Raw genomic sequence first — 1,153,433 nt, 5'->3', positions numbered from 1 at the left:
CTGACGCTCCCCCTGCCCGTCCCACGGTCTCCGGGTGCCGCAGCCTCTTCCCCTGTTCAGCGGTCACGTGGGACCGCTCATTAGAGAACTGAATAGGCTGCTCCACCTCCCATAGGGGCGGAGCCGCATAATTCATTTCTCTAATCAGCGGTGCCGGTGACCGCTGATAGAGGAAGAGGCTGCGGCACCGAAGACCAGCTGTCTGGGGGAAGGAGCGGGACGCCGGGAGCAGGTAAGTATTACATATTCACCTGTCCTCGTTCCACACGCCGGGCGCTGTCTCCATCTTCCCGGCGTCTCTCTCTCCTCACTGACTGTGCAGGTCAGAGGGCGCGATGACGCATATAGTGTGCGCGCCGCCCTCTGCCTGATCAGTCAGTGCGGAGAGACGCCGGGAAGATGGCGCCGAGGAGCTGCAAGCAAGACAGGTGAGTATGTCATTTATTATTTTTATTGCAGCAGCAGCACAGCTATGGGGCAATAATGGACGGTGCAGAGCACTATATGGCACAGCTATGGGGCAATTATGGTGCAGAGCACTATATGGCACAGCTATGGGGCAATAATGGTGCAGAGCACTATATGGCACAGCTATGGGGCAATTATGGTGCAGAGCACTATATGGCACAGCTATGGGGCAATTATGAACGGTGCAGAGCACTGTATGGCACAGCTATGGGGCAATAATAAACGGTGCAGAGCACTGTATGGCACAGCTATGGGGCAATAATGGTGCAGAGCACTATATGGCACAGCTATGGGGCAATAATGGTGCAGAGCACTATATGGCACAGCTATGGGGCAATAATGGTGCAGAGCACCAGGGAAACAAGCATGGTGCTCCCACTCATTCTGAACCTATGGTAAGTTCAATCACATTCTCATTATAAATGTCATAATTATATGATGAGTATGCACTAAGCTCCATCCCTCCATAACCCCACCCCCATATGACCAAAGCCCCGCCCCTGCCCCACCCCCACCGGGCCATGGAAAACTGGTCTTGCTTAAAGCCGGTCCCTGGTGCAAAAAAGGTTGGGGACCTCTGCTTTAGTGCAAACTACCATAGTTGTACATCCCAGTTATAATGGTACACAGTAGATGTGCAGGAGCCGCCTGTGTTTTACAGTTGATGCTCCACTATAACGGGGATAACGGCTAACAGGTATTTGCATATAGATGTAGAGTGAGCCCCTAGAGCCAATTTCTGCTTTGAGCCCCAGACACCCCAGCCCTACCCAGAATAATTCAGTTTGTGAAATCTTTCTTCCTAATTATTCTTAAACTATAAGTGGTATTGTTTAAAACTGTAAACATTTAGGAACCACAGTAACTCAAACAGTAAGTAGCAGACCATGTAAAATTACAGAGAAGGGTCACTGAATGCTGAGGAACATAATGCATAAGGCCACGTTCCCCCAATAAGCTTTTGGTGAGTGTTTTATTTTGCAGATTTTCTGCACCTTTTAAAGTAAATTAGGTGATTTTCTTTCTTCCATTGCGTTTTTGATGCTGCTGTTTTTGTCTCTTGTTGATATGCTATGTTTTAAATAAAGCTGCTTTGTTTTTGATACTTCCTGGTATTTGGCTTTGACAAAACTTTATTGATACAGTCATCAGGGGATTACATGTGTTTTTTTATACGTCTCCACTGCGGAAATGCACTAACAACGCATGTACGTTCTTTACCTCCAGATTTTCCACATCTAACGTAAGTCTATGGGAAAAATCTTCACATAAAACTCAGTGTACCCACAAGAGAAAATGACATACTCCGGATTTGGAACATGCGTGACAGAAAAGTTGACGCTGAGTAAAAAGAAAAAAAGAAACGCTTTTGAGGCAGTGAAAATACGCAGCGTCAAAACCTCACCAAAAAGTCATAGTGGGCACACAGCCTAAAAGTCACAAAAGTTCTGCTGTCTTCAGATCTGTCTTTAGTATTGTATGGAATTAAGTCTGCTGCCTATAGAAGTCAATGGAGGAAAGGGGAGAGGAGGGGGAAAATCTGGAGCGAAACAGAAGCATACAGACGTGTAAAGAAGCTGTTTCATAGCTGTATCCCATCAGCTTTTGTATATTTCTTTGTTGCTGGGTACAACATATAATGATTAGAAATCACACTATTCTTTATGTATACACAGTGATTTATTCTGAAGTCTCTTTTATGATATATTATTATTACCAGTTTATCCTGTAAATATGGAGGATCAGACATTGTAATTCACAGAATACAAGTAGGAAAAGTACTGTGGTTTATATATTGGCTTACCAGGATGTTGGCTGACCAATGCTGTTATAAAGGTGTAATACTTACTGTAATTGCTATTAGCTGTGATGTATTCCCATAACAGGCAGCAGGCTTTGTTATTTTCTTCTGGGTAAGGACACTTTCAGACTTCAGTATTCTTTATTATATTTTTAAGTTAAAAAAACAGAAATTGGAGCTAAACATAAAAGAGGTAGAAACTTTCCAATATGCTTTTCTCTGTATGTTCTACTTCTGATTTTGGTTTGAAAATACTGATGCAAAATACATACTGACAAACTGCTGTGTGAAAGTGGCTTGAGGCTGGAATCGCACTAGCAGTTTTTAATTAATCTTTAGAGCAAACACAGGAGTGAAAATAACAGAGAGAAAGCAGGTCAGTCTCGCCTTAATACCTTTCCTTTGTTTAACCCCTTAACGACCTTGAACATATAGGTATGTCCAAGGTCACCTCCTGCATTTGATGCGAGCTCCGGTGCTGAGCCTGCATCTTTCCCTACACATGACAGCTGATCTGATCAGCTGTCACGTGCCTCTAACAGCTGTTAGCAAGTGAAATACCATTTTCAATCTCTGAGAGCGGCTGCGACGCTCGAGCACATGTCAAAAGACATGCCCATCAGCGACTCTGTCATGGTTGTCATGACAGCCGGGGGTCTGTAGAAGAACCCAGTGCCTGTCATTGTGAATCTCCTATGAACACCAACACCTGGCCAGCATTCATAGGAGATCATGATTTATGCTGCACACAGCAGGGCTGGAGCCCTGCTATGTATAGAACAGGCATTCAGGCAATCACAGCTTCAAGTTTCCTAAGGGGACTATTGAAGCCAATAAAAAAAGTTTAAAAAAGTTTTAAAAAATGTCTAAAAATGTGAAATCACCCCCTTTTGCCCCCAAAAAACAATTTAAAAAATACACGTTCGGCATCGCTGCTTTCAGAAATGTCTGATCTATCAAAATATAAAGTAAATTAATCAGATCAGTAAACGGCATAACAAGAAAAAAATCTGCTTTGTAACATCATTTATTTTATTTTTGTTAGTCACTAAAAGGTATCATATCTACAAGATTATCTTGTATAACACACAGAGAAAAAAATCGAAAAGTCAGAATTACGATTTTAAGGCCACCATAACATTGCAATAACAGGTGATCAAAACATCATATCTACCCCAAAATGGTATCAATAAAAACTTCAGCTCAGGGTGCAAAAATAAGCCTTCAACTAGCCCCAGATTCCAAAAAATAGAGATGCTATGGGTCTCGGAAAATTATGAATTTTGTTTTTTTTCTCTTTTCCTTACAAATTTAATAATTTTTTTCACCACTTAATAAAAAAGATCCTATACATATTTGGTATCTGCATACTTGTACTTACTTGGAGAATCATAGTGGTTGGTCAATTTTATCATTTAGTGAACATGGTAAATAAAAAACCCAAAAAACAATTGTAGAATTGCACTTTGTTTGCAATTTCACTGCACATGTAATTTTTTTCCCATGTTCCAGTACAATATGTGGTTGAATCAATGTTGGCGTTGGCATTCAAGAGAACAACTTGTCCCACAAAAAAAAACAAGCCTTTATATGGCTATAATGACGTAAAAATAAAAAATGTTTGGCTCTTGGAAGAAGGGGAGCGGGGAACAAAGAGAGAAAGCGCAAAAATGTAAAATTGCAAGGTGGTTAAGGGGTTAACCAGGAATATTTCTCCCCCTTAGATGCCCAGTCAGAGGCCTCTCATACAACCAAATCGAATATCCTGTATTGCACTTAGGAGGGGCAAACACCACGAAACACTGTCTGCAAATGGAGCTTCTTGTTTGGCTTCTTATCATAAGTCATGTGGCAAGAGTCATTGAAGGGTCGATATTGATTTTTAGGATTGCTACATAAAAATAGAAGGCCCTAGAGTTCAAGTCCTTTTCCACTCTGGAGAGGTAATTTTGCATTTCTGTTGTTTTGAATCTTACCCAGTGTAGCAAAAAAATAATGTGTAAAAAGTTACATGCGTAAATACTGACTTAGGTCTTGAACACATGATTGTGTTAATGTTTCATCCTTCTGATACATATGGTGTAATAAAATGGTCCTTAATCAAGTGTATCTGTACAAGTGTACCTTCATATAATTCATGTGAAGGTGTACAGAATGTTTTTTTTGTCAAATTCTGTATACCAGGTGTGGATGTATGGAGCTGATCCCACTCCATACAGGGTGGATGCTGGCTGTGTTATACAGCCTGCAGCTGCCTCTATCAGCAGCAACCAGAGCTAGCTCTCATCACTAGGGTTGAGCGAAACGGGTCGTTCATTTTCATAAGTCGCCGACTTTTGGCAAAGTCGGCGTCTCATGAAACCCGATCCGATCCCAGTGTGGGTCGGCCACGTGGAACGCGAACTTGGCGCCAAAGTCGCGTTTCGAATGACGCCTTCCCCGCCATTTTTTTGAGCCAATTAATTGTGGGCAGCGTGATGACATAGGTTCCGGCTCCTGCGGCATCATAGTGCTATGTTACGTTTTCGGACGTAGTAATTTCCGGAGTCAAAAAATAACATATGCCTTGCACGGAGGGGAGAGAGAGAGAGAGAGAGAGAGAGAGAGAGAGAGAGAGAGAGAGAGAGAGAGAGAGAGAGAGAGAGAATAAAAAAAATAATTTCATTGACATACATTGGGTTTCGTGTTCCGGGTCCGGAACCCGACTTTACAGTAGAATCGGCCGATTCCATACGATCCGACATCCGAGAAGGTCGGGTTTCACAAAACCCACCTCGATCCTAAAAAAGCTAAGGTCGCTCAACCCTACTCATCACTGTTGATTAACCTTTCAGAGATATCTGTGAATCTCTAATAGTGGCATTTAAATGATTGCGTTTCGTGTGCAAGACCACGCAGGCATCCATACCCAAGTAACATGTTTGCGGGGTACTGAAAGTTAACAACGGCAGTTGAGGGCCTACGTCCATGAAGCTTAGCCTAGATGTACTGCTGCCATAGTAATTGAATAACTGGTAACTGATGATAATAGTTGTTTGATGTGGCTAGTGCAATTGTTTTCAACATACAAAGTACTGCCTTGGAAGATGTCAGCCAACACCTAAGCTCCAGAGGAGCTTAGGTTGACCTTATTTTTTGTGTGATGCTGCAGATCAGAATGACTAATAGATACACTTGTATGCTTTGGATTTGAATCCTTGCCACTGCAACTGGTTTGGTGGTGGCCAATCTGCAGTGCAGTGCCCATAGTAGCCACCAGTTGGCAGATAGACCATGCAGAGACAAAAGAATGCAGAACAAATTTCTGATCAGATAAGCCAGAGTTTGGAAACAATACAGAGGAACTATGGGTTTGATTCAATAAAAGTAGCTTTGTGCATGTCAATTTTAATTAATGGGACTGCTGGACTGAGGAACACAAAATGTATTAATAGGTAAACGCCACTTAATGAATTAGGCCGGGGACACACACAACGTATAAAAAAAAGGTCCGTTTTTCACGGACGAGAATCGCACAAATGTTTCCAAAACAGTGATCAGTGTGCAGTGCGAGGATGCGATTTCCTCGCATCAAATTATCCCTTTGACATCCGTGTGAAATCCGTATGGCATCCGTACTGCGATATTTTCTCGCAGGCTTACAAAACCGACATCTAATGGATTTATGTGCTCAAATGTTCGTTAAAACATATATACAGTATACATATATATATATATATATATATATATATATATATATATATAGGTCATTGAGACACATATATATATTCTGTATTTATATTTAATTCAGCACGAGATATGTTAAAAGCCGGTAATTCAATTGCCGGCTTTTCATTACTCCTGCCTAAACCCGACATGATATGAGACATGGTTTACATACAGTAAACCATCTCATATCCCCCTTTTTTTTTTGCATATTCCACACTACTAATGTTAGTAGTGTGTATGTGCAAAATGTGGGCGCTGTAGCGTGTAAAATAAAGGGTTAATTCACGGAAAAAATTGGCGTGGGCTCCCGCGCAATTTTCTCCGCCAGAGTGGTAAAGCCAGTGACTGAGGGCAGATATTAATAGCCAGGAGAGGGTCCATGGTTATTGGCCCCCCGTGGCTAAAAACATCTGCCCCCAGCCACCCCAGAAAAGGCACATCTGGAAGATGCGCCTATTCTGGCACTTGGCCACTTTCTTCCCACTCCCTGTAGCGGTGGGATATGAGGTAATGAAGGGTTAATGCCACCTTGCTATTGTAAGGTGACATTAAGCCAGATTAGTAATGGAGAGGTGGCAATTATGACACCTATCCATTATTAAGCCAATTGTCTGAAAGGGTTAAAACACACACACACATTATTAAAAAGTATTTTAATGAAATAAACACACAGGTTGTTTTAGTATTTTATTGTTCTCTCAATCCATCCGGAACACCCTCACTTGGCAAAATAATAAACCCACAATATACATACCCTCTCTGATGAACTGTCAGGTCCCACGAGGTAATCCATCTGAAGGGGTTAATTATTTTACAGGCAGGAGCTGCGCTAAAGCACTCGCTCGTGCCTGTAATCCCCGGGTGATGAAAGGAAAGCTGAGTGATCTTTACTTACATTGAGTTGCGGTGAGGCGCCCTCTGGTGGATGAGCTCATATGAACTCGAGCGTGGGAACTTTTCCAAGGCTCCAGTTCATGAGAACATCCACCAGAGGGCGCCTCACCGCAACTCAACTCAAGTCAAGTACTGGAGTAAATCTGTGGCAAAATTTACACCATCATGACGTAAATTTTCATGAATTAGATGAGCGGATTTAGTTACACCCCTTTTCACCTATGCTCCACCTATTTTGGAAAAGTTGGCCACGACTGGAAAAAAATGCTGAAAATGCTAAAACTGATGAAAACAACTTCATAAATTGGGCCCCATAAGTTCCAAGTATGGTATCGAAAGGGCAAGCTAGGGGAGAAGTCAGCATCCAGGTGTAGAACACGTCACGGCAGGCAAATCCAAATGGACTGGTCCATAGATAGAATTCAGGAAAGGAGCCAAGTTATAACCGGCAAGAGGCAGACAAAGAATAGCACTGGCTTGATCTTCAAGTACCTGGAATCTGTTGAGACGAGTTACAGTGAAATCAGTGCTGTTTGCAGCACTCTATACATATGTGGCCCGCAGTATTTGCATTCTTCAGTCTCCTGGGTGCTCACACAGCAATTTAAGTCTTTCCCTTTTAAGAATTTCAGCACAGTTGGAAGAATTCTGTCAAAAATGTATCTTTGTAATACAGTATACAACAAGTGAAAAGTGAGTTTCATTTTAGAATCCAGCTATGACAAGCAATGACATCCAGCATCGACTGACAATCAATCGCCATGTAATTATCTGAAAAACCAGTGTGTTCTTGCAGTGTCAGCAATTGCAAATTACTAGTTCTAATGTACATGATAATAGCAGTCGGTCTCAATTGAAAATATATAATGACTCCAACCCCCTCGTGATCTTATTTTTGCAATTAATTGTTATTTACAAGTGTTAATGGCAATGTGGTTAAAGGCGTATTCCCATCTCCAAGTCCGATCATATCCCAATATGTAGGAGGTATAGTAGTATTATTATTAATAATAATAATAAGGGCAGGGCATTGCAGTAGCTTAGGTATCCATGGTTATGATCATTAGCAACTAGCTAGCTGTCACTATATGAGTGGTCGTAACCACCTAAACTACTGTAATGCCCTGTACATGGGGTAGCAAATCAGAAAAACCATACTATATTTCTAGCTGGAGGAATTTGCTATAAATAATAATAATAATAATAATAATAAATCTACTACATATTGGGATAAGATCTTGGAGATTGGATTACCCTTTTAACTGTTTGTCCCTAATTTAGGTTTTCAGGCAATTACCTGTGTGCTTCCATAAATGCTTACATTGTAAAACTACTCGAAGGCAAATGCTAAATATCTGATTCGGAACTAATGACAGGGTTTAAAATAGAAGATGTACATTATTAATAGACTGTGCAGAAAATGAGAAGCGTCAGCATGAAGATATTCAGTAAAATGTAAACATTTAACCCCTTCGCGACATGCGCCGTACTAGTACTGCGCTGCCGGCACTGCATTTGTGCCAGCCGCAGTACTAGTACGGCGCACCGATCACCGCGGTCTCACGCTGAGCGCCGCGGTGATCGGGTGCGGGTGTCAGCTGTATATGACAGCTGACACCCCGCAGCAATGCCCACGATCGGCACTAGCGCCGATCGCGGGCATTTAACCCCTCTGATGCGCTCTGAGATCGCGTTGCTCCGTTGATCCGGAAGGAGTCCCCGGATCCAAGATGGCCACGGGACTCCTTCCGGGTCATAAAATGACCTGGCTAGCTGGCGCCTGCTGAGAGCTGCTGAGAGCAGGCGCCGGAAAGCCATATGAACTTGCCTGTCAGATTGCTGATCTGACAGAGTGCTATACACACTGTCAGATCAACGATCTGATGTAATACAGTGATGTCCCACCCTGGGACAATAGTAGAAAGTAAAAAAAAAATCCCCAAATAAAGGAAAAAAAAACATTTCCCAGTAAATCCATTTATTTATGTAAATTAAAAAAAACAATAAAAGTACACATATTTGGTATTGTCGCGTCCGTAACGACCCGCTCTATAAAACTATCCCACTAATTAACCCCTTCAGGGAACACTGCAAAAAAAAAAAAAAAACAAGGCAAAAAACAACGCTTTATTATCATACAGGTGAACAAAAAGTGGAATAACACGCGATCAAAAAGACGGATATAAATAACCATGGTACCGCTGAAAACGTCATCTTGTCCCGCAAAAAAAAAGCTGCCATACAGCATAATCAGCAGAAAAATAAAAAAGTTATAGCTCTCAGAATATAGCAAAAACAATTATTTTTTTATATAAAATAGTTTTTATTGTGTAAAAGCGCCAAAACATAAAAAAATTACATAAATGAGGTATCGCTGTAATCGTACTGACCTGAAGAATAAAGCTGCTTTATCAATTTTACCACACGTGGAATGCAATAAAAGCCCCCCCTAAAAGAATTTCAGGAAATGCTGGTTTTTGTTCATTCCGCCTCCCAAAAATCGGAATAAAAAGCGATCAAAAAATGTCATGTGCCCGAAAATGTTACCAATAAAAACGTCAACTCGTCCCACAAAAAACAAGATCTCACATGACTCTGTGGGCAAAAATATGGATAAATTATAGCTCTCAAAATGTGGTGATGCAAAAACTATTTTTTCCAATAAATAGCATCTTTTAGTGTGTGACGGCTGCCAATCATAAAAATCCGCCAAAAAAAAGCTATAAAAGTAAATCAAACCCCCCCTTCATCACCCCCTTAGTTAGGGAAAAATAATAAAATTTAAAAAAATGTATTTATTTCCATTTTCCCATTAGGTTTAGGGTTAGGGCTAGGGTTAGGGCTAGGGTTGGGGTTAGGGCTAGGGTTTTGGTTGGGGTTAGGGCTAGGGTTAGGGCTGGGGTTAGGGTTTCAGTTAGAATTGGGGGGTTTCCACTGTTTAGGCACATCAGGGGCTCTCCAAACGCGACATGGCGTCCGATCTCAATTCCAGCCAATTCTGCTTTGAACAAGTAAAACAGTGCTCCTTCCCTTCCGAGCCCTGCCGTTCACCAAACAGTGGTTTCCCCCCATATATGGGGTATCAGCGTACTCAGCACAAATTGGACAACAACTTTTGTGGTCCAATTTCTCCTTTTACCCTTGGGAAAAAAAAATGTGGGGGCTAAAATATCATTTTCGTGGAATTTTTATTTTCACGGCTCTGCGTTATAAACTGTAGTGGAACACTTGTTGGTTCAAAGTTTTCACAACACATCTAGATAAGTTCCTTGGGGGGTCTAGTTTCCAATACAGGGTCACTTGTGGGGGGTTTCTACTGATTAGGTACATCAGGGACTCTGCAAATGCAACATGACACCTGCAGACCAATCCATCTAAGTCTGCACTTCAAACAGCGCTCCTTCCCTTCCGAGCTCTGCCGTGCGCCCAAACAGTGGTTGCCCCCCATATATGGGGTATTAGCGTACTCAGCACAAATTGGACAACAACTTTTGTGGTCCAATTTCTCCTGTTACCCTTGGGAAAAAAAAATATGGGGGCTAAAATATCATTTTCGTGGAAAAAAGAATATTTTTTATTTTCACGGCTCTGCATTATAAACTGTAGTGAAACACTTGTTGGTTCAAAGTTCTCACAACACATCTAGATAAGTTCCTTTGGGGGTCTAGTTTCCAATATGGGGTCACTTGTGGGGGGTTTCTACTGTTTAGGTACATCAGGGACTCTGCAAATGCAACATGACGCCTGCAGACCAATCCATCTAAGTCTGCATTTCAAACGGCGCTCCTTCCCTTCCGAGCTCTGCCATGTGCCCAAACATTGGTTTACCCCAACATGTGGGGTATCGGCATACTCAGGACAAATTGTACAATGACTTTTGTGGTCCAATTTCTCCTGTTACCCTTGGTAAGATAAAACAAATTGTAAATGAAGTAAACATTTTGTAAAAAAAAAGTTAAATGTTGAATTTTTTTTAATCATTCCAAAAATTCCTGTGAAGCACCTGAAGGGTTAATAAACTTTTTGAATGTGGTTTTGAGTACCTTGAGGGGTGCAGTTTTTAGAATGGTGTCACTTTTGGGTATTTTCTGTCATATAGACCCCTAAAAGTCACTTCAAGTGTGAGGTGGTCCGTAAAAAAAATGGTTTTGCAAATTTTGTTGCAAAAATGAGAAATCGCTGGTCAACTTTTAACCCTTATAACTCCCTAACAAAAAAAAATTATGTTTCCAAAACTGTGCTTATGTAAAGCAGACATGTGGAAAATGTTGTTTATTAACTATATTATGTGATATAGCTCTCTAATTTAAGGGCATAAAAACGAAAAATTTGAAAATTGCTAAATTTTCATAATTTTTGACAAATTTCTGTTTTTTTCACAAATAAATGCAAGTCATATCGAAGAAGTTTTACCACTATCATAAAGTACAATATGTCACGAGAAAACAATGTCAGAATCACCAGGATCCGTTGAAGCGTTTCAGAGTTATGACCTCATAAAGTGACAGTGGTCAGAATTGTAAAAATTGGCCCTGTCACTTAGGTGAAAACAGGCTTCGGGGTGAAGGGGTTAAGCATCAGAATACTGAATTATGCCTTTCAATTCATTGTCCGGTTAAAAAAATATATACCAAAATGTTCTGTCGTTGGCCTGGCTCAATAGCTCAGCTAATTAGCTAAGCAAGCCCCCTTTTTTGTCACAAGTGTGAAAGTGGTGGCTTAGATATACAAGTGAGCCATGACAAACCAGAAGTGGACCTACAAGGGACCATGTGAAGATCAAGGCACTGTGGATAGACGAAGTACCGTATATGAGCAAGTTGTATAGCTTACTGTTTTAGACACATTTCAAGATGATTTTGTTAACCTGAAAATCTCTTTAATGAGCAGGTGAATTGAAACATTTTTGGAGAAGAATTTTAACATTGTGTCTATTTAACCCCTTCATGACCCAGCCTATTTTGACCTTAATGACCTGGCCGTTTTTTGCAATTCTGAGCAGTGTCCGTTTATGAGGTAATAACTCAGGAACGCTTCAACGGATCCTAGCGGTTCTGATTGTTTTTTTGTGACATATTGGGCTTCATGCTAGTGGTAAATTTAGGTCGATAATTTCTGAGTTTATTTGTGAAAAAAAATGGAAATTTGGCGAAAATTTTGAAAATTTTGCAATTTTCACATTTTAAATTTTTATTCTGTTAAACCAGAGAGATATGTGACACAAAATAGTTAATAAATAACATTTCCCACATATATACTTTACATCAGCACAATTTTGGAAACAATTTTTTTTTTTGCTAGGAAGTTACAAGGGTTAAAATTTGACCAGTGATTTCTCATTTTTACAACAAAATTTAGAAAACCATTTTTTTTAGGGACCACCTCACGTTTGAAGTCAGTTTGAGGGTTCTATACGGCTGAAAATACCCAAAAGTGACACCATTCTAAAAACTGCACCCCTCAAGGTGCTCAAAACCACATTCAAGAAGTTTATTAACCCTTCAGGTGCTTCACAGCAGCAGAAGCAACATGGAAGGAAAAAATGAACATTTAACTTTTTAGTCACAAAAATGATCTTTTAGCAACAATTTTTTTTATTTTCCCAAAGGTAAAAGGAGAAACTGGACCATGAACGTTGTTGTCCAATTTGTCCTGAGTACGCTGATACCTCATATGTGGGGGTAAACCACTGTTTGGGCACACGGCAGGGCTCGGAAGGGAAGGAGCACCATTTGACTTTTTGAATGAAAAATTGGCTCCAATCTTTAGCGGACGCCATGTCGCGTTTGGAGAGCCCCCGTGTGCCTAAACATTGGAGCTCCCCCACAAGTGACCCCATTTTGGAAACTAGACCCCCCCAAGGATCTTATCTAGAAGCATAGTGAGCACTTTAAACCCTCAGGTGCTTCACAAATTGATCCGTAAAAATGAAAAAGTACTTTTTTTTCACACAAAATTTATTTTAGCCTTAATTTTTTCATTTTCACATGGGCAACAGGATAAAATGGATCCTAAAATTTGTTGGGCAATTTCTCCTGAGTACACTGATACCTCACATGTGGGGGTAAACCACTGTTTGGGCACATGGTAAGGCTCGGAAGGGAAGGAGCGCCATTTGACTTTTTGAATGAAAAATTATCTCCATTGCTAGCGGACACCATGTCGCGTTTGGAAAGCCCCTGTGTGCCTAAACATTGGAGCTCCCCCACAAGTGACCTCATTTTGGAAACTAGACCCCCCAAGGAACTTATCTAGAAGCATAGTGAGCACTTTAAACCCTCAGGTGCTTCACAAATTGATCCGTAAAAATGAAAAAGTACTTTTTTCACACAAAAATTCTTTTAGCCTCAATTTTTTCATTTTCACATGGGCAACAGGATAAAATGGATCCTAAAATTTGTTGGGCAATTTCTCCTGAGTACGCCGATACCTCATATGTGGGGGTAAACCACTGTTTGGGTGCACGGCAAGGCTCGGAAGGGAAGGCGTGCCATTTGACTTTTTGAATGGAAAATTAGCTCCAATCGTTAGCGGACACCATGACGCATTTGGAGAGCCCCTGTGTGCCTAAATATTGGAGCTCCCCTACAATTGACCCCATTTTGGAAACTAGACCCCCAAGAAACTTATCTAGATGCTTAGTGAGTACTTTAAACCCCCAGGTGCTTCACAGAAGTTTATAATGCAGAGCCGTGAAAATAAAAAATAATTTTTCTTTCCTCAAAAATGAATTTTAGCCCAGAATTTTTTATTTCCCAAGGGTAACAGGAGAAATTGGACCCCAAATGTTGTTGTCCAGTTTGTCCTGAGTACGATGATACCCCATATGTGGGGGTAAACCACTGTTTGGGCACACGGCAGGGCTTGGAAGGGAAGGCATGCCATTTGGCTTTTTGAATGGAAAATTAGCTCCAATCATTAGCGGACACCATATCACGTTTGGAGAGCCCCTGTGTGCCTAAACATTGGAGCTCCCCCACAATTGACCACATTTTGGAAACTAGACCTCCAAAGGAACTAATCTAGATGTGTGGTGAGCACTTTGAACCCCCAAGTACTTCACAGACGTTTATAACGCAGAGCCATGAAAATAAAAAATAATTTTTCTTTTCTCAAAAATGATTTTTTAGCCCATAATTTTTTATTTTCCCAAAAGTAACAGGAGAAATTGGACCCCAAAAGTGGTTGCCCAGATTCTTATGAGTACGCTGATACCTCATATGTGGGGGTAAACCACTGTTTGGGCACACGTCTGGGTTCGGAAGAGAAGTAGTGACGTTTTGAAATGCAGACTTTGATGGAATGCTCTGCGGGCATCACGTTGCATTTGCAGAGCCCCTCATGTGCCTAAACAGTAGAAACTCCCCACAAGTGACCCCATTTTGGAAACTAGACCCCCAAAGGAACTTATCTAGATGTGTGGTGAGCACTTTGAACCCCCAAGTGCTTCACAGAAGTTTATAACGCAGAGCCGTGAAAATAATTACTGTGTTTTCTTTCCTCAAAAATATTTTTTTAGCCCAGAATTTTTTAATTTTCCCAAGGGTAACAGGAGAAATTTGACCACAAGAGTTGTTGTCCAGTTTCTCCTGAGTACGCTGATACCCCATATGTGGGGGTAAACCACTGTTTGGGCACATGCCGGGGCTCGGAAGGGAAGTAGTGACGTTTTGGAATGCAGACTTTGATGGAATGGTCTGCGGGCATCATGTTACGTTTGCAGAGTCCCTGATGTGCCTAAACAGTAGAAACCCCCCACAAGTGACCCCATTTTGGAAACTAGACCCCCCATGGAACTTATCTAGATGTGTAGTGAGCACTAGGGTTGAGCGAAACGGGTCGATCATTTTCAAAAGTCGCCGACTTTTGGCTAAGTCGGCGTCTCATGAAACCCGATCCGACCCCTGTGCTTGTCGGCCATGCGGTACGCGACTTTCGCGCCAAAGTCGCGTTTCAATGACGCGAAAAGCGCCATTTCTCAGCCAATGAAGGTGAACGCAGAGTGTGGGCAGCGTGATGACATAGATCCTGGTCCCCACCATCTTAGAGAAGGGCATTGCAGTGATTGGCTTGCTGTCTGCGGCGTCACAGGGGCTATAAAGGGGCGTTCCCGCCGACCGCCATCTTACTGCTGCTGATCTGAGCTTAGGGAGAGGTTGCTGCCGCTTCGTCAGAAGCAGGGAGAGCGTTAGGCAGGGTCCACTAACCACCAAACCGCTTGTGCTGTAGCGATTTCCACTGTCCAACACCACCTTCGGTGTGCAGGAACAGTGGAAGCTATTTTTTTTTTTTTTTTTTCCTCAGCGCTGTAGCTCATTGGGCTGCCCTAGAAGGCTCCGTGATAGCTGTATTGCTGTGTGTACGCCACTGTGGAAACCAACTGCTTTTTTCAAAGCACATATCCTCTTGTTCCTTTCTGCACAGCTATCTTTTTTGTTTGTCCACACTTTTTATTTAATTTGTGCATCAGTCCACTCCTATTGCTGCCTGCCATACCTGGCTTAGATTACTGCAGGGAGATAGTAATTGTAGGACAGTCCCTGTTTTTTTTTTTTTTTTTTTTTTGTGGGAGATTAAGATTGGCATTTCTGCTACAGTGCCATCCCTGTGTGTGCCATCTCTCACTGAGTGGGCCATAGAAAGCCTATTTATTTTTTCCGTGATTTGTGTTCTAAATTCTACCTCAACACAAAAACACTACATCAATCAGTGGTAGAAAAATATTGGCCTCAGTCAGGGCTTGTGTGCCACTGCTGTGTGTGCTATCTCTCATTCAGTGGGCTATAGAAAGCCTATTTATTTATTTATTTTTTTTCTTATTATTTGGTTTCTAAAGTCTCCCTGAAAAAAAAAAAAAAAAAAAAAAACAGTGGGAGAGTAATATTGCCCTTTCAGCTTGTGTGCCAGTCTTGACTCCTGGGTGTGCCACCTCTCTCTCATTCAGTGGGCCATAGAAAGCCTATTTATTTTTTTGGTTTTTTTAATATTATTTGGTTTCTAAAGTCTCCCTGAAAATAAAAAAAAAAAAACTTAAAAAAACAGTGGGAGAGTAATATTGCCCTTTCAGCTTGTGTGCCAGTCTTGACTCCTGGGTGTGCCACCTCTCTCATTCAGTGGGCCATAGAAAGTCTATTTATTTTTTTTTTAAATATTATTGGGATTCTAAAGTCTCCCTTAAAAAACAAAAAATACATAAAAAAACAGTGGGAGAGTAATATTGCCCTTTCAGCTTGTGTGCCAGTCTTGACTCCTGGGTGTGCCACCTCTCTCATTCAGTGGGCCATAGAAAGCATTTTTTTTTTCCTTGATTTGTGTTCTAAAATCTACCTCAACACAAAAACACTACATCAATCAGTGGGAGAAAAATATTGGCCTCAGTCAGGGCTTGTGTGCCACAGCTGTGTGTGCTATCTCTCATTCAGTGGGCTATAGAAAGCCTATTTATTTATTTATTTTTTTTCTTATTATTTGGTTTCTAAAGTCTCCCTGAAAAAAAAAAAAAAAAAAAACAGTGGGAGAGTAATATTGCCCTTTCAGCTTGTGTGCCAGTCTTGACTCCTGGGTGTGCCACCTCTCTCTCATTCAGTGGGCCATAGAAAGCCTATTTATTTTTTTGGTTTTTTTAATATTATTTGGTTTCTAAAGTCTCCCAGAAAATAAAAAAAAAAAACTTAAAAAAACAGTGGGAGAGTAATATTGCCCTTTCAGCTTGTGTGCCAGTCTTGACTCCTGGGTGTGCCACCTCTCTCATTCAGTGGGCCATAGAAAGCCTATTTATTTATTTTTTTTAAATATTATTGGGTTTCTAAAGTCTCCCTTAAAAAACAAAAAATACATAAAAAAACAGTGGGAGAGTAATATTGCCCTTTCAGCTTGTGTGCCAGTCTTGACTCCTGGGTGTGCCACCTCTCTCATTCAGTGGGCCATAGAAAGCATTTTTTTTTTCCTTGATTTGTGTTCTAAAATCTACCTCAACACAAAAACACTACATCAATCAGTGGTAGAAAAATATTGGCCTCAGTCAGGGCTTGTGTGCCACTGCTGTGTGTGCTATCTCTCATTCAGTGGGCTATAGAAAGCCTATTTATTTATTTATTTTTTTTCTTATTATTTGGTTTCTAAAGTCTCCCTGAAAAAAAAAAAAAAAAAAAAAAAACAGTGGGAGAGTAATATTGCCCTTTCAGCTTGTGTGCCAGTCTTGACTCCTGGGTGTGCCACCTCTCTCATTCAGTGGGCCATAGAAAGCCTATTTATTTATTTTTTAAAATATTATTGGGTTTCTAAAGTCTCCCTTAAAAAACAAAAAATACATAAAAAAACAGTGGGAGAGTAATATTGCCCTTTCAGCTTGTGTGCCAGTCTTGACTCCTGGGTGTGCCACCTCTCTCATTCAGTGGGCCATAGAAAGTCTATTTATTTATTTTTTTTAATATTATTGGGATTCTAAAGTCTCCCTTAAAAAACAAAAAATACATAAAAAAACAGTGGGAGAGTAATATTGCCCTTTCAGCTTGTGTGCCAGTCTTGACTCCTGGGTGTGCCACCTCTCTCATTCAGTGGGCCATAGAAAGCATTTTTTTTTTTTCCTTGATTTGTGTTCTAAAATCTACCTCAACACAAAAACACTACATCAATCAGTGGGAGAAAAATATTGGCCTCAGTCAGGGCTTGTGTGCCACTGCTGTGTGTGCTATCTCTCATTCAGTGGGCTATAGAAAGCCTATTTATTTATTTATTTTTTTTCTTATTATTTGGTTTCTAAAGTCTCCCTGAAAAAAAAAAAAAAAAAAAAAAAACAGTGGGAGAGTAATATTGCCCTTTCAGCTTGTGTGCCAGTCTTGACTCCTGGGTGTGCCACCTCTCTCATTCAGTGGGCCATAGAAAGCCTATTTATTTTTTTTTTTTAAATATTATTGGGTTTCTAAAGTCTCCCTTAAAAAACAAAAAATACATAAAAAAACAGTGGGAGAGTAATATTGCCCTTTCAGCTTGTGTGCCAGTCTTGACTCCTGGGTGTGCCACCTCTCTCATTCAGTGGGCCATAGAAAGTCTATTTTTTTTTTTTTTTAAATATTATTGGGATTCTAAAGTCTCCCTTAAAAAACAAAAAATACATAAAAAAAACAGTGGGAGAGTAATATTGCCCTTTCAGCTTGTGTGCCAGTCTTGACTCCTGGGTGTGCCACCTCTCTCATTCAGTGGGCCATAGAAAGCATTTTTTTTTTTCCTTGATTTGTGTTCTAAAATCTACCTCAACACAAAAACACTACATCAATCAGTGGGAGAAAAATATTGGCCTCAGTCAGGGCTTGTGTGCCACTGCTGTGTGTGCTATCTCTCATTCAGTGGGCTATAGAAAGCCTATTTATTTATTTATTTTTTTTCTTATTATTTGGTTTCTAAAGTCTCCCTGAAAAAAAAAAAAAAAAAAAAAAACAGTGGGAGAGTAATATTGCCCTTTCAGCTTGTGTGCCAGTCTTGACTCCTGGGTGTGCCACCTCTCTCTCATTCAGTGGGCCATAGAAAGCCTATTTATTTTTTTGGTTTTTTTAATATTATTTGGTTTCTAAAGTCTCCCTGAAAAAAAAAAATAAATAAATTAGGTGGGAGATTAATATTGACATTAGTGCTTGAGTGACAGTCCTGCGTGTGTGTCATCTCTGTGATTTTGTGCCACAGAAAACAGAGTGTGTAACATTGTGCCTGATTTTCCTTGTGGTCTCACCAACCTGTTAAGGGATATTGAAATCATACTGAAGTTATAGCTCACCGTGTAAGTTGTTTGACAGCAACAAATAAAGTTACTTTGGTTAAGATTTTAAAACAATGAGGAAGTCTGGTGCAAGAGGTCGTCGTGGGCGTTCATTGTCAGCTGGTAATGATGGTAGTGGTAGTGGAGCATCAGGTGGTCGTGGGGATAAAAATATTCCACCTAAGTCTGGAGCTGTGGAGCCAGTTTCGTCGTCAGGCTACACAAGGCCTCGAACGCTCTCTTTTCTGGGAGTAGGAAAACCGCTTTTAAAGGCGGAGCAGCAACAGCAAGTTTTGGCTTACATTGCAGACTCAGCCTCTAGCTCTTTTGCCTCCTCTTCCGAAACTGGTAAATGTAAAAGCAGCGCGTCGCTTGTGGATGTTCACGGTCAGGGACAAGTCGCTTCCTTGTCCTCCTCAGCAAAAACTACAACAAGAGAGAAAGATGCAGCAGGCGACACAACGGGTCACTCCATGGAGCTCTTTACACATACCGTCCCTGGCTTAGAAAGTGAAACATTTAACAGGCCATGCCCATTACAAGTATATTCTGACATGGAGTGCACTGATGCACAGCCACAGCCAGAGTACTATGCTGCTCCTTTGACTCAGACCACCACATTGCCCTCTCAGGGTACAGATCCACAATCAGACCCTGATGAGACTATGTTGCCCCGCCACGAACGCTATACCACCGACCGACACAGTGACACAGACGAAGTTGCACACGAGCTCGAAGAGGAGGTAATAGATGACCCAGTTATTGACCCCGATTGGCAGCCATTGGGGGAACAGGGTGCAGGCGGCAGTAGTTCAGAAGCGGAGGTGGAGGAGGGGCCGCAGCAGGCATCAACATCGCAACAGGTTCCATCTGCCGGGCCCGTATCTGGCCCAAAACGCGTGTCAAAGCCAAAACCTGTTGGAGGACAGCGTGGCCATCCGGTTAAAGCTCAGTCTGCAATCCCTGAAAAGGGATCCGAGTCTAGGAAGAGTGCAGTCTGGCATTTTTTTAAACAACATCCAACTGATCAGCGCAAAGTCATCTGTCAAAAATGTTCAACTAGCTTAAGCAGAGGTCAGAATCTGAAAAGTCTAAATACTAGTTGCATGCATAGACACTTAACCACCATGCATTTTCAAGCCTGGACTAACTACCAAACGTCCCTTAAGGTTGTAGCACCCTCGGCCAATGAAGCTAGTCAGCAACGCAACATCCCTTCCGTCACTGTAAGGCCACCATTTTCCGCACCACCGGCAGTATCTGTGCAGGTTTCTTTGCCAGCCAAAAGCAGTCAGGGTCAGGGAACCACCAGTTTTGTAGGAGGAAATATTGCATCTAGGGCACCGGCGGAAACAATACCGTCTCCAACCGTCTCTCAGTCTGCCATGTACACCGGCACACCCGAAAGTTCCACGATCTCCAGCTCTCCAGTCCAGCTCACCCTACATGAGACTCTGGTTAGAAAAAGGAAGTACTTATCCTCGCATCCGCGTACACAGGGTTTTAACGCCCACATAGCTAGACTAATCTCGTTAGAGATGATGCCCTACCGGTTAGTTGAAAGCGAAGCTTTCAAAGCCCTGATGGAGTACGCTGAACCACGATACGAGCTACCCAGTCGACACTTTTTTTCCAGAAAAGCCATCCCAGCCCTGCACCAGCATGTTAAACAGCGCATCGTCCATGCACTCAGGCAATCTGTGAGTACAAAGGTGCACCTGACTACAGATGCATGGACCAGTAGGCATGGCCAGGGACGTTATGTGTCCATCACGGCACACTGGGTGAATGTGGTGGATGCAGGGTCCACAGGCGACATCAATTTAGGGACAGTTGTGCCTAGCCCACGGTCTAGGAAACAGTTGGCTGTAGGCGTTCGCACCCCCTCCTCCTCCTCCTCCTCGTCCTCCTTCAGAAGCTACAGCTCTTCCACAGAACGCAGTCTGCCAACCACTCCATCAGCAGATGACACTGTTGCACACCAGTTGTCCCATTATGGGCCAGCTACTGCCAAGCGTCAGCAGGCTGTATTGGCTATGAAGTGTTTGGGCGACAACAGACACACCGCGGAAGTTCTGTCCGAGTTCTTGCAACAAGAAACGCAGTCGTGGCTGGGCACAGTAGATCTTGAGGCAGGCAAGGTAGTGAGTGATAACGGAAGGAATTTCATGGCTGCCATCTCCCTTTCCCAACTGAAACACATTCCTTGCCTGGCTCACACCTTAAACCTGGTGGTGCAGTGTTTATTGAAAACTTATCCTGGGTTCTCCGACCTGCTCCTCAAAGTGCGTGCACTTTGCTCACATATCCGACGTTTGCCTGTACACGCCAGCCGTATGCAGACCTATCAGCGGTCTTTGAACCTTCCCCAGCATCGCCTCATCATAGACGTTGCAACAAGGTGGAACTCAACACTGCACATGCTTCAGAGACTGTGCGAACAGAGGCGTGCTGTTATTTATTTGTGGGAGGATACACGGGCAGGCAGTAGGATGGCAGACATGGAGTTGTCAGGTGTGCAGTGGTCTAAGATACAAGACATGTGTCAAGTCCTTCAGTGTTTTGAGGAATGCACACGGCTGGTTAGTGCAGACAACGCCGTAATAAGCATGAGCATCCCCCTAATGCGTCTGCTGATGCAAAGTTTGACGCACATAAAGGAGCAGGCGTCTGCACCAGAGGAAGAGGAAAGCCTTGATGACAGTCAGCCATTGTCTGGTCAGGGCAGTGTACAGGACGAGGTAGCGGGCGAAGAGGAGGTGGAGGACGAGGAGGATGATGGGGATGAGTATATTTTTAATGCCGAACCTTTCCCGGGGGCACAGGAAATTGGTTGCGTGTCACGGCCGGGTTCTGGTTTTTTGAGGGACACAAGTGATGTAGATTTGCCTGCAACTGCCCCTCAACCAATCACAACCGGAGATTTGACAACTGGAACTTTGGCCCACATGGCGGATTATGCCTTACGTATCCTAAAAAGGGACACACGCATTACGAAAATGATGAACGATGACGATTACTGGTTGGCCTGCCTCCTTGATCCACGCTATAAAGGCAAATTGCAAAATATTATGCCACATGAGAACTTGGAACTAATATTAGCAACCAAACAATCAACTCTTGTTGACCGTTTGCTTCAGGCATTCCCAGCACACAGCGCACGTGATCGTTCTCACACGAGCTCCAGGGGGCAGCAGACTAGGAGTGTTAGGGGTGCACACATCAGAAGTGGCGTTGGACAGAGGGGTTTTCTGACCAGGTTGTGGAGTGATTTTGCTATGACCGCAGACAGGACAGGTACTGCTGCATCAATTGAAAGTGACAGGAGACAACATTTGTCCAGTATGGTTACTAACTATTTTTCATCCCTTATCGATGTTCTCCCTCAACCGTCATTCCCATTTGATTACTGGGCCTCCAAATTAGACACCTGGCCAGAATTGGCAGAATATGCATTGCAGGAGCTTGCTTGCCCGGCAGCAAGTGTCCTATCAGAAAGAGTATTCAGTGCTGCAGGTTCAATATTAACCGAAAAAAGGACTCGTCTGGCTACCCAAAATGTTGACGATCTAACATTCATTAAAATGAACCACAACTGGATTTCGAAATCTTTTGCCCCACCTTGCCCGGCCGACACCTAGCTTTCCTATGAAAAGCTCTTGCCTGTGAATTACTTTTCTAATGTCTAATTTGCTGCAGCTGATTGTACAGCATACGACATGTTTACACCTCCCTAAATGGCAAAACTCCCCACACGGGGCCGTGGTATCGCGACTTGGCGCAAGCACCCGTGAGACTGCTGTTTGTCTGAAGAGGTGGGTGTGCTCGCTTTTGGTTGACGGCATTGCTACTGGGTCCCTCATAGTACAATGTAGTGTCTCTGGCGGTGGTGGTGCGCACCCAACGTCAGACACACCGTTGTAACATGAGGGGCCCTGGGGCGGTCCCGCCGGCCTCAAGAGAGTTCCCCCCTACCCCAGCTCAAAATGTGCTCTACCACGTGCAAAATTATGTCGCACAGCTCCACCAATCTTTAGTCTATTCGCTGACATCATTCAATGTCTGGCACTGACAATACAAATTTGTAGACATCTATGATGCAACTTAAAGTAGTCTGTGTCTGTGTCCTATATTGGCACCATTAAATAGTTACTGCCAAATTACTATGTCAGAAACTCAGTAGATGAGCCCACCCCTGTACCTAAGTATGCCACCTTTTTTTTTGTTTTGGTTGTTTTGCGAGACATTAAAATCTATTTATATTTTGGGAGTACTGGGACAGACACTCCTTGCACTACTCCTCCACTCACCACCAAGCTGCCTGTGTATCCATGTAACCGCTGTAAAGCTGCCATGAGCCTATTGTTTGTTATTTTAGGCCTTTGATAGCCTGTCTGCGGTCCCTACTTTAAATACTCCTCCACTGACCACCAAGCTGCCTGCCCGTGTATCCATGTAACCGCTGTAAAACTGCCATAAGCCTATTGTTTGTTATTTTAGGCCTTTGATAGCCTGTCTGCGGTCCCTACTTTAAATACTCCTCCACTGACCACCAAGCTGCCTGCCCGTGTATCCATGTAACCGCTGTAAAGCTGCCATGAGCCTATTGTTTGTTATTTTAGGCCTTTGATAGCCTGTCTGCGGTCCCTACTTTAAATACTCCTCCACTGACCACCAAGCTGCCTGCCCGTGTATCCATGTAACCGCTGTAAAACTGCCATGAGCCTATTGTTTGTTATTTTAGGCCTTTGATAGCCTGTCTGCGGTCCCTACTTTAAATACTCCTCCACTCACCACCAAGCTGCCTGTGTATCCATGTAACCGCTGTAAAGCTGCCATGAGCCTATTGTTTGTTATTTTAGGCCTTTGATAGCCTGTCTGCGGTCCCTACTTTAAATACTCCTCCACTCACCACCAAGCTGCCTGCCCGTGTATCCATGTAACCGCTGTAAAGCTGCCATGAGCCTATTGTTTGTTATTTTAGGCCTTTGATAGCCTGTCTGCGGTCCCTACTTTAAATACTCCTCCACTGACCACCAAGCTGCCTGCCCGTGTATCCATGTAACCGCTGTAAAGCTGCCATGAGCCTATTGTTTGTTATTTTAGGCCTTTGATAGCCTGTCTGCGGTCCCTACTTTAAATACTCCTCCACTGACCACCAAGCTGCCTGCCCGTGTATCCATGTAACCGCTGTAAAGCTGCCATGAGCCTATTGTTTGTTATTTTAGGCCTTTGATAGCCTGTCTGCGGTCCCTACTTTAAATACTCCTCCACTGACCACCAAGCTGCCTGCCCGTGTATCCATGTAACCGCTGTAAAACTGCCATGAGCCTATTGTTTGTTATTTTAGGCCTTTGATAGCCTGTCTGCGGTCCCTACTTTAAATACTCCTCCACTCACCACCAAGCTGCCTGTGTATCCATGTAACCGCTGTAAAGCTGCCATGAGCCTATTGTTTGTTATTTTAGGCCTTTGATAGCCTGTCTGCGGTCCCTACTTTAAATACTCCTCCACTGACCACCAAGCTGCCTGCCCGTGTATCCATGTAACCGCTGTAAAGCTGCCATGAGCCTATTGTTTGTTATTTTAGGCCTTTGATAGCCTGTCTGCGGTCCCTACTTTAAATACTCCTCCACTGACCACCAAGCTGCCTGCCCGTGTATCCATGTAACCGCTGTAAAACTGCCATGAGCCTATTGTTTGTTATTTTAGGCCTTTGATAGCCTGTCTGCGGTCCCTACTTTAAATACTCCTCCACTCACCACCAAGCTGCCTGTGTATCCATGTAACCGCTGTAAAGCTGCCATGAGCCTATTGTTTGTTATTTTAGGCCTTTGATAGCCTGTCTGCGGTCCCTACTTTAAATACTCCTCCACTGACCACCAAGCTGCCTGCCCGTGTATCCATGTAACCGCTGTAAAGCTGCCATGAGCCTATTGTTTGTTATTTTAGGCCTTTGATAGCCTGTCTGCGGTCCCTACTTTAAATACTCCTCCACTGACCACCAAGCTGCCTGCCCGTGTATCCATGTAACCGCTGTAAAACTGCCATGAGCCTATTGTTTGTTATTTTAGGCCTTTGATAGCCTGTCTGCGGTCCCTACTTTAAATACTCCTCCACTCACCACCAAGCTGCCTGTGTATCCATGTAACCGCTGTAAAGCTGCCATGAGCCTATTGTTTGTTATTTTAGGCCTTTGATAGCCTGTCTGCGGTCCCTACTTTAAATACTCCTCCACTGACCACCAAGCTGCCTGCCCGTGTATCCATGTAACCGCTGTAAAACTGCCATAAGCCTATTGTTTGTTATTTTAGGCCTTTGATAGCCTGTCTGCGGTCCCTACTTTAAATACTCCTCCACTGACCACCAAGCTGCCTGCCCGTGTATCCATGTAACCGCTGTAAAGCTGCCATGAGCCTATTGTTTGTTATTTTAGGCCTTTGATAGCCTGTCTGCGGTCCCTACTTTAAATACTCCTCCACTGACCACCAAGCTGCCTGCCCGTGTATCCATGTAACCGCTGTAAAACTGCCATGAGCCTATTGTTTGTTATTTTAGGCCTTTGATAGCCTGTCTGCGGTCCCTACTTTAAATACTCCTCCACTCACCACCAAGCTGCCTGTGTATCCATGTAACCGCTGTAAAACTGCCATGAGTCTATTGTTTGTTATTTTAGGCCTTCGAAGCCTGTCTGCGGTCCCTCCTTCCACTAGGCCTCCACTGACCAGACCACTGCTGCCCGTGTACCCCTGGAACCAATTTTAAAGTGCCTACAGCCAGCCCATTTTATTGTGTTAGGCCTTCGAAGCCTGTCTGCGGTCCCTCCTTCCACTAGGCCTCCACTCACCTGACCACTGCTGCCCGTGTACCCCTGGAACCAATAATAAAGTGCCTACAGCCAGCCCATTTTATTATGTTAGGCCTTTGAAGCCTGTCTGCGGTCCCTCCTTCCACTAGGCCTCCACTGACCAGACCACTGCTGCCCGTGTACCCCTGGAAACAATAATAAAGTGCCTACCGCCAGCCCATTTTATTATGTTAGGCCTTCGAAGCCTGTCTAAGGTCCCTCCTTCCACTAGGCCTCCACTCACCTGACCACTGCTGCCCGTGTACCCCTGGAACCAATAATAAAGTGCCTAGAGCCTATTTTTTTATTTAATTTAATATTAATAAAGCCAGGATGAACTACGATATACCACGCTATGAGCTACCCAGTTGACAATTCTTTTGCGAGAAAAGCCATCCCACCCCTCCACCTGCATGTTAAAGACCGCATTGTCCTTGCATTCTGTCAATTTGTCAGTCCAAAGGTATACCTGACAACAGACACATGGACCTGTAGGCCTGGCCATGGAAGGTTACGTGTCCTTTGTGGCTAAATGGGTTAATGTATTGGATGCATGGTCCACACAGGGGACAGCCTGCAAAGTCTGTCTGCAGTCCCTAATTCAAGTTGTCCTCAACTGAATAAAGCTGAGCTTCTACCTTCTGGCTCTGATTAACTGCTGTTTTTAAAAAAATTGGCTGTTCCGTCCTTCTAAAGGTGTCTGCCCCTGCCTGGTGTTGTCCTCAACTGAATAAAGCTGAGCTTCAACCTTCAGTTCCAAACATACAACAGAAAACTGGTACAATACAAAAAGTGGCCTCCAGCTACAAAAACTTTCTCCTACAAGTAGTTAACTGACAGTTTTTTTTCCAGTGAAAACACAGATATGGCATCCAACGAGTGTTGTCCTGTCTCGTCTTCTTTATATTATTGCCAAGAAGCTGCAACTGAATAAAGCTGAGCTTCAACCTTCAGTTCCAAATTACCATTTTTAAAAAAGCAATTGGCTGTTCCGGCCTACTAAAGGTGTCTGTCTGCCCCTGCCTGGTGTTGTCCTCAACTGAATAAAGCTGAGCTTCAACCTTCTGTTCCAAATTACCATTTTTAAAAAAGCAATTGGCTGTTCCGGCCTACTAAAGGTGAATGTCTGCCCCTGCCTGGTGTTGTCCTCAACTGAATAAAGCTGAGCTTCAACCTTCTGTTCCAAATTACCATTTTTAAAAATGCAATTGGCTGTTCCGGCCTACTAAAGGTGAATGTCTGCCCCTGCCTGGTGTTGTCCTCAACTGAATAAAGCTGAGCTTCAACCTTCTGTTCCAAATTACCATTTTTAAAAAAGCAATTGGCTGTTCCGGCCTACTAAAGGTGTCTGTCTGCCCCTGCCTGGTGTTGTCCTCAACTGAATAAAGCTGAGCTTCAACCTTCTGTTCCAAATTACCATTTTTAAAAAAGCAATTGGCTGTTCCGGCCTACTAAAGGTGTCTGTCTGCCCCTGCCTGGTGTTGTCCTCAACTGAATAAAGCTGAGCTTCTACCTTCTGTTCCAAATTACCATTTTTAAAAATGCAATTGGCTGTTCCGGCCTACTAAAGGTGTCTGTCTGCCCCTGCCTGGTGTTGTCCTCAACTGAATAAAGCTGAGCTTCAACCTTCTGTTCCAAATTACCATTTTTAAAAATGCAATTGGCTGTTCCGGCCTACTAAAGGTGAATGTCTGCCCCTGCCTGGTGTTGTCCTCAACTGAATAAAGCTGAGCTTCAACCTTCAGTTCCAAATTACCATTTTTAAAAATGCAATTGGCTGTTCCGGCCTACTAAAGGTGTCTGTCTGCCCCTGCCTGGTGTTGTCCTCAACTGAATAAAGCTGAGCTTCAACCTTCAGTTCCAAATTACCATTTTTAAAAATGCAATTGGCTGTTCCGGCCTACTAAAGGTGTCTGTCTGCCCCTGCCTGGTGTTGTCCTCAACTGAACAAAGCTGAGCTTCCACATTCTGGCTTTCGCCCTATACTATCAGATATTAAACTGCATTTGGCCTACTAGTGTGGTTATGCCCTTGAAACAGTGTCTGCTGCTCTTGGGTTTGCTACTCCACTGAACAAAGCAATGCCGCCTGTTTAGTCCTGTTACCAATTTTGAACTGCATTTAGCCTACTTTATTCTTTGGCCCTATATCTGTTTCCTCCTCATCCTGCCCATTGCCCAGCCACTGCTAGATGAGTCTGCTGGTACATTGACCTAGACCACTACATTCCCCTTATACTCTACACAGCCAGAATCTGACCCTGCTGAAAGTAAGGTTCCCCTTCCCGCATGTTATACCACCTTACACAGGGACAGAGAGGAAGGTGCAGATGAAAGTGCAGGTTCCTTCATCAGGTGGGGGGGCATACTCGTTGGCGACGTCACTGGCACAGGGCCCCTCAGAGTACGCAAAAGTGTCGCTGCTGGTGGGAGGCGCCCCCGCCATGCAAACACACATCGCTGTACTTTGAGGGGCCCTGTGCCAGTGCCAATGCGAACGAGTGGGCCCCCCCTGCTTGCTCAGGATCACAGCACTTGCAACGTTGAAATACTTACCTTTCCCTGCAACACCGCCGTGACGTAGTCCGCATTTCCTGGGCCCACGAAAAACTTGAGCCGGCCCTACTCCCCCCACAACTTTTGCCAAATGACCCCCAATTCCCTATGCCCAACTATTATTATAAAGTTAATTAAGATTGACAAGCTTCAGAAACAAGAATGGATGTTTTTGGCATTAAAATGGGCACTGTAGGTGTTTTCCTGGCCTCCACTCACTGCCGACTATGCTTCCCCATTGACTTGCATTGGGTTTCGTGTTTCGGTCGATCCCCGACTTTTAGCGATAATCGGCCGACTGCACTCGACTCGACTCTGGACAAAATCGGGTTTCACAAAACCCGACTCGATCTTAAAAAAATGAAAGTCGCTCAACTCTAGTGAGCACTTTGAACCCCCAAGTGCTTCACAGAAGTTTACAACGCAGAGCCGTGAAAATAAAAAATCATTTTTCTTTCCTCAAAAATGATGTTTTAGCAAGCAATTTTTTATTTTCACAAGGGTAACAGGAGAAATTGTACCCCAATAGTTGTTGCCCAGTTTGTCCTGAGTGCACTGATACCCCATATGTGGGGGTAAACCACTGCTTGGGCACACGTCGGGGCTCGGAAAGGAAGTAGTGACGTTTTGAAATGCAGACTTTGATGAAATGGTCTGCGGGCGTCACGTTGCGTTTGCGGAGCCCCTGATGTGCTTAAACAGTAGAAACTCCCCACAAGTGACCCCATTTTGAAAACTAGACCCCCAAGGAGCTTATCTATATGTGTGGTGAGCACTTTGAACCCCCAAATGCTTCACAGAAGTTTATAACGCAGAGCCGTGAAAATTAAAAATCATTTTTCTTTCCTCAAAAATTATGTATTAGCAAGCAATTTTTTATTTTCGCAAGGGTAACAGGAGAAATTGGACCCCAATAGTTGTTGTCCAGTTTGTCTTGAGTATGCTGGTACCCCATATGTGGGGCTAAACCACTGTTTAGGCACACGTCAGGGCTCGGAAGGGAGGGAGCACCATTTGACTTTTTGAACGCAAGATTGGCTGGAATCAATGGTGGCGCCATGTTGCGTTTGGAGACCCCTGATGTGCCTAAACAGTGGAAACCCCTCAATTCTAACTCCAACACTAACCTCAACACACCCCTAACCCTAATCCCAACTCTAGCCATAACCCTAATCACAACCCTAACCCCAACACACTGCTAACCACAACCCTAACCCTAATCCCAACCCTAATTCTAACCCTAATCCCAACCCTAACCCTAACCCCAACCCTAACCACAACTTTAACCCCAACACACCCCTAACCATAACCCTAACGACAAGCCTATTCTTAACCCTATTTCCAACCCTAGCCCTAATTCCAACCCTAACTCTAATTCCAACCCTAAGGCTATGTGCCCACATTGCGGATTCGTGTGAGATTTTTCCGCACCATTTTTGAAAAATCCGCAGGTAAAAGGCACTGCATTTTACCTGCAGATTTACCGTGGATTTCCAGTGTTTTTTATGCGGATTTCAGCTGCGGATTCCTATTGAGGAACAGGTGTAAAACGCTGCGGAATCTGCACAAAGAAATAACATGCTGCAGAAAATACAACGCAGCATTTCCGCATGGTATTTTCAGCACCATGGGCACAGCGGATGGTACTGTAAACCTGATGGAACACTGCTACGAATCCGCAGCAGCCAATCCGCTGCGGATCCGCAGCCAAATCCGCACCGTGTGCACATAGCCTAATTCTAATGCTAACCCTAGTTCTAACCCTAACCCTACCCCTACCCCTAACCCTACCCCTAACCCTAATCCTAACCCTACCCCTAACCCTACCCCTTGTTCTAACCCTAGTTCTAACCCTAAATATTTTCTTTATTTTATTATTGTCCCTACGTATGGGGGTGATAAAGGGGGGGGTCATTTACTATTTTTTTTATTTTGATCACTGTGATAGGTTTTATCACAGTGATTAAAACGTAGCTGTAACGAATCTGCCGGCCGGCAGATTCGGCGGGCGCACTGCGCATGCGCCCGCCATTTTGGAAAATGGCGGCGCCCGTGGAGAAGACGGACGGACACCGGGAAGCTCGGTAAGTATGAGGGGGTAAGGATCGGAGCACAGGGGCGTGATCGGAGCAGGGGGGGTGGGATCGGAGCATGGGGGGAGCGGACAGGAGGACGGGGGAGCGGACAGGACGACGGAGGGGAGCAGAGCACAGGATGGAGGACTGGGGAGGAGATCGGTGGTGGTGGGGGGTGCAGACCAGTGTTTCCAGCCATGGCCAATGATATTGCAGCATTGGCCATGGCTGGATTGTAATATTTCACCAGTTTTCATAGTGAAATATTACAAATCGCTCTGATTGGCTGTTTCACTTTCAACAGCCAATCAGAGCGATCGTAGCCACAGGGGAGTGAAGCCACCCCCTCTGGGCTGTAGTACCACTCCCCCTGTCCCTGCAGATCGGGTGAAATTGGAGTTAACCCTTTCACCTGATCTGCAGGGACGCGATCATTCCATGACGCCACATAGGCGTCACAGGTCAGATTGGCACCGACTTTCATGACGCCTACGTGGCGTCAAAGGTCGGGAAGGGGTTAATAAATTACTATCTCGAAAATATTGCACTTCTCATTCTTGATAAAAAAATGTTAAATATTCCAGATTTAGTCATAGTGATCGAAAACTTAAAATAGGCACTCTGAGTTACATCTCAGCTCCTTTGAGTGAATAACGCCATGAGGAGGCCTTCACACTAGTGTCACAAGGGATTATTGTGTGGGATGACAAAATGTACAGTGGCTGGGCCCCTCCAGTCTTCACTACAGGCACAGTAACAGGTCGACATTGCTCTGATTTGGACGTGGAACCAGTGGTACGGCAATTTGTCTTAAGTTTTCCAGATTCCATTTTTCAACATGATGTCGCTCATCAAACACATCATTGGTCGGTGATTACAAATGGAGCTGCCAGCAGTGGATCTTCATGATTTCTCCAAATGCATTCAGCATCGCAGAAAATTACTCTGACAACCATTAGTAACTAGTGTTGAGCATTCCGATACCGCAAGTATCGGGTATCGGCCGATACTTGCGGGTATCAGAATTCCGATACCGAGATCCGATACTTTTGTGGTATCGGGAATCGGTATCGGGATTAATATCAATGTGTAAAAGAAAGAATTAAAATAAAAAATAGGGATATACTCACTTCTCCGACGCAGCCTGGACTTTACCGCCGTAACCAGGAGCCGTTGTACCTAAAAATGCGCGCTTGAAGGGCCTTAGATGAAGTCACGGCGCTCTGATTGGTCCGTAGTGGTCGCTTGACCGCTACGCGACCAATCACAAAGCAGTGACGTCACCTAAGGTCTTTCAAGCGCTTGAAAGACCTTAGGTGACGTCACTGCTTTGTGATTGGTCGCGTAGCGGTCACGCGACCGCTACGCGACCAATCAGAAGCTGCGGACGTCTTCTAAGGTATTTCAAGCGCTTGAAAGACCTTAGGTGACGTCACTGCTTTGTTATTGGTCGCGTAGCGGTCACGCGACCGCTACGGACCAATCAGAGCACCGTGACGTCATCTAAGGCCCTTCAAGCGCGCATTCTTAGGTACAACGGCTCCCGGTTACGGCGGTAAAGTTCAGGCTGCGTCGGAGGGTGAGTATATCCCTATTTTTTATTTTAATTCTTTCTTTTACACATTGATATGGATCCCAGGGCCTGAAGGAGAGTTTCCTCTCCTTCAGACCCTGGGAACCATACAGGATACCGTCCGATACTTGGTGTTCCATTGACTTGTATTGGTATCGGGTATCGGTATCGGATTAGATCCGATACTTTGCCGGTATCGGCCGATACTTTCCGATACCGATACTTTCAAGTATCGGACGGTATCGCTCAACACTATATAGTAACCTCAATGATAGAAGCCAAGGTGTGTAACTGCGGGGATTTCTATATATGGCGCTCATATTTGATTTTAAAAAAACTGAAATGTTTTGAAAAATGTATTTCCTTTTTATCATCATTTGCATATTATTACCATTTCTATTTATCCTGTTATTTCCATAATTCCATGACTTTTCCTTCTTAGTTTTGCAATTTCGATGTTGTGGAGTATATTTGTAATCCAGTCTATCAAAACGAATTTGCCAAACCATCTAGATTTCCTGTAACTTCTCTTTTCAGCTAGTTTGAAAATAGGATTAATGATATTTTAAGTAAAGCAAATATGTGTATAAAAGCAATATTTCCTGATTATTAATCTAAATGTCTTGTTTCCTGAGGTGGCAGTGAATGTAACAAAACTGATTCCATCTGGCTACATATACGCCACTTCAACACCTGCTTTAACAATAGACTGCTTGTAGTATATGAAATGTTCCAGAAAGGGCTTGTTACATAAAATAATATAGCCTGCGTCATCTCCAAGTGGCATTATATAGAAAATTAGGTGTGCTTTATGGCCCACATGCCAAGAAATAATGAGCTATTCTATCTAGTAAAAGTTTGCGAGGAAGAAAAAATAAAGTTTGCATTTGCCATTTTATTGGTGTTCAGAAACATTAATTCCATTAATAAATGATCTCCCACTGTATGTCTTATTTTTATCTTACTTGTCTCAAGGCCAATAACCCAATAGGTAAATGTATATTAATAGTAGCCAACATCAGCAGAAATAATGATGAATCAGTTGAACAAGCACCTTGAGAAATTATCTGCGCCAACAAAAATGAAGCACTTCGTTATCAGGTTCCATTAATCAGGAGATAGTAAAGTAACACCTTAAGGCATAAGACCTTAGCAGCCTCTTTCATCTCACATGTCTAAGTAGTCTCACATTTTAATGTATTTTAACAAGGTTGACAAAATAGAATACAGAGATATAACATATTATCTTTTTAGTTAGAAGTAATACACAAAAAAACTGAGAACTTCATACAGATTAATGCCATGTATTCATATATCTTGGCCATCTGTGTCAATTTTCTTGCGCCACAACTCCTCTCTTAACAGCATCAGCTGTCATCTGGCTTTTTGAATAGTTTATATTGCAACCTGGTGAGCTGGATCAAAAAACAGAAATTGAAGCATTTTTTTAAGAGTCCAACACAACAACTGATTCATAAAATCAATGTGAATGATCCCTTAGTAAATTATGGAGTATGTTCCCAAATACGTTTGGTACTGTGTACTTACAATTGCTCATTTTGCCCTTCTACCCAGCTAATTCTTCTGTTTTCCATTAAGTCTAGGACATCACATGATTAAAAACAGACTAACTGAATCCTCCTAAGCTCTATGTAGAAACAGGAGGTCAATTTTCCCTGAACGAGACATAAGTCACTGCAAAATCCTTGGCAGCGGAGGAGGGAGCAGCTGAATTCGTAATTGAAGAGGGGAATGATAAATGCAGGGACAAGAGATTTCCTGTTTCTACATAAAACAGCGTAAAGAGAATAATTTACTGGGTAGAAATGTGAGTTATTTTAAGTACACAGTGCTATATAATATTATGATTGCAATATATTAAGAGGACAAAAACTTTTATGGAAATACTTCTTTATTGAAGTCTTTGTCACAGATTGCGCAGCTCTTTTGCTCACAAAATGGCTTCTCATAGAGTTGCATGTGACCAAACATATTCATCAGCCTCTTCCAAATGAAAAGCAGCATTCCTAAGTACAGATTTTAATCCCTTCCCAAAATGCACCATACATGTACAGAAATGCGAGAGTTGCATTCCCGCAATGTGCTGTACATATACGGGTTCACGATCATGTTGGTTCGTGATGAGCACTGCCACAATGAAATGCGAGTATTAGCTCTATATGGGAGCTGACACCCTGCAGTAACACCCATGTTCGGAGCTAGCACCAATCGCAGACGTTTAACCCCTCTGTTGTAGCTTTCAATATTGACAATGACATCGAAGGAGATCAGAGAGGGAGGGAGCTCCCTCTCTGTTCCCATCGGCACAACGGGATTGCGATCATGTTGTCTAATGGTCTCCATGGTGATCCCAGGCCGAAAGATGGCCTCGGGGGTCACCCAAGAACGGTGGCCTGTAAGATCCTGCTCAGACCAGGAGCTGACACGCCTTCTCACTGCCAGCGATGCACAGATGTAATGCCCTGCAATGCAAAAACATTGCAAAGTATTAGATCAGCGATCAGATGAAGTCCCATCCTGGGACCATGTAAAAAAGTTTTTAAAAAAGTTCTTAAAAAAAAAATGTATCTGTGTAAAAACAAAAACAAAAATAGTACACATTTGGTATCGTCTGTCCAAAAAGACCTCATTTATAAAGCTGTCCCACTAGTTAACCACTTCTGTGAACAGCGACGCAAAAATAATTATTTTTTCTACAAAATAAATGTTATTATGAAAAAACACCAAAACATAAAAAATGATACAAACGTATCAATTTTACCAAATGCGGAACAGCATAAAAAAACAACAAAAATCCTAAATTGCAGGTTCTTGTTCATTCTGCCTCCCAAAAAGCAGAATAGAAAGCGATCAAAAAATGTCATGTGGCCGAAAATGGTACCAAAAAAAGTCAAGTCATCCCACAAAAAATAAACCCTAACATGACTTTGTCGATTGAAATATTGAAAAATTATTGCTCTCAAAATATGGGGATGGAAAAAATTGTTTTTGCAATAAAAAGCGTCTGTTAGTGTGTAACAGCAGCCAAATGTAAAAAAAAAAAAGCTATATAAATCTGGTAAGACTGTAATTGCACAGGCCCAAAGTATAAAGTAGTACAATCACTTATACAGCACAATCAAAAAACAGAAATTGAAGCTTTTTTTTACGAGTCCAGCATAACAACGGATTCATAAAATGAATGTGAATAATCCCATAGCAAATTATGGAGAATGTTCCTAAATAAGTTTAGCTAGATATACAGAAACCCAGCCTAAGTGCGTGAACAGAGTTTGTAGCAGCAGATAGAGTCTTAATGGCTCACTTACACAGCATGAGGAATGGTGTAAAAAATAGATAAAACAAATTTTTCATCTGCTGTTGATTTTTAAATTCTGTCTCCCAAAGATGGCAGTTTCGCTCGGTGCATATTTATCCTGTGCTCCACGATGAGCGCTTACATCGGGGTTTTATCTGAAACATGTGATTCAGACAAAACCCCTGGTGGCATATTTCCTATAATGAGGCAGATAAAGTCAATGTGGACACTGTCTGACTTGTCATCTGGCGTTGTCCGTCTTTTTAGTTGTGCATAAAAGCGCAGTCAACCACAGTTTTGTGTACTTCTGAAAATAAGGACAATTCTGAACAGAGGACAGACTAAGTCCAGAGTAACTCTGCTGCCTCATTATAGTTAGTGGATCCCTTGGGAGTTTCATCACGTCCCTGGGAGATTTAGATGGGAACCCTGATATAAGTGCTCAGCGCCGAATAAATGTGATCCCAAATATTTTGTAAAATGTTATCAATAAAAGCTTCAACTCAATCCACAAAAAAAGCAAGTCCCCACTTAGGTCCATCATCTGTTGATGAAAATTTAGGAGGTTTCCAATGTACTGATAGTACAAAGGCTCTGGAATTCAAAATGGCTCCTTGCCCCAAGAAAGAAATTCAGCAAATTCTGCACTCCCAAATCCAAATGCAACCTTTCTTCTGAGCTCCACAGTGTACTAAAACCACATTTATCATCCATATGTTGGCATTTCTGTAGCAATGGCAGCCCATCTAATTTAAAGGTGCATGTATCCAGAAGCATGAGCTGGGCACTTGTTATGATCTGGTGGCCTAAGAGCAGCATGAGACGTACTCTGGAGAAGGTGGTACCTGTACTGACCGCAGACCCTGAACTTAACACCGCAACTAGAAGTAGCCGTGGAATGTACCTAGCACTCCCTGGACATCTCGACACAGCCGGAGGACTAATTACCCCTAGAGATAGAAAAGGGAAAACTATCTTGCCTCAGAGAAAATTCCCAAAGGATAGGCAGCCCCCCACAAATATTGACTGTGAGAGGAGAGGGAAAAAACATACACAGACTGAAATCAGAATTTAGCAAAGGAGGCCACTTCTAGCTAAATAGAAAGGATAGGACAGAGTACTATGCGGTCAATATTAAAACACTAGAAAATATCCACCACAGAAAATACAAAAACTCCACAGCTAACTAAAGATATGGAGGGTATATCTGCATCTCCAGAGATACCAGCTTGGCTAAACAAATCCTTATACAGACCAAGCTGGACAAGACAAAAAACATGGAAAAGAACTGAACAATAAGGCCACAGCATGTGGACAGCAAAAAATCAAGGCCAGAACTTATCTTTGATGAAAAGAACTGCAAAGCAGGAGAGACCAGGCAGAGATGTGAATCCTCCAGGAACAATGGACAACTGGCACTGACTAAAGGGTGAAGCAAGACTAAATAGCCCAGTCAGATTTGCAAAAAGTGAACACACCTGATAAATGCTGCGATTCAGAGACAGCAGCGCTACCACTTACAACCACCGGAGGGAGCCCAAGAGCAGAATTCACAACAGGCACTACAACGTACTGGACACTACAACGAAAGTTTGCAATTTTCACTCAGCAACATCCACTAATGCTTGTTTCTAGACAACACCCATGTAGTCAAAATTGTCACAACACCTGTAGATACAATTCCAAAGGGGAATAATTTCCAAAATGGGGTCATTTGAGGGAAGATTCTGCTCTTTTAGCACTTAGGGGCTCTGTATATGGAGTTCGCAAATTATTCTAGTAAAACCTGTGGTCCAGGAGGCAAATAGTGCTCTGTCCCTCCCAAATCTCGTCGTGTGGCTAAGCAGTACTTTGCAGCCAAATATTGGGTATTTTTACATTCAGTAAAAATTGTCAGACACATTTTGGTGCCATTTTGCCCATTTTCTACTGTAAAAATGTAAAATCTAGGGCTAAAACAAAATTTTTGTGGTAAAAATGTAATTATTTTTTCTTCACTGCTCAATGTTGTAAAATTCTGTGACATACTATGATCATTGCACCACATGATGAATTTATTGCTAGGTGTAATTTGTAAAATGGGATCACTTATGGGGGTTATGCCATTCTGGCACCTTAGCGGCTCTACCAATATGGTACCCTCAAACCAGTCCAGTAAAATCTAAACTCCAATATGGCGCTTCTTCCCTTTTGACCTTTGCACTGTGCCTTAAAAATAGCTTTTGACCGCATATGGGGTAACTGTGTACTCAGGAAAAATTGCACAAGAATTTTTTTTGTCTATTTTCTCCTGCTATCCTTGTTAAAATGAAAAAAAAGTTGGCCTAAAACAACATTTTTGTGGGAAAAGTATTTTTTTTTCATATTCATAGATAAATGCTGTAAAGTTTTGTGCACCACCTGTTGTTTCAAGGTGCTTACACATCTAGATAAATTCCTTTCGGAGTCTAGTTTCCAAAATAAGGTCACTTGTGGGGGGTTTCTGCTGTTTGGTCACATCAGAGGCTCTCCAAAAGGGACATATCACATCTACACCTTTCCATCAATATCTCCTTTCCAAGATGTCACTTCTTCCTTTCTGAGCACTGCAGTGCGCCCAAACAGTAGTTTTCTCCTAACATATGAGGTATCTGCGTACTACGGAGAAATTTCAAAACAAATTTTGGGATACATTTTCTCCTGTTACCATTGTGAAAATAAAACATCTGGAGCTAAAAAACATTTTTGTGGGAAAAATTTTAATTTTTATCTTCATGGCTCAACTTTCTAAACTTCTGTGAAGCAGCTGGGGGTTCAAAGTGCTCAACACACATCTAGATAAGTTTCTTGAGTGGTCTAGTTTCCAAAAATAGGGTCACTTGTGGGGAGTTTCCACTGTTTAGCCACATCAGGGGCTCTCCAAATGCACATGGCGTCTACTAATGATTCCAACAAATTTTGCATTCAAAAAATCTAATGCACTCCTTTTACTTCAAGCCTTGCCGTTTTCCAAACAGTAGTGTAATAATTATAGGAGATAACTCAGGAGACTCTTTGCGTGGAACAAGACAACTACAGGACACAGTTTTATAAGTGGTAAAGTCTATATTATCACACAGTGATTCAAACAGGTGCAGAGAGAAGCTCAAGTCCACAACACTTGGTGTAAATATTAAACGCAGCATAGCAGTCTATAGGGAACTTCAGAGGAAAATGCAATCACGCAGAAAGTCTATGAAGCACAGTTATTCTTGAGGATACTTGACATGAATAAGTCCTTGTTTTAGTCCAAACACAGATAGATATGCTTATAAGGCAGTTCAAGCAATGTCTTATCTCAACCAGGAAGGCCGGGGTGATAATCTCAGGTTTAAGCAGAGCAGCAACAGCTTTCATGTCCAGCAAATGCAGATGGAAGTAAACACGAGCAGCAGATGAAGGAGGATTACTGGAAACTAGTGTATGCAGCAGGAAGCCAGAGCAGAGTAGCAGAATAACCACACAAGTACACAGGAGCAGGTATATAGCCAGGGAGTCACCAGAGTCAGGAGCTGGATGCAAGGCAGAATACTCTAGCACAGACTGAAGGCTGGGGTGGAGTTTTATAGCAGGAAGACACAGTGCACGAGACCAAAGACGCCATCTTGGAAAAGGGCAGTAATGCACAAAAGGTAATAAAAATGTTCGGAGTCCTGACAAGTAGTTTTTCAAACATGTGGGGTATAGGTATGTTCAGGAAAAATTGCGCAACAAATTATGGTCACTGACTCTTCTTGGTTAATTCAAGGTCATGCTACTCGTTTGTCCCTCAAGTCTTCTTCTCATCAGTAATTTTTCCGAAATGGTAGCACTGCTCACAGATACTTCCTACTCAACCATGAACTTGTCCCCATCTGCCTAACTACAGGAAGTTCCCCACTATCTACCTACATAGCCCCTTCTACTATAGGCTACTCGCAACTCTCACTTACCCTGCTGTCTGTTGCTGGGCAAAAATTCCCTACAAAACCCTATCTTACAGGCAAGTATCTGATAACAATAGTCACTACATTATACTTATCCTACATTACTACACACTATACACATTGTATTATGCTATCAATACTTATCACACTCTATCTCACAATACATTACCATTCACATTATACACAGTACTTACAAAAGACGCACAAAATAATACACACACACACAACGCTATTGGTGTCTTCAGGGGTAAGAAAGTGACAGTCATTGTCCACCACCCTTACATAGACATCTATTTTTCACCTACGTGTTCTCTCTCTGTATTTCACAGACAGAACACGTACCCATTATAGTTTATGGGGCTCTTCACATGTCTGTGGTTTTTTTTTGCAGACTGAATGTCTGTAAAAAATAAAACAAGACAGTGTCAGGACTCTGAACATTTTTTATTACCTTTTTGTGCATTACTGCCCTTTTCCAAGATGGGGTCTTTGGTCTCATGTGCACTGTGTCTTCCTGCTATAAAACTCCACCCCAGCCTTCAGTCTGTGCTAGAGCATTCTGCCTTGCATCCAGCTCCTGACCTCTGGTGACTCCCTGGCTATATACCTGCTCCTGTGAACCTGTGGGGTTATCCTGCTACTCTGCTCTGAGTTCCTGCTGCATACACCAGTTCCAGTAATCCTCCTTCATCTGCTGCTCGTGTTTGCTTCCATCTGCATTTGCTGGACATGTAAGCTGTTTCTGCTCTGCAAGAACCTGAGACTATTACCCAGACCTCCCTGGTTGAGCTAAGATATTATTTGAACTGCCTTATAAGCATATCTATCTGTGTTGTGGATTAAGCAAGGACTTATTCGTGTCAAGTATCCTCAAGAATGATTGTGCTTCATAGACTTTCTGCGTGATTGCATTTTCCTCTGAAGTTTCCTATAGACTGCTGAGCTGCATTTGATATTTGCACCAAGTGTTGTGGAGTTGAGTTTCTCTCTGCACCTGTTTGAATCACCGTGTGATAATATAGACTTTGCCACTTATAAAACTGTGTCCTGTAGTTGTCTTGTTCCACACAAAGAGTCTCCTGAGTTATCCCCTATAATTATTACAGGATACTCTAGCCTAAAAAAAAAAAAAGGAGACTGCTGGAACAATGACCGCAGAAAGCAGACTAGAGCAGGTGTTTTCCATAATTAGATCACAGCAGAAAGATGTGGAAGGTCTGCAAAAGAAGTTTGGAAGCTTTGAACTCAATCAACAAGTGTTTGGACAGACTTTACAGGACTTAAGCACCTGCATGGCAGCCCAGGAAAACAAACTTGCTGGCATAGAGTCCCAGTATGGACGGGCTTTTCAGGACATAAGCACGCAAATAGCTGCACAAGTGACTTTACCCTCTGGGCAACCGCCACCAGCTAGCCCACCTAAGTTGCCCCCATTCAGATTTAATGGTGATCTCGACAAATTTCGTGGCTTTGTGAATCAATGTATGCTATATTTTGATGTGCATGCTGACCGTTTTCCTAATGATAGATCCAAAGTATTGTGTGTAATAATGCTGCTGACCGCACGAGCGCTCGCCTGGGCGAATCCGATGATTGAGTGTCGTGACCCACAGTTAAATAACTTGGATGATTTCTTGGCCACTACGGCATTAATTTTTGATGATCCTAATCACCGTGCAACCACTGAATCTGCTTTATTGTCTTTACGCCAGGCAAAACGTTCTGTTATTGAGTATGTTACTGAATTCAGGAGATTAGCGGTAGATACCAATTGGGACAGTTATGCACAATTGCCTATTTTTAAAAGGGGTCTGTCTAGTATTGTAAAAGATGAACTAGCTCACTCTGAGTCACCACAAGAGCTAGAGACATTTATACAGCATTGTGTGCGCAATGACATTCGCCTTACTGAGCGTAGGCAGGAGAAGTTTGCTGCATATAACCGTATTTCTAACTTTTCCCTTCCTTCCAAAGAGCCTGCAGGTAAAACATCTCGGGAGGTGGAGGAGGTGCCCATGCAACTTGATTCCGTTCAGAGGCGCGAGATCAATGAGCGCCGGGAGCATCGCCTTCGTGAAAGTCTATGTTTCTACTGCGGCCAGTCTGACCACTTCTTGATCAATTGTCCTAAGTGTCCTAGACGGCCTAACAAGGTTATTATGAAACAACGGAGCAGAAACATCCATGACCACATTATTATTTATATAAAATTGAGACTTTATTAAATATTTATACCACAATAGTATTACAATAACAACATAAATACTGCGACAGGTGCTGTACGCACCCCGCAAAAAACAAGGAGGCAACCAACAAAGGGACGTGATGATAGCCAAGTAGAGCAGGGAGAAGCACATATAGATAAATGTGCCCCTAAACTCTCTTAACCATTAAGGTGCCCAGCCCATATAATGTAACAAGCAAGGGTCTTGCGATGTCCTAATAATATCTAATGCAGGGCTCTGATGCCGAACAAGCACCACACATTACATCAGGCTTACCCATAATGGTTGTTTGGAAAGGGTTCCCCCTCGTGACCTGGCTCCCCTGGACGCGCGTTTCGCGTGACCGCTTTCTCTAACAAGGTTAGTATGACAACTGTGATGATGAATCTGACATCTCTGAATGTAGCCTGCCTTTAAACGCTGTATTCCATTCACTTTCTATGACTTCACCCCCAAGGAGCTTAAGGAAAAGAACTCTCACTGTTCGCTCCCTATTAAGATCCTGTGTTCAGGACAGTGGATTTCCAGTTCAGCTATGATTGACTCTGGTGCAGGTGGCAATTTCATGGATATCGCATTTGCCAAGGAACATGGTATTGAAATTCAGCAAAGAGCCTCTCCAATTACCATGGAAACAGTGGATGGGTCACCTTTAATCTCTGGGCCTGTGGATCAGGAGACCATACCCATTGAAATTTTGTTGGAGCCTAATCATCAGGAGCAACTTTCTTTCTTGCTAATTTCTTCTCCTCATTTTCCTGTGATTTTAGGCATTCCTTGGTTGCGCTCTCAGAACCCAATTATCAACTGGGAGACCAAGGAGATTATCTTTCCAACAAGGAGCAACTCAGCATTAACAGAAGCTGTCCCTGAGTCCATGGCTACAGAACCACATGTACAGATATTTTCTTTACCTCCAGCTTATAAAGAGTTCTCTGACATCTGTGGCAAGAAGAATGCAGATCAGCTTCCTCCACACAGGCATTATGACTGTCCCATTGAGTTGCTTCCTGGGGCAGCTATTCCTTTTGGTAACGTATACCCTTTGGTGGCACCTGAGCTTCAAGCCTTAAAGGAGTATATTGATGAAAATCTGGCCAAAGGCTTCATACGTCCTTCTTCCTCACCAGCAGGGGCACCTATCTTTTTTGTAAAGAAGAAGGATGGGACCCTTAGACCCTGTGTTGACTATTGGGAACTCAATAAGGTAACCATATGAAACCGTTACCCTTTGCCTCTGATTCCCGAATTACTGGAAAGAGTCCGCCATGCTAAGGTGTTCTCTAAACTGGATCTTCGTGGGGCTTATAATTTGGTGCGTATTCGTCCAGGGGATGAGTGGAAGACAGCATTCAGATGCCGGTATGGACACTTTGAATCTCTTGTGATGCCCTTCAGGCTTTGTAATGCCCCTGCAACATTTCAACACCTTGCTAATGACATTTTCAGAGATTTGTTGGACCAGTTTGTAGTGATCTATTTGGACGATATACCAATCTTTTCAGACTCTCTACAGGAACATGAAGAACATGTCAAAACTGTTTTAAGACGTCTGAAAGAGAACCATCTGTACATTAAGCCAGAGAAATGCGAGTTCCATCTTTCTGAGATACAGTTCTTAGGTTATATCATCTCTCCCCAGGGGCTGAACATGGAATCTGGTAAGATTCAGGCTATCCTTGACTGGCCGGTTCCCAAGAACGTTAAAAAGGTCCAACGTTTTATTGGTTTTGCAAATTTCTACAGACGCTTCATTCGAAATTTTTCTGATATTGTCCATCCCATTACTTCCCTGACAAAGAAGGAAAAGCTCTTTAAGTGGTCATCACAAGCTCAAGAAGCTTTTGATTGGCTGAAGATCTGTTTCACATCAGCACCGCTGTTGATACACCCAGATCCAACACTTTCTTTCATTGTGGAGGTGGACGCTTCTGATAATGCTTTGGGGGCTATTCTCTCCCAAAGAACTGGAGAGAAGGGTCTGCTACATCCTTGTGCTTTCTTTTCCCGTAGACTAACCTCAGCAGAGAAGAATTACGATGTGGGAGACAAGGAATTGCTGGCTATTATTGCGGCTTTCAAAGAATGGAGGCATCATCTGCAAGGAGCTGCACAACAGGTCATAGTGCTAACTGACCATCGCAATTTAGAGTTCCTTAAATCCGCTAGATGTCTTTCTCCTCGTCAGGCTCGTTGGAACTTATTTTGAAATCAATTTAACTTTGTAATCTCGTACCGTCCAGGTTCTCGTAATGGGAAGGCTGATGCTTTATCCCAAATCCATGCTGCGGATTCCGTACCTGGAGTCCCGTCCAAGACCATTCTATCTGATGCCAATTTCATCGGAGTTATCCACGATCAGGACTTGTGGAAGGAGTGCAGGGAGGCCTATGACGGTGATGTATTTCTGGCCAACCCACCTGTGGATATTAATCTTGTCTTTAAGGGTGGCATGTGGTTCAGAGATCGACATATCTACGTCCCTGAGGTCGTCTGTCTGCAGATCCTCAAGTTGGTACATGACTCCAAGTTGGCTGGTCACAGGGGGGTACAGAAGACACAAGAGTTCCTGAGCCGATTCTTCTGGTGGCTAACTTGCCTGAAGGATACCAAGGACTATGTTCTCTCTTGCGAGGTATGTGCCCTTACAAGACTCCTCATGTGGCACCTACAGGTCTTCTACAACCATTACCTGTTCTGTCCCGCCCTTGGGGGTCTATAACAATGGACTTTATTGTGGAGCTGCCTACATCGGGGGGCATGAATACTATCATGGTGGTAGTTGATCGCCTGACTAAAGCTGCTCATTTTGTTCCGTGCACCGACCTCCCCTCAGCTAAAGATACAGTGAACTTGGTTATACAGAATGTCTTTCGGTTGCATGGAGTTCCGGATGAGATCATCTCTGACTGTGGAGTGCAGTTCACTTCAAGATTCTGGAAGGGTTTTGCTCTGCACTCAATATTAATGTCTGTCTCTCTTCCGCTTACCATCCCCAGACAAATGGTCAGACTGAGCATACCAACCAGATGCTGGAACAATATCTAAGATGCTATGTCAGCTATCTCCAGGATGATTGGTTGGAGTTGCTGCCGTTAGCCGAATTTTCATATAACAATTCTCAGAGCGCCTCCACTAAATTTACACCTTTTTTTGCCAATCTGGGTTATCATCCATGTATCTTACCTAGGTCTCCAATTAATTCTCCAGTTCTGGCAGTGGAGGAAAGGCTGACTGCGATGAGGCAAAATCTGGAGGTTCTGAAGGAATCCCTGACCACAGCTCAAGAACGTTATAAGAGATCGGCTGATAGATTCCGTAAACCTGCACCCATGTTCAAGGTAGGAGATTACGTGTGGTTAGCAACTAAGAATCTGAAGTTAAATGTTCCTTCACAAAAACTTGGACAGAAATTCATTGGCCCTTTCAAAATCAACGGTATTGTGAGCTCTGTGGCCTGCCGGCTGAAGCTGCCTAGGACTATGAAGGTACACCCAGTTTTTCATGAATCTTTACTAAAGCCTGTATTTCCTAATACCTTCCAGGGACGTGTTGTGCCACCTCCGCAGCCTGTGGTGATTGATGGGCAAGAACAATTTGTGGTGGAGGAAATTGTTGATTCCAGGATTCGCAGGAATCGGCTCCAATATCTGATAAGATGACAGGGATATCCCCTATAATTATTACAGACAGAGACATGTCTGTTTTTAAGCTGGGTCATGGCTCAAACTTGACAATGCAAGCCTTTATGTCTGTGAAAAATTTTGACAGCAGTTGGATAATATCCTAGTTACAACCTTGTGCTTTCCAGGTCTGATAGGAGAACCTGGAGCACCCTCCATCAATCTTTTTTTATACAAGAAATATTTAAACACTGATGGTAAAACTAACACTGTCAAAACACTAATGAAGATTTTATCTAAAACACAGATGAAAATCGATCTTATTTTTACATACAAGAAAAAAATTAGGCTTAATGTGATATTTTACAGCAGGGGTGAACAAACTTTTCACGTCCAAGGGCCACATTGACATACTGAACAAATCAGGAGGATGCAGTAAAAATTAAAGGGGTATTACTTTCTGTGACATTTATGGCAAATCATGTGCATATACCATATTTTTCAGACTGTTAGATGCACTGGACCATATGACACACCCAGGTTTTAGAGTAGAAAAATAGAAAAAAATTGAAGCAAAAAAATGTGGTCATGCCACACTATTATGGGGGGGAGCTGCTACTGACGCTGCTATAGTGGTAATATCCCCCATTCTGGTATATATGTCCCCATCCAAGTATATATGGCCCACCTTCCTGGTATACATGGCCTCCCATCCACATCCTGGTAAACATAGTCCCCCATCCTGTTATACATGGTCCCCATCCCCATCCTGGTATACATGGCCACATCCCCATCCTGATATACATGGTCCCCATCCACTATCCTGGTATACATGGACATCATCTCCATCCTGGTATACAAGGCCACCATCCTCTCTTCCTAGTATACATACCCCCCCATACACAATTATATTTACCTTCCTTCCACTACCTTGCAGCTGCGTCGTGTACTCATGCCGGCAGCTGATTTCAGCATGTAACATTGAATGATGTCACTGCCATGTACCCTCAAATGCTGAGGTTAGCTGCTGAAATACTCACTGTGCTCCACGCCCGGGATTATGGGCATGTGGAGCAGTGAATATTCATTTTCTTTAATAGCAGGCACAGCATTAGCCACAGCCACTGGCTTACTGCAAGGCTATGTGATCACATGTGCCCGCTGTTAAAAAGAATGAATATTTACTGCTGTCCGCTCCCATGGGTGTGTAGAGAAGTGAATATTCATTCTCCTTAAAAGCGGGTACACATGCTCCACGCACCCATAGTTCCTCCCATCACTCAGAGCGGTTTTCAATGCATAGAGGTTGAAGGGACTATAGGTGTGGGGAGCAGTGAATATTCATTTTCTTTAACAACCGGCACAGTGTTAGCTGAAGCCGCCGGATCCTGCCTTCTGTGACCCGCTGCTGCTCCTCCTCTCCCATCCACAGCCACATTATATGCATATAAGGTACATCCAGACTGTAAGACGCACCCACCATTTTCCCCAAAAATATTGGAGGAAAAAAGTGTGTCTTATAGTCCAAAAAATACAATACATAAATGTCTGATGGGCACAAATTCTACTTAAAGGACTCTTTCCTCCACAAACATGCCCTGATGAGATACATTCACAAGTTTTTGACGAGGATTTAGAAATAGTGTCTGCTACTAAATCTTTATAAAATAAACTGTGTTGAATAAGTTTCCAACTGATTTTAATGGGAAAAACTTCTTTAGGACACGTGCACACATTGAGTATTTCATGAATTTTTTTACCTCAGTATTTGTTAGGTGTCAAGTTCCCGCCGCTGAACAGGGGGAATCTCAAACCATGTCTGCTGCAGTCTCCCATTCGCCTCCAGCCGCAGTGGAACCTGCTCAGCAAAGATGTCGATCCCAGCATCTGGCTCAAGCTGATACTGTGCACTTGGTTACTGCTGCCTTTCTAGGCTCAGCCCTTGTAGCCAGCACTGATCAGTGGTGAGCAGACGTTCCAGGGACTATGTCCTGCTTTTCCCCTACTGGGCATGCCCACGGGTCGACCTCTCATTGGAGGTCAGGGGTCACATGCTCAGGTCCTGTAGCAGCTCCTATTGGATCACTAGGAAGGTCCTGGAGAGCTACAGCTATAAAAGGTTTGCATGGCCGCACGGCCATGTGCTAGTATAAGCTTGTTAACTTATGTGTGTGGATGTATGCCTGTTGATGGATTTGTGCCTGTCGATGGATGAAAGCTCCAAATCATTCCCATCCCTAGTGTTGTTGACTGTTCGTGAATGGTGGAACTACCTAGCACCTGACAGTGCTATCCTGCACATTTAGCACAAGTTACTGTATCTAATTAGGAGCGACCACCAGTGTGGCGCCATGCTCATATAGTGCGCTTTCCTGGCCCAAGTTTGGGTGGTTAGTGGCACTGCACGCACTTCCAGTAGCAGTGTCGAGCTCAAGTGGTCTAGAGGAACTCTTTCCCAGAGTCTTGGGTCAGTGTTCTGTGACTCTTTGCTTGTGCTCTTTGTGCGGTACCACAGCCCTGTGATGCAACAGGGTTTGCTTCCTTCATACCGGATGAAGCCAACCCATGTGTGTACTCACATTATACCGCCATATAGTCTGTCCTTACCAAGCAGCACGTGTCTTAGCTGCACGGTGGACCCCGGACTGCAAACGCACCTTATTTAATCTCTAATTATTATTTGGTGCGTTCCGCCAGTCCTAACAGTATTTGTAAGCCAAAACCAGGAAGCCCCAATCTCCTAATGTATAAGGGATCCATAGATGTCCTCAAAGGGCACCTTGAATACTTGCCAGTCCCTGCTCCTCAGCTGCCGGCCAATACTGTGCATGGCTGTTTACATAAAATTAATATGTCAGACAAGCACTTTTCTAGCCATATGGTTGGGGGCCACACAGAATGGTCACCGGGGTGCAGATTGTGCCCCCCAGTTTTAGAGTAAACTGGACACCGCACAACCAATTATTTCAGATGTGATGGGTTTTTTTTTTTAGAACTAATCATTTATTTCTCAACATTTTTTTAGTACATTAATTACCTTCAATATGGTCCAGTAACAGAACTGGAACTGAAGTCATATGCTATGTCTGTATTTCACTAAGCAAATGACTCATGCACTCAATTTACCAATCACACTGCTGTGCCAGCCATTTCATAGATATTGTAAGTATTCTGAAATACAATAACAGGTGCAGACAAGAGGTCACCTTCCTTTTACCCTTGAGAAGGCTTAATTCAGTAAGGAGTGGAGACATAGGTGGGGAATGGTTAACCTCTTAAAGCGCAAACTGACACGCTCTTTAAAATTGGATACATGCTTTCCATTTAATAGCATCAGGTATATAAATTGCTTCAGAAATGTAGAGTCAGGGAAGTGCTGTTTAATGTTTTATTTTCCCCTGATGTTCCCAAATAAAGAGCATAAGAGGTAATGTATAAAGAACATTTTTAATATTTAAAGGGAACTTGACATCACAAAATGGCCAAGTAAGCTAATCGCAGGGTCCTGCAGGCAATTATGTGATAATTAAAATGATGTTGCTAGCTAAACTATGTGTGTAATGGTTTTGCTCTAATTACAGTTGTGCTCAAAAGTTTACATTCCTCGGGTGAATTTTTGCTTTCTTGGCCTTTTTTCAGAGAATATGAATGATAACACCAAAACTTTTTCTCCACTCATGGTTAGTGGTTGGGTGAAGCCATATATTGTCAAGCTACTGTGTTTTCTCTTTTTAAAGGGAACCTGTCACCTGAATTTTGCGGGCCCTTTTTTCGGTCTGATGGGCAGTGTTTTCGGGTCTTTTATTCACCCCTTCCTTTCCCGCTGGCTGCAATATTGTCTGCGGGCAAAGCCGAAAAGCATTAGTGCGCATGCGCCGGCGCACTATGTCCCGGAAGTATTTCGCTGTGTTCCGGGACATAGTGCGCCAGCGCATGCGCACTAATGCTTTTCGGCTTTGCCCGCAGTTGCCCGCATACTGCGCATGCGCAAGGCAAGATTGCCTTGCGCAGGCGTGTTCTACGGAGGAAAGCAAATCAACTTCAAGACAATATTGCGGCCAGCATGCAGCCAGCGGGAAAGTAAGGGGTGAATAAAAGACCCGAAAACACCGTCCATCGGACTGAAAAAGGGCCCGCCAAATTCAGGTGAGAGGTTCCCTTTAAATAATAATGACAACCCAAAACATCCAAATGACCCTGATCAAAAGTTCATATACCCCATTTCTTAATACCGTGCATTGCCCCCTCTAACATATGACCGCTTGAAGTCTTCTGTGGTAGATGTGGATTAGGTTCTTTATTTTCTCAGATGGTAAAGCTGCCCACTCTTCTTGGCAAAAAGCCTACAGTTCCTGTAAATTCCTGGGCTGTCTAGCATGAATTACGTGTTTGAGACCTCTCCAGAGTGGCTCAATGATATTGAGGTCAGGAGACTGAGATGGTCACTCCAGAACCTTCACTTTGTTCTGCTGTAGCCAGTGACAGGTGGATTTGGCCTTGTGTTTTGGATCATTGTCATGTTGGAACATCCAAGTACGTCCCATGCGCAGCTACTGGGCTGATGAGTGCAAATTTGCCTCCACTATTTGCTGATAATGTGCAGCATTCATCTTTCCTTCAACTTTGGCCAAGTTTCCTGTACCTTTGCAGCTCACACATCCCTAAAACATCAGCAATGCACATCCGTGCTTTACAGTAGGAACGGTGTTCCTTTCATCATAGGCCTTGTTGATCTCTCTCCAAATGTAATGTTTATGATTGTGGCCCAAAATTTCAATTTTAGTGTGATCACTCCAAATTACCTTGTTCCAGAAGTTTTGAGGCTTGAATCTGTGCTGTTTTGCGTACTGTAGGCAAGATACTTTGTGGCATTTGCGCAGTAATGTGTCATGCGGATACTGGGTAGACTACAGCTGATTATCCGGGCCCCTGCGATATCCCTCAGACTAGGGAAAACCCTGTCTGTCCCTCTCCCAGAGTTTACACTGATGGTGTGCTTGTCTGGGCTGCCAGGCCTGACCCAGACTCCTGTTTCAGTCCTAAGCTGAAACCTCCACCCGCCACCCAGTGATTAGACCACACACCAACCCTTACAGAAAGCACAGACAGGGAAAATTAAAAACGCACCACAATGCAGACACACAGGAAAACACTAAAATGTGCACAGGGCAAAACAAATACAAATATAGGAAGGAGAAATATGACAAAGGATAATACACCACCAGATACAATATTTCTTCTCCTAGACCACCACTCCAGACCGAGATCACCAGGCACAAGACACAAGCTATAATCGGCGACGCCCAAAGTCCAGAATGACTATTTAAAGGCCACGGGTGTGACCCAGCCTCCAACCCGATTACCAGCTAGATTAACCCCGGACAACCTGGATAAAGTCTACCCGGCGCCACAGAACATATAGTGGACGAATGTGGAATTACCGCTGTCTGTCGGACGCCCTAGTGTGAATAGCGTCCGACATGACAGTGCCCCGCCTTCTATGAGGGACCCCAGAGCCCTCACGACTTATAGGACCTGGCTTGTCCGGATGGCGGCGGTGAAACATACTGACCAGCCGGTCCGCATGTATGTCCGAAGCTGGTACCCAAGACCTCTCCTCTGGCCCATAACCATGCCAGTGTACCAGATACTGTAATGTGTGGTGCACCATACGAGAGTCAACCACCTTGGAGACTTCAACTCCAAATTGCCATCTACCAAGACTGGAGGTGGCATCGGCGCCACGTCCACGGAACCCACCACCTTCTTTAAAAGAGATCTGTGAAACACGTTGTGTATCTTATAAACCATAGGAAGCTCCAATCAGTAAGCTACCGGGTTAATGATGGCGGCGACCCTAAATGGACCAATAAACCTTGGACCCAATTTCAGGGATGGTACTTTGAGTTTTATGTTTTTTGTGGACAACCACACTCAATCACCCACACTCAGGTCCACGTCTACTGTCAGCCACTCGTTTGTACCGTGCACCCACGCTCAGCAAGCGCTGTTTCACTCTCCTCCAAACGAATGACAGTTGTGCTCCTAGCTGGTCCTCCTCCGGAACGCCAGCAGAGCCACCCTGACGCAGAGTATAAAATTGAGGATGGTACCCATAAACACAAAAGAACGGGGACTCCCCAGATGATTCCTGGCAGTGATTATTAATGGCAAACTCAGCCAAAGGAAGGAACGTCGACCACTCCTCCTGATTGTCAGAAACAAAGCAGCGTAAATACTGCTCCAAATTCTGGTTCATACGCTCAGTCTGACCATTTGACTGAGGATGAAACGCCGAAGAATGCGACAACTTGATCCCCAGCCGTGAGCAAAATGGTTTCCAAAACTTTGCCACAAACTGAGTACCCCTATCTGACACTATGTTAGACGGGACCTCGTGAAGTCTGACCACCTCCTGCACAAAAACCTGAGCCAGAGTCTTAGCGTTAGGCAACGAAGGCAAAGACACAAAGTGCGACATCTTTGAGAACCGATCAACAACCACCAGGATGACTGTGTTCCCTGTTGTGAATTCCATTTCTCGGACTCCCTCCTGTGGTCATGAATGGTACTTTGGTTAGTTCTGCTCTTGGACTCCCTCTGGTGGCTTTGAGCGGAACTACTGGTCTCTGAGGTTTGCTTTCCCAGCTGCCCTCGTTTATTGTTAGTCTGGCTTCCCTATTTAACTCTACTCAGATCGTTACTTCATGCCAGCTGTCAATGTATCAGTATTGGTTCAGATTTCTCTTGGACTTCTCTGAGGACCTGTCTACTCCAGCAGAAGCTAAGTCCCTGCTAGTTCATTTGTTGTTACTACTGCCTGAATATATTTCTTAGTACTGCTAAATTCTAGTCCAGCTTGCTATCATGATATTTCCTTGCTAGCTGGAAGCTCTGGGGTGCAGTGTTGCACCTCCACACCGTGAGTCGGTGTGGGGGTCTTTTTGCATACTCTGCGTGGTTTTTGTAGTTTTTTGTGCTGACCGCATAGTTTCCTTTTCTATCCTCTGACTATGTAGTGAAGTCTGGCCTCCTTTGCTAAAACCTGTTTCATTCCTGTGTTTGTGACTTTCCTCTTAACTCACAGTCAATATATGTGGGGGGCTGCCTTTACCTTTGGGGAATTTCTCTGAGGCAAGGTTAGGCTTCTATTTCTATCTTTAGGGGTAGTTAGCACTTAGGCTGTGAAGAGGCGTCTAGGGAGAGTTAGGTACGCTCCACGGCTATTTCTAGTGTGTGTGATAGGAGTAGGGTTTGCGGTCAGCAGAGTTCCCACTTTCCCAGAGCTTGTTCCAATTTCTAGTTTACTCATCAGGTCATTCCGGGTGCTCCTAACCACCAGGTCCATAACAGTTCCCAGCTGAGGAGGGAAAGTCTGTAATAAAGTCCATAGAGATCTCCGTCCATGGCCTACTGGGTACCCCTAGAGGATGTAACGAGCCAGCAAGACGAGAGCAAGGCGTCTTAGCCCTAGCACACGTGGTACATGCTGACACGTACGAGACCACGTCCTGTCAGATTTTGGGCCACCAAAACCGATGCGACACCAACTCCAAGGTACCCCTAACCCCTGGATGGCCAGCCAGAACAGCATCATGATGCTCACCCAACACCTTTAGGCGAAGATGGAGCAGTACAAATTATTTGTTAATGGGAAGCTCTGGTGGTACCTCCTGCTGAGCCTCGGCAATCTCAGCCTCAACCTCTGTCGTGAGAGCCGAGACCACTACACCCTTTTGGAGGATGGGTACCGGATCTTTCCGAGGTTCTCCCCAAGGAAAACACCTGGATAAAGCATCTGCCTTAGTCTTCTTAGACCCCGGTAGGTAAGTAACAAAAAAGTTGAATCGCGTGAAAAACAATGCCCAGCGAGCCTGCCTGGGGGACAGACGCTTGGCTGACTCTAAATGAAGCAGAGTTTTATTGTCGGTGATAACTGTAACCTGGTGGACTGACCCCTCCAAGAAGTGTCGCCATTCCTCAAAAGCCAACTTGATAGCCAACAACTCCCTGTTGCTGATATCGTAGTTACGTTCGGCAGGCGACAGCTTCTTGGAAAAGTAGGCGCATGGACGCAAACCGCTCAAGGATGAGCCTTGTGACAGCACCGCCCCCACTCCAACCTCAGACGCATCGACTTCCACTGTAAATGGTTTTGATACGTCCAGTTGCACCAGAATGGGGGCCGAAGCAAAACTGTTCTTCAGAAATTCGAATGCGCGCACAGCAGACTCAGGCCAGGCGGAGAAATTGGTACCCTTTTTCGTCATGTCAGTAAGCAATTTAGCAATGGTAGAAAAATCTTTGATAAATTTTCTATAATAATTAGAAAATCCAAGGAACCGCAGGAGTGCTTTTAGGTTATCAGGCCGTTCCCAATGCAGCACCGCTTGCACCTTAGCGGCGTCCATTTTAAACCCTGAAGCAGACACAATATAACCCAAGAAAGGCAACTCCTGAACCGAAAAAACACATTTCTCCAGTTTTGCATAGAGCTTATTTTCTCTGAGTAGCTGTAACACCTGCCTCACATGCTCTAAATGAGTATCACGGTCGCATGAATAAATGAGAATGTCATCTAGGTACACAATAACGAATTTCCCCAGTACATGCGAGAACACATCATTTATGAAATGTTGAAATACAGCAGGCGCGTTTGTCAACCCAAATGGCATCACCAAATTTTCAAAATGACCCTCAGGAGTATTAAAAGCCGTCTTCCACTCATCACCTTGATGGACTCTTATGAGTTTGTACGCCCCCCTGAGGTCAAGCTTGGAAAACCACTTAGCACCAGCCTCCTGGTTGAGCAAATCAGGTATCAGTGGCATAGGGTATGGATCATGAACCGTAATCTGGTTTAACTCCCTGAAATCCAGAGACGGGCGTAGTCCGCCATCTTTCTTCTTAACGAAGAAGAACCCCGCTGCCACCGGCGAGGACGAAGGCCTGATGTGCCCTTTGCTCAAACTCTCAGCAATGTAGTATATTAAAGCTTGCCTCTCAGGACCAGAGATGTTAAACATCCTAGCTTTTGGCAATTTGGCCCCTGGTTTAAACCTAATAGTACAGTCATAGGGTCGATGTGGTGGCAATTCTGAGCAACCCTTCTCAGAGAACACATCTGTGAAGTCCAGCAGAGATTCAGGAATGCTAGAAGTCACAGCGGACACATATGTGGCCAGGCAATTCTCCTGGCAGAATCCGCTCCACTGAATTATGTCCTGAGTTTTCCAGTCAATCACCGGGTTGTGCATAGAAAACCAAGGAAAACCCAGAACCATTTGTGCAGGAAGATTACTGAGCACCCTACATGTAACTGGCTCAGAATGTAGGACCCCAATGTGGAGTTTAACCTCAGCCACAAACTCAGTAATCTCCCCCTGTGGGAGTGGAGTAGCATTGATGGTGACCACCCGGATAGGATGAGGCAGTTTTTCGACCGTAAACCCGGCCTTGCGCGCAAACTCCTCATCAATGAGATTAGTGGCCGACCCACTATCCACAAAAACAGTGATTGGCAGCTCTCTGCCAGCGACCATAACTCTGGCAGGAAGCATACATTGAGAGACCACCATGGAGGATATGCATAAGCTCAGATTGGCCTCCTCCACACCCTCTGAGCTTAGTAGTTTTCCGCCGTTGCGCTTTTCTTAGAAACAGAGGACAAGCATTAACATAATGTCCTTTTATATCACAGCAAAAACAGGCTCCCTGTTTCCTGAGTGAGGGGGCTTGATGATGTGACACCCCTGCAAATTGCATAGGCTCCGTGGGCTCACCTGCAGCAACCTCACGTGCACCTACGCCCTCCCCCATAAGCGGCGTCTCTTGCACCCCCTGATGCAAACGGTGATCAATGCTGACAACAAGACTCATAGCAGACTCTAGAGAAGCAGGAGTCTCATACATCAGGAGGGCTTGTTTAACCCTTCTCGAAACCCCATGTACAAACGGACTCCGCAGCGCCGGGTCATTCCATTGTGTGTCCACCACCTAGCAGTGAAATTCAGAACAGTAATCCTCCGCCATTCGCACCCCCTGGCGGAGAGCGCGTATTTTAGATTCTGCTAGAGCCAATCTGTCAGGATCATCATATATGAGCCCAAGAGCAGAAAAAAAAACTCCACTGAGTTAAATGCAGCTGAATCAGATGGTAATGAAAATGCCCATGATGGGGGTCTCCGTTCAGTAATGACAATACCAGGCCCACACGCTGAGCCTCATTCCCTGAGGAAACCGGGCACATACGAAAATATAATTTGCAAGCTTCACGAAAAACAACAAATTTACTGCGTTCCCCAGCAAACCTCTCAGGTAACGGAATCTTTGGCTCTGCAACTCTACCTGCATTTTCAGCTTGCACATTAGATACTACCAGACCCTGTTGCTGAACTGCCCCCTTCAACTCAGTGACCTGTAAGGACAGCACCTCCAACTGGCGGGTTATGGAAGTCATGGGATCCATGGCATTCAAAATTTATTTAGGCCGATTATAATGTCCTGCGGGTACTGGGTAGACTACAGTTGATTACCCGGGCCCCTGCGATATCCCTCAGACTAGGGAATACCCTGTCTGTCCCTCTCCCAGAGTTTACACTGATGGGTGCTTGTCTGGGCCGCCAGGCCTGACCCTGACTCCTGTTTCAGTCCTAAGCTGAAGCCTCCACCCGCCACCCAGTGAATAGCCCACACACCAACCCCTACAGAAAGCACAGACAGGGAAAACTAAAAACGCACCATGCCGCAGACACCCAGGAAAACACTAAAATGTGCACAGGGCAAAACAAATACAAATATAGGAACGAGAAATATGACAAGGGATAATACACCACCAGATACGATATTTCTTCTCCTAGACCACCACTCCAGACCGAGATCACCAGGCACAAGACACAAGCTATAATCGGCGACGCCCAAAGTCCAGAATGACTATTTAAAGGCCACGGGCGTGACCCAGCCTCCAACCCGATTACTAGCTAGATTAACCCCAGACAACCTGGAAAAGCCTAGCCTGCACCACAGAACGTATAGTGGACGAATGTGGAATTACCGCTGTCTGTCAGACGCCCTAGTGTGAATAGCGTCCGACATGACATAATGGCTTTCTTCTGGCGACTCAACCATGCAGCCCATTTTTCTTCAAGTGCCTCCTTATTGTGCATATTGAAACAGCCACACCGCTAGTTTTCATAGAGTCCTATATTTCAGCCGATGTTATTTGTGGGTTTTCTTGGCAGTTTTGGATGACATTTTTGTTGGTCTACTTGACTGTGGTTTTGTTTTTACAGAGCCCCTGATTTTCCATTTGTTTATCACAGTTTGAACGCTGATGACTGGCATTATCAATTCCTTGGATATATTTTTGTATCTCTTTCCTGTTTTATACAGTTCAACTACCTTTTTCCGTAGATCCGTCGACAATTCTTTTGCTTTCCCCCTAAATCACAATCCAGAAACATCAGTGGCTAGATGAAAAATGCAAGAGTCCAAGAGTCTGTCTGGATCCCAGAAACTCACTCAGCTTTTATGCACACACACTGATTACAAGCAAACAGGTCACAGGTGAGGATGTTACCTTTAGTAGCCATTCAAACCCATTTGTGTCAACTTCTGTGCATTTTATCAAGCCAAAATCACCAGGGCATGTGAACTTTTGATCAGGGTCATTTGGATTTTTTGGGTTGTCATTATGATTTAAAAAGAGAAAACACAGTAGTTTGACAATAAATGGCTTCACCCAACCACTGACCATGAGTGGAGGAAAAGTTTTCGTGTTATCATTCATATTTTCTGAATAAAGGCCAAGAAAGCAAAAATTCTGCCAGGGTATGTAAACTTTTGAGCACAACTGTATTTGCCAATTTGTGTGCTTGCTTCTTTTAGTAGACTAACAATATGAACATAAAGTCTGGAAAACACTTTTGCCAGGGTCTTTCCTTTGTCTGCAAGCTTAATGTAGCACTGAGTATTTGTTTTCCAGAATGTTCCTTTATCTAATTAGGAAGCTGGTGAACCATGTGCTAGTTTACAGGTGAGTTTTCTATTGTGTATTATCAGCTGTGACTCATCATCTCGGCAACATACGGCCATAGTATAAAAGCTGCCATAATTAGAAGCATTAGATGCGGGATTCCATCATTTTGTTTTGTTACATTTTAAGATCTTTCTGCTGTACGAATACCACTCACATAATAAAGGTTGAGCAAACAGAAACTCTGTACTTTTTTATCACAAAAATATGTTTTACAAACAATGTACACTACATGCAACAAGCTACAAGTTTGCAAAAGGTAACGCGTCCTACAGCACAGCAGGATAAATGTTCTAAGATAAACTACTCTAAATGATTATCCCAGCACCAGAAAGCAACTAACTGAGCACCCACAGGTGCATGCAAGAGCACCCACCATTTATACTCTTTGCAAGCGATCCAATGGTACACACATTAAGAACACTCCAATACCTCTATACAGAGGCTATACAAATTTTAGTACCCCCAGATGTGCAGTTTTATGTTGCAGAACGAGTCTGAAGAAAGTATGTGAATACTTTCTAAATGAACAAATTAATGATAGATGACTTTTTCCAGCTAAAACGGGGTGATTGATTTGCGAGTTTACACCAGAAATAAAAGTGATTCTCACAAAATTAGAATATCATCAAGAAATTAATTTACCGTGTATACTCGAGTATAAGCCGACCCGAGTATAAGCCGAGGCCCCTAATTTTGCCACAAAAAAACTGGGAAAACTTAATGACTTGAGTATAAGCCTAGGGTGGGAAATGCAGCAGCTACTGGTAAATTTCAAAAATAAAAATAGATACCAATAAAAGTAAAATTAATTGAGACATCAGTAGGTTAAGTGTTTTTGAATATCCATATTGAATCAGGAGCCCCATATAATGCTCCATACAGTTTATGATGGGCCCCATAAGATGCTCCATATTAAAATATGCCCCATATAATGCTGCACAAAGGATGATGGCCCAATAAGATGCTCCATACAATATTATGCCCCATATAATGCTGCACAAAGGTTGATGGATTGGCCACATAAGATGCTCCATAGAATAATATGCCCCGCATGCTGCTGCTGCGATTAAAAAAAAAGACATACTCACCTCTCATCGCTGGGCGCTGAGTGCCGGGGGCCTGAGCAGGAAGGGACACCGGTGCACTATGGGAGTCAGGTGCCGGAGTCGCCACTGGCTCAGGCCCCTGGCACTTGCGATATTCACCTGTCCCCATTCCACCGCCACACGCCGCTGTATCTTCCGGGTCTCTGCAGTGACTGTTCAGGCACTAAACACGTCACCGCGCCCTCTGACCTGAACGTCACAACCAGAGGACGTGGAAAACACAGCACGGCAGTGGAACGGGGACAGGTGAATATCGCATGGCTTACCCACCCCGTCATACTCACCCCCTCCTGGTGTGGTGTGCTTCTCTGATGGTCTCTGGTGCACGCTCGCAGCTTGCTCCTGTGTTCAGCGGTCACGGGGTACCACTCATTAAAGTAATGAATATGCGCTCCGCCTATGGGTGTGGAGTCTCGTCCATATTCATTACATTACTTTGCGGTACCACGTGACCCCTGAACATAAGAAGAGCTGCAGGTGTCAGAGACCATCGGAGAAGCAGGGAAGTGCAGAGACCATGCCAGGAGCAGGTGAGTATGATGTGGCAGCTGCCACTCCTGCGGCTCCCCATCCCCCGTTGATCCCCTGGGACAATGACTTGAGTATATGCCGAGAGGGGCACTGTTAGCGTAAAAAATGGGCTCAAAATCTCGGTTTATACTCAAGTATATACAGTATTTCAGTTCTTCAATACAAAAAGTGAAACTCATACATTATATAGAGTCATTGCAAACAGAGTGATCTATTTCAAGTGTTTATTTCAGTTTATGCTGATGATTATGGCTTACAGCCAATAAAAAAACAAAAGTCTATCTCAGTAAATTAGAATACGTTATAACACCAGCTTGAAAAAATGATTTTAAAATCGAAATGTAGGCCTACTGAAATGTATGTTCAGTAAATGCACTCAATACTTGATCGGGGCTCCTTTTGCATCAATTACTGCATCATTACGGTGTGGCATGGAGCTCCACCTACTACCACATGCGTCCTGTGTACCTATCTTTAACGTGTGTTGTATGCGGATGCATCAGCATGCGTCGTTTTGACGTGCTCACCGAACGCAAGAAAATGCAACATGTTGCATTCGTCAGGCATGTCAAAACGATGCACGTGGATGCATCCGCATACAATGCATGTCCCTGCATACACAATATTAAAGATAGGTACGTAGGATGCATGCGGAAGTAGGTGGAGCTTAAGGAATGAAGTCTGCAGCACCACACTGCAGACTCAAACGCTAATGTGAACCCGGCCTTAGGAAGCCTTTGCAGGTGTTTTTTGTTAACTATTCTAATTTACGGAGATAATGACTTTTGGGTTTTCATTGGCTGTAAGCCATAATCATCAACATTAACTGAAATAAACACTTGAAATAGATCACTCTGTTTGTAATGACTCTATATAATATGTTTCACTTTTTGCATTAAAGGACTGAAATACATTAACTTTTTGATGTTATTCTAATTTTGTGAGAAACACCTGTATTGCATAACACCTTAATAAGTCACAATATTTTGCATAACTTTTAAAGTGTTGTCAGGAAATAGGAAAAATTCCTTATTACTTCAATTACACATACTGAGCTCTCAGCTGCAGTTTCCTCAGTATGCATGTGCCTGGGTGCGATTTCACCTTTCCCCCTCCCTCCCCCCGGTATATAGCTTTAATGTGAGACCAGCATGTCAGCAACGTTCACTGAGGAGTTTTTATTGCTTTAAGCTGGGAAAGCCAGTGCCTCGTCTGAAACCATGTGCTCCTTTGTGTATCAGAGAGTTATTCAAGATAGAATACTTCCACCCCCAGTAGTGACATAGAACTGAAAGTTATATATTTGGTATGTGCAACAATAGGGCTCCTAACTGGTGGGTTTTGGGAACCCAGTGCGTAGCAGAAAGTGAGAAACACATTACTATGTAACTGGGCCACCCAGCTACCCCGTGTCTATACTTAAACAAATCCCTAAGTCACGCTGAGCATAACGACATGGGTGTCGTCTTTCTACAAGGTTCATACACCAAGATATGCGGGATTATGTTTTTTTTAGATACTCAAGAGAGAGGAGTGCATTCCATAGCTCTGCCCACCCCATGAGGTCATCCAGGGGGAGAGACCCTTAGTTTTGGGCAAAGGTATAAAACTCAGAGGCGCGGACAAAGGGATTTTTTTTGCCGGGGGATTCAGCTACGACAGGCTGTGCAATCTGACCTGAAGATAAGTGGGGAAGGTCCCCTGCCCCGCCACCGCATGGCGTACGATTGAATGGTATGAAAGAACTGTAAGTGTTTTTTCAACTTTAATCCCTTTTCTATTTGTAATCGTCTGTATATACATAATCGTCTCATTTTATAATATCTTTTTACCCTTTTGTAAACACTGCCTATCTTTTGGAGTAAAATTAAAAATTACTAGCTTTGCTTCTCCTTGCTCTATAGCGTACTGTCATGTCCTCTGAAGTGAACTACGCTACTAATTTGGGTTGGCTCCAGACCCGTTATTAATTAAGGAATCGGAGCTGGTGGCAGCGGATTTGTCCTGTGCAGTTGGGAGACCTTTTAGTGACGGACGGCATTGATAATTATTGTTCCCACCTGAGTGGGAGTAGTTATATCGCATTCGCTGCAGCGTGCCCATTAGCCAGTACAAAGTAAGGCAGCCTGTCTGGCTACTAATTATCCCAGGTGCAGTATCCTGTCTGACCTGAGGGTAAGGGGGGGCGACAGAGAGCTGCAAGTTCCAAACCTTAACTGGGAAATGGGATGTAGATAAATCCCCTTCCGAAAAGAACTGGGCAACCAAACAACGCCGGTTCATGACATATTAGTGTGAGCGGCGGGGATGATAAAGATATCCTCCCTGGGATCCGTGACAGGTGTTTTGGCATTTACATGTCAGTATTTGTTAGGTACACCAATAAGGTGTCAAATTCATCATGAATTAGGCTACATTGGCATAACTTTCTCCAGAAATGTAAGCCAGAACCCAAAGTGTATGGCCCACAACATCCTTTACTCCGGCCCCCGGGGCATATTCCCGGGGACTGCAGTGCTCGGGCGGAAATCGCATTTTGCCAGCCACCAACTCTTTAATTGCTCCTGGCAGGGTTCACTACTGAAGGCTGCGATGCATGGAATAAAAGATTACATGCTGTGCAGGATGTACTTTATGGACGGAGTCAGTGCACCACATTTCAGTCCCACCAGAGGCAGCAACAGCCTCCATGTCTTCTGTGATGTACATATACTTACCTAGCCCCTCCTGTGATGTATATATGCTACCAGCTCCTCCTGTGATGTACTGTATATGTGCTACCAGCTCCTCCATGATGTATATATGCCTCAAGCCCCTCCTGTAATGTATATATGTCCCCAGCTCCTCCTGTGATATATATGACCACAACTCCTCCTGTGATGAATATATGCCCCAAGCCTCTTCTGTAAAGTACATATGCCCCCAGGACCTCCTATAATGTGTATAGTGGGTACAGAAAGTATTCATACCCCTTTAAATTGTTCACTCTTTGTTTCATTGCAGCCGTTTGGTAAATTTAAAAAAGTTCATCTTTTTCTCATTAATGTACACTCTGCAAGCCATCTTGACTGAAAAAAAACAGAAATGTAGTAATTTTTGCAAATTTATTAAAAAAAAGAAAAACTGAAATATCACATAGTCACAAGTATTCAGACCCTTTGCTCAGTATTGAGAAGAAGCACCCTTTTGAGCTAATACGGCCATGGGTCTTCTTGGGAATGATGCAATAAGTTTTTCACACCTGGATTTGGGGATCCTCTACCATTCTTCCTTGCAGATCCTCTCCATTTTCATCAGGTTGGATGGTGAACGTTGGTGGACAGCCAATTTCAGGTCTCACCGGAGATGCTCAATTGGGTTTAGGTCAGCGCTCTGGCTGGGCCAGTCAAGAATCATCACAGAGTTGTTCTGAAGCCACTCCTGTGTTATTTTAGCTGTGTGCTTAGGGTCATTGTCTTGTTGGAAAGTGAACCTTCGGCCAAGTCTGAGGTCCAGAGCACTCTGGAAGAGGTTTTCATTCAGGATATCTCTGTACTTGGCCGCATTCATGTTTCCTTCAATGACAACCAGTCGTCCTGTCCCTGCACCTGAAAAACACCCCCATAGCATGATGCTGCTACCACCATGTTTCACTATTGGGATAGTATAGGGCAGGTGATGAGCAGTATCTGGTTTTCTCCACACATACAGCTTAGAATTATCACCAAAAACGTCTATCTTCATCTCATCAGACCAGAGAATCTTTATTTATCATAGTCTGGGAGTCCTTCATGTGTTTTTAGCAAACTCAATGCGGGCTTTCATATGTCTTGCACTGAGGAGTCTTCCGTTGGGCCACTATGTCTTAACCCCTTTCTGACATCAGACATACTATCCCGTCGAGGTGACCTGGGCCCGTATGATCATCAACGGGATAGTACGTCATATGCGATCTGCAGCCTCACGATCACCGCTGGGTGTCAGCTGATTATCACAGCTGACATCTGGCACTATGTGACAGGAGTGCTCATGGACTGCTCCTGGAACTTTAACCCCCAGAACACTGCGATCAAACAAGATCATAGCGATCCAGTGGCATAGGGAAGCATCGCACAGGGATGGTGCTCCCTGCGTGCTTCCCTGAGACCCTCAGAATAACGCGATGTGATCGTGTTGTTCTGAGTCTCTCCTCCTGTCTCCTCCCTGCAGGTCCCTGGATCCAAGATGGCCACGGAGTCCTTCCGGGTCCTGCAGGGAGGTGGCCTGTCAGTGCCTGCCGAGAGCAGACGCTGGCAAGCCTCCTGTTCTGCCTGTCAGATCGCTGATCTGACACAGTGCTGTGCAAAGCACCACCCTGGGACAAAGTAAAAAAGTTTTAAAAAATATACTGTGCAAAAATATATTTTTTACAATTCCTAAATAAAGAAAAAATTAAATAAATATTGTTCCAATCAATACATTTCTTTATGTAAATAAAAAAAACAATAAAAGTACACATATTTGGAATCCCAGCGACTGTAATGACCCGACCTATAAAACTGTCCCACTAGTTAACCCCTTCTGTGAACACCATTAAAAAAATTAAAAATGAAGCAAAAAACAATGCTTTATCATCATACCGCCGAACAAAAAGTGGAATAACACCCGATCGAAAAGACAGATATAAATAAACATGATACCGCTGAAACGTCATCTTGTCCCGCAAAAAACAGGCTGCCATACAGCACCATCAGCGGAAAAATAATTATAGTTATAGCTCCTAGAATAAAGTGATGCAAAACCAATTATTTTTTATATAAAATAGTTTTTATTGTATAAAAGCGCCAAAACATAAAAAATGATATAAATGAGGTATCGCTGTAATCGTACTGACCCAAAGAATAAAACAGCCTCATAAATTTTACCGCACGTGGACTGGTATAAATTCCCCACCCAAAAGAAATTCATGAATTGCTGTTTTTTGTTCATTCTGTCTCCCAAAAATCATAACAAAAAGCGATCAAAAAATGTCATGTGCCCGAAAATGGTACCAATAAAAACGTCAACTTGTCCTTCAAAAAACAAGACCTCACATGACTCTGTGGACCAAAATTTTAGCATGTGACAGCTGCCAAACATAAAAACACGCTATAAAGACCCGCTATAAATAATAAATCTAACCCCCCTTTATCACCCCCTTAGTTAGAGAAAAATAATAAAATAAAAAATGTATTTATTTCAAATTTCCCAATAGGGTTAGGGTTAGGGTTGGAGCTAAAGTTAGGGTTAGGGCTAAAGTTAGGGTTAGGGTTGGGGCTAAAGGTAGGGTTGGGGCTAGAGTTGGGCTGAGGGTTTGGATTACATTTACGGCTGGGATTAGGGTTAGGGTTGGGACTAGGGTTAGGGGTGTGTCAGGGTTAGGGGTGTGGTTAGGGTTATAGTTGGGATTAGGGTTAGGGGTGTGTTGGCATTAGGGGTCTGTTGGGGTTAGGGTTGTGGTTAGGGTTGGGATTAGGGTTTGGGGTGTGTTGGGTGTTATGATCCTAGTGGTAGAGGATCTCAGAAGTTCCAGCTAAGTCCGCAAACACAAAAACCAGCTCATAGGAAGGTAGTAACTTGGCTGACCGTATATCTAATCCTAGCACAACAACTAGAAGTAGCCGGGGAACGTACCTACGTTGATTCTAGACGTCTCGCACCAGCCGGAGAACTAACTAACCCTTTCAGAGAAAATAAGACCTCACTTGCCTCAAGAGAAAGGACCCCAAAGTTATAATACAAGCCCCCAACAAATAATAACGGTGAGGTAAGAAGAAAAGACAAACGTAAGAATGAACTAGATTTAGCAAAGAGAGGCCCACTAATTAATAGCAGAAAATAGGAAGGAGACTTATACGGTCAGCAAAAACCCTACAAAAATATCCACGCTGAAAATCCAAGAACCCCCGCACCGACTAACGGTGTGGGGGGAGAATATCAGCCCCCTAGAGCTTCCAGCAAAAATCAGGAATCACATTATGAACAAGCTGGGACAAAATAGAAGCAAAGCGAATAAACAAAAATAAGAAAGCAGGACTTAGCTTATCTTGCAAAGAACAGGAGACCAGGAGTCAGGAGCAAACAGACATAGACTGACTACATCGATTCCAGGCACTAGACTGAGTTTCCAGGAAGTCTAAATAGGAACACCCAAGGCCTAACGAACCAGGTGGGTACCAACCTGGAGAAAGATGATCCAAGTGTAATACCGCTAGTGACCACAAGAGGGAGCCAAGAAATATAGTTCACAACAGTACCCCCCCTTTAAGGAGGGGTCACCGAACCCTCACCAAGACCACCAGGACGATCAGGATGAGCAGCGTGAAAGGCACGCACCAAATCGGCCGCATGAACATCAGAGGCGACCACCCAGGAATTATCCTCCTGACCATAGCCCTTCCATTTGACCAGATACTGAAGCCTCCGTCTAGAGAGACGAGAATCCAAGATCTTCTCCACCACGTACTCCAACTCGCCCTCAACCAAGACCGGAGCCGGAGGGTCAACAGCAGGAACCACAGGCACAATGTACCGCCGTAACAGAGACCTATGGAACACATTGTGAATGGCAAATGACACCGGAAGATCCAAACGAAAAGACACCGGATTAAGGACTTCCAAAATTTTATAAGGACCAATAAAGCGAGGCTTAAACTTAGGAGAGGAAACCTTCAGAGGGACATACCGAGAAGATAACCAAACCAAATCCCCAACATGAAGTCGGGGACCCACACCGCGGCGGCGGTTGGCAAAACGCTGAGCCTTCTCCTGTGACAACTTCAAGTTGTCCACCACATGATTCCAAATCCGCTGCAACCTATCCACTACGGAATCCACCCCAGGACAGTCAGAAGGTTCAACATGACTCGAGGAAAAACGAGGATGAAAACCAGAGTTGCAGAAAAATGGCGAAACCAAAGTAGCGGAACTAGCCCGATTATTGAGGGCAAACTCAGCCAATGGCAAGAAGGTCACCCAATCATCCTGATCCGCAGAAACAAAACATCTCAAATAAGCCTCCAGCGTCTGATTGGTTCGCTCCGTTTGGCCATTAGTCTGAGGATGAAAGGCAGATGAAAACGACAAATCAATGCCCATCTTAGCACAAAAAGATCGCCAGACTCTGGACACAAACTGGGATCCTCTGTCAGACACGATATTCTCAGGAATGCCATGCAAGCGAACCACATTCTGAAAGAACAAAGGAACCAGATCAGAAGAGGAAGGCAACTTAGGCAAGGGCACCAAATGGACCATCTTGGAAAAGTGATCACACACCACCCAGATGACAGACATACCTTGAGACACCGGAAGATCTGAAATGAAATCCATGGAAATGTGTGTCCAGGGCCTCTTCGGGACGGGCAAGGGCAAAAGCAACCCGCTGGCACGAGAACAGCAAGGCTTAGCCCGAGCACAAATCCCACAGGACTGCACAAAAGAACGCACATCCCGCGACAAGGAAGGCCACCAAAAGGACCTAGCCACCAAATCTCTGGTACCAAAAATCCCGGGATGCCCCGCCAACACTGAGGAATGAACCTCGGAGATAACTCTGCTGGTCCATTTATCAGGAACAAACAGTCTATCAGGTGGGCAAGGGTCAGGTCTACCAGCCTGAAATCTCTGCAACACACGACGCAAATCAGGAGAAATGGCCGACAAGATTACTCCCTCTTTAAGAATACCAGCTGGCTCTGAGACTCCCGGAGAGTCAGGCACAAAACTCCTAGAAAGAGCATCGGCCTTCACATTCTTCGAACCAGGCAGGTACGAGACCACAAAGTCAAAACGGGAGAAAAACAACGACCAACGAGCCTGTCTAGGATTCAGGCGCTTAGCAGACTCGAGATTAGTGTTGAGCATTCCGATGCTGCAAGTATCGGGTATCGGCCGATACTTGCTGTATCGGAATTCCGATACCGGGATTCCGATACTCTTGTGGTATCGGGTATCGGGTATCGGAACAACATTAATGTTAAAATGTGTAAAATAGAGAATTAAAATAAAAAATATCGCTATACTCACCTGTCCGACGCAGCCGGGACCTCAGCGCAGGAACCGGCAGCGTTGTTTGTTTAAAATTCCCGCTTTTACATGGTTACGCGAAGTCCCGGCTTGTGATTGGTCAGGGCGGCCATGTTGCCGGGCCGCGGACCAATCACAGCAAGCCGTGACGAAAATACGTCACGGCTTGCTGTGATTGGTCCGCGTCCCGGCAACATGGCCGCCATTAACCAATCACAAGCCGTGACGTCACGGGAGGCTGGAAACGCGCTCATTTTAAAAAGGGCGCGTGTCCAGCCTCCCGTGACGTCACGGCTTGTGATTGGTTGCGTCGCGGTCAACCAATCACAAGCCGGGAGGCTGGACACGCGCCCATTTCAAAATGAGCGCGTCCAGCCTCCCGGCTTGTGATTGGTTGATCGCGGCGCAACCAATCACAAGCCGTGACGTCACGGGAGGCTGGACACGCGCCCATTTCAAAATGAGCGCGTCCAGCCTCCCGGCTTGTGATTGGTTGATCGCGGCGCAACCAATCACAAGCCGTGACGTCACGGGAGGCTGGACACGCGCCCATTTTAAAATGAGCGCGTGTCCAGCCTCCCGTGACGTCACGGCTTGTGATTGGTCAGGGCGGCCATATTGCCGGGACGCGGACCAATCACAGCAAGCCGTGACGTAATTTCGTCACGGCTTGCTGTGATTGGTCCGCGTCCCGGCAACATGGCCGACCTGACCAATCACAAGCCGGGAATTCACGTAACCAAGTAATAGCGCGAATTTTAAACAAACAACGCTGCCGGTTCCCTCGCTGAAGTCCCGGCTGCGTCGGACAGGTGAGTATAGCGATATTTTTTATTTTAATTCTTTCTTTTACACATTTATATGGTTCCCAGGGCCTGAAGGAGAGTTTCCTCTCCTTCAGACCCTGGGAACCATCAGGAATACCGTCCGATACCTGAGTCCCATTGACTTGTATTGGGATCGGGTATCGGTATCGGATTGGATTCCGATACTGTGACGGTATCGGCCGATACTTTCCGATACCGATACTTTCCGATATCGGAAAGTATCGCTCAACACTACTCGAGATACATCAAATTTTTGTGATCCGTCAAGACCACCACACGATCCTTAGCTCCCTCGAGCCAATGACGCCACTCCTCAAATGCCCACTTCATGGCCAACAACTCCCGATTACCAACATCATAGTTCCACTCCGCAGGCGAAAATTTCCTAGAAAAAAAAGCACAAGGTCTCATCACAGAGCAACCAGAGCCTTTCTGCGACAAAACAGCCCCTGCACCGATCTCAGAAGCGTCCACTTCAACCTGAAAGGGAAGTGAGACATCAGGCTGGCACAAAACAGGCGCCGAAGTAAACCGGCGCTTCAGCTCCCGGAAAGCCTCCACGGCTGCCGGAGCCCAATTACCCACATCAGAACCTTTCTTGGTCATATCCATCAAAGGTTTAACAATGCTAGAGAAATTAGCAATAAAACGACGGTAGAAAAACCGTAGCAAAACCCAAGAACTTCTGAAGACTCTTAACAGACGTGGGTTGAGTCCAATCATGAATAACTCGGACCTTGACTGGGTCCATCTCTACTGTAGAAGGGGAGAAAATGAAACCCAGAAAGGAAACCTTCTGCACTCCAAAGAGACACTTTGAGCCCTTCACAAACAAAGCATTATCACGCAAAACCTGAAACACCATCCTGACCTGCTTTACATGAGAATCCCAATCATCAGAAAAAAACAGAATATCATCCAGATAAACAATCATAAATTTATCTAGATACTTCCGGAAGATGTCATGCATAAAAGACTGAAACACTGAAGGAGCATTAGAAAGCCCAAAAGGCATCACCAAGTACTCAAAATGACCTTCGGGCGTATTAAATGCAGTTTTCCATTCATCTCCCTGCTTAATGTGCACAAGGTTGTACGCACCACGAAGATCTATCTTGGTGAACCACTTGGCACCCTTAATCCGAGCAAACAAGTCCGACAATAGTGGCCTGGAATACTGTTATGATCCTAGTGGTAGAGGATCTCAGAAGTTCCAGCTAAGTCCGCAAACACAAAAACCAGCTCATAGGAAGGTGGTAACTTGGCTGACCATATATCTAATCCTAGCACAACAACCAGAAGTAGCCGGGGAACGTACCTACGTTGATTCTAGATGTCTCGCACCAGCCGGAGAACTAACTAACCCTTTCAGAGAAAATAAGACCTCACTTGCCTCAAGAGAAAGGACCCCAAAGTTATAATACAAGCCCCCAACATATAATAATGGTGAGGTAAGAAGAAAAGACAAACGTAAGAATGAACTAGATTTAGAAAAGAGAGGCCCACTAATTAATAGCAGAAAATAGGAAGGAGACTTATACGGTCAGCAAAAACCCTACAAAAATATCCACGCTGAAAATCCAAGAACCCCCGCACCGACTAACGGTGTGGGGGGAGAATATCAGCCCCCTAGAGCTTCCAGCAAAAATCAGGAATCACATTATGAACAAGCTGGGACAAAATAGAAGCAAAGCGAATAAACAAAAATAAGAAAGCAGGACTTAGCTTATCTTGCAAAGAACAGGAGACCAGGAGTCAGGAGCAAACAGACATAGACTGACTACATCGATTCCAGGCACTAGACTGAGTTTCCAGGAAGTCTAAATAGGAACACCCAAGGCCTAACGAACCAGGTGGGTACCAACCTGGAGAAAGATGATCCAAGTGTAATACCGCTAGTGACCACAAGAGGGAGCCAAGAAATATAGTTCACAACAGTTGGGGTTAGGGGTGTGTTGGTGTTAGGGTTGTGGTTAGGATTGGGGTTAGGGTTAGGGGTGTGTTAGGGTTGGAGTTATAATTGGGGGGTTTCTACTGTTTCATCACATCAGGGGTTCTCCAAATGCGACATGGTGTCCGATCTCAATTTCAGCCAATTCTGCGTTGAAAAAGTAAAACAGTGCTCCTTCCCTTCTGAGCTCTGTTGTGCGCCCAAACAGTGGTGTACCCCCACATATGGGGTATCAGCGTACTCAGGACAAATTGGACAACAATGTTTGCAGTCCAATTTCTACTGTTACCCTTGGAAAAATAAAAATTTTGGGGCTAAAATATCATTTTTGTGGTAAAAAATGATTTTTTATTTTCACGGCTCTGCGTTATAAACTTTATTGAAACATTTGGGGGTTCAAAGATCTCACAGCACATCTAGATAAGTTCCTTGGGGTCTAGTTTCCAATATGGGCTCACTTGTGGGGGGTTTCTACTTTTTAGGTACATCAGGGGCTCTGCAAACGCAACGTCACGCCTGCAGACCATTTCATCAAAGTCTGCATTCCAAAACTGCACTCCTTCCCTTCCGAACTCTGCCATGCGCCCAAACAGTGGTTCCCCCCCACATATGGGGTATCAGCGTACTCAGCACAAATTGCACCACAACTTTTGGGGTCCAGTGAGAAATTGTGACCCTTGGGAAAATAAAAATTGGTGGTGAGAAATCAGTTTTGTGAAAAAATATGATTTTTTATCTTTACAGCTCTACATTATACACTTCTGTGAAGCACTTGAGGGTTTCAAAGTGCTCACCACACATCTAGATAAGTTCTTTAGGGGGTCTACTTTCCAAAATGGTGTCACTTGTGGGGGGTTTCCACTGTTTAGGTACATCAGGGGCTCTCCAAACGCGACATGGCGTCCGATCTCAATTCCAGTAAATTTTGCATTGAAAAGTCAAACGGCACTTCTTCCCTTCCGAGCTCTGCCATGCGCCCAAACAGTGGTTTACCCCTACATATGGGGTATCAGCGTACTCAGGACAAATTGTACAACAACTTTTCATGTCCAATTTTTCCTGTTACCTTTGGTAAAATAAAACAACTTGGATCTGAAGTAAATGTTTTGTGAAAAAAAGTTAAATGTTAATTTTTTTTTAAACATTCCAAAAATTCCTGTGAAGCACCTAAGGTGTTAATAAACTTCTTGAATGTGGTTTTGAGCACCGTGAGGGGTGCAGTTTTTAGAATGGTGTTAATTTTGGGTATTTTCTATCATATAGACCCCTCAAAGTGACTTCAAATGTAATGTGGTCCCTCAAAAAAAGGTGTTGTAAAAATGAGAAATCGCTGGTCAACTTTTAACCCTTATAACTCCCTAACAAAAAAAAATGTGGCTCCAAAATTGGGCTGATGTAAAGTATACATGTGGGAAATGTTATTTATTATGTATTTTGTGTGACATATCTGTGTGATTTAAGGGCATGAAAATTCAAATTTGGAAAATTACAAAATTTTCAAAATTATGGCCAAATTTCCGCTTTTTTCACAAAGAAACCCAAGTCACATCAAAGAAATATTATGACTGTCATGAAGTACAATATGTCACGAGAAAACAGTGTCAGAATCACCAGGATCCGTTGAAGTGTTCCAGAGTTATAACCTCCTAAAGGGACAGTGGTCAGAATTGTAAAAATTGGCCCTGTCATTAGCGTGCAAACCACCCTCGGGGGTAAAGGGGTAAAAGGCCTGACTAGTGGAGGGTTGCAGTGATAGTTGACTTTGTGGAACTTTCTCCCATCTCCCTTCTGCATCTCTGGAGCTCAGCCACAGTGACCTTGGGGTTCTTTTTTACCTCTCTCACTAAGGCTCTCTCCCGATTGCTCAGTTTGGACCGATGGCCAGATCTAGGAAGACTTCTAGTGGTCCTAAACTTCTTCCATTTAAGGATTATAGAGGCCACTGTGCTCTTAGGAACCTTGAGTACTGCAGAAATTCTGTTGTAACCTTGGCCAGATCTGTGCCTTGCCACAATTCTGTCTTTGAGCTCCTTGGCCAGTTCCTTTGACCTCATGATTCTCTAATGGACAATAGTCTTTGCTGCTCCTCCTAGACCTGTCCTCTGCTTTCGACACAGTTGACCACTGCATCCTACTACAGGTCCTCTCCTCATTTGGCATCAAAGACCTCGCCCTATCCTGGATCTCCTCATACCTTTCCAACCACACATTCAGCTTCTCCCACTTCCACACTACCTCCTCATCCCACCCTCTCTCTGTTGGAGTCCCCCAAGGCTCTCTTCTAGGACCCTTACTCTTCTCAATCTATACACTTTGCCTGAGACAACTCATAAAGTCCCATGGATTCCAGTACCACCTTTATGCTGATGACACTCAGATCTACCTCTCTGGCCCAGACGTCACCTCTCTGCTGTCCAGAATCCCGGAGTGTCTATCAACCATATCCTCCTTCTCCTCTCGCTTCCTCAAACACAATGTGGACAAATCTGAACTCATCATCTTTCCTCCATCTCATAGATCTTCCTTACCTCACCTATCTGTCTCAATTAACAACATCACGCTATCCCCCGTACACGAAGTCTGCTGCCTCAGAGTAACCCTTGACTCTGCCCTGTCCTTCAAACCACACATCCAAGCTCTTTCCACTCCTGTCGCCTCCAACTCAAAAATATCTCCAGAATCCGTCCTTTCCTCAACCCTCAATCTACTAAAATGCTTGTGCATGCCCTCATCATCTCTCGCCTCGACTACTGCAACATCCTTTTCTGTGGCCTCCTTGTTTACACCCTTGCACCTCTCCGGTCCATCCTAAACTCTGCTGCCCAACTAATTCATCTCTCTCCTCGCTACTCCTCCGCTTCTCCCCTCTGCAAATCACTTCACTGGCTCCCATTCCCTCAATGTATCCAGTTCAAATGACTCATACTGACCTACAAAACAATCCATAACCTGTCTCCTCCATATATCTATGAACTAATCTCCCAATATCTTCCCTCACGTAATCTCCGGCCCTCCCAAGACCTCCTTCTCTCCTCCACACTTATTTGCCCCTCGCCCAACTGCCTCCAAGACTTCTCCCGAATATCCCCCATCCTCTGGAATTTTTTGCCCCAACACATCCGGCTATCAACCACATTCGAATCCTTCAGACAGAACCTAAAAACCCACCTCTTCAGGAAATCTGACAGCCCGCACTGACCCCGCTGCCTCCTCACCACTGCCGAAGCTACCGCCTCACCAACACCGGAGCTGCTGCAACCCTCAACCTATTGTCTCCTTCCACACCATCCTGTATAATGTAAGCTTGCAAGGGCAGGGTCCCCGCCCCTCTGTATCCGTCTGTAATTGTTAGTTTGCTTACTGTAAGTGTTATCTGTAATTTGTATGTAACCCCTTCTCGTGTACATCGCCATGGAATCAATGATGCTATATAAATAAATAATAACAATGATAAAAATAATAATTTGGTCTGACATGCATTATGAGCTGTGAGGTCTTATATAGACAGGTGTGTGCCTTTCAAAATCAAGTCCTATCACTTTAATTAAACACAGCTGGACTCCAATGGAGGAATAGAACCATCTCAAGGAGGATTACAAGGAAATGGACAGCATGTGACTCAGAGTCTGAGCAAAGGGTCTGAATACTTATGACCATGTGATATTTCAATTTTTCTTTTTGAATAAATATGCAAAAATTTCTACATTTCTGTTTTTTTCAGTCAAGATGGGGTGCAGAGTGTACATTATGAACTTTTTTGAATTTTCCAAATGGCTGCACTGAAACAAAGAGTGAAAAATGTAAAGGGGTCTGAATATTTTCTGTACCCACTGTAAATCCTTAGTCACTGCGAATTTAAAGCCAGCTTTTCTTTTTTATTAAATTTTCAAAAATTTCTACAATTCTGTTTTTTTCAGCCAAGATTGGGTGCAGAGTAGGGTTGAGCGAAACGGATCAGTCATTTTCATAAGTCGCCGACTTTTGGCAAAGTCAGGTTTCATGAAACCCGACCTGATCCCAGCGTGGGATCGGCCATGCGGTACACGATCTTCGCGCCAAAGTCGCGTTTCATATGACACTTAAAGCACCATTTTTCAGCCAATGAAGGTGCACGCAGAGTGTGGGCAGCGGGATGACATAGGTCCTGGTCCCCACCATCTTAGAAAAGGGCATGGCAGTGATTGGCTTGCTTTCTGCGGCGTCACAGGGGCTATAAAGGGGCGTTCCCGCCGACCGCCATCTTACTGCTGCTGATCTGAGCATAGGGAGAGGATGCTGTCACTTTGTCAGAAGCAGGGATAGCATTAGGCAGGGTAAATTGACCCCAAAACCACTTGTGCTGTAGCGATTTCCACTGTCCAACACCACCTTTTCTTTGCAGGGACAGTGGAGGCTAGATTTCTCTTCATCAGCTCTGTAGGTTATAAGGCTCCCTGATAGCTGCGTTGCTGTGTGTACGCCGCTGTGCAAACCAACTGCTTTTTTCAAAGCACAAATCCTGTTGCTCCTTCCTTTCTGCACAGCTATCTTGTTTGTTTGTCCACACCTTTGACTTTTGTGTACAGCACTCCTTTTTATTGCTGCCAGCCACACTTTTCTGAGATAACTGTAGGGAGATAGTAATTGTAGTACTTTTTTTTTTTTTTTTGTTATATCTCTTCAAGCCACTTTCTGCCACAGAAAACCTACTGTATAACAGTGTGCCTGATTTCTTCCTAATTCTCCCATAAAACAAAAAAAAAAGTGGGAGATTAAGACTGGCAAATCTGCATTAGTGCCAGTCCTGTGTGTGGCTTCTGTCTTTTTTTTCTGCCACAGAAAACCTACTGTATAACAGTGTGCCTGATTTCTTCCTAATTCTCCCATAAAAAAAAAAAAAAAATTGGGAGATTAAGACTGGCAAAACTGCATTAGTGCCAGTCCTGTGTGTGGCATCTTTTTTTTTTTTCTGCCACAGAAAACCTACTGTATAACAGTGTGCCTGATTTCTTCCTAATTCTCCCATAAAAAAAAAAAATTGGGAGATTAAGACTGGCAAATCTGCATTAGTGCCAGTCCTGTGTGTAGCATCTGTCTTTTTTTTTCTGCCACAGAAAACCTACTGTGTAGCAGTGGGCCTGATTAAATCACTTGTCTCACATATCCCCCCAAAAAATTAAAATAAAGGGAGAATAATCTTGCCAAACCTGTGCATGTGTGCGAGTGCTGTCTGTGGTATCTGTCAGTCATTTTGTGCCACAGGAACTATACCGTGATATAGTGGGCCTGATTCAATCCCTTGTCTCCCATATAAAAAAAAGAGGGACATTTCTATTGCCAGTGTGTGCATCTGCGTCAGTCCGGCTAGTGCCATATCTGCCAGCCTCTTTCTGCTTATCAAACTGTGTTGTTTAATACAGTGGGCCTTATTTTTCCCTCCATTCTCCCACACATAAAGAGGGACATTTCTATTGCCAGTGTTTTTATCTGCGTCAATCCTGTTAGTGCCATATCTGCCAGCCTCTTTCTGCCAATCAAACTGTCTAGTGTAATACAGTGGGCCTGATTTTTCCCTGCATTCTCCCACACATAAAGAGGGACATTTCTATTGCCAGTGTTTTTAGCTGCGTCAATCCTGTTAGTGCCATATCTGCCAGCCTCTTTCTGCTAATCAAACTGTGTTGTTGTGTAATACAGTGGGCCTGATTTTTCCCTGCATTCTCCCACACATAAAGAGAGACATTTCTATTGCCAGTGTTTTTATCTGCATCAATCCTGTTAGTGCCATATCTGCCAGCCTCTTTCTGCCAATCAAACTGTGTTGTGTAATACAGTGGGCCTGATTTTTCCCTGCATTCTCCCACACATAAAGAGAGACATTTCTATTGCCAGTGTTTTTATCTGCATCAATCCTGTTAGTGCCATATCTGCCAGCCTCTTTCTGCCAATCAAACTGTGTTGTGTAATACAGTGGGCCTGATTTTTCCCTGCATTCTCCCACACATAAAGAGAGACATTTCTATTGCCAGTGTTTTTATCTGCATCAATCCTGTTAGTGCCATATCTGCCAGACTCTTTCTGCTAATCAAACTGTCTAGTGTAATACAGTGGGCCTGATTTTTCCCTGCATTCTCCCACACATAAAGAGGGACATTTCTATTGCCAGTGTTTTTATCTGCATCAATCCTGTTAGTGCCATATCTGCCAGACTCTTTCTGCTAATCAAACTGTGTTGTTGTGTAATACAGTGGGCCTGATTTTTCCCTGCATTCTCCCACACATAAAGAGGGACATTTCTATTGCCAGTGTTTTTATCTGCGTCAATCCTGTTAGTGCCATATCTGCCAGCCTCTTTCTGCTAATCAAACTGTGTTGTTGTGTAATACAGTGGGCCTGATTTTTCCCTGCATTCTCCCACACATAAAGAGGGACATTTCTATTGCCAGTGTTTTTATCTGCGTCACTCCTGTTAGTGCCATATCTGTCAGCCTCTTTCTGCTAATCAAACTGTGTTGTTGTGTAATACAGTGGGCCTGATTTTTCCCTGCATTCTCCCAGACATAAAGAGGGACATTTCTATTGCCAGTGTTTTTGTCTGCGTCAATCCTGTTAGTGCCATATCTGCCAGCCTCTTTCTGCTAATCAAACTGTGTTGTTGTGTAATACAGTGGGCCTGATTTTTCCCTGCATTTTCCCACACATAAAGAGGGACATTTCTATTGCCAGTGATTTTATCTGCGTCAATCCTGTTAGTGCCATATCTGCCAGCCTCTTTTTGCCAATCAAACTGTCTAGTGTAAGGCTGGTTTCACACTTGCGTTTTTGTAAGCTGCGTTTTAGCGCTAAAAAACGCAAAAAAACGCATGCGTTTTTTCCTATACTTAACATTAAAAACGCATGCATTTTTTCGCATGCGTTTTGACGCGTTTTCGGCAACGCATGCATTTTTGACGTGTGCGTTCATTTGCAGAAATGCAACCTGTAGTAAGGCTACGTTCACACTTGCGTTGTGCGCCGCAGCGTCGGCGCCGCAACGCACAACGCAAACAAAAACGCAGCAAAACGCATGCACAACGCTGCGTTTTGCGCCGCATGCGTCCTTTTTTTGAATGATTTTGGACGCAGCAAAAATGCAACTTGCTGCGTCCTCTGCGCCCGGATGCATGCGGCGCAAAACGCAAGTGCGACGCATGTCCATGCGCCCCCATGTTAAATATAGGGGCGCATGACGCATGCGGCGACGCTGCGGCGCCCGATGCTGCGGCGCAGACCGCAAATGTGAACGTAGACTAATTTCTAGCGGCGTTTTTTTGCCGCGAAAAAACGCATGCGTTTTTTCGCAGCAAAAAAATGCATTGCTATGTAAACGCATGCGTTTTTAAGCACATGCGTTTGTTTGCGTTATAAACGCATGCGTTTTTATAGAAAAACACAAGAAAACACAACAAAAAACAAGAAAACCCTAACCCTAACCCTAACCCTAACCATAGGGATCCAAACCCTAACCCTAACCCTAGCCCTAACCCTAAGGTTAGGATCCCTAGTAATCCTAGGGATCCTAACCCTAACCCTTAGGGTTAGGGTTAGGATCCTAACCCTTAGGGTTAGGGTTAGGGGTAGGATCCCTAGGGTAATGGTTAGGGTTAGGGTTAGGATCCCTAGTAACCCTAGGAATACTAACCCTAACCCTAGCCCTAGGGATCTTAACCCTAACCCTTAGGGTTAGGGTTAGGATCCTAACCCTTAGGGTTAGAGTTAGGATCCCTAGGATTATGTTTATGGTTAGGGGTAGGGTTAGGATCCCAAGGGTTAGGGTTAGGGGTAGGGTTAGGGTTAGGATCCCAAGGGTTATGGTTAGGGTTAGGGGTAGGGTTAGGATCCCAAGGGTTATGGTTGGGGTTAGGGGTAGGGTTAGGGGTAGGGTTAGGGTTAGGGTTTGGATCCCTATGGTTAGGGTTAGGGTTTGGGTTAGGATCCCAAGGGTTATGGTTAGGGGTAGAGTTAGGGTTAGGGTTAGGGGTAGGGTTAGCATTAGGGTTTGGATCCCTATGGTTAGGGTTAGGGTTAGGGTTTGCATCCCTTTATCACCTTGATGGTGGGGGGTGGCTTATCAGTGACCTGGTGATCAGGACATTCTAATAAAAAGCTACCCCTAACCCTAACCCTAGGGATCCTAACCCTAACCCTAACCCTAATCCTAATCCTAGCTAATTCTATTAATAGTGTGTTTTCTAGTTGATTTTGATGATTGGCAGCTGTCACACACTTCTCAGCATGCGTTTCAAAAATGCAAACGCGGGAAAAAACGCATGTAAACGCGGGAAAACGCCGCGTTTTGCCGCGTTTGTTTTTTTTGCCGCAAAAACGCATGCGTCTAAAAAACGCACCGTTTGCATGCGTTTTCATGCGTTTTTCACCACATGCGTTTTTTTTAAAACGCTGCAGATCAAAATGCAAGTGTGAAACCAGCCTAATACAGTGGGCCTGATTTTTCCCTGCATTCTCCCACACATAAAGAGGGACATTTCTATTGCCAGTGTTTTTATCTGCGTCAATCCTGTTAGTGCCATATCTGCCAGCCTCTTTCTGCTAATCAAACTGTGTTGTTGTGTAATACAGTGGGCCTGATTTTTCCCTGCATTCTCCCACACTTAAAGAGGGACATTTCTATTGCCAGTGTTTTTATCTGCGTCAATCCTATTAGTGCCATATCTGCCAGCCTTTTTCTGCCAATCAAACTGTCTAGTGTAATACAGTGGGCCTAATTTTTCACTGCATTCTCCCACACATAAAAAAGGGAGATTTACATTCCCAACAAGTTAACGCACACCTTGTACCTGGTTTTACAGGACCACATAACGGTTGTTAGTTTGGTAACATTTTTCCAAGAATGAGGAAGTCTGGTGGAAGAGGTCGTGGCCGTGAGCGGTCATTGGCAGCTGGTAATGATGGTAGTGGTGGTGGTCGTGGGAAAAGCAGTATAGCCCCTAAGTCTCGAGTTGTTGAGCCAGCGTCATCGTCTGGCTGCACAAGGCCTCGAAGGCTCCCTTTTCTGGGAGTAGGAAAACCGCTTTTGAAGCCGGAGCAGCAGGAACAAGTATTGGCTTTCATTGCTGCTGACTCTGCCTCTAGCTCTTTCGCCTCCTCCTCGGAAAGTGCCAAATGTCAGAGCAGTGCGTCGTCAGTGGATGCTCCCGGTCAGGAACAAGTCGCTTCCTTGCGTCCTTCACCCAGAACAACAGTGAAGTGTGCGTCAGGCGACACAACTGGTTACTCCATGGAGCTCTTTACACATACCGTGCCTGGGTTAGAAAGGGAAATTGTTAACAGGCCATGCCCATTACAAGATGAATCGGACATGGAGTGCACAGATGCACAGCCACAGCCAGATTATTATGCTGTTCCTTTGACTCAGATCAGAACATTGCACTCGCAGTGTACTGATCCAGAATCTGACCCCGATGAGACCATGGAGCCCCGTCACGAACGCTATAGCACCGGCTTACACAGTGACCCAGAGGAAGGTGCACAGAACATACAAGAGGAGGTCATAGATGACCCAGTTGTTGACCCCGATTGGCAGCCATTGGGGGAACAGGGTGCAGGCGGCAGTAGCTCTGAAGCGGAGGAGGAGGAGCCGCAGCAGGCATCAACATCGCAACAGGTTCCATCTGGCAGGCCCATATCTGGCCAAAAACGTGTGGCAAAACCAAAACCAGTTGTAGGACAGCATGGCCATCAGGTTAAAGTAACTCAGTGTGCAATGCCTGAAAAGGTATCCGATAGGAAGAGTGCAGTCTGGAATTTTTTTAACCAAGATCCCAATGATCAGTGCAAAGTCATTTGTAAAAAATGCTCAAGGACCTTCAACAGAGGTCAGAATGTTAAAAATTTAAATACAAGTTGCATGCATAGACATTTAACCACCATGCACTTGCAAGCCTGGACAAACTACCAAACGTCCCTTAACGTTGTAGCACCCTCTCACAATGAAGCTAATCAGCAAGGCGACATCCCTTCCCTCACTGTAAGCCCACCGTTTACCACACCACCTGCAGGTAATGTTGCGGTTTCGTCGCAAGGCCAAAGCAGTCAGGGAATCACCAGGTTCGTGGTCGGAAAAACTGTATGTAGGGCACCATCAAGAATACCATCACCAACCCTCTCTCAGTCACCCATGTCCACCGGCACCCCCGCTAGTTCCACCGTTTGCAGCTCTCCAGTCCAGCTCACCCTACATGAGACTCTCGTTAGGAAAAGGAAGTACTCATCCTCGCATCCGCGTACACAGGGTTTGAACGCCCACATTGCTAGACTAATCTCGTTAGAGATGATGCCCTACCGGTTAGTTGAAACCGAAGCTTTCAAAGCCCTGATGGACTACGCTGTACCACGCTACGAGCTACCCAGTCGACACTTCTTTTCGAGAAAAGCCATCCCAGCCCTCCACCAGCATGTAAAAGACCGCATTGTCCATGCGCTCAGGCAATCTGTGAGTAGAAAGTTGCACCTGACAACAGATGCATGGACCAGTAGGCATGGCCAGGGGCATTACGTCTCCATCACGGCACACTGCATTAATGTGGTGGTTGCAGGGTCCACAGGGGACAGTAATATTGGGACAGTTCTGCCTAGCCCACGGTCTAGGAAACAGTTGGCTGTAGGCGTTCGTCCCCCCCTCCTCCTCGTCCTCCAGCAGAAGCGAGAGCTCGTCCACAGACCGCAGTCGCACGACCACTCCATCCGCAGCTGCCACTGTTGCACACGAGGTGTCCAATTATGGAACAGCTAGTGGCAAGCGTCAGCAGGCTGTATTGGCAATGAAGTGCTTGGGCGACAACAGACACACCATGGAAGTTCTGTCCGAGTTCTTGCAGCAAGAAACTCGGTCATGGCTGGGCATTGTACATCTTGAGGCAGGCAAGGTAGTGAGTGATAACGGAAGGAATTTTATGGCTGCCATAGCCCTTTCACAACTGAAACACATTCCTTGCCTGGCTCACACCTTAAACCTGGTGGTGCAGAGCTTCCTGAAAAGTTATCCGGGGTTACCCGACCTGCTGCTGAAAGTGCGCAGACTTTGCTCTCACATCCGCAGTTCGCCCGTACACTCCAGCCGTATGCAGAACCATCAGCGGTCTTTGAACCTTCCCCAGCATCGCCTAATCATCGATGTTGCAACAAGGTGGAACTCCACACTGCACATGCTTCATAGACTGTGTGAACAGAGGCGTGCTGTTATGTATTTGTGGGAGGATACACATACACGGGCAGGCAGTTGGATGGCAGGCATGGAGTTGTCAGCTGTGCAGTGGTCGAAGCTCCAAGACCTGTGTCAAGTCCTTCAGTGTTTTGAGGAATGCACACGGCTGGTTAGTGCAGACAACGCCATAATAAGCATGAGCATCCCCCTAATGCGTCTGCTGATGCAAAGTTTGACGCACATAAAGGAGCAGGCGTCTGCAGCCGAGGAAGAGGAAAGCCTTGATGACAGTCAGCCATTGTCTGGTCAGGGCCGTGTAGAGGACGCGGTAGCGGGCGAAGAGGAGGAGGAGGATGAGGAGGATGATGGGGATGAGTACTTTTTTAATGAGGAAGCTTCTCCTGGGCCAACAGAAATTAGTGGCGTTGCAAGGCCGGGTTCTGGTATTTTAAGGGAGACAAGTGACGTAGATTTGCCTGTAACTGCCCCTCAAACCAGCACAACCGCAGATTTGACAACTGGAACTTTGGCCCACATGGCGGATTATGCCTTACGTATCCTCAAAAGGGACCCACGCATTATTAAAATGATGACCGATGACGATTACTGGTTGGCCTGCATCCTTGACCCTCGCTATAAAGGCAAATTGCAAAATATTATGCCACATGAGAACCTCGAACAAATATTAGCAACCAAACAAGCAACTCTTGTAGACCGTTTGATTCAGGCATTCCCAGCACACAGCGCCGGTGATGGTTCTCACACGAGCTGCAGGGGGCTACAGGGCAGAGGTGTTAGAGGTGCACAAATCAGAAGTGGCGTTGGACAGAGGGGTTTTCTGACCAGGTTGTGCAGTGATTTCGCAATGACCGCAGACACGACAGGTACAGCAGCATCCATTCAAAGTGACAGGAGACAACATTTGTCCAGTATGGTTACTATTTTTCCTCCATTACCTATGTTCTCCCTCAACCGTCATTCCCCTTTGATTACTGGGCATCCAAAATAGACACCTGGCCTGAATTGGCTGAATACGCATTGCAGGAGCTTGCTTGCCCAGCAGCTAGTGTGCTATCAGAAAGAGTATTCAGTGCTGCTGGTTCAATACTGACCGAAAAAAGGACTTGTCTGGCTACCCAAAATGTTGATGATCTAACCTTCATTAAAATGAACCATTCATGTATTTCAAATTATTTTGCCCCACCTTTCCCAGCTGACACCTAGCTTTCCTGTAAAAAGGTCTTGCTTTGGGACTGGTGTTACTGACTGTTCCAATCTCTTAATTTGCAGCTGCTGTTTGTCCAGCATACGACATGTTTACACCTCCCTAAATGGCCTAACTCCCCCCACGGGGCCGTGGTCTTGCCACTTGTCGCAAGCACCCGTCAGAGTGCCGTATGTCTGAAGAGGTGGGTGTGCCCACTTTTGGTCGACGGCACTGGCACTGGGTCCCTCATAGTACAATGAAGTGTCTCTGGCGGTGGTGGCGCACAACCAACGTCAGACACACCGTTGTAACATGAGGGGCCCTGGGCTTGTACCACCGGCCAGGAGAGAGTGTCCCCCCCAAGGTCAAACAGTGCTCTACCACTTGCAAAATTATCTGTCGCTGCTCCACCACTGTTTAGTCTATGCGCTGAAATCCTTCCATGCCTGGCACAGACAATAACAATTTGTTGACATGTATGATGCTAGTTAAAGTAGTCAGGGACCCTGTCCTACATTTACACCAGTAAATACTTTGTGCCAAATTACAATGTCTGAAAGTCAGCATAGGAGCACACCCCTGTACCAAAGTATGCCACCCTTTTTTTTTTGTTTGTTTTTGTTTTGTTTGGGATACATTAACATCAATTTAGGTTTTGGGACTCGGAGTACTTACTGTGTCAGACACTCCTTCCAATTGTCCTCTGCTGACCACACCAATGCTGCCTGTGTACCCCTGTTGCCAAATTTAAGCTGCATAGAGCCTATTTTATTATTTTAGGCCTAGGAAGTCTGTCTGCGGTCCCTCCTTCCAATTGTCCTCCACTGACCACACCAATGCTGCCTGTGTACCTCGGTTACCAATTTAAAACTGCATAGAGCCTATTTTATTATTTTAGGCCTAGGAAGCCTGTCTGCGGTCCCTCCTTCCAATTGTCCTCCACTGACCACACCAATGCTGCCTGTGTACCCCTGTAGCCAAATTAAAGCTGCATAGAGCCTATTTTAATATTTTGGGCCTAGAAAGTCTGTCTGCGGTCCCTCCTTCCAATTGTCCTCCACTGACCACACCAATGCTGCCTGTGTACCCCTGTTGCCAAATTTAAGCTGCATAGAGCCTATTTTATTATTTTAGGCCTAGGAAGTCTGTCTGCGGTCCCTCCTTCCAATTGTCCTCCACTGACCACACCAATGCTGCCTGTGTACCTCGGTTACCAATTTAAAACTGCATAGAGCCTATGTTATTATTTTAGGCCTAGGAAGCCTGTCTGCGGTCCCTCCTTCCAATTGTACTCCACTGACCACACCAATGCTGCCTGTGTACCCCTGTAGCCAAATTAAAGCTGCATAGAGCCTATTTTAATATTTTGGGCCTAGAAAGTCTGTCTGCGGTCCCTCCTTCCAATTGTCCTCCACTGACCACACCAATGCTGCCTGTGTACCCCTGTTGCCAAATTTAAGCTGCATAGAGCCTATTTTATTATTTTAGGCCTAGGAAGTCTGTCTGCGGTCCCTCCTTCCAATTGTCCTCCACTGACCACACCAATGCTGCCTGTGTACCCCTGCCACCTAATGGAAGCTGCATAGAGCCTATTTTATTATTTTAGGCCTAGGAAGTCTGTCTGCGGTCCCTCCTTCCAATTGTCCTCCACTGACCACACCAATGCTGCCTGTGTACCCCTGTTGCCAAATTTAAGCTGCATAGAGCCTATTTTATTATTTTAGGCCTAGGAAGTCTGTCTGCGGTCCCTCCTTCCAATTGTCCTCCACTGACCACACCAATGCTGCCTGTGTACCCCTGCCACCTAATGGAAGCTGCATAGAGCCTATTTTATTATTTTAGGCCTAGGAAGTCTGTCTGCGGTCCCTCCTTCCAATTGTCCTCCACTGACCACACCAATGCTGCCTGTGTACCCTTGCCACCTAATGGAAGCTGCATAGAGCCGATTTTATTATTTTAGGCCTAGGAAGTCTGTCTGCGGTCCCTCCTTCCAATTGTCCTCCACTGACCACACCAATGCTGCCTGTGTACCCCTGTAACCAATTTAATACTGCATAGAGCCAACTTTTTTAGTTAACACATACTACCTTTGTCTGTCTGCGCCACTAAATCACGCTGTCCTCCACTGAAAAAGCTGAGCTTCAACCTTCAGGCTCTCATTAAGTATTTTTAACTGTAACACTTTTGTTGCCCTACTACTTGGGTTGGGGCCTAGTAACGGTATCTGCCGCTCCTTGGTGTTCTCCTCCTCCTTGGTGTTCTCCTCCAGGTTTCCTTGTCTGAGCTTCAACCTTCTGGCTCTCATTAAGTATTTTTAACTGTAACACTTTCGTTGCCCTACTACTTGGGATGGGGCCTAGTAACGGTGTCTGCCGCTCCTTGGTGTTCTCCTCCTCCTTGGTGTTCTCCTCCAGGTTTCCTTGTCTGAGCTTCAACCTTCTGGCTCTCATTAAGTATTTTTAACTGTAACACTTTTGTTGCCCTACTACTTGGGTTGGGGCCTAGTAACGGTGTCTGCCGCTCCTTGGTGTTCTCCTCCTCCTTGGTGTTCTCCTCCAGGTTTCCTTGTCTGAGCTTCAACCTTCTGGCTCTCATTGAGTATTTTTAACTGTAACACTTTTGTTGCCCTACTACTTGGGTTGGGGCCTAGTAACGGTGTCTGCCGCTGCTTGGTGTTCTCCTCCACTGAACAAAGCAGTGCCGCCTGTTTCCTACTGTTAGCAATTTAGAACTGAATTTAGCCTAGTTACTTATTTGGCCCTACTCACTGAGTCAGCCTCTCATTACAGTTGTCCTCCACTGAACAAAGCAATGCCGCCTGGTTAGTCCTGTTACCAATTTTGAACTGCATTTAGGCCACTTTATTATTTGGGCCTAGATCTGTGTTTCCTCCTCATCCTGCCCATTGCCCAGCCACTGCTAGATTAGCCCGCTGGTACATTGACCCAGACCACTACATTCCCCTTGCACTCTACACAGCCAGAATCTGACCCTGTTGAAAGTAAGGTTCCCCTTCCCGCATGCTATACCACCTTACACAGGGACAAAGAGGAAGGTGCAGGTGAAAGTGCAGGTTCCTTCATCAGGTGGGGGGGCCCACTCGTTGGCGACGTCACTGGCACAGGGCCCCTCATAGTACGCAAAAGTGTCGCTGCCGGTGGGAGGCGCCCCCGCCATGCAAACACACCGCCGTACTGTGAGGGGCCCTGTGCCAGTGCCAATGCGAACGAGTGGGACCCCCTGCTTGCTCAGGATCACAGCACTTGCAACGTTGCAATACTTACCTCTAACTGCTCCACCGCCGTGACGTAGTCCACGTTTCCTGGGCCCACTAAGAACTTGAACCAGCCCTACCCCCCACAACTTTAGCCAAATGACCCCCCAATTTTCAATGGCTACCTATTATTGTAAGGTAAAGTAAGATTGACAAGCTTAAGTAACAAGAATTGATGTTTTTGGCATTAAAATAGGCACTGTAGGTGTTTTCCTGGCCTCCACTCACTGCCGACTATGCTTCCCCATTGACTTGCATTGGGTTTCGTGTTTCGGCCGAACAACGACCCCGACTTTTCAAGAAGATCGGCCGATTTCACTCGACTCGACTTTTGACAAAGTCGGGTTTCGCAAAACCCGACTCGACCCCCAAAAAGTAAAAGTCGCTCAACCCTAGTGCAGAGTGTACCTTAATGAGAAAAAATGAACTTTTTTGAATTTACCAAATCGCTGCAATGAAACAAAGAGTGAAAAATGTAAAGGGGCCTGAATACTTTCCATACCCATTGTAGATGACCCTGCTTGTAATTTTTGGCAGGCTTTGCACTGTGTAGAAGATTTATGAGTGTAGAAGTGCCACAACGATACTTTCCTCACAATATTTGAATGAGGCACTACAGTTGGTGCCTTCAAATGTGTATGGATGACCCTGCTTGTAATTATTGGAAGGCATTGCACCTAGTGCATAGCCCTTATGGTTCTAGGAGTACAACTACATAAAAAATTGATCAGAATGTGTATGAGGCCCTCCTGTTGTGGATTCTGTTTGCGGGCTCCCTCTGGTGGTTACTGCTGGTACTGGGTGACTTTGGTGGGTTGCGGCCTTTGGTTTCCATCTGTCCATCAGAGGCTGGGTGTTTCCTATTTTACCTGGCCTTTCTGTCATTTCCCTTGCCGGCTATCAATGTGTTCAGATGTGCTCTGTTTGGTTCCTGCCTACCTGCTCCCAGATCTTTCAGGATAAGCTAAGTGCTGATTTTCAGTTGTTTGGTTTTTTTTGTCCAGCTTGCTTAGAATGTCTCTTTGTTAGCTGGTTGCTCTAGTGGACTGAGGTTCTCCCCATGTGCCATGAGTTGGCACATGGGTTCTTGTAATCTCAGGATGGTTTTTTTGATTAGGGTTTTTTGCTGACCGCTCAGTCCCCTTTTGTGTCATTCTGCTTTCTAGTTTTCAGCGGGCCTCTATTTGCTAAAGCTATATACATCATCTCTATGTGTGTGCCTTCCTCTCATTTCACCATCAATACATGTGGGGGGCAACTATACCTTTGGGGTTAATTCCTCTGGAGGCAAGTGAGGTCTTTGTTTTCTCTGCAGTACTAGTTAGCTCTTAGGCTGGTGCGTGGCGTCTAGAACCAACGTAGGCACGCTCCCTGGCTATCTCTAGTTGCGTTTGTCAGGCGTAGGGCAGCGGTCAGCCCAGGTTCCATCACCCTAGAGCTCGTCCGATATTTATTATACTTTGCTTATCCTGTGCTATCCCTAGCCATTGGGGATTCATGACAGTATAGCCGGCCAGCAAAGTGTTAATTGTTTGGGCTGAAGCAGGAGATAAAGAAGTGTTCAAGGGAAATTTTTTTTTTTTTTTTCCCTTCAGAGTTTTGCTGCCTAGCCCTTAATTGCTGTCTAGCTGCTTCTTACCTCCTCTTAACCCTTGAATGGCTCTGATCTTAGCTGTTTATCATGGATGTCCAGAGTTTGGCTTCCAGCCTGAGTAATCTCGCGGCAAAGGTTCAAAACATACAGGATTTCGTGGTTCACACTCCCATGTCTGAACCTAGAATTCCTATTCCAGAGTTTTTTTCTGGAGATAGATCTACCTTCCTGAATTTCAGGAACAATTGTAAATTGTTTCTCTCTTTGAAATCTCACTCCTCTGGAGACCCTGCTCAACAGGTCAGGATTGTAATATCTTTCCTGCGGGGCGACCCTCAGAATTGGGCATTTGCATTGGCACCAGGGGATCCTGCATTGCTCAGTGTGGATGCATTTTTTCTGGCATTGGGATTGCTCTATGAGGAACCTAACCTAGAGATTCAGGCTGAAAAGGCTTTATTAGCCCTCTCTCAGGGGCATGATGAAGCGGAAATATATTGTCAGAAATTTCGGAAATGGTCGGTGCTTACTCAGTGGAATGAGTGCGCCCTGGCTGCAAACTTCAGAAATGGTCTTTCTGAGGCCATTAAGGATATTATGGTGGGGTTCCCTGCGCCTACAGGTCTGAATGAGTCTATGGCTATGGCCATTCAGATTGATCGGCGTTTACGGGAGCGCAAACCCGTGCACCAGTTGGCGGTTTCTTCTGAACAGGCACCTGAGTCTATGCAATGTAATAGAATTCAGTCCAGAAGTGAACGGCAAAATTATAGGCGGAAAAATGGTTTGTGTTTTTATTGTGGTGATTCAGCTCATGTTATATCAGCATGCTCTAAACGCACAAAAAGGGTTGATAAATCTTTTGCCATTGATACTCTGCAGTCTAAGTTCATTTTGTCTGTGACTCTGATTTTTTCACTGTCTTCCATTTCCGTCGATGCCTATGTGGATTCAGGCGCTGCCCTGAGTCTTATGGATTGGTCATTTGCTAAACGCTGCGGTTTTAGTCTAGAGCCTCTGGAAGTTCCTATTCCTCTGAAGGGAATTGATTCTACACCATTGGCTATGAATAAACCGCAGTATTGGACACAAGTGACCATGCGCATGACTCCCGTTCATCAGGAGGTGATTCGCTTCCTTGTACTGTATAATTTACATGATGTACTAGTGCTTGGTCTGCCATGGTTACAAACTCATAATCCTGTCCTGGACTGGAAAACAATGTCTGTGCTAAGCTGGGGATGTCAGGGGGTTCATGATGATGCACCTCCGATTTCTATCGCTTCATCTACTCCTTCGGAGATCCCTGCGTTTTTGTCGGATTATAGGGATGTTTTTGAGGAGCCTAAGCTCAATTCGCTCCCTCCTCATAGAGAGTGTGACTGTGCTATAGAATTGATTCCTGGCAGTAAGTTCCCTAAGGGTCGTTTATTTAATCTGTCACTGCCAGAGCATACTGCTATGCGGAATTATATTAAGGAGTCCTTGGAAAAGGGACATATTCGTCCATCTTCGTCCCCTCTGGGAGCAGGTTTTTTTTTCGTGGCAAAAAAAGATGGTTCCCTGAGGCCTTGTATAGATTATCGCCTTCTGAATAAGATTACAGTCAAATACCAGTATCCATTGCCATTATTTACGGATTTGTTTGCTCGCATTAAGGGGTCTAGGTGGTTCACTAAAATAGATCTTCGTGGTGCGTATAATCTGGTGCGGATAAAACAGGGTGATGAGTGGAAAACCGCATTTAATACGCCTGAGGGCCATTTTGAGTATTTGGTAATGCCTTTTGGACTCTCCAATGCTCCGTCAGTCTTTCAGTCCTTTATGCACAATATTTTCCGTGAATATCTGGATAAGTTTATGATTGTGTATTTGGATGATATTTTGGTGTTTTCTGATGACTGGGAGTCTCATGTTCTACAGGTCAGGAAGGTGTTTCAGGTTTTGCGGGCCAATTCTCTGTTTGTGAAGGGCTCAAAGTGTCTCTTCGGAGTCCAGAAGATTTCTTTTTTGGGGTACATTTTTTCTCCTTCTACTATTGAGATGGATCCCGTTAAGGTTCAGGCTATTTGTGACTGGACACAACCTACATCTGTTAAGAGCCTTCAGAAGTTCTTGGGGTTTGCTAATTTTTATCGTCGGTTCATTGCTAATTTTTCCAGTATTGTTAAACCTTTGACTGATTTGACTAAAAAGGGTGCTGATGTTGCTGATTGGTCTCCTGCGGCCGTGGAGGCCTTTCGGGAACTTAAGCGCCGGTTTTCTTCTGCTCCTGTGTTGTGTCAACCAGATGTTTCACTTCCTTTTCAGGTGGAGGTTGATGCTTCCGAGATTGGAGCGGGGGCGGTTTTGTCACAGAGAAGTTCTAATGGCTCGGTGATGAAGCCATGTGCTTTCTTCTCTAGAAAATTCTCGCCCGCCGAGCGCAATTATGATGTGGGTAATCGGGAGCTTTTGGCCATGAAGTGGGCATTTGAGGAGTGGCGTCATTGGCTTGAGGGTGCTAAACATCGCGTGGTGGTCTTGACTGATCACAAGAATCTCATTTACCTTGAGTCTGCCAGGCGTTTGAATCCTAGACAGGCTCGTTGGTCGTTATTTTTTTCTCGTTTCAATTTCGTGGTTTCATACCTGCCAGGTTCAAAGAATGTGAAGGCAGATGCTCTTTCCAGGAGTTTTGTGCCTGACTCTCCTGGAGACACTGGGCCTGCTGGTATCCTTAGGGATGGGGTAATATTGTCCGCCGTATCCCCAGACTTGCGACGCGCATTGCAGGAGTTTCAGGTGGATAAACCGGATCGATGTCCACCAGAAAGACTGTTTGTTCCGGATGATTGGACCAGTAGAGTCATCTCCGAGGTCCATTCTTCTGTGTTGGCTGGTCATCCTGGAATATTTGGTACAAGAGACTTGGTGGCCAGGTCTTTTTGGTGGCCTTCCTTGCCTAGGGATGTGCGTACCTTTGTGCAGTCTTGTGAAGTGTGTGCTCGAGCTAAGCCTTGCTGTTCACGGGCTAGTGGGTTGTTGTTATCCTTGCCCATCCCGAAGAGGCCTTGGATGCACATTTCCATGGATTTTATTTCTGATCTCCCGGTTTCACAGAAAATGTCCGTTATCTGGGTTGTGTGTGACCGCTTTTCTAAGATGGTTCATTTGGTGCCCTTGCCTAAGTTGCCCTCCTCCTCTGAGTTGGTTCCTTTGTTTTTTCAGAACGTGGTTCGTTTGCATGGGATTCCGGAGAACATCGTTTCTGACAGGGGATCCCAGTTTGTGTCTAGATTTTGGCGGACGTTTTGTGCCAAGATGGGCATTGATTTGTCTTTCTCGTCTGCATTCCATCCTCAGACGAATGGCCAGACGGAGCGAACTAATCAGACCTTGGAAACTTATTTGAGGTGTTTTGTTTCTGCTGATCAGGATGATTGGGTTGCTTTTTTGCCACTGGCCGAATTTGCTCTTAATAATCGGGCTAGTTCGGCCACGTTGGTCTCTCCTTTTTTTTGTAATTCGGGGTTTCATCCTCGTTTTTCCTCTGGTCAGGTGGAGTCTTCGGATTGTCCTGGAGTGGACGTGGTGGTGGACAGGCTACATCACATTTGGAATCAGGTGGTGGACAATTTGAAGTTATCTCAGGAGAAGACTCAGCAGTTTGCTAATCGCCGTCGCCGCGTGGGTCCCCGACTTCTTGTTGGGGACTTGGTGTGGTTGTCTTCTCGTTTTGTCCCTATGAAGGTCTCTTCTCCTAAGTTCAAGCCTCGGTTCATCGGTCCTTATAGGATCTCGGAGATTCTTAACCCTGTATCTTTCCGTTTGGATCTCCCAGCATCGTTCGCTATTCATAATGTGTTCCATCGGTCGTTGTTGCGGAGGTATGAGGTGCCTGTTGTTCCTTCGGTCGAACCTCCTGCTCCGGTGCTGGTGGAGGGAGAATTGGAGTATGTTGTTGAAAAGATCTTGGATTCTCGTGTTTCCAGACGCAAACTCCAGTATTTGGTTAAGTGGAAGGGTTATGGTCAGGAGGACAATTCCTGGGTGGTCGCCTCCGATGTTCATGCGACTGATTTGGTCCGCGCCTTCCATAGAGCTCACCCTGATCGCCCTGGGGGTTCTCGTGAGGGTTCGGTGACCCCTCCTCAAGGGGGGGGTACTGTTGTGGATTCTGTTTGCGGGCTCCCTCTGGTGGTTACTGCTGGTACTGAGTGACTTTGGTGGGTTCGGGCCTTTGGTTTCCATCTGTCCATCAGAGGCTGGGTGTTTCCTATTTTAACTGGCCTTTCTGTCATTTCCCTTGCCGGCTATCAATGTGTTCAGATGTGCTCTGTTTGGTTCCTGCCTACCTGCTCCCAGATCTTTCAGGATAAGCTAAGTGCTGATTTTCAGTTGTTTGGTTTTTTTTGTCCAGCTTGCTTAGAATGTCTCTTTGTTAGCTGGTTGCTCTAGTGGACTGAGGTTCTCCCCATGTGCCATGAGTTGGCACATGGGTTCTTGTAATCTCAGGATGGTTTTTTTGATTAGGGTTTTTTGCTGACCGCTCAGTCCCCTTTTGTGTCATTCTGCTTTCTAGTTTTCAGCGGGCCTCTATTTGCTAAAGCTATATACATCATCTCTATGTGTGTGCCTTCCTCTCATTTCACCGTCAATACATGTGGGGGGCAACTATACCTTTGGGGTTAATTCCTCTGGAGGCAAGTGAGGTCTTTGTTTTCTCTGCAGTACTAGTTAGCTCTTAGGCTGGTGCGTGGCGTCTAGAACCAACGTAGGCACGCTCCCTGGCTATCTCTAGTTGCGTTTGTCAGGCGTAGGGCAGCGGTCAGCCCAGGTTCCATCACCCTAGAGCTCGTCCGATATTTATTATACTTTGCTTATCCTGTGCTATCCCTAGCCATTGGGGATTCATGATACCCTCCTTTATGTCTAATACAGGGTGTATCTGAGTCCCTCTGACATCACGTTTTTGACAGTTTTTGCTTTCTTCATAAATGACACTGAAATTTTTATTTTTTTAATAAAAATTTCAATTTTAGATTACTTAAATTATTATTTAAAAATACGTTTTAAATTTTGCCGTATTTAAAAGTCAATATACAGGAAATAATGTTTCTTAACATTTTTTTTTCATGTAAACTCCAATTTCTTGTTGATTTTAATGTTTTTTTTGACAGTCCTTAAAGTGGAGTAAAAGTGTGACAATGCTGTTCTCATCAGCGATCTGGGAGTCAGAGATTCTTCCAGGGGTCTTCCCCATCCTGTTCTCCTTCCACTCAGCACTTTTTCCATCCATTTCAACAATTTCTTCTTCTTTGTATGATCTGCTCAGATTTCCCATTGACTCCGATTATACTCGAAACGAGCATTCAATCATTAGGAATGACCATCCGTGCATATTAGTGCTTGCTCATCACTGGTGATTTGTGCTTTTCAATTCAGTTTGCTCAGTTGAGTTTATTTAGATTGGCACTAGGTGGCAGCAGTGTGATACTGCATGCAAGTGCTTTCCCTCATCCTAAACCCATGCGTGTTACATGAAGCATCTATTAATTTCCCAACCTGATATAGGAAAAATGACAGAAATACTAGCTTGCAGCTTGGTAAGGTGTAATATCATTTTTTGAGATTTGTTGTTATACACTGAAAAACAAAAGGGTAACAATTTTTTGAACTTTTGACTTTTCAGGTTCCACATCTCACCATCTTCTAATGCTTCGAATGTGAGACTACCATCATTTTATTGACAATCATCTTAACTATCTCAAACATAAATTTGATTTGCAAGTGTGTAGCGTATGATTAGTTATGCAGCATCTTTTAACTGCTTTGCTCATAAAAATCTAAATTTTAATTTTTATTATTTTGTTAGTATTTTGTAAATCCACGTTTTGATTTTCACTTTTCAACACTGTCTGAATCTTTCTAGCCCTGTTTTCAATCAGATTCAAACATGTTTCAACCGAAATTCAATCCCACGTCTCCGACTGGTCGACTCACTTGGGTATGTACAATGGGCAAAAAAGTATTTAGTAAGTGACCAATTGTGCAAGTTCTCCCACTTAAAAAGATGAGAAAGGCCTGTAATTGACATCATAGGTAGACCACAACTATGAGAGTCAAAATGAGAAAACAAATCCAGAAAATCACCTTGTCTGATTTGGCAAGATTTATTTTGCAAATTATGGTGTAAAATAAGTATTTGGTCACCTAAAACATGCAAGATTTTTCACTCTCACAGACCTGTAAATTCTTCTTTAAGAGGCTCCTCTGTCCTCCACTCATTACCTGTAGTAAGGGTACCTGTTTGAACTTGTTATCAGTATAAAAGACACCTGTCCACAACCTCAAACAGTCACACTCCCATCTCCACTATGAGGAAGACCAAAGAGCTGTCGAAGGACACCAGAAACAAAATTGTAGCCCTACACCAGGCTGGGAAGACTGAATCTGCAATAGGCAAGCGGCTTGGTGTGATGAAATCAACTGTGGGAGCAATAATAAGAAAATGGAAGACATACAAGACCACTGATAATTTCCCTCGATCTAGGTCTCCGCGCAAGATCACACCCCGTGGGGTCAAAATGGTCACAAGAACGGTGAGCAAAAATCCCAGAACCATGTGGGGGGGCCTAGTGAATGACCTTCATAGAGCACCGTAACAAAGGTTACTATCAGTAACACACTACGCCGCCAGGGACTCAGATACTGCAGTGCCAGACAGGTCCCCCTGCTTAAGCCAGTATATGTCCGAGCCAGTCTGAAGTTTGCTAGAGAGCATTTGGATTATCCAGAAGAGTATTGGGAGAATGTCTTATGGTCTGATGAAAATCAAAGTAGAACTGTTTGGTAGAAACAAAACTCGTTGTGTTTGGAGGAGACAAAATGGTGAGTTGCATCCAAAGAACACCATACCTACTGTGAAGCATGGGGGTGGCAACATCATGCTTTGGGGCTGTTTTTCTGCAAAGGGACGAAGACGACTGATCCATGTACATGAAACAATGAATGGGGCCATGTATCGTGAGATTTTGAGCACAAACCTCCTTCCATCAGCAAAGGCATTGAAGATGAAAATAATGATAATGATCCCAAGCACACCACCATGGCAACAAAGGAGTGGCTTCGTAAGAAGCATATGAAGCTCCTGGAGTGGCCTAGCCAGTCTCCAGATCTCAACCCCATAGAAAACCTTTGGAGGAAGTTGAAAGTCCATGTTGCCCAATGACAGGCCCAATACATCACTACTCTAGAGGAGATCTGCATGGATGAATGGGCCAACATACCACCATCAGTGTGTGTCAACCTTGTGAAGACTAACAGAAAATGTTTGACCTCTGTCATTGCCAACAAAGGATATATAACAAAATATTGAGATTAACTTTTGTAAATGACCAAATACTTATTTTCCACCATAATTTGCAAAATAAATCTTGCCAAATCAGACAAGGTGATTTTCTGGATTTATTTTCTCATTTTGACTCTCACGGTTGTGGTCTACCTATGATGTAAATTACAGGCCTCTCTCATTTTTTTAAGTGGGAGAACTTGCACAATTGGTGTCTGACTAAATACTTCCCCCCCCCCCACTCTATACAGTTTTTTTCAACTCTACCCACAAGTGTTTGATTGGCTTGATGTCTGAGGAGTTTGGAGGCCAATCCAGCACCTCTACTTTATTGTCATTGACCCATTTCTTTGCCCATCTCGACGTATGCTTCGTGTCGTACTGCTGGAACACTATGTTGTCCTCTTCATACATACAGAACTCAAGTGTACCAAGTAATTCGTCTTGTAGGATACTCACATATAGCTCAGCATTAAGACCACCATCAATCCTGGTCAAGTATTCTACACATTTGGCTGTGAAACAACCCTATATCATCAGGCTTCCTCTAACGAACTTGACAGTTCCTTCAATTTCTCTATACATTTTTCCCTTTTCCCCTTGTTTCTTCCAGATTCATTTGCACCCATCAGAGCCTAATCTATTGACTTTCATCTCATTGCCCCATATCACCCATTTCCAATCTTCTACTGTCCACTGTTCGTATTATTTTGCAAACTCGGGCCGACACTCCTTATGATGTTATTAAAGTTGATGTTACTTGACCTTTTTTGAGCCAGCATTACAGATGTGTAATGCATGTCGCATGATGCTTGCATGGACATCTGTGATCTCACTATAATGAAGCAAATGAACCACCTTCATTGCCATGTTTGTCGCTCCAGAACTGAAAGACCTTGTGATGAGCTGACTTGTTGACGCTGATATTTTGCCTGGTCATCCACCACTTGGCTTTTGAATGGATAGATGGACTTCATTTCGTATTCTTCCACCTGTCTTGGCATTCGTATGAAGAACTTTGGCAATTTTTTTGGCTGAGAGACCGCTACTGATGAGCTGGCTGATGCTGTTTCTAATTGTTGGGGAAATCTTCCTCATGGCTGTTCCTTGATTTGAACCAGTGATGTTTAGCTTTGGAATCAACCTAATAATACACTGTATTAGTGAATGTGAGAACATGTTGCATTTTGTATTATACAGGAAGAAAAAGAAAAAGATTTTTCTACCACCAGGAGCCTGAAAGTTAAATGCTTAAAACATTGTTACCCTTTTGCTCGTCGGTATAAATATGGAATACTATATCATGCTATCATGCTCAGAAAAGCTTGTCCATATTCACAATAGCATTCATGAGAATTACAACAAATATTATAAACCTGACCCAAACATCATTTTTAACCTTCATACACACACAAATCATATGGCTGAATCATACCCATAAACACAAATGACAATCACCTAGAGTATACTATACCGGTATTGGTAGTGTCTGGCAGGTGAAGAGAAACTACCCCCTAACAGTAATTGCAGGTACTGAAACATAACCTTCTCCCACAAATTAACACCACATTCTCAGGTTCCACAATTTAGCCCTCTGTTTTATTATGGGCCTCAAAGGTAGTGACGTAGTAACTCAAGGACATCAACAGAAAGTCAAAGTCCCAGGAAGACACTGGACTATCCAAAAAGTAGTTAAGGAAATTCCCTCAAAAGCGTCACCAACATTTGTAACATTTAGAGCCTTTCATTTAGGGTCAGGAACCATTGGCAAGAAATTTTCAGTGACATCTGTAACAGCCGCACAGGAATTGTGCTATAAGGTTTGTTGGTCGCATTTAGAGAAGCTACAGTGGATGCAAACTTCACCTATGTAAGCAGTCACTGGTCTTTAAGACAACGTTCACAGCCAGCACGCTAGCTCAATCATTTTCAGAACTTTTACAGTATCAGTCAAAAGTTTGGGCACACCTATTGATTTATTGTTTTTTTGAGTTCATATTGAAATGTACTCATTGTAGATCCAGATGGTAGGCAGAAAAGAGGTTTACATTAAGGAAACAAGTTTAACATGTATTCAGGTTTGTTTTACACATGTTTATTAACTCCTTGTTTTCCATAGGTGGTTTTGCTGCCTTCAACCTCAATCTACAATGTGCAAATTTCAATAAGAACAAGGAAATCAATGCATGTACAGTTGTACAATTGTGTCCAAAATTTTAAATGATACTGTATATAGTGGTACTGGTATTGTATTGCAGTGAAACTGTGTATAAGTGAAACAGATTCCCATGGGCGGCCACTTCTCCACTGACAGCAGTGTGTACAAGAAAGTTCTGTTCTTTAGATAGATGAGGGTCCAAGCCGTGGAACATGCTTTTATGGAATAGCCTGAGAATATGCCATAAATGTAAACCTTGTGCCATCTACAAAGGCAGAGACACATCTCAGTGACTGGATGCATGTCATGATCTCTGCAGGCAGAGATCATAGCAAGCCTATAGAGGGACAAGCTCTCGGAAGATGGAACTATACTGACCATGAACTAAGCCTGCCGCGCAACTAGAAATAGCCAGGTAGCATTTCCTATTTATCGCTAGATGCCCAGCTCTGGCCTAAGACCTAAATAGCTAGCAGAGGGAAATATAAGACCTGGCTCACCTCTAGAGAAATATTCCAAAGAAGACAGTAGCCCCCCACATATAATGACGGTGAGTTCAGATGAAACAACAAACGCAGCAGGAAAATAGTCTTAGCAAATTTGAGGTCCGCTTACTAGATAGCAGAAGACAGATAGTATACTTTCATGGTCAGCAGAAAAACACTAACAAAACACCATCCAGAGATTACCTTAAACTCTGGCATTAACTCATAACGCCAGAGTAGCAATCCCTGATCAACGAGAGCTTTCCAGACACAGTAACAAAACTTCAGCTGTGAACTGGAACAAATAGGCAAAACAAAACATGGACAAAAGTCCAACTTATCTAGTAGTAGTCTAGAAGCAGGAACAAGCACTGAGAGGCATCAGATAACATTGTTGACCGGCAAGAAACCACCAGAGAAATGAGCTTAAATAGCGACACCCACTACTGATGGAATCAGGTGAAACAGGAAAGAGGATGACAAGTCCAATTCCACAAGCGGCCACCGGGGGAGCCCAGAATCCAAATTCACAACAGTACCCCCCCCTCAAGGAGGGGGCACCGAACCCTCACCAGATCCACCAGGGCGACCAGGATGAGCCCTATGGAAGGCACGAACAAGATCAGAAGCATGAACATCAGATGCATTGACCCAAGAATTATCCTCCTGGCCGTAACCCTTCCAGTTGACCAGATACTGGAGTTTCCGTCTGGAAACACGAGAGTCCAAAATTTTCTCCACAACGTACTCCAACTCACCCTCAACCAACACCGGAGCAGGAGGCTCAACTGAAGGTACAACAGGTACCTCATACCTGCGCAATAACGACCGATGAAAAACGTTATGAATGGAAAAGGACGCAGGGAGGTCCAAACGGAAAGAAACAGGATTAAGAATCTCCAATATTCTATAAGGGCCGATGAACCGAGGTTTAAACTTAGGAGAAGAGACCCTCATAGGGACAAAACGAGAAGACAACCACACTAAATCTCCAACACAAAGCCGAGAACCAACACGACGATGACGGTTGGCAAAACGCTGAGTCTTCTCCTGGGACAACTTCAAATTGTCCATAACCTGCCCCCAAATGTGATGCAATCTCTCTACCACCGCATCCACTCCAGGACAATCCGAGGATTCCACCTGACCGGAGGAAAATCGAGGGTGAAACCCCGAATTACAGAAAAACGGGGACACCAAGGTGGAAGAACTGGCCCGATTATTGAGGGCGAACTCTGCCAATGGCAAAAAAGCAACCCAATCATCCTGGTCAGCAGAGACAAAACACCTCAGATATGTCTCAAGGGTCTGATTAGTCCGCTCGGTCTGGCCATTAGTCTGAGGGTGAAAAGCAGACGAAAAAGACAAATCTATGCCCATCCTAGCACAGAATGCCCGCCAAAATCTAGACACAAATTGGGTACCTCTGTCAGAAACAATATTCTCAGGAATACCGTGCAATCGGACAACATTCTGAAAAAACAGAGGAACCAACTCAGAAGAAGAAGGCAACTTGGGCAGAGGAACCAAATGGACCATTTTAGAGAAACGGTCACAGACCACCCAGATGACAGACATCTTCTGGGAAACAGGCAGATCTGAAATAAAATCCATCGAGATGTGTGTCCAAGGCCTCTTAGGAATAGGCAAGGGCAACAGCAGTCCGCTAGCCCGAGAACTACAAGACTTGGCCCGAGCACAAACGTCACATGACTGCACAAAGACTCGCACATCTCGTGACAGAGAAGGCCACCAGAAGGATCTTGCCACCAAATCCCTGGTACCAAAAATTCCGGGATGACCTGCCAATGCAGAAGAATGTACCTCAGAGATGACTCTGCTGGTCCAATCATCCGGAACAAACAGTCTATCAGGCGGACAACGATCCGGTCTATCCGCCTGAAACTCTTGCAAGGACCGCCGCAGATCAGGAGAAACAGCCGACAAAATTACTCCCTCCCTAAGGATACCTGTGGGTTCAGAATTACCAGGAGAGTCCGGGTCAAAACTCCTAGAAAGGGCATCTGCCTTAACATTCTTAGAACCCGGTAGGTATGACACCACAAAATTAAAGCGAGAAAAAAATAAAGACCAGCGCGCCTGTCTAGGATTCAGGCGTCTGGCAGTCTCAAGATAAATCAAATTTTTGTGGTCAGTCAATACCACCACCTGATGTCTAGCCCCCTCGAGCCAATGGCGCCACTCCTCAAACGCCCACTTCATGGCCAAAAGCTCCCGATTCCCAACATCATAATTCCGCTCTGCGGGCGAAAATTTGCGAGAAAAGAAGGCACAAGGCCTAATGACGGAGCAGTCGGAACCTTTCTGCGACAACACTGCCCCAGCTCCGATCTCCGAAGCGTCAACCTCAACCTGAAAAGGCAGATTCACATCAGGCTGACGCAACACAGGGGCAGAGGCAAAACGGCGCTTAAGCTCCTGAAAGGCCTCTACATCAAAACCACAACGATTGGCAAAGGACCAATCCATAAGACTCAGAGCGGCGCCAGAGTCAACATAGGCGTCCGTGGCAATGGATGACAAAGAGCAAATCAGGGTTACAGACAAAATAAACTTAGACTGAATGGTGCTAATGGAAACAGACTTATCAAGCTTCTTTGTACGCCTAGAGCATGCTGATATAACATGAGTAGAATCCCCACAATAGAAACACAATCCATTCTTCCGTCTAAAATTCTGTCGCTCGCTCCTGGACAGAATTCTATCACACTGCATACTTTCTGGCGTCTTTTCCATAGACACCGCCAGATGGTGCACCGGTTTGCGCTCCCGCAGACGCCTATCAATCTGAATAGCCATTGTCATGGACTCATTCAGACCTGCAGGCAAAGGGAACCCCACCATAACATCCTTAACGGCATCAGAGAGACCTTCTCTGAAAGTTGCCGCCAAGGCGCACTCATTCCACTGAGTAAGCACAGACCATTTACGGAATTTTTGGCAGAAAACTTCAGCTTCGTCTTGCCCCTGAGATAGTGCCATCAAAGTTTTTTCTGCCTGAAGTTCCAAATGAGGTTCCTCATAAAGCAAGCCCAAGGCCAGAAAAAACGCATCCACATCGCGTAACGCAGGATCCCCTGCTGGCAATGAGAAGGCCCAATCTTGAGGGTCACCCCTGAGCAAGGAAATCACAATCCTAACCTGCTGAGCAGGGTCTCCAGCTGAACGAGACTTCAGGGACAAATAAAGCTTACAATTATTTCGGAAATTCTGGAAGCTAGCTCTATTCCCTGTGAAGAACTCCGGCAAAGGAATTCTCGGCTCAGATACCGGAGCATGTACCACAAAATCTTGTAAATTTTGTACCTTCGTGATGAGATTATTCAAACCCGCAGTTACACTCTGGAGATCCATTATTGTCAGGTGCACACAGAGCATACAGAGATTAGGAGGAGAGAGAGAGAAAAGACTGCAGCAAGGCAGACTGGAGGAAAAAAAAAAAAAAAAAAAATTTCAGCAGACTTCTTATAACTCTCCTTTCTCAACCTGGGTCTTTAACACTTTATTGGCCGGTCAAACTGTCATGATCTCTGCAGGCAGAGATCATAGCAAGCCTATAGAGGGACAAGCTCTCGGAAGATGGAACTATACTGACCATGAACTAAGCCTGCCGCGCAACTAGAAATAGCCAGGTAGCATTTCCTATTTATCGCTAGATGCCCAGCTCTGGCCTAAGACCTAAATAGCTAGCAGAGGGAAATATAAGACCTGGCTCACCTCTAGAGAAATATTCCAAAGAAGACAGTAGCCCCCCACATATAATGACGGTGAGTTCAGATGAAACAACAAACGCAGCAGGAAAATAGTCTTAGCAAATTTGAGGTCCGCTTACTAGATAGCAGAAGACAGATAGTATACTTTCATGGTCAGCAGAAAAACACTAACAAAACACCATCCAGAGATTACCTTAAACTCTGGCATTAACTCATAACGCCAGAGTAGCAATCCCTGATCAACGAGAGCTTTCCAGACACAGTAACAAAACTTCAGCTGTGAACTGGAACAAATAGGCAAAACAAAACATGGACAAAAGTCCAACTTATCTAGTAGTAGTCTAGAAGCAGGAACAAGCACTGAGAGGCATCAGATAACATTGTTGACCGGCAAGAAACCACCAGAGAAATGAGCTTAAATAGCGACACCCACTACTGATGGAATCAGGTGAAACAGGAAAGAGGATGACAAGTCCAATTCCACAAGCGGCCACCGGGGGAGCCCAGAATCCAAATTCACAACAGATGCAGCAGTGATGGACTCTGCGGTAGTGACGTCACCTTTGCAGCCTAGTAATTTCTATATACAAGTAAGCTACTCAGCTTCTGACCAGGAACTGACGTTATCAGTCCCGCCAAATCACAAGCCCCCAGTCCCCACCTCTCCCTGAGTCTAGAGCAGATCTCCTAATCACTGCTCTCACTTTCCTGAGCTATGTGCTTGTCCAAAGCCCTTATTATCTCTATTTACAAATATAACGATTCTAGTGTAAAGCAGAATAAACACACTGAGGAACCTAAGGGTACCGTCTCACAGTGGCACTTTTGTCGCTACGACGGTACGATCCGTGACGTTCCAGCGATATCCATACGATATCGCTGTGTCTGACACGCAGCAGCGATCAGGGACCCTGCTGAGAATCGTACGTCGTAGCAGATCGTTTGGAACTTTCTTTCGTTGCTGGATCTCCCGCTGTCATCGCTGGATCGGTGTGTGTGACACCGATCCAGCGATGCGTTCGCTTGTAACCAGGGTAAACATCGGGTTACTAAGCGCAGGGCCGTGCTTAGTAACCCGATGTTTACCCTGGTTACCATCGTAAATGTAAAAAAAAAAAAAACGTACATACTCACATTCCGGTGTCCATCAGGTCCCTCGCCGGCGGCTTCCCGCACTGACTGACTGCCGGCCGGAAAGCAGGGCACAGCAGTGACGTCACCGCTGTGCTCTGCTTTCACTTTACGGCCGGCACTCAGTCAGTGCGGGAAGCGGACGGCGAGGGACCTGACGGACACCGGAATGTGAGTATGTACGGTTTGGTTTTTTTTACATTTACGATGGTAACCAGGGTAAACATCGGGTTACTAAGCGCGGCCCTGCGCTTAGTAACCCGATGTTTACCCTGGTTACCAGGGGACTTCGGCATCGTTGGTCGCTGGAGAGCGGTCTGTGTGACAGCTCCCCAGCGACCACACAACGACTTAAGTTACCAACGATCACGGCCAGGTCGTATCGCTGGTCGTGATCGTTGGTAAATCGCTTTGTGTAACGGTACCCTAAGTGTAGCAAAGTAGCATGATAAAACCAGCAGAAAGATGATGCTCCTGAACTAGAACTGTCATTCAATGAAGAATTATCAAACCCCCTTTCCACCAGCAACAAGAAAGTGTCGAGACTGGAGAACTACATGCTGTTGAAGACACATTTTGTCCTAAGCTTAGCAGATGCATGGACTGCTTCTAGGATATTTTTGTCATTGGAAATGACTCAACTAATATCCTATAGGGAGTTTGTTTATCAACTTGTACAATGGTATGACATTGGCTTGCAAAGTTATTAGTAAGTAGATGGAAAGCCTTTGCCACGATAGCTGTGATCTATGATCACAAAACATGAAGGAGTAAAATAACACATACTTGCCTTCCAAACATATAATTAAAGTTGGTCTGTTTTAAGGTGATGTGCAAAATTGATTAGAAGTACCAAAATTAATGAATCCACAGAAGAAAAATTATCTTTCAAGATATATAGTACTGTATTTTGAGAGATTATCTATACATAACTGCAAAGTGATATCGCTGTGGCATTGCACATAGATACATAAGAATATAATGTGTTTTGGCTCCCTCTAGTGAATATTTATTGTAGATATACAGTGTCAAATTTTATTATATTTGGAATATTAGATTTTTGCCATTAGTTAAAAGCGTGATTGGAATTGAAAAAAGCAATTACACGGATGTCTACCATGTCTACCACTTTGTAGATTGTCAATGGACTCCATGTCTCTACAGTGGCTAGCAAAACTATTCAATATTTTTTAATTTGATTTGTGTCTGATGCATCAGCACTAGTCTAAAGGGACCTTCACACGAAGCGACGCTGCAGCAATAGCGACAACGATGCCGATCGCTGCAGCGTCGCTGTTTGGTCGCTGGAGAGCTGTCACACAGACCGCTCTCCAGCGACCAACGATGCCGAGGTCCCCGGGTAACCAGGGTAAACATCGGGTTGCTAAGCGCAGGGCCGCGCTTAGTAACCCGATGTTTACCCTGGTTACCAGCGTAAAAGTAAAAATAACAAACAGTACATGCTCACCTGCGCCGGCCCTAACAGCAGAGCGGTGACGTCACCACTGTGCTTTTACTTTCACTTTAGGGCCGGCGCTCAGTCAGAGCAGGAAGAGGACGGCAGGGGACGTGCAGGTGAGTATGTACTGTTTGTTATTTTTACTTTTACGCTGGTAACCAGGGTAAACATCAGGTTACTAAGCGCGGCCCTGCGCTTAGTAACCCGATATTTACCCTGGTTACCAGCGTAAAACATCGCTGGTATCGTTGCTTTTGGTGTCAAACCTGACAATACACGCCGGTCTGACGACCAAATAAAGTTCTGAACTTTATTCAACGACCAGCGATATCACAGCAGGATCCAGATCGCTGCTGCGTGTCAAACACAACGATATCGCTATTCAGGACGCTGCAACGTCACGGATAGCTGTCGTTATCGCTGCAAAGTCGTTTAGTGTGAAGGTACCTTAAGTTGGTGTTGTGAAGTGAGAAAATTATAGACAAAAATGAAATATATGAGATCAAATAACTAAACATTTGCATGTGCATATGTATTCACCCCTTTTGCTTTGAAGCCCCTAAAGATTTATGATGCAAGCAATTACCTTTATAAGTCACATGCTTAGTGAAGTGAAGCCCATCTGTGTGCAATATAAGTGTCACATGGTCTGTCAGTATATACACTACCTTTTCTGAAAAGCCACAGAGGCTGGATAGCCATTAAGCTAGAGGTACCATTAATTAAACACCATGAAGACCAAGGAGATCTCCAAACAAGTAAAGGACAAAGTTGTTGATAAGTACAAGTCAAGGTTGGGTTAAAAAAAATATTCCAATCTCTGATGATCTCCTGGAGTACCATCAAATCCATCATCATCAAAGGGAAAGAACATGGTACCGCAACAAACCTGCCAAGGCAGGGCAGCCCACCAAAACTCTTTGCCACGCAAGGAGTTCATTAGTCAGAGAGGCAGCACAGAGACCAAAAGTAACTCTGAATGAGGTGTACAGTTTTGAAGCAGAGACTGAGGTATCTGTGTGTACAACCACAATAAGTCATACATTCCATAGAGGTGGCATTTATGGAAGAGTGAGCAGTTACAAGCCTTTACTTACACACAAAAATTGTAAGGTTCATTTTGAGTTTGCCAAAAGACATGTGGGAGACTCCCCAAAAGTTTTGAGGGGGGTGCTGTAGTTAGATGAGAACAAAATTGAACTTTTTGGTCACCAAGGTAAGCGTTATATCTGGCACGAAACCAACACAGCTCATCACCTCAAGAACGTCATCCCCACAGTGAAATATGGTGGTGGCAGCATCATGTTGTGGGGATGTTGTGCAGCATCAGGGACAGGGAAAATGGTCCATGTCAAGGGGAAATGGATGGTGCAGAATACAGGTATATTCTTGAGCAAAACCTATTTCAGTCTGTCAGTCATTTGAGGCTGGGACAAAGGTTCACCTTCCAACAAAACAGTGACCCAAAGCATACCACTAAAGCAACACTCGAGTGGTTTAAGGGGAAACATGTAAATGTTTTGGAGTGGCCTAGTCAAAGCCCAGACCTTAATGCAATTAAGAATCTGTGGTAAGACTTGAAGATTTCTGTTTACCAGAGGAAACCATCTAGCTTGAAGGAGCTGGAGCAGTTTTGCCTTGAGGAATGGGCAAAAATACCAGTGGCAAGATGTGGAAAGCTCATATAGACTGATCCAAACTGACTTGCAGCTGTAATTGCAGCAGAAAGAGGCTTTACAAAGTACTACCTTTAGGGGGGTGAATTGTTAGGCACTCTGAAGTTTTTAGTTATTTTGTCCTATTTGTTGTTTGCTTCACAAAAAAAGAAAACCAAATGTTCACAGTTGTAGGATTGTTCTTTACATGTACTGATGCAAACCCTCAAAAAAAAGTGAAATTCCAGGTTGTGAAGCAGCAAAACACAAAAATGTAAAGAGGGTGAATACTTTCACGAGCCACTGTATATAGGGCTTTACCGGACAATGATAGAAAACTTCCACGTGTCTATAATATTGGAAATTGCCTGCTGATTTTGCAGAAATTACTTTCTTATATATCATCATACACTTTTCTAAGCCGTAGGTTAGGTTGAGCAAGAGGGACCGAAGGTAATGGATTTACAGGTAGGACATGCCGGACGGCACTTGGATCAGTGAAGATCAGGACAGCACACAACAAAAATCTGACAAGCAGAGCAGGAACACCAGAAGACACAGAGCCAAGAGTATGGAAATACACAGGAACTCTATCTCCACACTCCATAATAATTGCAATAAAGTGGTTAATGTCATCGTTGTATGCTATTCAGCAGACTGACGGTCAATGGTAAAGACGCATGCAATTAGTAAATGAATGGTTAACTGCAGGCAGTAGAAATGAAACATTAGTTAACCTAGAACGCATACCTGGGGCCTCGCAGGCCTGCCAGGTTACTTTTTTTCTATTTTCTGTAAAAGTACTTTAGTTAGAATTTTGAAAATCTAGGTAATCCTCAGGTATATAGTTGTTAGTAATTTCGTTATTCATATATTTTTATGTTACAGACATTTCGGTATAACAACCTTTTTTTGGGACTACCCCATGTTCACGCACCTGGGGCCTTTTAGGCCTGTACTAGGTTTACATGTGATACTCAGTCTTTTTGTCTGTATTGTTGCTGGGGAAGAATGTTTATGACTCTGCTATTGCTGGGAAGAGTGTGGATTCTGCATGACAACATAAAAATAAGAAAAATAAGAAAAATAAGAAAAAAAAAAGAATAAAAATATTACAGTGGATAATTACTTTACCAGTTTTGAAATGGCCAACTTTTTGCTTCAAAAGCAACTTACCCTTGTTGGTACTATGAGGCCAAACCGCCGCGAAATTCCTCCAATTGCAGCGCCCCCACTGTCACAGGGCCGAGGGGTACCCGGTACCGGGTCTCTGAGTCTCTGTTCTGGAGTTGTCACGGTGGCTAGACCCGGTCCGTGACCCTGCTGAGGGGCGTACAATGAAGGTGGAGGTATGGGATGTCGTTATGGTGCGGTGAAGTGCCGGTCGCGGTAAATAACGAGGACACCAGGTTGCAGTCTCTTTACCTCTTTACTGAAGGCTTCAGGATCCTCAATCCGGAATACGGTTAACCGGGCCACGCAAGCCTGGCCGGTCCGATGGCACATCCAGAGCTCCCTTTGCAGGTGGAAATCTGTGCCTACCTTCTAGCGCTTGTGTGTTGTGGTCCTCCCCTGCTGTGCTTACGGGATAGTCCCCACAACTGTTGTGTCTGTTTCTCGTGTTCCCTCACAACTCGATTCTGATGTTCTTCCACGTCCCCAGATCTTATGGTTAGGACGCACCCGTATGACGGGGAGGCTCGGAGCTCTTCCGGGACTCTAGCGTCGCCCCACTCCTGTTGTTACCCCCCTGTGTCTTCCTAGGTCAATTGGGTGAGACAGCCCACCTATAACTGACTGTCCTGCCGTAGGTTTGAAGTTTGGCCTGGAGCTCTATACTTCCTCGGCGTTCCGGCCACCGGTTACGCGCCTCAGTAGGATGTTGCCTCGTCTTACAGCACGACTCCTACTGGTATTCTCCTTGTTGCGTTGATCTCGTTTCTCACTCAGTACAATAAACCTCGCTTCTTGTCCTTTCTTGGGGTACCGCCGCTATATTGTGCAGGCGCGGTCCCGTAACGTTCTCTCTGGTTGCTAGGCCTAGGCCTCTGTCAGGATCCCACCCCTGACAGGGACCCCTCTGAATCTTCCCCTACAACACCCTCTGCCACAAGGTGTTGCCTGGTTCCAACCCAGTCAGCTTTCTGATCTAACTTCCTATCCAACCCCCAGTTTTACCAGACTGTGAGGAGTGACCTAATGCATAGTGCCCTTAGCTCCCCCTGGAGGCCAGACTGTGAAATGTATTGGTGTCTGTGATACCTGGTCAGATGAACTCCTTCAGTGCCATCAGACGTACCATAGCCCCCCTTAGTGGCGGAGCAACAGTACTGCAACGACCAGGACTCTGGGGCGCTGCACAATCATGAAGCACAATGCACAGCGAACAATCTACGAGAGTGTATTCGGTTTCTGCAATCAAGCAACAATGGTGTCTTATAAAGCCAAGAAAGAAAAATCCGTGATATTACCGAGTACAATGCATCATGATGGAAGTATTGACACCAATGACAGGAAAAAAAACCCTGAAATCATACTGCATTATAATAAGACAAAAGGAAGTGTCGACAAGATGGACGAAATAATTGGAGAGTATTCGTGCAAAAGGCAGACTAAACGTTGGCCTGTTGCCCTTTTTTCCAATATCCTTGATGTGTCAGCCCTCAATAGCTACATTGTTTATTGTCAAACTAATCCAGAATTCCATGCCAACAGGAAAGACAAGAGACGTCTGTTTTTGACAGAACTTTGTTATGAACTTTTGATACCTACTATGATGGAGAGAAGCAGCATGATATGCTTATCAAGGCAAATTACGGAGGCAATGATCCGATGTGGAATACGCTTTCTGGATCATCCAGAGCAAAGAGAAAAAAAAAGAAAGCGCTGCTATATTTGTCCAGCAAAGAAGGAAAGAAAATCGGAGCGTTTCTGTTCTACTTGCGGACAAAATGTATACAAGGAACATTCAGCCGAAAAAATAATATGCGAGAATTGTCGGGGGAATATGTAAAGTTACAAATAAATATTCCTGCACCAAGTTTGCTACAACCAAAAAATGTTTTCATAAAAAAATTGCATATAGAATGCCTATATTTGGCGTGCCTGTTTACTTACTTTTTTGTTGTTTCATGCACATAATTATGTTTTGAAATATACACATCTTAGGCTGTGTTCCCAGTAGCGCTGGGGTTCGCCAGAAGGGGATCCATAATGGATCTGACCTCCTGGTAACTCCAGCTAAGGCTGCCGCCGGAATGGTGGGATTCCGCCAGCCTTAGCTGGGGTCACCAGGAGGTCAGATCCATTACGGAATCCCATCCTGGCGGACTCCTGCGCTAGTTGGAATGCATCCTTACTTTGCAATAAACTTTGAAAAGTATTTTTATTTGAGTTATTCCATGATAATTGTAAACAGGCCTAAAAGGCCCCAGGTGCGTGAATGTGTAGATTTCTATGGGTATGCGTTCTAGGGTTAATTGAAGTGAACTGGGAAATGGATGGAGAAATGGATATTGAAGCAGTACACATGGTAACAGAATGCAAAACTCTCTGAATACTCAGACAGCAAATAGACAGAGGTGAATCTACTTTTTCTGCAATGTTCAGTGAAGCTACAACCCTAGCTCCAGCATTGTTAAATCGAGCCCCACTGTATAATTCTGCTATTTCATTGTTCTAGCATTGCAAAATGAGCCTCTGTTGCAAACTCAGCCCTGCTACAATGGTTCCTTATCACTGAGACAACTTTACTAATTGCTTTGAAACCTCAGCAAGATTGAGTCTTTGTTGGAAACTCAAATTTGTAAAATCTGTTACTCATTACTCATTAGGTCAAATCTGCTACACTAGTGTTCCAGCTCTGCTGTCGTGGCCCCAATTCAGCTATTAGAGTTCTGGTTGTTCCAGCTGTGCTATATCTGCAACTGTTGTTCCAACTACAATATTTTGCTGAACCAGCACCATTTGTCCATACTGGATTAAAATTGCACCAAGGGCTTTGGGGATCCACTTTTCCAGTTGCGAGGTTACAAGACTACTTTTTTCTTTTTTTTGTCATGCCCTATCCCCTAAGCCTCTGCACTAATTGAAACACCATTAAGAGTTTTGCCCAGAGTGTTCCTTTAAGGCCGGTGTCCCACTTGCAACTGTAATGTGAGAAACTCTCGCGAGTCTCTTTGCTTCAATACCCGGCACTACCTCTACCACTCGGGACCGGAGTGTGCGGCTGCATAGAAATACATGCAGCTGAATGCTCCGGTCCGAACCGCCGGCGGCAGTGCCGGATATTGAGGTGAGAGGCTCGCATTGCAGTTGCAAGTGGGACACCGGCCTAAGAAGTATGATTACTTTTAAGATGTGTCATCATACTTTTAATTAATTTTAGTAGAATATTTTAGCAGTTGTGGGTAACCTCCTTTTGCTGAAAACAGCATTACTAAAAGCACACTGTGTCTCTACTCCTTTGCAGAGTATAATACAATATTTTAAAAGTAGATAAAAGAAACATGACAACCAGTGAGTGTAGGAAAAACTGTTGTAAGATTTACTACTTTCCTCCCTTGTTTTTATTAAAAAAAAAAAATCTTGTTTTTGAGCCAAGTTTAATTTAAATAGTTTTGGAAAGTCATGGGTTTCAGATGAATTGCAGAGGGAATATAAACTATATCGAGTACAGTAGCAAATCATTCTGCATCACTTGAAGAAATAAGCTATAATTTTATGGATTTCCCTTGCAGGTTTTTCATGGCATAAAAGCGTATAAAATCACCGCGCAAAAAGCTCATTTGACAAGCAACTGTGAGAATATCGAAAAGAAATATTACTTCTTTATATGTTACACATTATGTGTTAACACCTGATTAGTTAGCAGAAAATGACTGTGCGAGATGCTCTCTCATCTCCCCAAGAAAAATGAAGTGCGTACTTTGTGAAATATGACCTAATATCATCCATGTCTAAGTTTGAATCCATTAAATCATTTTGCTTTCCCACCATGGAGGGAACATTCAGCAGCAAGATAACATAGAAGGTGAAGATATTCACATGACAAAAAGTAACAATGGTCAAGGATCTACAAACAAGACGGCATCAGCGCTTTTTTATTTTACACTTGGAAACAGGCCAAAAAGATAAAAAAGTGATTTAAAAAGAAAGGATGGGAGACCTTATTTTTCTTGTTCTTGGCCACTTTCCCACAGATTCATTCCAAACTACATTAGGCAGAACAAACCAGTAAGCATTCTTGAACTTAATGGTCACACTGGAGAATTGGTTCTATGCCCTTAATCGTAATATTAAGTATCCACATTGCTGGTAAATGAGCTGTGTTATAAAACGTAGCTAAAACTGTTGCAGAAATCTATTGACCATTAACTACATCAAGAGCAAACGGCAAAATAATTATTTTTTCTTCTATGAACAAAGTAATAAAAGTCATGAAGCTATAGCTTTATTAGTCAGGTCATCAATGGAGCAGCGCCTTGGGAACATTCAGCAATGAAAAATCTGTGGAATTTATTTTTCTAAAGTGTTTAATGACTTTTGGAGAAAGTCCTATATTTAGGTTTCAAAAATCCATCCTATTTAAGAAAGTTCATATCTCTAAATGATCTCCAGGCACTCTTCTTAATGTGGACCATTTGCCTGAGGCTATCTCTAGTAATTACCTATAATTTTCTTTTCTTCTCTGGTTTATTTGCTTGTATTTTAGAATCATTATTTCTTGAGGTAATGGAGCCCAGTTCACTATTTAAGGGTTTGTACCAAGTTTTGAAGTTATCTCTAGAGATGAGCAAATCCGATCTGTAAAATTCGGAGTTCGTACCGGACATCTGGTGAACACCAAACACGGACTTCTCCTGGAATTCTGTTATACCGTTTGGGGAGGAGAAAGACAGAGAGATAAGTCCCAATTAATTTCAATGGGGTTCTTGTTCAGGTTCAAGTTTGGGTACAGTTCTGGTAGCCAAACTGAATTTTGGACTAAAGTTCGGTCAGGTACAAGAACCCAACGTCCACATGTCCATTTATCCCTATTTGTCTCCTGTTCATAAAATAGGGGATAAGTTACTGTGATCCACAGCAGGGCCGGCGTCACGACCCGATGTACCCAGGCAAGTGCTAGAGCCCTGGACAAATGGGAGGTCCCATTCACCATTAGGGATATCGGCACGATATGGGGCCTGAGAGCTGTGAAAGCCAGATGCCAGCACTGTAAACAGCCGCCCCCCTCTCAAATACTCACCTCTCTTTGTTCCCCGCAGCTCCAGTGTCTTCAGTGACTTCTGGCTCTCAGAGCAGAAAGCACGATGATGTCACTACAGCACACCCTCTGCTGAACAGTGCAGAGTGCCAGAAGACGCTGAGGAGACCGGATCTGTGGGGAACAGGAGAGGTGATCATTTAATTTTTTATGTATGTAGCAATATATGGGGCACATTATACTGTATGGAGCAATATATGGGTCCCATTAAACAGAATGGAGCAATATATGGGGCCTATTATACTGTAGGAAGCATTATATGGGGCCATTATACTGTATAGAGCATTATATGTGGCAACAATATTCTGTATGGAGCAATATATGGGGCCCATTATACTGTATGGAGCATTATATGGGGCCATTATACTGTAAGGAACATTATATTTGGTTATTATATACTGTATGGAGCAATATATGGGGCTAATATACTGTATTGAGCAATATATGAAGTCATTATACACTGTATGGGCATTATATGGAGCCCATTATACTGTATGGAGCAATATATTAGGACATTATACTGTATGGAACAATATATTGGGCCATTATACAGCTCTTGCAAAAATTAAGAGACCACTGCAAATTGTTCAGTTTGTCTGATTCTTCTCTTTATAGGTATATTTTTTAGTAAAATGTAAATTGCTCTTTTATTCTATAAACTTCTGACAACATGTCTCCGAAATTCCAAGCAATACATTTTACATTTATTTTCTGAAAATGAGAAATGGTCAAAATAACAAAAAAAATCATTGCTTGCAGACCTCAAATAATGTAAAAATAGACAAGTTCATAATAATTTATAAACAACAATGTTTTAACTCAAGTAGAGTTCAGAAATTAATATTTTGTGGAATAACCATGATTTTTAATCACAGCTTTCATGCATCTTGGCATGATGGCTTGTGACTATCCATCTTCCTCTTGATTACATTCCAGAGGTTTTCAATAGGGTTCAGGTCTGGAGATTGGAGTGGCCATGACAGGGATTTGATGTGGTGGTCCTTCATCCACACATTTATTGACCTAGCTGTGTGGCATGGCGCATTTTCCTGCTGGCAAAACCAGTCCTCAGAGTTGGGGAACATTGCCTGAGCAGAAGGAATCAACTGTTTTTCCAGGATAACCTTGTATGCGGCTTGATTCATATGTCCTTCGCAAAGAAAATGCCCAATTCCAGCCTTGCTGAAGCATCCCCAAGAAGGAGCCCATTATACTATATGAATCACTTTATGGGCTATTGTACAGTATACTGTATGGAACATTATATGGGGCCCAATTTACTGTATGGAGCATTATATGGGCCCCATAATACTGTATGGAGCACTATATGGGGCCCATTATAATGTATGGAACAATATATTGGGCCCCTATACTGTATGGAGCATTGTGTGGGGCTATTATACTGTATGGAGCATTATGTGAGGCCATTATATTGTATGGAGCAATATATGGTGCCCATTATACTGTATGGAGCTATATATGGGGCCCATTATTCTATATGGGTCATTATATGGGGCCCATTATACTGTATGGAGCAAGATATGGGGCCCATAATACTGTATGGAGGACTATGTGGTGCGCATAATACTATAGGGAGGACTATGTGGTGCCCATAATACTGTATGGAGGACTATACTGTACGGTCTAAAATGTCCTATGTCCTGATCAGGCACACTTCTCTTTGACCTGATGAGGTGAGAGCAAAGTACTGTAGTATGCATGTGACGGTTTTAACCTATGGGTCATCGGCACTCTTTGTCCTTTCACCGCGCATGTGAGCTACAGTACTTTGCTTTGCCTTGAGCAGGACAGAGAGAAGTCTGCCTGCGCAGGAGTGTGACGGGGATACTGTGTGTATGTCATCCACATGAAGCAGGGAAGGAGGACTAAGATCGTAAGAAGAGAGAAGGTGTCAGATCAGGACCAGAGTCGCTCATTGGACTGGACTGCTCCATCTCTAAGTGTAATAAAAGCTTTTTTTTGTGCCTTGCAGAGCAGATTGGGGACATACATACAACATACTATTATGCTGTAACAGAGGACTTATACGTTCTTGCTGTAATTTATATGTGGAAAATCTAGTGACAGGTTCCCTTTAGGCACTGGCATACAGATATATATCTATATTATACTGTACTCTTGAAGAAAAGTACTATTGAGATATTTAGGTAGAAAAAAATTCTCTCATGGACAGCAGTGCAGCCTGTGGCCACTGATAGGATTTCTGTTTCCCCCACAGCAGATCTTGGGTTTGAGATCTGGCATGGATAAAGCAAAAGAAGAGGTAATTCCACAGTTTAACAACCTTTAAAACATTATTAATTATTGTTGGCCAGTTTCCAACTTCTTTATTGCTTTATTCAGTTAGTGACAACATATTAAGTGATCGAAGCATCCATCCATTTAATTTGATGATGTCATGCTATTGATTTGGTCACCTATTAGCCATTTTGGTCAACTGACGAGTCATTAAAATAAACACCATGCAGAAACAACACCAGAGGGGACTGGGTCACATAAGACTCAGAAATTGGTAAAGTAATAGAAAAGACTGTAAATCACTCATCTATTGATAATTAGATTCTTTAACATCTCTATTCTCAAACGTTCTCTGAAAAAAAGTAGCAAAAATGTAGAAAGCGTACAAAACTATCCAGGAAAGCTTGCAATCTAGAGCCAAAAATATGTACAGTCTGACACTGCTAAGAAGGATTCACTTCAAACAGTCAAAGATACTTTGTTAGAGTGAAAAGAAAAAAGAGTTCTTGTAAAAATAGTACTGATATGACCCAAGCTTTAAAACGCTGAACTAATCCCCTCGCTGCCAAGGAAAATAGATGAACTCAGTTTATCTCTTTCTCACAATAGAGCAATAAATCCCTATAGAACTAATACAGATATTGATTTAATGTAATATCAAATATCAAAGACTATTAGAGTGTTCTCATGTATAAAAAAGACCTAAAAACAACTTTCCCTATCTCACTGATATCCGGTATTTACAAACAATAAATCCTATAAAAAATAAACGTTACAAAAAATGTGCTTAGATTTCCACTGACAATTCCACATTGTGACATTCCCACGTTTCATGAGAATGGAATTCAGCATACATTGCAAGGAATCCAATGTGAAAGGATATTTGGCACAGTATTAATTACTATTGTGAGCAGTAATTGGAAGAAAAATGACCTTGATGGAGATTTCTGGATGGAGATCTTGGAATAATTGTCTGTACAAATTGGTAAACACAAAAGCTGAGGAGTTTTGTTTGGATGTAATTTCACAAAGCTCATTAAATGGTTTTAAGTAAATCAATGAGGTGCCCATTTGCCTAGAGGCAGGTCATGTAAATTAAAGGCCATTACCCATAATCCTTGCTTTGTTATAAAGTCCAGAAAATAACTTCTCCCAGTAATCTTGCTACCAGCAAAGCGGTTAGGGGATTGTTCCCTGTGAAATGCAAGGCAAGTTTGTCAGCATAAACTATATACAGTGGGGGAAATAAGCATTTGATTCCTTGCTGATTTTGTAAGTTTGCCCACTGAAAAATACATGAACAGTCTATATTTTTAAGGGTAGGTTAATTTTAACATTGAGAGATAGAATATCAAAAATTAAATCCAAAAAATCACATTGTATAAATTATATAAATTTATTTGCATTTTGCAATGAGAAATAAGTATTTGATCCCTCTGGCAGACAAGACTTAATACTTGGTGGCAAAACCATTGTTGGCGAGCACAGCAGTCAGATGTTTTTTGTAGCTGACAATGAGGTTTGCGCACATGTCAGGAAGAATTTTGGTCCACTCCTCCTTGCAGATCATCTGTAAATCATTAAGATTTTGAGGCTGTCGCTTGGCAACTTGGAGTCTCAACTTCCTCCATAAGTTTTCTATGGGATTAAAGTCTGGAGACTGGCTAGGCCACTCCATGACCTTAACGTGCTTCTTGTTGAGCTACTCCTTTGTTACCTTAGCTGTATGTTTTGAGTCATTGTCTTGCTGGAAGACCCAGCCACGACCCATTTTTAATGTCCTGGTGGAGGAAAGGAGGTTGTCACTCAAGATTTTGCGGTACATGGCTCCATCCATTCTCCCATTGATACAGTGAAGTAGTTCTGTGCACTTAGCAGAGAAACACCCCCAAAACACAATGTTTCCACCACCATGCTTGACAGTGGGGACAGTTTTCTTTGGGTCATAGGCAGTATTTCTCTTCCTCCAAACACGGTGAGTTGAGTTAATGCCAATGGCCTCAATTTTTGTCTCATCTGACCACAGCACCTTCTCCCAATCACTCACAAAATCATCCAGGTGTTCATTGGCAAACTTCAGGTTGGCCTGCACATGTGCCTTCTTGAACGAGGGACCTTGCAGACACTGCAGGATTTTAAACCTTTATGGCGTAATGTGTTACCAATAGTTTTCTTGGTGACTGTGGTCCCAGCTGCCTTGAGATCATTAACAAGCTCCCCTGTGTAGTTTTAGGCTGATTTCTTACCTTCCTTGTGATCAAGGATACCCCACGAGGTGAGATTTTGCATGGTGCCCCAGATCGATGTCGATTGACAGTCATTTTGTATTTCTTCCATTTTCTTACTATTGCACCAACAATTGTCTCCTTCTCACTCAGTGTCTTACTTATGGTTTTGTAGCCCATTCCAGATTTGTGCAGGTCTATTATCTTGTCCCTAACTTCATTTTAAAGCTCTTTGGTCTTGCTCATATTGTTGAGGTTAGAGTTTGACTGATTGAGTCTGTGGACAGGAGTCTTTTATAAAGGTGCCTATGTAAGACTGCTGTCTTTAATGCAGGTAACAAGTTGATTAGGAGTGTCTAACTGGACTGTAGGAGCCAAAACTCTTAATGGTTGATAGGGGATCAAATACTTGTTTCTCATTGCAAAATGCAAATAAATCTATATAATTTATACAATGTGATTTTCTGGATTTTATTTTTCTTTTCCAATAGTTTTTATTGACATTTTTATAAACAAGATTTACAAGCATAATGAGTAGGTGTGGTTGGATGGGGGAGTGGATTTTATTTTTGGTATTCTATCTCTCAATGTTAAAATTAACCTACCCTTAGAATTATAGACTGTCTATACCTTTGTCAGTGTGCAAACTTAAAAAATCAGCAGAGGATCAAATACTTATTTCCCCCACAGTATATATATATATATATATATATATATATATATATATATATATACATATATATATATGTATATACATACATATATATATGTATATATATATATATATATATATATCGTGGTATGGTGACTGGCCATGTGGTTAATGTATCACAGAGGTGGGTGGTGGCCCTGTGAAGGAAGACTGGGCTTGTTTTGCTCAGCAGATCTACTGCTGAGTGTTTCTATACATTGGGAAGGCTTCCAGATGACTTGGAGAGATGGGTGGGTCCAGTCACCTATGTTCCCCACCCAAGAGGGTGTGTCTGAACACCCATGATGAAGTCTGCGTGTTTGTGCATGGGCGGCAGTGCTGGCTACGTAGAGCCAGTGTGAGGAGGCCTGTGATATATCTCCAGAGAGGATGCCTCTGAGGATATAAGAGGTATCCGGGATCCTGTGCGGTCATCATGGACACTTAATGGACACTAAACAGTATGAGGCACACAAGGGCTCAAAGCGGTCCATGGGTACTGTGGAGCCAAACGGTTGCCGGACAGTGCACGGGGTGCTGCATGGTACCAAGTACCTGAGAGGTTAATCCTGTATAAATAAACCGAATGGACTTTTTAACCCCGACTGTCCCAGCGTACGCCTCAACGACCAGCCAAGTGAGTACTCCCCGTCTACAGATAGTGGATAATCGTCACTATATATATATATATATATACCTAAACCAAGGAGTGCAGCAGCATATTGGGTGTGCTAAGATTTATGCAAATGTTGAATATATACATTAAAATTTTATTACTACTATATAGAACATATTTTTTATATCGCATCGCAATCCTCGCACTGGCTGTCAGCTCTCCTGATCTGAGCTTGACAGCTGCATAAAAATACATCATGCTGTCATGCTCAGGTCAGGAGAGGTACTGGGCCAGTCCTTGCAGTGTAATGCTATCATCACACGAGTTATCAGCCATCTGTCTGCACCCTAACAGACCAAACCAAGGGTCTTTGGTTTTTCCCGCTAGGCCACAAGTCATCCTGACAAAGTCTAACAAGTCTCGCTCTGCCTCCTTCGTATCAAGCGGCCCCATCCTATCTGTTGTACTATCCCAGGCCAACTCCTGTACTATACATCAGTACTCGAAGCAATGACCCAGTTCACTCACGCCTCCGGTTCAATACCACATGCGTCCACCACCGAGCTGAGTTTCCTTCTTGATTGAACAAAACAATGGATGTCTCTAATACTGGGAGGGATTAGGGCTTGGTCTCAGCTCTTGGCTGGTGTCATTTGAACTCTGGATCTTGATCGGCTCAGGTCTGGTCTTTGGGCCTTGACCGGCATAGTCTGGATCCTGGAATATGCCTCGCACCAGTCTGATATCCAGGTCTTAACTAGCCTCGTCTTGATTCTGGATGTTGTCTGGCACCGTATGGATACTGCTTCCAGGTGCACCACAAAATATTGGTTCAAGCCTCCTGTCACGACTTGGCACCCCAGCCTCAGCATCTATCTCGTTACACATCCTGACCGTGGCTCCTATTGGCACCAAAAGTGCCCCCATTTTGTTGTGTTGGCCTCTTATACCAGTGAACTGCATCATCATGGTCAACTGACTAGGTGTTATGATCCTAGTGGTAGAGGATCTCAGGAGTTGTAGCTAAGTCCGCAACCACAAAAACCAGCTCATAGGGAGGTGGTAACTTGGCTGACCGCATACCTGATCCTAGCACAAACAACTAGAAGCAGCCGGGGAACGTGCCTACGTTGGTTCTAGACGTCTCGCACCAGCCGGAGAACTAACTAACCCTTTCAGAGAAAATAAGACCTCACTTGCCTCAAGAGAAAGGACCCCAAAGTTAATATACAAGCCCCCAACAAATAATAACGGTGAGGTAAGAAGAAAAGACAAACATAACTATGAACTAGATTTAGCAAAGAGAGGCCCACTAATTAATAGCAGAAAATAGGAAGCGGACTTATGCGGTCAGCAAAAACCCTACAAAAATATCCACGCTGAATATCCAAGAACCCCCTCACCGACTAACGGTGTGGGGGGAGAATATCAGCCCCCTTAGAGCTTCCAGCAAAAACAGGAATCACATTTTGTACAAGCTGGAACAAAATAAGAACAAATGCAATAAACCAAAATAAGAAAGCGGACTTAGCTTTTCTTGCAAAAATCAGAGGACCAGGAGTCAGGAGAAAACAGACATAGACTGATTACATCGATTCCAGGCACTAGACTGAGCTTCCAGGAAGTCTAAATAGGAACACCCAGGGCCTAACGAACCAGGTGGATACCAACCTGGAGAAAGACAATCAAAGTGTCATACCGCTAGTGATCACAAGAGGGAGCCAAGAAATACAGTTCACAACAGTACCCCCCCTTTAAGGAGGGGTCACCGAACCCTCACCACGACCACCAGGGCGATCAGGATGAGCAGCGTGAAAGGCACGAACCAAATCGGCCGCATGAACATCAGAGGCGACCACCCAGGAATTATCCTCCTGACCATAGCCCTTCCATTTGACCAGATACTGAAGCCTCCGTCTAGAGAGACGAGAATCCAAGATCTTCTCCACCAGGTACTCCAACTCGCCCTCAACCAAGACCAGAGCAGGAGGGTCAACAGCAGGAACCACAGGCACAACGTACCGCCGCAACAAAGACCTATGGAACACATTGTGAATGGCAAACGACACCGGAAGATCCAAACGAAAAGACACCGGATTAAGGACTTCCAAAATTTTATAAGGACCAATAAAGCGAGGCTTAAACTTAGGAGAGGAAACCTTCAGAGGGACATACCGAGAAGACAACCAAACCAAATCCCCAACACGAAGTCGGGGACCCACACCGCGGCGGCGGTTGGCAAAACGCTGAGCCTTCTCCTGTGACAACTTCAAGTTGTCCACCACATGATTCCAAATCCGCTGCAACCTATCCACCACGGAATCCACCCCAGGACAGTCAGAAGACTCAACATGCCCCGAGGAAAAACGAGGATGAAAACCAGAGTTGCAGAAAAATGGCGAAACCAAAGTAGCGGAACTAGCCCGATTATTGAGGGCAAACTCAGCCAATGGCAAGAAGGTCACCCAATCATCCTGATCTGCAGAAACAAAACATCTCAAATAAGCCTCCAGTGTCTGATTAGTTCGCTCCGTTTGGCCATTAGTCTGAGGATGAAAGGCAGATGAAAACGACAAATCAATGCCCATCTTAGCACAAAAAGATCGCCAGAATCTGGACATAAACTGGGATCCTCTGTCAGACACGATATTCTCATGTAAAACAGTATTCCAGGCCAAAAAGTGAATATTTAATGCATTGCAGAAGCGGGATTAAAAGAAAAGAAGTTCTGAGTTGTTTTTTTTTTTTCTTCTTCCCCTTTATCTGTGAGTGGCTTGAAGCTCTGTTGCAGACATGAATGTTCAGACTCTGAGTACTAGTGTGGATCAGCTTGCTGCACGTGTGCAGGGCATTCAGGATTTTGTTACAAGTAGTCCTATGTCAGAGCCTAAGATACCTATTCCTGAGCTGTTCTCTGGAGATCGATTTAAATTTAGGAATTTTAGGAATAATTGTAAATTGTTTCTTTCTTTGAGACCTCGTTCGTCTGGAGACTCAGCTCAGCAAGTAAAAATTGTTATCTCCTTCTTGCGTGGCGACCCTCAGGATTGGGCCTTCTCATTTGCGCCAGGAGATCCGGCATTGACAAATATTGATGCGTTTTTTCTGGCGCTCGGATTGCTTTATGAGGAGCCCAATCTTGAAATTCAGGCAGAAAAAGCGTTGCTGGCTATTTCTCAGGGCCAGGATGAAGCTGAGGTATATTGCCAAAAATTTCGGAAATGGTCCGTGCTTACTCAATGGAATGAGTGTGCTCTGGCCGCAAATTTCAGAAATGGCCTTTCTGAAGCTATTCAGAATGTGATGGTGGGCTTTCCCATTCCTACAAGTCTGAATGATTCTATGGCTCTTGCTATTCAGATTGATCGGCGTTTGCGGGAGCGCAAATCTGCTAATCCTCTGGCGGTGTTGTCTGAAGGGACACCTGACTCAATGCAATGTGATAGAATTCAGACTAGAACCAAACGACAAAATCATAGACGTCAGAATGGGTTGTGTTTTTACTGTGGTGATTCTACACATGTTATCTCAGCATGCTCTAAACGCCTAGCAAAGGTTGTTAGTCCTGTCGCCATTGGTAATTTGCAACCTAAGTTTATTTTGTCTGTGACTTTAATTTGCTCATTGTCTTCCTACCCTGTTATGGCATTTGTGGATTCAGGTGCTGCCCTGAGCCTTATGGACTTGTCATTTGCCAAGCGCTGTGGTTTTGTTCTGGAGCCTTTAGAAAATCCTATTCCTCTTAGAGGAATTGATGCTACGCCATTGGCGGAGAATAAACCGCAGTATTGGACACAAGTGACCATGTGCATGACTCCTGAACATCAGGAGGTCCTGGAATACTGTTATGATCCTAGTGGTAGAGGATCTCAGGAGTTGTAGCTAAGTCCGCAACCACAAAAACCAGCTCATAGGGAGGTAACTTGGCTGACCGCATACCTGATCCTAGCACAAACAACTAGAAGCAGCCGGGGAACGTGCCTACGTTGGTTCTAGATGTCTCGCACCAGCCGGAGAACTAACTAACCCTTTCAGAGAAAATAAGACCTCACTTGCCTCAAGAGAAAGGACCCCAAAGTTAATATACAAGCCCCCAACAAATAATAACGGTGAGGTAAGAAGAAAAGACAAACGTAAGTATGAACTAGATTTAGCAAAGAGAGGCCCACTAATTAATAGCAGAAAATAGGAAGCGGACTTATGCGGTCAGCAAAAACCCTACAAAAATATCCACGCTGAATATCCAAGAACCCCCGCACCAACTAACGGTGTGGGGGGAGAATATCAGCCCCCTTAGAGCTTCCAGCAAAAACAGGAATCACATTTTGTACAAGCTGGAACAAAATAAGAACAAATGCAATAAACCAAAATAAGAGAGCGGACTTAGCTTTTCTTGCAAAAATCAGAGGACCAGGAGTCAGGAGAAAACAGACATAGACTGATTACATCGATTCCAGGCACTAGACTGAGCTTCCAGGAAGTCTAAATAGGAACACCCAGGGCCTAACGAACCAGGTGGATACCAACCTGGAGAAAGACAATCAAAGTGTCATACCGCTAGTGATCACAAGAGGGAGCCAAGAAATACAGTTCACAACACTAGGTGCTCCACCTAAACTCGTCCCTCCTGAAATTCTCCCTCTTCCGGTCAGTTTCGCAGGGTCCCATTTGGACAAAAGATGGCAGTCCTCATGCATAAATGCTACACAGCACTGGGGATTCTCATTCTTTCTGTCACACCCTCTTATACATCAACCTTAATTCAGCCCTGATGGGACCAGTAATTTGCCTAAAGAGGGATGGCTGTCTCCCTAATTTTAATATCTTAGCCTAACTAGATTATGGTTGATGCTGAGACAGAGGAGAACTGGTGGCTGGCTTTTGAAATAAGTGAGAGGGCGACCCGCTTAAAGGCTCATTCAGATATCAGTGATTTTCATCAGTGTTGTTGATCAGCTTTTTATCAGACTTTGGTCAGTGTCAGTTTTTTTTCCATCAGATTTTAATTAGTTTTTCTCAATTGTAAAAAAAAAACTGATAGAGGGTTCTCAAAGCTTCTCCTATTAAACAATAGGTGAAAAATGGCGTACAAGTTCTGTCTGATTTATTTTAATGACCCATAGACTTGCATTGCGGAGTTTGATCTGTGACTAGAGTCAAAATTGGATCTGTCTCCTTCATTTTGTGTGGACCACTTGATCTGTAAAAAGACATGGACTTGTGAACAGCCCTATTGACTATAACAGGTACAAGTTCTATCCATGAGAAATATGGACAGAACTTGTATGTGAAAAACTACTTCTGAATAGGCCATTAAGCCCTTCATTAGTCCTGTTCCAGGGCACACAGAGGAATAGGTTACAAAACTCATATGGTAGTGTGAATGAGACCTTAGGCATGGTCTACACACAGGCTTTAGACAAATTTGCCAATAGCTGCTATCTGTCAGGGGTATGTCAGAGGCTGCAGACAGTCGCACTGCCTCTGGCTACAGAACGTCTCTGCGGTTGGCTTTGCAGACACTTTCCTAATCCTTCTGACTCTTGGACCCAGTGGCAACCTCCTTGCGGCTCTAATTGACAAACCTGGACTGGGTGTTTATAGACTTCCTGTCTGCTTTTGGGAATTGCCGGTGATAATTCCATTTTCCCCGTTGAGGCTTGGAGCTATCGCAGTCAGCTATCTTCCTCTTTGGTGTTTGGAGGACATCTGTGCTACCCCTCTGAGTCTACTCAAGATAAGTGTTCCCCTTGTTTGTCTATCCCAGCTGTCTTTAGTTGTAGTGGGGATCGACTAGTGTTTAGCCCGTGCTTCACTAAGCAGGGCTTATTGTTACGGTCAGGTGTCAAGATCCGTTCCAGAGTTTAGTCCTGTCTGCTCTTTCTCTGGGTGGATCATGTCAAGGGTTAACTTTGCTCTGCCTCATTCTGGGCTCGGGTTTGCTATTTAGCTCCCAGGTATCCTGAGGGTGGTGTCAGCTATAGCTCTGTCTTCGGCGTGTGAACCTGACTCTGGAAGCCCTTGATTTGTCCTGCTGTGAACCCTGACTTGTCCTGTGTCTGTTATCTTCCCCTGCCTACCCTTTCCCAGTGTCTCTTTGTTTGTCTGTAGATCTGCTTGACTCCCTGGTTCTGACCTCCTGGCTTGGCTTTGTGACTCTGTTTCAATTTGTCCCTATTGTACCGTATTTTGCCCGTCCTGGTTTACTGATCCCTTGCTATGTCCAGACTATCCATTCTGTCTAAATCCTTTTGTACTGTAATGCTGTCTTGTGGTCTGACTTGGCTTTCCTGACCTCTCTCTCGCCACTAGGTGGCGTCTGTTCAGCTGCTTTGTGTGAGCAGTCTCGCTTCCCTACCAAGCTCCCCCTGGTGGAGGTTGCACTGTACTGCACTGCAGCTGCATGACATCAGGTAGGGATTAGTTGCTGCTTGGTTATGGGTGCAGAACCTATATAGGGACGTTTAGGGCAGACAGGTTGACTTTGAATCTTTCTAGGGGTCTCCACTCCCCCCTTCCCTAGTGTTAGACTCCCTTCCTTTCATCCCTTCGTGTAGCATTTAGTCTTCCCACACTGTGCGTGACACTACTAAGGGCAATTTCAGATGTCAGTGATTTTCTTGTGTGAGAAAATCAGTCCAAGTTTCTTTGGTGATTTTTCGTCAGAGTTTCATCACAGTTTGCACCTCGTGTCCATCGTTACAATCAGAGTTAAGTCCAAGTTTCACCAGTTTTTCTCATATGACAAACAAATAAAATAAAACATTTCTCCACCCTATCAAGTAGTCCATGAGTGACAGCACTCAAATGGTAACTGATTGAAGTCCAAATTTTCACTGACTTATAGACTTACATTATCCATTTTGATTCAACACATCACTATTGGACATGTTTCCTCAATTTTGCTCAGACCGCTCAGTGCACGTTAAATTACAAACATGTGAACAGCCATATTCAATATTATAGGTATGAGTGTTATCAGTGAAAAATATGGATAGCATTTAGTTGCAAAAATGAACATCTCACTGAGCCCTTAGACTGCTGAATGGCTGGCATGTAACTTGTAACCTGTTGGTGGCTCTTGAGGACTGGAGTTGAGGAACATGGCCCTACTCTATAACATGATGTTTGTATATTGGGCTGCATGTTCATGGTGACAGATTCTATTTAATTAAAAAAAACCTGTATCCATTAGAAAAAACATTTGGTGATGGATGATATTTTCCACATGAGAGCTTCTAATGCATTTCCACGTTGACTCCATGTACACCTGTTCCAGTTTATACATATACAAAGCACGTCTGGTGATTTCTCAGGTGCTGACTTATTTCAATCACAACATTCAGAAATATGTGATTCTTCAGTCACTGGAAGCGTGACACATATCTGTTAGCAACCATGATAGTTGTTTTCCACTGGCAATATCAGTTTCATGTCAATGGAAAAAACATATAATTAAGCCTTACCTACATGCACATTATCACAGTGGTGAAACTTGGAAGCAGACTTCTTATATGGAGGTAATAGGCCCCCTTATTCCCAAGACTGCAGTCATGTATAAACATACACCCATTTATCCATTAAAGGCTATTACACAGTAGATAAGCACGAACATGGGTGCTCAGCTCTCGTACACTTCTGCTTTATGTTACACTTCAGTAGCCCACATGCACTCAGTGATATCTGGAAGACATATTTCAACTTTCTCATTTTTCACATTTTGAAACATGGCTTAAACTGAGTGAATGTCCAGTAGGTAAAGTCCCATGTTTTGACAAGAATGAAGCATAGAATAAATGTTATGAATGACAGTCATTTCTTACATACAGTATTTATTATTTGTGTATTTTTCTTTAAATATATATTGCAAAAGTATTCAGACCCCTGGTTAATTAGTTCTTTTTGTTTAATTGTTTTTGGTATTTAAACAATGAACTAATAAGTTTAATAGTAGTAGTATTTAACTTTTTTTCTTTATCTGGACCACTCTTATTTCATTTTCAATATCTAATGAACTTTTTGCTGCGGAATATAAATGGTATGTATACAGGTCCTTCTCAAAAAATTAGCATATAGTGTTAAATTTCATTATTTACCATAATGTAATGATTACAATTAAACTTTCATATATTATAGATTCATTATCCACCCACTGAAATTTGTCAGGTCTTTTATTGTTTTAATACTGATGATTTTGGCATACAACTCCTGATAACCCAAAAAACCTGTCTCAATAAATTAGCATATCAAGAAAAGGTTCTCTAAACGACCTATTACCCTAATCTTCTGAATCAACTAATTAACTCTAAACACATGCAAAAGATACCTGAGGCTTTTAAAAACTCCCTGCCTGGTTCATTACTCAAAACCCCCATCATGGGTAAGACTAGCGACCTGACAGATGTCAAGAAGGCCATCATTGACACCCTCAAGCAAGAGGGTAAGACCCAGAAAGAAATTTCTCAACAAATAGGCTGTTCCCAGAGTGCTGTATCAAGGCACCTCAATGGTAAGTCTGTTGGAAGGAAACAATGTGGCAGAAAACGCTGTACAACGAGAAGAGGTGACCGGACCCTGAGGAAGATTGTGGAGAAGGACCGATTCCAGACCTTGGGGAACCTGAGGAAGCAGTGGACTGAGTCTGGTGTGGAAACATCCAGAGCCACCGTGCACAGGCGTGTGCAGGAAATGGGCTACAGGTGCCGCATTCCCCAGGTAAAGCCACTTTTGAACCATAAACAGCGGCAGAAGCGCCTGACCTGGGCTACAGAGAAGCAGCACTGGACTGTTGCTAAGTGGTCCCAGGTACTTTTTTCTGATGAAAGCAAATTTTGCATGTCATTCGGAAATCAAGGTGCCAGAGTCTGGAGGAAGACTGGGGAGAAGGAAATGCCAAAATGCCTGAAGTCCAGTGTCAAGTACCCACAGTCAGTGATGGTGTGGGGTGCCATGTCAGCTGCTGGTGTTGGTCCACTGTGTTTCATCAAGGGCAGGGTCAATGCAGCTAGCTATCAGGAGATTTTGGAGCACTTCATGCTTCCATCGGCTGAAATGCTTTATGGAGATGAAGATTTCATTTTTCAGCACGACCTGGCACCTGCTCACAGTGCCAAAACCACTGGTAAATGGTTTACTGACCATGGTATTACTGTGCTCAATTGGCCTGCCAACTCTCCTGACCTGAACCCCATAGAGAATCTGTGGGATATTGTGAAGAGAAAGTTGAGAGACGCAAGACCCAACACTCTGGATGAGCTTAAGGCCGCTATTGAAGCATCCTGGGCCTCCATAACATCTCAGCAGTGTCACAGGCTGATTGCCTCCATGCCACGCCGCATTGAAGCAATCATTTCTGCCAAAGGATTCCCGACCAAGTATTGAGTGCATAACATTATTATTTGATGGTTTTTTTGTTTGTTATTAAAAAACACTTTTATTTGATTGGACGGGTGAAATATGCTAATTTATTGAGACAGGTTTTTTGGGTTATCAGGAGTTGTATGCCAAAATCATCAGTATTAAAACAATAAAAGACCTGACAAATTTCAGTTGGTGGATAATGAATCTATAATATATGAAAGTTTAATTGTAATCATTACATTATGGTAAATAATGAAATTTAACACTATATGCTAATTTTTTGAGAAGGACCTGTAGTTTCCAACATTTTAAGAGGAGATTATAGAAAACAACATAATCAAAATTAAATTCAATTTTCCTTTCAATGATTTTTACTAAAGCTTACCATAACCTATAGCAATGTAAAATACAGTATATTTAGGTTTATTCTATTCCTAAAACAAAACAGATTATATCAATGGACCTGAAGAAAGATTGCAAGTGCTTCCCACTAAATTGGAAAATGATCAAGAAGTTAATGTATTTCAGTTCTTCAATACAAAAAGTGAAACATATATTATATAGAGTCATTACAAACAGTGACCTATTTCAAGTGTTTATTTCTGTTAATGTTGATGATTATGGCTTACAGCCAATGAAAACCCAAGAGTCATTATCTCAGTAAATTAGAATACTTTAAAACACCAGCTTGTTATTGCATCAAAGCGGCATGGCATGGAGGCGATCAGCCTGTGGCACTTCTGAGGTGTTATGGAAGCCCAGGCTGCTTTGATAGCAGCCTTCAGCTTGTCTGCTTTGTTGGGTCTGGAGTCTCTGATCTTTCACCCTGATCCCCAGCAATCATACATTTATAATAAGTTAATAAATATTGTTTATGCCATAACCCTCTTAAAGTTAGAGATCCACAGAATTGTTAAAGTAAAATTACAACTCACTCATGACTAGTGAGTGACCTTAATGTTTCCCTATGGGGGAAAAATTGAGCAATAATTGCATTGTCTTCAGTTACAAGCAATTTTTTTTTACTATCTGGTAACATGAACATGGGGCAATTATGTTAAACCATGATTTTACTATGACCACTGTGTGACCTAAGGTAGCGGTGAAGGAAAATCCATTAGGATTCCTACTCAGAGAACCATACTCTCTGATCAGTATTTATAGAACCAAGAGAATACAAAGTCAGAACTTTTTTTTTATACTGAATGTTTTAATGAAATCTGAGTGAGTTCAAATTCCATTTTAGCAACCAGGGGCAGCTATAAAAAGTGATATAACATAGCAACCAATTTACAACAAAAAGCACCTTTGTAGTGAGCTGTTGAGTTAACATATGGCTCTCCGTGATTAATATTTTTTTCCAATGTGTTTCAGATTCTAAAAGATTCAGAGTGTCGACAAGTTCTTGGCATTGACAGATACAGACTACATTGATGAGGAGCATTTGAATTAAAATACTTTCAGTTTAACATATTAAAGACCCCTGTTTTTCAATGCACAATATGAAATACTATCCGAGACTTGACCTACTGAAAAAATACAAGGTCTTACCCTTTCTTAGAAAAACAGAACTGTTGATGCATATGTCGAATTAACAATTTGATATCTTTGATGAAGTTATTTGCTCACTCTGAGAGGAATTATCGACGTTCTTCATAGGATTCGTAAGGATACATGAAATCCTTAGTGTGCTTGGATTTAGAATTCAACAACTCGGTGTAGAAGTATCTGTGTTATGTTGGATTACAATAACGTCTTGTCTGGGGATGTTGTTACATGGCTTAAACTTTGCCCACATTGAACTTACATGAAAACATGAAAATCAACACATTTCTGAGAAATATTCTCAGTAAAAAGAAGTGATATATTTGTTCAGCTGCCCACAAGCCCAGTGGGTTGTGTGATGTCACTGCCCATAGTGGATTATGTAATACACACTCATTTAATGTGGTGCATAATCATCCAAAATATATCATACAAATACTATGCCCCCATGTAAAATCAGTAACTTGTCCCATAGCAATGGCTATTAACTTTGTGCTCCTTCAAGCACCAGAGTCTAGAAGCTATCATAACCTTTGCACAATCTATAGTAAGGTTCCAGGTGGTCATATGTACTGCATATCCTAGATGCCCCAAAGGAAAACCTACCTAAACAAGCTCGCAGACTGTAGGGGTTGTCTCATCATCACAACACTTGTCCATATGTCAGAACAGATCGACTCCCACTGTGATGAAGCTGGACATTCAAGTGAACATGGATGGCCATTCATTTGCGTAACCAGAGTGTAATGCAAGATTTACCCAGCATTGATGTCTCCAGGAAAAATGGGTACCTGGGGGTGGGGGGAATCTGACTTATTTTTTAAAAGGGTTATCTTCATGAGACAACCTATCTAAAGTGCAGAACAACAATGCCTTTGCATATGCCCAAACCCCATAACTTCCCTATCCAAAATCACTGAAGGGGAGCTAGCTCATCTTCTCTCCAAATCACACCTCACCACTTGAGCACTTGACCCCATCCCACCTCCTTCCCAACCTCACCACCACACTAATCCCATCCCTAACCCATCTCTTCAACCTATCACTAACTTCTGGTACCTTCCCCACTGTTTTCAAACATGCCACAATCACTCCTATCCTCAAAAAGCCATCCCCTGACCCAAGCGCTATGTCCAGCTATTGCCCCATATCTTTGCTCCCATTTGCATCCAAACTCCTTGAGCAGCACGTCCATACTGAACTTTCCTCTCACTATGCATCTAACTCTCTCTTCGACAACCTACAATCTGGCTTCCATCCCCACCATTCCACTGAGACTGCCCTGACCAAAATGACTAACAAATTACTTACAACCAAAGCTAACAGACAATTCTCTATACTCCTCCTTCTAGACCTATCCTCTGCCTTCGACACAGTTGACCACTGCCTCCTACTACAGATCCTCTCTTCCTTTGGGGTCAAAGACCTAGCCCTATCTTGGATCTCCTCATACCTTATCAACCGCACATTTAGCATTTCCTACTCCCATACTACCTCTTCATCTCACCCCCTCTCTGTTGGTGTCCCTCAAGGCTCTGTACTTGGGCCCTTACTCTTCTCAATCTATACACTCGGCCTGGGACAACTCATAAGGTCCTATGGCTTCCAGTACCATCTATATGCTGATTACACTCAGCTCTACCTCTCTGGCCCAGATGTCACCCTTATGCTCTCCAGAATCCCAGAGTGTCTATCAACCATATCCTCCTTCTCCTCTCGCCTCCTCAAGCTCAATGTGGATAAATCTGAACTAATTATCTTTCCTCAATCTCGCATGTCTTCCCTACCTGATCTATCTATCAAAATAAATGAAATCACACTTTCCCCTGTCCCCAAAATCCGCTGCCTCAGAGTAACCCTGGACACTGCCCTGTCCTTCAGACCGCACATCCTAGCTCTCGCCACCTCCTGTCGCCTCCAGCTCAAAAATATTTCCAGAATCTGTCCTTTCCTCAGCCCTCACTCTACAAAAATGCTTGTGCATGCCCTAATCATCTCCCGCCTTGACTACGGCAACATCCTCTTCTGTGGCCTACCTTCTAACACTCTCACACCCTTCCAGTCCGTCCTTAACTCTGCTGCCCGACTAATTAATCTCTCTCCTCGCTACACTCCTGCTTCCTCTCTTTGCAAATCCCTTCACTGGCTCCCAATTTCCCAGCGAATCCAGTTTAAACTACTAACACTGACCTACAAAGCCATCCATAACCTTTCTCCTCCGTATATTTCTGAACTAATCTCTCAATATTTTCCCTCATGTAATCTCCGGTCGTCTCAAGACCTCCTTCTCTCCTCCACGCTTATTCGCTCCTCACCCAATCACCTCCAAGACTTCTCCCGAATATCCCCCATCCTCTGGAATTCTGTGCCCCCACACATCTGGTTGTCCACCACATTTGGATCCTTCAAAAGAAACCTGAAAACCCACCTCTTCAAAGAAGCTTACAGCCTGTAATGACCACACGGCCACCTCAACACCATCAGAGCTACTGCAACCCTCAACCTACTGTCTTCTTCCCCATAATCCTGTACAATGTAAGCCCGCAAGGGCAGGGTCATCTTCCTTCTGTATCAGTCTGTCATTGTTAGCTTTGTTTACTGTAAGTGATATTTGTATTTTGATGTAACCCCTTCTCATGTACAGCACCATGGAATTAATGGTGCTATATAAATAAATACATAATAATAATAATATGTACTTTTAGGATGGTTTTTTACTTATTAGCCAGAAGGAGCCACAAATAAAACGTGGTGCCTGCTCTAACAGCTTATTCATTTACTAAATGTTCAGATATTAATTTAAAAGTTTATCAGTTAAGAAATATTTATTAATTGGTATCATCATGTTGTCTCTTTACTTCCTTTTTGCTTGAGTGATAGTTCTGGTCAGGAACCCCATACTGCTACAACTAGTGTTGAGCGATACCGTCCGATACTTGAAAGTATCGGTATCGGAAAGTATCGGCCGATACCGGCAAAATATCGGATCCAATCCGATACCGATACCCGATACCAATACAAGTCAATGGGACTCATGTATCGGACGGTATTCCTGATGGTTCCCAGGGTCTGAAGGAGAGGAAACTCTCCTTCAGGCCCTGGGAACCATATAAATGTGTAAAAGAAAGAATTAAAATAAAAAATATCGCTATACTCACCTCTCCGACGCAGCCGGGACTTCAGCGAGGGAACCGGCAGCGTTGTTTGTTTAAAATTCGCGCTATTACTTGGTTACGTGAAGTCCCGGCTTGTGATTGGTCAGGGCGGCCATGTTGCCGGGACGCGGACCAATCACAGCAAGCCGTGATGAAATTACGTCACGGCTTGCTGTGATTGGTCCGCGTCCCGGCAATATGGCCGCCCTGACCAATCACAAGCCGTGACGTCACGGGAGGCTGGACACGCGCTCATTTTAAAATGGGCGCGTGTCCAGCCTCCCGTGACGTCACGGCTTGTGATTGGTTGCGCCGCGGTCAACCAATCACAAGCCGGGAGGCTGGACGCGCTCATTTTAAAATGGGCGCGTGTCCAGCCTCCCGTGACGTCACGGCTTGTGATTGGTTGCGCCGCGGTCAACCAATCACAAGCCGGGAGGCTGGACGCGCTCATTTTAAAATGGGCGCGTGTCCAGCCTCCCGTGACGTCACGGCTTGTGATTGGTTGCGCCGCGGTCAACCAATCACAAGCCGGGAGGCTGGACGCGCTCATTTTAAAATGGGCGCGTGTCCAGCCTCCCGTGACGTCACGGCTTGTGATTGGTTGCGCCGCGGTCAACCAATCACAAGCCGGGAGGCTGGACGCGCTCATTTTAAAATGGGCGCGTGTCCAGCCTCCCGTGACGTCACGGCTTGTGATTGGTCAGGGCGGCCATATTGCCGGGACGCGGACCAATCACAGCAAGCCGTGACGTAATTTCGTCACGGCTTGCTGTGATTGGTCCGCGTCCCGGCAACATGGCCGACCTGACCAATCACAAGCCGGGAATTCACGTAACCAAGTAATAGCGCGAATTTTAAACAAACAACGCTGCCGGTTCCCTCGCTGAAGTCCCGGCTGCGTCGGAGAGGTGAGGATAGCGATATTTTTTATTTTAATTCTCTCTTTTACACATTTTAACATTAATGTTATTGCGATACCCGATACCCGATACCACAAGAGTATCGGAATCCCGGTATCGGAATTCCGATACAGCAAGTATTGGCCGATACCCGATACTTGCAGCATCGGAATGCTCAACACTAGCTACAACACATTAACAGTTTGTCAGTGTTTGCTCTGAGTCTACACTGTTATTACATACAGAGACACGGCCTTTGAACAAGCATATCATGCAGGAAAGTGAGAACCATGATTAGGAGAACTGCTCTGGAAACTGCCAATGCTGGGTGCTTGGGGGATTGTAGTTATACACAACTGGTAACAAATCAGGAGCTCAGGGGGAGGGGAAGGAGCTGAGCAGCTAACTGTTGAATAGGAATGATTGGGATGGAGAGGGCTGACTGGGATGATAGGAATCAACTTCTCTCTTAGAATGTATCGCCATGTCAAGAATTGTGTAGTATCCTCTCTAAGAAGACCAATTGCTGAAGTTTTGGGTGAGGAATGTTGCCTCATTCTTGGCTGATGTAGGATTCTTGCTGATCAACAATTTTAGGTCTTTGATAGATTTTTTTGTTTCACAATGTGCCAAATGTTTTCTATTGGTCAAAGGTCTGGTCTGCAGGTGGCCAGCCAATTCATCGCCCAAAGTCTTCTTATGTGTGAAGGAAAACTACTGTTTGGACGCACAACAGGGCTTGGAAGGGAAGGAGCTCCAGTTGACTTTTTGATTTCAAAATATGCTGGAATAACTAGTGGATGCCATGTCGCATTTGGAGAGCCCCTGATATGCCTAAATAGTGGAAATCCCCCACAAGTGACACCATTTTGGACACTAGATACCTTTAGGAACTTATCTATATGTGCAGTGACACCTTGAACCCCCAGGTGTTTCACAGAAGTTTATAATGTTGAGTAGTGAAAATAAAACAATTCAATTTTTCCCGCAAAAATGGTCTTTTAGCCTAAAAGGTTTTATTTTCACAATGGTAACAGGAGAAAATGAACCCCAAAATTTGTTGTGCAATTTCTCCTGAGCACACAGATACCCTTATATGTGGGGGAAAACTATTGTTTGGGCTCATAAATGAAGGAGTGATGTTTTGAAACGCTGACTTTGATGGAATGGTCTGCGAGTGTCGAGAATCGAGAGTGGATGCCATGTCGCATTTGGAGAGCCCTTAATGTGCCTAAACAGTTCAAAACCCCACAAGTAACCCCATTTTGAAAACTAGACCCCTTAAGGAATTTATTTAGATGTGTGGTTAACCCTTTTGAACCCTCAGGTGCTTTACAAAATTTTACAACGTGGATCTGTAAAAATGAAAAAAAACATATTTTTCCCACAAAAATGTTGTTTTTGCCCCAAGTTTTTTCATTCCCACAATGATAGCAGGAGAAAAGGGACCCCACAATTTGTTTTGCAATTTCTCCTGTGTATGCTGATACCCCATATGTCATTGAAAACCACTTTTGAGGCACAGTGCAAACCTCAGAAGGGAAGAAGCACCATGTTGGAGCTCAGATTTTGCTGGACTGGTTTGAGGGTGCCATGTCACATTGGCAGAGCCCCTGAGGTGCCAGAACAGCAGAACCTCCCTTAAGAGACCGCATTTTACAAACTCAATGAATTCATCCACTCTAGTTGGATTTAAGCTTTACCATCCTATTGCAACATATATAATTTCCCATTAAGCTGAGAAAATATAATTTTCAGACTCTGCTGAGTAAAATTCCAAAGCAAATAGTGGAGGGGTGGATTTCTAATTACTCACCATGTGTAGTGAATGTGGTAAACAACAGATGTAGGAGTTACTCAATTAATTATAGGCAAAAACTGTACATATGAGCAAACTAAACGTTGGGACGCCCAACTAATCCAACTGTTTCCTCTAAAAATCTGGTGCAACATTTTGTGAAATGTTGTAATTTGTGCAACTGAAGGTTGTGCAAACATTTTTCAACTTTTGCCATTTCTATTTCAGTTTGGACAACTCCCACAACTTTTTGGAAAGTAGAATAAATCAGGAAGTGGCACAGCCAACAAATTTATTATAATTTACTCCACTGGCTTGAACTGTGCACCCCCTATGCTGCATTATTAGGCAGCTTTGTCTCTGCAGCATTTGAAGAATGGCACTAAGGTTGGCGGGCATCAGGAGCTAACTGTCACGCTGTGACTGTGATTAGGGAAAGGGGCCCTAAACCATCACTAGGACTGGAGCCCTAACTATCCCTGCTCCCAAAGATATCTCTAAATATTAGGAGGTTTGGGCCACCAGTCTTACTGTTCTCCTATTATTCCCTAAGATGCCACCTCCCCATCCCCTAGAAGGCCTGGGACAGAAATGCTAGTGTATCAACAAGTAAGACAGACAAAGATAACAGAAAACAACAAACATACAAACATTCACCAAAAGTAGAGAAGTATATAGAGAAGGATAGTTATGTTCCAACCATATGGGAATAGGACAATGAGGAAAGCATACACACACAGCATGTAACAATCTCCAGTAGAAACAACGATCTCCAACTCAGCGCAGCATCTCCAAGGAGCTAGGAAGCAAAGTTTTCACTGGTAAGGAAGAGAAGGTTTGCCAAGATTTTATAGGGAGAGGAAATGAACAGGTCAGAAACAGCTGTGAGATGGAGCTGCAAGTTCCTAACCAGCATAGAAAGGCTTGTCCTTCACGACATGCGCCGTACTAGTACGGCGCATGTCGTGTCTCCCTCTTTGATGTGGGCTCCGGCGGTGAGCCCTCATCAAAGTCGTGACATGTCAGCTGTTTTGTACAGCTGACATGTGCGCACAATAGTGGCAGGTGAAATCGCCCGCCGCTATTAACCTGTTAAATGCTGCTGTCAAACGCTGACAGCGGCATTTAACTACCGCTTCCGGCTGCGCAGCCGGAAATGAGCGCATCGCTGACCCCCGTCACATGATCGGGGGTCGGCGATGCATCAGGATGGTAACGATAGAGGTCCTTGAGACCTCTATGGTTACTGATGCCGGCCTGCTGTGAGCGCCACCCTGTGGTCGGCGCTCATAGAAAGCCTACATTTCAGCTACATAGCAGCGATCTGATGATCGATGCTATGTAGCTGAGCCGATCTAGTGGTGCCGGCTTCTAGCCTCCTATGGAGGCTACTGAAGCATGGCAAAAGTTTAAAAAAATGTTTTTAAAAATATGAAAAAAATAAAAAAAATAAAAGTTTAAATCACCCCCCTTTCGCCCCATCCAAAATAAAACAGTAAAAAAAAAATCAAACCTACACATATTTGGTATTGCCGCGTTCACAAACGCCCGATCTATCAATAAAAAAAGTATTAACCTGATCGCTAAACAACGTAGCGAGAAAAAAATTTGAAACTCCAGAATTAAGTTTTTTTGGTCGCCACGACATTGCATTAAAATGCAATAATGAGCGATCAAAAGAACGTATCTGCACAAAAGTGGTATCATTAAAAACGACAGCTTGGCACGCAAAAAATAAGCCCTCACCCGACCCCAGATCAGGAAAAATGGAGACGCTACGGGTATCGGAAAATGGCGCATTTTTTTTTTTTTTTTTAGCAAAGTTTTGAATTTTTTGTCACCACTTAGATAAAAAATAACCTAGACATGTTAGGTGTCTATGAACTCATAATAACTTGGAAAAGCATAATATCAGGTCGGTTTTAGCATTTAGGGAACCTAGCAAAAAAGCCAAACAAAAAACAAGTGTGGGATTGCACTTTTTTGGCAATTTCACCACACTTGGAATTTCTTTCCTGTTTTCTAGTACAAGACATGGTAAAACCAATGATGTCGTTCAAAAGTACAACTTGTCCTGCAAAATATAAGCTCTCACATGGCCATATTGACGGAAACATAAAAAAGTTATGGCTCTGGGAAGGAGGGGAGCAAAAAACGAAAACACAAAAACGAAAAAGGGCCGCAGCGTGAAGGGGTTAACCTTTTCAGCATCAAAGGAAACAGAATCCATTCCCAGATATCTAAGGATAATGTGACACACTCGTGGTACTAACAGGGCGCTGCCACAAACCTAGCCAGCTTCAGTGCAGTGCTTACAAATTCTATTGGAAAGGATTTGTAAGCACTGAGCATATTCGGTTACTGCTGCTAGACAATGGCAGTAGCAGGTCCACTTGAAGGCGCTGGTATATACAATAGAAAAATTAATTGCAATTATCAGAGGAACAGATAGGAATAATATATAGTAAATACTTATCAACAAACATGGGAATAACCCACTAATTCTGCTGATCTGTGGTGGTCCAAATTTGAACCTTTGTGAATCAAATATTGATAGCCTGTTGTTAAAGTTTGAAGAGTTTTTTCCCAAAACACAACTTACTGCTTTATTGTGGAGCACATATAGCAAAAGTATTAATCTCCCCTTGGAAGTTTCTGTGTTTTGCTATCTCACAACCTGGAATTTCACAGTTTTTTTTACAGTTTGCATCAGTTCATGTAAAGAACATGCCTAAAACTATGAACATTTGGTTTTCTTTTTTATTGTGAAGCAAACAACAAATAGGACAAATTAACTGAAAACTTCAGTGTGCATAACTATTCACCCCCTAAATTCACTACTCTGTAGAGTCTCCTTTTGCCACAGTTACAGCTGCAATTCACTTGGTATAAGACTCTACAAGTTTTCCACATCTTGACACTGGGATATTTGCCCATTCCTCAAGGCAAAACTGCTCCTGCTCTTTCAAGTTAGATGGTTTCCTCTGGTGAACAGCAATCTACAAGCCTGACCACAGATTCTGAATTGGACTTAGGTCTGGGCTCTGACTAGACCACTCCAAAACATTTACATGTTTCCCTTTAAACCTCTTGAGTGTTGGTTTAGCAGTATGCTTTGGGTCATTGTCTTGTTGGATGGTGTACCTCCATCCCAGTCTCAAATTACTGACAGATTAAAACAGGTTTTGCTCAAGAATATTCCTTTAGTCCCATCTTCCCCTCAACTCAAACCATTTTCCCTGTCCCTACTGCCAAAAAACATCTCCTGTGCATAATGCTGCCAACTCCATGTTTCACTGTGGGGATGGTGTTTTTGGATGATGAGCTGTGTTGGTTTGGCATCTGCAAAAAGATTAGGTTGGTGGTCAAAAAGTTCAATTTTGGTCTCATCTAATCACAACACCTTCCTCTATACATTTGGGGAGCCTCCCACATGTCTTTTGGCAAACTCAAATTGAGCCTTAGAATTTTTGTAAAAAATACTTTTCTGCCCACTCTTCCATAAAGGCCACCTCCTAAGGAGTGAGCGTCTTGCTATGGTTGTATGAACAGATACTCCAATCTCCGCTTGGGTTCTCTTTCAGGGTCACCTGTGGTCTCTGGGCTGCCTCTCTGATTAATGCCTTCCCTGCCTGTGCAAAGAGTTTTATTGGGTGGCTCCCTCTTGACAGGTTTGTTATTGTACCATGTTCTTTCCATTTGATGATAATGGATTTGATGGTGCGCCAGGGGAACATCAGAGATTGGGATATTGTATTGTAATCCAACCGTAACTTATTTAGAAATCTTCTTGGTCTTCATGGTCTTATTTGGTTAGTGGTCCATCTTGCTTAATGGTGTTGCAGCCTCTGTGATGTTACAGAAAATTTGTGTATATACAACACAGACCATGTGAAACTTAGATTGCACACAGGAGGACTTCCTTTTACTAAGCATGTGACTTATGAAGGTAATTGCTTGTACCAGAAATTTTTAGGGGCTTCAGAGCCAAAGGGGTGAATACATATACACATGCCAATTTCTAGTTATTTGATCACAGAAATTTAATTTATGCCTCTATTTTTCTCACTTCACCAACTTAGACTATTTAGTACTGATGCATCACACACAAATCGGAGTACAAAAATATGTAAACACAGGTTGCAATGTAAAAAATAGGTAAAAAGCAAAGGGAGTGAATACTTTTGCAAGCCTATGTAAGTAAAAAAAGAACTATTTTTGCTCATGTAGTTCTGCTGTTTTTAACTTAAGGAAACTCTGTGTCGTGAAACATCACTGTTTTAGATCATGCACTCCATAAAACAACACACTGCTCTTTGGTAACAGGAATCCAGCAAAATGTTGAATTCAGCTTTCCATCTAAAACATCTTATAACTAAGCAATACAAGAAAAGTAAAATATCTGTAAAGATATTAAATATATTATATAGACTTAAACCTTGTACATATGTTGAAAAAAAGACGTGCTTTCCTATAACCTATAAATACCCCATATGTGCTTTTTATGGTTAAAGCTTATTACGTAGACATATGCAAATAAAAACATTTCCCCGGCTGTAACATGTTCCATTATTAGGACTCTGATACGTTATATAGTGATCTGATACATTTATAACTGGCAAACATCAAAACACTCAAAAATCTAACAAAAGAGCGCATAGCTGAACACACAGGCGAAGATAAGAGGACAAATCTGTGACCTGTAACCCTTGTCAAAGAACGTAGATATGTTTCCTTAGTGGAATTCATTACACATCCACTGAAACATGTTCTCTAAATTTAGAATAGGCAAAGAACTGGGTTAATTTAGTACAGTTTCACGTACACTTAAAAATGACTTAATAAGGACAATGTTTAAAGATAAACAGTTTGGACATTTGGAATCTGCAGAAACATGTTTGGTATTAGGAGAAAATATGTCAGTTTGTGTCCTGTATTTAATTATTATTTTTTTAATCTTTGCTGGATAAATGTTGTGAGTATTACCTGTGGTGGGAACAGGTAGACATTATAATGTATACTTCTTCTATCGTGTTCCAATGTATAGGCTGTGTCACTGTCATGGATCACACTGATTATTTCATGCAGTGATCACAGGATATGTATCTGCTGAGTAACATCTGGGCAGTAAAATGTTGCAATAATTTAATCATATCTACTCAGTGATTAATGTTAAATTGTTCACGGTCCTCTCAGCTGCTTTGCATGGCATGTGTGTTGCTCCTCCAAAAACCTAAAGTGGTGGTAGAAAAATATCTATGCACTATCACTCAGCTTCTACTGTACCTCCAGTTCAAGTGTACAGCAAGACAAGTGTATATTGGGCAACAAAGTCAGGTGCGGATGCCCATAGGCTCTATCATCCAAGAGAATCGGGTCGATTATGCAAAGTTTGATCAGACTGTGATCATAGTGTGATCCAATTCTGTCGGATGAAAGGATGAAGAAAAAGAATTGTCCAACTTCTCCACTTGGTTACTCCTGTCACGGGAAGCAATGGGATGGAAAAGAGGGGAGGAAGGCCCTATCAATAGGGAAATGAAGGAAGGGACACCCCTGAGCTCAAGCCTGAGCCTGTCCCTGCACTCCCTCTCCCTAAGTGGATCCCTCCCCCCACCGCCATCAGGATATCTCGTCCCAAATTGTCACCTAACTCTACCCTGGTTAGTGCAATGGCCGGTGAGGCGCACTAGCCTCACCACTGCAGATATTACCACATGGGGGGATAGTGACAAACACGAAAGGGACAAGGAAATAAACACTTAGCTTTCTCTGCTGCAAAGCACCGCACAGCAGAATAAAGGCACCAGGATTATGAACCCAGCAGAAGCACCACTGCACCCAGAGAGCTCCACACTTAGGCTTGGTCACTGAAGATTGCCCTATCACCAACAGTCAGCTAATGCATCAGGTAACCATTTAACCCCTTCACCCCCAAGGGTGGTTTGCACGTTAATGACCGGGCCAATTTTTACAATTCTGACCACTGTCCCTTTATGAGGTTATAACTCTGGAACGCTTCAACGGATCTTGGCGATTCTGACACTGTTTTCTCATGACATATTGTACTTCATGATAGTGGTAAAATTTCTTCGATATAAGTTGCGTTTATTTGTGAAAAAAACGAATATTTGGCGAAAATTTTGAAAATTTCGCAATTTTCCAACTTTTAATTTTTATGCCCTTAAATCACAGACATATGTCACGCAAAATACTTAATAAGTAACATTTCCCACATGTCTACTTTACATCAGCACAATTTTGGAACCAAAATTTTTTTTTGTGACGGAGTTATAAGGGTTAAAAGTTGACCAGCAATTTCTCATTTTTACAACACCATTTTTTTTTAGGGACCACATCTCATTTGAAGTCATTTTGAGGGGTCTATATGATAGAAAATACCCAAGTGTGACACCATTCTAAAAACTGCACCCCTCAAGGTACTCAAAACCACTTTCAAGAAGTTTATTAACCCTTCAGGTGTTTCACAGGAATTTTTGGAATGTTTAAATAAAAATGAACATTTAACTTTTTTTCACACAAAATTTATTTCAGATCCAATTTGTTTTATTTTACCAAGGGTAACAGGAGAAAATAGACCCCAAAATTTGTTGTACAATTTGTCCTGAGTATGCTGATACCCCATATGTGGGGGTAATCCACTGTTTGGGCGCATGGCAGAGCTCGGAAGGAAAGGAGCGCCATTTGACTTTTCAATGCAAAATTGACTGGAATTGAGATGGGACGCCATGTTGCATTTGGAGAGCCCCTGATGTGCCTAAACATTGAAACCCCCCACAAGTGACACCATTTTGGAAAGTAGACCCCCTAAGGAACTTATCTAGATGTGTGGTGAGCACTTTGACCCAACAAGTGCTTCACAGAAGTTTATAATGCAGAGCCGTAAAAATAAAAAATCATATTTTTCACAAAAATGATCTTTTCGCCCCCAATTTTTTATTTTCCCAAGGGTAAGAGAAGAAAATTGGACCCCAAAAATTGTTGTGCAATTTGTCCTGAGTACGCTGATACCCCATATGTGGGTGTAAACCATTGTTTGGGCGCAGGGCAGAGCTCGGAAGGGAAGGAGCGCCATTTGACTTTTCAATGCAAAATTGACTGGAATTGAGATGGGACGTCATGTTGCGTTTGGAGAGCTCCTGATGTGCCTAAACATTGAAACCCCCCACAAGTGACACCATTTTGGAAAGTAGACCCCCTAAGGAACTTATCTAGATGTGTGGTGAGCACTTTGACCCAACAAGTGCTTCACAGAAGTTTATAATGCAGAGCCGTAAAAATAAAAAATCATATTTTTTCACAAAAATGATCTTTTCGCCCCCATTTTTTTATTTCCCCAAGGGTAAGAGAAGAAATTAGAGCACAAAAGTTGTTGTGCAATTTGTCCTGAGTACGACGATACCCCATATGTGGGGGTAAACCACTGTTTGGGCGCATAGCAGAGCTCGGAAGGGAAGGAGCGCTATTTTACTTTTCAATGCAAAATTGACTGGAATTAAGATGGGATGCCATGTCGCAATTGGAGAGCCACTGATGTGCCTAAACATTAAAAACCCCCACAAGTGACACCATTTTGGAAAGTAGACCCCCTAAGGAACTTATCTAGATGTGTTTTGAGAGCTTTGAACCCCCAAGTGTTTCACTACAGTTTATAACGCAGAGCCGTGAAAATAAATTCTTTTTTTTTTTTCACAAAAATGATTTTTTAGCCCCCAGTTTTGTATTTTCACAAGGGTAACAGGATAAATTGGACCCCAAAATTTGTTGTCCAATTTGTCCTGAGTATGCTGATACCCGATATGTGGGGGGGAACCACTGTTTGGGCGCATGACAGAGCTCAGAAGGGAAGGAGCGCCATTTGGAATGCAGACTTAAATGGATTGGTCTGCAGGCGTCACGTTGCATTTGCAGAGCCCCTGATGTACCCAAACAGTACAAACCCCCCACAAGTGACCCCATATTGGAAACTAGACCCCCCAAGGAACTTATCTAGATGTGTTGTGAGAACTTTGAACCCCCAAGTGTTTCACTACAGTTTATAACGCAGAGCCGTGAAAATAAATTCTTTTTTTTTTTCACAAAAATGATTTTTTAGCCCCCAGTTTTGTATTTTCACAAGGGTAACAGGATAAATTGGACCCCAAAATTTGTTGTCCAATTTGTCCTGAGTATGCTGATACCTGATATGTGGGGGGGAACCACTGTTTGGGCGCATGACAGAGCTCGGAAGGGAAGGAGCGCCATTTGGAATGCAGACTTAAATGGATTGGTCTGCAGGCGTCACGTTGCATTTGCAGAGCCCCTGATGTACCCAAACAGTACAAACCCCCCACAAGTGACCCCATATTGGAAACTAGACCCCCCAAGGAACTTATCTAGATGTGTTGTGAGAACTTTGAACCCCCAAGTGTTTCACTACAGTTTATAACGCAGAGCCGTGAAAATAAATTCTTTTTTTTTTTCACAAAAATGATTTTTTAGCCCCCAGTTTTGTATTTTCACAAGGGTATCAGGATAAATTGGACCCAAAAAGTTGTTGTCTAATTTGTCCTGAGTATGCTGATACCCCATATGTGGGGGGGAACCACTGTTTGGGCGCATGACAGAGCTCGGAAGGGAAGAAGCGCCATTTGGAATGCAGACTTAAATGGATTGGTCTGCAGGCGTCACGTTGCATTTGCAGAGCCCCTGATGTACGCAAACAGTACAAACCCCCCACAAGTGACCCCATATCGGAAATTAGACCCCCCAAGGAACTTATCTAGATGTGTTGTGAGAACTTTGAACCCCCAAGTGTTTCACTACAGTTTACAACGCAGAGCCGTGAAAATAAAAAATCTTTTTTTTCCCACAAAACTTATTTTTTGGCCCCCAGTTTTGTATTTTCCCAAGGGTAGCAGGAGAAATTGGACCCCAAAAGATGATGTCCAATTTGTCCTGAGTACGCTGATACCCCATATGTTGGGGTAAACCCCTGTTTGGGCACACGGGAGAGCTCGGAAGGGAAGGAGCACTGTTTTCCTTTTTCAACGCAGAATTGGCTGGAATTCAGATCGGATGCCATATCCCGTTTGGAAAGCCCCTGATGTGCCCGAACAGTGGAAACCCCCCAATTATAACTGAAACCCTAATCCAAACACACCCCTTACCCTAATCCCAACAGTAACCCTAACCACTCCTCTAACCCAGACACACCCAACCCTATTCCCAACCGTAAATGTAATCCAAACCCTAACCCTATCTTTAGACCCAACCCTAACTGTAGCCCCAACCCTAGCCCCAACCCTAGCCCTAACCCTAGCAATAACCCTAGCCCTAACTCTAGTCCTAACTCTAGCCCTAACCCTAACCCTAATGGGAAAATGGAAATAAATACATTTTTTAATTTTTTTATTTTTCCCTAACTAAGGGGGTGATGAAGGGGGGTTTGATTTACTTTTATAGCGGGTTTTTTAGCGGATTTTTATGATTGAGAGACGTCACACACTGAAAGACGCTTTTCATTGCAAAAAATATTTTTTTTGTTACCACATTTTGAGAGCTGTAATTTTTCCATATTTGAGTCCACAGAGTCATGTGAGATCTTGTTTTTTGCGGGATGCGTTGACGTTTTTATTGGTAACATTTTCGGACACGTGACATTTTTTGATCGCTTTTTATTCCGATTTTTGTGAGGCAGAGTGATCAAAAACCAGCTATTCATAAATTTCTTTTTGGGGAGGCGTTTATACCGTTCCGCGTTTGGTAAAATTGATAAAGCAGTTTTATTCGTCGGGTCAGTACGATTACAGCGATATCTCATTTATATCATTTTTTTTATGTTTTGGCGCTTTTATACGATAAAAACTATTTTATAGAAAAAATAATTATTTTGGTATCGCTTTATTCTCAGGACTATAACTTTTTTATTTTTTTTGCTGATGATGCTGTATGGCGGCTCGTTTTTTGCGGGACAAGATGACGTTTTCAGCGGTACCATGGTTATTTATATCAGTCTTTTTGATCGCGTGTTATTCCACTTTTTGTTCGGCGGTATGATAATAAAGCGTTGTTTTTTGCCTCGTTTTTTTTTTTTTTTTCTTACGGTGTTTACTGAAGGGGTTAACTAGTGGGCCAGTTTTATAGGTCGGGTCGTTACGGACGCGGCGATACTAAATATGTGTACTTTTATTGTTTTTTTTATTTTATTTAGATAAAGAAATGTATTTATGGGAATATTTTTTATTTTTTTTTCCATTATTTTGGAATATTTTTTTTTTTTTTTTACACATTTGGAAAATTTTTTTTTTACTTTTTTACTTTGCCCCAGGGGGGGACAATACAGATCGGTGATCTGTCAGTTTGCATAGCACTCTGACAGATCACCGATCTGCGAGAAGTGCAGGCTGCTTCACAGTGTCTGCTCTGAGCAGGCTTCTGTGAAGCCACCTCCCTCCCTGCAGGACCCGGATCCGCGGCCATCTTGGATCCGGGTCTGGAGCAGGCAGGGAGGGAGGTAAGACCCTCGCAGCAACGCGATCACATCGCGTTGCTGCGGGGGGCTCAGGGAAGCCCGCAGGGAGCCCCCTCCCTGCGCGATGCTTCCCTGCACCGCCGGCACATCGCGATCATGTTTGATCGCGGTGTGCCGGGGGTTAATGTGCTGGGGGCGGTCCGTGACCGCTCCTGGCACATAGTGCCGGATGTCAGCTGCGATATGCAGCTGACACCCGGCCGCGATCGGCCGCGCTCCCCCCGTGAGCGCGGCTGATCGCGTATGACGTACTATTCCGTCCTTGGGAAGTAGGGCCCACCCCACATGGACGGAATAGTACGTCTAATGACAGAAAGGGGTTAAAGGATGGTAGGAATGGCCACCACCACATCAGCTGACCCAACAGCACTGCAGTTACACCAGATTGCCAGCAGGGGGGACTGACATTAACCCCCCATGGTGAAGAAAGGAAAAAACAACATTAGAACTGCAGTTACACCAGATTGTCAGCAGGGGGAAAACTGACAATAAAGGATACAGCATGGGTTCGGGCATTGGTGGGTCCGGAATATTGGCCGGATCAGTATCACAGGCTCCTGCCACCTCTGCTGTTGAACCAGCTTCCTCTGGCTCCGATATTCTTCCGATCACAACCTCTTGTGCTTCTGCCATTGTGTGTTTCTGCCATCTTTGTCACCCACTAAGCACATTACACTGTATGGATGATTAATTGAATAGAGTAAAAGATGTTAACACTTTTTTGGGGTGTTATAAATCACAGAAATATACTCTAGACCATGTAATACTGTATTGCTGAGAAATCTAATGCTACAAAATTTGTAAATGTTTTTTCTAAGTTTTAGAGATCACAGAAATGTACACAGACCACGTAATACTTTATGGCTGAGTAATGTAATGTTACAAAATTTTAAAACATTTTTATCAGTTTTATTGATCACAAAAATTTACCCAGACCACATAATACTGTATGGCTGAGAAATGTAACTTTATATGATTTTAAAAAGCTTTTCTTTAGTTTTAGAGAAATCAGAAATGTACCCAGACCATGTAATACTGTATGGCTGAGAAATGTAAGCCTACAAAATGTTAAAACGCTTTTTATCAGTTTTATAAATCACAAAAATGTATCCAGATCATGTAATACTGTATTGACAAGAACTGTAAGCTTGCAAAAAATGTTAATGCTTTTTTTTCAGTTTTATAGATTACAGGAAATGTCCCCCAGACCTCAGAATAGTGTATGGATGAGAACAGTAATTCAGCCAGTATTTTCAACTTTTTTTGTAGTGTTAGATAATATCACAGAAATTTACTCCAGACCACAGAATAGTGTGTGGGTGAGAAATGTAATCCAGCTAGTTTCTTAATGCTTTTTTTGTAATGTTAAGATATTACAGAAATGCACCACAGAACATGTGAAACTGTATGGCTGAGAAATTTAAGACTGAAAATATTTTTAAAGCTTTTTTCAGTTTTATAGGTCACAGGAAATGTCCACCAGACCAAGGACTAGTGTATAGATGAGAACTGTAATCCAGCCAATTTTTTTAAACGTTTTCTTGTAGTGTTAGATAATACCACAGAAATTTAGCCCAGACCACTGAATAGTGTATGAGTGAGAAATATAATCCACTAATTTTTGAACACTTCTTTGGAGTGTCAGATATCACAGAAATGTACCACAGAACTCGTGAAACTGAATGGCTAAGAAATTTAAGACTGCAACTTTTTTAACCCTTTTTTCAGTTTTAAGGATCACAGGAAATGTCCCCCAGACCACATAATACACTATTACTGTAAAAATTAATGCAGAACACAGAATAGTGTATGGGTTTGAAATTTAACCCAGGGAATTTTCTTAACAATTTTTTTGTTTTGTTATATAACACAAAAAAGTAACTGTGGGATCCCAATGAAGAAGAGTTGTCACTGGCTGAAAACTATTCTGCTTCAGAAGCAGATTCTGTATTTGTTTGGGAACTGCCAGACCAAAGCAGGGTATATGATTCCACCGCAATAAACATTCGGTCGGCCATTATTTTATTTTATACTTGCCTAGCTAAAAAAATAAACCTAATCTAACACTACTAGACTTGAACATAATCTAAAACTAGTATTTTTTTATTTTATTTTACTTCTATATATATTTTTTTTTTCTTAACTTTTGAAAAACCCTAACCCAAAGCTTGACCCTAACCTTAAGCCTAACCCTAACCCTAGTCCTAACCTTAAGCCTAACTCTAATGGTAAAAAGTGAAAGAAATACAAATGATAAAATAAAAAAAAATAATCTGAGTAAGGAGACGATCAGGAGATTGGGGAAGGATTTATTGGAATTTATATAGAAATTTGATTTATTTTTCTTCACTGAGAGGACAGCACTTGAGCGCAATGTATCTCTCTTTTCTCTCAGAACAATTCCCCTTTCCCAAACGAGGGGAGAAGAGAGAGGCACAGCCCAAGTGCTGTCCTGCTCTATAAATATTTGAGGATTTTCAACAATGAGATAGAATCTACCACAGTAATCAAATGTCAGGACTAATGAACCAATGAAATTGGTTGCTGGGTCCCAGCCAGCAGATCTCGTTGGGCACATAGCACATGTGCTTGCCATTTTGCTTAATGAAGAGGAGGGCCAAGGGATTGGCTTCACCGGTTCTGAGGGGTGCTTGGGGACATCATTTATCTCTTCTCTTACATATTATATCATGTCAGAGGAGAGAAAAATGATTTTTAAATACCAGTACTACTTCTTTTTCTTTTTACGTGATTGTCATTATTTGCTGAATAACGGCGATCATGTAATTGGGTTCTGTAAACACCGACCCTGACAGTGTTCTCCAGGGTCTGAGCTACCCCCAATAGCTGAAGCCCCGGAGATTTTCTGACGCTGAGGAGCATTATTCTCTTATTAAAAAAAGCTGTTAAAAATCAGCACTGAGGAATAAAGCCTCTTAACTGCCACCATTAACCCCTGTCCCACATCGGGCATAATAATTCACAGATGTCAGACACCCTCCCTTTGATGTGGGCTCCGGCCCAGTGGTTGGCACTTATAGCAAGTTAGCAATTCTGCTACATACAGGCGATCATCGCCTGTATGTAGCAGGGCCAACCGGATTATGGCAGCTTCTAGTCTCCCATGGAGACTATTGAAGCATGCCAAAAGTAAAAAAAAATGTTTTAAAATATATATATATAAAAGTTAAAATCACCCTTTTACCCCATTCAAAATAAAACACTAAAAAAATCAAACATGCACATATTTGGTATTGCCACGCTCAGAATCGCCCAACCTATCAATTTGAAAAAATAATTAACCCAATCGCTAAACGGTGCAATGAGAAAAAAGTAAAAATGCCGGAATTACGTTTTTTTTTGTCGCCGCAACATTGAATTAAAAATATCATATCTGCACCAAAATGGCATCATTAAAAACATACGGTAGATAAAAAAGAACCTAGAGATGTTTGGTGTCTATGAACTCGTAATGACCTAGAGAATCATAATGGCAGGTAATTTTTAGCATTTAGTGAATGTAAAAAAGCCAAACAAAAAACAATTGTGGAATTGCAGTTTATTTGCAATTTCACCGCACTTTGAATTTTTTTCCCGTTTTCCAGTACACAACATGGTAAAACCAATGGTTTCGTTCAAAAATACAATTTGTCCCGCAAAAAACAAGCCCTCACATTGCCATATTGTCCGAAAAATAAAAGTTATGGCTCTGGGAAGAAGGGGAGCAAAAAACGAAAACGCAAAAACGAAAATACCTCCATTCATGAAGGGGTTAAAAGACGTATCAGCAGTCGTTAACGGGTTAGAAGACCTGTCCTTACACAAATATCTAATTGATTTTAAGGAACATTGTGTACTCTGCACTTCCGATTATGTGTCCATGCGCCGCTCTGCACCCAGCTTCAGAGGCTCAATGATGTGAGGGAACAAAGCTGTGCACATGCGCGAGATTTTATAGCGCTGGCAATTACACTGGCTCTTGTAAGTCAAGCTGTCAAACCCACAAGGGCTTGATAACATGCTAAGTGGGCCGACTAGTCTGGGGACGCTAACGCCCCATCGATTAGTCGATTTACATACCATAAATGGACTTTAGAGGTACTTTTTCTACAGATCTGTTTATGTGTTCAATGTAATAAAGCGACTGTTAGGCAGGGAATTTAGATGGGTAGACACAACTTCTGGTGGTTCTGGGGACACAGGGAACCTGACAAGCTCTTTTTAAGGATGCAACAATACCAAATATGCTGTTTTATCTTTTTTTAAACTGGGAAAAGAGGACTGATTTTTTTATTACAGTTTTGTTTTGCTTTTTCTGTATACTGTAAAACTACTATATTTCAGAATATAGGTAAAATGACATTCTCCTATGAAAACAAACCACAGCAGGCTGCAATGACATCTCAGAGGCACTCCACAATTGCATTAGTGAATGACAAGAAGTATTTAAATAGTTATACAGCAGTGATAGGAGCAAACTTTGGTCGCTGCAGTTACAGGCAGATAGATACTGGCTGTGTAACACAGGGGGCATCTGCCAATTATAGCTCCTCAGGCCGCTCTGCGCATAGGGACCCGATGCAGAATGTAATATTAAGCATCATGAGCAATGTTGTCTCAGGAGCTGAGCCCTCACTATAACCATCTGATGCCAGCTGTGTTACATGACCCATCTTCATAGATGAATATTGTCTGATGCTTGTAAAAAATACCGTAATCACTTTTGCAATTTACTGGCTGCCCGATTGCTATATTATTCTCTGTAATACACTGGAATGTCAGGAAATATACTGGCTAGGGACTATAGCCAGAGACAAGATTAGTTTGGCACTATCTTTGGCTAACAGATGATTGACAGGTCTTGTCAAAGTATATTTTTTTGATGGATTTCAGAAAATAATATTCCTGTCTGGAATCATTCCTCCAGGTTCTGATTCATGCTGCCCACAGTTTGGGAACCATGAAGTGCATAACAGATTAAATTCAAAACGCCAAAAATTTGAAAGGGTTGTCCTGGACTTTAACATTGATAGCGTATCCTTAGTGTAGGTCATCAATGTCTGATTGATGGGGGTGAGACCGGGACTGCTCAGTTACAGAGCTGCACAGCTCCATCAAGGGAAGAGAAACAGTGGCAAGGTACTGCACATCTGCCCTCTATTCATCTGAATAGTGGGCAGATGTGCAGTATCCAGCTGCGACCACTGTACAGTTGACTGAGCAGTTCCAGAAGCCGATGACACCGGGAACACCTGATCTGAGAGGGTGCCAAGTGTCATACCCGCACCGATCAGACATTGATGACCTATCCTAAGAATAGGCCATCAAAGTTTAACGAGTATTCCCATATTCCCATCTCCAAGACCCCATCCCAATATGAAAGTGTAATAATAATGATATTAGCAAATACCTCGAAATAGAGATGCAGTATAGTTCTTCTGATTCGCTATGTCTCTTTCCTCATGTGCAGGCATTGCAGGACCTTAGGTATCCATGGTTACGAATCACTAGCAACTAGCTATCTAACTCTCACTATACCAGTGTTCACAACCATGGATATCTAACCTCCTGCAATGCCTGCACATGAGGAAAGAGACATATTGAATCTGATGAACTATACTAGATTTCTAATAATATTATTTTTATTATTTTTACATCTGCTACATATTGGGATAACATCTTGGAGATGGGAATTTTGTGGTTTCACACAAATCTGAACACCATGAGAATTGATTATAACTTTTCCAGTATTGAGATTCAAATACATTTATTTGATACAAATTTAATTTTTGGGGAAAATTCATCGATGTCGGCCAATTCAAATTTCAATAGATCCGCTCATCTCTAATAGACAGCACTGTATTTCTGAATGCAAATATCAATCCACCTCACCATATATTATACAATTCCTCTACATCAGGTAGCTATATATAAGAATTTTTTTTGCCTTTTGGTTGTACCCAGAATATCATGGGTGACATGTGGAGTATAATGCATTAGCTGCTGCCACGTCCATTGGGAGACAAGTTAATGGGTCCATCACCTTTGATGTTGGCTGATGATTTAGTGTGGTGGGATTCCTCTACACCTGCCACAATCCAGTCTCAGAGCGTGACATACAGTCTGTATTTCTACCACACATCTGGTTCTGTTTCCATAGTGATTTTAGATGTCTTTTTCTCAATTGATGAAGGAAGCGACTGCAATTAACCAAGCTGGAAAAAGGCAACTAATTTTAATAAAAGGGTAAAAGAACTACTTGTACTAATACAGCAAACTCAAGTGAGTAATGCAAAAAAGAATATAAGTATTACTCAGACCGACTACAACACATCAAACCTTTTAATACTTTTGACGTAGCTAGAAAAATTATGCTCCCCAAATAATGGCTAGTTATAATATTTGAAAAACAATTATATTTTTGGTTCACAAATTACGGTATCCGTTTTTTTAATCTTTTTTTTTATATTGGAATAGTTAAAAAGTTACTTTTTGTCTTTTAAGTGACAAATTAATTGCAATTTCATCATTATAAACAATTCTAAAAATCAAACTGTTACTAATTAAACTAAATGTCTGCACTGTATATTTATCGGGTACCTTTCAGGATTTTTAGTCTACAGGCATGTGTAAAAATAAAAACATCTGCCTGATTTAGGCTACGCTCACACATTCATGTGAGTGTTAACATCAAGAAGAAACAAACCATTTTTTTTCTCAAATGCCATCCTAGTTGCAGATTCCATCCGTTTTCAGAGGATTGGCGCAACGCGGGAGAAGTCTTGGAGTCGGAAGTGGGAGGTACGGATTAGTGCAGAGGTTAGTCAAAAGTTGTTTACAGAGCGCAGCGATCGGCTAGATGAGGGAGGAGATGTATGGGGGTGCCGCGCTGTGGAGAGCTTTGTGGGTGAGAACTAGTGATGAGCGAATATACTCGTTACTCGAGATTTCTCGAGCACGCTCGGGTGTCCTCCAAGTATTTTTTAGTACTCGGAGATTTAGTTTTTCTTGCCGCAGCTGAATGATTTACATCTGTTAGCCAGCATAAGTACATGTGGGGGTTGCCTGGTTGCTAGGGAATCACCACATGTACTTATGCTGGCTAACAGATGTAAATCTTTCAGCTGCGGCAAGAAAAACTAAATCTCCGAGCACTAAAAAATACTCGGAGGACCCCCGACCATGCTCGAGAAATCTCGAGTAACGAGTATATTCGCTCATCACTAGTGAGAACAAGTACTTTGAATTGGATCTTATAATGAATGGGCAGCCAGTGTAATGACTGGCGAAGAGCGGACGCGTCCGAGTAACGATTAGCCAGGCAGATGACCCTGGCTGCTGCATTAAGGATGGACTGGATAGGGGAAAGTCGAGTAACGGGGAGGCCAATTAATAGAGCATTACAATAGTCCAAGCGGGAGTGGATCAGGGCGACTGTGAGGGTTTTTGTTGTTTCCATGGTGAGAAAAGGGTGGATTCTAGAGATGTTCTTTAGGTGTAAGTGGTAAGAGCAGGCAAGAGATTGTATATGGGAGGAGAAGGAGAGATTGGTGTCAAACATAACACCCAGACAGCGTGCCTGCTGCCGGGGCGTTATTATGGTGCCACCCAAGGAGAGGGAAATGTCATATTTAGGGAGGTTAGCAGACAGCGGGAGTAGAAGAAGTTCGGTTTTGGAAAGGTTGAGTTTCAGATAAAGAGCGGACATGATGTTGGAGACTACGGACAGTCACTGGCGTTCAGTAGTACAGCGGGGGTAAGGTCAGGGGTTGACATGTATAGTTGTGTGTCATCAGCATAAAGATGGTACTGAAAGCCAAATCTGCTGATGGTCTGTCCAATTGGAGCCGTGTAGAGGGACAAGAGAAGGGGGCCAAGGACTGAGCCTTGAGGTAACCCAACAGTGAGAGGAAGAGGAGATGAAGTGGAGCCAGTGAACAGAACACTGAAGGAGCAGTCAGAAAGATAGGAAGAGATCCGGGAGAGAGCAGTGTCCTTAATGCCTAGTGACTGGAGCCTAGAGAGTAGGAGAGGGTGGTCAACAGTGTCGAAAGCTGCAGAAAGGTTAAGAAGAATGAGCAGAGAGTGGTCACCATCACATTTTGCTGTCAGAAGGTCGTTGGTCACTTTGATGAGAGCTGTTTCTGCTGAATGTAGGGGGCAGAAACTGGACTGTGAAGGGTCTAGGTGAGAATGAGTGGAGAAGTAATGGGTAAGGCGGGAGTAGACCAGGCACTCCAAGAGTTTAGAGATGAAGGGGAGATTGGAGACTGGTCTGCAGTTGTTTGTGCAGGATGGGTCGAGGACGGGTTTCTTTAATAATGGAGTAATGATAGAGTGTTTGAAGGAGCAGGGGAAAATGCCAGAGGAGAGGGAGAGATTAAAGACTGTATTTAGGTGAGTTGTGACGACTGGAGATAGAGACTGGAGGAGATGTGAGGGAATGGGGTCTGTAGTGCATGTAGTTGGATGAGAAGAAGAGAGGAGCTTGGAGACTTCTTCTGTGATGGGATCGAATGTGGAGAGTGAGCCAGGGGAAATGCAGGGAGGGATGGGAGTCACTGCGCTTGGTGGCTGGGAGCAGATTTCCTGATGCATATTATCTATTTTCTCTATAAAATGGGAGGCCAGGTCATCAGCACAAATGTCTGTGATAGGGGCTTGAGCTTTTGGCCTGAAGAGGGAGTAAAATGTGTGAAAAAGTTTCTTGAGGTTGTTGGATAGTGAGGAGATCAGGGTGGTGACGTAGGTCTGTTTGGCAGGGTGAAGGGCAGAATTATAGGTTCTTAACATAAATTTCAAGTGGATGAAGTCTTCTGGTATGCGAGTTTTCCTCCATAAGCGTTCAGCACACCTAGAGCATCGCTGGAGAAAACAGGTTTGCGATGTGAGCCAGGGCTGTTTTACTCTGTGTTTGGAGGTTCCGAGGGTGAGGGGAGCTACTTGGTCAAGGGTGCTCCTAAAAGAGTCTTGTTGTAGTGAAGTACAGCCGTATTAGGACAAGAAAAAGAGGAGATTGGGGACAGTGATGAGTGTAGGGAGTCTGAAAGTGTATGAGGGTTAATGGTTTGTAGATTTCTGAATGTGTGGTAGGTAGGAATGTGCTGGGGTGGGCGAGGATTTGTGAGCGTGAAGGAGAGAATGTTGTGGTCAGAGAAGGGAAGCGGTGAGTTGTCTAGGTAGGAGATTGAAGAGAGCTGGACAAAGACCAGGTCAAGGGTGTTACCGTCTTTGTATGTTTTAGAGGTTGAGAGCTGTGAGAGGCCTAGAGAAGTGGTTAGTGATAGAACCTGGGATGCAGATGTGGAAGTGGGGCTGTTAATGGGGATGCTGAAGTCTCCCAGGATAAGGGTTGGTAGTTCTGAGGACATGAAGTGCGGCAGCCAGGCAGAGAAATGATCCAGGAACTGGGTGGGTGAGCCTGGGGGCCGGTATATGACCGCAACTCTGAGGGAGAGGGGACGGAATAGCCTGATGGTGTGGACCTCAAAAGAAGGGAATTAGAGTGATGGAACTGGGGGGATGACCTGGAAAGTGCATTGTGGGGACAGGAGTATGCCGACTCCACCACCATGTCTGTTTCTGGGTCTCTGGGAATGTGAGAATTGTAAGCCACCATGGGAAATGGCAACAGGGGAGACAGTGTCAGAATCCTGGATCCAGGTTTCCGTGAGGGCCAACAGAGCAACAGATTAAGAGAGTTGTTCAGAAAGTAATTGTGTAGGAAAGGAAGCTTGTTACACACAGACCATGGATCCCAAAGGGCACAATTAAAAGAAGATGAAGAAGTGCAGCTAATATTAATAAGGTTAGTGAGGATTCGATGTGAGGTAGGGTAGGGGTTGAGATTGGGGGATGGTGGACCGGGGTTGGGGGAGATGTCCCCTGAAATTAGTAGGAGTAAGAAGATAAAGAGCAGGTAGTATTTGTAATTGTAAGAAATGTTTTTGTGCGATGTGTCTGGGCAAGATGGGCTGAGGTTTCCCAGGAAGGTGAGAAGTGCATGGGAGCTGTACATGAGAGAGGGAAGTATAGAGGGGCTGATGTGTATGAGTCATGATGGAGAGGGGATGGAGCGGAGAATTTGGATGGCAAGGGAACATAGGAGGATAGAAATAAAGCACATGGATAGAAGGGAGAGAAAAGTGTGGGTTACCTGACTCCTGCCCTAACTGCCATGGAATAAATGCTTTATCTTGATGCTTATCTTCTGGGATGCTTTGCTTATGGGATGCATGCGTGCAACTCACACTGCGTGCACCCCTAAGGCCATGTTCACACTTTGCGGGTTTTACCGCGGATCCGCAGAGTTTCTGCAGCTGCGGGTCCGCAGCAGTTTCCATTGCGTTTACATTTACATGTAAACCCTATGGAAACCGCAATCCGCTGTGCACATGCTGCGGGAAAAACCGCGCAGAAACGCAGCGGTTTACATTCCGCAGCATGTCACTTCTTTGCGCAGAATCGCTGCGATTCTGCACACATAGGAATGCATTGATCCGCTTACTTCCCGCATGGGCCCACGATGCGGGAAGTAAGCGTATAATGTGCAGATGGTACCCGGGGTGGAGGAGAGGAGACTCTCCTCCAGGCCCTGGGAACCATATTTGTGTGTAAAAAAAAGAATTCAAATAAAAAATAATGATATACTCACCTCTCAGCGCTGCACGCGGCCGTCCGGCCTCAGGGTTGCTGTGCGAGCTGGACCCTCGATGACGTCGCGGTCACATGACTGTGACGTCGCGGGCACATGACCGTGACGTCACGAAGGTCCTTCTCGCACAGCATCTTTATAACCAGACCGCCGCGTGCAGCGCCGAGGAGATCGGGACGTCAGAGGGTGAGTATAAACCATTTTTTATTATTTTTAACATTACTATTGATGCTGCATATTGCTGCATATGCAGCATCAATAGTATAGGAGTAAACCCGCAGCGGAAACCGCAAAACAAACCGCGATAAATCTGCAGGGATAACCGCAGCGGTTTTGCCCTGCAGATTTATCAAATCCGCTGCGGAAGAACCCGCAGAGGACCCCGCAAAGTGTGCACATAGCCTTAGGATGTTTTTTAATTTATAGGCCACAATACAGGCTCAGGAGAGATGGATTGTGGGAGCTGGTTTAGGATAATTTGGCAGCTGGAGCCAGCACACCAGGGGGTGGTTAGATGATCAAAGACATTGGGCTTGGCTACATCTATGTGCTATATAGCACCTTCCACCAGATAACATCTAGACTGACCCCAGTATCCCAGTCCCAGTGTATTTATTGCCCTATGCCCACTCCTCGTTTTGGCTTACAAATACTGATATAAAATACTGACCAAATACTGATCGTGTGAACGTGGCCTTAGACTGAACTTTTTTTTTAATCCATTGACTCTTAAGAGTGGATCAGTTAAAAGAGCCTGAAATGCAGAAAGTATGCTTTTTGTGTGTCATCCATTTTATGGACTACCATATACTCTAATGGCCGAGTCTGATCCACAAAATGAGAATAGGAGATCCTCTGAGTCTCACAAAAGTTATTCTCTGCAAATTTAATGTCCCATAATTATGATCTGGGATCTTTCAAGATGTAAAAAAAATGCTTACAATGAACTAACCAAATTATATGCTAAGCATCTAATTTTTCCTAGTATTCAGAAGCAGTATTGCTATTCATATTTCATATATTTCACACTGACATGCTTTAGCATGAGAGAGTGCAACTTTTTTGTATATTTTATATGGATGTGGCTGCTCCTAGTATGCACCTATTCACACTAGCTTGGATGTGCCAGTCAGTCTTTTGTTATTATTATTACCATGAGCACTGTCTCGCTACTGCTGCCCCTCGTCTTTATTTATGTGGCTACAATTGTATGTCAAGACAACTTCATGCATGACCTCTGAGCCTATTAACTGGCTTCAGCTGTAATGTCCTGTGATTGTGGCATCAATGCTGGAGCCATGCCAATAAAGACCAGGGGCTGCAGCCAGGGCAGGGCATGTAACAGTGATGTAGGACACAACCAGACAGGAGATTGGAAACCCCTTGGAGGAAGCTGTACGCAAAACGTGTGTCAGGGGTGTTCCTTTTGGCGGCCACACAGGTTTATTTCTTCTATTATATTTCTTCATATTTTAGGCATTTTGGATATATAATCCTTACTTTTTCAAAAACCTTCGTAGCATAGGATCTAAAAGCCTTATTTTGGCTGATCCCTATATGACCTTACAAACGTGTGCATGGGCACACATTGATTTAGGGTGCAGGTTCCCCATTCTTTGGCACTTTATTTATTATTTTATTTTGAAACCAATGTGTCTTGTTTAGGTAGGACTGCTTTGTTAACCATTTACTTGTTATACATTATGACATAGTCCTAAAAGGAAAAATATTTATATTGAAATTGATTTCTAGTTCGTTGATATATACTTTTTAAGAATATGATCCCTTTTAAAAATTCTTATGATGTATTAATGAATAATGAACCTATTTGATCATGAAGGAAAGTTTTTTTTTGTGATACTTTGCATTATGAATTGTCTGGTAACTGTTTAATAAAGATTATAATTTTATCAATTTAGCTTGTATTCCTATATGTTTTTATGATTAATTAGACGCGAGATTGGCAAAGTTGGTGGTAACCGCTGATTGAGTCTTACGTCTCCGCTGACTCACAGGGCGTAAGCAGTGCTACGATAAAAGACTTCTAGACATGGTCATTACAGAATAGTCTGAGAATAGAATTTTGGATAACTGTTTAATGCCCCTGCAAGCGAGTTGCATACTTGTGGTCACGTGCCAACTAGTCTCGTCTGGCTTCTCACAACAAAAGAGAATTGAGAAAAGGTGGATGTGACTAGTTGACACGTAACCAAAGTTATGCAAATACATGGTCAAGGTTGCGTGACTGCTGACTTATGCAGGGAGAACAGGAATTGTGACATTGGACACATTGCACACTATTACTGATTGGCATACTTTCATTTCATCCCAGAAAACCCCTTTAATAAGACATGTGAACATAAACCTGCTAATAAACACTCTACAAAGTAAAATCCTATAAAATATGCAGAATTGGCAAATCATCAGTCATCCTCTCAAGGACATAGTCAGTTCCAAGACCATTTTATCACTTTATTTCCTTCACTAATTCCTGACAATATGTTCTCTTCCTACTGGTTATTCCTAACAACTACAGACATCTACGAGAAGTCTACTTATCTCACAGTTCTCCAGAAGTACAAGGCTAAGCGTGGGTTGGCATCTTGCTGGTGTCTTGCCAAAGGCCTTGGAATTAATTCCTTGTCCACCCTGAAAATAACAACAAGGAAACCAACCAAAACCCAGATAAAAAAGGGCCATTAAACAATAACATTATAGACTGTAAAATCACAGTGTTAATATAGAAACCTACGGTATACAATACAATATACAAAATTAACAAAATATATTAAAACAGAAGAGTTTTACTTTTTCTTTCTTCTCACATTAACGGACAACAAGTTCATATGAGACACTAGGATTTACTGATGTACCGTATATACTCGAGTACAAGCAGAGATTTTCAGCCCATTTTTTTTTCCATAAAAGTGCCTCTCTCGGCTTATACTCGAGTCATTGTCCCAGGGGGTCGGCGGGGAGGGGGAGCGGCAGCTGTCACATCATAATCACCTGCTTCTTGCTCGGTTCTCTGCACGTCCCTACTTCTCCGATGGTCTCCAGCGCCCACAGCTCTTCCTGTGTTCAGCGGTCACGTGGTACCGCTCATTAAAATAATGAATATGAACACGACTCCATTCCCTAAGGCGTGGAGCGCACACCGAAGACCATCAGAGAAGCAGGGACATACAGAGAGACCGCACCAGGAGGGGGCGAGTATGATGGGGGAGGGTGAGCCGTGCGATATTCACCTGTCCCCGTTCCACCACTGCGCTGTCTTCTGTGTCCTCTAACTGTGACGTTCAGGTCAGAGGGCGCGATGACGTGTTTAGTGTGCGCCCTCTGCCTGAATACTCACTGCAGAGAGCAGGTGAATATCGCAAGTGCCAGGGGCCTGAGCCAGCGGCGACTCGGGCACCTGGCCCCCATAGCGCGCCGGTGTCCCCGCCTGCTCAGGACACCAGCACTCGGCGCCTAGCGACGAGAGGTACAGTATGTCATTTTTTCTTTTATCGCAGCAGCAGCAGCATACGGGGCATATTATTCTATGGAGCATCTTATGGGGCCATCAACCTTTGTGCAGCATTATATGGGGCATAATATTCTATGGAGCATCTTATGGGGCCTTCATTAACCTTTTATGCAACATTATATGGGCATATTTTAATATGAAGCATCTTATGGGGCCCATTATGAACTTTATGGAGCATTAAATGGGGTTCCTGATTCAATATGGATATTCAAAAACACTTAACCTACTGATGTCTCAATTAATTTTACTTTTATTGGTATCTATTTTTATTTTTGAAATTCACCAGTAGCTGCTGCATTTCCCACCCTAGGTTTATAATCGAGTCAATAAGTTTTCCCAGCTTTTTGTGGCAAAATTAGGGGTCTCAGCTTATACTAGGGTCAGCTTATACTCAAGTAAATACGCTGGTTAACATTAGGTAGCATAATTATTTGAACTCTCTCTTTCTTATGACACTGTCAACTTCACCATCGGCCGGTGTTATGCATAGGGCTTGATCACACGAGCGTATTCATCGGATGAGTGTCATCTGATGTTTTATCGGCTAGCACTTGGCCCAGTATTATACTATGGAGCAGTGCAGATCTGCTATTTTTTCTCATGATTCGGATAACGTGCACCTATTCAAGCCTATGGGTGCTTGTGAAACATTATACTACACTTGGATGTCAACTGAGTACAATCTGACATCCGCTAGTCAGACAATGTAGAAGATGGAGAAATTAAGATCTCCCTCTTCCCCACACCTGCTGTGATTTTGCAAAAGAATAGGATCACAATAAACTTAGGCTAGGTTCACATTGCGCTAGAGCAGTCCGTCTAACGGACACATTTTTAAGTAGGCAAAATGCAATGTAACGGACATTGTAACACTTCCATAGACTTGCATTAGTATGATGCATCATAACGCATGTCAAAATTGGCATGCGTTTGCAACATTCCGTTTTTTTGTGGCGCACCTTCCAACGCGGCCTGCAGCGTTTTCGGGTCCGGTCAAGCTAACGCACGGGTAACGGAAGCGTTAATTCTGGCATTGAAGTCTATTGCAAACGGAGCCAGACGCAAATCAAGCAAAATGTCCAAATGAAACCATGCGTTGGAGAGGTGTTTCCATGTGGTAATGTGACAGGAAGTAAGATTTCAGCCATTTTGGAGCATATACTCTGCAAACACACTCTGTAAACACCAGCAACACAGTGTGTGTATCTTGTGAGGGGCCAGAGGCAATGTAAGTACAATGCTATATATTCTATTTTTCTATATACATCCTTTGAGTGTGTAGTGGCTTTTTGTGTTTACATAGTCCAAGCAGCCTGCCAAAAAAAGAAGGAACATTGCGGTTGACGAAGAGCCCTTGGACATAGAAAATGAGACACTAATAAAGCTAGTGGAAGCGAATCCGTTCATATGGGATCAAAGTGACAGCTCCCACAATGATATTATTAAAAACCGGAAGTTGTGGGAGAAAATAATATGCCAGTTAGACCCCCGGTATTTGGATAAGTCCGCATCCTCTAAGAAAAAAATTGGTAATTATTGCTCTACTTAAATTTCTAAAATGTAAAGATTGTAAGCTCTCAAATAATTTTTTTGCCTTTTCTTTGATGCCGATGCTGTCCATACCCGGTGGAGATCCATTAGAGATCGATTTGTACGGGACTTCCGCAGCAGCCAAAACACACCCAGTGGATCTGGTGGCAAACGAGTCACCCCGTATGTTCATTATGAGCAATTGATGTTTCTACAGAAAACGTTGTCCCAGCGCTCGTAAGTATGCTTCACTAAACGCAATGTGAACCTAGCCTAAAATGTTTCCGGTGTGAGAGAGGACCAAGTCTTAATTAAAATCTCTGAAAGGATATTTTTCTGTTTTTGGATAGAACGATATGCAGTACCACTGCGCCTCGAGAGGCAGAGGAACCGGAGCCATCTCAACAGGAAACAAGCAAGCAGACGGGCACTGAAGATGTGCCTGTCCTGAGCGAGCCACGATCAATGGACAGTAGTACTGTGGCTCCTGTTGTCAGTGCCCGTTTGCAAGCACAGTGCAGACGCAAACGATCATCTGCCAAAGATGATGTCAAAGGACTCCAACGATTAGAGGATCTGTGTTTCAGTGAACACAGAGATCTAAGGCGGGAAATTACAGAATTGCAATCTTGTGAATCAGTACATGCAGCCAATGAGTGGAAGCTCTTGTTTTTGTCATATGTGCCTGCAGCCCAAAAGATACCGCCGCACAGAAACTTAATGTTCAGGCAAAGATTTAATGACCTATTTGAGGAATTTTTGGCCCCTCAGAAACCCACTTCCTCGAGAGCAAGAACTATGGACATGCCATCATACCAAGCACAATGCAGAGGCAAGGGTGAACCGGGTATGGACATGCAAAGGCAAATTAGCAGTCTAGCGTACAGTTGGGCAGACAATACGTCCGCGCAATATCCCAGACTGTAACTACTGTTAAAAAAATCACCAAAGTTTGGCAATTATAGCCTTTAAAATGTTTGTATAAAATGTTTGAAGACCAAAGTTAATTGTGTATATTTTTGTTCATCCCTATGGGATCGCATATGTTAAAATGTATACAAACAATCAGGTTTGAAGACAAATGTCTTCAAAATATTTTTAGTAAATTTTTAATATTATTCAACATTTCATATTCTTGTATGGATTGTACTTTTTAAAATGTATTAAGGTTATATAAAGAAAAAAAAATTAACAAAGCATTGCCCCACACCTTGCATATACACGAATATAAACAGTCTTTAAAATTTTCACACATGTATGTCTTGCCATGGAACAAGACCTTCATTTAGGAAACAATTTGCAAATTGATCACGAATCCTCATTATCTCAACTGTAGACCAAACAGTAGACAAAACAATGCTCATGAGGTTTGACTCACAGTCATCGGGGTCAAACACCTGGGGTTCATGTCTGGAAACAAAATTGTGCAGGCAGATGCATGCCTTCACTACACTGTCCACATTTTCAGGTTGCAGTTGCATGCAAGTTAGTAAGATATGCCATTTTGCTGTCAAAATACCAAAGGTACATTCAACATAACGTCTTTCCCGGCTCAAGCGATAATAAAAAATGCGTCTGGTGTTGTTTAGACTGCGGCTTGAGTACGGCTTTAGGAGATTGTGTCTGAGTTGGAACGCCTCATCCCCAACTAAAACATAGGACAAACTTGGGCCTTCGGTCCCCGGAAGTGGTCATACTGAGGGTATGTTGAAGCTGTCGCTGTACAAACATTTCCCCATGTTGGACTCTTTGAAGACTCTGGAATCGTTCGTCCGTCCATATGCACCGATATCCACAGCAACAAAACGGTATCTAGCATCCACAATAGCCATCAATACAATGGAAAAGTATTTTTTGTAGTTATAGTACAGGGATCCACTATGCACTGGTTTCTGAATCCGAATGTGCTTCCCTTCCACAGCACCAGTGCAATTGGGGAAATTAGCTACATCCTCAAAATTTTTTGAAATCGATAGCCACATTTCGGTTGTCGGGGTTAGTAGCACAAGTGGTTGTAAAGTTGTTCCAATTGGCATCACAAGTTTCACAAACTAGTTGGCAAATGGTCGATTTCCCAAGCTGAAATTGAAAATGCAGTGATGCAAAAGTTTCTCCAGCAGCCAGATATCTATCGATAATCCCCCCCAAAAAATTAGCACTATGGACATAGTGTACAGATATTTAAGGACAATGAAAATAAAGGCAAGTTAAAATGGAATAAGACAATTGGTAACGTGAAGATAATTAAAAGACATGCACCACGATAAAAATTAGATAATGCCTTTGTCAATGGAACTATTTTTTAACCCCTTCATGACCCAGCCTATTTTGACCTTAATGACCTGGCCGTTTTTTGAAATTCTGACCAGTGTCCCTTTATGAGGTAATAACTCAGGAACGCTTCAACGGATCCTAGCAATTCTGAGATTGTTTTTTCGTGACATATTGGGCTTCATGTTAGTGGTAAATTTAGGTCGATAATTTTGCATTTATTTGTGAAAAAAATGGAAATTTGGCGAAAATTTTGAAAATTTCGCAATTTTCAAATTTTCAATTTATATTCTGTTAAACGAGAGTTATGTGACACAAAATAGTTAATAAATAACATTACCCACATGTCTACTTTACATCAGCACAATTTTGGAAGCAAAATTTTTTTTGCTAGGAAGTTATAAGGGTTAAAATTTGACCAGCGATTTCTCATTTTTACAACGAAATTTACAAAGCCATTTTTTTTAGGGACCACCTCACATTTGAAGTCAGTTTGAGGGATCTATATGGCTGAAAATACCCAAAAGTGACACAATTCTAAAAACTGCACCCCTCAAGGTGCTAAAAACCACATTCAAAAAGTTTATTAACCCTTCAGGTGCTTCACAGCAGCAGAAGCAACATGGAAGGAAAAAATGAACATTTAACTTTTTAGTCACAAAAATTAACTTTTAGCAACAATTTTTTTATTTTCCCAATGGTAAAAAGAGAAACTGGACCCAAAAGTTATTGTACAATTTGTCCTGAGTACGCCAATACCCCATAATGGGGGGGGGAACCACTGTTTGGGCACACGACAGGGCTCGGTAGGGAAGGAGCGCCATTTGACTTTTTCAATTAAAAATTGGCTCCAATCTTTAGCGGACACCATGTCACATTTGGAGAGTCCCTGTGTGCCTAAACATTGGAGCTCCCCCACAAGTGACCCCATTTTGGAAACTAGACCCCCAAGGAGCTTATCTAGATGCATAGTGAGCACTTTAAACCCCCAGGTGCTTCACAAATTGATCCGTAAAAATGAAAAAGTACTTTTTTTTCACAAAAAATTTCTTTTAGCCTCAATTTTTTCATTTTTCCATGGGCAACAGAATAAACTGGATCCGAAAATGTGTTGGGCAATTTCTCCTGAGTACACTGATACCTCATATGTGGTCACAAACCACTGTTTGTGCACACGGCAAGGCTCGGAAGGGAAGGAGCGCCATTTGACTTTTGAATGAAAAATTAGCTCCAATCGTTAGCGGACACCATGTCGTGTTTGGAGACCCCTGTGTACCTAAAGATTGGAGCTCCCCCACAAGTGACCCCATTTTGGAAGCTAGACCCCTCAAAGAACTTATCTAGATATCTAGATGCATAGTGAGCACTTTGAACCCCCAGGTGCTTCACAAATTGATCCGTAAAAATGAAATAGTACTTTTTTTTCACAAAAAAATTCTTTTAGCCTCAATTTGTTCATTTCCACATGAGTAACATGATAAAATGGATCCTAAAATGTATTGGGCAATTTCTCCTGAGTACACTGATACCTCACATGTGGGGGTAAAACACTGTTTGGGCACACAGCAGGGCTCGGAAGGGAAGGAGCGCAATTTAACTTTTTAAATGAAAAATTAGCTCCAATCGTTAGCGGACACCATGTCGTGTTTGGAGAGCCCCTGTGTGCCTAATCATTGGAGCTCCCCCATATGTGATCCCATTTTGGAAACTAGACCTCCCATGGAACTAATCTAGATGTGCGATGACTAGTGTTGAGCGATACCGTCCGATACTTGAAAGTATCGGTATCGGAAAGTATCGGCCGATACCGGCAAAGTATCGGATCCAATCCGATACCGATACCCGATACCAATACAAGTCAATGGGACTCAAGTATCGGACGGTATTCCTGATGGTTCCCAGGGTCTGAAGGAGAGGAAACTCTCCTTCAGGCCCTGGGATCCATATAAATGTGTAAAAGAAAGAATTAAAATAAAAAATATCGCTATACTCACCTGTCCGACGCAGCCTGGACCTCAGCGAGGGAACCGGCAGCGTTGTTTGTTTAAAATTCGCGCTTTTACTTGGTTACGTGAAGTCCCGGCTTGTGATTTGTCAGGGCGGCCATGTTGCCGGGACGCGGACCAATCACAGCAAGCCGTGACGAAATTACGTCACGGCTTGCTGTGATTGGTCCGCGTCCCGGCAACATGGCCGCCATTAACCAATCACAAGCCGTGACGTCACGGGAGGCTGGACACGCGCGCTTTTTAAAAAGCGCGCGTGTCCAGCCTCCAGTGACGTCCCGGCTTATGATTGGTCACGGCGCCATGTTGCCGGGACGCGGACCAATCACAGCAAGCCGTGACAAAATTACGTCACGGCTTGCTGTGATTGGTCCGCGTCCCGGCAACATGGCCGCCATTAACCAATCACAAGCCGTGACGTCACGGGAGGCTGGACACGCGCGCTTTTTAAAATGGGCGCGTGTCCAGCCTCCCGTGACGTCCCGGCTTGTGATTGGTTGCGCCGCGGTCAACCAATCACAAGCCGGGAGGCTGGACACGCGCGCATTTTAAAATTTTAAAATGGGCGCGTGTCCAGCCTCCCGTGACGTCCCGGCTTGTGATTGGTTGCGCCGCGGTCAACCAATCACAAGCCGGGAGGCTGGACACGCGCGCATTTTAAAATTTTAAAATGCGCGCGTGTCCAGCCTCCCGGCTTGTGATTGGTTGATCGCGGCGCAACCAATCACAAGCCGGGACGTCACGGGAGGCTGGACACGCGCCCATTTTAAAATGCGCGCGTGTCCAGCCTCCCGTGACGTCACGGCTTGTGATTGGTTGCGTCGCCCATGTGACTGCGACGCAACCAATCACAAAGCCGGGACGTAATTTTAAAATCCTTAAGGACCTGAAATTACGTCACGGCTTGCTGTGATTGGTTGCGTCGCCCATGTGACTGCGACGCAACCAATCACAACGCCGGAACGTAATTTTAAAATCCTGAAGGACCTGAAATTACGTCACGGCTTGCTGTGATTGGTTGCGTCCCGGTCACATGGGCGGCACGCAACCAATCACAAGCCGGGACTCACGTAAAGGAAAGAAAAGCGCGAATTTTAAACAAAGAACGCTGCCGCTTCCCTCGGTAAGGTGCAGGCTGCGTCGGAGAGGTGAGTATAGCAATATTTTTTATTTTAATTCTCTCTTTTACACATTTTTACATTAATGTTGTTTCGATACCGATACCCGATATCACAAAAATATCGGATCTCGGTATCGGAATTCCGATACAGCAAGTATCGGCCGATACCCGATACTTGCAGTATCGGAATGCTCAACACTAGCGATGACCACTTTAAACCCCCAAGTGCTTCACAGAAGTTTATAACCCAGAGCCGTGAAAATAAAAAATCATTTTTCTTTCCTCAAAAATTATATTTTAGCCCTCAATTTTTTATTTTCACAAGAGTAACAGGAGAAATTGGACCCCAAAAGTTGTTGTCCAGTTTGTCCTGAGTATGCTGATACTCATATGTGGGGGGGGAACCACTGTTTGGGCACACGTCGGGGCTCAGAAGGGAAGTAGTGAAGTTTTGGAATGCAGACTTTGATGGAATGGTCTGTGGGCATCATGTTACGTTTGCAGAGCCCCTGATGTGCCTAAACAGTAGAAACCCCCCACAAATGACCCCATTTTGGAAACTAGACCCCCCAAGGAACTTATCTAGATGTGCAGTGAGCACTTTGAACCCTCAAGTGCTTCACAGAAGTTTATAATGCAGAGCCGTGAAAATAAAAAATCATTTTTCTTTCCTCAAAAATTATTTTTTAGCCCTCAATTTTTTATTTTCACAAGAGTAACAGGAGAAATTGGACCACAAAAGTTGCTGCCCAGTTTGTCCTGAGTACACTGATACCCCATATGTGGGGGTAAACCACTGCTTGGGCACACGTCGGGGCTCGGAAGGGAAGTAGTGACGTTTAGAAATGCAGACTTTGATGGAATGGTCTGCGGGCGTCACGTTGCGTTTGCAGAGCCCCTGATGTGCCTAAACAGTAGAAACCCCCCACAAGTGACCCCATTTTGGAAACTAGACCCCCCAAGGAACTTATCCAGATGTATGGTGAGCACTTTGAACCCCCAAGTGCTTCACAGAAGTTTATAACGCAGAGCTGTGAAAATAAAAAATCATTTTTCTTTCCTCAAAAATTATGTTTTAGCAAGCAATTTTTTATTTTCGCAAGGGTAACAGGAGAAATTGGACCCCAAAAGTTGTTGCCCAGTTTGTCCTGAGTATGCTGGTACCCCATATGTGGGGGTAAACCGCTGTTTGGGCACACGTCAGGGCTCGGAAGGGAGGGAGCACCATTTGACTTTTTGAACGCAAGATTGGCTGGAATCAATGGTGGCACCATGTTGCGTTTGGAGACCCCTGATGTGACTAAACAGTGGAAACCCCTCAATTCTAACTCCAACACTAACTTCAACACACCCCTAACCCTAATCCCAACTCTAGCCATAACACTAAACACAACCCTAACCCCAACACACCCCTAACCACAACCCTAACCCCGACACACCTCTAATCCCAACCCTAATCCTAACCCTAATCCCAACCCTAACCCCAACACACCCCTAACCACAACCCTAACCCCGACACACCCCTAACCCTAATCCCAACCCTAATCCTAATCCCAACCCTAACCCTAATCCCAACCCTAACCACAACCATAGCCCTAACCACAAGCCTAATCTTAACCCTATTTCCAACCCTAGCCCTAAATCCAACCCTAACTCTAATTCCAACCCTAACCCTAAGGCTATGTACCCACGTTGCGGATTCGTGTGAGATTATTCCGCACCATTTTTGAAAAATCTGCAGGTAAAATGCACTGCGTTTTACCTGCGGATTTACCGTGGATTTCCAGTGTTTTTTTGTACAGATTTCACCTGCGGATTCCTATTGAGGAACAGGTGTAAAACGCTGCGGAATCCACACAAAGAATTGACATGCTGTGGAAAATACAATGCAGCCTTGCCGCGCGGTATTTTACGCACCATGGGCACAGCGGATTTGTTTTTCCATAGGTTTACATAGTACTGTAAACCTGATGGAAAACTGCTACGAATCCACAGCGGCCAATCTGCTGCGGATCTGCAGCCAAATCCGCACCGTGTGCACATAGCCTAATTCTAACCCTAACCCTAGCCCTAACCCTAGCCCTAACCCTAACCCTAATTCTAACAATATTTCTAACCCTAGAATTTTGGAAGATGGCAGCGCCCATGGAGCAGACGGAAGGACACCGGGAGGCTCGGTAAGTATGAGGGGGGGATCGGAGCACGGGGGGGGGATTGGAGCACAGGGGGTGGGATTGGAGCACGGGGGGAGCAGACAGGAGGACGGGGGAGCGGACAGGCGGACGGAGGGGAGAGCAGCACAGGACGGAGGACTGGGGAGGCGATCGGCGGCGGTGGGGGGGGCAGATCAGGGTTTCCAGCCATGGCCGATGATATTGCAGCATCGGCCATGGCTGGATTGTAATATTTCACCATTTTCATAGGTGATATATTACAAATCGCTCTGATTGCCTGTTTCACTTTCAATAGCCAATCAGAGCAATCGTAGCCACGGGGGGGGGGTGAAGCCACCCCCCCTGGGCTGAAGTACCACTCCCCCTGTCCCTGCAGATAGGGTGAAATTGGAGTTAACCCTTTCACCCGATCTGCAGGGACGCGATCCCTCCATGATGCCACATAGGCGTCACAGGTCAGATTGGCACCAACTTTCATGACGCCTACGTGGCGTCACAGGTCGGGAAGGGGTTAAAAAAAGGATATTTACCTCAGAGTCACCACTAAACGTTGCTCCGCACAAATACTTTCACGGAAGTGCTGCGCTGATGATGTATCTCATCCTTCACATGTGAGAGCAGAATATCAAAGGTTTTGATGGACATTCGCAGATAACGTTAAAATTTAAAGGGATCATCCCGAAGCTGAACATACAGGATGTGAAAGGCACCATATGTATTCCATAAAAAACTCACTTCATGGATCCAATATCTCCTTTGGGAAATACGCCTTCTCTGCTGAAGTCACAACTGCATCAAGCAAAATCTAACAAGCTCAGACACAAAAATCTTGCTTGCAGCAGAAGTTCCATCAATGCTTTCAAAATGGAGAATGTTTATCCACACACACCCGACGCTGAGAAGAGAAAAAAAAGGGAAAAAAAAAGAGAACAACTTTATTGACAGTGCCTGAAGGCAGACAAACGAATGCTTCACGAACGGACATCAAAATGACATAAACGCAGTCACGTGCGTTAACGCAAGCGTTAACGTGAGGCCAAATTTGGCTCATTTCAGTACATGCGTTTAATGGATCCGTTAAATGGATTGTACTAAACGCAATGTGAACCTTGGGGCTATTTAGTTTGGAAAAACGAAGACTAAGGGGTGATTTTATGTTAATGTATAAATATATGAGGGGACAGTACAAAGACCTTTCTGATGATCTTTTTAATCATAGACCGGTGATAGGGACAAGGGGGCATCCTCTACGTCTGGAGGAAAAAAGGTTTAAGCATAATAACAGACACGGATTCTTTACTGTAAGAGCAGTGAGACTATGGAACTCTCTGCCGTATGATGTTGTAATGAGTGACTCATTGCTTCAATTTAAGAGGGGACTGGATACCTTTCTGGAAAAGTATAATATTACAGGGTATATATATTAGATTCCTTGATAAGGCATTGATCCAGGGAACTAGTCTGATTGCCGTATGTGGGGTCGGGAAGGAATTTTTTTCCCCATGATGGAGCTTACTCTTACCACATGGGGTTTTTTTGCCTTCCCCTGGATCAACATGTTAGGGCATGCTAGGCTATGGGTTGAACTAGATGGACTTAAAGTCTTCCTTCAACCTTAATAACTATGTAACTATGTAACTATGTAACCTAGCCTTACTCTCGGATCAATCTCTGACAGAGTTTGAGCAGAGTGTCATTAGCATAATTGGTCCAATTCTCTCACTTGAGAGAATCTACAATCATGTCAGTGGGCCCTTAAGGCCGGGGTCACACTTGCAAATACAATACGAGAAACTTGGGCGAGTCTCTCGCGTCAATACCTGGCACTGCTGCTGGCACTCGAGACCGGAGTGTGAGGCTGCATGTATTTCTATGCAGCTGAATGCTTCGGTCCGAACCGCCGGTGGCAGTTGCAGGTATTGAGGCGAGAGACTAGCGTGAGTTTCTCGCATTGCAGTTACAAATGTGACCCCGGCCTAAGTCTCATTCTCATCCAGAGATGTGGTACAAGTGAAATCTGTATGGTATTCTGCATGCTATTCTATTTTGTGAGTGCAACCAAGTATGTGATTTTTTTCTCATACCAAACCGGCAGAGAAAAAATTTGCTGATCAGAACTGCCCTGCCTATGAGTGCAATCTCATAAAATATTGGATATCACTCGTCCGAATTATACACTCGTGTTAGCGAACCCTAACATAGACTTCAGAGCTTGTCACAATTACTCAATTACTTCTTAACAAATGTTTCAGTGCATACACAAAATAGGGTCATAAACATTATAGCTGTCTCTAGGAGCTCATGGTCACCACAATTCTCCTATTACACTTGTATTTTCAGCCCTCCATAAACAGAGAAGTGAACCAACAAGGCCATACCATATGACAGCCAATACACCACTATATACTGCTCACTGGTGCCTCCAATGCTCACATAACCTCTACTCAACTTAGTTGTAGTCTCTTTCAAATTTCACTCCATCCACCCATAAGTGACTCCATTATGAGCTGACAACTCTTCTATTCCTTGAAGACTCACCAGAACTAATTTGTTCTTGAACAGTTTTTCCCAACTCCAGTCCTCAAGAGCCGCCAACAGGTCATGTTTTCAGGATTTCCTTATTATTGCCAAGGTGATAATTGGATCACCTCACCAGTAGTGTTGAGCGATACCGTCCGATACTTGAAAGTATCGGTATCGGAAAGTATCGGCCGATACCGGCAAAATATCGGATCCAATCCGATACCGATACCCGATACCAATACAAGTCAATGGGACTCATGTATCGGACGGTATTCCTGATGGTTCCCAGGGTCTGAAGGAGAGGAAACTCTCCTTCAGGCCCTGGGAACCATATAAATGTGTAAAAGAAAGAATTAAAATAAAAAATATTGCTATACTCACCTGTCCGACGCAGCCGGGACTTCAGCGAGGGAACCGGCAGCGTTGTTTGTTTAAAATTCGCGCTATTACTTGGTTACGTGAATTCCCGGCTTGTGATTGGTCAGGTCGGCCATGTTGCCGGGACGCGGACCAATCACAGCAAGCCGTGACGAAATTACGTCACGGCTTGCTGTGATTGGTCCGCGTCCCGGCAATATGGCCGCCCTGACCAATCACAAGCCGTGACGTCACGGGAGGCTGGACACGCGCTCATTTTAAAATGGGCGCGTGTCCAGCCTCCCGTGACGTCACGGCTTGTGATTGGTTGCGCCGCGGTCAACCAATCACAAGCCGGGAGGCTGGACGCGCTCATTTTAAAATGGGCGCGTGTCCAGCCTCCCGTGACGTCACGACTTGTGATTGGTTGCTTCGCGGTCAACCAATCACAAGCCGGGAGGCTGGACGCGCTCATTTTAAAATGGGCGCGTGTCCAGCCTCCCGTGACGTCACGGCTTGTGATTGGTTGCGCCGCGGTCAACCAATCACAAGCCGGGAGGCTGGACGCGCTCATTTTAAAATGGGCGCGTGTCCAGCCTCCCGTGACGTCACGGCTTGTGATTGGTCAGGGCGGCCATATTGCCGGGACGCGGACCAATCACAGCAAGCCGTGACGTAATTTCGTCACGGCTTGCTGTGATTGGTCCGCGTCCCGGCAACGTGGCCGACCTGACCAATCACAAGCCGGGAATTCACGTAACCAAGTAATAGCGCGAATTTTAAACAAACAACGCTGCCGGTTCCCTCGCTGAAGTCCCGGCTGCGTCGGAGAGGTGAGTATAGCGATATTTTTTATTTTAATTCTCTCTTTTACACATTTTAACATTAATGTTGTTGCGATACCCGATACCCGATACCACAAGAGTATCGGAATCCCGGTATCGGAATTCCGATACAGCAAGTATCGGCCGATACCCGATACTTGCAGCATCGGAATGCTCAACACTACTCACCAGCCAATAATTCCATCATATACTGTATGCAATTGTAACAGTGGCCAGGTTGGTGAGGGGCTTCTGTATTTCCCTCACACCCCGGCGCCCCGCTGCATTAATAAAAGAATGTCCATTTTGTGGTATGTTGTGTGTGTCATGTACTTCCCCCACCTGGGGGTCAGTGATCTCTTCAGCATACAGAGCTCCAGTCCTTTTCAGACACACACAAATATAATCAGAGTCCTTGTTCTTTTCCAATGAAACTTTACTGAACTTTTTTTTTTTTTTAGGCTTTTTCATTACAGTTACAATCCATCCATTTTCACAATACATGGGAACTCCATCTCCTGCACTTTCCCTGGTCTGCTCCTTCAGCCTATCTTCCTGCACCATGGTTTCCAGGCCTGCAGTTCCCTGAAACATCCAGCTAGCTGATACTGAGTGCTCCCCGTCCACTTATCCCATAATGGGCAAAACTAAAGGATGCTGCTGCCTATCCTTCTTGGACTGTAAGGGAGGTAACCCTCAGACTAGACACTGATTCTTCCAGGCTGTCTCACTTCCCACGTGCTCCAAGATCTAGCATCTCCAGACCTTCTTCCTTCAATCTTCAGTCTCACTCCCTCAACTCTGCACTGTTGCTCTGTTCAGCTCTCTGCCCCAACTCCTTCTAGAACAATTCTCCTCACACAGCTTTAGCTCCTCCCACTAACTGAAATTACCTCAGGAAGGCACTCTCCCTGCCACTGCACTGGCTCCGCCCCCTCTTTCAACTGTCACAACTCTGGCTGAAACCAGTTCTTATCTCAATCTAATATCTAACTCTATAGTGCCCTCCAGTGTGTCTAACCCGCAACTACACTGCCATAACCCTTACCAATGCTGACCTACCACTGCCACTGACTGTCCCTATTTGTGTCCCTAAAGCTACTTTCACACTTCCGTCTTTTGCCCTCCGTCGCAATCCGTCGTTATGGGCAAAAACCAGATCCTGCAAATGTGCCCGCAGGATGCGTTTTTTGCCCAAAGACTTCTATTAGCAACGGATCGCGATGGATGGGCACACGTCGCATCCGTCGTGCGACGGATCCGTTGTGTTTTGGCGGACGCGACGCACAAAAAACGTTCAATGTAACGTTTTTTTGTGCAACGTGTCCTCCATTTCCGACCGCGCATGCGCGGCCGGAACTCCACCCCCTCCTCCCTGCTCATCACAATGGGCAGCGGATGCGTTGTAAAACTGCATCCGCTGCCCACGTTGTGCTAAATTTATCACAACGTCCGTCGGTAAGTTGGGCCGACGGTTTGCGACGGCCCCGTACCGACGGAAGTATGAAAGTAGCCTAACACACAAATATCAGAACAGTGTCAGCCATTATTATATTATACAGTGTCAGCTATCATATACTACACAGGGCACACAGTAAACACAAAACGTACCCGGCTTCATTAGGTAGGCATGTACAGGAATGCAGGGCCCAAACCAGCCGACTGAACACCCCCTTACACAATACTAATGTAATCCTGAAAACATAACCTGTTGGTGCCTCGTGAGGACTGGAGTTGGGAACACTGTTTGAGGCTAACAAGTGCATTCTGTACCTGGCATCTCCTCCCATTATTTGACAGTTAAGAAACTAACCATTTCTATTATATTGCTGCACTCGCACTTCACCCCACTCCCCCAAGTTCAGCTACCAGGATCCAAAGATATGAAGTTATCCCATAATACATCATAAAAATACAGTGTAACAGGTACATGTTCATCATTGTTACAGGGCTTAGATCAAGAAATAAACAGCTTTCTTAGTTATATGCTCAACTGTCTCTCGAAAAACTCAGACAGTCTCTTAATGTGAAACAAACATTAGAAACAAGACGTCTCTTTATCTGAAATGGGAGTATGTGTTTACCCAGCTGACAAGCACACCTATTATAGAAAAGCTCTGGGTACCTATAAAGCACAATTATTGGAGCCCAGCTTTAGTTATTAATTCTCCCATAGAAAATCAGAATGACAAATTTGAGAACGTCCGTGCTGAAAATACCCTTCCCTCATATAATAGACCCTTCCCTCATATAATTGACGTTGTCAATCCTACCTAATTATATCAGATATGCTTAATAGACCATGATCCCGCATGCAAAATTGCTGTTTTTCTTGTGGCATTGTATCTGCAGATGTCCACACCAAAATACCCAATAGCAATGTGTTCCGATTATTGTGGTTTTGCTGCATTTTATTATTGTCTTTTCTCCTTTTTTATGCATTTTTTGTGCTGCATTGCTACAGTGTTGTATTTAGACATTTTCTTTTTAGCACAGAAATGATGGGATTCTGCACCTAAAAATGCACTTATATTTTTTATATGCATTTTGTCAAGCTCCCATTGAAGCCTATTCTGAAGAAATGCATCCCCTTACAGCCCAAAAAGCCCCCCATCAAAAAAAGAAATGCACTTCTGTGGCATTTTTCAACACACAGTGGGCATGAGTTTTCCTGAAATCACATCGACTTGAACTGTTAAACGCAACAAATTTAATTACGCTTTTTTGGGAACATGGGCTAAATGTCATATAGGTGTTAAGGGTATGTCACTCCTAAGACTCCTTAGAACAGATATTGTCTGATATTCCTTATTTTTCTAATAAATAAATAAATAATCATTTTATTTCTATAGCACCAACATGTTCCGTAGCACTTTACAATTAAGCGGGAACATGTACAAACAATAAAGACAATACAAAGTAACACATAGTTCATCGGTTAAAGGAGGAGTGAGCGCCCTGCTCACAACATTACAATCTATAAAGAAATAGGGGGGACACAATAGGTAAAAAGTGCTGGTCGCGTATGGTCCGGTCTTCAAGAGATGAGGGAGGAGATGTAGCGTGGTGCAGAACTACAGAGACCTTTGTGGGTAGAGAGAGATAAGTTTGTATTGTGTTCTGTAATGAAGGAGTAACCAGTGCAACAACTGGCACAAGGTGGTGGCATAGATGTAGCAGCTGGACAGAAATACGACCCTGGCTGCGGCATTCAGGACAAATTGGAGAGGAGAAAGTTTATTAAAGGGAATTTGATCAGTAGAGAGTTGCAGTAGTCCAGGAGAGAATGAATTAGAGTGACAGTAAGAGTTTTACAGTTTTAATGAGCAAGTGATTGGATATAGGGAATAAAGGAAAGTCCTCTATCAAATATGACCCTAACACAGCAAACAAGGCTTTTTTCTGAAGCTCTGCTGTAGAAACTGTTGCAAAAATTATATTTTTGTGCCAAATGATAACCAACATTAAAACTATTTTCTTATGTCAGTAACAAATGTCTTACACTTCATATTTCAAAATTATGATGTTTCATACTTAAAAGCTCCAAAATGCCAGGGTGCTTTCATTTTCTTTGCTGAGGACCCACGGTTTGTACAATAATTCACATAGTTTAACCTTTTAAAAACTGTTCCATTTGCTAAATGAGGCAGCACCAATCACTGTGATTAAGGAGACCCCTCACACTACATGGTATCTTCAACTGTGCAGACATCTAATAGAAAGTATAGTCCTTTGCATGATTGAAAACACATGTGCTGGCCCCTACGATAATACATTGCACACATCACTGCCGAGGAAATGCTACTACTTTTAACTACACTTTGCACCATCCCTAAGGGATTTTTAGAGGGTGTAAGGTTTGTCTGGATTAATAGTGTAAACTGCGCTGTGGTCTTATTTGATATGCAAGAAAAAAAAAAAACTAAATTAATGAAAAAGTTTTAGAAGTTTGAAAACATGAGATAACAAAATGGGAAAGATACTTCAGTTGCTTTATATGAACTGATTTTACTACTTTTGAATAGCACTTAGTAGCTGGGTGAGAGTTTGGCAGCAGGAGCACTCAGTATGTAATGAATATTAAAAAAGATTGTTGTAAAAATCTTCACCAAGGCAACGACTAATACATATGGAACTTATAACCTTACTTACACAGGGGTGTGTTTGTGTGCGGATACTTAATGCATTACATATGTGATCAAGTCTTTAAAGTATCTATCTTTACACTAGCTGGTGGAAAGTCAGAACAAGACTCCAAGACATGGTGCAGTGGGACAGACAAGCCCCTATAATGGTCAAAAGATTAATGGAGCTAGAAAGGAATAATTCTGTGACTGATGGGGTTCTGAAAATTGCTTCCATGTGGATTTGTGCTACTGACCCCTTCAAATATGCAAAGTTGTATTTAAGGTGAATTAGAATGTGAATTACTATCTCAGAAAGCACTGCTGTAATGAAGTGGACTAGGAATGTCAATACAAACTAGTTAAAGAGCCCGGGCATTTATATTATATTATATTATATTATATTATATATTTTTATTTTATTATATTATATTTTATTATATCATTTCCCATCTAAAATTTAAAAATGCTGTCATAACTAAAATATATAAAATATTGTAAAATTAATCATTTCCACTTGTTGTCAAGGAGGCAAGGTTGCCAACGTGACTTTTTATTTTTTACTGGATAATCAAAAAAATCACAGACAGACAATATTTTTTACGAACCCAATGTAAAACCATTGTTCATCGTAGAATCATAGAATGTTAGAGCTGGAAGGGACCTCCGGGATCATCGTGTCCATCCACCTGCTCAATGCAGGTTCACTAAGACAGATGTCTGTTCAGCCTCTATTTGGAGACTTCCATTGGCGGAGAACTCACCACTAGGGTTGAGCGAAACGGGTCGATCATTTTCAAAAGTCGCCGACTTTTGGCTAAGTCGGCGTCTCATGAAACCCGATCCGACCCCTGTGCTTGTCGGCCATGCGGTACGCGACTTTCGCGCCAAAGTCGCGTTTCAATGACGCGAAAAGCGCCATTTCTCAGCCAATGAAGGTGAACGCAGAGTGTGGGCAGCGTGATGACATAGATCCTGGTCCCCACCATCTTAGAGAAGGGCATTGCAGTGATTGGCTTGCTGTCTGCGGCGTCACAGGGGCTATAAAGGGGCGTTCCCGCCGACCGCCATCTTACTGCTGCTGATCTGAGCTTAGGGACAGGTTGCTGCCGCTTCGTCAGAAGCAGGGAGAGCGTTAGGCAGGGTCCACTAACCACCAAACCGCTTGTGCTGCAGCGATTTCCACTGTCCAACACCACCTTCGGTGTGCAGGGACTGTGGAAACTATTTTTTTTTTTTTTCCCCTCAGCGCTGTAGCTCATTGGGCTGCCCTAGAAGGCTCCGTGATAGCTGTATTGCTGTGTGTACGCCACTGTGGAAACCAACTGCTTTTTTCAAAGCACATATCCTCTTGTTCCTTCCTTTCTGCACAGCTATCTTTTTTGTTTGTCCACACTTTTTATTTAATTTGTGCATCAGTCCACTCCTATTGCTGCCTGCCATACCTGGCTTAGATTACTGCAGGGAGATAGTAATTGTAGGACAGTCCCTGTTTTTTTTTTGTTTTTTTTGTGGGAGATTAAGATTGGCATTTCTGCTACAGTGCCATCCCTGTGTGTGCCATCTCTCACTGAGTGGGCCATAGAAAGCCTATTTATTTTTTCCGTGATTTGTGTTCTAAATTCTACCTCAACACAAAAACACTACATCAATCAGTGGGAGAAAAATATTGGCCTCAGTCAGGGCTTGTGTGCCACTGCTGTGTGTGCTATCTCTCATTCAGTGGGCTATAGCAAGCCTATTTTTTTTTTTTTAATATTATTTGGTTTCTAAAGTCTCCCTGAAAAAAAAAAAAATACCTAAAAAAACAGTGGGAGAGTAATATTGCCCTTTCAGCTTGTGTGCCAGTCTTGACTCCTGGGTGTGCCACCTCTCTCCCTCTCATTCAGTGGGCCATAGAAAGCCTATTTATTTTTTTTTTAAATATTATTGGGTTTCTAAAGTCTCCCTTAAAAAACAAAAAATACATAAAAAAACAGTGGGAGAGTAATATTGCCCTTTCAGCTTGTGTGCCAGGCTTGACTCCTGGGTGTGCCACCTCTCTCCCTCTCATTCAGTGGGCCATAGAAAGCCTATTTATTTTTTTTTTTAAATATTATTGGGTTTCTAAAGTCTCCCTTAAAAAACAAAAAATACATAAAAAAACAGTGGGAGAGTAATATTGCCCTTTCAGCTTGTGTGCCAGTCTTGACTCCTGGGTGTGCCACCTCTCTCTCATTCAGTGGGCCATAGAAAGCATTTTTTTTTTTTTTTCCTTGATTTGTGTTCTAAAATCTACCTCAACACAAAAACACTACATCAATCAGTGGGAGAAAAATATTGGCCTCAGTCAGGGCTTGTGTGCCACTGCTGTGTGTGCTATCTCTCATTCAGTGGGCTATAGAAAGCCTATTTATTTATTTATTTTTTTTCTTATTATTTGGTTTCTAAAGTCTCCCTGAAAAAAAAAAAAAAACATAAAAAAACAGTGGGAGAGTAATATTGCCCTTTCAGCTTGTGTGCCAGTCTTGACTCCTGGGTGTGCCACCTCTCTCCCTCTCATTCAGTGGGCCATAGAAAGCCTATTTATTTTTTAAAAAAAATATTATTGGGTTTCTAAAGTCTCCCTTAAAAAACAAAAAATACATAAAAAAACAGTGGGAGAGTAATATTGCCCTTTCAGCTTGTGTGCCAGGCTTGACTCCTGGGTGTGCCACCTCTCTCCCTCTCATTCAGTGGGCCATAGAAAGCCTATTTATTTTTTTTTTTAAATATTATTGGGTTTCTAAAGTCTCCCTTAAAAAACAAAAAATACATAAAAAAACAGTGGGAGAGTAATATTGCCCTTTCAGCTTGTGTGCCAGTCTTGACTCCTGGGTGTGCCACCTCTCTCCCTCTCATTCAGTGGGCCATAGAAAGCCTATTTATTTTTTTTTTTAAATATTATTGGGTTTCTAAAGTCTCCCTTAAAAAACAAAAAATACATAAAAAAACAGTGGGAGAGTAATATTGCCCTTTCAGCTTGTGTGCCAGTCTTGACTCCTGGGTGTGCCACCTCTCTCCCTCTCATTCAGTGGGCCATAGAAAGCCTATTTATTTTTTTTTTTAAAATATTATTGGGTTTCTAAAGTCTCCCTTAAAAAACAAAAAATACATAAAAAAACAGTGGGAGAGTAATATTGCCCTTTCAGCTTGTGTGCCAGTCTTGACTCCTGGGTGTGCCACCTCTCTCTCTCATTCAGTGGGCCATAGAAAGGCTATTTTTTTTTTGTTTTTTTTAATATTATTTGGTTTCTAAAGTCTCCCTGAAAAAAAAAAAAAAACATAAAAAAACAGTGGGAGAGTAATATTGCCCTTTCAGCTTGTGTGCCAGTCTTGACTCCTGGGTGTGCCACCTCTCTCCCTCTCATTCAGTGGGCCATAGAAAGCCTATTTATTTATTTATTTATTTTTTTTAAATATTATTGGGTTTCTAAAGTCTCCCTTAAAAAACCAAAAATACATAAAAAAACAGTGGGAGAGTAATATTGCCCTTTCAGCTTGTGTGCCAGTCTTGACTCCTGGGTGTGCCACCTCTCTCTCTCATTCAGTGGGCCATAGAAAGGCTATTTTTTTTTGGTTTTTTTAATATTATTTGGTTTCTAAAGTCTCCCTGAAAAAAAAAAAAAAACATAAAAAAACAGTGGGAGAGTAATATTGCCCTTTCAGCTTGTGTGCCAGTCTTGACTCCTGGGTGTGCCACCTCTCTCCCTCTCATTCAGTGGGCCATAGAAAGCCTATTTATTTATTTTTTTAAATATTATTGGGTTTCTAAAGTCTCCCTTAAAAAACAAAAAATACATAAAAAAACAGTGGGAGAGTAATATTGCCCTTTCAGCTTGTGTGCCAGGCTTGACTCCTGGGTGTGCCACCTCTCTCCCTCTCATTCAGTGGGCCATAGAAAGCCTATTTATTTATTTTTTTAAATATTATTGGGTTTCTAAAGTCTCCCTTAAAAAACAAAAAATACATAAAAAAACAGTGGGAGAGAAAATATTGCCCTTTCAGCTTGTGTGCCAGTCTTGACTCCTGGGTGTGCCACCTCTCTCCCTCTCATTCAGTGGTCCATAGAAAGCCTATTTATTTTTTTTTTTAAATATTATTGGGTTTCTAAAGTCTCCCTTAAAAAACAAAAAATACATAAAAAAACAGTGGGAGAGTAATATTGCCCTTTCAGCTTGTGTGCCAGTCTTGACTCCTGGGTGTGCCACCTCTCTCTCATTCAGTGGGCCATAGAAAGCATTTTTTTTTTTTTCCTTGATTTGTGTTCTAAAATCTACCTCAACACAAAAACACTACATCAATCAGTGGGAGAAAAATATTGGCCTCAGTCAGGGCTTGTGTGCCACTGCTGTGTGTGCTATCTCTCATTCAGTGGGCTATAGAAAGCCTATTTATTTATTTATTTTTTTTCTTATTATTTGGTTTCTAAAGTCTCCCTGAAAAAAAAAAAAAAAACATAAAAAAACAGTGGGAGAGTAATATTGCCCTTTCAGCTTGTGTGCCAGTCTTGACTCCTGGGTGTGCCACCTCTCTCTCTCATTCAGTGGGCTATAGAAAGCCTATTTTTTTTTTTTTTTTTAATATTATTTGGTTTCTAAAGTCTCCCTGAAATAAAAAAAAAACTTAAAAAAACAGTGGGAGAGTAATATTGCCCTTTCAGCTTGTGCGCCAGTCTTGACTCCTGGGTGTGCCACCTCTCTCTCTCTAATTGTGGGCCATAGAAAGCCTTTTTTTTTTTTTTTTTTTTTAATATTATTTGGTTTCTAAAGTCTCCCTGAGAAAAAAAAAAAAATAAATTAGGTGGGAGATTAATATTGACATTAGTGCTTGAGTGACAGTCCTGCGTGTTTGTCATCTCTGTGATTTTGTGCCACAGAAAACAGAGTGTGTAACATTGTGCCTGATTTTCCTTGTGGTCTCACCAACCTGTTAAGGGATATTGAAATCATACTGAAGTTATAGCTCACCGTGTAAGTTGTTTGACAGCAACAAATAAAGTTACTTTGGTTAAGATTTTAAAACAATGAGGAAGTCTGGTGCAAGAGGTCGTCGTGGGCGTTCATTGTCAGCTGGTAATGATGGTAGTGGTAGTGGAGCATCAGGTGGTCGTGGGGATAAAAATATTCCACCTAAGTCTGGAGCTGTGGAGCCAGTTTCGTCGTCAGGCTACACAAGGCCTCGAACGCTCTCTTTTCTGGTAGTAGGAACACCGCTTTTAAAGGCGGAGCAGCAACAGCAAGTTTTGGCTTACATTGCAGACTCAGCCTCTAGCTCTTTTGCCTCCTCTTCCGAAACTGGTAAATGTAAAAGCAGCGCGTCGCTTGTGGATGTTCACGGTCAGGGACAAGTCGCTTCCTTGTCCTCCTCAGCAAAAACTACAACAAGAGAGAAGGATGCAGCAGGCGACACAACGGGTCACTCCATGGAGCTCTTTACACATACCGTCCCTGGCTTAGAAAGTGAAACATTTAACAGGCCATGCCCATTACAAGTATATTCTGACATGGAGTGCACTGATGCACAGCCACAGCCAGAGTACTATGCTGCTCCTTTGACTCAGACCACCACATTGCCCTCTCAGGGTACAGATCCACAATCAGACCCTGATGAGACTATGTTGCCCCGCCACGAACGCTATACCACCGACCGACACAGTGACACAGACGAAGTTGCACACGAGCTCGAAGAGGAGGTAATAGATGACCCAGTTATTGACCCCGATTGGCAGCCATTGGGGGAACAGGGTGCAGGCGGCAGTAGTTCAGAAGCGGAGGTGGAGGAGGGGCCGCAGCAGGCATCAACATCGCAACAGGTTCCATCTGCCGGGCCCGTATCTGGCCCAAAACGCGTGTCAAAGCCAAAACCTGTTGGAGCACAGCGTTGCCATCCGGTTAAAGCTCAGTCTGCAATCCCTGAAAAGGGATCCGAGTCTAGGAAGAGTGCAGTCTGGCATTTTTTTAAACAACATCCAACTGATCAGCGCAAAGTCATCTGTCAAAAATGTTCAACTAGCTTAAGCAGAGGTCAGAATCTGAAAAGTCTAAATACTAGTTGCATGCATAGACACTTAACCACCATGCATTTTCAAGCCTGGACTAACTACCAAACGTCCCTCAAGGTTGTAGCACCCTCGGCCAATGAAGCTAGTCAGCAACGCAACATCCCTTCCGTCACTGTAAGGCCACCATTTTCCGCACCACCGGCAGTATCTGTGCAGGTTTCTTTGCCAGCCAAAAGCAGTCAGGGTCAGGGAATCACCAGTTTTGTAGGAGGAAATATTGCATCTAGGGCACCGGCGGAAACAATACCGTCTCCAACCGTCTCTCAGTCTGCCATGTACACCGGCACACCCGAAAGTTCCACGATCTCCAGCTCTCCAGTCCAGCTCACCCTACATGAGACTCTGGTTAGAAAAAGGAAGTACTTATCCTCGCATCCGCGTACACAGTGTTTTAACGCCCACATAGCTAGACTAATCTCGTTAGAGATGATGCCCTACCGGTTAGTTGAAAGCGAAGCTTTCAAAGCCCTGATGGAGTACGCTGAACCACGATACGAGCTACCCAGTCGACACTTTTTTTCCAGAAAAGCCATCCCAGCCCTGCACCAGCATGTTAAACAGCGCATCGTCCATGCACTCAGGCAATCTGTGAGTACAAAGGTGCACCTGACTACAGATGCATGGACCAGTAGGCATGGCCAGGGACGTTATGTGTCCATCACGGCACACTGGGTGAATGTGGTGGATGCAGGGTCCACAGGCGACATTAATTTAGGGACAGTTGTGCCTAGCCCACGGTCTAGGAAACAGTTGGCTGTAGGCGTTCGCACCCCCTCCTCCTCCTCCTCCTCGTCCTCCTGCAGAAGCTACAGCTCTTCCACAGAACGCAGTCTGCCAACCACTCCATCGGCAGATGACACTGTTGCACACCAGTTGTCCCATTATGGGCCAGCTACTGCCAAGCGTCAGCAGGCTGTATTGGCTATGAAGTGCTTGGGCGACAACAGACACACCGCGGAAGTTCTGTCCGAGTTCTTGCAACAAGAAACGCAGTCGTGGCTGGGCACAGTAGATCTTGAGGCAGGCAAGGTAGTGAGTGATAACGGAAGGAATTTCATGGCTGCCATCTCCCTTTCCCAACTGAAACACATTCCTTGCCTGGCTCACACCTTAAACCTGGTGGTGCAGTGCTTATTGAAAACTTATCCTGGGTTCTCCGACCTGCTCCTCAAAGTGCGTGCACTTTGCTCACATATCCGACGTTCGCCTGTACACGCCAGCCGTATGCAGACCTATCAGCGGTCTTTGAACCTTCCCCAGCATCGCCTAATCATAGACGTTGCAACAAGGTGGAACTCAACACTGCACATGCTTCAGAGACTGTGCGAACAGAGGCGTGCTGTTATTTATTTGTGGGAGGATACACGGGCAGGCAGTAGGATGGCAGACATGGAGTTGTCAGGTGTGCAGTGGTCTAAGATACAAGACATGTGTCAAGTCCTTCAGTGTTTTGAGGAATGCACACGGCTGGTTAGTGCAGACAACGCCGTAATAAGCATGAGCATCCCCCTAATGCGTCTGCTGATGCAAAGTTTGACGCACATAAAGGAGCAGGCGTCTGCACCAGAGGAAGAGGAAAGCCTTGATGACAGTCAGCCATTGTCTGGTCAGGGCAGTGTACAGGACGAGGTAGCGGGCGAAGAGGAGGTGGAGGACGAGGAGGATGATGGGGATGAGTATATTTTTAATGCCGAACCTTTCCCGGGGGCACAGGAAATTGGTTGCGTGTCACGGCCGGGTTCTGGTTTTTTGAGGGACACAAGTGACGTAGATTTGCCTGCAACTGCCCCTCAACCAATCACAACCGGAGATTTGACAACTGGAACTTTGGCCCACATGGCGGATTATGCCTTACGTATCCTAAAAAGGGACACACGCATTACGAAAATGATGAACGATGACGATTACTGGTTGGCCTGCCTCCTTGATCCACGCTATAAAGGCAAATTGCAAAATATTATGCCACATGAGAACTTGGAACTAATATTAGCAACCAAACAATCAACTCTTGTTGACCGTTTGCTTCAGGCATTCCCAGCACACAGCGCACGTGATCGTTCTCACACGAGCTCCAGGGGGCAGCAGACTAGGAGTGTTAGGGGTGCACACATCAGAAGTGGCGTTGGACAGAGGGGTTTTCTGACCAGGTTGTGGAGTGATTTTGCTATGACCGCAGACAGGACAGGTACTGCTGCATCAATTGAAAGTGACAGGAGACAACATTTGTCCAGTATGGTTACTAACTATTTTTCATCCCTTATCGATGTTCTCCCTCAACCGTCATTCCCATTTGATTACTGGGCCTCCAAATTAGACACCTGGCCAGAATTGGCAGAATATGCATTGCAGGAGCTTGCTTGCCCGGCAGCAAGTGTCCTATCAGAAAGAGTATTCAGTGCTGCAGGTTCAATATTAACCGAAAAAAGGACTCGTCTGGCTACCCAAAATGTTGACGATCTAACATTCATTAAAATGAACCACAACTGGATTTCGAAATCTTTTGCCCCACCTTGCCCGGCCGACACCTAGCTTTCCTATGAAAGGCTCTTGCCTGTGAATTACTTTTCTAATGTCTAATTTGCTGCAGCTGATTGTACAGCATACGACATGTTTACACCTCCCTAAAAGGCCAAACTCCCCACACGGGGCCGTGGTATCGCGACTTGGCGCAAGCACCCGTGAGACTGCTGTTTGTCTGAAGAGGTGGGTGTGCTCGCTTTTGGTTGACGGCATTGCTACTGGGTCCCTCATAGTACAATGTAGTGTCTCTGGCGGTGGTGGTGCGCACCCAACGTCAGACACACCGTTGTAACATGAGGGGCCCTGGGGCGGTCCCGCCGGCCTCTAGAGAGTTCCCCCCTACCCCAGCTCAAAATGTGCTCTACCACATGCAAAATTATGTCGCACAGCTCCACCAATCTTTAGTCTATTCGCTGACATCATTCAATGTCTGGCACTGACAATACAAATTTGTAGACATCTATGATGCAACTTAAAGTAGTCTGTGTCTGTGTCCTATATTGGCACCATTAAATAGTTACTGCCAAATTACTATGTCAGAAACTCAGCAGATGAGCCCACCCCTGTACCTAAGTATGCCACCTTTTTTTTTGTTTTGGTTGTTTTGCGAGACATTAACATCTATTTATATTTTGGGAGTACTGGGACAGACACTCCTTGCACTACTCCTCCACTCACCACCAAGCTGCCCGTGTATCCATGTAACCGCTGTAAAACTGCCATGAGCCTATTGTTTGTTATTTTAGGCCTTTGAAGCCTGTCTGCGGTCCCTCCTTCCACTAGTCCTCCACTGACCAGACCACTGCTGCCCGTGTACCCCTGGAACCAATTATAAAGTGCCTACAGCCAGCCCATTTTTTTATGTTAGGCCTTTGAAGCCTGTCTGCGGTCCCTCCTTCCACTAGTCCTCCACTGGCCAGACCACTGCTGCCCGTGTACCCCTGGAACCAATTATAAAGTGCCTACAGCCAGCCCATTTTTTTATGTTAGGCCTTTGAAGCCTGTCTGCGGTCCCTCCTTCCACTAGTCCTCCACTGGCCAGACCACTGCTGCCCGTGTACCCCTGGAACCAATTATAAAGTGCCTACAGCCAGCCCATTTTTTTATGTTAGGCCTTTGAAGCCTGTCTGCGGTCCCTCCTTCCACTAGTCCTCCACTGGCCAGACCACTGCTGCCCGTGTACCCCTGGAACCAATTATAAAGTGCCTACAGCCAGCCCATTTTCTTATGTTAGGCCTTTGAAGCCTGTCTGCGGTCCCTACTTTAAATACTCCTCCACTGACCACCAAGCTGCCTGCCCGTGTATCCATGTAACCGCTGTAAAACTGCCATGAGCCTATTGTTTGTTATTTTAGGCCTTTGAAGCCTGTCTGCGGTCCCTCCTTCCACTAGTCCTCCACTGACCAGACCACTGCTGCCCGTGTACCCCTGGAACCAATTATAAAGTGCCTACAGCCAGCCCATTTTTTTATGTTAGGCCTTTGAAGCCTGTCTGCAGTCCCTCCTTCCACTAGTCCTCCACTGGCCAGACCACTGCTGCCCGTGTACCCCTGGAACCAATTATAAAGTGCCTACAGCCAGCCCATTTTCTTATGTTAGGCCTTTGAAGCCTGTCTGCGGTCCCTACTTTAAATACTCCTCCACTGACCACCAAGCTGCCTGCCCGTGTATCCATGTAACCGCTGTAAAACTGCCATGAGCCTATTGTTTGTTATGTTAGGCCTTTGATAGCCTGTCTGCGGTCCCTACTTTAAATACTCCTCCACTCACCACCAAGCTGCCTGCCCGTCTATCCATGTAACCGCTGTAAAACTGCAATGAGCCTATTGTTTGTTATTTTAGGCCTTTGATAGCCTGTCTGCGGCCCCTACTTGCAATACTCCTCCACTGACCACAATGCTGCCTGGAGTGCCTGCCTGTGTATCCATGTAACCGATGTAAAACTGCCATGACTGCCTACTGTTTGTTATTTTAGGCCTTTGATAGCCTGTCTGCGGCCCCTACTTGCAATACTCCTCCACTGACCACAATGCTGCCTGGAGTGCCTGCCTGTGTATCCATGTAACCGATGTAAAACTGCCATGAGTGCCTACTGTTTGGTATTTTAGGCCTTTGATAGCCTGTCTGCAGCCCCTACTTGCAATACTCCTCCACTGACCACACCAATGCTGCCCGTGTACCCCTGGAACCTATTTAAAAGTTCATAGAGCCTAGTTATATATTTTATTTACTATTAATAAGGCCATGATGGACTACGCTGTACCACGCTACAAGCTAACCAGTCGACACTTCTTTTGCGAGAAAAGCCATCCCAACCCTCCACCAGCATGTAGAAGACCGCATTGTCCATGCACTCTGGCAATCTGTGAGTACAAAGGTGCACCTGACAACAGACGCATGGACCTGTAGGCATGGCCACGGAAGATTACGTGTCCATTACGGCGCAATGGGTTAATGTGTTGGATGCATGGTCCACAGGGGACAGCCTACTAAGTCTGTCTGCAGTCCCTAATTCAAATTGTCCTCCACTGTCTAAATCGGAGCTTCCACCTTCTGGCTTTCGGCCTATAGTATCAGAAATTAAACTGCATTTGGCCTTCAACTTTGGTTAGGGCCTACTAACGGCTTCTGCCCCTCCCTGGTGTTGCCCTCAACTAAATAAAGCTGAGCTTCAACCTTCTGCTCCAAATTACCATTTTAAAAAATGCAATAGGCTTTTCCGGCCTACTAAAGGTGTCTGTCTGTGTGCCCCTGCCTGGTGTTGTCCTCAACTAAATAAAGCTGAGCTTCAACCTTCTGCTCCAAATTACCATTTTAAAAAATGCAATAGGCTTTTCCGGCCTACTAAAGGTGTCTGTCTGTGTGCCCCTGCCTGGTGTTGTCCTCAACTAAATAAAGCTGAGCTTCAACCTTCCGGCTCTCATTAAGTGGTTTTAAAAAAAAAAAATGGTGGTTAGGGCCTACTAACGGCTTCTGCCCCTCCCTGGTGTTGCCCTCAACTAAATAAAGCTGAGCTTCAACCTTCTGCTCCAAATTACCATTTTAAAAAATGCAATAGGCTTTTCCGGCCTACTAAAGGTGTCTGTCTGTGTGCCCCTGCCTGGTGTTGTCCTCAACTAAATAAAGCTGAGCTTCAACCTTCCGGCTCTCATTAAGTGGTTTTAAAAAAAAAAAATGGTGGTTAGGGCCTACTAACGGCTTCTGCCCCTCCCTGGTGTTGCCCTCAACTAAATAAAGCTGAGCTTCAACCTTCTGCTCCAAATTACCATTTTAAAAAATGCAATAGGCTTTTCCGGCCTACTAAAGGTGTCTGTCTGTGTGCCCCTGCCTGGTGTTGTCCTCAACTAAATAAAGCTGAGCTTCAACCTTCTGCTCCAAATTACCATTTTAAAAAATGCAATAGGCTTTTCCGGCCTACTAAAGGTGTCTGTCTGTGTGCCCCTGCCTGGTGTTGTCCTCAACTAAATAAAGCTGAGCTTCAACCTTCCGGCTCTCATTAAGTGGTTTTAAAAAAAAAAAAATGGTGGTTAGGGCCTACTAATGGCTTCTGCCCCTCCCTGGTGTTGCCCTCAACTAAATAAAGCTGAGCTTCAACCTTCTGCTCCAAATTACCATTTTAAAAAATGCAATAGGCTTTTCCGGCCTACTAAAGGTGTCTGTCTGTGTGCCCCTGCCTGGTGTTGTCCTCAACTAAATAAAGCTGAGCTTCAACCTTCTGCTCCAAATTACCATTTTAAAAAATGCAATAGGCTTTTCCGGCCTACTAAAGGTGTCTGTCTGTGTGCCCCTGCCTGGTGTTGTCCTCAACTAAATAAAGCTGAGCTTCAACCTTCCGGCTCTCATTAAGTGGTTTTAAAAAAAAAAAATGGTGGTTAGGGCCTACTAACGGCTTCTGCCCCTCCCTGGTGTTGCCCTCAACTAAATAAAGCTGAGCTTCAACCTTCTGCTCCAAATTACCATTTTAAAAAATGCAATAGGCTTTTCCGGCCTACTAAAGGTGTCTGTCTGTGTGCCCCTGCCTGGTGTTGTCCTCAACTAAATAAAGCTGAGCTTCAACCTTCTGCTCCAAATTACCATTTTAAAAAATGCAATAGGCTTTTCCGGCCTACTAAAGGTGTCTGTCTGTGTGCCCCTGCCTGGTGTTGTCCTCAACTAAATAAAGCTGAGCTTCAACCTTCTGCTCCAAATTACCATTTTAAAAAATGCAATAGGCTTTTCCGGCCTACTAAAGGTGTCTGCCCCTCCCTGGTGTTGTCCTCAACTGAACAAAGCTGAGCTTCCACATTCTGGCTTTCAGCCTATACTATCAGATATTAAACTGCATTTGGCCTACTAGTGTGGTTAGGCCCTTGAAACAGTGTCTGCTGCTCTTGGGTTTGCTACTCCACTGAACAAAGCAATGCCGCCTGTTTAGTCCTGTTACCAATTTTGAACTGCATGTAGCCTACTTTATTCTTTGGCCCTATATCTGTTTCCTCCTCATCCTGCCCATTGCCCAGCCACTGCTAAATGAGTCTGCTGGTACATTGACCTAGACCACTACATTCCCCTTGTACTCTACACAGCCAGAATCTGACCCTGCTGAAAGTAAGGTTCCCCTTCCCGCATGTTATACCACCTTACACAGGGACAAAGAGGAAGGTGCAGATGAAAGTGCAGGTTCCTTCATCAGGTGGGGGGGCATACTCGTTGGCGACGTCACTGGCACAGGGCCCCTCAGAGTACGCAAAAGTGTCGCTGCTGGTGGGAGGCGCCCCCGCCATGCAAACACACCGCCGTACTTTGAGGGGCCCTGTGCCAGTGGCAATGCGAACGAGTGGGCCCCCCCCTGCTTGCTCAGGATCACAGCACTTGCAACGTTTAAATACTTACCTTTCCCTGCAACACCGCCGTGACGTAGTCCGCATTTCCTGGGCCCACGAAAAACTTGAGCCAGCCCTACTCCCCCCACAACTTTCCCCCAATTCCCTATGCCCAACTATTATTATACAGTTAATTAAGATTGGCAAGCTTCAGAAAACAAGAATGGATGTTTTTGGCATTAAAATGGGCACTGTAGGTGTTTTCCTGGCCTCCACTCACTGCCGACTATGCTTCCCCATTGACTTGCATTGGGTTTCGTGTTTCGGTCGATCCCCGACTTTTAGCGATAATCGGCCGACTGCACTCGACTCGACTCTGGACAAAATCGGGTTTCCCAAAACCCTACTCGATCTTAAAAAAATGAAAGTCGCTCAACCCTACTCACCACCTCTCGTGGCAGCCTGTTCCACTCATTGATCACCCTCACTCATGATTAAAAGTGATACCCTCATCATGATTAATAGTAATACATGTCTACAGCCCAGAATTCTGATATGAAGAAATCCGATGCATTCACTGTGGGCTGTGAAATGATGAGAATTACAGATAAAATAATCAGTAGAAGTTTCTTCAGCTTCAAAATGTATCACAGATGCCTTGAATTTGTTTTACGGACAGGGCAAAAAAGTGCCATATTTTTATGGACTGCACTGGAATTTTTGGACAGTTGGCAACCCTGCTAGGAGGGATGCCGATGTCGATGTACAATCTTAAATGTTGGACCCAACTGCCTCGCTTTCAGTGCTGTGATCTGTTTGAGGATTATCTTGATTGTAATTATCATAAATTTACAAATGACAGAAAATTACTGAATTACTTCTAATCTTTAGCATTCATTATGGTTTTCCCATTTGTATGTCCACGCTGTCCAGAAAAAATGAAAAATTCAGGATGATAAGTGATAATATTTTTAAAATGTCTTTGTATATTGTATCATTAAAAGCAATCTGTCACCAGGTTTTGCTATGTAAGTTAACAGTAGCTTGATGTAGGGGCAAAGATCCTGATTCCAGTGATGTGTCACTTGCATGTCTACTTGCTGTCATTTTGATGCAGGTGGAAAGCTGATAATCAGTGGTGGGTCGTGGTTACACAGAGCAATATGACTAGATAGCACAAGACACCTAGTCCTGTAGTGATAATCTCTTGCTGATAAAACATTGATTGAAACAGCGACACATAGACCAGTAAGTGACACATCGCTGGAATTAAGAGTCTCAGCCCCTACATCATGCTGCTGTCAGATTGCACAGTAACAACCTGCTGACAGATTCCTTTTAATAATATTTTGTATATTTATTTAGCACCAACATGTTCCATAGGGTGGATGTACAAACAATTATCAGGCATTATAGAATTACACATAATTTAATAATCCAAACAAGAGGATTAAAGGTTTGTAAGCTTACAATCTATGAGGAAATAAATAAGGTTAAAAGGTGAAAAGTGCTTTTATTGTATGGTCATTTCTAAAAGAATAAGGGTATTCATATAAAGCTGAAAAGACCAGATTCAGAGGGAAATGTAGACGGGGAACTGAGACCTGAAACGAGTTAGATTACAAAAATAGAGTGATAGGCTTTCTTAAAAAGATGTGCTTTGAGGGCATGCTGAAAACTAAAAGCCCAGATTAAAAAAAAAGAGAAAACCACAGATAGTTTGAATTAGTGCATACAAACATATGCACAATGACTACATCTCTAATATTGACCAGAAGAATGAAGCATATGGTCAGTGAATAATAATCCAATAATCCCCAGTAACGTCATAAATGTGGGATAGCAGAGAAATAGGTAAATATCTATAGACCCTAAACAGACCTTAAAGAAAACTGCTCTGTACTTGACCACAGAGTGTCACGACGACTCTGTTATCGGGTGTCCCAGGACCAGGGGCTCCTTACCTGTCCCTAATGCGAGGGGCATCCCAGCTCGCCCTGTTCCCTGAATTACTTCTGATGGTGAAGACGCTGGGGCCACATACCTTGCTTTAGCTCCTGAATCCGCCCTCAGTCTGTAGCCTTCCCACACCCAGGAAAGAGAGGAGTAGTAGTGTACCGTAATACACCAATCAAACTAACAAGGTAATACAAACAGGGGTTATAGAAAATACCAAACATACAAATATACTCACACATGTAACAGAGGGAAACACCAGGGAGTGGAGGATGGGATTAAACCAAAGTAGGAGAAGAAAGGGAATTATCATACACTCAAAACCTTGTCAAAACAGTCACAGATAAATCCACTAAACGACTTTCCCAATAATTACCACCAACAACGTCCAGCCATGGAGCAAAAGCTACTCTGACAATGAGTGCTAGAAAGGACCCAGTTTAGATAGATGGGAGTGGCTAACAACGCACAGCTGAGAGTCTTAAGGAAAGCTTCCAGGAGCTGTCAACTAAGCAGATTAATCTTTGCACTGTGAAAAGAAACGTTCACCATTTAATATGAAGGAGAAAATCCAAAAAATGGATATTACTGGCATGTTGTACCCTATTCTTTTGCATGCTGTAGGGAAGTTGCTCACTATTTCACTTTAATTTTCTGCTTTTCGATTTTCTAAAAAGTGTTCCGCAGCATTCCTGAAAGTTAAAGGAAATCTATCAGCAGGTTTTTTCTACCTTATCTGAGAGCAGCAAGATGTAGGCAAAGAGGCCCAGATTCCAGTGATGTTTCACTTAGTTTACTGGGTGCAGCCGTTCTGACAGAATCAGAGTTTTTAGATTTAACAATGCAGCAGAGCTGAGAAAGCTAACCCCGCCCACACAAGGCTCTGTATGTACAATGTCTAGAGACAGTGAGCTGCTTATCACAGAATATGCTGAAAAAAAGAGCAAAAAATCATATATTGATCTAACGCCACTAGGCAAATATATACATTACTGAACATGAAGTTCTTAGTTTAACATTCTGCTCAGACTGTATGAAGTCCACTGCCAAAAGTCTCAGTGGGTCCTAACTTTTATTGCCTTAGAGGAGAGAGGTCTTGTGCTAACTAATGTCCCAGCGACCACGCACCAGCAGTGTGGGCAGACTGGTGCTTCACAGAACTAATGCTGCATGACTGAGTCCCCATGGCTCCAGACCGCACCACCCCACAAGCACAAATCCACAGCAACAATAACGGCCACACAGCATCTACAATAAGTGAAAGGAGCCATGAAACTCACCTTCCTCAGACTCTCAAATGAGAGCAAAAATAGGCTAGACCCCCTTTGCAGTCTCCTGCTAATTAAAATGACCTGTGCCAAATGGGAGGAGTGCGGGTCCAAGAAAGGGGACAGGTCATGCAATCCGCTGAAATGAGAGATTGCTCCGCTTATCACAGAAGAGTCGGAGTCAGACTTTTAAGAATGCGGACAGCTCGTGGATTGTGGAAGTCTCCAAGGTCAATATTTTCTTTAGCTTGTATTATTTTGTTTTTGTGCCAAATCTCTAAATTTTCTGTCATTTCAGTGTAATTGCACTGTATGTGCACCATTATCTACTCTACCACTTTAATCCCCTACCTAGTGATGAGCGAACGTGCTTGGATAAGGTGTTATCTGAGCATGCTCGGGTGCTAACAGAGGGTCTTCGGCGTGCTTGTATACTATGTTCGAGAGTCCCCGCAGTTGCGTGTCTCGTGACTATTTGACAGCCGCAACACATGTAGGGATTGTCTGTTCGTTAGGAAATATCAACATGTGTTGCAGCTGTCAAACAGCCACGAGATGTGCAGCCGTTATGACTCCAACATATTTTTCGAGCACGCTGAAGATACTCTGTTAGCACCCAAGCATGCTCAGATAACACCTTATCCCAGCACGTTCACTCAACACTACCCCTACCCCCTATACAATTGACTGTTGGGTTAAATTGGCCTTTGGTTGCAATATGTTCAGCCAATCAGTGCAGCCAATTGGGGTGTATGGAGCCAATCACAACTGCTGTGTAAGTGAAATACCGTATATGCCTCTGTGAAGTACCCATAAGGAACCCTTGTCTTCATCATAGAAAGTAATGCACTGACTTTCAGCAGCCCTGACTTTTACATTTAAAACCTTCCTTTACCAGTATTACTTATATGCTTATGTATAAATATAAGAGGCATCGTGATTACTCGCTAATCCCGCCCCCTGCACAGTAGCTCCGCTCCCCACCACATCATCACACATAATCCCGCCCCCAGCCCATTACCACACACAATCCGCACCACATCACCACACACAATCCCGCCCCCCACAAATCCTGCCCACCACCACATCACCACACATAATCCCGACCCCCACATCACCACACAATCCCGCCTTCCCAACACATCACCACATATAATCCCGCCCCCCCACCCCATTACACACATAATCCCGCCCCCCACCACATTACCATAGATAACCCCCCCACCACATTACCACACATAATTCTGCCCCCCACCACAATACCACACATAATCCCACCCCCACCACATTACTACACATAATCCCGCCCCCCACCACATTACCACACATAATCCCACCCCCCACCACATCACCACACATAATCCCGCCCCCCACATTACCACACATAATCCCGCCCCCCACCACATTACCACACACAATCCCGCCCCCACCACTTTACCACACATAATCCCTCCCCCCACCACATTACCACACATAATCCCCCCCACCACATTACCACACATAATCATGCCCCCACCACATTACCACACATAATCCCGCCACCACCACATTACCACACATAATCCCGCCCCCCACCACATTACCACACATAATCCCGCCCCCACATTACCACACATAATCCTGCCCCCCACACATTACCACACATAATCCCACCCCCCACCACATTACCACACATAATCCCGCCCCCCACCAAATTACCACACATAATCCCGCCCCCCACCCCATCACCACACATAATCCTGCCCCCCACCCCATCACCACACATAATCCCGCCCCCCACCCCATCACCACACATAATCCCGCCCCCCACCCCATCACCACACATAACCCCGCCCCCCACCCCATCACCACACATAATCCCGCCCCCTACCACATCACCACACAAAATCCTGCCCCCCCACTACATTGCTACACATAATCCCGCCCCCCCACATTACCACACATAATCCCGCCCCCCACTCCATCACCACACATAATAACGCCCCCCCACCCCATCACCACACATAATCCCGCCCCCCCACCCCATCACCACACATAATCCCGCCCCCCCACCCCATCACCACACAGAATCCCGCCCCCCCACCCCATCACCACACATAATCCCGCTTCCCCACATCACCACACATAATCTCGCCCCCCACCACATCACCACACATAATTCCGCCCCCCACAATACTACACATAATCCCGCCCCCACCACATTACCACACATAATCCCGCCCCCCCACCATATTACCACACATAATCCCGCCCCCACCACATTACCACACATAATCCCGCCCCCACCACATTACCACACATAATCCTGCCCCCCACATTACCACACATAATCCTGCCCCCCACCACATTACCACACATAATCCCACCCCCCACCACATTACCACACATAACCCCGCCTCCAACCACATTATTACACATAATCCCGCCCCCCACCACATTACCACACATAATCCCACCGCCCACACATTACCACACATAATCCCGCCCCCACCACATTACCACACATAATCCCGCCGCCCACCACATTACCACATAATCCCGTCCGCCACATTACCACACATAATCCTGCCCACCACTACATTACCACACATAATCTTGCCCCCCACCACATTACCACACATAATCCCGCCCCCCACCACATTACCACACAATCCCATCCCCCACCCCATCACCACACATAATCCCGCCCGCCACCCCATCACCACACATAATCCCACCCCCCCACCCCATCACCACACATAATCCCGCCCCCCACCACATTACCACACATAATCCCACCCCCCACATTACCACACATAATCCTGCCCCCCACATATTACCACACACAATCCCGCCCCCCACCACATTACCACACATAATCCCGCCCCCCACCAAATTACCACACATAATCCCGCCCCCCACCCCATCACCACACATAATCCCGCCCCCCACCCCATCACCACACATAATCCCGCCCCCCACCCCATCACCACACATAATCCCGCCCCCCACCCCATCACCACACATAATCACGCCCCCCACCCAATCACCACACATAATCCCGCCCCCTACCACATCACCACACATAATCCTGCCCCCCACTACATTGCTACACATAATCCCGCCCCCCCACATTACCACACATAATCCCGCCCCCCCCACTCCATCACCACACATAATAACGCCCCCCCACCCCATCACCACACATAATCAATCCGCCCCCACACCCCATCACCACACATAATCCCGCCCCCCCACCACATCACCACACAAAATCCCGCTCCCCCACATCACCACACATAATCTCGCCCCCCACCACATCACCACGCATAATTCCGCCCCCCCAAATACTACACATAATCCCGCCCCCACCACATTACCACACATAATCCCGCCCCCCCACCACATTACCACACATATTCCCGCCCCCACCACCTTACCACACATAATCCCGCCCCCACCACATTACCACACATAATCCTGCCCCCCACCACATTACCACACATAATCCCGCCCCTCACCACATTACCACACATAACCCCGCCTCCAACCACATTATTACACATAATCCCGCCCCCCACCACATTACCACACATAATCCCACCGCCCACACATTACCACACATAATCCCGCCCCCCACCACATTACCACACATAATCCCGCCGCCCACCACATTACCACATAATCCCGTCTGCCACATTACCACACATAATCCTGCCCACCACTAAATTACCACACATAATCTTGCCCCCCACCACATTACCACACATAATCCCGCCCCCCACCACATTACCACACATAATCCCATCCCCCACCCCATCACCACACATAATCCCGCCCCGCCACCCCATCACCACACATAATCCCGCCCCCCCACCCCATCACCACACATAATCCCCCCCACCCCATCACCACACATAATCCCGCCCCCCCACCACATCACACATAATCCCACCCCCCACCACATCACCACACATAATCCCGCCCCCCCACCACATCACCACACATAATCCTGCTCCCCCCACATCACCACACATAATCCCGCCCCCCACCACATCACCACACATAATCCCGCCCCCCCACAACATTACTACAGATAATCCCGCCCCCCACCACATTACCACACATAATCCCGCCCCCCACCACATTACCACACATAATCCCACCCCCCCACATTACCACACATAATCCCGCCCTCCACCACATTACCACACATAATCCCGCCCCCACCACATCACCACACATAATCCCGCCCCCCACCACATTACCACACATAATCCCACCGCCCACACATTACCACACATAATCCCGCCCCCCACCACATTACCAGACATAATCCTGCCCACCACCACATTACCACATAATCCCGTCCACCACATTACCACACATAATCCTGCCCACCACCACATCACATATAATCCCTTCCCCCACCACATCACCACACATAATCCCGCCCCCCCACCACATCACCACACATAATCCTGCTCCCCCCACCACATCACCACACATAATCCCGCCCCCCACCACATCACCACACATAATCCTGCCCCCCCACAACATTACTACAGATAATCCCGCCCCCCCACCACATTACCACACATAATCCCGCCCCCAACCACATTACCGCACATAATCCCGCCCCCCCACCACATTACCACACATAATCCTGCCCTCCACCACATTACCACACATAATCCCGCCCTCACCACACATAATCCCGCCCCCCACCACATTACCACACATAATCACACCGCCCACACATTACCACACATAATCCCGCCCCCCACCACATCACCACACATAATCCCGTCCCCAACACATCACCATAGATAATCCCACCTCCCCACCACATTACCACACATAATCCCACCCCCCACCACATTACCACACATAATCCTGCTCCCCACCCCATCACCACACATAATCCCATTCTCCCACCCCATCACCACACATAATCCCACCCTCCCACTCCATCACCACACATAATCCCACCCTCCCACCCCATCACCACACATAATCTTACCCTCCCACCCCATCACCACACATAATCCCACCCCCCCACCACATCACACATAATCCCGCCCACCACATCACCACACACAATCCTGCCCCCCACCACATTACTACACATAATTCCGCCCCCCACATTACCACACATAATCCCACCCCCCACATCACCACACATAATCCCGCCCCCCCACCACATCACCACACATAATCCCGCCCCTAACACATCACCACAGATAATCCCCCCAACACATCACCACACATAATCCCGCCCCCCAACACATCATCACAGATAATCCCGCCCCCACCATATTACCACACATAATCCCTCCCCCCCAACACATCACCACACATAATCCTGCCCCCAACACATCACCACACATAATACCACCCCCCACCCATCACCACACATAATCCCGCCCCCCACCCCATCACCACACATAATCCCGCCCCCCACCACATCACCACACATAATCCCGCCCCCCAACCACATCACCACACATAATCCCGCCCCCCACCACATTACCACACATACTCCCACCCCCCACATTACCACACATAATCCCGCCCCCCACCACATTACCACAAATAATCCCACCCCCCACCATATTACCACACATAATCCCGCCCCCCACCACATCACCACACATAATCTCGCCCCCCACATCACCACATAATCCTGCCCCCCACCCCATTACCACACATAATCCCGCCCCCCACCACATCACCACACATAATCCCGCCCCCAACACATCACCACACATAATCCTGCCCCCCACCACATCACCACACATAATCCCGCCCCCCACATCACCACATAATCCCACCCCCCACCCCATTACCACACATAATCCCGCCCCCCACCACATCACCACACATAATCCTGCCCCTCACATTACCACACATAATCCTGCCACCCACCCCATTACCACACATAATCCCGCCCCCCACCACATCACCGCACTATTGTTATTAACTTCATTTTAAGTTAATTTACCACCTACGTAAGCGCTATTGAATGTTGTCATTATTTACTTTAGTTTAATCACCAGCAGCGTTAATTAGATAGCAATGAGCGTGCCGAGCGTTAGCTGGCTGAAAACATCTAGTTCTTTATAATCTTTATTTTCTTTCTAATTCTTAACATTGGGGTGTCAGTTCACAATAAATTGTCCTCATGAAGCACATAAAGTGCACACTCACTCTTCTCTATGGTTCCCACCACGCTTTGGTCCCTTTTGGGATTCGGTCACCATCTTCTTTCTGTATAGCCAAACATCATATTCTGAAGAATCCAAACACGTGAATGAGAGAAATGGAGGGTAAAGTAAGAAGCTTTAGATCCAAATTGACCTCCTTTCCAACAGTGTCCATCTTTTCTCCAGACATTATCGTGCAGTGTGGAAACCACTGGAAAGAAGGTCTAAAGTTTACTATTTTTATACTTTATTTTCTTCAATCAAGTAATTAGAAGTAGTAGAAGTAGAAGAAGTAGAAGCTATATGCAAATAAGGATGGGAGTAAACTGTGGGTGTGTCTGTGCATTCGGATGGCTTCTAAGTGCACTGACACGCCCCCAGTGCACTTCCAGTATGATTTACATATGGCATCTATGCTAAATATCTCTTGAGTGGCATACTGGATCTCTACAGAAAAGGTATCAATTTCACTTGGGAACAAGCACCTTTACAGCCATATCACTACTTCCATATGGAAAAAAAAATTGCTAATGGATCTGCTTCGATTTGGCTAAATCAGAAGTGAAATGTATCTACTCACTTCCATGAAAAGTCCCCAGATTTCTTAAACTGTGCTAGCCAGGTCATTTGCTTTTAGGGAAAAAAATGAAAGTTTGTAGGTTAAATCAAAGCTGAAGTTCTAAGAACATTGATTCACCACCGTTGGAGTTTTGAAGTCCAGAGTCTTTCAGAGAATGGAGAGTGCATTGCTATATTCTCACACATCTGTCTGTCCTAAACCAGAAATACCCGGCTGTGCTATGGCCTAAAACTATGAATGTAGTTTCTGTAAGAAGAAAAAAAACCCGGAGAAATCAGTTAAACAGAAAAAAGTATATTATGTAATATTTAACGTGAGTAATAGAAGTTACAGGAACGGATGCTGTGAACTCACTGCCCTTCTCCATCTCTCCCTGAGGACATTTCTATCGTTTTGTCTTTTGGCAGACTGTGAGCTGCCGCTGACCTCTCTGGTCACTTTAGTTTGGTAACATCATTCACCTCTTCTATAACACAGTACTCTACATAGGTCATCGTTTGGGCATTGGCAAATGACCTTTTGAGGAATGTCACTGGGCAATGGGGAAGACTGACAGCACTTGAAGTATGAGTTATAAAACTGACTTTTAAGCATCTTATAAGCAAATTACAAAATCGTCAGGTAGCGAGCGCCCTGTGCCCTCTTCCTTAATATATATGTAAGAGGTATAGCAAAAGTTCTTTATGCCTAACACGTAACTGAGAGTGAGACTCAAATTGTTAACAAACCCGATCTGCAGAATCGTAGGGGCTTATTGAGAGTTTTTGTTCCGAAAACTCGAATTCTGTATGCCTTACCAATGGTACAGCACCAACGGATCAACAGCCCTAAGCCATCGGTATGAGAATGTAGGTCATAGGAAGCTGAATAAAATGATACCTTTATATCTGTAATCTAATGTCTTATTCCAGAGAAGTCCACTTTTTTTTATATGTAAATGAGCTTTTAAAGTGATGGTGAGAAAGTAATTTTCATTTGCCATAATCTAAACTACTTTCTAACATAATTACAGTAAAAAAAATCCCTATCCTTCCCTAACTACACTATCTAACTGCTTTTCTATATTTTTTTCCTACTTCTTTTTTGATGATGCCTCATTTGAGAATCCCAGTGCACGCTAGGCTATTCAAATGAAGCATCATAAGGGAGCACTGCCGCAGCCTCTGCCTCCTCTCTGAATCAAAGATACCGGTACTTGTTTCCGGGATGGCTAGTCCCTGTTGTGTTGTGATGTGCACAATGACAGCACGCTCAGTAATGGGCCGGTAACAGAGGGGTGTCAGAATACCCGGCATGCAGAGTCCAGTGATGTCACTTATGGGGCGACACCGGTCTCTGCACACTGAATATTCTGCTTTATTTCGAGCTCGTTAGTGCTGATCTGAGCCGGCAATGAAGAACGGCATCATTGTGCACATCACACAGTGCACAGGGACTAGCCCAGCCAGTGAAATAAGCCTCACTGATGACGCTTCATTTCTTGGAGGAGTATAACACTACGTTTGAGTATTGTATTCCAACATGCATTCGGATTCTTAAACGAAGCGTCATCGAAAAGTAAGTAGGGAAAAAATTAGGTAATGATAAGGAATTTTTAATGCAAATATACTAGAAAATAGTTTAGTTTATGGCACTAAATAGAGAGTGATTTAACATTGGAAATTCATTTGCCTTCAGACTACCCCTTTAATCTATAGGCTGTGCAGATTTAGTCACATGGCGCAACTAAGGCCTCCAACCATTTCCTAAACAGATATACCTTGAGAAAGGCCCTATTTGGCCAAAATGTTGTCTTATTCTGTTTGCACAAGGGGAGGTTCAGTTGAATAAAGCTACTTTCTTCACTTGCAACTAATATAGTGCCGAAGTTTTTTCTACTTAGGCTACTTTCACACATCAGGTTTTAGCCGTTAGGCAGGATCCGGCAAATTTGTAAAAAAAACGGATCCGTTGCAAATTGATAAAAACTGATGCAACGGATCCATTTTTTTGCTGGATCTGTTTTTTTTTTTAATGGACCCGGGGATAGAGTATGGACTTCCTTTTCCCGAGAGAGAGAGAGAGACGGAAATTTTCCATGATTGTATGGAGAATGCATGGAAAACCGAATTAGGGGGCCGGATTCATCATTTCATATGTCAGTTTCATCCGTTTATCGCTGGAACCATCGCTAGGCGTTTTTCTCCAGACAGAAAAAACGTTACTATGAACGTAATTATATAATTTTAGATGGATCTGGCAAAAAACAGATGAAACGTGTGGCCATCAGGCGCAATCCGGCGCTAATACAACTCTATGAGAAAAAAACGGATCCGGCGGAAAAAAAATGGATCCGTTTTTTTTTCAAAAATTGACGGATAGTGCCTGACGGCAAAAACCTGATGTGTGAAAGTAGCCTTATTTGATGACTGTATAAGTCCACTCAATTCTCTCCCCATAGTCCCCAGACAGCATTTGAATCTAATGGTTTCATAGTTTTTAAGGTTGAAAGTAGACTTAAAGGGGTATTACCATCTGCAAGATCCTATATCAATATGTAGTAGGTGTAATAATAATAATAATAAAAATAATATTACCTCCTATTAGAAATGTAGTATAACCTGTCTCTTATGAATACCCAAATAGAAAAAAAAATGCTTGACTACAATATATTACCTTTTAAAAAATTGGTTTTGTACATTTTGGCTTATTAACACTCTGCAGAAAATAAATAAATAAAGAGCTATAGTGAACAAAAATAACCTAGGGTACTTAGATAACATCATTTAAAAAAAAAAGACAATCCACTGTGTCAAGGTGACTCTATTACTGCTTGGCTCTTATTCACATTTACGTCATTTGACATATGGTAAGGTTTTAATACTAGGGGTTAGGACCATCCCGAATAGGGTCACCTTGACGTAGTATTAAAGGGAACCTGCAGGTCCCCCATGCCCTCCAACCCAGCAGCACTTATTTATCAGCAAATTCCCAGCCTAACTATCTCTGTATAGCATTTCTGGTCAAATGAGGTTTAAAAAAACATTTATATTACCCCCATTTCCTATGCTAATGAAGGCTTTGACTAGCTGATGGGGCGTTAGTTGCCTCAGACTAGTCAGTCCTCTTTCCATGTTATCACGCCCCTGTGGGCGTGATCACATAATTTGCACAAGCGGCGTCATCGCTGCTTATGCTAATTTAGCGCATGGGCGCTGCTCATTCCGGCAGCGTCGTGGCATCTCTGTGGCTGGGTGTACTTTTCCCAGCTTCAGAGGCACGCACTGCACATGATCGGAAACCATCTTCTGAACTTCTGGTCATGCGCAGTGTGCCTCTGAAGCTGAGTGTACACTTCATGGATGTTGATTCTGAAGGGCAACTAAAGGTTTTCTGGCAAATCTGTTGGATGCACTCATTTCTGGTGAGCTATGTGTTGTGAATTAGACTTTTTGGCTCCCTCTTGTGGTCACTAGTGGTATGACTCTGGGATTGTCTTTTTTCTGTTTGGCACTCACCTGGGTCGTTAGTCCAGGGGTGTCGCTATATTAACTTCCTGGATCCTTAGTCCAGTGCCTGGCATCGTTGTAATCAGATCCTTCTGTTGCTCCTGTCTGCTGGTCCTGGCTCTTGCAAAATTAAGCTAAGTCTTGCTTCTTTGTTTTTTGAGTTACTTGCTTTGCTACTATTTTTGTCCAGCTTGTACTAAATGTGATTTCTGACCTTGCTGGAAGCTCTAGGGGGCTGGTGTTCTCCCCCCGGCCGTTAGACGGTTCGGGGGTTCTTGAATATCCAGCGTGGATATTTTAATAAGGTTTTTGCTGACCATATAAGTCATCTTACTATATTCTGCTATTAGCTAGTGGGCCTCTCTTTGCTAAATACCTAGCTCATTCTTATGTTTGTCTTTTCCTCTTACCTCACCGTTATTATTTGTTGGGGGCTTGTATCCAACTTTTGGGGTCTTTTATCTGGAGGCAAGAAAGGTCTTTCTTTTCCCTTCTAGGGTTAGTTAGTTCTCCGGCTGGCGCGAGACGTCTAGAACCAACGTAGGCACGTTCCCCGGCTACTTCTATTTGTGGTGCTAGGATTAGATATATGGTCAGCCCAGTTACCACTGCCCTATGAGCTGTTTTTTTGTGTTTGCAGACTTGGTATTGATTCCTGAGACCCTCTGTCTTTGGGGTCATAACAGTATGCCAGGCCAACATTGAATGTTTAATGCATTGCAGAAGTGGGATATAAGAAAGGAAATTCTGAATTTTCTTTTTTTTTCCTCTCTTCCTCCCCTTTACCTCTGAGTGGCTTGAGCTTGCTGCAGACATGAATGTCCAGACCTTGATTACAAGTGTGGACCAGCTTGCTGCTCGTGTGCAAAGCATACAAGATTTTGTTACCAGTAGTCCTATGTCTGAACCTAAAATACCTATTCCTGAACTGTTTTCTGGAGACCGATTTAAGTTTAGGAATTTCAGGGATAATTGTAAATTGTTTCTATCTCTGAGACCCCGTTCATCTGGAGACTTAGTTCAGCAAGTTAAAATTGTTATCTCTTTTTTACGGGGCGACCCTCAGGATTGGGCTTTCTCGCTAGCGCCAGGAGATCCGGCATTGGCAAATATTGATGCGTTTTTTCTGGCGCTCGGATTGCTTTACGAGGAACCCAATCTTGAGGTTCAGGCAGAAAAAGCCTTGCTGGCTATTTCTCAGGGCCAGGATGAAGCTGAAGTGTATTGCCAAAAATTTCGGAAATGGTCCGTGCTTACTCAGTGGAATGAGTGTGCTCTGGCCGCAAACTTCAGAAATGGCCTTTCTGAAGCCATTAAGAATGTGATGGTGGGTTTCTCCATTCCTACAAGTCTGAATGATTCCATGGCACTGGCTATTCAAATTGACCGGCGTTTGCGGGAGCGCAAAACCGCTAATCCTCTGGTGGTGTTGTCTAAACAAACACCTGATTTGATGCAATGTGATAGAATTCAGACCAGAAATGAGCGGAAAAATCATAGACGTCAGAATGGGTTGTGTTTTTACTGTGGTGATTCTACACATGTTATATCAGCATGCTCTAAACGCCTAACAAGGGTTGTTAGTCCTGTCGCCATTGGTAATTTGCAACCTAAATTTATTTTGTCTGTGACTTTAATTTGCTCATTGTCCTCTTACCCTGTTATGGCGTTTGTGGATTCAGGTGCTGCCCTGAGTCTTATGGATCTGTCATTTGCCAAGCGCTGTGGTTTTGTTCTTGAGCCATTGGTTAATCCTATCCCTCTGAGGGGTATTGATGCTACGCCATTGGCGGAAAATAAACCGCAGTTTTGGACACAGGTAACCATGTGCATGACTCCTGAACATCGGGAGGTGATTCGTTTTCTTGTTCTGCATAAAATGCATGATTTGGTCGTTTTGGGTTTGCCATGGTTACAGACTCATAATCCAGTCTTGGATTGGAAGGCAATGTCTGTGTCAAGTTGGGGCTGTCAGGGTATTCATGGTGATTCCCCGCCGGTGTCTATTGCTTCCTCTACTCCTTCGGAAGTTCCTGAGTATTTGTCTGATTATCAGGATGTGTTCAGCGAGTCCAGGTCCAGTGTTCTGCCTCCTCATAGGGACTGTGACTGTGCCATAGATTTGATTCCAGGTAGCAAATTTCCTAAGGGAAGACTATTTAATCTGTCTGTACCTGAGCATACCGCAATGCGTTCGTATATCAAGGAATCTCTGGAGAAGGGGCATATCCGTCCTTCCTCTCCCCTCTTGGTGCGGGATTTTTTTTGTGGCCAAGAAGGACGGATCTTTGAGACCTTGTATTGACTATCGGCTTTTGAATAAAATCACTGTTAAATTTCAGTATCCTTTGCCTCTGTTGTCAGACTTGTTTGCCCGAATTAAAGGTGCCAAGTGGTTCACCAAGATAGATCTTCGTGGTGCGTACAACCTTGTGCGCATTAAGCGAGGAGATGAATGGAAAACCGCGTTTAATACGCCCGAAGGTCATTTTGAGTACTTGGTGATGCCTTTTGGGCTCTCTAATGCTCCTTCAGTGTTTCAGTCCTTTATGCATGATATTTTCCGGAAGTATCTGGATAAATTTATGATCGTTTATCTGGATGATATTCTGGTTTTTTCTGATGACTGGGACTCGCATGTAGAGCAGGTCAGGATGGTGTTTCAGGTTTTGCGTGAGAATGCTTTATTTGTTAAGGGCTCAAAGTGTCTCTTTGGAGTACAGAAGGTTCCCTTTTTGGGGTTTATTTTTTCCCCTTCTGCGGTGGAGATGGACCCAGTCAAGGTCCGTGCTATTCATGATTGGACTCAACCCATGTCAGTTAAGAGTCTTCAGAAGTTCTTGCGTTTTGCTAACTTCTACCGTCGTTTTATTGCTAATTTTTCTAGCATTGCTAAACCTTTGACGGATATGACCAAGAAAGGTTCTGATGTTGCTAACTGGGCTCCTGCAGCCGTGGAGGCTTTCCAGGAGTTGAAGCGCCGGTTTACTTCGGCGCCTGTTTTGTGCCAGCCTGATGTCTCACTTCCCTTTCAGGTTGAAGTGGATGCTTCTGAGATTGGGGCAGGGGCCGTTTTGTCGCAGAGAGGCCCTGGTTGCTCTGTGATGAGACCTTGTGCCTTTTTCTCGAGGAAGTTTTCGCCTGCTGAGCGGAATTATGATGTTGGCAATCGGGAGTTGTTGGCCATGAAGTGGGCATTTGAGGAGTGGGGTCATTGGCTCGAGGGTGCTAAGCATCGTGTGGTGGTCTTGACTGATCACAAAAATCTGATGTATCTCGAGTCTGCTAAACGCCTGAATCCTAGACAGGCCCGCTGGTCATTGTTTTTCTCCCGTTTTGATTTTGTGGTCTCGTATTTACCAGGTTCGAAGAATGTGAAGGCTGATGCTCTTTCAAGGAGCTTTGTGCCTGACTCTCCGGGAGTCGCAGAACCAGTTGGTATTCTTAAAGAGGGAGTTATCTTGTCAGCCATTTCTCCGGATTTGCGACGTGTGTTGCAGAGATTTCAGGCTGGTAGACCTGACTCTTGTCCACCTGACAGACTGTTTGTTCCTGATAAGTGGACCAGCAGAGTCATTTCCGAGGTTCATTCCTCGGTGTTGGCAGGGCATCCGGGAATTTTTGGCACCAGAGATCTGGTGGCTAGGTCCTTTTGGTGGCCTTCCTTGTCACGGGATGTGCGGTCGTTTGTGCAGTCCTGTGGGACTTGTGCTCGAGCTAAGCCTTGCTGTTCGCGTGCCAGCGGGTTGCTCTTGCCCTTGCCTGTCCCGAAGAGGCCTTGGACACACATTTCCATGGATTTCATTTCAGATCTCCCGGTGTCTCAGGGCATGTCTGTCATCTGGGTGGTATGTGATCGCATTTCTAAGATGGTCCATTTGGTACCTTTGCCTAAGCTGCCTTCCTCTTCCGATCTGGTTCCTTTGTTCTTTCAGAATGTGGTTCGTTTACACGGCATTCCTGAGAATATTGTGTCTGACAGAGGATCTCAGTTTGTTTCCAGATTCTGGCAATCCTTTTGTGCTAAGATGGGCATTGATTTGTCGTTTTCGTCTGCCTTTCATCCTCAGACTAATGGACAAACGGAGCGAACTAATCAGACTCTGGAGGCTTATTTGAGGTGTTTTGTTTCTGCGGATCAGGATGATTGGGTGACCTTCTTGCCGTTGGCTGAGTTTGCCCTTAATAATCGGGCTAGTTCCGCTACATTGGTTTCGCCATTTTTCTGCAACTCTGGTTTCCATCCTCGTTTTTCCTCGGGACATGTGGAGCCTTCTGACTGTCCTGGGGTAGATTCTGTGGTGGATAGGTTGCAGCAGATCTGGAATCATGTGGTGGACAACTTGAAGTTGTCACAAGAGAAGGCTCAGCGTTTTGCCTACCGCCGCCGCGGTGTGGGTCCCCGACTTCGTGTTGGGGATTTGGTATGGCTGTCTTCTCGATTTGTTCCTATGAAGGTCTCCTCTCCTAAATTTAAGCCTCGCTTCATCGGTCCTTACAAGATATTGGAAATCCTTAATCCTGTGTCCTTTCGCTTGGATCTTCCTGTGTCGTTTGCCATTCACAACGTGTTCCATAGGTCTTTGTTGCGGAGGTACGTTGTACCTGTGGTTCATTCTGCTGAGCCTCCTGCTCCGGTGTTGGTTGAGGGCGAGTTGGAGTACGTGGTGGAGAAGATCTTGGATTCTCGTCTCTCCAGGCGGAGGCTTCAGTATCTGGTCAAGTGGAAGGGCTATGGTCAGGAGGATAATTCCTGGGTGGTTGCCTCTGATGTGCATGCGGCCGATTTAGTTCGTGCCTTTCACGCTGCTCATCCTGATCACCCTGGTGGTCTTGGTGAGGGTTCGGTGACCCCTCCTTAAGGGGGGGTACTGTTGTGAATTAGACTTTTTGGCTCCCTCTTGTGGTCACTAGTGGTATGACTCTGGGATTGTCTTTTTTCTGTTTGGCACTCACCTGGGTCGTTAGTCCAGGGGTGTCGCTATATTAACTTCCTGGATCCTTAGTCCAGTGCCTGGCATCGTTGTAATCAGATCCTTCTGTTGCTCCTGTCTGCTGGTCCTGGCTCTTGCAAAATTAAGCTAAGTCTTGCTTCTTTGTTTTTTGAGTTACTTGCTTTGCTACTATTTTTGTCCAGCTTGTACTAAATGTGATTTCTGACCTTGCTGGAAGCTCTAGGGGGCTGGTGTTCTCCCCCCGGCCGTTAGACGTTTCGGGGGTTCTTGAATATCCAGCGTGGATATTTTAATAGGGTTTTTGCTGACCATATAAGTCATCTTACTATATTCTGCTATTAGCTAGTTGGCCTCTCTTTGCTAAATACCTAGCTCATTCTTATGTTTGTCTTTTCCTCTTACCTCACCGTTATTATTTGTTGGGGGCTTGTATCCAACTTTTGGGGTCTTTTCTCTGGAGGCAAGAAAGGTCTTTCTTTTCCCTTCTAGGGTTAGTTAGTTCTCCGGCTGGCGCGAGACGTCTAGAACCAACGTAGGCACGTTCCCCGGCTACTTCTATTTGTGGTGCTAGGATTAGATATATGGTCAGCCCAGTTACCACTGCCCTATGAGCTGGTTTTTTGTGTTTGCAGACTTGGTATTGATTCCTGAGACCCTCTGCCATTGGGGTCATAACACTATGTATATATATATATATATATATATATATATATATATATATATATAGTGTGTATAGATTACATAGATTAATTAACAAACACACATATATATGTAATATTAATATCCTTCTAAAATGCAAATGTAATGTTCTCTTATGTGTTTGACAGTATCTTTTTTTGGAATAATTTATATGCATATGGAATGATCTATATATATATATATATATATATATATATATATATATATATATATATATATATATATATATATTTACTGAGAGCATTTGGTCCTCCTATCTAAACAAATCTTTGCATTTTTTTCAAAGTAATAAACTTAGGCAGCCTGTTTAGCGAGCCCCTTAGAGTATTGCCTATTTGTGGAAATCACATTTCCCCACTGCTTCTATCCTAATGCCATATATAGTATAAAGAAGAGACTATCAGCCTGTCTCCCAAACCACTTTCTATGTGTTGCTTTTTGGTGTATGTCATAGTATAGTCAGGCTAAGAATCTGAACTCTGATCTTACAAGTTTAAATAAAATCCACTCAATTAAACAATATTTCTAAATGACATTTTATGTTTTCAGAATACTTTATCTATGAAAATATAAGAACTAGAATGCTACCAAAGTGTGATCATTACATACATCCAACTAGGGAAGAATGAAAAATTGTATGCACTACTGCTCCATCTTCTACATTTTATGCATTTTCAATGATTTCTATAAGAATATAAACATGCTTTCATAGTGACTGAGCTCCAATCTCTAACTTTGTGACTATACAGTAGGTTGCTTCACCTGCAGCAGGTTCATGGATAAGGAATAGAATGCTCTCAGTTTACAGCTGTCCAGTGTAACGGTGGTGGGTATGGACCCACTGCACCATGAGCTGGGCATACCCTGGAGGGGTGTGACTAAGTGTCTACTAGCTCTTCACTAGGGACTCTGATGAAAAGAATAGGCTGGGCTGCCGATAGACACCAGGCATCGCTCCAGAGCTGTCCCCAGCACTTTAGCAGCTGATCAGAATGTCAGAGGCGCAGGTACGAGGTACAGGAGGGTGAAACAGAAGCGTAGTCAGACGGTATGAGTTCACGCGGGCAGTATGGGTTCAAAATACAAAACTGAAGTCGGGGATAAAGAAGTCAAACTGAGCAGGTAAACAGACTGGGTCGATAATGGGAGACAGAATACAGCGATATGCCTGAATGGGTGCTAGCAGGCTAGGAACCAACATTCAAGCAAGGAATGGTGGGCGGACATGCCTAATATAGACCCTGCTGGCACAGGAAAGTCCAGGGAATCTAATCTCTGTAGGACACAGCAGGGTTTAATTTCTACAGAAGCAGCAGTGCTGATGAATGCTGCAAGAGGCAAACACAGTGGGATGACCTGACACGAGAAAAAGCTGTGCAGTGACCATGGTGAATAGGGCAGCGGTGAGGAGGTATGTGAATTACTGCCATGACACTGTTGTGAACTCTATTTTTGGGCTCCCTCTAGTGGTCACAAGCGGTACTGTGTAGTGTTGTCTTTCTGCAGGTTGGCAGCATCAGCTGGTTCGTTATCCTTGGTTCGTTTCCTATTTAGCTCACCTGGATACTCAGTTCCTTGCCTGCTCTCAATGTATTCAGTGCTCTTCAAATTCCTTGTGACTACCTTGCTCCCAGTCTCTCCAAGACAAGCTAAGTTTTTGTTTGTTTATTTTTTGATTATCAGCATTCATCATGTTTCTTGTCCAGCTTGCTAAAATGTGATTTCCTTGCTTGCTGGTTGCTCTAGGGGACTGAGTTTCTCCCCCCACACCGTTAGTTGGTGCGGGGGTTCTTGAAATCTCAGTGTGGATATTTTGTAAGGGTTTTTTACTGACCGCACAGAACCCTTTTCTATTTTCTGCTATCTAGTATTAGTGGGCCTCATTTGCTGAATCTGCTTTCACCCCTGTGTATGTGCCTTCCTCTTACCTCACCATTATTATTTGTTGGGGGCTTCTATATCATTGGGGATTATTTCTCTGGAGGCAAGTGAGGTCTTTCTTTCTCTCTAGGGGTAGTTAGTTCCTCAGGCTGGCTTGAGACGTCTAGGATTTTAGACACGTTCACCGGCTACCTTTAGTGTGTTGGATAGGTTCAGATTTGCGGTCAGTCCAGTTTGCCACCTCTCTAGAGCTTGTCCTATGTTTTGTTACTTAGCTGGAGTATTTTGTGATCCTCAACCACTAAGGATCATAACATGACACCCTGCGAGTTGAGTATAGCACCAATCTTTAGCAGGCGATGTTACATGCAATCTAAGTGGTTCTAAAATGTTTAATTTAACTTTTTTCTGATTCCATAACTAGAATGTGAATGTAGAGCACTTGACAAAGCATTTATATGGATGTCTCTATGTACCATACGCACTCGAAGACACTTCATCGATAGCTTGACTGGATTGCAGGAGCCATGTATAAACATTCCAGAAGAAGGTTTATTTTCAAGCTAAATTCTTGTAGCTATGCACAAATACTTTAGTTAAAAAGACTATTCTGAACCAGAGATGTAAGACATGAGTGTTATGAACGCAACACACACTCACTCATGGCTAGCAGAAAAAGGGAATACCAACAATAATGAGATGCCGCACCCACACTAGTTGTGACTAGCTGTTCAGATATAAAGCCTTACATCACAAATCAAAAACACCACCTCAAACCTGGCTTCCTAAAAGGCCATGGATGTGTTTCTCATACCTCCTGAGGAACCAGAGAGAAGACTGCAGCACACTGCCAACAAGAGTAGAGGAAAATGTGCAGGAAGATATGAAAAATCATGGTGAGAAAATTAAAATTATGTTCATATAAGGTAGAGAAGGAACTTTAAGGAGAGCCAAAAATAAGAGGAACAAGAATCACCTCCCAGAAACCTAAAGAGATGAAAGGTAGAGGAACTGGGAAGGAAAACAAACAGGCTCACAGCAGGAGTTTAAATGGTGTTTACCATGCAAGGTAAACTCCTTAGCTGAAGAGATGGAACTCCTAAACCCAAGTCTACCTACAGGTATAGCCAGCAAGGAAGTGCAGTGAAGAGTGAACATATAAAACCCCTCCCAGAATGTGATAGAGCAGATCAAAATGGGAAAATGGAAAATACTTAGAGAGGAGCAAACCACAAAGGGGGAAAAAGGACAATTGAAACTATAAGCATTTGGACAGGGAAGAAAACGCAATAGTTCAGCAGACAGAGTAACGGACCTAGGAGCAGTAAATAAATAAATAGCAATAATGCATAAAATAACACATGACTAAGGGCATAGTGCACACCAGAAATGAGTATAGTTTTATCCTTATTTTGGATCCTCCTATTTTTAAATGAATTCCTAATAAATTATTACATTTATGGATAGAAGTGCCTGAAACTCATGTTTTCTTCTTCAGTTCTAAAAAAGTGTTGGGTTATTCCAGTAAATATGTGTCTAAAATTAAATCAATGAGGTTCTCCACAATCTGATTCAGAGAAATGATAACTTTTTGTTTAAAACTAATTGCAGTGTAGTCATATGTGAGTTATATAGACCCTAAGGAACACTATTTATTGCAGTGGAGAACATGCTTGCTCACATTCCTTTCAATGCACTTATTTTTGTTTGACAAATACGTGAAATGGCTGAGTATTATCCACACATCCGGCATCTGTCCAAATTGCTCAAAAATGATTCCATTGTGTTGACAATTCCTTTTTTGACTGTGGCTTCTTGTTGACTAGTTCACTGTATTGTAGTGATAAGTCATTTAGTCACAGAACTCTAAATATTCTTAGTTCACATTCATTGAGTCATTGTACCCTAAAGATTATTAGTAAACCAGATACATATTGGATTGACTGGTCTAAATAGGAAATCTATTGGGAAAATAGCACATTGTTTTCTAAACCTCCTTTTGCTATTGGATGTACAGGTTTTTAGAACAGCCTAAAAATTTAAGAATGAATTGCAATATCCCAAGTCTATTTCCTGCACATACAATGGCAGAAGACCAGGCTAAAGCTCAGATCTTCAATTGTGGCCAAAAAGATTTGAATTAAAAGCATTTCATAATCTTTTGTTGACAAATACATCAAGTTTATATAAAAACTCAAGATTTACAGAGCTGACCCTTATTTTTCTAGACTTCTGCAATTTGCCCTGACATGCTGGACATCAGCTTCCAGGCCAAACCCTTATTGATGACAACTAGTGATGAGGGAGTGTACTCGTTACTCGAGATTTCCCGAGCATGCTTGGGTGGTCTTCGAGTATTTCGGCGTGCTCGGAGATTTAGTTTATCTTGATGCAGCTGCATGATTTGCAGCTGCTGAACAGCTTGAATATATCAGGGGATTCCCTAACAAATAGGCAACCCCCACATGTATTCAAGCTGTCTAGCAGCCGCAAATCATGCAGCTGCGTTGAAATGAACTAAATCTCCGAGCATGCCAAAATACTCGGAGACCACCCGAGCAAGCTCGGGAAATCTCGAGTAACGAGTATTCTCGCTCATCATTACTGACAACTAGTGTTGAGCATTCCGATACCGCAAGTATCGGGTATCGGCCGATACTAGCGGTATCGGAATTCCGATACCGGGATTCCGATACTTGGCGCGTATCGGATACCGGAATCGGAAGTTCAATGATTCAAAATTCAGAAATTCAGCCAATGAGAAAGATTCCAAGTGTGGGCACATCCTGTTTAGCATGGAGGGCATGAAACTACTGGCAAGGCTGTGATTGGCTGCTGAAATGATGTCATGATGCAGTTTAAAAGTCGCTGGCGCCATTTTGCGATCACTCTGCTGTGAATTCAGTTAGTGACAGGACGCTGTTTGCTGACTGAGGGACAGTTTAGAGATAGCGATTTGCTTCTTTGTGCTTTCCAAAGGCTAATTTAGCAACCGCTGTGTTCACCTACTATTCACCTTGCTTTTGCCTTGTAGCGCTGTTTTCACAGCGATCTGCAAGGTCTGTGTGTGTGTGTGTGTGAGTGCAGCCCACTCTCTAGTCTGAGTGCAGCCACATAGGCCATCCATAGCTGGTTGTATTCAGTTCAGGGAGGGTGGTTCATTGCCTCATACTGTCCTTTTTTTTTTTTTTTTTGAAGTAGTGCAGGCTGCTGCACATTTTTTCCAAAAATTCCTATTAGTGTCTTTCCACCCGTCTCCAGCTAATTTGTGGAAAAACACTACATAGGATAAAGTAGAGGAGGGTTTTTGGGCCTTGCAGCGCCGTTTACGGCTGTCTGCACGGTCTCCGTGTGACTGCAGCTCGCCCTGTAATCTGTGAGCAGCTATAGCCTGGTTGTCTGCAGCTCAGGGTTTTTCACTGCGTCATACCGCCAAATCAATTTTCTTTTTTTTCAAAGTAGTGTAGTCTGCTGCTAATTTAAAAATCCTATTAGTGTCTTTCCACCCGTCTCCAGCTAATTTGTGGAAAAACACTACATAGGATAAAGTAGAGGAGGGTTTTTGGGCCTTGCAGCGCCATTTACGGCTGTCTGCACGGTCTCCGTGTGACTGCAGCTCGCCCTGTAGTCTGTGAGCAGCCGTAGCCTGGTTGTCTGCAGCTCAGGGTTTTTCACTGCGTCATACCGCCAAATCAATTTTCTTTTTTTTCAAAGTAGTGTAGTCTGCTGCTAATTTATTTTAAAAAATCCTATTAGTGTCTTTCCACCCGTCTCCAGCTAATTTGTGGAAAAACACTACATAGGATAAAGTAGAGGAGGGTTTTTGGGCCTTGCAGCGCCGTTTACGGCTGTCTGCACGGTCTCCGTGTGACTGCAGCTCGCCCTGTAGTCTGTGAGCAGCCGTAGCCTGGTTGTCTGCAGCTCAGGGTTTTTCACTGCGTCATACCGCCAAATCAATTTTCTTTTTTTTCAAAGTAGTGTAGTCTGCTGCTAATTTATTTTAAAAAATCCTATTAGTGTCTTTCCACCCGTCTCCAGCTAATTTGTGGAAAAACACTACATAGGATAAAGTAGAGGAGGGTTTTTGGGCCTTGCAGCGCCGTTTACGGCTGTCTGCACGGTCTCCGTGTGATTGCAGCTCTATCCGTTGTCAGTTCAGCCCCAAAAAAATAAATAAATAATAAAGTTCACCAAACACACCAGTTACACCACTTTACATTTGTGTAGGCCACATTAGCTCATATTCAAGTCTAGTCCACACTTTAGAAAATTAGTGTGTCTTATACCTGTTAGGAGGAGTTGCTCAGGAATAAGCACACAAAGCCGTTAGTACTTTTCTGCTTATCTTTATCAGTCAACCAAGATGAAGAAGGCAGTGAGTAAGGCACGTGGGCGTGGGCGTGGGCGCGGATCAGGGAGGGGACGTGGGGATTCTGTGCCTGCTGCGGGCACCGGTGAGTCATCAGCACCCACTTTCACAAGGGAACAGTCGTTCATGCGCAGCTTTGTCGCCGAGCGCCGTACACCGCTGCTGCGTGAAGACCAAATTGAAGCCGTTGTGGGATGGATGGCAGCTAATGCATCAACTTCCATTAGTGCCACATCCTCTCAGACACAGAGCACTGGAGAGCAGCCATCTGTCTCTTCACCACCTGCAAAATTGCCCAGGCAGACAGAGATCCCAGGACAGGAGCAGTCTCTACTTCTGTTCTCTGAATCATCTCTTGGCTTGGAAACAGGGGGCCAGCCAAGCAGCATTGGAGAAATGGAAGAAGAGGCAGGGTGCAGTGATGCCCAACAGCTTTTTCTGTCTTCCTCTGAAGAGGCGGGTGGGCCAGTGGCTCCGGTCACCACCTCGCAGGCCGCATCAGCTGATGATGACACTCAGGTGCCACTTACTGGTGCGTGCTCTGCTGCTGAGACTACCCAGGAGGAGCAGTTGGGGGCAGAGGGTAGTGTAGATGATGAGGTCCTTGACCCATCTTGGCGTCAGGGACAGGAAGGTGGTGGGAGCAGCTCTGAGGAAGAGATTCCCCGTACGGCCCAAAGAGGGAGAGGGAGGGGGAAGACTGCGGATCCTGCAGCCTCCGCTTTGGCACCCGTAAGGAGCATGTCTCTTCCAAAAGTCAAAAGGGGGGCTCCCAAGACTTGCAGTGCCTGGTCCTTTTTTGACACAGTTGCAGATGACATTTGCTATGTCAGATGCAAGGTGTGTCATCAAAAAATCAAAAGAGGTCAAAAAGTCGCCAACCTCAATACCTCCAACATGTGGAAACATGTGCGCAACAGGCACCCGGCGGAGTTAGACAAACACACTGAAGAGCTAGGCCAACCAACAGCGGCAGCTACCACCTCTTCAGCTCGTGTTGCCTCTTCCTCTAGCTCACACGCAGCTGGTTCGGCTTCCTCCCAGGATCGCCGTGGAAGAACCTCTGGCCCTGTTGTCCAGAGACCCGCTGTAATTCCACCCGCAGCACCACTTTCCCAGTCATCCACACACTCCCAGCCCAGTCTACAGCCATCGGTAGTACAGGCATGGGAGAAAAGGCGGCCTTTCTCGTCAAACCACCCACGAGCACAGGCTCTGACTGCAGGCATAGCCAAACTTCTGTCACTGGAAATGCTGTCATTCAGGCTGGTGGAGACTGACAGCTTCCGTGACTTGATGTCATTGGCAGTCCCACAGTACAATGTGCCTAGCCGCTTTTACTTCAGCAGGCAAGCCGTCCCTGCCCTGCACAAGCATGTGGAGGGACACATAAAACACGCGCTACTGAACGCCGTCAGTAGCAAGGTCCACCTCACCACCGATGCGTGGACCAGTCAACATGGACAGGGGCGATACCTTTCCCTCACTGCCCATTGGGTTAATGTAGTTGAGCCGGGTACAGACCGTGCGAGTGGCGCAGGACGTGTCCTGCCCACTCCAAGGATTGCAGGAATCCATTCTGTACGCATTGACTCCTCCTCTTACACCAGTTCCTCAGAATCATCGCTGCAGGAGCCGTCACAGTCCACCTCCACATGGACCCGTGATGAACGTGTACCTGTTACGACCGACATGAGCACAGCCGTGGCCAAACGTCAACAGGCCGTCTTGAAATTAATTTTTTTGGGGAATCGTAGCCACACAGCGCAGGAGCTCTGGAATGCCATCAAGCAGGAGAGCGATGTGTGGTTTGAGCCAGCGAATCTCCAGCCAGGCATGGTAGTGTGTGATAATGGCCGAAATCTGGTGGCAGCCCTGGGCCTCGGCAACCTCACTCACATCCCATGTCTGGCACATGTGCTCAATTTGGTCGTGCAGAGTTTTTTGAGGGACTATCCGGATCTTGATGCACTGCTGCACAAGGTCCGCCTAGAGTGTGCTCACTTGCGGCGTTCCAGCACGGCAAAAGCGCGCATTGCGGCTCTGCAGCGCCGACACCGCCTGCCGGAACATCGCATCATATGTGACCTACCTACCAGGTGGAATTCCACGTTACATATGTTGGAGCGGTTGTGTGAGCAGCAGCAAGCTGTAATGGAGTACCAGCTGTATCAGGCGCAAAAAAGTCGCAGTCAGCGCCGTACAGACTTCACAACCACAGAGTGGGCCACTATGAAGGATGTCTGCCAGGTTTTGCGTCCCTTTGATTATTCCACGCGGATGGCGAGTGCAGATGATGCACTAGTCAGCATGACTGTCCCCCTTATCTGCCTGCTTGAAAAATCACTGCAAGCGCTAAGGGATGATGTTGTGGAAGAGGTGGAGGATGAGGATTCACCACTTCCATCATCTTCTGGACAGTCAGCGCCACGTGGTTCCTCACAAACGCGTAGGCAGGGGACAGTTTGTGAGGAGGATGAGGAGGAGTCAATGGAGGAGGAAGACATCCGTCCAGAGGAGGGAGTTCCCGAATTGTCCAGTACTCAGTGTGTACAGCGAGGGTGGGGTGATGACGAGCGGGCAGAGATCACGCCTCCAGCTGGGGACAGCGTTTCTTGGGCAGTTGGCAGTCTGCAGCACATGGTGGATTACATGCTGCAGTGCCTGAGAAACGACCGCCGCATCGACCACATTCTCAACATGTCTGATTATTGGGTGTTCACCCTCCTCGATCCTCGCTACCGGGACAACGTAGAAAGCCTCATCACACCGTTGAACCGGGAGCGAAAAATGCGGGAGTACCAAGACACACTGGTCAGTTCCATCATCTTCTCCATTCCAACTGAGAGAAGTGCTGCTAGTGCATTCCAAAGCAGCTCAGTGCGTCCAGGCAGTGGTGGAGGCTCTGCACAAAGAGGGAGCAGAAGCAGTGCCTCTGCCCAAGGCAAGACCAGTATGGCCCAACTGTGGCACAGTTTTCTGTGCCCCCCACAAAAGTCTACACCATCACAGACGGCTCCAGTCAGCAGGAGGCAACGGTTCCGTCAGATGGTGACAGACTACATGTCTTGCCCTCTTGCTGTACTCCCAGACGGCTCTTCCCCTTTCAAGTTTTGGGTCTCAAAGCTGGATACATGGCCAGAGCTAAGCCAGTATGCATTGGAGGTGCTGTCTTGCCCTGCGGCCAGTGTATTATCGGAACGTGTCTTTAGTGCTGCAGGTGGTGTACTAACTGACCGTCGCATGCGACTATCCTCCGATAACGTTGACCGGCTTACTTTCCTGAAAATGAACAAGGCCTGGATCTCGCAGGAATTTGCCACTCCTCCTCCTGATTAAATAATTAGGTCACTGTATACGTTATCCAGGTCTCCTGTTGTGTTCATCTTTCTACCACCTGAACTTAAATTCCTGGGCTCCAACACCGCCAGTTGAGGCTCAGAAGTGCCGTCTGCACAGTCAAAACATACGACCCAGTGTTATTGGGTTTCAGTAACGTCAGCTGATCCCCAGCTGTGTAGCCGGCAATGTGTCATGCGACCGCCACGCTGACACAACAACTGAAATGTAAGGGAATCTGTCCCCCCCCCCCCAAGGCGTTTGTTACTGAAAGAGCCACCTTGTGCAGCAGTAATGCTGCACAAGGAAAAAGGTAGCTATTTTGGTTTTGCTCCTTGCACACGCAAAACTTAACACTTATAAAATGTGTCCACTGATACCGTAAAACCGTCCCGGAGGTGGGACTTTCCTTCGTAATATGACGCAGCACAGCCGTCATTCCTACCCCCCCGGCGCCGCGCCCCGGCTCCTCAGCGTTGTTTGATTCCGTCCCGGAGCCTGCGCTGTTATGTTATCCCGTGGCCAGGCACACTTAGCGCTGCCCGTCTTCTGGCATCATTTGGTGTCAGGCTGGCTGCGCCTGTGCGGCCACGCTGGCCGAGAGCCCGCCTCGCAGTGTCTTCTGATTTAATCCCACTGGGGGCCTGGGATCTATGGACATGCGCAGTGCATATCTGAACCTCCACCTCTCACTCATCTCCCTATGGCTTCTTCAGACTGTTCGGTGTCAGCTGGTCCCTAATAGCATGCCACGGCCGTGACACTGCACAGTCTGAAAAAGAAGCCGTAGGGAGGGGAGTGAGAGGCGAGGATATGCACTGCGCATGGCCATGGATCCCAGGCCCCCAGTGGGATTACATCAGAAGACACTGCGAGGCGGGCTCTCGGCCAGCGCGGCCGCACAGGCGCAGGCAGCCTGACACCAAATGATGTCAGAAGATGGGCAGCGCTAAGTGTGCCTGGCCACGGGATAACATAACAGCGCAGGCTCCGGGACGGAATCAAACAACGCTGAGGAGCCGGGGCACGGCGGCGGGGGGGTAGTAATGATGGCTGTGCTGCGTCATATTACGAAGGAAAGTCCCACCTCCGGGACGGTTTCACGGCTTCAGGGGACACATTTTAAAAGTGTTTAGTTCTGTGTTTGCAAGGAGCATGATGAAAAGAGCCACCTTTTCCTTTTGCATCTTTTGTGCTGCACAAGCTGGCTCTTTCAGCTACAAACGCCTTGGGGGGGGGGTTAAAGGTTCCCTTTCGACTTTCTCAGGCTTCGGCCTACATTGTGTTCCTCTGCTTTTCCACCTGCCCCTGGGCTCCAACACCGCCAGTTGCCGTCCAGAAGTGCTGTACGCACAGTCAACAGTCCCTCCTCTGTTATTGGGGTTCAGTAACGTCAGCTGTTCCCCTGCTGTGTGTGTGGCAATCCCTCCTACCTCCTCCAACCTCCTCCTCCTCCACCTGTCCCTGGGCTCCAACACCGCCAGTTGCCGTCCAGAAGTGCTGTACGCACAGTCAACAGTCCCTCCTCTGTTATTGGGGTTCAGTAACGTCAGCTGTTCCCCTGCTGTGTGTGTGGCAATCCCTCCTACCTCCTCCAACCTCCTCCAACCTCCTCCTCCTCCACCTGTCCCTGGGCTCCAACACCGCCAGTTGCCGTCCAGAAGTGCTGTACGCACAGTCAACAGTCCCTCCTCTGTTATTGGGGTTCAGTAACGTCAGCTGTTCCCCTGCTGTGTGTGTGGCAATCCCTCCTACCTCCTCCAACCTCCTCCAACCTCCTCCTCCTCCACCTGTCCCTGGGCTCCAACACCGCCAGTTGCCGTCCAGAAGTGCTGTACGCACAGTCAACAGTCCCTCCTCTTTTATTGGGGTTCAGTAACGTCAGCTGTTCCCCTGCTGTGTGTGTGGCAATCCCTCCTACCTCCTCCAACCTCCTCCAACCTCCTCCTCCTCCACCTGTCCCTGGGCTCCAACACCGCCAGTTGCCGTCCAGAAGTGCTGTACGCACAGTCAACAGTCCCTCCTCTGTTATTGGGGTTCAGTAACGTCAGCTGTTCCCCTGCTGTGTGTGTGGCAATCCCTCCTACCTCCTCCAACCTCCTCCAACCTCCTCCTCCTCCACCTGTCCCTGGGCTCCAACACCGCCAGTTGCCGTCCAGAAGTGCTGTACGCACAGTCAACAGTCCCTCCTCTGTTATTGGGGTTCAGTAACGTCAGCTGTTCCCCTGCTGTGTGTGTGGCAATCCCTCCTACCTCCTCCAACCTCCTCCTCCTCCACCTGTCCCTGGGCTCCAACACCGCCAGTTGCCGTCCAGAAGTGCTGTACGCACAGTCAACAGTCCCTCCTCTGTTATTGGGGTTCAGTAACGTCAGCTGTTCCCCTGCTGTGTGTGTGGCAATCCCTCCTACCTCCTCCAACCTCCTCCAACCTCCTCCTCCTCCACCTGTCCCTGGGCTCCAACACCGACAGTTGCCGTCCAGAAGTGCTGTACGCACAGAGCCAAACACCTCGCCAATGTGTTAGTGGGGTTCAGCACCGCCAGCTGTTCCCCTGCTGTGTATACGGCAACGTGTACTGCGACCGCCACGCAGGCACAACAAGTTTAATGTAAGGGAACCTGACCCCCCCCCCCCCCCCCCAGGCGTTTGTTACTGAAGGAGCCACCTTGTGCAGCAGTAATGATGCAAAGGGAAAAAGTGCCTCTTTTCGTGATGCTCCTTGCACATGCTGAACCAAACACTTATGAAATGTGTCCCCACACAGCGTTAAACCGTCCGGTAGGTGGAACTTTCCTTTGTCGTGTGACGCAGCACAGCCATCATTTTTACCCCCTTGGCGCCGTGCGCCCCCTCCTCAGCGTTGTTTGAATCTGTCCCGGAGCCTGCGCTGTTAGGTTAGCCCTTGGCCATGCACACATGTTGCGCTGCCCGTCTTCTGACCTCATTTGGTGTCAGGCTGGCTGCGCCTGTGCGGGTGCGCTGGCCGAGATCCCGCCTCGCAGTGTCGTCTAATGTAATCCCACCGCGGGCCTGTGATCCGTGCCCGTGCGCAGTGCATATCCTCTCCTCTCACTCCCCTCCCTACGGCTTCTTCAGACTGTGCGATGTCAGCTGGTCCCTAATAGCATGCCACGGCCGTGACACCGCACAGTCTGAAAAAGAAGCCGTAGGGAGGGGAGTGAGAGGAGAGGATATGCACTGCGCACGGGCACGGATCACAGGCCCGCGGTGGGATTACATTAGACGACACTGCGAGGCGGGATCTCGGCCAGCGCACCCGCACAGGCGCAGCCAGCCTGACACCAAATGAGGTCAGAAGACGGGCAGCGCAACATGTGTGCATGGCCAAGGGGTAACCTAACAGCGCATGCTCCGGAACAGATTCAAACAACGCTGAGGAGGCGGCGCACGGCGCCAAGGGGGTAAAAATGATGGCTGTGCTGCGTCACACGACAAAGGAAAGTTCCACCTACCGGACGGTTTAACGCTGTGAGGAGACACATTTCATAAATGTTAGGTTCTGCATGTACAAGGACCATAATTAAAAGAGCTAAGTTTACCTTTTCCAGCATTAGTGCTGTACACAATGGCTCTTTCAGCTACAAACGCCTGGGGGGGGGGGGGTTAAAGGTTTCCTTTCAACTTGCTCGAGTGCAGGCTTCGGCCTACACTCCGCTCCCCCTGCTCCTCCTGCTGACCCTGGGCTCTAACACCGCCAGTTTTTGCCCAGATGTGCTAGCTGCACAGAGAAAAACACCAGCCAATGTGTCAGTGGGGTTCAGCACCGCCAGCTGTTCCCCTGCTGTGTAGCTGGCAACGTGTCCTGCAAAAGCCACGCAGACACAACACACCCAAAGCTGCCGCCAGTGCAGGCTTCGGCCTACACTCCCCTCCCCCTGCTCCTCCTCCTCCTGCTCCTCCTCCTGCTGTCCCTGGGCTCTAACACACCGCCAGTTGGGGCCCAGATGTGCTAGCTGCACAGAGAAAAACACCAGCCAATGTGTCAGTGGGGTCCAGCACCGCCAGCTGTTCCCCTGCTGTGCAGCCGGCAACGTGTCCTGCAAAAGCCACGCAGACACAAGAACTGAAATTGAAGGGAACCTGTCCCCCCTCCCCCAGGCGTTTTTACGTTATCCAGCCACCTTGTACAGCGGTAATGCTGCATGTGTGCAAGGTGGCTCAGAAACGTATTCTCCTCGCACATGTGGAACTGAAAACACGTCTGAAATGTGTCCTCTGTGTGGCCATTTAACCGTCCCGGTGGTGTGACTTTCCTTTGTAATGACACGCTGCAACCCCCTTGGTAGCGCTGCCCGTCTTCTGGCATCATTGTTTGGCTGGCTGCGCCTCTGCGGCCGCCCTGACCCACACAACGCCCCTCGGTGTCTTATTTATTGGGACTGCGAGGGTGTGATTCATGGGCAGGATCAGTGCATCAGTTCGCCTGTCCCTCCTCTCCTTCCGCCTTGTTCGGACTGTGCGGCTTCATGGCCGTGGCATGCGATAAGGGATCAGATGACGCCGCACAGTCTGAAGCGGGTGTAAGGACCCGAGTGTGAGAGGCGAACATATGTGCTGCGCCAGGCCCTGAATCCCAGCCCCGCAGTGTTTTAACAATGTTAAGACACTGCGGGGCTGGGATTCATGGGCATCGCGAACCGCACCGGCCGACATTACATGATGCCAGAAGATGGGCAGCGCTAACGGCGCTAGGCCAGGGGATAACACGACAGCGCAGACTCCTGTACAGCAAATAACAACGCTCGGGAGGCTGCACCCAGCACCAAGGTGGGATTCTTGACACCTGTGCTGCGTCTCATTACAAAGGGAACTCTCGCCTCCATTACACAGTTTGACTGTATAAAGGGCTAAATGTTATACGTGTTCCATTCAGCGTGTGCAAGGAGAAAAATTACAAGAGCAACCTTTGACTTGCGCAGCACTGCTGCTGCATAAGCTGTGGCTCTTCTACTTTGTAACCCCTGAGGGGGGGTTAAAGGTGACTTTTGAAATCGGTTCAATTAGGCTTCGGCCTACACTCTGCTCCACCTGCAGAGCCCGGGCTCCAACAACGCTAGTTGCTGTCCGGAAGTGCTGGCTGCACAGAGCCAAACACCTCGCCAATGTGTCAGTGGGGTCCAGCACCGCCAGCTGTTCCCCTGCTGTGTAGCCGGCAACGTGTCCTGCAAAAGCCACGCAGACACAACACACCCAAAGCTGCCGCCAGTGCAGGCTTCGGCCTACACTCCCCTCCCCCTGCTCCTCCTCCTCCTGCTCCTCCTCCTGCTGTCCCTGGGCTCTAACACACCGCCAGTTGGGGCCCAGATGTGCTAGCTGCACAGAGAAAAACACCAGCCAATGTGTCAGTGGGGTCCAGCACCGCCAGCTGTTCCCCTGCTGTGCAGCCGGCAACGTGTCCTGCAAAAGCCACGCAGACACAAGAACTGAAATTGAAGGGAACCTGTCCCCCCTCCCCCAGGCGTTTTTACGTTATCCAGCCACCTTGTACAGCGGTAATGCTGCATGTGTGCAAGGTGGCTCAGAAACGTATTCTCCTCGCACATGTGGAACTGAAAACACGTCTGAAATGTGTCCTCTGTGTGGCCATTTAACCGTCCCGGTGGTGTGACTTTCCTTTGTAATGACACGCTGCAACCCCCTTGGTAGCGCTGCCCGTCTTCTGGCATCATTGTTTGGCTGGCTGCGCCTCTGCGGCCGCCCTGACCCACACAACGCCCCTCGGTGTCTTATTTATTGGGACTGCGAGGGTGTGATTCATGGGCAGGATCAGTGCATCAGTTCGCCTGTCCCTCCTCTCCTTCCGCCTTGTTCGGACTGTGCGGCTTCATGGCCGTGGAATGCGATAAGGGATCAGATGACGCCGCACAGTCTGAAGCGGGTGTAAGGACCCGAGTGTGAGAGGCGAACATATGTGCTGCGCCAGGCCCTGAATCCCAGCCCCGCAGTGTTTTAACAATGTTAAGACACTGCGGGGCTGGGATTCATGGGCATCGCGAACCGCACCGGCCGACATTACATGATGCCAGAAGATAGGCAGCGCTAACGGCGCTAGGCCAGGGGATAACACGACAGCGCAGACTCCTGTACAGCAAATAACAACGCTCGGGAGGCTGCACCCAGCACCAAGGTGGGATTCTTGACACCTGTGCTGCGTCTCATTACAAAGGGAACTCTCGCCTCCATTACACAGTTTGACTGTATAAAGGGCTAAATGTTATACGTGTTCCATTCAGCGTGTGCAAGGAGAAAAATTACAAGAGCAACCTTTGACTTGCGCAGCACTGCTGCTGCATAAGCTGTGGCTCTTCTACTTTGTAACCCCTGAGGGGGGGTTAAAGGTGACTTTTGAAATCGGTTCAATTAGGCTTCGGCCTACACTCTGCTCCACCTGCAGAGCCCAGGCTCCAACAACGCTAGTTGCTGTCCGGAAGTGCTGGCTGCACAGAGCCAAACACCTCGCCAATGTGTCAGTGGGGTCCAGCACCGCCAGCTGTTCCCCTGCTGTGTAGCCGGCAACGTGTCCTGCAAAAGCCACGCAGACACAACACACCCAAAGCTGCCGCCAGTGCAGGCTTCGGCCTACACTCCCCTCCCCCTGCTCCTCCTCCTCCTGCTCCTCCTCCTGCTGTCCCTGGGCTCTAACACACCGCCAGTTGGGGCCCAGATGTGCTAGCTGCACAGAGAAAAACACCAGCCAATGTGTCAGTGGGGTCCAGCACCGCCAGCTGTTCCCCTGCTGTGCAGCCGGCAACGTGTCCTGCAAAAGCCACGCAGACACAAGAACTGAAATTGAAGGGAACCTGTCCCCCCTCCCCCAGGCGTTTTTACGTTATCCAGCCACCTTGTACAGCGGTAATGCTGCATGTGTGCAAGGTGGCTCAGAAACGTATTCTCCTCGCACATGTGGAACTGAAAACACGTCTGAAATGTGTCCTCTGTGTGGCCATTTAACCGTCCCGGTGGTGTGACTTTCCTTTGTAATGACACGCTGCAACCCCCTTGGTAGCGCTGCCCGTCTTCTGGCATCATTGTTTGGCTGGCTGCGCCTCTGCGGCCGCCCTGACCCACACAACGCCCCTCGGTGTCTTATTTATTGGGACTGCGAGGGTGTGATTCATGGGCAGGATCAGTGCATCAGTTCGCCTGTCCCTCCTCTCCTTCCGCCTTGTTCGGACTGTGCGGCTTCATGGCCGTGGCATGCGATAAGGGATCAGATGACGCCGCACAGTCTGAAGCGGGTGTAAGGACCCGAGTGTGAGAGGCGAACATATGTGCTGCGCCAGGCCCTGAATCCCAGCCCCGCAGTGTTTTAACAATGTTAAGACACTGCGGGGCTGGGATTCATGGGCATCGCGAACCGCACCGGCCGACATTACATGATGCCAGAAGATGGGCAGCGCTAACGGCGCTAGGCCAGGGGATAACACGACAGCGCAGACTCCTGTACAGCAAATAACAACGCTCGGGAGGCTGCACCCAGCACCAAGGTGGGATTCTTGACACCTGTGCTGCGTCTCATTACAAAGGGAACTCTCGCCTCCATTACACAGTTTGACTGTATAAAGGGCTAAATGTTATACGTGTTCCATTCAGCGTGTGCAAGGAGAAAAATTACAAGAGCAACCTTTGACTTGCGCAGCACTGCTGCTGCATAAGCTGTGGCTCTTCTACTTTGTAACCCCTGAGGGGGGGTTAAAGGTGACTTTTGAAATCGGTTCAATTAGGCTTCGGCCTACACTCTGCTCCACCTGCAGAGCCCGGGCTCCAACAACGCTAGTTGCTGTCCGGAAGTGCTGGCTGCACAGAGCCAAACACCTCGCCAATGTGTCAGTGGGGTCCAGCACCGCCAGCTGTTCCCCTGCTGTGTAGCCGGCAACGTGTCCTGCAAAAGCCACGCAGACACAACACACCCAAAGCTGCCGCCAGTGCAGGCTTCGGCCTACACTCCCCTCCCCCTGCTCCTCCTCCTCCTGCTCCTCCTCCTGCTGTCCCTGGGCTCTAACACACCGCCAGTTGGGGCCCAGATGTGCTAGCTGCACAGAGAAAAACACCAGCCAATGTGTCAGTGGGGTCCAGCACCGCCAGCTGTTCCCCTGCTGTGCAGCCGGCAACGTGTCCTGCAAAAGCCACGCAGACACAAGAACTGAAATTGAAGGGAACCTGTCCCCCCTCCCCCAGGCGTTTTTACGTTATCCAGCCACCTTGTACAGCGGTAATGCTGCATGTGTGCAAGGTGGCTCAGAAACGTATTCTCCTCGCACATGTGGAACTGAAAACACGTCTGAAATGTGTCCTCTGTGTGGCCATTTAACCGTCCCGGTGGTGTGACTTTCCTTTGTAATGACACGCTGCAACCCCCTTGGTAGCGCTGCCCGTCTTCTGGCATCATTGTTTGGCTGGCTGCGCCTCTGCGGCCGCCCTGACCCACACAACGCCCCTCGGTGTCTTATTTATTGGGACTGCGAGGGTGTGATTCATGGGCAGGATCAGTGCATCAGTTCGCCTGTCCCTCCTCTCCTTCCGCCTTGTTCGGACTGTGCGGCTTCATGGCCGTGGCATGCGATAAGGGATCAGATGACGCCGCACAGTCTGAAGCGGGTGTAAGGACCCGAGTGTGAGAGGCGAACATATGTGCTGCGCCAGGCCCTGAATCCCAGCCCCGCAGTGTTTTAACAATGTTAAGACACTGCGGGGCTGGGATTCATGGGCATCGCGAACCGCACCGGCCGACATTACATGATGCCAGAAGATGGGCAGCGCTAACGGCGCTAGGCCAGGGGATAACACGACAGCGCAGACTCCTGTACAGCAAATAACAACGCTCGGGAGGCTGCACCCAGCACCAAGGTGGGATTCTTGACACCTGTGCTGCGTCTCATTACAAAGGGAACTCTCGCCTCCATTACACAGTTTGACTGTATAAAGGGCTAAATGTTATACGTGTTCCATTCAGCGTGTGCAAGGAGAAAAATTACAAGAGCAACCTTTGACTTGCGCAGCACTGCTGCTGCATAAGCTGTGGCTCTTCTACTTTGTAACCCCTGAGGGGGGGTTAAAGGTGACTTTTGAAATCGGTTCAATTAGGCTTCGGCCTACACTCTGCTCCACCTGCAGAGCCCGGGCTCCAACAACGCTAGTTGCTGTCCGGAAGTGCTGGCTGCACAGAGCCAAACACCTCGCCAATGTGTCAGTGGGGTCCAGCACCGCCAGCTGTTCCCCTGCTGTGTAGCCGGCAACGTGTCCTGCAAAAGCCACGCAGACACAACACACCCAAAGCTGCCGCCAGTGCAGGCTTCGGCCTACACTCCCCTCCCCCTGCTCCTCCTCCTCCTGCTCCTCCTCCTGCTGTCCCTGGGCTCTAACACACCGCCAGTTGGGGCCCAGATGTGCTAGCTGCACAGAGAAAAACACCAGCCAATGTGTCAGTGGGGTCCAGCACCGCCAGCTGTTCCCCTGCTGTGCAGCCGGCAACGTGTCCTGCAAAAGCCACGCAGACACAAGAACTGAAATTGAAGGGAACCTGTCCCCCCTCCCCCAGGCGTTTTTACGTTATCCAGCCACCTTGTACAGCGGTAATGCTGCATGTGTGCAAGGTGGCTCAGAAACGTATTCTCCTCGCACATGTGGAACTGAAAACACGTCTGAAATGTGTCCTCTGTGTGACCATTTAACCGTCCCGGTGGTGTGACTTTCCTTTGTAATGACACGCTGCAACCCCCTTGGTAGCGCTGCCCGTCTTCTGGCATCATTGTTTGGCTGGCTGCGCCTCTGCGGCCGCCCTGACCCACACAACGCCCCTCGGTGTCTTATTTATTGGGACTGCGAGGGTGTGATTCATGGGCAGGATCAGTGCATCAGTTCGCCTGTCCCTCCTCTCCTTCCGCCTTGTTCGGACTGTGCGGCTTCATGGCCGTGGCATGCGATAAGGGATCAGATGACGCCGCACAGTCTGAAGCGGGTGTAAGGACCCGAGTGTGAGAGGCGAACATATGTGCTGCGCCAGGCCCTGAATCCCAGCCCCGCAGTGTTTTAACAATGTTAAGACACTGCGGGGCTGGGATTCATGGGCATCGCGAACCGCACCGGCCGACATTACATGATGCCAGAAGATGGGCAGCGCTAACGGCGCTAGGCCAGGGGATAACACGACAGCGCAGACTTCTGTACAGCAAATAACAACGCTCGGGAGGCTGCACCCAGCACCAAGGTGGGATTCTTGACACCTGTGCTGCGTCTCATTACAAAGGGAACTCTCGCCTCCATTACACAGTTTGACTGTATAAAGGGCTAAATGTTATACGTGTTCCATTCAGCGTGTGCAAGGAGAAAAATTACAAGAGCAACCTTTGACTTGCGCAGCACTGCTGCTGCATAAGCTGTGGCTCTTCTACTTTGTAACCCCTGAGGGGGGGTTAAAGGTGACTTTTGAAATCGGTTCAATTAGGCTTCGGCCTACACTCTGCTCCACCTGCAGAGCCCGGGCTCCAACAACGCTAGTTGCTGTCCGGAAGTGCTGGCTGCACAGAGCCAAACACCTCGCCAATGTGTCAGTGGGGTCCAGCACCGCCAGCTGTTCCCCTGCTGTGTAGCCGGCAACGTGTCCTGCAAAAGCCACGCAGACACAACACACCCAAAGCTGCCGCCAGTGCAGGCTTCGGCCTACACTCCCCTCCCCCTGCTCCTCCTCCTCCTGCTCCTCCTCCTGCTGTCCCTGGGCTCTAACACACCGCCAGTTGGGGCCCTAGGAAGACAAGCTTGAATAGGTCCCCATCCGGGTTCCAGTACCGTCAGCTGGTTCTCGGCAGTGTCTTTTGCTCTTGTACCTTCTGCTCCCCATCCTGGTTCCAGTACCGTCAGCTGGTTCCGGGCAGAGCCTTTGGCTTAGGTGCCTCCCTCTGGGTATCCGAGTTCCACCAACGTCAGGTGGTCCTTGGTAGTGCTTTCAGGCACGGGTACCTCCTGCTTAGTAACCGGGTTCCAGTAACGTCAGCTGGTCCTCGGTAGTTCCATTGGCTCTTGGACCTTCGGCTACCCATCCGGGTTCCAGTACCGTCAGCTGGTTCTCGGCAGTGTCTTTTGCTCTTGTACCTTCTGCTCCCCATCCTGGTTCCAGTACCGTCAGCTGGTTCCGGGCAGAGCCTTTGGCTTAGGTGCCTCCCTCTGGGTATCCGAGTTCCACCAACGTCAGGTGGTCCTTGGTAGTGCTTTCAGGCACGGGTACCTCCTGCTTAGTAACCGGGTTCCAGTAACGTCAGCTGGTCCTCGGTAGTTCCATTGGCTCTTGGACCTTCGGGTAGCCATCCGAGTTCCAGTTCCATCAGCTGTTTCTCGGCATTTTCTCAGCCTTCTTGTACCTTCTGCTACATTTCCAAGTTCAAGACCCGAAAGACGATGACCCGGAAGACCACCCCTAAGATGATGATGACACCAGAGACGACAACCACCGAGATGACGACGACCCTGGAGACGATGACCCTGAAGACGACCCCGATGACGACGACCCCGATGACGACGACCCCGATGACGACGACCCTGGAGATGACGACCCTGGAGATGACGACGACAACCTGGAAGACCGAGAAGCAGAAGAACAAGAGGCTGCAGAACAAAGAGCAGAAGAACATTAAGCATAAGACTAAATATCAGAGCAAAAGATATTATCTAAATTATAAGCAGAAGAAGACTAAGCAGTGTATGGGGGTGAGTCCGTTCCTCCTCGTGGTGCCCCTGGATAAAGCCTGATGCTGCAGGCCAAACTGAACGCGGACAAATGTAACTGTTTTGTGACAGGCAGAACGGAAGGTGTAATCTTCAAACTTTTATAGATAACAACTACGGGAATGCCTGTCACAAATAAGAATATGATGAAGAAGTTGAATATAAAAAAGATAATAGTTAAATAAAAAGAATATGAACAATGTAAAAAAAAAAAAATATATATACGTAGAAAAGAAGAAGATGAATAAGGTGAAGAAGTTGATGTCACAGAAGCTGATGATGAGGATAATGAAGAAGAAAGTGTGGGAGAAGTAAAAAATAGGGTGAAGGGCGTGGAAGTAGTGAAACATCAATATCTGACAAAATAAATAAAAAATTAACATAGTCAATTTCTTTCTAACGCCGAACGTCATAAAAAAATTAAAAATACTGCTATTCTATTTGATTGGGATAAACCCCTGTGCCTTTAATGTCTCCGCCACCTCCCCCAATACATCCTACATTATTCTTAGTTGTTTTCCTTCATGTAGAATTAACCTACAAGGAAAGAAAGGGTTTATTTTAATTCCGATATTTTCGTCCCATTGACTTGCATTGGGATCGGGTATCGGTATCGGATTGGATTCCGATACTGTGACGGTATCGGCCGATACTTTCCGATACCGATACTTTCCGATATCGGAAAGTATCGCTCAACACTACTGACAACCCATTCTGGCCTAATCAGTTCTTGGAGTTTATCAGTGACTTAATTGTAAAGCGCTGTGGAATCCGTTAGCGCTATATAAATAAAGATTATTATTATATAAATAAAGATTATTATAATTTATTATCACAATTTCTGTGTTTTTGTTCGTCCACCCACTAATTGAAGATTGACCATATTGTATCAATGGGAATGAAATATGGTGAGTTTTCTGCCCAAGGACTAAAAAGTTCAATGTGTAGTTCACCAAACCTCTTTGAGTTGAGAGTAAGCCCATTCCGTTGGACAAAAAGCAACCCTACAAATGAATAGTCTCAGGCTGCTTTACTTCTGGCATGATACATGACTTATGGTAGAGTTCAACTTTTATTCTCTGGACAAAAATTCGTCCAGATGTCAGAAAAAATCTTCAGAGAAAATGACTTCATCAGAGAGAATAACTTTGTAGGAAGTACTGTACAGGGATTGGACTGTAGAAGGTTGGGGTAAAGCTAATTTCTCTGATGAAGCCCTGTCCCAAAGTTCTGTTTGTTTGGGACATTTGGAAGAAAGATTGCCTGGAGAAGAATACTTTTGTTCAAAACAGTATTATGGGTGATGATGGGTGTTTGTAGCAATGGCAAAGTCTTGATGTATGTTCTGAGTTTTCAGCAGTTAAATAAGACCTTCTTAGAAAAAGCTGTCAGAGCAATGGCCAGTCATCAAGAGGAAGGTTAGCAAAGGTAAACTAAGTTTAGTAGTAGAGAGGCACTTTCTGGTACAGGAAGGTAGACTATAATATACAAGGTACCAAATCACATGGTGGTTAGTACCTTTGTATTGAAGCACTAAAATCTTGATCTGACCAAGGACAACTTCTGCATTGAGCTTGTATTTTCTCTTCAAGTTTGCATGGCTTTCCTACCACAATCCCAAAGCATAATGATAGATTGATTGGCTTCTCATGACATTGACTGTGGTGTTCTGTTAGTATGTATGATTATATGTAAGTATATATTTATATAGCAGTCAATCACTGAGTGCTGTGGTGACCTTGTACAGTCAGTGATTAGCAGTAGTTACATGTAAGTATATATGTCTATAGCAGTCAGTAACTGACTGCAGTGGTGACTAGTCAGTGATTAGCAGCAGCAGTCATATGTTTTTGGGTCAGTATGTCATCTCTACGGCAGGAAATGGAGAAAAATGGAACTTGGAAGATATTGCATTATTTTACTACAGTCAAAGATGTTTTCAAAATAGTATTACTGACAGAATTACCGCATAAAGATCTCTGCTTACAGCACTTAATAGTAACATTCACTGCTGACTCTTAATGTTGCCAACAGAGATCTTAATGGGGTTGTCCAGAACATTAACATTCATGTCCCATCCTTAGGATAGGTCATCAATGACTGATCGGTGGGGGTATGACACCAAGCACCCCTGTTGATCAGCTGTTCCTGGTGTCAGTAGCAGCCGGAACTGCTCAGTTACAGAACTGCAAAGCTCCGTCGATGGAATAGTGGCCCCAGGGCAGGTACTGCACATCCACCCCCACTACAGCCAACAGAACATTTCTGGTCGCCGCAGACACTGGGAACAGCTGATTGGCGGGGTGGCAAGTGTCAGACTCTCACCGATCAGATGTGGAAGACCTATACTAAGGATAGCCCATCAATGTTAAAATCTGGGACAACCACTTTAAAACTTATAATTTGCTTCTCATACAAGTTTATAGCTTTTTATCGTGAAATTGGTCAAAATCTAAAACATCAGTCTACGTCTGCAGACTAGGAGTGACTGAATAATATTGCCACACCATACTTTGTCCAAGTAGTGCTAAAATATTAGTTCTACACAAGCCGCTGCATACATGTGCTTATAAGACCTGGCATTTGCAATGTCATTGCTACAGACTCCTCTATCAATTTTGGAAGGGTATTTTTTGTTTATGAAGACAGACTTGTCCAGTTCATCATTATGGAATACATAGGCCGTTTACAATATTTTCACACTAACATTATTGCTTTTCCTACCTATTACTGTATTTTTTGCTATATATATATATATATATATATATATATATATATATATATATATATAAACATTTATTTATTTTTATCCGATTGTCAGCCAGTAACTTCAACGTTCGCATCAAATTTGGGCAATAAGAGTGAGAAACTTGCTGAAAAGATGTCAACAACTTAAACAGATAAATATAAATGAAAAGAAGTGTGTGTTTAGGTGAGCAAACAACTCCCCATTAAAATTCCACATTCAGCATCCAGCAGGTGTAAACATCCAGTGTCGGCATCCAAGAGAAAGGTATACACTGCTGTGTTCTAGGACCACACGCAATAAAAGCCCTACGCTGGCTCCACAAATGAACTACACAATGTGTCTTCTCTCAAACCAAACTACAAGTAGAATAAACATATATTAGGAGGAGAAAAAAATGTCTACAAGACTTTATTCACACAGACTATTTTAACCCTTTCAAGAGCAGGTAACTTTTCAATTTTGATCTACTTTTTGTACCTTCCCTTCTTTCAAGAGCCATAATTTTTGTATTTTTTTCATTGGCACAGCCATATGAGGGCTTGTTTTATGCATGATGAGTTTTGAATGAAACCATTCATTTTAACATATGATGTACTGAAAAATGGAGAAAAAAAATCAAAGTGGGGTAAAATGGTGAAAAAAGGCTATTCTGCCATTATTTTTGGGAATTTTTTTTGAAAAAAATGGCATGGCAATATGATTCTGCAGATCCGTTTGACTACAGTGATATTAAACCTATAAGGTTTTTAAATACTATAAGGATTAAAAAAAAAATAGAACCTGATAAAATAATTTTTCTTTGTGTTTCCAGTTTCGAAGATACGTAACTTTTTTATTTTTATGTCGACGTATTCAAGCTGTTTGGAATCACTTCTGTTCAAATAGGGCTGCCTCCTGTCTGACTCATTGACTAATGAATATGTAAGCAGAGCACCACATAAAGCCCTGACCTAGTCCGCCCCGATGCACGAGAATCTCATTCACTGAAAACTGCAATTTCAGATTAAACAACAACCACAAGACGAATTTCATCAACCCAGGTATCATTTTAAGGCCGGTGTCACACTTGTGTGTGCAATGCGAGAAACTCGCACAAGTTCTCGCATCAATACCCGGCACTGTCGCCGCCACTCGGGAGCAGAGCGTTCAGCTGCATAGAAATACATGCAGCCACATGCTCTGGTCTCGAGTGCCGGTGGCAGTGCTAGGCATTGATGCGAGACACGCGAGTTTCTTGCATTGCACACGCAAGTGTGACACCGGCCTAATCAGTATAGCAGCGCCAACCTGACAGTGTCTGGAGTTTACTGAGCACAATCCTGCTGACTGGTTCACATTAAGTTTTTGAGTTTATTAAACTAGTGGGTGCCTATGTTGAAGCCTCCAGTACTCTAAGCCTCTCTTTAACAAGCCTAATAATAATAATTTAAATTTTTATAGTGCCATTATATTCCGCAGCACTTTTAAATTTTAGAAGGGACTTGTACAGACAATAAAGACATTACAGAATAAGCATAACTCAGATATCAAAAGGAGTGAGGACCCCGCTCGCAAGCTACAATCTGAGGAAATAGTGGAGACATAAAAGGAAAATGGTAAAATGTGCTTATATTGTACAATAGAGCCATAATATACTAAATAGGGTATACACATCTGCAGCGCCCCCACTGCCGCAGGGCCGAGGGGTACCCGGTACCGGGCCTCTGAGTCTCTGCTCGGGGATTGTCACGGTGGCTAGGCCCGGTCCGTGACCCTGCTGAGGGGCGCCCAAATAATAGGGTGTGGATGGTGGTGGTAGTGCGGTGCAGTGCTGGTCACAGTAAATAACGAGGACACCAGGTTGCAGTCTCTTTACCTCTTTACTGAAGGTCTCGAGGTGTCCAATCCAGGGCACTGTTAACCGGGCCGTCTGAGACCGGCCGGTCCGAAGGCACATCAAGAGTCCCCTTTAACAGGTGGGAATCAGCGTCTACCTTCTAGCGCCTGTGTGTTGTAGTCCTTCCCTGCTGAGCACCCCGGGATAGTCCTCACAACTTATTCTGTCTGTCTCTGATGTTCGTTCTCTACGTCCCCCAGATGATATGGCTAGGACGCACCCGTATGACGGGGTAGGCCTGGAGTTCTTCCGGGACTCTAGAGTCGCCCCTCTCCCACAGCTGCCTCCGTTGTCTGCTTAAGTGTTTAAGTGAGGCAGCCAACCTATAATTGGCTGCCCTGCTGTGGTTTGAAGTAATACTAAAAGTCTCTTACTTTCTCGGCGTTCCGGCCACCGACTGTTTGCTCCTCAGAAGGATGTTGCCTCGGTCTTACAGCACAACTCCTTCTGGTCCTATTGCCTCTTTGCTGTATTCCTGCTTCTCTCACTCAGCACAATAAACCTCGCTTCTTGTCCTTTCTTAGGCATCTGTCAGGATCCCATCTCTGACAGGTCCTCTCTCTAGCTCTTCCCAGTTACTTCTCACTGTCTTCCTGTCCAACCCCCAGTTTTACCAGAGTGTGAGGAGTGGCCTACTAGATAGAACCACTCCCCCTGGTGGCCGGAGTGTGAAGTGTAGTGTGAGTGTTACCTGGTCAGGTGAACTCCTTTAGTGCAATCAGACGTAACATCACTCCCCTTAGCGGCAGAGCGACGTTACTGCAACGACCAGGACTCTGGGGCGCTGCACTCCCCCCCGGTTAAATCCAGTACTCCCGGACTGGGAAAATAAGAACAACAATACATGTTAACAGGAAAACACACAACATTTTGAAAGATTATAAACAATTAAACATAACAGTGCTTCCCTCTATGGGAGGTGAGGACTCTTGAACGTTGCGAAAGTTAGGTCATGCACAGTTTATGACTCTCAGTTCAGTGGTTGAAACTGCGGGGACCCCGGGTAAACAAAGGGGTCCCCTTTTAGAAGTTTTTGGAGCAATTCATTGTCCATTACTCCGTTGTCCATTTTTAAAACCTGTAACAGAAGATATGTACACAAACATTTTCAACTAAATAGCAGCCCTCATTAATACCTCCAAGTTTTGTAGCGGAGGGGAGTTTGATTCTGAGTGCTGTGTGTGGACCTTCGCAGCGCAGTGGTCGCTATTGACCTAACAGGGCCCGCTATGCTTGCTACCGCTGGTGTAGTGCACTGTCTTCTGGCTACACTTCTAGTGAGTCTGGGTAGCACTGGCAGGCTAGAGCTCTCAGGGCTGCTGCCACCAACAGTGGGTACGACAGATTCGCCGATAGCAGAGGGAGGACTTGCCGGTTCAACGTTTGGCATGGCATCTTCAGGTCGGATCTGCTGAGCTTGCTGAGGCTGCGGGGCCGGATGATCTGGTACCACCCTTGTTTCTGGTGGGTTCGGCTGGGGGAACGTTAGAACAGGTACCACGATGGCCTGATTTATCTGAGTCCAGGACTGGGGGAAGTCACCAAGGACAGTGTGGATCATCTTCTCCTTTTCTACAGGTGGGGAGATTCCTGGAGCCGTTTCCCTCTCTCTCAACTTATCAGGGCAGACCTTAAGGTGATCCCTGGATATCGCCATTGAGGTCTCCCCTCCATCCTTGCTGATGAGACAGACCTTCGTGTTGTCGAAATCGGATGGCAGGATGGTATACGGTTCCGCTTCCCATTGGTCATCGAGCTTGTGTAGTCTCCTCTTTCGTTTGAGTACTTGCTCACCAGGTGACAGGGGAATCGCAGGAGCTTGCTGGTTGTAGTCCCTTTCTTGTTTCTGCCTAGCCTGGGTGAGACTTTTTTCCACGCACTCCTGTACTTTGCGGTACCTTCGCTGCCTTTCTGCATCCCAATCTGCATCCGGCGAGGTATCTTCGGGGACTAGGACCCTCGTGTCCAGATCAACGGGTAACTGGCTAGACCTTCCTCGCATCAGGTACGCTGGAGTGCAGTTGGTAGAATTTACTGGGATGTGATTGTATATATCCACTAAGTCAGGCAACTTTGTCGGCCACAGGTTCCGTTCCTCTACGGGCAAGGTCTTCAATAAGTCGATCACCACTTGGTTCATCTTTTCGCACATCCCATTGGTTTGAGGATGGTACAGTGTGGTTCTGATCTTCTTACACCCGTACAGTTGGCAGAACTCTTGGAACACTTCTGCTTCAAATGCTGGTCCCTGATCGGTCAGTGCCTTCTTCGGGTAGCCATGGGGCCTACAAAAGTACTGCTGGAAGGCCTTGGCGGCAGTCCTGGCTGTTAGATCCTTGACAGGTACGACCACCAAAAATCTGGAGTAGTGATCTACGATGGTAAGAGCGTATAGCCTGACCGGCTAGGTGTCACCTTCACATGATCCAGCGCGACCAGATCGAGCGGCCGTTTGGTGATGATAGGCCGCAGGGGAGCCCGTTGGCTACCACGGTCCTTCCTGCGTAGGCTACATGGACCGCACTCCTGACACCACTTCTCAATGGCACTCTTCATGCCAATCCAATAGAACCTCCCTCGGAGTAGCCTCTCTAGCTTTCTCCATCCGAAGTGTCCGGCTCCATCGTGGTAGGCTCCCAGAACGATGGGCGCATCTCGCCTTGGCACCACTATCTGCCACACCAATTCATGAGTACGTGGGTCGATGCTCCTCCGGCACAGCTTGCCGTCATGGATAAACAGTTTGCTTCTCCCCTTCCACAGCTGTTGGGTCTCCTGTAGATCATCCGAGCCGGGATGCAACCCTGCCTGCGTCAAGAGCTCTTTCACCCGATGGACCGCGGGGTCACCATCCTGAGTTTCCACCCATCCGTGAAGGGGCAGGGGATTCAGCGTGGCATCCGGTTGGTTCTTGTGCCTGTTCCTCACATGATGGGAGTTCTGAGTGGCTTTGGGGCGATGGAATGCAGGCAGCTCCACCTCTTCCAGTGCCTCCGGGTCTTCCCCTGTTTCTGGCAAATTGGGCATTCGAGACAAGGCATCGGCATTTGCATTCTTGCGTCCTGCCCGGTACTTGATGGCGAAGTCGTAGTTGGACAGCCGGGCCATCCACCGCTGTTCCAAGGCCCCGAGTTTGGCGGTATCCAGATGCGTTAGCGGATTGTTATCCGTGAAGACGGTGAATTTCGCTGAGGCCAGGTAGTGTTTGAACCTCTCTGTCACTGCCCAGACGATGGCAAGGAATTCCAGCTTGAAGGAGCTGTAGTTGTCAGGGTTCCTTTCTGTGGGACGAAGTTTCCTGCTAGCGTAAGCGATTACCCTCTCCTTGCCTTTCTGGACCTGGGACAGCACGGCTCCCAATCCTACATTGCTGGCATCCGTGTACAGCACAAACGGTTGGTCGTATTCAGGGTAGGCCAGTACCTCTTCTCCCGTCAGTGCCGACTTCAAGCAAGTGAAGGATCCCTCCAGCCCCTCGTTCCAATCAAATGGGGTGTTCTTCCCCTTGGTCTTTTTTGATTGGCCCACCAACAGGTCTTGCAAGGGCGCTGCCTTCTTGGTGAAGTCCTTAATGAACCTCCGGTAGTAGCCTACCAGCCCGAGGAACTGCCGGACTTCGTGGAGGTTGCTGGGCTTCGGCCAGTCCTGGATCACCGTGACCTTGTCGGGGTCTGGGGCCACTCCTTCAGCACTCACCACATGGCCCAGGTACTGCACTTTGGGTTTCAGCAGATGACATTTGGACGGTTTCACCTTTAAGCCAAAGTTGGACAGGGCTTCAAACACCTCAGCCAGGTGTTTCAGATGGTCTTCGTAGGTCTTAGAGAAGACAATGACATCATCCAAATACAGCAGTACGGTCTCAAAGTTCTTGTGCCCCAGACAGCACTCCATCATTCTCTGGAACGTCCCCGGGGCATTGCACAATCCAAAGGGCATGTAGTTGAACTCGCAGAGACCCATCGGTGTCGTGAAGGCCGTCTTCTCTTTGTCCGCCTCCGCCACGGGAACCTGCCAATACCCACTGGTGAGATCTAAGGTAGAGAAATAGTTAGAAGACTTTAGGGCAGCCAGAGACTCCTCTATCCTGGGCAGTGGGTATGCGTCCTTATGTGTAATGCGATTCAACTGCCTGTAATCAACGCACATCCTCATTGTGCCATCTTTCTTTTTAACAAGGACTAACGGAGCTGCCCAGGGGCTACAACTGTCTCTCACCACCCCAGCCTCCTTCATTTCTCGCAACATGTCCTTAGCGCACTGGTAATGAGCTGGGGGTACAGGGCGGTATCTCTCTTTTATGGGCCGGTGATCTCCCGTGGGGATATGGTGTTGGATCCCTTTCACCTGTCCAAAATCTAAGGGGTGTTTGCTAAATACCCGCTCGTACTCGTGAACCACCCTGTAGGCCCCCTGTTTCTGATGGGATGGGGTGGAGTCAGTGCCCACATGCAATTCCCGACACCAATCTTTCGAGGGCCCTGCAGAACCGTTGTCCCCCGCCAGATTAGATGGGGCCAAGGGTCCAGGTGTCTGTATCACACTATTATTGACGGTGAACAGTTTGGCGAGCGTGGCATACTTGGTGAGATGGACCTCTTCCTCCCCGCAATTAAGGACACATACTGGCACCCTCCCCTGGCGGACGTCGACCACCCCCCTGGCTGTTAGGAGCGTAGGCCTCAGGGGAAGGGCCTGGTAGTCCTTTCCCCTGAGGCCTATGGCTGCCCGACACCATATTAACATCTCACTCCTGGGGGGTATTGCAATAGGGTGTGAATCACTCACAGTGACACGACCAATTTCACCACCAGTCAGCTCTACCTGCTGTCTCTGCATCAGAGCTCTGATTTCTTTTTGCAGGGCGCGCTGTTCACTGTGGCCAGCGGTTTCTGCTACCTGTTGCAACAGAACAATAACTTCTGCAAGACAATTTTCTATAACATTAGTACCGATAGTCATCATGGGATTACATTCTCGGCGGTCAATATTAACAATTACAATCCCCTGGGCTTTCAATTCCACCCGCCCCACCTTGATGGTGGCCTCTTTATACCCCACTTGTGGCAATGGCTGACCATTACTGGCTATTATGGTGAAATCGTCATCGGGGCCACGAGTAATATCGGTGTCCTCCCAATACCGTTTATAAAGCACGTAAGGCATAGTTGTCACCTGAGAACCAGTGTCCAGCAAAGCGTTCATGGGGATACCGTCAACCACCACAGGAAGAACTGGTCGCCCTCCAACGTATTTGGCTCTCCAATGTTGCGGGCCTGATCGTCCTACTCCTGGGGGTTGGCCCTTTGCCCCAGGGGTTGCTCGTTTAAAGGACAGTACCTTGCAAGGTGGCCCACCTGATGACAGCGGCGGCAGATGGGTCGTCCATCCTGATGGAAGCGATCGTTGTCCCGGCCTCTGGTCGGCGGAGTCCTCCTCCGTCGTATCCAAGGGACATCCTCTGGTCTGGAGGCCAGCTGGACCTTCTCCTTGGGGGCCTCCTGTAGGGACTGCACCGTCCGGGCCAGGGCAGCAACGCTCTTGGTCAGCTCTTGCATCTGGAGGCGGAGTCCTGCAGGGGAGTCGTCCTCTAGGCTCTGGGCATCGGCCTCGGCGGCGACTGGGGCATCTGACGCCACCTCCTGGTGGTATGTGAGAGCGGGATGCCTGGGTGGTATTGCGCGGCTGGGTGGTCGCTCCTGCAGCGCCTGGATAGCTTTATCCTTGAATTGCGCAAAAGTCAAGTCTGGATTCTGCATGGCCAGGAAGTGTAATTGGCCCCTTTGGTGACTGCACAGGAGCCCCTCAATGAACCGCTCTTTCAGGAGTTTATCCTCATCTTGCATGCTGCCGGGGTCACTCTGCTTAATGGCCCGCAGCGCCTCCTGGAGATTTAGGGCATAGTCCCGTAAGCTATCCTGCGGCCTCTGTTTGCATCCATAGAAAGTCAATTTAATTTCTGTAGCAGTACGGGTATCGAAGGTGGCTTTAAGCTTTGCAAAAACCTGCTGTGCAGTTCCCTTATCCGCGGCGGGCCAGGACTTCACTTCTCTCAAAGCCGCCCCAAAGAGTTGGCCGATTATCATATGAACCTTCTGAGGCTCTGTCAGGGGATAGAACTCAAGCAGGCTGCAGATCCCTTCTTTAAAGTCAGTGAACGTATGCGACTCTCCGGAGTATCGTGGGAGCCAGGCCGCTCCGGGCAGGTACGGCATAGAGAAGGGCATTATGGCCTTTGTGGTAGCGGCAGTGTCCGCCTGGCTGATGGGGGAAGCAGGTTCTGCGGCACTTGGTGGTGGTATTAGGGCCGCGGCTACGTCCGCTGCGGGGACCGGAGCTGCCCCCGTGTCCATGGCTGCGACCGCCGCCTCCGCTCCTCCCGACTCGGACATGGCTGTCCCTTCCTCCCACTAACCTGCTGGAGGTCGGGGTTCCTCTTCCGGGGTTGGCGCTTTGCCGCGTTTTCTCGTTCCGCGCTTCTTTTGACCAGTTCCGCCCACAAAACGAAGGCTCCTCCCTCCGTGCGCGGCGATGGCGAATTGTGGCGGGAACTCTTGGCGGCAATAGTAATGCACAGTCTTTGCAATAAGTCACAGTCCAAGCACAACAAATCACAGTTCCAAGGCACACATGACCTGATTCTTCAGGCTTAAGTAGATCCTGTTCGTGATGCCAAGTTTGCAGCGCCCCCACTGCCGCAGGGCCGAGGGGTACCCGGTACCGGGCCTCTGAGTCTCTGCTCGGGGATTGTCACGGTGGCTAGGCCCGGTCCGTGACCCTGCTGAGAGGCGCCCAAATAATAGGGTGTGGATGGTGGTGGTAGTGCGGTGTAGTGCTGGTCACAGTAAATAACGAGGACACCAGGTTGCAGTCTCTTTACCTCTTTACTGAAGGTCTCGAGGTGTCCAATCCAGGGCACTGTTAACCGGGCCGTCTGAGACCGGCCGGTCCGAAGGCACATCAGGAGTCCCCTTTAACAGGTGGGAATCAGCGTCTACCTTCTAGCGCCTGTGTGTTGTAGTCCTTCCCTGCTGAGCACCCCGGGATAGTCCTCACAACTTATTCTGTCTGTCTCTGATCTTCGTTCTCTCTGTCCCCCAGATGATATGGCTAGGACGCACCCGTATGACGGGGTAGGCCTGGAGTTCTTCCGGGACTCTAGAGTCGCCCCTCTCCCACAGCTGCCTCCGTTGTCTGCTTAGGTGTTTAAGTGAGGCAGCCAACCTATAATTGGCTGCCCTGCTGTGGTTTGAAGTAATACTAAAAGTCTCTTACTTTCTCGGCGTTCCAGCCACCGACTGTTTGCGCCTCAGAAGGATGTTGCCTCGGTCTTACAGCACAACTCCTTCTGGTCCTATTGCCTCTTTGCTGTATTCCTGCTTTTCTCACTCAGCACAATAAACCTCGCTTCTTGTCCTTTCTTAGGCATCTGTCAGGATCCCATCCCTGACAGGTCCTCTCTCTAGCTCTTCCCAGTTACTTCTCACTGTCTTCCTGCCCAACCCCCAGTTTTACCAGAGTGTGAGGAGTGGCCTACTAGATAGAACCACTCCCCCTGGTGGCCGGAGTGTGAAGTGTAGTGTGAGTGTTACCTGGTCAGGTGAACTCCTTTAGTGCAATCAGACGTAACATCACTCCCCTTAGCGGCAGAGCGACGTTACTGCAACGACCAGGACTCTGGGGCGCTGCACATCACTCTGCATAAACTGGTCGCCAGCCAGAATGAGTACAGTACAGACACAGAGGGCTATCAAGTGCATGAAGGGTGTGAACACACACCATAGGGGTTATGATTATGAAGAAAATTTAACATGGGCCAAAGGGGGATAGTTAGATAAGAGAGGTGAGGCAATAGACCAGTCTAAATAAATGCTCTTTTAGGCCACACTTAACTCCTTAGTAACCAGGCTAATTTTGATCTTTATAACCAAGCAAAAATTTTTAATTCTGATCAGTGTCACTTCAACACATTCCACTGATTCTGAGAATTTTTTGAATGACTTCTTGTACTTCATGATAGTGGTAACAATTTTTCAATATGACTTGCGTTTATTTGTGAAAATATTGGAAATTTGAAGAAAAATTTGCAATTTTCAAACGTTTAATTTTTATGCCCTTAAATCAGAGAGGTATGTCTCACAAAATAGTTTATAAATAACATTTCCCACATGTCTACTTTACATCAGCACAATTTTTGAAACATCTTTTTTTTTTGTTAGGAAGTTATAAAGGTTAAAAGTCGCCTGCGATTTTTCAGTTTTACAACATTTACAAAACCATTTTTCTAGGGACCACCTCACATTTAAAGTGACTTTGGTGGGCCTATATGACAGAAAATACCCAAAAGTGACACCATTTCAAAAACTGCACCCCACAAGGTACTCAAGACTACATTAAAGAAGTTTACTAACCCTTTCAGTGCTTCACAGGAGCTAAAGCAATGTGGAAGAAAAAATGGACATTTAACTTTTTTTCACAAAAAATGTACTTTATCAAATGCTAAATGTTAAAAAGCATTAAAGAAATACCCTTAATGACCGCCATTAAAAGGCATATCGACGGTTGTTAGGGGGTTAAAATTGTGGGCATTGGGAATTAATTAAATTGTCTTGGATAGTGAATTCCAAAGTATTGGCACAGCAAGCGAGAAGTCTTTGAGACAGCAATGGGAGGTTTTGGTTATTGAGGATTTTAGTTTTAACTTAGCAGAACGGAGGACACGGGTAGGGTGGTAGACTGATACGAGCAGTTGGTGAGGCATATCATCCTGGCTGCTGCATTCAGGATGGACTGGAGAGGGGAGAGTTTGGTTAGAGGGAGACCAATTAGTAAAGAGTTTGAATAGTCCAGACGAGAATGAATAAGAGCTACAATAAGGGTTTTTGCTGCACCAAAGATAAGAAAAGGTTTCATTGTAGAGATGTTTTTGAGGTGTTGGTGACATGAGCTAGAAAGTGATCGGATGTGGGGAGTAAAGGAAAGATCCGAATCAAAGATGACACCAAAGCAGCGTGCATGTGGATGGGGAGTAATGGTGGAGCCACACACGGAAATGGCAATATCGTGCAAAGGTAAGTTAGTGGAGGAAGGCAACACAAGGAGTTCAGTTTTTGACAGATTCAGTTTTAGATAGGAGGACATAATGTTAGAGACAAAGACAATTAGTGGTATTTAGTAGTAATGCATGGTTAATGTCAGGAAATAAGGTATACAAGTGGGTGTCAAGTAATAAAGAGAAAATGGCACTCACCAAGAGCTGCAAGATAAATATTCTTTAATCCATTAGAAAAACAGACAAGACGGCTCGTGATTTGGACCAGTAGAAGCGCCTTGACAACATGAAACGGCCATCATCCTACACGATCTCCTTGCACACTCCCTGCCCACGTCTCTTCTGTTTTTCTAATGGATTAATAATAATAATCTTATCTTGCAGCGCTGGTGACTGCCATTTTCTTCTTCTTGCGTGACTGGTTCAAAGACAGAAAGTGAGCAATATATAGTGCAGGAGGGAGAAGAATGCATAACATTATGGGATTGGGAGAAACTTTCCTGTCGGATATGGTCAATTTTGTCTTTTAATTACTAGGCCAGATCATCAGCATTTCGGTGGTTGGGGCCTGTACTGTTTGACTGAGCAGAGAGTGAAAAGTGGCAAAGTGCCGTTTAGGATTATGGGATAGTGAGGTGTTGAAGTAGGTTTGTTTGGAGAGCTGAAGGGCGGAATTTGATGTTTTAAGCATAAATTTATAACGGATGAAATCTTCAGCCAGATTGGATTTTGTCCACAAACGCATACCTGGAGCACCGCTGGAGAAAATGTGTTTGCAGCGTGTGCCAGGGTTTACGCCATCTGTGCTGAAATGTGCTAAATGTAGGAGGTGCGGCTTCATCCAAGTCACATTGCAATGTCTCATTATAATGTTTCAGTGCAGAGTCAGGACATGAGAGGAAGGAAATTGGGGCCAATGATGACTGCAACTTCATAAATGTCTAGGCATTAATCCCTTTCTGGCAGATCTGCATCCTATAGAAGCAATCATCAAGTGTAAAAGTAAGAATGAGTTTAACCCCTTTCTGCCATCAAACGGAATAGTACGTCCTATGGCAGATTCCCTGCTTTGATGCGGGCTCCAGGGGTGAGCCAAAATGGCATCACTTGTGAGGGATTTCCACTGTTTAGGCATATCAGGGGCTCTACAAATGCGACAATGCTTCCGATCTTAATTCCAGCCAATTTTGTGTTGGAAAAGTCAAACGGTGCTCCTTCCCTTCTGAGCTCTGCCATGCACCCAAACAGTGATTTTCCGACACATATGGGGTATAAGCGTACTCAGGCCAATTTGTACAATAACTTTTAGGGTCCAATTTCTCCTGTTACCCTTGGGACAATAAAAAAAATTGGATCTGAAGTAATTTTTTTGTGAAAGTTAAATGTTCATTTTTTTTAAACATTCAAAAAATTCCTGTGAAGTGCCAGAAGGGTTAATAAACTTCTTGAATGTGGTTTTGTGCACACTGAGGGGTGCAGTTTTTAGAATGGTGTCACTTTTGGGTATTTTCTTTCATATAGACCCCTCAAAGTGACTTCAAATGTGATGTGGTCCCTAAAAAAAATAGTGTTGTAAAAATGAGAAATCACTGGTCAACTTTTAACCCTTATAACTAACAAAAAAAAATTAGGTTCCAAAATTCTGCTGATGTAAAGTAGACATGTGGGAAATGTTACTTATTAAGTATTTAGTGTGACATATCTGTGTGATTTAAGGGCATGAAAATTCAAAGTTGGAAAATTGTGACATTTTTACAATTTTTGCCAAATTTCCATTTTTTTCACAAATAAGTGCAATTCATAGCAAAGAAGTTTTACCCTGATCATGAAGTACAATATGTCACGAGAAAATAGTGTCAGAATTACCAGGATTCATTGAAGTCTTCCAGAGTTATAATCTCATAAAGGGACAGTGGTCAGAATTGTAAAAATTGGCCTGGTCATTAACATGCAAATCACCCTTGGGGGTAAAGGGGTTAATGGCGCGTACAGTGAGTATGGAAAGTATTCATACCCCTTTAAATTTTTCACTCTTTGTTTCATTGCAATCATTTGGTAAATTCAAAAAAGTTCATTTTTTTCTCATTAAAGGGAACCTGTCACCTGAATTTGGCAGGACCGGTTTTGGGTCATATGGGCGGGGTTTTTGGGTGTTTGATTCACCCTTTCCAATATTGCGGCCAGCATGCAGCCAGCGGGTAAGGAAAGGGTGAATCAAACACCCGAAAACCCCGCTCATATGACCCAAAACTGGTCCCGCCAAATTCAGGTGACAGGTTCCCTTTAATGTACACTCTGCACCCCATCTTGACTGAAAAAACAGTAATGTAGTAATTTTTGCAAAATTATTTTTTATTATTATTATTATTATTATTTATTTATATAGCACCATTAATTCCATGGTGCTGTACATCAGAAGGGGTTACATCAAAATACAAATAATCACTTACAGTAAACAAAACTAACAACGACAAGCTGGTACAGAGGGAAGAGGACCCTGCCCTTGCGGGCTTACATTCTACAGGATTATGGGGAAGGAGACAGTAGGTCGAGGGTTGCAGTAGCTCCAATAGTGTTGAGGTGGCCGTGTGGTCTTTACAGGCTGTAAGCTTCTTTGAAGAGATGGGTTTTCAGGTTTCTTTTGAAGGATCCAAAAGTAGTGGATAACCGGATGTGTTGGGGCACTGAATTCCAGAGGATGGGTGATATTCGGGAGAAGTCTTGGATGCGATTGGGTGAGGAGCGAATAAGCATGGAGGAGAGGAGGAGGTCTTGGGAGGACCGGAGATTACATGAGGGAAGATATTGAGAGATTAGTGTGGAAATATACGGAGGAGAAAGATTATGGATGGCTTTGTAGGTCAGTGTTAGTAATTTAAACTGGATACGCTGAGAAATTGGGAGCCAGTGAAGGGATTTGCAAAGAGGGGAAGCAGGAGTGTAGCGAGGAGAGAGATTAATTAGTCGGGCAGCAGAGTTAAGGATGGACTGGAGGGGTGCGAGAGTGTTAGAAGGTAGGGCACAGAGGAGTATGTTGCAGTAGTCGAGGCGGGAGATGACTAGGGCATGCAAGAGCATTTTGGTAGAGTGTGGGTTGAGGAAAGGACGGATTCTGGAAATATTTTTGAGCTGGAGGTGACAGGAGGTGGCGAGAGCTTGGATGTGCGGTTTAAAGGACAGGGCAGAGTCAAGGGTTACTCCGAGGCAGCGGATTTTGGGGACAGGGGAAAGTGTGATTTCATTTATTTTGATAGATAGATCAGGTAGGGAAGATATGTGAGATGGAGGAAAGATAATTAGTTCAGATTTGTCCACATTGAGCTTGAGGAAGCGAGAGGAGAAGAAGGAGGATATGGCTGATAGACACTCTGGGATTCTGGAGATCAGAGAGGTGACATCTGGGCCAGAGAGGTAGATCTGAGTGTCATCGGCATATAGATGGTACTGGAAGCCGTAGGACCTTATGAGTTGTCCCAGGCCGAGTGTATATATTGAGAAGACTAAGGGTCCTAGGACAGAGCCTTGAGGGACACCAACTGAGAGGGGGCGAGATGAAGAGGTAGTATGTGAGAAGGAAACGCTAAATGTGCGGTTGGCAAGGTATGAGGAGATCCAAGATAGGGCAATGTCTTTGACCCCAAAGGAAGAGAGGATCTGTAGTAGGAGGCAGTGGTCAACTGTGTCGAAGGCAGAGGACAAGTCTAGGAGGAGGAGTATAGAGAATTGTCTGTTAGCTTTGGCTGTAAGTAAGTCATTAGTAATTTTGGTCAGGGCAGTCTCAGTGGAATGGTGGGGACGGAAGCCAGATTGTAGGTTGTCGAAGAGAGAGTTAGATGCAAAGTGAGAGGAAAGTTCAGCATGGACGTGCTGCTCAAGGAGTTTGGATGCAAATGGGAGCAAAGATATGGGGCGATAGCTGGACGTAGCGCTTGGGTCAAGGGATGGCTTTTTGAGGATAGGTGTGATTGTGGCATGTTTGAAGGCAGTTTTTTTAAAAAAAAACTGAAATATCACATGGTAATAAGTGTTCAGACCCTTTGCTCAGTATTGAGTAGAAGCACCCTTTTGAGCTAGTACAGCCATGAGTCTTCTTGGGCATGATGCAACAAGTTAATAACACCTGGATTTGAGGATCCTCTGCCATTCTTCCTTGCAGATCCTCTCCAATTCCGTCAGGTTGGATGGTGAACGTTGATGGACAGCCATTTTCAGGTCTTTCCAAAGTTGCTCAGTTGGGTTTAGGTCAGGGCTCTGGCTGGGCCAGTCAAGAAAGGTCACATAGTTGTTCTGAAGCCACTCCTTTGTTATTATAGCTATGTGCTTAGGGTCATTTGTCTTGTTGGAAGGTGAACCTTCGGCTAAGTATGAGGTCCAGAGCACTCTGGAAGAGATTTTCATCCAGGATATCTCTGTACTTGGCTGCATTCATGTTTCCTTCATTGACAACCAGTCATCCTTGTCCCGGCACCTGAAAAACACCTCCATAGCATGATGCTGCCACTGATGGTTCCGGACTCATTCCGGAAAAGGCACGCCGCGGCCGTCTCTCCTCCTTACATTTGCATTGAGCAAGGCAGCACCCATTTTGTCAGCATGTGACTGCATGTATACAAATCACATACTTGCAGTTATGGGCCTGTCACTCCCTGCACCAGGGAATCCTCACAACGCACAGAGAGTGGGTCACATGGAGTGACTGCAGATATGTAGCCTAAGGTTGGACAACCCCTTAAGGCCTCATTTAGACTCCAGTGATTTTTCTCATACGTAAAAAAATGGTCTGGGTTTCAATAGTGTTATATATCAGAGTTTCATAGAACATTAGCAATTAGCATATCAGAACTGTGACACCTGAATGTTGATATCCCAGGGCAAGTGGTACACCGCCCTCACTTAGAAAAGCCTGAATATCACCATATTATCCATTAAAATGTCACATTTCACAGTTAGATAGGAAAATCCAAATGATCTCAGTATTTTCTGAACATGATTCACTATTGATTTATCACATTCAAGGGAGGTTAATAGGATGACCGGACAAAACAATGAGGTAAGCGATACAGACATAGTGCATGCGCAATCAAAAGGATGGTCTGACATCACTAATATACGTGAGATCATTTTTGGTGAAATCTCTGATATCAGGCCACCACATATTTTGAATAAAAAGACATTTTTGAAAGCTTAGAGACTTATTGAAAGAAAGTCTAATCTAACAGTGGCCAATTCTACAAATGGTAGAAAGCTGAAGTATTTACAGTCAAGATCTAGAGCGTATGAAATCCCAGCAGAAACCCAAACAACACAGGCAGAAACTACATCAGGAAATTTCATTCCATTATCATTTGAAAACAATGTGAGGTTTGTAATATGGATGACAATACATTATTAGCAGTGATGAGCGAATATACTCGTTACTCGAGATTTCCTGAGCACGATCGGGTGTCCTCCGAATATTTTTTAGTGCTCGGAGATTTAGTTTTTCTTGCCACAGCTGAATGTTTTACATCTCTTAGCCAGCTTGATTACATGTGGGGATTCCCTAGCAACCAGGCAACCCCCACATGTACTTATGCTGGCTAACAGATGTAAATCATTCAGCTGCGGCGAAGAAAACTAAATCTCCGAGCACTAAAAAATACTCGGAAGACACCCGAGCATGCTCGGGAAATCTCGAGTAACGAGTATATTTGCTCATCACTAATTATTAGTCAAGGTTACTGTGAGCAAGCTTTATAGGAACACTTGTTTCATAATAGTCTTGTAGTGTAATCAGACTGCCAATCACCAGAAGAACGAGCACAACTCTCTTTTAGTGGTGAAAAGATTTTTTGTGCTGCACGAAAGATCATAATTCTGTGTACTTGATGCTGATGACAATGGCAGCCTACGCGCACAGAGCGATCAATTACAGACCGTTCAGTGCAGACCGTTATGCGCAGTCAGACTGAGTAAACAGCTATTAAATGATCATCAATCAGTAAATAAAAATGGTTTTGATTAGCTGCTTCAGGTATGAGTACATGTTACCAGGGCCAGACTGGCCATCTGGCAATTCTGGTAAATGCAGATGAGTTGGCCGTGGGCAGCATCAATTGTGGCTCTGTTAACGATATTTGCGTCTTCAGGATGAAGATAATCTTAACTTAAGAGCCTAAACTCCGTGCTACCAACACTTGCTCCAGGAGGTCATAGGATACTTTTGTCCTGTGTCCTGCTGGAGGTCAGCACCACACAGGTGACATCAGCGACACGATGATGTGATATAACAAGAAGCAGCAGCTATGGTGCACATGGAGGCTGGATAAGGTGAGTTGTTTTTTTTTAGCTGTGGTGCCATTAATACTGTGGGGGGGGGGGGCATTATACAGTATTGCAGCTTCAATGGGGACCAGATAAGCAAAACCCACAGGGGGTATAAGAATTCAATCAATCTACAGTAAGTGTGGGTAAGCAGAATCAGATATCATAGATAAAGTATAACTAGTAACCAGTTTTTTAATTGAGCATTGGTTCATTTTATCACTTTAATGTCTGTATATGTCATTACGAGGTATTGGCTACCCATATTTTAATCTTGAACATTAAAAGTTAACCACCCAGACTTGGGTTTGGAAAGCACGGTGATAGCGCACGATGCTGCACTGGCGGTCACAGCAATAGACGTTGTTTGTGTACCAGTGTTGGTTACAAGTCGGGCGCTAGATTACAATCATCCTCCTTACGCGAGCATTCAAACACAAGGGAGGGGATGATTAAAGAGCGACTTTCACTCACAACACAAAAACATAAACAAGTGTATACTAGCGCATGGCTGTGCGGCCATGCGAACCTTTTATAGCTGCAGCAAGTTCAGGACCTTCCTAGAGGACTAATGAGAACTGCTACAGTAACTGAGCAACTTCAGGACCTTCCTAGAAGACCAATAGGCGCTACTGCAGTCCCTGAGCATGTGACCCCAGACCTCCACTGAGAGGTTTTCCTTTGGGCATGCTCAGAAGGGGAAAAGCAGGACTTAGTCCCAGAGACGTCTGCTCGCCGCTGATCAGTACAGGTTACAATGGCAGAGCCTGGAAAGGCAGCAGTAACCCTTTGCACAGAATCAGACTGAGCGAGACGCTGAGACCGTCGTCTCCGCTGAGCAGGCTCCACTGCGGCTGATGCAGAATGAGAGACCGCAGCAGACATGGTTTGAGATTCCCCCTGTGCAGCGGCGGGAACTTGACTCCTAACATTACCTCCCCTCCTAGGGCCCCCCCCTCCTTGGATCTCGCTACGCTCAAAGGCTGCAATGAGCAGCGGAGCCCGAATGTGCTATACAGGTTCCCAGGTTCTGTCCTCAGGGCCATGGCCCTTCCAGTCCACCAGATAGTATTTTTTGCCACGTACTACCTTGCACCCCATGATAGCATTCACTTCATACTCATCCGTGGACGAACCCGATGTCCCGGCAGATGACTCAGAAAACCGGGACATATAGACAGGCTTTAAGAGGGAAACGTGGAAGGTGTCGGTGATACCAAGGCGCGGAGGAATAGCCAAACGGTAGACCACAGGGTTGACCTGTTCCAGAACCTTGAAAGGACCAATGTAGCGAGGCGCAAACTTAGTGGACTCAACTCGCAGCCTGATGTTACGGGCGGAGAGCCACACTAAATCGCCAGGAGCGAAGGTCGGAGCGGGGCGCCGGTGAGCATCGGCAGAAACCCTCATTCTCTCCTTGGAGGCCCGAATGGTATCCTGTGTGCGGTCCCAAATGTCACGAGCCTCCACTGCCCAGTCTGCCACCCTGGAATCAGTGGATGACACGGGCATGGGCACAGGGACACGCGGATGCTGGCCGTAATTAAGGAGAAAAGGAGTCTGCCCAGTGGAATCGGCTACGGCATTGTTCAGAGCAAATTCTGCCCAAGGTAGCTAAGATGCCCAGTCATCCTGCCTAGCAGAGACAAAATGTCACAGATATGTCACCAGAGTCTGGTTGGCCCTCTCTACCAACCCATTCGTCTCGGGATGATATGCAGAGGAGAGATTTAGTTCTATGCTGAGTAAAAGACAGAGCTATCTCCAAAACCGAGATGCGAACTGGGGACCCCGGTCACTGACAATTTTATCATGCATGCCATGTAAATGGAAAATATGTTTAATGAACAACGCCACCAAGGCCCGTGCAGAAGGTAACCGTGGAAGCGGCACCAAGTGCACCATCTTAGAGAAATGATCGGAGACAACCCAGATAACAGTGCAGTTACGAGACTTGGGTAAGCCCACCACGAAGACCATCTTGACCATCTCCCAGGGCCTGTCTGCCACCGGCAGGGGGTAAAGTTGCCCAGCAGGCCATTGCCGAGGAGACGGATTCTTGGCGCAGGAGACACACGCCCGAATATAGTCTCCGACGTCACGGGCCATATGCGGCCACCAGTACGTCCTCGCCAGGAGCTCAGATGTCCTCTTGGTCCCAAAATGTCCACCCACCCTGGAGGAGTGGGCCCAAGAGAGAACCTCCGGTCGCAAATTAGGTGGAGCAAAAGCCTTGCCTAGAGTCAAAGACTCTAGCAAAACCTGGGCCACAGTTCTCAGGCTTTCTGAAGGTACAATAAGCCGAGGCTCCTCCTCCTCCTCTAATGACACTAAGGAGCGGGAGAGAGCGTCGGCATGAGTGTTCTTCTACCTGGAGAGAAAATGGAAGGTGAAGTGGAACCAGGAGAAGAACAGGGACCATCTTTAATGGCGAGTTTAGCCACTGGGCGGTTTGTAAATATACTAAATTTTTGTGGTTGGTGAATACTTGGAAGGGATAGTGAGCCCCCTCCAGGAGGTGTCTCCACTCCGAAAAGGCCAACTTCATGGCTAGCAACTCCTTGTCCTCAATGGAATAATTCCTCTCCGCCGGTGAGAAGGTCTTGGAGAAGAAAAAGCAACGATGCTTCCGACCTTGAGCATCCTTCTGGAAAAGGACTGCTCCAGCACCGACAGAAGAGGCATCCACCTCCATGAGAAATGGTTTATCAACATCGGGAAATGTAAAATGGGAGCGCTAGTGCAGCGCCCCAGAGACCTGGTCGTTGCAGTACTGTCGCTCCGCCACTAAGGGGAGTGATGGTAGGTCTGATGGCACTAAAGGAGTTCACCTGACCAGGTATCACAGTCACACATTACACTTCACACTCCGGCCACCAGGGGGAGCAAAAGGGTTCTATGTATTAGGCCACTCCTCACACTTTGGTAAAACTGGGGGTTGGATAGGAAGTTAGAGAGAAGCTGACTGGGTTTTGCCCAGGTAACATCTAGTGAGAGAAGAGCGTTGTTTGGGAAGATCCAGGGGGGTCCCTGTCAGGGGTGGGATCCTGACAGAGGCCTAGCGAAAGGACGCTCCTGCACTTCATTGCGGCGGCATCTTAAGAAAGGACATGAAGCGAAGTATATTGTGGAGAAGTGAGAAACGAGATCACAGCACAAAGGCGATAGAACCAGTAGGAGTCATGCCCCGAGATAGGCAACATCCTACTGAGGTGCGTAGCCAGTGGCCGGAACGCCGAGGAAGTATTGGGCTCTACGCATTACTTCACCTGTCTCACCTTAATCACCTAATGAAGACAACGGAGGCAATTGTGGGAGAGGGGCGTCTCTAGGCCTACCCCGTCATACGGGTGCGTCCTATCCATATCGTCTGGGGGACGGAGAGAAAGAACAGAAACATACACGACAGTTGTGAGGACTATCCCGTGGTGCTCAGCAGGGAAGTACTACAACACCCAGGCGCTAGTAGGTAGGCAACTGATTTCCACCTGCAAAGGGAACTCTGGATGTGCCTTCGGACCGGCCGGTCTCAGCCAGCCCTGTTAGCAGTTCTCTGGATTGAGGATGCCGAAGCCTTCAGTAAAGAGGTAAAGAGACTGCAACCTTGTGTCCTCGTCATTTACTGCGACCTACATCTGCACCTACATATTTAATTGGGCGCCCCTTAGCAGGGCCACGGACCGGGTAAGGCCACCGTGACATCCCCAGCACCGAGAGATAGACCCGGTACCGAATACCCCGCTGCCCTGCGTCTGGGGGGCCGCTACACTAGCGAAGTGTGACTTGATAGAGAGGAAAGCCTTGGAGACCTCCTCTAACCACAATTTTGGATTAGCTCTCTTTTTGGTGAGGGCAACCAGGGGAACTACCAAAGTTGAGAAGTGGGGAATGAACTAGCGATAATAGTTGATGAACCCAATAAAGCGCTGCACCGCTTTGAGAGAATGGGGTTCCAGCCAGTCCATCACAGCCTGTAGCTTGGCAGAATTCATCATAACCAACCCCCGGGCGGAGATGATATAGCCCAGGAAAGGCAAGGACTCCTGCTCAAACACACACTTCTCCAACTTGGCGTAGAGGGAGTTTGTCCGTAAGAGGTCGAAGACTTTGCAAACATCTCTCCGGTGGGAGTCTATATCTGGAGAGAAGATGAGAATATCATCCAGATAGACTAAGACCGAGGTGGTGAGCATATCCCGGAAGATATCGTTCACAAAGTCTTGGAAAACGGCAGGAGCATTACAGAGCCCGAAGGGCATCACCAGGTATTCATAGTGCCCGTCCCTGGTGTTAAATGCCGTCTTTCATTCATCCCCCTCACGGATGCGAATCAGGTTGTAAGCACCCCGCAGATCAAGCTTAGTAAATACCCTCGCCCCCCGCAACCTATCGAAGAGCTCTGATATAAGTGGCAGAGGGTACTTATTCTTAACGGTTATGGCGTTAAGAGCCCTGTAGTCTATGCAGGGACGTAATTCTCCATTCTTCTTCTGCATGAAGAAGAACCCAGCCCCTGTGGGTGACACTGACATCCTAATGAATCCTCTTGCCAGATTCTCCTGGATGTACTGAGACAATGCCTCTGTCTCCCAGAGAGATAACAGATAGACTCGACCCCGGGGAGGCTCAGCACCAAGCAAGAGGTCAATGGGACAATCATAGGGGCGGTGAGGTGGAAGGGTCTCCGCAGCCCTCTTGGAGAACATGTCCGCATAGGGCCAATATTGCTTGGGGAGAGAGGAAAGATCTGCGGGTACCTCAGTAGTAGCAACCTGAACACACTCCCTCTGACATCTACCCTCACAAGACTCACTCCATCCCAAAATTCTGCCTGTGGACCACTCAATATGAGTGGAGTGGTACCGTAGCCAAGATATCCCTAACAGGACCTCATCAATTCCCTCGGGAATGACAAGTAAAGAGATAATCTCCTGATGGGATGGCGACATAGAAAGAGTAAATGGGATGGTCTGGTGGGTTATCTGTGAGGGCAGTGTTGACCCATTCACCACTCGTACGGTCACTGGTTTGGAGAGCATCACCAGGGGTATTTTGTGCCATTGGGCAAAGGCAGAAGATATGAAGTTGCCCTCCACCCCAGAATCCACGCAAAATGTCGGAGCAGGGGTGGCAGTGGACAAACTAGCTGCAGCCACGCTAGCAGCCTGAACAGCTACTGTGGTAACATTCACAGCTGAGGTTGTGCGCTCGAGAGCTGCCAACCTGCCCTCCAGCTGCTGGATGTACCGTTGCAGTCGCTGTTCATCCACCATTACTAGCTAGACCCTGGCGCTAGTATAATGTTAGGGCTGGCGGAATGCACCAAATAAATATAAAGATAGTAATAAGGTGCGTTCGCAGCCCGGGGTCCACCGTGCGGAGATGGAACCTGCTGCTAGGTAATGGCGGCACTATATGACGGTACTACGCCAGACTAAACACGGGTTCCGTCACCCGGTATGAACTGATGCAAACTCTGTTGCTTCACAGAGTCGCAGAGAAACAAAGGAAACGCTGTGCCCTGTTAGCAGTCACAGGTTGCAGCAGATGGACGCTAGTGGGATCCCTGAAATTCACCCCCACTATGCTGATTGATCTCGCTCTGACCCTCGGTGGCTTTTGAGCCTGCGCCTGAGGACACCCTCAGTCAGATGCTGAGTTCAAGCGGGAGTTCCCACCCTACGCTGACCTTTTGTCAGGACTAATTAAAGATTTACCGCACAGAGTGCATACAGCGCCGCACTGGCGGATGCCACTAACCACCCAACTTGGGCTAGGAAAGCGCACTAGATGCGCACGGCGCCGCACTGGCAGTCGCTGCAAATTGACGTAGTAAACTCGTGCCTGGTGTTGGATGGCACATTCTGGCGCTATGTAGCTCAATCACTCAAGTACATTGAACAACACTAGGAATGGGTATGATTTGGAGCTTTCACCAGATTCAGGCATACATCCACACACACACGATTACAGATTTATACTAGCGCATGGCCGAGCGGCCATGTGAGCCTTTTATAGATGTAGCCTTCCAGGACCTTCCTAGTGGTCCAATCGGAGCCACTACAGGACCTGAACATGTGACCTCCGACCTCCAATGAGAGTTCGTACCACGGGCATGCTCAGTAGATGAAAAGCAGGACTTATTCCCTGGAACGTGTGCGCATGTCTTTTGACGTCATTAGGGGATTTCCCCTTGACTTGCGCTCTTGATGAATGCCGGGGAGCGGGTATACTACTTCTGGTGGTGGCGGTGATAAGCACGCGCATAGCGGACATGCTGCATAGTGAACGCCACTATAAAGTGCCAGCATGGGGTAAGCTTGACACATTCCCATTTTGATAAAGCCTACGCGAAACGTGCGTCAGTGGGTGGATCCGGTCCCTTGGCATCTGACTATACTCACCATGGGTAGGCTATTTGGCTATTAAATACACCGCAATTGCCTTTTTTTCCCCTGTGGGGGTATTGGTCACTGTGACAATTTGTGGGGCATGCACTATTTGATTAGTATCCAATACTTAGATTAATACTGATGCTATGTGAATTACATTTGTATTGGGTGCCAGAAAGAAGTATGGTTAATTTGACTTATGGTGTGCTATATTAGCACCATGGTGTTGATCTATATGAATTACTTTTTATGCCTAGGGACTTATTTGTTTCAAAACTAGGGTCTCTTTTTTTGTTCTATCATTGTGCTATCTTGTGATTTATTATGTAAACAGTATTTTCAATAAAACGTACATAACATTTTTTTAGTTAATTCTATGTGTATGGAACTCCAATTTTTTTTTGTGTTTAAATTGTGTATCAGGAGTATACACTCACTATCTGGTTACTTAATGGGTAGACTTATAAAATCATTTGGATATTATCTCTTATTACGTAGGACCCATATTTTTCTTGTGAGTTTGAGTATATTACTTATTCCCTGGAACGTCTGCTCGCCGCTGATCAATGCTGTTTACAAAGGCTGAACCTGGGGCAGCAGCTGTAACCAGCCGCACAGTATCAGCTTGAGCCAGACGCTGGGACCGACGTCTCTGCTGAGCAGACTCCACTGCGGCTGGGGAAGAATGGGAGATCACAGAGGATATGGTTTGAGATTCCCCCTGTGCAGTGGCGGGAACTCGACACCTAACACACTCCACAATAGTCACAGTCTCTCATGTCACCCCTTGGGAAATTGTATTGCCCAACCTTAAGGTACCTTCACACGAAACGACTTTGTAGCGATCCGTGACGTTGCAGCGTCCTCGCTAGCGATATCGTTTAGTTTGACACGCAGCAGCGATCAGGATCCTGCTGTGATGTCGCTGGTCGATGAATAAAGTCCAGAACTTTATTTGGTCGTCCGATCGCCGTGTATCGTTGTGTTTGAAAGCAAAAGCAACGATACCAGCGATGTTTTACACTGGTAACCAGGGTAAACATCGGGTTACCAAGCGCAGGGCCGCGCTTAGTAACCCGATGTTTACCCTGGTTACCAGCGTAAAAGTAAAAAAAAAACAAACAGTACATGCTCACCTGCGCGTCCCCCAGCGTCTGCTTCCTCACACTTACTGAGCGCCGGCCCTAAAGTGAAAGTGAAAGCACAGCGGTGACGTCACCGCTGTGCTGTTAGGGCCGGAGCTCAGTCAGTGTCAGGAAGCAGACGCTGGGGGACGCGCAGGTGAGCATGTACTGTTTGTTTTTTTTACTTTTACGCTGGTAACCAGGGTAAACATCGGGTTACTAAGCGCGGCCCTGCGCTTAGCAACCCGATGTTTACCCTGGTTACCCGGGGACCTCGGCATCGTTGGTCGCTGGAGAGCGGTCTGTGTGACAGCTCCCCAGCGATCAAACAGCGACGCTGCAGCGATCGGCATCGTTGTCGCTATCGCTGCAGCGTCGCTTCGTGTGAAGGTACCTTTACTCTACTGCAGGGGTCCCCAACCTGTAGCTCGAGAGCCACATGTGGCTGGGTGGGTCCGTGATGTGTAGCTCATGGCTGTCTACCAGTTTGGTGCATTAGCACCAGATGTAGCAAACAGCTATTAAGAGTAGATCTCTAGATGGTGACTTTTGTGTGTAGCCCTATACAGAAGAGCAGATCTGAAAGGGGGTAAGATAGGAAACCCTGGAGCTTGGCATACTGCTTTGGATTCATTTCAGTGGAAAAGCTTTGGCGGTCGTTATCCCCGTAATAGAGGGCTCTGCGTGTCACTACTTTGAGGAGGGCAGGAGCTGGATGTGGCTCGCGACCCTCTCTCAGACCTGAATGTGGCTCACGACCCTCTTTCATAGCGGAATGTGACTCTCAAGGTCAAAAAGGTTGGAGACCTCTGCTCTATAGTATAGACAATTAGGTGTCAAGTTCTCCTCTATAGGCCCACATATACACTCACCGGCCTCTTTATTAGGTACACCTGTCCAACTTCTTGTTAACACTTAATTTCTAATCAGCCAATCACATGGCGGCAACTCAGTGCATTTAGGCATGTAGACATGGTCAAGACAATCTCCTGCAGTTCAAACCGAGCATCAGTATGGGGAAGAAAGGTGATTTGAGTGCCTTTAAACGTGGCATGGTTGTTGGTGCCAGAAGGGCTGGTCTGAGTATTTCAGAAACTGCTGATCTACTGGGATTTTCACGCACAACCATCTCTAGGGTTTACAGAGAATGGTCCGAAAAAGAAAAAAAATCCAGTGAGCGGCAGTTCTGTGGGCGGAAATGCCTTGTTGATGCCAGAGGTCAGAGGAGAATGGGCAGACTGGTTCGAGCTGATAGAAAGGCAACAGTGACTCAAATCGCCACCCGTTACAACCAAGGTAGGCCTAAGAGCATCTCTGAACGCACAGTGCGTCGAACTTTGAGGCAGATGGGCTACAGCAGCAGAAGACCACACCGGGTACCACTCCTTTCAGCTAAGAACAGGAAACCGAGGCTACAATTTGTACAAGCTCATCGAAATTGGACAGTAGAAGATTGAAAAAACGTTGCTTGGTCTGATGAGTCTCGATTTCTGCTGCGACATTCGGATGGTAGGGTCAGAATTTGGCGTAAACAACATGAAAGCATGGATCCATCCTGCCTTGTATGGAGCATCTTTGGGATGTGCAGCCGACAAATCTGCGGCAACTGTGTGATGCCATCATGTCAATATGGACCAAAATCTCTGAGGAATGCTTCCAGCACCTTGTTGAATCTATGCCACGAAGAATTGAGGCAGTTATGAAGGCAAAAGGGGGTCCAACCCGTTACTAGCATGGTGTACCTAATAAAGTGGCCGTTGAGTGTATATAGATGCCATAGCGTGTCATGTGGTCATTCAATTAGGGGCTGCTTCTAAGAAGTCACATGCATTTCTTTTTTTTTCTATACACCAGGGTTTCTTCAAAGCTGAAACTTAAAAACGCTCAAAACAGTGACCATATGAACAGATAATTTTACAATAGAAATGAATAGGAAGAGTCAAGCATTTTAAACTTTAAAAATTTAAAAATTCAGTTGGCACAAAGCCTAAGGTAATTCTTTTCCATGTGATTTTGCAATTGTTGTGAATAATTACATTGATTTGCAAAATTGTCTTTAATGAATCATTGTACTGATTCAGCGACCATTTATGCCATTAAAGCTTCAGGTGATTTCTATGTATGGTGACGCCTGAGTGATGACACCTGTTTATCATGTCTATGACAGCACAGAAAAACCCAGGGGAATCCACAGTCAGGATCCAGGAACTGTAATTAAGAAAATAATCCACTGCTCGGTTTTCTCCAACTGTCTGACTCCACCTAGTGAAACCAGAGGGAATCTGCTGTGCCTTTTGGAATCAAATGTCATCCTACTAACAACATTTTTGGAACTGTTCTCCAATTTTGTGATACACATGCTCCACTGCTATTCTTAGGGGCTATTGAACTGTGCACATCTGAAAATCATCTAAAATCATCTGTGTCCTAGAAAGCTAACATTTTGGAATAAAATACAAAATCAGATCAACCTAAACTTAGATGAACTGCAATACTCCATATGGTTTGACAGCAAGATCTAATCACCACACACAGTTCTCTGTCTCTCAACAAGAGACCGTTTTCATTAAAGGTACAGAAATGATGCAGAATTTCTACATATGCCTCTGATTATACACTATCCAGATTGTAGCATTATTAAAAACTTGCCTCTTTCTTAAACTATCGTGTAATGTAGATATAATGAAAAAATTCTGGTGTTAATTTATCATGTGTGTATACTGCACTTATAGTTGTCATATCAATTACAATACATGCAGTGTTATTCTGTGTGCACCATAGCTATGCTTTCATGTGGAGCGACTCGTACCTGGTAAATATAGACTAATAGCTGTCAGACATACAGCCATTATATTGTTAAAAACAAACATTTAAATAAAACATTCCTTAACTTCCCATTTTACTTGAAAGTTTGCAAACTTAAGATACCGTATATACTCTAGTTTTTCAGCACTTTTTTTGTGCTGAAAACGCCCCCTCGGCTTATACACAAGTCAATTGTCCCAGAAAGCCAGCGGAGGATGGGAAGGGAGCTGTGGAGCAACGGGTCATAGAGGCAGGAGTCGGCGGCTGTGGCTAAAGCCTGTGCTGCTGCCAAAGAGAAATTAATATTCATTTCTCTTATAGCGCGCACAGTGACACCCGCAGCAGCCGACTTCCAGAAGACATCCTACTCACCCTCCAGCGTGCCCTCGCAGCATTTCATTGGTTCTGGCGCCCTTGCAGCATCTCGTTGGTTCCGGCATCCAGCATCTCTTCCTGTGCTGAGTGATCATGTGGCCCCACTCATTACAGTAATGAATATGCACGCGTTTCCATTCCCATAGGCATGGAGGGAATATTCATTACCTTAATGAGCGTAGCCACGTGATCGCTCAGGACAGAAAGAGCTGCTGGAGCCGGAATGAGGTGCTGCGATGGCACGCTGAAGTGTGAGTAGGATGGGGTTTTTTTGTAATAGGAAGCATGCATACAAGGACGGGAGGGGGGCCACGCATACCAGGACAGCTACAGGTTGAGCTACACATACCAGGACAGCTATGGGGCAGAGCCAGGCATACCAGGACAGCTATAGGGGGAGCCATGCATATCAGGACAGCTACGGGGGGAGCCATGCATACCAGGACAGCTACGGGGGGAGCCATGCATACCAGGACAGCTACGGGGGGGAGCCATGCAAACCAGGACAGCTACAGGGGGAACCACGCATACAATGACAGCTACTGGGGGAGCCACGCATACCAAGACAGCTACAGAGGGGAGCCACACACACCAGAGCAGGACAGTGGAGCCACGCATACCAGGATAGGACAGAAGACACACATACCTGGCTTATACTAAAGTCAATAAGCTTACCCAGTTTTCCAGGGCAAAATTAGGTGACTCAGCTTACACTCAGGTCGGCTTATACTCGAGTATATATGGTATATTGCAAACTTCACTGCGGTATTAAATATTTAGTCAAAATTCACATTTACGGTTCCATTGGATTATCAATTCAATTTTTTAGGTCAGAAGATCCAGAATTCTACTATAGCAGTAAAGTGGGTATAATTTTACCAAATCTTCTCCATGTGATGCAGAAAAGTCCAAGAGGAATCTGTAAGGAAATCGGCCTTCGATGCGGCATGTTAATTTATGTAAGGGTTAAATTGCAGACCTGTTTCCCCACTTTCTTCAAATGAGTGTCAAAATCTGCAACAAACCACAACATTGATGAGAACATAAATGTTGATTAGTTGTAAGTCTGCAACTCCTTAGGAGGTGTCTAAAATGGCAGCCATCATATATTTCAAGCTACCTTTTGCCTGTAACACTTAAGGTAACGGGCCTAAACAGGGCTGAGAGACTGGGACAAGTGATGGGTCCCGTGCGGGAGTTCCAGTGTGCCAGTGGTGGAAGAAATAGGATGCAGAACCGCTGAACACGTAAAGAAGACTTGTATGAGAGACAAGGGTTAGTGGGTGCTCTTGTCCACTGGCCCAAAACGGCATGGACCAGGGCTCATCTGTTATGGTTCTCAATGGCAAGAGAACATAGCCCAGCATACATAGGAACTAGCTCTTGGAAGGATGGAAACTTAAACTGACCATGAACTAAACCTGCCGCACAACTAACAGTAGCCGGGTAGCGTAGCCTGCGTTTTATCCCTAGACGCCCAGCGCCGGCCGGAGGACTAACTAATCCTGGCAGAGGAAAATATAGTCCTGGCTCACCTCTAGAGAAATTTCCCCGAAAGGCAGACAGAGGCCCCCACGTATATTGGCGGTGATTTAAGATGAAAATGACAAACGTAGTATGAAAATAGGTTTAGCAAAATCGAGGTCCGCTTACTAGATAGCAGGAAGACAGAAAGGGTACTTTCATGGTCAGCTGAAAACCCTATCAATACACCATCCTGAAATTACTTTAAGACTCTAGTATTAACTCATAACATCAGAGTGGCAATTTCAGATCACAAGAGCTTTCCAGACACAGAAACAAAACTGCAGCTGTGAACTGGAACAAAATGCAAAAAACAAACAAGGACAAAAGTCCGACTTAGCTGGAAGTTGTCTGGTAGCAGGAACATGCACAGAAAGGCTTCTGATTACAATGTTGACCGGCATGGAAGTGACAGAGGAGCAAGGTTAAATAGCGACTCCCACATCCTGATGGGAACAGGTGAACAGAGGGGATGATGCACACAAGTTCAATTCCACCAGTGGCCACCGGGGGAGCCCAAAATCCAATTTCACAACAGTACCCCCCCCTCAAGGAGGGGGCACCGAACCCTCACCAGAACCACCAGGGCGATCAGGATGAGCCCTATGAAAGGCACGGACCAGATCGGAGGCATGAACATCAGAGGCAGTCACCCAAGAATTATCCTCCTGACCGTATCCCTTCCATTTGACCAGATACTGGAGTTTCCGTCTGGAAACACGGGAGTCCAAGATTTTTTCCACAACGTACTCCAACTCGCCCTCAACCAACACCGGAGCAGGAGGCTCAACGGAAGGCACAACTGGTACCTCATACCTGCGCAACAATGACCGATGAAAAACATTATGAATAGAAAAAGATGCAGGGAGGTCCAAACGGAAGGACACAGGGTTAAGAATCTCCAATATCTTGTACGGGCCGATGAACCGAGGCTTAAACTTAGGAGAAGAAACCCTCATAGGGACAAAACGAGAAGACAACCACACCAAGTCCCCGACACAAAGCCGAGGACCAACCCGACGCCGGCGGTTGGCAAAAAGCTGAGTCTTCTCCTGGGACAACTTCAAATTGTCCACCACCTGCCCCCAAATCTGATGCAACCTCTCCACCACAGCATCCACTCCAGGACAATCCGAAGATTCCACCTGACCGGAGGAAAATCGAGGATGAAACCCCGAATTACAGAAAAAAGGAGACACCAAGGTGGCAGAGCTGGCCCGATTATTGAGGGCAAACTCCGCTAAAGGCAAAAAAGCAACCCAATCATCCTGATCTGCAGACACAAAACACCTCAAATATGTCTCCAAAGTCTGATTCGTCCGCTCGGTCTGGCCATTAGTCTGAGGATGGAAAGCAGACGAGAAAGACAAATCTATGCCCATCCTAGCACAGAATGCCCGCCAAAATCTAGACACGAATTGGGTTCCTCTGTCAGAAACGATATTCTCCGGAATACCATGCAAACGAACCACATTTTGAAAAAACAGAGGAACCAACTCGGAAGAAGAAGGCAACTTAGGCAGGGGAACCAAATGGACCATCTTAGAGAAACGGTCACACACCACCCAGATGACAGACATCTTCTGAGAAACAGGAAGATCCGAAATAAAATCCATCGAGATGTGCGTCCAAGGCCTCTTCGGGATAGGCAAGGGCAACAACAATCCACTAGCCCGAGAACAACAAGGCTTGGCCCGAGCACAAACGTCACAAGACTGCACAAAGCCTCGTACATCTCGTGACAGGGAAGGCCACCAGAAGGACCTTGCCACCAAATCCCTGGTACCAAAGATTCCAGGATGACCTGCCAACGCAGAAGAATGAACCTCAGAAATGACTTTACTGGTCCAATCATCAGGAACAAACAGTCTACCAGGTGGGCAACGATCAGGTCTATCCGCCTGAAAATCCTGCAAGGCCCGCCGCAGGTCTGGAGAAACGGCAGACAATATCACTCCATCCTTAAGGATACCTGTAGGTTCAGAATTACCAGGGGAGTCAGGCTCAAAACTCCTAGAAAAGGCATCCGCCTTAACATTCTTAGAACCCGGTAGGTATGACACCACAAAATTAAACCGAGAGAAAAACAACGACCAGCGCGCCTGTCTAGGATTCAGGCGTCTGGCGGACTCAAGATAAATTAAATTTTTGTGGTCGGTCAATACCACCACCTGATGTCTAGCCCCCTCAAGCCAATGACGCCACTCCTCAAAAGCCCACTTCATGGCCAAAAGCTCCCGATTCCCAATATCATAATTCCGCTCGGCGGGCGAAAATTTACGAGAAAAAAAAGCACAAGGTTTCATCACGGAGCAGTCGGAACTTCTTTGCGACAAAACCGCCCCAGCTCCGATTTCAGAAGCGTCGACCTCAACCTGAAAAGGAAGAGCAACATCAGGCTAACGCAACACAGGGGCGGAAGAAAAGCGGCGCTTAAGCTCCCGAAAGGCCTCCACAGCAGCAGGGGACCAATCAGCAACATCAGCACCCTTCTTAGTCAAATCAGTCAATGGTTTAACAACATCAGAAAAACCAGCAATAAATCGACGATAAAAGTTAGCAAAACCCAAAAATTTCTGAAGACTCTTAAGAGAAGAGGGCTGCGTCCAATCACAAATAGCCCGAACCTTGACAGGATCCATCTCGATGGAAGAGGGGGAAAAAATGTATCCCAAGAAGGAAATCTTTTGAACCCCAAAAACGCACTTAGAACCCTTCACACACAAGGAATTAGACCGCAAAACCTGAAAAACCCTCCTGACCTGCTGGACATGAGAGTCCCAGTCATCCGAAAAAATCAGAATATCATCCAGATACACGATCATAAATTTATCCAAATAATCACGGAAAATGTCATGCATAAAGGACTGAAAGACTGAAGGGGCATTTGAAAGGCCAAAAGGCATCACCAAATACTCAAAGTGGCCCTCGGGCGTATTAAATGCGGTTTTCCACTCATCCCCCTGCTTAATTCGCACCAAATTATACGCCCCACGGAGATCTATCTTAGAGAACCACTTGGCCCCCTTTATGCGAGCAAACAAATCAGTCAGCAGTGGCAACGGATATTGATATTTAACCGTGATTTTATTCAAAAGCCGATAATCAATACACGGCCTCAAAGAGCCATCTTTCTTAGACACAAAGAAAAAACCGGCTCCTAAGGGAGATGACGAAGGACGAATATGTCCCTTTTCCAAGGACTCCTTTATATATTCTCGCATAGCAGCATGTTCAGGCACAGACAGATTAAATAAACGACCCTTAGGGTATTTACTACCCGGAATCAAATCTATGGCACAATCGCACTCCCGGTGCGGAGGTAATGAACCAAGCTTAGGTTCTTCAAAAACGTCACGATAGTCAGACAAGAATTCAGGAATCTCAGAGGGAATAGATGACGAAATGGAAACCAAAGGTACGTCCCCATGCATCCCCTTACATCCCCAGCTTAACACAGACATAGCGTTCCAGTCGAGGACTGGGTTATGAGATTGCAGCCATGGTAATCCAAGCACCAACATATCATGTAGATTATACAGCACAAGAAAGCGAATAATCTCCTGATGATCCGGATTAATTCGCATAGTTACTTGTGTCCAGTATTGTAGTTTATTACTAGCCAATGGGGTGGAGTCAATCCCCTTCAGAGGTATAGGAGTTTCAAGAGGCTCTAAATCATACCCACAGCGTTTGGCAAAGGACCAATCCATAAGACTCAAAGCGGCGCCAGAGTCGACATAGGCATCCGCGGTAATAGATGATAAAGAACAAATCAGGGTCACAGATAGAATAAACTTAGACTGAAAAGTGCCAATTGAAACTGACTTATCAAGCTTCTTAGTACGCTTAGAGCATGCTGATATAACATGAGTTGAATCACCACAATAAAAGCACAACCCATTTTTTCGTCTAAAATTCTGCCGTTCGCTTCTGGACAGAATTCTATCACATTGCATATTCTCTGGCGTTTTCTCAGTAGACACCGCCAAATGGTGCACAGGTTTGCGCTCCCGCAGACGTCTATCGATCTGGATAGCCATTGTCATGGACTCATTCAGACCCGCAGGCACAGGGAACCCCACCATAACATCCTTAACGGCATCAGAGAGACCCTCTCTGAAATTCGCCGCCAGGGCGCACTCATTCCACTGAGTAAGCACAGACCATTTACGGAATTTTTGGCAGTATATTTCAACTTCATCTTGCCCCTGAGATAGGGACATCAAGGCTTTTTCCGCCTGAAGCTCTAAATGAGGTTCCTCATAAAGCAACCCCAAGGCCAGAAAAAACGCATCCACATTGAGCAACGCAGGATCCCCTGGAGCCAATGCAAAAGCCCAATCTTGAGGGTCGCCCCGGAGCAAGGAAATCACAATCCTGACCTGCTGAGCAGGATCTCCAGCAGAGCGAGATTTCAGGGACAAAAACAACTTGCAATTATTTTTGAAATTTTGAAAGCAAGATCTATTCCCCGAGAAAAATTCAGGCAAAGGAATTCTAGGTTCAGATATAGGAACATGAACAACAAAATCTTGTAAATTTTGAACTTTCGTGGTGAGATTATTCAAACCTGCAGCTAAACTCTGAATATCCATTTTAAACAGGTGAACACAGAGCCATTCCAGGATTAGAAGGAGAGAGAGAGAGGAAGGCTGCAATATAGGCAGACTTGCAAGTGATTCAATTGAAAGCACACTCAGAACTGAAGGAAAAAAAAAAAAAAAAAAAAAAATTTTTCAGCAGACTTCTTTTTTCTCTCCTTTCTCTGCCAATTAATTTAACCCTTTGTGGTCCGGTCAAACTGTTATGGTTCTCAATGGCAAGAGAACATAGCCCAGCATACATAGGAACTAGCTCTTGGAAGGATGGAAACTTAAACTGACCATGAACTAAACCTGCCGCACAACTAACAGTAGCCGGGTAGCGTAGCCTGCGTTTTATCCCTAGACGCCCAGCGCCGGCCGGAGGACTAACTAATCCTGGCAGAGGAAAATATAGTCCTGGCTCACCTCTAGAGAAATTTCCCCGAAAGGCAGACAGAGGCCCCCACATATATTGGCGGTGATTTAAGATGAAAATGACAAACGTAGTATGAAAATAGGTTTAGCAAAATCGAGGTCCGCTTACTAGATAGCAGGAAGACAGAAAGGGTACTTTCATGGTCAGCTGAAAACCCTATCAATACACCATCCTGAAATTACTTTAAGACTCTAGTATTAACTCTTAACATCAGAGTGGCAATTTCAGATCACAAGAGCTTTCCAGACACAGAAACGAAACTGCAGCTGTGAACTGGAACAAAATGCAAAAAACAAACAAGGACAAAAGTCCGACTTAGCTGGAAGTTGTCTGGTAGCAGGAACATGCACAGAAAGGCTTCTGATTACAATGTTGACCGGCATGGAAGTGACAGAGGAGCAAGGTTAAATAGCGACTCCCACATCCTGATGGGAACAGGTGAACAGAGGGGATGATGCACACAAGTTCAATTCCACCAGTGGCCACCGGGGGAGCCCAAAATCCAATTTCACAACACTCATCCCACTGAATGCCCGCTCTCTTTTCCCGTGGGCATAATACTAAGATAACACAGGGTGAGGGTAAAACAGTGTGATAACACTTTATTGAACCACCAACAGACAATAACATATAGAACTGTCCCAGCAAAATACCCAAGACGATTCAAAATTACAGAGTCTCAACCTTCTGCTGACTCATTGGGATTAGAGTAGATGTGACTTTGGGGCTTCCAGGGCCAACTACCCCCACGAGTGGCACTCCACTTTTGGCAGACAACCACAGATAGGAGGTAATGACAAGCTTAGGAAGCTGACAGCCCATTGAGGCACATGGCTAGGTAACCGGTGTGACACTACCTGGATTGCCCGAATGTAACCATGGGGCCAGGTGACCAAAGGGTCCCAACCTGGCTTCCCCAAATGTCTCTAAGGGTTCTGTGATGGTTAATGGAGCAGATCTTTATTCCTCCAGATAGAGCCGAGGTCCCTTATTCTGGCATCCTGTGGCATGTCAAATCTGTGTTCCCTTTGATTGTAACATGGTTCCTTGGCTGTAGTTCTGTAGAGTCTCTCCTCCTTTTGCAGAAGGATGGAAATCCCTTTTCATACCCACATCTGTGCTTCAGATCATCATCCACAGGACAAAGGAATGGGGGTGAGTGAGATGAGATTAAGGCCATGTGCACACGTTCAGTATTTTTTGCGGTTTTTTTCGCGTTTTTTCGCTATAAAAACATGACAAAAACGCGAAAAAAACACTTACATATGCCACCCATTATTTTAAGTGTATTCCGCATTTCTTGTGCAAATGTTGCATTTTTTTCCGCGAAAAAATCACATCGTGGAAAAAAAAGCAACATGTTCATTAAATTTGCGGAATTGCGGGGATTCCGCACAACTAGGAATGCATTGATCTGCTTACTTTCCACATGTGGCTATGCCCACCATGCGGGAAGTAAGCAGATCATGTGCGGTTGGTACCCAGGGTGGAGGAGAGGAGACTCTCCTCCACGGACTGGGCACCGTATAATTGGTAAAAAAAAAGAATTAAAATAAAAAATAGTCATATACTCACCTTTGATGGCCCCCGGAGTCTTCCCGCCTCTCAGCGGTGCATGCTGCCGCTTCCGTTCCTATAGATGGTGTGGTGAAGGACCTGCGATGACGTGACCGCGACGTCATCGAAGGTCCTGCACACACCATCTATAGGAACGGACGCCGCTGAGGAGATCGGCTGTCTGCAGAAGGTGAGTATAACCATTTTTTTTTTTTTTATTATTTTTAACATGATATCTTTTTACTATTGATGGTGCATAAGCAGCATCTATAGTAAAAAGTTGATCACACTTGTCAAACAGTATGTTTGACAAGTGTGACCAACCTGTCAGTCAGTTTTCCAAGCGATGCTACAGATCGCTTGGAAAACTTTAGCATTCTGCAAGCTAATTTCGCTTGCAAAATGCTAAAAAAAAGTGAAAAAAAAACAGGAAAAAAACGCAAAAAAAAAATGCGGATTTCTTGCAGAAAATTTCCGGTTTTCTTCAGGAAATTTCTGCAAGAAATCCTGACGTGTGCACATACCCTAACTCTCATTGCTTGAGTATTTAATCAATCCGCATAGTTAGTCCCCCACTGTTTTGCAGATCAACAAGATACAAGGTCTTCTATAATGGGTAATCAACACATTAGCAAACATTGATTGTTCAATGACCCTGTGTCCCTGCCCTCCAAAGATAGTAAAAAAAATAAACTGTAGGAGGAGCTGATATAAGAGGTAAACAGCAGTCATTCAACAATTCACAAACATCAATTTCAAGAATCAATGGTCAGACTCATATGACAACGGTATATGTTTCTTGACCCACTGAAAAAAAAACACAGAAATTCACCAGTCAACATCTAGACAATAGCTTATGTCTCTTGACCTACTGACAATAGACATCTGGCCTAATTAAGGTAAAATGCTATGTCGTGACAACTTGTTAATCAGGACTATAGCATTAAAGCTGGGTTGTAGAGAAGTAGGGAGAAACAGTAGTTATAGAAAGTGCTGGAGTAGACTATAGAGGAAGCATGCTGTGTGGAAAAATGCTTTTGACAGGACTCTGAACATTTTGATTACCTTTTGTGCATTACTGCCCTTTTTCAAGATGGAGTCTTTGGTCTCATGTGCACTGTGTTTCCTGCTATATAAACTCCACCCCAGCCTTTAGTCTGTGCTAGAGTATTCTGCCTTGCATCCAGCTCCTGACGACTCCCTGGCTTTGCACCTGCACCTGCTCCTGTGAACCTGTGTGGAGATCCTGCTACTCAGCTCTGAGTTTCTGCTGCATACATCGGTTTCCAGTAATCCTCCATCTGGCTGCTTGTGTTTGTTTCCATCTGCATTTGCTGGACTTGTAAGCTGTTGCTGCTCTGCTTAAACCTGAGACTTTTACCCAGGCCTCCCTGGTTGTGCTAAGATATTATTTGAACTGCCTTATAAGCATATCTATCTGTGTTTGGACTACCAAGGACATATTCGTGTCAGGTATCCTCAAGAATAATTGTGCTTCATAGACTTTTTGTGTGATTGCATTTTCCTCTGAAGTATCCTATAGACTGTTAAGCTGCGTTTAATATTTACACCAAGTGTTGTGGACTTGAGTTTCTCTCTGCACCTGTTTGAATCACCGTGTGATAATATAGATTTTACCACTTATAAAACTGTGTCCTGTAGTTGTCTTGTTCCACGCAAAGAGTCTCCTGAGTTATCCCTTATAATCTTTACAGCTTTGTACAGGAAACGTCCATAAGAGTTTCTACACGCTACCCATTGCAAATAATCCTTTTTAAAGTTACTATTCAGAAAATAGAAGAGATCTGGGAGCTTTTGACATAATCCAGGAATGAAACCAAATGAGGCTGAGTCCAATCATGAAAAACAGGTGGGTGCTCAGTCCAGCTGGTGAGCACAGCAAAAACAAAAAGGAAGGGAAAGAAATCCGGCACTCCAACCTGTCCAGTAAAATTTAAAAAAACTTTATTCAGGCATGTCAAGCCATGATTAAAAACATAGGAAACAAATGACGCACCAGCTAAAAGCGTGTCACAAATCTGACCCATCAGTGCCCTGTCATGTGATTGTGGAGCTCTGATGTGTTGTTGTGATTGTCATTATGATACTCCTGTGAGTCATTAATAGATAATCTATTCTGAAGCACTGCTATGTATAGCACAAACAATCGGACCATCCAAGCTTCAAGGGAACTTTTGAAGTCAGTGAACAGTAAAAAAAAGTTTTTAAAAATACGAAAATAATAATTAAAAAAAAAAAACAGAAAAGTTCAAATCGCACCACATTAAAAAAAAAAAACAAAACACGTTTGGCATCGATGCATTAAGAAATGTACGATCTATCAAAATATAAAATAAATGCATCCGATCGGTAAACAGTATAACAAGAAAAATTTGAAATGTCAGAATTACTGCTGCATCATTACAATAAAATGCAATAAGAAGTGATGCAAACATTGCATCTGCTCTCAAATGGTATCAATAAAGATGTCAGGTCAGGGAGCAAAAAATCCCTGGGGGGGCGACAAAAACTACATTTGTTTTTACAAATGTCAGAATTTGTTTTCTTAAAGAAAGAAACTACACGTTTGGCATCTGCATACTTGTACTGATCTAGGGAATCATTTTACCTGGTCAGTTTTACCATACAGTGAACATGGTAAATAAAAATAAAAAAAAATGTGGAGTTGCACTTTTTGCAATTTCAACGCATTTGAATTTTTTTTCACATTTTCCAGTACACAATATGGTAAAATGAATGGTGTCGTTCAAAAGTATAACTCGTCCCGCAAAAAACAAACCCTCATATGGCTGTATGATCAGAAAAATAAAAAAGTTACGGCTCTTGGATGAAGGGGAGGAAAAAATGACAACGGGGAACCAAAAAAAGGGGAAAATCGTCGGGTAGTGACGGGGTTATTAAACTTGTAGTAAAATTTGGGGGAGTAAGTTTAGGTTTCCTGGAAATCAGCAGACTCTTTTGACTGATTTGCTAATCTGTTTTTTAGCCATTTTTATTTTTAAAACAGTCGTTCTATAGAGAAAAACAAGGTGTAGAAAGGATGATGCTGAAAAGGATTGCTAATTATCTACATTCCTCTTCTCTGACAGTGCAACATTATCACTTTCCTCATAGAATCATAGAATCCCTGAGACCTTCAAATATTTTAGATTATAAATTCTCATTACCAGGAATTAGAGAACACATTTGTACCACACTCTGTTTCTGTTTGGGCTCAATAGATTTATTCTTTGTGTTTTGTGTTAGTAGCAATAAATATCCAACCATGGCCTTGGAAGTATTATCGCAATTTCACTTTCAATTCAGGCTTTAACAACATTGTTGGCTTTTATTACCTTCATATTCATGCCCATCAAAAATAGAGGACTTTCCCTGGAGATATGGCCGCCAACCTAAGGACGTTGGTGCTTTCCAGCACAGCAGTACTCAGTCACTTACTCACTGTCAATTAGAATGTTTGACGACAAGTCTCTCTTTGTTATCTGTGTGACCCGAATCAGAAGTCAGATTAAAAAAAAATCCCACATTAGTGAGCCCAGCTGCAGCAGGACTCGTAGGCACACTTGGATTAATGGCTTGCAGTACTAAATATAAATTTTCGATTTTACGTTTGATGATATAGAAAATTACTGGGCATAATTAAAGCAGCTCTCCGGGAACCTTTATAATAGTATTTTTCTTTTGTTATCAATTAAAATCAATCTATCATTGCCATCATGGAAATTGGATCTAAATGCTCTGACTGCATGAAAATATATTATAATGTACATTAAAGTTATATCCTCCTCATCTCAGACCACAGAATATGCCATAAATATCTGAAAACAGGTGTCACCACCAACTCTTACCTTGCCATTAATGGGAAGACGTGTGTCTTTCTCTACTTCTGGGATTGTTACGATATTTGGTTATTATGTGCACAGATCGGCCATGGCATTAACCCCTTCATGACCGTGGGATTTTTCGTTTTTCCATTTTCGTTTTTTACTCCCCTCCTTCCCAGAGCCATAACTTTTTTATTTTTCCGTCAATTTGGCCATGTGAGGGCTTATTTTTTGCGGGACGAGTTGTACTTTTGAATGACATCATTGGTTTTACCATGGCATGTACTAGAAAACAGGAAAAAAATTCCAAGTGCGGTGAAATTGCAAAAAAAGTGCAATCCCACACTTGTTTTTTGTTTGTTTTTTTTGCTAGGTTCACTAAATGATAAAACTGACCTGCCATTATGATTCTCCAGGTCATTACGAGTTCATAGACACCTCACATGTCTAGGTTATGTTTTACCTAAGTGGTGAAAAAAAATTCCAAACTTTGCAAAAAAAAAAATAAATAAAATTGCGCCATTTTCCGATACCCGTAGCGTCTCCATTTTTCGTGATCTGGGGTCGGGTGAGGGCTTATTTTTTGCGTGCCGAGCTGGCGTTTTTAATAATAGCATTTCAGTGCAGATACGTTCTTCTGATCGCCCGTTATTGTATTTTAATGCAATGTTGCGGTGACCAAAAAAACGTAATTCTGGCGTTTCGATTTTTTTTCTCGTTACGCCGTTTTGCGATCAGGTTAATGCTTTTTTATTGATAGATCGGGCGATTCTGAACGTGGCGATACCAAATATGTGTAGATTTGATATTTTTTTTATTGATTTATTTTGATTGGGGCGAAAGGGGGGTGATTTAAACTTTTATATTTTTTTTATTTTTTTCACATTTTTTTTTACTTTTTTTTTTTAACTTTTGCCATGCTTCTATAGCCTCCATGGGAGGCTAGAAGCAGGCACAGCCCGATCGGCTCTGCTACATAACAGTGATCATAAGATCGCTGCTATATAGCAGAATTGCAGGTGTGCTGTGAGCGCCAACCACAGGGGGGCGCTCACAGCCACCGGCGATCAGACCTTCCTAACTCATCGCCGACCCCCGATCATGTGACGGGGGTCGGCGATGCGCTCATTTCCGGCCGCCCGGCCGGATGCGGTAGTTAAATGCCGCTGTCTGCGTTTGACAGCGGCATTTAACTAGCTAATAGCGGCGGGTGATCGCGATTTCACCCGCCGCTATTGCGCGCACATGTCAGCTGTAAAAAACAGCTAACCTGAAAGATAAGAAAAGCAAGTTAGATTATACTCACCTGGTGGGGCGGTCCGGTGAAGTCCGATGGGTGTCGCGGTCCGGGTCCGGTGCCTCCCATGTTCATGCGATGACGTCCTCTTCCTTGCTTCTGTCGCGGCTCCGGCACAGGCGTACTTTGTCTGACCTGTTGAGGGCAGTGCAAAGTACTGCAGTGCGCAGGCTCCGGGCCTCTCTGACCTTTCCCGGCGCCTGCGCACTGCAATACTTTCCTCTTCCCTCAACAGGGCAGAGAATTACGCCTGGGCAGGAGCCGCGACAGAAGCAAGGAAGAGGACATCATCGCATGAAGATAGGAGGCGCTGGACCCGGACCTGCGATGCCCATCGGACCGGACCGCATCGGACCGTCCCCCAGGTGAATATAATCTGACTTGTTCTTCATATCTTTCAGGATACATCGGGGGGCTTATCTACAGCATTACAGATTGCTGTAGATAAGCCCCTAATTGCGGTCGCCGCAGCTTAAATACGAAAAAGTAGGTGACAGATTCCCTTTAATTTTTTTATTATTTTATTTTTAATAGGGCAAAAAAGGGGTGATTTGAACTTTTGCGGGTTTTTTTTTTTTCATGTTTTTAAAAATAATTATAATAATTTTTCTATACCGCAAATGTATTCCGCAGCACTTTACATTTTAGAGGGTACTTGAATAGAAAATAAAGACATAACAGAATAACATATAACTCGAATACCTAAGGCCTCTTTCACACGTCCTGAATATTCCCTGACTGTAATTAGCGGTCCCACGTGACCGCTCACACAGGAGAAGCTGCCAGCGCGGAGAGGACAGAGGAGACATCGCGGGAGCTAGGTGAGTATTTCTGCGGCAAGGGACCAGGCGGCGCACTGAGGGGGGAGGCGGGGGGCACATGCAAAATTTATTTTTCACAAAAAAAAAAAAAAACTTGATCTTTTATCTCTTCTTTCCGGTGGGGGAGAAGAGATGAATTCCGCCTTCAGCACCACAGCGGGGGGGACAGCGCTTAGTGTAGCGCTGTCTCTCCTGCGGACGGTACGTGCACACGGAGGAGAGTGCACACTGTTCTCCGTGTGCACGTGTGCTGTCCGTATTGTGGTCCGTGCTGCCGGTAAAAAACGGACATGTCTACGTGTTTTCAGCACGGACATATGGTCCGTGTGAAAACACGCACATGTGCATAGACCCATTCATTTAAATGGGTCTACATGTGTCAGTGTCTCCGGTACGTGAGAAAACTGTCACTACACGTACCGGAGACACTGACGTGTGAAAGAGGCCTAAAAGAGTGAGGACCCTGCTTGCAAGCTACAATCTATGAGGAAATAGGGAAGACATGAAAGATAAATGGTAAAAAGTGCTTATATTGTGTGGTCCAGCCATCAATATAATAAATAGGGTAGTCACATAACACTGCATAAATCGGTCACCAGCCAGTATCTGTACAGGACAGACACAGAGGGATATAGTGCATGGAAGGTGATGCTACAAGGGACCTGATTTTGAAGAAAAAAATTTATGGCCAAACGGGTATAGTTAGATAAGTGAGGTGGACCAGCGTCGGACTGGAGCACCTTGGGCCCACCAGAGAAAATCATTCTTGGGGCCCACTATGTAGCTACATAGAAATAGATACAAGACCACCAATTGTGCGGTAAAAAGCGCTAATATCAGGGTATAATATAAGGTAGTACCTTTCTTAATTATGTAGCAAGGATTGGGGTAGCCCCTCATAGAATATAATGTCGCCCCCTCATAGAATATAATGTAGCCTCCCTCATAGAATATAATGTCGCCCCCTCATAGAATATAATGTCGCCCCCTCATAGAATATAATGTAGCCCCTTCATAAAATATAATGCAGTCCGCTCTCATAGAATATAATGCAGCACCCCACAAAATATAATGCAACCCCCTCAGGTATAACGCAGTCCCCACCATAGAATATATTGTAGCACCCTCATAGGGTATAATGCAGCCGCCCTCATATAGTATAATTCAGCCCACCACAGAATATAATGCAGCCCCCACATAGAGTATACTGTAGCCCCCTCATATAGTATGATGTAGCCCCTCATAATATAATGTAGTCCCCTGAGAATAATGCAGTCCCCCACAGAATATAATGTAGCCCCCTCATAAACTATAATGCAGCCCCTAACCATCCCCATCATTGTCCTTATCATCACCTCCATCATTGCCTTCTCCCTCACCACCCCTATCATTCTCCTCCACCACCCCCATCATTGCCCATTCCACCACCTCCATCATTGCCTCCTGCCCCACCATCATTGTCCATTTCATCACCTCCATCATTGCCTCCCCCACCACCATCATTGCCCATTTCATCACCATCATTGCCTCCCCCCACCACCATCATTGCCCATCAACTCCATAATTGCCTCCCCCAGCACCATCATTGCTCATCACCTCCATCATTGCCTCCCCACCATCATTGCCTATCATCTCCATCATTGCCTCCCCACCATCATTGCCTATCACCTCCATCATTGCATCCCCACCATCATTGCCTATCACCTCCATCATTGCCTCCCCACCATCATTGCCTATCACCTCCATCATTGCATCCCCACCATCATTGCCCATCACTTCCATCATTGCCTCACCCACCATCATTGCCCATCAACTCCATTGTTGCCTCCCCTCACCCTTATTGCCCATTACCTCCATCATTGCCTCTCTCACCATCATTGCTCACCGCAGCAGCAGCTCACCTCACACATACACGTGAGGCACACAGCACAGCTCATTTCTCGCAGCAGCAGCACATCCTGCAGCCTCTTCCTCGCCGGCAGCTGGGCTGTCTCAGACAGGAAGCAGGACGCCGGGAGGTGAGCTGTGCTGTGTGTGTGTGCCTGCGTGTATGTATGTGGTGCTTTACATGCAGGCAGTGTTAGCTGCAGCCAGCGGCTAACACTGCCCGCTATTAAAGAGAAATGGTATTCATGTCTCTCCACGCCCATAGGTGCATGGGGAAGCGTGAATATTCATTTTGCTTTACAGGCGGGGACAGGATCCTGTCTCCAGCTGCTGCTACGCTAGCACAGGGCGGGCCCCCTTGACTCAGTGGCCCCATAGTAACTGGCTGGGGGCCCCTGGAGCAGTGGGGGCCCTAGGCAGCTGCTGGCCAGTATGCCAGCAGGTGTCAGTGCCTGAGCCCACCGGAGAATCCTTCGGTACTCCGGTGGGCCAGTCTGAGCCTGGGTTGGACCAGTGTCAAGAAATGCATATTTAAGGATTAAAACTGTGGGTATTGGGAATTAATTAAATTGTCCTGGGTAGTGTATTCCAAAGAATTGGCGCAGCACATGAGAAGTCTTGGAGATGGAAGTGGGAGGTTCGGATTATTGAGGATGTTAGTTTTAGGTCATTAACAGAACGGACGGCACGGGAAGGGTGGTAGATTGTGATGAGGGAGGAGATTTAGGGGGTGCTGAATCGTGGTGCGCTAAGTGAGTGAGAGTTTATATTGAACTCTATAGCGAATGGGCAACCAGTGCAATGACTGGCACATGGTAGAGGCATCGGTGTAGCAGTTGTAAAGGAATATGACAACTTTTCACTGTACTTAATACTCTCTTTAGGGGACTTGAAGCTGCAAATGTCTGATCGTTTGTACTATACAGTCATGGACAAAAATGTTGAGAATGAGACAAATATTAATTTTTCCAAAGTCTACTGCTTCATTTTTTCTAATGGCAATTTGCATATACTCTTGAATGTCAGAGTGATCAGCTTAACAGCAATTACTGTACTTGCAAAGTCAATATTTGCCCAGAAAATGAACTTTCACCCCCAAAACACATTTCAACATCATTGCAGTCCTGCCTTAAAAGGAGCAGCTAACATCGTTTTAGTGACTTATCCATTAACACAGGTGTGGGTGTTGAAGAGGACAGGGCTGGCGAACAATCAGTCATCATGATTAAGTAAGAATGACATCACTGGACACTTTAAAAGGAGGCTGGTGCTTGGTATCATTGTTTCTCTTCAGTTAACCATGGTTATCTCTAAAGAAATACGTGCAGCCATCATTGCACTGCACAAAAATGGCCTAACAGGGAAGAGTATCGCAGCTACAAAGATTGCACCTCAGTCAACAATCTATCGCATCATCAAGAACTTCAAGGAGAGAGCTTCCATTGTTGTCAAAAAGGCTCCAGGGCGCCCAAGAAAGACCAGCAAGCGCCAGGACCGTATCTTAAAACTGTTTCAGCTGCGGGATCGGACTACCAGCAGTGCCGAGCTTGCTCAGGAATGGCAGCAGGCTGGTGTGAGTGCTTCTGCACGCACTGTGAGGTGGAGACACTTTGAGCAAGGCCTGGTTTCAAGGAGGGCAGCAAAGAAGCCACTTCTCTCCAGAAAAAACATCAGGGACCGACTGATATTTTGCAAAAGGTACAGGGAGTGGACTGCTGAGGACTGGGGCAAAGTCATTTTCTCTGATGAATCCCCTTTTCGATTGTTTGGGACATCTGGAAAACAGCTTATTCGGAGAAGAGGTGAGCGCTACCACCAGTCTTGTCTCATGCCAACTGTAAAGCATCCTGAAACCATTCATGTGTAGGGTTGCTTCTCAGCCAAGGGAATCGGCTCACTCACAGTCTTGCCTAAAAACACAGCCATGAATAAAGAATGGTACCAGAATGTCCTCCAAGAGCAACTTCTCCCAACCGTCCAAGAGCAGTTTGGCGCCATAAAGCAAAGGTGATACCTAAATGGCTCATGGAACAAAACATAGAGATTTTGGGTCCATGGCCTGGAAACTCCCCAGATCTTAATCCCATTGAGAACTTGTGGTCAATCATCAAGAGACGGGTGGACAAACAAAACCCAACAAATTCTGGCAAAATGCAAGCATTGATTATGCAAGAATGGACTGCTATCAGTCAGGATTTGGTCCAGAAGTTGATTGAGAGCATGCCAGGGAGAATTGCAGAGGTCTTGAAGAAGAAGGGTCAACACTGCAAATATTGACTTGCTGCATTAACTCATTCTAACTGTCAATATAACCTATTGGTACTCATAATATGATTGCAATTATATTTCTGTATGTGATATAAACATCAGACAAACACTAATAAAAACCAGAGGGCAGCAGATCATGTGAAAATATAATTTTGGTGTCATTCTCAAAACTTTTGGCCATGACTGTATATAGCAGTGCATCAACTTTGGTAGCATAAGGTGGTATCTGTAGCTCTTTCAGGTTGCACAGGTTGTCCAGCTCCTCTGGGATGGGATGGTACACATGTCATTGCAAGAACAGTACTGTCACTACTATTGAGTCACATGAGTTGTCATGGTGAAATTCACGTAGATTGAATCTGCATGTGATTTCAAATCTCAAATGGTGGATGATATTAGTTTCTATTGACTGTTGATTTGCCTTTCTTAGAGAAGATCAAAAAAACATTCCCGGACCCAGGTTGGAGGCGGTTATGAATCATAAACATATCTCAGACTAATGACATTGCTGCTGGCCAGGGTGGACATACCATTGGTGCAACCTATGCAGCCATACAGGGGATTAATATGTAAGTGGATAAATTTATACCTCCAAAGAAGGTGGAATTGTGCATTATGATGAGCTATTGGACTGCAAAGGGCCCATATATTGTTCTTGCACAGGCGCCTCTTCTGTCTGTGTTTGTAGCTGGCTCATTGTCCTGCAAATTTTTTTGATCATCTCTAGTCATTTTGTTCTCAGCAAAGTACAACTTCTATCAGTAAAGATTTTTAACTTGAATTTCTTACTCACTGAGATCTGATGTGTGATTTAAATATTTACTTATTTTTTGAGCAGTGTATTTGCTGTCCGACTTTTAGGGCTTACCCACACAAGCGAATAAATCAGATGAGTGCAACCAATTAAAAATCGGATTGCACTCGGCCAAATGTTATACTATGGGGCAGTTCAGATCTGCAATATTTTTCACCTGCCGAGGGTATCCAATGATCGGATTGCACTTGCTCATTTGAGTATATTGGTGTGAGTGAAACATCAGAATGCACTCCGATGACATCCGAGTGAAGTCTGAGGAACTCACACAGAGTCAATGGAGAAGATGGAGAAATATTGTTCTCCATCTTCCCCGCATCTATGGAGGGAAGAGAGAATCGGATCACACTAACGTGACACTCTGATCAAACTATGATAGAGTGTCATTAGCATAATCGGCCCGGTTCTTTCACATTAGAGAATATTCGTTAGTGTGACCCCGGCCTTGCGGTGATATTCCTAAAGTTTTTTTTTTAAAGTTATGGCACCAACTTGGAATTTGCATTTGGAAATGGCAATGTAGGAATAACAATTGTAAAGAAGAAAACGTTCATACAATGCAACATCACAATGTCAGTAAATCACTAGTGCTCAGATGCCAAACTGTACATGTAGTTGATCAGTTGGTCAGTTTCTTCATTTCTGTAAAAGACCCACTCTAACAGCCTTTCTTTCTCACTTTTTTGCTATCTCACTTTACGATGTTTACTTGGAATGCTTTCTTTTCATTACACCCTCTCAATTTTCTTTTCTATATATCTGTGCTAATTGTTCCTCTGTCATCATTTCTTCTCTCTTCACGCCATCTGAGACAAACAAAATTAATTTCTGTCTTCACTGGGCTATCTCTATCTTTCTCAAACAAATACATACCCTTTGATGCTACAGATCATTGCACATCCTTTTTGTTGTTTGAGCCTCATTAGAACCTTCCTAGTTTCCCTGGACATGACACCTGGACCACTGTGTGCTTACCTATGGCAGACACCTGAGATAACACAACAGTAATCAGTTTACCAGTTGCCAGAAAATAGGCTAGGCTCTCTGATTTGCAGCCATGGAGAGATTTTTTGTCACAGTTTCTGTAATTGACATCGACGTGGGTATATAAAAAATGGGCCCCTCAGCCGCCCCATCACCCCTCATTATCATGTGATGCGACTGTAGGGTGCCAATTTGTTAACATGACAGCGAGGAGCTTTAATGAATACCTCCATGTCTGCCATGTTAACACCCCCATTAAGCTATAAGCAGGGTTTTCCAGGATTATTGCAGTGTATTATTATACTTGTATTAAATAAAACATAGGTTTAAACACCATATTGGGACTAAAAAAATGTAAAAAGACACTTAAACATAAATACAGGGCTAAGCATAAATTTAAACACCCAAACAGATTTGTCAGAAAACCTTTAGTTTCCTTTCAGAATCAATATTTTTTGTGGGATACCATACTAAAAAATACCCCCCAAAATGTTGGACATTGATTGCAAAAAAACTTGCTATTTTGCACACCCAAAAAAGTAATTTTTCTAACAAACTAACTCAACACCATGTTGCAAACATGAGCACAATCTATTGAAAGTCTTAGTAGCAAAGCTAAACTTTAGATTACAAAGTTCTAAATTGACATGCAATGAACCAGAGGGAAGTCTAATTATTCATTACATAGGTCTCCAGCAGACAGTTGACTACAAAATGGCATTACTTAACAAAGAAAACGCCTTCCCATTTCATGCTGTCAACAATGGCACCGCATGGAAGAGAAATGTCACAAGACCTGAGAAAGAAAATCATTTTTTTACACAAGAAAAGTGAAGGCAACAAGAAGATAAACAAAGATTAACTTATCAGTCAGTATACTTTAGCAATAGTGATTCAGACATTTAACAAAGATGGGACTGCAACCATCTCACATAGACGTCCATGATGACCACAGACTTTAAGGGCTTGTTCACACTATCCTTTTTTGCTGCGGATTTTTCAGGTCCTGATTTGGAAAAACCGCAGTGCAAAACCGCGTTGGTTTTCCCTGCGGTTTTTTGTGCGGTTTCTTCTGCGGATTCCACTGCGGGTTTCCAACTGCACTTTCCTATTGGTGCAGGTGGAAAACCGTTGCGGAATCCGCAGAAAGAATTGACATGCTACTTCTTTTTTTCCGCAGAAAATCCGCGCGGAATTTCAAGCGGAAAAAAGCAAAGTGGGCACAGCGGATTTGGTTTTCCATAGGGTAACATTGTACTGTACCCAAAAAAATATTTACTGACAACTCAATAAATGATTTTTAATCAAATTTATTTTATTTATATTAAAAGGACATTACACAACAATTATCATTATTTTATTAAAAAAAAATTTTTAACCGTTAAAATAACTGAATGTATACTAAGATATATAAAAAATTAGGTATATAAATATATAACCTGTATGTGGGGGGCTGTGGTACACACAAATCGAATGGCACAAAAATGACAATAAACCAAATAAAGTGCTAATGCAATCACAATCAAGATTATTTAAATATTAAAAGTACAATCATAAACCGGCCATAATGTGCACATATTATAAAATATACAGAACAATTGGAGACAAAATTTATATATAAATAATACAAGTATAGGCACCTGATTAATATATAATTGGAAAAACCGAATAAATATATAAATAAATATAAAAGATATACAGTACAAGAAATAATAAATAATAATTAATGACCCAGGTGAATGTTAGCAAATATACATAAGATGTGTCTATATAAGGTATGTGAATAGTATTAAATATGTGTATATATATTGACTCCCTGACGAAGCAGGTGCGAAACGCGCGTTGGAGTGGTGTGTGTGGGGGCTGCGGTGCACTCGTCCGTTTGGTAAGGTCCGGCTTCCACCTGTATTGTTTGAGCATAACATGTGCATGAAAAACTAATCACATCATCACTGTGATTCAGAACTTGGAGGGTTATAGATATATACTATGGCAGTGTTATAGATATACAGTTGGTTATAATATAATTGCTTTACACTAAAATAACTGTCACATTTTGGTACATATATATGTTATATATATTTATTATATATTTTTTATTATTCACATTCACAGTTATTTGCTTGATGTGTTTATTTATATAAAATTTAGAGTGATTGCTTTTTCAGCTTTCTCACATATGATTTTGTAAATTTTGTGTTGATTCACATTTTCACTAATTATTTATCAGTATATATACACATATTTAATACTATTCACATACCTTATATAGACACATCTTATGTATATTTGCTAACATTCACCTGGGTCATTAATTATTATTTATTATTTCTTGTACTGTATATCTTTTATATTTATTTATATATTTATTCGGTTTTTCCAATTATATATTAATCAGGTGCCTATACTTGTATTATTTATATATAAATTTTGTCTCCAATTGTTCTGTATATTTTATAATATGTGCACATTATGGCCGGTTTATGATTGTACTTTTAATATTTAAATAATCTTGATTGTGATTGCATTAGCACTTTATTTGGTTTATTGTCATTTTTGTGCCATTCGATTTGTGTGTACCACAGCCCCCCACATACAGGTTATATATTTATATACCTAATTTTTTATATATCTTAGTATACATTCAGTTATTTTAACGGTTAAAAATTTTTTTTTAATAAAATAATGATAATTGTTGTGTAATGTCCTTTTAATATAAATAAAATAAATTTGATTAAAAATCATTTATTGAGTTGTCAGTAAATATTTTTTTGGGTACATGTTTGTTGCGTAGTATTTACTCAATAGATTATATTTTGTGAATTGTTTGGTATTTCTTTTCTATATAGGATTTTTTAACATTGTACTGTACCCTGCATGGAAAACGTCTGCGGATCCGCAGCTGCAAATCCGCTGCGGATCCGCAGCAAAAACCGCAGCGTGTGAACATAGCCTTACACCTAAACAGGTGCATCTTTGGATGATAAGGGTTGAAGAAAATTGAAATGCAAGCTCACAGCAGTTAGCTAAAGAAAAAGCCGAATAGGGGTGAGTACTTCCCATAATGCAATATGCGGATGAAAGGCCTGGGAAACAGAAGGGCGCAATAGGGTCTTATCTGATGATAACAGAATCTAAGAAAAAGTAATTCACGTAATATCAGCTGCTGCAAGACACCGGTCGCGAAGAGACCAAGAGCGATATACAGTAGAATGGGATGGAGGTCATTCAATGCGCTGGTGTCATCCACCCACCTGCTCTATGGATGTCCACAGAAAAGCCAGCTCATTATGAAAATTAGCTTAATCTCTCACGGCACTTAGTGTGCTGGAGGAAAATACTCTGGGTTTCACATCACTGAAGCCATTAAGCGCACCGACACATAACTCCCCTCCAGTACTTTACCAGTGACTTTGTCACAATATATATATATAATGACAGGGTCACTAGCGCCGTATGTGAGGGAAGATATGTGTTGCAAAGGTTGCTATCCTGCTTGATGTGAAGTCCATAAGTTTCCCTCCAGCATATGTGCTGAGAGTAAACCAGTTGTTACCTGGGTCTGGGTTTCATGGTGAGCTGGTGTAAGAGATGGGTGGGATGCCTACTCACCATATCTGCACCTCAAGGGTGTGGTTGGAGAGAGTAAAATGGACAGCCACTGTTTTTTTCCTGTCTGGTCTGTTTGAAGGAAAGAAAATCTCCAGGCTGAAGCTCCGGCGTCAGTTGCCGTGTCTGTTAGTCCCAGAAGGCTGGAGTCATACTGGGAAGGACTTTGTATGGACTTTTTATTTTCATTTGCGCCATAAAGGCTGTTTTTGTATTACTATGTTGGCTTTATGGTTTATGAAGCAATAAACTACCCAGAGACTTGAGTACAAAGTGTTCCTGTGCATACCTCTGCAGACAACGTTCCAGAAATAAGGGCAGCAGCTGTGGACAAATCATACAGTATGTCCTAGGTGAAGGTGGCTACAGGGATAGAACAACAGTTGGTTAAAATGGAGGAGCTGATCAAGCACCTGATCCTGAACCAACAGCAGCAACACCAGCTGCATTGAGAGAAGCAACAGTGCCAAGAGCAACAGTACCGTGAGCAGCAGCAAATACAGCAGGAGACAAATAAACTCCTCATGCAATAGATTCAACAGCAGCAAAAGCAGATGGAACTCCTGATGGGAGATCTCCACAGCAGAGAAACCGCCCCCCCATAATGGTGATGACTTGTACGTACGGAAAGCGGTAAGACGAGCCATGCAAACATGACCCCAGAGGATGATAGAGAGGCATTTTTGACTGCGTTCAAAAAGGTTGCAGAGCGGGAGAGGCTGCCCCCATAGCATTGGGCGGAGATGTTTGCCCCCTATCTTACTGGCAAACCCCAGAAAGCTTATTTTGACTTGGCCTTGGCCAGAGAAGCTGTTTTGTGTTCCTATTTCATCTTTATGGTTTATGAAGCAATAAACCACCCAGAAACTTTAATATCAAGTCTTTCTGTGTCTACTTCGGGGAGCAGCTGAGCGAGCCGACCTACCACAAGTGGTGGAGAATGCAGACAGCATTCCAGAAACACGGGTAGCAGCTGTGGTCAAATCATATGTCCTGGGTGAAGGCGGCTACATGGATGGAACAATGGTCAGACAAAATGGAGGAGCTGATCAAGCACCTGATCCTAAGACAACAACAGCAACACCAGGAACATCAAGAGCAGCATTGCCAAGAGCAGCAGTATCGGGAGCAACAGCAGGTACAGCAGCAGACAAACTCCTGATGCAACAGATCCAACAGCAACAAAAGGCAGATAAAATCCTGGCGGGAGATTCGGCAGCAGAGAAACCGCTCCTTCCCCACATCAAGGTGATGACACATGTCTGAAAGGCGGTAAGACGAGCAATGCAGAAAATGACGCGGTGATGTGGAGGCATTTTGAATGCTTTTGAATGGGTTGCAGAGTGAGACAACCTGCCCCCAGAGTAGTGGGCAAAGGTGCTGGCCCCTATCTGACTGGCAAACCCCAGAAGGTTTATTATGATTTGGCCTTACAAGATGTCTGGGAATATACCACGTTAAAAATGGAGATATTGGCATGCTCAGGGGTCACTATGTCTGTCAGAGCTCAAAGGACTTATCATTGGGCTTATTATGTTGAAAAACCTCTCCAAGCTCAGATGTTTGATTTGTTGCATTTGGTCCAGAAATGGTTGCAGCCAGAGTCCTCCACTCCAGCCCAAACAGTCGATCGGGTGGTCATGGACAGATTTGTTCTCTCCCTCCCCAGGCCAATGCAGACCTGGGTTACCCAGGGAGACCCCTGGAATGCTGACGGCCTAGTGGGCCTTGTAGAAAGGTACCAAGTGGTCGCAAGTTCCCTAAGGAAGCCGGGGAGTGGGGCATCTCCATACTGGGGTACTTAGCGGGAGCCCGAATCCCAAAAGAGGGGTAGTAGAGTCACCATTGGGGGAGTCCAATATCGCAAGGAGTCACTGAGGGATTGCCCAAAGCTGCTGGTAAAGACCTGATCTGATGGAGATGTCAAGGGCTTGGACACATAGCTGCCCGTTGTCCAATGTCTTATGAGCAGATGGTCTGCAGCCTAGGGAGACGCTCTTCGTACTATGCCTAGCCTGCCTGCAGTGTGGACTATCAGCTTGGAGAGGGGATGCAGTCATGTCCCGTGACAATAAACATAGTACTGGTGTCAGAATTCTTGGACTCAGGGAGTTTGGTGACCCTGGTAAGAGCCACACTTCACCACCAGTTGATCGCATGGAAACATGTGGGTATCCCCTGAATCCACGGGGACACCAAGGACTACCCTATTGACATAATGTTGATAAAAACAAGTCAGTGTATGGAGTCCCATGAGGTCAGGGTAGACATAGACTTGTTACACCCCGTAATAATTGGGAGGGACTTCAGTCTCTTCTGGGACTTGTGGGGAACGGCAGGTGTGCCAAGTGACTCAGACAGAGGCCAGATCAACGCTGAAGAATCCCCATTGCAGTCAGAGGTGGAGTCCCCTTGTGTGTCCTAGCTAGTGATGAGGATGAAACAGTGACCAGTGAGGCCAAAGTTCCTGAACTGGGGGTTTTTGGGGAAAATTTGGGGACTGCTCAAATGAGGGATATTATTACCTATTAGACTGGAGGTTCAAACATGTGACAGACCATGCCCCTCTGAGATGGTTAAGGGAAAAGGGTAAGAAAGCCCGAGTGACTAGGTGGTTCTTAGGCCTCCAGGATTTCATGTTCCACATAGAATATAGACCCCTGAAGTTACACGGTAACATAGATGCCTTCTCCCAAATTCCATGTTTGGTGTCCGAAGGTGCCAAAGCCCACAGCTTTGGGTAGAGGGGGGATATGTGAAAGGGTCACTGGTGCCATATGTGAGGACAGATATATGTTGCCAATGTTGTTATTCTGCGTGATGTAAAACCCATAAGTTTCCCTCCAGCATGATATGTGCTGAGAGTAAACCAGTCGTTACCTGGGTCTGGGTTTCATGGTGAGTAGGTGTAAGAAATGGGCGGGATGCCTACTCACCATATCTTCACCTCAAGGATGTTGTTGGAAGGAGTTACATGTCCAGCCACTGTATTTTTTCCGGTCTGGTCTGTTTGGAGGAAGGAAGCCTCCAGGCTGAAGCTCCAGTGAGAGCTGCCGTGTATGTTTGTCCCAGAAGGCTATTTTGTGACATAACTCTTTGGTTTAAGGGCCTACACACTGAAGGTTTGAAAATTGCAAAAATATTTTCTAAATTTTCAGATTTTTTCCAAAATAAACACAAGTCATAGCAAACAAATTTTACCATGAAAAACTACATGTCACGAAAAAACATTCTCAGAATCAGTGGGATCAGTTGAAGCATTCCATAGTTATTACCACATAAATTGACACTAGTCAGAATTGTAAAACTTGGAGTAGTCATTAAGGTCGAAACAGGCTTGGTGGTGAAGGGGGCAATAATACCAGCCCATAGTAGTACCCAATCTCCACCTTGCTGGTGTCTGAGTCGAAGTGGAGGTCTGTACCTATTACTGATCTGGCAACATCCTTTTCATTTTAAGGTATTATGCTACAGATAGTCTCTTTTTGGAGACAACGGACATGGATGACAGGTTCGCTTGTTTTTTTAATCTCTTTTGGAATTTGCCATCACACAATTTTTTTATTTTTAAAGAGGAACTCTACCTACAGCTCCAGGGAACAGCCATGGGGCAGCCTTTGCACCATCCTATGCATGTTTGTTCCTGGGGCTGTTGGAGAGGGAGATTTTTCCAACACCTCTTGCCTCCCAAATGTTTTTGTGGCCAAGATATATCGATGATGTTTTTGCTATATGGCAGGGTACCGAGAAAGAAGAAGATTTGTGGAGCAACTTAACACCAACAAAAACAATATCAAACTTACCTGTCATTGCATCCTTGAAAGTATTGACTTTCTGGACATATGGATCTACAAAGGTGAAGATGGATTTTTGCAGAGTGACATGTATCAGAAGGAAACTTCAGTTAACAGCATACTTCATGCCTCTTCGGCACATCCAAGACACCTTAAAGAGAATATACCTTATGGTCAGTTTCTTAGAGCAAGGCATATATGCTCAAAAGAGCCTTCTTATCAAAAACAAGCTGATGATCTCCAGAACCATTTTCAGGAACGTGAATATTCTGGATGAACAATAAAAAAATTTAAGAAAAAGGCGTCATATATGAAGAGAGAAGACCTCCTGAAAACTAAGAGAAGATCCCATCCAGACTATCAGGTGAGATTTATTTCTACTTTTTCCAATAGTTCCTCTGGTGTTAGGACAGCCTTAGAAAAATACTGGCCCTTGATCAAACAGGATCAGACCCTGGCTGAGTATACCTCACCTGCAATTACTTATCGGAGAGGCAAAAATTTGAAGGATCTCTTGAGTCATAGTTACTACAAGGGCCCGGAATGTGAAAGTATGTTTGGATCAAAGGGACTTAAGTGGGCTTTTTTCCTTGCAAGAATTGCGCTGCATGTAAGAATTTGAAACGTTGTTTTTCCTTTAATTTTAGTGATGGTTGTAAAGAATTTAAGATAACACATCATATAACATGCTGCATTGAAGGTGTAATCTACTATGCCACGTGCCTGTGCAGCCTGATTTATGTTGGCTTAACTTCACGGCAACTTCGAGAAAGAGTAAGAGAACACATACGTGATATTAAAAGCACTGCTGAATCCCAGACTGATGAACATCTAAAAACGATTCCGAGGCATTTCAAGTTGGCACATGGTTGCAACAGCAACCTACCACGGATACACGGCATAGATTGCATTTTGACTGACAAATGTGGTGGTGATGTTAAGAAAAAACTGGCCTAACCTGAGACACAATGGATTCTTAAAATTGACTGTATTTATCCAAAGGGACTTAATGAGGTCTTACGTTTTGTTCCATTTCTGTAAGTTTGTATTGTGTCTTGGTTTTTTAAAATGTTTATGTATATTTTATGTTGGTCTCATTTTCTCATTGTGTCTCCTTATGTTCAATTAGCCACTCCGGCTTTTACAGGTTAGGGTCTTTTGCCATCCACTGTGGATTGATATTTGGCTTAGTAGTTATATTCTATGTATGGGAGCATTGATTAACTTATATTTGTATAACTTCACATATGCTTTGTATGTCTGCTGACCATGTAAAAATTAATGCACTAAGCAATTTATATAATTTGATACACAATTTTCTTATTTCTATGCTCCTTTTCATACATACTCTTTGACTCTGAATAGAGAGTTATAGACTTGTGTACCAACCTTGCTGGACCTGGCACTATGGTGTCGCCGCCTTTTGAAATTTAAATTTTAAATGGTATATTTTGCCTTTTTATATTTTGTATTCTATGTATTATTTATTTATATAATAAATTTGAACATATAATTTTCAATACTGCTCTATTACCCATTTGCTATTTAGTTAAAAGCCACAGTGAAGCATTTGGGCATTGTGGAACAACACCAGGACCTCATAATCAATGGTAATAATGGTTTAACCCCTTAGCGACCTCCGATACGCATTAAAACGATGGCCGCTAAGGATACTTATTCCCTCATTGCCATTTTAAAACGGCGATTGGGAATAAGGCTGTAGCGCCTCCCAGAATCGGAAAATCTCCGGGGTCTCGGCTACCGAGGGGTAGCCGAGACTCTGGAGAACACGATCTGGACTGGATTTTCTGGTGTATGATCACGAAAAAAAAAGTGTGCTGGCTATCAAAATGATTCCTTTCTCCTCTGACATGATACACATGTCAGATGAGAGAGAAATGATGCCCCCCGAGACTCCCCTGTACCTCTGCCATCCCCCGATCCCTTATGATCAGTCCCCCGGCCCGGCATCAAACGCAGTGCGCCCGCAGAGATCTACCAGCCGATACCCGTCAACAATAGGTAATTTTCCTATTGGTTCCTTTTGATCTCTGTAATAGACCCTGTCACAGTGATCAAAATAAAAAAATAGTAAGTCAAATACCCCCTTTGTCACTTCCTTAGTTAGATAAAAATGTTAAAAAATGTATTTTTATTTTTTCCCTTCTTTGCAGATGGGCTTAGGGTTAAGGTTGGGGTTGTGGTTAGGGGTGTATGTGGGTTTAAATTGTTTTTTTTTTTTAAAGTAAAGCAATATTCAGTTCATATCCGAGCTTCCGATGCAAACTGGAGTAGCAAGCACTTGCGCTCAACACTAATGATGACATATTCAATATGACGAGCTAATGTTATCCAATTCTGTGTTGTACCTGTGGGTTCAAAATGCTCACTATACCACTGGATAAAATCCTTGGGGTGTGTGGCTTCCAAAATATGGTCACTTGTGGGGGGTTTGCACTGTTTAGGCACATAAGGGGCTCTCCGAACGCAACATGGCGTCTGCTAGTTATTCCAGCAAATTTTCAAGAAGTCAAATGGCACTCCTTCCCGTCCAAGCCCTGCCGTGTGCCCAAACAGTAGATTTCCCCCACAAGTAAAGTATCGCCGTATTCAGGAGAAATTGCAAAACAAATTTTGGGGTTCATTTTCTCCTGTTACCCTTGTCAAAATAAAAAAGCTTGGGTCTAAAGTAATTTTTGGGTGAAAAAAAATTAAATGTTAATTGTTTCATTCCACATTGCTTCCGGTCCGGTGAAGCACCTGAAGAGTTAGTATACTTCTTGAATGTGGTTTTGAGCACCTTGAAAGGTGCAGTTTTTAGAATGATGTCACTTTTGGGTATTTTGCGTCACATAGACCTCTCAAAATCACTTCTAATGTGATATGGTTTCTAAAAAAAATGGTTTTGTAAACCTTGTTGGAAAAATGAGAAATCGCAGGTCAACTTATAGTCCTTATAATTTCCTAAAAAAAAAAAATTATGTTTCCAAAATTGTACTGATGTAAAGTAGACATGTGGGAAATGTTATTTATTAACTATTTTGTGTGACATATCTCTGTGATTTATGGGCATAAGAAATAAAAGTTTGAAAATTGTGAAATGTTCAAAATTTACACCAAATTTCCATTTTTTCACAAATAAAAGCAAGTCATATCAAAGAAATTTTAACACTATCATGAAGTAAAAAATGTGACGAAAAAACAATCTCAGAATCAACGGAATCTGTTGAAGAATTCCAGAGTTATGACCTCATAAAGTGACAGTAGTCAGAATTGTAAAAATTGGCCTGGTCAGGAGGGTGAAAACAGGCTTCTGGGCGAAGGGGTTAAAATCTGGAGCCCAAAATTGTATCCTATATTCAAGATGTGATTTATCGAGCACTAATAATATATTTTGGTCATTTTATTTTATCATAGAATGTTAGAGTTGGAAGGGGTCTCCAGTGTCATCGTGTCCAACCCCCTGCTCAATGCAGGATTCAGTAAACAATCTCAGGCAGATGTCTGTCCAGCGTCTGAAGACTTCCATTGAAGGAGAACTCACCACCTCTCGTGGCAGCCTGTTCCTCTCATTGATCACACTCACTGTTATTTTTTTTTTTTTTATATCTAATCTGTATCTTCTCTCTTTCGGTTTAATTCTATTGCTTCTTGTCATTTCATGTGCAAATGAGAATAAGGACAACCCTTCTACACTGTGACATCCCTTCAGATATTTGTAGACAACTGTTAAATCTCCTCTTAGCCTTCTATGCAAGCTAAACATTCCCAGATCCTTTAACTGATCCTTGTAGGACATACTTTGCAGTCCATTTACCATCCTGGTAGCTCTTCTCTGCTCCAGTTTTTCGATGTCCTTTATAAAATGTGGTGAACAGAACTGGACCCAATATTCCAGATAAGGCCTGACACAGGAGGAGTAGAGGGGGATAATTACTTCACGTGATCTAGACTCTATGCTTCTCTTAATACATCCCAGAAGTGTGTTTGCCTTTTTTTGCTGCTGCATCACACTGTTGACTCATATGTAGTCTGTGATCTATTAGTACACCCAGGTCTTTTTCACATGTGCTGTTGCTTAGTTCTATTCCTCCCATTCTGCAGATTCAATTTTATGGTCTCCCAGTGTTTGCGTGGGTTTCCTCCAGGTACTCTGGTTTCCTCCCACATTCCAAAAACATACTGATAGGGAATTTAGATTGTGAGCCCCATCGGAGACAGCAATGATAATGTGTGTAAAGCACTGCGAAATATGTTAGTGCTATATAAAAATAATAATAATAATTATTATTATTATTTAAAAGCATTCTATTAGTCGCTGCCCATCGTTCAACCTTATCTAGATCCTGCTGAAACCTTTCACTGTCTTCTCTAGTGTTAGCTATCTCTTAGCTTTGCATCCTTTGCATATTTGATTTGTTTACCTTCAGTTCCCTTAGTAGATCATTTATGAAAATGTTGTACTGAGCCAGTTATGAAATACATCTAACTATAGCCTTGACAATCCCATACTTGGTCATTGTATCAATAAGGATAGTATGATATACTTTATCAAATGCTTTGTTGAAGTCGAGATGTACTATATCTGCGACATTTCCCTGATCCACCCCATCAGTGATTCCATCATAGAAGGAAATTAGATTAGTCTGGCATGACTTGTTTGCTTAAATCCCATGCTGGCTGTGTTAATTACTGTATTTTTATCCAATTATAATCTCTTTTTATTCACCCTATAATCACAGTTTTCCTAAAGTGTCTTTGCCTGAAAAAACTCGGTTGGTGTGCTATGTGTACATAGCCTTAAAGAGGTTTTTCAATTTTGGAAAACCCATATCCACCAGCTGAAGCCTCTTTTTAAAAAAACATATTGAGCTTTATTTACCCTACCTAGGTCCAGTGGCCCCTTTCACACATCAGTTTTTTGCCATCAGTCACAATCCATCGAATTTTGAAAAAAACGGATCCGGCGACTGATGCCGCCGGATCAGTTTTTTTCTCATAGACTTGTATTAGTGACGGATGGCCTCACGTTTCATCCGTCGTTCGCCGGATCTGTCGAAAATTGTTTGTCCGGTGGCCGGAGACAACGAACAAAGTAACGTTTTAGTGTATGTCAGAAAAATGGACAGCAACGGATCCGACGTTTGCTAGAATGGAAGCCTATGACGCCGCATCCGTAAAATAATGGAATTCGGCAACGGATTCTGTTTTTTTTAACTGAACATGCTCCGATCCAATTAGCCAGATCCACTAGTCCAGGGGTCCCCAAACTACGGCCCGCGGGCCGCATCCGGCCCCCGGAGGCCTTTTATCCGGCCCCCGCCGCAATTCACATGTTCCTCTCGCTTCTGAGCGCCCGGCGCTATACAGAAGCGAGAGTTCGGCACTCATCTTCCAGACTGAGACTGAATCCAGACTCCAGACCTAGATGAGCACGTCGCACGTAGTGACGTGCGACGTGCGCATCTAGGCCTGACAGACGAACAGCGAGGAGCGCGGGCAGCACGGGAGCGGCTACGCTACAGTGCACTGCTAGGTAATGTATAGTTTTCTTTGTTTTTTAACCCCTTCCCGACCTGTGACACAGCGTATGCGTCATGAAAGTCGGTGCCAATCCGACCTGTGACGCATATGCTGTGTCACAGAATGATCGCGTCCCTGCAGGCCGGGTGAAAGGGTTAACTCCAATTTCACCACAGGGACAGGGGGAGTGGTACTTTAGCCCGGGGGGGGGTGGCTTCACCCCCCCCCCGTGGCTACGATCACTCTGATTGGCTGTTGAAAGTGAAACAGCCAATCAGAGCAATCTGTAATATTTCACCTATGAAAATTGGTGAAATATTACAATCCAGCCATGGCCGATGCTGCAATAGCATCTTCCATGGCTGAAGACCCCGATCTGCCCCCCCCACCGCCACCGATCTCCTCTCCGTCCTGTCATGTCCCATGCTCCCCTCCGTCCTCCTGTCCGCTCCCCCGTCCTCCTGTCTGCTCCCCCCGAGCTCCGATCCCCCCCCCGTGCTCCGATCGCACCCCCCCATACTTACCGAGCTCCGATGTCCCTCCCGGTGTCATCGGTCTTCTCCATGGGCGCCGCCATCTTCCAAAATGGCGGGCGCATGCGCAGTGCGCCCGCCGAATCTGCCGGCCGGCAGATTCTTTCCAGGTACATTTTGATCGCTGTGATAGGTTCTATCACAGCGATCAAAATAAAAAAAAAGTAAACAACCCCCTCCTTTATCACCCCCATAGGTAGGGACAATAATAAAATACAGAAATTATATTTATTTTTGTTTTTCCATTAGGGTTAGGGGTAGGGTTAGGGTTGCACTTAGGGTTAGGGTTGCACTTAGGGTTAGGGTTGCACTTAGAGTTGGGGTTGCACTTAGGGTTGCACTTAGGGTTAGGGTTGCACTTAGGGTTAGGGTTGCACTTAGGGCTAGGGTTGCACTTAGGGTTGCACTTAGGGTTAGGGTTGCACTTAGGGTTGCACTTAGGGTTAGGGTTGCACTTAGGGTTGCACTTAGGGATAGGGTTGAACTTAGGGATAGGGTTGCACTTAGGGTTGCACTTAGGGTTAGGGTTGCACTTAGGGTTAGGGTTGCACTTAGGGCTAGGGTTGCACTTAGGGTTAGAATTAGGGTTAGAATTAGGGATAGGGTTGCAATTAGGTTTAGGGTTACAATTAGGGCTAGGGTTGAAATTAGGGTTAGAATTAGGCTATGTGCACACGGTGCGGATTTGGCTGCGGATCCGCAGCGGATTGGTCGCTGCAGATTCGTAGCAGTTTTCCATAGTTCCCATTGAAATAATGGTGAGTTTGTTGATTTAAATTTACTAGTTCTTTATTTTGAATATTGTATTTGTTCCCTGAATGTTTTTTTACTTTAAAATGAGATATGTGTAGTGTACATAGGGATTTTCAGTTTTTTTTTATAGTCCGGCCCTCCAACGGTCTGAGGGACAGTGAACTGGCCCCCTGTGTAAAAAGTTTGGGGACCCCTGCACTAGTCGGATCCATCCAAACAACGGATCCGTTGCATCAGTTTTTCACAATCTGTGACAGATCCGTCGAGCCAACGGATTGTGACTGACGGCAAAAAACTGATGTGTGAAAGGGGCCTAACTCGGGCAGAGCCGATGAGCCCAGTTATTGCCTGCAGTGCTGTCAATGTGAATGTGATGTCAGTTCTACAAACTATAATAGACACTGTAAGCAGCAGTGGAGACTCAGTGGGGGACCTAGGGAGGGCGAGTAGAGCTTTATTTTTTAAACAAACTAAAGCCAGAAAACAGATGTTTTCTGAAATCAGAATGCCCCTTTAATATGAAGTTAGTCTGCTCGTTGTAGCCATTACAACTGCCACTCTCCTGGAAAAGCTTTTACATTTTTTAGGAGGGTGTCTGGTAACTTTTGCCCATTTATCTAGAAGAGCATTTGTAAGGTCAGACACTGATGTTGAACGAGTGGGCTGGGCTCACAATCTGTTTTAGCTAGCCCACGTGTTTTCTGGGGTCCAAGACATGGCCCTGCATGGGCCAGTCATGTTCCCCCACATGAAACGCACCCAACCATGCATTTGTGGATCTTGCTTTGTGCATTGTGGACACATGGGGAACAGAAAAGGACCTTCTCCAAACTTTTCCCACAAACTTGTGAGAATTATCCAACATGTCTGGGTGTGCTATGGTCACTTGAACTAAAGGGAACATGACTCATCTGTGAGAGAAAGTGACATCAGTCACCCATAGACTGTGTTAAACAAAAAAAAGTATACAGAGAGCTCTCCTGCTGCTGCTCCCCTTCTCCTGTTCTGAGCTCTCCTAGTGCTGCTCCCCTTCTCCTGTTCTGAGCTCTCCTAGGGCTGCTCCCCTTCTTTTCTGAGCTCTCCTGGTGCTGCTGCTCCCCTTCTCCTGTTCTGAGCTCTCCTAATGCTGCTGCTCCCCTTCTGTTCTGAGCTCTCCTGGTGCTGCTGCTCCCCTTGTCCTGAGCTCTCCTGGTGCTGCTGCTCCACTTCTATTCTGAGCTCTCCTAGTGCTGCTCCCTTTCTCCTGTTCTGAGCTCTCCTAGTGCTGCTCCCCTTCTCTTGTTCTGAGCTCTCCTAGTGCTGCTCCCTTTCTCCTGTTCTGAGCTCTCCTAGTGCTGCTCCCCTTCTCCTGTTCTGAGCTCTCCTAATGCTGCTGCTCCCCTTCTGTTCTGAGCTCTCCTGGTGCTGCTGCTCCCCTTGTCCTGAGCTCTCCTGGTGCTGCTGCTCCACTTCTATTCTGAGCTCTCCTGGTGCTGCTGCTCCCTTTCTCCTGTTCTGAGCTCTCCTGGTGCTGCTCCCCTTCTGTTCTGAGCTCTCCTGGTGCTGCTCCCCTTCTCCTGTTCTGAGCTCTCCTAGTGCTGCTCCCTTTCTTCTTTTCTGAGCTCTCCTAGTGCTGCTCCCCTTCTCCTATTCTAAGCTCTCCTGGTGTTGCTCCCCTTCTCCTGTTCTGAGCTCTCCTAGTGCTGCTCCCCTTCTCCTGTTCTGAGCTCTCCTAGTGCTGCTCCCCTTCTCCTGTTCTGAGCTCTCCTGGTGCTGCACCCCTTCTTCTGTTCTGAGCTCTCCTGGTGCTGCTCCCCTTCTGTTCTGAGCTCTCCTGGGGCTGCTCCCCTTCTGTTCTGAGCTCTCCTGGGGCTGCACCCCTTCTTCTGTTCTGAGCTCTCCTGGGGCTGCTCCCCTTCTGTTCTGAGCTCTCCTGGTGCTGCTCCCCTTCTGTTCTGAGCTCTCCTGGTGCTGCTCCCCTTCTGTTCTGAGCTCTCCTGGGGCTGCTCCCCTTCTGTTCTGAGCTCTCCTGGGGCTGCACCCCTTCTTCTGTTCTGCGCTCTCCTAGTGCTGCTCCCCTTCTGTTCTGAGCTCTCCTAGTGCTGCTCCCCTTCTGTTCTGAGCTCTCCTGGTGCTGCTCCCCTTCTTCTGTTCTGAGCTCTCCTGGTGCTGCACCCCTTCTTCTGTTCTGAGCTCTCCTAGTGCTGCTCCCCTTCTCCTGTTCTGAGCTCTCCTGGGGCTGCACCCCTTCTCCTGTTCTGAGCTCTCCTAGTGCTGCTCCCCTTCTCCTGTTCTGAGCTCTCCTGGTGCTGCTCCCCTTCTCCTGTTCTGAGCTCTCCTGGTGCTGCTCCCCTTCTCCTGTTCTGAGCTCTCCTGGGGCTGCTCCCCTTCTCCTGTTCTGAGCTCTCCTGGGGCTGCACCCCTTCTTCTGTTCTGAGCTCTCTTAGTGCTGCTCCCTGTTGTGAATTTGGATTCTGGGCTCCCCCGGTGGCTACTGGTGGAATTGAACTGGTGTCTTCATCTTCTCTGTTCACCTGTTCCCATCAAGATGTGGGAGTCGCTATATAACCTTGCTGCTCTGTTAGTTGCTTGCCGGTCAACAATGTTATCAGAAGCCTCTCTGTGCTTGTTCCTGCTCCTAGACAACTACTAGATAAGTTGGACTCTTGTCCATGTTTGTTTTTGCATTTTGTTCCAGTTCACAGCTGTAGTTTCGTTACTGTGTCTGGAAAGCTCTTGTGAACGGGAATTGCCACTCTGGTGTTATGAGTTAATGCCGGAGTTTTAAAGTAATTTCTGGATGGTGTTTTTTGATAGGGTTTTCAGCTGACCATGAAAGTGTCCTTTCTGTCTTCTGCTATGTAGTAAGTGGACCTCAAATTTGCTAAACCTATTTTCATACTACGTTTGTTATTTCATCTCAACTCACCGCCAATACATGTGGGGGGCCTCTGTCTCCTTTCGGGGTATTTCTCTAGAGGTGAGCTAGGACTAAGATTTTCCTCTGCTAGCTTTATTTAGTCCTCCGGCTGGGCTGGGCATCTAGAATCAACGTAGGCATGCTACCCGGCCACTGCTAGTTGTGCGTTAGGTTTAGTTCATGGTCAGCTCAGTTCCCATCTTCCAAGAGCTAGTTCCTATATATGCTTATGCTATGTTCTCTTGCCATTGAGATCATGACAGTTTGACCGGCCCGCAAAGTGTTAATTGTTTGGGCTGAAGCAGGAGAAAAAGAAGTGTTGAAGGGAAATTTTTTTTTTTTTCCCCTCAGAGTTTTGCTGCCTAGCCCTTAATTGCTGTCTAGCTGCTTCTTACCTCCTCTTAACCCTTGAATGGCTCTGTGTCCACCTGTTTGTAATGGATCTTCAGAGTGTAACTGCAGGTTTGAATATTCTCGCCACGAAGGTACAAAATTTGCAAGATTTTGTTTGTCATGCACCTGTATCTGAGCCGAGAATTCCTTTGCCGGAATTTTTCTCGGGGAATAGATCCGGGTTTCAGAATTTTCGAAATAATTGCAAATTATTTTTGTCTCTGAAATCTCGCTCTGCCGGAGACCCTGCACAGCAGGTCAGGATTGTGATTTCCTTGCTCCGGGGCGACCCTCAAGACTGGGCTTTTTCATTGACACCAGGAGATCCTGCGTTGCTCAATGTGGATGCGTTTTTTCTGGCCTTGGGGTTGCTTTATGACGAACCTCATTTGGAGCTTCAGGCAGAAAAAACTTTGATGTCCCTATCTCAGGGGCAAGATGAAGCGGAAATTTACTGCCAAAGATTCCGTAAATGGTCTGTGCTTACTCAGTGGAATGAGCGCGCCCTGGCGGCGACTTTCAGAGAGGGTCTCTCTGATGCCATTAAGGATGTTATGGTGGGGTTCCCTGTGCCTGCGGGTCTGAATGAGTCCATGACAATGGCTATTCAGATCGATAGGCGTTTGCGGGAGCGCAAACCAGTGCACCATCTGGCGGTGTCCACTGAGAAGTCGCCAGAGAGTATGCAGTGTGATAGAATTCTGTCCCGAAGCGAGCGGCAGAATTTTAGACGGAAAAATGGGTTGTGTTTCTATTGTGGTGATTCTACTCATGTTATATTAGCATGCTCTAAGCGCACTAAAAAGCTTGGTAAATCTGTTTCCATTTGCACCTTACCGTCTAAATTTATTCTATCTGTGACCCTGATTTGCTCTTTGTCATCTATTACCACGGACGCCTATGTCGACTCTGGCGCCGCTTTGAGTCTTATGGATTGGTCCTTTGCCAAACGCTGTGGGTATGATTTAGAGCCTTTGGAGACTCCTATTCCTCTGAAGGGGATTGACTCCACCCCATTGGCTAATAATAAACCACAATACTGGACACAAGTAACTATGCGTATTAATCCGGATCACCAGGAGATTATTCGCTTTCTGGTGCTGTATAATCTACATGATGATTTGGTGCTAGGATTGCCTTGGCTGCAATCTCACAACCCAGTCCTCGACTGGAGAGCTATGTCTGTGTTGAGCTGGGGATGTAAGGGGGCTCATGGGGATGTACCTGTGGTTTCCATTTCATCATCTATTCCCTCTGAAATTCCTGAGTTCCTGTCTGACTATCGTGACGTCTTTGAAGAATCCAAGCTTGGTTCGTTACCTCCGCACCGAGAGTGCGATTGTGCCATAGATTTAATCCCGGGTAGTAAATACCCAAAGGGTCGTTTATTTAATCTGTCTGTGCCTGAACATGCTGCTATGCGAGAATATATAAAGGAGTCCTTGGAAAAGGGACATATTCGTCCATCGTCATCTCCCTTAGGAGCCGGTTTTTTCTTTGTGTCAAAAAAAGACGGCTCTTTGAGACCATGTATTGATTATCGGCTTTTGAATAAAATCACTGTTAAATATCAATACCCATTGCCGTTGCTGACTGATTTGTTTGCTCGCATAAAGGGGGCCAAGTGGTTCTCTAAGATTGACCTTCGTGGGGCGTATAATTTGGTGCGAATCAGGCAGGGGGATGAGTGGAAAACCGCATTTAATACGCCCGAGGGCCACTTTGAGTATTTAGTGATGCCTTTTGGTCTTTCTAATGCTCCGTCAGTTTTCCAGTCCTTTATGCATGATATTTTTCGCGATTATTTGGATAAATTTATGATTGTGTATCTGGATGATATTCTGATTTTTTCGGATGACTGGGACTCTCATGTCCAGCAAGTCAGGAGGGTTTTTCAGGTTTTGCGGTCTAATTCTTTGTGTGTGAAGGGTTCTAAGTGTGTTTTTGGGGTACAGAGGATTTCCTTTTTGGGATATATTTTTTCCCCCTCTTCCATTGAAATGGATCCTGTCAAGGTTCAAGCTATTTGTGATTGGACGCAGCCCTCTTCTCTTAAGAGTCTTCAGAAATTTTTGGGCTTTGCTAACTTTTATCGTCGATTTATTGCTGATTTTTCGGATATTGCTAAGCCATTGACCGATTTGACTAAGAAGGGTGCTGATGTTGCTGATTGGTCCCCTGATGCTGTGGAGGCCTTTCGGGAGCTTAAGCGCCGTTTTTCCTCTGCCCCTGTGTTGCGTCAGCCTGATGTTGCTCTACCTTTTCAGGTTGAGGTCGACGCTTCTGAGATCGGAGCTGGGGCAGTGTTGTCGCAGAAAAGTTCTGACTGCTCCGTGATGAGGCCTTGTGCCTTCTTTTCCCGTAAATTTTCGCCCGCTGAGCGGAATTATGATGTTGGGAATCGGGAGCTTTTGGCCATGAAGTGGGCTTTTGAGGAGTGGCGCCATTGGCTTGAGGGGGCCAGACATCAGGTGGTGGTATTGACTGACCACAAAAATTTGATTTATCTTGAGACCGCCAGGCGCCTGAATCCTAGACAGGCGCGCTGGTCATTATTTTTCTCTCGGTTTAATTTTGTGGTGTCATACCTACCGGGTTCTAAGAATGTTAAGGCGGATGCCCTTTCTAGGAGTTTTGAGCCTGACTCGCCTGGTAACTCTGAGCCCACAGGTATCCTTAAGGATGGAGTGGTATTGTCAGCCGTTTCTCCAGACCTGCGGCGGGCCTTGCAGGAGTTTCAGGCGGAGAGACCTGATCGTTGCCCACCTGATAAACTGTTTGTTCCTGATGATTGGACCAGTAGAGTCATCTCTGAGGTTCATTCTTCTGCGTTGGCAGGTCATCCTGGCATTTTTGGTACCAGGGATTTGGTGGCAAGGTCCTTCTGGTGGCCTTCCCTGTCACGAGATGTGCGAGGCTTTGTGCAGTCTTGTGACGTTTGTGCTCGGGCCAAGCCTTGTTGTTCTCGGGCTAGTGGATTATTGTTGCCCTTGCCTATTCCTAAGAGGCCTTGGACGCACATCTCGATGGATTTTATTTCAGATCTGCCTGTTTCTCAGAAGATGTCTGTCATCTGGGTGGTGTGTGACCGTTTTTCTAAGATGGTCCATTTGGTTCCTCTGCCCAAGTTACCTTCTTCTTCCGAGTTGGTTCCTCTGTTTTTTCAAAATGTTGTTCGTTTGCATGGTATTCCTGAGAATATCGTTTCTGACAGAGGGACCCAATTCGTGTCTAGATTTTGGCGGGCATTCTGTGCTAGGATGGGCATAGATTTATCTTTTTCGTCCGCTTTCCATCCTCAGACGAATGGCCAGACCGAGCGGATTAATCAGACCCTGGAGACATATCTGAGGTGTTTTGTGTCTGCTGACCAGGATGATTGGGTTGCTTTTTTGCCATTGGCGGAGTTCGCTCTCAATAATCGGGCCAGCTCTGCCACTTTGGTGTCCCCGTTTTTCTGTAATTCGGGGTTTCATCCTCGATTTTCCTCTGGTCAGGTGGAATCTTCGGATTGTCCTGGAGTGGATGCTGTGGTGGAGAGATTGCATCAGATCTGGGGGCAGGTGGTGGACAATTTGAGGTTGTCCCAGGAGAAGACTCAGCTTTTTGCCAACCGCCACCGTCGTGTTGGTCCTCGGCTTTCTGTTGGGGATTTGGTGTGGTTGTCTTCTCGTTTTGTCCCTATGAGGGTCTCTTCTCCTAAGTTTAAGCCTCGGTTTATCGGCCCGTATAAGATATTGGAGATTCTTAACCCTGTTTCCTTCCGTTTGGACCTCCCTGCATCCTTTTCTATTCATAACGTTTTTCATCGGTCATTATTGCGCAGGTATGAGGTACCGGTTGTGCCTTCCGTTGAGCCTCCTGCTCCGGTGTTGGTTGAGGGTGAGTTGGAGTACGTTGTGGAGAAAATCTTGGACTCTCGTGTTTCCAGACGGAGACTCCAGTATCTGGTCAAGTGGAAGGGATACGGCCAGGAGGATAATTCTTGGGTGAATGCATCTGATGTTCATGCCTCCGATCTGGTTCGTGCCTTTCATAGGGCCCATCCTGATCGCCCTGGTGGTTCTGGTGAGGGTTCGGTGCCCCCTCCTTGAGGGGGGGGTACTGTTGTGAATTTGGATTCTGGGCTCCCCCGGTGGCTACTGGTGGAATTGAACTGGTGTCTTCATCTTCTCTGTTCACCTGTTCCCATCAAGATGTGGGAGTCGCTATATAACCTTGCTGCTCTGTTAGGGTACTGTCACACAGTACCATTTTGATCGCTACGACGGTACGATTCGTGACGTTCTAGCGATATCGTTACGATATCGCAGTGTCTGACACGCAGCAGCGATCAGGGATCCTGCTGAGAATCGTACGTCGTAGCAGATCGTGTGGAACTTTCGTCGCTTGATCACCCGCTGACATCGCTGGATCGTTGTGTGTGACAGCGATCCAGCGATGTGTTCGCTTGTAACCAGGGTAAACATCGGGTAACTAAGCGCAGGGCCGCGCTTAGTAACCCGATGTTTACCGTGGTTACCAGCGTAAACGTAAAAAAACAAACAGTACATACTTACATTCCGGTGTCTGTCCTCCAGCGTCTCAGCTTCTCTCCACTGTGTGAGCGTCTGCCAGCCGGAAAGCGAGCACAGCGGTGACGTCTGACGTCACCGCTGTGCTTGCCGGCTATGGCGCTTACACAGTGGAGAGAAGGAGAACGCCGGGGACAGACACCGGAATGTAAGTATGTACTGTTTGTTTTTTTTACGTTTACGCTGGTAACCACGGTAAACATCGGGTTACTAAGCGCGGCCCTGCGCTTAGTTACCCGATGTTTACCCTGGTTACCGGGGACTTCGGCATCGCTCCAGCGCCGTGATTGCAACGTGTGACCGCAGTCTACGACGCTGGAGCGATATTCATACGATCGCTGCGACGTCACGGATCGTGCCGTCGTAGCGATCAAAATGGTACTGTGTGACAGTACCCTTAGTTGCTTGCCGGTCAACAATGTTATCAGAAGCCTCTCTGTGCTTGTTCCTGCTCCTAGACAACTACTAGATAAGTTGGACTCTTGTCCATGTTTGTTTTTGCATTTTGTTCCAGTTCACAGCTGTAGTTTCGTTACTGTGTCTGGAAAGCTCTTGTGAACGGGAATTGCCACTCTGGTGTTATGAGTTAATGCCGGAGTTTTAAAGTAATTTCTGGATGGTGTTTTTTGATAGGGTTTTCAGCTGACCATGAAAGTGTCCTTTCTGTCTTCTGCTATGTAGTAAGTGGACCTCAAATTTGCTAAACCTATTTTCATACTACGTTTGTTATTTCATCTCAACTCACCGCCAATACATGTGGGGGGCCTCTGTCTCCTTTCGGGGTATTTCTCTAGAGGTGAGCTAGGACTAAGATTTTCCTCTGCTAGCTTTATTTAGTCCTCCGGCTGGGCTGGGCATCTAGAATCAACGTAGGCATGCTACCCGGCCACTGCTAGTTGTGCGTTAGGTTTAGTTCATGGTCAGCTCAGTTCCCATCTTCCAAGAGCTAGTTCCTATATATGCTTATGCTATGTTCTCTTGCCATTGAGATCATGACAGCTCCCCTTCTGTTCTGAGCTCTCCTAGTGCTGCTCCCCTTCTGTTCTGAGCTCTCCTGGTGCTGCTCCCCTTCTTCTGTTCTGAGCTCTCCTGGGGCTGCACCCCTTCTCCTGTTCTGAGCTCTCCTAGTGCTGCTCCCCTTCTCCTGTTCTGAGCTCTCCTGGTGCTGCTCCCCTTCTCCTGTTCTGAGCTCTCCTGGTGCTGCTCCCCTTCTCCTGTTCTGAGCTCTCCTGGGGCTGCACCCCTTCTTCTGTTCTGAGCTCTCCTAGTGCTGCTCCCCTTCTCCTGTTCTGAGCTCTCCTGGGGCTGCAGCCCTTCTCCTGTTCTGAGCTCTCCTAGTGCTGCTCCCCTTCTCCTGTTCTGAGCTCTCCTGGTGCTGCTCCCCTTCTCCTGTTCTGAGCTCTTCTGGTGCTGCTCCCCTTCTCCTGTTCTGAGCTCTCCTGGTGCTGCACCCCTTCTGTTCTGAGCTCTCCTAGTGCTGCTCCCCTTCTGTTCTGAGCTCTCCTGGTGCTGCTCCCCTTCTCCTGTTCTGAGCTCTCCTGGTGCTGCACCCCTTCTTCTGTTCTGAGCTCTCCTGGTGCTGCTCCCCTTCTCCTGTTCTGAGCTCTCCTGGTGCTGCTCCCCTTCTCCTGTTCTGAGCTCTCCTGGGGCTGCTCCCCTTCTCCTGTTCTGAGCTCTCCTGGGGCTGCTCCCCTTCTGTTCTGAGCTCTCCTGGGGCTGCTCCCCTTCTCCTGTTCTGAGCTCTCCTGGTGCTGCTCCCCTTCTCCTGTTCTGAGCTCTCCTGGTGCTGCTCCCCTTCTCCTGTTCTGAGCTCTCCTGGGGCTGCTCCCCTTCTCCTGTTCTGAGCTCTCCTGGGGCTGCTCCCCTTCTGTTCTGAGCTCTCCTGGGGCTGCTCCCCTTCTCCTGTTCTGAGCTCTCCTGGTGCTGCTCCCCTTCTTCTGTTCTGAGCTCTCCTAGTGCTGCTCCCCTTCTCCTGTTCTGAGCTCTCCTAGTGCTGCTCCCCTTCTCCTGTTCTGAGCTCTCCTAGTGCTGCACCCCTTCTCCTGTTCTGAGCTCTCCTGGGGCTGCTCCCCTTCTCCTGTTCTGAGCTCTCCTGGGGCTGCTCCCCTTCTTCTGTTCTGAGCTCTCCTGGGGCTGCTCCCCTTCTTCTGTTCTGAGCTCTCCTACTGCTGCTCCCCTTCTCCTGTTCTGAGCTCTCCTAGTGCTGCACCCCTTCTCCTGTTCTGAGCTCTCCTGGGGCTGCTCCCCTTCTCCTGTTCTGAGCTCTCCTGGGGCTGCTCCCCTTCTTCTGTTCTGAGCTCTCCTGGGGCTGCTCCCCTTCTTCTGTTCTGAGCTCTCCTAGTGCTGCACCCCTTCTTCTGTTCTGAGCTCTCCTAGTGCTGCTCCCCTTCTCCTGTTCTGAGCTCTCCTGGTGCTGCACCCCTTCTCCTGTTCTGAGCTCTCCTACTGCTGCTCCCCTTCTCCTGTTCTGAGCTCTCCTAGTGCTGCACCCCTTCTCCTGTTCTGAGCTCTCCTGGGGCTGCTCCCCTTCTCCTGTTCTGAGCTCTCCTGGGGCTGCTCCCCTTCTCCTGTTCTGAGCTCTCCTGGGGCTGCTCCCCTTCTCCTGTTCTGAGCTCTCCTAGTGCTGCTCCCCTTCTCCTGTTCTGAGCTCTCCTAGTGCTGCTCCCCTTCTCCTGTTCTGAGCTCTCCTAGTGCTGCTCCCCTTCTCCTGTTCTGAGCTCTCCTGGTGCTGCTCCCCTTCTCCTGTTCTGAGCTCTCCTGGGGCTGCTCCCCTTCTTCTGTTCTGAGCTCTCCTGGGGCTGCACCCCTTCTTCTGTTCTGAGCTCTCCTAGTGCTGCTCCCCTTCTGTTCTGAGCTCTCCTAGTGCTGCTCCCCTTCTGTTCTGAGCTCTCCTGGTGCTGCTCCCCTTCTTCTGTTCTGAGCTCTCCTGGGGCTGCTCCCCTTCTCCTGTTCTGAGCTCTCCTGGGGCTGCTCCCCTTCTCCTGTTCTGAGCTCTCCTGGGGCTGCTCCCCTTCTCCTGTTCTGAGCTCTCCTAGTGCTGCTCCCCTTCTCCTGTTCTGAGCTCTCCTAGTGCTGCTCCCCTTCTCCTGTTCTGAGCTCTCCTAGTGCTGTACCCCTTCTCCTGTTCTGAGCTCTCCTAGTGCTGCTCCCCTTCTTCTGTTCTGAGCTCTCCTGGGGCTGCTCCCCTTCTCCTGTTCTGAGCTCTCCTGGGGCTGCTCCCCTTCTTCTGTTCTGAGCTCTCCTGGGGCTGCACCCCTTCTTCTGTTCTGAGCTCTCCTAGTGCTGCTCCCCTTCTGTTCTGAGCTCTCCTAGTGCTGCTCCCCTTCTGTTCTGAGCTCTCCTGGTGCTGCTCCCCTTCTCCTGTTCTGAGCTCTCCTAGTGCTGCTCCCCTTCTCCTGTTCTGAGCTCTCCTAGTGCTGCTCCCCTTCTCCTGTTCTGAGCTCTCCTGGGGCTGCTCCCCTTCTTCTGTTCTGAGCTCTCCTAGTGCTGCTCCCCTTCTTCTGTTCTGAGCTCTCCTAGTGCTGCTCCCCTTCTGTTCTGAGCTCTCCTGGTGCTGCTCCCCTTCTCCTGTTCTGAGCTCTCCTAGTGCTGCTCCCCTTCTCCTGTTCTGAGCTCTCCTAGTGCTGCTCCCCTTCTCCTGTTCTGAGCTCTCCTGGGGCTGCTCCCCTTCTTCTGTTCTGAGCTCTCCTGGGGCTGCTCCCCTTCTTCTGTTCTGAGCTCTCCTGGGGCTGCTCCCCTTCTCCTGTTCTGAGCTCTCCTGGGGCTGCTCCCCTTCTCCTGTTCTGAGCTCTCCTGGTGCTGCTCCCCTTCTCCTGTTCTGAGCTCTCCTGGTGCTGCTCCCCTTCTCCTGTTCTGAGCTCTCCTGGTGCTGCTCCCCTTCTCCTGTTCTGAGCTCTCCTGGGGCTGCTCCCCTTCTTCTGTTCTGAGCTCTCCTGGGGCTGCTCCCCTTCTTCTGTTCTGAGCTCTCCTGGGGCTGCTCCCCTTCTCCTGTTCTGAGCTCTCCTGGGGCTGCTCCCCTTCTCCTGTTCTGAGCTCTCCTGGGGCTGCTCCCCTTCTTCTGTTCTGAGCTCTCCTAGTGCTGCACCCCTTCTCCTGTTCTGAGCTCTCCTGGGGCTGCTCCCCTTCTCCTGTTCTGAGCTCTCCTAGTGCTGCTCCCCTTCTTCTGTTCTGAGCTCTCCTGGGGCTGCTTCTCCCTTCTCCTCTCAGTACTGCACTAATGAAGGGTCCCAGAACAAGGCAGCCAGTGAGAAGGAGCCAGGAGAAAACAAAGAAAAGTGGGAGCGCGGTTCGGTGACATCATGCTCCACCAATGCTCTCCCGCCCACACTCCTCAGCCCGGAGCCGCAGTGCTGAGGATTCTCAGAGTGTGGGATCCTGGTCTCCTAGCAACTCCGCACTCTAAGATCCGACACAATAGGGCGACAGGACCGAGGAATGTCACGAGCGGATGATTGCTGCGATAGTGACGATCGTCTGCAGTCTGCCCTATTGGCTGCGATCACCTTGGCTGGGCGACATGCTAATGAGCAGAAGTTAGTTGTGCGCGGACATGCGCTGAGCGCGGCGCTGCCTCCTTATAACCCACCTGAGTGCTGAACCTGCGGAGAGAGAGCGGCGGCGACACCGGAGACAGTGACAGCACCGCGGGGAGATGCCGGGCACCGCAGCCTGGCACTGCCTGTAGCTCCCAATGCCCCGGTGTGGGACAGGCCAATGCTGTACATAGAGAAGCCCGGCCATCTGCACAAGGCGATATGCGCGGCAGCCTGCGCCCACAAAGCCGTCAGTGTGGAGGTGCAGCTCCCGGACACCCCGCGCTCCACACCCTGCTGTGCCATGTGCCCCGTGCTGCGCCCTGCCCGCTGGCACCTGGAGAGCAGAGCCCCCGGGGGCAGCAGCCTGCTGGTGGTCGGCTTGTTCTCTCTGCTGCTGGGACTCTGCCAGGCAGGTGAGTGATGGACGGTGGCGGGAGGTGGGCACCGCAGGGCGGCAGGTGGCACGGTGCTCGGCGTGTGCCCCCGTCCTACGGCCACCAGGTAGCTGATGTCTATTGCTACATATGTGCAGATCTATATACTATACGGAATGTAGTGTTATATACAGAACAGCAGGTATTCTATACAGGAGCCTATAGACATAGAAAACATCATTATTACATAGGAATGTTTATAGTGTATGGTATAGAGCTATATATTATGCAGTACTGTACACTATATACTATTCCTATGTAATAATGATATATGTATATAAATGTGCACGAAGAGTCTGTACAATGCATATATGCTCCTATATGTGATACATGCTGTGTATAACACTATATGTACAATACTGTGTAATATATGGCTCTATACCATACACTATATAATATTCCTATGTACTGGTATATTTATTTGTGGTTTTTCATATGTATTTATATATAGACTTGCTGTATTGCTTAGATTGCAATGACTCAACTTTTGGAACACAGAAATCTATCCAACTATATATATATATATATATATATATGTATTTATTTATTATACTTATATAGCGCCATTAATTCCACATGCTTTACAGATATTATCATCACTGTCCCCGATGGGGCTCACAATCTACATTCCCTATCAGTATGTCTTTGGAGTGTGGGAGGAAAGCGGAGAACCCGGAGGAAACCCAGCAAACATTGGGAGAACATATATATATATATATATATATATACATATATATATATATATATAGTGAATACTTTCTCACATAGACCACGTACCTACATAATCCATACACCTCCTATATAGGAGTATTGCTGTTATTGTATGTGGTTGCTGTGTTTCGTCACTCTGTACCTATATGTGGCTGTATCCTGTGTGTGACCTTAGGTCCCGATGTACAGTACATGTAGATTGTAAAATATATCAGGTGCAGTATTCCTTACGTCTTTATAGATAGAGGTATAAGGATGGTGTACTGCAGATCTTTGTAGACGGGGACGTATCCATGCTTTAGGATCAGCTATATATGGATACTACATGGATATGGATGTCGCCGTGGACAGCTCTAAGGACTGAGGCAAACACTCGCCTAAAGTTAGGACCCGGTTATTTTCTCGATTTCTGTATAAATCCTTATGGCCCCTCTAATCCTATAGATGATGGTATACTAGCTGCCTGTGTATAAATAAACTGCGGCTGGTGGAGCTGGTACAAAGGAGATGTATTGGGTAACAAGGATCAGAGGAGCTTCCCAGCACTTTACAGGACATTTGATGTGGTGCCCAGTAAGACTACTATGGCTGCTCATCATAATAACATTAGTCACAGTCCTGATGTCGGCACTCAGCTCTCGGCCACAGAAGAGTGGACAGCGTCATGTGCAGTTTACTAGTCAGAAGAAAGCTCTTTGATGGCGGTGGATGGGACAGTTGGCAAAATGACATTCACATGCTTCACTTCTGTCATGCTGACATATTAAATAAGGGTAGAAAGTGATCCACGGAGGAGGCCGGCCTCTGGTGTTTCTTCTCATGTGCCTGGACTTTCCTTATTTCCATATGTCAGATTAGAGGGAAAGTCCGACATCTCGTACCCAATAGTGTGGTCCTTCCTAATTCCCGCACAGAAGTCAGTGTGATACATCCCCACCTGCTGGTGGTCCCTTGGCTTTATGGTCCCGAGTCATCATTGCGTTTGCTTCCGTTTTTTGACTACTCTTGTGTGTTTGGCGCCTGTTTTTGTTTGCATCCAACTCATTTTATTTGCGCCTTTTTCGGAAGTGGATTTTGTACGTCCTCCCCTGTATCGTTTTTCTTTGTTTTCCACTTTATGGGTGCAGTTTAGAGTTTCCGGTTATTTTGGGCTGATTGTTTATTTGCGACTTTTTAAAAAGTCACAACATTTAGTAAAAATGTTGCAAAATTTTATGCAAATCAAGCAAAAAGTCCCTTTTTTATATTGTGAAAAAGATGTAACTTTTTGTTCAAAGAGACACAAAAATTGTAAATGGCAGGAAAAAAAGCCCGATTTTGACTTTGCACAGAAATCTTGTCACTTTGTTGAAGTTGGTGCAATAAACAGCGAATACCAAAAGAAAGAAAGTCACTTAAAAAACCCGGGGCCATTGCTTACTTTGTTTTAAAGTTTTAATATAAAATCTGTCCAAATGTCTTGGTAATAACACATTTCCTTAGATTTAATTTAGAAACCAAATAAAGCCAGTCTTACATTTAAAAAAAACAGTGTGAAGATAAGACTCTGTTCACATATACATTTGTTACTTCTGTTCTTTTCCACCATAACGGGGATTGTTGGATCCATCACAAGATGGACACCAGCCTGACACAGTGGGTAGAGCTGACGCAGTACAGGGGTGTTACTTACGCCACAAATTTGACTCCGCTATTTTGTCAGACGTGCCTGAGTAATTATAGGGGGTATCCAGGACTTTACACAAAAATGTACCTAAGCAGTAACAGGCAGGTGATTCCAACTTACCTGTCTACTGTGCCCGGTACCATTTCCCCCCTGCACAGATTGGTCACATACCGCTCTTGCCGGGGATTTAGCTGTCTTTACTGACAGGACAGAGCGGGAATTTCATCATTATTCTGACTGACAGCCGGCTCCCCCAGTTAAGCAGCGGGCATCCGGCAGTCAGAATGATGCTGGAAGTCCTGCCCCATCTACAGAGCAGAGCAGAAAAGAGGCCTCCGCTCTGTAGATGTTACGTCAGCAGAGGCTACTGAATCCTCGACAAGAGTGGTCTGTGACTGTTGTGTGCCGGGGGAGAACGGCACCGTTCATAACAGGCAGGTAAGTTGCAATTACCTGTCTGTTAGTCCTTAGGTACATTTTTTGGAGTGTCCCGGATACCTCCTTTCAGTGATGTGCGCCTCTTAATGAATCTGGAGCATCTGACTCCAGCATGCCGCTTCTGATAAATCTGGCCCAATAACTTTAAAGTGAACCTGTCATTAGTTTTGGCTGATATAAGATACGGCCACTGCCTTTCAGGGCTTATATACAGCATTCTATAATGCTGTAGATAAGCCCCCGGTCCGACCTGAAATATAAAAATAAGTTTTATTATACTCACCCGGGGGGGCGTGTCATGGTTCCCAATGGCAGGGGAACGTTAGGAGCATAAGAAAAACGGACAAGCTCTCGGGTGATGGAAACTGGAGCTGACCGCGATACTAAACCTATTCACGCAACTAAAAGTAGCCGGGGAGCGTGCCTGCGTTTTCTCTAGACGCCTCGCGCCAGCCGGAGATCTAACTACCCCTGGAAGAAGAAACACAGACCTGGCTTGCCTCCAGAGAATCCCCCAAAAGTTGATAGCAGCCCCCCACATATAATGACGGTGAAATCAGATGAAAAGACACGTAGTATGAAAGCAGATTTAGCACAGCGAGGCCCACTTAACTAGATAGCAGAAAAATACAAAAGGGGACTTCGCGGTCAGCTACAAAACCCTAGAAAATACCATCCTGAAATTACCTTAAACTCATGTGTCAACTCATGACACCGGAGTGGTAATTTCAGTCCACAAGAGCTTCCAGCTGCAGAGAGTCACATAACTGCACGCTGGACAAAACATACAAAAATAGTCCAAGGACTAAATAGTCCAACTTAGCTGATCAGAAGACTGGAGCAGGTACATGCAACAGAAAGGCTCTGGTTACATTGATGGCCGGCGCCAGAATGACTGAGCAGCAAGGCTAAATAGGATACACCCATATCCAGATGAAAACAGGTGAACAAAGACAGAAAAGCACACAAGTCCAGTACCACCAGTGACCACCGGGGGAGCCCAAAAACCAAATTCACAACAGGGGCGGTTCGGTGCGGTCCGGTATGATGGGTGTCGCAGGTCCTGGTCCGGCGCCTCCCATCTTCTTGTGATGTCGCCCTCCTGTTGTTTCATGGCTCCCCGGCATCGCACTCCTGTGCAGGTGTACTAATCTGCCCTGTTGAGGGTAGCGTAAAGTACGGCAGTGCGCAGGCGGCGGGAAAGTTCAGAGAGGCCCAGCGCCTGCACACTGCCGTACATTACTCTGCCCTCAACAGGACAGATAAGTACGCCTGCACCGGAGCGCGATGCCGGGGAGCGATGAAGCAGCAGGAGGGCTGCGACACCCATCGGACCACCCCCTCAGGTGAGTATAATAAAACTTATTTTTCTTATCTTGCATGTCGGACTGGGGCTTATCTACAGCATTATAGAATGGTGTAGATAAGCCCTGAAAGGCAGTGACCGTATCTTATATCGACCAAAACTGCTAGCAGGTTCCCTTTAATGTCTACATGTAAGATGAGATCAGACAACAAACAAGCACCTGTTCATCTGTCATCTGATCGGTGGGCATGTCTGCTTACCAATGGTCCTCTGCCTAAATATGGGTCCAGGTAAAAGGCCTTCAATGTAAATGAGTCTAAGGCCACGTTCACACGTTCAGTAGTTTACCTCAGTATTTGTAAGGACACCTAATTATATCCCATCAAGGCTGTGAAGCAAAAGCATAAGAAAACCGAAAAAACAACCCTTCACACAAGGCCAAATTGTAAAAAATGCAAATATCTTTATTGAACTACAGATAACCATTAAAAACAAGGCAGATACCACAAGTGCAAGAGAACAAATGGTGGGACACCCACGGAGCCAGCCCCCCATAAAACAGCAAGCAGAGTATACCATAAAGTACAATAATAAATCGGATATTGAATATAATAATGTTGCCAAAGGTACAAAATGATTCGCTTTCCGTATGCAAATAGGGCATCTAAAGTGCAAAAAATGGTGATATAAGAAATAATTAATCTGAAATATATAAATAGCTGGTCAAAAAAAACAAGTGCTAAAATATGTATATAAGTATGTAGGTACATAGATACAGATACATCTAACCTCCAAATGTGTCCATATTAGCACAGAGAAGGCGGAAGGTAATCCAATAGCAATATCTAACAATAACCACTCATAAAAATAGGTATACAAAACAGTGTTAATATAAGTAAGGCACATCATATTTTTTGCTTCACAAGACGCTCCGGATTATAAGACGCACCCCAAATTTTGAGGAGAAAAATAGGAAAAAAACTTTTTAATAAAATGGTGGCGCTTCTTATAATTACCGGGGGTGGTGGCTGTGGTGAAGCGGGGTCTCAGGGTTGCTGCTGGAGGAGGTGGGTGTTGCCGTTGCGCTCTGTCCCATGCTGCTGGGTGCTGCCGCCATGCTGTGTCCCCGAAGCTTGCCATCACACTCTGTCCCTTGCTGCCGGTTGCTGCCACCATGCTGTGTCCCCGATGCTTGCTGCCACGCTCTTTTACTGGGTGCTGCTGCTGCGCTGTATCCCTGAGGCTTGCTGCCGCGCTCTTTTACTGTGTGCTGCTGCTGCGCTGTATCCCTGAGGCTTGCTGCCGCGCTCTTTTACCAGGTGATGCTGCCGTGCTGTGTCCCCGATGCTTGACTCCATGTTCTGTCCAATGCTGCCGCTGCTCTCTGTCCCATGCTGCATGGAGGAGCTCTGCAGTTCCATCCATGCTTTCCTGTGAGGTGGATTCCTTCTGGGAAAATGGCCGCCGGGAGGTGGCGCATGCGCAGATGGAGATCTCGGCAACAAGATCTCGGAAGATGAGATTTGCGCTCTGAGATCTCATCTCCCGAGACCTCCCGGCAGCCATTTTCCTGGAAAGAATCCACTGCACAGGAAAGCATGGATGGAACTGCAGAGCCCCCCCAAGCAGCACGGGACAGAGAGCGGCAGCAAGCACCGGTGACACAGCGTGGCGGCAGCAGCACACGGCAGCATTGGGGATAGTGTGGCGGCAAGCATTGGACACCTGCAGCGGCAGCACCGATAAGGTACTGTATAGCCGCATTGTAAGACGCACCCCCCAATTTCCCCCCAAATTTGAGGGGAAAAAAGTGCGACTTACAAAGCGGAAAATACGGTAGTTACCAAAGGGGCGCACCCAGGGAGCCCACCACACCCCAATAAAGATAAATTTGCATTTTTTACAATTTGGTCTTGCGTGAAGGGTTGTTTTTTTCGGTTTTCAGTATTTGTAAGCCAAATCCAGGAGTGGGTGATAAATGCAGAAGTGATGACGTGTTTCTATTATACTTTTCCTCCTGATTTTGGCTTACAAATACTGAGGTAAAATACTCACCAAATACTGAACATGTGAATATGGCCTAATAGTCTCTGTACAAATTATATAATACACATAATATACAGTGTATGTGCAACCAACATACTGTATTAATGATGAGACTATAAAGCTATTAAATGGGTACATCTAAATATACCAGTCAGTGCTCAGTGATTTCTACAGTCCCTAGTTCTTTCTGAAGAAATGGCCCTGAATGGTCGGGCAGGGTCACCTAGAAATAATAAACTAGCATCCATCATTAATGGCAAGCATCATTCCAAATGAGTGGTTTAAAAGGGAACTGTCTCTAGACCCCTGCTCTGACATATGTGCCCTATATACAGGGGTGTCGTCCTATTGAGCCTTCCTGTGTTGAAATGTACCCCTCCTAGACAGGCAGCAGTGGATGTCACAGGCTCTCGACGTCTGCGTAGGGTAAATCTTCCTGTATACACGTAATAATAATGTACGGTAATACCTTTAAATACAGCTTCAGCAGGTCATTACTGTCCATTACAGATAACTAAGAAAAGTCAGTCCTGTATGTTTAAGGCAAAAATGTGTCAGAGGCTTTATGCCAGTTTTCTAGCAGAGTAAAGTCACACTTGTTGGTGCACACATTTTATGGTACAAAATAGCTGTTTTCCGTTCCTAAAATGATAGCACATATTGGCATAAATTATAGCAAAAATCTACATCTGCTCAGATTTCAATTTCTAGAGAACAAAGAGGCAAGAAGCTTCAAATTTATTATGACTGGAGGTCTATGCTACATATGTCTGTGTGTGGCCACCCAGAGGTTGTAATATGAACTGCAGCCTGTCGAGGGTTTTGACGGCGTGTCGAGAGACTATTGATTTTTTTTTCCGAGAAATTGAGATTTTTAGACTAGTTAGCTGGTGCATAGTCCTGAGCGCTGCTTATGAAGTTGTGCGCTCTTCCTCTGAATAATACATAGCATCTGCGCATGCTCGGCCACAGCAGGAGACTACTTCGGGTGGACGAACTATGCGGTGTGAAGCTAATCAGACCAGGCTACAGAGGTGAGCGTGATGGGTGAGCGTGATGGAGTAGATGGGTGCATTTCTGGAATTGAATGATATTTGAGAAGTGTATTATCTTTCCAAGATCTTTAAAATAGGATACATTTTGCCTCGTGGTAAAACCCCTTTAAGAAAACAGTCTAATGGTCCCTCCATGTATATATATTGTCATGGGTCTGTGAGAACGCCAGGTAGACACTAGAAGACTGCGGTGTAACCAATTTATGGCCATGTTCTCTGATAAAGGTCACGTTCATTTTTCGTGGAAGAATTCCTCAGTTGATCCATAGAAAGGTTAGATTTTTCCACCCTTCTGCCTTCAGAGACTTAATCTGAGATCTCAGTTATTTTTTCAGGGTCCAGAGGTCGAAAATAAGTATTATTTGTGACAGTTTTATGCTATAAGCCAGTGTCAGATATCCATACAAGGTTGTGGGAGCATACCTCAGTCCTGAGCGCCGGTATCCCATCCATACAGGTTGTGTATCTGGAGCGTGATGACAGCATGGTGGTTGTATATGGATGTTTTATTCTCCATGCTTGTGGTAAGAATTAGAAACTATCTAATCCTATCAGAGGACACAGGGTCACAGATTGATTAAAGCCAACGCTAATGAAAAATGGTGCACTTGGGTGTTGCAATCCATCAGCTCTCATTTTTCTGAAGACTTTAAAAAAATGATGACAACAAGCTGATTGGTTGCCTGGAGTAATGCTTCACTTTTCATTTACGTTTGTGTGGATTGTATGTCAGATTATGGGCAGGTGTAGACGAGCGTCTTTTTTGTCATCTGAGAAAATCGGATCAATTATTCTAATCATACTCTTATCAGAGTTTCATCAAAGTGTGATCTGATTTTCTCGGATGTAGAGAAGATCTAGAAAAAAATGTCTCCATCTCCTTCATTGTGTCAGTCCGTGGAATTCGATCTACACTCACATGTCATCCTAATCCAGACATACTCATTGACTTGCATGGCTGAGTGCGATCCAAATATCGGAACAAACATGGAGATGCGCACGGTCCCTAGACTAACATCGGTGTGACAAAACATCAGATCGCATTTGAACCACTAATATTTTCATCTGAACCTGCTCTAAACAGTAGAATGATGTGCTTTACCAAAAAGCTCTATCTTGTTCTCATCTGTCTACAAGATGCTTTCCCACAAGGCTTTTGGCTTACTCACGTACATTATGCCTTAGCAGTGGGGTCCTCCTGGGTCTCCTGCCATAGCGTTTCATTTCATTCAAATGTCAACGGGTAGTTCACACTGACACTGATGCACCCTGAGCCTGCAGGACAGCTTGAATTTCTTTGGAACGTGATATGGGGCTGCTTATCCACCATCCGGACTATCCTGCCTTGCGAACTTTCATCAATTTTTCTCTGCCGTCCACTTACAGGGAGATTAGTTACAATGCCATGGGTTGTAAACTTCTTGATTATGTTGCGCACCGTGACCAAAGGAACATCAAAATCTCTGGAGACGGACTTGTAACCTTGAGATTGTTGATATTATTCAACAATTTTGGTTCTCAAGTCCTCAGGCAGCTCTCTTCTCCTCTTTCTGTTCTTCGTTCTTAGTGTGGCACACACAGACACAATGCAAAGATCAAGTCAACTTCTCCCCTTTTTATCTGGTATAAGGTGTGATTTTCATATTCCACACACCTGTTACTTGCCACAGGTGAGTTTAAACGAGCCTCACATACTTGAAAGAAACAGGTTTACCCACAATTTTTGAAAGGTGCCATATTTGGGGATTTGTCTGAAATTATGTCCAATTTGCCTTTCTTTCTCCGTTTTTTTGTGTTCCAATACATGCAAAGGAAATAAACATGGGTATAACAAATCATTGTAATTAAGATAATTAGAAAGAAATACTTAATTTTCTGGAATAATTTCAAGGGTGCCAACACTTTCGGCCATGACTATATGTGTCTCATAATCTTACCTGCCTGCATAGAAAATTGACACTAGCAATGACAGGCTAGCAATGTCGGATTAAGCACTTCCCCCTCGCTATTGCATCCATCTTAAAGCACCCCTCTAAGGCTAGGGCCACAGTGTATATTTCCTCATCTGTGAGAATCGGGTCAGTTATGCATATTTCTAGACCTGGTGCAAATGCTTCAAGTTGGCAGACAGCCAGAAACCACACATAATGGGCCCGAAAGCCACAGGTTGGGTGCTGTTTTATAGGATATCCTCATATCATGACCTGTTGGGGTAACTTGAAGACTGGAGTTGAGAAGTACTGGGCTAGACTGCTCTCCCCAAGGTGCAGCTATTCTACGGTTCTTTAAAGCCATGTTCACACAAGCATATTCATAATCATCTGTTTTATGTCAAGAAGTAACGGACAGTCATCTGTGTGTCCGGTTTTTACGTACTTGTTCTATCTGTATTGCACACAGCACATGGACGAGTAATACGTTCGTACGAACGAACCCGGCGCAGTCCGATGACCGTATGACCTTCGCATCGCAATTCTCAAAATGGCCAGCAGCTCTCCTGACCTGAGCCGCTGGCCAGTCCAATCGTCGTCCGTGTTATACGGCCGTCTGACTGCTCCCTAAGGTTGACTTCCCATGATGATTATTTGGTGTGTTTCTTTTCCTCTGTGTATTTTCGTGCAAACAAAGCGCATTTAATTCCTGCAAAATGCATAGGATCTATATAAATCTCATTCCTGTTGTGATATTTTTTTAAACTGCAGAAACTGATCCGCGGTGCGATTCTGAAGTCTGCAGCGTGTCAATCTCTCTTGCAATAAATATGCGTTTTATTTTCAGATTTTCCCCATTGTCCTGAATTAGGTGAAAAAATTCCACAGCGTTTTTTCGCTGTGAAATCGCGGCGAAAACGCATACACGACACAGCCCATTGAATTCAATGGGATTCCGCAATGCTGTGCTAATGCTGCATATTTTTCAGCGGCGGAATCGCATCGCGGAAAAATACGCAGCTTGCTCATTCTTTTGTGCGGAATCGCGGGGATTCCGCACACATAGGAATGCATGGATCCACTTACCTTCCGCATGGTGGGCATGGGAAGTAAGCGGATCATGTGCGGTTGGTACCCAGGGTGGAGGAGAGGAGACTTTCCTCCAGGCCATGGAAACCATATAACTGTAAAAAAAAAAGAATTAAAATAAAACATTCTCACCTTCTGGCGGCCTCCGCAGCCTTCCCGCTCCTCGCGATGCTCCTGTTCTCAGTGATGCTTTGCGGCAATGACCTGTGATGACGTAGCGGTCTCGCATGATGCTACGTCATCTTGGGTCATTGCTGCGAGGCATTATTGGGAATGTGAGCATCGCGAGGAGCGGGAAGACTGCCAGGGACGCTGGAAGGTGAGAATATCACGATTTTTTATTTTTTTAATTATTTTTTACATTCTATCTTTTACTATTGATGCTGCATAGGCAGCATCAATAATAAAAAGTTGGTCACACTTGTCAAACACTATGTTTGACAAGTGTGACCGACCTGTTAATCTGTTTTCCAAGCGATGCTTGGAAAACGCTAGCATTCTGCAAGCTAATTACGCTTGTAAAACACTAGTGTTTAGCGGGAATATGCATGCCAATTCCGCATGTGTTTTACCCGCAGCAGGGAGTTGCAGCGTGCGCACATAGCCTAAAAGAAAACCTGTCACGTAAAAAACCTCTATAAGGGTATGACTCCACGGTACGGATGGGCGGCGGTATCACCGCAGCGGCGAAGCCGCTCGGCGCTAAGCCCCGCCCCCTTTCTGGGACGCGATCATGCCGGATGTGTTAACTCTTCACATCCGGGATGATCGCTCTGTCCCATAGGGCCCTGTGATATGCCTTGCGGGGACGCTGCGTCCCCGCAAGGTGTACGGACATGCTGCGATCTGAAAAGACGCGCAGCATGTCCGGAGTCGCAGGGCCGCCGCGTGCGGGTTTCCACGCATAGTGGAGACGGGATTTCATCAAATCCCCTCCACTATGCTGGAACATCTGGACGCTGCTTGTTTGACGCTGCAGCGCTGCGCAGCGTCAAACAAGCAGCGTTTCCTGAACGTGGAAACATACCCTAAGGGTATGTGTCCACGTTCAGTTTTGCTTCAGGCTTTGGTCAGGATTTTATGCATGTAAAATCCTGACCAAAAATGCACCTGAGGTCACTGGCAGGTCACCTGCGGTGTTCCTGCGTGTTTTGCTCATAGTAGCAACATGCTGCGTTTTGAAAAAACGCACTGCATGTGCGTTTTCGTGGCAAAAACGCATGCGTTTTTTAACGCATAGTGGAGTCGGGATTTCATTAAATCCCCTCCACTATGCTGTAACATCTGGACGCTGCATTTTTGACGCTGCGGAACAACGCTGTGTCAAAAACGCAGCGTTTCCTGAACGTGGACACATACCCTAAGGGTATGTGTCCACGTTCAGGATTGCTTCAGGATTTGGTCACAATTTTATGCAGGTAAAATCCTGACCAAATCTGCACCTGAGGTCACTGGCAGGTCACCTGCGTTGTCCTTGAGTTTTTTCTGCTATGTAAGGACATGCTGCGTTCTTAAAAGACGCGCCGCATGTGAGTTTTCTCGGGTGTGCCACATGCGTCTTTTACTGCATAGTGGAGACAGGATTTCATGAAATCCCCTCCACTATGCTGTAACATCTGGACGCTACGTTTTTTATGCATGCTGCTCAACGCTGCGTCAAAAACGCAGCGTTTCCTGAACGTGGACACATACCCTTAACCTGTAGATATGGGGTTAATCTGCCGATTAATAGCGTTCTGAAGATGACCGGCGCCTGCACTGAGAGCGCCCCTTGTCCCTTACTGAAGCTATTTTAAAGCATGTGGATGCCTTTCGGGGACATCTTTTTTACTTAACTGCATGTATTTTGTGCTAAAAATCATTTTTGCAATTGGGTTTGTTTAAACAATTTCAACTGTTTGCTTTTTATGTTCTCCGTCGTACACTTTCTCATCAGCTGCAGAATGAGTTGTCTTGGAATCTGTCAGTGAGCTCTTTCTAATGGCTGAGTTTCTAACTCTTTTTCTGAGCTCCTCTATTTACTGATTTATGACCATAGACCACAATAAAGTGGGGCTAAACTCTGGGGACATAAATCAGCTCAAAGAAAGATAAATAAAAGGATTACATACTCCAGTTACAATGTGCTCACTGATGGGTCCTCAGTTGACGCATTCCGTAGCAAAGAATGAGCAGGGAAAAAACAGCTTGAAATTGTGCAGAATTGTTTACGATACTCAATAGCAAAACAAAAAAAGATGTTTGGTCTCAAATATATACATTTAGGAAAACAAAAAAGTGCACAAAAGTGCACCCAAAGGGGTCCATGTGTTTTAAGTCCATTACAAAAAAATATTCCTCCATATTAACAAAATTTGCATCAAAATCTGTGTGGCCACAGACCACATGAGTGGGTTAAGCTTCGATGTGGTCATAAATCAACTGATAGCAGCCCAAAAAATGACAGGTAATAGCCCAATGCGATGCCCAAGTCATGAGGCCAATTACAAAAATATTCTTAACCCAAAATATATATATATATAAAAAAAATGCCTTCAAAGGTGTCCATATTCACTAACTGTAATTTTGGCAGATTTGGCCGTGCTTCAGTATAACAATGATGTAACCAAAACCATCCGTGACTCTTAGGAATGGCAGAAAAGTGCTCTCAAAATGATCCAAATTAGGATTCTATTAATTTGTATAGGAAATTGACTTGATGTCTTCAGAGTTTTAAATGTCTTTTAACCGCTTCAGGCTTTCAAAGACGCCAAGAATAAAAAAATAAATGAAATGTCCATTCCTCCGCTAGTCAGTTTTCCGCTAGGAAGATGCTCAATACTTTACAGAACAGTCAATGCCTATGAAACCAGCCAGGTGGTTTTTTTTTCATGTTTTGTGAGTATTTTTGCTTCAAAGAAATAAAAGGAGTGATGTTCATTTTTTAAAACACCTGGAAAACAACTGTGAAAAGACACTACAAAAAGCCTGAAAAACCTAAAGAAAATGCCCTCCGGAACAAGAAGTTAAAAATACATAACGCTCAAGAAACGACCAAAGATCCCTAAAATAATCGTCTACTGCATTGAAAAAGTCACATTTTGACTTCTGAAAGAAGACGCAGCGTGAACATACCTGTAGGTCAATAAAAATACCCGGTTATCAGTTTTTTCCATACACTTTCACAAGTAAATAACTAATAGCATAGTTTCAATAAAATAGGAAATGTAAGTATTTACTAAATGAGATAAGTCTGGAGAGACGCGTCCTCTTTAACCTTCAGTGACAAACTGTCTATAAACGACAATGGAGATTTATGGGAAAGGCAATAAAGCGCATTATTGACACATGGATGTGTTGTTTATTCATTTACTTGGTGAAAGGTCTGTAGACCGTGTACCGGGGTGGTCTCTCCCAGAATGCAGCGGGCCGAGGACAAAGAACACGACCAGGCAACTTGTTAAGGAACTGTGTTACCTTGGAAATAGCAAGAAAGAAGCACAGTTAGCTATCACACACACCTAGCCCGGATCAGCTAGGACCCCGGCGCTGCACAACCGATAGGCCCAGTATGTTCTATCAGGTACACTATAATTTACCTGACTTGTGGTTCTGCCTAATACGGTACCCGGGAGTTACCCAGAGCAGGGGTGTAATTAGATGAGTGCAAGAGGCGGCCCCTGCAGCGGTGCAGCGCAGAGATTCACAAACTTAACAGTTCTCTAAAATTACAATTCTGTTATGCTATCTGTGCACAAGCTCACCCACTCAGGGGATTATCTAGCTAAGGTTCACACTGCCCTCCTAGCACACAATATCTCTAACTGACAATTTAGGTTTGAGCCAAACTCTCTCTAAAGTCTGCGTGCATGCACCCACCGGGATCCCTGTGGTGAGGTCTGAGCTCATGTCTTACCGGCCGTTAACTGAACGCAGAAGTGGCTGTCTAAGGCCAGCGTCACACTTGCAACTGCAATGCGAGAAACTCGCCTCAATACCCAGCACTGCCGCCGGCTCTCGGGACCGGAGTGTGCGGCTGCATGTATTTCTATGCAGCTGAACGCTCCAGTCCGAACACCCGGCGGCAGAGAGACAAGAGACTCGCGCAAGTTTCTCTCATGGCAGTTGCAAATGTCACCCGGCCTAATCGTCTGAACTGCCATTTAGCTTAGAGACTGTGGAGTGGATCCTGGGCTTGTCACCTGGAGCGCAGTTTTTGTCTGACAGGCTAACAGAAGGCCATTCACATCACAGCAGATGCTTTGGGTGGAATCTAAGGCTGCCGTCACACTAGCAGTATTTGGTCAGTATCTTACATCAGTATTTGTAGCCAAAATCAGGAGTGGAACAAATAGAGGAAAAGTATAATAGAAACATATGCACCACTTCTGTATTTACCACCCACTCCTGGTTTTGGCTTACAAATACTGAGGTAAAATACTGACCAAATACTGCTAGTGTGACGGCAGCCTAACTCTGTATCCAACTGTAGTTGTCTCCCCAACCTGATTCTTCTTCTCTGACAGGAATCACAGGGACAGTTGCACCTTTCCTCAGTAATCTGACCAACCCCTAGCACACTGCACACACCCGTTCTTCTTAACTCTTCTGTGCTGCTGTCACATCTGTCTCTCTCTAACTGCACTCCAAGATGGCCACCTGCAACTCTCTGTCATCCTTCAATTTTCCAACTGCTGGTGGGGGCGGCTCAAACTGGTTATCTCCCTGTGTGCCAACTGATATAAACCGCTGCCATCTAATGGCTAAAGCACCAATAACACATATTATGTTTACACAGGTAATCAGTTGTAGAGTGTAAGGCTGTGTGCACACGTTGCAGATTTTTCGTGTTTTTTTCGCTATAAAAACGCATAAAAAACGCATACATTATGCATCCCATCATTTAGAATGCATTTCGCAATTTTTGTGCACATGATGCGTTTTTTTCCTCGGTAAAAAACGCAGCATGTTCATTAATTTTGCGGATTTCCCACTCATTGCATTGGGAAATCTCCGGAAAAAAAACGCAAAAAATCCACACCAAAAAAAAACGCGAAAAAAACGCATGCGGATTTCTTGCAGAAAATGTCAGATTTTGCTCAGGAAATTTCTGCAAGAAATCCTGAACGTGTGCACATAGACTAAGGGTATGTGCACACATAGATGGAACCTCTGTGGATTTTTCCGCACCTGTTTTGAGAAATCTGCAGGTAAAAAGCACTGCGTTTTACCTGCGGATTTACCGTGGATTTTATGCAGTTTTTTTTTTTTTTCCACCTGCGGTTTTACACCTGCGGATTTCTATTATGGAGCAGGTGTAAACTGCTGCGGAATCCGCACAAAGAATGAACATGCTGCAGAATAAACAACGCAGCGTTTCCGCACGTTTTTTTCGCAGCACGTGCACTGCGGTTTTTGTTTTCCATAGGTTTACATGATACTGTAAACGCATGGAAAACCGCTGCGAATCCGCAGCAAAATCCACAACGTGGGCACATACCCTAAGGCTGTGTGCACACGTAGCAGATTTTTTGCGTTTTTTTCGCGGTTTTTCGCTATAAAAACGCTATAAAACCGCGAAAAAAAACGCTAACATTAAGCATCCTATGTAACAGAATGCAATCTGCATTTTTTGTGCACATGCTGCATTTTTTTCCTGAGCGGAATCGCAATCCAGAAAAAAACGCAGCATGTTCATTAAAATTGCGGAATCGCGGCGATTCTGCACACATAGGAGTGCATTGATCTGCTTACTTCCCGCACGGGGCTGTGCACACCATGCGGGAAGTAAGCAGATCAAGTGCGGTTGGTACCCAGGGTGGAGGAGAGGAGACTCTCCTCCACGGACTGGGCACCATATAAGTGGTAAAAAAAAAAGAATTAAAATAAAAAATAGCGATATACTCACCTTCGGGCGGCCCGACCTCCTCAACGGCTTCTGTGGTGTGTGTGAAGGACCTGCGATGACGTCACGGTCACATGACCGCGGGTCACGTGACCGCTATGTCAATGGAAGGTCCTGAACACACAGCATTAGGAACGGAAGCCGCTGAGGTGAGTATAACATTTTTTTTAATTTTTTTAATTATTTTTAACATTCTACCTTTTACTATAGATGCTGCATAGGCAGCATCTATAGTAAAAAGTTGGTCACACTTGTCAAACAGTATGTTTGACAAGTATGACCAACCTGTCAAACAGTTTTCCAAGCGATGCTACAGATCGCTTGGGAAACGCTAGCATTCTGCAAGCTAATTATGCTTGCAAAACGCTAGTTTTCTGCGGGTATATGCATGCAAATTCTGCATGCGATATACCCGCGGCAGGAGGCGCAGAATTGCCGCGGAAATTTCCGCGGCAATTCTGCTACGTGTGCACATAGCCTAAATCTTGAACCACCCCTTGACAGGTCTATTATGGGTTAAATAGTTCAAAAGCTTCCGTAGGAATACCAAGTCCTTTAGTGTTAGCCCTCATGTAGTATTTTGGATCAGATTTTTGTTTATTTGGTCATGGTGTTGGTTTTTATCATCAGTATTTCCCATACGCAAAACAACCAAAACTAATGAAGATTTCAAAAGCAAAAAGTGACAAGTTTAATCTGTGACTGGGATCAGTAATGGACATGACTTTTTTTTGTGGATACTCGGTCCACAATAAAACGTGGCTATGTGGATGGCTCATACATTAAAACAGGTAGGCGCTCTGTCTTTGAAAACCACGGGTAGAACTTGTTCCTTAAAAAAATGTCTGAATCTGCCTCATACACAAATGTTTTCATCTTTAGTTTGTTTTATGTGGGGTGACTTACTCTGACTTTGGGCTGGCGCAGACGTCCATCGCAGCCTTGGCCATAAATATTGGAGCAGTGCAGCGCTTATTCATATCTGTGGATTGTCGGTCACTGCAGGGCATAACAGGTGTTCGGAAGCAAGAGCAAGACATGTTTACAAGTAACCACACTGACCACGAGGATCTCGGATAAAGGACCCCTATATTTCCCAGTTTTTTTCGTTCCCTGTCTTTACATACTCCGATATTCTGGCTGCTGAGTCCCTCGTCAAGGTTTTTTCTAAACTCTGGGAGGACACTAAGTCAACGTTATTGAAGTCCTTGAAACGGTTGAAAAGACATGAAGACAAGAGACGCGTGGATCCGCCTCTGTTTCGTCCTGGGGTCAAGGTCTGACTTCCCTCTAATTATGTCCCCCTCAAGGTACCATCCTATAAACTGGTTCGTCGCTTCATCGGCCCATTTGAGGTTCTAAAACCGATCAATCCAGTAGCCTATAAGCTCAGACTTCCGGCCTCTTTACTGATCCCTAATTCTTTTCATACGTCACACCTCAAGCCGATGATCAGAACAAACTCAGACATGCTGGGATTTTTTTCCTCATACCTGCTCGGTCTAAGGAAAAAATTGGACATATGCACGGCTCCATAGACTAACACTGGTCCGATTGAGAGCCGAAATTTTGTTGGATTGCACTCAGACAGAAAATATGGCCATCTGCACAAGCCCTTTCATGCCTGTATTATGCTGCTACATTGCAGCGTGGTCTAAGTGAATACTCATTGTTTCGAGGCCAAAGTCACCGTGTGGTCCCAGCTTTTAGTGTATGAGAGCGGATCTCCCTAATACTATGTGAACACGGTCTTCACTTTCTTCAGGCTGATCTCATCCATGGTCGTTCTACTTTTACATCACGCCTTGGTGAAATGCAGAACATGTGCATTTTGTGGATTTCCCCTCGAGCACATTTGGCTCAGGATCTTATAATCATCATCAGGTGACACGTACAATAAAGCCGGGGCATTGCCAGGTCTGAAATTACCTCTGTTTACAGTCTGTGAAGTCATTAAGGCTTCGAAACTAAAATGGAAAATCTGATGTGCACCTTCTCGTAGGTAAGCAGTCATTTGCATCAGATGGGGAATTCCTTCTATGCAGATTGAGAATGACTGGTTTACTTTGTATAAAAGCAAACAGGTGCTGTAATATCATACAGAAGGGAAAACCTGCCCGAAAAACAGATTGCATCAGCAGCAGTGACGCTACAGGCAAAACAGTAGTAAAGCTGGCAGGTGCAAAACTACAGCTAATATGATTTGTCCTCTTTGTAGCAAAGTCACGTTTGGAGCAATAAGTATTGTGATCCAGCAGATCTACAGATCTCCGACGATCAGAAAGGGGCAAATTTATCCAAGTTAGAGTGCAGTGCACATGCTGGACTGCCACTCCATTCATCCTCTATGGGGCTGCCAGAGAGAACTGAGCACAGTGCTGTGATGGTGCAGAAGAGAGTCATGGAGCAGAAGTCGAGGATAAGTAATAAGTTCTTCCAACCAGAATACCTGGGGGGAAATATAGGAATTAAAAAGGCGTTGTCTGCGTAGTGGGAAACACCTTTAACTTAAACTGTTCGACCTTATTGATGATTTGTCCTGCGTGTGCATTGATACCAAAGATTATAGTGCAAATAAGACTTCATTTTTGTTTGTATTTTCTGCCCATTTATACATGATATGTTCCCAATGTACGGCATTATATTCACAAATAGTAAATCTGACCTACTTGAACATACCCCAAAATTAGTACAGATCATACAGCAGACCACCTAAAGATAACTTAAAACTGTAGACCAAACCCCCCTGTCAGTCTGCAGACCCCTGGCTTTTGTTTACAAACGTCAGATCAGAGCCCCCCTTCTTACAGACTCCAGAGCACCACCCTCTATGCACCAACAACCAGACCTCTAACTCCAGACCAGATCCGCTGTATACAAACCCTAGGTTACACATCCCTACATGCAGATCATAGACCAATCTCTCCTTGCATACAGATCCCAGACCAAACCTGCTGTATACAAACCCTAGGCTAGAGGCCCGTACATGCAAATCCCAGACCAGATCATCTGTATACAGAGGCTAGAGGCCCCTACATGCAGATGCCAGACCAATCTCTCCTAGTATACAGATCCCAGACCAGATCCACTGTATACAAATCCTAGGCTAAATGCCCCTACATGCAGATCCCAGACAAATCTCTCCTAGTATACAGATCCCAGACCAGATCCACTGTATACAAATCCTAGGCTAAATGCCCCTACATGCAGATCCCAGACAAATCTATCCTAGTATACAGATCCCAGACCAGATCCTCTGTGTACAAATCCTAGGCTAGAGGCCCCTACATGCAGATGCCAGACCAATCTCTCCTTGTATACAGATCCCAGACCAGATCCTCTGTGTACAAATCCTAGGCTAGAGGCCCCTACATGCAGATGCCAGACCAATCTCTCCTTGTATACAGATCCCAGACCAGATCCTCTGTGTACAAATCCTAGGCTAGAGGCCCCTACATGCAGATGCCAGACCAATCTCTCCTTGTATACAGATCCCAGACCAGATCCTCTGTGTACAAATCCTAGGCTAGAGGCCCCTACATGCAGATGCCAGACCAATCTCTCCTAGTATACAGATCCCAGACCAGATCCTCTGCCTACACACTCTAGACAAGACCTCACCCACTCTATATATGCAGACAGCCATGTCAGATTTATCAGCAGTCTAAAGTACTCTGATAGGATTCCGATGTGCCTGAGTATATGTAGACAGGTTCAATCCTCCATAGACACCCAAACTTGTAGCAGATAAGTACAACACCCCAACATGACCAGAGCTATGATTGCAGAAATGGAGCACAATATGTAATCCAGGAGTAGTGTAAGATAAGTAAAGCAATATACTTACAAAGTTATGTCCTTCATACAGATTAAAGGGAATCTTCTATAAGGATTTCACCCACCCAAACTATTGTAGACTTGTAGTTGAATGATCTGCCCTTTCCTACACATCAGATGGTCAGTGGGCTAAAGGGAATCTGTCCGAACATATGGGTAATAGAGCTGGAGTGACAGAGGCTTTAGATTTACAAATAGCTCTTCAGCCTCATTTGCATATAAGTTCCAACGCTGATTTCTTAGTAATGGAGGCATGGACCGGACATGTAAAGGTATTGCTGGACTTTGAAAGATAAATAGTCTGACGGGTGAAATCTTGCTGACGGATTCCCCTTAAAGTCACCCGGGCCACTGACCATATGATGTGTATAGGGGTGAGGGCAGATCACGCAACTCCATAAGTAGATAGGTAGAAAATGATATGTATGCGTCTTTGTGTCTATACATACAGTACATGGTGATGTAAAACATTATTTCTGGATCAATATTTTACATCCACTATGAGAAATTCGTCTCGAAACACAGCACGTCAGTCATCGAGAGCTTTTCAATCACAAAGTTAATGGCTGTGAAATGTCTGAGACAACTGCGAGTATTTCCAGTAGTTTGAGGGTATTTGCCACTTTTGTCAAGTCTGCAGAGCTCGGCTTCAGTGCAGTGCTCTCTCCAGCCTAATACAGAGGCGGCATTGTTCCTGAAGAATGTGCTATTTAGGGAGAGGGCTTATGGCGGAGCGGAGGGCTCTGTTTGTACTGATTTGTTTTGCATATGCCATATCAGATACTAATCAGCCACCCACTAACTCCCTGTAGTATCTCTCGCTGTGTCTACACCCAGTGTTCAATGCACTTCCTTGTTTTTTTTTAAAATGACATTTATGGAAAATACGGCCCTATCTATTTACATACACATTTTCAATCACTTGCATTTTTTTTTCTTTCAAAGAAAGACTACAATGTCTGTTCTTTCTCACCATGCACGTGTGAGGCTGCTTTCAGGCAGAACTCTGGTGAATTGGATACCCCCATATAAATTCAGTGGAATATGATATGTAATTATTAATTTTAATACCTTAAATTAATTTAGTAACATAACACACTTTTTTTATAATTTTGAGCCACATGACGTATGTATTTAGATTTGTGCAAGCTTTTCAAAAAAATCTTTTAATGCAATTAAAATAGAAATGTTGCCTCTGCTGTCTTGTGATGTGACATTATAAGTGACGAGATTGCCATTATAAGTGACGAGAGGCATAACGAAAAAATCAAAGGGGCCTTGTAGAAGTATCGGGAAGGAGCTGCACTTCTTACTGAGAGCTCCAATAAATGTGCCATATGCTTATTGCATTGTAAAATGCCATGCTGATTAATTCCACCATACATAGTCATGGCCGAAAGTGTTGGCAGTGTTGAATTTTTGACCACTCTTCTTTGGCCAACTGCCCCTGGTCTCTCATATGTGAAGGTGTCTTCTCCCAGCAGCAATTTCAAGATCTTGGGATTTAGATCCGTACTCATCCTGGCCACTTCAGAACTCTCCAGCACTCTGTTACCATCAGTTTCTAGGTGCTTCTTGAAGTACAAGTGCTGATTAGAATATCATCAAAAAGTTAATTTATTTCAGTTCTTCAATACAAAAAGTGAAACTCATATATAGAGTCATTACAGAGTGATCTATTTGAAGTGTTTATTTCTGTTAATGTTGATGATTATGTCTTACAGCCAATGACAACCCAAAAGTAATTATCTCAGTAAATTAGAATAATTAACAAAAAACACCTGCAAAGGCTTCCCAAGCATTTAAAAAAGTCCCTTAGTCTGTTTCATTAGGCTTCACAATCATGGGGAAGACTGCTGACTCGACAGATGTCCAGAAGGCAGTCATTGACACACTCCACAAGGAGGGTAAGCCACAAAAGGTCATTGCTAAAGAAGCTGACTGTTCACAGAGTGCCTCTGTTTTGTGCAGATATCTTCTTCACAGAGGATGATGACAGGAACTCTAGTGCCACATATCGACGGTAGCAATGCTAAAAGTCAATATCGACCCTTTAACGAGCCTTACCACTTGACTTAGTATAAGCTGTTAAACCAGTCACTTCATTTGCAGACACGTTTTGTTGTTTGCCCTCATAGGGGTCTGATTTGGCTGTGAGAGATTGGGTCAATATTGACTTTTCTACCCCTAATAGGTGCCACTTGAAGTGTAGTCCTTTTCCTCTCTGAGGAGGATATTTACATGTGTAAATTCCCAGAGGAGTATTGCATGGTCTATAAGTCTCCTTACACATTTTCCTGGCGCTCTCCACAAGGAGAAATGTCCCCCATAACATCAAATTTTTTGTTCAATTTACACATTTTTTTCAACGAATGACCCTTGTAGCTGTAGAGACAGTTAGATTGTACATTTCAGTAGCCATTTCAGCCCTCTTAATGCCAAAAATTTAGTTAAGAACAGGTCATGCTTATATCTGACTATTTAAATAATTTCTACAAGGTATTATTATAGTTTCTTGTAGAATGTGATGATCATCAGAAGCAGAGGCATTGGGCAAGACTGCTCTACAATACCCATCACAATTACTAAGGTGGATCGTGTGCAGGTCTTGAACGCCCTCCCCTCAATGGAATATGAGGGGGGTCGCATAATAACACAGCCCCCTTAATTTAATGGTTAATCTGTTATTTTGGTATGTTAATTTGGAGTTTTTGTTAAAAGGGTCAATGAACCAGTGGTAAGCTGTGCTAGGCCCTAGCAGGTTTTTATCTGGTTCCTTCTAGTTTTTCTTCCCGCTTTTTCTGGTTGTTTTGATTGGCTCCTGTCAAAAGTGCGGGAAGATGTGTGCTATAAATATCAGCTGTTTTTGTTATTACGTCAGTTTCCACATAAAGACTGGAGATCCCTCCCTCCCTTCCCTTTTATTTTAGGTTTGTCGTGTCGTTTATTTTGTGAGAAAATCGCCCGGCTTTTGGGTGGATTTGGTAGAGTTGGATATGATTTATTTCTTTTCACGGAGTTCAAATTGTGGATTTGTTATGAGTGAATAAATCTTTATTTGAAGTAACTCAAAAATAAACGCCACCGCCATTTTTATCCACATTTTATTGGTGTTTGTGTGTTTATTTATAAAAAGTGTGGGGCTTGTGTTACCATGAATATTAGCTAATAGGTGAGCAGTGTGTTTAATAACTGCCCAGTGATAAAGTGGAGAAATGTAATAAAGGGACAAGGTATCATAAACACCAAGGGCACTAAAACCCCACGAAACCAAGTGTATAAGAAAGGTATTGAATGAATAAATCAACAAGGGAACGGGGGAAACAATGTGGTTAGTGATGAATTGTCCTTAACAGGGTTTTCCTACTAGATACTGTACATTTATCAGTTCTTTACATGACATATGTATAATCTCTGGGGATGGGATTACTGGGACACCTACTAATCACCAGAAAGAGGGGTCTCAAGGTTCCCTGTGGGAATGAAGCCGAAGTTGTCATGTTTGATGAACACTCCATTCACTTTCTATTGGACTGATGGAGATAACTGAGGCTACCTACATAAAGGCCATAGACTGGTGCAGTATGCTGCTGATCTGTGGGATTCCAGCTCCTGAGACCCCCACTCGTCAGTTAACACGCTGCTCTGAAGTGGATCCTAGGTCCTGGTAATTTAAGGAACATTCCACTTAGTTGAAAGTGAATGTGCCAAATTTATTCACCCATGTGGCCACATTTATTGGCATCTTCTGGGCGCAGTGCCGTCCTTACAGGTTACATTATATACCGTCTATGTATATATATATCTATTGCTGTACGCCATGTTGCAGTCTGATCGGTGTAATGTAGCCTCGTTCTGGGGTTGAGCGAGCGTTGCACTTGGATCTTTGTGGTTGACCTACGTAAACTATTTTTTCCAAACAAACTTTGCCTAGAATATATCCGACAAGATTTGGATGCCTGAAATTGTAGCTACTGGAGATGACTTGTTTGAAGTCTTGGGAAAGCATGCTATGAGCTAAAGTTTTTCTAAATAAAACTTTGTGCTACATTACTCCCTTGGTGAAAAGCAAAAATATCAGTGGCGTGTGGCAGGGATTTTATTCTGCCTGGGATACATAAGATACAGAGACAGAGGACTAACCCTGCTCTTATTTTTATGAAAACACACAGTACACGTATATACAAGCCTAAGCCAAAGGCACTATTAAAATAGTCTTGATGTCCCAAATTATAGGTTTACGTCTTGTATCACAGGTGTGTTAAATGCTATGACTACTATGCCACTACAATGAGTGCATGTAGCTGCAATGGGTTCCGGGGATAAATACAACTTGACGCCTCTCATTGCTAAATGGGCTATTTTAACTCCTTCCTGCAAAGCCAAAAAAATTGTACAGTAACTTATTCTGTTTTAGCTTCACAAAATAATCAAGTTTTTGTGTTTCATGTTTCTCAGAAAAATTTATTGTTTTGTTTGTGTCTTTTTGTCATATCACAATCTGTGATTAAAAAGCAAAATTAAAAGGAAATTTAGTAATTTTGCATGTTCACAGTGGCCACTGGGGCTTTTTTAGGCTCATGTCTATTTTTCTATCAAGAAGAGTTTTCAGCAAGTCACTTTATCATCAGAGGCAGGATTACAATAACACCTCTATACAAAGCTGATAACTCAGGATCCACCAGTCCTGAGTGTCAGTTGAGTGTCAGTTGAGTGTCACGCGTTTTTTTCTAACCTAACTTCCTTATGACATGTGTTTTTAACATCAGCTTTTACATACAGTAATTCTGTCATTTCAAGCTAGTTTTCCAACTAAGAAAACAATCTTATATATAGATATGCATAAATGATAGTTAGAAAGAAATATGTCAGTGAGATATATAATCAGTGCTTTGCGTGTAGATTTCTGTACTTGTATTTAGATAATAAATAAAATAAAAAAAAGTTGTGGGGTCCCCCTTATTCTTATTAACCAGCTGAGGGAAAGCAGACAGCTGAGAGCTGGTCTTAATAGTCTGGGACTGGGGCAATAAACATGGAGCTTCCCAGGTTATTTATATCAGCTCACAGCTGTCTACTTACTATTGGTTATTAAAAAGGAGGCCACCCCACAAAAAAATGATGTGGAGTCCCCCCTATTTTTAATAACCAACAAAGGCTAAGCAGACACCTGCAGGCTGTTATTAATAGGCTGGCAAGGGGCCATGGATATTGGCACACTCACAAACTAATAACACCAGTCCTCAGCCACCGAGACATGGTGCATCCATTAGATTTGCCAGTTCTGTCTCTTAGCCTCTGTTCTTCCTGTTTGCCTTGGTGTGTTGGCAAGTGGGGTAATGGTTTTGGGGTTAATATCAGCTTTGTAATGTCACCTGACATCAATCCCAAGGGTTAGTAATGGAGAGGCTTCTATAGGACACCCCCATTACTAACTCTGCAAGTTTAACCCCTTTCCGATGTTGGGTGTAATAATATGCCTACGTCGGAATACCTCCCTTTGATGTGGGCTCCGGTGCTGAGCCCACATTTTTCCTGGCACATGTGAGCTGACATGTGCCTCTAACAGCCGCAGGTGGAATCGCGATCCACCCGTGGCTGTTAACCCATTAAATGGCGCTGTCAATCTCTGACAGTGGCATTTAACTCGCCCTCACCGGAAGCACGTTGGAAATCCCGCCCATCGGTGACCCCGCCACATGATCATGGGTCACCGATGGGTCGGCATGACAACCAGAGGTCTGAGGCAGACCTCTATGGTTGTCATTGCCGAATTGCTATGAGCGCCGCCCGGTGGGTTGGTGATATCAACTTCTTGTTTGTGTGGCACATTAGTATATGGGAGGGGGGAAACTTTTCAATATGGGTGGTGACCATGGCGGCCATTTTGAAGTCAGCGATTTTGGATCTAACTTTATTTTTTTCAATGGAAAGAGAGTTATGTGACACATCAATCTTATTGAGAATTTTACAAGAAAAACAATGGTGTGCTTGGTTTTAATGTAACTTTATTCTTTCATTAGTTATTTACAAGTTTATGACCACTTATAAAATGTGTTCAAAGTGCTGCCATTGTGTTGGATTGGCAATGCAACCCTCTTCTCCCACTCTTGCACACTGATAGCAACACCACAGAAGAAATGCTAGCACAGGCTTCCAGTATCCGTTGTTTCAGATGCTGCGCATCTCGTGTCTTCACAGCATAGACAATTGCCTTCAGATAACCCCAAAGATAAAAGTCTAAGGGTGTCAGATCGGGAGACCTTGGTGGCCATTCAAATGGCCCACAACGACCAATCCAGTTTCCCGGAAACTGTTCATGTAGGAATGGTCGGACCTGACACCCAAGATGGTGCACCACCACATTATGGGTGTCAGCTGTCTGCTGTGACACCTTCTCACTATCCAGATTCACTCCAAATTACTGCTTCATTCCTTTCCTCTTCTTTTACACAGGCTATGATACCCCTCCTGTTTGGTTGGACTATACAACATGATTGTCATGATTGCTCCACTCAGCCAGTCATCCAATCTAGTGCAGTGGCATGCTGAGCTGTCAGTATTTTGACATTTCCTTAAGTGACCGCTACGTCTACAGTAATACAGCCTGGGAGAGCGTTTGTAATGCAGCATAACTCTCTTGTGACTTGGTGCTGTCCATGGTGTATGGACTGTGACATGAAACTGTCTTCTACAACCTCACCTTTGTAGGAGAGTTTGCAGTTCCTCACCCAGTTTTAAGCCTTGTACACAGCTGTTGGTATTTTGGTTAATGACCGAATTTCATCTTACAGTATACAGAAAAATGATGTTCATTATCATGTGTAGTATTGTTGGTAACTTATGCACCTGACTTTAATTCTACTAAATCCCTTTGTGCAAGTGTTCCTAGGGGAATGTTTGCAGTTTTGAAGGCAAAGGGTGGTCACAGCAAATATTGATTTGATTTACATTTCTGCTTTGGTCATTCACTTTGCATAATAAACTATTATCACTTCTATTTTTTAAAGCATTCTTATTTTGCAGCATTTCACCTGCACCTGCCTAAACCTTTTGCACAATACTGCATACATGTCTCCTAAGGCTTACCATAATCCTTAGCCTAATTCTATACCGATCCCTAGCCCTGACCCTGGGCTTAATCCTAACTCTAGCTCTAATCCTAGTTCTGGTTGGAAAAGGTAATAAACTGTAAAAGTAGATCTTTGTAATGAATATAGACAGTACTGAATCATATACACAGCACATGATTGAACATTATCTTCATTCATTAGCAGCTCACCTTCATTCATCTCGTTGCTTCTTATGCAAAGCACAGCAGTGTAGATGAATGTCATAGGCTCCTGTGCTCTGCATAAGCAGCAACCAAGATGACAGCTCATTTCATTACAAAGAAGTCTCAGTTGCTGTCTATGCAGAGCGCAGCAGCCAATAGCTGTCTTACCTTAGCTTCTGCACAGTGCAAAAGCAGCACCAATTGGGCCTGACTGCTGTGGCTCAAGAAGAAGCGGTGTTTGTAGGTACCAATAATTTGTCAGTGGGGGCTGGTGCAGTGGTATATGGAATTTTGTGCCCCCCATCAGCAGTAGTGCCCCCAATCATGCTAAACGACTGAGTTCTGATGATATTAGATTATTATGTAACTCATGAAAAAGAGAGAAATAGTTTCAACACAGGACCAGCTCCTAAACATACATAAACATGTAGCCGTTATTTTCGGCTTTGCTTGTTGATAGATGTCACATTCCCAATGTCGTGTTCAGGTCTCAGATTCTTGTCCCAATAAATAAATCCACTTCTATTCCAAGTGATCGCAAAGATAACGTCGCTCCCAACAAACAAATAGCAACAATTCTTCAGATAAGAAAGTGCCAGTTAGAGGTCAAGTCTGGGCCCCCGGACTCATGTCAAATGGCCGTACAAATTATACTGGCACTTACTAAGGCAGAAACCCTTGTCCTATTAAGTGCCCTTAATTCACACGTCTATTTAGAGAGCAGATGATGTCATACTGACCAAGCATTAATATTTCATGAGACACGTTCCTAAACTGGACGCTATGATGAATAGCAGGGGATCTGTAGCACGGACTTATTAGTACAGAGCTCTGTTCTTTGGGAGTTTTTTTTACAGTTGACTGTTCCAATACTACTATTCTTCATGGAAGTGCTGAAGATTGTATGGGAACTGTAGGTAAAGTGTTTAGATAAGAAAAAAGTAAACTATCAGGTTTTGTCTTCATCTATATATGTTGGTGTTTTACATACAGCATGTCAGGCTGCGTGCCCACGATCAGGAATACTTGCGTCCTGGACTCCGCATACTTTAGCTGTGGCCAAAACGCTGCGTTGTACAGTACAAGCATAGTGGATGGGATTACTAGAAACCCCATGCCCACTGTGCTTCTCTATGCTGCATAAAGTGACCTGTGGTGCAGGTTTCTGAGCCGTAACATGTCGGTTTCTCCTGCGGAGATGAGTCTTCTGTGCAGATATTTTCCCATAGACTTGTATTAGATGGGGAAAATATGCAGTAAAAAAAGGACATGCGTTGTAAAGTGTGTTTACCCTAAAAAACGCATTGATATCGTAAATAAATAATAATTAAAAAAATGATGTGGGGTCCTGCCTTTTTTTGATAACCAGCTGAGGTAAAACAGACAGCTGCGGGCTTATATTATTAGGCTGTGAAGGCCCATTGTTATTTGGCACTTCCCAGACTAAAAATACAAGCCCGCAGCTGCCTCCAAGTTGGCACATCACATTAGACGCGCCAATTCCAGCACTTTGCCTGACTCTTCCCGATTGCCCTGGTGCAGCTGCAATTGGGGTAATATTTCTTGGAGTTGATGACAGCTTTGTAGGTATCATTTTAATCAGTGTAACAGCGGCAACCTGACAATGCCTGTAGTTTACTTAGCAAAGTCCTGCTGGCAGGTTTGCTTTAAGCTGAAGAGTCCCTATTAGTGATGAGCGAGTATACTCGTTGCTCGGGTTTTCCCCGAGCATGCTCGGGTGGTCTCCGAGTATTTGTTAGTGCTCGGAGATTTATTTTTCGTCTCCTCAGCTGCATGATTTACAGCTGCTGGGCAGCCTGATAACATGTGGGAATTCACTAACAAACAGATAACCCCCACATGTATTCAGGCTGTCTAGCAGCCGTACATCATGCAGCTGCGGCAACGAAAACTAAATCTCCGAGCACTAACAAACCCTCGGAGACCACCCGAGTATACTCGCTCATCACTAGTCCCTATGTGAATTTCAGCCTTTCGCTAGTACATGTAGCTAAAGTTAGCTGTAACCTAACGGGCAGAACTACTGATCCTCTGCGGCATAAAAAAAGAAACAAATGAACTTAAAAAGTGGGACATGCTAACCGTGACAAGTCATGTACGTGATCCGGACCCATAACAAGTCATGTCCCATGACCAAATATACATTCTTACAAGCCAGCTCCAGGGGCATCCGGCACATACAAGCAAAAAGAAGTGGCAGCCTAGGACCTATCTGCGTACTATGCATTCGCCGGATACCTCTGGTGCTGTCCTGTATTGTTGTATCCAGGCCTGTGGGACAAATGCCTCACAAGTGCTGCGGGGCGGCATGTGTGCAGGTCTCTCCTTGGTTTCTCTGGCTTAGAGCGGGAAGATAGGACTCCGCCTACAGTCCTGCCCCAGAGCACGAGCATCTCATTGGCTGAAAACTTCTAACACTGATTACACAAGAACCACAAGACAGATTTCTTCACCCCAAGGTATCATTTTAATCAGTTTAACAGCTGCAACATGGCAATGAGCTGACAGGTTCGCTTTAAACTGCCTATGCTTTACACTGCAGCTCTGCTTATGAAGATTTGTTGCATTCTATCAGCACAAGTTAATGCATTGGATGTTATACAAGGAGATAATGATTATAAAGTAAACATAACCTAACTAGCAGTGAGAAAAAGTAAGTGATGCATGTATATTGTAGCAAATGTGCCTCAATAATGGGGTTTTCTGGAGATCTGCTGTAAAGAGGAACAATATTACAGTAATAAAATAAAAAATAGATGCTACTTCTATCAGTACCATGGACAGTAAATATATGATACGTAAAAGTTGCACCTCCTTAAAACAGCTTGAGTTCTCATATATTTGAATCGGTCTTTTAGTAATAATATACCATTAGATGAGTGGTCCTATTACTTCACGGCACGTCTGTTGCACTAAGTAATAGCTGTAAAGAATTGTAATGGTAACAATAGCTACTAGTACTAATCATGAAACATGTTAGTATTCTAACTGGGAAAAGCATTTATTGCTAAAATGGAAAATACACGAAGAAATATAAACGAGAGTCTTGCTTTTGTGTAGCTTTAAATGCAATCTGTCATCAGGTTTTTCTATGTAATCTGACAGCAGCATGAGAGAAGGACAGAGACCCTGATTCTGGCAATGTGTCTATTAGTTTACTGGGTGCAGCGGCTGTGAGACAATCACAGTTTCCTCTGCTGCAGATCTAGCAGAACTCAGAATGATGAGCCCAGTGTAACCCTGCCCACACCACTGATTGGCTGCTTTCTGTGTACATTGTATATTGACAGAAAGCTGCTAATCTGTGGTGGGGACATGGTTAAACAGGACAAGTTGAACAGAAGTCACATGACATCTAGTCCTATAGTGATAATCTCCTGTTGATAAAACACTGATTTTATTGAAACAGCAAAACACTATTATTGTGTTGTAAAAATTGTGTTGTAAAAATTATTATTACACCTACTACTTTTTGGGATAGGATCTTGGAGAAGGAAATACCTCTTCAAAGAGAACTTAAGTGCTTAGCCCTATAGGGTGAAAAATGTATCTGCAGGAAATTTCAAACTATCTGCCTGTTCTGCCCTTGACAATCTTTTCCGGCACAGAGCAGTCACAGGCCACAACTGGTGCCGGTTGTCCCACTTTCTGTAATATCACGTCAACAGAGCAGCTCCTTCTCTTCCACTCTGCTCTGTCACATGTCATTTTGATTGTGTACATGCTCCCCGCTGCATTAGGCTGAGCTGGCTGTCAATCAAAATGATGTCTGTACTGACTCCCCGTCAACTGAGCACAGATGAAGAGAAAGAACCGTGCTGTCAACGTTTCATCACAGGAAGTAGGAAGTTGGCACCAGAAGCCGTTTGTGACTGCCCTGAGCCTGGAGTGATCGTCACAGTGCAGAACAGGGAGGTAGTTAGAAACTACCTGCCGATAAGTGCTTAGCCACATAAAAAAATAATCCCGGATAATCCCTTTAATAATCACATGTGCTGGAGCTTACGCTTTACTCTGGTCAATATATGATCAAAGTTTATGTAAAAAAATAAAACATTTAATTAATCATGTCATCAGAGGAACACATTGAAGTGTCATAACCCCTTTGTAAAACATGATACGGAGCCCCTCATCTACAAATTGCCATTTATAATCCTGCAAGTCCTATTGTAGAATCTTACAAGCCAATATGTGCTGCCCTATGTAAGAGGGAAATTTTGATTAGGGGTAAGCTTTGTTTCATGACTGTTCGCACAGTGCCGGGAGCGTCTTACAGTCTATTACTATTACACTTTACGGTGCATGTCAGGTTGTGAAGGCCACGTTTCTGGATCGTAGTAGCAGCATCTTAGCATTTCACTGCTATAGATAAGTGTACATCTAAGGCTACTTTCACACGTCCGTCGTTTAGGGGCCGTCGCAATGCGTCGTTCTGTGGAAAAAACGCATCCTGCAAAGTTGCCCACAGGATGCGTTTTTTGCACATAGACGTGTATTACTGACGCATCGCAATGTATGGACACACGTTCCATACATCGTGCACTGGATGCGTCGGTATTTGGCGGGCTGTCATATCGAAAAAACGTTCAAGGGAACGTTTTTTCGTACGTCCTGTCCTGCATTTCCTACCGCGCATGCGCGTCCGGAACTCTGCCCCCTCCTCCCTGGGACTTCACAGTGGGCAGCGGACGTGTTCAAACACTGCGTCCGCTGCCCACGTTGTGCAGAATTTGCACAATGTCCGTCGGTACGTTGCACCGACGCTTAGCGACAGCCCCGTACCGACGGAAGTGTGAAAGAAGCCTAACCCGATGGACAAAGTGTTGATACTTTGCAGTGACATACTGCATTATATAGGCCAGGTATAGAAGGCATGACAGAGATGTACTGGACACTGAGTAGTGCGTGCCTTGTAGTCATTGTCTAGCAGATCCTGTGTTACGTTGATGGGACACGTTGATAGTTTGTCTACACAGTAAGGCATGCGGAAGACAGAGCAGACTGCTGCCAAACATTTACTTCTGGAATTTGCTGGCGGATCTTCAGTGCTGAATCAATAATGGCATTATGTGGGAAATTACATTTTTTTCCTTGCAAAGTAATAATCTGTTTGTTTTGCATGATAAAATACAGCTATGCCTAAGCTGGAAACTATTCTCTCCCTGACCAGTATCGTTCTAATGGTTATTGTTGTAGTGTCACCTATTAAGATGGCTTATTTTATAGGTATAGATTTACTTGTTTGTATAAACTAACAGCTTTTTGGTTTCTTCACATTTCACTGTTGTAGTTTAGACAGATAACCATTGCACTAATATCTGCAGCAGAAATGTCATTATAAATGCAATTTTTGGGGACTTGAGCTGGAAAGCTCACACATCCACTGCTGGGGTCATTGGGTGATCTGGTCTGATATTTATTATTGAAATCGCAGGTCTGTAAGGGGACTGTTGGCTAATTAAAGAGAATCTGTCACCCCCTGGGAGATTTTTATCTATTGTTATGGGCATACAGGTAACTGAATGGTTACACCAGTCTTACTTGTACAGTATGCCTCATACCTGTGGTGTAGAAATTGAGAAATTGATTTATAATAATGATTTCTTCCAGGGTCCGGGGCGTGCTGTGCCTGGAATAAATCACTGCTTTCTCACTTCATTATACTATCACCGCCTCCCATCAGCGTCTTACTGACCTGGTTGGCACTGTAATCCTCTCATGCGCTGTGCGATCACGCAGTTACGTGAACCCTGTCCATCCTTTTATGGGTGGTGTCTGAATTGATCTTCTGCGCCGGCGCCCGCGCATGCCTGGAAGAAATCATTAACATAAAAGATTATAAATCAATTTCTCAATATCTACACAGCTATGAGGCACAGGTAAGACTGGTTTAACCATTCAATTACCTGTATGCCCATAGTAATAGATAAAAATCATCCAGGGGTGACAGATTCCCTTTAAGTGTGAGCACATTACATATTAAATAATACAATATTTCTTCACCACACCCCCCCTATGATAACTAAGAAATGTCCAGCCTGGTCACATAGGTCCATCTGCCCAAGCTGTGAAGCTCAGGCTCTCCTGGCTGAGGCGTCAGGAATGACACCGGTCTAAGAGAACTTAGATGTTATGGCCCTTTGTGTAGTGTCAGTGATGTGAATGGCGGATCTAATCTAATGTTGTTTTACTGATGTTATAATTTCTTTATTCAGGTTCCTGTGACCTGCATGCCCATATACTGTAGATGGCTTGTTAAGGTCCTCCCTGCTGACAGATTCACTTTAATCCTTTTGCAGTGTTGTAGGTACAAATTTGTGGCAAAATACTGAGTGACCTTGGCCTTTGCCCTTTTTTCGGAGTCCCATGTGCAGCTGAAGGAACTGAACCCCGTCCGTAACAGTCCATTGAAGTGGAAACACCTGGTCACTAATGTATTCCGAGCTGGTTAGTCCTATATATATATATATATATATGGTGGGCCGCCATTACTTGTGATACGCAGCTTCTGGATCTCATCGGATTTAGAATACGTTTAGACAATCTGTGCTGAAAAGCCCATGTTATTCCCATAGTGTCCTGGAGAGTCCTGCATTAAACACTATAGACGGCACGGTTGGGTTCAGTGAAAAGTTTCCATATTTCTGAACTATTTTTCATTGTGTTTGGGAAAGTGGAAAATGGTTTCAGGAAAGCAGTATTTCATGCAGCAAAGTAGGTGTGATTTCCCACATTCCAAAAATTATATGGTGACTGCTTTCCGCTTGTTTTTCCACATCAAACATTTATTAGGGAAGGTTATTTTATGCAGATAGACGTGCTATAATCCAGCTAGAAAATAACCTTCACATTCCCTTTACAGGTAGCAAACATATCACAGATGACTGATCGAAAGCCAACGGGATCCTGCTTTGTAGTAAATTTATAAATGGGATAAATAAGAAAACTTTCCTGCCGCTGCTCAGACGTTTGATGTTAGACAGATGACATGTTTTGTTAGAAATGTGCTCCTGGCTATTTTATGAAAATGTTGGGTCTTGAGCAAATAATGTAGGTATAGTGTATAGGCAACTGGCAGACAACGGATTGTGCATATCTATAGAGACAAGAAACTGTGGATATTTAGCCCTCATGGCAGAGGCGTAGCTAGGGTTTCAACTTAGGGGGGGCGAAACATCTGAGTGGGCCCCTAACCAGTTAACCCTGATTACAGCTACGGTTGCGCACTCTAATTGTGAATATAGTGGAACCTCAGAATATGACCGCTCTGTTATTGAAAATAAATCTATATACAAAAACGAATACTGATTTTACCGCCATATTGTGACGATATGCAACCTTGATGGTCGCAATACTCTGAGTGCCCCTATAACAATACAGTAGTGCCCACTTTACATTTAATAATGTCCCCTAAGTTCCCTCATGTACTGCTCCATTATACACAATATGGTGAGCTTAAAGCTTCCATATACACAGTATAAGGCCCCCCACAGCTCCCCTATACACAGTATGATGATTCTATAATTCCCCGATACACCGTATGATGTTCTCACTGCTCCCCTTTACACAGTATAATGCTGACAGAGCTCCACTATAGAAAGTATAATGTCCCCCCAGAGATCCCCTATATACAGTGTAATGGGCCAACAGCTCCCATATGTACAATATGCCTTCACAGTTCCCTATACACAGTATGGTGGGTCCACAGCTCCCTTATAAACAGTATGATGGGCCTGTAGCTTCCGTCAAACAGTATGATGTCCCTCACAGTTCCCCTGTACACAGTATGATGGGGCCACAGCTTCCTTATACACAGTATGATGGGCCCGCAGCTCCCTTATACACAGTATGATGGGCCCGCAGCTCCCTTATACACAGTATGATGGGCCCACAGCTCCCTTATACACAGTATGATGTGTCCGCAGCTCCCTTATACACAGTATGATGGGCCTGCAGCTCTCTTATATACAGTATGATTGGCCCGCAGCTCTCTTATACACAGTATGATGGACCCACAGCTCCCTTATACACAGTATGATGGGCCCGCAGCTCCCTTATACACAGTATGATGGGCCCGCAGCTCCCTTATACACAGTATGATGGGCCCACAGCTCCCTTATACACAGTATGATGTGTCCGCAGCTCCCTTATACACAGTATGATGGGCCCGCAGCTCTCTTATATACAGTATGATTGGCCCGCAGCTCCCATATACACAGTATAATGGGCCTGCAGCTCCCTTATACACAGTATGATGGGCCCGCAGCTCCCTTATACACAGTATGATGAGCCCACAGCTCCCTTATACACAGTATGATGGGCCCGCAGCTCTCTTATATACAGTATGATTGGCCCGCAGCTCCCGTATACACAGTATAATGGGCCTGCAGCTCCCTTATATACAGTATGATGGGCCCGCAGCTCCCTTATACACAGTATGATGGGCCCGCAGCTCCCTTATACACAGTATGATGGGCCCACAGCTCCCTTATACACAGTATGATGGGCCCGCAGCTCTCTTATATACAGTATGATTGGCCCGCAGCTCCCGTATACACAGTATAATGGGCCTGCAGCTCCCTTATACACAGTATGATGGGCCCACAGCCCCCTTATACACAGTATGATGGGCCCACAGCTCCCTTATACACAGTATGATGGGCCGACAGCTCCCTTATACACAGTATGATGGGCCCACAGCTCCCTTATACACAGTATGGTGGACCCGCAGCTCCCTTATATACAGTATGATGGGCCCACAGCTCCCGTATACACAGTATGATGGGCCTGCAGCTCCCTGTCATGATTTGGCAGTCTGCAGTCACATAAAGTGACTGCAGACATTTATTCCAAGCCTTTATCAACTTTATAGTGCTAAATAGCTTATTATTAAATTATTAAAGCACCACTCTAGCAGGGTTTTTTTTCCACCGCTGGAGTGGTGTTTTAAGCGCAAGTCCCCGTCCCCGGTCACTTACTCCTCCTCCGGCATCACTATTTTGTGGCACTGCTGCAGTCCCACAGCTCAAACTTGTGAGCGCAGCTTCTGACTGGCCAGAAGTGAGAAACTATGTCACAAGCGCTCAATGTAAGACTATGAGGCTATGTGCACACGTTGCAGATTCATGTGCGGATTTTTCAGCACCGTTTTTGCAAAAGCCACAGGTAAAATGTGCTGCGTTTTACCTGTGGATTTATCGTGGATTTCCTGTGTTTTTTGTGAGGATCTCGCCTGCGTTTTTACACCTGCGAATTCCTATACAGGAGCAGGTGTAAAACGCTGCGGAATCTGCACAAAGAATTGACATGCTGCAGAAAATACAACGCAGCGTTTCCGTGCGGTATTTTCCACACCATGGGCACTGCGGATTTGGTTTTCCATAGGTTTACATGGCACTGTAAACCAGATGGAAAACGGCTATGAATCCGCAGCGGCCAATCCGCACCGTGTGCACATAGACTGAGAGTGAGAAAGAGGCCAGAACGAGGCTCCCATAGACTCACATTGATTAGTGACCTATGCGCTGCTCCATGAAACACTGGAGCCTCGGACAGGTCACAAACTGCAGGAGACGGAGCCGAGCGGAGACTAAAACAGATGAAAACGCCAGAAGGTGAGTATCAGACAGGGGGCAGGGGACTTGGATTTTCAGCACCGGTCCAGCAATGAAATAAAAAATAATGCTGGAGTGGTGCTGTAAATGTGATGCTGCTCTTGGTTACTATATGGGGGCTCCTTATACTAATACTCATAAAAGACCCAGGTGGTACGTATCAAAAGCCCCCTACCCCCCATCTCCAGCCTCCCCAGACAGCAAATATTACATGATGGATCACATATAATATCATAACAAAACATTATAATATTCAGCCCCCAGTGACCTGTCTCCCCTCCCCCACTTCAGCACCAATACCCCCATCATCTCACATCCACCCCCTCAGTGCCCTGTCCCACCTCACCCACCTTCTGCCCTCACAACCCCCAAATGGTCTTACATTCACCCCCCAGTGTCCTGTCTCCCCTCCCCCACAACACCCCCATGGTCTCACATTTACCCCCAGTGCCCTGTCTCCCCTCCCCCACTTCAGCCCCAATGCCCCCATCAACTCACATCCACCCCCTCAGTGCCCTGTCCCCCCTCACCCACAATACCCCAATGGTCTCACATTCACATCAGAGTGACATACCTGAATTTAATAAACCTAAAATGTTCCATCCCCAGCACTTACTGACAGTTTGCAGACAGGACCAGGAAGTGTCTAGGTGAAATGCACGGTGTGGGCACTAGGACCCAGCGTGCCTGAGCCAATCCCAGCGTGCACAGAGTGAAGAAAGCTGCAGACGGGGAAAAGCTTCATGATCAGGTCAGACGGGCGAAACCATTCTCTGCAGGGGGGAGACTGCAGCCGGCCACTGTGCTAATAGCCAGCGTGCAGAGTCTCCGTCAGATAGGAGCAGACATTACACTGCTCTGCTCCTATGCGGTGTTCTGCCTCGTCACAGAAGTGGCCCTGGCTCCCAGTGGGCCCCTTCATGTGACAGGGCCCGGGGCGATGGCCCCCTCTGCCCCCCCAGTAGCTACGCTACTGCCTCATGGACAATGGTTTATATATGATTTGTTCCATCTAAGATGCCAGTCTGCCTGTTAGCACCTTTGGCTCATAGAAAGGTGTCCAAGTATGTACAGTTATATGAAAAAGTTTGGGCACCCCTATTAATCTTAAGCTTAATGTTTTATAAAAATTGTTTTTTTTGCAACAGCTATTTCAGTTTCATATATCTAATAACTGTTGGACACAGTAATGTTTCTGCCTTGAAATGAGGTTTATTGTACTAACAGAAAATGTGCAATCTGCATTCAAACAAAATTTGACAGGTGCATAAGTATGGGCACCTCACCAGAAAAGTGACATTAATATTTAGTAGATCCTCCTTTTGCAAAAATAACAGCCTCTAGTCACTTCCTGTAGCTTTTAATGAGTTCCTGGGTGAAGGTATTTTTGACCATTCCTCTTTACAAAACAATTCCAGTTCAGTTAAGTTTGATGGTCGCCGAGCATGGACAGCCCTCTTCAAATGATCCCACAGATGTTCAATGATATTCAGGTCTGGGGACTGGGATGGCCATTCCAGAACAGTGTAATTGTTCCTCTGCATGAATGCCTGAGTAGATTTGGAGCTGTGTTTTGGATCATTGTCTTGCTGAAAGATCCATCCCCTGCGTAACTTCAACTTTGTCACTGATTCATGAACATTATTGTCAAGAATCTGCTGATACTGAGAGGAACCATGCGTCCCTCAACTTTAACAAAATTCCCGGTGCCGGCATTGGCCACACAGCCCCAAAGCATGATGGAACCTCCACCAAATTTTACTGTGGGTAGCAAGTGTTTTTCTTGGAATGCTGTGTTTTTTTGCCTCCATGCATAACGCCTTTTTGTGTGACCAAACAACTCAATCTTGGTTTCATCAGTCCACAGGACCTTCTTCCAAAAAGAAATTGGCTTCTCCAAATGTGCTTTTGCATACCTCAGCCGACTCTGTTTGTGGCGTGCTTGCAGAAAAGGCTTCATTCGCATCACTCTCCCATACAGCTTCTCCTTGTGCAAAGTGCGTTGTATAGTTGACCGATGCACAATGACACCATCTGCAGCAAGTTGATGCTGCAGCTCTCTGGAGGTGGTCTGAGGATTGTCCTTGACTGATCTCACCATTTTTCTTCTCTGCCTTTCTGATGTTTTTCTTGGCCTGCCACTTCTGGCCTTAACAAGAACTGTACCTGTGTTCTTCCATTTCCTTACTATGTTCCTCACAGTGGAAATTGACAGGTTAAATCTCTTAGGCTGGTTTCACACTTGCGTTTTTGTCCGCTGTGTTTTAGCGCTAAAAAACGCATGCGTTTTTTTTCTATGCTTAACATTAAAAAACGCATGCGTTTTTTAGCATGCGTTTTTACGCGTTTTCGGCAACGCATGAGTTTTTTGACGCGTGCGTTCATTTGCAGAAATGCAACCTGTAGTAATTTCTAGCGGCGTTTTTTTGCCGCAAAAAAACGCATGCGTTTATTCGTGGCAAAAAAATGTATTGCTGTCTATGTAAACGCATGCGTTTTTAAGCACATGCAATTACTTGCGTTAAAATTGCATGCGTTTTTATAGAAAAACACAAGAAAAAACAAGAAAACCCTAACCCTGACAAGCCACCCCCACCATCAAGGTGATAAAGGGATCCAAACCCTAACCCTACCCCTAACCCTAACCCTATATGACAGTCAATACTCTACGAGTTTATATTTTTAGTACTCTATAGCAATACCGTATATCTTGGGGTGTCCACATTGAACAAAGCTTTTTATTAGAAGAATGTCCTGGTCACCAGGTCAACATAATAGCCAATTCCTATGGATCCTTAGGATCCCTAGGGTTAGGGGTAGGGTTAGGGGTAGGGTTAGGATCCCTTTATCACCTTGATGGTGGGGGTTGGCTTGTCAGGGTTAGGGGTAAGGTTAGGATCCCTTTATCACCTTGATGGTGGGGGTTGGCTTGTCAGGGTTAGGGGTAGGGTTAGGGTTAGGATCCCTTTATCACCTTGATGGTGGGGATTGGCTTGTCAGGGGTAGGGTTAGGGGTAGAGTTAGGGTTTGGATCCCTTTATCACCTTGATGGTGGGGGGTGGCTTGTCAGGGTTAGGGGTAGGGTTAGGGTTTGGATCCCTTTATCACCATGATGGTTGGGGGTGGCTTGTCAGGGTTAGGGTTAGGGTTTGGATCCCTTTATCACCTTGATGGTGGGGGGTGGCTTATCAGTGACCTGGTGACCAGGTGACCAGGACATTCTTCTAATAAAAAGCTACCCCTAACCCTAGGGATCCTAACCCTAACCCTATCCATAACCCTAACCCTAACCCTAGCTATTTCTGTTTATAGTGGGTTTTCTAGTTGATTTTGATGATTGGCAGCTGTCACACACTTCTCAGCATGCGTTTAAAAAACGCAAACGCTGGAAAAAACGCATGTAATTGCGGCAAAACGCCGCGTTTTTTTTTCTGCATGCAAAAACGCATGCGTCTAAAAAACGCGGCGTTTTGCCGCGTTTACATGCATTTTTTCACCACATGCGTTTTTTTTAAACGCTGCAGATCAAAACGCAAGTGTGAAACCAGCCTTAGACAGCTTTTTGTATCCTTCCCCTGAACAACTATGTTGAATAATCTTTGTTTTCAGATCATTTGACAGTTGTTTTGAGGAGCACATGATGCCACTCTTCAGAGGAGATTCAAACAGGAGAACAACTTGCAAGTGGCCACTTCAAGTAGCTTTCCTCATGATTGCATACACCTGGCTATGAAGTTCAAAGCTCAATGAGGTTACAAAACCAAAAAAAGTGCTTTAGTAAGTAAGTAAAAAGTAGGTAGGAGTATTTAAAACAAGAAAATGATAAGGGTGCCCATACTTATGCACCTGTCAAATTTTGTTTGAATGCAGATTGCACATTTTCTGTTAGTAAAAGGACACAAGAGAAAAGTGAAGGTCATACAAATGGGGATCACCACATCAAGGATTCAGCTAGAATATATACAATTTTTATTAGTACACTACAGTACACATGAAAACAAGTAATAAAGTGAACACACACTTAAAAACAATTAAAAAAAGGCAACATTCTTGTCCCTTGAAAGTTCAACCCAAAATAGGACTAACACCTGTGCCTTAGACCATAGGTCAATACCTAATGGGGCAATACCTATATGGACATCACCACAAAAATACACACAGTTCAATAAAACAAGCTTATTATATGTGTGACAAAAGACAGAGTAAAGGGCAATTTTACCAAATTATCACATAATACAATGAATACATTCACTAATGCAGCCGTAAAAGACTGCCCCTTAATAAAGACAAATCCCTGTCCGGCATAGCACAAAAGCAATAATGCTAACGCATCACCACAAGGGGTTAAATGCAAGTAAAGTACCACGGAGCCCCATACACAGCCCTGCAAATACAATACCATGGGCTAGAAGTGTGTGACATGGTAAAAAAAGTGGCGCAGGTGAAGCGGAGACCCGACGCGTGTCGCCCCACTCAGAAGCCTCCTGAGTGGGGTGACACGCGTCGGGTCTCCGCTTCACCTGCACCACTTTTTGACCATGTCACACACTTCTAGCCCATGGTATTGTATTTGCAGGGCTGTGTATGGGGCTCCGTGGTACTTTACTTGCATTTAACCCCTTGTGGTGATGCAAGTTAGCATTATTGCTTTTGTGCTATGCCGGACAGGGATTTGTCTTTATTAAGGGGCAGTCTTTTACGGCTGCATTAGTGAATGTATTCATTGTATTATGTGATAATTTGGTAAAATTGCCCTTTACTCTGTCTTTTGTCACACATATAATAAGCTTGTTTTATTGAACTGTGTGTATTTTTGTGGTGATGTCCATATAGGTATTGCCCCATTAGGTATTGACCTATGGTCTAAGGCGCAGGTGTTAGTCCTATTTTGGGCTGAACTTTCAAGGGACAAGAATGTTGCCTTTTTTTAATTGTTTTTAAGTGTGTGTTCACTTTATTACTTGTTTTCATGTGTACTGTAGTGTACTAATAAAAATTGTACAGTATATATTCTAGCTGAATCCTTGATGTGGTGATCCCCATTTGTATGACCTTCACTTTTCTCTTGTGTCCTTTGATTATGCATATGCTGTAGGTCAGGGTGATCCCACTCTATAGGCCGTGGTGCCCCCTCAACATATATATTCAGACATTTTCTGTTAGTACAATAAACCTCATTTCAAGGCAGAAACATTACTGTGTCCCAACAGTTATTAGATATATGAAACTGAAATAGCTGTTGCAAAAAAAAAACAATTTTTATAAAACATTAAGCTTAAGATGAATAGGGGTGCCCAAACTTTTTCATATAAGTGTATGTCCCGAGAAGCCATACATCGAGATTATCCAAAATATCCTGTGCTGTAGCTAGGAGTTATGGCCTGATTTACACAGATTGGGCAGGTGCCATATTTTCTGTACTACTCATGAAATGTAATAACTACAGCTCTTGCAAAACTGTCCACTGCAAAATGTTCAGTTTGAAAACACAAAATAGCACAGTAAAACCAAAAACACTCTGTTGCAAAAAAATCACAGTGAACAGCAAGTGCTAGTAAAAAGATGGAAAAAACAGGGTATTTGGTTGATACGTTTTTTGCAAAAAATGTATATTAAGCCGCTCTACCAAATGTCAAGGTATACCCGTATCAGAGCAGTCCTAACTAATGTATGTGCAGCGCCCCAGAGTTCTGGTCGTTGCAGTACTGTGGCTTCGCCGCTAAGGGGAGCCATGGTACGTTCGATGGCACCGAAGGAGTTCCTCCAATCAGGTATCACAGACACCAATATGTTTCACAGCTGGGCCTCCGGGGGGAGCTAAGGGTGCTATTCATTAGGCCACTCCCCACCATAGTGGGTAAACTGGGGGTCAGGCAGGAAGTTAGAAGAGAACGCTGACGGGATTGAACGGAGCAACACCCTGTGGCAGGGGGTGTTGTGAAGGGAGAGACTGTAGGGTCTCTGCCAGGGGTGGGATCCTGGCAGAGGCTTGGCATTGAAAGAACGTAACGGGTCCGCGCAGGCTCCTGGAAGCGGCGGGACTCAATGAAAGGACTAGAAGCGAGACAGATTGTGCTGAGTGAGAAACGAGATCAAGCAGAAGGAGACTACCAGCAGGGGTTTTGTTGAAAGAGGCAGCACCCTGCTGAGGCGCAATACCGGTGGCCGGAACGCCGAGGGAGTGGATTAGAATACAGCTTCAAGCCATACTCCAAACAGCGGCAGGACAGTCGGTCTCAGGCGGGCTGTCTACCACATATCACCTATGAAGTCTTGGGGGGCAATTGCGGGAGAGGGGCGACTCTAGGGTCCCGGAAGAACTCCAGGCCTACCTGACAAACGGGTGCCATTCCAACCTGAATACAGGGAAGGGGTGGATTACAGAGGAACATCAAATCGAGTTGTGAGGGAACTTAAGAAACAGACACAACCGTTGTGGGGTTACTTTCCGTAAGCACAGCAGGGAAGGACTACAACACATAGCGCTAGAAGGAAGGCACAGATTTCCACCTGAGAGGAGAACTCTGGAGGTGCCATTGGACCGGCCGGACTTGCGTAGCCTGGTGAACCGTGTTCTGGACTGAGGACTCAGAGATCTCCAGTAAAGAGGTAAAGAGACTGCAACCTGGTGTCCTCGTTATTTACCGCGACTTACACCCCACAACTGCACCGCTCCACCGCTATCATTACTACCACCTATTACACCGGACGTCCCCCACTGACGGACAGGGCCACGGACCGGGTCTAGCCACCGTGACAACCCCAGGACTGAGATCCCAGAGGCCCGGCTCCGGGTACCCCTCGGCCCTGCGGCGGTGTGGGGGCGCCGCAAACTTGGCGTCACGAACAGGATCTACTTAAGCCTGAAGAATCAGGTCATGTGTGCCTAGAGACTGTGATTTACTGTGCTTGGACTGTACTTTATTGTAAGACTGTGCTGCGCCATTAGCCGCCAAAAGTTCCCGCCAAAAGGCGCCGCCATTGCTACACCCAAGGGGAAGGAGGGCGTGTTATGGGCGGAGACTCCCCGTGTGGCGCGAGAAATGGCTACCGCCCCCTGCACTTCTGGCTGCAGAGGAATGACCTGCCCCAAAGCAGAAGAGAAACACCCCTTGATATGCAACGGCGGGAAGCGGGTGACGGAGAAGCCCGACCTCAGAGAAATGGCGGAGTTAGGTGCATGCACTGCCACCGACTATCAGGCAGCGATGATGAACGGCGAGTGCCTGAGCGAGGAAGAAGCAGTTCCGGCCTGCCCTTCTTCAACGGAGATGGACCGGAAGCCTGCGGACCCAACAGCAGAGTTGCGTCCACCAATCCCGACCTCGGAGTTAGAGAAGGAGGAACCACGGCCAGCGGAGCCGAATCCGAGCATCCCATTGGAGGAGCCCCGGTCCGGGCTGCAGCAGACTCTAGCGTCCTCGTTAACGGACCGGAGCGACACCGATGGAACCATATTGGGCGCAGGTATGGCCGGCGTCCCTGCTCCCCTCCGCGAGCCCGCTTCCATGACCCACCTCTATCGCAGTAGGGAGCGACTTATCTCGGCAGGGCTAATGGTGCTATCCCCCGATGACCTGGGAAGGATGGTGCCACCGCTGTCGACTGGAGTGGGGGAGCCTGTGGATGTGAGCTTAGATGGAGTAGTTCTTCGGTGGGACACCCCCTGGTTTAGAGCAGATGGATCCCGGGAGAACGGGTCCACTCTTGCGGTGCTTACATGGGAACAATATAGACAGTGCTTGATTCTACAGTGGAAAGGCCGGAAAGAGGCCGAGTCGATGGGCCCATCGAAAGTACACCAACCCCCTCCGGCATGGGATGACAGAGACGTGACAAGGCGGGGCACTGTGTTGGCCTACCATGCAAGAAGAGGGTGGGGCCTCATACACGAGCCAGGATTGGATACTGACGTTTTTGTTGCGCATTGTAACGTGAGGGCTCCCTGCTGTGGCCGAAGTGGAGAACCATTGCAAAAGGGGGATTCGGTGACCTACAGCCGCCACCAGAACCCGCTCGGGTGGTATGCATGGAATGTTCGGCGGTGTATGTCTGGAGCCGCGACCCTTACCGCCTCGGACCTGGTCCCAGGAGCACCCGATCTTGTCACCATCGCAACGGTGCGCCTGGTTGCGGCCACCGAGTTGGCCAGTCGAGTTCATCTTCACGTTCGAACCGCGGACGCTGGCACCACGGTGGCTGGGGGGCAGGAGCCCGAGCCGCCTGAAAAAGAATAAACCTCGATACCATGAAAATGTAAATAGTTACTGTTTGTCTTTTATTCCTTTAAGTTGCTGCTAAACCCGCCCAGGGTTAATGGATCCCTCTGTTGACCCGGGATCCTCTTTATTTGTTTTCCTTTTCTGAAGTTGTTGCACAAAAGTTATACAAACTGCAGAAATCATGGACGGTGCATGATTCGAACTTCCCTTGTAAATAGTTTGCACCTTCTTAAAGGCGCTCCCTACTGGTTTTAGCCAAAGACACTTTGCGAAGATATTTGCCCTATTTGTTTGAGCCAAAGACACTTTGTGAAGATACCGTTCCTACCGGTTCTAGTTAAAGACACTTTGCGAAGATACCATGCCGGAACCTTTGCATGGGCCGGTAGGCTGAGAAGACGAGCTACCTTAGAAAGACTTGGTCTCCTCTTAAAGGGGATGTGAGAAACTGAACTTGAGAGAGATACTGTTGTAGAACAGTAATGCCATAATGATGCCTTGAAAAGAAATGTAACTGTTTTACATGCTAAGTTATATGTGTTGAATTTGTTGAAATGTCTAAATAATGTTTTGCAGAAAGAAAAGATGCAGAGAGCCCGTAGGGGTAGAGATAGAGGTCTGCATAGTTGAAAGTAAGCAAAGTAATAATGAAGGTGAGGATAGAAGGTAAACCCCGCGTCCCCATTGAAAGTTACTTTGTTACTAAGGACAGAGAGTGAACCCGTAGGGGTTAGAGAGTGAGTCCTTAAAGGAGCCGAGTAGAGCTGGCTCAGAGTTCTTTAAACGAAAGGAATGTTATGTCTATACCATGTATAGTAGAGAAAGGCAGTAGGCCCTGGATGAACAGGGCGGTCCTGTAAAAGAAAGGAGAGGCAGTAGGTCTGGTGCCATAGGGACAGGCGGTCCTGCAGGTTCAAAGTAGGAGAATGTGAAGTTACCTTACCCTGTAATGTGATTATAGGAAGGCCTTTGGTAAACTAAGAGTGTATGTTTCCTAAAGGCAATGTTAATTTATTGTTCCAGAATTTGCACTAAGTAGAATACCCGGTTGGGTAACAGGAGTTATGCATAGCCTGTAATTTATAATGTTGACCATGTTTGTAACGTTAAAAGTGTCCTCACCTCCCATAAAGGGAAGCCTGTTCAAGTATACTTATTGTTTTGCACTCAACAAAATTGTATGTCTGTTTACTAATCTGTATTGTTGTTTTTCTTCCCAGTCCCGGAGTACTGTGTTTAACCAGGGGGGAGTGCAGCGCCCCAGAGTTCTGGTCGTTGCAGTACTGTGGCTTCGCCGCTAAGGGGAGCCATGGTACGTTCGATGGCACCGAAGGAGTTCCTCCAATCAGGTATCACAGACACCAATATGTTTCACAGCTGGGCCTCCGGGGGGAGCTAAGGGTGCTATTCATTAGGCCACTCCCCACCATAGTGGGTAAACTGGGGGTCAGGCAGGAAGTTAGAAGAGAACGCTGACGGGATTGAACGGAGCAACACCCTGTGGCAGGGGGTGTTGTGAAGGGAGAGACTGTAGGGTCTCTGCCAGGGGTGGGATCCTGGCAGAGGCTTGGCATTGAAAGAACGTAACGGGTCCGCGCAGGCTCCTGGAAGCGGCGGGACTCAAGGAAAGGACTAGAAGCGAGACAGATTGTGCTGAGTGAGAAACGAGATCAAGCAGAAGGAGACTACCAGCAGGGGTTTTGTTGAAAGAGGCAGCACCCTGCTGAGGCGCAATACCGGTGGCCGGAACGCCGAGGGAGTGGATTAGAATACAGCTTCAAGCCATACTCCAAACAGCGGCAGGACAGTCGGTCTCAGGCGGGCTGTCTACCACATATCACCTATGAAGTCTTGGGGGGCAATTGCGGGAGAGGGGCGACTCTAGGGTCCCGGAAGAACTCCAGGCCTACCTGACAAACGGGTGCCATTCCAACCTGAATACAGGGAAGGGGTGGATTACAGAGGAACATCAAATCGAGTTGTGAGGGAACTTAAGAAACAGACACAACCGTTGTGGGGTTACTTTCCGTAAGCACAGCAGGGAAGGACTACAACACATAGCGCTAGAAGGAAGGCACAGATTTCCACCTGAGAGGAGAACTCTGGAGGTGCCATTGGACCGGCCGGACTTGCGTAGCCTGGTGAACCGTGTTCTGGACTGAGGACTCAGAGATCTCCAGTAAAGAGACTGCAACCTGGTGTCCTCGTTATTTACCGCGACTTACACCCCACAACTGCACCGCTCCACCGCTATCATTACTACCACCTATTACACCGGACGTCCCCCACTGACGGACAGGGCCACGGACCGGGTCTAGCCACCGTGACAACCCCAGGACTGAGATCCCAGAGGCCCGGCTCCGGGTACCCCTCGGCCCTGCGGCGGTGTGGGGGCGCCGCATATGTAATCCCTATCTGATGTATTTAAAACCTGGTCATATGGACAATACCTGTATGAGCAGGATTCAGAAAAGGAATGTCCATGTGGACACGCTGGACAGAACGGCTCCTGTGCGCACAGCTCAAAAAAAGAGGGGTGGAGGCCTCCCCAGTCTTGTGGACACAAGAAAACAATTATGTAAAACCCAAACACATGAGCTGCGCGCACAGTGAACAAGCTCGGGTTTTACAAAATGTTCAGTTTGTCTGATTTTTCTCTTTATAGGTATATTTTTGAGTAAAATGTAAATTGTTCTTTTATTCTATAAACTTCTGACAACATGTCTCCAAAGTTCCAAGCAATAAATTTTGTATTTTTTTTCTAAAAACGAGAAATGGTCAAAATTAAATAAAAGAACCAGTGCTTTCAGACCTCAAATAATGCAAAGAAAACAAGTTCATAATCATTTAGAAACAACAATACTAATGCTTTAACTCAGGAAGAGTTCGGAAATCAATATTTTGTGGAATAACCATGATTGTTAATCACAGCTTTCATGAGTCTTGGCATGCTTTCCACCAGTCTTTCACACTGCTTCTGGCACAAAAATGTAAGCAGTTCTTCTTTGTTTGATGGCTTGTGACTATCCATCATCCTCTCGATTACATTCCAGAGGTTTTCAATGGGGTTCAGGTCTGGAGATTGGGCTGCCCATGACAGGGTTTTGATGTGGTGGTCTCTTAATTTTTGCCAGAGCATCCTGTAGTCTCCACAATATTTATGCGTTTGAGCAGCAGTTTGTCCTCCAGAGCTTCTTTCGAGATTGCAACTATATCAGCTATTGGAGCGTTCTCCTGACCCAGCTGTATGCAAGTTCACAACGTTTTTCCATAGTGTATCTTTAGTACTGTATATACTGTGCTCCCAAAGTCCTGCTGCGGTATACACCAGACTTTGCTGATGCTTGTATTTTTGGTGGTTCCTACATACATTACTCTAGAGTTTCTTTATTATATGAAGACATTAGTAGAAAATAATGAATTTTCAGGTGGTATAAGGACCACTGCCCAGAGTCCTCAGTGTCCAATCATGAGATAATTTTTTTTGTAGCAGTTAAAAAATGTATATATATATTTTTGTTATTAAATTTTAAATACAGTATTTGCAATAAAATTTTAAATGATTTTTTAACTACTACAAAAAAATATTTCTCTCATGATTGGACACTGAGGACTCTGGGCAGCACTTCTTGTACCATTTGAAAACTCTTTTTTTTCCACTACTTTGTTTTGGACCCCATTGGGATCTTGCAGGTGGATCAGCAGCTAGCAGAACTCTCATCCGGTGTAACCAGTGATATGCCTCAGCTGCACATCCTCCATTGGAGAGCACAATTCTAATCTTTAATAGCTCTCCTACCGTGTTGATCTGCACGAGGTGCGCTTTTCTCCTTCTTCTTGATTATATGAGGACAGGTCAGTATTATTATTTTATTCCATCGCAATCCTGAAAAGTTGGTCTTCCATTGTAAAATCATTGGGTCCCTTTTGTCTATATTTTCCGGCTCCCTCATTTTGAAATCTGTGTATAGGGTCAAAATAAGTTCAGTGGGGTCCGACACCCAGTTACCCCACCGATCAGTTGCCTTCACCTCCAGCAGTGGCCGGTTGAAATCACATAACGGAGCCAATGGATCACGTCTCCTTACACTGTGTAGTTGCTGCTCCTGGGTACTGCAGAACAGCTTCTATTTTAAAAGGAGCTGATCTGAAATACCCGGGAACAGCCACTAAAATGTGTCAGGAGCCGTGGTGCCGGACACTCTTATACTAACATCCTATCCGACGGATATGTCATCAATATAAAATTAGTGGAAAACTAATATTACATACATGTACTGTATGTGGTTATGTCCTGAGGAGGAAGTCATCTGAACTTCGAAACGCGTTGAATAAAACCACTATCTTTTATTTCAGATAATCTGATCCTACATTTTATTCAGCTGCGCAGTTTTTATCCACAAATCTCCAATTTTATTATACAGTTGTTATCACTAGTAATATAAGGCTGCAACAAATTTGAGTATTTGAGTTTTTATTGTCTTTTTAAAACCATGTCCACATTAGAGAAGCCACAATGTCTGACGCCCCTGATGCTCCCGAACACCTTGCTTCTTTTTCTTCATCGCAGGTTGGCATCTTGGACATTTTGCTTTTCCATAGAAAAACAATGGGACAGTAAATGAACAACTGAACAAACCTTTTCTAATGCCACATCCATACTATTGGCAGTGAAATCTTCCTTGTCAATCTGCCAGTATTAACAAATACCACAGGCATGAGATCCGCGTTCCCTGTGAGAGGAAAGAGACAAGTCAACATCTACTTTACAGTTTTATACTATTTCCTTAGTATTCATTTTTTATGTTATACTTAACCATTTTACATCTGTTGTGTCGCACATTTACACGTTATTACTCTCTTTAAGAACGTTTTGTTGTAATCTCAGACATCCCCTTAAACACACCTTTCATAGTAACAAAATCTTCAAGTTCCTTGTCTCATCCTGCAGTGTTGATCCAGATGCCGAAAAAAACAACCAAATATGGCAAAATCCAAAAATGGATGTCAGAATTTCCTGCGATGAAATAGTATAAATGGGACAAAAATAATCAATTGTTTATCATTTTCATCCATATTCATATGAGGCGCTCAGCACTATGGGCGTGGTAGAGCACTTGAAGGGGTTGTCCAGTCTTTTAATAAAAATTTCAGTCACTCTATGTGCGTGTGCTGTCAGGATTCTCCAGTGTTGCCATTGAGAACGAGCGGTCACGTGACTGCAAGTATCCAATTTGCATTAAATGCGGTCACAAACCAACTAGATGTTCTTGGAATACAGGTGAATGGAGCCATTCAGGACATGTCTAGTCGCAGTGTATGGCCGGAGGTTTGTAAATCACATACTTGCAGTCACATGGTTGCCCACCACTGCTGTCAACACTGTTGAATCCTGACAGTATGCGGTGCGAACTCTGTTACAATCAAAGGATTGGACAACCCCTTTAACAAGCCTGTGCCTTCCTAGGTTGTTTTCCTGCCGAGCATCAGAAAGCTATATTCCCCCTATTGGGACCCAGAAGCGGACATTGCATGGTTTGCATTTAGATCGATAGTAGTCATCTTTCAGGGTATGTGCACACGTCAGGATTTCTTGCAGAAATTTCCTGACAAAAAACGGACGTTGCTGCCAGAAATCCGCATGCGTTTTTTTCGCATTTTTTAATGCCTTTTTTGTGCGATTTTTTCGCAGTTTTTCCCAGTGCATTAAATAGCAGGAAAAACGCAAAAAATCCGCAAAATTAATAAACATGCTGCTTTTTTTTACAGCGATGCCTTTTTTTTTTCGCGGAAAAAAATGCATCATGTGCACAAAAATTGCAGAATGCATTTTAAATGATAGGATGTATATGTATGCGTTTTATATGCGTTTTTATAGCGAAAAAACCTGAACATGTGCACATACCCTCAAAGTGTAACAGGACTACTGGGTCCTATGACTGGCTCGCTGCACGTTCATGTGATATTTACTGAAAGGTTCCCTTTAAGTTGCTATCAATGTAAATGTGCAATAAACTGTTTATTTAATATATCATTTATACAGTATTACAGTAGAACTGTCTTTTTGTATTTTTTTTCTTTTTACCTGGTGATAAATGCTACTGTTATCCTGAGTCTCTTTTTCCTGTGCCCTCCCTTCCTGAGTCATGCCCCTTTTATACAAGTCAGCGCGGGCCTCAACTCTTTTTTTTATGGGAGTCCTCTATTACAACATGCCCAGTTGGCTAACAAGACTAGATTTGTATAGAGGGAAGATGGGACTAAATCTCAGGAACAGAACAAAAAATAAACAATGCTGGTTTTGGGAGAACAGCGACATTAACACCTGGTAAAAAAAAGAAGCACAAACCATATTTATGGCAAATGACAGATCCTGTTTTAAAAAAAATATAATTCTGACTTCACCCACGACTTTTCTAAGTATGACTAGGGTCACCCCAGCGTATTTTCTCCCATCTGAGATTATGCTGGTCTGTATAGCATAGCGTGATCCGATTTTCTCGGATGGGAAGAAGATGGTAAAAAAAATTTGTTCATCTTTTCCATTCTATCAATTAGTGAAAATTGTAATGAACTCAGATGTCACCTGAGTACAGTCCGATGTTTTCCATGGACTCATTGACTTGCTTGGCTGACTGCGGTCAGAATTGAATCCAACGCGGACATGCTGATTTTTTTTCTTCGGACCCAGTCAGACATGTGCACGGCCTCATAGAATAACATTGATCCAAATGCAATCCAGTGTTTTGTCGGATCGCCCTACGACCTAAAATACTGCCATGTGCCCGAGCCCCACGACAAGATTATTTTATTATTTTCTGAATTGATGGTTTATAGATTTGCTCATGCTTATTAGGACACAACTAATCAGTCCTTTTTTAGACCAAGGTACCTCGTTTTTTATAAATTTGCTGGAGTAGTTTTCACACTCTCACCTGCTCCTGAGCTACATTCACATCCCCATTGTCTGATCACACTGCATACGTCTGTGCCTTTCCATGATCTCATAAGCTGTAGCAGCAGCCGCCTGGCACTGCTTGCTCCAATTTGTTTTTCATTAGCCATAAGAACCTTTGAGTGGCAACTGTATCAAGTATTTTATCATGTATTATGAGAGGGTAGAAATGTAATTTCATGTACATAAGATTCATTTATTAATCAAGGGAATCTACACAATGTCCTCTGGGCATAAAATTATTTGTCACTATCCTACAGGATGAAAGCCTTGTCTGTACAGTCAATATGAACTTGATGGAGGGCTCTACTGCAAAGCATCACCAAGTGCAAAACTATAGTTAAAAATAATAGTAGTAGCACCCTTTGTCGCCACTAGGCAGCGCTGTTTTATTGAGGCATGTTTTTTTTTTTTAGTACATCTGGGATTTCATGTTCTAAACATGTCCATCTCACAAGCGGCGCATTGGCATTAGGTAGTAAGAGTGCTCATAATTGACCCAAGATGGGCCCGAGACTCTTCCCCAAGAGCATCTGGTGCAATATATTGCTAACATCTTGCTACCCTGCACATCCATAGTGAAATGTACGGACCCCGCTCTCTTATACTACGTGCATGTGCACATTGCCCTTCAGAATCCCTGACTCATCTCGGGGAATTACAAGTTTTCTTACTTTCGTAATGTCATTTTTGACATGACCAGGTATAGTAAACCCTGGTATAATGCTGGTTTAATGGTGCAAAACCTTGCGACTGTTACCATTTAAATGTATTAATTTGCCTGTAATTGAGACTGAGTTACCCAGACTGTACATTTACCTTTTCTTGCATATTCTGTTTTTTTCTTTCAGTTGAAAACAAGTGTTCCTCTTCCAATGCAGCTACATGCACAACATGCTTAGCACTGGGCCCAGAATGTGGATGGTGTACTCAAGAGGTGTGTGCTTCATTTATTACTGCGATCTGTGAGCTCTCATCCAGGGGTTAGCTATCTGGCCCTCCAGCTGCTGTACGGCTACAACATCGGCATCTCCCAGACGTACAGGCTGTGAGATCAGGATGGGAGCTGTGGTTTACAACAGCTGCAGTGCCACCGGTTGGCGACCTCTCGACGGGTCTGTTGATTTAGTTTCTAGCCACTGTGTTATTAGACGAAAGTAACCAAAAAGCTAAACATTTCTCTAATCTACGTTGTGCTTTAATTCGTCACAATTTGAGATGAGGAACTTAAAAGTTTGGGCTTCGTACCGGAAAGTTTGTTTCCGGTGCTAAACGCCAAACACGGACTTCTAACAGAGGTCCATTGCAAAGTTCAAGGTTGAGTGAGATAATATTTTCCAGCTCAAAAGTTTGGGTCCTAATTATTTTCCATGAGGTTCAGGTTCTGGTTCGGGTACAGTTCTAGTACCCAAACCAGTTTTGGAATAAAGTTTGGGTCAGGTACCAGAACTTGGACTTTCTCGGGTCTGCTCATTCTTAGCCACAATATGTAAGCTCTCTGCATAAGGAAATTGAATGAGAAGCTTCATTGTTTATATCAAAGGAATGAGACTCAGTCCTGGTTTTGAGATGATCACACCGATAAGGTGGATCGGTGGATATGAATGATAGCAACCCCTTCTTGCCTAATCAGTGCTTGGACTATATCACAATTTCTATGTTTTTGCTTTTCCTCCTGCCGTTTGAGGATTGACCACAGGTATTCAATGGGATTGAGAATTTGGGACAATCTTTGCCATTGACCCAAAATTTCAATGTTTTGCTCACCAAGTCACTTAGTTATCACTTTTGTCTTGTGACATGGTGCTCCATTATGCTGGTAAAAAAGCATTTTTTAGACCAAATTGCTTCAGAATCGTTGGGAGTAGTTGCTCTTGAAGGATGCTTAGAAATTATTCTTTATTTATGACAGTATTCTTAGGCAAAATTGTGAGTGAGCCCACTCACTTGGATGAAAAGCCCCCACACATGAAAGGACTCAGAATGCTTTACTGTTGGCTTGACACAGGACTCATGTGTCAGTCTGTCTTTGATGTTTTTCTTGGTTAGAAGTTGCCTCTTTGCCGCCTTTCTTTATACCAGACCACCTTCCGAAAGACTTTTCCCACTGTGCGTGCAGTTACATTGACTACATCCTGCTGCCATTCCAGAGCAAGAAAACCTCACAGAAAAAGATACAGCCTTACCAACACCAGGTCAGATTACCAATGCACCATCAGGATGCAGCAGACCCCCATGATAAAGGCGTGGGGGCAGCATAGGTGCAAAATACGGATTCAAAAAGCCACTCACCTACCAATACATGGAGGGGGTGGCTATGTAGTATTAAACATGCACACAGATGGCTCTTGCATAGGACGCCAGTCACACAGATACTTGTGATGCACAGTGTCTGACTTACAGCCTATTGATGACGCCCATACTATCAGATCAAGCGGGCTGCCCAGCACTATATAAGTGCACCCCACAGATGCCCCAATTCACCCAACCAACACTAAGAGGCCTGGCTGTATCAAAATGAAAAAATGTGCAATAAAAAGATGAAAAATAATGTATAAAATGAATACATTGCATGAGGTATGGGTCAATATTTTGGCCAAAATACACAAGCTCGCAACACACATCAAGGGTCCTCCAACTTGCGAGTCCCAACTCTAAAATTAAAAATGGCTAATATAGGACAACATTTCAAAGAAAGGGATACAACCTTCAACTGTTGTTGAACTTGTAGCTGAATACTCTTTAGGAGATGGTCCTGGAACTTGCTGGACTTTCTTCGGCACTCTGAAGCCTTTTCATAGCAACACAACTCCCTTTGAAATTCTTGATGATCCAATAAATGGTTGATTTAGGGGCAATCTTACAAGCAGCAATGTCCTTGCCTGTAAACCGTTTTGATGCAAAGCAATGATGACTATACAATACATCTTTCCTTGGAGGTAACGTAAACAAAAGAAGAGAATTATGTCAAGCACCAGTCCCCTCTTAACCCCTTCACGACTGTGGATGTATCCATACATCCAGATTGGCAAGAACTTCCCGACCTTGGACGTATGGATACGTCCAGGCGATTTTGGGGACACAGGAGCTGTGCGTGCGTGATGGCCACCGAGTGTTCAGCTGACCACTCACTGACATCACAGCCGGCACCAGGCACTCACTGACATTACTGCCAGCACCGCTCCCGGGCAATTTAACCCTATAAATGTTGCGATCGATATCCTTCATATAGCTATGAAGATCTGCCTGTAGAACATAGCCACAAGAGAGACTAGTAAGGTGCCACCACCAGACTGCTTCTACCAGCGGCACTTCAGGTGACTGACAGGTCTCTTGTTATGGGAGAGACCTGTCAAATCAACTATAGCGATGTGGGGAAAAGCAATCTGTCTTGTGTCTGGCTATGGTCCCCAGATAGATCTTCTAGCTATGTTTTTTCTGAAATGCGGTTGTGCAGTCAGACCCTGATTCATGCTGCCTGTGGTTTGGGCAGCATAAATGAAGTGATAGGTTCCATTCAACATCTTTATGTGTACACTGTGCATAGGCAGGAAGTTTCCACTCAATGGTGGTAGTTTGGGTTATAATGTGCTCATGAATATGGAGGACTACTAGTTTACTAGTCCTCTAGTGATAATCTCTTGCTGATAAAATAGTGATTTATCAAAACTACAGCAAGCAGCCCAGTAAGTGACACATTGCTGGAATCATGGTCTCTGTCCCTTAGATGAAAGAGCACAAACCTGCTGGCAGAGTCTCCGTTATATTAATAAAACACATTGGATGAAGGAAGTGGAGACATAAGGGGGCCCATGTAACCTATCGCCGTGGAGTAAACCCTGACTATCAGCATTTCTGGATTAGGAGTTTGGACAGAGACGTCTTGTAGCTTTCTTTCTTTAAGTACAGCAGCTGTTTCTGATCCTAATTTATATATCATTTTCCCATTCACCTCTGGAAAAACTGGTCTATTTGCGTCACATGGAAGCCCCCATTAATATCCTATTATCTGCTTTCAGATACATTCGGCTTATTATCTTTTTTTCTTTAAAAACAGTGATGTCATGTTTTGGATCAGACCCGCCTCTGGGGAATATTTTTGTTTCTGAGCTTGTGTTATTATAAACTGACTTTTGTTACTTATCCTATTGCGTAAAAAGGAAACGATATTTGCAGTGTATAAAGAAAGGTGGCAGAAACGTTACATCTGTGATCTTTGCAGCCTTTTCTCTTTAAATCTAAATATTTTTTTAAGCCACTTTCACACATCCAACTTTTAAGTATGGACCACAATGTCCGGACCTATAGCGGGTCTTCTTATTCACACTCAATAGCCTCATACAGTCATATGAAAAAGTTTGGGCACCCCTATTAATCTTAAGCTTAATGTTTTATAAAAAAATTTTTTTTTGCAACAGCTATTTCAGTTTCATATATCAAATAACTATTGGACACAGTAATGTTTCTGCCTTGAAAAGAGGTTTATTGTGCTAACAGAATATGTGCAATCTGCATTCAAACAAAATTTGACAGGTGCATAAGTATGGGCACCCTTATCATTTTCTTGTTTAAAATACTCCTACCTACTTTTTACTGACTTACTAAAGCACTTTTTTGGTTTTGTATCCTCATTGAGCTTTGAACTTCATAGCCAGGTGTATGTAATCATGAGAAAAGCTACTTAAAGTGGCCACTTGCAAGTTGTTCTCCTGTTTGAATCTCCTCTGATGAGTGGCATCATGGGCTCCTCAAAACAACTGTCAAATGATCTGAAAACAAAGATTATTCAACATAGTTGTTCAGGGGAAGGATACAAAAAGCTGTCTCAGAGATTTAACCTGTCAATTTCCACTGTGAGGAACATAGTAAGGAAATGGAAGAACACAGGTACAGTTCTTGTTTAGGCCAGAAGTGGCAGGCCAAGAAAAACATCAGAAAGGCAGAGAAGAAGAATGGTGAGATCAGTCAAGGACAATCCTCAGACCACCTCCAGAGATCTGCAGCATCAACTTGCTGCAGATGGTGTCACTGTGCATCAGTCAACTATACAACGCACTTTGCACAAGGAGAAGTTGTATGGGAGAGTGATGTGAAAGAAGCCGTTTCTGCAAGCACGCCAGAAACAGAGTCGGCTGAGGTATGCAAAAGCACATTTGGAGAAGCCAATTTCTTTTTGGAAGAAGGTCCTGTGGACTGATGAAACCAAGATTGAGTTGTTTGGTCATACAAAAAGGCGTTATGCATGGCGGCAAAAAAACACAGTGCGTTGAATAGTTGACAGATGCACAGTGACCCCATCTGCAGCAAGTTGATGCTGCAGCTCTCTGGAGCTGGTCTGAGGATTGTCCTTGACTGATCTCACCATTCTTCTTCTCTGCCTTTCTGATGTTTTTCTTGGCCTGCCACTTCTGGCCTTAACAAGAACTGTACCTGTGTTCTTCCATTTCCTTACTATGTTCCTCACAGTGGAAATTGATAGGTTAAATCTCTGAGACAGCTTTTTGTATCCTTCCCCTGAACAACTATGTTGAATAATCTTTGTTTTCAGATCATTTGACAGTTGTTTTGAGGAGCCCATGATGCCACTCTTCGGAGGAGATTCAAACAGGAGAACAACTTGCAAGTGGCCACTTTAAGCAGCTTTTCTCATGACATAGGGTATACGTGAGTTCCGTGACCTGGAAAAAAAATTCCCCAATCCCCTTAAACAGTCCCCATGACCATCTAAAGAATAAACTTCTATCATACACAAAACAGACTGAGACATATATTGGATTTAATTGGCCACAGCAGCCATTTTATTAAATAAAAGATAACATAACTTTTATAACAACCCAGAATAGGAGGGGCGGTCCTCGAAGCCCCAAAATTATAGAACTCAGCCTCCCAAAATTCCACAATGTTCAGCCCAGGATGAGTCTTACCCCCAGCCGTAAAGCACCAGCTCAGGGATAGCTAACACCCAATCCTGGTCCACCGAACCCACCCCCATGCCAGGGGCCCATAAATCCACTTCACGCGGGATAACCGTACCGCACCTTGTTAAATTCTCTTATGGGGGGTCCAGGACCTCTCAAGATCCCCCCCCCATTGAACCACCATTTACCATTTCCACCGACTTCGAGGACCTCCACCCCCGCCAAACTGCCGTGACAATAACCTAACAGCATTCACAGAACAAAATAAATACACTTAAACGTCTCTTAAAACAGAACCCGAAGCCTCATGGGCGACTTTCCTCCCCCCATTACTCTAATCAAAAAAGGGAGGGTGGGCGGGAGATTCCACACTTGTCACGCAGGCACCTAAAATGGATGCCTGCTTGAGGAGCGTGCCCCTTTTTATGTGCCCCCTCCCTGCAGTCCCCTGGTTCCACCCCCTTCATTCAAAAAATGCCCCTTAAGCCACCCCTTCAAATTCCAGTTAACCCTTACCACTGTACCCCCTCTAAACTGCTCCAGCTCCCCAGGTCCCACGTAACCCCGTCATGGCGGCCTCCCCTTAAGTGCCGTGGGCCCCCCAGTACGGCCTTTCTTGACATAGGGTATACGTGAGTTCCGTGACCTGGAAAAAAAATTCCCCAATCCCCTTAAACAGTCCCCATGACCATCTAAAGAATAAACTTCTATCATACACAAAACAGACTGAGACATATATTGGATTTAATTGGCCACAGCAGCCATTTTATTAAATAAAAGATAACATAACTTTTATAACAACCCAGAATAGGAGGGGCGGTCCTCGAAGCCCCAAAATTATAGAACTCAGCCTCCCAAAATTCCACAATGTTCAGCCCAGGATGAGTCTTACCCCCAGCCGTAAAGCACCAGCTCAGGGATAGCTAACACCCAATCCTGGTCCACCGAACCCACCCCCATGCCAGGGGCCCATAAATCCACTTCACGCGGGATAACCGTACCGCGCCTTGTTAAATTCTCTTATGGGGGGTCCAGGACCTCTCAAGATCCCCCCCCCATTGAACCACCATTTACCATTTCCACCGACTTCGAGGACCTCCACCCCCGCCAAGAACACGAATGGCCTGACACCTTAGCCATTCATGTCCCTCCACACCTTCAAGCTTAATTCAGTGCCACTGCGGATGGCCAAACACCACATATCATTTCCCACCGCGTTCAGGTGTACTCCATCAGCTCTCCAGTAAGCTCCTTGACCCGATTCCAAGTCCACATGTCTCACGGCCAACGCGCCATTCCTCACCATAAACCGAGATATGGCCCTGTTTATTTTGATCCGAGCCCTATTCACCCCCTCAAGGGACCTAGCACCTCGACAACTTTTACGTGGAATGATGTCAGACCACACCAAAAGCACCTTTGGAAACATGACCCAGAACCTCAGGATATCAAATTTAATATCCTTAATCAGCTCCCTACAAGACCGTTTAGCCAAATCATTTCCCCCTAGGTGAATCACCACAATCTCCGGCACTCTATCCAGTCTAACAAAACGATGGAATTCCGGTAACCATTCCTTCCACACCATCCCCCTTTTACCGATCCATCGCAATGTCACTGTGTCTCGAGAAAGACCCAATTGACGACCGTCTGGACGAACAGCAGCACGCAACGCAGCCCACACCACATACGAGTGCCCCATGATCCAGACGAGCACCGGATCAGCCCCTGCAACAACGAAAGAAAATCAACAAACAATTAACTTACCACAACCCCTAATTCACAATAGGTTTGGGCGAACATACGACCGGAATCTTGAAGATTCCCACCTCCCAATTCTCCGAACCACCTCCTCACCAAGGCCCAACCTAGCAGCTTCGGTCGCTGCCCCGATCCTGAACGAGTGACCGCTATATTGTGCTGCAGATAAGCCCGCTGCGGCCAAACATTTCCTAAATACCGAAATAAACTGAAAACGGGACAAGAAAGATCCATTTTCGTGCACCAAGAATGGCTCATCTAACACACCGCCCTTTGCCATGTACTCCTTCACGGATGCCACCGGGCACACTGGGGATCCTTCAACATTGAACAGCACCACTTTGCACCCTTTCCCGTACACGTCCGTTTTGGAGGCTTTAACAAACACCACAACCTTGTTCCCTTCAACATCAACGTTTTCTCTCAACAAAGTACCTTTTTTACTAACGGACGGGCTAACCAACTCACCTAACCGAAATGCCCAGAAGAAAGCCAAAGAGAAGGCTACCCGGAACAAAACCACTTCCCATTCAGAAAAACACACCTCCTGCAACTTCCGACCAATGGCTGAAAGCACCTCATAAGACACGGGTCGCCGCCCGTCCAAAGCCTTCCAACCTTTCTTCCAACCCCGAACAACTTGCCGAACCAAAAAGGATTTCGTTATGTCCTTACATCCCCTGCATTTAAGGTTGAAGGCTAGCCCCGCCAAAAACTTATTCAAACGTGTAACCGACCAACCTGCCTCCCAATGATGACCGAGGAATAACAACAAACCATACTCCTCCTCTATATCCTGATCCAGACTTGACAACCAGGATTCCCACAGGCTCCACGCCTGATTATAATGAGACCAAGATGAATCCGCGAGCGATTTGGAAAATAACTCCGTTACAGCCCTCGTGGCAGGTTCCATAATTCCACCGGACACTCCAGACCCACGCTCTCCGCCTGTGGTGCCAAATCCCGGAAAAGCTGCCACTGAAATTGAGAAAGAGCAACAACTATTGGATCAGGCGCTGACAAGTCTACTTCAGATACAAACCAAGAATTAAACTTAAGACCCAGAAAAACCAAGTGTTGCAAGACCTTCACTACTGCAGGGGTAACTGCTGACAACGAGTTTACCGCCGTCACTGTTCCTACATGCTCGCAATGAAAAGAAATTTTCAAATTCCTCAACTTGTCGCCCCACAGGGCCAACGCAACTACCCTGGGGAACAAATGCAGCAGTAACCGATTGTTTGTCAACCCTTCCACTTTCCATTCTTCTGGCCAGGCCGCTGCCGACCAGCTACCCTGAAAGAACAGACCAAAGCCGCTCAGTTCAATGACATGAATCAAAATGCCCAAGGAGGCGGCATCTGCCACAGGCTGAATCCACAGAGATCTGCCATTGTACTCGTCAAGAAAAGCCGCCCACACCTTCAAATCATCCCGGAACTCTTTCTTTATCCTGATGAAATGCAAAGGGGACTTCACCCCTACCGTTGCCAAGGATAGGCGGCGGCAAAACGCTCGACCCATCGGCATGATCCTACACGCAAAGTTTAGTTTCCCTAACAATGATTGCAAACTGCGCAAATTTATCTTCTTCAAACCAATCGCATTAACCACATCCTGACGCAACGCGGTAAGCTTATCTGCAGGTAGCCTACACTCCATCGCTACCGTGTCAATTTCAATGCCTAGGAAACTCAACACTGTCACCGGACCAACTGTTTTGTCCTCCGCCAAAGGCACACCGAAATTTTTTGCCACACTCTCCATTGTGTGCAACAAAATCGAACAATCTGCCGATTCCGCTGGCCCTATAAACAAAAAGTCGTCTAGGTAGTGTGAACATGAGCGAATCCCAGACACATCTTTCACCACCCATTCTAGAAACGTGCTGAAGGCCTCAAAGTAAGCGCATGAAATTGAGCAACCCATTGGAAGGCAACGATCAACAAAGAAGCCGCCATCCCAAAAACAACCTAATAAGTGCAAACTGTCGGGATGAACTGGCAACAAGCGAAAGGCCGCTTCAATGTCAGTCTTCGCCAACTTAGCCCCCTTACCACATGCTCGAACCCACTCCATCGCTGAATCGAATGATAAATACGACACCGAACTCAACTTGGGATCAATACCATCATTGACCGAAGATCCCTTCGGAAACGATAGGTGATGGATTAACCTAAATTTATTAGGTTCCTTCTTAGGGACCACACCGAGAGGTGACACCCTCAGGTTTGCAATCGGGGGGGCGACAAACGGACCTGCCATTCTTCCCAGAGCAACTTCCTTATTCAACTTATCTGACACAACTTCCGGAAATTGTAACGCCGATTTCAAATTTTTTCTTTTTAAACTAACGTCCTGCTCAACACAAGGAATTTTGAAACCTTCCTTAAAACCGTCGCGCAATAAAACCGCAGCTGACCTATCAGGGTATCTACTTAGAAAGGCCTCCATCATGACCCACTGCACTGGAGTCACCCCTTTTTTCAGCGGACTCTCCAGCTTTTTGTCTGTTACCTCTGAAACATGCCTAAATTTGCACTTACTCCCGAATCTGCATACCCCATCATTGAAGGCGAAACACAGTCCCTTCTGCAAAGCCGCCGAGTGCCCTGACTGTCCCGAACTCCCGGCGCCCCCTTGAAAAGGCTGGCTGGTCTGACCTAAACGGGCTGGGACCATAACTCTCATCCACAACGCTATGTCCTTGTGATCCCACCTGATATTTGGCCTAAAGGCTTTCCGCTGACGAAACTGTTCGTCATAGCGTAGCCATCCCTGTCCCCCATAGGTCCTGTAAGCCTCCCCTATGGCATCTAAGTAACAGAATAACGCCGAGCAATTTTCCGGGGCCTTTTCCCCAATTACGCTAGCCATAATAGCGAAAGCTTGCAGCCAATTTGAAAATGATCTGGGAATCAGCCTAAATCTCCGTTTTTCCTCATCTTCCTTTTTGGAGTCCTCCCTTCTAAGTCTATCCAAGTTAAATCTCTCTAGGGGTAAAAGTGAAAATATTTCTATGTACTCCCCTTTCCAGATTTTTTCTCTAACTTCTTGCTTTAAGTGTGCCCCTAACGGGCCCTCAAAGCAGACATAGACCTCCCCCTTTGCTGCATCATCCAGTCGCGGGACGTCCTCCTTTTCCTTATCCTGCAAAGCTCCTTCACCTGACCCATCAATCAATGACCCGGGCCCTACGGATAACGCCGGTGCTGCTCCGCTATTCTCCCTTGATGAGCCCCCAGTATTTGATGCAGGACCCGCGCTGCTGGACGTACCCGTAATCTCGGTCATCTCTCTAGACCCCTCAAGCGATCCCGTATTACCTAACCAAGCCGCTGACGGCAAAGACCCTCTGCTAAGCCCGGACCCCCACAAGCCCGCTAGCTCCCCTAAACCTCTGAGGATTAAACCCATACCCCCACTAGCAACTCCCGGGGTAATATCAGTATTCCTAGCTTCATGGAAAACTAAGCCTGGCATATTAACCATAGGGAAAATGTTCTCACCTACCGGTAGCTGCCTGGGTGCTGTGAGCCCAGCAGCCGAAGATCCAGCTCCCAGCCGAAGGTGTCCTGGATCCAGTCCGGCTTGATCTGCGATGTTGACCGCCGAGCTCCTGGCGGCCATATCCGTGTACTGGCGACCCGATGATGCCGACGACTGCCCTGGCGCTGCGGATGGGGAATAGGCCGAGCCAGCATCCTGCCGCTCGCTGGAAGATGTGTGGCTCCTTGCCACGGATACGTCCCTTGTACTGCCTCCCGAAGCGACGGAATGTCGCCTGCCTGAAACTGGAAAATCCCGGCCATCACCAGCAGAGGGCGCTGATCCAGGAAAATCCCGTCCACCACCAGCAGAGGACGCTGATCTAGGAAAATCCCGGCCACCACCAGCAGAGGGCGCTGATACAGGAAAATCCCGGCCATCAGCAGCAGAGGGCGCAGATCCCATCACATCCTGGCCACCACCAGCAGAGGGCGCAGCTGTGCTGTAAGCTCCGGAACTGTGCGCTGCAGAGGGCCGCACGCTGATGCCAGGGCCAGCAGACTGCCGCCCGCATTGTCCCCGTCGCTGAGGGGCCACCGCACCCGGCCCCCGCCTCCTCGGCTGTCTCTGCCTCCCACGCTGAGCGGCGCCAGCGGGCATGCTGGCGGCCGCCGCTCCGGCTCCTGCTCCTGTCGTACCTTGCCGCCCGGACACAGAAGGAGGGGAGGAAGGATCCGCCCCCCGTTGTAGGCCCCGCCGCACTGGAGGATTCCTCCCGGCGCTGCGCTGTGAGGTGGAGGGGACAGCGCTGCTTACCGGAGGGTCCCTGGAGGGGCTCCTATTTCGGCGCCGGGCCCTGGGGATCACGTCAGGGCTTAGGCGCGCCGGAGGCCTGGACCTCCGCGGCCGGCGCCCGACCTGCTGTGCCTGCGATGGAGCATCCGATGTCCCCTGGAGAAGGCTGTTGACAGAAGCATTCAGCCAATCTGTCCCCTGGGAGCTGGCTGCCGCCCGGAGACGCTGGAGGATTGCTTCAATTTCCATGCTGGTAAGTGTAACAGAGATTCCACACTTGTCACGCAGGCACCTAAAATGGATGCCTGCTTGAGGAGCGTGCCCCTTTTTATGTGCCCCCTCCCTGCAGTCCCCTGGTTCCACCCCCTTCATTCAAAAAATGCCCCTTAAGCCACCCCTTCAAATTCCAGTTAACCCTTACCACTGTACCCCCTCTAAACTGCTCCAGCTCCCCAGGTCCCACGTAACCCCGTCATGGCGGCCTCCCCTTAAGTGCCGTGGGCCCCCCAGTACGGCCTTTCTTGATTGCATACACCTGGCTATGAAGTTCAAAGCTCAATGAGGTTACAAAACCAAAAAAAGTGCTTTAGTAAGTCAGTAAAAAGTAGGTAGGAGTATTTTAAACAAGAAAATGATAAGGGTGCCTATACTTATGCACCTGTCAAATTTTGTTTGAATGCAGATTGCACATTTTCTGTTAGTACAATAAACCTCATTTCAAGGCAGAAACATTACTGTGTCCAACAGTTATTAGATATATGAAACTGAAATAGCTGTTGAAAAAAAAAAATTTTTTATAAAACATTAAGCTTAAGATTAATAGGGGTGCCCAAACTTTTTCATATGACTGTAAATGCCTATGGGGCTTTTAAGTGTGGGGTCAGGAGGCCTATCGCCAGCGTCAGGCATGTCGGACTTGTGAAACATGCCTTGGTAACAGCTGATTATGTGATACTGTGTTCAGCTAAAGCTAGGGCTACATGTCAGTTTGTCAACCTGACCCAACACATAAGGCCGGGGTCACACTTGCAAGTGCAATGTGAGAAACTTGCGGAAGTCTTTCGCCTCAATACCCAGCACTGTCGCTTGCAGTTCGGACCTGAGCGTTCAGCTGCATAGAAATACATGCAGCCGCACACTCCGGTCCCGAGTGCTGGCTGCAGTTCCGGGTATTGAGGCGAGAGACTCCCGCAAGTTTCTCGCATTGCACTCGCAAGAGTGACCCCGGCCTTAGCATGGTGATAGCGAATGTGGTCGTGTTGTAGTCCAACATTTACAACAGGTTTGGATTCCTGATGACCTGTGTGTTGCAGATCACAATATGACCACATCCACTTCCATTATGCCGCTGTGTGACATCGCAATCCTACAATCTTTGGCTACGTGGTGGGTCACTTGACCGAGCTCACTGTGTTGCCCCAGTCTAATAGATGGGGGACATTTGATGTAACAGAAGTTTCTCTTAGGGTTCGCACACTACTGATTTTCTCAGACAACTGCTGTCCATGGTTTTCAAAGATAGCACTTGTACCTATGATATTCTGTGGCTTGAACATTTCCAATTTTTTCTCCAAATGTTGGATCAAAATCGGCAATGTAAGTCTATGGGTCCGTGAAAAAAATTGGACCACACTGGGATGACATTCAAGTGGTCTGATCTTCATGGACTGACAGAATGGAGAAGGTGGAAAACCTTTTTTTTTTCTCTCCACGTCTGAGAAAAACTGATGCCACTTTGATCAAACTCTGATCAGACTAAGGCTGCTGTCACACATTCAGTATTTGGTCAGCATTTTACCTCAGTATTTGTAAGCCAAAACCAGGAGTGGGTGATAAATGCAGAAGTGGTGACTTGTTTCTATTATACTTTTCCTCTAATTGTTCCACTCCTGGTTTTGGCTTACAGATACTGATGTAAAATACTGACCAAATACTGCTAGTGTGACGGCAGCCTAAGGCCACAAAATCTCACCCTCAATATTTGGTCAGTATTTTACATAATTTTACAAGTGGTGATGTGTTTCTATTATACTTTTCCTCTGATTTTTTCACTCCTGATTTTGGCTTAGAAATACTGAGGTAAAATACTCACCAAATACTGGATGTGGCCTAATCGGACCGGTTTTCTGGGATGTGGCAAAAACAGTCATGTGACCCTACCTAGGCTTTTCCCGGAGAGTATTGCATGAGTTTTTGACGTTGCAGATTTTCTGCAGCATTACTGCACCTGTTAGGTGACTTGCATTTTTGTCGCTACTTTTTTTGCGTTTTTGACTCTGTGTTTTGTGTGCCATGTTTTAAATAAAGTTGTTTTGTTTTTGGTACTTCCTGGTATTTAGCTTTGACAAAACTTTATTGATACAGCCATACGTGCATTATATGCATTTTTAGTGCATTTCAGCAGCAATGATCATCAACAACGCATAGTGGGAATGTACGGTAACTGAAAGTGGACAAACCAATTAATTTACTATTATTTCACATATCCAGTTTTTTAGTAACATTATGTAAGAGCTCACTGGCACATCCTAGACTGCCAAGAGTTACAGTGGCTTGCAAAAGTATCTTCCTCCCCCTTAGCACCTTACCTATTTAGTTACATTACAACCTGTGTTTAAATATTGTTGTAATCTGATTTATGTATGATGTATCAGCACTAAATAATCTTAAGTTGGTGAAGTGAAGTGAGAAAAATATAGGCATAAATTCAATTTATAGGATCAAATAACTAAAAATTGTCATGTGTATATATACTCATCCCTTTTGCGATGAAGCCCCTAAAAATTTCTGGTGAAAGCAATTACCTTCATAAGTGACATGCTTAGTGAAAGAAAGTCCACCTGTGAGCAATCTAAATGACATGTGTGTCAGTATATACACACCTTTGTTGTCAGGTCACAGAGGCTACAACACCATTAAGCACCACTAACCAAACAACACCATGAAGACCAAGTAGATCTCCTTACAAAAATTGCAAGGCTCGTTTTCAGTTTGCCAAAAGACATGTGGAAGACTCCCCAAATGTATGGAGGAAGGTGCTATGGACAGGTGAGACCAAAAATTAACTTTTTGCCAACCAAGGCAAACGCTATGTCTGGCGCCAAACCAACATAGCTAATCATCCCAAGAACACTATCCCCACAGTGAAACATGGTGGTTGCATCATCATGCTGTGGGGATGTTTTTGGGCAGCAGGGATAGGAAAAATGACCGATTCGAGGGGAAGATGGATGGTGCAAAATACAGGGATATTCTTGTAAAAACCTGATTCGGTCTGTCAGTGATTTAAGACTGGGATGGAGGTTCACCTTCCAACAAGAAAATGACTCAAAACAAACGTGTAAATGTTTTGGAGTGGCCTAATCAAAGAGCAGACCTTAATTCAAATGAGAGTCTGTGGTCAAACTTGAAGATTGCTGTTCACCAGAGGAAACCTCTAACTTGTAGGAGCTGGAGCCTTGAGGAATGGGCAAAAATCCCACTGGCAAAATGTGGAAAACTCATAGAGACTTATCCAAACTGACTTGAAGCTGTAATTGCCACAAGAGGAGGCTCTGATTTTAGGAGGTGAATAGTTATGCACACTGAAGTTTTCAGTTATTTTGTCCTATTTGTTGTTTGCTTCACAAAAAAAGAAAACCAAGTGTTCACAGTTGTAGACATGTTCTTTACAAACCCTCCAAAAAACAGTGAAATTCCACATTGTGAGGTCGTAAAAAATAAAAAAAAAGTCAAGGGGCTGAATACTTTTGCAAGCCACTGTAAGGTTAGAAAAAGTTATATTACAGTAAGTGTATACTTTCCCTGCTTCAAAACTGAGACTATACTGGAAAAATTGAGACTCACTCATTTTAATAGAGCTAAAGTGAGCCGAGGCTATAAAAACTTACTTCTGACCTATTTTTGCCTCATTGAATTTTTAGACAGCAGACTCAAAAGCTCCATTAAATGGATTTATGAGGGAGAATCCAATCACATGTGGCTGCTGTAAGCCGTGTTTCTAACACATGTCCCCTCTCTATGATGCGAGTGTCCCTTTAAATCTGAGCAGGACTCCTTGACACCTTGCAGCTGGGTCTTATTCCAGTGGTTTCAGGCATCCTGCAGGCTAAAGTTTTATGGAAGTGCAGCCATGTACAAAAGGCAGCCCCGGAGCAGTGGGGGCTGGGCTGGGATAGTTCATTAAAGGACACATACTTTAGTTCTGTAGTTTTTACTTACACAGCTGTTTATTTCATAATTCGGACTTGTCACATGTGTAGCAGGTGTAGAATTTGGAAGATTTTCAATGTGCAGCGTGCGGTGCTTCCAATATCTTGTTTATGGCCTAAATGTTCGACCCCTCGCTGTGTGTTTATCTGTAGAGTAGCCGGCGTCACCGTGATAATGGCATCCCCACCGGGAAGGCCGCCGCTTCTACACCTTCCGCTACATTCCCATATTCCTGAGAGTGCTACCATCGGAGAATAACCGAACAATTTTTTTATTATCAAGTGACATCTTGGTTTAATTTTTTTTTTTATCATCCACTTTTTTTAACTGAAGCAGGTAGACTGTCTGAACTGTTTTACCTATTTTTTAAAGGTAACCTCTCACCTGCAAAAACGCCATTAACCTGTGGATATAGGGTTAATCTGCAGGTTAATAGCGTTATGCTGCCCGGTGTCTGCACGTAGTCGAACGCTGCGGGGAGAAAATTAACTTTATTCTCCCCGCCAGCATTCGGCTTCAGTCACGGGGTGGTGCGGGGCGGGTTCAGTCACCGCTCTGAGAGTACAGAGGGGCGGCGGTAACCACAACCCCTGCCCCCGACAGCCGGTCTCAATGCAAAGCCAGTGTCGGTCAGGGTCGGGGGCGCAGTTACAGCTGCCGCCCTCTATACTCAGAATGGTGATTGAACTCGTGCCGGCGGGGAGAATGTTATTTTTAATACTCTTTATTTTTCTGTTGCTAAAATCAGGAAAAATGTTAAAAAAGGGAAATTCATGTCTGTTATTCACATTTTTTTTACAATAAAAGCGTACCTCTAAAATGCATTTTAAATTTTGTTTGCTTTGTTAAAACTATTATTTTTGTTGTTTGCTGTTGTTTGTCTATAACAACCCAGCAGCTCCTGCTTCTACCCGGCACCCGGTGATCACATGACCAATGGGTCTGGAGGAGGAAGCAATGTTAGTGCTTCCTAACCTGTAAACACAACGCTCGTTCAGCGCTATGTATATAGTAACCATGCAGGCAGAGGTGGTAATAAACCATTTCTGCCTTCTCTATGCATACCTCTGCTGTGTCTTGGCAACATTTCCCCACTCCTGCAGCTGCATAAGCTCTGTGCAGCTACTTACTCTGTAATGAGCAAGGGACATTTCAGACTATGTCCTTTGCTCATTAAGGCTACGTTCACATTAGCGTTAAGCTTGTGCGTCGGGTTTGCGTCGGCGACGCAGCGGCGACGCATGCGTCATGCGCCCCTATACTTAACATGGGGGACGCATGCGTTTTTTTGTTGCGTTGTGCGACACATGCGTCTTTTTTGCCGCAAGCGTCGGACCAAGAAAACGCAACAAGTTGCATTTTTCTTGCGTCCGATTTTCGGCAAAAACCGACGCATGCGTCGCAAAACGCAGCGTTTTTGCGTGCGTTTTGACGCGTTTTTGCGTGCGTTGTGCGTTGCGTCGCCGACGCAACGGCGCACAACGCTAGTGTGAACGTAGCCTAAACACACCCTTTCTGTTAGGTCTTTCACTATGGCCAAGGTGTAGAAAAAGTGTCTGAAACACATGGAAGATGCGGTGCACTGCATGGCACAATGTGAGCCAGAATACTTGCACATTTAGCTTAGTAAGTCTCCCCCAGACTTTTTGGGAAATATGTGACAGCCGTTTTTTTTCACCAAATATCAGAACTGGATTCAAAAGGAATGTGAAATAAAAATGAAGGGCTTACATTTCTCCTTCTTGCATGTTCTACTTCTAGATTTCACTTACAGCTATTTTTTTGGGAAAATTGTTACTGCAATATTAGATGCAGTTTTTTGAGCCAATGCCAGAATAGGATCCAGCACGAGGAAGAGTAATAATTCATTCATTTATATTTCCCATGTCTTTTGAAATCAATTTTGGTCTTGTCTTAAGAAATTGCATGGAAAAACGGCCACAAAAAGAGCAGCATGTTTCCATAAACACTATTAATTAAAGGGAACCTGTCACCTGAATTTGGCGGGACCGGTTTTGGGTCATATGGGCGGGGTTTTTGGTGTTTGATTCACCCTTTCCTTACCCGCTGGCTGCATGTTGGCCGCAATATTGGATTGAAGTTCATGCTGTGTCCTCCGTAGTAAACGCCAGCGCAAGGCAATATTGCCTTGCGCAGGCGTATACTCCGGAGGACAGAAAATGAACTTCAATCCAATATTGCGGCCAGCATGTAGCCAGCGGGTAAGGAAAGGGTGAATCAAACACCCCAAAACCCCGCCCATATGACCCAAAACCGGTCCCGCCAAATTCAGGTGACAGGTTCCCTTTAAGATTGGTATTTTGCACTTATTCTGCCCAATTAGCCAGAAAAACTCCAAAAGTCGCAAACATTAAAGGGATTGTCCTTTCTTCAGCTACAAGTCTACAGTCACTCTACGGGATCATTGCATTGTGTCGGTTCTGGGACTGCGCAGTCATATTTGCTCAAGTTTACTATTTGCACACATCCGGCCACATTCCGACTAGACTGTTTCGATACACTTGCTTTGAGCGAGGCTGCATCATCTAGTCGGAATGTGGCCGGGAGAATGCATATCGTATACTTGCGCAAACATGACCACCCGCTCCTGGCATCAGAGAATCCTCGCAGCGCACAGTGCATGCAATGTGAGTATTCACAAGTCTTCAGTCACTTGGTGACTGCAGACTTTTACCCTAAAGCCATACAACTCTTTCACATCCCAAATCAGACATACACGGTTTATGCCACCAGATTGAATGTAAAAAAATACAAATAATCGACAGCTCAGTCTCATAGCTCGTTAAGCAGTTTAAAAGCAGATAACGAGTAATCAAGAATACAGTCCATTTGCTGCAGCGTGAAGATTGTATAGTCCACCCTCCTTACAAGGAACTGATCCGGATCAGTAATGCGGTTGTGTGCATGATGCTTCACTAATGGGATAACTTGCATAACTAATATTATTTCCCTGTCTTATGTAACCACAACTTGTTTTCGTAGGACTCTAACACTCTAACTCTTTAATTAGAAAATCATCTTCATAAAGACAATCTTCCTGCTGCATGATACAAAGCAGAAATGCAAAGCTTCCTACTGTAGCCACTTGTCTGGCAAAGTTTCTGTGCATCTGTGAAGACGCATCTGCTAATACTCTGTCTGTGCCTCATTGTCTCCTTACAGGATTTTATGGTGGATTCGATGGAGGGGGAAAGATGTGACTCTGTTATTAATTTAAAATCCAAGGGCTGCAGACCCGACTCCATAGAGCACCCATCAGCTCAGATACAAGTTGTGAGCGGGAAGGAGGCAAACAGTCAGCTCACCCCAGCAGAGGTGTCAGCCCACCTTAGACCAGGTTAGTGCTGCGTCCTGCATACATGCTGTATACATTTTGTGTCTTAGCTTTTACCTGGTTGTTGCACTTTTAACAAAGTCGTTGCCCAATGTTGACAACTGCTTTAAAGAGAAAATAAAAATAAAAGTGTTTTACACTTAGAAAAAATCAGCCTCGGCGTCTCATCCTGAGCACCTCTAGTGTTTACTGGGCCCCCGACATCATGACGTTGAGGGAGACCTAAAGCCATTAGGCCTCATGTGACTTTATGAGGCGCATCACACCGCAGTGATGGTGGCACTGGATGCATCTGCAGAAGGGAAGACTACCCTGGTCCGGCTGCCATGGAAGACCGCACCAGAAGCTCGAGCGAGAATCTGTTTACTCAGCTCTAATGGGAATAGATACTTAGGAAGCCCATTTTTTAAAGCTGCATATCAGAATAGCAAAATTCTGTTAGATTAACTTAAATTTGCACCTGATGTTTTTATAATATATGCCATCAGTTTTGTTGGCAGATTTGCAGCAGATACAAACTTATTTGTGTGCAGGAGGAGTTTACACTTTTCTGACAGTAGATGGTGATGTTGTTTCTGTTATATGCTTAGTTGAATGTATTGCATATACTTGTTGTACATTGGTTTCACCTTCTCTCTGGTAAAAGGTCCTTGAGACTTCCTGTTATGCTGCATTAAGAAGCTGATGCGTCTACCTCATGTTCTGTGTAGATAAAAGTTGAATTACCCCAATTAATCTATTTTCACAAGTTTATTCTGCGACTAAACTATGCAACAAGTTTGTGCTCTGTGGGATCCGACTTCTGGGGCCCCTACTGATCCTGAGAATTAAGGGACCGCAGTGCTGATGTAGCACTGCAGACCCTTCTATATATTCTCTCCATACCGATGCTCCCGGTCACCGGGCTGTACCAGGAGCTTCAGCGAACCCTCGTCAATTGTATGGGGATGCACTGCAGAAGTTCGGCGCCCCAGGGTCCTGGTCGTCGCAGTGGTATTGCTTCATCTCGGGGAGAGTGATGCTACATTTGGAGGCAAAGAAGGATAACTGCTTCCAGGTACCACAAACATGCAACACATTTCACACTCCAGGCCACCAGGGGGAGCTCTTGCTCCTATTTATTAGGTCACTCCCCACATTGGTAAAAACTGGTCGCCTGTAGGGAAAGTGGAGTCAGTTGCTGGCTGAGCTCCGCTCAGTTAGTTGGTCCCTGGCTGGGGTGGGATCCTGTCAGAAAACAAATAAGAAGGATACAGAGCTGTGTATGCCCTCAGAGCTGCAGCTCCTAGAAAGAGACATCGAAGGCAGAACTGTATTGCAGCGAGCGTGCAAAGAAGTCTTGGCAAAGGAGTGGATATCAGAAGGGGACCCGCCCTACACAGGCTGCCTCCTTCTGAGGCGCAGAATCCCAGTAGCCGGAACACCGAGGGAGTAACAATATGCCTTGCTCCAGAGACCGGCAGGACAGCTAATTTCACGTTACCTGTCCGCCCTACACCCAGGAGGCACGGTGGCACCCCTCAGAGGCTGGGGCGTGATAGAGTCCCTATAAACCGCCTCAAGCCACCAGTCATACGGGTTTGTCCTATCCTATCTGGGGGACAGAGAGAGAGACATAACATCTACAACAGTTGTGAGGACCTTATGAGAAGCTTAGCAGTAAGGGACTACAACACTGCAGCGCAAGGGAAGGCTACTGATTTCCACCTGGACAAGGGGACTCTGGACTTGCCTCCAAACCGGCCGGACTCTGCCTGCCCTGTGATCTGGTGTCCTGGACTGTGGATGCTGAAGTCTTCAGTAAAAGTAAAGAGACTACGAACCTGTGTCCTCGTTCTTCACTGCGCCTCTCACCATCCACCATCTACACACTGGGAAGCCCTAGGGATATACTTAACCTGTGGGAAGGTATACCATCTAGCTGCCATAACATCACCCCATCGGACCCCTTAAAGCAGCGTCGTCACCCTGACCAAATACCACAGGTGGCGTCACGAACACAAACTTTATCCCTTTAAAGACCTTTCCCTTTTACACGGACGTCCCAGGGCCACGGACCGGGTCAGCCACCGTGACATCCCCCTGAGAACCGAAGGACCCGGTACCGAGTACCCCACTGCCCCATGCGGCGATCCAGAATGCTAGAGAGCAAGTGACGGGGGTTGTACATCACTGCACCAAGGATGCAATCCCTCTATTTATAGGATTGGTGGGGTCTCGGAGATTGGACATTCACCATTCATAAAGCGATGGCGTATGCCAGTGATATGTCATTACTTTTTAACATGGGGATCTTTTAAGGCTTGAAACTTACTTATTGATAGACAGTTACACTTGGGTCCATGGACGCATAATTGCCACTTGCGCAGACCCTCGATGGCAGCACACAGTTTATACATGGTAAAGTGTAACAAATGAATTTAGACGTATTGCCCACTGACTGATATTTTGGCTCCTCTCCCTCTCCCTGCTATGATGTAGATGTGTGATAATTACGTCAGGATCCTGCCCCTCCGCCTGACCCCCCTTCCACATTTATAAAATTAGCGAGAGCGGGGTAAGGACAAAAGATGAACAAAACGTATGTAAAACCGATCTGTGACATTTCTGTATCAGTTTTCCGGCCTGAAAGGGTCACTGTCGTTTCAGTAAACCTATCTCCACTAGTCAGACCCCTGCCCTCCACCCCTGTAAGCTAGCTCTGCGGCACCATCATCAGCAACTCTTCAATTTCTCCAAACAGCTGTCAGCTACTTGTGGCAATAGGTCAGAGAATAATTTAAGGGATTGTCGGGGCACAAAGTATTGATGACCTATCTGTAGGATATCAGTAAGAGATTGGTGGCGTCCAACAACTGGTGCCTCCACCAATCAACTTTTATTTGCCCCAGTGATGCCCGGATGAAACCACTTTGACCCCTGTTCATCAACACATTCTTGATGAGGGGTTTGGTGGATTCATTAATAGGCTCGCATTCCCTGTCAGTAGGTTTTTGCTGCCCCTTCTGAGAGCAGCATAATGTAGGGGCAGGGATCCTGATTCCAGCGATGTGTCATTTCCTGGGCTGCTTGCCCTCATTTTGATAGAATTCTTGTTTTCTCTGCTGCAGATCTAGCAGTTCTCTGAAAGCTGGGCTCTGTATAACCCCGCCCCCACCACTGATTGGAAGCTTAATGCCAATTAGTGGTGTGGGTGGGGTTATACTGAGCTCATTAATATGGAGGACTACATGGCAGCATGCTTACTAGTCCTATAGTAATAATCTCCAGTGGTTTTGTGAAAACTACAGCAAGAAGCCTGATAAGTGACACATTGCTGGAAACTGGATGTCTCTCCCTACATAATGCTGCTCTCAGATTAGGTCACAAATCCTAGTGACAGATTCACTTTAATCCAGCACATCTTAAAAGTGGCGTTTTCCTCCGTACTTCTCACCACAAATCTTAATCAAATAATGATGTTTGGTGTAAAGTTCCCTACAACTCGTCATGAATTACACCAGCTGATGTCTCCACAGCGTCACCCATTTTGGTGGACGTTGGGTGGAACTGTATTGAAAACACCAAAAGTTGTAAAATTTTTGCACAACCTTGCTTTGCACAAAAATTTGTTGAATCTGGCAGTGAGCTCAACAGCTGAGCGTACCTCCGGTGAAATTGTAGAGGCTCTTGCTGGATACTTCAGCACAACAGTTATTCTTTTGAATAAAAGTATAAAATAAGAATATAAAATGAATTAAATTACTGCAGTTACCGGCGATGGTCAGCAGAGGCCGCTATACTTTTGACTGACGCTGAGCTTAGCAGCTCCCCATTCAGAGTGTACATCCGGTCAAGGCTTGAAAAAATATCAGCTGATCGGTGGAAGTGCCAGGTGTCAGACCCCCTACCAATCTTCTATCAATGACCTATGCCGTGTACTGAGCTTATCAGAACGGTCCTGATGTAGTGTCACCATGGCGCTTGCTGCGCTCTCAGGCGCACAGCTGACGACTGACAGTGACGTCAGCACTGATTGGATGGAGGGCTCATGTGACGTAACAACGTCACATGAGCCCCGGGAACATAAGTATCCACACCGCTGGGATGGCGCTGGAACAGGAGGTGAATATACTGTAGGTGCTTTTATTTTAATGGAGTCAAACATTCAAAGTGAGAAGGTTTTGTTCTAATAGTAGACAATCCCTTTAAGTTGAGATGTCAGGAAGGGGGCAGCTGCACGGTGCGGGATGGCAACATTTCCAGCTCTTTGGCTGTCCTCATCCATGTGCGAGACAGCAACAGCCAAAGGGCCACGTGTGACCTGCCCGATGCACTTTGGCCATAAATATAAATTGTGAAAGGCACAAAGGTCCAGTGTGAGCCCATTGGAGCCGATGGCAGCGGTACTGTAGATCTTTATAATACGGATCAGTAATGCTGCCATACACATAAGGTGTTACATGTTACACAGGGTGTCTGGACAGCTGACTTATTCCCACTCTCTCACCTGTAATAGCATGAGTTCTGCCTGCAATATGCACAGCTCCTCAGCACCTGGAATTGGGGTGAGGAAAAAATTGCAGCCTGCTGCATATGGCCAATTAAAACAGCCAAGACTCACCAATGCAAGTCAATTTGTGCGAGAAAAAAATTGCACGGCACTCGGACCATGCATGTTCTGTGCAATTTTTATGCATCATCTCTTAGGAAACCTGTCATTTCATAAGTACAGTAAATTCACAGTGTGAACCGTCAGAATAGCATAGAATAGATATACAGTATAGATAGAATAGATAGAAAGATGCCAGTGAGATATATAATTAGTGCAGTGCGTGTGTAGTTTAATGTACTTGTATTTAGGTAATAATTAAATAAATAAAAATTAGCGGGGGGTCAACCTTATTTTTATTAGCCAGCTGAGTGAAAGCAGACAGCTGAGAGCTGGCCTTTATAGTCTGGGAAGGGGATAATAAACATGGAGCTTCCCAGGCTGTTAATATCACTTCACAGCTTTCTACTTAGCCTTTACTCGTTAGTAAAAAGTGGGACCAGCCCTAAAAAAATGACGTGGGGTCCTCCCTATTTTGAATAACCAGCAAATGCTAAGTAGATAGCTGTGGGCTGGTAATAATAGACTGGGAAGGGGCCATGAATATTGGCGCCCTCTCAGACTAATAACTCCAGCCCTCAGCTGCCCCAGAAATGGCACATCCATTAGATATGCCAATTCTGGAGCTTAGCCTCTGCTCTTCCCACCCCACTTGCCCTGTTGCGTTGGCAAGCAGGAAGAGCTGAGGCTAAGCATCAGTGCTATTTCTGGGGTGGCTGATTGCTGGTGTTATTAGTCTGGGAGGGGGCCAAAATCCATGGCTCTGTCCCATGCTATTAATATCAGCCCACAGATGTCTGCTTAGCCTCTGGTTATTCAAAATAGGTGGGATCCACACATCATTTGTTTTGGAGTCCCCCTTTTTAATAACCAGTAAAGTCTAAGTAGACAGCTGTGAGCTAAAATTAATAGCCTGAGAAGCTCCATGTTTATTGCCCCCTTCCCATACTATTAAAGGGAACCGGTCATCAGGTTTGTCCCATGTGAGATAAGAACACCACCTATCAGCCCTCATATACAGCATTTTTAATGCTGTATATATGCTCCCAACCCGACTTGAGAAAGACCTTTTATTATACTTCCCTGCAAGGAAGTCGGGTCCAATGGGCGTCGGTGTCTTGGTCCGGTGCCTTCACTCTCCTTTGGATGCTGTCCCTATGTCTTCCCTGCAGGGTCCTCTCGGCATCACGCTCCTGTGCAGGCGTACCCTGCAGTGTGAATGCGCTGGGAAAGATCAAAGAGCCCAGGCATATGCGCACTGCAGTATCTGACATACACCTGCACACATCGAAAGAAGAAGGGAGGCGCTGGACCAGGACCAGCGACACCCATCAGACCTGTCCGCCCCATAGGTGAGTATAATAAAAGGTCTTATTCTTGTTTTACAGGTCAGGTTATGGGCATATATATGCAGCATTAGTGTATCCTGTATTTGAGGGCTGAAAGGTGGAGGCCGTATCTCTTATGGGGCGAATCTGGTGACAGATTTGCTTTAAAACCATCTCTCAGATGTCTGCTTTCCTTCAGCTGGTTAATAAAAATAAGGGGGATTCCACGCCATTTTTTTCTTTTATCTATTAGCTAAATACATGTACAGAAAACTACACACACAGAGCACTGGTGATATATCTCATTGACATATTTCTTTCTATCTGTTATCTATCTATCTATCTATCTATCTATCTATCTATCTATCTATCTATCTATAAGATTGTTTTATTAGTTAAAAACTAGCTTGAAATTACATAGAGAATTACTGTATATAAAAGGTGATGTTAAAAACTCATTGCATACGCATGGCATACGGATGCTAGGTGATAAAAAAAAACGCACTCTCCAACTTTCCTGGCTGAGAATCTCAGCTACTTCATATACGCAGATGTGAGCATACCCTAAGCCTAACTCATAGTAATGATCTCACCTACAAACTATGCCAAGCCGATTATATTGTATTACAAGTTTCAGGGTCATGAAATGCTCAGAGATATAATGACTGCATAGCTTATAATTGGATATTATAGGATAACAAATATCAACCTTCCATGGAAATAGTTACTTCATTCAGTCTAATGAGCGTGCACTCCAGCTTAATTTTTTGGCTATTAGGTGGTATGTGTGTGTAAGAATGCTTGCAAAAATAGAAGTGTTAATAGTTTCTTTTTTTGGCAAATAGCAAAGTGAATGAACAAAAGAGAAATATACTGTACTTTTTGTCAATAAGTGAGCCCTCTTTGCCTTCAAAACAGCCTTGAGGTCTTCTGTGGATGTAGATTTGTGTAAATCCTTCGAAAGAGAGTAAGCATCATCTGCCGCACTAAGTATCTTTGGCTAACCAATGTGTCTTTGGTCCTCTATGTTGTTATTCCTTGGTGTCAACAATGCTGAAAAATACAAGTAGTAACTCATCTACCATTGGGGAGGCATCAAATTTATTTTGCAGCAGAACAGCAATCACAAGCATACAACCAATGTCATTGAGATCTATCTTAATACACTGCTCAAAAAAATAAAGGGAACACTAAAATCCCACATCCTAGATATCACGGAATTAAATATTCCAGTTGCAAATCTTTATTCACTACATAGAGGAATGCGTTGAGAACAATAAAACATAAAAATGATCAATGTAAATCAAAATTAATATCCCATGGAGGACTGGATTAGTAATGACACTGAAAATCAAATTACAGGCTGATCCTACTTCAGTGGAAATACAGCAAGACACAAAATGATGTTCAGTAGTGTGTGTGTGGCCTCCACGTGTTTGTTTGACCTCCCTACAATGCCTGAGTATGGCACTCATGAAGTGACGGATGTTCTCCTAAGGGATTTTCTCAGACCTGGATTAAAGCATTAGTCAACCCCTGGACAGTCTGTGGTACAACGTGGGATTGGTGGATGGAACGAGCCATGGTATCCCAGATGTGCTCGATGTGCGGGCCAGTCAATAGCTTCAATGCCTTCATCATGAAGGAACTGCTGCCACACTTCAGCCACATGAGGCTTAGCATTGTCATGCATTAGAAGGAACCCAGGGCCCAGTGCACCAGCATATGGCCTCACAATGGGTCTGAGGATCTCATCTCGGTACCTAATGGCAGTCAGGGTATCTTTAGCGAGCACATGGAGGGCTATGCAACCCTCCAATAAAATGCCTTCCCACACCATTACTGACCCACTGCCAAACCGGTCATGCTGGAGGATTTTGCAAGCAGCAGAGCATTCTCCTTGACCTCTACAGACTCTGTCATGTCTGTCATGTGCTCAGTGTGAGTCTGCTCTCATCCGTGAAGAGCACAGGGCGCCAATGTCGAATCTGCCAATCTTGGTGTTCTCTGGCAAATGCCAATCGCCCTGCACTGTGTTGGTCTGTAAGCACAACACCCACTTGTCGATGTTGGGCCGTCATACCACCCTAATGGAGTTTGTTTCTGACCGTTTGAGCAGACACTTGCATGTTAATGGCCTGCTGGAGGTCATTTTGCAGGGCTCAGGCACTGCTTCTGTTCCTCCTTGCACAAATGAGGAGGTATCAGTCTTGCTGCTGGCTTGTTGCCTTCCTATGGCCCCCCCACACATCTCCTGGTGTATGGGCCTGTCTCCTGGTATCTGCTCCATGCTCTGGACACTCTGCTAACAGACAGAGCTACCCTTCTTGCAACAGCTCGCATTGATGTGCCACCCTGGATGAGCTGCCCTAACTGAGCAACTTCTGTGGGTTGTAGGTACCGCCTCCTGATACTGTACTGTCTAGGGTTGAGAGCAATGACAAAATGCTAAATTGACCAAAACAACAGCCAAAAAGCACAAGCACAGAGGAATGGTCTGTGGTCTCCCCCTGCAGAACTACTTCTTTATAGAGGTTTTCTTGCTAATTTGCTATAATTTCTACCTGTTGTCTGTTACACTTGCACAACAGCAGAAGAAATTGATTCACAATCAGAGTTGATTTGTAACTGGACAGGTTGATTTCACAGAAGTCTGACTCAGTTGGAGTTACATGGTGTTGTTTAACAGTTCTCTTTATTTTTTTGAGCAGTGTATATAAGCCTGCATCCACAAATCTGGTTGGGTCTCCAAGATGTTTGGAACAACCTTCCTGTAGCTTGAAGACGTCATGGCTGGTCCCACCAAACAGTGATTGAATGAACAAAAGACAAAACTAAATTAAGTTTTGTCTTTTGTTCATTCCCTTTCCTTTTTCTAATTTATAAAAATAAACTAATAACACTTCTAATATTGAAAGCATTTTTACTTTGCAATATTTGATTCTGTGCAACCAGGCAAGTTCTTCTACACCAAACTTCCCCTATCATCCTTTTATGGACTTTGTGCACTGGGGAACAGTCATACTGGAAGAGAAAAGAGCATTCCCCAAACTCTTCCCACAAAGTTGTAGCCAAACAATTGTCCAAAATGTCCATATATGCTGAAGAATTAAGATTTGACTTCACTGTAAACAACCCCCTCCTTCACAGATAAGGTTCTCCTAGTAATTCACCAAACCAAGACTCGTCTATCAGACTCCCACATAGTGCCGCCGAGCACTTATCCAATGCTCTAGAGTCCAGTGGCTGAGAGCTTTACACCACTCCCTGACACTTGGCATTGAGGTTTGGATTGCACACAGTTGCTTTGCCATAGAAATCCATGTCATAAAGCTTCTGGAGCACAGTTTTGGTGCTGATGTTAATGATAGAGGAGGTTTGGACTGTGCAGTCACTGATTCAGCAAAGCGCTTATTGACTTTTATGAACTATGCACATCAGCACTCCAACCTGTAGATTTAACGGTGTGTATATGTATATATATATATATATATATATATATATATATATATATATATATATATATATTTATTATGAGGCAGCGACCCCTGTTACAGCTAGGGGGTGCTGTTGGTGCTCCCCAGAATACACATGGAGGCATATGAAGGCCATAGGTGTGCATGGCAGTTGCAGGTGTAGCTGTGGTTGCAATGTGAGGCAGTGACTCATGTCACAGGTAGGGGTCACTGTGTCTTCTCCCCGGGTTGTGCATGCAGACGGATGAAGTCCATAGGTGTGCATGGGAGTCACGGATTTCCGGTCTGGGTTTTCCATGTGGCTGAAGGCCACAGGTTTGTGTGTGTTAAAAGCCCTGCAGTAGGAGGTATGGGAGTGTCAGGTGTGTGAGGTACACGTCAGTGTCAGTCTGGTGTGTGCTGGTGAGTAGAGCAGAGGCCTGCAGAGTGCTGGCTGAGTGCATGGAGGCACAGGCCAGTGGAGCCAGCACCCAGGGCAGCTGAATAGCCTGTCACCCACAGCGTATACAGCGATGCAAGTCGTCCATGGTACTGCTCTCGGATGTGGACAGTCCTGTGCCCGGAGGTGGATGTCCTGTGCCCGAAGAAGTCAGATGTGGACAGTCCTGTGCCCAGAGGTGGATATCCTGTGTCTGAAGGAATCTGATGTGGACAGTCCTGTGCCTGGAGGTGGATGTCCTGTGCCCGAAAGAGACAGATGTGGACAGTCCTGTGCCCGGAGGTGGATGTCCTGTGCCCGAGAGAGACGGATGTGGATAGTCCTGTGCCCGGAGGTGGATGTCCTGTGCCCGAAAGAGACGGATGTGGACAGTCCTGTGCCCAGAGGTAGATGTCCTGTGCCCGAAAGAGATGGATGTGGACAGTCCTGTGCCCGAAAAAGGACTAGCATGTGTAACGATTGCAAACAGGTGGATATGGTGCCCGGCTGCTATCCGGAGGATATCCTGGGCTGTGTACGGCTGTGTGAGTAAAGAGACTGTAAGAGACTGTGATACAGTGATGCAGGACTCCCACGGGATCTAGTCAAAGGGGGCTGGCATGTGTAGTGTCTGCAACATATGAGGCTGTGTGTATGGAGACTGTAATATGGCGTGCGGTCGCCCAGGGAATCTGGACAAGGGAAGTCTGGCCTGTTTAGGGACTGCAAATCTAAAGCCATGTGATATGTATTGCTATGTACTGGTGTGAACTGTACACTGATAATATACACTGAAGTTAAACACATTTGTGTGAATTGGACTTTAATGCTGTGGGGAAACGCATTAAAGAGACTTTTGTGTTGGAACTTTGTGGGTCACTGCCTCTTCACTGCGTACGATGCTACTGCAGCCTTACAATATATATAGATTTATTTTTTTTTTAAACCATTGCACATCAGAATATTGATATAGTGAAATCACCCACATGAGACTTGGTATCAGTAGGCGTTTTGCAGCTGAAATCTGTGTGAAGCCCTATTATTACTAAAAAAAAGAGATGACTCAATATTAAATCAACATTTAATATCCCCTCAGGCTTGACATAATACTGCAATTAATGGCAGGGTAGTTGAAGATTTATGTTTTTTGATCACTTTAGACTTGCATCAAAGGGTTGTTTCAACTTCTTTCTGTAACCATTTGTTGTGTTAATCGTTATTTTCTCTGTCGTTTTGGCTGAGTGCCCATGTTTGGTGCATTCAATGTTTGTTTTACCTTTAGAGATATACATTTATAATGGTCCTGAATTCACCTTTGCTCTTGTTTTTCCACTTATAAACTTGTAGCACTCTTCAAATACAGTTGTAGAATCTGTATTATTTATTAGAATTGTTAAAAAGATATTATATCACGTTCAAATGTATATAATCTGAAATATGTCTGCCTATATATATTTTGTATTTTCCTGGCATGCACACATTTGAATGTGACATAATGTCTTTTTAATAGTTGTAATAAATAATATATATTTTACCATTTTGAAGTGTGGTACATCATTTGTAGGATTTGTGGTTTATTTGCACATACTTCTCTATGTGCATTGTGAATAGTCCCATATATTGTGATTATTCACTTATAAACTTAGGGTCTACTTGTCAAACTTGGTTAGGGTCTACTTGTCAAATACGGAGAACCCATAGTTCCTAGGAACATGACCAGTGCCTTACTGGTGGCTACACTGATTCAGGTGACATTAGACAGTTTGGGGAAGGCCCTGTCCCATCGTGACTGTTTTACCGTTACAGTTTTGACCACTACTTTGAAGCATATAAAACTCCAAGTACCCATACACTATAATGCCGCACAAATTTGTACTAATCCATACTAATCCTAAGGAAGCCATGTGGATCGGTCAGAGATGCAACCTGTCAACTGCATTTTCTGTATTATGCAGCTCTGACCCTGTTCAGTGGATGCTGGTGTTAGCTGTCCTGCTGCTGCCTTGCGTAATTTTAGTTGGCGGATATTTGCTGGCTTGGTGCCTAGCTCACGTATAAACTCGGATGTCTTGTGCTCACTCAGTGCCCTCTGCTCCTTTTAAAAACCTCTGCAACCTATAAGCCTAGACTGCATTTACCTAGGTTACCCGTCTAGTGAGGCATAGCGAGGTGCAGTTGCCGAACTTCTACTAGGGAGAGACGATGCCGAGCCATCTCCCATGGAAATGAATCACTCAAATCTCACTCAGTCAATCCAGTCGCTCTCTCAAGAAAGCATCGCTTTCAAAGGACAATAGAGGCATGCAGTAGGCTTCTGTCATGAGTGTATTTTGCCCTCCTGGGAGATCTGGGGTTGGAAAGTCATTACTATTGTGAATTGCTGGTCATCCATGTAGCCTGTGTGTTTCGTGTCCCACATTAAATGGATTTTGTTTCCTTTGGTGCTGAGGAGGTTAACAACCATTTCTATGCTGGTTATAAACAAGCAGCTTCATCTGAAAGACTGCTCCTGATCTCCTCATTCCTTCTCTCTTCAAAATCTTGCCAGGCTTTCTTTTCCTCGCCAGTGAAAGTTCTTCTTCATGGTTCTCTGAAGTTGCTGATCGTTTGTTGCTGCCTGAAATTGTTGTATTCTGTTTTTGGGTGATTGCTTTCTTTCCCTATATTCCTCTCTGCCTTTGGGGAGTGTTTTGCATGTTTGTTGCTTTATGTTATCCCTGTCTGTCTTACATGTTTATACACTGTCCCAGGCCTCCTGTCGGAGGGGGTGGGGACAGCTTAGGATATAACAGGAGAACAGTGAGGCACCAGGCCCAAACCTCCTCAGCTTCAGAGGTACCTTTGGGAGAAGAGATAGTTAAGGCCCCAGTTTGAGGGACAGTGAAGGGCCCATTTCCCTATCTCACCTACAGTCACATCATGACAGCCCCTTGGCTGCACCCACAACATAGGACTGTCTTATTGAATCCAGGACAATTGTTAGGGATTAGTGATGAACGAATATACTCGTTACTCGAGATTTCTGGAGCACGCTCGGGTGACCTCCGAGTATTTTTTAGTGCTCGGAGATTTAGTTTTCCTCAACTCAGCTGTATGATTTACATCTGTAAGCCAGCTTGATTACCTGTGGGGATTCCCTAGCAACCAGGCAACCCCCACATATACTTATGCTGGCTAACAGATGTAAATCATTCAGCTGCGGTGATGAAAACTAAATCTCCGAGCACTAAAAAATACTCGGAGGACATGCAGCGCCCCAGAGTCCTGGTCGTTGCAGTACTGATGCTCCGCCGCTAAGGGGGGCTATGGTACGTCTGATGGCACTGAAGGAGTTCACCTGACCAGGTATCACAGACACCAATACACTTCACAGTCTGACCTCCAGGGGGAGCTAAGGGTGCTATGTATTAGGCCACTCCTCACAATCTGGTAAAACTGGGGGTTAGATAGGAAGTTAGACAGAAGCTGACTGGGTTGGAACCAGGCAACATCCTGTGGCAGACGGTGTTGCAGGGGAAGATTCAGGGGGGTCCCTGTCAGGGGTGGGATCCTGACAGAGGCCTAGCGAACAGAAAGAACGTTACGGGACCGCGCCTGCACTTCATTGCGGCGGTACCCCAAGAAAGGACAAGAAGCGAGGTTTATTGTGCTGAGTGAGAAACGAGATCAACGCAACAAGGAGAAACACCAGTAGGAGTCGTGCTGTAAGATGAGGCAACATCCTACTGAGGCGCGCAGCCGGTGGCCGGAAACGCCGAGGAAGTATTGAGCTCCAGGCCTTACTTCAAACCTACGGTAGGACAGTCAGTTCTAGGGGGGCGCAGTCTCACCCAAAATCACCTAAGCAGACACAGGGGGCAACATCTGGAGAGGGGCGACTCTAGGGTCCCGGAAGACCTCCGAGCCTACCCGTCATACGGGTGCGTCCTAGCTATATCATCTGGGGGACGAAACAGAACATCATAATCGAGTTGTGAGGGAACTTCAGAAACAGACACAACAGTTGTAAGGACTATCCCGTAAGCACAGCAGGGAAGGACTACAACACACAAGCGCTAGAAGGTAGGCACAGATTTCCACCTGCAAAGGGAACTCTGGAGGTGCCATCGGACCGGCTGGACTCACGCAGCCCGGTTAACCGTATTTCGGACTGAGGATCCGGAAGCCTTCAGTAAAGAGGTAAAGAGACTGCAAACTGGTGTCCTTGTTATTTACTGCGACCGGCACCACACCACAACAGCATCACTCTCCACCTTCATTGGACGCCCCTCAGCAGGGTCACGGGCCAGGTCTAGCCACCGTGACAACCCCAGAACTGAGACAGAGAGGCCCGGTACCGGGTACCCCTCGGCCCTGCGGCAGTGGGGGCGCTCCAGACACCCGAGTGCTCGGGAAATCTCGAGTAACGAGTATATTCGCTCATCACTATTAGGGATGCTTCTGCTCCCTCTTTGGCTTACTTTGCAGGTCTACAACATCTTCTACTGTTTCTAGCACTGAGAGGGGAGAACAGAGATGGCCAACAGCCGGGCAGGAGCAGTGTGTGGTTAGAATCTATGTTAGAAGCAGCAGCACAGTCTGCTATGTACACAAGCTCAGACTCTACAACAACTAAATAATAGTACATTCTTAATGTAGGCTATTTAAAATTTGCTTAATTTTAAATTTAAAAGGCAAACATTATAAACTTTAGTGCAAAGTTATACAAAGTCTTTAAAGAAATTGTCATTTCTATTGTTATAGCTCTTCTGCACATGGCAGAGCTGGACACAAACTCACAGAGTGCCTATTGCCAAATGGGGTCCTGTATGGTGCCATACAGTTGAAAATATTCCCCCCTACATGCAACACGCTTGGGCAGAAAATACTCGTAATATGGCACATTATTTTCTCTCTGACGTTGTTTGAGGCATTACTACGCTCAGGGGCATGATTCCTTAAAGGGTTTGTTCCAAGTTTGGAAGTTGTCCCTGTCCATGGAAAGGGGATAACTTCTTAATCGCTTGGGGTCCGATCGTTGCGACCCCCACTGATAATGAGCACCAGTGCTGTGAAGAGTCATGTGTGAATGGAGCAGTAGTCGATCATGCGCATCTCTGCTCCATTCATTCTTAAAGGAAGTGAGGCAGACCAGTTGAACACTGTGCTCGGTTATCTCTGGCAGTCCCATAGAGAATGAGTGGAGCAGAGGTGCATATGATCTACCACCGTGCCATTGACATGGGGCTCTGATTCTCAGGATCAGTGGTGGTCTCAATGGTCGGACCTCCCAGTGATCGGAAAGTATCCACTAGCCTGTGAACATCAAGACTTGGTACAACCCCTTTAACAGAATATTTATTAGCCCTTGTTTGAATGGGGCAATTATCTTATAACCGGTTTCTCAGAAGGTTGTTTTCCTTCTGTTGGGCTCACCAGTAGTTAGCTAGTTATGGTACTACCCAATTAGCAATTTACACGTTACCCTACAGATTGCCTAAAGGAATATGAGATCATAAAAACAACTTATTAAAATGCTAAAATAACATGTCTATGAAATAGTGGAAAATTTTCACTCAGACTATTGCTGTTAAGTCTCGTATAGCTGAAAACGCTGTGTACTTTAAGTAATGAAAAGTCTAGACATTTTGGGGCCGAATTATCAAGTACTTTCAGCAGCGCTACTGAAACGCATGAGCGGGCACATTGGCAAAGAGGAGCTGGCATGATAGGATCCCAACCCATTTGTGCACCTTTTAGAAATGTGCTGCAGGTGACAAGTAAAGATTGCAGACGTTCTAAAGGCCAAGATCGTATATATTATCCAGTCGAAGGAATCCTTTGAAATGAGACTACCGTATGCACATTGGAAGCAAGACCGCCAGGTGTTCAGTGATGCAATTCAACAATTATGTTAAAATAACTTTATTTTCCGTGCCAGTAAAAACAGTCCGCCTTCAGCCTCCATCAGATGCCCAGCTGAAAATTCCACTATGTGCAAACCTTCCTAATGTAAAAAGCAGATCTCTACAAATGCTTTTTAATTCAATTATTTTAGCTATGCCTTGGGCTCATCCGAGTTACATACTTCTTTAGATGTGGCTTTCTTTACAAAAGTAGACACTTAGCTGTCAGAGATTCACACAAATACTATGCTAGCGCAATACAGTGGCCGCCGACATTCTAGGACTTGTTGTTCTAGAATAACTTAATTCTAATGTAAGATATTGTAATTGCAGATTGTACTGTATCTGTTTTTCTATTTGTATAGCAATTTCGACTTTTGCTTTTTTCACACTGGGGTCATTGCTTCAGTCTCTACAGGATTTATGTTGGATCCATCAATAGCTAATACAGGTGCAGGTAATTCATTTTCCCAAGGGCCACATGAGACACTGTAACTGTTGTGGAAGGTCGAACCAACTAGTCAAACTTAATTGTGCTAATTATTGTTTTATATTAATATTTATACCTTGATATTGAGCAGAATTAAGTCTGTTTGCTTGTTATTAATGCTAATACATGTTACGATAAGGCTTATTGTAAGATGTATTGGTACCTGTACCAACTAATCTAAATCATATAATTTACTGCTTTTTATAAACTTTATATAAAGCAAAACATTATATAATTACTGCTCCTATTATTTAGCCCTTGTATGTTGACCAACAGCTCCCAATACAATATGATGTCACCACACAGCCCCTCCAACAGTATGGTGTTCCCAATTAGCCCATTACACAGTGTGACGTCCTAACAAAGCCTCAATACATGTTATTGTGTCCCCACACAGCCCCCATGCAGAATGTCCCCACACAGTATACAGTATGATGTCCCCACACAGCTCCCTTATACAGTATGATGTCCCCACACAGCTCCCTTATACAGTACTAGATGGTGGCCCGATTCTAACGCATCGGGTATTCTAGAATATGCATGTCCACGTAGTATATTGCCCAGTGACATAGTATATTGCCCAGTGACGTAGTATATTGCACAGCCACGTAGTATATTGCACAGCCACGTAGTATATTGCCCAGTGACGTAGTATATTGCCCAGTGACGTAGTATATTGCCCAGCCACGTAGTATATTGCCCAGTTACGTAGTATATTGCCCAGTGACGTAGTATATTGCCCAGTTACGTAGTATACAGCACAGAGCCACGTAGTATATTGCCCAGTTACGTAGTATACAGCACAGAGCCACGTAGTATATTGCCCAGTTACGTAGTATATTGCCCAGTGATGTAGTATATTGCCCAGTGACGTAGTATATTGCCCAGCCACGTAGTATGTTGCCCAGCCACGTAGTATGTTGCCCAGCCACGTAGTATATTGCCCAGTGACGTAGTATACAGCACAGAGCCATGTAGTATATTGCACAGCGACGTAGTATACAGCACAGAGCCACGTAGTATATTGCCCAGCCACGTAGTATATTGCCTAGCCACGTAGTATATTCTCCAGCCACGTATGTCACAGGTTAAAAAATAAAAAATAAACATATACTCACCTTCCGAGGGGCCCCTTGTAGTTTTGTCGCCTGTGTTCGGTTCAGGCGGCAGCTTCCAGTCCGAGGGTGTGATGATGTCGCGGTCACATGACCGTGACGTCACGGCAGGTCCTTCTCGCGCAGGCGCGCAAGGACTGCGATGACGTCGCGGTCACATGACTGTGACGTCATGGCAGGTCCTTCTCGCGCAGGCGCGCAGGGCCTGTGATGACGTCGTGGTCACATGACCGTGACGTCATGGCAGGTCCTTGTCGCACACCAAGCTTAGCACCGGAACCTGCCACTTGCATGGACCGGTCACCGGAGCGTCGGAAAGGCGGCGGAAGGTGAGTATATAATGATTTGTTATTTTTTTAAAACTATTTTTAACATTAGATGTTTTTACTATTGAGGCTACATAGGCAGCCTCAATAGTAAAAATTTGGTGACACAGGGTTAATAGCGGCGGTAACGGAGTGAGTTACCCGCGGCATAACGCGGTCCGTTACCGCTGGCATTAACCCTGTGTGAGCCGTGACTGCGGGGAGTATGGAGCGGGCGCCGAGCACTGACTGCAGGGGAGTAGGGAGGGACTAATCGGACTGTGCCCGTTGCTGATTGGTCGCGGCAGCCATGACAGGCAGCTGGGGAGACCAATCAGCGAATGAATATCCGTGACGGAAGTTGCCGACAGAAAGACGGAAGTACCCCTTAGACAATTATATATATAGATAATGTCCCCACACAGCTCCCTTATACAGTATGATGTCCCCACACAGCTCCCTTACACAGTATGATGTCTCCATATAGCCCTTTTTACACAGTATAATGTCCCCACACAGCTCCCTTTACACAGTATGATGTCCCCACACATACCCTTTGCCCAGTATAATGTCCCCATTCAGCTCCCTTACACATTATGATGTCCCCACACAGCTCCCGTATACAGTATGATGTCCCCACACAGACCCTTTACACAGTATAATGTCCCCACACAGCTCCCTTACACAGTATGATGTCTCCACATAATACGTGGCCTGTGTTCTTGTCCAGCCTGTGGATCCTGGACAGTGAAAAGGCTAGAAACAGTGTCGCACCACAGACGTCCCCCCACTAGACTTCTCAATTTCACCACTATCTGCATCCTCAAGATGTAGACACCGTTGGATATGATGGCAGAGGAGGGTGCCATTGGCTCTCACTTCCACCATTTAGCCTATGCATCTGAGTTTCAGCTCTGCCGGTATGATGATACCTCTACATCCTAACCTAAGTACCCTCACTGCATAGTCCAAGTATTTATATATTTTTTTAATCAGGGTGTGTGAAGGCATCATACTGTGTTGGGGGAACTGTGTGGGTCATCATAATGTGTGGGAGGAACTGTGTAGGTCATCATAATGTGTGGGTCATCATAATGTGTGTGGGGGGAACTGTGTGGGTCATCAATGTATGGGGGGAACTGTGTAGGTCATCATAATGTGTGGGGGGAACTGTGGGGGTCATCATAATGTGTGGGGGGAACTGTGTGGGTCATCATAATGTGTGGGGGGAACTGTGTAGGTCATCATAATGTGTGGGGGGAACTGTGGGGCCCATAATTTCAATTACACTAGATGATTTTTATTTCTTCTTGGTGCATATTTTTATAATTATCATTCCATTTTTCACAACGAGCCAATTACAGTATAAATTATAATGTAGTTTGCAAGTTTTTTTTACTACTGTTCTGTTTCTTTGGTTTTGGTTTCTTAAACCACATGTTTTACATATAGGATCATTGTGTTTCTTCCTCCTATTTATTTAATTAGGAACAAACTAGAGCTAAATCTGTAAAATAAAAAGCTGAGAAATTGTGTCTTGTAAAAGGTTGTTAATACTTATTATCTTCTGGTCCCCAAGTATCTCCAGCCTGTACAAAAGTGAGGGACTCATGCTTACCCTCCAACCTGGTCAGTATGGTTTATTACCCTCGTACATGTATCTTTTGGAGCAGAGCTGCATTAGACAAATGCATTTTTTCTTAAACCTCCTGCATTGCCAGACTTCAGACTGTCCCTTGTTATTAGACTTCGGTCTTATTTTTACAGACGTTTCCCTATCTGCAGGGATGCCACAGTGAAAAGCTGATTGTCTAACACCCCATGATATCTAAAATGGGCTTTCAGAAGTGGATGACCCCTTAAATGTAATCATAACAATCCTGCTGTGACAGCAGCTTTCCCTTGTCCAGCAGCCTGTATAAATGAACTTGACCGTTTATGAAGCCATCAAGTAAATCCAATATTTTCATGATCTTAAGGGAGTTGTCCAGTTTCGAGTTAGTAGTGGTAGACCCTCTGTTCAGGATCCCCATCCATTGTCCTGAGTGGAGAGCTTTTACCAACAGCGTCTATCGCTCTGGAGGACCGGTCATACCCTGAATTACACAATCAACTTGTAATATTTAATTTCCCCTGTGGAGGTACTGCAGGGAAATTGATCACTTGCTATTAGATTTCTCTATAGTTTACATCACTAGGGGTCCCACTTTAAAATGTATTTATTGTGAAGGATTCCTTATAATAATTAGGGATTATGCAAAATGTGGAACCCCTTTATTGAGATTATACATATGGAGAATAAACTGTGTCTACTTAAAAAGGACTTGTCAACTCTGGTGACAAATCTGTGTAAAAATCCCTGATATATCCATTCTGCATCATTTATCTTTCAAATTCTATTGTAACGTTCCTGTGCTATTCCTACTGGAAACCTATCACTAAATGAACCTTCACTCTCTCACACTGTCTAATCTGTGCTAAAAGCACCTGGTTGACTAGGGGAATCGTAATGCACATTTATACATACATTTCCAGCAGGAAGAACAGAGGAATAGCAGACATCTTTCAGAAAAGAGAGCATTGCTGTTTATTAAAAGGAACCTGTTATCATGAAAATGGCGTCCAATCTGCGGGCACCATGTTATAGAGGAGGAGGAGCTGAGCGGATTGATATATAGTTTTGTGAGAAAAGATTCAGTATAGCCAGTGATTTAATCCTCTGCAGTTTCGGAGATGTTTGGTCCAATGGGCGGTCATATCAGTGACTGACAGCCTTTTTTGTATCAGTGTGCATACAGAGACAGCTGTCAGTCACTGATAGGACCGCCCACTGGACCCAAAATCCCAGAAACAGCAGAGGTTTTGATGCTGAATGAAATAGGATATAATGAATTTTTTCCACAAAGCTAGATATCAGTCTGCTCAGCACCCCCTGCTCTTTAACAAGGTGCATAAAGATTGGATTGCATTTTCATGATGACATATTTCATATTTCATTAATTCCACAGCGCTTTACAGATATTATCATCACTGTCCCCATTGGGGCTCACAATCTAAATTCCCTATAATTATGTCTTTCGATTGTGGGATAAAACCAGAGGAAACACAACCAAACACCTGATTGGCGGAAGGCATCCTAAATGTCCTAAAAATGACTTTGATTGTCTATTGGCACATAGGAAAAACAGTCATTGCTGCTGGTATATTAACAGACAGGATAATGATACAGGTGTTATTCCATGTTTTATATCATGTGTAAGTTGTACTGTTTTGTCCTTGACCAGGGGCTTCTCTGAACTTCTTGCTTAGAATGCAACGTCTGGAAAAGTATCCTCTGGACCTTTATTATCTGGTCGATGTCTCCGCTTCAATGGATGCCAGCATCGAAAAACTTAATACCATTGGATCTGACCTGTCCCAGAAAATAGCAGACTTCTCTCATGACGTCAGGTTTGGCTTTGGATCATTTGTGGAAAAGCCTGTATCACCATATATTAGCATTCATCCTGAGAGATTAAAGAACCCGTGCAGGTAGGTGAGGACGTTCGGGGATACAGTGTATTCATTAAAGGCTTTAAAGCCAACCTTGTGATTGATTGTTCCAGTGCATCAAAAATGAAGAATCAAGCAACTCTTAAATTGGCTTATTCAAATATCTATGGTTTTGTGCATAAAGCTCACATGCAAATCTATGTCTCTTCATGGTAAAAAAACTACATTAGCCAGGTACCCCAAAGATGCACCAGTATCTAAACCATCTTCTAGTATCCATATAACCTTTGCATTTTGTATTATCTTATAACCCTTAGCATCAAATAACCTTTGACATTTTTAAACACATAAAGGTTTTTAAATGATATTTAAAAAAAATGTGTTACTGATCCCCGGGGAGAGCAGAACTTTGTGAGTCCCCATTTGTCTTTACTCCTTGGTCCCTCTTGATAATCGTGAAACGACCACTCAACCAATCACTGGCAGCACACTTGATCCATCTCAGCTAAGTGGTAATTTCCTGTGTCCTCATAGAAACAAGTATAGACCAGCAGGGATCCAGGATGTAACATGCGAGGGTATCAAAACCCAAGAAAAAAAACAAAATGAGTATATACCCTGTAGTAAATAACTAGTAATAGTACATGTAAATAACATAGGGTACTTAGTTAACACTATTTTGAAAAGCATAAGAGTCTTCCCACTGCGACCAAGTGTATCGGGACGGTCTCATCCTCTCTCTAGTATTAAGACTTTACCTTGTGTCAGCCAACCTCAATATGATGAGGTTCAGACACCTGTCCATGGGAAGCTATTTAGATGAAATGCCTAGCTCAAAAAGTGGGAGCCACACCCATGTTTGTACAGAGTACAAAAAACTACAGCAAAACCAAAGAAATGAGCCGGAGCATAAGTTTGTGTTTGTGCAGTGTGTAGGATCACTTTCACGCTAGTCATTTCATAGACAAAAGCCAAGAAAAAAAACAAAATGAGAATATATACAATATAGTGAGTAAGTGGTAACAGTACATGTACAGTAAATAACATAGGCTGTTTATGTAACACTATGTTAATTGTAAAAAAACAAAAAAGCCATCCAACCGCGACAAAATTAACCGAATCGAGAACGCCCTGTCTTGATACCAGGGTATTAGTCAATTGAGTATCACAATTTTTTTTTGTTAAATGAATCAACTTTTAAAGAGAATCTGTCAGCTATATACTGAGAGCAGCATAATGTACTGACAGGGAGACGCTTTATGTAGAGGCAGAGATCCTTATTCTAGCAATCTATCAGGGATGTGTCACTTGCTCAGCAGCTTACTGTAGTTTCATTACAATAAGTGTTTTATTAGCAGGAAATTATCACTGCAGGACTAGGTGTCACATGCCAGGTAGTCCTTCTAATCTGTGTGACCCTGCCCCAACCACTGATCGGGTAGATTGTTGACAGTGTACAGAGGAAGCTGCCAATCAGAGGTGTGAGTGGAGTTCTACACAGATCAGCCTTCATGGCACTGCTACATCAACAGCAGAGAAAACAGGGATTTTGTCAAAATAATACCATGCTGTCCAGTAAGTGATGCACCGCAGGAATCGGGGTCTCAGCCCCTACATCAAGGTTTCTGTCCTGTTGACAGGTTCCGTTTAAATGGAGAACCCTTCCAGTGTGTTCTGGGAATTCAGCCACAAACTAATGGTTTAATGTTTGTTTTTATTAAAGGTAACTTTCTTCCCGTTCTCTTCTTAGCTGGCTGGTCACTATTTTGCATCCATTGACATGCCTGAGAGTTTTGTAGACTCGGCGGGTCTTGTGTAGTGACCTTGTGACCATTGTTTCTTTCCAGTGTCTATGAGAAGGACTGCATGCCACCTCATGGATTCATTCATGTGCTCTCCTTAACAAGCAATATTACACAATTCCAGCAAATTGTTAGTAAGCAGAAAATTGCCGGGAATTTAGACAACCCAGAAGGTGCGTTTGATGCGATGCTGCAGGCAGCAGTTTGCCATGTGAGTATGCGTTATTAAATATTATGTCGTGTCTATTCACACACTAGCATCAGCCAGGAACCGAAACATTCAATGTCCGGCACACAGCATTTTTTTTATTTTAACTGTATCTTGAAATTGGGGTTTGAAAGGATTATATTATGGAAAAACGTAAACGCTGGCATCTGGTGATATGTTATTCCGATAATCATGTGGGTAGCTGGAACGTCATAGTGTGTACAGGACCCAAAACCAGACAACGGTGGAATGTTGGAAAATAGAGTTGAGCAAAAAGATTCCGTCACATCGTAACCACTGAACCAGAGCCCCCAGCGTCACTTCTGATTAGTAGGCCGACCATGACGTCATCATTGCAGTGTGATACACTCATGATGTCAGGCTGAGCCTTATCAGACGAAGCGCTGGTTGCTGGCAGGTAGGAGGTGGTCCGCAGGGCCATGGATTGTGGCTGCTGGGGTGGGATCCTGCAATTCTTTTTGATAAACTCTTGGAGAATTCAACACATTGTTCATTTGTATAGGAGGAAAATGTTTGTTGACTGGGGAGATCCTATCAATCGGGGGTTTGGAGGTCCCAAGTCTCTGGTTTAACGAAGTTGTCACTATTTTTACATTGATGCCCTTTCCTTTAAGGGACTCTGTCACCCCCAAAATCGTATATGAGGTAAGCCCACCGGCATCAGGGGCTTATCTACAGCATTCTGTAATGCTGTAGATAAGCCCCCGATGTATCCTGAAAGATGAGAAAAAGAGGTCATATTATACTCACTCAGGGGCGGTCCGATCCGATGGGCGTCACAGTCCGGTCCGGGGCCTCCCATCTTCATTCGATAATGTCCTCTTCTTGTCTTCTTGCTGCGGCTCTGGCGCAGGCGCACTTTGTCTGCCCTGTTGAGGGCAGAGCAAAGTACTGCAGTGCCCAGGGGCCGGGAAAGGTCAGAGAGGCCCAGCAAGAAGACAAGAAGAGGACATCATCGAATGAAGATAGGAGGCCCCGGACTGGACCCGCGACGCCCATCGGACTGGACCGCCCCCGCTGGGTGAGTATAATATAACCTCTTTTTCTGATATTTCAGGATACATCGGGGCTTATCTACAGCATTACAGAATGCTGTAGATAAGCCCCTGATGCCGGTGGGCTTACCTCATATACGATTTTGGGGGTGACAGAGTCCCTTTAAGATAGGGCATCGATGTCTGATCAGCTGGGGTCCGACACTGGCACCCCCGCCAATCAACTGCTATCGCTGGTGGCGGCCGGAAGTACTTGTGGAGCTCCGCCGTCTACTTGTAATGACCGGGGTTTGTTACTGCACATCTGCCGCCTATCCAATTCAATAGGAGATGAATGTGCAGTACCCTGCGGCGGCCACTACAAGTAGACAGCTGAGCTCCACAAGCAAGTACTTCTACCAGCGACCACCATCAATAACAGCTGATCGGTGGGTGTTGGACCTTGGGCATCAATGGAAAAGCAGTGGACAACCTCTCTAAATAGAGAGCTGATAAGCCATATACAGTATACATCCGGTCCATTCATTGTCTTTGGGACTGATGAAGGTAGCCGAGCCTCAGCTGCCCTTCACACTCATAGACCCTTGGGGTGATAGTATTCATATCTGACCATAACTCCGCTCATATGGGAGACACAGGACTTCCCATTCTCCTGGTCGATGGCGGTCCAAGTAGTGGGATTTCTAATGCTTGTACATTTATTATCTATCTTAAATTATTAGCTGTTTAGCCTGAGATCCTACAAACTGTTAGAACAGAGATAGCAAAGGACCCCAGAAACATATGGAAAAAATATTAACAGGAGTTTGCCAGCCTTGGGGACTTTTTTAAATAATGCATGAATTTGGGATTCAAAATAATTTTTACAACTGCGTTTCTTTAAAAAGTTTGCTCTGTTTTGCTCTCAGCTTCTTTGTGGTGTTTGGTCATAAATCTGCTGAGAGCAGCCCAGAAAGAGACATATAAAAGAGTTACAGACTCTTAGTCAGATTGTCACATCGGGCTCACTGATAAATTCTCAGTTAACGCATTCTACAGCTAGCAATAGACAGTGCCGCACAGAGGCTACTGAAGGCAGCACGGCAGCATTTGTAATCTAACCCAATTGCTTAAATGATTTTTAGACAAAATTATGTGCATTTAAGTAAGAAGAACTGTCCCAACTGGTGGACAACCCATTTAAGAGACCAGATGTTGGGAACACAATGTAATGCTAGTTACCGTAGTTATAATACATACGGTGACAGGTACACCTTCATGCACTTTGGTTGGCTGAATTAAAGGGAATCTGTGAGCAGGATTTTGCTATGTAACCTGGTGACAGCAGGAAATAGAAGCTAAAACACAGAATTCAGGGATGTGTCACTTGTCAAAGCTTGGTTAAAATTCCCAGACTAGTCCAGCAATGCTCCTTCCTGTGATAAGCAGCTCACTGTCTATGGATTTTGTTCACAGAGACCCTAGTGTGGGCGGGGTTAGCTTTCTCAGCTCTGCTTCATTCTAAATCTAAAACCTCTGATTATGTCAGAACCGCTGCACCCAGTAATCTAAGTGATACATCCTTGGAATCAGCTTCTCTTTGCCTACATTATGCTGCTCTCAGATGAGGTACCAAAAACCTGCTGATAGATTCCCTTTAAGGGCTACATGATTTTGCATATAGCGCTGGCAATCCCCACTATAGTATTGCCAGTGCTGAAAACATGAACAGGTGAGTTCTCTGCAAATGGGCATGGAAACAATAAGGGATAAACTGGGATTGTCCCAGTATATGTGAAATGTGAAACAGCTGCAGTATAAATACCCCCCTTATTCCACGTGGTATTAGAGGAAGCTATCACATACAACGCCACCGTCTGGTCAGTAGATGTTGGGTTTGGTATCACAAGTCACACCTTATTTTTGTAGCTACTTATCTAAAAGGCTTTCCTATCACTTTGTTGTACAAAAACTTGTGACACAGATTTAGAAGAGAATAATCTGTTTATTTTGGCAGCAGAAAGTATAAACTAAAATAGTAGATTCTGTATCTTCTCATTTTTTTTAGTTTATTTTTTAAACTCCATTTCTCCTTAAGTGGCTTTTCTTACAACTTAATCTTCATTGAGTGCCAAATTCATTATCCCACATCTCAGTTTAATATCTAAGATGGACAGTAAGTCACTTACTAACGTTGATGCCAGGGCTGTAGAGTTGGAGTCGTGGAGTCGGAGCCCATTTTGGTGGCATTGGAGTCATGGAAATTGAGGGGTCGGACGTTTGGCTTACCGAATCCACAGCCCTGGCGGGGCTTTGGAGTCGGAGTCGTGAAGTCGGGGTCAGAGCCCATTTGGGGGGAGTCGGTGTCACGGAAATTGAGGGGTCGGAGTCGGAGGTTTGGCTTACCGACTCCAGAGCCCTGGTTGACGCTGCTGCTGTTGTGTATACTCATCACTTCTTCATCCAGATCTTTGGATGTAGGGTCCACATGACGTGATACATAGGGCCACATGACAATAACAAAAGCTTTCTTCCTCATCTATCCCATCTTCGATGCTCTGATTTGACACTTTGTAGATATAAATGGTTGAGATAGGGGATCTCTATGTCACTCATCTCTAGATTAAAGGCAATCCCATTTTTACGGCATTTCCTTTTATGTTTCAGAAAGAAATTGGCTGGCGGAAAGAAGCAAAGCGCTTAATTATATTGATGACAGATCAAACTTCTCATTTAGCACTTGACAGTAAATTAGCCGGGATTGTATCCCCGAATGATGGAAACTGTCATCTCAAAGACAACGTTTACACCCGAGCGTCAGATATGGTAAGGACCTGTACAAGAGGAGGAATCGGCCTCATTATTGTAATCTTCTTTCCCAGCGCAAGTGATTCAAGTGATCAGAAAGGTTGTCAGGAAGAGGGAATTGCACGCACGTGTGGCTGACATACCCAGAAGATTTAACATTAATTGGGCTACATGCTTAGCTTTGTATACACTGGCAGCTTGTCATGACAACTTCTGGTAAATGTACCTCACACGTATTTAAAGCAACCTGCCTTGTTCTCACATGACATAATGGCATCTCAAACTATTTTGTCATGAAAATAATTAAGTAATATGCAATCAAACAATTGCCACCACTGTAATATTATCATAGGCTATTTCTACATATCAGTATTTAAGCAGTTGTCTGCAGGCAACATATTAACCCCTTAGTGACGGAGCCAATTTGGTACTTAATGACCAAGCCAATTTTTACAATTCTGACCACTGTCACTTTATGAAGATACTAGATGGTGGCCTGATTCTAACGCATCGGGTATTCTAGAATATGTATAGTAGTATATAGCACAGCCCACGCAGTATATAACACAGCCCACGTGGTATATAATACAGGCCACGCAGTATATAACACAGCCCACGCAGTGTATAACACAGCCCATGCAGTATATAACACAGCCCACGTAGTATCTAACACAGCCCACGTAGTATATAGCAATGTGGGCACCATATCCCTGTTAAAAAAAAGAATTAAAATACAAATTAGTTAAATACTCACCTTCCGGCGGCCCCCGGATCCAGCCCAGGCCTATAGCGATGCTCCTCGCGACGCTCCGGTCCCAAGAATGCATTGCGGCAATAACACGTGATGATGTAGCGGTCATTGCCGGATACATTCTTGGGACCGGAGCGTCGTGAGGAGGGGGAAAGGCGCCGGAAGGTGAGAATATAATGATTTTTAATTTTGTTTATTATTTTTAACATTAGATCTTTTTACTATTGATGCTGCATAGGCAGCATCTATAGTAAAAAATTGGTCACACAGGGTTAATAGCAGCGTTAACGGACTGCAGTGTAACGCAGTCCGTTTAACGGACTGCTAAACTGCTATGGGGGCACTGACTGGAGGGCAGTAGGGAGGGGGCACTGACTGGAGGGGAGTAGAGAAGGGTGAATTCGTGGCCGGACTGTGCCCGTCGCTGATTGGTCGCGGCCGGCCACGACCAATCAGCAACGCGGGATTTCCGTGACAGACAAACAGACGGAAGTGACCCTTAGACGATTATATAGATAGATAACTCTGGAACACTTCAACGTATCCCACTGATTCTAAGATTATTTTTTCATGACATATTGTACTTCATGGTAGTGGTAAAATTTCTTTGATATGACTTGCGTTTGTTTATGAAAAAAATGGAAACTTGGCAAAAATGTTGAACATTTTGCAATTTTCAAACTTTTAATTGTTGTACCCTTACTGAAACCAGAGAGTTATATCGCACAAAATAGTTAATAAATAACATTTCCCACACATCTACTTTACATCTGCACAATTTTGGAAACATAATTATTTTTTGTTAGGACGTTATAAGGGTTAAAAGTTGACCAGCGATTTCTCATTTTTCCAACAAAATTTACAAAACCGTTTTGTTAGGGACCACCTCATATTTGAAGTGAGTTTGGGGGGTCAATATAACAGAAAATACCCAAAAGTTGCACCATTCTAAAAACTGCACCCCTCAAAACACATTCAAGAAGTTTATTAACCTTTCAGGTGCTTTATGAAAACTAAAGCAATGTGAAAGGAAAAAAATGAACATTTTACTTTTTTCACAGAAAAATTACTTTGGAACCAAATTTTTTTACTTGCACTATTTGGGCGCATGGAGCCATGTCACATTTGGAGACCATCTGATGTACCTAAACAGTGGACCCCCCCCCAATTCTAACTCCAACTCTAACTCCAGTTCATCCCTAACCCTAATTACAACCTTAACCACAACCCTAACCCCAATATACCCTAATCCCAACCCTAACACACCCCTAACCCTAATCCCAACCCTAACTGTAATCCCAACCATAACCACAATCATAACCCTATCCACAACCCTAACCGTAGCCCAACCCTAACTTTCGCCCAACATTAACTTTAGCACAGCACTAACTTTAGCCCAATCCTAACCCTAGCCCCAGCCCTTACTCTAGCCCTAACCCTAACTTTAGCACAACCCTAACCCTAATGGAAAAATGGAAATATTTTTTTTTATTGCATTATTTTTACCTAACTAAGGGGGGTGATAAAGGGGGGGGGGTTGATTTACTATTTTTTTTTATTTTGATCACTGTGATAGACCCTATCACAGTGATCAAAATGAACCAATAGGAAAAATTTCCTATTGTTACCGGGTGCCAGCTGTCAGATCTCGGCGGACGCACTGTGCATTCGCCTGCCATTTTATTTCTGGAAGAAGAAGACGCCAGCCGGGGGACTTCACGGGGGGATGCAGAGACACCGGAGATATCGGGGGGATGAGACTTTTTTTTTGCGGTCACCGTTATTCCGTTATTAACGGTGATCGCAACTCTACCCGAATAATGTTCCGGCAACCGAGACCCAGGAGAAATTCCAGCGCTGGGGGGCGCTATACAGTTATTTCTTAGCGCCGTTAAAAAGCGGTACTGAGGCATAAGTACCCTTAACTTCCGCCGTTAAAAGGCTTATCGGCGGTCGTTAGGGGGCTAAAGAGCTGGGAGGTGTGTATGTGTATATGTGTTTGTATATGTATATACAAAAAAATAACTTCTCATCCCCCCAATGGGGGTGGTCCTTGTGGTCCTTTCTAAATCTCAGGTCCTCTACCAGAGGCCTGGGAGTTTGAGGGTTCTGTGCAAGGTCTTAGTCGTTCCCAGCATTGCACTTTTCTGGACAGAGAGCTCAGATGTTGCTTCTGGGATCTGTTTTAGCCATTCTTCCAACTTAGGGATCACTGCTCCAAGTGCTCCTATCGCCATTGGAATCACTGTTTCTGTCCACATCTTCTCCAGTTCTCCTTTGAGGCTCTGGTATTTCTCCATCTTCTCATATTCCTTCTTTCTGATGTTGCTGTCGCTTGGCACTGCCACATCTATTATCATTGCTGTCCTCTGATCCTTGTCTACTATCACAATGTCTGGTTTGTTAGCCAATACCCGCTTACCCATCTGGGTCTTGAAGTCCCACAGGATTTTAGCCCTTTCATTCTCCACGACTATTTCTGGGGTCTACCACCTGGACTTAGGGGGACTCAGCCCATATGCTGTGCAGATGTTCCTGTATACAATTCCCGCTACTTGGTTGTGGCATTAGTTATACGCTGTACCTGATTGCCTTTTGAATCCTGCCACTATGTGTTGCATGGTTTCTGAGGTTTCTTTGCATAGTCTGCACCTTGGGTCTTGTCTTGTGTGGTAGATTCCTGCTCCTATGGATCTGGTACTTAGTGCTTGCTCTTGTGCCGCTATGATTAGTTCCTCTGTGCTCTCTCGGAGTCCAGCTTTCTCCAGCAATTGGTAGGATTTCTCTGTCCGCCACCTCCATTATCTGTCAATGGTACATCCCATGCAGCGGCTTGTCTTGCCATGGCGCTTCATGTTCCTGTTCTTCCTTCCAGATCTGTTGTTGTTGCTGCTGCCTTAGGCTTTCTCTCAGCATCTCATCTTTTGGTGGAATTTTTCTGATGTATTCCTGGATACTCCTTGTTTCATCCATGATGGTGGCTTGGATGCTTATCAAGCCTCGACCACCCTCCTTTCTGTTGGTATACAATCTTTGGGTGTTAGACTTACGGTGGAGACCTCCATGCATTGTGGGTAGCTTCCGCATCTTCACACATGCAGCTTCCATCTCTTCTTTTGGCACACTATGCCAGCAGGGTATCTGATAACTGGCAGGACATATGTATTGATGGCACTGATTTTATTCTTCCCATTGAGCTGGCTCTTCAGGACCTGTTTTTCCCTTTGATGGTATTTGGATGTTGCTGATTTCCTTGCCTCCTCATCATGGTTACCGCATCCCTGTGGAATTCTGAGGTATTTGTAGCATGTCTGTACATATGCTATGTGTCCTAATGGTAATTCCACTCCATCAGTCTTGTCTACCTTGTCACTCTTTAATACTAACCGGCTGCACTTCTCCAGTCCGAAGGACGTACCAATGTCTTCCTGTAGATCTTTGTCAGGTGGATCAGTGAATTGATGTCTCGTTCGTTTTTCGCATGCAGCTTGATGTCATCCATGTAGAGGAGGTGTCATGGCCAAAACTTTTGGCACCCTTGAAATTGTTCCAGAAAATGATTGCAATTCCACATATTTTGTTATACACATCTCTCTTTTGTGTGCATTGGGACAACACAAAATAACAAAGAATGAAAGGTAAATTGGACATAATTTCACACAAAACCTCAAAAATGGCCCAGACAACGTTATTTGCACCCTCAACTTAATATTTGGTTGCACACCCTTTGGAATAAATAACTACACTCAATCACTTCCTATAACTATCAACAAGCTTCTTACACCTCTCAACTGGAATTGTGGACCACTCTTATTTTGCAAACTGCTCCAGGTTTCTAATATTTTAAGGGTGCCTTCTCCCAACAGCAATTTTAAGATCTCTGCACAGATGGTCAATGGGATTTAGATCCAAATTCATTTCTAGCCACTTCTGAACTGCCACTTCTGAACTCTCCAACACTTTGTTTCCATCCATTTCTGGGTGCTTTTTGAAGTATGTTTGGGGTCATTGTCCTGCTGGAAGACTCATGACCTAGAGCGCAGACCTAGCTTTCTGACCCTGGCACTACATTGTCACCCAAAATCCTTTGGCGTTCTTCAGATTTCATGATACTTTGCACACAGTCAAGGCACCCAGTGCCAGAGGCAGAAACACAACCCCAAAACATCTTTGTACCGCCACCATATTTGATTGTAGATACTGTGTTCTTTTCTTTGTAGGCCTCATTTCCTTTTCGTTCAACAGTAGAATGATTTGCTTTACCAAAAACCTCTATCTTGGTCTCATCTATCCATAAGATAAATAATATAGAAAAGTATAACAATTTTTATTGAGCAAAGTGCCAAGACAAAAACACATCAATCAATTTAAAAACAATTAAAACCAAGTGGAACAACCACTCTTCCCCCTGGAAAGACAATGTACCCAAAAATAAGGTCCGCTCCCATATAAATGATACATGATGTTGTTTACAGAAAACACTTGTTATAACACATCAAGGTGCAATATGTCAGCAGCATACAAATTCTCCCTATCCAACCATATGACCAAAAAAAAAAATATAGGCTCTACTAATAACCTCTCTTATCAGGAGAGAAAGGCCGTTAGATCTCTAAAAAATAATGATTCTATTATTATAAGAGAAGCAGACAAAGGTGGGAATGTGGTTTTGTGGCCCTCCAATATGTACCTTGAAGAAGCCAATAGGCAGTTGGGGGATCAGAGATTCTACACAAGATTACCGTCAGATCCCACCGGTATTTTTCTGGAGAGACTACATAACCTGATCAACCGGGCAGCCTCTATGGGAATAATCTCCCCAAGTGAAAAAAGATTTATGTGGGTGGAGAATCCAGTAACCCCCACTTTTTACCTTCTACCCAAGGTACACAAGAATGTTCACAAACCACCAGGCAGACCGATTGTGTCCAGCATAGGAAGTATGAGTGAACGGGTATGTACTTACATTGATTATTTTATTCAACCTATTGCCTCAACGTTACCAGCTTACATTAAAGATACATCTCATTTCATTAGCGTGTGCCGTAATATCACCTTAACAGGCCAGGAATTATTAGTGACATGTGACGTTGAGTCGCTTTATTCAAATATCTGCCATACCCATGGTATTCAAGCACTCTCTCATTTCCTTGATGGCCTAACTGGTTCTAATCGCCTTCATGATTCATTCATTTTGGATCTTCTCCACTTTATCTTGCACCATAATTATTTCCTGTTTGACAGGACTTATTATAAGCAAGTATCGGGCGTGGCCATGGGTGCGCGGTGCGCGCCGGCATACGCTAACATCTTTTTGGGATGGTGGGAGGAAACAATTGTCTTTTGCTCACAAGGCTATTTGAATCATGTCAAACATTGGTACCGTTTTCTGGATTACATCTTTTTCATTTGGGTGGGGACAGAGGCTTCCTGTGTCCAATTTTTAAGGGAACTTAATGAGAATTCACTAAATATTTTTTTGACATCTTCTTGTTCCCCGGTTTCAGCAATTTTCCTGGACCTTCAGGTTGTAGTCAATGGGGACAGATTGCTGACTGACTTGTATCGAAAGCCGACTGCCACTAATAATTTGTTACAATACCAGAGCTTCCATCCTCTCCATACCCGAACTGGGATCCCGGTGGGACAATTTCTACGCACCCGACGAAATTGTACAACGGACGAGAATTTCACAGAACAGGCTAAAGACTTGACCATGAGATTGCGTGGGAGGGGATATCCCAAGAGGACGATTTCCACTGCTTTCCAGCGTGCCAGGACCTTGAATCAGGATGTCCTTCTTGCTCCACGTCCCCGTTCACAGGATTCTTCAATAAGGTTCATCACTGAACACAGCACAAATTGGAACCAGGTGAGAGACATTTTAAACCGGAATTGGGACATCCTAACTTCAGATGCCCAAACATCTTCTTGTGTCGGCTCTAGACCTCTCATGACGGCAAGAAGAGCCCCTAATTTGCAGGATATTGTCACGAGAAGTCATTTCTCACGCCCGGTAATTAGACTCAATCGGGGGATTCGCCTCAGGGGTTCGTTCCCCTGCGGTGGATGCAGTGTATGTCCATACATGTCTCCAACCAGAGACTCTTTCATCAATCCTGGGGATAATGGGGAGCATTCTCTTTATCATTACATTAATTGTAAAACAAGTTTTGTCATTTACGCTATTATATGCCCATGTCAGAAAGTATATGTAGGGCAGACATCACAGGAGCTGAGGAAACGGGCACAAAAACATCTTTCTACGATTAATTTAGCCCACTCAGACTCCAAGAAGGGCAAAGTACTTACGCCAATAGCGGAACATTATTTGAGGATGCATGGGGGTAAACCCTCTAACACTCATTTTTTTGGCCTACAGAGAATCCAGGGTAATGAAAGGGGTGGTAGTCGACACAGACTACTACTACAACATGAAGCCCGCTGGATCTTCAAGCTAAAATCTATCTCTCCGTTTGGCTTAAATGAAGAGCTTTTGTATACTGGTTTCCTGGGACAGGATTAAAAGCTGCGGACACTTATATGGCACGTTTGATTGGAGTAAGAAGCCACCTGCATTTAATTCTTTGGATCCAGAACTGAGTCTCCGGGATATTTGAGATATATGTTGACACATGGGGATTGGATCAAGAAATTTATTGTATGGACGGAACTGGAAGGTTTAATCTTTTGAAATATCACAATGGAACGGAAGAGCATCTGGGAAATAAGAACATTTGATTGTATCAGTCCCCCCTCTACTTTTTGGGACATCTTTATTTATATATTTTAATTATTATCTTTATTTGTTATATTAATAAATAATTCTTGTTTTTTCTCCCTTCCTCTCTTATTTAGGCTGGGGTTATATTATCAATACCCCTGGGATACCTTGGGTCCCAATAATTTAGTTTGAGGGTATTTTTCATACATTAATTTCCCAGGGACATCTATGAGTATGCCTATGGTTCCTTTGTGATCCACTCATGTACCTGTGGCATGTGTGTTTACATTTATATATATGTATATGTATATGTTTGTATATGTATATATGTTTATATATGTTTTTTTGTATATTTTGCATGCTTGTATATACTTATTTTCTTCTGTTTCATATACATTTTTTGGTCCAATTTAATATTACCGTTACTGACTCTGGGATTCTATCATTACTATCATCATTTATTTATTTATGTACTCGTGATCTCTTGGCTGCTATTACTTTTCCCAGTTCAAAATTTTTCCCTTCCCCCTTTCTTCTGTGTGCGGCCGCACACCGCGCCTGCGCCTTTTCTCTTCAGTATGCTGCCTGCTTCGGCAATATACCTGTCAGCAGGGTACAGAGTTTTATGGTTCCCGACTCCGGGACCGTCTTCATGGGTGCGCACTTCCTCTCCTGCGCACTTCCGGCCCTGGGATAGAATCGCCCAGCATGGTAATTAACAGGAGATATCATTATTTGTATTTAAGACGTACACATCATGTGGATCTCCATTCCCTGACGAAGCTGCACAGAGGCAGCGATACGCGTGGGATTTCTTCCCACTCCTTCCCCCTGGCACCCTGTCTTCTCACCGTTTGGAGACTATCCGTTCCTTATTCCTTTATTCCTTGGCTTGCAGGGTATGATATTGGTTCTCAGCGCACTTCAGGACAGCGCAGATTATTTTGTGCCTTATTTTACATCTTTCTTCATTATGGGTTCACTCCCATTACCAGCTATCATTATTGTGCTGCAGTACTTTTGCATTATATATAGCCCCTGATTCCTTCCTGGGCCTTAACCTTTGTTATTAAGCCCATACTACCTTCTTTGGGGCTGAGAATATCTTAGTTTATTTTATTGGGGACGCCCAATTTTTGGTCATATGGTTGGATAGGGAGAATTTGTATGCTGCTGACATATTGCACCTTGATGTGTTATAACAAGTGTTTTCTGTAAACAACATCATGTATCATTTATATGGGAGCGGACCTTATTTTTGGGTACATTGTCTTTCCAGGGGGAAGAGTGGTTGTTCCACTTGGTTTTAATTGTTTTTAAATTGATTGATGTGTTTTTGTCTTGGCACTTTGCTCAATAAAAATTGTTATACTTTTCTATATTATTTGTTCTATATATTCAGGTGTGCGCTGTTATATGCATAGGCTTTTTCTTTTTCTTTTTATGGTCATGCAATTTCTATGCAGTTTTGCAGCACCCTAGGTAATTTATCCATTTATTCATGTGTATAAACCCATATAGATAGTGCACCTGAGATTTTTTTTTTTTTTTTTTTTTGTTATCTATCCATAAGATGCTTTCCCAGAAGGATTTTTAGCATACTCATGTACATTTTGGCAAACTGCTGTCTAGCATTTTTATGTCTCTGTGTCAGCAGTGGCTTCCTCATTGGTCTCCTGCCATAGCGTTTTATTTCATTCAAATGTCGATATATAGTTTGTGCTGACACTGATGCACCCTGGGCTTGCAGAAAAGCTTGAATTTCTTTGGAACTTGAGTGGTGCTGCTTATCCACCATCCAGACTATCCAGCGTTGCAATCTTTCATCAATTTTTCTCCATCTTCCTCGTCTATGGAGATTAGCTACAGTGCCATGGGTTGTAAACTTCTTGATTATGTTGCACACCGTGGACAAAGGAACATCAAGATCTGAAGAAACGGACTTGTAACCTTCAGACTGTTGATATTTCTCAACAATTTTGGTTTTCAAGTCCTCAGACAGTTCTCTTATCCTCTTTCTGTTAGTTATCTTAAGTAAGATAAACTTCCATGGCAAGTTATGAAAATGGTGCGTTAATTGTCAACATAAACTCTGTTATATCTGTACATAAAATTGCTCATTTTTTTCTCTATAACATACTTGCCAGAGATTGGGCAGCATATTTGAAGTAACAGGTTCCATTTAAAGCATGTCTACCATGTTATCTACTTGCAGACTAGCCATAGACTTTAAACATCGAGTTGGTCCACATTTTACTCTGCAGTGATGTTGTAAAGCATAATTTCAAGAAAAGCAGCTGCAGAAAATCAGCAAGCCATCAGACATAGCCGGGCTACCCATAGAGAGAGCAGAGATAGTTTATTACCATCTCTGCCTTCTTGATTGCTGTATACACAGTAATGAACGAGTGCTGTGTATGTAATCCTTCAGACCAAGTGATAATGTGAGTTGACCGGGATTGAGCAGAAGCTGCTGAATCCTAGCAGACCCAGTTCAGCTGTGCTGTTAAAGCAAAAGGCTGAGTTTGTGCAGTATCTGGGGCTAATATTGATATGTCACCCCCCAAGGTCTTTTATGAAATGTATGAAAAAATAAATAAAAAAAGCATGAAAAAAATGAAAACATAACTAAAAAACATAACTAAAAAAAACAACAACAAAACAACATCACTTCCAGACCGAACAAAATTAGTGAAGAATAGATATGTATGTCTTTTTTTCTTTACATTTCAACCACAGATATACAGTACAGACCAAAAGTTTGGACACACCTTCTCATTTAAAGATTTTTCTGTATTTTCATGACTATGAAAATTGTACATTCACACTGAAGGCATCAAAACTATGAATTAACACATGTGGAATTATATACTTAACAAAAAAGTGTGAAACAACTGAAATTATGTCTTATATTCTAGGTTCTTCAAAGAAGCCACCTTTTGCTTTGATTACTGCTTTGCACACTCTTTGGCATTCTCTTGATGAGCTTCAAGAGGTAGTCACTGGGAATGGTCTTCCAACAATCTTGAAGGAGTTTGCAGAGATGCTTAGCACTTGATGGCCCTTTTGCCTTCACTCTGCGGTCCAGCTCAACCCAAACCATCTCGATTGGGTTCAGGTCTGGTGACTGTGGAGGCCAGGTCATCTGGCGTAGCACCCCATCACTCTCCTTCTTGGTCAAATAGCCCTTACACAGCCTGGAGGTGTGTTTGGGGTTATTGTCCTGTTGAAAAATAAATGATGGTCCAACTAAATGCAAACCGGATGGAATAGCATGCTGCTGCAAGATGAGGTGGTAGCCATACTGGTTCAGTATGCCTTCAATTTCGAATAAATCCCCAACAGTGTCACCAGCAAAGCACCCCCACACCATCACACCTCCTCCTCCATGCTTCACGGTGGAAACCAGGCATGTAGAGTCCATCCGTTCACCTTTTCTGCGTTGCACAAAGACACGGTGGTTAGAACCAAAGATCTCAAATTTGGACTCATCAGACCAAAGCACAGATTTCCACTAGTCTAATGTCCATTCCTTGTGTTCTTTAGCCCAAACAAGTCTCTTCTGCTTGTTGCCTGTCCTTAGCAGTGGTTTCCTAGCAGCTATTTTACCATGAAGGCCTGCTGCACAAAGTCTCCTCTTAACAGTTGTTGTAAAGATGTGTCTGCTGCTAGAACTCTGTGTGGCATTGACCTGGTCTCTAATCTGAGCTGCTGTTAACCTGCGATTTCTGAGGCTGGTGACTCGGATAAACTTATCCTCAGAAGCAGAGGTGACTCTTGGTCTTCCATTCCTGGGGAAGTCCTCATGTGAGCCAGTTTCTTTGTAGCCCTTGATGGTTTTTGCCACTTCACTTGGGGACACTTTCAAAGTTTTCCCAATTTTTTGGACTGACTGACCTTCATTTCTTAAAGTAATGATGGCCACTCATTTTTCTTTACTTAGCTGCTTTTTTCTTGCCATAATACAAATTCTAACAGTCTATTCAGTGGGACTGTCAGCTGTGTATCCACCAGACAACACAACTGATGGTCCCAACCCCATTTATAAGGCAAGAAATCCCACTTATTAAACCTGACAGGGCACACCTGTGAAGTGAAAACCATTTCCGATGACTACCTCTTGAAGCTCATCAAGAGAATGCCAAGAGTGTGCAAAGCAGTCATCAAAGCAAAAGGTGGCTACTTTGAAGAACCTAGAATATAAGACATAATTTCAGTTGTTTCACACTTTTTTGTTAAGTATATAATTCCACATGTGTTAATTCATAGTTTTGATGCCTTCAGTGTGAATGTACAATTTTCATAATCATGAAAATACAGAAAAATCTTTAATTGAGAAGGTGTGTCCAAACTTTTGGTCTGTACTGTATATATATATATATATATATATATATATATATATACAGTATATATATATATATATATATATATATATATATATATATATATATATATATAGGAATATAAAAGCAACATACAAATTAGGCCCCATGTGCCATGAAAAGAGGAGGAAAAATTGATTTGAATATGCCAGTGAGAATTTTTTTTAGAGCCGTCAACTCCATGTGTGCAAAATTATACAGTCGGGCACATTACAAAATGGCCTGATCCTAGGCTGATTAAACAAGGGTATCATTACATAATGTTCAGAAAGAGAACAGTTTGGGGGAGCTAGGAACTCACGCTATACAATAACGTAAGTTTGAAGGGAATTGTACTGTGGTTGGTATTCAACTAAAATAGAAATTTGGGCGGAGAATTGTGCTGAGCGTCCAGTTATCTGCTCTCTAAACAGTGCTGATTGGCTGTAAGCAGATGACTGACAGCAAATCTCAATGCTCTTCTCAAGTGTCTTTTTCAGCTCAGCCCTAACTACAGTAAGCAGCTGCCCTGACTGTACTAGTAGCTCTTAGCACCAATTTTTAACCCTGTCTCACTAGGTCTGAAGACACCAAGAGGAGATGACAAATATCTCACAGGAGGAGATTACAGGGAACACGTTGTTCTCGGCACGTGGAGGTGTAAACACTGTGTACCGAGCACACAGGAGCTTACTTATAAATTGTGGGTTTAGTCTTGAAATTACATTTGGTGCATTTTTTCCTGCTACAAGCATAACTTTAAAGTGAACCGTAAACTTCTTAGGAAATTGGGATCACGGGACTAATAGGGATGTGGGTTTAGTCACAACATCCGGTAGTTTGCAGCTGCCTGCTTCCAATTTATGTTGTCTCATAAATAAAAGAGTCATTAGTCTTTAGTGTAATAGGGTAAATTGTCGAGTAAGGAAATTAAAGGGTGAACATGAGCAAAACCTTTAGGCTATGATCCCACGATGAGTTTATGGTGCGTTTTTGGAGCTTCATATTTTTTGCTGTGTCAAAAACGCAGCATTTTATACGGTAGTTCCAGCAAAATGGATGAGCTTTATAGAGAAATCGTGCCCACTGTGCTTCTTTGTAAGGCTGCGTAAACTAACCCTCGGTGCATGTTTCAAATTCGCAGCATGTTAATTTCTCTTGCATGTACTCTTGAGTTTTCTGTGCGGAATTTCCCCTAGACTTGCTTTAGGTAAAAAAGGTTCTGTCCGGATTCTAGTCTGAATTTCTTTTCCAGTGTTGAAAATCTGCGCAGAAAATCTACATTGTGAATTGAGTGACGATTTTCATTTCACATCTGCGACCTGTCAATGTATGGTGTAAATTTTCACAGCAAATTTTATCCATAGTATTTCCACATTGAAAATGACATAAAAAATACAGTATTGGAAGTAGATATGACCATTAAAAGTTTGTGGGGGGCAGAAACGAAGCATAAGAACTATGAGGAACAATCTGAAATTTGTTTGGGCAGGGATTGAAAGTAATTTTAGTATTTAAAAAAATGAATTTGTTTTATCGGGATCAGATCATATTTGCTGTATTTGGAACACATTTTACACACATGCGATTAGTAACATATGTCGCGGTATACAAATTGATATTAACATTCCTGTTTGGTTTATGTGTTGCAAATTCTGTTGTTCTTTCCGTCATCTGGAGAGAAGAACAAAATTCATAGTAGTGCTGGACAAAGTACATTCTGTACACCAGCATACCCTCTCCACCATAGACTAAAATGGATTTTTATTAGGGTCCATTGTTGTGTTCGGCTAAAATAAGTTTCCCTATACAGAGATCATATAAAAGCAATGTCAGGAAACAGGAATATCAAGCACTGTCCATGATAACACACTTGGTGAAGTCATACCCAGGTGCACAACCTGCTTCATGTTTTGAATAGCTGATGGAATTGTATTTCCTTACAGGAGTATCCATCTCTGGGTTTGCTGGGGGATAAATTGGCAGACAACCATGTCTACGGTCTATTTGCTGTCCGGGGAAGCACCTTCAATTGGTATAAGGTAAAGAAATAAAATAAATAATTGTGGTTCTTTTAGGGTATGTGCACACGTTGTGGATTTGGCTGCGGATCTGGCTGCGGATCCGCAGCTTATTGGCCGCTGCGGATTCGCAGCAGTTTTCTATCCGGTTTACAGTACCATATAAGCCTATGGAAAACAAAATCCGCGGTGCACATGCTGCGGAAAATACAGCGCGGAAACGCTGCGTTGTATTTTCTGCAGGCACAAAAAACGCTGGAAATCCGTGGTAAATCCGCGGGTAAAGCACAGTGCGTTTTACCTGCGGATTTTTAAAAAATGGTGCTGAAAAATCCGCACACGAATCCCCGACGTGGGCACATAGCCGTAAAAGATTTTTTTCTCTTTAGTTGTAAATGACTTTTGTTTTTTCACTTTTATAGGATCTTTTACCATTGCTGCCAGGAACAGTAGCCAAGAAACTGGATGACACTACGTCAAATATTAAGAATGTGGTGGTTGAAGCTTACCAGGTCAGTGCGCAAGGATTTAGGGGGTACGAAACATGAGCCAATGGATATTCAGTCTTACCTGCTGCTCCGTTTAATTGGAATACTTAATTATCGAGTACAACTGATAGCCTAACGTGCTGATCCAGAGGGAGGAAAAACTCCACAAGGCAAATGCTAATTGCCAGAAATAGAAAAAGTGACAATTCAGCCCACCACTTATGTGTTGGAGATAAGTATCCAAGGAGACTTCAAGGGTGGACAGTCTGTGGTCTGGGTGTGGTGAGCGGAGTATGCACTGGTCAGGCTTCCAGGTCAAATAGTTCTCAATGGTCCAAAAGGGGATGTTCTCCAACACCAAAGGAAAGTAGGTAAAACTTCGCCTTTAAATGCCAAATTTTAAAGGTATCCTGTCAGATCCCCCATGCCCTCCAACCCAACAGCATTTGTGTGTTTATTGCTAATTTCCCTTCCTAACCAGCCCTTTATACTGTTAGTCACCTAAACACATGCCTCGTCTGGGCATTCAAACCATCCTAGTAGGTTAATAGCTGCTGCTTCCTCTGTAAGAAGTAGTTCCAACCCTTGCTTCAGGGGTATGGATCAACACTGAAGGTGCTGCTTAGATCCAAAGGAGATGGTAGCGGACCATCCAGGTACATCAACAATATTTGTTTTATTGAAAAGTATTATTAAATGAACACCCTTGGGTAGTGGACAGTCCTTTTAACCAGTTCCGGATCGCCCACTGTAGATAAACGTTGGCACTTGCTGGGCTTTGTGCAGCGCTGACGTTTATTAACAGTCGGCGGTCTTGCAGTGCTCAGGACCCCCAGGGTCCTGCAAGCTTCGTGATTCCGGTGCAGAGTTTTAGCTCTGACTGGAGACATCATCGGGATGTTGATTGGCTCTTTAAGAAGATTAGACCTATAAGCCTAATTGAACCTATTAGCCTGTTTTTCTTCTGACACATATTATTATTATTATTTGTTTATATAGCACCTTGCGGACTTACATTCTATGGGATAATGGGGAAGAGACAGAAGGTCGGGGGTGCAGCAGCTCTAGTGGTGGTGAGGTGGCAGCTCTGGTGGTGGTGAGGCAGCAGCTCGGGTGGTGGTGGTGAGGCGGCAGCTCGGGTGGTTGGTGAGGCGACAGCTCGGGTGGTGGTGAGGCGGCAGCTCGGGTGGTTGGTGAGGCGGCAGCTCGGGTGGTGGTGAGGCGGCAGCTCGGTTGGTTGGTGAGGCGGCAGCTCGGGTGGTTGGTGATGCTTCAGCTCAGGTGGTGGTAAGGCAGCAGAATGGTTATTGCAGGCTGTAGGCTTTCCTGAAGAGATGGGTTTTCAGGTTCCATCTGAAGGATCCGAGGGTGGTGGATAATCGGACATATCTACTGTGTTGGTAAATTTTGCCATGATGAAATGGCGCTGTGCTGTTCGGAGAGCCATGTGGTTCACGGGGGACCATGAGCAGCGCTTACAGGGCTTTCTTTATGCATAGGAATCAACCTATTGTGACAAACCCACTCATGAAATAAAAGGATGGACACCACTGTAATTATATCTAATGTCATCTGTGATGTATTCTCTGCAGGCACTTCTCTCCGAAATGAGGATTCAAGTGGATAATCCGATGAAGGGCATTTCTGTAAATATTACTGCTATATGTCCAGATGGGAGCAGACATTCTGGGATAGAAGGATGTCGTAATGTACAGAGCAATGATAAGGTACAGCCAATGTAAATATTCTCCACAGCTGCAGAAATACATCACCTACTACACTGAATGAGCTCAACTAACCTCATGGAAGAAAGGCAGCCATATTTACCATCACCAAGACCCAATATGAATGCACTACAGGATACAGCAGACCACCATGATAAAGGCGGATGCTACAGAGGTGCAAAATACTGATGAAACAACCGCTCACACACCTATCTTTCATGGAGGAGGGCGGCCTAGTGTCATAAGTGCACACGGAGAAGTATAGAGCGCCAGTCACACAGATAAGTGTAGTGCAGTGTCTATCTTATAGCCTACTGGTGACCCCCATACTATTAGAACAGGTGGGCTGACCAGCTCTATATAAGTGCACCCCACAGGCACCCTAATTCTCCAAGCCAAAACTAAACCTCATGCTTTCTTCTTGGTTTTAATATGTTCTCTGATGCAGAACAATCACTTCCAGAAACCTCATTTTTGGTCAATTCCTTGTCATTGCTGTTAAAAAAGTAATTCTGTACACAATCTCCATGTGGGAGCCTGACATGAGGAAAAAATCCTCTTTGCCCATTACGAAGCGAACAAGGTGTACACATTAATGAATAGCATGATTGAGAGCAGGTGTGAAATGACGATTCTGGAGCATCTTCTATGTTCCTCTGTTGTTCCTATTAGAAATTCATGAGTTGACTCCTCCTGGGTGATGTCATTATCTTGCCAAATGTGTGTGTCTCTACATTGTCCAGACTGGCAGAGCACTGATTGGACAGTGTGAGATTTTGGGGCTCGGACTACCCTCGTTTCGCCCATTTTCTTTATGGATGTGCATAGAACCTGCTTGTTTAAACTTTGCCGGCAATTGTGTTCCTTTGGTATGACAGGGTGCATGGATAATTGATCTCTCAGCACTATGCACTTATTGAATTCATGCTTAAGCGACTTATGAATATACTACGGAAATTGGTAAAAAATGTTCTCCTCTCATAGAGGCAATTGCCTTTGGGGTTGTGTAGTGATATACTGACTGACTATAAGGCAGACTGTGTAGAAGTGATACATACATATACAATGTTTGCGCCATCCAACCTTAGAATATGTGGGGGTTAGGAAATCTGTGAACAGATGAATATGTGATGGTGAATGCACCTAATAGGCTCTGAATTCACACTATAATATTAGGTATCCCTCTCGTGGATGCCACCGATTGTGATGTAAACTACATGCACGTTTTAATACTATTGTATGACATTGTTTTTGTAAGGTGGTCCTCCACCCAGCGCAGACCATTGAGGCAATCTTCATTTTTTATTTGTCTGTTATTGTTATTTTAGACATACCTCAATAAAGAATGATTTTATAATGGTTGGCATAGTAGTTTGCACCAGTTTGCATCCCTAGGTCTTTGGTCTATGGGAGTTATTATGTGTTATAATGTGAGAGTTTGCAGGGACACATCCCCAATAGTGATGAGTGAACGTGCTCGGATAACGTGTTATCTGAGAATGATCCGGTGTTAGCCGAGTGTCTTTGGCGTGCTCGGATAATATGTTCCTGCGGCTGTATGATTCTCGGCTGTTAGACAGCCTGAACACATGCCAGGATTGCCTGTTTGTTAGGGAATCCCCGCATGTGTTGCGGATGTCTAACAGCCGTAAAACATGCAGCCACACGTTTTCAAACATATTACTCAAACACCCTCAAGATATTCGGATAACACCCTAGCATGCTCTGATAACACGCTATCCGAGTACGATCGCTCATCACTAGTCCCCAATTTGTAACCCTCAGTGCTCAATGTATTCTGATTTCAACTAGGAGTAACGAGAATTGCACAATGAATAAGAAAAGATGCTCCAGAATTGGGAAATTAAAATATTTGCTGAAACACATTAGCGGAGGTGACATGTCCTTTTTAAAGAAACAGTCCAGCATTTCTGCACCCCCATCTAATTGTGTATCACACGGTGCACTTTTATATATATATATATATATGTTGTACTTTCTTCTCTTTTACCTCACTTCAGAATCTCTCTAGATTCTTGTATTGAACCTTGCATTGTATTCCTCTATGCTCTGCTATAAATCCCATGCCGCTTCAACAGACTATCACATTGAGAGCTAGAGCCAGTACTCTGCTTGCTGTGGTAACTTTGTGACCAGAGTCACCTCTAATCTCCGAAATAAGCTGCTGGATTTTAGTATTTAATTAGGAGGGCTGAACTGTGATCTTGTACATTTGAAAGCCTGGAATACCCTTTAGATAGCTGTCGGTCCGACTCTCCATTACATAGGCGAGCTCAGCCAGCTGGCCGAGCTCTCCTGTGTTCTCTATGAGAGAGCATCTGTCATATATCTCTGGCGGAGGTTTATATTTTCTGTCATCCAACATCATCTATAGTGAGACAGTCTGGAGGCCTCCATACACATCAGACTGTCAGCTAGACCTGTAGATATCTGTATGGGAGCCTTAACCGTGTGCCAGGAGCTGTCCAAGCATCATCAGTATCTATGATAGAAGTTTTTATTTATCCCAGAGAACCTCAGTGGTATTATCCATTTATTTTCATCATACAGGTAGTTCTGGTGACTAAGGTAATGACCATCTTCAGAGAACATAAAGCCAGGTGATTATCAGAGGGTCACCATGAGATCACACGACCCAACTACAGAGCTGCTATTTTATTAATAAGGAAATAAAGATCCATCATTAATCACTTTTTCCTGTGCATGTCAAAGAAGGTCATAGAAACAAATAGCAAAGACTCGCCCTGCCCCATTTTCTTGGACCCAGCATAAGAGCAGTTTTTTTCAATTTTTGCATTAAAAAGATACTTTTACCATTTCCCTGGGACCGTCTGAAACTATTGGAGATGTAGCATGTCTGCAAAATATAAATTTAATGTATGTTTGTTTCCCATTTTCCTGTCACTACAGCCATTTCTTTAAACCAAGTTCATAGTGATTTTGCTATGGATACGGCCTCCATGTATTACATCAGATACATCATTTTATAACATTATGATGTTTTACTGTTAGGGTATGTGCACACGTAAGAATTTCTTGCAGAAAATTCCTGAAGAAAACTGGACATTTTCTGCAAGAAACCTGCTTGCGTTTTTTTCGCGTTTTACCGCGTTTTTTTGCGTGTTTTTTTCACGTTTTTTTCCGGAGCTTTCCCAATGCATTATACAGCGAGAAAAACGTGAAAAAAAACGCAAAATTAATGAACATGCTGCGTTTTTTACCGCGATGCGTTTTTTTCGCGGGAAAAAAACGGATCATGTGCACAAAAATTGCAGAATGCATTTTAAATGATAGGATGCATATGTATGCGTTTTTTATGCGTTTTTATCGCGTTTTTATAGCGAAAAAACGTGAAAAAAAAGCAACATGTGCACACAGCCTTACAGTAACGAACAAAATTAATATCCAAATAAACTACCCCGTATTTTCCGGCGTATAAGACGACTGGGCGTATAAGACGACCCCCCAACTTTACCAGTTAAAATATAAAATCTTCTTAAAAGTCGGGGGTCTTCTTATACACCCTATGTCGTCTTATAGGGCCGGTGAATATGTGCCTTTTGGGGGGGGGGGGGGAGTGATCCTGATGCCGAGGGGGCGTCTCACAGGAAAGTGAGTATCCCCCATTACCTTATCGTAGCGGTGCAGCGTGGGGGTCTCAGTGCTGGGAGTGGCGGCGGCGGCTGCTGTGCTCTGGCGCGGCGGCTGCTGTGCTCTGGTGCGGCGGCTGCTGTGCTCTGGTGCGGCGGCTGCTGTGCTCTGGTGCGGCGGCTCCTCTTCTGTGTGGGGCCTCTGTGCTGTGAGGTGGCGGTGGCGGCGGCATATCTTTATCCAGTTGGGGCTCCTCCGGCATCTCCTTAGCCCTGGAGGCCCCGCCGCAACTCCATCGGTGCAATGCAGCGGCCATTTTCCCGGAGGCAGCTCAATAGGTGCGATGCGGTGGCCTCCGGGAAAATGGCCGCTGCTCAGATTCAGATCTCGTCCCGAAATCTCGGGACACGAGATCTGAATCTGAGCAGCGGCCATTTTCCCGGAGGCCACCACATTGCACCGATGGAGTTGCGGCGGGGCCTCCAGGGCTAAGGAGATGCCGGAGGAGCCCCAACTGGATAAAGATACGCCGCTGCCGCCGCCACCCCACAGCACAGAGGCCCCACACAGAAGAGGAGCCGCCGCACCAGAACACAGCAGCTGCCGCCGCTCCCAGCACCGACACCCCCACGCTGCACCGCTAGGATAAGGTAATGGGGATTACTCACTTTCCTGTGAGACGCCCCCTCCCCACCCACCATATACACCGGCGTACACGACGATTCCCGGCGTATAAGACGACCCCCGACTTTTAAGAAGATTTTCGGGGGTTAAAAAGTCGTCTTATACGCCGGAAAATACGGTATTTTTCTGCATGTTGCTATAGTGGCAGAATTTGACATTTCACCCATTCCCTGCCTTTTTCTTTGGAAGAGTTCTAAAACGGAGCCTCACTTTATGGCGTGTGTTTGACCTTGCTTCGACCTACACATCTGTTATGGGAAATGATTGCACAAACTGTAGATTATAAGTGTCAAACTATTCCATCTGCACTTCCCACCTTCAGTTACTTTTTTCATCATTGCAGTCTGTTGCCAAAATGTCTGACCATGTCACAGTCCAGGCTCCAGCAAATCTTATAATGGTCGTTCTGTGAGTCTCTACTTAGTGGTGTAGATGTCCTATAGAGGATCCTTCTCTAAGACATAGTGCACACAGCGGCTTCAAAGACTTTTTCTGCTTCGTTAAGGGAACCAAAAATTGCAAATGTTGATGTGTTGGGTTTTTTTTAACTAAATCTGGGGCTAAAAATCATTTTTGCTGTTGAGTTTCAGTAAACATTTTGCACATTTGGCTGTTACAGGCTTTTTGTTTGCACGCACCTTCAACTTTGATGTGGTCTTTGGTCATGTATCAGCTGTGAGGAGCTCAGAAAAATGCAGATAATAAAACATGTCTGTATTTTTCTATGAGTTATTTCAAAACTGTGACCATGATCTTCTATTCCCAATATCTCAGTGATTTTTTTTGGTTGGGTATATTCCAGTATATGAAATATATTGATTTCAAATGTTCCTTGGTGCCATGTACATTAATTTGCCATACGCTTGGTGACCTTTTAATACAATTTTTGAAGGATTTTCTTTTTTTATTTTGTCTTTTAAAATACACCAAGCATGTTTCTTCTTTTATTTTTTTAAACACTATTTTCAAACACTCAGGTTTCATGCGTTTTCCTGCTGATATAGGAACCTGTAAGAAAATGCAATTGTTACCTAGAGCATACTGCGTTTTTTAAAGTTAACACCTAGTATGCCAAAAATGCACAGTAAATTGGAAAAAATTGCCACAAAATAATTGATCTAAATATTAAGTAAATGTAATATCCTGTATATTAATATAAAGTAAATATTCCCAATTGTTTTACAACCATTCTGCTCGTAAAAATGCAGCGAAAACTGCAGGAAAAATGCTCAGTTTAAACTGAGCGCTATTGCAAAAACAAAACTGTGTTCAACCCCCCAAGTGCATCCCAATGTGCTCATTGATTTAGCATTGTCATAGAGACTAATGTTGAGCCACCCCGCTAGTGTTCGAATTGGGGCGTGTTAGACGAATGTTCGTCGAACGTTCGACGAACACCGTCGAACCCCATTGAAACCAATGGCAGGCAAACACAAACACATAGAAAACACCTTAAAAGGTGTCCAAAAGCTGACAAACTGCTGAGAAGACACAACAAACACATGGAAAAGTCACAAGTACATATAGTCATGCGAAAAGAAAAGAGGTGGAGGAGTTAAAGGAGGAGGAGATACAAATATAGGCATGTCATGCCCTTCTAAAATCAAGAAAGGCTGGAGTAAAAATCTAAAATCAGCCTACCAACACCCAGACGTCGTGACAAAAAAATTTAAAAAAGGAATATCTTTAGGTAGAATGGCGGGTTCATTCAGAACACTTTCCTTAGAAGACATAGTGGTACCCCCGTTGGGAGTCGTGCCAAAAAAGGAACCCAATACATTCAGACTAATCCACCATTTGTCATATCCAAGGGGCAGGTCAGTAAACGACAACATCGGCGCGGAACCAAGTACAGTACTATACACTGTACCTCCTTTGACGAGGCAATCAGGCAGGTCAAGAAGTTGGGAAGGGGCACCCTAATGGCCAAAACAGACATTGAGGGGGCGTTCCGGTTACTAGCTGTGCCTCCGAATAGTGTCCGCCTATTGGGCTGCTTCTGTGAAGGAGCATACTACATAGGTCTCTGTTTGCCCATGGGGTGCTCCATATCCTGCTCACTATTTGAGGCGTTTAGTTGCTTCCTCGAATGGGTCGTCATGGACGGTTCTAAGGGGGCACATATTATCCATTACCTCGACGACTTCTTATGCCTGGGCCCAAAAGATTTGCCACAGTGTGAATACACGCGGTAGTGAGGAGAGAGCTGGAGGAAGAGCGGACACCCCAGAGCCGAGGGGTTACATTGAGAAAGGAAGAAGACGGTGTAGCTTGCTTCATGGGTGGGGTACTCTGCTGAGTAGCAGACACTGCTACTAGGCCCAAAGTATTGCCTGGGCTAGATGCAGTTAAAAATTAGTACTTAGATAAACAGGCGGTGTAGCTTGCTTCATGGGTGGGCTACTCTGCTGACTAGCAGACACTGAAGCTTTGGAGCCGACCTCTGAATCCCAGGCCATAGAATGAGTAAACAGCTCTGCAGACTCAACCATCTGTGTTACCCCAAGCCATAGTGTATGTAGTTTCTAAAGGTTAAAACCTGGAATTGACGATTCCAACGTCATGTAAAACACAGCAAGGGGAGTCCAAAAAGAGTCTCCATTTTTTCCAAAAATTGGGCCACAGACACCACTTAAGTGACACCAATTTCGCCAGAGTTTCTTAAAATGGTTGGTGAGGTGATTTTCAAAAATCATCAAGCTTTTAGTCTCCCCAGGATGTCACAGGGGTAGAAAAGTCCTTGCGGATCCAGGATTTGTTCATCTTGATGAACATTAGTCTGTCTACATTGTCACTGGACTGATCTGAGACCACTCCTGCAGCGTGATTTGCCCCACCTCTGGATCTCGTTGGCCTAGGCTATTTGTCATAACGTATTGCACCAGGACTCGTCGGTGCTGCCACAGTCGCTTCAACATGTGCAGAGTTGAATTCCACCGTGTGGGCACATCGCATTTCAGTCGGTAAACTGGCAGGCCCAACGACTTCTGTAGAGATGTAAATCATTGAGCTGCGGGATGCGAACGGCGGAAGTGAGAACACAGCGACCGTGCCCTCTGCAGAAGCCCATCTAGTCCGGGATAGTGGGATAAAAATTGCTGGACAACCAGGTTCAAAACGTGAGCCATACAAGGCACGTGTGTAACATTGCCCCGGCGAAGGGCCGCACCCAGGTTTGCAGCATTGTCTCACACGGCCTTCCCTGGCTGCAGGTTCAGTAGAGACAACCATTGATAGAACTCGGTCTCCAGAGCTGACAACAACTCCTCAGCTGTGTGACTCACATTTCCCAGACATTTCAAGGTAAACACCGCCTGATGCCGTTGAGCCCTGATGACAGCATAGTAAGGAGGTGTGCAGGATTCCTTCTGCGCAGTTAGAACGCGGGTGGCATTACCAGACAGGCTTTGGGTGCAGGTGGAGGACCGAGAGGAGGTTGAGGAGGCAGAAGCAGTGGAGGAACTTATAGATACAGAGGATCGATGCGCAACTCGTGCGGACAGCAAAACTTGGACAGCAGCCCCTTCTCCTGCTGTCACCATAGTTACCCAGTGCCCAGTCAACGACATGTAATGCCCCTGTCAATGTCTACTCATCCAAGTGTCTGTGGTGAAATGCACCCTGTCACACACACAGTTTCTCAAGGAAGCTGTGATGTTGTGTGCGACATGCTGGTGTAGCGCAGGCACAGCTTTCTTTGAGAAGTAGTGGCGACTGGGCATCTGGTACTGGGGCACTGCGACGGACATAAGGTCTCGAAAATCCTCTGTGTCCAGAAAGGCAGCATTTCTGTAGCCAACATCTTGCAGATGGTGAAATTCAACCTCTTAGCTTTGTCATGGCTAGGAGGAAATGGTCTTTTACTTGTCCACATCTGAGGGACCGAGGGCTGGCTGCCGTGCTTAGACGGGGTTGAGTAGGGTGTCCCTGGCAAACTGCTGGTCTGTGAGGAAGTTGCAGGCGGAGATATTATATTGCCTTGATCAAAATGTGGTGGTCTCGATGTCGGAGAGCGCTCAACACCAGCTAGCTTCACAGGCGGGCTACTCCGCTGACGTGCAGACACTGCTATTAGGCCCAAAACGATTTACTGGGTTAGATGCAGTAAAAATTTAGATACACAGGCGGTGTAGCTAGCTTTACAGGCGGGCTACTCAGATGACTACCAGAAAATGCTACTAGCCCAAAAGGATTGGCTGAGCTAGATTACACCAAATGCTGTGACAAACACTTGCACAGCACTGGCACAGACCTGCCTGGCAAAAAGTGCTAAGAACTGCTGTAACCTACCCTGAAAAGGGCTGATATTACAACTAGTCCCGACTCCCTAAACCTATCTCTCTCTATCTAACTGCAAATTCGCTCGCAATTCACAGTCTTAGAATGTATAGCGGCCACAGCAGCAGCGGTGCCGTCTAACACTAAGCTGAAGCAGTGAGGAAATGGTGGCGACGGGGCAAATGGCTGGTTCTTATAGGGCAAGGACATGTGACATACACAGCCAATGAAACATGCCCTTGCTGGTGTGCATCACATGCACATTGATGTGTGTGTGCATTGCTGATAGGCTGAGAGACTGCACCGCCCCACTGTAAATGCGGGAAAGAAAAAAAATGGAGATCGGCGTTATTTCAGCACAGATCAATCCCCCGCCCCGCCCACTATACACTGAAACAGTCTATTAACATTTATAAACAGTTTTAATGTGAAAATCAAGCTGGGCTTTTGGTGAACGAACATTATCGAACAGAAACTCGAACATCCGAAATTTAAGCAAATTGTTCGAGTTCGATGAACGACTTGAACACCGCCCAAAACAGCTTGAATTTGAAATTGGCAAACAGTTCAGCTCGAACACCGATCATCTCTAATAGAGACTCCTAATGAAGCCACAGTGAAACGCAAATCAGGTGTTTGGTGGGTGAACCCCTCTGTTATTGAACATTTACTTCCATTACTTATGATTCTTACCGTGAGTTGAGTATTAAGGCCGGGGTCATACTTGCGAGAAACTCGCACGAGTCTCGCTTCTCAATACCCAGCACTGCCGCCGGCACTCGAACCGGAGCGCTCAGCTGCATAAAAATACATACAGCTGCACACTCCGATCCCAAGTGCCGGCGGCAGTGCTGGGTATTGAGATGCGAGACTCAAGGCATTTTTGTTCGGTCACTCTTTATATGCGCTTATGACTATGTACCGCTGATTATTTATTCATGAATAATCTTCTGTATCAGAACCAATTACCTTGGGTTCCCACTGTGGCTCACCCACCAATTTTAGCCATTGTTCATATCACTGGAACTATTGGTATTTCCTTGCTTTTACTATTTCTATCTCTAAAAAGAAATTTTTTGATCATTTGTATTATTTCCCTCTGTCCTGGCACCTAAGTTCCCTTTTTTTTCGGTTATCTTTGTTGCGTTGGTGCCCTGTGGGGCCATTAATAGTTAGTTTTCCGTGGGATAACAATTCTCAGTTTCTCATTGTCACAGCGAGTTTGTGGATTCAAATCACCATCCATGTCAATGTTCACATATACTTGCCAGTATCCACACCAGGCAAGAAGTAGTTATTGATGCAGATGGTGATGTGCATCCACACAAGGTACCTAACACAGCTCAGAATAGGGACTGTCCTCATCAGGACCTTACAGTTCACCATTTCACTTTGGGCTCATACATTCAAGCAATGACATATCTCTGCACAGAAATCTTTAGACATTACAAACCCATTTCCTATATGTCATGTTCCCTAAAAAGCCTTTTATACATTTTTCTGGTAGATCACAGGTGTGATTTTAAATGCACTTTTGTTTTTGTAGTTAGTAGCTGACTAATGTCATTTGACGGGTTTTATTGTATGTCCAGATTTCCGTCTCTGACCGAGGAACTGAATGAGAGAGATATAATAAAACAGAACGGTTTAAGTTTAAGTCTCTTTTTGCTCTGCTGCCAGAAGGACAGAGTGTGGCTAAGTAGAGGGCTTACGCGGGATGGTATGTACTTTTTCACTAGCCAAGTAAGGTGTTAGCAGTTTATGATGGTGTTTTTTTAGGAGGTCCTATCCCAAATACAGTCTCTGCTCTCGCTCTACGCCAGTCTCTAGTGCCTAACTGCATTACACTCCTTGGCTTCCAGCATCATAAAATCTTTCAGTGAGACTTGATTCATTTGACCGACATGACCTGAAAGTCATTGTTGCGTTGAGTTTGGTGTCTAGGATTCCATGAACAAAGGTTTTAACCTTTCAGCTTTCTATAAAACTTGAGTTTTCTCAATACTTAGATATAAAACAAGACTAGTTATAAGCCAGGTCTAGCTAAGGAATCAGCAGGAGATGTAGGTAAGTCCTTTGCTGGTACAATTGCTTGATTTAATGTCAATGTTTTCTTGTTCTTTAGGTACTTTTCAATGTATCAGTGACTATGGACACTTGTGATGTAGAAGGAGAACACAACTACATCATTCTTAAACCTATTGGTTTCAATGAAACTGCTAAAATAAAGATTCATAAAAGTTGCACCTGTCAGTGTAACAGTCCACTGAGGCATAAAGACAAGTGTGTTACCGAGGTCCATCCCGATTGCCCAGGAGTTCCATGTAGAGACGGCATCTGCGGCTCAGGAGACAAGGAGCCTCAGGCTGAAAACTGCAGGCAATCCTCATCTGAGTCTGAGTGTAGTGGTCGAGGAACCTGTCTGTGTGGAAAATGCTACTGCTCTAAAACCAAACTGGGAAAAATTTATGGGAAATACTGTGAAATGGACAATTTTTCTTGCCCATACAACCTTGGAAAATTATGTTCTGGTAAGTAGCTCAGCCACGAAATGTCGTCAGCTGTGTTCACATTTCTGAGATGTCTTCAGGGGTTATTTCATAAAAATACTTGATCAAATGTTTACAAAATAGTTGTTTTATGTATGATGTATAAGGCCCCCTCTGATTACTAGAAGATGGGTTCTGAGCCCCAACTTGTCCTCACTGTATTCTGCCCAATTGCAGTTAGGAGGAATTTAAGTAGAATAGTGGTCACACGAGTGGTCTGCTGCTCCATCCTTTGTCTATGGAGCCCACAGAAACAGCTGAGTGCATTGCATGGCTGTTAATTGTATGTTTGCTGACGGACCCTCTTCTGGGACCTCCACTGATTGCTAGACCTGGGGTCTCAAGCTCCCTGTTTCTCTTTACCTTATGCTGTCCAGTGAGGAAAAGTTTATATGGATCAGTGGTAACACATGTGCATCCACTGTTCAATTCAATGTCTATATGGCCACCAGAAACAGCCCAGTACATAGCTTGGCCCTTAAAGAGGTTGTCCACTACTTTAGAGCTGCTCCGTCTTCTGATGTGGCCGCCGCAGGGTACTGCACATCCACCTTCTACAGATTTGAATAGGAGGCGGATGTGTAGTACCAAGCAGAGCTGTATAGTAAGTAAGTAACACAAACCATTTACTCCAACTCTGACTCCAACTCCTCAATTTCCCTGACTTCCGACTCCATGACTCCAACTCTGACTCCACAGCACTACCTCACTACTTGTACATAAAGTGCAGCACTGATTCATGTCAACTAAAAGCCGAGATCCTTAGATCAGGAATAGAACAGACATTTATAGGACATTTTATAACTTTCCAAAATTATTCTAAAAACATTTACAGCACATCCTGCACTGAACTACTGAACCCAATTTATTACCGTATATATTTTAGTAGTCCGAGTCAGTCCATTTTACACTGACTCACTCCAAAATGGACACTGACTCCGACTCCACAGCCCTGGTACCAAGCCCCGGCCAATATCAGAAGACTGAGCAGCTTTACAAGCGAATACTAACATCTGATCGGCGAGGGATTCCGGGTGTCGGACCCTGACCGATCAGACATTGATGACCTATCCTAAAGATAGGTCATCAGTTCTAAAGTAGTGGACAACCTCTTTAAATCTATGATTGCTTCCTATTCCTCCTGACTGTATGCTTATTAACTACAGCAAGTAAAGTATAAATGTAGTGGTGGTCATACAGCACGACTCCATTCAATGTGTATCGGGCAGAAATTGCCAATTTCATAACTTAGCTGCATCCTTCAGCCCTATAGACATGCAGTGGATCATCAGGGTGACTATGTGACCACCACTCCATTCATACTCCTCCTCGCTGAGGTCATACAGTGAGGAGCAATGGGAGGTGCTAGTGATTTTGCTCTTACTAACCATGGGGGTCACCCAGCGATCAATCAGATATTTATCTATTGATAGGTGATACATTTTTTGTGGGATAGCCTTTGTGAGAGAGCTGCCGCCAGCATGATGGATTCAGGTTACAGCAAGAATAGCTCTACAGAAGGCTGCTATATACTTGTTATCAAAAACACTGGGGCTCCTAAAGGAATGAAAAAAAATCAACGTGAATCAGGTTTTTTTTTTGGCTCTTTCTGAGATAATGGTCTCCATCACGTAGCTCTCCAGCTGCTCTGAAACTAGGATTCTCATCCTGCTGACAGGGAAGGGAAGAGTGGAAGGCCACTCATGTGCGTGGCGGAATACCGTATTCCATGCTGCAGATGATTGTGTCATGTTTTTAAGCCTTAGCTGACACATCCATCCAGTAATGGGTCAGATCCTGGTAGTGAGCGGGGTTTACAGCTTACGGCACACACTCGCTCAGGAAATGAGGCGTAATACTCCACTGATCAGTATGACATCTGCCCGGAGGACCCCCTCTGCTTTAACTCATGGGCACTGTGAACATGTATGTTATTCACAGTGTGTGAAAAGGCATAAACTGTGAGAGCGAAATGTTGTATTACAAGTAATGTGTGCTGTTTGTTATGTTAAGCAGACGTTCCTCTGCAGGGGAGCCATTATAAACAGCACTGGATTACATTAGAATTTGGAATGTTTTTCCGAGACACCCCTAGAACCGGATCATTTATCCTGGAATGCTCGTGGCTTGTAAAATACACATCAGTTTGTAAATTATCCAGTAAAGTCAATCTTTAAACAGTATAATGAAATGCTACAAAAATGTCCTGAAGTTGACATTTATGTTAAACACAAGAAAAGAGTGGTTGGGGCTTGGCAGCCACTAGGGGGAGCTCAGGGGCTTACGGCTTTTTTTTTTTCAGTATGCTCCCTCTAGTGGTGACACATGGCAGAACAAATTCTATTTTTTGTAACTCTGGCTATGCATAGATTTAGCTTTGTATTAGAAATAATAAAGATATTATTAGGAAGATATACTAACAGGTTAATAAGCACAGAAATGTAGACCATTCTAAATGGCCTGTTTTATTAATAGACTTCAATTAATAGTTGTCTTTGTTTGTCTGCTAGGTAATGGTGAATGTAAGAATGGGCACTGTAGATGTCACAGCGGCTGGGAAGGTGACCGTTGTCAATGCTCCTCATCAAAGCAACACTGTATGGACTCTAATGGACTTGTATGCAGTGGGAGGGGAACCTGCGCATGTGGCAAATGCGAGTGCACTAATGACATAAGCTTTGGCCCTTTGTGCCAATACTGCTCTGGATGTAGCAATACCTGCACAGACAACTGGTTTGTTAGATTTTTTTATTAGCTATCTATAGTATTTGTATTTGGATGTACACTATATGGCATGAAATATGTGGGCAACCATCAAATTCATAAACTCTACCATTAAATTGTTCCAAGTAGGTCAATATATGGGTTTGATATCATGCCCATAAGTACTGCAGATCTCTTCGTCTCCTTGGTTTCTATGAGTTCTGCCCACTCAGTGCCTTGGTCTTTAATGGTCAGGTCTGTCCAGTTGTACTGCCTGATTCTTAGCTAAACTCGCAGTAAGCCATCTTGAAGCAGCTTCCCTTATGCAATAATACGGATTGTGTGAGGGTTAGATTGGTAGTGAGACCCAGATGCCTGACGCTTAGTTTCCTCAACATCTGCCATCTGGCAAGAGTCTGCATCTTCCACCGAGAAGTCTATAAAATTGGCGAGTTCGGTCTATATATATCTGATATGAATGGCCAGCTTAACTCCAACTCCGACTCTATCTGCTTCGATGCAGAGGGCTTGTACTACATCAAAGCATTGACGACCCTTCAATTAGATTGCAAATAAATATTATTTTTTACTTTGTGAATTAACCTCAAAAAGGAACCTGTCACCATGGAAAGGAAATCCAATCTTTGGGCACCAAGTTACAGACTCGAAAGAATGGAGTAGATTATTATATAGATATAGATATGTAGATTTCCAGTCCAGTGGGTGGTCCTATCAGTGACTGACAGCCATCCCTGTATGTAACAAAGAAAGCTGTCAGTCACTGATAGGACCACCCACTGCACCCCAAATCCTAGAAATAGCAGAGGTTTAAATGATTAATGCACAAGTTATACTGAATCTTTTCCCACAAAACTATATGTTAATCTGCTCCACTCCTCCTGCTCTATATAACATGATGCCTGCAGACTGGACGGCAGGTTCCCTTTAAAAGTTAAAAGGCAATTTTCATTTTCTGCACTGGTTTAGCTTTTATCCTAAGTCATATGGCAATAAAGCTCGTTAAAGGGTTGATATTGACTTCTATGATTGCTACTAGTGATAAGCGAATATACTCGTTACTCGAGATTTCCCGAGCACGCTCGGGTGACCTCCCGAGTATTTTTTAGTGCTCGGAGATTTAGTTTTCATCGCCTCAGCTGAATGATTTACAGCTACTAGCCTGCTTGATCACCTGTGGGGATTCCCTAGCAACCAGGCAACCCCCACATGTACTTATTCTGGCTAACAGATGCAAATCATTCAGCTGCGGCAATAAAAACTAAATCTCCGAGTACTAAAAAATACTCGGAGGTCACCCGAGCGTGCTCGAGAAATTTCGAGTAACGAGTATATTCGCTAATCCCTAATTGCTACTTAAGAGGCAGCTTGCATTTTCTATACAAGCACTCCCACAAGGTTTAATATAGATGGCACATAACTTGCACAGATATTTCCCCAAATTTTTCTTTTTTTGTCTTTAATGTGTCCATTCACAAGTGTAGCAACCTCCAAGCGGTGAGCAGGACTCGATCTATGTAGCATTTCAGGTCCTAAATAAGAATGCTTTTCTCCACGGCCAGTGACGTTTTCACTATTTTGGCGAGTTATAACACAAATTATCTAGAAAGTTGTAGCTTTTCATAATTCAGTAAGTTATGTATGTATAAACTGGAAAATCTATTCTGATGCTAGATGACTGCAATATCTATATTTATGTTCCATATAAAACACTAGCGCAAAGCGCTCCATTAATTATGCTTGATGCGTACTATATTTCACCCCTGGAGCGTTGTATATCACTGTCCGCTCCCACCTGTTGGTAGTTTATGACTAGTAAATAACTCCATATTCCACAGCACAGCGTACAGGAAAGTGTCACATTGTATATGCAGTCCTACACTGTGTTCCAAATTATTATGCACAAAGAGTTTAGGAGTGATAAGGATAGAATTTTTTTGTTTGTCATTTAAACTCATTGATGGTGATGTGTGTCAGGGCTCTTTATATCACTGAAAGCAATTGCAGATACCTGTGCAAATTAGTTTGGCAAGACTACATTTTTTGCCAAAATGGGAAAGAAAAAGGATGTGTCCAGGGAACTAGTCTGATTGCCGTATGTGGAGTCGGGAAGGAATTTTTTTCCCCATGGTGGAGTTACTCTTTGCCACATGGGGTTTTTTTGCCTTCCCCTGGATCAACATGTTAGGGCATGTTAGGTTAGGCTATGGGTTGAACTAGATGGACTTACAGTCTTCCTTCAACCTTAATAACTATGTAACTATGTAACTATGTGTCGGCTGCTGAGAAGCAACAAATTGTGGAGTATTTAGGTCAAGGCATGACTAATCAACATTGCCAAGACACTTCATCGTGATCATCGCACAATCAAGAAGTATGTAGCTGATTCCCAGCACACACGTGTGTGTGCTGATAAGGAAAAATTGAGGACTCTTTCCAACAGGCAATTGCCTAAGGTTAAAAGAGCAGCTGCAAAAATGCCTTGTCATAGCAGCAGACAAGTTTTTGAAGCTGCTGGTGCCTCCAACGTCCCCAGAACAACAAGATGCAGGGTCCTTCAGAGGTTGAGCTGTGCGTAAGCCATCCTGTCGACCACCTCTATCCACTGCACACAAACAGAAACCGCTCCATTGCGCCAAACGATACATGAAGACTGACTTCCAAACTGTTTTGTTCACCGATGAGTGCCGTGCAACGCTCGATGGTCCAGATGGATGGAGTGGAGGATGGACACCCCATGAAAACACGGCTAAGGCACCAACAAGGAGGAGGTGGAGTAATGTTTTGGGCTGGAATCATGGGGAGAGAGATTGTCGGCCCCTTTATGATCCCTGAAGGGGTAAAGATGAACTCCATAATATATGTGGAGTTTCTAAAACAACACTTCCTGCCGTGGTTCAAGAGGAAGAACCGTGCTTTCCGCAGCAAGATCATTTTCATGCATGATAATGCAAAAAACACATCTGCATCTCTGGCTGCTATGGGCATAAAAGAGGACAAACTTATGGTGTGGCCACCATCTTCCCCTGACCTCAACCCCATTGAGAACCTCTGGAGCATCATCAAAAGGAGTGTCTGTGATGGCGGGAGGCAGTTCACATCTAAGCAACAGCTCTGGGAGAGTATTCGGTCCACATACAAAACAATTGAAGCAGAAACCATCCAAAAACTGACAAATTCAATGGACGAGAGCATTCAAAAGCTTCTTTCGAACAAGGGGTCCTATGTGCAAATGTAACATCACCTAGAATAAAGTTTTCAATTGAAAACTGTTTGATTTCATTTTGTAATAAGCTGATAATGCTTATAACTTCACAATTGACCATTTTTTTGTTCAAAATAAACAAAAAAAGGTTGAAAACTCTGCTGTGCATAATAATTTGGAACATGCATTTTGAGTGTTTATTTTTTTTAAAAAAGATACTGTTTTCATAGGCAGTTTGTTCCAAAACATTGCAATTATACTAGAATAGTAGATGACTGGATAATAACAATGACTGCAATTCAGAGAAAATTAGAGAAATTAGAGAAAATTTGAGGAAATATTATTTGCATAATAATTTGGAACACAGTGTATATATGAGCAGCAAGTTGTAAAGAAGGAGGGTTTGATTAATATATAGCTTTGTGGGAAAAGTTTCAGCTTGTTCTTTCGCATATAAATGTCTGCTCCTTCTATGTGCAGGAGTCCAGTGGGCGGTCCTATCTGGTAATTGGTCAGAGGGAAGCGGTCAATCAATTAGGTCTGCCCACTGGACTACTAAGCATAGGAAAAGCAAAATATCGAATGAAATACTATTGATGCCGAATCCCACAAACTATCAACCCCCTTAGCTCTTCCAGCTCTGCACCATGGCACCTGTAGATCGGACGCCATATTCGATGTGACAGGTTCCCTTTGAAAGCTGTAACTATTACATTTTACCCTCTGAGTTAAACATTCTAGAAACATATAAGCCAAGCCGTGGCCGAGCTGCAAATCACCGTCTCCATCTGTTTACACAGCTACTCCCTTCAATCCAGCATGCAGAAGATGTTTTCGTAGTACTAAGGCAAAGCTTTCACGGTTCATGTCCTTTACAGAATATGAAACCGTTCTTCATAGCGTCCGGCTCCTACGCTGTTGTCTTAGTAAATACCGAAACTCATTACACATCCGCAATTTCCATAAACACTATCCTCCCTAACAAAGGATTACTATATCAACTGTCTTTGCTGCCTCCTTTTCCTTACATGGGACCGGTGGGAGCAGACATCTTGTGGGGGAGGCAGTATAACAGGGTAAATCACTGGAGGAGCAACACTGGTTAATAGCTGGGAGGATAGGATGGAGGAGATAGTAGTATATGTCGGGCAGTCGGCTGGCCATTGGGCCATTTTATTGGGCTTGTTTTTTTAGACTCTATGACCTGCTGTTAACCACATATTGATGTTCCAGATCATTTGTGGCCTATGTGGTAACATGCGGTTGTCTCTTTATTATTATTTGGGACAATAATAGCTTTTTTGGGGGATATAAATGTATTAAGGCTGGCCGTCTGTACTTGCAAAAAGTTTTCTCACCCTTCTAACAAGGCCACAGGAAACATAAGAGGTGAGAGTTATGATTACTGGAAAACAGAATTGTGGAAGAAGGTCCATGACTACGCCATGTTTATATCACAATATGGCTGCAAAAATATTAACATACTGTTGTAGTGGAGCTTCATACTATCACATGGGCAAGGACGTGGTGCCAGGAGATCTATGTCTTCCTAGTATTCCTCAATTTCCAGATCCCCCAGGGTAACCATGAGGTCAGTATGCTGCGACCTCCACATACACATGGCACCCCATCTGGAACTCAGGACTTGTAGCCTTCCCGTTGTCACCTCATTTTACTCTACTAAGCTGCTCCCGTTGACATACACGTCATGTTAGGTGCACCCCTAACATGTTTGTGTACAGGTAAATGTCCCAGTACATAATTAAAAAGAGATCTTTAATATTTAGTCACCTCTATGTAAATCCCTGGCTTCTAGTCACAGGGTGATGATGGATATCTGCCTTGTCACGCTCCTGCCTGATACACCAATCACAGTTTTATTTATTTTTTGTGCTATTACTATGTTTTGCTTATTTTTTTATTTTAGTCACTTATATAGCGCCATTAATTCCACAGTGCTTTACAGGTTGCACACATTATCATCGCTGTCCCCGATGGGGCTCACAATCTAGATTCCCTATCAGTATGTCTTTGGAGTGTGGGAGGAAACTGGAGAACCCGGAGGAAACCCACGCTAACATGGGGAGAACATACAAACTCCTCCTTGCAGATATTGTCCTTGGTTGGATTAGAACCCAGGACCCCAGCACTGTAAGGCTGCAGTGCTATCCACTGCGCCACCATGATGCCCAGTTTGCAGTTTTGATTGATGGCCTGTACTGCCCCGATGTCACACCGCTCTCTGCGGAAATCATGTGCCCGCATACAAATAAACAGTCCGCTGGGCATGCACATACAAGCTGGGTGTACGTACTCAGTTAATTTTTCGATCTGCGCTTGACCCAGAAGCCATATATTAAGCTTCAGTGCTCATTGGTGAGGAGTTGGTTGTCAGAACACAGTCGCAAGATGTCCTTGGAAAATGGCCGTCCAGGCCATCAAACTGTGGTGGCATCACAACTGGGAAGAGGACCTTACATTAATTACTTAGAAGGTGGCTAAAGGTGAAAAGTGTTTTTGACTTATATACTGGGTCACTAGCTTTACAAAAAATTTTAGGACTGCGCATTACATGACCTGTGTAGCAATGGGGGCAGTTTTGAAGGGCAAAATGACGTGACAGGTTCATTTTAATGTGATATTTTGAGGCAATATACTGTTGTGGTCAAAAATATAGAGACTGACATAACTTTTGCCTTTCACAAGTTCTATTTTTATAGTGGCAGTTTGCATTAATGGATTGGCCACAGAGTCTCCTGACCAGAATTTGACAGCCTCATAGATGAATATGAACCCGTCAAGTTCAGGATACACAGACATCTGAATTCAGCCATTTGAAGAGTGACCAGATGAATTGCAAATGTAAATCTTAAAAAAACAAGAATATATCACCGCGCTACTCCATACATGTGTAAAGCCAAATTGTCAAGATGTTAAATATGCAAATGAAGAGAAACTTACTGCGGTTATGGCAAAAGGACGGATCTGATGAGTGGCACTTAGTTTAGTGAGGTGATGATCCCAACAATTGGTGGGAGAGGGTATGATCTCCCTGAATTGGCTTGAGGTGGTGTGACCGCTAGAAGATCGATAGTGGTGGATAGTTGGTGGTGAATCCTTTAATAATGCGTGAATATGCTGTTATTCAGATGTGGATATAGTAACCTGTTAGGTTGCCCTGTGTTGATCCTGGGTGTGGGGACGACAAGTGGTGTTCCTGCGTCCGGAAGACTAACCGCTGTGCTGCAGAGGGTGACCGCAGTCGGTGTGCGGGAACCGCTGCACTGGATGCCGACAGTGATCACAGGTGCCCCAGCCGGAAGCACGCTGTGTATGCGGCGGAAATGGGATGGGCGGGGTTTCGGAGTGACGTCACCGATTGAGAGAAGGACGGGTGCGCAGAGGGAACAAGAAGCCAACGCGTTTCAAGGGACAGCAGCCCTCTTCGTCAGGGTAGTCAGGACTACATGCCAACATGGTAGAGAGCATTGCAGAAGTCTTAAAATATATCAAGGTCAACACTGTAAACATTGAGTCTTTGCATAAACCTGATAAATTCTCAGTACGTGTTTAAATACTTATGAAATGTTGATAATTGTACTCCAGTAACCATAGAAACATCTACTAAAAGATCTAAAAATGTTGAAGCAGCAAACTGGGTAAAAACAAAAGTTTGTGTCAGTTTCAAAACTTTTGGTGACGACTGGATATCTTGGTAAATATGATGTTCACCTATCTCATGTTTAGTAATACGCTGCCAAAAAACTAGACTTACAATATATTTTAAGATCTTTGTGTACATTTGTTGCTTCTTATTCCCTGCTTCCGCACTTTAAGTCATCCTGTTCAGAATCTACAGATTTCTAAGCTCTTTAATAACGACGTGACTAATCTCCTCTGTTTATCTAATGCACAGGAACTGTGAGCACGCTGTCGGCTCGCTGAACGGATCTGCCAGTCCAAAGGATCCCAATAAGACCAAATGTAACACACTGGTGTACTATATCGATCAGACTTATGGTAAGAATAGTTTTGGCAAAACTTTATCTTGTCCTATAATAAAAGAATTTTTAAACCCACAATATTTTGCACGTTTTGGGCCTCGATTCCTAGACACAGCCTGGAAATGTTAATATACGCCATTTTAAAGGGGTTCTAGGTTTATAATATTACAATAGCAACTTATATTTAGTGTGCTTTATGGTCAGCCATATTGCTGATTGTGTGATATTTAGACCCAAGTGAGGGTATGCCACAAGCTTCAAATAAAAGGCCTATTAGTTAGTGGGAGTGCTGTGCTCTTAAAGCGACAGGATGGGAAAACTACTTTAAAGGGAATCTGTCACCAGGTGTTTGCCACTTATTCTGAGAATAACATAATGTAGAGACAGCGATCCCAATTCCAGTGATGTGTCACATACTGGGATGCTTTGCTGTAGGTTGGATAAAATCATTGTTTTATCAGCAGTAGATTATCATTAGAGGACGAGTAAACCTGCTGCGACATATTCTTCCATATTCGTGATCTCTATATAATCCCAGCCCCACCACTGATTGGCAATTTTCTGTGTACACTGTGCATAGGCAGAAAGCTCCCAATCAGTGGTGTTGGGGGGTTATACAGAGCTCAGCATTCAGAGAACTGCTAGATCTGCAGCAGGGATTTTATCAAAACTGCAGCAAGCAGCTCAACAAGTGTTAAAATGCTGGAATCAGGGTTCCTGCCCCTACATCATGCTGATCTCTGATGAGGTAGCAAAAATTTAATTTCAAGGTGAATTCTCAGTTTTGAAATGTTAGGTTTATCCACTGTAAATGACTTAAATATCTGATAAATATGAGGCAAACTTCTCACACCCGTGCAAACAACAGGCATCAAAGGACCCTAGACGTGAATGTTGAGGTGATGCCCAGACTGGTCATGTGTCAGAGAACTCACTTTCTTCACCTAGGTCTCAGAAGTGGGATTCATATCCACCAGAGATTTTTAGGTTATCCTGTGGATACGTGCTAAATAACTACATTGGGAATGCCCAAAAAAACATACAATAAATGAAACTGACTTGGTTGTTCAGAAATGAGACTGAAGTAAAAAATTTTCTTACAAATTCAACCAAAAATGTTGTTCAAGATGGCCGATTTCTGGACATTAGGGATCTTAAACATAAACTTGCTGAGAATCAGTCAGACCGTCTGTGACATTGCCCATGCCAAGGAAGAAAAAGGAGCGGACTGTGTTTACCTCGTTTATAACATCAAGATAGTTGTGCAGCCGAAGGAATGATTTTGTCTAGATGAATTCCAGACCCCTTGTACACACTTCAAAGTTTTAGAAGGTCATCGCCAATGGCAAGGTCACAGCGGCCGATAAACTGAAAGTCTAGTAATTTGTAGTCTTACAGCAGCATAATATGTCATCTTTCCAAATATGTTAAGGTTATCGAAAGGTCTGGTGGTATCAGGCACAGACCGTTCCTCCTTCACTTTATTAACAACATTCAATTGTGTTTAGGAAGTCGGGGGAATTAGAAGAAGTCTTTATAATCTTACAAGTTGATGACTGATGACTTGCAGCCTTAGAGAATAGTTCTAGTGGGAGTCATTAAGAACGATGACTCTACCTAGTGAAAGGCCTGCTAGGCGTACAACATAGGGTTGAGAAACCCGTCCTGACCAATATTCATTTTACTTCCACAACTATGTATTTATTCATCTTGTGGGATATTACAAAAGGAGTACAAGCAGATGATCACCCATAAAGGCAGCAAATACGATAAAATAAAGAAACAAATTCTATAGACAAAGATAGAAGATACAGACAGCAGATGTTTGCTTGCACTCCAGAGGAGGACTTAGTAGGATGGGACAATGCAGAACTAGAAAGTTGCTTTGCATGTTGTACAAGCGATCAAAAGATTGTATGTTCAAGTCTCAGAGTGGGAAGAAAAACAAGAATACGTAAAAGTAAAAACATTTTAAAAAATAAAGAGAAACGTTTCAATTTGGAAAAATGCCTTTTTGTCACCTTGAAAATTAACAAATCAAAAAATCATGATTGTTATTGTCACATTGTAGCTGTCCAAACAATTGAATTATTACATTGTTGCCCCCACACCTTCTTAAAAAAGAAAGAAACTGGTGCCAGAATTGCAGTTTGGGGGGAGGGTAGGCTCCCCCAAAGCAGTTAGTTTTTTTGACTTTCCAAAAAACCTATTAAAAGTGCAAAAGTAGTCAAAAAGTCAGATGTATGGTGTCTAGGGGCGAGGGAATAGCTTCAGATAACGCCTTATCCAAGTAGCTATAGCGCTTACCGAAGAACTGCATCGGGAACCCGGATACCTGGAGCGCTCCCGATAATCAGCTGTTGGGCGTCGTTTGTTGGGCTCTCCATACATGTGTTGTGAATGTCACACAGCCACGACACATGCAGCTGTGGCGCCGAACACCTGATTATCGGGAGCGCTCCAGGTATCCATGTTACCGAGCCAGCTATTCGGGAAGCGCTATGGCTATGAGGATAAGCACTTCCCTAATGGTGTCAATAAAAACTACAGTTCACTTGCCCTGCAAAAACAGCTCCACCTAGTGAAAATTACCAAGATATAGTTGATAGAATATGATAAATACACAAAACTGTATTATTTTTTACAATATATACATTTCTATTTTATAAACGTGTTAAAGGGAATCTGTCGGTAGGATCGACCATCTATATGCGAATGTAGGTAATAGAAAGTTCAATATAATTATACCTTAAAATCTATGATCTGATGTCGTCTTCCAGAGAAATCCACCTTATTCTTAATATGTAAGCTGTCAAGATCTATGGGCTTGATACGGATCCTGTAGATTGTGAGCCCTCGCGGGCAGGGTCATCTCTCCTCCTGTATCAGTCATGACTTTTATTGTTTAAGATTGCTGTAGTCGTTTTTATTATGTATACCCCTCCTCACATGTAAAGCGCCATGGAATAAATGGCACAATAATAATCATGATAATAATCTGCATGAGAATCTGCCTCCAGAGCTTATTTTAATTGAAAGGGATCATTACCAGTGTGAGACATGTAATGACTGTGAGTGTTCTGTCTTCTTCTACATGTCTCCCACCTGTAATGCCCCCTTGTCTTTAAAATAATCTCTTGAGGCAGATATTCAGGGAGATCTATGTTCGGCCCATAGATCTTAGAAGCTCATTTACATATTAAGAAAAATGTGGAATTCTCTGGAGTAAGACATCAGATTGCAAATATCAAGGTATCATTTTATTCGGCTCTCTATGACCTGCATGCCCGTATAGACGGCTTAGGAGGGTTGTTCCTATTGATAGATTCATTTAAAACGTAACAAGACTATATGACTTTATTATTGCTGTAAACATACTGACTTAGACAATAATGTTCATTATTGCTGCACAGTTAATGCTACAACATTAAACCCCCCAAAAAAATCCCACAAAATTGTAGGATTGCTAATTTTTGGCACTCTACAAAGAATTATTTAACTTTTTATTTTGTTATTTGAATAGTTTAATTGAAATAAATGAACAGATCCCTTAAAAAACAAGCAGTGGAGAATCAAGCCAAGAAAGTAACGTGCCAGATGGCCAAATGATGACAGCTGATGACCGTGAGGTGTAGCGGTCGATAGTGGAGAAGAATGGTTTAATCCTGCGCTACCCAGATGGAGGAATCCGTTAAATAGATGAAGTCAGAGACTGATGCATTAAGTGCGGTTTATTTGCCAAGGCGTTTTGAAGTTTCACATTTCTTCTTTAGGATAAACCAATTCATAATCTGTGAGGTCTAAGATCAAGGACTCCACCGTTGTCATCTTCTAATGTGTGTAATTACAAAAGTTGACTATTGTTTGATTTCCGCCTTAAAGAATATCTGCTACAAGTTATAATCACGTGGTTCAGAGGAGTCAGTAAATGGTGAAAACTTTCTCATTTGAATTAAATATGGAACTGTAATAATGAATGGACATATTTATGAAAACAAAGTAAAAGTGCATTCGCCTCCATCTTTTCTGTTCAGTTTCTAACTTACCCTGGTAAATGAACAGCTGAAATATGGCATGCACATTTAACTAGTTATTTAGGAATAAGGCACATTTGTCAGTAAATTATATTCTCAACTAGACAGCTATGGCCTTGTTTTTTCATAATTATGAGATTATCCTTCAAGTTCATTCAAGGTCATTTTAGCTTTTCCTGAGGACTAAGCACAAAAATCTGTGTCTGTGCTAGAAGGGCAAATTGATTCTGTAGTCATTTTATGGGTTCATGCATTTATCCATATAGTGTGAAGACATAATACGGCTTTCATAGTGATCTAATATACTGCCATATGCCACCAATATCATATGAAGCTTTTTCCTTTTTTTTGGACTCTATATACATGGCATTTGGCACAGCCTGTCAACAGTGCCATGTATTGTTCTGTATTAAGGAAAACAACGTGATCCTGAATAAGAGGAAGAGTACGGTAATTATCTTCCAAAGTAGCATAATGGTAAATTTGGTGTTTCTATCTACACTCACCGGCCACTTTATTAGGTACACCATGCTAGTAACGGGTTGGACCCCCTTTTGCCTTCAGAACTGCCTCAATTCTTCGTGGCATAGATTCAACAAGGTGCTGGAAGCATTCCTCAGAGATTTTGGTCCATATTGACATGATGGCATCACACAGTTGCCGCAGATTTGTCGGCTGCACATCCCAAAGATGCTCCATACAAGGCAGGATGGATCCATGCTTTCATGTTGTTTACGCCAAATTCTGACCCTACCATCCGAATGTCGCAGCAGAAATCGAGACTCATCAGACCAAGCAACGTTTTTCCAATCTTCTACTGTCCAATTTCGATGAGCTTGTACAAATTGTAGCCTCAGTTTCCTGTTCTTAGCTGAAAGGAGTGGTACCCGGTGTGGTCTTCTGCTGCTGTAGCCCATCTGCCTCAAAGTTCGACGCACTGTGCGTTCAGAGATGCTCTTAGGCCTACCTTGGTTGTAACGGGTGGCGATTTGAGTCACTGTTGCCTTTCTATCAGCTCGAACCAGTCTGCCCATTCTCCTCTGACCTCTGGCATCAACAAGGCATTTCCGCCCACAGAACTGCCGCTCACTGGATTTTTTTTCTTTTTCGGACCATTCTCTGTAAACCCTAGAGATGGTTGTGCGTGAAAATCCCAGTAGATCAGCAGTTTCTGAAATACTCAGACCAGCCCTTCTGGCACCAACAACCATGCCACGTTCAAAGGCACTCAAATCACCTTTCTTCCCCATACTGATGCTCGGTTTGAACTGCAGGAGATTGTCTTGACCATGTCTACATGCCTAAATGCACTGAGTTGCCGCCATGTGATTGGCTGATTAGAAATTAAGTGTTAACAAGAAGTTGGACAGGTGTACCTAATAAAGTGGCCAGTGAGTGTATCTATCTATCTATCTATCTATCTATCTATCTATTGTAAGGTGGCTGCCGGACACATAGTTGATGGGGGGCATGTATCACATAGGTGGTCATCCTCTGTGATGTAGACCTGGGGTAATTGTTGTGAATTCTGCTCTTGGGCTCCCTCCGGTGGTTGTTGGTGGTAGTGCAGTTGTCTTGGGGTTGTAATCCAGGGCAGGTGTTTCTGCTGATTGCAGCTCTATTAGGTATTTAGGTGTGCAGTATCCATGAGTCCTTGCCAGTTGTCCATTGTTCTTAGAGGTATTCCATCTCTCTCTGGCTCCTCATGCCTTGCTGCCAATTCAGCTAAGATAAGTGTCTGTTTTTTTGTCTCTGTGCACACATGCAGTGTGCTTTGCAATTCAGTGCAATTCATTGTGTTTTTGTCCAGCTTAGACTTTGTTTGGATTTTTCAGTCATGCTGGATTCTCAGGAGATGCAGATATACTTTCTATGTCTTTAGTTAGATGTAGAATATTTGTATTATCTGCTGTGGATATTTTTAGGATTTTAATACTGACCGCTTAGATTTCTGTCCTATCCTTTTCTATTTAGCGAGAAGTGCCTCTTTTGCTAAATCCTGTTTTTCTGCCTGCGTATGTTTTTCCTCTTATACTCACAGTCAATATTTGTGGGGGGCTGCCTATCCTTTGGGGTTCTGCTCTGAGGCAAGATATAATTCCCATTTCCATCTATAGGGGTATTTAGTCCTCCGGCTGTGTCGAGGTGTCTAGGACGTGTTAGGTACATCCCACGGCTACTTCTAGTTGCGGTGTTAGTTTAGGGTTTGCGGTCAGTAAAGGTACCACCTACTCCTGAGAAAGTCTCTCATGCGGCTCCAAGGTCACCGGATCATAACAGTACAACTGGCCAGCAATGAGTTAAATGCATCTCAGAAGAAGGGAAGAAAGAGACATTTTTTTTTCTGTAGCCTGCTTTGTCTTTTCTTCCCTCTTTTCCTCTGGGTGACTGAGGAGTCTTGTGCTAGCATGGATGTTCAGGGATTAGTTTCTCGTATAGACCAGCTTGCTGCTAGGGTACAGGGTATTTCTGATTATGTTGTTCAGACTCCGCTTTTAGAGCCTAGGATTCCTACTCCTGATTTGTTTTTTGGGGACAAGTCCAAATTTTTGAGTTTTAAAAACAATTGTAAACTGTTTTTTGCTCTGAAGCCTCGTTCCTCTGGTGATCCCATTCAGCAGGTTAAAATTGTCATCTCCCTGCTGCGTGGCGACCCTCAGGATTGGGCATTTTCCCTGGAATCTGGGAATCCGGCCTTGCTTAATGTAGATGCCTTTTTTCAGGCTCTAGGATTATTATATGATGAACCAAATTCTGTGGATCAAGCGGAGAAGACCTTGTTGGCCCTGTCTCAGGGTCAAGAAGCGGCAGAATTGTATTGTCAGAAATTTAGAAAATGGTCTGTGCTGACTAAATGGAATGAGGATGCTTTGGCGGCAATCTTCAGAAAGGGTCTTTCTGAATCTGTTAAAGATGTTATGGTGGGGTTTCCCACGCCTGTTGGTCTGAGTGATTCTATGTCTCTGGCCATTCAGATTGATCGGCGCTTGCGGGAGCGCAGAACTGTGCGCGCTGTGGCGTTGTCCTCAGAGCAGATGCCTGAGCCTATGCAGTGTGATAGGATTCTGTCTAGAACGGAACAACAAGGATTCAGACGTCAGAATAGGTTGTGTTTTTATTGTGGCGATGCTTCTCATGTCATTTCAGTTTGCCCAAGGCGTACATAGAGAATCGCTAGTTCAGTTACCATCGGAACTGTACAACCTAAATTTCTGTTATCTGTGACCTTGATCTGCTCATTGTCGTCATTTTCTGTCTTGGCGTTTGTGGATTCAGGCGCCGCTTTGACCTTAATGGACTTTGAATTTGCCAGGCGTTGTGGTTTCCCCTTGCAGTCTTTGCAGAACCCTATTCCTTTAAGGGCATTGATGCTACACCTTTGGCTAAAAATAAACCCCAGTTTTGGACACAGGTGACCATGTGCATGGCGCCAGCCCATCAGGAAGATTGTCGTTTTCTGGTGTTGCATAATTTGCATGATGCTATTGTGCTGGGTTTTCCATGGTTGCAGATACATAATCCTGTGTTGGATTGGAAGTCTATGTCTGTGACTAGTTGGGGTTGTCAGGGGGTTCATAATGACGTTCCTGTGATGTCAATCTCCTCTTCCTCCTTCTGAAGTTCCAGAGTTTTTGTCTGATTTTCAGGATGTATTCGATGAGCCCAAGTCCAGTTCCCTTCCACCGCATAGGGACTGTGATTGTGCTATTGACTTGATTCCAGGCTGTAAGTTTCCTAAGGGCCGACTTTTCAACCTGTCTGTGCCGGAACATACCGCCATGCGGAGTTATGTTAAGGAGTCTTTGGAGAAAGGGCATATTCGGCCATCTTCTTCACCGTTGGGAGCGGGATTTTTTTTTGTTGCTAAGGATGGCTCCTTGAGACCCTGTATTGATTATCGCCTCTTGAATAAGATCACGGTCAAGTTTCAATAGCCTTTACCTTTGCTTTCCGATTTGTTTGCCAGGATTAAGGGGGCTAGTTGGTTTACTAAAATTGACCTTCGGGGGGCATATAATCTTGTTCGTATTAAGCAGGGTGACGAATGGAAAACTGCGTTTAATACACCCGAAGGCCATTTTGAATACCTTGTGATGCCATTCGGGCTCTCTAATGCTCCATCTGTTTTTCAGTCCTTCATGCATGATATCTTCCGGAATTATCTTGATAAATTCATGATTGTATATTTGGATGACATCTTAATTTTTTCCGATGATTGGGAGTCTCATGTGAAACAGGTCAGGATGGTATTTCAGATCCTTCGTGATAATGCTTTATTTGTGAAGGGGTCTAAGTGTCTCTTTCGAGTGCAGAAGGTTTCTTTTTTGGGCTTCATTTTTTCTCCCTCATCTATAGAGATGGATCCGGTTAAGGTTCAGGCCATTCATGATTGGATTCAGCCCACATCTGTGAAGAGCCTTCAGAAATTTTTGGGCTTTGCTAATTTTTATCGCCGTTTCATTGCTAACTTCTCCAGTGTGGTTAAACCCCTGACCGATTTGACGAAGAAAGGCGCTGATGTAACGAATTGGTCCCATGTGGCTGTCTCTGCCTTTCAGGAGCTTAAACGCCAATTTACTTCTGCCCCGGTGTTGCGTCAGCCAGATGTTTCTCTTCCGTTTCAGGTTGAGGTTGACGCTTCTGAGATTGGGGCAGGGGCCGTTTTGTCTCAGAGGAATTCTGATGGTTCCTTGATGAAACCGTGTGCCTACTTTTCCCGTAAGTTTTCGCCTGCTGAACGCAATTATGATGTCGGCAATCGGGAGTTGTTGGCTATGAAGTGGGCGTTTGAGGAATGGCCACATTGGCTTGAGGGAGCCAAGCACCGTATTGTGGTCTTGACCGATCATAAAAATCTGATTTACCTCGAATCTGCCAAACGGCTGAATCCTAGACAGGCTCGATGGTCCCTGTTTTTCTCCCGTTTTGATTTCATGGTCTCGTATCTTCCGGGTTCTAAGAATGTTAAGGCTGATGCCCTCTCTAGGAGTTTTTTGCCTGATTCTCCTGAGGTATTTGAGCCGGTCGGCATTCTGAAGGAAGGGGTGGTCCTTTCTGCCATTTCCCCTGATTTGCGACGGGTTCTGCAGGAATTTCAGGCTGACAAACCTGACCGCTGTCCAGTGGGGAAATGTCATGATCTCCATGGCCAGAGAACTAGCATAAGCCTCAATAGGAACAAGCTCTTGGAAGATGTAACTGTACTGACCATGAACTAAACCTACCGCATCATCTAGAAGTAGCCAGGTAGCATGTCCTACTTTTTATCCCTATATGCCCAGCGCCGGCCGGAGAACTAAATAATGCTAGCAGAGGGAAATATAAGACCTGACTCACCTCTAGAGAAATGCCCAAAAAGGAGACAGAAGCCCCCCACATATATTGGCGGTGATATGAGATGAAACAACAAACGCAGCAGGAAAATAGTTTTAGCAAATTTGAGGTCCGCTTTCTAGATAGCAGAAGACAGAAAGCATACTTTCATGGTCAGTAGAAAACCCTAACAAAACACATCCAGAAATTACTTTAGGACTCTGGCATTAACTCATAATACCAGAGTGGCAATTCCTGATCAACAAGAGCTTTCCAGACACAGTAACGAAACTGCAGCTGTGAACTGGAACCAAAATACAAAAACAAAACATGGACGAATGTCCAACTTATCTAGTAGATGTCTGGGAGCAGGAACAAGCACAGAGAGGCTTCTGATAACATTGTTGACCGGCAAGCATCTAACAGAGAAGCCAGGTTATATAGCGACACCCAGATCTAATCAGAACAGGTGAACAGGGAAGATGATGTCACAAGTTCAATTCCACCAGTAGCCACCGGGGGAGCCCAGAATCCAAATTCACAACAGTACCCCCCCCTCAAGGAGGGGGCACCGAACCCTCACCAGAACCACCAGGGCGATCAGGATGGGCCCTATGAAAGGCACGAACCAGATCAGAGGCATGAACATCAGATGCAGTGACCCAAGAATTATCCTCCTGGCCGTATCCCTTCCACTTGACCAGATACTGGAGTCTCCGTCTGGAAACACGGGAGTCTAGGATTTTTTCCACAACGTACTCCAACTCACCCTCAACCAACACCGGAGCAGGAGGCTCAACGGAAGGCACAACCGGTGCCTCATACCTGCGCAACAACGACCGATGAAAAACGTTATGAATAGAAAAGGATGCAGGGAGGTCCAAACGGAAGGAAACAGGGTTAAGAATCTCCAATATTTTATACGGACCGATGAACCGAGGCTTAAACTTAGGAGATGAGACCCTCATAGGGACAAAACGAGAAGACAACCACACCAAATCTCCAACACAAAGCCGAGGACCAACACGACGGCGACGGTTGGCAAAAAGCTGAGTCTTCTCCTGGGACAACTTTAAATTGTCCATCACCTGCCCCCAGATGTGATGCAATCTCTCCACCACCGCATCCACTCCAGGACAATCCGAGGATTCCATCTGACCGGAGGAAAATCGAGGGTGGAACCCCGAATTACAGAAAAACGGGGACACCAAAGTGGCAGAGCTGGCCCGATTATTGAGGGCGAACTCCGCCAATGGCAAAAAAGCAACCCAATCATCCTGGTCAGCAGACACAAAACACCTCAGATATGTCTCCAGGGTCTGATTAGTCCGCTCGGTCTGGCCATTAGTCTGAGGGTGAAAAGCAGACGAAAAAGACAAATCTATGCCCATCATAACATCCTTAATGGCATCAGAAAGACCCTCTCTGAAAGTAGCCGCCAAGGCACACTCATTCCACTGAGTAAGCACAGACCATTTACGGAATCTTTGGCAGTAAATTTCAGCTTCATCTTGCCCCTGCGATAGGGACATCAAAGTTTTTTCTGCCTGAAGTTCCAAATGAGGTTCCTCATAAAGCAAGCCCAAGGCCAGAAAAAACGCATCCACATTGCGCAACGCAGGATCCCCTGGTGCCAATGCAAAAGCCCAATCTTGAGGGTCGCCGCGGAGCAAGGAAATCACAATCCCAACCTGCTGTGCAGGGTCTCCAGCAGAACGAGATTTCAGGGACAAAAATAACTTACAATTATTTCTAAAATTCTGAAAGCTAGATCTATTCCCTGAGAAGAATTCCGGCAAAGGAATTCTCGGCTCTGATACCGGAGCATGAACCACAAAATCTTGCAAACTTTGTACTTTCGTGGCGAGATTATTCAAACCTGCAGTTACACTCTGTAGATCCATTATAGACAGGTGAACATAGAGCCATTCAAAGATTAGAAGGAGAGAGAAAAAAAAGAAAGACTGCAGCATAGACAGACTGGCAAGTGATCCAATTAAGAGCACACTAACTACTAGAGAAAAAAAAAAAAAAAAATTTTCAGCAGACTTCTTATTTCTCTCCTTTCTCAGCCAAGGATTTTAACCCTTTAGTGGGCCGGTCAAACTGTCATGATCTCCATGGCCAGAGAACTAGCATAAGCCTCAATAGGAACAAGCTCTTGGAAGATGTAACTGTACTGACCATGAACTAAACCTACCGCATCATCTAGAAGTAGCCAGGTAGCATGTCCTACTTTTTATCCCTATATGCCCAGCGCCGGCCGGAGAACTAAATAATGCTAGCAGAGGGAAATATAAGACCTGACTCACCTCTAGAGAAATGCCCAAAAAGGAGACAGAAGCCCCCCACATATATTGGCGGTGATATGAGATGAAACAACAAACGCAGCAGGAAAATAGTTTTAGCAAATTTGAGGTCCGCTTTCTAGATAGCAGAAGACAGAAAGCATACTTTCATGGTCAGTAGAAAACCCTAACAAAACACATCCAGAAATTACTTTAGGACTCTGGCATTAACTCATAATACCAGAGTGGCAATTCCTGATCAACAAGAGCTTTCCAGACACAGTAACGAAACTGCAGCTGTGAACTGGAACCAAAATACAAAAACAAAACATGGACGAATGTCCAACTTATCTAGTAGATGTCTGGGAGCAGGAACAAGCACAGAGAGGCTTCTGATAACATTGTTGACCGGCAAGCATCTAACAGAGAAGCCAGGTTATATAGCGACACCCAGATCTAATCAGAACAGGTGAACAGGGAAGATGATGTCACAAGTTCAATTCCACCAGTAGCCACCGGGGGAGCCCAGAATCCAAATTCACAACAGGGAAACTGTTTGTTCCTGATAGATGGACTAGTAGAGTGATTTCTGAGGTTCATTGTTCTGTGTTGGCTGGCCATCCTGGTATTTTTGGTACCAGAGATTTGGTTGGTAGGTCCTTTTGGTGGCCTTCTTTGTCGCGTGATGTGCGTTCTATTGTGCAGTCCTGTGGGACTTGTGCGCGGACCAAGCCTTGTTGTTTCCGTGCTAGTGGGTTGCTTTTGCCTTTGCCGGTCCCTGAGAGGCCCTGGACACATATTTCTATGGATTTTATTTCAGATCTTCCGGTTTCCCAGAGGATGTCGGTTATCTGGGTGGTTTGTGACCGGTTTTATAAGATGGTTCATTTGGTGCCTTTGCCTAAATTGCCTTCCTCTTCTGATTTGGTTCCGTTGTTTTTTCAGCATGTGGTTCGTTTGCACGGTATTCCGGAGAATATCGGGTCCGACAGAGGTTCCCAGTTTGTTTCTAGGTTTTGGCGGGCCTTTTGTGCTAGGCTGGGCATTGATTTGTCTTTTTCTTCCACCTTTCATCCTCAGACAAATGGCCAGACCGAGCGAACTAATCAGACTTTGGAAACTTATTTGAGATGCTTTGTGTCTGCTGATCAGGATGATTGGGTGGCGTTTGCCCTTAATAATCGGGCTAGTTCGGCTACCTTGGTTTCGCCCTTCTTTTGTAATTTTGGTTTTCATCCTCGTTTTTCTTCGGGGCAAGTTGAACCTTCTGATTGTCCTGGTGTGGATTCTGTGGTTGACAGGTTGCAGCAGATTTGGGCTCATGTGGTGGACAATTTGGTGTTGTCTCAGGAGGAGGCTCTGCGTTTTGCTAACCGTCGTCGGTGTGTTGGTTCCCAGCTTCGGGTTGGGGATTTGGTCTGGTTGTCTTCCCGTCATGTTCCTATGAAGGTTTCTTCCCCTAAGTTTAAGCCTCGGTTTATTGGTCCTTATAGGATTTCTGAGATTATCAATCCGGTGTCTTTTCGTTTGGCCCTTCCGGCCTCTTTTGCCATCCATAATGTTTTCCATAGATCTTTATTGCGGAAATATGTGGTGCCCGTTGTTCCTTCTGTTGATCCTCCTGCTCCTGTGTTGGTTGATGGGGAGTTGGAGTATGTGGTTGATAAGATTTTGGATTCTCGCTTTTCGAGGGGGAGGCTTCAGTACCTTGTCAAATGGAAGGGTAATGGCCAGGAGGATAATTCTTGGGTTTTTGCCTCTGATGTCCATGCTGCTGATTTGGTCCGTGCCTTTCATCTGGCCCGTCCTGATCGGCCTGGGGGCTCTGGTGAGGGTTCGGTGACCCCTCTTCAAGGGGGCGGTACTGTTGTGAATTCTGCTCTTGGGCTCCCTCCGGTGGTTGTTGGTGGTAGTGCAGTTGTCTTGGGGTTGTAATCCAGGGCAGGTGTTTCTGCTGATTGCAGCTCTATTAGGTATTTAGGTGTGCAGCATCCATGAGCCCTTGCCAGTTGTCCATTGTTCTTGGAGGGATTGCATCTCTCTCTGGCTCCTCATGCCCTGCTGCCAATTCAGCTAAGATAAGTGTCTGGTTTTTTGTCTCTGTGCACACATGCAGTGTGCTTTGCAATTCAGTGCAATTCATTGTGTTTTTGTCCAGCTTAGACTTTGTTTGGATTTTTCAGTCATGCTGGATTCTCAGGAGATGCAGATATACAGTCATATGAAAAAGTTTGGGCACCCCTATTAATCTTAAGCTTAATGTTTTATAAAAATTGTTTTTTTTTCAACAGCTATTTCAGTTTCATATATCTAATAACTGTTGGACACAGTAATGTTTCTGCCTTGAAATGAGGTTTATTGTACTAACAGAAAATGTGCAATCTGCATTCAAACAAAATTTGACAGGTGCATAAGTATGGGCACCCTTATCATTTTCTTGTTTAAAATACTCCTACCTACTTTTTACTGACTTACTAAAGCACTTTTTTTGGTTTTGTATCCTCATTAAGCTTTGAACTTCATAGCCAGGTGTATGCAATCATGAGAAAAGCTACTTAAAGTGGCCACTTGCAAGTTGTTCTCCTGTTTGAATCTCCTCTGACGAGTGGCATCATGGGCTCCTCAAAACAACTGTCAAATGATCTGAAAACAAAGATTATTCAACATAGTTGTTCAGGGGAAGGATACAAAAAGCTGTCTCAGAGATTTAACCTATCAATTTCCACTGTGAGGAACATAGTAAGGAAATGGAAGAACACAGGTACAGTTCTTGTTAAGGCCAGAAGTGGCAGGCCAAGAAAAACATCAGAAAGGCAGAGAAGAAGAATGGTGAGATCAGTAAAGGACAATCCTCAGACCATCTCCAGAGAGCTGCAGCATCAACTTGCTGCAGATGGTGTCACTGTGCATCTGTCAACTATACAACGCACTGTGTTTTTTTGCCGCCATGCATAACGCCTTTTTGTATGACCAAACAACTCAATCTTGGTTTCATCAGTCCACAGGACCTTCTTCCAAAAAGAAATTGGCTTCTCCAAATGTGCTTTTGCATACCTCAGCCGACTCTGTTTGTGGCGTGCTTGCAGAAACGGCTTCTTTCGCATCACTCTCCCATACAGCTTCTCCTTGTGCAAAGTGCGTTGTATAGTTGACTGATGCACAGTGAATATTTTTGCTGTGGATATTTTTAGGATTTTAATACTGACCGCTTAGAATTCTGTCCTATCCTTTTCTATTTAGCGAGAAGTGCCTCTTTTGCTAAATCCTGTTTTTCTGCCTGCATGTGTTTTTCCTCTTATACTCACAGTCAATATTTGTGGGGGGCTGCCTATCCTTTGGGGTTCTGCTCTGAGGCAAGATAGAATTCCCATTTCCATCTATAGGGGTATTTAGTCCTCCGGCTGTGTCGAGGTGTCTAGGACGTGTTAAGTACATCCCACGGCTACTTCTAGTTGCGGAGGTAGGGTTTGCGGTCAGTATAGGTACCACCTACTCCTGAGAAAGTCTCTCATGCGACTCCAAGGTCACCGGATCATAACAGGTAATGCTCTAGTGCACATAGTACTAGGAGACTTGTTTTGTGCATCTGGGCCAGGTTTTATGGGTAGCCTGAGAAATGGGCAGGACTGGCTTCTCACATACCCACCCCTGGGTGTGGTTCAAATGGTGTGTTAAAATGGAATCTGTTTTTTTGACACATGGTCTGTATCTGGAGGGGAGACCTCATGTGTGATGTCTCCAGATTGAGCCGGTATACTGGATGCTATCCAGTCTGTGTGTCCTGTACTTTCTCTAAAGTGACTGTGTTGGAACTGTTTACTGTGTTTTGCCTGCACTGAAAGGCCGTTTATTTTCCTTTGCTTGTGGCATGTTTTATGAAGTACCAATAAATCAGTCTGGAAATTTGAATTGAAACAGTTCCTGTGTTGCCTCACCACACATGAAAGTGAGTAGTATTCGCACAATTGATGCTAGAATTGCGGGCAGTGTTCCCCAGGAACACATGTGATTGCTGCAGAGGTACTGCATGTCCTTGGTGAAAGCAGCCGTAAGCCAGCAAGCAAGGATCTGATTAAACACCTGGTGCAAGCTGAGCAGCAGCAACAGCTGGCACAACAGGAGACAAGTAAGCGCTTACGCGACAGACCCAGCAACAGCAATAAATCCTGCACCATCAACAGCAGCAGATTGAATTGCCCACATAGGTGGTTCGTAGCACGGCAGAAGCTCTGACTCCAAGGTCAGCCGACGACTTTTCCATGCAAAATGTGGTAAGGAGAGCCTTGCAGAAAATGACCCCTGGTGACGACATAGAGGCCTTTTTTACCGTTTTTGAAAGGGTCGCCGAGAGGGAGAAACTCCCGCCAGAGCAATGAGCAGAAGTGCTGGAGCCATATTTAACGGGGAAGCACCAGGAAGCCTACTATGACTTAGCCTTACAAGTTGCCACAGAATATGTGAAACTGAAAACAGGAATTTTGAAGCACTTGGGGGTGACAGTGACTGTCAGGGCACAACTGGTCTACCACTAGGCGTATCACTGTGACAAATCCTCTCATTCAGAAATGTTTGATCTGCTGCAGTTGTTCCAAAAATGGTTACAGTCAGAATCCTCTGGTAGAGTGTGTGGAGATGGACAGGTTCGTGTGTATCCTTCTGAGGCCAATGCAGACTTGGGTTGCCCAGGGAGATTCCTGGAATGCTGATGACTTGGTTGGACTGGTCAAAAGGTATCGGGGTCGAGGGTTCCTTGGGGAGGCAACCCACTCCATACTTGGGGTTCCAACAGGGGACGGAGGCAGGTCTCCCTACCACTCCCTCAATTAACCTATCTCTATACTGAGGTCAGGACATTTTGTGTCTGATACACATCATGCCATTGATGGAGAGAGTCATTGTGGGCTTTCAGCATCCCAACCCAGTATATGAAAGTAAGTAATAGAATCATAGAATGTTAGCATTGGAAGGGACCTCCAGGGTCATCGTGTCCAACCCCCTGCTCAATGCAGGATTCACTAAAACATCTCAGACAGATGTCTGTCCAGCCTCTGTTTGAAGACTTCCATTGAAGGAGAACTCGCCACCTCTCGTTGCAGCCTGTTCCACCCATTGAAAGTTTTTCTAATATCTAATCTGTATCTTTTTCCCTTCAGTTTCATTCCGTACAGTCATTACCTCTCTTTTACATTCTCTTTTCAGAATGCTTCTCAGACCCTTGGATCCTGAAGATATTTTTCATCATTTTTACAGCAACTTTCCTTATTGGGTTTCTTTCTATACTTATAATTAGAGTTACTTTCTTACAATGCAGTAACAACAGGAGGACCTCTTCATCTGACTACAGGGTACCAACATCAATGAAGGTAAGGTTCCCCAACAACTGGAATCTCTCCCTGCAGTCTTTGTTAGGTCTCACTTTTTACATCCATGTACTGTATGTTTCACAGATAGAATATGTAGCCATTATAGTCCATGTGGCTGTTCACATGTCTGTTTTTGCGGACCCAGTGTCTTCAAAAACAAAACAAAAAATGGAGGCATGTTAGTTTTTCATCCGAGTTATGGAGCAAGCTTGCCCATTCAAATCAATGGGACCATCACAAAAAAAAAACAGCTAATGGATGTCAGTGATGGTTTTTATGTGTTTAAGGGCTCCTACGCACTTGCGCGAGACACGGATGAGTCTCGAATGTTAATAACCGGCACTGCACCTGGCACAGAGGAGCGGAGCGTGCGGCCGCATGTAATACCTATGCAGCCGCACGCGCCGATCTGAGTGCCGGCAGCAGCGACGGGTGTTAACATGCGAGACTCATCCGTGTCTTGCGCAAGTGAGTAGGAGCCCTTAGGCTAAGAGCCCACGGTCCAGAAGTAGCAGCGTTTTGGATGCAGCCTATTTTCGCTGCCGACTATTGAACTCAGGTAAATCCGCATGTGATCACTGAACAGTGGGGATTTACCGCATCCAATGCATTCTATTGTTGAAATTTCTGTTGCGTCTCTGCAGGAGAAATTGACATGCTGCAGTCTTGAAAGATGCGCCGCATGTCAGTTTCCCCGGGTGATCCGCAGGCGTGCACACACGCATAGTGGCCATGGGATTTCTAGAAATCCCATCCACTATGCTGTAACATCTGGCCTCTGTGGTTTTGATGGTGCATAAATACACAGCGTCAAAACCGCAGCAATTCCTGATCGTGGGCACATACCCTAATGGGAAGAAACATGGAACACTTTCCCTTTCCAATTCATTTTTGCATACAAGAATGCACAATACTGCGCTGATGGTAAAAACGGATACATTGACCAAAAATAGATGAAGGCTGTTTAATATTATATTTTCTTCTCCACAGGATAAAAATGGCCTGCACAATGTGTACTCAAGGACCGTGACATATACTCGGGAAAAACCAGAAGACATTAATATCAGCATTGGGAGGCTGGCAGCACACGAAGCCTTCAAGTACAAGTATTAAGAAGGCTTGGATTAGGTGACCCACATCACATTGTGGCGTGTGCATCCAGTGACTTTTATACCTTTTTCTAGACAATTTTTAGAATGCTATTAATGACATATAAATGGGCCGGGCCTGTTTATTCCGCACGTGCCAGCACGCAAACCATCAGAACGGATGCCCTAGTTTACCTAGCAAAAGACTAATCATGAGAAGAGTGTGACGTTCTGCAGGTGACGGCATGAAGCGATTCCTTTGTACTACACAATTTGGGTCTCATCTTGTATAGATTTGGGACCTGACGTAACTCCTGAGTTGTCGTTTAGCTGCTCTACTAGATCCATGTGCATTACTACTGTACGGTACAAGGTTGGAATCCAGCACTTTATTCTTTTTATTACCTTTTGTATGTTTTTTTTTTACGAAGCACTGATTACACTTTAGCTAGATTGTATACGCACTCCACAGAGAGGTCTGTAACCTTGTCACGAGACAGATGCAGTGAGATGAGTTTGTCATTGGACTCTAAGATTTGTAATATTGTTGATGCACAAAAAAAGTTCAATGACACTTTCAGCTCTGCTACATCTGTGGACATGGAAAAGAAAAAAAACAACACGACTTTCGAGTGCTTAAACTGCTGCAAGGGAAACAATTAGGTGGCTTCATTCATCCAGTTGTGATGTACTGTAATAGTTTTTATGTGCAAAAACAGGCCTTTACTCAAGTTACTAAAAAGATGCTCATTTTATGTCGTATGATGTCGTAAAATAGTGTTATTCAAAATGATAGCATTTTTGAAAGAAATAAGAAACTAAAACTTAGATAAAATGTTGTCATAGGGCTCCAAAAATTGCAATAATACATTTGATATAATTTTACTTCCACCTTTAAAGTAACTCTTAAAATTACCATTAAAGTAACAACTTTTAATATAATATGGCAGTTTTAGAGGCAACCTTCCACATCCAGAAGGCTATATACCTGCATGTACAGGGATAATCTGGTGGTAAATGGTGCTGAAATCCCATATAGCCAGCTTATTGGAGCAGCAGCTACAGGTAGAAAATTCAGTTTTATTTTCCCTGCAGCTGCTCGCTTCCAGCCAATGAGGCGCTGCAGGAAACAGTTACAGATTGATAGCCTACTGTGCAGCATATATGCTGTATATGTGCTGCATGTGTGTGCAGAGCAGGGTGTCAATCAGTGTGCCAGGGAGTAATTCCAGCGTGCGCACTGTATAGTGGGCAGCGATTATAGTCGCTTCCTGCAATGACTTCCTGTAGATGCTGCTTCAGTTAACTGAATTAATAGGATTTAAACACTGTTTACCTGCAGATTGCTCTAAATCATCAGGTAAACAAACTTTCTAGACGTGGCAGGTTCCCTTTAAAAGGTTGTTCTCATGATTTGTCTTCAGGAGAGCTTCCCTGCCTCCCAGCTTCCTGCTTGTCTGTGAGGGGGGAGGGAAATGTGACCCTAATAATTAATCATTCATACCAGCAATATGGTCACATCATTGGTACAAACCGCATGATCCTTAATGCTTCAGAGCAGCGCTTACAAACTCTATAGCAAAGAGCTTGCAAGTGCTGCACTCCTTGCCAGGAAGTTGTGAAATTAAAAATCCCACCCTTCTTCGGAACCAAGAGGATTTTTTATAGCAGGTAAATTGTTTTTACAAGCACTTTGCAATTTTACTTATTTGTGATGATGAGAAAACCCCTTCAGTTATCATAAACGAGAATATCACAATAATTCTGCACATTGGTTGTGGATTTACAGAATTGTCCATATTATTACGTATGTTAAAGCGATTACATGATCTGCCATGTTGTCAAAATGTGTAACGTATTATTTCTACATGAGGCTCTGATTCTCTCTGTACTATACAATGACATGAGGCGAATACATGTTGTACTTGGCCACAGTATTTCAGAACACTAAGCAGCGTCAGAGACGGTATTGTAGCAATACAGTGCGTATGTCGGCGTCTACACCAGACTTTACTGGTTGTGAGCTACACCACGAACAGCAAAAGTGACCTGAAGCATTCATTTGCAATTGCTTTAAAGTAATGTCTACACTTTGATACTAATTTATTATTTTATTGGTTTTCTTTTTGTTTATTAGGATTTTATAAAGAATATGTTGATAAACTTCTTACTATATTTATATACCAGATTGAGAGTTTATTTCTGCCACAAAGCTCCAAGTCCTCTGCACATAGTATTTTGTCTGCCTATTGTCACTACAAGTGAGATTTTGGTATACTGTTTATACAGTGATCTCATTATAGAACAGTATGCAGCACGTGTTCCAGCTCCACCTAGTGGCGACTGTAGGCAGACAAAATGTTCTTTGTTAGCACAATTGGTCGGATGTATCAAAGCTGTCTTAAACATAACTTTGCTTGTGGCAGCCAGTCTGAGCAATCAAGACAGGATATCGTTTAAACAGTTTTTTATAAATCTATCCTTATGTTATGTTGTGCCTCTTTTGTTGTACCTTTCATCTGTTGCTCCACCTAGAATTTTATGAATAAATTAACAACAAGGTTTTACCAGATGGTGGTGTGTCCCTGGACAGTTTTACACTATCCAATCAGAGCTGACAGTATCAGACTGGGAAGGAACACACCTTTTTAAAAGGGGAATGGTAACACCCAGTTGTTTATGCATTACATTTTTTTCAGGAGAAATAACAGAGGAACTGCAGTCTTTTATGAGAAATTATGTTTCAGGATTGCAATTTTATGGGAACTGCAATATGTACTAGAACAGACGTGACAGGTCCTCTTTCATGGGTGGACATCTTCACAAATAATAAAGGAGATATCCTGGACTTTAAAAAAAAATGTGCCTAAGCACTAACAGGCATGTAGTTACTAACAGAGGCAACTACCTGCCTGTTGTACCCAGCACCGGTCATTGACCGCTCCTGCCAGAGATTCAGCTGCTCCCTATCAACAGAGCAGCAGCTTGTCTTCCTGTTGACAGGGCGCGACTGCTGGTGTCATGCTGATTGATAGCTAGCTTCCCCCAATTAGCCAGCAGAGAGCCAGCTCTCAATCAGCATGACACCAGTAGTCTCACCTTGTCAGCAGGAAAACAAACAGCCGCTCTGTTGACGTGACACCAGCGGACCTGAGTGACCGTTCTGTGCCGGCGGAGAAAGGTGCTGGGCACAACAGGCATGAACAGTGCTTAGGCACTTTTTTTTTAAAGTCCCAGACATCCCCTTTAACATACTGATGTCATTATAGCTAACCTTACAAATGTAAATCCAGTAGAATTTGTGTCTCTAAATAATGTCACTGTTGCACTACGAAACATACCTTGTACTAATATGATTGTGTTATGTGACTTGTATACTTGGATTTCACTATTGCCATACTACTCTGAGCCCGGTGCCAGTGCTGCTGTGTCGAGAGTGGCAGATATGATATACGTGGGCACATGCCTTTATTATTGTAACTATGTGTGATAACAGGTATCAGTTACAGGTTGTTACATAATGTTTTATTGTGCCAGGGCATTAATACCAGTTATCCAAGTAGAGTGAAAAAAAGCAAGTACTTGGTGTAATATTGTTACTCCAACCAAAGTTCCACCAGGGTTGCCAACCGTCCAGACATTCCAGGACGGTCCATAAAAATCGGCCGTTTTTTGACCTGTCCGTAAAAAAAAACCAAAATGAACGCTTCCATAATTTTTTTGAAGCTGAAGAAACTTGTACAAAAAGTCAATTTGGCAACCCTGGCCCTGATCCTGGTTACAGAGGTAGACTGGGGCAAACTTCTATCGTAGCCCTTTGGCCACCAAACGCCATGTCTCCTCTGCCTTTTTCCTCCCTTAATTCTCATACCTTTAGTCTGATTTTGATGTGCCTTTTCTTTTTTCTTTACACTTTTTGGAGCCACTGTATATCATCTATTGCTGACAACAGACCTGGAGATAAATGTGGACTCTAACCCTTAGGGAAGGCTGGTGTGCTCCAATGTAACGCAAATAGGTCCCGATCCACTTTGCCGGAGCTGGGTGAGAAAACACCAAAAGAGTCACAATTTTTGCGAAGCCTCATGTTGCGCAAACATTTTGCAACTGTTCAAAAAAAAAATGTTCCCCCAGTTTTCTGGTATAAAAGCTTTGATGAATGGGGGCCAAAGCGTATATTTAATAATAGCAGGAGGGGTGGTGGTTTCATGAAGTCTCAACGTTTTCTACATTTGTGTATGATTTTTAGGGTTTGTTAAAAGGGCAGCTTTTGTTACATCACCATAACTTACAGTTTAATGGATTCCGAAGAATGCACAATTTGTTGGCACGCTCGAATCAAGAATATGTACCCTCCATTGAAGCATAAATTAAAGGTGTTGTCCGACAATTGCAACTTAAAACTTGTCCCATTGGCACACTCAGGAGAACAGGGATCCCAGTTCCCTCCGATGAGTAGAGCAGTGGTGAAATATAGTAACATAGTTTTTAGGGTTGAAGGAAGACTTTAAGCCCATCTAGTTCAACCCATATCAGCATGTGCATTCCCACAGTGTTCATCGTCTATGGGACACACAGAGCTAATGCGGCCAAGCCCTGGACAGCTATTTCCACATTCCCATTGACTATGGGTGGAGTGGCAGGGCGAACGCCACTCTGTTCAGTCACGGGACCATTGTTCCCATCAGTAATGGCTTCAGCACTGGGAATTCCAGCAAACAAAAATGTATAACTTATCCTGTGGATAGGAAATAAGATGTAACTGTGGGACAACCCTTTTAAGAAAGTTTTGATGAGAAAGAATAAAATAAAAAAAGACAACCAAGATGTTAATGGATCTATAAAGACAGAATTTCCAAACCATTTATTGAATTAGGAGTCAATCTGCAAAAATGCAATAAAACAAACAAACAAAAATGCAAGACTGATGTCACAGGGTCGCTAAAAACACTCTTATTATCTCGGCATATTTGAATTTTAATGAAAATATGGAACCAATGATTTACATACTAGTTCGTTTAATGTTACTTAGCAACTTAATGACATTCTATCTAAGCCAAATGGTATTTTTATTGCACAATATTCCAAGAAATTAACCAAAAACAGACTTGTTATTTGTTTGATTGGGTCAGTCGTTTGTCTTTATGGGTTAAATGCATTATACTCAGGGAAAATACATGTGGAAGCAAATTGTGACTTCCTCAGAGTACATTACATTTCCTGATGTCATTCTGATAAGTCGTTTAGATTTCTGCGTCATAAAAATCTGTTAAATTAAGCACTTAAAGTAGCTGTTCAGTAATCTATCCAGTAACTCAATATATAAAATTCAGCTAGTATGACCTTATTTAATTGTAGTTGTCATGTGATGTCATAGTGATCTCCTTGGAATTATATGGCTTTATGTTCTTGTTATGGGGTTTACTATCTCAGTCACCAAAGGTTTCTGTTTGATAAAATTGTTTAGGTAGTTTTTTTGCAGGGTGACACAAAGTCCTATCACAGTGACTGATGATGATTGCACAGCTCCTGTCGACAGCTCAGTTGCCATGACAGTATATCTAAAGTCTAGCAGCTTATTTATGGTGATATAGAGGAAGGAATAATAATAGTTAACAAAGAAGGCAGAGATGGTACTGGGCTGGTTCTAGTTTCTCATGGGGTGCTGTACTGATGCATCATGGAAATTCCTGCACAACATAGTTTAATGAAATGCATAGTGACACTTAGGAATCAAGATGATTTATGAAGAGAATAAAGAGGAGGCCGAACTGCAGGGAAATTAATGTAATATGTGTAAAAGAGGAATGCAGTGTTGAAATAAAAAGCCATACTGTCTCATTAAAGGGAATCTGTCAGTATGTTTTTGTTTTAAAATCTGAGAGCAGCATGATGTGGAGACTGAAAGCCTGATTCCAATGATGTGTCACTTACTAGGCTGTGTGTTGCTGTTTCAATAAAATCTGTGTTTTATCAGCAGATTTTCAGTACAGGACTAAGTGTCTCATGCCTCCTAGTCCTCCCGATCTGTTTAACCCCACCCCAACCATTGACGATCAACATTCTGCCACTGTAGAGTATACACAGGAAGCTGGCAATTATTGGTGTGGATGAGATTAAACGGGGCTCAGGATTTTGAGCACTACTAGATCCGCAGCAGAGAAATATAGTGATTTGATCAAAATGACAGCAAACAGACCAGCAAGTGGCACATCTCTGGAAACATGGTCTCAGCCCCTATACCATGCTGCTCTCATATTACAAGGCAAAAACCTGGTGACAGATTCCCTTTAAGGATCGTCTATAGTTGCTGAGAAGGCAACAGATACGGTAAATATCCCAAAAATATATTTTTACTACCCAATGATTCATAAGTTTTCTATTTCGAGCAGCCTTAATAATGACACATGGATATTGACACTTTGTATCTATTTGAAGAAGTAAAGGCAACATTTAGATATTGGCCCAAATTTACTAACTAAACAGATAAGAGTTGAATAATGGAGACAGTCTAGGCAGTCTAAAATTGCAGCATGCTTGTATGATAGATATGGCACATATTCTTGCTAAAAGTTACAGACTTTTTCTTACATTAACTCTTTATTCTCTTCTCTGAAGAAATAATACATTTACTGAAAATTACCATTTTACTTTGCTCATTCCTTTTGGCGTAAAACATTTATAAAACTTTTAAAAACTTTACACCAGCGTATTCGGCGCCAAGTACGTCAGGAAATATTTTGTATCCCTAGTTCAGGGGTCAGTACATAACTGTTCCTTCAGGCTCCTTAGTTTTGCCTCGACTGTTCCTTTAATTTTGTCATTGGCCAACCCAATTTTATTCTATAACTGTGCCAGTGACAACCATTAGAACATTTCCCATCCCCCACATCTATATCATTTAAATCTTTTATTTTATTTTCAACTTTAAATATTTTCTTCAATTTTGAATCTAATTGGTGTTATTTTGGCAGCAAGCATATGGATTTCTACAAATCCATTTAAATAAATCTGCTAGTTTCAGAAAAATTCAATAACAAATCTGCCAGACGTAAATGTTCCCTAAGAATATTCATCCATTATTTATGTAGTAGGGTATTTTCAGAACAGCGCTTAAAATTGGGCAAAAGCCAGAAACTCAAGACTGTTGCCGAGTTATCCTGAGTTCTTCGGTTTCCGGACTAGTGTATGGTTGAGATAGGTAATAACTTTATTCATCAATGTAACATTTATTAGCTGTGACAAGTGAGCGTGCTCGGATGAGGTGTTATCTGAGCATGCTCCAGTGCTAATAGCGTAGCTCCGGCGTGCTTGAAAACTGTGCTCGAGTCGGTGTGGCTGCATGTTTCGCCAGCTGCAACAAATGTCGGAATTGACTAACAAGTAACTAGACTGGATGAAGGGAACAGGATATTTTAATCTTAGTTATAATTTAATTAAATGTAACTGGAATTAATCGGCACATTTTAGTGCTGAATGAGGACAGAAAGACGCACGTTTTGCTCATTCCAAATAGTAGGCAGCTAGTCAGATGGAATTCCTAGCGGGTGACAAACTGTGATATCTGGTCTGTGTTAAGATCCTTTCTCACAAGAAAACACTAGAAACTCATTTGATTCATTGCATTAGCAGAACTTTCTTATCAACCGGTTTCAAATCTGTTTAATCTATGCGGTGCAGAAAAAAAAAAGCGTTGTTGCATATCAGAGTGACCAAAACCTCTTGTTTAAATTTTGTATGTCTCCTTCCATCATTGTTTCCTTTACAACATTCTTTCTCTGAATTATGGAGAAGTTCACAAAGGGGAATGATTCATGAAGGGTTATTCTTCCCTCCCTGCGAAAGGACAATGTCATATAGCTGAGAATATAATTCTAGGTTCACACGTTATTTTTTTTACACGATTTTCCAAATTGTTCTCATTTTCACTACAAAATTGCAAAATGTAAAGTTTCCGGAGCGTCAGTAAATTTAGAAAATTGCTGCAATAAAGGCACCGTAGCTGTACATTGTGAATCCAGCCTACTTGCTTGATACAGTAATTACATTATTTAAAGGGGTTGTCCAGTTTAAAAAAATATGAATATATATATATTTTCTAAATAGACCTAAAATAGCAAATGATACACCTGACTTATATAGTTCAACAGCTAAGTCATCCCTCTTCTCTGCTACAGCCGATATATAAGCAGAGAAAAGATTGACTTGTCTTTTGAAATAAAGTAGTCGATCCAGCCCTCTTCACACACAGCACTGATGATGTGCTAGCACAGAATATACTGTCCTGTATGGAGCACAAGCTGGAGATGGACCAGATCAGATACCTAGAGATTGGCACATTTAAGGTTTTTTTTCCATTTTTTACCTGGGCAACCCTTGTCCAGAGAGCTTGATTCCAGGGTTCTGCATCTTTCTCTAGTTTAAATAGAACCAGTGTTTTATCAGCAGGAGATTATTACTGCAGGACTAGGGGTCTTGTGCCAGCCAGTCAGGCTAAACTGTGTAACCCCACCCAGACCACTGATTGGCAGCTGGCAGGGGGGCCTTAAACTAAGTTATGTAATTTATATGGTTTGTGTCCCTTCAAAACAAATTTGCTTCTTTTTCACAATTCATCTTAAATAGAAAATGAGGCGCTTTTTCAAAAAGATCTTATTTAAGATGTTTCTATTTTTCTACACAGACAGCGTTTCCATGTTAACAACAACAAACAATTCTCTGTAGTCTATCCTTTTGCCATCTCATATTTTCAGCTTTTTTTATTAACAAACATTTGGTAAAATAGCTAGAAATAGAGGTCAGATAGAAGAGGATGTGACCGCAGGATCAGACTACACTGAGTCTGTTTGTTGTCTGTTACCAAGGAGATGCACTGTCTGCAGAAAAGGTGTCGAAATAAAACGGTAGAAACATTTTAATTATCACCCATCCCAAAGCTATTTCATTTTCCTTTGATATGCAGTGAGAGAATTAGAAAACAAATTTCCAGAGGTTTAACATAGTCTTTATGGTAGAACATGTGCAAAAGAAGCACAAAAGAAAAATTATGTCCATTAAAGGGAACCTGTCACCCCCAAAATCGAAGGTGAGGTAAGCTCACCGTCATCAGGGGCTTATCTACAGCATTCTGTAATGCTGTAGATAAGCCCTCGATGTTACCTAAAAGAGGAGAAAAAGACGTTAGATTATACTCACCCAGGGGCGGTCCCGCTGCGATGGGGGTCTCAGGTCCGGTACAGCGCCTCCTATCTTCATTCCATGACGTCCTCTTCTTGTCTTCCTGCCACGGCTCCGGCGCAGGCGTACTTTGTCTGCCCTGTTGAGGGCAGAACAAAGTACTGCAGTTTGCAGGTGCCGGGAAAGGTCAGAGAGGCCCGGTGACTGCGCACTGCAGTACTTTGCTCTGCCCTCAACAGGGCAGACAAAGTACGCCGGAGCCGGAGCCGTGGCAGGAAGACAAGAAGAGGACGTCATGGAATGAAGATAGGAGGCGTCAGAGCGGACCTGAGACACCCATCAGACCGGACCGCAGCGGGACCGCCCCTGGGTGAGTATAATCTAACCTCTTTTTTCTCCTCTTTCAGGATACATCGGGGGCTTATCTACAGCATTACAGAATGCTGTAGATAAGCCCCTGATGACGGTGGGCTTACCTCACCATCGATTTTGGGGGTGACAGGTTCCCTTTAAAAAATATTAAAGCCAAGAAGAAGGAGAATAACTCGTGTGTTTTAGAAACCTTCATGAAGGGTCTGCTCTTTCTAGAGCAACTCCATGGTTATCAAATAGGTGGGGCTGATGGAAAGGATGCAAAGATGAAACACAATAATAAACATGATCTTATAAAAATTATATTGCATTTTTAAAGGGGTTATCCTGCCTTGGGGTACAAGTCTGCCGTCACTCTATGTGCACCGTGAGGATTCTCTGGGGACGGGAGCAGGCAGTCATGTGACCGCAAGTATATGATTTTCATACTTTCGGCCACATTCTAAGTAGACATGTCAGGTCTCAGTTCACTTGCGCTGCGCATGTCTAATAGGCACGTGATCACATGAATGCAAATCGCATGTTTGCAGTCACGCACCCACCAATCCCGGTACCAGAGAATCCTGACAACACGCATTGTCCACGCGGTGAGGATTCACCAGTCTGCAGTCACATAGAATGACTGCAGACTTGTACCCTAAAGCCGGAAAACCCCGTTAAAGGGGTTGTTCGGTCCAAATCAATAAGTCTGCAGTCACTCTGTGTGACTGCAGGCTTATGAATCCACCAACGCATGCATTGCTCGCTGCGGAGATTTGCCAACCCGGGACCCGTGAGTATGTATGAGTTATACATACTCCCGGCTAGTGGGCACGATCTCACTCCATACACTTGTATTGAGCCAAGGGAGCGCCCTGTCTAGTGACACGGTTGGCCAGTGGGTGTGTCCGACTAGAGAGCGCTGCCTCGCTCCATACAAATGTATGGAGAGCAAGGCCATGCCCACTGGCTGGGGGTATGTATATATATATATATATATATATATATATATATATATATATATATGTATAACTCACATACTCTCCGGTCACGGGTCAGAAACCAGCGAATCCCGGCAACGCACAGTGCACTGGTGGGATTCATAAGTCTGCAGTCACACAGACTGACTGCAGACTTATTGATTTGGACTGGACAGCCCCTTTAATGTTTTCTTTTTTCAACAACTTAAAAATTGGAATCAAGTGATGAGGAAATCGGATAAAATCTGAATATAGGATTAAGCTGTTGATAGGTTTCTGGTTTTGGACACTCAGCTCAAGTGGCCGTCTGTAAATCCTAACTACTAGCAGGAGAAGGTACCGTAATTGATATCACACTCCTTTTTCTTTTCCTTCATTTATGGATCAGCAATAATGTCATATAGGTACATTTACACCTCATTTTGTCTTGTTCATTTTCTGGGATATTAGTAAATATGGAATTTGGATAATTAGATTAGAGACTTGAGATCTCAGTGACGTGCATACTCAGCGGATTGGTCTCATGCTGAAATTGTTTCCTTTCAACTTCAAAACATAGAAATTAAAATTGTTTTTCAGATCTTTCCAGAGGACAACTGCTTCTCGTTACATGCAGTTATCATTCTTCTTCTTCTTCAGTCTTCTGGACGTACATTAAGGCCCAGTAGACTTTTATAGGCGCCATATTAAGACACTTTACAACTTGAAACATATTAGTAGATGTAACATTTTTGTGTGAATGAGGTTTTACTGGTATGTAAAGGTTGTGTCTCATAATTAAAACAAAAATTAAATGTCATTTTGCATTGTTCGTATGCCATGACAGTGGATATACAGTGGCTACATTTCTTTAAATTGCAGTTTTGAGTTTGAAACATTTTCACATGTAACAAAATTTTCTGTGGATAAAATGTAATCGTGTTCTCATTATTTTTCTGATTGAATTCCTGGAACGTTTCAGTTTTTATATACTGTATATTAGCTTTTTTGTATGTGTTAATTTAATGACTACTAAACTGTGTTAATCTATTTATTAATGAACTTACACTGTAGGACATAGTCTTTATTTTTTCTAATAAACATGCTGTTTTATAACGGTTTCCATTTCTTTGCAGTTTATTGTACGTTGGGTGCTTTCTGCAGACGCCACAAGGTGTCACTGTACGATTACAATATACAAACCACAGTCAAGGTCATGCAGTTTACAACACACTCTGCAACACAAACATCGAAATTTCAGTGTCCAATCTGTCAGTGAGATTGTCTGACAACATGATCTTTAGCATTGATCTCTTTTTTTTCCTAGCCGATGTTCTAAGCTGATTTATGACCTGAACAAAGTCCAAGTTGTATTCAGTCATGGATCGGTTTACAAAATAGTCAGGGTAAGGGCTCGCTCACACTGGCGAGTAGCTAGCGTATAACTCGGACGAGTGCTATCCGATCTTTCATCACATCGCCAGGTCGACATAGGGAAAAAAAATCAATGCATGCTGCGATTGGCAGCATATTTCACACGGCATGCACCCATACAAGTCTCTATGGGTGGGTACAAAACATCTGACTGCACTCTGATGTCCTCCGAGTGCAGTGCGATTACCACAGACTCCAGCAATGGAGGAGATGGAGAAATGACTTTCTCCATCTCCTCCGTGCCTGTGCTGCGATCCTCGCATACAAGAGAATGGGAGCACAGACATTTGCATTTAGCATCCAATTCTCTTGCATGAGAGAATCATCATGTTACTCATCAGTGTGAGAGAGCCCTAAGGGTTGGTTCAAGCTACTGATTTCTCCACATCTGAGAGAAAACGGTCCGATCACTCTGATTAAAGTGGCATCAGTTTTTCTTGGACATGGAGAGAAAAAAAAAGTTTCTCCACCTTCTCCGTTCTGGCAGTCCGTGAAAATTAGACATCTTTCGGAGTGCGGTCCAATTTTTTTTCACCGACAAATATTCTTGCATTGGCGATTTTGATTCGACACTCTGTCCGAGGAAAAAATCAGACGTGCACAGCCCCATAGAATATCATAGGTACGAATGCTAACCGTGAAAACCACAGATAGCACTCGTCGGAGAAAATTGGTCAAAATTGGTCGTGTTCATGAGCCCTAAGATAGATAAGGGATACACCTTCTGCTGTCAGACAAACACATTGATGTATAGCACTTTTAAGGCTACTTTCACACTAGCGTCGTGCACTGCACGTCGCTATGCGTCGTTTTGTAGAAAAAACGCATCCTGCAAAAGTGCTTGCAGGATGCGTTTTTTTCTCCATAGACTAGCATTAGCGACGCAGTGCGACGCATTGCCACACGTTGCAACCGTCGTGCGACTGTTGCGTCGGACTGTCGCCACCAAAAAGAGTTGCATGTAACGTTTTTTGGGGTGTCGTGTCCAGCATTTCCGACCGCGCATGCGCGGCTGGAACTCCGCCCCCTCCTCCCCGCACCTCACAATGGGGCAGCGGATGCGTTGAAAAACAGCATCCGCTGCCCCCGTTGTGCGGCGCATTCACTGCTAGTGTCGGTACGTCGCAACGACGCAATTCGTCGTGCGTCGTACGACGCTAGTGTGAAAGTAGCCTTACTCATTCTGCAGTCTCCTATGTACTGGAATATGTAAGTGCTGTAGAAGTCAAACAGACACATTTTTAATGACGACCTATTGCAAAAAAGGTGAATGTATCTAAATAAAATGACTTAGTCAAAAACTGAATGTGAATCCAGTGTAAAAATATATTTACACAGGGATTTGTTGCAAAAACATTTTGTACTGTACCATTCATTTGAAATGCACTTGTTTTGCTCTGAAACAACCCCGCTCAGATTGATTTTATGTGAATCCTTCCACCTAACGTACTCCTGGGATATTCCTAAAGGGAGAAAATTGAGTTTGTGCAATTTTCGTCGATCAAGCGGACTGTAAGTACTGAACAGTTGGAGATTTTGTTTGTATCTTTTTTTGCTGCGGATTCTGAACTACAAATCTATAGCAAATTTCAATGCAATACGAGTGGATGTGGTTAAGAAAACGTCATCTACATGTAGCCGATACTTTCCCCTTTTAAAGCAAACACGTTGGGGATTTCAAATCTATAGTTTTCTCATGTTGTGTACATGCTGAGAATTTTCAACATGGATTATACCCCTTTAATGCATAGAGGTGATATCTACAGTGAATCTGCAGATAAAATCCCCAATGTAATTCATTCAGACTAGGAATGATCCACCATGCACTATTTATCTGAGAAAAACAAATACGAACTATTGACTTTCAACTACCTAGGGTGCAGTCAGACTGCCGAATTACTCATGTGAGGATCACATTACATTCCTTGGACTGGTCGTTGGCTCTCCTGACATGAGCGTGGTAGCATGTATTTCTATGTGGTTGGCAAGTCCGGAGGATTGTGATGCGATCCTCGGTCGAGTAATACGGTTGTCTGACTGCACCCTTAGGGTACTGTCACACAGTACCATTTTGATCGCTACGACGGTACGATTCGTGACGTTCTAGCGATATCGTTATGATATCGCTGTGTCTGACACGCTACTGCGATCAGACATCAGGCTGCGAATCGTACGTCGTAGCACATCGTATGGAACTTTCTTTCGTCGCTTGATCACCCGCTGACATCGCTGGATCGTTGTGTGTGACAGCGATCCAGCGATGTGTTCGCTTGTAACCAGGGTAAACATCGGGTAACTAAGCGCAGGGCCGCGCTTAGTAACCCGATGTTTACCGTGGTTACCAGCGTAAACGTAAAAAAAACAAACAGTACATACTCACATTCCGGTGTCAGTCCTCCGGCGTCTCAGCTTCTCTGCAGTGTGAGCGCCGGCCAGCCGGAAAGCGAGCACAGCGGTGACGTCTGACGTCACCGCTGTGCTTTCCGGCTATGGCGCTTACACAGTGGAGAGAAGCAGAACGCCGGAGGACAGACACCGGAATGTAAGTATGTACTGTTTGTTTTTTTTACGTTTACGCTGGTAACCAGGGTAAACATCGGGTTACTAAGCGCGGCCCTGCACTTAGTAACCCGATGTTTACCCTGGTTACCGGGGACTTCGGCATCGCTCCAGCGCCGTGATTGCAACGTGTGACCGCAGTCTACGACGCTGGAGCGATAATCATACGATCGCTGCGACGTCACGGATCGTGCCGTCGTAGCGATTAAAATGGTACTGTGTGACGGTACCCTTATATTGATGTAGAGCTAAAAAATTCCATCAAATGTCACTTTACTTCAAGGCCCTTTTTACACATTTTGCATTAGAGGAGGATTTATGTGCCAAATCTGAGCCTAAATACTTATCCTCAGCTAACATTGTCTATGCAATGCAAATTAACAGGGCATATTATACCATTCAGGTGCTGCAGTTAAAATCTGCACTAATGTTAAGGCCCCGTCACACATAGCGATTTACCAACGATCACGACCAGCGATACGACCTGGCCGTGATCGTTGGTAAGTCGCTGTGTGGTCGCTGGGGTGCTGTCACACAGACAGCTCTCTCCAGCGACCAACGATCAGGGGAACGACTTCGGCATCGTTGAAACTTTCTTCAACGATGCCGAAGTCCCCCTGCAGCACCCGGGTAACCAGGGTAAACATCGGGTTACTAAGCACAGGGCCGCGCTTAGTAACCCGATGTTTACCCTGGTTACCAAAAAAAACAAACAGTACATACTCGCCTTTCGGTGTCCGTCAGGTCCCTTGCCGTCTGCTTCCTGCTCTGACTGAGATCCGGCCGTACAGTGAGAGCAGAGCGCAGCGGTGACGTCACTGCTGTGCTGCGCTCTCACTGTACGGCCGGATCTCAGTCAGAGCAGGAAGCAGACGCCAAGGGACCTGACGGACATCAGATGGCAAGTATGTACTGTTTGTTTTTTTTTACATTTACGCTGGTAACCAGGGTAAACATCGGGTTACTAAGCGCGGCCCTGCGCTTAGTAACCCGATGTTTACCCTGGTTACCAGTGAAGACATCGCTGGATCGGTGTCACACACACCGATTCAGCGATGTCAGCGGGACCTCAACGACCAAAAAACAGCCCAGGCCATTCCGACACGACCAGCGATCTCGCAGCAGGGGCCTGATCGCTGGTACGTGTCACACATAGCGAGATCGCTACTGAGGTCGCTGTTGCGTCACAAAACTTGTGACTCAGCAGCGATCTCGCTAGCGATCTCGTTATGTGTGACGGGGCCTTTACCCATTTCTCTGACAAAAATAGATAAGAATCAGCTGTTGATCTTCAATCTTGTCATGGAGTTCGCATGGAAAGGCCACAGATTCGACCCATTGAAAGACAAATGAGATAAATCTCATCCATGGGAAATCAATGCAAGAAATCTAAGTGTCAACTTTACATTTCTGTCATAAAATACACATGAAATAGCCAAACCCAAGTCTTGTTGCCCCACCCTAACAGTATGACATGAAGCCACAGAGTTCTAACTACATAAATTGTAAGTGGATGTAGGCATCTGCGAGGATGACCGTGTGTTAAAGTCAACAAACATCACAGAACCTTGGTGGTCTCCTATCCTATAGCCACTGGTTTGGTTTTCCCCTAAACATTTCCAGGACTAATGTAATAATTAGGTCCAGAGATATTTGGATTTCTGGTCTCGCAGTCTTGCAGAATAGCTGGCTTTTCCTGCAGAATTGTCCTCTATAGGAAGGGAAGCGGTTAATAGATTTTTTTTTCCGTTTAATAATTGTGTAACCACATGATATCAGTGCTTCTAATATACATAAAATGAGAGACTATTAAAGCAATGATGGGAAATCTGCTTACACACAGGTCATGCAGGGCTAAATGTATAAAACATGTGTGATACATAAAATAAACAACCTTCAGCATCACATGCTTTACTTTGAACATGAAAAAAGGTTAAAAACAACCAAAGTATTAAAGCCAGAATATTATTCCTCCGAGACTGTGAGAAATGTAAACACATTTTGCAGAACAGGAAAAGATCCTGCCTGAAGCACATTAGTGACCGTGTACGGGCCAGATCCCAGGATGCCGTGCTCCAAATAACTAATCGAGTCTCCCAAAATCACTATTGCTTCACTCATTCCGCAAACAGAACTCTTCTTTTATTGGCCAATCATCATAATGCCACACATAATTATCTTCTTTGTCATGTGGCACAACAAAGAATAAACTTTAAAATTGAAACACCAAGAAGGAAAAGATGTAGAATTATAAAAATCACAGAATAGAGGCATGTTACTGACGCCAATGATGAATAAATGGAAACAAAATTTTAAAAATATCTAAATTTATTCAGTATTGAGTTCCATGAACAGAAATGTCCCAACTCACACATCTTGGCTGCTAGTAATGAGGTTATTAATAGTTGTCTGAGGAATGTACTGCCTTACTGAATGCACTTGGGCACACAAATCATGAAGATCCGCAGCTGGCAGCTCCCTGTTTCAGTTTCCAACCAATGGCATCCCAGATGTTGCTCAATGGGAGACGCTGCAGGCCATGGTATTACATTAAGGCCATGCAGGCTGCTCATAGTAGCAGCAGCAACATGCGGCCTGACGTCATGTTGAAAAGCAGCTCCTGAGACAGACTCTTTGGATAAATGGATGGTTGCACCACCGAATCAATGTAACACCTGGAATGAAGAGCAGAGGAGTCTGGCCACCGTACACTAAGCCACCCCAAACCATAATCGTGTGAATGGGGCTGCTGTGAGATTCCTCGTGATGTCCTCTTCATGGCACAGCCCCCATGGTCTCATCAGATTTGAAAAATAGCACCTAGTGACTAAAAGTAAAATTACACATCGCATTCCAAGGTGTCTTAGGCCATGTTCACACATTGCGGTTTTTACCGCGGATCTGCGGCGTTTTTGACGCTGCTTATCTGCAGCAGTTTTCCATGAGTTTACAGTACCATGTAAGGCCATGTTCACATGTTGCGGTTTTTACCGCGGATCTGCAGCGTATTTGACTCTGCGGATCTGCAGCAGTTTTCCATGAGTTTATAGTACCATACCAAATCCGCTATGCACATGCTGCGGAAAAAAACGCGCGGAAACAGCATTTTTTCTGCAGCATGTCAATCCTTTGTGCAGATCTGTAGCGTTTCTGCACCCATTGACTTGTATTGAATCGGGCACTTCTGCAGCAAAACCGCAGATGTAAAAAAGATCTGCGGTTTACCTGCAGGTGAAAACGCTGCAGATTGGGAGGGGGTTAAGAGTATGGGCGGAGACTGTGTGTGCGGGTGGGGTCTGTGCGGCACTGTCGGGGATCTGTGCGGGTTGCCGGGGGTCTGTGCGGGCCTGTCGGGGGTCTGTGCGGGCCTCTCGGGGGTCTGCGAGCCTGCCGGGGGTCTGTACGGGCCTGTCGAGGGTGTGTGCGGGCCTGTCGGGGTCTGTGCGGGCTGTCGGGGGTCTGTGCGGGCCTATTGGGGGTCTGTGCGGGCCTATTGGGGGTCTGTGAGGGCTGCAGGGGGTCTGTGCGGGCCTCTTGGGAGTCTGTGCGGGCCTCTCAGGGGTCTGTGTGGGCCGCCGGGGGTCTTTGTGTGTGTGTGTTTGTGTGCATGCATCATCCGATGGGACTACAAGTCCCATCGGGCTATGCCTGCTACAGTGACAGTGATTGACACATTAGCCAATGATGGGACAGTAGTAGTCCCATCATCTGGCTAATGTGTTGAATGTAAAAAAAAAAAAAAAACACAAACATTCAACATATAACATACAACATAACATATAACATACAACATATAACAGAACATTTAACATACAACATATAACATTCAACATACAACGTATAACATACAACATATAACATACAACAATATATAACATACAACAGAACATACAACATATAACATACAGGCAGGATCGGGTGAATTTTTGAAAAAACGGATCCGTTGCAAATAGTGAAAAACTGATGCAACTGATCCGTTTTTTTTTTTTTAGAGAGAGAGCAAGAGAGAGAATGGAAAATGTGCATGATTTCAATGGAAAAAATGCATCAAAAACCGGATTCGGAGGCCGGATTCATCATTTCACATCTCAGTTTCATACGTTTTTCGCCGGATCCGTCGCTGGGCATTTTTTCGCAGGACAGAAAAAACTTTCCTCTGTACGTTTTCTCCTTCCGCCGGAAACCGTTTTTTTTACAGACCTGGCAAAAAACGGATGAAACGTGAGGCCATCAGGGCGCAATTGGAGCGCTAATACAACTCTATGAGAAAAAAAACGGATCCTTTTTTTGAAAACTTGACGGATTATGCCTGACGGCAAAAACCTGATGTGTGAAAGTAGCCTAACTTATCCATATATCTATCTACCTCTATCTATCGCATTCCTTCTATCTATCTATCTATCTTTCTGTCTATCTATGTGTGTAATGGAGTGTGGGTTGGACAAATGTAAAAGAGGAGGTTGGACAAGACATGACATCACAAATCTTTTTTTTTTGTTCAATAATACATCTTTATTTAGCTTTCAAAAACGCATCATAAAACCGCATCAAAACCGCGCAAAAGAGCTGCGGATTTAGTGCAGAAAAATCCGCAGGTAAATCTGCAACATGTGCATATACCCTTAGTCATGTTATTGGGCAATGAGCAAGATGTCCTGCACCAGATGTTCCACTGACCTCATGCCACAGCTCTCAAAGACGATCATGGTGCAGAGCAATAAGGCAGTGGAGGATGGAATCAAGGTCTGTCATCTTCAGCGATGTGTACTGCTCCTGTCTTAGATGCAATCATAACCGGAGATTGGAGGGAAGATCATGTGAGTGACTGCTGTTTAGAAGATGTGCGCTCAAAAATTATATAGGACTCAATGCCACTCAGGAGTATGTCCTGCTGGACAAATATAGTGAGGTGAGTGAATTAAACTATGCATAATGGTATTATTGTGATGTAAACCTACCTATAGTATTAGGGTAGAAAAAATGCTGTATGGAAATCTATAAATCCGGTATACACCGTGAGTCTTTATTTCCAGTTGTGCCTAGAATGTACAGTGAGGTAAGTGGATTATACGGTGCATAGTAATACTAATAGAATGCTGACCTGCCTATAACATTATGGCAAAGGAGGTGCTGCATGGAGCAGTATAGATCCGGTGTCCACCGTGGATCTAAGTAGACAGACGTGCCTAGAATGTGGTATAGATTTCATAAATACCGGGGGTGATAAAGTGCTAGTCCTATGGATCATAAGTGGAGCCTACCCATGAGTTCCTAGAGCGAAGAGATCGATATCCAATGTGGTGTCCAACACTTGTTGTAGATGCATGCTATTGTAACGCCGGGTATAAGAAGGTAGGGGGTGGGACTAAGCTCAGTGAGTTCTACCAATCGGAATAGCTTGGTGTTCGGAAGTGACGTCACCAGATGTGACGTATTGGTGTGTTCCGGATATGGGTATCTGCATTTCCAAAACATGTCAATACCTCACGAAAAGCCACCCCATAATACCTGTATTCTATACTCTGCCTAAAATTCATAAAAACTTGGAACACCCCCCAGGCAGACCTATAGTGGCATCCACAGAATCAATTCTCCCCACGTTTCTAGAGAGAATTCTTACCCCACTCATACAAAAAAAAAGCTTCCTTACTATTGGACATGGGATTTTCTTAAAACTATTAGAAGATAGGAGTTTATTAGAGATCTAGGACTCACGTGCAGGCCAATTGTCATGGGTTTACTGTGACAGAGGAGCCAGAAGACTGCAGCATCTGATGTCTCCTACTCTTGCACTGACTAGAAGCACTTCACCTTCATATTAAATGCTGCAGATTTCTTTTAGCAGTGCAGGGGCTAATCTGCTCAGTTGAGAGCTCTTGGAAGCGTTCCTGCATTAAGGCCCTCAGCTGTACACTGTTAGCCACTTCTATCTCCTATATAATCTGGGCCCTGGCTAGCACTCTTTGTCAGAGTTAGCTTTTGCTGAATGGCTGGTGGTTATTGCAGAAGGTGTTTTGTGGGTTTATCTGTGACTGTTGCTAGGTTTTGAGTATGTGATAATCCTTTTTCTTCTACTTTAGTTTATCCACATCCTCCACTCCTCTGTTATATGTGTGAGTATATTTGTATGTTTGGTATTTTTTGTTGTCCCTGTTCGTATTACCTTGTTAGTCTGGTTGGTGTATTACAGTACATTACTACTCCCCTCTTCCCTGGTTGGGGAAGGATACAGATGGAGGGCAGAATCAGGAGCTAAGGTAAGGTACGTGGTCCTGGTGTCTTCACCATCAAAAGTAATCCAGGGAACAGGGCAAGCTAGGGTGATCCTAGCGTTAGGGACAGGGAAGGAGCCCCTGGTCCCAGGACACCTGACAACAAATTTGTGACACCTGTCCAGCTAATCTGTGTAACCCCGCCCCACCACTGATTGGCAGTTTGCTGACAATATATAGTGTACACAGGAAGCTGCCAATCAGTGCAATTTTCTTTGCCTACAATCAGTGGTGTGGATGGAGTAATACACAGCTCAGCATTCTGACCACTGCTACATCTACAGCAGAAAAAACGGGGATTCTATCAAAACTGCAACAAGCAGCCCATTAAGTGACACATCACTGGAATGAGGTTCTCTGTCCCTACATCATGCTGTTTTCATATTGCAGAATAAAAACCGGTTGACATATTCCCTTTAAAATTTCAACTGCTCTAGACAGACAATAACAATTCCATTTTGCAATAGATCCATCTTCATTAAATAAATGTCTTTAATTTTCATTATTTGCCATTAATTGTTCAGCGTAGAAAGAAAGGAAATGTAATGTTCTTTACAAGAGATATGCATGGAACATAATCTATGACTTGGCAGTCTGTCTAACAAATTTGCTTACATAACACATAACAGGCCCATGTGATGGTTAACTAAACTAACATCTAATTTCCTGGGCTGCAGCAAGAAACATATATTTCTTTGAAGATATAAATCCCAAAAGTATTGAAAAGAAACAAAAAGAGAACAGGACAACGTGTCTCTTACACTCAGCTCATGGGAGCATTTCCGCAATACTTTAATTATATTCTGACATAGTTTAGTGAATGTAAAACAAAGTTCTAATTTTTAACTCTTTCTCTTCCTTCATCCACATCCTTTCCCATCCCCTGCTGAACTTGATCTGCATACAGAGTGTGACACTCTTCTCTTTGGAGGGAATGGTCTTCTGCAGACCTCCGACTGTCATGACAACCCATCGGCTCCCACCAACCACGTGACAGGGGCACTGATGGGCAGGATTTGTTTTAAAACCTTCTATCAAACATTGAGCTCCGATACACCCGCGGCTGTTAAAAGCCCATGGCAGCTGATTAAATCAGCTATCACGTGTGGGCAAAGATATGGGCTCCGGTGCATCAAAGTCTAAGACATGACTTATGATGGAAATATACATCGTATGTAGAGGTGTAGCTAGTAGTGATGAGCGAGAATACTCGTTGCTCGAGATTTTGGGGGGTCTCCGAATATTTGTTTTTGTTGCTGGGGGGGGGCCCGATGTCAGCGCTGGAACCAGGCCCCTCACGGATCACGGGCCCCATAGCGGCAGAGCAGGGAGATCGTGTCTCTCTGCTCTGTCACTCACCAGTACAGTTAAAAGTAGGGTAGCTCCCGGTGGGCCCCCTCAGAGCTGCCTCCCCTACGCTACTGGTCATATTCTGCAAAGGTATTAAATAATATACTATAGCACAAGTATAGCGAAACCTGCACATTTCACCTCCTGCAGCTTTTTTGCATCACATTCTAAATCCATAGGTATTAACATTAATAGGCAAAAAATTAATCTTTGTCTTTCTGTCATCGATTTTCAAAGTAATTTCACCAATCTGATTGGGTACAAAAAAATCTATAATGTATGCAAATTGAAATATGAAATCTGGTGGCGTATCCACTTTAAGAAAAATAGGTATAAGTAATGTCAATGATGCCAAGCATCTTTTGGGCATACATTTGTGAGGATCTGCTGCTAGAGTCCCACTCAATTAAAATGATTAAGAGTGACAAAGCATCTAACAGAATAGTCATGAAGTGGGCAATGATTTAGCTGCCAGAGAAGGCAAGAAACAATTTTAATGCAAAAATATTTTTTCTGAGCCTTGATTTGCAACCATAGATTGGTTGTGCTAGATGTCCATTTCTAAAAGTGAATCTTAATAACAAATACACATTGGCTCCTATTCATCTAAAAGCTTTGTGTCACAGGTTTGCCTCGACAGAGAGGATCCAGAAGACCACGCTGTCTGATTTCTCCTACTCCTGCACTGATTAGAAGCATTCCACCTTCATATTAAACAGTGCAGGTTTCTTCTAGCAGTGCAGGGGTTAATTTGTTCAGTTGATAGCTCCTGGAAGCTTACCTGTGTTGATGGTCTCAGTTGTTCAGTGTTGGCCACTCCCCTCTCCTATATATTGCCAGAGTTAGCTTCATGTTGCTCGGTTCAGGAACTGGAGGGGTTTTGTTGCTTGAGGGAGCATTTGGTGGATTTATCTAAAGACTGTTGCTTTGTTTTGGTTGCGTGAAAATCCTCTTCTTCTCCTACTTTGATTTTTCCCTTCCTTCACTCCCCAGAGTTTCCCTTTGTTGTTTGAGATCATATTTGTATGATTGGTATTTTCCGTTTTCCCTGTACGTTTTCCCTTGTTAGTCTGGTTGGTGTATTTCCAAACACTACTACTTCCCTTTTCCCTGGGTGGGGGGAGGTAACAGACTTAGGGCAGATTCAGGATCTCAGAAAGGTGCATGGCCCTGGCATCCTCACCTTTAGAAATAATTAATTGAGCATGGATAGCTAGGTAGATGGAAGGAGCCCTTTGCCCTGGGATTTCTGACAACAGAGATGTGACATTTTATCAGTTTTGTGGTGTAAATCTTCTTGAAATGTTGTAAATTTTTAGGTATCTCAAAGCTGTGCAAAACATTTTGCAACTTTTAACATTTTTGCCCCAGTTCCATTCAGAAATGGGTTTAGCTGAGATGAATGTGATGTGGTGAAAGCAACCCATCAAAATAATAATCATAACTTGCTCCATAAAAATGTCATAGACTATAGAAGAAATATAAACCATATTGATTTGAATAGGAGGCATCATTAAGATGCTATCAGTCAAAACATTATCTCAGGGTGCAAAAAATGAGCCCTCACACAGCCCCAGATCCAGGAAAATGAAAATGTTAGGGGTCTTGGAAAATTGCAACAAAAGCAATTTTATTTTCTTTTTTTACAAATTAAAAAAAATGTTTACCTCTTAAATAAAAAACAAAACTATACATGTTTTGGTGTCTTTGGTATAATCGTACTGACCTGGAGAATGATATTACCAGGTCAGTTTTACCACAAAGAGAACATGGTAAATTAAAAAAAAAAAAAAACAATCTTGCACCATTATTGCAATTTCAATGCACTTCAAATTTTTGTCCCGCTTTCCAGTTCATCACATGGTAAAATGAATGGAGCCATTAAAAAGTACAATTTATCCTGCAAAAAACAAACCTTTATATAGCTTTGTGGACAGAAAAATAAAAACATTATGGCTCTTAGAAGAAAGGGAGGAAAAAAGAAAAATGAAAAAAATTGAAAATCGCCGTGTTTTCAAGGGGTTAGATACCTTTGTCAAAGTCATGATCTTTGGGCTGATTCTCCACACTTGTTTTCTAGCATACTGTACATGGCACAGAATGTGGAGATTGTGTTTGTACACAGGTCCATGTGTTAAAATAGGTTATAAAATCTACTGTGCTCTCCATCTTCAAGGAACGAATAGCAATCGCATGGTCTACCTTTATAGTATGAATGCTCTTGACCTTGATTAATCGCATGTTGTAACACAGCAATGCATAACCAAGCCAAAAACAATGTAGTCTATTCATCCCCAGTGATACAATTTAGCGATTTGAATTCAACATGAACCAAGCCAAACAAGCATAATGGGTAAAAAGCAGAATGTCCAGTGGGAACAGGTAACTGTGAAGGTAGGGTTAATCATTACTCACTTACATATGAACCTCTTAGTCCCTGTTATGGCTACCTTTACAAAGCTTTCTTTGTGGTCCTACAAATAAATTATGTTAGTACCCTGCACCATCAGTTTTCCACCCCATGCTTTGCTTGGTGTGATTTTACACTTTTTTGCCAATACACGTATTAAAGTGTATACACGTTTTTTTTTGGCTTTGGAAAATCCTAGAAGACTGAATTATATTCTACTATGTTTTAATAAATGTTAAGCTTTATTTAAAGGGAACCCGTCACCTGAATTTGGCGGGACAGGTTTGCGGTCATATGGGCGGGGTTTTCGGGTGTTTGATTCACCCTTTCCTTACCCGCTGGCTGCATGCTGGCCGCAATATTGGATTGAAGTTCATGATGTGTCCTCCGTAGTACACGCCTGCGCAAGGCAATCTTGCCAACTGCAGGCAAAGCCGAAAAGCACTAGTGCGCATGCGCCGGCGCACTATGTCCCGGAAGTATTTCGCTGTGTTCCAGGACATAGTGCACCGGCGCATGTGCACTAATGCTTTTCGGCTTTGCCCGCAGATGGGCAAAGCATACTGCGTGAGCGCAAGGAAAGATTGCCTTGCGCAGGCGTGTACTACGAAGGAGACAGCATAAACTTCAATCCAATATTGCGGCCAGCATGCAGCCAGCGGGTAAGGAAAGGGTGAATCAAACACCCGAAAACCCTGCCCATATGACCGCAAACCTGTCCCGCCAAATTCAGGTGACAGGTTCCCTTTAAAGAACCATTAACTTGACTTATCATTAAATATGTTTGTGATTTGTCCCCTAGTCTTTTGTTTGACCAATATGTTTGGGCGAATCAATTTATTGTCAAACTACTGTGTTTTCTCTTTTTAAATCATAATGACAACCCAAAACATCCAAATGACCCTGATCAAAAGTTCACATACCCTGCTGATTTTGGCCTGATAACATGCAGAGAAGTTTACACAAATGGTTTTGAATAACTAATAAATGTAACAGTCTCACCTGTGACCTGTTTGCTTGTAATCAGTAGTTGTGCATAAAAGCTGACTAAGTTTCTGGGATCCAGACTGACTCTTGCATCTTTCATCCAGCCACTGAGATTTCTGGATTGTGAGTAACAGGGTAGCAAACGAATTGTCAATGGATCTACAGGAAAAGGTAGTTGAACTGGATAAAACAGGAAAGGGATACAAAAAGATATCTAAGAAATTAATAATGCCAGTCAGCAGCGTGATTAACCAATGGAAAATCAGGGGCTCTGTAAAAACAAAACCATGGTCAGGTAGACCAAAAAATGTTGTCCACAACTGCCAGGAAAATTGTTCAAGATGCAAAGAAAAACTCTCAAATAACATCAGCTGAAATACAGGACTCTCTGAAAACTAGCGGTGTGGCTGTTTCAAGATGCACAATAAGGAGGCACTTGAAGAAAAATGGGCTGCATGGTCAAGTCGCCAGAAGAAAGCCATGTCACAAAATATCTTGTCTACAATACACAAATCAGCACAGAGACAAGCCTCAACAATTCTGTAACAATGTAATTTGGAGTGATGAGACCAAAATTTAACTTTTTGGCCACAACCATAAACTTTACATTCAATAAGGCCTATGATGAAAGGAACACCATTCCTACAGTAAAGCACAGAGTTGGATTGCTAATGTTTTGGAGATGTGTGAGCTACAAAGGCACAGGAAACTTGGTCAAAGTTGAAAGAAAGATGAATGCAGCACTTTATCAGCAAATGCTGAAGGCAAATTTTCACTCATCAGTCCAGAAGCTGTGCATGGGACATACTTGGACATTCCAACATGACAACGATCCAATACACATGGCCAAGTCAACCTGTTATTGGCTTACAGCAGAACAAAGTGAAGGTTCTGGAGTGGCCATCTCAGTTTCCTGACCTCAATATCATTGAGCAACTCTTGGGAGATCTCAAGCACACAGTTCATGCTAGACAGCCCAGGAATTTACAGGAACTGGAGGCTTTTTTGCCAAGAAGAGTGGGAAGTTTTACCATCTGAGAAAATAACTACCACAACTACCACAAAAGACTTCAAGCAGTCATTAATGTTAGAGGGGGCAATGGGGTATGTGAACTTTTGATCAGGGTGATTTGGATGTTTTGGGTTGTCATTATGATTTAAAAAGAGAAAACACAGTAGTTTGACAATAAATGGCTTCACCCAACCACTAAACATGATTGGAGAAAATATTTTGGTGTTATCATTCATATTCTCTGAAAAAAAGGCCAAGAAAGCAAAAATTCTGCTGGGGTATGTAACCTTTTGAGCACAACTGTAAATAAGCTGTTAATATATATTTCTGAAAATCTACCTCCAGAGCTTATTTTAACCTCTTTACCCCTAAAGTGGTTTACACATTAAGGACCAGGCCAATTTTTACTATTCTGACCAGTGTCACTTTCTGAGGTAATAACACTGGAACACTTGAATGGATCCTACTGGATCTTAGATTGTTTTTTCATGATATATTGTACTTCATGATTGTGATAAAATTTTATCGATATGACTTGCGTTTTTACTTTTGACCCCAAATTTTTTTTATTTCTGCAAGGATAACAGGAAAAAATTGACACCAAAAATTGTGCAATTTCTCGTGAACATGCCAATACCCCATATAACTACTGTTTGGGTGCACAACAGAGCTCGGAAGAGAAGGAGAGCTACTTGACTTTATGAATGCAAAATTTGCTGGAACCATTAGTGAACACCATGTCCGGATTGGAGAGCCCCTGATGTGCCTAAACAGTGAAAAATCCCCAATAAGTGACACAATTTTGGAAACTGGACCCCTCAGGGAACTTATCTAGATGTATGGTGAGCACATTGAACCCCCAGTTGCTTTACAGAAGTTTATAACGTTGAGCCGTAAAAATAAAAAAATCTCTTTTTTCCCACAAAAATGTTTTTTAGCTCCAAATTTTGCATTTTTGTAAGAGAAACAAAAGAAATTGCACTGTACAGTTTGTTGTGCAATTTCTCCTGAGTACGCCGATAACCCATATGTGAGAGAAAACTACTGTTTGAACGCACAGCAGGGCTCATAAAGGGAAGGAGAGTCATTTGACTTTTTTAATGTAAAATTTCCTGGAATCATTAGCTGATGCAATGTCCCATTTGGAGAGCCTCTAAACAGTGGAACCCCCCCATCATTGACTGCATTTTGGAAACAGAACACTCTAGGAATGTATTTAGGTGTGTAGTGAGCACATTGAACCCCCAGATGCTTCATAGAAGTTTATATCATTGAGCCATGAAAATAAAAAAAATCACATTTTCCCCACAAAAATGATTTTTAGCCCCAAAGTTGGCATTTTCATAAGGGTAACACGAGAAATTGCACCATAAAATTTTTTGTGCAATGTCTTCTGAATATGCTGATACCCCATTCATGGGAGAAAACTACTGTTTGGGCACACGCCAGGGCTTGGAAGGGAAAGAACGTCATTTGACTATTTTAATGTAAGATTTTCTTGAATCATTAGCAGATGCCATGCCCCCACAACTATCCCCATTTTGGAAACTAGATTCCTCAAGGAATGTAATTAGATGTGTGGTGAGCAACCCCCAAGTGCTTCACAGAAGTTTATAATGTTGAACTGTAAAAATAAAAAAAATCACATTTTCCCCACAGGAATGTTATTTTAGTCCCAAATTTTACATTTTCATAAGGGTAGCAGGAGAAATTGCACCATGCAATTTGTTGTACAGTTTCTCTTGAGTATGCTGACACCCCATATGTGGTGGAATACTTGAGCCCAAAATAGAGCCCAAAATTTGGTGTGTAATTTCTCCTGAGTATGCAGATACCCAATATGTTGGGGAAAACTACCATGTGAGCACATGACAGGGCTCAGAAAGGAAGGTGTGACAAGTTGGAGAGCAGACTTCCAGTATCAGTTGTTTCAGATGCTTTGGGGTCATCTGAAGGCAATTGTCTATGCTGTGAAAATATGAAATGTGCACCATCTGAAACAATGGATACTGGAAGCCTGTGCTAGCATTTCTTCTGCGGTATTGCTATCAGTGTGTCAAGAGTGGGAAAAGAGGGTTGCATTGACAAACCAACACAATGGACAGCACTGAACAGATTTTATAAGTGGTCATAAACTTGTAAATAACTCATGAAAGAATAAAGTTACATTAAAACCAAGCATACCATTGTTTTTCTTGTGAAATTCTCAATAAGTTTGATGCGTCACATGGCCCCCTTCCCATTTGAAAAAGTAAAGTTGGATCCAAAATGGCTGCCATGGTCACCACCCATCTTGAAAAGTTTTTCCCCTCCCATATTCTAATGTACCACAAACAGGAAGTTGATATCACCAACCATTCCCATTTTATTTTGGTGAATCCATATAAATGGCCCACCCTGTAGAGAATCTTCCAGCGGGGGTTCCATCTGAATCACGTATTTCAGAGATTTACACGGAAACCCCAGTGAAAAGTACTCAGCGCAGAGCGCAGGATATATGTGAGCTGAGCCTTACTGAAATCTTTGGGAGGCAGAATGAACAAAACAACGACAGACGACTTTACACTTCAGGTCAGTGTGATTACAGTGATTCAAGTTTTACATTGGGTTTTTATGTTTGGCTGCTGTCACACACAAAAAGATGCTACTATTTTTTGCATTGCCATATTTTGGGAGCTATAATTTTTCCATATTTTGGCTGATAGAGTCATGTGAAAGCTTGTTTTTTGCTGGACAAGTTGATGTTTTTATCGGTACCATTTTCGAGCACATTGCATTTTTTCACTTTCTATTTCAATTTTTGGGTGGCAGAATGAACAAAAAACAGCAATTTTTTTAATGTCATTCCACATGTCGTTAAATTAATGAGGCAGCTTTATTCTGCATGTCACTATGATTACAGCAATACCACATTTATTTTTTTATGTTTTGGTGCTTTTACACAATAAAAACTATTTTATAGAAAAAATAATTATTTTTGCATTGGTTTATTCTGAGAGCTATAACTTTTTTTGTTTTTCTGCTGACGGAGCTGTATCACAGCTTGTTTTTGCGGGACAAGATAAATTTTCAGTGGTACCATGGTTATTTATATTCTTCTCTTTTATCGCATTTTATTCCACTTTTTGTTGCCCCGGGAGCCAGAAACCCTAGATGCACCTCTGTGTACATTCACACTGAATGCATCAAAACTATGAATTAACACATGTGGAATTATATACTTAACAAGAAAGTGTAAAACAACTGAAAATATGTCTTACATTCTAGGTTCTTCAAAGTAGCCACCTTTTGCTTTGATGACTGCTTTGCACACTCTTGGCATTCTCTTGATGAGCTTCAAGAGGTAGTCACCGGAAATGGTTTTCACTTCACAGGTGTGCCCTGTCCGGTTTAATAAGTGGGACTTCTTGCCTTATACAGTAAATGGGGTCAAGAGAATGCCAAGAGTGTGCAAAGCAGTCATCAAAGCAAAAGGTGGCTACTTTGAAGAACCTAGAATATAAGACATATTTTCAGTTGTTTCACACTTTTTTGTTAAGTATATAATTCCACATCTGTTAATTCATAGTTTTGATGCCTTCAGTGTGAATTTACAATTTTCATAGTCATGAAAATACAGAAAAATCTTTAAATGAGAAGGTGTGTCCAAACTTTTGGTCTGTACTATATATATATATATATATATATATATATATATATATATATATATATATATATATATATATATATATATAGTATATATGTATATAAATTATTATAAATTATTTAGTGATTTAAAAAAAAAATACAACTTTTTTAACGTTTTTTAAACTTTTCTACTTATTTCCATTATGGGACTTGCGCTTTCTGCAGACTGATTACAGTTATAAGGTATATCAATGCAGTGGCATTGCTATACTTTAAAACCTGTCAGCCATGCAAACACAAGCTAGTTTCTCTAGGTCTCCGTTCCAAGGGAAGAAGGGCTTTTTTCCATCTGCCTGCTCCTGAAATGCTGTAATTGAATTCGATCATACCATTTAGAGGGTTAAAGTGCCAGGGCTCTTCACGCCCTTAATTTAACTCTATATATACGGCTTGAGTGCACCCTGCTTCCTATCAGGTTAAAGTGCCAGGACCGCTCCTGGCACTGAGTGCTGGGTGTTAGCTGTCAAAAGCAGCTGGCACCCAACAGTGATCGTGGGCTCACAGCATTTGTGCGTGCAAAATCACCTGGACATATCTGTACTTCCCATGTCGTTAAGAACCAGGCCACATGGACGTATGGATACATCCAGTGTGAGACACGTAATGACTGACAGTCTGCTCTTCTGATCTACATGTCTGATACTGGTAAAATATCATTTCATTTAACATAAGCTTTGGGTAGATTCTTAGAAAAGTCAGTATCTGGCCCATACTGTAGATCTTTACAGCTCATTTACATATTAAGAAAATTGTGGACTTCTCTGAAGGAAAACATTGGGTTGCAATTATCAAGGTATCATTTTATTCAGCTTCCAATGACCTACATGCCTATACAGATGGTTTAGGAAGGTTGATCCTACTGACAAATTCCCATTAAATATAGACCAATATTTTACATTTATTACATTAGAGAATATTGAGTTTTATGGAAAGAGCAAGGATTTCACACATTGTAAAATTTTTAGGAACAAAGGTCTGTTTACAGGAAGGGCAGAGGTAGCAGACGTTTCTGCGCCCTGACACCAATATTACAAATGGCACATGGCAGATGGGGGACCTTGTAGAATATTCTTTGGGGCCTGAGGCTTCACGTTACACTTATGGGAGTATATGGATATGCTGATTCTAAGTTCTCCAGCAGCAGAAAATATTTAACTAAGTTTAACACACTCACTACCAAAGTTATCGTGTAACTTTCTTATGTTTTCGGGAAGTAATACAAGATACGAGCTTAAATAATGTATTTAGCCGTGAATGCATTTTCACCATAAGTTAATGAGAGCCATTATTAGTGTACTCTTATTAATCTTGCTTGCCTCAGTTGACTGTGGAGGAAGGAGGCAGCGCAGTTCTCTGGTTTCTTGTCAGTTGTGGGACGGACGATGTGTGGGAGGTGAGGAATGTATTGATGTTTAAAAAAAGAGCAGATTGATATATTAATATGCCATGGATAGGGATTTATGGATGACGCCTTGTAATTTTGTTTACATAGGACTGACTGAAATCAGAATGTATCCAGTATACATTAAATCCTTACGCAATAAATACTCTATGTTCTTTACATGCTTGACTGAATATCGGAGATAGATGGTTTTGTGGTTAGTTTCTCTACTCTGTGTCAATTAATCTAATTTCTAGATTATTGTGCAATTTTTATTATAGATTGAGAAAACTAAAATATTGAAAAATTAGTTTTTTTGGATTGGGAATGAGGGTTTAGTGTCTTTTTGTAAAGGGAATTTGTGAAGCAGCATGTGCAAAAACTGCCTGACAAAGAAATGTAAAAGCACCGCGTACAAAACTTCATTGTCGTCAGTAGATAGCTCCAATGTCTTGGTGTGAATCCATCCTATGCATCAGGTAGATTTTGTATGTTCCCCCCTGTTTGTATGGGTTTCTTTATATATTCCAAAAATATACCGCTAGGTACCTGACTTCATATAAAATAGGATGAAAGCATGTGCTGAAGTCAGTGACTATATAATCACATCCTGGGAGCATATCAAGAAGACTACATATGCTAAAAGATTCATAAAACTTGTTAATTTGTATTTAGACAATATATAAAACCAGAATATTAAAATAGCAGGGAATACCTGGACTACCACAAAATTCAATATGACACTGTATGGATATAGTCATGCAACCAAATCTTATTGATTTAAATGGATAAAAATTTTGATGATAGACAAAGTTATACGAGCAGATAAAAGTCTGTATTGTATCGTATTATATATGCAATGATTAAATCGAAAAAGTTCTGTGCAAATCCACAAAGTGCTTAGCACAATATGGGTTTTGAAAGGAGATACAATAAACTTACATGTTTAGTCAATAGTCTTCAGTGTCATCAATATGTGTGTAGAAACTCCAACGACGTCGTTTCGCCATTGCTTTTTCTAAAGGGGCATAATCATATGTCTCTTCTTCGACCTGAGATATTCTCTCAGGATGTGATTACATATTCATATCTGAATATACCACTCATGACAGCTAGAAGAAGTCAGAATCTGGGAGATATGCTTGTCCGTAGTCATTATGTTCCTGAAATAAAAAATCCCTTCAATTCTCGCGGACCACCACAGGGGTGTTTTCCCTGTGGTAAATGCATGGCGTGTAGGAATACTCTGAGAACATCTACCTTCACTTCTTCTGACGGAGCACGTAATTTCGATATTAGGCAATATATAACATGTGCAATCACACAGGTTATATATTATGCTACATGCGGCTGCCAAAAAATCTATATAGGTTTGACATCACGCCAGCTTAGGATACGTACTCGTGAGCATGTGCGAGATATAATTGCGGCAGCATCGGTGGAAGATCTGTCTGTGCTAAAAACTATACCTAAGCATTTCAAGACATTCCACCAGAGTGATCCGAGGACATTCATGGTCAGGGGCATTCAGCATATCCAACTCGGTATCCGTGGAGGGGACATTAAGCGTATGCTTGCCCAGAAAGAATGTAGATGGATTACCATCCTGGGCACTATGTCCCTCCATGGACTTAACGAGTCACAGGGGTTTGCTTCTTTCCTCTGACCATGAATGTCCTTGGTTGGACCCCTTTATCTCTGCTGCCACTGCTGTTTGGTGATTTTAGATGGTTTTACCTTTAGTTTTTATGTGTTGTTTATCATTTTGTCTTTTTAATTTTTCTCTTAGTGAATATATGTAACACGTAACATCTATGATGTGTCCCTTTGATCGATGTACTCCTGATTTTGTGGAGGACCCACGTTCTACAGCTATATATATAAAAAAGTTATCTACAAATTTCGTTTCAACATCCAATGAAGATATACAGGACTTGGAGGAAATTGTGATCTTGTGACTCATATATAAATTTCTCTACGCTTGGCATTATATCTTGTGTTCTATTTTGTTGATGTGTGTTTTACATCTTACAATCTGCACAATATGTTCAGAGTATTTTTGTAATTTTAATATTATGCGTGCGGTGATTTAGGTCCTGTGGGTGGTATGCTCCTGCTGCTATTTGTCCATGTGGCTTGGTTGCGGCGATGGCTAGGCGCCGGCCGTGCGCTGCGTACCTAGCCACGGGACATTGGCATACTGGTGCATCCCTCTGTGGGCTCCGCTTATTGGGCACTGTTATAATATACCCGCATGTTGTGCATTAGTACAATGGTACACATCAGCTGTCTTACGCTATACTTTTATGCATATATTATATATTGAGTTCATCTGTCACTATGTCATACTACCTGTTATTTGCTGTGGTGGTGTCCCTATGCGCACTCTCACTGGCTGTGCTCGCCGATCACTCTCTGTCCGTTCTTCCCCTCCCTGCTTTGCTCGGCTGCGTGGTGTGGGCTGGCGCCGGCCGCCCCATGTGACCGGGCTGTGGGGCGGGGATATGAACGGGAGCGCTCTGGTGGGCGCTGGCCTGTGCGTCTGCGCAGACAGATCACCGCTATTGGTATATTCTTACCAGGTGATCTGCCTCTCTTGACATATAAGGAGGGACCTTGTGTTGGTTAAAACCACGCCCCTGAAGAAGGTGATCTCGCACCGAAACGTGCATTGGGGAAAGAGTCCGGTCACGCCTGTCCCTGCATGAAAATGGGTAATTACTATTCCTAGGCTTGTTTATGCTTTTTGTTGCTTACATGCTTAACATCAAAACGGTTTATTAAGTATACAGCTATGGGTTGATTGGAGTTTTGGGACTTTGCTTAGCAGGTTTGGCAGATGTAGGTGTTAGGTATCCACTGGGAGCGGTCTAATTAGACACTTTCTTTACTAACTGCAGCTTTACCCTATACTTTAGCAGTCACCATCCCTTTGCAGTTACTTATATATATATACATTGGATCCTGTTATGCAACAGTTAGCCATATATGCACTATGACCCATATGCAGTGACAAGGCGTACCGGTGCTCATTTGTCTTGGAATGTTATATCACTCACTTCAATGTGTCACATTCTTTACTAATTGCTCACGGTATTTTGCACATGTTGTGCACAATACAAATTTTATTGTTTATATAGATGATTTAATAAAGTTTCTAAATAATTCTTTGTAATGTTTGGCATTTGACTCCATTTTCTCCGGTTTTGTAGATATATTTATGAGTCGCTTTTTGCCTTGTGTTTAATAATGCAATCTAGCAATGCAATCTAGCATTGGCATGCAAATATATGCATGGTAATACCTCTTAACAATGATGTTTTGGGGACTATTTACCGTATTCAATTCATATCTGAAGTGTATGCACTGACTGTGGCAAAGGACTAGTGTATTATTATCTTGAATGTAGTGATGCTATAGTGATGTTAAAAAAGAGATAGAAAATACCTATCTAGGAGTCAGGAACAGACAAAGACTAGACACAAGAGAAACAGCCTCTGAGTTATGCTTGAGGGTAGTTTGCCGAATCAAAGACAAGACTATGAGTCATTTATGCTAAAACTATATGTGAAAATCACGGTGTTGCATTGTGATTTCATATTTAATGATTGCCCGTGGAACTGTAGGGTAACCCATAAAATATCGCTTAGATGATCACCCATGAACTCCAATGTACTTTTCTGTATGCATTGTACTGTCTATGATCTCATTGTTTATTTTCTTGTCTTGCATTCACATCTCTTCAGCTTGCTCCAGGACTACAATAGTTATGTGTTTGGCTATGAGCAAACGTTGTGGATTTAGATGTGGATCCGCAGCGTTTTTGCATCATATCCGCAGTGTAGTGCACAAGCAATGTTAGTCAATGGGAAAGTGAGAATTGTTGTGCGCATCCTGTGGAAAAAAACGTGCTGATTCTGCTATGCCTGTTACAGTGTCAGGTATCTGGATGGTGGGACACTAGTAGTCCCATCATCCAGCTACTGTGTTCAAGTGTAAAAAAAACACATACACACATATACAGGACATACATATACTGCAGATATACAGTGCATTCAGTACATACAACATACAGTACATATTAACCATACAGCTAACCCTCGAAGCCCTTGAGCACCTGTAAAAAAAATTAAAATAATAAACCCACAGTATACTCCCTGATCCGATGTAATCCATTTAATAACAAGTGTCCCACGACGATCTCCCGTGGAGAGCTGTCACATCAGCAGATGCGACCACTCTCCAGGGGATCCGGTGATACAGTGACAGGAGGTATTCTTCTGCACTGTATCCCTCTGCCGCTATGAGTGCACAGTTCACACTGTCACTTGCGGCACCGCTGCATGGGAAAATTCTCATGCAGCAGTGCCGTAAAGTGAGAGGCCATTGAACCCTCAGTGATAACACTGCAGGAGCCATTGTCTCCTGTCAGTGTGTTACTGGACGCTTATAGAGCTGTCACATCTCCTGATGTGACAGCTCTATAGGGGAGATCATCGTGGAACACTCATTATTAAGTGGACTGCTTTGGACCAGGGAGTATTTGTGTTGGTTTATTATTTTTTCTTTTTTCCAGGAGATCGAGGGTGTCGCATGGATTGGCAGAACAATAAAGATGGCAAAACTGTATGGTGTTTTATTTCCTTAAAAATACTTTATTCTGCATGTGTGTGTTTATTTAACTCATTAACAAGTATAGGATTAGTAATTGACGCCTCTTCATTACTAAGCCGGCTTGATGTCACCGTACAATTCAAAGGTGACATTAACCCCTTAATACCCCATATGCCACCACTACAGGGCAGTGTGAAGAGAGAGGCTAAGTGCCGGAATTGGTACATCTTACAGATGCGCTATTTCTGGGGCGGCTGTGAGCTGATGTTTGTAGCTGGGGGGCAATATCCATGGTCCCTTCCTAGGCTATGAATATCAGCCAACAGCTGTCTGCATAGCCTTTTCTGGCTATTAATTATAGGGGGGTCCCTACGTCATTTTTTCTTGGGGAGTCTCCCTATTTTAATAGCCAGTAAAGGCTAAATATACAGCTGTGAGCTGATATTCATAGCCTGGGACGATCCATGGGTATTAACCCCTTTTGCAGGCTATAAACATCTGCCCCTAGTCACTGGCTTTCCCTCTCTGGTGCAGAAAATTGCTCGGGAGCCCACGACATTTTTTTTTCAATTTTTCTTTTAAATTAAACAGATATTGCGTTTAAGGCCGGGGTCACACTTGTGAGAAACTCGCACGAGTCTCTTGCATCAATACCTGCCACTGCCGCTGGCACTCAGGACCGGAGCATGCAGCTGCATGTATTTCTATGCAGCTGAACACTTTGGTCCCGAGTGCCGGCGGCAGTGCCGGGTATCGAGGTGTGAGACTCATGCGAGTTTCTCACAAGTGTGACCCCGGCCTAATGCAGATCTTGTCTGTGTGTGTGTGTGTGTGTCTTTATTTAACTCTTTATATACCATTTTATTATGTTTATTACTCAACATCGGGCTTGGTATTATCTATCTATCTATCTATAGATATATCTATCAATCTATAGATATATCTATCTAAAGGTAAATAAATCTATAGATAGATATATTTGTAGAGAGATGGATAGATCTATATATATATATAAGAGGCATCGTGATTACTCGCTAATCCTGCCCCCTGCACAGTAGCTCCGCCCCCACACATCACCACACATAATCCAGCCCCCACCCCATTGCCACACGCAATCCCGCCCCCACCACATTACCACACACAATCCCGCCCCCCAACACATTACCACACACAATCCTGCCCCCCACCACATTACCACACACAATCCTGCCCCCCCACCACATTACCACACACAATCCCGCCCCCCACCACATTAATACACACAATCTGCACCACATCACCACACACAATCCCGCCCCCACCACATTACCACACACAATCCTGCCCCGCCACCACATTACCACACACAATCTGCACCACATCACCACACACAATCCCGCCCCCACCACATTACCACACACAATCCCGCCCCCACCACATTAACACACATAATCCAGCCCCCACCACATTACCACACACAATCCCGCCCCCCACCACATTACCACACACAATCCTGCCCCCCACCACATTACCACACACAATCCCGCCCCCCATCACATTACCACACACAATCCCACCCCCCACCACATTACCACACACAATCCCGCCCCCCACCACATTACCACACATAATCCCTCCCCCACCATCTTACCACACATAATCCCGCCCCCCCACATTACCACATGAGGCTCCGTCCCCACACATTACCACACGAGGCTCATCCCCACACATTACCACACGAGGCTCCATCCCCACACATTGCCACACGAGGCTCCGTACCCACACATTACCACACGAGGCTCCGTCCCCACACATTACCACACGAGGCTCCATCCCCACAAATTACCACACGAGGCTCCGTACCCACACATTACCACACGAGGCTCCGTCCCCACACATTACCACACGAGGCTCCATACCCACACATTACCACACGAGGCTCTGTCCCCACACATTACCACACGAGGCTCCGTACCCACACATTACCACACGAGGCTCCGTCCCCACACATTACCACACGAGGCTCCGTACCCACACATTACCACACGAGGCTCTGTCCCCACACATTACCACACGAGGCTCCGTACCCACACATTACCACACGAGGCTCCGTCCTCACACATTACCACACAAGGCTCCGTCCCCACACATTACCACACGAGGCTCCGTCCCCACACATTACCACACGAGGCTCCATCCCCACACATTACCACACGAGGCTCCATCCCCACACATTACCACATGAGGCTCCGTCCCCACACATTACCACATGAGGCTCCGTACCCACACATTACCACACGAGGCTCTGTCCCCACTCATTACCATACGAAGGTCCATCCCTACACATTACCACACGAGGCTCCGTCCCCACACATTACCACAAGAGGCTCCGTCCTCACACATTACCACACGAGGCTCCGTCCTCACACATTACCACACGAGGCTGCGTCCCCACACATTACCACACGAGGCTGCGTCCCCACACATTACCACACGAGGCTGCGTCCCCACACATTACCACACGAGGCTCCGTCCTCACACATTACCACACAAATCCAGTTTGCTTTTCATTTTACACTGTGAATAAAATGTATTAGTATTATTCTGATTTTTAATTATTATTAATTGTTATTAACTTCTTTTTAAGTTAATTTACCACCTGCATAAGCACTATTGAATGTTGTAATTATTTACTTTAGTTTAATCACTAGCAGCGTTAATTAGATAGCAATGAGTATGCCAAGCATTAGCTGGCTGGAAACAGCTAGTATATCTATAGACAGATAGATATATCTACATATAGTGTGATGCAGTTATCCATGCTGCAGCCAGGGGGCGTTGTGTGGGTTCCTCAGGATACGCATGGAGGCGTAACGGGGTTTGGGAAACAGGGTCCAGCATGATTGTAAATGGCCGGCGGTATGTGTCGCAGAGGGAGTCTGCGCTGTAATCCAGTATTGTTGTTCTGGGACTTGTAGTTTCATAAGAGTAGTGTTAGTGTAGCTTTAAAGGGAGGCTTACAGAGTTAGTTGGAGAGCTGGGTGGAACTGACTAACCACACACCTCCCACCTATGGGGGTGGTTATAGCAACATAATGTGACCATGGTTTGGGTCACATGTTCAGAGTGTATAGACCTGAATGGTCAGAGTGTGAGGTCCAGGATGGCTTGTGTGTTGGAATGTCCTAGAGTGTACTGGATTCCTGGAAGCACCTGATGAGGCCATGGACTGATGGCCTGTGTGTTGAAATGCCCTGGAGTGGACTGGATTCCTGGAAGCACATGGTGAGGCCGTACGTACAGAGTCAGCGACGGCACTGTGTTGGGAAAGCTACCATTCCTTCTGCAGGTCTGGACTATCTGAAGTGCCCTGGTCACAAGGAAGGTGATCCCAGCTAGGCAGCTTCCCTGGGAACCAGGACTGACAGGACTCAGTGTGTGGAGCAGGAGCTCCTGTATGGTAACTCTAGATAAAAGGGGTTACAGGCAGAGAAGCATCTGCTATTGGAACAGACTGTCGGTGACTATTATGTTCCGTTGATGTATATAGTGAACTGTTCAGTGTGCAGTTTATGAGTCTAAATAAACCCGAATAGATTGTTTATGTGAGAAACCGTGCCTGAGTGCTTTAATCCCATTGCCAAGTGAGTGTCCCCCAACACACTCAGGTAGCGCTATCTCACAATAGATAGATAGATAGATCTATAGATAGATCTATAGATCTATCTACCTGTAGATCTATCTATAGATAGAACCCAACCTATCTATCTATCCATCTATCAACGTTTCGGCTTCCAAAAGCCTTTCTCAAGCCTTGGTGGAGGACATTTTTTTTTCTTCTCCAGCAATATGACGCCTGTTTTTCTTATTTTATTAATTGCTAATAGTGATGATTGAGTGTACTCGGTACTCGGGTTTTCCGAGCATGCTCAGGTGGTCTCTGAGTAATTTGGGTGTGCACGGAGATAATGTTTGAGTCGCTGCAGCTGCATGATTTGCAGCTGCTAGGCAGCCTGAATACATGTGGGGGTTGCCTGTTTGTTAGGGAATCACTAATTATTAATTTTATCTGTCTTTTTTAGTTAAATAATTGAAAATATTTACCCTTGCTCCTTAGAGCGAATACCTTTATATGACATTGCACCATCCTTTTCTCCATCAATCGCCACGAGCTATCACAGGATGCTCTTCATTACTACATTGAATTGTCCCTTGGTGACAATGGACATCAATTTTATATTTATTTATATAAATCATGTCATTATGTATTGAATTATGCATTTACTTATTTGTCACAATTATGTATTTTATTTTCATGTTGAAGTCTTTATACTCTGAGCTATGGTAATCTTTTTTATTTTCTTCTTTTCGTTTCACTATGATTTTTACCTGCAACTTCTGGTTTTGGCCCACACACCGCATGTGCCGCTTGTTATGCCAGTTGTAAGTTATGGTATAAAAGGGGCAGACTTGTACTCATATGTATCCCTGTTGAAAAAGCTACACGCAAAACGCGCGTCTGGGGCTCCCCTGTGAATAGTGCACTTGCATATCACGATGGGTAAGTTTTACTGATCTGAACATTGAGACTATGTGGCATATGCACTTTGCACTTTATTATTACTTTTTCACTTTATGTCCAGCCATTGTGATAGTCCAAGATAATTTAATATATCATGTTTATGATATATGATCAATATAAACCCCCAATTAAATATTATATTTCTAGGGTGATCATATCAATCCTTCTTTGTTCACCTCTTATTGATTATGTATTTTATATTTGTATTCAATAAATTAATTTTTTGTATCATATTATCAAGTCGGCACTCCTTAAATTTCCTTGTTAAGTTACATATATGGATTTTCTTCCTTTTTCATTTTTTGGATTATACATTTCCTTGACAATAACTATGCTATTGGTATTTCTACTTACCTTGGTTATTATTTTTCCTGTGAACAATTTAACGTATTGAAAATAGCAGGATAGGAAAAAATGTACAAAATTGAATAATAAAGCTAATTAGAGTAGTGGTTAAGGATTAAAGACAGATATTTAAAAAGGGCATTATAGGTATTGGATCAACCATTTAAGATGAATTTCTGGAATAAATCAGCAGTTTAAAAATGTAAACAAACTTTATGCACAGTGGGAAGATTCATCCATTACCCCTAGGCATGACTTAAGAACAAATACAGCAAAAAAAACAACGTAACCCTGCACAAACAATGGTTTAACATATCCTAACACATATGACAAAGACACATACTATATTTTCAACAGCAGCACAGAAGAGGGATTGACATTTTCACTCTGGGATTTTATTATTAAATTTATCCATTACTGTTTTGGGAAGAGAAACATTATATTGAATGTATTAAATCAAGGTTAGTACATTTCGGCTATGTGTATTTATCTAATCTATCGATAGATAGATAGATATGTATATATATATATATATATATATATATATATATATTTTTTTTTTGTTTGTTTTTTTGTTTATTTATTTATTTATTTCTATGGTCATCAGATGCCATTGTTGAGGGAACCTCAAAAGTTTATATGTCTGTAGAGCTAATTGCCTGCTTCCCTGGTGGTCTAGTTTGTGAAAGAGTTAATGCTGACTTCCCTGGTGGTCTAGGGCAGTGGAGGGAGAGGAGTTTAGTGTTTTCTTCCTTTCTTACTGGTGGGGATACTATTTGTTTTTTATTGATGTCTAGAGGAGTGGAGGTGTTAATAGCTGGTGTCTAGTGGCGTAGCCATCTAAGGCTTCAGACTTGTCTTTGACATAAAACTGAATGTGAAGCATACACCTTCCATATACTGTATGTATTTTGTTATCAAGTAACATCGATATTGAAATTTATTTTGGTTCATTGTTATTAGATCATATTTATATGCGTCTCTATGCTAAATACAGAGTTAGTGTGGGAAGAACTGTGTATGGTCATTTATTCTAGTGATTGATATGGTTTCAAGTGTCAGGACACACACAAGTCTATTACACTTGGATACCACTCTAAAGAGGACTTGTCACTAGGTGAAAAGTGACCGTTTTTTGCACTTACTTTATTCTTGCTGTTCTCCTGAGCATTCTAATTTTTGTATTTTTGGTATTTTTTAAATCCTCCATAAGGGTCCAGAAATATTTGTCCTTTTTATTTAGTGCTAATTTTCATGGTCTTGACCAGGGTGGCGAGTGTCACAAGATAATAATGATGTGCAATAACAAATTGTATTGTGGTACCGTGTTAGCCAGAAAAATCGATGTGAATACTTTTCTGCCCAATGATGACATAAGTATTCTAGGAGTGATATCTTTATTGGCTAATATAAATAACAAATGGGTTGGTGTAGTGATCAAACATATTATTCAAAAACAACTATTACCAAAAATACCTTTATTTAGAAAATTTATTTAAAATTGTAGTAGACAAAACCCGTAGCCCTACAACAATGTGACCAAAAATTTAAAACCAAGTACTTAGGACTACCGTTACCATATCCTTTCTTAATGTACTTTTCTTATCTGTTAGGGGTGATACCACATCTGATATCTCATATCACCTCCCTACTTATTAGTTGTTTGTGCCCAAAACAATAGTCGGCCCTAATGCTCCCGGGACTACAACATATCCCATACCCTTAGGGGCATGCCGCTACAGAAATGTGCAAACAGACGATAGATGGTACAAAAAGAAGAAATGTGCAATAATGATAACAAATTGTCACGATACCACAGACCTCTTGCTTTATCTATGGTTTAAAGTACACACTAGCCTAATATTGTCAGATGATGATCGGACACCCGCGATATATGGAATAGGGGTTAATAGTGTGCTGTTGAGGTGCTATAATCTAGCCCTACCAATCCCTATAACCCCTGTCCCTACCTATCATGCGGAGGTTGGCACCCCTAAGTAATCACGCAAATGGCGCCCCCGGTCTCGTCGACTATCCCTTAGTAACCCTATTTTGCTTAACCTGACCCATATGCATACAATGGGATAATGGGTCTTAGAGAGGGGATAAGGGATAAGGTATGGGATAATAATATAGGGACCAAATATAACACCGGTAGGTATGGGGAGTATTTAGATACGAATACGGTCAAAGCACAGAAAAACGTTACTTAATGCCACACTGATACCATCATTCCATGTCATGTGCATCCATTAGCATACTCATATGCTTTGTGTTCGACCAACCGAACCACCTCCTATTGTTATACCCTACCCCGCACTTAAATGTACCACATAATGACTGATAATGTTATGCATTTATCTTATCTGGTGTCCAGACGATCATTTCGTGCCTCATGAGACTTATATAAATAACAAATGGGTTGGTGTAGTGATCAAACATATTATTCAAAAACAACTATTACCAAAAATACCTTTATTTAGAAAATTAGCGCCATTTGCGTGATTATTTAGGGGTGCCAACCTCCGCATGATAGGTAGGGACAGGGGTTATAGGGATTGGTAGGGCTAGATTATAGCACCTCAACAGCACACTATTAACCCCTATTCCATATATCGCGGGTGTCCGATCATCATCTGACAATATTAGGCTAGTGTGTACTTTAAACCATAGATAAAGCAAGAGGTCTGTGGTATCGTGACAATTTGTTATCATTATTGCACATTTCTTCTTTTTGTACCATCTATCGTCTGTTTGCACATTTCTGTAGCGGCATGCCCCTAAGGGTATGGGATATGTTGTAGTCCCGGGAGCATTAGGGCCGACTATTGTTTTGGGCACAAACAACTAATAAGTAGGGAGGTGATATGAGATATCAGATGTGGTATCACCCCTAACAGATAAGAAAAGTACATTAAGAAAGGATATGGTAACGGTAGTCCTAAGTACTTGGTTTTAAATTTTTGGTCACATTGTTGTAGGGCTACGGGTTTTGTCTACTACAATTTTAAATAAATTTTCTAAATAAAGGTATTTTTGGTAATAGTTGTTTTTGAATAATATATCTTTATTGGCTAACCAGAAAATCATATGTTTGCAAGCTTTCAGAGCACAGTGGCTCCTTCTTCAGGCAAGATTACAAATACACTATGTTCCAAATTATTATGCAAATTACATTTTTATCAGATTTTCCTAAATGGTCGGTGCAAATGACAGTCAGTCTAATAAAAGTCATCACCCGTTAGATTATACATCGAATTTTATGGAAGAAACCTCCCAATGATAACAGTATAATCTCCAAAATGAATAAAAACTCAAAATGCACTGTTCCAAATTATTATGCACAGTAGAATTTCTAAACATTTGATATGTTTTAAAGAACTGAAAATGCTCATTTGTGGAATTTGCAGCATTAGGAGGTCACATTCACTGAACAAAAAAGCTATTTAACGCCAAAACATCCCAACAGGCCAAGTTACATGTTAACATAGGACCCTTTTTTGATGTCACCTTCACAATTCTTGCATCCATTGAACTTGTGAGTTTTTGGAGAATTTCTGCTTGTATTTCTTTGCATGAAGTCGGAATAGCCTCCCAGAGCTGCTGTTTGGATGTGAACTGCCTCCCACCCTCATAGATCTTTTGCTTGATGATCCTCTAAAGGTTCTCTATAGGGTTGAGTTCAGGGGAAGATGGTGGCCACACCATGAGTTTATCTCCTTTTATGCCCATAGCAGCCAATGACTCAGAGGGATTCTTTGCAGCATGAGATGGTGCATTGTCAGCATGAAGATGATTTTGCTCCTGAAGGCACGTTTCTGCTTTTTAGACCATAGAAGAAAGTTGTCAGTCAGAAACTCTATATACTTTGCAGAGGTCATTTTCACACCTTCAGGAACCTTAAAGGGCCTTACCAGCTGTTTCCCATGATTCTGGCCATGACTCCTCCACCTCCTCGCTCCACCTCCAAACATGACTCCTCCACCTCCTCGCTGACTTTACAGCCTTGTTGGGACATGGTGGCCATCCACCAACCATCTACTACTCCATCCATCTGGACCATCCAGGGTTGCTCAACACTTATGAGTAAACAAGACTGTTTGGAAATTAGTCTTCATGTATGTGTGGGCCCAATACAACCATTTCTGCTTGTGAGCACTGTTTAAGGGTGGCCGAATAGTAGGTTTATGCACCACAGCAAGCCTTTGAAGGAGCCTACACCTTGAGGTTCGAGGGACTCCAGAGGCACCAGCAGCTTCAAATATCTGTTTGCTGCTTTGTAATGGCTTTTTAGCAGCTTCTCTCTTAATCTGATGAACTTGCCTGGCAGAAATCTTCCTCATTATGCCTTTATCAGCACAAACACATTTGTGCTCAGATACAACCACAAATCTCTTAACAGTACGATGATCACGCTTATGTTTTTGGAAAATATCTAATGTTTTCATCCCTTCACCAAGGCATTGCACTATTTGATGCTTTTCAGCAGCAGAGAGATCCTTTTTCTTTCCCATGTTACTTGAAAACTGTGACCTGCTTAATAATGTGGAACATCATTTTTAAGTAGTTTTCCTTTAATTACAATCACCTGCAAAAACCAATTATCACATGTGTTTAAGATTGATTTCAGTGATCCATTGAGCCCTGAGACACAATACCAACCACGAGTTTATTTGAAAAACAAAACAATTAAATCTTTATGACACTTAAATCCAATTTGCATAATAATTTGGAACACAGTGTAGATTAATAAGAAACAAGCACAACATTTAGATAATACTCCTAGAATACTTCTGTCATCACAGGATAATAATCAAACACTAAAGACATGGCTCCAGAGAATCCCCCTTGGTATAGACCAGAAAAATAGCACTAAGCAGATCTTCCTTATCTCTGGAACTGCATGATCGATTTAAAAAAAAAAAAAAAAACTTAAATAATTCCAAATAATCATGTTTAAATAAATAATGCATCAGTATAACAACTACAAATATTCTAAACAGGAGAAAACAAGAGTAAAAAGAAGCTAAATAAAATCACAGTTGTTTATTTAAATCAATTAAAACCAATATTCAAAAGGATATATAAGTGGTTCATATGTTTAGCACTGGTGAAATAGGGGTATGAAAGTGCTACACAGACAATTCTACGAAAGGGTTGGGATATATAAATACATTTGTCTAAACCATATATCCAAATGCCAATTGTCATGCACTAGATGGTGGCCCGATTCTAACGCATCGGGTATTCTAGAATATGTATGCGTAGTGTATAGCACAGCCCACGTAGTACATTGCGCAGCCCACGTACATTGCACAGCCAATGCAGTACATTGCGCAGCCCACGTTGTACATTGCACAGCCAACGCAGTACATTGCGCAGCCAACGCAGTTCATTGCGCAGCCCACGCAGTACATTGCGCAGCCCACGTAGTACATTGCGCAGCCCACATTGTACATTGCGCAGCCCACGTAGTACATTGCGCAGCCCACGTTGTACATTGCGCAGTCCACGTAGTATATTGCGCAGCCCACGTTGTATATAGCACAGCCCACGTTGTAAATTGCGCAGCCCACGTTGTATAGTCACGTAGTATATTGCCCAGCCCATGTAGTATATTGCCCAGCCATGTAGTATATAGCACAGCCCATGTAGTATATTGCCCAGCTCATGTAGTATATTGCCCAGCCACGTAGTATATTGCCCAGCCATGTAGTATATAGCACAGCCCATGTAGTATATTGCCCAGCCACATAGTATATTGTCCAGCCACGTAGTATATTGCCCACCCCACGTAGTATATAGCAATGTGGTCATCATATCCCTTTTAAAAAAAAGAAATAAAATAAAAAATAGTTATATACTCACCTTCCGGATCCAAGCGAAGCGGTTACTGACGCCGCTCGTGAGCTCCGGTCCCAAGAGTGCATTGCGGTCTCGTGAGATGATGACGTAGCGGTCTCGCGAGACCGCTATGTCATCATCTCGCGAGATCGCAGCATGGACCGGTTACCGGAGCGTCGCGAGCGGGAAAGGCCTGTTGTCGATCCGGGGGCCGACGGACGGTGAGTATATAACGATTTTTTATTTTTTAAATTATTTTTAACATTAGATCGTTTTACTATTCATGCCGCATAGGCAGCATGAATAGTAAACAGTTGGTCACACAGGGTTAATAGCAGCGGTAACGGAGTGCATTACACCACAGCATAACGCGGTCCGTTACCGCTGCCATTAACCCTGTGTGAGGGCAGACTGGAGGGGAGTACGGAGCGGGCACTGACTGCGGGGAGGAAGGAAAGGCCATTTTTCCACCGGACTGTGGCCGTCGCTGATTGGTCGTGGCTGTTTTGCCACGACCAATCAGCGACTTGGATTCCATGACAGACAGAGGCCGCGACCCAGGGCTGGCTCCAGGTTTTTGTGGGCCCCGGGCAAAAGAGTCTCAGTGTGCCCACATACCACGATTCATGATGTACAAATATGGAGGAGAAATATAGATATACTACACAGGGCCTAGCCTTCCCCCTCGTCCTTCACATAGGCAGATCTGCACACACAAAATACGCAGACATGCACACACACACAATACGCAGACATGTACACATACAATACATAAATATACACATACATACAGTAAGCAGACATGCACACACACAGTACGCAGACATGCACACACACAGTACGCAGACATGCACACACACACAGTACGCAGACATGCACACACACAGTACGCAGACATGCACACACACAGTACGCAGACAGGCACACACACAGTACGCAGACATGCACACACAGTACACAAACATGCACACACACAGTACGCAGACATGCACACACACAGTACGCAGACATGCACACACACAGTACGCAGACATGCACACACACAGTACGCAGACATGCACACACACAGTACACAAACATGCACACACACAGTACGCAGACATGCACACACACAGTACGCAGACATGCACAGCACACATACAGTAAAATACACAGATATACACATACAATACGCAGACATGCACACACACACAAAACGCAGATATGTACATACATGTATTTGATGACTAATACACAAAAATACATAAATATATACAGTCATACACACTGATATACACACAGATATACACATCATACATGCATACACAGACACAAGCCTCACTCACCTCCCCCTGGCTTGTCGCTCATCAGGCTGCTCTGGCATGTGGCTATGGAGGGCGCGCTGCTTGATGGCCGTCAGACATGGCCGCACACAGTGCACTCTGCAGCTGTGTCTGCTACTAAATGATGCGGTCGGGCCGGCACTGTGCCTTTAACTTTGCTTGTGTGTCTGCCCGGCCGCGTCATTACTACAGCTGCAGAGTGCACTGTGCGCGACCATGTTTGTTTAAGTGACGGCTGCGCTCAAGTAGTGCCAAAGCTGCTGGGGAAGCGGCCAGGTCTCCCTGGTGCCCCGGCCACCAGTGGGCCCCCCATTTGTTCAGGGCCCCGGCAGTTGCCCGGGTACACCGGGTGCTGATGCCGGCCCTGCCGCGACCAATGAATATCCGTGACAGACAGACAGAAGGACAGACAGACAGACGGAAGTGACCCTTAGACAATTATATAGTAGATATATTGTCTCACCAATGGCATACATGGCTTTGATTGCCAACACAGAAAGAACAAAGATAACAAATGTATATAGTGACAATTGTATAAGCTGTTATTTATAACTTCAAAGAAATAGCACAAACTTTATCATGAGTTAATACATACTTGCATCACCTTGTTTAACTGTCAGACAATATGATATATATGAATTCAGGTATATAGGGCAAGATAAACAAGTATGAAAGAATGTATACCCTTGAAAAGTGCCAGGAGCACCACATCACGGGAGTTTATCTTGCCCTGATTAACTGAATGCGCGATCGCATTGTGACATTACATTTTCTATGAAATTGGACCTATTTAGAATTAACCCCTTTACCACCAAAGATGGTTTGCACTTTAATGACCCGGCCAATTTTTACAATCCTGACCACTGTCACTATGAGGCAATAACTCTGGAACTCTTTAATGGATCCCGCTAATTCGGATTTTTTTTCATGACATATTGTTCATCATGACAATGGTGAAAATTCTTTAATATGACTTGCATGTAATTGTGAAAATTTTTCAATTTTCAAACTTTGAATTTTTATGCCCTTAAATCACAGAGATATTGCACACAAAATAGTTAATAAATAACATTTCCCACATGTCTACTTTACATTAGCACAATTTTGGAGCAAAATTCTTTTTTGCTAGGAAGTTATAAGGGTTAAAAGTTGACCAGCCATTTTTCCAACAAAATTTACAAAACCATTTTTTTCAGGGACACCTCACATTTTTAGTAACTTTGAGGGGCCTATATGATAGAAAATACACAAAAGTGACATCATTCTAAAAACTGCACCCCTCAAGGTGCTTAAAACCATATTCAAGAAGTTTATTAACCGTTTAGGAGCTTCACAGGAATTTTTTGACTGTGTAAAAAAATTAACATTTAACTTTTTCACAAAAAATATACTTCAGATCCAATTTTTTTTATTTTGACAAAGGTAACAGGAAAAATGGACACACAATTTGTTGTGCAATTTCTCCTGAGTATGTCGATACCCCATATGAGAGAGAAAACCACTGTTTGGGCGCACGGCAGAGCACAGAAGGGAAGGAGCGCCATTTGACTTCTTGAATGCAAAATTCTCTGGAATAATTGGCGGACGTCATGTCGCCTTTGGAGAGCCTCTGATGTGCCTAAACAGTGAAAATCCCCCACAAGGAGACACAATTTTGGAAACTAGACCCCTCTGAGAACTGATCTAGATGTGTGGTGAGCACATTGAACCCTCAGGTGCTTCACTGAAGTTTATAACGTTGTGCCGTGAAAATAAAGCAAAATCACATTTTCCCCACAAATATGTTTTTTGAGCCTCAAATATTGCATTTTCATAAGGGTAACAGGAGAAATTGCACCATAGAATTTGTTGTGCAGTTTCTCCTGAGTACGCTGATACCCAATATGACTACTGTTTGGGCACATGGCAAGGCTCGGAAGGGAAGGAGCGTCATTTGACTTTTTGAATTTAGAATTTCCTGGAATCATTAGTGGACATCATGTCCCATTTGGAGAGCACCTGGTGTGCCTAAACAGTAGAAACCCCCCACAAGTAACCCCATTTTGGAAACTAGACCCCACAAAGAATGTATTTAGATGTCTAGTGAGTACCTTGAACCCCAAGGTGCTTTTCAGAAGTTTGTAACATTGAGCTGTGAAAATTAAAAAAAAGTAAATTTTCCCCCCAACAATGTTATTTTGGCCCCAAATTTTGCATTTTCATAAGGCTAAGAGAAGAAATAGCACCATAAAATTTGTTGTACAATTTCTCCTGCGTACGCCAATATCCCATTTGTTGGGGTATACTACTTTTGAAGCACAGTGCAAAGCTCAGAAGGGAAGCGCCATATTGGAGTTCAGATTTTGCTGGAATGGTTTGAGGGTGCCATTCGCATTGGCAGAGCCCCTGAGGAGCCAGAACCACAGAAACCTTATATATGTTAACTCATTTTACAAACTACGCTCCCCAATGAATTCATCTAGGGGTGCAGTGATCATATTAACACCACATGTGCCTCACAGAGTTTTATACCATTGAGCGGGGAAGAAAGAATAAATTAAATTTTTACCACTAAAATGTTGTTTTAGCCCCATATTTTTAATACTTCTAAGAGCTATTAAGACTTTTTTTTTACAACAAACTGAGGCCATTTTTTCCTGAGTGCGCCAATACCCTACATATGCACAGCTCAGAAGGCAAGGAGCGCCAGCTTTTACTGTTATGGTTTGCAGGTGCCATGACCCACTGGGAGCGCCCTTGAGGTGCCAGAACCCCCCCATAAGTGACCCCTTTTTACAAACTATACCTCTCAATTAATTCATCTAGGGGTGCAGTGATCATTTTGACACCACAGGTTTCCAATATGGGGTCACTTGTGGAGGGTTTCTAGTGTTTAGATATATTAGGGGCTCTGCAAGAGTGACATGGTGTCAGTCATCCCTGCCAATTTTGCGCTCCAAAAGTCACATGTGCTCCTTCCCTTTCGTACTTTGCCCTGCACCCAAACAATATTTTTCCACCACATGTGAGGTATCTGTGAACTCAGGAGAAATTCCACAACAAATTTTGGGGTTCATTTTCTCCCATTATTTTTGTGAAAATGAAAACTTTGGGGCCAAAGTAATATTTTTGTGGGGAAAATTTAAAATGAAATATTTTCCTTCCAAAGTGCTTTAATTCCTGTGAAGCACCTAAAGGGTCGATAAACTTCTTGAATGTGGTTTTGAGTACTTTCAGAGGTGCAGTTTTTAATATGGTGTCACTTTTGGGTATTTTCTGTCTGATAGGCCCCTCCAAGTCACTTCAAATGTGTTGTCGTCCCTAAAAAAATAAGTTTTGTAAAATTTTGTTAAAAAAATGTTGATATACTGTTAACCGTTCTAACTTCCTTACATAAAAAATATGTTGAAAAACTTATGCTGATGTAAAGTAGACTTATGGTAAATGTTATTTATTAGCTGTTTGTGTGACAAAACTATCTGATTTAAGGGCATAAAATGCAACGTTTAACCCCTTCATGACCCCAGCTTTTTTCGGTTTTGAGTTTTTGTTTTTTCGCTCCCCTCCTTCCCAGAGCCATAACTTTTTTATTTTTCCATCAATATGGCCATGTGAGGGCTTATTTTTTGTGGGACAAATTGTACTTTTAAAGGACATCATTGGTTTTTGCATGTCATGTACTAAAAAACAGGAAAAAAATTCCAAGTGCGTTGAAATTGCAAAAAAAGTGCAATCCCACACTTATTTTTTGCTTGGCTTTTTGCTAGGTTCACTAAATGCTAAAACTGACCTGCCATTATGATTCTCTATTTCAGTACGAGTTCATAGACACCAAACATGTCTAGGTTATTTTTTATCTAAGTTGTAAAAAAAAATTCCAAACTTTGCTAAAAAAATTGCGCAATTTTCCGATACCCGTCTCCATTTTCCGTGGTCTGGGGTCAGGTGAGGGATTATTTTTTGCGTGCCAAGCTGATGTTTTTAATGATACCATTTTAGTGCAGATACCGATCTCTTGATTGCCTGTTATTGCATTTTAATGCAATGTTGCGGCGACAAAAAAAAGTAATTCTGGAGTTTCAAATTTTTTTCTCGCTATACCGTTTAGCGATCAGGTTAATCCTTTTTTTATTGATAGATCGGGGGATTTTGAACTCGTCGATACCAGATATGTGTATGTTTGATTTTTTATTGTTTTGTTTTGAATGGGGTGAAAGGGGGGTGATTTAAACTTTTATATTTTTTTTATTTTTTTCTTATTTTTTAAAACCTTTTTTTTTTTACTTTTGTCGTGCTTCAATAGCCTCCATGGGAGCCTAGAAGCTGGCGCAACTCGATCAGCTCTGCTACATAGGAGCGATGCATAGATCGCTCCTATGTAGCTGAATTACTGCATTGCTATGAGCGCCTCCCACAGGGTGGCGCTCAGAGCAATCCGGCATAAACAACCATAGAGGTCTTCAATAGACCTCTGGTTGTCATGCCGACGTATCACTGACCCCCGTCATGATCGTTCCATGTAATTGTTGTTGCCATTCCACATTATTAGATTTTTTTTAACTATAATCTAAAATCTAATTATTATATATTTGCAAAATAACTCAGCTGTTTGGATACAAAGTGCAAATTAATTACTAAATTGCTGTGAGCAGTTTATTTTAAAACTTTATTATAGCCAGTAACATATGGCAGGCATAGTCATTAAACTGTAATGTCATCATTGGATATAATAAAGTGTAGCTATACATTGACAGGGATTTCCCCAATAATATGAGCCTAACAAGTCCAAAACTCTCAGGAAGTTTTGATCATCTCTAGAGTATGATGTTTTTTTCATATGGAGGCCCAGCTATCTCCACACCACCTCAATAGAGTCATATCTACCATTTAGACCTCCATGCCTATTTTTCCTTCCAGAGTCTTGAAAACCTTCACACTAGACTTATTCTTTGAAATGCCTTGTATGTGTTTGCCAATCCAAACACATTCCTGTCCAGCTGGAGTTCTTGAAATGTAAGATTATTATGAGTTCATTATGAGTCCTATTACATGAATAACAGGAAATAAATGAAGATACCAAAATATTGGAATTTCCCTGAAAATATATAAATTATAAAATATCCTGTGGATATGTGAGAAAACCTATTTAATATTATCTGAACACTATGGAACTGACCGTGCATCATAGGACTATTTCTCCTTATTGCCACACAGTATCATTCTTAGCTAGCAAAACATTGGGAGGTCACATACATGTCCCACATATGTGTGCTATACACCATTGACATGGCTACGAAGCCAAATCTGGCCACTAACAGTCTTAACATGGGAGACTTATAACTCTATACATGGCTCCTGGCTTTAATGCTGTAATGAACTGCAATTGATACTAGATAAAGTGTTACTCTCTAAAGCAGGGAGTCACACCTTTCTTTGCATTGCAGGCTGCATTTTAAAAAAACTTAGATCCCAAGAAGAAAATGGAAGTAAGGAGCGAACTAATGCATATGGTAAAACAGCAGATTTTATTGACAAAGTAATTTAACAACACAGTAGAAATTAATGAGGAGAAGAGTCATGCATAGGGTTGAGCGACTTTCATTTTTTTAAGATCGAGTAGGGTTTTGGGAAACCCGATTTTGTCCAGAGTCGAGTCGAGTGCAGTCGGCCGATTATCGCTAAAAGTCGGGGATCGACCGAAACACGAAACCCAATGCAAGTCAATGGGGAAGCATAGTCGGCAGTGAGTGGAGGCCAGGAAAACACCTACAGTGCCCATTTTAATGCCAAAAACATCCATTCTTGTTTCTGAAGCTTGCCAATCTTAATTAACTGTATAATAATAGTTGGGCATAGGGAATTGGGGGAAAGTTGTGGGGGGAGTAGGGCTGGCTCAAGTTTTTCGTGGGCCCAGGAAATGCGGACTACGTCACGGCGGTGTTGCAGGGAAAGGTAAGTATTTAAAAGTTGCAAGTGCTGTGATCCTGAGCAAGCAGGGGGGGGCCCACTCGTTCGCATTGCCACTGGCACAGGGCCCCTCAAAGTACGGCGGTGTGTTTGCATGGCGGGGGCGCCTCCCACCAGCAGCGACACTTTTGCGTACTCTGAGGGGCCCTGTGCCAGTGACGTCGCCAACGAGTATGCCCCCCCACCTGATGAAGGAACCTGCACTTTCATCTGCACCTTCCTCTTTGTCCCTGTGTAAGGTGGTATAACATGCGGGAAGGGGAACCTTACTTTCAGCAGGGTCAGATTCTGGCTGTGTAGAGTACAAGGGGAATGTAGTGGTCTAGGTCAATGTACCAGCAGACTCATTTAGCAGTGGCTGGGCAATGGGCAGGATGAGGAGGAAACAGATATAGGGCCAAAGAATAAAGTAGGCTACATGCAGTTCAAAATTGGTAACAGGACTAAACAGGCGGCATTGCTTTGTTCAGTGGAGTAGCAAACCCAAGAGCAGCAGACACTGTTTCAAGGGCCTAACCACACTAGTAGGCCAAATGCAGTTTAATATCTGATAGTATAGGGCGAAAGCCAGAATGTGGAAGCTCAGCTTTGTTCAGTTGAGGACAACACCAGGGAGGGGCAGACACCTTTAGTAGGCCGGAAAAGCCTATTGCATTTTTTAAAATGGTAATTTGGAGCAGAAGGTTGAAGCTCAGCTTTATTTAGTTGAGGGCAACACCAGGGAGGGGCAGAAGCCGTTAGTAGGCCCTAACCACCATTTTTTTTTTTTAAAACCACTTAATGAGAGCCGGAAGGTTGAAGCTCAGCTTTATTTAGTTGAGGACAACACCAGGCAGGGGCACACAGACAGACACCTTTAGTAGGCCGGAAAAGCCTATTGCATTTTTTAAAATGGTAATTTGGAGCAGAAGGTTGAAGCTCAGCTTTATTTAGTTGAGGGCAACACCAGGGAGGGGCAGAAGCCGTTAGTAGGCCCTAACCACCATTTTTTTTTTTTAAAACCACTTAATGAGAGCCGGAAGGTTGAAGCTCAGCTTTATTTAGTTGAGGACAACACCAGGCAGGGGCACACAGACAGACACCTTTAGTAGGCCGGAAAAGCCTATTGCATTTTTTAAAATGGTAATTTGGAGCAGAAGGTTGAAGCTCAGCTTTATTTAGTTGAGGACAACACCAGGCAGGGGCACACAGACAGACACCTTTAGTAGGCCGGAAAAGCCTATTGCATTTTTTAAAATGGTAATTTGGAGCAGAAGGTTGAAGCTCAGCTTTATTTAGTTGAGGGCAACACCAGGGAGGGGCAGAAGCCGTTAGTAGGCCCTAACCACCATTTTTTTTTTTTAAAACCACTTAATGAGAGCCGGAAGGTTGAAGCTCAGCTTTATTTAGTTGAGGACAACACCAGGCAGGGGCACACAGACAGACACCTTTAGTAGGCCGGAAAAGCCTATTGCATTTTTTAAAATGGTAATTTGGAGCAGAAGGTTGAAGCTCAGCTTTATTTAGTTTAGGGCAACACCAGGGAGGGGCAGAAGCCGTTAGTAGGCCCTAACCACCCTTTTTTTTTTTTAAAACCACTTAATGAGAGCCGGAAGGTTGAAGCTCAGCTTTATTTAGTTGAGGACAACACCAGGCAGGGGCACACAGACAGACACCTTTAGTAGGCCGGAAAAGCCTATTGCATTTTTTAAAATGGTAATTTGGAGCAGAAGGTTGAAGCTCAGCTTTATTTAGTTGAGGGCAACACCAGGGAGGGGCAGAAGCCGTTAGTAGGCCCTAACCACCCTTTTTTTTTTTTAAAACCACTTAATGAGAGCCGGAAGGTTGAAGCTCAGCTTTATTTAGTTGAGGACAACACCAGGCAGGGGCACACAGACAGACACCTTTAGTAGGCCGGAAAAGCCTATTGCATTTTTTAAAATGGTAATTTGGAGCAGAAGGTTGAAGCTCAGCTTTATTTAGTTGAGGGCAACACCAGGCAGGGGCACACAGACAGACACCTTTAGTAGGCCGGAAAAGCCTATTGCATTTTTTAAAATGGTAATTTGGAGCAGAAGGTTGAAGCTCAGCTTTATTTAGTTGAGGGCAACACCAGGGAGGGGCAGAAGCCGTTAGTAGGCCCTAACCACCCTTTTTTTTTTTAAAAACCACTTAATGAGAGCCGGAAGGTTGAAGCTCAGCTTTATTTAGTTGAGGACAACACCAGGCAGGGGCACACAGACAGACACCTTTAGTAGGCCGGAAAAGCCTATTGCATTTTTTAAAATGGTAATTTGGAGCAGAAGGTTGAAGCTCAGCTTTATTTAGTTGAGGACAACACCAGGCAGGGGCACACAGACAGACACCTTTAGTAGGCCGGAAAAGCCTATTGCATTTTTTAAAATGGTAATTTGGAGCAGAAGGTTGAAGCTCAGCTTTATTTAGTTGAGGGCAACACCAGGGAGGGGCAGAAGCCGTTAGTAGGCCCTAACCACCATTTTTTTTTTTTAAAACCACTTCATGAGAGCCGGAAGGTTGAAGCTCAGCTTTATTTAGTTGAGGACAACACCAGGCAGGGGCACACAGACAGACACCTTTAGTAGGCCGGAAAAGCCTATTGCATTTTTTAAAATGGTAATTTGGAGCAGAAGGTTGAAGCTCAGCTTTATTTAGTTTAGGGCAACACCAGGGAGGGGCAGAAGCCGTTAGTAGGCCCTAACCACCCTTTTTTTTTTTTAAAACCACTTAATGAGAGCCGGAAGGTTGAAGCTCAGCTTTATTTAGTTGAGGACAACACCAGGCAGGGGCACACAGACAGACACCTTTAGTAGGCCGGAAAAGCCTATTGCATTTTTTAAAATGGTAATTTGGAGCAGAAGGTTGAAGCTCAGCTTTATTTAGTTGAGGGCAACACCAGGGAGGGGCAGAAGCCGTTAGTAGGCCCTAACCACCATTTTTTTTTTTTAAAACCACTTAATGAGAGCCGGAAGGTTGAAGCTCAGCTTTATTTAGTTGAGGACAACACCAGGCAGGGGCACACAGACAGACACCTTTAGTAGGCCGGAAAAGCCTATTGCATTTTTTAAAATGGTAATTTGGAGCAGAAGGTTGAAGCTCAGCTTTATTTAGTTGAGGGCAACACCAGGGAGGGGCAGAAGCCGTTAGTAGGCCCTAACCACCCTTTTTTTTTTTTAAAACCTCTTAATGAGAGCCGGAAGGTTGAAGCTCAGCTTTATTTAGTTGAGGACAACACCAGGCAGGGGCACACAGACAGACACCTTTAGTAGGCCGGAAAAGCCTATTGCATTTTTTAAAATGGTAATTTGGAGCAGAAGGTTGAAGCTCAGCTTTATTTAGTTGAGGGCAACACCAGGCAGGGTCACACAGACAGACACCTTTAGTAGGCCGGAAAAGCCTATTGCATTTTTTAAAATGGTAATTTGGAGCAGAAGGTTGAAGCTCAGCTTTATTTAGTTGAGGGCAACACCAGGGAGGGGCAGAAGCCGTTAGTAGGCCCTAACCACCCTTTTTTTTTTAAAAAACCACTTAATGAGAGCCGGAAGGTTGAAGCTCAGCTTTATTTAGTTGAGGACAACACCAGGCAGGGGCACACAGACAGACACCTTTAGTAGGCCGGAAAAGCCTATTGCATTTTTTAAAATGGTAATTTGGAGCAGAAGGTTGAAGCTCAGCTTTATTTAGTTGAGGACAACACCAGGCAGGGGCACACAGACAGACACCTTTAGTAGGCCGGAAAAGCCTATTGCATTTTTTAAAATGGTAATTTGGAGCAGAAGGTTGAAGCTCAGCTTTATTTAGTTGAGGGCAACACCAGGGAGGGGCAGAAGCCGTTAGTAGGCCCTAACCACCATTTTTTTTTTTTAAAACCACTTAATGAGAGCCGGAAGGTTGAAGCTCAGCTTTATTTAGTTGAGGACAACACCAGGCAGGGGCACACAGACAGACACCTTTAGTAGGCCGGAAAAGCCTATTGCATTTTTTAAAATGGTAATTTGGAGCAGAAGGTTGAAGCTCAGCTTTATTTAGTTTAGGGCAACACCAGGGAGGGGCAGAAGCCGTTAGTAGGCCCTAACCACCCTTTTTTTTTTTAAAAACCACTTAATGAGAGCCGGAAGGTTGAAGCTCAGCTTTATTTAGTTGAGGACAACACCAGGCAGGGGCACACAGACAGACACCTTTAGTAGGCCGGAAAAGCCTATTGCATTTTTTAAAATGGTAATTTGGAGCAGAAGGTTGAAGCTCAGCTTTATTTAGTTGAGGGCAACACCAGGGAGGGGCAGAAGCCGTTAGTAGGCCCTAATCACCATTTTTTTTTTTTTAAAACCACTTAATGAGAGCCGGAAGGTTGAAGCTCAGCTTTATTTAGTTGAGGACAACACCAGGCAGGGGCACACAGACAGACACCTTTAGTAGGCCGGAAAAGCCTATTGCATTTTTTAAAATGGTAATTTGGAGCAGAAGGTTGAAGCTCAGCTTTATTTAGTTGAGGGCAACACCAGGGAGGGGCAGAAGCCGTTAGTAGGCCCTAACCACCATTTTTTTTTTTTTAAACCACTTAATGAGAGCCGGAAGGTTGAAGCTCAGCTTTATTTAGTTGAGGACAACACCAGGCAGGGGCACACAGACAGACACCTTTAGTAGGCCGGAAAAGCCTATTGCATTTTTTAAAATGGTAATTTGGAGCAGAAGGTTGAAGCTCAGCTTTATTTAGTTGAGGGCAACACCAGGGAGGGGCAGAAGCCGTTAGTAGGCCCTAACCACCATTTTTTTTTTTTAAAACCACTTAATGAGAGCCGGAAGTTTGAAGCTCAGCTTTATTTAGTTGAGGGCAACACCAGGGAGGGGCAGAAGCCGTCAGTAGGCCCTAACCAAAGTTGAAGGCCAAATGCAGTTTAATTTCTGATACTATAGGCCGAAAGCCAGAAGGTGGAAGCTCCGATTTAGACAGTGGAGGACAATTTGAATTAGGGACTGCAGACAGACTTAGTAGGCTGTCCCCTGTGGACCATGCATCCACCACATTAACCCATTGCGCCGTAATGGACACGTAATCTTCCGTGGCCATGCCTACAGGTCCATGCGTCTGTTGTCAGGTGCACCTTTGTACTCACAGATTGCCAGAGTGCATGGACAATGCGGTCTTCTACATGCTGGTGGAGGGTTGGGATGGCTTTTCTCGCAAAAGAAGTGTCGACTGGTTAGCTTGTAGCGTGGTACAGCGTAGTCCATCATGGCCTTATTAATAGTAAATAAAATATATAACTAGGCTCTATGAACTTTTAAATAGGTTCCAGGGGTACACGGGCAGCATTGGTGTGGTCAGTGGAGGAGTATTGCAAGTAGGGGCTGCAGACAGGCTATCAAAGGCCTAAAATAACAAACAGTAGGCAGTCATGGCAGTTTTACATCGGTTACATGGATACACAGGCAGGCACTCCAGGCAGCATTGTGGTCAGTGGAGGAGTATTGCAAGTAGGGGCCGCAGACAGGCTATCAAAGGCCTAAAATAACAAACAATAGGCTCATTGCAGTTTTACAGCGGTTACATGGATAGACGGGCAGGCAGCTTGGTGGTGAGTGGAGGAGTATTTAAAGTAGGGACCGCAGGCAGGCTATCAAAGGCCTAACATAACAAACAATAGGCTCATGGCAGTTTTACAGCGGTTACATGGATACACGGGCAGGCAGCTTGGTGGTCAGTGGAGGAGTATTTAAAGTAGGGACCGCAGACAGGCTTCAAAGGCCTAACATAAGAAAATGGGCTGGCTGTAGGCACTTTATAATTGGTTCCAGGGGTACACGGGCAGCAGTGGTCTGGCCAGTGGAGGACTAGTGGAAGGAGGGACCGCAGACAGGCTTCAAAGGCCTAACATAAGAAAATGGGCTGGCTGTAGGCACTTTATAATTGGTTCCAGGGGTACACGGGCAGCAGTGGTCTGGTCAGTGGAGGACTAGTGGAAGGAGGGACCGCAGACAGGCTTCAAAGGCCTAACATAAAAAAATGGGCTGGCTGTAGGCACTTTATAATTGGTTCCAGGGGTACACGGGCAGCAGTGGTCTGGCCAGTGGAGGACTAGTGGAAGGAGGGACCGCAGACAGGCTTCAAAGGCCTAACAAAAAAATGGGCTGGCTGTAGGCACTTTATAATTGGTTCCAGGGGTACACGGGCAGCAGTGGTCTGGTCAGTGGAGGACTAGTGGAAGGAGGGACCGCAGACAGGCTTCAAAGGCCTAAAATAACAAACAATAGGCTCATGGCAGTTTTACAGCGGTTACATGGATACACGGGCAGGCAGCTTGGTGGTCAGTGGAGGAGTATTTAAAGTAGGGACCGCAGACAGGCTTCAAAGGCCTAACATAAGAAAATGGGCTGGCTGTAGGCACTTTATAATTGGTTCCAGGGGTACACGGGCAGCAGTGGTCTGGTCAGTGGAGGACTAGTGGAAGGAGGGACCGCAGACAGGCTTCAAAGGCCTAACATAAAAAAATGGGCTGGCTGTAGGCACTTTATAATTGGTTCCAGGGGTACACGGGCAGCAGTGGTCTGGTCAGTGGAGGACTAGTGGAAGGAGGGACCGCAGACAGGCTTCAAAGGCCTAAAATAACAAACAATAGGCTCATGGCAGTTTTACAGCGGTTACATGGATACACGGGCAGGCAGCTTGGTGGTCAGTGGAGGAGTATTTAAAGTAGGGACCGCAGACAGGCTTCAAAGGCCTAACATAAGAAAATGGGCTGGCTGTAGGCACTTTATAATTGGTTCCAGGGGTACACGGGCAGCAGTGGTCTGGTCAGTGGAGGACTAGTGGAAGGAGGGACCGCAGACAGGCTTCAAAGGCCTAACATAAAAAAATGGGCTGGCTGTAGGCACTTTATAATTGGTTCCAGGGGTACACGGGCAGCAGTGGTCTGGTCAGTGGAGGACTAGTGGAAGGAGGGACCGCAGACAGGCTTCAAAGGCCTAAAATAACAAACAATAGGCTCATGGCAGTTTTACAGCGGTTACATGGATACACGGGCAGGCAGCTTGGTGGTCAGTGGAGGAGTATTTAAAGTAGGGACCGCAGACAGGCTTCAAAGGCCTAACATAAGAAAATGGGCTGGCTGTAGGCACTTTATAATTGGTTCCAGGGGTACACGGGCAGCAGTGGTCTGGTCAGTGGAGGACTAGTGGAAGGAGGGACCGCAGACAGGCTTCAAAGGCCTAACATAAAAAAATGGGCTGGCTGTAGGCACTTTATAATTGGTTCCAGGGGTACACGGGCAGCAGTGGTCTGGCCAGTGGAGGACTAGTGGAAGGAGGGACCGCAGACAGGCTTCAAAGGCCTAACATAAAAAAATGGGCTGGCTGTAGGCACTTTATAATTGGTTCCAGGGGTACACGGGCAGCAGTGGTCTGGTCAGTGGAGGACTAGTGGAAGGAGGGACCGCAGACAGGCTTCAAAGGCCTAAAATAACAAACAATAGGCTCATGGCAGTTTTACAGCGGTTACATGGATACACGGGCAGCTTGGTGGTGAGTGGAGGAGTAGTGCAAGGAGTGTCTGTCCCAGTACTCCCAAAATATAAATAGATGTTAATGTCTCGCAAAACAACCAAAACAAAAAAAAAGGTGGCATACTTAGGTACAGGGGTGGGCTCATCTGCTGAGTTTCTGACATAGTAATTTGGCAGTAACTATTTAATGGTGCCAATATAGGACACAGACACAGACTACTTTAAGTTGCATCGTAGATGTCTACAAATTTGTATTGTCAGTGCCAGACATTGAATGATGTCAGCGAATAGACTAAAGATTGGTGGAGCTGTGCGACATAATTTTGCATGTGGTAGAGCACATTTTGAGCTGGGGTAGGGGGGAACTCTCTAGAGGCCGGCGGGACCGCCCCAGGGCCCCTCATGTTACAACGGTGTGTCTGACGTTGGGTGTGCACCACCACCGCCAGAGACACTACATTGTACTATGAGGGACCCAGTAGCAATGCCGTCAACCAAAAGCGAGCACACCCACCTCTTCAGACAAACAGCAGTCTCACGGGTGCTTGCGCCAAGTCGCGATACCACGGCCCCGTGTGGGGAGTTTGGCCATTTAGGGAGGTGTAAACATGTCGTATGCTGTACAATCAGCTGCAGCAAATTAGACATTAGAAAAGTAATTCACAGGCAAGAGCCTTTCATAGGAAAGCTAGGTGTCGGCCGGGCAAGGTGGGGCAAAAGATTTCGAAATCCAGTTGTGGTTCATTTTAATGAATGTTAGATCGTCAACATTTTGGGTAGCCAGACGAGTCCTTTTTTCGGTTAATATTGAACCTGCAGCACTGAATACTCTTTCTGATAGGACACTTGCTGCCGGGCAAGCAAGCTCCTGCAATGCATATTCTGCCAATTCTGGCCAGGTGTCTAATTTGGAGGCCCAGTAATCAAATGGGAATGACGGTTGAGGGAGAACATCGATAAGGGATGAAAAATAGTTAGTAACCATACTGGACAAATGTTGTCTCCTGTCACTTTCAATTGATGCAGCAGTACCTGTCCTGTCTGCGGTCATAGCAAAATCACTCCACAACCTGGTCAGAAAACCCCTCTGTCCAACGCCACTTCTGATGTGTGCACCCCTAACACTCCTAGTCTGCTGCCCCCTGGAGCTCGTGTGAGAACGATCACGTGCGCTGTGTGCTGGGAATGCCTGAAGCAAACGGTCAACAAGAGTTGATTGTTTGGTTGCTAATATTAGTTCCAAGTTCTCATGTGGCATAATATTTTGCAATTTGCCTTTATAGCGTGGATCAAGGAGGCAGGCCAACCAGTAATCGTCATCGTTCATCATTTTCGTAATGCGTGTGTCCCTTTTTAGGATACGTAAGGCATAATCCGCCATGTGGGCCAAAGTTCCAGTTGTAAAATCTCCGGTTGTGATTGGTTGAGGGGCAGTTGCAGGCAAATCTACGTCACTTGTGTCCCTCAAAAAACCAGAACCCGGCCGTGACACGCAACCAATTTCCTGTGCCCCCGGGAAAGGTTCGGCATTAAAAATATACTCATCCCCATCATCCTCCTCGTCCTCCACCTCCTCTTCGCCCGCTACCTCGTCCTGTACACTGCCCTGACCAGACAATGGCTGACTGTCATCAAGGCTTTCCTCTTCCTCTGGTGCAGACGCCTGCTCCTTTATGTGCGTCAAACTTTGCATCAGCAGACGCATTAGGGGGATGCTCATGCTTATTACGGCGTTGTCTGCACTAACCAGCCGTGTGCATTCCTCAAAACACTGAAGGACTTGACACATGTCTTGTATCTTAGACCACTGCACACCTGACAACTCCATGTCTGCCATCCTACTGCCTGCCCGTGTATCCTCCCACAAATAAATAACAGCACGCCTCTGTTCGCACAGTCTCTGAAGCATGTGCAGTGTTGAGTTCCACCTTGTTGCAACGTCTATGATTAGGCGATGCTGGGGAAGGTTCAAAGACCGCTGATAGGTCTGCATACGGCTGGCGTGTACAGGCGAACGTCGGATATGTGAGCAAAGTGCACGCACTTTGAGGAGCAGGTCGGAGAACCCAGGATAAGTTTTCAATAAGCACTGCACCACCAGGTTTAAGGTGTGAGCCAGGCAAGGAATGTGTTTCAGTTGGGAAAGGGAGATGGCAGCCATGAAATTCCTTCCGTTATCACTCACTACCTTGCCTGCCTCAAGATCTACTGTGCCCAGCCACGACTGTGTTTCTTGTTGCAAGAACTCGGACAGAACTTCCGCGGTGTGTCTGTTGTCGCCCAAGCACTTCATAGCCAATACAGCCTGCTGACGCTTGGCAGTAGCTGGCCCATAATGGGACAACTGGTGTGCAACAGTGTCATCTGCCGATGGAGTGGTTGGCAGACTGCGTTCTGTGGAAGAGCTGTAGCTTCTGCAGGAGGACGAGGAGGAGGAGGAGGAGGGGGTGCGAACGCCTACAGCCAACTGTTTCCTAGACCGTGGGCTAGGCACAACTGTCCCTAAATTGATGTCGCCTGTGGACCCTGCATCCACCACATTCACCCAGTGTGCCGTGATGGACACATAACGTCCCTGGCCATGCCTACTGGTCCATGCATCTGTAGTCAGGTGCACCTTTGTACTCACAGATTGCCTGAGTGCATGGACGATGCGCTGTTTAACATGCTGGTGCAGGGCTGGGATGGCTTTTCTGGAAAAAAAGTGTCGACTGGGTAGCTCGTATCGTGGTTCAGCGTACTCCATCAGGGCTTTGAAAGCTTCGCTTTCAACTAACCGGTAGGGCATCATCTCTAACGAGATTAGTCTAGCTATGTGGGCGTTAAAACACTGTGTACGCGGATGCGAGGATAAGTACTTCCTTTTTCTAACCAGAGTCTCATGTAGGGTGAGCTGGACTGGAGAGCTGGAGATCGTGGAACTTTCGGGTGTGCCGGTGTACATGGCAGACTGAGAGACGGTTGGAGACGGTATTGTTTCCGCCGGTGCCCTAGATGCAATATTTCCTCCTACAAAACTGGTGATTCCCTGACCCTGACTGCTTTTGGCTGGCAAAGAAACCTGCACAGATACTGCCGGTGGTGCGGAAAATGGTGGCCTTACAGTGACGGAAGGGATGTTGCGTTGCTGACTAGCTTCATTGGCCGAGGGTGCTACAACCTTGAGGGACGTTTGGTAGTTAGTCCAGGCTTGAAAATGCATGGTGGTTAAGTGTCTATGCATGCAACTAGTATTTAGACTTTTCAGATTCTGACCTCTGCTTAAGCTAGTTGAACATTTTTGACAGATGACTTTGCGCTGATCAGTTGGATGTTGTTTAAAAAAATGCCAGACTGCACTCTTCCTAGACTCGGATCCCTTTTCAGGGATTCCAGACTGAGCTTTAACTGGATGGCAACGCTGTGCTCCAACAGGTTTTGGCTTTGACACGTGTTTTGGGCCAGATACGGGCCCGGCAGATGGAACCTGTTGCGATGTTGATGCCTGCTGCGGCCCCTCCTCCACCTCCGCTTCTGAACTACTGCCGCCTGCACCCTGTTCCCCCAATGGCTGCCAATCGGGGTCAATAACTGGGTCATCTATTACCTCCTCTTCGAGCTCGTGTGCAACTTCGTCTGTGTCACTGTGTCGGTCGGTGGTATAGCGTTCGTGGCGGGGCAACATAGTCTCATCAGGGTCTGATTGTGGATCTGTACCCTGAGAGGGCAATGTGGTGGTCTGAGTCAAAGGAGCAGCATAGTACTCTGGCTGTGGCTGTGCATCAGTGCACTCCATGTCAGAATATACTTGTAATGGGCATGGCCTGTTAAATGTTTCACTTTCTAAGCCAGGGACGGTATGTGTAAAGAGCTCCATGGAGTGACCCGTTGTGTCGCCTGCTGCATCCTTCTCTCTTGTTGTAGTTTTTGCTGAGGAGGACAAGGAAGCGACTTGTCCCTGACCGTGAACATCCACAAGCGACGCGCTGCTTTTACATTTACCAGTTTCGGAAGAGGAGGCAAAAGAGCTAGAGGCTGAGTCTGCAATGTAAGCCAAAACTTGCTGTTGCTGCTCCGCCTTTAAAAGCGGTTTTCCTACTCCCAGAAAAGAGAGCGTTCGAGGCCTTGTGTAGCCTGACGATGAAACTGGCTCCACAGCTCCAGACTTAGGTGGAATATTTTTATCCCCACGACCACCTGATGCTCCACTACCACTACCATCATTACCAGCTGACAATGAACGCCCACGACGACCTCTTGCACCAGACTTCCTCATTGTTTTAAAATCTTAACCAAAGTAACTTTATTTGTTGCTGTCAAACAACTTACACGGTGAGCTATAACTTCAGTATGATTTCAATATCCCTTAACAGGTTGGTGAGACCACAAGGAAAATCAGGCACAATGTTACACACTCTGTTTTCTGTGGCACAAAATCACAGAGATGACACACACGCAGGACTGTCACTCAAGCACTAATGTCAATATTAATCTCCCACCTAATTTATTTATTTATTTTTTTCAGGGAGACTTTAGAAACCAAATAATAAGAAAAAAAATAAATAAATAAATAGGCTTTCTATAGCCCACTGAATGAGAGATAGCACACACAGCAGTGGCACACAAGCCCTGACTGAGGCCAATATTTTTCTCCCACTGATTGATGTAGTGTTTTTGTGTTGAGGTAGATTTTAGAACACAAATCAAGGAAAAAAAAAAAAAAAATGCTTTCTATGGCCCACTGAATGAGAGAGAGGTGGCACACCCAGGAGTCAAGACTGGCACACAAGCTGAAAGGGCAATATTACTCTCCCACTGTTTTTTTATGTATTTTTTGTTTTTTAAGGGAGACTTTAGAAACCCAATAATATTTAAAAAAAAAAATAAATAGGCTTTCTATGGCCCACTGAATGAGAGGGAGAGAGGTGGCACACCCAGGAGTCAAGACTGGCACACAAGCTGAAAGGGCAATATTACTCTCCCACTGTTTTTTTATGTATTTTTTTTTTTTTCAGGGAGACTTTAGAAACCCAATAATATTTTAAAAAAAAAATAAATAGGCTTTCTATGGCCCACTGAATGAGAGGGAGAGAGGTGGCACACCCAGGAGTCAAGACTGGCACACAAGCTGAAAGGGCAATATTACTCTCCCACTGTTTTTTTATGTATTTTTTGTTTTTTAAGGGAGACTTTAGAAACCAAATAATATTAAAAAAAAAAAAAAAAAAAAAATAGGCTTTCTATAGCCCACTGAATGAGAGATAGCACACACAGCAGTGGCACACAAGCCCTGACTGAGGCCAATATTTTTCTCCCACTGATTGATGTAGTGTTTTTGTGTTGAGGTAGATTTTAGAACACAAATCAAGGAAAAAAAAAAAAAATGCTTTCTATGGCCCACTGAATGAGAGAGAGGTGGCACACCCAGGAGTCAAGACTGGCACACAAGCTGAAAGGGCAATATTACTCTCCCACTGTTTTTTTATGTTTTTTTTTTTTTTTAAGGGAGACTTTAGAAACCCAATAATATTTAAAAAAAAAAATAAATAGGCTTTCTATGGCCCACTGAATGAGAGGGAGAGAGGTGGCACACCCAGGAGTCAAGACTGGCACACAAGCTGAAAGGGCAATATTACTCTCCCACTGTTTTTTTATGTATTTTTTGTTTTTTAAGGGAGACTTTAGAAACCCAATAATATTTTAAAAAAAAAATAAATAGGCTTTCTATGGCCCACTGAATGAGAGGGAGAGAGGTGGCACACCCAGGAGTCAAGACTGGCACACAAGCTGAAAGGGCAATATTACTCTCCCACTGTTTTTTTATGTATTTTTTGTTTTTTAAGGGAGACTTTAGAAACCCAATAATATTTTTTAAAAAAAATAAATAGGCTTTCTATGGCCCACTGAATGAGAGGGAGAGAGGTGGCACACCCAGGAGTCAAGACTGGCACACAAGCTGAAAGGGCAATATTACTCTCCCACTGTTTTTTTATGTATTTTTTGTTTTTTAAGGGAGACTTTAGAAACCCAATAATATTTAAAAAAATAAATAAATAGGCTTTCTATGGCCCACTGAATGAGAGGGAGAGAGGTGGCACACCCAGGAGTCAAGCCTGGCACACAAGCTGAAAGGGCAATATTACTCTCCCACTGTTTTTTTATGTATGTTTTGTTTTTTAAGGGAGACTTTAGAAACCCAATAATATTTTAAAAAATAAATAAATAGGCTTTCTATGGCCCACTGAATGAGAGGGAGAGAGGTGGCACACCCAGGAGTCAAGACTGGCACACAAGCTGAAAGGGCAATATTACTCTCCCACTGTTTTTTTAGGTATTTTTTTTTTTTTAAGGGAGACTTTAGAAACCCAATAATATTTAAAAAAATAAATAAATAGGCTTTCTATGGCCCACTGAATGAGAGGGAGAGAGGTGGCACACCCAGGAGTCAAGACTGGCACACAAGCTGAAAGGGCAATATTACTCTCCCACTGTTTTTTTAGGTATTTTTTTTTTTTCAGGGAGACTTTAGAAACCAAATAATATTAAAAAAAAAAAAAAAAAATAGGCTTGCTATAGCCCACTGAATGAGAGATAGCACACACAGCAGTGGCACACAAGCCCTGACTGAGGCCAATATTTTTCTCCCACTGATTGATGTAGTGTTTTTGTGTTGAGGTAGAATTTAGAACACAAATCACGGAAAAAATAAATAGGCTTTCTATGGCCCACTCAGTGAGAGATGGCACACACAGGGATGGCACTGTAGCAGAAATGCCAATCTTAATCTCCCACAAAAAAAACAAAAAAAAAACAGGGACTGTCCTACAATTACTATCTCCCTGCAGTAATGTAAGCCAGGTATGGCAGGCAGCAATAGGAGTGGACTGATGCACAAATTAAATAAAAAGTGTGGACAAACAAAAAAGATAGCTGTGCAGAAAGGAAGGAACAAGAGGATATGTGCTTTGAAAAAAGCAGTTGGTTTCCACAGTGGCGTACACACAGCAATACAGCTATCACGGAGCCTTCTAGGGCAGCCCAATGAGCTACAGCGCTGAGGGGAAAAAAAAAAAAAAATAGCTTCCACAGTCCCTGCACACCGAAGGTGGTGTTGGACAGTGGAAATCGCTGCAGCACAAGCGGTTTGGTGGTTAGTGGACCCTGCCTAACGCTCTCCCTGCTTCTGACGAAGCGGCAGCAACCTGTCCCTAAGCTCAGATCAGCAGCAGTAAGATGGCGGTCGGCGGGAACGCCCCTTTATAGCCCCTGTGACGCCGCAGACAGCAAGCCAATCACTGCAATGCCCTTCTCTAAGATGGTGGGGACCAGGATCTATGTCATCACGCTGCCCACACTCTGCGTTCACCTTCATTGGCTGAGAAATGGCGCTTTTCGCGTCATTGAAACGCGACTTTGGCGCGAAAGTCGCGTACCGCATGGCCGACAAGCACAGGGGTCGGATCGGGTTTCATGAGACGCCGACTTAGCCAAAAGTCGGCGACTTTTGAAAATGATCGACCCGTTTCGCTCAACCCTAGTCATGCAGTGTCAGATGGCCAGGAACACATGGGGTCTACAGGCAACAGTACGTGTGTGACAGTGGCGGACACTGACATATATACATACTGTATATACAGAGAGAGAGATTGTAAGTTTGCGAGCAGGGCCCTCACACCTCTTGGCATCTGTTTTGATCTCTGTGTTTATTGTTATGCTGCAATGTATTTTGTATGTTCAAGATGTTAGAGCTGGCGGAATGCACCGAGTATATTTAGATATAATAATTGGTGCGTTCGCAGCCCGGGGTCCACCGTGCAGGAGACGAACCTGCTGCTAGCAAATGGCAGAGTCGCACAGAAGGGAAAACGCTGTGCCCTGTTAGGGTCACAGGGGAACACAGCTGCCTAACAGAGCAAAAGCAATCAGTGATCAGGGAGTAACAAGCACACAAACACCTCCTCTCCGGTGGAGCCGGAATTCTAATGGCTTTACGCCAGCCCTGAATTCACCGCACAAAACTCATCACCGGAGGTGCCGGTATTCTAGTGGCTTATTTCAGCCGGACCCTGACCACAAGCAGACAAGACCACTGAATAGCAAAAGCTCATGTCATGACATAAGCTGATCCTAGCGCATGGCTGTGCGGCCATGCAAACCTTTCATAGCTGCAGCAACTTCAGGACCTTCCTAGAGGACCAATGGGAGCACCCACAGTACCTGAGCAACTTTCAGGACCTTCCTAGAGGACCAATGGGAGCTGCTGCAGTACCTGAGCATGTGACCCCTGACCTCCAATGAGAGGTCTTACCTTGGGAATGCTCAGAAGGGGAAAAGCAGAACTTAGTCCCAGAGACATCTGCTCACCACTGACCAGTACTGGCTACAATGGCTGAGCCTGGAAAGGCAGCAGTAGCCATCCGCACAGTATCAGGCTGAGCCAGACGCTGAGACCGATGTCTCCGCCGAGCAGGTTCCACTGCGGCTGGAGAAGAATGGGAGAAAGCAGCGGAGATGGTTCGAGACTCCCCCTGTGCAGAGGCGGGAACTCGACCCGTAACACAAGTCCCCTCTAAAATGTAAAGTGCTGCGAAATATGTTGGGGCTATAAAATTATATATATATATATATATATATACTGTATATATAGCTACACACACATGTATATATATTACATAGTCTCCTTTATTATGTATCTTGCCGTCCCTTATTAAACAGTGCCCTCTCTTGTTATGTGCAGTACCGTCCCTTAGTATTGGATTATAGAGAGCCCTGTTTTTTATTACATACCATCCTGTCTTGTTAGCTGTACTGTATAATGCAATGATGGCTGATGGAGCATAGGAAAGCTTCCTTTCTAATGGAGGAGCTGATGGACTGGTAGTCTGGTCACCGGCTCCTTCATCAGCAGTCATTTTATATCTAAAAAGAGAGGGGACTATGTAATAAAAGAGGGCTCTGTGCATAACAAAATTAACAAGAATACACTATGTAAGAGACAGTACTGTACATAACAGCAGAGGAAGCTATATAATAAGGGATGGCACCATATATAACTAGAGGGGATGGTCTGTAATAAGGGATGATGTTATAAATAATAAAAAAAAGAAACTATATAACTAAGGATGGTGTTATACAGAATTAGTGAGTACACTATATACTAATGAACTGTGTTATACATAATAAGTACATACAGTCTATACTAAGGGACTGTGTTAGACATAAGTGATACTAATGTTTTCCTCCACCTCCCCCTGTTCCTAAGTCCATTATAAGTCCGCCATCCTCCCACCCCAATCCCCCACACCTCTCATTGTCCTCTTCCCCTGCATCCCATTATTGTCCTCTTCCCAACCCCATCATTGTCCTCTTCACCACCTCCATCATCGCCCTCTTCACCATCACTATCATTGCTTTCACCTCCACCACCCCATATAATTGCCCATTCCACCACCTCCATCATTTCCTGCTACCCCACCACCCCCATTTTTGCCCTTTCCACCACCACCATCATTGTCCTTTCCTCCACCACCATCATTGCATTCTCCCCCACCACCCCATCATTGTTATTTCCACCACCTACATCATTGCTTTTTCCCCCTCTACCCCATCATTGCCCTCTCCATGACCCCTTCATTGCCCTTTCCATCACCTCCATCACAGTCTTCTCCCCCACCACCCCCATCATTGCCTCCTTCCCCACCACTCCCATCATTGTCTTTTTCTCTACCACCTTCATTGCCTTCTCCCCCACCTCCATCATTGCCTTCTCCCCCACCACCCCATCATTGCCCATTCCACCACATCCATCATTTCCTCCTCCTCCACCATCCCCATCATTGTCCTTTCCACCACAAGCATCCTTGCCCATTCCACCACCTCCATCTGTTCCTCCCCCTACCCACCATCATTGTCCTTTCCAAACCACCATCCTTGCCCAATCCACTACCTACATCATTTACTCCCCCGCCACTCCCCATTATTGTCCTTTCCACCACCTCCATCATTGCCTTCTCCTCCCACCACCATCATTGCCCATTCCACCACCTCTATGATTTCCTCTTCCCCCACCATCCCCATCCTTGCTCATTCCACCATTTCCATGATTTCCTCCTCCCTCATCATCCCCATCATTGCCCTCTCCATCACCCCATCATTGCCTTCTCCCTTTCAGCCCCATCATTGCCCTCTCCTCCCCCTACATGCACATGGGCACACACACCAGTCACCTCTCTGCACATTCCCCCGCAGTGCTACCCACACACACAGCACCTCTCACCTCTCTGCATGCTCTGCTGCCGCAGCATCTAGAGGGACCCACTAGGACCTAGGGATACTCAGTACCAGGTCCGGTCGTCGTTAAAGGGGTGGTCACGATGGCAGTGATCTGGTCCATGGCCCTGGGCGTCCAAGTAAAAGGGAAAGGTCTTTAAAAGGGGAATTTGAAGTAAAGTTTGTTTGTGACACCACCTATGGTATTAGGTCAGGGATGTCCGACGCTGCTAAAAGGGGTCTACTGGAGTGATGTTATGGCAGCAGGGATGGTAGGGCTTCCCACAGGTAAAGCTGGGTCCCTAGTGCTCCTGGTGTTGTAGGGAAAGATGGTATAGTGCCAGAAAGAACTAGAGGACACAAGGTTGCAGTCTCTTTACCTTTTTACTGATATGCAGCAGCCACAGTCCCGGGTACCGGTAACAGGTGATACGCATGGCAGGCAACCACACTGTTCTCTTCTCCTCTCTGGCCTGGAGCTGCAGCACCACATGGCTGCACGGCGCAAATGAAGCGCCCCCACTGCCGCAGGGCCGAGGGGTACCCGGTACCGGGCCTCTGAGTCTCTGCTCTGGGGTTGTCACGGTGGCTAGGCCCGGTCCGTGTCCCTGCTGAGGGGCATACAGTGATAGATGTAGACGGTGATGTTCCGGTGCAGTGTAGATTGTAGTAAATAACGAGGACACCAGGTTGCAGTCTCTTTACCTCTTTACTGAAGATCTCTGGGTCCTCAGTCCGGAATCCGGATAACCAGGCTGCGCAAGTCCGGCCGGTCCAATGGCACCTCCAGAGTTCTCTTAGCAGGTGGAAATCTGTGCCTTCCTTCTAGCGCTAGGTGTTGCGGTCCTTCCCTGCTGTGCTTACGGAAAGTCCCCGCAACTGTTGTGTCTGTTTCTTAAGTTCCCTCACAACTCGATTAGATGATGTTCTGCTAATCTTCCGTCCCTCCCTGATGTTACGGTTAGGACGGCACCCGTATGACGGGTAGGCTCGGAGCTCTTCCGGGACCCTAGAGTCGCCCCTCTCCACAAGTTGCCCCCCAAGACTGCATAGGTGATTTAGGTGAGACAGCCCGCCTTAGACTGACTGTCCTGCCGTTGGTTTAGAGTATTGCCTGAAGCTGAATATTGTAATACTCCCTCGGCGTTCCGACCGCCGGTTGTGCGCCTCAGTAGGATGTTGCCTCGGTCTCACAGCACGACTCCTACTGGTATTCTCCTTCTTGCTTTGATCTCGTTTCTCACTCAGCACAATCTATCTCGCTTCCAATCCCTCCTTGGGCACCGCCGCTATGCTGAGCAGGCACGGTCCCGTTACGTTCGCTCAAGTTGCCAGACCTCTGTCAGGATCCCACCCCTGACAGGGACCCTACCGAATCTTCTCCCACAACACCCTCAGCCACAAGGTGTTGCCTGGTTCCAACCCAGTCAGCTTTCTGTCTAACTTCCTGCCTGACCCCCAGTTTTACCAGTATGTGAGGAGTGGCCTAGTGAATAGAACCCTTAGCTCCCCCTGGTGGCCCGGCTGTGAAATGTATTGGTGTCTGTGATACCTGGTCAGGTGAACTCCTTCAGTGCCATCAGACGTACCATAGCTCCCCTTAGTGGCGGAGCCACAGTACTGCAACGACCAGGACTCTGGGGCGCTGCACCAGCTCTCCTGCTCACCTCTCTCTCTCCTCCAAATGACTGACACAAACTAACTAACTCCTCCTTCAAGCCAGAATATATGTATATTTTTTTTTCTCTTTTTTTTTTCTCTTTATATATATATATCTGGGGAAGCTCCCCTGAAACCGGGTTTGGAGCTCCCCATTCTGGCCTAGAATCAGAGCATGTTGCATGTATGCACCACCTGTTAAAGGGATACTCCTCGCTTCCAGGCATTGCATCACCCTCCCCAAAAGGAAAGCGACACCACTGCAACTGCCGGCTTCCTGGGGTGTTACATATCACCATTGCCTTCCTCTCTCTCGCACAGCTGGCCGCTGAATGCTGACATCATCCAGTGGCGCTGCTGTCTGAGAGGAAGCGCGGGCAGGAAGCAGGACAGATCACTGCAGCTCCACTGCTATTTCCTCTTGTAGGCAGCAGAGCTGCAAGGATCTCTCCATGCCCGCCGCACATCTGGCCAGGGCCCCCCCCGGAGCCTCAGGGTAGGATAAACAACAATTCTCCTCCCACCACCATCATTACATTTGCTCCAATCACAAGGAAACAAATCCTAAATAAAGTAAAGGCACTGTAGCTCAGTCAACCATCAGTTCACTCTGTACAATACACTGTAAATATACCCCTAAATGGATAGAGATTAAATCCATCATGTGTCATACAAGCAGTCCCTCAGGCTGCAAAGGTAAAATGCACATGGTCACCCCAGGAGTTCGGGTACCACAGTGGTATTGCTTTCCTCTCGGAGAGTGTGATGCCATGCCTGGAAACGAGGAGGATCCCTTTAACAGGTAGTACAATACATGCAACATGTTCTCACTCCAGGCCAGAAGGGGGAGCTCTAGACCCGGTTTCAGGGGAACTTCCCTATATATATTCTGGCTTGGAGGAGGTGTTAGATTAGTTTGTAGAGAGTGTGAAGGAGGAAGGAGCACAGGAGAAGTGAGGAGCTGGAAGGGAGCTGCGACTGGGCTCCCTCCACTCTGAAGCGCAGGAACCGGACACTGGGAGTCCGAGGCTGTGTGGGACTGTATGCCCCACAGCAGAAACTGGAGGGCAGGAGATTTCAAGTCGTCTGTCCATAACCACACCCGAAGGCACAGCAACATATAGAGCCAGATTCGCAATCAGAGACACCTGTAAAAAGACTTGCGTTGCCTGCCATGCGGGTACTGTCCTACATATAGGACAGAGAGAGAGGACCTTGTGAGAAGCCATAGGCAGCAAGGGACGCACATAACAGCACAGGAAGGAAGGCTTTCAATGCCACCAGCAAGGGGGATTCCTAATCGCTTCCAGGCTGGCTGGACCTCACCATCACCTGTGATCCATACCCTGGACTGTGGCAGACTACCACCAGTAAAAGGTAAAGAGACTGCAACTTTGTATCCTCTGATTCTTTCTGATACTACACCATCTACCATCTTTATCCACTACACCCGGAGCCCTGGGGATCCAGCTTCACCTGTGGGAAGCCACACCAACCCTTCTGCAGTACCATCATTCCCAGTGGACCCCTTTAAGCAGCGTCGGTCATCCCTGACCGAGTACCACAAGTGGCGTCACGAACATTCTTTATTCAACAACCTCTTTAAAGTCATTCCCTTTAACTTGGACTCCCAGGGCCATGGACCGGGTCACTGCCACCGTGACCACCCCTTTAATGACCACTGGACCCAGCCGGAGTACCCCAGGGTCCTGGCGGGCGCTCCACACAGTTAGCAGCCCATAGACAAATAAAGACAAAGTGCCTAATGTATTACCTGGCAATGAGGTGCGGCAAACCCCAACGTGCGTTTTGCATCAGCTTCTTCAGCTTATTTCCTTGTGATTGGAGAAAGTGTAATGTAGCACCATATTATTATTCTATCATTGTCTTACCAATTCTTTTGCTCCATAGTTTATTTTGTACCATTAGATATCCTCCCTCCCCCTTCCCTTTTTTATGCACACACGTACTGTTGCCTGTAGACCCCATGTGTTCCTTGCCATATGACATTCCATGACTCTTTTCCTTATTATTTTCTACTGTGTTTTTAAATTACTTTTTTCAATAAAATTTGTTGTCTTACCGTATGCACTAGTTCACTCCTTACTTCCGTTTTCTTTTTGGGATTCCTGTTAAGATAGGAAGTGTGATTTACTTGTGACTAACCTTCTCTTTGGTTACGTTTTAAAAAAAATTAATTTACCATGCACATTGATTGTTCTGTTACTGTTCAAAAAACCCCACAATTGTCCTTGAAATAACTGAAACTGAAAAAAATTGTTTTCAAATAAATATTAATTAATGAAAATCAAACATTGCTTTTGAATCATGGTTCAACAGAAAAAATTGTTGGTACTCCTAGAATAGATTAAAAATAATTTGACTGTTGGGACAAGTTAAGCCAAGGTTTGTCCTGCAATGTGTAGACTCCAAACTTGTGTAATATAGTTCTGGGACTTCAGATACAGTGGGTATGGAAAGTATTCATACCCATTTAACTTTTTCACTCTTTGTTTCATTGCAGCCATTTGGTAAATTTAATTTTTCTCAATAATGTACACTCTGCACCCCATCTTGACTGAAAAAAACAGAAATGTAGTAATTTTTGCAAATTTATTAAAAAAGAAAACCTGAAATATCATATGGTCATAAGTATACAGACCCTTTGCTCACTATTGAGTAGACACACCCTTTTGAGCTAGTACAGCCATGACTCTTCTTGGGAATGATGCAACAAGTTTTTCACACCTGAATTTGGGGATCCTCTGCCATTTTTCGTTGCAGATCCTCTCCAGTTCCATCAGGTTGGATGGTGAACATTGGTGGACAGCCATTTTCAGGTTTTTCCAGAGAAGCTGAAATGGGTTTAGGTCAGGGCTCTGGCTGGGCCAGTCAAGAATGGTCACAGAGTTGTTCTGAAGCCAATCTTTTGTTATTTTAGCTGTGTGCTTATGGTCATTGTGAACCTTCGGACAAGTCTGAGGTCCAGAGCACTCTGGAAGAGGTTTTCATTCAGGATATCTCTGTAAATGGCCGCTGTCACGGAGCTACCGCGACAGAGCCTTGCCAGAAGACCGCAGCGTCTGATGTCTCCTTCTTCGCTGCTGACAAGAAGCACTTCTTCGGTGTATTAAATGTGTTTGTTTTCTTTCAGCAGCACAGGGGTTAATCAGCCATGTGGAAATCCCTACATTCAGCTGTGCTTGGTTAGCCACTCCTCTCTCCTATAAAAGCTAGACCTTCTGGCAAGGTCCTTGTCTGAGTTAGCACTTGCTACATAGATCTGGAGAGAGAGAAGCTGGTGTTTGGAGAGCTGGAGTTTATTGTGCGACTGTTGCTTGCTTTGTACGCTTGGAAATTCCTCATCCTTACCTGCCTTATTTTCTTCCCCCGTCCTTCACACCCTGGAGAATACCTCTGTCATTTGTGAGAGTTTAATTTGTGTGAGTGGAATTTTTTTTTACCCTTGTTTTTGATCCCCTCTCTGTCGGGTTGGTGTACTGCGGTACACGGTAGCGCCTCTCTTCCCTGGGTGGAGGAGGGGGACAGATGCAAGGCTGCAGCTAGGAGACAGGGCAACGGCAGAGGCCTTGGCATCCTCGCCATCTGAGGTAATCCAGGGAACAGGGCGAGCTAGGGGGCCCCCTAGTGCTAGGGCCAAGAAAGGTGCCCCGGTCCCAGTTTACTCGCCAGTCCTACTGTGACAGCCGCATTCTTGTTTCCTTCAATGACAACCAGTCATCCTGACCATGCAGCTGAAAAACACCCGATAGCATGATGCTGCCACCACCATGTTTCACTTTTGGGATTGTATTGGGCAGGTGATGAGCAGTACCTAGTTTTCTCCACATATACCACTTAGAATTATCACCAAGAAGATTTATCTTTGTCTCATCAGACCAGAGAATCTTATTTCTCATAGTCTGGGAGTCCTTCATTTGTTTTTTAGCAAACTCTATGCAGGCTTTCATATTTCCTGTACCGAGGATAGGCTTCCATCGGGCCACTGTGCCATAAAGTCCCGACTGGTGGAGGGCTGCAGTGATAGTTGACCTTGTGAAACTTTCACCCATCTCCCTACTGCATCTCTGGAGCTCAGCCACAGTGATCTTTGGGTTCTTCTTTATCTCTCGCCAAGGCTCTTCTCCCTCGATTGCTCAGTATGGCTGGATGGCCAGGTCTAGGAAGACTTCTGGTGGTCCCAATCTTCTTCCATTTAAGGATTATGGAGGTCACTGTGCTCTTAGGAACCTTGAGTACTGCAGAAGTTCTGTTGTAACCTTGGCCAGATATGTGCCTTGCCACAATTTTGTCTCTGAGCTCCTTGGCCAGTTTCTTTGACCTCATGATTCTCATTTGGTCTGACATGCACTGTAAGCTGTGAGGTCTTATATAGACAGGTGTGTGCCTTTCCAAATCAAGTCCTATCAGTTTAATTAAACACAGCTGGACTCCAATGAAGGAGTAGAACAATATCGAGGAGGATCACAAGGAAATGGACATCATGTGACTTAAATATGAGTCTAAGCAAAAAGAAGGAATGCGGCAGCACTCACCAATCTCTGATGCAGGTCACTTTATTACAACGACATCTTCACGGCACGGGGGTGTATTTACAAGGACATGTGAAGGCTGAACGATGGCCGTTTCGCACCTAACAGGTGCTTCTACGGAACACCTGTTGTATGAGGGGACCATTCTCTGTATCACCTGTCCCTTTGTAAAGCGAGCAAGAGTGGTAGTCATTACCGAGCTGCTGTCTGGTTACATTCTGGCACTTTACAGACAAACTGTGTCCCAGTCCTAATGTGCTATCACGTGTGGGGTGCATCACACACTTGTTTTCTAAACAACTTTATTAGCATTTTCAACCAAAACAAGACATAGAGAGAGCAAGGTTAACATAAATGCAATGATGTGAAACATTCATGAAGCATAAAAGTAAAAATAGAATAAAATAGCAAAACAATAAATACAAAATTCTTATGGAAATATTTCCAGCCAGCGAGACCATTTTTTCAAAAAAGAAGGAAAGCAGCCATTCAGTAACGCCAATTTTTGTTCATAGGATTTATGCAAAGCCAGTTTGTCTATAATTTCCTGTGAAGAGGGTACTTTAGAAGATTTCCAAAAAAAAGCAATAGCATTCTTAGAAACTAAAAGCAGATGTATAACAAGTTTCCTAAAAGGTGGAGTCAATTGATTTGCATTCAACGAGAGCAGGGCCAACTGAGGAGACAGAGAAAAATCTGAACATTTTAACATCTCACCACCTGTGCACTTGACCCGATCCCTTCCCACTTCATCCCAAACCTCACCACAGTCTTCATCCCAACTCTAACCCATCTCTTCAACCTATCACTAACAATTGGTGTTTTCCCCTCAAGCTTTAAACATGCCTCAATCACACCTATCCTCAAAAAACCCTCTCTTGACCCATCCTCTGTATCTAGCTATCGCCCTATATCACTTCTTCCCTATGCCACAAAACTACTGGAACAACAAGTCCATCTGGAATTGTCCTCCCATCTATCTTCCTGCTCCCTTTTCGACCACTTACAATCAGGCTTCCGGTCACACCACTCCACTGAAACTGCCCTAACTAAGGTCACCAATGACCTATTAACCGTCAAAAATAGGAGACCGTCCTCAGGTGTAAGAAAAACTGCATTTTTCCCCCTATAATTATAGATGAGCCTCAGAGGAAAACCCCACTTGTATGGAAGGCCTTTCTCTCTCAGAATGGAGGTGAGTGATCTAAAGTGCTTCCGACCCTCAATAGTTGCTTTGGACAGGTCAGCAAACAACTTTAGATGGTGATAGGGTTCCGAGAATCCTCCTTTAATTTTGACCAGGTTTTGTATTGTCTCTTGATAAAAGTGAATTTTCATGATAACATCTCTATGGAGGTCTTTAGGGACAGAAGGAGGCTTTCGGATACGATCTATAATGTGATCCTTTTCCTAAAGATTGGGAATCATCCTCCTAAAAATCCCCTTAACAAACTCAGGGAGCTTAATGGGCGAGATATCTTCAGATATACCTCTAATTTTAATGTTTTGACGGGATCTGTCCTCTAGATCTGCCAACTTAAGCTTCAACTCACTAATCTCTGACATAAAGTCAGACCTTTCCTTTAGGGACAGTGCATGTGTCTTTTCCAATTCTCCCAGTCTAACTTCATGGTTATCCAACCGAGAAGTGAAAAACTCGAGAGTCTCCTGAAATATTTTTGCCTGGTTGTCCATATCAAGACGCAAACTGGCTCTAGGTTTATCAACCAGAGTATTCATACATGCCTCAAGCGACGTTGCATCATGAAAGGTACAAGACAGGGAAGACACAGATGGTTCCTCGGTCCGTGGCTTGGACTTTTTTGGACTAGGATTGGGTAATTAGAGCAATTAGAGTCCTCTTCCAAAGAATTAGTAATGGAGAACTGCGTTCCCCCCCAACTCGAGGAACCCTTCCTCTTTGAAGAGGAAGAGAGTTCCACACCGAGCTTGGCTAAGCAAGCTTTAGGCGTGGACGTGGAATGAGAGAGGGCCTTGATAGAGGACTGTAAGGCCATGTTCACACTTTGCGTTTTTTACCGTGGAACCGCGGCGATTTTGATACTGCGGGTCCGCAGCAGTTTCCATAGCGTTTCCATTTACATGTAAACCCTATGGAAACCGCAAACCGCTGTGCACATGCTGCGGGAAAAACCGCGCAGAAACGCAGCGGTTTAAAACCCGCAGCATGTCACTTCTTTGTGCAGAATCGCTGCGATTCTGCACCCATAGGAATGCATTGAACCGCTTACTTCCCGCATGGGGCTGTGCCCACGTTGCGGGAAGTTAGCGGTTAATGTGCGGGTGGTACCCGGGGTGGAGGAGAGGAGACTCTCCTCCAGGCCCTGGGAACCATATTTGGGGTAAAAAAAAGAATAAAAATAAAAAATCATGTTATACTCACCTCTCAGCGCTGCACGCGGCCGTCCAGTCAGAGTTGCTGTGCGAACAGGATCTGCGGTGACTTCGCGGTCACATGACCATGATGACGCCCGGGTCACATGACCGTGACGTCACGAAGGTCCTTCTCGGCACAGCATCTTTGGAACAGGAGCGCCGCGTGCAGCGCCCAGGAGATCCGGACATCGGAGGGTGAGTATAACCAATTTTTATTATTTTTAACATTACTATTGATGCTGCATATTGCTACATATGCAGCATCAATAGTATAGGAGTAATCCCGCAGCGGAAATCACAAAACAAACCGCGATAAATCTGCAGGGATAACCGCAGCGGTTTTGCCCTGCAGATTTATCAATTCCACTGCGGGAGAACCCGCAGAGGGACGCCGCAAAGTGTGAACATGGCCTAAGAGCTCTCTCTCAATAGTAGAACGAGACTTAACTGGACTCAAATTAACTGAATCTCTTGAAGAACCATGATTAGCCTGAGGGTCCTTATTTTGTTTTTGAGATCTAGAAGAACCGGAAGATTTAACCATAGGCAATTTAGAGGTGAGATGACTCATGGTGTCCAGCGGTATTATAAAAAAGTGATTGAAGGTAAGACAAGGTCCCACCACAATGTGCTCAGATGAGTACCAATTGACTAGGCAATTACAGCCCCACCCCAAATGGAGGACCGAGGGAGCAAGTGCCAACCAAAACAATACCTAATATGTAAATAGGTAGATATATAAATTTACAATACAAATTTGTTATAAGCTTTATATAATTACTAGCTGAAGAGCCCGGCGTTGCCTGGGCATAGTAAATATCTGTGGTTAGTTATAGCACCTCACTTCTCTTATTTTCCCATCACGCCTCTCATTTTCCCCATCACATCTTTCATTTTCCCCCTCACATCTCTCATTTTCTCCCTCACACCTCTCATTTGCCCCCTCACTCCTCTTATTTTTCCCTTCACTCCTCTCATTCCCCCCTAACACTTGTCATTTCGACCTCACATCTGTCATTTTCCGATCACTCCACTATTTTCCCTCACTCCTCTCATTTTGCACTCACACCTTTTCATGTTCACCTCACACCTCTCATTTTCACCTCAGTATATACATGTTTGTCATCTCCCTTATATATAGTATACACCTGTATGTCATCTCCTGTATATAGTATATACCTGTATGTCATCTTCCCTGTATATAGTATATACCTGCTGTGTGTCATCTCCCCTGTATATAGTATATACCTGTATGTCATCTCCCCCTATATATAGTATATACCTGTATGTAATCATCTCCTGTATATAGTATATACCTGTGTGTTATCTCACCTATATATAGTATATATCTGTGTCATCTCCTCCTGTATATAGTATATACCTGTATGTCATCTCCTCCTATACATAGCATATACCTGTATGTCATCTCCTCCTGTATATACTATATACCTGTAGGTAATCTGCTCCTGTATATAGTATATACCTGTGTGTCATCTCCTCCTGTATATAGTATATACCTGTATGTCATCTCCTCCTGTATGTAGTATGTACCTGTATGTCATCTCCTCCTCTATATAGTATATACCTGTGTGTCATCTCTCCTGTATATAGTATATATCTGTGTGTCATCTCCTCCTGTATATAGTATATACCTGTGTGTCATCTCCCCTGTAAATAGTATATATCTGTATGTCATCTCCTCCTGTGTTAGCCCTTGTTCACACGTTATTTGGTCAGTATTTTTACCTCAGTATTTGTAAGCTAAATTGGCAGCCTGATAAATCCCCAGCCAACAGTAAGCCCACCCCCTGGCAGTATATATTACCTCACACATACACATAATAGACTGGTCATGTGACTGACAGCTGCCGGATTCCTATATGGTACATTTGTTGCTCTTGTAGTTTTTCAGCTTATTAATCAGATTTTTATTTTTGAAGGATAATACCAGACTTGTGTGTGTTTTAGGGCGAGTTTCGTGTGTCAAGTTGTGTGTGTTGAGTTGCGTGTGGCGACATGCATGTAGCGACTTTTGTGAGATGAGTTTTGTGTGGCGACATGCGTGTAGCAACTTTTTGTGTGTCGAGTTGCATGTGACAGGTTAGTGTAGCAAGTTGTGTGCAGCAAGTTTTGCGCATGGCGAGTTTTGTGCGTGGCGAGTTTTATGTGTGGTGCCTTTTGAGTATGTGCAAGTTTTGTGTGAGGCAACTTTTGCATGTGTTGCAACTTTTGTGCATGTGGCAATTTTTCTGCGTGTGCAAGTTTTGCGTGTGGCGAGTTTTCCATGAGGTGAGTTTTGCACGTGTGGCGAGTTTTGCATGTGGAGAGTTTTGGCGTGGCGAGTTTTGAGCGGCGACTTTTGTGTTTCGACTTTTATGTGGCGAGGTTGGTGTATGTGTGGTGAAATGTGCGCTGAGGGTGCTATATGTGTTCGAGCACGTGGTAGTGTGTGGCGCATTTTGTGTGTGTGTTCATATCCCCGTGGTGGTGTGGTGATTATCCCATGTTGGGGCCCCACCTTAGCAACTGTACAGTATATACTCTTTGGCGCCATCGCTGTCATTCTTTAAGTCCCCCTTGTTCACATCTGGCAGCTGTTATTTTGCCTCCAACACTTTTCCTTTCATTTTTTCCCCATTATGTAGATAGGGGCAAAATTGTTTGGTGAATTGGAAAGCGCGGGGTTAAAATTTCACCTCACAACATAGCTTTGATGCTCTCGGGGTCCAGACGTGTGACTGTGCAAAATTTTGTGCCTGTAGCTGCGACGCCTCCAACACTTTTCCTTTCACTTTTTCCCCATTATGTAGATAGGGGCAAAATTGTTTGGTGAATTGGAAAGCGCGGGGTTAAAATTTCACCTCACAACATAGCCAATGACGCTCTCGGGGTCCAGACGTGTGACTGTGCAAAATTTTGTGGCTGTAGCTGCGACGGTTCAGATGCCAATCCCGGACATACACACATACATACATACATACATACACACATTTAGCTTTATATATTAGACTAGCTGTACTACCCGGCTTCGCCCGGGGTAATAACTGCTGTTAGCAAAATAGAATGTGTTAACAAAAATTTATTCTGCACAAAAAAAAAACACAAAACAAATAGATAGAAATGTAATTATTAAAAGGCAAAAACTAAGCTAATAGAAGCATTTTACAACATATATTTCAACACCAGAGATATTCCACACAGATTTAAATAAATTGGCCAAGTAATGTGAAGTAATCTTCTACTACTTATTCGAGAGCCTTTTGATAAACGACATTCTTAGTTTTTCCTTCAGGTGCAAAGACAAACAGATTTTTGGCTGTTCCAACTCTTGAACAGGCCACATAAAGTTGACCATGAGAAAAGCATGGAGATTGTAAATCTAAGCTAGCTGAAGAGCCCGGCGTTGCCTGGGCATAGTAAGTATCTGTGGTTAGTTATAGCACCTCACTTCTCTTATTTTCCCATCACGCTTCTCATTTTCCCCATCACATCTTTCATTTTCCCCCTCACATCTCTCATTTTCTCCCTCACACCTCTCATTTTCCCCCTCACTCCTCTTATTTTCCCCCTCACTCCTCTCATTCCCCCCTAACACTTGTCATTTCGACCTCACATCTGTCATTTTCCGATCACTCCACTATTTTCCCTCACTCCTCTCATTTTGCACTCACACCTTTTCATTTTCACCTCACACCTCTCATTTTCACCTCAGTATATACATGTTTGTCATCTCCCTTATATATAGTATACACCTGTATGTCATCTCCTGTACACCTGTATGTCATCTCCTGTATATAGTATATACCTGTATGTCATCTCTCCTGTATATAGTATATACCTGCTGTGTGTCATCTCCCCTGTATATAGTATATACCTGTATGTCATCTCCTCCTATATATAGTATATACCTGTATGTAATCTCCTCCTGTATATAGTATATACCTGTGTGTCATCTCACCTATATATAGTATATATCTGTGTGATATCTCCTCCTGTATATAGTATATACCTGTATGTCATCTCCTCCTATACATAGCATATACCTGTATGTCATCTCCTCCTGTATATACTATATACCTGTAGGTAATCTGCTCCTGTATATAGTATATACCTGTGTGTCATCTCCTTCTGTATATAGTATATACCTGTATGTCATCTCCTCCTGTATGTAGTATGTACCTGTATGTCATCTCCTCCTCTATATAGTATATACCTGTGTGTCATCTCTCCTGAATATAGTATATATCTGTGTGTCATCTCCTCCTGCATATAGTATATACCTGTGTGTCATCTCCCCTGTAAATAGTATATACCTGTGTGTCATCTCCTCCTGTATATAGTATATATCAGTATGTCATCTCCTCCTGTATTAGACCTCGTTCACACGTTATTTGGTCAGTATTTTTACCTCAGTATTTGTAAGCTAAATTGGCAGCCTGATAAATCCCCAGCCAACAGTAAGCCCACCCCCTGGCAGTATATATTACCTCACACATACACATAATAGACTGGTCATGTGACTGACAGCTGCCGGATTCCTATATGGTACATTTGTTGCTCTTGTGGTTTGTCTGCTTATTAATCAGATTTTTATTTTTGAAGGATAATACCAGACTTGTGTGTATTTTAGGGTGAGTTTCGTGTGTCAAGTTGTGTGTGTTGAGTTGCGTGTGGCGACATGCATGTAGTGACTTTTGTGAGATGAGTTTTGTGTGGCGACATGCGTGTAGCAACTTTTTGTGTGTCGAGTTGCATGTGACAGGTTAGTGTAGCAAGTTGTGTGCAGCAAGTTTTGCGCATGGCGAGTTTTGCGCGTGGCGAGTTTTATGTGTGGTGCCTTTTGAGTATGTGCAAGTTTTGTGTGAGGCAACTTTTGCATGTGTTGCAACTTTTGTGCATGTGGCAATTTTTCCGCGTGTGCAAGTTTTGCGTGTGGCGAGTTTTCCATGAGGTGAGTTTTGCACGTGTGGCGAGTTTTGCATGTGGAGAGTTTTGCGCGTGGCGAGTTTTGAGCGTCGACTTTTGTGTTTCAACTTTTATGTGGCGAGGTTGGTGTATGTGTGGTGAAATGTGCGCTGAGGGTGGTATATGTGTTCGAGCACGTGGTAGTGTGTGGCGCATTTTGTGTGTGTGTTCATATCCCCATGGTGGTGTGGTGATTATCCCATGTCGGGGCCCCACCTTAGCAACTGTACAGTATATACTCTTTGGCGCCATCGCTGTCATTCTTTAAGTCCCCCTTGTTCACATCTGGCAGCTGTTAATTTGCCTCCAACACTTTTCCTTTCATTTTTTTCCCATTATGTAGATAGGGGCAAAATTGTTTGGTGAATTGGAAAGCGCGGGGTTAAAATTTCACCTCACAACATAGCCTATGACGCTCTCGAGGTCCAGACGTGTGACTGTGCAAAATTTTGTGGCTGTAGCTGCGACGGTGCAGATGCCAATCCCGGACATACACACATACATACATAGATACATACATACACACATTCAGCTTTATATATTAGATTACTAGCGGTTAGTGTTGAGCGATACTTTCCGATATCGGAAAGTATCGGTATCGGAAAGTATCGGCCGATACCGTCAAAATATCGGATCCAATCCGATACCGATACCCGATCCCAATGCAAGTCAATGGGACGAAAATATCGGAATTAAAATAAACCCTTTATAAACTTGTAGGTTCATTCTACATGAAGGAAAACAACTAAGAATAATGTAGGATGTATTGGGGGACGTGGCGGAGACATTAAAGGCACAGAGGTTTAGCCCAATGTAATAGAATAGCAGGTTTTTGTTTTTTTTTATGACGTTCGGCGGTAGAAAGATTTAGACTATGTTAATTTTTTTTTATTTTGTCAGATATTGATGTTTCACTACTTCCACGCCCTTCACCTTCTTTTTTACTTCTCCCACACTTTCTTCTTCATTATCCTCATCATCAGCTTCTTTGACATCAACTTCTTCACCTTATTCATCTTCTTCTTCATCTTCTACCTATTATTTTTTTGGTTACATTGTTCATATTCTTTTTATTTTACTATTATCTTCATCATATTCTACTTCTTCATCATATTCTTATTTGTGACAGGCATTCCCGTAGTTGTTATCTATATAAGTTTGAAGATTACACCTTCCGTTCTGCCTGTCACAAAACAGTTACATTTGTCCGCGTTCAGTTTGGCCTGCAGCATCAGGCTTTATCCAGGGGCACCACGAGGAGGAACGGACTCACCCCCATACACTGCTTAGTCTTCTTCTGCTTATAATTTAGATAATATTTTTTGCTCTGATATTTAGTGTTATGCTTAATGTTCTTCTGCTCTTTGTTCTGCAGCCTCTTGTTCTTCTGCTTCTCGGTCTTCCAGGTCGTCGTCGTCTCCAGGGTCGTCGTCTCCGGGGTCGTCGTCATCGGGGTGGTCTTCAGGGTCGTCGTCTCCGGGGTCGTCGTCATCGGGGTGGTCTTCGGGGTCATCGTCTCCAGGGTCGTCGTCATCACGGTGGTTGTCGTCTCTGGTGTCGTCGTCATCTTAGGGGTGGTCTTCCGGGTCATCGTGTTTAGTCTCTTGAACTTGGAAATGTAGCAGAAGGTACAAGAAGGCTGAGAAAATGCCGAGAACCAGCTGATGGAACTGGAACTCGGATGGCTACCCGAAGGTCCAAGAGCCAATGGAACTACCGAGGACCAGCTGATGTTACTGGAACCCGGTTACTAAGCAGGAGGTACCCGTGCCTGAAAGCACTACCAAGGACCACCTGACGTTGGTGGAACTCGGATACCCAGAGGGAGGCACCTAAGCCAAAGGCTCTGCCCGGAACCAGCTGACGGTACTGGAACCAGGATGGGGAGCAGAAGGTACAAGAGCAAAAGACACTGCCGAGAACCAGCTGACGGTGCTGGAACCCGGATGGGTAGCCGAAGGTCCAAGAGCCAATGGAACTACCGAGGACCAGCTGACGTTACTGGAACCCGGTTACTAAGCAGGAGGTACCCGTGCCTGAAAGCACTACCAAGGACCACCTGACGTTGGTGGAACTCGGATACCCAGAGGGAGGCACCTAAGCCAAAGGCTCTGCCCGGAACCAGCTGACGGTACTGGAACCAGGATGGGGAGCAGAAGGTACAAGAGCAAGTGTCTGCGTGGCTTTTGCAGGACACGATGCCGGCTGCACAGCAGGGGAACAGCTGGCGGTGCTGAACCCCACTGACACATTGGCTGGTGTTTTTCTCTGTGCAGCTAGCAGTACCGGGCCCCAACTGGCGGTGTTGGAGCCCGGGGTCAGCAGGAGGAGGAGATGGAGCAGAGTGTAGGCCGAAGCCTGCACTGGCGGCAGCTTTTGGGTCTGTTGTGCCTGCGTGGCAGTTGCAGGACACGTTGCCGGCTGCACAGCAGGGGAACAGCTGGCGGTGCTGAACCCCACTGACACATTGGCTGGTGTTTTTCTCTGTGCAGCTAGCAGTACCGGGCCCCAACTGGCGGTGTTGGAGCCCAGGGCTCTGCAGGGGGAGCAGAGTGTAGGCCGAAGCCTAATTGAACCAATTTCAAAGGTAACCTTTAACCCCCCCTCAGGGGTTACAAAGTAGAAGAGCCACAGCTTATGCAGCAGTAGTGCTGCACAAGTCAAAGGTTGCTCTTTTAATTTCGCTCCTTGCACACGCTGAATGAAACACGTATAACATTTAGCCCTTTAAACAGTCAAACTGTGTTGGAGGCGCGAGTTCCCTTTGTAATGAGACGCAGCACAGATGTCAAGAATCCCACCTTTGTGCTGGGTGCAGCCTCCTGAGCGTTGTTATTTGCTGTACAGGAGTCTGCGCTGTCGTGTGATCCCCTGGCCTAGCGCTGTTAGCGCTGCCCATGTTCTGGCATCATTTAATGTCGGCCGGTGCGGTTCGCGATGACCATGAATCCCAGCCCCGCAGTGTCTTAACATTGTTAAAACACTGCGGGGCTGGGATTCAGGGCCTGGCGCAGCACATATGTTCGCCTCTCACACTCGGGTCCTTACACCCGCTTCAGACTGTGCGGCGTCATCTGATCCCTTATCGCATGCCACGGCCATGAAGCCGCACAGTCCGCAGAAGGCGGAAGGAGATGAGGGACAGGCGAACTGATGCACTGATCATGCCCGTCAATCACACCCTCGCAGTCCCAATAAATAAGACAACGAGGGGCGTTGTGTGGGTCAGGGCGGCCGCAGAGGCGCAGGCAGCCAAACAATGATGCCAGAAGACGGGCAGCGCTACCAAGGGGGTTGCAGCGTGTCATTACAAAGGAAAGTCACACCACCGGGACGGTTAAATGGTCACACAGAGGACACATTTTAGACGTGTTTTCAGTTCCACATGTGCGAGGAGAATATGTTTATGAGCCACCTTGCACACATGCAGCATTACCGCTGGACAAGGTGGCCTTTAAAATGTACAAACGCCTGGGGGAGGGGGGACAGGTTCCCTTCAATTTCAGTTCTTGTGTCTGCGTGGCTTTTGCAGGACACGATGCCGGCTGCACAGCAGGGGAACAGCTGGCGGTGCTGAACCCCACTGACACATTGGCTGGTGTTTTTCTCTGTGCAGCTAGCAGTACCGGGCCCCAACTGGCGGTGTTGGAGCCCGGGGTCAGCAGGAGGAGGAGATGGAGCAGAGTGTAGGCCGAAGCCTGCACTGGCGGCAGCTTTTGGGTCTGTTGTGCCTGCGTGGCAGTTGCAGGACACGTTGCCGGCTGCACAGCAGGGGAACAGCTGGCGGTGCTGAACCCCACTGACACATTGGCTGGTGTTTTTCTCTGTGCAGCTAGCAGTACCGGGCCCCAACTGGCGGTGTTGGAGCCCAGGGCTCTGCAGGGGGAGCAGAGTGTAGGCCGAAGCCTAATTGAACCAATTTCAAAGGTAACCTTTAACCCCCCCTCAGGGGTTACAAAGTAGAAGAGCCACAGCTTATGCAGCAGTAGTGCTGCACAAGTCAAAGGTTGCTCTTTTAATTTCGCTCCTTGCACACGCTGAATGAAACACGTATAACATTTAGCCCTTTAAACAGTCAAACTGTGTTGGAGGCGCGAGTTCCCTTTGTAATGAGACGCAGCACAGATGTCAAGAATCCCACCTTTGTGCTGGGTGCAGCCTCCTGAGCGTTGTTATTTGCTGTACAGGAGTCTGCGCTGTCGTGTGATCCCCTGGCCTAGCGCTGTTAGCGCTGCCCATGTTCTGGCATCATTTAATGTCGGCCGGTGCGGTTCGCGATGACCATGAATCCCAGCCCCGCAGTGTCTTAACATTGTTAAAACACTGCGGGGCTGGGATTCAGGGCCTGGCGCAGCACATATGTTCGCCTCTCACACTCGGGTCCTTACACCCGCTTCAGACTGTGCGGCGTCATCTGATCCCTTATCGCATGCCACGGCCATGAAGCCGCACAGTCCGCAGAAGGCGGAAGGAGATGAGGGACAGGCGAACTGATGCACTGATCATGCCCGTCAATCACACCCTCGCAGTCCCAATAAATAAGACAACGAGGGGCGTTGTGTGGGTCAGGGCGGCCGCAGAGGCGCAGGCAGCCAAACAATGATGCCAGAAGACGGGCAGCGCTACCAAGGGGGTTGCAGCGTGTCATTACAAAGGAAAGTCACACCACCGGGACGGTTAAATGGTCACACAGAGGACACATTTTAGACGTGTTTTCAGTTCCACATGTGCGAGGAGAATACGTTTATGAGCCACCTTGCACACATGCAGCATTACCGCTGTACAAGGTGGCCTTTAAAACGTACAAACGCCTGGGGGAGGGGGGACAGGTTCCCTTCAATTTCAGTTCTTGTGTCTGCGTGGCTTTTGCAGGACACGATGCCGGCTGCACAGCAAGGGAACAGCTGGCGGTGCTGAACCCCACTGACACATTGGCTGGTGTTTTTCTCTGTGCAGCTAGCAGTACCGGGCCCCAACTGGCGGTGTTGGAGCCCGGGGTCAGCAGGAGGAGGAGATGGAGCAGAGTGTAGGCCGAAGCCTGCACTGGCGGCAGCTTTTGGGTCTGTTGTGCCTGCGTGGCAGTTGCAGGACACGTTGCCGGCTGCACAGCAGGGGAACAGCTGGCGGTGCTGAACCCCACTGACACATTGGCTGGTGTTTTTCTCTGTGCAGCTAGCAGTACCGGGCCCCAACTGGCGGTGTTGGAGCCCAGGGCTCTGCAGGGGGAGCAGAGTGTAGGCCGAAGCCTAATTGAACCAATTTCAAAGGTAACCTTTAACCCCCCCTCAGGGGTTACAAAGTAGAAGAGCCACAGCTTATGCAGCAGTAGTGCTGCACAAGTCAAAGGTTGCTCTTTTAATTTCGCTCCTTGCACACGCTGAATGAAACACGTATAACATTTAGCCCTTTAAACAGTCAAACTGTGTTGGAGGCGCGAGTTCCCTTTGTAATGAGACGCAGCACAGATGTCAAGAATCCCACCTTGGTGCTGGGTGCAGCCTCCTGAGCGTTGTTATTTGCTGTACAGGAGTCTGCGCTGTCGTGTGATCCCCTGGCCTAGCGCTGTTAGCGCTGCCCATGTTCTGGCATCATTTAATGTCGGCCGGTGCGGTTCGCGATGACCATGAATCCCAGCCCCGCAGTGTCTTAACATTGTTAAAACACTGCGGGGCTGGGATTCAGGGCCTGGCGCAGCACATATGTTCGCCTCTCACACTCGGGTCCTTACACCCGCTTCAGACTGTGCGGCGTCATCTGATCCCTTATCGCATGCCACGGCCATGAAGCCGCACAGTCCGCAGAAGGCGGAAGGAGATGAGGGACAGGCGAACTGATGCACTGATCATGCCCGTCAATCACACCCTCGCAGTCCCAATAAATAAGACAACGAGGGGCGTTGTGTGGGTCAGGGCGGCCGCAGAGGCGCAGGCAGCCAAACAATGATGCCAGAAGACGGGCAGCGCTACCAAGGGGGTTGCAGCGTGTCATTACAAAGGAAAGTCACACCACCGGGACGGTTAAATGGTCACACAGAGGACACATTTTAGACGTGTTTTCAGTTCCACATGTGCGAGGAGAATACGTTTATGAGCCACCTTGCACACATGCAGCATTACCGCTGTACAAGGTGGCCTTTAAAACGTACAAACGCCTGGGGGAGGGGGGACAGGTTCCCTTCAATTTCAGTTCTTGTGTCTGCGTGGCTTTTGCAGGACACGATGCCGGCTGCACAGCAGGGGAACAGCTGGCGGTGCTGAACCCCACTGACACATTGGCTGGTGTTTTTCTCTGTGCAGCTAGCAGTACCGGGCCCCAACTGGCGGTGTTGGAGCCCGGGGTCAGCAGGAGGAGGAGATGGAGCAGAGTGTAGGCCGAAGCCTGCACTGGCGGCAGCTTTTGGGTCTGTTGTGCCTGCGTGGCAGTTGCAGGACACGTTGCCGGCTGCACAGCAGGGGAACAGCTGGCGGTGCTGAACCCTACTGACACATTGGCTGGTGTTTTTCTCTGTGCAGCTAGCAGTACCGGGCCCCAACTGGCGGTGTTGGAGCCCAGGGCTCTGCAGGGGGAGCAGAGTGTAGGCCGAAGCCTAATTGAACCAATTTCAAAGGTAACCTTTAACCCCCCCTCAGGGGTTACAAAGTAGAAGAGCCACAGCTTATGCAGCAGTAGTGCTGCACAAGTCAAAGGTTGCTCTTTTAATTTCGCTCCTTGCACACGCTGAATGAAACACGTATAACATTTAGCCCTTTAAACAGTCAAACTGTGTTGGAGGCGCGAGTTCCCTTTGTAATGAGACGCAGCACAGATGTCAAGAATCCCACCTTGGTGCTGGGTGCAGCCTCCTGAGCGTTGTTATTTGCCGTACAGGAGTCTGCGCTGTCGTGTGATCCCCTGGCCTAGCGCTGTTAGCGCTGCCCATGTTCTGGCATCATTTAATGTCGGCCGGTGCGGTTCGCGATGACCATGAATCCCAGCCCCGCAGTGTCTTAACATTGTTAAAACACTGCGGGGCTGGGATTCAGGGCCTGGCGCAGCACATATGTTCGCCTCTCACACTCGGGTCCTTACACCCGCTTCAGACTGTGCGGCGTCATCTGATCCCTTATCGCATGCCACGGCCATGAAGCCGCACAGTCCGCAGAAGGCGGAAGGAGATGAGGGACAGGCGAACTGATGCACTGATCATGCCCGTCAATCACACCCTCGCAGTCCCAATAAATAAGACAACGAGGGGCGTTGTGTGGGTCAGGGCGGCCGCAGAGGCGCAGGCAGCCAAACAATGATGCCAGAAGACGGGCAGCGCTACCAAGGGGGTTGCAGCGTGTCATTACAAAGGAAAGTCACACCACCGGGACGGTTAAATGGTCACACAGAGGACACATTTTAGACGTGTTTTCAGTTCCACATGTGCGAGGAGAATACGTTTATGAGCCACCTTGCACACATGCAGCATTACCGCTGTACAAGGTGGCCTTTAAAACGTACAAACGCCTGGGGGAGGGGGGACAGGTTCCCTTCAATTTCAGTTCTTGTGTCTGCGTGGCTTTTGCAGGACACGTTGCCGGCTGCACAGCAGGGGAACAGCTGGCGGTGCTGAACCCCACTGACACATTGGCTGGTGTTTTTCTCTGTGCAGCTAGCAGTACCGGGCCCCAACTGGCGGTGTTGGAGCCCGGGGTCAGCAGGAGGAGGAGATGGAGCAGAGTGTAGGCCGAAGCCTGCACTGGCGGCAGCTTTTGGGTCTGTTGTGCCTGCGTGGCAGTTGCAGGACACGTTGCCGGCTGCACAGCAGGGGAACAGCTGGCGGTGCTGAACCTCACTGACACATTGGCTGGTGTTTTTCTCTGTGCAGCTAGCAGTACCGGGCCCCAACTGGTGGTGTTAGAGCCCAGGGTCAGCAGGAGGAGCAGGGGGAGCGGAGTGTAGGCCGAAGCCTGCACTGGAGCAAGTTGAAAGGAAACCTTTAACCCCCCCCCCCCCCAGGCGTTTGTAGCTGGAAGAGCCATCGTGTACACCACTAATGCTGGAAAAGGTAAACTTAGCTCTTTTAATTATGGTCCTTGCAGATGCTGAACCTAACACTTATGAAATGTGTCCCCTCACAGCGTTCAACCGTCCGGTAGGTGGAACTTTCCTTTGTCATGTGACGCAGCACAGCCGTCATTTTTACCCCCTTGGCGCCGTGCGCCGCCTCCTCAGCGTTGTTTGAATCTGTCCCGGAGCCTGTGCTGTTAGGTTACCCCTTGGCCATGCACACATTTCGCGCTGCCCGTCTTCTGACATCATTTGCTGTCAGGCTGGCTGCGCCTGTGTGGGTGCGCTGTCCGAGATTCAGCCTCGCGGTGTCGTGTAATGTAATCCCACCGCGGGCCTGGGATCCGTGGCCATGCGCAGTGCATATCCTCACCTCTCACTCCCCTCCCTACGGCTTCTTCAGACTGTGCGGTGTCACGGCCGTGGCATGCTATTAGGGATCAGCTGACACCGAACAGTCTTTAGAAGCCGTAGGGAGGGGAGTGAGAGGCGAGGATATGCACTGCGCATGGCCACGGATCCCAGGCCCACGGTGGGATTACATTACACGACACTGCGAGGCTGAATCTCGGACAGCGCACACACACAGGCGCAGCCAGCCTGACAGCAAATGATGTCAGAAGACAGGCAGCGCGAAATGTGTGCATGGCCAAGGGGTAACCTAACAGCGCAGGCTCCGGGACAGATTCAAACAACGCTGAGGAGGCGGCGCACGGCGCCAAGGGGGTAAAAATGACGGCTGTGCTGCGTCACATGACAAAGGAAAGTTCCACCTACCGGACGGTTGAACGCTGTGAGGGGACACATTTCATAAGTGTTAGGTTCAGCATCTGCAAGGAGCACCACGAAAAGAGGCACTTTTTCCCTTTGCATCATTACTGCTGCACAAGGTGGCTCCTTCAGTAACAAACGCCTGGGGGGGGGGGGACAGGTTCCCTTAAATTTAACTTGTTGTGCCTGCGTGGCGGTCGCAGTACACGTTGCCGTATACACAGCAGGGGAACAGCTGGCGGTGCTGAACCCCACTAACACATTTGCGAGGTGTTTGGCTCTGTGCGTACAGCACTTCTGGACGGCAACTGGCGGTGTTGGAGCCCAGGGACAGGTGGAGGAGGAGGAGGTTGGAGGAGGTAGGAGGGATTGCCACACACACAGCAGGGGAACAGCTGATGTTACTGAACCCCAATAACAGAGGAGGGACTGTTGACTGTGCATACAGCACTTCTGGACGGCAACTGGCGGTGTTGGAGCCCAGGGACAGGTGGAGGAGGAGGAGGTTGGAGGAGGTAGGAGGGATTGCCACACACACAGCAGGGGAACAGCTGACGTTACTGAACCCCAATAACAGAGGAGGGACTGTTGACTGTGCGTATAGCACTTCTGGACGGCAACTGGCGGTGTTGGAGCCCAGGGACAGGTGGAGGAGGAGGAGGTTGGAGGAGGTTGGAGGAGGTAGGAGGGATTGCCACACACACAGCAGGGGAACAGCTGACGTTACTGAACCCCAATAACAGAGGAGGGACTGTTGACTGTGCGTACAGCACTTCTGGACGGCAACTGGCGGTGTTGGAGCCCAGGGACAGGTGGAGGAGGAGGAGGTTGGAGGAGGTTGGAGGAGGTAGGAGGGATTGCCACACACACAGCAGGGGAACAGCTGACGTTACTGAACCCCAATAACAGAGGAGGGACTGTTGACTGTGCGTACAGCACTTCTGGACGGCAACTGGCGGTGTTGGAGCCCAGGGACAGGTGGAGGAGGAGGAGGTTGGAGGAGGTTGGAGGAGGTAGGAGGGATTGCCACACACACAGCAGGGGAACAGCTGACGTTACTGAACCCCAATAACAGAGGAGGGACTGTTGACTGTGCGTACAGCACTTCTGGACGGCAACTGGCGGTGTTGGAGCCCAGGGACAGGTGGAGGAGGAGGAGGTTGGAGGAGGTAGGAGGGATTGCCACACACACAGCAGGGGAACAGCTGACGTTACTGAACCCCAATAACAGAGGAGGGACTGTTGACTGTGCGTACAGCACTTCTGGACGGCAACTGGCGGTGTTGGAGCCCAGGGACAGGTGGAGGAGGAGGAGGTTGGAGGAGGTAGGAGGGATTGCCACACACACAGCAGGGGAACAGCTGACGTTACTGAACCCCAATAACAGAGGAGGGACTGTTGACTGTGCGTACAGCACTTCTGGACGGCAACTGGCGGTGTTGGAGCCCAGGGACAGGTGGAGGAGGAGGAGGTTGGAGGAGGTAGGAGGGATTGCCACACACACAGCAGGGGAACAGCTGACGTTACTGAACCACAATAACAGAGGAGGGACTGTTGACTGTGCGTACAGCACTTCTGGACGGCAACTGGCGGTGTTGGAGCCCAGGGACAGGTGGAGGAGGAGGAGGTTGGAGGAGGTTGGAGGAGGTAGGAGGGATTGCCACACACACAGCAGGGGAACAGCTGACGTTACTGAACCCCAATAACAGAGGAGGGACTGTTGACTGTGCGTACAGCACTTCTGGACGGCAACTGGCGGTGTTGGAGCCCAGGGACAGGTGGAGGAGGAGGAGGTTGGAGGAGGTAGGAGGGATTGCCACATACACAGCAGGGGAACAGCTGACGTTACTGAACCCCAATAACAGAGGAGGGACTGTTGACTGTGCGTACAGCACTTCTGGACGGCAACTGGCGGTGTTGGAGCCCAGGGACAGGTGGAGGAGGAGGAGGTTGGAGGAGGTAGGAGGGATTGCCACACACACAGCAGGGGAACAGCTGACGTTACTGAACCCCAATAACAGAGGAGGGACTGTTGACTGTGCGTACAGCACTTCTGGACGGCAACTGGCGGTGTTGGAGCCCAGGGACAGGTGGAGGAGGAGGAGGTTGGAGGAGGTTGGAGGAGGTAGGAGGGATTGCCACACACACAGCAGGGGAACAGCTGACGTTACTGAACCCCAATAACAGAGGAGGGACTGTTGACTGTGCGTACAGCACTTCTGGACGGCAACTGGCGGTGTTGGAGCCCAGGGACAGGTGGAGGAGGAGGAGGAGGTTGAAGGAGGTAGGAGGGATTGCCACACACACAGCAGGGGAACAGCTGACGTTACTGAACCCCAATAACAGAGGAGCGACTGTTGACTGTGCGTACAGCACTTCTGGACGGCAACTGGCGGTGTTGGAGCCCAGGGACAGGTGGAAAAGCAGAGGAACACAATGTAGGCCGAAGCCTGAGAAAGTCGAAAGGGAACCTTTAACCCCCCCAAGGCGTTTGTAGCTGAAAGAGCCAGCTTGTGCAGCCCAAAAGATGCAAAAGGAAACGTGGCTCTTTTCATCATGCTCCTTGCAAACACAGAACTAAACACTTATAAAATGTGTCCCCTGCAACCGTAAAACCGTCCTGGAGGTGGGACTTTCCTTCGTAATGTGACGCAGCACAGCCGTCATTCCTACCCCCCCGGCGACGCGCACTGGCTCCTCAGCGTTGTTTGATTCCGTCCCGGAGCCTGCGCTGTTATGTTATCCCGTGGCCAGGCACACTTAGCGCTGCCCGTCTTCTGGCATCATTTGGTGTCAGGATGGCTGCGCCTGTGCGGCCGCGCTGGCAGAGAGCCCGCCTCGCAGTGTCTTCTGATTTAATCCCACCGCGGGCCTGGGATCCATGGACATGCGCAGTGCATATCCTCGCCTCTCACTCCCCTCCCTATGGCTTCTTAAGACTGTGCGGTGTCACGGCCGTGGCATGCTATTATGGACCAGCTGACACCGAACAGTCTGAAGAAGCCATAGGGAGATGAGTGAGAGGTGGAGGTTCAGATATGCACTGCGCATGTCCATGGATCCCAGGCCCCCAGTGGGATTAAATCAGAAGACACTGCGAGGCGGGCTCTCTGCCAGCGCGGCCGCACAGGCGCAGCCATCCTGACACCAAATTATGCCAGAAGACGGGCAGCGCTAAGTGTGCCTGGCCACGGGATAACATAACAGCGCAGGCTCCGGGACGGAATCAAACAACGCTGAGGAGCGATTGCGCGGCGCCGGGGGGGTAGGAATGACGGCTGTGCTGCGTCACATTACGAAGGAAAGTCCCACCTCCGGGACGGTGTTACGGTATCAGTGGACACATTTTATAAGTGTTAAGTTCTGCGTGTGCAAGGTGCTAAACAAAAATAGCTACCTTTTCCTTGTGCAGCATTACTGCTGCACAAGGTGGCTCTTTCAGTAACAAACGCCTTGGGGGGGGGGACAGATTCCCTTACATTTCAGTTGTTGTGTCAGCGTGGCGGTCGCATGACACATTGCCGGCTACACAGCTGGGGATCAGCTGACGTTACTGAAACCCAATAACACTGGGTCGTATGTTTTGACTGTGCAGACGGCACTTCTGAGCCTCAACTGGCGGTGTTGGAGCCCAGGAATTTAAGTTCAGGTGGTAGAAAGATGAACACAACAGGAGACCTGGATAACGTATACAGTGACCTAATTATTTAATCAGGAGGAGGAGTGGCAAATTCCTGCGAGATCCAGGCCTTGTTCATTTTCAGGAAAGTAAGCCGGTCAACGTTATCGGAGGATAGTCGCATGCGACGGTCAGTTAGTACACCACCTGCAGCACTAAAGACACGTTCCGATAATACACTGGCCGCAGGGCAAGACAGCACCTCCAATGCATACTGGCTTAGCTCTGGCCATGTATCCAGCTTTGAGACCCAAAACTTGAAAGGGGAAGAGCCGTCTGGGAGTACAGCAAGAGGGCAAGACATGTAGTCTGTCACCATCTGACGGAACCGTTGCCTCCTGCTGACTGGAGCCGTCTGTGATGGTGTAGACTTTTGTGGGGGGCACAGAAAACTGTGCCACAGTTGGGCCATACTGGTCTTGCCTTGGGCAGAGGCACTGCTTCTGCTCCCTCTTTGTGCAGAGCCTCCACCACTGCCTGGACGCACTGAGCTGCTTTGGAATGCACTAGCAGAACTTCTCTCAGTTGGAATGGAGAAGATGATGGAATTGACCAGTGTGTCTTGGTACTCCCGCATTTTTCGCTCCCGGTTCAACGGTGTGATGAGGCTTTCTACGTTGTCCCGGTAGCGAGGATCGAGGAGGGTGAACACCCAATAATCAGACATGTTGAGAATGTGGGCGATGCGGCGGTCGTTTCTCAGGCACTGCAGCATGTAATCCACCATGTGCTGCAGACTGCCAACTGCCCAAGAAACGCTGTCCCCTGCTGGAGGCGTGATCTCTGCCTGCTCGTCATCACCCCACCCTCGCTGTACACACTGAGTACTGGACAATTCGGTAACTCCCTCCTCTGGACGGACGTCTTCCTCCTCCATTGACTCCTCCTCATCCTCCTCACAAACTGTCCCCTGCCTACGCGTTTGTGAGGAACCACGTGGCGCTGACTGTCCAGAAGATGATGGAAATGGTGAATCCTCATCCTCCACCTCTTCCACAACATCATCCCTTAGCGCTTGCAGTGATTTTTCAAGCAGGCAGATAAGGGGGACTGTCATGCTGACTAGTGCATCATCTGCACTCGCCATCCGCGTGGAATAATCAAAGGGACGCAAAACCTGGCAGACGTCATTCATAGTGGCCCACTCTGTGGTTGTGAAGTCTGTACGGCGCTGACTGCGACTTTTTTGCGCCTGAAGCAGCTGGTACTCCATTACAGCTTGCTGCTGCTCACACAACCGCTCCAACATATGTAACGTGGAATTCCACCTGGTAGGTAGGTCACATATGATGCGATGTTCCGGCAGGCGGTGTCGGCGCTGCAGAGCCGCAATGCGCGCTTTTGCCGTGCTGGAACGCCGCAAGTGAGCACACTCTAGGCGGACCTTGTGCAGCAGTGCATCAAGATCCGGATAGTCCCTCAAAAAGCTCTGCACGACCAAATTGAGCACATGTGCCAGACATGGGATGTGAGTGAGGTTGCCGAGGCCCAGAGCTGCCACCAGATTTCGGCCATTATCACACACTACCATGCCTGGCTGGAGATTCGCTGGCACAAACCACACATCGCTCTCCTGCTTGATGGCATTCCAGAGCTCCTGCGCTGTGTGGCTACGATTCCCCAAAAAAATTAATTTCAACACGGCCTGTTGACGTTTGGCCACGGCTGTGCTCATGTCGGTCGTAACAGGTACACGTTCATCACGGGTCCATGTGGAGGTGGACTGTGACGGCTCCTGCAGCGATGATTCTGAGGAACTGGTGTAAGAGGAGGAGTCAATGCGTACAGAATGGATTCCTGCAATCCTTGGAGTGGGCAGGACACGTCCTGCGCCACTCGCACGGTCTGTACCCGGCTCAACGACATTAACCCAATGGGCAGTGAGGGAAAGGTATCGCCCCTGTCCATGTTGACTGGTCCACGCATCGGTGGTGAGGTGGACCTTGCTACTGACGGCGTTCAGTAGCGCGTGTTTTATGTGTCCCTCCACATGCTTGTGCAGGGCAGGGACGGCTTGCCTGCTGAAGTAAAAGCGGCTGGGCACATTGTACTGTGGGACTGCCAATGACATCAAGTCACGGAAGCTGTCAGTCTCCACCAGCCTGAATGACAGCATTTCCAGTGACAGAAGTTTGGCAATGCCTGCAGTCAGAGCCTGTGCTCGTGGCCGTGGGTGGTTTGACGAGAAAGGCCGCCTTTTCTCCCATGCCTGTACTACCGATGGCTGTAGACTGGGCTGGGAGTGTGTGGATGACTGGGAAAGTGGTGCTGCGGGTGGAATTACAGCGGGTCTCTGGACAACAGGGCCAGAGGTTCTTCCACGGCGATCCTGGGAGGAAGCCGAACCAGCTGCGTGTGAGCTAGAGGAAGAGGCAACACGAGCTGAAGAGGTGGTAGCTGCCGCTGTTGGTTGGCCTACCTCTTCAGTGTGTTTTTCTAACTCCACCGGGTGCCTGTTGCGCACATGTTTCCACATGTTGGAGGTATTGAGGTTGCTGACATTTTTCCCTCTTTTGACTTTATGATGACACACCTTGCATCTGACATAGCAAATGTCATCTGCAACTGTGTCAAAAAAGGACCAGGCACTGCAAGTCTTGGGAGCGCCCTTTTTGGCTTTTGGAAGAGACATGCTCCTAACGGGTGCCAAAGCGGAGGCTGCAGGATCCGCAGTCTTCCCCCTCCCTCTCCCTCTTTGGGCCGTACGGGGAATCTCTTCCTCAGAGCTGCTCCCACCACCTTCCTGTCCCTCACGCCAAGATGGGTCGAGGACCTCATCATCTACACTACCCTCTGCCCCCAACTGCTCCTCCTGGGTAGTCTCAGCAGCAGAGCACGCACCAGTAAGTGGCACCTGAGTGTCATCATTAGCTGATGCGGCCTGCGATGTGGTGACCGGAGCCACTGGCCCACCCGCCTCTTCAGAGGAAGACAGAAAAAGCTGTTGGGCATCACTGCACCCTGCCTCTTCTTCCATTTCTCCAATGCTGCTTGGCTGGCCCCCTGTTTCCAAGCCAAGAGATTCAGAGAACAGAAGTAGAGACGGCTCCTGTCCTGGGCTCTCTGTCTGCCTGGGCAATTTGGCAGGTGGTGAAGAGACAGATGGCTGCTCTCCAGTGCTCTGTGTCTGAGAGGATGTGGCACTAATGGAAGTTGATGCATTAGCTGCCATCCATCCGACAACAGCTTCAATTTGTTCTTGACGCAGCAGCGGTGTACGGCGCTCTGACACAAAGCTGCGCATGAACGACTGTTGCCTGGTGAAAGTGGGTGCTGATGAGTCACCGGTGCCCGCAGCAGGCACAGAATCCCCACGTCCCCTCCCTGCTCCGCGCCCACGCCCACGCCCACGTGCCTTACTCACTGCCTTCTTCATCTTGGTTGACTGATAAAGATAAGCAGAAAAGTACTAACGGATTTGTGTGCTTATTCCTGAGCAACTCCTCCTAACAGGTATAAGAAACACTAATTTTCTAAAGTGTGGACTAGACTTTAATATGAGCTAATGTGGCCTACACAAATGTAAAGTGGTGTCACTGGTGTGTTTGGTGAACTTTATTATTTATTTCTTTTTTGGGGGCTGAACTGACAACAGATAGAGCTGCAGTCACACGGAGACCGTGCAGACAGACGTAAACGGCGCTGCAAGGCCCAAAAACCCTCCTCTACGTTATCCTATGTAGTGTTTTTCCACAAGTTAGCTGGAGACGGGTGGAAAGACACTAATAGGATTTTTTTAAATAAATTAGCAGCAACCTACACTACTTGAAAAAAAAAGAAAATTGATTTGGCGGTATGACGCAGTGAACAACCCTGAGCTGGAGACAACCAGGCTATGGCTGCTCACAGACTACAGGGCGAGCTGCAATCACACGGAGACCATGCAGACAGCCGTAAACGGCGCTGCAAGGCCCAAAAACCCTCCTCTACTTTATCCTATGTAGTGTTTTTCCACAAATTAGCTGGAGACGGGTGGAAAGACACTAATAGGATTTTTTTAAATAAATTAGCAGCAGACTACACTACTTGAAAAAAAATTAAAATTGATTTGGCGGTATGACGCAGTGAACAACCCTGAGCTGGAGACAACCAGGCTATGGCTGCTCACAGACTACAGGGCGAGCTGCAGTCACACGGAGACCGTGCAGACAGCCGTAAACGGCGCTGCAAGGCCCAAAAACCCTCCTCTACTTTATCCTATGTAGTGTTTTTCCACAAATTAGCTGGAGACGGGTGGAAAGACACTAATAGGATTTTTTTGAATAAATTAGCAGCAGACTACACTACTTGAAAAAAAAAAAAAAAAAAAGAACAGTATGAGGCAATGAACCACCCTCCCTGAACTGAATACAACCAGCTATGGATGGCCTATGTGGCTGCACTCAGACTAGAGAGTGGGCTGCACTCACACACACACACACACAGACCTTGCAGATCGCTGTGAAAACAGCGCTACAAGGCAAAAGCAAGGTGAATAGTAGGTGAACACAGCGGTTGCTAAATTAGCCTTTGGAAAGCACAAAGAAGCAAATCGCTATCTCTAAACTGTCCCTCAGTCAGCAAACAGCGTCCTGTCACTAACTGAATTCACAGCAGAGTGATCGCAAAATGGCGCCAGCGACTTTTAAACTGCATCATGACATCATTACACCAGCCAATCACAGCCTTGCCAGTAGTTTCATGCCCTCCATGCTAAACAGGATGTGCCCACACTTGGAATCATTCTCATTGGCTGAATTTCTGCATTTTGAATCTTGGAACTTCCGATTCCGGTATCCGATACGCGGCAAGTATCGGAATCCCGGTATCGGAATTCCGATACCGCAAGTATCGGCCGATACCCGATACTTGCGGTATTGGAATGCTCAACACTACTAGCGGTACTACCTGGCTTCGCCCGGGTTAATGACTGCTGTTAGCAAAATAGAATGTGTTAACAAAAATTTATTCTGCACACAAAAACCACAAAACAAATAGATAGAAATGTAATTATTAAAAGGCAAAAACTAAGCTAATAGAAAAATTTCACATCATATATTGGCTTTGTTATACTGAGAATGTCTTTGTTGCCTATATTAACCAATCAGAGCTCAGGTTAATTAACTGTAGCAAAACAGAAGCTGAGCTGTGATTGGTTGCTATTGGCAGCCTGATAAATCCCCAGCCAACAGGAAGCCCTCCCCCCTGGCAGTATATATTAGCTCACACATACACATAATAGACAGGTCATGTGACTGACAGCTGCCGTATTTCCTATATGGTACATTTGTTGCTCTTGTAGTTTGTCTGCTTATTAATCAGATTTTTATTTTTGAAGGACAATACCAGACTTGTGTGTGTTTTAGGGCGAGTTTCATGTGTCAAGTTGTGTGTGTTGAGTTGCGTGTGGCGACATGCATGTAGCGACTTTTGTGAGATGAGTTTTGTGTGGTGACATGCGTGTAGCAACATTTTGTGTGTCGAGTTGCATGTGACAGGTTAGTGTAGCAAGTTGTGTGCAGCAAGATTTGTGCATGGCGAGTTTTGCGCGTGGCGAGTTTTATGTGTGGTGCGTTTTGAGTATGTGCAAGTTTTGTGTGAGGCAACTTTTGCATGTGGTGCAACTTTTGTACATGTGGCAATTTTTCTGTGTGTGCAAGTTTTGCATGAGGTGAGTTTTCCATGAGGTGAGTTTTGCACGTGTGGCGAGTTTTGCGTGAGCCTAGTTTTGCATATGGCGAGTTTTGCATGTAGCGAGTTTTGCGCGTTGCGAGTTTTGAGTGGTGACTTTTGTGTTTCGACTTTTATGTGGCGAGGTTGGTGTGTGTGTGGTGAAATGTGTGCTGAGGGTCGTATATGTGTTCAAGCACGTGGTAGTGTGTGGCGCATTTTGTGTTTGTGTTCATATCCCCTTGTGTGGTGAGTATCCCATGGCGGGGCCCCACCTTAGCAACTGTACGGTATATACTCTTTGGCGCCATCGCTCTCATTCTTTAAGTCCTCATTGTTCACATCTGGCAGCTGTCAATTTTCCTCCAACACTTTTCCCTTCACTTTTTCCCCATTATGTAGATAGGGGCAAAATTGTTTGGTGAATTGGAATGCGCGGGGCTAAAATTTCACCTCACAACATAGCCTATGATGCTCTCGGGGTCCAGACGTGTGACTGTGCAAAATTTTGTGGCTGTAGCTGCGACGGTGCAGATGCCAATCCCGGACATACACACATACATACATACACACATTCAGCTTTATATATTAGATATACCTATATGTAATCTCCTGTATATAGTATATACCTGTGTGTCATCTCCTCCTGTATATAGTATATACCTGTATGTCATCTCCTCCTATACATAGCATATACCTGTATGTCATCTCCTCCTGTATATACTATATACCTGTAGGTAATCTGCTCCTGTATATAGTATATACCTGTGTGTAATCTCCTCCTGTATATAGTATATACCTGTATGTCATCTCCTCCTGTATGTAGTATGTACCTGTATGTCATCTCCTCCTCTATATAGTATATACCTGTGTGTCATCTCTCCTGTATATAGTATATATCTGTGTGTCATCTCCTCCTGTATATAGTATATACCTGTGTCATCTCCCCTGTATATAGTATATACCTGTGTGTCATCTCCCCTGTAAATAGTATATACCTGTGTGTCATCTCCTCCTGTATATAGTATATATCTGTATGTCATCTCCTCCTGTATTAGCCCTCGTTCACACGTTATTTGGTCAGTATTTTTACCTCAGTATTTGTAAGCTAAAATGGCAGCCTGTTAAATCCCCAGCCAACAGTAAGCCCACCCCCTGGCAGTATATATTAGCTCACACATACACATAATAGACTGGTCAGGTGACTGACAGCTGCCGGATTCCTATATGGTACATTTGTTGCTCTTGTAGTTTGTCTGCTTATTAATCAGATTTTTATTTTTGAAGGATAATACCAGACTTGTGTGTGTTTTAGGGCGAGTTTCGTGTGTCAAGTTGTGTGTGTTGAGTTGCGTGTGGCGACATGCATGTAGGGACTTTTGTGAGATGAGTTTTGTGTGGCGACATGCGTGTAGCAACTTTTTGTGTGTCGAGTTGCATGTGACAGGTTAGTGTAGCAAGTTGTGTGCAGCAAGTTTTGCGCATGGCGAGTTTTGCGCGTGGCAAGTTTTATGTGTGGTGCGTTTTGAGTATGTGCAAGTTTTGTGTGAGGCAACTTTTGCATGTGTTGCAACTTTTGTGCATGTGGCAATTTTTCTGCGTGTGGCAATTTTTCTGCGTGTGCAAGTTTTGCGTGTGGCGAGTTTTCCATGAGGTGAGTTTTGCACGTGTGGCGAGTTTTGCATGTGGAGAGTTTTGCGCGTGGCGAGTTTTGAGCGGCGACTTTTGTGTTTCTACTTTTATGTGGCGAGGTTGGTGTATGTGTGGTGAAATGTGCGCTGAGGGTGGTATATGTGTTCGAGCACGTGGTAGTGTGTGGCGCATTTTGTGTGTGTGTTCATATCCCCGTGGTGGTGTGGTGATTATCCCATGTTGGGGCCCCACCTTAGCAACTGTACAGTATATACTCTTTGGCGCCATCGCTGTCATTCTTTAAGTCCCCCTTGTTCACATCTGGCAGCTGTTAATTTGCCTCCAACACTTTTCCTTTCATTTTTTCCCCATTATGTAGATAGGGGCAAAATTGTTTGGTGAATTGGAAAGCGCGGGGTTAAAATTTCACCTCACAACATAGCTTTGACGCTCTCAGGGTCCAGACGTGTGACTGTGCAAAATTTTGTGCCTGTAGCTGCGACGCCTCCAACACTTTTCCTTTCACTTTTTCCCCATTATGTAGATAGGGGCAAAATTGTTTGGTGAATTGGAAAGCGCGGGGTTAAAATTTCACCTCACAACATAGCCAATGACGCTCTCGGGGTCCAGACGTGTGACTGTGCAGAATTTTGTGCCTGTAGCTGCGACGCCTCCAACACTTTTCCTTTCACTTTTTCCCCATTATGTAGATAGGGGCAAAATTGTTTGGTGAATTGGAAAGCGCGGGGTTAAAATTTCACCTCACAACATAGCCTATGACGCTCTCGGGGTCCAGACGTGTGACTGCAAAATTTTGTGGCTGTAGCTGCGACGGTTCAGATGCCAATCCCGGACATACACACATACACACATTCAGCTTTATATATTATTATTATTATTATTATTATTATTTATTGTTATAGCGCCATTTATTCCATGGCGCTTTACAAGTGAGGAGGGGTATACATAATAAAAACAAGTACAATAATCTTGAACAATACAAGTCATAACTGGTACAGTAGGAGAGAGGACCCTGCCCGCGAAGGCTCACAATCTACAAGGGATGGGTGAGAATACAGTAGGTGAGGGTAGAGCTGGTCATGCAGCGGTTTGGTCGATCGGTGGTTACTGCAGGTTGTAGGCTTGTCGGAAGAGGTGGGTCTTCAGATTCTTTTTGAAGGTTTCGATGGTGGGCGAGAGTCTGATGTGTTGTGGTAGAGGGTTCCAGAGTAGGGGTGATACGCGAGAGAAATCTTGTATACGATTGTGGGAAGAGGAGATAAGAGGGGAGTAGAGAAGGAGATCTTGTGAGGATCGGAGGTTGCGTGTAGGAAAGTACCGGGAGATGAGGTCACAGATGTAAGGAGGAGACAGGTTGTGGATGGCTTTGTACGTCATGGTTAGGGTTTTGTACTGGAGTCTCTGGGCAATGGGGAGCCAGTGAAGGGATTGACAGAGGGGAGAGGCCGGAGAATAGCGGGGGGACAGGTGGATTAGTCGGGCAGCAGAGTTTAGAATAGATTGGATGGGTGCGAGAGTGTTTGAGGGGAGGCCACAGAGCAGGAGGTTGCAGTAGTCAAGGCGAGAGATGATGAGGGCATGGACTAGGGTTTTTGCAGATTCTTGGTTGAGGAATGAACGGATTCGTGCAATATTTTTGAGTTGAAGTCGGCAGGAAGTGGAAAGGGCTTGGATATGTGGTTTGAAGGAGAGATCAGCGTCAGGGATAACCCCGAGGCAGCGAGCTTATAATCTATATTAGATTATTAATTATTTATGTGTATTAATTTGATCTGTATTGTATTTAATATATTCAGTTATTCTATTATATTTATATATATTTTATAATTATTATATTAATCACAACCAACTCCCACTTTATTAAAAGTAACTGCTAAAAAAAAATGTACCAAAAAGACCTGTTCAGGCAATAAAAATATCCACCCCTTCCCCACCCTCAATGAAACCAAGCAAAGAAATCAGTCAATATTATGCAAAGACAGAGCAGCTGTAATCTTCTGCAGCCTCCAGTAGATGGAAACAGCAGTCCTTGACAGGATCATCCCAGGTGGTGTGCCCAATGAAAACAGAAGCAAAATAGATCCCAGACCCCCCGGTTCACAAAGGGCAACCCTAAGGAAGTCTTCTGAAGTGGTTTGAAAGCAATTTGAGCACTTACTAGAATATCGCAAGCAGCGATGACATCACTGAAGGGGAGGAAGATGGTGCCTAGAGCGGTCCATGGTAGAAGCTTCACCCCGGTGTGCTAGGTGCAAATACAGTTAAAGGGGGGCAAAACCCCCCCTGTAGGGTAGGGGCACACCCAAGGAAGGTCCAGGGAGGTGTTCCGTTGTAGTTTGTGACACTGCCTGATTAGCGGTAACATCACTGAGATGAAGGAAGATGGCGCCTGGAGCGGACCCTGACAGAATCCTCATCCCCGGTGTGCCAGGTCCAAATGTAGTCAAAAGGGGGCAAAAAAACCCCGATTGGGTAGGGGCAGACCTAAGGAAGGTCCAGGGAGGTGTTTCTTGGTAGTCTGTCACACCGCCCGATTAGCGGTGACGTCACTGAAGGAAATAAATGCCGGACCACCAGCGCTTATGACAGGCCACGACAGGGCCCTCAAAGATGATGTGCCTGGTACATATTTGATTAAAAGTAAAGGGTAAACCCCCCCCCCCAGATGGCCAGGGACAACAAAAAACAAAAAAAAACTTCCAGTGGTGTTATGAATAGAAAATAACACAATGTCTTCAGCAGAGCAATAGAGGTTACTGAGGTAATCATAGCGACCTCACAGACACCAGGTAAAACAGGTAAACCACAAAAAAGCACTAAAAGCAAGAATTGTTTTAAAAATGTCATAAATCCACACAAATATATTTAAAAAATAAAAAACGCAATGTTTAAAAAGAAAAATTGTAGTCCTGTAGATTATTTTACCTCAGAAAATTAGTCACTCACATGGACAAGGGACAAGCCGTTTGATTACGCCATTTTAAGTCTGTCATCTTCAAAACAGGATAAACAATCCTAGGATTATCCGATTAAGACGAATAATGTCTCAAAATATGCACAATACATTTCTGAATAGATAACAAATCTGAATAGAAGCAAAAATTTTCAAAAAAGGTCGCTTTATATGTTGCATTAGAGGGTTGCCTCAGGAGCTCGCACGTTTTGCGACCTACATCACCTGCGCCTAAACCATGCCCCCTGCATCACACACTTGTAGGCCACAGGCCTCTGCTGTCTCCAGGGGTCCATTCTCAGTGACATTCAATATGACATAATTGTAATTTCTAAATGTCACAAACTTTGTTTGATTTTTTGTGCGGCAATTTTTTGTAACACTATATACATACACTGTGTTGCAAATTGAATGTAAATGTCATAAAGATTTAATTGTTTTGTATTTCAAATAAACTTGTGGATTGTATTGTGTCTCAGGGCTCAATGGATCACTGAAATCAATCTTAAACACATGTGATAATTAGTTTTCCAAGTGATTCTAATTAAAGGAAAACTACTTAAAAATTATTTTCCACATTATTAAGCAGGCTGCAGGTTTCAAGCAATACGAGAAATAAAAAGGTTCTCTCTGCTCCTGAAAAGCGTTAAATAGTGCAATGCCTTGGACAAGGTATGCAAAAATTTGATATTTTACGAAAACTTAAGAGTGATCATCATACTGTGAAGAGATTTGTGACTAAAACAAAGTGCAGACAGAGGTCATGCAGATAAAGGCATAATAAGGAAGGTTTATCCCCGACAAATTCATTGGTTTAAGAGAGCAACTGCCAAAATACCATTACAAAGCAGCAAACTATTATTTAAAGGTGCTGGTGCCTCTGGAGTCCCTCGAACCTCAAGGTGTAGGATCCTTCAAAGGCTTGCTGTGGTGCATAAACCTACCATTCGGCCACCCCTAAACAGTGTTCACAAGCAGAAATGGTTGCAGTGGGCCCAGACATACATGAAGACTAATTTTCAAACAGTCTTGTTTACTGATGAGTGTCGCGCAACCCTGGATGGTCCAGATGGATGGAGTAGTGGATGGTTGGTGGATGGCCACCATGTCCCAACAAGGCTGCGACGTCAGCAAGGAGGTGGAGTCACGTTTGGGCCGGAATCATGAGGGAAACAGCTGGTAGGGCCCTTTAAGGTTCCTGAAAGTATGAAAATTACCTCTGCAAAGTAAATAGAGTTTCTGACTGACAACATTCTTCCATGGTCTAAAAAGCAGAAATGTGCCTTCAGGAGAAAAATCATCTTCATGCATGACAATGCATCATCTCATGCTGCAAAGAATACCTCTGAGTATTGGCTGCTATGGGCATAAAAGGAGATAAACTCATGGTGTGGCCACCATCTTCCCCTGAGCTCAACCCTATAGAGAACTTTTGGAGTATCATCAAGCAAAAGATCTATGAGGGTGGGAGGCAGTTCACATAAAAATATCAGCTCTTCGAGGCTATTCTGACTTCATGCAAAGAACTACAAGCAGAAACTCTCCAGAAACTTACAAGTTCAATGGAAGCAAGAATTGTGAAGGTGATATCAAAGAAGGGTTCCTATGATAACATGTAACTTGGCCTGTTAGGATGTTTTGGAGTTAAATAGCATTTTTGTGCAGTGAATGTGACCTCCTAATGCTGGAAATTCGACAAATGAGCATTTTCAGTTCTTTAAAACATATCAAATCTTTAGAAATTCTATTGTGCCTAATAATTTGGAACAGTGCATTTTGAATTTTTATTCATTTTGGAGATTATACTGTTATCATTGGGAGGTTTCTTCAATAAAATTTGATGTATACTCTATTGGGTGATGACTTTTATTAGACTGACTGTCATTTGCACCGACCATTTAGGAAAATCCGAGAAAAATATAATTTGCTTAATAATTTGGAACATGGTGTACACTGGTCTATCAGTGTAACATAATTGGAGATGAGCGAATATGTTCATAAAACGATCGCCAAACATAAATTTGGCACAAATATGACATATTCGGATTTGTGATCGGAAATATGAGCAAATTTTCATCAAATCAGGAAAAATCAGCAGCATTCGGTAAAAGTGCGGGAAAATATTTCCGTTGCCACTTAAGTATTTTTAGCATTTTGGCTAGGATACTAGTGGTGTATGATGAGCGGGGGTCACATGTTTGATGAGGTGAAGGGGTGGAGAGAGCTCAGAGAAGTGGCATGATTGTAAATTTGTTTTCTAACTTTATGTATGCACATTGCAGTTAGCCAATCAGGTCGCAGGAAACATGCGCAATGTCCAGACACAACGGCTTGTGCTATTGGCTGCTGAAATCTCATGTCCCTCTCTATAAAAAGAGTTGGCATCTTGTTTTAGTGCCATTTTGTCAGTATGGCAGCGCAGAGAGGCTGCTCTTGACACTGGTCCTGGGTGCTGATCGATTTTAGCTAGTTAGCTAGTCGGTTGTTTCTAAGTCAGATAGTTTAGCTAGGTAGTGCCCTGTGTGGCTGTGAAATTGACTTTCCAGCAGATTTTTCCTTTTTTCTTGTGCAATCAGTGAGGTCCACAGACAGAGACAGCAGGTGACATTTCATAGAAGTGTGCCGCAGAACTTCATCTGTGTGCAGCGCTGTAGCAGAGTAAAGAAAAACTATTTTTTCAGTTGCTAACGTAACTCTGCATGCCATATCTCACCTTGTTATTTAGTGGTGGTGAAATTTATATTTGTGCAAAACTGTTGCAGAGTAAAAAAAGCTTTTTTATTCTGTTACAAATGTGATAAAACATGCCATATCCCACCTTCTCATTGTGTGGTGGTGAAATTCATCTTTGTGCAGAGCAGTTGCAGAGTAAAAAAAATATTTTTTTCTTTTGCTAACGTAATTCTGCATGCCATATCTCACCTTGTTATTTAGTGGAGGTGAAGTTCATCTGTGTGCAGAGCTGTTGCAGAGTAAAAAATATTATTTTTTTCCAGTTGCTAACGTGACTCAGCATGCCATATCTCACCTTGTCATTTAGTGGTGGTGAAATTCATCTTTCTGAAGAGCTGTTTCAGAGTAAGAAAACTATGTTTTTCTGTTACATACGTGATACAGCACGTTATATCCCACCTTGTCATTTAGTGGAGGTGAAATTAATCTTTGTGCAGAGCTGTTGCACAGTAGAAAAAAACTGTTTATTTCAGTTGTTAATGTTTTATCTCACCTTGTCATCTAGTGTTGGTGAAAATCCTCTTTGTGCAGAGCTGTTGCAGAGTAAAAATAAACCTATATTTTTGTGTTACAAACGTGATACAGCACATCATATCCCACATTGTCATTTAGTGGAGGCAAAATTCATCTGTGTGCAGAGCTGTTGCAGAGTAAAAAGAAATATTTTTTTCAGTTGCTAATGTGATTCAGCGCGCCATATCTCACCTTGTCATTTAGTAGAGGTGAAATACCTATGTGTGCAGAGATGTTGCAAAGTAAAAAAAAACCTATATTTTTTTAATTGCTAGTATGATTCAGCATGCCATATCTCACCTTGTCATTTAGTAGTGGTGAAATTCATCTTTGTGCAGAACTGTTGCACAGTAAAATAAAGTATATTTTTCTGTTGCTAGCATGATTCAGCATGCAATATCTCACCTTGTCATTTAGTGGTGGTGAAATTCATCTTTGTGCAGAGCAGTTGGAGAGTAAAAAAATATTTTTTGTGCAGAGCTGTTGCAAAAAAAGTGCAATCCCACACTTGTTTTTTGCTTGGCTTTTTTGCTAGGTTCACTAAATGGTAAAACTGACCTGCCATTATGATTCTACAGGTCATTACAAGTTCATAGACACTAAACATGTCTAGGTTATGTGGTGTGACTGGTGGTCACGTGGTTAATGGGAGGTATGTATCACAGGGATGGATGCTCCCTACGATGCAACCCAGAGTATTTTGTCTTTAGTGCACATGAGCACTAAAGATGTCGTTTAGTGCACCTGGGTCCGGGTTGCGGGTAGCTATGAGAGATGGGAGGGTCTGGCTACCCACATACCTAACCTATGAGTGGGGGTGCTAACTGTACCCTTTTCCCTGCAGATGTTTGAGGACCTGCAGTGATGTCATGATCACGTGACAGTGCATGTGATGTTACCTCACCTGTGGGTGTGGTTACAGGCTACTTAAAGGAGGTGTGTTTAGCACATGATAGTAAGTGTTTGGGAGTCTGTCAGTGTGGACAGATTTCCATGTGTCAAGGCTGGACACTACAGAGTGGTCTGTGTATTGTATGTAGTGTATGGAGGAGAAGCCTTTCTGTGTCCTTGGCTTCAGATAGAGCCTGAGCGCTGGACATTGCACAGCCTGTGTGCCCACAGGCCTGAGAGAGCAGAGCTCTTCTATGGACATTAATGCTGTGTTGGCCTGATGTACGGACTGTGTACCTTTTTGTTGCTGCCTTGATGGTTTATGGAGCAAATAAACCCACATGGACATTGAAGAGAATGTGCCTCCTGTTTCCTTTTACGCATCTGAGTGAGTACAATCCTTACAGTTATTTTTTTATCTAAGTGGTAAAAAAAAATAAAAACTTTGCTAAAAAAAAAAATAATTGCACAATTTTTCGAGAACTTTTGCATCTCCATTTTTCGTGATCTCGGGATGGGTGGGGGCTTATTTTTTGCGTGCCGAGCTAACACTTTTAATGATACCATTTCAGTGCAGATGCATTCTTTTGATCGCCCTTTATCGCATTTTAATGCAATGTCGCGGTGACCAAAAAAACATAATTCTGGCGTTTTTAATTTTTTTCTCACTACACCTTTTAGCGATCAGGTTAATTCTTTTTTTTTATTGATAGATCGGGCGATTCTGAACGCGGCGATACCAAATATGTGTACTTTTTTTTATTGTTTTATTTTGAATGGGGCAAAAGGGGGATGATTTGAACTTTTATATTTTTTTATTTTTTTCATATTTTTAAAAACTTTTTTTTACTTTTGCCATGCTTGAACAGCCTCCATGGGAGGCTAGAGGCTGGCATAGCCTGACCGGTTCTGCTACATAGGGGCGATGCCCAGATCACCTCCATCTAGCTGAATTACAGCATTGCTATGAGCGCTGATCACAGGGTGGCGCTCACAGCAATCTGGCATCAACAACCATAAAGGTCTGCAGGAGACCTCTGGTTGTTATGCCGATGCACTGCTGACCCCCAATCACGTGACGAGGGTCAGCAGTGCGCGTATTTCCAGTTAGATGGCCGGAAGCGCTTGTTAAATGCCGCTGTCAGAGTTTAACAGCGGCATTCAACTAGTTAATAGGCGCAGGTGGATCTCAATTCCACCCGCACCTATTGCGGGCACATGTCAGCTGTTCAAAACAGCTGACATGTCCCAGCTTTGATGTGGGCTCACCCCAATGGCAGAAAGGGGGTTAAATGTTACCTTTTGGAAGTCTCTGTGAGATGGTTGCAATTCTATCTTTGTAAAATGTTTGTATCACTTTTGCTACAGTATTCTAACTGATAAGTAAAGCTTTGCCATCTTCTTGTAGCCTTCACCTTTCTTATGTATAGAAATGATTTTACGTCCTGTTACATTTCTCTTCCATGTGATGCTATTGCTAACAGCATGAAATGAGAAGTTGTTTTCTTTGTTAAGTAATGTATAGTGTATAGTGAATTGTCTGCTGGATACTGGGTTAATGAATAATTAAACTTACCTGTGGTTGAATTCTTAGGAATTATAATTTTGTAGTCTAAACTTCAGCTTTGCTCCTAAAACTTTCATTGGGTTGTACTCATTTTTGCAACATAGTCTTGAATTGATTTGTTAATAAAATTACTTATTTAGATTCTGCAAAATAACAAACATTGTTTGGAATCAATGGCCCACATTTGTGGGAGTATTTTGTATTATGGTATCCCAAAGAAAATGTTGATTTGGAAAGGAAACTAAAGATTTTATGATAACTTTGATGAAGTGTACTCATTTAAGCTGACCACTGTACATGTCTATATTTTATAGTAGATTTTCCTATGTTTCATTTGCAGGTATCCTAACTGCTCCGTGTTCAAACCTGGTTGCAAAATTTTAATAAAATGGGACAAGATCAAACAACTGTAGCCAAAAACGGTAAATAGCTTTCTTTCAAAATCCTACAGATTATAATTCATACGTGTCTTGTCTTTTTAGTAAATCAAACAATGATTGACCTGACAAATGAAGAATTAGGTCAACAAATATTAATTTGCATGCCATAACAGGATTGAAAAAACTCAGCCTTATTGCTAACCATCATCTGCATACACATACAGTACATGTCGGGTCCATGTGAATGATGTGAGCTCAGCCTGAATCACACCTGACAAATGCCGGCTCTGATACACAGTCATATCCTATTTCTGACAGAAATGAGTGAAGCTGAGCTCTGCTTTTTGCTGTTAATCCCAAACTCTGAAATCAGCATTTATAAAGTGAGGTTTCTGCTGCTCCATTCACCCATCAGATTAATTACATGGTGCCCTTATGTTGCCGTTACATCCAAAGGCCTGCAGAAGGCCCCCATGCTCGTCATGACTGTACTCCTGTAAAGGCCAGCCTGTGGCTGAGCTTCATAGATAACCTTGATTTGCTCCATATAATTCAATACAATTTTATTGCAGTATATAGAGCAAGCAGTAAGACGATTGCAGGTCCAAGTCTCCTTAAGCAGGGGTGGGCAATTAATTTTCCCGAGGGGCCACAGGAGAGACCGTGACTGTTATGGAGGGCCAAACCAATAGGCTGAAATTAATTCTGCTTAATATTATTAACATATTAATTACATTATTGTATATTAATATTAATTGTATCACTTAATATTGAGCAGAATTAAGGGCAGGATATAGGGGAATGCTGACATTCCCCTATATACCGTTTGAGCCCGCACACAGACTCTTCTATACAGTGACGAGCAAAAGGGTTTTGAACTTTTGACTTTAAGGCTCCATATCTCACCATGCACTACTGCTTTCAGCATGACACTACCATCATTTTATATACAATCATCTTGGCCATCTCATACAAAAAAATTGACTTGCAACTATTTAGCATATAATTAGTTATGCAGTTTCTTGTCATGTCACTACTTTGTTACTGTTTTGCTCCTGGTGATAGAAAAATAGTTTTCTTCCTGTATATTGCAAATTACAACCTGTTTCACATTCCCTAATGAACCAGTGTGTTATTAGTTTCAAGAAATGGTTCAATGACAACGAAGTAATGGTTCTGGATTGGCCTCCTCAGTCCCCAGACCTCAACCCACTCAAAGACTTGTGGGTAAAGTAGAAGAACACACTGTATGCATCACAAAGTGAATTGACCAGACCAATCTTCAATCTGATTGAGAGCATGCCCAGACAGATTCAGGCAGTGTTGAAAGCCAAAGGTGGATAAACAAAATAATAAAAACGAAAATTTAAATTTCTAGGAGAAAAACAGTAACAATGCAGTGACATGACAAGAATCTACATAACTAATTATATGCTAAATAGTTGCAAATCAAATTTATGTATGAGATAGTCAAGATGATTGTCAACAAAATGATGGTAGTCTCACATTCAAAGCAGTAGAGGATGGTGAGATATGGAGCCTGAAAGTTAAAAGTTCAATACATTGTTACTCTTTTAATCTTCGCTGTATGTTGTAAGTGCACACAGACAGCCCCTATGTACTATAAGAGCCCCCACATAGCCTCACCATGATCAGTATGAGACCTACATCGCCTTCCCATGATCAGTATGAGACCCACATAGCCTTCCCATGAGGAGTATGAGACCCACATAGCCTCCCCATTATCAGTATGAGACCCACATAGCCTACCCAAGATCAGCATAAGACCCACATAGCCTCCCCATGATCATCATGAGACTCACATAGGTTCCCCATGATCAGCACGAAACCCCCATAGTCTACCAATGATGAGCATGAGACCCACATAGCCTCAACATGTCCAGCATGAGACGTACATAGTCTCCTCTTGTACAGCATGAGAACCTCCATACCTGCTCTTGCCAGCATGAGACCCCATAGCCACGCAATAGCCTCTTCATATCCAGCGTGAGACCCTCATAGCCTTCCCATGATCAGCATGAAACCCATATTGCCTCCCCAAGATCAGCATGAGACCCACATAGCCTCCCCTTGATCAGCATGAGACCCACATAGCCTTCTCATGATCAGCATGAGATGACATAACCTTCCCATGATCAGTATGAGACCCACATAGCCTCCCCATGATCAACATGAGACCCACATAGCCTCCCAAAGATCAGCATGAGACCCACATAGCCTTCCCTTGATCAGCATGAGACCCACATAGCCTCCCCTTGATCAGCATGAGACCCACATAGCCTCCCCTTGATCAGCATGAGACCCACATAGCCTTCTCATGATCAGCATGAGACGACATAACCTTCCCATGATCAGTATGAGACCCACATAGCCTCCCCATGATCAGCATGAGACCCATATAGCCTCCTCATGTCATGCATGAGACACACATAGTCTCCTCTTGTCCAGCATGAGAACCCCATAGCCTCCCCTTGTTCAACCAAACATCCCATACACATGTTCACTCTCCTCGCTCCCATTCCCCTGGCTTTCTCCTTCTGCTCTCACTGATGCACTGGCTTCCTGCATTGCACAGCTGACCTGATTAAAGGACATCATCACGTCAGCTGTCTCACACGCTGATTGGTAGCAGAAGGCATCCTCCTGGCATCCTCCTGTATCCAGAGGATGCAGACAGTGGTGACAGTGGGTGGTGGCAGACAGGCTGGGGAGGACATGGTGAGGCCTATGGGCCACTGTTTTCAGCCCCTCGGCTGTCTCGGTCTGCAGGCCGAACGGAAACAGCCAGAGGGCCGGATGTGGCAGCGAGCTACACTTTGCCCATGTCTGCCGTAAGGGATTTAAAATAAATGTTTTAAAAAATATTAAACAATTAAAAAAAAAAAAATTGGTTCAAGCCGTTTTCCTCTTTAAAAACAAAACTATTATAAGACAAGTATATTTAGCATTACCAAATCTGTAAAAGTCTGATCTATCAAAATATTAAATTATTAAATCTATACGGTAAACACCGTAAAGTGGAAAAAAATGAAAATACAGAATTGCATTTTGTCAATGGCTGTGCCTTTGCAAAGAATGCAATAAAAAAATAATCAAACATTTTTAATTTAAACCAAAATGGTACCAATCAAAACATTTTGCTCACAAAGAGCTTAGTAGATGAAAAAAGAGAAAAATTACGGGTCTCAGGACATGGGGCAATTAACCAAATATTTATTTTTATATATTTATTTTTACAAATCTGTGGATTTGTTTCACCACTAAAATAATTAGATCTGTTTAAGAGTTTGTACACACATTGCTTTTTTGGCATGTTTTTTTCAGATTTGAATCTTCAAAGTGTTTTTCAAATCTGCAGCATGTCAATTCTTTCAGTGTTTTTTGCAGCTCTTCTCATCCATTCAAACCAATAGGAAAAAAAACTACGGTAAATTAAAAACAGATCAAAAACACATGCAACAACTAACCAAAATGTGACAAAAACATGCAAATTTAAAAAATTTGCTGAAAATATTTGACCTGAAGAATCATGTTTCTACATCCTTTTTGTCACTTTTTTGTCACTTTTTGTCACTCAAGGATCGCCGCAAAAACAAAACTCCTAGAGCATGACAGAATTACAGTTTTTTGCTCACAATTTAACCCCTTAAAGATGATACGCGTTTTAACAGTACCCCCAGAGTCGGATTTTCTCTGGGATCTCGGTTGCCGGGGGTAGTCGAGACTCCAGAGAACATGATTCGGGTCGGTTTTTACCGACCCCCGAGTTGCGAACGCCGGTAATTAACCGTTTACCGGCGGTCGCAAAAAAAAGAAAAGCGATTTGCCATTTTATTTCTCTGTCCTCTGTGATCGCACATCAGAGGACAGAGAAATGGGATCCCTGATCGCCCCCCCGATACCCACCTGTCTCCCCCGGTGCTCCTCGTGGTTCCCCATGGGCGCCGCTATCTTCTTCCGGCAAAAAAATTTCGCATGCGCCCGCCAGCCGACACCTGGAAGATCTTTGGGGTCTTGGCTGCCGTGAGTAGCCGAGACCCCAAAAGAACATGATCGTGGTTGGTTTTTACCGACCCCTGTTTTGTGATCGCCAGTAAATAACCGTTTACTGGCGACCGCAAAAAAAAAATGTGTGTTATTCTCTGCCCTGTGATCGCACATCAGAGGACAGAAAAATAGGGGGATCGGGCACCCTGATATACTTACTGGTGTCCATGGGTCCTCCTGCTTCTTCTTCTGGCCTCTGACATCTTCCTCCAGGAAGAAAATAGCGGGCGCATGCGCAGTGTGCCCGCCGTGATCTGATGGCAGGCAGAGGAAGATTCTTCCTCTTGTTTTATTTTGGTCACTGTGAGATCCTATCACAGTGATGATCAAAATAAAAAAAATATAGTAAATAACCCCCCCTTTATCACCCCCTTAGTTAGGAAAAAATACTAAAATTAAAAAAAAGTATGTATTTCCATTTTCCAATTAGGGTTAGGGTTAGGACTAGGGTTAGGGCTATGTTTAGGGTTAGGGTTGGGGCTAAAGTTAGGGTTAGGGTTGGGGCTAAAGTTAGGGTTAGGGCTAGGGTTAGGGTTAGGGCTAAAGTTAGGGCTAGGGTTAGGGCTAGGGTTAGGGTTGGGGCTAAAGCTAGGGTTAGGGTTTGGGCTAGGGTTAGGGATACGGTTAGGGCTAAAGTTAGGGTTAGGGTTGGGGCTAGGGTTAGGGTTGGGGCTAAAGTTAGGGTTAGAATTGGGGCTAAAGTTAGGGTTAGGGCTAGGGTTGGGGCTAAAGTTATGGTTAGAGTTGGGATTAGGGTTGGCATTAGGGTTAGGGTTGGCATTAGGTTTACGTTTGGGATTAGGGTTAGGTTTGGGATTAGGGTAAAGGTTAGGGTTGGGATTAGGGGTGTATTGTGATTAGGGTTAGATTTGAGGTTAGGGTTGAGATTAGGATTAGGGGTGTGTTGGGTTTAGGGTCTTGATTAGGGTTATGGATTGGGTTGGGATTAGGGGTGTGTTGGGGTTAGGGTTGGAGTTAGAATTGGGGGGTTTCAACTGTTTAGGCACATCAGGGGTCTCCAAACGAGACAGCCAATTTTGCGCTCAATAAGTCAAATGGTGTTCTCTCCCTTCTGAGCTTTGCCGTGTGCCCAAACAGTGGTTTACCCCCACATATGGGGTATCAGCATACTAAGTACTAGTTGGACAACAACTTTTGGGGTCCAGTTTCTCCTGTTACCCTTGCAAAAATAAAAAAAATTGGTGGCTAATAAAATCATTTTTGTGGAAAAAAAATGATTTTTTATTTTCACGGCTCTGCGTCAAACTTCTGTGAAGCACTTGGGCGTTCAAAATACTCAGCACACATCTAGATAAATTCCTTGGGGGGGACTAGTTTCCAAAATGGGGTCACTTGTAGGGGGTTTCTACTTTTTAGGAACATCAGGGGCTCAGCTAACGCGACATAACGCCAGCAGACCATTCTATCAAAGTCTGCAATCCAAAACGGTGCTTCTTTCCTTCCGAGCCCTGACGTATGCCCAAACAGTGGTTCCCCACACATATGGGCTATCAGTGTACTCAGGATAAATTGCCCAATAAATTTTGTGGTCCAATTTCTCATGTTACCCTTGAGAAAATAAAAAATTGCGAGCTAAATTATCATTTTTGAGGGAAAAAAGGATTGTTTATTTTCACAGCTCTACATTATAAATTTCTGAGAAGCACTTGGTGGTTCAAAGTGCTCACCACACATCTAGATAAGTTCCATAATGGATCTAGTTTCCAAAATGGGGTTACTTGTGGGGGGTTTCCACTGTTTAGGCACATCAGGGGCTCTCCAAACGCGACATGGCATCCGATCTCAATTCCAGCCAATTCTGCATTGAAAAAGTTAAACGGAACTCCTTCTCTTCCAAGCTCTGCCATGCGCCCAAACTGTAGTTTACCCCCACATATGGGATATCAGCATACTCAGGACAAGTAGCTCAACAACTTTTGTGGTCTAATTTCTCCTGTTACCCTTGTGAAAATAAAAATTTGGGGGCGAAAATATCATTTTTGTAGAAAAATTTGATTTTTTATTTTCATGGCTCTACGTTATAAACTTCTGTGAAGCACCTGGGGGTTTAAAATGCTCACCTCACATCTTGAAATGTTCCTTAAAGGGTCTAGTTTCCAAAATGGTGTCACTTATGGGATTTTTTTACTGTTTAGGCACATCAGGGGCTCTCCAACGGTGCTCCTTGTCTTCCAAGCCCTGACGTGCGTCCAAACAGTGGTTTACTCACACATATGGGGTTTCGGTGTACTCAGGACAAATTGCACAACAACTTTTGTGGTCAAATTTCTCCTGTTACCCTTGTGAAAATAAAAATTTTGGGGCTAAAAGATCATTTTCGTAGACAAAATGCGATTGTTTTTATTTTCACGGCTCTACGTTATAAACTTCTGTGAAGCACCTGGGGGTTCAAAGTGCTCACCACACATCTAGATAAGTTAAATAAGGGGTCTAATTTCCAAAATGGTATCACTTGTGGGGGGTTTCCACTGTTTAGGCACATCAGGGGCTCTCCAAACGCGACATGGCGTCCGATCTCAATTCCAGCCAATTCTGCATTGAAAAAGTCAAACGGCGCTTCTTCTCTTCCAAACTCTGTCGTGCGCCTAAACAGTGGTTTACACCCACATATGGGGTATCGGCGAATTCAGGAGAAATTGCACAACAAATTTTGTGGTTCATTTTCTCTTTTTACGCTTGTGAAAATAAAAAAAATTGGTTCTGAATTAAAATGTTTGCAAAAAAAAGTTAAATGTTCATTTTTTCCTTCCACATTGTTTCAGTTCCTGTGAAGTACATAAAGGGTTAATAAACTTGTTGAATGTGGTTTTGAGCACCTTGAGGGGTGTAGTTTTCAGAATGGTGTCAAGTTTGGGTATTTTCTGTCATGTACACCCCTAAAAGTGACTTTAAATGTGAGATGGTTTAAGGGCATAAAAATTCAAATTTTGAAAATTGCTAAATTTTTAAAATTTTCGCCATATTTCTATTTTTTTCATAAATAATCGCAAGTAATATCGAAGAAATGTTGCCACTAACATGAAGTACAATATGTCACGAAAAAACAATCTCAGTATCAGCGGGATCCATTAAAGCATTGCATAGTTATAACCTCATAAAGGGACAGTGGTCAGAATTATAAAAATTGGCTCGGTCTTTAAGTACCAAATTGGCTCTGTCACTAAGGGATTAACAGCACTTAAAATATTTTGTTATGTTTCCCAGTATATTATATGGCAAAATGAATGTTATGCAGAACTACAATTTATCTTGCAAAAAAACACAGTTCTATATGGCTAAGTAGATGAAAAAAATTAAAAACTTATGGATCTTGGAAGAAGGAAAGGGAAATACGAAAAGTGCTAAAATTAAAGTTGGCTGCGGCAAGAAGGGATGAAAATTGTAAATAATTTCATGTATTTATAACCTACAGGAAAAATTATTCATGATGACAGTTCTGGTTTTCGATATTACGAAAATACAAAAAGTAATGATGCTTCTAAAAGGTAACAAAAATCTATCTATCTATAACCATTATCTATCTATCTATCTATCTATCTATCTATCTATCTATCTATCTATCTATCATCTACCTATCTATAATCATTATTATTTATCTATCTATAAATCTATCAATCTATCTACAGTATCTATCTATCTATCTATCTAGAGGCGTACCTAGGGTTTTGGTTCAGGGCGGCGAAGCTTCTGAGTGGGCCTGTCTAAAGGTAACCTTGATTAAAACTGGGTGATGCACCCTAATAGTGGAGGAGAACCTCAGCAGATGACCGCGCTGTTGCTGAAAATAATCTCTATATAAAGAACAACATGGATATTACCGCCATACGGTCATTGGTAAATACTAGTACTACCGAACATATAAGAGATCACAGCACAGTTACAGATAGTGACTTACCGCCGATGTTCTTTCTGATGGAATAGTTCACTTTTCCAGTCTTTTCCATCTGGCCCAGACCGACATGACAACTTCTTCAGCCAGGACTCGGCTGCAGAGAATACAACAAAGACACATTTCACTAGGGTTGAGCGAAACGGGTCGGCCATTTTCAGAAGTCGCCGACTTTTGGCAAAGTCGGGTTTCATGAAACCCGACCCGACCCCTGTGTGGGGTCGGCCATGAGGTCGGCGATCTTCTGAATCTGGTATCGGAATTCCGATACCGAGTTCCGATATGTTTGCAATATCGGAAATCGGTATCGGAATCCACATTTAAGTGTAAAATAAAGAATTAAAATAAAAAATATTGATATACTCACCTCTCCGACGCGCCCTGGTACTAATCAGCAGGCTTCCTTCCTAAGAATGAGCGTGTGAATGACCTGCGGTGACGTCGCGGCTTGTGATTGGTCGCGAGCGGTCACATGTACAAGCCGCGACGTCATCTAAGGTCCTTCACGCGCTCATTCTTAGGAAGGAAGGCTGCCGGAAAGAAGCAGGGCGTGTCCGAGGGTGAGTATATACCTAATAGGAATATACTCACCCTCGGACGCGCCCTGCTTCTTTCCGGCAGCCTTCCTTCCTAAGAATGAGCGCGTGAAGGACCTTAGATGACGTCGCGGCTTGTCCATGTGACCGCTCGCGACCAATCACAAGCCGCGACGTCACCGCAGGTCATTCACGCGCTCATTCTTAGGAAGGAAGCCTGCCGATTAGTACCAGGGTGCGTCCGAGGGTGAGTATATCAATATTTTTTATTTTAATTCTTTATTTTACACATTAATATGGATCCCAGGGCCTGAAGGAGAGTTTCCTCTCCTTCAGACCCTGGGAACCATAGTATCCCATTGCACTGCATTGGGTTTCGTGTTTCGGCCGACCCCGACCCCGACTTTTTTATAGGATCGGCCGATTTCACTCGACCCGACTTTTGAGAAAGTCGGGTTTCGTGAAACCCGACCCGATCCTATAAAAATAAAAGTCGCTCAACCCTACATTTCACATCTCATATTTTCAGCAGTGTCCCCAATGGGACTATTCCCAACCTGCACAAACTCCTCATCCTGCAGATACCCCAGTACTGAGCCGCTACTGCCATATGTGTCCCTATTACTGCACCTGCTGTGTGGTTCTCTGTGCCCTCTAAATTCTAAAGCAACCCTCTATAATATACTGTAGTAATGCCGGGTGCAAGTGCCCTAAATAACAGTGCCCACATTTTGTTCCCTACAAAGTAATAATGCCCTGTGTGCTCCTTTGACAGACACAGTAACCTGAAGCTTCCCCTATAACAATAAGTGTCCACTTTACATTTAATAATGTCCAGAGTCTCCCCCCTATAAAGCACCCCTCTACACAATATGATGCTCTATTATACAGTCTAATGTCCCTTCACTACATATATATACTGACCCTGTAGTATCCCCAAACTGTTTGATAGCTCTAACACTAATCTCCACACAGTATAATGGCCCCCTAGATAGCCTCCATATAGTATAATGCCCCAGACAATCCTCAATATAGTATAATGCACTCCCCATAGGCCTCCATATAGTATAATGCACTCCCCATAGGCAGACTCTATAGTATAATGCACTTCCAATAGGCAGACTCTATAGTATTATGCAGCCCCTAATATAATGCATCCCCATAGGTAGCCTCTACAGTATAATGCAGCCCCTAATATAATGCAGCCCCAATAGTGTAATGCAGCTCCTAATATAATGCACCCCCATAGGAAGCCTCTATAGTTTAATACACCCCCCATAGGCAACATGTTTATTATATTGCATCCCCATAGGCAGCCTCTACAGTATAATACACCCCCATAGACAGACTCTATAACATGATGCACCCCCCAAAAAAATAAACACAAAACTCACTTAGTGACATCATCGCAACCCCTTGTCAGTGTCGGCATTGGTGACGTCAGACGCTGAGAGGGAGATGAAGGGAGAGGGAGCGTAACGCTCCTCCTCTCATCAATGCAGTCAGCTGTATCGGCATCTAGCTGATACAGCTGAACTTATGATGATGGGTGGAGGGCCCTCTGCTGGCACCGGGCCAGCTCTGCCGCAGAATGTAACTGTTTCGGCGTGCTGCGTGCGCTGATGCTGTTACAGTTGCGTAGCTCCGGGTGGGCCTCCTCAGAGCGGGGGGCCTGGGGCAATGGCCCCCTTTGCCCCCCCCCCCGGTAGCTACGCTACTGTATCTATCTATTATCTGTCTATCTAGCTATCTATCTAATTATTATCTATTTATTATCTATCTATCTATCTATCTATCTATCTATTATCTATTATCTATCTATCTATAATCATCATTATCTATCTATCTATCTACCTGTCTTACTTACCTACTGTTGAAGTAATAAGTTTATGTATATTTAGGATCAAGCAATTAAAACTAATATTAATCATCTCCAGAGAATCCAGGTCAACAAACTTCTAGTTTTAGCAGGTTTTCAGGATTGCTACTTTGTATATGACACAAACAATTTTTCCAACAAATATTAAGAGATAATTAAGTCAAATTCACTATATCAAAATTCAAGTAGGTTAATTTACATACAGTACGTTCACTGTGTCTTTAACCCCTTACCAATGTGGTGTGGCAGTATCACAGCCAGAATCTACCTCCAACAGCTATGGATAGGGCAGAGCTCTGCCAGTGGCTGTTAACCTGCTAAATGTTGCTGTCAATCTGTTACAGCTGCATTTACATTGTGTTGCATGGGGCTGCGTCATTCTATGCACTCATTGGTGCCCCCATGACGCAATTGCGAGGTGACTATGGATTGCTATGAAAGGAGATCTGCTGAAGACCTCTATACCTGCCATTATAAAGCTCTGTTGAAACTCTGTGGCTGAAATCACATTAACGTATCACATCTGATGCAAGAGCTTTGGATGCTATGTGCTAATGACCCTCGGCTCCTGTTCTGCAGCGAGCGTGAGTGTCTCGCGTGAGTGGATCGGAGCACAGCTGCAGAGGAGATGGAGAAATTAATTTCTCCATCTCCTCTGCTGCCGGAGTCGGCATATATCGCACTGCATTAGGTTATATATATCGGCATATATCGCACTGCACTCCGAGTGCAGTACATTGCGTCATAGGTCTATGGGTGCGAATGAGCTGAGACTCGCTGCAAATTGCAGCATGCTGTGATTGTTCTCTCATGACAAATCATCATGAGAAAATAATCGCAGATCTGAGCTTCCCCACATATTTAACAGTGGTCCGAGTGTTATCCAATGTTTTATCGCATAGCACTCAGCCATGTTATACAGTAATGTGACTCCAGCCTGTGGCTGGGCTTCAAAGGAGAGTGGGATTTTTACTATATGCAGACATACTGTGATATATAGCATAAGTGATCAGATAATCGCATGTTCTAGTCCCCCTAAGTGACAAATACAGTAAAATATAAGGTTTTAAGAGAAAAAAAAACACATAGAAGTTTAAATAGCCCCTTTTTCTCCCTTTAAAAATAAAGATGTTATAAAAGTACACATATGGGCTACAGCCACGTTTGTTACGTTTGTTACAGCCACGATGTTCTAACAAAATATGATATTAATTAACCTGATCTGTAAACACCATTACTGGAAAAAAATGTAATAATATCAAAACTGCCATTTGTTTGCTTCCTCAATGCCACAAAAAAATGCAGCAAGAAACGATTAAAGCGTCATGTCTATACTAAAATTCAATAAATGAAAATATCTCATCCTCAAAAAAACAAACCCCCACACAGCTACAGTGGGGAAAAAAAGTATTTAGTCAGCCACCAATTGTGCAAGTTCTCCCACTTAAAAAGATGAGAGAGGCCTGTAATTGACATCATAGGTAGACCACTACTATGAGAGTCAATATGAGAAAACAAATCCAGAAAATCACCTTGTCTGATCTGGCAAGATTTATCTAGCAAATTATGGTGGAAAATAAGTATTTGGTCACCTAAAACATGCAAGATTTCAGGCTCTCACAGACCTGAAACTTCATCTTTAAGAGGCTCCTCTGTCCTCCACTCATTACCTGTAGTAATGGCACCAGTTTGAAATTGTTATCAGAATAAAAAATACTGTCCACAACCTTAAACAGTCACACTCCAAACTCCACTATGGTGGAGCTGTCGAAGTAGACCAGAAACAAAATTTTAGCCCTGCACCAGGCTGGGAAGAATGAACTGCAATAGGCATGCAGCTTGGTGTGAAATCAACTATGGGAGCAATAATAAGAAAATGGAAGACATACAATACCACTGATAATCTCCCTCGATCTGGGGCTCCACGCAAGATCTCACCCCGTGGGGTCAAAATGATCACAAGAACTATGAGCAAAAATCCCAGAACCACACGGGGGGACCTAGTAAATGACCTGCATAGAGCTGGGATCACCGTAACAAATGTTACCATCAGTAACACACTACACCACCAGGGACTCAGATCCTGCAGTGCCAGACGTGTCCCCCTACTTAAGTCAGTACATGTCCGGGCCCATCTGAAGTTTGCTAGCGAGCATTTGGATTATCCAACATAGTATTGGGAACATCATGCTTTGGGGCTGTTTCTCTGCAAAGGGACCAGGACGACTGATCGGGGTACATGAAAGAATGAATGGGGCCATGGATCATGAGATTTTGAGTGCAAAGCTCCTTACATCAGCAAGGACATTGAAGATGAAACGTGGATGGGTCTTTCAGCATGATAATGATCCCAAGCACACCGCCTGGGCAACAAAGGAGTGGCTTCGTAAGAAGCATATGAAGGTCCTGGAGTGGCCTAGCCAGTCTCCAGATCTCAACCTTATAGAAAACTTTTGGAGGGAGTTGAAAGTCCATGTTGACCAGCGACAGGCCCAAATCATCACTGCTCTAGAGGAGATCTGCATGGAGGAATGGGCCAACATACCACCAACAGTGTGTACCAACCTTGTGAAGACTTACATAAAACATTTGACCTTTGTCATTGCCAACAAAGGATATATAACAAAATATCGAGATGAACTTTTGTTAATGACCAACTACTTATTTTCCACCATAATTTGCAAAATAAATTTTGCCAAATCAGACAAGGTGATTTTCTGGATTTGTTTTCTCATTTTGACTCTCATAGTTGTGGTCTATCTATGATGTCAATTACAGGCCTCCCTAATCTTTTTAAGTGGGAGAACTTGCACAATAGGTGGCAAACTAAGTACTTTTTTTTTCCCCATTGCATATCGACCAAAAAACGAAAACAATAGGAATCTCAGAAAATGTGGACTCAATTAAAAACTATATAATTTTCAAATTTCTGATTATTTCACAACTAAAATAATAATTAAAAAAAGTAACAAGTTTGACAGTGCTTTAATTGTATTGACATGGACAATCATTATACCGGAACATTTTTACCATACAATGTACGCCGTAAAAACAGTTTCCAAAAACCAATGTCAGAATTGAGTATTTTCTGCAATTTTATCACACTAGGAATTTTATTCCTCTGTGTTCCTGTACACTATGTGGTAAAATGAGTGGTGTCATTCAAAAGTAAAGCTCTCATATGTCTACGTGGAATGAAAGATAAAACAGTAATGACCCTTTGAAGATGGGTAACAAAAAAGTTAAACATGGCCAGCCATATTAGGAAGGGCTTAAGTACTGTAAAATAGAAAATGATATCAAGAACCACAGCTTCTGATAGATTTAATTTACTTTATTTCAGCTAATTGGAGGCTTATTTGTGGCCATATTTAAAGGTTTTCTTGCCTCTCTTGCTTGACATCATGAAAAACTAAAACACATCAAGACATCACTGACACAAATGAGTTTGCAAAAAAGTGTGTATCCACAAAATTATATAAACCTATAAACATGACACACACAACTGATTTCTGGATAAAAATGTACAATTTTATTTGTCACATAATACAAAATCAATTAAAATATATCAAGGCAAAATGGTCCTCGAAAGGATGCAGTCTAATTGGGCTATTGCAATGTAGCATATACAGGTGCTTCTCACAAAATTAGAATATAATCAAAAATTAATTTATTTCAGTTCTTCAACACAAAAAGTGAAACTCATATATTACAGGTCATTTTCAAAAAATTAGCATATAGTGTTAAATTTCATTATTTACCATAATGTAATGATTAAAATTAAACTTTCATATAGTATAGATTCATTATCCACCAACTGAAATTTGTCAGGTCTTTTATTGTTTTAATACTGATGATTTTGGCATACAACTTCTGATAACCCCAAAAACCTGTCTCAATAAATTAGCATATTTCACCCGACCAATCAAATAAAAGTGTTTTTTAATACCAAACAAAAAAACCATCAAATAATAATGTTCAGTTATGCACTCAATACTTGGTCGGGAATCCTTTGGCAGAAATGACTGCTTCAATGCGGCGTGGCATGGAGACAATCAGCCTGTGACACTGCTGAGATGTTATGGAGGCCCAGGATGCTTCAATAGCGGCCTTAAGCTCATCCAGAGTGTTGGGTCTTGCGTCTCTCAACTTTCTCTTCACAATATCCCACAGATTCTCTATGGGGTTCAGGTCAGGAGAGTTGGCAGGCCAATTGAGCACAGTAATACCATGGTCAGTAAACCATTTACCAGTGGTTTTGGCACTGTGAGCAGGTGCCAGGTCGTGCTGAAAAATGAAATCTTCATCTCCATAAAGCATTTCAGCCGAGGGAAGCATGAAGTGCTCCAAAATCTCCTGATAGCTAGCTGCATTGACCCTGCCCTTGATGAAACACAGTGGACCAACACCAGCAGCTGACATGGCACCCCACACCATCACTGACTGTGGGTACTTGACACTGTACTTCAGGCATTTTGGCATTTCCTTCTCCCCAGTCTTCCTCCAGACTCTGGCACCTTGATTTCCGAATGACATGCAAAATTTGCTTTCATCAGAAAAAAGTACAGCTTCTGCCGCTGTTTATGGTTCAAAAGTGGCTTTACCTGGGGAATGCGGCACCTGTAGCCCATTTCCTGCACACGCCTGTGCACGGTGGCTCTGGATGTTTCCACACCAGACTCAGTCCACTGCTTCCTCAGGTTCCCCAAGGTCTGGAATCGGTCCTTCTCCACAATCTTCCTCAGGGTCCGGTCACCTCTTCTCGTTGTACAGCGTTTTCTGCCACATTGTTTCCTTCCAACAGACTTACCATTGAGGTGCCTTGATACAGCACTCTGGGAACAGCCTATTTGTTGAGAAATTTCTTTCTGGGTCTTACCCTCTTGCTTGAGGGTGTCAATGATGGCCTTCTTGACATCTGTCAGGTCGCTAGTCTTACCCATGATGGGGGTTTTGAGTAATGAACCAGGCAGGGAGTTTTTAAAAGCCTCAGGTATCTTTTGCATGTGTTTAGAGTTAATTAGTTGATTCAGAAGATTAGGGTAATAGGTCATTTAGAGAACCTTTTCTTGATATGCTAATTTATTGAGACAGGTTTTTTGGGTTATCAGGAGTTGTATGCCAAAATCATCAGTATTAAAACAATAAAAGACCTGACAAATTTCAGTTGGTGGATAATGAATCTATAATATATGAAAGTTTAATTGTAATCATTACATTATGGTAAATAATGAAATTTAACACTATATGCTAATTTTTTGAGAAGGACCTGTATATAGAGTCATTATAAACAGAGTGATCTATTTCAAGTGTTTATTTCTGTTAATATTGATGATTATGGCTTACAGTCAGTGAAAACCCAAAATACATTATCTCAGTAAATTAGAATATTTTATAACATCAGCTTCAAAAATTATTTTAAAATCTGAAATGTTGGCCTACTGAATTGTATGTTCAGTAAAAGCACTCAATACTTGGTTGAGGCCTCATTTGCATCAATTACTTAATCGATGCGGCGTGGCATCGAGGTGAATAGTACGGCGCAGGTCACATCCCTCCCTTTGATGTGGGCTCCGGCGCTGAGCCAACATCTTTTCTTGCACATGTCAGCTGTTTTGCACAGCTGACATGTGCCCCTAACAGCTGCGGGTGGAATCGCAATGGTTGTGGGTGGTATTTAATGTGATTGCGCCAGAAGCACATCACTTATCCCGTCCACCGATGCCCGTGTCACATCCCGTCCACCGATGCCCGGGGGTCATCGATGAGTTGGAATGACAACCCAGGGTCTGCAGGAGTCCCCTGTGGTTGTCATTGCTGGATTGCTATGAGCGTCAGCCAGCAGTCGGCGCTCATAGCAAGTGAGCATTTCTGCTACACAAAGGCAATCTGATCATCGCCTGGGTGTAGCAGAGGTGATCAGTCAACAGCAGGTTCTAGTCTCCCGTGGAAAATTTTGAAACATGCAAAATAAAAAAAAAATGTTTTTAAAAATATAAAAAAAATTAAAAAAGTATATAAAAGTTCAAATCACCCCCATTTGCCCCATTCAAAATAAAACAATAAAAAAATAAAAAATGCACATATTTGGTATTGCCGTGTTCAGAATTGCCCGATCTATCAAGCTATAAAAAGAATTAATCCGATCAGTAAATGGTGTAGCGAAAAAATGTCAAAACGCCAGAATTACATTTTTGGTTGCCACAACATTGCATTAAAGGGACTCTGTCACCTGAATTTGGAGGGAACAATTTTCAGCCATAGGGGCGGGGTTTTTGGGTGTTTGATTCACCCTTTCCTTACCCGCTGGCTGCATGCTGGCTGCAATATTGGATTGAAGTTCATTCTCTGTCCTCCGTAGTACATGCCTGCACAAGGCAATCTTGCCTTACGCAGGCGTGTAGTATGGAGGACAGAGAATGAACTTTAATCCAATATTGCAGCCAGCATGCAGCCAGCGGGTAAGGAAAGGGTGAATCAAACACCCGAAATCCCCGCCCCTATGGCTGAAAATTGTTCCCTCCAAATTCAGGTGACAGAGTCCCTTTAAAATGCAATAACCCCCAATAAAAATATTATATTCACACCAAAATGATAGCATTAAAAATGTTATCTCAGAATGCAAAAAATAAGCCCTCACCCAGCCCCAGATAATGAAAAATGGAGACGCTACGGGTCTCAGAAAATGACGCAATTTTTTTTTTTAACAAACTTTGAATTTTTTTTCACCATTTAAATATAACCAACTTAGACATGTTTGGTGTATAAGAACTCACAATGACCTGGAGAATCATACTGGCATTTCAAGTTTAGCATTTGGTGAATATGTTAAAAAAAATCCAAAAAACAGTTTTTTTGTACTTGGAATTTTTTTTCCCGTTTTTGAGTACACGATATGGTAAAACCAATGGGGTCATTCAAAAGTACAACTAATCCATCAAAAAACAAGCCCTCACATGACCATATAGATTAAAAAATAAAAATGTTATGGCTCTGGTAAGAAGGGGAGCGAAAAACGGAAACGTAAAAATGAAAAAGGGCTGTGGCATGAAGGGGTTAAAAGTGTACTTGCTGTACACATGCACTCATAAAAACTTTGCACAAAGTAAAATGCCAGGAAAAAATTATGAGTACAGACGGTCATCCATAGAACCCTGAAAGGCAATAACTGGAAGGCCTCATTCAAATATTTTAAAAGTGTACTTGCTGCACTCCTACACTCATAAATGCTTTGCACAAAGTACAAAGCCAGGCAAAAAAATTATAAGGACTGTAATATAGTCATTCATAGACCCCAGAAAGGAAACAACTGGAGGGCCTTACTCAAAAATATTTTTAAACTGTAGTTGCTATACTCATAAAGGTTTTGCACAATGAACAAAGCCAGGAAAAATTATAAGCAGGGTAATACAGTATTCCGCTTCAAGTGTCCACTTCTTCTTATCCTTCCTCTTGAGGCTGGGGAACTGCCTCCACCTGCTTTCTCAAGCCAGATTTCTAGGAGCCTGGGCTGGAAGTGACCTGGCTTCAAATAGTGCTGGAGCTCCCAACATATAGAAAGAGGCAGCAGCCCCCTGTGTCACCTGCCCCATTGGCTGCTCACATATAGGAGGTGAGGAACTCCAAGGACAATACGATCTCTCAGGGGTGGTAGTAGCCCTGTCTCGAGCTGCCTCAAGGAGCCTCTCCCAGGCCAGTTTATTCCTCAAGAAGGGTTGATCATGCTCCCTTCCTTCTGGGATCACACCCACTGTATAGCAGCGCTGTTGCCTCTTCATTTTGAGGAACATGACCCTGGTTCCAGCTGTCAGCTCTTGTAGCTTTCGAGGCAAGTGCTCTTTCTCTACTTCCCGATGGTTGAACGAGATATGATGATGGGTCACAAGCTCTTCAATGGACCCACTTCTTCCCTGATGGTCGTTAGTTACTACTACCCCCCGGTGTCAAGATCCTGTCAGCACCGAAACACTGTAACGGCTGAACAGGGTGACTCACCCACTCTACAGGAGGACCCGGGATCAAATACCACAAGGAAAACTCAGACAGACGGGACCTGCACAGCTTGCTGAATATGGTAGAGAGCAGAAGTACCTATGGTCATGTGCCCACAGGGGGCGGGGCTTAGCGTCCTGCTGCTGGGGAAGAGTGTAAGATTTTACAGGGAAACTGAAGTAAGGAGAGTGGAACTCAGGTCAGAGAGGCAGGGGTCATACACGGAGAGGGCGGCGCAGTACACAGGGGCAATCAGAAGACTAGTCAGGACATAGCAAGAGATCAGAAAAACCAGAACGGGCAATAGACGGTACAGAAACAGCAGGCAAGAATCACAACAGGGACAGAATCAGATCATAAATAGTGTTGAGCATTCCGATACCGCAAGTATCGGGTATCGGCCGATACTTGCGGGTATCGGAATTCCGATACCGAGATCCGATACTTTTGTGGTATTGGGTATCGGTATCGAAACAACATTAATGTAAAAATGTGTAAAAGAGAGAATTAAAATAAAAAATATTGCTATACTCACCTCTCCGACGCAGCCTGCACCTTACCGAGGGAAGCGGCAGCGTTCTTTGTTTAAAATTCGCACTTTTCTTTCCTTTACGTGAAGTCCCGGCTTGTGATTGGTTGCGTCGCAGTCACATGGGCGACGCAACCAATCACAGCAAGCCGTGACGTAATTTCAGGTCCTTAAGGATTTTAAAATTACGTCCCGGCTTTGTGATTGGTTGCGTCGCAGTCACATGGGCGACGCAACCAATCACAGCAAGCTGTGACGTAATTTCAGGCCCTTAAGGATTTTAAAATTACGTCCCGGCTTTGTGATTGGTTGCATCGCAGTCACATGGGCGACGCAACCAATCACAAGCCGTGACGTCACGGGAGGCTGGACACGCGCGCATTTTAAAATGCGCGCTTGTCCAGCCTCCCGTGACGTCACGGCTTGTGATTGGTTGCGTCGCGGTCAACCAATCACAAGCCGGGAGGCTGGACACGCGCGCATTTTAAAATGCACGCTTGTCCAGCCTCCCGTGACGTCCCAGCTTGTGATTGGTTGCGTCGCGGTCAACCAATCACAAGCCGGGAGGCTGGACACGCGCACATTTTAAAATGCACGCTTGTCCAGCCTCCCGTGACGTCCCAGCTTGTGATTGGTTGCGTCGCGGTCAACCAATCACAAGCCGGGACGTCACGGGAGGCTGGACAAGCGCGCATTTTAAAATGCGCGCGTGTCCAGCCCCCCGGCTTGTGATTGGTTGACCGCGATGCAACCAATCACAAGCCGGGACGTCACGGGAGGCTGGACAAGCGCGCATTTTAAAATGCGCGCGTGTCCAGCCTCCCGGCTTGTGATTGGTTGACCGCGATGCAACCAATCACAAGCCGGGACGTCACGGGAGGCTGGACAAGCGCGCATTTTAAAATGCGCGCGTGTCCAGCCTCCCGTGACGTCACGGCTTGTGATTGGTTGCGTCGCCCATGTGACTGCGACGCAACCAATCACAAAGCCGGGACGTAATTTTAAAATCCTTAAGGGCCTGAAATTACGTCACGGCTTGCTGTGATTGATTGCGTCGCCCATGTGACTGCGACGCAACCAATCACAAAGCCGGGACGTAATTTTAAAATCCTTAAGGACCTGAAATTACGTCACGGCTTGCTGTGATTGGTTGCGTCGCCCATGTGGCTGCGACGCAACCAATCACAAAGCCGGGACTTCACGTAAGGAAAGAAAAGCGCAAATTTTAAGCAAACAACGCTGCCGGTTCCCTCGGAGAGGTGAGTGTCATGGTTCCCAATGGCAAGGGAACGTCAGAGAACATAAATAACAGAACAGCTCTTGGGTGATGGAATCTCGAGCTGACCATGAGCTAAACCTACCACACAACTAACAGTGGCCGGGTGGCGTACCTACGTTTTATCCCTAGACGCCTAGCGCCAGCCGGAGGACTAACTAACCCTAATAGAGGAAAAGACAGACCTGGCTTACCTCTAGGGAAATTCCCCCAAAAAGGAGATAGAAGCCCCCCACATATATTGACGGTGAGTTCAGAGGAAAAGACATACGCAGTAAGAAGGTAGGTTCAGCAAAGCGAGGTCCGCTTACTAGATAGCAAGAAGATACAATAGGGAACTTCACGGTCAGCTGAAAACCCTATTAAAATACCATCCCGAATGTGTCAACTCATGACACCGGAGTGGCAATTTCGGCCCACAAGAGCTTCCAGCTACAGAAAAATAACATAACTGTGAACTGGAACAAAAATGCAAAACAAACTTAGGACTAAGAGTCCAACTTAGCTGATAGTAGTCTAGAAGCAGGAACATGCAACAGAAAGGCTCTGGTTACATTGATGGCCGGCACTAGAATAACTGAGCAGCAAGGCTAAATAGGATACACCCATATCCTGATGGAAACAGGTGAACAGAGAAAGTGAAGCACACAAGTCCAGTACCACCAGTGACCACCGGGGGGAGCCCAAAAACCAAACTCACAACAGTACCCCCCCCTCAAGGAGGGGGCACCGAACCCTCACAAGAACCACCAGGGCGATCAGGACGAGCCCTATGAAAGGCACGGACCAAATCAGAGGCATGAACATCAGAGGCTGTCACCCAAGAATTATCCTCTTGACCGTAGCCCTTCCACTTGACCAGATACTGAAGTTTCCGTCTGGAAACACGGGAGTCCAAGATCTTCTCCACAACGTACTCCAATTCACCCTCAACCAACACCAGAGCGGGAGGCTCAACGGAAGGCACAACCGGTACCTCATACCTGCGCAATAATGACCGATGGAAGACATTATGGATAGAAAAAGATGCTGGGAGGTCCAATCGAAAGGACACGGGGTTAAGAATCTCCAAAATCTTATACGGGCCGATGAACCGAGGCTTAAACTTAGGAGAAGAAACCCTCATAGGGACAAAACGAGAAGACAACCACACCAAGTCCCCAACACGAAGACGAGGACCAACACGACGACGGCGGTTAGCAAAATGCCGAGTCTTCTCCTGGGACAACTCCAAATTGTCCACCACCTGTCCCCAAATCCGATGCAACCTATCCACCACAGTATCCACTCCAGGACAATCCGAAGACTCCATCTGACCGGAAGAAAAACGAGGATGAAACCCCGAATTGCAAAAGAAAGGAGAAACCAAAGTGGCAGAACTAGCCCGATTATTGAGGGCAAACTCCGCCAACGGCAAAAAGGCAACCCAGTCATCCTGATCCGCAGACACAAAACACCTCAAATAAGTCTCCAAGGTCTGATTAGTTCGCTCAGTCTGGCCATTAGTCTGAGGATGGAACGCAGACGAAAAAGACAAATCAATGCCCATCATAGCACAGAACGCCCGCCAAAATCTAGACACGAACTGGGTCCCCCTGTCAGAAACGATATTCTCCGGAATACCATGCAAGCGAACCACATTTTGAAAAAACAGAGGAACCAACTCGGATGAGGAAGGCAACTTAGGCAAGGGCACCAAATGAACCATCTTTGAAAAACGGTCACACACCACCCAGATGACAGACATTTTCTGAGAAACAGGGAGATCAGAAATAAAATCCATAGAGATGTGAGTCCAAGGCCTCTTCGGAATAGGCAAAGATAACAACAATCCGCTAGCCCGAGAACAACAAGGTTTGGCCCGAGCACAAACATCACAAGACTGCACAAAAACTCGTACATCTCGAGACAGGGAAGGCCACCAGAAGGACCTAGCCACCAAATCCCTGGTACCAAAGATCCCGGGATGACCTGCCAACACAGAAGAATGAACCTCCGAGATGACTCTACTGGTCCAATCATCAGGAACAAACAGTCTACCAGGCGGGCAACGATCAGGTCTATCCGCCTGAAACTCCTGCAAAGCCCTTCGCAGGTCTGGGGAAACAGCAGATAATATCACCCCATCCTTAAGGATACCTGTAGGTTCAGAATCACCAGGGGAATCAGGCTCAAAACTCCTAGAAAGGGCATCCGCCTTCACATTTTTAGAACCTGGTAAGTATGAGACCACAAAATTAAACCGAGAGAAAAACAACGACCAGCGCGCCTGTCTAGGATTCAGGCGCCTGGCAGACTCAAGATAAATCAAATTCTTGTGATCGGTCAATACCACCACCTGATGTCTAGCCCCCTCAAGCCAATGACGCCATTCCTCAAAAGCCCACTTCATAGCCAAAAGCTCCCGATTACCAATATCATAATTTCGCTCGGCGGGCGAAAATTTTCGAGAAAAGAACGCACAAGGTCTCATCACGGAGCAGTCGGAACTTTTCTGCGACAAGACCGCCCCAGCTCCGATCTCGGAAGCATCGACCTCAACCTGAAAAGGAAGAGTAACATCAGGCTGACGCAACACAGGGGCGGAAGAAAAGCGGCGCTTAAGCTCCCGAAAGGCCTCCACAGCAGCAGGGGACCAATCAGCAACATCAGCACCCTTTTTGGTCAAATCAGTCAAAGGTTTAGCAACATCAGAAAAACCAGTTATAAATCGACAATAAAAATTAGCAAAGCCCAAAAATTTCTGAAGGCTCTTAAGAGAAGAAGGTTGCGTCCAATCACAAATAGCCCGAACCTTGACAGGATCCATCTCAATGGAAGAGGGGGAAAAAATGTACCCCAAAAAAGAAATCTTTTGAACCCCAAAAATACACTTAGAACCCTTCACACACAAGGAATTAGCCCGCAAAACCTGAAAAACCCTCCTGACCTGTTGGACATGAGAATCCCAGTCATCCGAAAAAATCAAAATATCATCCAGATACACGATCATAAATTTATCCAAATATTCACGGAAAATGTCATGCATAGTGTTGAGCATTCCGATACTGCAAGTATCGGGTATCGGCCGATATTTGCTGTATCGGAATTCCGATACCGAGATCCGATACTTTTGTGGTATCGGGTATCGGGTATCGCAACAACATTAATGTAATAATGTGTAAAAGAGAGAATTAAAATAAAAAATATTGCTATACTCACCTCTCCGACGCAGCCTGGACCTCAGCGAGGGAACCGGCAGCGTTGTTTGTTTAAAATTCGCGCGTTTACTTGGTTACGTGAAGTCCCGGCTTGTGATTGGTCACGGCGGCCATGTTGCCGGGACGCGGACCAATCACAGCAAGCCGTGACGAAATTACGTCACGGCTTGCTGTGATTGGTCCGCGTCCCGGCAACATGGCCGCCGTGACCAATCACAAGCCGGGACGTCACTGGAGGCTGGACACGCGCGCATTTTAAAATGTGCGCGTGTCCAGCCTCCCGTGACATCACGGCTTGTGATTGGTCACGGCGGCCATGTTGCCGGGACGCGGACCAATCACAGCAAGCCGTGACGAAATTTCGTCATGGCTTGCTGTGATTGGTCCGCGTCCCGGCAACATGGCCGCCGTGACCAATCACAAGCCGGGACTTCACGTAACCAAGTAAACGCGCGAATTTTAAACAAACAACGCTGCCGGTTCCCTCGCTGAGGTCCAGGCTGCGTCGGAGAGGTGAGTATAGCAATATTTTTTATTTTAATTCTTTATTTTACACATTTATATGGATCCCAGGGCCTGAAGGAGAGTTTCCTCTCCTTCAGACCCTGGGAAGCATCAGGAATACCGTCCGATACTTGAGTCCCATTGACTTGTATTGGTATCGGGTATCGTTATCGGATTGGATCCGATACTTTGCCGGTATCGGCTGATACTTTCCGATACCGATACTTTCAAGTATCGGACGGTATCGCTCAACACTAGTCATGCATAAAGGACTGAAAGACTGAAGGGGCATTTGAAAGACCAAAAGGCATTACTAAATACTCAAAATGGCCCTCGGGCGTATTAAATGCGGTTTTCCACTCATCCCCCTGCTTAATTCGCACCAAATTATACGCCCCACGGAGATCAATCTTAGAGAACCACTTAGCCCCTTTTATTCGAGCAAACAAATCAGTCAGCAGTGGCAGAGGATACTGATATTTGACTGTAATTTTATTCAAGAGTCGATAATCAATACACGGCCTCAAAGAGCCATCTTTTTTGAATACAAAGAAAAAACCGGCTCCTAAGGGAGATGAAGAAGGACGAATATGTCCCTTTTCCAGGGACTCCTTAATATATTCTCGCATAGCAGCATGTTCAGGTACAGATAGATTAAATAAACGACCCTTTGGAAATTTACTGCCCGGAATCAGATCTATGGTACAATCGCAATCTCTGTGAGGAGGTAGTGAACCAAGCTTAGGCTCCTCAAAAACATCACGATAATCAGATAAAAATTCCGGAATCTCAGAGGGAATAGATGACGAAATGGAAACCAAAGGTACGTCCCCATGAGCCCCCTGACATCCCCAGCTTAACACAGACATTGCTTTCCAGTCAAGGACTGGGTTATGAGATTGTAACCATGGTAATCCGAGCACCAAAACGTCATGTAGATTGTACAACACAAGGAAGCGAATCATCTCCTGATGGTCTGGATTCATACGCATAGTCACTTGTGTCCAGTATTGTGGTTTATTACTAGCCAATGGTGTAGAATCAATACCCTTCAGAGGTATAGGAACTTCCAGAGGCTCTAGATCAAACCCACAGCGCCTGGCAAAGGACCAATCCATTAGACTCAAAGCGGCGCCAGAGTCGACATAGGCATCCGCGGTAATTGACGATAATGAACAAATCAAGGTCACAGACAGAATAAACTTAGACTGTAAAGTGCCAATTGAAATAGACTTATCAACCTTTTTTGTACGTTTAGAGCATGCTGATATAACATGAGTAGTGTTGAGCGATACTTTCCGATATCGGAAAGTATCGGTATCGGAAAGTATCGGCCGATACCGTCAAAATATCGGATCTAATCCGATACCGATACCCGATCCCAATGCAAGTCAATGGGACGAAAATATCGGAATTAAAATAAACCCTTTATAAACTTGTAGGTTCATTCTACATGAAGGAAAACAACTAAGAATAATGTAGGATGTATTGGGGGACGTGGCGGAGACATTAAAGGCACAGAGGTTTAGCCCAATGTAATAGAATAGCAGGTTTTTTTTTTTTTTATGACGTTCGGCGGTAGAAAGATTTTGACTATGTTAATTTTTTTTTATTTTGTCAGATATTGATGTTTCACTACTTCCACGCCCTTCACCTTCTTTTTTACTTCTCCCACACTTTCTTCTTCATTATCCTCATCATCAGCTTCTTTGACATCAACTTCTTCACCTTATTCATCTTCTTCTTCATCTTCTACCTATTATTTTTTTTCTTACATTGTTCATATTCTTTTTATTTTACTATTATCTTCATCATATTCTACTTCTTCATCATATTCTTATTTGTGACAGGCATTCCCGTAGTTGTTATCTATAAAAGTTTGAAGATTACACCTTCCGTTCTGCCTGTCACAAAAGAGTTACATTTGTCCGCGTTCAGTTTGGCCTGCAGTATCAGGCTTTATCCAGGGGCACCACGAGGAGGAACGGACTCACCCCCATACACTGCTTAGTCTTCTTCTGCTTATAATTTAGATAATATTTTTTGCTCTGATATTTAGTGTTATGCTTAATGTTCTTCTGCTCTTTGTTCTGCAGCCTCTTGTTCTTCTGCTTCTCGGTCTTCCAGGTCGTCGTCGTCTCCAGGGTCGTCGTCTCCGGGGTCGTCGTCATCGGGGTGGTCTTCAGGGTCGTCGTCTCCGGGGTCGTCGTCATCGGGGTGGTCTTCGGGGTCATCGTCTCCAGGGTCGTCGTCATCACGGTGGTTGTCGTCTCTGGTGTCGTCGTCATCTTAGGGGTGGTCTTCCGGGTCATCGTGTTTAGTCTCTTGAACTTGGAAATGTAGCAGAAGGTACAAGAAGGCTGAGAAAATGCCGAGAACCAGCTGATGGAACTGGAACTCGGATGGCTACCCGAAGGTCCAAGAGCCAATGGAACTACCGAGGACCAGCTGACGTTACTGGAACCCGGTTACTAAGCAGGAGGTACCCGTGCCTGAAAGCACTACCAAGGACCACCTGACGTTGGTGGAACTCGGATACCCAGAGGGAGGCACCTAAGCCAAAGGCTCTGCCCGGAACCAGCTGACGGTACTGGAACCAGGATGGGGAGCAGAAGGTACAAGAGCAAAAGACACTGCCGAGAACCAGCTGACGGTGCTGGAACCCGGATGGGTAGCCGAAGGTCCAAGAGCCAATGGAACTACCGAAGACCAGCTGACGTTACTGGAACCCGGTTACTAAGCAGGAGGTACCCGTGCCTGAAAGCACTACCAAGGACCACCTGACGTTGGTGGAACTCGGATACCCAGAGGGAGGCACCTAAGCCAAAGGCTCTGCCCGGAACCAGCTGACGGTACTGGAACCAGGATGGGGAGCAGAAGGTACAAGAGCAAGTGTCTGCGTGGCTTTTGCAGGACACGATGCCGGCTGCACAGCAGGGGAACAGCTGGCGGTGCTGAACCCCACTGACACATTGGCTGGTGTTTTTCTCTGTGCAGCTAGCAGTACCGGGCCCCAACTGGCGGTGTTAGAGCCCGGGGTCAGCAGGAGGAGGAGAGGGAGCAGAGTGTAGGCCGAAGCCTGCACTGGCGGCAGCTTTGGGTCTGTTGTGCCTGCGTGGCTGTTGCAGGACACGTTGCCGGCTGCACAGCAGGGGAACAGCTGGCGGTGCTGAACCCCACTGACACATTGGCTGGTGTTTGGCTCTGTGCAGCTAGCAGTACCGGGCCCCAACTGGCGGTGTTGGAGCCCGGGCTCTGCAGGGGGAGCAGAGTGTAGGCCGAAGCCTACTTGAACCAATTTCAAAGGTAACCTTTAACCCCCCCTCAGGGGTTACAAAGTAGAAGAGCCACAGCTTATGCAGCAGTAGTGCTGCACAAGTCAAAGGTTGCTCTTTTAATTTTGCTCCTTGCACACGCTGAATGAAACACGTATAACATTTAGCCCTTTATACAGTCAAACTGTGTTGGAGGCGCGAGTTCCCTTTGTAATGACACGCAGCACAGATGTCAAGAATCCCACCTTGGTGCTGGGTGCAGCCTCCTGAGCGTTGTTATTTGCTGTACAGGAGTCTGCGCTGTCGTGTTATCCCTTGGCCTAGCGCTGTTAGCGCTGCCCATCTTCTGACATCATTTAATGTCGGTCGGTGCGGTTCGCGATGACCATGAATCCCAGCCCCGCAGTGTCTTAACATTGTTAAAACACTGCGGGGCTGGGATTCATGGCCTGGCGCAGTACATATGTTCGCCTCTCGCACTCGGGTCCTTACACCCGCTGCAGACTGTGCGGCGTCAGCTGATCCCTTATCGCATGCCACGGCCATGAAGCCGCACAGTCTGAAGAAGGCGGAAGGAGATGAGGGACAGGCGAACTGATGCACTGCTCATGCCCATCAATCACACCCTCGCAGTCCCAAGAAATAAGACACCGAGGGGCGTTGTGTGGGTCAGGGCGGCCGCAGAGGCGCAGGCAGCCAAACAATGATGCCAGAAGACGGGCAGCGCTACCAAGGGGGTTGCAGCGTGTCATTACAAAGGAAAGTCACACCCCCGGGACGGTTAAATGGTCACACAGAGGACACATTTCAGACGTGTTTTCAGTTCCACATGTGCGAGGAGAATACGTTTATGAGCCACCTTGCACACATGCAGCATTACCGCTGTACAAGGTGGCCTTAAAAACGTACAAACGCCTGGGGGAGGGGGGACAGGTTCCCTTCAATTTCAGTTCTTGTGTCTGCGTGGCTTTTGCAGGACACGATGCCGGCTGCACAGCAGGGGAACAGCTGGCGGTGCTGAACCCCACTGACACATTGGCTGGTGTTTTTCTCTGTGCAGCTAGCAGTACCGGGCCCCAACTGGCAGTGTTAGAGCCCGGGGTCAGCAGGAGGAGGAGAGGGAGCAGAGTGTAGGCCGAAGCCTGCACTGGCGGCAGCTTTGGGTCTGTTGTGGCTGTTGCAGGACACGTTGCCGGCTGCACAGCAGGGGAACAGCTGGCGGTGCTGAACCCCACTGACACATTGGCTGGTGTTTTTCTCTGTGCAGCTAGCAGTACCGGGCCCCAACTGGCGGTGTTGGAGCCCGGGCTCTGCAGGGGGAGCAGAGTGTAGGCCGAAGCCTACTTGAACCAATTTCAAAGGTAACCTTTAACCCCCCCTCAGGGGTTACAAAGTAGAAGAGCCACAGCTTATGCAGCAGTAGTGCTGCACAAGTCAAAGGTTGCTCTTTTAATTTTGCTCCTTGCACACGCTGAATGAAACACGTATAACATTTAGCCCTTTATACAGTCAAACTGTGTTGGAGGCGCGAGTTCCCTTTGTAATGAGACGCAGCACAGATGTCAAGAATCCCACCTTGGTGCTGGGTGCAGCCTCCTGAGCGTTGTTATTTGCTGTACAGAAGTCTGCACTGTCGTGTTATCCCCTGGCCTAGCGCTGTTAGCGCTGCCCATCTTCTGACCTCATTTAATGTCGGCCGCTGCGGTTCGCGATGACCATGAATCCCAGCCCAGCGGTGTCTTAACATTGTTAAAACACTGCGGGGCTGTGATTCATGGCCTGGCGCAGCACATATGTTCGCCTCTCGCACTCGGGTCCTTACACCCGCTGCAGACTGTGCGGCGTCAGCTGATCCCTTATCGCATGCCATGGCCATGAAGCCGCACAGTCTGAAGAAGGCGGAAGGAGATGAGGGACAGGCGAACTGATGCACTGCTCATGCCCATCAATCACACCCTCGCAGTCCCAAGAAATAAGACACCGAGGGGCGTTGTGTGGGTCAGGGCGGCCGCAGAGGCGCAGGCAGCCAAACAATGATGCCAGAAGATGGGCAGCGCTACCAAGGGGGTTGCAGCGTGTCATTACAAAGGAAAGTCACACCCCCGAGACGGTTAAATGGTCACACAGAGGACACATTTCAGACGTGTTTTCAGTTCCACATGTGCGAGGAGAATACGTTTATGAGCCACCTTGCACACATGCAGCATTACCGCTGTACAAGGTGGCCTTAAAAACATACAAACGCCTGGGGGAGGGGGGACAGGTTCCCTTCAATTTCAGTTCTTGTGTCTGCGTGGCTTTTGCAGGACACGATGCCGGCTGCACAGCAGGGGAACAGCTGGCGGTGCTGAACCCCACTGACACATTGGCTGGTGTTTTTCTCTGTGCAGCTAGCAGTACCGGGCCCCAACTGGCGGTGTTAGAGCCCGGGGTCAGCAGGAGGAGGAGATGGAGCAGAGTGTAGGCCGAAGCCTGCACTGGCGGCAGCTTTGGGTCTGTTGTGCCTGCGTGGCTGTTGCAGGACACGTTGCCGGCTGCACAGCAGGGGAACAGCTGGCGGTGCTGAACCCCACTGACACATTGGCTGGTGTTTGGCTCTGTGCAGCTAGCAGTACCGGGCCCCAACTGGCGGTGTTGGAGCCCGGGCTCTGCAGGGGGAGCAGCGTGTAGGCCGAAGCCTACTTGAACCAATTTCAAAGGTAACCTTTAACCCCCCTCAGGGGTTACAAAGTAGAAGAGCCACAGCTTATGCAGCAGTAGTGCTGCACAAGTCAAAGGTTGCTCTTTTAATTTTGCTCCTTGCACACGCTGAATGAAACACGTATAACATTTAGCCCTTTATACAGTCAAACTGTGTTGGAGGCGCGAGTTCCCTTTGTAATGAGACGCAGCACAGATGTCAAGAATCCCACCTTGGTGCTGGGTGCAGCCTCCTGAGCGTTGTTATTTGCTGTACAGGAGTCTGCGCTGTCGTGTTATCCCCTGGCCTAGCGCTGTTAGCGCTGCCCATCTTCTGACCTCATTTAATGTCGGCCGCTGCGGTTCGCGATGACCATGAATCCCAGCCCCGCGGTGTCTTAACATTGTTAAAACACTGCGGGGCTGTGATTCATGGCCTGGCGCAGCACATATGTTCGCCTCTCGCACTCGGGTCCTTACACCCGCTGCAGACTGTGCGGCGTCAGCTGATCCCTTATCGCATGCCACGGCCATGAAGCCGCACAGTCTGAAGAAGGCGGAAGGAGATGAGGGACAGGCGAACTGATGCACTGCTCATGCCCTTCAATCACACCCTCGCAGTCCCAAGAAATAAGACACCGAGGGGCGTTGTGCGGGTCAGGGCGGCCGCAGAGGCGCAGGCAGCCAAACAATGATGCCAGAAGACGGGCAGCGCTACCAAGGGGGTTGCAGCGTGTCATTACAAAGGAAAGTCACACCCCCGGGACGGTTAAATGGTCACACAGAGGACACATTTCAGACGTGTTTTCAGTTCCACATGTGCGAGGAGAATACGTTTATGAGCCACCTTGCACACATGCAGCATTACCGCTGTACAAGGTGGCCTTAAAAACGTACAAACGCCTGGGGGAGGGGGGACAGGTTCCCTTCAATTTCAGTTCTTGTGTCTGCGTGGCTTTTGCAGGACACGATGCCGGCTGCACAGCAGGGGAACAGCTGGCGGTGCTGAACCCCACTGACACATTGGCTGGTGTTTTTCTCTGTGCAGCTAGCAGTACCGGGCCCCAACTGGTGGTGTTAGAGCCCGGGGTCAGCAGGAGGAGGAGAGGGAGCAGAGTGTAGGCCGAAGCCTGCACTGGCGGCAGCTTTGGGTCTGTTGTGCCTGCGTGGCTGTTGCAGGACACGTTGCCGGCTGCACAGCAGGGGAACAGCTGGCGGTGCTGAACCCCACTGACACATTGGCTGGTGTTTGGCTCTGTGCAGCTAGCAGTACCGGGCCCCAACTGGCGGTGTTGGAGCCCGAGCTCTGCAGGGGGAGCAGAGTGTAGGCCGAAGCCTACTTGAACCAATTTCAAAGGTAACCTTTAACCCCCCCTCAGGGGTTACAAAGTAGAAGAGCCACAGCTTATGCAGCAGTAGTGCTGCACAAGTCAAAGGTTGCTCTTTTAATTTTGCTCCTTGCACACGCTGAATGAAACACGTATAACATTTAGCCCTTTATACAGTCAAACTGTGTTGGAGGCGCGAGTTCCCTTTGTAATGACACGCAGCACAGATGTCAAGAATCCCACCTTGGTGCTGGGTGCAGCCTCCTGAGCGTTGTTATTTGCTGTACAGGAGTCTGCGCTGTCGTGTTATCCCCTGGCCTAGCGCTGTTAGCGCTGCCCATCTTCTGACCTCATTTAATGTCGGCCGCTGCGGTTCGCGATGACCATGAATCCCAGCCCCGCGGTGTCTTAACATTGTTAAAACACTGCGGGGCTGTGATTCATGGCCTGGCGCAGCACATATGTTCGCCTCTCGCACTCGGGTCCTTACACCCGCTGCAGACTGTGCGGCGTCAGCTGATCCCTTATCGCATGCCACGGCCATGAAGCCGCACAGTCTGAAGAAGGCGGAGATGAGGGACAGGCGAACTGATGCACTGCTCATGCCCATCAATCACACCCTCGCAGTCCCAAGAAATAAGACACCGAGGGGCGCTGGCCGAGAGGCCGCCTCGTACTGTCTTCTGATTTAATCCCACTGGGGGCCAGAGATCCATGGACATGCGCAGTGCATATCTGAACCTCCACCTCTCACTCATCTCCCTACGGCTTCTTCTGACTGTGCGGTGTCACGGCCGTGGCATGCTATTAGGGACCAGCTGACACCGCACAGTTTGAATAAGCCGTAGGGAGATGAGTGAGAGGTGGAGGTTCAGATATGCACTGCGCATGTCCATGGATCTCTGGCCCCCAGTGGGATTAAATCAGAAGACAGTACGAGGCGGACTCTCGGCCAGCGCGGCCGCACAGGCGCAGCCAGCCTGACACCAAATGATGTCAGAAGACGGGCAGCGCAAAATGTGTGCATGGCCAAGGGCTAACCTAACAGCGCAGGCTCCGGGACTGATTCAAACAACGCTGAGGAGGCGGCGCACGGCGCCAAGGGGGTAAGAATGACGGCTGTGCTGCGTCACATCACAAAGGAAAGTTCCACCAACCGGACGGTATCACGGTAGGAGGGGACACTTTTCATAAGTGTTAGGATCAGCATGTGCAAGGAGCACCACGAAAAGAGGCACTTTTTCCCTTTGCATCATTACTGCTGCACAAGGTGGCTCCTTCAGTAACAAACGCCTGGGGGGGGGGACAGGTTCCCTTAAATTTAACTTGTTGTGCCTGCGTGGCGGTCGCAGTACACGTTGCCGGCTGCACAGCAGGGGAACAGCTGGCGGTGCTGAACCCCACTAACACATTGGCGAGGTGTTTGGCTCTGTGCGGACAGCACTTCTGGACGGCAACTGGCGGTGTTGGAGTCCAGGGACAGGTGGAGGAGGAGGAGGTAGGAGGAGGTAGGAGGGATTGCCACACACACAGCAGGGGAACAGCTGACGTTACTGAACCCCAATAACAGAGGAGGGACTGTTGACTGTGCGTACAGCACTTCTGGACAGCAACTGGCGGTGTTGGAGCCAGGGACAGGTGGAGGAGGAGGAGGTAGGAGGAGGTAGGAGGGATTGCCACACACACAGCTGGGGAACAGCTGACGTTACTGAACCCCAATAACAGAGGAGGGACTGTTGACTGTGCGTACAGCACTTCTGGACGGCAACTGGCGGTGTTCGAGCCCAGGGACAGGAGGGGGAGGTGGAGGAGGTAGGAGGGATTGCCACACACACAGCTGGGGAACAGCTGACGTTACTGAACCCCAATAACAGAGGAGGGACTGTTGACTGTGCGTACAGCACTTCTGGACGGCAACTGGCGGTGTTGGAGCCCAGGGACAGGTGGAGGAGGAGGAGGTAGGAGGAGGTAGGAGGGATTGCCACACACACAGCAGGGGAACAGCTGACGTTACTGAACCCCAATAACAGAGGAGGGACTGTTGACTGTGCGTACAGCACTTCTGGACGGCAACTGGCGGTGTTGGAGCCCAGGGACAGGTGGAGGAGGAGGAGGTAGGAGGAGGTAGGAGGGATTGCCACACGCACAGCAGGGGAACAGCTGACGTTACTGAACCCCAATAACAGAGGAGGGACTGTTGACTGTGCGTACAGCACTACTGGACGGCAACTAGCGGTGTTGGAGCCCAGGGACAGGAGGGGGAGGTGGAGGATGTAGGAGGGATTGCCACACACACAGCTGGGGAACAGCTGACGTTACTGAACCCCAATAACAGAGGAGCGACTGTTGGGACTGTGCGGACAGCACTTCTGGACGGCAACTGGCGGTGTTGGAGCCCAGGGACAGGTGGAGGAGGAGGAGGTAGGAGGAGGTAGGAGGGATCGCCACACACACAGCAGGGGAACAGCTGACGTTACTGAACCCCAATAACAGAGGAGGGACTGTTGACTGTGCGTACAGCACTTCTGGACGGCAACTGGCGGTGTTGGAGCCCAGGGACAGGTGGAGGAGGAGGAGGTAGGAGGAGGTAGGAGGGATTGCCACACACAGAGCAGGGGAACAGCTGACGTTACTGAACCCCAATAACAGAGGAGGGACTGTTGACTGTGCGTACAGCACTTCTGGACGGCAACTGGCGGTGTTGGAGCCCAGGGACAGGTGGAGGAGGAGGAGGTAGGAGGAGGTAGGAGGGATTGCCACACACACAGCAGGGGAACAGCTGACGTTACTGAACCCCAATAACAGAGGAGGGACTGTTGACTGTGCGTACAGCACTTCTGGACGGCAACTGGCGGTGTTGGAGCCCAGGGACAGGTGGAGGAGGAGGAGGTAGGAGGAGGTAGGAGGGATTGCCACACACACAGCAGGGGAACAGCTGACGTTACTGAACCCCAATAACAGAGGAGGGACTGTTGACTGTGCGTACAGCACTTCTGGACGGCAACTGGCGGTGTTGGAGCCCAGGGACAGGTGGAGGAGGAGGAGGTAGGAGGAGGTAGGAGGGATTGCCACACACACAGCAGGGGAACAGCTGACGTTACTGAACCCCAATAACAGAGGAGGGACTGTTGACTGTGCGTACAGCATTTCTGGATGGCAACTGGCGGTGTTGGAGCCCAGGGACAGGTGGAGGAGGAGGAGGTAGGAGGAGGTAGGAGGGATTGCCACACACACAGCAGGGGAACAGCTGACGTTACTGAACCCCAATAACAGAGGAGGGACTGTTGACTGTGCGTACAGCACTTCTGGACGGCAACTGGCGGTGTTGGAGCCCAGGGACAGGTGGAGGAGGAGGAGGTAGGAGGAGGTAGGAGGGATTGCCACACACACAGCAAGGGAACAGCTGACGTTACTGAACCCCAATAACAGAGGAGGGACTGTTGACTGTGCGTACAGCACTTCTGGACGGCAACTGGCGGTGTTGGAGCCCAGGGACAGGAGGGGGAGGTGGAGGAGGTAGGAGGGATTGCCACACACACAGCTGGGGAACAGCTGACGTTACTGAACCCCAATAACAGAGGAGGGACTGTTGACTGTGCGTACAGCACTTCTGGATGGCAACTGGCGGTGTTGGAGCCCAGGGACAGGATGAGGAGGAGGAGGTAGGAGGAGGTAGGAGGGATTGCCACACACACAGCTGGGGAACAGCTGACGTTACTGAACCCCAATAACAGAGGAGGGACTGTTGACTGTGCGTACAGCACTTCTGGACGGCAACTGGCGGTGTTGGAGCCCAGGGACAGGTGGAGGAGGAGGAGGTAGGAGGAGGTAGGAGGGATTGCCACACACACAGCAGGGGAACAGCTGACGTTACTGAACCCCAATAACAGAGGAGGGACTGTTTACTGTGCGTACAGCACTTCTGGATGGCAACTGGCGGTGTTGGAGCCCAGGGACAGGTGGAGGAGGAGGAGGTAGGAGGAGGTAGGAGGGATTGCCACACACACAGCAGGGGAACAGCTGACGTTACTGAACCCCAATAACAGAGGAGGGACTGTTGACTGTGCGTACAGCACTACTGGACGGCAACTAGCGGTGTTGGAGCCCAGGGACAGGAGGGGGAGGTGGAGGAGGTAGGAGGGATTGCCACACACACAGCTGGGGAACAGCTGACGTTACTGAACCCCAATAACAGTGGAGGGACTGTTGACTGTGCGTACAGCACTTCTGGATGGCAACTGGCGGTGTTGGAGCCCAGGGACAGGTGGAGGAGGAGGAGGTAGGAGGAGGTAGGAGGGATTGCCACACACACAGCTGGGGAACAGCTGACGTTACTGAACCCCAATAACAGAGGAGGGACTGTTGACTGTGCGTACAGCACTTCTGGACGGCAACTGGCGGTGTTGGAGCCCAGGGACAGGTGGAGGAGGAGGAGGTAGGAGGAGGTAGGAGGGATTGCCACACATACAGCAGGGGAACAGCTGACGTTACTGAACCCCAATAACAGAGGAGGGACTGTTGACTGTGCGTACAGCACTTCTGGACGGCAACTGGCGGTGTTGGAGCCCAGGGACAGGTGGAGGAGGAGGAGGTAGGAGGAGGTAGGAGGGATTGCCACACACACAGCAGGGGAACAGCTGACGTTACTGAACCCCAGTAACAGAGGAGGGACTGTTGACTGTGCGTACAGCACTACTGGACGGCAACTAGCGGTGTTGGAGCCCAGGGACAGGAGGGGGAGGTGGAGGAGGTAGGAGGGATTGCCACACACACAGCTGGGGAACAGCTGACGTTACTGAACCCCAATAACAGAGGAGCGACTGTTGGGACTGTGCGGACAGCACTTCTGGATGGCAACTGGCGGTGTTGGAGCCCAGGGTCAGGTGGAGGAGGAGGAGGTAGGAGGAGGTAGGAGGGATTGCCACACACAGCAGGGGAACAGCTGACATTACTGAACCCCAATAACAGAGGAGGGACTGTTGACTGTGCGTACAGCACTTCTGGACGGCAACTGGCGGTGTTGGAGCCCAGGGACAGGTGGAGGAGGAGGAGGTAGGAGGAGGTAGGAGGGATTGCCACACACACAGCAGGGGAACAGCTGACGTTACTGAACCCCAATAACAGAGGAGGGACTGTTGACTGTGCGTACAGCACTTCTGGACGGCAACTGGCGGTGTTGGAGCCCAGGGACAGGTGGAGGAGGAGGAGGTAGGAGGAGGTAGGAGGGATTGCCACACACACAGCAGGGGAACAGCTGACGTTACTGAACCCCAATAACAGAGGAGGGACTGTTGACTGTGCGTACAGCACTTCTGGACGGCAACTGGCGGTGTTGGAGCCCAGGGACAGGTGGAGGAGGAGGAGGTAGGAGGAGGTAGGAGGGATTGCCACACACACAGCAGGGGAACAGCTGACGTTACTGAACCCCAATAACAGAGGAGGGACTGTTGACTGTGCGTACAGCACTTCTGGACGGCAACTGGCATGTGTTGGAGCCCAGGGACAGGTGGAGGAGGATGAGGTAGGAGGAGGTAGGAGGGATTGCCACACACACAGCAGGGGAACAGCTGGCGTTACTGAACCCCAATAACAGAGGAGGGACTGTTGATTGTGCGTACAGCACTTCTGGACGGCAACTGGCGGTGTTGGAGCCCAGGGACAGGTGGAGGAGGAGGAGGTAGGAGGAGGTAGGAGGGATTGCCACACACACAGCAGGGGAACAGCTGACGTTACTGAACCCCAATAACAGAGGAGGGACTGTTGACTGTGCGTACAGCACTACTGGACGGCAACTAGCGGTGTTGGAGCCCAGGGACAGGAGGGGGAGGTGGAGGAGGTAGGAGGGATTGCCACACACACAGCTGGGGAACAGCTGACGTTACTGAACCCCAATAACAGAGGAGCGACTGTTGGGACTGTGCGGACAGCACTTCTGGACGGCAACTGGCGGTGTTGGAGCCCAGGGACAGGTGGAAAAGCAGAGGAACACAATGTAGGCCGAAGCCTGAGAAAGTCGAAAGGGAACCTTTAACCCCCCCCCCAAGGCGTTTGTAGCTGAAAGAGCCAGCTTGTGCAGCACAAAAGATGCAAAAGGAAAAGGTGGCTCTTTTCATCACGCTCCTTGCAAACACAGAACTAAACACTTATAAAATGTGTCCCCTGAAACCGTGAAACCGTCCCGGAGGTGGGACTTTCCTTCGTAATATGACGCAGCACAGCCGTCATTCCTACCCCCCCGGCGCCGTGCCCCGGCTCCTCAGCGTTGTTTGATTCCGTCCCGGAGCCTGCGCTGTTAAGTTATCCCTTGGCCAGGCACACTTAGCGCTGCCCATCTTCTGACATCATTTGGTGTCAGGCTGGCTGCGCCTGTGCGGCCGCGCTGGACGAGAGCCCGCCTCGCAGTGTCTTCTGATTTTATCCCACTGGGGGCCTGGGATCCATGGCCATGCGTAGTGCATATCCTCGCCTCTCACTCCCCTCCCTACGGCTTCTTAAGACTGTGCGGTGTCACGACCGTGGCATGCTATTAGGGACCAGCTGACACCCAACAGTCTGAAGAAGCCATAGGGAGATGAGTGAGAGGTGGAGGTTCAGATATGCAATGCGCATGTCCATGGATCCCAGGCCCCCAGTGGGATTAAATCAGAAGACACTGCGAGGCGGGCTCTCGGCCAGCGCGGCCACACTGGGACGGAATCAAACAACGCTGAGGAGCCGGGGCGCAGCACCGGGGGGGTAGGAATGACGGCTGTGCTGCGTCATATTACGAAGGAAAGTCCCACCTCCGGGACGGTTTTACGGTATCAGTGGACACATTTTATAAGTGTTAAGTTCTGCGTGTGCAAGGAGCTAAACCAAAATAGCTACCTTTTCCTTGTGCAGCATTACTGCTGCACAAGGTGGCTCTTTCAGTAACAAACGCCTTGGGGGGGGGACAGATTCCCTTACATTTCAGTTGTTGTGTCAGCGTGGCGGTCGCATGACACATTGCCGGCTACACAGCTGGGGATCAGCTGACGTTACTGAAACCCAATAACACTGGGTCGTATGTTTTGACTGTGCAGATGGCACTTCTGAGCCTCAACTGGCGGTGTTGGAGCCCAGGAATTTAAGTTCAGGTGGTAGAAAGATGAACACAACAGGAGACCTGGATAACGTATACAGTGACCTAATTATTTAATCAGGAGGAGGAGTGGCAAATTCCTGCGAGATCCAGGCCTTGTTCATTTTCAGGAAAGTAAGCCGGTCAACGTTATCGGAGGATAGTCGCATGCGACGGTCAGTTAGTACACCACCTGCAGCACTAAAGACACGTTCCGATAATACACTGGCCGCAGGGCAAGACAGCACCTCCAATGCATACTGGCTTAGCTCTGGCCATGTATCCAGCTTTGAGACCCAAAACTTGAAAGGGGAAGAGCCGTCTGGGAGTACAGCAAGAGGGCAAGACATGTAGTCTGTCACCATCTGACGGAACCGTTGCCTCCTGCTGACTGGAGCCGTCTGTGATGGTGTAGACTTTTGTGGGGGGCACAGAAAACTGTGCCACAGTTGGGCCATACTGGTCTTGCCTTGGGCAGAGGCACTGCTTCTGCTCCCTCTTTGTGCAGAGCCTCCACCACTGCCTGGACGCACTGAGCTGCTTTGGAATGCACTAGCAGCACTTCTCTCAGTTGGAATGGAGAAGATGATGGAATTGACCAGTGTGTCTTGGTACTCCCGCATTTTTCGCTCCCGGTTCAACGGTGTGATGAGGCTTTCTACGTTGTCCCGGTAGCGAGGATCGAGGAGGGTGAACACCCAATAATCAGACATGTTGAGAATGTGGGCAATGCGGCGGTCATTTCTCAGGCACTGCAGCATGTAATCCACCATGTGCTGCAGACTGCCAACTGCCCAAGAAACGCTGTCCCCTGCTGGAGGCGTGGTCTCTGCCCGCTCGTCATCACCCCACCCTCGCTGTACACACTGAGTACTGGACAATTCGGTAACTCCCTCCTCTGGACGGATGTCTTCCTCCTCCATTGACTCCTCCTCATCCTCCTCACAAACTGTCCCCTGCCTACGCGTTTGTGAGGAACCACGTGGCGCTGACTGTCCAGAAGATGATGGAAATGGTGAATCCTCATCCTCCACCTCTTCCACAACATCATCCCTTAGCGCTTGCAGTGATTTTTCAAGCAGGCAGATAAGGGGGACAGTCATGCTGACTAGTGCATCATCTGCACTCGCCATCCGCGTGGAATAATCAAAGGGACACAAAACCTGGCAGACGTCATTCATAGTGGCCCACTCTGTGGTTGTGAAGTCTGTACGGCGCTGACTGCGACTTCTTTGCGCCTGAAGCAGCTGGTACTCCATTACAGCTTGCTGCTGCTCACACAACCGCTCCAACATATGTAACGTGGAATTCCACCTGGTAGGTAGGTCACATATGATGCGATGTTCCGGCAGGCGGTGTCGGCGCTGCAGAGCCGCAATGCGCGCTTTTGCCGTGCTGGAACGCCGCAAGTGAGCACACTCTAGGCGGACCTTGTGCAGCAGTGCATCAAGATCCGGATAGTCCCTCAAAAAGCTCTGCACGACCAAATTGAGCACATGTGCCAGACATGGGATGTGAGTGAGGTTGCCGAGGCCCAGAGCTGCCACCAGATTTCGGCCATTATCACACACTACCATGCCTGGCTGGAGATTCGCTGGCACAAACCACACATCGCTCTCCTGCTTGATAGCATTCCAGAGCTCCTGCGCTGTGTGGCTACGATTCCCCCAAAAAATTAATTTCAAGACGGCCTGTTGACGTTTGGCCACGGCTGTGCTCATGTCGGTCGTAACAGGTACACGTTCATCACGGGTCCATGTGGAGGTGGACTGTGACGGCTCCTGCAGCGATGATTCTGAGGAACTGGTGTAAGAGGAGGAGTCAATGCGTACAGAATGGATTCCTGCAATCCTTGGAGTGGGCAGGACACGTCCTGCGCCACTCGCACGGTCTGTACCCGGCTCAACAACATTAACCCAATGGGCAGTGAGGGAAAGGTATCGCCCCTGTCCATGTTGACTGGTCCACGCATCGGTGGTGAGGTGGACCTTGCTACTGACGGCGTTCAGTAGCGCGTGTTTTATGTGTCCCTCCACATGCTTGTGCAGGGCAGGGACGGCTTGCCTGCTGAAGTAAAAGCGGCTGGGCACATTGTACTGTGGGACTGCCAATGACATCAAGTCACGGAAGCTGTCAGTCTCCACCAGCCTGAATGACAGCATTTCCAGTGAAAGAAGTTTGGCAATGCCTGCAGTCAGAGCCTGTGCTCGTGGGTGGTTTGACGAGAAAGGCCGCCTTTTCTCCCATGCCTGTACTACCGATGGCTGTAGACTGGGCTGGGAGTGTGTGGATGACTGGGAAAGTGGTGCTGCGGGTGGAATTACAGCGGGTCTCTGGACAACAGGGCCAGAGGTTCTTCCACGGCGATCCTGGGAGGAAGCCGAACCAGCTGCGTGTGAGCTAGAGGAAGAGGCAACACGAGCTGAAGAGGTGGTAGCTGCCGCTGTTGGTTGGCCTAGCTCTTCAGTGTGTTTTTCTAACTCCGCCGGGTGCCTGTTGCGCACATGTTTCCACATGTTGGAGGTATTGAGGTTGCTGACATTTCGACCTCTTTTGACTTTTTGATGACACATCTTGCATCTGACATAGCAAATGTCATCTGCAACTGTGTCAAAAAAGGACCAGGCACTGCAAGTCTTGGGAGCGCCCTTTTTGGCTTTTGGAAGAGACATGCTCCTAACGGGTGCCAAAGCGGAGGCTGCAGGATCCGCAGTCTTCCCCCTCCCTCTCCCTCTTTGGGCCGTACGGGGAATCTCTTCCTCAGAGCTGCTCCCACCACCTTCCTGTCCCTCACGCCAAGATGGGTCAAGGACCTCATCATCTACACTACCCTCTGCCCCCAACTGCTCCTCCTGGGTAGTCTCAGCAGCAGAGCACGCACCAGTAAGTGGCACCTGAGTGTCATCATCAGCTGATGCGGCCTGCGATGTGGTGACTGGAGCCACTGGCCCACCCGCCTCTTCAGAGGAAGAGAGAAAAAGCTGTTGGGCATCACTGCACCCTGCCTCTTCTTCCATTTCTCCAATGCTGCTTGGCTGGCCCCCTGTTTCCAAGCCAAGAGATTCAGAGAACAGAAGTAGAGATGGCTCCTGTCCTGGGCTCTCTGTCTGCCTGGGCAATTTGGCAGGTGGTGAAGAGACAGATGGCTGCTCTCCAGTGCTCTGTGTCTGAGAGGATGTGGCACTAATTGAAGTTGATGCATTAGCTGCCATCCATCCGACAACGGCTTCAATTTGTTCTTCACGCAGCAGCGGTGTACGGCGCTCTGACACAAAGCTGCGCATGAACGACTGTTGCCTGGTGAATGTGGGTGCTGATGAGTCACCGGTGCCCGCAGCAGGCACAGAATCCCCACGTCCCCTCCCTGCTCCGCGCCCACGCCCACGTGCCTTACTCACTGCCTTCTTCATCTTGGTTGACTGATAAAGATAAGCAGAAAAGTACTAACGGCTTTGTGTGCTTATTCCTGAACAACTCCTCCTAACAGGTATAAGAAACACTAATTTTCTAAAGTGTGGACTAGACTTTAATATGAGCTAATGTGGCCTACACAAATGTAAAGTGGTGTAACTGGTGTGTTTGGTGAACTTTATTATTTATTTATTTTTTGGGGGCTGAACTGACAACGGATAGAGCTGCAGTCACACGGAGACCGTGCAGACAGACGTAAACGGCGCTGCAAGGCCCAAAAACCCTCCTCTACGTTATCCTATGTAGTGTTTTTCCACAAGTTAGCTGGAGACGGGTGGAAAGACACTAATAGGAATTTTTTGAAAAAATGTGCAGCAGCCTGCACTACTTTAAACAAAATGAAAATTGATTTGGCGGTATGACGCAGTGAACAACCCTGAGCTGGAGACAACCAGGCTACGGCTGCTCACAGACTACAGGGCGAGCTGCAGTCACACGGAGACCGTGCAGACAGCCGTAAACGGCGCTGCAAGGCCCAAAAACCCTCCTCTACGTTATCCTATGTAGTGTTTTTCCACAAATTAGCTGGAGACGGGTGGAAAGACACTAATAGGAATTTTTTGAAAAAATGTGCAGCAGCCTGCACTACTTTAAACAAAATGAAAATTGATTTGGCGGTATGACGCAGTGAACAACCCTGAGCTGGAGACAACCAGGCTACGGCTGCTCACAGACTACAGGGCGAGCTGCAGTCACACGGAGACCGTGCAGACAGCCGTAAACGGCGCTGCAAGGCCCAAAAACCCTCCTCTACGTTATCCTATGTAGTGTTTTTCCACAAATTACCTGGAGACGGGTGGAAAGACACTAATAGGATTTTTTTGAATAAATTAGCAGCAGACTACACTACTTGAAAAAAAAAAAAAAAAGAACAGTATGAGGCAATGAACCACCCTCCCTGAACTGAATACAACCAGCTATGGATGGCCTATGTGGCTGCACTCAGACTAGAGAGTGGGCTGCACTCACACACACACACACACAGACCTTGCAGATCGCTGTGAAAACAGCGCTACAAGGCAAAAGCAAGGTGAATAGTAGGTGAACACAGCGGTTGCTAAATTAGCCTTTGGAAAGCACAAAGAAGCAAATCGCTATCTCTAAACTGTCCCTCAGTCAGCAAACAGCGTCCTGTCACTAACTGAATTCACAGCAGAGTGATCGCAAAATGGCGCCAGCGACTTTTAAACTGCATCATGACATCATTTCAGCAGCCAATCACAGCCTTGCCAGTAGTTTCATGCCCTCCATGCTAAACAGGATGTGCCCACACTTGGAATCATTCTCATTGGCTGAATTTCTGCATTTTGAATCTTGGAACTTCCGATTCCGGTATCCGATACGCGGCAAGTATCGGAATCCCGGTATCGGAATTCCGATACCGCAAGTATCGGCCGATACCCGATACTTGCGGTATCGGAATGCTCAACACTAAACATGAGTTGAATCACCACAATAGAAGCACAACCCATTTTTTCGCCTAAAATTCTGCCGTTCGCTTCTGGACAGAATTCTATCACATTGCATATTTTCTGGAGCCTTCTCAGAAGACACCGCCAAATGGTGCACAGGTTTGCGCTCCCGCAAACGCCGATCAATCTGAATAGCCATTGTCATGGACTCATTCAGACCTGTAGGTGCAGGGAACCCCACCATAACATCTTTAATGGCATCAGAGAGACCCTCTCTGAAATTCGCCGCCAGGGCGCACTCATTCCACTGAGTAAGCACAGACCATTTACGAAATTTTTGGCAGTATATTTCAGCTTCATCTTGCCCTTGAGATAGGGCCATCAAGGCTTTTTCAGCCTGAATCTCTAAGTTAGGTTCCTCATAAAGCAACCCCAAAGCCAGAAAAAACGCATCCACATTGAGCAACGCAGGATCCCCGGGTGCCAATGCAAATGCCCAGTCTTGAGGGTCACCCCGCAGCAAGGAAATTACTATCCTAACCTGCTGTGCGGGATCTCCAGCGGAGCGAGATCTCAGGGAAAGAAATAATTTACAATTATTTTTGAAATTCAGGAAACGAGATCTATCCCCGGAGAAAAATTCTGGTATAGGAATTCTAGGTACAGATATAGGAGCATGAATAACAAAATCCTGTAAAGTTTGAACCTTCGTAGCAAGATTATTCAAACCTGTAGCCAAACTCTGAGGATCCATTTTAATCAGGTGAGATCAGAGCCATTCAAGGATTAGAAGGAGAGAGAGAGACAAAGGCTGCAATTAGAGCAGAAATGCAACTAAGTCAACTATAGAGCAAGCTCAGAGGGAAAAAAAAAAAAAATCTGCAGACTTCTTTTTCTCTCCTTTCTTCTGCCAACGGTTTTAACACTGGGCCGGCCATACTGTCATGGTTCCCAATGGCAAGGGAACGTCAGAGAACATAAATAACAGAACAGCTCTTGGGTGATGGAATCTCGAGCTGACCGTGAGCTAAACCTACCACACAACTAACAGTGGCCGGGTGGCGTACCTACGTTTTATCCCTAGACGCCTAGCGCCAGCCGGAGGACTAACTAACCCTAATAGAGGAAAAGACAGACCTGGCTTACCTCTAGGGAAATTCCCCCAAAAAGGAGACAGAAGCCCCCCACATATATTGACGGTGAGTTCAGAGGAAAAGACATACGCAGTAAGAAGGTAGGTTCAGCAAAGCGAGGTCCGCTTACTAGATAGCAAGAAGATACAATAGGGAACTTCACGGTCAGCTGAAAACCCTATTAAAATACCATCCCGAAATTACTTTAAGACTCATGTGTCAACTCATGACACCGGAGTGGCAATTTCGGCCCACAAGAGCTTCCAGCTACAGAAAAATAACATAACTGTGAACTGGAACAAAAATGCAAAACAAACTTAGGACTAAGAGTCCAACTTAGCTGATAGTAGTCTAGAAGCAGGAACATGCAACAGAAAGGCTCTGGTTACATTGATGGCCGGCACTAGAATAACTGAGCAGCAAGGCTAAATAGGATACACCCATATCCTGATGGAAACAGGTGAACAGAGAAAGTGAAGCACACAAGTCCAGTACCACCAGTGACCACCGGGGGAGCCCAAAAACCAAACTCACAACAGGTGAGTATAGCAATATTTTTTATTTTAATTCTTTCTTTTACACATTAATATGGTTCCCAGGGCCTGAAGGAGAGTTTCCTCTCCTTCAGACCCTGGGAACCATCAGGAATACCGTCCGATGCTTGAGTCCCATTGACTTGTATTGGTATCGGGTATCGGTATCGGATTGGATCTGATACTTTGCCGGTATCGGCCGATACTTTCCGATACCGATACTTTCAAGTATCGGACGGTATCGCTCAACACTAATCATAAACCAAACAGACAGACTAGTACTTGCACAAAGCAGAGGCACACCAGGGTCAGACACACTCAGCCAAGGTTGTTATGATCCCAGTGGCTTAGGATCACAAATCTAACCAGCTAAGTCAGAGATAATAGGACAAGCTCTGGGGATGTGGTAACTGGACTGACCGCAAAACCTGATCCTAACCAAACACACTAAAGGTAGCCGTGGAACGTTTCCTGAAATCCTAGACGTCTCTTCACGGCCTGAGAAACTGACTACCCCTAGAGATAAAGTAAGACCTCACTTGCCTCAGAGAAATAACCCCAAAGATATAGAACAGCCCCCCACAAATAATAACGGTGAGTTAAGAGGAAAAGACAAACGCAGAGATGAAACAGGTTAAGCAAATGAGGCCCGCTAACACTAGATAGCAGAAAATAGCAAGGGATCTGTGCGGTCAGTAAAAAACCCTATACAAAAATATCCACGCAGAGAATGCGAGAACCCCCACACCAACTAACGATGTGGGGGGAGCAACTCAGCACCCCAGAGCTACCAGCAAGCAGAGAAATCACATATTAGCAAGCTGGACAAAACTCATAATATTCTAGGAAACATATTGAACATAGATGAGCAAGAATAAGCAAACAGAACTTAGCTTCTCATGGAGAGACTGATAACGGATGTAGACAGGAGCAATCAGAATAGCACTGAATACAACGACAGCAGGCATAGACTGAGAGTCCAAGTGAGCTTAAATAGAAAACCAGCCCACAGATAACGAGACAGCTGATGCCAGTCACAAACCTGCAGAAAGACAGCACTCACACAGTACCACTTGTGACCACAAGAGGGAGCCCAGAAATAGAGTTCACAACACAAGGTCAGAGTATAAACGACAAGGACTGACCTCAGAGTGAGGCTATAAAAAGCCTCCCAGGACCCAGAAAGAGGCCATCCGAGTTAACCCTGCAACTACCTGACCCGAGAGCACAGTAAACCATGACAGTACCCCCTACTTAATGGGGCGCCTCTGGACCCCCAGGTTTCTCAGGATTCCGAGCATGGAATGCCTGAACCAGACGATCAGCGTATACCGACCTGGCTGGCACCCAAGACCGGTCCTCCGGCCCGTACCCCCTCCAATGCACCAGGTATTGTAAAGACCCCCGAACCCGCCGGGAATCTACAATATGTTGAACCTCGAATTCCATATGCCCCTCGACCAAGACTGGGGAGGGAACAGCACCTGGATCTTCCACCACCGATCCCAAGGGTTTAAGCAAGGATCTATGGAATACATTATGAAGTTTCAGCGAGGGAGGGAGGCGAAGACGATATACCACCGGGTTAACTACCTCAACGATCTCGTAGGGACCGATGAACTTAGGTCCCAGTTTGGCGGAGGGCAAACGGAGACTTATATTTCGCGTAGAGAGCCACACCTTGTCCCCACACTGCAAACCTGAGCAGAGTTCCTTTTATTATCCGCAAAACACTGATAATTCTCCTGAGCCCTGGAATTATTTAGCCGGACTTTTGACCACAACTCCCTGATTTGGTTACCGTGTTACCCCGGGACACAGGAAGGTTGGTAATGAAGTCCATGGACAAGTGAGTCCATGGTCTTCCTGGAATTGATAAAGGCATCAATTCGCCGGCCGGCAATGAGAGCTCTTAGAACGGGCACATACCCCACACGCAGCGACATACTTCTTAATATCCGAAGCCATTAAAGGCCACCAAAAGACTCTAGCTACTGACTCTCGTGTGGCAGAAATGCCTGGGTGAGCACTCAGTTTCGAATCATGGAACTCTTGCAGGAGCTTGGAACGTAATTGCTGAGGAACAAACAATTTGTTTTCAGGTTTGGACCTTGGAGCTAAAGATTGAGCCCCCACAATCTCCCTCTCCAATTCCAATGACACTTTGGCTATAATGATATTGGGTTGAAGAATGGGGGACGGCGGATCAGGGGTGGATAGCGGCTCAAAACTACGTGATAAAGCATCAGCTTTCACATTTTTAGACCCTGGACGGAACGTTATTGAGAATTGAAATCGGGAAAAAAAAAGTGACCTACGGGCCTGCCTGGGAGTCAGTCTTTTAGCAGATTTGATATACTCTAGGTTTTTGTGGTCGGTGATGACCGTGATGGGTTGAGCCGCCCCCTCCAAAAAATGCCTCCATTCCTCGAACGCCAACTTAATTGCTAAGAGTTCTCTATTACCAACCAACAAGAATTTTTTTTCGAGAAATAGGCACAAGGTTTGAGATTAGTCAGAGAAGCAGGTCCCTGTGACAACACTGCCCCCACCCCTACCTCCGAAGCATCAACTTCGACTACAAACGGCTTGGATGAGTCAGGTTGCACAAGAACAGGAGCAGATGTGAAACAGTTTTTCAAAGTTAGAAAAGATTGTTTGGCTAACAAGGACCAATTCCTGACATCTGCCCCTTTACATGTGAGATCAGTAAGGGGTTTTACAATCTGAGAAAAACCTTTGATAAACCTGCGATAGTAATTCGCGAATCCCAAAAAGCGCTGGAGTCCCCTAAGGTCCCGAGGCTGGACCCACTCCATAATGGCTTGCACCTTCTTGGGATCCATATGAAACCCCTGTGGAGAGATTATGAGACCTAAAAATGATAGCTCCTGAACGAAAAAAGAACATTTCTCTAGTTTAACAATAATTGATTTTCCCTGAGTCTTTGAAACACTGTTTTAACATGTGATAAATGAGAATGTCTGTCAGAGGAATATATCAGGATATCATCCAAGTAGATAACAACAAAGCGACCAATGAGGTCCAAAAAAACTACATTAATGACATTTTGAAACACAGCTGGGGCATTGGTGAGACCAAACGGCATCACCAGATTTTCGAATAACCCCTCTGATGTAAGAAATGCAGTTTTCCATTCATCACCTTCCCGCATTCTTATCAGATTATAAGCTCCTCTGAGGTCCACTTTCGAAAACCACTTAGCCCCAGAGAGCTGATTACAGAGATCAGGGATCTCCTGCAAATCTCTCTTCCTCCCTAGGCAAAATGCAGATTGTATGTGATGCAAACAGCAAAGCAAACGATTAGCCCTTAGAAGGGCTCTTAGTATGATGGCACAGCTTCAGCAACAGTATCAACACTAAAGGCCTCAGATTCATTACACTGCACACAGGCCTAAACAAGCACTCGCTCCATCCAATACAAAGTGTCCCTATGGGAGGTGGAGCCGCATATTCATCAACTGTAATGGGCGGCACCACGTGACCGCTCAGTGCAGGAGAAGCTGCAGGGCGGAGAGCAAGCGTCGAGGGAGGCGGGTGAGTATTTTAATGCCGGCGGCCGGGCGCACAGGGGGTGGGAGGGGGGAGGATGCCCTAAAGTTTATTTTAAACACATAAAAACAAAAAAAAAAAAGATTTTTCATCCCTTCTCCCCAGCGAGCGCTGGAGAGAATGGATGAATGGCGGCTTCAGCATAATGCTGGGGAGACAGCGCTTACTGTAGCGCTGTCTCTCCTGCACGGTCCGTGTGGTACCCAGGCGGCACACGGCTGCCGCACGTGTGCGACACGGATGGCCTACGTGAGCTCACGGACACACGGACACGGATAACTCCGGTACCGATTTTTTCCGGTACTGGAATTATCTGGAAGTGTGGGACAGGCCTCAGGGTGGAGGAACGCTTTCAACTGCATTAAACTTAAGGGTGGTAACTTCACTATTGTGGCAATTTAAAAAATGTTGATAAGCACCTGACAAATTGCGGGTGGTTTTGTTTTGCGCATCATATGTGTTCAGATATTTACCTTCTCAATGTCCTTGTGGTGCAGCCAACATACTGTATTTTACATGTTTCACATGCTATAACATAAACCACATATGTGCTTTTACAATTTATAAAGCCCTTTATAATATATTCGTTACCACTCATTGAAATACATTTTTTGGGATTATACACATATTGACATTAGCCATATAACTTTTGTCCACATTTGTAAGACCCACTTACTGATATCCAGTTGTTTGTTGCCTTTTTATTTCTCATGTTAGTATGATTGGTGAAACACTATTACCTATAGTAGTGCCTCTTCTGGATACAAATTTGCATCCTTTTTTTCTAAAAATTTTTTGATATAGGATTGGTAGGTGTTTCTTGATAATATTCACTACTTGCTTATTACAGTATTGGATTGAGAATATCACAGGTATGTAGATCTTTATTGCAATCAGCAGTGTGATCACAGGATTTTTTGGGGAATAAATATTCCATCCTGGTTTTAGAATTTGCCACCCTTTTGCATGATTAAGAATTTGATGAGAATATGCCCATGTTTTAAAACAAGAGTCAATGACAGAGCACTCTACGATATAATGATTTTCTAACGTGCAACATCGCTTTGCTCTGATATATTCCCTCACTGGTTAATTATTTATAACATGTTTCAGATGACAGCTTGTGGCAAATTACAAAGAGTTACCTGCAGTGGGTTTTCTGAATAGTTCATGGCATAGGTTCTTTGTCAGAGAATTTATGTGAATGGTTGGATCAACATCTACAACCCCTTGTAACGACATCCCCGAGTTATATTCGTGACAGCAAACATATTTGAAATGTAATGAAGGAAGTGCAATAGTGTAAGGAATATGCATGGATCACATGTGATGTTAATGCACTATATACATCTATTCCTCATAATCTGGCAATTATTGCAGTATCTGAGCAGTTACAAAAATATGCAAATTATTCCAATGATTTAAAAAAATTTATATTGAAAGTTACGCATTTTTTGTTAAAACACAACTATTTTTCCTTCATGGGGGATTTCTATTTGTAGTGTTGGGCCGGGGTCACACTTGTGAGTGTAATGCAAGAAACTCGCGCATCAATACCCGGCACTGCTGCCGGCACTCGGGACCGGAGTATGCGGCTGCATGTATTTATATACAGCTGAACGCTCCGGTTCCGAGTGCCAGCGGCAGTGTTGATACGAGAGACTCACACGAGTTTCTCGCATCACACTCGCAAGTGTGACCCCGGCCTTGCAGTTGCTCTATGGGCGCTAAATTCTCACCATCACTGGCAAATATTTTTATGAACTGGTGGGAGGAAAAATATATTTACATTGTTTCTATCATTTCTTGTCTGCTATATATTGGTACGAAGTTTCATAGATGACGTGCTCATCCTTTGGCGGGGTCATGAAACGTCTGTACCCAAATTTGTTGACTTTATCAATAACAATAATGATAACATCAGATTTACCCATCATTTAGAATTTTTTAAGAATTTTTTTCTGGATGTGCTCCTGCACGGAGATTTTTGACATAATATTGTAAAATGTGAACTATTCAGAAAACCCACTGCAGGTAACTCTTTGTAATTTGCCACAATCTGTCATCCTAAATGTTATAAATAGTGATGAGCGAATTTCTTTCGGAAAGCAATTGCCAAACATTAATTTGGCACGATTATGGCACATTCGGATTTGTGATCGGAAACACAAGCAACATTTTATAAAATCATTAAAAATCGGTAACATAAGGTAAAAGTGCAGGAAAATATTTGCGTTGCCACAAAAGTATTGTCAGCACTTTAGCAACGATAATGGTGGTGTATCATGAGCTTTTGGCACGTGTTTGATGAGGGAAAGGGGTTTACAGAGCTCAGAAGCTCGGCGTAAAGAGTCATTTTTTTTCCTAACTTTATGTGCACACAATGTGGCTAGCCAAATGTCCTGACACAACAGCTTGTGTCATTGGCTAAAGAAATCACATGTCCCTCTCCGTATAAAGAGCAGAGATCTTGTTTTAGCGCTATTTTGACATTGTAAGGCTATGTGCACACGTAGAATGGTCCACTTTGGATTTTTCCGCAGCGGATTTAATAAATCCGCAGGGCAAAACCGCTGCGTTTTTTCCTGCGGATTTATCGCGGTTTCTACTGCGGATTCTGCTGCGGGTTTACACCTGCAGTTTTCTATTGGAGCAGGTGTAAACCCGCAGCGGAATCCGCACAAAGAATTGACATGCTGCGGAATGTAAACCGCAGCGTTTCCGCGCGTTTTTTTCCGCAGCATGTGCACTGCGGATTTCGTTTCCCATAGGTTTACATTGTACTGTAAACGCATGGGAAACTGCTGCGGACCCGCAGCTGCAGATCCGCTGCGGATCCGCAGCAAAATCCGCAGCATGCGCACATACCCTAAAGGTGCAGAGAGGCTGCTCCTGACGCTGGCACTGTTAGCAGCAAGATTTTAGCTAGTTAGCTAGGCAGTTGTACATCAGTCCGATAGTGTAGCTAGCAAATGTCCAGTGTGGCTGCTAAATTTACCTTCCAGCATTTTTGATTTTTGGGCCAAAGACAAAGCCAGCAGTGCACATGTCCTACAAGTGTGTTGTGCACTGCTTCTATTGTGCTCCATGCACGAGTATAGCATTCTAAATAATATTTATTCACTAGCTAAATGTGAAATAAAAATGAAAACACACCTACAGAGATAACATGGATCCCACACACTCCGTGTGCAGTTGTAAGAAGATGTTTTACTTTACCCATGTATATACAAGGACGGTAACGTATACTCCGGATAATCATTAATTAGAAAGAAAAAGGAGTTCTATACGAATTTTATCATAAAATCAATATTTTATTATACAAAATATAAAAACCAATGTTATACAAAAAATACGTATAAATAGAAAAGGAGACCCTAGTGCGAGAACATCCTCGTCACAGGCACACAACTGTGTATATCACCATGGTATAAACATATAAATAAGCATCTGTATTGGCACATAATAATATCAACTAGTGCTGGTTCCCATATGGACAAGTGTCCACCATGCAAAAATAAGCAAAGGAGCCATATGATACATATCAGATGCAAGATTTCTTACCCATGGTGAGGTGACCGGTGCCTGGGACTTTGGAGACCCCCTGACGCGCGTTTCGCGTTGCTTTTTCAAAGAGGGAAGCGTCCATATGGGAACCAGCACTAGTGGATATTATATTTCTATAATAAAATATTGATTTTATGATAAAATTCGTATAGAACTCCTTTTTCTTTCTAATTAACTAAATGTGAAATAGCCTGCTGCATCCCACCTTGTCATTTAGTGCTGTGGTGATATGAAACTGTCTGCAGACCTAACGCACATTAAAAAAAATTATAATATTTCAGTTGCAAAAAGTTAGACAGCCCACCGTATTACACTTTGTCACTTTGTTGGGTTGAAATTAAGCTGTCTGCAGATCTCACGCACATAGCCAAAAAAATGTTTCTGTTGTACCATAGGGGACCTGGCTTTCAAATAGTTTGTAGCATCTAGTGTGTTATAGAGTCCTGATACAGAGGCTACTAAAATATTTTTCTTTTTCTAGGGTCATACAGTAGGGGACCTGACTTTCAAATAGTTTGTAGCATCTAATGTGTTATAGAGGCCTGATCCAGAGTCCACAAATAAAATTCTTCTGTTCCTAGTGTCATACAGTAGGGGACATCTCACATTCAAATAGTTTACAGTATCTAGTGTGTTGTAGAGGCCTGACTTAGAGGCCATAATCCAATTCTTGTGTTCCTAACGTCATATAGTTGGGGACATCTGAATTTCAAATTGTTTGTTGAATATCTTCTCTGTCTTATAGACCTCATCCACACTCAAACAATTCTTCTGTGACTAATGCGATATAGCAAGCCATATTTCACCTTGGAATTTACTGCCACTGAAATTCAGCTGTTTGCAGAGGTGGTGCAGAATTTAAAATATTAAAATATTAAATATTAAATTAAATACCACCAAAAAACTCCACCATCTCCAATCTGTTGGCTACGGAAATGCTGCATTTCTGCCTGGTAGATACAGACGATTTCTGAAAGCTGATGGCCGGCGCAGTCCCCCTGTCATGGTTTGGACAGGCTTAATGCCCTGCCCTCTCAGGGTTAATTGTTGTGGCCTCCTTTTGGATCTGGGAAGGATATTTATTCCCACGCTGGACTAGGATCCTCTGTCAGTTATACTTTTGTTTTTTCTTTGTGCCTGACGCCCTGGTGTGCGTGTGCATACTGTGTTGTTTGTTTGCTCTCCGTGCTCGATCTGGTCTGTTTGATTCCCTCTGCTTTTTAAACTCCGGTTCCAACCAGACTATGCCGAGGTCAGTAACTGGGAGATAAGCTAGGTACAGGAGGGTGAGGCAGAAGGATAGTCAGGTTGGAACCGGAGGTTAGAAAGCCAAGGGAATCAAACAGACCAGATCGAGCATCAATCATGCGTGGTATAAATGTTTGGCGTTTTCATACTACCCTTACTCCGATTGACAAAGGAAGTCTTACCGAAACGCGCGTCGGGGCGCGTGTGCACACGGATATCAAACCCCTCAAGGTATCCTGTATATTCTGAGAAATTTTTTTTTTCACATTCTCATTGGCACTTTCTGCTTACCACTTGTTCCGGTTATTTGTGCATGGCTGGCGTTGATTTTTTATCTTTTGTTGCACTTAGTGCACTTTGGTTATAGATGTACTTACTATTGCTTTACACTTTATTGCTAGTGTTTGCACATGGAGCACATATGTACTTTTATATGAAAAAATTCTTACTTTTTATCAGAATATTAGGATTTTCTGACAATTTACTGAGAGGGCATTTATTTATTTATTATATAAATCCATTAATCTATTATTTTTTTTATGTATCCTGGAGTGCACGCTGTTTTTCTTTTCTTTTTTAACTATTTATTGTGATTTGCCTTACCGCCATAGATATAAATAAAGATTAACTAATACTGATTCTGGTCTGGGATTTCTCTTTCCTTTAATTTAATGCTTTGGTTTCACTTTTTCACTGAGTGGTCACCACTTGTCCTCACCACATACTTGATATATCTTATATGTTACATCTATCTTACTATATAGGTATATAATTATATTTTTTATATATATTTTTTACATTTATTTTATTCCATTATCTTGTGTGTTGTGGTTTTAACTGCGCTACACCAGCATATCGCAGACATCACCCGTTCCTTGAAAATAATCTATGTCTGCCAGGGTGCATTTCACCACAGAAACTTGGACGAGTAAGCATGGCCAAGGGCGTTATATCTCGCTGACTGGGCACTGGGTGACTCTGGTGGCTGTGGGAGCAGGTGCTGCTCCACAAATCTTGGAATACCCAAGGCGTGCAGGACAAACCTCTACATTTAACACTTACTCCACTGCTTCTGCCTCCTCTAGGGCCTCCACCTGTGCCTTCAACCTCTGCCTTAATGAGACACGTGTTCCAACAGTGCAGAGCGCATCCCCACCACCTCTGTACTGCACAGCCAGGGCTCACCTCAATCAGGCAGTGTTAAAATTGATATGCCTTGGAGATCGCAGTCATACAGGTGAAGAGTTGTGGACAGCTGAATTTGATCAATGGCTGTCTCCGCTGAGCCTGCATTCAGGGAAGGCCGTGTCTGATAATAGTGCGGACCTGGTGGCGACCCTATGGCAAGGCAAACTCACATGAGTGCCTTGTATGGCTCACATCCTCAACTGGGTGTTACAGCGTTTTCTCTGACACTATCCTGGCTTGGGTGAGCTGTTCCAGAAAGCACATAAGCTGTGTGCTCATTTCTGTACTTTGTACCCCTCAGGTCATCGACTTGCATCGATACAGAGGTCTTTGTCAATGCCAGTTAACAGGTTGATATGCAATGTGCTGACACGGTGGGATTCCACTCTGCACATGTTGCAGCGACTGTGTCAGCAGCAAGGAGCCCTGACGCAGCATGTCATGTCGTATAGCCTGGGCCAACACAGCACGAATGTGGCATTTAGGGAGTGGGTACAGATTAAGGACCTCTGCACCCTTCTGCACAGTTTTGAAATGGATACTAAGATAGAGGAGTATGCGGAAGGGACAACATTGTCTCTAAGTTCCAGACTGTCGTCACACAGGCGAGTGCCAAGGGAGGGTGGATAGCGGCGATTCAGGGGAGCTGGTGATAACAGAGAAATTGTTATCGAAGGTGCTAGATCTGAGGAACAAATGGAGGAGGAAGAGGTGATGGGCAAGCAACTGTCAGTTGAAGAGGATAGTCCTTCCCTCTCTGTTGTTCGTGGTTGGTGGGAGGGGACGAAGGAAACAAGTATCATTGTTACCCAGCCACCAACACAGCATAGGCTTGGACCTCATGGTAGAGCTCAACATATGAGTGCCTTCTTGCTGCACTATCTGCAACATGATCCAGGTATAGTTATGATTAGAAATACTGATGACAACTGGGTTGCCACTCTGGAAAACCTAGAAAAGAAAAGTCCTCCGAAAGAATATCATATAAATAATATAATTTTTATTAAGCCATGTTTAAAACATAATTAAAAAGGGATGACATGATACAGAAAAGAATGAAAAAACAAGCAAAACATTGGGCAGAGGTATGAATCAGGTCCAACAAAAATAATACGTGTATAAATAACACCAATAATATCACACCATAGATAAATCAATAAAAAGCACAATGTTTAAAGTGAGTCAAGTGCAAAAACATGCATATACATATGGACCAAAAACATCCTGCAGGACTGGGTGCAAATAATTCAATAATATGATGAAGTATATAATGAGTATAGTTGCTAGAAAGCTTTATAAAAGAGAAGTATTTCTCTGCACATCATAGCCACACATGAAGATAAAATAAAAGAGAGTTCACAGTAAATGTTGGCTAACAAGTACACATAATTACCCAAAGTCCAGGCTGCCACACCGTACCCCCTGACGTACGTTTCGAGAATCTCTTCCTCAGAAGGGGTGCATCCAACTCTGTTAGATCCACGTTATAAAACCAAATTTTGCCAGATGATTCCCGCTCTGGAAAGGGACCCCTGAATGCTGGAGTATCGAAACAGGCTTTTACACAACCTTAAGAGAGCTTTTCACCAAGACAGCAGTAAAGCACACAGACTTCCAACCTCCAGCACGTCAATTCGTCAACGCCAAAACATTAGCAGCAGCAGTAGTGTAAGTGGAAGAAGCAATTTCTGTGAGTCCTTTGACACTGTTTTTAGACTAGCTCTTGCACCAGCACAGCAAAGTCCAAGTCTTACACGTGGTGAACGAATGGAGAGGATGGAGCAGGAGTATCTAGAACTAAATATCAATACCATCAGGGAGGGTTTGGACGCTTTCATACTTTGGTCTTCCAAAATGGAAGAGTGGCCTGAGCTCGCTTCACATGCCTTGGAGGTTTTATCATGTCCTGCAGCCATTCTCTCAGAACATGTCTTCAGTGCTGCTTGTGGTATCCTGATGGATAAGCGCAGCCGGCTGTCCCCTGAAAGTGTAGATCGCCTACCTTTCATGAAGATGAACAAGTCATGGATATCCAAGGACTTTTGTACCCCAATCACAGACTGTACAGACTAGGACATATTACATTTTTTAGTGTGCTGCATAAATGTCACGTAACTCCACTCTGTGATATCTTTAGTGTGGCTTCTGTGCCTGCTGTGGCTGCTGCTGCTGATGTTAACACAATTTTGTGGAAATGTGAACATGGTTGGTCTACATCTGCTGCGTTGGCTGTTGGCTGTAGAGGAAGACGAGTCGGTCCCAATTATACTATTTTTACTCTCGTGAAATTTATGCCACTTCTGTGGTGTGAAGCCCTCATTTGTTTAAATGTGAACCCTCCTGGTTGGGTGTCCATCTGCTAGATTGGGAGTAGTTGAAGTCCTGTCGGTCCCTATTATAGTAGTTATACTGTTGTGAAATTGATGCCACTTTAGTATTGTCGGACAATAATTTTTGAAAATGTGAACACTCCTGGTTGGGTGTCCATCTGCTGGATTGGGTGTAGTGGAAGTCCTGTCTGTCCCTATTATATAATTTCTACTGTGGTGAAATTAATGCCACTTTGGTATTGTCTGCAAATAATTTTTGGAAATGTGAACACTCCTGGTTGGGTTTCCTTCATGCGTGTTTCCTGTATGAGTAGGCTTCTGAGACCGTCAGGCCTCCATTTCCTTGGAGTCAACTACCCGTGTTACAATCCTTAAATTTTTCTGACAATGCTGGTCTACAAAACTGATATTTGTACCACCTGAGTTTGGCTCAGCATGAAAGCAGGTAGAGGTGCTTCATGTGGTATCAGGGCTCCCAGCAAAGGAAGCCTACACCGATCCCTCACCCACCTCGTCTTACTGTAAATTCTGTCCCAGACCCCGATACCTCATGCCTGGCTGATTGCTGCAGTGCCATGCTAAAATTTGTTCTGTGGGTGAACTAAGGCCACTTTCCTGGTGTCTGAACCTCATTTGATGTGTTTTGGCAGCATTTGGGGCTGTTATAAGGTGTTGTGCATGCGTTTGTTTTTGTATTAACATGAATGGTGTTTGGTTATGTTCAGTGAATATTCAATTAAGTAATTGCCACATATTGCAAATTCGGCAATTGTAATCCGAACCGAACATTGAAATATTCGCTCATCTCTAGTTATAAATAATTTACCAGTGGGGGAATATATCAGAGCAAAGCGATGCTGCACGCTAGAATATCTCAGAGTGCTTTGTCATTGACTCTTGTTTTAAAACAAGGTGATATTCTAATCAAATCCTTAATCATGCAAAAAAAAGTGTCAAATTCTAAAATGAGGATGGAATATTTATCCACCCAAAAATCCTGTGATCACACTGCAGATTGCAATTAAGATCCACCTGTGAAATTCTCAATCCAATTCAGTAATAACCAAGTAGTGAACATTATAAAGAAACACCTACCAATCCTATATAGTGATAGAACTTTAAATAAGTATTTTCGAAAAAGGATGCAAATTTGTATCCAGAAGAAGCTCTACTATTGGTAATAGTGTTTCACCAATCGATCATACTAACATGGGAAATAAAAAGGCAACAAACAACTGGATCTCAGTAAGTGGGTCGTACAAATGTGGACAAAAATTATGCGGCTTATGTCTATATAAGTATAATACAAAAAAATGTATTTCAATGAGTGATAACAGTGAATATACTGTATTATCAAAGTCTTTATAAATTGTAAAAGCACATATGTGGTTTATGTTACAACTTGTGAAACATGTAAAATACAGTATGTTGGCTGCACCACAAGGACATTGAGAAGGTGCATATCTGAACATATATACGATTTGCAAAACAAAACCACCCACAGTTTGTCAGGTGCTTATCAACATTTTTTAAATTGCCACAATGGTTGGTGATGTTACCACCCTTAAGGTTAATGCAGTTGAAAGGGTTCCTCCACCCAAAAGGAGAGGTGACAGATCACAATCTCTACAATACAAAGAAGCATCTACTATTCTTAAATTAAATATGAGAGTAACAAATGGCATGAACATCAGAACAGATGTGATGTATAGTTTTTAGATATAAATGCAATATCACCAAATTTCGGTGCAGTTCACAAAATGGTTGGCATAATAAGGCAAAGTACTGGAGGGGAGATATGTGTCACTGTGCTTAATTGAGTCCCTGATGTGAAACACAGAGTATTTTCCCCCAGCACACTAAGTGCCATGAAAGGTTAAGCTAATTTTCATAATGGGCTAGCTTTTATGTGGACATCCATAGTTTGGGTGGAAGGATGTCCACCTTATCTCCACCCCAGGGCTGGGCTCCAGAGGCAGTCTTTGATCAGCAGGCCTGGAGGGAGGACCTTCGGTGGTTTGTATCTTGAGAAGGAAAGACTGAACCTGTGTTGCTCCGGCGCGGCTGCTACCCACAAACATATGGAATGTGTTACAGCATTTTGTTTTCTTTGTTATTTTCCTGTTTTTGCCTGAAAGGCTGTGTTTACTTTCCCCTTCTTGTTGGTTTATGCCGCCATACAATAAACCAACCAAAGATTTAAAGAGATAGTTTTCCTCTTTTCTACCTCTGTGTACCGCCAAGTGAGTTGAACTATGACAAAGGAATGAAAGTTATATGGAAATATTGACACAATATCTTAGCCAGATAGTTGAAGCTTGGGCACAAATAGATATTACAAATTGAAAATGCCCTAAAAGGGATCCTGTCAGCAGGATTGTGTACAGTAACCTACAGACAATGTCAGATTGGTGCCATTATACTGATTGAAATGATACCTTGGTTGATTAAATCCATCATGTGGTTGTTGTTTAATCTTTATTTTTAGTTTTTAGTTAATGATATGCTTGTGCTCTGGAGCGAGCCTTTGTGTGTGTGTGTGTGTGTGGGGGGTGTCTTCATGTGGTGCTCTGACTAGGTATGCAGGTGCATGGCTTCTGAATATTATATACGGTATATATATTTGAAAAAAAATCCCCTTCTGCAGACAGGCACCGCTGCTGTATTTCAAGATTTTCTTTGATGGTATCCTTGGTTTAAAAAAAAAAAAAAAAGATCAGTTTGAGGCTGCCGTTACACTCGCAGTATTTGATCAGTATTTTACATCAGTACTTGTAAGCCAAAACCAGGAGTGGAACAAATAAAGGAAAAGTATAACAGAAACATATGCACCACTTCTGCATTTATCACCCACTGGTTTTGGCTTACAAATACTGATGTAAAATACTGACCAAATACTGCGAGTGTGATGGCAGCCTGAAAATGATGCTGGACGCACCTGCACAGTAGCAGCTATCGGCAATCCGATAGCTGCTACTGCGCAGGCACTAGTGGCGCAATATTGCTGGAGAAAAAAATTCATCCTTCAAGATGTCGCTGCAGGCACCTGCGCAGTAGCAGATTTTTTTTTACATATTTAAAAATAAAAAAACTGCTACTGCGCAGGTGCTGGCGGCGACTTCTTGAAGGAGGAATTTTTTTTTTCTCCAACAATATTGCACCGCACATAAAGAGGTACATTATGATGAGGTATTGGACTGCAAAGGGCCCATTTACTGTTCTTGCAGAGGGTCCTTCTTCTGTTTTTGCAATTTCAACTCTATCTATATATTGCTTTTTATCTAATTTTGTTTGTATGTATTAATGCTAACAAAAATAATTCTTATTTTAATTTGTTTTAGTAAAGAAGCAAACAATTCGCATCAAACAAAACCCTCTACAGAAATGGTGGGATTTCTGGAACTGGTCAGTTTTTTGTATATGTATTCTGGTTTTGGAAAACTAAAGGGGTTGTCTAATACAGAAACATTATGTATATTCTATTTGAAAATGTTGAGATAACAGAGGGCTCCCCTATTCAGGACACCCTTCATTATCCTAAGGGAAAGGTCACTGCAAAAAGCGTCTTTCATTCTATATCCATGAACAGCAGATTGATTTAAAAATTCTTGTGATCTTAAATGACCTTGTTGTTGTGCTGTAGGAGAATTGAACAGCAATACTTGCAGAGTACAGGTGATTTCTGAGGATTTCACCAGCCAGGCAGCTTGTGCTTATATCAGGCAACAGTCTTATAATGATCTTGCATGACTATCACATAACCAAGGCCCAATGTCATACGTAGAAATAACAATGCCGTTATAGCAAAAGTCCTTATTGGGGCCCCTTCCACACACGCCCTCAAAATAAAAAAATTGGTTCAGTAGACAAGATCATACTTCACAACTTTTAAAATCAGGAGAGAGACACGCAGGTACAGAGTAATTGTGCCACTATTAAAGCCCCTTAATATTCTCAGTTACTTTACTACTTTACCATTTTCATTGTCCTTATAGAGTGCAGTGCAGTCAAAATTCCACCTATACTGCATGATACCCCCAAAGTGAATTTCTTCTACAATTTCACCTCACAGCCCCTCTCCACACACATTATGATGATGACACAGTGCCTCCAGCAAAGTATGATGCTTCCACAGTGCCTATCACAAGCTATGATGCTGCCAAAGTAACTCCAGCACAATATAATACCTAATACCAAAAATAAGGATGCCGCGCTAAAAGAGAGGCTGGAACTATGTGGCAAATGAACTGCAATGTCCTACCTCACAGATGGAAGCTGGCGCGTCCCCTGGATGAAGAGGTTGGCTGCCGCACTGCTGCCCTCCGTGGTGTGAAAGGGCTGCGGTGTCAGCGGTGCATGCACCAAGAGGGAGTGTCCTCCCGTAGTAGAATAGTCCCCTATGCGCTCGCTTCAGGTGGTATCAGCAGGTACCTTGAGAAAGAGGGTCGGTTCCCTCGAAACACGTCGGGATTGGCCCCTGCTAGTGTCCGTCTCTCGGACAGGTGATGTTACCATTTTGCCATGCCCCTCACTCGCCACGCTACTGTCCGGCGGCGCCATCGGCCGAGGCGGCCTGCCGATACCACCAGAAGCGAGCGCATAGGGGACTTTTCTACTACGGGAGGACACTCCCTCTTGGTGCATGCACCGCTGACACCGCAGCCCTTTCACGCCACGGAGGGCAGCAGTGCGGCAGCCAACCTCTTCATCCAGGGGACGCGTCAGCTTCCATCTGTGAGGTAGGACATTGCAGTTCATTTGCCACATAGTTCCAGCCTCTCTTTTAGCGTGGCATCCTTATTTTTGGTATTAGTTATTCATTTGCTTTTGGCAGGGGTTTGCACACAACCTGCCTCGGTGCCTGCAGCTTTACTTGGGGGTTTTCAGCCCAGTGCCAGTGTGACTGTTTGTACAATATAATACCTACCATGCCTCTAAAATTCTCCCCACACTACATGATTCCCCCACCATAAACAGCATAATGCCTCTACTGTCCCTTTTATACAGTATGATGATCCACACAGGCAGTATGATGGACTCACTGAGCCACACACAGTATGATGTTTCCCATAGGCAGTATGAGGGTCTCCACAGCTCCCACACAGTGTGAGTGTCTCTACACAGCATAAGGGCTCCCGCACAGTATGATGTTTGCCCTTACACAAAATATAATGTCACCCTAAGCCCTCTACAAAGTATGAGGGCCCTGATGCACAATATGATGTCCATTACAGCCTCTACATGCAGTATGAGGGTGTGAGGTGGCCAGGGTGGTAATCATGGTGACAGGGTGCCTCTCCGGCAAACCCTGGCACCCCGCAAAGAAAATGTAATGTTCTGTCTGTGGTGTGTGTTGCATGATGAGCAGAACATTCTCTTTAATCTCTGGGGTCCCTTGCAGTCCTGCAACCCTGGTTCCCATTTCAGAGTCCAGAAAAACAATTCCAAACTTAGGTTTCATTTCCAACAAATCAGCTTTACTCACACACAGGCGTTTCGGTAAAATACAGTACAGTCCATTTTCTTTTGCAGTTCCTGATCTTTCCTTGTACTTTCTGATAATTCTAGTCCCGAAGACATTCCTTTCACCCCTGCAGCTCCCATGCCCTTATGTCCACTAGATTTAGTCGATCTTCCATCCGGTTTCCTTTGGAAGAAGCAAGAGGCATCCATAATTCTGCCTAGTCCTGGCCATAGGCCCCAGATAATCCCAGAATGACCACTGAACTGTAAGTGACCGCCCGCACGCTGCTTCTTGGGGTCCCGTATGCCCTTAATTCTCTCCAGCCCATTGGCTTATCGCTCTCATCTCTCATATCATCACCACCACACTGATCTTTATCAGGAAGTTCCTGCACTCAAGCATACTACGCCCAATTCTAACTCCTCCCAACCCGGAAAGTCCCCTGTGGTGTGAGCATAACTTTTCCTAATAATACTACACTATAGTGCCCCCTTCCCTTACTATTACCAAACTGTTCTTCCCATTCCTAACTGCTATGTCTAACCCTACTCTGTCCCTTGCAACACTGTACAGCATTATAAAACAGGCATGCAAGTTAATAATCATATAATAATACATTTATCTTAATAGGGAAGGGAGAAGTGCGACCCGACTCTGGCACATCCTTACAAGGGCCCCCAAAGCCCGCCACATAGTATAAAACTTCTTACACACAATTTAATATCCCACACAGGTTTCAAAGGCAGTGTGAAGGCCACCACACATTATAATGTCACTCAAAGTCCATCACAAAATATGAGGGCCCCCACAGCTCCACACACCCACACACAATATGATGTCCCCCACAGATCAGTCAGACAATGTAATGGCTCCTATGCACAGTACAATGTCTCTCACAACTCCACACAATATGATGTTCCCTTATAGCCCCGACATGCAGCATTAAGTCTCCAACAGCCCACACACAGTATGAGGGCCCCAACATAAAGTTTGGTAGCCTTGCCGACCATCCCCCGCACACACACACTGATGTTCTCACAAGACGACATGTCCCCAAAAAGCACTGAGAAATAAAAAATAAAAACAAACTACTCACCTTTCACCGTTCCCCCGATGGCTGCTCTGGTTAGTGCACTGTGCTAACTGAGACTTCATCTGCACAGGCAGCGTGATCTGATGATGTCATCACACATGCTGTGTTGTGCCACTCTCAGGCGTACAGGCTGAATGATGCAGCAGGAAGCTGACAGAAATTGCGTTGACACATAGCTCCAGATATAACCACTGAGTGCAAAGGGTCCCTCTGCTATAACTATATACGGGCCCCACTCTTTTAAAGGAGTTTTCCATTTTAAATGTGTTTGTGCTCATTACCTTGTAATAGGGAAAAAGTAATAAAATTATAGTTATTCTTCATCCCCAGGACCAGTGAGATTTCTGTTACTTCTCTGTTTATGTTTATAGGCGGGCAGATACACACATACCACATATACAATCAGATACATACAAACCATATATACAGGCACTTGCACAAAAACTATATGCAGCGGGTACAGAAAGAATTCAGACCCTTTTACATTTTCACTCTTTGTTTCATTGCAGCCATTTGGTAAATTCAAAACTAGGGTTGAGCGAAACAGATCGGACAAATTCAAAAATCGCCGACTTTCGGCAAAGTCGGGTTTCTTGAAACCCAACCCGATCCTACTGTGGGATCAGCCATGAGGTAGCCGATCTGCGCGCAAAAGTCGTGTTTCATATGACGCTTTCAGCGCCATTTTCAGCCAATGAAGGAGGATGCAGAGTGTGGGCAGCGTGATGACATAGGTCTCGGTCCCCACCATCTTAGAGAAGGGCATGACAGTGATTGGCTTGCTTTCTGCGGCGTCACAGGGGCTATAAAGGGGCATGCACGCCGACTGACATCTTACTTCTGCCGATCTTAGCATAGGGAGAGATTGCTGCAGCTTCATCAGAAGAAGGGATATAGTTAGGGAGGGAAGATTAACCCCCAAACTGCTTGTGCTGTAGCGATTTCCACTGTCCAACACCAGCTTTTTTTTGCAGGGACAGTAGAGGCTATATTTTTGTGCATCAGCTCTGTAGCTTATTAGGCTGCCTTATAAGGCTCCCTGATAGCTGCATTGCTGTTTGTACGCTGCTGTGCAAACCTACTGCTTTTTTAAAAGCAAAAATCCTGTTGCTCCTTTCTGCACAGTTATCTTGTTTATTTGTCCACACTTTTGTGTGCAGCAGTCCTTTTCATTGCTGCCATACTTGTCCTGAGATCATTGTAGGGAGATTGAAATTGTACTACAGTCCTTGTATTTTTTCATATATCTTCCAGCCACTTTCTGCCACTTACATTGTGTTGTTTTATACACTGGGCCTGAGTTTTGGTTCAGTCTCCAAAAAAAAAAGTGAGATTCAAAATCTCACAAAGTGGATATACTTCAGTCCTGTTAGTTTGTCGTATATCAGCCAGCCACTTTCTGCCACTTACATTGTGTTGTTTTATGCACAGGGCCTGAGTTTTGGTTTAGTCTCCCAAAAAAAAGGGAGATTTAAATTCTCAACAAGTTTATATACACTTTCTACCTTGGTTTACAGTACCATATAACGGTTGTTATTTTGGTTACATTTTCCCAAAAATGAGGAAGTCTGGTGGAAGAGCCCATGGGCGGTGGTTGCTAACTGGTACTGATCGTGGTGGTGGTGCATCTGGTGGTACAGAGGGTCCCTCATAGTTCAATGAAGTGTCTCTGACGGTGGTGGTGCACAACCAACGTCAGACACACCGTCGTAATATGAGGGGCCCTGTGTCAGTACCGCCGCCCACGAGAGAGTGTTCCCCCCCCAGCTCGAACAGTGCTCTACCACTTGCAATACTTACCTCTCCTTGCTCCACCACTGTGTAGTCTTTGCTGTTAAATCCTTCAATGGCACTGCTAATACAAATTTGTTGAAATGATAGATGATAGTTAAAATATACAGGGGCCCTGGCCTCCATTTAGACTAGTTAATACTTTGCTCCTACTACCACTGTCTGCTACTCAGCAGAGGAGCCCACCCCTGTACCTAGCTATGCCACCTGTTTATTTATGAACAATTTTTTGGCAGACATTTAGCCCACTTTATTATTTGGGCCTACTAACTTAGTCTGCTACTCATTACAATTTTCCTCCACTGAGCAAAGCAATGTCGCCTGTTTATTTATGAACAATTTTTTGGCAGACATTTAGCCTACTTTATTATTTGGGGTACTAACTTAGTCTGCTACTCATTACAATTTTCACACTGAGCAAAGCAATGTCGCCTGTTCATTTATGAACAATTTTTTGGCAGACATTTAGCCCACTTTATTATTTGGGCCTACTAACTGTGTCTGCCACTCATTACAGTTTTCCTCCACTGAACAAAGCAATGCCGCCTGTTTAGTCCTGTTACCACATTTGAACTGCATTTAGCCTACTTTATTATTTGGGCCTATATCTGTGTTTCCTCCTCATCCTGCCCATTGCCCAGGCACTGCTAGATGAGTCTGCTGGTACATTGACCCAGACCACTACATTCCCCTTGCACTCTGCACAGCCAGAATCTGACCCTGCTGAAAGTCAGGTTCCCCTTCTCGCATACTATACCACCTTACACGGGGACAAAGAGGAAGGTGCAGATGAAAGTGCAGGTTCCTTCATCAGGTAGGGGGGCATACTTGTTGGCGACGTCACTGGCACAGGGCCCCTCATAGTACGCAAAAGTGTCTCTGCCAGTGGGAGGCGCCACCCGCCGTCAAACACACCGCCGTACTATGAGGGGCCCTGTGCAAGTGCCAATGAGTGGGCCCCCACTGCTTGCTCAGGATCACAGCACTTGCAAAGATGAAATACTTACCTCTCCCTGCTCCACCGCCGTGACATATTCCCTGTTTCCTGGGCCCACGGAAATCTTGAGCCAGCCCTACCCCCCCACAACTTTAGCCAAATGACCCCCAGTTTTCAATGACTAACTATTATTATAAAGTAAATTAAGATTGACAAGCTTAAGTAATAAGAATTAATGTTTTTGGCATTAAAATGGGCACTGTAGGTGTTTTTCTGTCCTCCACTCACTGCTGACTTTGATTCCCCATTGACTTGCATTGGGTTTCGTGTTTCAGTCGGCCCCCGACTTTTCGCAATAATCGGCCGATTAAACCTGACCCGACTTTTGACAAAGTCTGGTTTCGCGAAACCCGACTCGATCCCAAAATCGTAAAAGTCCCTCAACTCTAGTCTGGGCTGTGACCGAGCAATTCAAATACTACCTGGCTTCAGCAAAGTTTACTGTCTTCATGGACAATTATCTGCTGACTGACCTGGAAACCGCAAAGCAAGGTGCATTGGAACAGCGATGTATGGCCCGGCTGTCCAACTACGAGTTTAATATCAAGTACCGAGCGGGGCATAACAACGCTAATGCTGATGCGCTGTCCAGGATGCCCAATTTACCAGACAGGGGAGAAGACTCGGAAGAGCTAGAAGAAATCGAGTTACTAGCCTTCCACCGCCACGAGGTGGCCCAGTGCTCCCATTGCGTGAGGAACAAGCGCTTTGTCATGCAAGAGGCCACGTTCAACCCATTGCCCCATCATGGATGGGGAGAGACGCAGGATAGTGACCCGGCAGCCACCTAATAAAGGAGTTTCTCACACAAGCTGTCTCACACCCTAACCCAGATGCTCCACAGGAAACGCAACAGTTGTGGAAGAAGGGCAAGCTGTTCATCTACAGTATGAGGGAAAGCTGTGTCGGGGGAAAATCAACTCGCGCACACGCAAACTGGTCTGGCAAGTGGTAATCCTTAAGCGGGATGCACCAATGGTCTTAGAGGCATACCACGATGGAGCAGGACACTTCGGGTAGAAGAAGCTGGAAGTCCTACTTCCTAAAAGATTCTACTGGATTGACATGAGGAAAGCCATTAAGAGGTGGTGCTGAGAATGTCGCCCATGCAACCTGTGCAGGAAAGGCCGTAACAGAGAGTGAGCCCCATTACAGCCGATCATCGCGAAGCAGACACTTGAATTGGTACCTTTTATCACATGTAGTGTTGAGCGATACCTTCCGATACTCAAAGGTATCGGTATCGGATGGGATCGGCCGATATCCAAAAAATATCGGATATCGCCGATACCGATACCCGATACCAATGCAAGTCAATGGGACACAAGTATCGGAAGGTATCCTGGATGGTTCCCATGGTCTGAAGGAGAGGAAACTTTCCTTCAGGCCCTGGGATCCATATTCATGTATAAAATAAAGAATAAAAATAAAAAATATTGATAAACTCACCCCTCCGGCGGCCTCGGCTCTCACCGGTCCAAGCGTCTGCCTCCATTCATAAGAATGCAGGGAGTGAAGGACCTGCGATGACGTCGCAACATCATCGAAGGTCCTTCACTCGCTCATTCTTAGGAACGGAGGCTGCCGGTTGCAGCGGTTACAACCAGGGCGCGTCAGAGGGTGAGTATATCCCTATTTTTATTTTTATTATTTTTTTTTTACATGAATATGGATCCCAGGGCCTGAAGGAGAGTCTCCTCTCCTCCAGACCCTGGGAACCATACACTGGGAACTTCCGATTCCGATTTCCGATATCACAAAAATATCGGAACTCGGTATCGGAATTCCGATACAGCAAATATCGGCCGATACCCGATACTTGCGGTATCGGAATGCTCAACACTAATCACATGGCGTTGACCCCGAGTAGGACTGACTAAACCTACGCTCTGACCATAGTGGACCATTACTCAAGGTTTCTGGTAGTCATGCATGTCAAAGACCAAACAGCGAGGATGGCAGCCAAAGCATTTCAAGAATACTTTTGTCAACCGCACGGTTACCCTGAACAAGTGCTCACCAACTAAGGCCCATCCTTTGAGGCAGAAGTGTTCTAGGAGTTCTGTAACCTGTATGGCTGCAAGAAAATCAGGACGCTGACGTACCATTTGCAGACAAATACATGTGCAAGAAAATGAACCAGGTGGTATTTGACCTGTTGAATAACGTGCCCCTGGAAAAGCAAAACCAGTGGCCAGAGAAGTTGCCAGATTTGGTAGATCTATAAAACCATATCCCGGTAAACTCCACCAACTACACTCCAGCCTACCTGATGAGAGCGAGACCTGGAAAGTTACCCATTGACTTGGACATGGGAGTTCTAACACAAGAAACGACATCACCAGATGCAGACTGAGATGTAGAGTGGCAGCAGCAATACCGCAAAGTGCAAGAATGTGTAGAGAAGAATTTGTCCAAGGCAAGACAGAGGCAGGAAAGAAATTATAACCAGCATGCTCCTGCAGTTCCCTTATCGCCTGGAGAACAAGTACTCAAAAGGTAGAGACGAGTTCACAAACTAGACGATCAGTGGGAAGCTGAGCCCTACACATTCATGCCTTCAAACTTTGATAATACCAAGGTATGCCTTGTCAGTAAGGATGGAGGGGAAACCCCAGCTGGAGGTCATTTTGCAGGTCCCTAGCAGTGCTTCTCCTGTTCCTGCTTGCACAAAGGAGGAGGTAGCAGTCCTGTTGCTGGGTTGTGGCACTCTATGTCCCCCTCCATGTCACTTGGTGTACTGGCCTATCTGCTGGTATCTGCTCCATGCTCTGGACACTGTGTTGACAGACACAGTTACCCTTCATGCCACAGCTTGCATTGATGTGACATTTTGGATGAGCTGCATTACCTGAGCAACTTCTGTGGGTTGTAGACACTACCTTGTGCTACAGTATCTCTAGGGGTGAGTGCAAATGACAAAATGCAAAAGTAACCAAAACAACAGCAAAAAAAGATGAGAACCGAGAAATTGTCTTTGGTCACACCCTGCAGAACCACTATTTGATAGGGGTTGCTAATTGCCTAATTACAAGTACAGGTACAAAGTGCTAATGAGTGCATGGAAGAGAGAACAGGGACTAGCTAATTAGATTAGTGAGGTGATATTACAGGCTCATTGTTTGTTAATTCCTCTCAATATAAATTCAACTAGATGGTGGCCCAATTCTAACGCATTGGGTATTCTAGAATATGTATGTATGTATGTATATAGCAGCCACATAGTATATAGCACAGGCCACGTAGTATATAGGAGCCATGTAGTATATAGCAGACACGCAGTATATAACACAGCCACGTAGTATATAACACAGCCCACTTAATATATAGCACAGGCCACGCAGTATATAACACAGCCCATGCAGTATATTACACAGCCCACGTAATATATAGCACAGCCCACGCAGTATATAACACAGCCCATGCAGTATATAACACAGGCCACGCAGTATATAATACAGGCTACGCAGTATATAACAGTGGCCACACAGTATATAACAGTGGCCATGCAGTATACAACACAGCCCACGCAGTATATAACACAGCCCACATAGTATATAACACTGCCCACGTAGTATATAGCAGCCACGCAGTATATAACAGCCCACATAATATATAACACAGCCCATGCAGTATATAACACAGCCCAAGTAATATATAGCAGCCACACAGTACATAACACAGCCCACGTAATATATAGCAGCCACGCAGTATATAACACAGCCCACGCAGTATATTACACAGCCATGTAGTATATATAGCAGCCATGCAGTATATAGCACAGCCCACACAGTATATAACACAGCCCATGCAGTATATAACACAGCCCATGTAGTATATAGCAGTGTGGGCACCATATCCCTGTTAAAAAAAATAATTAAAATAAAAAATAGTTATATACTCACCCTCCGTCATCCAGCAAAGCTGTCCCGTTGCGCGCTCAGCTGCAGCTAGCTTCCATTCCCAGAGATGCATTGCAAAATTACCCAGATGACTTAGCGGTCTTGCGAGACCGCTAAGTCTTCTGGGTAATTTCGCAATGCATCTCTGGGAATGGGAGCTGGTGGCAGCCACGCGTGCATTGGTGGACGACGGAAGGTGAGAATAGCAGGGTTTTTTTTAAATTATTTTTTTTAACGTTAGATCTATATATATAAGAGGCATCGTGATTACTCGCTAATCCTGCCCCCTGCACAATAGCTCCGCCCCCCACACATCACCACACACAATCTCGCCCCCACCACATTACCACACACAATCCCGCCCCCCACCACATTACCAAACATAGTCCCGCCCCCCCACATTACCACACACAATCCCGCCCCCCCACCACATTACCAACACCCAATCCTGCCCCCTCACCACATTACCACACACAATCCCACCCCCAACCACATTACCACACATAATCCCGCCCCCCCACCACATTACCACACATAGTCCCGCCCCCCACAACATTACCACACATAATCCAGCCCCCCACCACATTATCACACATAATCCCGCACCCACCACATTACCACACACAATCCCGACCCCCAATACATTACCACACACAATTCTGCCCCCCACCACATTACCATACACAATCCCGCCCCCAACCGCATTAAAAACACACAATCCCGCCCCCTCACCACATTTCCACACACAATCCCGCCCCTACCACATTACCACACATAATCCCGCACCCCCACCACATTAACACACATAATCCCGCCCCCCACCACATTACCACACATAATCCCGCCCTCCTACCGCATTACCACACATAATCCCACAACTCATCACATTACCACACATAATCCCGCCCCCCCACCACATTACCACACATAATTCCGTCCCCCCACCACATTACCACACATAATCCCGCCCCCCACATTACCACACATAATCCCACCCCCACCACATTACCACACAAAATCCCACTCCCCACCACATTACCACACATAATCCCGCTTCCCCACATCACCACAGATAATCCCGCCCTCTGCACAGTAGCTCCGCCCCCCACCCATTCACCACACACAATCCCGCCCCTCACCATATTACCAACACACAATCCCGCCCCCTCACCTCATTACCACACACAATCCTGCCCCCACCACATTACCACACATAACCCTGCCCCCACACCACCTTACCACTCATAATCCCGCACCCCCACCACATTACCACACATAATCCAGCCCCCCACCACATTACCACACATAATCCCGCACCCACCACATTACCACACACAATCCCGACCCCCAATACATTACCACACACAATTCTGCCTCCCACCACATTACGATACACAATGCCGCCCCCCAACCACATTAAAAACACACAATCCCACCCCCTCACCACATTACCACACAAAATCCCACCCACCCACCACATTACCACACATAATCCTGCCCCCCACCACATTACCACACATAATCCCGCCCCCCCACCGCATTACCACACATAATCCCTCCCCTACCACATCACCACACATAATCCCGCCCCCACCACATCACCAGAGATATTCCCGCCCACTGCACAGCAGCTCCGCCCACCAATCCATCACCACACATAACCGTGCCCCCCCACCACATTACCACACATAATCCCGCCCCATCACATTACCACACACAAACCCTCCCCCCACCACATTACCACACATAATTCTGCCCCATCACATTACCACACATAATCCTGCCCCCACCACATTACCACACATAATCCCGCCCCCACCACATTACCACACATAATCCCACCCCCCATCACATTACCACACATAATCCCGCCCCCACCACATTACCACACAAAATCCCGCCCCCACCACATTACCACACATAATCCCGCCCCTCACCATATTACCACACATAATCCCGCCCCCACCACAATACCACACATAATCCCACCCCCCACCACATTACCACACATAATCCCGCCCCCACCACATTACCACACATAATCCCACTCCCCCACCACATTATCACATATAATCCCACCCCGCACCACATTACCACATATAATCCCACCCCCCACCACATTACCACACATAATCCCACCCCCCACCACATTACCACACAAAATCCCGCCGCCCACCACATTACCACACATAATCCTGCCGCCCACCACATTACCACACACAATCCCACCCCCCACCACATTGCCACAAATAATCCCGACCCCCCACCACAATACCACACATAATCCCGCCCCCCACCACATTACCACACATAATCCCGCCCCCACCACATAACACACAAAAAATCCCACCTCCCACCGCATTACCACACATAATCTCGCCCTCCCACCGCATTACCACCCATAATCCCGCCCCCCACCGCATCACCACACGTAATCCCGCCCCACCACATCACCACAGATACTCCCGCCCTCTGCACAGTAGCTCCGCCCCCCACCCCATCACCACACATAACCCCGCCCCCCACCTTACCACACTTAATCCAGCCCCCTACCACATCACCACACACAATCCCGCCCCCCACCACATTACCAACACACAATCCCGCCCCCTCACCTCATTGCAACACACAATCCTGCCCCCACCACATTACCACACATAACCCCGCCCCCCCACCACATTACCACACATAATCCCACCCCCATCACATTACCACACACAATCCCGTCCCCCACCACATTATCACACATAATCCCACCCCACCACATTACCACACATAATCCTGACCTCACACACATTACCACACACAATCCCGCCCCTTCACCTCATTGCCACACACAATCCTGCCCCCACCACATTACCAAACATAACCCCGCCCCCCACATTACCACACATAATCCCACCCCCCATCACATTACCACACACAATCCCGCCCCCCACCACATTACCAACACACAATCCCGCCCCCTCACCTCATTGCCACACACAATCCTGCCCCCACCACATTACCACACATAACCCCGCCCCCCCACCACATTACCACACATAATCCCGCCCCCCATCACATTACCACACACAATCCCGCCCCCCACCACATTACCACTCATAATGCCGCCCTCCCACCACATTACCACACATAATCCCACCCCCTATCACATTACCACACATAATCCCGCCCCCCACCACATTACCACACAAAATGCCGCTCCCACCACATTATAACACATAATCCCACCCCCCTCCACATTACCACACATAATCCCGCCCCACCCCACATTGTCACACATAATCCTGCCCCCCACCACAATACCACACATAATCCCACCCCCACCACATTACCACACATAATCCCGCCCCCCACCACATTACCACACATAATCCCGCCCCCCCACATTACCACACATAATCCCGCCCCCACCACATTACCACACAAAATCCCACTCCCCACCCCATTACCACACATAATCCCGCTTCCCCACATCACCACAGATAATCCCGCCCTCTGCACAGTAGCTCCGCCCCCCACCCCATCACCACACACAATCCTGCCCCTCACCACATTACCAACACACAATCCCGCCCCCTCACCTCATTACCACACACAATCCAGCCCCCACCACATTACCACACATAACCCTGCCCCCACACCACCTTACCACTCATAATCCCGCACCCCCACCACATTACCACACATAATCCCGCACCCACCACATTACCACACACAATCCCGACCCCCAATACATTACCACACACAATTCTGCCCCCCACCACATTACGATACACAATGCCGCCCCCCCAACCACATTAAAAACACACAATCCCGCCCCCTCACCACATTACCACAAAATCCTGCCCACCCACCACATTACCACACATAATCCCACCCCCCACATTACCACACATAATTCCGCCCCCCACCGCATTACCACACATAATCCCGCCCCCACCACATCACCACACATAATCCCGCCCCCACCACATCACCAGAGATAATCCCGCCCACTGCACAGTAGCTCCGCCCACCAACCCATCATCACACATAACCGTGCCCCCCACCACATTACCACACATAAACCCACAGCATCACATTACCACACATAATCCTGCCCCCACCACATTACCACACATAATCCCGCCCCCCACCGCATTACCACACATAATCCCGCCCTCACCACATCACCACACATAATCCCGCCCCCACCACATCACCAGAGATAATCCCGCCCACTGCACAGTAGCTCCGCCCACCAACCCATCACCACACATAACCGTGCCCCCCACCACATTACCACACATAATCCCACCCCCCCATCACATTACCACACAAAATCCCGCCCCCACCACATTACCACACATAATCCCGCCCCCCACCATATTACCACACATAATCCCGCCCCACCCCACATTGTCACACATAATCCCGCCCCACCACAATACCACACATAATCCCACCCCCCACCGCATTACCACACATAATCCCTAAATTGTAAAGGAGATAAAATTCAAAAAACCAAAAAAAAAAAACAAAACAAAACATATCACCTCAAAACAATTACCCAGAGACACAGCCTGTATGGTAATGTGTCAATCAATGGTAAAAAAATAAAGGGAACAATAGTTTTACATATAAAAAATGCACTGTCCCAAAAATAAAGATACCTCTAGTCAATAATACAAGCACCTCAAGGTGCACGAGTATGTCAGGTAATCTTATTGTATGAGTATCAGCAGGTATCAAAAAAGCAATACTAGGCAGGCGGGATGAAAGCAAAACACAATGAAGATCATAAAGAAAAAAACAGGAATGATCTCACCAATTGCCATAGACCAGGAAGGTGAAGCCCGTAATTCACTGGAGCGGAAAGTTCCATAGGTCAGCGATGTCGGGAGACAATACCCTGTCAATCCCTGACGGGCTATCACACACCTGCGTCCCAAGCTCCCGCCCTTACAAGGGCAGTCCACAACTACCCCTAAGCAATATAATGCCCTGCACTCTCCCTATTGAAGTGTCCCGACGCGTTTCCTTGCAGGCGTAATCATCAGGGGACTTGCCTGCCTGGGAGATAAAGTGCACGAGTGCTAGTCATGAGGACAAGAGAACCTGCCACCCTCCTCACTGTGTTAGAGAGAGTGAGGGGGAGTGTAAGGTCCACATTAAATAGTAAAATGGCGGGCAAAATTAGCCTATCAAATTCGAGACCCCAATCATGTGATCAATAAACAGGGGTCATTGGTGTGTGCGGCAATATTAGTGATCCAAGCCAGCGATCCAAAAAAAAAAAAAAAAGACAACGATCAAGCCGACCCAAAAGTCACTGCAATAAAGATTACCTGTAAGGTAACAGTAGGAGATATAACCGCGCTGGTGCCGATGAAGACGCACGCTCTCTGATGACAGCGGAAGTCGGCGTTACCAAGATACACAGACGCCGAACAGCGTGAGGACCCGACGTTGCAGTGACTTTTGGGTCGGCTTGATCGTTGTCTTTTTTTTTTTTTTTGGATCGCTGGCTTGGATCACTAATATTGCCGCACACACCAATGACCCCTGTTTATTGATCACATGATTGGGGTCTCGAATTTGATAGGCTAATTTTGCCCGCCATTTTACTATTTAATGTGGACCTTACACTCCCCCTCACTCTCTCTAACACAGTGAGGAGGGTGGCAGGTTCTCTTGTCCTCATGACTAGCACTCGTGCACTTTATCTCCCAGGCAGGCAAATCCCCTGATGATTACGCCTGCAAGGAAACGCGTCGGGACACTTCAATAGGGAGAGTGCAGGGCATTATATTGCTTAGGGGTAGTTGTGGACTGCCCTTGTAAGGGCGGGAGTTTGGGACGCAGGTGTGTGATAGCCCGTCAGGGATTGACAGGGTATTGTCTCCCGACATCGCTGACCTATGGAACTTTCCGCTCCAGTGAATTACGGGCTTCACCTTCCTGGTCTATGGCAATTTGTGAGATCATTCCTGTTTTTTTCTTTATGATCTTCATTGTGTTTTGCTTTCATCCCGCCTGCCTAGTATTGCTTTTTTGATACCTGCTGATACTCATACAATAAGATTACCTGACATACTCGTGCACCTTGAGGTGCTTGTATTATTGACTAGAGGTATCTTTATTTTTGGGACAGTGCATTTTTTATATGTAAAACTATTGTTCCCTTTATTTTTTACCATTGATTGACACATTACCATACAGGCTGTGTCTCTGGGTAATTGTTTTGAGGTGATATGTTTTGTTTTTTTGGTTTTTTGAATTTTATCTCCTTTACAATTAAAGGTTACGTTTTAATTCCTACTATAGCTTTGTTTCCAAAATTTTGGTGGGATCTTGTTTAAATTGACATTTATAAATTGCTGTTTTTGCACACATAATCCCGCCCCCACCACATTACCACACATAATCCCGCCCCCACCACATTACCACACATAATCCCGCCCCCCACCACATTACCACACATAACCCCGCCCCCACCACATTACCACACATAATCCCGCCCCCACCACATTACCACACATAATCCCGCCCCCACCACATTACCACACATAATCCCGCCCCCCCACCACATTATCACTTATAATCCCACACTGCACCACATTACCACACATAATCCCGACCGCCCACCACATTACCACACATAATCCCGCCCCCATCATATTACCATACATAATCCCGCCCCCCACCACATTACCACACATAATCCCACCCCCCCACCACATTATCACACATAATCCCACCCACCACCACATTACCACACAAAATCCCGACCCCCACCACATTACCACACACAATCCCGCCCCTCACCACAATACTACACATAATCCCACCCCCACCACATTACCACACATAATCCCGCCGCCCACCACATTACTACACATAATCCCGCCGCCCACCTTACCACACTTAATCCCGCCCCCTACCACATCACCACACACAATCCCGCCCCCCCACCACATTACCAACACACAATCTCGCCCCCTCACCTCATTGCCACACACAATCCTGCCCCCACCACATTACCACACATAACCCCGCCCCCCCACCACATTACCACACATAATCCCGCCCCCCATCACATTACCACACATAATCCCGTCCCCCACCACATTACCACTCATAATCCCGCCCTCCCACCACATTACCACACATAATCCCACCCCCTATCACATTACCACACATAATCCTGCCCCCCACCACATTACCACACAAAATTCCGCCCCCACCACATTATAACACATAATCCCACCCCCCTCCACATTACCACACATAATCCCGCCCCACCCCACATTGTCACACATAATCCTGCCCCCCACCACATTACCACACAAAATTCCGCCCCACCACATTATAACACATAATCCCACCCCCCTCCACATTATAACACATAATCCCACCCCCCTCCACATTACCACACATAATCCCGCCCCACCCCACATTGTCACACATAATCCCACCCCCCACCACATTACCACACATAATCCCGCCCCACCACATTACCACACATAATCCCACTGACCACCACGTTACCACACATAATTCCGACACCCACCACATCACCACACACAATCCCACCCCCCACCACATTGCCACACATAATCCCGACCCCCCACCACATTACCAACACACAATCCCGCCCCCTCACCTTATTGCCACACACAATCCTGCCCCCACGACATTACCACACATAACCCCGCCCCCCCACCACATTACCACACATAATCCCGCCCCCCATCACATTACCACACACAATCCCGCCCCCCACCACATTACCACTCATAATCCCGCCCTCCCACCACATTACCACACATAATCCCGCCCCCCATCACATTACCACACACAATCCTGCCCCCACCACATTACCACACATAACCCCGCCCCCCACCACATTACCACACATAATCCTGCCCCCCATCACATTACCACACACAATCCCGCCCCCCACCACATTACCACTCATAATCCCGCCTTCCCACCACATTACCACACATAATCCCACCCCCTATCACATTACCACACATAATCCCGCCCCCCACCACATTACCACACAAAATCCCGCCAACACCACATTATAACACATAATCCCACCACCCTCCACCTTACCACACATAATCCCGCCCCACCCCACATTGTCACACATAATCCTGCCCCCCACCACAATACCACACATAATCCTGACCTCACACCACATTACCACATACAATCCCGCCCCTCACCACAATACTACACATAATCCCACCCCCCACCACATTACCACACACAATCCCGACCCCCAATACATTACCACACATAATTCCGCCGCCCACCACATTACCACACACAATCCCACCCCCCACCACATTACCACACATAACCCCGCCCCCCCACCACATTACCACACATAATCCCGCCCCCCATCACATTACCACACAATCCCGCCCCCCACCACATTACCACTCATAATCCCACCCTCCCACCACATTACCACACATAATCCCACTCCCCATCACATTACCACACACAATCCTGCCCCCACCACATTACCACACATAACCCCGCCCCCCACCACATTACCACACATAATCCTGCCCCCCATCACATTACCACACACAATCCCGCCCCCCACCACATTACCACTCATAATCCCGCCCTCCCACCACATTACCACACATAATCCCACCCCCTATCACATTACCACACATAATTCCGCCCCCCACATTACCACACATAATCCCACAACTCATCACATTACCACACATAATCCCGCCCCCCACCACCTTACCACACATAATCCCGCCCCACCCCACACAATCCCGCCCCCAACCGCATTAAAAACACACAATCCCGCCCCCTCACCACATTTCCACACACAATTCCGCCCCTACCACATTACCACACATAATCCCGCCCCCCCACCACATTACCACACATAATCCCGCCCCCCACCACATTACCAACACACAATCCCGCCCCCTCACCTCATTGCCACACACAATCCTGCCCCCACCACATTATCACACATAATCCCGCCCCTCCACATCACCACAGATACTCCCACCCTCTGCACAGTAGCTCCGCCCCCCACCCCATCACCACACATAACCCCGCCCCCCACCTTACCACACACAATCCCGCCCCCTCACCTCATTGCCACACACAATCCTGCCCCCACCACATTATCACACATAATCCCACCCCCCACCACATTACCACACAAAATCCCGACCCCCCACCACATTACCACACACAATCCCACTGCCCACCACGTTACCACACATAATTCCGCCGCCCACCACATTACCACACACAATCCCACCCCCCACCACATTGCCACACATAATCCCGACCCCCACCACATTGCCACACACAATCCCGCCCCCTCACCTCATTGCCACACACAATCCTGCCCCCACCACATTACCACACATAACCCCGCCCCCCACCACATTACCACACATAATCCCGCCCCCATCACATTACCACACACAATCCCGCCCCCCACCACATTACCACTCATAATCCCGCCCTCCCACCACATTACCACACATAATCCCACCCCCTATCACATTACCACACATAATCCCGCCCCCCACCACATTACCACACAAAATCCCGCCCCCACCACATTATAACACATAATCCCACCCCCTTCCACATTACCACACATAATCCCGCCCCACCCCACATTGTCACACATAATCCTGCCTCCCACCACATTATCACACATAATCCCACCCCCCACCACATTACCACACATAATCCTGACCTCACACCACATTACCACACACAATCCCGCCCCTCACCACAATACTACACATAATCCCACCCCCCACCACATTACCACACAGAATCCCGCCCCCCACCACATTACCACACATAATCCCACCCCCCACCACATTACCACACATAATCCCACCCCCCACAACATTACCACACATAATCCCGCCCCCCACCACATCACCACACATAGTCCTGCCCCCACCACATCACCACACATAATCCCACCCCCCACCACATTACCACACATAATTCCACCCCCCACCACATTACCACACATAATCCCATCCCCCCACCACATTACCACACATAATCCCACCCCCCACCATATTACCACACATAATCCTGACCCCCACATTACCACACAAGTCTCCGTCCCCACACATTACCACACGAGGCTCCATCCCCACACATTACCACATGAGGCTCCGTCCCCCCACATTACCACACGAGGCTCCATACCCACACATTACCACATAAGGCTCCGTCCTCACACATTACCACACAAGTCTCCGTCCCCACACATTACCACACGAGGCTCCATCCCCACACATTACCACATGAGGCTCCGTCCCCCCACATTACCACACGAGGCTCCATACCCACACATTACCACATGAGGCTCCGTCCTCACACATTACCACATGAGGCTCCGTCCCCACACATTACCATACGAGGCTCCATCCTCACAGATTACCACACGAGGCTCCGTCCCCACACATTACCACACGAGTCTCTGTCCCCACACATTACCATACGAGGCTCCGTCCCTCCACATTACCACATGAGGCTCCATCCCCACACATTACCACACGAGGCTCTATCCTCACACATTACCACATGAGGCTGCGTCCCCACACATTAGCACACAAATCCAGTTGGCTTTTGATTTTACACTGTGAATAAAATGTATTAGTATTATTCTGATTTTTAATTATTATTATTGTTATTAACTTCATTTTAAGTTAATTTACCACCTGTGTAAGCGCTATTGAATGTTGTCATTATTTACTTTAGTTTAATCACTAGCAGCGTTAATTAGATAGCAATGAGCATGCCGAGTGTTGGCTGGCTGGAAACAGCTAGTCTTTTTTACTATTGATGCTGCTTAGGCAGCATCAGCAGTTAAAAGTTGGTCACACAGGGTTAAAAGCAGCGTTAATGGACCGCGTTACCTGCGGTATAACGCGGTCCGTTAACGCTGCCATTAACCCTGTGTCAGCGCTGACTGGAGGGGAGTATGGAGCGGGCGATGCGGGATTTCCTTTACAGACAAACAGACAAACCGACATACAGACAGACAGAAAGACAGACAGACGGAAGTACCCCTTAGACAATTATATAGTAGATATAATATGGTGACATAACAGCAAAACTTTTGACAGACTACAATGAACATCACAGCCAGATTGTCACTATTCTTCCCATTAGGCTAAATGCAGAGGCTAAAATTACTGATGCCACTTTAATAAGATGTAATACTCTGTTAATGAAATCTAATGTGGTAAAAGCACCATCTGGTGATATTTAATCGTATTAAATGTCGTTTTTCTGTAAAGCTGTCAATTGCATTGTGGAAGAAACTATTGTATTTTGGGTTAGAATGTCCGGGTGAAGCAGTCATTTTGTAAGAAGCAGTATAGCAGAACAGTTGTGTAAAAATTTCTCCTGCATTATTTTACTAAAACTCCATTATCCTGGATAAAGTACAGTACAGACCAAAAGTTTGGACACACCTTCTCATTTAAAGATTTTTCTGTATTTTCATGACTATGAAAATTGTACATTTACAATTTCTTGTACAATTTATTTCACATATAGACAGTCACATGAAGCATAAACTTTCACAGATAAAGCATGTGAAATCACGTTTTTTTTTATCAAAGCCATCTATCTTTCACCAATCATCTCGAGATCTATTGAAGGAGGAAGTTTAGTAAGAATAGACACATCTGCCTTAGGCTACTTTCACATTAGCGTCGTGCACTGCACGTCGCAATGCGACATTGCGGCTCACCAACGCATATTGTGGAAGCGCCGCACAACGGGGGCAGCACATGCTGTTTTTCAACGCATCCGCTCCCCCATTGTGAGGTGCGGGGAGGCGGGGCGGAGTTCCGGCCGCACATGCGCGGTTGGAAAAGACGGGCACGACGCACCAAAAAACGTTACAAGCAATGTTTTTTGGTGGCGACGGTCCGATGCAACACTTAACCATCGCACGACGGTTGCGACGTGTGGCAATGCGTCGCACTGCATCGCTAATGCAAGTCAATGGAGAAAACGCATCCTGCAAGCACTTTTGCAGGATGCGTTTTTTCTACAAAACGACGCATAGCGACGTGCAGTGCACGACGCTAGTGTGAAAGTAGCCTTAAAAATAACTGAAAATTCTGAAAGCATTGCTTGAGGTTTACTGGTGATACATTCAAAACTTTTCAATAGCAAGAAAGGAAGGAAGGAAAAATAATACAAAAAAATTGAAAAAAAGAATAACTAAATTCTATGATAATATACTTTATGCTCTTTTCTAGTGGTGCTATGCAGATAAATGGGATATCCTCCTCATGATAATAGGACTTGTTTGTGGTATCGGCGCTGGAATAGGGTGGCCAACGATCAATATTTTCTTTGGATACTTGGCAGAAAGCTTTGTCGCAACTGGAAAAAGCACAAATGGTAAATAAACATAAAAAAATACTAGAAAAGTACAAAAAAAATTCTTAACCCCTTACTGACATATGACTTACAGTTATGTCATATACTGGTAGTCATTCTCTGCAACTGTGACATGATTGCGCGGTGCAGATGGGTTGCATGGACAGCCTGGAGGCTGTTGATGACCCCCCCAGCCTATCATAACTGTTCTTGTATGAAAGCCAACATTTTTGGTGTGTTTTTGATGTTGCAGAATTTCTGTACCTATTATGGAAATTAGTTTAGCTTTTATTGTGTTTTTGTTTGCATTTTTTTTAACATGTGTTTTTATCACATTGTTGATGCTGCTTTTTTGTCTCTTGTTGGTGTAACATGTTTTTATAAAAAAAACTTTATTGACATACTCAGGAGTAGATGACATGTGTTTTCGATGCGTTTCTGCTATCGAAACGCAATTACAATATATGTGCGTTTTTTACCTACGGATTTTACCACCTAATGCTAGTCTATGGGGAAATTCTGCACAGAAAACTCAGTGTACCTGCAAGAGAAATTGACATACTGCTGATTTGAAACACGTACCGCAGGTCAGTATACACTGTGTTAAAAAAAAAGCACAGTGAGCAGGAGATTTCTATAAATTCCATCCACATTGCTGAAACTGTAAGGAACTGGGTTTTTGACGCAGCGAAAATATGCATTGTCAAAAACGTGATAAAATATCATCAAGGGAACATAGCCTAAGAGTCCGATCTATAAATGAAACATTAATTAGCTTGATCTGTAAATCTACAAAAAAATGCAATAAGGGTAAGTTCACACTGGGCGTTTTTTGCTGCGTTTTTTATGCTTATTTTAAGCTGCTTTTTAAAGTACCAGCAAAGCCTATGAGATTTCAGAAATCTCATGCACACTCATTGATTTTTTTGTCATCAGATTTTGTGCTTTGCAGTGGTTTCTTTTACATACACCATGTCAGTTCTTTCAGGCTTTTTTCAGCATTTTTGCAGCGTTTTTCACCCATTGACATGAATGGATGATGAAATAACGCTGCAAATACGCAAGTTGACTTTTTTGCAGCATATTTGCTGCAGAAAAGTCAAGGACAGTCAAGTCAAGTCAAGTCAGCTCCTCTACATCTAGATGGCAGGCTGCATGATGCGTCCATACAACCTGTCATCCAGCAGAGCGGACCTGAACCCTATTGACTTGAATGGGGGGCCGACAAAACAGTGTTTGACACGCTGTCATATGCATGAAAACTTCCCCGCCTGTCAGAGCACCATGGTTCCCACACTGTCAAAAGACATCATGAGCGCTCAACTGTGATCGGAGGTATAAAATTTACCTCCGGTCACTGGTATCAGCTGATGGGACTACAGCTCCCATCATCCAACACCTGCCGCCGCTAATAACAGTGAGAGTAGGAGCGGATGATTGGAGAATTCATCAGCCGCACTGGCTCTGTAAATAAATAATTTAAAAAAAACCTGCTTGGGTTCCCCCCTATTTTTGATAACAAGCCAGGCAAAACTCACCGCTGGGGGCTGCAACCCTCACCTGTCAGCTTCAGCAAGGCTAGTTATCAAGAATAGAGGAGTCCCCATGCTGTTTTTTTAATTATTTAAATAAATAATTAAAAAAAACGGCATGGGGTATCCCCCATTTTTGACAACCAGCCTTTCTAAAGCAGACTGCTGGGGGCTGGTATTTTCAGGCTGGGAAGGGGCGATGAATATTGGCCCCCAGCCTAAAAATAGCAGCCCACAGCTGCCAAGAAAAGGTACATCTATTAGATGACTCAATTCTGGTGCTTTGTCTGGCTCTTCCCATTTGCCTTGTCATGGTGGCAGGTGGGGTTAACATTTGCATGGTTGGTGTCACCTTTGTATTGTCAGGTGACATCAAACCCATGGGTTAGTAATGTATAAGCGCCTATAAGATGACTATCCATTACTAATCCTATAGTTATATTGTAAATAAACACACAGCAACAATAAAGTCCTTTATTTGAAATAAAAAAAGTTTCCTTTTTTATTTAAAAATAACAAACACTTCCCTGTAGCAGTGGCAAGTGGGCTTCATATTTGTGGGGTTGATGTCACCTTTGTATTGTCAGGTGACATCAAGGCCATGGCTTAGTAATGGAGAGGCGTCTATAAGACACCTATCCAGTACTAATCCTATAGTGTTATGATAAATAAAGACATAGCCAGAATAAAGTCTTTTTTTAGAAATAAAACAAAACACGCCTTTACTTTTTTATTTAAAAATAACAAACACAGGTATACTCACCTAATGCCTATTCCACCAAAGCACTCGTTCTCCTGTAATAAACCAAAAATTAGAAACAGCAATATCCCTTACTTGTCAGCGTTCCATCCCATGCCATGATCCATGTCTGGGTGAGAATTAGTTTTCAACCTGGACGGTGCCAATATGCCACCGTCCAGGCTGAGAACCACTGGGGAATGAGCTGCTGTGAGCACAGCGTCAGTGACTGGTGGTAACGTTATAGAGGTTACCTCAAGTCACTGTGGTTCCATTCCCAGCTGGGCTGCACTGTGGTAACCTCGGTGAGATCCCAGCTAGCACTGTGAGAAAGTCACATGGTGCAGAGGCGAGTCCACCAGGAGAATTTCACTGCAGTGAACTTGCCTCTGCACCATGAGACTTTCACACGGTGCTAGCAGGTATCTCACCGCAGTTCAGACCAGCGGGGAATGTAGTCTCAGTGACCAGAGGTAACCTCAATGACGTCACCACCCCTCACTGAAGCTGCGTTCCCAACAGCTCATTCACCAGTGGTTCTCAGCCTGGATGGTCGCATCTTGGCACCTTCCTGATTGAAAACTATTTATCCCCCAGACATGGATTACGGCGTGGGACAGAAGGACAGATAGGTGAGGGATATTGTTGTTTTTATTTTTGGTTTACTACAGGAGAACGAGGGCTTTGGTGGAATTAGGCGAGGTCATAAGCATAGTTTAATTAAGATTATTAAAGGAGTCTGTGTCATTCTTTCAAATAAAGGACTTTTTTCTGGGTGTTTGTGTTTTCTTACAATGTGAATATAGGGTTAATAATGGGGGAGTCTTACTGATGCCTCTCCATTACTAACCTCCGGGCTTGATGTCACCTGACAATACAAAAGTGACATCACCCCCCCACTATCACCCCACTTGCCACCGCTACAGGGCAAGTGGAAAGAGCGAGGCTAAGTGCCAGAATTGGCACATCTTATAGATGCTCCTTTTCTGGGGTGGCTGAGACCTGATATTTTTAGCCTGCAGGGGGGGGAAGTATCCATGGCCCCTTCCTAGGCTATTAATATTAGCCCGCAGCTGTCTGCATAGCCTTTGCTGGTTATTAATTATAGGGGGACCAAAACCGCAACAAAAACGCAAACAAAAATGCACCAAAAACGCAGCAAGACATGCATTTTTTGCCACAGCTTCTTTCTTGCCAAGAGATCAGGTTTTGCTGCAGAAAAAATGCAGCAAAAACACCTAGTGTGAACTTAACCTAAGAGGTGATCAAAACATTGTAAGTTGTAACTGCCACAAAATGGTATCAATAAAAATATTAGCTTAGGAGACAAAAAGTAAATCCTCTCACAGATCCATCAGCCTAAACTGTAAAATGTTACGGGTCTTGAAATATGGTGTCACAAGCAAAACTTTTTTTTTTTTTACAAATTTACGGAGGTTTTTTTTGCCACTTAAAAAAACCCCTACATATGCTTAGTATCTCCATAATCATACTGACCTGGAGAATCATATTACCAGGTAATTTTTACCAGATAGTGAGCATGGTAAATAAATTAAAAAAAAACAAAAAAAACAATTATAGAACTGCAGTTTTTCACAGTTTTGCTAGACGTGGAGTTTTTTTTCCCGCTTTCTAGTACATCACATGAAAAAATGAATGGTGTTATTCAAAAGTAACACTCATCCTGCAAAAACCAAGCCCTCATTTGGCTCTTTTGATGGAAAAATACAAAAGCTATAGCTCTTGGAAGAAGAAAAAACAGAAATTAACAATGTCAGGATGGAGTTGGAGGGGTTGTCCAGAATCAGATTCAATTGTGTCATATTCAAGTAATGCTTTAAAATAACAAGAAAAATAAATATCATTTACCTGTTGTGCCCCTATTGCTCAAGCATCACCTCTCTGCTGATCCCCAATGGCCTTTGTTTGACAACATTGATGTGCCATCTACAACAGGTACTACAGCCAATCACTACAGTGCCATAAGTATTGGCTGAAGTGAAGGGGAGTAGTAGTGGCTTGCACAGGTATGTAATCTTTACTTTCTAACTTTAAGGGTATGTGCACACGTATCTTTGAGGGCTGCGGATTTTTCCACAGCGGATTTGATAAATCCGCAGGGCAAAACCGCTGCGTTTTTTCCTGCGGATTTATCGCAGATTCTATTGCTGATTCCGCTGCGGGTTTATGAAGCGATAGCCGGGAGACCACCACTGTGCAGGAAGACTACTGTACACAAGATGAGGTGCAAACAACAAAGGGTAAATTTATTGGGAGGCAAGGAATGAAAGGAACGAGGAAGATGCAAACAGGGGTTTACAATAGCAAAAGACAATGTACATGAGTTATCTTGTCCGTAAAATAGCACGGTGCTCCAACAATTACAGACTCAGAATTTGTTTCACAAGCAACTTTAAACAATACACAAATAACGATGCTACTCTACATATAGCCTCCCTGGCACTTACTAAGCAGGCCACATGGCTGCCGTGTACTGACTACCGAAGCCTACACTAGGCCCTAACAGGTGCATCAAACAGGAACAGACTCACGGTGATGTTGGGGACCCAGGTCCAGTCCCAGGGGGCCCCCCAGCAGTCTATACGGTGGAGCGAACGGCTTTCTGTCAGCTCCGTGAAGCGTGGTCTTCTCCTTGCTTCTGGATCCTAGGGATGCTCCCGGAAACTGTAAGTCCCTTTCTCAGTATCTTCGTGGCTTCACAAACTAGCACAGAACAGCCACCTTTGCTGTAACCCGGAAAAGTCCTGCAAATTTCACAAGTACACTCTGTCCCAGCCTGGGACCTTTCTTGTAGCAAACAGCACACAGTTCTCTCTGCAGCAGCTTTATCAGCACGAAAAATCCTCTCTGCAGCAGCCTCAGGTCACACACGCTGCTACAGCTCCACACCTGCACTCTGCCAGACTAGTCCATCATGCCGACTAATGCAGGGGGAAGCAGAACATTCCATCACGCCAGACAAGGGGGTGCAGCCTCTTAAAGTGACAGCGTGTTCCTTACTGTTCATAACAGCACCACCCTCTTACATTTACACCTGCAGTTTTCTATTGGAGCAGGTGTAAACCCGCAGCGGAATCCACACAAAGAATTGACATGCTGTGGAATGTAAACCATGCTGCGTTTCCGCGCGGTTTTTTCTGCAGCATGTGCACTGCGGATTTAGTTTCCCATAGGTTTACATTATACTGTAAACGCATGGGAAACTGCTGCGGACCCGCACCTGCGGATCCGCTGTGGATCCGCAGCAAAATCCGCAGCATGTGCACATACCCTAAAGCATTACTTTTCTTTGCCCCATTTTTGTATGATCCTGTACAATCGCTTTAAGACATTGAATAGTTGGTGACCATGTACAATCAGTTTGAGCAGATTGTCATTTGCATAATTGGCCCTATTCTATTGGATGAGAGAATCTTTGGCTGTCTCACTATAGCCTTAAAGTGATAGTAATGTACAATGGGACCCCTAATGACTTCGAGAACCAAGGCTCTGAAGAGGACTTTCGCTTTATACATTTTTATGGCAGTGCCAAAGACGAGCTGAGAGCAGCGCTAGGCTATCTGCTGTCCTGATACAAATGATGCTGCAGTGCACATGATCGATCACTGCTCTACTCAGCCTAGGCTCTTCTCGGGATCCATTGTGGTCCCAGCGGTCAAACCCCAGTGATTGGGAGGTTATCGCATGAATATGGTAGAACTTTCAAGCTTGAGAATAGTCCGCTAAAGGGACACTGTCAGCACAGAATGACTGTTCAATCTAAGTACAGGCACTTGGTGCTTCACGGCATGGCCAAACATTTAAGAGCACCTTCTCATTTGCTTGTTGTCCCTCTAAGTCCACCACATCTACTTTTTAGATCCAGAGAAGGGTGAAGATAGATGGAAAACAAGCAGGTGGGAAGGTACACTTAAATATGTATCCCAGCCACGATGCACCAAGCGCCTGTATTTGGTTTGAACAGTCATTTTGTGCTGACAGAGTCTATTTAATGCTCTGGCTACTTGTTAATATAGCCAGTTTCGCACTGGAAATGATGCTGTGGAAGAGGTCTGCATCAAATGATACTTTTATTGTTTGTTTTTTTTAATTCTAAATAGATCTCTTTGTTTCATTTCAGCATCAAGTAATGTTTCTGGCTGCACATCAGGTGTTGATATTGAAAAAGATATATCCCAGTAAGTGAGAGTGATGACATATTAATCTCTATCATTATCCCACATTCTGTCACATACTGTATATACACAGTGCAGTTTTTAAGTATTTACAAAGTGACATATTTATTAAATTCTAATTCAATAAACTGTTGAGAGGAAGTGCAGTCCAATATGCATCATTGAACTCACATTTGGGCTATTTATCCTCAATCCATTTTTTATTCTTATTACAGGAAAGATGTATACTGTATCTTTGTACCGTGTTAGCCAGTTAACACATTAGAAGTGATGCAGCTGAAAGTACCTGGTATCTTGTAGTCCTGATGTGAATTGGGGATCTTTATCTTGTCTGTGGTCATTATAAATGGACAGTTTTTACATGTTTTCTGGTTGCAAGGAAAGGTTCCTGCAGCTGTTGGAGAGGACAGCGAGCTTCTGACAATGATACTTCTTAGATTTGTGGGTGGCCTAAAACACAGTAGTGGGGGGTCTGGAAAAATGGATTGTAATCGGGCATCTTTTTGTACTAAAGGTTGTAATTTCCATGCAGCTCCCCTTAGCACCTCCAGATTTGGATTGTAGGTACTTTCAGCTGCGTCACTTCTAATGCGGTGTACCTAATTATATGTACTAAATATCCAACTGGGGGTCTGTATGTTGGGGAGACAGGGCAGAAACTGAGAACAAGGATAAATTCTCACCGCCACACAATAAAAGAAAAAAGAATGGATCTACCTGTGGCCAAACATTTCTGTATGTCTGATCATAGCACCATGGACCTGAAATTACTTTTATTGAAAGGTAACTTCAAATCTCAGAGAGACAGGAGAATCTCGGTGTATACATTTTTGACAACCTTTTTCATAGTTAGTGCAGGAATGAATGTGTCCCATGGATTTATGTGTTTTTACATCAATTAAGGAATTAGCACTTCAGACCATGTTGGGTCATCATTACTGTTGAGCGATACCTTCCGATATTCAAAAGTATCGGTATCGGATTGGATCGGAGGATAACCAAAAAATATCGGATATCGGCGATACCGATACCCGATACCAATACAAGTAAATGGGACACAAATATCGGAAGGTATCCTGGATGGTTCCCAGGGTCTGAAGGAGAGGAAACTCTCCTTCAGGCCCTGGGATCCATATTCATGTAAAAAATAAAGAATAAAAAAAAAAAATATGGATATACTCACCCTCGGACGGCCCCTGGACCTTAGCGGTGCAACCGGCAGCCTCCGTTCCTAAGAATGCAGTGAGTGAAGGACCTTCGATGACGTCGCGGTCACGTGAGCGGTCACGCGACCAATCACAAGACCGCGACGTCATCGCAGGTCCTGTACACTCACTGCATTCTTAGGAACGGAGGCTGCCGGTTGCACCGCTAAGGTCCAGGGTCCGTCGGAGGGGTGAGTATATCCATATTTTTTATTTTTATTCTTTATTTTTTACATGAATATGGATCCCAGGGCCTAAAGGAGAGTCTCCTCTCCTCCAGACCCTGGGAACCATACACTGGGAACTTCCGATTCCGATTTCCGATATCACAAAAATATCTGAACTCAGTATCGGAATTCCGATACAGCGAATATCGTCCGATACCCGATATTTGCAGTATCGGAATGCTCAACACTAGTCATCATAACAGTACCAGACCCCAATCAGATGACAACAAAACATTCACTCCTTATCCAGGAACTTTCCAATATTTATGGACACAACTGTTTATCACTTTCCCATAATGACAGCTCTGTGCTGTGCTGTGTATAAATATGTGATTCTTTAGAATTTCTTTTAGTCTAGGCCTGATGAAGAGGCCTGAGTAGTCTCGAAAGCTTGCAATTTGTTACCATCTTTTCATTTAGCCATTAAAAGGTATCAACCACTGAGGACTCTTAATTCTAAATATTTTTTTATTCTTAATAATAATTTTGATTAGTGAAGGACCATCCTCTGGAAGTTTGGGTCCGGCAGGTTAGGCCAAACAGTTTAGGAAAAGCTATGCATGAAAGCATGGCAAACACTGCCTCTGATCATGGGTAAGATTACTAATGCTGGTCAGAGAGCTGCAGTTCTCATGCTGTCTGATGACAGCGTGAGAAAGCAGCTGTGACCAGAGGTAAAAAGTTTAACTCTGGTCACAGGCTTTGACTGATGGGATTGCTATTCCCATCAACTTACATCTGCTGTCATTGATAACAGCAAGAGCAGGCACCAGCTCTATAAATAAATATGTTTAAAAAAAATGGCTTGGGCTCCCTGGTACTTTTGATAGCCAGAGACGCAAAACTGACATCTGCAACCCTCAGCTTTCAGCTTTAGCATGGCTGATTATCAAGAATAGAGGGGTCCCTAAGCCATTTTTAAAATTATTTAAATAAATAATTTTAAAAAACAGACTGGGTTCCCCCTCATTGTTTGACAACCAGTCAAGGTAAAGCAGACAGCTGTGGGCTGGTATTCTCATGCTGGTAGGGGGCCATGGATATTGTCCCCGAAGCCTAAAAATAGCAGCCAGCAGCTGCCCCAGAAAAGGCACATCTATTAGATGCCTCAATTCTGGTGCTTTGTCCGACTCTTCCCATTTGCCTTGTCATGGTGGCAGGTGGGGTTAACATTTGTGTGGTTGGTGTCACCTTTGTATTGTCAGGTGACATCAAGCCCATGGGTTAGTAATGTATAAGCGCCTATAAGATGACTATCCATTACTAATCCTATAGTTATATTGTAAATAAACACACAGCAACAATAAAGTCCTTTATTTGAAATAAAAAAAGTTTCCTTTTTTATTTAAAAATAACAAACACAGTTATACTCACCTTATGCCCATTCCATTGAAGCCCTTATCCCCTGTAAAAAAAACTCAGAAAATAATAAACATCAAAAATACTCCCCTAACGCCCATGCCATTAAAGCCCTCATCTACTGTAAAAAAACAAACAAACAAAAAAAATATTCCTCACCTGTTTGACGTTCTGTCCCTCACCATAATCCATGTCTGCCATAAATAGTTTTCAACCTGGAAGGTGCGAAGATGCCACCGTCCAGGCTGAAAACCACTGAAGAAAGAGCTGCTGAGAGCACAACCTCAGTGACTAGCGGTGATGTCATTGAGTTTACGGCAGGTTACCGAGGCTGCTTTCCCAGCTGGGCCAATGAACTGTGGTTAAAGTCTCACGGTGCTGCGCTGAGCTCAGTGAGTTCACCGCAGTTTACCGTGAAAATTTCTCATGGTTAACTGCGGTGAACTCACTGAGCTTAGCGCTGCATCGTGAGACATTTTCTTCTCAGTGAACTGCGGTGAACTCACTGAGCTCAGCTCAGCACCATGAGACTTTTTCTATAACTGTGACAAAAACTCGGTGTTTGAGGTGCCAAGCCCAAATTGTAACATGGACTTCCTGGAGAAGTCAGTATTTGGGGTTCATACCTGTACAGTAGTATTCGATGTGGACCCCGAACTTTAATGTATGACTTTGCCCATCTCTTAATTTTGATGTATAGCATAACATGTGCAAAATCATAAATTGTGTTGTGTCGTAGACTGTGCTCATCAAAAAACCTGTCATGTTGAACATATAAGTGAGTAAAATGATAATATTAACATGCAGCCTAATCTTCAGGTCTCATGTTATAGAGCAGAATAAGCTAAATCGATTGATCTATAGTTTTGCAGAAAAAGATTCTGTATAACTGGCATATTATTCAGTAAATTATCTGCATCTTCTGTGCTTATGAGTCCAGTAGGTGGTCCTAATCAGTGAAAGGCAGCCTTCATTTCATGAGCATCACATAGAACTATTTGCCAATCATGGACTAGAACTACTCTTAAGCCTAGAGTAAACCGGAATTTAACAATAATTTACAAGTTATATTGAATATTTTTTTTAAAACGTTCTATTAATTTATTCAACTTCTCTTGCTCTATAACATACTGCCAATAGATTACACAGCATTTTAATCTGACAAGTTCCCTTTAACCCTATCATGGCTCTCTAATGCCTTTTGTCCATGGTTTAATTTGTCCTTCTTTCATTTTGGCTGACATATTAGTGGGGAGGAAGTGGAGGGTGTTAAGCAGTATGTGGCAAATAACTCTGTTTTGATGTTACCTCTGACAGTGACACAATCAGTTTGATTCAGTGTTCTACACAGAGCAGTTTGTCTGATCATACATTGCTGAGATCGATATTTTTAGACCTTTTTTAATTTAAAAAAGCATATGATGAGTTTAAGTGTGTTGTGCCTTTAAATGGGTACTACCAATTGCCATCCTTTTTATGGTGAAGTAACCTAGGTGTTATTAAGCGTGTGTTTAGAAGTTTACAGTCTTAGGAGACCTCAGATTATTGCCCACATCATTTCAGGTCAATTGGAGGCCTTTCAATATTAAAACTCATGGTAGTTATTTAGTTAAATTGCATTACTTTGTCGAATTTAAATTTCTAAAAATTTGATCATTCTAAGATAAAACCCATCCTTCTAAAAAGACCCCTATGCCATTTTGCTTTCTTACATTTCAAAGCTGAGTTCTCCACCCAGCCATTTATATATATACATATATATATATATATATATATATATATATATATATATATGTGTGTATATATATCTCTCTCTCTATATATATAGCGGTAGAGTGGCTCACTTGGCTGGACACAGAAGTAGAAATTGGACACTGTCTCTTTTAAGAGCGTGCTTGGTTTATTAAAGGCAGCATAAAGCAAACGGAAAAATAAACATGGCCCTTTGGGCAAAACTGCAAAACAAAGCACAGTCCTTCTCTTAGCGGGGATCAGCCCACTCATGGTTTGCAATGTCCACGGTTCAGGTCCTTTAACTAACAACACAGGCACAAACACTTTCCTGGAGTGCTTCCTCTTCAGGCACACTGAACACTGCTGCCTTTGGAAGCCAGCTACTTAGGCTCCAGACCACTTGACTCCTCCACCTTTCAGTGGAGAGTGTCGTGTGTGAGCTGGCAGATCTGCAGATATATTGCTGTGAATTGCAGATGCATATAGCAGTAGAGCAGGACAGCAATTATTCAGACAGAGCCAGGTTAAGTCCGGCCGGCCGGCTGCTTTCCTTGGATGCCTGTGAAAGTGAAAGTAAAACCAGCAAGCTCACTGAGCGTGTGATGTCACACTAACTAGGAGGCAGCACAAGAGCCAGGAAGCTGACCAACATGTTTCAAAGGCCCTTTCAAGGGTCCTTCCTGAGGAAGAAGGCAGCTCTGCCTTTGAAACATGTTGGTCAGTTTCCTGGCTCTTGTGCTGTCCCATAGTTAGTGTGACGTCACACGCTCAGTGAGCTTGCTGGTTTTACTTTCACTTTCACAGGCATCCAAGGAAAGCGGCCGGCCGGACTTAACCTGGCTCTGTCTGAATAATTGCTGTCCTGCTCTACTGCTATATGCATCTGCAATTCACAGCAATATACTGTATCTGCAGAACTGCCAGCTCACACATGACACTCTCCACTGAAAGGTAAGGGCTCCACTGCCTGTCTTACTATAAAGGGGATCTGTATGTTAGTAATGTTATTACCATCTGGGGCTAGGAATTTATTTATTTACTGGACGGCCACTAGATTACTATATACATTTTTTGTCTATTGAATCTACTTAGCTTGTTTTTTTTTTTTTTTTTGCTATTCTCTCTTGGAGTGCCATCTGGGGCTAGTATTTGTCTTATTGGTTTATTGGACGGCTACCAGTCTCTATATATTCTTTGTTCATTGGACCCACTTAGTTTGCTCTGTGATATTCTCCCCTGGAGCGTGGTCAGTCTATTTAACACTTGTCTATCTTTATGAATATATTTATTTAGAACATTGGTAACATGTTCAGTATTTATTTCACCTGCTATATATTGTGACAAAGTCACTGGTAGAGTGCTAGAGGGGAAATATGTTTCACTACACCTAATAGCAAATAGATAAATGGCTGCACTCAAATTGTACTAAAGCAAGGGAATGTGTGATACATGAAATGTGAATAGCATAATGGCTTGTGAAATCTATGAAAAAACACATGAGATGCTTAGCACAAAATTTGGCCAAAAAATGTGAGCCCATCCACCAACGTCAAGGTAATCTCATGGATTGGATGGGTCCCTGACCTTACTGCCTAGTGTGAACACTTACCTCTGGCTAATATCATGGTAAAGCTTGCATTTATAGGAAGGTTGGAACCAACTGTGTTTGAATGTAATTAAATTTGAAAAATGAATGTAATTAAAATCACAGCATGGTGAAGGGCGGGGTGTTCAAGTCAGAAAAAATATTACATAGCAAGTAATGGTAAACTGACTGAACAGAGAACAAGTTTGAACTTGTTAATAACCAAAAACCACTTGTGTGCTAGTAGTGTTGTTACCATCTGGGGCTAGGAATTTATTTATTTACTTGACGGCCACTAGATTATTATATACATTTTTTGTCTATCGAAACTACTTAACTTGATTTTTGGTTTTTTTTGCTATTCTCTCTTGGAGTGCCATCTCGGGCTCGTATTTGTCTTATTGGATGGCTACCAGTCTCTATATATTCTTTGTTCATTGGACCCACTTAGTTTGCTCTGCAATATTCTCCCCTGGGGCGCAGTCAGTCTATTTAACACTTGTCTATTTTTCTATAAGGGTGACACCTACCCCTTATTGACCTTAGCAGCTGAGGGGATTCTAGTGGTGGTTTTCTGCTGTGTGGTCAGGTAGCGCTTGTGTGTTTTTGTATTTTCATATTTCTAAAGATGCTATTGACATGACCTTCATGACCTTCTCACCAGCTGTCGATAACAAAAAGGGATGAGCGAACCTGTGGATGTTTGGGTTTTTCAGTTTCAAGTGAACTTTAGTCCAAAGCATGTGCCCCAGGTGCATCCGGCAGGGGGTTCGCAGTTGGGATACGAGAACGATTGAAGCTCTGACCACTGGGTCAGAGTGATGTCAGCAGTGTGATCAGGTCTACGTTAGTGGAGGTGAAGGCTCCAAAGATAGGGGGAGATTTTGTGTAATGGGGCTGGGGGGTGTTTACTGCTTGGGGAGGTATTTACTGCTTGGGGGTGTTTACTGCCTGTGGGGTATTTACTGACTGGGGGTGTTTACTGCATTTGAGGGGTATTTACTGTGTGGTGGGTATTTACTGAGGGAGGGTGTATTTACTGTGTGTAGGGGTATTTACTGCCTGGAGGGTATTTACTGTGTGTGGGGTATTTACTGTGGGGAAGTATTTACTGTGTTGAGGGTGTATTACTTGTGTGTATGAGGTATTTACTGTGTGTGTGTGTGCTGGGGTATTTACTGTATGGGGGTGTATTTATTGTGTGTGTAGGCATATTTACTGTTTGTGGTTATTTACTGTGTGTGGGAGTATATTTACTATAACGGGGCTGGGGAAGATTTACTGTGATGGGGGTATTTAGTGTAACAGGACTGGGGAAGATTTACTGTAACAGGGATGATTTGAGGACACAAGTTTGGGGAGCAAAGAAGGGACAGGTACAGACAAAATAGGTGGAGTGGGAGAAATTTGAAGACACAATATGAAGAGGAAGGGGTGAGATAGGGGGCACGTATGGGGGATGGGTGCAGACACAGTATGGTGAATGGGGATGTGGGTGCAGGCACAGTATGAGCAGTGAGGGGAAAATATATGCTGACACGGTATGGGGAGCAAGGATGATGGGATGGGTGTGGACACAGTTTGGTGAGTCAGAGGGATCTGTGAGGAGGCAGTATGGAAAGTGAGAGAGTAAATGTATGAGGAGGGAGGGGGAAACCTGCGAGGAGACTATTGAGGGGAATAGTGCAAGGAGACAGTATGGGGTGAGAAAAGTGTGAGTGAGCACAGAATAGAGACTGAGTAGTGATGTGGTAGCATGGGGGGAACAGTTTAAAGGCACAACCAGTAGGGGACAGTATACCAAGGAAGGATAGAGACTGGGCCCTATAGGAGGGACCCAGTGTGAGCACAGTGTGGAGAGGGGGCCCAGTATGGAAAGGAGAGGGCAATGTGGAAGGCATGTACCATAAGAGGGACACTGAGTGGTTCATATTTTGTGCAGGGAATATAGTGAGGGGCAATTATTTATTCAGGCGCTCAGTGTAGGGCAGACATTTGCTTAATCAGGGAGCATTATAATGACACTGCTATCTTTAAGGGCATCGTGTGGGAATGTGCTGCAGAAGAACAGAGAAGATGGAAGCCTGCAGATACAAGCTGTGGATGAGAAAAGTCATCATGGAGTCTGGACAAGATGAAGAACAAAAGAAAGAGAAAGACAACGTCATCTGTAAGATACCTAGATGTAATTGTTTTTGTGATACTGACTAATGCTCATATTTTTACTTATGTTAGGCATACCTCCCAACCGTCCTGGATCCCGCGGGACTGTCCTGATTTTGACAGTCAGCCCCGCTATCCCGGGCGGGACATTAGTTGTCCCACACTACGCAAGGTTTGTTGCTGTTTTTTTTATTTTTTTTATAAAAGCTGGGTCACCTCCCGACCGCCCCCCTGTGTGGCCATTATACAGTATGGAGCATCATGTGCGGTCATTATACAGTATTGAGCATCATGTGTGGTCATTATACAGTATGGAGAATCATGTGCGGTCATTATACAGTATTGAGCATCATGTGGGGTCATTATACAGTATGCAGCATCATGTGCAGTCATTATACAGTATGGGGCATCATGTGTGGTCATTATACAGTATGGAGCACTGTGTGGCCATTATACAGTATGGAGAATCATGTGCGGTCATTATACAGTATTGAGCATCATGTGTGGCCATTATACAGTATGGAGCATCATGTGTGGCCATTATACAGTATGGGGCACTGTGTGGCCATATTTTTTTGCTTATAATTATTGTATATGAAACAGTGTGATCAGCAGTGCTAAATGGGTGTGGTTGGGACGTGGATATGGGTGTGACTAGTTATGAATGGGTGTGGTCAGAGGCGTGGTCTAAAATTTGCAGATACCCGATATTTGCAGTATCGGAATGCTCAACACTATCCATCAGTCATCACTTTGCCACTTCAATGATATGCGATTTGCATACTTATGGTCACGTGACAACTAGCTGTTCTTCTTGCTTCTCTCAGCTCTTTACTAAATATTGAATTAGGGCGAGCAGGTCATCGGCACGTGACTAAGTGTGAAAATCGCACAGGTGCTTGGGGAATGGTTGGGGTGCCAAACTGAATTCTTGCCCCGGGTTCCAGAAAACCTAGATACACCTCTGGGTTCGAGTACCTGAACTCTACCGAACTTGAACCCAAACCTGAACCCCATAGAAGTCAATGGGTACCCAAACTTGGGTGCTACAAATGGTCCTAGTAAAGGCTAGGGGGCTCTTTCACTCTCTCTAAACTATTCGCATGCATTAATCAGGTGTGACTTTGGCCTGTGTATGTATATATATATATATATATATATATATATATATATATATATACTTCTCAAAAAAATAAAGGGAACAGTAAAATGCCACATCCGAGAAAACACTGAATGAAATATTCCCTAAATTCATCAGTATGTCTTTGGAGTGTGGGAGGAAATCAGAGCACCTAGGCTCCTTGCAGATGTTGTCCTTGGTGAGATTTAGACAGTCTGGATTTGATACTCAAAATCAGAGTGGAAAATGAAATAGCAGGCTGATCCAACTTCAGTGGAAAATCCTCAAGGCTAGAGATGAGCTAATATTTCAATGTTGGGTTAGGATTGCAATCGGTGATTTTGCAATACTCGCTGATTTATTCGGTGACTGTTCGCCAAACATAGCTGCATGTCATTGGAGTCAATGGGAGGCAAAAACAAATACATACACAACACCTTCAAATGGGCCCAAAAGCTGCCAAAACACATCAAATTAAGGGCAGACACCAGGAAAGTGGCCTAAATTCACCCACAGGACATACTTTAGAATGGCATGGCAGCATGACAAAGTACAGGTGTTTATTAACAATGATAGTCCAGCCATCTTGAGGAAATGGAGGGAAGATAAAGGCTGCATGAACTGGTCACCAGCCAATATTTGTTGTATTTTTGGGAGCTATGGAGTTTGATGAGGAATTATGATCAGAGAAATATATATATATATATATATATATATATATATATATATATATATATATACATATATTTATATATATATATATATATATATAAAGTTTGTAGAAAATATGAAGAGATGCGGCACTCATCCGTATGCAGTAAGAACGAAGTCAAGCCAAAGTCCATAGGAACAGCAGGTGTACAGAGGGATGTGGGGAAGGAGAGATGGACAACGGCCATTTCATGCAGAGTGCACTTCAATGGGTCCAGGTGACACCATGGTGCTGCATATGGGGGCGACATGCTGCACATGGTGCTGCATATGGGGGCGACATGCTGCCCATGGTGCTGCAAATGGGTGCGACATGCTGCACATAGTGCTGCATATGAGGGCGACATGCTGCACATGGTACTGCATATGGGGGCGACACGCTACACATGTTGCTGCATATGGGGGTGACATGCTGCACATGGGGAGGCTATAGAGGCTGAGCACCATGCTCCGTCCTTAGAGCACTGACGCTGCAAAGGACTGTTCCCGTTGTCTCCCACCACTAAAAGCGGTACTGCCAGAGAGCGAGGTGCCATGTGCCCAGTGACTGCAAGAGAGCGAGGTGCCGTTCGCTCCATGACCATGCATAAAGCGCATATATGCAGTAGAGAGAGACAGTTCATGCCACGTGTTAAGCTTTGCTAACCTAAAATTATAAGGCACAGAGGAATGACAGAGGATGTTGGTACAGCCAGCAAGGTACTCCCTCAGTATCTTCCCAAACTTTGAACTCCTTGTGAGAGTCCCCCGTGCCTCAGGGGCAGGTCGATGGGAGGGTCTGAGAAAACTCTCCCAGAACTTTGCCAGTGTTCCACTGCCTCTACTGGATTGGAGTTGTGTCTCTCTCATCTGTAATGTAATCCTTGCTTTGCCAATGAACTGTCTGTAACCTCTGCTGCCAGCGTTTTCAGATGTGAATTTTTTAAATAATTCCGCAAGAATGGCCCTCTGGTCCTCCAACATTTTAGTTCACCTGTCTGCCTCTGGAATAAGAGATATAAAGTTCTCTTTGTAGCGTGGGTCTAGAAGTGTCACCAATCAGTATTGCCTGTCACTCAAAATTTTGAGAACGCAGGGATGACGAGAAAGGCAGCGTAACATAAACTCAGCCATGTGTGCAAGACTGGTAATATATAATACTGCTGTGTCCTCACCAAGAGGACAAGTGATCACGCTCTCCTCCTCCTTGTCCTCAGGCCTCCACAACTTTCGACTAACCTCAGTACTATCATTGTAAATACATCATTGCAAATACATCATTCTAAATACACCCCTGTAGTTTTTTATCTCCCCCACCTCATTGTAGATTGTAAGTTGTCAGGAGCAGGATCATTTTTTTTGTTTAATTCTTGTTATCGTTATTACTTAGTGTAGATTGTAAGCTGTCACGAGCAGGGTGGTATTATTTTGGATTAATTATTGTATTATTGTTATCGTTGTTACTTAGGACTGTAGTGTTTGAAAAAGTTAAACTGTAAATATGTTGACGCTATATAAATAAATATAAATATTATTATTAGAACACAGAGAAGCAGGATGGAGATGTTAATTATGGCGTCATTGCCGCTCACCATCTTGGTGGATTCCTCAAAGTTTTGGAGGATGGTACATATGTCTGACATCCATGTCCACTACAGAGATCTTACGTGTGAAGTCAGATCTGAATACTGACTGCCTTGTTGATGATGGTAGTCACCAACTGCCCTCTTCTGCTCACAAACCCTTTCCAACATCTGCAGTGTAGAGTTCCAATGCGGGGGGACATCACACACCAGTCGGTGAGCCAGAATCTGCAAACGCTGCTGAAGCACGGCAAGGGCGGATGAAGCTCTAGCTGACTTTCAAAAATGGGTACGCAAGGTGTTGTACTTTCCCTAGCAGATCCGGCAGCTCCGTGTAGCTTTTCATGAACAGTTGAACAATGAGGTTAAGCACATGGGCCAGGCATGGCACATGAGTAAGCTCGCATCAAATCAGAGCAGCCACCAGGTTCTGGCCATTGTCAAATATGACCATGCCTGGCTGTAGGTTCAGCGGTGTCAGCCACAGATCTAACTGCTCTTTCAGAGCTTTCCACAACTCTTCAGCATTGTGCGGTTTGTCACCTAAGCATAGTAGCTTCAGCACAGACTGCTGCCGCTTAGATGAGGCAGTGCTGCAGTGCTTCCAGCTTGTGACTGATGTGCTACTTTCAGAGATGGAGGCTGAAGAGGAGGAGGAGGAAGTGCAGGAGCTGTAGACTGTGGGGGCAACCCAGATTGATGTAGGGTCCGCAATACTGAGGGTTGGGAGGACGTGCCCCATCCCAAGGTCGGACTGGGTCCCAGCTTCCACTATGTTAACCCAGTGTGCTGAGATGTAACGTCCCTGCTCATAAGCACTTGTCCACGTGTATGTGGTTAGGTGGACTTTCCCAGTAACAGCATTGTGGAGGGCACGGGGAATGTTGTGGGACAAGTGGCTGTGTAATGCCGTGACAGCACACTGGGACAAATAGTCCAGCATGTTTGGGACCTCGGGGTGATTCTCGACTCTGCCCTCTTTCAAGCTACATATCCAAGCCCTTGCCTCCTCCTACCCACTACAACTCTAAAACATTTCCTGGATCCGTACATTCCAAGAAACTGTAAAAACATTTTCCACGCCCTTATCATCTCCCGCCTCGACTATTGCAACCTTCTACTATCTGGACTCCCCTCTAGCACTCTTGCACCACTCCAGTCTATCCTAACCTCTGCTGCCTGAGTAATCCAACTGTCCCTCCATTATTCCCCAGCCTCTTCTCTTTGCCAGGCCCTTCACTGCTTTCCTATTGCCCAGAGGATACAGTTCCCTAACTATGACATACAAAGCCTTGCACATCCTTTCTCCTCCATACATCTGTGACATGGTCTTCCAATGTCTGACTGGGTCATGGTTTCTTCTACTCTAACTGTTATGATCTGGTGGCCTAAGAGCAGCATGAGACGTACTCTGGAGAAGGTGGTACCTGTACTGACCGCAGAACCTGAACTTAACACCGCAACTAGAAGTAGCCGTGGAATGTACCTAGCGCTCCCTGGACATCTCGACACAGCCGGAGGACTAATTACCCCTAGAGATAGAAAAGGGAAAACTATCTTGCCTCAGAGAAAATTCCCAAAGGATAGGCAGCCCCCCACAAATATTGACTGTGAGAGGAGAGGGAAAAAACATACACAGACTGAAATCAGAATTTAGCAAAGGAGGCCACTTCTAGCTAAATAGAAAGGATAGGACAGAGTACTATGCGGTCAGTATTAAAATACTAGAAAATATCCACCACAGAAAATACAAAAACTCCACAGCTAACTAAAGATATGGAGGGTATATCTGCATCTCCAGAGATACCAGCTTGGCTAAACAAATCCTTATACAGACCAAGCTGGACAAGACAAAAAACATGGAAAAGAACTGAACAATAAGGCCACAGCATGTGGACAGCAAAAAATCAAGACCAGAACTTATCTTTGTTGAAAAGAACTGCAAAGCAGGAGAGACCAGGCAGAGATGTGAATCCTCCAGGAACAATGGACAACTGGCACTGGCTAAAGGGTGAAGCAAGACTAAATAGCCCAGTCAGATTTGCAGAAAGTGAACACACCTGATAAATGCTGCGATTCAGAGACAGCAGCGCTACCACTTACAACCACCGGAGGGAACCCAAGAGCAGAATTCACAACAGTACCCCCCTCTTGAGGAGGGGTCATCGAACCCTCACCAGAGCCCCCAGGAGAATCAGGCAAAAAGCTCCTAGAGAGGGCATCAGCCTTAACATTCTTAGAACCCGGAAGATACGAGACCACAAAATCAAAACGGGAGAAAAACGGGGACCATCGGGCCTGTCTAGGATTCAGCCGTTTGGCAGACTCGAGATAAATCAGATTCTTATGATCGGTCAAGACCACAATACGGTGCTTGGCCCCCTCAAGCCAATGTCGCCACTCCTCAAATGCCCACTTCATAGCCAACAACTCACGATTGCCGACATCATAATTGCGTTCCGCAGGCGAAAACTTTAGAGAAAAGAAGGCACACGGTTTCATCAAGGAACCATCAGAATTTCTCTGAGACAAAACGGCCCCTGCCCCAATCTCAGAAGCGTCAACCTCAACCTGAAAAGGAAGAGAAACATCCGGCTGATGCAACACAGGGGCAGAAGTAAATCGGCGTTTAAGCTCCTGAAAGGCAGAAACAGCCGCAGAGGACCAATTCGTCACTTCAGCGCCTTTCTTCGTCAAATTGGTCAAGGGTTTAACCACACTGGAGAAGTTGGCAATGAAACGGCGATAAAAATTAGCAAAGCCCAAAAATTTCTGAAGGCTCTTCGCGGATGTGGGCTGGATCCAATCATGAATGGCCTGATCTTTAACCGGATCCATTTCTATAGATGAGGGAGAAAAAATGAAGCCCAAAAAAGAAATCTTCTGTACTCCAAAGAGGCACTTAGACCCCTTCACAAACAAGGCATTATCACGAAGGATCTGAAATACCATCCTGACTTGTTTCACATGAGACTCCCAATCATCTGAAAAAATCAAAATATCATCCAAATATACAATCATGAATTTATCAAGATAATTCCGAAATATATCATGCATGAAGGACTGAAACACAGATGGAGCATTAGAGGTACGAATGGCATCACAAGGTATTCAAAATGGCCTTCGGGCATATTAAACGCAGTTTTCCGTTCGTCACCCTGTTTAATACGAACAAGATTATATGCCCCTCGAAGGTCAATCTTAGTAAACCAACTAGCCCCCTTAATCCTAGCAAACAGATCAGAAAGCAAAAGCAAAGAGTATTGGAATTTGACCGTGATCTTATTCAAGAGGCAATAATCAATACAGGGTCTCAAGGAGCCATCTTTTTTGGCAACAAAAAAAAAACCTGCTCCCAATGGTGAAGAAGATGGCCGAATATGCCCCTTCTCCAAGGATTCCTTAACATAGCTCTGCATGGCGGTATGTTCTGGCACAGACAGGTTGAAAAGTCGGCCCTTAGGGAACTTACAGCCTGGAATCAAGTCAATAGCACAATCACAGTCCCTATGCTGTGGAAGGGAACTGGACTTGGGCTCATTGAATACCTAATGGAAATCTGACAAAAACTCAGGAATTTCAGAAGAGGGGGAGGAGGCAATTGACATCAAAGGAACGTCACCATGAACCCCCTGACAACCCCAACTAGTCACAGACATAGATTTCCAATCTAATACCGGATTATGCACCTGTAACCATGGGAAACCCAGCACAATAGCATCATGCAAATTATGCAACACCAGAAAACGACAATCTTCCTGACGGGCTGGCGCCATGCACATGGTCAGCTGTGTCCAAAACTGAGGTTTATTTTTAGCCAACGGTGTAGCATCAATGCCCCTCAAAGGAATAGGACTCTGCAAAGGCTGCAAGGGGAAACCACAAAGTCTGGCAAATTCTAAGTCCATTAAGTTTAGAGCGGCGCCTGAACCCACAAATGCCATGACAGAAAATGACGATAATGAGCAGATCAGGGTCACAGATAACAGAAATTTAGGTTGCACAGTACTGATGGTAACAGAACTAGCGATTCTCTTGGTACGCTTAGGGCAATCAGAAATAACATGAGCAGAATCGCCGCAGTAAAAACACAACCTATTCTGACGTCTGAATCCTTGTCGTTCAGCTCTAGACACAATCCTATCACACTGCATAGGCTCAGGACTCCGCTCGGAAGACAATGCCATAGTGTGCACAACTCTGCGCTCGCGCAAGCGCCGATCAATCTGAATGGCCAGAGACATAGAATCACTCAGACCAGCAGGCGTGGGGAACCCCACCATAACATCTTTAACGGATTCAGAAAGACCCTTTCTGAAGATTGCCGCCAAGGCATTCTCATTCCATTTAGTCAGTACAGACCATTTTCTAAACTTCTGGCAATATGATTCTGCCGCTTCTTGACCCTGAGACAGGGCCAACAAGGTCTTTTCAGCATGATCCACTGAATTAGGTTCATCATACAATAACCCAAGCGCCTGAAAAAAGGTGTCTACATTAAACAACGCCGGATTCCCAGGTTCCAGGGCAAATGCCCAATCCTGGGGGTCACCACGCAGCAGAGATATAACAATTTTAACCTGCTGGATGGAATCACCAGAGGAACGGGGTTTCAGAGCAAAAAACAGTTTACAGTTATTTTTAAAGCTCAGAAATTTGGACCTATCCCCAAAAAACAAATCAGGAGTTGGAATTCTAGGCTCTAAAACCGGAGTCTGAACGATATAATCGGAAATACCCTGTACTCTAGCAGCAAATTGATCCACACGAGAAGCCAATCCCTGAACATCCATACCAGCGCCGAACTCCTGAGCCACCCAGAGGTAAAGAGGGAAGAAAAAAAAACACAACAGCCTACAGAAAAAAAATTGCTCAGCACTTTCCTTCCCTTCTTCTGAGATGCGGTTAACTCATTGTGGGCCAGTTGTACTGTTATGATCTGGTGGCCTAAGAGCAGCATGAGATGTACTCTGGAGAAGGTGGTACCTGTACTGACCGCAGAACCTGAACTTAACACCGCAACTAGAAGTAGCCGTGGAATGTACCTAGCGCTCCCTGGACATCTCGACACAGCCGGAGGACTAATTACCCCTAGAGATAGAAAAGGGAAAACTATCTTGCCTCAGAGAAAATTCCCAAAGGATAGGCAGCCCCCCACAAATATTGACTGTGAGAGGAGAGGGAAAAAACATACACAGACTGAAATCAGAATTTAGCAAAGGAGGCCACTTCTAGCTAAATAGAAAGGATAGGACAGAGTACTATGCGGTCAGTATTAAAACACTAGAAAATATCCACCACAGAAAATACAAATACTCCACAGCTAACTAAAGATATGGAGGGTATATCTGCATCTCCAGAGATACCAGCTTGGCTAAACAAATCCTTATACAGACCAAGCTGGACAAGACAAAAAACATGGAAAAGAACTGAACAATAAGGCCACAGCATGTGGACAGCAAAAAATCAAGGCCAGAACTTATCTTTGTTGAAAAGAACTGCAAAGCAGGAGAGACCAGGCAGAGATGTGAATCCTCCAGGAACAATGGACAACTGGCACTGGCTAAAGGGTGAAGCAAGACTAAATAGCCCAGTCAGATTTGCAGAAAGTGAACACACCTGATAAATGCTGCGATTCAGAGACAGCAGCGCTACCACTTACAACCACCGGAGGGAGCCCAAGAGCAGAATTCACAACAGCTAACCCAGTGTGCAATCAACGAGATGTATCATCCCTGCCCACAAGCACTTGTCCACGTGTCTGTGGTTAGGTGCACTTTACCTGGGCCCTCAACAATGCGGTTACTGCGACTGTTGTGGGACACATGCTTTCTTGTGTATGCCAGAAGACCAGGAGAAATTGTGATGGCTGGGGACCGAGTAGCTTGTGATGGTCGCTGCTATCAGGTTGTGGAAAGCTTCCATCTCCCACGAGCCTAAAATGCAACATGTCGAGCGCAAGCAGACGAGAAATGTATGAATTTAGTATTGTGGCCTGTGTGGCACCGGCTTTCCGCTTGCGTTCCAAGGACTGGGGTATGGACAACTGAACACTGCGCTGGGACAAGGATGTGGACGTGCTTCTTGATGGTGCTAGTTGAGTTTGTGTACAACTACAGATGCAGGTGTTTTGTTTCGGTTCAAAGAATTGTGATGAATAAATAAATTGCTCACACGACAATTTGAATAAGACAAAAATGAATTTACTTAATAAAAGATAATAAATATAAACAGTCACTCAAAATGGCAAATAATGGCAAATAATCAATAATCATAAGTCATGCATTACATTGGTAAAATGTAAATGGTAGGAGTCAATTCAGCCTGCTCTCTGTGTCCTCGCTCAATCCAAATCTGTCTGTCTCTGTGTCCTTGTGTCTCCCATACTGTGTCCCAGGCATACCTCATTTATATGTTAAAGGCTTTTGATCTATAGCCTGTTATCTGAGGCTTTGTCAAGGTATGTGTACTGAAGGCTTAAGGCTACTTTCACACTAGCGTCGGCACGGGGCCGTCGCTATGCTTCGGCCCGACGTGCCGACGTGCGTTGTGAAAGTAATGCCCGACGTGGGCAGCGGAAGCAGTCTTACGACACTTCCGCTGCCCCATTGTAAGGTCCAAGGAGGAGGGGGCGGAGTTTCGGCCGCGCATGCACGGTCAAAAATGGCGGACACGACGCGCAAAAAAGTTACATGTAACTTTTTTTGTGCCGACAGTCCGCCAAAACACGACGCAACCGTCGCACGACGGTTGCGACGTGTGGCTATACGTCGCAATGCGTCGCTAATGTAAATCTGTGGGGAAAAAGAGCATCCTGTGGACAACTTTGCAAGATGCGTTTTTTCTCCTAAACGACGCATTGCGACGTACAGCAAACAACGCTAGTGTGAAAGTAGCCTAGCAAGTATCTGCTTTGAAGATAAATGTAAAGTGTACTCTAAAATGTAAATTACTGGGTCATGTACATTCACTTTGCTTAGACTGACCATTTAGAACAATATATATATATATATATATATATATATATATATATATATAATGTGGCTGGACAAGTTTTCAATTAGTTTTTCTAGTTTTTCTGTGGACTCCATTGAAAATACATATATAAATATATATATATATATATATCAAAACCAATCAATATGTCTATCATTCGTATTAATTAATTGGAGTGTTGAAATCATATTAAAAAATATATAACATACAACACATTAATAGCGAGGACACAGAAAGCAGGCTGAATTGACTCCTACCATTTCCAATGTAATGTATGACTTATGATTATTGATTGTTTGCTATTTTGAGTGACTGTTTATATTTATTATCTATTATTAGGTAAATTCATTTTTGTCTTATTCAATTGTCGTGTGAGCATTTATTTATTCATCACAATTCTTTGAACCGAAACAAAACAAGTGGTGTCAGAAGTGGGATTGTGTCTTGAATAATAATGTTTGCAAAATTGAATAAGTTTGTTAAAAATAGGAAAGCAATTGAGAGTGTTAGATCCTTGCCAGAATGGGTGTTGTCAGGACCGTGGACCCCAATGGCACAGGAATGTAATAAATATATGGAGGGACAGTGTTTAGAAAATCCCCAGGATGTGGCTGAGAAATTTGATCTTTCAAGGTATGATGCAAAGGAGCAAAAAACAGCAGCGGCCGTTGGATGGGTATGTGTCCAGGCACTGCAAAATTTGCAAGAGGAGATTGATAATTTGCGTTTAGAGCTGCATACAGCTATAGAGCAAAGGATCAGCTTGCAATCAGCTTTGATCAAGTGAAACAGCATGATAAAATGCAAAAGAGTTTGGAAGAATACGTGATAAAAAATATGAATAAGAATAAGCGCAGGAGGAGACAGCAGCCAGTGTCAGATAGTCATACTGCACAGGTTAGAACCATGATTGCAAATGAGAAATGGTCAGATTTGTTAGAATGTGATGACTTAGAAAATGAGGTAGAATTGCATGCCAGTCCTATTGTAGTAACAAAGACCAAGAGAGACGTCACTCAGCGTAGGGGAGATAGGATGGATGCAAGAGATGCAGCTGTTGGCGCAGAATCTGCCATGATAGAAGAAACTAGAAATTATACGGCAGGGGAACTAACAGAATTAGCCACCAGATACCGACAACAAGTAGGAGAGAATTTATTAACATGGGTTCTCAGGTTATGGGATTTTGGAGCCGATACGATAATCTTGAACAGTCATGAGGGCATAGGAATTGCTAGCATTTGTATTGATCCCATGGTGCGTCTAAAAATGAGACGTGCAAGGGACACTGCAGAGAATTTTTCCCTATTGCATTTGGTGAGGGATTCTGTGGCACAAGTCTATGATTCTCCTATTGAACTAATAACACAAACACGATGGGAGTCTCTTGCAGATAGAGTGCAGAGACTGAGAGAAATCGCATGCATAGGTGGTATAACTCGCAATCCTTTGCCAGATATGAGTGATCACTTTGCTGTTGTCGAGGATTGGAAGGGGCCAGATGCTGAAGTGATGACAGTACTGATGAAAAATAAGTTCATAGAAGGTGCCCCAGCTGCTTACAAATCCCACTTCTGACACCACTTGTTTTTTTTCGGTTCAAAGAATTGTGATGAATTAATAAATGCTCACATGACAGCAGGGCAGGAGGCATCTTTGCATGTACCATGGACAGGGGATTGGCTTGCACGCATAACAGTGGAAGAAGCAGTGGTATCACCGCAGACACTGTTCATGGAGCCTGGTGTTCGGCCAACAAAGTTGGGTGCTTTCGTGCCATGTGCCTGATCATGCTAGTGGTGGTTAGGCTGGTAGTTTTGCTACCCCTGCTGATGCAGACATGGCCGGTGGTGCAAATGGCCTTTTTGGAGTTATTGGCAGAGTCTTTAAAAAACAACCAGAGTGTTACGGGGACGTTCAGTGTCTTCATCTCCCACACCACCTCCTCAGCTCGACCCCTGTTTTTCGGTGTTCCCCAAGGCTAAGTTCTAGGACCCCTACTCTTGTCCATCTACACCTTCGGCATGGGTCAGCTCATGTAATGGCATGGTTTGCAATATCATCATTACACCGATGACACAAAGATCTACCTATCTGTACCTGACATCACCTCCTTACTGACCAAAATCACACGTTTCCCGCTAATTCATCCTTCTTTTCTGCTCGCTTTCAAAAAGTGGACATAGACAAAACGGAATACCATCTCACGCTGAGTAGACATGAGAGCTGTATATGCATCATTTGGTACCACTTTAGTAAGAGGGAAAGTTTGCCCAAGAGAAAATTAATTTCCTGACATTCACGGCATTTTTAGAATATTGTTTGCAGCTGTGATCTTCATTTTCTTAGTGGGGATGTGGAAAAGTTCAAAATCGTCATCAATACCATCATCATCCATATCTTGTAAAGAGGAAATCTGGTGTTTCCCAGGGTCGTGGTTATCTACGTTTAGTGGCATCCATTTAGCAGTGTTTGTTACACTAGAGCAAATCATTTTCTGCTGTGACATTTGCATATTATTGGTAATGTGTATGGGTGAAGATGAAGAACCTTGTGCCATGGGTGTGTTGATAGTTATGGACGGTCCACTCCTCTTAGTTTTTCATGAGCATCCATCCGTTTGTTTGGTTTTCCTCTAACACTGATCTGCTTTCTCTAATTCAGCATCTCACGAACATGTTGCACTTTGCCCTTTATACGGACACGAGCGTCTTTGGCAACATATTTTTTACAGACATTTTTTATGCCGAGCTTCACACGCGCATCTATTACACCGATACTTCTGGTAATTGGTGGTGGGCCGGCTAAATGACTAATCATTGTAGGCTGTATCCTGGATCTTATAACTCCCATATCCACTGCTGTTATTAATCCTGTACATTACCATTCCTGTCGTCACCATGCCCCTCTTCTTGATCACTTCATTCAACGATTCGTCTGCCAGATTTTTACGAAAAACCTGCACCTTCCCAGCTGCAACTGTGTAGGAAACCATGTTACTGTTTTCCAAGGTGTTTATGATGTCTCTAAGAATTTTTTTTACACACTATGTTGATATGTACCCCCCATGGGGAAATGTTTGTATAGTATAGGTGAACTGCTCCTTTGTAAAGTAAACATTTTTTATAAAACAATCCTTGTTTCTTCCAAGGGGGGCTGTGTTGCGTGCAAATTAGGGCGAGGCCTTGCATTCACTTCATGGACAAATTTTATGGTAATAATAAAAAAAAAAAGAATAATGGAAACTTTTGTTTCATGTGGCCATCCAGTACGTGGTTTCACAGGGTTATTGGGGTGCATGTAGCATTGGTGCAGGGCAGGCCTTGCAAATAGTGCATAAGCAAACAGTATGGGAGACACACTTTCTTCTAATGGGAACAATTTTGTCACGGGCCCACAAGTACGTCTGCTAAAACAGTTATTGGGGTGCATGTTACATTGGTGAAGGAAGGTCTTGCATTCAGTGCATAAGCACACAGTATGTGAGACACACTTACTTCTAATGGGAACAATTTTGAGATGAGGCCCTCAAGTATGTCTGCATCTGCTGAAATGGTTATTGGGGTGCATGTAACTTTGGGGCAGGCCAGGCCTTGCATTCAATGCAACATTTTTTCAGGAGACCCTCCTGTACGTGTCGTGAAAGGAGTATTGGGGTGCGTCCTAATTTTTGGCAGCCCAGCCACTCACTGCATAGGCAATAACAGTACAGGAGAACCACTGTTTAATGGCCCTTTAAGAAGATTAATGCCGCCTAATGCCCCTCTAAATATAGGCTTTGTGACTTTAAGAGTCCCTCCTTCATAAATGAAACAAGATGTGTTTGCTTATGTGTCACACAACACATGGCAAGCTAGGGTTGTTAAATCTTACAATGACATTACCCAGTGAATGCATTTGTATTGGTTGAAAGCAATGTTAAAATTGAAAAATGCATTAAAAACGCTGCGTGTGAACATAGCCTAAGTGGTGGAGGAACACTTTTGTTTGGGGTTAGTTATTTTGCCTTATATACAAGTCATTACCCTGGAAAGGATGTTCCTTAACATATTTCCCAGCAAAATCCATTTTGGTTTCCTTTTTGTATGTTTTTTTGTTAAAATGGCGTGAAACTCTGACAACATTGTTTACAGCTGTGGCCTAGGAGTCAGAAATGCTTCCAAGGACATTTACCATGATGTTCCCATGTAATTTCAGCAGTGTTTCCATCATTTTCAGATGTTTTTAGACGTTAAAAGGACTCCCGAAGGGGGTCGCGGTAAAAATGCACGGGTCTCCCATAGACTTACATTGGGCTCATTGTTCTGTCCGAGTACACGAGTATTACAAATTGTTCAACCCGAGCAATGAGCACCCAAGCATTTTAGTACTCGCATATCACTAGCCATTAGCCCTAAATGTTCCCAGGTTTTTACGAATAGCTCACAGCTATTTGTTTAGCCTTTACTAGTTAGTTTACAGGGGACCCCAGAAAAAAAATATTGTAGGGTCCTCCTATAAATTCTAACCAACAAAAGGCTAAAGAGACAGCTGTGGGCTGATATTAAAAGTCAGGGAATGGGCCAAGTGGGGTAATAGAGTTGGGGTTGATGTCAGATTTGTATTGTAAGCCCAGGGGTTAGCAATAGAGAGGCGTCTTTAAGATACCCCCATTACTAACCCAATTGTCATATTGCAAAAAAGATGCAGCAAGAATAAAGTCCTTGAATTGAAATAAACACACCCACCCTCATTTTCTCATTTATTACTGTAAATATAATAAAAAAACATTCCTCACCTGTCTGGCAATAATCCATTTGTCCCATGCCGTAATCCACCTCTGCTTTATCTGGATTACAAGCTGAAGCTGAAATCCAGGAGACACTCAGATGAGTGTCAGAGTGCAGCTTCAGTGACCTGCGATGATATCATTGAGGTTACTTCAGGTCACTGAAGCTGCAGGTCCTACAGCCACGATGAACTGCGGTGACCTCCATGAGATCACCATTAGCACTGTGAGAAATTTTTCAAGGTGATAGCGGTGACGTAATGAAGGTTACCGCAGTTCATCAGCCAGCTCACACTTAACTCATCGTGGGAATAGCTGGCAATGACTGGCGGTAACCTCTATGATGTTTTCACTCGTCCCTGAAGCTGCACTCCAACACTCAGCTCAGTGTCTCCTGGATTTGAGACTGAACAGTGACATCATGCCACCGTTCAGCTTGAAATCCAGATGAAGCAAAGATGGATTATGGCGTGGGACAAATGAATAATTGTTGGACAGGTGTGGAATATGCTTTTTTATTATTTTTATTTCTACAATAATAAATGGGAAACATAGGGTGGGGTGTGTTTATTTCAAATTAAGGACTTTATTCTTGCTGTGTCTTTTTTACAATATGACTATGGGGTTAGTAATGGGAGTGTTTCATTGTCTCCTCTCCATTACTAACCTCTTGACTTGATATCAACTGACAATACAAAGCTGACATCAACCCCAACCATATTACCCTACTTGCCATCGCACCAGGGTAAATGGGAATAGCAAGGCTAAGCAACAGATTTGGCTCATCTTAAGGATGTGCCATTTCTGGGGAGGATAAGGACTGATGTTGGTAGCCTGGGAGGGGTAGCAATATCCCTGGCCCTTTCCCAGTCTAGTATATCAACCCACACCTGTTTTTTAAGCCTTTGATGGTTAGAATTTATAAGGAGACCCTATGTAATTTTTTTCTGTAAACCAGTAAATGCTAAGCAAACAGCTGTGAGCTGGAACCTTTTAGGATAATGTCCCCTTTCCCCGATTAGTAATATCAGCTCCCAGCCCATGCTGATTATGAAAATTATGTGAGAGCTCACACCATTTTTATAGATTAATTCTTAATTTTACAAATGATGCACACAGCTCCCATCATTGTTGCCTGGTCGTGCTTATCTCTGGGAAACCAGGTGACAATGATCAGAGCTGTCTTCATTACTCGGCACCTGGGAGCAGTGCAAACTGTAGCGTGTCACCCTAATGAGATGTCATCAGTGTGCATCACGCAGTTTGTCTGTGGTGCGTGTAAAAAACTGACATATATGTGGGAGTGCTTGTGTCTGTATTTGTGGTCCTTAAAAAATGGACCACATATGGGCACAAAAAAAGGACGTGTGAAGGGGGCCATAGTTATTGGGAATTCCTTAGGCTGTTATGCTGACTTTAGTCTGTGGGTCAGGACAACTTAGGCAATCACTTGTTTTTAATTTTTATTTTGTGTCTGTTTTACTACTGTTACTAAATAAAACCCTTCAAATATGGTTATTTTATCAAATAAAAAAACAAACCATTTTTATTTTTCTGAAGGAGCTTTTTGCAGGGCTGTTTTTTATTTGTACTATTGTGGGGTTGATGTAACCTTTTGATTTCTTTTTATTAAATTATTTTAGAAATGTTACCAAAAACAAATCTAGCTTTTTTTTTTCACAGCAATTACCATGCAGTCCAAATGACATATTTAAATTGTCAAAACTTCATGAATGCAACAAAAATAATTGTATTTTTTTTTTTTTGTTTGATAGATTTTTTTTTTATTTAACAAATGGAAAAGGGAGGAGTGATTGAAAGATATGTTTTTTTAATATATTTAAACTATATTTAAAAATAGTTCAATAATATTTACATATTTTTAGAATACCTGAACTTATATTTGCCTGATTGCTAATACAATATAGTATAATAGTTCTGCATTGCAGTGCATTGTGTTTTTAGCAATCTCTTTTTGAGCCCTGAATGTTTAGGGTATGTGCACACGTTGCGGATTTTGCTGCGGATCCGCAGCGTGTCTGCAGCTGCGGGTCCGCAGCAGTTTCCCATGAGTTTATAGTTCAATGTAAACCTATGGGAAACCGAAAATGCTGTGCACATGCTGCGGAAAAAACCGTGCGGGAACGCAGCGGTTTACAATCTGCAGCATGTCACTACTTTGTGCGGAATAGCGGCGATTCTGCACACATAGGAATACATTGATCCGCTTACTTCCCACATGGGGCTATGCCCACCATGCCATGCGGGAAGTAAGCGGATCATGTGCAGATGGTACCCGGGGTGGAGGAGAGGAGACTCTCCTCCAGGCCCTGGGAACCATTTTTGTGTAAAAAAAAAAAAGAATTAAAATAAAAAATAATGATATACTCACCTCTCAGCACTGCACGCGGCCGTCCGGTCGCAGGGTTGATATGCGAGCAGGACCTGCGATGACATCGTGGTCACATGACCGTTACGTCACGAAGGTCCTTCTCGCATAGCATCTTTGGAACCGGACCACCGCGTGCAGCGCCGAGGAGATCGGGACGTCGGAGGGTGAGTATAACCATTTTTTTAAATTATTTTTAACATTACTATTGATGCTGCATATGCAGCATCAATAGTAAAACAAGTGCAGGAGTAAACCCGCAGCTGAAACCGCAAGACAAACCGTGATAAATCTGCAGGGATAACCACAGCGGTTTTGCCCTGCAGATTTATCAAATCCGCTGCGGGAGAACCCGCAGAGGACCCTTCCTACGTGTGCACATAGCCTTAAAGTCTTCCAGAAAACTTGGCACTCAGTTAATGTTGTAAGAAGATGATTTTATTGTGTGCAGGCAATCTAAAAACAAAAGACGTTTCGGTCTTATAATGACTTTCATCAGTAGGACAGATTGCAGTGCGCAAAAGGATATGAGTAATAATGAATGCTATTGATCAGCAACATGTGCTGCGGCACATTGTGGCGTTCATAGTTTTAAGTGTCCATTTGCAGAATTCAGCAGTCATTTCAACTAAGGAAACAGATTTTTTTTCAAACTTCAGAAGAATTGAACTTTTAGGATTCAATATACCTAATTTGGACGTGTCCGTGTGTCTGTGCACAATGGGTCATCCACAGCTGAACAGTAACTTAGATATCCATACTACCACTAGCAGCTAACTGCCTGGGTGTAACCATCGATACCTAAGGAGAGGAGCTAAAGCCTTAACCCCAGAATGCGTGACCATAGAAATCTACACTATTACGTACCTGGGGCCTTTGAGGCCTGTTTTCAAATAACATGGAATAACTCAAAAAAATTTTTTTTTCAAAGTTATTTGAAAGTAAGCATGCATTCCCACTAGCTCTGGGGTCCGCCTGGACGGGATTTCGTAATGGATCTGACCTCCTGGTGACCCCGGCTAAGGCTGGTAGAACGCGTACCTGGGGCCTCGCAGGCCTGTCAGGTTACTTTTTTATTATTTTCTGTAAAACTACTTTAGTTACAATTTTGAAACTCTAGGTATTCCTCAGCTATATAGTTGTTAGTAATTTCCAGTTGTTCGTATATTTTTATGTTATAGGCATTTCGTATAGCAACGCTTTTTTTGTGACTACCCCATATTCACGTACCTGGGGCCTTTTAGGCCTGTGTGCAAATAACACGGAATAACTCAAATAAAAATACTTTTCAAAGTTTATTTTAAATTTGCAAAGTAAGGATGCATTCCCACTAGCGCTGGGGTCCACCAGGAGGGGATCCGTAATGGATCTGACCTCCTGGTGACCTCAGCTAAGGCTGGTGGAATCCCGGCATTCCATCAGCCTTAGCTGGAGTTACCAGGAGGTCAGATCCATTATGGATCACATTCTGGTGAACCCCAGCGCTACTTGGAACATAGCCTAAGATGTGTATAATTCCAAAAAAAATTATGTACATAAAACAACAAAAATGTAACTAAACGGGCACGCCCAATATATTCAATCAGTACAATTTTTTTTGATGGATACATTTTTTCTTATAAAAAGTTTTTACATAAAGTCTGTAGTAAACTTGGTGCAGGAATATTTATTTTCCACTTTACATATTCCCCCGACAATTCTTGCATATTATTTTTTCTTCAGAATGTTCCCTGCATACATTTTGTCCGCAAGTAGAACAGAAACGCTCCGATTTTCTTTTTTTTTTTGCTGGACAAATATAGCAGCGCTTTCTTTTTTTTTCTCTTTGCTCTGGCTGTTCCTGAAAGCATATTCCACATCGGATCATTGCCTCTGTAATTTTCCTTGATAAGCATTTTGTGCTGCTTCTCTCTAGCATAGTAGGCATCAAAAGTTCATAACAAAGTTCTGTCAAAAATATACGTCTATTGTCCTTCCTGTTGGCATGGAATTCTGGATTAGTTTGACAATAAACAATATAGCTATTGAGGGATGACACATCAAGGATATTGGAAAAAAGGGCAACAGGCCAACATTTAGTCTGCCTTTTACACGAATATTCAGTAATCATTTCGTCCATCTTGTCGACACCTCCTTTTGTCTTATTATAATGAAGTATAATTTCAGGTTTTTGTTTCCTGTCATTGGTGTCAATACTTTTATCGTGATGCATTGTGCTCAGTAATATCACAGATTTTTCTTTCTTGGCTTTATTTGACACCATTGTTGCCTCATTGCAGAAACCGAATACACTCTCGTAGATTGGTCGCTGTGCATTGTGCTTCATTATTGGTGGAATTTCGCGGCGGTTTGGTCTCATTGTACCAACAAGTGTTAGTTGTTTCTGAAGCAAAAAATTGGCAAGTTCTAAATTAGTAAAATAATTATCCATAGTGATATTTTTTCCAGAATGGAAAATTGGTAAAGCTAGTGTTTTCACTATGTTGGAACATAGATCTTTCTGGACTGGAGCGTCAGCTTCTTTTCCACAGTAAATCATGCCATTCATCCCATAATAAGTTGCTGAATCGCACATCCAGAAAATTTTTATGCCGTATTTAGCTGGCTTACTGGGCATATATTGGATAAATTTGCAACGTCCCCTAAAGGCAAGAAGTTGTTCGTCCACTGTCACATATTCGCTAGAATTGTAAAGTTTGTAACAGTTCTTGATAAAAAGATTCCATATATAGCTAATAGGCGCTAATATTACCATGTCAGGCAGAATCCACACTCTTCCCAGCAACAGCCATCGACCAATAGTCATAAAGACTGAGTCATAAGTTCTTCCCCAACAACAGTACAGACAAAAAGACTGAGGAGTACATGTAAACCAAAGCAGGCCTCAAAGGCCCCAGGTACGTGAATCTGGGGTAGTCACAAAAAAAGCGTTGCTATACGAGATGCCTATAACATAAAAATATATGAACAACTGGATATTACTAACAACTACACTCACTGGCCACTTTATTAGGTACACCTGTCCAACTTCTTGTTAACACTTAATTTCTAATCAGCCAATCACATGGCGGCAACTCAGTGCATTTAGGCATGTAGACATGGTCAAGACAATCTCCTGCAGTTCAAACCGAGCATCAGTATGGGGAAGAAAGGTGATTTGAGTGCCTTTGAACGTGGCATGGTTGTTGGTGCCAGAAGGGCTGGTCTGAGTATTTCAGAAACTGCTGATCTACTGGGATTTTCACGCACAACCATCTCTAGGGTTTACAGAGAATGGTCCGAAAAAGAAAAAAAATCCAGTGAGCGGCAGTTCTGTGGGCGGAAATGCCTTGTTGATGCCAGAGGTCAGAGGAGAATGGGCAGACTGGTTTGAGCTGATAGAAAGGCAACAGTGACTCAAATCGCCACCCGTTACAACCAAGGTAGGCCTAAGAGCATCTCTGAACGCACAGTGCGTCGAACTTTGAGGCAGATGGGCTACAGCAGCAGAAGACCACACCGGGTACCACTCCTTTCAGCTAAGAACAGGAAACTGAGGCTACAATTTGTACAAGCTCATCGAAATTGGACAGTAGAAGATTGGAAAAACGTTGCTTGGTCTGATGAGTCTCGATTTCTGCTGCGACATTCGGATAGTAGGGTCAGAATTTGGCGTAAACAACATGAAAGCATGGATCCATCCTGCCTTGTATGGAGCATCTTTGGGATGTGCAGCCGACAAATCTGCGGCAACTGTGTGATGCCATCATGTCAATATGGACCAAAATCTCTGAGGAATGCTTCCAGCACCTTGTTGAATCTATGCCACGAAGAATTGAGGCAGTTCTGAAGGCAAAAGGGGTCCAACCCGTTACTAGCATGGTGTACCTAATAAAGTGGCCGGTGAGTGTATATACCTGAGGATTACCTTGAGTTTCAAAATTCTAACTAATGTAGTTTTACAGATAATAGAAAACAAGTAACCTAGCAGGCCTGCGAGGCCCCAGGTACGCGTTCTAGGGTTAAGGCATAAGCCTTTTTTGCAACACTCAGGCAACAGTGTGAGGCAACATTGCAAAGGTGGATCAAATTGAGTGCGCTGCTGCAGGTAGAGAAGCGTATCGCATACGGATGCGTAACCTGCGTCTTAATGAAACAGAAGGCGAACAAAATCGTCGAAGAACTGCTGATGCAGCTCGACAGAGGGCGGCCAGAGCAAGTGAAACGAATGAAGTAACTGAATCACGTAGAGCATCTAATGCTGCATGACAATGAGCAACACGCAATGTACAAAGTGATACACATATTTCACAATAAAGAGAACAAGATAGAATACGTGTCCAAAAAGCAAGAGCCCCTCGACGATGGCAAGTTACATTTGCCGCGAGAGGACTTCTCAATCAAATTGATGAGACACGTATTGAAGAGCACTATGCTGGCGAACTGACATTTCAATGTCAGTTCTGCCAATCTAAAAATTTAAAAGACAAAATGGTGCAGGACAAAACATTCCCTCCCTGCTGCAAGAGAAGGCGCATCCAATTACGTCCCTTTCATATGGATGATCAATTAGTCAAGTTGATGAAAGGAGAGCATCAACACTTCAATAACTTTATGGCTAATATAAGGCAATACAATAGCTTGCTTGTTTTGGCATCAATGGGAGCACAAGTAGCGCCACCTCCTGGGCATGGACCATGCTGTTTTCGAATTCATGGACAAATTTACCACAGAACTGCCCCATTGCATCCCGCCATGGGTAGTACTCCCAAGTTTGCCCAGATTTATATCTTGGACCATGAAGAAGCATTAAATACAAGAAGTCAAGCAAAAGAAGTCAAAAACCCTCCCTCGACCAAAATTGTGCCGCTAATTATAGACCTGTCTCTAATCTTCCCTTCATCTCTAAACTCCTCGAACGCCTGGTCCACTCCCGTCTTACCCACTATCTCTCAGATAACTCTCTTCTCGACACTCTTCAATCTGGCTTCCGCTCTTTACACTCTACTGAAACTGCCCTCACTAAAGTCTCTAATGACCTACTATCAGCTAAATCTAATGGTCACTACTCCATGCTAATTCTCTTGGATCTCTCCGCAGCATTCGACACTGTGGATCATCAGCTCCTCCTCACTATGCTCCACTCCATCGGCCTCAAGGACACCGTTCTCTCTTGGTTCTCCTCCTATCTCTCTAACCGATCCTTCACTGTATGTTTTGCTGGTTCCTCCTCCTCTCACCTTCCCCTTACTGTTGGGGTTCCTCAAGGATCAGTCCTAGGCCCCCTCCTCTTCTCTTTGTATACTGCCCCTATTGGACAAACAATCAGTAGATTTGGTTTCCAGTACCATCTCTATGCTGATGACACCCAATTATACACCTCTTCTCCTGTTATCACGCCGACCTTTTTAGAAAACACCAGTGATTGTCTTACCGCTGTCTCTAACATCATGTCCTCCCGCTATCTGAAACTGAACCTGTCAAAAACTGAACTCCTCGTGTTCTCTCCCTCTACTAACCTACCTTTGCCTGACATTGCCATCTCCGTGTGCGGTTCCACCATTACTCCAAGGCAACATGCCCGCTGCCTTGGGGTCATCCTTGATTCCGAGCTTTCATTCAACCCCCACATCCAATCACTGGCTCGCTCTTCTTATCTGCATCTCAAAAACATTTCTAGAATTCGCCCTTTTCTTACTTTCGACTCTGTAAAAACTCTTACTGTCTCACTTATTCATTCTCGTCTAGACTATTGTAACTCTCTACTAATCGGCCTCCCTCTTGCCAAACTCTCCCCGCTCCAATCTGTACTGAATGCTGCTGCCAGAATCATATTCCTCACCAACCGTTACACCGATGCCTCTTCCTTGTGCCAGTCATTACATTGGCTACCCATCCACTGCAGAATCCAGTACAAAACTACTACCCTCATCCACAAAGCTCTCCATGGCTCAGCACCACCCTACATCTCCTCTCTGGTCTCAGTCTACCACCCTACCCGTGCCCTCCGCTCCGCTAATGACCTCAGGTTAGCATCCTCAATAATCAGAACCTCCCACTCCCATCTCCAAGACTTTACACGTGCTGCACCGATTCTTTGGAATGCATTACCTAGGTTAATCCCCAATCCCCACAGTTTTAAGCGTGTCCTAAAAACTCATTTGTTCAGACTGGCCTACCGCCTCAATGCTTTAACCTAACCATCCCTGTGTGGCCCATTCAAAAAAACAAAACAAAAAAAAACATAACCAGGTTCCTCGCATCATGTTCTCATACACTTTATGCAGTTAATAGCACTCTGTGTCTGTACTGTTACATACTTAGGCAGTTAACTGGTTCATGCAGCTTTACATGAACACCCGAGCCTTACACTATGGCTGGTCCAAATAACTAAAGCAATTGTTACCATCCACCTCTCGTGTCTCCCCTTTTCCTCATAGTTTGTAAGCTTGCGAGCAGGGCCCTCATTCCTACTGGTATCTGTTTTGAACTGTGATTTCTGTTATGCTGTAATGTCTATTTTCTGTACAAGTCCCCTCTATAAGTTGTAAAGCGCTGCGGAATATGTTGGCGCTATATAAATAGAAAAAAATTATTATTATTATAAAAAGTGCCTCCCTACACTGCTATCATCTCTTAGAGAGAAAATGAAAGCAATTAACCCACTCGCAAGAGACTTCACAATGATGACGGAATTTGAAATAGAGGAAGAGAGGATTGCTGATTTAGAAAATCATGATCCACTCGAAATAACAATGTAAATTATAAATGACTACAATGATGACCAGAGGCGCTACAATGCACCATGGTGCAATGAAGTAGCTATAATTTATCAAAATGCAATTGGTGAACCCCCATTTAATAGGGACATCAGAGTTCACTTCAAAAGTGAAAACTGTTCAAATCGGCTTTCTTCACAGAAAGTGTGATGCAATGACATATCCACTTCTATTCCCATATGGGGACAGTGGATGGACAATAAATGTGACAACTCCAATTGCCCTAAGTGTGCAACATCAAGGAGTTGGTGACATTCATCTACCATCCATACCAGTGGATCAAGATCGACAAGAAAAAATCACCCTGTTGCAGTACTATGTATACAGACTTGCCATTCGTGACGAGTTCAATCCCTTTTTAAATGCTGGGAAGTTGATGCAACAATTTATCGTTGACAGTTACATCAAAATCGAATCCGACAGGATCGAATATATAGAACAAAATCAAAACGCATTACGCGTCGACAGTTATGCTGCGTTACACCAAGGGCTAAAACTGGGACACCAGTAATTTTACTGTCCACTTTCACTGGAAGCCAATCAATGTTGGTATATGTGCTTCAATAAATATGTATACAAAGGACATGATTGTGCCAATATCAAGTTTGATACATTAAACTGTAATGAACCAGCCATGTACCTAGATTCTGGTAATATAAGCACTCCAGAGGGCATGTGGAGAATCAGAAAAAATAAAATGCATGATGCTTCACATATCATTAAAAGGTTTGCTGTTCACCTTGAAAACATGCAAGTGATTTTCGAAGATGGTAATGTGGATATGATTATTTCGGACTCAAAAGCCTCTACTCTGCAGGTTTATTTTGAGCTAAACCGAGTTGACGCTTCCGCCCGTCAGTATTTATACAGTGAAATCCCTGAACACTATGTCTGGGATAGAAAAGCTATACAAGAAGGATGGAAAAAATGATGGGCTCAATTTGGGAAAACAATTGTCCAAATGTATACAGTCTCTTTAACAGATGGTGAGCTGTATTACCTAAGACTCCTTTTACTTCACATAAGAGGAGCAAAGTCTTATGCTGACTTAAGGACTGTCAATGGAGTTGTACATGACATGTATAAAAATGCGTGCATTGATCTTCATCTTTTGGAAGACGATTCCCAATGGGAAGATGGAATAACGGATGCAATCGCTTTCCAAATGTCCTACCAAGTTCGTGAATTATTTGCTATAATTTGTGTATATGGGGAACCAGCTAAACCATTGGCATTATGGCAAAAATATAAAACCTAATTTAGGGAGCATTACACCAGGCAGTATACTCCAGAAATTGCTGAGCAACTGGCTTTTTGTGATATTAATGAAGTGCTCTTAAGCAATAAAATGTCCAGTGCTGACTACTGATTTCCAACTCCAGTAAATGTTCCAGATGAAATACTGGATCAACTGAATTATGCTGTAATAAAGCAGGAGGCTGAGCAATTGAAAGCTATGCTTAATGAAGCTCAGAAATCAGCTTTTGAAGCAATTATGCAAGCAGTCAATGCTGTATCATAGCCATACGACATTAGCTCACACTGTTTTTTTTCTGGATGGCCCAGGAGGCAGTGGGAAGACATTTTTGTACAACTGCTTGCACAAGACACTACAAGCAGAAAATAAGTCTATTTGCTCAGTAGCCTCCACTGGATTGGCGACTACATTACTACAAAATGGTAGCACCTACCATTCCAAGTTTGGCCTTGGAATTACAACAAATAAGACCACAGTGTCAAAAATTAAGCCAACCTCCCTTCAAGCAAAGGAGGTTAGGGAGTCATCTGTCGTTGTTTGGGACGAAGTAACAATGACTCCCTGTTTTAATATGAACGCTGTGGATAATTTGTTCCAAGACATATGTGGAAAAAAAAGACCATTTGGTGGAAAAGTTTTCATAAACGGTGGTGACTTTTGTCAAACCCTACCAATAGTGGAAGTTGGAAAAAGAGCCCAAATTGTACAGTCCACCATTAAATACTCAAAATCCTGGAATCAGTTTTCACGGTTCCAGTTACAACAGAATATGAGAACGTCTCAGGATGAAGTTGAGTACAACTCATGGTTACTGAAACTTGGCAATGGAGAGTTGTCAAATTATATGGTCTACCAGAAGACACAATTGAAATCCCAAATTCTTTTATTGAAGAGGGTGCTTTAATTACAGCTATTTTTAGCGACTCAGTTGAGATTACCGATGCAACAGTAGAAGCAATTGCCAATAAAGCAATTCTTATGCCATTGAATGATGACGTTCACGCCTTGAACAACAAAATTCTTTGTCAAGTTCAAGGTGAACACTCAACATATCTCTCCGTCGACACAATTGCAGAAGAGGAGGGTGTGATTCTCACAGATTACCGTGTAGAGTTTCTTATCTCTTTGAATCCCACTGTTATGCCTTCTCATGAACTAACGCTGAATCCAAGAGCTGTAATTATGCTCCTGCGTAATCTTAATAGAAAGCGTGGCCTTTGTAATGGCACAAGACTTTATGTGAAAAGCATAAAAGCAAATGTTATTCATGCCATTGCTTTAAATGGAAAAGCAAAGGGTCAGACAGTTCTTATTCCAAGAATTGACCTGATTTCTAAAGATAAAAACTTGCCAGTCCAGATGTGACGGTGTCAGTTTCCTGTCATGTTGGCTTTTGCAATGACCATCAATAAATCTCAGGGGCAGTCCTTGGATATTGTAGGAATTTATTTGCCTCCCCCAGTGTTTTCACATGGGCAGTTATATGTGGCTTTCTCCAGGGTAAGGAAAAACCAACAAATAAGGGTCAAAATATTTGAGACACAGAAGCAAGGTAAACTTATTCCTAATGTTTACAAATGGTTTACTGTCAACTGTGTGTACAAAAAGTCTTTTATTAAGGTTTTTAACAATTGTAAAAGCCAAAAAATTTTGTACACAAAAGCGGGACTAACTCCTAGCCGCGGTCTACAGACCAAGCATTGGGCATGGGTAGGGCCTTGGAGACTGATCCCAATTGCACTCAACCATGGGAAACACTCAGGAACTTTGAGGAATAGCGCTGTTGGATAGCTCTACCCGTTCATTTCCTTTAGGAATAAGGCTATGGGATACCTCTACCCGTTCACTTTCTTCATGGATAGCGCTATCAGATAGCTCTACCCGAACAGTATTAATTACAGAGCTTTTTCATACACAAGGTGGGAGTGGCAGGAGAGGTACACCAGGTATTTATGTTTGCTATTAGTCTGCACATACGCCAGTCTGGTGCATGGGAACACCCCATGGCAAAGTCATTCTGCTGCGTGGTTACACCCCATTGCGTGGTTCGTGATCACAGCCCGAAGGGCGCGCAATCACTTGTGCTTGTTTTCAAATGTAAAGTGCTGCAGAATATGTTGGCACTATAGAAATAAAAAATATTTTTATTAAATTATTTTTATCCAGTACCAGAATGTCATTCTCTCCCAAGCTGCTGCTTATCTACCGAGTTTCCTTTTTCTCCTACTAAACTATACATGACGTTCATCTCTGAAAGGGCAAACAGAGCCAGAAAGACCCTGAAAGGTCATTTTATCTTTTTTTTTCGCTCTCTTACTATTGCACGGGTCACAGGAGTTTTCTCTATGGGATATCCAGAACTGAGTACAGGAGTTAAGAAATACTGCCTAAGTGTATTTATTTCCCAACCATCCTGTAGAATGTAAGCCCACAAGGGCAGGGTCCTCTCCCCTCTGTATCAGTCTGTGATTGTTAGTTGGTTTACTGTAAGTGATATCTGTAATTTGTATGTAACCCCTTCTCATGCACAGCACCATGGAATCAGTGGTGCTATATGAATAAATAACAATAATAATTATTTGTTAACCCAGCATGTTCTTAACTTTGTCTTCCTGTCTTTAGTACCTCTTTGACCTCCCGCCCATATACCATTGTGAATTAATTGAGACAGCCTTGATTTCTGCCTATACAACTATCATTTCCACCTGCTTCCCTGGTACCAAGAATTGGTGTCTATGTAATCTATCCTTTTAGTAGACATTGGTAATGAAGACTTTCCCATGGTAGTGACCTGTGGGGAAAGTCCATGCTCCTTTGCAGAAGTTAATGGTTAAGGAATTTGTCATGGATGTGTCAGAGGCTGCAGACCGTTGCACTGCATCTGTCTGCAGAAGGTCTCAGCAGTTTGCTTTGCAGACTTCTGCTTGGTCCTTTGATGCTAGGACCCAGTGTCCACCTCTCCCGGATATAATGGTCACACCTGTATCTGGGTGTTTATAACTCCCAACTTGCTGTTGGAAGTTGCGGGTGATATTTTCTATTTGCACTTCTCTGTTGAGGCTTGGAGCTGCAGTAGTCGGCTAGCATCCTATTTGGAGTTTGAAGGACAACAGTGTTTCTCTCTGAGTCTACTCAAGCTAAGTTTTCTATTGTTTTGTGTATCCTAGCTGTCTTTAGTGTTAGCGGGGTTCGACCAGCGTTTACCCTATCCTTCCCTAAGCAGGGCTTACCGCTACTGTCTGACAGGGACTAGGTATCCTGCTTGGCAATAGATGCAGAACGTATTTATGGTCTCTTAGGGCAGATAGGGTGACGTTAGATCTGCCTATGGGTCTATACTCCCCACTTCCCTAGTGTTGGGCTTCCCTTCCCCTTATTCCTTTGTGTTGCACTTAGTCTGTCCTACACGTTGCATGACAGAATTATAAGCCCCCGGAAGAAGCAGGAGGCGAAACGCGCGTCGGGGTGAGGGGACGCCAGCAGCACGAGGTAATACCACCGGTTTTATACCTTATTGTATCAGCGGCCCTTTATATATACTGGTTCCTATGTGTAATAAAAACACTCCCACAGAAATAACACGGATCCCACACACAAAGTGTGCAGGTGTGAACAGGTAATTACCTTTACCCATGTATATGTAAGAGGACAATGGCGTATACTCCGGAAAATTGAAACCAAACAAAAAAGGAGTTCTATACAGAAATTAAAATAATAATTTTATTACCATAACTTGTAAAAAGACATAATAGTCCAAAGTTTTTATACACAAAAATTACAATCAAAGAAGAAAAGGAGACCCTAGTACAAAAAACATCCGAGTTACAGGCAATGGAAGTAAAAAATACCATGGTATGAGTATAAACATGAGTAAGCACCCATACTAGCACAAAAAGATGTGGTCTAGGTAGTCAATTTAATTATACCAGTGTCCAAGTGTCCACTTGGACACTGGTATAATTAAATTGACTACCTAGACCACATCTTTTTGTGCTAGTATGGGTGCTTACTCATGTTTATACTCATACTATGGTATTTTTTACTTCCATTGCCTGTAACTCGGATGTTTTTTGTACTAGGGTCTCCTTTTCTTCTTTGATTGTAATTTTTGTGTATAAAAACTTTGGACTATTATGTCTTTTTACAAGTTATGGTAATAAAATTATTATTTTAATTTCCGTATAGAACTCCTTTTTTGTTTGGTTCCTATGTGTGTACCCTATTGGGCTTTGGGTTTTGTATATTAGGTGATGTTACCACTGTGTACATCACCATTACAGATAGATGGTTTTATTTGATACCGCTATTTTTTCCTTGGAGCCATTTCAACCATTAAGCTATTGAGCCATAATCTTAAGGGTGCCTAACCACTGATATTATTTCTGACTTATGAGTATGGTATGTTAATTTTTCCGAATCTTCTGGTGTCCCCTATGGTATTTATGCTTTTTTAAACTTGTGATTTTTTAAATTGATATCAATAAACAATGTTTTTAATATGGGATCTCTTCTTCCTTCCCACTGGAATTATGTGTTCTACCAAATGATATTAGAATGTAAATGCCTAAGCATTATTTTCATGACAGATGTGCATTAAAACACAAAATAATAATAATCTTTATTTTTATATAGCGCTAACATATTACGCAGTGCTTTACAGTATGCACACATTATCATCGCTGTCCCCGATGGGGCTCACAATCTAAATTCCCTATCAGTATGTCTTTAGAATGTGGGAGGAAACCGGAGTGCCCAGAGGAAACCCACGCAAACACGGAGAGAACATACAAACTCTTTGCAGATGTTGTCCAAGGTGGGATTAGAACCCAGGACGCCAGCGCTGCAAGGCTGCTGTGCTAACCACTGCACCACCATGCTGCCCATAAAGTCAATTTAAAGGAAGTCTGTCCTCCCAAAAATACATTTCAAACCTTAACCAACTATACTGTGATAAAGCAATTTTAGTCCCTATGAAAATTATGTTAGCAGTGTACCTGTTACTGGTTCAGTGTCTGAGAAAATAACTTTTAATTCAAGGGGCTTTGGCCCAGAGTTTAGTGCCCTGTTATGGACCTTCATTCTGCATATTGGTGACTTCCCCCATATCTGACAGTGTTTTCTTTCTTGAGTAAACATTGGAAAAACCAGTACTGGTGAGATTCATGGTCCGTGTCCGTGTGCCATCTGTTGTGGATTCTGTTTGTGGGCTCCCTCTGGTGGTTACTGCTGGTACTGGGTGACTTTGGTGGGTTGCGGCCTTTGGTTTCCACCTGTCCATCAGAGGCTGGGTGTTTCCTATTTTACCTGGCCTTTCTGTCATTTCCTTGCCGGCTATCAATGTATTCAGATGTGCTCTGTTTTGTTCCTGCCTACCTGCTCCCAGATCTTTCAGGATAAGCTAAGTGCTGATTTTCAGTTGTTTGGTTTTTTGTCCAGCTTGCTTATTATGTCTTTATGCTAGCTGGTAGCTCTAGTGGACTGAGGTTCTCCCCATGTGCCATGAGTTGGCACATGGGTTCTTGTAATCTCAGGATGGTTTTTTGATTAGGGTTTTTTGCTGACCGCTCAGACCCCTTTTGTATCGTTCTGCTTTCTAGTTTACAGCGGGCCTCTATTTGCTAAACCTATATATATCATCTCTATGTGTGTGCCTTCCTCTCATTTCACCGTCAATACATGTGGGGGGCAACTATACCTTTTGGGGTTCGTTCCTCTGGAGGCAAGTGAGGTCTTTATTTTCTCTGCAGTACTAGTTAGCTCTTAGGCTGGTGCGTGGCATCTAGAACCAACGTAGGCACGCTCCCTGGCTATCTCTAGTTGCGTTTGTCAGGCGTAGGGCAGCGGTCAGCCCAGGTTCCATCACCCTAGAGCTCGTCCGTTATATATTTGTACCTTGCTTGTCCTGTGCTATCCCTAGCCATTGGGATTCATGACAGTATAGCCGGCACACAAAGTGTTAATTGTTTGGGCTGAAGCAGGAGAATAAGAAGTGTTTAAGGGAATTTTTTTTTTTTTTTTTTCCCTTCAGAGTTTTGCTGCCTAGCCCTTAATTGCTGTCTAGCTGCTTCTTACCTCCTCTTAACCCTTGAATGGCTCTGATCTTAGCTGTATAACATGGATGTCCAGAGTTTGGCTTCCAGCCTGAGTAATCTCGCGGCAAAAGTTCAAAACATACAGGATTTTGTTGTTCACACTCCCATGTCTGAACCTAGAATTCCTATTCCAGAGTTCTTCTCTGGAGATAGATCTACCTTCCTGAATTTCAGGAACAATTGTAAATTGTTTCTTTCTTTAAAATCTCGCTCCTCTGGAGACCCTGCTCAACAGGTCAGGATTGTAATATCTTTCCTGCGGGGCGACCCTCAGAATTGGGCATTTGCATTGGCACCAGGGGATCCTGCATTGCTCAGTGTGGATGCGTTTTTTCTGGCATTGGGATTGCTCTATGAGGAACCCAACCTGGAGATTCAGGCTGAAAAGGCTTTGTTAGCCCTCTCTCAGGGGCATGATGAAGCGGAAATATATTGTCAAAAATTTCGGAAATGGTCGGTGCTTACTCAGTGGAATGAGTGCGCCCTGGCTGCAAACTTCAGAAATGGTCTTTCTGAGGCCATTAAGGATATTATGGTGGGGTTCCCTACGCCTACAGGTCTGAATGAGTCTATGGCTATGGCCATACAGATTGATCGGCGTTTGCGGGAGCGCAAACCCGTGCACCAGTTGGCGGTGTCTTCTGAACAGGCACCTGAGACTATGCAATGTGATAGAATTCAGTCCAGAAGTGAACGGCAAAATTATAGGCGGAAAAATGGATTGTGTTTTTATTGTGGTGATTCAGCTCATGTTATATCAGCATGCTCTAAACGCACAAAAAAGCTTGATAAATCTTTTGCCATTGGTACTCTGCAGCCTAAGTTCATTTTGTCTGTGACTCTGATTTTTTCACTGTCTTCCATTTCCGTTGATGCCTATGTGGATTCGGGCGCTGCCCTGAGTCTTATGGATTGGTCATTTGCTAAACGCTGCGGTTTTAGTCTGGAGCCTCTGGAAGTTCCTATTCCTCTGAAGGGAATTGACTCTACACCATTGGCTATGAATAAACCGCAGTATTGGACACAAGTGACCATGCGCATGACTCCCGTTCATCAGGAGGTGATTCGCTTCCTTGTACTGTATAATTTACATGATGTACTAGTGCTGGGGCTGCCATGGTTACAAACTCATAATCCTGTCCTGGACTGGAAAACAATGTCTGTGTTAAGCTGGGGATGTCAGGGGGTTCATGATCATGCACCTCCGATTTCAATCGCTTCATCTACTCCTTCTGAGATCCCTGAGTTTTTGTCTGACTATAGGGATGTTTTTGAGGAGCCTAAGCTCAATTCGCTCCCTCCTCATAGAGATTGTGACTGTGCTATAGAATTGATTCCTGGCAGTAAGTTCCCTAAGGGTCGTTTATTTAATCTGTCACTGCCAGAGCATACTGCTATGTGGAATTATATTAAGGAGTCCTTGGAAAAGGGACATATTCGTCCATCTTCGTCCCCTCTGGGAGCAGGTTTTTTTTTCGTGGCAAAAAAAGATGGTTCCCTGAGGCCTTGTATAGATTATCGCCTTCTGAATAAGATTACAGTCAAATATCAGTATCCATTGCCATTATTGACTGACTTGTTTGCTCGCATTAAGGGGGCTTGGTGGTTCACTAAGATAGATCTTCGCGGTGCGTATAATCTGGTGCGGATAAAACAAGGTGATGAGTGGAAAACCGCATTTAATACGCCTGAGGGCCATTTTGAGTATTTGGTAATGCCTTTTGGACTCTCCAATGCTCCGTCAGTCTTTCAGTCCTTTATGCACAATATTTTCCGTGAATATCTGGATAAGTTTATGATTGTGTATTTGGATGATATTTTGGTGTTTTCTGATGACTGGGAGTCTCATGTTCTACAGGTCAGGAAGGTGTTTCAGGTTCTGCGGGCCAATTCTCTGTTTGTGAAGGGCTCAAAGTGTCTCTTCGGAGTCCAGAAGATTTCTTTTTTGGGGTACATTTTTTCTCCTTCTACTATTGAGATGGATCCCGTCAAGGTTCAGGCAATTTGTGACTGGACACAACCTACATCTGTTAAGAGCCTACAGAAGTTCTTGGGGTTTGCTAATTTTTATCGTCGGTTCATTGCAAATTTTTCCAGTATTGTTAAACCTTTGACTGATTTGACTAAAAAGGGTGCTGATGTTGCTAATTGGTCTCCTGCGGCTGTGGGGGCCTTTCAGGAACTTAAGCGCTGGTTTTCTTCTGCTCCTGTGTTGTGTCAACCAGATGTTTCACTTCCTTTTCAGGTTGAGGTTGATGCTTCCGAGATTGGAGCGGGGGCGGTTTTGTCACAGAGAAGTTCTGATGGCTCGGTGATGAAGCCATGTGCATTCTTCTCTAGAAAATTCTCGCCCGCCGAGCGCAATTATGATGTGGGTAATCGGGAGCTTTTGGCCATGAAGTGGGCATTTGAGGAGTGGCGTCATTGGCTTGAGGGTGCTAAACATCGTGTGGTGGTCTTGACTGATCACAAGAATCTCATTTACCTTGAGTCTGCCAGGCGTTTGAATCCTAGACAGGCTCGTTGGTCGTTGTTTTTTTCTCGTTTCAATTTTGTGGTTTCATACCTGCCAGGTTCAAAGAATGTGAAGGCAGATGCTCTTTCCAGGAGTTTTGTGCCTGACTCTCCTGGAGATTCTGGGCCTACTGGTATCCTTAGGGATGGGGTAATATTGTCCGCCGTATCCCCAGACTTGCGACGTGCATTGCAGGAGTTTCAGGTGGATAAACCGGATCGTTGTCCACCAGAAAGACTGTTTGTTCCGGATGATTGGACCAGTAGAGTCATCTCCGAGGTCCATTCTTCTGTGTTGGCTGGTCATCCTGGAATATTTGGTACTAGAGACTTGGTGGCCAGGTCTTTTTGGTGGCCTTCCTTGTCTAGGGATGTGCGTACCTTTGTGCAGTCTTGTGAAGTGTGTGCTCGAGCTAAGCCTTGCTGTTCTCGGGCCAGTGGGTTGTTGTTATCCTTGCCCATCCCGAAGAGGCCTTGGACGCACATTTCCATGGATTTTATTTCTGATCTCCCGGTTTCACAGAAAATGTCCGTTATCTGGGTTGTGTGTGACCGCTTTTCTAAGATGGTTCATTTGGTGCCCTTGCCTAAGTTGCCTTCCTCCTCTGAGTTGGTCCCTTTATTTTTTCAGAACGTGGTTCGTTTGCATGGGATTCCGGAGAATATCGTTTCTGACAGGGGATCCCAGTTTGTGTCTAGATTTTGGCGGACATTTTGTGCCAAGATGGGCATTGATTTGTCTTTCTCGTCTGCATTCCATCCTCAGACGAATGGCCAGACGGAGCGAACTAATCAGACCTTGGAAACTTATTTGAGGTGTTTTGTTTCTGCTGACCAAGATGACTGGGTTGCTTTTTTGCCACTGGCCGAATTTGCTCTTAATAATCGGGCTAGTTCTGCCACGTTGGTCTCTCCTTTTTTTTGTAATTCGGGGTTTCATCCTCGTTTTTCCTCTGGTCAGGTGGAGTCTTCGGATTGTCCTGGAGTGGACGTGGTGGTGGACAGGCTACATCAAATTTGGAATCAGGTGGTGGACAATTTGAAGTTATCTCAGGAGAAGACTCAGCAGTTTGCTAATCGCCGTCGCCGCGTGGGTCCCCGACTTCTTGTTGGGGATTTGGTGTGGTTGTCTTCTCGTTTTGTCCCTATGAAGGTCTCTTCTCCTAAGTTCAAGCCTCGGTTCATCGGTCCTTATAGGATCTCGGAGATTCTTAACCCTGTATCTTTTCGTTTGGATCTCCCAGCATCGTTTGCTATTCATAATGTGTTCCATCGGTCGTTGTTGCGGAGGTATGAGGTGCCCGTTGTTCCTTCGGTTGAGCCTCCTGCTCCGGTGCTGGTGGAGGGAGAATTGGAGTATGTTGTTGAGAAGATCTTGGATTCTCGTGTTTCCAGACGCAAACTCCAGTATTTGGTTAAGTGGAAGGGTTATGGTCAGGAGGATAATTCCTGGGTGGTCGCCTCCGATGTTCATGCGACTGATTTGGTCCGCGCCTTCCATAGAGCTCACCCTGATCGCCCTGGGGGTTCTCGTGAGGGTTCGGTGACCCCTCCTCAAGGGGGGGGTACTGTTGTGGATTCTGTTTGTGGGCTCCCTCTGGTGGTTACTGCTGGTACTGGGTGACTTTGGTGGGTTGCGGCCTTTGGTTTCCACCTGTCCATCAGAGGCTGGGTGTTTCCTATTTTACCTGGCCTTTCTGTCATTTCCTTGCCGGCTATCAATGTATTCAGATGTGCTCTGTTTTGTTCCTGCCTACCTGCTCCCAGATCTTTCAGGATAAGCTAAGTGCTGATTTTCAGTTGTTTGGTTTTTTGTCCAGCTTGCTTATTATGTCTTTATGCTAGCTGGTAGCTCTAGTGGACTGAGGTTCTCCCCATGTGCCATGAGTTGGCACATGGGTTCTTGTAATCTCAGGATGGTTTTTTGATTAGGGTTTTTTGCTGACCGCTCAGACCCCTTTTGTATCGTTCTGCTTTCTAGTTTACAGCGGGCCTCTATTTGCTAAACCTATATATATCATCTCTATGTGTGTGCCTTCCTCTCATTTCACCGTCAATACATGTGGGGGGCAACTATACCTTTTGGGGTTCGTTCCTCTGGAGGCAAGTGAGGTCTTTATTTTCTCTGCAGTACTAGTTAGCTCTTAGGCTGGTGCGTGGCGTCTAGAACCAACGTAGGCACGCTCCCTGGCTATCTCTAGTTGCGTTTGTCAGGCGTAGGGCAGCGGTCAGCCCAGGTTCCATCACCCTAGAGCTCGTCCGTGATATATTTGTACCTTGCTTGTCCTGTGCTATCCCTAGCCATTGGGATTCATGACAGCCATCCGTATGTACATATGTGGCATCCATGTAACATCTGTTTATCCTTTTGTTGTCTTTGTCCATGTGTCCGTGTTTTCCATCTGTGTAGCTTCCGTGTGCCATCTGTGAGTCTGTGTGACACGTACTGGTGCCTGAAAAAAGCAGTACAGTTCGTGCTGATCCCAGACTCTGGCTGCTGAAGGCAGCTTTCATTATTGTCGTCTGGTCTTCCTGTGCTCAGTGCGACCAGGTCACAATGATGGGAGTTTTTTTCAGCAGCAGTTGTGTAAAATTAAGAATTAAATTAAAAAAATGGCATGGCCTTCAGTGTAATTTTATTAACCAGCAGAGTCAAAGCCCACAGCTGGGGCTGATATTAATAATCTGGGAAAAAGGACAATATCCCAAACGGTTTCCAGGCTCTAAATAACAGCTCACAGCTCTATCTTCCCATTTGCAATGTGGCAGTGGCAAGTGAGGTAATAGGGTTGGGGTTGATGTCAGCTTTGTATTGTCAGCTGACATCAAGCCCAGGTGTAAGTAATGGAGAGGCATCTATAACACACCCCAATTACTAGCCCCATAGTAAGAGTTAAAATAAACACACAGCAAGAATAAAATCCTTTATTTGAAATAAAATTCAAAACCGTTTTACACATGTATTAAAAAATAAAAAACAAAGTTATACTCACCTTTACGCCTAAAATCCATTGAAGCCCATGTCCCCTGTAAAAAAACAATAATAATAAACAACCATATTCCTCACCTGTCCTATGAGAAGATAATCCATACTGTCCCACACCGTAATTCATCTCTGCTGCATCTGCTCTTCAAAGTGAATGGTGGCAGGATGCGACCGTTCATGCTGAAAACCAGGAGACACTGAGCTGCTGAGAACACAACTTCAGTGACAAGAGGTGACATCATATAGGTTACTGCCGGTCACTGAACCTGCATTCACATGCTTAGCTCAGTGTGAGGTGGGATAATGAATGAGATCACTGCTAGCACCGTGAGAAAACTCTCAGTCTTAGGCCGCCATCACACATGCGAGTTTTACGGACGTAAGAGCGCAGAAACTACGTGCGTAAAACTCGCATAACATACGGCACAATGCTTCTCAATGGGTCTCGTCCTATCAGCCGTATATTACGGATCCGTAATATACGGCGTTCTACGGCCGCAGAAAATCGCAGCATGCTGCGTTTGTCAGCGTATCGCGCAAAAAAAATCGCCAATGAAAGTCTATGGGGGCGAGAAAAATACGGATTCCACACGGACCAGCAGTGTGACTTGCGAGAAATACGCAGCGGTGTTAGTGAAAAGCCGGTAATTCAATTGCCGGCTTTTCATTTCTCCTGCCTAAACCCGACAGGATATGAGACATGGTTTACATACAGTAAACCATCTCATATCCCCTTTTTTTTTGCATATTCCACACTACTAATGTTAGTAGTGTGTATGTGCAAAATTTCAGCGCTGTAGCTGCTAAAATAAAGGGTTAAATGGCGGAAAAAATTGGCGTGGGCTCCCGCGCAATTTTCTCCGCCAGAGTGGTAAAGCCAGTGACTGACGGCAGATATTAATAGCCAGGAGAGGGTCCATGGTTATTGGCCCCCCCGTGGCTAAAAACATCTGCCCCCAGCCACCCCAGAAAAGGCACATCTGGAAGATGCGCCTATTCTGGCACTTGGCCACTGTCTTCCCATTCCCGTGTAGCGGTGGGATATTAGGTAATGAAGGGTTAATGCCACCTTGCTATTGTAAGGTGACATTAAGACAGATTAATAATGGAGAGGCGTCAATTATGACACCTATCCATTATTAATCCAATTGTATGAAATGGTTAAAAAACACACACACACATGATTTAAAAGTATTTTAATGAAATAAACACAGCGGTTGTTTTAATATTTTATTGCTCTCTCAATCCATTTGCAGACCCTCGCTTGGCAAAACAATAAACCCACAATATACATACCTTCTGCTGACCCGTCACGTCCCACAAGGTAATCCATCTGAAGAGGTTAAAATAATTTACAATCAGGAGCCCTGCAAATGCAGCTGTGCTCGTGCTTGTAATTCCCCGGCGAATGAAGGAAATGTAGGTCTTTGACCTACATTTCCTTCAGTCGCGGTGATGCGCCCCTGCTGGATGTTCTCATGAACTGCAGCCTGGGAACTTTTTCCCACGCTCCAGGTCATATGAGGACATCCCTTTATTTTAGCAGCTACAGCGCCCAAATTTTGCATACACACACTACTAACATTAGTAGTGTGGAATATGCAAAAAAAAATGGGGATATGAGATGGTTTACTGTATGTAAACCATGTCTCATATCCTGTCGGGTTTGTGAAGGAGAAATGAAAAGCCGGCAATTGAATTACTGGCTTTTCACAGATATCGCGCTGTAGTAAATATAAATACAGACTATATATATATATATATATATATGTCTCAATGAACATTTGAGCACATAAATCCATTAGATGTCGGTTTTGCGAGAAAATATCGCAGTACGGATGCCATACGGATTACATACGGAGGATGCCATGCGCAAAATACGCTGACACACCCTGCCTACGGATCACTATTTTGGGAATATTTCTCCGTATTACGGCCATAAAATCCGGACCGTATTGTCTTACGCCGAGTGTGACGCCGGCCTTAAAATGAGAAAAAATCACAGAAAATTCTGTAAAGAGAAAAAAACAAGACTGCAAAATAGCTTTTTTTGGTCACAATTATTTCCAAACAAAGTGCAATAAAAAGTGATCAAATCATATTGTTCAATATCATCAATAGAAACTACAGCTTGTCACATAAAAATGAGCAAATTAAAATCAGTAAATCTTATTGTGCTATTTATTCCTGCTTTCTTAGGGTTGCCATTCCTTATGTTGGACTTGGTTTTTCTATATTAACTTTAAGTTTTTTTGAAATATCGACATTTATGGTCTCAGCGGCAAGACAAATTAAGAGGATTCGGCTAATGTTTTTTAATGCTATTCTTCACCAAGAAATGGCTTGGTTTGATTCATATCAGATTGGAACTTTGAATAATAGAATGTCACGGTAAGTATTAATACAATAACATTAAGAGAAATGTTTTGTATAATCATCACTCTTGATACATGACCGTTATAATGTTTGGTTCACAATGTGATACCAACTGTTGTCTACTTGTAAGAGCCAATAACAAGTGAATGATCATCCATTGGAATGCTTGTTCCCAATTATCAGCTCTTATAAGGGCCCATGCACATGACCATATTTACGGTCTGAATACGACCCAAAATTACATCGAATCACACTTGGACCAATGTTATTCTATGTTATCTTTTTCCATATCTCCTCATCCAAGAAAATCGAATCACCCTTTTGTCACACTCTGATCAAACTCATAATCCACCTGATTTTGTCAGATGAGTGAAAATATGCTGGAGTGACGCTAGCCTAAAAAGGACAACAATCATTTGACAAATGAGAAAAATGCTCATTCGTCCAGTATGTAGAATTTTATTCCTACCTAAAAATTTGTGTAAACAGGTGATATGCTGCCGATAACAAAATACTGTATTAGGAAAGAATGACCATAATAGCAATAATTTAATCCTCATCATTCTTTTGTCGGCCTGTGTATATGACCAGTAATTGGTAGTTTAATGGCCTTGATGGCTCTTCTAAATGGTACATTATATCAACTGCTCAATATTTAAAAGCTAATACTTTGCATACAATTAACTACTAGATTTAAAGGGGTGGCCCAATACCTAAAATGCTTTTTTAAATTTAAATTCAAATTTTAAAGAATCACTCCTTCCATCAAAGTTGTTATCTTTTTAGTATATTGCAGCCATCATATTATACAACACTGCGTACTTACAGTAGCTCATTTTGCCTTCCTGCCCAGTAAGTTCTTATCTTTTCTCTGCTCTATGTAGAAACGGGAAGTCTCTTTTCCCTGCATAAATCAGTCCCCTCCTGATTCATCTGCTCCCGCCTGGGACTCTTGCATTGACTCATAGCTCATACAAGGAAAATTGACCACCTGTTTGAAGATAGTGCTCAGAAGGATTCAGCTAGTCAGTTTTTAATCACGTGATGTCATAGACCTAATGTAAAAGAGAAGAATTAACTGGGTAGAAAGATCGCAATTTGGTTCCAAAATTGTGCTGATGTAAAGTAAACATGTGGGAAATGTTATTTATTAACTATTTTGTGTGATATAACTCTCTGGTTTAAGGGCATAAAAATTACAATTTGGAAAATTGCAAAATTTTCAAAATTTTTGCCAAATTTCTCTTTTTTTTCCCCCAAAACAATGCAAGTCATATCGAGAAAATTTTACTGCTTTCATAAAGTACAATATGTCACGAGAAAACAGTCTCAGAATTAGAGGGATCCATTGAAGAGTTCCAGAGTTATTACCTCATAAATTGACAGTGGTTAGAAGTGTAAAAATTGGCAGGGTCAGAAAGGTGAAAACAGGCTGGGTCTTGAAGGGGTTAATAAAATCATTCAACACAATTTGGAGTTTGGCAAACTCCTTTATCAGGCATACTGGCAATGCAGCTATATACTGATAGGTCACGTCACCAGTCACATGACTAGAGGTAATACCTGGTGAATGATTCTACAGGGAATATAAAAATAAATAAATGTATAAATATAAAAATGATACTATATTTTAGCAGTAAGTTGTTTCAATACTTGAAATATGCAAAACGATTTAGGGAGAAAAATATCCTAAAGCTCTCCTTTTCCTTGTCTCAACATGCAAAGTATGGAAAGTTGACTAGCAATAAGGGACTTACAAATAAAAGTGAAAAAAAAGAAGAAACACAGAAATGATAAATACTACTTAAATTGTGTTACAACTTCTAATAACGAACATATTCAAATAAAAGATTTAAAAAAAAAAACATTGGCATGTTATTAAAAATTATTTCAGCTTAGTACAATTGATTCCTAAAAAAACCTAAACATTATTTTTATAAGAAACAAACTAAATTTGGCTGCACCCAGTCTTTTAAAAGGTTATCCACTACTAAGACAACCCCTTCTCAAACCCCACACTTGGCCCTGATAAAATAAAAAAGTCTATACTCACCTTCCGTGCAGGCCCTGTTCCCGCGGTGTTGGCACTCGTGATCCCGGGGTTCTCGTGCGGTTGCTGTGACACGTGACTTCAGGCCCAATGAACGCTGGAGTCACTGTCCCCACCTTTGGACAAATTGAACATCAAGAGGAAGTCCGGGCTACAGCTGATCTCTGACTTTCATGTTCAATTTGATAGAAGGCATTGATGCCAGCGCTGATTGTGATCTGAGGTAAGATATTATAACAACCGCACATGAACCTCGGTGAGAGCAAGTGCCGACACCGTGAGAATGGCACCCCCACAAGCGGTGAGTATAAGCTTTTTTATTTTATCGAGGCCAAGCGTGGGGTATGACAATGAGTTGACCTAGTAGTGGACAACTTCTTCAAGAGCACTACTGACATATTCAACTACACTACGTTTTATCCAAAGTTAAAGGTTTGTTTAGATACAAGAGCATATTCTTTTCTCCCTTTGCTACGATCATCACTTTTTACACTATGAAGTGCTCCTTCTAATTTGCTTACATGTGCTTTTTTGTAGAGACATGGGTATCGTATATGATGGGTTGTCCAATAAATTGTGCATGTTCGTGCAAATGATCTCCAGCGCTATCGGTGGCATCGTTATAGCATTTTTGTATGGCTGGAAACTGACACTGGTCATTTTGAGTATTAGTCCACTGATTGGTCTATCAGGAGCATTATGGAGCAAGGTAGGTTTTTAATATTTGGAAACCAAAGAGAAAGAAGTCTATCAGACAAAGGGATTACCTATAAGTAATACATATTTATTTATAAAGATATAAGCCAAAGAATTTCAATTAAAAAATACTAAAAAAATGCAAAATGCATCTACATTATGTACCAACCAGATCAGCTTGTAATGGAGCTAAGATCTGCCCTACCTCATCAGAAGATGCACAAGTTACCTATGAGAAATGTATACACAAGCCTATGTGTAATATGATGCTTACAACAATTGAATAAGTGATAATGCAACAGCCAGGAGCTAAGCAAATTAAAGCCAAATAGAAACCAACATAACAAGTGATGGTGCAACAACAAGGGGATAAGCAAATGCAAATATAAAGTTGTATGAAAATAAGTTTGGTTTACTGCAGGCACAATCTGAAAGCAATCCTAGCTACGAATGAATCAAAGAAAAGGCATAACGGCTGAGTAGTATATATTAAAAAGGTTAGGGTGAGAAACCCACCAACCAGATAAGCGAATAATGGAGCTAAACTCTGCCCTACCTAGTAAGAAAATACACACATTTCTGTGTACTAAATGCATAAACAAGCCTAAATATGAATATGGCTTGTATAACAATTAAAAAACTTATAATGCAAGAACCAAAAGATAGAGGTACATCTCATAAAATTAGAATATCATCAAAAACTTAATTTATTTCAGTTCTTCAATACGAAAGTGAAACTCATATGTTAGATAGAGTCATTACAAACAGAGTGATGTATTTCAAGTGTTTATTTCTGTTAATTTTGATGATTATGGCTTCCAGCCACTGAAAACCCAAAAGTCATTATCTCAGTAAATTAGAATACTTTATAACACCAGCTTGAAAAAATTATTTCAAAATCCGAAATGTTGGCCTACTGAAATGTATATTTAGTAAATGTACTCAATACTTGATCGGAGCTCCTTTTGCATCAATTATTGCATCAATGCGGTGTGGCATGGAGGCAATCTGTCTGTGGCACTGCTGAGGTGTTGTGGAAGACCAAGTTGCTTTGATAGCAACCTTCAGCTCATCTGCATTGTTGGATTTGATGTTTCTCATCTTACTCTTGACAATACCCTATAGATTATCTATGGGGTTAAGGTCAGACGAGTTTGCTGGTCAATCAAGCACAGTGATACTGTTGTTCTTAAATCAAGAATTGGTATGTTTGGTAGTGTGGACATGTGACAAGTCCTGCAGGAGAATGAAATTTCCATCTCCAAAAAGCTTGTCGGGAGAGGGAAGCATGAAGTGCTCTAAAATTTCCTGGTAGATGGCTGCGTTGACTTTGGTCTTGATAAAACACAGTGGACCTACCCTAGCAGATGACATGGCTCCCAAAACCATCATTGATTGTGGATACTTCACACTAGACCTTAGAAATCAAGGTCCCAGAGTCCGGAGGAAGCGTTAAGCGTTGGAATTCTCCCACTGCACGGGATAGATCTCAAGCCTTATCTGCCTCTATGGTCTCCCATTCAGCTTGGGTCACTTTGGGTACTGCTGAGCATAGACATCGGTCCCGGCATCTTGCTCAGGCTCATGCAGTTTGTTTGGTTACTGCTGACTCTCAGCTAAGTCTATGGTAACCAGTGTTAGGCAGTGGCGACCGGTCGCTCTGGAGGCTGTCAAGAAATCCCCTTACTGAACATGTCTGTGATGTGGCGTCTTCCTATTGGTGTTCGGACATCTCCGGCTCTGGTGATGTGGCATTTCCAGATTGGCCAACGTGCGATGTCTCACCCGACTGGGCGTAAGTGTTAGGGGTGGAGTCTTACGTATAAGAAGCCTCCAGCATTTGGTAGTGTGGACATGTGACAAGTCCTGCTGGAGAATGAAATTTCCATCTCCAAAAAGCTTGTCGGCAGAGGGAAGCATGAAGTGCTCTAAAATTTCCTGGTAGATGGCTGCGCTGACTTTGATAAAACACAGTGGACCTACACCAGCAGATGACATGGGTCCTGAAACCATCATTGATTGTGGATACTTCTCACTAGACCTTAGAAATCAAAGTCCCAGAGTCTGGAGGCAGTGTTAGGTGTCAGGATTCTCCCACTGCACGGGATAGATTGCAAGTCTTATCTGCCTCTGCGGTCTCCCATTCAGCTTCTGCAGGTACTGCGGAGCATAGACATTGGTCCCAGCATCTTGCTCAGGCTCGTGCTGTTCATTTGGTTACTACTGGCTCTCCAGCTAAGTCTATAGTAACCAGTGATAGGCAGTGGCGACCGGTCACTCTGGAGGCTAAGTCTAGAAATCACCTTACTGAGCATGTTCATGATGTGGCGTCTTCCTATTGGTGGTCGGACATCTCCAGCTAGGGTAATGTGGCAGCTTCGGATTGGCCCACGTGCGATGTATTGCCCGACTGGGCGTAAGTGTTTGGGGCGGAGTCTTACGTATAAGCCTCCAGCGGCGCACGCGGGTGCGCTAGTATCATTTTATGTACAACTATCTGAGTGTAGTCTCTGCCACTCTGTCTGCAAGTGTTGTGTGTCTGTTTAGCTTGGGACTGAACACGTAGGCAGGCAGCTAGAGTCAGTGGGGGCAAGTAGCCATTGGATTAGCATCTGGTTCCTACATGTGTGTGGTTAGCACTGCAGAGTTCCAGAGCAAACACAACCCTAGTCAGGGTATTAAGCACTGATCATCTGTTCTGTTTCTGTGTGCAAGTGACACAGCTCGGTTGCAGAACTTCTTTTTTGTTTCTGTGTGCGAGTGTCACAGGTCAGTTGCAAAGAATCTGTTCCATTTCTGTGTGCAAGAGACACAGCTCAGTTGCAGAGCTTCTCTTTCGTTTCTGTGTGTGAGTGACACAGCTCAGTTGCAAAGCAGCTCTTTTGTTTCTGTGTGCAAGTGACACAGCTCAGTTGCAGAGCATCTCTTTCATTTCTGTGTGCGAGTGACACAGCTCAGTAGCAGAATATCTCTCATTTCTGTATTGTTCCTCTGTCGAGTAAAAGAGTTTGGAACTCAGCGTTCTGTTCACGCTGAGTGGTGTTTGCCCAGTGTGTACCGGCTATCGCTTGTCGTGTGTTCTGTCATTGTTTACTAACAGCAGTTTTCCATCTCTGCATGGTGGAACCTGGGTTGCGATTGCGCTTTATTATTTATTTTATTTAGCGCAATCTGCTAACCCTAAGGCTAGGTTCACATTGCGTTAATGTGTGCACGCTAACGGACAGTGTTGCACGGCGAAAATTTCGCAATTAACGCCGTGCAATGGGTCCGTTAGCGCACCCATTGACAGCAATGTAAATTTCGCCTGCAGCGCATCGCTAGCGCGTGCCTTTTTCGGCTCGCGCTAGCGATGTGCCGTTCTTCTGTGGCGCGCCTCGGACGCTACCTGCAGCATCAGTGGCAAGCCCGAGGTCCATTCCCCGCTCTCGCAGATCGGGGATCTGCGAGAGCGGGGACATTAACGTGACCCCTAACGCGGCCCCTAAATAAACATTGCGTTAGCGCAATCCGCTAGCGCTAGCGCTAAACAAATTGCCCTAACGCAATGTGAACCTAGCCTAACAGGAAAAATGGAGAGACAGACAATCCAAGCTTCTTGAGGGCTAGTGTGAACAAGTTTTTTGAGGCTTATATAGCTGCAAAAAACATGCGTTTTTAGTGCATTTTTATTACATTTTTGCCTGTTTCTGTCTGTGTTGTTGATTGATTTGAGTGAAGTCAATGTTGAATTTAATTAGGGCTCATCGCAGGAGATATAGGGGCAGCCGACGGTGAGTGGGGGCGCCAATCTCGTTTTAATATTGTTTAGGGTGCCAACCTCCACTGACAGGTAGAAATCAATATAGGACTAATATTGCAGGGGCTATCCAGAGTGCACGGTTGTGTGATTTTTTGCGAATAACTGTCTGTGGCTGTGTTCATGGTTTTTAGATTAAGATTAATAAAATTTAGTATTTTATCAGTGTTATCTAAATTATAAGGTTACTCTTGATTATTCTAGATTGGTTTTTGACCTTCAGGCTGTGGAGCAGCCTATGTTTTTGGTATACTGAAGTCAATGTTGAAAAACACAGGGCAAAAACGCACAGAAAATTGACATGCTGCAGATTATTTTCTGCATCAAATCTGCAAGTCAAAAACACTGTGCATGACACATTCTCTTTGCTGGCATCAGATTTTGCTTCAGGCTGTGTAACAAATCCACTCCAAAAAAAGTGACAAAAAGTACCAAATCTGCAGCCTAAATTTTTGAACAAGTTTTTTTAATAGTTATGTACCAACTGGGCTGGTGTCATGATATTGGCCCATGCTTTTCACAGTGTACCCCTGCTTCTTCGGTGTGTCTCTCTGGCTTTCCCTCCTTGATTGGGCAAGGAGACTTGCCCCCTTCCTCTATCCTTGTCTGATGGGAATTTTTCAAACATATTTTCCACAGTGGCCTTCTGGTATAGCCTCATTTTAGAAGATCTCTCCACCTCAAGAAGAAGAGTTGCAAAGTTCTCCTTGTAGCGTGGTTCTTGCAAGGTGAACAACCAGTACTCTTTTTTGGTCAAGAAATGTAACGCAAGGGTCACTGGAAAGGGAGCGGTACATAAAGTCAGTGTGGAGACACTCTCTGCTAGCAGACGTCTATTTTAAGCAAGCCAGGAAGAACAGGCTGTTATCTATTTGTTGAATTTATATGCTTCTGTCTGGTTGGTAGTGTTGAGCATTCCGATACCGCAAGTATCGGGTATCGGCCGATACTTGCGGGTATCGGAATTCCGATACCGAGATCCGATACTTTTGTGGTATCGGGTATCGGTATCGAAACAACATTAATGTGTAAAAGAAAGAATTAAAATAAAAAATATTGCTATACTCACCTCTCCGACGCAGCCTGGACCTCACCGAGGGAACCGGCAGCGTTGTTTGCTTAAAATGCGCGCTTTTCCTTCCTTCCGTGACGTCACGGCTTCTGATTGGTCGCGTGCCGCCCATGTGGCCGCGACGCGACCAATCACAGCAAGCCGTGACGTAATTTTCAGGTCCTTCTATGCATTCAGTATTTTAAAATTATGTCCCGGCTTTGTGATTGGTCGCGTCGCGGTCACATGGGCGACGCGACCAATCACAAGCCGTGACGTCACGGGAGGCAGGAGACGCGCGCATTTTAAAATGCGCGCGTGTCCTGCCTCCCATGAAGTCACGGCTTGTGATTGGTCGCGTCGCCCATGTGACCGCGACGCGACCAATCACAAAGCCGGAACGTAATTTTAAAATACTGAATGCCTAGAAGGACCTGAAAATTACATCACGGCTTGCTGTGATTGGCATGGGTGGCACGCGACCAATCAGAAGCCGTGACGTCACGGAAGGAAGGAAAAGCGCGCATTTTAAGCAAACAACGCTGCCGGTTCCCTCGGTGAGGTGAGTATAGCAATATTTTTTATTTTAATTCTTTATTTTACACATTAATATGGTTCCCAGGGCCTGAAGGAGAGTTTCCTCTCCTTCAGACCCTGGGAACCATCAGGGATACCGTCCGATACTTGAGTCCCATTGACTTGTATTGGTATCGGGTATCGGTATCGGATTAGATCCGATACTTTGCCGGTATCGGCCGATACTTTCCGATACCGATACTTTCAAGTATCGGACGGTATCCCTCAACACTACTGGTTGGTAAAGAAAACAGACTTTTGCTTGTGTATGCCTGTAATATTGACTTGTAAGGTGACATTTTATGTAACATATTGTGCTCTTATCCTTGATGGCTAGTGATTTTTGCTGGTATGCTAATTACACATTGGCCAAACCAGCCAGTTTGTTGACTTGTACAATAGAGGAGAAAAAACTATGCAAATACATCACTATTCTTACCTTTATCTGTAAATACTTAATGAAGGACCCTTGTTAACCATAACAAGAGGTTATGCCTCTGTAAGAGAGAGCCAGAGATTCAGCCAAAACATCCAGACATCCAAAGGAACAGAGACAATACAGCAGCCAAAACATCATGGTTCCATCATGAGGGACACAGATTTCTCATTCTACAGGATGCCAGCTTAGGGGACCTCGGCCCTGGCTGGAAGAATACAGATCTGCTCCATTGAAAATCACAGATCCATGGATATTTTTGTGACAGTCAGGAATGGGACCAATCGGTCACCTGGCTCCATGGAGATGTTCAGAGAAACAAGGTTGTGACCCTCTGATCAACTGGCCCTGTACCTGAAGGGACTGTCATCTTCCTAAGCTAGCAGTTGCCTTATCTCTGTGTGTGCGCCACAGGTGGGGTAGTTGGCACTGGAAGATGAAGCCAAGTTGTGAGCCTCTGGTCAACTGGCCTTGTACCTGAAGGGACTGTCATCTTCCTAGGCTTGCAGTTGCCTTCTCTCTGTGCGTGCCTCAGGTGGGGTAGTTGGTCCTATAAGATGAAGCCAAGTTGAGACCCTCCAGTCAAAGTCTTGGAGAACCACACAAATGTCAGACTTCCATGCCCACACTTCAGTTGTTATGTGTGGAGGCTGATTAGAATAACGAAGGGAGTGTTGGAGCCAGTACTCAATCACTGGCCTCTTCTGCTTACAAAGCCTTGCTAGCATGTGCAGTGTGGCGTTCCAGCACATAGTGATGTTGCACACCAGTTGGTGAGCTGGCACTTACATGCACTGCTGTAGCACTGCCAGAGCTGTGGCAGCTGTAGCCAACTTGCGGAAATGGGCGCTGTCTTGACGTACCTTCACCAGAAGCTCTTTTAAATTTGGTAGGGTTTCAGAAACTGCTTAACTACCAAGTTGAGCACATGTGCCAAACATGGTACGTGTGTGAGCTTGCCAAGCTTCACCACCGCAACCAGGTTACACCCTTTAGCACACATTACGCTGCCTGTTTGGAGGTTCAGCGGCAAAAACCACAGATCTGTATGGTCTGATATTCCTTTAAGTAATTCTGCCATGTGTGTGGTTTGTCTCATAGACTAATTAGCTTCAGCAGAGCCTTTTGCCCTCTGCTGAGGCAGTGCTTTAAAGCTTCCAGCTTATGGCTGATGTGGATGACTTGCACTGAGATAGCACATTGGAGTAGGAGGATGACAAGGAGCAAGAGGGGGTGCAGGAATTGGTGTTGGAGATGGAGGAAACACTGATAGACGTAGGGCAAGCAGTCCTTGGCGTGCCAGGGTGTGACTTGGTCCCAGCCTCCACAATGTTCACCCAATGTGCAGTCAGGAAAATGTAACGCCCCTGGCCTCAAACACTTGTTCACATGTTAGTCGTTAAGTAGAAAATGCCAGTAAGTGCATTGGTAAGGGCATTTCTGATCTTCTTGTGCACATGCTGGTGCAAGGGGTTACAGAGGACAGCTTATACCCTGCACCTGCTCCTAGGTTCTTGAATGTCTAATATATACATATGTATGTTGTATAATGCCTTGTATCATAATGCTGCAATGATGTATAATATACAGTACAGACCAAAAGTTTGGACACACCTTCTCATTTAAAGATTTTTCTGTATTTTCATGACTATGAAAATTGTATTTTCACACTGAAGGCATCAAAACTATGACTTAACACACGTGGAATTATATACTTAACAAAAAAGTGTGAAACAACTGAAATTTTGCCTTATATTCTAGGTTCTTCAAAGTAGCCACCTTTTCCTTTGATGACTGCTTTGCACACTCTTAAGTCCTCTTTTTCCCAGAAGAGGCAATTTGCATATTTAATTTCCCAGAGGAGCATTGCACGGCGAATAAGCCTCCTTACCTTGAAAAGCCAGCTGGTATGTCACTCTCCATAAGGAGAAACGTTACCCCTTAGACCCCAGTCCAGAGCCTCTCACCTAGCCAAATCAGTTCTTATGCTTCGCACTGATGAGGGCTAACAGCCCGAAATACCGTGTCTGCGAATTGAGATACTGATTTGGCTTTTATCCTAAGTCATATTGCACGACTCGTTAAAGGGTTGATTGTGACTTGTAGGATCGCTACTTCCAACAGGTGGCGCTATAGAGTTAAGTCCTCCTTTTCTCAGAAGAGGCAATTTGCATATTGCACACTCTTGGCATTCTTTTGTTGAGTTTCAAGAGGTAGTCACTGGGAATGGTCTTCCAACAATCTTGAAGGAGTTCCCAGAGATGCTTAGCACTTGTTGGCCCTTTTGCCTTCACTCTGCGTGTAGCTCACCCCAAACCATCTCGATTGGGTTCAGGTCTGGTGACTGTGGAGGCCAGGTCATCTGGCGTAGCACCCCATCACTCTCCTTCTTAGTCAAATAGCCCTTACACAGCCTGGAGGTGTGTTTGAGGTCATTGTCCTGTTGAAAAATAAATGATGGTCCAACTAAACGCAAACCGAATGGAATAGCATAGCGATGCAAGATGCTGTGGTAGCCATGCTGGTTCAGTATGCCTTCAATTTTGAATAAATCCCCAACGGTGTCACCAGCAAAGCACCCCTATACCATCACACCTCCTCCTCCATGCTTCACGGTGGGAACCAGGCATGTAGAGTCCATCCGTTCACCTTTTCAGCGTCGCACAAAGACACGGTGATTGGAACCAAAGATCTCAAATATGGACTCATCAGAACAAAGCACAGATTTCCACTAGTCTAATGTCCATTCCTTGTGTTCTTTAGCCCAAACAAGTCTCTTCTGCTTGTTGCCTGTCCTTAGCAGTGGTTTCCTAGCAACTATTTTACCATGAAAGCCTGCTGCACAAAGTCTCCTCTTAACAGTTGTTGTAGAGATATGTCTGCTGCTAGAACTCTGTGTGGCATTGACCTGGTCTCTAATCTGAAATGCTGCTAACCTGCGATTTCTGAGGCTGGTGACTCGTATAAACTTATCCTCAGAAGCAGAGGTGACTCTTGGTCTTCCTTTCCTGGGGCGGTCCTCATGTGAGCCAGTTTCTTTGTAGCGCTTGATGGTTTTTGCCTCTGCACTTGGGGACAATTTCAAAGTTTGCCCAATTTTTCGGACTGACTGACCTTCATTTCTTTAAGTAATGATGGCCACTCTTTTTCTTTACTTAGCTTTTTTTTTCTTACATAGTTACATAGTTATTAAGGTTGAAGGAAGACTTTAAGTCCATCTAGTTCAACCCATAGCCTAACCTAACATGCCCTAACATGTTGATCCAGAGGAAGGCAAAAAAAACGCATGTGGCAAAGAGTAAGCTCCACCTTGGGGAAAAAAATTCCTTCCCGACTCCACATACAGCAATCAGACTAGTTCCCTGGATCAACACCCTATCAAGGAATCTAGTGTATATACCCTGTAACATTATACTTTCTTGCCATAATACAAATTCTAACAGTCTATTCAGTAGGACTATCAGCTGTGTATCCACCAGACTTCTGCACAACACAACTGATGGTCCCAACCCCATTTACTGTATAAGGCAAGAAATCCCACTTATTAAACCTGGCACACCTGTGAAGTGAAAACCATTCCGGTGACTACCTTTTGAAGCTCATCATGAGAATGCCAAGAGTGTGTAAAGCAGTCATCAAAGCAAAAGGTGGCTACTTTGAAGAACCTAGAATATAAAACATAATTTCAGTTGTTTCACACTTTTTTTCTAAGTATATAATTCCACATCTATTAATTCATAGTTTTGATGCCTTCAGTGCGAATGTACAATTTTCATAGTCATGGAAATACAGAAAAATCTTTAAATGAGGAGGTGTGTCAAAACTTTTGGTCTGTGCTGTATATGTATATATATATATATATATATATATATATATATATATATATATATATATATATATATATATATATATATGAACATCCAATTAGAAAAAGCAATGAGGGCACTCACCAGTTTCCAAAAGTGATTCCTTTATTTACGAAACAACATCCAGAGGGCCGTTGTGGCCGGGGGAAAGAGAGGGGGCCTCAGCCCGTGTGAGCAGAGGAGATGGACGACGGCCGTTTCGCACCTGGTTGTGCTTCTACGGGTCGAATTGTGTATGAAACCGGCAGCGGATATAGTGTGCCCAACCGACACACCCCCCCACACTAGGTTCCACCCACAAAACACTACAATGCAATGAACACATATTAAAAACATTTGTTTAAAAACAAGAGAGCTAATACATAGGTTTATAGAATATACATGCAAACATTGTAGATCCGTAGCGTCTGGGAAGGGTGTCCCGCGGTTTATCGCACACATGAGAGAAGTGCATGGGGGTAAGGTAGATTGCCTTACCTTCGCTGGCATTGAAAGGGTGACTTTACCGGCACAGGGGGGAGATTTGGACAATCTTCTGTTGAGGAGTGAAGCCAGGTGGATCCTGCGCAGCAATGCAATGGGTCCCCTCGGCTTCAATGACAGAGTCGACATGTCCATTTTCCTATAGAGGGCGTTGTTTCGCCCAGCCAGATAGATGAGATGTTTGTGGTGTCAGTGTGTTCCGTACGGATCATTTGTCCAACAGTGTCTTGGAAAAATAGGTTCCCTCGCGTTTTGCATGTATATTCTATAAACCTATGTATTAGCTCTCTTGTTTTTAAACAAATGCCTACAGCCATGATTCCCAGAGTGGGTTTGCAAGCAGGCCGGGTGGATGTAGACAACTACTTTAGAGAGTGTGAGCAGGTGGACGAGATTCGATCTTTGAGCACAAAGGCGTTGGAATATAAAATGTGCAATTTGGCTGAAAGAGAAGTTAAACTTTTCTGGACGAATAAGTCTTTAAAGTCTTATTGCGACAGTGGGAGAGTCCCACGGGGATTAAGAGTTTGGAAATAAATCTCCCAGCATGGTGATAATGCAGGATTCCGTAACGAGTGGGAAAAAATTATGCTGAAATGTTCCCAAGATTTAGTGGCGTTGGTATTAAAAACCAATTTACAGAACTATGATATGGTAAACGCAGAGCTCGTTAAAGCACAAGAGGAATTGAAAACGAGACTCACAGAAAATCAGTGGACAATGTGCCATAAGAAATTGGAAAGTAAATTAATACCAATACAAGCCAATATCAAACAGAGAAAAAGGGACAAATATATACGTGACAAAACTGACTTTGATACCGGCAGAATCTTCTCATGGAATATACAACATAATGATAACGGTAGAAAAAGATTTGCCAGTAATTGGAGAAAGAAATCTGTTTTGAATGGGAAAAACCGCTATAAGGACTATTTAACAACGGAGTCTGAATCCAGTCTTAGTGACAGCACAGGTACAGCGGCCGGTTCTTTGGATGGTCTGTTTAGCGGTGATACAGAAATAGCAGCGGGATCCACCCCTTTAGGAGAAAGACCCGAAGGGGTAGAGGAAGAAAGAAACAGCGGAATGGATCAGCGCAGACAACGGAAACGGAGACATGTTGCATGGACACGGAAGTATTAAAAATTCCAGTAGAAGAGACAGTGTTAAATTTGACTGAACACGTATTAACACCGACCCATTTGTCTTTATTATCTAAAGGTTTGAATTATAGCATGCCAGAACCATTTGATCTGACTGAATTTAAAATCGACCTATTTAAGTCTATCAGAAAGATCCATCTTTTTAAAAATTTTTCAAATAAAAATATCACAAATAATATATCAGAGGGTGAGGTTCCCTGTAAAATTGGTCCCCTGGGATTCATGGCAGGTACAGGGGCACTTACTGATATGAGAGAAGATGCTGATTTACTATTAGGTTTAACAGAAGATGTGAATCGATATGACATTGAAGGGGTTGGAAATGTGGTACCCTTTAGAGGAGGAGTCTCCTCTAAATTTATGCCTATGGTCTCCCCAGGTAACATGGTCGATTTATTTGAGTCCCAAGTCATAAAGGATGTGGAAGCTTTACTATACCATAAAGCTGCCAATAACATCACGGCAGGAGAGGAAAGGGTGCTGCAGGAAATTATGTCCTGGGAAGACACTGTCGTCCGGGCGGCTGATAAGGGGGGCAAAATAGTGCTGATCCCCAAGGATTATTATATTAATGAAGCCAAAAGACAATTATCCGACAAGACGGTGTATAGTTTATTACCCAGGAACCCTCTGCAAAAATTTAAAAGTGAATTAACTTCCTATCTGAGGAAATTTGTGGAATTGGGAACAATTTCGCAGAAAAAGGCAGAAAAGTTGCTACCGGGGTTCCCCACCAGACCCCATTGGTACCATATCCCTAAAATTCACAAGTCCACTACCTCTCCACCGGGACGCCCGATCGTATCTGGGATAGGGTCGCTCACTGAGCCCCTGTCCCAGTATATTGATTGGTTGCTGCGCCCAATGTTGAAACACATTCCTTCCTATTTAAAGGATACCAACTCTTTTCTGGAAAGTATACGGGATTTTGACTGGCAAGAAGGCTTCTCATTAGCGTCTATCGACGTGGAGAGCCTATATACCAGGATCCCCCAGTTGGTAGGAGTGGACATTATTAGATCTATTTTGAACACTACCGATAAAAGTGAAAACTTCATTAATTTTATCTGTGAAGGATTGAATTTTGTGTTGACCCACAACTGCTTTACATTCCTGGATGATTGGTACCTACAACGGGAGGGTACTGCGATGGGGACCCCGGTAGCATGCACTTTCGCGAACTTGTTCCTGGGAGCTTTTGAGGAAAGATATGTGTATTCGGAGGACAATGGTTTCTTGCAGCACATTAAATATTTTCGTCGTTTTGTGGATGATATAGTCCTAATTTGGGACGGGTCACAGGCAATGTTTCAGGACTTTGTGATGCATCTAAATTGTACTAATGATTTAAATATGACTTTTACGTCCGTATTTGGAGGAGAACGTTTGGAGTTCTTGGACGTGCTTGTAGAAGTCAAAGAAGGAAGGGTTTGCACTTCACTGTATCGCAAGCCGGTGTCAGCTAACACCTTGATGCACTACGAAAGTTACCATCCTGTACATACAAAACGGGCGTTGCCATATAGCCAGTTCCTAAGAGTCAGCAGAATTAATAATACAGAGGAAGGCTTTCTTCGACAGACTGGAGAGATGAGAGATCGTTTTGGGGAGAGAGGTTACCCGGAGAAATTATTAACTTCAGCCCTAGATAGGGTATGTAATGAAAGAACCACACAATCGGGTACCAGATTTCCATCCCCTCAAAAGCAGGATAAAAGGAGGTTTAATTTCTGTTTTAAATTCAGCAGTATGGACCAACAGATAAGGTTGGCCATAAAAAAGAATTGGCATCTTTTAGAGAGAGATAAAGAGTTGATAGAGGTGGCAGCCAGAGGTCCCCTAATAGCGAACAGGAGGAGTATAAGATTGCGGGATAAATTGGTAAAGAACCGTATAACTAAACCTAATACTAATTGGTTAAAAGGGGTGTCTCCTAGGGGGAACTTTAAGTGTGGCCACTGTTCGTGTTGCCAGCAACATTTGACCGACCGTTGTATTAGAATAGGGGCGGTGTCACACGTTGTTAAAGATTTCATTACATGTAAAACCGATCACGTTGTTTATGTATTATTTTGCACTTGCAGATTTTTTTATATTGGTAAGACCATCCGTCCTATGTACGTGCGATTTCGGGAACATTGTAGATCCGTAGCGTCTGGGAAGGGTGTCCCGCGGTTTATCGCACATATGAGAGAAGTGCATGGGGGTAAGGTAGATTGCCTTACCTTCGCTGGCATTGAAAGGGTGACTTTACCGGCACAGGGGGGAGATTTGGACAATCTTCTGTTGAGGAGTGAAGCCAGGTGGATCCTGCGCAGCAATGCAATGGGTCCCCTCGGCTTCAATGACAGAGTCGACATGTCCATTTTCCTATAGAGGGCGTTGTTTCGCCCAGCCAGATAGATGAGATGTTTGTGGTGTCAGTGTGTTCCGTACGGATCATTTGTCCAACAGTGTCTTGGAAAAATAGGTTCCCTCGCGTTTTGCATGTATATTCTATAAACCTATGTATTAGCTCTCTTGTTTTTAAACAAATGTTTTTAATATGTGTTCATTGCATTGTAGTGTTTTGTGGGTGGAACCTAGTGTGGGGGGGTGTGTCGGTTGGGCACACTATATCCGCTGCCGGTTTCATACACAATTCGACCCGTAGAAGCACAACCAGGTGCGAAACGGCCGTCGTCCATCTCCTCTGCTCACACGGGCTGAGGCCCCCTCTCTTTCCCCCGGCCACAACGGCCCTCTGGATGTTGTTTCGTAAATAAAGGAATCACTTTTGGAAACTGGTGAGTGCCCTCATTGCTTTTTCTAATTGGATGTTCTAATTAAAAGACTATTTTTCATGATGGAGCACCTGAAAGTTTTCCCTTTGAGTGGCTAAGTAGGATACACGTCTGTAATCCCCACTGAAAAGCCGGCATTTAGCAAGACAGTGCCGCCTGCGAGCTTTGTTTTTTCTGTTCATCTCATATATATATATATATATATATATATATATATATATATATATATATATATATATATATACTCTGCTCAAAAAAATAAAGGGAACACTTAAATAACAGAATATAACTCCAAGTAAATCAAACTTCTGTGAAATCAAACTGTCCACTTAGGAAGCAACACTGTTTGACAATCAATTTCACATGCTGTTGTGCAAATTGAATAGACAACAGATGGAAATTATTGGCAATTATCAAGACACAATAAAAGAGTGGTTCTGCAGGTGGGGATCACTGACCACATCTCAGTACTAATGCTATCTGGCTGATGTTTTGGTCACTTTTGAATGTTGGTGGTGCTTTCACGCTCATGGTAGCATGAGACGAACTCTACAATCCACACAAGTGGCTCAGGTAGTGCAGCTCATCCAGGATGGCACATCAATGTGAGCTGTGGCAAGAAGGTTTGCTATGTCTGTCAGCGTAGTGTCCAGTGGCTGAAGGCGCTACCAGGAGATGTGGAACGGGCCATAGGAGGGCAACAACCCAGCAGCAGGACCACTACCCCAGCCTTTGTGCAAGGAGGAACAGGAGGAGAACTGCCAGAGCCCTGCAAAATGACCTCCTGCAGGCCACAAATGTGCATGTGTCTGCACAAATGGTTAGAAACCGTCTCCATGAGGATGGTCTGATTGCCCGACATCCACAGATGGGGGTCGTGCTCACAGCTCAACACTGTGCAGGACGCTTGGCATTTGTCACATAACACCAGGATAGGCAAATCCACCACTGGTACCCTGTGCTCTTCACAGATGAAAGCAGGTTCACACTGAGCACATATGACAGACATGACAGAGTTTGCTGATGCCATGGAGAGCAATCTGCTGCCTGCAACATCCTTCAGCATGACCGGTTTGGCAGTGGGTCAGTAATGGTGTGTGGTGGCATTTCTTTGGAGGGCCGCACAGCCTTCCATGTGCTCGCCAGAGGTAGTCTGACTGCTATTAGGTACTGAGATTATATCCTCAGACCCCTTGTGAGACCATATGCTGGTGCGGTTGGCCCTGGGTTCCTCCTAATGCAGGACAATGCCAGACCTCATGTGGCTGAAGTGTGTCAGCAGTTCCTTCAAGATAAAGGCATTGAAGCTATGGACTGGCTTGCCTTTCCCCAGACCTGAATCCGATTGAACACATCTAGGACATCATGTCTCTCACCATCCACCAACGTCACGTTGCACCACAGACTGTCAAGGAGTTGGTGAATGCTTTAGTCCAGGTTTGGACGGAGATCCCTCAGGAGACAATCCGCCGCATCATCAGGAGCATGCCCAGGCATTGTAGGGAGATTATACAGGTACATGGAGGCCACACACACTACTGAGCATCATTTCCTTGTCTTGAGGCATTTCCACTGAAAGCCTGCAACTTCATTTTCCACTTTGATTTTGAGCATCATTCCAACTCCTCGGTGAGATATAAGTTGTGATTTATGTTGATCAATTTTAGGTTTTGTTGTTCTCAACACATTCCACTATGTAATGAATAAAGATTAACAACTGGAATATTTAATTCAGCGATATCTAGGATGTGGGATTTTAGTGTTCCCTTTATCTTTTTAAGCAGTGTATGTTCTCAGCTCGTCCAGGATCTAGGAGCAACTGTCATTTGGGAAACGAAGGAATACAGGGCAGCTTCATCATGGTTGCAGTAAACTATGTAGGAAGATGCCTAAGTGTCCTGGGGAAAAACGGGCAGGGAACTCCTGAAGGAATTTAGGCTGGGAAGACAGAACGCTGCAGTACCGGAGATGACGGTACAACCCTGCGATATTCCTGGGGGTGTACGGGATTACACAGGGAATGGAAAGGTTATGATGTGTGAAGGATTCTGTGTTGTACCTGTGATTAACCTGGATGAGCTAAGACAAGACCTGAGTAAAGTTATTCGTTTAAAACTGGATTTGGACTCTGCCTGTCTTTGCATGATATTTAGGAAAAGAAACCCCCAACAGACTGAAGAGGGCTTGGATGTGCAAGTTAGTGAGCCATCCAACACACAACAGAAGGGACAACGTATTTATGTGACGGAGGGCCAGAGTGTGCAAGCACTACCACTCTCAGCCATGGCTACCCCCCTGGCCTCTGTTTCACTTGGCATAGTATGGCAGGATCCAGTAACCTTGCAATGTGGAGATGCCCGGAATGGGACAACACCTTGGATGTGACAAAACAATGAGCCTTGAATGTGACAAAGATGGCAACTCTGAATATGGCAGAAAATGGTGCAGAGACTGAGGACAATTCCAACCCCACCTTTCGTGGATGTCCTGACCTGGAGGTGGCGCGAAATTCCATTGGGCAGAGTCAGCGGTCTGGGATGGAGATGCATGCCCCGGTGAGTAGTGCCCACCCATGGTTTGCACAATGGAAGAAAAGAAAGCCTCACCCCTTGCAGTGGATCCCAGAAGGACGGGCGCGGTCCGATGCAGAACGGGTGGAGCAGCCGAAAGCCACTCAACCCTGGAACGGGTGAGGTCCAGAAGAAAACTCCATGTGTAGCTGCACGGCGCCATTGCGAGGCATGGCACCCCAGCAATGGACCACTCCTGCACCTATTGACCACAAAACACTGTATGGCTGAGAAATGGAAGCCTACAAAATTTTTAAAACAATTTTTTTCAGTTTTAGAGATCACATAAATGTTCTTAGACCACGTAACATTGTATGGCTGAGAAATGGTAGCCTACAATTTTTTTTAAAAGCTTTTTCTCAGTTTTAGAGAGCACAAAAGCAGAGTTTGGTGTTTTCCTTACTAGCTTTCCATTGTTTTCTCTGCTTTTATCTGTATTGTTTATCCCCATTTAATATGTGCTCCATGGACAATGCTACCAGGTGTGCATCTTGTGAGATGTATGCATGCCTTGATCTGCCATTTGAGGGTGAATGTATCTGCACTCAATGTCAACATGTTACATGTTTGGAAGCCCAGATAATGGATCTAAATGTGCAGCTTACAACACTAAGGAGCATTGCAAACCTGGAGAGTTTAGCGCTCACTGAGCATGTGCTGGCTGGGACCAGTGATATGCAGTTGGGGAATATCAGGAACCAGAACTACGTAGCTGGGTGACAGTTACAATAAGGGGTAGGGAAAAAAAGTGCCATGGAGCTCAGTTCTGATCTGGCACAACCTAGTAAATATTCACATTTGGCTGATATTAGGAATGCAGGTCCAGGACTAGGATTACTACATCAGGACGTTGCTTGCAGCAACCAGGAAAACGACTGCTGTAGGAAGGAGGAAAATAAGAGTGCAGAAAAAACCAGACAGAGGCTAGGGATAGGGTACTTAATAAGTAGGCTGAAAGGGTCATCTACCGCTGAGATCGTTAATGCCGAACAGTGTGTTGTCTGATGGCTGCTTGGGTATAACATATTGAGGATTGGATAGACAGATTGCTGGGTGGGGCTGAAAAATACTAAGCAGTCATGGTACACATCGGTACCAATGACAAAGGTCATAGAGGGAGAAGGAAGGTAATTAAAAATGATTAAAGGGAACTGGAAGAGAAGCAGAAGTCCAGGACCTCTAAGGCGGTGTTTTCGGAAATCCTGCCAATGCCACTATCGTTACTAGAAAGATAGCGGGAACTTAGGGAGATAAATAAGTGGCTTAGAAATTGGTGCAGGAAACGTTTGGTTCATGGAGAACTGGGCCGACTTCTCTGTTGGCTACAGGCTCTGTAGTTATGGGCTACACCTCAATGTGGAGGGTATGGCAGCGAAATGGAAACCTCACAGCATATGTGACCGGCAGTAACCTTCCTGATGTCACCGTCCATCACAGTGGCCGACTCTCTCGTTATCCTCAGCATGAGAACCAACAGCGGCTGCTACAGCATATCAAGCTTCATTCTGTGAATGAGGCTTTATATGCTGAGGAGGTCAGAGCGGTGATCACGGTGCCTTGGACTACGTCAGACCTGTGCGGGACTTTTTTGAAAAAAAAAAAAAAAGACTTTTGTATGTGTTTATTTATTTTTAAATAACTTATCTTCCAGTTAAGCAGGTGTAAATGCTTAGTGAATATTCACTGCTTCCCCACCCATCTTTTGGCGCCGAGATATGGGCAGGAGGAACAGTGAATATTCATTTTATCCTATGATTTCAGAGGTCAGTGTGTCAAGCATCGGGTCCCCGGGTCCTAGATTGACCCAATGATGCGATGTTGCCTTCCTATCACTGTAATGCCAGTAGCCAACAAGGTTACTGCATTACTGTGTATGGGAGGAAGGGATGCTCAGGTTCGCTGTAATTGGCCAAACTTCGTTAAAAGGTTCGAACCCCAAACTTGACCTCTGACACTGAACCCCATATTAGTCAATGGGTACCTGAACTTCAGTGCTGTAAAATGGCTGTAAGATAGTCAGAGTAAGGGCAAGTGGATGGCAAATGGAAGAAAAATGGGGGTAAGAGCAAGACAATTGCCCTGCAAAAAATATAGATAGTGAAATGACTTAAAGGGGTTCAGCCACCATAGCAATCATGGCAAAATAGGAAGTAAATGAATAGCATTTAGAGTTTAACAGTACCTCCACAGCTCCAAAATGTCTGCTCCAGTAGCATACAATGAACTGGCGGCCTGCAGCAAGGCTTGTTACCAGCAGTCCTGTTAAAAATTTCCTCCACAGAGTATGTTTCCACATTCATCCCACAGAAGTTGATAACAAATTTCATGCACAAAGCAGGTTTCCACATTTCCCATAGATTTGTTTATTTGCAACATTACTAGAAAAGACACAGAGGTCCTGAAAAATTATTCTTCTGGCCTACTAATGGCAACTAGACAGCTGATGCCATTTTTTTAATTCTCAGACTTCTAAAAAAACACACCCCAGTCCAGAAAAATTTTGGCTCTAGAAATGGCAACAAGACAGCTGATGTGAAACGACTAGAAAACAAACATCATTCCTGAAATATTATTTCTTTGACCTATTAAATGGCAATGAGACGGCTGATGCCAATAATTTATTTCTCAGACTACTAATACACACAGCCGCTTAAAGGAACAGTACTCACAAAGGCAGGGGAGTACAGAGGACCCACAGTGGCTTTTAGCACAGTAGTACCACAGATATGGGTTGCAGAGGACGCACACATCATTTTTTGCAGAGAGCGTAGTCAGAATCTATTCCTCACTCCAGCTGTGTCCTATCCGTATGCTATATGCTATATGGATAGCTCAGCATACTTCTGCCCCAAATTGGAGAGCTGAGCTTCCATTCACCACACCAAAAGAAGAAATCATGACAGTATTAATGGAGAGAAGTGAGATGATCTGTGATTGGGAGGTGCTAAAAATCCTCGTGAAGAAGAGGACGAAGTCCAATATAAATACCTCATTAAGGAGGATTGGTGAGTAATCTTTTGCAAGATCTTTTTTTACCGTAGCGATGTTCGAATGCTGCATCCTCTATCAGAGTTCTTTAGTTGTCTTAACAAAGTAGATCCTAGGATAGCTACAAACAATCGCATACACATTGCTACGGAACTGACAATTGAAATATACACTAGACCATTTCTGCATAGGAAAAATAGGAAGAGAAAAGTTTGTATTCACAATTGCGAATGAACAGACTGTGCAGCCGCCACAAGGGTAAGTACTTATTAAACTAACAGCCCTGCTCAATTTCTGGGCAGGCCATTTGAAATGACTGGTTTATGACAATTCTTAAGGTTCCTTGCCCTTCTGTCATACTTCTTTCTCTTTTGTTTCCTGATTATGCTTGGTATGCTTCAGGTTGATCCCTCCTATAAGGTGGTGCAATGTAAGGAAGTGGAGATGTTGCCCACATTCCACCCCCCACCCCCGAGAGAAGTGTATTGCTGCAATGTATTTAGATGTGCAATGTGTTTAGTGATGTGTGTTATTAGCAATAGAGTTGTGCCCTGCCCAGCCACAGACAGGTACTAGGGACAGTTAGGGTTAGCAGTTGGGGCAAGCCCAAAGTCATAGGGACTAAAGTGAATGGACAGAGAGAGTGTCCTGTTAGGATGGCAGATAGGGTCTAGCCTGCAACAGAAGCGGACATATGGTCTGACTAGTCAGCAGCGCTGCATGAAGTGGGTGTGCCTGAAGTGAGGGGAGACAAGTGCAACAAAAAAAGCATGATGCAGAATAGAGAGCAGGAAAAGTGATAGAAGGAGTTAGTGATTCGCCGGAGATGGGATCTTGGGCAGGAAGGCTAGCGGGACAGTTCTGAGTTTGCAAGTCACAGAGGTAATGGAACAAATCAGAACAGGGAATATAAAGACAAAGACAGTACCCCAAGCAGTAATCTACGGGCGTTGTCAAGCAGAGAAACTAAGTGACAGCCATAGTGGAAAAAGAATGCAGTATTGTGAATTGAAGAACGAAACTCTCACCTACTGGACTGAAGTGCCATTATTAGGGATGAAGGAAGCTCCCGAAATACTGTGCGAGGTTGTGATGAGGGCAGAGGAACTAACTGGTGCAGGATTTAATGAGTCTAGGCAGGAAAGAGAGAATTTGTATTAAGATGTTCTATGTTTTAAGAGAAATGTCCATGAAGTTATTTATACCCCCAATATCCGCTATACTGAGCATTCTTCCCCTTTATTATTCAGTAAAAGACAGTTTATTTTTGAGTGGTGGTCTCCCTCATTGAACTGTACAACATCTGGTCCTGGCCAGAAGAAGTCAACCGCATCATGCGATTTGCAAGGGCATATCACCACTACAGCCAAAGTCCACACACCCAGCCTGGACCCTTACTTTCAAGTAGTGTTCCGGGGCATGTAGCATGAGTACCTCGGCCATGGCTACCACCTAGTGCCACATTGTACCCTCTTTCTTCTTTGAAGGTTTGTAAAATTCAGAACATCTAAGTATTGATCATTGGCTCTACAATGTTATTATCTTTTTTTTCCAGATTGCTACATCATATACAACTAAAGAGATAAATGCTTATGCAAAGGCAGGGGCAGTTGCAGAAGAAGTCTTGACAGCCATTAGAACGGTGATTGCATTCAATGGACAAAAAAAAGCATCAGAAAAGTAAGAAATTTGTGCTGTGATTTTACAAGGAGTTGATTCAAAAACTTTATGATGGCTGTATTGACTCATTAAATCTTTCTATCACCCCCATGAGTAGGCAGAATATGAAAGAGGGAGAGCGTGAGTTGAGCTTAAAGATGAATAATTTTCTACGCTTTGATTGCTTTTATGTAAATAAATTGTTTAAAAGCTGAAAATATAAAAGCCAGTGAGTCATGCACACTGCTATAGCAATTGTAATTTGTTATTCAAGCGTTGTAAGGTCTGCCTCATTTTGTTTTCAGATTAATTTCAGCAAGACTCTTTCCTTGGCAGCTTTCTACTGAAATTGTTGAAAACACTGTGTACCTTAGATTTTATTTTACATGTTGCCTTCTGATAACACTGTTTTTCATAATTTCAAAAGTAGTCAGGTTCAGTTATGAAATGACTAGTGTTGAGCGATACCTTCCGATATCCAGAAGTATCGGTATCGGATTGGATCGGCCGATATCCCAAAAATATGGGATATCGCCGATACCGATACCCGATACCAATGCAAGTCAATGGGACACAAATATCGGAATGTAAATAAGCCCTTTCTGTGCTTCTACATCCTGTTCTGGAGGGGGGAAGAGTGTGGACGGTGCGTGGGCGGACACTGTGCGTGTCTGTCTGTGCAGGCGGGGTCAGTGCAGGCCTGCCGGGGATCTGTACGGGCGTCTCGGGGATATGTGCGGGCTGCCGGGGCTCTGTGCTGCCTGCCGGGGCTACGTGCGGGCTGCCGGGGCTCTGTGCGGGCCTGCCGGAGCTCTGTGCTGCCTGCCGGGGCTATGTGTGGGCTGCCGGGGCTCTGTGCGGGCCTGCCGAGGCTCTGTGTGGGCCTGCCGGGGCTCTGTGTGGGCCTGCCGGGGCTCTGTGTGGGCCTGCCGGGGCTCTGTGTGGGCTGCCGGGGCTATGTGCGGGCCTGCTGGGGCTCTGTGCTGCCTGCCGGGGCTCTGTGCTGCCTGCCGGGGCTCTGTGCGGGCTGCCGGGGCTCCGTGCATGTGTGCAGGCATTGTCCGATGGGACTACAAGTCCCATCGGATGATGCCTGCTACAGTGACAGTGATTGACACATTAGCCAATGATGGGACAGTAGTAGTCCCATCATCCGGCTAATGTGTTGAATGTAAAAAAAATAAAATAAAATACTACATACTACATACATACATACTACATACATACTACATACATACATACCACATACATACTACATACATACATACTACATACATACATACTACATACATACTACATGCTACATACATACTACATACATACTACGTACTACATACATACTACATACGTACTACATACATACTACATACATACTACATGCATACTACATACTACATACATACATACTACAATACTACATACATAATACATACATACTACATACATACTACATGCTACATACATACTACATACATGCATACTACATACATACTACATACATACAACATACTACATACATACTACATACATACTACGTACTACATACATACTACATACGTACTACATACATACTACATGCATACTACATAATACATACATACATACTACAATATTACATACATAATACATACATACTACATACATACTACATGCTACATACATACTACATACATGCATACTACATACATACTACATACATACAACATGCTACATACATACTACATACATACATACTACATACATACTACATACATACATGCATACTACATACATACTACATACATACAACATGCTACATACATACTACATACAATACATTTATACATTACATACAATACATACAGACATACAGTACATTAAACATAGATTACATACTCACCATTACTTGTCATTTTGATCCCCGAAGCCAGTGTCATCTGTAAAAAAGATTAAAATAACAAACAAACAATATACTCCCTGTCTGCAGAAATCCACGAGCGTCCCACGACGATCTCCAGTGGAGAACGGCAGCATCAGCTGATGCGACCGCTCTCCAGGGGCTCCAGGAACACAATAACAGGAGGAAGGTATCCTTCCGCACTGAATTCCTCTGCCACTGTAAATTTTCCCATGCAGCAATTGCCATAAAGTGAGACTCAGAGGTTACTGTAGTTTAGTGATGCACTGCAGGAGCCATTGTCTCCTGTCAGTGTGTCACTGAAGGTCCTATAGAGCAGTGACATCACCCGATGTCACTGTTCTACACTATGTTCCAAATTATTATGCAAATTACATTTTTATCGGATTTTCCTAAATGGTCGGTGCAAATGACAGTCAGTCTAATAAAAGTAATCACCCGTTAGAGTATACATCAAATATTATTGAAGAAACCTCCCAATAATAACAGTATAATCTCCAAAATGAATAAAACCCCACAATGCACTGTTCCAAATTATTAGGCACAGTAGAATTTCTAAACATTTGATATGTTTTAAAGAACTGAAAATGCTCATTTGTGGAATTTGCAGCATTAGGAGGTCACATTCACTGAACAAAAAAGCTATTTGACTCCAAAACATCCTAACAGGCCAAGTTACGTGTTCACATAGGAACCCTTCTTTGATATCATCTTCACAATTCTTGTATCCGTTGAACTTGTAAGTTTTTGGAGAGTTTCTGCTTGTATCTCTTTGCATGAAGTCAGAATAGCCTCCCAGAGCTGCTGTTTTGATGTGAACTGCCTCCCACCCTCAGAGATCTTTTGCTTGATGATACTCCAAAGGTTCTCTATAGGGTTGTGGTCAGGGGAAGATGGTGGCCACACCATGAGTTTATCTCCTTTTATGCCCATAGCAGCCAATGACTCAGAGGTATTCTTTGCAGCATGAGATGGTGCATTGTCATGCATGAAGATGATTTTGCTCCTGAAGGCACGTTTCTGCTTTTTATGCCACGGAGGAAAGTTGTCAGTCAGAAACTCTATATACTTTTCAGAGGTCATTTTCACACTTTCAGGAACTTTAAATGGCCCTACCAGCTGTTTCTCCATGATTCTGGCCCAAAACATGACTCCTCCGCCTCCTTGCTGACGTTGCAGCCTTGTTGGGACATGGTGGCCATCCACCAACTATCCACTACTCCATCCATTTGGACCATCCAGGGTTGCTCAACACTTATCAGTAAACAAGACTGTTTGGAAATTAGTCTTCATGTATGTCTGGGCCCACTGCAACCGTTTCTGCTTGTGAACACTAAGGGTGGCCGAATAGTAGGTTTATGCACCACAGCAAGCCTTTGAAGGAGCCTACACCTTGAGGTTCGAGGGACTCCAGAGGCACCAGCAGCTTCAAATATATGTTTGCTGCTTTGCAATGGCTTTTTAGCAGCTGCTCTCTTAATTCGATGAACTTGCCTGGCAGAAATCTTCCTCATTATGCCTTTAGCAGCACAACACATCTGTGCTGAGATACAGCCAGAAATCTCTTAACAGTATGATGATCACGCTTAAGTTTTCGGGAAATATCTAATGTTTTCATCCCTTCACCAAGGCATTGCACTATTTGATGCTTTTCAGCAGCAGATAGATCCTTTTTCTTTCCCATGTTACTTGAAAACTGTAACCTGCTTAATAATGTGGAACATCATTTTTAAGTAGTTTTCCTTTAATTAGAATCACCTGGAAAACCAATTATCACATGTGTTTAAGATTGATTTCAGTGATCCATTGAGCCCTGAGACACAATGCCATCCACGAGTTTATTTGAAAAACAAAACCATTAAATCTTTATGACACTTAAATCCAATTTGCATAATAATTTGGAACACAGTGAATAGGGGAGATCGTCGTGGGACACTCGTTATTAATTGGACTACAGCGGACAGGTAGCATACGGTTTATTATTTTACGTTTTTTGCAGGCGCTGAAGTATGGTAAGTATGGTGAAATGAAGAAAATTAAAATACTTTTTTCCTAATGTGTGTGTGTTTTATTAACCCTTTACTAGTATTGGCTTAATAATGGATAGGCGTCTCCATTATTAACACGGCTTAATGTCACCTTACGATAGCAAGGTGACATTAACCCCTTATTACACCATATCCCACCGCTACACGGGAGTGGGAAGAGAGGGGCGAAGTGCCGGAATTGGCGCCATTTCCGGGGCGGCTGCGGACTGGTATTTGCAGCCGGGGGGGGCAATATCCATGGCCCCTCTCTAGGCTATGAGTATCAGCCCGCAGCTGTCTATGTAGCCCTTCTGGCTATAAAATATAGGGGGACACTAAGTCATTCCCCCTCTGGCGCAGAAAATTGCGTGGGAGGCCACGCCTTTTTTTTATATTCTTTTTATAAATTCAACTCTCTTTAAGGCCTCTTTCATACTTGCGTTGGTACCGGTCCGTCGCTATGCGTTGGGCTGATGTACCGACACATGTTGTGAAATTTGTGCACGACGTAGGCAGCGGATGCAGTTTTTCAACGCATCCGCTGCCCATTCTGAAGTCCGGGGAGGAGGGGGCGGAGTTTCGTCCACGCATGCGTGATAGAAAATGACGGACGTGATGGACAAAAAAAGTTCACTTGAACGTTTTTTAGTGCTGACGGTCCGCCAAAACACGACGGATCCGTTGCACGACGGACGCGACGTGTGGCCATCCGTCGCGATCCGTCGCTAGTACAAGTCTATGGGTAAAAAAACGCATCCTGCGAGCACATTTGCAGGATCCGTTTTTTCCGCCGGATCAGTTTTTTTCCACCAGATCCGATTTTTTCTCATAGAGTTGTATTAGCGCCAGATTGCGCCTGATGGCCACATGTTTCATCCGTTTTTTGATCAGTCACAAAAGCTGTTTCCGCCGGATGGAAAATACATACAGAGGAACGTTTTTTCTGTCCGGCGAAAAAATGCACAGCGACGGATCTGGCAAAAACGTATGAAACTGAGATGTGAAATGATGAATCCGGCCTCCGAATCCGTTTTTCAATGCATGTTTCCATTCAAATCATGCACATTTTCCGTTTATTTATTTCCAAAAACTGCATCAAAACTGCGCAAAAACTGCATTTAAACTGCATCAAAAACTGCATCATAACTACACCAAAAACTGCATAAGGCTATGTGCACACGTTGTGGATTAGGCATAGGAATTTCTGCCTCTCCTGGTAGAAAACGCACCTGCAGTTTTTTGTTCCGCAACGTTTTTTTGTGCGTTTTTGCTGCGGTTTTCTTGCGGATTTGCTGCGGTTTTTACCCCTGCGGTTTTCTATAATGGAGTGGGTACAAAAACGCTGCAGATTCACAAAAAAGAAGTGACATGCCACTTCTTTTAAACCGCAGCGTTTCCGCAGCGGATTTTCTGCAAAGTGAGCACAGCATTTTTTTTTCTCATTGATTTACATTGTATTGTAAATCAATTGTGGATCTGCAGCGTTTCTGCACCTCAAAAAACGCTGCGGATCCGCAGCAAATCCACAACGTGTGCACATACCCTAAAACTGCACCAAAAACTGCACCAAAAACTGCATCAAAAACCGCATCAAAAACCGCATCAAAAATGCATCAAAAACCGCATAAAAAATGCATAAAAAATGCATCAAAAACCGCATCAAAACTGCATCAAAACTGCATCAAAAACCGCATCAAAAATGCATCAAAAATGCATCAAAACTGCACCAAAAACTGCACCAAAAACCTGCATCAAAAACCGCACCAAAAACCTGCACCAAAAACTGCATCAAAAACAGCATCTAAGGGTATGTGCACACTTTGCGGATTCTCTGCGGATCCGCAGCGTTTTTTGCAGTGCAGAAACGCTACAGATCCGCAATTGATTTACAGTACAATGTAAATCAATGAGAGAAAAAAAATGCTGTGCACACTTTGCGGAAAATCCGCTGCGGAAACGCTGCGGTTTAAAAGAAGTAGCATGTCACTTATTTTTTGTGAATCTGCAGCGTTTTTGTACCCATTCCATTATAGAAAACCGCAGGGGTAAAAAATGCAGCAAATCCGCAAGAAAACCGCAGCAAAAACGCACAAAAAAATGCTGCGGAACCGCACAAAAAACTGCAGGTGCGTTTTCTGCCAGGAGAGACAGAATCTGCACCAGAAATTCCTAAGCCTAATCCGCAACGTGAGCACATAGCCTTAAACAGCATTAAAAAACGCACCAAAAACTGCATCAAAATCTGCATCAAAAACCGCACTAAAAACCTGCACCAAAAACTGCATAAAAAACAGCATCAAAAACCACATCAAAACTGCACCAGTTTTTGATGCAGGTTTTGATGCAGTTTTTGGTGCTGTTTTGGTGCAGTTTTTGGTGTAGGTTTTTGATGCAGTTTTTGGTGCGTTTTTGATGCAGTTTTTGGTACAGGTTTTTGATGCAGCTTTGGTGCAGTTTTGATGCGGGTTTTTGGTGTGGTTTTTGATGCAGGTTTTTGGTGCGGTTTTTGATGCAGTTTTTGATGCAGTTTTTGGTGCAGTTTTTGGTGCATTTTTTGGTGCGGTTTTTGATACTTTTTTTAATGCAGTTTTTGGTGCAGTCAATAATAATAATAAGAAGTTAACCACGTTTGGATTACAGTATAGTGCTTTGTTCCAAAACACTATAATAATAAGAAGAAGTTAACCACGTTCGGATTACAATATAGTGCTTTGTTCCAAAGCACTATAATAAAATATAAGAAATCGGATTACAATGTTACTTGAACCTAGAGAGTTCAAGCACCATAATGAAGCCCGTCCATCTATTCAAAATGCAAGAGGTGGATGTCCAGGCAAAATATTGGAGTCTACAAGTCGGTTCATCACAAGATCTATCAGTTCTGGTGCAGCAAACACGTCAGTGGAGGTGGCTTGTACTGTTATGATCCTAGTGGCAAGGATCGCAGGTCGGACTAGCTAAGTAACTGAACAGACTACTAGCTCTGGGGAAGTGGTAACTAGATTGACCGCAACCTGATCCTATCCACAAACAACTATAGGCAGCCGTGGAACGTTACCTAAAAATCCTAGACGTCTCGTCACGGCCTGAGAAACTGACTATTCCTGGAGGGAAAGTAAGTCCTCACTTGCCTCAGTGGAAGACCCCAAAGATATAGAATAGCCCCCCACAAATATTAACGGTGAGTTAAGGGGAAAGCACAAACGCAGAGATGAAATCAGATTTAGCAAATGAGGCCCGCTAATACTAGATAGCAGAAAATAGGAAGGAAACTGTGCGGTCAATAAAAAACCCTATTCAAAATATCCACGCAGAGATTGCTCGAGCCCCCGCACCAACTAACGGTGCGGGGGAAGCAACTCCGTACCCCAGAGCTTACCAGCAAAAAGAAATCACATGTTAGCAAGCTGGACTAGACTCATCATACACAGAAATCATATTGCAGGCAGATGAGCAAAAAATATTCAAACAGAACTTAGCTTATCCTGAAGAGGCAGAAAACGAGATAATCAGGAGTAATCAGAATAGCACTGAATACATTGACAGCCAGCAACAAGTGGAAGTGAAGCAGAGCTAAATAGGAGCCTCCCTGGTGAATAACGAGGCAGCTGATCCAGCAGACCCGCAGGATAATAAACCAAACCACCAGGGGGAGCCAAAAAACCAAAGTCACACAATACCATCTGTGACCACAAGAGGGAGCCTGAAAACGGAGTTCACAACAGTACCCCCCCCCTTGAGGAGGGGTCACCGAACCCTCATCAAAACCCCCAGGGCGATCAGGGTGAGCCACATGGAAGGCACGAACCAAATCGGCTGCATGAACATCAGAGGCGACAACCCAGTAATTATCCTCCTGACCATAGCCTTTCCACTTAACCAAATACTGAAGCCTCTGTCTAGAAATACGAGAATCCAAGATCTTCTCCACCACGTATTCCAATTCTCCCTCAACCAGCACAGGGGCAGCAGGCTCAACCGAAGGAACCACAGGCACCACATACCTCCGCAACAACGACCGATGGAACACATTATGAATAGCAAACGATGCCGGGAGGTCCAAACGAAATGACACAGGGTTAAGGACTTCCAAAATCTTATAAGGACCGATAAACCGAGGCTTAAACTTAGGACAGGAGACCTTCATAGGAACAAAGCGAGAAGACAACCACACCAAATACCCAACGCGAAGTCGGGGACCCACACAGCGACGGCGGTTGGCAAAGCGCTGAGCCTTCTCTTGTGACAGCTTCAAATTGTCCACCACATGATTCCAAATCTGATGCAACCTATCCACCACAACATCCACTCCAGGACAGTCAGAAGACTCCACCTGACCCGAGGAAAAACGAGGATGAAACCCTGAATTACAAAAAAAAGGCGAAACCAAAGTAGCAGAACTAGCCCGATTATTAAGGGCAAACTCGGCCAATGGCAAAAAAAGTCACCCAGTCGTCCTGATCAGCAGAAACAAAACATCTTAAATAGGTTTCCAAAGTCTGATTAGTGCGCTCGGTTTGGCCATTCGTCTGAGGATGGAAGGCCGACGAAAAAGACAAATTAATGCCCATCTTAGCACAAAAGGTCCGCCAAAATCTAGACACAAACTGGGATCCTCTGTCGGAAACAATATTTTCAGGGATCCCGTGCAAACGAACCACATTTTGAAAAAACAGAGGAACCAACTCGGAGGAGGAAGGCAACTTAGGCAAGGGCACCAAATGGACCATTTTAGAAAAACGATCACACACCACCCAAATGACCAACATTCTCTGAGAGACAGGGAGATCTGAAATAAAATCCATGGAAATGTGCGTCCAAGGCCTCTTCGGGACAGGCAAAGGCAACAACAAGCCGCTGGCACGAGAACAGCAAGGCTTAGCCCGAGCACAAATTCCACAAGACTGCACAAAGGAACGCACATCCCGCGACAAGGAAGGCCACTAGAAGGACCTAGCCACCAAATCTCTGGTACCAAAAATCCCAGGATGGCCTGCCAACACCGAAGAATGAACCTCGGAAATAACTCTGCTGGTCCATCTATCCGGGACAAACAGTCTCTCCGGTGGACAACGGTCAGGTCTATCCACCTGAAACTCCTGCAGCACTCGTCACAAATCTGGGGAGATGGCAGACAAAATCACCCCTTCTCTGAGGATACCAGCTGGCTCTGAATCACCAGGATAGTCAGGCACAAAACTCCTAGAAAGAGCATCAGCCTTCACATTCTTCGAACCAGGCAGGTATGAGACCACGAAATCAAAACGAGAGAAAAACAACGACCAACGAGCCTGTCTAGGATTCAGTCGCTTGGCTGACTCGAGATAAATCAAATTTTTGTGATCAGTCAAGACCACCACACGATGCTTAGCTCCCTCGAGCCAATGTCGCCACTCCTCAAATGCCCACTTCATAGCCAACAACTCCCGACTACCAACATCATAATTCCGCTCGGCAGGCGAAAACTTTCTTGAAAAGAAAGCACATGGCTTCATCACAGAGCCGTCAGAGCTTCTCTGCGACAAAACAGCCCCCGCTCCAATCTCAGAAGCATCAACCTCGACCTGGAAAGGAAGGGAGACGTCTGGCTGACATAAGACCGGAGCCGAAGAAAACCGGCGCTTCAGCTCCCGAAAGGCCTCCACAGCCGCAGGAGACCAATTAGTAACATCAGAACCCTTCTTGGTCAAATCCGTCAATGGCTTAACAACACCAGAAAAATTAGCGATGAAGCGATGGTAAAAATTTGGAAAACCCAAGAACTTCTGAAGACTCTTAACAGATGTAGGCTGAGTCCAGTCATGAATACCCTGAACCTTGACTGGGTCCATCTCAATAGCAGAAGGAGAAAAAATGAAACCCAAAAAAGAGACCTTCTGGACTCCAAAAAGACATTTTGAGCCCTTCACAAATAAAGCATTGGCACGCAGGACCTGAAACACCATCCTGACCTGCTTAACATGGGACTCCCAATCATCCGAAAAAAACAGAATATCATCCAGATACACAATCATAAATTTATCCAGATATTCGCGGAAGATGTCGTGCATAAAGGACTGAAAGACAGAAGGAGCGTTAGAAAGTCCAAAAGGCATCACCAAGTACTCAAAATGGCCTTCGGGCGTATTAAATGCAGTTTTCCATTCATCACCCTGCCTAATATGCACAAGGTTATACGCACCACGAAGATCTATCTTGGTGAACCAACTAGACCCCCTAATGCGAGCAAACAGATCAGATAACAATGGTAAAGGATAATGAAATTTGACCGTGATTTTGTTTAGAAAGCAATAATCAATACAAGGTCTCAAGGAACCATCCTTCTTAGCCACAAAAAAGAACCCCGCACCAAGAGGGGAGGAGGAGGGGCGAATAAGTCCTTTCTCCAAAGACTCCTTTACATAACTCCGCATAGCAGCATGCTCCGGCACTGACAAATTGAAAAGTCGTCCCTTAGGAAACTTACTACCAGGAATCAAATTTATAGCACAATCACAATCCCTATGAGGAGGTAGAGAACTGAGTTTGGGCTCATCAAATACATCCTGGTAATCTGACAAAAACGCAGGGACCTCAGAAGGAGAGGATAAAGCAATTGACACCACAGGAGCGTCGCCATGAATTCCCTGACAACCCCAACTTGACACAGACATTGCTTTCCAATCCAGGACTGGATTATGAGTCTGCAACCATGGTAGGCCCAACATGACAACATCATGCAAATTATGCAATACAAGAAAGCGAATCACCTCCTGATGAACAGGAGTCATGCACATGGTCACTTGTGTCCAGTACTGAGAGGTTTATTCGTAGCCAATGGTGTAGCATCAATTCCCCTTAGTGGAATAGGGAATTTTAAAGGCTCCAAAACAAAACCACAGCGCCTGGCAAATGACAAATCCATCAGACTCAGGGCAGCACCTGAATCCACAAAAGCCATAACCGGGTAAGATGACAGGGAACAAATCAGGGTAACAGACAAAATAAACTTAGGCTGTAAAGTACCGATGGTGACAGATTTATCAATCTTTTTTGTGCGCTTAGAGCATGCTGAGATAACATGAGCTGAGTCACCACAGTAAAAGCACAACCCATTTTGCCGCCTATAATTTTGCCGTTCACTTCTGGTCAGAATTCTATCACATTGCATAGACTCAGGTGTCTGTTCAGAAGACACCGCCAAATTTTGCGCAGGTTTGCGCTCCCGCAAACGCCGATCAATCTGAATGGCCAGAGTCATTGACTCATTCAGACCTGCAGGTGTAGGGAACCCCACCATGACATTCTTAATGGCTTCAGAAAGACCTTTTCTGAAATTTGCAGCCAGGGCACACTCATTCCATTGAGTAAGCACCGACCATTTCCGAAATTTCTGGCAGTACACCTCTGCATCATCTTGCCCCTGAGAGAGGGCCAACAACGCTTTTTCAGCCTGGTTCTCAAGATTAGGTTCCTCATAGAGCAATCCAAGGGCCAGAAAAAACACATCCACACTGAGCAATGCAGGATCCCCTGGAGCCAATGCGAAAGCCCAATCTTGAGGATCGCCACGCAAGAAAGAAATAATAATCTTAACTTGCTGAACAGAATCCCCAGAGGAACGAGGTTTCAAAGAAAGAAACAACTTGCAATTGTTCTTAAAATTCAGGAACCTAGATCTATCTCCAGAAAACAACTCCGGAATAGGTATTCTAGGCTCTGACATAGGACTGTGCACAACAAAATCCTGAATACTTTGTACACTTGCAGCAAGATGATCTACACTGGAGGCTAAACTCTGGATATCAATATCAGCAGCTGAACTCAGAGCCACACCAAGATTAAGAGGAGGAGAGAAGCCAGACACACAGCAGCTAGACACACGGCAGCAAAAAAAAAAAAAAAATATCTCCAAGCTTCTTTTCTCCTGCTTCTGCCATGCAATTAACACTTTATAGGCCGGCTGTACTGTTATGATCCTAGTGGCAAGGATCGCAGGTCGGACTAGCTAAGTAACTGAACAGACTACTAGCTCTGGGGAAGTGGTAACTAGATTGACCGCAACCTGATCCTATCCGCAAACAACTATAGGCAGCCGTGGAACGTTACCTAAAAATCCTAGACGTCTCGTCACGGCCTGAGAAACTGACTATTCCTGGAGGGAAAGTAAGTCCTCACTTGCCTCAGTGGAAGACCCCAAAGATATAGAATAGCCCCCCACAAATATTAACGGTGAGTTAAGGGGAAAGCACAAACGCAGAGATGAAATCAGATTTAGCAAATGAGGCCCGCTAATACTAGATAGCAGAAAATAGGAAGGAAACTGTGCGGTCAATAAAAAACCCTATTCAAAATATCCACGCAGAGATTGCTCGAGCCCCCGCACCAACTAACGGTGCGGGGGAAGCAACTCCGTACCCCAGAGCTTACCAGCAAAAAGAAATCACATGTTAGCAAGCTGGACTAGACTCATCATACACAGAAATCATATTGCAGGCAGATGAGCAAAAAATATTCAAACAGAACTTAGCTTATCCTGAAGAGGCAGAAAACGAGATAATCAGGAGTAATCAGAATAGCACTGAATACATTGACAGCCGGCAACAAGTGGAAGTGAAGCAGAGCTAAATAAGAGCCTCCCTGGTGAATAACGAGGCAGCTGATCCAGCAGACCCGCAGGATAATAAACCAAACCACCAGGGAGAGCCAAAAAACCAAAGTCACACAATACCATCTGTGACCACAAGAGGGAGCCTGAAAACGGAGTTCACAACATTGTACGCTTTGCAATAGTAAGATCACAGACATCCATGCAAGCACCTTGCAATGCATGTTTCATGGCTTGAAAAAAGGAGACAAAGCTCAACTAAAATATGGCCATAAGAATCGTCGGCTAGAGTTTGCAAAGAAATACGCTAATTATTCAAATTGTCTCTTCAGAGAGGAAGAGAGCTAGAACTCTAGTGCCACCTATTGGAAGGTAGCAATCCTACAAGTCAATGTTGACCCTTTTAACGAGCCTTGTCACATGACTTACGATAATAGCCAAACCAGAATCTCAATTTGCAGACATTGTGTTTCGGTGTACTGCCCCTCAGCAGTGCAAAGCGGAGATCTGGTTTGGCTAGAAAATACGAAGAAATACGAAAATTGAACAGTAGAAGATTGAAAACAGGTAGTTTGCAGTGATGAGTCGAAAGTCAATAGACTAGCCTCTGATGGGTGTAAATGGGTCTTTGCAAATTTGTCTTCCTGGGAAAGGAGTTGGGCATCTCTCTAACCGATTCTGAGGTGCAAAAGATACTTGCATATTCATATGGTTTCTCTAGGCATACTTTTGCAGGAAAATGCATACCAAATTGTGGCTAGATGGTATTGAACCCCAGAATTTCTACACCACCTGGGTCTCTCTGACACAAAGTTATGTTGGAGTTGTGGCTCTGTTGTGGAAAACATGACCCACATATTTTGGTCCTGTCCCTTAATACAAAAGTTTTGGAATTAAGTAAACATAACACTCCATGGTTTGGATTCAATAAATAGAAACCTAAAGCCTGAAGAAGTTCTTCTTTCCTGTCCATCCTCCAATTACAAAGCTAGAACACATGATCTTCTGGTTTTAATGATTGGGGCAGCTAAACATTTAATTCCAATGCATTGGAGAAGCCCCATTTCCCCAACACACTCAGAATGACTAGATAAAGTCAGATTAATATATAGACATGAAGAAATTTCAAGTTGGGAAACACACACATGCATCCTTCGTGAGGGAATTTGGTTTCCATGGATCCAAAAATTTAGTCTACACCCTAACTTTGGGTTGCTTATTTGTTTACTGTTTTAGTTCTTTGTTATTTGAGCTTTATTAACCCCTTCATGACCTTGGGATTTTCTGTTTTTCCTTGTTCGTTTTTCTCTACCCTCCTTCCCAGAGCCATAACTTTTTTATTTTCCCGTCAATTTGGCCATGTGAGGGCTTATTTTTTGCGGGACGAGTTGTACTTTTGAACGACATCATTGGTTCTAGCATGTCGTGTACTAGAAAACGGGAAAAAAATTCCAAGTGCTGTGAAATTGCAAAAAAGAGTGCAATCCCACACTTGTTTTTTGTTTGGCTTTTTTGCTAGGTTCACTAAATGCTAAAGCTGCCATTATGATTCTCCAGGTCATTACGAGTTCATAGACACCTAATATGACTAGGTTATTTTTTATCTAAGTGGTGAAAAAAAATTCCAAACTTTGCTAAAAAAAAATAAAAAATTGCGCGGTCAGAAATGGCAAACACGACGCACAAAAAAAATTACATGGAACGTTTTTTGTGCCGACAGTCCGCCACAACATGATGCATCCGTCGCACGACCGATGCAACGTGTGGCAATCCGTCGCAACGCATCGCTAATGCAAGTGTATGGAGAAAAAACGCATCCTGCAGGCAATTTTGCACAATGCGTTTTTTCTCCAAAACGACGCATTGCGACGTGCGTCGTACAATGCTAGTGTGAAAACACCCTTAATCAGAAGTATTTTTTTTTTTTATGGTTTGCTCTTGCTGATTGCCATTTTGTTGTATTATAGGGGGCCAAGGAAAGGTTTAACAAAAATAACAATGTTATATTCATTCTCCTCCCTCCTCCCCATACTTGTCCTCCAATCGGATCTTCTGTCTTCTATGTTATATTTTCTTACTTCTATCTTTCTTCTGGATAGGTTTTACATTCACTAGGCCTCAAGACATCATAAGGGGGCAACACATGTCATGATGTGCATCGTGCTCCAGGTAGCGATGTGGGGCATAATGAATGGAAAACTCAACCGGAAGGAAGTTTGAAAAAGATGGGTAGAAGACAGAAGATAGTAGAGCCATCAGAGGACTGGTGAGTATAAGATTGTTTTAACCCCTTCTTGGTTGATTACATTCACATTGAGCTTATTCAATGCAAATTTAATTTTCTCCCTGAATTGAGTGAATTTGACCAAGTCAAATTTTTTTGGGTGATTTGCTCAATTCTAGTCCCAAGGAATCCTGATGAACTTCAGCAAGTAACAATGTGTTTAGCCAACAAATGTATGGACACTTTATATATTTATTAGATAATCGTTAATTTACTACTATTTTTACAAAAATGGTATAGCAGTATTACATTTTTCTAATGAAGAGAAATCTAAAATCACATTTTTTTAATCAGTTGTTTAATGTTCTCAGTTTACCCTCAGCAATCATAAACTCAGCCATCTACTGTGGTTCAAGTAAAATGTGTACTTTGTTTATAGGTACGATGAAAATTTAATTAATGCAAAACGTTTTGGAATAAAGAAGCATGGCATTATAAACATGTCAATTGGATTTTCACAATTTATCTCGTCTGGACTCTTTGCTCTGTCATTTTGGTATGGATCAAAACTGACTGTGGAGGAGCCTGAAAATTACAGAGTTAGTAATGTGTTAACTGTAAGTATGTGTGCTCTTGTAGATTATTATTAATACAGTATTGTCATTGTTATCACAATTCTATTCAAATGCCATTTTTAATGGTTAGGATGGAGCTTTAAAAGGGTTGGCAAGTTATTTCAACAAACGCTTTGGGGACATGATTTTGTTTTATTCCTAATTTATAAGTATTACAGGTTCTAATTTTTAACTTATTAGTACAGCATTCTTCACAGACTGTCAGACCTGTCCATCAATCTCTTCCTATTGAAAAAGAGTTTAGATGGATAGATAGATAGATAGATAGATAGATAGATAGATAGATAGATAGATAGATAGATAGATAGATAAAAAAAATGGGAGCAGCACTCCAAAATAGTTCAAGTTACTGGACCATATTGACCCATGTGGCTAATTAAAAAAAAATGCAAGTGGCACTCCAAAATAGTGCAAATTGCAGAAATTTGTTGGCCCATGTGGCTAATTTAAAAAAAAAAAATGGAAGAAGCACTCAAATATGTTGTAAATTAATGAACTTTATTGGTCTATTTGGCAAAATACAAAAAAATAGAAGCAGCACAAAAGTCATTTTTATTTCCTGATGTGAGGGCATTGCTATATATATATATATATATATATATATATATATATATATATATATATATATATATATATATCTACACCTTTGTCTTGCTTATTCTCTAGTTATACCCTCCAATTAGATATTAGACTGTCATACGGTTTTTTTAAAAGAGACGTCTTGCGTCCATCCATATTGTCAGCCTTTTTTTCTCTTATAGGGATACCAATCCTAGAATAGCAACACTTTATACATAAATATATATATTTACAAAGATTATATTGCAATTTGGGTCTGTGGGTCACCCCCTGTTTGTGCTTTGGAGGTCCTAATTCTTCCATCATCCTGTCTTTTAAAGATTTGTAATTTTAAAATAATATGTCAATAAAGATATTTTTACTTTTATTCACTAATGTGTCACTTCATACTTTGTTAGGTAATCTAAGTCAGCTTTTGTAAGTAATTAATCACATGGGTCAATACAGTCTAGTAATTTGCAATATTTTGGAGTGCTGTTCCTATTTTTTGTATTTTGCCACATGGTCCAATAAAGTCCAGAAATTTACACTATTTTTTTAAAGTTGCTTCTATTTTTTACAATGTGCAAGAAAAGTTAATCAGGCGGCACTGTCTCTATGATAAATAGCTGTCTCCAGACGGCGCAACCTGAATCAGGTGCTTAATCAATGGCTATGTCAGCCCGTTTACAACTTCGGGTGCTCCTCTGCAGAAAATTAGATATGTGTATCATCCAGCAATGAAGGATGCGAGGGCACTCACCAGTCTTCAAATTTCAAGCTTTATTCACAAAATATTTCCATTAAAATTCATGGCTGGGGTTGCCACGACCAAACCGGAGCTCGTGTGAGCAGGGGAGTGCAGGGACGACGGCCGTTTCGCGCTGTGCTTTGCGCTTCTACGGGTCACTTGGTGTGAGCGCAAACAGGCGGAAATATAGTGCCGGTCAGGACACCTCCCCCCACCTGTCCGTCCTCCCACCAAATTAAAACACATAAAACATAAAAGGCACAAATAAAACAATTTCACACAATCATTACTTAGTTATGAATACATACACTAGTTTATAATATGCGTTGAATAGTTAAATCTACCCTGAAAGGTGTCAGTTAATGTTAGTCCATGAGCCAAGAACCAAATTTGACGATATCGGTACCAAGCGGAGTGACTAATTCTCTTTGGTATTTTTAGGTAGATGCATGTCTGTAGTTTATTTTTTGATATGATAGCCCTTACATATACGTAGCTTATTAACCCCTTCAGCCCTAGGCCTATTTGTACCCAAGTGCCTAAGCCAATCTGACCTGTGCCACTTCATGGGCTAATAACTTTGGAACGCTTTCACCTATCCAAGCCATTCTGAGATTGTTTTCTCGTGACATATTGTACTTCACGTCAGTGCTAAATGGGAGTCAATATATTTTACCTTTCTATATAAAAAAATGCTAAATATTCGGAAATTTTGGAAAAATCGGCAATTTTTTAACTTTGAAATTCTCTGCTTTTTACAAAAATACTGATACCCCCCATAATAGTTATTAATTTACACTCCCCACATGTTTACTTCATATTGGCATCATTTTGAAAATGAAACCTTATTGTTTTACGACGTAATAGGGCTTATAGTTTTATGCGCAATTTTTCACATTTACAGCAAAACCCACTTTTCAAAGGACCAAGTCACTTCTGAAGTCACTTTAAGGGGCTTACATAACAGAAACCACCCATAAATTACCCCATTTTGCAAACTACACCCCTCAAGCTGTTCAAAACTCATTTTTAAAAACTGTTAACCCTTTAGGTGTTCCACAGGAATTTTAGCATGAGCCAAGAACCAAATATGACGATATCGGTACCACCCGGAGTGACTAGATGTAGTATTTGTAACAAAATTTAATCCAAGTTATGTAAATACACACTGAACATGTCATGTGCATATATATATATATATATATATATATATATATATATATATATATATATATATATATATATATATATATGTTACTCCATAATATCTTCAACATCGGACTCTGAATCTGACTGTTGTTCTACTGGCTCGTCTTCAGTACCCTTGTTCTGGCATGTCTGTAATCTGCACATGTCTGTGCACTTCAGGCCATTGCTGAGGCAAGTACACTGAGGAAGTTCACATGACCGCACACACTTGCAGGACAGTAGCTGTATAATAGCTTCTGGTGCTGGTGCCCCTTGCATCCACTTGACAACAAGCTTTCCGTCGTTATCTATCATCCAACCGCAGTCTGTTGGGTTTGCAACCCATGGCTGGCTCTGCAGACTTCTCCTCCAGATCGCAGCCTGGTAGTTTGCACGCAGTGCATGCATGAAAAGGCAGTCCTGGCAAGGAGGGAGTTGACTTGACTCTACCACTCCACGTCTGGCACAGAACAGCTGATAACGGAGCCTGTTTACCTCAGTTGTTTGGGTAGTTGGCAGGTACATGTGGCAGGTGATTTCCTGTAACTTCTCAAAAAGTTCGGTAGACACTTCCCATGAACGACCAACTTCCTGAAAGGCATCCTGGTATGTCTTGTTCATCTTCAACTGCTTGAGTGTCGTCATCTTCCCACGGCCAGCGAATGCACTGACGGTGTCACAGCCTGTAAATGCATGCATACCAATCAATGAATCACATACGCTGCCTCCCAATGTTCGGCTCAGAGTGGTGATATCCAGGAATCTTGTCCGGTTCTGTGTACCGCATTTCTGGAACAGGTGGGATGGGATTTTGTGGCACATGCCCAGACACAGGACCATGACATCAGTATCCTCCGAAGTGATGATGACCGACTTGTAACCAGATTCTGCTGCATGAAGAGCATGGAGAAGGAGGCGTGTGTCTGCTTCTTCTTGATTTGACTTAAGGTCAGCAGCCTCTTCCCACTGTTCTTTGGTGATCTTAAAGCAGAGCTGCTCACATGTGACATACAGCTCCTTCTCCTCAAGCTTCTCCCTGTGGTGTTTCGCCTTCCATTCTTCTACCAGAAACTTTATGAGACTTGCCTTGTTGGAGGAACTACTTAGAAGCTTTTTCCACTGCTGGATGTTGTGCCCATGTTGAATGTTCTTGAAATGGATCCCTGTGCCTTCATATCTGTTGACTCTTTCTGTATCTTTGATGGATGTCTCCTTGTAGACGTCAAAGACAATATCAATGCGCTTGCTCTTAGCACCCTCATGGATAGCGCGACTCATTGCTGTGCCTGCTAGCTGGCCAAATGTTGCATTGTTTCCCTTCAGTTTCTGAACCAGGCTCATCCCATCAATGATGGTTGCAGAGGGCTCGGGGATCACTTCTGCAGGACGAGCATTCCTCTCCAACTCCCTTGCGAGGGCAGCCTTGTTGGTCTTGCGGATAGACCCATCACCATTGGCAAGTGCCCATGGCAATGGACCCAGGGGATGAGTCAAGACATCACTCATTTGTAGCTTTCTGTTCTCAGCTACAAGTATCATCTGGCCAAATAGGTTTCTGTCAGCCTTCAAAATTACCTCCTTGCCAAGACCTTGTCTGCGTGTCTTCATTTGGATGTTAGAGAACGTTTTAAGTTTGTTCTTCGTCATCTTGTCATGAAACAATGTAGTTGGCTTATCGGTACCCAAACGCTCATCCTTGAATGTTTGATATGCATCCTCTCCTATACTGTATGCCCCTTGAAGGTCTTTGGCTACATCTGGTGGTGCTACAGTCGCTGTTGACAAACTGATAAGTTCACCATTATGCTCTTTGTTGAAGGGGTTCACCCAACCTGTCTCCAGCAGTTGAACGAAAGATTGGACATCGGCTTCATCTCTTCTAATCCTAGACACCTGTAGGTCTGAATGGCTGAAGTCAGTATATTGTTGGCCTACCAGGGCCCTCAGCTGCCTCAAGTACATACTGCGGTACTCTGATGTCAGGTAGAACCTGGAAACAGCTCCAACTTTGAGGCTGAAGCCTTTTGTGCCCCCTGGTGTCTGGGTGTCTTTGTTGATTGTCTCTTCAATGGTCTGGTCCACAGGAATTCGTCCAAAAGGATTCTTGCTACCGATCTGGACCGAAAAGCCACCTTGCATGAAGTATTCATGGACCTCTGGGTGTTCTATGGGCAGCCGAGACATTGTGGCATAGTAATAGGTTATGTGTCAGTGTGTGTGCGTGTGTTGGGGCACCTCAGGGTGTCTTCAAATGTGACATAGCCCCCTAGATTTCTTCCAGTAAAATTTGCACTCCAAAAGTCATTTGGCGCTCCTTCCCTTCCGAGGCCTGCCGTTCCCCAATACTGCAGTGTACGACAACATATCGGGTGTTGTTGTGTTCGGGAGAGATTGGTGAACAAATAGTGGGGTGCATTTTTTGCTGGTACACCTCTTAAAAATAAAAAAATGAGCCTAAAATGACACCTTCATGTAAAAAATGCACTTTTTCCATTTTCTCAACCAAGTGTTTCCAACTACTGTGAAACACTGGTTGGGTCAAAGTGGTCACTATACCCCCTAAAAGATTCCTTGGGGGTGTAGTTTCCAAAATAGGGTCACTTTTTGGGGTTTCCACTGTGGGGGTACCTCAGGCAGCCTTCAAATGTGACATGGCCCCCTAGATTTCTTCCAGTGAATCCGCCACCCAAAAACCACATAGCGCTCCTTCCGTGTTGAGCTGTGCTGTGTGCCCATACTTTAGTTTACGAGTACATGTGGGGTGTTTCTATAAACTGCAGAATTAGGGTAACCAAGTTTGGGTTTGCCGTTAACCCTTGCTAGGTTGCAGGTAAAATTGGATTACAATGTAATATCTGGAAAAAAAATGAAATTTTGAAATTTCGCCTTCATTCTGCTAAAATTCCTGTGGAACACCTAAAGGGTTAACAGTTTTTAAAAATGAGTTTTGAACAGCTTGAGGGGTGTAGTTTGCAAAATGGGGTAATTTATGGGTGGTTTCTGTTATGTAAGCCCCTTAAAGTGACTTCAGAAGTGACTTGGTCCTTTGAAAAGTGGGTTTTGCTGTAAATGTGAAAAATTGCGCATAAAACTATAAGCCCTATTACGTCGTAAAACAATAAGGTTTCATTTTCAAAATGATGCCAATATGAAGTAAACATGTGGGGAGTGTAAATTAATAACTATTATGGGGGGTATCAGTATTTTTGTAAAAAGCAGAGAATTTCAAAGTTAAAAAATTGCCGATTTTTCCAAAATTTCCGAATATTTAGCATTTTTTTATATAGAAAGGTAAAATATATTGACTCCCATTTAGCACTGACGTGAAGTACAATATGTCACGAGAAAACAATCTCAGAATGGCTTGGATAGGTGAAAGCGTTCCAAAGTTATTAGCCCATGAAGTGGCACAGGTCAGATTGGCTTAGGCACTTGGGTACAAATAGGCCTAGGGCTGAAGGGGTTAATAAGCTACGTATATGTAAGGGCTATCATATCAAAAAATAAACTACAGACATGCATCTACCTAAAAATACCAAAGAAAATTAGTCACTCCGGGTGGTACCGATATCTGGCCCGGCTCATGGACTATGTATCTCAATTTCTTTCTCACTATAAATTGACGCTTACCTAATACACATCCAGCAAGGTACTTCATATCCTGTAATTTCTATTATTGTTCACTATTTCTCACTCTACTCAGAGGAAAATAGAAAGGTCCACTCTATCATTAAAGCCTAGGGGTCCCATCGCACCACTGCGCATGATCCACTTCGCTTCGGCTCTCAAGAGTAAGTTATCTAAATCACCTCCTTTCTTTGGTAAAGAGATTTTTTCTATCCCAGCAAAGGTCAAACAATCAGCACAACCTCCATGCTTCTCTTTTATATGCGCAATCAAACGTGGTACACCTTTCCCTGTGGATATCGAACGGCAATGCTCCCGAAAACGGACAAACAATGCTCTTATTGTCTTCCCAATGTAGTAATATCTGCACGGACAGAAAACCACATATACTACGTGGTCTGTCCTGCAGGTTATAAAATCATTCACTACATGCTTTAAACCTCCAATATGCAATGTTCGTTCCGTTATATGCTGTCTACACATGGGACAGTGTCCACATTTAAAATTACCTTTCGGTACTGCAGTACTTAGCCAATTTTGATTAGGCTTGGTGACACGATTTTTTACCAATTTGTCCCGTAATCTAGTACTTCTTCTATTGGCTATTAATGGGCCCCTGGCTGCTACCGCAGCCAATTCTTTGTCCTGGCCTAAAATATGCCAATTTCTTTTAATTGCCAACCTAATCTGTTGGTCCATACTGCTGTATGGGAAACAAAAAGTAAATCTCTTCTCTTCCTTTCTGGCACTACATAACAACGATCTATGCTTATGACCCTCCTCCCTTTCTATTCTGACTGTCTCCCTCGCTGACTTTATTAATTTTTCTGGGTATCCCCTTTCTTTGAATCGTTGTGACATTTCGTCAGACTGCCGTGTAAAACCCTCCTCTGTATTATTCACCCTACTCACTCTCATAAATTGACTACGCGGCAATGACCGCTTTGTGTGAACAGGGTGGAAGCTGTCATGGTGCAGCATCGTATTTGCTGCTACTGATTTCCGGTACATTGAGGTACAGATTTTATTCCCTTTGACTTCCACTAATACATCTAGGAATTCGAGACGCCGTCCCCCAAATACCGAAGTGAAAGCCATATTCATTTTATTCCCCTCATTTAGATATGACACAAACTCATTAAAGACTTCCTCTGTGCTATCCCAGATCAACACTACATCATCTATATATCTTTGATAGAATTTGATGTGACGTAAATATCTGTTAATATCTGCATAGACATATTTCTCTTCAAAATAACTGAGAAATAAATTGGCGAAGGTACAAGCTGCCGGGGTCCCCATCGCAGTCCCCACTTTCTGAACGTACCAATCGTCCAGAAACATAAACGCATTGTGTGCGAGAATGAATCTCAACCCCTCGCACACAAATTCTATGAATTCACTGCTTCTACCCGTAGTGCACAAAATCTGTTCGATCACCTCCACTCCCAAATCCTGGGGTATCCTTGTGTAAAGGCTCTCCACATCTATGGAGGCCAAAGCATAATTATCCTGCCAACCAAAATTTTGTATACTGGTAAGAAAAGAATTCGTGTCCTTCAGATAAGCGGGGACATCTTTCAATATCGGCCGCAATAGCCAATCAATGTACTGGGACAGGGGCTCGGTGAGAGACCCTATCCCAGATACGATCGGCCGACCGGGTGGGCACCGAACAGATTTGTGCACCTTAGGGATGTGATACCAGTGGGGTCTGGTGGGGAACTCCGGCAGCAATTTCTCCGCTTTTTTCTGAGTAATAACTCTCTTTTCTACGTATTTTCTCAAGAAAGATCTTAATTCTGACTTATATCCATGCAGAGGATTACCAGATAATAATTTATACACTGTTGTGTCTGTCAATTGCCTTTTTGCTTCGGTGATGTAGTAAGATCTGGGTAACAACACTGTTTTTCCCCCCTTGTCCGCGGCCCGTACTATCGTATCCTCCCAATTCTGTATTTCATAAAGGGCCCTAATTTCATCTTTTGTTAGATTTCTGGGGGATCTTTTATAAATCAAGGCTTCAACATCCTTAATGACCTGTGCTTCGAACAGATCGACTACATTACCAGGTGATACTACTGGCATAAATCTTGAAGGGACTCCTCCAGTAAATGGGGCCACCTTATTTGTCTCCTGATCTCTATATTCCATAAATTCTTCATTAATACCTAACAGCAGTCTGGCTTCATCACCTATGTCTGCCAACGACCCTGTGCCTGCCATGAACCCCAATGGTCCATTAGACACCGGGGTCTCCCCTTCTAAGGCATTCTGATTACTCATTTTGTTATTGATAAATGCTTTATAAAGATGAATTTTTCTGATGGATTTAAAAAGATCAATTTTGAAGTCAGTCATATCGAATTCTTGTGGAATGCAAAATCCCAAACCTTTATTCAATAGGGATAAATGAGAAGCAGTCAGTGCATGATCTGTTAAATTGATAACCGTGTCTCCAGCCGAGACATCTAATATCTGTGTGTCCATGCTACATGTTTCCGTTTTTTCTGCTTGCTTGACCCGTTTCTTCCTTCCACCCCTCCGAGTCTTTCTCCTAAAGGGATCGAGTTTTCACCAATCTCCTCCCCTCCTGTTGTCAATAATTCTAATGAACCGGCTGAAGCACCTGCTCCGTCGCTCAAGCTTGAATCCGACTCAGTCGTCAAATAACCGGTTTTACGATTCTTATTCTTACTACCAAACCTTTTCCTGCGGTTATTAAAATTTCCACCTCGGAAGTTACCCTCTTTATTATAGGTGAATATGCGTCCTGTGTCGAAATCCATCTTGTCACGGACAAATTTATCTTTTTTCCTCTGTTTCACATTAGCTTGAATTAGCGTAAGCTTACTGTCAAGTTTTTTATTAAAAGCAGTCCACTGACTTTCAGGCATTCTTGCCTTCAATTCTGTTTGAGTTTTAACTAAATCACCATTCAGGGTATCATAACTACGTATATTTGTTTTCAACACTAGGGACAACAGTTCTTGCGAACATCTCAGCATAATATTTTCCCATTCTCTGCGGAAATCTGAATCATCTTCATGTTGTGAAATCTGTTTCCAGACTCTCAGTCCACGTGGGACTCGTCCATTATCACAATATGATTGTAACGACTTATTTGTCCAGAATAATTTAATTTCCTTTTCCGCCAAGTTTGTCATCCTGTATTCCAAAGCCTTAGTGCTCAATGCGTGTACCCCCTCCACCTGCTCACACTCTCGGAAATAATTATCAACATCTTCCCGACCAGCTTGTAACCCTGCTCTGGGTTGGCCGGCTGATAAATCCATTTGATCCATCTGTTACTTATATCACCACAGCATATATGATGTAAACACAGTTCTAGACGTGCTCAGCCCAAATATTAAGTCCAGATAAAATTCACAATGTGCAAGAAAAGTTAATCAGGCGGCACTGTCTCTATGATAAATAGCTGTCTCCAGACGGCGCAACCTGAATCAGGTGCTTAATCAATGGCTATGTCAGCCCGTTTACAACTTCGGGTGCTCCTCTGCAGAAAATTAGATATGTGTATCATCCAGCAATGAAGGATGCGAGGGCACTCACCAGTCTTCAAATTTCAAGCTTTATTCACAAAATATTTCCATTAAAATTCATGGCTGGGGTTGCCACGACCAAACCGGAGCTCGTGTGAGCAGGGGAGTGCAGGGACGACGGCCGTTTCGCGCTGTGCTTTGCGCTTCTACGGGTCACTTGGTGTGAGCGCAAACAGGCGGAAATATAGTGCCGGTCAGGACACCTCCCCCCACCTGTCCGTCCTCCCACCAAATTAAAACACATAAAACATAAAAGGCACAAATAAAACAATTTCACACAATCATTACTTAGTTATGAATACATACACTAGTTTATAATATGCGTTGAATAGTTAAATCTACCCTGAAAGGTGTCAGTTAATGTATCTCAATTTCTTTCTCACTATAAATTGACGCTTACCTAATACACATCCAGCAAGGTACTTCATATCCTGTAATTTCTATTATTGTTCACTATTTCTCACTCTACTCAGAGGAAAATAGAAAGGTCCACTCTATCATTAAAGCCTAGGGGTCCCATCGCACCACTGCGCATGATCCACTTCGCTTCGGCTCTCAAGAGTAAGTTATCTAAATCACCTCCTTTCTTTGGTAAAGAGATTTTTTCTATCCCAGCAAAGGTCAAACAATCAGCACAACCTCCATGCTTCTCTTTTATATGCGCAATCAAACGTGGTACACCTTTCCCTGTGGATATCGAACGGCAATGCTCCCGAAAACGGACAAACAATGCTCTTATTGTCTTCCCAATGTAGTAATATCTGCACGGACAGAAAACCACATATACTACGTGGTCTGTCCTGCAGGTTATAAAATCATTCACTACATGCTTTAAACCTCCAATATGCAATGTTCGTTCCGTTATATGCTGTCTACACATGGGACAGTGTCCACATTTAAAATTACCTTTCGGTACTGCAGTACTTAGCCAATTTTGATTAGGCTTGGTGACACGATTTTTTACCAATTTGTCCCGTAATCTAGTACTTCTTCTATTGGCTATTAATGGGCCCCTGGCTGCTACCGCAGCCAATTCTTTGTCCTGGCCTAAAATATGCCAATTTCTTTTAATTGCCAACCTAATCTGTTGGTCCATACTGCTGTATGGGAAACAAAAAGTAAATCTCTTCTCTTCCTTTCTGGCAATATTTTGGAGTGCTGTTCCTATTTTTTGTATTTTGCCACATGGTCCAATAAAGTCCAGAAATTTACACTATTTTTTTAAAGTTGCTTCTATTTTTTAAACTCCAATCATTTGCAATGTTTTGGAATATTACTTCCATGCAGGATGTGGCTGGCACTTTTCAGCCTGGGGAGCAATCACAAGGCAGTGGCCCTCGAGTTGCGGTGGCACTTCTTTTCCCTGCTTATCTCTGGCCATTGCATTAAAGCAGCAGAGATAACAGGCTTTAAAAACAGGCTGGTACATAGATATGGGATATACAATATGATGTCCCCACTGCCTCCTATATATAATATGAGGCTTTACAGTTTTCTATATTCCATATACTATAGCTGAGCACAAATAGTATGTCTCCAAAACCCCTATATATAGTGTGATGGTCCCCTACAGCTCTCTAATTGCGATATTATGTACCTCACAGCTTCCTATATATAGTGTGATGATCCCGAATCCCCTCTATATATAATATCAAGTCCCTACAGCCTCCTAAAAGAATATGGTGGCCCCACAGCCCCCATATGATGGTCCCAAGTTTCTTTTATTTATATATATTTATATATTATACAGTACAGACCAAAAGTTTGGACACCTTTTCATTTAAAGATTTTTCTACATTTTCTTGACTATGAAAATTGCACAGTCACACTGAAGGCATCAAAACTATGAATTAGCACACGTGGAATTATATACTTAACAAAAAAGTGTGAAACAACTGAAATTATGTCTTTTATTCTAGGTTCTTCAAAGTAGCCACTACCTCTTGAAGCTCATCAAGAGAATGCCTAGAGTGTGCAAAGCAGTCATCAAAGCAAAAGGTGGCTACTTTGAAGAACCTAGAATATAAGACAAAATTTCAGTTGTTTCACACTTTTTTGTTAAGTATATAATTCCACATGTGTTAATTCATAGTTTTGATGCTTTCAGTGTGAATGTACAATTTTCATAGTCATGAAAATACAGAAATTTCTTTAAATGAGAAGGTGTGTCCAAACTTTTGGTCTGTACTGTATATAGTATGAAAGTATCCCACTGCCCCACATATATAGTATGATGGTCCCCACAGCCACATATATATAATATATATAGTGCTATGGCCCCAATTTCCACCATAAATATTGTACAGTACCACCAGTTGCCCATATATATAGTATGATTGCCCCAGTTCTCCCCACATATCTAGTATGCTGGCCTGTTGTGAACTCTGTTCTGGAACTCCCTCCTGTGGTCAGGAATGGTATTTCTGTGAGTTCTGTCCGTGGGTTCCCTGTGGTGGCTGAAAGTGGAGCTGCTGGTCTGGAGGTGGCTTCCTCAGCTGCATCGTTTAAGACTGGGCTGGTTCCTCTATTTAACTCTGCTCAGATCGTTACCTGATGCCAGTTGTCAATGTATCTGTACTGGTTCAGATCTCACTTGGATCTCCTGATGACCTGTCTACTTCAGCAGAAGCTAAGTCCCTGTTAAGCTCATTTGTTGTTCATTTGTGTGCTGAATATATTTCTGAGTACCTGCTAAGTTTTGTCCAGCTGGCTATCATGATATTGTCTCGCTAGCTGGAAGCTCTGGGTTGCAGAGTGGCACCTACCGCGCCGTGAGTCGGCGCGGGGGGGTTTCTTGCTCACTCTGCGTGGCTTTTTGTAGTTTTTTGTGCTGACCGCAAAGATCCCTTTATCTATCTTCTGTCTATTTAGTAAGTCGGGCCTCCTTTGCTGAAACCTGTCTCATTCCTATGTTTGTGCCTTCCTCTTAACTCACAGTCAATATATGTGGGGGGCTGCTCTTTTCCTTTGGGGAATTTCTCTGAGGCAAGGTGAGGCTATATTTCTCTTTAGGGGAAGTTACCTCTCAGGCTGTGAAGAGTCGTCTAGGCAGAGTCCGGTACGATCCACGGCTAATTCTAGTGTGTGTGATAATAGATTAGGGCTGCGGTCAGCAGAGCTCCCACTTCCCAGAGCTCGCTCTATTTTGCAGTTTTGACTATCAGGTCATTCCCGGTGCTCCTAACCACCAGGTCCAGCCATAACACTGGCCCCAGTTCCCACCATATAGTACGATGGCACCAGTTGCCCATATATATAGTATGATGGCCCCAGTTATCCCCATATGTATAGTATAATAGCTGGATGGCCCAGTTCTTCCCATATATACAGTTATATGAAAAAGTTTGGGCACCCCTATTAATCTTAAGCTTAATGTTTTTTATAAAAATTATTTTTTTTGCAACAGATATTTCAGTTTCATATATCTAATAACTGTTGGACACAGTAATGTTTCTGCCTTGAAATGAGGTTTATTGTACTAACAGAAAATGTGCAATCTGCATTCAAACAAAATTTGACAGGTGCATAGGTATGGGCACCCTTATCATTTTCTTGTTTTAAATTCTCCTACCTACTTTTTACTGACTTACTAAAGCACTTTTTTTTGTTTTTTAACCTCATTGAGCTTTGAACTTCATAACCAGGTGTATGCAATCATGAGAAAAGCTACTTAAAGTGGCCACTTGCAAGTTGTTCTCCTGTTTGAATCTCCTCTGAAGAGTGGCATCATGGGCTCCTCAAAACAACTGTCAAATGATCTGAAAACAAAGATTATTCAACATAGTTGTTCAGGGGAAGGATACAAAAAGCTGTCTAAGAGATTTAACCTGTCAATTTCCACTGTGAGGAACATAGTAAGAAAATGGAAGAACACAGGTACAGTTCTTGTTAAGGCCAGAAGTGGCAGGCCAAGAAAAACATCAGAAAGGCAGAGAAGAAGAATGGTGAGATCAGTCAAGGACAATCCTCAGACCACCTCCAGAGAGCTGCAGCATCAACTTGCTGCAGATGGTGTCACTGTGCATCGGTCAACTATACAACGCACTTTGCACAAGGAGAAGCTGTATGGGAGAGTGATGCGAATGAAGCCTTTTCTGCAAGCACGCCACAAACAGAGTCGGCTGAGGTATGCAAAAGCACATTTGGAGAAGCCAATTTCTTTTTGGAAGAAGGTCCTGTGGACTGATGAAACCAAGATTGAGTTGTTTGGTCATACAAAAAGGCGTTATGCATGGCGGCAAAAAAACACAGCATTCCAAGAAAAACACTTGCTACCCACAGTAAAATTTGATGGAGGTTCCATCATGCTTTGGGGCTGTGTGGCCAATGCCAGCACCGGGAATCTTGTTAAAGCTGAGGGACGCATGGATTCCTCTCAGTATCAGCAGATTCTAATAATAATAATAATAATCTTTATTTATATAGTGCCAACATATTCCGCAGCGCTTTACAGTTTAACAGTTTCAAACACAACAGTCATGGGTAACAATGTTAACAATACAGTAATAAAGCAAAATAAGACAAAATAAGAAGACCCTGCTCGTGAGAGCTTACAATCTACAATGAGGTGGGGAGATACAAAGTACAGGTGTGTATTTACAATGATGTATTATTGTATGATTCTAGACAATAATGTTCATGAATCAGTGACAAAGTTGAAGTTACGCAGGGGATGGATCTTTCAGCAAAACAATGATCCAAAACACCGCTCCAAATCTACTCAGGCATTCATGCAGAGGAACAATTACACTGTTCTGGAATGGCCATCCCAGTCCCCAGACCTGAATATCATTGAACATCTGTGGGATCATTTGAAGAGGGCTGTCCATGCTCGGTGACCATCAAACTTAACTGAACTGGCATTGTTTTGTAAAGAGGAATGGTCAAAAATACCTTCCAGGAACTCATTAAAAGCTACAGGAAGCGACTAGAGGCTGTTATCTTTGCAAAAGGAGGATCTACTAAATATTAATGTCACTTTTCTGGTGAGGTGCCCATACTTATGCACCTGTCAAATTTTGTTTGAATGCAGATTGCACATTTTCTGTTAGTACAATAAATCTCATTTCAAGGCAAAAACATTACTGTGTCCAACAGTTATTAGATATATGAAACTGAAATAGCTGTTGCAAAAAAAACAATTTTTATAAAACATTAAACTTAAGATTAATAGGGGTGCCCAAACTTTTTCATATAACTGTACAGTATGAAGGCCCCAGTTATACAGTTAGGTCCATATATATTTGGACAGAGACAACATTTTTCTAATTTTGATTATAGACATTACCACAATGAATTTTAACCCCTTCCTGACATCGGACGTACTATCCCGTCGAGGTGGGGTGGGCCCCCATGACCACGGACGGGATAGTACGTCCAGCGCGATCGGCGGCGCTCACGGGGGGAGCGCGGCCGATCGCGGCCGGGTGTCAGCTGCCTATCGCAGCTGACATCCTGCACTATGTGCCAGGAGCGGTCACGGACCGCTCCCGGCACATTAACCCCCGGCACACCGCGATCAAACATGATTGCGATGTGCCAGCGGTGCAGGGAAGCATCGCGCAGGGAGGGGGCTCCCTGCGGGCTTCCCTGAGCCCCCCGCAGCAACGCGATGTGATTGCGTTGCTGCGAGGGTCTTACCTCCCTCCCTGCCTGCTCCAGACCCGGATCCAAGATGGCCGCCGATCCGGGTCCTGCAGGGAGGGAGGTGGCTTCACAGAAGCCTGCTCAGAGCAGGCACTGTGAAGCAGCCTGCACTTCTCTCAGATCGGTGATCTGTCAGAGTGCTATGCAAACTGGCAGATCACCGATCTGTATTGTCCCCCCCTGGGGCAAAGTAAAAAAGTAAAAAAAAAAATTTCCAAATGTGTAAAAAAAAAATTAAAAAAAATATTCCAAAATAATGAAAAAAAAAAAATATTATTCCCATAAATACATTTCTTTATCTAAATAAAAAAAACCAAACAATAAAAGTACACATATTTAGTATCGCCGCGTCCGTAACGAACCGACCTATAAAACTGGCCCACTAGTTAACCCCTTCAGTAAACACCGTAAGAAAAAAAAAAAAAAAAAGAGGCAAAAAACAACGCTTTATTATCATACCACCGAACAAAAAGTAGAATAACACGCGATCAAAAAGACAGATATAAATAACAATGGTACCGCTGAAAGCGTCATCTTGTCCCGCAAATAATGCGCTGCCATACAGCATGATCAGCAAAAAAATAAAAAAGTTATAGTCCTGAGAATAAAGCGATGCAAAAATAATTATTTTTTCCATAAAATAGTTTTTATCGTATAAAAGCGCCAAAACATAAAAAAATAATATAAATGAGGTATCGCTGTAATCGTACTGACCCGAAGAAGAAAACTGCTTTATCAATTTTACCAAACGCGGAACAGTATAAACGCCTCTCCCAAAAGAAATTCATGAATAGCTGGTTTTTGATCATTCTGCCTCACAAAAATCGGAATAAAAAGCGATCAAAAAATGTGACGTGCCCAAAAAGTTACCAATAAAAACGTCAACTCGTCCCACAAAAAACAAGACCTCACATGACTCTGTGGACCAAAATATGGAAAATTTATAGCTCTCAAAATGTGGTAACGCAAAAAATATTTTTTGCAATAAAAAGCGTCTTTCAGTGTGTGACGGCTGCCAATCATAAAAATCCGCTAAAAAACTCGCTATAAAAGTAAATCAAACCCCCCTTCATCACCCCCTTAGTTAGGGAAAAATAAAAAAAATGTATTTATTTCCATTTTCCCATTAGGGTTAGGGTTAGGGCTAGGGTTGGGGCTAGGGTTAAGGCTACAGTTAGGGTTGGGGCTAAAGTTAGGGTTAGGGTTGGGGCTAAAGTTACGGTTAGGGTTTAGATTACATTTACGGTTGGGAATAGGGTTGGGATTAGGGTTAGGGGTGTGTCAGGGTTAGAGGTGTGGTTAGGGTTACTGTTGGGATTAGGGTTAGGGGTGTGTTTGGATTAGGGTTTCAGTTATAATTGGGGGGTTTCCACTGTTTCGGCACATCAGGGGCTCTCCAAACGCGACATGGCGTCCGATCTCAATTCCAGCCAATTCTGCGTTGAAAACGTAAAACAGTGCTCCTTCCCTTCCGAGCTCTCCCGTGTGCCCAAACAGGGGTTTACCCCAACATATGGGGTATCAGCGTACTCAGGACAAATAGGACAACAACCTTTGGGGTCCAATTTCTCCTGTTACCCCTGGGAAAATACAAAACTGGGGGCTAAAAAATATTTTTTGTGGGAAAAAAAAAGATTTTTTATTTTCACGGCTCTGCGTTATAAACTGTAGTGAAACACTTGGGGGTTCAAAGTTCTTACAACACATCTAGATAAGTTCCTTGGGGGGGTCTAGTTTCAAAATGGGGTCACTTGTGCGGGGCTTCTACTGTTTAGGTACATTAGGGGCTCTGCAAACGCAATGTGATGCCTGCAGACCATTCCATCTAAGTCTGCATTCCAAATGGCGCTCCTTCACTTCCAAGCCCTTCCATGCGTCCAAACGGTGGTTCCCCCCCACATATGGGGTATCAGCGCACTCAGGACAAATTGGAAAACAAATTTTGGTGTCCAATTTCTCCTGCTACTCTCGGGAAAATACAAAACTGGGGGCTAAAAAATAATTTTTGTGGAAAAAAATGTTTGTTTTATTTTTACGGCTCTGCATTATTAACTTCTGTGAAGCCCTTGGTGGGTCAAAGCGCTCAAAACACATCTAGATAAGTTCCTTAGGGGGTCTACTTTCCAAAATGGTGTCACTTGTGGGGGGTTTCAATGTTTAGGCACATCAGTGGCTCTCCAAACGCAACATGGCGTCCCATCTCAATTCCTGTCAATTTTGCATTGAAAAGTCAAACAATGCTACTTCCCTTCCGAGCTCTCCCATGCGCCCAAACAGTGGTTTACCCCCACATATGGGGTATCAGCGTACTCAGGACAAATTGTACAACAACTTTTGGGGTCCAATTTCTTCTCTTACCCTTGGGAAAATATAAAATTGGGGGTGAAAAGATAATTTTTGTGAAAAAATATGATTTTTTATTTTTACGGTTCTGCATTATAAACTTCTGTGAAGCACTTGGTGGGTCAAAGTGCTCACCACACCTCTAGATAAGTTCCTTAGGGGGTCTACTTTCCAAAATGGTGTCACTTGTGGGGGGTTTCAATGTTTACGCACATCAGGGGCTCTCCAAACGCAACATGACGTCCCATCTCAATTCCTGTCAATTTTGCATTGAAAAGTCAAACGGCGCTCCTTCCCTTCCGAGGTCTCCCATGCGCCCAAACAGTGGTTTATTCCCACATATGGGGTATCAGCGTACTCAGGACAAATTGTACAACAACTTTTGGGGTCCAATTTCTTCTCTTACCCTTGGGAAAATAAAAATTTGGGGGCGAAAAATAATTTTTGTGAAAAAATATGATTTTTTATTTTTACGGTTCTGCATTATAAACTTCTGTGAAGCACTTGGTGGGTCAAAGTGCTCACCACACCTCTAGATAAGTTCCTTAGGGGGTCTACTTTCCAAAATGGTGTCACTTGTGGGGGGTTTCAATGTTTAGGCACATCAGGGGCTCCCCAAACGCAACATGGCGTCCCATCTCAATTCCAGGCAATTTTGCATTGAAAAGTCAAATGGCGCTCCTTTGCTTCCGAGCTCTGTCATGCGCCCAAACAGTGGTTTACCCCCACATATGGGGTATCGGCGTACTCAGGACAAATTGTACAACAACTTTTGAGGTCCATTTTCTCCTGTTACCCTTGGTAAAATAAAACAAATTGGAGCTGAAGTAAATTTTTTGTGAAAAAAAGTTAAATGTTCATTTTTATTTAAACATTCCAAAAATTCCTGTGAAGCACCAGAAGGGTTAATAAACTTCTTGAATATGGTTTTGAGCACCTTGAGGGGTGCAGTTTTTAGAATGGTGTCACACTTTGGTATTTTCTATCATATAGACCCCTCAAAATGACTTCAAATGAGATGTGGTCCCTAAAAAAAAATGGTGTTGTAAAAATGAGAAATTGCTGGTCAACTTTTAACCCTTATAACTCCCTAACAAAAAAAAATTTTGGTTCCAAAATTGTGCTGATGTAAAGTAGACATGTGGGAAATGTTACTTATTAAGTATTTTGTGTGACATATCTCTGTGATTTAAGGGCATAAAAATTCAAAGTTGGAAAATTGCAAAATTTTCAAAATTTTCGCCAAATTTCCATTTTTTTTGCAAATAAACGCAGGTAATATCAAAGAAATTTTACCACTATCATGAAGTACAATATGTCACAAGAAAACAATGTCAGAATCGCCAAGATCCGTTGAAGCGTTCCAGAGTTAAAACCTCATAAAGGGACAGTGGTCAGAATTGTAAAAATTGGCCCGGTCATTAACGTGCAAACCACCCTTGGGGGTGAAGGGGTTAAACAAAACAATTCAGATGCAGTTGAAGTTCAGACTTTCAGTTTTCATTTGAGGGTATCCACATTAAAATTGGATGAAGGGTTTAGGAGTTTCAGCTCCTTAACATGTGCCACCCTGTTTTTAAAGGGACCAAAAGTAATTGGACAAGTGACTCCAAGGCTATTTCATGGACAGGTGAGGGCAATCCCTTCTTTATGTCATTGTCAATTAAGCAGATACAAGGCCTGGAGTTGATTTGAGGTGTGGTGCTTGCATTTGGAAGGTTTTGCTGTGAAGTAAACATGCGGTCAAAGGAGCTCTCCATGCAGGTGAAACAAGCCATCCTTAAGCTGCAAAAACAGAAAAAACCCATCCGAGAAATTGCTACAATATTAGGAGTGGCAAAATCTACAGTTTGGTACATCCTGAGAAAGAAAGCACTGGTGAACTCATCAAAAGACCTGGACGCCCACGGAAGACAACAGTGATGGATGATCGCAGAATAATCTCCATGGTGAAGAGAAACCCCTTCACAACTGCCAACCAAGTGAACTACACTCTCCAGTAGGTAGACGTATCTATATCCAAATCTACCATAAAGAGAAGACTGCATGAAAGTAAATACAGAGGGTTCACTGCACGGTGCAAGCCACTCATAAGCATCAAGAATAAAAAGGCTAGATTGGACTTTGCTAAAAAACATCTAAAAAAGCCAGCAGTTCTGGAAGAATTTTCTTTGGACAGATGAAACCAAGATCAACCTCTACCAGAATGATGTAAAGAGAAAAGTATGGCGAAGGCGTGGTACAGCTCATGATCCAAAGCATACCACATCATCTGTAAAACACGGCGGAGGCAGCGTGACGGCTTGGGCATGCATGGCTGCCTGGGTCACTAGTGTTTATTGATGTGACACAGGACAGAAGCAGCCAAATTAATTCTGAGGTATTCAGAGCCATACTGTGTGCTCAGATCCAGCGAAATGCAGCCAAACTGATTGGTCGTCGTTTCATACTACAGATGGACAATGACCCAAAACATAAAGCCAAAGCAACCCAGGAGTTTATTTAAGCAAAGAAGTGGAATATTCTTGAATGGCCAAGTCAGTCACTTGATCTCAACCCAATTGAGCATGCATTTTACTTGCTAAAGACTAAACTTTAGACAGAAAGGCCCAGAAACAAACAGCAACTGAAACCACCGCAGAGAAGGCCTGGCAGAGCATCAAAAAGGAGGAAACACAGCGTCTGGTGATGTCCATAAGTTCAAGACTTCAGGCAGTCATTGCCAACAAAGGGTTTTCAACCAAGTACTAAAAATTTAAATTTTATTTTAAATTATATAATCTGTCCAATTACTTTTGGTCCCATTAAAAACAGGGTGGCACATGTTAAAGAGCTGAAACTCCTAAACCCTTCATCCAATTTTAATGTGGATACCCTCAAATGAAAGCTGAAAGTCTGAACTTCAACTGCATCTGAATTGTTTTGTTTAAAATTCATTGTGGTAATGTCTATAATCAAAATTAGAAAAATGTCTCTGTCCAAATATATATGGACCTAACTGTATATATATATATATATATATATATATATATATATATATATATATATATATATATATATATATATATATATATATATATATATTGTAAGAGTCATGTCGGTCTGGTAGTCGGGGGCAGGTATATCTCGCCCAGGTATTTGTCCTATGTGAATTAGGTCGCTCAGTATCTTCAGGATACCGAGGGGTTAATAAGTGCAGGAATAAAGGCTGACCAGCTGGAGGTTTCAGGTGTCAGCCTGGGGCACACAGAATGCCTGTCTGTGTGAGACAATGTGAGTAAGAGCTGTGCTCATGACCTGTGTTATGTTTGCTGGGTGGGAGTAGCCCCCCCAGTTGTTAGATAGGAACGTGTTTGTTTAGTAAGTGCCGGACAGGCAAGGATTTATTTTTATGATTTGTTTTCTGTATTTGCTTTCACTTTAATAAACCTGACCTGAGGTCAGTTTACCTGGAAACCTGCTGTCGCCTCAGAGTTTAATGCACAAACCACGTGACCTTTGACCCCAGCAAAGGCGATCCCGGAGTGTTTTGTTACAATATATAGATCAAAATTGGAACAGCATCTTATATTACCAAATTGTAGTGCAGCGCCTTCCCAACCACTGTTGAAATGGTCTCCGGTAATAGATGAAAAAAAGAAAGACAGCACAAAAATATAGAAAAAAAGGGGCTTTAATGCCTGAACGGCGTGGCGACGTTTCGGATATCTTTATCCTTTTTCAAGCAGTGAATATACAGGCAAGGTGAGTATATATAGGGAACATTCATATTATACAATTAAACATATTAAGTTATTTTGGACGTCAGATCAGTAACAATCATCAGACCGAGAAAGTGCAACAGTGCCATTGTGATAAGTTTGTTCAAAATTCATTATATATAAAAAGATACAATATGGTGCACAGTGGTAAACTTTAAAAGTACATTAATGATCAATTTAATATCCTCAGGTGTCCCATATTTGTGAAATAGAAAGACGCGCACTTACAACAATAATCCTTCAGGTGCTGGAGGCTTCGGCGTCCTCCTGTTGCAACTGCGCATGTCTGTGACAGCTGCAGACCGGACCCAGAGTATTATGGTCCGCACCTGCGCACTAATACAATGAAGTCATAAGCGCCATCTTGGAACAGGTATATGGTTGTACGTATTTCAACCAGAAACAACCTGCGCCTACGCAAAACTATATTGTAAACATCAGCAATATGTAGAAGATGATGCATACTATAGCAAAATTGGGGAATAGCTATATTCTCTTGTTATTAAATAAAAGACTACTGTCGCTATAATGCCCCAAATAGAGAATTACACTCATTTATTTCAAATAACATAATATATATAATGGGCACAAATGGTTTAGGCATAAGCTCTATATGTGGTGTGATTAAGTCCCAAACTCCCCATGATTGAATAAGGAGTCATGAACTTACAACAGGGAAAGAGAGACACACAGGAAGTGGAAATCCCCCCATACGTCCATCACATCCTGTATACACACCAAACAACCAAATGTATAAAGCCACAGTTTTATAATAAAACGTAAAAAAGCAGAAAAATGAGTGTTGTCTCAAAATTTATTTAATGCATCTCTTCACACACCATATCACACTTAATCAACATCATAAATTGCAAGAAATACCAATTTCACAAAATGGGACATCTGAAAGAAAAAAAGGAGAAAAAAATAAATGATTAAAATCCTTATACAATTTATAGGAAGTGTGTCATAACAGTGAGGATACAGTAGAATAAACCACTATTCTCTTATAAAATATAACTCATCTTAAAGTCTATATTAAGACCATGTGGTTTTAACGTATTTAATTTCATGATCCATTCCAATTCTCTTTTTTTGAGTAATCGAACACGATCACCCCCTCTCCTCTGGACAGGTATCATATCTATGATGCGAAACCGCAGTTGTTTTTCCGTATGCGATTTTTCAACAAAATGTTTGGATACTGGTAGGTCCATACGTTTTTTCCTTATGGTATGTCGGTGTTGATTAATCCGTGTTTTAAAATCACATGTTGTCTCACCGACATACCATAAGGAACAAGGACATTGTAACAGGTAAACCACGAACTCTGAGTCACATGTCAAAAAATGTTGTATCTCATATTTTTTCTGAGTCACAGGATGAAGGAAACTGGATCCTTTCAGCATTAAGGTGCAATTAACACATGAAAGACATGGGAAACAACCCTGTCTATCCTGTCCAGAAAGTGTAGTTTGGTTGAATTTTTTAAAAGAGCCAATATCTGATTTTATTAAATTAGAAGCAATTGTGCGGTTTCGTTTATACGAGAAAATAGGTGGCTTTGAAAATTCTGGTATATGTGGTAAACATTTGTGCAGCATACCCCAATGTTTCAATATAATGTTAGAAATCCCACCACTTTCTTCACAAAAGGCTGTTACCAATGGTATACGATCAGAAACCTTATTTTTCAATTTTTTCTGAAAAAGGTCTTCCCTTTTAAGGGAGTCAACTCTATTTTTTTGTACCTCCAATAGATTTTTTGGGTACCCCCTATCCACAAATTTTTTGAGAGTCCCCTCTATAGATTTTTCTAACGAGTCTTTTTCACTCTCAATTCTCTTAGTTCTAATTAGTTGACTAAATGGGATGAACTCTTTAGTTTTTCTTGGATGCTGACTGCTAAAGAGCAACAGGTCATTTTTGTCCATCATCTTTGTATGCAATTGAGTGGCAAGTTGATTGTCTTTAATTTTAACATTGATATCCAAAAATTGGATTTCACTGTTGGAGTGCACCAGGGTGAACTTAATAGTGTCATCTATTGTATTTAAATAGTCATGGAACTTTACTAGTGAGTCTTCTGAGCCAGTCCAAATTAGGAAGATGTCATCTATGTATCTCCACCACGCAGCTACATAGCAGTAGTGGTGGGACACATAGATGACATCTTCCTCCAAGACACTCATTACAATATTTGCATACGCGGGTGCCATGTTGGCACCCATGGCCACTCCTCGCAATTGCAAATAAAAAGTATCACCAAATAAAAAATAATTTTTGGTTAATACCAGTTCCAAAAGTTGTATTATAAAGTTTCTCGCTTTTTCAGAATATTCTGTGGCCCGTAATTTTTTATTCACTGCATTCAATCCTTTGTTATGTTGAATAGATGTATATAGTGATGTTACATCAAATGATGCTAAGATTACATCACCAACTATTTCTATTCCACCGATTTTTTTCAAGAAAGTCGGTGGTGTCTCTAATGAAGGACTCCTGAGTGATGAGCAAACGTGCTCGCCACTACTCGTTACTCGCCCTCGGCATACTCGGCGAGCAGCAAACAGTTCTGGGATTATTTGGCGGTAACTGCAGTCTCCACCCAGCAGTTTTGGTGGACTTTAGTGACCCAATCATGGTGCAGGGATTTTCTACCAGGCCATGAAACACCGCAGACATCTTTGTTGTGGTCGTGCAGTGATTGGCTGGGCCGCACAGCATCATACCGAGCATAAGAGACCAGGCACCACCCTGCTCGCCGCATTCTGTTCCTGTTTCAGCGAGAGTAGGGAGAGCTGCTGCCGAGATAGGGTCAGAATCGTAGTTTTAAAGTCAGTGTAGGTCTGTAACTCTTACATCCACAACTCCTCAGAAACCAAAAGTCCTTTTTAGGGCTAATTCGTGGGTCCCGATATTGCAGCGCTAGGTAGGCAGGGCACAGCATATCCACATCAGTGCAAGGCCGCAGGCACTGTATGTGAGTCCATTGGTCCCACTGCATCCTTCCCAAAGCTCCATAACTGCCTGCTGCAGCTTATTTACTGTCTATATACCTTTTTTTTTCCAAAAAAATTCCCCCCCCCCAAAAAAAATATACAGTCTGTTCTGTTCTGTCAGACTGAGGCCTGTTGAAAAATCATAGTTTGTCAGGCTTACGTAGCGTAGTTGTGTGTGCTACCCTTGTGTCCCTTTTTTTTGTGTGTGTTTTAAATTCACCGAAAAAGGCCTCATATATCTGCGTGCTCCAAGTTTGGTCATTGGAGGCCGGTGTATTTTATTTTAGGCTGTCTGATAGTCAAATTCTATACAGCACTATTTCGCCTAAAAAAAATTGAAAGGCCACAGATTTGCCAGTGTGGTATTTCTGTTATAGCCGTCATATATCTCTGCTCCAAGTTTTGGCATTGGAGGCCGGTGTACTTTTTTTGGCTGTGTGATACTCAAATTCTATGCAGCTCTATTTAGCCTAAAAAAAAATTTGAAAGGCCACAGATTTGCCAGTGTGGTATTTCTGTTACAGCCGTCATATATCTCTGCTCCAAGTTTGGGCATTGGAGGCCGGTGTACTTATTTTTTTGGCTGTGTGATACTCAGATTCTATACAGCTCTATTTAGCCAAAAAAAAAATTTAAACGCCACAGATTTGCCAGTGTGGTATTTCTGTTACAGCCGTCATATATCTCTATGCTCCAAGTTTGGGCATTGGAGGCTGGTGTACTTATTTTTTGGCTGTGTGATACTCAAATTATATACAGCGATATTCAGCCTAAAAAAAAATTGAAAGGCCACAGATTTGCCAGTGTGGTATTTCTGTAACAGCCGTCATATATCTCTGCTCCAAGTTTTGGCATTGGAGGCCGGTGTACTTATTTTTTGGCTGTGAGATACTCAAATCCTATACAGCGCTATTTTGCATAAATTAACTTTGAAAAAAAAAAAATTAATACAGTCTGTTTTGTCAGGATGAGGCCTGCCTGGTGTTTGGGTTTGAAAAATCGTAGATTTGCAGGCATACTGATCACATATTATTTCCCTACTAATAAAGACATTTGTGTTGAGCATTTGAAATAGTGCAGTAGTCCATTTAAAATGGGCAAGGCAAGGGGCAAGGGATATGATGCTGATGGTGCATCCAGAGGACGATGCCGTGGGCAAGGTGAAAGTGGCAACAACAAAGACCCACATCTTCTCGCTCGACTTTCCTGTCCCAGTTTCTAGGGGACCGCAGCACACCACTATTGAAGCCAGAGCAGTGTGAAACAGTTGTTGGTTGGATAGCGGATAATGCTTCCGGTCACTTAGCCACCACCACCACCTTGTCTTCCACATGATCAAGTCTGAGTAGCCATGAGTGTGGCCAAGATATTCCTCACCCAGATCCTAATTCCTCCCACCATGCCGAGTGCCCTGAGACAACTGATGCCACACTTGGACACTCTGAAGAGCTGTTCAGTTTTCCATTTCAAGATTCAGAAATCTCTGCCGGTCAACTTGAAGTGGGGAAAGATAAGATCTCATGTTGAGCTGCCCAAAGCTTTGACCAGCCCCGATCACATGAAGGCGATGAAGGGAAAGTGTCACAAGAGGTGGACGATGATGAGACACAATTGCCAGAAAGTCAGGAGGAGGAGCAGGGTGCGTATGTGGAAGACGAGGTGGTGGATGACATAGTGACTGACCCAACCTGGCAGGAGGACATGCATAGCGAGGACAGCAGCACAAATGAGGAAGGAGGCATATCCCCCCAACAGGCAGGAAGAAGCGGTGTGTTGGCCACAGAGCAAAGGCGTGCATCCATTCTCTGTAACACCAACATGAGTGAAGTTGCCATTCCGCCTGTGAGATCTTCCCGAGTCTGGCTATTTTTTAAAAACTCTGCCGATAAGCCCAAACATGCCATTTGCAGCACCTGCCATGTCCTCATCAGCAGGGGTAGCAAAACAACCAGCCTGACCACCACAAGCATGATCAGGCACATGCAAACAAAGCACCTGACTTTGTAGGCCAAACCCCAGGCTCCAGGACCACTGCCTGCTGGTCACAACACTGCTTCTTCCACTGTTTTGCATAGAAGCCAATCCCCAGTACACCGTACATGTGAAGATGCCTCTAGCCCTGCACCTGTTGTGGCCGACACTCAAGCAGCACCATCAGCAAGCACGTCCACATCCTTGTCCCAGCACAGCATTCAGTTGTCTATAACCCAGTCTTTGGAACGCAAGCGGAAATACCCAGCCAACGCCCCACAGGCCACAGTTCTCAATTCTAATATTTCTCTTCTGCTTGAGCTAGAAATGATGCCTTTTAGGCTTGTTGAGATGGAAGCTTTCCACAACCTGATGGCGGCGGCCATCCCATGGTACTCGGCCCCCAGTCGCCACTATTTCTCCAGGTGTGCTGTATCGGCATTACACCAGCATGTGTCCCACAACATAACCTGTGACCTCAACATTGCTGTTACCAGGAAAGTCCACCTAACCACAGACATGTGGACAAGTGCTTGTGGGCAAGGATGGTACATCTCAATGACGGCACACTGGGTTAACATAGTGGAAGCTGGGACCCAGTTGGACCTTGGGATGGAACGCCAAGGATTGCTGGCCCTACGTCAATCACGGTTGCCCCCATAGTCTACAGCTCCTGCACCTCCTCCTCTTCATGTCTGAAATCAACACATCAGTCAGAAGCTGGAAGCACTGCAGCACTGCCTCAGCCAAGTGGCAACAGGCTGTGCCAAAGCTAATCTGCATAGGTGACAAACCGCACAATGCAGAAGAGTTGTGGACAGCGCTGAAAGAGCAGTCAGATGTTTGGATGACACCGCTGAACCTACAGCTAGGCATGGTCGTGTGTGACAATGGCCGTAACCTGGTGGCGGCTCTGAGGCAAGGTGAGCTCACACATGTACCTTGCTTGGCCTATGTGCTTAACCTCGTGGTTAAACATTTTCTGAAAAGCTACCCGGAGCTGCCGGATCTGCTAGTGAAAGTACGCCGTCTGTCTGCCCATTTTAGAAAGTCAGCTACAGCTTCAGCCGCCCTTGTCGTGCTTCAGCAGTGGTTTCAGCTTCCAGCTCACCGACTGTTGTGTGATGTCCCCACGCGCTGGAACTGTACGCTGCATATGTTGGAAAGGATTTGTGAGCAGATGAGGGCCGTTGTTGACTACAACCATCAACAAGGCCATCGAATTTCAGGTCAGACTCCACACATAAGACCCCAGGAGTGGACATGGATGTCCGACATATGTACCATCCTCCAAAACTTTAAGGACTGCACTAAGATGGTGAGCAGCGATGACGCCATAATTAGTGTCACCATCCCACTTCTCAGCATTCTGAAAACCTCTCTGCTCACAATTAAAGAGGATGCATTGCAGGCAGAGCACGAGGACATGGAGCAAGGAACCATACAGGGGGATTACACTCAGCCCAGCCTCATGTCTTCTCAATGTGGATTGGTAGGCAATGAGGAGGAGGAGGAGGAAGAACAGGAGCTACTTTCATGTGCTATAGATGGTACTACAAACACATCTGTATTAGCTTCTGTTCAGCGGGGATGGCCTGAGGACAGGGAGGAGGAGGATGAGGAGGAGGAGGACAGCATGGTCAGTCATCCAGTTGGTGAGGACACGGAAGTCTTGCTTGTTAGCAGTCTTGCATGCATGGCTGACTTTATGTTGCGCTGCACTTCACTTCACGTGACCCTCTGATTATCAAAATTTTGGGTGACACTCATTACTGGTTGGTGACCCTTCTAGACCCATGCTACAAGGAGAACTTTCAATCTCTTCTGCCTGAGGCAGAGAGGTGTACTAAAATGTTGCAGTACCACAGGGCCCTTGTAGTGGAATTAGTTAGAAAATTCCCATGTGAGAACGCTGGCAGCAGACGTCTGAGTTTGCTGTACAACCAAGGACTCTAAGCGAGAGAGACAGAAGTACAATCCAGCTCTGGCAGGGGAACAATGGCCAAGTTCTGGGGCCATTTTCTCAGACCCTCCCATCGTGGCGGCACAGAGGCAAGGGGTGCTGTCACAAGAAGTGCAATGTTTGGGTAGATGGTGAGGGAGTACCTTGCAGATCATACAAACGTCCTCCGTGATTCCTCTGTGCCTTTTAATTATTGGGTATCCAAGATGGACACGTGGCATGAACTGACTCTCTACGCCTTGGAGGTCATGGCCTGCCCTGCTGCTAGCGTTCTGTCAGAGAGGGTTTTTACTGCCGCTGGTGGAATTATAACAGATAAGCACATCCGCCTGTCAACAGAAAATGCTGACAGACTGACTCTTATAAAAATGAACAAGGCCTGGATTGGGAAAGACTTCTGTAAACCACCAAGTGAAAACAGCGAAACATAACCTCAAATACATTCTCTCTTCCTGCCTTCCTGCCAATGTATAATACAAAGGAGTATGGAGCACAAAATGCACATTGTGAAGTGGATTTTCATGGGCCCATCCAGTATGTGGGTTCCAAGGCCTAATGGGGTGCATATGACTGACTGCAGCAGGGCTGGCCTTCCAGCCAGTGTGCAAAACCAAGGAGTACGGGAGTACAAAATGCATATTGTGAAGTGGTTTTTTTATGGGCACATCCACTATGTGGGTTCAAAGGCCTAATGGGATGCATATGACTGACTATGCTGCAGGGCTGGCCTTCCTTCGAATGTATAAAACAAAGGAGTATGGAGCACACAATGCATATTGTGAAGTGGATTTTCCTGGGCCCATCCAGTATGTGGGTTCCATGACCTAATGGGGTGCATATGACTGACTATGCAGCAGGACTGGCCATCCTGCCAATGTGTAAAACCAAGGAGAACGGGAGTACAAAATGCATATTGTGAAGTGGATTTTCATGAGCACATCCACTATGTGGGTTCCAAGGCCTAATGGGGTGCATATGACTGACTATGCAGCAGGGCTGACCTTCCTGCCAATTCAAAAAACCGAGGAGTACGGGAGTACAAAATGCATATTGTGAAGTGGATTTTCATGGGCACATCCAGTATGTGGGTTCCAAGGCCTAATGGGGTGCATATGACAGACTGTGCAGCAGGGCTGGCCTTGCCGCCAATGTGTAAAACCTAGGAGTACGGGAGTACAAAATGCATATTGTGAAGTGGATTTTCATGGGCACATCCACTACGTGGGTTCCAAGGCTAAATGGGGTGCATATGACTGACAATGCAGCAGGGCTGGCCTTCCTGCCAATGTGTAAAACCAAGGAGTACTGGAGTACAAAATGCATATTGTGAAGTGGATTTTCATGGGCACATCCACTATGTGGGTTCCAAGGCCTAATGGGGTGCACACAACTGACTATGCAGCAGGGCTGGCCTTTGTGCCAATGTGTAAAACCAAGGAGTACGGGAGTGCAAAATGCATATTGTGAAGTGGATTTTCATGTGCACATCCACTATGTGGGTTCAAAAGCTTATTGGGGTGCATATGAATTGGTAGCAGGGCAGGCCTTGAATTCAATGCAACACTTTTTCAGGAGTCCCCCCTGGACATCTCATGACAGGGTTATTGAGGTGCGTTGTAATTCTTGGCAGCTCATCCACTCACAGCATAGGCTACAACAGCTTAGGAGACCCACTGTTTCATAATGGCCCTTTAAGAAGATTAGTGCCGCCTGATGCACCAGTAAAAATAGGCTCTGTGACTTTAAGAGTCCCTCCTTCGTAAATGAAACAAGATGGGTCTGCTTATGTGTCACACACCACATGCCCAGCTAGGGTTGTTAAATGTTACAATGACATTTCCCATTGAATGCATTTGTAGTGGTTGAAAGCAATATTAAAGTTGAAAAACGCTTCCAAAAAGCTGCATGTGAACTAAGCCTAAGTGGGGGAGAAAATTTTCGGTCTGGGGTTAAATATTTGGCCTTAGAGGCAAGTCATTAACCAGCAAAGGATGTACCTTGACATATTTCCAAGCAAAGCCCGTTTTGGTTTCGTTTTCATGTGGTTTGTGTGGCACCGGAAAAAATGGCATGAATCTCGGAAAAAAATGATTAAAGCTGTGAACTAAGAGTCAAGAATGATTCCAGGGGCGATCCCCATGATGTCCCTGTGTCATTTGAGCAGTGTTTCCATCAGTTTCATACGTTTTTAGACCTTAAAAGGACCCCCGGGGGGATCGCAGTAAAAATACTCGGGTCTCCCTTAGACTTACATCGGGCTCGTTGCTCGGGTCGAGTATCCGAGTATTCCAATTTGCTCGACCCGAGCAACGAGCATCCGAGCATTTTAGTGCTCGCCCATAACTAATGATGACCCCAGTTCTCCATTTTAAAAATAATGAAGTTTAGGCCGGAGTCACACTACCGTATAATACAGACGAGTGCTATGCTATAAAAAAATCGCATAGCACTCAGACCAATGTTAATCTATGGGGCAGCTCCCATCATCCGTTTTTTTCTCGCCCGTATTATACGTATGAGTGAAATCGCAGCATGCTGCGATTTGCACCATATATCGGCCGAGACTCGCCAATGAAAGTCTATGGGTGAGAGAAAAAACTAGCCCACCACACGGACCATCAGTGTGACTTTGTAATAATTATAGGGGATAACCCAGGAGACTCTTAGCGTGGAACAAGACAACTACAGGACACAGTTTTATAAGTGGTAAAGTCTATATTATCACACGGTGATTCAAACAGGTGCAGAGAGAAACTCAAGTCCACAACACTTGGTGTAAATATTAAATGCAGCTTAGCAGTATATAGGAAACTTCAGAGGAAAATGCAATCACGCAGAAAGTCTATGAAGCACAGTTATTCTTGAGGATACTTGACACAAATAAATCCTTGTCTTAGTCCAAACACAGATAGATGAGCTTATAAGGCAGTTCAAATAATATCTTAGCTCAAACAGGGAGGCCTGGTTAATGGTCTCAGGTTTTTGCAGAGCAGCAAACGCTTACATGTCCAGCAAATGCAGATGGAAGTAAATACGAGCAGCAGATGAAGGAGGATTACTGGAACTGGTGTATGCAGCAGGAACTCAGAGCAGAGTAGCAGGATCACCACACAGGTTCACAGGAGCAGGTATATAGCCAGGGAGTAATCAGAGGTCAGGAGCTGGATGCAAGGCAGAATACTCTAGCACAGACTGAAGGCTGGGGTGAAGTTTTATAGCAGGAAGACACAGTGCACATGAGACCAAAGACGCCATCTTGGAAAAGGGCAGTAATGCACAAAAGGTAAAAACTGTTCAGAGTCCTGACATTACTCCCTCCTTAGAAGCAGCCTCAGGACGATCCTGGACCTGGTTTCTCAGGGAATCTCTGATGAAAACGAGAAATCTTCTGTTGGGCATTGATGTTTTCCACAGGTTCCCAAGAGTCTTCCTCAGGGGGATATCCCTGTCATCTCATCAGATATTGGAGCCGATTCCTGCGAATCCTGGAATCAATAATTTCCTCCACCACAAATTGTTCTTGCCCATCAATCACCACAGGCTGCGGAGGTGGCACAACATGTCCCTGGAAGGTATTAGGAGATACAGGCTTTAGTAAAGATACATGAAAAACTGGGTGTATCTTCATAGTCCTAGGCAGCTTCAGCTGGCAGGCCACAGAGCTCACAATACCATTGATCTTGAAAGGGCCAATGAATTTCTGTCCAAGTTTTTGTGAAGGAACGTTTAACTTCAGATTCTTAGTTGCTAACCACACGGAATCTCCTACCTTGAACATGGGTGCAGGTTTACGGAATCTATCAGCCGATCTCTTATAACGTTCTTGAGCTGTGGTCATAGATTCCTTCAGAACCTCCAGATTTTGTCTCATCGCAGTCAGCCTTTCCTCCACTGCCGGAACCGGAGAATTAATTGGAGACCTAGCTAAAATACACGGATGATAACCCAGATTGGCAAAGAAAGGTGTAAATTTAGTGGAGGCGCTCTGAGAATTATTATATGAAAATTCGGCTAACGGAAGCAAACTCCAACCAATCATCCTGGAGATGGCTGACATAGCATCTTAGATACTGTTCCAGCGTCTGGTTGGTACGCTCAGTCTGACAATTTGTCTGGGGATGGTAAGCGGAAGGAAGACAGACATTAATAGTGAGTGCAGAGCAAAACCCCTTCCAGAATCTTGATGTGAACTGTACTCCACGGTCAGAGATGATCTCATCCGGAACCTCATGCAACCGAAAGACATTCTGTATAACCAAGTTCACTGTATCTTTAGCTGAGGGGAGGCCGGTGCATGGAACAAAATGAGCAGCTTTAGTCAGGCGATCAACTACTACCATGATTGTATTCCTGCCCCCCGATGTAGGCAGCTCCACAATAAAGTCCATTGATATAGACCCCCAAGGGCGGTACGGAACAGGTAATGGTTGTAGAAGACCCGTAGGTGCCACATGAGGAGTTTTGTAATGGGCACATACCTCGCAAGAGAGAGCATAGTCCTTGGTATCCTTCAGGCAAGTTGGCAACCAGAAGAATCGGCTCAGGAACTCTTGTGTCTTCTGTACCCCCCTGTGACCAGCCAACTTGGAGTCATGTACCAACTTGAGGATCTGAAGATGGACGACCTCAGGGACGTAGATTCGTCGATCTCTAAACCACATGCCACCCTTATAGACAAGATTAATATCCACAGGTGGGTTGGCCAGAAATACATCACCGTCATAGGCCTCCCTGCACTCCTTCCACAAGTCCTGATCGTGGATAACTCTGATGAAATTGGCATCAGATAGAATGGTCTTGGACAGGGCTCCAGGTACGGAATCCACAGCATGGATTCGGGATAAAGCATCAGCCTTCCCATTACGAGAACTTGGACGGTACGAGATAACAAAGTTAAATTGATTTAAAAATAAGTTCCAACGAGCCTGACGAGGAGTAAGACATCTAGCGGATTTAAGGAACTCTAAATTGCGATGGTCAGTTAGCACTATGATCTGTTGTGCAGCTCCTTGCAGATGATGCCTCCATTCTTTGAAAGCCGCAATAATAGCCAGCAATTCCTTGTCTCCCACGTTGTAATTCTTCTCTGCTGAGGTTAGTCTATGGGAAAAGAAAGCAAAAGGATGTAGCAGACCCTTCTCTCCAGTTCTTTGGGAGAGAATAGCCCCCCAAAGCATTATCAGAAGCGTCCACCTCCACAATGAATGAAAGTGTTGGATCTGGGTGTATCAATAGCGGAGCTGATGTGAAACAGATCTTAAGCCGATCAAAAGCTTCTTGAGCCTGTGATGACCACTTAAAGGGCTTTTCCTTCTTTGTCAAGGAAGTAATGGGACTGACAATATCAGAAAAATGTCGAATGAAGCGTCTGTAGAAATTTGCAAAACCAATAAAACGTTGGACCTCCTTAACGTTCTTGGGTACCGGCCAGTCAAGGATAGCCTGAATCTTACCAGATTCCATATTCAGCCCCTGGGGAGAGATGATGTAACCTAAGAACTGTATCTCAGAATGATGGAACTCTCATTTCTCCGGCTTAATATACAGATGGTTCTCTTTCAGACGTCTTAAAACAGTTTTGACATGTTCTTCATGTTCCTGTAGAGAGTCAGAAAAGATTAGTATATCGTCCAAATAGATCACCACAAACTGGTCCAACAAATCTCTGAAAATGTCATTAGCAAGGTGTTGAAACATTGCAGGGGCGTTGCAAAGCCCGAAGGGCATCACAAGAGATTCAAAGTGTCCATTCCGGCATCTGAATGCTGTCTTCCACTCATCCCCTGGACGAATACGCATCAAATTATAAGCCCCACGAAGATCCAGTTTAGAGAACACCTTAGCATGGCGGACTCTTTCCAGTAATTCGGGAATCAGAGGCAAAGGGTAACGGTTTCGTATGGTTACCTTATTGAGTTCCCGATAGTCAACACAGGTTCTCAGGGTCCCATCCTTCTTTTTTACAAAAAATATAGGTGCCCCTGCTGGTGAGGAAGAAGGACGTATGAAGCCTTTGGCCAGATTTTCATCAATATACTCCTTTAAGGCTTGAAGCTCAGGTGCCGCCAAAGGGTACACGTTACCAAAGGGAATAGCTGCCCCAGGAAGCAGCTCAATGGGACAGTCATAATGCCTGTGTGGAGGAAGCTGATCTGCATTCTTCTTGTCACAAATGTCAGAGAACTCTTTGTATGCTGGAGGTAAAGTAAATACCTGTACATGTGGTTCCGTAGCCGTGGACTCCGGGACAGCTTCTGTTAACGCTGAGTTGCTCCTTGTTGGAAAGGTAATCTCCTTGGTCTCCCAGTTAATAATTGGGTTCTGAGAACGCAACCAAGGAATGCCTAAAATCACAGGAAAATGAGAAGAAATTAGCAAGAAAGAAATTTGCTCCTGATGATTAGGCTCCAACACAATTTCAAGGGGTACGGTCTCCTGATCCACAGGCCCAGAGATTAAAGGTGATCCATCCACTGTTTCCATGGTAATTGGAGAGGCTCTTTGCTGAATTTCAATACCATGTTCCTTGGCAAATTCGATATCCATGAAATTGCCACCTGCACCAGAGTCAATCATAGCTGCACTGGAAATCCACTGTCCTGAACACAGGATCTTAATAGGGAGAGAACAGTGAGATTTCTTTTCCTTCAGCTCCTTGGGGGGTGAAGTCATAGAAAGTGAATGGAATACAGCGTTTAAAGGCAGGCTACATTCAGAGATGTCAGATTCATCATCACAGTTGTCATACTCCCCTACTGCTGCTAGCACCTTGTTAGGCCGTCTAGGACACTTAGGACAATTGATCAAGAAGTGGTCAGACTGGCCGCAGTAGAAACATAGACTTTCACGAAGGTGATGCTCCCGGCGCTCATTGATCTCGCGCCTCTGAACGGAATCAATTTGCATGGGCACCTCCTCCACCTCCCGAGAGGTTTTACCTGCAGGCTCTTTGGAAGGAAGGGAAAAGATAGAAATACGGTTATAAGCAGCAAATTTCTCCTGCCTACGCTCAGTAAGGCGAACGTCTATGCGCACACAATGCTGTATAAATGTCTCTAGCTCTTGGGGTGACTCTGAGCGAGCTAGTTAATTTTTTATAATACTAGACAGACCCCGTTTAAAAATAGGCAATTGTGCATAACTGTCCCAATTGGTATCTACCGCTAATCTCCTGAATTCAGTGGCATACTCAATAACAGAACGTTTAGCCTGGTGTAAAGACAACAAAGCAGATTCAGCGGTTGCACGGCGATTAGGGTCATCAAACATTAATGCCATAGCGGCCAACAAATCATCCAAGTTATTTAACCGTGGGTCACTAGACTCAATCATTGGATTTGCCCAGGCGAGCGCTCATGCAGTCAGCAGCATTATTACACACAATACTTTGGATCTATCAGTAGGAAAACGGTCAGCATGCACATCAAAATATAGCATACATTGATTCACAAAGCCACGAAATTTGTCGCGATCACCATTAAATCTGAATGGGGGCAATTTAGGTGGGCTAGCTGGTGGCGGTTGCCCAGAGGGTAAAGTCACTTGTGCAGCTAATTGCGTGCTTATGTCCTGAAAAGCCCATCCATACTGGGACTCTATGCCAGCAAGTTTGTTTTCCTGGGCTGCCATGCGGTTGCTTAAGTCCTGCAAAGTCTGTCCAAACACTTGTTGATTGAGTTCAAAGCTTCCAAACTTCTTTTTCAGACCTTCCACATCTGTCTGCAGTGATCTAATTATGGAAAACACCTGCTCTAGTCTGCTTTCTGCAGTCATTGTTCCAGCAGTCTCCCTTTTTTTATGGCTAGAGTATCCTGTAATAATTATAGGGGATAACTCAGGAGACTCTTTGCGTGGAACAAGACAACTACAGGACACAGTTTTATAAGTGGTAAAGTCTATATTATCACACGGTGATTCAAACAGGTGCAGAGAGAAACTCAAGTCCACAACACTTGGTATAAATATTAAAGGCAGCTTAGCAGTATATAGGAAACTTCAGAGGAAAATGCAATCACGCAGAAAGTCTATGAAGCACAGTTATTCTTGAGGATACTTGACACAAATAAATCCTTGTCTTAGTCCAAACACAGATAGATGAGCTTATAAGGCAGTTCAAATAATATCTTAGCTCAAACAGGGAGGCCTGGTTAATGGTCTCAGGTTTTTGCAGAGCAGCAAACGCTTACATGTCCAGCAAATGTAGATGGAAGCAAATATGAGCAGCAGATGAAGGAGGATTACTGGAACTGGTGTATGCAGCAGGAACTCAGAGCAGAGTAGCAGGATCACCACACAGGTTCACAGGAGCAGGTATATAGCCAGGGAGTAATCAGAGGTCAGGAGCTGGATGCAAGGCAGAATACTCTAGCACAGACTGAAGGCTGGGGTGGAGTTTTATAGCAGGAAGACACAGTGCACATGAGACCAAAGACGCCATCTTGGAAAAGGGCAGTAATGCACAAAAGGTAAAAAATGTTCAGAATCCTGACAGACTTGCGAGAAATAAGGACTGGTGTCCTTTAGAAAAGCCAGCAATTCTGGGCGCTGTAATGTAAAATCACACTAACAGGTTAAAATAGAATAGATAAAATAAATGTATACACATAGTATAGCTGAAATCTCATCTTCCGAGATCTCCATCTGCGCATGCGCCGCTCCCCTGGCTGCCATTTAACCGGAGTCCACCGCACAGGGAATCATCGGACTGCCGGGGCTCTGGCCTTTCACAAAATGTTGGCAGAGCCCCGGAAGTATCGGAGACCGCCACAGCAGCACCGGGCAGTGCCGTCCGGGCACCCGCAGCACTGGAGACACCGGCAGAGCACAGTCAGCAGTGCCGGACACCCACAGCACTGCTGGACACCCCTTCATCCCATACTGTGGCCTGCAGCATCACTGCGCCAAGCAAAAAGACGCAGGTAAGCAATAAGACACATGAATTATAAGAAGCACCACCATTTTGTTAAAAAAAATGTTTTTCCTATTTTTCTCCTCAAAATTTGGGGTGAGTCTTATAATCCAGAGCGTCTTATAGAGAAGAAAATATGGTATGTCCCTGACTAATAATGTTGGTACTATGTTTGTGTTAAATTTATTTTTTAGGTGTAGGTGATAAATTAACAAATTTATTCAGGGAAAAAATTTGCATGGGCTCTCATGCAATTTTCTTAGTCACTGGCTTTCCCTCTCTGGCTGAGGGCAGATATTAATAGCCTAGAAATAGACCATTGTTATTTGCCCCCCTTGGCTAAAACATCTGTCCCCAGTCACTCCAGAAAAGGCGCATCTGTAAGATGCACCAATTCTGGCACTTAGCCTCTCTCTTCCCACTGCCCTGTAGCGGTGGCATATGGGGTAATAAGGGGTTAATGTCACCTTGCTATTGTAAGATGACATTAAGCCCAATTAATAATGGAAAGGTGTCAATAAGATACCTATCCATTATAAAGCCAATAGTATGAAAGGGTTAAAAAATGCACACGCATTAAGAATAAAGTATTTTAATGAAATAATTAAACACACAGATTTTCCATCTTTATTACACTCTAAATCCAAGCAAAGCCCTCGTTTTCTGTAAAAAATCCAAAATAAAAAAGCAACAATATCCCATACCTGTCCGCTGTACAGTCAAGTACCACGCTGCAATCCATCTCAAGGGGTTAAATAGTTTACAACCGGAAGCGTTGCTAATGCTACTGCCCTGGCTGTAAACCACTGTGTAATGAATGATAAGCTGCCTGCACACCCTCCCCGCCTGACCGGACATGAACTCTCTAGCGTAAGAAAGTTTCTGAACTTTTTCCCACGCTGCCTAGTTCACCTCAGGTCAGGCTGTGAGTTTGTGCATGCTCAGTGATGTCAGCGGTAGTAACTGAGGCTGCCCAGCGGTCCTACCTGACCTGAGGTGAACTCGGCAGCATGGGAAAAAGTTCAGAAACTTTCCCACGCCAGATAGTTCATGTCCGGTCAGGTGGGGAGGCTGCAATGGCAGCTTTTCGTTCATTACACATTACATTTTTTATATGTTGTGTCTGACTCTGACCTCATACTCACCTCATCCTGATTCCTGGCACTGCAGCCTCCATTTTCTCTTCCGGTCCGCAGAGCGGCATGAGTCATAATGTCATCGTGCCACCTGCATTAGCACACTGAAGTCTCAGGAAGCTGCAGTCTGCAGCTTATGAGACAGACCAGGGTTTCCACTAGGAATTTCAGGGCCCCAAACTGGCAAAAATTTTCTAGTTCCCTTGAGACTCTGTCCAGGCTCCACACCAGCACCGACCCACAGCCCACTCTTGGAAAAACTCAACTTCTCCACCACATCCTCACTGATCAAATATTAACAGTTCCCATCAAACACCAGATCACATTCATAACAAGCAGCTTTTGTTCTGGCCAAAATAATTTTTAAACTGACATCACGGTAGACTCTTTTTGCTGGGCCCTACTCTACTCTAAACTATTAAAAATAAATATGTATTTTTATTTAAGGGAATGAGTCACATACATTTACATTTTTTTAAACAACCATTAATACCACATACAAGTGACAAACATCGTCACACCATGACCAGACCACATATTACCACCACATAGTGACTGAATGATACCACATACAAGGAACAAATACTGCCACATCATGGCCAGACCACATATTACTTCCACATAGTGACCGAATAATACCACATACAAGGAACAAATACCACCAAATCATGACCAGACCACATATTAAAATCACATAGTGACTGAATACTACAATACTGATTATTAATTTAAAAAACCCATAATACTAATTGCCATTGTATACAGTAACTCTGTATTTAATGTCAGTGTACAGGTAATACAGTGATCACCAGTGACATTATACACAGGAGCTCTGTATATAGTGTCAGTGTACAGGTAATACAGGGATCACCAGTGACATTATACACAGGAGCTCTGAATTTACTGTCAGTGTACAGGTAATATAGTGATCACTGGTGACATTATACACAGGAGCTCTGTATATAGTGTCAGTGTACAGATAATACAGTGATGATCACCACTGCCAGTGACATTATACACAGGAGCTCTGTAATATAGTATACAGTGTATACTGTCAGTGTACAGGTAACACACTGACTCACCAGTGCCGTCTCTAGCTGAAGTCCTTCATCTTTGCTTTTCTTTTTTATCCAGCACAGATCGCCATCACTTCTTCCAGCCAGGCCTCGTCTCTGCATAAAATAACACAGTTACCTAGAACGGCTTACAGAGCAAATTCCCCACTTTTTCTCTTTCTTCTACACTACACATCTGAATACAGAGGTGCACCCACAATCAATATATAATTGGTTATTATGCAATATCATAGATTGTAAGCTTGCGAGCAGGGCCCTCATTCCTTTTGGTATCTGTTGATCTATGTGTTTGTTATGCTAAATGTCCATTGTCTGTACAAGTCCCCTCTAAAATATTAAGTGTTGCGGAATATGTTGGCACCATAGAAATACAATTATTATTATTATTACCATTATTATTAACCCACCATTCCAAATAATAAATTATAATCCACCACTGTGCACCCACTATCTATAAATAGCCACTTTCCCCATTTAATATATAAATTAATTAGCACCTGTACTCTTTCCCCCAATTCATTACCAGTCACTTCATCCTCAATGCCCCCCACTATGTACCTCCCACTCTAACCCTAACCCTGATTCATTATATTTACATGGCCCTCCGGCCCCAATTCATTGTCATGTCTCTCTCCCATCCTCTATTCATTATCAACTGCTCTACCCCACAATCAAGTAATTATTTGCTCCCCCATCCTCAAAACTCATTATTTGTTTTCCCCCCAGATCATCATTTGCTCTCCCCACCCCCTTCAATTCATCATTTGCTCTCCCCATCCCCACCTTCAATTAAATTGCTGTCCTTTGTCCCTCACACTGAATTCATAATTTCCAGTTCCCCGTCCTCTCCCCACTTCATTATTTGCAGTCCCCTATCACCCCTTCACTTCATCTGCAGTGCCCCTTCATCATTTGCAGCCCCCTATCCCCCTTACATTTTATAATGTGCAGTCCCCCTCAGACACACTTCATCATGTGCAGTCCCCTTCCCCCCACTTAATCATGTGCAGTCCCCTCACCTCCCACTTCATGTGCAGTCCCCCTTACCCCCACTTCATGTGCAATCCCCGTTACCCCATGTCACCATGTACCACAGGTGGCATCACAAACTTTCTTTATTCATAACAACCCCTTTAAAGACTTTCCTTTTAACCTAGACACCAAAGGCCATGGGCCAGGTCACTGCCACTGTGATTACCTCTATAATGACCACCGGAACCCGGCCCGAGTGACCCAATGACTCCATTCTGAGGGAAAATATAATGGAATCATGAAAAACAAACAAACAAAAAAACACTCCAACACATCACTAGTATATTGCTGCACCACCTCTGGCTTTTATAACAGCTTTCAGTCTCTGAGGCATGGACTTAATGAGTGTCAAACAGGATTCTTCATCAATCTGGCTCCAACTTTCTCTGATTGCTGTTACCAGATCAACTTTGCAGGTTGCAGGTTGGATCCTTGTCATGGACCATTTTCTTCAACTTCCACCAAAGATTTTCAATTAGATTGAGATCCGGACTATTTGCAGGCCATGTGACATTGCCCTTATGTGTCTTTTTTCAAGGAATGTTTTCACAGTTTTTGCTCTATGGCAGGATGCATTATCATCTTGAAAAATGATTTCTTCATCCCCAAACATCCTTTCAATTGATGGGATAAGAAAATTGTCCAAAAATATCAACATAAACTTGTGCATTTATTGAAGATGTAATGACAGCCATCTCTCCAGTGCCTTTACCTGACATGCAGTCCTATATCATTAATGACTGTTGAAATTTGCATGTTCTCTTCAGGCAGTCATCTTTATAAATCTCATTGGAACGGCACCAAACAAAAGTTCCAGCATATTTCTTAGCCCATTGTAACCTTGTTTTTTCTGTTTTCTGTTCTGTGTTAATGATGGTTTTCGTTTAGCTTTTCTGTATGTAAATCCCATTTCCTTTAGGCGGTGTCTTACAGTTTGGTCACAGACGTTGACTCCAGTTTCCACCCATTCATTCCTCATTTGTTTTGTTGAGCATTTCCTGTTTTGGAGACATATTGCTTTAAGTTTCTGGTCTTGATGCTTTGATGTCTTCCTTGGCCTACCAGCATGTTTGCCTTTAACAACCTTCCCATGTTGTTTGTATTTGGTCCAGATTTTAGACACAGCTGACTGTGAACAACCAACATCTTTTGCAAATTTGCTTGATGATATACCCTCTATTAAGAGTTTGATAATCCTCTCCTTTGTTTCAATTGACATCTCTCATGTTGGAGCCATGATTGGAGTCCACTTGGTGCAACAGCTCTCCAAGGTGTAATCACTCCTTTTTAGATGCAGACTAATGAGCAGATCTAATTTGATGCAGGTGTTATTTTTTGGCATGAAAATTTACAGGGTGATTCCATAATTTTTTCCTCAGAATTGAGTGATTCCATAATTTTTTCCCTATGCTTGGATAAAAAAGTAACCATTACTGACTACCACATTTTTTGTTCTTGATTTCTTTTAGTGTTTCTTAAAGCCAGAAAGTTGCCATTTGAAATGACTTTAGTTTTGTGCCATGTCTGTGATCTGCTTTTTTTCTACAAAATTAAACAACTGAATGAACATCCTCCAAGGCCAGTGATTCCACAATTTTTGCCAGGAGTTGTATTACACATTTCCTCTGATTGTCCCACTCATGGTTTTGGCTTACAATTACTCAGGTAAAACATTCACCAAATATTCGTGTACACATAGCCTTATAGACAATGTATGATAGCTGGTAATATACTATAAGGCTATGCCTGAGCTTCAGTATTTGGTCAATTTTTCACCTCAGTATTTGTAAGCCAAAGGCAGGAGTGGAACAATCAGAGGAAAAGTATAATAGAAACAAGTGCACTATTTCTGTATTTTTCCCACTCCTGGTTTTGGCTTCCAGATACTGAAGTAAAAAAAAAAATCACCAAATATGCTACATGTGCATGTGACCTTAAACAGAATTATTATTGATGCCCAGTGGCTTGTGAAAGTATTCACTGCACTTGGCATTTTTCATGTTTTGCTACCTCACAACCTGGAATTTCACTAGTTTTTTTGAGGATTTGCATCACTTAATTTAAACAACCTGCCTACAGCTGTGAACATTTTGATTTTCTTTTTGTTGTGAAGCAAAGAACAACAAATAGGACAACATAACTGAAAGTTTCAGTGTGCATAACTATTCACCAACTATTCACCCCCCCTGAAGTCAGTACTTTATAGAGCCCCTTTTGAGGCAACTACAGCTGCAAGTCACTTTGGATAGGTCTCTATGAACTTTCCACATGTGGCCATTGGGATTTTTGCCCATTCCTCAAGGCAAAACTGCTCCAGCTCCTTCTAATTAGATGGTTTCCTCTGGCAAACAACAATCTTTAAGTCTGACCACATATTTTCAATTGGATTAATATGTGGTCTTTGACTAGGCCACTTCAAAACATTTACAAATTTCCCCTTAAACCACTCAAATGTTGCTTTAGCAGTATGATTTGGGTCATTGATTTGTTGGAAGGTGAACCTCTGTCCCAGTCTGAAATCACTGAACAGGCTGAAATAGGTTTTGCTCAAGAATATCCCTGAATTTCACAACATACATCTTCCCCTCTACTCAGACCAATTTCCCTGTCACCAAAAAACTTACAGCATGATGCTGCCACCACCATATATCACTGTGGAGATGGTGTTCTTGGGGTGATGAGCTGTGTTGGTTTGGTGCTAGACATAGCATTCACTTTGATAGCCAAAAAGTTCAATTTTGGTCTCATCTGACCACAGGACCTTCCTCAGTACATTTCGAGATTCTCCCACGTGTTTTGGCAAGCTCAAAATGAGCCTTATAATTTTTGTGTGTAAAGAAAGGCTTTTCTTATGGCCACTCTTCCATAAAGGCCATATCTATGGAGTGTACAACTTATTGTGATCATATGGACAGATACTCCAATCTCTGCTTGGGAACTCTGCAGATCCTTCAGGGTTACCTTTGGTCTCTGTGCTGCCTCTCTGATTAATTCCCTCCTTGCCCAGGCTGAGAGTTTTGGTGGGTGTCTTTCTCTTGTCAGGTTTTTTGTGAAACCATATTCGTTCCATTTGATGATAATGGATTTGATGGTCCTCCTATTGATCATCAGAAATGGAGTTATTTGTGGTCATATGTACAGATACTCAAGTTTCTGCTTGGGAACTCTGGAAATTCTTCAGTGTTTCCTTTGGTTTATTGTGCTGCCTCTCTGATTAATGCCCTCGTTGCCTACGCTGAAAGTTTTCTTGGGCTGCACTCACTTGTCAGGTTTGTTGTGGAACCATATTCTTTCCATTTGATCATAATGGATTTGATGGTGCTCTGGGGGATCATCAGAGATTGAGTAATTTTTTTAGAACCTAGCCCTGACTATTACGTTTCAACAACCTTGTCCTGGACTATTTGTTTGGAGATCGCCTTGGTCTTCATGGTTTTGTTCGGTTGATTAATGATTTTGCAGCCTCTGTGGCCTTTCAGAAAAGATGTGTATATACTGACAGACCATGTGACTCTTAGATTGCACCCAGGTGAACTTCTTTCACTAAGCATGTGATTTATGAAAGTAATTGCTTGCACCAGAAATTTTTAGGGGCTTCATAGCAAAATGGGTGAATACATATTCACATGCAAATTTTTAGTTATTTTAACTTTAAATTTAATTTTTGCCTATATTTTTCTCACTTCACTTTACCAACTTAGGTTATTTAGTGTTGATACGTCACACACAAATTGGATTGCAAAAATATTTAAACACAGGTTGTAATATAAAAAAGGAGGTAAAAAGTCAAGGGGGGGGTGAGTACTTTTTCAAAACTCTGTATACTGTTTTTGTTTACCTGGGTTGCATTTGTGTAAATTGTGGGAGAAAAAAATAGTTTTATGTTGCATTAGTTTGTTCAAATAAAATGGATGGAAGAATTTATTTAATATAACTAAAGATGACCAGATGCAACAAGACCAACATCTGACCAAATCCATGACTTCATCAGGACTGGCGAACCATCTAAGGCTACTTTCACACTAGCGTCGTGCGCTGCATATCGCTATGCGACGTTGCGGCGCACCGATGCTAGCTGTGAAAGCGCCGCACAACGGGGGCAGCGGATGCTGTTTTTCAACGCATCCGCTGCCCCATTGTGAGGTGCAGGGAGGCGGGGCGGAGTTCCGGCCGCGCATGCGCGGTCGGAAAAGACGGGAACGATGCACCAAAAAACGTTACAAGCAACGTTTTTTGGTGGCGACGGTCCGACGCAACACGACGCAACCGTCGCACGACGGTTGCGACGTGTGGCAATGCGTCGCACTGCGTCGTTAATAAAAGTCTATGGAGAAAAAACGCATCCTGTAAGCACTTTTGCAGGATGCGTTTTTTCTCCAAAACGACGCATAGCGACGTGCAGTGCACGACGCTAGTGTGAAAGTAGCCTAAGTTGTATTTTTTGTTTATTTATTTGACCTTTATCAGGGAAAATAAAATTGGGCATGTTGAATTTCAAAATGCCCAAGATAAATAGCTTTTAGTATCAAAACTGATAGCTATTTAATGTGTATGGTCATCGTAGTTTCCGTCTATTTTTGCTTACTGTTCTATGTCTTTTAGCATATGTATATGACAGCTATGACAAATATTATTTACATACATTTTTACTTGCTATTTATCATTAACATTATGTAATTTTTGTTTTGAAGGTATTCTTTTCAGTTTTTATTGCCTCATTCGCTTCTGGGCTGGCATTACCACACATAAACAGTATTAACATTGCAAGAGGAGCAGCCTTTGAGATATACAAAATTATAAACAAGGTAATAAATGTCTGTAAAAGGATGTATGACATGCTAATTATAATGATATAGATATTTGCAAGGTAATACAAATTAGTAATGCAAATAATGATAAAATAAAAATCTTTCTCCACGTATAGTTCCTATAATTCTTCCAGTCTTCCCCCTTGATAAATCTGTTTCACTGAATTCACCAATAATTCACAGGAGGCAGAAAAGAGACGTGTTTTTTTTCCAACTGCACTGAGAGAACAGGTTACAACTAGGGTTGAGCGAAACGGGTCGTTCATTTTCAAAAGTCGCCGACTTTTGGCAAAGTCGGCGTCTCATGAAACCGAGCCGATCCCAGCGTTGCATCGGCCATGCGGTACGCGACTTTCGCGCCAAAGTCGCGTTTCAATGACGCGAAAAGCGCCATTTCTCAGCCAATGAAGGTGAACGCAGAGTGTGGGCAGCGTGATGACATAGGTCCTGGTCCCCACCATCTTAGAGAAGGGCATTGCAGTGATTGGCTTGCTGTCTGCGGCGTCACAGGGGCTATAAAGGGGTGTTCCCGCCGACCGCCATCTCACTGCTGCTGCTCTGAGCTTAGGGAGAGGTTGCTGCCGCTTCATTAGAAGCAGGGAGAGCGTTAAGCAGAGTCCATTAACCACCAAACCGCTTGTGCTGTAGCGATTTCCACTGTCCAACACCACCTTCGGTGTGCAGGGACAGTGGAAGCTACATTTTTTTTTTCTCTCAGCGCTGTAGCTCATTGGGCTGCCCTAGAAGGCTCCCTGATAGCTGTATTGCTGTGTGTACGCCACTGTGCAAACCAACTGCTTTTTTCAAAGCACATATCCTCTTGTTCCTTCCTTTCTGCACAGCTATCTTTTTTGTTTGTCCACACTTTTTATTTAATTTGTGCATCAGTCCACTCCTTATTGCTGCCTGCCATACCTGGCTGAGATTACTGCAGGGAGATAGTAATTGTAGGACAGTTTCTTTTTTTTTTTTTTTTTTTTTGTGGGAGATTAAGATTGGCATTTCTGCTAGAGTGCCATCCCTGTGTGTGCCATCTCTCACTCAGTGGGCCATAGAAAGCCTATTAATTTTTTTGCTTGATTTGGGTTCTAAAATCTACCTGAAAAAAAATCACTACATCAATCAGTGGGAGAAAAATATTGGCCTCAGTCAGGGCTTGTGTTCCACTCCTGACTCCTGTGTGTGCCATCTCTCACTCAGTGGGCCATAGAAAGCCTATTTATTTTTTATTATTTTGTTTCTAAAGTCTCCCTGAAAAATAAAAAAAAATAAAACAGTGGGAGATTAATATTGCCCTTTCTGCTTGTGTGCCACTCCTGACTCCTGTGTGTGCCATCTCTCACTCAGTGGGCCATAGAAAGCCTATTAATTTTTTTGCTTGATTTGGGTTCTAAAATCTACCTGAAAAAAAAACACTACATCAATCAGTGGGAGAAAAATATTGGCCTCAGTCAGGGCTTGTGTGCCACTCCTGACTCCTGTGTGTGCCATCTCTCACTCAGTGGGCCATAGAAAGCCTATTAATTTTTTTGCTTGATTTGGGTTCTAAAATCTACCTGAAAAAAAAAACACTACATCAATCAGTGGGAGAAAAATATTGGCCTCAGTCAGGGCTTGTGTGCCACTCCTGACTCCTGTGTGTGCCATCTCTCACTCAGTGGGCCATAGAAAGCCTATTAATTTTTTTGCTTGATTTGGGTTCTAAAATCTACCTGAAAAAAAAACACTACATCAATCAGTGGGAGAAAAATATTGGCCTCAGTCAGGGCTTGTGTGCCACTCCTGACTCCTGTGTGTGCCATCTCTCACTCAGTGGGCCATAGAAAGCCTATTAATTTTTTTGCTTGATTTGGGTTCTAAAATCTACCTGAAAAAAAAACACTACATCAATCAGTGGGAGAAAAATATTGGCCTCAGTCAGGGCTTGTGTGCCACTCCTGACTCCTGTGTGTGCCATCTCTCACTCAGTGGGCCATAGAAAGCCTATTAATTTTTTTGCTTGATTTGGATTCTAAAATCTACCTGAAAAAAAAACACTACATCAATCAGTGGGAGAAAAATATTGGCCTCAGTCAGGGCTTGTGTGCCACTCCTGACTCCTGTGTGTGCCATCTCTCACTCAGTGGGCCATAGAAAGCCTATTAATTTTTTTGCTTGATTTGGGTTCTAAAATCTACCTGAAAAAAAACACTACATCAATCAGTGGGAGAAAAATATTGGCCTCAGTCAGGGCTTGTGTGCCACTCCTGATTCCTGTGTGTGCCATCTCTCACTCAGTGGGCCATAGAAAGCCTATAAATTGTTTTGCTTGATTTGGGTTCTAAAATCTACCTGAAAAAAAAACACTACATCAATCAGTGGGAGAAAAATATTGGCCTCAGTCAGGGCTTGTGTGCCACTCCTGACTCCTGTGTGTGCCATCTCTCACTCAGTGGGCCATAGAAAGCCTATTAATTTTTTTGCTTGATTTGGGTTCTAAAATCTACCTGAAAAAAAAACACTACATCAATCAGTGGGAGAAAAATATTGGCCTCAGTCAGGGCTTGTGTGCCACTCCTGACTCCTGTGTGTGCCATCTCTCACTCAGTGGGCCATAGAAAGCCTATTAATTTTTTTGCTTGATTTGGGTTCTAAAATCTACCTGAAAAAAAAACACTACATCAATCAGTGGGAGAAAAATATTGGCCTCAGTCAGGGCTTGTGTGCCACTCCTGACTCCTGTGTGTGCCATCTCTCACTCAGTGGGCCATAGAAAGCCTATTAATTTTTTTGCTTGATTTGGGTTCTAAAATCTACCTGAAAAAAAAAACACTACATCAATCAGTGGGAGAAAAATATTGGCCTCAGTCAGGGCTTGTGTGCCACTCCTGACTCCTGTGTGTGCCATCTCTCACTCAGTGGGCCATAGAAAGCCTATTAATTTTTTTGCTTGATTTGGGTTCTAAAATCTACCTGAAAAAAAAACACTACATCAATCAGTGGGAGAAAAATATTGGCCTCAGTCAGGGCTTGTGTGCCACTCCTGACTCCTGTGTGTGCCATCTCTCACTCAGTGGGCCATAGAAAGCCTATTAATTTTTTTGCTTGATTTGGGTTCTAAAATCTACCTGAAAAAAAACACTACATCAATCAGTGGGAGAAAAATATTGGCCTCAGTCAGGGCTTGTGTGCCACTCCTGACTCCTGTGTGTGCCATCTCTCACTCAGTGGGCCATAGAAAGCCTATTAATTTTTTTGCTTGATTTGGGTTCTAAAATCTACCTGAAAAAAAAACACTACATCAATCAGTAGGAGAAAAATATTGGCCTCAGTCAGGGCTTGTGTGCCACTCCTGACTCCTGTGTGTGCCATCTCTCACTCAGTGGGCCATAGAAAGCCTATTAATTTTTTTGCTTGATTTGGGTTCTAAAATCTACCTGAAAAAAAAACACTACATCAATCAGTGGGAGAAAAATATTGGCCTCAGTCAGGGCTTGTGTGCCACTCCTGACTCCTGTGTGTGCCATCTCTCACTCAGTGGGCCATAGAAAGCCTATTAATTTTTTTGCTTGATTTGGATTCTAAAATCTACCTGAAAAAAAAACACTACATCAATCAGTGGGAGAAAAATATTGGCCTCAGTCAGGGCTTGTGTGCCACTCCTGACTCCTGTGTGTGCCATCTCTCACTCAGTGGGCCATAGAAAGCCTATTAATTTTTTTGCTTGATTTGGGTTCTAAAATCTACCTGAAAAAAAACACTACATCAATCAGTGGGAGAAAAATATTGGCCTCAGTCAGGGCTTGTGTGCCACTCCTGATTCCTGTGTGTGCCATCTCTCACTCAGTGGGCCATAGAAAGCCTATAAATTGTTTTGCTTGATTTGGGTTCTAAAATCTACCTGAAAAAAAAACACTACATCAATCAGTGGGAGAAAAATATTGGCCTCAGTCAGGGCTTGTGTGCCACTCCTGACTCCTGTGTGTGCCATCTCTCACTCAGTGGGCCATAGAAAGCCTATTAATTTTTTTGCTTGATTTGGGTTCTAAAATCTACCTGAAAAAAAAACACTACATCAATCAGTGGGAGAAAAATATTGGCCTCAGTCAGGGCTTGTGTGCCACTCCTGACTCCTGTGTGTGCCATCTCTCACTCAGTGGGCCATAGAAAGCCTATTAATTTTTTTGCTTGATTTGGGTTCTAAAATCTACCTGAAAAAAAAACACTACATCAATCAGTGGGAGAAAAATATTGGCCTCAGTCAGGGCTTGTGTGCCACTCCTGACTCCTGTGTGTGCCATCTCTCACTCAGTGGGCCATAGAAAGCCTATTAATTTTTTTGCTTGATTTGGGTTCTAAAATCTACCTGAAAAAAAAACACTACATCAATCAGTGGGAGAAAAATATTGGCCTCAGTCAGGGCTTGTGTGCCACTCCTGACTCCTGTGTGTGCCATCTCTCACTCAGTGGGCCATAGAAAGCCTATTAATTTTTTTGCTTGATTTGGGTTCTAAAATCTACCTGAAAAAAAAACACTACATCAATCAGTGGGAGAAAAATATTGGCCTCAGTCAGGGCTTGTGTGCCACTCCTGACTCCTGTGTGTGCCATCTCTCACTCAGTGGGCCATAGAAAGCCTATTAATTTTTTTGCTTGATTTGGGTTCTAAAATCTGCCTGAAAAAAAAACACTACATCAATCAGTGGGAGAAAAATATTGGCCTCAGTCAGGGCTTGTGTGCCACTCCTGACTCCTGTGTGTGCCATCTCTCACTCAGTGGGCCATGGAAAGCCTATTAATTTTTTTGCTTGATTTGGGTTCTAAAATCTACCTGAAAAAAAAACACTACATCAATCAGTGGGAGAAAAATATTGGCCTCAGTCAGGGCTTGTGTGCCACTCCTGACTCCTGTGTGTGCCATCTCTCACTCAGTGGGCCATAGAAAGCCTATTAATTTTTTTGCTTGATTTGGGTTCTAAAATCTACCTGAAAAAAAAACACTACATCAATCAGTGGGAGAAAAATATTGGCCTCAGTCAGGGCTTGTGTGCCACTCCTGACTCCTGTGTGTGCCATCTCTCACTCAGTGGGCCATAGAAAGCCTATTAATTTTTTTGCTTGATTTGGGTTCTAAAATCTACCTGAAAAAAAAACACTACATCAATCAGTGGGAGAAAAATATTGGCCTCAGTCAGGGCTTGTGTGCCACTCCTGACTCCTGTGTGTGCCATCTCTCACTCAGTGGGCCATAGAAAGCCTATTAATTTTTTTGCTTGATTTGGGTTCTAAAATCTACCTGAAAAAAAAACACTACATCAATCAGTGGGAGAAAAATATTGGCCTCAGTCAGGGCTTGTGTGCCACTCCTGACTCCTGTGTGTGCCATCTCTCACTCAGTGGGCCATAGAAAGCCTATTAATTTTTTTGCTTGATTTGGGTTCTAAAATCTACCTGAAAAAAAAACACTACATCAATCAGTGGGAGAAAAATATTGGCCTCAGTCAGGGCTTGTGTGCCACTCCTGACTCCTGTGTGTGTCATCTCTCACTCAGTGGGCCATAGAAAGTCTATTTATTTTTTATTATTTGGTTTCTAAAGTCTCCCTGAAAAAGAAAAAAAAAAGAAAACAGTGGGAGATTAATATTGCCCTTTCTGCTTGTGTGCCACTCCTGACTCCTGTGTGTGCCATCTCTCACTCAGTGGGCCATAGAAAGCCTATTTATGTTTTATTATTTGGTTTCTAAAGTCTCCCTGAAAAAGAAAAAAATAAAACAGTGGGAGATTAATATTGACATTTGTGCTTGAGTGACAGTCCTGCGTGTGTGGCATCTCTGTGATTTGGTGCCACAGAAAACAGAGTGTGTAACATTGTGCCTGATTTTCCTTGTGGTCTCACCAACCTGTTAAGGGATATTGAAATCATACTGAAGTTATAGCTCACCGTGTAAGTTGTTTGACAGCAACAAATAAAGTTACTTTGGTTAAGTTTTTAAAACAATGAGGAAGTCTGGTGCAAGAGGTCGTCGTGGCCGTGGGCGTTCGTTGTCAGCTGGTAATGATGGTAGTGGTAGTGGAGCATCAGGTGGTCGTGGGGATAAAAATATTCCACCTAAGTCTGGAGCTGTGGAGCCAGTTTCGTCGTCTGGCTACACAAGGCCTCGAACGCTCTCTTTTCTGGGAGTACGAAAACCGCTTTTAAAGGCGGAGCAGCAACAGCAAGTTTTGGCTTACATTGCAGACTCAGCCTCTAGCTCTTTTGCCTCCTCTTCTGAAACTGGTAAATGTAAAAGCAGCGCGTCGCTTGTGGATGTTCACGGTCAGGGACAAGTCGCTTCCTTGTCCTCTTCAGCAAAAACTACAACAAGAGAGAAGGATGCAGCAGGCGACACAACGGGTTACTCCATGGAGCTCTTTACACATACCGTCCCTGGCTTAGAAAGTGAAACACTTAACAGGCCATGCCCATTACAAGTAGATTCTGACATGGAGTGCACTGATGCACACCCACAGCCAGAGTACTATGCTGCTCCTTTGACTCAGACCACCACATTGCCCTCTCAGGGTACTGATCCACAATCAGACCCTGATGAGACTATGTTGCCCCGCCATGAACGCTATACCACCGACCGACACAGTGACACAGACGAAGTTGCACACGAGCTCGAAGAGGAGGTAATAGATGACCCAGTTGTTCACCCCGATTGGCAGCCATTGGGGGAACAGGGTGCAGGCGGCAGTAGTTCAGAAGCGGAGGTGGAGGAGGGGCCGCAGCAGGCATCAACATCGCAACAGGTTCCATCTGCCGGGCCCGTATCTGGCCCAAAACGCGTGTCAAAGCCAAAACCTGTTGGAGGACAGCGTGGCCATCCGGTTAAAGCTCAGTCTGCAATCCCTGAAAAGGGATCCTGTCATGATCTCTGCAGGCAGAGATCATAGCAAGCCTATAGAGGGACAAGCTCTCGGAAGATGGAACTATACTGACCATGAACTAAGCCTGCCGCGCAACTAGAAATAGCCAGGTAGCATTTCCTATTTAACGCTAGATGCCCAGCTCTGGCCTAAGACCTAAATAGCTAGCAGAGGGAAATATAAGACCTGGCTCACCTCTAGAGAAATATTCCAAAGAAGACAGTAGCCCCCCACATATAATGACGGTGAGTTCAGATGAAACAACAAACGCAGCAGGAAAATAGTCTTAGCAAATTTGAGGTCCGCTTACTAGATAGCAGAAGACAGATAGTATACTTTCATGGTCAGCAGAAAAACACTAACAAAACACCATCCAGAGATTACCTTAAACTCTGGCATTAACTCATAACGCCAGAGTAGCAATCCCTGATCAACGAGAGCTTTCCAGACACAGTAACAAAACTTCAGCTGTGAACTGGAACAAATAGGCAAAACAAAACATGGACAAAAGTCCAACTTATCTAGTAGTAGTCTAGAAGCAGGAACAAGCACTGAGAGGCATCAGATAACATTGTTGACCGGCAAGAAACCACCAGAGAAATGAGCTTAAATAGCGACACCCACTACTGATGGAATCAGGTGAAACAGGAAAGAGGATGACAAGTCCAATTCCACAAGCGGCCACCGGGGGAGCCCAGAATCCAAATTCACAACAGTACCCCCCCCTCAAGGAGGGGGCACCGAACCCTCACCAGATCCACCAGGGCGACCAGGATGAGCCCTATGGAAGGCACGAACAAGATCAGAAGCATGAACATCAGATGCATTGACCCAAGAATTATCCTCCTGGCCGTAACCCTTCCAGTTGACCAGATACTGGAGTTTCCGTCTGGAAACACGAGAGTCCAAAATTTTCTCCACAACGTACTCCAACTCACCCTCAACCAACACCGGAGCAGGAGGCTCAACTGAAGGTACAACAGGTACCTCATACCTGCGCAATAACGACCGATGAAAAACGTTATGAATGGAAAAGGACGCAGGGAGGTCCAAACGGAAAGAAACAGGATTAAGAATCTCCAATATTCTATAAGGGCCGATGAACCGAGGTTTAAACTTAGGAGAAGAGACCCTCATAGGGACAAAACGAGAAGACAACCACACTAAATCTCCAACACAAAGCCGAGAACCAACACGACGATGACGGTTGGCAAAACGCTGAGTCTTCTCCTGGGACAACTTCAAATTGTCCATAACCTGCCCCCAAATGTGATGCAATCTCTCTACCACCGCATCCACTCCAGGACAATCCGAGGATTCCACCTGACCGGAGGAAAATCGAGGGTGAAACCCCGAATTACAGAAAAACGGGGACACCAAGGTGGAAGAACTGGCCCGATTATTGAGGGCGAACTCTGCCAATGGCAAAAAAGCAACCCAATCATCCTGGTCAGCAGAGACAAAACACCTCAGATATGTCTCAAGGGTCTGATTAGTCCGCTCGGTCTGGCCATTAGTCTGAGGGTGAAAAGCAGACGAAAAAGACAAATCTATGCCCATCCTAGCACAGAATGCCCGCCAAAATCTAGACACAAATTGGGTACCTCTGTCAGAAACAATATTCTCAGGAATACCGTGCAATCGGACAACATTCTGAAAAAACAGAGGAACCAACTCAGAAGAAGAAGGCAACTTGGGCAGAGGAACCAAATGGACCATTTTAGAGAAACGGTCACAGACCACCCAGATGACAGACATCTTCTGGGAAACAGGCAGATCTGAAATAAAATCCATCGAGATGTGTGTCCAAGGCCTCTTAGGAATAGGCAAGGGCAACAGCAGTCCGCTAGCCCGAGAACTACAAGACTTGGCCCGAGCACAAACGTCACATGACTGCACAAAGACTCGCACATCTCGTGACAGAGAAGGCCACCAGAAGGATCTTGCCACCAAATCCCTGGTACCAAAAATTCCGGGATGACCTGCCAATGCAGAAGAATGTACCTCAGAGATGACTCTGCTGGTCCAATCATCCGGAACAAACAGTCTATCAGGCGGACAACGATCCGGTCTATCCGCCTGAAACTCTTGCAAGGACCGCCGCAGATCAGGAGAAACGGCCGACAAAATTACTCCCTCCCTAAGGATACCTGTGGGTTCAGAATTACCAGGAGAGTCCGGGTCAAAACTCCTAGAAAGGGCATCTGCCTTAACATTCTTAGAACCCGGTAGGTATGACACCACAAAATTAAAGCGAGAAAAAAATAAAGACCAGCGCGCCTGTCTAGGATTCAGGCGTCTGGCAGTCTCAAGATAAATCAAATTTTTGTGGTCAGTCAATACCACCACCTGATGTCTAGCCCCCTCGAGCCAATGGCGCCACTCCTCAAACGCCCACTTCATGGCCAAAAGCTCCCGATTCCCAACATCATAATTCCGCTCTGCGGGCGAAAATTTGCGAGAAAAGAAGGCACAAGGCCTAATGACGGAGCAGTCGGAACCTTTCTGCGACAACACTGCCCCAGCTCCGATCTCCGAAGCGTCAACCTCAACCTGAAAAGGCAGATTCACATCAGGCTGACGCAACACAGGGGCAGAGGCAAAACGGCGCTTAAGCTCCTGAAAGGCCTCTACAGCATGAGGGGACCAATTAGCAACATCAGCGCCTTGTCTGGTCAAATCAGTCAGTGGTTTAACGACATCCGAAAAACCAGCAATAAATCGGCGGTAAAAGTTGGCAAAGCCCAAAAATCTCTGAAGACCCTTAAGAGAGGAGGGCTGAGTCCAGTCACAAATAGCTTGCACCTTGACGGGATCCATCTCAATGGAAGAGGGAGAAAAAATATACCCCAAAAAGGAAATTTTCTGGACCCCAAAAACGCACTTAGACCCCTTCACACATAAAGAATTAGACCGCAGAACCTGAAAAACTCTCCTGACCTGCTGGACATGAGAGTCCCAGTCATCAGAAAAAATCAGAATATCATCCAGATATATTATCATAAATTTATCCAGAAAATCGCGGAAAATATCATGCATAAAAGACTGGAAAACTGAAGGGGCATTAGAAAGACCAAAAGGCATGACCAAATACTCAAAGTGGCCCTCGGGCGTATTAAATGCGGTCTTCCACTCATCCCCCTGCCTGATCCGCACCAAATTATACGCCCCACGAAGATCAATTTTAGAGAACCACTTAGCACCCTCTATACGAGCAAACAAATCAGTAAGCAATGGCAATGGGTATTGATACTTAACAGTGATCTTATTCAGAAGCCGATAATCAATACATGGTCTCAAAGAGCCGTCTTTTTTTGAGACAAAGAAAAACCCAGCTCCCAAGGGAGAAGAAGATGGACGAATATGTCCCTTTTCCAAAGACTCCTTTATATATTCCCGCATAGCAGCATGTTCCGGCACAGACAAATTAAACAAACGACCCTTTGGATATTTACAACCCGGTATCAAATCTATGGCACAATCGCACTCACGGTGCGGAGGTAACGACCCAAGCTTGGGTTCGTCAAAGACGTCTTGATAATCAGAGAGGAACTCAGGGACTTCAGAGGGAATGGACGACGAAATAGAAACCAAAGGTACGTCCCCATGAATACCCTTACATCCCCAGCTCAACACAGACATTGCTCTCCAGTCCAAGACTGGGTTGTGAGACTGCAACCATGGCAATCCCAGTACCAAATCGTCATGTAAATTATACAGCACCAGGAAACGAATAATCTCCTGGTGATCCGGATTGATACGCATGGTTACTTGTGTCCAGTATTGTGGTTTATTATTAGCCAATGGGGTGGAGTCAATCCCCTTCAGAGGAATAAGAGTCTCCAAAGGCTCTAAATCAAAACCACAACGATTGGCAAAGGACCAATCCATAAGACTCAGAGCGGCGCCAGAGTCAACATAGGCGTCCGTGGCAATGGATGACAAAGAGCAAATCAGGGTTACAGACAAAATAAACTTAGACTGAATGGTGCTAATGGAAACAGACTTATCAAGCTTCTTTGTACGCCTAGAGCATGCTGATATAACATGAGTAGAATCCCCACAATAGAAACACAATCCATTCTTCCGTCTAAAATTCTGTCTCTCGCTCCTGGACAGAATTCTATCACACTGCATACTTTCTGGCGTCTTTTCCATAGACACCGCCAGATGGTGCACCGGTTTGCGCTCCCGCAGACGCCTATCAATCTGAATAGCCATTGTCATGGACTCATTCAGACCTGCAGGCAAAGGGAACCCCACCATAACATCCTTAACGGCATCAGAGAGACCTTCTCTGAAAGTTGCCGCCAAGGCGCACTCATTCCACTGAGTAAGCACAGACCATTTACGGAATTTTTGGCAGAAAACTTCAGCTTCGTCTTGCCCCTGAGACAGTGCCATCAAAGTTTTTTCTGCCTGAAGTTCCAAATGAGGTTCCTCATAAAGCAAGCCCAAGGCCAGAAAAAACGCATCCACATCGCGTAACGCAGGATCCCCTGCTGGCAATGAGAAGGCCCAATCTTGAGGGTCACCCCTGAGCAAGGAAATCACAATCCTAACCTGCTGAGCAGGGTCTCCAGCTGAACGAGACTTCAGGGACAAATAAAGCTTACAATTATTTCGGAAATTCTGGAAGCTAGCTCTATTCCCTGTGAAGAACTCCGGCAAAGGAATTCTCGGCTCAGATACCGGAGCATGTACCACAAAATCTTGTAAATTTTGTACTTTCGTGATGAGATTATTCAAACCCGCAGTTACACTCTGGAGATCCATTATTGTCAGGTGCACACAGAGCATACAGAGATTAGGAGGAGAGAGAGAGAAAAGACTGCAGCAAGGCAGACTGGAGGAAAAAAAAAAAAAAAATTTCAGCAGACTTCTTATAACTCTCCTTTCTCAACCTGGGTCTTTAACACTTTATGGGCCGGTCAAACTGTCATGATCTCTGCAGGCAGAGATCATAGCAAGCCTATAGAGGGACAAGCTCTCGGAAGATGGAACTATACTGACCATGAACTAAGCCTGCCGCGCAACTAGAAATAGCCAGGTAGCATTTCCTATTTAACGCTAGATGCCCAGCTCTGGCCTAAGACCTAAATAGCTAGCAGAGGGAAATATAAGACCTGGCTCACCTCTAGAGAAATATTCCAAAGAAGACAGTAGCCCCCCACATATAATGACGGTGAGTTCAGATGAAACAACAAACGCAGCAGGAAAATAGTCTTAGCAAATTTGAGGTCCGCTTACTAGATAGCAGAAGACAGATAGTATACTTTCATGGTCAGCAGAAAAACACTAACAAAACACCATCCAGAGATTACCTTAAACTCTGGCATTAACTCATAACGCCAGAGTAGCAATCCCTGATCAACGAGAGCTTTCCAGACACAGTAACAAAACTTCAGCTGTGAACTGGAACAAATAGGCAAAACAAAACATGGACAAAAGTCCAACTTATCTAGTAGTAGTCTAGAAGCAGGAACAAGCACTGAGAGGCATCAGATAACATTGTTGACCGGCAAGAAACCACCAGAGAAATGAGCTTAAATAGCGACACCCACTACTGATGGAATCAGGTGAAACAGGAAAGAGGATGACAAGTCCAATTCCACAAGCGGCCACCGGGGGAGCCCAGAATCCAAATTCACAACAGGATCCAATGCTAGGAAGAGTGCAGTCTGGCATTTTTTTAAACAACATCCAATTGATCAGCGCAAAGTCATCTGTCAAAAATGTTCAACTAGCTTAAGCAGAGGTCAGAATCTGAAAAGTCTCAATACTAGTTGCATGCATAGACACTTAACCACCATGCATTTTCAAGCCTGGACTAACTACCAAATGTCCCTTAAGGTTGTAGCACCCTCGGCCAATGAAGCTAGTCAGCAACGCAACATCCCTTCCGTCACTGTAAGGCCACCATTTTCCGCACCACCGGCAGTATCTGTGCAGGTTTCTTTGCCAGCCAAAAGCAGTCAGGGTCAGGGAATCACCAGTTTTGTAGGAGGAAATATTGCATCTAGGGCATCGGCGGAAACAATACCGTCTCCAACCGTCTCTCAGTCTGCCATGTCCACCGGCACACCCGAAAGTTCCATGATCTCCAGCTCTCCAGTCCAGCTCACACTACATGAGACTCTGGTTAGAAAAAGGAAGTACTTATCCTCGCATCCGCGTACACAGGGTTTTAACGCCCACATAGCTAGACTAATCTCGTTAGAGATGATGCCCTACCGGTTAGTTGAAAGCGAAGCTTTCAAAGCCCTGATGGAGTACGCTGAACCACGATACGAGCTACCCAGTCGACACTTTTTTTCCAGAAAAGCCATCCCAGCCCTGCACCAGCATGTTAAACAGCGCATCGTCCATGCACTCAGGCAATCTGTGAGTACAAAGGTGCACCTGACTACAGATGCATGGACCAGTAGGCATGGCCAGGGACTTTATGTGTCCATCACTAATATAGAAGAATAGGAGACAAAAAAGCGCATATAGGGTCTTATCCTCAGGACTGCTCTTAAAGAATTATGAGAGAACTGCTCACCTGATGGTGCAAAGTAAAGGTGTGTAATTTGTCAGCTGCTGCAGATCCACAGGTCGGCGCTGCGACCTCTTAGAGACGTTATAATAGATGAATGTGGATAAAATCTGCGCTGCTGTGACAAATAATGAATCCAGATATAGTTGTATCTTACAACTATATCTGGATTCATTATTTGTCACAGCAGCGCAGATTTTATCCACATTCATCTATTATAATGTGTCCATCACGGCACACTGGGTGAATGTGGTGGATGCAGGGTCCACAGGGGACATCAATTTCGGGACAGTTGTGCCTAGCCCACGGTCTAGGAAACAGTTGGCTGTAGGCGTTCGCACCCCCTCCTCCTCCTCCTCATCCTCCTGCAGAAGCTACAGCTCTTCCACAGACCCCAGTCGGCCAACCACTCCATCGGCAGATGACACTGTTGCACACCAGTGGTCCCATTATGGGCCAGCTACTGGCAAGCGTCAGCAGGCTGTATTGGCTATGAAGTGTTTGAGCGACAACAGACACACCGCGGAAGTTCTGTCCGAGTTCTTGCAACAAGAAACGCAGTCGTGGCTGGGCACAGTAGATCTTGAGGCAGGCAAGGTAGTGAGTGATAACGGAAGGAATTTCATGGCTGCCATCTCCCTTTCCCAACTGAAACACATTCCTTGCCTGTCTCACACCTTAAACCTGGTGGTGCAGTGCTTATTGAAAACTTATCCTGGGTTCTCCGACCTGCTCCTCAAAGTGCGTGAACTTTGCTCACATATCCGACGTTCGCCTGTACACTCCAGCCGTATGCAGACCTATCAGCGGTCTTTGAATCTTCCCCAGCATCGCCTAATCATAGACGTTGCAACAAGGTGGAACTCAACACTGCACATGCTTCAGAGACTGTGCCAACAGAGGCGGGCTGTTATGTTTTTGTGGGAGGATACACATACACGGGCAGGCAGTAGGATGGCAGACATGGAGTTGTCAGGTGTGCAGTGGTCGAAGATACAAGACATGTGTCAAGTCCTTCAGTGTTTTTAGGAATGCACACGGCTGGTTAGTGCAGACAACGCCATAATAAGCATGAGCATCCCCCTAATGCGTCTGCTGATGCAAAGTTTGACGCACATAAAGGATCAGGCGTCTGCACCAGAGGAAGAGGAAAGCCTTGATGACAGTCAGCCATTGTCTGGTCAGGGCAGTGTACAGGACGAGGTAGCTGGCGAAGAGGAGGTGGAGGACGAGGAGGATGATGGGGATGAGTATATTTTTAATGCGGAAGCTTTCCCGGGGGCACTGGAAATTGGTTGCGTGGCAAGGCCGGGTTCTGGTTTTTTGAGGGACACAAGTGACGTAGATTTGCCTGAAACTGCCCCTCAAACAATCACAACCGGAGATTTGACAACTGGAACTTTGGCCCACATGGTGGATTATGCCTTACGTATCCTAAAAAGGGACACACGCATTACGAAAATGATGAACGATGACGATTACTGGTTGGCCTGCCTCCTCGATCCACGCTATAAAGGCAAATTGCAAAATATTATGCCACATGAGAACTTGGAACTAATATTAGCAACCAAACAATCAACTCTTGTTGACCGTTTGCTTCAGGCATTCCCAGCACACAGCGCACGTGATCGTTCTCACACGAGCTCCAGGGGGCAGCAAACTAGGAGTGTTAGGGGTGCACACATCAGAAGTGGCGATGGACAGAGGGGTTTTCTGACCAGGTTGTGGAGTGATTTTGCTATGACCGCAGACAGGACAGGTACTGCTGCATCAATTGAAAGTGACAGGCGACAACATTTGTCCAGTATGGTTACTAACTATTTTTCATCCCTTATCGATGTTATCCCTCAACCGTCATTCCCATTTGATTACTGGGCATCAAAATTAGACACCTGGCCAGAATTGGCAGAATATGCATTGCAGGAGCTTGCTTGCCCGGCAGCAAGTGTCCTATCAGAAAGAGTATTCAGTGCTGCAGGTTCAATATTAACTGAAAAAAGGACTCGTCTGGCTACCCAAAATGTTGACGATCTAACATTCATTAAAATGAACCACAACTGGATTTCGAAATCTTTTGCCCCACCTTGCCCGGCCGACACCTAGCTTTCCTATGAAAAGCTCTTGCCTGTGGACTACTGTGAATTACTTTTCTAATGTCTAATTTTCTGCAGCTGATTGTCCAGCATACGACATGTTTACACCTCCCTAAATGGCCAAACTCCCCACACGGGGCCGTGGTATCGCGACTTGGCGCAAGCACCCGTGAGTCTGCTGTTTGTCTGAAGAGGTGGGTGTGCTTGCTTTTGGTCGACGGCATTGCTACTGGGTCCCTCATAGTACAATAAAGTGTCTCTGGCGGTGGTGGTGCGCACCCAACGTCAGACACACTGTTGTAACATGAGGGGCCCTGGGCCTGTACCGCCGGCCACAAGAGAGTTCACCCACCCCCAGGTCAAACATTGCTCTACCACTTCCACAGTTATCTCTCACACTTCCACCAATGTTTAGTCTATGCGCTGACATCCTTCCATACCTGCCACTGACAATACCATTGTGTTGACATGTATGATGGTACTTAACATAGTCAGGGGCAGTGTCCTCTATTTACCACAGTAAATACTTTGCGCTAAATTAGTAGGTCTGAAACAACGCAGAGGATCCCACCCCTGAACCTAATGATTGCACCCTTTAGTGTTTTTGTTTTGTTTTAATGCGAGACATTCACATTTAATTGTTGTTTTTGACTACTAACTGGCAGACACTCATTACAATCGGCCTCCGTTGACCAGACCACTGCTGCCCGTGTACCCCTGGAAACAATTATAAAGTGCCTACAGCCAGCCCATTTTATTGTGTTAGGCCTTCGAAGCCTGTCTGCGGTCCCTCCTTCCACTAGGCCTCCACTGACCAGACCACTGCTGCCCGTGTACCCCTGGAAACAATTATAAAGTGCCTACAGCCAGCCCATTTTATTGTGTTAGGCCTTCGAAGCCTGTCTGCGGTCCCTCCTTCCACTAGGCCTCCACTGACCAGACCACTGCTGCCCGTGTACCCCTGGAAACAATTATAAAGTGCCTACAGCCAGCCCATTTTATTGTGTTAGGCCTTCGAAGCCTGTCTGCGGTCCCTCCTTCCACTAGGCCTCCACTGACCAGACCACTGCTGCCCGTGTACCCCTGGAAACAATTATAAAGTGCCTACAGCCAGCCCATTTTATTGTGTTAGGCCTTCGAAGCCTGTCTGCGGTCCCTCCTTCCACTAGGCCTCCACTGACCAGACCACTGCTGCCCGTGTACCCCTGGAAACAATTATAAAGTGCCTACAGCCAGCCCATTTTATTATGTTAGGCCTTCGAAGCCTGTCTGCGGTCCCTCCTTCCACTAGGCCTCCACTGACCAGACCACTGCTGCCCGTGTACCCCTGGAAACAATTATAAAGTGCCTACAGCCAGCCCATTTTATTGTGTTAGGCCTTCAAAGCCTGTCTGTGGTCCCTCCTTCCACTAGGCCTCCACTGACCAGACCACTGATGCCCGTGTACCCCTGGAAACAATTATAGAGTGCCTACAGCCAGCCCATTTTATTGTGTTAGGCCTTCGAAGCCTGTCTGCGGTCCCTCCTTCCACTAGGCCTCCACTGACCAGACCACTGCTGCCCGTGTACCCCTGGAAACAATTATAAAGTGCCTACAGCCAGCCCATTTTATTATGTTAGGCCTTCGAAGCCTGTCTGCGGTCCCTCCTTCCACTAGGCCTCCACTGACCAGACCACTGCTGCCCGTGTACCCCTGGAAACAATTATAAAGTGCCTACAGCCAGCCCATTTTATTGTGTTAGGCCTTCGAAGCCTGTCTGCGGTCCCTCCTTCCACTAGGCCTCCACTGACCAGACCACTGCTGCCCGTGTACCCCTGGAACCTATTTTACAGTGCCTACAGCCAGCCCATTTTATTATGTTAGGCCTTCGAAGCCTGTCTGCGGTCCCTCCTTCCACTAGGCCTCCACTGACCAGACCACTGCTGCCCGTGTACCCCTGGAAACAATTATAAAGTGCCTACAGCCAGCCCATTTTATTGTGTTAGGCCTTCGAAGCCTGTCTGCGGTCCCTCCTTCCACTAGGCCTCCACTGACCAGACCACTGCTGCCCGTGTACCCCTGGAAACAATTATAAAGTGCCTACAGCCAGCCCATTTTATTGTGTTAGGCCTTCGAAGCCTGTCTGCGGTCCCTCCTGAATAAAGCTGAGCTTCTACCTTCTGGCTCTGATTAACTGCTGTTTTTTAAAAAATTGGTGGTTCCGGCCTACTAACGGTGTCTGCCCCTGCCTGGTGTTGTCCTCAACTGAATAAAGCTGAGCTTCTACCTTCTGGCTCTGATTAAGTTTTTTTTTTTTTCTTAATTGCTGGATGGGGCCTAATACCTCTGTTTGCTGCTCCCTGGTGTTTGTCCTCAACTGAATAAAGCTGAGCTTCTACCTTCTGGCTCTGATTAACTGCTGTTTTTTTAAAAATTGGTGGTTCCGGCCTACTAACAGTGTCTGCCCCTCCCTGGTGTTGCCCTCAACTGAATAAAGCTGAGCTTCTACCTTCTGGCTCTGATTAACTGCTGTTTTTTAAAAAATTGGTGGTTCCGGCCTACTAACGGTGTCTGCCCCTGCCTGGTGTTGTCCTCAACTGAATAAAGCTGAGCTTCTACCTTCTGGCTTTCGGCCTATACTATCAGTTATTAAACTGCATTTGGCCTACTAGTGTGGTTGGGCCCTTGAAACAGTGTCTGCTGCTCTTGGGTTTGCTACTCCACTGAACAAAGCAATGCCGCCTGTTTAGTCCTGTTACCAATTTTGAACTGCATTTAGCCTACTTTATTCTTTGGCCCTATATCTGTTTCCTCTTCATCCTGCCCATTACCCAGCCACTGCTAGATGAGTCTGCTGGTACATTGACCTAGACCACTACATTCCCCTTGCACTCTACACAGCCAGAATCTGACCCTGCTGAAAGTAAGGTTCCCCTTCCCGCATGTTATACCACCTTACACAGGGACAAAGAGGAAGGTGCAGATGAAAGTGCAGGTTCCTTCATCAGGTGGGGGGGGGCATACTCGTTGGCGACGTCACTGGCACAGGGCCCCTCAGAGTACGCAAAAGCGTCGCTGCTGGTGGGAGGCGCCCCCGCCATGCAAACACACCGCCGTACTTTGAGGGGCCCTGTGCCAGTGCCAATGCGAACGAGTGGGACCCCCTGCTTGCTCAGGATCACAGCACTTGCAACGTTGAAATACTTACCTCTCCCTGCTCCACCGCCGTGACGTAGTCCGCGTTTCCTGGGCCCACGAAAAAACTTGAGCCAGCCCTACTCCCCCCACAACTTTTGCCAAATGACCCCCAATTTCCAATGCCCAACTATTATTATAAAGTTAATTAAGATTGACAAGCTTCAGAAACAAGAATGGATGTTTTTGGCATTAAAATGGGCACTGTAGGTGTTTTCCTGGCCTCCACTCACTGCCGACTATGCTTCCCCATTGACGCAAGTTACGGACCCCCGATGACACCGGAACCCAGAAACCATCTCAGACCAGGACGACGCCAGATACTTCAATCGTTCAGGCCGGAACGCCACCACTGTCTTCACAGAGACTGATCTTCCACACCGCCGGACTGATAAGTTTAATACCTTTGTACTTTCTTCAACCCTACATTGACCCTGCTATACCTTTGCCAAACAGACACAGTTTTACTATCCTTATCTCCATCATTTACCCTCTCCCTGAGTGAAGTAAAGCTGTACCATTAAAATCCCCTGTTAACCCTTGTTCTGCCTCCGACCGTTACTGCATCCTGGTACCTGCTCACACTACAACCACAATACCATGACATATGAATATAATAATGATGAAAATTATGCCTACTAAGCAAAGGTTGCCTAGACATGGAAGTAGTGATGGGCGAGCACTAAAATGCTCGGGTGCTTGTTGCTCGGGTTGAGTAATTTGTAATACTCGGGTGCTCGGACAGAACAACGAGCTCGATGTAAGTCTGTGGGAGATCCAAGCATTTTTACCGCGATCCCCCCCGGGGGGTCCTTTTAAGGTCTAACAACATTTGAAAATGATGGAAACACTGCTCAAATGACACAAGAACATCACGGCAAATGTCCCTGGAAACAATTCTGACTCCTAGGTCACAGCTGTAAACAATGTTGTCAGAGTTTCACGCCATTTTTACATGGGCACCGAAAAACATACAAAACCGAAATGCAAATGGATTTTGCTGGGCAGTATCTTAAAGGGAACCTGTCACCCCGTTTTTTCTGTATGAGATAAAAATACCGTTAAATAGGGCCTGAGCTGTGCATTACAATAGTGTATATTGTGGACCCCGATTCCCCACCTATGCTGCCGAAATACGTTACCAAAGTAGTCGTTTTCGCCTGTCAATCAGGCTGGTCTGGTCAAAAGGGCATGGTGTCTTCCCCCAGATCTTGCTTAGTTTTCCGTTGGTGGCGTAGTGGTGTGCGCATGCCCAAGGTCCCAAATCCACGTCACAGGGGAGTGAAAAGATCGCGATGTGCTGTATTTCATTGGTGATCGGTGGGCACGGCCATCTTCCTTTGGCCGCGCGTGCGCAGAAGCGGCGCTCTGCTGGCCGCGGCTTCAGGAAAATGGCCGCAGGATGCCGCGCGTGCGCAGATGGAGATCGCGGCGGCCATTTTCCTGAAGCCGAGATGCGAAGCAAAATCTGGGGGAAGACACCACGCCCTTTTGACCAGACCAGCCTGATTGATAGGCGAAAACGACTACTTTGGTAACGTATTTCGGCAGCATAGGTGGGGAATCGGGGTCCACAAAATACACTATTGTAATGCACAGCTCAGGCCCTATTTAACAGTATTTTTATCTCATACGGAAAAAAACGTGGTGACAGGTGCCCTTTAAGGAACATCCTTTCCAGGGTAATGACTTGTATATAAGGCAAAATAATTAATTCCAAACAAAAATGTTCCTCCACCGCTTGGGCTGTGTTCACACACACAGTGTTTTTGATGCATTTTTCAACTTTAGCATTGCTTTCAACCAATACAACCAATACAAATGCATTCACTGGATAATGTCATTGTAACATTTAACAACCCTAGCTGGCCATGTGATGTGTGACACATAAGCAGACCCATCTTGTTTCATTTATGAAGGAGAGACTCTTAAAGTCACAGAGCCTATTTTTAGAGGGGCATCAGGCGGCATTAATCTTCTTAAGGGGCCAATAAACAAGTGGGTCTCTTAAGGCCCCGTCTCACACAGCGACGCTGCAGCGATACAGACAACGATGCTGATCGCTGCAGCGTCGATGTGTGGTCGCTGGGGAGCTGTCACACAGACAGCTCTCTCCAGCGACCAACGATCAGGGGAACGACTTCGGCATCGTTGAAACTGTCTTCAACGATGCCGAAGTCCCCCTGCAGCACCCGGGTAACCAGGGTAAACATCGGGTTACTAAGCGCAGGGCCGCGCTTAGTAACCCGATGTTTACCCTGGTTACCAGCGTAAATGTAAAAAAAACAAACAGTACATACTCACCATCTGTTGCCCGTCAGGTCCCTTGCCGTCTGCTTCCTGCTCTGACTGAGCCGCCGTACAGTGAGAGCAGAGCGCAGCGGTGACGTCACTGCTGTGCTCTCACTTTACGGCAGTCAGTCAGAGCAGGAAGCAGACGCCAAGGGACCTGACGGGCAACAGATGGTGAGTATGTACTGTTTGTTTTTTTTACATTTACGCTGGTAACCAGGGTAAACATCGGGTTACTAAGCGCGGCCCTGCGCTTAGTAACCCGATGTTTACCCTGGTTACCAGTGAAGACATCGCTGGATCGGTGTCACACACACCAATTCAGCGATGTCAGCGGGACCTCAACGACCAAAAAAAGGTCCAGGCCATTCTGACACGACCAGCGATCTCGCAGCAGGGGCCTGATCGCTGGTACGTGTCACACATAGCGAGATCGCTACTGAGGTCGCTGTTGCGTCACAAAACTTGTGACTCAGCAGCGATCTTGCTAGCGATCTCGCTATGTGAGACGAGGCCTTTATACTGTTATTTCCTATGCAGTAAGTGGTTGGGCTGCCAAAAATTAGGACGCATCTCAATACTCCTTTCAGGAGACGTACAGGAGGGCCTCCTGAAAAAATGTTGCATAGAATGGAAGGCCTGGCCTGCCCCAAAGTTACAAGCAGTCCAATAACCATTTCAGCAAATGTACTTGAGGGCCTCATGAAAAAATTGTTCCCATTAGAAAAAAGTGTGCCTCCCACACTGTTTGCTTATGCATTGAATGCAAGGTCTGCACTGCACCAATGTTACATGCACTCCAATAATCCTTTGAAACCACGTACTGGATGGCCACATGAAACAAAGGTTACCATTATTTGTTTTTATTACCATAAATTTTGTCCATGAAGTGAATGCAAGAACTGGCCATAATTTGCAGGCACTACAATCCCCCTTGGAAGAAACGTGGAGGAGGGTCTCATAAAAAAATGGCATATTACAAAGGAGCAGTTCACCTATACTTGGAATGCCCATACACTAAGTGTATGGGCAGACAAACATTTCCCCCAGGGAGGTACACATCAACATAGTGTGTACATTTTTTTTAGGGGCATCATAAACACATTAGAAAACAGTACCGTGGTTTCCTACACAGTTGCTGCTGGGATGGTACAGGTTTTTAGTAAAAATATAGCGGACAAATCATTGGATGAAGTGATCAGGAAAAGGGGCATGGTGACGGCGGGATGGGAATGTGCAGGTTTAATAACGGTGGTGGCTATGGGAGGTATGACATCCAGGATACAGCCTAAAATGATTAGTTGTTCAGCCACCCCACCTTCAATTGCCAGTATGTGTTTCATGCCGTTCATAAGATCGGTGTAACAGTTGCGAGTGTGAAGCTCGGCATTAAAATGCCCCCCAAAAATATGTTGCCAAAGACGCATGTGTCCTTGTAAAGGGCAAAGTGCAACATGTTCGCGAGATGCTGAATTAGAGAAAGCAGATCAGTGTTAGAGGAAAAGCAAACAAACTGATGGTTGCTCGTGAAAAACTAAGTTTAAAGAGGAGTGCACCATCAGTATCTATCAACACATCCGTGGCACAAGGTTCTTCCTCTCCACCCAGACATATTACCAATAATATCAAAATTTCACAGCCGAAAATTATTTGTTCTAGTGTAACGAACACTGTTAAAGGAATGACACTAAACGTAGATAAACACTACCCTGGGAAACACCAGATTTCCTCTTTACAAGGTATGGACGATGATTGTATTGATAACGAGTTGGAACTTTACCACATCCCCACCAAGAAGATGAAGATCCCAGCTGCAAACAATGTGCAAAAAAGGCCGTGAATTTCCGGAAAATCATTTTCTCTTGGGAAAACGTGAGACGGTTGGGTTGAAAGATGATGTATTCTGTTTTGTCCACATCCACTTTTCGAAAGTGAGCAGAAAAGAAGGATGAAATAGCAGGAAGACATGTGATTTTGGTCAGTAAGGAGGTGATGTCAGGTACAGATAGGTAGATCTTTGTTTCATTGGCATACTGATGATATTGCAAACCGTGCCATTACATGAGCTGTCCCAGGCTGAAGGTGTAGATGGAGAAGAGTAGGGGTCCTAGAACTTAGCCTTGGGGAACACCGAAAGACCGGGGTCACGGGGAGGAGGTGGTGTGGGAGATAAAGACACTGAATGTCCCTTTAACAGTCTGGTTGTTTTTTAACTTAAGCCCCGAGGGTGGTTTGCACGTTAATGACCGGGCCAATTTTTACCATTCTGGCTACTGTCCCTTTATGAGGTTATAACTCTGGAATGCTTCAACGGATCCTGGTGATTCCGACACTGTTTTCTCGAGACATATTGTACGTCATGATGCAGGTAAAAATTATTTGCTATTACCTGCGTTTATTTGTGAAAAAAATGGAAATTTGGCAAAAATTGTGAAAATTTTGCAATTTTCCAAATTTAAATTTTTATGCCCTTAAATCACAGAGCTATGTCACACAAAATACTTAATAAGTAACATTTCCCACATGTCTACTTTACATCAGCACAAGTTTGGAAACAAATTTTTTTTTTTGTTAGGGAGTTAAAAGTTGACCAGCAATTTCTCATTTTTACAAAACCATTTGTTTTTAGTGACCACATCACATTTGAAGTCATTTTGAGGGGTCTACATGATAGAAAATAGCCAAGTGTGACACCATTCTAAAAACTGCACCCCTCAAGGTGCTCAAAACCACATTCAAGAAGTTTATTAACCCTTATGGTGCTTCACAGGAATTTTTGGAATGTTTAAAAAAAATTAACATTTAATTTTTTTTCACAAAAAATTTTCTTCAGCTTCCATTTGTTTTATTTAACCAAGGGTAACAGGAGAAAATGGACCCCAAAACTTATTGTAAAATTTGTCCTGAGTACCCTGATACCCCATATGTGGGGATAAACCACTGTTTGGGTGCATGACAGAGCTCGGAATGGAAGGAGCGCCATTTGACTTTTCAGTGCAAAATTGGCTGGAATTGAGATGGGACGCCATGTTGCTTTGGGGAGCCCCTGATGTGCCTAAACATTGAAACCCCCACAAGTGACACCATTTTGGAAAATTAGACCCCCTAAGGAACTTATCTAGATGTGTGGTGAGCACTTTGACCCACCAAGTGCTTCATAGAAGTTTATAAAGTAGAGCCGTAAAAATAAAATATATTTTTTCACAAAAATGAACTTTTTGCCCCCAATTTTTTATTTTCCCAAGGGTACCAGAAGAAATTGTACCCCCAAATAGAGCCCCTGATGTGCCTAAACATTGAAACCCCCCACAAGTGACACCATTTTGGAAAGTAGACCCCCTAAGGATCTTATTTAGATGTGTTGTGAGAGCTTGGAACCCCCAAGTGTTTCACTACAGTTTATGACGCAGAGCCGTGAAAATAAAAGTTATTATTTTTCCACAAAAATTATTTTTTAGCCCTCAGTTTTGTATTTTCCCAAGGGTAACAGGAGAAATTGGTTCCCAAAAGTTGTTGTCCAATTTGTCCTGAGTATGCTGATACCCCATATGTGGGGGGGAACCACCGTTTGGGCGCATGGCAGAGCTCGGAAGGGAAGGAGCGCCAATTGGAATGCAGACTTAGATGGATTGGTCTGCAGGCGTCATGTTGCATTTGCAGAGCCCCTGATGTACCTAAACAGTAGAAACCCCCACAAGTGACCCCATATTAGAAACTAGACCCCACAAGGAACTTATCTAGATGTGTTGTGAGAACTTTGAACCCCCAGGTGTCACTACAGTTAATAATCACCCACCAGGCGGACGCGCTTCCACACAACTGCACCAGAGCTGCCCTATGGGAACTCGGCTCTTTCTCCTCTCCTCTACCTCTTTGGCACAAGTGAGGTTTTGATAAAGACCCGCTGGGGTCGAAACGTTACCCGAATTGAATAGTCCGCCACCCATTTACCTCCTAAAAAAGCACCTGGTGATGTTTATTGTATATGTTAATAAAGAAACTACACAGTTTGCTGAACTTTCAACCAATTGAGTGCGGCTGATTTTTCCTATACTTGGACTATTTTTGTTCATGCCTGCACCAACCCAGTGACAGTGTGCACATCTTTTTCCTGGAACTACAGTTAATAACGCATAGCCATGAAAATAAAAAATCTTTTTTTTCCCACAAAAATTATCTTTATCACCCAGTTTTGTATTTTCCCAAGGGTAACAGGAGAAATTGGTCCCCAAAAGTTGTTGTCCAATTTGTCCTGAGTATGCTGATACCCCATCTGTGGGGGGAACCACCGTTTGGGCGCATGGGAGAGCTCGGAAGGGAAGGAGCGCCATTTGGAATGCAGACTTAGATGGATTGGTCTGCAGGCGTCACATTGCATTTGCAGAGTGCCTGATGTACCTAAACAGTAGAAAGCCCCCAAGTGACCCCATATTAGAACCTAGACCCCCCAAGAAACTTATCTAGATGTGTTGTGAGAACTTTGAACCCCCAAGTATTTCACTAGTTTATAACGCAGAGCCGTGAAAATGCAAAATCATTTTTTTCCGTCAAATGTTTTTTTAGGCCCCCAAATTTTAATTATCCCAAGTGTAACAAGAGAAATTGGAACCCAGAAGTTGTTGTCCAATTTGTCCTGAGTACGCTGGTACCCCATATGTTGAGGTAAACCCCTGTTTGGGCACACGGGAGAGCTCGGAAGGGAAGGAGCACTGTTTTACTTTTTCAATGCAGAATTGGCTGGAATTGAGATCGGACGCCATGCCGCGTTTAGAGAGCCCTGATGTGCCTAAACAGTGGAAACCCCCAATTCTAACTGAAACTCTAACCCAAACACACCCCTATCCCTAATCCCAACCACATCCCTAACCCCAACTCCAACACACCCCTAACCCTAATCCCAACCATAACCCTAACCACACCCCTAACCCTGACACACCCCTAACCCTAATCCCAACCGTAAATGTAATCCAAACCCTAATCCTAACCCTAGACCCAACCCTAACTGTAGCCCTAACCCTAATTCTAACCCTAGCCCTAACCCTAGCCCTAGACCTAACCCTTAGCCCTAACCCTAATGGGAAAATGGAAATAAATACATTTTTATTTTTTTATTTTTCCTTAACTAAAGGGGTGATGAAGGGGGGGGTTTGATTTACTTTTATAGCATTTTTTTTAGCGGATTTTTATGACTGGCAGCCGTCACACACTAAAAGACGCTTTTTATTGCAAAAAATATTTTTTTGCATTACCACATTTTGAGAGCTATAATTTTTCCATATTTTGGTCCACAGAGTCATGGGAGGTCTTGTTGTTTGTGGGACAAGTTTACATTTTTATTGGTAACATTTTTGGGCATGTGACATTTTTTGATCTCTTTTTATTCCGATTTTTGTGAGGCAGTATGACCAAAAAACAGCTATTCATGAATTTTTTTTTTGGGGGGGCGTTTATACCGTTCTGTATTTGGTAAAATAAAGCAGTTTTATTATTTGGGTCAGTACGATTACAGTGATACCTCATTTATATCATTTTTTTGTGGTTTGGCGCTTTTATACGATAAAAACTATTTTATGGAAAAAATAATTATTTTTGTATCGCTTTATTCTGAGGACTATAACTTTTTTATTTTTTTGCTGATGATGCTGTATGGTGGCTCGTTTTTTGCGGGACAAGATGACGTTTTCAGCGGTATCATGGTTATTTATATCTGTCTTTTTGATCACGTGATATTCCACTTTTTGGTCGGTGGTATGATAATAAAGCGTTGTTTTTGGCCTTGTTTTTTTTCACGCTGTTCACTGAAGGGGTTAACTAGTGGGACAGTTTTATAGGTCGGGCCGTTACGGACGCGGCGATACTAAATATGTGTACTTTTATTGTTTTTTTTTATTTAAATAAAGAAATATATTTCTGGGAACAATATATATATATTTTTTTCCTTTATTTAGATTTAATTATTTTTTTTCTACACATCTAAATATTTGTTTTATTTTATAACATTGCCCCGGGGGGAGCATCATGTTATAAGGTCAGATCGCTCATTGAACTCATTGTTCAATGGTTTATGAAGAGCAACACGGAGCTGCTGAATCTGCTAGGTACCGATGACCTGTGTACCCATTTTAGAAAGTCAGCTAGAGCTTCATTCGCTCTTGCCGTGCTTCTGGCTCAATGACTGTTGTGTGATCTCCCCACGTGTTGGAACTTTACAATATTGATGTTGGAAAGGATTTGTGAGCAGAAGAGGGCAGTTGGTGACTACCAGCATCAACAAGGCCATCGGTATTCAGTTCTGACTTCACACATAAGATCTCAGTAGTGTGCATGGGTGTCAGACATATGTACCATTTTCCAAAACTTTGAGGAATCCACCAAGATGGTGAGCGGCAATGACGCCGTAATTAATGTCCCCATTCTGCTTCTCTGTGTTTTAATAATAATATTTATATTTATTTACTGTATATAGCACCAATATATTTACGGTTTAGCAGTTTCAAACACAACAGTCCTAATTAACAACGATAACAATAAAACAATAATTAACCCCTTAGTGACAGAGCCAATTTGGTACTTAATGACAAGCCAATTTTTACAATTCTGACCACTGTCACTTTATGAGGTTATAACTCAGAATCCGTTAAAGTGTTCCAGAGATTGTTTTTTAGTGACATATTGTACTTCATGTTAGTGGTAACATTTCTTCGATATTACTTGCGATTATTTATGAAAAAAATGGAAATATGGCGAAAATTTTTAAAATTTTGCAATTTTCTAAATTTGTATTTTTATTCCCTTAAATCACAGAAATATGTAACGAAAAATAGTTAATAAATAACATTTCCCACATGTCTAATTTTGGAAACAAAATTTTTTTTGTTAGGGAGTTATAAGGGTTAAAAGTTGACCAGCAATTTCTCATTTTTACAACACCATTTTTTTTAGGGACCACATCACATTTGAAGTCATTTTGAGGGGTCTATATGATAGAAAATAACCAAGTGTGACACCATTCTAAAAACTGCACCCCTCAAGGTGCTTAAAACCACATTCAATAAGTTAATTAACCCTTTACGTGCTTCACAGGAACTGAAACAATGTGGAAGGAAAAAATGAACATTTAACTTTTTTTTGCAAACATTTTACTTCAGAACCATTTTTTTTATTTTCACAAGTGTAAAAACAGAAATTTAACTATATGTTTTGTTGTGCAATTTCTCTTGAATACGCCGATACCCCATATGTGGGGGTAAACCACTGTTTAGGTGCACTGCAGAGCTTGGAAGTGAAGGAGCGCCGTTTGACTTTTTCAATGCAGAATTGGCTGGAATTGAGATTGGATGCCATGTCACGTTTAGAGAGCCCCTGATGTGCCTAAACAGTGGAAACCCCCCACAAGTGACACCATTTTGGAAACTAGATCCCTTAAGGAACTTATCTAGATGTGTGGTGAGCACTTTGAACTCCCAAGTGCTTCACAGAAGTTTATAACGTAGAGCCATGAAAATAAAAAATCGCATTTGTTTACACAAAAATGATCTTTTCGCCCACAAATTCTTATTTTCGCAAGGGTAACAGGAGAAATTAGACCACAAAAGTTGTTGTCCAATTTGTCCTGAGTATGCTGGTACCCCATATGTGTGGGGTAAACCACTGTTTGGGCGCACGTCAGAGCTCGGAAGGGAAGGAGCGCCGTTTTGGAATGCAGACTTTGATAGAATGGTCTGCGGGCGTTATGTTGCGTTTGCAGAGCCCCTGATGTACCTAAACAGTAGAAACCCCCCACAAGTGACCCCATTTTTGAAACTAGACCCCCCAAAGCACTTATCTAGATGTGTTGTGAGAACTTTGAATGCCCAAGAGCTTCACAGAAGTTTATAATGCAGAGTCGTAAAAATAAAAAATATATTTTTTTCCACAAAAAAGATTTTTTAGCCCCCAAGTTTTTATTTTCACAAGGGTAACAGGAGAAATTGGACATCAAAAGTTGTTGTCCAATTTATCCCGAGTACGCTGATGCCCCATATGTGGCAGTAAACCACTGTTTGGGCGCACGGCAGAGCTCAGAAGGGAGGGAGCACCATTTGATTTTTTGAGCGCAAAACTGGCTGTCGTTTTTGGGGAACCCTGATGTACCTAAACAGTGGAAACCCCCCAATTCTAACTCCAACCCTAACCCCAACACACCTCTAACCCTAATCCCAACCCGATCCATAATCCTAATCACAACCCTAACGATAATCACAACCCTAACCCCAAAACAACCCTAATCTCAACCCTAACCATAACCCTAATCAAAACCCTAAATCCAACACACCCCTAATCCTAATCTCAACCCTATCCTCAAACCTAACCCTAATCCCAATTCACCCCTAACCCTAATCCCAACCCTAACCTTAACCCTAATCCCAAACCTAACCCTAATCCCAAACGTAACCCTAATGCCAACCCTAACCCTAATACCAACCCTAATCCAAACCCTAATCCCAACTCTAACCCTAACTTTAGCCTCAACCCTAGCCCTAATTTTAGCCCCAACCCTAACCCTATTTTTTGCCCCAACCCTAGCCCTAACCCTAACTTTAGCCCCAACCCTAACCCTAATTTTAGCCCCAACCCTAGCCCTACCCCTAACTTTAGCCCTAACCCTAAATTTAGCCCCAACCCTAACCCTAAATTTAACCCTAACCCTAGCCCTAACTTTAGCCCCAACACTAACCCTAGCCCTAAGGCTACTTTCACACTTGCGTCATGTGGCATCCGTCACAATCCGATGTTTTGGACAAAAAACGGATCCTGCAAATGTGCCCGCAGGATACCTTTTTTGCCCATAGACTTGTATTGCCGACGGATGGCCACACGTCGCGTCCGTCGTGCACTGGATCCGTTGTGTTTTGGTGGACCGTCGTCACAAAAAAACGTTCAATGTAACCTTTTTTTTGTACATCGCGTCCACCATTTCCGCTCATGCGTGGCCGTAACTCTGCCCCCTGCTCCCCAGGACATAGACTGGGCAGTGGATGTATTGAAAAACTGCATCCGCTGCCCACGTTGTGCACAATTTTCAGAACTTGCGTCAGTACGTCGGGCCGACGCATTGCAACGGCCAAGTACCGACGGAAGTGTGAAAGAAGCCTAACCCTAGCCCTAACCCTAGATCTAACCCTAGCCCTAACCCTAACCCTAAATTTAGCCCCAACCCTAACCCTAAATTAGCCCCAACCCTATCCCTAATTTTAGCCCCAACTCATCTCTCCTGCCGGCCGGCAAATGGCAGCAGAGAGCGGGCGCACTGCGCATGCGCCCCCCATTTTCTTTCCATAGGAAGAAGCCGGCGGGCATGAGGGGACGCAGGAGGACCCAGGGACACCGGTAAGTATAGCAGGGTCCCCGAATCCCCCTATTTCTCTGTCCTCTGATTTGCGATCACATCAGACGACAGAGAATTACCGATCGCTTTTTCTTTTTTTTTGCGACAGCCGGTAAACAGTTAATTACCGGCGATTGCAAAACAGAGGTTGGTAAGAACCAACCCCGATCATGTTCTTTGGGGTCTCGGCTACCCCCGGCAGCCGAGACCTCAAAGATCCTCCGGGTACCGGCCAGCGGGCGCACTGCGCATGCGCCCGCCATTTTTTTGCCAGAATAAGATGGCGGCGCCCATCGGGAGCCACGAGGAGCACCGGGGGAGACAGGTGAGTATCAGGTGGCTATCGGGGACCCCATTTCTCTGTCCTCTGATGTGCGATCACATTGGAGGACAGAGAAATTAAAAGGGAGATCGCGTTTTTGTTTTTTTTTTGCGATTACCGGTAAACGGTTAATTACCGGCGATTGCAACTCGGGTGTCGGTAAAAAAAACCCGAATCATGTTCTCTGGGGTCTCGGCTACCCCCGGCAACCGAGACCCCAGAGAAACTCCGACTCTGGGGGGCACTATTCACTTTTTCCACAGCGCCGTTAATTAATGGCGCTGTGGTTTAAGTACCCTTAGCGGCCGCCGTTAAAAGGCGTATCGGTGGTCGTTAAGGGGTTAAACCAAAATAAAACAACCCTGCTCATGACAGCTTACAATGTACACTAAGTAACAACGATAACAATAATTAAACCCAAAAAAATGATCCCGCTCGTCACAGCTTACTATCTACAGTGAGGTGGGGGAGATAAAAACTACAGGGGTGTATTTACAATGATGTATTTACAATGATGTGTTTACAATGATAGTACTGAGGTTAGTCAAAAGTTGTGGAGGCCTGAGGACAAGGAGTAGGAGGAGAGCATGGTCAGTCATCCTCTTGGTGAGGACACAGAAGTATTGACTGTTAGCAATCTTGCATGCATGGCTGAGTTTATGTTACGCTGCCTTTCCCGTCACCCTTGCCTTCTCAACATTTTGGGTGACAGGAAATACTGATTGGTGACACTTCTAAACCCACGCTACAAGGAGAACTTTATATCTCTTATTCCAGAGGCAGACAGGTGTACTAAAATGTTGGAGGACCAGAGGGCCCTTCTTGCGGAATTATTAAAACAATTCCCATCTGAAAGTGCTGGCAGCAGAGGTCACATGTTATGATCCGGTGTGTTGTGAATTAGACTTCTTGGCTCCCTCTGGTGGTTATTAGTGATATGACTCTGGGATTTTCTTTCCTCAGTTTGCACCCACCTGGGTCGTTAGTCCAGGGGTGTTGCTATATAAACCTCCTGGATCCTTAGTCCAGTGCCTGGCATCATTGTAATCAGATCCTTTTTGTTTGCTCCTATCTGCTGGTCCTGGTTCGTGCAAAATTAAGCTAAGTCCTGCTTCTTTGTTTTTTGGGTTATTTGCTTGCTCTCATTTTTGTCCAGCTTGTACTAAATGTGATTCCTGACCTTGCTGGAAGCTCTAGGGGGCTGGTGTTCTCCCCCCGGGCCGTTAGACGGTTCGGGGGTTCTTGAATATCCAGCGTGGATATTTTAGATAGGGTTTTTGCTGACCATATAAGTTATCTTACTATATTCTGCTATTAGCTAGTGGGCCTCTCTTTTCTAAATACCTAGCTCATCCTTACATTTGTCTTTTCCTCTTACCTCACCATTATTATTTGTTGGGGGCTTGTATCCAACTTTAGGGGTCTTTTCTCTGGAGGCAAGAAAGGTCTTTCTTTTCCCTTCTAGGGTTAGTTAGTTCTCCGGCTGGCGCGAGACGTCTAGAATCAACGTAGGCACGTTCCCCGGCTGCTGATATTTGTGGTGCTAGGATTAGATATATGGTCAGATCAGTTACCACTGCCCTATGAGCTGGTTTTTGTGTTTGCAGACTTAGAAACTATTTCTGAGACCCTCTGCCATTGGGGTCATAACAGTATGCCAGGCCAACATTGAATGTTTATTGTATTGCAGAAGTGGGATAATAAGAATGGAAATTCTGAGGTTTTTTTTTTTTTTTTTCCTCTCTTCCTCCCCTTTACCTTTGAGTGGCTTGTGCTTGCTACAGACATGAATGTCCAGACCTTGATTACAAGTGTAGACCAGCTTGCTGCTCGTGTGCAGGGCATACAAGATTTTGTTACCAGTAGTCCAATGTCTGAACCTAAAATACCTATTCCTGAACTGTTTTCTGGAGACCGATTTAGGTTTAGGAATTTCAGGAACAATTGTAAATTGTTTCTTTCTCTGAGACCCTGTTCATCTGGAGATCCAGCTCAGCAAGTGAAAATTGTTATCTCTTTTTTACGGGGCGACCCTCAGGATTGGGCTTTTTCGCTAGCGCCAGGAGATCCGGCATTGGCAAATATTGATGCATTTTTTCTGGCGCTCGGATTGCTTTACGAGGAACCCAATCTTGAAGTTCAGGCAGAAAAAGCCTTGCTGGCTATTTCTCAGGGCCAGGATGAAGCTGAAGTGTATTGCCAAAAATTTCGGAAATGGTCCGTGCTTACTCAGTGGAATGAGTGTGCTCTGGCCGCAAATTTCAGAAATGGCCTTTCTGAAGCCATTAAGAATGTGATGGTGGGTTTCCCCATTCCTACAAGTCTGAATGATTCTATGGCGCTGGCTATTCAAATTGACCGGCGTTTGCGGGAGCGCAAAACCGCTAATCCTCTGGTGGTGTTGTCTGAACAAACATCTGATTTAATGCAATGTGATAGAATTCAGACTAGAAATGAGCGGAAAAATCATAGACGTCAGAATGGGTTATGTTTTTTCTGTGGTGATTCTACACATGTTATATCAGCATGCTCTAAACGCCTAACAAGGGTTGTTGTCAGTCCTGTCGCCATTGGTAATTTGCAACCTAAATTTATTTTGTCGGTGACTTTAATTTGCTCATTGTCTTCTTACCCTGTTATGGCGTTTGTGGATTCAGGTGCTGCCCTGAGTCTTATGGATCTGTCATTTGCCAAGCGCTGTGGTTTTGTTCTTGAACCGTTGGTAAATCCTATTCCTCTTAGAGGTATTGATGCTACGCCATTGGCGGAAAATAAACCGCAGTTTTGGACGCAGGTAACCATGTGCATGACTCCTGAACATCGGGAGGTGATTCGTTTTCTTGTTCTGCATAAAATGCATGATTTGGTCGTTTTGGGTCTGCCATGGTTACAGACCCACAATCCAGTCTTGGATTGGAAGGCAATGTCTGTGTCAAGTTGGGGCTGTCAGGGAATTCATGCTGATTCCCCGCCGGTGTCTATTGCTTCCTCTACTCCTTCGGAAGTTCCTGAGTATTTGTCTGATTATCAGGATGTATTCAGCGAGTCCAGATCCAGTGCTCTGCCTCCTCATAGGGACTGTGACTGCGCCATAGATTTGATTCCAGGTAGTAAATTTCCTACGGGAAGATTATTTAATCTGTCTGTACCTGAGCATGCCGCAATGCGTTCGTATATCAAGGAGTCTCTGGAGAAGGGGCATATCCGTCCATCCTCTTCCCCTCTTGGTGCGGGATTCTTTTTTGTGGCCAAGAAGGACGGATCTTTGAGACCTTGTATTGACTATCGGCTTCTGAATAAAATCACTGTTAAATTTCAGTATCCTTTGCCTCTGTTGTCGGACTTGTTTGCCCGGATTAAAGGTGCCAAGTGGTTCACCAAGATAGATCTTCGTGGTGCGTACAACCTTGTGCGCATTAAGCAAGGAGATGAATGGAAGACTGCATTTAATACGCCCAAAGGTCATTTTGAGTACTTGGTGATGCCTTTTGGGCTCTCTAATGCGCCCTCAGTGTTTCAGTCCTTTATGCATGATATTTTCCGGAAGTATCTGGATAAATTTATGATTGTTTATCTGGATGATATTCTGGTTTTCTCTGAAGATTGGGACTCACATGTGAAGCAGGTCAGGATGGTGTTTCAGGTTTTGCGTGAGAATGCTTTGTTTGTTAATGGCTCAAAGTGACTCTTTGGAGTACAGAAGGTTCCCTTTTTGGGGTTTATTTTTTCCCCTTCTGCTGTGGAGATGGACCCAGTCAAGGTCCGAGCTATTCATGATTGGACTCAACCCACGTCAGTTAAGAGTCTTCAGAAGTTCTTGGGTTTTGCTAACTTCTACCGTCGTTTTATCGCTAATTTTTCTAGCGTTGTTAAACCTTTGACGGATATGACCAAGAAAGGTTCTGATGTTGCTAACTGGGCTCCTGCAGCCGTGGAGGCGTTCCAAGAGTTGAAGCGCCGGTTTACTTCGGCGCCTGTTTTGTGCCAGCCTGATGTCTCACTTCCCTTTCAGGTCGAAGTGGATGCTTCTGAGATTGGGGCAGGGGCCGTTTTGTCACAGAGAGGCCCTGGTTGCTCGGTAATGAGACCATGTGCTTTCTTCTCCAGGAAGTTTTCGCCTGCTGAGCGGAATTATGATGTCGGCAATCGGGAGTTGCTGGCCATGAAGTGGGCATTTGAGGAGTGGCGTCATTGGCTCGAGGGTGCTAAGCATCGTGTGGTGGTCTTGACTGATCACAAAAATCTGATGTATCTCGAGTCTGCTAAACGCCTGAATCCTAGACAGGCCCGCTGGTCATTGTTTTTCTCCCGTTTTGACTTTGTGGTCTCGTATTTACCAGGTTCAAAGAATGTGAAGGCTGATGCTCTTTCAAGGAGCTTTGTGCCTGACTCTCCTGGAGTCGCAGAACCAGTTGGTATTCTTAAAGAGGGAGTTATCTTGTCAGCCATTTCTCCTGATTTGAGACGCGTGTTGCAGAGATTTCAGGCTGGTAGACCTGACTCTTGTCCACCTGACAGACTGTTTGTTCCTGATAGGTGGACCAGCAGGGTCATTTCCGAGGTTCATTCCTCGGTGTTGGCAGGTCATCCGGGAATTTTTGGCACCAGAGATCTGGTGGCTAGGTCCTTTTGGTGGCCTTCCTTGTCACGGGATGTGCGGTCATTTGTGCAGTCCTGTGGGACTTGTGCTCGAGCTAAGCCTTGCTGTTCTCGTGCCAGCGGGTTGCTCTTGCCCTTGCCTGTCCCGAAGAGGCCTTGGACACACATTTCCATGGATTTCATTTCTGATCTCCCGGTGTCTCAGGGCATGTCTGTCATCTGGGTGGTATGTGATCGCTTTTCCAAAATGGTCCATTTGGTGCCTTTGCCTAAGCTGCCCTCCTCTTCCGATCTGGTTCCTGTGTTCTTTCAGAATGTGGTTCGTTTACACGGCATTCCTGAGAATATTGTGTCTGACAGAGGATCCCAGTTTGTTTCCAGGTTCTGGCGATCCTTTTGTGCTATGATGGGCATTGAGTTGTCGTTTTCGTCTGCCTTTCATCCTCAGACTAATGGACAAACGGAGCGAACTAATCAGACTCTGGAGGCTTATTTGAGGTGTTTTGTTTCGGCAGATCAGGATGATTGGGTGACCTTCTTGCCGTTGGCTGAGTTTGCCCTTAATAACCGGGCTAGTTCCGTTACTTTGGTTTCGCCATTTTTCTGCAACTCTGGTTTCCATCCTCATTTTTCCTCGGGACATGTGGAGCCTTCTGACTGTCCTGGGGTAGATTCTGTGGTGGATAGGTTGCAGCAGATCTGGAATCATGTGGTGGACAACTTAAAGTTGTCACAGGAGAAGGCTCAGCGTTTTGCCAACCGCCGCCGCGGTGTGGGTCCCAGACTTCGTGTTGGGGATTTGGTATGGCTGTCTTCTCGATTTGTTCCTATGAAGGTCTCCTCTCCTAAATTTAAGCATCGCTTCATCGGTCCTTACAAGATATTGGAAATCCTTAATCCTGTGTCTTTTCGCTTGGATCTTCCGGTGTCGTTTGCCATTCACAACGTGTTCCATAGGTCCTTGTTGCGGCAGTACGTTGTACCTGTGGTTCCTTCTGTTGAGCCTCCTGCTCCGGTGTTGGTTGGGGGCGAGTTGGAGTATGTGGTGGAGAAGATCTTGGATTCTCGTCTCTCCAGACGGAGGCTTCAGTATCTGGTCAAGTGGAAGGGCTATGGTCAGGAGGATAATTCCTGGGTGGTTGCCTCTGATGTGCATGCGGCCGATTTAGTTTGTGCCTTTCACGCTGCTCATCCTGATCGCCCTGGTGGTCTTGGTGAGGGTTCGGTGATCCCTCCTTAAGGGGGGAGTACTGTTGTGAATTAGACTTCTTGGCTCCCTCTGGTGGTTATTAGTGATATGACTCTGGGATTTTCTTTCCTCAGTTTGCACCCACCTGGGTCGTTAGTCCAGGGGTGTTGCTATATAAACCTCCTGGATCCTTAGTCCAGTGCCTGGCATCGTTGTAATCAGATCCTTTTTGTTTGCTCCTATCTGCTGGTCCTGGTTCGTGCAAAATTAAGCTAAGTCCTGCTTTTTTGTTTTTTGGGTTATTTGCTTGCTCTCATTTTTGTCCAGCTTGTACTAAATGTGATTCCTGACCTTGCTGGAAGCTCTAGGGGGCTGGTGTTCTCCCCCCGGGCCGTTAGACGGTTCGGGGGTTCTTGAATATCCAGCGTGGATATTTTTGATAGGGTTTTTGCTGACCATATAAGTTATCTTACTATATTCTGCTATTAGCTAGTGGGCCTCTCTTTGCTAAATACCTAGCTCATCCTTACGTTTGTCTTTTCCTCTTACCTCACCGTTATTATTTGTTGGGGGCTTGTATCCAACTTTAGGGGTCTTTTCTCTGGAGGCAAGAAAGGTCTTTCTTTTCCCTTCTAGGGTTAGTTAGTTCTCCGGCTGGCACGAGACATCTAGAATCAACGTAGGCACGTTCCCCGGCTGCTGATATTTGTGGTGCTAGGATTAGATATATGGTCAGATCAGTTACCACTGCCCTATGAGCTGGTTTTTGTGTTTGCAGACTTAGAAACTATTTCTGAGACCCTCTGCCATTGGGGTCATAACACCGGTGACCGTGGAGCCGCATGAGAATCCAGAGAGATGCAATCCCTCCAAGAACAATGAATTGCAAAGCACACTGCATGTGTTCACAGAGACAAAAAAACAGGCACTTATCTTAGGTGAATTGGCAGCAGAGCATGAGGATCCAGAGAGAGATGCAATCCCTCCAAGAACAATGAACAACTGGCCAGGAGTAATGGATCCTACACACCTAAATACCTAGTAGAGCTGCAATCAGCAGAAACACCTGCCCGGATTACAACTCCAAGACAACTGCACTACCACTAACAACCACCGGAGGGAGCCCAAGAGCAGAATTCACAACAGTCACAGACACAGTTCACTGGCAAAGCAAGGAGTACAGGTGAGAGAGACACAACTCCAATCCAGCAGAGGCAGTGGAACACTGGCAAAGTTCTGGGAGAGTTTTCTCAGACCCTCCCATAGCCCTGACCCTGAGATGCGGGGGACTCTCCCAAAGAGTGCAAAGTTTGGGAAGATGCAGAGGGAGTACCTTGCTGACGTACCAATGTCCTTTGTCATTCCTGTGTGCCTTAAAATTATTGGTTAGCAAAGCTGAACATGTGGCATGAACTGGCTCTCTGTACTGCGCACGTGCGTTGTACTCATGGTCATGGAGAGCACAGCACCTCCCTCTCTGATGGTCACTGGGCACACTGCGCCTCGCACTCTGGCAGTACTGCTTTTAGTGATGGGAGCCATCGGGAACAGTCCTTTGCGGAGCCAGTGCTCTAAGGACAGAGCATTCTGCTCAGCCTCCTATGTGCTGCTGTGTCTGCTGTCGTGCCCGCTTTCTCTTAAGCTGCCCTCCTGCCTCTTGGTCACCGGGTCTGTCAGCTGCAATTCCTTGCAGCGCCGGCACTTCGGGTGCGTAATACACTGCCCCCCTTGCTGCTCACACGCTTACAGATGGGGACTCACTCCTGCTTTGTGTGTTTTTTCCCTCAGCTTCTGGCCAGGTTCCCTGTCTAAACATGCCCCCTCTTCCTGGGTAATGGGGCCTGTCCATTCCCCTATTCCATCCCCCAGGAAACAGGGGACATATCTGGCCAATCAGTTCTTTAATGCAAGCATCATAGAAGGCATGTTCTAATTTGCAAGAGCAAATTTTACATTACATCAGGAACAGTTTCACTTTGAAGGACTTTGTAGCTCATATCAATCCACAAGATGACACTAGTCTCATACTTCAAAATTTCAGTGCTAAATCATTTCCCCACAGATAGGTTGTGTGTGTTCTGACTTCTGTAACATCATTTGTTGGATAATTATTCATACCTATTTGCTTCACAATATATTCATCATCTTCTTCAAGGCTTTGGAATATAATGTTGTAAAAGTGAAAGAAAGTTGGTGAAGTGTGTGTTTTTACAGATCTGCAACACAGGACTAAGGTAGAAGGGGGAAAACTGACCCTGCACTATGACTAGGCTGAAACCCTACGATGGAGTGGGCAACCCATTCCTTGTGAATAGACAAACTGATGATCCTAGGTTAATCTCAAGCGATGACCTATAGATAAAGGGAAGGGGTACCCTAAAAGAACTAAGGACTGGGTACAAAAATGGGTCACGTCCTAGTAGAAAACACAGAGAAGGCTGCAGAAACCAATAGAAAACAGAAACTAAGGCTAGCAGCAAGAGAAGCACCAGTACTGCACAAATAACACACGCAGAACACTAAGCAAAGCACCAAGCTAGAGCTCAAGCAGATTAACACTGTTGTCCAGCAAGGACTGGGAGGCAGGTGCTAATTAATAAAGAGTGAAGCAAACACCTGACCCAAGGCAAACCCAGCACCAGAGTAAAAAGACCAGCAGCCAGAACTCCACAAGAAAATGGCGGATAGTAACAAACTAAAAAGGTTCTAACAGTACCTCCCCTTTAACGAGGATCCCTGGATCCTCTAGGCCGGGCCTTATTCGGAAATCTCCTGTGAAAAGCCTTAATTAACCTTCCGGCTGAGACGTCCACAGCTTTCACTCAGGAATTGTCCTCGGGACCGAAACCCTTCCAGGACACAAGATACTGTAACCCTCCTCTATGCCTCCTGGAATCAAGAATGCGTGAAATCTCAAACTCGCAGTACTCATCAATTGGAGGAGCAGATGGCATTGCCACCTTATCTGGCGTGTCAACCTTCTTCAGCAAAGATACATGAAAAACTGAATTAATTTTTCAGGATGAAGGAATGTTTAATCTCACCGCTGCCGAATTGACAATGTGAACCACTTTGAAAGGTCCTACAAACTTTGGCCCCAACTTTTCAGAAGGGATCTTCAAACGCACATTCCTAGTGGACAACCAAACCATGTCCCCAACAACAAACCTTTTCTCCCTTCTACTCTTGTTAAAATAATTCTTAGACCTCCTATTAGCCTGTTTAAGATTATGGCGCACACTGGTCCAAACCCTTTCCAAATTTCCAGAAAAACTCTCCTCCTCAGGCACCGCCACCCCAATCCTAGAAAAAGGACCGAAAGATGGAGTCTTCCCAGTACAACAAAAGAAAGGAGAAAACCCAGCCGAAGAAGACGTATGATTATAGAGAGCAAACTCAGCTAATGGTAGATATTCTGACCACATCTCCTGATTGTCTACTACAAAACATCTCAAAAACTGCTCAACGTCCTGGTTCTTCCTCTCGATAACCCCCTTAACGACCGCCGATACGCCTTTTAGCGGCGGCAGTTAAGGGTACTTAAACCACAGCGCCGTTAATCAACGGCGCTGTGGAAAAAGTGAATAGCGCCCCCAGAGTCGGATTTTCTCTGGGGTTTTGGTTACCAGGGGTAGCCGAGACCCCAGAGAACATGATTCGGGGGTTTTTTACTGACCCCCGAGTTGCAATCGCCAGTAATTAACCGTTTACCTGTGGTCGCAAAAAAACCCCGCGATTTCCCATTTAATTTCTCTGTCCTCCAATGTGATCGCAAATCAGAGGACAGAGAAATGGGGTCCCTAATCGCCCCTGATAGCCCCCTGATACTCACCTGTCTCCCCCGGTGCTCCTCGTGGCTCCCGATGGGCGCCGCCATCATGTTCCGGCCAAAAAACAGCGGGCGCATGCGCAGTTTTCCCACCAGCCGGCACCCGGAAGATCTTTGGGGTCTCGTCTGCTGGGGGTATACTTACCGGTGTCCCTGGATCCTCCTGTGTCCTCTCCTGGCCGCTGGCTTCTTCCTCTGGTAAGAAAATGGGCCAGCCATGATCTGCTGGCCAGCAGCTAGAGAAGTTGGGGTTAAAATTAGGGTTAGGGTTAGGGTTGGGGCTAGGGTTAGGGTTAGGGTTGGGGCTAAGTTTAGGGTTAGGGTTAGGTCTGGGGCTAAAGTTAGGGTTAGGGTTGGGGCTAAATTTAGGGTTAGGGTTGGGGCTAAATTTAGAGTTAGGGTTAGGGTTGGGGCTAAATTTAGGGTTAGGGTTAGGGTTGGGGCGAAATTTAGGGTTAGGGTTGGGGCTAATTTAGGGTTAGGGTTGGGGCTAAAGTTAGGGCTAGGGTTAGGGTTGGGGCTAAAGTTAGGGCTAGGGTTAGGGTTGGGGCTAAATTTAGGGTTAGGGTTAGGGTTAGGGTTGGGGCTAAAGTTAGGGCTAGGGTTGGGGCTAATGTTAGGACTAGGGTTGCAGCTAAAGTTAGGGTTAGATTTGGGATTAGGGTTAGGGTTTGGATTAGGGTTGGCATTAGGGTTACGTTTGGGATTAGGGTTAGGTTTGGGATTAGGGTTAAACTTAGGGTTGGGATTAGGGTTAGGGGTGTATTGGAATTAGGGTTAGGTTTGAGGTTAGGGTTGAGATTAGGATTAGGGGTGTGTTGGATTTAGGGTTCTGATTAGGGTTATGGTTGTTTTGGGGTTAGGGTTGTGATTAGGATTATGGATTGGGTTGGGATTAGGGTTAGGGTTGTGTTTGCATTAGGGTTGGAGTTAGAATTGGGGGTTTCCACTGTTTAGGTACATCAGGGGGTCTCTAAACGCCACAGCCAATTTTGCGCTCAAAAAGTCAAATGGTGCTCCCTCCCTTCTGAGCTCTGCCGTGCGCCCAAACAATGGTTTACTCCCACATATGGGGCATCAGCGTACTCGGGATAAATTGGACAACTTTTGGGGTCCAATTTCTCATGTTACCCTTGTGAAAATAAAAACTTGGGGGTTAAATATCTTTTTTGTGGAATTTTTTTATTTTTTATTTTCACGACTCTGCATTATAAGCTTCTGTGAAGCACTTGGGCATTCAAAGTTCTCACAACACATCTAGATAAGTTCCTTGGGGGGTCTAGTTTCCAAAATGGGGTCACTTTTGGGGGGTTTCTACTGTTTACATACATCAGGGGCTCTGCAAACTCAACATAACGCCCGCAGACCATTCTATCAAAGTCTGCATTCCAAAACGGCGCTCCTTCCCTTCCGAGCTCTACCATGCACCCAAACAGTGGTCCCCCCCACACATGGGGTATCAGTGAACTCAGGACAAATTTTACAACAACTTTTGGGGTCCAATTTCTCTTGTTACCCTTGTGAAAATAAAAACTTGGGGGCTAAAAAAATCTTTTTTGCGGAAAAAAAAATAAAAATATTTTCACGACTCTGCATTATAAACTTCCGTGAAGCACTTGGGTATTCAAAGTTCTCACCACACATCTATATAAGTTCCTTGGGGGGTCTAGTTTCCAAAATGGGGTCACTTGTGGGGTTTTTTACTGTTTAGGTACATCAGGGGCTCTGCAAACGCAACATAATGCCCACAGATAATTCTATCAAAGTCTGCATTCCAAAACGGCGCTCCTTCCTTCCGAGCTCTGCCATGTGCCTAAACAGTGGTTTAGCCCCACATATTTTGTATCAGCCTACTCAGCATAAATTGCACAATACATTTTGTGGTCCAATTTCTCCTGTTACCCTTGTGAAAGTAAAAATTTGGGGGTGAAAAGATAATTTTTGTGGAAAAAATATGATTTTTTTTATTTTCATGGCTCTACATTAAAAACTTCTGTGAAGCAGTTGGGGGTTCATAGTGCTCACCACACATCTAGATAATCTATTTGGGGGGTCTAGTTTCCAAAATGGTGTCACTTGTGGATGGTTTCTACTGTTTATGTACATCAGGGGCTCTGCAAACGCAACATAACGCCCGCAGATAATTCTATCAAAGTCTGCATTCCAAAACGGCACTCCTTCCCTTCCGAGCTCTGCTATGTGCCCAAACAGTGGTTGAGCCCCACATATGGGTATCAGCCTACTCAGCATAAATTGCACAATAAATGTTGGGGTCCAATTTCTCCTGTCCTGTTACCCTTGTGAAAGTAAAAATTTGGGGGTGAAAAGATCATTTTTGTGGAAAAAATATATATTTTTTTATTTTCATGGCTCTACATTATAAACTTCTGTGAAGCAGTTGGGGGTTCATAGTTCTCACCACACATCTAGATAAGCTCTCTTGGGGGTCTAGTTTCCAAAATCGTGTCACTTGTGGGGGGTTTCTACTGTTTAGGTACATCAGGATCTCTGCAAATGCAACATGACGCCCGCAGACCATCCCATCAAAGTCTGCATTCCAAGCGGCGCTCCTTCCCTTCCGAGCCCCGATGGGTCCCCAAACAGTGCCCCCCCACATATGGGGTATCAGCATACTCAGGACAAACTAATCAACAGATTTTGGGGACCAATGTCTCCTGTAACCCTTGAGAAAATACAAAATTGCAGGCTAAAAAATAATTTTTGAGGAAAAAAAAAGGATTTGTTATTTTCACGGCTCTACTTTATACATTTCTGTGAAGCACTTGGTGGTTTAAAGTGCTCACCACACATCTAGATAAGTTCCTTAAGGGGTCTAGTTTCCAAAATGGTGTCACTTGTGGGGGGTTTCTACTGTTTAGGCACATCAGGGACTCTACAAATGAGACATAGTGTCCGATCTCAATTCCAGCCAATTCTACATTGAAAAAGTAAAATGGCACTCCTTCTCTTCCAAGCTCTACAGTGCGCCCAAACAGTGGTTTACCCCACATATGGGTTATCGACATACTCAGGAGAAATTGCACAACAACTTTTGTGGTCTAATTTCTCCTGTTACCCTTGTTAAAATAAAAATTTGGAGGCAAAATGATCCTTTTTTTAGAAAAAATGTGATTTTTTATTTTCACGGCTCTACGTTATAAACTTCCGTGAAGCACCTGTGGGTTTAAAGTGCTCACCACACATCTAGATAAGTTCCTTAAGGGGTCTAGTTTCCAAAATGGTGTCACTTGTGGGGGGTTTCCACGGTTTAGGCACATCAGAGGCTCTCCAAATGCGACATGGTGTCCGATCTCAATTCCAGCCAATTCTGCATTGAAAAAGTAAAACGGCGCTCCTTCTCTTCCAAGCCCTGCGGTGTGGCCAAACAGTGGTTTACCCCCACATATGGGGTATCGGCGTATTCAGGAGAAATTGCACAACAAAAGTTATGGTTAAATTTCTGTTTTTACACTTGGGAAAATAAAAAAAAAATGGTTCTGAAATAAAATGTTTGCAAAAAAAAGTTAAATGTTCATTTTTTCCTTCCACATTTTTTCAGTTCCTGTGAAGCATGTAAAGGGTTAATTAACTTCTTGAATGTGGTTTTGAGCACCTTGAGGGGTGCAGTTTTTAGAATGGTTTCACACTTGGTTATTTTCTATCATATAGACCCCTCAAAATGACTTCAAATGTGATGTGGTCTCTAAAAAAAATGGTGTTGAAAAAATGAGAAATTGCTGGTCAACTTTTAACCCTTATAACTCACTAACAAAAAAAAAATGTGTTTCCAAAATTGTGCTGATGTAAAGTAGACATGTGGGAAATGTTATTTATTAACTATTTTTTGTGACATATATCTCTGATTTAAGGGAATAAAAATATAAAGTTTGAAAATTGAAAAATTTCCGTTTTTTTTATAAATAATCGCAAGTAATATCGAAGAAATGTTACCACTATCATGAAGTTCAATATGTCACGAAAAAACAGTCTCAGAATCAGCAGCATATGTTAAAGCGTTCCAGAGTTATAACCTCATAAAGTGACAGTGGTCAGAATTGTAAAAATTGGCTCGGTCATTAAGTACCAAATTGGCTCTGTCACTAAGGCCGGTTTCACACGTCAGTGGCTCTGGTACGTGTGGTGACAGTTTTCTCACGTACCGGAGACACTGACTCACGTAGACACATTATAATCAATGTGTCTCTGCACATGTCAGCGTGTTTTCACGGACCGTGTGTCCGTTTGAAAAACACGGAGACATATCAGTGTTCGTGGGAGCGCACGGATCACACGGACCCATTAAAGTCAATGGGTCCGTGTAAAACACGTACCGCACATGGATGCTGTCCGTGTGCAGTCCGTATGCCGTGCAGGAGACAGCGCTACAGTAAGCGCTGTCCCCCAGCTTGTGGTGCTGAAGCCGCCATTCATTTCTTCTCTCCAGCAGCGTTCGCTGGAGAGAAGGAATGAAAAATCATTGTTTTTTTATTTTTTTTTGCGGTTGAAATAAAGTTCCCGGTAACCAACCCCCTTGATTCCAGGGCAATTACTCACGTGCTGCTGTAAGCTGGCAACTTCCAACGTTAACCCTTGCAGACGCTGAGCAAGATCTTGAATGCTGGTCATGTTGCAGAAATCCGGAAGGATTTTTTTTTTTATATACTTCTTTCTTCTGGCTGGACAAACTGCTAAGGATCTGCAACACAGGACTAAGGTAGAAGGGGGAAAACTGACCCTGCACTATGACTAGGCTGAAACCCTACGATAGAGTGGGCGACCCATTCCTTGCGAATAGACCCACCAACTATCGTAGGTTAATCTCAAGCGAAGACCTATAGATAAGGGGAAGGGATACCCTAAAAGAACTAAGGACTGGGTACAAAAATGGGTCACCTCCTAGTAGAAAACACAGAGAAGGCTGCAGAAACCAATAGAAAACAGAAACTAAAGGTACCTTCACACTAAGCGATGCTGCAGCAATACAGACAACGATGCCGATCGCTGCAGCGTCGCTGTTTGGTCGCTGGAGAGCTGTCACACAGACAGCTCTCCAGCGACCAACGATGCCAAAGTCCCCGGGTAACCAGGGTAAACATCGGGTTGCTAAGCGCAGGGCCGCGCTTAGTAACCCACTGTTTACCCTGGTTACCAGTGTAAAATGTAAAAAAACAAACAGTACATACTCACATTCGCGTCCCCCGGCGTCCGCTTCCCTGCACTGTGTGAGTGCCGGCCCTAACAGCAGAGCGGTGACGTCACCGCTGTGCTTTGCTTTTACTTTACGGCCGGCACTCAGTCAGTGCAGGAAGCGGACGGCGAGGGACGTGTGACAGACATCAGAAGGTGAGTATGTACTGTTTGTTTTTTTAACTTTTACGATGGTAACCAGGGTAAACATCGGGTTACTAAGCGCGGCCCTGCGCTTAGTAACCCGATATTTACCCTGGTTACCATTGTAAAACATCGCTGGCATCGTTGCTTTTGCTGTCAAACACAACGATACACGGCGATCTGACGACCAAATAAAGTTCTGAACTTTCAGCAACCACCAGCGATATCACAGCAGGATCCTGATCGCTGCTGCCTGTCAAACACAATGATATCGCTAGCCAGGACGCTGCAACGTCACGGATCGCTAGCGATATCGTTTAGTGTGAAAGTACCTTAAGGCTAGCAGAACCAGAAGTACTAGTACTGCACAAATAACACACACAGAACACTAAGGAAACCACCAAGCTAGAGCTCAAGCAGATTAACACTGTTGTACAGCAAGGACTGGGAGGCAGGTGCTGGTTAATAAACAGTGAAGCAAACACCTTACCCAAGGCAAACCCAGCACCAGAGGGAAAAGATCAGCAGCCAGAACTCCATAAGAAAATGGCAGATAGTAACAAACTAAACAGATTCTAACATGTGTTAACTCAAATGTGAAAGTAATTGTCATCTTGAGTATTTCTGCATTGCGTGTGTGGCTAACCACCTCATTGATCTTATTTTGTTTCTTTGGCAAGAAAACAGCTCTATCAATGCCACATACTTTTCCTATTAAATCATCATGCTGCTAAAGTAGAGGTGAGATTAGGGATCTACATAACATCTGTGAATTGTAGTCAACATGACACTGTGACAAGACCCACTGGGGTCTATGTTGTGAATTCTGTTCTTGGGTTCCCTCCGGTGGTTGTTGGTGGTATTGCAGCTGTTCCTGGCTGGCAAACCTGGTCAGGTGTCCCTGCTGATTGCAGGCCTGACTGGGGTATTTAGGACTGCTGGATTCATTAGTCAGTGCCAGTTGTCCATTGTTCTTGGAGGGATTGCATCTCTCTCTGGTTCCTCATGCTCTGCTGCCAATTCAGCTAAGATACGTGTCTGTTTTTTTTTGTCTCTGTGCACACATGCAGTGTGCTTGTAATTCAGTGCAATTCATTTGTGTTTTTGTCCAGCTTAGACTTTGTTTGGATTTTTTCAGTCATGCTGGATTCTCAGGAGTTGCAGATATACTTGCTATGTCTTTAGTTAGATATAGTATATTTGTATTTTCTGCTGTGGATATTTTTAGGATTTTAATACTGACCGCTTAGAATTCTGTCCTATCCTTTTCAATTTAGCTAGAAGTGCCTGTGTCTTTCCTCTTATACTCACAGTCAATATTTGTGGGGGGCTGCCTATCCTTTGGGGCTCTGCTCTGAGGCAAGATAGAATTCCCATTTCCACCTACAGGGGTATTTAGTCCTCCGGCTGTATCGAGGTGTCTAGGACGGGTCAGGCACACCCCACGGCTTCTTTTAGTTGCGGTGTCAGTTTAGGGTTTGCGGTCAGTACAGATACCACTTATTCCTGAGAAAGTCTCTCATGCGGCTCCTAGGTCACCGGATCATAACAGGTCTAGCTACCAATTTGAAATAGTTTGTGCACAGCTGAACAGAGATGCGAGATAAAACATTTTGATTCAATAACATGTTGGATGGATTGTCTAGTGGAAACACGCATCTACGACCACCACGCTCTCCAATTGACACCACTTGAAATACAGCCGAAATGTCAAAATATCTAGATTCTGTTCTAGAAACTGCAGGGGCTCCTTTTTGACGTCCTGGTCCAACAACGTCAGTATTAGCAGGTGATGGATTGTCAGAATCCGGCCAAGAAACACAAGGCTTCAGTAGTTGTGAGTCCTGGCCCCGTCCTTTTCCACATGATCTTGCTCTTGCTCTTCCAATCATGATTAAATCTAGAAGATTTCACCCTTATAGGCAGGCTGTAATTTTAGGCAGCCTGTAATGTAAGGCAGCGCCCACCATAAGCAGACTGTAATGTAAGGCAGCATCCCCATAGGCAGAATGTAATGTAAGGTAGCAACCCCTATAGGCAGACTGCAATGTAAATCAGCATCCTCCATAGGCAGAATGTAATGTAAGGCAGCAAGCCCCCATGAACAAACTGTAATGTTAGGCAGCAACCCCCTAGGCAGACTGTAATGTAAGGCAGCACCACCCCATAGGCAGACTGTAAAGTAAGGCAGAACCCCCCATAGGCAGACTGTAATGTAAGTCAGCACCCCCATAGGCAGACTGTAATGCAAGGCAGCACCCCCATAGGCAGACTGCAATGTAGGGCAGCAACCCTCCATAGGTAAACTGTAATATAAGGCAGCAAGCCCCATAGGCAGACTGTAATGTAAGGCACCCTCCATAGGCAGACAGTAATGTAAGGCAGCACCCCCCAATAGGCAGACTGTAATGCAGGGCAACAACACCCCATAAGCAGACTGTAATGTAAGGAAGCAAACCCCATAAGAAGATTGTAATGTAAGCAGCACCCCCATAGGCAGACTGTAATGTAAGGCAGCAAATCCCATAAGAAGATTGTAATGTAAGCAGCACCCCCATAGGCAGACTGTAATGTAAGGCCCCCATAGGCAGACTGTAATGTAAAGCAGCACCCCCATAGGCAGACTGTAATGCAAAGCAGCACCCCCCTTAGGCAGACTAATGTAAGGCAGCACCCCCCATGGGCAGACTATAATGTAAAGCAGCACCCCCCATAGGCAGACTGTAATTTAAAAGCACAGATTTATTTTTGTGGGTTTATTATTTTGATTATCTCTATGCTGAATATACTAATGTTGAAAGACAATAAATATACATGTATCTGATGTTTATTATATGTTGTGTTTTGTAAATGTTTCATTGTGGGCTGTGTCTTGATGGTGATTGGTGCACTGTGTGGCATTCACACTATTAAAGCAGGTCCTATACACTGGTTTGTATGCTTGAAAAAGACCAGTCTATGGTTGAAACGTTGCTTTACTATGGCTAAATAAATTTTTGAAATTACTACACCCAAGTGGAGTTCTGTTCATCTGCTACTGTAATGTAATCCTCACACCCCCATAGTCAGACTGTAATGTAAGGCAGCACCCCCATAGACTGACTGCAATGTAAGGCAGCACCACTGAATACGCAGACTGCAATTTAGGGCAGCACCTCCAATAGGCAGACTGTAATGTAAGGCATCACCACCACACAGGCAGACTGTAATGTAAGGCAGCACCCACCAGAGGCAGACTAATGTAAAGCAGCAAGCCCCCATAAGCAGACTGTAATGTAGGTCAGCACTCCCTCATAGGCAGACTAATGTAAGGCAGCACCCCCATAGGCAGACTGTAATGTAAGGCAGCACCTCCCATAGGCAGACTGTACTTTAAGGCAGCACCCCCATAGGCAGACTGTAATGTAAGGCAGCAACCCCCCATAGGCAGACTGTAATTTAAGGCAGCAAGCTCCCATAGGCAGACTGTAAGGTAAGGCACCCCCCATAAGCAGACTGTAATGTAAAGCAGCACACCCCCATAGGCAGACTGAAATGTAAGGCACCCCAATAGGCTGACAGTAATGTAAGGCAGCACCCCCCGAATAGGCAGACTGCAATGTATGGCAGCACCCCCAATAGGCAGACTGTAATGTAAGGCAGCACCATCCTATAGGCAGACTGTAATGTAAGGCAGCACCCCCATAGGCAGACTGTAATGTAAAGCAGCACCCCCCACAGGCAGACTGTAATGTAAGTCATCACCCCCATTAGCAAACTAATGTAAGGCAGCACCCCATAGGCAAACTAAGGCAAGGCAGCAACTCCCCCATAGGCAGACTGTAATGTAAGGCAGCAAACCCCATAGGCAGTCTGTAATGTAAGGCAGCACCCCCCATAGGCAGACTGTAATGTAAGGCACCCCCAATAGGCATACTGTAATGTTAGGCAGCACCCCCATATACAGACTATAATATAAGGCAGCAACCCCCCATAGGCAGACTAATGTAAGGCAGCACCCTCATAGGCAGACTGTAATATAAGACAGCAACCCCCATAGGCAGACTGTAATGTAAGGCAGCACCCTCATAGGCAGACTGTAATGTAAGGAAGCACCCCCCATAGGCAGACTGTAATGTAAGGCACCCCCATATGCAGACTGTAATGCAAGGCAGCAACCCCATAGGCAGACTAATATAAGGCAGCAACCCCCCATAGGCAGACTGTAATTTAAGGCAGCACCCCCATAGGCAGACTGTAATGTAGGGCAGCAAGCCCCCATGAGCAAACTAATGTAAGGCAGCAACCCCCTAGGCAGACTGTAATGTAAAGCAGCACCCCCTCTTAGACAGACTGAAATGTAAGGCTGCACCCCCCAGAGGCAGACTGTAATGTAAGCCAGCACCCACCATAGGCAGATTGTAATGTAAGGCAGCAAGCCCCCATAAGCAGACTGTAATGTAGGTCAGCACACCCCCATAGGCAGACTGTAATGTAAGGCACCACCATAGGCAGATGAATGTAAGGCAGCACCTCCCCATAGGCAGACTGTAATTTAAAAGCACAGATTTCTTTGTAGGTTTATTATTTTGATTATCTCTGCTGAATATACTAATGTTGAAAGACAATATACATGTATCTGATGTTTATTATATGTTATGTTTTGTAAATGTTTCATTGCGGGCTGTGTCTTGATGGTGATTGGTGCACTGTGTGGCATTCACACTATTTAAGCCGGTCCTATACACTGGTTTGTATGCTTGAAAAAGACCAGTCTATGGTCGAAAAGTTGCTTTACTATGGCTGAATAAATTTTTGAAATTATTACACCCGAGTGGAGCGCTGTTCATCTGCTACTGTAATGTAAATCCGCACACCCCCATAGGCAGACTGTAATGTAAGGCAGCACCCCCATAGACTGACTGCAATGCAAGGCAGCACCCCTGAATACGCAGACTGCAATGTAGGGCAGCACCCCCAATAGGCAGACTGTAATGTAAGGCAGCAGCACCCCATAGGCAGACTGTAATGTAAGGCATCACCACCACACAGGCAGACTGTAATGTAAGGCAGCACCCACCAGAGGCAGACTGTAATGTAAAGCAGCAAGCCCCCATAAGCAGACTGTAATGTAGGTCAGCACTACCCCATAGGCAGACTGTAATGTAAGGCACCCCCATAGGTAGACTAATGTAAGGCAGCACCCCCCATAGGCAGACTGTAATTTAAGGCAGCACCCCCCATAGGCAGACTGTAATGTAAGGCAGCAAGCCCCCATAGGCAGACTGTAAGGTAAGGCACCCCCCGATAAGCAGACTGTATTGTAAAGCAGCACACCCCCATAGGCAGACTAATGTAAGGCACCCCCATAGGCTGACAGTAATGTAAGGCAGCACCCACCGAATAGGCAGACTGCAATGTATGGCAGCACCCCCAATAGGCAGACTGTAATGTAAGGCAGCACCACCCTATAGGCAGACTAATGTAAGGCAGCACCCCCATAGGCAGACTGTAATGTAAAGCAGCACTCCCCACAGGCAGACTGTAATGTAAGTCAGCACCCCCCATTAGCAAACTGTAATGTAAGGCAGCACCCCATAGGCAAACTGTAAGGCAAGGCAGCAACTCCCCCATAGGCAGACTGTAATGTAAGGCACCCCCAATAGGCAGACTGTAATGTAAGGCAGCACCCCCATAGACAGACTATAATATAAGGCAGCAACCCCCCATAGGCAGACTAATGTAAGGCAGTACCCTCATAGGCAGACTGTAATGCAAGGCAGCACCCTCATAGGCAGACTGTAATGTAAAGAAGCACCCCCCATAGGCAGTCTGTAATGTAAGGCGCCCCCCATAGGCAGACTGTAATATAAGGCAGCAACCCCATAGGCAGACTAATGTAAGGCAGCAACCCCCTAGGCAGACTGTAATGTAAAGCAGCACTGCCTCTTAGGCAGACTGAAATGTAAGGCAGCACCCCCCAGAGGCAGACTGTAATGTAAGCCAGCACCCACCATAGGCAGATTGTAATGTAAGGTAGCAAGCCCCATAAGCAGACTGTAATGTAGGTCAGCACACCCCCATAGGCAGAGTGTAATGTAAGGCACCCCCATAGGCAGACTAATGTAAGGCAGCAACCCCCCATAGGCAGACTGTAATGTAAGGCAGCACCTCCCATAGGCAGACTGTAATTTAAGGCAGCACACCCATAGGCAGACTGTAATGTAGGGCAGCAAGCCCCCATGAGAAAACTGTAATGTAAGGCAGCCACCCCCATAGGCTGACAGTAATGTAAGGCAGCACACCCCGAATAGGCAGACTGCAATGTAAGGCAGCACCCCCAATAGGCAGACTGTAATGTAAGGCAGCACCACCCTATAGGCAGACTGTAATGTAAGGCAGCACCCCCATAGGCAGACTGTAATTTAAATGCACAGATTTCTTTTTGTAGGTTTATTATTTTGATTATCTCTATGCTGAATATACTAATGTTGAAAGACAATAAATATACATGTATCTGATGTTTATTATATGTTATGTTTTGTAAATGTTTCATTGCGGGCTGTGTCTTGATGGTGATTGGTGCACTGTGTGGCATTCACACTATTTAAGCCGGTCCTATACACTGGTTTGTATGCTTGAAAAAGATCAGTCTATGGTTGAAACGTTGCTTCACTATGGCTGAATAAATTTTTTAAATTACTACAACCGAGTGGAGCACTGTTCATCTGCTACTGTAATGTAAAGCCGCACACCCCCATAGGCAGACTGTAATGTAAGGCAGCACCCCCATAGACTGACTGCAATGTAAGGCAGCACCCCCAAATAGGCAGACTGCAATGTAGGGCAGCACCCCCAATAGGCAGACTGTAATGTAAGGCAGCAGCACCCCATAGGCAAACTGTAATGTAAAGCAGCAAGCCTCCATAAGCAGACTGTAATGTAGGTCAGCACTCCCCCATAGGTAGACTGTAATGTAAGGCACCCTTATAGGCAGACTAATGTAAGGCAGCACCCCCCATAGGAAGACTGTAATGTAAGGCAGCACCTCCCATAGGCAGACTGTAATTTAAATGCACAGATTTCTTTTTGTAGGTTTATTATTTTGATTATCTCTATGCTGAATATACTAATGTTGAAAGACAATAAATATACATGTATCTGATGTTTATTATATGTTATGTTTTGTAAATGTTTCATTGCGGGCTGTGTCTTGATGGTGATTGGTGCACTGTGTGGCATTCACACTATTTAAGCCGGTCCTATACACTGGTTTGTATGCTTGAAAAAGATCAGTCTATGGTTGAAACGTTGCTTCACTATGGCTGAATAAATTTTTTAAATTACTACAACCGAGTGGAGCACTGTTCATCTGCTACTGTAATGTAAAGCCGCACACCCCCATAGGCAGACTGTAATGTAAGGCAGCACCCCCATAGACTGACTGCAATGTAAGGCAGCACCCCCAAATAGGCAGACTGCAATGTAGGGCAGCACCCCCAATAGGCAGACTGTAATGTAAGGCAGCAGCACCCCATAGGCAAACTGTAATGTAAAGCAGCAAGCCTCCATAAGCAGACTGTAATGTAGGTCAGCACTCCCCCATAGGTAGACTGTAATGTAAGGCACCCTTATAGGCAGACTAATGTAAGGCAGCACCCCCCATAGGAAGACTGTAATGTAAGGCAGCACCTCCCATAGGCAGACTGTAATTTAAGGCAGCACCCCCCATAGGCAGACTGTAATGTAAGGCAGCAACCCCCCATAGGAAGACTGTAATTTAAGTCAGCAAGCCCCCAGGCAGACTGTAAGGTAAGGAACCCCCCGATAAGCAGACTGTAATGTAAAGCAGCACACCCCCATAGGCAGACTGTAATGTAAGGCACCCCATAGACTGACAGTAATGTAAAGCAGCACCCCCCGAATAGGCAGATTGCAATGTATGGCAGCACCCCAATAGGCAGACTGTAATGTAAGGCAGCACCACCCTATAAGCAGACTGTAATGTAAGGCAGCACCCCCATAGGCAGACTGCAATGTAAAGCAGCACCTCCCTTAGGCAAACTGTAATGTTAGGCAGCACCCCCCACAGGCAGACTGTAATGTAAGTCAGCACCCCCATTAGTAGACTGTAATGTAAGGCAGCACCCCATAGGCAAACTGTAAGGCAAGGCAGCAACTCCACCATAGGCAGACTGTAATGCAAGGCATCAAACCCCATAGGCAGTCTGTAATGTAAGGCAGCAACCCCATAGGCAGACTAATGTAAGGCAGCACCTCCCATAGGCAGACTGTAATTTAAGGCAGCACCCCCATAGGCAGACTGTAATGTAGGGCAGCAACCCCCTTGGCAAACTGTAATGTAAGGCAGCAACCCCCTTGGCAGACTGTAATGTAAGGCAGCACCCCCTCTTAGGCAGACTGAAATGTAAGGCAGCACCCCCCAGATGCAGACTGTAATGTAAGGCAGCACCCACCATAGGCAGATTGTAATGTAAGGCAGCAAGCCCCCACAAGCAGACTGTAATGTAGGTCAGCACACGCCCATAGGCAGAGTGTAATGTAAGTCACCCCCATAGGCAGACTAATGTAAGGCAGCACCCCCCATAGGCAGACTATAATGTAAGGCAGCACCCCCCCATAGACAGACCGTAATTTAAAAGCACAGATTTCTTTTTGTAGGTTTAATATTTTGATTATCTCTATGCTGAATATCCTAATGTTGAAAGACAATAAATATACATATATCTGATGTTTATTATATGTTATGTTTTGTAAATGTTTCATTGTGGGCTGTGTCTTGATGGTGATTGGTGCACTGTGTGGCATTCGCACTATTTAAGCCGGTCCTATACACTAGTTTGTATGCTTGAAAAAGACCAGTCTATGGTAGAAACGTTGCTTCACTATGGCTGAATAAATTTTTTAAATTACTACACCCAAGTGGAGCACTGTTCATCTGCTACTGCAATGTAAAGCCGAACACCCCCATAGGCAGACTGTAATGTAAGGCAGCACCCCCGAATAGGCAGACTGCAATGTAGGGCAGCACCCCCGATAGGCAGACTGTAATGTAAGGCAGCAGCACCCTATGGGCAGACTGTAATGTAAGGCAGCACCACCACACAGGCAGACTGTAATGTAAGGCAGCACCCACCATAGGCACTGTAATGTAAAGCAGCAAGCCCCCATAAGCAGACTGTAATGTAGGTCAGCACTCCCCCCATAGGCAGACTGTAATGGAAGGCACCCCCATAGGCAGACTAATGTAAGGCAGCATACCCCACAGGCAGACTGTAATGTAAGGCAGCACCTCCCATAGGCAGACTGTAATTTAAGGCAGCACCCCCATAGGCAGACTGTAATGTTAGGCAGCAACCCCCCATAGGCAGACTGTAATTTAAGGCAGCAAGCCCCCATAGGCACACTGTAAGGTAAGGCACCCCTCATAAGCAGACTGTAATGTAAAGCAGCACACCCCCATAGGCAGACTGTAATGTAAGGCACCCCCATAGGCTGACAGTAATGTAAGGCAGCACCCCCTGAATAGGCAGACTGCAATGTATGGCAGCATCCCCAATAGGCAGACTGTAATGTAAGGCAGCACCACCCTATAGGCAGACTGTAATGTAAGGCAGCACCCCCATAGGCAGACTGTAATGTAAAGCAGCACCTCCCTTAGGCAGACTGTAATGTTAGGCAGCACCCCCCAGAGACAGACTGTAATGTAAGTCAGCACCCCCCATTAGCAGACTGTAATGTAAGGCAGCACCCCATAGGCAAACTGTAAGGCAAGGCAGCAAACCCCATAGGCAGTCTGTAATGTAAGGCAGCACCCCCCATAGGCAGACTGTAATGTAAGGCACCCCCAATAGGCAGACTGTAATGTAAGGCACCCCCAATAGACAGACTATAATATAAGGCAGCAACCCCCCATAGGCAGACTGTAATGTAAGGAAGCACCCTCATAGGCAGACTGTAATGTAAGGCACCCCCAATAGACAGACTGTAATATAAGACAGCAACCCCCATAGGCAGACTGTAATGTAAGGAAGCACCCTCATAGGCAGACTGTAATGTAAGGCAGCACCCCCCATAGGCAGACTGTAATGTAAGGCCCCGCCCATCGAATCGGACCCAGAGTGACCCCGCTCACCGAATCGGACCCAGAGTGACCACGCCCACCGAATCGGACAAAGTGACCGTGCCCACCGAATCGGACCCAAAGTGACCACGCCCACCAAATCGGACCCAGAGTGACCCCGCCCACCAAATCGGACCCAGAATGACCCCGCCCACCAAATTGGACCCTGAGGTGCCCCGCCCACCAAATCAGACCCAGAGTGGCTCCGCCCACCAAATCGGACCCTGAGTGACCCCACCCACCAAATCGGACCCAGAGTGACCCCGCCCACCAAATCGGACCCAGAGTGACCCCGCCCACCAATTCGGTCCCAGAGTGAACCCGCCCACCAAATCGGACCCCGAGGTGCCCCACCCACCAAATCAGACCCCGAGTGGCCCCGCCCACGAAATCGGACCCCGAGTGGCCCCGCCCACCAAATCGGACCCTGAGTGGCCCCGCCCACCAAATCGGACCCAGAGTGACCCCGCCGATTAAAATCTGACCCAGAGTGACCCCACCCACCAAATCGGACCCTGAGGTGCCCCGCCCACCAAATTGGACCCAAAGTGGCTCCACCCACCAAATTGGACCCAGAGTGACCCCGCCCACCAAATCGGACCCAGAGTGGCCCCGCCCACCAAATCGGACCAGAGTGACCCCGCCCACCAAATCGGACCCAGAGTGAACCCGCCCACCAAATCGGACCCCAAGGTGCCCCGCCCAACAAATCGGACCCCGAGTGGCCCCGCCCACCAAATCGGACCCCGAGTGGCCCCACCCACCATATCGGACCCCGAGAGGCCCCGCCCACCAAATCAGACCCTGAGTGACCCCACCCACCATATCGGACCCCGAGAGGCCCCGCCCACCAAATCAGACCCTGAGTGACCCCACCCACCAAATCGGACCCAGAATGACCCCGCCCACCAAATTGGACCCTGAGGTGCCCCGCCCACCAAATCAGACCCAGAGTGGCTCCGCCCACCAAATCGGACCCTGAGTGACCCCACCCACCAAATCGGACCCAGAGTGACCCCGCCCACCAAATCGGACCCAGAGTGACCCCGCCCACCAATTCGGTCCCAGAGTGAACCCGCCCACCAAATCGGACCCCGAGGTGCCCCACCCACCAAATCAGACCCAGAGTGGCCCCGCCCACGAAATCGGACCCCGAGTGGCCCCGCCCACCAAATCGGACCCCGAGTGGCCCCGCCCACCAAATCGGACCCAGAGTGACCCCGCCGATTAAAATCTGACCCAGAGTGACCCCACCCACCAAATCGGACCCTGAGGTGCCCCGCCGATTAAAATCTGACCCAGAGTGACCCCACCCACCAAATCGGACCCTGAGGTGCCCCGCCCACCAAATTGGACCCAGAGTGGCTCCACCCACCAAATTGGACCCAGAGTGACACCGCCCACCAAATCGGACCCCGAGTGGCCCCGCCCACCAAATCGGACCCCAAGTGGCCCCGCCCACCATATCGGACCCCGAGAGGCCCCGCCCACCAAATCAGACCCTGAGTGACCCCACCCACCAAATCGGACCCCGAGTGGCTCCACCCACCAAATCGGACCCAGAGTGACCCCGCCCACCAAATCGGACCCTGAGTGACCCCACCCACCAAATTGGACCCTGAGTTACCCCACCCACCAAATTGGACCCAGAGTGACCCCGCCCACCAAATCGGTCCCAGAGTGACCCCGCCCACCAAATCGGACCCCAAGGTGCCCCACCCACCAAATCAGACCCCGAGTGGCCCCGCCCACGAAATCGGACCCCGAGTGGCCCCGCCCACCAAATCGGACCCCGAGTGGCCCCGCCCACCAAATCGGACCCAGAGTGACCCCGCCGATTAAAATCTGACCCAGAGTGACCCCACCCACCAAATCGGACCCTGAGGTGCCCCGCCCACCAAATTGGACCCAGAGTGGCTCCACCCACCAAATTGGACCCAGAGTGACCCCGCCCACCAAATCGGACCCAGAGTGGCCCCGCCCACCAAATCGGACCCAGAGTGACCCCGCCCACCAAATCGGACCCAGAGTGAACCCGCCCACCAAATCGGACCCCAAGGTGCCCCGCCCACCAAATTGGACCCCGAGTGGCCCCGCCCACCAAATCGGACCCCAAGTGGCCCCGCCCACCAAATCGGACCCCGAGTGGCTCCACCCACCAAATCGGACCCAGAGTGACCCTGCCCACCAAATCGGACCCTGAGTGACCCCACCCACCAAATTGGACCCTGAGTTACCCCGCCCACCAAATTGGACCCAGAGTGACCCCGCCCACCAAATCGGTCCCAGAGTGACCCCGCCCACCAAATCGGACCCTGAGGTGCCCAGCCCACCAAATCCTCAACCCTGAGGGGCTACAACTACGAAACCAGCGCCTGAGGGGCACCCAAGTTTGAAAGTCTTGCAGGGGCAGACCGGGCACCATTCCAAAGCACTATCTGTAGTTCCTTCAGGAAATACCAATCTAGTTTATTCTTCTCTGCGTTTTCCACAATTAATGCGGCCCAAACCGCTCAGCACAGAGACCCCATTCAGGTGGCGTTTCGAAGCCCTCGGTGGGGACAGGTGTGCTATGTACTTTTGGAGTCGATCCAATTTGTAGTTTTTAAAAAAATCACATTTTTTAAAAAAAATTCCTATAGGAATTAATGGCGACCTGTTATGACCCCAATGGCGAGGGTCTCAGAGGAACGTGGAAGTCTGCAGAATACAATAATCCAGCTCATAGGGCAGTGGTAACTGGGTTGACCATATATCTACTCCTAACGCCAACACTAGAAGTAGCCGGGGATCATTCCTACGTTGATTCTAGATGACACGCGCCAGCCGGAGAATCTAGCTACCCCTAGTAGAGGAAAACAAAGACCTTTCTTGCCTCCAGAGAAGGGGACCCCAAAGCTGGATAGAAGCCCCCCACAAATAATGACGGTGAGGTAAGAGGAAATGACAAACACAGAAATGAACCAGGTTTAGCACAGAGAGGCCCGCTTACTGATAGCAGAATAAAGAAAGGTAACTTATATGGTCAACAAAAACCCTATCAAAATCCACACTGGAAATTCAAGAACCCCCGAACCGTCTAACGGTCCGGGGGGAGAACACCAGCCCCCTAGAGCTTACAGCAAAGGTCAGGATGTAGATTTGGAACAAGCTGGACAAAAATACAAAACCAAAACAAATAGCAAAAAGCAAAAGGCAGACTTAGCTGATATAACTGTAACCAGGATCAGTAGACAAGAGCACAGCAGACTAGCTCTGATAACTACGTTGCCAGGCATTGAACTGAAGGTCCAGGGAGCTTATATAGCAACAACCCTAACTAACGACCCAGGTGCGGATAAAAGGAATGACAGAAAAACCAGAGTCAAAAAACTAGTAACCACTAGAGGGAGCAAAAAGCAAATTCACAACAGTACCCCCCCCTTAGTGAGGGGTCACCGAACCCTCACCACGACCACCAGGGCGATCAGGATGAGCGGCATGAAAGGCACGAACTAAATCGGCCGCATGAACATCAGAGGCGACCACCCAGGAATTATCCTCCTGACCATAGCCCTTCCACTTGACCAGGTACTGAAGCCTCCGCCTGGAGAGGCGAGAATCCAAGATCTTCTCCACCACGTACTCCAACTCGCCCTCAACCAACACCGGAGCAGGAGGCTCAGCAGAAGGAACTACAGGCACAATGTACCGCCGCAACAAGGACCTATGAAATACATTGTGAATAGCAAACGACACAGGAAGATCCAGACAAAAAGATACAGGATTAAGGATTTCCAATATCTTGTAAGGCCCAATAAAACGAGGTTTAAATTTGGGAGAGGAGACCTTCATAGGAACAAAGCGGGAAGAAAGCCATACCAAATCCCCAACGCGTAGTCGGGGACCCACACCGCGGCGGCGGTTGGCAAAGCGCTGAGCCTTCTCCTGTGACAACTTCAAGTTGTCCACCACATGATTCCAGATCTGCTGCAACCTATCCACCACAGAATCCACCCCAGGACAGTCAGAAGGCTCCACATGACCCGAAGAAAAGCGAGGATGGAAACCAGAGTTGCAGAAAAAAGGCGAAACCAAGGTGGCGGAACTAGCCCGATTATTAAGGGCAAACTCAGCCAACGGCAAGAATGTCACCCAATCGTCCTGATCAGCAGAGACAAAACACCTCAAATAAGCCTCCAAAGTCTGATTGGTTCGCTCCGTCTGTCCATTAGTCTGAGGATGGAAAGCAGACGAAAACGACAAATCAATGCCCATCCTACTACAAAAGGATCGCCAGAACCTGGAAACGAACTGGGATCCTCTGTCTGACACAATATTCTCAGGGATGCCGTGCAAACGAACCACGTTCTGGAAAAACACAGGAACCAGATCAGAAGAGGAAGGCAGCTTAGGCAAAGGAACCAAATGGACCATCTTGGAGAAGCGATCACATATCACCCAGATAACGGACATGCCCTGAGATAGCGGAAGATCAGAAATGAAATCCATGGAGATATGTGTCCAAGGTCTCTTCGGGACAGGCAAAGGCAAGAGCAAACCGCTGGCACGAGAACAGCAAGGCTTAGCTCGAGCACAAGTCCCACAGGACTGCACAAATGACCGCACATCCCTTGACAAGGAAGGCCACCAAAAGGACCTGGCCACCAGATCTCTGGTGCCAAAAATTCCCGGGTGACCTGCCAACACCGAGGAATGAACCTCGGAAATGACTCTGCTGGTCCACTTATCCGGGACAAACAGTCTGTCAGGTGGACAAGACTCAGGCCTATCAGCCTGAAATCTCTGCAACACACGTCGCAGATCCGGAGAAATAGCTGACAAGATAACTCCATCTTTAAGAATACCAACAGGATCAGCGACTCCAGGAGCATCAGGCACAAAGCTCCTAGAAAGAGCATCGGCCTTCACATTCTTTGAACCTGGTAAATACGAGACAACAAAATCAAAGCGGGAGAAAAACAATGACCAGCGGGCCTGTCTCGGATTAAGGCGTTTAGCAGACTCGAGATACATCAGATTTTTGTGATCAGTCAAGACCACCACACGATGCTTAGCACCCTCGAGCCAATGACGCCACTCCTCAAATGCCCATTTCATGGCCAACAACTCCCGATTGCCCACATCATAATTTCGCTCGGCAGGCGAAAACTTCCTAGAGAAAAAGGCACAAGGTTTCATAACAGAGCAACCAGGGCCTCTCTGCGACAAAACGGCCCCTGCCCCAATCTCCGAAGCATCCACCTCAACCTGAAAGGGAAGTGAGACGTCAGGCTGGCACAAAACAGGCGCCGAAGTAAACCGGCGTTTCAACTCCTGGAAAGCCTCCACGGCAGCAGGAGCCCAGTTAGCTACATCGGAGCCCTTCTTGGTCATATCCGTCAAAGGTTTCACAATGCTAGAAAAATTAGCGATAAAACGACGGTAGAAGTTAGCGAAGCCCAAGAACTTCTGAAGACTCTTAACTGACGAGGGCTGAGTCCAATCAAGAATAGCTCGGACCTTGACTGGGTCCATCTCCACAGCAGAAGGGGAAAAAATGAACCCCAAAAAGGGAACCTTCTGTACACCAAAGAGACACTTTGAGCCCTTGACAAACAAAGAATTTTCACGCAAAATTTTAAAGACCAACCTGACCTGCTCCACATGCGAATCCCAATTATCAGAAAAAACCAAAATATCATCCAGATAAACAATCAAAAATTTATCCAGATACTTCCGGAAAATGTCATGCATAAAGGACTGAAAAACTGAAGGCGCATTGGAGAGCCCAAAAGGCATCACCAAGTACTCAAAATGACCTTCGGGCGTATTGAATGCGGTTTTCCATTCATCACCTTGCTTAATGCGCACAAGGTTGTACGCACCACGAAGGTCTATCTTGGTGAACCACTTGGCACCCTTAATCCGGGCAAACAAGTCAGACAACAGCGGTAAAGGATACTGAAATTTGACAGTGATCTTATTTAAAAGCCGATAATCAATACAAGGTCTCAAAGATCCGTCCTTTTTTGCCACAAAAAAGAATCCCGCACCAAGAGGGGAAGAAGACGGACGAATATGTCCTTTCTCCAGAGACTCCTTGATATATGAACGCATAGCGGTATGTTCAGGTACCGACAGATTAAACAGTCTTCCCTTAGGAAATTTACTGCCTGGGATCAAATCTATAGCACAGTCACAGTCCCTATGAGGAGGCAGTGCACTGGACTCAGACTCACTGAAGACATCCTGATAATCAGACAAATACTCCGGAACTTCCGAAGGCGTAGAAGAAGCAATAGACACAGGCAGGGAATCCCCATGAATACCACGACAGCCCCAACTTGAGACTGACATAGCCTTCCAGTCCAAGACTGGATTATGGGTCTGTAACCATGGCAGCCCTAAAACAACCAAATCATGCATTTTATGTAAAACCAGGAAACGTATCACCTCGCGGTGTTCAGGAGTCATGCACATGGTAACCTGTGTCCAATACTGCGGTTTATTTGCTGCCAATGGTGTAGCATCAATACCCCTAAGAGGAATAGGATTTTCTAATGGTTCAAGAGTAAAACCACAGCGCTTAGCAAATGAGAGATCCATGAGACTCAGGGCAGCACCTGAATCTACAAACGCCATGACAGGATAAGATGACAGTGAGCAAATCAAAGTTACAGACAGAATAAATTTAGGTTGCAAATTACCAACGGTGACAGGACTAACAACCTTAGCTATACGTTTAGAGCATGCTGAGATAACATGTGTAGAATCACCACAGTAGTAGCACAAGCCATTCCGGCGTCTATGAATTTTCCGCTCATTTCTAGTCAGGATTCTATCACATTGCATTAAATCAGGTGTCTGTTCAGACAACACCATGAGGGAATTTGCGGTTTTTCTATCACATTGCACCGAATTAGGTGTCTGTTCAGACAACACCATGAGGGAATTTGCGGTTTTGCGCTCCCGCAACCGCCGGTCAATTTGAATAGCCAGTGCCATAGTATCATTCAGACCTGTGGGAATGGGAAAACCCACCATAACATTCTTAATGGCTTCAGAAAGGCCATTTCTAAAATTAGCGGCCAGTGCACACTCGTTCCAATGTGTCAGCACGGACCATTTCCGAAATTTTTGGCAATACACTTCAGCCTCGTCCTGCCCCTGAGACATAGACAGCAAGGCCTTTTCTGCCTGAATCTCAAGATTGGGTTCCTCATAAAGTAAACCGAGCGCCAGAAAAAACGCATCAAGATCAGCCAATGCCGGATCTCCTGGTGCCAGCGAAAAAGCCCAATCCTGAGGGTCGCCCCGTAAGAACGAAATAACAATTTTTACTTGCTGAGCAGAATCTCCAGATGAACAGGGTCTCAGGGACAAAAACAATTTACAATTATTCACGAAATTCCTAAACTTAAACCTGTCTCCGGAAAACAGTTCAGGAATCGGTATTTTAGGTTCTGACATAGGATTTCTGATAACATAGTCTTGTATGCCCTGCACACGAGTAGCCAGCTGGTCCACACTTGTAATCAAGGTCTGGACATTCATGTCTGCAGCAAGCATAGCCACTCTGAGGTAAAGGGGAAGCAGAAAAAAAAAAAAAAAAAAAAAAAACCTCAGAATCTTCTTTCTTATAATCCCTCTTCTGCAATGCATTAAACATTTAATACTGGCCTGGCAAACTGTTATGACCCCAATGGCGAGGGTCTCAGAGGAACGTGGAAGTCTGCAGAATACAAAAATCCAGCTCATAGGGCAGTGGTAACTGGGTTGACCATATATCTACTCCTAACGCCAACACTAGAAGTAGCCGGGGATCATTCCTACGTTGATTCTAGATGACACGCGCCAGCCGGAGAATCTAGCTACCCCTAGTAGAGGAAAACAAAGACCTTTCTTGCCTCCAGAGAAGGGGACCCCAAAGCTGGATAGAAGCCCCCCACAAATAATGACGGTGAGGTAAGAGGAAATGACAAACACAGAAATGAACCAGGTTTAGCACAGAGAGGCCCGCTTACTGATAGCAGAATAAAGAAAGGTAACTTATATGGTCAACAAAAACCCTATCAAAATCCACACTGGAAATTCAAGAACCCCCGAACCGTCTAACGGTCCGGGGGGAGAACACCAGCCCCCTAGAGCTTACAGCAAAGGTCAGGATGTAGATTTGGAACAAGCTGGACAAAAATACAAAACCAAAACAAATAGCAAAAAGCAAAAGGCAGACTTAGCTGATATAACTGTAACCAGGATCAGTAGACAAGAGCACAGCAGACTAGCTCTGATAACTACGTTGCCAGGCATTGAACTGAAGGTCCAGGGAGCTTATATAGCAACACCCCTAACTAACGACCCAGGTGCGGATAAAAGGAATGACAGAAAAACCAGAGTCAAAAAACTAGTAACCACTAGAGGGAGCAAAAAGCAAATTCACAACAGCGACCTTTCCATGACCCCCAACTTGACCTTCCATAGATGGCAGCTATGCAAATGTATGGTGTCCAATTTAGGACATGATCATTTATCAAAGTCAAACATCAGAATAAAGTGACTATGACACCCTCCGATCCCGTGTGTGAAAAGTAAGTGCCCCCCCCGGTCCCATGTGTGAAAAGTAAGTGCCCCACCGGTCCTGTGTGTGAAAAGTAAGTGCCCCCCGGTCCCATGTGTGAAAAGTAAGTGCCCCCCGGTCCCGTGTGTGAAAAGTAAGTGCCCCCCCGGTCCCGTGTGTGAAAAGTAAGTGCCCCCCGGTCCCGTGTGTGAAAAGCAAGTGCCCCCCGGTCCCGTGTGCGAAAAGTAAGTGCCCCCCAGTCCCGTGTGTGAAAAGTAAGTGCCCCCCGGTCCAGTGTGTGAAAAGTAAGTGCCCTCCAGTCCCATGTGTGAAAAGTAAGTCCCCCCCGGTCCCGTGTGTGAAAAGTAAGTGCCCCCCGGTCCTGTGTGTGAAAAGTAAGTGCCCCCCAGTCCGTGTGTGAAAAGTAAGTGCCCACGGTCTCGTGTGTGAAAAGTAAGTGCCCCCCGGTCCCGTGTGTGAAAAGTAAGTGCCCCCCGGTCCCGTGTGTGAGAGGTAAGTGCCCCCCGATCCCGTGTGTGAAAAGTAAGTGCCCCCCTGTCCTGTGTGAAAAGTAAGTGCCCCCTGGTCCCGTGTGTGAAAAGTAAGTGCCCCCCGGTCCCGTGTGTGAAAAGTAAGTGCCCCCCGGTCCCATGTGTGAGAAGTAAGTGCCCCCCGATCCCGTGTGTGAGAAGTAAGTGCCCCCCTGTCCTGTGTGTGAAAAGTAAGTGCCCCCCGGTCCCGTGTGTGAAAAGTAAGTGCCCCCCAGTCCGTGTGTGAAAAGTAAGTGCCGCCGGACTCGTGTGTGAAAAGTAAGTGCCCCCCGGTCCCGTGTGTGAAAAGTAAGTGCCCCCCCGGTCCCGTGTGTGAAAAGTAAGTGCCCCCACTGGTCCCGTGTGTGAAAAGCAAGTGCCTCCCAGTCCTGTGTGTGAAAAGTAAGTGCCCCCCGGTCCTGTGTGTGAAAAGTAAGTGGCCCCCGGTCCTGTGTGTGAAAAGTACGTGCTGCTGTAAAGCTGGCAGCACTGTTCAAGCACCATGTATTTCCTTCAGGAAATGCCCATCTAGTTTTATTTTTTTACCCCAAAATAGTATTTAGAGCTAGGGTAACACACAGCAAAAATGGTGAATGGAAGTCTCAAAAGCACTTTGTAGCCCACAGATAAATGAGGCGTCACGGAGATACCACACTGTAATGGAAATGTGCATAGCACTATAGATCATAATGGGTACGTGTGGTATCTGTGAAAAAAACGGATACAACATGTACTGGAAACATGGACATGTGAAGGAGGCCTAAGTGAACCCCCCAAGTACACACACCAATTTCCCCCACAACCTTACAGGGCTTGGCTGAATCCTGCAGAGAGGAATAAATAAAGATAACAAGTGTTTCAGGAGTTTAGCTAGAAAATTACAAATGTTTACAAATGCTATTAGAATTTTTGTCTTCTAAGAAAGGATACATATCTGTTTTTTTTTTCTATAGCCTCGCCTCATTGACAGTGGATCATCAGAGGGATACAAGCCTGAGAAATTGATAGGAGATATTGAATTTAAAAATATTCATTTTGCTTACCCTTCCCGTCCAGATGTACAGGTATGTTTTGTACCTTTGTAAACCCTTTATGACCCCCCCCTTGTTGGATGTGGGCTCTGACGTTGAGCTCGCAACTTTTCCAGCACATGTCAGCTGATTGGGAGGAGTGTGACCAAACCAACTCCATAAATATGCAATTATGTTTTTTAGTCATTAAGAAATATAATTATTATTGCATGTTTATTTGCATTTATATTTGTAGGTTCTACTCGGTCTGAACTTGAAAGTACCGGCTGGCAAGACTATAGCTCTGGTAGGCATGAGTGGCTGTGGGAAAAGCACAGTTATCCAGTTGCTACAGAGGCTTTATGATCCCACAGAAGGCGAGGTAGGAATTAATTTATTAATAGGCAATTCATTTTTGTACGCACCTTTTTATCTTGGTCTGCTGTTTATGATGGTCAAACTGTGAAACTGCTGGTTTAATTAGCCACTAGGTTCAACAAAGGCACTTTGGCTGTTTACCTGACGGTACACAGAGATAACACATTAATTTTGAGCAGATTCACTTGATTTGACCAGTAGATTCGATATGGTCCAAATTAAATTAGTCCAAATTGAAATTGCAATGAAAATACATTTATTTTGTAGACCCCAAGGCATAGTTAAAGGGGTTGTCCACTACTTTCAATTAACCCCCAATGTATTCCCCAGGGCCCCTAATGAATTTTGTAAATACCTTCAGTTGCCGTTTTCGCCTGTGAGCGGCGCTATGCCGGCGGCTGAGTCTGAGTCATGTGACCCCCAGGCTGCAGCCACCGCTAATTTCTGCTGATGTCACATCAATTTTGACTGCTTCGGGTGGGGGGTCATTGGTGTGTGTGTCTCTGTGTGCAGGCATCATCTGATAGGACTACAAGTCCCATCCGGCTATGCCTGCTACAGTGACAGTGAGTGACACATTATAAATAAATAATCTTTATTTTTATATAGCGCTAACATATTCCGCAGCGCTTTACAGTTTGCACACATTATCATCGCTGTCCCCGTTGGGGCTCACAATCTAAATTCCCTATCAGTATGTCTTTGGAATGTGGGAGGAAACCGGAGTACCCGGAGGAAACCCACGCAAACATGGAGAGAACATACAAACTCTTTGCAGATGTTGTCCTTAGTGGAGCTTGAACCCAGGACTCCAGCGCTGCAAGGCTGCTGTGCTATCCACTGCGCCACCGTGCTGCCCACATTAGCCAATGATGGGACAGTAGTAGTCCTATCATCCGGCTAATGTGTTGATTGTAAAAAATAAAACACATACACATATACAGTGCATACAACATACATACAAACATACAACATACATACAACATATATACATACAGACATACAACATACACCATGCGTCATGCGACATGCAACATGTCACATGTGACATGCAACATGCAACATGCGACATCCAACGTGTGACATGCAACTGTAACATGTGACATGCGACGTGCAACATGCGACATGTGACATGCAACATGTGACACACGACGTGCAACATGTGACATGCAATATGGAACATGTAACGTGACATGCGACATGCGATGTGTAACATGCAACATGTGACAGGCGACATGCAACATGATGCGACATGCAACATGTGACATGCAACATGTGACATGCAACGTGCGACATGCAACATACGACATGCAACATGTGACATGCAACATGTGACATGCAACATGCGACATGCGATGTGTAACATGCAACATAAGACATGCAACATACAACATTCCACATACAGTGCATACATACAGTTGTGGCCAAAAGTATTGACACCCCTGCAATTCTGTCAGATAATACTCAGGCAGGGGGGTCATTGGTGTGTGTCTCTGTGTGCAGGCATCGTCCGATAGGACTACAAGTCCCATCCGGCTATGCCTGCTACAGTGACAGTGAGTGACACATTAGCCAATGATGGGACAGTAGTAGTCCTATCATCCGGCTAATGTGTTGATTGTAAAAAAAACCACATACACATATACAGTGCATACAACATACAGTACATACAACATACAGACATACAACATACATACAACATACAGACATACAACATACATACAACATACATACATACAGACATACAACATACGACATGCAACATGCGACATGCAACAAGTCACATATGACATGCAAAATGCGACATGCGACGTGCAACGTGTGACATGCAACTGTAACATGTGACATGCAACATGCGACATGCAACATGTGACATGCGGCGTGCAACATGTGACATGCAATATGCGACATGCAACATGTAATGTGACATGCGACATGCGATGTGCAACATGCGACATGCACCATGTGACATGCAACATGCGACATGCGACGTGCGACATGCAACATTTGACATGCAACATGTGACGTGCGACATGCAACGTGCGACATGAACATACGACATGCAACATGCAGCATGCGACATGCAACATGCGACATGCAACATGTGACATGCAACATGCGACGTATAACATGCAACATACGACATGCAACATACAACATGCCACATACAGTACATACATACAGTTGTGGCCAAAAGTATTGACACCCCTGCAATTCTGTCAGATAATACTCAGTTTCTTCCTGAAAATGATTGCAATCACAAATTCTTTGGTATTATTATCTTCATTTAATTTGTCTTAAATGAAAAAAACACAAAAGAGAATGAAGCAAAAAGCAAAACATTGATCATTTCACACAAAACTCCAAAAATGGGCCAGACAAAAGTATTGGTACCCTTAGCCTAATACTTGGTTGCACAACCTTTAGGCTGGCATCACACATCACACTAGCGTATTGCATTCGATGTGAGAGCATCAGATGCGATATGCTAATGACACTCGGCTCCTGCTCGCAGCAGAGCAGGAGCCGAGTGTCATGCATCTGTGCTCCGATGTTCTCGCACAGGGAGGATCGGAGCACAGCTGCAGAGGAGGCGGAGAAATGAATTTCTCCATCTCCTCCATTGCTGGGGTCCGCTTATAACGCACATCACTCGGATGATATCCGAGTGATTTGCGCTGTCTCACTCGCACCCATAGGCTCATATGGGTGCGAGTGAGCTGAGAGTTTTCCTCGGTCCAAGACAATCGCAGCATGCTGCGATTGTCTCGGACTGAAGAAAACGGCCGACAAAAAGTCGGCTGCTGGGAGCTGCCCCATATGTTAACATTGGTCCGAGTGCAATGCGATTTTTTATCGCATTGCACTCGGCCATTTAAAACGCCAGTGTGACGCCGGCCTTAGCCAAAATAACTGCAACCAACCGCTTCCGGTAACCATCAATGCTCTGCTGGAATTTTAGACCATTCTTCTTTGGCAAACTGCTCCAGGTCCCTGATATTTGAAGGGCGCCTTCTCCAAACTGCCATTTTTAGATCTCTCCACAGGTGTTCTATGAGATTCAGGTCTGGACTTATTGCTGGCCACCTTAGAAGTCTCCAGTGCTTTCTCTCAAACCATTTTCTAGTGCTTTTTGAAGTGTGTTTTGGGTCATTGTCCTGCTGGAAGACCCATGACCTCTGAGGGAGACCCAGCTTTCTCACACTGGGCCCTACATTATGCTGCAAAATTTGTTGGTAGTCTTCAGACTTCATAATGCCATGCACACGGTCAAGCATTCCAGTGCTAAAGCCAGCAAAGCAACCCCAAAACATCAGGGAACCTCCGCCATGTTTGACTATAGGGACCGTGTTCTTTTCTTTGAATGCCTCTTTTTTTCTCCTGTAAACTCTATGTTGATGCCTTTGCCCAAAAAGCTCTACTTTTGTCTCATCTGACCAGAGAACATTTTTCCAAAATGTGTTTAGGCTTTTTCAGGTAAGTTTTTGCAAACTCCAGCCTGGCTTTTTTATGTCTCGGGGTAAGAAGTGGGGTCTTCCTGGGTCTGCTACCATACAGTCCCTTTTCATTCAGATGCCGACGGATAGTACGGGTTTACACTGTTGTACCCTCGGACTGCAGTGCAGCTTGATCTTGTTTGGATGTTAGTCGAGATTCTTTATCCAACATCCGCACAATCTTGCATTGAAATCTCTTGTCAATTTTTCTTTTCCGTCCACATCAAGGGAGGTTAGCCACAGTGCCATGGGCTTTAAACTTCTTGATGACACAGCGCACGGTAGACACAGGAACATTCAGGTCTTTGGAGATGGACTTGTAGCCTTGAGATTGCTCATGCTTCCTCACAATTTGGTTTCTCATGTCCTCAGACAGTTCTTTGGTCTTCTTGCTCAATGTGGTACACACAAGGACACAGGACAGAGGTTGAGTCAACTTTAATCCATGTCAACTGGCTGCAAGTGTGATTTAGTTATTGCCAACACCTGTTAGTTGCCACAGGTAAGTTACAGGTGCTGTTAATTACACAAATTAGAGAAGCATCACTTGGTTTTCCGAACAGTGCCAATACTTTCGTCCACCCCCTTTTTTATGTTTGGTGTGGAATTATATCCAATTTGGCTTTAGGACAATTCTTTTTGTGTTTTTTCATTTAAGACAAATTAAATGAAGATAATAATAACAAAGAATTTGTGTTTCAAATCATTTTCAGGAAGAAACTGAATATTATCTGACAGAATTGCAGGGGTGTTAATACTTTGGCCACAACTGTACAACATACATATAGACATACAGTACATATAACATAGAGTACATACTCACCATCACTTGTCACTTGGATCCCCGAAGCCAGTGTCTCCTGTAAAAAATATTAAAATAACAAACAAACAATATACTCCCTGATCCGCAGAAATCTAATTAAAATGAATGTCCCACGATAATCTCCTGTGGAGAGCATCAGCATCAGCTGATGCGACTGCTCTCCAAAGGCTCCAGGAATACAATGATGGTGGGTATCCTTCCAAAATGTATTCCCCACAATGTATTCCTACACCCCTGTGAGAAAATAGTCCCTAGTCTCACTTCTGGCACTGCTGTGTGAGAAAGTTGCCAAGCAGCAATGCCATAAAGTGAGACTCTTAACTAAGGTAACCTCAGTGATACACAGCAGGGGCCATTGTCTACTGTCAGTGTGTCACTGTAGGGCCTATAGAGTGGTGACATCGCCCGATGTCACTGTTCTATAGGGGAGAACGTCGTGGGACACTCGTTATTAATTGGACTATGGCAGAATGTGAGTATACGGTTTATTATTTTTAATTTTTTGCAGGCGATCGAGTATGGTAAGTATGGTTAAATTAAGAATACTAAAATACTTTTTTCTAGCTGTGTCAATTTTTTTTAACCCTTTCACTACTGTAGGATTAATAATGGATAGGTGTCTTATTGATGCCTCTCCATTATTAACCGGGCTTAATGTCACCTTACAATAGCAAGGTGACATTAACCCCTTATTACCCAATATCCCACCGCCACTCGGGAGTGGGAAGAGAGAGGCTAAGTGCCAGAATTGGCGCATCTCACAGATGCGCCATTTCTGGGGCGGCTGTGCGCTGGTATTTGTAGCTGGGGGGCCTATATCCATGCCCCCTCTCTAGGCTATGAATATCAGCCCGCAGCTGTCTGCATAGCCTTTCTGGCTATAAAATATAGGGGGACCCCATGTCATTTTTTGGGGGGTCCCCCTATTTTAACCCCTTTCTGCCAGCTGACGGAATAGTACATCAGCTGGTAGATCCCCCGCTTTGAGGTGGGCTTCGGCGGTGAGCCCACCTCAAAGCCGCGACATGTCAGCTGTTTTGTACAGCTGACATGTGCGCGCAATGAGCGCGAGCGGATCTATCAATAAAAACAAAGGATTAACCTAATCGCTAAATGACTTAGCGAAAAAAAAAATCAAAATGCCAAAATTACGTTTTTTTGGTCGCCGCAACATTGCATTAAAATGCAATAACGGGTGATCAAAAGAATGTATCTGCACCAAAATGGTATCATTAAAAACGTCAGCTTGGCACGCAAAAAAATAAGCCCTCACCTGACCCCAGATCACGAAAATTGGAGACGCTACGGGTATCGGAAATTCGCGCAATTTTTTTTTTTTTAGCAAACTTTGGAATTTTTTTTCACCACTTAGATAAAAAATAACCTTGACATGGTAGGTGTCTATGAACTCGTAATGACCTGGAGAATCATAATGGCAGGTCAGTGTTTTCCCGTTTTCTGTTACACGGCATGGTAACACCAATGATGTCGTTCAAAAGTACATCTCGTCCTGCAAAAAAAAAGCCCTCACATGGCCATATTGACAGAAAAATAAAAAAGTTATGGCTCTGGGAAGGAGGGGAGCGAAAAACGAAAATGAAAAAACGGAAAAAGCTCCGGGGGTGAAGGGGTTAGTAGCCAGTAAAGGCTACGCAGACAGCCCTTCCCAGGCTGCAAATATTGGCAATATTTTTTTCTTAACTGAAACATATTGTTCATTAACTCCTTTCTGCCAGCTGACGAAATAGTACGTCAGCTGGCAGAATCCCCTGCTTTGAGGTGGGCTCCGGCGGTGAGCCCACATCAAAGCCGCAACATGTCAGCTGTTTTCAATAAAAAAAAGGATTAACCTGATCACTAAATGGCGTAGCGAGAAAAAAATCAAAGCAAAAATTATGGTTTTTTTGTCGCCGCGACATTGCATTAAAATGCAATAACGAGTGATCAAAAGAACGTACCTGCACAAAAGTGGTATCAATAAAAAAGTTAGCTCTGCATGCAAAACATTAGCCCTCATCCAACCAGATATCTCAGAAAATATAGACGCTACGGGTATCGAAAAATGGCGCAATTATATTATTTATTTTTTAGCAAAGTTTGGAATTTTTTTTTAACCACTTAGATAAAAAATAACCTAGACATGTTTGGTGTCTATGAACTTGTAATCACCTGGAGAATCATAATGGCTGGTCAGTTTTAGGCTGTGTGCAGACGTTGCAGATTTGGGTGCAGAATTTTCTGCACAAAATTTGCATCTCCTGGCAGAAAAAGCAGCTGCATTTTTTATGCGTTTTTGCGCATTTTTTGCACCGTTTTGATGCGTTTTTAATGCAGTTTCTGTGCAATTTTGATGCATTTTTTGGTGCGGTTTTTGCGCGTTTTTGGGCTATGTTCTCACGTCGCTGATTTTGCTGCGGATCCGCAGCGTTTCCGCAGCAGTTTCCCATGCGTTTACAGTACAATTTAAACCTATGGGAGATGCAATCTGCAGTGCACATGCTGCGGAAAAAAAACACGCAGAAACACAGCGGTTTACATTCCGCAACATGTCAATTCTTTGTGTGGAATCCTCAGCGGTTTTACACCTGCTCCATAATAGAAAACCGCAGTTGTAAAACCGCAGTGGAATCTGCACAAAAACACCAGTAAATCCGCAGTAATTCCGCAGGAAATCCGCAGGTAAAATGCAGTGCCTTTTACCTGCGGTTTTCACAAATCCGCTGTGGAAAAATCCGCAGAGCTCAAGAATACGTGTACACATACCCTTGATGTAGTTTTTGGTGCGGTTTTGATTCAGTTTTTGATTCAGATTTTGGTGTTGTTTTGATGCGTTTTTGCATGCTTTTTTGCACAGTTTTGATGTGTTTTTTTATGCAATTTTTGGTGCGGTTTTTATGCTGTTTTTGGTGCATTTTTTGCATGGTTTTGATGCGTTTTTTGGTGCAGTTTTTTTGGCGGTTTTGGTGCGGTTTTTGCACGGTTTTGATGTAGTTTTTGGTGCGGTTTTGATTCAGTTTTTGGTGCAGTTTTGATGTGTTTTTGATTAAGTTTTTTGGCGTTTTTGAAAGCTAAATAAAGATGATTAAATGATTGATTAAAAAAAATAAAGATTTGTGATGTCATTATTGTCCAACATCCTCTTTTACATTTGTCCGACCCACACTCCATTACACACACAGATAGACAGATAGATAGATGGATGAGATGGATAGACAGATCTACATATAGATAGATCTATAGATGCATACATCTATGTATTCATATATCTATCTATAGATATATCTGGATAGATATATCTATGGATAGATATATCTATTGATAGATGTATAGTTAGTGTAAGGTGCGCGTTCACTGTCCGAATTACATCCAGATTAGCTGCAGATTGGATGCTGCGTACTTGTAGTCCCATAGGATGATGCCTGCACACACACTCACCCCCAAAGACCCCCTGCACAGACCTGCACACATCCTGATAGCCCTGCACACACCCGAACAGTCCAGCACACACTCTGACAGCCCCGCACACACCGGAACAGCCCGCACACACCCGAACAGTCCCGCACACACCCGAACAGTCCCGCACACACATGCACGCACACAGTCACCGCCCACACACTTCCCTCCTCCTGAACTGCAGCGTTTCTCGGACCCACAACCGCAGCAAAATTGCAGATCTTTTTTACATTTGCGGTTTTGTTGTTGATGTGCCCGACTCAATACAAGTCTATGGGTGCAGAAACGCTGCAGTTCCGCACAAAAGTGACATGCTGTGGAAAAAAAAGCTGCATTTCGGTGTGGCTTTTTCCGCAGCATGTGCACAACAAGTCTGCAGTTCCCATAGACTTACATTTGTTCTGCACTACACTGCGGATTTGATGCAATTCTGTGCAGCAAAAAACCCTGCGGATCTGCAATCAAATCCGCAACGTGTGCACACAGCCTTAGCATTTAGTGAACCTAGCAAAAAAGCCAAGCAAAAAACAAGTGTGGGATTGCACTTTTTTTACAATTTCATCGCACTTTGAATTTTTTTCACATTTTCTGTTACACGACATGGTAAAACCAATGATGTAGTTCAAAAGTAGAACTTGTCCTGCAAAAGACAAGCCCTCACATGGCCATATTGACAGAAAAATTATGGATCTGGAAAGAAGGGGAGCGATAAACGAAAAAAACGGAAAAAGCTCCAGGGGTGAAGGGGTTTAGAAACATGGATATGGACATATCTATGGAAATAGACATAGATATATAGATATATCTGTATCTATCTATCCATCCAGGGGTGGATTAAGGGTAGCCAGGGCTGTTCAGACACTGTGGGCCCCCCGGTCATGTGACAGGGTCATGCAACGGGGTCATGCGATGAGGTCATCATATACCTGAACCAGATTATTCCAGAAAAATAGTTGCTGTGTGAAACTATAACCTGTCAAACATCCATTGATCTAGTCAATTTACCCTTCAGTTCAGTATATAGTATACAGTGTCTGCAGGAAATAACACAGTTGTCTCGAGCTCCGCTTGTAGAACACATTACTTAATTTTTCGCAACTTCTACATTACACCACATGAAGAAAAAGAGGCGACATACTGTAGTGTCACTCTGCACAGTAACAGGACCGCCCCAACATTTAAAACAGTGTCCTCAAAAAATCAAATAAATACATCACTGCAGTAATAATATCCCTTAATTAGCCCCTATGGTAATAATAATATCCCCCATCCTGGCTCAGTGTATCTCATTCCTGGCTCCAGCCATATGTTCTCCCATCCTGCCCTCATGAGTATCCACCTGCCCCATATGATCTCCCCATCCTGCCCCATCAGTCTCCATCGTATCCTTCCTGCCCCATGATCCTGCACAATCTGTCTCCAATCCTGCCCCATGTCTTTCATTCTGCCCCGTGTCTCCAATCTTGCCTGGTATCTACATTCTGCCCATGTCTCCAGTCCTGCCCCCAGTGTGTCCAGCATCTCTGCCCCCAGTGTCCAGCATATTGCCCCCAGTGTGTCCAGCATATTGCCCCCAGTGTGTCCAGCAATCTGCCCCAGTGTGTCCAGCATATTGCCCCCAGTGTGTCCAGCATATTGCCCCCAGTGTGTCCAGCATCCTGCCCCCAGTATGTCCAGCATATTGCCCCCAGTGTGTCCAGCATATTGCCCCCAGTGTGTCAAGCATATTGCCCCCCAGTGTGTCCAGCATCCTGCCCCCAGTATGTCCAGCATATTGCCCCCAGTGTGTCCAGCATATTGCCCCCAGTGTGTCCAGCATATTGCCCCCAATGTGTCCAGCATATTGCCCTAGTGTGTCCAGCATCCTGCCCCCAGTGTGTCCAGCATATTGCCCCCAGTGTGTCCAGCATATTGCCCCCAGTGTGTCCAGCATCCTGCCCCCAGTGTGTCCAGCATATTGCCCCCAGTGTGTCCAGCATATTGCCCCCAGTGTAACCAGAATCTCTTCCCCCAGTGCGTCCAGCATCTCTGCCCCCCCAGTGTCCAGCATTCTGGCCCAGGCCCCCCAGATTGCCGTTCGCAATAAAAAAGGGTTCTCCTCACCTGTCCGCGCTCCTTCGTCGAAGCTTCCTCCTCGCAGCTGAAGCACGCACTCACCGGCGACTGACAGTGACATCAGACGTCGGCAATGTGCATGCTGCGGCTGATGTCAGCTGCCAGCCTCGGATTGGCTGGTGGCTGTTAACTATTGACGTGCGGGCGCGCATCTGCACGTCAATAGCGTTAAACTGCCGCAGCGCCGGTAGGGGCCCGGTGAGCAGATCAGATGGGGCCCGATGCGGGCCCCCTCTGCCCACTGGGCCCATACGCCAGTTAGGGCAGTAATGCCCTGATGGCGACGGTCAATCTGAGCGGTTGCCCAGGGCCCCCCCACACCACTGGGCCCTGGGCTACCGCCCAGGTTGACTTCATTATAATCCGCCACTGTCTGTATCCATCCCATATATATCTATCTATCCCATATCTATCTATCTATCTATCTATCTATCTATCTATCTATCTATCTATCTATCTATCCCATTTCTATCTATCTATCTATCTATCTATCTATCTATCTATCCCATATCTATCTATCTATCTACCTATCTATCTGTGTGTAATGGAGTGTGGGTCGGACAAATGTAAAAGAGGAGGTTGGACAGAAATGACATCACAAATCTTTTTGAAGATAGAGGGGGGAGAGGAGGGCAGGGTTTGGGTGTGTTTTGGAGTGGGTATGCTAGGCTTAGAGGCCTGTGCAAAGCATCATGGAACTTGTAGTATTAGAGCACAATAAGTCAGGAGAAAGGAAGTTGTCGATTAACCCCATGAGAGCTGGATCCAGCACTGAAGATGTGCTGCTACAGCATGATAAAAGGTAATATTGCTAAAATAAACACAGTGGATGTTTTCAGTGGCACATAATAGCAAGATTTATGAAAAAAAAGAAGTTATAGTACTGGACAACTTCTTTAATATAGAGATCAAAACATATTAAAAAATGAATAAATAAAAGCTTGCACTCACCTTTACAAGGCTCACCCCTCACCTGTCCTGCTACCACATCGCTCCCTCACTCACTTCCTCTGGTCAGAGATTGTGTTTCATATTTAATTTTCCATAGAAGTATTGCATGGCTTATTAATCTCCTGATGTTGGCTTGGGACTCTCCACAGATTAAAAAAATTCTCGTTAGTTTTGTTGTCAGTGGCCTCTTACCAAACAAAAAACACCCAGAAACAGATGTTTACAAATGAAATGTCTGGTTTGGCTTCAAATTCTAAGTCATGTGGCAAGGCTTATTAAAGGGTCGACATTGACTTTTAGGATATTCAATAGGTGGAGATAGAGGCCAGGCCCCATTCCTCTCTGCAGAGGCTATTTGCTTGATTGAATAAAGAATATATAATTGTTTAATTTAAATAGTCCCATGGTATTAGAGAATAAATGTTAATAATTTCATATTACTCTTAATTGTTAGGTTACATTGGATGGACATGATACACGTTCCCTCAATGTCAAATGGCTAAGAGAGAATATTGGTGTAGTAGGACAGGAACCTGTCTTGTTTGGGACAACCATTAGAGAAAATATTCGCTATGGTAGAGATGGAGTAACTGATGAAGAAATCGAGCAAGCAGCCAGAAAAGCAAATGCCTACGACTTCATATCTAGACTTCCAGATGTAATTTTGTTTTATATTAACACCTTGTTTGTTTAATATGTTTGTTACAGGTTTTTATGTTTAATTTAAGTTATTCCTTTACTTTGTGCACAGTCATACTGCATACAATCATCCATCTCTCTAGAACTGAATGGTGGCATATAGCAGAATTAGTAGGCATCATATTGTTATATACCTATAAACAGATGGAAGCATCTGCCAAATAGTTTAAAAAAATAACAGTTTTTATTAAACAATTTTAAAAAGCATAAATTGCATTCAGTTGGTGATACACATAAATGAACCTGACAACACAGGTATGATTACTCCATATATTTGGTTAGGACTGAAATCAATAACAGAACATATATCCTTCAACAATATTTCTATTAAATAGACCTTGGTGAGGGTACAGTTAGTGCTTATAAGGCTCTATATGTAAGTGAGTTACATCCTATGTACTCAAAGTGCAGTATGTGCTAATTATAATTTTTGTTGGTATCAGTACAAGTGAGCAAATTAGGGAAAACAATTAACACATAGAGCCTTTAAAGGAATACTATCAAGTAAACTCCTATAGATACACCCTAACCACATAAGAGCTCCTCAGTCCTCCTATAGATATAGATTTATAGTGCATAGGCTGCTGTATATCTCCACCTGTTAATAAGGTGCTTTTATTATATGTTTATGACTTGCCTAATAGTGATGGGCTGACCCCTGAATACTCGGGTCGGGCGGGTTAAAAAGATTCAGTTTGGGTACCAGAATGGTAGCCGAACCCGAACTCAAACCCAGACTCCATCCACATGGAGGCACGAACATCCATTGTTTGCCATGCTGTCATCTCCACGACAGCTCGGCAAACACTGCCTCTTATCGGCTGTAAGATAATTACCGCCGGTCAGAGATCTGTGGTTCCCTCTGGTCACAAGCGTTGGCTGATGGGACTACTACTCACATCAGCCTACGCCTGCTGTCACTGATAACAGTGAGAGCAGGCACCAGCTGATGGAAGTATTCATCAGCTGGCGCCTGCGCTATAAATATATTTTTTTTTACAAAATTCAGGGTGTAAACCTCAACTGTCAGCTTTCTTGTAGCTGTTTATCAAGAAAAGAGGGGTCCCCATGCCATTTTTTTTTATTAATTAAAAAAAAAAAAAAACTGTGTGGGTCCCCCCCATTTTTGACAACCAGCCAAGCTAAACCAGACAGCTGTGGGCTGTTGTTCTCGGGCTGGTAACAGGCCCTTGATATTGGCCCCCCAACCTAAAAAAAGCTGCTCACAACTGCCCCAGAAAAGGTGCATCTATTAGATGCAACAGTTCTGGTCCTTTGCCCAACTCTTTCCACTTGCCCTGTGGCAGTGGCAAGTGGGGTAATATTTTTGTGGTTGATGTCACCTTTATCTATAAGACACCTTTCCATTACTAATCCTATAGTAATACTGTAAATAAACACACAGCCAGAATAAAGTCCTTCATTTGAAATAAAAATGCACACAGTTTTACGTTTTTATTTAAAAATAACAAACAATTATACTCACCTTACGCCCATTCCATTAAAGCCTTTGTCTACTGTAAAAAAGCAAAGATAAAAAACAACCATATCTCTTACCTGTCCACGTACTGTCCTACAATGTAATCCATGTCTGCAATAAATGGTTTTCAACCTGGATGGCGCCAAGATGCGACTGTCAAGGCTGAAAGCCACGGGAGAATGAGCTGCTGAGAGCGCAGCCTCAGTGACTAGCGGTGATGTCATTAAGGTTACCACAGGTCACTGAGACTGTGTTCCCAGCTAGGCCAATAATCTGCAGTGAATTCAGTGAGATCACCAGCAAATTGAGAAAAAGTCTCACGGTGCAGCGCTGAGTTCAGTGAGCTCACCACAGTTCCCCAAATCTGAACAGTAACACTGACTTCCTGGAGAAGTCCGTGTTCAGGGTCTGTGCCCGGACAGTAGGTGTTCCGTATGGACCCAAAAATTAACTGTTTGGGTTTGCCCATCTCTATCAAGGACCTGCAGCTTTTTTTATTTGCAACCTGACTCTTCTTCCTCTCTCCTTTATTACTAATTACCATTAATTTCAGCATTAACAAACATGTATTCAGAGGACTCTGCTCATTTGCATCGTGGCCCAGTGTTCTAGCATCACAACACATACTGCATAGTAGCAGCTTGCCACTCAATAACACCATGTGGCTTTATCCATGTTCTTGTGTTTCCTGTTATTAATCAGTTTTAATTGGGGGTAGCTGCTCCTCACTTAGGTTCACAAATGTGGTCTCTTAATAGAGTAACTCAGAATTCTCAAAAATTTTAAAATGGACTTTTTAAACAAGTTAACCCCTTATCAAAAGTGCTCCAACTAATGCATGATGGTGACTCATGCATGTGCAGTACTACTTTAATCCCACCTGCATCTGTAGCACCATCTCTGTCTTTTAAAAATGTTAACAAAATGGCAAAATGTCTAGAGATAATATATAGTTTTTACTGTATTCTTTTTTTTTTGCTCAGAAATTTAACACATTGGTGGGTGAGAGGGGAGCCCAACTAAGTGGTGGTCAGAAACAGAGAATAGCAATAGCTCGTGCTCTAGTACAAAACCCAAAAATACTTCTCCTAGATGAAGCAACATCAGCACTGGACTCACAGAGTGAAGCTTTAGTACAAGCTGCCTTGGATAAGGTGACATATTTTAAACACCTTGTAATGAGTAATATTGGACATTATGTAGTATTATTTTTACTTTGATCTTTTATTTATGTTGATGCTTTGAGGCTAGAGCTGGTCGGACCATCATTATGATAGCACATCGATTGTCTACTATCAAAACAGCTGATATCATTGCCGGCATTCATGTTGGGAGAGTGGTGGAGCAAGGAACACACAGGGAGCTCATGAAAAAAAACGGTATCTACCATTCTCTTGTGATGCTTCAGGTAATGAATCTACAAAAAAAATGTATAGAAAACAACTTAATTCAAATGGACCAAAATAAAAAAAAACATATCTAATTTTATTGCCATGCAACAATCCTTACAGACTATGAATTGTTAAGGACATTATGGAAACATTTGTATATTGAATTATAGAAGTTGATGCTGTAATTTTGTAACTAGACTGTGTCAGCGTCTAACTTCTCTATTTCCGCTTCAGTCATTGGGCATGGCAGAGTGACTATACGACGGCGGTACTTTACTTCTTGGACTTGTGGTTCTGCCCAGTCTTGAAGCTTGGGAATTATTTCCTGGCTAGTTAATATTGTTGGGTGCAATTACTCCCTAATGAAAAACTCATGAGAGTCAGTTTCCTGTGCAAAATAGGCCACATTCACACGTGAGTATTTGGTCAGTATTTGTGTTTCAAGAATTTTTTTTTCATTTTTAAATATTTACAAGTATAGGCAGGGGGAGGAAAGGAGTTGCATCATAATAATAGTGAGAACAGGAGCGGCTGATGGGAGTATTCCTCAGCCGGCGCCTGCACTATAAATAAATAATTTAACTAAAAAACAGCATGGGTTCCCCTGTATTTTCTATAACGAGCCAGGCAAAACAGCAACCCTCAGCTTTCAGCCTCAGCAAGGTTGGTTATCAAGAATAGAGGGGTCCCCATGCTGTTTTTTTAAATTTATTATTATTATTATTATTATTATTATTATTATTATTAAAGCTCACAGCTGGGGGCTTGTATTCTCAGGCTGGTAAGGGGCCATGGATATTGACTAAAACTAGCAGCCTGCAACTGCCCAGAAAAGGCACATCTATTAGGTGCACCAATTCTAGAGCTTTGCCTGGCTCTGTCCACTTGCCCTGTAGCGGTGGCCTGTGAGGTAAAATTTGTGGGGTTGATGTCACCTTTGTATTGTCTAGTGACATCAAGCCCATGGGTCAGTAATGGAGAGGCATCTATAAGACACCTATCCATTACTAATCCTTTAGTTATATAGTAAATAAAGACATAGCAAGTATAAAGTCCTTTATTTGCAATAAAACGAAACATACTTTTCAATTTTTATTTAAAAATAACATCATTACCCTCATTTAACGCCTAATTCCACTGGATCCCTTGTGTCCTGTAATAAAGCAAAAATAAAAAAAAACAATATCCCTCACCTGTCCATTGTTCTGTCCCACGTTGTAATCCATGTCTGGGGATAAATAGTTTTCAACCTGGAAGGTGCCAAGATGTGACTGTCGAGGCTGAGAACCACTGGTGAATGAGCAGCTGTGAGCACAGCATAATTGACCAGTGGTGACGTCATCAATGTTACCGCCGGTCAGTGAGGTTGTGTTCCCAGCCAGTCTGAACTGCGGAGACCTCTAATAGATGTGTCTTTTCTGAGTGGCTCTGGGCTGCTATTTTTAGGTTGGGGGGTCAATATCCATGGCCCCCTACTAGCCTTAGAATAACAGCCTAAAGCTGTCAACTTTAGCAAGGCTGATTGTCACAAATGGGGGAGACCCACTCCATTTTCTTTAATGATTTGTTTAAATAATTTTAAAAAACAGCATTGAGACCCCTTTCTTCTTGATAACCAGCCTTGCTGAAGCTGACAGCTGAGGCTTGCAGCCCCCAGCTGTGAGTTTTGCCTGGCTGGCTATAGAAAATACAGGGAAAAACAAGCTGAATTTTTTATTTTGTTTATCCATAGCGCAGGCAGCAGGTGATGAATACTTCCATCAGACCCTCCTGCACTCACTGTTATTAGTGACAGCAGGTGTAGGCTGATGGGAGTTATAGTCTGCTGTCTCTGTTATCAGTTCAATATAACTCTCATCATTCTCCCCTGCTCGCGTTGATCACTGGCAGAGCAGGGGAGAATTATGAGAAACGTTTTCAGCACCCGGCGCCGGGAACAACGCTAACTGTCCTCTGCTTCTCAGGCACCGGTGTGTGTGGTACTGATGCAGCACATGGGTCTCACAGGGTTGCCACACGTGGGCCAAACGTGTTACACACATGGACACTAACATCTCCGGTACCAGAAATATCAGGCCGTGTGAAATAGGCCTCAGAAACAAGTGCGCCACTTCTATATTTTTCGCCCACTCCTGGTTTTGGCTTACAAATACTGACCAAATACTGAACGTGTGAACGTGACCTTATAGTGAACACTATAACTGTTTATCTGCAGCTTGTTTTGCCCTTGATCAACCTGTGTTATCCCTGTTCTAATGTCTGCCCATTTCCTGACTATTCCTCTGCCATTTGATTTTGTATCTTGTATGCCCTCCTGGTTCTGACTCAGTAACCGCACCATTCCTGCCAGCTCCACAACTGACCCCTATGTAAGTCCACATCCCTGTGCAGGGATTAAAGGGTGAAGGCTAGGGCTCCCCTGGGACCTGATAGCCAGCACAAAGCGGGTCTGTCAGGTGAACACTGACAAACACCCATGAAAAAAAACAAAGGCAATCTGTAACACAAATATGGACTACTGTGAAAGCAAAATACGATATTTATTGATTATTGTACATTGTTATGTTGCCTCCATTGTTTGCAAAGCTTAGTGGCTGAATGTGGGTGCAACTTTCTTTAAAGGGAACCTGTCACCCCCAAAATCGAAGATGAGCTAAGTCCACCAGCATCAGGGGCTTATCTACAGCATTCTGTAATGCTGTAGATAAGCCCCCGATGTATCCTGAATGATGAGAAAAACAGGTTAGATTGTACTCTCCCAGGGGCAGTCCCTGTCCGGTTCTGGTCCGATGGGCAGCGTGGTCCAGTCCGGGGCCTCCCATCTTCTTACGATTATGTCCTCTTCTTGTCTTCACGCTGCGGCTCCGGCGCAGGCATACTTTGTCTGCCCTGTTGAGGGCAGAGCAAAGTACTGCAGTGCGCAAGCGCCGGGACCTTACCATCGGACCAGAACCGGACTGGGACCGCCCCTGGGTGAGTATAATCTAACCTGTTTTTCTCATCATTCAGGATACATTGGGGGCTTATCTACAGCATTCCAGAATGCTGTAGATAAGCCTCTGATGCTGGTGGGCTTAGCTCATCTTCGATTTTGGGGGTGACAGGTTCCCTTTCAGATTAATTGTCGTCAATGCTGATAAAATTGTGTAGCAGAATTAGTTTTTTTATGATTTTTTTTGTATGAAAAATTGTTACTAGAACCTTTACCCTGTAACAGATAATAGTTGTATTGGCACATTTTTTAGAACGACGGCAAAGGCAACCATGCAGAAAATACTAGCTTGGAGAGTTCTTTTGATATTGAAAGTTCTGGAGCAGAATTTGACATTAGTAAGATCGAAGATGAAGAAAACTTCCAGCCGTCTTTAAAAGATGTTGAATACATGCTGTCACCTATAAAAAGTGGAAACCTCAAAAATGGTTCCATTAGAAGAAAAAGTAAAGAGGATCCTTCAGAAGAAAAAACCAGTAAGAAAAAATATGGAGTTGCAGATGAGGTAGGATGTGACGAGGGTACAAAATTAAACGCATGAAGGGTGCATGTACACGGATATACCTGTTGCCATAAGGGCAAAATAAGCAACACATTGTGCAGATTTCACACATTTATTTCACATTTCACCTTTTGCATTGCAAAGTCATGGATTACAAATCTACAATATGAGTCAATTTATAATGCAGAATTTCTCCACAGTATGTGTGGATGAGATTTTGAAAAACTTCATTTTCAGTGCTGGTACGATAATAGACAATGGATTTTGGAAAATTGAACCCAAGTGATCATAACATGAGACAGACATGTCACTTCACAATGGAAAAGAGGTTGTTTTTTTTAATTATTTATGTAAAATAATATTTACGCTTCATTCAGATGTCCATTTTTGAAGTACAAGATATGTCTGTCTTTTTCACAGATAGAACAAGTACAAATTATAGTATATGGAATTGTTCATGTGTCCATGTCATTATGAAAGCCGGAGGACCTGCAAGAACCCCCTCCCCCCCAAAAAAAAGCCTAATTTTGATCTGGATCAAACTCATCCAAATAGCTCTATGTGTCCATGATAAATTCATACTGCGCACTGGTGGCATGCAAAGTGCAACCTTGTGCTGCACTTTTATCATGGAACAAAAGTAAATCCCCAGACAAACAATGCCACCTAAACTAAATCATATAAATCATAAATTAGGTATCTTATGGGCATTGAGATATAGGACCGCTAAATAGTGGAGTTCAGCACCTAAAGGATCAGAACATTTAAGAAGGGAGGGCGCACACAGAACTATAAAGATACAAAAAAGATTCTTTATTGGATCAAAACACAACAATAATAAAAACACATTAAAAAGCACACAAAGTAAGCCCAAACGCTCAGTGGTGAACCAAAAAGTTTGTGGCACCACAGCTGAACAGGGACCAATAATAATAATCTCTTTATTTTTATAGCGCCAACATATTCCGCAGTGCTTTACAGTTTTTTTTTTGCACATATTATCATTGCTGTCCCCGATGGGGCTCAAAATAAAATCTAAATTCCCTATCTGTATGTCTTTGGAGTGTGGGAGGAAACCAGAGAACCCAGAGGAAACCCACGCAAACACGGGGGGAACATACAAACTCCTTTCAGCTATTGTCCTTGGTGGGATTTGAACCCAGGGATCCAGTGCTGCAAGGCTGCAGTGTTAATCACTGAGCCATCGTGCTGCCCCAATAGTACTATAGCAGCAGAGAGATGTTGTGCATAAATATAATTACATAAATACACCAAAAAGTAATGACCAACAGTAGGCCTGTTTAAACCAAATTGCTTAGAAAGTGCATAGTGCATAAGGCTAATGCAGTGGACAAAAAAGGCACGCTGCCAAAACGCGCGTAAGGGTTGTGGCACCATTTGTGTTTACAGGTAAACCATCATTATATATAATTTTGCAGCACTACATGCTATGCTAGTTAATACCTTGTTTTTTGTCGACTGCAGTAGCCTTATACACTATGCACTTTCTAAACAATTTGGTTTAAACAGGCCTACTGTTGGTCATTATTTTTTGGTGTATTCTGGTAATTACATTTATGCACAACATCTCTGTGCTGCTACAATATTACTATTGGTCCCTTTGTACAGCTGTGGTGCCACTTAGCATTTGGGCTTACGTTGTGTGTTTTTTAATGTGTTTTTATTATTGTTGTATTTTGAGTCAATAAAGAATGTTTTTTGTATCTTACAGTTCTGTGAGCTGCCTCCCTTCTTGTATTTTTTGTGCCCTTTCATCATTGTTGCTTGAAAGGAGAAGCTTTAAATTGATGGAGATCAGATCCAAAATAGTGATAAAAACAGTTTTTTTTTGCATATGATAAAAATGACTGACATAAAAATGAGGATTTAATAAAATGATACCTTCAAAATAACATATTGGACAGAACGCACAAAATGTAGATATGTTGCCTCAAAAAATTAGCTGAAATAATAACCGTTTTGTAGTGCATTTCATTTGACACAATCCTCTCTATTGTCTACAACCACATAGTAAATGCTGTGATCTAGCAGTTATAGCACACCAGCTGCAATTGTAACAGCTCAGATCATATTGCATGAGTGTCTTCTTGCTAATAATAACATTGGTCATTATAATTAGTTTACCAATAATAATATTAGTAGTAATAATAGCGTAATATTATTTTCATGGTGGTCTTGATCTATTGTTTCCTGCTTATTCTTTGCAGGAGTGTATTGCATCCATGGCACTTCTAAGAAGAATTTTACAGTTAAACAAACCAGAGTGGCTATGCATTGTGATTGGGCTGATATTTGCTGGTATATCTGGGGTTATAATTCCATCATTTGCAATTATATTGTCAAAGTCTGTTGGGGTAGGTGTCTAAGCTCCATGTGACATATATTTGATAAAAGTTATTTTGTGGTTTTCTGGCATGATAGTTATCTATGTGACAGTTTATGTACTGAATATGTGTTGCAAATTGAGTGTTGTTTGCCGTTTGTAATGTATAATAGGTAACAGTATTTAAATAAGTTTGACCAATATTTTTTCATGTTTTTCCAATAACATACAGAGAACATTAAAGGGCTTGTCTCACGAACAAAGTTAATTTTAATCAATAAATCTTGGAATAATAATAATTTCCACAACTGGATGTATTTTAAAAAAAATGTCCCTTTGCTGAGATAATCTTATATGGGCTCATACTCATCTGCGAGGAAAATGGACGCGCGCAGTCTGATTAAAAATTGGATTGCACTTTGATCAAGGTTAATCTATGAGTCCGTGCTCATCTGCGATTTTCTTCTCAGCTCAGATTGGGATGAGAAAAAATCGAAGCAAGCTGCGGTTGTACTCTTATTTTGGACGAGACTCGCCAATGCAAGTCATTGGGTGTGATGAAAAAAATCGCTCCGCACTCAAACCATGCAAATGCCACACGATTTTTACACACCGATGTATTTTGAAAAGCCGGCAATTCATCTGACCCGACAGAATAGAATAGATACAATAGATATACACACATAGAATAGACAGAAATAAAGATGTCAGTGACATATATATATATATAATCAGTACAGTGCTTGTGTAGCTTAATGCACATGTATTTTTTTATTGGGAAAAGTTCTAACAGCACATGTGCTGACGTAAGTGAGTTGAACTGAGTTCATTGGTTGTGAACTCTCAGGACCTATCTGATGGCATCACGAGCATGAGAACTTTCTTGCGATTGCGGTGATGTCAGTGAGGTGAAAGGAGTTCGCCACGTGACACTGAGCTGAGCATGAGCAACTGTAATGTCTATATACTCTTTTGCTTCCTCCCCTGCCCAGGAGATGTGGTATGATCAGATCATATTCCTGTATGGTCAGATACAGCCATTACACAGTACACAGCAGGGGCACATTTATAAGATTATCTCAGCACAAGAACATTTTTTGTAAACAGATCCAATTATGGAAATTATTATTATTCCAAGATCTATTCATAAAAATCAAATTTAAAATTAACTTTGTTAGTTGGAAAACCCCTTTAAGAATATTAAGTTCCAACAGAATTTTTTAATATCTGAAACAATCTGCTGCAATGAGCTTTTTATACCAGGAAATTCAGATTGCAACACGTTTTTACAAAAAAGATCCAGTATTGCAGATCATATTTTCAGAGAATAAATAAATCAACAAGGAATTGCCTGTTGATTCTTGGTATGGGATAAATAGCCCTGTATCTAAATGCCCTGACCAAGACAAAGTGACTTGTTATTGCCCACTGGTAACAAGAACCAAGGCACATTGTCTACAAACCACCTAGAAGCTTTTCACATGATCACATGCTTTAGGTCAAGTCATGATTAACCTGATATTGCCCCTAAATACAGTGGTATAACTTGAATCCTATAGGTGTCAAGGCTCACATTTGGACATGCCCCATCCCAATCCCCACTAGCATGTTGCTTTGATGTGTAAGGTGCCTGAGTGAGGTAATCGTGAGCAAGCTTCTGCACGATCCGGCAGCCTACAGGCAAATCGTATCCCAGTCCCGGTGTGCTGCTGTGTGTGGGGTACATCACACTTACCTGTGGCCCATAGGCCTCCACTGGCTCGAGACTTTCGTCTTCCAGAACCTCTGCAGCACACAATCCAGAGAACGCTGAATACATTAAAACAGTCAAACAGTTACAGTTTCAGTCATCATTACAGTGGACCATATAATATGGGGCACAACAGGTTACAGTCTTTCCCACAGGTACTGGACAAAACGTGGGCCCTAGTTCTTGGTATGGGTAGAGCCTCCTTCTTTGTAGCTCCTCTAGCACTAGGAATTCTTTTCCACCACAATCAGTGCACATGGATTCCATTGCCTCCCGCCTCTGAGAGTCTGAGTACACCTTTCCTTGTAACTCTGCAGGCTTAGTGCGCCCAAAGGCATCAGGCCCATCTTGAGGTCCCCAGGCTAACAAATGGATTCACACGGATGGGTTCTATGATAATCCACTGCCCGGAGTAACAGGCTCATGATGGCCCTAGCAGCCCACTGCTTATGACCACTGCTATCACTACGCCATACTTTCTCTAACTAAATTTGGCACTTCCTGACTCTGACACTAATGCTCAGTTCCCCTCACTAATCAGGGCAGGCCGCTGCAGTTAACCCTATCTGGGCTATACTGGAGCCCCAGGGGCTTTGCTTTCAGCTAGCAAACATTACTATAAAATACATTTAGCCTCTTGGGGTGTCAGAGAGTAGAACATCATCTCCACCATTCCTACAAATGCATGGGCCCCAGTAGTGCTGCTAGAACCTATAAAGACATATCGTATATGTTCCCCCACACCACCCCTGGTAAAAACAAATACAGATACAATATATAAATCTTGCAGAAAATAAGGCAATTAGATCATTTTCTAAGTACAGTCATACAGTTACCAAATATTGAGTTTTAGCTTGTTAATGTTAGTGAGCAAAGACATTATTGCATTTGGGAGACACTGAGGTGAATTACAGATTGTATTGTAGCTAAAAGTAACTGCATTGAAATCATCTTATATAGCGAGTGTAAAAGAGCTTGTGAGTGATTTGTTTCTAAGTGCAATTTTGCTTAAAGGTGTTGTCCTGTCCAAAATGATACAGTAAGTCTTCAGAAATGATAAGTCTCAGGCATAATGCATACGTATCGTCCAGTCTCAGCTCAAAAACCAGCTTATGTACACAGCGCGCAGTGCGTGCACTGGGGGGATTCATAAGTCTGCAGTCACACAGAGTGACTGCAGGCATCATTTTGGACCAGACAACCCCTATAAGTGTGTGACGTATGATTTAGTGACTTTGGATTCAGGGACTTTAGAAGGTAGTAACTTGTAGAAATTCACTTTTTCTATTTGCATTTTTATAATTATGTGTTGATAATTTTTTGTGCTTGCCATTAACCCCTTCACCCCGAAGCTTGTTTTCACCTTCCTGACCAGGCCAATTTTTACAATTCTGACCACTGTCACTTTATGAGGTCATAGCTCTGGAACTCTTCAATGGATCCCAGTGATTCTGAGAATGTTTTCTCGTGACATAATGTACTTTATGATAGTGGTAAAATTTCTTTGATATAACTTGACGAATTTGGCTAAAATGTAGAAAATCTTGCAATTTTCAAACTTTTAATTTTTATGCCCTTAAATCAGAGATTCATATCACACAAAATAATTAATAAATAACATTTCCCACATGTCGACTTTACATCAGCACAATTTTGGAAAAATATATTTTTTTTTGTTAGGAAGTTATAAGGGTTAAAACTTGACCAGCAATTTCTCATTTTTACAACAAAATTTGCAAAACCTATTTTCTTAGGGACCAACTCACATTTGAAGTGACTTTGAGGGTCCTAATGACAGAAAATACCCATACATGACACCATTCTAAAAACTGCACCCCTCAAGGTACTCAAAACCACATTCAAGAAGTGTATTAACCCTTCAGGTGCTTCACAGAAATGTTTGGATTGTGTAAGAAAAAAATAAACAATTACTTTTCTTTCACAAAAATTTTCCAATAGACCTATTTTTTTTTTACTTTTGCAAGGGTAACAGGAGAAAATGGGCCATACATTTTGTTGAGCAATTTCTCCTGAGCATGCTGATACCCCATATGTGGGGGACAACTACTATTTTGGCACACAGCAGGGCTTGGAATGGAAGGAGCGTCATTTCACTTTTTGAATGTAAAATTTGCTGGAATAATTAGCGATCGCCATGTCGCAATTGGAGAGCCCCTGATATGCCTAAATATGGAAACCCCCCCCCCAAGTGGCACCATTTTGGAAATTAGACCCTTTATGGAACTTATCTAGATGTGTATTGAGCACCTTGAACCCCCAGAGGCTTCACAGAAGTTTATATTGTTAAGCCATGAAACAAAAATATCACATTTCTCCCAGATAAATCTTTTTTAGCTCCAAATTTTGCATTTTCATAAGGGTAACAAGAGAAATTGCTCCATACAGTTTGTTGTGTAATTTCTCCAGAGGTCGCAGATGCCCAATATGTGGAGGAAAACAACTGTTTGGCTGCATGGCAGGGCTTGGAAGGAAAGAAACACCATTTGACTTTTTGAATGTAAAATATGCTGGATTAATTAGCGGTTGCCATGTCGCGTTTGAAGAGTACTTAAACCCACAGGTGCTTCACAGAAGTTTATAACGTAGAGCTGTGTAAATAAAAAAAATCTAATTTTTCCAAAATAAATCTTTTTTAGCTTTATATTTTGCATTTTCATAAGGGTAACAGATGAAATTGCTCCATACAATTTGTTGTGCAATTTCTCCTCAGTACACCGTTACCCCACATGTGGGAGAATACTACTGTTTGAGCGTATGGCGGAGCTTGGAAGAGAAGTAGTGCCTTTTTGAATGAAAAATTTGATGGAATAATTAGTGGATGCCATGTCGTATTTGGAGAGTCCTTGATGTGCCTAAACAGTGGAAAGTGACTCCATTTTGAAAATTATAACCCTTTGGGAATTTTTCTGCAGATGTAGTGATGATTTTGACTACATGGGTGTTTTCCAGAAACAGGCAGCAGTTGATGTTGCTGAGTGAAAATTGTAAACTGCCGTAGTGACCAGTACATTATGCCCAGCTCATGCTTCTGGAAGCACACACCTGTAAATTAGGCAGGCTCTCATCACTACAGAAAGGCCAAACATGTGTGCGCTAACTGTGGTTTAGACACACTGGGGTTCAGAAGAGAGGGGGGCATTTGGATTTGGAAGAGCAGAATTTGCTGAATTTCTTTTGGGGAGGGAGGAGCCATTTTGTTTTTCCAGAGCCTTTGTGCAACCAGTAACGTGGAAGTCCCTATATTTCCGTTAACAGATGATGGACCTGAGTGGGGACTTGCTTTTTTTGTGGATGGAGTTGAAGCTTTTATTGTGAACATTTTACATAACGTTTGGGATCACATTTATCTGGTGCTATACGCTAGGCACTTACTTATTTAGATGGGTTTCCATCTAAATTTCTGAGTGACGTGATTGATGAAACCCCTGAAGAATCCATTCACTATAGTGAAGCAGCAGATTAACTCTGGACTCCGTCTGGCGTCTTTTCAGCGATGTCCTTTTCAGAAGTTATATATTTTGTCCGACAGACTCTAGTGAGGGCTTGTTTTTTGCGGGACTAGCTGACGTTTTTATTGGTACCATTATCGGGCGCATATTTTTTTATCGCTTTCTATTCTGATTTTTGGGAGACAGAATGAACAAAAACCAGCAATACAGGAATTGCTTTTTTTTATTTTATACCATTCCGCGTGTAGTAAAATTGGTAAGACAGCTTTATTCTTCAGGTCAGTATAATTACAGCGATACCTCATTTATATTTTTATTATGATTTGGCGCTTTTACACAATAAAAACTATTTTATAGAAAAAATAATTATTTTTGCATTGCTTTATTCTGAAAGCTATAACTTTTTTATTTTTCTGCTGATGGAGCAGTATGGCAGCTTGTTTTTTGAGGGACAAGATGACGTTTTCAGCAGTACCAGTTTTATTTTCATTTGATAGCGTTTTATTGCACTTTTTGTTCAGCAATATGATGATAAACCATTGTTTTTTGCCTTGCTTTTTTTTTACGGTGTGCATTTAAGGGGTTAACCAGTGTGACAGCTTTATAGAGTGGGTCGTTTCGGACGCGACAATACCAAATACTTTTATTTATTCAAATATTCTTTATTAAGTAATTTTTTTTTTAAATTTTTACACTTGGTAATTTTTTTTTTTTACATTGTCCAAGTATGCGACATCACATGCACATGCACAGCGGACTGTCAGATCAGGATCTGACAAGCAAGGGAGGAGGCATGCCAGCGCCTGCTCCGAGCAGGCCCTCGCAAGCCACCTTCCCCCCAGGACCTGTGCCGCTGTAGATACAACCCCTGGCAAAAATTATGGAATCACCAGCCTTGGAGGATGTTTATTCAGTTGTTTAATTTTGTTGAAAAAAAGCAGATCACAGACATGGCACAAAACTGAAGTAATTCCAAATGGCAACTTTCTCGCTTTAACCCCTTCCCGACCTTTGACGCAGCTTATGCGTCATGAAAACCTGTGCCAATCCGACCTGTGATGCAGCATATGCGTCATGGCCGGATCGCGTCCCTGCAGGCTGGGTGAAAGGGTTAACTCCAATTTCACCCGACATGCAGGGACAGGGGGAGTGGTGCTACAGCCCAGGGGGGTGGCTTCGCCCCCCCGTGGCTACGATCGCTCTGATTGGCTGTTGAAAGTGAAACAGCCAATCAGAGCAATCTGTAATAATTCACCTATGAAAATTGGTGAAATATTACAATCCAGCCATGGCCGATACTGCAATAGCATCGGCCATGGCTGGAGACCCCGATCTGGCCCCCCTACCGACTGGCGGCGGCGATCTGCAGCCGCCGTCAGTGTTCCATACCCCTCCGTCCCCGCCTTCCTCTCCCCTCCGCCCCTCCCCTGTCCTCCCCTCCGCCCCTCCCCCGTCCTCCCCTCCGCCCCCCCGCTGTCCAATTGCACCCCCCCATACTTACCTAGTCCCGGTGTCCCTCCCGGTGTCCTCCATCTTCTCGCATGGGCGCCGCCATCATGGAAAATGGGGGGCGCATGCGCAGTGCGCCCGCCAAATCTGCCGGCCAGCATATTCGTTCCCTGTACATTTTGATCGCTGTGATAAGTTCTATCACAGCGATCAAAATAAAAAAAATTGTAAATAACCCCCCCCTTTATCACCCCCATAGGTAGGGCCAATAATAAAATACAGAAAATATATTTATTTTTGTTTTTCCATTAGGGGTAGGGTTAGGGTTAGGGTTAGGGGTAGGGTTAGGGGTAGGGTTACGGTTGCACTTGATAGGGTTGCACTTAGGGATAGGGTTGCACTTAGGGCTAGGGTTGCACTTAGGGATAGGGTTGCACTTAGGGTTGCACTTAGGGCTAGGGTTGCACTTAGGGTTGCACTTAGGGCTAGGGTTGCACTTAGGGCTAGGGTTGCACTTAGGGCTAGGGTTGCACTTAGGGTTGCACTTAGGGCTAGGGTTGCACTTAGGGCTAGGGTTAGAATTAGGGTTAGAATTAGGGTTAGAATTAGGGCTAGGGTTGGAATTAGGGTTAGAATTAGGCTATGTGCACACGGTGCGGATTTGGCTGCGGATCCGCAGTGGATTGGTCACTGTGGATTCGTAGCAGTTTTCCATCATGTTTACAGTACCACGTAAACCTATGGAAAACCAAATCCGCTGTGCCCATGGTGCGGAAAATACAGCGCGGAAACGCTGTGTTGTATTTTCCGCAGCATGTCAATTCTTTGTGCGGATTCCGCAGCATCTTACACCTGCTCCATAATAGGAATCCGCAGGTGAAATCCACACAAAAAACACTGGAAATCCGCGGTAAATCCGTAGGTAAAGCGCAGTGCGTTTTACCTGCAGATTTTTCAAAAAAGGTGCCGAAAAATCCGCACACAAATCCGCAACGTGGGCACATAGCCTTAGGGTTAGGGTTGGAATTAGAGTTAGGGTTGGAATTAGGGTTAAGACTAGGGTTAGGGGTGTGTTGCGGTTAGGGTTGTGGTTAGGGTTGGGATTAGGGTTAGGGGTGTGTTGGGGTTAGTGCTTGAGTTAGAATTGAGGGGTTTCCACTGTTTAGGCACATCAGGGGGTCTCCAAACGCGACATGGCGCCACCATTGATTCCAGCCAATCTTGCATTGAAAAAGTCAAATGGTGCTATCTCCCTTCCGAGCCCAGACATGTGCCCAAACAGTGGTTTACCCCCACATATGGGGTACCAGCGTACTCAGGAGAAACTGGACAACAACTTTTGGGGTCCAATTTCTCCTGTAACTCTTGGGAAAATAAAAAATTCTGGGCTAAAAAATTATTTTTGAGGAAAGAAAACGTATTTATTATTTTCACGGCTCTGCGTTATAAACTTCTGTGAAGCACTTGGGGGTTCAAAGTGCTCACCACACATCTAGATAAGTTCCTTCGGGGGTCTAGTTTCCAAAATGTGGTCGCTTGTGGGGGGTTTCTACTGTTTAGGCACATCAGGGGCTCTGCAAACGCAACGTGATGCCTGCAGAGCATTCCATCAACATCTGCATTTCAAAACGTCACTACTTCACTTCCGAGCCCCGGAATGTGCCCAAACAGTGGTTTACCCCCAAATATGGGGTATCAGCATACTCAGGAGAAACTGGACAACAACTCTTGTTGTCAAATTTCTCCTGTTACCCTTGGGAAAATTAAAAAATTCCTGGCTAAAAAATTATTTTTGAGGAAAGAAAACGTATTTATTATTTTCATGGCTCTGCGTTATAAACTTCTGTGAAGCACTTGGGGGTTCAAAGTGCTCACCACACATCTAGATAAGTTCCTTTGGGGGTCTAGTTTCCAAAATGGGGTCACTTGTGGGGAGTTTCTACTGTTTAGGCACATCAGGGGCTCTGCAAACACAATGTGACGCCCGCAGAGCATTCCATCAAAGTCTGCATTTCAAAAGTCACTACTTCCCTTCCGAACCCCGACGTGTGCCCAGACAGTGGTTTACCCCCACATATGGGGTATCAGCGTACTCAGGAGAAACTGGTCAACAACGTTTGGGGTCAAATTTCTCCTGTTACCCTTGGGAAAATAAAAAATTGCGGGCTAAAAAGTCATTTTTGAGAAAAGAAAAATTATTTTTTATTTTCATGGCTCTGCGTTATAAACTTCTGTGAAGCACTTGGGGGTTCAAAGTGCTCACCACACATCTAGATTAGTTCCTTGGGAGGTCTAGTTTCCAAAATGGGGTCACTTGTGGGGTAGCTTGTTGTGAACTCTATTTCTGGGCATCCTCTTATGGTCACAAGTGGTACTGTTTGAGTGCTGTCTTTCTCCAGGTTTGTGACTGGCATCAGCTGTCTCGTTATATGTGGGCTGGTTTCCTATTTAAGCTCACTTGGACTCTCAGTTGATGCCTGCTGTCAATGTATTCAGTGCTATTCTGATTCCTTCTGACTACCTTGCTACCAGTCTCTTCAAGAGAAGCTAAGTTTCCGTTTGTTCATTTTTTGATCATCAGTGTTCAATATGTTTCTTGTCCAGCTTGCTAATATGTGATTTTCTTGCTTGCTGGTAGCTCTAGGGGGCTGAGTTTCTCCCCCCACACCGTTAGTTGGTGTGGGGGTTCTTGAATTCTCAGCGTGGATATTTTGTATAGGGTTTTCTACTGACCGCACAGTTCCCTGTCTGTCTTCTGCTATCTAGTATTAGTGGGCCTCATTTGCTGAATCTGTTTTCATTTCTACGTTTGTATTTTCCCCTTACCTCACCGTTATTATTTGTTGGGGGCTTCCTATATCTTTGGGGTAATTTCTCTGGAGGCAAGTGAGGTCTTACTTTCTCTATAGGGGTAGTAAGTTTCTCAGGCTGCGTCGAGACGTCCAGGATTTTAGGCACGTTCACCGGCTACCTTTAGTGTGTTTGGTTAGGATCAGGTTGCGGTCAGTCCAGTTACCACCTCCCTAGAGCTTGTTCTATTTTCAGTAACTTAGCTAGTCCATCCTGTGATCCTCAGCCACTAAGGATCATAACAGTACAGCAGGCCCAAAAGTGTTTAATGCATTGCAGAAGTGGGATAAGAGAAGCCCTGGGTACAATTTTTTTTTTCTCTCTCCCTTTGCTGCAGTCTGTCCAGCTTCTCTCATCCCCTTAATCTCTGGGTGGCTTTGAGTTCAGCTGCAGACATGGATATTCAGAGTCTGACTTCTAGTGTGGATCATCTTGCTGCAAGGGTGCAAAGCATTCAGGATTTTGTTGTTCACAGTCCTATGTCTGAGCCAAAAGTACCTATTCCTGAGTTGTTTTCTGGAGATAGATCTAGATTTCTGAATTTTAAGAATAATTGCAAATTATTTCTTTCTTTGAGACCCCGTTCCTCTAGTGATTCTGCTCAGCAAGTTAGAATTGTTATCTCCCTGTTACGTGGCGACCCTCAAGATTGGGCTTTCTCCCTGGCGCCAGGAGATCCTGCATTGCTGAATGTGGATGCGTTTTTTCTGGTGCTTGGATTGCTTTATGAGGAACCTAATCTTGAGAACCAGGCAGAAAAGGCCTTGCTGGCTCTCTCTCAGGGCCAGGATGAAGCTGAGGTGTATTGTCAAACATTTCGGAAATGGTCGGTGCATACTCAATGGAATGAGTGTGCCCTGGCTGCAAATTTCAGAGAAGGTCTTTCTGAAGCCATTAAGAATGTTATGGTGGGGTTCCCCACGCCTGCAAGTCTGAATGACTCAATGGCTTTGGCCATTCAGATTGATCGGCGTTTGCGGGAGCGCAAATCTGCGCACCATCTGGCGGTGTTTTCTGAACAGAGACCTGAGTCAATGCAATGTGACAGAATTCTGACTAGAATTGAGCGGCAAAGTCATAGACGTCAAAATGGGTTGTGCTTTTACTGTGGTGATTCTACTCATGTTATCTCAGCATGCTCTAAGCGCTTAAAAAAAATCGCTAAACCTGTCACCATTGGTACTATACAGCCTAAGTTCATTTTGTCTGTTACTTTAATCTGTTCTTTGTCATCCTACTCGGTTATGGCTTTTGTGGATTCAGGTGCTGCCCTGAATCTTATGGATTTGTCGTTTGCCAAGCGCTGTGGTTTTCTTCTGGAGCCTTTGGAATTTCCTATTCCACTGAGGGGAATAGATGCTACGCCATTGGCTGAGAATAAGCCTCAGTATTGGACTCAAGTGACCATGTGCATGACTCCTGTACATCAGGAGGTGATTCGCTTTCTTGTGCTGCATAATTTGCATGATGTTGTAGTTTTGGGTCTGCCATGGCTGCAGGCCCATAATCCAGTTTTGGATTGGAAAGCTATGTCTGTGTCAAGTTGGGGTTGTCAGGGGATTCATGGCGATGTCCCTTTGGTGTCAATTGCTTCTTCAACTCCTTCTGAGGTCCCTGAGTTTTTGTTGGACTACCAGGATGTATTTGATGAGCCCAGATCCGGTGCCCTGCCTCCTCATAGGGATTGTGATTGTGCTATAAATTTGATTCCTGGCAGTAAGTTCCTTAAGGGACGACTTTTTAATTTGAAGGTACCAGAACATGCTGCGATGCGGAGTTATATAAAGGAGTCTTTGGCAAAGGGACTTATTCGCCCATCCTCCTCCCCTCTTGGTGCAGGATTTTTTTTTGTAGCCAAGAAGGATGGTTCTCTGAGACCTTGTATAGATTATCGTCTTCTAAATAAAATCACGGTCAAATTTCAGTATCCTTTGCCATTATTGTCTGATCTGTTTGCTCGGATTAAGGGATCCAGTTGGTTCACCAAGATAGATCTTCGTGGTGCGTATAACCTTGTGCGTATCAAGCAGGGGGACGAATGGAAAACAGCATTGAATACGCCCGAAGGCCATTTTGAGTACTTGGTGATGCCTTTTGGACTCTCTAATGCTCCTTCGGTGTTTCAGTCCTTTATGCATGACATTTTCCGAGAATATCTGGATAAATTTATGATTGTGTATCTGGATGACATTTTGGTCTTTTCTAATGATTGGGAGTCCCATGTGAAGCAGGTCAGGATGGTGTTTGAGGTCCTGCGTGCTAATGCTTTATTTGTGAAGGGCTCAAAATGTCTCTTCGGAGTACAGAAGGTTTCCTTTTTGGGTTTTATTTTTTCTCCTTCTACTATTGAGATGGACCCAGTCAAGGTCCAGGCTATTCATGACTGGACTCAGCCTACATCTGTTAAGAGTCTTCAGAAGTTCTTGGGTTTTGCTAATTTTTACCGTCGCTTCATCGCTAATTTTTCTGGCGTGGTTAAGCCCTTGACGGATTTGACCAAGAAGGGTTCTGATGTGACTAATTGGTCTCCTGCGGCAGTGGAAGCCTTTCGGGAGCTGAAGCGCTGGTTTTCTTCAGCTCCAGTCTTATGTCAGCCTGATATCTCTCTTCCTTTCCAGGTCGAGGTGGATGCTTCTGAGATTGGAGCAGGGGCTGTTTTGTCGCAGAGAAGCTCTGATTGCTCTGTGATGAAGCCTTGTGCCTTCTTTTCAAGAAAGTTTTCGCCTGCTGAGCGGAATTATGATGTTGGTAATCGGGAGTTGTTGGCTATGAAGTGGGCATTTGAGGAGTGGCAACATTGGCTCGAGGGAGCTAGGCATCGTGTGGTGGTCTTGACTGATCACAAAAATCTGATTTATCTCGAGTCTGCCAAGCGCCTGAATCCTAGACAGGCTCGTTGGTCGTTGTTTTTCTCCCGTTTCGATTTCGTGGTCTCGTACCTGCCTGGTTCGAAGAACGTGAAGGCTGATGCCCTTTCTAGGAGTTTTGTGCCTGACTCTCCGGGAGTTTCAGAGGCAGCTGGTATCCTCAAAGAGGGAGTGATTTTGTCTGCCATTTCCCCAGATTTGCGACGAGTGCTACAGAAATTTCAGGCTGATAGACCTGACCGTTGCCCACCAGAGAGACTGTTTGTCCCAGATAGATGGACCAGCAGAGTTATTTCCGAGGTTCATTCTTCGGTCTTGGCAGGTCATCCTGGGATTTTTGGTACCAGAGATTTGGTGGCTAGGTCCTTCTGGTGGCCTTCCTTGTCGCGGGATGTGTGTTCCTTTGTGCAGTCCTGTGGGATTTGTGCTCGGGCTAAGCCTTGCTGTTCTCGTGCCAGCGGTTTGCTTTTGCCTTTGCCTGTCCCGAAGAGGCCTTGGACGCACATTTCCATGGATTTTATTTCAGATCTTCCAGTATCTCAGAGAATGTCTGTCATCTGGGTGGTGTGTGATCGTTTTTCCAAAATGGTCCATTTGGTGCCCTTGCCTAAGTTGCCTTCCTCCTCCGATTTGGTTCCTCTATTTTTTCAGAATGTGGTTCGCTTGCACGGCATCCCTGAGAATATTGTGTCTGACAGAGGATCCCAGTTTGTGTCCAGATTTTGGCGGATTTTTTGTGCTAAGATGGGCATTGTTTTGTCTTTTTCGTCGGCCTTTCATCCTCAGACGAATGGCCAGACCGAGCGAACTAATCAGACGTTGGAAACTTATTTAAGATGTTTTGTTTCTGCTGATCAGGATGATTGGGTGACTTTTTTGCCATTGGCCGAGTTTGCCCTTCATAATCGGGCTAGTTCTGCCACTTTGGTTTCGCCTTTTTTTCTGCAATTCTGGTTTTCATCCTCGTTTTTCCTCGGGTCAGGTTGAGCCTTCTGACTGTCCGGGGGTGGATTCTGTGGTGGATAGGTTGCAGCAGATTTGGAACCATGTGGTGGACAATTTGAAGTTGTCACAGGAGAAGGCTCAGCGCTTTGCCAACCGCCGTCGCGGTGTTGGTCCCCGACTTTGTGTTGGGGATTTGGTATGGCTGTCTTCTCGGTATGTTCCTATGAAGGTTTCCTCTCCTAAATTCAAGCCTCACTTCATCGGTCCTTATAAGATTTTGGAAATCCTTAACCCGGTGTCTTTTCGTTTGGACCTCCCAGCATCGTTTGCCATTCATGTGTTCCATAGGTCTTTGTTGCGGAGGTATGTGGTGCCTGTGGTTCCTTCTGTTGAGCCTCCTGCTCCGGTGCTGGTTGAGGGCGAATTGGAGTACGTGGTGGAGAAGATCTTGGATTCTCGTATTTCCAGATGGAGGCTTCAGTATTTGGTTAAGTGGAAGGGCTATGGTCAGGAGGATAATTCCTTGGTTGTCGCCTCTGATGTTCATGCGGCCGATTTGGTTCGTGCCTTCCATGCTGCTCATCCTGATCACCCTGGGGGTCTTGATGAGGGTTTGGTGACCCCTCCTCAAGGGGGGGGTACTGTTGTGAACTCTATTTCTGGGCTCCCTCTTGTGGTCACAAGTGGTACTGTTTGAGTGCTGTCTTTCTCCAGGTTTGTGACTGGCATCAGCTGTCTCGTTATATGTGGGCTGGTTTCCTATTTAAGCTCACTTGGACTCTCAGTTGATGCCTGCTGTCAATGTATTCAGTGCTATTCTGATTCCTTCTGACTACCTTGCTACCAGTCTCTTCAAGAGAAGCTAAGTTTCCGTTTGTTCATTTTTTGATCATCAGTGTTCAATATGTTTCTTGTCCAGCTTGCTAATATGTGATTTTCTTGCTTGCTGGTAGCTCTAGGGGGCTGAGTTTCTCCCCCCACACCGTTAGTTGGTGTGGGGGTTCTTGAATTCTCAGCGTGGATATTTTGTATAGGGTTTTCTACTGACCGCACAGTTCCCTGTCTGTCTTCTGCTATCTAGTATTAGTGGGCCTCATTTACTGAATCTGTTTTCATTTCTACGTTTGTATTTTCCCCTTACCTCACCGTTATTATTTGTTGGGGGCTTCCTATATCTTTGGGGTAATTTCTCTGGAGGCAAGTGAGGTCTTACTTTCTCTATAGGGGTAGTAAGTTTCTCAGGCTGCGTCGAGACGTCCAGGATTTTAGGCACGTTCACCGGCTACCTTCAGTGTGTTTGGTTAGGATCAGATTTGCGGTCAGTCCAGTTACCACCTCCCTAGAGCTTGTTCTATTTTCAGTAACTTAGCTAGTCCATCCTGTGATCCTCAGCCACTAAGGATCATAACAGTAGCTCCAATGTTTAGGCACACAGGGGGCTGTGCCATATACTACGTGGCTGTGCTATATACTACGTAGCTGTGCAATATACTACGTGGGCTGTGCAATATACTACGTGGGCTGTGCAATATACTATGTGGACTGTGCAATATACTATGTGGGCTGTGCAATATACTACGTGGACTGTGCAATATACTACGTGGCTGTGCAATATACTACGTGGGCTGTGCAATATACTATGTGGCTGTGCAATATACTACGTGGCTGTGCAATATACTATGTGGGCTGTTCAATATACTACGTGGGCAGTTCAATATACTACGTGGGCTGTGCTACATACTACATGGCTGTGTTATACACTACGTGGGCTGTGTTATACACTACGTGGGCTGTGTTATATACTGCATGGGCTGTTATATACTACATCGCTGTGCTATATACTATGTGGGCTGTGTAATATACTATGTGGCTGTGTAATATACTGCATGGGCTGTGCAATATACTACATGGCTGTGCTATATACTACGTGGCTGTGCTATATACTACATGGGCTGTGCAATATACTACGTGGCTGTGCAATATACTACGTGGCTGTGCAATATACTAAATGGGCAGTGCAATATACTACGTGGGCTGTGCTACATAATACGTGGCTGTGCAATATACTAAGTGGGCTGTGTTATATACTATGTGACTGTGTTATACACTACGTGGGCTGAGTTATGCACTGTGTTATATACTGCGTGGGCTGTTATATACTACCTGAGCTGTGATATATACTACGTGGCTGTGTTATATGCTATGTTGGCTGCTATATACTACGTGGCTGTGCTATATACTATGTGGCTGTGCTATATACTACGTGGTAGGCTGCGAACAATCAGCAACAGGTGCACTTCGACCGTTAATTGGCGCGGGATTTGAACCACGCTTCACTAATTGGTCGCTCCCGGCCAGCCGAATTCTGTGTATTCATTGTATTATTCTAAAATCTTCATAAATAAACTACATACATATTCTAGAATACCTGATTAGAATCCGGCCACCATCTAGTTAATAATATTCTCCATTCTGGCCCCATCCTCAAACAATGTAACCCCATACATAAATAATGTCTCCCATTTTGGCCTCATAAAGTAAAGTCCCCCTTGAATCCATACACTAATAAAGTCTGCAAAAGTCTGTTGCCTATTCTGGACCTAATTGTTTTCAATTAGATATGCAACTAATAATACACATTGAGGTAATAACTGCACTGACCATTTGTGGACCCCCTGTGCTCTGGACCCAGTTGTGGTCACACCCTCCCTCTTAATCTCTTACCTAAATGCACAAAAACACCTACATGAAATAATTTTGCCTCTGTTAAGAATGCACATTGAGCTAACAACTGTACTGGCCATCTGTGGACCCCCTGTGCTCTGTACCCAGATGTGGCCACACCCTCCCTCTTACGCCTTTGCCTAAATGCCTCAAAACACCTATATGAACCGATTTTGCCTCTGTTAAGAATGCACATTGAGCTAACAACTGTACTGGCCATCTGTGGACCCCCTGTGCTCTGTACTCAGATGTGGCCACACCCTCCCTCTTACGCCTTTGCCTAAATGCCCCAAAACACCTACATGAACCAATTTTGCCTCTGCTGCATTATGGTTGATGGGACATTCTTGAAAAAAATTGGGACTTTTTTCAAGTATTGTGTTTTGTAGTGATTGGACTGCTGTTATGTAATGGTTTCTTACATTGTAAATGTATAATAATCTTCTTCTTAGCCTATGTAGCTTGTCTCTTTTTCTTCCAAAAATATAAAGGGACAAGACAAACTTGACCTATCCCTGCTCATCATTGAAAATTTGGGTGCGTAATAGCATCAGAAACCTAAATCACTGTCAATATGTAAATAGGCATAATTATCCGATGGCTATACAGAAAACTACAGACAAAAGGTATAGCGGGGAGGGTGAGAGGTTGGTTATCTGGCAACTTGTGTAGGCAATATAGAGTTTTTAAATCATATAAAAACTCCCTGTATACAAATGCACCATTCACATTAAACTGTTAGAAGGAAGATTGTCTGGCTGCAATGTTTTGACATCATTAGCTACCTAATCTACCGTACTTTGTCAAGTTGTGGTTCATATTTGTAGATGTCAAACTTTAATATTTAGTCTGCTAATTAGGCTCATTTTGAAAAATATAATATATTATAATATAATAAATAACCTTACAATAAATTATAATTTAACAATATTTTTCTTGATTCTACTTTTCAGGTTTTTAAGGAACAAGTTGCCACTATCCAAATGCAGAAGGCTATTTTCTTTTCTATAATTTATATAATCTTGGGATTCATCTATTTTGTAGGACTTACTATCTGGGTAAGAAATAATTAAATCTTAATTTATTTCATGTATAAACAACAGATTTGTCTCCAACCACACCATCACAACTACAAGGTGGCCACTAGGGTTGAGCGAAACAGGTCGATCATTTTCAAAAGTCGCCGACTTTTGGCTAAGTCGGCGTCTCATGAAACCCGATCCGACCCCTGTGCTTGTCGGCCATGCGGTACGCGACTTTCGCGCCAAAGTCGCGTTTCAATGACGCGAAAAGCGCCATTTCTCAGCCAATGAAGGTGAACGCAGAGTGTGGGCAGCGTGATGACATAGATCCTGGTCCCCACCATCTTAGAGAAGGGCATTGCAGTGATTGGCTTGCTGTCTGCGGCGTCACAGGGGCTATAAAGGGGCGTTCCCGCCGACCGGCATCTTACTGCTGCTGATCTGAGCTTAGGGACAGGTTGCTGCCGCTTCGTCAGAAGCAGGGAGAGCGTTAGGCAGGGTCCACTAACCACCAAACCGCTTGTGCTGCAGCGATTTCCACTGTCCAACACCACCTTCGGTGTGCAGGGACTGTGGAAGCTATTTTTTTTTTTTTCCCCTCAGCGCTGTAGCTCATTGGGCTGCCCTAGAAGGCTCCGTGATAGCTGTATTGCTGTGTGTACGCCACTGTGGAAACCAACTGCTTTTTTCAAAGCACATATCCTCTTGTTCCTTCCTTTCTGCACAGCTATCTTTTTTGTTTGTCCACACTTTTTATTTAATTTGTGCATCAGTCCACTCCTATTGCTGCCTGCCATACCTGGCTTAGATTACTGCAGGGAGATAGTAATTGTAGGACAGTCCCTGTTTTTTTTTTTTTTTTTTTGTGGGAGATTAAGATTGGCATTTCTGCTACAGTGCCATCCCTGTGTGTGCCATCTCTCACTGAGTGGGCCATAGAAAGCCTATTTATTTTTTCCGTGATTTGTGTTCTAAATTCTACCTGAACACAAAAACACTACATCAATCAGTGGGAGAAAAATATTGGCCTCAGTCAGGGCTTGTGTGCCACTGCTGTGTGTGCTATCTCTCATTCAGTGGGCTATAGAAAGCCTATTTTTTTTTTTTTTTTTTTTTTTAATATTATTTGGTTTCTAAAGTCTCCCTGAAAAAAAAAAATACCTAAAAAAACAGTGGGAGAGTAATATTGCCCTTTCAGCTTGTGTGCCAGTCTTGACTCCTGGGTGTGCCACCTCTCTCTCTCATTCAGTGGGCCATAGAAAGGCTATTTTTTTTTTGTTTTTTTTAATATTATTTGGTTTCTAAAGTCTCCCTGAAAAAAAAAAAAAACATAAAAAAACAGTGGGAGAGTAATATTGCCCTTTCAGCTTGTGTGCCAGTCTTGACTCCTGGGTGTGCCACCTCTCTCCCTCTCATTCAGTGGGCCATAGAAAGCCTATTTATTTATTTTTTTAAATATTATTGGGTTTCTAAAGTCTCCCTTAAAAAACAAAAAATACATAAAAAAACAGTGGGAGAGTAATATTGCCCTTTCAGCTTGTGTGCCAGTCTTGACTCCTGGGTGTGCCACCTCTCTCTCATTCAGTGGGCCATAGAAAGCATTTTTTTTTTTTCCTTGATTTGTGTTCTAAAATCTACCTCAACACAAAAACACTACATCAATCAGTGGGAGAAAAATATTGGCCTCAGTCAGGGCTTGTGTGCCACTGCTGTGTGTGCTATCTCTCATTCAGTGGGCTATAGAAAGCCTATTTATTTATTTATTTTTTTTCTTATTATTTGGTTTCTAAAGTCTCCCTGAAAAAAAAAAAAAAAACATAAAAAAACAGTGGGAGAGTAATATTGCCCTTTCAGCTTGTGTGCCAGTCTTGACTCCTGGGTGTGCCACCTCTCTCCCTCTCATTCAGTGGGCCATAGAAAGCCTATTTATTTATTTTTTTAAATATTATTGGGTTTCTAAAGTCTCCCTTAAAAAACAAAAAATACATAAAAAAACAGTGGGAGAGTAATATTGCCCTTTCAGCTTGTGTGCCAGTCTTGACTCCTGGGTGTGCCACCTCTCTCTCTCATTCAGTGGGCCATAGAAAGGCTATTTTTTTTTTGTTTTTTTTAATATTATTTGGTTTCTAAAGTCTCCCTGAAAAAAAAAAAAAAAACATAAAAAAACAGTGGGAGAGTAATATTGCCCTTTCAGCTTGTGTGCCAGTCTTGACTCCTGGGTGTGCCACCTCTCTCCCTTTCATTCAGTGGGCCATAGAAAGCCTATTTATTTATTTTTTTAAATATTATTGGGTTTCTAAAGTCTCCCTTAAAAAACAAAAAATACATAAAAAAACAGTGGGAGAGTAATATTGCCCTTTCAGCTTGTGTGCCAGTCTTGACTCCTGGGTGTGCCACCTCTCTCTCTCATTCAGTGGGCCATAGAAAGGCTATTTTTTTTTTTTGTTTTTTTTAATATTATTTGGTTTCTAAAGTCTCCCTGAAAAAAAAAAAAAAAACATAAAAAAACAGTGGGAGAGTAATATTGCCCTTTCAGCTTGTGTGCCAGTCTTGACTCCTGGGTGTGCCACCTCTCTCCCTCTCATTCAGTGGGCCATAGAAAGCCTATTTATTTTTTTTTTTAAATATTATTGGGTTTCTAAAGTCTCCCTTAAAAAACAAAAAATACATAAAAAAACAGTGGGAGAGTAATATTGCCCTTTCAGCTTGTGTGCCAGTCTTGACTCCTGGGTGTGCCACCTCTCTCTCTCATTCAGTGGGCCATAGAAAGGCTATTTTTTTTTTTTTTTTTTTTAATATTATTTGGTTTCTAAAGTCTCCCTGAAATAAAAAAAAAAATTAAAAAAACAGTGGGAGAGTAATATTGCCCTTTCAGCTTGTGCGCCAGTCTTGACTCCTGGGTGTGCCACCTCTCTCTCTCTAATTGTGGGCCATAGAAAGCCTTTTTTTTTTTTTTTTTTAATATTATTTGGTTTCTAAAGTCTCCCTGAGAAAAAAAAAAAAATAAATTAGGTGGGAGATTAATATTGACATTAGTGCTTGAGTGACAGTCCTGCGTGTGTGTCATCTCTGTGATTTTGTGCCACAGAAAACAGAGTGTGTAACATTGTGCCTGATTTTCCTTGTGGTCTCACCAACCTGTTAAGGGATATTGAAATCATACTGAAGTTATAGCTCACCGTGTAAGTTGTTTGACAGCAACAAATAAAGTTACTTTGGTTAAGATTTTAAAACAATGAGGAAGTCTGGTGCAAGAGGTCGTCGTGGGCGTTCATTGTCAGCTGGTAATGATGGTAGTGGTAGTGGAGCATCAGGTGGTCGTGGGGATAAAAATATTCCACCTAAGTCTGGAGCTGTGGAGCCAGTTTCGTCGTCAGGCTACACAAGGCCTCGAACGCTCTCTTTTCTGGGAGTAGGAAAACCGCTTTTAAAGGCGGAGCAGCAACAGCAAGTTTTGGCTTACATTGCAGACTCAGCCTCTAGCTCTTTTGCCTCCTCTTCCGAAACTGGTAAATGTAAAAGCAGCGCGTCGCTTGTGGATGTTCACGGTCAGGGACAAGTCGCTTCCTTGTCCTCCTCAGCAAAAACTACAACAAGAGAGAAGGATGCAGCAGGCGACACAACGGGTCACTCCATGGAGCTCTTTACACATACCGTCCCTGGCTTAGAAAGTGAAACATTTAACAGGCCATGCCCATTACAAGTATATTCTGACATGGAGTGCACTGATGCACAGCCACAGCCAGAGTACTATGCTGCTCCTTTGACTCAGACCACCACATTGCCCTCTCAGGGTACAGATCCACAATCAGACCCTGATGAGACTATGTTGCCCCGCCACGAACGCTATACCACCGACCGACACAGTGACACAGACGAAGTTGCACACGAGCTCGAAGAGGAGGTAATAGATGACCCAGTTATTGACCCCGATTGGCAGCCATTGGGGGAACAGGGTGCAGGCGGCAGTAGTTCAGAAGCGGAGGTGGAGGAGGGGCCGCAGCAGGCATCAACATCGCAACAGGTTCCATCTGCCGGGCCCGTATCTGGCCCAAAACGCGTGTCAAAGCCAAAACCTGTTGGAGCACAGCGTTGCCATCCGGTTAAAGCTCAGTCTGCAATCCCTGAAAAGGGATCCGAGTCTAGGAAGAGTGCAGTCTGGCATTTTTTTAAACAACATCCAACTGATCAGCGCAAAGTCATCTGTCAAAAATGTTCAACTAGCTTAAGCAGAGGTCAGAATCTGAAAAGTCTAAATACTAGTTGCATGCATAGACACTTAACCACCATGCATTTTCAAGCCTGGACTAACTACCAAACGTCCCTCAAGGTTGTAGCACCCTCGGCCAATGAAGCTAGTCAGCAACGCAACATCCCTTCCGTCACTGTAAGGCCACCATTTTCCGCACCACCGGCAGTATCTGTGCAGGTTTCTTTGCCAGCCAAAAGCAGTCAGGGTCAGGGAATCACCAGTTTTGTAGGAGGAAATATTGCATCTAGGGCACCGGCGGAAACAATACCGTCTCCAACCGTCTCTCAGTCTGCCATGTACACCGGCACACCCGAAAGTTCCACGATCTCCAGCTCTCCAGTCCAGCTCACCCTACATGAGACTCTGGTTAGAAAAAGGAAGTACTTATCCTCGCATCCGCGTACACAGTGTTTTAACGCCCACATAGCTAGACTAATCTCGTTAGAGATGATGCCCTACCGGTTAGTTGAAAGCGAAGCTTTCAAAGCCCTGATGGAGTACGCTGAACCACGATACGAGCTACCCAGTCGACACTTTTTTTCCAGAAAAGCCATCCCAGCCCTGCACCAGCATGTTAAACAGCGCATCGTCCATGCACTCAGGCAATCTGTGAGTACAAAGGTGCACCTGACTACAGATGCATGGACCAGTAGGCATGGCCAGGGACGTTATGTGTCCATCATGGCACACTGGGTGAATGTGGTGGATGCAGGGTCCACAGGCGACATCAATTTAGGGACAGTTGTGCCTAGCCCACGGTCTAGAAAACAGTTGGCTGTAGGCGTTCGCACCCCCTCCTCCTACTCCTCCTCGTCCTCCTGCAGAAGCTACAGCTCTTCCACAGAACGCAGTCTGCCAACCACTCCATCGGCAGATGACACTGTTGCACACCAGTTGTCCCATTATGGGCCAGCTACTGCCAAGCGTCAGCAGGCTGTATTGGCTATGAAGTGCTTGGGCGACAACAGACACACCGCGGAAGTTCTGTCCGAGTTCTTGCAACAAGAAACGCAGTCGTGGCTGGGCACAGTAGATCTTGAGGCAGGCAAGGTAGTGAGTGATAACGGAAGGAATTTCATGGCTGCCATCTCCCTTTCCCAACTGAAACACATTCCTTGCCTGGCTCACACCTTAAACCTGGTGGTGCAGTGCTTATTGAAAACTTATCCTGGGTTCTCCGACCTGCTCCTCAAAGTGCGTGCACTTTGCTCACATATCCGACGTTCGCCTGTACACGCCAGCCGTATGCAGACCTATCAGCGGTCTTTGAACCTTCCCCAGCATCGCCTAATCATAGACGTTGCAACAAGGTGGAACTCAACACTGCACATGCTTCAGAGACTGTGCGAACAGAGGCGTGCTGTTATTTATTTGTGGGAGGATACACGGGCAGGCAGTAGGATGGCAGACATGGAGTTGTCAGGTGTGCAGTGGTCTAAGATACAAGACATGTGTCAAGTCCTTCAGTGTTTTGAGGAATGCACACGGCTGGTTAGTGCAGACAACGCCGTAATAAGCATGAGCATCCCCCTAATGCGTCTGCTGATGCAAAGTTTGACGCACATAAAGGAGCAGGCGTCTGCACCAGAGGAAGAGGAAAGCCTTGATGACAGTCAGCCATTGTCTGGTCAGGGCAGTGTACAGGACGAGGTAGCGGGCGAAGAGGAGGTGGAGGACGAGGAGGATGATGGGGATGAGTATATTTTTAATGCCGAACCTTTCCCGGGGGCACAGGAAATTGGTTGCGTGTCACGGCCGGGTTCTGGTTTTTTGAGGGACACAAGTGACGTAGATTTGCCTGCAACTGCCCCTCAACCAATCACAACCGGAGATTTGACAACTGGAACTTTGGCCCACATGGCGGATTATGCCTTACGTATCCTAAAAAGGGACACACGCATTACGAAAATGATGAACGATGACGATTACTGGTTGGCCTGCCTCCTTGATCCACGCTATAAAGGCAAATTGCAAAATATTATGCCACATGAGAACTTGGAACTAATATTAGCAACCAAACAATCAACTCTTGTTGACCGTTTGCTTCAGGCATTCCCAGCACACAGCGCACGTGATCATTCTCACACGAGCTCCAGGGGGCAGCAGACTAGGAGTGTTAGGGGTGCACACATCAGAAGTGGCGTTGGACAGAGGGGTTTTCTGACCAGGTTGTGGAGTGATTTTGCTATGACCGCAGACAGGACAGGTACTGCTGCATCAATTGAAAGTGACAGGAGACAACATTTGTCCAGTATGGTTACTAACTATTTTTCATCCCTTATCGATGTTCTCCCTCAACCGTCATTCCCATTTGATTACTGGGCCTCCAAATTAGACACCTGGCCAGAATTGGCAGAATATGCATTGCAGGAGCTTGCTTGCCCGGCAGCAAGTGTCCTATCAGAAAGAGTATTCAGTGCTGCAGGTTCAATATTAACCGAAAAAAGGACTCGTCTGGCTACCCAAAATGTTGACGATCTAACATTCATTAAAATGAACCACAACTGGATTTCGAAATCTTTTGCCCCACCTTGCCCGGCCGACACCTAGCTTTCCTATGAAAGGCTCTTGCCTGTGAATTACTTTTCTAATGTCTAATTTGCTGCAGCTGATTGTACAGCATACGACATGTTTACACCTCCCTAAATGGCCAAACTCCCCACACGGGGCCGTGGTATCGCGACTTGGCGCAAGCACCCGTGAGACTGCTGTTTGTCTGAAGAGGTGGGTGTGCTCGCTTTTGGTTGACGGCATTGCTACTGGGTCCCTCATAGTACAATGTAGTGTCTCTGGCGGTGGTGGTGCGCACCCAACGTCAGACACACCGTTGTAACATGAGGGGCCCTGGGGCGGTCCCGCCGGCCTCTAGAGAGTTCCCCCCTACCCCAGCTCAAAATGTGCTCTACCACATGCAAAATTATGTCGCACAGCTCCACCAATCTTTAGTCTATTCGCTGACATCATTCAATGTCTGGCACTGACAATACAAATTTGTAGACATCTATGATGCAACTTAAAGTAGTCTGTGTCTGTGTCCTATATTGGCACCATTAAATAGTTACTGCCAAATTACTATGTCAGAAACTCAGCAGATGAGCCCACCCCTGTACCTAAGTATGCCACCTTTTTTTTTGTTTTGGTTGTTTTGCGAGACATTAACATCTATTTATATTTTGGGAGTACTGGGACAGACACTCCTTGCACTACTCCTCCACTCACCACCAAGCTGCCCGTGTATCCATGTAACCGCTGTAAAACTGCCATGAGCCTATTGTTTGTTATTTTAGGCCTTTGAAGCCTGTCTGCGGTCCCTCCTTCCACTAGTCCTCCACTGACCAGACCACTGCTGCCCGTGTACCCCTGGAACCAATTATAAAGTGCCTACAGCCAGCCCATTTTTTTATGTTAGGCCTTTGAAGCCTGTCTGCGGTCCCTCCTTCCACTAGTCCTCCACTGACCAGACCACTGCTGCCCGTGTACCCCTGGAACCAATTATAAAGTGCCTACAGCCAGCCCATTTTTTTATGTTAGGCCTTTGAAGCCTGTCTGCGGTCCCTCCTTCCACTAGTCCTCCACTGACCAGACCACTGCTGCCCGTGTACCCCTGGAACCAATTATAAAGTGCCTACAGCCAGCCCGTTTTTTTATGTTAGGCCTTTGAAGCCTGTCTGCGGTCCCTCCTTCCACTAGTCCTCCACTGGCCAGACCACTGCTGCCCGTGTACCCCTGGAACCAATTATAAAGTGCCTACAGCCAGCCCATTTTTTTATGTTAGGCCTTTGAAGCCTGTCTGCGGTCCCTCCTTCCACTAGTCCTCCACTGACCAGACCACTGCTGCCCGTGTACCCCTGGAACCAATTATAAAGTGCCTACAGCCAGCCCATTTTTTTATGTTAGGCCTTTGAAGCCTGTCTGCGGTCCCTCCTTCCACTAGTCCTCCACTGGCCAGACCACTGCTGCCCGTGTACCCCTGGAACCAATTATAAAGTGCCTACAGCCAGCCCATTTTTTTATGTTAGGCCTTTGAAGCCTGTCTGCGGTCCCTCCTTCCACTAGTCCTCCACTGGCCAGACCACTGCTGCCCGTGTACCCCTGGAACCAATTATAAAGTGCCTACAGCCAGCCCATTTTTTTATGTTAGGCCTTTGAAGCCTGTCTGCGGTCCCTCCTTCCACTAGTCCTCCACTGACCAGACCACTGCTGCCCGTGTACCCCTGGAACCAATTATAAAGTGCCTACAGCCAGCCCATTTTTTTATGTTAGGCCTTTGAAGCCTGTCTGCGGTCCCTCCTTCCACTAGTCCTCCACTGGCCAGACCACTGCTGCCCGTGTACCCCTGGAACCAATTATAAAGTGCCTACAGCCAGCCCATTTTTTTATGTTAGGCCTTTGAAGCCTGTCTGCGGTCCCTCCTTCCACTAGTCCTCCACTGGCCAGACCACTGCTGCCCGTGTACCCCTGGAACCAATTATAAAGTGCCTACAGCCAGCCCGTTTTTTTATGTTAGGCCTTTGAAGCCTGTCTGCGGTCCCTCCTTCCACTAGTCCTCCACTGGCCAGACCACTGCTGCCCGTGTACCCCTGGAACCAATTATAAAGTGCCTACAGCCAGCCCATTTTCTTATGTTAGGCCTTTGAAGCCTGTCTGCGGTCCCTACTTTAAATACTCCTCCACTGACCACCAAGCTGCCTGCCCGTGTATCCATGTAACCGCTGTAAAACTGCCATGAGCCTATTGTTTGTTATGTTAGGCCTTTGATAGCCTGTCTGCGGTCCCTACTTTAAATACTCCTCCACTCACCACCAAGCTGCCTGCCCGTCTATCCATGTAACCGCTGTAAAACTGCAATGAGCCTATTGTTTGTTATTTTAGGCCTTTGATAGCCTGTCTGCGGCCCCTACTTGCAATACTCCTCCACTGACCACAATGCTGCCTGGAGTGCCTGCCTGTGTATCCATGTAACCGATGTAAAACTGCCATGACTGCCTACTGTTTGTTATTTTAGGCCTTTGATAGCCTGTCTGCGGCCCCTACTTGCAATACTCCTCCACTGACCACAATGCTGCCTGGAGTGCCTGCCTGTGTATCCATGTAACCGATGTAAAACTGCCATGACTGCCTACTGTTTGTTATTTTAGGCCTTTGATAGCCTGTCTGCGGCCCCTACTTGCAATACTCCTCCACTGACCACAATGCTGCCTGGAGTGCCTGCCTGTGTATCCATGTAACCGATGTAAAACTGCCATGACTGCCTACTGTTTGTTATTTTAGGCCTTTGATAGCCTGTCTGCGGCCCCTACTTGCAATACTCCTCCACTGACCACAATGCTGCCTGGAGTGCCTGCCTGTGTATCCATGTAACCGATGTAAAACTGCCATGACTGCCTACTGTTTGTTATTTTAGGCCTTTGATAGCCTGTCTGCGGCCCCTACTTGCAATACTCCTCCACTGACCACAATGCTGCCTGGAGTGCCTGCCTGTGTATCCATGTAACCGATGTAAAACTGCCATGACTGCCTACTGTTTGTTATTTTAGGCCTTTGATAGCCTGTCTGCGGCCCCTACTTGCAATACTCCTCCACTGACCACAATGCTGCCTGGAGTGCCTGCCTGTGTATCCATGTAACCGATGTAAAACTGCCATGACTGCCTACTGTTTGTTATTTTAGGCCTTTGATAGCCTGTCTGCGGCCCCTACTTGCAATACTCCTCCACAGACCACAATGCTGCCTGGAGTGCCTGCCTGTGTATCCATGTAACCGATGTAAAACTGCCATGACTGCCTACTGTTTGTTATTTTAGGCCTTTGATAGCCTGTCTGCAGCCCCTACTTGCAATACTCCTCCACTGACCACACCAATGCTGCCCGTGTACCCCTGGAACCTATTTAAAAGTTCATAGAGCCTAGTTATATATTTTATTTACTATTAATAAGGCCATGATGGACTACGCTGTACCACGCTACAAGCTAACCAGTTGACACTTCTTTTGCGAGAAAAGCCATCCCAACCCTCCACCAGCATGTAGAAGACCGCATTGTCCATGCACTCTGGCAATCTGTGAGTACAAAGGTGCACCTGACAACAGACGCATGGACCTGTAGGCATGGCCACGGAAGATTACGTGTCCATTACGGCGCAATGGGTTAATGTGGTGGATGCATGGTCCACAGGGGACAGCCTACTAAGTCTGTCTGCAGTCCCTAATTCAAATTGTCCTCCACTGTCTAAATCGGAGCTTCCACCTTCTGGCTTTCGGCCTATAGTATCAGAAATTAAACTGCATTTGGCCTTCAACTTTGGTTAGGGCCTACTAACGGCTTCTGCCCCTCCCTGGTGTTGCCCTCAACTAAATAAAGCTGAGCTTCAACCTTCTGCTCCAAATTACCATTTTAAAAAATGCAATAGGCTTTTCCGGCCTACTAAAGGTGTCTGTCTGTGTGCCCCTGCCTGGTGTTGTCCTCAACTAAATAAAGCTGAGCTTCAACCTTCTGCTCCAAATTACCATTTTAAAAAATGCAATAGGCTTTTCCGGCCTACTAAAGGTGTCTGTCTGTGTGCCCCTGCCTGGTGTTGTCCTCAACTAAATAAAGCTGAGCTTCAACCTTCTGCTCCAAATTACCATTTTAAAAAATGCAATAGGCTTTTCCGGCCTACTAAAGGTGTCTGTCTGTGTGCCCCTGCCTGGTGTTGCCCTCAACTAAATAAAGCTGAGCTTCAACCTTCTGCTCCAAATTACCATTTTAAAAAATGCAATAGGCTTTTCCGGCCTACTAAAGGTGTCTGTCTGTGTGCCCCTGCCTGGTGTTGTCCTCAACTAAATAAAGCTGAGCTTCAACCTTCTGCTCCAAATTACCATTTTAAAAAATGCAATAGGCTTTTCCGGCCTACTAAAGGTGTCTGTCTGTGTGCCCCTGCCTGGTGTTGTCCTCAACTAAATAAAGCTGAGCTTCAACCTTCCGGCTCTCATTAAGTGGTTTTAAAAAAAAAAAATGGTGGTTAGGGCCTACTAACGGCTTCTGCCCCTCCCTGGTGTTGCCCTCAACTAAATAAAGCTGAGCTTCAACCTTCTGCTCCAAATTACCATTTTAAAAAATGCAATAGGCTTTTCCGGCCTACTAAAGGTGTCTGTCTGTGTGCCCCTGCCTGGTGTTGTCCTCAACTAAATAAAGCTGAGCTTCAACCTTCTGCTCCAAATTACCATTTTAAAAAATGCAATAGGCTTTTCCGGCCTACTAAAGGTGTCTGTCTGTGTGCCCCTGCCTGGTGTTGTCCTCAACTAAATAAAGCTGAGCTTCAACCTTCTGCTCCAAATTACCATTTTAAAAAATGCAATAGGCTTTTCCGGCCTACTAAAGGTGTCTGTCTGTGTGCCCCTGCCTGGTGTTGTCCTCAACTAAATAAAGCTGAGCTTCAACCTTCCGGCTCTCATTAAGTGGTTTTAAAAAAAAAAAATGGTGGTTAGGGCCTACTAACGGCTTCTGCCCCTCCCTGGTGTTGCCCTCAACTAAATAAAGCTGAGCTTCAACCTTCTGCTCCAAATTACCATTTTAAAAAATGCAATAGGCTTTTCCGGCCTACTAAAGGTGTCTGTCTGTGTGCCCCTGCCTGGTGTTGCCCTCAACTAAATAAAGCTGAGCTTCAACCTTCTGCTCCAAATTACCATTTTAAAAAATGCAATAGGCTTTTCCGGCCTACTAAAGGTGTCTGTCTGTGTGCCCCTGCCTGGTGTTGTCCTCAACTAAATAAAGCTGAGCTTCAACCTTCTGCTCCAAATTACCATTTTAAAAAATGCAATAGGCTTTTCCGGCCTACTAAAGGTGTCTGTCTGTGTGCCCCTGCCTGGTGTTGTCCTCAACTAAATAAAGCTGAGCTTCAACCTTCTGCTCCAAATTACCATTTTAAAAAATGCAATAGGCTTTTCCGGCCTACTAAAGGTGTCTGTCTGTGTGCCCCTGCCTGGTGTTGTCCTCAACTAAATAAAGCTGAGCTTCAACCTTCTGCTCCAAATTACCATTTTAAAAAATGCAATAGGCTTTTCCGGCCTACTAAAGGTGTCTGTCTGTGTGCCCCTGCCTGGTGTTGTCCTCAACTAAATAAAGCTGAGCTTCAACCTTCTGCTCCAAATTACCATTTTAAAAAATGCAATAGGCTTTTCCGGCCTACTAAAGGTGTCTGTCTGTGTGCCCCTGCCTGGTGTTGTCCTCAACTAAATAAAGCTGAGCTTCAACCTTCTGCTCCAAATTACCATTTTAAAAAATGCAATAGGCTTTTCCGGCCTACTAAAGGTGTCTGTCTGTGTGCCCCTGCCTGGTGTTGTCCTCAACTAAATAAAGCTGAGCTTCAACCTTCTGCTCCAAATTACCATTTTAAAAAATGCAATAGGCTTTTCCGGCCTACTAAAGGTGTCTGTCTGTGTGCCCCTGCCTGGTGTTGTCCTCAACTAAATAAAGCTGAGCTTCAACCTTCCGGCTCTCATTAAGTGGTTTTAAAAAAAAAAAATGGTGGTTAGGGCCTACTAACGGCTTCTGCCCCTCCCTGGTGTTGCCCTCAACTAAATAAAGCTGAGCTTCAACCTTCTGCTCCAAATTACCATTTTAAAAAATGCAATAGGCTTTTCCGGCCTACTAAAGGTGTCTGTCTGTGTGCCCCTGCCTGGTGTTGTCCTCAACTAAATAAAGCTGAGCTTCAACCTTCTGCTCCAAATTACCATTTTAAAAAATGCAATAGGCTTTTCCGGCCTACTAAAGGTGTCTGTCTGTGTGCCCCTGCCTGGTGTTGTCCTCAACTAAATAAAGCTGAGCTTCAACCTTCTGCTCCAAATTACCATTTTAAAAAATGCAATAGGCTTTTCCGGCCTACTAAAGGTGTCTGTCTGTGTGCCCCTGCCTGGTGTTGTCCTCAACTAAATAAAGCTGAGCTTCAACCTTCCGGCTCTCATTAAGTGGTTTTAAAAAAAAAAAATGGTGGTTAGGGCCTACTAACGGCTTCTGCCCCTCCCTGGTGTTGCCCTCAACTAAATAAAGCTGAGCTTCAACCTTCTGCTCCAAATTACCATTTTAAAAAATGCAATAGGCTTTTCCGGCCTACTAAAGGTGTCTGTCTGTGTGCCCCTGCCTGGTGTTGCCCTCAACTAAATAAAGCTGAGCTTCAACCTTCTGCTCCAAATTACCATTTTAAAAAATGCAATAGGCTTTTCCGGCCTACTAAAGGTGTCTGTCTGTGTGCCCCTGCCTGGTGTTGTCCTCAACTAAATAAAGCTGAGCTTCAACCTTCCGGCTCTCATTAAGTGGTTTTAAAAAAAAAAAATGGTGGTTAGGGCCTACTAACGGCTTCTGCCCCTCCCTGGTGTTGCCCTCAACTAAATAAAGCTGAGCTTCAACCTTCTGCTCCAAATTACCATTTTAAAAAATGCAATAGGCTTTTCCGGCCTACTAAAGGTGTCTGTCTGTGTGCCCCTGCCTGGTGTTGCCCTCAACTAAATAAAGCTGAGCTTCAACCTTCTGCTCCAAATTACCATTTTAAAAAATGCAATAGGCTTTTCCGGCCTACTAAAGGTGTCTGTCTGTGTGCCCCTGCCTGGTGTTGTCCTCAACTAAATAAAGCTGAGCTTCAACCTTCCGGCTCTCATTAAGTGGTTTTAAAAAAAAAAAATGGTGATTAGGGCCTACTAACGGCTTCTGCCCCTCCCTGGTGTTGCCCTCAACTAAATAAAGCTGAGCTTCAACCTTCTGCTCCAAATTACCATTTTAAAAAATGCAATAGGCTTTTCCGGCCTACTAAAGGTGTCTGTCTGTGTGCCCCTGCCTGGTGTTGCCCTCAACTAAATAAAGCTGAGCTTCAACCTTCTGCTCCAAATTACCATTTTAAAAAATGCAATAGGCTTTTCCGGCCTACTAAAGGTGTCTGCCCCTCCCTGGTGTTGTCCTCAACTGAACAAAGCTGAGCTTCCACATTCTGGCTTTCGCCCTATACTATCCGATATTAAACTGCATTTGGCCTACTAGTGTGGTTAGGCCCTTGAAACAGTGTCTGCTGCTCTTGGGTTTGCTACTCCACTGAACAAAGCAATGCCGCCTGTTTAGTCCTGTTACCAATTTTGAACTGCATGTAGCCTACTTTATTCTTTGGCCCTATATCTGTTTCCTCCTCATCCTGCCCATTGCCCAGCCACTGCTAAATGAGTCTGCTGGTACATTGACCTAGACCACTACATTCCCCTTGTACTCTACACAGCCAGAATCTGACCCTGCTGAAAGTAAGGTTCCCCTTCCCGCATGTTATACCACCTTACACAGGGACAAAGAGGAAGGTGCAGATGAAAGTGCAGGTTCCTTCATCAGGTGGGGGGGCATACTCGTTGGCGACGTCACTGGCACAGGGCCCCTCAGAGTACGCAAAAGTGTCGCTGCTGGTGGGAGGCGCCCCCGCCATGCAAACACACCGCCGTACTTTGAGGGGCCCTGTGCCAGTGGCAATGCGAACGAGTGGGCCCCCCCCTGCTTGCTCAGGATCACAGCACTTGCAACGTTTAAATACTTACCTTTCCCTGCAACACCGCCGTGACGTAGTCCGCATTTCCTGGGCCCACGAAAAACTTGAGCCAGCCCTACTCCCCCCACAACTTTCCCCCAATTCCCTATGCCCAACTATTATTATACAGTTAATTAAGATTGGCAAGCTTCAGAAACAAGAATGGATGTTTTTGGCATTAAAATGGGCACTGTAGGTGTTTTCCTGGCCTCCACTCACTGCCGACTATGCTTCCCCATTGACTTGCATTGGGTTTCGTGTTTCGGTCGATCCCCGACTTTTAGCGATAATCGGCCGACTGCACTCGACTCGACTCTGGACAAAATCGGGTTTCCCAAAACCCTACTCGATCTTAAAAAAATGAAAGTCGCTCAACCCTAGTGGCCACATATATAAAATATGTAATAGAACTCCTGTGAATGTGGTGCACAAGTCGAATTCCATTATACTAAAAGGTACCCAATGGTACTGTTAGGCAGGGGCATAATGATCATGGTCGCAGAGGGTGTGATCACAACCATGCCCATGTGGGAGGGGGACACGCTGAAGCCAGCAGCTATTTCACCTGGATGTGAGTCCAAGGTCACCCATTCAGCTGAAATGCATTATAGCGCAGAAAACTGCTGGGTCCCTGAACTACAATGTATGCTGCAGGCCAATCAGAAGCCAGCAGCTATTGTCAATGTGCAAGTCACTGGCGGCTCATGAGATTGACTTCTTGCGCCGTCTGTCGCTTGCACACTGAAGTCAGTTGCCAGCTTCTGCAGCAGCTATGGAAGATGTCGTTGGAGCAGATGAAGGTGAGTAAAACTGTATATTTTTTATGCAATAAAGAACAGCGGCAGTATGGGGGGAAATATACCAGGATGGGTGACATATATGCCAGGACTAGCCCAGGATGGAGGACTTATATACCAAGATGGGAGATCTATATACCAGGATGGGGACATACATGCCAGGATGGGCCCAGGATAGGGACAAATACATCAAGATAGGGAGCATATATACCAGGATGGGGTATATATATGCCAGGATGGGGGCATATATACCAGGATGGGGGACATTTATACTAGGATGGAGTACATGTATAGAAGGATGATATATATATATATATATATATATATATATATATATATATATATATATATATATACCGTATATACTCAAGTATAAGCCCAGATTTTCAGCCCACTTTTTTGGGCTGAAATTGCCCCTCTCGGCTTATACTCGAGTCATACCGGGGGTCGGCAGGGGAGGGGGAGCTGGGGCTGTCTAAAAATACTCACCTAGTCCAGGCGCGGTACCTGCTTCCCTGGCGCCGGCAGCAGCAGCTTCAGCTTCTTCCTGTACTGAGCGGTCACATGGTCCCGCTCATTACAGTAAATGAATATTCGGCTCCACCTCCCATAGGGGTGGAGCCGCATAGTCATTACTGTAATTAGCGGGACCATGTGACCGCTGAGTACAGGATGAAGCGCTGCGGCATCGGGTAAGCAGGGACTGCACAGCGGCAGGACCAGGTGAGTATACGGGAGGGGAGTGCTGCGCTGCGCGATAGTCACCTTTCCTCGTTCCGGGCGCCGATCTGTCTCCAGCAGTGACGCTGAGGTCAGAGGGCGCGGTGACGTGGTCAGTGCGCGCCCTCTGCTGAACGTCAGTGCTGGAGACAGATCGGCGCCCGGAACGAGGAGAGGTGACTATTGAAAGTGCGGGGGCCTGAGCGACGGAGAGGTGAGTATGTGATTTATTTTTTTTATCGCAGCAAATGGGGCAAGTGTCTGTATGGAGCATCTATGGGGCCATAACGTTCCTGCAGCACTATATGAGGCCATAACGTTCCTGCAGCACTATATGGGGGCCAAAACATTCCTGCAGCACTATATGGGGCCATAACGTTCCTGCAGCACTATATGGGGCCATAACATTCGTGCAGCACTATATGGGGCCATAACATTCCTGGAGCACTATATGGGGCCATAACATTCCTGCAGCACTATATGGGGCCATAACATTCCTGCAGCACTATATGGGGCCATAACATTCCTGCAGCACTATATGGGGCCATAACATTCCTGCAACACTATATGGGGCCATAACATTCCTGGAGCACTATATGGGGCCATAACGTTCCTGCAGCACTATATGGGGGCCATAACGTTCCTGCAGCACTATATGGGGCCATAACATTCCTGCAGCACTATATGGGGCCATAACGTTCCTGGAGCACTATATGGGGCCATAACATTCCTGGAGCACTATATGGGGCCATAACATTCCTGCGGCACTATATGGGGCCATAACATTCCTGGAGCACTATATGGGGCCATAACATTCCTGCAGCACTATATGGGGCCATAACGTTCCTGCAGCACTATATGGGGGGCCATATCGTTCCTGCGGCACTATATGGGGCCATAATATTCCTGGAGCACTATATGGGGCCATAACATTCCTGCAGCACTATATGGGGCCATAACATTCCTGCGGCACTATATGGGGCCATAACATTCCTGCAGCACTATATGGGGCCATAACATTCCTGCAGCACTATATGGGGGCCATAACATTCCTGCGGCACTATATGGGGCCATAACATTCCTGCGGCACTATATGGGGCCATAACGTTCCTGCAGCACTATATGGGGGGCCATATCGTTCCTGCGGCACTATATGGGGCCATAATATTCCTGGAGCACTATATGGGGCCATAACATTCCTGCAGCACTATATGGGGCCATAACATTCCTGCGGCACTATATGGGGCCATAACATTCCTGCAGCACTATATGGGGCCATAACATTCCTGCAGCACTATATGGGGGCCATAACATTCCTGCGGCACTATATGGGGCCATAACATTCCTGCGGCACTATATGGGGCCATAACATTCCTGCAGCACTATATGGGCCCATAACATTCCTGCAGCACTATATGGGGCCATAATGTTTCTGCAGCACTATATGGGGCCATAATGTTTCTGCAGCACTATATGGGGCCAAAACGTTTCTGCAGCACTATATGGGGCCATAACATTTCTGCAGAACTATATAGGGGCATAATGTTTGTGCAGCACTATATGGGGCAAGTGTCTGTATGGGGCCATAAATAACGTTTGTAGGGCACTACGGCATATGGGGCAAGTGTCTGTATGGAGCATCTTATAGGGCCATAATGTTTGTGCAGCACTATAAGGGGCAAATATCTTTATAGAGCATCTTATGGGGCCATAATCAGCATTTGTGCAGCATTATATTGGGCAAATGTGTCTATGGAGCATCTTATGGGGCCTTTATTAACCTTTATGCAGGATTATATGGGGCATATTTTAATTGGAGCATCTTATGGGGCCATAATGAACAGTATGGAGCATTATATAGGGCTCCTGATTCAATATGGATATTCAAAGACACTTAACCTACTGATGTCTCAATTAATTTTACTTTTATTGGTATCTATTATTACTTTTGACATTTACCGGTAGCTGCTGCATTTTCCCCCCTAGGCTTATACTCGAGTCAATAAGTTTTCCCAGTTTTTTGTGGCAAAATTAGGGGGGTCGGCTTATACTCGGGTCGGCTTATACTCGAGTATATACGGTATATAGATATAAGGATGGAGAACATACATACCTGAAAGGGGCCCTGGGTAGGGGACACTTAGTACAGGATGGAGGACATTACTACAAAATGGAGAAGGGGGCATCGCTTATGTCCTTATAAGATTTAGAAAACTACAAGGTCCTGTACATCTGGCCAACAAGCGCAAGGGGAGGTCATGTGTATTTGCTTTTCAAAATAGAGGTAGTCAAACATTCTCATAAAATAGATTAGCTACGCTTTGTCTTATATTCAGACCATCAGTCAAATGAAATTTGTGTCTCTCTCTACATAATTTTAATTATATATAGCTGTATTCCTTTTTCTAGGCAATCCTAATATCTAGAATATCGCTAATAGATAACTAATGTAAGACAGAAATGGCTACAGTCTGTCTTCTAATACTCAGGATTTAGATGGCTGCCTAAAATATAATGCTTTCTAATAACTGATTCAAAAGAGCAGAGCGCTATTTCAATTTGAAAAAAGGCTCACTAACATGTTTCACCCTTATGGGCTTCACCAGCGTAAAAAGACAAAATGGCTTGACAACCTATTTTTAACCAGTCTTTGTGACAAACCGCCTACCTTATCATTGTGACTCCTAGTCAACAGCCAATCTGAAATGCCCGAGAAACTAAGCCAATGTGTATTGCTATTCCCATCCTCCCCTCCCCGGCAATGATGCCAACACACTCACCGCTCTGGCCCTCGACCCGTTTCTTCCTGCTGCTGCGGTCTCCCAGGGTCTGCACACATCTGACAGATCCCCAAGCAATGCACTTAGAGCACATACGTGCACCCCTGGTCTCTTTAAGAGACAGTGTACATTTTCCTAAAGTGTCCCCAGCCAATAGCTGGGAGACACTTATTATGGAAGGCACCTCCACATGTTGGGAAATGATTGAGGAACATGTTCTGTCAGCCTGTCCGCACGCTTGCTTATTGTCAGGCCTACCCGCACTTGCCATGCCTGCCTGTATTCCAGTTGTTTCTTCCAGTGTACCTGTCATGTCTACTCGCACTTTCCGTGTCTGCCTGTATACCAGTTGTACCTTTGGGTAACTTTCGGTGTATCTGCCTTGTCTACCAGCACCTACGGTGCCTGCCTGTATACTAGCTGTATCTTCCAGTATACCTGCCGTATCTTCCTGTTTATCTGCCATGTCTACCAGCACCTGACGTACCTGCCTCTATACCAGACATATCCACCTGCACTTGCTGTGCCTGCCTGTACACCAGCCGTGTCCGCCGGCACCTGCTGTGCCAGTCTGTATACCAACCGTGTCTGCTGTATCTTCTTGTTTACCAGCCATTCCTGCCAGTGCCTTCTGTGTCATCCATTCTTGTCCCCTCTTGCTTCCTACCCCCTTTGGATGTCAGCTTTTGTGTGTCCCATGTTTGTCCTGACTAGCAACTGGTATTCATCTGGAGCCAAATCTATCCACACCTACAGTTCAGGGGCTCTAGCAAAGAGTCAGATTTTCACCTAGTCAAGACTCTCCAGGCTCTCCTCGGTGCCCGCACAGTGAGTTCACTGTCACATGCATTACCGGTTGCTCAGACCATAGAACCTGCAGGCTCCCAATCTCCTGTCTCAGAGCTGTACCAGGAGATCTCTAAAGGCCCCAGCACACATAGCGATTTACCAACGATCACGACCAGCGATACGACCTGGCCGTGATCGTTGGTAAGTCGCTGTGTGGTCGCTGGGGAGCTGTCACACAGACAGCTCTCTCCAGCGACCAACGATCAGGGGAATGACTTTGGCATCGTTGAAACTGTCTTCAACGATGCCGAAGTCCCCCTGCAGCACCCGGGTAACCAGGGTAAACATAGGGTTACTAAGCGCAGGGCCGCGCTTAGTAACCCGATGTTTACCCTGGTTACCAAAAAAAAAAAACAGTACATACTCGCCATCTGATGTCCGTCAGGTCCCTTGCCGTCTGCTTCCTGCTCTGACTGAGTGCCGCCGTACAGTGAGAGCAGAGCGCAGCGGTGACGTCACTGCTGTGCTGCGCTCTCACTGTACAGCCGGATCTCAGTCAGAGCAGGAAGCAGACGGCAAGGGACCTGACGGACATCAGATGGTGAGTATGTACTGTTTGTTTTTTTTTACATTTACGCTGGTAACCAGGGTAAACATCGGGATACCTTGCCTGACCCTAGCAGTAAGCACTGCTTAGGGAAGGACGGGGTGAGTCCTGGTCAATCACTGCTATAACTAAAGACAGATGGGATACACAAACAAGGGGAAGACTTAGCTTGAATAGGCTCAGAGAATAACACAGCCTGTAATAATTATAGGGGATAACTCAGGAGACTCTTTGCATGGAACAAGACAACTACAGGACACAGTTTTATAAGTGGTAAAGTCTATATTATCACACGGTGATTCAAACTGGTGCAGAGAGAAACTCAAGTCCACAACACTTGGTGCAAATAATAAACGCAGCTTAGCACTCTATAGGAAACTTCAGAGGAAAGTCTATGAAGCACAGTTATTCTTGAGGATACTTGACAAAAATAAATCGTTGTTTTAGTCCAAACACAGATAGATAAGCTTATAAGGCAGTTCAAATCATATCTTAGCTCAACCAGGGAGGCCTGGTTAATAGTCCCAGGTTTTTGCAGAGCAGAACCAGCTTACATGTCCAGCAAATGCAGATGGAAGTAAACACAAGCAGCAGATGAAGGAGGATTACTGGAAACTGGTGTATGCAGCAGGAACTCAGAGCAGAGCAGCAGGATCACCACACAGGTTCACAGGAGCAGGTATATAGCCAGGGAGTAATCAGAGGTCAGGAGCTGGATGCAAGGCAGAATACTCTAGCACAGACTGAACGCTGGGGTGGAGTTTTATAGCAGGAAGACACAGTGCACATGACACCAAAGACGCCATCTTGGAAAAGGGCAGTAATGCACCAAATGTAAAAAATGTTCAGAGTCCTGACATTACTCCCTCCTTAGAAGCGGCCTCAGGATGATCCTGGACCTGGTTTCTCAGGGAATCTCTGATGAAAAAGAGAAATCTTCTGTTGGGCATTGATGTTTTCCACAGGTTCCCAAGAGTCTTCCTCAGGGGGATATCCCTGCCGTCTTATCAGATATTGGAGCCGATTCCTGTGAATCCTGGAATCAATAATTCCCTCCACCAAAAATTGTTCTTGTCCATCAATCAACACAGGCTGCGGAGGTGACACAACACGTCCCTGGAAGGTATTAGGAAATACAGGCTTTAGTAAAGCTACATGAAAAACTGGGTGTACCTTCATAGTCCTAGGCAGCTTCAGCCGACAGGCCACAGAGCTCACAATACCGTTGATCTTGAAAGAGCCAATGAATTTCTGTCCAAGTTTTTGTGAAGGAACGTTTAACTTCAGATTCTTAGTTGCTAATCACACGGAATCTCCTACCTTGAACATGGGTGCAGGTTTACGGAATCTATCAGCCGATCTCTTATAACGTTCTTGAGCTGTGGTCAGGGATTCCTTCAGAACCTCCAGATCTTGTCTCATCGCAGTCAGCCTTTTCTCCACTGCCGGAACCGGAAAATTAATTGGAGACATAGGTAAAATACACGGATGATAACCTAGATTGGCAAAGAAAGGTGTATATTTAGTGGAGGCGTTCTGAGAATTATTATATGAAAATTCGGCTAACAGCAGCAACTCCAACCAATCATCCTGGAGATGGCTGACATAGCATCTTAGATATTGTTCCAGCGTCTGGTTGGTACGCTCTGTCTGACCATTTGTCTGCGGATGTTAAGCGAAAGAGAGACAGACATTAATAATGAGTGCAGAGCAAAACCCCTTCCAGAATCTTGAAGTTAACTGTACTCCACGGCTAGAGATTATCTCATCTGGAACCCCATGCAACCGAAAGACATTCTATATAACCAAATTCACTGTATCTTTAGCTGAGGGGAGGCTGGTGCATGGAACAAAATGAGCAGCTTTAGTCAGGCGATCAACTACCACCATGTGTAAGAATTATAGGCGATAACTCAGGAGACTCTTTGCGTGGAACAAGACAACTACAGGACACAGTTTTATAAGTGGTAAAGTCTATATTATCACACGGTGATTCAAACAGCTGCAGAGAGAAACTCAAGTCCACAACGCTTGGTGCAAATAATAAACGCAGCTTAGCAGTCTATAGGAAACTTCAGAGGAAAATGCAATCAAGCAGAAAGTCTATGAAGCACAGTTATTCTTGAGGATACTTGACATGAATAAATCCTTGTCTTAGTCCAGGCACAGATAGATATGCTTATTAGGCAGTTCAAATCATATCTTAGCTCAACCAGGGAGGATTGGTTAATTGTCTCAGGTTATTGCAAAGCAGCAACAGCTTACATGACCAGCAAATGCAGATGGAAGTAAACACGAACAGCAGATGAAGGAGGACTACTGGAGACTTGTGTATGCAGCAGGAACGCAGAGCAGAGTAGCAGGATCACCACACAGGTTCACAGGAGCAGGTATATAGCCAGGGAGTAATCAGAGGTCAGGAGCTGGATGCAAGGCAGAATACTCTAGCACAGACTGAAAGCTGGGGTGGAGTTTTATAGCAGGAGACACAGTGCACATGAGACCAAAGACGCCATCTTGAAAAAAGGGCAGTAATGCACAAAAGGTAAAAAAAGGTTCAGAGTCCTGACATTACTCCCTCCTTAGAAGCGGCCTCAGGACGATCCTGGACCTGGTTTCTCAGGGAATCTCTGATGAAAACAAGAAATCTTCTGTTGGGCATTGATGTTTTCCACAGGTTCCCAAGAGTCTTCCTCAGGGGGATATCCCTGCCGTCTTATCAGATATTGGAGACGATTCCTGCGAATCCTGGAATCAATAATTTCCTCCACCACGAATTGTTCTTGCCCATCAATCACCACAGGCTGCGGAGGTGGCACAACACGTCCCTGGAAGTTATTAGGAGATACAGGCTTTAGTAAAGATACATGAAAAACTGGGTGTACCTTCATAGTCCTAGGCAGCTTCAGCCGTCAGGCCACAGAGCTCACAGTACCGTTGATCTTGAAAGGGCCAATGAATTTCTGTCCGTTTTGTGAAGGAACATTTAACTTCAGATTCTTAGTTGCTAACCACACGTAATCTCCTACCTTGAACATGGGTGCAGGTTTACGGACTCTATCAGCCGATCTCTTATAACATTCTTGAGCTGTGCTCAGGGATTCCTTCAGAACCTCAAGATTCTGTCTCATCGCAGTCAGCCTTTCCTCCACTGCCGGAACCAGAGAATTAATTGGAGACATAGGTAAAATACACGGATGATAACCCAGATTGGCAAAGAAAGGTGTAAATTTAGTGGAGGCGCTCTGAGAATTATTATATGAAAATTCGGCTAACAGCAGCAACTCCAACCAATCATCCTGGAGATGGCTGACATAGCATCTTAGATATTGTTCCAGCGTCTGGTTGGTACGCTCAGTCTGACCATTTGTCTGGGGATGGTAAGCAGAAGAGAAACAGACATTAATATTGAGTGCAGAGCAAAACCCCTTCCAGAATCTTGAAATGAACTGTACTCCATGGTCAGAGATGATCTCATCCGGAACCCCATGCAACCGAAAGACATTCTGTATAACCAAGTTCACTGTATCTTTAGCTGAGGGGAGACTGGTGCATGGAACAAAATGAGCAGCTTTAGTCAGGCGATCAACTACCACCATGATTGTATTCCTGCCCCCCGATGTAGGCAGCTCCACAATAAAGTCCATTGATATAGACCCCCAAGGGCGGGATGGAACATGTAATGGTTGTAGAAGACCCGTAGGTGCCACATGAGGAGTCTTGTAACAGGCACATACCTCGCAAGAGAGAACATAGTCCTTGGTATCCTTCAGGCAAGTTGGCCACCAGAAGAATCGGCTCAGGAACTCTTGTATCTTCTGTACCCCCCTGTGACCAGCCAACTTGGAGTCATGTACCAACTTGAGGATCTGCAGACGGACGACCTCTGGGACGTAGATACGTCGATCTCTGAACCACATGCCACCCTTAATGACAAGATTAATATCCACAGGTGGGTTGGCCAGAAATACATCACCTTCATAGGCCTCCCTGCACTCCTTCTACAAGTCCTGATCATGAATAACTCCGATGAAATTGGCATCAGATAGAATGGTCTTGGACGGGCTCCAGGTGCGGAATCCGCAGCATGAATTCAGGATAAAGCATCATCTTCCCATTACGAGAACCTGGACGGTACGAGATAACAAAGTTAAATTGATTTAAAAATAAGTTCCAACAAGCCTGATGAGGAGAAAGACATCTAGCGGATCTAAGGAACTCTAGATTGCGATGGCCAGTTAGCACTATGATCTGTTGTGCAGCTCCTTGCAGATGATGCCTCCAATCCTTGAAAGCCGCAATAATAACCAGCAATTCCTTGTCTCCCATGTCCTAATTCTTCTCTGCTGACCTTAGTCTACGGGAAAAAAAGCACAAGGATGTAGCAGACCCTTCTCTCCAGTTCTTTGGGAGAGAATAGCCCCCAAAGCATTATCAGAAGCGTCCACCTCCACAATGAAAGGAAGTGTTTGATCTGGGTGTATCAACAGCGGTGCTGATGTGAAACAGATCTTAAGCCGATCAAAAGCTTTGTGAGCCTGTGATGACCACTTAAAGGGCCTTTCCCTATTTGTCAAGGAAGTAATGGGACGGACAATATCAGAAAAATTTCAAATGAAGCGTCTGTAGAAATTTGCAAAACCAATAAAACGTTGGACCTCCTTAACATTCTTGGGTACCGGCCAGTCAAGGATAGCCTGAATCCTACCAGATTCCATGTTCAGCCCCTGGGGAGAGATGATATAACCTAAGATCTGTATCTCAGAACAATGGAACTCGCATTTCTCTGGCTTAATATACAGATGGTTCTTTTTCAGACGTCTTAAAACAGTTTTGACATGTTCTTCATGTTCCTGTAGAGAGTCAGAAAAGATTAGTATATCGTCCAAATAGATTACTACAAACTGGTCCAACAAATCTCTGAAAATGTCATTAGCAAGGTGTTGAAATGTTGCAGGGGCGTTACAAAGCCCGAAGGGCATCACAAGAGATTCAATGTGTCCATACCGGCATCAGAATGCTGTCTTCCACTCATCCCCTGGACGAATACGCACCAAATTATAAGCCCCACGAAGATCCAGGTTAGAGAACACTTTAGCATGGCGGACTCTTTCCAGTAATTCAGGAATCAGAGGCAAAGGGTAACGGTTTCGTACCGTTACCTTATTGAGTTCTCGATAGTCAACATAGGGTCTCAGGGTCCCATCCTTCTTCTTTACAAAAAAGATAGGTGCCCCTGCTGGTGAGGAAGAAGGACGTATGAAGCCTTTGGCCAGATTTTCATCAATATACTCTTTTAAGGCTCGAAGCTCAGGTGCCGCCAAAGAGAATACGTTACCAAAAGGAATGGCTGCCCCGGGAAGCAGCTCAATGGGACAGTCATAATGCCTGTGTGGAGGAAGCTGATCTGCATTCTTCTTGTCACAGATGTCAGAGAACTCTTTATAAGCTGGAGGTATAGAAAATATCTGTACATGTGGTTCCGTAGCCGTGGACTCAGGGACAGCTTCTGTTAACGCTGAGTTGCTCCTTGTTGGGAAAATAATCTCCTTGGTCTCCCAGTTGATAATTGGGTTCTGAGAGCGCAACCAAGGAATGCCTAAAATCACAGGAAAATGAGGAGAAGAAATTAGCAAGAAAGAAAGTTGCTCCTGATGATTAGGCTCCAACAAAATTTCAAGGAGTACGGTCTCCTGATCCACAGGCCCAGAGATTAAAGGTGACCCATCCACTGTTTCCATGGTAATTGGAGAGGCTCTTTGCTGAATTTTAATACCATGTTCCTTGGCAAATGCGATATCCATGAAATTGCCACCTGCACCAGAGTCAATCATAGCTGATCAGGAAATCCACTGTCCTGAACACAGGATCTTAATAGAGAGAGAACAGTGAGAGTTATTTTCCTTCAGCTCCTTGGGGGGTGAAGTCATAGAAAGTGAATGGAATACAGCATTTAAATGCAGGCTACATTCAGAGATGTCAGATTCATCATCACAGTTGTCATACTCCCCTACTGCTGCTAGCACCTTGTTAGGCCGTTTAGGACACTTAGGACAATTGATCAAGAAGTGGTCAGACTGGCCGCAGTAGAAACATAGACTTTCACGAAGGCGATGCTCCCGGCGCTCATTGATCTCGCGCCTCTGAACGGAATCAATTTGCATGGGCACCTCCTCCACCTCCCGAGAGGTTTAACCTGCAGGCTCTTTGGAAGGAAGGGAAAAGTTAGAAACACGGTTATATGCATCAAATTTCTCCTGCCTACGCTCAGTAAGGTGAATTGCTATGCGCACACAATGCTGTATAAATGTCTCTAGCTCTTGTGGTGACCCAGAGTGGGCTAGTTCATCTTTTACAATACTAGACAGACCCCTTTTAAAAATAGGCAATTGCGCATAACTGTCCCAATTGGTAGCTACTGCCAATCTCCTGAATTCAGTGGCATACTCAATAACAGAACGTTTAGCCTGGCGTAAAGACAACAAAGCAGATTTAGCGGTTGCACGGCGATTAGGGTCATCAAACATTAATGCCATAGCGGCCAAGAAATCATCCAAGTCATTTAACCATGGGTCACGAGACTCAATCATAGGATTCGCCCAGGCGAGCGCTCGTGAGGTTAGTAGCATTATTACACACAATACTTTGGATCTATCAGTAGGAAAATGGTCAGCATGCACATCAAAATATAGCATACATTGATTCACAAAGCCATGAAATTTGTCGCGATCACCATTAAATCTGAATGGGGGCAACTTAGGTGGGCCAGCTGGTGGCGGTTGCCCAGAGGGTAAAGTCACTTGTGCAGCTATTTGCGTGCTTATGTCCTGAAAAGCCCGTCCATACTGGGACTCTATGCCAGCAAGTTTGTTTTCCTGGGCTGCCATGCGGTTGCTCAAGTCCTGCAAAGTTTGTCCAAACACTTGTTGATTGTGTTCAAAGCTTCCAAACTTCTTTTGCATACCTTCCACATCTTTCTGCAGTGATCTAATTATGGAAAACACCTGCTCTAATTTGCTTTCTGCAGTCATTGTTCCAGCAGTCTCCTTTTTTTTAGGCTAGAGTATCCTGTAAGAATTATAGGGGATAACTCAGGAGACTCTTTGCGTGGAAAAAGACAACTACAGGACACAGTTTTATAAGTCGTAAAGTCTATATTATCACATGGTGAATCAAACAGGTGCAGAGGGAAACTCAAGTCCACAACACAACATATTAAACGCAGCTTAGCAGTCTATAGGAAACTTCAGAGGAAAATGCAATCAAGCAGAAAGTCTATGAATCACAGTTATTTTTGAGGATACTTGACATGAATAAATCCTTGTCTTAGTCCAAACACAGATAGATATGCTTATTAGGCAGTTCAAATCATATCTTAGCTCAACCAGGGAGGCCTGGTTAATAGTCTCAGGTTATCGCAAAGCAGCAAAAGCTTACATGTCCAGCAAATGCAGATGGAAGTAAATACAATCAGCAGATGAAGGAGGATTACTGGAAACTGGTGTATGCAGCAGGAACTCAGAGCAGAGTAGCAGGATCACCACACAGGTTCACAGGAGCAGGTATATAGCCAGGGAGTAATCAGAGGTCAGGAGCTGGATGCAAGGCAGAATACTCTAGCACAGACTGAAGGCTGGGGTGGAGTTTTATAGCAGGAAGACACAGTGCACATGAGACCAAAGATGCCATCTTGGAAAAGGGCAGTAATGCACCAAAGGTAAAATATGTTCAATGTCCTGAAATTACTCCCTCCTTAGAAGCGGCCTCAGGACGATGCTGGACCTGGTTTCTCAGGGAATCTCTGATGAAAACGAGAAATCTTCTGTTGGGCATTGATGTTTTCCACAGGTTCCCAAGAGTCTTCCTCAGGGGGATATCCCTGCCATCTTATCAGATATTGGAGCCGATTCCTGCGAATCCTGGAATCAATAATTTCCTCCACCACAAATTGTTCTTGCCCGTCAATCACCACAGGCTGCGGAGGTGGCACAACACGTCCCTGGAAGGTATTAGGAGATACAGGCTTTAGTAAAGATACATGAAAAACTGGGTGTACCTTCATAGTCCTAGGCAGCTTCAGCCGGCAGGCCACAGAGCTCACAATACCGTTGATCTTGAAAGGGCCTATGAATTTCTGTCCAAGTTTTTGCGAAGGAACGTTTAACTTCAGATTCTTAGTTGCTAACCACACGTAATCTCCTACCTTGAACATGGGTGCAGGTTTACAGAATCTATCAGCCGATCTCTTATAACATTCTTGAGCTTTGCTCAGGGATTCCTTCAGAACCTCCAGATCTTGTCTCATCGCAGTCAACCTTTCCTCCACTGCCGGAACCGGAGAATTAATTGGAGACCTAGGTAAAATACACGTATGATAACCCAGATTGGCAAAGAAAGGTGTAAATTTAGTGGAGGCACTCTGAGAATTATTACAGTTAGGTCCATATATATTTGGACAGAGAGAACATTTTTCTAATTTTGGTTATAGACATTACCACAATGAATTTTAAACAAAACAATTCAGATGCAGTTGAAGTTCAGACTTTCAGCTTTCATTTTAGGGTATCCACATCAAAATTGGGTGAAGGGTTTAGGAGTTTCAGCTCCTTAACATGTGCCACCCTGTTTTTAAAGGGACCAAAAGTAATTGGACAGATTCAATAATTTTAAATAAAATGTTCATTTTTAGTGCTTGGTTGAAAACCCTTTGTTAGCAATGACTGCCTGAAGCCTTGAACTCATGGATATCACCAGACGCTGTGTTTCCTCCTTTTTGATGCTCTGCCAGGCCTTTACTGCGGTGGTTTTCAGTTGCTGTTTGTTTGTGGGCCTTTCTGTCTGAAGTTTAGTCTTTAACAAGTGAAATGCATGCTCAATTGGGTTGAGATCAGGTGACTGACTTGGCCATTCAAGAATATTCCACTTCTTTGCTTTAATAAACTCCTGGGTTGCTTTGGCTTTATGTTTTGGGTCATTGTCCATGTGTAGTATGAAACGACGACCAATCAGTTTGGCTGCATTTGGCTGGATCTGAGCACACAGTATGTCTCTGAATACCTCAGAATTCATTCAGCCGCTTCTGTCCTGTGTCACATCATCAATAAACACTAGTGACCCAGTGCCACTGGCAGCCATGCATGCCCAAGCCATCACACTGCCTCCGCCGTGTTTTACAGATGATGTGGTATGCTTTGGATCATGAGCTGTACCACACCTTCGCCATACTTTTCTCTTTCCATCATTCTGTTAGAGTTTGATCTTGATTTCATCGGTCCAAAGAATGTTCTTCCAGAAATGTGCAGGCTTTTTTAGATGTTTTTTAGCAAAGTCCAGTCTAGCCTTTTTATTCTTGATGCTTATGAGTGGCTTGCACCGTGCAGTGAACCCTCTGTATTTACTTTCATGCAGTCTTCTCTTTATGGTAGATTTGGATATTGATACTCCTACCTCCTCGATAGTGTTGTTCACTTGGTTGGCTGTTGTGAAGGGGTTTCTCTTCACCATGGAGATTATTCTGCGATCATCCACCACTGTTGTCTTCCGTGGGCGCCCAGGTCTGTTTGCATTGATGAGTTCACCAGTGCTTTCTTTCTTTCTCAGGATGTACCAAACTGTAGATTTTGCCACTCCTATTACTGTAGCAATTTCTCGGAAGGGTTTTTTCTGTTTTCGCAGCTTAAGGATGGCTTGTTTCACCTGCATGGAGAGCTCCTTTGACCGCATGTTTACTTCACAGCAAAACCTTCCAAATGCAAGCACCACACCTCAAATCAACTCCAGGCCTTTTATCTGCTTAATTGAGAATTACATAACAAAGGGATTGCCCACACCTGTCCATGAAATAGCCTTGGAGTCAATTGTCCAATTACTTTTGGTCCCTTTAAAAACAGGGTGGCACAGGTTAAGGAGCTGAAACTCCTAAACTCTTCATCCAATTTTGATGTGGATATCCTCAAATGAAAGCTGAAAGTCTGAACTTCAACTGCATCTGAATTGTTTTGTTTAAAATTCATTGTGGTAATGTCTATAACCAAAATTAGAAAAATGTTGTCTCTGTCCAAATATATATGGACATAACTGTATATGAAAATTTGGTTAACGGCAGCAACTCCAACCAATCATCCTGGAGATGGCTGACATAGCATCTTAGATATTGTTCCAGCGTCTGGTTGATACGCTCAGTCTGACCATTTGTCTGAGGATGGTAAGCGGAAGAGAGACAGACATTAATATTGAGTGCAGAGCAAAACCCCTTCCAGAATCTTGAAGTGAACTATACTCCACGGCCAGAGATGATCTCATAAGGAACCCCATGCAACCGAAAGACATTCTGTATAACCAAGTTCACTGTATCTTCAGCTGAGGGGAGACCGGTGCATGGAACAAAATGAGCAGCTTTAGTCAGGCGATCAACTACCACCATGATTGTATTCATGCCCCCCGATGTAGGCAGCTCCACAATAAAGTCCATTGATATAGACCCCCAAGGGCGGGACGGAACAGGTAATGTTTGTAGAAGACTCATAGGTGCCACCTGAGGAGTCTTGTAACGGGCACATACCTCGCAAGAGAGAACATAGTCCTTGGTATCCTTTAGGAAAGTTGGCCACCAGAAGAATTGGCTCAGGAACTCTTGTGTCTTCTGTACCCCCCTGTGACCAGCCAACTTGGAGTCATGTACCAACTTGAGGATATGCAGACGGATGACCTCAGGGACATAGATGCGTCGATCTCTGAACCATATGCACCCTTAAAGACAAGATTAATATCCACAGGTGGGTTGGCCAGAAATACATCACCGCCATAGGCCTCCCTGCACTCCTTCCACAAGTCCTAAAGCATCAGCCTTCCCATTACAAGAACCTGGACGGTACGAGATAACAAAATTATATTGATTTAAAAATAAGATCCAACGAGCCTGACGAGGAGAAAGACATCTAGGGATCTAAGGAACTCTAAATTGCGATGGTCAGTTAGCACTATGATCTGTTGTGCAGCTCCTTGCAGATGATGCCTCCATTCTTTGAAAGCCGCAATAATAGCCAGCAATTCCTTGTCTCCCATGTCGTAAACACGAGCAGCAGATGAAGGAGGATTACTGGAAACTGGTGTATGCAGAAGGAACTCAGAGCAGAGTAACAGGATCACCACACAGGTTCACAGGAGCAGGTATATAGCCAGGGAGTAATCAGAGGTCAGGAGCTGGATGCAAGGCAGAATACTCTAGCACAGACTGAAACCTGAGGTGGAGTTTTATAGCAGGAAGACACAGTGCACATGAGACCAAAGACGCCATCGTGGAAAAGGGCAGTAATGAACAAAAGGTAAAAATGTTCAGAGTCCTGACAGTAGGCAGGAGAAATTTGCTACATATAACCGTATTTCTAACTTTTCCCTTCCTTCCAAAGAGCCTGCAGGTAAATCATCTCGGTAGGTGGAGGAGGTGCCCATGCAAATTGATTCCATTCAGAAGCGTGAGATCAATGAGCGCTGGGAGCATCGCCTTCGTGAAAGTCTATGTTTCTACTGCGGCCAGTTTGACCACTTCTTGATCAATTGTCCTATGTGTAGTGTTGAGCATTCCGATACTGCAAGTATCGGGTATCGGCCGATACTTGCTGTATCGGAATTTCCGATACCGAGATCCGATACTTTTGTGGTATCGGGTATCGGGTATCGCAACAACATTAATGTAATAATGTGTAAAAAAGAGAATTAAAATAAAAAATATCGCTATACTCACCTGTCCGACGCAGCCGGGACCTCAGCGAGGGAACCGGCAGCGTTGTTTGTTTAAATTTCGCGCTTTTACTTGGTTACGTGAAGGCTTGTGATTGGTCAGGGCGGCCATGTTGCCAGGACGCGGACCAATCACAGCAAGCCGTGACGAAATTACGTCACGGCTTGCTGTGATTGGTCCGCGTCCCGGCAACATGGCCGCCATTAACCAATCACAAGCCGTGACGTCACGGGAGGCTGGACATGCGCGTATTTTGAAAAGCGCGCGTGTCCAGCCTCCAGTGACGTCCCGGCAACATGGCCGCCATTAACCAATCACAAGCCGTGACGTCACGGGAGGCTGGACATGCGCGTATTTTGAAAAGCGCGCGTGTCCAGCCTCCAGTGACGTCCCGGCAACATGGCCGCCATTAACCAATCACAAGCCGTGACGTCACGGGAGGCTGGACATGCGCGTATTTTGAAAAGCGCGCGTGTCCAGCCTCCAGTGACGTCCCGGCAACATGGCCGCCATTAACCAATCACAAGCCGGGACGTCACGGGAGGCTGGACATGCGCGTATTTTGAAAAGCGCGCGTGTCCAGCCTCCAGTGACGTCCCGGCAACATGGCCGCCATTAACCAATCACAAGCCGGGACGTCACGGGAGGCTGGACATGCGCGTATTTTGAAAAGCGCGCGTGTCCAGCCTCCAGTGACGTCCTGGCAACATGGCCGCCATTAACCAATCACAAGCCGGGACGTCACTGGAGGCTGGACACGCGCGCTTTTCAAAATACGCGCATGTCCAGCCTCCCGTGACGTTACGGCTTGTGATTGGTTAATGGCGGCCATGTTGCCGGGACGCGGACCAATCACAGCAAGCCGTGACGTAATTTCATCACGGCTTGCTGTGATTGGTCCGCGTCCCGGCAACATGGCCGCCCTGACCAATCACAAGCCGGGACTTCACGTAACCAAGTAAAAGCGCGAATTTTAAACAAACAACGCTGCCGGTTCCCTCGCTGAGGTCCCGGCTGCGTCGGACAGGTGAGTATAGCGATATTTTTTATTTTAATTCTTTATTTTACACATTAATATGGTTCCCAGGGCCTGAAGGAGAGTTTCCTCTCCTTCAGACCCTGGGAACCATCAGGAATACCGTCCGATACTTGAGTCCCATTGACTTGTATTGGTATCGGGTATCGGTATCGGATTGGATCCGATACTTTGCCGGTATCGGCCGATACTTTCCGATACCGATACTTTCAAGTATCGGACGGTATCGCTCAACACTACCTATGTGTCCTAAACGGCCTAACAAGGTGCTAGCAGCAGTAGGGGAGTATGACAACTGTGATGATGAATCTGACATCTCTGAATGTAGCCTGCCTTTAAACGCTGTATTCCATTCACTTTCTATGACTTCACCCCCCAAGGAGCTGAAGGAGAAGAACGCTCACTGATCTCTCCTTATTAAGATCCTGTGTTCAGGACAGTGGATTTCCAGTGCAGCTATGATTGACTCTGGTGCAGGTGGCAATTTCATGGATATCGCATTTGCCAAGGAACATGGTATTGAAATTCAGCAAAGAGCCTCTCCAATTACCATGGAAACAGTGGATGGGTCACTTTTAATCTCTGGCCCTGTGGATCAGGAGACCGTACCCCTTGAAATTTTGTTGGAGCCTAATCATCAGGAGCAACTTTCTTTCTTGCTAATTTCTTCTCATTTTCCTGTGATTTTAGGCATTCCTTGGTTGCGTTCTCAGAACCCAATTATTAACTGGGACACCAAGGAGATTATCTTTCCAACAAGGAGCAATTCAGCGTTAACAGAAGCTGTCCCTGAGTCCACGGCTACGGAACCACATGTACAGGTATTTTTTTTTACCTCCAGCATATAAAGAGTTCTCTGACATCTGTGACAAGAAAAATGCAGATCAGCTTCCTCCACACAGGCATTATGACTGTCCCATTGACCTGCTTCCTGGGGCAGCTATTCCTTTTGGTAACGTATACCCTTTTGTGACACCTGAGCTTCAAGCCTTAAAGGAGTATATTGATGAAAATCTGGCCAAATGCTTCTTACGTCCTTCTTCCTCACCAGCAGGGGCACCTATATTTTTTTTAAAAAAGAAGGATGGGACCCTGAGACCCTGTGTTGACTATCGGAAACTCAATAAGGTAACTGTACGAAACCGTTACCCTTTGCCTCTGATTCCTGAATTACTGGAAAGAGTCCACCATGCTAAGGTGTTCTCTAAACTGGATCTCCGTGGGGCTTATAATTTGGTGTGTATTCGTCCAGGGGATGAGTGGAAGACAGCATTCTGATGCCGGTATGGACACTTTGAATATCTCGTGATGCCCTTCGGGCTTTGTCATGCCCCTGCAACGTTTCAACACCTTGCTAATGACATTTTCAGATATTTGTTGGACCAGTTTGTGGTGATCTATTTGGACGATATTCTAATCTTTTCTGACTCTCTACAGGAACACGAAGAACATGTCAAAGCTGTTTTAAGGTGTCTGAAAGAAAACCATCTGTATATCAAGCCGGAGAATTGCGAGTTCCATCATTCTGAGATACAGTTCTTAGGCTATATCATCTCTCCCTAGGGGCTGAACATGGAATCTGGTAAGATTCAGGCTATCCTTGACTGGCCTGTACCCAAGAACGTTAAGGAGGTCAAACGTTTTATTGGTTTTGCAAATTTCTACGAACGCTTCATTCGAAATTTTTCTGATATTGTCCGTCCCATTACTTCCTTGACAAAGAAGGAAAAGCCCTTTAAGTCGTCATCACAGGCTCAAGAAGCTTTTGATCGGCTTAAGATCTGTTTCACATCAGCACCGCTGTTGATACACCCAGATCCAACACTTTCATTCATTGTGGAGGTGGACGCTTCTGATAATGCTTTGGGGGCTATTCTCTCCCAAAGAACTGGAGAGAAGGGTCTGCTACATCCTTGTGCTTTTTTTCCCCATAGACTAACCTCAGCAGAGAAGAATTACAATGTGGGAGACAAGAATTGCTGGCTATTATTGCGGCTTTCAAAGAATGGAGGCATCATCTGCAAGGAGCTGCACAACAGATCATAGTGCTAACTGACCATCGCAATTTAGAGTTCCTTAGATCCGCTAGATGTCTTTCTCCTCGTCAGGCTCGTTGGAACTTATTTTTCAATCAATTTAATTTTATTATCTCGTACCGTCCAGTTTCTCGTAATGGGAAGGCTGATGCTTTATCCCGAATCCATGCTGCAGATTCCATACCTGGAGCCCCGTCCAAGACCATTCTATCTGATGCCAATTTCATCGGAGTTATCCATGATCAGGACTTGTAGAAGGAGTGCAGGGAGGCCTATGACGGTGATGTATTTCTGGCCAACCCACCTGTGGATATTAATCTTGTCATTAAGGGTGGCATGTGGTTCAGAGATCGACGTATCTGCGTCCCTGAGGTCGTCCGTCTGCAGATCCTCAAGTTGGTACATGACTCCAAGTTGGCTGGTCACAGGGGGGTACAGAAGACACAAGAGTTCCTGAGCCGATTCTTCTGGTGGCCAACTTGCCTGAAGGATACCAAGGACTATATTCTCTCTTGTGAGGTATGTGCCCGTTACAAGACTCCTCATGTGGCACCTATGGGTCTTCTACAACCACTACCTGTTCCGTCCCACCCTTGGGGGTCTATATCAATGGACTTTATTGTGGAGCTGCCTACATCAGGGGACATCAATACAATCATGGTGGTAGTTGATCGCCTGACTAAATCTGCTCATTTTGTTCCATGCACCGGCCTTCCCTCAGCTAAAGATACAGTGAACTTGGTTATACAGAATGTCTTTCGGTTGCATGGGGTTCCGGATGAGATCATCTCTGGCCATGGAGTACAGTTCACTTCAAGATTCTGGAAGGGGTTTTGCTCTGCACTCAATATTAATGTCTGTCTCTCTTCCGCTTACCATCCCCAGACAAATGGTCAGACTGAATGTACCAACCAGACGCTGGAACAATATCTAAGATGCTATGTCAGCTATCTCCAGGATGATTGGTTGGAGTTGCTGCCGTTAGCCGAATTTTCATATATTAATTCTCAGAGCGCCTCCACTAAATTTATACCTTTCTTTGCCAATCTGGGTTATCATCCGTGTACTTTACCTAGGTCTCCAATAAATTCTCCGGTTCCGGCAGTGGAGGAAAGGCTGACTGCGATGAGACAAAATCTGGAGGTTCTGAAGGAATCCCTGACCACAGCTCAAGAATGTTATAAGAGATCGGCTGATAGATTCCGTAAACCTGCACCCATGTTCAAGGTAGGAGATTACATGTGGTTAGCAACTAAGAATCTGAAGTTAAACGTTCCTTCACAAAAACTTGGACAGAAATTAATTGGCCCTTTCAAGATCAATGGTATTGTGAGCGCTGTGGCCTGCCGGCTGAAGCTGCCAAGGACTATGAAGGTATACCCAGTTTTTCATGTATCTTTACTAAAGCCTGTATTTCCTAATACCTTCCAGGGACGTGTTGTGCCACCTCCGCAGCCTGTGCTGATTGATGGACAAGAACAATTTGTGGTGGAGGAAATTATTGATTCCAGGATTCGCAGGAATCGGCTCCAATATCTAATAAGATGGCAGGGATATCCCCCTGAGGAAGACACTTGGGAACCTGTGGAAAACATCAATGCCTGTTGTGAATTCCGTCTGGGCTCCCTCTGGTGGCCTTTAGCGATACTGCGGGTCTGTAGCAGGGCTCAGCTGCCTCATTTCCTGCTATGCTGGTCCCTATTTAACTCCACCTGGACCTTTACTTGTTGTCTGCTGTCGTTGTATTCAGTACTGGTTTCGTTCCCTCCTGGACTTCCTTGTGACCTGTCTCCTTCTGGAGAAGTTAAGTCTTTCTAAGTTCTTTTGCTCAATATTTCCTTGTATATGTTTCTCAGTATATCATGAGTTCAGTCCAGCTTGCTTATATGTGATTTTTCGCTTGCTGGTAGCTCTGGGGTGCAGAGTGTGCCCCTCACATCGTGAGTCGGTGTGGGGGTTCTTGCACTTTCTGCGTGGATAGTTTTTGATAGTTTTGTACTGACCGCACAGACCCCTTGCTATCTTCTGTCTATTTAGTGTTAGCGGGCCTCATTTGCTTAAACCTGTTTTTCATTCCTGTCTTTGTATTTTCCCCTTAACTCACCGTTATTATTTGTGGGGGCTGTCTAAACTTTGGGGTTATTTCTCTGAGGCAAGTGAGGCTTTGCTTTCTCTCTAGGGGTAGTTAGTTTCTCAGGCTGTGAAGAGGCGTCTAGGTTTTTAGGTAACGCTCCACGGCTGCCTCTAGTGTGTGTGGATAGGATCAGTGTTGCGGTCAGTATAGTTTCCACTTCCCCAGAGCTTGTCCTAATATTCAGGTTTACCTATCAGGTCAGTTTGGTGATCCTACCACCGGATCATAACAGTACAGCAGGCCGGTAAAGAGTTAATGCATCGCAAAAGAGGGATAAGAGAAATCCTGAGTTCATTTTTTTTTTTTCCTCTGCAGTGTGTCTAGCCTCTCTCCTCCCCTTAATCTCTGGGTGGTTCAGAATTCAGCTGCAGCTATGGACATTCAGAGTCTGTCTTCTAGTGTGGATCGTCTCACTGCAAGGGTACAAGGCATTCAGGATTATGTAGTCCACAATCCTATGTCAGAGCCTAAGATACCTATTCCTGAGCTGTTCTCCGGAGACAGATCTAGATTTTTGAACTTTAAGAATAATTGCAAGTTGTTCCTCTCTCTGAGACCTCGTTCCTCTAGTGATCCTGTCCAGCAAGTTAAAATTATTATTTCTTTGTTGCGTGGTGACCCTCAAGATTGGGCATTCTCTCTGGCGCCAGGAGATCCTGCATTGTTAAATGTGGATGCATTTTTTCTGGCACTTGGATTGCTCTATGAGGAACCAAATCTGGTAGACCAAGCAGAAAAGGTTTTGCTGGCTCTCTCCCAGGGTCAGGATGAAGCAGAGGTTTACTGTCAGAAGTTTAGGAAATGGTCTGTGCTCACTCAATGGAATGAGTGTGCCCTGGCAGCGATTTTCAGAAAGGGTCTTTCTGAAGCCATTAAGGATGTTATGGTGGGGTTCCCCACGCTTGCGGGTCTGAATGAGTCAATGTCTTTGGCCATTCAGATTGATCAACGTTTGCGGGTGCACAAACCTGTGCACCATCTGGCGGTATTTTCTGAGCAGAAGCCTGAGTCTATGCAATGTGACAGGATTCTGACCAGAATTGAACGGCAAAATCACAGACGTCAGAATGGGTTGTGCTTTTACTGTGGTGATTCTGCTCATGTTATCTCAGATTGTTCTAAGCGAACAAAAAACTTCGCTAAGTCTGTCACCATTGGTACTGTACAGCCTAAATTCATTTTGTTTGTTACTTTGATTTGCTCTCTGTCATCCTTCTCAGTTATGGCTTTTGTGGATTCAGGTGCTGCCCTGAATTTGATGGATTTGTCTTTTGCCAGGCGCTGTGGTTTTGTCTTGGAGCCCTTGCAATTCCCTATTCCACTAAAGGGAATTGATGCCACGCCATTGGCCAAGAATAAACCTCAGTACTGGGCTCAAGTGACCATGTGCATGATTCCTGCACATCAGGAGGTGATTCGCTTTCTTGTGTTACATAATTTACATGATGTTGTCGTGTTGGGTCTGCCATGGCTGCAGGCTCATAATCCAGTCCTGGATTGGAAAGCAATGTCTGTGTCAAGTTGGGGTTGCCGGGGGATTCATGGCGATGCTCCTTTGGTGTCAATTGCTTCCTCTACTCCTTCTGAGGTCCCTGAATTTTTGTCGGACTACCAGGATGTATTTGATGAGCCCAAGTCCAGTGCCCTACCTCCTCATAGGGATTGTGATTGCGCTATAAATTTGATTCCTGGTAGTAAGTTCCCTAAAGGACGACTTTTTAATTTGTCTGTACCAGAACATGCCGCTATGCGGAGTTATATAAAGGAGTCTTTGGAGAAGGGGCATATTCGCCCGTCCTCGTCCCCTTTGGGTGCGGGGTTCTTTTTTGTGGCCAAGAAGGATGGTTCTCTGAGACCCTGTATAGATTATCGCCTTCTAAATAACATCACGGTCAAATTTCAGTATCCTTTGCCACTGTTGTCCGATCTGTTTGCTCGGATTTGGGGGGCCAGTTGGTTCACCAAGATAGATCTTCATGGAGCGTATAATCTTGTGCATATAAAGCAGGGCGATGAATGGAAAACAGCATTTAATACGCCCGAAGGCCATTTTGAGTACTTGGTGATGCCTTTTGGGCTTTCTAATGCCCCTTCTGTGTTCCAGTCCTTCATGCACGACATCTTCCGAGAGTATCTGGATAGGTTTATGATTGTGTACCTGGATGATATTTTGGTCTTTTCTGATGATTGGGAGTCTCATGTGAAGCAGGTCAGGATGGTGTTTCAGGTCCTGCGAGCCAACGCTTTGTTTGTGAAGGGCTCTAAATGTCTCTTCGGAGTCCAGAAGGTTTCCTTTTTGGGCTTTATTTTTTCTCCTTCTACCATTGAGATGGATCCAGTCAAGGTCCAGGCTATTCATGACTGGACTCAACCTACATCGGTAAAGAGTCTTCAGAAGTTCTTGGGTTTTGCTAATTTTTACCGTCGCTTCATCACTAATTTTTCCAGTGTGGTTAAGCCTTTGACGGATTTGACCAAGAAGGGTTCTGATGTGACAAATTGGTCTCCTGCGGCCGTGGAGGCCTTTCAGGAGCTCAAACGTCAGTTCTCTTTGGCTCCTGTCTTGCGTCAGCTGGATGTCTCTCTTCCCTTCCAGGTCGAGGTTGATGCTTCTGAGATTGGAGCAGGGGCTGTCTTGTCACAGAGAAGCTCTGATGGCTCTGTGATGAAGCCATGTGCTTTCTTTTCAAGAAAGTTTTCGCCTGCCGAGCGGAATTATGATGTTGGTAATCGGGAGTTGTTGGCAATGAAGTGGGCATTTGAGGAGTGGCGACATTGGCTTGAGGGAGCCAAACATCGTGTGGTGGTCTTGACGGATCACAAGAATTTGACTTATCTCGAGTCTGCTAAACGGCTAAATCCTAGACAGGCTCGATGGTCACTGTTTTTCTCCCGTTTCGATTTTGTGGTTTCATACCTTCCGGGTTCGAAGAACGTGAAGGCTGATGCCCTTTCTAGGAGCTTTGTGCCTGACTCTCCGGGAGTTTCTGAGCCGGCTGGTATCCTCAGAGAGGGGGTGATTTTGTCTGCCATCTCCCCTGATTTGCGACGGGTGCTGCAGGAGTTTCAGGCTAATAGACCTGACCATTGTCCACTGGAGAGACTGTTTGTCCCGGATAGATGGACCAGTAGAGTCATTTCCGAGGTTCATTCTTCGGTGTTGGCGGGTCATCCTGGGATTTTTGGTACCAGGGATTTGGTGGCTAGGTCCTTTTGGTGGCCTTCCTTGTCGCGGGATGTGCGTTCCTTTGTGCAGTCCTGTGGGATTTGTGCTCGGGCCAAGCCTTGCTGTTCTCGTGCCAGTGGTTTGCTTTTGCCTTTGCCTGTCCCGAAGAGGCCCTGGACGCATATTTCCATGGATTTTATTTTGGATCTTCCAGTCTCTCAGAGGATGTCTGTTATCTGAGTGGTTTGTGATTGTTTTTCTAAAATGATCCATTTGGTGCCCTTGCCTAAGGTGCCTTCCTCCTCCGATTTGGTTCCACTGTTTCTTCAGAATGTGGTTCGTTTGCATGGTATTCCTGAGAATATTGTGTCTGACAGAGGATCCCAGTTTGTGTCCAGATTTTGGCAGTCCTTTTGTGCTAAGATGGGCATTGAGTTATCTTTTTCATCGGCCTTCCATCCTCAGACGAATGGCCAAACTGAACGAACTAATCAGACCTTGGAGACTTATCTGAGATGTTTTGTCTCTGCTGATCAGGATGATTGGGTGACTTTTTTGCCATTGGCTGAGTTCGCCCTCAATAATCTGGCTAGTTCTGCTACTTTGGTTTCGCCTTTTTTTTGCAATTCTGGTTTTCATCCTCGTTTTTCCTCAGGTCAGGTTGAGTCTTCTGACTGTCCTGGGGTGGATTCTGTGGTGGATAGGTTGCAGCAGATTTGGAACCATGTGGTGGACAATTTGACGTTGTCACAAGAGAAGGCTCAGCGCTTTGCTAATCGCCGTCGCTGTGTGGGTCCCCAACTTCGTGTAGGGGATTTGGTATGGTTGTCTTCTCGTTATGTTCCGATGAAGGTTTCCTCTCCTAAGTTCAAACCTCGTTTCATCGGTCCTTATAAGATTTTGGAAATCCTCAACCCTGTGTCATTTCGTTTGGACCTCCCAGCATCGTTTGCCATTCACAATGTGTTCCATAGGTCATTGTTGCGGAGATATGTGGTGCCTGTGGTTCCTTCTGTTGATCCTCCTGCTCCGGTCTTGGTCGAGGGAGAATTGGAGTATGTGGTGGAGAAGATCTTGGATTCTCTTATTTCGAGACGGAAGCTTCAGTACTTGGTTAAGTGGAAGGGCTATGGTCAGGAGGATTATTCCTGGGTTGTCGCCTCTGATGTCCATGCGGCCGATTTGGTTCATGCCTTTCATTCGGCTCGTCCTGATCAGCCTGGGGGCTCTGGTGAGGGTTTGGTGACCCCTCCTCAAGGGGGGGTACTGTTGTGAATTCCGTCTGGGCTCCCTCTGGTGGCCTTTAGCGATACTGCGGGTCTGTAGCAGGGCTCAGCTGCCTCATTTCCTGCTATGCTGGTCCCTATTTAACTCCACCTGGACCTTTACTTGTTGCCTGCTGTCGTTGTATTCAGTACTGGTTTCGTTCCCTCCTGGACTTCCTTGTGACCTGTCTCCTTCTGGAGAAGTTAAGTCTTTCTAAGTTCTTTTGCTCAATATTTCCTTGTATATGTTTCTCAGTATATCATGAGTTCAGTCCAGCTTGCTTATATGTGATTTTTCGCTTGCTGGTAGCTCTGGGGTGCAGAGTGCGCCCCTCACATCGTGAGTTGGTGTGGGGGTTCTTGCACTTTCTGCGTGGATAGTTTTTGATAGTTTTGTACTGACCGCACAGACCCCTTGCTATCTTCTGTCTATTTAGTGTTAGCGGGCCTCATTTGCTTAAACTTGTTTTTCATTCCTATGTTTGTATTTTCCCCTTAACTCACCGTTATTATTTGTGAGGGCTGTCTAAACTTTGGGGTTATTTCTCTGAGGCAAGTGAGGCTTTGCTTTCTCTCTAGGGGTAGTTAGTTTCTCAGGCTGTGAAGAGGCGTCTAGGTTTTTAGGTAACGCTCCACGGCTGCCTCTAGTGTGTGTGGATAGGATCAGTGTTGCGGTCAGTATAGTTTCCACTTCCCCAGAGCTTGTCCTAATATTCAGGTTTACCTATCAGGTCAGTTTGGTGATCCTACCACCGGATCATAACAAATGCCCAACAGAAGATTTCTCATTTTCATCAGTGATTCCCTGAGAAACCAGGTCCAGGATCGTCCTGAGGCTGCTTCTAAGGAGGGAGTAATGTCAGGACTCTGAACATTTTTTACCTTTTGTGCATTACTGCCCTTTTCCAAGACGGCGTGTTTGGTCCCATGTGCACTGTGTCTTCCTGCTATAAAACTCCACCCCAGCCTTCAGTCTGTGCTAGAGTATTCTGCCTTGCATCCAGCTCCTGACCTCTGATTACTCCCTGGCTATATACCTGCTCCTGTGAACCTGTGTGGTGATCCTGTTACTCTCCTCTGAGTTCCTTCTGCATACACCAGTTTCCAGTAATCCTCCTTCATCTGCTGCTCGTGTTTACTTTCATCTGCATTTGCTGGACATGTAAGCTGTTTCTGCTCTGCAAAAACCTGAGACTATTAACCAAGCCTCCCTGGTTGAGCTAAGATATGATTTGAACTGCCTTATAAGCTTATCTATCTGTGTTTGGACTAAGACAAGGATTTATTCGTGTCAAGTATCCTCAAGAATAACTGTGCTTCATAGACTTTCTGCTTGATTGCATTTTCCTCTGAAGTTTCCTATAGACTGCTAAGCTGCGTTTAATATTTACACCAAGTGTTGTGGACTTGAGTTTCTCTCTGCACCTGTTTGAATCACCGTGTGATAATATAGACTTCACCACTTATAAAACTGTGTCCTGTAGTTGTATTGTTCCAGAGTATTTCCGGAGTTGCTCAGTGGGAGCTTGGGTCCCCGCCCTGCTTGTTTGGCGCTCTTTAGAGAGCCAATGAACATGCTGGGATTGCCTGCCACACACTATAATGTTGCAGCCATGTTGGTTGTGGCATTACAGTGATTGGCTGGCTGCACAGCGTCATCAGGTCTATATCAGACCTGGCACCGCAATGCTCGTCACAGTCTACTCTGGAATCAGGCAGTGTAGGGAGAGTTGCTTCTCAGCTAGGGCGAGATTTGATTGTGTCTTAGTTATTGTAGGTATACCACAATATATTAGACACATATCCATCTCATCCTTCTGAGGACTAATCCAGCTTCATAGATATCAGTACCAGGGAGGCAGGCAGTGTATGTGGCAGACATATAGCAAGAGGGTCAATTCCAGTTCTGTCTGTTGCTGCTGCTTTGACAGATATTTCTAGACATAGCCTCAGGTATCAGGGGCCAGGAATAATAATTTTTTTGATCTTAATCCTGATTATTTGCTTAAAAAGCAATCCAGGGAACACCGTTTTTCTGCTCAATTTGCTTGTTGGCACTGCAGAATACAGCCAGATCCTTTCCATATTACAGCGCTAAAAATCCATCTATTTAAAACTGTGGGTTTTCCGTCACACGGATCACATATAATTGCGCTCAAAATTCTGCCATTTATGGCCTCCATTTAAATTTTGCTGCAGTGTATTAACAAAGTTATTGACACCAGTTTGCTGGTTAAAATAGATACCTACATGCCAGTTATTTAAAACTGTGGTTTGTCCGTCACACGAATCACGTATATGTGCACTCAAAAAATTCTGCCATTTCTGTCCTCCATCTAAATTTTGTTGCAGTGCGTGTTAGGTGTTGAGTTCCCGCCGCTGCACAGGGGGAATCTCGAACCACCTCCACTGTGGTCTCCCATTCTTCTCCGGCTGCAGTGGAGCCTGCTCAACGGAGACGTCGGTCCCAGCGTCTGGCTCAGGCAGACACTGTGCGCTTGGTTAATGTTGATCTTCCAGACTCAGCCATTGTAACCAGCACTGTTCTGCAGCGAGCAGATGCTCCTGGGACTAAGTCCTGCTTTTCCTCTACTGGGCAGGCCCAAGCGACGACCTCTCATTGGAGATCGGGGGTCACAATCTCAGGGCCTGAAGCAGTTCCTATTGGACAACTAGGAGGGTCCTGGAAAGCTTCCTCTATAAAAGGTTCGCATGGCCGCACGGTCATGCGCTAGTATCACCTTATGTTTATTAGCTTAGCTACCTTGTGGTCTGTGTCTGCATGTGCCCAGGGTCAGCTGTATAGTGGCTGTATAGCCACTAGAATTCCGGCACCTCCGGAGAGGAGTTAGTGTGTGTGAATTTAGGGCTGGCGTATAGCCACTAGAATTCTGGCAACTCCGGAGAGGAGTTGGTTGTGTGCTGACTCTGACTGTATGACCACAGTGTGCTACCTGCTCTGTTAGTGAGCTGTGATCCTCTGTGAGGTTAACAGGGCACATTGTTACCCTAATCCAGGCGACTCTGTGAAGCAACAGATTTCGCTCCTATACAGATCGGGTGGCGCAACCTGTGTCTATTCAGGCGTTGTACAGCCATATAGTGCCGTCATTTACTAGCAGCAGGTTCCACTCCTGCACGGTGGACCTGGGGCTGCGAACGCACCTATATTATCTTAAAATTTACTCGGTGCATTCCACCAGCCCTAACAGTATACTAGCGCAAGGGTCTGGCTAGTAATGGCAGTCGAACATCGACTGCAGCAGTTCATCCAGCAGCTGGAGGGCAGGTTGGTGGCTCTCGAGCGTGCAAGCTTAGCTGTGGATGTTACCGCAGTAGCTGTTCAGGCTGCTAGCGTGGCTGCAGCAAGTTTGTCCACTGCTACCCCTTCTGCTGCCTGAAAAGTACTCTGGTGATTGCAAGTCATGTAGGGGATTCGTGAGCCAGTGAGCAATACATCTCGAGCTCCTGACAGCACGTTTTCCCACAGAGCGGGCAAAGGTGAGATTAATTATATCTCTTCTGTCGGACAGGGAGTTGGAGTGGGCTGCGCCCTTGTGGAAGCGCGACGATCATGTGGTGTGGTGCTCCATTGTTTCTGAGCACTCTGAAACAGGTCTTTTTAGGACCTTGAGTCACCCATGATACGGCGCTCCAACTGCTGGCATTGACCCAGGGCTCATCCATGGTGAGCCATTTTGCCGTCCACTTCCAGACTTTAGCATCTTAGCTGGAGTGGCCGGATAATGCCCTCATCCCTATATTTTGGAGGGGGGCTGGCTCACCATGTGAAGTGTTATGGACCTGGTGGTTAGGTGCACCAGGAATGACCTGATGGTTAAACACGGAATCGGGACGAGCTCTGGGGAAATGGGAACTCAGCTGACCGCAAACCCTACTCCTAACAACACAACTAGAAATAGCCGTGGAGCATGCCTGACTCTGCCTAGATGCCTCTTCACAGCCTAAGAGCTAACTTCCCCTAAAGAAAGGAAACAAAGCCTCACTTGCCTCAGAGAAATTTCCCAAGGGTAAAAGCAGCCCCACACGAGTATTGACTGTGAGTTAAGAGGAAATCACAAACACAGGATGAAATAGGTTTTAGCAAAGAGAGGCCAGTCTAACTAAACAGATTGAGGATAGAAAAGGGATATTTGCGGTCAACACAAAAAGCTACAAAAACCACGCAGCGTGAGCAAAAAATACCCCCGCACCGACTCACGATGCGGTGGTGCCACTCTGCACCCCCAGAGCTTCCAGCTAGCCAGGCAGTTTTATGATAGCAAGCTGGACTTGAACTTAGCAAGGAAAACAATATGTGGCAAATGACATGCAGGAACTTAGCTTCTGCTGAAGTAGACAGGTCCTCAGAAAGATCCAGGAGAGATTTGACCAGTACTAGAACATTGACAGCTGGCATGGAGTAACGATCTGAGTGGAGTTAAATAGAGAATCCAGCCTAGCCCTAAGCGAGGGCAGCTGGAGAAGGAATCTCAGAACCAGCAGCTCCACTCACAGCCACCAGAGGGAGTCCACGGACAGAACTCACCGAAGTACCATTCATGACCACAGGAGGGAGTTCGAGAACGGAATTCACAACAGTACCCCCCCTTGAGGAGGGGTCACCGAACCCTCCCCAGAGCCCCCAGGCCGATCAGGATGAGCCAAATGAAAGGCACGAACTAAATCGGCAGCATGGACATCAGAGGCAACAACCCAGGAATTATCCTCCTGACCATAGCCCTTCCATTTGACCAAGTACTGAAGTTTTCGTCTCGAAACACGAGAATCCAAAATCTTCTCCACCACATACTCCAACTCCCCCTCGACCAACACCGGAGCAGGAGGATCAACGGAGGGAACCATAGGCGCCACATATCTCTGCAGCAACGACCTATGGAACACATTATGAATGGCAAAAGAAGCAGGAAGGGCCAAACGAAATGATACAGGATTAAGAATTTCAGAAATCTTATAAGGACCAATGAAACAAGGCTTAAACTTAGGAGAAGAAACCTTCATAGGAACATAACGAGATGATAACCACACCAAATCCCCAACACGAAGTCGGGGACCAACACGGCGACGGCGGTTAGCGAAACGTTGAGCCTTCTCTTGGGACAAGGTCAAATTGTCCACCACATGAGTCCAAATTTGTTGCAACCTGTCCACCACAGAATCCACACCAGGACAGTCCTAAGGCTCAACATGCCCTGAAGAAAAACGAGGATGAAAACCAGAATTACAAAAAAAAGGCGAAACTAAAGTAGCCGAACTAGCCCGATTAATAAGGGCGAACTCAGCCAATGGCAAGAAGGTCACCCAATCATCCTGATCCGCAGAAACAAAGCATCTCAGATAAGTTTCCAAAGTATGATTGGTTCGTTCGGTTTGGCCATTTGTCTGAGGATGGAAAGCCGAAGAAAAAGACAAATCAATGCCCATCTTAGCACAAAATGACCGCCAAAACCTTGAAACAAACTGGGAACCTCTGTCAGACACGATATTTTCCGGAATGCCATGCAAACGAACCACATGTTGGAAAAATAATAGAACCAAATCAGAGGAAGAGGGCAATTTTAGGCAAGGGTACCAAATGGACCATTTTAGAGAAGCGATCACAAACCACCCAGATGACCGACATCCTTTGAGAAACAGGAAGATCTGAAATAAAATCCATGGAAACATGCGTCCAAGGCCTTTTCGGGACCGGCAAGGACAAAAGTAACCCACTGGCACGAGAACAGCAGGGCTTAGCCCGAGCACAAGTCCCACAAGACTGCACAAAAGAACGCACATCCCGCAACAAGGAAGGCCACCAAAAGGACCTAGCCACCAAATCTCTGGTACCAAAAATCCCAGGATGACCAGCCAACACCGAACAATGAACCTCAGAGATAACTCTATTAGTCCATCTATCAGGGACAAACAGTTTCTCCACTGGACAACGGTCAGGTCTATCAGCCTGGAACGCCTGCAGCACCCGCCGCAAATCAGGGGAGATGGCAGACAGAACTACCCCCTCTCTGAGAATACCAGCCGACTCAGGAACCCCAGGAGAATCAGGCACAAAACTCCTTGAAAGGGCATCAGCCTTCACATTCTTAGAACCCGGAAGGTACGAAACCACAAAATTGAAGCGGGAGAAAAACAGCGACCAACGAGCCTGTCTAGGATTCAACTGCTTGGCAGACTCGAGATAAGTCAGATTCTTGTGATCTGTCAAGACCACCACGCTATGCTTGGCTCCTTCAAGCCAATGTCGCCACTCCTCGAATGCCCACTTCATAGCCAACAACTCCCGATTGCCAACATCATAATTACGCTCAGCAGGTGAAAACTTTCTCAAAAAGAAAGCGCATGGCTTCATTACAGAGCAATCAGAACTTCTCTGAGACAAAACAGCCCCTGCTCCAATTTCAGAAGCATCAACCTCGACCTGAAAAGGGAGCGAAACATCTGGCTGACACAACACAGGAGCCGAAGAGAAACGACGTTTCAACTCCTGAAAAGCCTCAACGGCCGCAGAGGACCAATTCACCACATCAGCACTTTTCTTGGTCAAATCAGTCAACGGTTTAACAACACCAGAAAAATTAGCAATGAAGCAACGGTAAAAATTGGCAAAGCCCAGAAATTTCTGAAGGCTCTTCACAGATGTAGGCCGAGTCCAATCATAAATAGCTTGGACTGTAACAGGATCCATCTCGATAGTAGAAGGGGAAAAAATGAAGCCCAAAAAGGAAACCTTCTGAACTCCAAAGAGACACTTAGATCCCTTCACAAACAAGGAATTAGCACAAAAGACCTGGAACACCATTCTGACCTGCTTCACATGGGACTCCCAATCATCCGAAAAGACCAAAATATCATCCAAATACACGATCATGAATCTATCCAGATACTTTCGGAAGATGTCATGCATAAAGGACTGAAACACAGAGGGAGCATTAGAAAGGCCAAATGGCATCACCAGGTACTCAAAATGGCCCTCGGGCGTATTAAATGCTGTTTTCCATTCATCGCCCTGTTTAATACGCACGAGATTATACGCCCTCGAAGGTCTATCTTGGTGAACCAACTAGCCCCCTTAATCCGAGCAAATAAATCAGACAGTAGAGGCAAAGGGTACTGAAATTTTACCGTGATTTTATTAAGAAGGCGGTAATCTATACAAGGTCTCAGAGAACCATCCTTCTTGGCCACAAAAAAGAACCATGCTCCCAATGGTGACGACGACGGGCGAATATGCCCTTTCTCCAAGGACTCCTTTATATAACTCCGCATAGCGGCGTGTTCTGGCACAAACAAATTGAAAAGTCGTCCCTTAGGGAACTTGCTACCAGGAATCAAATTAATAGCACAATCACAATCCCTATGAGGAGGTAGGGTACTAGACTTGGGCTCATCAAATACATCCCGATATCCGACAAAAACTCAGGGACTTCAGAAGGAGTGGAGAAAGAAGTTGACAATAATGAAACATCCCCATGTACCCCTTGACAACCCCAACTTGAGACCGACATTGATTTCCAATCCAATACTGGATTATAGACCTGCAGCCATGGCAAACCCAACACGACCACATCATGCAGATTATGCAACACCAAAAAGCGAATATCCTCCTGATGCGCAGGAGCCATGCACATGGTCAACTGGGTCCAGTACTGAGGCTTATTCTTGGCCAAAGGCGTAGCATCAATTCCCCTCAAAGGAATGGGATGCTGCAAGGGCTCCAAGAAAAAACCACAGCGCCTGGCAAACTCTAAGTCCATCAAATTCAGGGCAGCGCCTGAATCCACAAATGTCATAACAGAATAGGATGACAAAGAGCAAATCAGAGTAACGGACAAAAGAAATTTAGGCTGTACAGTACCAATGATGACGGACCTAGCGAACCGCTTAGTGCGCTTAGGACAATTAGAGATAGCATGAGTGGAGTCACCACAGTAAAAACACAGCCCATTCTGACGTCTATGTTCTTGCCATTCAGCTCTGGTCAAAGTCCTATCACATTGCATAGGCTCAGGCCTCTTCTCAGAGGATACCGCCAAATGGTGCACAGTTTTGCGCTCACGTAAGCGCCGATCGCTCTGTATGGCCAAGGACATTGATTCATTCAGACCAGCAGGCGTGGGGAACCCCACCATAACATCCTTAAGGGCTTCAGAAAGACCCTTTCTGAAAATTGCTGCCAGGGCACACTCATTCCACTGAGTAAGCACAGACCACTTTCTGAACTTCTGGCAATATACCTCCGCTTCATCCTGACCCTGAGACAAAGCCAGCAAAATTTTCTCTGCCTGATCCACAGAATTAGGTTCATCATAAAGCAAACCCAGCGCCAGAAAAAACGCATCTACATTACGCAATGCAGGATCTCCTGGCGCCAGGGCGAATGCCCAGTCTTGAGGATCGCCACTCAACAAAGGAATAATGATTCTTACTTGCTGAATAGGGTCACCAGAAGAGCGGGGTTTCAGAGCAAGAAACAGTTTACAATTGTTTTTGAAATTCAGAAATTTAGATCTATCCCCATATCCCCAGAAAACAAATCAGGAATTGGAATTCTAGGCTCCAACATAGGATTCTGAACTACATAATCTTGAATGTTTTGTACCCTTGCAGCGAGTTGATCTACACTAGAGGACAGACCTTGATTGTCCATATCCACACCTGAGCTCTGAACCACCCAGAGTTTAAGGGGAAAAGAAAGGCAAAACACACTGCAAAGAAAAAAAAATGGTCTCAGAACTTCTCTTTTCCCTCTATTGAGATGCATTAACACTTTGTGGGCCAGCTGTACTGTTATGGACCTGGTGGTTAGGTGCACCAGGAATGACCTGATGGTTAAACACAGAATCGGGACGAGCTCTGGGGAAATGGGAACTCAGCTGACCGCAAACCCTACTCCCAACAGCACAACTAGAAATAGCCGTGGAGCGTGCCTGACTCTGCCTAGACGCCTCTTCACAGCCTAAGAGCTAACTTCCCCTAAAGAAAGGAAGCAAAGCCTCACTTGCCTCAGAGAAATTTCCCCAAAGGTAAAAGCAGCCCCCCACGAGTATTGACTGTGAGTTAAGAGGAAATCACAAACACAGGATGAAATAGGTTTTAGCAAAGAGAGGCCAGTCTAACTAAACAGATTGAGGATAGAAAAGGGATCTTTGCGGTCAACACAAAAAGCTACAAAAACCACGCAGCGTGAGCAAAAAATACCCCCGCACCGACTCACGATGCGGTGGTGCCACTCTGCACCCCCAGAGCTTCCAGCTAGCCAGGCAGTTTCATAATAGCAAGCTGGACTTGAACTTAGCAAGGAAAACAATATGTAACAAATGACATGCAGGAACTTAGCTTCTGCTGAAGTAGACAGGTCCTCAGAAAGATCCAGGAGAGATCTGACCAGTACTAGAACATTGACAGCTGGCATGGAGTAACGATCTGAGTGGAGTTAAATAGAGAATCCAGCCTAGCCCTAAACGAGGGCAGCTGGAGAAGGAATCTCAGAACCAGCAGCTCCACTCACAGCCACCAGAGGGAGTCCACGGACAGAACTCACCGAAGTAACATTCATGACCACAGGAGGGAGTTCGAGAACGGAATTCACAACAGTGAAGGATGCTTTGGCCACTAGGGGGATTCCCGCCACACTGGAGGAGCTAATAATAACTGTATCAACTCGCATTTACCTCCATTTTAACCAGCGGAGGTTAGGGCGAGCCCAGTGCAGGCAGAGGTTTCAGCCGGCTCCCACCTTCGCCAAACCTTTGGAATCTCCGGTCCTGGTGTCCGAGTCACATGAGGCCATGGAGGTGTCACGAGCAGGATCTAAGTCCCGGACCGCTCGTGCACTCAAGGTCTGTCATATTTGCCGGCAGTCAGGACATCTTGCCTCTAGATGTTCCCAGCAGTTGGGAAAACATCAGTGTCTAGTGGTTGTAGGAGGAGGTACACTAGACACGGCGACGTTTTCCTCCAAACTGTCCTTCAAGGGGACAATTACCATAGGCCCATCCACTCTTACAGTCGAACTTGCATGGATTCCGGGGCGAAGGAGAATTTTATGTCCTCCGCCTTCGCCCAACGCCATGCAGTACCCCTGGTGATGCTCGCCAAGCCGGTGGCTGTACGAGTGGTGAATGGGTTGACACTGCCCTCACAAATAACACAACAGACCATCCCATTTTCATTATCTATGTCTCCATTTCATCAGGAGATTATTTCCCTTCTTGTCATTTCCGAGGGAATAGACGAGATTCTGCTAGGGATACCCTAGTTACGTTACCACTCCCCTCATATAGAGTGGTCCTCAGGGAGAATTTTGGGATGGAGTGAATCTTGTGAGGGCAGATGTCTGAGGGAGTGCGTTCAGGTTGCTACTACTGAAGTACCCGCAGATCTTTCCTCTCTCCCCAAGCACTATTGGCCCTATGCAGACGTATTCTCCAAGAGGCCTGTGGAGACCCTTCCGCCCCACCGCCCCTATGACTGTCATATTGACCTCTTGCCTGGTGCAGAGCCTCCCAGGGGTCGAGTCTATCCCCTGTCTCTCCCAGAGACAGAGGTGATTTCCCAATAGATCCAGGAGAATCTGGCAGGAGGATTCATTAGGAAGTCAGTGTCACCTGCACGGGCTGGGTTGTTCTTCGTGCAGAAGAAAAATGGAGAACTATGTCCATGCATTAATTACAGGGGTCTTAACGCCATCACCGTTAAGAACAAATACCCTCTGCCTCTGATATCAGAGCTAATCAATAGGTTGCAGGGAGTGAGAGTATTTACTAAACTTGATCTGCGGGGTGCTTACAACCTGATTCGCATCCGTGAGGGGGACGAATGGAAGACGACATTTAACACCAGGGATGGGCACTATGAATACCTGGTGATGCCCTTCAGGCTCTGTAATGACCCTGCCGCTTTCCAAAACTTTGTGAATTATATCTTCCAGGATATGCTCTCCACCTCGGTTGTAGTCTATCTGGATGATATTCTCATCAACTCTCCAGATATAGACTCCCACCGGAGAGATGTTTGCAAAGTCTTCAACCTCCTACGGGCAAACTCCCTCTATGCCAAGTTGGAGAATTGTGTGTTTGAGCAGGAGTCCTTGCTTTTCCTTGGCTATATCACCTCTGCCCATCCACCCAGGGATTGGCTATGGATCCTGCCAAGCTACAGGCTGTGATGGACTAGCAGGAACCCCATTCTCTCAAAGCGGTGCAGCGCTTTATGGGGTTCATTAATTAGTATCGCCAGTTCATTCCCCATTTCTCAATTTTGGTAGCTCCCTTGGTTGCCCTCACCAAAAAGGGAGCAAATCCCAAATTGTGGTCAGAGGAGGTCTCCAAGGCCTTCCTCTCTTAAGTCCCACTTTGCTAGCGCTCCCATTCTACATCGCCCCGATGTAGATAAACCTTTCATAAAGAAGGTCGATGCCTCATCTGTCAGTGCTGGAGCAGTACTATTCCAAAAGGATGCTCAAGGTCAGAAGCATCCTTGCTTCTTTTTCTCTAAGACCTTCACACCGGCGGAGAGGAATTATTCCATTGGGGACAGGAAGTTGCTAGCTATGAAGTTGGCCTTCTTGGAGTGGAGACACCTCCTGGTGGGGGCTCGTTTTCCCTTCCAAGTCTATACCGATCACAAAAATTTGGTTTACTTGCAGACTGCCCAGCGGCTAAATTCTCCCCAGGTTAGATGGTCCTTGTTCTTCTCCCGTTTCCACTTCACTCTCCATTATCTGTCCGGGGAGAAGAACATCTGTGCCGATGCTCTCTCCCGCTCCGTAGTATCATCAGTGGAGGAGGAGGAGGAGCCTCGGTTAATTGTCCCTTCAGAGAGCCTGGGGACCATGGCTCTGGTTTTGCTAGAGTCTGTACCCCCGGGCAAGACTTTTGTGCCATCAACTTTGTGACCGGAGGTTCTCTCTTGGGCTCACTCGTCCAAGGTGGGTGGACACTTTGGGACCAAAAGGACATCTGAGCTTCTTGCGAGGATGTATTGGTGGCCGCTAGTGTTGAGCGATACCGTCCGATACTTGAAAGTATCGGTATCGGAAAGTATCGGCCGATACCGGCAAAGTATCGGATCCAATCCGATACCGATACCCGATACCAATACAAGTCAATGGGACTCAAGTATCGGACGGTATTCCTGATGGTTCCCAGGGTCTGAAGGAGAGGAAACTCTCCTTCAGGCCCTGGGATCCATATAAATGTGTAAAAGAAAGAATTAAAATAAAAAATATCGCTATACTCACCCTCCGACGCAGCCTGGACCTCAGCGAGGTTTGTTTAAAATTTGCGCTTTTACTTGGTTACGTGAAGTCCCGGCTTGTGATTGGTCAGGGCGGCCATGTTGCCGGGACGCGGACCAATCACAGCAAGCCGTGACGAAATTACGTCATGGCTTGCTGTGATTGGTCCGCGTCCCGGCAACATGGCCGCCATTAACCAATCACAAGCCGGGACGTCACGGGAGGCTGGACACGCGCCCATTTTAAAAAGCGCGCGTGTCCAGCCTCCAGTGACGTCCCGGCTTATGATTGGTCACGGCGCCATGTTGCCGGGACGCGGACCAATCACAGCAAGCCGTGACGAAATTACGTCACGGCTTGCTGTGATTGGTCCGCGTCCCGGCAACATGGCCGCCATTAACCAATCACAAGCCGTGACGTCACGGGAGGCTGGACACGCGCGCTTTTTAAAATGGGCGCGTGTCCAGCCTCCCGTGACGTCCCGGCTTGTGATTGGTTGCGCCGCGGTCAACCAATCACAAGCCGGGAGGCTGGACACGCGCCCATTTTAAAATTTTAAAATGCGCGCGTGTCCAGCCTCCCGGCTTGTGATTGGTTGACCGCGGCGCAACCAATCACAAGCCGGGACGTCACGGGAGGCTGGACACGCGCCCATTTTAAAAAGCGCGCGTGTCCAGCCTCCCGTGACGTCACGGCTTGTGATTGGTTAATGGCGGCCATGTTGCCGGGACGCGGACCAATCACAAAGCCGGGACGTAATTTTAAAATCCTTAAGGACCTGAAATTACGTCACGGCTTGCTGTGATTGGTTGCGTCTCCCATGTGACTGCGACGCAACCAATCACAACGCCGGAACGTAATTTTAAAATCCTGAAGGACCTGAAATTACGTCACGGCTTGCTGTGATTGGTTGTGTCCCGGTCACATGGGCGGCACGCAACCAATCACAAGCCGGGACTCACGTAAAGGAAAGAAAAGCGCGAATTTTAAACAAAGAACGCTGCCGCTTCCCTCGGTAAGGTGCAGGCTGCGTCGGAGAGGTGAGTATAGCAATATTTTTTATTTTAATTCTCTCTTTTACACATTTTTACATTAATGTTGTTTCGATACCGATACCCGATATCACAAAAATATCGGATCTCGGTATCGGAATTCCGATACAGCAAGTATTGGCCGATACCCGATACTTGCAGTATCGGAATGCTCAACACTAGTGGCCGCATATGGCCCATGACAATGGCCAGCTGGGTTACTTTACCCACTGCCGGTGGCGGACAGGCCTTGGGAGATGGTCGGGATGGACTTTGTGGTGGGCTTACCCAAGTCCCGTGGCTGCACCATTATTTGGGTAATCGCCGACCATTTTTCCAAAATGGTGCACTTGGTGCCTCTTCAACGGCTACCTTCTGCTCGGGTCTTGGCAGTGTTATTTATCAAACACATTTTCCGCCTACACGGTATGCCAGACAAAATTGTCAGTGACCGGGGTTCCCCAGTTTGCGTCTCGGTTCTGGAGAGAGCTTTGTCGTCTACTCAGCATCGAGCTGAATCTCTCTTCAGCATACCATCCTGAGACAAATGGGTTGGAAGAGAGGGCCAACCAGACTCTGGTCACATATCTGCAACATTTTGTTTTAGCCAGGCAAGATGACTGGGCATCCTTGCTACAGAGGGCGGAGTTTGCACTGAACAATGCCGTAGGCTACTCCACTAGGCAGACCCTATTTCTCCTTAACTACGGCCAGCATCCGTGGGTTCCTGTGCCTATGCCCGTGTCTTTCGCCGATTCCAGGGTGGCATACTGGGCAGTGGAGGCACGTGATATTTGGGACCGCACACATGATGCTATCCGGGCCTCCAAGGAGAGAATGAGGGTCTCTGCTGATGCCCCACTCTGACCTTTGCTCCTGGCGACTTAGTGTGGCTCTCCGCCTGTAATATCAGGCTGTGAGTTGAGTCCACTAAGTTTGCACCTCGATACTAGGGTCCCTTCAAAGTCCTGGAACAGGTTAACCCTGTGGTCTACCGTCTGGCCCTTCCTCCATGCCTAGGTATCACTGACACCTTTCATGTGTTCCTTCTAAAGCCCGTTCACATGTCCCGGTTTTCTGAGTCATCTGCCGGGACATTGGGTTCATCTACGGATGATTATGAGATGAACGCTATCTTGGGGTGTAAGGTGGTACGTGGCAATTTTTTTTTGGGTGGATTGGAAGGGTTATGGCCCAGAGGACAGATCCTGGGAGCCTGCTGAGCATATTCGGGCTCTGTAGCTCATTTTTGCCTTCGAACGTAGGGAGGTCCAAGGAGGACGGCCCTAGGAGGGGGGTAATGTTAGGTGTTTAGTTCCCGCTGCTGTACAGGGGGAATCTCGAACCACCTCTGCTGCATTCTCCCATTCTTCTCCGGCCACAGTGGAGCCTGCTCAACGGAGACGTCGGTCCCAGCGTCTGGCTCAGGCATATACTGTGCGCTTGGTTACTGCTGATCTTCCAGACTCAGCCATAGTAACCAGCACTGTTCTACGGCGAGCAGATGCTCTTGGGACAGTCCTGCTTTTCCTCTACTGGGCATGCCCAAGGGACGACCTCTCATTGGAGGTCAGGGTCACATGCTCAGGTCCTGAAGCAGTTCCTATTGGACCACTAGGAAGGTCCTGGAGAGCTTCCTCTATAAATGGTTCACATGGCCGCATGGCCATGGCGCTAGTATCACATTATGTTTATGAGCTTAGCTACCTTGTGGTCTGTGTCTGCATGTGCTCAGGGTCGGCTGTGTGTGTGAATTTAGGGCTTTCATATAGCCACTAGAATTCTGGCACCTCAGAAGAGGAGTTGGTTGTGTGCTGATGCTGACTGTATGACAACAGTATGCTACCTGCTCTGTTAGTGAGCTGTGATCCTCTGTGAGGTTAACAGGGCACAGTGTTATCCTAATCCCGGCGACTCTGTGAAGCAACAGAGTTCGCTCCTATACAGACCGGGTGATGCAACCCAAGTCTATTCTGGTGTTGTACCACCATATAGTGCCACCATTTACTAGCAGCAGGTTCCACTCCTGCACGGTGGATGCCGGGCTGTGAACGCACCTATACTATCTCAATATTTAATCGGTGCATCCCGCCAGTCCTAACATGTGTTAGTGAAGTTATTGACACCAGTTTTCTAGTAAAAAGAGTTACCTACAGGGCAGCTATTTGAAACTGTGGTTTGTCTATCACACACATCACATATAAATGCGCTCATAATTCTGCCATTTCTCGCCTCCATTTACATTTTGATGCAGTGTGTTAGCAAAGTTATTGACACCAGTTTGCTAGTAAAAATAGTTATCTACGGGCCAACTTTTTAAAACTGTGGTTTGTCTGTCACATGGATCACATATAAGTTTGCTCCAAATTCAGCCATTTGTAGTGAACGTAGAAAATATTTTCCTCATTTAAAATGAGCAAGGTGCGTGGCAAGTGACAGGGAACTGAACGTGATGGTGCATGCAGAGGCCGAGGCCATGGGCAAGCTGAAATTTTGCCACAACAAACACCCATATCTTCTCACCTGACCTTCCTGTCCTAAATACTAGGGGACCGCAGCACACCACTATTGAACCCAGAGCAGTGTCAATAGGTTGTTGGTTGGATAGCGGATACTGCTTCCAGTCACTTTGTCACGACCACCACCACCCTATCTTCCACACGTCAAGTCTCAGTAGACGTGAGTCTGGACCGCATATTCCTCACCCTCATCCTCCTTCCTCCCACCATGCTGAGTGCCTGGAGACCAATGGTCCCACACTTTGACACTCTGAAGAGCCTCTTCACTTTTCCATTTATAGATTTTGGCCTCTCACCCAGTCCACTTGAAGCAGGGCAAGAGGAGATAGTATGTAACGATGCCCAAATATTTGAGCTTTGGCTACACGAAGGCGACACTAGGAAAGTGTCACAAGAGGTGGACTATGATGAGACAGAATTGCCAGAAAGTCAGGAGGAGGACGAGGGTGTGGAAGTGGAAGGTGGATGATATAGTAACTGATCCAAGCTGGCAGGAGGACATGCAGAGCGTGGACAGCAGCACACAGGGAGAGGGAGGTGTAGCACCCCAACAAGAAGGAAGAAGCAGTGTGGTGGCCACAGAGAGAAGGTGGGCAACCGTTCCCCATAACACCAACACTACGAACGTTGCCAATACAACTGTTAGGTCTTCCCGAGTCTGGTTGTTTTTAACCCCTTTCTGACATCCAACGTACTATCCCATCCATATGGGCTGGGCCCGTCTGACCCTGGACAGGATAGTACGTTGAAGCCGATCGGCCGTGCACAGGGATGGTGTGCGACCGATCAGGGCCAGGTGTCAGTTGATTCTCACAGCTGACACCCGGCACTTTAACCCTCAGAACACTGCGATCAAACAAGATTGCAACTTTCCGATGGCATAGCGTAGCATCGCGCAGGGAGGGTGCTCCCTTCTTGCTTCTCTCAGACCCTCAGAGCAATGTGATGTGATAGTGTTGTGCTGAGGTTCTCCCTTCCTGCAGACCCCCGGATCCAAGATGGCCACGGGGTCCTTTTGGGTCCTGCAGGGAAGTGGCTTGTCAGTGCCTCCTGAGAGTAGGACCTGAGAAGTATCATTCACTGCCTGTCAGATCGCTGTTCTGACACAGTGATGTGCAAAGAGTCAGATAAGCGATCTGACTTTATACAGTGATGTCCCATCCAGGGACAATGTAAAAAAGTAAAACAAAATATTATACTATGTAAAAATATTTTTTTTAAATTCTGAAATAAAGAAAATAAGTAAATAAATATTGTTCCAATAAATAAATTTCTTTATGTAAATAAAAAAAATAATAAAAGTACACATATTTAGTATCGCTGCTTCCGTATCGACCCGATTTATAAAATTGTCCCACTAGTTAACCTCTTTAGTGAGCACAGTAAAAAAAATAATAATAATATCATCATACAACTGAGCAAAAAGTGGAATAACAAGCGATCAAAAAGATGGAAATTAATAACCATGGTACATCTGAAAACGCCATCTTGTCTCGCAAAAAACGAGCTGCCATATGGTGTTATCAGCAGAAAAAATAAAAAGTTATAGCACTCAGAATAAAGCGATGCAAAAAATAATTATTTTTTATATAAAATAGTTTTTATTGTATAAAAGTGCCAAAACATAAAAAAGATATAAATGAGGTATCGCTTTAATCATACTAACCCGAAGAATAAAACTGCTTTATCAATGTTACCACACGCAGTACAGTATAAATGCCCCCCCCCAAAAGAAATTCATGAATTGCTTGTTTTTCTTCATTCTGCCTCACAAAAATCATAATAAAAAATTGATCAAAAAAATGTCATGTGTCTGAAAATAACAAGAACAAGACCTCACATGAACCTGTGGGCCAAAATATGGAAAAATTATATGTCTCAAAATGTGGTGATGCAAAAACTATTTTTTGCAATAAAAAGCGTCTTTTAGCATGTGACAGCTGCCAAACAAAAAAACCTGCTATAAAAACCGCTATAAATAGTAAATCAACTCCCCTTTATCACCCCCTTTGTTAGGGAAAAATAATAAAATTTTAAAAATGTATTTATGTCCATTTTCCCATTAGGGTTAGGGTTTGGGCTAAAGTTACGGTTAGGGTTGGGGCTAAAGTTAGGGTTAGGGTTGGGGCTAAAGTTAAGGTTAGGGTTGGTGCTAAAGTTAGGGTTAAGGCTAAACTTAGGGTTAGAGTTGTGACTAAACTTAGGGTTAGGGTTTGGAATACTGTTAGGGTTGGGATTGGGATTAGGGTTGGGATTAGGGTTATCAGTGTGTTGGAATTATGGTTGGAGTTAGAATTGGGCGGTTTCCACTGTTTAGGCACATCAAGGGCTCTCCAAGCGTGACATGGCGTTCAATCTCAATTCCAACTAACTCTGCGTTGAAAAAGTCAAACGGTGCTCATTCCATTCCGAGCTCTGCTGTGCGCCCAAACAGTGATTTACCCCCACATATAGGGTATCGATGTACTCGAGACAAATTGGACAACAACTTTTGGGGTCCAATTTCTCCTGCTACCCCTGTGAAAATAAAAAATTGGGGGTGAAAATATCATTTTTGTGAAAAAAATATGATTTTTTATGTTTACGGCTCAACGTTATAAACTTCTGTGAAGCATTTGGGGGCTCAAAGTGCTCACCCCACATCTAGATAAGTTCCTTAGGGGGTCTAGTATCCAAAATGTAACAGGAACAGAATAGCCGGTCTCAGAAGCTCAGAAGGAGAACACAGACACCAGTTAGGGTAAAACCACAACGCGTTTCAACGGTTAATAAACTTCTTGAATGTGGTTTTGAGCACCTTAAGCGGTGCAATTTTTAGAATGGTGTCAATTTTGAGTATTTTCTATCATATAGACCCCTCAACATGACTTCACATGTGATGTGGTCCTTAAAAAAATGATTTTGTAAAAATGAGAAATCTCTGGTCAAATTTTAACCCTTATAATTTCCTAACAAAAAAAATTGGTTCCAAAATTGAGCTGATGTAAAGTAGACATGTGGGAAATGTTACATATTAAGTATTTTGTGTGTTATATCTATGTGATGTATGGGCATGAAAATTCAGAGTTGGAAAATTGTGAAATTTTCAACATTTTCGCCAAATGTTCATTTTTTTCACAAATAAACGCAAGTCATATCAGAGAAATTTTACCACTAACGTGAAGTAAAATATGTCAAGAGAAAACAATGTCAGAATCACCGGGATCCATGGAAGCCTTCCAGAGTTATTTCCTCATAAAGGGACAGTGGTCAGAATTGTAAAAATTGGCCAGGTTATTAACGTGCAAACCACCCTTGGGGGTTAACGGGTTAAAGACTCTTCCAATAACCCCAAAAAGGCCATTTGCACCACCTGCCAGGTCAGCATCAGCAGGGTTATCAAAACTACCAGCTTGACCACCACCAGCATGATCAGGCACATGGCAGCAAAGCACTCGACTTTGTGGGCTGAACCCCAGGGTCCAGGAACAGTGTCTGCGGGTGACACTACTGCTTCTTCCGCTGTTGTGCGTGCAAGCCAATCCCCTGTCCATGGTGCATGCAAAGATGCTTCCTGCCCTGCACCTGTCTTTGCACAAACTCAACTAGCACCATCAGCAAACACGTCCAGTCCTTGGAATGCAAGCGCAAATATGCAGCCAATGCCCCACAGGCCACACTACTAAATTCACACATTTCGCAACTGCTTGCACTCAAAATGTTGCCTTTTAGGTTCATGGAGATGGAAGCTTTCTGCAACCTGATGGCGGTGGCCGTCTCTCGGTACTCAGTCTCCAGCCACCACTATTTCTCCCGGTGTGTTGTCCACGCATTACAAAGGCACGTGTCCCACAACATTAGCCATGCCCTCAACAATGCAGCTACTGGGAAGGTCCACCTACCCATGGACACCTGGACAAGTGCTTGTGGGCAGGAAAGGTACATTTCACTGACGGCACACTGGGTTAACATAGTGGAAGCCGGTGTCACGATCAGCTGCAGCCGCCGATGTGGCCCAGCCCATAGATGCCCCCAAGCCAACCGACCTCAGAAGGCGTGGGGCGCGCGTCCTCGGGGACGCAATACGGACCCTTTATACCACAGAGGCAGACCCGGGCCTACCCGAACTAGGGGAGGGCAGAGACCGGGGTTCTGTGGCAGCTGAGCATGTGGACATGAAACGAGACACATAGAACTTGATTACACCACACAACTTCAGTTATAAAGAAAGTAAAGTTTACTAAAGTAAAGTCACACAATACAAAAAACAAAACATAACGATGTCAAGCTCCCAATTCCATACCTTCAGAAGTGTTCCACCCAGTGGACCCCAAGGCACAAATGGATCACCGAGGCACACATAGGCGGGACATCAGGACACAGGCAGGACATCAGGGTACACGAGGTTATCAGGATGCACGCAAGACATCAGGGTACAGACAAGACATCAGAACATCTGGACGCAGGGTCGCCGCAGACATCAGACAGGGGTCATTCAGTTCCGGACATTCGACACGACCTACAGGCACCACCACTGTCATCAGGCTCCATGCTCCAGACAGAGGTCATCGGGTTCCAGACTGTAGTCGTCAGGCTCAGGCATCGGACCTAGGAAGGAACTCAAGTGGGATGGTGCTAGAACCGCAGGATTGCTGGACCTGCCAGGAGTTAGCACCACATGGTAGTCAGAGTACAGAGTAGTAAATGCTCAGCAGAAACACCGGTTACAAGAGACTCAAAGTCACTGGGTGCGAGGCTCCAAATGCAGAGGGATTCCAGGAACATAATCACAGCAGACACAGTTCAGACAGGGTCAGGTACAGGACAGGTACAGGATCAAGGATTCGGGCCTGGATATACCACCTCAAGGACAGGTGACAAAACAGGACAAAACAGGAATCAAGGCAAAGACTTTAGTACCAAAACATAGACAGGAGAGGTGCAGGAACACAAACACACATAGCAAAGTTCAGGAGCTTTGTGAGCATTTCAATTACACACTCTAACCCTGATAAAAGCAGGGGAGGTGAGGCCGCGCAGGCCCTTAGCACAAACAGAAACCATTACAGCAGAAACAGTGCAGGAACTGAGGATCAGGGCACCAGGCTGTGACTGCAAGCACTGACATACGTGGAAAGTCATGCACCAGCTGCAAATGACCTCGCGACCTGTGGACAGCTTCCACAGCGACAACCAGGGACCGCACATGTGGATGGTCATGCAGCAAAGCAAAGACCTAACCACACATGTATGGCTGTGCAGCAGAGCAGGGAACTGAGAAGGCTCCATACAGGTAACAGCCAACAGTATCCCAGCTCAAATTAGGGGGAAAAGAGAAAAGGGTTAAAGCAAAGACATGCATTGTCATGCCGAAAACCAGATACAGACAGAACGGCGTGACAGCCGAGACCCAGTTGGATCTTGGGATGGAACACGTCATTCCAACGCCGAGGATTGCGGGCCCTAGGTCAATCATGGTTGCCCCACAGTCTACAGCTCCTGCACCTTATCCTCCTCCTCCTTCTCTTCAGCCTCCATCTCCAAAATGACCACATAAGTCACAACCTGGATGCACTGCAGCACTGCCTCAGCCAAGTGGCAACAGGCTGTGCTGAAGCTAATATGCTTAGGTGATAAACTGCGCAATGCTAAAGAGTTGTGGACATCTCTGAAAGAGCAGGCAGATCTGTGGCTGACACCACTGAACCTACAGCCAGGCATGGTCATGTGACAATGGCCGGAACCTGGTGGTGGCTCTGAGGCAAGCTCATACACGTACCATGCCTGGCCCAAGAGGTAAACCTTCGTGGTTCAGTTGTTTCTCAAAACCTACCCAGAGCTGCTGGGTCTGCTTGTCAAAGTACGCCACCTGTGTGCCCATTTTAGAAAGTCAGCAACAGCTTCCGCCACGCTTAATGTGCTTCAGCAGCATTTGCAGCTTCTGGCTCACCGACTGCTGTGTGATGTCCTCAAGCATTGGAACTCTACACTGCAGATGTTGGGAAGGATTTGTGAGCAGAAGATTGCAGTTATTGACTACCAGCACCAACAAGGCCATCGGTATTCAGTTCAGACTCCACACATAAGACCTCAGGAGTGGACATGGATGTCAGACATATGTACTATCCTCCAAAACTTTGAGGACACCACCAAGATGGTGAGCGGCAATGACGCCTTAATTAGCATCACCATCCCGCTTCTCTGTGTTCTGAAATGTTCTCTGCTCACAATCAAAGAGGATGCATTGCAGGTGGAGCATGATGAGATGGAGCAAGGAACCATATAGGGTGATTACACACAGCCCAGCCTCATCTCATCCCAACATGGATTAGGTGACAATGAGGACGAGGAGGAGGACGAACAGGAGATAGTTTCATGCGCTATAGACAGTAATACCTGCACAACTGTCATGCTGTCTGTTCAGTATAGATGGCCTGAGGACAGGGAGGAGGAGGAGAAGATCATGGTCAGTTGTCCTCTTGGTGAGGACACGGAAGTCTTGCCTGTTAGCAGTCTGGTAAGCATGGCTGAGTTTATGTTACGCTGCCATCCAGTTACCCTCGCATTCTCAACATTTTGGGTGACAGTCATTACTGGTTGGTGACACTTCTAGACCCTCAATACAAGAAGAACTTTCTATTGCTTATTCCCGAGGTGGACAGGTCTACTAAAATGAGGTAGTACCATAAGTTCCTTGTTGTGGAATTATTAAAAAAATTCCCATCTGAAAACGCTGGTCTCAGGGGTCACAACCAAGGAGTACAGGCAAGAGAGACACAACTCCAATCCACCAGAGGCAGGGGAACACTGTCAAAGTTCTGGGAGAGTTTTCTCAGACCCTCCCATCACACAGATCCTGAGGTGCAAGGTACTCTCACAAGGAGTGCAAAATTTTGGAAGACTATGAGGGATTACCTTGCTGACTTTACCAATGTCCTCTGTGATTCCTCTGTGCCTTATAATTATTGGGTATCCAAGCTGGACATGTGGCATAAACTGGCTGTATGCCTTGGAGGTCCTGGCCTGCCCTGCCGCTAGCATTTTGTCAGAGTGGGATTTTAGTGCAGCTGGTGGAATTATAATTGATAAGTGCATCCATAACTGATAAGCGCATCCACTTGTCAACTGAAAATGCTGACAGGCTGACTCTTATAAAAATGAACAAGGGCTGGATTGAGCCAGACTTCTCAACACCACCGAATAATATCAGCATAGATCTATTCCCATGCACCTCTTCACACCCACACATGGGTATACGCTTCCTGATTTTGGCTATTTGCTGTTGTACTCCTCCTTCTCTTCATCCTCCACCACCATATCACCAGGGTGACTGTGGTCCGTGATGCAACACCCACATAATTTTTTTATAGGGTGTTTATGATGCCCATAAAAACAATTTGTTATACGGTATGTTCATGTATACCACCCAGTGGTAAATGTTTGGCAGCCCATACACTTAGTGCATGGGCATTGCAAGTCTAGGAGACCCGCTCCTTTCTAATGGGAACTATTTTATGAGGCCCTCCTCCACATCCCTTTCAAGGGGCATTGGAGTGCCTCTAAATTTTTGGCAGCCCTTACATTTACTGCTTAGGCAAAAACTATGGAAGACCCACTTCCTAACAATGGGAACATTTTTTCTTATGGCCCTCCTCTACATTGTAACGCTCGTGCCCAGACTGGTTGGCGCGGGCATCCAGGGGTGTGGCCCCACTGGACCACTGATCAGACTACCCTGGAAGGGGCATAACTTAGTAGCTTCCCAGGTGTTCGCTGGAGCCTCTGATGGTGAGGTCAGACTTGTGTGGCAGGTAGCTACCAGGTACCACTCCAGGGTGGTGTCTGGCTGTGGATGCTGATCCCACAGGGGGACAGGACACAGGCAGGCAGGCACAGCTGTGACACTGGCTGGTGGATGGGTACAGCAGAGGCCCTGATGGGCAGATGGGCTTGACAGAGATGCAGGCTGACAGGCACGCACGGCTGGTACTCTGGCAGACAGGAGGGCATGGTTGGCACTCTGGCAGGTCAGACGGACAGGGCTGAAACTCTGGTAGGAACAGGTATACAGGTGGGTGTATGGAAACAGGTAAGAACCTGTTCAGACTGGAGGGTATATGGGAACAGGTAGGGACCTGTTCGAACTGGTGAATATAAAGAAACAGGTAGAGACCTGTGCAGCAAGTTGCAGAACGGAGATAGAGCAAGACCACAAGAGCGGATGCAAAGCAGAACCACAGGAGGCGGAGTTAAGAGCAGGAGGTGGAGCCAAAAACAGAAACGCAGGAGGCGGAGTCAAGAGCAGGAGGCGGAGCTAAGAGCAGGAGGCAAAGCTAAGAACAGAAACGCAGCTAAGAGCAGAGAAGGAAAAGACAGAGCTAAGAGCAGAGAAGAGGAAGGCATAGCTAAGAGCAGAGAAGGAGGAAGCAGAGAAGGAGAAGGCAGAGACACTGGAGGAGGAGCCAAGAGCGGAGACGCTGGAGGCGGAGCCAAGAGCGGAGACGCTGGAGGCGGAGCCAAGAGCGGAGACGCTGGAGGCAGAGCCAAGAGCAGAGACGCTGGAGGCAGAGCCAAGAGCAGAGATTCTGGAGGCGGAGCCAAGAGCGGAGATGCTGGAGGCAATGCCAAGAGCCAGAAGGCGCAGAGCCACAGGTTTTGGCGAGCAGAGCAGCGAAGCACAGAACCACAGGTTGTCGCGAGCAGAGAGGTGCAGAACCACTGGTAGTGGCAAGCAGAGCAGTGAGGTGCAGAGCCACAGGTAGTGGCGAGCAGAGAAGTGCAGAGCCACAGACAGTGGCGGGCAGAGCAGAGAGGTGCAGAGCCACTGGTAGTGGCAAACAGAGCAGGGAGATAAGGCAGAGGTACACACAGCAGTGTGGGAATGGCAAACAAACTAAGGAACAGGAACGGACCTAGACCAGAGTTCAGACAGGAACGGACACACAAACAGAACACTGATAAAGGCCTGCGTATTGCAGCCCTCAGAGACAGAGACAGAACACGACCTGGCAGCTCAGTAGCAAATACTAACTGAGGGAAATAGTTTGCTCATGCATCCTCCAATGGGTGAGGACGTCTTAAGAATCAGAGGCCTCTAGGCCTTTGGCCGGGGACACCATAGGGAGGTGCACACAGTCTCAATAAGAATCCTGATTTGCCAGTGCCGCCCCCCTATGCACACAGCCAGGAAGTGTACACAGAGCATGCGGCCATGGAGCACACAGCATGGAGCCGGCAGCAGACAGATCTCACAGCATGGCGCAGGGTGAGTGAGTTGATGGAACAGGCAGATGGGGAAAGAAGGCCATGCAATGATGCCGGCAGGGTTGTTACGTACGTCTCTTCAAAGGGGCATTGGAGTGCCTCAAAATTTTTGGCAGCCCTTGCATTCACTGCATAGGCAAACTCTATGAGGGACCAATTTCCTAACAGGTCCTCCTCTATGTCTCTTCAAAGGGGTATTGGGGTGCATCCAAATTTTGGGCAGCCCTGCCACTCACTGTGCACGCAATAACAGGAGACCCACTGTTTAATAATGGTAACAACAAATCATAGCCGGCTAATGGCTCTCTAAAAATAGTGAGGGCCGACTGCTGGCCCTTTAAGAATAGTAAAGGCCACCTAATGGCCCTGTAAAAATAGGCTTTGTGACTTTCAGAGTCCCTCCTTCATAAATGAAACAGGATGTGTCACACACCACATGGTTGTAAAATGTTAAAATTACATTTCCCAGTGTATGCATTTGTCTTGGTTTAAAGCAATGCTAAAGTTCAAAAAACGCTACGTGTGAACATAGCCCAAGGTGTGGAAGAGCATTTTTGTTTTTGGTTATTCATTTTGCCTTATATACAAGTTATTACCCTGGAAAGGATGTTCCTTAACATATTTCCCAGGAAAATCTATTTTGGTTTCGTTTATGTATGTGTTGTGAATTTACTTTTTGCTCCCTCTAGTGGTTACTAGTTTTTTGACTCTGGTTTTTCTGTCATTCCTTTTATCCGCACCTGGGTCGTTAGTTAAGGGTGTTGCTATTTAAGCTCCCTGGACCTTCAGTTCAATGCCTGGCAACGTAGTTATCAGAGCTAGTCTGCTGTGCTCTTGTCCACTGATCCTGGTTCCAGTTATATCAGCTAAGTCCGCTTTTTGCTTTTTGCTATTTTGTTTTGGTTTTGTATTTTTGTCCAGCTTGTTCCAAATATATATCCTGACCTTTGCTGGAAGCTCTAGGGGGCTGGTGTTCTCCCCCCGGACCGTTAGACGGTTCGGGGGTTCTTGAATTTCCAGTGTGGATTTTGATAGGGTTTTTGTTGACCATATAAGTTACCTTTCTTTATTCTGCTATCAGTAAGCGGGCCTCTCTGTGCTAAACCTGGTTCATTTCTGTGTTTGTCATTTCCTCTTACCTCACCGTTATTATTTGTGGGGGGCTTCTATCCAGCTTTGGGGTCCCCTTCTCTGGAGGCAAGAAAGGTCTTTTGTTTTCCTCTACTAGGGGTAGCTAGATTCTCCGGCTGGAGCGTGTCATCTAGAATCAACGTAGGAATGATCCCCGGCTACTTCTAGTGTTGGCGTTAGGAGTAGATATATGGTCAACCCAGCTACCACTGCCCTATGAGCTGGATTTTTGTATTCTGCAGACTTCCACGTTCCTCTGAGACCCTCGCCATTGGGGTCATAACAGTTTGCCAGGCCAGTATTAAATGTTTAATGCATTGCAGAAGAGGGATTATAAGAAAGAAGATTCTGAGTTTTTTTTTTTTTTTTCTTCTTCCCCTTTACCTCAGAGTGGCTATGCTTGCTGCCGACATGAATGTCCAGACCTTGATTACAAGTGTGGACCAGCTGGCTACTCGTGTGCAGGGCATACAAGACTATGTTATCAGTAATCCTAGGTCAGAACCTAAAATACCGATTCCTGAACTGTTTTCCGGAGACAGGTTTAAGTTTAGGAATTTTGTGAATAATTGTAAATTGTTTTTGTCCCTGAGACCCTGTTCATCTGGAGACTCTGCTCAGCAAGTAAAAATTGTTATTTCGTTCTTACGGGGCGACCCTCAGGATTGGGCTTTTTCGCTGGCGCCAGGAGATCCGGCATTGGCTGATATTAATGCGTTTTTTCTGGCGCTCGGTTTACTTTATGAGGAACCCAATCTTGAGATTCAGGCAGAAAAGGCCTTGCTGGCTATGTCTCAGGGGCAGGACGAGGCTGAAGTGTACTGCCAAAAATTTCGGAAATGGTCCGTGCTGACACATTGGAACGAGTGTGCACTGGCCGCTAATTTTAGAAATGGCCTTTCTGAAGCCATTAAGAATGTTATGGTGGGTTTTCCCATTCCCACAGGTCTGAATGATACTATGGCACTGGCTATTCAAATTGACCGGCGGTTGCGGGAGCGCAAAACCGCAAATTCCCTCATGGTGTTGTCTGAACAGACACCTAATTCGGTGCAATGTGATAGAAAAATCGCAAATTCCCTCATGGTGTTGTCTGAACAGACACCTGATTTAATGCAATGTGATAGAATCCTGACTAGAAATGAGCGGAAAATTCATAGACGCCGGAATGGCTTGTGCTACTACTGTGGTGATTCTACACATATTATCTCAGCATGCTCTAAACGTATAGCTAAGGTTGTTAGTCCTGTCACCGTTGGTAATTTGCAACCTAAATTTATTCTGTCTGTAACTTTGATTTGCTCACTGTCGTCTTTTCCTGTCATGGCGTTTGTAGATTCAGGTGCTGCCCTGAGTCTTATGGATCTGTCATTTGCTAAGCACTGTGGTTTTACTCTTGAACCATTAGAAAATCCTATTCCTCTTAGGGGTATTGATGCTACGCCATTGGCAGCAAATAAACCGCAGTATTGGACACAGGTTACCATGTGCATGACTCCTGAACACCGCGAGGTGATACGTTTCCTGGTTTTACATAAAATGCATGATTTGGTTGTTTTAGGGCTGCCATGGTTACAGACCCATAATCCAGTCCTGGACTGGAAGGCTATGTCAGTCTCAAGTTGGGGCTGTCGTGGTATTCATGGGGATTCCCTGCCTGTGTCTATTGCTTCTTCTACGCCTTCGGAAGTTCCGGAGTATTTGTCTGATTATCAGGATGTCTTCAGTGAGTCTGAGTCCAGTGCACTGCCTCCTCATAGGGACTGTGACTGTGCTATAGATTTGATCCCAGGCAGTAAATTTCCTAAGGGAAGACTGTTTAATCTGTCGGTACCTGAACATACCGCTATGCGTTCATATATCAAGGAGTCTCTAGAGAAAGGACATATTCGTCCGTCTTCTTCCCCTCTTGGTGCGGGATTCTTTTTTGTGGCAAAAAAGGACGGATCTTTGAGACCTTGTATTGATTATCGGCTTTTAAATAAGATCACTGTCAAATTTCAGTATCCTTTACCGCTGTTGTCTGACTTGTTTGCCCGGATTAAAGGTGCCAAGTGGTTCACCAAGATAGATCTTCGTGGTGCGTACAACCTTGTGCGCATTAAGCAAGGTGATGAATGGAAAACCGCATTCAATACGCCCGAAGGTCATTTTGAGTACTTGGTGATGCCTTTTGGGCTCTCCAATGCGCCTTCAGTTTTTCAGTCCTTTATGCATGACATTTTCCGGAAGTATCTGGATAAATTTTTGATTGTTTATCTGGATGATATTTTGGTTTTTTCTGATAATTGGGATTCGCATGTGGAGCAGGTCAGGTTGGTCTTTAAAATTTTGCGTGAAAATTCTTTGTTTGTCAAGGGCTCAAAGTGTCTTTGGTGTACAGAAGGTTCCCTTTTTGGGGTTCATTTTTTCCCCTTCTGCTGTGGAGATGGACCCAGTCAAGGTCCGAGCTATTCTTGATTGGACTCAGCCCTCGTCAGTTAAGAGTCTACAGAAGTTCTTGGGTTTCGCTAACTTCTACCGTCGTTTTATCGCTAATTTTTCTAGCATTGTGAAACCTTTGACGGATATGACCAAGAAGGGCTCCGATGTAGCTAACTGGGCCCCTGCTGCCGTGGAGGCTTTCCAGGAGTTGAAACGCCGGTTTACTTCGGCGCCTGTTTTGTGCCAGCCCGATGTCTCACTTCCCTTTCAGGTTGAGGTGGATGCTTCTGAGATTGGAGCAGGGGCCGTTTTGTCGCAGAGAGGCCCTGGTTGCTCTGTTATGAAACCTTGTGCCTTTTTCTCTAGGAAGTTTTCGCCTGCCGAGCGAAATTATGATGTGGGCAATCGGGAGTTGTTGGCCATGAAATGGGCATTTGAGGAGTGGCGTCATTGGCTCGAGGGTGCTAAGCATCGTGTGGTGGTCTTGACTGATCACAAAAATCTGATGTATCTCGAGTCTGCTAAACGCCTTAATCCGAGACAGGCCCGCTGGTCATTGTTTTTCTCCCGCTTTGATTTTGTTGTCTCGTATTTACCAGGTTCAAAGAATGTGAAGGCCGATGCTCTTTCTAGGAGCTTTGTGCCTGATGCTCCTGGAGTCGCTGATCCTGTTGGTATTCTTAAAGATGGAGTTATCTTGTCAGCTATTTCTCCGGATCTGCGACGTGTGTTGCAGAGATTTCAGGCTGATAGGCCTGAGTCTTGTCCACCTGACAGACTGTTTGTCCCGGATAAGTGGACCAGCAGAGTCATTTCCGAGGTTCATTCCTCGGTGTTGGCAGGTCACCCGGGAATTTTTGGCACCAGAGATCTGGTGGCCAGGTCCTTTTGGTGGCCTTCCTTGTCAAGGGATGTGCGGTCATTTGTGCAGTCCTGTGGGACTTGTGCTCGAGCTAAGCCTTGCTGTTCTCATGCCAGCGGTTTGCTCTTGCCCTTGCCTGTCCCGAAGAGACCTTGGACACATATCTCCATGGATTTCATTTCTGATCTTCCGCTATCCCAGGGCATGTCCTTTATCTGGGTGATATGTGATCGCTTCTCAAAGATGGTCCATTTGGTTCCTTTGCCTAAGCTGCCTTCCTCTTCCGATCTGGTTCCTGTGTTTTTCCAGAACGTGGTTCGTTTGCACGGCATCCCTGAGAATATTGTGTCAGACAGAGGATCCCAGTTCGTTTCCAGATTCTGGCGATCCTTTTGTAGTAGGATGGGCATTGATTTGTCGTTTTCGTCTGCTTTCCATCCTCAGACTAATGGACAGACGGAGCGAACCAATCAGACTTTGGAGGCTTATTTGAGGTGTTTGTCTCTGCTGATCAGGACGATTGGGTGACATTCTTGCCGTTGGCTGAGTTTTCCCTTAATAATCGGGCTAGTTCCGCCACCTTGGTTTCGCCTTTTTTCTGCAACTCTGGTTTCCATCCTCGCTTTTCTTCGGGTCATGTGGAGCCTTCTGACTGTCCTGGGGTGGATTCTGTGGTGGATAGGTTGCAGCGGATCTGGAATCATGTGGTGGACAACTTGAAGTTGTCACAGGAGAGGGCTCAGCGCTTTGCCAACCGCCGCCGCGGTGTGGGTCCCCGACTACGCGTTGGGGATTTGGTATGGCTTTCTTCCCGCTTTGTTCCTATGAAGGTCTCCTCTCCCAAATTTAAACCTCGTTTTATTGGGCCTTACAAGATATTGGAAATCCTTAATCCTGTATCTTTTCGTCTGGATCTTCCTGTGTCGTTTGCTATTCACAATGTATTTCATAGGTCCTTGTTGCGGCGGTACATTGTGCCTATAGTTCCTTCTGCTGAGCCTCCTGCTCCGGTGTTGGTTGAGGGCGAGTTGGAGTACGTGGTGGAGAAGATCTTGGATTCTCGCCTCTCCAGGCGGAGGCTTCAGTACCTGGTCAAGTGGAAGGGCTATGGTCAGGAGGATAATTCCTGGGTGGTCGCCTCTGATGTTCATGCGGCCGATTTAGTTCGTGCCTTTCATGCCGCTCATCCTGATCGCCCTGGTGGTCGTGGTGAGGGTTCGGTGACCCCTCACTAAGGGGGGGGTACTGTTGTGAATTTACTTTTTGCTCCCTCTAGTGGTTACTAGTTTTTTGACTCTGGTTTTTCTGTCATTCCTTTTATCCGCACCTGGGTCGTTAGTTAAGGGTGTTGCTATTTAAGCTCCCTGGACCTTCAGTTCAATGCCTGGCAACGTAGTTATCAGAGCTAGTCTGCTGTGCTCTTGTCCACTGATCCTGGTTCCAGTTATATCAGCTAAGTCCGCTTTTTGCTTTTTGCTATTTTGTTTTGGTTTTGTATTTTTGTCCAGCTTGTTCCAAATATATATCCTGACCTTTGCTGGAAGCTCTAGGGGGCTGGTGTTCTCCCCCCGGACCGTTAGACGGTTCGGGGGTTCTTGAATTTCCAGTGTGGATTTTGATAGGGTTTTTGTTGACCATATAAGTTACCTTTCTTTATTCTGCTATCAGTAAGCGGGCCTCTCTGTGCTAAACCTGGTTCATTTCTGTGTTTGTCATTTCCTCTTACCTCACCGTTATTATTTGTGGGGGGCTTCTATCCAGCTTTGGGGTCCCCTTCTCTGGAGGCAAGAAAGGTCTTTTGTTTTCCTCTACTAGGGGTAGCTAGATTCTCCGGCTGGAGCGTGTCATCTAGAATCAACGTAGGAATGATCCCCGGCTACTTCTAGTGTTGGCGTTAGGAGTAGATATATGGTCAACCCAGCTACCACTGCCCTATGAGCTGGATTTTTGTATTCTGCAGACTTCCACGTTCCTCTGAGACCCTCGCCATTGGGGTCATAACATGTATGTTTTATTGTGAGTTTGTAAAAGTGGTGTAAGACTAACTGCATTGTTCACAGCAGTGAGGTCGGAGTCAGAAACGCTTCCAAGGGTCTTCCCCATGCTGTTCCCATGTCATTTGAGCACTGTTCCCATTTCTAGCCCCTCTACAGACCACCAGAGGGTGCCAGAAAAATGCTTGAGTTTCCCATAAACTCACATTGGGCTCGTTGCTCAGGTCGAGCACCCGAGCATTCCAATTTGCTCAACCTGAGCAACGAGCACCTGAGCATTTTAGTGCTCGCCCATCACTACTAAGCATTCTTATATACAGTTGTCCTCAAAAGTTTATATACCCCAGCAGAATTTTTGCTTTCTTGGCCTTTCTCCAGAGAATATGAATGATAACAGCAACATTTTTTCTCCACTCATGGTTAGTGGTTGGGTGAAGCCATTTATTGTCAAACTACTGTGTTTTCTATTTTTAAATCACAATGACAACCCAAAACATCCAAATGACCCTGATCAAAAGTTCACATACTCATTTCTTAATACCGTGTATTGCCCCCTCTTACAACATTGACAGCTTGACGTCTTTTGTGGTAGTTGTGGATGAGATTTTTTATTTTCTCAGATGATAAAGCTGCACATTCTTCTTGGCAAAAAGCCTCCAGTTCCTGTAAATTCCTGGGTTGTGTATCATGAACTGCACGCTTGAGATCTCCCCAGAGTGGCTCAATGCTAATGAGGTCAGGAAACTGAGATGGCCACTCCAGAACCTTAACTTTGTTCTGCTATAACGAATGACAGTTCGACTTGGCCTTGTGTTTTGGAAGGTTGTCATGTTAAAACATCTAAGTATGCCCCATGCACAGCTTCCAGGCTAAGCAGTGCAAATTTGCCTCCAGTATTTGCTGATAATGTGCTGCATTCATCTTTCCTTTAACTTTGTCCAAGTTTCCTTTGCCTTTGTAGCTCACACATCCCCAAAATATCAGTGATCCACCTCCTTGCTTTACAGTAGGAATAGTGTCCCTTTCATCATAGGCCTTGTTGACCTCTCTCCAAATGTAACGCTTATGGTTGTGGCCAAAAAGTTCAATTTTGGTCTCCTCACTCCAAATTACCTTGTTCCAGAAGTTTTGAGGCTTATCTCTGTGCTGTTTTATGTATTGTAGGCAAAATACTTTGTGGCATTTGCACAGTAATGGCTTTCTTCAGGCGACTTGACCATGCAGCCCATTTTTCTTCAAGTACCTCCTTATTGTGCAACTTGAAAAAGCCACACCGCTAGTTTTCAGGTAGTCCTCTATTTCAGCTAATGTTATTTGTGGGTTTTTCTTTGCATCCCGAACAATTTTCCTGGCAGTTGTGGATGACATTTTTGGTGGTCTACCTGACTGTGGTTTTGTTTTTCAGAGCCCCTGATATTCCATTTGTTAATCACAGTTTGAATGCTGCTGACTGGCATGATCAATTCCTTGGATATCTTTTTGTATCCATGTCCTGTTTTATACAGTTCAACTACCTTTTCCCATAGATCCATTGACAATTCTTTAGCTTTCCCCGTGACTCACAATCCAGAAACATCAGTGGCTGGATGAAAGATGCAAGAGCCTGCCTGAATCCGAGAAACTCACTGAGCTTTTATGCACACACACTGATTACAAGCAAACAGGTCATAGGAGAGGATGTTACCTTTAGTAGCCATTCAAACCCATTTGAGTCAACTTCTGCGCATGTAATCAGGCCAAAATCACCAGGGTATGTGAACTTTTGATCAGGGTCATTTGGATGTTTTGGGTTGTCATTATGATTGAAAAAGAGAAAACACAGTAGTTTGACAATAAATTGCTTCACCCAACCACTAACCATGAGTGGAGAAAAGTGTTTGTATAGTTGTGAAGGGAGACTTACTAGGCTAGTTATGAGAGATGGGCATGTCGAACTAGCCACACACACACACTCCCACCTGTGGGAGTGGTTACACCTTCATAATGTGACCAGGGTGTGGGTCACATGGTCACTGAGTGTGGACCTGAATGGTCTATGCTGGAAGGTCCTGGAGAGCCTATGTGTTTGCAGTGTTGTCTCCCTGAAGAGCACATGGTGGGGCTTTGGACCTGGTGGCCTGGGGTGTTGGACAGACATCCTGAATAGCACATGGACAGGTCACATGCCTGTGTGTTGGACGGTCCCCGGTAGGGACGGACGTCCTGAATAGCGCACTGAGTAACATGTGTTGGAAGATCTGGGAGTAGGAATCCTGAAGAGCACATGCCAGTGTGTTGGACGGTGTCGGGTGGGATGGACATCCTAAATAGTGCACAGTGAAACTGGGCTCATGGACTGTCTGTGTTGGAAGCTTCTGTGAGTGGAGTCTTTCTGGAACACCTGAGAGACTGTGGACCTGTATGGTCTGTGTTGGGGAAGCTACTGTCCTTCGGTGGCTCTGGACTGACTGATGTGTGCCAGCCAGGCAAGTTGGTGAACCCCGTAAGGCTGTTTCCCCAGGAGAGAGGGCTGACGAGGAGTCAGCAGTTGGAGCAGGAGCTACCATAAGGTATCATTGACTGTTGATGCTTGTGATAGTCTATGAACTGTGTGGTCTCCCACGGTAACTGAACGAAGTGAGGTTCAGCGTGTTTAGAGACCGCAACCCAATGTCATGTGCGCTATATGACTAGGGACATTGATGAACTGTTCGGCGTACGGACACCCATGGTAACTGGATGAAGTGAGAGGTCCAGCATGTTTAGTGTCTGTGAGATAAAGTTGCAACCTAATGTCACTGGTTGGTGCCTATTGTGTTCCATGAAGTGTAATGAACTGTGCATAACCCGGTTTATGATGCCATAATAAACCGTATAGACTGTGTTTAAGTGAAAAAACGTGCCCGTGTGCTTGAATCCTGTGCCAAGCGAGTGTCCCCCAAGACATGTAGTAAGCGTAATCTTACAGTAGGTATGTAAACTTTTGAGCACAACTGTAGATTCCATATCTATCGCAGAGCAGGATACCTAAACTCTGCCTGGCTATAGCAGTAAACTCTACTTAGGGAACGACGGGGTGAGCACTGGTCACTTAGCTTGAGTGGACTCAGAGAGAGACATATATGTCCTCCAAATACCAAAGAGGAAGATAGCTGACTGCAATAGCTCAACAGTGGGAAATGGAAATATCACTGGCAACTCCCAGCAGCAAGCTAGGAGTCTATAAACACCCCAGTCCAGGTGTGTCAATTAGAGCCGGGGAAGATTGCCACTGGGTCCTAAAGTCAGAAGGACTAGGAAGGAATCTGCAAAGCCAACTGCTGAGACCTGCAGCTAAATGCAGTGCGACTGTCTGCAGCCTCTGACACACCCATGACACCTACACAATGCTGCACTTTTCTCAATCTGTGCACACTGCACTTTGAGCTAGTGGCACTTCAATTTTCATCAGACCGGACCGAAGTGGCATTTATCATGTCCAATCTTAAGGACCCGTCTCACATAGCGAGATCGCTAGCGAGATCGCTGCTGAGTCACAAGTTTTGTGACGCAACAGCGACCTCAGTAGCGATCTCGCTATGTTTGACACGTACCAGCGACCAGGCCCCTGCTGCGAGATCGCTGGTCGTGTCGGAATGGCCTGGACCTTTTTTTGGTCGTTGAGGTCCCGCTGACATCGCTGAATCGGTGTGTGTGACACGGATTTAGCGATGTCTTCACTGGTAACCAGGGTAAACATCGAGTTACTAAGCGCAGGGCCGCGCTTACTAACCCGATGTTTACCCTGGTTACTGTTGTGATCCGCTTTTTGGGCTCCCCTAGTGGTGGCTGGTGGTACTGGAGACTTGTGTGTTCTTTTCTGCCTCAGCTCACCTGCTTCCATCAGTTTTGGGAGTTCCCTATTTAGCCTTGCTCTCCAGTCACTTCCTTGCCGGTCATCATTGTAACCTGAGTCTTTCAGTTGCATGTTCCTGCTACCAGTCTGCTGATCAGCTAAGTGGACTCTTGTCCTTTTTGTTTTGTATTTTTTGTCCAGTTTACAGTTTGTCATTTCCTGTTACTGGAAGCTCTTGTGGACTGAAATTGCCACTCCTGTGTCATGAGTTGACACAGGAGTCTTAAAGTAATTTCAGGATGGGTTTTTGAAAGGGTTTTTCAGCTGACCGTGAAGTCCTCTTTTGTATCCTTCCTCTATCTAGTAAGTGGACCTCGCTTTGCTAAATCTACCTTCATACTGTGTATGTCTTTTCCTCTGAACTCACCGTTAATATATGTGGGGGCTACTATCATCTTTGGGGAATTTCACTAGAGGTAAGCCAGGTCTGTTCCTTCCTCTTCCAGGCGTAGTTAGTTCTCCGGCTGGCGCATGGCATCTAGGCAGCCGTAGGAATGCTTCCTGGCTACTGTTAGTTGTGTGGTAGATTTAGGTCACGGTCAGCTTGAGTTTCCATCACCCGAGGGCTAGTCTGTTATTTTGTGTTTCTGATGTTCCCATGCCATTGGGGAATCATGACAGTATGACCGGCCACTGTTAAAGTAATTGGCAGAAGAAAGGAGAGTAAAAGAAGTCTGTAGATTTTTTTTTTTTTTTTTTTCCTCACATGTTTGCTACTTAGTTGGCTCAGTTGTATTTCTGCTCTATTTACAGCCTTGCCTTTCTCTCCTTCTAATCCTTGAATGGCTCTGATCTCTCCGGTGTAAGGATGGACTCTCAGAGTTTGGCTGCAGGTTTAAATAATCTTGCTACGAAGGTTCAGAATTTACAAGATTATGTTATACGTACTCCTATTTCTGAACCTAAGATTCCTACACCAGAGGTATTTTCCGGAGATAGATCTCGGTTTCTGAATTTCAAATGTAATTGTAAATTATTCCTTTCTCTCAGACCTCACTCCTCTGGAGATCCTGTTCAGCAGGTTAAGATTGTGATTTCTTTGCTGCGAGGTGACCCTCAAAATTGGGCATTTTCATTGACACCAGGGGATCCTGCGTTGCTCAATGTGGATGCTTTTTTCTGGCTTTAGGGTTGCTGTATGAGGAACCTAATTTGGAGATTCAAGCTGAAAAAGCTTTAATAGCCCTGTCTCAAGGGCAAGATGAAGCTGAGATATACTGCCAAAAATTTCGCAAATGGTCTGTGCTTACTCAGTGGAATGAGTGTGCCCTAGCGGCAATTTTCAGAGAAGGCCTTTCTGATGCCGTTAAGGATGTCATGGTGGGGTTTCCTACGCCCACAGGTCTGAATGAGTCCATCACAATGGCGATTCAGATTGATCGGCATTTGCGGGAGCGCAAACCCGTGCACCATTTGGCGGTATCTTCTGAAGGGACGCCAGAGAAAATGCAATGTGACAGAATTCTGTCAAGAAGCGAGCGGCAGAATTATAGGCGCAAAAATGGCTTGTGCTTCTACTGTGGTGATTCCGCGCATGTTGTATCAGCATCCTCTAAACGTACTAGGAAGGTTGACAAGTCTGTTTCTATTGGCACTTTACAGTCTAAATTTCTTCTGTCTGTAACTCTGATTTGTTCATTATCAGTTATTACCGTGGATGCCTATGTGGACTCTGGCGCCGCTCTGAGTCTCATGGATTGGTCCTTCGCCAGGCGCTGTGGGTTTGATTTGGAGCCTCTGGAAGTTCCTATACCTCTGAAGGGTATTGATTCTACACCTCTGGCTTGTAATAGACCACAGTTCTGGACGCAAGTGACTATGCGTATGACAACAGACCATCAGGAGATGATTCGCTACCTCGTGTTGCATAATTTACATGATGTGTTAGTGCTTGGATTACCATGGTTGCAATCTCATAACCCAGTACTGGACTGGAAAACTATGTCTGTGTTAAGCTGGGGATGTCGGGGGGCTCATGGGGACATACCTTTGGTTTCTATCTCGTCATCTATTCCCTCTGAGGTTCCGGCATTTTTGTCGGATTTTGGGGATATTTTTGAAGAGCCTAAAATTGGTTCTCTCCCTCCCCACAGAGAGTGTGATTGCGCCATAGATCTGATTCCAGGCAGTAAATTTCCAAAGGGTCGTTTGTTTAACCTATCTGTACCTGAGCATACTGCCATGCGAGAGTATGTTAAGGAGTCCCTGGAAAAGGGACATATTCGTCCTTCTTCATCACCTTTAGGAGCTGGGTTTTTCTTTGTCTCTAAAAAGGATGGCTCGCTGAGGCCTTGTATTGATTATCGACTCCTGAATAAAATTACTGTCAAATATCAGTATCCGTTGCCGCTGCTTACTGATTTGTTTGCTCGCATAAGGGGGGCTAAGTGGTTCTCCAAGATTGATCTCCATGGGGCGTATAATTTGGTGCGAATTAAGCAAGGGGATGAGTGGAAAACCGCATTTAATACGCCTGAGGGCCACTTTGAGTATTTAGTAATGCCTTTCGGCCTTTCTAATGCACCTTCAGTTTTTCAGTCCTTTATGCATGATATTTTCCGTGAATATCTGGATAAATTTATGATTGTGTATTTGGACGATATTTTGATTTTTTCTGAGGACTGGGAGTCTCATGTTCAGCAGGTCAGGAGGGTTTTTCAGGTCTTGCGGGAGAATTCTCTGTGTGTAAAAGGTTCTAAGTGTGTTTTTGGGGTTCAAAAGATTTCCTTTTTGGGGTACATTTTTTCCCCTTCTTCTGTTGAGATGGACCCTGTCAAGGTTCGGGCTATTTGTGACTGGACGCAGCCTACTTCTCTAAAGGGTCTTCAGAAGTTCTTGGGCTTTGCTAATTTTTATCGTCGATTTATAACTGGTTTTTCTGGTGTTGCTAAGCCTCTTACGGATTTGACTAAGAAGGGTGCTGATGTTGCCAATTGGTCCTCTGCCGCTGTGGAGGCCTTTCGGGAACTTAAGCGCCACTTTTCGTCTGCCCCTGTGTTGCGCCAGCCTGATGTCTCTCTCCCCTTTCAGGTTGAGGTCGATGCTTCCGAGATCGGAGCGGGGGCGGTTTTGTCGCAGAAAAGTTCCGATTGCTCAGTGATGAGACCTTGTGCGTTCTTTTCTCGAAAATTTTCTGCCGCCGAAAGAAATTATGATGTCGGTAATCGGGAGCTTTTGGCCATGAAGTGGGCATTTGAGGAGTGGCGTCATTGGCTTGAGGGTGCTAGACATCAGGTGGTGGTTTTGACTGATCACAAGAATCTGATTTATCTTGAGTCTGCCAGGCGCCTGAATCCTAGACAGGCGCGCTGGTCGTTGTTTTTCTCTCGGTTTAATTTTGTGGTCTCATATCTACCAGGTTCTAAGAATGTGAAGGCAGATGCCCTTTCTAGGAGTTTTGAGCCTGATTCCCCTGGTGATTCGGAACCTACAGGTATCCTTAAGGATGGGGTGATATTATCCGCTATTTCCCCAGATCTGTGACGTGCTTTGCAAGAGTTTCAGGCGGATAGACCTGATCGCTGTCCACCTGGTAGACTGTTTGTTCCTGATGATTGGACCAGTAGAGTCATCTCGGAGGTTCATTCTTCTACGCTGGCGGGTCATCCTGGAATTTTTGGTACCAGGGATTTGGTGGCTAGATCCTTCTGGTGGCCATCTCTGTCTCGAGATGTGCGTGTTTTTGTGCAGTCTTGTGATGTGTGTGCTCGGGCCAAGCCTTGTTGTTCTAGGGCTAGCGGGTTGTTGTTGCCCTTGCCTATTCCGAAGAGGCCTTGGACGCACATCTCGATGGACTTTATTTCTGATCTTCCTGTCTCTCAGAGGATGTCTGTTATCTGGGTGGTGTGTGACCGTTTTTCTAAGATGGTTCATTTGGTGCCATTGCCGAAGTTGCCTTCCTCGTCTGAGTTGATTCCTTTGTTTTTTCAAAATGTGGTTCGCTTGCATGGTATTCCTGAAAATATCGTTTCTGATAGGGGTACCCAGTTCGTTTCTAGATTTTGGCGGGCATTCTGTGCCAGGTTGGGCATTGATTTGTCTTTTTCGTCTGCCTTCCATCCTCAGACTAATGGCCAGACGGAGCGAACTAATCAGACTTTGGAGACGTATTTGAGGTGTTTTGTGTCTGCGGATCAGGATGATTGGGTTGCCTTTTTGCCGTTGGCGGAGTTTGCTCTTAATAATCGGGCTAGTTCGGCCACTTTGGTTTCCCCTTTCTTTTGCAATTTGGGGTTTCATCCCCGTTTTTCTTCTGGTCAGGCGGAGTCTTCGGATTGTCCTGGAGTGGATGCTGTGGTGGATCGGTTGTATCGGATTTGGGAACAAGTGGTGGACAATTTGAATTTGTCCCAGGAGAGGACTCAGCGGTTTGCTAACCGCCAGCGTCGGGTTGGTCCTCGCCTTCGTGTTGGGGACTTGGTGTGGTTGTCTTCCCGTTTTGTCCCAATGAGGGTTTCTTCTCCTAAATTTAAGCCTCGGTTCATCGGTCCCTATAGGATTTTGGAGATTATTAACCCTGTTTCCTTTCGTTTGGACCTCCCGGCATCTTTCGCTATCCATAATGTGTTCCATCGGTCGTTGTTGCGGAGATACGAGGTGCCGGTGGTTCCTTCTGCTGAGCCTCCTGCTCCTGTGCTGGTTGAGGGTGAATTGAAGTACGTTATAGAGAAGATCTTGGACTCCCGTATTTCCAGGCGGAGACTCCAGTATCTGGTTAAATGGAAGGGCTATGGTCAGGAAGATAATTCTTGGGTAACTGCCTCTGATGTTCATGCCTCAGATTTGGTTCGTGCCTTTCATAGGGCTCATCCAGGTCGCCCTGGCGGTTCTTGTGAGGGTTCAGTGCCCCCTCCTTAAGGGGGGGGTACTGTTGTGATCCGCTTTTTGGGCTCCCCTAGTGGTGGCTGGTGGTACTGGAGACTTGTGTGTTCTTTTCTGCCTCAGCTCACCTGCTTCCATCAGTTTTGGGAGTTCCCTATTTAGCCTTGCTCTCCAGTCACTTCCTTGCCGGTCATCATTGTAACCTGAGTCTTTCAGTTGCATGTTCCTGCTACCAGTCTGCTGATCAGCTAAGTGGACTCTTGTCCTTTTTGTTTTGTATTTTTTGTCCAGTTTACAGTTTGTCATTTCCTGTTACTGGAAGCTCTTGTGGACTGAAATTGCCACTCCTGTGTCATGAGTTGACACAGGAGTCTTAAAGTAATTTCAGGATGGGTTTTTGAAAGGGTTTTTCAGCTGACCGTGAAGTCCTCTTTTGTATCCTTCCTCTATCTAGTAAGTGGACCTCGCTTTGCTAAATCTACCTTCATACTGTGTATGTCTTTTCCTCTGAACTCACCGTTAATATATGTGGGGGCTACTATCATCTTTGGGGAATTTCACTAGAGGTAAGCCAGGTCTGTTCCTTCCTCTTCCAGGCGTAGTTAGTTCTCCGGCTGGCGCATGGCATCTAGGCAGCCGTAGGAATGCTTCCTGGCTACTGTTAGTTGTGTGGTAGATTTAGGTCACGGTCAGCTTGAGTTTCCATCACCCGAGGGCTAGTCTGTTATTTTGTGTTTCTGATGTTCCCATGCCATTGGGGAATCATGACAGGTTACCATCGTAAATGTAAAAAAAACCAAACAGTACATGCTCACATTCCGGTGTCCGTCAGGTCCCTTGCCGTCCGCTTCCCGCACTGACTGAGATCCGGCCGTCAAGTGAAAGTACAGCACAGCGGTGACGTCACCGCTCTGCTGTTAGGGCCGGCGCTCAGTCAGTGGAGGAAGCGGACACCGGGGGACGCGAAGGTGAGTATGTACTAAGTCCAAAATATGTAGATACTCCAGCTTCAATAAAATCGGTAAAGTCTTTATTATTCCAAAGTGGTTAAAATATATTCCTTACAAACAGTGGACCACATAGGTGCTATATAAAGAAATTTAGCAACGCGTTTCGACCATAATGGTCTTACTCATGCCTAAGTCAGAGCAGGAATGACATTACATATATAGGTCTCATGGTTTAAGGTCCGCCCCTTGAGAATCACATGATCCACCTCATAGGTCCTGCAGATATTCACATTTAAATGACTTATAATACAAAGAAATACATAGAATTATACATATATAAAAATAGAGACAGATAATAACTATAAATAGTTAGTAATGATATAAAATTTTGTTTCTTTTATTTAATCCTAACGGGAAGCGAGTGTTTAAATTATATATCCAAAAAGCCTCTCGCGTGAGTATGCGTCTTTTCATTTCTCCTCCCCGTTTAGGAAAATGTATTTTTTCTATGCCATGCACTCTGAAGGTAGTGGTATTACCATTATGCACTGTATGAAAATGTCTTGCTGCCATAGATACGTTTCTATTTGGAATGTCACAATTATTTATATCCCTAAGATGCTCCGCTATACGAGTTTTAAGTTTTCGTGATGTGCACCCTACATACGAGACATGACATATTGTGCAATCTATTTTGTAGACAACATTTTTCGTATTGCAATTTATAAAGCTGTTAATAGTATAGCTTTTAGTTTTTTCTGTATTTTGGAAGGTTTTACTTACTTGTGCGTGAATGCACGTACTACAGGCAGCGGTACCGCATTTAAAAAAACCCTTACAGTTCAGCCATGTTTTGGATCCAGAGGTTGATTTAGACATAACCGAGTTAGGAGCAATTGTGTCACCAATTGTGCGTGCTCTTCTGGCTACTATATTTATTCCATCACTTAATATCTGCGTTAGCATGCTGTCCTTGTATAAAATGGGTAATCTTTTATTTATAATTTTTTTGATTTGGTTATACTGAGGGGAAAATTGTAGACATAAATATGGTTTTCTGGCAAGTGTATTATTTTCCGCATTTTTTAGATACCAGCATATCCTCTCTACATTTATGTTCCACTATATTTGTGGCTCTCTCTAGTGTCCAGTTTGGATAATTTCGGATTTTTAGTTTATTTTTTAATTTTTGAAATTCCTTTAATTTATCTTCCTCCTGACTACAGTTACGTTTTAATCTAGTGAGTTCCCCCACAGGTATGGATTTGATAGTGTGGGCTGGGTGGCTGCTATTCGCGTGTAAAATTGTATTACCACTGATGGGTTTCGTATGGGTACGACTAATAACATATTCCCCGGTAATTCCACATAATTCCAGATCTAAGAAGGAAATACTTTTCTGATTAAACACAAATGTGAATTTTAAACCAAATTCATTAGAATTGATGTATTCCACAAATCCCGGTATGGCAGACACATCGCCCCCCCAAATAATGAGGGTGTCATCGATGTATCTGCCATACCAGGAGATGTGTTCAACATATGGATTCTCCTCAGAATATATGAATTTTTGTTCCCAATAAGCCATTGTTAAATTGGCTAGGGACGGCGAATATTTCGCCCCCATGGGAACTCCTGACTTCTGTGCGTAAATTTCACCATTAAACGAAAAGATGTTATGCTTTATAAGAAAGAATGTTATTTTCAATGCATAATTAATAAGATCCTGTGAATATTGACCATAGTCCCTTAAATGAAACTCTAGCGCTTTCATAGCTAGCTCATGTGGTTTACTAGTGTATAATGACACCACATCACAGCTGAGCCAGGTATGATTGCTTTCCCATTTCCAATTTTTGAACTGTCTCAGAACCTCTCTGGAGTCCTTTATATATCCTGGCATTTTCATGACTATGGGTTGCAGCAGCGTGTCTACCCACTCACAAAGGTGTTCTAACATAGATCCAATTCCTGAGACTATCGGACGCATTGCCGGCAACCCTGTACATTTATGTACTTTCGGCAAACCATACATAATAGGAAGCTTGGGAGATTCTACATAAAGATATTCAGCCTGTTTATTATTAATGACTGCTAAGTATAATCCCTCCTGTATTAGCTCCGCAATTTTACTATTGTATTCTTTAGTTGGATTGTTTTTAAGTGCCTCATAGGTGGATCTATCTGATAGTAATTCATGCATTTTGTCTACATAGTCATTCTTATCCAGAATGACTATGAGACCCCCCTTGTCACTCCTTTTTATGACGATGTTCTCCATGGATTTTAATTCTTCCAGGGCTTTACGTTGTCTATAAGATAGATTTCTCTGTGCTGCTTTATTAGGATTTAATTTTAGTTCTTTCAAGTCTTTTTCTACTAGTTCTTGGAACTTATCCATGCATTCTGCTCTAGTTTGTAGAGGGTAAAAGTACGGATTTTTAGTTTTAAAGGTTTTAGATACATTTTGTAACTCCTCTTCAGATTCGTGTTGATTTTCCTTAGATACCGTATTTTCCGGCGTACAAGACGACTTTTTAACCCCTGAAAATCTTCTTAAAAGTCGGGGGTCGTCTTGTACGCCGGGAATCGCCTTGTACGCCGGGTGTATATGGTGGGTGGGGGGGGGGAGTGATCCTGATGACGACGAGGGGGCGTCTCACAGAAAAGTGAGTATCCCCCATTACCTTATCATAGCGCTGCAGCGTGGGGTCTCTGTGCTGGGAGCGGCGGCGGCTGCTGTGCTGTGGCGGCTCCTCTTCTGCAGTGTGGGGCCTCTGGTGCGGTGGCGGTGGCGGCGGCGGCGGCGTATCTTCATGCAGTCGGGGCTCCTCCGGCATCTCAGCCTGGAAGCCCCGCCGGCAACTCCATCGGTACAATGCGCTGGCCTCCGGGAAAATGGCCGCTGCTTAGATTCAGATCTCGTTGAGATCTGAATCTGAGCATGCGCAGCCCCCAGCGGCCGGGCCACCGCATCGCACCTATTGAGCTGCCTCCGGGAAAATGGCCACTGCTCAGATTCAGATCTCGTCTCCCGAGATCTCGGGACGAGATCTGAATCTGAGCAGCGGCCATTTTCCCGGAGGCCACCTGACCGCATTGTACCCATGGAGTTGCCGGCGGGGCTTCCAGTCTTTGAGATGCCGGAGGAGCCCCGACTGTATGAAGATACGCCGCCGCCACCGCCCCACAGCACCAGAGGCCCCACACTGCAGAAGAGGAGCCGCCACAGCACAGCACAGCACAGCACAGCAGCCGCCGCTCCCAGCACAGAGACCCCACGCTGCAGCGCTATGATAAGGTAATGGGGGATACTCACTTTCCTGTGAGACGCCCCCTCGTCCTCATCAGGATCACTCCCCCCCCCCCAAAAGGCACATATTCACCGGCCCTATAAGACGACATAGGGTGTATAAGAAGACCCCCGACTTTTAAGAAGATTTTATTTTTTAACTGGTAAAGTTGGGGGGTCGTCTTATACGCCCAGTCGTCTTATACGCCGGAAAATACGGTAACTTTAATAAGCAGTTCAGTGCAACCTGTTCCTTAAAATCCATATTTTCGAACTAAATAAATTTCAAATAAATTGAAATCTACATATTGATATTTAAATATTGACACATGAACAACTGAATGTGTTGGCTTTGGGTTTAAATTTTGTGCCAGATGTAGATTTCAATTTATTTATGACTATTTTAGACATTAATAAGTTTATAAGAAATCTCACTATAAAAAAGCATTTCTTCTCAGAAGACCCAACTGACTTTAATCAAAATCAAAATCTCAATCCTGTGATAAATGAGTTCGAAAATATGGATTTTAAGGAACAGGTTGCACTGAACTGCTTATTAAAGTTATCTAAGGAAAATCAACACGAATCTGAAGAGGAGTTACAAAATGTATCTAAAACCTTTAAAACTAAAAATCTGTACTTTTACCCTCTACAAACTAGAGCAGAATGCATGGATAAGTTCCAAGAACTAGTAGAAAAAGACTTGAAAGAACTAAAATTAAATCCTAATAAAGCAGCACGGAGAAATCTATCTTATAGACAACGTAAAGCCCTGGAAGAATTAAAATCCATGGAGAACATCGTCATAAAAAGGAGTGACAAGGGGGGTCTCATAGTCATTCTGGATAAGAATGACTATGTAGACAAAATGCATGAATTACTATCAGATAGATCCACCTATGAGGCACTTAAAAACAATCCAACTAAAGAATACAATAGTAAAATTGCGGAGCTAATACAGGAGGGATTATACTTAGCAGTCATTAATAATAAACAGGCTGAATATCTTTATGTAGAATCTCCCAAGCTTCCTATTATGTATGGTTTGCCGAAAGTACATAAATGTACAGGGTTGCCGGCAATGCGTCCGATAGTCTCAGGAATTGGATCTATGTTAGAACACCTTTGTGATTGGGTAGACACGCTGCTGCAACCCATAGTCATGAAAATGCCAGGATATATAAAGGACTCCAGAGAGGTTCTGAGACAGTTCAAAAATTGGAAATGGGAAAGCAATCATACCTGGCTCAGCTGTGATGTGGTGTCATTATACACTAGTATACCACATGAGCTAGCTATGAAAGCGCTAGAGTTTCATTTAAGGGACTATGGTCAATATTCACAGGATCTTATTAATTATGCATTGAAAATAACATTCTTTCTTATAAAGCATAACATCTTTTCGTTTAATGGTGAAATTTACGCACAGAAGTCAGGAGTTCCCATGGGGGCGAAATATTCGCCGTCCCTAGCCAATTTAACAATGGCTTATTGGGAACAAAAATTCATATATTCTGAGGAGAATTCATATGTTGAACACATCTCCTGGTATGGCAGATACATCGATGACACCCTCATTATTTGGGGGGGCGATGTGTCTGCCATACCGGGATTTGTGGAATACATCAATTCTAATGAATTTGGTTTAAAATTCACATTTGTGTTTAATCAGAAAAGTATTTCCTTCTTAGATCTGGAATTATGTGGAATTACCGGGGAATATGTTATTAGTCGTACCCATACGAAACCCATCAGTGGTAATACAATTTTACACGCGAATAGCAGCCACCCAGCCCACACTATCAAATCCATACCTGTGGGGGAACTCACTAGATTAAAACGTAACTGTAGTCAGGAGGAAGATAAATTAAAGGAATTTCAAAAATTAAAAAATAAACTAAAAATCCGAAATTATCCAAACTGGACACTAGAGAGAGCCACAAATATAGTGGAACATAAATGTAGAGAGGATATGCTGGTATCTAAAAAATGCGGAAAATAATACACTTGCCAGAAAACCATATTTATGTCTACAATTTTCCCCTCAGTATAACCAAATCAAAAAAATTATAAATAAAAGATTACCCATTTTATACAAGGACAGCATGCTAACGCAGATATTAAGTGATGGAATAAATATAGTAGCCAGAAGAGCACGCACAATTGGTGACACAATTGCTCCTAACTCGGTTATGTCTAAATCAACCTCTGGATCCAAAACATGGCTGAACTGTAAGGGTTTTTTTAAATGCGGTACCGCTGCCTGTAGTACGTGCATTCACGCACAAGTAAGTAAAACCTTCCAAAATACAGAAAAAACTAAAAGCTATACTATTAACAGCTTTATAAATTGCCATACGAAAAATGTTGTCTACAAAATAGATTGCACAATATGTCATGTCTCGTATGTAGGGTGCACATCACGAAAACTTAAAACTCGTATAGCGGAGCATCTTAGGGATATAAATAATTGTGACATTCCAAATAGAAACGTATCTATGGCAGCAAGACATTTTCATACAGTGCATAATGGTAATACCACTACCTTCAGAGTGCATGGCATAGAAAAAATACATTTTCCTAAACGGGGAGGAGAAATGAAAAGACGCATACTCACGCGAGAGGCTTTTTGGATATATAATTTAAACACTCGCTTCCCGTTAGGATTAAATAAAAGAAACGAAATTTTATATCATTACTAACTATTTATAGTTATTATCTGTCTCTATTTTTATATATGTATAATTCTATGTATTTCTTTGTATTATAAGTCATTTAAATGTGAATATCTGCAGGACCTATGAGGTGGATCATGTGATTCTCAAGGGGCGGACCTTAAACCATGAGACCTATATATGTAATGTCATTCCTGCTCTGACTTAGGCATGAGTAAGACCGTTATGGTCGAAACGCGTTGCTAAATTTCTTTATATAGCACCTATGTGGTCCACTGTTTGTAAGGAATATATTTTAACCACTTTGGAATAATAAAGACTTTACCGATTTTATCGAAGCTGGAGTATCTACATATTTTGGACTTGCTACTGATATTCTACGTCTGGGTCAGGACGGACTCCTTTGCTACGAGCCTTTGGTCTGGTTGGTGAGCTGGCTGCGGCTTTTTGGCCGTTTTTTTTCTTTATTTGTGCTTTGTGAGTATGTACTGTTTGTTTTTTTTACTTTTACGCTGGTAACCAGGGTAAACATCGGGTTACTAAGCGTGGCCCTGCGCTTAGCAACCCGATGTTTACCCTGGTTACCCGGGGACCTCGGCATCGTTGGTCGCTGGAGAGCGGTCTGTGTGAACGATTACGATTACGATCCGAGACGTTGCAGCGTCCTGGATAGCGATCTCGTTGTGTTTGACACGCAGCAGCGATTTGGATCCTGCTGTGATATCGCTGGTCGGAGCTAGAAGTCCAGAACTTTATTTCGTCGCTTGATCACCCGCTGTCATCGCAGTATCGGCGTGTGTGACGCCGATACAGCGATGTGTTCACTTGTAACCAGGGTAAACATCGGGTTACTAAGTGCAGGGCCGCGCTTAGTAACCCGATATTTACCCTGGTTACCATTGTAAAAGTAAAAAAAACAGTACATAGTCACCTTCTGATGTCTGTCACGTCCCCCGGGTTCCACAGGGTTACGCGCTGCTGCCGAGAACTTCCTGCACTGAATGTGTCAGCGCCAGCAGTAAAGCAGAGCGCAATGACGGCCCTGCGCTTAGTAACCCGATATTTACCCTGGTTACCCGGGTGCTGCAGGGGGACTTCAGCATCGTTGAAGACAGTTTCAATGATGCCGAAGTCGTTCCCCTGATCGTTGGTCACTGGAGAGAGCTGTCTGTGTGACAGCTCCCCAGCGACCTAAACAGCGACGCTGCAGCGATCGGCTCGTTGTCTATATCGCTGCAGCGTCGCTGAGTGTGACGGTACCTTTAGGAAAGGCCAGGTGATGCAAATTTCACAGCTCTATAACAACCCAGATTCCTCCAACCTTGTGTCAAAAACAGATGCCATGGGTTATTCGAAGCAGCTGCCTAAATATATATATATATATATATATATATATATATATATATATATATATATATATATATATATATATATATATATATATATACACAGTGGGGCAAAAAAGTATTTAGTCAGTCAGCAATAGTGCAAGTTTCACCACTTAAAAAGATGAGAGGCGTCTGTAATTTACATCATAGGTAGACCTCAACTATGGGAGACAAACTGAGAAAAAAAAATCCAGAAAATCACATTGTCTGTTTTTTTATCATTTTATTTGCCAATTATGGTGGAAAATAAGTATTTGGTCAGAAACAAAATTTAATCTCAATACTTTGTAATACATCCTTTGTTGGCAATGACAGAGGTCAAACGTTTTCTGTAAGTCTTCACAAGGTTGCCACACACTGTTGTTGGTATGTTGGCCCATTCCTCCATGCAGATCTCCTCTAGAGCAGTGATGTTTTTGGCTTTTCGCTTGGCAACACGGACTTTCAACTCCCTCCAAAGGTTTTCTATAGGGTTGAGATCTGGAGACTGGCTAGGCCACTCCAGGACCTTGAAATGCTTCTTACGAAGCCACTCCTTCGTTGCCCTGGCGGTGTGCTTTGGATCATTGTCATGTTGAAAGACCCAGCCACGTTTCATCTTCAATGCCCTTGCTGATGGAAGGAGGTTTGCACTCAAAATCTCACGATACATGGCCCCATTCATTCTTTCATGTACCCGGATCAGTCGTCCTGGCCCCTTTGCAGAGAAACAGCCCCAAAGCATGATGTTTCTACCACCATTGTTGTGAATTAAACTTTTTGGCTCCCTCTTGTGGTCACTAGAGACTTTGATTTTCTTTCCCCAGCTTGGTACCCACCTGGTTTGTTAGTCCAGGGGTGTTGCTATTTAAACTCCCTGGATTCTCAGTCTGGTGCCTGGCATCGTTGTAATCAGTTCCTTTCTGTTTGCTCCTGTCTGCTGGTCCTGGTTCTTTGCAAAATAAGCTAAGTCCTGCTTCCTTATTTTTTGGTTATTTGCATTGCTCTTATCTTTGTCCAGCTTGTACTATATGTGATTCCTGATATTGCTGGAAGCTCTAGGGGGCTGATATTCCCCCCCCCCCGTGCCGTTAGACGGTTCGGGGGTTCTTGAATATTCAGCGTGGAAATTTTGATAGTGTTTTTGCTGACCGTATAAGTCATCTTCCTATATTCTGCTATTAGTCAGTGGGCCTCTCTTTGCTAAAACCTAGTTCATTCTTACGTTTGTCTTTTCTTCTTACCTCACCGTTATTATTTGTTGGGGGCTTGTATCCAACTTTTGGGGTCTTTTCTCTGGAGGCAAGAAAGGTCTATTGTTTCCCTTCTAGGGTTAGTTAGTTCTCCGGCTGGCGCGAGACGTCTAGAACCAACGTAGGTACGTTCCCCGGCTACTGCTATTTGTTGTGCTAGGATCAGGTATACGGTTAGCCTAGTTACCACTGCCCTATGAGCTGGTTTTTTGTGTGTGCAGACTTGGTAATAACCTCTGAGACCCTCTGCCATTGGGGTCATAACAGTATGCCAGGCCAAAAGTAATACTTAATGCATTGCAGAAGAGGGATTATAAGAAAGGAAATTCTGAGTTTTTTTTTTTTTCTTTCTTCCTCCCCTTTATCTCTGAGTGGCTTGAGCTTGCTGCAGACATGAATGTCCAGACTTTGATTACTAGTGTGGATCAGCTTGCTGCTCGTGTGCAGGGCATTCAAGATTTTGTTACTTGTAGTCCTATGTCAGAACCTAAAATACCTATTCCTGAACTGTTCTCTGGAGACTGATTTAAGTTTAGGAATTTCAGGAATAATTGTAAATTGTTTCTATCTCTGAGACCTCGTTCGTCTGGAGACTCAGCTCAGCAAGTAAAAATTGTTATCTCTCTCTTGCGGGGCGACCCTCAGGATTGGGCCTTCTCGTTAGCGCTAGGAGATCCGGCATTGGCAAATATTGATGCGTTTTTTCTGGCGCTCGGGTTGCTTTACGAGGAGCCCAATCTTGAAATTCAGGCAGAAAAAGCTTTGCTGGCTATCTCTCAGGGCCAGGATGAAGCTGAAGTGTATTGCCAAAAATTTCGGAAATGGTCCGTGCTTACTCAGTGGAATGAGTGTGCTCTGGCCGCAAATTTCAGAAATGGCCTTTCTGAAGCCATTAAGAATGTGATGGTGGGTTTCTCCATTCCTACAAGTCTGAATGATTCCATGGCGCTGGCTATTCAAATTGACCGGCGTTTGCGGGAGCGCAAAGCCGCTAATCCTCTGGTGGTGTTGTCTGAACAAACACCTGATTTAATGCAATGTGGTAGAATTCAGACTAGAAATGAACGGAAAAATCATAGACGTCAGAATGGGTTGTGTTTTTACTGTGGTGATCCTACACATGTTATATCAGCATGCTCTAAACGCTTAACAAAGGTGGTTAGTCCTGTCGCCATTGGTAATTTGCAACCTAAATTTATTTTGTCTGTGACTTTAATTTGCTCATTGTCTTCCTACCCTGTTATGGCGTTTGTGGATTCAGGTGCTGCCCTGAGTCTTATGGATTTTTCATTTGCCAAACGCTGTGGTTTTGTTCTTGAGCCGTTGGTAAATCCTATCCCTCTTAGAGGTATTGATGCTACGCCATTGGCGGAAAATAAGCCGCAGTTTTGGACACAGGTAACCATGTGCATGACTCCTGAACATCGGGAGGTGATTCGTTTTCTGGTTCTGCATAAAATGCATGATTTGGTCGTTTTGGGTCTGCCATGGTTACAGACTAGTGTTGAGCATTCCGATGCTGCAAGTATCGGGTATCGGCCGATACTTGCTGTATCGGAATTCCGATACCGGGATTCCGATACTCTTGTGGTATCGGGTATCGGGTATCGCAACAACATTAATGTTAAAATGTGTAAAAGAGAGAATTAAAATAAAAAATATCGCTATACTCACCTCTCCGACGCAGCCGGGACTTCAGCGAGGGAACCGGCAGCGTTGTTTGTTTAAAATTCGCGCTATTACTTGGTTACGTGAATTCCCGGCTTGTGATTGGTCAGGTCGGCCACGTTGCCGGGACGCGGACCAATCACAGCAAGCCGTGACGAAATTACGTCACGGCTTGCTGTGATTGGTCCGCGTCCCGGCAATATGGCCGCCCTGACCAATCACAAGCCGTGACGTCACGGGAGGCTGGACACGCGCCCATTTTAAAATGAGCGCGTCCAGCCTCCCGGCTTGTGATTGGTTGACCGCGGCGCAACCAATCACAAGCCGTGACGTCACGGGAGGCTGGACACGCGCCCATTTTAAAATGAGCGCGTCCAGCCTCCCGGCTTGTGATTGGTTGACCGCGGCGCAACCAATCACAAGCCGTGACGTCACGGGAGGCTGGACACGCGCCCATTTTAAAATGAGCGCGTCCAGCCTCCCGGCTTGTGATTGGTTGACCGCGGCGCAACCAATCACAAGCCGTGACGTCACGGGAGGCTGGACACGCGCCCATTTTAAAATGAGCGCGTCCAGCCTCCCGGCTTGTGATTGGTTGACCGCGGCGCAACCAATCACAAGCCGTGACGTCACGGGAGGCTGGACACGTGCCCATTTTAAAATGAGCGCGTGTCCAGCCTCCCGTGACGTCACGGCTTGTGATTGGTCAGGGCGGCCATATTGCCGGGACGCGGACCAATCACAGCAAGCCGTGACGTAATTTCGTCACGGCTTGCTGTGATTGGTCCGCGTCCCGGCAACATGGCCGACCTGACCAATCACAAGCCGGGAATTCACGTAACCAAGTAATAGCGCGAATTTTAAACAAACAACGCTGCCGGTTCCCTCGCTGAAGTCCCGGCTGCGTCGGACAGGTGAGTATAGCGATATTTTTTATTTTAATTCTTTCTTTTACACATTTATATGGTTCCCAGGGCCTGAAGGAGAGTTTCCTCTCCTTCAGACCCTGGGAACCATCAGGAATACCGTCCGATACATGAGTCCCATTGACTTGTATTGGTATCGGGTATCGGTATCGGATTGGATCCGATATTTTGCCGGTATCGGCCGATACTTTCCGATACCGATACTTTCAAGTATCGGACGGTATCGCTCAACACTATTACAGACCCATAATCCAGTTTTGGATTGGAAGGCAATGTCTGTGTCAAGTTGGGGCTATGAGGGAATTCATGGCGATTCCCCGCCGGTGTCTATTGCTTCCTCTACTCCTTCGGAAGTTCCTGAGTATTTGTCTGATTATCAGGATGTATTCAGCGAGTCCAGGTCCAGTGCTCTTCCTCCTCATAGGGACTGTGACTGCGCTATAGATTTGATTCCGGGTAGTAAATTTCCTAAGGGAAGATTATTTAATCTGTCTGTACCTGAGCATACCGCAATGCGTTCGTATATCAAGGAGTCTCTGGAGAAGGGGCATATTCGTCCATCCTCTTCCCCTCTTGGTGCGGGATTCTTTTTTGTGGCCAAGAAGGACGGATCTTTGAGACCTTGTATAGACTATCGGCTTCTGAATAAAATCACTGTTAAATTTCAGTATCCTTTGCCTTTGTTGTCGGACTTGTTTGCCCAGATTAAGGGTGCCAAGTGGTTCACCAAGATAGATCTTCGTGGTGCGTACAACCTTGTGCGCATTAAGCAGGGAGATGAATGGAAAACTGCATTTAATACGCCCGAAGGTCATTTTGAGTACTTGGTGATGCCTTTTGGGCTCTCTAATGCCCCTTCAGTGTTTCAGTCCTTTATGCATGATATTTTCCGGAAGTACCTGGATAAATTTATGATCGTTTATCTGGATGATATTTTGTTTTTTTCTGATGATTGGGACTCCCATGTAAAGCAGGTCAGGATGGTGTTTCAGGTTTTGCGTGAGAATGCTTTGTTTGTCAAGGGCTCAAAGTGTCTCTTTGGAGTGCAGAAGGTTCCCTTTTTGGGTTTTATTTTCTCCCCTTCTGCGGTGGAGATGGACCCAGTCAAGGTCCGAGCTATTCATGATTGGACTCAACCCACGTCAGTTAAGAGTCTTCAGAAGTTCTTGGGTTTTGCTAACTTCTACCGTCGTTTTATCGCTAATTTTTCTAGCGTTGTTAAACCTTTGACGGATATGACCAAGAAACGTTCTGATGTTGCTAACTGGGCTCCTGCAGCCGTGGAAGCTTTCCAAGAGCTGAAGCGCCGGTTTACTTCGGCGCCTGTTTTGTGTCAGCCTGATGTCTCACTTCCCTTCCAGGTTGAAGTGGATGCTTCTGAGATCGGTGCAGGGGCCGTTTTGTTGCAGAGAGACCCTGGTTGCTCTATAATGAGACCATGTGCTTTTTTTTCTAGGAAGTTTTCGCCTGCTGAGCGGAACTATGATGTTGGCAATCGGGAGTTGTTGGCCATGAAGTGGGCATTTGAGGAGTGGCGTCATTGGCTCGAGGGTGCTAAGCATCGTGTGGTGGTCTTGACTGATCACAAAAATCTGATGTATCTCGAGTCTGCTAAACGCCTGAATCCTAGACAGGCCCGTTGGTCATTGTTTTTCTCCCGTTTTGACTTTGTGGTCTCGTACCTACCGGGTTCAAAGAATGTGAAGGCTGATGCTCTTTCTAGGAGCTTTGTGCCTGACTCTCCTGGAGTCTCAGAGCCAGCTGGTATTCTTAAAGAGGGAGTTATCTTGTCGGCCATTTCTCCGGATTTGCGACGTGTGTTGCAGAGATTTCAGGCTGGTAGACCTGACTCTTGTCCACCTGACAGACTGTTTGTTCCTGATAAATGGACCAGCAGAGTCATTTCCGAGGTTCATTCCTCGGTGTTGGCAGGGCATCCGTGGATTTTTGGCACCAGAGATTTGGTGGCTAGGTCCTTTTGGTGGCCTTCCTTGTCACGGGATGTGCGGTCGTTTGTGCAGTCCTGTGGGACTTGGGCTCGAGCTAAGCCTTGCTGTTCTCGTGCCAGCGGGTTGCTCTTGCCCTTGCCTGTCCCGAAGAGGCCTTGGACACACATTTCCATGGATTTCATTTCAGATCTTCCTGTGTCTCAGAGCATGTCTGTCATCTGGGTGGTATGTGATCGTTTTTCCAAGATGGTCCATTTGGTGTCCTTGCCTAAGCTGCCTTCCTCTTCCGATCTGGTTCCTTTATTCTTTCAGAATGTTGTTCGTTTGCACGGCATTCCTGAGAATATCGTGTCTGACAGAGGATCCCAGTTTGTTTCCAGGTTCTGGCGATCCTTTTGTGCTAAGATGGGCATTGATTTGTCGTTTTCATCTGCCTTTCATCCTCAGACTAATGGCCAAACTGAGTGAACAAATCAGACTCTAGAGGCTTATTTGAGGTGTTTTGTTTCTGCAGATCAGGATGATTGGGTGACCTTCTTGCCATTGGCTGAGTTTGCCCTTAATAATCAGGCTAGTTCCGCTACTTTGGTTTCGCCATTTTTCTGCAACTCTGGTTTTCATCCTCGTTTTTCCTCGGGACATGTTGAGCCCTCTGACTGTCCTGGGGTAGATTCTGTGGTGGATAGGTTGCAGCGGATTTGGAATCATGTGGTGGACAACTTAAAGTTGTCACAGGAGAAGGCTCAGCGTTTTGCCAACCGCCGCCGCGGTGTGGGTCCCCGACTTTGCGTTGGGGATTTGGTGTGGCTGTCTTCTCGGTTTGTTCCTATGAAGGTCTCCTCTCCTAAATTTAAGCCTCGCTTCATCGGTCCTTATAAGATTTTGGAAATCCTTAATCCAGTGTCCTTTCGCTTGGATCTTCCGGTGTCGTTTGCCATTCACAACGTGTTCCATAGGTCTTTGTTGCGGTGGTACGTTGTGCCGGTGGTTCCTTCTGTTGAGCCTCCTGCTCCGGTGTTGGTTGAGGGCGAGTTGGAGTACGTGGTGGAGAAGATCTTGGATTCTCGTCTCTCCAGATGGAGGCTTCAGTATCTGGTCAAGTGGAAGGGCTATGGTCAGGAGGATAATTCCTGGGTGGTCGCCTCTGATGTTCATGCGGCCGATTTGGTTCGTGCCTTTCACGCTGCTCATCCTGATCGCCCTGGTGGTCTTGGTGAGGGTTCGGTGACCCCTCCTTAAGGGGGGGGTACTGTTGTGAATTAAACTTTTTGGCTCCCTCTTGTGGTCACTAGCGACATGACACTTTGATTTTCTTTCCCCAGCTTGGTACCCACCTGGTTCGTTAGTCCAGGGGTGTTGCTATTTAAACTCCCTGGATTCTCAGTCTGGTGCCTGGCATCGTTGTAATCAGTTCCTTTCTGTTTGCTCCTTTCTGCTGGTCCTGGTTCTTTGCAAAATAAGCTAAGTCCTGCTTCCTTATTTTTTGGTTATTTGCATTGCTCTTATCTTTGTCCAGCTTGTACTAAATGTGATTCCTGATATTGCTGGAAGCTCTAGGGGGCTGATATTCCCCCCCCCGTGCCGTTAGACGGTTCGGGGGTTCTTGAATATTCAGCGTGGAAATTTTGATAGTGTTTTTGCTGACCGTATAAGTCATCTTCCTATATTCTGCTATTAGTCAGTGGGCCTCTCTTTGCTAAAACCTAGTTCATTCTTACGTTTGTCTTTTCTTCTTACCTCACCGTTATTATTTGTTGGGGGCTTGTATCCAACTTTTGGGGTCTTTTCTCTGGAGGCAAGAAAGGTCTATTGTTTCCCTTCTAGGGTTAGTTAGTTCTCCGGCTGGCGCGAGACGTCTAGAACCAACGTAGGTACGTTCCCCGGCTACTGCTATTTGTTGTGCTAGGATCAGGTATACGGTTAGCCTAGTTACCACTGCCCTATGAGCTGGTTTTTTGTGTGTGCAGACTTGGTAATAACCTCTGAGACCCTCTGCCATTGGGGTCATAACACACCATGCTTTACAGTAGGTATGGTGTTTGATGGATGCAACTCAGTATTCTTTTTCCTCCAAACACGACAAGTTGTGTTTCTACCAAACAGTTCCAGTTTGGTTTCATCAGACCATAGGACATTCTCCCAAAACTCCTCTGGATCATCCAAATGCTCTCTAGCAAACTTCAGACGGGCCCGGACATGTACTGGCTTAAGCAGTGGGACACGTCTGGCACTGCAGGATCTGAGTCCATGGTGGCGTAGTGTGTTACTTATGGTAGGCCTTGTTACATTGGTCCCAGCTCTCTGCAGTTCATTCACTAGGTCCCCCCGCGTGGTTCTGGGATTTTTGCTCACCGTTCTTGTGATCATTCTGACCCCACGGGGTGGGATTTTGCGTGGAGCCCCAGATCGAGGGAGATTATCAGTGGTCTTGTATGTCTTCCATTTTCTAATTATTGCTCCCACTATTGATTTCTTCACTCCAAGCTGGTTGGCTATTGCAGATTCAGTCTTCCCAGCCTGGTGCAGGGCTACAATTTTGTTTCTGGTGTCCTTTGACAGCTCTTTGGTCTTCACCATAGTGGAGTTTGGAGTCAGACTGTTTGAGGGTGTGCACAGGTGTCTTTTTATACTGATAACAAGTTTAAACAGGTGCCATTACTACAGGTAATGAGTGGAGGAAAGAGGAGACTCTTAAAGAAGAAGTTACAGGTCTGTGAGAGCCAGAAATCTTGATTGTTTGTTTCTGACCAAATACTTGTTTTCCACCATAATATGCAAATAAAATGATAAAAAAACAGACAATGTGATTTTCTGGATTTTTTTTTCTCAGTTTGTCTCCCATAGATGAGGTCTACCTATGATGTAAATTACAGACGCCTCTCATCTTTTTAAGTGGTGGAACTTGCACTATTGCTGACTGACTAAATACTTTTTTGCCCCACTGTGTATATATATATATATATATATATATATATATATATATATATATATATATATATATATATATATATATTGCCTAAAATTAACTTTAAGCTTTTTAGAGATCATTTCATCTTCAACTTGTTTAAATGTTCGCAATAACAGTAACTTTGACCAGGGGTGCCCAAACATTTACATGCCACTGTAATTCTGAATAAACTAGAATTAAAAGATGCAATAAATGTTTTCTAACATAATGTATTTTTCAGGGTTTCATGCTTGGAAAGTCTGGGGAAAATCTCGCAATGAGGCTCAGATCTTTGTCATTTAAGGCACTTCTTCGACAGGTAACATAGTTGTTTCTATGATTCTCCTTGCTAGCAAATATTAGATTCTGGATATTAATATGGTACTACCCAGCTTCTTTATATACAGTAACTTATGATATTTTTGCCAATTTATCAGAGTCTATGATATATTTAATGGCCAGAATAGTACACTTTGCAGCCCTTTTGTTCAAATAAAAATTACTGGAGTCCCAACAAAAACCTTAATGGAACCTTGTAAGTCAGGAGTTGTCATTATGAATTTGCTCCATGTTGAGCAAAAAACTATTATGAGAGTTGGTTATAATATATTTTTAAATGAAACATTTTATTGCCTGCGGTGTTTCATAGAGGGAAGATACATTGCAGATATTTCCAGTTAGAGTTAACATCAGTGTGTGGTGGGTACTACTAGTACTCTGGGTATATTTTTTGCCCATGAGAAATCAGGGATAAGACTAGACTAGAGAGAAGGTAAAGATAATAAAAGCTATTTTAAAGTGCCACTCCATCCTCAAAGGGTATTTGTCAGCTGGATTTTACTCCCCAAAGACTGTGTACTGTATGTGCATGTTGCTCTTTCAAAACAAGTCCAGCAATACCTTTACATGGCCAGTCCATTCCTCTGTTACTGAGAAATCAACATTTGAAAAGATATGCAAGTGACGTTGAAGGACTATGGTAGATCTGAAGCCTCTGTTACTTCAGCCGTATTCCATTCCCAGCATGCCCTCTTCCTGCTTGACTGACAGTCTCTATACTGTGTGACTGCAGACGATGGAGCCATCTGCCAATATAAATTCATATTCATTGGAATTCATAGTTATTCAAATGCTGATTTCCCAGTAATGGAGGAATGGACTAGCCATGTAAAGGCATTACTGGACTTGTCTTTGAAGGAGCTACATGTGTATATAAATAGTTTAGGTTCTGAAATCCTGCTAACAGATTCCCTTTAGAGACTTATTATTTTTATCATTGAAACTTATAATCCTATCAGTAGGAGCCCAACCTATCTCTGTGAGATTCCCACCATCTGAATTTTCCAGAGGATATGCTGCCACCCCTTCATTCCAACAGTGTATATCTGAGCCCCGTTCTGGATTGGCTGGGCTCCCATGGGCTGGACTCCTGTTGATCACCTGTCATTTAAATTTCAAATTTGGGAAAAATCTTTTTATCTAAAAATCCAGTAGAAGCACCAACCACCAAAGATTCAATTACCTTTAAACTGCTAAACTTCCAGATCTTTGTGGGATTTTTTTTTCACAGAGAGCTTCTGCATCCTTAAAACTCAGAAAATATCATATTCAAGAGCATCTAATTCTTTTCACTTTCCATTAATAGGATATGGCCTATTTTGACGAACAAAAAAATTCTGTCGGAGTCCTTCTTACAAGACTTTCAATGAATGCCTCTCAGACTACAGGAGTAAGTATGAAAGCAAGAGTCTACCATCAGATTTCACAATACAAACCATACATAATTTAACAGATCTCTTAGATTCTTATGAGGCTGGTGTACTTACTTTGAAAGTCCATGCAAAAGTGGAGCGCATATATGCGTATTTGAAGATTTTCCAGGCTAACATTAAGGTGACACATACCATGAAATGCGCTGTCAGTGCATTTGTCATTTTGACTGGTTTTGGTTAGGTTGTTCTTTCATGGTATGTTTTTTGATTTTTTTATGTTTTAATATAAAGGTGAGTCCAGCTTTAGATTGATTCTTAGAGTACTCATTTTAATTTTACAGCTACTTTGATGCGATTTTTACAAAGTAAGTACACTTGCTTCATAAGGTTCAAGAAAGAATGTTTATAAAAGGGTTGTCCACTAGTTTAATTTTAACTACTTCTGGACCCCCTTCCCCTCCGCATAGACTATAAACCTCCTGGCAGTCTGCACTTTACTTTGCACTGAATTTCTAACATGTCAATACAGAGTACGCAGCTTGCATGAGATCATGCAGATATGGGGCGGGAAGGTGGGGTTGCAAAAAACATCCAGACTTCCAACATAGAAGGCAAACATAGTTTATTACCATGTTTGCCTTTTCAATCGATGTATACATAATGTTGAACCAGTGCTTATATATACAGATTAGGAAGCACTGAGAGTGCTTTCTTCTCTGAACCCAGTAATCATGTGATTGTTAAGTGCAGGGAAAGCACGGGATCCTATGGCTCCTAATGAATATAGTAAGCTCTGCTGTGCAGGCAGGAGTACTTTATTTCCCATTTAACTTGGGTTAATTTGGCAGCCCGAGTTACAGAGGAAATCAACAATTAAAATATTGCCTAAAGTCTTTTAAGACCTTGGAGGGGAGGCAAAGTGTGCAAAATAAATGAAAGTCTGATCGCTATTTCAAGCTCTGATTCTGTTGGAAAAAATATAGATAAAAATAATTTGGATGGAAAGGGTAAAGCAGTTCAAAATATTTTTTAACTGTCATTTTTGGTTGTAAAACAAATTAAGCAATATGAAAATAGACCCATGTAAGACCATATGTAAGATAAAACTTGAAAATAGGCCTGGTCGAAAATAGGAGAAAATAACCCAGCCCTGAAATGGCGGATGACCTATCCTATGGATAATCCAATAATATCAGTTAGTTGGGGTCAGACACCTGACATCCCTCCAATTGGCTGTTTACAGCTCCGTTTGTACTGAGGGGAACAACACAACTACGTACACTGTTTGGAAGCAATAGCAGAAAATTAGAGCTGAGCTTAGCTTCTATGCAATTTAACCCCTTAATGACGGAGCCAAATTTTTGAAATCTGACCAGTGTCACTTTATGTGGTAATAACTCTGCAGCGCTTCAACAAATCCCAGTGATTTTGAGGTTGTTTTTTCGTGACACATTATACTTTATGATAATGGTAAACTTAGGTCAATATGTTTTGTGTTTATTTATAAAAAATATCAAACATTTCAGAAAAATGTTAAAAAAATTAGCAATTTTCAAAATTTTAATGATTATCCCTTTAATCCAGATGGTCATACCACAGCAAACCATTAATAAATAACATTTCCCACATGTCGGCTTTACATCAGCACCATTTGTAAAATGTTATTTTATTTTGTTAGAATTTTAGGAGGTTTAAAAATGTAGCATAAGTTTTTCATTTTTTTCAAGGAAATTTACAAAAAAAATTTTTTTAGGGTCTTATCCATGTTTGAAGTGACTTTAGGGGTTTCATATGTTGAGAAACCCCCAAACATGATACCATTTTAAAAACAGCACCCCCTGACATATTGAAAACTGCTGTCAGGTAGTTTATTAACCCTTCAGGTGCTTTACAGGAATTAATGCAAAGTGGTATGACAGAAATGAAAATGTGCATTTTTACCACATAAGTGCCGCTAACTTCTGAACAGGCTACAACAGCCGGCAGACTCTAAGGCCGCAATTTGGTCATGAATTGCCATGGCAAACATCAGGACCACAAAATCATGATCTGAGGGCACCAATTGGGATAAAGAGGAAGCCCCCACACTCTGTTAACCATTTAGAATGATGTAGTAACTATTGACAGCAGCATCTAAGGGGTTAAACAGATTTGGACGGTGCAAACACTGATCATGACTGATACAGCAAGTTAGTGCGCAGCCGACAGCTGCTGGATTGTCACCTGTATGGGGAGGCTATTCTCTTATAGTCAGGTCAGTTAAAAGACGTATTGGCTGTCATTAAGGGGTTAAAACAACACAGACTAGGAAATGCCAGGACAAGGAAAGGGAAAGGGAGCTTAAATTGGAACATTGGAGAGCATTTAAATAATTAAGTATGCTAGTAAGGGCAATTGTATAACATCTCATACACAACAGAACATATTTTTGCCCTGCTGGCTAAAAACATCAAGAGGTTTTCCATGCAATGTGTTCTCTGCTGTGTCTTCTGGTCAACTGCAGAGGAATCGCTGAGACATTTCTGACATTTTGATGAAATGTTTCATACTGTAATTATTTCTGACATTACTTCAATGTTCAGTCATAAAAGTATGCCAAATATATTGACAAAATTAGGTATATTATTACACTGGATGATGTCAACACTCATTTTCAGCTTTGACACAAGACATTGTCCTCTCTGGCGATTTCTTAACTTCAATAACACTTCTATCTTCTAGGCTACTGGAATGCCACTGGGAGCACTAACAACGAATGTGTTCATTCTGCTTGCTGCAGTCATCATTTCCTTTGTACATGGCTGGCAACTGACACTACTCATGTTTGTATCTGCTCCAATAGTAATTGGAATTAACATTTGTAAGGAGAAGTCTCTCTTACGTTACGCTTCCAGTGAACGCAAGGCCCTGGAGGAAGCTGGAAGGGTACATTAATATTTCTGTCATTCTCATGTACCAATCAACAATCCAATCTTCTAGACAATTAGTTCATCTGATTTTTTTTTTTAAAAAAGGTCATATTTATTTCATTGGCACATATATTAAGCTTACAAGCTTTACACATATTTGTCAATGATTTTAGTTTATCCCCTCTACATGTAAAATGAAACAACTAATGCACCATTTCATGAAAGCTGCCTGGAGTAAGAAGTGTCAAATTTATTAAGGGGCATGCACCCATTAATGAATTTAGTGCATGTTTCAGCTGCCACGTGCCACTTCAAAAGATGTATGGTAGTCAAGGGATCGCTTAAATGTCTGTCATAATTTATGCCACTTTTGTGGTGTAAATCATGATTTTATCAGACGTGTTTGTCCAATCCCTGTCTCACTCGAGCTCTACCCTCTTTACAAAACGCTGCTGGAGCCTGCTAGGACTAACCTAAAAATGCCAAAATTCACAATTTATTATTTTAAGCAACCGTGAGTTCAAGTATTTAAAAAAAAACAAAAAACATTATATGCAGATTGTGCCTATGTGTTCCCCTTTCAACCATTGGCCTGGTAAAGGCTCCCATTGCTGCTGTATTGGTACTTTTGTGAAGGAGACTTCATAGGAGACTGTTATTTTATCTATTTACTGTATACTTAGGGAGACCAAAAAACTATGGTTTACAATGGTTTATAGTCTAGTGCAATTCAGATTATATCAAATTAACCCCAACATGTGTTGAGCTTTTTGAGTGTGGGAACATGGAGTTGAAGCAGTCAGCATCTGCCTATTACAGCAGTGATTTTGATCGCTGATATCAAAACACTTAAATGTTGCTGGACCACTGCAAATGAAGTTTCTGGTTTGGCTTCTTGTTCTAAGTTGTGGCAAGGTTTGTTAAATGACTGATATTGGCTTTAGGATTGCTAACTCCAATAGGTGGAAATGAGCGCATCGCCAACCCCGTCACATGATCGGGGGTCAGCGATGTGTCAGGATGGTAACCATAGAGGTCCTTGAGACCTCTATGGCTACTGATGCCAGTCTGCTGTGAGTGCCACCCTGAGGTCGGCGCTCATAGCAAGCCTGCAATTCAGCTACATATCAGCGATCTGATGATCGCTGCTATGTAGCTGAGCCGATCGAGTTGTGCCAGCTTCTAGCCTCCCATGGAGGCTATTGAAGCATGGCAAAAGTTAAAAAAAAAGTTTTTAAAAATATGAAAAAAATATAAAAGTTTAAATTACCCCCCTTTCGCCCCATCCAAAATAAAACAATTAAAAAAAATCAAACCTACACATATTTGGTATCGCCGCATTCAGAATCGCCCGATCTATCAATAAAAAAAAGCATTAACCTGATCGCTAAACGGCGTAATGAGAAAAAAATTAGAAACGCCAGAATTACATTTTTTTTGTCGCCGCGACATTGCATTAAAATGCAATAACAGGCGATCAAAAGATCGTATCTGCACAAGTGGTATCATTAAAAACGTCAGCTCGGCATGCAAAAAATAAGCCCTCACCCGACCCCAGATCACGAAAAATGGACACGCTATGGGTATCGGCAATTTATTTTTTTTTAACAAAGTTTTGAATTTTTAGGTGTCTATGAACTCAAAATGACCTAGAGAATCATAATATCAGGTCAGTTTTAGCATTTAGTGAACGTAGGAAAAAAGCCAAACAAAAAACAAGTGTGGGATTGCACTTTTTTTGAAATTTCACCACACTTGGAATTTTTTTCCTGTTTTCTAGTACAAGACATCGTAAAACCAATGATGTCATTTAAAAGTACAACTCGTCCCGCAAAAAATGAGTCCTCCTCACATGACCATATTGACAGAAAAATAAAAAGTTATCACTCTGGGAAGGAGGGGAGCGAAAAAACCCCCGCAAAAACGAAAAAGGGCCGCGGCGTGAAGGGGTTAACCCCTTCACCATCTTGAGTTTTTCCGTTTTTGAGTTTCCATTTTTTGCTCCCCTTCTTCCCAAAGCCATAACTGTTTAATTTTTTCATCAATATGGTGGGTGAGTTGTATTTTTGAACAACTCTATTAGTTTGCCATATAGTGTACTGGAAAACAATACAAAGTGCAGTGAAATTGAAAAAAAAAGTGCAATTCCACAATTGTTTTTAGTTTTGCTATTTTGCCACGTTCACAAAATGCTAAAACTGACCTGCCATTATGATTTTCCTGGTCATTATGAGTTCATAGATATCAAACATGTATTGGCGTTTTTACTTTTTTTATTGTTACGCCGTTTACCAATCGGAATAATTATTTTTGTATAGTGATAGATTGGGCGATTAGCAATGCGGCGATACCAAATAGTGTTTTTTTTTCTTTGTTGCTTTATTTTGAAGGAGGAGTGATTTGAATTTTTATATTTTTTAATTTTTTAATAGTTTTAAAAACATTTTTTTTACTTTTTACTTGCTTCAATAGCCTCCACGGGAGACTGGGAACTGCGATCATCTGATCGCTTGTGCTACACAGCTATGCAGCTAAAATAATCACTTGCTATGTAGCGCCGACTGCTGGGTGGCGCTCATAGCAATCCGGCATTGACAACCACAAAGATCTACATGTGCAAGATTAGTGACGCGCTTACAGCGCGAGCATGTTAAATGTAGCTGTCAGAGATTGACAGTGGCATATAATATGTTAACAGCTGTGGGTGGATCATGGTTCCACCTGCAGCTGTTAGAGGCACAAGTCAGCTGAAGCCTGCAGCAGTCAAGGGGAGCCCACCTTATATGTAACTATTAGAGATGAGCGAATATTTTCTGAAAAACGGCGTGCTAAATCTCATCTTGTCATTAAGTTGTGGTGAACTTCATCTTTGTGCAGATCTGTTTCAGAATAAAAAAATATTTTTCTGTTACAAACATGATACATCACTGTATGCGACAGAGCAGAAAGAGACACGAGGCCGATAAACAATCTAACAAGATTTATTGGAATAGGGAACTGGGACAACACAAATGGGATGGGTTCACTGGATCCAACAAATGAGGGGCATAACACCATTCCACGTGGCAGCTTTTAACCCTCCACACACGGGCACCAGGATCTCGCCTCAGCATAAGATCCCAGCCCTTCGCAAGTCACCGTACAACTGAGTCAGCTAACACATGAGTCTATTGTTCGGTGTCCTGGGATCCATTCCTCCATGGGAGAGGGCTCCCCCTACTGGTTGTTGACTCAAACGTGATTACATGGCAGTCCAGGGACACAGGTCAGGGGAGGGGACACGCTGTTACAACCCCTTCCCCCTCAAGTAGTGTACATACTAGTGACCTCAACAGGTCGCTTGTCAAGTACACATAAACATGGCCGTCATAACTCATGGCTCCTGTCTGAACAATTCATTAGCGTTTGTGTCAACTGCCTCATCTTTATTTTATGGTGCAGTTGTAGGCTTAAAGGTGGGCTCCATTTTACATCCTCTTTGAGTTAAACTCTGCTTCCTGCACCCACAAATCGACATTGTAGTTCTCTCACATCATTTCCTAAGACAATATCTGCAGGCAGGCCCCTCATCACCCCAACCACGCATTGCTTGACCCCAAAGCCAAAGTCCAGTTCTATACTTGCTTTTGGGATGTTTTTCCATTGGCCTCCAGCTAATTCAATGGTAATCCTAGGTCCATGCTGTATTGCCTCTGGCCGAATCACTCTGGGATCAGCTATAGTGATAACTGTCCCAGAGTCACAAAAGCCAACAACTCTCCGACCATCCAGCATAACCTCCTGCAAGTGCTTTCATTGAGGATTAAAGGAACTCGTGGCTGTGGCTTGCACACCATAAACCCCTAATGGTCGAACATGGGTTTCTGAGCAATTAGACAAATCAATTTGTAGGGGTGGCACCTCTTCCTCCATTGTGTTTGGCTGTAAATAATTGATAGGCCGATTTCAGGATCAATCCTCAATTGACCCTGAGGGCAGCTGTCTTGCGGATGCCCAGGCTGCCCACATCGGTAACATCTGCGCTGTATTGCACTCCTTCCCATGTGCACTCTGGGGATGGAGGTAAGGGAACCTGGATGCTGATATCCATGTGAAGGTGCATGAGGTGGTTTTTTGGGCTGAGACCGATTTCTCCACTGTATAGCTGGGCATGTGGCCTGCAGATGCCCGGGATGCCCACATCCATAACACTTGCGCTCTACTACAAAATGATTTTCAAAACTTTATACATCCCAAGGAGCACTGTGCAAGCGATCAAATTGAAATGGAAGGAGTATCATACCACTGCAAATCTACCAAGACCCGGCCGTCCCTCTAAACTTTCATCTCAAACAAGGAGAAGACTGATCAGAGATGCAGCCAAGAGGCCCATGATCAGTCTGGATGAACTGCAGAGATCTACAGCTGAGGTGGGACAGTCTGTCCATAGGACAACAATCCAACAATCAGTTATATACTGCACAAATCTGGCCTTTATGGAAGAGTGGCATGAAGAAAGCAATTTCTCAAAGATATCCATAAAAAGTGTAGTTTAAAGTTTGCAACAAGCCACCTGGGAGACACACCAAACATGTGGAAGAAGGTGCTCTGGTCAGAAGAAACGAAAAACAAACTTTTTGGTAACAATGCCAAACGATGTGTTTGGCGTAAAGGGAACACAGCTCATCACCCTGAACACACCATCCCCACTGTCAAACATGGTGGTGGCAGCATCATGGTTTGGGCCTGGTTTTCTTCAGCAGGGACAGGGAAGATGGATAAAATTGATGGGAAGATGGGTGGAGCAAAATACAGGACCATTCTTGAAGAAAACCTGTTGGAGTCTGCAAAAGACCTGACACTGGGACGGAGATTTGACTTCCAACAAGACAATGATCCCAAACATAAAGCAAAATCTACAATGGAATGGTTCACAAATAAATGTATTGAAGTTGTTAGAATGGCCAAGTCAAAGTCCAGACCTCAATCCAATTCAGAATCTGTGGAAAGAGCTGAAAACTGCTGTTCACAAACGATCTCCATCAAACCTCACTGAGCTCAAGCTGTTTGCCAAGGAAGAATGGGCAAGAATTTCAGTCTCTCGATGTTAGGGTTGGCGGAACGCATCGAATATATATATATATATATATATATATATATATATATATATGAGACAGTTGGTGTGTTCGCAACCCGGGGTCCACCGTGCAGGAGAGAAACCTGCTGCTAGTAATAGGAGGCTCTATATGGCGGTATTAGCGAACTCTGTTACTTCACAGATTCGCTAGAATAACAAGATGATGTGCCCTGTTAACCTCACAGAGGAACACAGCTACCAAACAGAGCAAAACTGTGGTCATGCAGTTATCATAGCAGACAAACAACTCCTCACCGAAGGTGCCGATATTCTAGGGGCTTATTTCAGCCAAACCCTGGCCACATACAAGCATGACCACACTGGCGCTGAACTATTTAACATTGGTTTGATACTAGCGCATGGCCGTGTGGCCATGCGAACCTTTTATAGTTTTAGCACTCAAGGACCTTCCTAGTGGTCCAACAGGAACCGCTTCAGGACCTGCGCATGTGACCCCCGACCTCAATGGGAGATCATCCCGTGGGCATGCCCAGTATGGGAAAAGCAGGACTTAGTCCCAGAAAGATCTGCTCGCTGCTGATCAGCGCTGGCTACAAAGGCAGAGCCTGGAAGAACAGTAGTCACCAGTTGCCCAGTGTCAGCCTGAGTCAGACGCTGGGACCAACGTCTCTGCTGAGCATGCTCCACTGCGGCTGGAGAAGAATGGGAGACTGCAGCAGAGATGGTTCGAGATTCCCCCTGTGCAGAGATGGGAACTCGACACCTAACACTCGATGTACAAAACTGATAGAGACATACCCCAAGCGACTTGCAGCTGTAATCGCAGCAAAAGGTGGCGCAACAAAGTATTAAGTTAAAGGGGGCCGAATAATATTGCACGCCCCACTTTTCAGTCTTTGAATTTCCACAAAGATTTAAAATAACCAATAAATTTCGTTCAACTTCACAATTGTGTTCCACTTGTTCTTGATTCTTCACCAAAAATTTACATTTGGTATCTTTATGTTGGAAGCATGATATGTGGGAAAAGGTTGAAAAGTTCCAGGGGGCCGAATACTTTCGCAAGGCACTGTATATAGAAATTGATGCAACTTTTTTGTGCTATCTGCCCAAAATTTGTGGAGATACTTGCTCTCCAAGTTGGATGTTCGTCATTTGTGTTGCCTGAATTTGGCACAACTCACAGCACCAGGCCTACAAATGTCACTCATCTGCCAGTCACTAATCAAACTTTAAATATCCGATAACTGGGCCAAAAAAATAAGGTACCTCCTATCTATTTACTAACTCATCCAATTAAGAACTGGAGAACTCTTCTTTTTTTTAAATGACAATACAAAAATCTTTTTTACATATAATATATATATATATATATATATATATATATATTATTTATTTATTTATTTATTTTTCTAAACATAAGGATTGCAAGGTAGTACATGATAAGACAACACATGGTACAGATATGGCATGAATTCATACATTATAGGATGTTCTTTTATTGTATTACATAGAAGGTAAGTTTCCTTTGTAGGTCGTACACTATGTCTTCAAATCAAATATATACATAAAATTTTCTGAAAATCTTTACACAGACTATAAAAAGCTTTGTAATAAAAAATATTTGTATTTTTATATAGAATCATGAAGCTGCTTGTGCTGAATTTTGAAAGGACTATTTACTGCAAAGACAGGGGGATGTTTATTCATCCCAATATATAACTCATACACAAAAATCAGTTGTGCTCAGAAAAAAACTTCTATTTTTTATAAATAACTATTAATCTGCCATCTAGTGGTAAGTTAGGGAATAATATCCCACTTGAACTTAACTGAGAGATATAGGAGAATAAGGAGTACAACGGTGGATGAAATAGAAAAGTTTCAATTTTTATTACAATTGTTTAAAAAAAATATTTAGAATGTGACATCATACCATTCAGGAAACAACAGAACCCAAGGAGAGACTACTCACTAATACATCAATATTGCACAAACCCCATGCATCCTGTGATGCTAAAAGGTGCTAGTGTGCTAATGGATAAGTCAAGGTAAAGAACTACCAAAATATATCCTGCAGTGGGAAGGTATCAGAGAGCTCATATTGGGCAGGTTCTTACATAGACAAGATGAGTAGGGCCCCTTGCATCTGCAAGGAGTTTGTATGTTCTCCCCATGTTTGTGTGTGTTTACTCAGGTTTCCTCCCACACTCCAAAGACATCAAAGACATACTGATAGGTAATTTAGATTGTGAGCCCCATTGGAGACAGTGATGATAATGTATGTAAAGTGCTGCGGAATAAAATAGCACTATATAAGCAAAGCATAATAACTTAATTAATTCCAGCCCTAAATAATTAAAATATAAAATGTGGCCTGCTTTATATAGCATAGTAGTAACAGAAAATATTATATTTGTTACTATTGAAGAGCCTCGGATACAGCAGAACATGAGCACAAAAGAATGACAACTTCAGATGTGGCCAAATCTTTGGAGCACGGTAGTAACAGAACAAATTTATATTTTATCATATGCACCCCTGTATGGAGAACAATATGTGCACCAAAGAATGAAAAGATGAAATGTAGCCTGCTTTTGGTATAATCAAATATGTTTTCAAAACAATTTCAAACTCAGATCTAGCCTGCTGTTCGTAGCAGAATTGTTTTTTTTTTAATCCGCATGAGCTCTGCAGATAGCTGAATTTCACTGATATTAAAAGACAAGGTGGTATATGGCGTGCTGTATCACATTTGTAAAAAAAATTTGTTTTGTACTGTACAACAGCTCTACACACAGACCAATTTCACCACCACAAAAGTACAACGTGGAACATGGTGTGCTGAATCACATTGGCAACATCCAAAAAAAAATGTTTTACTGTGCAACAGCTCTACACACAGAACAATTTAACTGCCACAGAATTACAACATGGGATGTATCACGTTTAGCAACATAAAACTTTTTTTTTTAATCTGCATGAGCTATGGAGACAGCTTAATTTCACCGCCACAAAATTACAACGTGGGATATGGCGGGCTATATCACTTTTAACAACATAATTTTTTGTGTAATGTGCATGAGCTCTGCAGACAGCTTAACTTCCTTAACTTCACCACAACAAAATTACAACGTGGGATATGGCATGATGAATCACACTAGAGGCAGCCCCACAAATTTTTTTTTACTGTGCGACAGCTCTACACACAGAACAATTTCACCGCCACAAAATTACAAGGTGGGATACGGCGGGCTGTATCACATTTATCAACAGATTTTTTTTTTTAAATCTGCATGAGCTATACAGACAGTTTAATTTCACCACCAATAAATGACAAGGGGAGATATGGCATACTGAATCACGGTAGCAACTGCCCAAAAAATATGCCCAATTTATGTTTGAGAATCATTCGATCAAATTCGTTCATCACTAATATTTAGTTGGTCTTCTATGCCTGCTGTTGCTGCTGCTGCAGATGTTAACACTAATTTGTAGAAATGTGAACAGTCCTGGTTGGGTCTCCATCTGATGGGTTCGCTGTATTGGAAGAGATGTCAGTCCCCATTATACTATTTCTACTCTGGTGAAATTGATGCCACTTTGTTTTTGTCTGCCACTAATTTCTGGAAATGTGAAAACTCCTGGTTACGTCTCCATCTGCAGGCTTGGCTGTAGTGGAAGACGTGTCGGTCCCTATTATACTATTTCTACTCTGGTGAAATTGATGCCACTTTGTTGGTGTCTGCCAATAATTTTTGGAAAAATGAACACTCCTGGTTGCATCTACATCTGCTGGGTTGGCTGCAGTTGAAGACGTGTCAATCCCTATTATACTATTTCTACTGTGGTGAAATTTATGCCATTTTGTTGGGGTCTGCTGTGAGGATCTAAGGTTGAGGGTTATAAAAATCACCTAGGCAGATTAACGATGCAAATATTTTTATTCCATACATCCATGGTTATACAACATATCCAGGTTGATGGCAAAAATCTAATGTTTTCAGTCCACAAGTTCCCAATCTGAGATAGGTAGTTCCACTGACCCCATACCAGGTGATACCCACTGTCTCCCAACTTTTTAGTTATCCCCCAGCTTTTTGTATCTCCAGCCAGTATAGTGTGCAGTCACAGCCTATGTTCCTCCAGATAATGGTTATCACGACCGTAGCTCATGTATACCCCTCCAGCCAACAATCAATCTCCAAAACTCCTTAGTTCATCCATCCATCCCAGCTTTAATCCTCTCCCTTCGAAGTCCCTCCAACAACTGCCTGATTCAACACTGTCTTTTTCTCCCTCCTCCTTAAACATTTTTCTTTAGCTCACAGAACAAAGCATATTCCATCACCTGGCTTGCAAGTGAGACCCCTGTGGTGATGGCTCTCTTGGGTCTACTATCTCCATCCACACAATGGGCCTAGGCTGGTAGAACAATGGATTGATGGATGATTGCTTTACATGTACCTTTAGCAATCTACTGTCTGGCTTTAGCTATACATAAGATCTAGCCTGCTCCCCTTCCACTGCTTACTGTCACTGAATGGAAATATTGATTTCTGAGGATGAACTGATGAGCAAGAAAATCACTAATAAAGCACAACAAGAAAATATCTAATAAAACACAATATCGATGCCACCGGTGCTCTGTGCTGGAAAAAATCTGTATCTCTTAGAGCTGTGGACTCCGCTCTACATCCATATGTCCTATAGTCTTTAGTAAGTGGCCATATCCTCACATCTGCCACAAATTTTTTGAAATGTGAACACTCCTGATTGGGTCTCTCCATCTGCTGGGTTGGCTGTAGTGGAAGAGATGTCGCTCCCGATTATACTATTTCTACTCTGATGAAATTGATGCCACTTGGTTAGTGTCTGCCATAATTTTTGGAAATGTGAACACTCCTGGTTGGGTCTCCATCTGCTGGGTTGGCTGTAGTGGAAGAGGTGTTTGTCCCCATTACACTATTTCTACTTTGGTGAAATTGATGCCACTTTGTTGGTGTCTGCCACTAGTGTTTGGAAATGTGAACACTCCTGGTTGAGTGTCCATTTGCTGGGTTGGCTGCAGTGGAAGACGTGTTGGACCCTATTATACTATTTCTACTCTGGTGAAATTGATGCCACTTTGTCAGTGTCTGTCACTAATTTTTGGAAATGTGCAGATTTCTGGTTGGGTCTCATTCATGTGTGTTGCTTGTAGCAGTAGGCCTCCGAGACCATCAGCCTCCACTTGCTTTGAGTCAACTAACTGTCTTACTATCCTTACTTTTTTCTGATATTAGTAGTCTACGATATGATATTTGATATTTGTGCCACCTGAGTGTGCTTGAGCTTTAAAGCAGGTGGAGATGTTGCATATAGTATCAGGGCTCCCAGCACAGCAGGTCTACACCAATGCCTCACCCAGCTCAGCTTATTTTGAAGTTCAATTCAAAGCTGTAAATGCTGGCCCAGACCCTGATACTTCAATGCATGGCTGATTGCTGCTGTACCATTCTAAAATTTGTACTGTGGGTCAATTGAGGCCATTTTCCTGGCGTCTCCCCCTAATTTGATGTGTTTTGACAGCTTATGGGCCCATTTGAAGGTACGGTGTATATGATTGTTTTTGCCTCCCATTGACTCCAATAAAAATTCATAGGAGATCATAATTTTCATTATGCATTAGTAGTGATGATGCAAGCATTCAGATGATTGCAGCTTCAATTTTCCCAATGGGACAAATAAATACAGTAAAAATTGAAAAAAAAAGTTTTCACAGTAAGGAAAATATGCAAAAAATAAAAAACTTCAAACCACCCCCCATTTGGCCCATGAACAATAAAACAACTAAAAACATACACATATTTGATACAGCTGGATTAGTAAAAGTCAGATTTATCGAAATCTAAATTAAATCAATTCGATCAGTAAGTAGCATAACAAGAAAAAAATTTGAAACCAAGGAATTACTGTATTTTTCATATTATAAGACACACATATTTCCCCCAAATTTTGGAAAAAAAATGGGAGTGAATTTTATAATTCAATGGCACCTTACCGGAGGGGGGGCAGTGGCGGCAGTGGTGCGGTGTCACAGGAGGCAGGATCGCTGCTGCAGGAAGTCGGTGGTGGCAGGAGTGGCGCGATGCTGCAGACCCTGGGCTGGAAGGAAAGGGTATCCCAGAGGTGCGAGGCTGCAGTCCCTAGGCCTTGATAAGATGCTGGTAGTGAGAGGAGTCCACTACCTATTGATTTCTTATCTCCTGAGATCTCAATATGCACATGCGTCGCCATTTTCACGAAGCCCACTGCAGATAAATCAATGAGAAGGGGACTCCGCTCACCACCAATATCTTATAAAACCCCAAAGCCACCTGCCTCCCACCGCTGCAGAAACCTCCTCCTCCCAGCCCAGGGCCTGCAGCAATACGCCACTCCTGCCGCCGCCATCGGCATCCTGCATCAGCGACCGTCCCTCCTGTGACCCTGCTCTACTGCCACCACCCCCACGGTAAGCTACAGTAAAATTGGACTATAAGACGCACCACCATTTTATTTTTTTTTAATTCTATTTTTATCCCAACATTTTCAGTCATATTGTCCACAAAATAAGGTAAATTTTTATGGCAGTTGCAACATTGCAATAAAATGCAATAAGGTGTGATGAAAACATCGTATTCACCCCAACCTAGTATCAGTATAAATGTCAGCTCAGGGTGCAAAAAATGAGCCCCATATCCAGAAAATTTTAAATGTTTTTTCCTCTCCTTTTTCCAAGAGCAGTAACTTTTTTAGTTTTCCATCCACATAAATGTATGTAGGCTTGTTTTTTGCAGTACCAGTTGTACTTTTGAATGATATCATTCATTTTATCAAGTAATGCACCAGAAGTTTGGAAAAAAAATTCCAAGTGCATTGAAATTGCAAAAAAGTGCAATTCCATGATTTTTTATTTTTTTTTATTTACCAAGTTCATTTTCCGAGACCTGTAACATTTAAAATTTTTAGGATAAGGGGCTTATTTTTTACTCCCTGAGCTGACATTTTACTTAGTAAAGATTGTGATCTAAAAAAACCTGCTAATTTTATTTTTAGAACACATGTAACACAAAAACGTGATTAAAACAATTGTTCATTTTCTGATGATAGCTTCCCTTTAAATTCCCAGAGGAATATTGCATGGCCTACAAGACTGCCTATAAAAACTTATGCTATCCTCAAGGAGAGAATTTAGCCCTTAGGCTAGTTTCACACTAGCGTTAACTGCAATACGTCGCAAATGCGTCGTTTTTGCGAAACGCCGCATCCAGCAAAAGTTTTTGCTGGATACGTTGTTTCGTCATAGAGTAACATTAGCGACGCATTTGCGACGCATTTGCGACGCATTTCCAAACGGTGAATGCGTTTGGCGGCGTTTGGGCGTATGGTAGCGGTCCGTCGGGAGAAAAAAACGTTACATGTAACGTTTTTTGCTCCCGACGGTCCGCTTTTTCCGACCGCGCATGCGCAGTCGGAACTCCGCCCCCACCTCCCCGCACTTCCCCGCACATCACAATGGGGCAGCGGATGCGTGGGAAATATGCATCCGCTGCCCCCGTTGTGCGGCGGAGACCACACTAGCGTCGGGAACGTCGGCCCGACGCGCAGCGACGGGTTGTTCCCGACGCTAGTGTGAAAGTAGCCTTAGGCCACTAATCCCATGGAAGAACTGCTGCACCACTGCACATAATAGTCTTTGTGTTCTCTCTGCAGTATATAAGCTAAGATGTATTTTGTTCCTTACCTGCATTTTGAACATTTTCCCCCTGATCTTTAGATTTCGACAGAAGTCATTGAAAACATCAGGACAGTGGTGTCACTAAACAAAGAAGATGTCTTTTATCAAAAATATAATGACTGTCTATCAGGGTCCTACAGGTATGTCAGAAACTGTATGTTAAAAATGCTGTGCTGCTATTCAATACCTTTACTATAGTCCTGTCCTGTATGGGTCTTTCAGCCTTTCCTGTGTATGCAAAACTGACATCAAATGTACTTATCCACATTTAGAAAAGAAAAGATCTAGCAGTCAGCAGATGTAGCATAGCAGAACACTCACAAAACAATGGAGTATACCTCGAAATGGTTCCTCATTTCTTCAAGGTTTCATATTATAGACAGTTGTGATGCAGAAGTTGAAGGGGGAGGCAATTTTTTTCCTTCAAAAATCTTAGAACTGCTCCATGTATGGTTTTTCAGCTCTAATTTCAGATGTTTTTTCCATGTTAAATATGATGCATTTTTGATAAATGCCACTTTATTGGGCACAAAACTGAAATGTGCCAAATATTAAAATCATGGGACTCTCCAAAAAGATCAGGGAAAAAATTTCACCAGGAACCTGTGTTTGTTCAACAACCTGCCATCATCCATGGCTCTTCATTTGATTAGCTATCCTGGTGTAAAGGTCAGCCAAGGCAGGTGTCATGGCTAGGTTTCTCTGGCAAGATACTGTATACCCTGGCCTCCCCTTACAGAAAACTTGCATTTCTCTTGTACTCTACATTCCTCTTCATTCTTGGTGCCCATGGGGCCTACCCTCCTTTTTGTAGGGTTGCCTTTGGCCTCACGCGAATGAACAGAGACACAGTCCAAGTTTAACTCAAAATGCAAAACATTACTTTCAGAACTTAGCAGCACATTCAGATACATACCATAATCTGCCACAGCTTCCATATTGAACATTACTGCATCTTTCCCTTCTCTTCTCTCCCAAGCACACGGCTCAAGGTTAAGTCATGCCATCCTGTACATTTTCCCGGCATCTTCGTCATGTGGGTTCACAGCATCCTGGGGATCCCTCATCTGTTTCGCACCGGGACCAAGGGAGTCTACCCATGCTTGCAATCGCCACATCTTGAGCGACCCTGCGGCCTGTCCTGCCATGTCCTGTTCTGCAGTCTTCTTTTCTGAAAATCTCTCCCCTGTCACTGATGCAGTCACTCCTTTAGCTGTCTTGCTATTTCTGGATGTCTTGGCCCTTCCTTCAACGTTTCGGGGTGTTGGGCAGCTTGGGCATATTGCCCACAGTGCTTCCCGCCCTAACTCACTCCAAACTAGGAAGTCCTATTCTCTTACTCCCTAGCAAACCCCTTCAATGGTTAACTATTAACAGGGTGACTAGACTAAGGACTCTGTACCCCCACCTAGTGGCTTTAGCACTAACTGCACTGTCCCTATAATACACATTTTGCAGCAAGAAGATATGTAACATATATATATATATATATATATATATATACACTGTATATATACAGAAGCATACATTATTACATTACAAATGAGGACGTGCTTAAGGGGTTAGGGTTGTAGCATAGTCCTTGTAACCCCTTAAGGTACCTTCACACGAAACGACGCTGCAGCGATAGCGACAACGATGCCGATCGCTGCAGCGTCGCTGTTTGATCACTGGAGAGCTGTCACACAGACCGCTCTCCAGCGACCAACGATGCCGAGGTCCCCGGGTAACCAGGGTAAACATCGGGTTACTAAGCGCAGGGCCGCGCTTAGTAACCCGATGTTTACCCTGGTTACCAGCGTAAAATGTATATATAGCCATCTGTAGCACTCTGGATTATGGAGTTATAAACCATAGCTAACAGGAATTACATACGGTAGGCATATTTAGTCTCTATGCACAGATAAAATCCAGCGGAATTCAGTGGCGGTACAACCAACCCATTCAGAGCTTCGGGTGCAAAGTTGTGGGCCAGCCACAGTTCTAGGCAGAAAATCATATTTTCAGACATGGGTGGAGAGAGGCTGCACCACCCAGAGGTGGGAGCAGATATGTGAGGTAGCAGCCTAGGAGATATAAGGTAGCCCCCATTTTGGACTGTGTTTTTTCTGATGGCCGGAGCATTTGTTAGCTGACGCAGCCCCGAAAGCCTGTAACTAAGATTTGGACCTATGATCCATCAGCGCCTCCCTGTGGTCACATGGTACATAACACAGTAATTGCAACCTATCTATACCCTATCCTTGTACTACACTCCTGACTGTATATATTTGCTCTTGTATGTATTGCTGTATTTTCTAGTGCGCCTCCTCGGCGATTAAATATAAAATTAATCTTGGGCTGCTCTTTTATCTTGATTCACAAATCCCCACATCAGCACGCTCCTTTGGCTATATTATACATATATTATACACTGCGCCAGGGTTGGTTCCTGACCCGATATAAGCCTGCTGTCGGATGGGGCTTATTTCAAATGAGGAACTGGTGGCAGAATACCGTAATGTTTTGGTGAGGAACTCTGGCAGTGAAGGCAGGGAGGTTTAGACATATATCCCCAGCCTGGACTAGTGATATATATCCCCCCTCACTGGGAGCACCTCACTAACTCGTACCTATAAGGGAAGCCTTTTTCGGCGACTATTTGCCCTCGGTGCAGTTCCCTGACTGACCTGAGGCAAGTGGTGGCACCAGAGAGCCGATCCCTGCTGGGTCCTTCTCTCCCCTCACTGAGGTGAGCGAAGTCGATGTTCCCCTTCCCCTATGAGATCCTTCACAGGCTAGGCTAGCTAATCAAAAGAGAGACCCGCAAATCTTGCCAGATAAAAGGCAGTTCTCAGGGCTCTCGTCCAGTAGCCACAAATTAAAGGGAACCTGTCACCACGTTTTTGGAAGATGGGATAAAAATAGCGTTAAATAGGGGCAGAGGTGGGCGTTACATTAGTGTGTGTGTTATGCGTTTATTACCCACCTAAGTTGCCGAAATAACTTTGCAAAGTCTCCGTTTTCGCCTGTCAATCAGGCTGGTCAGGTCACATGGGCGTGGTGTCTTCACCCAGATTTGGCGTAGTTTTCCGTTGGTGGCGTAGTGGTGTGCGCATGCCCAAAGTCCGGAATCCTCTTCCAGGGGATTTAAAATAGCGCGGTGTTCGTTATTGCATTGGTGATCGGTGGGCGCGGCCATCTTCCTTTGGCCGCGCGTGCGCAGAAGCGGCGCTCTGCTGGCCGCGGCTTCAGGAAAATGGCCGCGGGATGCCGCGCGTGCGCAGATGGATATCGCGGCGGCCATTTTCCTGAAGCCGCGGCCAGCAGAGCGCCGCTTCTGCGCACGCGCGGCCAAAGGAAGATGGCCGCGCCCACCGATCACCAATGCAATAACGAACACCGCGCTATTTTAAATCCCCTGGAAGAGGATTCCGGACTTTGGGCATGCGCACACCACTACGCCACCAACGGAAAACTACGCCAAATCTGGGGGAAGACAACGCCCATGCGACCTGACCAGCCTGATTGACAGGCGAAAACGGAGACTTTGCAAAGTTATTTCGGCAACTTAGGTGGGTAATAAACGCATAACACACACACTAATGTAACGCCCACCTCTGCCCCTATTTAACGCTATTTTTATCCCATCTTCCAAAAACGTGGTGACAGGTTCCCTTTAAAGACATGGCTGCTCTACCAGGTCTGGTGAATCTATTTACTCTATATCTACAAATAAGCTGTGTATAAAGCAAGGCACTTCTAGAGAGGTGATGAACAAGAAGGGTCCTAATACCTACACTCATCACCTGTACCTTTCTAATAGCATCAGCCTTCTTTCTAACAACTCATTGTACCCCTCTGCATTCCATCTATCTAACAAAGCTGAGATTGCAGGACTTAAATGTAATATTGATTGTTGATGTTGCAAAATTTATATATTTTTTAATTTTGATGCAGTACACATTATGCCAAGTTTGTGATGTGCTGAGCAATGCAAATAAGGCTTCGCCAGATTTATGAACTGTGACTTTTTAATAAGTTGCACCAAACATTGCAATTCTACTCTAGTAGGTGGGAGGAGTAAAAAGTGTTATATGTCAAGATTCGAAAACATTCTGTGACATTTTGATAAATTTGGAGCAAATAACTGCAATAGAGCCAAAAGTAAATTTGATTTTAAAAATTCCTCTCATAGTAACTTCTTCCCCTTCTGTGACCGTTTAATATAATTTGTCTCAAAATAAATCTGCAAATTACACTAGATAATCTTTTCAAAAAAACTTTCTACCCATAGAATATACACACATGGACAAATTCATTGGTACCCTTCTGTTCAAGGAAGAAAAACCCACAATGGTTACTGACATAACTCGGAACTGACAAAATTACATTTCAATTTAAATTTACTGAACGTCAATTAATGTAACTCAGATATTGCTCTTACATTTTGGTTTAACAGAAAAAAAAATTGCCTAGACAAAACTGAGGAGACTTTTAACTTAATATCTTGGTGCACAACCCTTTGAAGCAATTAATGAAAACAAACGATATATGTAACTCTCAAAGAAATTTCTGCTCCTCTCCACAGGTATTTTGGCCACTCGTGAGCAAACTACTCCAGCTGTCTCAGGTTTGAAAGGTCCCTTCTCTAGACTGCAGGTTTCAGCTCCCTACTAGAGATGAGCAAATTTTTCAATGTTCGGTTTGGATTACAACTGTGGAATTTGCAATATATGCCTATTTATTCGTCAAGCATAACCGAGCGCCATTCAAGGCAATAGGAGGCAAAAACAAACGCATGCACAACACCTTATAATGGCCCCAAAAGCTGCCAAAACACATCAAATTATGGGGAGACACCAGGAAAGTGGCCTCAAATCACCCACAGCGCAAATTGTAGCATGTCAATGCACAATCAGCCATGCATGAGGTATCGGGGTCTGGGCCAGCATTCACAGCTTTCAATTGAACATCATAAGATGAGATGGGTGAGGGATCAGTGTTGGCCTCCTGTGCTGGGTGCCCTGATACCACCTGCAACCGCTGAACCTACTTTCATACTCAGCCACACTCAGGTGGCACATATATCATATAAATTTCGTGCACTACTATTGTCAGAAAAATCCAAGGATAGTAGCATGAGTAGTTGACTCCAAGGAGGTGGAGGCCTGACGGTCTTGGAGGCCTACTGCTACAGGCAACATACATGAAGTAGACCCAAACAGGAGTCTACAGGTTTACAAAAATTAATGGCAGTCAGAAACAAAGTGGCATCAATTGCAATAGAGTAGAACTAGTATAGTAGGGACTCACACCCCTTCCACTACAGCCAACCCAGCAAATAGAGACTGTAATGGGCAAGGTGGTGAAACCACTGTGCCATATCCCTCTGAAAGCCTGGAGGGGTGAAACTAGGTGGCCTACCAAATCTGTAATCGGACAAGTGGCAGCAGTTGAAAACTACGACCCAAGGAGGGAAAAAGAGGTAGCCCCAGGTGCTACTCCATGGCTGACCTACAGAAGGCTTACCCTACAGCGGGTAAGCTGTTACAGCCTGAAGGAAAGATGAAAAATGCATACAGGCACTGAAGGCACTCTGGAACCATGGGTGCAGATGGGACTGGCTGAGGAACAGAAAAGCACAGGCAGGTGCTTGGGTGGACCAGGTGTTAGACGGGTGGGAACTGGCAGGTATGATCTGGACCAGCTGGTAGATAGAAGAGCACAAACAGGTACGAGCAGACGGGTAAAGTTTAGACAAGCAGACCGGCGTACCTGGAGAACCTGACAATAAGCAAGCATGCAGGGCAAACTAACAACATAGCTCAGGCACCTCCATATTGGAGGAGAAGCCTTAAATAGAAGGTGTCGCGTGGCTATAAGCTGGGAATACCTTAGGTTGATGCGGGTGGTCCCTTTAAGAGGGAAGAAGCTCACGAGCGCCCTGAGCATAGTGCCCAGTGGACACCGGCACATAGGGGGCAAGATGAGGAAGTGGTGTGTGAGTTGGAGACACTGAATGTCCGGTCTGTTAGGTACGAGGAGATCCAGCAAAGGGCCAAGTCTGTAATGGCAACAGATCAGAAAGTCTGTAGTAAGACAGAATGGTTAATTGTGTCAAACGCAGATGCCAGGTCCAGGAGAAAGAGGAGGACAAACTTGCGTCTCTTTCATTTGTTAGTAGGTCATTGGTGACTTTAGTCTGGGCAGTTTCAGTGGAATGGTGCAGTCTCAAGCCAGATTGTAAGCGGTTAAAGAGGGAGCAAGAGGAGAGGAGGGAGGACAGTTCAAAATGGACATGTTTTTCCAGTAGTTTGAAGGCATAGGGGAGAAATGATATGCGGTGATAGCTAGACACAGATGATGGGTCAAGGGTGGGCTTTTTGAGGATGGTTGTGACCGAGGTATGTTTAATTCAGGATGGAAGACACCAGTTGTTAGTGTCAAGTTGAAAAGTTGGGTTTGGCTTGTGATGAAGACTGTGGTAAAGTTTGGAAAGAGGTGGGACGTTATTGTGTCAAGTTCGCAGGTGGTGAGGCAATGTCTTCAGCTTAGATGAGAGCAGAGGGAGGGGAAGCTAGTGGACGCAGGAGAGACTAGAAAATACTGAATAGCTGTTTAGGGTTGTTGTGAGGCAGGTATGATATGAGGAATGAGAAGTTGGTTTGTTTTGCTGGTGTGGCCAATTGCGCAGCATTTTTACATCTTCTGTTATTGGATGGGCTACTACACTCCCTTTCTTTGGCATCTGTAAAGCAGCGTTTGAGGTTCTGCAGTTGCCTATATTGAGTCTTTTTTTTCAGACTGGCAATAATCTAAAAAATCACATTATCTGTCAACTTTTTTAAAAACGAACTGGTAGAGTAAAGAAAAGTGAAACAATTTCAGTATTACATGCATGAACTGGCACATGCACGATCAACATGCGTTAATCTGGTAATGTCACTGTGCTAAAATACAGACTATCGGGCCTCACCATCCACAGTCCACCCCACCAATTGCATCTTCTGATTCTTCCTCCTCCCTCACCATGGCAAGTGTTGTCACACAGGTATCCGGCTGAAGAACCTCCCCTTGTTTACCCCCTACAGTTGGGATGACTGAGTCAGCTGATTCAGAATTGGACATGCCTTCTGTTTTTGACTGATCTTACATGCCAAGCACACACCATCTTTCTCAATCCACCATAACATGTCCACCTGCACCTCTCTCACAGTCCAGCAGCTTATCGTGTTCACCCTACTCCACCCTGTGTCACCGCAACAGCAAATGCTTGTTTGTGCAGTTGTGCTCACGTAAAAGATTCTTTCTTCCTACATTTGGCAAAGCTAACAGCTTGAACTTCATCATCTTCAATCTACTAATAGTAATAACCTTTATTTACATATTGCAAACACATTCTGCATAGCTTTACAAGTTAACAGTTCGTATAAAACAGTAAAAAGTTACCAAATTTAAGATAATCAAACAATGATAGCAAAAATAATGATGACCCTGCTCTTTAGAGCTTACAATCTACAATGACGTGAGTGCTTATGTACAATGATGGTCGACTCGTCTTGAGGAAATGGGGGCAGTTAAAGGCTGCATGAGGCTTTTGGATACAGTTAAGTTTGATGGTGAATTATGTTCAGAGAAGTAGAGAATAGGCTATATTTATAAAAAGGACTTTGATTAGGGAACGTGATAGGCCGCCTAAACAGATGTGTTTTTAGGGAGTGCCTAAAACGTTGTGGTGATACTATTAATTTCATGAGGGACAAAGGGTAAGAGGTGGGTTATCTAGGTAGGAGATTGAATTGAGGTGGACAAAGACCAGATCAGGGGTGTTACCGTGTTTGTGTGTCTCAGAGGTTGCAAGTTGTGAGAAGCCACAAGAAGTGGCTAGAGATAGAAGGTGGGATGCAGTTGGGGAAATTGGGCTGTTGAAGTCTCCCAGGATAAGGGATGGCAATTCTGAGGACATGAAGTGTGGCAGCAATGCATGAAAGTGGTCAAGGAAGTGGTTGGGTGTGCCGGGGGGCTGGTATATGACTGCTACTCTGAAGGAGAGGAGATGGAAGACCCTGATGGTGTGAACCTCAAAAGAAGAATGACGTCCAATTGGGCAGTATATATTTATTTGGTTAAAAACAGGATTGGTGGTGGCAACGAGGAGTGTAGGGATATTGTTTAGTTAGCAGTGGCCGTATGGTGAGATATACACATATTCCATGCGTTCTATTGTGGAGGCGGATAACCTCGTATGCTCACTATTAGTTTTCAGAGAACTGATTATTATGAACTGCCTGCGGGATACTCAGGTGATCTAAGAGAGATAAGCCGGCACTACAGCAGCAAGTCACAGACAACATCATCAGTTCCCTTACTTTCTATGTCTGCCAGGGTGCACCTGGACGAGCAAGCATGGACAGGGTAGTTACATTTCGATGATTGGGCACTGGGTGACTCTGGTGGCTGTGGGGGTAGTCGGGGAAGTGGCTGCTACACAAGTCTTGCAATCCCCAAGGCTTGCAGGTCACTTGGGGATAGAGAAATAAAGCACTGCACACCATAAGATATATAACTAAAGTAATAGACAACAGGGGTTGGAGAACTAAACTACTTAACAGCTATAATTGCAGAACTAAACAAATTAACACCAAAACATGCAGAACTAAAGTAACAGACAACAGGGGTTGGAGAGCAAAACTACTAAACAGCTTGGCTTGGAGAACTAAACTAGTAAACACCAGAGGATGGAGAACTAAAGCGGTAGACACCAAGGTGTCACTAGACACCGAGTATTGGAGTTCGTGTAACAAACCTCTGTATCTAACACTTCCTCCAGTGCTTCTACCTCCTCCACCCCCTCTAGCATCTCCATCTGCATCCTCAACCTCTGTCTTAATCAAACACATGTTCCAACACTGCAGAGAGAATCTGCCTCACCTCCATACTGTGCAGCCAGGGCTCCCCACAATCAGGCAGTGTTTACATTAATATGCCTTGGAGATCATAGTCATACAGATCAACAGTTGTGGACAGCTATCCATGCCGAGTTTGAGCAATGGCTGTGTAGACTCAACCGGGAGTCAGGGAAGGCCATGTGCGATAATGGTGCAAACCTCGTGGTGGCCCTAGGCAGAGCCAACCTTACACAGGTGCCTTTCATGGCTCATATCCTCAACCTGATGGTACAGCAATTCCTCTTCCACTGTCCCAGCCTGGATGCGCAGTTTCTGCATTGTTCTGCATGTTCTCTTAATAGCTACTAAGATAGATAGTGGTGATGATGCCATCATCAGCATCACAATTACTATTATCTACATGCTGGAGTACACTTTAAATAGTCTGGGTGAGGAGCTGGTGGTGCTGATCCCAGGGAAAGAAAGCAGAGGATTATGCCTTTAGGGTTAACAATATAAGTTCAGGTCTGTCGTCTCACAGGTGGTTGTCATGGGAGGAACAAATAGAGAAGGACCCCGAAAAGGATGAGAAAGAGAAAAGGTGATAGATGCGCAACATTTAGGAGATGAAGACAATAATGATTCTCACTCTGCTGTCTGTGGTTGTCATGAGGGGATGGAGGAAGAAAACTTGAGTGCTATCACGCCACCAGCACACTGTGGAGTTGGACCTCATGAAAGAGACCGACTCATGAGCGCCTACGTGCAGCACTATCTGCAACATGATTGTTACCCGTATAGTAAGGATTCAAAATAGTGCCGACTACTGGGTTGCCAGTGTGTTTTATCCACAATGCAAAAGTTAATTTTGCCAGTTTCCCCCCTGGAAAAGATCGTACCCATGCTGCAGTATCAAAACATGCTGGAAGACAGTCTTGTCAGTGGTTTTCCCCAAAACAGCAGTGAGGCACACAGTTCGCATTGCAGTGATATGCTTCCAACCACAGAAACGTTCAGTCATCAATGCAAAAACATTAGCACCCTTGCAGTGCTGAAGTCCTGTGTTCCAACCCCACCAGGCAGGGTCGGCGTCAGCACCCAGCGCACCCGGGCAAGTGCCGGGGCCCTGAGCAGGCAGGGGGCCCACTTGCCATCGGGGACACTGGCGTGCTATAGTGCCGGCCCCCGCGAGTGGACCCCCCGCCTGCTCCGGGCCCGGCACTTGCGATACTTACATCTCCCGGTTCCAGTGCTGCAGCGTCTTTCATCCTCTGACTCTGACGTTCAGGTCAGAGGGCACAATGACGTCACCAGTGCACGCCCTCTGCCTGAGCAGTCACAGCACAGAGAGCAGGAAGACGCTGACGGTGAGGAGTCCAGAGCAGAGCAGCGTCAAGCAACGAGAGGTATTTCATTTTTTTATTTTCTTATATTTGGAGCAATATATGGGGACCATCAGAAGGGGCCCATATATGGAGCATTATATGGGGCTAATTCTATATGGAGTATCTTATGGGGCCAATAATATAGGGAGCATCTTATGAAGCCAATTCTATAGGGAGCATTATATGGGGCCAATTTAATATGGAGCATCTTATGTGGCAAATTCAATATGGAGCAGTATATGGGGCCAATTACATATGGAGCAGTATATGGGTCAATAATATATGAAGTATCTTATGGGACTAATTATATATGGAGCATTTTATATGGCCAATTATATATGGAGCATTATATGGGGCCCATTATACATGGAGCATCTTATGGGGCCAATTATTTTTGGAGCATTATATGGGACCCATTCTGTAAGGAGTATTATATGGGGCCCATTCTGTATGGAGCATCATATGGGGCCCATTCTGTATGGAGCAATATATGGGACTCAGTATACTGTATGGGGCCAATCATATACTGTATGGAGCATTATTTGAGGCCCGTTATATATGGATAACACCACAACCCCTTTTGTATATTAATCACATGAGGTAAAGAGTTTTTTCTAAATATTTATTTATACAAAACAATTGTTTACATAAGAATTAGAGTACCACAAACCAAGCAGGTTTCAAGGAGACATATATCCAGGTATATTTACAAATAACATTATCAAAGATATATAGATGTAAGGACTACCATAGTAGATGTCATATATACCCATATATTATTTTGTATTTTTTCCACTGAGTACTATATATAATAACAAAAGGGTATCAGACTCTCCAGGTAAAAGCAAGCAACACTGACTAGGACCGCTCAGATATAGAACACCAATTTGTCCTGTATAGTCATTAGGACCGGTATAAGGGTTCAAGCTAAAACGGCAAGTGCCATAACCAACAGTCCTACCAGAAACAAGGATAGAGTATTTAGACCAAAATTGGAGGACCTAAGTCAGCGAAAACTTACTTATTAAATAAACAAAGCCTGGTATCTCCACCTGCCGCCCCGACGCGCGTTTCGCTTGCTTCTCTTCTTCAGGAGGCGTGGCTAAGTACTGAGCTCATATCCGTATATATATGGGGACTATCCAATGGAATGGGAGCAATGAAAGTGACATCAGCCAATATGCGGCGCATGCGCCGGCACTATCCCGCCCCATATGAGGATACTTCCTCCTGCGCTCCTGAGACGCAAGCTATCAACCGCTGCCTAGCTAGGCAGCGGTTGATAGCTTGCGTCTCAGGAGCGCAGGAGGAAGTATCCTCATATGGGGCGGGATAGTGCCGGCGCATGCGCCACATATTGGCTGATGTCACTTTCATTGCTCCCATTCCATTGGATAGTCCCCATATATATACGGATATGAGCTCAGTACTTAGCCACGCCTCCTGAAGAAGAGAAGCAAGCGAAACGCGCGTCGGGGCGGCAGGTGGAGATACCAGGCTTTGTTTATTTAATAAGTAAGTTTTCGCTGACTTAGGTCCTCCAATTTTGGTCTAAATACTCTATCCTTGTTTCTGGTAGGACTGTTGGTTATGGCACTTGCCGTTTTAGCTTGAACCCTTATACCGGTCCTAATGACTATACAGGACAAATTGGTGTTCTATATCTGAGCGGTCCTAGTCAGTGTTGCTTGCTTTTACCTGGAGAGTCTGATACCCTTTTGTTATTATATATAGTACTCAGTGGAAAAAATACAAAATAATATATGGGTATATATGACATCTACTATGGTAGTCCTTACATCTATATATCTTTGATAATGTTATTTGTAAATATACCTGGATATATGTCTCCTTGAAACCTGCTTGGTTTGTGGTACTCTAATTCTTATGTAAACAATTGTTTTGTATAAATAAATATTTAGAAAAAACTCTTTACCTCATGTGATTAATATACAAAAGGGGTTGTGGTGTTATGATTAGTATAGAGTTGATATAATTGATCCGGTGGTGTTTAACCGTTATATATGGAGCAATAGATGGGGCCCATCATATACTGTATGGAGAATTATATGTGGCTCACTATAATGTATGGAGAATTATATGGGGTCAATTCCGTATGGAGCAATATATGCGTCTCATTCTGTATGGAGTACCCTGTGGTGCCCATTATACTGTATGGAGCATTATATGAAGCTCATTATTCTGTATGGAGCATAATATTAGGCTCATTATTCTGTTTGGAGCAATATATGGGGCTCATTATTCTGTATAGAGGACTATGTGGTGCCAATTATACTGTATGGAGCACTATATGGGGCCATTATACTGTATAGGGCAATATATGGGGCTCATTATTCTGTTTGGAGCAATATATGGGGCTCATAATTCTGTATAGAGGACTATACTGTCCAGTTTCTGAGCTAATGTAGAATGCACAATAGATATCACTCATGTAATGTAAGAAGTAAGTGAAATCTTTGGCATTGTACGATACCTATAATTCTCTGCTGTATCCGTGCATTATGAATTGTGGTATGTGTTAAAGGGGTCCACCGGTACTCTTTCGCCCAGGGCGCATGAAAACCTGGAGCCGGCCCTGCCACCAACAAAAGAGTTCGTATGTTCTACCAGTGTTGGCGAGGGTTTACGCCCAGTGATTATTTTTCTACCCACACTACAAAGACATACAGATAATAAATTTAGATTGTGAGTCAATGGTAAGAATGATGTCTGTAAATGTATGTAAAGCAAATGTTGAATTTTTTGCACTATATAAGTAATTAAAAAAAATTAAATTGATGCTCAGGTACACTTAGGTGGAACACAGATCAGTTTTATAGATTACTGTTGTCAGAAAAATGTAAGGATATTAACACGAGTAGTTGACTCAAAGAGAATGGAGGACTGCTGATGTCGGAGGTCTATTGCTACAGACAACACACAAAAAGGAGACCCAATCAGGAGTCTACACATTTAAACAAAATGTAAAAATTTATTGGCAGACACCAACAAAGTGGCATGAATTTAACCAAAGTAGAAATAGCATAATATGGACCGACAGGTCTTCCACTACACCCAACCCAGCAGATATACACCCAACCAGGATTGTTTACATTTCCAAAAATTAGTGGCAGACACTCACAAAGTGGCATAATTTTTACCACAGTAGAAATATTATACTAGGGATCAACAGGTCTTCTACTATATCTGGAGCTCCCCATCAGGGCAAGGGGGTACTCGGTACCGGGTCCGGTCGGCTCAAAGGGGGATATCACGGTGGCTGACCCGTTCCGTGGCCCTGGGACGTCAGTATAAAAGGGAAAGGTCTTTAAAGGGATAAAGTTTTTGTTCGTGACACCACCTGTGGTATTCGGTCAGGGTGACCGACGCTGCTTTAAGGGGTCCGCTGGGGTGATATGGCAGCTAGATGGTATACCTTCCCACAGGTGAAGTATATCCCCAGGGCTTTCCAGTGTGTAGATGGTGAATGGTGAATGGCGCAATGAAGAACGAGGATACAAGGTTGCAGTCTCTTTACCTTTACTGAAGACTTCAGTATCCAAAGTCCAGGGTACCAGATCACAGGGCAGGTAGGGTCCGGCCGGTTCGGAGGCCTGTCCAGAGTCCCCTTGTCCAGGTGGAAATCAATAGCCTTCCCTTGAACTGTAGTCCCTTACTGCATAAGCTTCAAACAAGGTCCTCACAGATGTGGTGTTACTCTCTCTGTCCACCATAGTCGGATAGGACAAAACCCATATGACTGGTGGCTTGAGGCTTTTTATAGGGACTCTAGTACTCCCTGGCCTCTGAGGGATGCCACCATGCCTCCTGGGTGTAGGTGCGGACAGGTAACGTGCAATTAGCTGTCCTGCCGGTCTCTGAAGTAAGGCATAGAGGTCCTTACTACCTCGGTGTCCCGGCTACGGGTGTTCTGCGCCTCAGAAGGAGGCAGCCTGTTCAGGGCTGGTCCCCTTCTGGTATCCTCTCCTGTTCTTTGCTTTCCTGCATGCTCACTGCAATGTATTCTGCCTGCTGAAATGTCTCCTTCTGGGAGCTGCAGCTCTCAGAGCATGCACAGCTCTGTGGACCCTCTGTCCTCCTCAGACGGATGTCTGGAACTTTCTAACTCTCCCTACAGACTAGGGAGGATAGCAATACCACTGTAACACACCAGGACCCTGGGGCGCCACACTCCCCCCCCCCCCCGTTAAATCCAGTACTCCCGGACTGGGAAAAGAAGAACAACAATAGATGTTAGCAAAAAGACATACAATTTTTAAAATGCTATGAAACTTTGCAAAACTAATTAATACTATATCTAGAGCTTCCCTTTATGGGATGTGAGAACACTTGAACATTACAATTACTATTTAAATGTATGCATACTTCCTTGAATAGAGAAATTTTAATAGAACAATGTAACTATGAACTAACTATGAAATACGATTACCCACTACGGGTATACTAGCTTAGAACTTCTAGTGCAAAACTAGTATTTTATCTTTATTCAAGTGTAAAACTTTCTATCAACCCCCACGGGCTCATTATATTTTCTTCTTAGTTTATTCAAACGTGCATCAGAATATCAGCTACACAATATCGGCTATATAAAACACAATTCTATTTAAATTCAAGTCTCAATTTCTATTACTATTTATTATATTAACTCTTTAATATATTAACTTTCTCTCTCGCAACATATAAGTCTATCTGGCAAAGTGCAACGATTAAACATTCCCTTTAAGGGTTCAAACAACATTCGAGTCTCTTTCTTTCAATACTGAGGCAGTGTAACGAATATTCAATCAATCATTAACTCTAAAAGAGCAGCAATAGCAACTTTCACAAAAATGTCAGAAGCAGTCTCTTCAAAAAGCTCCTTTTGTAAAACCAGTAGAAAGCACCTTTAAGAAAGTGCAAACTATTTACAAGGAAAGTTTGTGAGCCATTCACTGTCCATGACTCCAGTGTCTTTAAGCAAACAAAACTCTTGAAGTAAGTGAACTTGGCAAACAGAGGATCCCTTTTACCCTTTTAACATGGGACCCCTTTAAGTGGAAACCCTGGTAGGGTTTAATGAACTTGAAACGGTAACAGCAAAGAGTTAACGGTTAACTATATACAGTCACTTTAAGATTTTGACAGGCTTTACTTAGGCTGGGGCAGTTTCCACGGCAGTATATGTGGATTTGGGCGATCCCCACGCAGTACATATAAAGAGTCCACGCTCTGGATAGGCATCTGGATGCCCACTGAGGTCTGCCTGATTATGGTCTGTGTGGCCTTTGTACATATGGTGACCGGTGCAGAGGTCACCTGGCCATGTGTGGGCGATGATGGGTAGTATGGAGCCGCTGGTGACAATGGCTCCAGGCCACGAGGTGGTGGTGTTACCACTATAGGTCCGCATTTATGGACATGGCGTACCACCCCTTGTCTCCCCAATGTCTTGTGTAGGTGACTCGGTCTCCAGGATAGAGATCTCTGTCCGGGTGTCCCTCGATTAAGTGCGCCTCCACGTCTCGTCTGGTCACGAAAACTTCGGGGTAAAGGTCAGGTTCCTTAATGAAGCACCACCCGGATTTTAGGCGAAATGGGACAACAGTCCCCTCTCTCCGTGGGCTTCGGTTATCATAAGTCTCCTTCCTGACCCCAGCTTTTGCTTGCAGGTCTTTCTCCCTGATAGTCTGGAGTCGGCGTTCCTCCTCTCTCTCTTCCTGCTCACGCCGGAGTATCTGTTGCCAGTGGTACTTCTCTTGGCTAATAACCTCGATCTGTTCACCTTCTGCCTAGGCCTCCTCGGGGAACCCGATCAGGTCGGTGGTGGTGTGGGTCCACCTGAAAGTCATCCACTCCCCCTGGATGTCCACAGTCTGTTTAGTGGGCTGCAGCGGGGCGTCGGAGGTCTTCAGGGTCTCCCAGGGCCTTTCCCATTCTAGACGGCTACACACCCGGCCGGGTGGTGGTGGTGGAGGGGCATCAACGGCCACTAGCAGGGTGGTGTCCTCGGCTATCGGGGCAGAGTCAGTAGGCTTACCCGCTGCCACGGCGTCTCCGGTGCCAGTCTCCTCTGCTGCTGGCTGAAGCTCCGATGGCTGGCTGCGCTGCTGCTCCTGTATGCTGGCGGCTGTGTGGTATCACAACCTCCAGAGCTGACAACACAGCTCCTCGACCTCCGCTCCAAGAACCTCTGGGGTTCATGCAGGACGGCGGGGCCTTTCCTTCCTCTGTTTGGCCGGGATAGCTGCGGGCTTTCTCCTCCTCTTCCGGGTGACCTCCGCTCACCATCTTGTCAACCAGGTTCTGCTCGGCGTCTTCCTGTTGGTTCTGCTCCTCCTCTTCTGGAGGGCGGTTCCTTCTTCTCCCTCCACCATCCCAGACTAAGAGGCGGATCTCTTTTGTTGATGGGCATATTGTTCTGACATAGTAGTATCTGTGAGGGACGGCTTCCACTTTCGCGCTGTTTTTCCAGGCTACGCCCAAGACGACACGCCCCTCTCCTCCTGCACTCCACATGGCGCTGTAATGGTGGCAATTTTGGCAGCAATTTTGGCGCTCTTTTCCAATACACAGTCTCACAATAAAGTACGGTTCAGGCACAGTTCAGTGTTGTGAATTCTGCTCTTGGGCTCCCTCCGGTGGTTGCTAGTGGGTCTTTCTGAATCTGTTAAAGATGTTATGGTGGGGTTTCCCACGCCTATTGGTCTGAGCGATTCTATGTCTCTGGCCATTCAGATTGATCGGCGCCTGCGTGAGCGCAGAGCTGTGCGCGCTGTGACGTTGTCCTCAGAGCAGACACCTGAGCCTATGCAGTGCGATAGGATTCGGTCTGGAGCGGAACAACGGGGATTCAGACGTCAGAATGGGTTGTGTTTTTACTGTGGTGATGCTTCTCACGTCATTTCGGTCTGCCCTAAGCGTACTAAGAGGATCTCTAGTTCAGTTACCATTGGTACCGTACAACCTAAATTTCTGTTATCTGTGACATTGATCTGCTCATTGTCGTCATTTTCTGTCATGGCGTTTGTAGATTCTGGTGCCGCTTTGAACTTAATAGACTTTGAATTTGCTAGACGTTGTGGTTTCCCCTTGCAGTCTTTGGAGAACCCTATTCCTTTAAGGGGCATTGATGCTACACCTTTGGCTAAAAATAAACCCCAGTTTTGGACACAGGTGACCATGTGCATGGCGCCAGCCCATCGGGAGGATTGTCGCCTTCTGGTGTTGCATAATTTGCATGATGCTATTGTGCTGGGTTTTCCATGGTTGCAGGTAAATAATCCGGTGTTGGATTGGAAATCTATGTCTGTGACTAGTTGGGGTTGTCAGGGAGTTCATGGTGACGTTCCTTTGATGTCAATCTCCTCATCCCCCTCTTCTGAAATTCCAGAGTTCTTGTCTGATTTTCAGGATGTGTTCGATGAGCCCAAGTCCAGTTCCCTTCCACTGCATAGGGACTGTGTGTGCTATTGACTTGATTCCAGGTTGCAAGTTTACTAAGGGCTGACTTTTCAACCTGTCTGTGCCTGAACATACCGCTATGAAGAGTTATATTAAGGAGTCTTTGGAGAAAGGGCATATTTGGCCATCTTCTTCACCATTAGGAGCGGGATTTTTTTTTGTTGCCAAGAAGGATGGCTCCTTGAGACCCTGTATTGATTATCGCCTCTTGTATAAGATTACGGTCAAATTTCAGTACCCTTTGCTTTCCGATTTGTTTGCTAGGATTAAGGGGGCTAGTTGGTTTACTAAGATTGACCTTCGAGGGGCATATAATCTTGTTCGTATTAAGCAGGGTGACGAATGGAAAACTGCGTTTAATACGCCCGAGGGCCATTTTGAATACCTTGTGATGCCTTTCGGGCTCTCTAATGCTCCATCTGTTTTTCAGTCCTTCATGCATGATATCTTCCGGAATTATCTTGATAAATTCATGATTGTATATTTGGATGACATTTTGATTTTTTCCGATGATTGGGAGTCTCATGTAAAACAGGTCAGGATGGTGTTTCAGATCCTTCGTGATAATGCTTTATTTGTGAAGGGGTCTAAGTGTCTCTTTGGAGTGCAGAAGGTTTCTTTTTTGGGCTTTATTTTTTCTCCCTCATCTATAGAGATGGATCCGGTTAAGGTTCAGGCCATTCATGATTGGATTCAGCCCACGTCCGTGAAGAGTCTTCAGAATTTTTGGGGCTTTGCTAATTTTTATCGTCATTTCATTGCTAACTTCTCCAGTGTGGTTAAACCCCTGACCGATTTGACGAAAAAGGGCGCTGATGTGACGAATTGGTCCTCTGCGGCTGTCTCTGCCTTTCAGGAGCTTAAACGCCGATTTACTTCTGCCCCGGTGTTGCGTCAGCCAGATGTTTCTCTTCCATTTCAGGTTGAGGTTGACGCTTCTGAGATTGGGGCAGGGCCGTTTTGTCTCAGAGGAATTCTGATGGTTCCTTGATGAAACCGTGTGCCTTCTTTTCCCGAAAATTTTTGCCTGCTGAACGTAATTATGATGTCGGCAATCGGGAATTGTTGGCTATGAAGTGGGCGTTCGAGGAACGGCGACATTGGCTTGAGGGAGCCAAGCATCGTATTGTGGTCTTGACCGATCATAAAAATCTGATTTACCTCGAGTCTGCCAAGCGGCTGAATCCTAGACAGGCTCGATGGTCTTTGTTTTTCTCCCGTTTTGATTTTGTGGTCTCGTATCTTCCGGGTTCTAAGAATACTAAGGCTGATGCCCTCTCTAGGAGCTTTTTGCCTGATTCTCCGGAGGTCCTTGAACCGGTCGGCATTCTAAAGGAAGGGGTGGTCCTTTCTGCCATCTCCCCTGATTTGCGACGGGTCCTTCAGGAATTTCAGGCTGACAAACCTGACCGCTGTCCTGTGGGAAAACTGTTCGTTCCTGATAAATGGACTAGTAGAGTGATTTCGGAGGTTCACTGTTCTGTGTTGGCTGGTCATCCTGGTATTTTTGGTACCAGAGATTTGGTTGGTAGGTCTTTTTGGTGGCCTTCTTTGTCGCAGGATGTGCGTTCTTTTGTGCAGTCCTGTGGGACTTGTGCGCGGGCTAAGCCTTGCCGTTCCCGCGCTAGTGGGTTGCTTTTGCCTTTGCCAGTCCCTGAGAGGCCTTGGACGCATATTTCTATGGATTTCATTTCAGACCTTCCGGTTTCCCAGAGGATGTCGGTTATCTGGGTGGTTTGTGACCGGTTTTCTAAGATGGTTCATTTGGTGCCTTTGCCTAAGTTGCCTTCCTCTTCTGATTTGGTTCCATTGTTTTTTCAGCATGTGGTTCGTTTGCATGGTATTCCGGAGAATATTGTGTCCGACAGAGGTTCCCAGTTTGTTTCTAGGTTTTGGCGAGCCTTTTTTGCTAGGCAGGTTTTGGCGAGCCTTTTTTGCTAGGCTTTCTTCCGCATTTCATCCTCAGACAAATGGCCAAACCGAGCGAACTAATCAGACTTTGGAAACTTATTTGAGATGCTTCATGTCTGCTGATCAGGATGATTGGATGGCTTTCTTGCCATTGGCCGAGTTTGCCCTTAATAATCGGGCTAGTTCGGCTACCTTGGCTTCGCCCTTCTTTTGTAATTTTGCTTTTCATCCTCGTTTTTCTTCAGGGCAGGTTGAGCCTTCTGATTGTCCTGGTGTGGATTCTGTGGTTGACAGTTTGCAGCAAATTTGGGCTCATGTGGTGGACAATTTGGTGTTGTCTCAGGAGGAGGCGCAACGTTTTGCTAATCGTCGTCGGTGTGTTGGTTCCCGGCTTCGGGTTCGGGACTTGGTCTGGTTGTCTTCCCGTCATGTTCCTATGAAGGTTTCTTCCCCTAAGTTTAAGCCTCGGTTTATTGGTCCTTATAGGATTTCTGAGATTATCAATCCGGTTTCTTTTCGTTTGGCCCTTCCAGCATCTTTTGCCATCCATAATGTTTTCCATAGATCTTTATTGCGGAAATATGTGACGCCCGTTCTTCCCTCTGTTGATCCTCCGGCTCCTGTGTTGGTTGATGGGGAGTTGGAGTATGTGGTTGAGAAGATTTTGGATTCTCGTTTTTCGAGACGGAAGCTTCAGTACCTTGTCAAATGGAAGGGTTACGGCCAGGAGGATAATTCTTGGGTTTTTGCCTCTGATGTCCATGCTACTGATTTGGTTTGGGCCTTTCATCTGGCTCGTCCTGATCGGCCCGGGGGCTCTGGTGAGGGTTTGGTGACCCCTCTTCAAGGGGGGGTACTGTTGTGAATTCTGCTCTTGGGCTCCCTCCGGTGGTTGCTAGTGGTAGTGCAGTGGTCTCTGGATTGTAAGCTAGGGCAGGTGTTTCTGCTTACTGCAGTTCTATTAGGTATTTAGGTGTGTAGGATCCATCAATCCCTGCCAGTTGTCCATTGTATCTTGGAGGGATTGCATCTCTGTCTGGCTCCACTTGCCCTGCTGTCATTTCAGCTAAGATAAGTGTCTGTTTTTTTGTTCTCTGTAGCACGCATGCAGTGTGCTTTTATGTGCAGTGCAATCTATTGTGTTTTTGTCCAGCTTAGACTTTGTTTGGATTTTTCTGTCATGCTGGATTCTTTGGAGATGCAGATATACATCCTATGTCTTTAGTTAGATGTAGTAGATAGTATATTCTGCTGTGGATTTTTCTAGAGTTTTAATACTGACCGCTTAGTACTTTGTCCTATCCTTTTCTATTTTAGTTAGAAGTGCCTCTTTTGCTAAACTGTCTTTTCTGCCTGTGTACGTATTTCCTCTTAAACTCACAGTCAATATTTGTGGGGGGCTGCCTATCCTTTGGGGCTCTGCTCTGAGGCAAGATAGGATTTCCCATTTCCATCTTTAGGGGTATTTAGTCCTCCGGCTGTGTCGAGGTGTCTAGGCCATGTTAGGTACATCCCACGGCTACTTCTAGTTGCGGTGTCAGTATTAGGATTGCGGTCAGTACAGGTACCACCTACTCCAGAGATAGTCACATGCGGCTCCAGGGTCACCGGATCATAAAAGTTGGAGCGCCCCGTCAGGGCAAGGGGGTACTCATTACCGGGTCCAGTCGGCTCCAAGGGGGGATCTCACGGTGGCTGAACCATTATATGGCCCTGGGAGGTCCGTATAAAAGGGAAAGTCTTTAAAGGGATAAAGTTTATGTTCGTGACGCCATCTGTGGTATTCGGTCACCATGACCGACGCTGCTTTAAGGGGTCTGCTGGGGTGATGTTATGGCAGCTAGATGGTATACCTTCCCACAGGTGAAGTATATCCCCAGGGCTTCCCAGTGTGTAGATGGTGAATGGTGAATGGCGCAGTGAAGGTCGAGGACACAAGGTTGTAGTCTCTTTACCTTTACTGAAGACTTCAGCATCCATAGTCCAGGGCACCAGATCACAGGGCAGGTAGGGTCTGGCTGGTTTGGAGGCAAGTACAGAGTCCCCTTGTCCAGGTGGAAATCAATAGCCTTCCCTTGCGCTGTAGTGGCATAGTCCCTTACTGCATAAGCTTCAAATAAGGTCCTCACAGATGTGGTGTTTCTCTCTCTGTCCCCCATAGTCGGATAGGACAAAACCCATATGACTGGTGGCTTGAGGCTGTTTATAGGGACTCTAGCACACCCCGGCCTCTGAGGGGTGCCACCGTACCTCCTGGGTGTAGGTGCGGACAGGTAACATGCAATTAGCTGTCCTGCCGGTCTCTGAAGTAAGGCATAGAGGTCCTTACTACCTCAGTGTTCCTTCTACCGGTGTTCTGCGCCTCAGAAGGAGGCAGCCTGTTCGGGGCTGGTCCCCTTCTGGTATCCTCTCCTGTTTTTTGCTTTCCTGCACGTTCACTGCAATGTATTCTGCTTTCTGAAATGTCTTTTTCTGGAAGCTGCAGCTCTTAGGGCATGCACAGCTCCATGGACGCTCTGTCCTCCTCAGACAGCTGTCTGGAACTTTCTAACTCTCCCTACAGACTACCAGTTATATATATATGGGGAGTCTCCGAGTAAATAGGATCAAAAGCCCCCCCCCCCCCGGTAGCCTGGAGTATGAATGTGTTGCATGTTTGTGATACCTAGATGCAGCTATCCTTCCTTGCCTTTGAACGTAGAATCACTCTCCCCGGGAGGAAAGCAATACTACTGTGACGGCTAGGACCCTGGGGCACCACATATCCAACCAGCAGATGGATACCAAAGCAGGACTGTTTACATTTCCACAAATTAGTATTAACATCTCCAGCTGCAGCAGCAGGCACAGAAAGATATCACAGACTATTATGCAATTATGTGAGAATATAAACAAACTCACAGAAATTACATTAATACCAATGTCACGATACGTAATGACCCAGCAGGGGCTCAGACGGCAGACGGCATAACACACACAGCAGGTTGGTAAAGGGAGAGGAAGGCCTTACCAATAGGGAATGAAGGATGGGACACCTCCTGAGCTCCAACCTGAGCCTGTCCTTGAACTCCCCTATTGCCCTAAGCGTGTCCTTCCCCCTGCCGCCATTAGTAACCTCATTTCTTGCGGTCACCTCGCACTACCCTGGCTAGTGCACTGGCCAGCAAGGGCGCTAGCCTCACCACTGCAGATGGTACAACACAGAGAACAGTAACAAACACGAGACAGACGAGGTAAAAACAACAAACTTAGCTTAACAACTTTCTCTGCTGCAAAGCACCCCACAGCAGAAGAAAGGCACCCAAACCAACTCCACAAAACCATCAGATTCACCACTGCAGCTAGAGAGCTCCTTATTCCAAGCTTGATCAACATATATTGCTCTATCACCGACAGTCAGCTGATGCATCAGGTGACTATTTAAAGGATGATGGAAGTGGTCACCACCCACGTCAGCTGAACTAACAACTCTGCAATTGTAGTACACAGCCAGCAAGGGAAACTGACATTAACCCCTGCTGGCCTGAAAGGAGCTACATTTAAATCATAGTGGGAACCAAAGCTGCCACGCATCTAAAAATGGATCGTGACAACCAAGTACTTGAGAACGTATTAGCTTCATCAAACATTTGTATTTCCCCATATAATTAATTATGAATAGTATTTGTATACTCCTGCATAACATCAAAAACTCAAAAATTGGAGTGCTATACAATATATAAAGTATATAAAAAAATCTTTATTGAACAGTTATAAATACATATTTGAAGAAAATCACCATTAACAAATAGTACCAACAAGGACAAATGACCCTAGTAAAAAGCATGGGTCCAAAGCATAAATAATAGTACATATGTAGTCATAGTAAAAACATGCACCATGGCAGCAATATGCATACACACGTGGTCAAAATTGTTGGTACCCCTCGTTTAATGACAGAAAAACCCACAATAGTCACAGAAATAACTTGAATCTGGAGCTCAATACCAGGCACTGTCACCGGCACTCGGGACTGGAGTGTGCGGCTGCATGTGTTTCTATGCAGCTGGACACTCTGGTCCCGAGTGCTGCCGGTAGTGCCGGGTATTGAGGCGAGAGACTCGCACGAGTTTCTCTCATTGCAGTTGCAACTATGACGCCCGCCTAAGGGGCAGTGAAAGATATAATAGCACTCTGAGCCATGGCAAATCTTTAGGTGGAACTCAGGCAGGAGGGCCAAAAGCTGAGGTCAGGTCATTTCCCAAACAGAGGCAGCTGTCAGCCAAATCAGAAATTACAATGATGATGATGATTGTGTGGTGGACAAGACTTGGGAACCAGACAGGGGTGCTGAGGGGGTGATGCCATCAGAGGAGAAGGGTGTTGGCCTTGTCTATACAGAGAGCATGTAATGTACAGCTAAACAATCAGCTGAGGCAAGATCTACTTGTTCTTCAGTCAGCTCTAGAGCAGCTGATGACACCCTGGCTGTTGGTGGATGAAGCTTAATAATAACAATGCCTGAAAGCACTGGCTCCGATGGTGGGGACACGAATGTGTGGGTATCTTGTGAGTAGGAGTTCTTTTGCATTATCCCACCGGATGATTCACCGTCAGTCTGCAGGCTCTGCAAGTGGAAAATAAGCCATGGCCATCATGGATCATTTAGCTTACGAACTGTGGCTCTCCATCAGCACATGAAGCAGTATCATGTGCTCATTTGGGAAAATCCAACCCATCAGCAATCAGTGCAATCCACAATTTTTCTCCTCCCCTTATTGTTATGCATGCCTTTCGGTCAGCTATGCTGTACCGTTAAGTAGTACTTGGTTAGTTTCATCATCATCATCATCATCATCATCATCATCATTATTGTCATCCACTACTACTTATTCTCATACTCCGAGTATGCCTCTTCTTCCTTCAGAATGTTGATTACTAGCATTTTAAGGACTGTTCTCATCTTTTCTTCAGGATCAAACCACCCAACATCTACTCAGGTTCATGGTTTCCAGAGGCTGTGCACTCTTGAAGATTGCCAGTTGTGACCAGAGACATGGTCACGCTAGTCTGGTCTAAAACTCCTTCATCTCCGGGCGATTTTCCAAGTTTTTTTTTTTTTTTCCTTTTAGTTTTTATCTCCCCTTCTTCCAAGAGCCATAACTTTTTTATTTCTCCATCGAAAATCATATGAGGGTTTGTTTTTTTGAGAGACGAGTTTCAGATGACTTCATTCATTTTACCATATAGCATACTGGAAAACGGGAAAAAAATTTCAAGTGCTGTGAAATTGCAAAAACAAAATCCAATTCCACAATTGTTCTTTTTTTTTTATTCACCATGTTCACTGTTTGGTAGAACTGACCTGGAAATATGATTCTCCAGGTCAGTACAAGTATGCAGATACCTAATGTGTATAGTTTTTTTTCTTTTTATGTGGTGAAAAAAAATTTTGAAATTTGTATGTAATTTTTTTTTGCTTTTGACGCCATTTTCCACGACCTGTAGTAATTCCATTTTTTGGTACCTGGGGCTTATTTTTTTGCCCAGAATAGATGTTTTTCCTGACACAATTTTGAGGTAAATACAATGGTTTGATCGCCTCTTATTACATTTTGTTGCAATTTTGCGGAGGCCAAAAAAAACGTAATTCTGGTGTTTTTAATTTTTTTTACATTATTATGTTTACTGATTGGATTAATTTATTTTATTTTTTGATATAGCACACATTTTTTAATGCATTGATACCAAATCTGTGTTTCTTATTGTTTTATTATCAATGGGACACAAGGGGGTTGATTTGAACTTTTTTCATATTTTTTAAAACTTTTTTTTACTGTATTTAGTAGTCCCCCTAGGGGATTTGAAGCGGCGATCGTTCGATCCCTTGTGCTATACATAGAAATGCTTCAGCAACAACGGCCTTAGCATGGGGGGTTATCAGCAGACACTCAGCTGTCATGACAACTCATTGGCACCCCACGATCCCATCATGGACACACCGATGGGAGTGTGGAATGTGCACCCCTGGTGGCATGTGTTAAAAGTCACTGTCAGAGATGGACAGCGGGATTTAAAAGGTTACCAGCTGCGGGCTGAGCACCACTCCACCTCTGGCTGTTAAAGTCACATGATGGCTGATTAAATCAGCCGTCATGTGCAGGGAAAAATATGGGCTTGGCGTGTGATCACGCATCAAAGGCAGGGACACAACACATGATGTATGTAGCTTTTCTTAAAATGACAGCGATATCATGATGCAAAAGATATCGATGAAGAAAAGCTTAACCTGACACCTATTCGGACAATGCTCGGCTATGCAAGACAATGAGCCCATGGAGAAAATCGGACTCCATTCTAATGACATCTAAGTGCAGTCCCATTTCCACAGACTGATAGAATGGAGAAAATTGAGGCATTTATTTTCCTTCTTCTCCTGATCCTAGAAAATCGGATTGCACTATGATCACATTCTGATCAAACTCTAAACTAGAGTTTGATCAGAATGTCATTCGCATAATCGACCCGATTCTCGTGGATGAGCGAATACACAGTCATCTGTACCCAGTCTTAGGAATATTAATTTAATCCATACAGTTCTATGAGAGTAATGTTTCATGAATATGGGAAAGGAAAATGGATTACCATTATCAATATGCAGAGAAAACTATGTTATTTTATACTAATAGGTCACTCAAATATACATGTTCTTTCATATTTTTATATACTTATTTTGCTTTATAATACCTTTTGTTTCCTTCAGGATATTATTAAAGACAGCATTTATTCAGGGAATCTCATATGGAATATTGCAGTCAATTCCCTACTTATTGAATGCCTCAGTGTTCAGAATTGGGTCGTGGCTTGTCGCACATTGCCAGTTATATTTTGAAAATGTTTTCACGTAAGTTTTTGAATTTCCTTATTTGATAATTTAGTATAATGTCAACATGTTTTTAAATAATATTTATAACTCATAATCATGTCCCTTTTAATTCTTTCAGCTCCTAAATAATTCACTACTACACACTGAAATTGTGTTAGTAAAATATATCTTGTACTTCTAACATCATTTGTTTTAATATAACAATTTAGGCAGCATTATAATGTTCTTTAAACTAGTCATGAAGTTTCTAAAGTAAAATTAAAAAAGAAACAGTACTTACCTTTTCTTCCCCCACTCATCCTCTGCAAACTTTCCACCAGTCCTCCCAGTCTTTGTTTACAAGTGGTCAACAGATTACTGCTGCAGTCCATTAGTTCTGCACCATATTGACATAAATGGTCTAAACATAGTTTATAGATATTTAGCCCCTTCACCTCGAAGCCTGTTTGCACCTTCTTGATTGGGCCTATTTTTACAATTGTGACCACTGTCAATTTAGAAGGTCATAACTCTAGAACACTTGAATGGATCCCACTGATTCTGAGACTGTTTTCTCATGACATATTGTACTTCATGACAGTTGTAACATTTCTTTGATATGACTTGCGTTTATTTGTGAAAAAAAAATGGAAATTGGGCGAAAATTTCGCATTTTTCAAAATTTTAATTTTTATGCCCTTAAATCAGAGAGTCATATCGCCCAAAATAGTTAATATATAACATGTTCCACATGTCTACTTTACATCAGCACAATTTTTGAAAGATCATTTTTTTGTTAAGAAGTTATAAGGGTTAAAAGTTGACCAGCGATCTCATTTTTACAACAAAATTTACGAAACAATTTTTTTTAGGGACCACCTCAAATTTGACATGAGTTTGAGGGGTCTGATGACATTTAAGAAGTTTGTTAACTCTTCAGGTGCTTCACAGAAATTTTTGGAATGAGGAAATAAAAAAATAAACATTTACTTTTCTTTCACAAAAATATAACTGTTTTAACTTGTTTTTTTAATTTTCAAGGGTAACATTAGAAAATGGAACATGTAATTTGTTGTACAATTTGTCTAGAGTACGCCAATACACCATATGTGGGGGAAATCTACTGTATGGACGCATGGCAGGGCTCGGAAGGGAAGGAGTGCCATCTAACTTTTTTAATGTAAAATTTCCTGGCATGATTAGCAGATGCCATGTCACGTTTGGAGAGCCCCTGATGTGTCTAAATAGTGGAAACCCCCTCAAGTGACACCATTTTTGAAACTACACCCCTTAGGGAACTTATCTAGATGTGTTGAGCAGCTTGAACCCACAGGTACTTCACAGAAGTTTATAACGTTAAGCCGTGAAAATAGAAAAATCACATATTTTCCCGCAAAAATTTTTTAGCTCCAAATTTTGTATTTTCACAAGGGTAACAGGAGAAAATGGACCCCAATATTTGTTGTGCAATTTCTCTTGAGTACACCGATAGCCATATGTCATGGAAAACTAATTTTGAAGCACAGTGCAAAGCTCAGAATGGAAGAAACGCCATATTACAGTGCAGATTTTGCTGCACTGATTTGACGGTGCCATGTTACATTGGTAGAGTACCTGAGGTGACAACACAGCACAAGCCCCATATGTGACCCCATTTTACAAACTAAGCCTCTCAATGAATTCATCTAGGGGTACAGTGATTATTTTGACACCACAGGTGTGTCACAGACTTTTATACCATTAAGCAGTAAAGATAAAATAATTTGCATTTTTACCACCAAGATTGTGTGTTAGCCCCAAGTTTTCCATTTTCATACTGAGAAATGGGTAAAAATGGCACCAAAATTTGTCCCATATGGAGAAACTCGGGAGGAACAGAGCGCTATTCCTGGAAAGCAGATTTTCCTAGAATAGTTTGCAGATTCCATATAAAGAGCCCCTACGTGCTAGAAAAGCAGAATTCCCCCTCAAGTGACCCCATTTTGGAATTTATAACCATTTGGGAATTTATCTACAGATGTACAGTAGTGATGATTTTGACTCCATGGACGTTTTCCAGAAACAAACAGCAGTGGATGTTGCTGACAGAAAATTGCAAACTGCCGTTGTAGTGACCAGTACATTATGCCTAGCTTATGCTTCTGGAGACACACACCTGTAAATTAAGAGGGCCTCTTCTTCACTGCAGAAATGACAAACATATGGGCGCTAAGTGTGGTTTAGGCACACTGGGGCTTAGAAAGGAGGGAAGCATTTGGATTTGGGAACAGAGATGTTGTTGAATCTCTTTTGGGGGGTGAGGAGCCATTTTGCTTTTCCAGAGCATTTGTGCTACCAGTAACGTGAAAGCCCATATATTTCCGTTAACAGATGACGGACCTGAGTGAGGGCTTTTTTTTAGGATTAAGTTGAAGGTTTTATTGGGAACATATTACATAGCATTTATGATCACATTTATCCGGCGCTCTATGCTGAGCACTTACATCGGGGTTTTCATCTAAATTTCCGAGTGACATGACAGATGAAACCCCTGATGGATCCATTTATTATAATGAGGCAGCAGAGTTACTCTGGACTCTGTCTGGCCTCTGTTCCTTTTCAGAAGTCCGCAAAACTCTCAACGCCACTTTTATGCAATCCTAAAAAGATGGATACCACTGGATCACAGATCCTATGGCACCCACAGTGCCTCCATCTGCCTCATTATATGAAATCTTCTGCTGGGGGTTCTGCCTCAGTCACATATTTCAGAGATTCACACAGAAACAGCAATGTAAGCGCTCAGCGCAGAGCGCAGAATAAATGTGTATGAAGCCTTACTCCGATATTTGGGAGGCAGATTTAAATAATTAACAGCATGTGAAGAATTGACTTTATTTTTTACACTGTTCCTTGTGTGACATAAGTGATTAGTCAACTGTATTCTTCGGGTCGGTGCGATTTCAGTGATACCACATTTATATTGGATTTTTATGTTTGGCAAATTTGCAAATTTGGAAAATTTGGAAAATTAGTTTTTGCATCACCATATTTTGAGAACTATATTTTTTTCCATATTACGGCCAACAGAGTCATGTTATGGCTTGTTTTTTGCGGGACAAGCTGGCATTTTTATTGGTACCATTGTCGGGCACATGACATTTTTTGATCGCTTTCTATTCCGATTTTTGGGAGACAGAGTGAACAATAACCAACAATTCAGGAATTGCTTTTTATTTTATACCGTTCCGCATGTGATAAAATTGGTAAAGCCGCTTTATTCTTCGAGTCATTACGATTGCCCAATTTATACTTTTTTATGCTTTGGCGCTTTTAGCGGTACCATTTTTAGTTACATTCGTCTTTTTGATTGCATTTTGTGGCACTTTTTGTTTGGCAGTATGATGATAAAGCATTGCTTTTTGCCTCTTTTTTTATCTTTTCAAGGTATTTACTGAAGGGGTTAACTAGTGGGATAGGTTGTTACAGGTGCGATGATACCAAATATGTGTACTTTTATTGTTAATTTTTTTATTTACATAAATACATGTATTTATTGCTAAAAAATTTGTCTCTTTTTTATTTATTTGGAGATTCTTTCAAATATTTTTACACTTTCTAATATTTTTTAAACTTTTTTACATTGCAATGCAGAGTATCAGATCCGCATCTAACAGACAGGGAAGGAGGTGTCTCAGGTCCTGCTCTCTGCAGGCACTGGGACGCCAGTTTCCCTGCAGGACTCGGATAGACCCCATGGCCATCTTTGGGCCAGGGGTGTCTATGGAGACCATCAGGACAACGAGATCGCATTGTGTTGTCCTGATGGAAGCGCACTCCCTACGTGATGCTCCTCTATTCCTCTAAGTCGCTGTCACTACTGAAAGCAGCATCAGATGAGTTAAATACCCACGATTGGTGCTAGCACTGATCGTAGGTGCTGCATCGGGATGTCAGTTGTCACATAGAGCTGACACCAGCACCCGATTGCCGCGGTGCTCAGTGTGAGGCCACGCGATCATGCCGCCATACATATACTAGTTGTGGGAATGCAGCTTCTGCAGCGCAGCATATGCACGGTGCATGTCGGAAGAGGTTAAGGGGGTTTTCCCACAAAGCACATTTTAATTAATAGATTTAAGAATAAAAATAAGTTGCACAACTGCACAATTGGATGTGTTAAAAAAAATGTTCCTGTGCTGAGATAATCTTATAAATGTTCCCCTGCTGTCTACTGTGTAATTCAGCAGAGACACTGAGCAGCGCCTGCTACTGCTACCCAGTGTCTTATTACCTATTACCTGTGTGATGGCACCGTGAGCATGACAAAGTTCTCATGCTCACGGTGCTGTCAGAAAGGTCCTAGGAGTTCACAGCCAATGAACTCACTTCACCTATCTGATGTCAGCGCGCGTAAGCTACACTATACTAATTGCATATGTCACTGACATCAGTATATCTATCTATTCCAAGTGTATTTACTGTATGCAATCCATTTATTCTATCCTGTCGTGCCCTGCTGTATTTTACTGTACGTGGCTGCTACAGTCTATTCAGTAGGACTATCAGCTGTGCATCCACCAGACTTCTGCACAACACAACTGATGGTCCCAACACCATTTATAAGGCAAGAAATCCCTTATTAAACCTTACAGGGCACACCTGTGCAGTGAAAACCATTCCCGGTGACTACCTCTTGAAGCTCATCAAGAGAATGCCAAGAGTGTGCAAAGCAGTCATCAAAGCAAAAGGTGGCTACTTTGAAGAACCTAGAATATAAGACATAATTTCAGTTGTTTCACACTTTTTTGTTAAGTATATAATTCCACATGTGTTAATTCATAGTTTTGATGCCTTCAGTGTGAATGTACAATTTTCATAGTCATGAAAATGCAGAAAAATCTTTAAATGAGGTGTGTCCAAACTTTTGGTCTGTACTGTATATATAATGAAAGCTGCCAATTCATCCAATGCATACAGTAAAATCACAGAGTAACAGGTTAGAATAGAATAGATATATACTGTACACATAGAATAGATGTAAAGATGTCACTGACATACAGTTGTGCTCAAAAGTTTACATACCCTGCCAGAATTTTTGCTTTCTTGGCCTTTTTTCAGAGAATATTAATGGTTGGGTGAAACCATTTATTGTCAAACTACTGTGTTTTCTCTTTTTAAATCATAATGACAACAAAAAACATCCAAATGACCTGATCAAAAGTTCTTAATGACAGAGGGGATGACAGCCCCTCTGCCTTTGGATTGGAGAACCCGTGGCTTGATGCGGGGTCCCGTTTGTTGCCATGATGACCCAATGTCGTCATGACGACATACAGGTCACCAGAGCTAGTAAAGTTGCTTGATCATGGGCAGTGCATGATCAGTAACTTTCCCTGTCAGTGTAGAGCTGACAGTTTGCACAGTATGGGGATGCTCCAACATCAGGCTCTCCATGCATGTGTTGTGACTTTCACATAGCCATGACACATGCAGCTATGGCTCTGAACAGCTGATTATGGGCAGCGGTCCAGGTATCCAGGTTCCCGAGGCAGCTATTGGGTAATTGTTATAGTTATAGTCAACACTAGCCCTCACATGACTCTGGGCCAAAATAAATAAAAATCACAGCTCTCAAAGTATGGTGATGCAAAAAACTATTTTTTGCAATAAAAAGTGTCTTTTAGTGTGTGACAGCAGCCAGTCATAAAATATAAATCTGGTATCACTGTAATTGCACCGACCCTAAGAATAAAGTCGCCTAATCACTTAAAGCGCATGAGGTACGGCGTAAAAAATAAATAAAACCAAATCTTCACCTGCTCTTGATTTTTTCATTCTGCCTCCCAAAGATCACAGTAAGGCTCAGCGCATATTTATCCTGCGCTATGCGCTGAGCTCTTACACCAGGTCTGTCATGTAAATCTCTGAAATATGTGATTCAGATGTGAATATAGGAGATTCCCCATAATGAGGCAAATGGAGGCACTGTGGACGCCATCTGACCTGTGATCCGGCAGTGTCATCTTTTATTCAATCCTAAAAAGTGCACTGCTGAACAGAGGTCATACGGAGTCCAGAGTAACTCTGCGGCCTCATTATAGTGAATGGATCCTTCTGGGGTTTCATCTGAATCATGTAACTCAGAGATTTAGATGGAAACCCCAAAGTAAGTGCTCAGCGTAGAGCTATGGATAACTGTGAAACCTAATGTTATGCAAAATGTTACCAATAAAAGCTTCAACTCCATTTCCACAAAAAAGCAAGCCCTCATTCAGGTCTGTCATCTGTTAATGTAAATATAGGGGGCTTCCACGTTACTGGTAGTACAAAGCCTCTGGAAAAGAAAAATGTCACCATAACCCTTCAAAAGAAAATCAGCAAATTCTGCACTCGCAAATCCAAATGCCCCCTCCCTTCTGATCCCCACAATGTACCTAATTCACATATAGCATCCACATGTTTGATATTTCTGAAGCGATGAAAGACTACCTAACTTACAGGTGCATGTCTCCAGAAGCACGGGCTGGGCATAACGTGTTGGTGATTTCAACGTACTGGTCACTACAGCGTACTGGTCACAATAACAACAGTTTGCCATTTTCACTTGGCAACATTCATTGTTGCTTGTTTCTGGAAAATACCCATGTAGACAAATTTGTCACCACACCTGTAGATAAATTCCCACAGAGGTATAATTTCCAAAATGGGGTCACTTGAGGGGGGGATTCTGCTCTTTTATCAATTAGGGGCTCTGTATATGTCGTCCTCAAACTGTTCTAGGAAAATCTGCGCTCCAGGAGGCAAATAGCGCTCTATTCCTCCCGAGTCATTCCATATGGCTAAGTAGTACTGTAATAATAATTTTTTATTTATATAGCGCCAACATATTCCGCAGCGCTTACTGTAGAACCACATATGGGGTATTGCCACATTCAGTAGAAATTGTGGGACAAATAATGGTGCCATTTTTATCCACTTCTTGTGTGAAACAAAATTTTGGTGGTAAAAATGGAGTTATTTTATCTTCACTGCCTAATGGTATAAAGTTCTGTGACATGCCAGTGGTGTCAATATGATCACTGCACCCCTAGATGAATTCATTGAGAGGTGTAGTTTGTAAATTGGGGTCACTTGTGGGGGGTTCTGCTGTTCTGGCACCTCATAGGCTAACCATAACAGTAAAATCTGGAGCTCCTTGCCTTCTGAGCTCTGCACTGTGCCTGAAAAATATTTCTCGTACATGTAGGGTATTGGCGCAGGCAGGAAAAATGAGTTTGTTGTAAAAAGAACTCCTATTAGCCCTAAGAAAAATTAAATACTGTGGACTAAAACATAATTTTAGTAATAAAAATTAAAATGTATTCTTTCTTCACCACTCAATAGTATCAAATTATGTGAGGCACATGTGGTGTCAATATGATCACTGCACCCCTAGATGAATTAATTGGGGAGTGTAGTTTCTAAATTGTGTTAACATATAGGGGGTTTCTGTTGTTCTGGCACCTCAGGGGCATGTGCAATGTGACATAGTACCCTGAAACATTCCAGCAAAATCTGAACTCCAATATGCCACCTTTTCCGTTCTGAGCTTTGCATTGTGCCTCAAAATTAGTATTCCCCCACATATGGGGTACTGGCATACTAAGGATAAATTGCACAACAAATTGTATTGTGCAATTTCTCCTGTTAACCTTATTAAAATGCAAAATTTGGTGCTAAAATAACATTTTTGTGGGGAAAATGTGATTTTATTATTTTCATAGCGCAACGTTATAAACTTCTGTGAAGCATCTGGGGGTTCAAGTTATTCACCACACATCTAAATACATTCCGTAAGAGGTCGAGTTTCCAAAATGGGGTCACTTTTAGGGGGTTTCCTATGTGTAGGCATATCAGGGGTTCTCTAAATGGGACATGACATCCGCTAATGATTCCAGGAAATTTTACATTCAAAAAGTCAAATGGTGCTTCTTCCCTTCCGAGCTCTGCCATGCACCCAAACAATGGTTTCCTTCCTCATATGGGGTATCGGCATGCTCAGGAAAAATTACACAACAAATGTTGTGGTACATTTTTTTCCTGTTACCCTTGTCAAATTGAAAAATGTATCTGAAGTAAATTTTTTGGGAAAAAAAGTTAAATGTTCCTTTTTTTCACATTCCAAAAATTCTTGTGAAGCACCTGAAGGTTTAATAAACTTCCTGAATGTGGTTTTGAGCACCTTGAGGGGTGCAATTTTTTGAATGATTTCACTTTTGAGTATTTTCTATCATACAGACCCCTCAAAGTTACATCAAATGTGATGTGGTCCCTAAAAAATGGTTTTGTAAATTTTGTTGGAAAAATGAAAAATTGCTGGTCAACTTTTAACCCTCATAACATCCTAACAAAAAAATGTTGGTTCCAAAATTGTGCTGATGTAAAGTAAACATGTGGGAAATGTTTCTTATCAACTATTTGACATATCTCAGTGATTTAAGGGCATGAAAATTCAAAGTTGGAAAATTGCAAAATTTTCCAAATTTTCGACAAATTTCTGTTTTTTTCATAAATAAATGCAAGTCATATCACAGAATATGCAATATCCAGCAAGTTCTGTAGCCGGATAACTGTTATGCAGTGTAAAAAAATGTTTTTTTTTTAATGGAAATAAATTGTAGGACTGTTCACGAGACTCTATGGATAAAGGCAAGAAGAGGTAAATATTTGTTATTACAGTATGCATTACCAGTACTTTTATGTTAAAATGTTATTGATGGATTACATTTAATGTGTCTTCTTCTAGAATAAGTCAGGCAATTGCAATTTCTGCAATACAAGTGGGGCAGTCTGAAGGTTTTACAATAGATTTTGGAAAAATAAAATTAGCAGCGGAATGCATTTTTCAGCTGCTGGATAGAAGACCCCCTATTGACGTCAACAGTGAAGAAGAAGCCATTTTGGTAAATACATATTTGTCTTTTTAGCATATTATGTAATGCTTTAGGGACAGGGACTGGTGTACATTAATACAATCATAAAAAGCAGTGTAATGTGTTATGGCAATATAAATGTGATAAAAATATGATGATCTTGGATGCTTTTGACCACCAAGGTGCTGGATTATCAAACACTATGGGTTTGGGATGCCCAAAGGTTCATAATAAGTTAAAAATGAGCTGTACTTTCAACAAGCAACATAAATTACTAGTACAGGCGGTTACCAGAAAGTTGCAAAACTTTGTAATGCATCTTAGCAGAGAAATCAGCTTCCTTCCCCATTTATCAGACACCTCTTTCCCTCCCACTGTCTCCTAAATGTGTCATTCACTATGAAAAAGCAGTTCAAGTTCGCCTTGCTTGTAGGAAACATACTGCAGATGTCATGTGACACAGCCCGTTATCCTCTAAGGAGAGGGGAGTAGGGAGGAGAAAGGAGACACAGGGAAGGGAACATAAGAGAGGGGGATAGGCTTCTTGCACACTTCCGTCATTCAGCGGCCATCACAATGCGTTGTTGTGACGTATCGAAGGATGTCAGGAAAATAAAGAAAAACGGATCCAACGCATCCAGTTTCTTGACGGATCTGTCGAATGACGAAGTGCCTAAATTCGTAGGTGTAAATTTCTGGAGAGAGAGAGAGAGAGAGAGAGAATATTTCCCCAGAGTAGAAATTCCTTCCAGGCATGCTCAGAATAAGAAAAACGCAATACGTCGCAGGATTCCTACTTTTCACAGGCAACGACGCATCCTGCGTCCATAGGCTGCCATTATAGCCAATGATGTATGCCGCAGGATGCGTCGTTGCATGTTTTTCCGACACTGACAAAAAACTTATAATTGAACGTGCCGTCAAATTGCACAGGATCCAGTGCGCGATGGACAAAACGTGTGGCCATGCGTCACGATACATCGTTAATACAAGTCTATGGGAAAAAACGCCTTAGGCTTCTTTCACACTTCCGTTTTTGCACAGGATCCGTCAAAATGTTAAAATGACGGATCCTGTGCAGATTATAAAAAACGGGTGTACTGGGCCCGTTTTTCTGATGGACCCGTCAGGGCTATGTGCACCTGTTGTCTATGTGTCTTCGCAGTGGTTTTACGCTGCGAAAACACATACACAACACAACCCAGGTTAAAAATAATAGAAAAAATTAAAAATCGCAATATTCTTACCTTCCGGCGTCCCGCACAGTGTTACCGATGCTCGCGATGCTCCCGGCAGCATTTTTTTAAATTTTTTTATTTCTAACATTATATCTTATTATATATTCATATATATATATATGAATAGGCAGCATCAATAGAAAAAAGAGAGAGAGCGCGAGAGAGAATTTCCCTGACTGGAAATTCTTCCGTATATAGAATATATACAAGGCACTCAGAAAAAAGGCATAGGTGCTCAAGTAGGGTATCCGACCCTCAATGAAAAATTCATAGAAAAACTTGGCACTCAAAAGTTTTATAATATTTTCTAAAGTTTTTATTTAACATCCAGAGAAATTAGTCAATTGCTGAACGTGTTCGATCCTATCAGGACCTTCCTCAGAGCAACTTTTGACTTTATCTGGAATGTAAGGTCAGTGTGTATGACCTGGTAAAGAGCCTTTCTGTTGTGATAAGATATCACCAACTTTATCACCAACTTTATATGCGGTACATGTGGTCCATAACAAGGAGCGCTCTATGTCTCTAGGGGAAGATTGGCTCACGCTGTGTGTGGTGCGCGGCTCCAGAGCTGTTAGGCCATGTGCACACGTTAAGTATTTTTCGCGTTTTTTTCGCGTTTTTTCGCTATAAAAACGTGATAAAAACGCGAAAAAAATGCTTACATATGCCTCCCATTATTTTAAGTGTATTCCGCATTTTTTGTGCAAATGTAGCCTTTTTTTCCGCGAAAAAATCGCATCGCGGAAAAAAAAGCAACATGTTCATTAAAATGCGGAATTGCAGGGGATTCCGCACACCTAGGGGTCCATTGATCTGCTTACTTCCCGCATGGGGCTGTGCCCACGATGCGGGAAGTAAGCAGATTATGTGCGGTTGGTACCCAGGGTGGAGGAGAGGAGACTCTCCTCCACGCACTGGGCACCATATAAGTGGTCAAAAAATAAGAATTAAAATAAAAAATAGTCCTATACTCACCCTCGATGTCTTCCCGCCTCCAATGCATGCTGTCGCTTCGGTTCCTGTAGCTGATGTGCGGTGAAGGACCTTGCCGATGACGTCACTGTCCTGTGATTGGTCGTGAGCGGTCATGTGACCGCTCACGTGACCGTGACGTCACGGAAGGTCCTGCGCGCACAGACCAGCTATAGGAAGAGGAACGGACGCCGCTGAGGAGATGTCTGGGTGAGTATAACCTTTTTTTTTATTTTTTTTATTATTTTTAAACATTCTATCTTTTACTATAGATGCTGCATAAGCTGCATCTATAGTAAAAAGTTGGTCACACTTGTCAAACAGTATGTTTGACAAGTGTGACCAACCTGTCAGTCAGTTTTCCAAGCGATGCTACAGATCTCTTGGAAAACTTTAGCATTCCATGCTAAAAAAACGCGAAAAAAACGGAAAAAAAACGCAAAAAAAAAAATGCGGATTTCTTGCAGAAAATTTCCGGTTTTCTTCAGGAAATTTCTGCAAGAAATCCTGAACGTGTGCACATACCCTTAGCGTGCTGTAACGCTGTGGGAAATGCGTTATCTTAGCACAACAGAAAGGCTCTTTACCAGGTCATACACATTGACCTTACATTCCAGATAAAGTCAAAAGTTGCTCTGAGGAAGGTCCTGATAGGATCGAAAACGTTCAGCAATTGACTAATTTCTACGCCAAGATTTTCTACGAATTTGGAAATTCTTCCATGCATGCTCAGTTTCACAAGACTGAACCCGTCGCTGGATTCCTGCTTTTGACAGTCAGCGACGGTTCCTGCATCCATAGGCTTCCATTATAACCAACGACGGGCAGCGTAGGATTCGTCGCTGAGCGATTTTCCGACGTGCAGAAAAAACGTTCCTCTGAACGTTTTCTCTGCCCGACGGACAACAATTTTCCGACGGATTCAGTGCACGACGGATGAAACAGATGGCCATCCATCACAATCCATCGCTAATACAAGTCTATGGGAAAAAACAGGAACCAGCAAAAAAATTTGCTGGATCCTGTTTTTTCAAAAATTGACGGATTTCGACAAAAGCTCAAAGACAGGTCTGTCTTTCAATTGTGACACCTGCATCTAAGGAGAAGCTGGTTCCATATTGTGCCTCCTGATGAACCGTATGACGGGGAAACGCATCGAGGCTGTGGCTGGAAGCTAAGTTTTTGGGATAACATCCAGATATGCTTTTTTTCAATCGTTCATCAATGTCCATCAATGTGTTTATCTCAATACTTTTATGTGAATCATGACAGACAGATGATTGTTATTTGATCCAGGCTGTTGAACCGACTATCTATTGGTTATATGATTCCCCCCTGTGGTATATAGGTCCTGTTTAAATTGTGAAGTAGCCATAAGAATTACCGTATTTGGTGTGTATCTAAACACCACAAGAACGCAGTTATATCCCGTAAAATATCACTTTATTAATATACCTTTTAAAAAACAGTATAAATGTATAGGCACAAAGGACAAAGGTAAGGGTGGTGAAACACTGAACCACAGTACACTGTACACATAGGGGCCTGTGGTACCACCCATAGCTAACACACACAGCAGCACTCAGTAATAATAAGATACCAGCCCATATAAATAGAAAAAATAGTTAATAAAGTAGAACAGGCCTGATATCAAACACCTAAATAGGTGCAAACAGAAGTATATGTACCATACCTGGTGTGTGCAGCAAATGGGGGACCCAGGACCCACCCCGACGCGCGTTTCGGAGCGGCAACGCTGCTCCTTCCTCAGGGGGCGTGGGGGACCAAGTGAAAACAGCCATCTTAAATACGTGGCCAACAGTCAATGAACCCCGCAGAGTACCATCACCTGCGTTCGCCGCCAACCACGGCGCCATCGCCGCCAGCCGGAACCGGAAACACGTAAAATACACGTGACCCGGCCCCAGGCAGCAGCAAGGACACCGCCGTCAGCAGAGGATGCCAACCACGGCGAAGACGCCGCCAGCCGGAACCGGAAACACGTGTGAAACACGTGATCCGGCACCGAGCTGCAGCGAGGAAGCCGCCGCCAGCAAACAACGCCAACCACAGCAGTCCCGCCGCCATCCGGAACCGGAAACACGCGGGCCCACGTGATCCAGACTCCCATGTCTCATACATACATCTATAACAGAGAAAACAATGATTTTGCCAAAACTACACTTAGCAGACAAGTAAGTGACACATCACTGGAATCAAGATCTCTGTTCTTATATCATGCTCCTCACAGATTACCTTTAACCCCTTCATGACATATTATGAACTGCTACGTCATATGTTGGGTCCCTGAGTTTGATGTGGGCATAAATCATAACACACTGCGGGCTGGGATCTCGGGCCTCCGCTACACGTAGGCGCCATATCAGTACATAAGCTGATGTGAGTTCCAGGGCAGCACACACGGCGCATGCCTGAAAAATGAGAGCACAGCACAGGCACCGGTGATGTGAGGAAACACAGAGGAGGCGGTGCACTGAGGGGATGATGGACGGCTGAGAAGCGGGTGAGTCAGGGGGAGAAAACTTACCCCCCGGACTCAATACAGGCATCGTGCGCAATTTATAAAAGTGAATATTTCAGTGTTATTAGGGATGAAAAACTAAAAAGGCCACCTTCACAGAATGCAGCCTCAGTGATGCAGAAAGTGGCTCTTTTACCTTAATAGGCCCTGAGAGGATGATAGGTTCCCTTTAAATAAAAAAAACAACTATACATGTATAAAAATAACTGAAAAAAAACAAAATTGGCTAAAGCAAGAAGCGGTAAATGGAAGTTTAACTATAAAAACTCAAATATTTTAACATAAATGGTAACAGGTCATTTTCTGACTGTAGTGTCTTATATTCGATCATGTGCCTGCTGTAAATTGCTGTAAATAACAGAACAGAAGCTCAGGCATAATGGTCATACACATTTTTTTTCACAGAACAGAACAAAAAATCTATATTGAGAAAATACAAACACTTTTGAAAAAAAGTACCGTATGTATTTTAAAATCTGGGTTTGACTAATTAAAAAATATCTAGTTGATACATTCCTATTAATATTATCATATGTATTCAGAGAACTGAAAAATGCTGCACGTTAGAAATAAAGTGAACTTTACATTAAATCTGACAATCTATTTTTTATTAAATGGTCCAGTTCTACAACAAAATAATTAATTCAATTTACTGTATAAAAAAATTCTACAATTTAATATTATTATTTTTACCTTGTGTTCTGACATGTTAGTTGGGATTCTTCAAATTTTATTTTTATTGAGCTGTAAACAGAGAGAAATATAACAATAAGAAAATTGATATACTTTACGATTAAATTTGCTTTCTGGGAAACATTTACAATGTTAATTGATGATTTCAGATGACGTTGAGAAAATCTAAAAATTTTGTCTAAGGGTAGTCTTGTAATTTTAAATTAAGACGAGCTAATGATTGTTTCTGACAGAAACAGTAAATAATACAGATGAGCAAGACTTGGAATGTGAAACCAGATCCTTTCCATGTCCTTTGGTGTTGGTTGTGGCTGTGTTTCAGCTTACCCCAGAAACAAAATTTAAGCCTTCAAAATAGCATCCATTCTCATGGCTTTTCATGTAAAAGGTCATGTTGTCACACCCTTCAAGGATTTACTAGATTAAGCACCATCTGAAAAAGACAGACTTTTAAATCCATTCATCCCCTGTGTATGTTATTCTCCACTTACCAATTTTTCCTCGTAAATATTCTTATATCTTAAAAAAGGGTTGATCAAGATTAAAAAAAATCATCTTTATTAAAATATTCACAAAACAGCTAAAATGTTTATTGTTAGGGAACAGATATCTGTATATGTCATCACACTGTGACCCTGCTGCTTAATAGCCCATGTGGTTTAGGCTGCATGAATAAGCTAATAGGTTTCATATCAATATCTATTCATAGGACAAGCCCTTTAAATTTATCCATAAGGCCTCATCCAGATGCCCAAGTTTTTCCATGTACACAAAAAACTGGTGTGTCATTGATACCAAGATAGCCAAATGTCAGGCCAGTGAGTCTTACTTCTACACCAGGAACAATCTTTGATCAAATTATTAACCCCTTAACCCCCAAGGGTGGTTTGCATCTTAATGACCGGACCAATTTTTACAATTCTGACCAGTGTCCCTTTATGAGGTTATAACTCTGGAACGCTTGCATGGATCCCAGTGATTCTGACAAAGTTTTCTCAGGACATATTGTACTTTATGTTAGTGGTAAAATTTCCTTGACATTACTTGCATATATTTGTGAAAAAAATGGAAATTTGGTGAAAATTTTGAAAATTTCGCAAATTTCCAACTTTGAATTTTCATGCCCTTAAATCACAGAGAATGCTTAAAAAGTAACATTTCTCACATGTCTACTTTACATCAACACAATTTTGGAACCAACTTTTTTTTGTTAGGGAGTTATAAGGGTTAAAAGTTGACCAGCAATTTCTCATTTTTATAACAGCTTTTTTTTAAGGGACCACATCACATTTGAAGTAACTCTTAGGGGTCTATATGATAGGAAATACCCAAGGGTGACACCATTCTAAAAACTGCACCCCTCAAGGTGCTCAAAATCACATTCCGGAAGTTTATTAACCCTTCAGGTGTTTCACAGGAATTTTTGGAATGTTTAAAAAAAATGAACATATAACTTTTTTTCACAAAAAATTTACTTCAGATCCAATTTGATTTATTTTACCAAGGGTAACAGGAGAAATTGGACACCAACAGTTGTTGTGCAATTTGTCCTGAGTAGGCTGATACCCCATATGTGGAGGTAAACCACTGTTTGGGCACATGGCAGAGCTCGGAAGGGAAGGAGCGCCGTTTGGAATGCAGACTTAGCTGGAATGGTCTGCAGGCGTCATGTTGCATTTGCAGAGCCCCTGATGTACCTAAACAGTAGAAGCCCCCAAGTGACCCCATTTTTGGAAACTAGACCCCCCAAGGAACTTATCCAGATACATTGTGAGAACTTTGAACTCCCAAGTGTTTCACTACAGTTTATAACGCAGAGCCATGAAAAAAAAAATCTTTTTTTCCCACAAAAATTATTTTTTATCCCCAAGTTTTGTATTTTCCCAAGGGTAACAGGAAAAATTGGACCCCAAAAGTTGTTGTCCAATTTGTCCTGAGTACACTGATACCCCATATGTGGAGGGAATGACCGTTTGGGCACATGGCAGAGTTTGGAAGGGAAGGAGCGCCGTTTGGAATGCAGACTTAGATGGAATGGTCTGCGGGTGTCTCGTTGCATTTACAGAGCCCATGATGTACCTAAACAGTAGAAATCCCCCACAAGTGACCCCATATGGGAAACTAGACTCCCCAAGGAAATTATCTAGATGTGTTGTGAGAACTTTGAACCCCCCTGTTTTTTACTACAGATTATAACACAGAGCCGTGAAAATAAAAAATCTTTTTTTCCCACAAAAATGATTTTTTAGCTCCCAAATTTGTATTTTACCAAGGGTAACAACAGAAATTGTACCCCAAAAGTTGTTGTCCAATTTGTCCTGAGTACGCTGATACCACATATGTTGGGGTAAACCCCTGTTTGGGCATACGGGAGAGCTCGGAAGGGAAGGAGCACTGTTTTACTTTTTCAACGCAGAATTGGCTGGAATTGAGATCGGATGCCTTGTTGCATTTAGAGAGCCCCTGATGTGTCTTAACAGTGGAAACCCCTCAATTCTAACTCCAACCCTAACCCCAACACAGCCCTAATCCCAACCCTAACCATAACCACACCCCTAACCCAAGCACCCCCCTAACCCTAATCCCAACCCTAACCACATCCCTAACCGAACACACCCCTTACCCTAATCCCAACCCTAACCACACCCTAACTCCAACACACCCCTAACCCTGATCCCAACCATAACCCTAACCACACCCTTAACCCTGAAACACCCCTAACCCTAATCCCAACCCTAATCCCAAACGTAAATGTAATTCAAACCCTAACCCTAACTTTAGCCCCAACCCTAACTTTAGCCCCAATGGGAAAATGGAAATAAATACATTTTTTTTAATTTTATTAAATAAAGGGGGTTTAATTTACTATTTATAGCGGGTTTTTATAGCTGGTTTTTATGTTTGGCAGCTGTCACACACTAAAAGACGCTTTTTATTGCAAAAAATAGTTTTTGCGTCACATTTTGAGAGCTATAATTTAATAATATTTTGGTCCACAGAGTCGTGTGAGGTTTTAATTTTTGCTGGACGAGTTGATGTTTTTATTGGTACCATTTTTCGGGCACATAACGTTTTTTGATCACTTTTTATTCCGATTTTTGTTAGGCGAATGAACAAAAACCAGCAATTCATGAATTTCTTTTGGGGGGGGGGGCGTTTTTACTGTTCCGCGTTTGTTAAAATTGATAAAGCAGTTTTATTCTTTGGGTCAGTACGATTAGAGCGATACCTCATTTATATCTATTGTTATGTTTTGGCGCTTTTATACAATAAAAACTATTTTATAGAAAAAATAATTATTTTTGCATCGCTTTATTCTGAGGGCTATAACTTTTTTATTTTTTCACTGATAATGCTGTATGGTGGCTTGTTTGAGGGACAAGATGACGTTTTCAGCGGTATTATATTTATTTATATCTGTCTTTTTGATAGCGTGTTATTCCACTTTTTGTTCGGCTGTATGATGATAAAGCATTGTTTTTCGCCTCGTTTTTTTTTTTACGGTGTTCACTGAAGGGGTTAACTAGTGGGACAGTTTTATATGTCGGGTCGTTACAGATGAGGCAATACTAAATATGTGTACTTTTATTGTTTTTTTTTTATTTACATAAAGAAATGTATTTATTGGAACAATATATATTTTTTCTTTTTTTAGGAATTTATTTTTTTTTAACACATTTTAGTATTTTTTTTTTACTTTATAACATTGCCCCAGGGGCGAAATGAATATATAGTGTCAGATTGCTGATCTGACACTTTGCAAAGCACTGTGTCAGATCAGCGATCTGACAGGCAGTTCAGGAGGCTTGCCGGCGCCTGCTCTCAGCAGGCGCTTGCAAGTCGCCTCCTTGCAGGACCAAGAAGACCCCCCACGGCCATCTTGGATCTGGAGCCTGCAGGGAGGAGGAAGGAGGAGATGCTTGGAACAACGCGATCGCATTGTGTTGTTCCGAGGGTCTCAGGGAAGCACGCAGGGAGCCCCCTCCCTGCGTGATGCTTCCCTATGCTGCCGGAACTCTGCGATCATGTTTGATCGCACTGTTCCAGGGGTTAATGTTCACATAGTGCCAGATGCCAGCTGTAATAATCAGCTGACACCCGGCCATGATCGACCGCGTTCCCCCCCATGAGCACGGCTGATCGGTGATGACGTACTATCCCATCCCTGGGAATTAAGTCCCAGGTCACCTCGATGGGATAGTACGTCAGATGGCAGAAAGGGGTTAAGCAACAAGTATGTGAGTGCTTGAATAAAAATACAAAAAATAACCAGAACCAGCATGGGTTTGTAGCAAACAAGTCATGTCAGGCTAATCTAATTTCCTTCTATGATAGGAGCACTGGCTGGTTGGATTAGGAAAAAGTGGTAGACATATTATATCTCGACTTCAGCAAAGTATTTGATAAAGTTTCTCATACTTTCCTTATTAAAAATTGAAAAATTTACCTAGTATGGGATTGTCAAGGCCATGGTTAGGTGGATTGATAAATGTCTCAGTGACAGTGCTCAAAGAGTGGTAGTAAACGATTGCACATCCAATTGGAAGAGTGTTTGAAGTGGGGTACTACAAGGCTCTGTCCTGGCCCCAGTGTTGTTCAACATTTTTTATAAATGATCTAGATGAGGAAATTGAAGGTAAACCGATGAAATTTGCAGAAAATGCAAAGCTAGGAGGGATTGCTAACACTAGAGAAGACAGAAAATGGATTCAGAAGGATCTAGATAAGCTTGAACAATGGACAAGGAGAAATGCAAAATTCTACACCTGGGAAAGAAAAACAAAAACTACATCTACAGAATGGGAGGACAAGAACTAAAGGTACCTTCACACTGAACAACTTAACAACAATATCGCTAGCGATCCGTGACGTTGCAGCATCCTGGATAGCGATATCGTTGTGTTTGACACGCAGCAGCGATCAGGATCCTGCTGTGACATCGTTGGTCAGAGCTAGAAGGCCAGCACCTTATTTCGTCGCTGGATCTCCCACAGACATCGCTGAGTCGGCGTGTGTGACGCAGATTCAGCGATGTCTTCACTGGTAACCAAGGTAAACATCGGGTTACTAAGCGCAGGGCCGCGCTTAGTAACCCGATATTTACCCTGGTTACCAGTGTAAATGTAAAAAAAACCAAACACTACATACTTACATTCTGGTGTCTGTCGGGTCCCCCGGCGTTCTGCTTCCCTGCACTGTGTCAGCGCCGGCTGGCCGTAAAACAGCGCACAGCTGTGACGTCACCGCTCTGCTTTATGGCCGGCGCTTACAGTGCAGGGAAGCAGAATGCCGGGGGACCCGACAGACACCGGAATATAAGTATGTAGTGTTTGGTTTTTTTTACATTTAAACTGGTAACCAGGGTAAACATCAGGTTACTAAGCGCGGCCCTGCGCTTAGTAACCCGATGTTTACCCTGGTTACCCGGGGACTTCGGCATCATTGGTCGCTGGAGAGCTGTCTGTGTGACAGCTCTCCAGCGACCACACAGCGACGCTGCAGCGATCGGCATCGTTGTCTAGATCGCTGCAGCGTCGCTAAATGTGACGGTACCTTAAGCAACCGCATGTGTGAAAAAGACTTTGGTATACGAAGAGACCACAGACTGCATGTGAGCTAATAGTGTGATTCAGCATCAAAAAAAGCAAACACAATTTTAGGATGTATTAAGAGAAGCATAGACTTAGATACTGAAACACCTACATCCTGGAGACTGTTCTCCACTTGGGTGGATGTTGTTCAGGGGTTTTTCTTCACCATGAAGAGGATTCTGAGATCATCGGCAATGCTGGTGGTAGAATGCAACATGAAGATGGACATGAGGCAGGATCAGTCAATGAACAATTTGTTTCCTCCAATATACAACACTTATGAAAACAAACATTATGAAACAGGATATTGACAATTAGCTTTTACAATACATTATATTTGACAAGTTTCAGTGCTTATTTTACACATTGAGGAAGTCTCTCAAAGATTATATCTATATCCCTCTAACAGGGGTGACACTGTGCTGACTCCTCCTACACAATGGCCGTAGCGGGGGTGTCCGGCTTGTTCAGCTAGTTTGCAAGTCCTCTGGACAAAGTCTATCCCAACCCCTTGAGCCTCCCCCACCTGGTCCGCTCTCCTACTCCAGGCCAACCTCTGTACTGTACGTTAGTGCTGGAAGCATTATCCTGGCTCACTCATGTCGTCTGTCCACAACCGCAGGTGTTCTCTCTCTGGTGGAGTCTCCTCACAGATCTTCGGCGCTTGACAGATCCAAGGGGATGAGGGCTGGGCCCTGGCTCCTGTTGAGCATTATTTGGGCTCTGGTTTTTCACAGGCACAGATCTGGGGTTGGGGTCTTGACGAGCGTAGTTGGAATTCTGGATCTTCACCGGCATGGATTGGATCTTCAGGCCTTAACTGGCATAGTTTGGGATCTGGATCCATTCTGGTGCCACGTGGGTCCTATCTATGACCGTGCTATGGCTCACTGGTGCACACTCCTTACTGTGGCCCCTTCACTTTGGCTGCATCATCTTCTTCTGTGCACGTCTGATCTGCTCACCTCCTCTTACACATCCAACACTGTTGTCTTCTAGGCCTTTTTCAGTTCCAAAGCTAACCAGTGCAATCTCTTTTTGCAGAATGTACCAAACTGTTGATTTTGCCACTCCTAACATTTCTGATGGACTTCTTCTTTTTCAGACTGATGATGGTCTGTTTTTCTTACATTGAGATCTCCTTTGACTGCTGGTTGTGGGTTAAAACCAACAGCTTCCAAATGCAAATGTCATATCTGGAATCATCTCTAGACCTTTTACGTACCTAATTCATGATGAATTAATGGAGGAATAAGCTCAGCAGCCTATTAAGATAATTGTCTAATTATTTTAAGTCCATTTAAAAAAAAGGCAGCTGTATATTATAGAGCTGTAATTAGTAAACCCTTTTGAATAACATCAAATTAGCTGTCAATAAAGCTGAGAGTCTGCACTTTAAACCCCTATTGATTATACAACTGTATATTTAATATGTTTTAATAAACAGCTAAAATGGCAAAACTTGTTTTACTGTCCAACTATTTTTGGACCTAATAGTAGATCAATAAGAAAATTCTAAAGCTTCTCTTGCCCTTTGCAACATTAATCATACACAGCACATGGACTCCATACTGATGCCATCTATGTGCTGTTTGTGATTTTCAAAGACTTGTATTGATGCTTTTCATCCGTGTTGCCATCCCAGCAGTCGGCGCTCATAGCAAGTGAGCATTTCTGCTACATAGAGCAGGGCTGCAGCCCTGCTGTGTGTAGCACAAGCGATCAGATGATGGCAGCTTCTAGTTTCTCATGGAAACTATTGAAGCAAGTAAAAAATAAAAACAAAATGTTTTTAAAAATATAAAAAATATGTAAAAGTTGAAATCACCCCATTCGCCCCAATCAAAATAAAGCAATGAAAAAAATTTAAAAATACACATATTTGGTGTTGCCGGGTTCAAAATCGCCCGATATATGAATATATAAAAGGAAATAATCTGATTGGTAAACGGCGTAGCGAGAAAAAAATCAAAATGTCAGAATCACATTTTTTTTTGGTTGCTGCAACATTGCAATAAAAAGCAATAACAGGTGATCAAAACATCGTGTCTACACCAAAATAGTATCAATAAAACATCAGATTGGGGCACAAAAAGTAAGCCCTCACCCAGACCCAGATCCCAAAAAATGTATATGCTTCAGGTCTTGGAAAATGGTGATTTTTTTTTACTAACTTTTAATATTTTTTTTACCACTTGAATAAAAAGAACCTAGACATGTTTGGTATCTATGAACTCGTAATGACCTGGAGAATCATTATATTACATCAGTTTTAGCATTTAGTGAATATCGTAAAAAAAAAATCCAAAAAACAATTGTGGAATTGCACTTTTTTGCAATTTCACCGCAGTTTGAATTTTTTTCCTGTTTTCCAGTACACAATATGGTAAAATAAATGGTGCCGTTCAAAAGTAAAACTTGTTCTGCAAAAAATAAGCCCTCACAGGGCCATATTGATGGAGAAATAACAAAGTTTTGGCTCTGGGAAGACGAGGAGCAAAAAGCGAAAACGCAAAAACTGAGATACCCCATGTCCTTAAGGGGTTGAAGTGAATCTGTCAGCAGAGTTTTTCTATGTAATCTGTCAGCAGCATGATGTAGGGGTCAAGATCCTGATTCCAGCAATGTATTACTTAGTTTAATGTGTGCAGCAGGTGAGGTAGAATCACAGTTTTATGCTACAGATCTAGCAGTGCTCGTAATCCTGAGCTCTGTATAACGCCGTCCACACTACTGACTGGCAGATCTCTGTATACATTGTATATTTATTGACAAAAAATTGATAATCAATGTTGGAGTCAGGTTAGACCAAGAGGCACAAAACACCTAGTCCTGTAGTGATCATTTCTTGCTGTAAATATACAGATTTTATTGAAACCTCAAAATACAGCCTAGTAAATGACAAATTAATAGAATCAGGATCTATGCCCCAATATCATGCTGCTCTTATGTTACATAGCAAAAATGTGCTGATAAATTTCCTTTAATGAAAGCAAGAGACTTAGAGCTATGTGTCAGGGGTTGAGCCACTCTGAATTGTATTAAAATTAAAAAGCACAATACGTTGGATTTAAAATAAGATGGGGCTGAAATATAGATGCTCATTGTAAAGGATTAATGGATTGTCCAGAATTAGAAATAAGTGTCAGCTTTCTTTTTCTCATAGAAATAGCACCTGGCATATGTCTGGTATTGCACATCAGTTCTATACACTTGAATCAGGATGCAAACCTACGGGACAGACATGTAAATTGTCTCTTCAGAGAGGAAGAGGACTAGAACTCTAGCGCCACCTATTGGAAGTAGCCATACTAAAAATTAGTATTGACTCTTTAACAAGCCTTGCCACATGACTTAGGATAAAAGACAAGTCATGTGACAAATGGATTATAGTAAAAGGCGGTTTAGTAGTGGAGCGCCAGGAGGTAGACCCAGAGAGGGAAGAGGGAAGAAAAGGTGCAGCTTCCAGCCAAACACCTCCAGTGGAGGACGCGATAGCAGGGAAAATGAAGATCGGTCTCAGGAGCGCAGAAAAAAGACTCGAACACAAGGTTGTTTTTGAACCACAACGCATTTCAACGGATAACACCGTCTTCATCAGGTGGATGAAGATGGTGTTATGGTTGAAACGCGTTGTGGTTCAAATACAACCTGGTGTTCGAGTCTTCTTTCTGCGCTCCTGAGACCGATCTTCATTTTCCCTGAAGTCATGTGACAAGGCTCATTAGAGAGTTGATATTGACATTTAGGATCGCTACTTCCTATAGGTGGCATTAGCGTTCTAGTCCTCTTCCTCAGGACAGACTTGGTAACTTTTTCCAGAATTAAAGAGACTCTTTGTTTTCCCAATTCTGAAAAAACCCTGTAGGCTATGTTTCCAAGATGGGTATTTGGTGCATTTTTGTTGTTACAAATTTTCTGGCACATTTCTGTACCGATTAGCTAATTTAAGTTACTAGTGTCTTTAATCTGGTCGATTTTCCTAATCTCATTCAAGTCTATGTGGAAAATCTGCAAATAGAAAAGCATATTGAACATGAGGAATGTACATGTTGCAGATTTCAAAATCACACCTACAGCGTAAGAAAATGCACAGAGGATATGAGATTTCTATAGATCCCTTTCGCTTTTCTAGAACTGTTATGTGGTGCAGGGAAATTCGCAGGAGGAAAAAAAACTCACCAAAAACTCACCATGGAAACTTAGCTTTGAGGTTTATTATGGGTCTGAACATTATAGAGTATATGCTGTCTGCTTTCTACAGTACAATGATACTGTTACAGTATTGCCAGAAAGACTATGTTTCTGTATGATCATTGCAATATTTGTTTTAAAGGACCAAATGGAAGGAAATATTGAGTTTAAAAACATCCAGTTTGTTTATCCAACAAGACAAAATATTCAGATTCTTCAGAGATTTAACATCAAAGTTTCTAGAGGTCAAACTCTTGCATTAGTTGGAAGCAGCGGCTGTGGAAAAAGTACAGTGATTCAGCTATTGGAGAGATTTTATGACCCATCAGAAGGACACGTGGTAATCTTTTTGTTACAGTATATGTGCAATGTAATAGAACAATACTTTATTAGTCTAGAGTAAAATCCCACAGTGCAAAATCCTTTTGTGTGCAGATAATTCTAGATATGGATAGAAGTAATTACACTAGATCTCAGCTGATCTAAAAGTTCAACTCTCTCCACTGACTTGCGCGGGAGTTCTGGACATAGACGATTATTCAGACATCAAGCTACACATGCCAAGCTCCCATAATGCAATTACTGTATATGTCAATGCACCAATAATGACCATCATGATAATCCGTAACATGCCATAGCTGCAGGGAATTATTGGAAGGTCTGCGCCGCAATGCAAAATCACATTTGCCTGCTTTCTAATGCTTCAGCAGTGTAGGAAATGGTGCATGGCAAGTTTTATTTGCAAACCTCCAGTCAAATCTCAAAATGTTCAAATTTGCATGAAATAGCGAATTTCAGACTCTAGGGATAGATCTGCTCATCTCTGGCTTTAATTATTGCGTTGAATTTGGAGAAACCACTTGTTATATTCAATGTGTTAACCTATTTAAATTGGTCTTGTTTGACTGGTTGATTGCAAGCGCTAAAAAGTTTGTACATTTTGTTAGAAAACCTAATTTGCATTGGGAGATGAATGATTTTGATTAAGAATATATTATTTGAGTGGTCATTAGGAACAATTCTCTCTCAGCTGTGTGCTAAGAAAACAATACCATACTCTGCAGAAAGGTATACTGTATCTCTAATTGAGTTTGTTGGCCTTGCCTCAGGCTACTTTCACACTGGCGTTAACTGCAATTCGTCGCAATGCGTCGTTTTGCCGAAAAAACGCATCCTGCAAAAGTGCTTGCAGGATGCGTTTTTTCTGCATTGACTAACATTAGCGACGCATTTGCGACGCATTAACACACGTCGCAACCATCGTGCGACGGTTGCGCCGTGTTGTAGCGGACCGTCGGGAGCAAAAAACGTTACATGTAACGTTTTTTGCTCCCGACGGTCCGCTCTTTCCGACCGCGCATGCGCGGCCGGAACTCCGCCCCCACCTCCCCGCACCTCACAATGGGGCAGCGGATGCGCTGGAAAATGCATCCGCTGCCCCCGTTGTGCGGTGGAGACAACGCTAACTTCGGGGACCTCGGCCCGACGCACTGCGACGGGCCGAGCCCAACGCTAGTGTGAAAGTAGCCTTAATCATATCCTTCTCTTTGTTATTCAAATAATTTTTGCCTTTTTTAGTGATATGTCAGGCTTCGATTTTAGGTAATTTTTATATTTATTGTTTTTTATTTTTTTTTACTCATATTAACCCCTTAGTGACAGAGCCAATTTGGTACTTAATGACCGAGCCAATTTTTACAATTCTGACCAGTGTCACTTTAAGAGGTTATAACTCTGGAACGCTTTATCGGATCCCACTGATTCTGAGACTGTTTTTTCGTGACATATTGTACTTCAAGTTAGTGGTAACATTTCTTCGATATTACTTGCGATTATTTATGAAAAAAATGGAAATATGGCGAAAATTTTTAAAATTTTGCAATTTTCAAACTTTGTATTTTTATGCCCTTAAATCAGAGAGATATGTCACACAAAATAGTTAATAAATAACATTTCCCACATGTCTACTTTACATTAGCACAATTTTGGAAACAATTTTTTTTTTTGTTAGGGAGTTATAAGGGTTAAAAGTTGACCAGCAATTTCCCTATTTTTACAACACCATTTTTTTTAGGGACCACATCTCATTTGCAGTCATTTTGAGGGGTCTATATGATAGAAAATAACCAAGTGTGACACCATTCTAAAAACTGCACCCCTCAAGCTGCTCAAAACCACATTCAAGAAGTTTATTAACCCTTTACGTACTTCACAGGAACTGAAACAATGTGGAAGAAAAAAATGAACATTTAACTTTTTTTTGCAAACATTTTACTTCAGAACCATTTTTTTTAATTTTCACAAGTGTAAAAACAGAAATTTAACCACAAATTTTGTTGTGCAATTTTTCCTGAGTACGCCGATACCCCATATGTGGAGGTAAACCACTGTTTGGGCGCACCGCAGAGCTTGGAAGAGAAGGAGCACCGTTTGACTGTTTCAATGCAGAATTGGATGTCGCGTTTCGGGAGCCCCTGATGTGCCTAAACAGTGGAAACCCCCCACAAGTGATACCATTTTGGAAACTAGACCCCTTAAGGAACTTATCTAGATATGTGGTGAGAACTTTGAATGCCCAAGTGCTTCACAGAAGTTTATAATGCATAGTAGTGAAAATTAAAAAATATTTTTTTTTACCACAAAAAAGAATTTTAGCCCCCAAGTTTTTATTTTCACAAGAGTAACAGGAGAAATTGGACCCTAATCGTTGTTGTCCAATTTGTCCTGAGTATGCTGGTACCCAATATGTGGGGGTAAACCACTGTTTGGGCGCACGGCAGAGCTCGGAAGAGGAGCGCCATTTTGGAATTCAGACTTTGATAGAATTGTCTGCGGGCGTTATGTTGCGTTTGCAGACCCCTAATGTACCTAAACAGTAGAAACTCCCAACAAGTGACCCCATTTTGGAAAATAGACCCCCCAAGGAACTTATCTAGATATGTGGTGAGAACTTTGAATGCCCAAGTGCTTCACAGAAGTTTATAATGCATAGTAGTGAAAATAAAAAATATTTTTTTTTCCCACAAAAGATTTTTTTAGCCCCCAAATTTTTATTTTCACAAGAGTAACAGGAGAAATTGGACCCCAATCGTTGTTGTCCAATTTGTCCTGAGTATGCTGGTACCCAATATGTGGGGGTAAACCACTGTTTGGGCGCACGGCAGAGCTCGGAAGAGGAGCGCCATTTTGGAATTCAGACTTTGATAGAATTGTCTGTGGGTGTTATGTTGCGTTTGCAGAGCCCCTGATGTACCTAAACAGTAGAAACCCCCCACAAGTGACCAAATTTTGGAAACTAGACCCCCTAAGGAACTTATCTAGATATGTGGTGAGAACTTTGAATGCCCAAGTGCTTCACAGAAGTTTATAATGCATAGTAGTGAAAATTAAAAAATATTTTTTTTCCCACAAAAAAGAATTTTAGCCCCCAAGTTTTTATTTTCACAAGAGTAACAGGAGAAATTGGACCCCAATCGTTGTTGTCCAATTTGTCCTGAGTATGCTGGTACCCAATATGTGGGGGTAAACCACTGTTTGGGCGCACGGCAGAGCTCGGAAGAGGAGCGCCATTTTGGAATTCAGACTTTGATAGAATTGTCTGCGGGCGTTATGTTGCGTTTGCAGACCCCTAATGTACCTAAACAGTAGAAACTCCCAACAAGTGACCCCATTTTGGAAAATAGACCCCCCAAGGAACTTATCTAGATATGTGGTGAGAACTTTGAATGCCCAAGTGCTTCACAGAAGTTTATAATGCATAGTAGTGAAAATAAAAAATATTTTTTTTTCCCACAAAAGATTTTTTTAGCCCCCAAATTTTTATTTTCACAAGAGTAACAGGAGAAATTGGACCCCAATCGTTGTTGTCCAATTTGTCCTGAGTATGCTGGTACCCAATATGTGGGGGTAAACCACTGTTTGGGCGCACGGCAGAGCTCGGAAGAGGAGCGCCATTTTGGAATTCAGACTTTGATAGAATTGTCTGTGGGTGTTATGTTGCGTTTGCAGAGCCCCTGATGTACCTAAACAGTAGAAACCCCCCACAAGTGACCAAATTTTGGAAACTAGACCCCCTAAGGAACTTATCTAGATATGTGGTGAGAACTTTGAATGCCCAAGTGCTTCACAGAAGTTTATAATGCATAGTAGTGAAAATTAAAAAATATTTTTTTTCCCACAAAAAAGAATTTTAGCCCCCAAGTTTTTATTTTCACAAGAGTAACAGGAGAAATTGGACCCCAATCGTTGTTGTCCAATTTGTCCTGAGTATGCTGGTACCCAATATGTGGGGGTAAACCACTGTTTGGGCGCACGGCAGAGCTCGGAAGAGGAGCGCCATTTTGGAATTCAGACTTTGATAGAATTGTCTGCGGGCGTTATGTTGCGTTTGCAGACCCCTAATGTACCTAAACAGTAGAAACTCCCAACAAGTGACCCCATTTTGGAAAATAGACCCCCCAAGGAACTTATCTAGATATGTGGTGAGAACTTTGAATGCCCAAGTGCTTCACAGAAGTTTATAATGCATAGTAGTGAAAATAAAAAATATTTTTTTTTCCCACAAAAGATTTTTTTAGCCCCCAAATTTTTATTTTCACAAGAGTAACAGGAGAAATTGGACCCCAATCGTTGTTGTCCAATTTGTCCTGAGTATGCTGGTACCCAATATGTGGGGGTAAACCACTGTTTGGGCGCACGGCAGAGCTCGGAAGAGGAGCGCCATTTTGGAATTCAGACTTTGATAGAATTGTCTGTGGGTGTTATGTTGCGTTTGCAGAGCCCCTGATGTACCTAAACAGTAGAAACCCCCCACAAGTGACCAAATTTTGGAAACTAGACCCCCTAAGGAACTTATCTAGATATGTGGTGAGAACTTTGAATGCCCAAGTGCTTCACAGAAGTTTATAATGCATAGTAGTGAAAATTAAAAAATATTTTTTTTCCCACAAAAAAGAATTTTAGCCCCCAAGTTTTTATTTTCACAAGAGTAACAGGAGAAATTGGACCCCAATCGTTGTTGTCCAATTTGTCCTGATGCTGGTACCCAATATGTGGGGGTAAACCACTGTTTGGGCGCACGGCAGAGCTCGGAAGAGGAGCGCCATTTTGGAATTCAGACTTTGATAGAATTGTCTGTGGGTGTTATGTTGCGTTTGCAGAGCCCCTGATGTACCTAAACAGTAGAAACCCCCCACAAGTGACCAAATTTTGGAAACTAGACCCCCTAAGGAACTTATCTAGATATGTGGTGAGATTTTTGAATGCTCAAGTGCTTCACAGAAGTTTATAATGCAGAGTAGTGAAAATAAAAAAATATTTTTTTTCCCACAAAAAAGATTTTTAGCCCCCAAGTTTTTATTTTCACAAGGGTAACAGGAGAAATTGGACCCCAAAAGTTGTTGTCCAATTTATCCCGAGTACGCTGATGCCCCATATGTGGGGGTAAACCACTGTTTGGGCGCACGGCAGAGCTCAGAAGGGAGGGAGCACCATTTGACTTTTTTAGCGCAAAATTGGCTGTCGTGTTTGGAGACCCCCCTGATGTACCTAAACAGTGGAAACCCCCAAATTATAACTCCAACCCTAACTCCAACACACCCCTAACCATAATCTTAACCCGATCCATAATCCTAATCACAACCCTAACGATAATCACAACCCTAACCCCAAAACAGCCCTAATCTCAACCCTAACCATAACCCTAATCAAAACCCTAAATCCAACACACCCCTAACCCTAATCCCAAACGTAACCCTAATCCCAACCCTAATCCAAACCCTAATCCCAACTCTAACCCTAACTTTAGCCCCAACCCTAACCCTAACTTTAGCCCCAACCCTAACCATAACTTTAGCCCCGTCGTCACAAAAAAAGTTCAATGTAACCTTTTTTTTGTACGTCGCGTCTGCCATTTCCGCGCATGCGTGGCCGTAACTCTGCCCCCTCCTCCCCAGGACATAGACTGGGCAGCGGATGCGTTGAAAAACTGCATCCGCTGCCCACGTTGTGCACAATTTTCACAATGTGCGTCGGTATGTCGGGCCAACACATTGCGACCGCCCCGTACCGACGCAAGTGTGATAGAAGCCTAAGGCTACTTTCACACTAGCGTCGTACTCGGCCCATCGCAGTGTGCCGGGCCAACGTACCGACGCTAGCGTTGTAAGCGCCGCACAACGGGTGCAGCGGATGCTGTTTTTTCAACGCATCCGCTGCCCCATTGTGAGGGGAGGCTGAGGCGGAGTTCCGGCCACGCATGCGCGGTCGGAAATGGCGGACACGTCGCACAAAAAAGTTACATGTAGCTTTTTTTGTGCCGACGGTCCGCCAAAGCACGACGCATCCGTCGCTCGGCGGATGCGACATGTGGCAATCCGTCGCAATGCGTCGCTAATGCAAGCCAATGGAGAAAAAACGCATCCTGCAAGCACTTTTGCAGGATGCGTTTTTTCTCCGACGCATTGCGACGGAAGCCAAAAAACGCTAGTGTGAAAGTAGCCTAACCCTAACCCTAGCCCTAACCCTAACCCTAAATTTAGCCCCAACCCTAGCCCTAACCCTAACCCTAACTCTAGCCCTAACCCTAACCCTAACCCTAACCCTAACTCTAACCCTAACTCTAACCCTAACCCTAACCCTAACCCTAACTCTAACCCTAACCCTAACCCTAACCCTAACTCTAACCCTAACCCTAACCCTAACTCTAACCCTAACCCTAACCCTAACCCTAACCCTAATTTTAGCCCCAACTCGTCTTCTCCTGCCGGCCGGCAGATGGCAGCAGATGGCGGGCGCACTGCGCATGCGCCCGCCATAAGGAAAAAGCCGGCTAGCAGGAGAAGACAGAAGAGGACCCAGGGACACCGGGTGAGTATGTTAGGGTCCCCGAATCCCCCTATTTCTCTGTCCTCTGATTTGTGATCACATCAGAGGACAGAGAAATACAGATCGCTTTTTTTTTTTTTTTTTTTTTTGCGGTCGCCGGTAAACTGTTAATTACCGGCGATCGCAAAACAGGGGTCGGTGCAAACCGACCCCGATCATGTTCTTTGGGGTCTCGGCTACCCCCGGCAGCCGAGACCCCAAAGATCTTCCGGGTGCCGGGCGGCGGGCGTACTGCGCGTGCGCCCGCCATTTTTTCCCGGAAAAAAGATGGCGGCACCCATGGGGACCCACGAGGAGCACCGGGGGAGGTAGGTAAGTATCGGGGGGCTATTGGGGGCCATCGGGGACCCTATTTCTCTGTCCTCCGATGTGCGATCACATCGGAGGACAGAGAAATTAAACGGCACATCGCGTTTTTTTTTTTTTTGTTGCGACCGCCGGTAAACGGTTAATTACCGGCGATCGCAACTCGGGGGTCGGTAAAAAACCCACGAATCATGTTCTCTGGGGTCTCGGCTACCCTCGGCAACCGAGACCCCAGAGAAAATCCGACTCTGGGGGCGCTATTCACTTTTTCCACAGCGCCGTTAATTAACGGCGCTGTGGTTTAAGTACCCTTAGCGGCCGCCGTTAAAAGGCGTATCGGCGGTCGTTAAGGGGTTAAGTTAATTAGGTATCTGTTTTGACTATTTTTCTAAAACAAAGGACCATTAAAGTATATTTTTAATTATATTTCCCTTATATATCAGATATGTTTTTTTTGTTGTTGTTTTTTTTTTCTACTATTTAACTATTTGTTATAATCAGAATTAAAGTTTGTTTAAGCTACTATATGACTATAATCATATATATTCACTTGACATGTTTCAGCTTGCTGATGGGGTTGACATCAAGACTATTCAGTTGAAGTGGTTGAGGAATCAACTTGGCATTGTATCACAGGAACCAATCCTTTTTAACTGCAGTATCAAAGAAAATATTCAGTATGGAGATAACAGTAGATCTGTTCCGGATGAAGAAGTTATAGAGGCGGCAAAAGCAGCCAATATTCACGATTTCATTATCGGTTTACCCAAAGTAATTTATTAATATCACAGTATGTGTTTGTAAACTACTGGCCCTTGAACATTTCATTTCAACCCTTTTTGCCTTTTTTTATATTGAAGGGATATGAAACTTGTGTTGGAGATAAGGGAACTCAAATTTCAGGTGGGCAAAAACAAAGGATTGCAATTGCACGCGTTCTTATACGAAAGCCAAAAGTATTACTCCTGGATGAAGCCACGTCTGCACTTGATACAGAGAGTGAGAAGGTAATGAAACAAACAGTTAAAATTATATATACCTTTCTAATGAAATTTGAATTTTTCTCATGCATCTAAAATGACAAGTGAAGCGACATTGGACATAGCCTTAACTGTGTCATGTCTACAGCCCCTTTACAGACCTGTAATTCTCCATAGATGTAGACTACAAAAAATCCTCTGCATCATATTTGCTTACGTCTGGCCCTTCATTTAAGAAAGTACACAATGTATGATTGCAAGAAGTATGGGGCAGATTAAGGCTGGCTTTGTCCATGACACCTGTTGCACGGCCAAAGATTGCTAGGGGTCGCTTCACATTGCAGCACAATACAACTTAATGGGGTTGCAATTCATCTTCGAGAGTACTGCAACTGCAATAATCAAGTTGCAGAAAGTCGAACCTGTTTGGATTTTTGTAACTTGTTTGTCAAAGTCGGAGTGCCCTTTGGGGTTCCAATGTGGCCAATTCACTTGTGTTGCACTGCAATGTAGCAGAAACACCTATCAATCTTTGGATGAATAAAAAAGATTGCCGCGCTAAGAGGCACTTACGAATATGTGTGTAGTCCTGTGCAGGGAAGAAAAACTTGCATGGCGGTTTACTCCCCCCTGTCCACTGGTGTCCGATGTGGGAGCATCCTCCCAAAGACTGCAGCCTCCCGTGAGAACGCCGCTTTCACAGCGGTTAGCCTCGGCTGCTGGCGCCGCTGCCGGAGTAGCGCGTGGGGTGTGGTCGAGCGGTGACGTCACCTGTCCATGTGTAACGGACATGTGTGAGGGCCAATCCCGACACGTTTCGAGGGAGCCGTCCCTCTTTCTCAATTAATCTTTGATTGTATGACAGGTGTCAAGACCACGGTCACAATATAGCCTCAATGACATTTGTCTTTCATCGCTTTTTTCACATTGTCTCAAAGGGATTGTATAATACAGTTCAAGTCATCCTTAAAGTCTTTTCTTGGCTCATATAGAACAGAATCACTCACATCATGTGCATGGGCTGGTTTTACTTCTGATGCTACTAAGCACGAACTGTCCAACTGATATAATGATGATATACTGTCCAATTGATAATATACAGTGGGAAAATAAGTATTTGACACACTGCAGATTTTGCAAGTTTTCCCACCTACAAAGAATGGAGAGGACTGTAATTTTTAATGCAGGTACATTTTATCTGTGAGAGACAGAATTTAAAAAAAATCCAGAAAATGACATTAGATGATTTTTTTTGTTATTAATATGTATTTTATTGCATGAAATAAGCATTTGATACAATAGAAAAAGGGACTGTGATATTTGGTTCATAAACCTTTGCTTGCAATTGAAGAGGTCAGACATTTCCTGTAGTTCTTGACCAAGTTTGCACCTACTGTAGAATGAATTTTGTCCCTTTCCTCCATACAGATCTTCCCTAGATCTTTTAGGCTTCGAGACTGTCGCTGGGAAGCATTGAGTTTCAGCTCCCTCCAAAGAAATTCTATTGGGTTCAGGTCTGGAGACTGACTAGGCCACTCCAAGACGTTGAAATGCTTCTTACGGAGCCACTCCTTAGTTGCCTTGGCTGTGTGTTTTGGGTCATTGTTCAGCTGGAAGAATCAGCTGTGGCCTATCTTCATGTAAGTGAGGAAAGTAAACAATACATGACCAAATCCATCCTACTTTCAATACAGTGCAGTCATCCTGTCCCCTTTGCAGAAAAGCTCCCCCAAATTATGATATTTTCCCCACCATGCTTCATGGTTGAGACATTGTTCTTTAGGTTGTACTCATCCATCTTCTACCTCCAAACACAGCGTGTGGAGTTAATAGCAAAAAGTTCTATTTTGGTCTCATCTAACGACAAGACCTTCTCCCATGCCCCTTTGGATCATCCAGATGGTCATTGGTGAACTTCAAAGAGACCTGGACATGGGAGATCTTGCTTGTCCTTCAGAATTTTAATCCATGACTGCGTAGTATGTTACTAACGGTAATGTTTGACACTGTGGTTCCAGCTCTCTTTGGGTCATTTGACTAGGTCCTCCCGTTTTTTCCTATTTCCTGACCTTTCTCAGAATCATTCTAACCCCACGAGGTGAGATCTTGCATGGAGGCCCAGACCTAGGAAGCTTGACAGTCTGGGCAATCTTGACAAAATTAACAATCTTGTGTTTGTTCCATTTTCTAATAACTGTGTCACCAGTTATTGCCCTCTCACCATGCTGCTTTCCTATTGTCCGGTAGCCCATACTAGCCTTGTGCAAGTCTACAATTTTGTCCTTGGCGTCCTTAAACAGCTATTTGGTCTTGACCATGGAGGAGAGGTTGGAGTGTAATTGATTGAGTGTATGGACAGGTGTATTTTATACAGGCAAAGAGTTCAAACAGGTGCAATTAATGCAGGTAATGAGTGCAGAGTAGGCTTCTTAAAGAAAAACTAACAGGTTTGTGAGAGACAGAATTCTTGCAGGTTGGTAGGTGATTAGATACTTATTTCATGCAGTAAAATACAATTGAATTATTTAAAACTCATACAATGTGATTTTCTGTTTTTTTATTTTTAGATTCTATCTCTCATAATTGAAGTGTACAAACGATAAAAATTATAGACCTCTCCATTCTTGGTAGGTGGGAAAACTTGCAAAATCGGCAGGGTATCAAATACTTATCTTCCCCACTGTATGTATGCATGAGCTCAGCACAGGAGCAGAGGAGTGTCGGGCAGATTGAACAATCTGTTTTCTTTTCTTCCTTGCAAGAGGTCAGTGTCCAGCATGGAGAGTAAGCATTGCGGAGCCATGTGTCGCTGTGCTCTGCTGTCAGTCATCAGTGGAGCAACAGGTCTCTGAGTGTACTCCCAGGTCTGACACTGCAGGGGGCAAGCGTGGAGAGCTGCCTCTGGACTATAATATGCAAGGACTTTTTAGCAAGATGTTTTTTGCTAAAAAGTGCATCTTGTAGTCCAAAAAATGTGGTGATGTATAATGAGATGTTCATAGGTTTCTGTGTATGAAACAGAAAAGTGTTTTTTTTTCACAGGTTCATAGGATTAAGGGCTCATATATCACATACGCGCACATACTTATTATAGCCAATCTCACCTTTCATATATCCTTTTTTATCTTGGATCAAATTATAAGTTAATGATTGGGTCCAAGATGTAAATGGATGTAGTGGGATTGGGTGATGTGAAAAGAAAGCATTTGGATAGCATCCCTGTCACTCCCGTGTGCTGTTTGTTTCAATCATGGACGGAAATTCTGCTCAATACTTAAACATTTCAATATATGCATCTTGACAGTTTTGCATAGCCTAGAATCAATTCTTTACTTATCTAAACCACATCATACTTGCATTGTTACAATTGTAATTCAATGTCTCAGCTGAGAGCTTCTTTTTATGTTTTACAGATTGTGCAGCAAGCTCTGGATAATGCCAGGCGTGGACGAACATGTATAGTGATTGCTCACCATCTAAGCACAATCGAGAATGCTGACATTATTGCAGTGATAAAAAATGGCAGAGTGGTAGAATGCGGCACTCATAGCCAGCTATTGGCCAAACACGGCGAATACTATGCTTTTGTTAACTCCCAAGTCTTACAAGTCTAAAATCTGTTACTATAACTAAAGCAGGAACATTCACCATAGTCCCCAACATTCTGAAATAAAATATAAGTTCATAACTTCTGGCATCCGTTTTATTCAAATGGAAATTATAAGGATCTGTTGTCTGATCGATCGTAAAAAAATTGTAACAAATACTGCAAGAAGTATAATGTCATTCAACCTAAACAGGGAACATAAATCCATTTGTGACTTTTCCATCATTGCGTATTAGAAATTAGCAAAAAGATTCACTCTGCTGTGGTACAACTGCAAGGGAGTACTGAAGTGTACGATGGACCAATGTGGTGCAAATCTTTTTGCCCATCTCTACTGGGTATCCTTGAAAATGCCACTTTTAGCTATAGGATCATTCTCAGGTTCTAATAACATCGCTGTTTTGCACCCAACTGTGCCACAATTACTTTTGGTGTGGTGCTGCATTTTGTCGAGGCAATTATAATATGAGTCAGGACACTATCACTGTGGGGCCATTAAGTGAGCACCATTAATATATGGAGGTAGTAAAGTAGGATTATTGTTGTATCTGAAAGTGGAGGCACCATTGCTATGAAGTCCTGTTATGGTCACTATTTTTTGTATGGGACACCCATTTTTTTGTTTAGCATATTTTTTGGGTGGCGTCTTGTCATTGTGGCACTATAAATCCAGAGAGATAGTGTGAAATTGGGCTTTAGAATGGGAATTGTAGTGGTTGATCCCTGTGTGGTGATCTGTCCCTCCATGGCACTCTGCATGCATTGGACACTTGATGTTAATATTACGTTAGTGTGCCCCTTCAGTGTCTTAGCACATGTGATGAGGGAGCCATGTAGGGTACATTCTCCTACTTTTCCTTCAGTTGGGTCGCTCAGTTACTATGGTAAATTGATGCCCTGTGTTCAAATTCACCTTTTCATACAGTTTTTCCCAGAAAGTAAGTTTGCTGTGAATTTTTATAATAATGCTCTGGGGTCTCTCAAGACCCTAGCACATAATAAACATAATATGTGAAAAATAAAAAAAATACCTTTACTCACCTCACCACTCACTTCTTCCTCTCCTCTCCTGGAGTTAAATATTTGGGCGTGCCATGATGCACCGAGCACCTGTACTTGGTTTGAACAGTCAGTGTATGTTGTGAGTTCCCTTTGGCAGGGCCGGTGGTAGGGGCAGGCAGACTAGGTATCTACTTAGGGTTCACGCTCCCCCAGGGCCCCCCCGGCCACTATTTGGACCATGAGCAAGAGGAGCCAGATGCCGGGCAGCCCTCCACCCGCATTGTGCATTCAACTTGTCAGCATCAATGCCAATACAGTTGAAAGCAATGATGGAGGAGAGAGCATCACATGATGCTCCCTCTCCCATAATTCCTCCTCTACTTCTGACGGAGCGGGTGCATGACTTCACTTCAGAGCACGCCAAGCTGTGCCAGCAGTGAAGCTGATGAGACGAGCTACAGAAGCCAGAGGGGAAAGGTAAATATTGTTTCTGTGTGTTTGCCTGCATTATACTGTGTGTGTAATACTGCTAGACTGTGGGGCTGCATTATGCTGTGTGTGTATGTGTGAAGGGGGGTCTCCATTATACTGTGTGTGTATGTATGCATTATACTGTGTGTGGGGGGCTGCATTATACTGTGTGCATCTGCGTTATGCTGTGGGTAATACTGCTGGACTGTAGAGCTGCATTATAGTGTGTGTATGTATGTATGTATGCTTATACTGTGTGTGAGGAGTGGCTGCATTATACTGTGTGTGTGGGGAGCTGCATTATACTGTGTGTGTGGGGAGCTGCATTATACTGCGTGTGTAGGGCAGCTGCATTATACTGTGTGTGTGTGGGGGGGCTGCATTATAGTTTGCATGGGAGGCTGCAATATACTGTGTTGGGCCTGCATTGTACTGTGTGTGTAGGGGGCTGCATTACACTGTGTGTGTGGGGGGGTTGCATTATACTTTATGAGGGGACTGCATTATACTCTAAGGGGGGGCTACATTTTACTCTGAGGGGGGCTGCATTATACTCTAAGGGGGATTTTATTATATTTTATGGGGTGGACGCATAATGCTCTGAGTGGGGGCCACATTATTTTCTATTAAGGGGCTGCATTATGCTCTATTGAGGTCTATGGGTTGCATTACAGCATATGAGGGTTGCATTATACGCTATCAAGAACCATGGGTAGTGCATTATACTATATGGGACCTGCATTATACAGTATCAAGGTCTATGGGAAATACATTATACTGTATGGAAGACTATGGGGTGCATTATACTTTGTGTAGGACTATGGGGTGTATTATACTATGTGGAAGACTATGGGTTGTATTACACTAAACCAGGGGTCTCAAACTCGGCAGAGTAAATGGGCCACACATAAAAAAAATTTAAGCTGGCGGGCCGCATTCCTTTCAAACTTAATACAGTACACGTAGTATATAACAGCCCATGTAGTATATAACACAGCCCACGTAGTATATAACACTGCCCACGTAGTATATAACAGCCCATGTAGTATATAGCACAGCCCACATAGTATATAGCAGCCCACGTAGTATATAGCACAGCCCATGTAGTATATAACAGCCCACATAGTATATAACACAGCCCACGTAATATATGTCAGCCCACGTAGTATATAGCACAGCCCACATAGTATATAAAAGCCCACATAGTATATAAAAGCCCACGCAGTATATAACACAGTCCATGTAGTATATAACAGCCCATGTAGTATATAGCACAGCCCACATAGTATATAACAGCCCATGTAGTATATAACAGCCCACGCAGTATATAGCACAGCCCACGTAGTATATAACAGCCCACGCAGTATATAACGCAGCCCATGTAGTATATAACAGCCCACGTAGTATATAGCACAGCCCACATAGTATATAACAGCCCACGCAGTATATAGCACAGCCCACGTAGTATATAACAACTGTTGTGAATTCTGCTCTTGGGCTCCCTCCAGTGGTTATAAGTGGTAGCGCTGCTGTCTTTGGATCACAGCATTCATCAGGTGTGTCCACTTATTGCAATTCTGACTGGGCTATTTAGTCTTGCTTGACCCTTTAGTCAGTGCCAGTTGTCCATTGTTCCTGGAGGATTCACATCCCTGCCTGGTCTCTCCTTCTTTGCTGTTCATTTCAAGAAAGATAAGTTCTGGCCTTGTTTTTTGCAGTCCACATGCTGTGGGCCTTATTGTTCAGTTCATTTCTATGTTTTGTCTTGTCCAGCTTGGTCTGCATAAGGATTTGTTCAGCCAAGCTGGTATCTCTGGAGATGCAGATATACCCTCCATATCGTTAGTTAGATGTGGAGATTTTGTCTTTTCTGTGGTGGATATTATCTAGTGTTTTAATACTGACCGCATAGTACTCTGTCCTATCCTTTCTATTTAGCTAGAGTGGCCTCCTTTGCTAAATCCTGATTTCAGTCTGCGTATGTTATTTCCCTCTCCTCTCACAGTCAATATTTGTGGGGGGCTGTCTATCCTTTGGGGATTTTCTCTGAGGCAAGATAGTTTTCCCTTTTCTATCTCTAGGGGTATTTAGTCCTCCGGCTGTGTCGAGATGTCTAGGGAGTGTTAGGTACATTCCTCGGCTACTTCTAGTTGCGGTGTTAAGTTCAGGGTCTGCGGTCAGTACAGGTACCACCTTCTCCAGAGAACGTCTCATGCTGCTCATAGGCCACCAGATCATAACAGTACAACTGGCCAACAATGAGTTAATCGCATCTCAGAAGAAGGGAAGGAAAGTGCTGAGTCATTTTTTTTTCTGTAGTCTGTTGTGTTCTTTCTTCCCTCTTAACCTCTGGGTGGCTCAGGAGTTTGGCGCTGGCATGGATGTTCAGGGATTGGCTTCTCATGTGGATCAACTTGCTGCTAGAGTACAGGATATTTCCGATTATATCGTTCAGACTCCGGTTTTAGAGCCTAGAATTCCAACTCCTGATTTGTTTTTTGGGGACAGGTCCAAATTTTTGAGCTTTAAAAATAACTGTAAACTGTTTTTTGCTCTGAAAAATCTCATTCCTCTGGTGATCCCACCCAGCAGGTTTAAATAGTCATCTCTCTGCTGCGTGGTGATCCTCAGGATTGGGCATTTTCCCTGGAATCTGGGAATCCTGCTTTGCTTAATGTAGACACCTTTTTTCAAGCGCTAGGGTTATTGTATGATGAACCTAATTCAGTGGATCATGCTGAGAAGACCTTGTTGGCCCTGTGTCAGGGTCAAGAAGCGGCAGAATCGTATTGCCAGAGATTTAGAAAATGGTCTGTGCTGACTAAATGGAATGAGGATGCCTTGGCGGCAATTTTCAGAAGGGTTCTTTTGAATCCGTTAAAGATGTTATGGTGGGGTTCCCCACGCCTGCTGGTCTGAGTGATTCTATGTCTCTGGCCATTCAGATTGATCGGCGCTTGCGCGAGCGCAGAGTTGTGCACACTATGGCATTGTCTTCCGAGCGGAGTCCTGAGCCTATGCAGTGTGATAGGATTGTGTCTAGAGCTGAACGACAAGGATTCAGACGTCAGAATAGGTTGTGTTTTTCCTGTGGCGATTCTGCTCATGTTATTTCTGATTGTCCTAAGCGTACCAAGAGAATCGCAAGTTCCGTTACCATCAGTACTGTACAACCTAAATTTCTGTTATCTGTGACCCTGATCTGCTCATTATCGTCATTTTCTGTCATGGCATTTGTGAATTCAGGCGCCGCTTTAAACTTAATGGACTTAGAATTTGCCAGACGTTGTGGTTTCCCCTTGCAGCCTTTGCAGAGTCCTATTCCTTTGAGGGGCATTGATGCTACACCGTTGGCTAAAAATAAACCTCAGTTTTGGACACAGCTGACCATGTGCATGACGCCAGCCCATCAGGAAGATTGTCGTTTTCTGGTGTTGCATAATTTGCATGATGCTATTGTGCTGGGTTTCCCATGGTTACAGATGCATAATCCGGTGTTGGATTGGAAATCTATGTCTGTGACTAGTTGGGGTTGTCAGGGGGTTCATGGTGACGTTCCTTTGATGTCAATTTCCTCCTCCCCCTCTTCTGAAATTCCTGAGTTTTTGTCAGATTTCCAGGATGTGTTCGATGAGCCCAAGTCCAGTTCCCTTCCACCGCATAGGGACTGTGATTGTGCTATTGACTTGATTCCAGGCTGTAAGTTCCCTAAGGGCCGACTTTTTAACCTGTCTGTGCCAGAACATGCCGCCATGCGGAGTTATATTAAGGAGTCTTTGGAGAAGGGGAATATTCGGCCATCTTCTTCACCATTGGGAGCAGGTTTTTTTTTGTTGTCAAGAAGGATGGCTCCTTGAGACCCTGTATTGATTATCGCCTCTTGAATAAGATCACGGTCAAATTCCAATACCCTTTGCCTTTGCTCTCTGATTTGTTTGCTAGGATTAAGGGGGCTAGTTGGTTTACTAAGATTGACCTTCGAGGGGCATATAATCTGGTTCGTATTAAGCAGGGTGACGAATGGAAAACTGCGTTTAATACGCCCGAAGGCCATTTTGAATACCTTGTAATGCCATTCGGACTCTCTAATGCTCCATCTGTGTTTCAGTCCTTCATGCATGATATATTTCGGAATTATCTTGATAAATTCATGATTGTATATTTGGATGATATTTTGATTTTTTCAGATGATTGGGAGTCTCATGTGAAACAAGTCAGGATGGTATTTCAGATCCTTCGTGATAATGCCTTGTTTGTGAAGGGGTCTAAGTGCCTCTTTGGAGTACAGAAGGTTTCTTTTTTGGGCTTCATTTTTTCTCCCTCATCTATTGAAATGGATCCGGTTAAGGTTCAGGCCATTCATGATTGGATCCAGCCCACATCCGTGAAGAGCCTTCAAAAATTTTTGGGCTTTGCTAATTTTTATCGCCGTTTCATTGCCAACTTCTCCAGTGTGGTTAAACCCCTGACCGATTTGACGAAGAAAGGCGCTGATGTGACGAATTGGTCCTCTGCGGCTGTTTCTGCCTTTCAGGAGCTTAAACGCCGATTTACTTCTGCCCCTGTGTTGCGTCAGCCGGATGTTTCTCTTCCTTTTCAGGTAGAGGTTGACGCTTCTGAGATTGGGGCAGGGGCCGTTTTGTCTCAGAGGAATTTTGATGGTTCCTTGATGAAACCATGTGCCTTCTTTTCTCGAAAGTTTTCGCCTGCGAAACGCAATTATGATGTCGGCAATCGTGAGTTGTTGGCTATGAAGTGAGCATTTGAGGAGTGGCAACATTGGCTTGAGGGGGCCAAGCACCGTATTGTGGTCTTGACCGATCATAAGAATCTGATTTATCTCGAGTCTGCCAAACGGCTGAATCCTAGACAGGCCCGATGGTCCCTGTTTTTCTCCCGTTTTGATTTTGTGGTCTCGTATCTTCTGGGTTCTAAGAATGTTAAGGCTGATGCCCTCTCTAGGAGCTTTCTGCCTGATTCCCCTGGGGTCCTTGAGCCGGTCGGCATTCTGAAGGAAGGGGTGATTCTTTCTGCCATCTCCCCTGATTTACGACGGGTTCTTCAGGAATTTCAGGCTGATAAACCTGACCGCTGTCCAGTGGGGAAACTGCTTGTTCCAGACAGATGGACTAGTAAAGTGATTTCTGAGGTTCATTGTTCTGTGTTGGCTGGCCATCCTTTGATTTTTGGTACCAGAGATTTGGTTGGTAGGTCCTTTTGGTGGCCTTCATTGTCACGGGATGTGCGTTCTTTTGTGCAGTCCTGTGGGACTTGTGCGCGGGCCAAGCCTTGCTGTTCCCGCGCTAGTGGGTTGCTTTTGCCTTTGCCGGTCCCTGAGAGGCCTTGGACACATATTTCTATGGATTTTATTTAGGATCTTCCGGTTTCCCAGAGGATGTCGGTTATCTGGGTGGTTTGTGACCGGTTTTCTAAGATGGTTCATTTGGTACCTTTGGCTAAATTGCCTTCCTCTTCTGATTTGGTTCCGTTGTTTTTCCAGCATGTGGTTCGTTTGCATGGCATTCCGGAGAATATTGTGTCCGATAGAGGTTCCCAGTTTGTTTCTAGGTTTTGGCGGGCCTTTTGTGCTAGGCTGGGCATTGATTTGACTTTTTCTTCCGCATTTCATCCTCAGACAAATGGCCAAACCGAGCGAACTAACCAGACTTTGGAAACTTATTTGAGATGCTTTGTGTCTGCTGATCAGGATGATTGGGTGGCTTTCTTGCCATTGGCCGAGTTTGCCATTAATAATCAGGCTAGTTCTAATCAATAATCAATGCTACCTTGGTTTCACCCTTCTTTTGTAATTCTGGTTTTCATCCTCGTTTTTCTTCAGGGCAGGTTGAGCCTTCTGATTGTCCTGGGGTGGACTCTGTGGTTGACAGGTTGCACCAAATTTGGGCTCATGTTGTGGACAATTTGGTGTTGTCTCAGGAGGAGGCTCAGCGTTTTGCTAACCGTCGTTGGTGTGTGGGTTCCCGGCTTCGGGTTGGGGATTTGGTCTGGTTGTCTTCCCATCATGTTCCTAGGAAGGTTTCTTCCCCTAAGTTCAAGCCTCGGTTAATTGGTCCTTATAGGATTTCTGAAATTATCAATCCAGTGTCTTTTCGTTTGGCCCTTCCAGCCTCTTTTTCCATCCATAATGTTTTTCATAGATCTTTGTTGCGGAAATATGTGGTGCCCGTGGTTCCCTCTGTTGATCCTCCTGCCCCGGTGTTGATTGATGGGGAGTTGGAGTATGTGGTGGAGAAGATTTTGGATTCTCGTTTTTCGAGGCGGAAGCTTCAGTATCTTGTCAAATGGAAGGGTTATGGCCAGGAGGATAATCCTTGGGTTGTTGCCTCCGATGTTCATGCTGACGATTTGGTTCTTGCTTTTCATTTGGCTCTTTCTGATCGGCCTGGGGGCTCTGGTGAGGGTTCGGTGACCCCTCCTCAAGGGGGGGGTACTGTTGTGAATTCTGCTCTTGGGCTCCCTCCGGTGGTTATAAGTGGTAGCGCTGCTGTCTTTGGATCGCAGCATTCATCAGGTGTGTCCACTTATTGCAATTCTGACTGGGCCATTTAGTCTTGCTTGACCCTTTAGTCAGTGCCAGTTGTCCATTGTTCCTGGAGGATTCACATCCCTGCCTGGTCTCTCCTTCTTTGCTGTTCATTTCAACAAAGATAAGTTCTGGCCTTGTTTTTTGCAGTCCACATGCTGTGGGCCTTATTGTTCAGTTCATTTCTATGTTTTGTCTTGTCCAGCTTTGTCTGCATAAGGATTTGTTCAGTCAAGCTGGTATCTCTGGAGATGCAGATATACCCTCCATATCGTTAGTTAGATGTGGAGATTTTGTATTTTTTGTGGTGGATATTTTCTAGTGTTTTAATACTGACCGCATAGTACTCTGTCCTATCCTTTCTATTTAGCTAGAGTGGCCTCCTTTGCTAAATCCTGATTTCAGTTTGCGTATGTTATTTCCCTCTCCTCTCACAGTCAATATTTGGGGGGGCTGTCTATCCTTTGGGGATTTTCTCTGAGGCAAGATAGTTTTCCCTTTTCTATCTCTAGGGGTAATTAGTCCTCCGGCTGTGTCGAGATGTCCAGGGAGTGCTAGGTACATTCCACGGCTACTTCTAGTTGCGGTGTTAAGTTCAGGGTCTGCGGTCAGTACAGGTACCACCTTCTCCAGAGAACGTCTCATGCTGCTCCTAGGCCACCAGATCATAACAAACAGCCCACACAGTATATAGCACAGCCCACGTAGTATATAGCAGCCTATGTAGTATATAACACAGCCCACGTAGTATATAACAGCCCAAGTAGTATATAACACAGCCCATACCTTGTCCTCCCAGCCAGGCTCTGCATCCCCCTCAATGCTTTGCTCCAGCCTAGTGCACGCTAGAAGAGAGGAGGCGGCACAGAGCTCTGGGAGTTTCGCAGCTGCCCACAATGCATGACACATCGCCATAGATACGCAGAGTGACTTCCGACCGTCACAGGTGCTGCACACTGCTGCACGTCTTCCTGCTTGGCGAAGCGCGGCTTCATTATCCATGGCGACATGTCATGCATTGTGGGCAGCTGCGAAACTCCCAGAGCTCTGTGCCGCCTCCTCTCTTCTAGCATGCACCGCGGGCCGCAGATGCCTGCCTCAGGGGCCGCATGCGGCCCGGGGGCCGCGTGTTTGAGACCCCTACACTAAACAATAAAATGCTGCCTATTCATTGAGTGATTGGATTGTTTACGCTGGAACAAAAATCACTGTTCTCGGCAGCACATCACCCGGAGAAAACTGCAAATGTGCTGCTGATAACATGATGCTGTGTAGTGACAGAGTGATCTACTAGTGATCGTTCTGTCCCCATCATTCCTCCTCAGACAGTGTAAAGAGACCCGGGAACAACGACTTCAATATTGTCGATCACGCTTGTTTAACGGTCTGAACTAAACGCATGTAACTGACTAAATGAGGTACTGACCGAATGAGGCCTTACTTCTTTGTGTCTTTGTGGATGTGACTATGTGGAGAATGAAGTCTCCTCAGTGTGGACTGGAATGGATTCAGGGAGCAGTGGAGCTTCCTTGCTGTTCGTTGACTAAACTAAACAGGACTGAACTGGTTTGTACCACCTCACAAGAAGTGTGTTATAACTGAGCTGGAATGCTCTTCCCAGTCATTTCTAAGGTAGCTTGTTGTGAAGAGATTAAACACCTAACTTTCACAGGCATATATTGACCAGTAGATGACAGAAAGTACATATGACAATGCGCATTTATGAGTCCTTAGTGTACAGACATGTAATGTATTATATCTCCTAGCTCACAGTTCCCAAAGTTGTTCTGGCACACTGGAACAAATCTACTGCCACATGACTAAAAGGAACAGGGCATAACAGTTACATAATAATGGTAAGGGCGCAGTCACATGGCCATATAACATGAATGATGATGGCATCACAATACTTGGACTGTCCGGCAGCTCTCCTGACCCGAGGATGGCAGCATGTCTTTCTATGCAGCTGTCATGCTCGGATCAGCAGAGCCAACGGCCATTCCAAGCATTGTGATGTGATTGGCGTCTGTGTTTTACGGCCTTATGACTGCCCCCCAACAATTACTTTCTGGAACAACAGGCAATACTCATCAGTAACAAGCTTAGCCTAGCTATTCTTCTGGGGTTTTGGGAAAGTATCATGGCACTCAATATACTGTCTTAACAATGCAGAGAACAGAGACATACTTTTTTCAGTATAGTTTTCCAATCAATCAGGTCATGTATATCTTCTCTGGTGGTCTCATGTCAGCCAGCTTGACAAGGGTAATCACTGAGGCAATTCAGGTTAGTTTAAAGGGAACCTGTCACCCAGTTTTTTGAAGATGAGCTAAAAATAGCGTTAAATAGGGGCAGAGCTGGGCGTTACATTAGTGTCTTTGTGTGCCTTTATTACCCACCTATGCTACTGAAATACCTTTGTAAAGTCGCCGTTTTCTGCTGTCACTCACGCTGGTCTGGTCCTATGGGCGTGGTGACAGCGCTGTTTCTCCCCCAGATCAGGCTCATCATTCTGTTGGTGGAGAAGTGGTGTGTGCATGTCCAACAGAGAATATCCACTGCCCAGGAGATGAAAAAGAGCGCGATCTGCGCTATTCAGCCGTTTACCGGTGGGCGCGGCCATCTTTCCTGTGGCCGCGCGTGTGCAGATGGAGCGCTCTGCTGCCCGGGGCTTCAGGAAAATGGCCGCGGGATTCTGCGCGTTTGCAGATGGAGATCGCGGCGGCCATTTTCCTGAAGCCCCGGGCAGCAGAGCGCTCCATCTGTGCACGCGCGGCCACAGGAAGATGGCCGCGCCCACCGGTAAACGGCTGAATAGCACAGATCGTGCTCTTTTTCATCACCTGGGCAGTGGATATTCTCTGTTGGACATGCGCACACCACTACGCCACCAACGGAATGATGAGCCTCATCTGGGGGAGAAACAGCGCTGTCACCACGCCCATAGGACCAGACCAGCGTGAGTGACAGCAGAAAACGGCGACTTTACAAAGGTATTTTAGCAGCATAGGTGGGTAATAAAGGCACACAAAAGACACTAATGTAACGCCCAGCTCTGCCCCTATTTAACGCTTTTTTTAGCTCATCTTCAAAAAACGGGGTGACAGGTTCCCTTTAAATAAAATTAGCATCGGGTCTAGCTTTATGTCAGGTCATTATGCCAATGGTTAATTTAATTTACATATAAATATCAAAGAGCAGTCCATTACCACTCACTTTCACAGAGAAGCCTTTGCAGTGCACAATTTCACAGTAGTGCTGACCAAATCTTTCTGTCTCCCGATGCTCTTACTAAGAAATTTCTTCACCTTTTGATTAGCTATGCTCAATAGCCCATTTTACCTCACTACCACCAGCAGAGTCTTAATACAATCAGCAGTATACCATGCATTATATTTTCTGGACCTGGCTTAGAATGGAGTCTGTTCACCACCATGAAATTGTTATTCATCACTGTTGACAAGTCATCCCCACCAGTGTAGGTTCCCACATCACACATAAGATAAATCTAATATATAAAGCTGAATGTGTGTATGTGTGTATGTCCGGGATTGGCATCTGAACCGTCGCAGCTACAGCCACAAAATTTTGCACAGTCACACGTCTGGATCCCGAGAGCGTCATAGGCTATGTTGTGAGGTGAAATTTTAACCCCGCGCTTTCCAATTCACCAAACAATTTTGCCCCTATCTACATAATGGGGAAAAAGTGAAAGGAAAAGTGTTGGAGGCGTCGCAGCTACAGGCACAAAATTTTGCACAGTCACACGTCTGGACCCCGAGAGCGTCAAAGCTATGTTGTGAGGTGAAATTTTAACCCCGCGCTTTCCAATTCACCAAACAATTTTGCCCCTATCTACATAATGGGGAAAAAATGAAAGGAAAAGTGTTGGAGGCAAATTAACAGCTGCCAGATGTGAACAAGGGGGACTTAAAGAATGAGAGCGATGGCGCCAAAGAGTATATACTGTACAGTTGCTAAGGTGGGGCCCCGACATGGGATAATCACCACACCACCACGGGGATATGAACACACACACAAAATGCGCCACACACTACCACGTACTCGAACACATATACCACCCTCAGCACACATTTCACCACACATACACCAACCTCGCCACATAAAAGTAGAAACACAAAAGTCGCCGCTCAAAACTCGCCACGCGCAAAACTCCACATGCAAAACTCGCCACACGTGCAAAACTCACCTCATGGAAAACTCGCTACACGCAAAACTTGCACACGCGGAAAAATTGCCACATGCACAAAAGTTGCAACACATGCAAAAGTTGCCTCACACAAAACTTGCACATACTCAAAAGGCACCACACATAAAAACTCGCCACGTGAAAAACTCGCCATGCGCAAAACTTGCTGCACACAACTTGCTACACTAACCTGTCACATGCAACTCTACACACAAAAAGTTGCTACACGCATGTCGCCACACAAAACTCATCTCACAAAAGTCGCTACATGCATGTCGCCACACGCAACTCAACACACACAACTTGACACACGAAACTCGCCCTGAAACACACACAAGTCTGGTATTATCCTTCAAAAATAAAAATCTGATTAATAAGCAGACAAACTACAAGAGCAACAAATGTACCATATAGGAATCCGGCAGCTGTCAGTCACATGACCAGTCTATTATGTGTATGTGTGAGCTAATATATACTGCCAGGGGGTGGGCTTACTGTTGGCTGGGGATTTATCAGGCTGCCAATTTAGCTTACAAATACTGAGGTAAAAATACTGAGCAAATAACGTGTGAACGAGGTCTAATACAGGAGGAGATGACATACAGATATATACTATATACAGGAGGAGATGACACACAGGTATATACTATTTACAGGGGAGATGACACACAGGTATATACTATATACAGGAGGAGATGACACACAGATATATACTATATACAGGAGCAGATTACCTACAGGTATATAGTATATACAGGAGGAGATGACATACAGGTATATGCTATGTATAGGAGGAGATGACATACAGGTATATACTATATACAGGAGGAGATGACACACAGATATATACTATATATAGGTGAGATGACACAGAGGTATATACTATATACAGGAGGAGATTACATACAGGTATATACTATATATAGGAGGAGATGACATACAGGTATATACTATATACAGTGGACATGAAACACAGCAGGTATATACGATATACAGGGGAGATAACATACAGGTATATACTATATACAGGAGATGACATACAGGTGTATACTATATATAAGGGAGATGACAAACATGTATATACTGAGGTGAAAATGAGAGGTGTGAGGTGAAAATGAAAACGTGTGAGTGCAAAATGAGAGGAGTGAGGGAAAATAGTGGAGTGATCGGAAAATGACAGATGTGAGGTCGAAATGACAAGTGTTAGGGGGGAATGAGAGGAGTGAGTGGGAAAATAAGAGGAGTGAGGGGGAAAATGAGAGGTGTGAGGGAGAAAATGAGAGATGTGAGGGGGAAAATGAAAGATGTGATGGGGAAAATGAGAGGCGTGATGGGAAAATAAGAGAAGTGAGGTGCTATTGGAGCGCCCCCACTGCCGCAGGGCCGAGGGGTACCCGGTACCGGGCCTCTAAGTCTCTGTTCTGGGGGGGTTGTCACGGTGGCTAGGCCCGGTCCGTGGCCCTGCCTGTCAGGGGGACGTCCGGTGAAAGTGTGGAGAATGATGGTGTAGTTGTGAAGTGCCAGTCACGGTAAATAACGAGGACACCAGGTTGCAGTCTCTTTACCTCTTTACTGAAGATCTCTGGGTCCTCAGTCCGGAATCCGGATAACCAGGCTGCGCAAGTCCGGCCGGTCCAATGGCACCTCCAGAGTTCTCTTTGCAGGTGGAAATCTGTGCCTTCCTGCTAGCGCTATGTGTTGTGGTCCTTCCCTGCTGTGCTTACGGAAAGTCCCCACAACTGTTGTGTCTGTTTCTCATGTTCCCTCACAACTCGATTAGATGATGTTCTGCTAATCCTCCATCCCTCCCGGTGTTATGATTGGGACGCACCCGTATGACGGGTAGGCTCGGAGCTCTTCCGGGACCCTAGAGTCGCCCCTCTCCACAAGTTGCCCCCTATGTCTTCTTAGGTGATTTTAGTGAGACAGCCCGCCTATGACTGACTGTCCTGCTGTTGGTTTGAAGTATTGCTTGGAGCTAGATATATAAATACTTCCTCGGCGTTTCGGCCGCCGGTTGTGCGCCTCAGTAAGATGTTGCCTTGGTCTTACAGCACGACTCCTACTGGTATTCTCCTTGTTGCTTTGATCTTGTTTCTCACTCGGCACAATATATCTCGCTTCTGATCCTTTCTTTGGGCACCGCCGCTATGCTGAGCAGGCACGGTCCCGTGACGTTCTTCCTTGTTGCCAGGCCTCTGTCAGGGTCCCAAACCTGACAGAGACCCTACCGAATCTTCCCCCACAACACCCGCTGCCACAAGGTGTTGCCTGGTTCCAACCCAGTCAGCTTTCTGTCCTAACTTCCTGCCTGACCCCCAGTTTACCCACAATGGTGAGGAGTGGCCTAATAAATAGCACCCTTAGCTCCCCCTGGAGGCCCGACTGTGAAATGTATTGGTGTATGTGATACCTGGTCAGATGAACTCCTTCAGTGCCATCAGACGTACCTTAGCTCCCCTTAGCGGCAGAGCTTCAGTACTGCAACGACCAGGACTCTGGGGCGCTGCACTATAACTAACCACAGATATTTACTATGCCCAGGCAACGCCGGGCTCTTCAGCTAGTATGAAATAAAGCTCAGGATGTAACAACTGGAAAATTGTGAAACGAACACGACACTCATCATTACTTATATTCTCTTGTGCAGCATTACACTAATACAGTTTAGAAATATGTCTCCTGCAAGCTACTGAACGGCCACTTTTTTTTTTAGAGACAACTGCCCGTTCACAATTGGAGCTTCCCGAAGTAAGAGACAAGTTTAGCGCTTTCTTATGTGTTGAATATGACACTAATTTACATTGGTAATGAGTCGCCCACCAGGGCAGGGTACTCGGTACCGGGTCCGGTCGGCTATTAAAGGAGATGTCACGGTGGTTGCAACCCGGTCCATGGTCCTGGGACTCACTGTAAAGGGTAACGGTCTTTAACCCCTTACCGACATCGGACGTACTATTCCGTCAGATGTCGGCTCCCCTGCTTTGATGCAGGGCTCCGCGGTGAGCCCGCATCAAAGCCGGGACATGTCAGCTGTTTTGAACAGCTGACATGTGCCCGCAATAGGCACGGGCAGAATCGCGATCTGCCCGCACCTATTAACTAGTTAAATGCCGCTGTCAAACGCAGACAGCGGCATTTAACTACCGCATCCGGCCGGGCGGCCGGAAATGACATAATCGCCGACCCCCATCACATGATCGGGGGTCGGCGATGCATCAGGAAGGCAACCATAGAGGTCCTTGAGACCTCTATGGTTACTGATGCCGGCCTGCTGTGAGCGCCCCCCTGTGGTCGGCGCTCACAGCACACCTGCATTTCTGCTGTATAGCAGCGATCTTATGATCGCTGCTACATAGCAGAGGCAATCGCGTTGTGCGTGCTTCTAGCCTCCCATGGAGGCTATTGAAGCATGGCAAAAGTAAAAAAAAAATTTTAAAAAAATGTGAGAAAAATAAAAAAAAACATAAAAGTTTAAATCACCCCCCTTTCGCCCCAATCAATAAATCAATTAAAAAAAAAAAAAAATCTACACATATTTGGTATCGCCGCGTTCAGAATCGCCCGATCTATCAATAAAAAAAAAAGCATTAACCTGATCGCTAAACATCGTAACAAGAAAAAAAATCGAAACGCCAGAATTACGTTTTTTTGGTCGCGGCGACATTGCATTAAAATGCAATAACGGGTGATCAAAAGAACATATCTGCACCAAAATGGTATCATTAAAAACGCCGTCTCAGCACGCAAAAAATAAGCTCTCAACCGACCCCAGATCATGAAAAATAAAGGCGCTACGAGTATCGGAAAATGGCGCAATTTTTTTATTTTTTTTTAGCAAAGTTTGGAATTTTTTTTCACCACTTAGGTAAAAAATAACTTAGCCATGTTAGGTGTCTATGAACTCGTAATGACCTGGAGAATCATAACAAAACGTCAGTTTTAGCATTTAGTGAACCTAGCAAAAAAGCCAACCAAAAAACAAGTGTGGGATTGCACTTTTTTTGCAATTTCACCGCACTTGGAATTTTTTTCCCGTTTTCTAGTACACGACATGGTAAAACCAATGATGTCGTTCAAAAGTACAACTCGTCCCGCAAAAAATAAGCCCTCATATGGCCAAATTGACGGAAAAATAAAAAAGTTATGGCTCTGGGAAGGTGGGGAGCGAAAAACGAAAATGAAAAAACGGAAAAAGCTCCGGGGGTGAAGGGGTTAAAGGGAATTGTGAATAAGTCTGTCGTGATGCCACCTGTGGTGTTTGGTCAATTGGGGGACCGATGCTGCTTTAAAGGGGTCCTCTGGGGGATGTTATTGCAGCAATGATGGTGATGCTTCCCACAGGTGAAGCGAGGTCCCCAGGGGTCTTAGAGTGTATGGTGATGATGGTGTTTGCCGGTCAATGAGTAAAGGACACAAGTTGTAAAGTCTTCACCTGGTTTACTGTAGTTGGCAGGCCACAGTCCAGGGTATCAGTGTAAGGAGGTAAAACACAAGAAGAGTCTGGGGGCGGTTACCTTCTCGGCTCTGTGCCTGGAACCATTGAGCTGTGCTGCAGGTTCCCCAAGGAGCAGACTTAGAGACTGGGACAGGAAGGAAGCGGACAGAGAGCGGGAAAGGCACACGCGCAGGGGACAGAGCAGCGTGAGCAGCGGTCAGAGCAGGGTGCAGCTGCGCTCCAGGAGAGAGAGAGCTCCTGGTCTGAGGACAAATAGAGGGAGACTGCCCAGATAGACTGCATCTTGTGAGTACATGAAAGCGGACTCTGCTTTGACTGGAGAGGGGCGCTTTGAGACCCGTGTAGAGACATTGGCCCGTGCAGAGACTCCGATCCCCTGGTCCCCGCGGTATCAGTACAGAGACTGTGATTCCTGGTACAGTGACTTAACAGTGCAGAGCCCCTGATTCCTGGTACAGAAACTTAACAGTGCAGAGCCCCTGATTCCTGGCTGTGCTGTAAAAGCTAAAGACTCAGAGCCTGTGCATACCACATTAACTCCCAAAACCCCAGGCATCAGGCTCCTAGAGACTACTCAGCCCACGGACAACAGAGGGACGACAAGTGCCGCTGTTTCTCGGCGCCTACGTTGGAGAAGACGACCCTTCAAGCACTGTTTTATTGCTAGTTATTTTCCATTGCTTCCTCCCGGCGAGGAGAACCTGATTCCTGCTATTAAACCCCTCAACTGTTGGTCTGTCTGTTCCATGGTGACATACTTAGTACCTGCATACTATTACATTTGGCGTAGTTGGCAGGATGTCACATGGTAGCGCGGACAGGGCAGACCAAGCAGCTGGGGAAGTTCCCAGGTCTAGCATTTGCCTGGGAGCCATGTTGAATAATTTGCCAAGGTTCACTGGGAACAATGTAATGCTGTGGAGTTGGACGGAACGTATCCAGGGAATGATGTGGATGCATCCCATGACACCAGCCCTGGAGTCAGAAATTGCATTGATGGCCCTGGAGGGGGAGGCACGGGATTCTGTCATGCATAGGTCCCCCCGGGAGAGAGATACCCTGGACAAAGTGCTGCGCATACTTGAGGAGCCGCATGGGGACCCCACTGATGTAAGGGAACTTCGCATGCGACTGTTTCACCGGGTACAACGGGAGGGGGAGACCGTGACCCAATTCATGAATGCCTTACAAGAGCTTCACACTGCTATCAGACGAAAGGACGGTGTAGGGGTTGGGTCAGTCGATGTGGTGCTCAGAGATCAGCTAGTGACAGGACTGCATGATGCAATGATGAAACAGGCACTGCGAGAGCACATGCAAGTAAAGCCAGACATGACTTTCTCTGAGGTTGGCAGTGAGGCGCGTGTGCGAGAACAAGAACAGGGAGTGACCGCACTGGTAGGAAGGGTGCAGAGCGGGGAGGTAACCACCACCGCTCTCTGGTGCGAGACAGAGAAGCTGCCCCCCGAAGGGAGGGTGAAACTACCAGAAGGAGAAGCCCTCTTATATGCTACACTTGTGGAGAATCCGGCCACAATGCTCGATGGTGTCCCCAGCGGAGACGACCATCCCGCGCCCTTCTTTGAACTAGGTGGCTCTGAGCTTGAGGGGCACCACTCAGAGCGGGAAGAACAGAGGAGGAGGAGTAAAAGTCCCCACAGCCTTGTTTCCACGTGCCCTCTGGTCTGGGCAGAAATCAATGGAAGAGCAGTACGATGCTTGATAGACACTGGCTCACAAGTGACCACCATGCCTGAGAGATATTTCCGCCGTCACTTCACAGAGGCGCTACGGCCCGAATGGGGCCCTGTGATCAAACTTATGGCGGCCAATCACTTGCCCATCCCGGTCATAGGGGTGGTATGGATGAACATAGAGGTCTGCGGAAAAGACCTCGGGAGAACAGGGGTGGTACTGGTGGATGGAGAGGTAGCTAAAGACCATACCGTGACCCTGGGCATGAATGTGTTAAAAGACCTCGGAAGCCTTGTTTTCAACGAGACCCCAGAACAGTTCCTGCAACAATGGAGGGACCAAAGCCCCCAGAGAAGGGTCTTTCAACAACTGATACGGACCGCCCAGGTCCGGGAAGCATACAGCAATGGAAAGGAACTTGGTAAAGTCGTCGCCCCCACCTCAGTCAATCGAGTGTTGCCCCCTGGGCAGACGGTGCTTCCCCTGCCTGTACGAGCTGGCATCCCGCTGGAAGGGGTCGAAGTCCAAATTGAGCCCAGCAGAGCCGACCAGCTGCTGTCAGGAATATTGGTCGCAGGGTCCCTGGCTACAGTGCGGGTTGGAACTGTCCTTGTGCGCTGCATCAATTTGGGGGAGACAGATACAACTTTGCCCCCTAGAAGTGAAGTCACTCAAGTCCTGGGCCTCCCAGACGAGTTGGTCCCCACTGAGGCGGTAGAGCTGACAGCAAGGCCAGAAGATCCATGGCTGGTGACCGTCAAAGCGGAGGCAGCTCCGGACCCCAGATTACTGCAAGAAGGGCGCCAGATACTGGAACGCATGAAGGCGGAGCTGTCAGAACTTACTCCGCAGCAGGTACCTTAGGTGGAAACCGTATTGGGGAAATTTCAGGATGCGTTCGCCAAAGATGAAGATGACTTTGGACGTACAACAGCCATCACCCACGAGATACCCACCGGGGATGCGGCACCAATCCGGGAACGGTACCGCCAAATACCCCCACAGATGTATCAGGAGGTGAAGGGAATGCTGTCACACATGCTGAAGGAGGGAGTTATACGCGAGAGTCAGAGCCCGTGGGCTGCCCCTATAGTCTTGGTGAGAAAGAAAGACGGGTCCCTGTGGTTCTGTGTGGACTATTGCCGGCTCAACACTTGCACAGTGCGGGACTCGTACCCACTGCCCAGGATAGAGGAGTCCTTGATGGCACTAGGGAATACCAGATATTTCTCCACTTAAGACTTGGCCAGCGGCTACTGGCAGGTGCCTATGTCTGAGCAAGACCGAGCCCAGACGGCTTTCATCCTTCCAATGGGACTGTATGAGTTCAACTGGATGCCCTTCGGCCTAGCAAACACCCCAGGGAACATTTCAGCGACTCATGGACAGATGTCTAGGAGACCTGAACTTTGAAGTCACTTTGATCTACTTGGATGATATCATCGTCTTTGCCCCCACCTTTGAGGAGCATCTGCAGAGACTAGAGCAAGTTCTGAGTCAGCTACAGAAGTATGGCTTGAAAGTGGAACCCCAGAAATGTCACCTCTTCCGTACCGAGATTGAATACTTGGGACACGTTGTATCCGCTGAGGGGGTGAGGCCTTCCCAGGAGAAGATCGCTGCGGTACAAGAGTGGCCAACTCCAAAAACTGTGAAAGATGTGCGTGCATTCCTGGGACTCACAGGATACTTCAGACGCTTTGTAAAAGACTTTACCCGCCTTGCTAATCCACTCCAAGAGTTGTTGAGGGGAGTGCCCTCTTGCGCCAAAAACAGGAACATACAGTGGGGGAAGCATCAGGAGGAGGCATTCTTGGCTTTGAAGAAGGCTTTGACGGAGGTCCCCGTGCTGGCCTACGCTGACTTCACACAACCGTTCATCTTGCACACTGATGGGAGCCTGCAGGGCCTCGGGGCCGTACTATCGCAGATGCAGGACAGGAAAGAGCGCGTCATTGCATACGCTAGTCGGTCTTTGCATGACTCGGAAAGGAATCCAGAAAACTACAGTTCATTTAAGCTGGAGTTGTTGGCGCTGGTGTGGGCAATGGCTGAGAAGTTCGCAGAATATCTGGCTGGCTCAGAAGTTCATGTACGCACCGATAACAATCCGTTGGCCCATCTCGAGAATGCCAAGTTATGTGCCCTAGAACAACGTTGGGTAGCCCGAATGGCCAAGTTCCGATACAGAATTTCGTATAAAAGAGGAGCTGAGAATGTTCATGCGGATGCCCTCTCCCGAGTAAACTATCGCAAACCAGCACCCAGCCAGGATGAAGAACTGGAAGATGTGGAGGTTCCAGGTTTTGGAGAGACTGCCAGGACGGTGGCAGCGGTGCGGGAAATTGAACAGGAAGAGGCCTGTGTGAATTTGCTGGAGCAGCCCCGCGATGAGTGGGTCCGAGTGCAGCAGGAGGATCCGGAGCTGTCTCAGTTGAGAAGGTGGGTCGTGTCTGAACAAATGCCCAATCGGCATGAGAGGAGGTCCATGTCACCTGAAGTACTGAAGATGCTATGCCAGTGGGAGAGGCTCCAGTTGCGGGATGGTATCCTGTACCGGAAGGTATTCCTGAAAACAGAACTCAGTCTTGTATGGCAGATGGTGATTCCCTCGTCCTTGATAGACCAGGTGGCTAAGGAGCACACTTTGGGCCAGAAAAAACTTTCCAGTGGTTACAGTGCCTATTTTATCACCCCCACTTAAGGAACATTGTGGAGAAAGTATGTCAGCAATGCAGAAGTTGTGAGCTGGTCAAACCACCAGAACAACGAGCTCCCACAGAGACGGTGAGGTCTTCTGGCCCCATGGACCTACTGGCAATAGATTACTTGACAATTGGACCAGCACACCAAGGCTATGAGCATTGTTTAGTGATGATAGACCACTTTACTAAATTTGCCGTAGTGACGCCCACGCGGGACCAGACTGCCGAGTCTGCTGCTCACACAATCTGCAAACACTTCATACAGGTGTATGGGTGTCCCAAGCGCATCCATTCTGATCAAGGCGCCTGCTTCCTAGGAAGAGTGATGGAGGAGCTGCACCAGCTGTACAAAATCGATAAGTCCAGGACCACCCCTTATCATCCACAGGGGAATGGGGCTTGTGAAAGATTTAACCGCACTCTGATTCAAATGCTGAGGACCCTGGAAGAGGACCAGAAGGCGAAGTGGACTGAGTCCGTCCCTGAATTGGTGTGGGCGTATAACAATCGGAAACACAGCACCACCGGATTCACCCCCTACTCTCTGTTCTTTGGCCAACCCGGGAAGGGACTGGATGAGCTGGTGCTGGAACCTGAGGAGGACTACCCACGGACGGGGGTGTACTCCTGGGTTCAAGAACATCGTCGTCGACTGCGGACAATTCAACGTCTAGTGCAGAACCGGCTGCAAGAATTGGAACATCCACAGGTAGCTCCTCAAAAGGGGACAGCCCTTTGGCCTGGAGACCGAGTCTTAGTGAGGGAAAAGCACCCACACAATAAACTAGAGTACCGGTGGGAGAAAAGGCCGTACCGAGTGAAGCAGTGGCTCGGCAACGGCGGTCCCGTTTATGAGGTCCAGCCTGTTATGGAAGAGGGGACTCCCATCCGCACACTGCACAGGAATATGTTGCGTCCATGTTTGTCTCGAGATCCTGAATCAGTTCAATTGGCTCCAGCGCCCCCACCGGCTGCGCCAGTGATCAATGTAGATGTGGAAGACGAGGAAGACTCCAAATCTCTCCCAGGGAACCCAGGAACAGGGCTGGTGCCTGAAACTACCAACGTATTGGAGGAAGCCTCGACTCCTCCCACAGCAGTTGACACACCACTGCCCCTGCTGGTTTGAGACGCTCTGAACTTTCAACGGCTGGTGTAACCCCTGTTCGCAGCAATCAGGACGAGATCATCTGGCAGCAGATTGTGCAAGGACTGGAAAATTGCCAACAGGAACTCCTGAAGATCTCGCCCGTGGAATGGTGAGCAGAAAGAGGGGGGAATGTAAGGAGGTAAAACACAAGAAGAGTCTGGGTGTGGTTACCTTCTCGGCTCTGTGCCTGGAACCATTGAGCTGTGCTGCAGGTTCCCCAAGGGGCAGACTTAGAGACTGGGACAGGAAGGAAGCGAGCAGAGAGCAGGAAAGGCACGCGCGCAGGGGACAGAGCAGCGGTCAGAGCAGGGTGCAGCTGCGCTCCGGGAGAGAGAGAACTCCTGGTCTGAGGACAAATAGAGGGAGACTGCCCAGAAAGACTGCATCTTGTGAGTACATGAAAGCGGACTCTGCTGTGACTGGAGAGGGGCGCTTTGAGACCCGTGTAGAGACATTGGCCCGTGCAGAGACTTCGACCCCCTGGTCCCCGCGGTATCAGTACAGAGACTGTGATTCCTGGTACAGTGACTTAACAGTGCAGAGCCCCTGATTCCTGGTACAGAGACTTAACAGTGCAGAGCCCCTGATTCCTGGCTGTGCTGTAAAAGCTAAAGATTCAGAGCCTGTGCATACCACATTAACTCCCAAAACCCCAGGCATCAGGCTCCTAGAGACTACTCAGCCCACGGACAACAGAGGGACAACAAGGCCGCTGTTTATAGGCGCCTACGTTGGAGAAGACGACCCTTCAAGCAAGTCCTCATCAGACTGATAAGTGTTCTTTTCTCAAGAAATCCTGCTTAATTCTGTTATATTGTTTGACTCCCATATTTTTGCACTGTTTTATTGCTAGTTATTTTCCATTGCTTCCTCCAGACGAAGAGAACCTGATTCCTGCTATTAAACCCCTCAACTGTTGGTCTGTCTGTTCCGTGGAGACATACTCAGTACCTGCATACTATTACATTGGCAACAGGTATATTAGGAGTCCAGGCAGCCCGGAAACAAATGGAATCCCCTTGGCAAGTCAGGTTGGGAGCCTTCCACTTTGCGCTTGCTATAGTCCCTTGCTGTCTGTAATGTCCTAACAAGGTCCTGGTTCTTTCCCCTGTCCTGGGACAGGTACCTGTATGGTAGGCTAGGCAGCTTGAGTCGTTCCTTCTAGGGTCTCTGCACAGTGACTCCAGGCTCCAGGGTTCTGCTGTACCACAGGCTTAATTTGGGCAGTATACATGTCATCCTGTGTCCTCTGGTTCTGCTATGGGGCTTGCAGCTCCCCACATCCTCGGGCTCTCGGTACCCGGTTTTTGCGCTTTGGCTCCTCAAAGGCCTACTTGTAGCTTCCTTGAGCCATGAAATCTCTCCTCTGCTCCTTTCCTGTCTGCTCTCCAGACTGTCTGATCCAGACTAAACTAGCTCCTCCTCCAAACCAGGATCTTTATTCCGGGAAGCTGCCCTAATACAGGGTTTTGAGCTCCCCCTCCTGGCCTGGATTCAGAAGATGTTGTGTGTGTGATTACCTGCCAAAGAGATCCCTCTCATTTCCAGGCATAGCACTATCCTCCCCGAGAGAAAGGCAGCACTACTGTGGTACCCGAACTCCTGGGGTGCCACAGTAACACTGCACAACAAATTTCAGGGAAGTTCTTGTCCCCTGAGAAAATTGTATTGCATCTTATAGATTTTGATATGCTGAATACGAATATGTGCTCCAAAATTCTGTACCACGTAAAGTTTTTAACCTCTTCATGACCGGAGCTTTTTTCGATTTTTCCTTTTCGTTTTTCGTTCCCCTTCTTTCCAGAGAGATACATTTTTTTTATTTTTCTGTCAAAAAGCCGTGTGTGTGCTAGGTGTATGGAGCGAAGCTGAATGTGTAAGAGGTGTATGGAGCGGAGCCATGTGTGTGCGAGGTGTATGGAGCAGAGCCGTGTGTGTATGAGGTGTATGGAGGGGAGCGGTGTGTGTATGAGCTGTATGGAGTGGAGCCGTGTGTGTATGAGGTGTATAGAGTGGAGCCATGTGTGTATGAGGTGTATGGAGCGGAGCCGTGTGTGTATGAGGTGTATGGAGTGGAGCTGAATGTGTACAAGGTGTACGGAGCAGAGGTAAATGTGTATGAGTTGTATGGAGCAGAGCCGTGTGTGTATGAGGTGTATGGAGCGGAGCCATGTGTATGAGGTGTATGGAACAGAGCCGTGTGTGTATGAGGTGTATGGAGTGGAGCCGTGTGTGTATGAGGTGTAAGGAGTGGAACCGTGTGTGAATGAGGTGTATGGGGCGGAGCCGGTGTGTATGAGGTGTATGGAGCGGAGCCGTGTGTGTATGAGGTGTATGGAGTGGAGCCGTGTGTGTATGAGGTATATGGAGTGGAGCCATGTGTGTATGAGGTGTATGGAGCGGAGCCGTGTGTGTATGAGGTGTATGGAGCAGAGCCGTGTGTGTGTATGAAGTGTATGGAGTGGAGCTAAATGTGTACAAGGTGTATAGAGCAGAGCTGAATGTGTACAAGGTGTATGGAGCAGAGCCGTGTATGTATGAGGTGTATGGAGCGGAGCCATGTGTGTATGAGGTGTACAGAGCAGAGCCGTGTGTATAAGGTGTACGGAGCGGAGCCTTGTGTGTATGCGGTGTATGGAGCAGAGCCGTGTGTGTATGAGGTGTATGGGGCAGAGCTGAATGTGTACGAGGTGTATGGAGCAGAGCTAAATGTGTACGAGGTGTATAGAGCAGAGCTGAATGTGTACGAGGTGTATGGAGCGGAGCTGAATGTGTACGAGGTGTATGGAGCGGAGCCGTGTGTGTTTGACGTGTATGGAGTGGAGCCATGTGTGTATGAGGTGTACGGAGCAGAGCCGTGTGTGTATGAGGTGTACGAAGCGGAGCCGTGTGTGTATGAGGTGTATGGAGTGGAGCCATGTGTGTTTGAGGTGTATGGAGTGGAGCCGTGTGTGTATGAGGTGTATGGAGTGGAGCCGTGTGTGTATGAGGTGTATGGAGCAGAGCTGAATGTGTACGAGGTGTATTGAGCGGAGATAAATGTGTACGAGGTGTATGGAGCGGAGCCGTGTGTGCATGAGGTGTACGGAGTGGAGCTAAATGTGTACGAGGTGTATGGAGCAGAGATAAATGTGTACGAGGTGTATGGAGCAGAGCCGTGTGTGTAAGAGGTGTACGGAGCAGAGCCGTGTGTGTATGAGGTGTATGGAGCGGAGCCGTGTGTTTGAGGTGTACGGAGCAGAGCCGTGTGTGTATGAGGTGTACGGAGCGGAGCCGTGTGTGTATGAGGTGTACGGAGTGGAGCTAAATGTGTACGAGGTGTACGGAGCAGAGCCGCGTGTGTACGAGGTGTACGGAGCAGAGCCGCGTGTGTACGAGGTGTATGGAGCGGATAGCATGTGTACGGAGCGGAGCAGTGTGTGCAAAGTGTATGGAGCGCAGCCGCATGTGTAGGAGTAGCTATGTGTGGCCATTATACGGTACGAAGTATCATGTGCGGCCAATATACAGTATGGAGCATCATGTGCGGTCATTATACAGTATGGAGCATCACGTGTGGTCATTATACAGAATGGAGCATCATGTGGGGCCATTATACAGTATGGAGCATCATGTGTGGTCATTATACAGTATTGAGCATCATGTGCGGTCATTATACAGTATGGAGCATCATGTGGGGTCATTATACAGTATGGAGCATCATGTGCAGTCATTATACAGTATGGAGCATCATGTGGGGTCATTATAGAGTATGGAGCATCATGTGTGGCGATTATACAGTATGGAGCATCATGTGCGGTTATTATACAGTATGGAGCATCATGTGCGGTCATTATACAGTATGGAGCATCATGTGCGGTCATTATACAGTATGGAGCATCATGTGCGGTCATTATACAGTATGGAGCATCATGTGGGGTCATTATACAGTATGGAGCATCATGTGCGGTCATTATACAGTATGGAGCATCATGTGCAGTCATTATACAGTATGGAGCATCATGTGCAGCCAATATACAGTATGGAGCATCATGTGTGGCCATTATACAGTATAGAGCACTGTGTGGCCATATTTTTTTGTTCATAATTATTGTATATGAAACAGTGTGATCAGCAGTGCTAAATGGGTGTGGTTGGGACGTGGATATGGGTGTGACTAGTTATGAATGGGTGTGGTCAGAGGCATGGCCTAAGATTTGCCGCGGCGCGCGTTGCGCGCTGCAAACTTTGTCCCTCTTTCCCATCTTCAAAAATTGGGAGGTATGTATTCACCTACCACCAAGTTCTCCGGTATTTAGCGCCGTTCGCTCCTCTTCTGAGTGATGTCACCGCTCACCAGACAGACCGGGTCACACTGTGCTCTATGTAACCCGAATGTGGCTTTAACACTGTAAAGGCTTGCATTATAGAAGAGACTTTTGGTCCACACCAAGAGCATAGAGTGAGCCGAAGTGTCTGAAGAGCGATGACAGGCGATTCCGACAGCTAAATAGGAAAGGGTTATTTACAGTTAGAGCAGTCAGACTGTGGAATGCCCAACCACAAGAACTAGTAATGGCAGACACTACAACAGCTTTTAAGAAGGGCTGGATGATTTTCTCAATACACATAACATTGTGGGTTAAATTTAATGTAGTGACAAAATGGACAATTGCTGGAGACAGTTTAAACTTGATGGACCTAGGTCTTTTTTCAACCTATGTATGTAATTATGTAGCTATGACATCACACAAAAGAGGAGCCGGACAGAGCTTGATCCCAGAGAAGACGGCAGTAGGGAAGTATATTACCCCACCACACTACAGTAAATACACGTTTAGTGAAAAAACAAAACTTCATGAGGGTGCTTCAAACATGTACGACGGACAGTATTGGTATGCCATATATTTCAGAAATACTCTATTGCAAAGGAACATTAATTCAAATTTTTTATTTAATTTTTTTAAATTAGGAACTGCATGGAAGAATGATGTGATGTGCTTGAAGGAGCCTTCATCTTCTGCAGATGCTTTTTGCTGGTCAGAAGGCCACAGTTAGATGTTAGAAATCTTTCGGCACAGGTATTATTTATTACATGTATTTGTGCGCCATCATATTCCACAGAAAATTCCCTGTCATTATATGTCTTTGGAGTGTGGGAGGAAACCGGAGAACCCGGAGGAAACCCACGCAAACACGGGGAGAACATACAAACTCCTTGCAGATGTTTTCCTTGGTGACATTTAAACCCAGGATCCCAGTGCTGCAAAGCAACAGTGCTAACCACTGAGCCGCCGTGCTGCCCAAGTACAGCTTTGATGATGGACTTGCTGTATTTCTTCAGGGCACTAGATGTATATGGTGCCCTAACGACAGATTGGAAAAATGCATCTTTTTCTGATGCTGCGAGCAGCCCTAGATAATCCACGCCGGCAGGATGATATAATCCGGCGGAAGATGGAACCTATGAGAAGAGATATAAAACTAATGTAAGTAATGGAACTCCATATTAGAAGATACTGCTTTGGTGTCATTATGGCAGGAGGGTAGACAAATCTTATCTGTGCAGAGGAACAGGATCATTGTCAGTCATCAAACATGTGACAATCCCACCACTGACAGATAACATCTTCTCCACATGAATTATTCTCACTGGCCAACATCAAACAACATAGACTTTATTATCACACTTACGTCTTCTAGGTTCTCGCTCTTCTACTATTTTGGCATTTTGCTCTTCTACCAGTTTTATTGCAGACTTGTTTTTCTTCTCAACTAGAAATTCATATAAGTTAAAAAAACAAGTCAATGATCATTGTCAGTCATCATACATGTGGCAATCGTACCACTGGGCGTTAACATCTCCTCCTCGTGAATAATTCTCAATCACCGACATCAGACAACATAGACCTTATTGTCACACTTACCTCTGCTGGGTTCTGTCTCTGGGACTATATCTGGGTCTTGCTCTTCTCCCAGTTTTAATGCAGATGTATTTTTTGTCTCAACTGGAAATTCATGTAAAAAAGTAAAAAAAACAAGTCAATAATCATTGTTAGTCATAGATGTGACAATCCCACCACTGACATATAACATATTCCCCTCGTGAATCACTTTCAGTCACCGACATCAGACAACATAGACCTTATTGTCACACTTACCTCTGCTGGGTTCTGTCTCTGCGACTATTTTTGGGTCTTGCTCTTCTCCCAGTTTTAATGCAGATGTATTTTTCGCCTCAACTGGAAATTCATATAAAAAAGTAAGAAAAACAAGTCAATAATCATTGTTAGTCATAGATGTGAAAATCCCACCACTGACATATAATATATCCTCCTCGTGAATCATTTTCAGTCGCCGACATCAGACAACATAGACCTTAGTGTCACACTTACTTCTGCTAGGTTGTGTCTCTGCGACCATTTCTGGGTCTTGCTCTTCTCCCAGTTTTACAGCAGATGTATTTGTCATCTCAACTGGAAATTCATGTAAAAATGTAAGAAAAACAAGTCAATAATCATTGTTAGTCATAGATGTGAAAATCCCACCATTGACATATAATAAATTCTCCTCGTGAATCATTTTCAGTCGCCGACATCAGACAACATAGACCTTAGTGTCACACTTACCTCTGCTAGGTTCTGTCTCTGCGACCATTTCTGGGTCTTGCTCTTCTCCCAGTTTTACAGCAGATGTATTTGTCATCTCAACTGGAAATTCATGTAAAAATGTAAGAAAAACAAGTCAATAATCATTGTTAGTCATAGATGTGAAAATCCCACCATTGACATATAATAAATTCTCCTCGTGAATCACTTTCAGTCACCGACATCAGACAACATAGACCTTATTGTCACACTTACCTCTGCTAGGTTTTGTCTCTGCGACTATTTCTGGGTCTTGCTCTTCTCCCAGTTTTACTGCAGATGTATTTGTCGTCTCAACTGGAAATTCATGTAAAAATGTAAGAAAAACAAGTCAATAATCATTGTTAGTCATAGATGTGAAATTCCACCATTGACATATAATATATCCTCCTCGTGAATTATTCTTAGTCGCCGACATCAGACAACATAGACCTTGTTGTCACACTTACCTCTGCTAGGTTTTGTCTCTGCCACTATTTCTGGGTTTAGCTCTTCTCCCAGGTTCAATACAGATTTATTTTTCTTCTCAACTGGAAATTCATATAAAAAAGTAAGAAAAACAAGTCAATGATAAACTCCTATGAGATTAGATTTATATCTTCATCTAGTAGAGTTATTTTATTTTTGTACCTTACAGTACTGGGATTCTGGCATGGCACCATAAGGCTATGGTCACTAGCAGCTTTTTGCTGCGTTTTTGCATGTAAATTGTAAGCTACTTTTTACAGTGATAGCAAAAGCTATGAGATGTCAGAAATCTCATGCAGACATTTGGTTTTTTCCTAGCTAGATCTGAGAGTCTCAGTGTTTTTGAAATCTGCATCATGTCAGTTCTTTCAGCATTTTTGCAGAGTTTTTACAACCACAGGAAGCAATGCACATACATGGGGAAGGGCCAAAAAGCGGTGGCGCATGCACACTACAGTATTTTGATCTGCCTTCAGCAGGGCAGAGAGAAGTGTGCCTGCGCAGGAACGTGATGGGGGAACACTGTGTAGATGACATAGGACTAGTGTTGAGCGATACCGTCCGATACTTGAAAGTATCGGTATCGGAAAGTATCGGCCGATACCGTCACAGTATCGGAATCCAATCCGATACCGATACCCGATACCAATACAAGTCAATGGGACTCAAGTATCGGACGGTATCCCTGATGGTTCCCAGGGTCTGAAGGAGAGGAAACTCTCCTTCAGGCCCTGGGAACCATATAAATGTGTAAAAGAAAGAATTAAAATAAAAAATATCGCTATACTCACCTGTCCGACGCAGCCGGGACTTCAGCGAGGGAACCGGCAGCGTTGTTTGTTTAAAAATCGCGCTATTACTTGGTTACGTGAATTCCCGGCTTGTGATTGGTCAGGTCGGCCATGTTGCCGGGACGCGGACCAATCACAGCAAGCCGTGACGAAATTACGTCACGGCTTGCTGTGATTGGTCCGCGTCCCGGCAATATGGCCGCCCTGACCAATCACAAGCCGGGACGTCACGGGAGGCTGGACACGCGCTCATTTTAAAATGGGCGCGTGTCCAGCCTCCCGTGACGTCACGGCTTGTGATTGGTTGCGCCGCGATCAACCAATCACAAGCCGGGAGGCTGGACGCGCTCATTTTGAAATGGGCGCGTGTCCAGCCTCCCGTGACGTCACGGCTTGTGATTGGTTGCGCCGCGATCAACCAATCACAAGCCGGGAGGCTGGACGCGCTCATTTTGAAATGGGCGCGTGTCCAGCCTCCCGTGACGTCACGGCTTGTGATTGGTTGCGCCGCGATCAACCAATCACAAGCCGGGAGGCTGGACGCGCTCATTTTGAAATGGGCGCGTGTCCAGCCTCCCGGCTTGTGATTGGTTGACCGCGACGCAACCAATCACAAGCCGTGACGTCACGGGAGGCTGGACACGCGCCCTTTTTAAAATGAGCGCGTTTCCAGCCTCCCGTGACGTCACGGCTTGTGATTGGTTAATGGCGGCCATGTTGCCGGGACACGGACCAATCACAGCAAGCCGTGACGTATTTTCGTCACGGCTTGCTGTGATTGGTCCGCGGCCCGGCAACATGGCCGCCCTGACCAATCACAAGCCGGGACTTCGCGTAACCATGTAAAAGCGGGAATTTTAAACAAACAACGCTGCCGGTTCCTGCGCTGAGGTCCCGGCTGCGTCGGACAGGTGAGTATAGCGATATTTTTTATTTTAATTCTCTATTTTACACATTTTAACATTAATGTTGTTCCGATACCCGATACCCGATACCACAAGAGTATCGGAATCCCGGTATCGGAATTCCGATACAGCAAGTATCGGCCGATACCCGATACTTGCAGCATCGGAATGCTCAACACTACATAGGACCCATCACCCACACAAAGCAGAGAAGGAGAACGGCATTGCAAGAAGAGAGTAGGCTCTGGATTAAGACCAGTGATGCCCATTTGTGAGTATAATAAAATGTATTTTTTTGCATGGCATCTTGGAGACTTATATACAGAAATTCCAGAATGCTGTAACACAGAGCTGAAAGGTGCTGGTCTTAGGTTATATGATAAAAATCTGGTGACAGGATCTCTTTAATATGACATTAGTTGCACCAGCGTTATCATATAGTCCATTACTTAAAACATCTGTGTCACATTAATGGTACATATGGGGTTAGTTTGAGGCCTGTTTGAGCCATAGGCACAGTATTCATGATCAGTATCAGGCACCAGACTGTATGGTCCTTTATGTCTTTTAATGCACAGCACGAAAGTGTGAGAATTTTATACATTGAAGTGTTGGATTGTTGATTATTTTAAAGGCACAAAAAAGCAGTGATTTTCTGAGCCCTCATGTAACATTCACATTACACTTTTTGATCATTGGCTATAACAAGATGTCCTATAGACCTGCACATACCTGACAATATGGGAGATGGTGTCTTGCTGTTAGCAGTGAAATACTCACTATCACCATCACTGGTACTAGAAGAAGATTCTTTCTGCCTGTTTGGTAAAAGAAAAATAAATAAATCACAAGTGAAAGCAATTAAAAATAAAAAGTCTCCTTTCTGTATGGTCAATTAGGACACTTGGACAAAATGGAGGGGATACCTTGCACAGGACTGCCTTCTATCAGCAAGAATGAATAATAACTAGTAATAAAGGGCTTTAATGAACTGGAAATGAAAGGCTGGTCACAATGATCAGCTGTTATCACCAGCGTTATCACAAGCCAGACCCTACAGTTATGATCAATCATGGGTTGGTGGGTTCTGGATTTAGTATTGTGTCATATGCGTCTTGTATTTGGTATTCTGAAGATATGTCAGTACTATACCCCGTAATATTAATCTACTCACACGTCTGGGTGTTTTGTGCTGGTCTCTAAAGGACAATCTGGAGATGGCTTGTGATCTTCATTGCTCATCATCCTGGTATTGGTTGGATATAGCTAAAATGCACAGAGTAAAATTAAATATATATACAGTATTTTAAATCTATTTTTAGTTATCGTTTTGTGGATTTACAGATCACATACCTTAGAATGTCTTTCAGAAGATGATACATAGTTTAAGCTTTCTGGCCAGTCACTGACCTTCTCACTTGTGTCACCCTCATCTGAATACGTATATTTGGGTCTCCTAATGCTAGCTACAAAATACAAGTATTATCAGAGATTATTAATATAATCACAGACAGTCACCATCTTATTACTAATAATGATGGGAACATATTGTTACATAAATGAAAGACAAGACAAAAGGCAGCTTTAACCAGATGACGTCTCATTCTACTTACATTGAAAGTAGCGGGTGTCCTCCCCTGAACTAAGATCTGGCCTAAACAATGGCTTCAGATTTTGAAGGTTCTCAAAATCTATCTCACTCAGGAATGGATGACTCTTGATCTCATTTGCTCCTCCTGGAAAAGGAAGACAAGAAAAAAGTGATCCAGACAATGTTAGGAAGACTGTGCATGTTATGTTAATCTAAACTGAAGACACAGCAGAGCTAAAATATACTATAAGTCACAGCATGAAGAATGGGGAATAGACAAGAAGGTAAATCAGAGACCTCAGTTCTGATCCTCATGGAAATTATCTATTTGTCAGGTCACAGAGGAGTAATAAATCATTATTAATACTACTATATACATTACCTGTCCCAAGTCTATGTGTTGGATCTTTTCTGAGCAGCTGAATCATGAAGTCTTGAGCATCAGGATTATCAGTAGAATTTTGAATTTTCAAAGTGATGTCATCTGTTATATAAAAAGTAAATATTACAGAAAAGAAAGTCTCTACATTTACTATCATTAAAAAAAAATGATCAAAAACAACAAGTAAGTAAACCAAAGAATGAACCTAACAACTGAACCAAATTACTATGGCATCACACAGCATTCAGATTATTTTACTTACCCGCGAGGATACTATAGAAAATATGTTTTTTGTGTCTTCCGTTAAATGGCACATGACCGGTAAGAAATTTATATAAGATGATCCCTATTGCCCACCAGTCAATATGCCTTCCATAGCCCTTCTGTAAGATGACTTCTGGGGCTACATAATGATAAGTGCCAGTTATCTGGAAACCAACAGAACAATGAGAAGATGATCAATGAAAATAACTGTGACAAATAATATCAGTGGAAAAGTTTTCTATGTGAGCAAATATCAGAGAAACAGATATAGATCAGATCTGTAAAGAATAAGTTTTTATGTAAAGCTAACCCCATCATCATGGAACTCTCTGGCGATGTCTTTAGCTCGAGCCTTGTAAATGTCTGATGTTGGTCTCATGAGTCCGAGTCTTGAAATCCCAAAATCGGTGACTTTGATATGTCCAGTTGATGATATCATGAGACTGTGAAAGAAAAGATATTGTCAGCCCTAAGTAATAACCCATAGACTGTATACCAAACTATAACTGTCTTTCCCTTTATTATACTGCTGTATTCACTTACTTTTCAGGCTTCAGGTCTCGATGAACCACACCATAGCTGTGCAGATATTCCACCGCAAGAACCGTTTCCGCAATGTAGATGCGGGCCAAGTCGAGGGGTAAAGGACTGGAAAACCTTCCACAGTCTCCTCCTAGAGCAGAAAGCAAATATGACAGGTGAGGGTTTGTTACAATGTAAATTACACATGATGAGTGTGAATGAGAAATAAGCTGAGACATTGGGGCAGGGAGTCAATCATAGAGACACACTGTGTGATGTAGAGCGTATACTGTATACTGCAGAGTAGTCCTATACAAAAAGCGAGCTCAGATCTGCCCCCTGCTGGTAACCTCTTACATTGCACTGTGAATCTCAGACATTGGCATTTACAGCAGGTGACCTGGAGGCGAGCTGCTCTATGCTCTCATCGCCCCCATTCCATATCAGTGGTTTGCTATGGCTGCTGAGTGTCTGCGGAAGACTACTATCCTCGCCATTATGGTACTTCTGTGAAGGTCAGTGTGTAGCTTGGCTTCATAGGGGAGCTAGATATTCACCATATTCTGCAATACCCATGTTGCAGTACATAGTAAATATGATTATATAATTGCAAATTCAGGTCCCTTATGGAGATTTAAAAAAAATAATAATTAAAATATTTGTGGGGAAAAAAATTTAATATAAAAATCACTTTTTCTCCTTTCAAAATAATTAATAAAAAAATAATAAACTCAGATGGCATTGCAGTGTTTTTGTTGCCCCAACTTCATAAAAGTATGCAATAAGAAGCAATGAAAACTATTATCTGTCAGAAAGATGTAATCCTCCTAAACTGTTCTTATGAGCATGTAGAGTAATGAAATATGAATACATTGGGACCTTTATATATTTAAGCAGATATGGGCTGGATATAGATACAATGGATAGGTCTTACCTGCTTCAAAGTCCATGACCATACACAGATGGTGTTTAGTTGGGAAGGAACATAATGTGGAGACAACAAAGGGACAATCGGAGAATATTGCGATGTCCCTTTCCACATAGGCCTTTTTAAGAAGGAATGGATCATGCAGGTTACTCCTGGCTTGTTTCTTCATAGCGAATACCTTCTTTGTGGCTTTATGACGCACCAAGTCGACGGTCCTGTAGAGGAGAAAAATCCATAATTTATACAGAATTGTTACTAACAGTCTGTCTATATGTCAAAAGATCTTCTGTACTAATAGTTAATAGTAGATGTACGGCCGTCACTAGAAATCAATGTCTGGAAATACACAAAATAACTCAGCATGAATGATCATCTATGGGAGGTTCTCATCCATATCACATCCTAACTGAGCTGAATAGTGTTCAATAGATGTGGACTAGATGACTAGATGTAGATTAGATCTAGTGCAAAGTGGTGTCTATAACAACAACAAATCGCCACACAAAAAACAAAAAATAATCCCTAACTAAGCTCTATCGGACAAAAAAAAATGTCACAGGTCCTGGAAACCAGTAACATTGACAGTAGATGTGGACTGATATACAGGAATTTCCCTAAGGCAGGACATATAGACAGAGGCATCATCAGAAGGAATTTGGGAAGAATGTAATTTATACATAAAGCTCACCCATAAAGTCCACTGCCGATCTCTTTGATCTGGGTATAGTCGCTCATCCTTGGTTTATTCATAGGGCTCAATGATCTGATCACGGCCTAGAAGAATAAGAAATGACAATGAGACATAAAAGTTGCAGGAAAATAAAAGCTGCAGATGCAGGAACTTCTCTCCATTATGTCCCTGCTGATTACACTGCAGCAGATGTAGAGGACATGATACAAGCAGGACGCTCCCCAGACACTATTATATTATAGGGATAGCCTCCATACACATCAATGTACTGGAGGGGATGGTAAGGGACATCACACAGAGGAGACAGGAATAATAATAGGTCCAATCTACATTAACAATAGAGTTAACCCGCTGTCCTATGGGGTGTAACATGTGATGTGTAATTCATACCCCGCTATCGGATGATATACAGATGTCTTCTCTGATACTTACACTGGCAGATTCGGGGATCTCTGGTATCTCAGGTATTCCACCGTCAGCAGTTGCCGGCTCACTTGTGTCTAAAATAATGATAAAATAATGAGACATCATGTATTAGATGATATCAATACTTAATACATAACACATCGATATAAGGAAGGAAAGACAAGTAAATGGTATAACACTAGTTATATGGATATTCTGCACATACTGTATGTAATTATGGCACATTCATAGATAGATATACTCTACCATAAATGTGTGATTGTTTGGGATCTGACAAGGACTTCAATGGAGACCCTGTGAGGTTCTTTGTGCATTTTGGGGCTGAGAAGATCCCAGAAGATAGAACCAGAGGGGTTTTCAGAATTGCATGAGCTCTCCCCATTATAGTCTATAGGAGGTCCAGGAGCCGTCTCCGGCCTCATACAGAGGGTGAAGAGTAAATTTATATATTCTCTGGTGTCTCCATAATATTAATGTGTGTAGGAATACGAGATGATCAGCTTACCTTCAGTCAGATCAGTTTTTAGCCCTGGCTCACTGGTATTGGGGTCAGCGATATTTCGGTGTTGCCCCTCTTTGGAGTCACCGTCCGGTGTTTCCTGATGGATATAATACGTACAATTAATATAACTTTCACAAATACTAAATTACCGTACACAAAAGACAGAAAGGACTAAACCTGGATTTACATAATTGTGGAATTGCGTGGACTATACAAGGCCGCTCCGTCCAGTAAATCCACATTAATGTATAAGGGAGTTGTATATACAACAGGTCTCCAATAACATCTATTACCAGAACTGCAGCATTTACAAGAAGGAAGATAAAGCGAGACAGATGTGATATGAAAGGTCCGCACCACTGAGTACAGCACAGACTGTCACCATAGAGGATGGAGCAGAGACAGGCGGCCATAAAATATCCTGTACCTGCCTGGAGCGGACAGGGAGGCTTCTAAAATGAGAAATATGAAATTCTGCTATATGACTAGTAATCTGGGGAAGATCAGAGAAGAAAGACAAGAGATATAGAAGATGACGGATTCTTACCAAATGCTTCAGTGAGCGGGCTATATACTCTAGTACATACAGGAACTTTTGGGCCAGTTGTTTAAAAAAGGCCAGATCTCCACTCTGGGATCTTTCTTCCGCCTATAAAAATGGAAATAAACAAAAGGGGAAAATTATGAGAGAAAGTAGAGAATATAGGACGCTATTTATGTCACCATTTTACTCCTGCAATCTACAGCTACAATTAATACATATATGGATATTTCGTATAAGCGATAAATTGCTCTTGGCCAAAATACATATTTCATGTAAATAAACTTTGCATTTTATAAATATTATTCTTTATTATTTTATGTGCTTTGCCCAGTTTGTCTGTTGCTTGCCTGTTGTACTAATGTCCTGATGTTCATCTGTAAATGCTCAAGATATTCTGAGCTTATACGACCTCGGTGGTATTTGGTCAGGCAGTCACTCACTAGCTTCATAACCAGCCGGTAAGTGAAGCTGAGGACGCCATCGGGTAGTGGTAGCACAATGTCAAGGGCATAGGTGGTAAGAATCCCCTTGAATAGTGCCAACACTTCACATTTATCTGAAGAAATTCGAGACATTTCTAACAAATCCAAGCGCAGTCAGTATATCACCAGCTTTGCAGCCAATCACTGACAACGACGCCTGGGCAGGAAGCACTTGGGTAAGTAGTGGCGGTGCATTATGATGCCATCATGGAATCTTGTGGTGGAATGTTAACATTTCATTAGTGACGTCATCATGGAATCCGGGGATGAAATCTTAACTCATTTACAACTTTGAAAGTATAGGTACGTCCAAGGTCGTGTCCCTGTCTTTTTTAGGCAGCGCCAGAGCCCACATCATTACCCGCACATGACAGTGGATGTGATCAGCTGTCATGTCCCGCAAATAGATACAGATGGATTTCGGCTGTCAACTACTAAATGCCGCTGTCAATAACTGACAACGGCATTTAAGACGTGCTGATCGAAACCGTATCACAAGTCTCGCTCATCAGCGCCCTTGTCACATGATTCTGGGGTTGCGATGAGTGGTCATGACAGCCGGGGGTCTGCAGAAGACCAGTATGTCTGTCCATTGATCATCTTTTATGAACACTGACTCATGCCTGGCGTTCAGATTTTGTTTTTCACCACTTAAGTTAAAAAAGAACCTATACATGTTTGGTATCTGCATTCTCGCACTGACCTGTAGAATCATATTACAGGTCAGTTTTAGCATTTAGAGAACATTTTAAATAAAACAAAATTGTGGAATTGTACTTTTTTGCAATTTCACCGCACTTGAATTTTTTTTCCCATTTTCAAGTACAATATATGTAATCTATGGTGTCATTTAAAATTACAACTCGGCCTGCAAAAACAAGCCCTCCTAGGCTATATTGATGATAAAAAATGTTATGGCTCTCAGAAGGGGGGAAAAAAACAAAAGCACAAAAATGGAAAATCGCAAGGTGGTGAAGGGGTTAAAGAGGCATCTCACCATAAAATGAAGTTGACTAGCAACATTCTAGTAACAATTAAGGTGGCAACATTATGGGCTGAGCATCAGAACCATAATCAGAGAAAGAGGGAAAACCATGGCTTTACGCTTCTGATCAGGATTTTATATCCGTCTTTCCCCAAAAAATTATTAACAGGTTTTGGATGCTAAATATTTTTTACATGTGTAAACGTTTACTTTTTTTTACATATTGTGACCAGGGTGGACTGGGAGTAAAATTCAGCCCTGGCATTTTAGAGCACGCAGGCCCACGCTATCACAGCCCCCTTCCCCAGATTGAATTTATGAATATTATCCATTATTATTTTATGTGCTTTGCCCAGATTGTTTGTTGCTTACCTGTTGTACTAATGTCCTCATGTTCATCTGTACATGCTCAAGATATTCTGAGCTTATACGATCTCGGTAGTAGTTGGTCAGGCAGTCATTCACAAGCTTCATAACCAGCCGGTAAGTGAAGCTGAGGACGCCATCGGGTAGTGGTAGCACATTGTCAAGGGCATAGGTGGTAAGAATCTCCTTGAATAGTGCCATCACCTCACGTTTATCTGAAGAAATTCCAGACATTTCAAACAAATCCAAGCGCAGTCAGTATAATCACCAGCTTCGCAGCCAATCACTGACAACACTGACACCTGGGCAGTAAGAACTTGGATAAATAGTGGCGGTGCATTATGATGTCATAATAACGGAATCTTGTGGGGTATTAACATGTCATCAGTGATGTCATCAAGGAATCTGGTGATGCAATCTTAAAGGGACATCTCACCATAAAAGGAAGTTGCCTAGCAATAATGATTAACGTGGCAACACCATAGGCTGAGCATCAGTTTCAAACTTAGGCATGGAGGGAAGAACCATAGATTTGATCAGTGAGGCCGGCTTTTACATCTGTCTTTCCCCCATAAAATATGTTAAACAGAGTTTGAACGCTAAATGTCCTTCACTTGTGTAAACATTTACTTTTTCTGGATATTGTGACTTTTGGATGGACTGGGACTAAAATCCAGTCCTGGCGTTTCAAGCCCATGCTTTCGCCTCCCCCTTCCCTAGATTGAGGTCTCTAATACTAATTTTATTCTACCTGGTGAAAATCAATAATTTACTATTATCTATATTTCCAATATAAGATTTCATAATAATAATATTACAGTATATGGTTAAGTTCTCACATTGAGTATTTTCACTACATAAAAAATGCATCTTCTTACAGTCCCAACAAAGTGGATGGGATTTATAGAAATCTCATGCCCACTGTGATTTTTTATACGCTCTATAAAATGACCTGCTGTGCATGTGTGTCTGAAATCCACAATATACAGGATACATTTTTCTTGCGTTAACACTGAGATTTATTTGCAGATTTTATCCATTGAATTGCATAAGATGAGGAAAAAAACACAAACTGCATAAAATCCACACATGACTCTATCAATAAAGCTTTGTGGAAGCCGAGTACCAGGAAGTATAAAAAATAAAGCAGATTTATTCAACAGATAACATAGCAAATAAGCAAAAAAACACAGTCAAAAAGATACAAAAATGTAATAAAAATGCAAGTAGCCTAATTTACCTAATAGGTGGAAAAATGCATCAGAAAATCTGCAACATCAAAAACTCACCAACTGCTCATCACCGGAACTTAGCCTACCAAACAAATAGCACCAGAGCAGATCAAAATATTACCAGCATATACAGTAGTGATAATACCGCCATACGGATCATTAGCTAAAACCAATGTACTAGTACTGATATCACCACCATACAGGGTCCATATAATGGTGCTATCAATTTTACACAAGTGCACTGCGGACTGTATATGTGTGTACTGTGCAGGGTCTCACCAAAGACGTTCTCAATAATCGCAGTCATTCATTTTTCCTTTCATTTTCCATTCAAGCCAAAACAGCATGATCACTTCTTCAATCCATAACTCATCCCTGCAGAATGTAACACAGAGACTTCTTTGACTTACAGCTTTTACCCTCCATAGATTCCCCCATTCCTGTACATAGCATGTAGTGCAATAATAAGTAATCTAAACAGTAACATTACCCCTTTGTGTTGTGTTTGGTAATCCTAGCCTCTTTTTGTGTCCCCCACAATAACAGTGCCTCCTCCATGCCCCTACACAGTAATAATGTTCCCTCTTTACACACTTAAAGTAATAATGCCCCCGTATTATTATTACTATTTATTGTTATAGCGCCATTTATTCCATGGCGCTTTACATGTAAGGAGGGGTATACATAATAAAAACAAGTACAATAATCTTAAACAACACAGGTCACGACTGGTACAGTAGGAGAGAGGACCCTGTCCACGAGGGCTCACAATCTACAAGGGATGGGTGAGGATACAGTAGGTGAGGGCAGAACTGGTTGTGCAGCGGTTTGGAGGATCGGTGGTTACTGCGGGTTGTAGGCTTGCCAGAAGAGGTAGGTTTTCAGGTTCCTTTTGAAGGTTTTCATGGTAGGTGAGAGTCTGATGTGTTGTGGTAGAGAGTTCCAGAGTAGGGTGGATATGCTGGAGAAATCTTGTATGCGTTTGTGGGAAGAGGAGATAAGAGGGGAGTAGAGAAGGAGATCTTGTGAGGATGGGAGGTTGCATGCAAATAAGTACCGGGATACGAGGTCATAGATGTATGGAGGGCACAGGTTGCGGATGGCTTTGTATGTCATGGTTAGGGTTTTGAACTGAAAACTTTGGGTAATGGGGAGCCAGTGCAGGGATTGACAGTGGGGAGAGGCCGGGGAAGAGCGGGGGGACAGGCAGCAGAGTTTAGAATAGATTGGAGGGGTGCGAGAGTGTTAGAGGGGAGGCCACAGAGCAGGAGGTTGCAGTAGTCAAGGCGGAAGATGATGAGTGCATGGGTTAGGGTTTTTACAGATTCTTGGTTGAATGTACGGATCCGGGAAATATTTTTGAGTTGAAGTCGGTGGGATGTGGAAAGGGTTTGGATATGTGGTTTGAAGTAGAGATCAGAAATTACCCCAAGACAGCGAGATGGGGGAACGATGATGAATTCTGTTTTGTCCATATTAAGTTTTAGAAATCTAGCAGAGAAGAAGAATGAAATAGCAGACAGACATTGTGGGATTCTGGTTAGTAGGGTGGTGATATCTGGTCCAGAGAAGTAGATTTGTGTGTCGTCAGCATAAAGGTGATACTGAAAGCTGTTTTTCTACAACCCCTGGCAAAAATTATGGAATCACCGGCCTTGGAGGATGTTCATTCAGTTGTTTAATTTTGTAGAAAAACAGCCGATCATAGACATGGCACAAAACTAAAGTCATTTCAAATGGCAACGTTCTGGCTTTAGGTAACACTAAAAGAAGTCAAGAACAAAAAATGTGGTAGTCAGTAATGGTTACTTCTTTAACCAAGCATAGGGAAAAAATTATGGAATTGCTCGATTCTGAGGAAAAAATTATGGAATCACCCTGTAAATTTTCATACCCAAAAATAACACCTGCATCAAATTAGATCTGCTCATTATTCTGCATCTAAAAAGGAGTGATAACACCTTGGAGTGCTGTTGCACCAAGTGGACTGACATGAATCATGGCTCCATGTCATGTTGGAGGCTGTTCACACTAGGGCGTCCGACAGACAGCGGTAAATCCTCATTCGTCCACTATATGCTCAGTGGCGCCGGCTAGATTGATCCAGATTGTCCGGGGTTAATCTGGCTGGTACTCGGGTTGGAGGCTTAGTCACGCCCATTGCCTTTAAATAGTTTTGCTGGGCTTTGGGCGTCGCCGATTATAGCTTGTGTCTTGTGCCTGGAGATCTCGGTCTGGAGTGGTGGTCTAGGAGAGGAAATATCGTATCTGGTGGTGTATTATCCTTCGTTATATTTCTCCTTCCTATATTTGTATTGTTTTGCCCTGTGCACATTATAGTGTTTTCCTGTGTGTCTGCGGCGTGGTGCGTTTTTTAGTTTTCCCTGTCTGTGCTTTCTGTAGGGGTTGGTGAGAGGTCTTATCACTGGGTGGCGGGTGGAGGTTTCAGCTTAGTACTGAAACAGGACTCAGGGTCAGGCCTGGCGGCCCAGACATGCACATCTTCAGTGTAAGCTCTGGGAGAGGGACAGACATGGTTTCCCTAGTTTGAGGGATATTGCAGGGGCCCGGGTAATCAGCTGTAGTCTACCCAGTACCCCCATAACATTATAATCGGCCATATTTTTTGTATTCCAAGGATCCCATGAATTCCATAACCCGCCAGTTGGAGGCGCTGTCCCTGCAGGTCACTGAGCTGAAGGGGACAGTTCAGCAACAGGGTCTAGTAGTATCTAATGTGCAAGCTGAATCTGCAGGCAGAGTTGCTGAGCCAAAGTTTCCTTTACCTGAAAGGTTTGCTGGGGAACGCAGTAAATTTGTTACTTTTCGTGAATCTTGTAAACTATATTTTCGTATGCGCCCGATCTCCTCAGGTAATGAGGCTCAGCGTGTGGGCCTGGTGTTGTCATTACTGAGCGGGGATCCTCAAGCATGGGCGTTTTCTTTACCATCTGATTCTGCTGCATATAACTCAGTGGAGAGTTTTTTTTCTGCTCTTGGACTCATTTATGAGGATCCTGACAGAATGGGTCTAGCAGAATCTAAAATTCGTGCTATCCCCCAGGGGGAGCGTATAGCGGAGGATTACTGTTCTGAATTTTGCTGCTGGATGGTAGATATACAGTGGAATGATCCCGCTCTGCGGAGTCAGTTTGTTCATTGGGGGTTCAGGAAAGGTTAAAAAAGCCCTTCTGATGTACGAGACTCCTGCTTCTCTAGAATCCGCTATGAGTCTTGTTATCCACATTGATGGCAGTCTGCGTCAGGGGGTGCAAGGGACACCGCCTATGGGAGAGAGCGTAAGTACACGTGAGGTTGCTGCAGGTGAGCCCACGGAGCCTATGCAAATCGCAGGGGTGTCACATGTAAAGCATCGTGCCCCTTTGCTCAGGAAGCAGAGAGCCTGTTTTTGCTGTGGTAAAACTGGTCATTATGTTAATACTTGTCCTCTGCTATCTAAGAAAAGCACAACGGCGGAAAAACTACTAAGCTCAGAGGGTGTGGAGGAGGCCAATCTGAACTTATGCATATCCTCCATTGTGGTTTCTCAATGCATTCTCCCTGCCAAAGTTATGGTCGCTGGCAGAGAGCTGCCAATCACTGTGTTTGTGGATAGTGGTTCTGCCACTAATCTTATTGATGAGGAGTTTGCGCGCACAGCCGGTTTCAGGATAGAAAGACTGCCTCATCCTATCCGGGTGGTCACCATCAATGCCGCTCCTCTCCCACAGGGGGAGATTACTGCGTTTGTGGCTGAGGTTAAACTCCACATTGGGGTCCTACATTCGGAGCAAGTTACATGTAGGGTGCTCAGTAATCTGCCTGCACAAATGGTTCTGGGTTTTCCACGGTTGGCTATGCACATCATCCAGTGGAGCGGATTCTGCCAGGAGAATTGCCTGGCCACGTGTGTGTCCGCTGTGATTCCTAGTATTCCTGAGTCTCTGCTGGATTTCGCATATGTGTTTTCTGAGAAGGGTTGTTCAGAATTGCCACCACATCATCCCTATGACTGCACTATTAGGTTAAAACCAGGGGCCAAATTGCCGAAAGCTAGGATGTTTAACATCTCTGGTCCTGAGAGGCAAGCCTTAAAAGACTACATCGATGAGAGTCTGAGCAAAGGGCGCATCAGGCCTTCGTCCTCGCCTGTGGCAGCAGGGTTCTTCTTCATTAAGAAGAAAGATGGCGGTTTACGTCCGTGTCTGGAATTCAGGGAGTTAAACCAGATTACGGTTCATGACCCATACCCTATGCCGCTGATACCCGATCTGTTCAATCAGGTGGCTGGTGCTAGGTGGTTCTCTATCCTTGACCTCAGGGGGGCATACAACCTCATAAGAGTCCATCAAGGGGATGAGTGGAAAACGGCTTTTAATACTCCTGAGGGTCATTTTGAAAATCTGGTGATGCCATTTGGTTTGACAAACGCGCCTGCTGTATTTCAACATTTCATAAACGATGTGTTCTCTCATGTCCTTGGGAAAATTCGTTATTGTGTACCTTGATGACATTCTCATCTATTCATGTGACCGTGATACTCATTTAGAGCATGTTAGGCAGGTGTTACAGCTACTCAGAGAGAATAAGCTCTATGCTAAATTGGAGAAATGTGTATTTTCGGTTCAGGAGTTGCCTTTCTTGGGTTATATTGTGTCCACTTCTGGGTTTAAAATGGACGCCGCTAAGGTGCAAGTGGTGCTGCGTTGGGAACGGCCTGATAACCTAAAAGTGCCCCAGCGGTTCCTTGGGTTTTATAACTATTATAGAAAGTTTATCAAAAAATGTTCTACCATTGCTAAACCGCTCACTGACATGACAAAAAAAGGTACCGATTTCTCCGCCTGGTCTGAGCCTGCTGTGCGCGCATTCGAGTTTCTGAAGAACAGTTTTGCTTCAGCTCCCATTCTGGTGCAACCGGATGTATTGAAACCATTTACCGTGGAAGTCGATGCGTCTGAGGTTGGAGAGGGGGCGGTGCTATCTCAAGGCTTATCCTTGAGCGAGTTGCGTCCATGCGCCTATGTCTCCAAGAAACTGTTGCCCTCCGAACGTAACTACGATATCGGCAACAGGGAGTTGTTGGCTATCAAGTTGGCTTTTGAGGAATGGCGACACTTTTTGGAGGGGTTGGTTCACCAGGTTACTGTTATTACCGACCATAAGAATTTGATTTATTTGGAGTCAGCCAAGCGTCTGTCCCCCAGGCAGGCTCGCTGGGCATTGTTTTTCACGCGGTTCAACTTTTTTGTTACTTACCGACCTGGGTATTAGAACACTAAGGCGGATGCTTTGTCCAGGTGTTTTCCGGGGGGAGAACCTCAGGAAGAACCAGTACCCATCCTCCAAAAAGGTGTAGTGGTCTCGGCTCTCACGACAGAGGTTGAGGCTGAGATTGTTGAGGCTCAGGAGGAAGTACCACCAGAACTTCCCATTAACAAATCGTTTGTACTGCTCCATCTTCACCTAAAGATATTGGCAGAGCATCATGATGCTGTCCTGGCTGGTCACCCAGGGGTTAGGGGTACTTTGGAGTTGGTGTCGTGTCTGTATTGGTGTCCCAAAATCCGACAGGACGTGGTCTCATATGTGTCAGCATGCACCACGTGCGCTAGGGCTAAGACGCCCCGCTCCCATCCTGCTGGCACACTACTTCCTCTCGAGGTACCCAGTAGGCCATGGACGGAGATCTCCATGGATTTTATCACCGACTTGCCCTCCTCAGCTGGGAACACGGTTATCTTGGTGATTGTTGATCGGTTCTCAAAAATATCGCACTTTGTGTCTTTGCCTTCGTTGCCTAACTCTAAGACTCTGGCTCAGGTATTTGTGCAGGAGGTGGTTAGACTTCACGGGGTCCCGTCTGACATCATGTCTGATAGGGGTACTCAGTTTGTGGCAAAATTTTGGAAAGCATTTTGCTCACGGCTGGGGATCAAGTTGTCGCATTCTTCGGCATTTCATCCTCAGTCAAATGGTCAGACCGAGTGTATGAACCAAAATTTGGAGCAGTACTTACGCTGTTTTGTTTCTGACAACCAGGAGGAGTGGTCAACGTTCCTTCATTTGGCTGAGTTTGCCATAAATAATCACCGCCAGGAATCTTCTGGTGAGTCTCCGTTCTTTTGTGTTTACGGGCACCATCCTCAATTTTGTACTTTGAGTCAGGGGGGTTCTTCCGGCGTCCCGGAGGAGGACCTGTTAGGAGCACAACTGTCTTCCGTCTGGAGGAAAGTGAAACAGCGCCTGTTGAGCGTGGGTGCAAGGTACAAACGTGTGGCTGACAGTAGACGTGTGCCAGGTCCGGACCTGAGTGTGGGTGACTGGGTGTGGCTGTCCACAAAAAACATAAGACTGAAAATACCATCCCTTAAATTGGGTCCTAGGTAGTGTTGAGCGATACCGTCCGATACTTGAAAGTATCGGTATCGGAAATTATGGGCCGATACCAGCAAAGTATCGGATCTAATCCGATACCGATACCCGAAACCAATACAAGTCAATGGGACTCAAGTTTCGGACGGTATCCCTGATGGTTCCCAGGGTCTGAAGGAGAGGAAACTCTCCTTCAGGCCCTGGGATCCATATTAATGTGTAAAAGAAAGAATTAAAATAAAAAATATTGCTATACTCACCTCTCCGACGCAGCCTGGACCTCACCGAGGGAACCGGCAACGTTCTTTGCTTAAAATGCGCGCGTTTACTTCCTTCCGTGACGTCACAGCTTGTGATTGGTCGCGTGCCGCCCATGTGGCCACGACGCGACAAATCACAGCAAGCCGTGACGTAATTTTCAGGTCCTGAATGCCTAATTCTAGGCATTCAGGATTTTAAAATTACGTTCCGGCTTGTGATTGGTCGCGTCGCGGTCACATGGGCGACGCGACCAATCACAAGCCGTGACGTCACGGGAGGCAGGAAACGCGCGCATTTTAAAATTACGTCACGGCTTGTGATTGGTTGCGTGCCGCCCATGTGACCGCGACGCGACCAATCACAGCAAGCCATGACGTAATTTCAGGTCCTGAATGCCTAATTCTGCATTCAGGACCTGAAATTACGTCACGGCTTGCTGTGATTGGTCGCGTCGCGGTCACATGGGCGGCACGCGACCAATCACAAGCCGTGACGTCACGGAAGGAAGTAAACGCGCGCATTTTAAGCAAAGAACGCTGCCGGTTCCCTCGGTGAGATCCAGGCTGCGTCAGAGAGGTGAGTATAGCAATATTTTTTATTTCAATTCTTTCTTTTACACATTAATGTTGTTTCGATACCGATACCCGATACCACAAAAGTATCGGATCTCGGTATCGGAATTCCGATACCCGCAAGTATCGGCCGATACCCGATACTTGTGGTATCGGAATGCTCAACACTAGTCCTAGGTTTATTGGTCCGTTTAGGGTCACCGCCATCATTAACCCGGTTGCCTACCGATTGGAGCTCCCAACGGTATATAAGATTCACAATGTGTTCCACAGATCGTTATTAAAAAAGGTGGTGGGTTCTGTGGACGCTGCGCCCATGCCTCCTCCAGCCTTGGTGGATGGCAGTTTAGAGTTTGAAGTCTCCAAGGTGGTTGACTCTCGAGTGGTGCGCCACACGTTACAGTACCTGGTACACTGGCGTGGTTAACCCCTTCACCCCCAAGGGTGGTTTGCACGTTAATGACCGGGCCAATTTTTACAATTCTGACCACTGTCCCTTTATGAGGCTATAACTCTGGAACGCTTTGACGGATCTTGGCGATTCTGACATTGTTTTCTCGTGACATATTGTACTTCATGTTAAAGGTAAAATTTATTCGATATAACTTGCGTTTATTTGTGAAAAAAATGGAAATTTGGCGAAAATTTTGAAAATTTTGCAATTTTCCAACTTTGAATTTTTGTGCCCTTAAATCACAGACATATGTCACGCAAAATACTTAATAAGTAACATTTCCCACATGTCTACTTTACATCAGTACAATTTTGGAACCAAAATTTTTTTTTGTGACGGAGTTATAAGGGTTAAAAGTTGACCAGCAATTTCTCATTTTTACAACACCATTTTTTTTTAGGGACCACATCTCATTTGAAGTCATTTTGAGGGGTCTATATGATAGAAAATACTCAAGTGTGACACCATTCTAAAAACTGCACCCCTCAAGGTGCTCAAAACCACATTCAAGAAGTTTATTAACCCTTCAGGTGTTTCACAGGAATTTTTGGAATGTTTAAATAAAAATGAACATTTAACTTTTTTTCACACACAATTTATTTCAGCTCCAATTTGTTTTATTTTACCAAGGGTAACAGGAGAAAATGGACCCCCAAAGTTGTTGTACAATTTGTCCTGAGTACGATGATACCCCATATGTGGGTGTAAACCATTGTTTAGGCGCATGGCAGAGCTTGGAAGGGAAGGAGCGCCATTTGACTTTTCAATGCAAAATTGACTGGAATTGAGATGGGACGCCATGTTGCGTTTGGAGAGCCCCTGATGTGCCTAAACATTGAAACTCCCTACAAGTGACACCATTTTGGAAAGTAGACCCCCTAAGGAACTTATCTAGATGTGTGGTGAGCACTTTGACCCACCAAGTGCTTCACAGAAGTTTATAATGCAGAGCCGTAAAAATAAAAAATCATATTTTTTCACAAAAATGATCTTTTCGCCCCCAATTTTTTATTTTCCCAAGGGTAAGAGAAGAAATTGGACCCCAAAAAATGTTGTGCAATTTGTCCTGAGTACGCTGATACCCCATATGTGGGTGTAAACCATTGTTTGGGCGCATGGCAGAGCTTGGAAGGGAAGGAGCGCCATTTGACTTTTCAATGCAAAATTGACTGGAATTGAGATGGGACGCCATGTTGCGTTTGGAGAGCCCCTGATGTGCCTAAACATTGAAACTCCCTACAAGTGACACCATTTTGGAAAGTAGACCCCCTAAGGAACTTATCTAGATGTGTGGTGAGCACTTTGACCCAACAAGTGCTTCACAGAAGTTTATAATGCAGAGCCGTAAAAATAAAAAATCATATTTTTTCACAAAAATGATCTTTTCGCCCCCAATTTTTTATTTTCCCAAGGGTAAGAGAAGAAATTGGACCCCAAGAAATGTTGTGCAATTTGTCCTGAGTACGCTGATACCCCATATGTGGGTGTAAACCATTGTTTGGGCGCATGGCAGAGCTTGGAAGGGAAGGAGCGCCATTTGACTTTTCAATGCAAAATTGACTGGAATTGAGATGGGACGCCATGTTGCGTTTGGAGAGCCCCTGATGTGCCTAAACATTGAAACTCCCTACAAGTGACACCATTTTGGAAAGTAGACCCCCTAAGGAACTTATCTAGATGTGTGGTGAGCACTTTGACCCACCAAGTGCTTCACAGAAGTTTATAATGCAGAGCCGTAAAAATAAAAAATCATATTTTTTCACAAAAATGATCTTTTCGCCCCCAATTTTTTATTTTCCCAAGGGTAAGAGAAGAAATTGGACCCCAAAAAATGTTGTGCAATTTGTTCTGAGTACGCTGATACCCCATATGTGGGTGTAAACCATTGTTTGGGCGCATGGCAGAGCTTGGAAGGGAAGGAGCGCCATTTGACTTTTCAATGCAAAATTGACTGGAATTGAGATGGGACGCCATGTTGCGTTTGGAGAGCCCCTGATGTGCCTAAACATTGAAACTCCCTACAAGTGACACCATTTTGGAAAGTAGACCCCCTAAGGAACTTATCTAGATGTGTGGTGAGCACTTTGACCCACCAAGTGCTTCACAGAAGTTTATAATGCAGAGCCGTAAAAATAAAAAATCATATTTTTTTCACAAAAATGATCTTTTTGCCCCCAATTTTTTATTTTCCCAAGGGTAAGAGAAGAAATTGGACCCCAAAAAATGTTGTGCAATTTGTCCTGAGTACGCTGATACCCCATATGTGGGTGTAAACCATTGTTTGGGCGCATGGCAGAGCTTGGAAGGGAAGGAGCGCCATTTGACTTTTCAATGCAAAATTGACTGGAATTGAGATGGGACGCCATGTTGCGTTTGGAGAGCCCCTGATGTGCCTAAACATTGAAACTCCCTACAAGTGACACCATTTTGGAAAGTAGACCCCCTAAGGAACTTATCTAGATGTGTTTTGAGAGCTTTGAACCCCCAAGTGTTTCACTACAGATTATAACGCAGAGCCGTGAAAATAATTTTTTTTTTTTTCTCAAAAATGATTTTTTAGCCCCCAGCTTTGTATTTTTACAAGGGTAACAGAATAAATTGGACCCCAAAATTTGTTTTCCAATTTGTCCTGAGTACGCTGATACCCCATATGTGGGGGGGAACCACTGTTTGGGCGCATGACAGAGCTCGGAAGGGAAGGAGCGCCATTTGGAATGCAGACTTAAATGGATTGGTCAGCAGCCGTCACGTTGCATTTGCAGAGCCCCTGATGTACCCAAACAGTACAAACCCCCCACAAGTGACCCCATATTGGAAACTAGACCTCCCAAGGAACTTATCTAGATGTGTTTTGAGAACTTTGAACCCCCAAGTGTTTCACTAAAGTTTATAGCGCAAAGCCGTGAAAATAAAAATTCTTTTTTTTTTTTCACAAAAATGATTTTTTAGCCCCCAGTTTTGTATTTTCACAAGGGTAACAGGATAAATTAGACCCCAAAAGTTGTTGTCCAATTTGTCCTGAGTACGCTGATACCCCATATGTCGGGGGGAACCACTGTTTGGGCGCATGACAGAGCTCGGAAGGGAAGGAGCGCCATTTGGAATGCAGCCTTAAATGGATTGGTCTGCAGGCGTCACGTTGCATTTGCAGAGCCCCTGATGTACCCAAACAGTACAAACCCCCCACAAGTGACCCCATATTGGAAACTAGACCTCCCAAGGAACTTATCTAGATGTGTTGTGAGAACTTTGAACCCCCAAGTGTTTCACTACAGTTTATAATGCAGAGCCGTGAAAATAAAACATCTTTTTTTTCCCACAAAAATGATTTTTAGCCCCCCAAATTTTTATTTTCCTAAGGATAACAAGAGAACTTGGACCCCAGAAGTTGTTGTTCAATTTGTCCCGAGTACGCTGATAACACATATGTTGGGGTAAACCCCTTTTTGGGCGCACGGGAGAGCTCGGAAGGGAAGGAGCACTGTTTTACTTTTTCAACGCAGAATTGGCTGGAATTGAGATTGGACGCCATGTCGCGCTTGGAGAGCCCCTGATGTGCCTGATCAGTGGAAACTCCCCAATTCTACCTGAAACCCTAACCCAAACACACCCCTAACCCTAAACCCAACGGTAACCCTAACCACACCCCTAGCCCTGACACACACATAATTCTAATCCCAACCCTAATCCAAACGTAAATGTAATCCAAACCCTAACCCTAACTTTAGCCCCAACCCTAACTTTAGCCCCAACCCTAACTTTACCTCCAACCCTAGCCCTAACCCTAACCCTACCCCTAACCCTAACCCTAAACGTGACTGAAATACGTGGCACTGAAATACGTGGCACTGAAATACGTGGCACTGAAATACGTGGCACTGAAATACGTGGCACTGAAATACGTGATACGTGGCACTTAAATACGTGGCACTGAAACACGTGGCACTGAAACACGTGGCACTGAAATACGTGGCACTGAAATACGTGGCACTGAAATACGTGGCACTGAAATACGTGGCACTGAAATACGTGATACGTGGCACTTAAATACGTGGCACTGAAACACGTGGCACTGAAATACGTGGCACTGAAATACGTGGCACTGAAATACGTGGCACTGAAATACGTGGCACTGAAATACGTGGCACTTAAATACGTGGCACTTAAATAAGTGGCACTGAAATATGTGATATGTGGCACTTAAATACGTGGCACTGAAATACGTGGCACTGAAATACGTGGCACTGAAATACGTGGCACTGAAATATGTGATACGTGGCACTTAAATACGTGGCACTGAAACACGTGGCACTGAAATACATGATACGTGGCACTGAAATACGTGGCACTGAAATACGTGGCACTGAAATACGTGCAACTGAAATACGTGGTACTAAAATATGTGGCACTGAAATACGTGATACGTGGCACTGAAATACGTGGCACTGAAACACGTGGCACTGAAATACGTGATACGTGGCACTGAAATACATGGCACTGAAATACGTGGCACTGAAATACGTGGCACTGAAATACGTGGCACTATGACTGTCAGAAAATGTTCATTAAACGGTTAGGGGTGAGGTTAGGGGTAGAGTTAGGGTTAGGGTTTGGATCCCTTTATCACCTTGATGGTGGTGGGTGGCTTTTCAGTGTGTTTTCTGTTTTTTTCGATAAAAATGCATGCGTTTTTAACGCAAACAAACGCATGTGCTTAAAAACGCAAGAAAATACTGCAGGTTGTATTTCTGAAAATGAACGCATGCAGAAAAAAACCGCATGCGTTTGAAAACGCGACCAAACGCGTACAAAAAAACCGCATGCGTTTTCAATGTTAAATATAGGGAAAAAACGCATGCGTTTTTTTGTGCAAAAAACGCTGCAGACAAAAACGGAAGTGTGAAACCAGCGACGCTTTTTATAGCAAAAAAGTTTTTGCGTCTCCACATTTTGAGACCTATAATTTTTCCACATTTGCTCCACAGAGTCATGTGAGGTCTTGTTTTTTGCGGGACGAGTTGACGTTTTTATTGGTAACATTTTCGGACACGTGACCGTTTTTGATCGCTTTTTATTCCGATTTTTGTGAGGCAGAATGACCAAAAACCTGCTATTCATGAATTTCTTTTGGGAGAGGCGTTTATACCGTTCCGGGTTTGGTAAAATTGATAAAGCAGTTTTATTCGTCGGGTCAGTATGATTACAGCGATATCTCATTTATATCATTTTTTTTATGTTTTGGCGCTTTTATACGATAAAAACTATTTTATAGAAAAAATAATTATTTTGGTATCGCTTTATTCTCAGGACTATAACTTTTTTATTTTTTTGCTGATGATGCTGTATGGCAGCTTGTTTTTTGCGGGACAAGATGACGTTTTCAGCGGTACCATGGATATTTATATCAGTCTTTTTGATCGCGTGTTATTCCACTTTTTGTTCGGCGGTATGGTAATAAAGCGTTGTTTTTTGCCTCGTTTTTTTTTTTTTTTTCTTACGGTGTTTACTGAAGGGGTTAACTAGTGTGGCAGTTTTATAGGTTGGGTCGTTACGGACGTGGCGATACTAAATATGTGTACTTTTATTGTTTTTTTTTTTAATTTAGATAAAGAAATGTATTTATGGGAATAATATTTTTTTTTTTTTTTCATTATTTTGGAATATTTTTTTTTATTTTTTTTTACACATTTGGAAATTTTTTTTTTTACTTTTTTACTTTGCCCCAGGGGGGGACAATACAGATCGGTGATCTGCCAGTTTGCATAGCACTCTGACAGATCACCGATCTGCGAGAAGTGCAGGCTGCTTCACAGTGCCTGCTCTGAGCAGGCGTCTGTGAAGCCACCTCCCTCCCTGCAGGACCCGGATCCGCGGCCATCTTGGATCCGGGTCTGGAGCAGGCAGGGAGGGAGGTAAGACCCTCGCAGCAACGCGATCACATCGCGTTGCTGCGGGGGGCTCAGGGAAGCCCGCAGGGAGCCCTCTCCCTGCGCGATGCTTCCCTGCATCGCCGGCACATCGCGATCATGTTTGATCGCGGTGTGCCGGGGGTTAATGTGCCGGGGGCGGTCCGTGACCGCTCCTGGCACATAGTGCCGGATGTCAGCTGCGATATGCAGCCGATACCCGGCCGCGATCGGCCGCGCTCCCCCCGTGAGCGCGGCCGATCGGCTATGACGTACTATCCCGTCGGCGGTCATACGGGCCCACCCCACCTCGACGGGATAGTACGTCAAATGTCGGGAAGGGGTTAAGGGCCGGAGGAGAGTTCTTGGGTACCAGCCTCGGATATACATGCGGACCGGCTGGTCAGTATGTTTCACCGCCGCCATCTGGACAAGCCGGGTCCTATAAGTCGTGAGGGCCCTGGGGTCCCTCGTAGAAGGTGGGGTACTGTCATGTCGGACTCTGTTCACACTAGGGCATCCGACAGACAGCGGTAATTCATCATTCATCACCATATGCTCAGTGGCGCCGGCTAGATTGATCCAGATTGCACGGGTTAATCTGACTGGTACTCGGGTTGGAGGCTTTTGTGAATTCTGTTCTTGGGCTCCCTCCGGTGGTTATAAGTGGTAGCATTGCTGTCTGTCCTTCACAGCAGTTATCAGGTGTGTCCACTCTGGACTGGGCTATTTAGTCTGGCTTCACCCTTTAGTGAGTGCCAGTTGTCCATTGTTTCTGGAGGATTCACATCTCTTGATGGTCTCTCCTGCTTCCTGGTCTTTTCACCAAGATAAGTCCTGCTTGTTTTGCAGCCCACATTTTGTGGGCCTTATTGTTCAGTGCATTTCATGTTTTTTCTTGTCCAGCTTAATCTGTGTAAGGATTTATGCAGTCAAGCTGGAATCTCTGGAGAGGCAGATATACCCTCCATGTCTTTAGTTAGATGTGGAGTTTTTGTATTTTCTGTGGTGGATATTTCCTAGTATTTTAATACTGACCGCATAGTTCTCTGTCCTATCTTTCCTATCTAGCTAGATTGGCCTCCTTTGCTAAATCCTGTTTTCAGCCTGTGTATGTTTTTTCCTCTCTTCTCACAGTCAATATTTGTGGGGGGCTGCCTATCCTTTGGGAATTTTCTCTGAGGCAAGATAGCTTTCCCTTTTCTATCTATAGGGTTAATTAGTCCTCCGGCTGTGTCGAGGTGTCTAGGATCAGTAGGTACATCCCACGGCTACTTCTAGTTGTGGTGTTAAGTTCAGGGTCCGCGGTCAGTACAGATACCACCTTCTCCAGAGTACGTCTCATGCTGCTCCTAGGCCACCAGATCATAACAGTACAACTGGCCAATAAGGGAAAGAAAGTGCTGAGCCATTTTTTTTTCTGTACTCTGTTGTGTTTTTTTTCCCTCTTTACCTCTGGGTGGCTCAGGAGTTTGGCGCTGACATGGATGTTCAGGGACTTGCTTCTCGTGTGGATCAACTTGCTGCTAGAGTACAGGGTATTTCTGTTTATATCGTTCAGACTCCGGTTTTAGAGCCTAGAATTCCAACTCCTGATCTGTTTTTTGGGGACAGGTCTAAATTTTTGAGCTTTAAAAATAACAGTAAACTGTTTTTTGCTCTGAAGCCCCGTTCCTCTGGTGATCCCATCCAGCAGGTTAAAATTGTCATATCTCTGTTGCGTGGCGACCCCCAGGATTGAGCATTTGCCCTGGAACCTGGGAATCCGGCGTTGCTTAATGTAGACACCTTTTTTCAGGCGCTTGGGTTATTGTATGATGAACCTAACTCTGTAGATCATGCTGAGAAAACCTTGTTGGCCCTGTGTCAGGGTCAAGAAGCGGCAGAATCATATTGCCAGAAATTTAGAAAATGGTCTGTGTTGACTAAATGGAATGAGGATGCTTTGGCGGCAATTTTCAGAAAAGGTCTTTCTGAATCCGTTAAAGATGTTATGGTGGGGTTCCCCACGCCTGCTGGTCTGAGTGATTCTATGTTTCTGGCCATTCAAATTGATCGGCGCTTGCGTGAGCGCAGAGTTGTGCACACTATGGCGTTGTCTTCCGAGTGGAGTCCTGAGCCTATGCAATGTGGTAGGATTGTGTCTAGAGCTGATCGACAAGGATTCAGATGTCAGAATAGGTTGTGTTTTTACTGCGGTGATTCTGCTCATGTTATTTCTGATTGCCCTAAGCGTGCCAAGAGAATCGCTAGTTTCGTTACCATCAGTACTGTACAACCTAAATTTCTGTTATCTGTGACCCTGATCTGCTCATTATCGTCATTTTCTGTCATGGCATTTGTGGATTCAGGCACCGCTTTAAATTTAATGGACTTAGAATTTGCCAGACGTTGTGGGTTTCCCTTACAGCCTTTGCAGAGTCCTATCCCTTTGAGGGGCATTGATGCTACACCATTGGCTAAAAATTAACCTCAGTTTTGGACACAGCTAACCATGTGCATGGCGCCAGCCCATCAGGAAGATTGTCGTTTTCTGGTGTTGCATAATCTGCATGATGCTATTCTGCTGGGGTTTCCATGGTTACAGGTGCATAATCTGGTGTTGGATTGGAAATCTATGTCTGTGACTAGTTAGGGTTGTCAGGGGGTTCATGATGACGTTTCTTTGATGTCAATTTCCTCCTCCCCCTCTTCTGAAGTTCTTGAGTTTTTGTCAGATTTCCAGGATGTTTTTGATGAGCCCAAGTCCAGTTCCCTTCCACCGCATAGGGACTGTGATTGTGCTATTGACTTGATTCCAGGCTGTAAGTTCCCTAAGCGCCGACTTTTCAACCTGTCTGTGCCAGAACATGCCGCCATGCGGAGTTATGTTAAGGAGTCTTTGGAGAAGGGGCATATTTGGCCATCTTCTTCACCATTGGGAGCAGGTTAATTTTTTGTTGCCAAAAAGGATGGCTCCTTGAGACCCTGTATTGATTATCGCCTCTTGAATAAGATCACGGTCAAATTCCAATTCCCTTTGCCTTTGCTCTCTGATTTGTTTGCCAGGATTAAGGGGGCTAGTTGGTTTACTAAGATTGACCTTTGAGGGGCATATAATCTTGTTTGTATTAAGCAGGGCGAAGAATGGAAAACTGCATTTAATATGCCAGAGGGCCATTTTGAATATCTTGTGATGCCATTCGGACTCTCTAATGCTCCATCTGTGTCTCAGTCCTTCATGCATGATATATTTCGGAATTATCTGGATAAATTCATGATTGTATATTTGGATGATATTTAGATTTTTTCGGATGATTGGGATTCTCATGTGAAACAAGTCAGGATGGTATTTCAGATCCTTCGTGATAATGCCTTGTTTGTGAAGGGGTCTAAGTGTCTCTTTGGAGTACAGAAGTTTTCTTTTTTGGGCTTCATTTTTTCTCCCTCATCTATAGAAATGGATCCGGTTAAGGTTCAGGCCATTTATGATTGGATCCAGCCCACATCTGTGAAGAGCCTTCAGAAATTTCTGGGCTTTGCTAATTTTTATCGCCGTTTCATTGCCAACTTCTCCAGTGTGGTTAAACCCCTGACCGATTTGACGAAGAAAGGCGCTGATGTGACAAATTGGTCCTCTGTGGCCGTTTCTGCCTTTCAGGAGCTTAAACGCCGATTTACTTCTGCTCCTGTGTTGCGTCAGCCGGATGTTTCTCTTCCTTTTCAGGTTGAGGTTGACGCTTCTGAGATTGGGGCAGGGGCCATTTTGTCTCAGAGGAATTCTGATGGTTCCTTGATGAAACCATGTGCCTTCTTCTCTCAAAAGTTTTCGCCTGCGGAACGCAATTATGATGTCGGTAATCGTGAGTTGTTGGCTATGAAGTGGGCATTTGAGGAGTGGCGACATTGGCTTGAGGGGGCTAAGCACCGTATTGTGGTCTTGACCGATCATAAGAATCTGATTTACCTCGAGCCTGCCAAACGGCTGAATCCTAGACAGGCCCGATGGTCCCTGTTTTTCTCCCGTTTTGATTTTGTTGTCTCGTATCTTCCGGGTTCTAAGAATGTTAAGGCTGATGCCCTCTCTAGGAGTTTTTTGCCTGATTCCCCTGGGGTCCTTGAGCCGGTCGGCATTCTGAAGGAGGGGGTGATTCTTTCTGCCATCTCCCCTGATTTACGACGGGTTCTTCAGGAATTTCAGGCTGATAAACCTGACCGCTGTCCAGTGGGGAAAGTGTTTGTTCCTGATAGATGGACTAGCAAAGTGATTTCTGAGGTTCACTGTTCTGTGTTGGCTGGCCATCCTGGGATTTTTGGTACCAGAGATTTGGTTAGTAGGTCATTTTGGTGGCCATCTTTGTCATGGGATGTGGGTTCCTTTGTGTAGTCCTGTGGGACTTGTGCGCGGGCCAAACCTTGCTGCTCACGCGCCAGTGGGTTGATTTTGCTTTTGCCGATCCCTGAGAGGCCTTGGACGCATATTTCTATGGATTTTATTTCGGATCTTCCGGTTTCCCAGAGGATGTCGGTTATCTGGGTGGTTTGTGACCGGTTTTCTAAGATGGTTCATTTGGTACCTTTGCCTAAATTGCCTTCCTCTTCTGAGTTGGTTCCGTTGTTTTTTCAGCATGTGGTTCGTTTGCATGGCATTCCGGAGAATATTGTGTGCGATAGAGGTTCCCAGTTTGTTTCCAGGTTTTGGCGGGCCTTTTGTGCTAGGCTGGGCATTGATTTATCTTTTTCTTCCGCATTTCATCCTCAGACAAATGGCCAAACCGAGCGAACTAACCAGACTTTGGAAACTTATTTGAGATGCTTTGTGTCTGCCGATCAGGATGATTGGGTGGCTTTCTTGCCATTGGCCGAGTTTGCCCTTAATAATCGGGCTAGTTCTGCTACCTTGGTTTCACCTTTCTTTTGTAATTCTGGGTTTTATCCTCGTTTTTCTTCTGGGCAGGTTGAGCCTTCTGATTGTCCTGGGGTGGACTCTGTGGTTGACAGGTTGCAGCAAATTTGGGCTCATGTTGTGGACAATTTGGTGTTGTCTCAGGAGGAGGCTCAGCATTTTGCTAACCGCCGGCGGCGTGTGGGTTCCCGGCTTCGGGTTGGGGATTTGGTCTGGTTGTCTTCCCGTCATGTTCCTATGAAGGTTTCTTCCCCTAAGTTCAAGCCTCGGTTTATTGGTCCTTATAGGATTTCTGAGATTATCAATCCAGTGTCTTTTCGTTTGGCCCTTCCAGCCTCTTTTTCCATCCACAATGTTTTTCATAGATCTTTGTTGCGGAAATATGTGGTACCCGTCGTTCCCTCTGTTGATCCTCCTGCCCCGGTGTTGATTGATGGGGAGTTGGAGTATGTTGTTGAGAAGATCTTGGATTCTCGTTTTTCAAGGCGGAGGCTTCAGTATCTTGTCAAGTGGAAGGGTTATGGCCAGGAGGATAATTATTGGGTTGTTGCCTCTGATGTTCATGCTGATGATTTGGTTCGTGCCTTCCATTTGGCTCGTCCTGATCAGCCTGGGGGCTCTGGTGAGGGTTCGGTAACCCCTCCTCAAGGGGGGGTACTGTTGTGAATTCTGTTCTTGGGCTCCCTCCGGTGGTTATAAGTGGTAGCGCTGCTGTCTGTCCTTCACAGCAGTTATCAAGTGTGTCCACTCTGGACTGGGCTATTTAGTCTGGCTTCACCCATTAGTGAGTGCCAGTTGTCCATTGTTTCTGGAGGATTCACATCTCTTCATGGTCTCTCCTGCTTCCTGGTCTTTTCACCAAGATATGTCCTGCTTGTTTTGCAGCCCACATTTTGTGGGCCTTATTGTTCAGTGCATTTCATGTTTTTTCTTGTCCAGCTTAATCTGTGTAAGGATTTATGCAGTCAAGCTGGAATCTCTGGAGAGGCAGATATACCCTCCATGTCTTTAGTTAGATGTGGAGTTTTTGTATTTTCTGTGGTGGATATTTCCTAGTATTTTAATACTGACCGCATAGTTCTCTGTCCTATCTTTCCTATCTAGCTAGATTGGCCTCCTTTGCTAAATCCTGTTTTCAGCCTGTGTATGTTTTTTCCTCTCCTCTCACAGTCAATATTTGTGGGGGGCTGCCTATCCTTTGGGAATTTTCTCTGAGGCAAGATAGCTTTCCCTTTTCTATCTATAGGGTTAATTAGTCCTCCGGCTGTGTCGAGGTGTCTAGGATCAGTAGGTACATCCCACGGCTACTTCTAGTTACGGTGTTAAGTTCAGGGTCCGCGGTCAGTACAGATACCACCTTCTCCAGAGTACGTCTCATGCTGCTCCTAGGTCACCAGATCATAACAGGAGGCTTATTCACGCCCATTGCCTTTAAATAGTTTTGCTGGGCTTTGGGTGTCGCCGATTATAGCTTCTGTCTTGTGCCTGGTGATCTCGGTCTGGAGTTGTGGGCTAGGAGAGGAAATATCGTATCTGGTGGTGTATTATCCTTCGTTATATTTCTCCTTCCTATATTTGTATTGTTTTGCCCTGTGCACATTATAGTGTTTTCCTGTGTGTCTGCGGCGTGGTGCGTTTTTTAGTTTTCCCTGTCTGTGCTTTCTGTAGGGCTCGGTGAGAGGTCTTATCACTGGGTGGCGGGTGGAGGTTTCAGCTTAGTACTGAAACAGGACTCAGGGTCAGGCCTGGTGGCCCAGACATGCACACCTTCAGTGTAAACTCTGGGAGAGGGACAGACAGGGTTTCCCTAGTTTGAGGGATATTGCAGGGGCCCGGGTAATCAGCTGTAGTCTACCCAGTACCCCCGTAACACTCCAACATGAGAGATGTCAATTGAAACAAAGGAGAGGATTATCAAACTCTAAAGGAGGGTAAATTATCACGCAATGTTTCAAAAGATGTTGGTTGTTCACAGTCAGCTGTGTCTAAAATCTGGATCAAATACAAACAACATGGGAAGGTTGTTAAAAGCAAACATACTGATAGACCAAGGAAGACATCAAAGTGTCAAGACTGGAAACTTCAAGCAATATGTTTCCAAAACAGGAAATGCTCAACAAAACAAATGAGGAATGAATGGGTGGAAACTGGAGTCAACGTCTGTGACCGAACTGTAAGAAACCGCCTAAAGGAAATGGGATTTACATATCGAAAAGCTAAACGAAAGCCATCATTAACACCTAAAAAGAGAAAAACAAGGTTACAATGAGCTAAGGAAAAGCAATCGTGGACTGTGAATGACTGGATGAAAGTCATATTCAATCATGAATCACGAATCTGCACTGGGCAAGGTGATGATGCTGGAACTTTTGTTTGGTGCCGTTCCAGTGAGATTTATAAACATGACTGCCTGAAGAGAACATGCAAATTTCCACAGTCATTGAAGATATGGGACTGCATGTCAGGTAAAGGGACTGGGGAGATGGCTGTCATTACATCTTCAATAAATATTTTGGACACTTTTCTTATCCCATCAATTGAAAGGATGTTTGGGGATGATTAAATCATTTTTCAAGATGATAATGCATTCTGCCATAAAGCAAAAATTGTGAAAACATTCCTTGAAAAAAGACACATAAGGTCAATGTCATGGCCTGCAAATAGTCCGCATCTCAATCCAATTGAAAATCTTTGGTGGAAGTTGAAGAAAATGGTCCATGACAAGGCTCCAACCTGCAAAGCTGATCTGGCAACAGCAATCAGAGAAAGTTGGAGCCAGATTGATGAAAAGAACTGCTTGACACTCATTAAGTCAATGCCTTGGAGACTGCAAGCTGTAATAAAAGCCAGAGGTGGTGTTTTTTGTTTTTTTTCATGATTCCATAATTTTTTCCTCAGAATTGAGTGATTCTATAATTTTTCCCTTATGCTTGGTTAAAAAAGTAACCATTACTGACTACCACATTTTTTGTTCTTGATTTCTTTTAGTGTTTCTTAAAGCCAGAAAGTTGCCATTTGAAATGACTTTAGTTTTGTGCCATGTCTGTGATCTGCCTTTTTTCTACAAAATTAAACAACTGAATGAACATCCTCCAAAGCCTGCGATTCCATAATTTTTGCCAGGGGTTTAACTTGCTGTCCCAGGCCGAAGGTGTAAATGGCGAAGAGCAGGGGCCCCAGGACTGAACCTTGGGGGACTCCGACACATAGGGGGCGAGGTGAGGAGGTATTATTATGACATACACCAGGTGAAATAAATATTTAACATGTCAGCAATTTTCTAAGAAAATATATTTTTAAATCCCAGGCTCCCCCAGATAGTATGATGCTCACTTCACAGCACTGGACCCTCCAGACACACACAGTAAATTGGTTTCCCCACAGCATGATGGTCCCACTACAGCACAGTACGGTTACCCACATAGTCCAACATACAATATATTGTGTTCCCAATACAATATGATGGTATCCCCATAGCCCCCAAATAATAAACTTAATACTCACCATATCCAAGCTGTCACGATAATGTGAATATGCCATGTTTGAGTCTACCTAACTTTACAAGATGCTGCGGGCCATTCTGACCCCCCTCTTCTCTTCTGCCTGCTGCTATGTATGTAATTCAAACCCTCTGTGGCTTGCGTGTGTGTGAATCCTAAACCCCTCATTTCCCCCTCCCAAAATAATTTTTATGGTCCATGTAGCTGCAGCAGACAATTCCCCCATCTATTACCAACTAAAACTGGTATAAGTCCCTTCCAAACGGCAGGGATTTCTTTGTTCTATTATAGTGATATATTGGGCCACCGATCTGGGCTAGAAATATAAGGAGTACATATTACGAATGCCCATCTGTAGATCTGTCAATCACTGTAAGCAATAGCAGCTAAACGCAATGAGTGCAACGTGCAGATTTCTCCTTAAGTAATATATAGTACACCGCACACTCTAAATGTATATGATGCAATAGTGAGGATTTATTAAATAACAAAACAACTATGTGATTTGAAAGCGACCAGAGGAAATTATGATGTTTCGGCTCTACCAGAGCCTTAATCATAAAATCGCTAGGAAAAAACAGAAACAAAATACATGAATATACAGTATATACAGTAAACAATATTTTCCAAACCAAAGGTTTTCTATAGGGTTGAGATCTGGAGACTGGCTAGGCCACTCCAGGACCTTGAAATGCTTCTTACGAAGCCATTCCTTCATTGCCCTGGCGGTGTGCTTTGGATCATTGTCATGTTGAAAGACCCAGCCACGTTTCAACTTCAATGCCCTTGCTGATGGAAGGAGGTTTGCACTCAAAATCTCACGATACATGGCCCCATTCATTCTTTAATGTACCCGGATCAGTCGTCCTGGCCCCTTTGCAGAGAAACAGCCCCAAAGCATGATGTTTCCACCACCATGCTTTACAGTAGGTATGGTGTTTGATGGATGCAACTCAGTATTCTTTTTCCTCCAAACACGACAAGTTGTGTTTCTACCAAACAGTTCCAGTTTGGTTTCATCAGACCATAGGACATTCTCCCAAAACTCCTCTGGATCATCCAAATGCTCTCTAGCAAACTTCAGACGGGCCCGGACATGTACTGGCTTAAGCAGTGGGACACGTCTGGCACTGCAGGATCTGAGTCCATGGTGGCGTAGTGTGTTACTTATGGTAGGCCTTGTTACATTGGTCCCAGCTCTCTGCAGTTCATTCACTAGGTCCCCCCGCGTGGTTCTGGGATTTTTGCTCACCGTTCTTGTGATCATTCTGACCCCACGGGGTGGGATTTTGCGTGGAGCCCCAGATCGAGGGAGATTATCAGTGGTCTTGTATGTCTTCCATTTTCTAATTATTGCTCCCACTGTTGATTTCTTCACTCCAAGCTGGTTGGCTATTGCAGATTCAGTCTTCCCAGCCTGGTGCAGGGCTACAATTTTGTTTCTGGTGTCCTTTGACAGCTCTTTGGTCTTCACCATAGTGGAGTTTGGAGTCAGACTGTTTGAGGGTGTGCACAGGTGTCTTTTTATACTGATAACAAGTTTAAACAGGTGCCATTACTACAGGTAATGAGTGGAGGAAAGAGGAGACTCTTAAAGAAGAAGTTACAGGTCTGTGAGAGCCAGAAATCTTGATTGTTTGTTTCTGACCAAATACTTATTTTCCACCATAAAATGCAAATAAAATGATAAAAAAACAGACAATGTGATTTTCTGGATTTTTTTTTCTCAGTTTGTCTCCCATAGTTGAGGTCTACCTATGATGTAAATTACAGACGCCTCTCATCTTTTTAAGTGGTGGAACTTGCACTATTGCTGACTGACTAAATACTTTTTTGCCCCACTGTATATGTACCTATATGCAATTAGGAGGCGGCGGCCAAGCCCGGATCAAATAAGTGTGCTGAATTACCTTAAATTGTGAGTCTGTGAGCGGCGCGCGCTCCTGCGCCCTGCTGCTGGAGTGTAGCGTGACTGGCAGTACTGGGGCTTAAATGTGCGCTCGAGGAGATCGGAAGTAGGACCTGCGGTACCGGAAGTGACACCAGTGACATGAAAATGACACTGCGCATGCGCGGCCGGCGATCTATACATGTATATTCATATATTTTGTTTCTGTTTTTTCCTAGCGATTGTATGATTAAGGCTCTGGTAGAGCCGAAACGTCATAATTTCCTCTGGTCGCTTTCAAATTACATAGTTGTTTTGTTATTTAATAAATCTTCACTATTGCCTCACATACATTTAGAGTGTGTGGTGTACTATATATTTCTTATGTACGTGGGGCTTCCACAGCCCATTACACCAGCACCTCACTCCCTTATTACCCTGAGTGCGCCCCAATTTTCTTTACCTATCTAGCCTTAATCTTGGCCGCAGCCTTTTCATTTGATTTTCTTTATCCATGATGGGAACTGTATTATTTTTATTTCTGTTTTGTTTGCCATTTTTGTCATATTGTTTACTGTATATACTGTATATTCATGTATTTTGCTTCTGCTTTTTCCTAGCGATTGTATGATTAAGGCTCTGGTAGAGCCGAAACGTCATAATTTCCTCTGGTCGCTTTCAAATGACATAGTTGTTTTGTTATTTAATAAATCTTCACTATTGCATCATATACATTTAGAGTGTGCGGTGTACTATATATTTTTAAGTACGTGGGGCTTCCACAGCCCATTACACCAGCACCTCGCTCCCTTATTACCCTGAGTGCGCGCCAATTTTCTTTACCGGATTTCTCCTTAAGCGGTTCATGTAAGTACGCCGTGCTTACACTTCAAAGAACCGCCCCGACATGGTGCACCTCGGGAACCTGGTGTATTTCGTATGTGAGGTTCACCCAGCAAATTATGCATAAAAATAGTTACCATAGCTCTAAGTAAAGAGGAGATTTCAGCCCCTAAGTGATGTCACCACAGGGAGAGTGCTTGGGCTTTAGCCAGAGAATATCTGTGTAAAGCAGGATTCTTGCAGTGTCTTTTGCTGGGGGATTCAGCTACAACAGGCTGTGCAATCTGACCTGAGAGTAAGTGGGGAAGGTCCCCTCCCCCAGCCAGCACACGGTGTACCATTGAATGATATGAAAGAATCGTAAGTCAATTTTCACTGTTAATCCCTTTTTATTTGTAATTGTAATATACACATGATTCGTCTTCTTTATAATATCTTTTTAATATTTTTGTAAATACTGCCTATCTTTTATGGAGTAAAATATATAATTTTAATAGCTTGTCTCTTCATGCTCTATACGACTGTGCGTCCTCTGAGGTGAATTACGCTATGGATGTGGGTTGGCTCCAGACCCATTAACGTTTGGGAAAATCGGAGCTGGTGGCAGCGTACTTTGTTCTGTGTGATTGGGAAACTTTGCAGTGTCGGCGGCGTTGATAATTATTGTTCCTGCCTGTGTGGGAGTAGTTATATTGCCCTCGTTGCATCGTGCCCAATAGTCAGTACATAGCAGACAGCCTTTCTGGTGACTAATTACCCTAGATGCAGTACCTAATCTGACCTGAGGGTAAAGGGGGCGCCAGAGAGCTGCAAGTTCCAACCCGGACCTGGGAAGTGGGATATAGATAAATCCCCTTCAAGAGGAACCAGGGGCAAGCAAACAACCCCGGTTCGTGACAAATTGGTGTAAGTAGTGGGGGCGATAAAGGTATCCTCCCCGGGATCCCTGACATATTGTTGGAATCCATGACATATTGTTGGCAGCACGGTGTGAACCGTGACACAAGCTCCCTGTCCACTATAGCCGCAGTCTGATTTTCTATTCTGCCTTGCTATCACTTACACAGGGTTCCCTACAGTGATCTTGTGGGCACAGTAGGATCGCCATGGTGTTATTCTACATAATCGGTCGTAAACTCCTTCCCGAACATAACATAAACTTACAACAAGGTTTGTGAAGGGGTTTATAGCAAATTTAGCTGACGGCAGAAGTTCCACTCGGTGGGACTGGTGATTGGATACATAACACCGAAGATATTGCTTCAGTGCCTGATTAAGGCATTATTAAGATAAAACATCACATAGCATGTGGCCCTGTGTTATACTATGGGGCAGCTCAGATCTGTGATTTATTCTCATGCCAAATCGGTATTTGAGAGCATACACAGCATGCTGATATTGGCAGCGAGACACGGCTCACTTGCACTCATACAAGTCTATGGGTTTGTGTGGAACATCACACTGCACTCGGATATCACCTAAGTGCAGTGCGATTCCAGTCGACACCGGCAGCAGAGGAGGTGGAGTTATTACTTTCTCCGTCTCCTCCACAGCTGCGCTCCAATCCTGTCATGTGAGAGCATGGGAGCACAGTAGCATGACACTCGGCTCCCGCTCGCAGAAGAGCAGGAGAAGAGAGTCATTAATATATCGCATCGGATGCCATACGCTGGTGTGACTCCCTTATACGCTCTGTATGACCCTGATATTGGCACTGTCGATGTTCCGGTGGGTTCCCGGCCCCCTTAAAATAAGTTCCCTACCATAAAACACTTATCCCTCCAGACCCAACCCAAAATTAAGACCAGGACAACAAATTGGATAGTAATGGCCACAGCAGCCTTTATTTTAAATAACATACAATTATTTAACAGTGATATCAATAACATTGGGAGGGTCCTTGAAGCTCCCAAAGTCTGGTGATCAAACGTACCAACAATTATCGTGGACAAATAACAGAAGCTTATATTACTCCCAGCCATTACCCCAGTGGCTCGGGAGCACCAATATCCTTACTTGGTTCCACTGTCCAGTTAAACCCTGGGGATCCGACAAACCAATGCCGAAATCCCCCAAAGATCACTGGACCAAAACACCGTACAATGCCAATTGAGGAATCCATATCCCCACGGATCCCCCAAGACCAATTTAGCACCAACTTCAAGGACCCCCCCCAACTGCCACAACGAAGGCATTTGACCACCTCAAACACGAGAGACCCCACTACCCTGAAATGCTATGGCCCTCTCAATACCATCCTGCAAACCAAGTGCCCATAAATCAATGCTTACGGCATTCAAATGTACTCCATCAGCCAACCAAAAATTGTCACCCCATTTCTCCAAATCAAAATGACGGGCCTTATTGATCTTTTCAACTGATCTTGCATTATGCCAGCATTTTCGTGAAACAAACTCCTACTACACCACAGTCAACCCCTTAAAGGACAACCACAACCTAAGCAAATCATACTTAATATCCTTCACTAACTTCCAGAAAGGGTAAACCCCCAAATAATTTCCCCTAAAATGAAGAGCCAAAATATCAGGGGGCGTATCGAGCCTGGCACTGTCATGCACTTCTTGAAGGACCCTGCTCCTACCCATACCCCTAAAACCCAGCCACCTGATCACCGCCACATTCCTGGAAAAGCCGAGCTGCCTCCCCTCATGCCGCACATCCACACACCGGGCTCCCCAGCCTCCCCATAACATAGGAATGGCCCAAGATCCAGATCAACAAAGGATTGGAACCTACAAATAAAACACAACAATTTACCACCAACATCCTCAGCAAAAAACAAACAACTCACTTCAAGCTCGTAAATCATCCCCAAACCATTGTGTCCGAATATAACTCTTATACCTCCTGGAGTCCAATCTCCAATCCACTGCACCTCCTCTGGGCCCAAATGCCAACTGCTGCTTCTGTCGCTGCCCCAATTCTGAAAGAGTGAGATGCAAACCTGGAGGCATCCAAACCAATCGACGCCAGACTCATCCGAAAAAATGAGACAAACTGAAACCTTGATAAAAAGGAACCATCCGCAAGACACAATAAAGGTCCCTCCCTACAGAGCTGAAAAACATTATAACACTGTAAACAGCGTATTGGACACATCAAGGATCAATGCACCACACCCAAAAACACTCGCTTACCCCTCCCCTCCTGGTCAGTTTTAGACCGCCTGAGCCAAAACTCCAAATCCCTATTTGAGATCACCACATCTTTTGCCATCAGACCTCCTCCCTTATTTTTACTTGGAAATACAATTTCCCCACCCTCAAGGCCCTAAAAAAAGCAAGGAAAAACGCCAACCGAAAGAGACTAGCCTCAAAAACTGAAACACAAATCCTATCCAAACTCCCACCTACCTGTTCCAAAATGCTGAACGACATCGGTCACCTCAAATCCCCCTAATTACTCCGACGCCTGAACCCCTTCAATGCTTGCCTTACCAAAAACAATTTTGTGAAATCCTCCTGTCCCCGTAATTTGAAGACAAAAGCCAAAGCTGCACTGATCCGTGAAACTTTTGTCAAGGACCAACCCTCAACCGCTCCCTGGCCCAACCACAACAATAGAGCTCCCACCTGATCCGAAACTGAACCCCCACTCGCACAAGCTTCCAACCAGTTTTTTCAGAAACACCACACTGAATGATATACAGACCACGCATTGGGAGCCAATAATGCCTGAATCAAATGTCCTGCAGCCCGGAGACCACCTTCCAGAGCCCTCCCAGGCACTTCAAACCCTCCTTCTCGGCATCCAGGGCCAGAGACCGAAAGTGTTCCCACTGCAAATGAGATAAAGAGTCAACAATGGAATTCCTGACACCCGGCACATGAGAAGCCGTCACATGCGCATTTAAAGACAAACATGTCAACATCAACTGTCGTAACACAGGAATCACAGGCAGTGACGATGCCGACAAATAGTTAATGGCACACACTACCCCCATGTTGTCACAATTGAATCGTACCCTCCTGTCCTGAAACTCAGTCCTCCACAGATGCACAGCCATCAGAATGGAAGAAATTTCCAACAAAGCAATGTTCTTGACCAGGCCCAACGGAAACTACTCCTCCGACCACTGAGCCGCGCACCACTGGCCTCCAAAATACACCCCGAAACCAACCCCGCCACATGCATCAGTAAACAACTCCAATTTACGGTTCTCAATCACATCTCCCATGAGCAAAGAACATCCATTATAATGCTCCAAAAACCGATCCCACACTTCCAAATCTGCCCTGTGCTCACGCTATAGCCGCACAAAATGATGTGGAGCCCGAACTCCGAAGTGGCACCAGCCAAGAGCCGTGAAAAAACCCTTCCCATTGGGATAATGCGGCAAGCAAAATTCAGCTTCCCAAGAAGTGACTGGACCTCCTGCAAAGACAGCTTCTTCAGACACCTTGCCCGAGCCACCTCTTCACGCAAGACCGCTACCTTGTTCTCCGGCAACAAAAATTCCCAATTGACCGAGTCAATTACGATTCCCAAAAAGGACAGGCACGTACAAGGCCCTTCCGTTTTTCCTGGAGCAAGCGGTACATCGAATCGCTCCACTACAAATTCCACAGCCCTCAAAATCCTCTCACAAGCCCTGGAATGGCCGGGACTGATACACAAAAAATCGTCCAAATAATGTATCAGGGAATCATAACCCGACACCTCACGGACAACTCATGCAAAAAACGAGCTAAACACCTCAAAAAACGCACAAGACAATGAGCAACCCATAGGTAAACACCTGTCAACAAAAAACTCCCCACCTCAATAACAGCCCAACAATTTAACGCTCTCAGGATGAACCGGCATCAATCTAAAAGCCGATTCAGTATCTGCTTTAACCAGCAATGCCCCCGCCCACAACTCCGAACCCAATGCGCTGCCTCATCAAAAGACATATAAACCACGGAACATAGCTCCGGGTCAATTCCATCATTCACCGACTTCCCACAAGGAAAAGAGAAATGATGGATAAGCCTGAACTTATTTGGCTCTTTTTTGGGAACGACTCCAAGTGGGGAAATAACTAAATCCTCAAACGGAGGAACAGGGCTGCCACTAGAAATTTCGGGGCCCCATACTGGCAAAATTTTCGGGGCCCCTTGAGACTCCGCCCAGGCTCCACCCCTCGAACTGTCCACAGTCCCACCGCTCTCTCTTGGAAAAACTCCACTTCTCACCTATCACACAATAACAGTTCCTATCACCAGATCAGGCATACAGCCAGCAGCTTTTAATTTGTCCAAAAGATTTTTTAAGCCACCACCATAACACGGTAGACACTTTTGGCCGGGCCCTACTCTACTGTAACCTACTAACTATTTGTTAAAATATGCAATACAATTTAGGTATATTTTTATTTATTTTTCAATTTTTAAAATGACCAATAATATCACATACAAGGAACAAATACCGCTACACCATGTCAAGACCACATATTACCACCACAGTGATCGAATAACATCACATACAAGGGACAAATACCACCGCACCATGACCAGACCACATTTTACCACCAGTGACCGAATAATATCACATACAAGGAACAAATACTACCGCACCATGACCAGACCGCATATTACCACCACAAAGTGACCGAATACTACAATACTGATCAATAATACAAAAAAACACAGTACCATCACCATAAGTGCCATTATACACAGGAGATCTGTACTTAGTATGCAGTGTCTGTGTTCAGGTAATACAGTGATCACTGGTGACATTATACACAGGAGCTCTGTATATTGTATATAGTGTACAGTTTCAATGTACAGGTAACACACTGACTCACCAGTGACGTCTCAAGGTAAAGTCCTTCACCTTTGTTTTTCATCTTTCATCCAGCACAGACCGCCATCACTTCTTCCAGCCAGGACTTGTCTCTGCAGGAAATAACACAGTTATCTCGAGCTCAGCTTGCAAAACACATTACTTAATTTTTTCCAACTTCTACACTACACCACATGAAGAAAAAAAGGCGACACAGTATCACTCTACACAGTAACAGGACCGCCCCCGATTTAAAACAGTATACTCTAAAAATAAAATAAATACATCACTGCAGTAATAATATCCCTAAATTAACCCCTATGGTAATAATATCCCCCATCCTGGCGCCCGTGTGTCTCATTCCTGGCTTCAGCCATATGTTCTCCCATCCTGCCCTCATGAGTATCCATTCTTCCCCATATGATCTCCCCATCCTGCCCAATCTGTCTCCATCGTATCCATCCTGCCCCATGATCCTGCACGATCTGTCTCCAATCCTGCCCCCAGTGTCTCCAATCCTGCCCCGTATCTCAAATCTGCCCTTTATCTCCATTCTGCCCCATATGATCTCCCCATCCTGACCCATCTGTCTACATCGTATTCATCCTGCCCCATGATCCAATCCTGCCCCCATGTCTTTCATTCTGCCCCGTGTCTCCAATCATGCCCCGTATCTCCATTCTTGCCCCACCTGTCTCCAGTCCTGCCCCCAGTGTGTCCAGCATTCTGCCCCCAGTGTCTCCAGTCCTGCCCCCAGTGTGTCCAGCATTCTGCCTCAGTTTGTCCAGCATTCTGCCCCTAGTGTCTCCAGTCCTGCCTCCGGTGCTCCAGCATTCTGCCTCAGTGTCCAGCATTCTACCCCCAGTGTCTCCAGCATTCTGCCCCAGTGCTCCAGCATTCTGCCCCCAGTGTCTCCAGTCCTGCCCCCAGTCTGTCCAGCATTCTGCACCCAGTGTATCCAGCATTCTGCCCTCAGTGTCTCCAGTCCTGCCCCCAATGCTCCAGCATTCTGCCTCAGTGTGTCCAGCATTCTGCCCCAGTGTCTCCAGCATTCTGCCCCCAGTGTGTCCAGCATTCTGCCCCCAGTGTGCAGCATTCTGCCTCAGTGTGTCCAGCATTCTGCCCCCAGTGTCTCCAGTCTTGCCCCCAATGTGTCCAGCATTCTGCCTCAGTGTGTCCAGCATTCTGCACCCAGTGTGTCCAGCATTCTGCCCCCAGTGTCTCCAGTCCTGCCCCAGTGTGTCCAGCATTCTGCCCCCAGTGTGTCCAGCATTCTGCCCCCAGTGTGTCCTGCATTCTGCCCCAGTGCCCCAGCATTCTGCCCCCAGTGTCTCCAGTCCTGCCCCCAGTGTGTCCAGCATTGTGCCCCCAGTGTCCAGAATTCTGCCCCCTGTGTGTCCAGCATTCTGCCCCAGTGTGTCCTGCATTCTGCCCCAGTGCCCCAGTATTCTGCCCCCAGTGTCTCCAGTCCTGCCCCCAGTGTGTCCAGCATTGTGCCCCCAGTGTCCAGAATTCTGCCCCCAGTGTGTCCAGCATTCTTCCTCAGTGTGTCCAGCATTCTGTCCCCAGAGTGTCCAGCATTCTGCCCCCAGAGTGTCCAGCATTCTGCCCCAGTGTGTCCAGCATTCTGCCCCCAGTGTGTCCAGCATTCTGCCCCCAGTGTCTCCAGTCCTGCCTCCAGTGTGTCCAGCATTCTGCCCCAGTGTGTCCAGCATTCTGCCCACAGTGTGTCCAGCATTCTGCCCCCAGTGTGTCCAGCATTCTGAGCATTCTGCCCCCAGTGTGTCCAGCATTCTGCCCCCAGTGTGTCCAGCATTCTGCCCCCAGTGTGTCCTGCACTCTGCCCCAGTGCTCCAGCATTCTGCCCAGGGTCTCCAGTCCTGCCCCCAGTGTGTCCAGCATTGTGCCCCCAGTATCCAGCATTCTGCCCCCAGTGTGTTCAGCATTCTGCCCCAGTGTGTCCAGCATTCTGCCCCAGAGAGTCCAGCATTCTGCTCCCTGTGTGTCCAGCATTCTGCCCCCAGTGTGTCCTGCATTCTGCCCCAGTGCTCCAGCATTCTGCCCCCAGTGTCTCCAGTCCTGCCCCCAGTGTGTCCAGCATTGTGCCCCCAGTGTCCAGCATTCTGCCCCCAGTGTTTCCAGCATTCTGCACCCAGTGACTCCAGTCCTGCCCCCAGTGTGTCCAGCATTCTGCCCCCAATGCTCCAGCATTCTGCCTGAGTGCGTCCAGCATTATGCCCCCAATGCTCCAGCATTCTGCCCCAGTGTGTCCAGCTTTCTGCCCCCAGTGCTCCAGCATTCTGCCCCAGTGTGTCCAGCATTCTGCCCCCAGTGCTCCAGCATTCTACCCCCAGTGTGTTCAGCATTCTGCCCAGGGCCCCCGCTCTCAATAATGAAAAATAAAAAAAAGTTCTTACCTGGCTGCGATCCTGCAGCGAAGCTCCCTCCACTCAGCTGAAGCGTGCAGTTGCCGGCAACTGACACTGACGTCAGACGCCGGCAACATGTGCGCTGCGGCTGACGTCAGCTGCCAGCCTCTGATTGTCTGTTAACTATTGACGTGTGGGTGCGGGCCCGCACGTCAATAGTGTTGCCGCAGCGCCGCTAAGGGCTTGGTTTAGCCTGTTGGTAGGGGCCCAGTGAGCAGATGAGATGGGGCCCAATGCGGGCCCCCTCTGCCCACCGGGCCCCATACGCCAGTCAGGGCAGTAATGCCCTGATGGCGGCCCTGCGAAGGAACCATGAATGGCCCAGCCATATGCCCTAACACCACTTCTTTGTTTAATTTTTCTGTAACCACCTCCAGATGTTGTTCAATACATGGGGAATCGCAAAAGGAGGAGCAGAGATTCCAAAACCATCCCTAAAATCAGCTAGCAACAGTTCAGCCTTAACTGACCATTGCGGCCAACTTCATCGGCGTCTCCCCCTGTTGTATTACCACTATCTTCTTTTGCTTTGTTTTTTCTAAAACATTTTGCAGCACCATGCGAGGAACCACTGCAGTGCGAGCAAAGGTGCTTAAACCTGCAGCTAACCCCAAATTTGCACTGACCGTCATTAAAATGTCAGCATAATCTGGGTTTCTGACTTCCGGACTGCCCCGACTGACATCCTGCCCCTTGTGTGTTCCCCTGAGAGGTAGACTGGCTGGTCCCCTAGGCTCCCTCTGAAAAAGAATGGCCAAACTTAGCCGGTGCCATAACCTTTAAACAAAAACCAATGTCCTTCTGATTTTCTGATCCCACCGTATGGTCGGACGAATATCCGAACGAACTGTTCATCATAACGGAGCCAAGCTTGACCCCCATAGATCCTATGGGCTTCCCCGATAGAATCCATGTAACAGAACAGAGGAGAGCAATTCTCAGGCGTCTTTTCACCTATCACACCTGCCAAAATAGCGAACGTCTGAAGCCAATTGACAAATGTTTGAGGGATAAGGTGCCACATACGCCTTTCCTCCTCTTCCTTCTTACTATCCTCCTTTTTCCCCTTATCCAAATTAAATTTTTCCAAAGGAAGCAATGAAAAAATCTCAACGTATTCGTCCTTCCAGATTTTTTCACGGACCTGCTTCTTAAGATTGGCCCCCAGCGGGCCCTCAAAGCAAACATAAACCTCCCCATGCGGCCTGTCATCTAAATGAATCTGACATTCCTTCTCCTTTTAAGTCTGTACAGACACTGACAGCGGGTCCGCAATTCTACTGGGGACCCCCGAACCCAAAACCGATAAACTGTGACCCAGATGTTACGAACCTACACAAGCTTCAAAATGCGCCGGGGTCAATCTTCCCCTTTCCAAATGCGACAGTAAATCCCAAACCTTGCAGAATACCTCGCCAAGCCCCTCAACCCCCGAAAATGCCTGAGCCCCCATCCCTTGGCCCGACTCCACCAACTGAACCCCTTGACTACCCCCAACTACCGGGGACCCAGCTAATGAGGGAAACAGACAATACAGTACATAGAATCGTGCTCACTAGGCTGAGAGGAAGCTGTGATCCCTCCAGTTGCAGATCCCACATCCAGCTGACCATCTGCTGTGCTATTCCTCGCCCCGGACCCTCTGAAGACAGAGCTTCGAATCCCACGGATCCTGATGCCGCCGATGCCGTAGCCCCACTAGGCCGTTCCACCCTGGCGCCACTGCTCTTCTGCCACATCCAGGGCCAGCCAGCTGCACCTGTGAGGGTGACTCCCCAGGCACAAACCCGCAGCCCGCACTTCCCACCGGGGTCAGAAGTTAATTTCCTCCCAGTGATCCCGCCGCTGCTCCCACTGAAAACCATGCTTGAGCCGGGAAGCCCGGTCGAGAAGGGGTACCGCCCACCGCAGATGCCTCCTGGATCATCCTTATGCTGTCTGTAGGAGAAGAAGCAGGCCACCCGACAGGACGACGACCTGCCGTGACTGAGAGGACAAGGACTGAGGCCTACAAACCACCGCCGAACCCATCCCGGCTCTTGGATTCCTCCCAGACCAAGGCCTGCTAGAACGTTTTTGGCCTGACGCCTGGCC

At 44.6% G+C, this 1,153,433-nt stretch overlaps 3 protein-coding genes across 9 annotated transcripts; 2 read left to right on the top strand and 1 right to left on the bottom strand.

The window, feature by feature from the left end:
* Positions 1 to 305,903: 305,903 nt before the first annotated feature.
* On the top strand, positions 305,904 to 460,849 carry ITGB8 (integrin subunit beta 8). The gene is made up of 14 exons (XM_077268726.1): positions 305,904 to 306,519; positions 359,443 to 359,528; positions 377,953 to 378,127; positions 399,017 to 399,263; positions 401,072 to 401,237; positions 404,897 to 405,055; positions 418,820 to 418,915; positions 419,317 to 419,406; positions 420,975 to 421,109; positions 431,806 to 432,211; positions 434,740 to 434,962; positions 442,072 to 442,175; positions 458,994 to 459,157; positions 460,148 to 460,849. Exons 1-14 carry the CDS (start codon positions 306,285 to 306,287, stop codon positions 460,268 to 460,270), a joined length of 2,409 nt encoding a protein of 802 aa, XP_077124841.1. The 5' UTR covers positions 305,904 to 306,284; the 3' UTR covers positions 460,271 to 460,849.
* A 40,815-nt stretch (positions 460,850 to 501,664) lies between these two features.
* Positions 501,665 to 1,078,567, top strand: LOC143781839 (ATP-dependent translocase ABCB1-like). Of its 3 annotated transcripts, XM_077268723.1 has the most exons (29): positions 501,665 to 501,805; positions 574,558 to 574,639; positions 582,099 to 582,171; positions 634,674 to 634,737; positions 656,876 to 657,020; positions 663,412 to 663,469; positions 711,093 to 711,284; positions 713,857 to 714,028; positions 735,286 to 735,410; positions 750,564 to 750,741; positions 795,976 to 796,089; positions 861,861 to 861,971; positions 862,174 to 862,299; positions 873,589 to 873,792; positions 876,297 to 876,467; positions 876,560 to 876,721; positions 879,950 to 880,201; positions 882,427 to 882,573; positions 899,551 to 899,655; positions 998,901 to 998,978; positions 1,000,305 to 1,000,388; positions 1,003,093 to 1,003,296; positions 1,016,159 to 1,016,259; positions 1,042,489 to 1,042,629; positions 1,051,358 to 1,051,514; positions 1,066,860 to 1,067,057; positions 1,074,473 to 1,074,679; positions 1,074,769 to 1,074,915; positions 1,078,302 to 1,078,567. In XM_077268723.1, exons 2-29 carry the CDS (start codon positions 574,606 to 574,608, stop codon positions 1,078,500 to 1,078,502), a joined length of 3,951 nt encoding a protein of 1,316 aa, XP_077124838.1. In that variant the 5' UTR covers positions 501,665 to 501,805; positions 574,558 to 574,605; the 3' UTR covers positions 1,078,503 to 1,078,567. The 3 variants fall into 3 exon arrangements, with proteins under 3 accessions (XP_077124838.1, XP_077124839.1, XP_077124840.1); XM_077268724.1 differs by lacking the exon at positions 876,297 to 876,467; XM_077268725.1 differs by lacking the exons at positions 656,876 to 657,020; positions 663,412 to 663,469 and having other exon boundaries at positions 501,735 to 501,805.
* A 27,066-nt stretch (positions 1,078,568 to 1,105,633) lies between these two features.
* Positions 1,105,634 to 1,117,487, bottom strand: LOC143783462 (microtubule-associated serine/threonine-protein kinase 4-like). Of its 5 annotated transcripts, XM_077271860.1 has the most exons (22): positions 1,117,211 to 1,117,487; positions 1,115,375 to 1,115,476; positions 1,114,831 to 1,114,924; positions 1,114,332 to 1,114,399; positions 1,113,897 to 1,113,982; positions 1,113,215 to 1,113,423; positions 1,112,302 to 1,112,431; positions 1,112,069 to 1,112,201; positions 1,111,757 to 1,111,922; positions 1,111,495 to 1,111,596; positions 1,111,135 to 1,111,257; positions 1,110,875 to 1,110,987; positions 1,110,696 to 1,110,787; positions 1,110,254 to 1,110,339; positions 1,107,807 to 1,107,887; positions 1,107,574 to 1,107,654; positions 1,107,340 to 1,107,420; positions 1,107,106 to 1,107,186; positions 1,106,872 to 1,106,952; positions 1,106,638 to 1,106,718; positions 1,106,405 to 1,106,485; positions 1,105,634 to 1,106,174 (listed from the first exon to the last, which is right to left on the bottom strand). In XM_077271860.1, exons 1-22 carry the CDS (start codon positions 1,117,436 to 1,117,438, stop codon positions 1,106,077 to 1,106,079), a joined length of 2,397 nt encoding a protein of 798 aa, XP_077127975.1. In that variant the 5' UTR covers positions 1,117,439 to 1,117,487; the 3' UTR covers positions 1,105,634 to 1,106,076. The 5 variants fall into 5 exon arrangements, with proteins under 5 accessions (XP_077127975.1, XP_077127978.1, XP_077127976.1 ...); XM_077271863.1 differs by lacking the exon at positions 1,106,405 to 1,106,485; XM_077271861.1 differs by lacking the exon at positions 1,107,106 to 1,107,186.
* Between the last annotated feature and the right edge of the window lie 35,946 nt (positions 1,117,488 to 1,153,433).

Source organism: Ranitomeya variabilis, chromosome 6, assembly GCF_051348905.1.
Source record: "Ranitomeya variabilis isolate aRanVar5 chromosome 6, aRanVar5.hap1, whole genome shotgun sequence".
Lineage (NCBI taxonomy): Eukaryota > Metazoa > Chordata > Amphibia > Anura > Dendrobatidae > Ranitomeya > Ranitomeya variabilis.
Note: the sequence above shows the minus strand (reverse complement) of the source record. Positions and strands in the feature narration are given on the sequence as shown.

What these genes read in the sequence shown, in the direction of transcription:
- LOC143781839 (XM_077268723.1), top strand. Translation starts at nt 574,606, where the DNA reads ATGGGACAAGATCAAACAACTGTAGCCAAAAACG. An exon ending in AACTGGAAAAAGCACAAATG is followed by an intron (nt 657,021 to 663,411) that starts GTAAATAAACAT and finishes GTTTCATTTCAG; the next exon opens with CATCAAGTAATGTTTCTGGC. An exon ending in TCATATCTAGACTTCCAGAT is followed by an intron (nt 873,793 to 876,296) that starts GTAATTTTGTTT and finishes TTTTTTGCTCAG; the next exon opens with AAATTTAACACATTGGTGGG.
- ITGB8 (XM_077268726.1), top strand. Translation starts at nt 306,285, where the DNA reads ATGCTGTACATAGAGAAGCCCGGCCATCTGCACAAGGCGATATGCGCG. An exon ending in TGCAGGCAGCAGTTTGCCAT is followed by an intron (nt 401,238 to 404,896) that starts GTGAGTATGCGT and finishes TTTATGTTTCAG; the next exon opens with AAAGAAATTGGCTGGCGGAA. An exon ending in AATACCTGCACAGACAACTG is followed by an intron (nt 434,963 to 442,071) that starts GTTTGTTAGATT and finishes TCTAATGCACAG; the next exon opens with GAACTGTGAGCACGCTGTCG.
- LOC143783462 (XM_077271860.1), bottom strand. Translation starts at nt 1,117,438, where the DNA reads ATGTCTGGAATTTCTTCAGATAAACGTGAGGTGATGGCACTATTCAAG. An exon ending in ACCATCTCCCATATTGTCAG is followed by an intron (nt 1,107,888 to 1,110,253) that starts GTATGTGCAGGT and finishes ATGAATTTCCAG; the next exon opens with TTGAGAAGAAAAATAAATCT. An exon ending in AGAGACAGAACCCAGCAGAG is followed by an intron (nt 1,106,719 to 1,106,871) that starts GTAAGTGTGACA and finishes ATGAATTTCCAG; the next exon opens with TTGAGACAAAAAATACATCT.